The following is a 1153433-nucleotide window of genomic DNA, read 5'->3' on the forward strand; positions in this document are numbered from 1 at the left end:
TATGTTAAACATATAGAAATACTTCATTCTTTTATTAGTGAATAATATTTTATTGCTATTCCATATTGTATTTAGCCAATACATTTATCCTTTACCTGACTTGAGCATTTCCAACTTTTTCCTATTATGAATAAAGCTGCCATGAATATTGTGTACACATTTTGTGTAAACCTGCATTCTTGTCTTGTGTACACATCAAGCAGTGAAATCATTGCATCATTTGGTAAGTCTAGGATCAGTATCTTAAGAAAGTCCCAGATTGCGTTATTCAGTTTTTGATCATATGATCAAATAATCTGACATGAACAACCAAAAAGAGGCAGGATTTATTGTGGCTCACGGTTTCAGAGGTTTCAATCCATGGTCAACTGTTCCCAAAGCAGAAACATTAATGTGTATGGGCCCAGCATAGGAAAACTACTCAGCTCATGACTGTCAAAAAGTAGAGAGAAAGAGAGGAAGGGACTACAGAGAAAATGGAAACTGACAGGACTTGTCTCCAGGGACCAGGTTCCTCTAAACTTGGTCCCACCACTAGTAGTTCATTCAACCCTCATTGAATTAATCAGCACCCTCATGACCTAATCACTTCTCAAAGTCTCATCTCTGAGCACAGAAAATTTGGAAGAACATTCTAGATCCAACTGTATCACTGACTGTTTTCCAAAGTTGCCTTTGTATTTTAAATCCCCACGAGGAATGTAATATAGTTACAAATTCTCCACTTCCAGTCTAATACTTGCTATTTTCTGTCACTTTGATTGTGCTAGAATGTGTGAGGTAGGATTTCATTTCATTTTAATTTTCATTTACCTGGTAGCTAATGATGTTCAGCAACTTTTCATGGCCTTACTTGTCCATGAAAATTCTCTTTAGAGAATTGTTTATTGAAATTCTTTGAGTATTCCTGAACCAGGTTGTCATTTTATAACTGATTACTTACACAAATATAATTCTTTATCAGGTAATATTTATAAATATTTTCTCTGTGGATCATATTTTCATTTTTTTCATGTTATTCTTTGAAGAAATACATGCTTTTTTTAAATGAAGGAACTTTTATTTTTTTTTCTGTTGATGCTTTTGCATTTGGTATCTTAAAATACTACTTAATTCAACCTCAAAAATATTTACTGATGTATTTTCTTATAAGAGTTTTATAACTAGGGGATCTACATTTATATCATATAGTTCAATTTAATTTTTGTGTATGAACAAGTAATGAGTCTAGCATCACTCTATAGCATAAAAATATCCAGTTGTTCTGGCACTGTTCATTGAAGAGATTAACCTTCACCATGAAGTCATATGTAAATGCTTGTCATAAAAATTCACCATAAATTTGTAGGTTCATTTAAGGATTGTCATTATGTTTCACTGGTCAATCTTTACACAGTGTCTGGATTAGTATACCTTTGTAATAAGTTATTTAATATATATATATATATAATATATATACTTATTTTTAGTTATATAATAATAAGGAATAAGTAATAAGTTATTTAATATATATATATATAATATATACATGCTTATTTTTAGTTACAGATGAACCCAATACCTTTATTTTTATTTTAATGTGGTGCTGAATATTGAACCTAGTGCCTCACATGTGATAAGTAAGGACTCTATTTCTGAGCTACAAACCCAGCCCCTATACAAAGTTTAAAATCATAAGAGTAAGCCTTCCAAATTTGATTATTCTTTTTCTGATAATTTTGGGTATTCCTAGTCACTTGAATTTGTAAATAAATATTAGAATAGCTTGTGAATTTCTGAAAGATGCCAGTTGTAATTTTGATAGGAACTACATTGAAACTATAGATCACATTGCTGATTATTTCTGTCTTTACAATGTGAAGCCTTCTGATCCATGAAGATGGGATGACTTTCAATTTACAAAAATCTTTTGTTTTACTTAACAGAGTTTCATAGCTTTCAAAATTTTGTACTTTTGTTTAATTTACTCAGGTTTTATTCTTATTAATATTGTTTAATTAGGAAGCATTCATTTATTTTTTTATTGTTCATTGTTGTGAAAATGAATATAATTGATATTTATATTGATCATGTGGCCTGCAAAGTTGCTAAACTCATTTATAAAATTTTATGACTTTTAGAAATTTCTTAACATTTTCTACATATAACATGTTATCTGCAAGTAGAGATAGTTATAGTTGTTAATTATAAATGTTGATAAGTTTTATATCTTTCTTTTCCTAATTACCTTGGTTTGAACATCCATTAAAATATAGATTATATGTAGCAAAGGGAGATATTCTTGTTTTATTCCTGATCTTGGGAGAGAAGTATTCAATCATTCACCACTAAATATGGTATTGGCTATGAATTTTTAATGCATGCCCTTTATTTTATTGCACAACTTAAGCTTGTTTTTACCACTAAAGGATGATTTAAGTTGCCAGTTACTTCCTTTTCCTTATTCCAGTATAGTTTATATAACTTCTTTTCTTCCTCTTGCTGTAAAAGATATTGCAAGAATATAATTACATGAATACTATTTACAAAATTGCCTATTAAATCAATCGACAGAAAGAAGACATTTTACCTATTTTATAATTATGTAATTACTATGCTGTTCATTTAATTTTTTCATATAAATTAAGTTTACATATTTTCAGACTAAATAGTTTACCTTAGAATTTCTTATAAGTGGGCTGCAGTTGTAGCTCATTGGTAGAGCGCTTGCCTAGTATGTGTAAGGCACTGGGTTCCATCCTCAGCACTGCATAAAAATAAATAAATAAAAATGAGGGTATGTGTCCATTTACAACTAAGAAATATATATTTAAAAAAATAATTTCTTTTAAGTCAAATCTGCAAGTAGTACATTCAGTTTTGGTTTTCTAGGATTATATAATTTGTCTTTATTCTTTAAAAGAGTTTTTCTGGATGTAAAGTTCTGTCGACAGGTTTTTTTTTTTTTTTTTTTTTTTTTTTCCATCAATTTGATGTGTAATCCTACTGCCTTCTGGTCTTCCCTGTTTATAATAATGCATCTACTGTTAATCCTGCTGTTCTTATAATTGAAATTTTTTTTCTGTTGTATAACAGCATATGGTGGTGATTTTCTCTTTGTTGTTGACTTTTAGTAGTTTTCCTGTGACATATCTGGGTGTGCTTATTTTGGTACTTGTACTATTGAAGTTCATTATTCTCCGTGGATATACAGGTTAAAATTGGGAAGATTTCAGCCATTATCTCTTCCTTCTCCTTGTGTTATTTCATTATGCATATTTTGGTGTGCTTAATGATGTTTTTCACATTTATCTTTGGTTTGTTTCTTTCTTTCCATTCTCTGTCTTGATCTTCACAGCGCATAATCATTATGTGTGTTGATCTTTATGTATCCATTTTCAAACTCATTAATTCTGTTTTCAAATCTACTCTTGAGTTGCTCTAATGAGTTTTTCTTTTCAATTACTCTACTTTTCAATTCCATAATTTCAATTGGTTTCCTTTTTCATTTTTTCTTTTTAATGATATTCTCCCTTTGATAGGACATTGTCAGTATATCTCATTTCATTTATTTTAGCATTATTTGTTTATTTCCTTGAGTATATTTATAATGCCTACTTTGAACTCCTTCCTGTTCAATGAAACATCTAGACCCTCTTACAGGTAGCTTTGTTATTTGTTTTTTCCTTATTATAAGTCATATTTTTCTTTGCATTTCCATTTTTTTCCTTGGTTAGATAACATATTGTAGCAAATCCAAATTCCCTTCAACAGAGCTCCTTGTTGATGGTTTGTTAATTTGTGTAGAAATTTAGCTGGACTATTGTAGTGAAATATAGTCCCCACTATTAAGCCTTTAATATCCCTGCTCAGTGGTACAGCCTTTGGTATTTTCAAAATCACTGTTCAGTAAGAGTGGTTTTAACAAGGTTTTCTCTGGTTATTTCTTTGTATGAATTCTCTGTGAAGCTGTCCCTCTCTGCAGGTATGATACCCAGCTGTTAGGCCCTGCAGATTGCTGTCTGCTTTTGGTATTATGACAATGCCCAGAAGGACAAATTGCTCTACAGTCTGTTCAAACTAAATTCAAGTCCCTTATGCAAAAGTAATTTTTGATGCTTATCTTTGTAGTTTATTCTAACATCAGGAAACCTCTTCTTAAATATCTCTTTACCTGATTCTCTCTGGCAAACTAGTTGTTCTACAATTAACCTTGTTGGCTTCATTGATCTACAAGTCTCCATAGTCACTTAACATCAAAATCTTCACAGTATTAAAAAGGCCTAGCCAGCGTGGTGGCAAACCCTTGTAAATCCCAGAGGTTCAGGAGGCTGAGGCAGGAGGATCTTGAGTTCAAAGCCAACTTCACAACTTACTGAGGCCATAAGCAACTTAGCAAGATCTAATAAAATATTTTTAAAAGGACTGGGATATGGCTCAGTAAACACTCCCGGGTTCAATCCCCAGTACCAATAATAATAACAAAAAAAAAGCCTATATTTTGGTTTTCTTCACACTCTGTTTCAAATAGTCTATCTTTTAAAGCTAATATTGGAGTTCTCTATTCTTATGACTGCTTCTCCTCCTACAAAAGACATATTTCTCCTAGATTCATACTAATAAATATATCTGGACTTGGTTTTTACAATTTCTTTTCATAAAAGAATATATGAAAATAATTGATTTTTAGAATCAAAAATTCTGGAAAGATTTAAGTATGGTACATGTTTTGAAGAGTAAAGTTTGAACTTAGTAGTTTTCTGAAATTTTAAAATGCAATTTTTAAATAGCATACCTTGGCAGTATAACCATAATTGATGTATTTATTTGCACATGTATTATATTTTCTTAAAAGGAGTATGACTTTTGTGCAAGTTTTTCCTCAGTCCAATGGATAAAAATTAACAATATTTGGGGTATGTGTGTGTGTGTGTGTTTGTGTGTGTGTATATACAGAGAGAGAAAGAGAGAGAGAGAGAGAGAGAGAGAGAGAGAGAGAGAGAGAGAGAGAGAAAGAGAGAGAGAGAGAGAGGATATGCATACTGGTGTCAAGTCCTGAGCTCCGTTCCTCTGCCACACTCTTCTGTTATGAAAGTCTGCCACATCTTGGGCTTAGAGCAAGAGCCAGTTGTCTCAGAGGACTGAGATCTCTGAAACTTGAGCTCCAATAAATTTTCTTTCTCTAGAATCATTCTGGTTCATTTGTATTTCTTCTTTGGAGAAGTATCTGTCCCTTTGCCCATTTTTTGCTTGTATTATTTTTTTTTTGTGTGTGTGTGTGTGTGTTAAGTTTTTTGAGTTCTTTGTATATCCTAGATATCAATGCCCTATGTGAAGAGCAGATGGCAATTTTTTTTCCCATTCTGTTGACTTTTTCTTCATATTCTTGCTTCCTTTGCTGTGAAGAACACTTATAATTTGTTACCATCCAACTTATTAATTTTTTATTTTACTGTTGCACTTTAGAATCTTTTAAGGAACTCAGTCCCTGAGCCAACATGTTGGAGTGATGGGCTGACATTTAGCAGTTGCAGAATTTCTGGTCTAATACCTAGATTGTTAATCCACTTTGAGTAGACAAAGGGGAATGAAGGAAGGGGAACAGAAATGGGATAAAGAAAGACAGTGGAATGAATCTGACCTGACTTTCTTATGTACATACATGAATATACCAGAGTGAACCTCACCACCATGCATATCCACAAGACACAAATAAAAACAAAACAAAACAAAAAAAAACATAAATAGCAGAAAGATTACTAGAGTAGATGGGAGGGAACTGGGGAAGGAAAGAGGGGAAAGAAGGGAAAATCTGGCAACTGAATTAGAACAAATTATATTCCATGCTTTTATAATTATGTCAAAATGAATCCTATTGTGATGTATGACTAAAAAGAATGAATAAAAAATAAAGAAAATGGAAAAAAGCAAGAAAAAAATTTAGCAAAAAAAAAAAATTGTTCTTGTCAGGTTTTTGGGTCATAGCAGCAAAAAAGTTGACAAAAGCATGAAACATTGAAAAAGTTCAGTAGTTCCATAATCCTTTCATTTGTATTTATAAAATATGATCTAAACCTGGACACGTTATAGTAAAAATATGAGAAGGCAATGACAAATTTTGGTGAAAGATTATCTTAAAAGCACCAAGAGAATAAACACCATGTCATATTCATGACAATCTCAGTAAAAATTACAGCAGATTTCTCATCAAAAACAATGAAGCATGAAAGGCAATTGGATGACATATTAAAATTGCTAAAAGAAAAACAAACTTTTAGTCTAGAGACTCATATGTGATAAAAAAAAAAAACCTTTCAAAAATGACATTCCCTGAAAAACAAATTTTGAGATCATTATTCTTCATACCATATTCACTTTACAAGAATGCTAAACAAATTTCTTCAGGATCACAGTTAAGAGTTGGAAACTACACACACATACCCAAACAAAGCACCAATAATAATAAGTATGCAACTGAAATAGACATTACATGTTTTTATGTTTTGTCTTTTCTTCTTTTAACTGGTATAAAATCATGTATCTGAGTGATTAGCATATTTGATGTTAAGTCTCTCACATGAAGTTGTATTACATATTTGACAATAAAAGCAAAAAGCAAGAGTAAGAGGAAAACTGTATTGAAAAGAGGGAATTTATGTCAACAGAAATTTATAAAAGATTCAGAAACAATAAAAAAGAATTTTGTAAAATCAAAAACTTGTACTTATTTTACTTTTTTTGGTTCTTCAGAAAACATAACAGATATAAAGTAATAATTATTATCATGCATTTCTGGAACAGAGCACAAAATTAGAATAGTTGGAGTTTTATAAGAATGACATTTCTGTACCTCACTAGAATTAAGTTAATATAGATCTGAATTTGATTCTAATACTGGAGCAAGAACTACAAAAACAATTTTTAAGACATGAAAACATCATTATAGGAGTTGAAATTTTATTCTAGAAAATACTTAATTCAAAAGAAAGCAGCAAAAGTGTTACTAGATACCTTTCTAAATGTGAGGGCCAGATATCTCTGCATAGATTCCAGGGACAAGACACTGAAGTTAGAATTGGGGACAGGCAATTAGTGTAGAAATAGGGGATCAGGTCAAATAGAGGAAATGGAGGCCATGAAAGTCATCTGCCTCTGGAAGTTGGAGACTGCCCCTGGGAGAATGGAATGCCAAGGATATCTGGAGTCCATTGATTACCAAATTTACCTGCCCTTGGCAAGGACTATAGACAAGGAGCTGCTAATTAGTGCCCCCTGGGCCCTTACCTGGCTGAATTACTTTGGCCCTCTCCCTGCCTATTCATTTTTTACTTTATGCATCTCACCTGCAAAACCAGGCCTAGTCACATAGGCAGACTTCTCAGGAGAAGTCTGTATTATTACTGCTTTTAAATAAAATCTGCTTAATATGCTTGCCTTGGTGTGCTTCTCTAGTGTTCAAACTTTAGAGGAAGCAGAACTTGTCACCAGTTAATGGTGGTTATCAACGCTTCCCGTCCCTCCCCCAGTAGTACAGAATCTTGTTTTCTGTCCTGTTTTGGCAACCATCTATGATGACCTGTGTCTAGACAAGGAAGTTGAGAATTTGCTACTCCTTCCTCAGAGGCAACAAAGTTTGCTTTCTACTCCTCTTAAAGGCAATGAGTTTTTATTGTTTCCCGGGTCTTATGCAGATGACTACTCCTAATTAATTGCTTAATATTTTTGCTTTGTTGGAGAGAAAATTGAAACAAGGGAGTTAGGTCAGTCTTCCCTCAGGAGCTGGTCATGGTCACACACCCTGTTAAAAGGAAGCTAGATATCCCTGATCTCCTGCCCTGCCTCTGATGTGCTTTGTTTGCACTTATTGGAGGTCATTCTGAGAGTGAGCATGGACTCTTCCTGTGTCTTATGACACTGCCTCTTCAAACTGGTAAGCTAACCTCTGCACAGCCTTCACAAATTTATTAAAATATTGGCTGAATTCCTCCCACAGGGCTCTCTGTAGCCCACTGTAGGGCATTTCTTTCTCCTATGTTATTCCAAGAGGTGAATATTTCCTGCACTTCACTGGAAATCAGTTTTCCTGGTGAACCCACAAGCCCAGTTCTCAGAGAAAATTATGATTTTGTAGATTTTATTTGATTTAAAATATGTATTAGTAATTTTGAAACATAAAAAGTGGTTTTTATACATATATACATGTGGATATGCATTTATTCATTAGAGCTTAGTATCACATTATTCAGATGTATATTTAATTTCACATGTTTAATTTTGTTGATGTAATAGGGGCTCTAGAGTCAAGAGTCACTATTATATTTCTTTGATTTTACTGACTTCTCTGTAGTTTATGATTGTATATATTTATCTCTCTAGTAGATGTGATATTCTATGATTTAGAAATAGCCTACAAACTTACATAAAGATCTTACACTTTAATACATATTATTTAAATCGATATTGTGGTTCTAGATGGAACAGACATTACAGAGCACTAATGGGATATGTTTGCATATTAAAAAGAAATTATCCAATATTCTCAGATATGTTTTCATTTTTGCATATACACAAATTAAGACAAATAAAAATTCAATAGGTACTGTATAATACAGAATTCCCTGGCATATGGCAAACGCATAAATATAGAACAAATACAATATGGTATTTCCATCAGCCAATGTTCAAAATAATATAGAATTAACAAGTTATATTTTAATATCCTTAATCTGATAAATTAACTTTTTCTCAACTTAAAATAAATATCACCTTGAAGGACTAGTAATGTTTCAAATTGTTTACCTCTCTAAAGTGATGAATTATGTTTTATTCACAAGATCAAATATTGGGTTGTTTCACTCTTCTGATAGTTCTGATTAGAGGTCAAAGACCAAATTAAGAACAAAACTGGCTTAAAAGCAGGTAGGTAAGCAGAAGTATAGTAGAATAAATTAGTATTTAACTATTTTTAAGAGCTATATATTTTCTGCCCTAATTATCATGAGATTTTTTCACTTGAACTTTATAACTTTGAACAGGTTTATGAATTTAGGTGTGGGGTGATATTGCCCTGTTTCATGGAAATACAAAAAAAGAATTATATGCATGCAAAATGCACATTTTTCCAGTTGTGTTACTAATACATTCCTTTGATTCTGAGATGATGTTCATTTTTCTTCTTAAAGAAGTAAAACGTGAAGTTAGATACACTTCCCAAACATTAAAACAAAATATGTTTGGTATTTCAATGTGCTCTTTCTAGATTTCTGTGAAATTGTACTATAAACAAAATTTAACTATGAACTTGAACACAAATCCCAAAGCATTGAGAAATTTATCATTATTAAACATTTGTATAAAAGATCAAATGTTAAAACTTTTCTACTTCACCAACTGTAACTGTAAATTGCTATAAAATGGTTGTGCAATACCACTGAATACTATAGAGACACTTTCATTTTGCTGCTGAAATATTACAAAAACTGAGTGGTTTTCCATTTACTAATAGGACTATGCAATTTCATGAATGCGAACAAAATTAATATGCATATGATTAAGATTTAGTCTTCTGGAAAGATGAGAACTTTTACCATGACTTAAAACAGTAGGTGAGAATTCCTATAGCATAACTCTCAGAATATATTTCTACCAGGAGAGGTAAATGATATCATTCAGAATATAATTGAAAGGAAACTAAAAGTAGATTTTTAACAGGTATTTTCTTTGTTTTCCTTACCCTTTACATTCAGGAACATTCTTATTGTAAACATGTGGACAAACAGCATTAGATATGGCCCCTTAGAAATGCAAATCAAAACTATACTGAGATTACATCTCATTCCAGTTAGAATATCAATCATCAAGAACACAAATAACAATAAATGGTGGCCAGGATGAAGGAAAAAGAACTCTTACACACTTTTGGTTGAAATGTAAATTAGTACAGCCACTATAGAAATCAGTCTAGAGGTCCTTCAAAAAGTTAAAAATGGAATACCATATGATCCAGCTATAACACTTCAGAGTTAAAAACAACATAGAGATACATGGATTCCCTTTTTTTTTTTTTTAGCAGCACAATTCACAATAGCCAAGTTATGGAACCAGCCTAGGTATCTGTCAAAGGATAAAGAAAATATGGTCTTATATCCACAATGGAGTTTTCAGCCATAAAGAAGAATGAATTTATTTACGTCATTTGCAGGACAATGGATGAAACTGGAGAGCATCACCACATTAAAACAAAATAAGCCAGACTCAAAAAGATAAGTGTCTTAAATTTTCACTCATGTGGAAGCAATAGAGAATAAAGAGGGAAAAAAGGGGGATTTCATGAAAGTAGAAAACATTAAAATAGACGAAAGAGACCAAGGAGAGGAAGGAGAGAAGGGAAAGGGTGGAGGGTTAACTGGGGAATTAGATGGACCAAATTATGTTATGTCTATGTACAAATATGCCATGGTGAAACCCACTATTCTGTGTAATTAATATGCACCAAAAATTTTTTTAAAATAACTAAGAAATGACCCCTTAAGAGTTCTTAAGATTGTAACTGGATTTTGTCTTTTTTTAGAGCTATACTGATTTCCATGAGTAGCAAAATTGTTCTCAAAATTTTTTTCACATCAGAAAATTACATGATAAGTTGTCAGATATGATTAAACATATTGTTTCACCCTGTAAAATCTTAACAAGCAAATGTAAAATTCAATTGAATTAATTTATTTCCTAAAAGAAAACTGTGAAGAACTTTTGAGTGGGAGGCTGAAAGGTGGTAAGGTTCTAAATTGCAATTTTTTAAGTATTTAAACTTAAATTATATATATATATATATATATAATTAAACAAATGGAGGACTGACTCCTGAAAATTACACTGATATGCTATGCATGATGCAACTTTCTGAGAATAAGTCTATTTTTCTATATTTTAATTTAATTTACCTTTTACTTTACTCTTCATTCTCTTTTGAATCTGGTTCTCCTTCATGGATTTCTTACTTCTGTCAAAGATGGCCTTTAGACACCTGTCATTTTCATTTCTTTGTGTGATCCATATTTGTTTAATTGTCAGTTCAGGGATGATTCTTTAACAGGTCTTATTTTAATATGTACTTTCAATTTAATTATCATGTAATAAACACCATAAACGTATTTTTTGCCAAAGCTACCTAACTGATAAATTTTCATCTGAATTTCCCTTTGCCTCGTTTAAACTTTAGAAACTGATAAAATTTTAAAATGTTTCCATTACTAATTTTTTTTCAGTTATTCTTAGGTCTCCGATTAAATTCCAATTCTTTAAACTGGTTTCAATCTTTATCTCTCTCCCTCTGGAACCTGGTCATAACCTACTTTATACTTTTAGTTACATCACTTCTTTCCAACAGTCTGTATTTTCTCCAGTTTTTCTCAGTGACCGTCCTGTGTCCTATTCCCATTTTCCAGCTCACACTTTTACTTACTTCTTGTCCTTCATTGCTATCACTTCATGCTATTTCTTCTGCCTGTTAAAAAATCTATTCCTCCATATTACGGCCTCCTTTTAAAGCAAGCTACTTATCACTTTACACTAGTTTTTCTTCACTTTCACTTTTCACACATAGTTATGCTGTTATTTACAAGATGATTATTTGCCACACTTTTTAAATTTTATTTTTTAATTTGTTCCAATTAGTTATCAAGATGTACATGGAAAATGCTGATATCCTACATGATAACCTTCATTTTTTTAAAAGAAATGAGTATGTGCTTCAGAAATAAATATTTGTAATAAATATTGCATCTGCATCCTTCAGGTTCACAGGTAAGTATTTTAACATTACAATGTTTTTTAAAAAGTGGCTCACACTGGGGATTTGGTTCTGTGGTAGAACACTTGCCTAGCATATGTGAGGCCCTGGGTTCCATCCCCAGCACTGCCAAAGGAAAGGTTCAATATTTGTGTGGTTTTTATGTAAGGAAGTGGACAGAAAAGCATGTGATTTCAATATTCCTTTGACATTCCATTCTGATATTATTCCTTTAATATACCAGAGATGCTAAAGAAACTGACATCATAGAATACATGCTTTTCTGTAAACATTGAATAATGAAAGGGTACAGCAATTTAGACTTTTTAAAAAGTAAGACAAATTAAATATCATTCCTCTAGCAGATCTTACTTTAATTTCTCTCTAACGCTACCCTATCATAAAAAATGCAGAGGACCAGGTTTTGTTCACAGCATTGAGAGGAATTTTAACACAATGGTATGCACAGTAAATCATTCACTGAACACACAAGGGTTAAAATGTAAGAGGTTTATTCTCCTTTTATCAAGCAATGACTACAGACAGAGCATCCACGTGGTGTAAACTACCAAAGAAAGATGTATGGGACAGACTTACATTAAATCATTAAGTCACAGACAATTTATATGGTTCATGTGCACAGGGGAGAAAACTGCTAAAAGTAAAGCAGATTCAATAAGTAGAAACATAAGCTGAGTTTTGTTGCTTATTAAATCTACCTCCCATAATGTTTCCTTAAGCTAAGAAGAAATCTACTGTTTCACACAGCTCAGGATGCTATATACATATAAGATATTACACACTATAAAATTTCAGTTTTCTATGCAGTTTTACACAATTTAAACTTGAGTAAAATTTGTATTTAAAAAAGACCTTATTGAATTACCTTTAGTAAATGGAGGTCATTTCCACAGCCCAGGAGCATTTTTAGCAATATAATAAAAAAAAAGAAAAAAAAGTAAAAACGATCTCAAAACATGTAAGCTATTACTTCAAGCCTGGATAATTATCTGCTTATTTCAACAAACCAACTCTCAAGTGTTAATACACTTCTACTGACCTTCTCTTTTCCCCTTAAAAAAAAAAAAAGAAAGAAAGAAAGAAAGAAACTATAAGTTTTGCTTCTCCACAGTGTTTCAAATAAGAGGATTAGTTAGGTTTTCAACTACAGCACACAGTTAGTGAGAAGGTCGTTTTGGTATTATGTAGGAGTTGAACAGAAGTCATTTAGGGAAATTATTAGGAATGAAGTTCTTTGATGGGTTATATTTAAATAGCAAAAGCAATAGAGAAGTACATCTTTACTCACCACTGTGGGGCTATGCCATTATTCCTAACTCCTATTACTAATTCTCCTAAGCCACTAAAGTCTCATTAGTTCTCTTGTCAGGTGTTTTTTCTTGTTGTTATTAGTTTTTGTTTTTCCTCCTGTTAATTTCCATATATGTGGTTCACTCTAAGCAGACACAAAATAATGCTTATTTTTAGAAGTGAAATTTTCGGATTATGCAACACCAACACCAGGCTACATGAAAAGAATCAATCTTTCTAATAATGAGGAAAACATTTCTAAGCAGTTGAAATCCCAGACAAACTTGCATTAAAAATATAATGCACTCTAGTGACTGAAAGCAAAATGATCAGATAATACATTGCAAACATTTCTACCATAATTATTTTCCTCCCTTCCTCCCCATTTTCTACAGCATGCTGCAGATTATACAGTAAATGTCAAATAGAATTTGCCGCCTGTATACAACCTAAGGCCAACTTATGCCTTCAAATGATATTTCACTGAGGGTCAAACAAATGACTGAAGGCAGAATTTGGCATAAGAGCTATTAAATATTTTTAATGACAACAGATTTACAGCTGTGAGGGTGTTCAGTATGCAGCTTTTAGCCTTCCTTTTCCTTCTGTGACATTCCCTTCAAGGCACAAAAGATTATAAACAGTGGACGGGACAGAATATTCTGAATTAAGAATTTCAAGGTCCGACAAGACCTTTTATTTCTGGTTGAAGAGTACCAAAAGGACAGAGAGAAAATTAGATAAACTCCCCTCAAAAATGAAAAGATGCTTAAGTCATCTGAAATTCCCTGCAGCTTATTTTTTAAAGAATTTAAAATCTGATTTGTTTAAAACATAATTTCACATTAGATTTCTGTGATTGATGTAATTTCTCATTTAAATATTGTGTTAAATATTTCTCATCAACCAATATTATCGTGTATGTATTGGTTAAAAACAATCTATTTTATTTGGGCCAATCAAGTAAATTACGTTTAAATAGGATATAACGTTAAAAGTTAAGCTGTAATTTAAACAATGGATTAAGTGCAATGTACTGTAAAACTCTTTCTTCAATAATTATATAATAGGGCTCTTTAGGCATCTCCAACCCAAATGACTGTATTTCCTTTCTCAACTTCAGTGATCTCACAGTTTAACTTATTGAGTCGTCCATCTAGTATGAAGAGAGAGTCCTTGGAAGGTGTCATCAGGTACTGACCAAACAAGCCACTGTCCTGGATTTGCCTGTTCTTCCGGTTCCAAGGCCATTCTTCTGCCTTGAGTGGTTCCTTAAGGCTCTTAATCATCTTGACCTTTCCCGAAGAGAGTTCCACAAAGAGCACATCAGTTTGTCGACTTGAACTACCATAGATGTTGTACTGGTGGGCTTCGGTGAAGGATGGCTGAAACGCCAGATCAGATATGTGCAGATTTGTGTGAATATCAAAAGCCTCCTGAATTTCTCCTCTGATGGTGATGTACTGGACCCTCACAACACCTTTCACATCATTAACGCTGACAAGGTAGTGGCCATCTGGAGAGACATATGGAGTTCCTGTCACATCACTATTGAACCCAATGACTGAGTCAGTTACACCGTCCACCATGAGCTGTGGTGGGATTTCTCCAGTGCTGTCAGGTTTGCAGCCAATGAAGTAGTATCCTCCCAAGTGTGTGTATGCCAAAGACTGAGGAATACACCTGTAGTCCTTCAAATTAATTGTCTTGATGTATGACATGGTTTCGAGATCAATTTTTTGTAGTGCAGCTTCGTCTTTGTGAAGAATAAATCCAAACCTAAAAAGATGAAAACCAAAGTTAGACAGGAAGCTATAAAATGGTTACCAGAAGAAAATAGATTATGGAGAAGTGACATAGTCCATCACAAGGCCAGGCTTTGACTGTTGACTATGGTAGAAATTTGTGTCAATATCATGTTAGAATTGATCTTTAAAATATGTTGCTTCCTCTTTTCTCTGGGTTATTCTTGCTTTACATACAAATAATTATAATTCATGCTGTAGAAAGCAAAATAGTTACAAACAATATATATAGTTAATTGAAACAACAACAAATTTTGCTTTAAACCTAAAGGGGGAAATTAAACATTATTTTATATGTCTCTAAATTTGATATTGGATAAATCAGGTCAAATAACAGTAAACCCAAGAAGAATAAAAGGTTTGAAAATATGTGTTTGCATGGATGTGCGTGTGTATGTATATATATATATATATGTGTGTGTGTGTATATATATATATATGTATGTATGTTCATATTAGTTACTTCATTTATCTTTTAAAAAAATTTTTTTTTGTAGTGCAGGGAATCAAACTCATGTGCATGGTAGTTAAGACTTATTTCATTGCTTAGCTATGACTCCAAGTAATTTATTTTATGTTATCTCTTGACTACTAAATCTAAATAAATGACATTTCTCACATTTAGAGACTTATTCACATATTTATACTTTGAATTTATATCAAAGAACTATCTTAATAGATGTAATTTTTTGGTTTTGAATATTAGACTTCTACTTACTACATTTTAGGATCACTTTGGTTTCAGTTTTTATTATAAATTTTAAATACTAGTTTCATTTTCACTCTTGCCATGCTTACACTGTTATCATTTTTAGTGATACACCTGCATTGTAGTAGTTATCTTATATTGAACAATGAAGAACTTTGGAAATTTATAGTATTTTTCTACCAAAGCCAATTTAATTTTTTCCTCTTTAATTAGTTTATCGTTTTTCAGTCCTGAATATCAGCTGCAAATTATCAAAGGCCTGTGACAAATAGCCATGTATTTTGAAACTCAGAACAATAACACAAGAAGATTACCAGCAAAAATGATTTAAACAAGAAATGAAATGATGAGATAGTAACTATTAAGCTACATGACGTTCAAAATGGATATTGACCATTAGAATTGTGAAGGTGTATTTATTAATTTATTTAGAGTGTTAATATTGATTGGATTATTTCCTAAAAGTGCAAAAAGCTCATAAAAACAAGGGTCAGGGAAATAGTGTTACACTGATTCTGCTCATAGTGAAAAAATAAGTTGACTTTATTTTGAGTATCAGGATGAAACAAAACAATAAATTCTAGGGATAGTCAATTATTTTATTGTAACCTGTGTCATTTCTGTAGGCTAATTATCACATGAAGTTCATATGAAAAAACTCATTTCAACATATAAAACAAAGTATGTTGCCTCAAAATAAATATTCAACATATTTAAAAATAAGTTCATATATTTAATATTATAAAATACACTAAATACTCTCAAAAATCAGTCATGTCATTATTATGGATGACAACAAGAATATAAGCACAGAAACTTACTAAATTAGTGTAATTTTGTGTGATAAAAGTATAACCACTTCCATTTTTATTTTATTACATAGAGTTAGGAAACCATATTCCAGTTTCACCTGTATTTGAACATGTATGACAAGACTATATGTTCTTACCACAGTAAAAATTTCTCTATACAAAAGGAAAACTGCAATGTATCACTATTTCTTTAAAAAGCATTCATAAATATTTATTGAACATCCATGAAGTATAAGGCATTGGGAATATATTGAGAATTAACACAACTCTCCCTTTAATGAGTCTAAACATTTTTGAACGATTAAAAAAAAAATCAAAGAACTATCAGTAATTAATAATTATAGCATGTTGCTTCAAATTTTTAAAACTAGTAACTTAATTTTTTTGCATATTTGTAAAGGTAAACTTGGAAATAATATTCCTAGTGTATGTCTTAATAATATCCACCATTTTTTAGATTTCTTTTCTCTGTGTTTAATACAATGTGTTTGATTTATTTCATTAAACACAGCTCATAACATACCTATGTATTTTGGTACAGATTATGAGTATTAAGAAGCATTCATATTGTTTCTATATTAATTTGTCTTCTAAATATTCTCCTTAAAGCATTAATGTCTAGTGCAGAAGTATATTACAAATTTTAAATACTTTCTAAATACTATAAAGGAAAGAACCCTTAACCTAGCAACTGAATCCCATGTTTTTGTTTCTTAGCACCAAAAATATAAAATCATAAATGTCAGTGTCCATTCTTAGACTTGTCTTAACAAGTAATTATCTCCAGTTTTTGTAAAAGAAAAAAATGATGCTTTTCCATTAATGGATAATTATCAAGGATATGTAGGTGTATAGATGTATTGATATTAGTTATGAAATTATTAGTTATGATGGAAGACATAATTCTTTTTTCTGATATAAATTGTACATGAGCTCAGAGGAAAAGCAGTAATAGGCTCATTTAATAAAAGCAATAAGCCAATCAAGTTTTGGCATTTCAACTCTCCTTGTAACCTTGAGTACTCTTGTCCCTTTGGGCAATGAATTTTGAATGCTAATGAGAAAGAATGAGAAAAGCTCACTATACTCCTGAACTATTTTAACTTTGATAGAAAAGAAAGTGTGTAAGTTTTCTGTAATACAATCCAGCGTCTTTTGCAGTTAATTAAAATTTTAAAAAATGGTCCAGTTAAAAATGCAGAAGCTCTATGTGGGGTGATAAAATTGCATCTATTTTGACATCCACACACTCTGTTCCTTTAGGATTAGAGAGAGCTACATAAGCAGATGCATGAGAATGTCTTCAATTTTTCACCACTGATTTATTGGTTTGGAAGTGTGTCTCTAATTCAAAATTTCCCCCTAGTCCAGATTGATATTCAGAAGTCTCCCACTGTTCATTAGACTGTGATTAATATTTACGAGGCTCTCAACTTTCATGCCTGCTTAATATAATAAAATTCTGCACAGTACTAGGCCTAACATAGTTTGTCTAATATTTATCAGAATGTGTATGAGAAGTTGCATGCTGAGAAATGAGAGAGTTAAAACTTACCCTCAAAAACCACTTCTTTTAACTAAAAAATGATTGCCACTGGAAAAGTGTGTTTTCTCAGCAAGGCATTGTGTGGATCTGTCAGTCTTGGTGCAGTAATTTTTTATTTTCCAATATTTTTCTGAATGTCTACTCAATATACTTCATTATAAAGTTTATAAGAAGATCGAATTTTAATTACTGTTTGTATGCTTCAAAGTGTGCTCTTGAAACAAGTCATATGCAGAGTACTCCTGTTTTGGACCAAGTAAGAACTTTTTATTCCAGGCTGACTTTGTTTCATGATCTAGTTTTTCAGGGCAGTAGACAATATGTAAATATGACCTTATGTGAAGTCCTTGACTTACAAAGGCTTCAATTTACTCATCAGCAGGAAGAGGATAAAAGTAATACCTTGCTTTGAGTATAAGAGTAAATGCCTATATATCACCAAACAGAAAATTGCCAGTTCTTTATATCTTAAAAAGTATTATTTTCCCGTTATGTATACCATAAAATATTTTATTTGGGACAACAAAATATTATAAACCATGGATAGGAAAAAAAAGCAAACTTATTATCAACTTTTCTACATAGCTAGTATTTCCATATGTTAAAAATAAACATACAGCATTACCAAAGAGTGATGCTATGTTTTGGATGTCATTTGTTTCCCAAGAGTTCATATGTAAGAGGAATTTTAGTCCTTAGTTTGACAGTATACTGGTGGTGTAGAATTTTAAGAGCCAGAGCCTAATGGAAGGTCATTGGAGGTATGCTATCATAAGGAATTGTGGGACCCCTGTATTTCTGGCTTCCTGTTTAGACATGTGATTTCTTCCTCCCAAAGACATTCCTGTCATTGTGGTGTTATATACTATTAGGCCCTTACCAGAGGTCAAGCCAATGTGACCACCAGATCTTGGACTTCCAGCCTCCAAATCTGTAGGCTAAACAAATCTCTTTTAAAAATAAAGTTATCTGTTTTGGCATTTTTTATAGCAACAAAAAGTTGGTGAATGTTCATGACTAATTTTCCATTCACAAATATTAAAGAGATCATATTAATAAAAATTCATATTTTTATTCTTGTTCTTGTTTTTATCCACAGAATCTGTGTCCAGTTCACAACTTATCCAACTGCTAAATCTCTAACACTGTTAAGATTAAAGAGTCTAGCTCATTCTACCTCTTTTTCTCATTTGAGACTGGGTCTTGCTATAATGTTTAAGCTGCTCTATAATTGCTAGGCTCTGGGCATTCTCTGCTTCAGCCTCCCAAGTATCTGGTACTATAGATGCTTATTACCATTCCTGGCTCTCACTCTACTCTGATAAAGGCTTTGCCTCAGTATTTGCTGAGGATATGGTACAGTGGGCCATGATGTACTGGGTGAACCTGAGCTTGGCACAGACGATGGGACTTGAAATAGATACTTGGCTCACTCAATATTTTTTTTTTTCCTCAAAATCGCAGAAAATCCAATGGCTAACTTTAGGATCTAGTAATTTAAGGTCCTGGAGAGTTGTTATTAGTATTTATGTCATGACAATTGAGAAGCCTTGCAAAGGAAGCCTTTTGGCACAGAATAGAAAACAATATATATTTAGAGAGAAGCATGGTTGGTTGAAACACTATGAAACTTGATAGGAATAAGTGGTTCAAGTTCTGTAAATGACATAAGGAAAGACTTACTCATCTCTTGAAACTCTAGTAATGAATGGGTTTCCCATTGTCCCTCCCACAGACAGCTCTTGAATGGATCTGTTCACACAAAGCCTCACAAGACTGTTTTTTCAGTCACAGACACCCCACAGCATCTGCCATGTTATTTCATTGCTATTCTATTTGCCAATTCCTTATATAAATTGCTACTGAAGGAATCTCATGATTGCAATTAATGTTCCACATAAATTTTCTAAGGTCAATGCCAAGAGTAATATTCTTATATGATCCCAGATACCCCAAAGATTGCAGTGAAAAATTCCTGTGAATTTGTAGATTAATAATTTTTTTTTTCTCCTGAGTCTTACTCAGCACTGCTTATTCCCAGAGTCCTCAGAATTTCTCATTGAAACAGTTCTCCATGAGATTCAATTCCCATACCAGAAGCTGGGAAGGACCAGATATATACTCAGTTCTCTCATGGTATCCTTCTTCAAACACCATCATCTGCACCAGTCCAGATTTCAATTACAGTCCTTCCATATATATCAACAAATGAAAATGTAAAGTAGTGAGAGGAAGTTGGGTATATTTGAGCATTAGGTTATCCAGACACTACCCTGTCAAAAAAATCAACAGTGCTATAATCCACACATAAAACAATAGCATTTCTCCAAGATTTTCTGATGCCCATTATTAAAAACATATTCTTTCAAATAAAATTCCAGAATTCATGAATTTGGTCCCAGGAATTAATTGTATGGATATTTTACATATAAAATCTACCTCTAAAACATGATTAAGTGGTGATTACTTCATAAGTAAGAGTAGGCAGAATTATTTCCCTGTTTTTCTAATCAGATTATAAATATTTTTTCCAGTTGGGAGACAAGAAATGCCAAACAGGATGCTAAAACAACCCCTCCCCACATAATTAATATGTAAACCTATACACACACTATGCCTCTGAAATGACAGCTACCATTCTGTAACAATTGACAGTTTTCATGGACACAAACCATAAATCTGACATGAACCGTCATTCACTAGTTTATGAATTCCTTTATATGTAGTTGTTTTCGATTATCCCACACTGACCCTTGTAAGAAAAGATTGAATTCTGTTCCTACTCAAGTACTAGGTGATTTAGTTTTTATCTAAACTTCACATAAATATCTCAGTAAAACACACCTCTTCATAAAGAGTGGTCATGTTTGTATTTGGAGAGGCCAAGCACAGAGAACTAGAATTGCCACATTTAGTAAAGATTTATAACTAGAACAAGGACGTTTTCCAAGTAATCTCAATGCTTAGCTGTGTTTGCAAAATGATGACACTTTCAAGTTTGCTGCTTTCAAAACATAGCCTAGAAAAGCTAAAATAAATAATATGATGCCTTTCTAGCTAACTTTTGTTGACATATTAGTGGAATTTTACTTTGAAGATTGTAGCTACATTATTTATTTTTCGACTTTCATTTCTAGAATTTTTTCTTAAAAAATTAGTAGAACATGTTTCTGAATACTAAATTTCCTATTTTATTTCTTCTCTTACATCCTATCATTCTAATATATAGCAAGACAGATTCTTCCAGGAAAAATCGAGATATAAAGGCATAACTTAATTATAGTACATTCAGAATATATAATAGCTGATCTCTAGCGCAACTAGGATACATGGAAAAATCAGATTTACTAAAAATTCTGTGCACACAGTATATACTGTAGCCTGTATTTCACATAAAGTCCTCTACCTGTTTGTGAATAGCTTAAGAACTCAGGATATAAAACTGACAACTAAACCTTAAGACAGCATTTTAAAAGACTGGTTGTTCTTCCTAACTTGGGTTTGTAAAAACAACATGAACATCTGGAAAGAGTATCCTCCTCAGTCTTACATATTTTTTTGATAGGTTGTGTTTTATTCAGGAATTGATAAATGGATGAATGGTGATATATAAGAAATGGAGTAAGTAGAAAGAGACCCAGTTTATTGAGTACAGAATGGGAAATAGAAAAAGAAGTAGGCAAATTCTAGTTAAAATGCACTACTTAATCAAAAAGTATTATCAAATGGAGGAAAAAGCACCTCTATGAGGAATCAGGTTTGACACAAATTGGGTTCTAGACCCTATGTGACCAAATCCACTGGGTGCATTACACTGTGTGAAATCTTCTGAAGGAAATGGAGAGAAAATAAATGTTCTCTATCCCCAATGTAAATTATAGTGAAGCAGCAGTGTGCTTACAATTGTAGGTTATAGCTTTCAAAGAAGGTCTTTGGGAACTTCTAGAAAGGTGGGAGAAGGAATAAAAGTTGCTATATCCCCATTTAACTACTAATTTATGTATTTGTTACACCAGGCTTTCCTTTGAAGACAGTTTATATTAGTCTGCATCCCATAAGGAAAATGGCAAATTACAACTAGAATTAAAAAAGAAGAACACAATAAAAGGACTGTTTTTAGAGAAGGGAGAGTGCAGTAATATGAAGAGTTTAACAATAAAGCTGCTAGCCATGCTAAGGTCCTGGAAATATGGAGTTTTATGGAGGTGTGTTTTGTGTGAATCCTGTAGAACTTTGATCTACAGAAATAGCTGGTCTCTCACAAATTAGCAAATAAGGAGCTGATCACAGAGGCTATATACTCTGGTCTCATTCCTTCCTTTAATCTTCAGTCAAGCTTCTCATTGGCCAAACCAACAAGAATTCACCCCCAAGCCTTCTGGAGCTTGAGTGTAAAATACCATAATTAGAAAGATTACCATCCATCCCTGGCATCCTCTCTGAGCTCAGCCAGCAACCAATCCAAACTGAATAAAACCATGTGAATGTGCACATTACTGTGATTAGGTAATATATAGTGGACTACACTACAGATTCCTAAGGATAATTGTAATAAGAAAGCAATGGACTAAATATACATTGGAAAACATGAACTTGTCTTTAAAATGTCATGTAGAAAACAAAAAAATAAGATAAAATTTGAGATATATGTGACATTGATATTTATATAAATGAAGATATAAAAATGTCTAATTCATAAAAACAATATTAAGCAAGGGACACATTAAACATATGAGATGTTTTCACTCTAGGGTTTGGAAAAAGGAAGTGAAATACAAACATGAATAAAAGAAATGAGTGAATTAATAAAAGAAAAAAGCAATGTTATACATATTATTAATTATTATGTGCTGTAAAGTATGAACAATTAACTCAATTCTCTTTGCCTTCTCCCATCCCCAAATGCAAAGCCAAAAGAAGAGCAGTTTCTTTTCTTCTCTTACTCTCTCTCTCTCTCTCTTTTTTTTTTTTTTTTGGTACAGGGGATTGAACCTAGGGTGCTTTACCATGGAACTATATGCCCAGTCCTTTTCATTTTGTTATTTTTGAGACAGAGTCTCACCAAGTTGCTTAGAGCCTCGCTAAATTGCTGAGGCTGGCCTCAAACTTACAATCCTCATGCCTCAACCTTCCTAGTCACTAGCATTACAGGCATGTGCCACCACGCTTAGCTAAGAACAGTAGTTTCATGAGGAAAAGAGGGTACTGTAAGAGTGTACAAACTGCAAATAAGAGAGACCAGAGAGAGATTTTCTAACATATATCTTTTGTACATGGACTTCTAACCACATGAATTGCTTACCATTTCACAAATTGTGTTCTAGGAAACAAGGACAAAGGATTACTATTAGATATTTCTTTCCTGAATAAAATACACGTTTTTAAATTTTATGTTGTAAATATGTATGTATGAAAATAAACATCCACATAACTGATATGCACACATACAGCCTATACTTCACTATTACAAACTTAAACATTGTAGGGTTTTTTCGCCAAAACAGAAAGGAATAGGTGGAATAGAATAAAGATTTCCGAAGCAGACTCATGTCATAGGTGGAAAATCAATAACATGGTATAAGTTCTGCTTCACATCAGTAGACAAGATATATGTATATATCTCATTTTTTTACACAAAATAACATCTGGAGAGATGAAATAACTGAAGTTAAAAATAAAATTATAATAATATTAAGTGATCAGTATTAAGTAGTAGTATGAGAGGATTAAAACAACAAAAAAACTTTTGAAAAAGAATGGATATGCTTAAGCAACAATCTCTCATAAATCAAAAGGGTAAAGTTTGATGAAGGCGACTACATTAACAAGTAATGTTCAACACAATTTATAAAAAGAAAATATGGAAGGAAAAGATTAATATTCTGATTATATTATGAATTATTAAAAGTCAAGGAAAAGAACTAAAAAGTAAAGTTGGTAAATAAACAAATCCTCACATTAATGACCTATAAATATCAAAAGTTTCTTAATCTTATGAAAAATTAGATGAGTATAAATTAAAACCAAAAAAAATGAGATATCTATTTTCACCAAGTTATTGGCAACAATAACAATGTGAATAAATATATTCTATACAATATTCTTGGTTAAAGTAAAATTGTTCTAGGTTTTTTGGTAAAATAATTTGGCATTAGGTCTTAAAAGTTAAAATGTGACTCTGCTTTAAAGAACAAAGGAAACATCTCTAGTAATTAGAGAAATGCAAATTAAAACAACTCTAAAATTTCATCTTACTCCAATTAGAATGGCTATTATCAAGAACACAAACAATAATAGATGTTGGCGAGGATGTGGGGGAAAAGGCACACTTTTACATTGCTGTGGAGTTGCAAATTGGTGCAGCCACTCTGGAAAGCAGTGTGGAGAATCCTCAGAAAACTTGGAATGGACCCACCTTTTGACCCAGTTATCCCACTCCTCAGTTTATACCCAAAGAACTTAAAATTAGTATACTACAGTAACACAGTCACATCAATGTTTATAGCAGCTCAATTCACAATAGCTAGATTGTGGAATCAACCTAGATGCCCTTCAACCGATGAATGGATAAAGAAACTGTGGTATATATACACAATGGAATACTATTCAGCCATAAAGAAGAATAATATTATGGCATTTGCAAATAAATGGATGGAACTGGAGAATATCATGCTAAGTGAAATAAGTTAAAAAAACAAAGACTGAATGTTTTCCCTGATAAGTGGAGAATGATATATAATGGGGGTGGAGGGGGGAGTGAGAGAAGAATAGAAGAACTTTAGATTATGTAGAAGGAAATGAGAGGGAGGGCGGTATGAAAAATGGTGGAGTGAGACAGACATCGTTACCCTATGTACACGAATGGTATGAATCTACATCATGTACAACCATAGAAATGAAATAATGAACCCCATTTGTGTATAATTAATCAAAATTCAGTCTGTAAAAATAAATAAATAAATAAATAAATAAATAATTTAAAAAAGGATGTCTCTCAGTATCTTCCTTTAATAAATGCTTATAAAGGACCACAGAGAGTTGCATGAATAAGGCTATTCATTGTGTTTGGTAGGTTTGTTAAAAGTCATGAACAGGCTGGTAGAGGGACATGACAAAGAAAGACAGACATCAGGCTTTAGGTCAACCAGGGACAAATCCCAATGTGCTCACTGAAAACCAAGTGAGTTCCTGCAAACTGAAGCTGCCTGCACAAACTGCTTCCGTTCTGCACATCCAAACAGTTCTCAGCCAGCATATTCAGAGCTATGTTCAGACCCAATATACAAAGTCTGCTAGCAAGGGAGCCCTTGTAGCTAGGCTCACCAACATTAAGGAGGAAAGTAGAATTGCTGAGGAGGTCAATTTTCCAGTTTCACAAAACAGAAACATCAGAGAACCTTATCTAAACAGGCAAGCATTTAGGAATGAGATCTGGAAAGGCCAACCTTCCCCAAACTGTGGAAAATTATAATCCCTTGAGGAAATTATTACTTAAAATCCTGGGAACCCTAACTCAAACAGATAAGCATCAGAGAAGTGGAGTCTGGTACATCCAAACCTCCTACCCCAGTTACAGCTAATTATAATCCCTCCAGGGGCACCATGGTTTCCAGAAAAGTGCTATCATCATCTCTTGCCAACCCTCTCCTATTACTGAAATTATACCATAACCACCCTGTCAATCAGAATATTGAGATCCTCACAAAGAAAACTTGCTGAGGGCTATCTAAAGGGTAATGAACCAATTAAGGGGGTGGGGACAATGAAATCAAGTCAAGAAAAAAGGACTTTGTTTCCTTAAAAACTCCAGGTTTGTGAGCACCACACCATCCTCTCTTCAAGGTGGTCTGTGCAGTCCTTGTGCTATACCTTACCCTCGCTTCTCACTCTACTAAACTGTGTTTACTCCTCTGTGTTTCCTTTCAATTCTTTCTAGTGGAATCAGAAGAACTGGCACCTCAGGTTGCCCAGGCTCTACCTGGAAGGGTCCCAGTCCCATAACAATTACAACACTGGTTACAATAGGGAAATTAAGAAATATCCAAATGTCCAACAATAAAGGAAGACTTAACCAAATACCAAAACATCCATCAAATGAAATCCCATGTTGCAGTTATAAAAATGTAGTTCTAGTATTGATAGAAATAGCTTAAAAATTATTTTTAAAGGAGTACGTGGGTTAAAAAGAATATTATTTAAGTAGTGTGCTTATACATAACTGCTTCAATAAATTATCTCAAATATCACACAACAATTTCTTTCTCTCGCTCTCTCTCTCTCTCTCTCTCTCTCTCTCTCTCTCTCTCTTTTCCTTTTGGTATTAGGGATTGAACCCAGGGGCATTTTACCACGGTCCTTTTGTAAAATTTACATTGCAAGACAGGGTCTCCCTAAGTTGCTTTAGACTTCCCTAAATTGCTGAGACTGACAACATTTGATACTCCTGCCTCAGTTTCCTAAGTTGTTGGGATAATAGGTGGTGTGCCACCACACTCAGCATCTGTTTTAGTCTTCTAAAAATAAAAATTCTATTGATCCTTATAAAAGGATATTTTTATTTATTACTATATACAATTTTTCATGGTTTGGATATTGCATATATGCATCAAATATATATAAAGAAATATATAACCTCATTATTTTTCTGCCAAACAAAATTAGAACAGTAACATCACTTTAATTTCACAATTTAGGAATGCATAATGATAAAAAGTTTTCAATGGAATTGGTGCTTTCTTATATTGCTAATGGCAATGTAACTTACAAGTAGAAAATAATTAGTAGGTAGCTAAAGAGCCTTTCCTATATTTCTGCTCCATGTGATAATAATTTTCTTTCTGGTTAACTATCCTGAGAAAATAATAATAAATGTGGGTAAAGTTTAAAGTACAAATGCATTCATAACATTATTATGTCCAGCAGCAAAAATTTGTGAGCAATTTAAATGAATAAATGTAAGTCAATATTTATGTAAATGCTAATATAGTAACTTGATTCAGTGAATACAAATGTCAAAAAGATGTATATAAAACACTAATTTTGGATTAATGCTTACTCAGTAAAATTATATGAAAATAGTGCAAAATAGTACAGTATTCTGTGATTGGTATGTTAAAGTCATTAAAAATAAAGCAAAGCCTAGGAGTGGGCTGAAAGGATGGATGCTCAAAATTTAACTGTGGTTACGCAGAATACTACACTAAGCTTGGTTTATTATGCTATGTTTTGCATTAAGTTTGCAATCTTTGTTCAATGAACATAGTCTATATCTTTTATGTCTGTTAGAAGAAAACATATAATCTATGTAAGCACATAAATACAATATACAAAGCATAAATTGATGATCCATATATTGAAGGAAATACAAAAATATATCAGGTCTAAATAAACTTTAGATAACTTATAAATAATTGCTGATTATCATTTTATTCTTGAATAGGCTTTTCTGAGTCTATATATACAGAATGTACCTGGGCTACCATAAAAAGATTCATCTATGTAAAGATTCATCATCAAACATATTGAATTATTTTAAAGTCAGGAATTAAAAAAAGACTATAAATATAAGGATTACAATCCAGGATGATAGAAAGAGAAACTAATGATACAGATAAAAAAGGATGTAGTGAGAATACATGAGAAAAAGGGCCAATAAGAAATGTTCTAAGTTGTGATGTCAGTTTTATATCTCTTTTTTAAAAACTTTTTTGGCTTTGATTTTTGATTTTCGTTTTGCAGTATTGGGGATGGAACCCAGAGCTTCAGGCATGCTAGCAAGATGAGCTGTATCCCCAGCTCAACAAACAATTTTCATAATAGAATGAAACTAAAAGTTTGCAAGGAGAAAATACTTGCAGCTGTGATTCCAATAGATAGAAGTGTATATCAGGAGACAACTCCATGGCAAAATTGGAAACAGAAATGTTTCCTCCTCTCAAGACATCATTCTGCAATGTTCATCAGAGATTAATTTTTATAGTTCTCTAAACTATTTTCTTTGGAAATTCAACCTGGCATTAACTAATTTTTTTTTCACAACTTTGTACTCAAAATGGTACTCTTTCTAGCTGTCTAAACTATCATTTTAAACAATTAGAAAATTTCATTTTTAGGTTTATCAAGTGCAATCTGATGATTGAACATCAGAATTTAAAACTGAATGTGATGAATTGCATCTCTGAAAACACATATTTATTTCAGAGACTGAATCAAGAAAACCACAAAGGTGAGGACAAACAAGGCTGAAACAGTGAAATTTATAAAATGCTCCTTGAAACCTTAGTCTTTGTTGAATAACCATTCCCTAGTGACTTTTTGAATCAGTACAATGATACTATAGAGAAATATGTTGTGAAATTTTATGAGTCAGAAAGTAGAAATAGAAAAACAGGTATGCCTGTTATTTCTGTTGTAAGTATTCCCAAATATTATATTTTAATTAATTTAATTTCTTTGGTATAATGGTGATTACACTAGTTAATTTTCAGAATATTCTGAAAAGAAATCTGATTCAGAATTTCATTAAATCATGAAATTTCTATGAATGACAAAGTACAGGATAACTTTTATGTTTATAATAATGAACTAAAAAGTGGTTGTAGTTTACTTGGTGAAAATTATACTGCTGCTACTCTTACAATGCATAACTACTGTTAATTAATTTAGAATTCAATGACAGTGTTTCTCTTACTTTACTATATTGCTTTTAAATTTCCTCTTCTTATTTGATTTCATCTTACTTTTTGCTTAAAGGACTTTTAAAGTGATTTTCATATCTCTATATGACCATGAGTTAATTAAGAGAAGATGAAACACACAAAGGAATTGTTACTGGAGGCATCTAGCTAGAAGTGTGTAGCTAACAGTTCTGATGCTAGCCTGGCTGAAAAGGAAATGAAACACACATATGAACACAGATATAATCTTCAAAAAACATAATATTTGCAAGAAAAAAGGAATATTTTAACAAATTGCATGCAAAATTATGTGCATTATTTTTAAAATTAGTTCAAACAAAATTTTATCAAAATAATATGAATTTTCATTAATAAATTATTAATAATATCAATTATTTGACTCTTTGGATTGACTCCTTCTTTGATGGATCTAGAGTTGAAACTTACAGTATTCAACTTAAAACTTTGAGAACTGAATAGTGCATTTTTGAAACAATGCTATGCTGTGTTGTGTTTGCAGAGTGTGATGTTAGATGGATTACGTAGTTTCTTTTGCTTTGAATAATGGTGGAATTTAGTAAGGTTTGTTTCTGTGAGGAAATGACTTGGACTGTTTGTTTATATTCTCAGTTTAGAGTGCTTTCCTTTTGTTGACTTTTCATATACTACATATGCCCTACTGTATAGGACTGATTCTCATCTGATCCTTCATAATAGTAACCACCTCCTTTTGAAAGAGCTTTGAAAGCAGATTCATATACTACTACTTCTTTCTATGATCCAATCATAAAATGAGTGAGTTAGCTCTCCTTTGAAACCCATTGGTCAAAATATTGAGTCAAAGTGACTATAGCTTTAAATACTGCTCACCGTAAGAGGCACTGCCACTTACCTTAATAACTTTTTTCTTCCTCATTGTGTCAGGAATTGAACCAATGGCCTTATGGGTGCAAGGCAAGCACTCTACTAACTGAGCCACATCCCCATTCCTCTCCTAATTGTTTTTAAAGAGTTTCCTTGTTGTCAACTTTGGGGACACTAGATTTTCTTGTTGTCATCCCAAAACTAACACAATTTATTTTTAGATGAAAAACTAGAGGAAATTGTTAAAATTAACAAATTTCATAAAGTTTTTGAAGAACTTAAAAGAACTGTTAATTCTAGTTGGTGTGACCTAATTTACTGATGTTGAGATAACTCATCAAAAGTAGGTTAGTTTCTTATACTTCCCTGCTTGGAGATTCTCCAGAATCTTTCTCCTGTATTCATTCCATTATTGATCTATGTTTGAGTATAAAATGTCTTTAGTCACTTGTCTCTTTGTGAGAAAAATAATTCAGGATTTGTAATACTGAATTATATACATGTCCTCTTTAGCAAGAGGGATATTTTACATACAAGTTTTACATATAAGTTTCACTTGCATTTGAACTAAAACATTTTTCATGTTCTAGTTATTGGAAAATCATTTGCCAGGGAAACATAGTTAAAGAAAAACACATCACAACACATTCAAGTTTTAAAAATAAATTTGCAGGTTTTATTTAGTGTCATCAGCAAAAGTGAGGTAGTAAGCACGTCCAAGGGCCTATACTTCTCTATAGATGTAATATAGACTGACGGAAATAACCTCATTAGAACCCAGGAAATGTTCAAGACAGAAGAAAAAGATTAATACTTTAGGAAAGCTCTGTGGTATTTTACTTTATCCTATCCTTGTCCTAGTCCTGACAATGTTGAAAATGGCAGGCTACATTCCCAGGGTGAGAACCTAATTCTGAAGAGAACAGAGTGGATCGTATTCCCAGGAGTTACTTTTGTGTACTTTGACTAGTTTTGGGTTTCTCTGCAGGAGTAACACGAGGTGCTACTTACCTATCTTTGCCTACAAAATCAGAATTCTCAGTAAGAAAAAGTAACTAAGTGGGGTTATTACTGGAATATAGAAACAGGCAAATGAAAAAGTTCTAAGATCTGGCTAAGAAATTATTTAGGTCAAACAACAGATTGAAAATTCTGAGATGAAATTCTGGGAATATGAAGACTCTAAAAAAAATGAAGTTTTGCAAGAATCAAATGTATAGTGGGGATGTAAGAAAGTCTTACTCCTAACAGAGGCAGGACTTGCTCAAAAAGAAAGAGAAAAGCCTCTTTGTATCGCCTTCTTGTATTTAGACTTGATATAAACAGGAAGTGAAGGCTAAGAAACAGTGGTGAATAGTGTAGCTAACGACTGAATTACTGCCTCTAGTCAGGGCAGATCTAGAAACATGAGATTTTTCATTATCAATAAATTCATTTATTTATTGTTGGCTTTAGGCATTTAGAAAATCTTGGTGAAACCACAAGTTGACAAGTTTACTTCAAGCTAAAGGAACAGAGGTTTTGTTTTTGTTTTTGTTTTATTATCGGGGATTGAACTCAGGAGTGCTTAACCACTGAGCAACATCCTCAATAAATTGCTGAGGCTGACTTTGAACTCAGAATCCTTCTGCCTCAGCCTCTCAAGCCACTAGCCACTGAGATTATAGGTGTGCACCACCGTACCAGCAAGAAACAGTGAGTGATTTAAGAGACAATATATAATAAGAATAAAGTATTTATAAAAGTAATTCAGAAAAGTGACCCCAAAATTCTCTGAACAACCTTAACACTAGGATGTAACAACAATGAACTCTAAGAAGGAAAATAATTTTTTCCAGTATTTCTACATCATAAAATTAACATTATTGAGTTTTAGACAAAAAGGTATGAAGCATACAAAGACACTAAAACTAACAGTTCATTCCCAGGAAAGAAAAAAATTAACACAAGTTATTCTGGATTTTAAAAATGGAAAGCATAATCATCCTATAAAGTATCATAATAGTCATTAGATGTCAAAACAGAACAAGACAAAATATTATCTGTGTTTAGACCACTGTCCTGAAAGAAATAAAAAAGTAAACACATTTTAATATGTCCTCTGATTCTACAATAATGTATATACCATATTCTAGAGTGGTGTAATTATAGAATTTAGTTCAAAGGGGCCATTTATTCATGGTGACAATATCTGCTAGATGCCTTGAATATTTTTATCCTTCATAATTTATATTAAAAATAAATAGAAATTCATTCTAGATGGTGGTCTAATATTCATTAATTAAATTCACTGAAGAATCTAAGAAAAATGATGGTAGAAAAACAATAAGAATATGAAAAATTAAGAAAAAATAAAAGGAAAAAAGAAAAAAAAAAACACCAGTAATCCAAAAAGCCTTTTAACTGGTAATTGTTTCTTTCTGTATCTGAAAAATATTAATGAACCTATTATTTTCTTTCTTTAATATTGATATGAATTTCAATCGTTAACATTCTGATTCAGGATCCTAATGATTACTCAGATAGTGTAAAGGTGTGTTTCGGTGCCAGGCCTAGCTTTGAGTCTTGGTCTCCTTTGTCCTATTTCATGATACTGTGAATACATTGCTTTTGTTTGTTAACACATTTGAATATGTTACATTTTTATTTCTTAATAATGTTTTTCCAGTTCTTTCCTAAAAACCCATAGTGAGTGAAGATTAGGGAAAGATATGTACAAAGTCTGATATATTGTAGGTACTTAGTAAATAACAGCTATTCTCGTTAAGGATAATTGTAAGATGTCAAGAAAATATATTAAAAGTATAAAGAATGCAAATACCAGTCACAGTTTATTCTTTTCAAGAATTTAGATCAATTCCCTGAGAAAGGAATATACATAAATATGTTTAAGGGCTACAATGTTTCCCTTTGGGCCAGTTTTCAGTGTCTGTTCACATTTGAGGCTCATTTATTTATTTTGGAATAATTTCTCATCTTTTATTCACTCACAAATAGATATGTCACATTATAAAGGCGACACAGCATTTCAGAGCACCAGCTGCTAATTTGTTTTGATGTTGTTTTTTAATTTATGTCTACAATGGACGGGTGATGATGTATGCCCTGCACTGATCATTAATATTCACAGAATTCAGATATTTTTAAATGCCATATGGAGAAATATTTCTGCTTGGCATATTGAAGTACACGAGACCATGTTTACATTAAGTCTGAATCTATGTTCTTTTATGAGCTTTTCAAAGTCAATTCATCATCATGAACATACAGAATGCTACCATGATCTAAAACCATACATAACAGTATTTTAAAAGCTTTATCTGATAGCAGGGTCACCCCATGCTGTTCTTTTATTCTGATATCTATGAAAAGTTAAGTATATTGTCTGATTGACATGATTCACTGGAGAAAATGATTTAGTTTAGGAATCTGACAGAGCCAGTGAGGCCTCATTCACTACTTTAATTTCCTCGTGCCCTTAGCAACTTTTAAATTGTCATATTTCTCAAGAGCCTTTTCTCATTGCTTGTTTGTGTCTTCTCAAGTTTTTGTTCTTGTCTTAGTTTGTGCTGCTATAACAGAATACTTAAAACTGGGAATTTATCAAGGACAGAAATCTATTTTTTATAATTCTGAAGGCTGGGAAGTCCAAAATTAAGGCACTAGTGTCTGGTGAGGGTTTCTCGCTGCATGCTTCCATGTCGGGGGAAAGAAGGGTAAAAGGGGCAAACTCTATCTCTCTATACCTTTAACAAGGGCCTCTAATCCCATTCGTGAGGGTTAGGGTTAGCCTTCATTATTCAATCACCTTCCAAAGTTGATACCTCCCAATACTGTTGCATTGTTGATTAAATTTGAACAGCATTCAAACCATAGCACTTCCTCCAATATTTGTCCATTTAATTTTAAAGATGATTAAAATCTGTACCTGTCCTCTTATCATGTGATAGCTTCGGTTACACAAGAGTGTTAGTTCACCAGTCTTTTTTTAAAAACTAGTTTCTGCAAATCTTAACAATGCTCTGGATGAAACCATTGCCCAGTTTTTGTGCTCTTTCCATTCTTGTGTATTTTGTCCATTTTCCAAAAGAACTTCATCCCTGCTTTCAATATTCAATATATCAAAATAAAATAAAGGGTGTGCATGCAACATCTCTTTTATGTTGTTTAACAAACCATAACAGCAGTGACTGATTAAATTTTAAAGGCAGTCTAATTCTGAAGTGGCATATCCAGTTGATATTTAATGGTGTATATTCACTTAACTGTAACTAATTTTGCTCAACTACCAACAACACTTTTTTTTTTTTTTTTTTTTTTTTTTGGTGCTGGGGATTGAACCCAGGGGTGCTCAACCACTGAGCCACATCCCCAACCCCCTTTTTAATATTTTATTTAGTGACAGGGGCTCACTGAATTGCTTAGGACCTCACTAAGTTGCTGAGGCTGGCTTTGAACTTGCGATCCTCCTACCTCAGCCTCCCAAGCAGCTGGGATTACAGACTGGGGCCACCACAACTAGTCAACTACCAACAACTCTTAATGTTCATATTTGTTAAGTGAATTTCTCTCCCTTAATCACACAACTTCTAACCTGATTTGTGTATGCTCTTTCATACAAATTTTCAATAATGTCAACCTCACATTTCAGGTAAATTTTACATAGTTATTACTTTATGTAACATATCCTATCTTTTCCTGCCTTCTTTAAAATCTCTTTTTCTTATGTAGCCTGTTCAAGAACTGTCCTAGAGACTAGGAATTTTGTTGAATGAACCATTGTTCTTGAGGAGTCTGTAGTTAAGTGATGGAAAGTGTTGATCAGATGAAAAAGAGGAAAACATTGTTCCCAAATGTAGGGAACAAAATAAGCACCATGTCTGATAGTAAATGCAAGCTCCCTTGCGTTACACAAGTGAAGTGTGTAAAGCAGTGATATTGATTTCTTTCCTGTCTCTAAGATTCTTGAGAAGCAAGCCTTGGGCTGGCGTATCTGCATTGCTTGTCATCTCTAGCACAGCTTTAGCATAAGAGGTATTCATCACCCCATGCGTGATTCCTGTAACAGCTTCCAAACCACTTTCAGACACTCTTACCAATCACATTTCAATCTATTTCATGTAGAGCTTTCAGGAAAACCTGTGATACACATATAATCCTTCAAAAGAAGAGGCTGAAGAACTCCAGTTGCTGCTTGTTATCAACTGAACTGAAGATATACTTAGTGTACTAAGTTTTTATACCTTATTGCCTCTTTACTATATACTGAACTTTCCCTCCTCTTTCTAAATCATACACAGTTGCCTATCCACATGGAACAAACATATGTGTGTGTGTGTGTGTGTGTGTGTGTGTGCGCGCGTGTAGGTGTGTGTGTATAACAACAGCACATGTATTTTTATGTAGCATTCTTTACATATGGAGATCTTTTAAAATGTACTGTGAAAAGCAGGCAAAGCACCAGTAAACAAACAAAATACTCCTACAGGAAAATAATCAATTCCTGAATATTCTCTAGTTTTTAACTACCTTGTCCTTGAGGACTCAGTGTCCTGAAGGTCCTGCCCTTTGATTGGGAATTCTGTATTAGCTTACTGTTTACCACCTACTCTCTTAAAATCTAATCTCCACAACCAGTAGTGACATTTTTCCAATGAAAATCAAGTCCAATCACATTTCCCATCAAGACCTCCAAACGCAGTCACCTCACTCAGAATCAAAGCAACTGACCCTGCCCTCCAAATGCATCTCCTAACAGGCAGGTTCTCAGCTTTGGGAATCAGAAGTGGAAATGGGGGTGACAACACACACTATTATGCCCAGTGATACCCTGGAAAAATGTTTGCTTCATACTGCTGACACTTTATGGTCTATAGGTCTTAGAGAGAAATGCTCCCACCAGGGGACACAGCAATGATTTTATTGAAATGGAAACTAAAACTGCCACCAGATCACTTCAGAGTTCCTCATGTCTCTGAACCAACAGATAAAGGAGTTCTGATGCTGGCTGAGGGAGGTGACAGATTCTGACTACCAAAAGGAAATAGCTGCCACTATACAGTGGAGGTAAGGAGGAGAGTAGGACATTAGGGCATCTCTTAGCATCACCACACCCTAGGATTAAGGCCAAAGGAAAACTTTAAAAACACAATCCAGGCAGGGTTACTAAGGATCCTGATCCTTCTGAAATAAGGTTTTGAGTCATACCACTACATAAAGAATCATGACCAGCTAAGGTGCTTGCTGAAGGAAAAGAAATGCAGAATGAACAGCAGCGGTGAACCAGGTGACTGACCATCCATCCACATGAATGAGGACTGTGATTGTCATGAGTAATTTCTCCCTAGTTTGCTATAAATGCATGTGTGTATTGAGCAAGTATCTTTAAATATCTTTGTTTTCTTCACTTTCTGATTTTCTTATATAACATAACATCTATTGACTTTATCATAGTAACAAGTATTTAAGTATTATTAACTTTACCTCATAGAATTATATTACAGGATAACAATGAGAAGATTAAACATCATTAAGGACATTACCAGTTCTTTGGGGGAAGGAATTAGTGGGTTTTCAGTTTTATACAGGAGAGCTGTGTTAGGTGGAACTACATAGAATCTAGTTATTATTTGCATTGAATTTTAAGTACTGTTTAGGTATGCATGGATGCTGAGTGGACAAGGAGTTGACTCTGATAGTTAATTTTATGTTTAATTTACTGTGCCACAGGATATCCAAATATCTGATCGAACACTTTTCTCTGGGTGTCTGGGAGAATGTTTGGGGAGGAGATTAGAACTGAGTAAAGTGAGTAAAACAGATGACCCTCTCTGTTCTAGATGGGTATCATCTATCTCTTGAGGGCCTGCATAGAACAAAAAGAAGAAAGTTGAATTTACTTTCAGCCTGAACTGGGACATCTGTCTTCTATTGTCTTCAATGCTCTTGACTCTCAGGACTTTCTGAGTGGCCTGGAATCTACACTGTCAGTTTTCTAGTACGCAGGCCTTTGAATTATACCATGAGCTTTTCTGGGTCTCTAGTTGGCAGATGGAAGATTATGGATCTTGTCAGCCTCTATAATCACATGAGTCAATCCTTTATAATAATTCATATCTATACTTATACCTCTATGTATTTCTATACCTTTAGCTATACCTGTATCTATTTGCTATTGGTTCTATTTCTCTGGAGAACTTATAGTACCGTAGTTGGTATTACATTATTATATATTTAATTCTCTATTAATATCTATAAATTTCTATTCTGAAAAGCAATTAGAGGGTTTTATATACAGTACCCAGTAGGCTATCACAAAATAATGAAGAGTACTTACTCTGACTATTACTGATACTCCAATGAGGTTTATCAGATTTCTGAACAGGAACACTTAGTTTTTAGTTTCTTTGTTTTTCTTCAACTAATGAGAATCTTGAGTCTAGAACCAATTTTCTTATTTAGGTTGCCTTAGAATATGGTAGAAACCAGGTAGGTTTATATCATCGCAGAGAAAGTGAAGACAAGGTCTCAAGGGTTCTAAAGTTGGTAGGCACATGAGCACAACTCAGAGAACCCGAGCATCTACAGTGGGTCTCTGGGCTGCCTTTATTGCTTGCCTTTGCCTTCCTCTAGCAGATTGTGTGCCAGCAACAACAAAAATAGCAAGCGATTTGAACATCCCTGCAGGATGCCTAAATGATACTCTTCAAAGTGCCCTAGAGAGTTTGTTTTATTTTCTGAAATAAGTCATAATATAATGCAACACTTTTCTTTCTTAGAAAAAGAAAGTCTGAAAGAAGCCAGACTGTGTTGCCTTGGAATGAACCTGTGGACTGAAAACACATTATAGTGTATTACAATCCGATCACAGCTTCACTTATCTATTTGGAAAGGCATTTATATTGCAGTTATTACCTAGTACCTGCTAAAGCTGTTTATGGAGACCACAAGGAAGGAATAATTTTTATGCTCCTTTTAGTTTGCTATAAATTCGGAAACAATTTTGCTTGAACAGCTGATCTGTGAATTAATAATGAGAGCCTATAACTTTTTTTCACTACAGTATGTCAAGTACTTCCTTTGTGTTTAAAAATTGATGAGGCTCAAAACTCCATTTCTTTATATAAAACATTTTAAAAGCATATGGGGCAATCACCACTTCCTTCATATGGAAAGTTCTTCCCAAGCTCATGTCTTGGCTAGTAAAAAAATAAATAAAAATAATAAATAAATAAATAAATAAAACAGCAATGAGTTTATATAAAATATTATAATCTTATGTTAGGAATTGTCTAAAAATACTCTCTTGAAAAATCATGTGAAGACTAGATTCTAATAAAATACATCATGTCTTTCAGAAATGTTATATGTCTAAAGGAACAATATTTAAATAACATAAATTATCCTCTCAATTACCTCTATTGACTGTGTTTGAATTTTTATATTTTGTTTTCGAAGTGGGATAATTCATACATACATATGTATGCATTCTATTTTCCTGTGTCTCTTTCACGATAACTTAATTCTGCTTTATTGTTGCTTTGTTTTTCAAATTGAAGACTTTATTTCATAAGGTCTACATTTTTCCTTTCATATTAGCTTGAATTTCTTAAAAAAACTAATTAATCACATCACTGGGAGAACTGGACAGGTATAGGCAGTGATGAAAATATCATCTTCTCCTAGGACCCTGATGTGGGTCCTGCACATGAACATACCAGCAGCCTATTCTGTCAATTTGGGATGATCTGAGGCAGTAGATAGGACTTGATCCTTTCTAGTATTTTAAATTGCTTCCCATCAGACAGAGGGGAGGGAAGGAATAAGGCTTATAGTGAACTTCAAAGATTGTACAGATTATATAAAGTAGTTTTAAAAAATCATTTTGTCTTTGGAAATAAATTACTAATTATTTCAGATTATTTGTTTAGTGCTTACTGAGGACATAGGTCATAGTGTCAAATGATTTAACCATATGAAGACAATTAGTTTCCTTTCTTAAGGTTTTAATTTTTGAGAGTACAAAGAGAATTTCCTAAATAGTTTTTGTGGAAGACTTGCATATCCTCTTATTTAAATAAAACCTTATATCTACTTTTCTTCCTCTCTTAATTTTTTGAATTGTTATCTTTTGAATTATTTTGTCATTGTATTCCTTTCTTCATTTTCCCCTATATAAAGGAAACACTGCTGCTTTCCTATTTTTCTGAATGACTCAGCATGCTGTTAAAATTCTGCAAACAATCAACATATTGTGGAAAGTGTCCCCTTAGAAAGTGGCAGAACACTGTTATAGTAAAATGGTCTGCAAGTGAAATTCAATTAAAAAAATTAAAGTGACACAATTCCATGTGATGGAATTTCTTAGAAGCAAACACTAAAGCTAGAGGGATGCTGGAAGTTAGAGAGAACAACTAATAATACCAGAAAATACCACTGTCTTGATTTAATGTCCATGTTTTCCACATTTAGGTATTAGTCATATCAAGATATGAAAGACACCAGATATGAAGAATCCAGGGGTATTTATGACAGGATGTCAGTGGAGCAAGTTGAACCTGGGATTTATGTGTAGTTAAGGGAATACCGAGCACTGTGGTGAACTGAATTGTATGATAAATATCATAGATTTCTGACTGACACACATTGCATTTTTAAAACTTCTCATCAATCTGGTTGTTCCCATTTCAAGGAATGTGTACCTCCTCTAAGAGAATGTTTAACACCTGGCAGTTCTTGCATGCTGTCACATGGCATTAGAGAGTGGAGCAGCAGAGAGAGCCAGGCATTCTAGTTCGAGGAGATCTTAAGACCTTAGAGTTTGCTTTGGAGCTGGAGGCACTTTGGAGATGATCTGTTTCAATCCCTTCATTTTACAGATGAAAATCTTGAAACCCAGTGAGATTAAAGGCTATACCTGAAGTCATACAACTCTCTTATTGAAGAGCTTGGATTAGGTCCGTGTTCCTAAATTCTATTCTCTCTCTCTTTCTCTCTCTCTCTCTCTTTTTTAGGAGTGAGGTTGCCAAGGATAGAGCTTAAAGTTACTGTGAGGAATATTTTTAAAGTTTTAATATGTACATGGAGAAAAAGAAAGACTACTTAGGAGTTTTGAAAATTATAAACAAAGCGCCATCTTTTAGCTGATATCTCAGTCTATGCCACTTGCTTAGTATGATTTGGGTTGCACGCTTTATAATAATTTTTGTTTGAATATATTTTTCACCATATATAATGATTAAATATAAAATTTAGTATAATTAATTATACATAGTGAATCTATTCAAGTAGCATTTATTTAACAATAATTATCTGTTGTTGCACTGAATGATTGGTTCAACAAATTCTAATACCTTACCTTCAAAAACCTTAATATTTAGAAAAATAAACTTCTGATATGAATACAATATGATAAATGTTGCAGTAGTATCATCATAAACATTGAGAGATAGGAAGCAGAGTAATACAGGTGCAGTGAATGTACCATTTTTTCCTATGCTACAGGAAAATTCTTCAAAGATACTTTATATCTAAGAGACACAACTTTAGTTGGACTTTAAACAAAGGACAAAACCTTGTAGCAGATATGAAGGTGTGTGTTTCAGCACAAGAATTGTTCTGTGTATATATAAATCAGAAAAATGAGAGATTATACTCTATGTATGATCTATCAAAATGTAAAATGCATTCTACTGTCATGTAATTAGTTAATTAGAACAAATAAAATTTTAAAAATTTTAAAAAAGAACTATTCTGAGTCCATTTCTAGCACATATCCCTCCTTTCCAAGTCTGAGGGCACAAATTACGTAATGGAAGGTAGATTATATTATAATTAAGAAGAAAAATAAAACAACAATACTTTGTCTGATATTTAGCTATGAGTGACTTAAAATAATTTTATACCATTTTATTAGTTATCTAATGATTTCTAGACATATTTAAAATATTTTCCTACTGCCTCAGAAAACTCAACAAAAAATGGTTTTTGATAAGACATATGTATTACCAAAGATCATGTTAAATATAAATTGTCAGGGCTGGGGTTGAGGCTCAGTGGCAAGAGTGCTTGCCTAGCACGTGTGAGGCACTGGGTTTGAGTCTCAGCACCACATATAAATAAGGGTCCATCAATTACTAAAAAAAAAATAAAAAATATATAAATTGTCAATATTCTTACAACAGATTTTAAAATGGTCTATATTAATTGTTGAGATTAAAGTGTAAATAGTATATTATTACAGAGAGCCAAATGCTAGGAATAACAGATATTTCAAATATATAAAATAGAGGTTAGCTAGGATTAGTCAGTCCTAAATTATTAGACTCTAAATGTTCAGTAAGAAGTTAAATTTAATATTTTGCCCATACCTCACATTTTTAGACAAGGTCCCCTTATTCTTAAGGTTAGTTTCAATTTAATTTGATAAAATTAATTTTATTAAACTGTGCCCCAATATCGATTTCTCTGTGGCATGGTCTATCAGCCAAGGAAATGACATATCAGATCTTCCACTGTGGGAGTTTAATTAACCAAGGGTCCCAGTTTCCATGCTCTGAAATCTGTAGCTGCATTTGAGACATGACCACAGACTGCTCTGAGCCAGTGATCAAATACAGGACTCATACTAAAGCAGGCCCATTCTGCCACTTCTGAATGAGGACTTTTGACTTTGCAACATTGCTAAATCTCCTTTATACACTACGGCAACTGGATGCTTCTACCAAAGCAACTTCATTCTTACTATTCTTCTTCATTCAAGGTTAATCATTTACCAGGCCAGAAAGCCAGCTCTCCAAGTCTTGCCTTGCTCCCTCCCCACTTGTTCTCATAGATGTACTTCTATTAAATTTCTTGCACTCTTTTTGGTGTCTGCTTGTCAAAGGTCCCAGAATGACACATGTATATAAATTATGCATAAAGACAATGTCTGATTATAATAAACCATATCATGAACGTGACAAATGTTCAACAGAAGCAATAAATTATTTTTAATCAAGAAGTTCAGTGTTTACAGTAAGCAATCAAAACCAGTCCATCTCTTGACAACACTCAAAAGCACTACTCGAATTGGTCAATGAACGTAGCTCTTCAGAATTCTATCACAGAGAAACAGCTGGACATTCCCAAAAGAACCAACATATCTTTTTGTAGTGTATTTTATTTGTTGATTATACAAGTAGTCATGCCTGACTTTTTTTATTAAATTGCTTCTGTAAGAGCTATTTCCTGTACCTATAAATTTCTTCATGTCTTGCTTTGATTGGCTGACAAACTCTTACTATAATAATAATAATGTTTAAGAACAGATATATATGTAGTCAGGGTGATAGACAGTGGAACAGCAGAATACTCCCAGTCCCTCAATTCCCCACAAAAGCACTCTACTGCTGATAACCTTTAAACACAGTAAAGATATAAAAATATGTTCTTTGAGATGTTTCTTTCTCCCATTCTCAGGTGATCTGCATGCCCACCTAAGTTGTCAAGGATGACCTTGAACTTGTCATTCTCCTGTTTCAGTTTCCCAAGACACTGGGATTACTTGAACGGATCACTATGCCCAGAAACTTTGTACTGATAGAGAGAAAACAAAATCTTTTCCTTGATAATGGCAAAATTGCAGAATAAATTTTTTTGAAGAAATTTGCAAGTAAATTCTACTGAGCATATTCTATCATTTCTTTATTTAACATTTTGAATTTGTGCTATGTGCTAGGCAGTTAAGTTGCATTGAGGGAATGACAACACTATGATTATGAATGTGATTAAGGGACCTATTTTCATGAAATAGGAAATATTTGCCAGGCATAGTGGCATATGCTTTTAATCCCATTTATTCTGGGGGGCTGAGGTAGGAGGATTGCAAATTTGAGGCCGGTCTCAGAAACTTAGTGAGACCTTGTCTCAAAATAAAAATAAAAATTAAAGAAGTGAGGTTGTTTCTTCCTCCAAAGGTAGACTATTTTCATTGTTGAATGTAGAGTCCTTTGCTTTACTCCCAAAGCTTCTCACTCTTGAGATAGCTCATATTTTCCCCATAAATTTGACTCTGCTTTCCTAAATAATCCTCTGTCTATATCTTTAGAAAAAAAAGTTGAGGGATATGGATGTGGCTCAGTAGTAGAGTGCCCCTGGAGCCTATCCCAAATACCACAAGGGGAAAAAATGATAAATATGTGAACAAATGGAAAACGAAGAAAATGAGTCATTCTGTCATAGGAGCTTGCACAGAATTCTAGGAAAATGCAGAAGTGAGAAGTAAGAGTTTGGAACAGGTTAAACAGAGGGGTCCAACCTAGTAGAGACTTTGTAGCATGATAGAAACTGGCATGATAGAGTCCCTTGACAGCGTTACAAAAACAAGAGATAAATACTAGGAAATAGTAGCTGTTGAGAATGGAAAAATAGAAAGTAGCTAGTATGTAAATGATCTTAAATTCATGAAGAGAATTTTGTTACTTAGTTTAAAGATAATGGTACCATTGTCATCTATGAAGCAATAACTTGATTTTAGAAGAAACGTGAGTAATAAAAACAAACAGAAAAATTTCAAAATACATTGTGATGATAGAATCATTAGCATTTGGTGACCTTATGAATGTGGAAAGTAGGAGGCAGGTGGACTGTACCCATGGGAGAAGTCACTTGGGAGGTTGAGCATGGAGTAAAAGCGGCATGTGAAGTTGTTGAAAAGTGTATGTTGACAAAGCATAGCTTAGGTCCTTTTAAATAGCAATAAATAAAGAGTTAAGAATGATACCACTCAGAGAGAAGACTGTGTATTTCTAAAGAGAAGATTTTGGGATTTTGTTCATGTTGGTGGAGGACCATTGGTCTACAAATGACAGTGTAGGCAAAAATGGGAAAAGCAAACAATGCCCTCCCTCATCTTCACACATGTCAAGGCTGTTTAGAAGGCGAATACCAGGCATCTGTTCAAAAGAAGCCTTCAATAAGGAGAATGGATTTCTAATGACAAGGAGGGTAAAGAAAAATGCTGCTGAAAATCTGTGGATGCAAGGAAATTTAAGTGAAATAGCTCTCTATAAAAGAGAGATAATGTTGAGCCATCTGAAGTGATTCTCTGCCGATGAGCCCATCTGGCCATTTGAGGCTTTTCCCATTTATGTAAGTGGGCCACAGCTTAGACTTGCTATTTTTTTTTTTTTTTTTGCCTTTATGTACATAATGTACCAGAAAGAAAATAACGACGGCAACATAGAAATAAGTGAGCAGCTCATTGTACTAGATGCATTGATGGAGAAAATGAATATCTACTCAACAAAAGCATTTTATCTAAAATTTTCATATCTTTTAATTTCTCCTTTTCTCTCTTGCTGATGATAAAAATTAGGAAACCTAATTAGTTTCTTATATAGCAATAGAATGGTATTTTTACAATGCCACATGAAAAAAGTATTTATAAAGGTTCAAAAACACCTGGGATTATTTTTCATTTATATAACTCATAAATATAAATGAGAAAAATATAATTGAATTGGATTAAAGTATGCCATTTCTGTACAAGGATTCAAAAGTAAAATTAAATCAATAAAACTAATATAAAGAATTAAAAACTAAACTACAAATGCTTGAGTTTTTTACAGACTATTTGGTTGTCACGTATGAAGTAATATTTGAAAGATACAAGTGATCCACTTTGATATAATAGATTAAAACCAAAAATCTATTTTATACTTGTTCTTTTCCAGAAGAGTTGAAATTGAAGTATAACTAGTATCCTTTCTAAAGCTAATGCTGGTATTGTTTCACAATGGATACAAATAGTGATCACATTTTCTATGAACCTGTTGACGGCTATGAGGAATGCTCTTAGATGAAAGCAAAAATAATGAATTAACACATTTACTTTCTATGGAAGTTCCCAAAGCATTGGAATAGCAGAAACATAGAAACTGCTCGAGTATTGCATAACAATATTATCAATATAATTTAATCGACTCAGTCATAGAATATGACATTTTATTGCACTTTAACAGTGGATGTATCTCACAAGACTGTCCATAAGACAAGCTTCAGAAATATATCTGACCAAATAGTAGTTTCAACATGCTTCCACAAAACAAAAAAAACAAATAATCAAACAAAAAATGACTATGTAAACCCAAAATTGCAAATTTTACATAAAGGCAATTTGTGTTTGATTGTTGTGGGTGACTGAGTTGGAGGCACGTAGTGGCCACAGCAGAACAAAGTGCTTTAGAAGACACAAAGACACACACAATGGTCTGACCAAACTACAAATCTGTTTCCCAGATCCACAATTTAAGAACCATAAAATAGTATGTAAGCCCTTTTAAGTTCTCTGAATCTCTTTCCTAGGTCATGAATGAAAGTAGCATGGTTATTATAATAAATAATGAGTTAAAACATAAAAGATTGTCCTGCACAGACTAAGCATTTAAGAAAAATATTATTTGTGAAGTGATAGTAAAAATATGAGACAATCAGTAAGTCATAACTATCAATCAACTGGAATGTATGACAACTTGGTATATACTTGTTCAGTATAAGTCCTGATTATTTAATATGCATACATATGTAAGTATATACAAATATAGATAAATGGAAGGTAATTTGAAAGAAATAGAATTTTCCAATTTATTTTACTCAATAATTAAATAATTTATGCACCAAGTTTTGTGAACAAAAGAATAATTTCAGGTAAGTTCCCCATATAGTAGACAAAGCAAGTTGTCTCTGGGTTAGGCATTGTCTCATCTCCTGGTTAGAAACATTACCTATAAGTAACTGAAGATGAATTATTATGATTTTTTGAAGGCGCAGGTCCTGACAAAAACAGAAAATATAAAACAATGTAATATCTGCTAATATAATTAGAATCATGGAGTACAGCAAGTTGATTTTGTAATTCAACAAGATTACTATTTTATTTTCCTTTTTGAGCAGATAAGAGAATGGCCATAATTTTCCGCAGAAAGCACATGAAATGAAACATGTCACTATTAAGCATGCAAGGGATTCACTTACATAACAGGTCTTTATTACATATACTTTTGCTGAAAAAACAACGAGAATAATATCACATATCTGGACTTGTTGACCAAGATTTTTTCCTCCTAACACCTACAGAAAGTCTCTGACAACCTCATTTTCCAGCATAATAGGGTTCTGTCTTGCTTCCCTCATGCTGTTCCGAGTTTCCTAATGATCTTCCACTATGCTGCTGACCTGGTCATTCTCTTTTAAACATTCACCTGCCTCTGGACCTGACAGAACTCACGTCTCAATGGTTTCTTATTTTAGAGATTCTTATTTTTGCCACATTTCCCTTTCAGCCTTGACGAAATGAAGGTCTCCATCATAGCTGTGATTTCAAACACTAATGGCTTTTAACTTCAAGGGAACTGAGGTGAATTACACTACAGGATTGATGTTTACAGTTGTAGAAAAGTGACACACATTGAGCATAACAGAAGCAAGTGTTTTGAGTATATAATGGTATTCCTAATACACCGATTAAAAATTTGAAACTGTTCAAGACTTTACCTTAATGATATTTATTAGATTATAGGCATACAGGATTATTATCTGATTACTTTGATACTGATATTTAAAAAAATCATCTGATATTCCATATGACAGGTATTTATTTAGAAAATTTCCATGCCATCTTTGTTATAGAATACTTTTTCTCTGAATAAATCTGAAAGATTTAAGATCCTTGAGGGAGTTAATCACAAGAATTATGTGAATGCTTTTGATTAATAAGAAAACAAAGAAGAAAATCCCAGGTTTTGAACCTCTTCTTATATTTTGTTTGCTAAAGAATATTCTCTCTTTCTCTATAGCATCAATATTAAAACACCAAATTAAAATTATCAAGCAAGACTTCTTAAGCATCGTATATTATTTGATAAATGTGTTCAATGTCAATTGCAGATGATTTTGTTCTTTTTCCTCACACATGAGGTGGCTAATATGAGGTGAGTTCGCAAATTACTTATAAACTAATCTAGTCAAAATTTCTGTAAACCAAGTTGATAACAAAAAACAAAGAAACTGAGAAGTCAATGAAATATTCACTCAAATACACATTGCTTTGTGTCAGAAAAAAAAATGAAATAAAATTTCACTGAGTAAATGTTTCCCAGGGCATTTTCAGAATTGCATTAAGGACAGAAATTACAAACAAGCAATATGGAACATTTATAATGAATTCTACATGAAGTGGAAAAAAATAATTTTTCTAAAGTTTAAAAGAATTTCATAGTATTCCCAGTGTCCAAGGTTTTGAGTGATCACAGGTTTAAGTCAAATCAGAAGTGAAATAAAAAATTTTCCCTTTGAGGAAAATCCTAGTAAGTTTTCTCCTCTTAGAAGTGCTAAAATAAAATAGAGACAAGCTTAAGAATCCCCAAGCAGACATAGCCAGTCATGCCACGGAAGCAGTCTTTACTTCACTTGATTTGCAAACAAGCAAAACCTAACTTAGGCTTTCGACAAACATAAATATAACTTAACTTGGGCTATTATTTTTAACTGCTGTATTGAAGAAAAATAAGACTCAAGATCAACCAATAAGAAACCACCAATCAACATAAAGAGGTATTTTCCAAAGAAACAGACCAAAGAAGGTGTGTACATAATTGTAACCAGTCAAGTATTTTCTTTGCTTCCTGTTCACCCAATAAAAACCTTCTCCTTGTATCCCTTCAACAAGATAGGAAACCACTTTCAGTTTAGTACTTCCCAATTCATGAATCACTGTTTTCTCTGATAAGCTATACAAAAACAAGTATGCTTCAGTTTACCTGAAAAACTCATTTTCTCATTTTCAAACAGAACTTAGGGGAAAAGTTGAATTTTTACAAGCTATAGAATTAGATATTGAGATTGAGGCAACCAGAAACCCCATGTATAACTGTTATACTTCAAAATACACTTAAAGACATATAGATGGCAACTCTATAGGTCTGGTGTTATTCTTAATCTGACTCAAGTGATCCACATATGTTTTACATGAGCTGCCACCAAATGGTTCTATACAGGTGACTGAAAAGTGGCAATTCCCTGTCTCCATAGCAGCTAAAGCCAAGGAGAAATATTCTATTAGCTATAAATTGTGATTTAGCACACTGTACCTTTTTCTTTTGTGAAAAGTCACCATGCTAGCCAGACATTCAGGAAGCATCCTAGATATATTCTTTTTTAACAAAAATTTACTGAGTGATAATTAATAAGAGATAGGAGATACTACAACTATAGGATATACCACAACAAACAATTCAATTCAAGGAAAAAGAACAATAGAGTTTGTTTGCAATCTATTGTATGCAAGGAACTGTGCAAGATATTGCAGGAAGTGTGAAGTGGATAACGTGAATGTTTTGCACATAAGAAATCCCAATGTTCAACTCTTTATTTTGTAAATAATAGAAAATCGAATTCAAACATTTTTAAACTGAAAGTAATCTGGAGGCTCACAGGTAGAAACTCTGAAGTGGGACCAACTCAATCATAGTTGAATTTGGGTCTACAGTAGTGAAAATGCAACTCATTTTTTCCCCTTTATATGAAGAAAAGATGACTGAGCACCATCTTTAGCATCAGAAGCAGGTTTAATATGTGGTGAAAATAGCTGTTCAGCTATGGATTGCCATCTTCTGAAGGCAAGATGGAAAAGAGGTTTGGAAAGAACCTCTTCCAAAAGTCTTACTGCAACCTGAGGCCCCTGGGTAGATTATGTGCCTGCCCCTGAACTAATTACTTATTGTGGTCAGAGGCAATTTAGGGACTTATTAGCCTATGCTTTTGCCAGGAGCTCTACCTAGTTCATTAGTAAGTGAAAACAAGCAAAAGACACAGACCTACAAAGAGGGAGGCTGAATCCTTACACACATTTGTAAAAATAAGTTCATTCCACGGTTTTATTTACTTGGAATCACTCTCTCTCATGAATTGAGATCTGTATCCTTAGAGTTCCAAAGTATGAATTGTTTTCAAAGAATCTTTTATTTTAAAATTTTTATGAAACTACAATGATATTGATATGGATTATAATAAAATAAGTATTCAAAAGTAACAAAATCTGTATTCATTTTCTTAGTGGAAACTGGAATGGAATCTGGCTCGTGAATAATAAGTGTTAAATGCAACCTTACTGAATTAATAAATTAAGTATGCTCACAATTGATAAGAGATTTGGATGCCCTCAACAAAAGTTAGGTTTCAAGAAGAATGCTATCATGATTGACTAGAAGAACAGGAAAAGTTTTAAGAATTGGAATACATTTGATTTAGGCCAGAAAGTTGATATACAATAAGAGGAAGTAAATGAGAATCAGGAAGAACATATTAGATAAAATGAGTAGTTAAGTGAGAAGAGGAAAATACAGGGGTTATCTTAGTCCCCTTGGTTGTACCACATGTGCAGATGACTATTTGAATATAAGACTGCCAAAGGAGGTGACTTCAGTGTAGTTAGCATTTAAATATGTAAGCAATAGGAAGTATTTATTTTCTTTCTGTCATGGAGTTGTACTATTATAGATGTAGCTAATGAAGAGAAACTTAGTGCTTCCATGTTTGGTGAATTGAAGTATGAAAAAATGAGAAGTATGGAAAAACAGGAAAGAGTTAATTATATTAACAACATGAGAGGTAAAAAAGTTCACCTTAGGGCTATGTCTGTGAGAATGTGGAGGACCATTATTAATAAACAGACTTTATGAAGTTAGACATAAGCAGTTTGCAAAAATTACTGCAGGGTCTTTAGGGACCACAGACACCACAGCATATTTTTTCTCTGTCCCTTCTGAAATTGTTTACCTGTGGAAGAGGAAAATTAAACTGATTTAAGAGACATTAAATACTTTGGTAGAGGACCCAAAGGAGCTAAAGAATCACTAGCCAACCTAAATCTGTCTGGTCTCAAATCCTTACTTCTGACTGCAACTCATACAATTTAGAAGTAATGCAAATACCAAAGAGACTTCAATTAGAAAAATCACAAGTTTTATCAAAGGTGGCTCCAAGAAGGGTCTTAAAGAATTCAGTAGTAGAGAATAAATAAACAATGCATTCTGCAGATAAAAATAGGCAGGAAAATATGGTGTAGCAGAGTTTTGAGGAACTGTTTTGTTGTAGCAGACATACATGGAAGGGAGAGGAGGGAGTGTTGTAAAAGTTTCCTTTAGATAATTTGTAGAGTGCGTCAGTCACTGACTGGATTTTGCTCTGGAAGTTGAGAAAGAACATGAATACTATAATGTGTTAAGTGTTGAGAACAAATTTAGACAGAATTGAGTTTATAGCTGGTCTGGTTCAGCACTCACTAAGTGATTCACCATATGTAGAAGAAGGATAAAAATTTATGTAGCTGCTAGTTTTAAATGAGGTAGAGCTTGAAAATTGCTTAGCTCAGTGTCTAAAATAGTGTTCAAAATATGTTAATTACTATTAACTCATGTAATAACTATAATGATAAGAACAAAAACTACAACTGAACAACACAACTTAGAAGGATGTGAAATACTTAAGCTCAGATAAGATTTTATAAACTCAGACTTTCACTTCTACATAAAAATTAGAAAATTATAGAGAAACACTTTGATGACTAAAGGTAAATAGGAAGAAAATTAGACATTACTGCCAAAACTCGACATTAGACAATAACAATAAACAGTTGTATACTGCCTGTATTTCCATTAAATTCCTCATATATCTCGTCTACTTTAATATTTTATTCATTTATTTCCTGCTAAAATTCATGACTTATTTTGGTACATAACTTCTGAAATCACTCTGAATTTTTCATAATAAAAAAGTGAATTTCTTTAAATTATTCACATTATATATTTAGAATAAGATTGGAACTCCATTATTTGTGTTTTGCTTGAAAAACAAATAAATTTGATATTTAAAAAATGATCATTTGAATCAGAAGAATACTTGTATATGTTTTACTTCTGTAAAGTCAAATGTTGTGCTAGCTCAAAATAGTTTTCAAAAAAAAAAAAAAAGTTTTCCAGCAATCTAAAATATTAAAAGATGACAACATAAATCAGTTTTCATATTAGATTAGTGGTAGAAGTAAGTATTAAGAGGATTATCAATATATTTTGATTTTGTTTTGGTAGGGTAACTAGCCCAAATCAGGAAATGAAAAATACAATAAATAGGTGAATGTATCTCTCTATTTCACAAGACTCCTTCTGATAACGATGATGTTCATTACAGGATATCACTTAAAAATTCACAAAACATAAAATAGTTAGTAAAATAACATACTTTTCAAAAGAACTATATGTTGCTAAATGTTTTTTTTTTTTTCCTATCTACTTATGTCTTTAAAAAAGTCATTACTGTTCAACAAAATGTCTTCAACTTAGGTACAACTATTTCCTGGTGTGAATAATGATTTGGATGGAGGTAGATATTTGGTGTATTGCCAGACAAAGGCTATATTCAAGAAATGAGAAATATAAAGATACAAAAATCTACGATCTACTGAAAGTATTTCTTAACATTATCTTCCCATATGATCTATTTTAAAATTATTCTCAAATATCAATTACATTGTTTAATCAAGTTTTTCAATAAAAAATTCTTCAGAAATTCAAATCATTTTGTATACTTGATGTCACTACATACAACTGTTTTTTTAAATGGAAAGTAGCAACATAGGTGTTAACTAACTTAAAATATAAACAATGTTTACCATCACTCAAAATTGGTGAATATTCTCAGATTTATACTCTTAGAAAAAATATAGATAGGTTATTTTAGGATTTTCTGGGTTTCAGTTAAATTAGTAACTACTTTCACAGCATACACCATAAAATATTAGTGCAATTTTATACCATTTTATTTTAAAACACTTTTCAATGTAGAAAAACACTCTATAAGTATTTTGTCACACTCCCCAAAACCACCACCAAAACTAGGGTTAGATAAGAAAGGAAAAATTTTCATACTACAGAAAAAAAAAAAATCAACTTCAGTCAAAATAAATAAAGAGGAGTCTTTAAGTAAAACTCACCCAATTAAGTAGTTTTAAGAGGTGTTTTACAACTTTCATTTTTATTTCTTCGGAAGCTGTGTGCTTCTATTCATTTTGTGTATATATTGTGCTGACATACCCGCCAAAAGATTATTCTTTGACAGCTTAATGTTGTTTAACGTTCTTAATACATTCATATGGTTATGTTGAGTATGTTTATTCACGACAGATGACATGTTAGATTTAATAGACAATTTCTCCATATGAATTACTTATCCTAATAAGTTGATTTTAAAGGCTCCCTGACATACTTTTCATGTATTTAATTATTTTAATTAAATCTTAAGAACTCCAAATCTGACATTTTACTGCTGAATTGTTTTTTCAAAAAGGGAAACAAGAAATAAAACACTATAACACAACAAGTAAATGTTAACAAGTGAATATACTTGAATGAAATGACATTTAGGGATAAAAAGGCATGTATTTGTTTAAATATTCTTGATTGACTCAAAATAATCTATAATTTTTTTTCTACATGATAACTATAGAGAGGTTACATCCACAGATTTACAATTAAATTAAAATAATGCAAAATGTTAACTAAATTGGATTCACAATGAATAGTTAAAAGTTTCAAATCACTGGATCTCAATCCCACTATTTTGCCTATCCAAAGACACCCCATACACAACCACCATCATGCTAATTTTATATTTAATTAAATCTTGCATTTACAGTCAAATATAATTAAATATATATAAACATTTAGCCATATCCACAGAAAATTTCCAAAATGTTTTATTGATTATTATCATTAATTTATAATTGTGTTCTGAAAGAGAAATTTTATCTAATTCTATTACTCTGCTGAGCTATAGTAGGAATCTTTAATTCAAGAGAGAATTTGCCTTATTTTATATATGTTTTATATGTATTATATAGATATGTGTGTGTGTGTGTGTGTGTGTGTGTGTATATATATTTGTTATACATGTATTTAAAGTTAATCTTTTTCCATATCTTGGGGATGGAATGTGGGGCCTCATACATTCTAGGAAAGTGCTCTATTACTGAGCTACCCACTCAGCCCTTAGAGATTTAACACTTAAATGAAAATTGCTTCAAGAAAAAAATTCATTAATCTAAATCATCAGATGCTATAGTGAAGTTCATCATGTATCTTTTTTCATAAAAAGAAACATAATATATTCACTTAATGATATAAAGAATTATAACTTCCGTATGATCTTTTTCTTTACCCAGATTTTATGAGAACTTATTAAAACTCATGCTTGATTAATAATATTATAGCTACTCTAATAAGCACATGTATGAAATAGGCCTTGAACTGTGCAAGTTAAATTCATATAAGATATTGTTTAAGTTTTCACAATGAGTTCTGCTCTTCTCTTTATGGTACACAAATTACAAAAAATCTAAATTTATGATATATAGGTGGTCCCTAACTCCTGATGGTTAAACTTACAATTTTTCAACTTTCATATGCTGCAAAAGCAACATGTATACAAATTTTGAATAACCTTCAAATTTTGAATTTTGATCTTTTTCTAGGTTAGTTGCAGGTGCTATTATGTGTTCTCATGATGCTGGACATCCCCCCAGTGAGCCTCAGCTGCAAACAGTTAGCCATGTTTACAAGGGTAAAACTACCTATATAATATAGTGCCCTGTGTTGCTAAACTATGATATTCCATAGGTTTGGTGTATTAAACACAATTTTGATTTATGATATTTTCAACTTGCCAAAGGTCTATTGGGATATAACCCAGGCGTAAGTTGAAGAGCAACTGTATTCCTTTGTTTATCATAAATTATATCTGAGGGTATTTGCACTGCTTAGTAAACAGAGCCAAATGATCTCTGCAACCCAATAATTTACTTGTAAAATAAGTTTGATTTACCATTTTCGGCAACACCAAAATCATATTGTGAGGAAAGGAAAAATACTTAGAAATTTATTATTTACTTACGCTACAGCTGTCTCCTAAGAAGAACTAGGTCCTGTCAAACACAAGGTCCTATGTTTAACTGAACACTTTGATGACTTAGCATAAGGACCTCTGAGAGAAGAAGCAAAAGTGATTTTACTTTGCATAATAAAACTCAAGAGTCAGATCTTCAATGTGAAGTGTTTCTAAATTACATGTTATTAGTGCTCCATTGATTCCTTCAGTAAAAAGTTTTATTGAAAGAGTCCATTTAAAAGCTATATTAAATCCTAGATCTTAGAGTCAACTAATAATACCTGTATAAAATGCTTCATTTTTAAATATTTAAATCTCAGTATTTGAATAATAGCATGCTCTTTAAATCCAATCTTGTTCCATGTACAACAAAAATATTCCACAGCAAATGTAGCTACTAATCTGACTGACTAAACATTCTGTAGAAAGTGTTGCTGGTCTATTTGGTTTATCCTCTTTGGGCATTGTACTTTTTTTTTGACAAGGCTTGGATAAAGCAGACCCATGTTAATACAGAGCAGAGACTAACAAGGCAAGTCGATGGTGCTTTTTAATTCAAGAAGTAATGAAGATAACAAACAACATGTTACAAAATTTCTTTGCAAGCACTTGATGTTTTTCTGTTTCTAGTCATTTTACTCTCAATGTGTGGGCTGCATTAATATGCTAAAGAAGGTTGAAAACACTGCTTAAAATAACAGCAAATCCAGTAACCATAATGGAGAAGAGGAAGAATGGCACCATAGATCAAAGCTTGAAGGGTATAGTGTGTTTACTTCTTTAGAAATAAGATGAAAAAAGTTAACATATGTTTAGGTAGTCAGAGCTTTGCACGCATGTAAGAATATTGAAATGTTTGCTAGCAGTGATTTGCAGTTGTATGTGCACACAGACATAAAAATGTATGTGTACTTTTTGTTTAATAAACAATTCATGAACATCTTCTCTTTTCCAGCCACTGCACAGGGTTCTGGGGATGTAAAGATCCCCTGAGATTACAGAGCACGTCAATACAAAGTTTACTTTTGTCTAGAGTAGACAAGAGAATGAAGAAGAACTTAAAATTGTTATATAGACAGATTCTCGTTCCTGGGATATTTAGACTCTTTTTGTTGGTTACTTAATTCCTCTTTGTGAGATGACTTAGCATACAAGGATGAATGTAGTTTAAGGGGGAAAAAAAGCACTTCACTGCATTGTCGTTTCTGTGAAATTTTTATCTTAAAGAATTTTTTTTTTTTTTTTTTTTTTTTTTTTTTTTTTTTTTTTTTTTTTTTTTTTTTTTGCGGTACTGGGGATCGAACTCAGGGCCTTGTGCTTGCGAGGCAAGCACTCTACCAGCTGAGCTATCTCCCCAGCCCTTAAAGAATTTTTTAAACTAATTTTGATGTTTCTCATCCTGGGATTATACTTTTCTTAAAATACCATTGAACAACTGATATTTTCAATTTCTAATGTGCTAAAATTTCAATGTAAACAGACACTTTTAGTGCTAAAATTGTATTTCCATCCACCTGGCCTATCCATGAATCAAGTCACAAGAGTAGAGTTGTCTTGATATATGGCTAGCGATATATATAATTTTTGCTTTAACAGATTTGATAAAATATGAGGGAGAATGATATACTTTGCTTCAACTTCCACTTTCACAGAGTGTTTATTTTTCCCTTGAAGGAGCTTTAAGGAAACATATATCAAACTCAGTCCCTTCTTAATCATTTCCTTGCTGTAATTTATAACAGAAAAAAAGTGCTGTGGACCACTCTCTGGACTGCTCGAGGTGTGTCCGCTGCTTCCTATCTGGGTTTACTGCATCACTTGAAATGCAGAAAGAGACATTGGCTGTATGATGAATCTGGAACTAGATAAGTGTGCACTGTCTTCCTGCCCTGTTTGGTGGCAAGGACTTTTATACTCAGTACTCCTCTGACTTTTAAGGATCCTAAAGGATCTTTGTCCTTTACAGCCCACCAAATGGAAGGGTAACCTGATCTCATGTGTTTGTCCAGACCAACATTATCTTGGGGTACGTAGAAGGAAAAGAAGTAATGTAACAAGATAATACTTTGTTGAGTATTTCTCTGCTTATTTTGCTTAACAGGTCAAGTCCAGAGGAGAATAAAAGAGTAGGAACTAGCATTTTCAGGATTTTAAATTAATGTGTATTGCTTGGGAGATCTCCTTCTCACTGGGGGTTTACAGATTTACTTTATTCATTCCATTGTTTGTTATGTAATCACTGATCCAAACAAGCTTACATACACATATGCACAGACACACATGCAGTCTCCCAAGTACAAACAGTAATTTATAAACAAATTAATGTCTACATTCTAATTGTTCCATTTCCTTCTCAAGAAATAGAAGCACATTGGGCCAGAGAAATAGCTCAGCTGGTAGAGTGCTTGCCTCGCAAGCACAAGGTCCTGAGTTTGATTTCCGGTACCGCAAAAAAAAAAAAAAAAAAAAAAAAAAAAAAAAAAGAAATAGAAGCACATTAAAGTCCTATTTCCATAGAAATATAACCCAGAGACATGGATATGTAATTGGAAATTCCAGGAAACTTGCTATGATTTCAAAGGTAGGCAAAACTTTCAAAGCATCTCAAATAGCAACACCCTAGTTATTATCTTTCCTGACTACTTATAGAACTAGTCCTGAGATTAGACACCCAACTCAAAAATCCTCCCCTCCTTGTATTTACTGTCAGTTTCTTCTGTGCCAATTGACATTGACATATTTCAGTCAGATGGAATTAAATTTGTTTCTACTCAAACACTAATCTGGAGGGATAAGAGAAGAAAAGGAAAAAGCATGATTTACAAGTAATTCCAAACGCAGGCTATAAATATCTTTGTTTTTTCACCCAGTGGTACTTGTTTTAAATTGTATTAACACTATTATTTTAGTCAATATAAATTACAAAGAATTTCCACTGATAACACCATGCAGCCCAAGTGATAGTGAGGTGAAAATATCTTGCTGTTACCTTCTTTTCAACACACTTCGTATTCATAAAAATCAAAAGCTCTAAGAAAACCTTCTGCTAATTCTTGCACTTGCAGATCACTCTTTCTGGCCTTCCTAGTATCCTGCACTAAACTTTATCATATTTCCCTGTTCTGCTTCACCTTGGTCTCCATGTTGATCTTTCATCCCCCCACAACCAAAAATATATCATTCTCAGGAAGAATTATTGAAGATTTTTTTTTGAGGAAAGCTTTAAGAAACAATGTCATCCCTCATCCCCTGCTATGTGCTGTCTCCTTAGCTTCCTTTATTTTGTCAGTTTTCCTCACCCCTTGAATTCCTGAGTAGACCTTAAAAGAAAATATGATAACATGACATTATTTGCAGACCTATTGTTTTTCATTTCTTTTATGCAAATTCTACAAGCACCTGCACAGCAAGCTGTAATGTTTACTCTTACTACAATGAGAAATTGACATTTAAATTTTTCTCTCTTTAGAGTGGTTCCAAAAATAAAACAATCAATTATGTAAATGCCTATGCTTTATGAGATTTAGTTGCTTTGAAATTTAACACAGCATTATAAGAACTGTTTCTGAAAACTAATGAACTTATTTTTTAATTACTTCAAATTTTTTTTACTAATTTCAAAAGATTGATAACAAGAGTTACTAAAGCTTCCATTCATTTGCCATATCATTTGAGAATTACCATACTATTCAAATATATCTATCTATGCGTAATGATAATTTCAATTAATTTGACAACAGGGTTGTAAAATAATTTACTTCTTGGGATACAAGTAATGAATAGAATAATGAAGCATTTTTCTTATTTGTAGAATACCTTTGATTAAAAAAGATAATGAATCTTCAATGTTTGTTACATTAAGTAAACATAACTGATTCTTATAAGGATTGCATACCTCTTCATTTTTAAATTCCTCTTTTAAATTTACATTCTGTTTTTCATAAAACAATTTATTTTCCTCATTTCAGTGCAAAATATACTCCATTTGTATTATATAACCTCTTCAATTTTAGAACTGTAATTCATAATTTGCTAATTTCTTATCAAAGTTGGAGGTTTATAAAGGAAATTTTCTACTAACTGCAATTCTATAAATGAGTAGCTAATGATGAAATGTGGAATGAATTACTAATGTTAAAAATACATTATTTATGCCAGGTGAGGTGGCACACACCTGTAATCCCAGGGAATCAGGAGGTCGAGGCAGGAGGAGTGATGGTTGAAAGCCAGCAAAACAACAGAGAGAGGACTAAGCAACTCAGTGAGACCCTGACTCTAAATAAAATATAAAATAAGGCTGGGGATGTGACTCAGTGATCAAGTACTCTTGAGTTCAATCCCTGGTACCCCTCCAAAAAATACATTATTTATTAAATATTCAATGGAACTACTTTGATATGAATTAACAGACCATAAGCTTAAATTTTTATTTTTACTTAAAACCAAACAGGAATAAAATTATAGACTGATTTAAATAATAGTTTTTGATAGATATCTATTATTAACCTACCTATTTTTTTTTTTTTTTTTTGAGGGGGGTACCAGGGATTTAACTCAGGGGCACTTACCCACTGAACCACATCCCCAGCCCTTTTTCTTATTTTATTTATAGAAAGGGTCTCACAGCTGCTTAGCACCTCGCTAAATTACTGAGACTGGCTTTGAACTTGTGATCCTCCTGCCTCAGACTTCTGAGCCACTGGGATTATAGACCTGGGCTACCACACCTGGTTTAACGTATTTTTAACTTACTTAAATTTCCCTTCAGTACTTAGGGAGTAAATTAAGCAACTCACACTCTGGTATGGTGAAATTATGTTCTATACAGTTTTATTGACCTTCTAAAAATGAATTAGTCAATATTAAATCAGTCCATTTCAGAAGTTCAGAAAGACAGAGGTATAATAAATTTTCTCATCCTCAAGGAAGTTTCTCATTTAATTTAATTTTCTTCAGGAAAGAAAAGTTCAGGGACTGAAGTTTGACCCAGTGTCTAGAGCACAATACTTTAAGGAATATTTTGATTAAGGTCAAATATTGTATGGCATTTCTGTACTTGATTATTCCAATCCTGGGGTTCACATAATCTTATTTCTTTGGCAAAGAGAGAAAAGGTCATTCTTTCAGTTTACTAAGACCAAAATGGAGTATATTTACTAATAAACTCTTACTCTGTAGTATAAAACATGAGAGACTACATGGCTTAGACTGAATCACTCAGGGAACAGGACCCAGTTCAGTGGAGAAGTTGAATGAATGGATGGTACCATGCCCCCATTGTCAGATATTACGAACATGAAAATTAGTTTCCTGAAATTCAAATCCATAAAGCAATTTTAAAAGAACCTGAGTTGGGATTTAATTTTTTTTTTTTTAATTTTGAAGTATTGAAAATTTTAAATATTCTCAAATGGTAAACTTTTCAAATTTTGTGAAACTGATTAGCTTTTTTTTAAAATACAGAATACATGAACAAATCAGTATCACTTTTCTTTTTTCTTTTTTTAAATATTTTTTAGTTGTCAATGGATCTTTTTATTTTATTTATTTATATGTGGTGCTGAGGATCAAACCCAGGACCTCACACATGCCAGGTTCTACAACTGAGCCACAACTCCTGTCCATGATTAGCTTTTATAAACTTTCCATCAAAATTTAATATAAACCTATAAAATTTTTTGGCATTTTATTGCATATATTTAAGGTGTATGATATGTTTTATATATTTATGTAAATATCAAGAAAGTCTACATGCATATATATGCACATATATATGTGTTCACATTTTGTAAGACACACACACATACACACTTATGGAAGTCATTACTATAATCAAGCATGCTTACCACTCACAGACAATGTAGTCTTTACTACTGTCAAGGAAATTATCATATCCATTTTTGTATTTTTAAAAATTCTTCAGTCCTGATCTATCTTACAAACTAGACTAAAGAAACCTAAGGATTATAGACCCAGAAGAAAATAATAATAAAATAAAAAGAACTGGATGAACAAAAAATAAGAAAAAAAACCCATAAAATTAGGACTTTTAGCAAAATTGTAACTAATTACAAAGAAGCCACCGTACCTGTATATATTATGAATAGGCTACACAATAATTATTATGGAACAAGTAAATATTCCAACATTATTTCATTCCAATCTTCAGAAGTAAAGGAAATAAAATAACTGAGGTCACCACAGCCAATAACAAATGGTGCTGGTAGGGCATTCAGGTTTAGATTCATCTGACAGGAGATCTAAATTTTTATTACTACTGTTTAGCAGTTCTACACGAGTCATGTATTCTAGAGATAGCACCTGCTGCATGGCCAGTAATGTGTTAGACACTGGAAATCCAGTACATTAGAAGTAGCTATAGTTCTTCCCTAAACCAGATTATAGAAAACAAAGTGGCAATTTTTTCCTTCTTTATTTCCATTCCTGAGAAGTATCAATTAAATACCTATCACTTGTTAGGCACTAAGGATATAAAGTCCTAACATTTGTCCAGGATCTTTTCAGACGTTGAAGATACATATTATTTGAAATGAGGATTCTACAACTTGTCAGAAAAGCACATTCATGTGATGCAAGTTCAGAGGAAGGAATCTAACATTAATTGAACACATTATTGTGTGCTAGATCCTCTGCTTGCTAAGGAAATATCTACCAAAAACAGCAGTCAGAAAGTAGTGCCAAGTTCTGAAAAACACAGTTCATAAATTCAATCTCAGCAACATGAATTTACACACATGCTAAATTTGATTAGAAATATATTATACAAAATCAGGAGGAGAAAAGAAAGTATCTATTTCTTTGGTTTTCCTGATGTAGACTGTATAATGTTGAAAATACTCTACATGTAACAGTAATAAAAATAATTTGGAAATGCATGCTAGTTTGTACTCTTACCATTCACTGTAGTAATAGGGATAATTACTTTGAGCAGCAATAGGGAATTTGATGATTATCCTTGTTAACTAAAATTAGATTCTTTGTACAAGTAGGATTGATATAATTTCATTTTTTATCCTCATTAAATTAAATACTTATAAAAAAGGTAACACACACATATTTCAATGCTCATTCCTGAAAGGAATAAAGATATTTAAAAATCCTCAAGCATAACGTTAAATCTTTTTATAGTATATATAAATAATTAAAATTGTGTCTTTTATTTGTTCATATTATTTGGATGTTTTTCTAATTAATATTAGGTCCAACTCCAGCTATATTGTATCATGTAGAGTCTAAAGAAATACAAGGATCTGACAATGTGCCAACTAAATAAATGAACACAGAATCACACTTGTACCTAATGAATGCATGCAAAGAGTATACCCTCACTCTCCCTCTTCGAACATTTGAATACTACTGTGAAGACTTGGGGTGATATCATTAGAGGTTAATATTATTTTTTTCTCTTCTTGTCAATATGTGGAAAGATAGAAAGCACTGATATGTCTTATCAAAGAGCAGTCCATAAACTTTTCATATCAACTTACTGTACTTTTTATATATTAATTGAAGATTATTCTAAAAATACATTGAATATTTTCTATGACTGTAACTGTTTCATAATACCAAGTTCAAATCAATTTGATTTAACTCTTCATTTAAGAAGTGATTGTATCACTTAAAGTATTTATCTTTTTTCAGGAAATGCCAGTATTTTGTAAGAGCCTAAGAATTCTAAGGGCAATATGGAAAATATTAGCTTTTTAATTGATAAGAATAACAAAATACAACTACATTTATAAATTCATTTCTTAGGCATGAAAAGGAACACAGGACATGAAATTCAATGTTGGTAAATAGAATTTCATCAAGCTGATATAACAAACTCAAAGCATGTCCAGTTGTGCATAATTTATAATTAATTTGTAAAATAATTTCTTGTGACTTAAAATTGGAAATCTTAAAATGTTGATCACTTAACTTAGCACTTACCTCATATGGGTGATAATGAGTGTTGTGGTGGGAATGAAAAAATCATCCACTCTGTCAAACTGTTTTCCCACTGGCTGGGTGTGGATGGTGTGGTGAGGCACATTCCCACTGGCCAGGGTTATTACCTAAACAGATTACACCATGTTTAGACCTGGGAAATACATTTTCTTAATACTATGAGGTTTAATGATGTATGCAGATTAAATACATTTTTCTGATATTTGTTTGCATAGAATCTTTAATGCTCTCCTCAAAATTAGCATATTGTTAAGGCAAATTGAAATTGATTGTTTTTCTAATTTTCAATATGGAAATTTTGTTCTTATAAAGAAGTGGGGGAAAAAAGGTGCAGATATTTGTCTTGAGCAATTTCTGCTTAAATACAAAATACAGTCATGTAATATATAACGCCATTTCAATCAACGACAGGCTGCAAATACAAGGACAGTCCCTTAAGATTAAATTGCATAATAACATTGTAGCCATTTTAGTTTCTGTAAGTATATTCTATAATGTGTGAATGAAGAAGAAATCAACCTAACTATGTAGTTCTCAAAACGTATGACCATCGTTAAGAGATATATGATTGTATATATACACATAAGCAATTTCTACTTCATAAAAATGTTAACTTTGCTACTATAAGAAAAATGAAAGCAAGCATACAAGTACTATAAATCAGATATTAGGACAAATTCCTTTCCATAGGAACAAAACTGTCAATAAAAGCATGAAAACTCCAAAATCATATGAAACATTTTAACTTTCAAAAATCATAAAACAATCTTTTCTAACTTTCTTTCCTATAAATGAAAAATAATCAATTAAACTCTTAATCAAAGAATCTTCTTTCATCACTCTTAAACTTATAGAGTCCATTAAAGAAAGGATCACTATATTTAAACTGTTGACTTAGAAATTAAAAATTTTGCTTCACACATATTGTTTTCACAAGGACTTTGGCAGGATATCTACTGTTTTCACTGAGTATTCCAAGCTGAGAGAAACTGCCTACCTTCAGTATTTTCATTCACAGTACCTCTGATCACATAGTCCTACCCAACCAAAATTATCCACCATAATTGAGATAATACTTTTGTACCTTCCTGAGTTAGTAGGTACCATTAAAAGATAAGCTGTATTAGGGTAAAACAAGGTCTCTCCTAGTCCTAGCATCAATCTCCTTTCTTAGTCCATTAACAATATCACAAAAGAACACTAGAGTCAAAATGAGGGGATACCCATGTTTTTGATTTCGTGAATTCAATTTCTCCATAGGACTACTTGTTTCCCCTTTCAAATATATTCTATTTCCTCTGTGAATGTTTTCTGATAATGCTGTTGGAAGACAATTATTCATGTATATTTTGACATTTCTGCAGAGTCAGTTTTTTCTGAACAAAGGAACTGGCAAATTTGGCTAAAGGATAATCGTATAACACAAATGCTTGGGAGGTTAGTGGTGGCAAATTGCTCCTGAAAGATTAGAGATTTATCTCATTTAAGCCAATTACTGACATTCTAGGGTACTGAATAACCCATCCCAGGAGAAGATTTATATGCATTCCAGAGTAATGATCTTTATCCTATGTCAGCAGCCCCAGCAAAACTCAGAGATATAATTCTAGGGTCCTTCTCTTGTGATACAACTATACTGCATGTACAGGGTAACATCCTTCTCTCAACACATTGCTAATGTTGACATAGCTGGGAAATAAACACTAACACACTACTTGAAATAAAACTATTTCTCTGTTTCAGAGAATATGTTCTGTGTGTTCATCTTACCTACTTTTTATCTATCCATCTATGAAACTTTACATAAATAACTCTTCCTATATGTACTATTTTAATGGTACTTCTCAATTTCTACATTTTATTTTGTATTTATAGGTGGAAACTTTTACTCTCACTCAGTTACTATTTCAAAAATTCACAATAGTCTATTAGCAGAAAAAGGTTTTATTAGGCATTCAGAGAAAAATACAGAACACAATTTCAGATGGCTGGATAAATGTGTAGGAAGTTACTTAGAACCTCTGTAGAGCCTATTTTTCCCTTTTGAGTGTGTACAATATTAAAGAAGTTTACTTAAGCAATTGTGTGTAATTACTGTAGCAGTTGAGAAGTTGTTAATCTATCCAAGTAGCTTTCATCAAAGGAGAGAAGGAAGGTTTGATTCTTAAAAATATAGTATATTGAAAATATATGTAGTTTTATTTTTTAAAAGAGAAAAAACTTTTAAATTTTTGTTTTTAAAATCATTTTTAAACTTTATAACAAACATAATAGAATTATAATAGTTTTAAAGCAATTTAAAGAATTAAAATATGTTAAAATCATGCACATTATCCTCATTTATTTATTTTGTCAAGGTTATAAACTTAAATATAAAAACTAAAATAACTATATCCTATTTATCCTATTGATAGGTCATTTTAGCAATCATCCATAGGAATATTATGGTTTGCCTTTCATGATATTGTGTTACTCAATCGCCTCAAATCTGGGTGGGCAATATGATTTGCTTCAATTAATAGGATGTGGCAGAAGTGATTTCATATGAACTCTGGAGAACTGAACCTTAACTAAACCTGCACCTTCTGCTCTTATCACCTGCAACCATTGTGCTTGTCTAAAGAATAAGAAATCGCATACAGGAGACACAGGTGCCCAAATGAGCACCACCACCTTGTGATAAGCATGGGGTGATCCCATTTTGGACCCTCAGTTGACTGGAGCCACACTAATGCTCCTAGATCATATCAGCAGAACTTCCCAATTGGCCATGTCACAAAATTGTGAGGGATGTCACTCTTTAAGACATCAAGTTTCAGTATGGTTTGATTTGTACAACAGATAACTAAAATACTGTATTTCAGATGTTTCAAATGTCATATATTTCTAGTGAATATAAAATAAGCCATCATTATGATTGCTAAGTAAAATATTTCATTTCAAGAGACCTGTCATTTGTGAGTTAAATACTGTAACACTGACAATAACTCAGATACAAAAATATTGTTAGTGACAACATACTGGAAATAAAACTATTGCACTCAATATAAGTCATTGAAAAATGACTGAAGGTTAATGATTTAGGGTCTTGTAAGGAGAGGCATATTCAAGGTAAAAGTATAATCACAAAGTAACTTAAGAAACAGTATAAAGCATGTTTCCAAGGATAAACATTTCTTCCAATTCCCTCTCTGCTTCCTCTTAAACTTGTAAGTCCAAAAATCTAAAGATTGTACTAAAGGGTCAAGATCAATGCATATTTTTTTCTATATCTGTGAAGTGCTCACATAAATAACTTCAAAGCAGAAGCAAATCTCACCACTGTAGCACAGCATATTCTCCAATTAAAAATTACACTGTGCTCATATAATAAAATATCATAATTTTGGAGAAAATGGTGATCGGCTCTGAGGCTCTTGCCCTGTAATCCTCTTGGTCACTATCTCTCATGTACCACTAAAATTGTTAAAAGGTTATGCTACAGGTTAAATGTATCCTCTGAAAATTCATATTCATGTGTTGGAGACTTGGTGGACCCTAATGCAGCAGTGTTGAGAGGTGGAAACTTTGGGAGGTGATGGGTCTTATCCAGTCATAGATTAATGGTTTAATTGGTTATTGAGGGAGTGACTTTATTTATAAACAAGTTCTCTCTGATGTGTATGCTTTATCTCTTCATATGATACTTTCTGCCATAAACCTGCCACCATGTCCTTGGACTTTCCAGCTTCAAAAACCATGAGCCAAAATAAACTGCTATGGTTTGTAAATTACCTAGTCTTTGGAATTCTGTTACCGCAACAAAAAGGAGACTGAATTATTAGGTTGGAAGACTATTATTGCCAAATGGTCATTAATATCCAAAGAAGTATCTAAAAGTTTAAAATCATTGTTTTCTCAAATATACAGGCATGTACTTACCTGTAGTGTTGGTGAAGTCTTCTCCATTGTGCCCCAGCTTAGGACCCAAACCTGATCGTGTGATTTGTCATAGTGTAGTTTAACTGGGACAGGATCTGTGCTCACTGCCTGTAATAAAGAAGAGTTAGTAAAAGAACAACTTTTCAGACTATATTATTAGTTTAGAATTAGGTCATATATAATGAATGATTCTAAGAATTTAGATGTCAGATTAAAAATGTAGTTTGACAGTAGTCTAATATTCTAACCCTCCTTTGATTAATTCGGAAATATACTTTACTCAAACACATTTTTGTTCATTATTTGCACAGTTTTATGTAGTCTTATGCCATTCATTACCTATGTAAATTGTGATTCCAAAAGAAGCCATTTAGAAATGCAAGATAAAAAAAATTAATATGCTCATTTTGATCAAGTGTTGAATACAGGTTAAGAGCTATGTTTATAATATCAGAGTTTTTCCATTGTTATCCTTCATATGGGACTTGACCATATATAATATTAAAATGTCAAAAATCTGATATATGGTTGTAACTTTTATAACTGACTACCTAATTTAATTTTCTTAATGAGAAATTCAAAAGCACAGAAAGAAAAAGAAGCATTTTTTTAAACCACACTTGGTATGGTAAATGTGTTTTTTCTGTTAATACTTATATTAAGCATTTACTTAAAACACAATTCCCAGGAAACAAATTGCTGCCAGGAAAGTATTTTACTCACCTTAATTTCAAGTTATTTATTTTACAAGCTAATACATTTTAAAAATAGTTTCCTGTAGTTTTTTATTCTTATTTTTTCTAATTTTATAATATAAAATAAATTACATTCAATAAAACAAATTTTATCTAATAATGAAAGCATTTATTCTCAAAGTTCTGTTGAGTATCCCTAGAGAATTTTCCAAGTTCTCATTTACAATAAAATGCTCTTCTCAGTGAGTTAGAAACAGGTAAATTAAATTTGTGGTTGAACATATGGAAACTCATAATTTAATAGAAATATTGGAAATCAAGATTTACATCTCTTCTAAGATCTTATCATTTATTTTGCTTATTTAAAATTCTCAATATTGTGGATTATTGAAATAATGAATATTTGAAAAAAATATTTAAACATTTCTGTTTTGATATTCTTACACTTTTCCCCCTGGCTAACAAATCATGATAAGTTTGACGATTTATCATCAGGGCAGAAATGTTAGTGTTGGTGAGAACCAATTTACACCAAGGACTAATCCCATCATTCCCCTTTGACAGATAATAAGCTTTCCAGTCTCTCCAGAGCCTAGTAGTAGTTACAAGGCATATTAAAGTTTGTGCATTGTAAAGATTAATATGATACAAGATTTACGAGAGTGACATTGCAACATCAATCCAGATGGTCTTGGAAAGAGCCTTCCTTGCACCATGCTTTCCCTTTGTCTACTTTGAATGTTACTATCAAAGCCTATTAGGTCTTAAGTTCCACTGTCATCTTGAGGCTTTGAAAAAATAAGTTTAAGGAGGAGAAACCAACAGTTTGTGGATGCAGCAGAAGAAAAATAAAAGGAAACTGAATTCATGATATTAACCTTGAGACAAACCTAGGACAACTATCTGTAGAGTTGGTCATATATAAGTAATTAAATGTTTTATTGCTTAAGGAATAGTTTGCCTGGTATTTTGTTAATTGCATTTGAAAGAATGCCAGATGTTTCATTTAGATTTCTTCATGTACTAATCAATAATTTCAATGCATATATAGCAAAAGAGCTATCATCAATCATATACTAATGACAAAGCAGTAAGATTCCTTTGAATTTTCATATTATCTTCTTTATGTGTCAGACTTGATATAGATGTGATTATAAAAGGCTATTTTGTATGCATTTTGAAATAGAATGATCAGTAGGTCTTCAAAATATTAAAGATTTAATAGTTGAATGTAAACAAAAGCAAAAATAACAGAAATCTCATTGTTATTCACTTGTAAGAACAGAGTAATAAAATGAGCAAAGGTCTAGAAGTAATTTTAAGTATCAAGGAATTTTTTTAATGAAAATCTCTAGTTTGCCAACTGTACAAGATATTTTTCTTCTCACCAGGCACTTCATAAGTGTTATTTTATATGGGTATATCACAATACATAGATTATTAATCCTTATTAATGGGGTAAAGAAGTTGGAGCTCAGTTTTGTCAGTGGTCATCCAGCCAATGATCAGGACTGCTGGAATTTGATAGTCTGTGTTCCTCACCAATGAGAATCTCTCTATGCATGAAGGATCGACCCTCTTCATGTGGACTGATTAATTTCTGAAAAGTCTCAGATCCACTGACCTCCTGTACATGAAAACATTCTTTGGGGTTTTTCTCTTTTGGAGGATGAAAAGAAACTCATGGAAGTTCGGATATATAAAGTTTTCTCTCTAGAAGCATATAATCCTTATGGGAAATCAGTGAGAGGCAGTTTATGAGCTTATGTTCAGAAGTTGATGCAGATCTTAATTCCTTCTCTTAAAATAATAATACAATACCTTAGGAAGTTAATGAACTTTTTTTGGTTTGGTTTCCTCTACAATAAAATGGAAAATAATAATATCTACTTCAAAAGGTTGTTTTGAATTTCATGTGAGGTAGTAAATAGTACTTAATATTCAACAGGTGCATCCAGCTTTAGGCTGTGCTCGTTGAATTCTAAGCACTACTGGTAATACTACTTAAACTACTGATGTTACTGTTAGAAAAACTAGGGCTTAGCAGGGTGGCTCAGTGGTACAGCCCTTGCCTAACATACTCAAGGTCCTGGGTTCCATCCCAGCACTTCCCAATGCCCCCCTCCCCCGCAGTAAAAAATACCCCCAAGGGAACCAGTTATCTTTTTGACTATTAGCATTTTAATGCTTTAAGATTTAGAAATATCCTTATTTAGTAAATGAAAAATATGAAAACTAGGAGAGAAAGTATATAAACACAGTCTCTGCTTAAAGAGTTTACAGATGAAAGGCACTTAAAATAACTCCATGTGACTTATAAAATAAAAGCAAGGAACAATTTCTATAAAAGCTCAGAAGTATAATGCAGGATGAAGGACAAGGACAGAGGTGATGCTTTGTGCTTGAATCTATGATTTTTTTTTTTTTTTTATGAATGGGAAGACAGAGACTGTTTTTTAAAGTTAATTTATGAGGATATTTTACAGGAGGTGTCAGAAGGCAGTCAATGATTAATTGCCTTCAGGTAAATTAAGAGATGTGTACTTGGAGGAGGAAAATATCAATCAAAATTTCAAAACAACTTCAGAATTTGAAAAATGTCTGATCAACAATCTACAAAAGTTTTAAATATTTTCTGTGTCAGCATTTCAGGAGTTTACCACTAAATTTAGTTATTTTGATGTTTGGTTATAAAAAATTTATCAGTACCAAAAAAGTGGGGAGAGATGCAGAACAAAGTAAAGATATGACATATTTTATTAGGAAAAATGCTAATTCTTAGGAAAAAGTGTGCTTACCAGTTTTTAAGCATGAAATAATACTTTTTTTTTTTAACAGAGGGATCATTTACATGGCTTTCAGCAACAGAATATATAACAATGATAAAAACGATGATAGAAATATTTCCATAGGACCACCTTAATGTTAATCTTTTCTTAACCTAATTTTCAGTCAAAATAGCAGATATTTTCCTACTTACAACATCAGCTTTTGGAAGTAATAAATCATGAATTGAATTTTACAAGGTATCTGCTATTATACTCTTGATAGAGGATAGACAGAAGTGAATGGTGGGAGCATGAGGTTGGGGAAATTGTTCCACTGCAATGACCCCCACAAACTGTCATTTTTGAGAAACAATTTACCTGCAGTCTTGCCTGGTTTAAGTGAACAGAATGCATTACATTCATCAACAAACTACCTGTTATCTGCAGGAGAAATGCAGGATCGAAATGAAATGCCAACAAGAACACGGGTTACTTCCATTCACCCGGACGCTCAGCTTTTTGCATGCAACACCGGACTTCAGATTGGTGAGTTCCCTTAGACAGGTCCCCACTCTAGGCCACTTAAACACCCCTCTGCTGATCTGAGAAGCGACCGTCACTGGGGCCCTCGAGGCGGCTGAGGCGTGGGGGTACCCCCAGCCACAACTTGTATAGCTACGGCTGGCCCCTATAGTTGGTCTTATCTGCCGGGTGGATACCTGATTTTATGGTGGAGATTCTCTCTAAGGGTTGAGGCTCATCTCGCACTCATGCTGGAACTAGCACTCTACTCAAAAACCCTGATATCAGGTCCTCAACTCTTCTCGGCTTTTGCCTGGCCCCACATTGCTGTTTGTGTGACGACATCATCTATGTGCTGCCTTCTCGACTCTAGTCGACTACTCTGGCCTCAGGACGCTCTGGCCACAGACTTGGCTGTATCAGTCTCCACCATGGGACCTGGTACCTCCAATCTGGCAGATTCAACCCTGGGAAACCTTCCCCTGACCTCCGGCATAAAGCCATCAATATTCCTTTGTGTAATGGCACACAGCTTCCATGAGCGAGGGGGCAGATGGAAAGGGATTCCTTATCTTCAAGTCTCTTCCTTCTTGCTTCTATGCTCTTCTGCAAACTCCAACGCCTCCTTCTTCTCCCCCTCTTAATCCCTCCTCCTCCTCCAACTTCCACTCAGCTGTTTCTGCTTCCATTTCCCGGCCCAGCCCACCTAGTCCTCCTGCCAGGAGGTCCCACATACGCTGGTGCGGAGGGAGTAACCAGCCCAACCATCTGTGGCATGTCCCAGTAAGGAGTATGATATAGCAGACCCATTCCCCACAAGTAGTGGGAGATAATGTTTCACAATTTTCTGCATCCAAACCTGATTACTAACCAGTAAAAAGGGTTAAAATGCCCTAGGCATCAAGTTTCTGCTAGAACCCATTAGCTCCTTTCAGATCCAGATCTCAGTCAAGGCTTACATTGAAATGTAAATGGAGGAAGCCAGAATGCTCAGTGAGAGACCAGTCTCAAACCCAAGGAAAAAAAAGTGTCCATTTTAAATTTCTCCTAGGCTGCAACTCAGAATACTTTTTCTCTCCTTTTCACCTCTTCTCTCTTTCTCATTTTCTCATGCTATAATTAATGGCCATTATCATTTTTCTTCTAGGACTTTTGTTTTTCTTAAATGCTATATTTTTGAGCTCACAATTTTGATCCTACATACCTAGGTTAATGATTTTTTATCAATTCTTTGTATCCAACTCTAGAGTTATTTTTGAACATCTGTTACATTGCAATGGAGATAAACATTACAAAGTCTTTACTTTTGTGTTAAATATAAGTGCGCATAAAAATTTAAATTTAAAAAATGGATCCAAATACTTTTAATTCACGTGATTCAAAAGGTTCAATTTAAATTGGGTAAAATAATAGAAGCAAAATGTCTTTGAAATTAACTCACAAGTCTCTAGGTGGTCAAACTCATTAAATGTTGATGTTTACAAACTGTCAAACATCAATTTTTCTAGGACTTTTCTTCCACAGGAAAGAGACTGTTGGTACACTGATATCTTGGTTTTTTTTTATTACTCAAATGTGTTAGTTAGAGACATCTGATAAATTTATAAAGTTATTCCATGGAGAACATACTTAAAAACATTATTCTTTGTATATTAAATGTGTTCATATCAAACTGCTATTCTCCAAATTAAACTTGTCTGTAATGGTAAACCTATCATTTAATGTTCTATTATAGGACCTGTCATCAATAGGGTATATGTAAAATTTGTTAAATGTATTTCTAAAAAAAAAAGAAAGAAAAGAACACAGGTTACCCTGAAGTTGGGGACTCTTGTGACCCTTACATTTACCAAATCCTGGAACTCAGGGAGATAAGAAAAATTCCCTAAAACCATGATATCTGTAAGAACAGGATTCCAATTAGAACCTATGAGCATGGGCCAAAGTGATCTAGAGTTGTCATGGCAGTGGGGACTCAAAGTGTGATGTCATCTTTTTGTCAGTCAAAAATCAAGAGATGAATTGTACAGGACTCTCTGAAAACATCCCTGGGACCCAATAAAACTAAAGGGCAGGAGAGATATACTGTTCCTCTCCTCTCTGAAAGGACCCATTATTTCCTTTGAGATTGTTTTCCTTCCCCCTTTCATGTCTCTTTTAATAAATCCATGCCTATTACTCTGAGTGACATGTTTGAAATATTTCTTACTTGATCTCAAGAAGTGGGGTGAAAGGGGTACCTTCACACTGTCTCAGTTCCCTGGAAGGACTAAGCTTTGTCGAACTTAAAATTTAAAGGGTCAGTACATTCAGAACATTTGTTTTCTGTGAAGTAGACAAGTAGTATTTTTGAGACAAGTAGTATTTTTGACACTTTAAGTAGTAGTATATTTGCTAAAAGAAAACCTGCAAGCCTCTGCATCAAATTTTAATCTAAATATTTTTCCACATTATGTGGAAAGAATTTCAAAGAGTCTTCTTTTTTTTTTTTTACTTCTCTCTTTTTTGACCACAACTCACACCCAAAAATAATAGGGTTATATCTACCTACTTTTTTCATGAGCAGAGTAGTTATCTTTAATCACATTACCAGGTTTCCACTTCAAACTATATACTCCCTAGTCTTTCTCAACAAAATTGTCAGTGTTTGCTATTAATCATGACACAAATTATGGCACTCATCAACTGAAAACACTACAGAGTACCTTCATTTCCCTCAGAGTATAAGTCATAGGTCCTTATAATGAGGATCTGGCCTTGAAGTGACAGTCCCTTGTCTGTCTTCCCCAATCTCTTTGCCTATTATTTTTCCCACTTTATAACATTGATGTTCTAGAACATCTTTCCATTCACCCAGCCTGAACAGAACACGTGCTTTTGTCTATTGGAAGCATTTCCCCGGCCAGTTCTTCTCCTGATATCTTTTTTTTTTTTTTTTTTTTTTTTTTTTGCGGTGCTGGGGAATCGAACCCAGGGCCTGTGCTTGTAAGGCAAGCACTCAATCAACTGAGCTATCTTCCCAGCCCGTCTCCTGATATCTTGATGCCTGCTTCTTCCAGATCTTTGCTCAGAACTCAAGGTCATTCTGCCCACACAATTCACTGATGTTAATTCAGTGATGTTGTAGCCAGGCTTACCTCTGTGTACTTTCCTGCATCTCAGTCTCAGTCCCTCTTGGCCTTGCTCTCCCAGTTTATTTTTTCCAATTGTACCGACTGCCTAACATATTGTATAATTTATTTTACTATATGTATTTTTTGTCTATCTCCATCCAATAGATTCCAGGTTTAAAATGGCAGAGTTTTTATATTTGATTAGGTCAATAATAATTTATAGTCAGTTGTAATAATTTATAATTAATCCTTTAATCTACTTAACTTGGAAAAGTAAATTACAAAATTGTATAGGACACCAAAACATTTCACTTATTAAGATCACTATAATTATTTTATATAACAAAACATTTATACTGTATACCAGACTTTTTCTAGTGTTTACAGGTACACATTTTAAAAATTTAATCACCATAACAGTCTTTTATGGGGGTACATACTATTACCCCCTTTGTACAGATAAAAGTGAACAAAAGACTGAGGACACCATTCCTGATCCCTATATATTGCAAAATTCACATTTTCCCTTTGAGGTGCTTGTGTCCATAGTATATTATACAACTGTTGAGGTTAACACATATCAATGACTAGAAGTCTTTATGTTTCTGAATTGAACATAAAATTTTGGGAAAGGACTCCCAAAATGTGTTGGCTATAAAGGAGAAGGGAAACTGACCACTTCCCTTATCTCCAATGTTTAGGTGGGATCAAAACCTGACAACCTTGGTTGTGGTCATATACTCAGAAAATATTTGAAGAAACCCATATGCACAATTGGCATGCAATCTCTCCTGTGTATGTTTTCCCCTGTTTGTAGGCAAAGGCTGGCTCTCCATTTTGTCCAGTCTTCCATCACTGGGCAGGACATAAGTAAAAAAAAGAACCTAAACTCTCTTCTTCTAGTCCTCCAAGTTCTTTCTTTGGGATCAGAAAGTGGCACATTGTAGGCTTTGCAGCCCTGGGGTAAAACAATGACCACTCAACAATGAATTCAGCCCCAATATTGATTGATCTATATATTGAAGGTTTCTAAAATGAAATTATTCTTCACATTTTAAGATAATAAGAAATATAAACAAAAGCTATCCCTCACTTATGTGGCACTTGCTCTGCTTTAGAGAACATTGGCTTGCATAATATTTTTGTTTCTGCATTCAACATTCATTTAATTAAAAAAAATGATACTAGTTACAAAACAGTATTCAGCAATATGTTCTTGGAAAATATAAATGAACTATATGCATATCTTTACCTTAAAATAAACTAGATTGAATTATCATTTGTGGTTTAGTATACTTCACATTTGTTTATAAATATTATTTTGTTAGAAAAATTATTTGCACACTCTGTCTTAAGAAGACTATGAAAATAAACTTACTTATAGCTGGTGATTTGCACCCCCATTACAATAGAAATGAAGGGATCGGTTTTGAACTATTGAATGAATCTCTCAGATTTAAATAAAATATTCAGATACTACTATATGTTGTAAATTTCCCCTATCATAAAAACATAAAAATAGTTTGTGTGAAAACTACTCCTTTACTTGATTTGATGATATTCAGATCATCAGGCTCCCATTCATCATCTCTTGTTCTATTGAATTAATAAATATTTTCTGAAATATCTTTTAAATAGCAATATTTTGTTATTATAATTGAGACTATTGATCTATACATTCAGGTTCTAGAATCCAAATTTTTTAATTTCCCATGCAAACCTATTTTGAGAATGTTATATTACCATAATGAAACAACCTCTTATTCTTTTTCCTTTTTGGTAAAAATGGGTTGAAGCAAACTACAAAGTGTAATGATAAAAAGTAAGGTTTTTACTTGTTTGTTAAAATAATAATAATTTTTAAAGCATTGTATAAGGACACAATATACAGGTACTAGGAGATCTTACTTATTGGTTGATATTTATTTATATCTCTCCTGATCTGTAAATATTAATTTTGTTTATAATTCCTATGTTTGTACAGTTGTACAAACTAATCAATATATCTTGAGGGAGTGTAACAAATACAAAAATTGTAAAATACATAGTACAGAGGTTGTGGACCAGTTTTATCAATTTTTTAAAGATGAAATATTGGTAATAAAAACCAATGATACACAGAATCAGGTTGAGACTTGACATGAAGGAACAGTGAAGCACAGCTTGTTTATCAGTCCGACAAGGAAAGTACCAGCTGGCTAATTAAGTGAACCTAATTTAAACTAATGATGTAGATTCTCAAGATAATGTGCTAATGGCTGGAGGAGACTGCCAATGATACTTAAGAATACTCCTGAGGTGTTTGAGAAAGCCACTTCTGCATCCAAGTGGAAACTGATCTTACTCCATAGAAGACAAAATGAGGTCAGTTGTTTACTAGTTAATCTTTTCTATAGCAAAACATCATCTGTACTTCCTTGTTAAAAGAAATTTAATAGTAGGAAAACAATAATTTAAATCATTTAATGTTTAAACTGATAAGTTTATAAATTACATTAAAAAATTGTGACCCTTCACTTCCTGATGCAGATAAAAATGATATTGGTGCTATCTACTAAAAACAAATATACAAGTGTTTCCCTAATGCCAAAAATCCAACACCAAATCAGGAATATCATACACTGCCAAGAAGATACCCGATATTTAAAAAATAATATGCAGCAATACGGTTTAAGGCTTAAAATGTACAATCCAAACAAAACAGGTAATATCAGTCCATATAGTCAAATAATGCAAAAGAAAATGTCAGAAATACAACATCATAGATGAAGTCTTTACAAAATACTGGGACTTACTTTCATTGAATTAAGAAAAAAAAACTTGAAAAACCAAATATTTTTCTATATTTTTTGTGAGATAAATGTTGATTATAGTTAGCATTCTTAGTTGTCCCAATATACTATATGCAGGTTACGAAATAACAACCTAACAGAGGTGCACAGTTAGGAAGTAAAGTATCATTTGCATATCAAGAAAACACTAACTTCAAATTTGGCTTCACCTGAGAAAAGTGGTCAAATTCAGAAAGGTGTTTACATTTTTACAAAATGAACTTGTACCCTACAGTTCACAATGACTTTGTGTTGCATCCTTGATTATGAAAAAAGCTCTAATTCAGAAATAGGTTTTTATTTAGTTTTTAATAGGTATAAATATTCTTTCTTTAAATATATTTCCAACTTGAAATTCTAAGAGGATTTCTTAATAAACGGTTTGTGAAATCTATCTTTTTACACGCTTTTTAAAATCATTAAAAACCATGAGATAATTGAAAATTATAAGAGTTGAAGTACTTCAAAGTATAGACATACAGAGATTAGGAATATATAGTTCACCTTTAAGCACAAGCTTTTGAGAACTAAAATTCACATACTGCTAAGGCAATGTTAAAACAAATATAAGGATGTATTATTTCATCCAGTAGGTGGTAGAGTTATGAAACTCTTTATCTAAAGAGTTGAATAGGATGAAATCATTCATGATTATCAAATGGAAAATTTAGATAAATTCAAAAATACCAAAACTTAAATTTTTTAAACCAAGAAATGTTTTAGTGGCATATATCTAAAATTTGTGGTTGATATTTATAGTTAACAATAGAAATGAAAAATGTCACAAAGTATACATACTGGACATTCATTTCAAACACCAAGGTGATCTCTAAATAGAAATTTAGGTCAGCCTGTCTCAATTGACCAAATCATTGTGGCTGTAACTTCACTCTTCTTCCTAATAAGGTATTCAGTACTCCACATAATTCAAAGCCCTTTCTTTCCTTTCTTTTTAACACAAAAAAGGCTAATGATAAACTCCACCTCAACTTCTCCAGAATGGTGTGAGCAACCCCTACTATATTTTACTGCTCTCTTCATTTTTTGATCCAAGGATGAGTTTCTCACATTTTTTTGTACAACAGGAACATATTTGACATATTGATTTTGGTTCCTGCTGTTCTCCAAAGAGAAGGCAGCTTCCTAAAGTGAGACAATAAAGCTTACAAACCAGGGAGAGATCCAGGATATATCAAAACAAGGTTAACATTTATCACTTGTAATAGAATGTCTGATTATATACAGTAACCATAAGAAAAAAAAACTGAATAATTGTGGCACATCTAAACCTATCCCTCAGGACATTTGAGAATATAGTCCTACTTCTTGAGTAGGTGGAAAGAGCCAAATAGAAAGTCAACCACCAAGTTAATTAATATGGACATTTTAAGATACTAAATCTCATTAAATTGCCTGTTGCATGGTTGATTTAAAGTCTGGTAGTGCTTTTGGCTCTAAATTTATTAGGAATATACTTACTTTGATTCAATACTTCTTAATCTATATAGTATAAAAGTATTGTTTTTTCTACTTCTTGTGTTACATGTTCTAGTTTATATTTCTTTTTAATTTAGTCTTTCCTTTAATGCTTTCAAAATTTACTGGCATGATTTTTACTTGAACATTTTCCCATTTGCTTTTGTACTCTGCAAGGCAGTGCTTATAAGTTCTTTTATTCACATTGAATACTTTTTAAATGCTTTTGTTCCTTGAATTTTTTGAGACATAATATTTGTACATCTTTAAGGGGTACATTATTGTACTTCATATATGTATACAATGGGTATAATCAAATCAGGACAATAACACTTCCAGCTCTTTAACTTTAATCTTTTATGTTTTAAGAATTTCATGGTTTTATGTTGTAGTCATTTTGAAATACATAATAGATTGTTTAAACCAATAGTCAACCTACGGTACTAAAGAAGAACCAGAAGAAATACCTCTACTCTTAAGTTTGGGTGCCTCTTATTGAACTTCTTTCGGTTTTTCTTCCCCTGACCCTTCTCATTCTCTAGTGACCACTACTGTATTTCATTCTTATAAATAATTGACTTATTATTTTGTACAAATGAGTGACCATATGTGATAATTAGCTTTCTGTGTCTGATTTATTTCACTTAACATAATGACCTCCACTTCTATTCATGTTGGTACAAGTGACAGGATTTCATTGTTATTTTGTTTTTTTGGGGGCTGAAAAGTATTCCAGTCTGTAAATATGCATTTTTTAACTCGTTCATTCACTAAAGGGTATCTGGGTTGATTTTCTATTTTCTCTTTTGTGAATAGTGTTTTTCTTGTTCCTTAAACTGTGAAGATAGATTCTTGATTTGGGATCTTTCTTATTTTTTAATGTATTAAGATATCTGAATTTCCTTCATAGCACTGGTTTTGTTGTGTCCCATAAGTTTGATATGTTCTGTTTTAATTTTCTTTTTTCTCTATTTTCTAATATCTTTTGTGTTATTTAAAAGTTTTATTTAATTTCCAGAAATCATCTCAGTACAATGGAATCTTCTATTAATAGATGAAGTTCTTTATTTCTTGAGAGTCACACTCAAAATAGCCACGCTTGCTGTCCTTTACATTCTTTGACTTTCAATATTTAGTATCTTTATATCTTAAATAAATCCTTGTCAAAAAGTATATAGCTAAATCATGATATTTTAAAATCTATGCTGTCAGTATCTTTTGACTGAGCAGCATAATACATTTACTTTTAAAGTTAATTATTGATAATGAGAAATATAATACTACCATTTTGCCATTTGTTTTCTATTTACCATATAGGTTTACCACTCATTTCCTCCTGCAATATTAAGTTCTTTCATGCTTAGTTAAAATATTTACATTCATGTGTATTTCCTTTTATATATATTCTAGGACTAAATTAAATGTGGTTACTATGGCAATTATAAATAGCAATCTTAAGTTATAATACTAATTGTAATTTATACCAGCTTATCTTCAATAACATGTGAAAACGACTTTTCCATTTCATTAGTGCATTATATGTATACAATAGGTTCATTTTGACAAAATCATATATGATGGTATTTAATTTACTATTTTTCGGTCCACATTTCCCTCATTTCTCTCCCCTTCTCATTCCCATATTCCCCTTTCCCTACTCCACTGGTCTACTTCCACTCATTTATTTATTTATTTTTAACTAGTGCTTTATATATGCACATGAAGATGGAATTCACTGTGGAACATTCATACATGCACATAGTGTAATTTTGTCAAATTCATCCTGCATTTACTCTCCCTTTTCCATCCCTCCTCCCTCCACCTCAATCTCCTACTCTAGTGACTTTCCTGTTACTTTATAATATCTGATCACCCCTCCTTACTCCCCTTCCTCTATTCTGTTTTCTGTAATAGAGAGAAAACATTTAACCCTTGATTTTCTGAGTCCAGTTTATTTCACTTAACATAATGTTCCATCCATTAACCAGCAAATACCATAATTTCATTCTTCTTTATGACTCAGTAAAACTTCATTGTGTATATATACTACATTTTCTTAATCCATTCATCTGTTGGCAGGCATTAGACTGGTTTCAGATCTTGGCTACTCTGAGTTGTACTGTTATAAACTTTGATGTGGATATATCACTATAGTATGCTGATGACAATTCTTTTGTATAAAGACTAAGCAGTGGGATACCTGGGTCATATGGGGGTTCCATTCCTAGTTTTTTGACGAATCTACATACTACTTTCCAAAGTAGTTGCAACAATTAGGAGTACTACCAGGAATGTAGTACTATGTGTAACTTTTTCCCCACATCCTTGTCAGCACTTTTTATTATTTGTATTCTCGATAATTGCAGTTTCTGATGAAATCTCAGTATAGTTTTGAGCTGCTTTCCCCAGATTGTTAGGGATATTGAACATTTTTTCATTTATTTATTGGCCATTCATGCTACTTCTTTTGAGAAATGTCCTTTTAGTTTGCCCATTTCTCAAATGGGTCATTCATTTCTTTGTTTGTTTTTGGTGTTAAGTTTTTTGAGTTCTTTATGTATTCTGGATATTAATTTACTGTCAGGAAAGTAGCTAGCAAATGTTTCTCCCATTCTGTAGGCTCTGTCTTCATAAACTTTATAATTTCCCTTGCTGTGCAGAAGCTTTTTAATTTGATGGTATCCCACTTATTGATTCTTTGTTTTATTTCTTGCACTTTGGGGCTTTTGTTTAAGAAAGTTGGTGCCTGCCCCAATATATTCGCGTCTTGACCCAATGTTTTCTTCTACAGTTTGCAAAATTTCTGGTATAATTCCTAATAAGCCTTTTATCCAGTATGATTTAATTTTTGTGCAGGTTGAGAGGGTTCTAGTTTCTTTCTTCTACATATGAATATCCAATTATTCCAGCACCCATTTGTTAAAAAAGCTACCTTTTCTCCGATACGTATTTTGGGTAGTTTGTCAAGATTCAAATAATTGTTACTATGTGAGTTTGTCTCTGGGTCTTTTATTCTCCCCTGGTTTTCAATCTGTTTTGATGCCTGTACCATGCTGTTTTTGTTATTATTGTTCTGTAGTAAAATTCAGCATTTCTCTTCTTGCTCAATAGGGCTATTTCAGGCTTTTATTCTTCCTTATGAATTATAGGACTGTGTTTTTTTTTTTTTTTCTTTTCTAGTTCTGTAAAGAAAGTTGTTAGTATTTTGATGGGGACTGCACTGAATAAGTATAACACTTTTGGTAATATGATGATTTTGACAATATAAATTTTGCCTATCCAAGAATACACAAGGCCTTTCCATCTTCTAAGATCTTCTTCAATTTCTTTCTTCGGTGTTCTATAGTTTTCCCTGTTGAAATCTTTCACTTTCTTAGTTAGATTAATTCCCAAGTACTTTTTAATTTTATTTTATTTTTCAGGTTATTGTGAAATGGATAGTTTTCCTAATTTCCTTTCTAGTAAGTAGAATTACTACTGGAATATAGAAAACTAAATAAATGTTAATTCTGTATCCTTCCACTTGCTGAATTTATTTATCAGTTTTAGAAATCTTCTGATGAGTTTTTGAGTCTTCTAGATGTAGGATCAGGTCATCAGCAAATAGAGTAATTTTATTTTTTTCCTATTTATAGCCCTTTAATTTCCTTCTCTTGCTTGATTGCTCCGTCTAGAGTTTCAAGGACTATACTGAAGAGCAATGGTCAAGATTGAATATTCTTGTCTTACTCCTGATTTTAGAGGAAATGCTTTCAGTTTATCTCCATTCACTGTGTTGGCTTTGGATTTGTCATATATAATCTTTATTATGTCGAAACAAGTTCCCTCTAACCCTAATTTCTTAAGTAATTTTAACTGAGATGGGAAACCACTCTCTTTACAGCTCCATCCCTATCACTTTCAGTAGTGACTATCACATTAATAAATTTTATATGCTGTGTCCTAAAATATAAACCAATAAATCTTTTAAATGCCTTGTTCTCTTAAATTATGTAAAAGTCATAATGTCAAGTAAGAAATGGAAGTTTAAATATTGGTTTTTGAACTAATATTTTAATATGTATCATTCTCAAATCATGTAGAAAACCATCAAAACAAATAGAATAATTATCATTGTAGAAATATAAAAAGTATTATAAAATATCACATCTTAATTTTATCAGATTAAATTTAGTTCAAATTAACATTTTATTGGAATTCATAGAAATTGAATTGATCACTGATGTATTTTGTTTTTAGAAGTATAAAACTATACAATAATTTGGAAAATTGTTTATCTAGAAATGTAAACACACACATTTACACACACAAATTTACACATTGTTTCATTCATCTTTTAACTCCTAGATATGCATATGGGCAAAGTTGCATATCAATGCCCACCAAATAAGTACACAAAAAATTTAGTGAGATGTATTATTCATAATATTCCAAATCTGTATAAACTCTAATTGTCCATTAAAAGCAGAATGGGTAAATAAAATTCTTATATACGCAAGTACAGTTGATTCTCATTATTTCTTGAAGTTATTCTATAACATCACCATGAACACTGAATTGTTGATTATTTAACTACTGTTCATAAGGAAAATAAATTCCTCCAAGCATTGGCCACAATATTTTAATCCACTAATCAAAACACAATATATATATACATATATATATGGATATATAGACACAATATATACATATAGATATAAATAAAATATATATGTTAAAGACATCTTATTTAATATATATTGTTGATCAATTAAAATAGAACTCATGGCCAACAAAACTACAACTTGTGCCTGAACCATTAGGCCTTACACTTAGGAATAATAGACAGCATTTCAACACTATACCTGAGGGTCATTTTAAAAACTAAAATTGTCCCAAAAGCATAAAAATGTAAAACAAAACAAGGGACCAAATTACTTCTGCTGGGAATGTGCATGTCCAGTAACCAAGTTTTTGTGACTGTGAATATCACCAAATGATCAGGAGATTCCATAAGGATTATTTTTGAGGTTATAAATAATTTTAAGCAAGTAGATGATTTATAAATTTGGAATTCATAAATAATATTCAATGCCTATCAGTTTATCTACAACAACAAATGAAAAAATTACACATGAGATACATGAAAGTAAAATAGCTTTGCATTATAATGTAGAGTACAAATAGTTTATTTCAATTAATAAAAATTATATATTTCCATGTATGCAATGTTCAAAATCTGGTAATACTTATATATGTTGAAAAACATTTACATATTTTTTTTTTTACCTTTGGAAAGGCATTATTTAGAAAGAGTAATAAAACATTATTATTTTAATAATAATGAGAAGGAGAACACATCCTAAGGAGAACACATTTGGCCTGAGGCCTAATTCTGTAACTGACAAAAATGTAAGTGCTAGATTCTAGGCTGAAGTCTCCATGATTGTTTTAGAATATAACTTTTACCTGTTTTAGGATTGTATAAGAACTTCTACATTCTCCTGGCATTTCACAGTTATAATAGGTACTTAGAAAAATGATACAATTTATGTGATCATTACCATAGCATTTGAACATTTTTATTATCAATACTTTCTATTAATTTAAAATTTGACATCATGATCTGAAGATGGAATTCTATGAATAATAAGTGATGCTAACTTTTTCCACATTTAAATATCTAGTAGGTAATATATATTCACTAAGTGTAGGTCTCTAGTTAAAACTAAATTTAAAGACCAGTCTGATTATTCCTGAAACATACATCTGATTTTAAACTGCTGGCAGAATCTTGATCATCCTAAACTAAATGCTTCTGATTTGTGCTAGCATATATTGTAATGGAAATAAAAATAAAACAAACTGGTCAAAAGCCAGCAGTCTTAGAATCACATGCAAAACAGGTAAAATATACAGCAATATTTATCTTTATAATAGACATGCAACCATTAGTTCAGATATTCATGATAAATGTGTAAGCCTTGAAACCTTATAGTTTTCTAGCAGGATAGTTATTCATAAATTTACTTATGATTGTACTGTTCATTCTCAAATTATAAATTGAACTATTAGACTCATTATCCACTGTGAATGTGTAACCTTGGAATTATTAGAGCCTTCCAGTAGAAATTATCAGAATTATCAGTAGGAATGCTTTCATACTTTCATTTATTTTATTTATGATATTCAACACACCTCATAATGGGCAATCAATAAATGAATATAAGATGGAAAGATGAACATTTGAATGGATTGGTGGGTGGATGTATGGATGAATCCCTGTAAAACTGTTTATGACTATTATAATCTGCATTGTGGTACTTTTTCAAGAATAGAGGATCAAATTCAACCAATATTGATTTAAAAATTCTTTATAAGTCAAGGAATATTTGGTTACACTATCTCTAAGAAATTTTGATATTCAATAGGTTTATGTACCACTTCACATGCCTATACCTGCTATTAATGCTTTCCATTCATCTAATACTTAAAAATTCATCTAATTCTTTAAATAACTTTATAAAATATGTAGTTATTATTCCCATTGAGCAGATTATATCATAATGCTGTTTTAAGTTTATTTCCTCTGAGCTGAGAAGTAATAGATCATGACATTTCAAGGCCCACTTTTGGAGGCAGATTATTTGGCTACCTGTACTATCCATTGGTTATTGTGATTCTGAATTCAAGTGAATCGCCCAAGTTGCTTAGCCTTGGAAAGATCAAGGGCTGAAACAGTTGGTGGCTGAAAATGGAACTGTGAATTGAACAGATTGTGAAAAGATCACCATGGCAATGTTTATTAGAGATTATTTTTCCTGTCACTGGCCTATGTAGATACTTCTTGTTTTGCAACTCTCTAGAAAATTTTTCTAAGTTCCTATTTTTTTTTATTTTTTTTTTTATTTATTTATTTTTTTTTGGTGCTGGGGATCAAACCCATGGCCTTGTGCTTGTAAGGCAAGCACTCTACCGACTGAGCTATCTCCCCAGCCCCCCTATTTTTTTTTTATTAACAGACTATTGTCTCAGCTTTTGCTAAGAACACAAAAATAAAGATTTACTCCTAGTTCTATAAAGATAATTAAGAATATTTTTTTCAGGCCCTGAACTGGACCTTTCCTTATTTGGGACAGAATAAGCAACTTGTGAAGATGATTCATGTAGAAACAGTCATGTTGATATTATAATATATTCATTAATCTAATTTTTAAAAATTTATTTAAATAACTTCCTTAAAGAACAGGATGTTCCTTAAAGACAGAATGAGAAGACAGTTTCCAGAAAATGTAAGTATTTTCCAGTTATCTAGGTAATAAAACACATAATTAATGATAATCAAAATGGCAATGTACAAGTTATATGGTAATGACTATTGGATTACTGCAAATGATTTATAAAACTCATTTTCAAGCATAGCAATCATTCATACCTGAACAACTTTTTGGGACTGCACATCAACAATAAGGACTCGGTCCAAAGTTGGCTGTGCAACATAAATGAACTTGTCTTTGACATTAACAGCTGAGGCCCACACACATTTCTGAACTTCTTCTTCCTCAGCTTTGGGACAGACTTCATCCTGTAATATAAGAAATGGAAATAAAATTTACACCTGATTACTGCATGGGTAAAATTAATGTTTCATGCTTTATTACTTTCAGCATCAAATGTTAAACATGTCTATAGAAAGTATTAAATAAAATGGTATATAGAGTGTATTTCACTTCATTAAATATATGGAAATCAATGTAAAATAGGTCCCTTTAAGATAAATCTCATGTCCTGAATTACTGATTTTTATGGTTCAATGTAGTGCTTTCATTTTTTACTATTTGTTTATAACTCAACAACTTTAGAAAAACATAGTAATTCCAGTATTTCCTCCCCAATTTTCCTAGTGTCCACCTTCTTTAACAAAAAAATATCATACTAAGGCATATTCAGAGCTTCTCAGAACATCAGTGACTACCCCCAAGGCATTTGCATAGTTTTGTCAAAAATCCTCAGGAACTGGTTTCAGTCTTCTAATTTGTTGTGAATCAGAATCCTGGAGAAATATTGTAAAGGAGTTATTCACAATGGCTCTTTTATTATTCAAATTGGTATAAAGGTAAAATTTTTAAAAATCCTTTAGTCCACCCATGTCTTTTTATTTTGCTCTTTTGATCTAGAATTGCTTCCTGGTTGAAGATTGTATAGTTTGTGTGAGGTGATCATAAATGAGGCAAAAATTCCTGTATTTCCTTCTTTCCTTAATTTTCTTCATAAATAATTGTTGAGGGAATTCATGAGCCTGTGATTCATGCTAGGAGAAACATCATAAGTATAAGTACATGAAAAGTGTCACTTAGCTCATGATTTATATTTCCATGTGTTTTTTTAGTTCACTCATGATCCCTTCAATTTACTTAAAAGTTAGAAAAGTCACTAAGAAGAGAGATTGGTTGAACTGTTCATAAAATATACATGTGATGATAAACATTTATTTATATAATAATAATGATATAATGATAATAATTCCAGTGTTTCACTTGACTTATTATTTAGCTCTTACCATTAATAACCAATGTTTAATTTCTTTGATTTGTATGTTTCAGTTATTATTTCCTAAGCTAAGTAAGAATAATACCCTCTTTTTCCAGTTTTTGTGAAAATTGTTTTTCTTTAGAGAGCCCATTCACCATTTGTGCTTAATATGTATGAAATAATCAATAATACTTTCAAAGCCAGGAGCATGATGGTATATACATGTGATCACAGCTAATTGGGAGGCTGAAACAGGAGGAGTACTTGAGCTCAGGAGTTTCATTCTAGCCTAGGCAATATAGTGAGAACCCTTTTCAAATGAGATGAAAACACACTTTATTAACATCATCAAATATTTATTTTCATTTAAAGATGATACTGACAGTGATCTGACATTTATAAATTATATTGAATATCTAATAACATGATGTTTCAATCATTATAGGTAGTCTTCTTGTTCACATAGAAAATAATGTGAATATCATAGCACTTTGGAGTGAGATAGTTGTGATCTGTTGCTTATGTTTTCTAAATATCAGATCTAATTGAGGAGCACATAGTGTGCCCACTTAGTTTTCAGATCCTGTCCAGCTTTGCAAGGTTCAGGAATATATAACAGTAGTGTTTTCCTCAAAAATGCAGAAGTTGTTCCAGGTTGCCTGGACACAAGCAAAAACCCTGCAAACTAAGCACTTAATGTATGACTGATTCAGATAGCGCTGGAATTATAAAATGAGCTCCATTTTACAGAATGTACCATAACTATTGCAATGTGACTATGAGTGGGGTCAACCTAAGTGACAACCATGGCATCTTTTAAGTGGGAGCATAAACCTGGGAGCAAACTCTGTCCTCCGCACCTGCTCAGAATAGCCTACAGTATTGAAATTTAATTTATTAATCCCTATGAAAACTTTTTTTTCCCTCTGTGGCAAACTTTGCTTCAAAATATGCTGGATGTTGTTAACAAGGGCCCATTTTGTTAGAAACAAATACTATATAAAATATATATATGAGAGACATGAAGAGGTGGGGAAAAAGTGGGATCTAAGGTTGATGAAAGGCTCTGAATATAGGGATATTGTTTATAAATTCTTTGCTGTTGTGTAAAAACTACCAATCAAACCTGCCAAAATAATGAAAAGTGTGACTGACCTCACACACAGCTGTCAGACAAAGGACTACCGAACCAGAAGCAATTTCTACCCCTTTGTTTTTCTTCAAAACTATTCAACAGTGAAATAAACTGCTCTTCTGGGAATTATTTTCTATTTGTATGCTGTCCCTGTAAAACATTCCTGACCAGACTTACAATCATTTTTACAAAGCCATTAAAAAGTTTCCTGACAGTCACACTGAATTTTCTTTGCTTTGCTTGATGCCATTATTTCTGATTATAGTCAATTAGGACCTACTTCATAATAGCACTCTTAGTTTTTCAGATTACATAGATTAATACTTATTTCTGTGAATGGGAATTGTAGAGAAATATTTTTCACACATGCATTAGGTATTCAATGAGAAAAAAAGAAGATTGAAATAACAGATAAAAACATGACTAAATAATACATAATGAAGAAAATTATCAGGAAGTATATCAAAATATTATTAGAAAGCATTTTGTGAAATGTATACTACCTCTTATTAGAGTGGAAGAATTAATAAGATATTAGAACTAATGAGGATGAAAGTCGATAAGAAAAAATATACAATTCTAGTTCAGTATTAGGACTTATTCCTGTTGGGCCTTTTTCATACTAAGTCACATATTTTATGCAGATTTATTATACTTCCCCCAAATTTTAAAGGTCTACAAGATATATTACAACTGATGGTATAAACTTTAATTTTACAATTATCATGGTGTTAACATACCTGCTTTGTTAAACCTATGTGAGTCAAAGAGAAGACTATATTCATTTCTCTTCTATTAAACCTTGTCATTTTTACTTATTATCCTTATTCCCTATTAAAATGCTTTGTCCTTAAATCTTCATTTTTCCCTTCCTCTTCCTCATTCCTCTCCTCCTGGTACATCCTGCATCACTCTTGCAGAAGACAAATATTATTTATAAGATCACCTCTATTTTCTTTGCATACAACCCCACAATTTCCCATTATAACTTCTTCTTAATTTTCTCCAAAATTAGGAGATTTATCCATTATTCCCTACTTTCAGAAAGACTTGAACAACATTTCATTTGTAACTTTATTTTGTTTCCAAGTATTCAAGCATGCACCTTTCCTCCAAACTTAAGAAACTACAAGTTTAATTGATTCATCTGCTTTCCCTTTCAGCCATCCATCTCATTCTCTTTATACTGTTGAAAAGTTCTCTAGAATGTTACTTCCATTTCCTCAATTTTCACTCTAAACACAGTTTAACTTGAATTGCTTTCATTATATTAACTATTACAAAAGACATGTCTTCAAAGTCATTAGTGGGCTCAGAATTTCCAATCATTAACCTTCAGTTCTCCTAGGGAACTCTAAATTGAGTACTTATTATGTGACGAATACTGTGCAAGGTCATGTCTGTAAATGAAGTATAAATGTGAGATAATGCCTAATTGCTGCAATATGTTTCCAAGTTGCTAATAATTTCTGCTTTTACTGTTTCAAATATTTATTCCTTATGAAATGTTCTTTCATTCTTGTAAGGCAGGAATCAGCAAATAAGGGTGTCCAAAACAAATTTGGTCCACTGTCTACTTTGTGTGGTCCAGCAGCTAAGAATATTATGTTAATGATTGGGAAAAAAAAGAATGTCACAATTTCATGATATATAAGCAGTATGTGATATTCAGATTTATATAAATAAAAGTTTATTTAGACACGGGTATACTCATTCATTTAAATAATGTCCATGAATGCTTTCATGTTGCAAAAACAATCACCATAAGGACAATAAAACCGAAGAAATTTACTCTCTGGCCAATGGAAGAAGAAATGCTGCTAAACTCTGTTTTAGTATACATTCCTACTCTAGGTATCACTTTAGTCTTCTTAATTAAATCCTTTCTGAATGTGGTGACTTCTTTATTTTCTGTTCCCTAATTGCAGCTTCAGGAATGCCATGGCTCAGACTTCAGTTCTCTGTTCTATTTCTGTTACATTAAATACCTCTGAAGGCTCATTCATTCTGATTACCTGACTACTATCATAATCAAATGACACCCAAAGATTAATCTCTTGCCTTGTCTTTCATCAGGGCTTCTCCCTTCCATCTCCTTCCAGAAAAATTGTGAATAGGTATTTAAAATAGAAATATACTATAAAGTAAAAATTAAGTAGATTAAGAGTAAAAAGTAAAAAGTAAATAGTAAAGGTGATCTAAATTTTAAACAAAGAAATAACTCAAAGAAAATGTGAAATATTTGTATACATGAACACAGATAAATAGATAATGATAGATAAAAATGCTGGTTTATGTAAGGGATGTTTAAAAAATCAAAGTAGTTTGATTATTAGGTATAAAGTAACAAAGAATAAAAAGGACAATAAAAATAAACATATATAGGACACTAACATAGTTTGTCCTATCTTTTAGGGAATAAAGAAAAACTAAAAACTTAAATAACTAAGGAACAGTGGAACTAGGAGAATAGAGAAAGTAAAGCACTGAGCAAATAAGAGATGGGTTAGGGTTCTGTCACATAGAAAAAAGTAAATATCTTATTCTTTGGTACTTTTGATAATTATCAACATATTATGCAATGTACTGAACTGTGAATGAAAACCAATTGGAATCAGTAGGATGAAGAACACAACCATACGTGTACAACAAATAAGATGATCTAAGGTGCATGCACTCTGTCTGGGTAATGAATTAGCAGCATTGTGAATCCAACCAAGAGCATAGAGACTCCTGGATAGATAGATACTGAATAGAAAGAAGTATGTTGACAAGCAAGGTGAAAGAAAGTTTGATATTTAATAAATATGTGTATGTAGGCATTTATGTTGGAAAACTGAAAAATATTGCATATCTGGTTCTCTCACCAGATCGGTCATTGGTTATTGAAAATAAACTGATTTTATTTGTTTTATATAATTTCATTTTTATAATCCTCTACCAATCAGGCTTCTGAGATTGGCGGGAAGCTCCCTCCCTTGGTAGTAATTGAAAATTGGATTGGGATGGTTGTTCTCATAGCTGCCAATTTATGTGAGTCAACTGCTCTCCCTGTTCTTTAATGCCATAATAAAAAGTAAAGTTGCCTTGTAGGATAAAGGAGAGTTAATCACCAAGTTCCTCTGCTTTCTAGAGTCTCCTTCAATGACTACTTAGTAGTGCATCTCTTTTGGGAAAAAAAAAAACAAAACTACTTTTTTTAAGTTAACAAGTAATTTTAAAACTTAAAATTTATAACTTAATCTCTATTTTTCTCCAACATGTGCTCTAACCAGCCTGTTTCCTTACCATTTCATAAACTGATTTTCCACAGCAGTTGAAAACACACAACCCATTTTTTAATCAAATTCTTTTCAATCTACAGTTGGCAGGCATAGTTCCAATTCCTACATAATGCATCCCTAACTACTATGGGTCTTACTGATTTTTCTCTTCTCTGGACTCTAATAGAATTTATATTTGTGACACACAATTTGGCATTTAATCAAATTGCCATCCAATTTGGCTTATTTCATGTTTGATTAAATGTTAGGCTTTCATTCACAATTAAAATATTACTCTTTGCTATCCTATATTTCCACGTTTTCTAAATGTAATAGTGAAGGTATAACATTTGCTTAGTAAATACATGCTTAAATCTCATTTATTATAGCCAAAAATGAAAGATAAGAAGTACTGTACAATTCTCAATCATGCTGTTAAACACTGTGCCTTGTTATCCAGAATCACTGAGGAAATAAATTCAAGAGCAATCCCAATTCAAATGTGACCTGGGGAGTACTGCCATTTGGTGTACCATTTGTTGTCAAGCAGAAAATAACATGGAAATGGCAAATAATCATTTACAACATTTATAGTCATTTAACATTGTAGAATATTCATGTATGTGCTCAGTGAACCTGTTTCCTTGGACAGAATTTAGACCAGTTGGGGTATTGTCAGATTTAACTAGAGGATTTCATATAGTGAAAACTACCTACTAGTTTTTAAAAAAGAGTAGATTGAGCCAAAACCAATGTAATTCTCTCCCACAGAGAATTTAGGAAGCTCTGATTAAACTTTCTTTTTTTCCTCTCATTTTTTCTTCTATATTATATATACATATATATATTATATATAACATGGAATTAAAAGTATATATATTATACACACACACACATATATATATATATTTCAAAAGATGTTACAATTTGAGTTCATAGTATAAATAAAAAGATGAATAATGGAATACTTGGAGAAAATAGTATATACTTTATCAAAAACAATAGAGTTTAAATGACAGTTCTTGATGAACATTTATTCAGTTTGTCAAAAATCAAAGCAAATAAAACAATAATTCTTTTGTATTGGATCAGACTTTTTAGGTCCAGATTTCCATATTTCTCATAGCTCTGTAGAAACATGTGTGTAGGGTGCATATATATATATATATATAATATATATATTATATATATATAATCTAGGCTGAATTATGTTTTGTTGTGTAAAAAAATTCATGTTATAATACTACATTAAATAATTTAGGAGCAATGGATATCTTTCTTTTTAACCATTTCTAAAGACACTAAGGTTAAAATACTTTAATCAGGTTTTAGTTTGTAAGGGAAGCAACTGATAGTTCATAAATGAAGTAATATTCTTTGAAAATAAATTTCAACATAATTTATATTATTTAAGGGTTAGTTATTACAAATAAACATATTTGATTTGTTTTAGTTATATGGTGAAAGGATACCAGAGAATTTATATACAAGTGTATTTTCTATATTTTTATGAGAGGAATCATGAAAAAACATCTTTTTAAATCTTTAGAAATAAGCATTATTTAACAGAAAAAGTTTGCTCTGTTCCTACCTTCATTTTAGGTGGAATACACAGATAAAAGTTACATTTTCTTTGTCCACCCTCTGTAAAACTATATATCTGTTATACATTTTCTAAAGAATTTATTTTCCCTTCCCACATTTATCTGACAAATTAAATAATCATCCAGCTATATCATCCATTTCAGGAAAATTCCTTAGAATAAGAATGTGAAAACAAGATTAAATAAAAATTAACCAGAACTGATCCTGTGTCTTAGTTGAACTCAAGTCCTTAATAATTTACAAAGATTATAAAATCAGTATGCTGTAATGTACTACTATCTTTTGATTTTTTTAAAGAATTTCAAAAGTGAACTATCTGATGTAGTACAAATTTTTGTGAAATTATGCTAGTAAATAACTGTAAGTTGAAAGTTACAGATTAAAGAGGTAACTATTTTCTAATGAAAGTGATACCAGATATAGAATTTTTAGCATGGTATGCCATTCCCTTCTGTTCCTATCATAAAGAGTAAATTTTTCATATTAAAAATAGAAATGAGATAGGACCAATTTCTCTTCTCCTTTTTCAATGATGGAAGGCATAACACTTTGAAGAGAGTCTGCACATAGATCCAGTTCCCACAGAAACACTGCGGTGGTGTTTTCAGGCAACCCAGTGATGCTGCCAGTAGTTGTGCTTCTCCATATGCATCTCACATTACATTTTCTTCAAAGCTGCACAGAGGAGATTTAAAATAGAATGCTGCACATGCAGTCATGTGTAAATCTCCAATTATGTCTTTAAGACAACTCAGTTACCTGAACTTGGGAAAGGTATTTAAATTAGAGGTAATTCAGTAGTATTATTTTCTCCTTTGTGTCTCAAGAGGACTTACCCAACAACAAGAGGATCCTTCACAATGTGAGTGAGTTTATGACCTGTAGCTCTGTTACATTCTTGTCTTTTCCCCCTCCCTAGGACCTACCTATTGCAAAGCCTGACAGGAAGAACTCCCAACAAAGATTTGTGAATTAAACAAGTAAACAAACTTCATGTAAGAAGTGCATGAGTTATAATATGGAAATCACTGTTACATAGGTCAAAATTAGGTCATGGTGAACGGAAAAAGAAACGTACACATATACAATGGAATATTATTCAGTCATAAATTAGGAGGAAATCCTGTCATTTACAACAACATAGGTGGAATTGGAGATCATTATATTAAGTGAAATAAATCAAGTACAGAGAGACACAGAGCACATGATCTCACTCACAGAGGGAATATAAAAATATTGATCTCATAGAAATTGAAAGTAGAATGGTGGTTAATAGAGGCTGGGAGAGTGGGGAGAGAAAAGGACAGGAAAATGCTGATTAATAGGTACTAACTTACAGTTAGGAGTGAAAATCGCTGGTATGCAAAATAGGGGGACTCTAGACGATGACAATGTACAATACATTTCAAATAGCTAGAGGATTTGTAATAATTTTACCATAAATAAATGATAAATATTTGAGGGACTAGATTTATTTTACCCTGATTGAACATTGTACAATGCATACATACATCAAAACATCACATGACACCTCAAAAATATGTTTTATATTTTATGTATTAATTAAAAAATAAATTTAAATAAAAATAATGGGGGCTGGGGATATAGCTCAGTCAGTAGATTGCTTGCCTTGCAAGCACAAGGACCTGGGTTCGATCCCCAGCACTACACACAAAAAAATGATAATAATGAAAATAAAAATAATGAAGACAAACTACATTGGAAGGAACCTACTAGAGATCCCATTTAAAAATTATTTCATATTACTTTTATAAGTTATTCAATATAAAATATTTATTTTAAAATATAGCCAGAAACATAAATTTTATGTATATGTGTTAAATTATGATATAATTGTGTGCTGATTTATACATGTGCATTTATATATACATCAGTAGTTGCAAGAATTTTGTTTTCTAAAATTTAGAAATAAGTATATAGCATAGCGCATGATGTTGGTGGGTAAGTCCTAAAGAACTATAGATTTTGCCATTAATTTGCTAAATAATGCATAATATCTCCTTTAAAAATGCTTCAACAAACTTATGGAAATTAAGTAATAAAACAGAAAAAAATTCTAATGAGAATAAGTTAGCAACTTAAATAATTAAGAGATGACCAATAATTTTGAGGAGTAAACCATTTTCACTGTAATTCTTATCCTGTAGTTATACTTTAATTTCCATGCAGGAAATGTAGAAAATAATTATTAAAGCATATAAATAAATATAATTTCACATACTAAGCCGACGATATTTAGTATTTAACAATTTTAAAAAATTTTTTTAGTTCAAGATGGACATAATGGGGGCTGGGGAGATAGCTCAGTCGGTAGAGTGCTTGCCTTGCAAACACAAAGCCCTGGGTTCGATCCCCAGCACCAAAAAAAAAAAAAAAGAAAAAAAAAATGGACATAATACTTTATTTTGTTCATTTATTTTTATGTGGTACTGAGGACTGAAACCAGTGCCTCACAAGTGCTAGGCAAGGACTCTACCACTAAGCTACAGCCCCAGCCCCAGTATTTAACAATTTAAGCATATAATAAAACACAACTGAAGCTGATAGTTTACTGAACCATGATTTCCTTCCCTTTCCACCTTCCAATTATCTCAAATTGATATTGGTGACCTATATGAAATACAGAAAAGAATTTAAGAAACGAATGCCTTTACTGTTAAAATGAAATTTTCAGAACTATTTTCATGATCCAAAAAGTAAACAAGCAATCAAACAAGTGTTCAGAAAATTATAGTGAAATAAAAATTCTGAGATAAATAAGGACTACAGGGTTATGTAATCATTAAAATAATAAATGGATTTCACAAAAACTTTGAAATAATTTTCAATAAGCTATAAAAAAAGAAAAATTAAGAATTATGGAAGCAAATATCAGTTTTTGCAGAATAACACCAATAGAAAATATTCAATATTGATAATTCAAGAAATATCATTGCAAAGCAAATTATTTAAAGTGATAAATATTTAAAGTGATTTAAAGTTTCACTCCACTTGCATGGAGTGAAACTGGCTTAGGGAGGTATGACAAAAGAAACAAATATTTTTTATCATAAGTTCTTAAATATTATTTTAATTTTACCATAAATATAATAATTTGAAAAAAATATTAGGTAGTTTTTTGTAAATATAAAATACATTTTGGAAGACAACAGTTTAAGTCACATATAATAAGGTAAATTTGTGTCACTTTGTAAATATCAAGTAAGATTTTTTATGTTTAATGATATCTGTTATCAGTGGTGTTTCTAGCAGTTAAACTCTTCAATTTACCCTTAAAAAGTAATGACTGAAAAATTCAAATAACTTTAAATACATTTCTTTCTAAAATATGTGGAATGCACCATTTTATGTGTACAAGTAGGTTCTTATTACTCATATAAAATGTTTTTAAATGCTGGAAATGCATTGTCTGAGACAACACATTACTCTGGTCACATTCATCCAAATGACTTGTCTTGTATTTGGCAAAAATCTCAGAAAAGAATTTAATATGCTGTTTTAGGTAATGTTTCTGAACCTATTTAATAATTCTGTGTAAGTCCATCAGATGCTGTTGCACACTTTATAAGCTTTGCTACTGTTGTTCCTCCTAATGCTCAGCTTGCATACTGAAGTCTGATAGAAATGCAAAGTGAGAATTGTAAAACAGTGTGATTTTAAATGAAACATTAGAAGACCTCTTTAAATCTAGGACTTCAAAGACTAATTTCATAAACTTATTTCTTTTGAAATCTACAGGATAATCTTCTAAGGAATATTTATAAGTAGTTTACATTACTCTCCTTAGGAAGTTCTTCACAGGATATCATTGTAACCACAAAGGGACAAAAGCTTAAATTTTTATCACTTTGTAATTCTTTGTAATTTAAGCCATGTTTGAATAGAGACCCACAGAGAAAAGAATAAGTGGGGAAACATTTTGATTCCTTAGTGGAATACAGTATGTTGAAGGCAAAAATGTTGCTCACTGATTCATGGGAAAATGAATCGTCTACTTTGTGATAAAGGGTTAGTGCTTTAACAAGTATTTTTGTGGACCAAGTTTGGGAAAACAATAATTGGATTAGAAACAGAATAAAGAAAAAGGGTAATTGGAAGTGTCACTAAGGGAACTGACACATGCCCGAAGGCTGTGTTGCTCCAGATAAAGGGGGGACACTGGCAGGAAAAGAGATGTGGACTACCAACCTTCCCCATTTTTCATCTCAGTTTTGATTTGTTCATATCTAAATATTCTGGACACTATGGATAACATGTTCCTATACACAAATTCTGTACTAATAAGGTACTAATCCTATTTATTTAAAAATGATTAAAAATAATTTTCAAATGCAGAAATTCCAAAACCAGAATAGAAACAATTTAGAGATTCACATTGGACTTGCTGTACAAAGGACAGTGTGTTCAGTTCTACTCTTCATTATTATTTTAATTAGAATTAAAAGTGGGAATAGAACCTCTAAGTTCCATATTATAGAACCTATGTACAATAAGACATGGGTGATTTTCTTTAAAGCTCTTCTAGGATCTACTAAGAGTAAGTAACACCATAGTATTTGTGAGGAAGAGCAGCTAGATCTATAATAAGCCAGACTTATAAATATATAAGGTGACTGAATTTAAAGAGCATTAAATTGTAAGAGGGTGACAGATAAGGATTACACCATAGTTGAAAACCAGAAGAGTGAAAAAGTAGGCAATATTGGAAAAGATTGTCATTGTTGACCTTGTGATTTTAAACATCTTTTTCCAAACTCATTTCACTTTGAGTTCTGAATCCATAAGTCCGGAATAGAATTCTATTTGCTTGAAGTTCATACTCTAGGTGACAAGATGAAATCCTGTGTACAGCTAAGATAAATATAGCAAGAATCCTATCTAGTAAAACCACAGAACAAAGAAGTGGGGGAAAGATGAAAAAATATCTGAAAGCTTGTACTATGAATCCTCACCAACTCACTCTCAAAAGCTGAAACCTAATGTTATCTGACATTGCACCAAAATTGAATTTTTATTTAGAGCAAACCATCAGTATCTTCTGAGGGATTTGCTGGAAGGTTCTGTATTCTAAATATATCAGGTTTTTTTTTTTTAAACAATTTACTGATCAACAAGTTATATTGGAATAGTGCTACCATTCCATTAATGTTAAAAGTAAATATCAAAAATATTATATCCATGCTTAATACTTTTTTGTCAGGAAAAATGATTTCAAAAAAACTAATTTTACCTACTTGTACTAAAGAGATTTATTTTCTAAAATCAGATAAACTAGCTTTATTCCTATACTAGAAATCCAAACTATCTTCTACAATATATCTATACAGGATCATTTGATCATATTATTCTGAATTAACAAACCAATGAGGTTACATTTATTCTGAAAAAATTCAAAGATAAAATAGTCTATGAAAAATTTACCACCAACACAGAAGACAACAATGGATTTGTGAGAATTGTAAAGTAAGGCAAGGTATTAAGATGGGTAAAAAATTAGATGTATACATCTTTAAACTTAGAGAATGCCTAAGAGAATGAATAGGTAAGACTATAAGGAAGAGACTACTTATTAAAGTAATTTTAACCAATGTTTTTTGACCACTTGTCATGTGTAAGGCATTGTACTAAACTTCTTGGGAACACAAACATGAATTAAACCCAGTCCTTAAATGCAAGAGAAGAGAGGTTTCGTATGTCCACTTGCCTAGGTCATAGTACCCAGTTGTTTTGTGCATATACTTTAGCTGTTGTTGTGAAGGTGCCTGTGGAGGTGGTTAACATTTACCAATAGTTAACTTCATACTCTCCATAATGGATGTGGGCCTCATTCAATCAGATGAATGTCTGAAGAACAAAAATGAGGAATCTGCCTCAAGGCTTCAACATCCTTCTTGAGTTTTCAGCCTGATCTACAAACTTAAACCTGAAGGCTACATTCATTCCTGTCAGAATTTTCAGCCTGCTACTCTGACCTGTGCAGTTTGGACCCTAGATTTCCAGGAGCTGTGATCTGGCTGATGTAGTAAATTAGTTTGTAGTAATGAGAAATCTGCCACTGCTTTGTCACTGTTAATGTAAGCTTTGAATAAGAGTTCTCTGGTGGGAAGAAATGAGTTAAATTTGTCATCATTTTCATCTCCCCTTCAATCTCTTTTTTGGTGGGTGGGTATCTGGGATTGAATCCAGAGGCACTTAACCACTGAGCCACAGCTACATCAAACCACAACCCTTTTGTTTTTGTTTTTGTTTTTATTTTGAGACAGGGCCTAGCTAAGTTGCTGAGGCTGACTTTGAACTTGCAATCCTCCTGCCTCAGTCTCCCGAGCTGCTGGGATTATAGGCATGTGCCACTACTTCTGGCTCCTCTTCATTTTTTAATGTTTATAGAAAATCATATAAAATGGTTGTATATAGTTCTCCATATGTACATTACATATATTTGTTTTTCCTATGTTTACACATTTTGCTTTCATTTAAATAATCAGTCGATACCATACTTAGAACTGTCTGTATACACTGAAATAAGTGAATATGGGTAATTCTACATAGCTTTCAGTTTTGCTATTTCAGAAAGATGTCTAATTAAGCATTCTAAGTCTTCACGGGAACAGAAATTCAAGTAAATAAAGTTCACATTCCTTTGGACCAGACGTGTGACAAAACTAACACATCAAAGTTTTGCTTTTCTGGTTTAGATTCCTATTTTATTGGTTAAATTAAATCATCCAGAGTCATCAAAAATGTTCTGGAAAAGCACATTCTTCAAGAGTTGCATCACATAATGTTATGGTTTAGATATTAGGTGTCACTCAAAAGCTCATTTGTGAGATAAATAAGAACCTTCAGATATGATTACATTATGAAAGGCATAACCTAATTGGTAGATTAATCCACTGATGGTTTAACTGGCCAGTAACTGTAGCCATGTAGGGTGTGACTGGAGGAAGTAGCTTAGTGGGTGGGAGGTGACTTTGGGGCTTATATTTTATTTGTGGTGAGTGAAGCTCTCTTTCTGATTCCTGTTGCCATGTTTAGTCATGGTGTTCTGTCTCTCTTTGAGTCCGTAGCAATAGAGTCAGCTATCTATGGAGTGAGACTTCTGAAATCATAAGCCAAAATAGACTTTTCCTTCTCTAAGTTGTTCTTGTCAGGTATTTTGGTCACAGCAAATGCAAAAGCTGACAAAACACATGATTTGGAGTCATAATATGCTGGAATAGCACACAGGTAAGAAGGAAAAACATTGTCTCTAAATTTGCAAATCAGATTCATGAGGTCACAGTTACATGATAAGGAGTAACATGTTATCATATTAGTATTCACAAATGAAATTTAAATGACATAAGAAATCTGTCAGGTATGAAACTACTGATTCTAATCAGAATCAGAGAAGAACACTGCTATAAAAAAATTACTCTCTGATTTTAAAATAATCATTTTGACACAATTCTTCCTGTGTCTGCATGTCCACTTAGAACATTTACAAAAAGAACACTTTTTGTAAGAAATATGGATATAACATAGATTAATGATTTACTTTGTGAGAAGCAAAAATGTATGTTTTCATTCATGTGTTTATTACTCATATGCACATAAACATGCTTTATTAAAAATTAAGTTCAGATTATAAGGAATATGAAAGAAAGTTACATGAGAAATTTAAAATGTTTTTGCACTTGAGAAGATATAATAAAAACAGGGGTAATTCTATTTAGTAATTTAGACTACGGCCAAAAAATATTTTTTTACTCACATACCATGGCCATGTCAATTTTAAATATGAGTCTCAGAAGATGATTCTTTGATAAGGTTACTTATAGGTAATCTCATTTTGGGTATTTATTATACTTGTGTGGGAACATATAGATAGCATGAACAATTTTATTATTCCATATTGTAGTATACACATTTATCTGGAGATATATAACTACAACAATTTAAAAATAATTTTAATTATTTACAAAAATAAGAGAATGTCCCTAATATAAATAATCAACACATATTTTGTCAGAGATTTTTTTTTCCTTTTCTGAATTTGATAACCAATTTTGCACATTAAAATTTCTATGGTAATGATGAGCTATAAATAAATCAACATAAGATTTGATATCCTCTAAACTTAATCTAAATTTTCTAATCCATTGAGACCCCATGAAAAATGTAATGCAAAACTCAACATTTATAAGGCATATAATATATTCCAACTTCTCACAAATTATTCATATGCCATTTTCTTTCATTATCTTAAAAACAAGATGTTTTTAATTAAGGAGTCTAATTCAGGGGAAGTTATTGCATGTTGTTTATTCTTGAAATTTCACTTTTATCACCTTCATTTTAATTATAAACAAGTAACTTAGGAATATATAATATGTTGCTTTTATTTTCTTTTTCAGGTATAAGAATTCATGGAGCAACAGTCAGTATCACAGATTTAGTATTTTCCTTCTAACACAAGTTTCATATATGTGTAGGTTTCATTGCAATTCCAACACATAATTCTACTTAACAAAATTGCTACATAAAACTGCAAAGGGATATTTTAGATACTTGCCTGAAATCCAAGGAGCTTTTCACTAGGCTTAATGTGCCTCTGAAATTCACATTCTATGGGTTGTATCACTTTGATTCCATCTTCATAAAAAACATAGAACATGTTCCCAATTCCCAAACCTTAGGAACAAAAACACATTCAAAAGTTCAAAATAAAATTATCAGAAACCTTTACAACAAAAATTCAGTGCCCCTCATATCCCTAGCAGGAGATCAATTCGTCAAGTTGTGTAACGTTAATAAAGCAAACCACATAGGACCTTCACTGTATGCTAGAACCACTTTGTGATATTATGCAGACATTCTGCTTTATTCTTCTTGATCTGCAATTCAGTGATTCCTTTAATATAATTCAATAAATGATTCATACATTATAAAGTAACTATTAATGGAATTACAAACTCTGACACACAGATTCTATTGGATACCTACCTCGCTTAATGCAGGTGTTGATTAGAGAGTAAAAATAATCACTGAAGAATCAATTTTATTCTACTATTTTTAGTAGAGTTCACTGGGGAAAATTAAACTTCATTCTTTATGGAAGTTTAGTTCACCTAAAGATTTTTAGGGATGAAAGACTAAGTGCACTTGATTTCAGAGAATTTATATTTTTCTTAACTATTTTTTTGTCAGAATAATCCTATATAGAGTACTCACATATTAGTTTTTATACTGACAGTTTTGAGGGTCTATATCTGTAGTTAGAATGAATTAATTTTATTCCTAGAAGAATCTCAGTGTAATTACTTAAATCATACTTTTAATTTTCCCCCACTACATATCTGGATGTGTGGCATCTCATAACTTATCTTCCTTCCTTTATAAATCCATACCTAGTGGGGAAAGGGGCTAAAAGATTGACAACTGCAGTGCAGTTGGGATTAACCAGGGACTGAGCCTGGAGAGTTTCCGCATATTCATGCACACCTGTTCTCTTGTTTTCTCTGCTTTGGCTGTTTCAGTGTGCTCATGAGTCCATGTACTCTACTTTTCTGATCCTAACCTGTATAGCTTCTTTCTCCAGTTGTACTGATTAGCTCAATCAAATTTATTCAGCCTAATTATGTTTTACATAATTCAATGATAGTACATGCTCTTTGAAAGATGAGGGATAATACTGAAATCTTGATAACCTGGACAGCTAAACGATTGTTGCTTAAAATGCTTAAATGTTAAAAACATTGGTAGGGAGAAAAATAATTTATTTAAATACTAAGAAATTCCCCCAGCATAGTTTTTTTTTTTTTTTTTTTTAATTGAGAGTACCTATAAAGTCTACTAAGTTTAGTCTCAGACTTTGTATCTATGGAGGCTCACAATAAAATCTTATTGATTTGTGTGAATATTTGTTTATTGAACTTGTCATACTTAATTTTCTAAATATGCTCTTAATAAATACAAAGTCACAGATTTCTTCCATCTAGTCATGTATCTATTCTTAGTATTTAGAGGAAAATGCACTCAAACTTAATTATGGCATTTTCATGTTTATAAAGTGTGCATACATTTTTCTTATAGCATATTACATTATTTCAATCTAGTAATATATATGCATGTTAAATAGCTCCAGATTGTTTGACACATCTTATTGTTTTATAAATAATTCATGGTACTCATATTTTAATAAATGCAGTCTTTATCAGTTAATTATGCATTTTGCTTCCAGAGAGCACAGCATTAAGATGGGATATTCCCAAACAGTAGCAGAAGTGGCAAGTAAATTTAAGTCACAGTATTCATAAAATAAAACTTAGTATTTGTCAGTTGTTATTTATAAGAATAGTTGTGCATAAAGAAATATAAATTCCATGCCTGAAGGATAAAACTTCAACAAAAAACTATAAGTGTTTATGTCAAAAAACTCTGATTTGTATCAGCAAAACCTGCATTTAAACATTAACATAAGATCAATATATCCTATATATCAATAACTATCAATTTAACATTATTGGCCCCTGAATCTTCTAGTTGAAACTTATGAATATAACAAAGTTGTTGCATGGTGTCTGATTTTCAATTGTGCTACTTACCTACTATGGTTGATATTTATCACAAAGCTATTCCCGTTTTTGAATGAACATAACTGCCCTCCCTTAGCTCCTATTAAATTCTTCCCTACAATCATGAATTCAAGTATGTTTCAAATTAAAAACTATGGAGTAGAGATTGCTTGCAAAGTTTCTGGAAATATTTTCCTCCAGCCCTCTGGATACTTTTAGTATACTATTTACTTATATTACAATTTGTGCACAACACAATCAATGGGATTCTACTGTGATTCATTGCACTGATGAAATTTCTGAGCTATATTTTCCTTTAAATCCACTTAATACATACAAATCATTCTTTTATATCTCAAGTCCATTTCCTTGCTTTTAAATGTTTGAATTACATATGAGCATTTTTATAAAATATAAAATACCAAGTTGGAGATGAAATACAAATACATTATATAAGGCTGAGTTTTTGTTTCTTTGATTGTTTTAGTGGGAATGTAACTCCTTAGTGTTTATGAAAAAGTAATGCCAACAAATACTGTATATATTGGTTATTATAATAATAATACAATAAATTCCAATGTATTAATCACATCACTTGTGACATAAAGTTTTATCTAAGTTTTTAGAGCTTTTTGTGGATTTCTCCCCTCCTCACCCAAAAGAGGCAATATTCTGCCATTTTTTTCCCTGAGGTGTATTTTGTTTCTCCAAAGTATTATTTAGATTTTAGCAGCAGAATCTGAACATATGAATCAGATGTGCTTGTTTTAAAAATTTGCTGCTATAAAATTATATTTTTGCAAATTCATTAAAAATATACTCAGGAGAAAGTAATGTAAATTACCTCATAGTGATGTTTGAAATTAAAGATTCATGTGAATTTTCATTTGGGCATTCATTAGCTTCAAGTGTAAATGGTACAATAATGTATTTGTGTATATTCATACTAATTACTCAGTTTCTATATCTTTTTTGAAGGGGAGGTATAAGAGAATGTGCCAAAGAAGATAAATTCCTTTCTTCTCATTCAGACAGATCAGAGGCAAATCACAGCATAAGCACTTACTTTTCTTCTTTAAACATGGCAATAGTGGTCTGTATGCTCATTTCCTTGGTAAATTTCAGTTTTCCATGCTAAATTTCCACTTTCTGTGATATCTTATTTTAAGTCCTGTTTTCCCAGAATCCATGATTCGTTAAAAATTCATCTTGTTTTTCTGGTAAAACATTTCCTAGATTTGATTCTTTCAGGAGGTTTGTCAAGTCAAAACTATATTCATAATAATACCAAAAGGTCATTTGCATTTTCTCTTGCATTTTCTAACAAATGTATGTAGACCATAGTTTTTGACATGCTACATAAAGTATGATGTCATGTATCATATCAAAACAATTCAATGCAGAAAGAGATAGAATCCAGCATCTTCCATTAAAAAATTTAAAACTTTGCAAAATGCAAAACAATGTGAATTTTCTGTTTTTTTTTTTTTTTTTTTTTTGAAAATGTATCCTTTGAAAACTAATGTATGATTTATGGCGACATGTAATTGTTTTATTATGGCTTTATCTGTTACTAATTTTATTTTATTTTTTTTTGCTGCTGACGATCTATTCCAGTTCCTTGCATATGCTAAGCACATGTTCTATTATAGAGTTATACCTCTCAAATACTATGCACATTCTTAACAAGTTATAATATTTTAAAAATTCTTCTTTAATTTCAAATATCTAAATACTGATGGGGATAACCCACACAAATCAAAGCACTTTACTTCTCAATAATATTTAAAGTTTTTAAGGAGTCCTGAGTCTCAAGTATAATGATGTAGATTTCAACTAAATCTCTCTCTTCATTAATTTTGTTGCAGTATATTACAAACATTCCTGAATTTAGTGAAATCTTCTGTCATTCTAGACCCACGAATTGGGAATACATGCCAGCTGTTTTTTTTTTTCACCCCTAGTGAAGACAGACAAGTGCACTTTATTTTTTCCAGGTCAATTGTTAATGTAATAGAGTATAGGGATTCTAGAAAGTAATCCATAATTATTTGTTTCTTGTGAGCTTTCCTTTTGCTTTGTTTTTCTTTCTATACAGAGAGAAGACATAGCAAGAATTATTTACCAGTCTCATAAGAGAGAAGTTATTTCCCAGAGGATTTTCAAATCAATACTGCACCTTTAAATACATAAACTGGACTGAGAAAAAAAAAATGGATATAATGCACATTCCTATCTCAATCATTTGGGAATGGAAAGTTGTTCAAAAGCAATGGTACACTGTGTTAATCTAATTGTCCCATTTCTTATACACAGTTTATAGATTATAAAATGATAATGATCATACAATGATAAAATTTGGTTTATTTCTGATCACTAGCTGCATATGTAAGTTAAGCACAGAAGAGAGTTTATAGTGACATTTTTCTTCCTCTGACTTGAGTTGTCATCACTTTAGCATTTATATAACTGTCAATAGCAAGTGACAATCTATGATGTAGTGATCTGATAATCAAAGGTACTTTAAAAGTTTTCACGTTGCACAAAATCTTTACTTGGTTGCTATTATCCTTTTGACTTTTCAGTCACCCAGTCAATATGCTTAATTGAAACAAGAAGAAATTCCATTTTTAAACTTAAAGAGTAAAATGAACAAGAATAAATGAAACACATTGCATTTCTCACCTTAAAAAACTCTGCAGGGATAGAATTTTGGAGCATATGTTTCTATTCTTTGTTTCTTATCTTTTTTGAAGCTAAAACATCTTCACACACACAATAAAATTATGCCAATGCATTTCAATAAGGTCTTTATATTATGTTCAACTAAAATAAAACTTGCTTATGGGTGAAGCCCTGAGTTTGATTCTCAACACACACACACACACACACACACACACACACACACACACACGACAGGCTTAGTCTTTAATCTTTATAAAAAAATTTCTTGGAAAGGATTGTGCCATCCTCTTTTACAGGCACTAGTAATCCAGGAAGTGGGTTCTATCTGAGTACTAGGTAAATTGGCTAAAACAATATTATCTAAAACCAGTCTTTGAGTAAATATATAAGACAAGGCCTTCAGTGAATAAAATGGTTTAAATTCTTTTAATCCAGAGTCTATGCTATACCAAGCACTTATTACAATAATAATAATATATACCGAAACTACTTGTTTATTAAATAAATATTAGGAAATACTTTTTTTAGATTAAATTTATTATTACATTATAATTTTTATGATAAAATATTACAAAAATCAGTAATGTGCATTTTAAAAATCTACTAAAATGACTGGCCAGGAGGAATGATTTGGGATTTAATCTAGTAGATTTAAACTTCCTTTGGGACAAATATTAGAAATTAAATGTGTTTGGATTTCCAAAACTATACATTTAATAGACACTTTAAAATATTTGTTCACAAATGAGTGAGATATTTCTTCTCTTAACATTACCTTTCTGCATTCTTAGAAGCTATGATGAGTAGAAAAGAAATGAAACAAGAACCCAGAGAAGTAGAGGACACTATTCCAACTTGAATTGGTAGATAATACATACTACAATAAGGGAAATTTATTTAGATCACTCTTAGTTAAACTAGATTGGTAAGGCTCATGTTTAAAAAAAAACCTATCATATAATTATTAACTTTAAATCATATAGCTTTAACTCTAATGGGTAAGTAAAATGAAATTATGCAAAGTATTGCCATTTTCAGCTATTATTGACCTTAGAGTGTCTAAAATTCTTCAGTTGATGTTCTCTGGGATAAATTATTATGACCATAGTAAAGATGCTAACAGAACCAAATCACACAATTCTAGAATGACAAGAAAATTGGATCTCAGAAAAATAGACTAATAACAAATAATATTATAATATATAACCATTATGCATAATAAAATATTAGTTATACTAATTTTCAAAAATGGTGATAGAAATTTGCTTTTTAATATACACTGTTGAGATTCAATGATTCCTTAAGCTCATCTGTCATCTCTGTTCACCATTACATGTAATCTTTTTTTTTTTTTTTTTTTTCGTTTTCTGGTGCTGGGGATTAACCCAGGTCCTTGTACATGCAAGGCAGGCACTCTACCAACTGAGCTATATCCCAAGCCCACATGTAGTCATTTCTAACTGCAATTCCTTTCCAATAATTATGGCAGAGTAAAGAACAATTTACAGATGTATATGAATCAAAATTGAAAATTATAGTTTTCTGGGATCTATTTTTTTAATCTTGTTTAACAAACAATAATATATTATGATGATGACCACACATAAAATTTTAAAAAGTTAAATTTCCCAGAGTCATTTCTAATGTGTTTTAAAATTATCCAAGAGGTATTCTAAACAGTTATTTTCCTCAAGCACATATTGTGTCAATAAATCATGATGAGTGAGAATATCATCAAGTGATGGAGACTAGTTACTAAGAATATACATTTCTAAAACCTACTAGAAGAAATGTTTAAATAAAATTGGTTTCATATAATAAATCTCAGTGCAGTTTTAATCAATCTGAAGGCATCTTTTACATTTGAGTAGTTTGAAGAATATTACTAAATCATTATGACTGAAGATTATTATAAATTAATAATGTTCATGTCATTTATGCAGCAAATTCAAAATATAATGACAATATTTGTTTTGCATAATTTAAGTTGATTCACCTATCACAGATTTGCAAGGAGAGGGCCAATTGTATTTCAAACATTGTGGTAGAAGGATCTGGCTCAGTCAGGCAAAATTATTCATCCAATTTTTCCCAACAAAAACCATTAAAGCCAGACCTGAGGCCCTTGATCATAGACTCCTTAGATGTTGTATCTTCAATTACAATGATAAAATGGAATCATTTTTTAAAATGCCCAGAGAAATATTTATATGATCTCAAGAAGGAACATAGTATATAGAAATATTTATGTGATTTCAAGAGGGAAGATAGAATATCCAATAGATATGTCAATACTGCTTTTAATAGCAAATGAATTATGTGCACTGAAATGTGAAACATCCAAGTTAAATAGAAGGAGACACTAGACTCTCTTTATTAAGTCAGATGTTAAAGGAGTTTCAACAAAAGACCTAAGGAGCAACAAATATTAAGTGGGGAAAATAGATGGAATGGCTCATCATTGAGAACAGAAGAGAATCACAAGATTCCAGAATTATTTTAGTCTTATGCGATTGGCTCTCCCAGAAGCAGCAAATCTGGTTTCTTCAGGAAACTATAACGGGGGAAGAAGAAGTGTATTTCGGGTGGATTATAAAGACAATTTGGCTACTATTTAACAGGAGTGAAATGATGGCTCACAGACCTTTTTCTCACAAGAATTTAATTGAAGCACATGGACAGAAACATTCTTTTAGGAATTTTACTAAATGGTTAAAAAAAAACGGTTATTGTAAATGCTCGTGAATACCATTCATTTATGAAGTGCTGACTATGTTTAAGGAATCAATAACAACTATTCTTATTTTTGAGATAGAAAAATTGTGACTTAAAAAGGCTGGCCACTTTTACTATGATCTGAAGTGGTGAAGACTACAATTGAGTTGGGATCCTGCAAGTTTGCAACCCATTTTCTTATATAATTTATTATATTTCCTTGTTAAGGTGATGGATTTTTATAATTGTCCTTACTCTCAATCAAGGTTTATTATGCAAGTTATGTCAGTTGCAATTGTTTGTGGTTCTTTGAAATTTATACTCAAAATCATTTCAATATATTGCAATGCAACTTTCTGGTTATGTAGCAATACTAATCAAGGAGACACAAAGTGAAAAATATTTATAATGTTAGCAGTTTTGAGATATTGAAATGTAATCAAATAAAATAATAAAATCAAAGCAAATTACAATACGCTAAATATCAAAATTGTAATATGCTAATTATCAAAATGAATGATAGTCAACAAACCTAATAAAAATCAAGCAAAATAGTTACAACCATGTTAAAAAGAGTGGAATTTAATACCTTCTTCTCTCCATAATATGTTAGCTACTGCAGCATGTTAAAAAGAAAGAGAAAGAAAAATGAATTAAGATATTTTTGGTTCCATAGTTATACAAATAAACATTATAAAAGACAAATTTTCTGGAATAGAACATATATGTAATATTAGTGACAGTAAATCAACAAATTCCTTTAAAATAACAAAACAAAAAGAAAAAGTTCCTGGTCCACTATTAATGCTCTCTGTGCATTTCTTTAAATAATCAATTTTTCTTTAGAATAAAGATTTTGTTAATACACAAAGACTATTTCATGCATCATTGAAAAGAACAGATTATTTAAATTAATTTTACTGAAATACATTTCAGAACAAGCTTTGGTCATTAAAATTATTTAGTAGACAATTTAGTTGCTAATAGAAAAATTATAATTTTTAAAATGCTAAGTAATCACAATATGGAATAGTCCTACCTACTATGAAATATTCCTGAAGAAGAATAATTCTTGTAAATACAGGATTTTGAACACAAAATGTACTTATATGTACTCACCAATTTACAACGAACAGAATGAAAATACGTCTAAATATATCTTGCTTATTTCAGTGCACACTGAATTATTTCTGGACAATAGGTTCATTAAATACTAATCAGGGACTACATCAGTACAGAGTTAAATTATTAAAACAGAAATAAAAAATACCAATTGCAAATATTCTCAAGGAATTTCCATTTTTTTTATAATTCAAAGTAAAAAAAAAACTTATAATTTCAATATGTGAAAAAACAATATAAGTGGAAAAGTTTATCTACATCTGATTATTCCCTGAATATTTTGACCATATTACTTCTTTTTTATCTAAACCCATGAGTTTATTCAGCAAAGCCAAAAAGGTGTCTAGCCTAGCACTCCTTAGTTGAGTCTTAAGGTCTAAGTCATGCAGTTTTTATCACCTACTGTATTTCTCTTAAAAAATAAACCATTAAATGTTAACATTTTTGTGATTTTTTCAGTGTTTCCAATTCCTTAATAACATTTTTTCAAACAGGCAAAAATGATGTGCATATTCCTTCAGCACACTTGTGGTGCTGTTCTTGTTTTCTACCATGTGATTGGAAAAAATATGAAAAGACTTTAGGCGTTCAAGTTTTAAGATGAACAAGTTCTGGTGATCTCATGTAACACAAGGTGGTGATGGATATATTCATTTTACTTGATCATGGTAATACATATATATGCATATATTAATCATTTTGTATACTTTGAACATATGCCAGCTTTGATTGCCAATTAAATATATTGAATAAATAAAATGAAAGGACATATCTTATTCTGAAGGAAAAACTATAGACCTAGTAGGAAAAAGAATCATGGAAATAATTACAGCCATATGCTAAGTGAGATAGAAGAGCCAAATATATAGCAAATATAAACAGAACGGTCATCCCCAAGGGGCAGAATAAGTAGTGCGAGGATAGCTGCACCCTGGTGGGGATGCTCAAGCCAGGAAATTTTATCCAAACTTACAGGAGATTGTGGGGCATAGAGACATACAGAGGGTATTCTATGCACAAGAGAAAACCTGTGAGAGGCATACCGTGGTAGACATCATAACATATTTAGAGAATTTCAAGTAATCAGGTACATTTGAATGGTAATCTTGATAGAAGATGAGGCTAGAGAATCCGAGCACAATGAAAATGTAATTAAATTTTCTTCCATAGGCTCAGCAAAAATTGAGCCATCATTAGTCATCATGTTTTCACTTATAGATAAAGGTAACTAGATATATGTTTCCTGATATTTCTATCCATTTACTTAGTGAGTATTGCTTATCTAGCATGTGTCAGTCATTAATAATCAGTGCTAACAACCCACAGGGTAGGATGAACCTCCATATCTTTGCTGACAGAGCTTATCTCATAGTTGTGGAGATAAAAGGTATTCAATCATGACAGGAAAAATTGAAAATTTCTAATTTAAGGTGTTATAGAAAAGAGGAATACAAAAATATGAATAATTTTATTGTATAGATTAGACAGAGTTCATGAAACTGGGTGAAACTTCCTTAATGATAAACATTAAGATAAAGTTAAAAGATGAGTAAGAATGAATTAAATGAAGATTGTAGGGATTAGATTTTCAGATATAGGAAAAGGTATGCACAAAATCCTAGTGGAATGTCCAAGCACAGTCATTTTAAAATATTAAGGACATTAGGACTATAGACAGTGGCATTTTTTAGAATAGAATTTATGAGAAAATACCAAATATAGAGAACTTGTGATACTAATATCAGATAAGGTAAAATTCAAGGCACTGCACAAGGAATTTATACAATCTATAAGCATGGTATTAAAATATATGGTAAAAACTCTAAGAACTAGATATGAAATGGACAAGTCACAGACTGACTCCTTATCACGTCACTGTAAGTATTTGAAAAATGAAGAGAACAAGGGACATAGTTTCTACAAATATTAAGATAGAATTATTATATTTATAATAAATGTTTACCATAAAAAAAGTGTTTTCAAATTTTACTAGAAAATTTTCAAGTGTGGACACAAAGTAAACTACAAAATAAAAGTACCTCTTTTTTCTATAGGTATATTCCAATACTCAGAAATTGTTTAGGCAGTCTCAGACAAAAAATGAAGAAAATACATATGTTAAATCTGCATAATTCATGAATAAGTTGGATGTTTTAAATAATAAATACAATCACATTTTATATAAAACATAACAAAAAGGAGAACTCAAGATGCAGACCTAAATGGTTTTAGACAAAGGATAATGCACAGACTCTATTTGCTTACTGAGTAAAATAGGTCTTAAGTTTTTGTCATGACATTTATCGATTTTCCTCAAAAAGTGTCTAATTCCAATTGCATTTAATATTATTAGAATATAAATCAAGATGAAAACATTATTATTAATTTTTCAAAGTTCACAAAACTGATGCCAATACCTGATAATAGTAGAAGAGCAAAAGGAACTACAAGACAATGTTACAATGACCAAAATTGTAAATAAAATGTTGGCAGAATTTGCCAGGATATTAACAAGTTTGAACAAAGACAGAAATATTTCTGGAATTAAAGAACAATTTGGTAGAAACATATTTGAGCAATAAATGTAGCATATCATCTTAGTATGGCAAATGAGAACCATCAATATAATTTGAATAAACAAAAATGCTATCTGATAAAGTATACTGAATATTATGAAGTATAATATAGACACTCTTAGTGGACAGGTTTTGACCCAGGATCTCAAAACCTTCTATGTTTATTAATTAGTAAATTAATAAACTAAGAATAGAAGCCTAATTAAGTCAAAAAATAATAAATTACCAAAATGATAGAGAATCAAAATAGTAGATTTGAATAATTAATTTTTAATGAATTCAACAAATCATTAAACCAAGAAACAAATATATAAGAAATGTCAATTAGAAGATAAAATAACCAAATTTGAAGATAAGTCACAGAAATGAAAAAAATCACAAAAAGTTAGTAAGATAGGTCATATAGGTAGCAAGATACAAGATAAATGTCCAGTTTTATGATCTTTTGTTAAGAATGATAAGGTGTATTATAAGATTTTGTTTACATGGTCTACTAAACTTTAAAAAGTATAAAAAATGAAGTACAAAACATACTAAAAATATGGTAGATATAAAGATAAATTATTCATAAAGAAAATATTGTATAGATAATGAATAAATATTCAGATATTACATAATTTAAAAATTGCCTATGGTTGGAACAGGGGCCATAGAACAGGAACAGAATGCTTACCTACTACACACAAGTCCCTGAAATTAATGCCCAGCACCATACAAAAAAATTGTACTTTTTATTGTTGCTTTTTTACAACAAATTCCATTTTACTGCACAAAATTAGAATGTGCATTAATTTTAAAAAAAGTTGAATTTAATTACCCTGGTATAATAATGAAGACTTTTTCTTATTCTTCTTCATTGTTTTTCTGATTTTCATGTAAAGTATACATATACAAGGGTATTTCTGATACAATTTATCAGATAATATTGCATTCTGTTTATTCATTCATGTTAAGATGTCATTAAACTCGTCTTCAAATACACAATTTTAATAACTGTTCCACTAGTGGATTTCTGCCTTTTAAAATGGTTTATTTCTTAATTATCAAACTAAACCTGATACCTCAATTACAGCCTACTATAATTAATAGGACACAATAAATAATGTTGACTTTTGTCTAACTAACACATGTATGTGTTGTATATATGTGTGTATGTGTCTGTGTATTTACTGTGAAGTCCACTCTTCTACTCAGGTATCTCCATTATTATGCATTCCTCCAAGAGGAATGAGGAGATTTAAAGTTTTAAACATAAGTTCTTAAATCAAATTCCAAAAAGTTCCCAGCAGCACCACTATGTGTCTGTGAAATCCTTTATCTTGTCACACTTAAGGTAGACTATTATTATGTGTATGTGTGCATGCAAGCTTGCACAAGCTTAGTACATAGAAATATATTATAATATGTAAATTGAATTGATTATTAGTAATATTGAATATAATTGCAAATATTTAAATAAAATATTGTACCTCATGTCTTAATTCATTATTTCTATAAGGGTATTGTTATTTATTTTGCATTTTTAACCATTGCTTAAATATAGGAATGGCTTCTTTCACTGTATTAATATATATGTCATACAATATAAACAACTACTACTAATAAATGCAGTTTTGGTCAGGTTATTCATTAGTTTAGACACACAAATATGTATACATTCTCACAATCAGTATAGCCATGTGGAATTTGATGATATGCCTTGCACCATATAAACTCACATATCAAGCATGAAGTCTTTATGAATCTCTTACCAGAATTTTTCACCTAGCTTTTTTTCCCTCCAGTCTTAGTATTTTATTTATAGTAAGCCTCTCCAGAGACATGAGTTTGAAATTACTTTTTCTTCACATATAGAGTCCTGGAAACACCTAACTTACTCCTTAATATACAATAAAAATTATCTGTTCTAATCTCTTTTATTCATAATTGGACAATAAAAACCTCAAAGTTATAGACTTCATAATTCAATATTCATTTAGTACATAACTGGAATGTAAAAATTCTTTCTGAAGATAGAATACACCTTCTAATGAAAATGTGGTTCAGGAGAACAGATGCCTGATAGTAGTTACTGATCTTTATAATTAATACCTTTTAATAAGAATTCTTATTTTATATATTAGGTGCTTATGATACTATTAAAAATGATAGATCTCCTATTAAATATGCTATCTATGAGGAGATACATTTGAAGAGCTAAATGATATTACATGTGCAACAGCAGTAAGGTAGTTAACTACATAACAGTATGCTACAGTTCTGAACAGGTATTTTCTTTGGCTACTCATTTGTAAGGTGCCTGACTTTTCAACTACATAGGTTTTTTTGCTCGTCCTTCTCCTAGTCTAAAAGCTTAAGCTTTTTAGCACTGTAAGATATTTTTTTATAAAGTGCATTTATGTAAGCATAACATTTAAGCTAGATGTATTATTGACTGCTTCCCTGTTGGATTTAAGAAAACGACTTAACTTCAGCAGGCAAATGAAAAAGGGCAGTGTTAAAAGAAAATGCAGATAAAAATTTAATGTATCTGAAAAAGTGTATGGTTAGTGTTATGGTAGTTGAAATTTTTTGACTGTACATATGGAGAATGAAATGAGACATTTAACCATGCTATTTTTAGGCTAGAAACTATATTAGATATGTCAAGAGCACTGCCTGCCATATGCCTAATTCAAAGCCACTTTTAAATGAACCCGTCACTCTTTTAGTACTGATTCAAGATGATTCCCCCTATGACTATACAGAGTCTAAATCTAGTGTCTAACAATAGCTGATTAGGCCAAAGTGCCTAGCATACATTAGGGGATATAATCAGAAACTGGTCAGTAAAGTGTGGTCTTCCTTTCCATAACATGATGAGATGGGATAATCAGATTCTTCTGGGGAGTAGTTGGAATCAAGAAATTGTGCTGGAAAATGTAGAGCAGAAAGAGCAGGAATTGTAAGAATGCATAGCAAAAAGGCACCATGAGGCACAATCAGAGTCATGATAACTTGTGATAAATCAGAGTAAGGCTCACAAAGACATGAAAGAGAAGAACAGACTATCCAAATCATGAGAGAGGCAATAGTGAGCCAGTGCAACAACGTGGGCTTCTGGGTTCTCAGTGTGGATACATACCGTATTGTTTCACATTGTCGGCTTAAAGTTCACTTCAGTTTTAAAGTCACCAATGGTTTGAACAAATAGAATGAGTCTACTTCTGAAAATCAAATGAGTCTAACTATATCCATGACAAGGTAAGAAGTGTGGCTATGTCAGAAGATTAAAGCCATCATACAAAACAAATAAAAATGACATCCATTTTTCCCTCCAGTGGCAAGCAAGTGAATACACCATATGCAGTGGTTCAATCAGGATGTCTAGCAAATTACCTCAAGCTTGGTGGTCTGTATGGGAGCAGCTTGACTGAGGGTTGTGGCTTCAGGTAGGGGTATTTATTAAGGCAATACTCATCTAAATGCTTAACTTGGGGTGGAAGATTCATTTCTAAGATGGTTCATTTATATGACTGGCAACTTGGTGGCTGCTAGCAAGAGGCCTTGATTCTTTACCCCTGGCCTCTCCCCTAGGCTGCTTCAGGATCCTCAGATTCTGCCAGTGGACTTCCCTCAAGTGAGTGACCAAAAAAGCAAAGCAGAGGCCTTTATGACTTGACTTCTGAAATCATTTGCCTTCACTGCCATACTGCTTTCCATATGATAGAGATTTTTTCTGCTTCAATGTTTGAAAAGTTGGGAAAAGGGTGTACATGACAGGAAATGAGGATTGATCCCACATGGTCTCAGGGTAAAAGACAATTTGCCTCTAAAAAACACAATTTCAAGAAATTTTTTCTAGCTAACATCCTCTTAGCCAGATAGTCAACAAGTAAACTTCTCTTTACATGGAAATTCTACACCCTCTATTCTTAGGAAGTGGTTTCTCTTTCACAATCCTTCATACAAATGATTGCTAAGGGTTTTATGTGATGAACAATAAACAGTGACATTAATAAACCACCACGGATAATTAGCTGCTGATAAATAGGGGAGAAATGTTGCCTTCCTCTTTTGTTTTGACTTCCTTGTCTAGAAAACATACCACAGGGATAACGAAGAATTACAAAAGAAAACAATTATAAAATATTCTTCAGTCCTTGGCATATAACCAGTTGCTCAATAGATATTGGCTATGTGGATACATATACAAATATGTATATATGTATATATATGTATATATATATATACACACACATATATATTGTTGAGTCCTAGATAGAACTCAACATTAGCAAACACATAAAATTAAATTAATAGAAATATATGCAAAAGAGAACACTGCATAAAATTGTATCTTGATACATCATTAAGGCTACACAACAAGTCTCCTTAATATCATTCAGGACAACAAAATTATTAGAAATACTCAGATAATAATTAGCATATGGCTATTAAGGAAGAAATTTAGGGAGGTAAACCTTTCAACCCTTCTTTAATTCGGTTGCAAAACACCATATAATTTTTTAATAATAGGATATTTATTATCTCACTTATACCAACCTCCTATTTAATATGTACTTAAATGTATGTTATATATTCATAACATATGTGATTTTAACATATAGACAATTATATTGAAATGTAGTGTAAACTAAATGACTATCCTATCTTTGAAGAAAATGAAATACTTTAAAATATTTGTCCTCAAGATAAGTAAGGATTGTTAGATATTTTGTATGAGAAATTGCTAATAACAAATTATAATTTAAAAGCTCAAATTATCCTGATATTTTGGGAATTTTAGTAGATACATAACTTATAATTCAGTCAAAATGGATTTTGTTTAAAGATATAAAACAGATTAGTAATGACATTATAAGAGTATCAGACAAAATGAAAAGGATAATGAATGAAAATTCTGAAATATATAGCAGTCACAGAATATGTTATTATAAATATATATACATATATATGTGATTTATATAAGCCACAAATTATATTATATATTTATATGTGTGTGTATAAATATGACATCACATTGTTTGAAAAGGTGTTCATGTAGAAAATGATATAAATTTTCATTAAACAAGTTGGTTATAAGGTAATGGATTAGATTCAGAAGAAAATTTGTTGCATGAACCATAACAGACAAATGAGCTAACATGAAGACTTAATGAGCACTGAATGAGTTAAAACTGTAAAATATCTGCTATGGTGCCTGGCACATACACTATACATATGCATGCATATATAATGTGTGTACACACACAACATATTTATGTATATACATGTGTACACACATATTTTAAAACAAAAAATTTTGCTAAATATACAGAGAAACAAATCTTGGAAGAGAATTTTGTGCTTATGATTGAAATATGAAACAACTTGCATCAATAATATTTTCTATATATCTTATTTTTTGATGATGAAAATTAAAGAAATTTTAATATGCACAGTGTTGATGATGAGATCCTTAAAATGTTCCTAATATTATTTCTTAATTATTACAGACCTTAACAGATCAATGGCAAGTTCTGCAGCAAATTATAATTTGTGTTCCCTTATGATTATTTCAAGTGCTTCCTGGAGTTGATTGAAGTTATATGCTTTTGATTTGCTTTTAGACACAACAAACACAAAACTTGGCACTCTGTTATAAGCAGAATGTAAAACTTGACATCTCAGCCTGTTAAAGGCTTATCCTATATTAGGAAGGCCATATGCAGTTGGATTAAAGGCATGACTAACTCTAGAACTGAAGTTTTTTTCCCAAAGAATATTAAATATATTTTAGTTCATTTAAAAGTTTCATGATAGACAACCAGATATTTGTGTTACACAGTAAGAATTTTGATGTAAAAATATTAATTTGATAATTAAAAGTAATAACCTCTTTCATAAAGGTTTCATCATGACATAACTGGTAATATTTTGAAAGTACTAACTGGACAAGTTCATTTTAAGAATGTGTGTCCAATTTGCTCATGGAATCATTTGTTTATTGTTGAAGAGGTTTAGGTCATACCAGTCAATTCAATGTTAGCCAGAATCTCTCTCTTACACTTTTTTCCCTTGAATATTTTTTATTTATTAATTTTAAAGTAGTACTTATTCAAGAAATATTAGTCATTTTGCTTTGCTTGCATTAGTGAAGAGGAAGGGATAGGTTCTGCTTAAAGTGATTTAGTATGATCTAGATGGTTGATCCCAAATTTGCAGTGTCACTGTCTCTAGTATCTGTTCCTTTAAATTTCTTGATGGATATGTTTCTAGCTATTAGAATTTGCTTACTTTTAAAAATGAGATCAGATGAATTACATGAAATTCATGATGTTTATAATATTATAAACTAAGAATAAATTCAATAACATATTTAAAGAGGAATACATATGAAACTGGAAAAAAGTCTTATCACCCCCAGGATTTTTGGTTTGTTTTTCCTGTCATAATTAACAAAGCTTCCTACATTGCTATATTAAATCCCCTAGTCACAATAATATGCTATTATAAAACTCTAATCTTTCAGGAGTCTAAAGCCTTCTTTGTTGCAGTATTGTCATTAATGGTGATAAGTATCTGTAAACAAGTTTGAGAGCCACTATTCTTTCTCATGAGGTTAGGAGAAATGACATTGATGGAGGAATGACATTATACAATTTCTGCTGCTCTAACAGAAAACAGCACACTAGATGATTTATAAAGATTTCTCACATTTTGGCAGTTAGGGAGTCCAAGGTCCCAGAATCTGGTGTGGTCCCTCTTGTTATACCATAACAGGGAGAAGGACATCACATGGCCAGGGGGTAAGAGAAGGCCAATGAATTCTAACTCACCTTTATAGCAATCCCTGCCCAGGATAACTAACACACTTCCTTGTCTAGCATCTAAATTCATTGCCAACTTTTAAAGGCTCCAGTTCCCAATACCATCATTTTGTTTTCTGGAAAACCCTGGTTCCAATGTAGAATAACTAGTCCCAAGGTGTGAAACCAAAAGAAAAAGAGGTAGATAGATCCAAGATTGCTAAGAGCATGATTTATTGGGGAACTTACTGACAGCAGTGTGGTCCTGAGTAGCAGTAAGACCAAGTAGATCTATGCTATTTGTGACAGAAGTAGGGGTATATATATTGCTCAGGACAAAAAAGATTTCATCCAACTAGCATGTACTTGGTTTATCTCAAGCTAATGTCAAATAAGCACATTCCTGGTACTAGCTTCCTGTCATAAAGCCCCACACACCATTCTAGTGGGTTTGTCTATTTAAAATATGCTAAGAAACTATGCAAGAAAACCTGATCTGGGTTACTGAGAGTTAATCATGGCAGTTTAAACTCAACTTGACTGCAGTCAAGTCAAGCCAAATCCATATACATTGGTAATTAAATTCTAAGAAGAATTTTAAAGGAGACCTTCAAACCATGATATTAAGAGTGGGTAAAGAAAAAATGTGCTCCACTACCATGAACACTATGAATTTGAAGCTCTGCCCATATTGTTTTATTGCTTCTTGTCTTTTTCTTTTGAAACATGAATGTTACTACTAGGAGTTGAGCTACTACTTCAAATTGTATCAGTAGAGAAAAAAAAAATGGAAAAAAAAAAGCTGGAAAATAACAACAAAAGGAAAATACTGGTCTGTTTCCCTCTGGTTCTACCTGCCCTATGTGCCCTTCTTTCCCATTTCCACTTCCTACCACAGTTTCTGTATTAATGAGAGAGAACAATGCCAGCTGCTCTTTTCCTTCCATTATCAACATTGAAAAAAGGGCAGTCAAACAACAGACAGTAGTGACACTCTAGCAGCTGCAGTTACTGGCACAGAGAAAAAGAGAATGGGGTCAGAGATGCTCAGCAGAGAAGTGACAGAGAGAGCAAAGAAATTAGGCCAAGTAGCAGCAGTGTAGCCAACCATGGCTGTGGTAAGAATGAATGCTGGCACGAAAAAGTGAAGATTTTCAGCAAAAGCCTTCTGAAAACACAGTGACTACACACATTTGGAACCTTAAATTACTGCTCACTCTTGAAAATAAAATGTGATAAGGTAAGACTTTGGATATGATATAAACATACTTTCCCTCAAATATATACACACACGTTAGTGTTTACACACATTTTCCTAAACACTTATCTTTCCCATACTCTACCAGAAGGAACAACAAAGGGAAATTGTCAGATTTTAAGAAAACTATTATGTTCTGAAAATATCTTTTCAAAGTCAAAGATAAACTTGCTTGTGTGAATATGAGACACTATATGGAATTCAGCATCTTTATAGAATAATAGACACTAAGACTTAAATGAAATTTAGTTGTTTATCATACTTTCTAATAAAGGGGTAAGTGACTATTAAATATATTGAAAACAAATATTTTGATAGTAAGTACACATAATATCTAACTTGCTACCCTTTTAAAATAATCCTGTACATAGAATATAGTGCTATCATTTTTACTCATTTAAATAAATTTTACCCATTATTTTAATTCTTAAAAGTTTGAAACTAATGATCATTGACCCAAAACAATATCAATGATGGTAATTAGAAGAACATTTGTTGAGACCTCATTATGTGCTAGATTTTAGAGCACTGAATCCACTAACATTTCATTTAGACAAATGTCTGTAATTGAGTTAATTTCTATATTAGCTTAATCTAAAAAAGAAAAATAAAGGAAGTATGTGCTCAAAATGTGAGGGTAGCTAAATAATCTGAAATAAGTTAATGTTCTACAAGCAAGTTGATGAGCAGAGCATCCATTTCTCTTAAATATTACTCCAAATGTTTATAAATTAGGCTTTGAAACCAACATTGTCTTTCTGGACAACATTTTACCAATCATATGTAGATATGGAAATGAAAAAATACTCAGGGAGCCACAAATGCATGAAAAGTTGACAGTAGCTCATCTTCTATTATCAAAATAGGTTCCTTCTAATGACAATTTAGCTCCAATTTAATGGTTGCAAATTAATAAACAAACAGTCTAAGGCTTAATTTTAGTCACTGATTATTTTAATATGATTATTTATTATGAACAAATTTGTGAATGTGATGAGGTTTTTTTTTTTTTTTTCTTAGAAGTTCAAGCAAGCTGATAAAGTGATACTGGGAGATTCTATTATGCCAAATAATCTTCAAAAAATGAATAAAGAAGCCAATCTAATCTCATATTGAGTGTTCACATTAATTGTGTTCCAGCAGCATGATGTAATGAATTTCTGTGATACATATTTCAACTTGAAATTATAGAGTTAAAAAAAAAGACAATGAACTGTTGAGAATTCAAATTTAATGTAATCCTAGCAAGGTAAAGAAAAGCAGTACTCAAATGCCTACTATATGCTAAAATTAAAATCTAATTCAATTAAAACAATTCTTATTTTGGTATCTGATAAATCCTAAACAAAGTGTGGAAAGTATTTTCTTTGCAGTCATATAGCTTATATGTGTTTACTAATTTGACCTTTTCTGTTCATGCAGTTCATGGTGCCACTTAATCTGATTCTGTACAAGGATGCTTTCTTGCTTAATATTGCAAATTCCAAGTGAATATTTTTATAATCTTCTTAGTATATGACCACAAAATTAACCAAATATACCACACACTTCATGACTCTTCCTTAGGTATGGTATTTCCCTGTGTCTCCAACCATGGAAGTGTCACCACAACCACCGATGAACAGTTCATATTTCACCACCTCAAAAGATACTACATTATTCAACTTGGAAATTTTTTCTATGTATGCAATTCTGTCACACTTGCCTTATATGCCTGCTATGGGAATTATTTTATTTAATTATATATTATAGTTTCCCTTTATTTCTACTTGAACTGAAGTAGAATGTGGAAAATTGATTTATTTAGTGTTGACCACATGCTAGTAACATGTTTAACTGTTTCTAACAGGTGACAGACAGTATGAGTGAGCAAACCTTTGGTTCACTCTAGATAATTTTTTCTTCTTACAATGAAAACACTTATTCACTTTGCAAATTTTGGTAAATATCCCTTTTCCAGTGATCATTTAAGAAACAGATAATTAAATACAAAATAGGGCTGGGATGTGGCTCAGTGATCAAGTGCCCCTGAGTTCAATCTATGATACATCCCTCCAAAAAAACAAACAAATAATTAAGTCTGTAGTAATACTATCATAATATTCATATACTTTGCAAAGTAACTAGCTTCATACACTTTTAAATTACTTAAATAAAAATACAGCCATTTTAAAGAGTATATAGTAAATTGATTTGGTTTTAATGGAGGACTGGAAGAAATTAAAAGGTAAATTTAAAAGAAGTTTTAAAATTATAGCAAAATATTCATAACATGGTAAGTTCTTCCTATATAATTTCTGAATGCCTGGTAATTCAGAGTTTCTATAGTATGTGTATTTTCTGACTCAAAAGGAAACTGCAAAACCAAGTCTGACAGATAATGCCAAAATGATTTTCAAAAGATGGATGGAAAAACTGACAATAATACTAGCAATGTATGATTATTATTTTTCTAAACCTCACTGTCTTGGTATTATGCAGTTTTTTAATTTTTGTTATTCTAGTTGATGTGAAATAGAATTTTTCTGTGGTTTTAAGGTATGTCTCCTTGATAATTTATGTAGATTAACATCTTTGAGTAATCTAGATTGGCATTTCAGTTTTCCTTGTTTCTGATGTCTTTTAAAAACTACAGATGAGGTTGCTTTTAGCTTGTTTGACTACTCTTATTTATCTATTCAGGATAATAAGTACCTGTCAGTTACCTTTGCTGACAATATTCTTAGGGCAATGTTTTATGATCAGAACTTCTTACTAGGGGCAATATTATATATCTGTAATATCAGATTCTCTAGAGGATCATTTCAGCCCAGGAGTTTGAGGGCAGCCTGGGCAACATAGCAAGAAGGGTCTTGCTGGTCTCAAAAACAAACAAAACCCAAAAGAACTTCTTATAATGTAATCAAATTGTTTTCTATGATGTTGTATTTTGCTTTATGAATGATACACTGAAATTAGATTCTGATGTTAGTAGTAGCAAAATCATAAATAGTAAAATAATGGTTATATTATATGTGTTATATATACTCATACACAGAGAGTCTTCACTAGAATATCATGTAATAATGAAATTAGAAAATACATTTTCAATTATAAAATACATTTTTCTTTTTAGTAACATGTCTTCTGAGACCCAATTATATTTAGAAACACATTTTGACTCTCTAATAGGTTGAGATGAAAAACATAAATATTTTGTTCATTAAAAATTTAGTTTCTATTAAAATTGCATTATTGCATGAATTGTTCCAAAAGACTTATTATCCTTCACAGCAGAGACTAGTATAAACATATGCATTACACAGACAGTAGTTAAATTGGGGGGGGGGAGATTTTTCCAGTTGGCACACAATTTTACTTCATGAGAGTGAAAAAAATATTTTAAGACATTTTACATTTAATATTTCATATGTAACACAAATATGAAAATGTACTCAGAGCTGGAAAATAAGGTTGCAGAAAAAAATAAAATTATCTGGTTCACTTTCTCTGGCATATTCATCTCCTAATCAGTCATTATCAAAATTCAGATAACTGAAAAAACAGAGGTCAAAAGGGCAAAGAGATGTATAATCTGAGCTATCTGCACAAAGTTGTGGCACATATTAGACTTCACAAAACTTTGAGCTAACACCTCATTTCTGTTCCTCACCCGAGCCTGGAATTTCAGAGGCACATTTGTTTTATTAATTATTTACAAAGGTATGCTATTATCTTACACAATTTCTTTATTCAGAGGACTTTTAAGAAATTTTTGGAGTGATGTTCATAGTACTGTTTAAAAAAATAAATATATAGTTATTTAACAAATAACTCATTACATGGAATTATGAAATATCAAAGGTGTTCTAATATTTTCTCCTCAACACCATTAACAAAATGTTAGTATATAATATGTTTTTAAAGACTCATGCAGATTTTTATCTCCATTTAGAAAAAATTCACTATGCTCTTTAATACTGATTAAGAAAAAAATGAATAGCATTAAATATAAAAATCAAAGTAGAAATTTAATTACTTCTAGACATGATTACTATGAACATTTTGGTACGTAATATCTTCCAGAATGTTTTTTAATCAAATGATGAGAACATAGTACATATATTTTTTCTGTGTGATAAAATATTATATGTACCTTTAAATATAAGTAAACTTAGGTCTACATCATTAATTTTTAATAATTTCAATGTGTTTCATTGTAAAACCATACACATTTATTTAATCAATTCCTCATTGATATATATATATATGCATATATATGTATATACATATGTATATTTTTTGCATTATTATAAACAAACCTGGGTTTCTTCTTAGTACCCTTAAAAGTCAACTTTTGATTACTTTTGATTACTATGACAAAATATTTGAGAAAGTCCACTTAAAGGATAAAACATATTTTGGCTTGTGGTTTCAGAGGTTTTAGTCCATGGTCACTTGGTCCCCTTACTTTGGTCCTATGGTGAGGAAGAACATCATGGGGGAAGGACCTGTTGAAGGAAAGCCAGTCATCTACTGGCAGCTGGGAAGCAAAATAAGAAAAAAAGCAGGAAAAGGGCCAGGAACAAAATATACCATTTAAAGGCATGCCCTCAGTGACCTACTTCTTCCAATTAGGCCACCACCTCCCAATAGTACCTACCATCAGTGGGGACCAGATATTCAACATAGGAGCCTTTGGAGGACATTTTAGATGCAAGCTATAACATCCATCTTTTGTTTATTTCGATATTCACACAGAGATCTTGTACTCAATATTGTTACTACATAGGAGTTTATTTAGTCGGCATGACTAAAATAATCTAAATAAAATGCCTTTATCTCTTGTCATCAAATAATTTAGGCAAATTGTCATTGTGTAACATGAGATAAAATGATAGTCCATTAAAGGTATATGATGTCTGGCAAAGAAAATTTAGAGAATAAATTAATATAGAAAGCTTTAAGTCTTACTTTTCAGCGTAGGCAACAGGAATGCCTGTAAACCTGTCAATTTAGTGACGTTCAGATCACATTGTGTCTTGAAATATAACAAAGCTGTACTAGCGTTCTGAACTGGGAACATGTTAGAAACAGATTTAATTAAGGATATTGGAAAGGTTATCGTTAAAAATATAGTCTTTAGATAAGGAAATCATGAGACATAACTTCAGCATGTTTTGAGTCAACAGATGAAGAGGAAACAATTTATGGAACAACTTAATTCAAGGCTGGGACAATGTCATTGGTCAAATTAAGAAATATGAAAATAAGATTTATAATAAATAATAAAATCTCATCAAATAATAAATGCTTATCAAGTATGATTAACTGCACATGACTCATTATCTTAAGTGTATTTTTATTAGAATAAGCTTATTAATATGTAAATGTCTATGACAATTGTTAAACAAATAGTTTGGGGAACCTTGCAAAAGAAATATGAATTTGAGAGAAATATGAATATCATCTTCCTGGCCTCTGGAGACATTAATATGAACTGTATATGTGGTCTTATTAAATGTACACAATCTCCTTTTGAAGTATTTTTTCTTTCTTTAAAAATAAGAAGGAAATGAGGATTAGAAAAGTTAATTAATTTGCCCATACTACCAGAATATGTCCTCTTTTCAAGGTTTACAATGTCATATTCAAATTTTCCGTATATGTAAAAAATTATGCTTTAACCTATATTAAAATTATTCTACTTCTAAAATAACCAAGTACATCATAAACATTCATATACTGTTTGAACTTTTGGGCACAAGTAGGCAAATTCTACCATATTTCTAAATTTCTGTCACATGAATTACACTTATTTCAGTTATATAATCATCAATAAAATATACATATGTATATAATTTATTTAAGTAATTCTGATAATTAAATTAATCCATTTAAAATATTATTTTCATGTGACGTGTTAAGTTTCCTATAGAAAGACCAAAGCCAAGGATATTAGGACTTTCTAGGGAGAGAGTAACAAGGGTAGAGAGAGGAGGTAGAAGAAAGTATTACTTTATGTAGTATGAAAAATTCATTCCATCATGATACTTTATAAAGTCAGTGATCAGAAAAATAGTAATGGAATGGAGGATGCATCTCAGAACACACCTATAACATTTTGGAAATACTGTGACAAGAGTTAGTATTGCAGATGAATGGGGAAAGAATAAACAATTCAATGAATGGTACTGGGATAACTGGATTCCACTTTAAGGAAATTTTATCTCTAGAAAAATAGTATAAAATTAAATATTCTTTTAAAGAATTTTAAAATGAAATTTTAGTTCTAATTGACCAATTATGAACAAATTACATCGTTTTGTTAACAATATAGTGAGCTATAATTAATTTGTTAAACTTAATTCCAAGGTAAAGATTGTTGAAATAGCACAATATTGCCAAGGGTAGCACTGCTTGTAACAATGATAAAAAGAAAAGATAGATGTATTGTTATGATATATTGGTTATAATATATTGACTATAGTATATTTTTATATTTATATATTATATTACAATATTTTCAAGAAGCTAGATTAACCATATTCCTTATTAAAATCCTGGCAAGATAGGGTACAATCTGTGCTCAGTGCTTTATGCAGTCAGTAGCTTAAAAGCTTTCTATGGCAGTCTAGGTTTATATCACTTTTCATTTACCTTAACCTTGAGGATGAATCATTTTAATCTGAGAATTGACTCCTCTTGGGAATGGAAATATGTCAATTGCTTATGCTATATACAAGATGCTTTCAAATAAATAATATAATACTTCTGCCTAAACCTTCCTCACATATTTTATATCATCTTTTCCTATTCCCAGTTTTAAGTACCACACAATCCCTTATGACTCATTTCTACTCTTCTTTGCATTTAAGTCCTCCCTGTGCATCACTCCATTAAGTCTTAGTTATCCAACCCTGTCCCTAAAATAACTAGAGTAAATTATTTTGAAGCATGTTTTTCTGGTTCAATTTGTCACATGAGAAAACTTCCACTGAGCTCTGTTGACAAAATTGGGCACTGTAACTCAAAAGTTTTCCAATTCAAAGATTAGGGTAGAAGCAAAACACAGACTCCTCAGCCATATGATGCTTTGAATGAGTCATTCTCTCAACAGTATCATATTGCTTGGAAATGTAGTGTAAAAAAATTGGTTGCTACCACTGTGACTGATCCATTATGTAGAAAATAGCTGAATGATTACTATGAAGCCATAGATAAACAAAGTATGTCATTTACTGTGAAACTTGTAAATCCTTCTTGCTCTCTTCTCTGCATCTTTCTAAAAGAAAACAGAAGAAATGTGTGCTATAGAATTTTAAAAATATAAGAATATAAATTGAATAAATATAAAGAGGAAAGAAAGGGTAGATTTTGCTTTCACTCTGGCAAAAATGAACTTGGGCAAGAGATTTTGATCTTTTATGTAAAATATCTTAATATTTCCATAAGAAAAGAATGTGTATTCCAATCAGTTGAATCAATCATTTTAAGTGCAAAGATAAATAATATTTCATATTTGTGTACATATTATGAAAGTCCACACACATGTATATCTGTCTACATCTATGTCTACATCTTTGTTTCTATTTCTCTATCTATAAGCATTATTCAATTTGGAAACCTCTGAGTTCCAGCAATTACTGGTTTTCCACGATTTTTTTAAATAAAAAGAAAATTGCCAATGTTTCTAGCAAGGAATAGAAAGCTATTTTCAGAAAATAAGGTACTGTATATGTCTAGCAACTCTAATAAGGGCTTTATATATAAGAGTTGAACAAAAAAAAAGAAATTCCATAATGTGTTACTACTTATTTTACACTACAGATAAGATAATACAAGCTCACAGAAGATATACAATAGTCCCCAAGACTCAGAGCTATAGTGATCCAACTCACATCTTACTGCAAAAATCATACTTTTCTATTATACCAGTGGTATTTTATTAACATATATTGTATCCTATCACCACCAAAAGGAAAATACTTTTGGTGTATTTGGACAAGTCATTAAGTTTTTAAAAATATATACAAATAAAATCATAAAATTATCATTGATGGGCCTGTGACTGGTTCTTTTGACTTCCTTGAAAATATCTATCAAAATACAAATGTGTACAAATGTATAATTAATATGGTCTATAGCCACAAAATTACTAGAGGAAAATTTAGAGAAATTCTTAATTGGGGGTTACAAAAGATAATTGTTTTCCCTATTGTGATCACCAACTAATTTGAGAGTTGTTTTGTTATACAGAATTTTAACAATTTACTTAGTACTAGGAAACAATCCAAGGAAAACAGTCTTCTACCACACAAATATTATAACATTTTTAAGTCTTTTTTTCTGGGAATTGAACCTATGTCTTGGCATGTGCTCTACCACTGAGCCACACCCCCAACTCCACAACTTCAGTTTGTACTCTTCCATAGCTACTCATATTCTACTCTGTTTTCTTTTTTAGTATTGTCTTGATTTTAATTATTTGCATTCTTTCTAAAACTTGGCAGCTTTACATCAATAATATGTATGATATGTTCTTAATTACTAGTATAGTAAATAGAGTGAAAGATTAGCAAAACTTAAGAACATTTAAAAAAATTTTTTCTTGTAGATGGACACAATACCTTTATTTTATTTTTTTATTTTTGTGTAGTGCTGAGGTTCAAACCTAGTGTCTCACACATGCCAGGCGAGCACTCTACCACAGAGCCACAACCCCAGCCCATTAAGAATATTTTTTAAATCAGAGAAAAAGTTTGTTATACCAAATAAATCATATTTGTATTCCTGTAACAGATTAGAATAGAGCTGAACTAGGAAAGCTTGAGACTTTTGTACTGTTGAACCCCATTAGTTTCAACTTTTGCTCCTTGGACAGCTCACATAATTGGAATGCACAAGTAACACCTATAAATATGTTATTTCCAGACTTAGAAAATACATCTCTGAAGCTTTCACTTGGATTGTTTCTACCTTATGAGGTGATTTTGAAAGTTCCATGAATGTGCATGTGCCATGTTTGTATCTAAAATGTTCCCAAAGAGCTTATGTATTAAAGATTTGGTCCCCAATGTAGCAATAGGACTAAAGAGTGGGGTCCTTCAGATATAACTGGGCATGAGGGCTCTGACATCATCCATGGATTAATCAATTGAAGGATTAACAATGTGATGGCATTGTTGGGAGATGGTGGGAACTGTGGAGTGGATGCAAAGTTGGAGGAAGTAGGTGGTCACTAGGGGTTGTCCTTGAAGTAGATATCTCCCTGACCCTAACTCTGGCTGTGCTCTCCCTCTCTCTTCCTCTCCCCCCACCCCATCTCCTTCCTGGCCACTATCTAGTGAGCAGCTTTTCTCTTACTTTTCCATGCTCTTTCCCCATGGTGTTCTGCCTCAACTTAGGCCTAAAGCAATAGAGTCAGTTGAACATGAACTGAAACCTCCAAAACCATGAACCTAAATAAATCTTTCCTTCTTTAAATTTTCTATGTCAGGTACTTTGATCATAGTGGCAAAAAGCTGATGAACACAATATGCCAGGACAAGGGCTACACTGGTACCTCTCATAAATATATTATTTCTGATTGCAGCAGTGTACTGCTAACATAAAATCTCAAAAAAAATTTAAAGTATTGTTTTGATATTTAATAGTTTAGAACAATAAGTTGAAACAATTAAAAACAATTTCAGAAACTATTTATAATTACTCATATTCATATGTACATTTATGAACAAAAAATTCATTAATGCTTACTCTAAAATTTTCCTGGCATTACATGCTGATTGTGTGTGTTACTGATTAAAGAAACTATGGCTAGATGTTTTACTATTGTAACAAGAAAATTATATTGAAAAATATATGATAAGCATTAAAAGAAAATCAGAATAGAGAGTTGAAATAAAAATATTTCATAAATACAATCACAAAAGGCAAAGAAAACTAGAGTTTTCAGTTACTTGTTGCCTAAAATTATTTTTAACAGAAAATGAATTGCAAATTGGTATCCAATAGAAATACACAAAGGTGGGGCTGGGGAGATAGCTCAGTTGGTAGAGTGCTTGCCTGTCAAGCACTAGGCCCTGGGTTCAATCTCCAGCACCGCAAAAGAAAAAAAAAAAAAGAGATATATAAAAGTAACAAAGGAATTATTATGGAGCATATTTAGGTCATTAAGTCATTTTTTTGTGTTTTTTTCTTTTTCTACCTTACAACTTTTCTTTTTAAATATCTGCTAATAATGATGCTTGTCCTAATCAGACAAAATTTAGATAAATGTATATTGGCAGCTTGGACCTGGGTAAATTTCTCTTTCATCATTAGATTCACTCTCTATATGCACTTATTGATTTAAGAAGAAACAAGAAGACTCCTAGGACAGTGTTTTAACTTTGTTCAAAATCTTGTTTCTGAGAAATGGACCTAATGATTTAGAAGATTCCAAAATATCAATACCTCACAATAATTACATTAATAAGAAGTATAAAAATTCAAACTGAGAGCAGAGAGAAATGGAAACAGTTCTTTCAAGAACATTCAGTTCTTATCCCAAAACATCCACATTATGGCATGTGTACACCAGAGAAAGAAAAGGCTTTGTGTTCTGACAGAGTTTACTTGATAAACAATATAACAGGCAATTTAGCCACAATAAAAAGTAATCTATCTTCGGTTTCCCCAGCCCATCCATATCCATTAAGTTCTGGTGTTTTATGGCACAGCAGGGTGAATACAATTAACAATAATGCATTACATATCTCAGACTAGTTAGGAGAGAGAAATTTGAATGTACTCATCATAAAAAATGAAAAAGCTTAGTGATGGATATGCTAATTATCCTAAGTCAATCACTGTCCAATGTATATGAGAAACAAAACACCATATTGTGATTCATAAATATGCACACACATTATGTGTAAATCATGATTAAAGGAAAAAAATTAAAAGTAAATTTAAAAGAACAGCCACAAAGTGGGGTTGGTTCCCAGACAGTGATTATCTTGAGGAGGTAGTAACCACAGTATCTGCTGCACAGAAGGGCTGCTCTCCAGCCAAGGGGTCTTTGACTGCAGTACAAATGAGGAATAAAGAAATATGTGAATTTATTCAACCTACACAACTTTTAAATATTTGAGGAACTCAGATTCCTCAAATAATGTTTGGGAGAGGAATTTTGCAAGGGATTTAAATTCTTGCATGAGAAGATGGGAAGTTAGGACCCCCAAATGTCTTACATATGCTTGCAGAAAAAAAAAAAAAATCATTCCAGCATTGTGGTGAAAATTTCACAAGCTTTAAAAAAAAAAACTTTTAATCTGCTTTTAGCATTTCAAGATCCCATCCCTCCTACATATGAAAATTGCTTTAATGCACTGCACATTTCATGCTTTTCTGATGCCTTGTTTCTGTGGGAAGAAAATCCATAAAAATATTCTCTCAAAAGCTATAAAGTTGAATATGGTGTGATATTTATGTGTGTGTGTGTGGTGTGTGTGTGTGTGTGTGTGTGTGTGTGTGTGTGTGTGAAAGTGTGTGCAATACATACGGGTCTTTCTAGCAGAATCTTCCACAAAAAGAGAAGAGATGTCTTCATCCACTCCTGCTTCATTCTTCGCGATACAAGTATATGCTCCGGTATCTTCATACCGCACATTGCTTATGTGAACCTCACTGCCATTTGCTGAGAACAGAAGGCAAATGCAACTTGTAAACTACAAATTCAGCTTTGGTACAGTGCTTTCCGATTACACAGTCAAACAGTTCACTTAGCTTGTCCTAATTAAACTGTTTTCCTTCCTACTTCCATACTTTGGAAGCATGCCAAATTATTCCAGAAGCATTCAAGTGTTTTGTAAACTGTGCTGTCATTCTATTACCAAGACCCTAATATTCTGTATCAAATGCACATGATTTATATTTTTACCATTTCCTTTGCCCACATTGCATATTAAGTGGCTCATATTCATAAGTATAATTTATTTATATATTAGAAACCACTTTTTCCCCAAGATTTCGTACAAACTTAACTAGCAGTGCTTTTCATTTTCAAGAAAATACATATGAAAATTACACTCAAAGAATATTAAGTGAGAATGTGCTTGCTTCTTATTACAAGCCTGGAATTATAAGAGCAGGAGGACAGAAAGATACTAACACATGATTGTCTTTAAGATTTTTCAGTCTCTTTCCAGAAATTTAGCTAAAATAAAGTATTAAATGGAAATTGAGAAAATCAATGTAAGACCAAAGAGTTAAGGGAATGATTACCACAACTTTCAAATATTGGTGAGATAATATTTGAAGCAAATCTTTGAATAATGAGCTGCATTCCCCAGTGTGAAAGTGAGGGGATAATTAATAATTTAATGGCAATACGCAAATAAGGGCTCTGAAATTCATAGAATGAATTATCAACTCTGAGGATGAGGACTGGACATGTGTTCCATCTGCCTCTAAAGTTCTGCATTTATTGTCCTCACTTGTTGAGGCTTCTTTCCCTTCTGTCCCCTCTGCTCCTCCCCCCTCTTCTCTCTACCCTCCTTCCTTTTCTTTATCTTTTCATGTACATGTCTGTGTGCATATCTCTGTCTGTTCTGTGCATGTGTGTTCCATGTTATCCAATCACAAGAATGCTATGTGTGGTAGAATGGAATATGGTTTCTTTTGTGTTTGGGTACTGCTTATTAGACCTAGGGCACATATCCAATGAACCACACCCCCAGTCCTTTTTTAATTTTAATTTTTTATTTTGAAACAGGGTATCATTAAATTGATGGGTTTCTCCCTGTGTTGCTGAGACTGGCCTCAAACTTGCAACCCTCCTGCCTCATTCTCCCAAGTAGCTGAGACTAGAGGCAGGCACTACTGCATCCATCTGGAACATGACTGCTTTTGACAGGAAGAAGACAATATAGTTGGTGTGTCTGAGTTTGGGAAAAGAGAATAGAAAACCAATTGCAAAAAGCTGAATGTTGACCTTAGGAGTCAGTAATTCTCAAGGGATGTGAATAAAAAATGGAGAGGCAATAAATGGGGAAGAATAATCATTTGAATAAATTTAACTTTTTTCTTTACTTACAAATGCATACTGCATACCCTCTTTTTCCTAATCCTTTTTTTGAGAATTACTACTCTAAAACAGAGATTGGCAGGTTTTTGTTTTGTTCTGCTGCAAAAAGCCAGATAGTAAATTTTTTAGGCTTTGTGAACCATATACAGTCTCTGTGGCAACGAGTCACCTCTGTCACAACAGTATTAAAGCAGCCATCCACAATCGTTTTTTAAAAAATGAAGCTGCATTTTTAAAATAAATAAAATAAACCCAACCTTTTATCTACAAAAATTGACAACTTTAATTTGGTATATGAACTTTAGATTACAAATCCTGCTTCTAAATGTTAGAGAATGAACAGTACATTGTAACATGAATCAATCTCTTGTTTTACATGAAATATGACTCCCTCCCAAAATCATACCTTTATTTTCAAGACTCACACACTTAGCCTAAAATCTCTAGATTTTCATTGAAACTTCAAGTCAATTTATTCATTCTTTAAATTATCTTCCCCAGTATTCTTACATATCCTCCAAACATGTATTCCTGGAGGTTTTTTTCACTCTATTACCACAACTATCAATTCCTTTATTTTATCAATTTATTTATATGTGGTGCTGAGAATTGAACGCAGTGCCTCACACAGGCTAGGCAAGTGCTCTACCACTGAGCCATAACCCCAGCCCTTATGTTTCTAATTGTAATAAAATTCTTTTCTGTTTTTTTTTTTTTTCAAGGAAATCCTTCCCTGCTTGCTTATTAATTTCTAGGGTTCTTTGTACATCCTTTGTCCCATTCCCTTCTCTTTACTGATATTTGCTTCTGATAAGTAAGCCATATGCTAATTATCCCTTATCCTAACTTTTCTCACCACTAGCAGCTACTTGTTAAATTTTCTTCCTTTCAAAATCTGGAAAGATATTTTTATACTTGTTATAGCCTATACATTGAAGATTGATTGCTACCAAGACATAAGAACAAGTTTAACAGATAAACACATGTTGATGACCTTATGTAACCTTCCTATTAATCCTAACATTGTCCTGCACTTTCACTCTTTCAACTTTCTCTTCTTTTCATCTGGAGTATCTATCAATAGGTCTCCTGATTCTGCTGATTTTTACTCTCTTTATTCTATTTATCTTAATTTGTCCTGTAATAATATATTTGTGTCATTTTGGAATTTTACTTCCTATCGTTCACATATTATCCCATACATTACCACAATTATTCAATTATTGCCTAGACTTGAACTTTACACCCAAAGGTTGAAGAAATACATGATGTGAGTGAATAATTAAATAACAATAGTATCTAACACAGTAGGACACTATCGTATCCATATATGTGCACAGATTTCTTCTCTTGGGTGGTTCTTCCTACTTTTTAATTTTCTTTTCTTATCATTTCAAAATTTTATCCATTTTCTTATGTATCTAAAATTGACAAACTTTAACGTTAATTATTTTGTAAGGACCTCCAAATATGTCTTCCCACTATCTCTGGAAACAAAATGTATGTTTGTATAATACAGTTTACTGCTATTAAGAGGGACAGAGATGACAAAATCAGAAGTCACTTAGACTTCACTTCATTGGTTTCTATTAATCAAATCAATCTTCTCTACGTTATAGACATTGAGATATAAGTTACACTTTTTGTGTATAAATTTGTTAGGCTTATATTTATCAATATATTGATTTCTAGGACTCATGTTTCTAAAGTTGAAGAATAATAGACGCATCAATATTGACTTGCAAAAATAAGTAAAAGTTTGATAAAGCTTTATTTAAAAGGTTTACTAATCAAAGTTATTCACTAACAAAGTGGAATAATAATAATAATAGAAATATCTCCTTACATAAATAATAAAAAAAATACAATTTGTACTTATGTCAATTGAAGAAATTTAAAGGTGTGGAATAAGGAGTATAATGTCCATGAAACCTATATTTAAATGAAGTGACTTGTTCACTACATCTAACAATGAAAATTAGATTTATACTTTCCTTCATGCTAGTATAATCAACAAATAATTTGAAACTAACACATTTGGCCTTTATAAACAATTTATGTTCCATTTTCCACTTATTTGTGCTTGTTTGTAATCTGTATAGTAATTGTTTAATCATATATATTTCAAAATATTAAAATTAATACAATATTTTGTTTAGAATGAAATAAATTAATAACTAATTCAATGTAGATGTGAAATATACTTAGTAACATTAATTGTGTTTACAAAATATTCTAGAAAATATTCACTACATTTTTCTAGATTATTGAAAACACTTATTAATACCTATTTTAATATCTTATTCAGGCATTTAAAAGTTAACTTCCAAATATTTCTATAAGGAGAACCAATTATTTTGTTCAGCTATGTATCTGTATAATTCAAAAGTATTTAAAAGATATGTAATTTAATATGTTATTTATCACCAAAAGGATGGCATAATTAATCATTATGACAATACTATTATTTAAAACATTAAAAGCATTAAAGGACTCTTTCCACTATGTCTAACTATAACCATTATTTCAGATCCATTATATTCTACTTCCACTAAGACTTATATTTTCTTTTTTTCTCAAATAATATAAAATGTGTTAAAATTTTAGTATAAAACTTCTGCATGATCATTTAAGAGAGTGGGGGAAGCAAATAAAAGGTACCTTGAAGAGTGAGTTGTTTGGAGAGCTTTGGTGTAATATCTATTCCATTCTTCAACCATCCAAGCTGAGGATTTGGGATGCCCTCTGCATGGCACCTAAGACTTGCAGTTACGCCAGGTTCTCTAGCCTGACTCTCTGGATACACTCGAATGACAGGAGGAACTAAAAGAAGAGGTGAAAAAAGTAAATTAGACCCACATTCATCATATAATATTCCAAAACAAATAAAAGAAACTTGAAATATGAGAAATTAAAACTGTATATTTTAATGATTTTCACACTTCTATAACATTTTCATTTACAAATACCTTTATCCAGTAAAATGTGCTAGTTTTACATGAAGAAAAGTAATTCTGGGACTGTGTTTGGAAAACTGAAATATGAACCTAGGATAACTTGCTTCAGAAATGAAAGAAGTCCACAAAGAATGATAGAGGCATATTGAAACTTCATAGGAAGCAGATCAAAGAGCTTTCCATTTGCCAAATATGGGACAATTTTAGTATTAAAATAATAAGCTATCATAAAGGAATATAAGGAATTAAAACTCAATGAATTAAGTTACCTACATAAGTAAATATAAAATGAGAGAGAAAGAAAAGCATTTTCTACTAAATCATATTTAGATTGAGATAATAGTCCCATTTGTAATTTAATCCAAAAAGTAAACATTTCAGAAAAAAAAATTTTTCAGTTTTTAGAGGTAATGCTTTTGATTTTTCTCCATTTAGAATGATGTTGGCCTTGGGTTTAATTTATATAGTTTTTACAATGTTGAGGTATGTTCCTACTATGCCTGTTTTTCTAGTGTTTTGAACAGAAATGGATGCTGTCGTTTGTCAAGTACTTTTTCTGCATCTATTAAGATAATCATGTAATTCTTTAAGTTTATTGATGTGAATTACATTTATTGATTTCCATATGTTGAACCAATCTTGCATCCCTGGGATAAACCCCACTTGATCATGGTGCATTATCTTCTTTATATGTTTTTGTATGTGATTTGCCAATACTTTATTAAAAAATTTTTGCATCTATGCTCATCACGGATATTGGTCTGAAGTTTTCTTTCCTTGATGCATCTTGTGTGGTTTCAGTATCAGGTTATTAGCTTCATGGAACAAGTTTGGAAGGGTCTTCTCTTTCTTTTTCATGGAATACTTTGAAGAGGATTGGTGTTAGTTATTCTTCGAAGGTCTGGTAGAACTCAGCTGAAAATCTGACTGTTCCTAGGCTTTTCTTTGCTCATAGGCTTTTGATGGCATCTTTAATTTCTTTGTTTCAAATTTATCTACATCCTCCTGATTCAATTTGTGTAGGTCATATGTCTCTAGAAATTTATTGATGTCCTCAAGACTTTCTATTTTATTGGAGTATAGATTTTCAAAATAGTTTCTAATTATCATCTATATTTCAGTAGTGTTCATGGTCATATTTTCCTTTTTTCTCCTGAACTTTAAAAACTTGAGTTTTTTCCCTCTTTCCCTTGGTTACCCTGCATAAGGGTTTATCAATTTTATTAATTTTTTTCAAAGAATCAACTGTTTTTTGATTTTTTGAATTTGTTTTGTGATGTTTTATTTCAATTTCATTAACTTTGGCTCTGATTGTAATTATTTCCTGTCTTCTGTTGCTTTTGCTGTTGATTTGTATTCTTTTTCTAGGACTTTGGGTTATATTATAATGTTAGGTTATTTATTTTGTGACTTTCTATTCTTTTAATGAGTGAGCTCAGTGCAATGAACTTTCCTCTTAGGATTGCCTTCCTAATGTCACAGAGATTTTGATATGCTGTGCTGCTCTTCTTATTTACCTCTAAGTATTTTTTTATTTAACCTCTGATTTCTTCTGATATCCCTTGGTCATTCAATAGTGTATTATTTAGTCTCCAGGTGTTAGAGTAGCTTCTATTTTTTAAAATTTTATTGTTGGTTTCTAAATTCATTTCATTATGATCTGATAGAACACAGAACATGTATTCAGTCATTGATGGATGAAATATTCTATATATGTTTAACATACTCCTTGAAACTCTAGCATCAGCAATTAGGCAAAAGAAATAAATTAAAGGGATATGAATAGGAAAAGAAGAGCTCAAACTGTCTGTATTTGCCAACAACATGATTCTATATTTAGAAGACACAAAAACTCCACCAGAACACATCTAAAATTCATACACAAATTGAGCAAAGTAGTATGATATAAAATTAACACCCAAAAATAAAATACATTCCTATATGTCAGTGATGAATCCACTGAAAGAGAAATTAGGGAAACTTTACCAATCACAATAGCCTATATATATACTAGGAATCAATCTAACAAAAGATGTGAAAGACCTCTACAATGAAAATTACAGAACTCTAAATAAATTGAAAAAGACCTTAGAAGATGGAAAGATCTCTCATGTTCTTGGATAGGCAGAATTAAAATTGTCAAAATGACCATACTACCAAAAGAATTATACAGATTTAATGCAACTGCTATTAAAATTCCAATGACATTCTTCATAGAAATAGAAAAAGTAGTCATGAAATTTATTGGAAAAAATAAGAGGCCCAGAATAGCCAAAGCAATCCTTAGTGAGAAAAGTGAAACAGGGGGCATCACAATACCAGATCTTAAATTATACTACAGAGTTATAGAAACAAAAACAGCATAGTATTGCCACCAAAACAAAGATGAAGACCAATGGAACAGAACAGAAGACACATAAATACAGTTATCTCATTCTAGACAAAGGTGCCATAAACATACATTGGAGAAAAGATAGCCACTTCAACAAAATGGTGCTGAGCTAACTGGAAATCCATATGTGCTAGAATGAAATTCAACCCTACCTCTCTCCCTGCACAAAACTCAACTCAAAGTGGATCAAGGATCTAGGCGTTAGACCAGAGACCCTGTGCCTATTAGAAGAAAATTTAAGCCCAACTTTCCATCATGCTGATGTAGGTACCAACTTCCTCAACAAGACTCCTACAGCATAATAAGTAAAATTAAGAATAGTAAATGTAATGGTATCTAACTAAAGAGTTTCTTTACAGCAAAACAAACAAACAAACAAACAAACAAAAAACCCAAACAATAAAAAAAAAAAAAATCAAGAACAGAGAGAACTTACAGAATGGGAGAAAATCTTTGTCATCTGCACCTCAGATAGAACATTAAAATTCAGGATATATAAAGAACTCAAAAAACAAAACAAAACAAAACAAAACTATACACCAAAACAAAATCCAAAACAAAATAAAACAACACAATCAATCAATGGGTAAAGGAACTGAGTGGACATTTCACAGAAGAAATACAAATGATCAACATATAAATGAAAAAAATGTTCAACATCTCTAGCAATTACAGATATGCAAATTAAAGCTACAATGAGATTCATCACACTCCAGTCAGAATGTCAATTATCAAAATTTAAGTAACAATAAATTTTGTCAGTATGTAAGAAAAAGGTCCACGCATACATTACTGGTGAGACCTCAACTTGGTGCAAGCACTGTGGAAAGAAGTGTGGAGATTCCTCAACAAACTTGGAATGGAACCATCATTTTACTCAGATATCCCATTCTTTAGTATATATCCAAATGGCTTAAAATTATCATACTACAGTAACACAATCACATCAATATTTACAGCAGCTCAATTCACAATAGCTAAAGTATGGAACCAATGTAGGCGCCCTTCAACAGATGAATGGATGAAAAAAATGTGGTAAATATACACTCAGTCATAAAGAATAATGACTAGATAACTTCCATCAGCAAATGGATGGAGCTGGGGACTATCATGATAAGTGAAATAATCCAATCCCAAAAAAGTCAAAGGCTGAATGTTCTCTTTGACATGCAGATGCTAATACACAACAAGGCAGGGGGAGAATAGAAATTCAGTGAATTAGACAAAGCAGAATGAAGGGAAGGAAGGGAAGGAAGGGAGGGTACAAACAGGAAAGATAATAGAATGAACTGGACATAACTTTCCTATGTTCATATATGAATACACCACCAATGAAACTCCACATCATGTACAACCACAAGACTAGGATCCTAATTAGAATAAGTTATATTCCACATAATGTATAATATGTCAAAATACATTCTACTGTCATATATATCTATAAAGAACAAATAAATGAAAAGGAATACTTTTTTCCAAAACAGGAATAAGAATTTTATAATAAACACTGCAAAACAATATTGAAAGGATTTAAAGAAAAATTAAATATATTTACACACAATTTGTGTTCATGAATAGAAATAATCAATTAGTAAGACAGTAGTACTCCCAAATTAATCCACAGATACATTGTAACCCCATTCAAATTTTAACTGAATTTTTTTTCAAGAAAAGGAAGAGCTAATTCTCAGATTCAAATGAAATACAAAGGAATACAAAGGTACTCAAATAGTAAAGAAAAAAAAAAACTTTGGAAATGAGTGGAAGGAGCAGGTGGGGGTATGAAAAATGGTGGAATGAGAAAGACATCATTACCCTTTGTACATGTATGATTACACAAAAGGTAGAAATTGTGCACAAACATAGAAATGAAAAGATGTACCCCATTTGTGTACAATGAATCAAAATGCAGTCTGTGAAAATAAAAAAAAATAATTTAAAAAAAGCTACAATAATCAAAACATTGTGACACTGACATGAGAATAAATATACAGAACTGTGGTATAGAGTTGGGAGTACATACATAAGCACATACATCTATGGCCAATTGATTTCAATGGCAAGAAATAGATATTTCAAGAAAATTGGAAAATCTCCAGTAGGAAAATGAACTTCAACACCTACCTAACAACATATATAAAAGTCAGCTCAAAATCAGTCAAACTTCCAAATGTAGGTGATAAAACATAAAACTCTTCCAAAAATATAGGAGTGAATTTTTCTGATACTGGATTTCACAATGATTTGTTAGATGTGACCACCAAAATAGCAAGCAAGAACAACAAAACAAATTGGACTTTATCCAAATTGAAATTTTTGGTGCATGAAAAGACACTATCGAAAACAGTAAATATAACTCGCAGAAGAGAAAAATATTTTGAAAATTATAGTTGATAAGAGACATATTGAGAGGCCCAGGCAGAGCTGCTGCCTGCATACAACTCTAGCCTTGCCCAAGCCTGTGGTCTCTGCGCCACGCTGTGACTCACCATCTAACAACATGTGGGGTCACTTGTGCCCGCTATCATGATTATTCCTGACCTAGATGCCACCATCCTTAGTTGGGGCAGCACCCTTCCTGGGACACCACATAATCAAGTACTTCTCATGCATAGGCTACTGAAGACTAAGAGGTTTGAATAGTATAGTATAGTTTTAATTGGAGAATTTTTTTATTAGAAGTATTATTACTATTATTATTATTTTTCCATTTTTCTATTATTTTTCTCTTCTCTGTTTCCTTGGAGACTCTCCTTTTTGTAATGCTAACAACCAATTTCTTTTGATTTCACTTTCATTCTTCCTATGACCTAGTACCTCTATAGATTCACTTCTTACCTCATTAACATGACATCCTACACCCCTACCCGTCCTCTTTATCTGCCATTAGAAATTATGAGCCTTATTGCAAACCTATTGTTTATGCTGTAGATAATAATCAAACTCATCCTCTCTGTTTATTAAGATAATATTATTAATATCTTAATAGGGACTCTGAGTTAAAGATGCATATTTTTTGTATTTTGTGATGCTAATATTGATCTTTCCATTTAAGGTGAGATATTAGAAACCTCCAGGGACACGATAAGCTTACAGGGCAGCAACTGCAATACCTAGGATCCGCACTGCTAGAGGGAAGATACATGAACAACATGAAAAAAGGGAAGAAAATGCACCAAACCTAGATGCCATAACAAGAGAATCCAATGACAGCATGGTAGAATAAATGTCAGAAAAAGAGTCTACAATGTACATAATTACAATGATTCGAGAAGCAAAGGATGAGATAAGAGAGAAAATGCAGGCAATAAATAAATGATCCAATTATCAGCTAAAAGAGGAAATGCAGGAAGAAAAAGATCATTTCAATTAAGAGATGGAGATTCTCAAAACAAAAAAACAAACAAATTTTTGAAATGAAGGAAACAATAAACCAAATGAAAAACGCAATGTGTTAAATTATGTAAACTTATCCTAAACTCCAGGACTGAAATAAATAAATAAATAAGAGTGGAAAAAAAAAAAAAAAGAAAGAAAGAAAGAGAAAGCATAACCAACAGACTAGATCACTTGGAAGATAGAATCTCAGATAATGGAGACAAAACATTTTATCTTAAAAACAAAGCTGTTTCATCTCACCTCAATTAGAATGGCTATTCTCAAGAATACAAGCAACAACAGGTGTTGGTGAGGATGTGGGGAAAAAGTACACTCATACATTGCTGGTGGGGTTGCAAATTAGTGCAGCCACTCTGGAAAGCAGTATGGAGATTCCTTAGAAAATTTGGAATGGAACCACCCTTGACCTAGCTATTCCACTCCTTGGCCTATACCCAAAGGACTTAAAATCAGCATACTACAGTGATGCAGCCACATCAATGTTCATAGTTGCTCAATTCACAATAGCCAGATTGGGGAACCAACCTAGATGCCCTTCAGTTGATGACTGGATAAAGAAACTGTGGTATATATATACCATGGAATATTACTCAGCCATAAAGAATAATAAAATTATGGCATTTGCAGGCAGATAGATGAAACTGGAGAATATCATGCTAAGTGAGATAAACCAATCTCAAAAAACCAAAGGGTGAACTATCTCCCCGATAAGCAGATGATGATACATAATGGGGGGGTGGGAGGGAGGCAAGAAGGGAGGAAGGAGGGACTGTATGGGGGGAAAGAGGGGTGGGAGGGGTGGGGGGAAGGGAAAATATAACAGAATGAATCAAACACCATTACCCTATGTAAATGTATGATTACACAAATGGTATGCCTCTACTTCATGTACAAACAGAGAAATGAGTTGTACCCCATTTGTTTACAATAAAAAAAGAAAAAAAAAAAGACCAAACAGAAAAGATGGTAAGAAATCATGAACAGAACCTCCAAGAAATATGTGATATCAGAAAAAGACCAAATTTAAGAATTATTGGAATTGAGAAAGGCACAGAGATACAAACCAAAGGAATGAACAATCTGTTCAATAAATAATATCAGAAAATTTCCCAGTCTGAAGAATGAAATGGACAATCAAATACCAGAGGCTTACAGGACACCAAATATACAAAACTAAAACAGATCCACACCAAGGCACATTATAATGAAAATACCTAACATACAAAATAAAGATAGAATTTTAAAGACTGCAAGACAAAAACATCAGATTACATATAGGGGAAAACCAATACAGATATCAGCAGATTTCTCAGCCTAGACCCTAAAAGTTAGAAGGGCCTGGAACAACATATTTCAAGTTCTGAAAGAAAATGGATGTCAACCAAGAATCTTAAATCCAGTAAAATGTACCTTCAGATTTGATGACAAAATAAAATCCTCCCATGATAAACAAAAGTTCAAAGAATTAACAAATAGAAAGCCTGCACTACAGAACATTCTCAGCAAAATATTCCATGAGGAGGAAATGAAAATCAACAATGTAAGGCAGCAAAGGGAGGAAATATCCTAAAGGAAAGACCAATTAAAGGAGAAAAAAAAATCAAGTTAAAAACAAAAATAAGTCAAAATGACTGGGAATACAAGTCATATCTCAATAATAACCCTAAATGTTAATGGTCTAAACTCATCAATAAAAAGACATAGACAGGCAGATTGGATTGAAAAAAGGACCCAACAATATGCTGCCCTCAAGAGACTCAAATCATAGAAAAAGACACCCACAGACTAAAGGTGAAAGATTGAGAAAAAATGTACCATGAACATGGACTCGACAAAAAAGCAGGGGTTTCCATCCTAATATCAGATAAAGCACACTTCAAATCAAAGTTAGAAGGGATAAAGAAGGACATTTCATACTGCTTAGGAAAGCAAAAATCAGGAAGACGTCATGATCATTAATATTTATGTTCCAAACAATGACACATCCGTGTATGTCAAACAAATCCTTCTCAATTCCAGGAACCAAATAGACTACAACACAATAATACCAGGTGACCTTAATACATCTCTTTCACCACTGGATAGATCTTCCAAACAAAAACTGTACAAAGAAAACATAGAACTCAATAACACAAACAATAATATAGACTTAACAGACAAATATAGAATATTCCTTCCATCAATGAGCAAATACACTTTCTTCTCAGCAGCACATGGATCCTTCTCTAAAATACAGCATAAGTTATGCTGCAAAGCTACTCTTAGCAAATACAAAAAAACAGATACTACCTTGCATTCTATCAGGTCATAATGGAAAGAAATTCAAAATCAATGATAAAATAAAAAACAGAAACTAACACCTGGAGACTAAATAATATGCTATTGAATGATGCATGGATAAGAGAAGACATAAGAGGAGATAAAAATTCTTAGAGATAAACGAAAACAATGATACAACATATCAAAATCTCTGGGATGCTATGAAAGCAGTACTAAGAGGAAAATTCATTGCAAGGAGCACATTCAATAAAAGAAGAAAACGTTAAATGAACAACCTAACGTTACAGTTCAAAGGCCTAGAAAAAGAACAGATCAACACCAAAAGTGGGTTCCTTCTGTGAATTCATCACTGCTTGAGTGGCTGCAGGCTTTCAGTGTTCATGTGGACAGAGCGATTTTGTTCAGCTTCAGGGTGAGAGGTCTGCTGTAGGGCAGCTGAACTTGTGCCAAACAGCTCTTCCTGGACAGGATCGAGAAGGCCCAAGACAACTGTGGGAGTTCTGTGTGACCAGGCTGACCAGGTCACTCCCTCCTGGAGCTCCCTCTGGTGTGGGCTGGAAGGTGGTGTGCCAGCTACATGAGCCCTAGGAGCCTAGGTAGTGGTGGGCAGCTCTTCAGGGATCTGGACTTGGACCTTCTGTAAGTGGGGCTGAACAGGCTTTATCCTCAGCACACAAATGAACTTGAGTGTTTGTGACTTTACACCCACTATACTTTCTGGCTGGTTTTAGTGTGGGTCTGACTCTTATGGCTTCCCAACATCATGCCCTTATGGAGGAAGGTCTCCTATTTAACAAGAAGTGGGCTGAGTCTGGCAGGATGCCCCACTTATGATGCCAGCCACTCAGGAGACTAAGGCAGGAGGATCAAGTTTGAAGACATCCGAGCATCCTAGAGAGAATCTGTCTCAATATAAACTATAATAGTGTTAGGGAAACACGGACAGCGAAGCGGAGCGAAAAAACAGAGCGAAAAAACAGCGGAGTGAAGTTTCCAGGACTGCACGCAGCTTCTCTAAGGAGGGGTAACCTAAGGAGACTCGTCTGCGAAGGGTGAGGCTCCCAGGCCCAGGAGGTAGGTCCGGGCCCCTGGGAACGTTGCCTGGGAAGGCTGCCATGCCCAGGCGGCAAGACACCCCTCCCCCCGCTGAAGCAGTGAACTCGGAAAGCGGGGAACTTTGCAGAGGAGGCCGAGCAGCACACTGCTTGGTTTTGGAGCGATCTGCCAGGGCTCCGGCAGCTGCCAGAGAAAGAGTGGGGTGGCGAGCTATTTGGAGTCAGCAACCGCCTGAACAACAAGGAGGGGGCTGTCCGGAGGAGGTGGAGGTGCGCAGTGAGTGGCTTGGTCTCCAAGCGCCCACACAGAACACCGGGTGGCTGCCTGGAGGAAGAGACGAGCGGCGGGTCACTGGGGCTTGGAGCATATGTACGAGGCTCCAAGTGACTGCTCAGAGGAGGGGTCGCATAGCCAGGCAATTAGGTGCAAAGCACGGCCCGGTCCGGGGACCTAGGCACCTTTTCTTGAAAGAGCTACATAGAGACAAGCTGAGGGGCGGAGCTAAGGATCCAGGACTGCGGGCAGCTTCTCTGAGGAGGGGCTACCTAAGGAGACTCGTCTGCAAAGGGCAGGGCTCCCAGGCCCAGGAGGTAGGTCCAGGCCCCTGGGAACGTTGCCTGGGAAGGCTGCCCTGCCCAGGCGGTAGTTGTGAACTGAGGGGAAACTCTAGGAGGGGAACTGACCAGCGAGACCTCCCCACCGGGTGAGTCTTCCCCGCCGGGTGAGGTTTTCCCACAAGGACGGTAAAACCAGAGACACAGGCCCAAACAGGCCTTGCCTCAGCCCCCAGTCTAGTTCCCCTTTGGATGACCATTGGTCAACAAGTAGAGGCACCTCTGCCCACTAGCAGGGAATATACCCCACCTGAAGACCACCACCCCTAGAGAGCCAGCTTCCTAGGGGAACACCGCAGTATCAACTTCCTCTAAAACTTCAGGCTACTGAAGGATAAGAGGGGATACACTAGCAATCTTCAGGGACATTATAAGTCAATAGAGGAAATCTGCAACATCTCTGCAGTCCACTGACACCTGAATGACATGAGAAAACAAGGGAAGAAAATGCCTCAAACAAATCTGGATATTACATCAATAAAATCCAATGACAGCATGGCAGAAGAAATGTCAGAAAGGGAGTTCAGAATGTACATAATCAACATGATAAGGGAAGCAAACGATGAAATGAAAGAGCAAATGCAGGCATTAAATGAACGCACCAATCAACAGTTAAAAGAGCAAATACAGGAAGCAAGAGACCATTTCAATAAAGAGTTAGAGATATTGATAAAAAAACAAACAGAAATCCTTGAAATGAAGGCAACAATAAACCAAATTAAGAACTCCATAGAAAGCATAACCAATAGGATAGAACACCTGGAAGACAGAACCTCAGATATTGAAGACAAAATATTTAACCTCGAAAACAAAGTCAAACAAACAGAGAAGATGGTAAGAAATCATGAACAGAATCTCCAAGAACTATGGGATGTCATGAAAAGGCCAAATTTGAGAATTATTGGGATTGAGGAAGGCTTAGAGGAACAAACCAAAGGAATGAACAACCTATTCAATGAGATAATTTCAGAAAATTTCCCAAATCTGAGGAATGAAATGGAAAATCAAGTTCAAGAGGCTTATAGGACTCCAAATACACAAAATTACAACAGACCCACACCAAGGCACATTATTATGAAATACCTAACATACAAAATAAAGACAGAATCTTAAAGGCTGTGAGAGAAAAGAACCAAATTACATTCAGGGGGAAACCAATACGGATAGCAGCAGATTTTTCAATCCAGACCTTAAAAGCTAGAAGGGCCTGGAATAACATTTTTCAAGCCCTAAAAGAAAATGGATGCCAACCAAGAATCTCACACCCAGCAAAACTTACCTTCAGATTTGATGACAAAATAAAATCCTTCCATGATAAACAAAAGCTAAAAGAATATACAAAAAGAAAGCCAGCATTACAGAACATTCTCATCAAAATATTCCATGAAGAAGAGATGAAAAACAAAGAAGCAAATCAGCAAAGGGAGGAGATATCCTAAAGGAACTCTCAAATAAAGAGGAACCAAATCGTGTCAAAAATAAACAAATAAGTGAATAAAATGAGTCAAATGACCAGGAATACAAATCATATCTCAATAATAACCCTGAATATTAATGGCCTGAATTGATCAATCAAAAGACATAGACTGGCAGATTGGATAAAAAAGAAAGATCCAACAATATGTTGCCTGCAAGAGATTCATCTCTTAGAAAGAGATACCCAAAGACTAAAGGTGAAAGGATGGGAAAAAACTTACCATGCACATGGACTCAGCATAAAAGCTGGAGTATCCATCCTCATTTCAAATAAAGTGGACTTCAAGCCAAAGTTAATCAGAAGGGATAAAGAAGGACATTTCATACTGTTTAAGGGAACCATAAATCAGCAAGATATAACAATCATAAACATCTATGCCCCAAACAGTGGCTCACCCATGTATGTCAAACAAATCCTTCTCAATCTCAGAAACCAAATAGACCACAATACAATAATACTAGGTGATTTTAACACGCCTCTCTCACCACTGGACAGATCTTCCAAACAAAAATTGAACAAAGAAACCATAGATCTCAATAACACAATCAATAATTTAGACTTAACAGACATTTATAGAATATACCATCCAACCAAGAGCGAATACACTTTCTTCGCAGCAGCACATGGATCCTTCTCTAAAATAGACCATATATTATGCCACAAAGCTAATGTTAGCAAATACAAGAAGATAGAGACACTTCCTTGTATTTTATCAGATCATAATGGATTGAAACTAGAAATAAATGAGAGAGTAAAAAACAGAAATTACTCCAATACCTGGAGATTAAACAATATGCTATTATATGATGAATGGATAACAGAAGATATTAGGAAGGAAATTAAAAAATTCTTAGAGGTAAATGAGAACAAAGAAACATCATATCAAAATCTCTGGGACACTATGAAAGCAGTACTTAGAGGAAAATTTATTTCATGGAGCGCATTCAATAAAAGAAGCAAAACTCAACAAATAAACAACCTAACACTACAGCTCAAAGCCCTAGAAAAAGAAGAACAGACCAACACCAAAAGTAGTAGAAGACAGGAAATAGTGAAACTCAGAGCTGAAATCAACGAAATTGAAACAAAAGAAACAATACAAAAAATTGACAAAATAAATAGTTGGTTCTTCGAAAAAATAAACAAAATTGATAAACCCTTAGCCACACTAACAAAAAGAAGACGAGAGAAAACCCAAATCACCAAAATTCGGAATGAACGAGGAAATATCACAACAGACACGATTGAAATACAAAACATAATTAGAAGCTATTTTGAAAATCTATACTTCAACAAAATAGAAAATTTCGAAGATATCAACAAGTTTCTAGAGATCTATGAATTGCCTAAACTAAACGAGGAGGACATACACAATTTAAATAGACCAATTTCAAGTAATGAAATAGAAGAAGTCATCAAAAGCCTACCAACAAAGAAAAGTCCAGGACCTGATGGTTTCTCAGCCGAGTTCTACAAAACCTTTAAAGAAGAGCTCATTCCAATACTTTTCAAAGTATTCCATGAAATAGAAGAGGAGGGAACCCTCCCAAACTATTTCTACGAAGCCAATATCACCCTGATATCTAAACCAGACAGAGACACATCGAGGAAAGAAAATTTCAGACCAATATCCTTAATGAACATTGACGCAAAAATTCTCAACAAAATTTTAGCAAATCACATACAAAAACATATTAAAAAGATAGTGCACCATGATCAAGTAGGTTTCATCCCAGGGATGCAAGGTTGGTTCAACATCCGGAAATCAATAAATGTAATTCACCATATCAACAGACTTAAAGTTAAGAATCACATGATTATTTCAATAGATGCAGAAAAAGCATTTGATAAAATACAGCACCCCTTCATGCTCAAAACAGTAGAAAAAATAGGGATAGTGGGAACGTTCCTTAACATTGTAAAGGCCATCTATGCTAAGCCCATGGCTAATATCATTCTCAATGGTGAAAAACTGAAAGCATTCCCCCTAAAATCTGGAACAAGGCAGGGATGCCCTGTCTCACCACTCCTATTCAATATCATCCTTGAAACTCTAGCCAGAGCAATTAGACAGACCAAAGAAATTAAAGGGATACGAATTGGAAAAGAAGAACTCAAACTATCCCTATTTGCTGATGATATGATTATATACTTAGAGGAACCAGGAAATTCCACCAGAAAACTTTTAGAACTCATTAGTGAATTCAGTAAAGTAGCAGGATACAAGATCAATGCTCATAAATCCAATGCATTTTTATACATAAGTGATGAATCTTCAGAAAGAGAAGTTAGGAAAACTACCCCATTCACAATAGCCTCGAAAAAAATAAAATACTTGGGAATCAATCTCACAAAAGAGGTGAAAGATCTCTACAATGAGAACTACAGAACACTAAAGAAAGAAATTAAAGAACACCTTAGAAGATGGAAAGATCTCCCATGTTCCTGGATAGGCAGAATTAATATTGTCAAAATGGCCATACTACCAAAAGTGCTCTACAGATTCAATTCAATTCCAATTAAAATCCCAACGATGTACCTTACAGAAGTAGAACAAGCAATCATGAAATTCATCTGGAAGAATAAGAAACCCAGAATTGCTAAAGCAATCCTTCGCAGGAAAAATGAAGCATGGGGTATTGCAATACCTGAACTTCAACTGTACTACAAAACAATAGTAACAAAAACGGCATGGTATTGGTACCAAAATAGACAGGTAGATCAATGGTACAGAATAGAGGACATGGACACAAACCCAAATAAATATAATCTCCTCATACTAAACAAAGGGGCCAAAAATATGCAATGGAGAAAAGATAGCCTCTTCAACAAATGGTGCTGGGAAAATTGGAAATCCATATGCAACAAAATGAAACTAAACCCCTATCTCTCACCCTACACAAAACTCAACTCAAAATGGGTTAAGGACCTCGGAATCAGACCAGAGACCCTGCATCTTATAGAAGAAAAAGTAGGTCCAGATCTTCAACATGTTGGCTTAGGACCAGACTTTCTCAACAGGACTCCCATAGCACAAGAAATAAAAGCAAGAATCAACAACTGGGATAGATTCAAACTAAAAAGCTTTCTCTCAGCAAAGGAAACTATCAGCAATGCGAAGAAAGAGCCTACAGAGTGGGAGAAAATCTTTGCCAATCACACTTCAGTTAGAGCGCTAATCTCCAGAATCTATAAAGAACTCAAAAAACTAAACACCAAGACTACAAATAACCCAATCGACAAATGGTCTAAGGAAATGAACAGACACTTCACAGAAGAAGACCTACAAACAATCAACAAACATATGGAAAAATGTTCAACATCTCTAGTAATAAGAGAAATGCAAATCAAAACTACCCTAAGATTCCATCTCACCCCAATTAGAATGGCGATTATCAAGAATACAAGTAACAACAGGTGTTGGCGAGGATGTGGGGAAAAAGATACACTCATACATTGCTGGTGGGGCTGCAAATTAGTGCAGCCACTCTGGAAGGCAGTGTGGAGACTCCTTAGAAAACTTGGAATGGAACCACGATTTGACCCAGCTATCCCACTCCTTGGCCTATACCCAAAGGACTTAAAATCAGCATACTACAGAGATACAGCCACATCAATGTTCATTGCTGCTCAATTTACCATAGCCAGATTGTGGAACCAACCTAGATGCCCTTCAGTTGATGAATGGATAAAGAAACTGTGGCATATATATATACAATGGAATATTACTCAGCCATAAAGAATGATAAAATTATGGCATTTGCAGGCAAATGGACGAAATTGGAGAATATCATGCTAAGTGAGATAAGCCAATCTCAAAAAACCAAAGGAAGAATGATCTCGCTGATAAGTGGATGATGATACATAATGGGGTGTGGGAGGGGTTAGTTTTAGGGTTAGAGTGAGGGTTAGGGAGGAGGGCAAGAATGGGGGAAGGAAGGACTGTATAGAGGGAAAAGAGGGATGGGAGGGGTGGGGGGAAGGGGAAAAATAACAGAATGAATCAACCCACATCACCCTATGTAAATTTATGATTACACAAATGGTATGCCTTACTCTATGTACAAACAGAGAAACAACATATATCCCATTTGTTTACAATAAAAAAAAAACACCAAAAGTAGTAGAAGACAGGAAATAGTTAAAATCATAGCTGAAATCAGTGAAATTGAAACAAAAGAAACAATTCAAAAAATTCACAAAACAAGTTGGTTCTTTGAAAAAATAAAATTGATAAATGCTCAGCCACCCTAACGAAGAGAAGGAGAGAGAAAACTCAAATTACTAAAATTTGTGATGAAAAAGGAAATATCACAACGGACACTACTGAAATACAAAACACAATTAGAAGTTAATTTGAAAAACTATACTCCAACAAAATAGAAAATCTTGAAGACATGGACAGGTTTCTAGACATATGATCCACTGAAACTGAATCTGGAGGACATACACAATTTAAACAGATCAATTTCAAGCAACGAAATAGAAGCCAATGAAAACCTACCAACCAAGAAAATCTGGGCCAGATGGATTTTCAGCCGGTTTCTATAAGACCTTCAAAGAAAAATTCATTCCAATACTCCTCAAAATATTCCATGAAATAGAAAAGGAGGGAACCCTTCCAAACTCATTCTATGAAGCTAGTATCGCCCTCACACCAAAACCAGACAGAGACACATCAAGGAAAGAAAGCTTCAGACCCATATCCCTAATGAACAGAGATGCACAAATTCTTAACAAAATTCTAGCAAAATTCATACAAAAACGTATTAAAAAGGTAGTGCACCACTATCAAGTGGGTTTCATCCCAGGGATACGAGATTGGTTCAGCATCCAGAAATCAATAAATGTAATTCACCACATCAACAGACTTAAATCTAAGAATCACATGATTATTTCAATAAATGCAGAAAAAGCATTTGATAATATACAGAACCCCTTCATGTTGAAAACACTAGAAAAATAGGGATAGTAGAAATATACCTCAATATTGTAAAGGCTATCTATGCTAAGTCCATGGTCAACATCATTCTAACTGGAGAAAAACTGAAAGCATTTTGTCTAAAAACTGGAACAAGGCAGGGATGCCCTCTTTCACCACTTCTATTCAACATTATCCTTGAAACTCTAGACAGAGCAATTAGACAGACCAAAAAATTAAAGGGATATGAATACAGAAAAAAAAAAAAAAGAACTCAAACTACAATTACTTGCTGATGACATAATTCTATATTTAGAGGAGCTTCTAGGCAACTTCTAGAACTCATAAATGAATTCAGTAATGTAGCAGGATATAAAACCAATGCTCAAAAATCTAATGCATTTTTACTCATAATTGATGAACCCTCTGAAAGAGAAATTAGGAAATCTACCCTATTCGCAATAGCCTAAAAAAAAAAAAAATAAAATACTTGGGAATCAATCTAACAAAAGAGGTGAAAGGCCTCTATAATGAAAACTAAAGAACACAAAGGAAGAAATTGAAGTAAACCTTAGAAGATGGAAAGATATCCCATGTTCTTGGATAGGCAGAATTACCATTGTCAAAATAGTACTATACAAATTTAATGCAATTCCAATTAAAATCCCAATGACTTATCTCATCGAAATAGAGAAAGCAATCAGGAAATTCATTTGGAAGATTAACAGACCCAGAATAGCCAAAGCAAGTCTTAGCAGGAAGAGCGAAGCAGGATGTATCACAACTTCAATTATACTACAGAGCAATAGTAACAAAAATGGCATGGTATTAGCATAAAAATATACAGGTGGACCAATGGTACAGAAGCAGACACAGACACAAATCCACATAAATATAGTTATCTCATACTAGACAAAGGTGCCAAAAACATACAATGGAGAAAAGAGAGCCTCTTCAACAAATGGTGCTGGGAAAACTGGAAATCATATTCAGGAAAATGAAATTAAATCCCAATCTCTCACCCTGCATGAAACTCAACTCAAAAGGGAAAAAGGAGCTAGGAATTAAGACTAGAGACCCTGCACCTAATAGAAGAAAAAGTAGGTCCAAATCTTCATCATGTCAGCTTAAAACCAGACTTAATATGACCCCCAAAGCACAAGAAATAAAAGCAGGAATCAATAAATGGGATAGATTCAAACTAAAAAGCTTTTTCTCAGCAAAGGAAACTATCAGCAATGTGAAGACAGAGCCTACAGAGTGGGAGAAAATCTTTGTCACACACACTTCAGATAGCGCACTAATTTCCAGAATTTATAAAGAGCATACAAAACTTTACACCAAAAACACAAAGAACCCAGTCAATAAATGGACCAGGGAACTAGACAGACACTTCACAGAAGAAGATCTACAAGTAATCAACAGATATGTGAAAAATATTCAAAATCCCAAGCAATAAGAGAAATTCAAATCAAAACTACCCTAAATATCCATCTCACCCCAATTAGAATGGCTGTTATCAAAAATACAAGCAACAATAGTTGTTGACTAGGATGTGGGGGAAAAGATACACTTATACACTGCTGGTGAGGTTGCAAATTAGTGCAGCCAGTCTGGAAAGCAGTATGGAGATTCCTTAGAAAACTTGGAATGGAACCACTATTTGATCCAGTTATCCCACTCCTTGGCCTATACCCCAAGGACTTAAAACCAGCATACGGCAGTAATGCAGTCACATCAGTGTTTATAGCAGCTCAATTCACAATAGCTAGATTGTGGAAAAAAACCTAGATTTCCTTCAATAGATGAATGGATAAAGAAACTGAGGTTTATGTACACAAAATGAATATTATTCAGCCATAAAGAAGAGTAAAATTATGGCATTTGCAGGTAAATGAATGGAGTTGAATATGCTAAGTGAAATAAATCAATCCCAAAGGCCAAATGGTTTCTCCAATAAGTGAATGATGATACATAATGGGAGGGGTGTAAGGCAGGAATGGAGGAAGGATGGACAGTGTAGAGGAAAATGAGGATGAAAAGGGGGTGGGGGAAGGAAAGTAATAGAATGAGACAAACATTATTTCCCTATTTACATGTATGATTATGCAAACCGTGTGAATCTAATTCGTGTAAAACCAGAGAAACAATAGTTGTACCCCGTTTGCGTACAATGAATCAAAATAATAATAATAAAAAAGGAAAAAAGAGAGATTAATATTCTGTACATAAAAGTAATTGTTACAATTCAGCAAATAAAAAGGTAAAAAACTTGATTAAAATATGGGGCAAAATATTTTGATAGATGTTTCTTCAAAGAATAAATGCAAATGACTAATAAGCACCTGAAAAAAAAATTAAAATGCCAAAAGATGGTAATGCAAATCAAAGCCACTTTATACTTATTAAAATGGTTTAAACCAAAGAAATAAAAGCAGAATATTGCATACATCACTAAGAAGATTTGAAGAAATAGGAACTGTTGAGCGCATTGCTGATGGAAATGTAAAATAATGTACCACTTAGTCACTGTGAAAAATAGTTTGGTGTGTCCTCAAAATGTTAAGCACAGAATTGTCATATTAGCAATCAATTCCAGATCTAGCACTATACAACATGAAAATTGAAAAAGATTTTCCAAAAAATGTGCACATGAATATTTATAATGCTAAAAAGTAGAAACAACAGAAATGATCATAAAATGATGATAGAAAAACAAAATGTGGCTTTGCTAGACAACATATTATTTTTGGCAATAAAAACGGAAGTATTTACATAAGGCACAATGTGAATATTGAAGATACAGTGCTATCTGAAAGAAGTCTGGGACAAAAGACCACATATTGAAGGAGTCCATTTATATGAAATGTCTAGAGTGGGCAGAAATGGCTTAATGGTATAAGTTTTATTTTAGATGAAGACACTTTTGTGGGATTAGATGGTGGTAATGGTTGGACAACAGTACAAATGTAGTATAAGCCACTGGATTTCACACTTGAAAATGGTTAAATAGTAGGTTAACTTTACCTTAGTAAAAGAGGAAACATGGCCTGAGAAAAGATTCTAGATTAAAAAAAACAAAACTAGAGAGTCATGATAATTAAGTATAGTAAGGAAGCCCACATTGGATACTGAAACAGGAAAAAATTAGGTATAGCACATAATACTGGGAAAACTGACAAAGTCTGGATATGGACTTTGTATTAAATAATGAGATTCTATTAAAATTTTATTTCCTGGTAACCAGAATATATTTTGATTGGGTAAATCAATTTTCTTTAAAAAACACTCAATGAATTAATTAATTCTTAAAAGAAAATGTCTTAAGCTTATATACCATTATGTATGTAAAATCATTGACATAAACAATGAGATGGGTTGAACACAGTTAAGTAAAAACAGAATCAATTGCTACACATGGAATCTAGATCACTTGAGAACTTCCTGCTTTCAGTAATGGAAAAGTGAACTCCAATCCTGTATCTTCCTGAGGAGGACTGAATAGCCTCAAAAAGTTTACAGAAAGTATTTTTGAAAATATAAGTAACCTAGGAAATAATGAAGGATTGCAGAAAGAGTAAGAAAGTTCTTTGAAGCTTGTGAAGGGAACTAGAGCTTTTTCTGTCTCCATAACATTTCCCAATACAGGCAAAGTTTCTGAAAGTAAGAGATGATGAACAATCAAATATCCACCGCACTTCTACACACACACACACACACACACACACACAAACTCAGGCACACATCATTTAACAAGGGATTAGCTCTGAGAAATGCATTATTAGATAATTTATTGTGGTCCTAACATCATTGAGTGTACTTATACAAACTAAGGTGAGTACAAAATCTTGAGATGATATAATTTTGTAAAACCCACCATCACATATGAAGTTAATTCTTAACTGAAACATTACTATGCAGTGCATGAATACATAAAAATGTGTGTATGTAATAAACATAATTTCATATATTGACATAATCAAAAATATTGAGAATATTTATTTTTTTGGTTTTAACCATTCATTAATTCAGTGCATGTTTCTTCAAGTTCTGGCCCTGTTCCTGCACTGATCACATAGACCGGTTTACCTCTTCTACCTTTATGAAGTCCCAAAACTTCTTTATAGTTAAATTACTTATTCATCTAGTTATCCACCCATCCATCCATCCATACATACATACATACAGACAGACAGACAGACAGACATCCCTTGCCAATATCTGTGAATCAAATGAGAGATAAAGATAAACTTTCTCTTTTAAAGTCACATTACAATGAAATTATAGGATACCAAAAAATAAGAAAGGAATCATAAAAGGCAACTGCAGAAACCAAAATGATTCATAAGAAGTGAAAGTCAGACTGAGGTCTACATTCTTAGCACTAAATATATATCAGAAATAACTTCATGCCAATTCATAACTTTACATAAATGCACCAATTTCTAGAAACACAAGCATCTGGTAGAATCTATGCAAAAAGTAATATAAACTCTAAAGTCTTAAAATTTTTGAAAAAAATTTGAAGATTATTTTATCAAAGATTCCTTTTAATAAAAATTGTAGAGTTTTTCCAAACAAAAGAAGCAATACCAATTAAATAAAATAAAGAATAGAAAAAAAAATGTGTAGGAGTGTTTTTTCCTTTGGTAGTATAAAATCTCTCCAAATTATTTGACAATTCTGTCTTTAAAAGGTAGAGACTAACTTCCCTTCACTTCATGTGGTAGACTGTATTTAAAGATTCACCACTAATGAGTGAAATGTGGCAAAGTCATGAACAAGATATGCAACATTAGGTCATAAAAGGTACAGTAGTTCTCATTTATCCACAGTTTTACCTTCTGTAGTTTCAGTTCATTATGATTAATTGTGCTCTGAAAATATCAAAGGGATAATTGATGGAATCAATTATTCATGAGTTTTCAGTTGCATAATGTTCTAAGTAGTATGATGAAATCTCTCGCAATATCATTTCTTTTCATTTAGAAAGTAAACTCCCCTTTGTCCAGTCTATCAATGCTTTATATGGTATCCACCTACTAGTCTCTCAATAACCATCCTGGTTATTAGTGGACTGTGGTGGTATCTCAGTACTGTCCCCAGTTTCTGGCATCCCCTAGGGATGGTAGGATGTACCCACTGTAGATAATGTGGGGAGTGTTTTACATTATCCTTTTTGCTCTTGGGGAAGTTAACTGTTTCGTCATAAAGATAATCAGTATTATGAAGAAGCTCATGTGTCACATAACAGAGAGACCCCAGCAAAACAGCCAGAAAGAAACTAAGGCCTCTTGCCAATAGACATGTGAGAGAGCCATCTTGGTGGCAGATCCACCAGATCCATTTAAGCTCTCAGATGACTGCAGTTCTAGCCAATTTGCAAACTCAGGAAAGATGTTATATATGGACCACCCACCTAAGCGGGTCTCAATTTTATTATCTAATTTCTCTATTTCTTACCTTTTATGTCTATTTTCCTTTTATTATATGATGACAAATATCTATTGTTTGAAGCTGCTAAGTTTGGGAGTAATTTTTATGCAGTATGGATAACTAATAAAATTCTCAATTTATATTATGAGGCCAACATAAGCTTAACACCAAAATTTGATAAGGGCATATAAGAAAGAAAAATTATTGTGCTGGGGAGATAAGTTCAGTTGGTAGAGTGTTTACCTCACAAGCACAAGGCTCTGGGTTCAATCCCCAGCACTGCCAAAAACCAAAAATAATAAAAATAAATAAATTATTATTAAGAATAATTATTGGTCAGTCTTTCTCATAAAAATAGTTCCAAATTTAAAAAAGTCCCAAATAAAACATTATCAGAACAAATCCACTGGGATGTTAAAATGCAAACACATCAAAACATACTGGATTTATTATACACATTCAAATATCACCCACTATAATTTACCACATAAAGAGTTTAAAAGGGAATAAGTGTATGATCTTCTCAACAATTGCAGAGAAGTCATGTGCTTTAAGAAAACAACAACAAAAAATGGGTCCTTTCTTTTTATTATAATAAAGAACATCTCATACATTTTCAGATGATATGATTGAGTAAATTAAAATGCAAAAGATTCTATAGCTCACTTGTTAAAATCAGTCAATTTAGTACATTTCATAAAACACGCTACTTGTAAATATCAGTAACAAACATTTAAAATATTTTAAGAAAAGGTAGTTGATGAAGCAACAAACATTAAATATCTGAAAATATATCTGAAGAACAAATGGTGTTCAAGCCCTTTGTAAAAATATCTTAAAATATTTATTATTGAGAAAATATACTGAGAAAAAATGAAGAAAGACAAATCGATGGAAAAAAAAAAACAAAAAAGCTTCAGTTATTATTTCCTCTAGTCATCATTATATTGATTTAAGTCATCCTAAATCTTATTCATTTTCATTCCCATTTGTCAGGATCAATTAAGCCAATCTTTATAGAAATCCAAATATTGTGCCCCTTACCTAAATGTTCACTTTTAGTCATTTTATTAAATAGTCACATATTGATTAATCATTATCTGTCATAAACTATAAAATGAAAAGTTGTTACAGATGGACAATACATGGCTCACAGTTTCAAAGTATGTGCTGTTCAAAAATGGAATCCAAGAAACAAATAATTATAACCTAGTATTCCATGTGCTGAAGTAGAGTTAACAAAGGCATGATGGGTACAGAAGGTAAAGAGTTATCAACACAGAATGCTTCAAAGTGTTGGCACTACATTGTGAAGTGTTTTCAGGAATTTATCCACTACACAAGTGCATGTGGGTGTGGGGAGGCACTTACTAGGGAAGATGCTGAATATCTTGTATTATTTTTGTGTATATACAGTTCTTAAACTTGAATCATGTTGTAGGTAGTAAGATGTATATCACATGCAATTTGTACTGAGAGACAGTTACTCAATTTGCAATCAACAGTACTGTAAAAGAAACCCTGTATTCATTCAACTAATGCGTGTTTTGATAATTGACCAGTACCAGCCATTTTAGGAAAATTAAAAATGATATTTCAATCTACCAAATTTTGTGTAAAATTGTCTGAGAATTATGCAATGATAGACTACTTTGACTTTTGCCTCTAAAACTGTGAGCTCTTAGATAAGTGGCTTTTTTTTCTTTTTAACATTACCCGGCTTCACATATTTTGAGATAGTAACAGAAAGTGGGCTAAGATCATGCAATTTAGACTTTTGATGCAAGGTGAGAATGTGAGTACAATAGAAAAACTGCTTAAGTTATTTTGATTTAATATACAAAAGCCCACTCTTCTTTTACTATCTCTAATATAAATTTTAAATATATTCACATTAAAAACAAATCTTCTAGATAAGCTGGATTTTCATAATTGTACTTGGTGATCATTTTATATACTTAATATTTAAGATGCTTGGTTTTTTTGAAAGTCTTTGTTAAATGAATTATGGATCTCAGTTTTTGAAACTTCTAATATAATGAACACAATCTTACTTGCCATACAGTGACATTTAGACTGACAGATATGAGTTTGAATTTTTACTCTACTTTTCAAAAATTATGTATGGGGCAACTTTTAAAACATTTTAAGTCTTTTCTGTCTTATACATAAAATAGTGTTATGTCGTATTTTAAGATTTTAAAAAACTGAATGAAATTACTGAAAGTGTAAAAAAAACTATACATATATATTATAAAGTTATAAGCTATGTGTGTGTGGGCATGTGTGTATGTGCATATATACATATATATCATAAAAAGAACCTCCCTGTTTGAAGGGATTTTGCCTTATTTAACCATTTCATCCCTGTACACAACTAAGTAACTGAAAACCCAAAAGCCTGGACAAAAGGTACGCAGGATGTGAGTTGCAGGCTTATCCTACCTATTTCTTCCTCACACTGACACTTTTACATTTGCTCTTTAGAATGACCATGAGAGCATGTGTGTGTGTGTGTGTGTGTGGGTGTGTGTATACACACACACAGACACACACACACACACACACACACACACACACATATATATATATATATATATATATATATATATATATAAAAAAGGAAAATATATGTATTCTGCTTTCGCCTCAGCAAGAATCTAATTTGGTAATCAAAGAAAAGAACTCTGGTTCTCAGTTGAAGTTTCTATAGTTGATATCTCAGCAAAAGGGTATAGACAGAAACTTTGTTCACCTGGAAGCCTTCTCTCTGGTTAATGTACATACTTTGAATTGTCTTTACTCATCAGGATGTCCAAAATTAATAAATACAACTCATCTGAGACTCTCTTTAGTAATTTAAATCATAGTTAATTTCATCATTTTTCTTTCTAGTGACTGGCCAATACTCTTCACATACAAATGTGGTTACAAATGTGGTTGCCTAAGGAATAGATCAGTCTCCCAGATCTACTGAAACTATAATAGCAATGCCAATCAAGAGACTAGCTGAAGCCACCAGGCAAGGACTACAGATGTGCCTGTCATCTTGCTTACTCTTAATTCCCTTTCTTGGTGATACTCTGGAGATCACAAACCAGGCTCACATGAACTGTACCAGAAAGAGAAAAGAGAGGGGAGGGGTCCTTAGAAAGGCACACTAATCCTGTGAGTCTACAGCCAATCTACCTTGTGCATTGCCTTTAATATTTTTTGGAGTAGAAAAGCAAGAGACACTCAAAGATCTAAGGACCAAAATAAATCTGATGTACCCACACTCCCTCTTCTAAATAGAGCACACACACATACACATCAAAAAACCCCACAATGCAAGTGTGTGCACATATACATACACACACAAATGCATGACAATGATAGGGAGTAACACTATGTTCTCATTTTTTTCCCTTGATTTGGTTTGAAATCACAAAAACATTTTTAATGAGAATCTTTATAATATGTCTGTGTCTGTGTTTCTGGTGACATAAAGCACATGTTCAGGATCATCTAATATATCTAGTACCAAGCATTGTATTTTATTGGAGATTAAAATAAATCACTTTTTAAAGAGATATGTTCCCATACTTAAGGCAAATCCAATAACTCTACGACCTGTCATGAAAAAGAATCTTCCAAGTATTCAGACCCAATCTATAATATCTGAACAACCAGAGAGGAAAAGGTGAGTTTAAAAAAACACTTATATAAGGAACCAGAATGGATAACAACTCTCAATGAATATTGAATATGAAAAGTATATCTTATCACAGGATTTATGGCCAAAGAAAGGATCAATGTTTCTTTGGAATAGCAAAAAATTGAGACAACCTAAATATATTTGAGAATTCATTTGAAAGAAGGACATCAATCAGCTCAATGCCACTGATAGATTCTATATTATTTATCTTAGAAAATTTAGATTATATATGGGCGACCTCTTCACTAATACTCGTCAAGGGAGGACATTTCAAATAAGAGTTCAATTTTCTTCTGCATTCTTGGCTGCTTATGTTTAACTGGTATAGTTATGAATGGACAGGAAAAAAAAAACTGAACAATAAATTTGTTAAACTGAACCCTAATTCACAGTATCAAAAAATTTAACCCTAACACTCAAATAGGTAAAGATTAAAAAACATTAATTCCCTCATAAAATGTGTCTCATTTAGTCTACTGGAATTAAATGATGGTCTGATACATAAAACTGAGGGATAAGTGATTGACATAACAGCTATTTAACCTCAGAGACAAGCTACACATTTAAAAGTAGGTTATTTTTCCTGGGATACATATTATGAAATATAAATGAGGATTGATGGCAGGTTGAATTAAAAAGTCAATAATCCCCCAGAGAACATTTCGAATCGTTTTGTTACAGTCATTTTTAGTTAGGAAGAACACTTTATGAACTTGTCTTTTCCATTCTATTGACAACGCAGGTGAAAAGAAAACTGATGAAGATCACCATAAAAATCTTTAAAAAGTCTTCTAAAATGTCATGCGAATGGGAGATATAAAGGAAAGTTTCTATAGAATAACTATTTCCTAAGATATTTGATGTATAGGAGTGGCCTTCAAATGAAATTTGGTTTAATCTGGTGGGCTATTTAGTATAATATCAAGTAAAGTAAAATAATGTCAATACCAAATAAGGTAATATTACAATATACATAAAAACGTAATAAATGTTGATATTACATGTTAAAAAATTTCTTCTTCATAACAATCAAATGTTTCTATTTCTTAAAATGGAAAGAGATACAAAAGAATGTACAATATATGAATTTTACTTGTGAATAAAATTTAATCAAAGTATAAAAATTGAATATATATTTTTAATTTTAAGAGAATATACAAATATTCATTGAACAATTTATTGCTGATTTCTTGTTGATTTTTCTACATTAATGTGTTGGATGAGTACTGAATTTGAAATTAGCAAAATAGAGCACTGAAAATAAAACACATTCCTAACCTAACTTGTATCAGATTGGTTCTCCTTATAAAATGAATGTCATCAGAGAAATTTCTATTGAACTTTGAGTACTTATATACAAATTTAAACTCCTTATGAGCTGTATTATGTAAGACAGATTGAAATCCTTAAAGAATTGCATTATAAAGTATATAGCTCAAATAAATTACTACATGTAGATAACTTTGGTGAGGTATTAATAATTCATCTCAAATAGATGTAACTTTCAAAAAAATTTATGTCTATTGTTTGGTTAAAATAAATGATATTACCACTTACATAGATTGGACTCATATAATAAAATTTTATTTAGTTTAACTGTTTTTAAAGCATAAACTATAAATAATCAGACGCTATATATGGATGACCAGTTGCTCCAAGAATTCATAAAATCCTTACTTTTTACGGAGTTACAAATATTTAAAAATGGAGACTGCATTCAGATTCTTAAAAATTAAAAATCAAAATGAGTAGATAAGTCAAAGAAAATAAAATATCGTAAGTATAATTACATTTACTTAGATCTTTCTGGAAATTTTGCTGTCTACATGGAACTACTGCAAACATTTATTAAGTCAAAATCTTAATGAATTTAATACTAACAGGCATAAAACTGCAAATGCTGTTGTATATATTTCCCAGAGGCCCAAAACAACTTCATTGCATTACAATAGATCAGTGTTTTTCCCTATATTTGGGAAGAGCTAATTGAATTATTTCAATCTCATTATTCTTCTAATCTAATATTAGAAAGTATTTAACGAGAAAATAAATATCTATAATACCAAACCCTGTTTCTTCTCAACCCTTATAATATCATACTGTGACTTTTCCTTAGAAATTGCACTTTTGCCAGAAAGTATGGAAACAGCCTAGCCTGGATATTTGGAAGCCTGATTTTAATCAGAGGCAGAGATCACTGACCCAAAAGAGTGACTTCATTCTAACTGAAAAAAAAAAAAAAAATGAATTTAAGGTGAATAGTCAGGTCACTGGTAAGTAAACAATGAAGCACTGGCAATTTCTTCACTTTCTTGATGCCATTATTTTGTATTCTTTTGAAGAATTCTATCATGGCTCTTCCACAAATTATTCACACAGCTGCAACTGTTAGGAAAGATTCTGAGAAAGCTTGAGGGTAGGAATATAAATGTCTCTGAAGTAGTGCTGACTCACAGCAGCATCTGGATTGTTCTGTTTGTGTTATGACTTCCTTTGTCATTAAAGCAACTTTCCTATGAAAAATTACACACTGGGTTTAATAAATATTTTAAATGCTACTGAGCTTGTCCAATGCCTTTTGTCTCTGACATTATTAAAGCCATCAATTTCTCTTTAACTTTGTCCCAAAGCAGTCTTTTTATATTCATGACTTTCACGCTGCCTCTTGTCAATATTACAAAACTCTCTGATCACATTATTGCAGTCTTCATGAAAGGGTGGAGACTGTAACAAATGTTGGAGGCAAAATATAAATTAAGAGCAGCATACCTATGGTCATAAACTTTTATGAGTTTTTTATTAGGTCCTCCTATTTATCCTAAGCTATTGTGAGAAATCACAACTTTTTAAACTTTTTTGAACGAGAAATTTCATCAGTTTAATTATCTTAGTTCTACTCTACTAATCCTTAAAGTTTACTGCCCTTTTTTAATTCCCAATTTTAAAGTCTCAAAAGCCATTACCTTCAGAAATGTTATCTGAAATACACAAGGGCGTGCGTGCACACGCATGCGCACACACACACACACACAAACACATACACACAAACATACATACATACAGAATGAAAGCATTCAAAATGATATCTAAGATTTTGTTTCTCAAAACCTATGAAAAAAAAACAAGAATAAGTAAGAAAAAAACATGTATAGCTTGGTACATGGCAAATGCTTTTTGTTTTGTTTTTACTTTTTTATAGTCTTCAATTTGATTTAATATATACATATTTGAAATCATTTGTTAGAAGGCCTCAAATTAGTTATTTAAGCAGTAATTATGCAGTACATATTGTTATAGTACTTCACCTGCAAATCAGAAAATTTCAATGAATCTCTCAGACTTATGCTATGTCCTAATGTATAATAAAATCCACAATTTCTGAGTCTAGATTTTCCTCATTTGTAAATTTGAAACCCTCCTTTTATGGTTTGGATCTTAAGTGTCCCCCAAAGACCCATACCCAAGGCTTGGTTACCAACTCTGGTGTTATTTGACCATGGTGGAACCTTTAGTAGGCATGGCCTAGTGGAAAGACATTAGGTCACTGGGGCTGTGTCCCTGAAGGGGATATTGGGGTCCTGGTTCTTTTTCTCTTCTTGTTTCTCAGCTTTATGAGACGAGGAGCTCCTCTGCCACATGTTCCCATCATGACATACTGTGCCACCGAAGAACCAAAGGGCCACAGAAATGTGACCAAGTGGCCATGGACTGAAGCTTCTGAATCTGTGAACCAAGATAATTTTTTTCTCCTTTTAAGTTGTATTTCTCAAGTCTTCATCACAGGGACAGAAAGCTGCCTAGTATACTTTCTGAGGAGTCCCCAATTTATTGCTAGGTCTAGAAGTTGGAATCAAAAGGAAAATGTGGGGCATCTCACTCACACCCTTTGGCTTTCTAGAAAACATGGGAGATATGTATATATGTTTATCTGTACACATATATGTGTGTTTATAGTTAATTATACACACAATGAGGTTTATTAGGAAGAATGGTAAATGTGTTTAATTTTCTTTGTCAATATGGACTGATTACTAGAAATGGACTTCTTAGAGAAATGAATGGAAACTCTCTAATCCCATGAATGGGTTCAATAGGAAAGAAAACTATAATTGATTAATAGCTGCCAGAACTAGAGAGAGAGAGAAGCAGAAACATGCCACTCATTTTCAGAACGAACAGTGTTCAAATATAAAGATAACTCTTATCTGAATACAATATAGGACAAAATTTATTTGAAGTTGTCTCTAAAAGAACTTATAAACAGAAGAAATATATCTTATAAACTCTTTCTCGCATTTGTACCACATTAATGAGTGTATATATTCCTTGTAGACAGGTATGTTTTGTGATTAGGAAGTACAATGGCATTAATTAGGGCTTAAAAAGATAAAATATATATCTTTCAGTATTATATTAAAATGCATGAGAAAATATATATGATTTTAGAAGGTGTTGCTAATAACTTTTCTTACAACTAGTTTTCTAGCAAGCCTTATTTTCTTCCTCATTTGTAAAACAAAAAAAATTGAAGAACTTTGTAAACATATAAGTGTAAAATATTAAACAGCTTCTGTCAGGATTACTCAAGAGACTAATTTTAGATAACAACCAATAACTGACAAGTACTGTGATTTGGAGAGACTCACTTCAACTCTTTTGGTACCTAATTTTTCACTTGTAAATGAATATTATAATGAATAATGTGTGATACCTTTTAAAACATAAAATAGTATGCAGATAGAGAGTAATGAAATTATGATGATATTGTTAGTGCGATGTTGAAGATCTTTTCAATAGAGCAAGTGATGAAAATCACTAATATTAAATAATTTTGTTCTGTATTTTTTATTGTAAAATAATTTAAATAATGAAGCAAAAAACTACAGGTTTAGAAGGTCAAATTTATTTGTATTTGTATACACTTAGCTAGTCTATACTTCCAAAAAAAAAAAAAAAAGCATCTATTTTTTATTATGGGCTGAACTCAACAACATAAACTAATTTCTTTAAAAAGCTACCTAATTCATCTAAGACAATTTTTACATAAGTTAATATATAGAGATTTAAAAATATGATTCCTAATTTCAAAATGAGCTGCTTTCTGGAGGTGGTACTGGGGAGTAAACTCCGGGCATTCAACCACCGAGCCACATCCCAGCCCCGATTTTTTTGTATTTTCTTAGAGACAGGGTCTCATTGAGTTGCTTAGCACCTTGCTTTTTGCCAAGGCTAGCTATGAACTCCCAATCCTCCTGCCTCAGCCTCCTGAGCCGCTGGGATTACAAGTGAGCACCACCATGCCTGGCTCAAAATGAACTTCTTAATACAACTATAAATGCAACATACTTGTACTTAGAAATAGCTATAGTATTAGTGAAAATGTGTATATCTAATTTGATAATGTTCTCTGGAATAAAGCAATAGAAAACATTGTGTGAGCAAACACTATTTTATCTATAGTTTAACCAACCATAACTTTCAAAAAATCCTCAAATTATAAACTACAAATAAAAGAGTGGCCTTAAAATTAAATGCAAATAATACAAAACCTAAAGCAAAGATAAAATAAGTCCACATATATTTATGTAAATTTTTCTCATTTTTCATTATTAAGCAAACTAGAATTTTTTTAAAGTTTTTATTTCTATAAAAGCATTCATAGCAAACATACATAATTAGCTAATCATAAATAGGAAGAGTTATTTTATGCTTAATGAATTTAATAATTTTTAAAATATCCCCAATTTATTGGACATTATCACATTTTGTCCTAATAACAAATTATTATTTTTATCTTATAGAGGCATGAAACAAAGATTAATTTGTTTTCCTGCTTTATTTAAAACCATATGCCACATGAAATAAAATCAATTGGGGCTTAATTTTCATGTTCTAAAAGACAACCATACACACTTGGAATTTTCCCAAGCTTTCTGGGTCCCAGTTTCTTCAGTCATAAAATAAGTATAATACTAGGAATCACCTCAAAGGATTTTTGAAAAAGTATCATGTATGCAAAAATGTTATTGAAAAAGTGTTGAAAAATAGAAATCCTTCATATTGGGTATCATTTTTTCTTCTTAATTTTTTCTAGGTTAATTTCATAATGTACTGCATATTTATTATTAAAACACATACTATAAAGATATACATAAAATACTATGTCAGTCACACATTTTTGAAATAACAGGTATTAACCAATGAATATAATTTAAGTCTGCCTATATCTTATGCAAGATATACATACATACTTTTTGTTAAAATCTGGACTTATTTTCTATAAATTACTCAGGATAATTTTTTTAAAATTCATTTTTATTGTAAACAAATGGGATACATCTTGTTTCTCTGTACATGAAGTAGAGGCATACCATTTGTGTAATCATACATTTACCTATGGTAATAGTTTTTGATTCATTCTATTATTTTTTATTTCTTCCCCCCCACCCCTCCCATACCTCTTATCTTCTATACAGTTCCTCCTTCCTCCATTCTTGTCCCCCTTCCATCCCCCATTATGTGTCATCATCTGCTTATCAGCGAGATCATTCGTCCTTTGGTTTTTTGAGATTGGCTTATCTCACTTAGCATGATATTCTCCAATTTCATCCATTTGCCTGCAGATGCCATGATTTTATTATTTTTTATGGCTGAGTAATATTCTATTATGTATATATACCACAGTTTCTTTATCCATTCATCAATTGAAGGACATCTAGGTTGGTTCCACAATCTGGCTATGGTGAATTGAGTGGCTATGAACATTGTTGTGGCTGTATCTCTGTAGTATGCTGATTTTAAGTCCTTTGGGTATAGGCCAAGGAGTGGGATAGCTGGGTCAAATCGTGGTTCCATTCCAAGTTTTCTAAGGAATCTCCACACTGCTTTCTGGAGCAGCTGCACTAATTTGCAGCCCCACCAGCAATGTGTGAGTGTACCTTTTTCCCACATCCTCGCCAACACCTATTGTTGCTAGTATTCTTGATAATCACCATTCTACTTGGGGTGAGATGGAATCTTAGGGTAGTTTTGATTTGCATTTCTCTTATTACTAAAGATGTTGAACATTTTTTCATATACCTGTTGATTGCTTGTAGATCTTCTTCAGTGAAGTCTTTGTTCATTTCCTTAGCCCATTTGTTGATTGGGAGGATAATGTTGACAGCCAACAGTAGAACTCAAAATTTTTAAATTAAGAAAATATTTTCAGGGGTGGGGATATAGCTCAGTTGGTAGAGTGCTTGCCTTGCAAGCACAAGGCCCTGGGTTCAATCCCCAGCACCGCAAAAAAAAAAAAAAAAAAAAAAAAGAAAATATTTTCAAAAATTAAAAATATTAGTAAGAACCATTGTCAGTGAATTTTTGGAGAACTGGATTCTCTCATACATTAAGATACCTGAGACTTATATATAACAACTAGTTATTTGAATTGGTCATTATAATTATTATTTTTTATAATGTGCATGTATGATAATTTATTCATTGACTTCAATACTGATAATTCAGATTTCATGTACTACATAATTATGTTCATTATCATCCTTTGTGCTTGTAAACAAGTGTTTTCCCTTTTTTTGGATATATTAATCAAACAAATTTCTACATTAGAAAGCACATGCAGTTAATATTGGACAGATAATAGTATATGCGTACCCTACGGTCATCCCTTCTCCCAATACTAATGTGTGAGAAGATCCATCTTTCCACAATCCACCTGAAATAGCTTATTTATATTTTAACTTTGGAAAACAATTACTAATTTTAAAAAATTGAATTTCACTGATTGCTACTTCTGGACAATTATGTTTTCGTGTACTTAGCCATTTGCTTTTTTTAAAAATTGATGGTCCATAGCCTTTGCCCAATTTTTTCTTATTAACATGTAGGAAAACTTATTCAAATATAGAAATGTATAATGATCCTTTATCCTGTATGTATTAAACTTATTTTGTCAAATCTTGTTTTTTGAATCATTAAATAAAATATAGCGTCACTTATCAAACAATACTTTCATCACTACTGAAGAAACATTCTTAGTGATAAAATTTCCTTTTATTGCTATTTGTCTTGCTAAAGAAATACTTCTCCCATCCACCGTTATATGAATAATTTCCTAGACAGTAAACTTCTATTATTTATTTTACTTTTTAATAGTCAAATTTAAAATTAGATTATAATCTAAAATCCAATTTCCATTAAATCTTTAAAAATATTTGCATATGCCATGAAGAACCATAATTTTCTTTTATTATTATAGACTAACTTTTATAAACTACCCAAAAATAAAATAATATACTGTCCCTGATTTGATATTCTCTATTCACCATACATTATATGTAATATTTCATTATCAGAATACATATTTTCATCATTTTCATCATATTTATATATTAAGTATACATGTGTATGTTCATATATAAAATGGCTTATAAAAATACAAAGTACATCCAATTCTGTCAGTTCTACCCACTCCGCAAATTTATACTATATTTTTTCATGAACATAGCTTTAAATGTTTTAATATCACATGACAAATTCATTCAAACTAGTGTTATTTTATCAGTTTTTCAGTTCCTTTCTCACATTTATTGTTTTATCTAAGGAAGGAGTAAGGAAAAGAGCAGAAAATGAGAAATTGGGAGGAAGGAAGGAAAAAAAGGAGAAATGAAGGGAAAATAGACCCCTTAGAATTGATTTAGACTTATTAACCATATCATTTAAGATGTTCTTCTATTATTTCAACACAAATCTACAAATGTAAGAACTTATGCAGTTTCATTCGTTTTCTACGTCACTCAATAAAACGTCATTTTTTCCTTAAATTAGAATCTGAATCTTTATACCAATGTTTCTTAAACAATTTTCTTTTTTTCTTTTTATTTTTTTGCTTTTAATGGAAGAAAACTCACGATATATACAGTTGCCTCTTGGTATCTCTGGTGAATTGGTTATAGATTTCTAGCAAATCTAAAATCCATGGATGCTCAAGTCCCTTATATGAAATAGTGCAGTATTTGCAAACCTATGCACATCTTCCCATATATGCTAATAATCTGTAGATGGCTAATATAATGTAAATACTAAATAAAGTTGTTAAATTTCCTTCCTAATAAGAAGGAAATGTCTATATATGTGTAGAATTAACACAAATATTTTCTGAATATTTTCATTTTACTGTTGGTTGAATCTGCAGATGTAGAACCCACAGATGTAGAACCTATGTATACCCACTGTATACTGAAAAATTAAGTAACAATATATGGAATGTTCTCCATCCAAAACACAACTTTCATATTTGTTCCCTTGCTTCTTTCTACTCCCCATGTCCATTCCTAAAATGTAGGAAATATAAAAATACAACCTCAAAACTAACTTGATCATATATTATAGAGCTGGGAATTCTCATAATTTCCTGGCCTACCTAGGAACGGAAACTTAGATGTCTACAAGATGTCTAATGCAGAGGTAAATATGTGATCATAAGGAGAAATGGCTCAATTTATAAATTACATAGATTTATACCATGCATCCCATCACCTCTGCTTATAAAAGCATACTCATAGGTGAAGGTTTCTATTTATCTTTTGACAGTGTTAATATGCGAGCTTTCAATCTATTATAGATTTAGGTCTTACATATTATAAAAATGTATCTGAAAATGAACTGCAAATGTAACTGTAAAAACCATAAAACTTTCAAGGTAAAACATAAGAAAACTCCTTCAGTGTCTAGGACTCAGAAGATAATTCTTAGACTGATAACAAATGTACTATCCATCAAAGGAAAAAAATGATAAATTGAGCTTCATCAAAAGACAAGGTACACATTGGGAGAAAATATTTATAAAGCACATATGCAACAAAAGACTAATATCTAGATGGGTCAGTCAACTTTTCATGTCTGGGAAAAAGATGCCTGACAAGAATAACTTACATGAGAACAAATTTATTTTGGGTTGACAGTTTCAGAAGTCTCAGTCCCAGTATAGCTGCATCCACTGTCTTGGGCCTGAGGTGAGGCAGAACATAATGGCAGAAGGGCAGAGTCGGGGACAGCAACTCAGACCATGGAGAGAGGAAGAAGCCAGGGACAAATATGATCCAAGGCCATGCCCTCAGTGATGTGCTTCCTCCAGTCATGCCAATAGTTACCACCAAGCAGTCCATTCAAATTATTTATTCAACAGCTGAATTAATCCTCTCATGAGTTTACAGATCTCATAATCCAATTTTTTCATCTCTGAACATTGCTCCATTATCTAACACATGAGTTTTGGGGGGACATTTGCAGATTCAAACATAACACTAGAATACATTTACTACTCTCCAAAACTCCACTATAAAAATAAACAGGCAAATAATCCAATTAGAGAATGGGCAAAAGATGTGATGCAAAGTTCTATTGAGGAATATACATAAAGTCGAATAATCACATGAAAAGATGTTTAGTATCATTAACTCTTGATAAATTAAAAAACAATGTAAATAAAATATTACTATATACCTCCTATCAGAGTAGCTAAAATAAAGTAGAAAATGCCAAATTCTGGTGAAAATGCACACAAATTAAGTCACTCATTCATTCCTAGTGGGAATGTAAAAGGGCACAGATATTCTGTAAGATTCTTAAAAAGAAAGCAAAGCATGAAACAATATTTATCCCATAAAAATACAAATCCATGTTCATATAATAACCTATACACGCAAGTTATTTTTTTAGGCTTTTTGATAGATAGCAACCAGAATTAGAGTTTTGCTTCAAGAGGCGAATGATTAGATAAACTTTGGTACATATACACTGTGTAAGCTACACAAAAGAAAAAGTATGAAGCGTCGATACATAAAATAGATGACTCTCCAAATAGTTGTCCTGAACAAAAAACTTTTTAAGAAGACAATTCAAAATGCATGTACCCTATGTGATTCCATTTGTATAATATTCTTAAAACAGAACAATTATATGAAGGAAGAATATATTGGTGTTTGCCAGAGCTTAATGAGGAGATGTGGGGGGGGACGGTCTGGCCCTAACAGGCCACATCATGCTCTGGGTTGTTACTGTTCCAATGTCAATACCAGTATGCCAATACTCCAATACTATACTTTTACAAAATGTTACCAGTGAGAGAAAATAGGAAACTGGTTAAAAAAACCTGCCATTATCTCAAAATTTAAAAATTCAATTAAAATATCCCTCATCCATTTTCAATAAAATATGATTTATTTCAGTCGTGGAGAAAAGTCTACCTGGAATAGTTGGAAGGAAATTAATCACCCATCACCCATAGGAGCCATCAGAGTGACATTTTCACTTTTTCGGGCAATCCTTTACTCTTGGGTCCTCCTGTACTCTGCATCCCTACCATTCTGATTTGTTCAGACATCCCTACAAATTGTATCACCACTGGTGGGTGACCTGACTAGGCAGGAGAGTGTGCTTTCCTTTTTTCCACAGTTAGTAGTGGCAGCAGGCACCAACAACTTATAAAGGCTGACCTTCAAAATAATGCCATGTTCTAGTCAAAAATGACATGCTTCCTGTAATTTCACCTGAAAGTAATGTTGCCAACATTTATGCAGCCAAGTAGAAAACTGAAAGACTTCTGTGACTATTTGCTGCAACTCATTAGCAACCTCCCCAAACAATCCACAATCCAATTATTAATCACAAAATATTTATTCTTGATTTTCTTACAATTTCCCCCATTTTCTACTTTGAGTTTAAGTCTTCATTATTTTTAGCCTTTGTTAATGCACAATGTGTTTATCACTCTTCCTTGTGGCCCTTCAAAAAAATCCATTGTCCAACTGCTACACAAATTATTTTTTAATTGAAAGTTTGATGTTTGATAATCTACATAAAACCTTGTTAATTTCTTTCTTTCTCTTCTTTTTGTTTCAGAATAATATCCAGACTACATAACATGTAATGGCCTTTATTATGTGGTCTGCACTGATCTACCAAGACATATTGTTTTTATTTTTTATTTTTTGGGGGTACCAGGGATTGAACTCAGGGACACTTTAATCCTTAAACACCAATATCTTAAACACCAATATTGGTGTTTCTGAATAATTGCATGCTCATTTCTTTATCCTCCTAGACATTCCCCCCTACTCATTTTACTCTTCTCATTTCTACCTTCCTGCCCTACCCTTCTCCTTTCTTCTGTACTTCAAATTCTTTTGTTCCTTTCTTTTTGTCTTTACTTTTATCTTTCTCCTTTTTCTTATTGTCTTTTTTCTTTCTTCATCCTCTACTCCCCTCTTCACCCCTCTTTCTATTCATCTTAATTTTTTTTAAAAACTGTATTATTATTTTGAATAGATAATGCATTTACATGGTTGAAAATTCAAATGATACAAAAACATGCTGTGAAAAACTCTTCCTCCCCTCATCATCATTCAGTTTTCTAGCTCCCTTTTCCTGGAAGAATCAAACTAATATTAACAATTTCTCACGCCTTCGAATAGACATATAACATGTACACATACCTTCACACTCATATATACGTCCCCCAACTCATGGTAATTTGACTTATAATTTTAAACTTACAATGGTGGAATACAATAGATATTCTATAGAAAGTGTGCTTTGAACTTTGATCTTTTCTTTTCCTGAACTAGAGATAGGCAGTGCCATACTCCCTTGCAAAGCTAGACAGTCGCAGGGTGTTGAACCTCCAATCACCCTGAGTCCAATGATGTTTGATAGATTAGATGCAATAAATGTATTTTTGCTTTATACTATTTTATATTGACAATAATTTTATCAGGATGTAACCCCACCACAAGTTGAGGAGCATCTATGTAAAACTGTATAGAATAAATATACATGAAGAGTATGTGTGCATATTATAACAGATATATACACACACACATATAAAACCAGATGTGATTCATTCTATTAATATTTGCAGGAATTTGACCCCACTCAATTCAATTGCAGAAGCAGGATAAACAGTCTCTGTAACAATGATGCCCTCTTGCCTGAAGTTTCTAGGACTTCAAGACCACAGGGCAGTCAGAAAAGAAAGGATGATAGATGAAAAGTAAGAGAACAGGAAAATCCACAAAAACATAAGGTAGACAGTGTTTTTCAGGGGCTGGATGGTGAGAGGCCAACACCCAGAGACTGCTAATTTTGTTGTTACTTTTTGAGGTGGTGAAATGTTGTAGACTTAAATATTGATGAGGGTTGTATAAATATGGGAATATTAAAAATAAACATAAAATTATTCAATTTCCAAGAATTAAGTTTATGCAACACCATTTAAAACTCAGGGAAAAAAGAAAACAATAAAAAGAAAACAAGGAAAAAGCAAAGGAAGAACATTACTATGTTCTTTTTATTTATGAGAGTAAAAAGTAAAAAATAATAATTGTGACTTTAAAATGTTTTGACCTGGACAGGTTGTGCTTTATTCTATGTGTCCAGTTAGAATGATCATATTTAATTCTGCCCAAGTTTTGAAGGGCAGAATCAAAGCAAAATGAACCTCTATATATTGGGATGGAGTTGAGAAGTGATTTTGGAGCACACATGGGGTTGCTCATCTGGGGTTCACGTTGGCATGAGGCCGCAACCCAGCTTGTAACAGCCCAGTCCCACTTTTCTTCAGCTTTGTCTATTCCTGGGTTTTGCAGATATTACTCTGTACAAAATGGACTAGCTCATGATAATCATTCAAGGTTGGAGTCAATGAGAATTGACATTTGTGTTAGGATAATCTCGTGGGTTACAGTTCAGACTCACAGCGTTGCAGTTTTCCCGACTCTCTCCCTTTATGTCCATTTCTCCTTCTAATTTTCTTAATTCTGTTCCATTGATTTATGTGTCTATTCTATGTCAGTATCATCCTGCTTGATCGTCCTAGTTTGTAGTCAGTTTTGAAACTGTGAAATGTGAGGTCTCATTTGTTGCTCATTTTCAAGATGGTTTAGCTAGTCTGCATCCCTTCAACTTCCACATAAATTTTAGGATTAGTCTGTCAATTTTTATAAAATGACAGCTAGCAATCTGGATAGGAATAGCATTGACTCTCTCCATCATTTGGAGTACTGTTGTCATGAACACAGGATGTCTTTCCATTTAAGTCTTAATTAATTTCTTTCAATGATGTTTTGTAGTTTTCAGTGTAAAAGTCTTCCTCTTATTTGGTTAATTTACTCTTAAGTACTGTTTTTGATATGAATATAAATTTATTTTTCTTAATTTTGTTTTTGAATTCTTCATTGCCAGTCTTTAAAAATCTGATTAATTTTTTAAATGTTTTATTGTGGTAAAATGGGCATAACATAAAATTTATCATCAAAACCATTTTAAGCAAACATTTCATTTGTATTAAGTACATCCATAATGTTGTGCAATTATCATGATCATCAACCTCTATATCTCATCTGTAAAATTGAAACAATATATGCATTATACAATGACTTCCAATCCCTCCTCCCCTGACTCCTGCAAACACCATTCTGCTGTGTGTCCCTGATTTTGACTGCTCTAAGTACCTCAGATAGTGGAATCCTACATTTATTTGTTTGCTACTGGCTTATTTCCCTTACCATAAAGTCCTGAACATTCATATATGTTTTATCATAAGCCAGAACATTCTTCCTTTTGATGGCTAATATTCATTTTAAGTTTGTGTACATATGTGTGTGTGTGTGTGTGTGTGTGTGTGTGTGTGTATACACATATATTTGGCATCCACTCATTTGTTCACAGACAAAGATGCTTGGGGGCTTTTCACCTTTGCATTTTTATAATAATGCTGCTATGAACATGTGAGCTAAAATATTTCTTTAAGATTCTGCTTTGAATTATTATGGCTGTATCCCCAGAAGTGAAATCACTGGATCATGTGGTACTTGTTTCCAACTTTTTAGGAACCACCACACAGTTTTCCACAGCAGATCTACCATTTTACATTGCCACTAACACTCCAGTTTCTCCACATCCATGACAACACTTGCTACATTCTGCTTTTTTAAATAATAGTAGCCACCCTAATGAGTGTTAGGCAACATCTGATTGTAGTTTTGATTTTCATTTACCTAATAATTAGCGATGTTGATTGTCTTTTTGTGTTTGGTGGACTTTTAGAAGCTTTCTATATATTCTGGATTCTAATCCCTTTTCAGTTTGCCACTCCCTCAGTATTTGATGGTGGGTTAGTTCCAGGACCCACTGTGGATACCAGTGTCCACAAGTCCATGTAAAAATTATGTAGTATTTACATATAATGTATGCATATACTTTCCTGTACTCTAAACTCTCTCCAGATCACTTATAATACCTAATGCAATGTAAATGTTAAATGAATAGAGAGTATTGAGATGAAAAAAAGGTTAGGAAACAGACAAATTTTTTTAATTTTAAAAAATATTTTCAATCCACAGTTGTTTGAATCCATGGACATGGAATACTTGGATAAGGACAGCAAACACTACATGTTCTATAAAGACTTATCCCCATTGTGTGAGTTCTCTTCCCCACAATCCTAATGGTTTCTTTTGATTCACACAGTTTTTGAATCTCCTATTTTTTTTTAATTGCTTGAACTTTCATTTATTCCTCCTCTCCTCCTCCTCCTCCTTTATTATTGTTTTTTGTTATTATTGTTATTGTACTGGAGATTAAACCGAGGGACACTGTACCACTGAACTACAACCCCAAATCTTTTAATTTTTTGAAATTTTTAAAAAATTTTTTACAGACTGCATTTTGATTCATTGTACACAAATGGGGTACATCATTTCATTTCTATGGATGTATATGATGTAGATTCATACCATTTGTGTAATCATAAATGAATGATAGGGTAAAGATGTCTGTCTCATTCCACCATTTTTCATACCCCCTTCCCTCTTATTTCCCTCTATGTAATCTAAAGTTCCTCCATTCTTCTCTTACCCCCACTCCCCAACTCCCATTATATATCATCATCCAATTATCAAAAAAAAAACATTCATCCTTTGGTTTTTTGGGATTGGCTTATTTAACTTAGCATGATATTCTCCAATTCCATCCATTTATCTGTAAATACCATAATATTATTCTTCTTTATGGCTGAATAATATTCCATTGTGCATGTATATCACAGTTTCTTTACCCATTCATCTGTTGAAGGGCATCTAGGATGGTTCCACAATCTAGCTATTGTGAATTTTTATTTAAGACAGTGTAACATGGAGTGTGGATGGGCGGGTTCATTGTCTCTCAAATTGGAAGAATGAAATCCACAGATGTAAGGTTGAGAGTAAAATAACAGGATTTATTAGAGAAAAGAAAGCAGCACTCCTCCCAAAGGTGTGTGGGGGAGTGTCCCAAGAGAGGGTTGCGAATGAGTGTCTGTTGTCTAGAGATTTTTATGGACTTAATCTGTCCCTATAGATGATTGGTGAGATATAGGATTAAGAAAGGGGGATAGGCAATCAACTCTCTATTTTGTCTTCTTCATTAAAATATGGGGAAAAGTGATTTCTAAGCCTGTATGAGCGCAAGGGTGGGGGTGAGGGTCTTTTGGCGCAAGACCTATCTAGGGACTGTTAAGGAACTCTCCTTGTGGCTAAGAATAGCTGAGGTCATAAACTTGATTTCTCAATACTCTTCCTCCTTTTCTTCCTGAAACTATTTTTCTGGCTGCCTATGGGTGGTCTATTTTTCTGTCTCAAGAAAGTCTTGCTAAATTGCCCAGGGTGACCTCAAGTTTATGATCATCTAGCCTCAGTCTCCTCATTGTGGGATTACAGGTGTGTGCCACTGTACCTGGTTCCAATATTGGCTGTACTTTTGGTGTCATTTAAATCATTGCAAAATCCAATCCCACTATTTTTTCCTCTGAGTTCTATAGTTCCAAGTCTTAAATAAGGGTCTTTGATCCATTTTTTCCTAATTTTTGTAGAATGTGTTAGATAAGGGTCACTCTTCATTCTTTCACACATAGATATCCATATTCCTTAGGACTATTTGTTGAAAAGATATCTTTTCCCCATAGGTCTGGGCACCATTGTAAAAAATATCTGTCTTTAAGCCAGTACCATACTGTTTTCATCTTTGTAGTAAGTTTGGAAGTCAAGAAGTATACATTTTCCAGCTTGGCTCTTCTTTTAAGGATTATTTTGGCTATTAAAAATGCAATTGATTTGCATTTATTAAGCATATATCCTAGACTCATTTATGGGTTTTAATAGTTTCTTCCTGTGTAATTTCTTTAACACTTGTTAGACACAATGTCACGTCATCTTCAAATGCATAAAATTTTACTTTGTTCTTTCTGTCTGGATGTCATTCATTTTCTCTCTCCTCTAATTGTTCCAATAAAAATCTCCAGTAAAATGTTGAGCAAAAGTGGAAGAGCAGATATCCTTAACTTGTTATTGATCCTTAAGAGGAAATCTTTCAGTTTTTTACCACTAAGACTTTAAGACCATATTGCCATACGGATTTTACTGTCACTTCTTATCAGTTGGAGGAACTTCTATTCCTAGTTTGTTCACTGTTTTTGTTTTAATCATGAAAAGGTACTGAGTATTGTCAAGTGTTTTTTCTGTGTCTACCGAGATGATCCTAGGATTTTATTGAATTCTACTCCAGTCTGCTTTACATACTAGTTCTGGCCCCATGTCTCTGCTCTCTTGTTCTCCCCTAGTGCCAAGACACTATATATGGTGCATCCTCTGATTGACTACACTCTTTTATTGACTAAAACATGATTTCCCTCTGTTCTCTTTTCCATGACTCCCCTGAAATCCAAAATCTAGTCAACTGTTTTTGTCTTTTACTACTTCCAAGCAGAATTGTCATTCATAACTGTGCGGATTGTGTACCTCACAAAACTATGAGTTCCATTATTTTTGCTCATCATAAATTTCTGTATTTATTATAATATCTGAAAGATAGCAGGAAGTCTTTTGCAGAAAGGGAAGCTTTATTCAATATATAATAAGATGGACTGGCAATAAAAAGAATAGTAATTTCCTCAAAGAGCACAATATCATGTGATTACCATTGTATCCTTGACACCTAGCATAGTAAGAAATAGTTCTCTCCCACATTTAGGAAGTGAATTAATTACATATGTATTAGTAAATGAATGAATGTGAGCTTGATAACAGCCTAATATTCTAATAGTCACCTTCACAGCATCTCAAAGTTGGTCCTCATTTCACCTCAAACTCCAGTTTTGTTCCTTCCTATTAAAGATGTTTTTAAGAATTATTAGTTCTGTTCTTTTTAATTACATTGGTTCTTCAACCACACCTATTAATTATCAGGCATGCGTCCTTGCAACAAATGATCTCATCGCTCTAGGAATCAGTAGATATTATGGTTGCTATCTGCATCTTTCTTCTCTCTGTCCCTTAATTAGCACGTATTTTTTAAAAATTTAACTCTCCTAAACTATTCAATAGGTCCCCAACTATTAGGTCAGATAGCACACATATTATTTTTTGCCAGCTATACTATAGTAAACTTAGAAAAGTTAAAGGTATAATTTAAAAATACTGGAAATAATTTACTACAAATTAAGTGGAAGTACCATCATAACTTGAGAGTTTTCTAAATAGTAGTTAATTATATATAATCGAGATAAAATTAAAAAGAAAAAGAAATATAAAAATAGTCATAGTAGTGTGCTAAAAAGAAATCATGCAAATTTTTTATTTTAAAAATATTATTTGCATGTTAAAAAGAAGGAATAAAAATGAAACTATGATTCATTATCACCATGTAGATGGATTTGTTGCTTAAATTTTTTTAGCAGAAATAAGTGTTCAGTATTAAATTTAATTGTCTTCAGTGTAAGTTTTTCTACTACTCAAACTTATATCATTAAAATTAATCATAGCAAGTTTAATTAAACCTACAATAACTAATATTTACTCTCAGATAATCACATATTATTAATCATATATATGCAAGTATATATATTTATATACACACATATGCATAAACACATAATTTTTAAACACAATTCCAGTATTTTAATTGATCCAATTATACTTTAATCAGTACAATAAGAAATCTCTAGCTTTGGAAACATTCCTTTAAATATGTTAGTATCCTTAAGAAGAAACTGCAGTTTTCTATTTTATCAATAGATGGCACTACTACTTACCATATTTCTTTTTTTTTTAACTAAAACTAAGTATTTACTAAAATATATCAATACATTTTATTTGTTTTAAGAAACACAAAAACAATACAATTCATTTCATTAAATAATGTAATAAAATTAACATGTAATTTGTCTTCCTAAAATTTTACTATCAGTTTATTATTCCCTTGACATATTGATGTATTACTCTAAAATATTCACTTTCAAAAAAGATACTTACAATCTTTACTAGTACAACATGATAATTAGAGAAAAAGGCATTTTCATTGTTCCCAAAATTCAAAGATACCTCCTAAGACATCTATTATTATTACTACTATTATTATTATTATCATCATTTTTATGTTGAGCAACTTGTATAGGAAAGATAACTGCTGTCTTTTGTAGAAACGGTATTATTATTGGGTATTTTTCTTGCTTTGCTATTTTTATTTTGAAGTAATCAGTGGTCTTAAAAAGTGTTTTAGAAGAAACTCTCAGAATTTAATAGTATGAATTTTCTGCTAATAGAGTACTGCTGATAGTCACAGATGATGTACAGATTGAGTATCCTGTATTCCAAAACCTGGGACCTTAGTATTTCTGATTTCTGGATTTTTAAAAAGTTTTGGGATAATTTTCATGTATATGATGAGATATTTAGAGAACGGGATTCAATTCTAGATAGAAAACTTCATTTATGTTAAATATACTTCTAATTCACATAGCTTTAGCTAATTTTACATAATAATTTTACTATCCCTGCTTTATGAATGACCAATCACATGAAGTCAATCATGGAATTTTCCATTTGTGGTATCATATTGATGCCCAAAATGTTTCAGATTTGGGCACTTCAGGTTTCAGACTTTTGTAGTAGGTATGCTTAACCTGTATTTTCTATTGTTAATCCCTTTGCAACCAAATAATCATCAAAGTCATATGTATTTTATTATAAAAACAAAGTCTCAAATCAGTATTCTAGATTCACAATACAAGAAACCTTCTTTCCCTCTGGCAAAGTTTAATTAAATGAATTTGAGTTAGTGGAAATGTGGAGGCAAAAGAAAAGAATTTATGTTTCCTCAGGCCTTCTTAATAACAACAAAATAATCAGAGTCCTCTAATCCACACCCTCTCCTATTCTTGTGGCATATCCTGACTGTCATCATATTCACCATAATTAGCTACAGGACCAATTAGAACAAATTAAAAAATTTATAGAAAAATAATAATCAGCTATATGAACACATCTTTTTGCACTATCTCAATGAAGTTTTTGCCAATTGACTCTTAGAAGTAAGTTAATCTTAAGAGCTCTACTAAACCCAAACCACTTACATTTAACATAGTCTCAGTAAATATATTGAAATAAATTTATATATAGGTTTTTGAGGGAAGCATTCTGCTTACATGACCACATCATTCTCCCAGGTTCTCATCTATCATGTTTATCTACATGAGTTATAATTTTGTTCATTAAAAAAGATTGAAGGAAACCACATGTATTCTTGACACATTTCAAGAGAGTTTTCTTCTTTTGTGTTGCACATAACTTTCCAGATTTATTTGACACTAGAAATCCCAAAAATCCTATATAGATAAAAGCTATATTGTTGCTTACGTCACCAGAACATTTAATTGAAAACCTAACCTGTTATAGGATTAAGTCTGAATGCTGATTTCTTCCTTATAAGGGTGCACATCTTAAAATACAAACACCAAGATTGTGTGTAGAGAAGCCAACTTCCACCTTTCCACAAACCACTTAGTTGATTATTTACTCTGTGATATTAAAGATAAAAAGCCTTTCATTCAATAAACAGATTAAAATTTGTTTACTGTTTACTATTTTCAAAATATAATATTAAACTTACAAGAGAAAACAAAGAATGTATGAGATGAGGCTATTTATTGCTCATTTTATCTAATTACAAGTCTACATATACATTTAAAAAAAAGGAAAGATAGCATATATAGCAAATTTTACTTAATTAAAAATCTAGGAATGCTGAGTGAGGTAAAAGAGATTACTGTGAGTTACAGTGTTCATTGGCATCTTCAATGCAGAACATGAAATATTTTTTTTTTTATTATAAAATTGTAAACAAATGGGATACATGTTGTTTCTCTGTCTGTACATGGCGTAAAGGCATACCATTTGTGTAATCATAAATCTACATAGGGTAATGTTGTTTGATTCATTCTGCCATTTTTTCCCCTTCCCCCCCTCCCCTCCCACCCTTCCCCTCCATCTATACAGTCCTTCCTTCCTCCATTCCTGCCCCCCTCCCTAAACCCAACTCCAACCCCAACACTAACCCTTCCCACCCCCCATTATGTATCATCATCCACTTATTAGCGATATCATTCTTCCTTTGGTTTTTTGAGATTGGCTTATCTCACTTAGCATGATATTCTCCAGTTTCATCCATTTGCCTGCAAATGCCATAATTTTATCGTTCTTTATGGCTGAGTAATATTCCATTGTATATATACCACATTTTCTTTATCCATTCATCAATTGAAGGACATCTAGGTTGGTTCCACAATCTGGCTATTGTGAACTGAGCAGCTATGAACATTGATGTGGCTGTATCTCTGTAATATGCTGATTTTAAGTCCTTTGGGTATAGGCCAAGGAGTGGGATAGCTGGGTCAAATGGTGTTTCCATTCCAAGTTTTCTAAGGAATCTCCACACTGCTTTCCAGAGTGGCTGCACTAATTTGCAGCCCCACCAGCAATGTAAGAGTGTACCTTTCTCCCCACATCCTCGCCAACACCTGTTGTTGGTTGTATTCTTGAAGAACATGAAATATTAGTTGGTCCTTTGAAAAATGGTCTGACTTAAACCAGAGGGAGTCAAAGAATCATGCATGTCAGTTATTATGCACCAATAACTTTTTAATTTTTAAAATTATTTTATTTATTTATAGTTGTTTATTGGCATTGGAGACTGAACCCAGGAGTACTTTACCACAGAGGTACACCTAGAACCCTTTTAAATTTTTTTTTATTTTGAGAGATCCTTTCTCTAAGTTGCTTAGCACCTCACTAAGTTGTCCAGGATAGCATCAAACTTGCAATCTTCCTGCCTTAGCCTCCTAAATCACTGGGATTACTATGGTGGGTCACTGCACTCAGCATGCATTGATGACTTAAGGACTACATGCTATAAGAGTAAATTGCAGCTGGGTGTGATGGCACATCCCCATAATCTAGCTAATTGGGAAGCTGAGGCAGGAGGGTCATAAATCCTAGGACAATATCAGCAATTTTAGGAGACTAAGTCAAAATAAAAAGACCTGAGCATGAAGCTCAATGAACCGTCCCCTGAGTTTTATCAGAGACCCTAATCCCTGGTATTGCAGGGGAAAAAAATAAAAAGTAAACTAGAGTGAACTGCATTGAAAAATTCCTAGGTCTAGTGATATATCATATAAGGAGAGAGTAGTAAATATCAGGGAAACAAATTTTTATAATTAAAAGAAAAGCATAAAAGATTAATCCAAAAAACTCATAAAAGTCAGTATATAATGTGAAACTGTATTCTACCAGAAGATGACACATTATTGACTGAATTACTACTATAAATGATGTTCTGATTTTATTATTAAAAAGCTCTAAAGCATTCTTTCTATTTGGTCAAGTTTAAAAATGACACACATATCAAAGAACGAAATAAAATTTACTAATACATGGTTCAAAAAGTAGGCTAACATAAAGATTAATAACATTAGTGTAGCCATAAATTGTAGTAACAGCCTGCATTACATTAATCTATTCTTTTGAACTTTAAAGATGTCATCATACTATTTTGATGTCGAGTATGACTCAAATCTAATACAAGAGAAGTAATCATGAATTATATGCTTTGAATGAAAAAATACAATGAGAAAATGCCCCCACCAAAAACAGTAAAACAACACAGGGAAAGATAATAGGTAAATTCATTAATTTAAATGAAGTAAAATTTATTTATAGAACATATGGATTAGCAAGTACACATGCAAATTGCAAAAGGTGCTTAAAATCTAATTATGCTATCATGAGAGTACCCTCATGTTAAATCTTTAAGATCAAATAAGCCTCATTATCACATTAACCTTCTTTCGACTCTCTTGTTATACAAGTATCATTACATTAATTAGTCATTATACTGTTCTTTAAGTGCTGGCCACTTCATGGGTGTTTTGTAATATTTCTCAGTACTTATATGCAAAAGAAGTAATCTATGAAATATGTCTCCTGCCAACTACTGTAAACTAATTTAGTAAACCATGCCATGCTAATCTAAATATATATATGCAGATATAATCAGATTATAATGTTATGAATAAAATAATTTTAAAGATTCTCAATACCTAAACAAGTTTCATTAATTTGATTTACCCATTTAAAAAAATTCTGGCTGAATGGATTTAAGTCTAAGTCAATCATAGCTGAATACAAAGAAATAGTATCTAAGAATGGGTCATAGTTATGGTTTGAACAGGAACGTCTCCCATGTGTTGAAGGGTTGGTCCCAGATGCAGCATTGCTCAGAGGTGGGGTTTTTGAGAAGTGGTTGTATTATGAGGACTCTGACTTCATCAATGAGTTCAACCAGGGACAGCTGAATGGATTACTGGGAGACAGTGGAAACTAAAGCAGGTGGGACATGGTTGAAAGAAGTAGGTCACTGGGGGCTTATCTAGGAAGGGTATTTCTTGTCCCTAACCCTCCAGCTCTGCTTCCCAGCTCTTATGAATTGAGCAGCTTTCCAATGAAATGTAGATTCCATAGTTACGTTCAGCCTAAGGGAAGGCCCAAAGCAGTGGAGCAATGGATGACCATGGACTGAAACTCTGAAATCCAAAGCCTTTCTCCTTTAAATTATTTTTCTCAAATGTATGTCATACTAATAATAAACAAACAAAGAAATAATAAACAAACAAACTATTTGCTCATAGTAACAAAAGACTCTACATGCCTCTTTGATTCATGCAGAGGACTATGTCCTTAGCCTTTCTTAAGTCCTAAAAGTAGGCGAAGGGAAGAAGGCCTCTAGTTGGTGTGTTTTCAGAAAGGTTGAGCAGAGCCTGCCTTTTCTCCCACTTTGGATCTATCTGCAAAGAGGATGCATTCTGCCCTCCTCTCTTGACAACACCACATTGTAGTGTTGGATCTGTCCCTGTGCTGAAGTCTGTGGTCGTGCAGTGATGCAAGCCCATGACTTAATACATTTTTGGAGTTCTAAGCAGTTTTATCCATAATTTAGGTAATATTTTCTCTGACTTAATAATGCGTGTTTCTCTGAATTGGTTCTGAAGTCTGAATCAAGAGGGGAAGAGAGCTGTGTTATTAACTGATCTCCTAAATGCCCAACATGTGATGCTTTAGGAAATGCTGAGAAACTGAGAAAGAGTAAAGTGTGATTGACACAGTAACACTAGGACATAGAAAAGCTGTTGAAATAGCTCCAGTGAGTAACTTAGCCCTGATGGTATATGCCCTGGAGCAGATCCTTTTAATAGCAGGGAAGTTAGCGTCTATATGCTGCATCCTTAGCAGGTGGTTTTAAGCCTTAATAAATATAGGCTAATTAGGTTTGATCCCAGTGGGTTGCTTTTTTTCATCAGGGAATAGCTGTGTTTATGCAGGCAGAGATGTATCTAACCAATACAGACCTTAGAAAGCAGGTCATCCTATGTACAGGCTGTCATTGTTCAGCTTCAAATTACACAGATGCAGTGTGGTCTGGTATTTTAATCAAGGCTAATGCAGAAAAAAGTCATTTTTAGGTGTCAGTAAGTGGTTTCTGCTGTTTCTCATCCAGGTCTAGCCTATAGCCATGGTGGGGTTTTTTTTAGTTCTTCTTCTTTCTTTTTTTTTTTTTTTTTTAATTTCATTATACTCTAGCAGAGGCAGCTAAATTCCATTAGTGCTACAAAACACAAAGTATAGGTTAATGCTTTAAATTATTAATAGCAGGCCTAGGAAGTCAGTACCAAAATAATTACCCAAATTTCATTATGTAGACAGGCTCTTGCTGGGTATTCAAAGGCTCTTAAGCACCAGCCCACTGCTATGTAATAACAAGTACTCTCCTATTAACTTTATGTAAGTCTGATCATGACTTTAGATTACATAGATCTAACATACACTGTGTCTTCAACCAAGGAAAGATTATGTATTTTAGTAACCAGCAACTACAAAGTAAAATGCCATGATTGCCATAAAAATTTCTCCATATCTAATATCTGGATACTGACCCAAAATATCAGAATTATATTTTGAAAGTTGTGAAGACCACCTTTAAGAATGTGTCCCTTCAGTCAAGCATTGTCTCCACGTTATACTGTTAAAAACAAAGTTTATTTTAAAGAAATTTGAAAGGTTGGTTAGAGATAGAAAGCATTGCAAATGTAATGCCTAAGACAGCAATGAAAGTTCTGTTCTTCCACGGCTTCTAAGAATTAGGTTTGCTCAGGATATCAAGTGGGAAGGGAAGTGGTTTGAAAACCTGCACTTTATTTTTCCATCAAAACTTGAGTACATGAAAATGAAGACGAAATAAAGGAAGGAAGGCTGATAATGGAATAAAAGTTACTTAAGAACACATCTTCAAGGACAAAACAACCAGATATGAAAGGAAAATTAAATCTTGAGTTCCAACACAAACACACACCCTGTGTGGCTCTGAGGACTTATTTTTCTTAAGGGAGACGTTATCAGAAATGGAGGACATGTTTTAGTTGTTTAGTTAATAAAACCATAGGAAGGGTCAACTCATCTGACAGCACAAGAGAGCTTAAATTTTCAGGAGGTAGAGAAAATAGAATCTTCAAAGGTATCCATAATTAGGAGTGAATGAGAAACATCCAATGATCTATTCAAGGATATTTCAAGAAATATTTTTTGAGTCCTATCTAGGTGCAAGGAACTGCTGTCCATACTTAAAAGTAATGAGGTTGGGGGAGGTCTCCAAAGTAAGTCTACAAATAATATAAATCAAATATGCTATTATTTATATAAAACTAACAATGGAAAACACTGCCAGTTTAATAGACAAGCATATTTTTTTAAAAGACACACTAGAATATATACGTATTTCAAAACTGTTAAAATATGATTTAAAATGTTTGTAAATAACAAGTTAGGAGGTGTGCATTTTGTAAGAAGGTAAAGTACTTTGGATAAATACAGAGGGGATCACAAGTGCATGAAGGTGTGAGCGAGAGTAGTTACAATTTAAAATTGTATAGTCTGTATAAGCTTCATCAAGAATGACATTTAAGCAAAACAGTTTGAACTGAGTCCACAGGAGATATGGCAAAGTATCTTTATGCATAGAGAACAGCCAAGTGCAGGCTGTTTGTTATGCAAAAGGTCAAAGAGAAGGGGAGTGTTGAGTGCAGCTGGATTGAACTTTTCTTACTGCAAAGGAAGAGGGAAGCAAGGTAAGAAAATACAGGGAAAACAGGGATAACAGAACACATGTTTTGGGGTAGTGCATTCAGAAAGCTGGCTTTTAATCTTAGAGACTTAGGGAGCGCTACATGAATTTAAACAGAGGGGACACATAATTTGACCATGTAAACTGAAACTGTGGATACATAAAATCAGAATAACCGGAGAAAAGCCCTGTTGCTTCAAAGATCTCCATCATGCATTTACACAAACTATGGACAAAATTGCAGAAGAAAAACAAAGAGCAGTATAACAATTTCATGGCATTTCTAAATATATTTCAGTGACAGTAATTGCAGGTTTGCATGAAGCTATCCTATAGTCTTAAGGGAACATGACCAAGAAATCTACAGAATTAAGACTCTGAGGGAAGACAATCAAGATGAAACATACTAAAGTCTAAAAGAAATCTAGGAAAATAATGGATTATAACTGGGCATAGGTTAGGTGCTGTTCTTATGGAAGAATAGCCCCTAGGTGGGATCAACCAAATCATGAAAGAGAAGGTGGAAAATATTTGCTTGAACTGTGAATGATTTTGGCAGATAGATGTAATATTTTCGTATCTTTCACTGTGATGGATCCTGTAGGACAATACAGAGAGAAATACATGTGTACAAAAATGTTTGGATCAGAAAGCAAAGTAATAAAAATAAAAAATAAAGGAGGAAGACAAATCTGCCTTACCAAAGCAAAAAAGGAATAGTCTAAACCAAGAAGATAGTTGAAATGGTAGAAAGATTTGACAGATTGATCTCTCCTGAAAGAAAGAATGTAACAACTAAGGGAACTGGAGCATAATAAGAAGGGGGAAATGTGTAACCATCAATCAATCAATCAGTAAGGTAGAAGATCTAGAAACTTTATAAGCTGAAGTAATAATACATTATTTTGCTTGCAGTAAGATACAAATTTGCAAAAGTCCCATAAGGATACAGATTTCAGAAACATTAAACCCAATTTTAGGTTCTGAATCAGCTAAAGAATACCTGCCAGATAAAACAGTTTGGGGTTTTCTAAGATCACTGTCAACATACTTTCACAAATTTAGGTAATTCTGTTGCAGCTATGGATTCAAAAAATGTCTGTCCCAAGAGACAATACAAATATCTTAAACATTTTCTCTGAGAAGTGGCTCTCTCCATCCTTCTTTCAGAAAGCTTACAAGCAATGCATTCTTGTGGCAAAATCAAGTTAGATTCACCCTAAACATATTTCCTCTTATTTTCTGAACAAATAGTTAGCTTACCCTTCTCAGAATTTTTTGCAATAGGATGCACTGATTAGCAGCTTTGCAAGTCAACTAAAGCGCAAGCGACCAACACATAAAATATAAAAATGTCTCATACAATTAATTCTTCAAACTTTGTCTCTTTTATTATCTTCCAAATGGACACAAAGGATTCAGGGGAGGGCCCCAAAGTCTCAGGAAAGTGATTCTAAAACTATCTGTGGCAGAAATCTTTTCCCCCCAATTTCTACAGTTTCTAGAAAATAAGATTTCTTACATATATAACATAGCTAATGTACTTACTATGAAATCACTTTAAAGCTCACTTATAATTTCTGTGCTTTATCTCATGAACATTAATAAATAGTTCATAGACTGGTATAAGGACATGGAGTACTTTTTTCCTATGTGATACTGTGGTCTCGCTAGAAGGAGCTGTGTCACTAATTATTTAAAGCAAAAATTAAAGAATGTTTGCTTTAGAACAAAGGTTGAAGTAAAATATTTGACAATATTATTACAAAGGGTGGAAAAAGGAGAGATCAAGCATCCTATTTTATTTTTACATGAAATAGTAGAATATTATTTCAAGATCCTTGACAATAAATTGAGTTTCACTTTGTAAATGTAACTTGGAGTTATACCTAACAAAATTAAAACAGAGGTAGAGCTAATAAGTCAATAGTGGAGATAAAATGTAATTCTCAAACTTACACAATCCAACAAAAGGCAATGTACAAAGAAATGGATAGTGAATAGAGATGTGATGATTTGAAAACAAAAAGAAAGATGATATGCTAAAAATCAGCGAGAATGAGCTCAAAATACAAATGTTTAAATCATCACAAAGTTATGTTTTCAACCCACTGAAAGGAAACAAAATAAGGAATTAGGAATTGGATCATTTGCACTTTACTTGTACTTTAAACTTTTGAACTTTCTTTAGATTTCAAATTACAGGGAAGAAACATCAATTTTATATTTTTAATTACCTTGAAATAATTTCTTTAGCAGTTTATTTTAAGGTTTGTTTCTCTCTAGGAATTTAATAATTTAAAAATTTATATGTTATATTTTAAGCACATTTATATTCTTGTTGTTATATAATTTGAGTATCTTGATGTCATGATTTAATCTAATCACAGAGCCTGTAGATAGTTCTATTGAATGATGTAAATTTACCACAATTTAGCATGGAAAATAATATATAGAAAGAATGTTCAAGCTTCAAAAGTAATGTACTGTTCTATCATATTTCAAAACCTTCTGGAAAGAAAAAAGTAGCATACATCAATAGCTTTCAGGAGGAGCTACAGAAAAATAGCAATAGATATTAAGGAAAGGATTTTTCTAACTATGAGTGTCTCCAAAAGCAGCTCTGAGTAAAGAATTTAGGATCAGCTAATTGATTTGGGAAGGAGCAAGTGAGATAATGGGAAAAGTGAGACAAAAGGAAAACAAAAATAATAACAAATAAAAGAAAAAAGGGAGAGTACATTCCTGAGATTTATGAGATGTTATCACCATGGGCAAAAAAAAGAAAAAAGGACTCAACTTCCATATAGACCTTTGGAAAAATCATGTTGAAAACACTTCAGAACTTTTCCACTTAGTGAGGGGATTGTGCTTCCTACCAGCTGAGTTGAGTCCCTAGGGATTGAAAATTGTCCCCAGAGGGCATTAAATCCCTATTATATCTGAGCTGCCTTGAGCAAATTCGACAGATTCTTAGGAAGTGTGCCAAGAGACAGACTCTTGTACTAGGAAGCTGTTAGGGGCTGTCCACCCCAGCTGAAGTGGCCCTGGGTAGGATATGGAGCAAGTCATGAATATCGGCTTCCTCAGAGCCTCACAAGGAGAAGACTAAAACTGTACATGATTGATATATCATCACCTGCTTAAGGGTTAGCCACTGCTTAGACCGCCACAAACTTAAAGACTGAAGTTAAAGTTAAAAGAATAAAAAGCTGGAGAATGTGAGGAAGGGACATATTCCTGTTTGTCATTTTTATAAGTAATAAATTTCATAAACTTAATAATCAGAATCTCCTGGAAGGTTTACTAAAACACAGGTTGCCCCTGATTCCACTGTTGAGGGGGAAACCCTGAGAATTTTCATTTAAAACAAGTTGCTGAAAAAATAAAATAAATAAATAAATAAATAAAACAAGTTGCTGGTGCTGCTTGTCCAGGTACCACAGAGAATCACTAAACCAGAGTAACAAAAAAGCTTCTCACTCTCCCATCCTGTATAAACTCACAGCAAGAGGAGAAGAGTGAAGGAGAGAGATGATCTTTTACTTCCTGCTTTCTGCATCTTACTGCTTATTGAAAGGTTTTATTGTCCTCTGCACTTTAGCCATACAGAAAGCTTAAGCATAGATGACTCAGAGTCTGGACAGAGGTTACAGTGCTGTCTGTGATGGATGAGGAAGTTCAATTTGGTGATGCAAAAAAGAAGCTCATTGTTGCCTTATACTTCAGCCACTTTCCCTATACTTTGTCAGTATTGAAGGCAATGTTTTGATGTCTCTATGTTTTGGCTTTTTGTTTGGGTATTGCTAAAATCTGAGAGAGAAAAATAAGACTGTTCTATGTTTGGCTTTTTATTTAGGTATTTCCAAAATTTGAAGGAGAAAAATAAAAATGTTGTATATATACATCTATAAAACCAACAATTTTATTCAATTTTTGACATAAGTAGGAAAAAAACATTCATTCTTTATTATATGTGAGGGCGTAAACAATTTGAACGAGGGTGCAGGAAGAACATACACACGGGTCTTTTGTGAAATACAGACAAACTTTCTACCCAGAGGGTAATATAAACAATCAATGATTTTTAAAATTTCAAACATTCTGTATCATAAGCTTAAGATCTAAAGACAATTGCTTTATATAAAAAGAAAGAAAAAGACATGAAATGAATTCCACTGGTAGAGTCAAAATCCTTTGATTTATACATAATGTTTCCTCAAACAAGGATATGGAAGCACTCCCATATTTCAATAATCTAATTTTACATTTTTAGAAGAAAACAGGGCTTTTGATAGACCTTTATTTGGTTTGTACCCTGGGATATTTAAATAAACTTTGCATTTCAAAATACTTACAAATCCTAATATCTTGTGGTATTTTCAGGGATTGTCATGGTAATCAAATATATGTTTTATTTCTATTACTAATTGACAAATTGTTAAGACAAACATTTTAAGTTCCAAATTAAAACCTGATTTTCTAGGGTCTCTCAACCTTTTGTAAAAGAGGATAGAAAATGGAAAATCAGTTAAACTAGTTTTAGAGATTTATTGGGTCCATAAGTGTGCTAACTGATTTGCATCTTGTTGTATTTTCCAGCGCCATTCCTCATTCCCAGCTATTCTTTTGTTATTATAACAATTGATTAATCCCAAGTTTGCTGTATTTATATACAAAAGATATGTTTCAAGTTATGCCAAAAGCAAAACACTATAAAACCGAAGAAAAGGAAACTGATTAGAAAAAGAAAAAGGCTTAGTACAGCAAATTAAATCTAGGGCTATCATTTTATAACTAACCTTACCATTACTAGATCTTTTATTACTAAGAATCACTATTCTATCACTATTTTGCAAAATTCATTGACATACCAGAGACTTTAATTGCAATAAAGGCTAGTTAACCACCCAAGATTTATTTCTCCCTTATTTCTCATTAGTTGGATCTTTCTATTGTTGTATGTGGAATATACAAAGATCAAAGAAACATATTTTACAATCATTTTGTATTTGGGGAGGGTCAATAAAAGTTTTTGTTGGTGCTTTTATTAAAACTTTGTTAAAAGCATTTTCTCATGTCAAGCTCCATTTTCGCTTCCTCCTTCCTTTTTCTTTGTTGAAACGCACACAATTCACACAGCTATTTTGATTAAAAAAACAAAAAAGTATGCCATGGATAGTAGAAACAATGAGCTAATCACAATAGGGAACATTTATGCTACTTATGATATCATAGCTACCATGCCCAAACCAACCCGTCTGCACTTCTTTTTATGCATAAGAAAAACACCTGTATCTTCTTTGAACTCCCATTATTTTGGGTCTTTGTGATAAGAATCCTATATATCAGCTTACTGATTCTCTTACAGTACATTTTCTATTGTGCTTTCCGACTTCTTCAAATTGCTTAAACATTAAAAATGGTCCTCAAGATGTACTTATTGTTTTCCCATTTTTGATAAAATGCAATATAAGTGTTTGATCAATAATGGTTGAATTTGATGAATCAATGTTATTCTCCTATTGGCTAAAGGTAAAACTGTCAAAATAAATTAAAAAAAAAAAGTTAGGCTGCCCAAACATTTAGGAAACTTTAATGGGGAATAAATTCCTGTTTGTAGATTAGACCTAATTAAGAGCATTTGTTTTTAACAGAAAGTGCCAGATGCTTTGAGAAAAGTATTTGAATTAAGGTATTGCATATTTTTCTAATATCTAATTCTAGTAATATTTGACCAATTTGTGCATTCTAGTTAATTGTTCACTTCAAATCACATTCCATGTCCTTACCTGCCACTAATTCTATAGTCTACCATTATAATCACTTCCTTGTTAACCTGCTTAACTTACTACTGTCTCTCTCCTAATTACTCACCTAACAAAAATGCTCATTAAACCCTTTTCCTCTGAATGGACTTCACAGTCAAGTGTAAGAGAAGAAAAACAAACTAATATGTACCCCTCATATTACATCCAAGCTATGTCCAGAGTACCAGTGACATATTGCTATTTCCATTATTTTCCTGCTCTGCAAGATAATGGTTTTTCATTACTTCTGCTCCTCAAACCACTTCATTTTACAAACTATTTTTGTCTACTGTTATTTCTTATGTTACTGAGAGAAAAAAAAAAAAATCCAAGCAATGAAAAGTGGATTTCCTCATGCTTCCACACCAAACATCCCTTTGGAAATAGTCTCTCTCCCACTTTCTACAGATAAACTATTCATCTTCCAAAGACCAATCTTTGTGTATTAGATCATTTTCACTTTTTAATTTAAGTGAATTATCACTGTAATTATGCCTTTTCATCTATACTATTCACATCAGCATAAAAAGATTGTAGTCTTTTTTATAAAATTCCAGCCCTTGACCCCACACACTCCCCAGTTTTTGCAGTTATCTGTTCTACTTCAGCCAATGTTCTCTTTCACAGTTGTCAACAACAATAATCTTTATTTCTTTACCTTCCATTCTCTCTTGAATTTAATCAAGGTTTTATCCACCACACTTGACAAAAAGTGGTTTTATAAAGGTTAATAATTACACACAATTTCTCAAATGTAATACTTAAATTATATGCCTCATCTTGCTTACTCTCTTAGCAATAATAATGGCATTGTTCTTATCCTCAAACCCCATCTATTCATGTAACACCTGAAACTAAGGAATTCATAGTATTTTAAATGCAGTAGAGGGTAACACACAGAGACTGGTTTTATTCCTTATAAGACAATGGTTCAGAGATCTTTGTTCCTAGAAAAAGGGAAGCATCAGACTTTGCACAGACCATCACTGCTAATACTGAATTACTCTTAATTAATTCATATTGCTGAGGCTGATGGGTTGGGAGGCTCTATGTCTGAGATCTCATCATTCCTTTATTCCCACATTCCACCTTCAGAAAAACATGACGACAGAGAGTAAATAGTTCATTCACAGGAGGTGATGGATTGTATTTTCCCAATGCTTCTCAGCACATATTTTGAAACATGAAAGCCTGAAATTTGGCTCAAAGTCTCCTTCCTGAGTTTCCCAAGTAGAGCTGGCATATAAGTGAGTTACAGAAGAAATCTGCATCAGACATGAATGAGGAGCAGAAACTCCTAAAAAGCAGTCACTTAAAATGATTTTCATTACTCTCCATGCATCACAATTGCCTGTGAAGCTTGTTAAAATGCAGATTTCAAATGAAACTTCAGAAAGCACTATTGAGACCTAAGTCTTGAATTTTTGATAATTTTCTCAGATAAATCTGATGCAATTGGAACATGAACTATGTACTTCTAAAAAGTTACCAAGTACTTGGACTGGAAGAACTGGGAATAAGGTTAAGAGATAGGTGATCCAAGATGGCGGACTAGAGGGTGACTGCATCTCCTGTCGTTCCAGAACCGAGGATTCAAGAAGGGGAGGCATTGAGAGACTCGGACTAAAATAGAGTCACGGGGTGAGTCTCCCCCACCAGGTGAAGCTTGGCCTGGGTGGCAGGCACGGATAGAGGCGGCTTATCAGAGCAGGGCAGGGCAGCTGGAGTCTTCACCAGGTAGCCCTGCTCCCTCCGGTGGTGAGCTCCACCCACATGGCCACCGTCTCGGACCAGACCGCACAGTGAGAGCCTTTCCGAACAGAGCCAGCTCCAAGCACTGGAACCAGTAGCAGGCTAGGGGCAGCTTTCTTCGGAAGCACTGCATTATCAAGTTCCTCCAAGACGTCAGGCTACTGAAGGCTGGGAGGTGATATACTGGAAATCTACAGGGACACTATAAGCCAATAGAGGAAATCTGTAATATCTCAGAGTTCCACTGACATCTGACCAACATGAGAAAACAAGGGAAGAAAATGTCCCAAACAAATCTAGATACTATATCAATAAAACCCAATGACAGCACAGCAGAAGAAATGTCAGAAAGGGAGTTCAGAATGTACATAATGAAAACAATCAGGGAAGCAAACGAGGAGATGAAAGAGCAAATGCAGGCATTGAACGAGGAAATGAAGGAGCAAATGCAGGCATTAAATGATCGCACCAATCAACAGTTAAAAGAGCAAATATGGGAAGCAAGAGATTATTTCAATAAAGAGTTAGAGATACTGAAAAAAAAAAAAACAAACAGAAAGCCTTGAAATGAAGGAAACAATAAACCAAGTTAAAAACTCCAGAGAAAGCATAACCAATAGGATAGAACACCTGGAAGACAGAACCTCAGACACTGAAGAAAAAATATTTAATCTTGAAAACAAAGTTAACCAAACAGAGAAGATGGTAAGAAATCATGAACAGAATCTACAAGAACAACACCTGGAAGACAGAACCTCAGACATTGAAGAAAAAATATTTAATCTTGAAAACAAAGTTAACCAAACAGAGAAGATGGTAAGAAATCATGAACAGAATCTACAAGAATTATGGTATATCATGAAAAGGCCAAATTTAAGAATTATTGGGATTGAGGAAGGCTTAGAGAAACAAACCAAAGGAATAAACAATCTATTCAATGAAATAATATCAGAAAATTTCCCAAATCCGAGGCATGAAATGGAAAACCAAGTAAAAGAGGATTATAGGACTCCAAATATACAAAATTACAACAGACCCACACCAAGGCACATTATTATGAAAATACCTAACATACAAAATAAAGACAGAATTTTAAAGGCTGCGAGAGAAAAGAATCAAATTACATTCAGGGGGAACCAAAAAGAATCTCAGCAGATTTTTCAATCCAGACCCTAAAAGCTACAAGGGCCTGGAACAACATTTACCAAGCCCTGAAAGAAAATAGATACCAAACAAGAATCTTATACCCAGCAAAACTTACTTTCAGATTTGACAATGAAATAAGATTCTTCCATGATAAACAAAAGCTAAAGGAACTTACAAAAAGAAAGCCAGCATTACAGAACATTCTCAGCAAAATATTCCATGAGGAAGAGATGAAAAACAACGATGCAAATCAGCAACAGGAGGCACTAGCCTAAAGGAATAGCCAAACAAAGGAGAAATCAAATCATGTCAAAAACAAATATGAGTCAAATGACTGGGAATACAAATCATATCACAATAATAACCCTGAATGTTAATGGCCTGAACACATCAATCAAAAGACATAGACTGGCAGATTGGAGTAAAAAGAAAAATCCAACAACATGCTGCCTGCAAGAGACTCATCTCATAGAAAGAGATACCCATAGACTAAAGGTGAAAGGATGGGAAAAACATACCATGCACATGGACTCAGCAAAAAAGCTGGAGTATCCATTCTCATTTCAGATAATGTGGACTTCAAGCCAAAACAAGTCAGAAAGGATAAAGAAGGACATTACATACTGCTTCAGGGAAGCATAAATCAGCAAGATATAACAATCATAAACATCTATGCCCCGAACATTGGCTCATCCATGTACATCAAACAAATCCTTCTCAATTCCAGTAATCAAATAGACCACAACAAAATAATACTAGGCAATTTTAACACACCTCTCTCACCACTGGATAGATCTTCCAAACAAAAATTGAGTAAAGAAAACATAGATCTCAATAACACAATCAACAATTTAGAATTAACAGACATATATAGAATATACCATCCAACAAAGAACGAATACACTTTCTTCTCAGCAGCACATGGATCCTTCTCTAAAATAGACCATATTTTGTGCCACAAGGCTACTGTTAGCAAATACAAGAAGATAGAGACACTACCTTGTACTCTATCAGATCATAATGGATTGAAATTAGAAATAAATGACAGAATGAAAAACAGAAACTTCTCCAATACCTGGAGATTAAATAATACATTATTATATGATGAATGGTAACAGAAGACATAAGGAGGGAATTTAAAAAATTCTTAGAAGTAAACGAGAACAAAGACACATCATATCAAAATCTCTGGGACACTATGAAAGCAGTACTTAGAGGAAGATTTATTTCATGGGGCGCATTCAACAAAAGAAGTAGAAATCAACAAATAAACGACTTAACACTACAGCTCAAAGCCCTAGAAAAAGAAGAGCAGACCAACACCAAAAGTAGTAGAAGACAGGAAATAGCTAAAATCAGAGCCGAAATCAACGAAACTGAAACAAAAGAAATAATCGCAAAAATTAACAAAATAAATAGTTGGTTCTTTGAAAAAATAAACAAAACTGATAAACCCTTAGCCACACTAACAAAGCGAAAGAGAGAGAAAACTTAAATTACTAAAATTCGGAATGCCCAAGGAAATATCACAACAGACACGAGTGAAATACAAAACATAATTAGAAGCTATTTTGAAAAACTATACTCCAACAACACAGAAAACCTCGAAGACATCAACAAGTTTCTAGAGACATATGAATTATCTAAAGTGAATGAGGAGGATAAACATAACTTAAATAAATCAATTTCAAGCAATGAAATAGAAGAGGTAATCAAAAGCCTACCAACAAAGAAAAATCCAGGACCAGATGGGTTCTCAGCCAAGTTCTACAAAACCTTTAAAGAAGAGCTCATTCCAATACTCCTCAAAGTATTCCATGAAATAGAAGAGGAGGGAACCCTCCCAAACTCATTCTATGAAGCCAATATCACCCTGATACCTAAACCAGACAGAGACACATCGAGGAAAGAAAATTTCAGACCAACATCCTTAATGAACATCAACACAAAAATTCTCAACAAAATTTTAGCAAATCGCATCCAAAAATATATTAAAAAGATAGTGCACCACATTCAAGTGGGTTTTATCCCAGGGATGCAAGGTTGGTTCAACATACGGAAATCAATAAATGTCATTCACCATATCAACAGACTTAAAGTTAAGAATCACATGATTATTTTGATAGATGCAGAAAAAGCATTCGATAAAATACAGCATCCCTTCATGCTCAAAACACTAGAAAGAATTGGGGTATTGGGAACATTCCTTAACATTGTAAAGGCCATCTTCACTAAGCCCATGGCCAATATCATTCTAAATGGTGAAAAATTGAAAGCATTCCCCCTAAAAACTGGAACAAGGCAGGGATGACCTCTTTCACCACTTCTATTCAACATCGTCCTTGAAACTCTAGCCAGAGCAATTAGACAAACCTAAGAAATTAAAGGGATACGAATTGGAAAAGAAGAACTCAAACTATCCCTGTTCGCTGATGACATGATTATATATTTAGAGGAACCTGGAAATTCCACGAGAAAACTTTTAGAACTCATAAGTGAATTCAGTAAAGTAGCAGGTTACAAGATCAATACTCATAAATCCAATGCATTTTTGTACATAAGTGATGAATCTTCAGAAAGAGAAGTTAGGAAAACTACCCCATTCACAATAGCATCGAAAAAAATAAAATACTTGGGAATCAATCTCACAAAAGAGGCGAAAGAACTCTACAATGAGAACTACAGAACACTAAAGAAAGAAATTAAGGAAAACCTCAGAAGATGGAAAGATCTCCCATGTTCTTGGATAGGCAGAATTAATATTGCCAAAATAGCCATACTACCAAAAGTGCTATACAGATTCAATGCAATTCCAATTAAAATTCCAATGATGTACCTTACAGAAATAGAGCAAGCAATTATGAAATTCATCTGGAAGATAAAAACCCCAGAATAGCTAAAGCAATCCTCAGTAGAAAGAGAGAAGCAGGGGGTATTGCAATACCAGATCTTCAACTCTATTACAAAGCAACAGTAACAAAAACGGCATGGTATTGGTACCAAAATAGACAGGTAGATCAATGGTATAGAATAGAGGACATGGACACAAACCCAAATAAATACAATTTTCTCATATTAGACAAATAGGCCAAAAATATGCAATGAAGAAAAAATAGCCTTTTCAACAAATGGTGCTGGGAAAACTGGAAAACCATATGCAATAGAATGAAATTAAACCCCTATCTCTCACCCTGCACAAAACAACTCAAAATGGATCAAGGACCTCGGAATCAGACCAGACTCTGCATCTTATAGAAGAAAAAGTAGGTCCAAATCTTCAACTTGTTGGCTTAGGATCAGACTTCCTTAACAGGACTCCCATAGCACAAGAAATAAAAGCAAGAATTAATAACTGGGATAGATTCAAAATAAAAACCTTTCTCTCAGCAAAGGAAACTATCAGCAATTGGATGAGAGAGCCTATAGAGTGGGAGAATATCTTTGCCACTCATATTTCAGATAGAGTGCTAATTTCCAGAATATATAAAGAACTCAAAAAACTCTACACCAAGAATACAAATAATTCAATCAACAAATGGGCTAAGAAAATGAACAGGTAATTCACAGAAGAAGATCTACAAGCAATCAACAGATATATGAAAAAATGTTCAACATCTCTAGTAATAAGAGAAATGCAAATCAAAAGTACCCTAACATTCCATCTCACCCCAATTAGAATGGCGATTATCAAGAACACAAGCAACCATAGGTGTTGGCGAGGATGTGGGGAAAAAGGAACACTCATGCATTGCTGTGGGATTGCAAATTAGTGCAGCCACTCTGGAAAGTAGTGTGGAGATTCATCAGAAAGCTTGGAATGGAACCACCATTTGACCCAGCTATCCCACTCCTTGGCCTATACCCAAAGGACTTAAAATCAGCATACTACAGTGATGCAGCCACATCAATGTTCATTGCTGCTCAATTCACCATAGTCAGATTGTGGAACCAACCTAGATGCCCTTCAATTGATGAATGGATAAAGAAACTGTGGCATATATATACAATGGAATATTACTCCACCATGAAGAATGATAAAATTATGGCATCTGCAGGCAAATGGATGAAATTGGAGAATATCATGCTAAGTGAGATAAGCCAATCTCAAAAAACTAAAGGACGAATGATCTCGCTGATAAGCAGGTGAGGACATATAATAGGGGGTGGAAGGGTTAGCCTTGGGGTTAGCCTTAGGGTTAGCGTTAGGTTTAGGGTTAGGGTTAAGGAGGGTGGTAAGAATGGAGGAAGGAAGGACTGTATAGAGGGAAAAAAGGGGTGGGAGGGATGGGGTGGAAGGGAAAAAAATAACAGAATGAATCAAACAACATTACCCTATGTAAATTTATGATTACACAAATGGTATGCTTTGACTCCATATACAAATAGAGAAACAACATGTATCCCATTTGTTTACAATAAAAAAAAAGAAAAAAGAAAAAAAGAGAGAGATAAATGAATTATCTGTTAGCAAAAAATTTAAGAATATCTCCTTGAATTAAAAAATAAAAATAAAAAATTCAGGCCACTGAATTTGTCAAATAGGGAAGAAGTTGTTAAACAATAGCACAAAAAGGGAAGTAGAGGCCAGTTATGCATTAATAATATCCCCATGATACAGTATGTATACAGGAAACCTCCCTAAAATACTGAGCAGGTACACTTACTATGTATGAATGGCTAATATCATATATCTGCGGTCACTGGGAATAGCACACAGAAAGTCCTTATCTTGGCTGTTTTTTTCACTGGTTTCATTGGATGTTGCATTAAAAGCTTTGAACTATGTCTAGCTGCCAACTGTGTTTGCACCTGAAAACAAACCCTAGACCTGCATCTAGTCTTTTGAATGTCAACAATTGTCAAAACAGACTCCCAACATTTTCATGTTTTTCACAACTGTCTTAGTTAATTTCCAGGACATAAACTTTCCATTATAGGATACTCATTCTCAGACTTCTTTTCCCTGCTTTAACTCTCAGATCCATAGGTCCTTCCTCTGACTACATATCCATTTACATTCATTCCTAAGGTGATCTAATCAAGCTCAGATTCATGGCTTTACATACAATCTATATACAGTGATCAGTGATATTATCTAAATATACAACTTGGGTTGTCACTCTCCTCAACTGAATACTTGACTTTTCCATCAATAATTACATTTAAATTAGCATGTTAAAAATTAATCTCACCCGGCTTCTAATTATGCTTCTTCTTCATTACAGTAAATATGACATTTACTTAACTTCATGCTTCCTTCAAATTTCCTAGGGCTAGTTCTTTAACTCTCTTTCACTCCTACTCACATGCTATTACTCAGTGATAGTGTCAGGACTACTTTTAAAATACATTCCAAATTTCACCATTTCCATATAACTACATCATTAACAGTATATTATAAACTACCTGTTTTTCTTACCAGACGACTAAAATAGTTCTTTTAAAGTTATTCATTTATTTTAAAACAAGTCAGAATGTTCCACTTCATACATTTTGATATCTTCCCAGTACCCTTAGGATGGAAATTCAAATATGTAGCTAACCCTACAGGGTTACATGTAATCTGACCCCAAGTTACCTTCTTAATTCATTCCAATCACACTAGCCATCTTCCTATTCCTACAAAAAGATGAATATAATTCTACATCCATTTTATACATCACAGATTAACATGTATGTAATAATAAATTGTAAAATAAAAGTGTTTATTAATAAATCATACATGCAAGTCTGTACCCAAATTTGAATTAAAACAGTTTAACTTTTTCACTATCTCATATGTATGTTCACCTAACAATTGATATACTAACCTGAAAAAGTTTTTAAAATTTCAACAGTTTTGTTTTCTAGTTCAAATGAGTTGCTCTGTACTATTTTATGGTGGCAAAAATAATAATTTATAGTATTTACTGATTTGTGCACTTTTTTAATTTAAAAGCTTTAACATTAATACTAAATCCCAAAACAAAAATTAGAGTCTCCACAAAATTTAAAATATTCAAAACTTACATGCCTAGTCAACTGTAATGATCTCTGAATATCAAATGAAGCTGAAAAATGATTAAAGGAGCACACACTTCTTACCATTCACTTGGAAAATGTGAGTCTGATAGACATGTTCATAGCCATCAGCGTAGCAGGTATAATTGCCCATATGAGTTGTGGTAACCTTAGTAATATATAAGGACCCATCATCTCCAAAATCCTACAGAAAAAAAATATAAAATAAGGTATTTTTATTTTAACAATTTCACTTTTTTGAAAGGTAAAGCATTAAGCAAAGTAAATAGTTTAAAATATTGTTTTAAAATTTTAAAAATTGTTATTATAAATGTGGAAGACCCTGGCTTACCAGTTTGTTAAGGTATATTTTATTTAAAAAGTGTGATCTCACTCATAAATATACCTTTTTCATATATATTTTAGATATATGAATTTAAAAAATAACTTAGTTCCCACATATTTGTTCTAACTTACTTTTTTAGGTTAATAAAGTTATAACATGTTTTTGCCTTATTTATAGCCAAGAGTTAATTAACGTTTTTCACACTTTTAATGACACATTTTTATATTATTCAAAGTATGTTTACCAATAAAACAATAAAAATACTTATTAAAACTGTGTGATTTCTGAATTAATAAAAGTTAGAAACATATACCCATATCATAGAACAGGGATTTATTTTCATTGTAATTATTATTTTTTTAATACTAGTGATTGAATTCAAGGCCTCACTCAGTCTAACATTGTATCACTGAGCTATACCCCCGGCCCTGATTTACATTTTGAAGCTCAGAAATGAGCACAGCATTTGAAGAAAATTGCCACACTTTTTCAACTCAGTTGAAACAAAATTCATAACAACTTTGGAAAAAGATAACAAAAGAAAATATATACTATTTATGAAAATAAAATCCAGGTAGCACTTCAGAACAATAGAATAAAAATTTGAAAATCTGTTTTCCCATAAAGGCAATGGATACACTGGGGGAAAAATTCCAAAATTTTTTTTCCAGAAATTTTAAAAGACAAATACTCTCAATAATTTGCAGATTATTTATAAAAATGAGTGATTAAATATTAGTAAAAATGACAATATTCATGTATTTTAACTTGACTTCCTGGCCCTCTTCACAGCTCCACTGTAGTCTATAACCAATAGCTATTGGATTCATTTGGCAGCTCCTTGTAAACATACAATTATATGACTTCTCTTTATTTGAGCAAGAGCTGTAGCTCACTCTGTGTAAACAGTTCTATTGAAAAGAAACAACAGTGGTTGTTTAACTATGCAATTTCCTGGGATAGAGATATTAGTTAAGAGTTAAAGTAGGCTAGTCAAAAAACTTGAAAGGAAAAATGGGGAATGGGATATACATAGAGGGATTTTTAAAACCCCACATATTCCTGGGAATGTAGAAGGTCATATGCTCAAGACTGTACTCGTGCCCAGAAAACATATGACCTACTTGATGTCTCGCCTATGGCTGGTTTTGAATCTCTTTAAACAAGCAGAGTGAAGGCTAAGGCAGAGTTGTAAACTGCCTGTAGGAACATTCGATGTGCGACACAGAACAGAAAAAAAAAAAAAAAAAAAAAAAAACCAACAATAACAACAACAACAAAAAACACCTGCAAGCCTAGAGGAATATACCAATCCAAGACACTTAACTAAATATTTGTTCAAAACTTAGCTCAACACTAAGACAGATAAGCAAAGATTTTAGCATTTTAGTAGACACAACAAACCAAATAAACAAGTAAATCAGATTTTATGAAAATTAAAAACTTTTTTCCAAAGTATACTGTTAAGAAAATTAAAAGGCAACTGACAGAATGAGGAAATATTGGCAAATCATTTATCTGGTAAAGGTCCTCTCTCCAGAATATATAAAGAACTGTTGTAATTCAATAATAAAAACACAAAAATTCAGTTAAAACAATGGATAAATGATTCAACTAAACATTTTTCACAAATGGACAAGAGGCATATGATGGTTAGCATCATTGGTCAAGAAGGAAATACAAATAAAAACAATTAAACATTATTACTTCACACTCATAGGTCAGCTAAAATAAAAAACACTAATAACACCTGCTGAGAGAGTGGATAGAAACTTTAGAACTTTCAAACATTGCTGATGAAATATTAAATGATCCAACTAGTTCAGGTAAAATTTGGCAGTTTTTCCTAAAGTTCAATAATTATTGATAACCAACAATTTCACTCCAAGGTATTTGTCAAAAAGAATAATAATCATCCACACATAAATTATATGCAAATGTTCAGACCTGAACTAAATAGACAAAAACTGAAAACAACCCAAATGTTTACCAATAGATAATGGATAAACACAATGTGTTATAGCTACACAGTAGAATATTTGGTAACAAAAAATAACAAAGTACTGATTTATATTACTACACAGATAAATTATGAAAATATGATAAATGGAAAGATGCCAGACACTAATTGCATCAGCCCAATTATATGCAATGTTCAGAATGGACACATCCATACATATAGAAAATAGATTATCCATAACTAAGAAATGAGGAGAAAGGGAGATGAAAATAACTACTAATAGATGATAGGTAAAGGGAACAAGAAGTTAAGGGAATAATCCTACAGACTGGGTAGGATTTTAAAAAGGAATTACATGTATGGAATCTGTCCTGGCTTAAGCAAATAGGGTACGCTACATTATTGTCAAATGACCTATTATTTGCAGGAAAAATGCAGGTCCAAAGACTCCTCCAGATGGTAAGATCACAGGTTAACCTGAAGGGGGAACTTTTATGACCTTTATACTGACCAAAGATTCCAGGACTCAAAAAAGGGCAGGATTCACAGGTTTGTGCTCCTTCCTAGTCCCTGGAGCCTTCCTTATCACATCATAAAGGAATAAGACTTTCTGGGGCCCGGATTTCAGAAGGGGTGGGGTTTGCTAAATTCAGCTAGTTTCGATTCCCTTAAAAACACCATGCTCTTTGAAAAATATACTGTCAGTTCCTGAGATGGTCCCAGCCACTCAATAGTATCATACTCTAGATTTATCTTTCTTATCTCAGTTTCCCAAATAAACTCATGCTTGTTACTCTGTGCAGTCCTCTTCAAATCCTTATTGGAAGTTTTCAAAGAACTGGTAGGCTTTAGGACCATGCACTACAGGAGGGAGGTCGGACCTTGCACCTCAAGGCCACTTCTGGCTCCTGCAGTGAGTCCCTTATTATTAAGCTATGGCCTCTTATTGAGCTTCAGCTTCTTTGGTGGGTGGTTGCTGTGCTACAATAGGTATGAAGAAGGATGATATATTCTAAACTTTGATAGCCATGATGGTGACATGATTTTGCTAATATACTATAAACCACTGACTTGCACACTTTAATGAAGTTAATTTTATGTGTGTGGGTTAAATTACAATAAAGCTGTTATTAAAAGTAAAATCCAAATGAGGTATTTACACAAAAACTAAAATATTCTATAATAAAACTATATTATTTTGGCTAATGAAATTTTTACTGAGTATGAAAATATTTAGAAATCAACAAGAAAGAATGATTCATATGTTTACGTAAGAAAGAAATACTTCTATATTTCAAAACACAATAAGAATTCAAATATAATAAAGTACAGATTTTTCTATGCAAAATACATAAACCAAAACATCAAAGCATTTTAATCCTTATTTATGGTAGTTATTATGTGCCAGATGCTGTTCTGAGCACTGTCAAATATTAACACATTTAAGCTTCATAGGAAAACCTAGGATCTTTTAAATTCCTTTCACTGGAGTTGTGGAAAGAGGGAGGTGAGTGGAGAGCATGACCTCCCTGCCACTTCCTCCACCATGTTCTTCTGCTTCTGCTGCTGTGCAGCCCTGTCAGAGGAGAGGTACAAGGAGGAACTGAGGATGGAAAATGACCACATCAGCCTGAAAGTATCGGGGCAGGACGGTTTAGTGGTGCAGTTCAAGTTTAAGAGACATAGTCACTGAGCAAGCTGATAAAGGTCTCCCGCAAGAGGCAGCGCTTGTCAATGAGACAGTTTAGATTCAGGTTTGATGGGCAACCAATTAATGAAACATTCCAGCCCAGCTGGATGTGGAAGATGAGGGCATCAATGTCAAGTACCAGCAGCAGATGGGAGGTGTGACCACCAGTGGGACACTCCCCACACCCTGCAGTGTCCTTGCATTTCTATTCGTTGGTAAATGCAGGACCATGCTAATCACAGAGGAATATGCAGAAGCTCAGAACAGTCACCAAAAGAATTTTCCTTTCTCTAAGGCACTTCAAGTACAGCGCAAAACTATCTGCCTGGATGAATACTTAGGTTAAACTGGGTTGATCAGATTTTTCTCTTTAGTTAGGAAAAATGAGTTGTAAAGTGTGGGGTATGTTTTTTCTTTTCATTTTTGTTTCCTTCTCCCAAAACATTTTTTCCTCCAAACTTGTGGGATCTCAGTAGGTGCCCAGGTTCTCACTACTGGAGCTGAGGTCACTCCTTGAGTCACTTGTCCTAATCACTGGGAAAGCTCATGTTGACACAATGGGTGCATCTGTGTGGCACAGTATGGACAGGCAGAATTCCCCTTGGTATTTGTTTTAGGTACAACCTATTGAAATCTTAAATATTGCAAATCATAAACTTTGCAGAGTATATAGTATAATTGAAGGAAAAATACTAAAAAATCTTCTTTAAAAGGTAAAAAAGAAAATAAGTCTTTAGTGCTCAGGCCCAAGTGCTCCTGAGTATGTCCTCTCAGTCCTTAGGCCCAGGATTCCATCCCACCACTGTGAGAAAATATTGGCAGAACAAAATCTGGCTTTTAACTTTGTTATGGCTTGGATATGAGGTGTCTTTCAAAAACTTCTGTATTAAAGCAGGAATACTGAATACTGAAAGGTGAAATAATTGGACAGAGAATTATAGCCTAATTAGTCCATCCTAGTTTGAAAGGACGACTGGGAAGCAACTGTAAGCAGGGGGACATAGCTAGAGGAGGTGGGTCATTGGGGACATGTCCTGGGGTTCATCTTCCCAGCCCTTCCCCTCTCTCCCTCTATTTCTGGCCTCCTTGACAGAGTAACTTCCTCCACCATGCCCTTCTGTAATGATGTTCTGCCTCACCAGATCCATGGACTCAACAGCCCATGAACTAAACCTGAGACCATAAGCCAAAATACACTTTCCCTCTTCTAAGTTGTTCTTGTTGGGTATTTTATTCACTGTGACACAAAACTGACCAACACAATCCTTTTGGAAACACAGAAGAAAATAATGATCATGTTTTCATTTGGTATTGTGACCTTGGATTTCTTCCAGTATTTATATCTAATGAATTATTATAGTCTCTATATAAAAGGTGAGATTGAATATCATTGGATTTGCAGTTACAGTGTTGTGTAAAAGAGCTGCTTCCAAGTGTGGTTGCAAAAGAAACCCATGAAAAGAAGATAACTAAGTGTTCTCCTCATGGATTTGGGCTCCATTGCTTTCCAAATATGTATTAAAATTATGCATTAATATAATGATTCCAGTTCTGTGGGATATTTGGGGATCTATACCAATTAAAATGTTCATAGTTTGACTTATTGTCCTTTTGTAAGGATCGACTGCTGTCGGATGGCCATTCTCTGTCCCTTAGAGTCACCTGACAATGACCCATCATCTCACTTGCTTGAAATCTTACAGAAAATGTTCCAAGTTTCCTTTGCTCAGGTAGGGTGTTTTTGGACTCTCTTGTGTTTCTTCACCAATTTGAACATTATTGTGCTTTGCTACTGTAAACAGTAAAGTTAGTTTGGAAAGATAAATTCCTCCCCCTTAATAAGCTCCTAAGTTTCATGTCGCTCCTAATTAGCAGAACTAGGATTGAATTCCAGATAGGTTTACTGCAGTCTAGGCTATACAATCCCACACCATGCCACCTTCCTTGTGAATCAACAATTGAAGGAAGGACATCAGAAAAAAGAAGACAGTGGAAACAAAATGCACAAATAAAAGTGGTCAAATACAGTAGATCTGAGGAAAAGAGGTTGGTAAAGTAGTTAAAAGTGTATGTGGAAAAAAGAAGAGAAAGCTAGATAGATTCATTGAGGTTTTGAGTGAAAACATAACAATTTTTTGAAAAGTAATTCCAAAACTTTTGTCTCTTCTGTTTCTCAATAGCAGAGAACAGGATGAATAAGAGGATGCTGTTGAAGGACAGTCTTCCTAAGATGAAAATTTTCAAAACATGTGTGTGTGTGTGTATACAGAGACAGAGAGAGTTTTACTTCCCCCCATGTGCCATACTAATTACTAGGATTTACCCTTTGCCTTTGCTATGGTTTGGGTACAGGTTGAGTTTTCATAAAGGTTCATGTGTTAGAAGCTTGGTCCCCAACAGAGGTGGAAAATGATGTGTAAACTGTAGGAAGTGGGTCCTGGAAGGTCCTTATGTCATTGGAGGTGCTGCCCTTGGAGGGGCTGAGTTAATCTCACTCGGCCCCTGAACTCCCAGGAGAGTGAGGTTTTAGAAGAGTATGAGGTTGACACTGAAATTCCTTGCTTCCTACCTGCAATGAGATCCATTCCTCTCACTGAAGCCAAAATTAAAGACAGGCAGATCAGTCATTGGGCTGAATGGAGAAAATGGAGGCTGATTTGAGTCTGGAAAGTTGGAAACCGCTCCTGGGAGACTGGAATGTTCAAATCTCCAGAGCCCTTTGATACCACCCTGCCCAAAAAGGTTATTAAGGAAGCAACTCTTGAGCAGACAGAGAGCTACTAATCAATGCCTGCTGGGCTGCAGCTCCCCTTCCTGCCTAACACTCCACCCTGACCCTTCCAGTCTACCTGCTCACCCCCTGGCCATTCCACCAACATCTCCCAGTCACTATACAGGATAGGGGGAAATGAACAAGATAAGAGAGAAGAATGCAGGAGAACAAAGGAAACTTTAGTCTATAAAAGGGGCAGGGCGCTCTCACTTCTTGGGATACCAGAATACCATTCATGGCCCCCTTCTCCCTCCTGGGAGAAATCTGTGTTACTACCTTTAAATAAAACCTGCTTTATATGCTTGCCTAGGTATGCTTCTCTAATGTTCACATTTCAAAATTTGAGGAAGCAGAGCTCATCACCAATAACCAGTGGTATCATCACCATTGTGTTTACCCTGAGGTCCTACTAGATCCAAGCTAATGCTGGCAACATGACCTTGAATCTCCAGAACTGTGAAATAAATCTTTTTTTCTTCAAAAGTATTCTGCCACTGGTATTTTGTTGTTATAGTAACAACAAAAGGACTAATACAACTTCTAAGAATTATGTGCTCATTGCCTCCTCCCACTTTTAATTTTGAGTTTGGTACGTTTCAATTTGATGCCCAAACTTTTAATGTATTGCTCATCTTTCAGTTTTGTTTATTACTTCCTTTTATAGCTACAACTAGTTGTATTAGCAGTATTTTGTCAGGGAAACTTTTTTTCCTCCCAATCAAGATTTTTAAAAATCCTTGTATATTAAAAATCTAATAGTACCCAATGATTTACCAATATTCACGTAACAATTCCTCAGAAGTTTATCTTATACTTTTGTGAATACCTATATTTGCGCAATGTGCACTTCTGTTAAAAATAACTTCTTCTTAACTGATACTCATTATAGATTGATTGCAATCAGGAAAATTGTTATGGGGCTACCAAACCTAGCCTTGAAAATGATAAAAAAATAAAGTATGACAGAGAAAAAAAATCAGTCAAGGGGGGGGAGAGAGAGAGAGAGAGAGAGAGAGAGAGAGAGAGAGAGAGAGAATGAAAGGCAGTGATTGGGTAAAGAAGAAAGGGAAGGCAAGGAGGAGGGAGAGAAGTGGGGATTGGGGTAAGGGAAAAGGAGGAACAAGAAAAATGGGAAGGAAAAAGAGAAGCATAGCATACTCTGACCATAGAACTACTTAACTGGACAATATTTTCTTAATAGCCATCTTGTAAGATTTAAAATCCTCTGTATCACATTATATAATATTGATCATACTTGGTTTCTCCAATTCCTGAGGAACTGTCACAGAATTTCAAGCACAGCCTCCTGATTTGCATAATAGAAGAGAATCTGGAGCCTGAACACCTAGGAATAGGGGTGATGCAAAGACCCAGATAGAACTCCCTACATCTCCTCAAGCTCCCAATAAAAGAAGAGTTCATAGGGACAACTAAACCCTGATAAGAGAACTGAGATGCTGAAGCAAAAGACTGACTGCTTTAATTCAACATTTGGCAGATAGTTTACATGTTGTAGAGTTCAATGGGGGAAAGCCAAACTCACGTAGACTACCAATGAAGAACAAACAGAACTAAAAATATTTTGAAAAAGAATATGAGCAAAAAGTAAATAGTGACAACCTGAAATATAGCAATATATGCAGTGTGCATAAAGTCAACACAGTCAAACAGAACAAACACACTTAAGACTCACTATGATCCGAACATATCATGGAGACCAGAACAAAAATGAAACTTTCATGAAACAATAATTGAAAATTAAATTAAGCCCCAGAATATACCTGATATTTATATTTATATGACATATACTAAAATGTACATAACTTTTTAAAGTATATTCCCATATAATCCATTTTAAATTTCCATAAGACAAGAAATAACTTTTCTATATGTCTATATAACTACCTAGACAGCATGTTCCTTCCTTTCCTACAATTTCAGAATGACTGTTGAGTTTTCTGGGGTTTTATAAATGTGGTTTGAAGTACTATGGAATTCATGAAAAGTGATAAAGATTTTCTTACCCAATGAGGTGAAAATGATCCAGGAATACACCTTGAAAATGTTTATTTAAAGTGTCTTATTGCAATTTCTGTTATTATAAAATATGAAGTCCCTTTTAGTTAAAATACTCTCCTTTCTAAATTGGCCTATAACTGACCCCCTTAAGTTGTATGTCTCTGTTTATGTTTTTTTTTTTTTTTAATTTTTCTCCCTCTTTCTTCTAAGTGGAAACAAAATATTTCCATTTCAATTTTCCTCAATATGTGACTTTGTAAGCATCTTTTCAGGCAGCTTTTTTGAAAAAGTAAGACTTTACTATTTTCTCACCACTCTGAATAAATTGTGGGTCTTTTCAGTACACTTAAATAAAACCCAACATATATTTATTGTATACTTAAATATCTGAAGTTCTAGGCTATATATTTAAAAACATAAATTTAATTTTTAAGTAACCCCTTTAAAAGGCATATTGTTGACCCCATTTTGCAGATAAAAATGCTGAAATAAGGTAATGATACCTTTGTGAAGATCACAAAACAAGGTGTGTTCTCAGTTTAGCATTCAAATAGCAGAAATTGGTCACTCTTGTTATGTAATTCTGAACACACTTTCCCTTTTCCAGATTTCCATTAATATTAGTTAGGACTCAACATTACCTGCTGATTTAATTAGATATATCAAATCTACTCTTACCTTATTCCTGCTTTAAGATTTCTAATCTTCTAATCTTTTATTTTCTCAACATTTTTCTAATCTAAATACATCAAAATACACGTGTGATTTTGATGCTCAGCCATAGAGGAGATTCAAGTCCTGAGAACAGATAATCCAGGAACAAAATCTTATGCTTATTCTCAGTTCCCTCTGCACCTTCATAATCTTGCAGCTGATAGACACTCCATAAATATCTCTCCAGTAATTAAATCTTTATGAGCCTCTACATCATTACAGAGTTGCCGCAAGGCACTGATGTCTGGAAAGACTTGATAGAAAATGCCCAAAATAATTTACTCTGTTGAAATGATTGCTTATATTCTTCTTAAAGCATGGCAAATGGGGACTCTAGAAAAAAAGAACATCTGCAGCACATGTCTAAAATTTTGAAAAAATTTTAATTGCAACTCCCAGCTGACTACTCAATAGTGTTATAGTAATAATCAAAAGATTTAATAAGCTATAAATTGAATTCTGATCAATTAGATTGTATAGACAATTCATTATAGATAGTTCAACTATGTTTACTCCAAAATATAACAACCGAATTTGTGGTCTGTATTTAATCACAAGCATTGTTTAACTACTTCTAATCAAAAAGATAAACCCAATCTTTCTCATAAACATGAATTTTAAAACTAAGTTTATTTTTCAAATAATGTTTTTTCACATAGTTCTAAATTGTTGTGGTAATAGCATTAGAGCATGTTAAATGCAAATTTCTAGGTGAAATGCATTGCTTTGATGTACACTGACATTCCTTTTTCATTCTGATTATTCAAGTAAGCTTTTACTAGTTTACAATATTGTGAAAGCTATTTTCTTAGTTTTTAATCAGTACAAAATATATTGTCATAAAATATCAGTAACAGTAATTAAGCAAACATCTGTATATTGAAATTAACAACATACTATTTTCTTCTGATTTACCTTTTTTGTAAAAACTATGGATTTTTCTCACTAACCTGTTTACTTACACAATTAATCTATCATCAAAAAATAGCACTGAAAAATACATGATATAAGTTAAATTTAGTGAAGAGATTATTTTTAAAACCTCTTTCTTAATGTAAAACATTTCATGGGTCATTTATAGATCACAATAGAAAAAAGACAGTTAAAACAAATGGTAATTTTTTCTAATTGATAAGGACTTAATTAACTAGATTCTTTCATAGGAAAAGAAAACCAGGAGAACTTTGTGTAACAATATTATTTGATGGCACATATAAAATATGAATCATATTAATCATATTTAATCTTTTCTGAAAAAAAAGCCCTGCAAAAAATGTCCAATAATATCTTTAAATTAATTTATATGCTCCTATCTTGAGCCCACTTCTCAGAATTATCTGTTGCTAGCATAAAAATGTACCTCTCAGAACAATGGGGGAAAAGAGAGATCATTGATGGAAATCTCTATAATTTCTCAGCGAATGTTAAATGTGATTTGGGGTACAAAGAGTTTCATGAAAGAAAAAGGAGTTCCTATAGTCACTGATGAAAAGATATTGAGAAGAGGAAAAGCAGCTGCAGCCTTTCTCTAGTTATAATGAAAAGCAGACCAGCAGAAGCTATGGCGATCATCATATGTAGACAGTTTATGCAACACATAGATCCAGTGTGGTAGGTTACAGAAAACTAAGCAGAGGAGAAAGAGATGCTACTTAAATTGTGGTGGGGAGAAGACAAGGAAAATCAGAGTAGGCAAAATAAAGAGGGATGGATAACATCTAAAATAACAATATAGAAAGAATAATTAATACAACATATAAGGGGAAAGGTCTTCGTTGAAAATAATTATAAAACTTAATTGAAAGATTCATGAGCAGCTAACTCAGTGGAAAAATGTGGATAGGAGAATTCAGTAAATTAAAGTCACCAACTTTTACTAATTTCAAAATCTCACAAGAAATATCAACTGGTTTTTGAAGAACTCAAAAGGTGATTTAGATTTATAAGTGTATTAGACTATGAAAAAACAAGGTAGTCCTGAAACAGAAAAGGTAAACAGAGACCAATTCCCTTTGCCATAATACATGACTCATGTAAAGATTAAAACTAAGATAACAAGAAAAGATTGTATATTAAAATAAAGTTGCAAGGATCAAGGCTGCAGCTATTTCTCCCCTGATTCTGCCCCCACACACACCATTTTGTGATCTAGATTGTTAGCTTTCTTGTCAGTCATTGGTTTAATTAGCCCGCAGGCTTTCACTATATAAGGGTAATTTCCCTGCTATTTGCTCTCTTTTCTCTCTCTCACTTTCTCTCTCACTCTCACTCACTTTCTCACTCTCTCATTCTCTTGCTCTTCTTTTCTCCTTTCCCCCTTAAGGGCAGACACTCTGTTCATCTGCTAATAAAATCTCTTGTGTGAGTGCCTGCATCTGGGTGCTTTCAAAAGTAGTTCCAGAAAAGTCAGTATTTTAAAAATATGTTCTTTGTTCTGTCTCAATAAATAGATGACAGATAAAATGACTGGTAGATGGATGGATAGGAGATATGTAAATAGATATAGGTGTCAAATTTATAGTACATGACAGACCTATCATGGCAAATCAGTGGGAAAAGATTATTAAGTAAACAGGGTTGAAGCAGTTTCTATATATGGTAGAAAATTTTCAAATGGATGTCTATCTAATAGCATACCCAAAAATGAAGGTCACAAGGTTTAGTATGTATATGTGAAAAGACAAAACTTTAAATCAAATCTTATCTCAGGCATCAGGGCATTTGATGACTTTTAATATTATTAAGAGTAAATGAAGAAATCATAAAAGTCCTCATTAATAAATTGAACTGTCAAAATTATGAATTCTTATTTGGAAAAATACAAATTTCCATATTGTAAGTCTGCTGAAAATACAATTAACTAACCAAAGAAAATCACTATGTGAAAATGAGCCATGGAAAAACTAAAGAATGACAACTCAGCAGAGTTGTGAAAAGATACCAAAGAGGAAGACATGAATGGTTCTGATATATATGAAAAAAAATACACTATCTTATCACTAATTATTAAAATTCAATTTATTGCAACAATGAGGATGCTTTTTAAACACCTATTCAATTAGCAAAAAAGTGAAATGTTATCCTTAATTTTCCAGGAGCATTGGCCTTTGCCTGAAATCAGAGCAAATTGGGAGGCTGCAGAGGGAGGATTGCAAGTTTGAGGCAAGCCTCAGCAACTTACCAAAACTCTGTCTCAAAACAAAGTAATAATTTAAAAAACAAAAAAAGGCTAGGAATGTAGCTTAGTGGTTAAGCTCCCCTTGGTTTAATCTCTGGCACAAAAAAAAACAAACAAAAATAATCCTTTATGTTGACTGCCTTATAGAGCAATAGAAACTCTAATAAACTGGTAGTGATAGTATACATTGACAAAAACAATTTATAAAACATAAACAAATATTAACATATCCTACAACTCAGACATTTCATCTATAAATATAAACATATATATTTGCCTATGTACCATAAATTTATGTTTATGCTTATAGTAGTATCATTTTTAACAAGAAAACAAACAAAAAAACTGGGAAAATAGCCCCCAAATACAGCAGATTAATACACTGTAGTGTAATGACACAATGCATTAATAGTAATAATGATTTTTAATCACTGTTTAGACTAGTATCCTGTCTTTTACATATATGCAAAATCAGATTTGCCATGAAATCATAAAGTTTGAGTTATTAAGATGACCTCATTTGTACTAGCATCATCTAAGGAAAGCAGCAACATAAGATGCAGAGAGCAGTGACTCGAACCCACTGGGAGCTCACTATGCAATAGTGCAGGTCATAATGTCCCAGTTGCCATGGTAATATTGGCCGGGGCTGGCTACTTCTAAAGGCACATGGCTCCAACAGTCAGAACCTTGAATTCAGATGCCAACTCCCAGGGGTAGAGAACTCTGGGCATATAGCAAGATGACCCAGGTGTCTCACAAGTTTCCCTGTATCCTTCAGACTGCCTGCTTTTCTAAAACTTTTTCACAAATAAGCTTCTGAGAACAAAACCTACATAATAGACATGCTGAGCTAGCTCTAGTGTCAAGTCAAGCCTCACAGGGGCTTGGGCTTTCCCAACAGGCCCCAGCTTTTTCTCTATGTGTGTCTGTTTGTCTTTTCTTTATCCCCTCATTGTCCCTCTGGTTCCTGACTGAGGCAAAGATATTTGTATAGGCATATAATTCTGTAAAATCTGGAAGTCTATTTATACTTTTCTGAGATTTCTTTTCTTATTGCAAGTAAGCATCCACTTATATAGCCAATTGTTATGATTAGTATTCTTTTTACAAAACAATTTAAAACTTCGAGACCCACATAAATTGGGACACCACTGACTATGTTATTTATATTTTGACAATGCCATGTTTTACACATAAAGAAATAGAGTTTAGAAAGCTTAAGTAACTTCACTGTGAAAGCTATTAAAAATATATGGGAAACCAGTTCACCTAGCTCTAGAGTTCATGTCCTAAAGTCCATACTTTATAGCTATAGGCAGAAACGTGGATAAATCCCCAAACACAATGTTTGCACACACACACACACACACACACACACACACACACACACATACACAGAGTATACATATATATAATATATGTTATATATACACAAATAGTATGATCTATTTATGTAAGTTTCAGAAATGAGCAAAAATAAAGTATGTTTTATGGGTCTATATATTTATGATAATTTTTTTAAAAAATAGCAAAATAGGTGCTAACATGGAATTCATGTTAGCAGTATTGAGAGGAGAAAAAGGCTGCAGTGGTGAGTACACAGGGCACTTCAGATTTTTGGTAATGTTAGATTTCTTTTTTAAATGGTTGTTGCATCTATAGGTATCAACTTATTAATTTACTTTTAATTAAACATATTTTGTATAGACCCTTGTATGTGTATATACTAAAATATGAAGGAGTAAGTCAGTAAAAAATTAAGCTGAATCTAAAATCATGTATCTCAAACTAAATAGCTTCCCTTATGTATTGCATTTAACAATTTACTGGATAAAATGCTTACTTAAAATTTAAGTTGTATTTTCACATGTTTTGAAAGAGAATGAATCATTATTTTGGTTTTATCTAAAATATTAATAAGCAATAGCCAAAGACACCTAGAATTCTGGTAACTCTTGTATAGCCACTGAATTAAAAATGTGTATTGTGGAATTCTGGCTTCATTTTAGAAATAGCTAGAAGGTGTCATTTCTCTCCAAAGAAAGTTAGATACTCTTCAAAGACATATTTTTCAGAGTGCTGACTTTGTGGGGCAACTAACTAGCCTAGAATCTGAGGAAAGCTTAAAGTTCCAGAAAGAGACAAGTTGCAAGCAATCATTCACCTGTGCTCTCCCAGAACATTGGATAAAAAAAGGACTTTCATTGAAGCAGGTGCAAAATATCAACTAGTTCTTGTGATGAATTGCTAAAAGCTAAAGATGCACACTTGGGAGAATATAGAATCCTGGGTGCATAGATGTGAGGAATTCATCTGGCAGCTTCTTCTCCTTGGAACTCAGTGCTCCGGAAAAAGATTGGGGTCATGAAAGAGTATCAGAGAAAGTCTTCCACATAGTACAGACCTGGTGTTCGTACCTGCTCAGATTAGAAAACAACAGTTCTTCCCTGAATCCTTCTCCCTGATGAGATAAAGTTTTGAATTGCTGAAGAATGACAGTAAATCCTGTCAACTTCAGAGTACAAATAAAAACCCAGTGGGTTGGTTTATGCTTGGGGTCTGAAATGGTCCCCCAAAAGCTCATATTTTAAGCAATACATCAATGTTCATAGGTTAGTTGATTGCATTATAAGGGTTCTGGCCTTATCAGTGAATTCATCCTAGATGGATTAATAATTTGAATGGATTTACTAGGAGGTGGTGAAAACCGTAGACAGGTAAGACAGGACTAGTGGAAGTAGGTCAATGGGGACACGACCTTGGGGGACTATGCTTGTCCCTGTCCCCCTCCCCTCTCTCTCTCAAAGTTGCCCTGGGCTGAACAGTTTTTCTTTGTCACACGCATCCATGAATGTTCTGCCTCACCTCAGGCCCACAGCAATGGAGTCAGCTCAACATGAACTAAAGTCTCTCAAACCACTACCCAAAATAAACGTTTTATCCACTAAGTTGTTTGTGTCAAGTATTTTGGTCGTATCAATGAACAACTGACTAACACCACTGGAGAAAATTAAATATCCCTAAGCATTGGAGGGGGGCGAGATCACTGAAAAAATTCCACTCAAAAGACTGGGGTGCTCAATACTGTTAAGGCTGATGACGAATGTGGACAATGTGGAATGCCTCCTTGCCCTTCACCAGTCATGCTAGCAAGAACTAAGAAATGAGCAACTGCAAACTAGCACAGGCAGAGGGACACGAACCGGAAAACCTCTTGGATATGCAGGCTCACAGGGAATAATCTAAAATTGAGGGTGTGTCATGTAAGATTTTGAACTTGCTTAAAGAATTCAGCTTCCACCATAAACACATAGTAACAGTAGAAGAATAAAAAAAAAAGTAAAAAAGTATAGTAACCAACCAAATCCAAACTCCTTCAAAAAGATGAACCAGAAAAAAGGCAGGCCTCCTAATTCCAGGTAAACACTTTTTACCTTCACCTCTATTATCTAGCATAGACTATGTAGGTTTCAACCAAAATCATGAGACAGAAAATAGATTAGAAAAGCACTCTGCTTTCAAGAGACAAAACAATCAATGGAACTAATCTCAAATAGGATTCTACTGCTGGAAAAACTAGACAGGGGATTGAAAATAACCATGATTAATATTACAGGTTCTAGTGGAAAGATTCAGTCATTCATGAATAGATGGAAAATTTTAGCAGAGAAATGGAAATAAAAGTGTTGAAAGACAAGCTAGGAATAAATCACACACACACACACACACACACACACACATACACATACACACCATACACACTGGGATAGACTGCCTTTGGAAAGCTCACAAGTACACTTGAAACATCCAAGGAAACGCTCAATGGATCTGATTATAGTCAAGGGGCATTTTCCAAACTGAAACATGAAGAAAAAAATATCTGAAAAAAAAAATAGCCTATCAAAGAAATATCAGCTATTATTTGTCAAAACTATGTGCTATTCAAAACACCAAAGGAAAAGAAAGGGAAAATGGGGAGGAAACATATTTTAAAATGTGTGACCAATAATTATGCAAAAATAATTCTTATTTTAAAAAGCTATAAATGTATTACTGAAGTCCAAATATAAAGAGAAATGTTAAAGACCGGCAGAGAAAAGACACTACTATATTGAGGGCCAAAGGCAAAAATAACAATAGACCTTTTATCAGAAATTATGGAAGTCATAAAATAACAAAGTGACAGCTTTTAACTGTTGGGGTGTGTGTGTGTGTGTGTGTGTGTGTGTGTGTGTGTGTTTTCTGCACAGGGCATTAATGAACTGTCCACCCAGAATGTTATATATAGCAAAAACATCTTTCAGATATGTTAGACAATAAACCTTTGGATAGACCAATAAAAACCAAGAATTCATTAACAATAGATCTGCACTATAATACTAAAGAAAAATCTCCAGGAAGAAGGAATATAAAATTAGAAGGAAACCTGGATGAATAATCATGATTTTAAGTCACTTAATTTTGGAGCAATGTGTTATGCAGCAATATTGAGTATACCTATGCATCTTGAGTTGAAGTATTCTTTCTCACCTGATGACTTTTAACATTTTAATTTTGTTATGTCTAATTTTGCTTTGTTTTCTTAAGAAAATAATGCTTGTAGAACTTCACTGGAGTTACTGCTTAGACAAACTAAAATTAGAGCCCAAATGCCAAACGGAGATTCTTATATGAGATCGTCACCCAGATTTATCAAAGGTGGAGTCCAGCAATGACAGACTACTAATCAACTTTGTATTACAAACAAAATGCAGAATATTATGCACCATAAATGTCTGGGGTGAAAAGAGCTAAAAGCTTAAATTTAAAAACTATAAAAGCTGAATCAATCAAATAATATAATTGGTTGCAAAAAATAAAAAATATGGCTGGTGGTAGATCTGGGGTAAAGCATGTGCCTAACGTGTGATGCACTGTGCCTTTAGAAGACTCACAAGTAGACCTGTCAACAAATTAATCATTATATAATACTGGCGATCCAACTTTCTTATTATGAGAGGGTGCAAGGGTTAAATTCAAACCATTTAAAGTCACCCTGAAATATGCAGAGTACACTAACCCACAGGTTGTCATTAAGTACTGTAATGTGTTCAATGACTCTCAGGCAATAATGAATAACTGCACAAAATTGTACAGAGTCATGTTCTGTATCAGTCTGAAAACTTAGGAAAAGAACCTTGTGACTTGATAAGAAATATGTCATATATGTCAAAAAAAAAGTCACAAGAGAAATTTATTACTTAATTTTATGTCTTTTTTTCTGGGTGCAGCTAGATGATAGCACCATTGTTGGCTCAGCTGTCTTTTGAAAGTCAAGGGAAAATTGACTTCAAATTTCATTTCACAAAATTGAAAGTTTTGTGCTAATTGCAACATATCAGAGCTGAAATATATATATGTCATTCCCTAAGACAATGACTTTTTATGCTGTTACTGTAATAAGAACAGATAATAATAAAAAAAAATGTAGAGTATTATAAACTTTCTCTGATAATTTGTGTTTTCAGAAAAGTTTACTGGGCAGTGCTCTAAATCTTAGGCAAAGACTGAATGGCTTTTTTTTTTTTTTTAATGTATGTCCTATGGGAAATTATTCCGTTTTTTTTTTTTTGTTTGTTTGTTTTTTTTTTTTTTTTTTTTTGCAGTGCTGGGGATTGAACCCAGAGCCTTTTCATTCTAGGTAAGCACTCTACAACTGAATTGTATCCCTAGCCTGGGATAATTTCCTTTTTAACTTATTACAAAGAAAATGATGTACTTGATTTTGAGGAACAGGCTCAAAAAATTCTGTTCTTAAGCTGAGATTTTTGTCAAATCTCCAATTCAATGTTACATATGTCCACAAAAAATAGATACATGCCATATCCACAGGACACTGATTATCTTCTTTAAATGTTTATTTCTTTATTATTCTTTTTATTTTAGTTATGTTGGATGATATTATGTCTCTACATGTGCCTAATATTTTCCCCATCAAAACTGTACTTCTTAAAGGAAATTTGTTGTTTTTGTGAATTTAGAACAACTCAAATACAATTACTTATTTAGGGAATCTAGATTTGAAAATAAAGACCTGGATTTGAAATCCAGCTATGTCACTGACTAGTTTCAAAAAACCAAAAAATTTTTTCCTTTCCTCTAAATTCAATTTGCAAATATATGAAATGAGAATTAAAATGTTTGTTCACTTTATCTCATGAGAGCAAAGGAAACAATGTTTTGAAAAACATTTTGTAAATTACAATAAAATGTTAGGCATAATTCTCTTAATGATAAGCAATTGATAATTTGTATATTGGTGCATCTGATTTTGCATGCATTGGAGATTTCTAAGTGGGAGTAAATTTGCTAAAGAAACAAAAACTAAATCTGTAAAATTGATTTGAATATTTCATCCTAATATCAATGGTCACTATATTTTCTTTCAGATAATTATTAAAATTAAGATGTTCTGAAGTTCTTTCATAAGTGAAGGTGGATGCACCTTCATTCCTAAAGGAAGGGTACTTTATTGAATGGTCTCTTTTCTTTAGGTTAGACAGGTCAAAGTTGTTCAGATGGTAATTTTACATTGAAGAAAAATAGGAAAGAAAAGTACTTGCAAACAGGTTACATTTAAAGATATTTTCTACATATTTCTGAAGTCACAAAAAAATGCTAAAGTAAAAAATCATGACTGTGAGTCTTCAAAAATAATATAATGGGCTTCTAAAGTAAATACATTATAACCTTATATAATAAATAATTAGAAAATATTCTATGCATTAGGTTGACATCTATAAAGGAGAAAATGTGGTAGGATGATAGTAAATATCATTAGAGTTTAAAATTTTGTGTCAAAGAAGAAATCCTTTATTCCTTCCCCATTATTTTCTCTTTCCAGTAGTTTCCATCCAGAGTGACCTCTATCAGATCCCCAGCAGGCCAAGGTCCTTTCCCCTTTGCGGTCTCAGACCTATTGTCTGGTATATATTTTCTAGAATATCTACAATATGCCCCCTGAGATAGTACATTAAACCTATTGTTGGATAACATAAATAAAATCCCCTTTGGACTACTCAACATATATTATTATTCATTATTTATATGATTATATTGGTTTTAATTGTTTGCATGTGATAAGTTAATTATCTGTCCCCATGGCCTTATCCATGAAAGCTGGTACTGTTTAGTTCACTTGCTATCCTTAGCATGTTGTACAATGCCTGCCATATGGACAGTGTTCAGTGACCTTTTGAATGAATTAATCAATACACTAATTATAATTACAATTTTTTAGATTCTCAGGCAATTATTTGGAAAAATATTCCTCATAAGTATCATTTTCAAAATAGATAGTTCTGAAAACAAATTTATTTTTATTTTTAGTTATATTTATTACTAAGTGATTATATCATGAAATTTTGCCATTTAGATTTATCAGAATTCCTTACACAATACTTCTGATGATTTCTGTGTAATTATTTGTATTATTAATAATATTATTATTATTGTGTTCCAGTTTTAAGAATAACAAGTATATGGGAATCCTTAAATTATTTCATTGCACTATGTAACAAAATTGTCATTTAGAGATGATTATCCTAATTAAGTTCAATGTCGATACCTCATATGGTTAGTTTGCTAAATTGTCAGTTCAAGCTGTCAAGATCTGTAAGTGGTCTGATATTTTTCCATAGTGATCAGTTAATAAGTCATCCTTCCACAATTTTATGAATAGCAATGATTTTCAGGGATCAGAGAATAAGGTTTATTAAGACAATAATACGGCAAGCAGCAAGAGCCTCACGATTATATTATTCCCCATATCTACTAAATCCCATTGGGGCAATGCAGAACAACCCTAATGAATACAGTGCACTGTGAACAAACTATCCTATGCCACAGAATGTACAATTTTTATTTTCTGACTATTTGATACACAGATAGCCTCATAACTACAGTACAAAACAACAACAACAACAAAACTATCAGTACCTCTGCTCAGGAGACACGTAAGGGCATGAGAGAACCATGGCAATTGTCTCATAAAGTACTCTTCTCATTGTAATATAAATTTTGTAGTTTATATACAATATGCCAAATTTAAGCCTGCTCCATTCTGTACCAGTGAAAAAGGATACTGTATTACTGAAACATTTCTTGCTAGTTAAAAAAGGATAAGATGAGGTTTTAAAAATATCAGTTTTTTTTCCCTTCTTTCAGACTGTATTCCTTGGAGTCATTAATGTTGCACAACTGTAAAGTACTCTGTTGGATGTGTTAGACATGCTCTAATCATAAAACTTTAGAATCTTTAAACTGGCAGCAGAATAAAGATGCATTGGTCAGAGGTGGCATATAATGTATAACATCAAAAATACGTTGTATCCTTTTTCTGTTCCTAGCAATTATTGATGGCCTAAGAGGAAAACTGATTCTCCTGTTATTGTCCACCTGTGCTCTAAATTTGAGAAACCAGAAGTGGTTACACAATTGAGGTCAATAAATATAATCCAGATTTCTGTAATATATTGCAGGATTTCTCTTAACAATACAGTGGGGAGGACCATTATAGTGGGGGCAATGGTTCCCTTCTTCCATAGAAACTAAATGAAAACTCAAATGAAGAGAAGTTGAAAATGAAAACTAGGACTCTGCTGCAAATATCCTTCTAGGAATGATAAGGCAACTTCGTGATACACTGATAGGAAATTATTAACATACTTAAATTGATTTCCACTGTAATTTATTTCACTTATATTTTGGTTTTGGATGAAATTTCTTCTGTAGAGATTTTATGTGCTATAGTTTGTAGGTGATAATTTCAGGTGCAGATATAAGGAAAAATAGACTGTGCTAGATCTAGATTTCCAAAGCTATTATACCTATTTTTCATAGCACCCTTTTCAGTCATGAGATAAAATGAACATCATAATTAAAATTTAAGTTAATAAAAGAGAGATATATAATTTATTATAACATAATTCAGCTTTCCACCCCATCAAGGAATAAACTAAAACATGAAAGATATGAATAATATGTCCAAGGTTTTAGAGAAGGTGAGGACAAGAAATGAAAAGATATAAATACAACTTTCTAAATCAGTAGTAGATTGTCATTCATTATAGGAAGGGTTTTTTTGTTGTTGTTTGTTTGTTTGCTTTTTGTTTTGTAATGATCTTTCCAGAAAATTGGAACATTTGTAATTTCTTTGTCTCTTCATTAATCTATTCTGCATTTACCTAACAAATATTTGCTTGTAACATATTATGAACACCATTTTAGTAAAGTCATTATCACTAATTACATAAAAATTAGCAAAATGCTTATACTTTATTTATGTAATGCTTGCATCCATGCATAAACACCTGAAAAGCTAATTTAAGGAAAGCTGCTATAGATGAAGTGGTCATGGAAGCCCTCTCCACCAGAAATAATTTTCTAATAGAAATATGAATGTTAAAAAGGATCCAGCCAGAGGAGGAGTCCAAAAGAAAAAACAAGGAGAGGGATCTATAAGCTCAGAACACTAAAGAGAGCAAATGGAAATGTCAGAGCAGTGGGAATGAAAATTGGGTAGAGAACTTGACTTATATGCTCAAGGTCTTGGGTTGATCCCCAGCACCAATAATAATAACAATAAATAAATGAATAAATGAAAAATTAATTTAAAAACTCTGCATGTCATCAGCACTTAATTCAGGGCTAGATGGTTCATCTGGGAAAAAGAGAAGAGGGCTAAGTGTAAAGCCTCCAAAATCCAGAGATTTTTAATGGTGGAGGAACTGAGCAAAGAGAAGCATAAGTAGCAGCCACAGCAGAAATAAAACCAGCAATGTGTTCAAAGTCAAGAGAAAACTATTTTTTCACATTATGTTCTTTACAATAGTTAGCAGAACACATTGCAGAATTTAAACTAATTGTAAAACATGAGAAGACAATAAATAGGAATTCAAAGATCATCTTTAATGTTACTTTAGAATGAAAACAATAAAATAAAGTATATAGAAAAGGAAATCTGAGTTAAATTGGAGTTTTGGATTCACATAAAAAAGGTAATGCATCCTTATTGACTTTTAGGATAAAAGAATGTACTTCAATAACAAATGAATACAAGAGCAAGGATTTATTTTCATTAATATGTTGTTCACTCAAGGAAATTTAAATCAAATTAATGGTATTTTCGAGAGCTGAAAAAGTTAGATTTCACCACTTTGCCCTTTAACAGAACTATTGTATGATCTGGACGAATTAATTTGGTTCTTGAAGTCCAAACTATTGCATTTGACTTGTGATCTTTATTAGTCATATTAGCACATTAACATAGACTCCCAATATGATTTTCTAACCTCTTTCAAGGAGTATAAAAAGTCACGTAGTTCACAGGGAATCAGAAATATAGAGGACCAAGAAATTTGTTTAGAACATTATTTCAATGAGGTCATTATTTCAATAAAGCTGTAAAACTTTGCAGCTTGTTCATGATTGTAGACTGAGAAGTTGATTAATATGGTGCTTAGGAAAAGGTATTGAAATATAATAGGTGAGAGAATCAAGAATTACATGACAGGAAAATCACATGATCACTTTATTTTAATTTTTTCTGAAACACTTTTTCCCTATTTTTCATTGGTGTATTATAATGGTACATAATGGTGGTATTTTTTTTGTTGTTACACACAGGTACACAATGACCACTTTTTGTCTCAGAATTATCTATAAAATGGCTATGTTAGTGGTATCTATCATGTTATTAGGTTGAATGATTTAATATACATAGAATTCCTATAATGTTGTATTTTTAAAGTTTTATTTTTTAAAGCTGTATTTTTAAAGTTTTAATTTAGTTTAATAGTTACAAATTAAAATAGATGCACACTGAAATTCCAACAAGCTTGGCTGGCAAAGGTAGTTACCAAGCCTAAGGGGCACTATATCTACCAAACCAAAAAGATAACCACAGAATTTCTGGGAAACTGGAACCAATGCAATGCAATTCACTAATGCAAGACTTAATATACTGCTTGTAACATTTGATTAATCATATTATAAATATTCACTAGATGAATGATGATGTTGATGGGAAGAACAGGAGGTAGGTAGTGGGTACTTAGAGGAGAGGAAGGAAGTATGGGGAAGAGGAGGCAGGGAAATAAGACAAAAATTGATGATAACTTCTATAACTATTGTCCACTTCTCAAAAAAATATAGGTAAATCTAAACATAAAAAATTTTATTTCTATTTCAGAACCATATACCTGATCTTTTCTTATTTAAAGAAATAAAATGCTGACTCCATCAGCATCTTTTAAATTATAAATAACAAATTTTACTTTACATACAGCTTTCTGGAACATATCTAGTCTATAAACTGACTAATGGTCTATGCATGTAAAGTGAGAAAATACCATTACTTGAGAAAGTCATATTTGAAATATTTAATTTTTGCCAAAGACTAACTGAAACAAAGAACGCAAAACACAAATTCCTAATGTAGCTTAATTATGTATCATAATCATTGACTAAGCAAACCATTTTTGTTTTATTTTAGCCATTCTAGTACTATGTATATTTTGAAATTATTTTTAGCTTTAGAAGAATAAAATATGTGAGGGTTCATATTTTAAAAACAAACCTGACCAAACTATTCTATCTACATAAATATACCCCACAGTAAATTTCACATTTAGGTATATCTATAATGTACTAATTAAAAAGAAACAAATAAATAGAAGAAAGACTGTTAGAATAGAAGATAGAAGGAGGATCAGAGGGAAAGGGAACATATTGAGAATGGAATTGAAGCAAATTAAATTACATGCTTGAATAATTACATCAACATTAGCCCCAACTTTATGTAAAACTATAATGCATTAATTAAAAGATGTTTAAAGAAGTAAGGTGTCATTTCTAGGTCAAGAAAAAAACCAATATGGACTATTAATGGATTATTGTCATTTAAAACACTTTTGCTTGCAATTTATTTGTATTCCCTAAATCAGGGCTTCACAGTACAGTTTTTATATTTGACAATTCTAAATTCTTCTATCATATTTTGACACACTTCACTAGTAATTTCTGTATCTCAGAATTTTAAAAAATTAATATAAGCTTATGTGTTTTATATAAATTATAATGAAATTCTCTCTTGCTCTGGTATAAACAATGACCTGGTATCTAACAATAGTATGATTCTAAGAAAGTCAGTGAACTCCTTGATTCATGTTTATAAGACACTTTATAAGACTCATGAAATTTACTTTTTTGACTAAAAAAATTTCAATCATTGAATTGTCTAGAATACTTCCTGTTACAAAAATACTCATTCATTAAATAAGAAATAATTTAGCAGAGTGGCATTAAGCAAGGAATTTCAAATCAGAAAAACTTTGAAAAAAATTGGAATCTATTATACACATACTATATATATGCCAAAAGTTAATTCACTTAATTGATTACTAAAAATAAATGTGTATGTTGAATGACACATGCACACAAAGTCTCTGGTAAATTGCAAGTAGTCACTATCATTGTCACTTATAATGTATTCCTAGTATCTATTCTCATTAATGCTTTGTACTTATACTTTGTACTTATACTCTGATAGCAAAGCATTTACATATTCCATACATTATAAAAAAGATTTTATTTGAAATAATTTTATTCTCAATTACTATGTACTCATACTAATTAAAAATTCATCAGTAATTTTTGATAATCCAGAAACAACTGAAGTAAGGGAAAAAAAATTCGACATATAATCAGAAGCAGTTGTCCATTGCTACCTCTGTGGAACCTCAAATAAATTCATTCAGAAGCTAAAAACTGTAGTCAATCATCAGAGATTAAATGATTCCACAAAACAAAGAAATGAATTAAAGTCCATTAAACAATTAAGAATTTATGTTCTCCCTTCCTCCAGATTTATATATAGGACTACACAGCCACACACACACACACACACACACACACACACACACACACACATACAAGCTGCATTTGTCATTGATGTAACTATCTAGGGAGAAATATTCTGGTTTTTCTACTTAAACATTGAAATCTTTCAGTGTAAAAGTGTTTAAAGAGGTATATTTCTTTTGAAAACATATCACTTCCTGTAGAACAGTAAAAAATTAGTGAAAATGGGATTAAATTATTCTTATTAGATTATATCAAAGAGTGTGTATGCTCTTTATTTTACAGTGCATATATATGTATATACAGTGCATATATACATATATACCCTTATTCTATTTTTGGCATCATATACTATAAAATCTAACCAGAGCTCATATTCATCTTGAGACTTTTCTGGCAGGGTGGTCAACAAAAAAAACCCAGATTTTTCTTAATTAGCAGTTTGTTCATGAAATCATGATAGGCACAGAAACTTTTAAAATTTACTTTATTGAGAAAATGTATAAAGACTTTTCTCTCTCCTCTTATTTAAAATATGTTTCTGCTGGAATTTTTTGTTGTTGTTTTATTTTTTTTTAAGTATAACCTGTATAGTCCTTGCATAGGAATCACATGGGGCTTGACTGTAGATGAGATGTTTTGGCTCATGCACTATTCACGTCAAGCTTCCTTCTTGAAGCAAGTTAATAATCAGCCAAAAGATTCAGTTAAATGAGTGGAATATAAGAAAGTTAGGTGGCCCTGGATCCTCTGTTCTATGTGTATGTAGTGGAATTCTTCCATGATATCTGGTGTGCAATAACCATTGCTAAGGAAGGGAAAGCATGAGAAGTGAAGGAGCCTGGATTTTGATGCCAGAACTGACCGTCCATTTCAGCCATAGCCTGCCCAGTCTTGACTCCTGCTGTATGAGGCAAACCCTCCCTTTCTTATTTAAGACACTGGTTTTCAGGATGGGAAAGGGTATTGTTTCTGCTCCTTATAATCATATTTTATTCCTAGTTAAGACAAAGTTAATACATCAGTTTAACCAGGAACAACTTCCAATTTATTTATTCATTTTTGTTTAGAACACATTCCCAATTCTCAGGTATTTTTATTATAGTACCATTGCTTCATTTTTCTCAGGTTATTAATATCGAAGCAAGAATCTGAAAATTATAATTTGGGATACAAATGGATCTTGAATATCAATGGATAGCATCAAGATCTTATCTGTTTATTTATCTCTTATCTATCTCTTATTGTTGTTTCTCTGTTCTGACATTTTGTGTGCTATTTTTATTTTCAGGTGGAAAATAAAATGATGGTTCACATGACAGTAGTCTTCAGCATTATGACCCCAGAAATAAATCTGTGTAAATCTAGGCAGTGCAGTAACTACTCAGCAATCTTCTTATTTTACAGTTTAAATTTGCTAAGAGAGAACATATTAAGTGTTTTCAACACACACACACAACTCTCTGAAGTTATGGATATTTTAATGAACTTATTATGATAATGATTTTACAAGGCACATATATATTATATAAAACATCATATTATATACTTTAAGTGTATTAATTTTTATTTATGAATTATACTTCAATAAAGCTTGGGGAAATACTTGGGATTAATATTGCCTGAGGAATGCTTGTTTTGATGGGATTGACTGGGTTACATGTGTCCCTCTGAATCTATGGATAAGATCATCCTTATCCAAAGCAATGTATGCAGAGCAATGGAGAGATGTTAATCTAAGATGACAGGCAAGCCAAATTGAAAAGGGGGGAAAATCACAAGGTTTTGGTTTTAGTTTTGACTTTTATGTTTTTGTGACAATAGGTATTGAATTCAGGGCAACTGCACCACTGAGCCACATTCCTATTCCTTTCCTCTTTTCAATTTTTCAATTTTTAATTTGAGAGAGTCTTGTTAAAATTGTGAAGGTTGACCTCAAACTTGTGATCCTCCTCCCTCAGCCTCCCGAGTAGCTGGGATTACAAACCCATGCCACTGTACCTAGTCAGGATTACTTTTCACACTAATTTTTCCTGGAATACTTTAATATGATTCTTAAATTCCCTGTTTCTAATACTTCCTTAATAATTGTCCCAAATCATCTAAGTTGCGTTCTGGAACTGACACTTGTTTTTTCTGTGTCTAAGTTCCTTTTATACCTTCCATTTAGGACAATATTATACAGAGCAGACAGTAGGGTTTTTCCACTGTAGTTAATCAGTTTAAACTGTAGGAAGGATTAGAATTTGAGTCGAAACTATCTGCCTCCTTGAAAGAAATTGAACACTCTTTAGAGGAAGACCACAAAATCCAAAGTATCTGTGATATATTATTCTTATTGCTCAGCACCAAAGTGAAATTCAGCCAGGTATGCAAATAAGAGAATATGATCAAACTCAGAAAAAAATTTTTAAAAAATCTGTCAGTAAAAATGAAACTTGGGTGACTTAGCTATTGCAGTGAGGAAACAAAGACATCTGATAGGGTATTATAAGTAGGTTGTAGGACTTGAGAAATAATGACAATAAAGAGAGAACAGAAGAAATTTCAGTTGAAAAAATATAAATGTAAACTGTAGAATGGAAAAGTCAATAAATGAAATCAACCCTATGTAAATTTATGATTACACAAATGGTATGCCTTTACGCCATGTACAAACAGAGAAACAACATGTATCCCATTTGTTTACAATAAAATAAATAAATAAAAATAAATAAATGAAATCAAACATCACTAAAGACTAGATAGTATCAGGCTGGACTAGGTTTAAGGAAGTGTCAGTAAATTTGAAGGTAGATAAATAGAAATTATACCTCAACAAAATTAATTTCACAAAGAGAAAAGTATTAGAGAAAAGTCACCAGGGTACTGTTGATCTGTGAAAAAGCATCACTTCCAAAATACAAATAATTATATTGCCAAAGGAGAAAATAGAGGAAATATGAGTAGGAAAATAATCCTTAAATTCAAATTTAGAGGAAGATTGCAGTTTGTAGATCAAGAAGCTAAACAAACAAATAAAATCATTCTAATGCACATGACAGTAAGTTGCTAAAATTAAAAAAAATTAAAAGAAAATATTTGGAAGAGCCAGAGAAAACAATGGCACATTGCTTATAATGAACAGTAGCAGGATTCACTGATTGTATTGACATTATAAAATGTGTGTGTGTATATATATATATATATATATATATATATATATATATACACACACACACATATATATATATATATATATACCAGAAAGCCAGAGAAAAGTGGAATGAAATTACATCTTTACATCATGGAAAGATATGAAAACACAATTGAAATGTGGAAATATATATCCAATGAAAATATCCTTTACAGATGAAGATAAAACAGACATGTTGAGATAAACTGCCAGCTGACCTGAACTGTAAGAAATGCTAAAGAGGTTTCTTCAGGATGAATGCAGATGACACCAGGTGACAACCAAGTGACATTTAGATCTATAGAAATGAATGAAATTTTCTGAAAGTGGCAAATAGGTGGGTAATTATAAATTATAAATGTTTAAATGATCAATTTATCAAAAGACATGGCAATCAAAAATATGTAGGAGCCTAGTTACAGAGTACAGATGAATTTAAAATCAAAATCAAAGATCTGTATCACAAGTGAGAAAAGCCAATAAAAAATATGGTAAGAATATAGAAAAATATGAATGATATTCTTAACCAAATTGACCTTAATTTTATTCAAAGAACACTGTACTCAATAACAAGAGAATACATAGTTGGGGGATATTCACAGGTAGAAATTATGAAAGAATATAAACCTAATCTGAACAGATTTTCAAAAATTAAATGTCACAAAAAATATTTTCTGATTATTGAGAAATTGAATGAGAAATAATTTCTAGAAATCTATCTGTAAAAATTCCCAAATATTAGGAAAAACATACATATAATTAACTGATAGACCAAAAGAAGAGACCAAATTAGAAGATTTTTTTTTTTGTCTTTGGTACCAGGGATTGAACCCAGGGGCAAAATACCACTGAGCCCCAGCCCCAGTCCTTTAGAGACAGGGTCTCACTGAGTTGCTTAGGGCCTTGCTAAGTTGCTGAGGCTGGCTTTGAACTCCCAATCCTGAGCCTCCTCAGCTGCTGGGATTACAGGTGTGCACCACTGCACCAGGGTACAAATTAGATTTTTTAAACTATGTAATTATTTAAACATAAACCAGACTCAGAAAGAAAGGAAGGGCAATATGTTTTCTCTCATATGTGGAAGCTAGAGACCAAGGTGGGGGAAAAAAAAAAAGGAAAAAGCAGGACTTTTGGGGTGTTCAATGAAAACAGATTGGAAACCAGCAGAGGAGTAGAGAATGAGGATCAAGAGAGGAAGCAGGGGAGGGAATAAAGGAGTACAGAAGAATGAAACTGGCCAAATTATGCTATGTATATCAACAAATATGTAACAATAAGTCTCAATATTATGTTTAATTATACTGTACCAATGAAAATTAATAACAAATGAAATTTCAAAATGTGAGAGTAGCAGCTAACATAGTATATATTAGATTAGGTGGCTTAGAGCAATTTGAGAAAAGCTTAACCTAAATTAGCTAAGGGTTTACCTTAAGAAAGTAGAAAAAATAAGCAAAGTAAATCCATAATGAACAAAAGGAAAATAATAAATAGAACAGCAAAATCTAATAAAGTGGAGTAAAAACATAATTATTAACAAAATCCAATGTGGTTGCTTGAAAAAGTTTAATAAAATTTATAATCCTCTTACATGAGTCATTAAGGAAAAGTAAAAGGCAACCAAATTATCAGTACCAGAATTGAAACAAGTGCTATCCCTACAGATCCTTAAAACATTAAAAGTCATTATAAATTCATGCTCTAAATATCAATTTTAAAGCAGGAATTTAGAATAATACACAAATTGAAAATCTAGAGTTATCCCCATCAATATGAGATGAAATAGGAAAATGTTAATAGTTCTTTTTTCTCTCAAAGAAATTGTATTTATCATGAAAATCTTCACCCACAAAAAAATTTAGTGTTGAGTATTTCACTGACAATTCCTAGAACCATTAACGAATGACCAAATTCCAATCCTACATACTTTTTCCATAAAGTGGAGGAAGAGGTATCACCTCTGAATATAGGTATGAGACCAAGAAAGTTCTAGGATGAAAACATGATGAAAGCATTATTAAAATAGAAAATTATAGATTCTGTGAATAAATTCATGAATATAGAGACCAAAATTCTTAACAAAGTATGAACAATTGAAAGCAACAACACACTTAAGTAATAATACATTAATGATAATAAAATATATTATGATCAAGCGGGGTGACCCCAGGAATGAAGAGTTAGTTTAATTCTTGAAAATCAAACAGTATCACCTTAAGATCCCAATCTACTACCATAGCCCTTAACATAAGTAGTGAATAATCATATAATTTCCCATGTGATAATTTTGGACATTGTAAATGAAATACTTTCCTTGAAAATTAAAATTAAAATTACCTGTAATAAAAGCATTTCTGAAATATTATAAAATTTCACATTTGAAACAAATTATTAAGAAAATTTATATTTTTATTAGTACCATAATACAAATATAGACTTTAGAATAGTTTTATGATGGTCATATATACCAAAATAACTCATTTTTAATTCAAGTCTATTATACAGGAAAAATTAGAGAAGAATGGAAACATCCCCCCTCAGACAAAATAGTATCATTTTGGAACTAACAAATTTAGCTTTTAATTCTGGTTTCACTTCTACCTTCCTTTTTCATGATTTTGTTTAAGTTGTTCTTCTGGTCTTTGTTTTCTTATACCGAAATGTGGAAAGAAGAGTTTTTCTTTACATTTCACCGTAATCAAATGAGCAAATTATCACTAAATATTAGCATCATTCATGGCATGCGATTAACCCTCAAAACATTTTAATTATCCTCTATATTTCTTATTTTATACATTCAAATTGAAAATGCATAATCTTTTTTATTTCAACTTACTTAAAATATTTTAATTTTAGGAAATTATAACAAAAGAACAAAAATATTAGACTTAAAATATTAACAGGACCCTAAATCTAAAAGTTGTTTTAGGTGGGAATATTCCACCTCAACCAGAAATAGGACAGAAATGGTAAAAACTGCTCAAAGGAAACACACAAATAGAAGTTCCATTTAAAAAATTATGTCTATCAAAAGTTAATATATAAAATGTAATATTAGAGTAAAATTATTTTACTTTCTCAGATTAACCAAAGATAAATGACACTCATTTTACTTTTAATGTGCAAAGAGATGCCAAAAAGGACATTTGAAATCACTTTAGCCCATTAAATGTAACATTAAACCCCAATGAAATTGAAGTTTAAATTTTATAATACATCTCAATCTGAAATCTTCATTCCTAATTAGTAATTTATTACTTTTAACTTCCTATCAGGTTGGCCTTGCCAATCTTATTCCCTTGATTACAATTTTTCACTTAATAGTTTCTAGCATCAAGATTCAGACTACTAATGCACAGCCATAGGATTCTACTGAGTGTGTGTACCATAAGTCACTGATCTTCATGAACAATGAAGCTTTATATTTTATTGATTGTTTAGCATATTCAGTTCATTAATATTTACCAGGAATGTCCTTTTAAGATACAATTTTGGTATTTACTACAGGGTTACAAAATAGCAGGGCTTGGAATTTAGTGAAGAAGTTAAAGCAACTCTTACATAGATAGGTGTTGAACAAAGCAGAAAGAAATTCTTATCAATGAATTCAAGTTAAATCTAAGTCTGTTTTGTTCCAGAGGATCAATGATCTTTATGGTACATTCTGGTAGCAGAAATCATGCCTTTTCTACAAAAGTCTCAGTACATGTGTTTTCTGATTCCTTTATTTTCTGTGTTGTCTATGGGAATACCACATATATCTCTATCTCTAGCTGAGTGTTCTATCAGACGTTACACTGAATATTTCCAAACACATATGTCATTAATAAGGAAAAGTAAAATTATGAGATTATATAAAAACTAATAAAGTTATAGTAAGCTAGCAAACATTTTCAACTGAGGAAATCATCATGAATAGAAGAAAATGTGATTTTGTTTCAACCTAATCCAATATGGGTTTTGGTTTGGATCATTTGTGCCAAAATTGTTGAAGAGCCTTGCTCCTAGACAAAATCCCATGAGTGACGTTTCAGAACTGGCCCTAGACAATTTGAAAGGCTTTACCTAGCAGGCCTTAGGAAGGAAAGCTATCATCTCCAAGGCACACTTAGTGCACAGTCAATGAATGCACTGCCATCCCTGGGTGCAATTGTAAGCAAGGGCAGATATGCTTTCCTAGCCCTGGTGCTCATTGACAGAGCCTTTCCTTAGAAACCTCTGCTGAGAATTCTCAGTAGGAGAAAGCAGGGTACTTGAAGATATGTTTCTCTACCAGGTCTCAATACTTTTTCCTTACTACTCCCTATCACTCCACTCCTCCCTCCACACACACACCCATACAGTTGGGGCCCCAAAATTGCAAGATCTAATTGCTCAGTCTCACTGGACAAAGTGATTGACCGTATCTAGGTGATCTACCTGACTCTTGACTCAAGACATTTCTTGGGGATAAACTGGAACAGTGGAGGGAATTAGCACTTTTCCTCATTTAGTTTCTTGCTGATATTTTCACACTTAAGTGATTGAAGTCTTGACTGTACGTTCAGTACTATGGAAACTGGCAGCACAGTTCCCTCAAGATCAGCTCAGACCTGGAATGCACTTTTTGACCCATTCTTGCCTACAAAAGAAAGAGAACAGCATTGTTCTCATATTAAGCATAAGAGTTGAAAAATATGGATTTTCTAGGACAAAATGGGCAATCAATTATGGCAATCACAAAACCATAATTATAACTTAACATAAGGAATCTGCAAAACAATTAGTGAAAGTGATTGGAAATAATCATTTTAAACATTGGTTAGGTATGTTCTATATAAAGATGGATATTAAATCCTATGACTTCAAAGTACACATATTTTCTATAGGAAGACAATCACCTTAAGGCCAGAATATTTATATGAAAACTGAATTGCAATTCTAACAAAAAACCAATTTATAAGATTTTTCAATTTCTATCAAACAGTATGGTCATCCAGAACCAAATATTTTACAATTATTTTTAATTGATACACAAAAACATAAAAACTGTACATATTAATGAGACACCACACAACATTTCAGTACATGTAATGGATTCATACTTTAGTAATTTGTTCTTGCTTTTTCCTTCATCTATTGGGAAAAGATTGCTTCATATGAACTTGGGGAAGTAACAGACCCTCATCTACTCACTAGACTTATTCTCGTAACCAGAATCTGACACAAAATGTTGTTTTACATCTTCCCAATATTCCAACAACACATGTGCTTAATAACAAAAACAAACAAACAAAATGTAATCATATTAGCTCCTTACAGGCCAAGTTAATAATTGGTCACATGAAATATGCATTTTGAAGTACAACTGTAAGTTCAGGAAACATCATTCCCCACTGGTGCCAAGAACCACTATAGCAATGGGGTTGGTTGATTCTGTGTCTCCTGATAAAGATTTGCCCATTTCTGCCTTCATAATAATTTCTATATGATTGAAAACTCCTTGTATTCTTTAAAATAATTCCTTTTCTTAAGTGTCAAAACCAAAGTTTGAACTTTCTCCTTTTCTTTAAATCAAAAATTTATAATTTGTCTTCTATCAACTATTTATGCAATACCTTTTGATAACATACATTCATACTATCACATATTTATTATATTTATTAAACAGTACAACTAATATTCAATATGTCATACAGCTTCCTTAGGCATACAATTTATCAAAACATTTTGGGTAGAAAATAAATTAATGCCACAAGTACACCTTTATTATTTATTTGAGAAAACTAGTTTCATATTTACTGATACCTTAATAAGTTTGATAATTAAAGAAAATTATGTAAAAAAATTTCTGCATCTTATTTAGGTGCAGACTCAGGTAAAATTATTATCCCTCTAATTCCTGTTTAAGGTTGTCATCACTGTAGAAATGCAATGAAGTTAAAGTGAGTTCATGTAAGATTTATTGTAGTATATAGCAAGATCAGCTTCAACTTCAGCAAAAACAATAGTTCTCAATTGGATGATGGTACTGCACAGGGTAATTATTATTTTTAAGAGGAAATGGATCCAAGTAACTATAATGCCAATGGTATATTTAGACCTTGGTGTACATTTGTTTAATTTCCTGATAAGTTATATCATTTAAAGGCTAATTACATTTTTATTAGTTAATAACCTGACCACATATATAAGTGTAATGATTTAAACTATTCTAGAATTGTATTTTGTACATTCTATCCTGTGAATTTAGGTCAAGAAAAACACGTTTTTGTAATATTAAGAGTCTGGGATATAAAGAACAATTTCTTATCAATTATTTTTGTTTTTTTTAAGTTTGAAGGTAAATGTTACACTTTTTTGTGATATATTCATTGTGTCTATATAGATTTTTTCTAATCTATTTAAAATTGATTTTTCAATCCTTTGTCTAATAAAACATTCAAATATGGTAAAACCTTATTAGCAAATGAACAAGGGAATTTAAGTGAGAACAAAAGGAGTACAGAAAATGTTCCTGTGAGGGAATGAAAACTACATCTTATTAAATTTTTTACTACTTACCTAGTGTTAGCCTAAAACCATATGTTTCTATTTAATATAACCTTTTTCACAAAGTTTAAAGGCAAGTTGCTAGAATGTCTTATGTTACTTACAAATAAGAAGGTTGCGATTTAAAGAGAGACCATGTCTGGCCTATATCCTGTTGCCTACAGAATGATACGGCAATGTTTCTAACTTAGATGCTTCCTGAGTACCTACCTCCATTAGGTTAAGGATCCCATGAAGGTCTATTGATGTCTTAAAATAGTAGAAATATTTAAACCCTGACAAAAACTGTTTCTAATATTTAATTTTATTACTAAATTGTGCAAACTATAGCTTCCTCTTTTATTCAGTTTAATTACAGGAAGAAAAAATCATCTTTCCAAAATATGCTGAAGTATCTAGAAAATGTATATGTAAAGAGTTTTAAAAATTGATTAAGTGGGGTTGGGGTTGTGGCTCAGTGGTTGGGTGCTTACCTGCCATGTGTGAGGCACTGGGTTTGATTCTCAGCACCACATAAAGATAAATGAAAAAAAAAAAAAAAAGCGTAAGCACTATGCCCATCTCTAACTAAAAAAAATTTTTAACAATACTAAGTGTGTTTTTGTAACAATTAAAACACAATCCACACAATGTCTAATAATATAATACAACAATTATTTTTGAGTTGTCTTTTCTGTAAAACACAAATTTGTATTTGTGTTGGACAATGTATGTATAGGTTTACACGAATGTTTATAGAATTTATGTCCTTAATCAGTAGTTAATCGACAAAAATAGGCATATCTTTGGAGAATGTGATAATGCCCAGTGTGACTTGGGAAGTGTGTTATCCTTTTGTTATTTCCAAGTGCCACTTTTTTTCTTAATAACAATCCCAATTGGGATTCAAATGTTTGAACCTCCTTCCTGAAAAAGAAGAGAGAAATTTTCTCAATCCACTGATCATAGGACATTAGCCAGAATATGACCTTTAATTACCCTAATACAGGCTATGAATTAATCCAGCAAACCCCCTGTTGTGTGTATAGCCAAAGGAAGTAAAATTAGTATCTTGAAGACATATCGGTGCTTTTGTGTTTACTGCAGCATTATCACAGTAGCCAAGAGACAGACACAACCTAAGGGTCCATCACCATACAAATAGATAAAGAAAGTATGACATATATGTATATACAAACACACATAGTAAAGTATTATTCATTCTTTATGTCATTATTCATAAATGACAAATAGAAATCTTGTCATTTATAACAATGTACACGAAGTTGGAGGACAGTATACTAAGTGAAATAAGCCAGATGCAGAAAGACAAATACACCATGATTTCACATATGGAATCCAGAAAAGCTGTCCTCATAAATACAAAGAGTGGAACAGTGATTATCAGGGGCTGGTGAGTAAAGGAAAAGGAGAGACTTGGTCAAAAGGTACAAAGTCTCTATTATACAGAATAAATTCTGGAGATCTAATACATAGAATGGTGACTATACTTAATAATCTTCTATTGTATACTACAAATTTGCTAAGAGAATAGACCTTAAGTATTTTCATATTTCTCTTTCTCTCTCTCTCTCACACACACACATACACACACACACACACACATACACACAATGATACCTATATGAGTTGATGGATATGTTAATTACCTTGATTATGATAATTTTACAACATATACATTTATCAAAACATCATGATATATGCCATAAAAATATATTTCAACAAAGCTGGGACCAAAGGTTGTCACATGTGATTGGAACTGTATTTATCCCAGAATATTTCTCAAAACAAAATTTCATTACCTCCTACACATAATGTCAATCCATTGATGAGTATCTCTTTTTATGTTGATGTTCTCAACACAAGCTAATATATAAATATTATGTCTATAAAATCTAAAATCACACAATACAAATAATTTTCCACACTCATATGTGTGTTGACTCTGTAAACACACATAAAGTTATTAAATAAGTACATTTAAGTTAACTCATTAGATTTAACTGTGCCATAGTAGAATAAAAGTGCATAAAATAAGAGAGGAGTGGATATTTTCCTTATGAATAAGAGCTGACTTAATATTTTTAGAACAAAGCTGTAGAACAATCATAATGTGTTTCTCTGTTGAAAGAAGCTCATGAATCATGATATTTTCAGTATAAATATAAATTTGAGATGTTGCCTAGGTATATGTGCCCTAATTACAATTCATTCTCAGAAGGAAAAACATTATTTTAAAGGCAAATTCCAACTTCACTAATATAATTTTGGTTTCACATCTCTGCACCAAAAAAATTTTTAAGTAAGCAAAAAAAAACCAGAAAGTTCCTTTTACAAATTGTGTTTTTGTTACCTTGTCTAAATTTAAAAGCTTATGTAGTGAGGAAGAAAAGATGTTACAAGTTTCCATCTTCTGCCAAAGCCCTGTTAATTAAACAGACAAATAAAAATCTTTGAAGGAACAGTAACATTGGATGACAGTTTATTACTTCTTTTGTCATTTGATTAGTCACCTTTCACAATTTTAAATTTTTCTCTCTAAAATATTGAACCTTGAGAAGTATAATGTTGATAGGGCATGTGGATATTGTTGCAGGATAGAAAGAACCTTGATATGGTTTCTTCATTTTGAGTCAAACTGACTTTTTCTTCTTGCACAAAAGGAACAAGATAAGAAAAATAAGAGTTCAATATTCCTATTAAAGTAATTGGTTGTCTTTCTGTATTAAAAATTATCCATCATCTATGTGTCTTCAGTCAAATAAGAATGTTTTAATCATAAAACAGGATTTGGGGTGACTGTTAAGTAATTACACCTTTTAATCTTCCCTTTACTTTTTGGAAAATAAACTTGGAGCAAATACATCCTGACAAACTGGACATTATTAAAAAGTTGAGAAAGAAAGTTAACCTTAATTAGAGAATACTGAAAAGCCTTCTGTGAAGTGAATGTTATGGGCCTTTTGGAGAGTTGCCAAGTTACATTGCTTAGGTTATATATCTTTGGAATAGTGCTTTGTATTCTCCTAGGTCATGGAGAGTAGGGAGCAACTAAAAAGTTTCTTGAAACTTTATAGATGTATTCCTGGTTTAAATTACAGTGTGAGCCACATATATAATGATTTCAGTTAAAGAAAGATAAGCTATAAAAACAAATTGTTATTGAAATTACATAGTTAAAAATCAATTTAGGATTCTGGGAATATGGTATCATATCACCAGAATTTTTCTTGCACCTGGACAATTATTGCACAGGCAGAATCTGTTGGAAGTAACTACTTTTTAACTCTAGAGTCTACTGAAACTTGCAAATTTCCATTAGAAGGCTTAAGAGGTAAATTGAGGCTAATTTCAATCAGTTTCATCTTGGCACAGCAGCAACTACATATCCATCTTTTAATTTCCTGGAAAATAGTTGTGCACTTGACATAGAAGCAGCTTCACACAACTAGAAGGAGCTGGGTGGGCAAAAGGGACCCCATCCTCCAAATATTGGGGATATGTCATCTAATTGCAGACTGAGGCTTCACATTCTAGAAGTGCAGGTAGAGATGAGTGGCTCTTGTTGAATCCTGCTCCCTAGTTAAAGGGCAAGCACACTTCCTTTCTACCTTTCATCATTTTCCCCCTTCTGTGGAAACAAGACATTAAAGAAAAGGATTTTTAAAAATAATGGATATACTGGTATACACATAGTAATTCAAAATTAGAAAGTTATTGCATGTAGCCTGGAAAAATCACAAGAAAGACGAGAGAAGACCTTAAGTTTACACCTCAGGCAAATCCTTGTGACAAAGACAATACATAAATAAAAATAAAACAATAAACAAAATTTTTATAAAAGGAAATACTGGGGAAAAGAAAAATCTGACTTCCAGATTTCCATTATTAGATTCAAACAACAACAAATACTATATATAAAAAAGAAACAGTAAAATACGGTCCGTTCAAAGTGAAATTGTACATCACCAGACACTGTCCCTGAGAAAGACCTGATGACAATTGTACTGAACAAAGACTTCAAAACAGTCATTTTTAAAAATTGCTAAAGTAAAAAGAGATTTTGAAAATCTCAAGAAAGTGATGTATAAATGGAATATAAACATCAATAAAGAGTAAGTAAATCTAAAAGGAAACCAAAATAAATTCTGAAGGTCAAAATATAGTGACTAAAATTTAGAAATCACTAGAGGGATTTACAGGCAGTTTTAAGAAAGAAGAAAAAAAACACAATAAGTAAACTGAAGATTGGAAGATGGTAATTTTCAAGTTTGAGGAATAGAAGAAAAGAGAAAAAGATTGAATGAAAAATCAAGTCTAAGAAATCTATAAGATACCATTAAGATCATCAATATATGCATTGAGGGAATTCCTGAAGAGATGAGGAAGAAAAATAGACAAAGAGGATATTTGAATATTTGAATTCATTCCCTGCATTTGATAAAAGGGAAGACTATAGATATCCCAATATCACAACAAAGTCCAAGTAAGATGAATTAAAAGACATACATACCTACATATGGTATAGTCCCATTTTCAAAAATCAAGACATATAGAGAATTTTGAAAGCAACCAAAATAAATAAATAAATAAATAAAGCAGCTCATCATATACAAAGGATCATAGCAAAGGTTATCAGCAGATTTCTCATCAGAATTTTGAAGGCAAAAATACAATTGGTCAATATATCTACAGTGTTAAAAAAGAAAAATTAAAAACCTATTAATCAAAAACCCATATGTGATAAAACTATCTTTCAAAAGCCACATCAATGTTTATAGCAGCTCAACTCACAATAACTAAACTATGGAACCAACCTAGGTACCCTTCAACAGATGAATGGATAAAGAAAATGTGATATATATATATATATATATATATATATATATATATATGTATATATATAAAGCTGAGTATTACTTAGCTTTAAAGAAGAATGAAATTATGGTAAATGCTGGTAAATGGATGGAGTTGGAGAATATCAGGCTAAGTGAAATTTGCCAAAGCCCAAAAACCAAAGACCAAATGTTTTCTCTGATATACTGATGCTAATTCACAATAAGGGTGCAGAGGCTAGGGAAGAATAGAGTTATTTTATTCTAGATAGAAGGAAGTGAAGGGAGGGAAGGGGATATGAAGGTAGGAAGAATATTAGAGTGAAACAGACATTATTACCTCATGTACATATATGACTGCATGACCAATGTGATCCTGCAATATGTACAATCAGAAAAATGAGAAATTACACTCCATTTATGTATGATCTATCAAAATGCATAAATGTATTCTACTGTCATGTACAACTAATTAGAACAAATAAAAGTTTTTTTTTTTTTTTAAAGTGAAGGAGAAATTAGGACATGTCCAGATAAGCAAAATCTGAGGGAATTTAATATCTATCTGTACACCTGTTTGCAAAAAATGCTCAAGGGAGACCCACATGGTGAAATAAAAGGATATTAGTAATTCAAATTCATGTGAATAAATAAAGATCTCAGTAAAGGTAAATGCAAGGATAATTATAGAAACTAGTATTATCGTAACAATGGTTTGTAAATCCACTCTTCGATTTCTACATGACTTGAGAACACATTAAAAAGCATTTATGACACTAGAAGATAGTATCATTATAAATTTTGTTTGTAACTTTGCATTTCATTTTCTATATAATTTGAAAGACTGCTGCACATAAATTATTAGTTTATATTTGGGAATGCACAATATATAAAGATGTAATTTTATGACATTAACAAAAGGAATGAACAATGCTGTCAAAGAAGTAGAGTTTTCTTTTTGTTATTGAAATTAAGCTGGTAATCATTCAAATTAGACTATTATAACTTTAGAATAGTAAATATAAGTCCTGGTAGCTACAAAGAAAATGTCTAAAGAATATATACAAAGGAAAGAAAGAAACTTAGACATTTCACCACTAAAAAAAGAGAAAACAACAACAAAACACCAAAAAAATGCAATAATTGACAAAAAAGATTCAAAGTATGAAGAAAACAAATAACAAAATGGTAAAAGAAAAGTAAATCCTTATCAGTAATTACATTATTAACTTTCCAACTTTATTGAGGCATAATGACTGACAACTAAAAGTTGTATGTATTATAGCTTGTGATTTTGATATATGTATACATTGTGAAATATTTATCACAGTCAAGCAACAATTCTGTCATCTCAGATAGTTCTTTTTTGGGAGGGAAGGTGAGATCTCTTTATTTCTGAGACATAATATATTTGTATATCTTTATGGTGTACATTATGGAAATTCAATACCTGTATACAAAAGGTTATCAAATCAGGTAGTACAAACTTCTATCTCTTCAAGTATTAGTTATTTTATGTGTTAGGGTTTCACACTCTTCTTTTGTAGTCATTTGAAACATACCATAGTATTTTTTCACCGATAATTATTACCCTAATATGCTAGTGAAAACCAGAACTAATTCTTCCTTGTGTTTTGTTGCCTCTTATCTAACTGTGGTAAGATCTCTTACAGTCTACCATCTTCGCAAAGTTCAAGTATAAAATACAGTATTACTATTGTAATATTATTTTACTAAAGTACAAAAATGATCTTGAGAATCTTATTGCAAAACAGAAACGTTGTACCATATTACCTCAGTATTCAATGTAAGCTAGATTAAACTCTCCCATAAAATTATAGACAATAGAAGAATGCACAAAATTATGATAACCATACTCCTTTTATAAGAGATTCACTTTTGAAAGAAAGAAATAGAGAATGAAATTCTGGAAGAAGTCATTCCATGCAAATAATAACCAAAAGAGAACAATGGTGGCTATACTAATATCTGATAAAATAGACGAATTTTTTAAAAGTTATAAGAAACAGATATTATATATTAATAAGAAGACAATATTGCAAGGAGATAAAGTAGTTAAATGCATCTATATGCTAAAATGGAGATGAACCTTGAAGACATTAAACTAAGTAAAATAAGTCAGTTACAAAAGATAAGTACTAAATGATTTACTTATATGAGGTGCTTAGTGTAGTCAAAATCATACAGATAGAAATTTGAATGGTGGTTGCCAGTGGATGGGTGAAAGGAGAAATGGGAAGTTATTGTTTAATGGATGTAGAGTTTTAGTTATAAAACTCTTTTGTTATAGAGGTGTATTGTGCTGATGGGTGCATAACATTATGCATATATTTAATACATTGAAGCATACACTTAAAATATTTGATATAATGAATTTTCATTATGTGCATTTACTACAACTAGAAAAATCTAAATATCAATTTATATAAGAGTATAAATATATTAGCTTACATAGATCTTTTTTTGATAATGATTAATAAATTTTCAAAATGGAAAGTTGCAATATTTAAAAAAATATTGTGTATGCATTACATGCTATTTTATTGGTTTGTTACAATTGTAAATGTATAGCTCAATAATTAAACAAAAATTTTGATTTTATTTCTCATATTCAAGCCCTTTTTAAGATTCAATTTCTTTGCCTACTCTTAGACATAACAAGGGACTCCAAGTTCATTCAGTACACTATGCTCTCTCAAGCCTGCAGTCTGCTTTCCCAAGAACACCTGTCTACCACATCATCACCTGTCTGTCATCTAAGCTGCTGGACTATTGTAGTTTTAGAAGTGGTCTGTGACCTTCAAATTCAAACTTGACTTCCTTTTCCTATTCATGGCGCATATATTTATGTAACTATTTCTACTGTACTTCAAATATAATGCAGTTTCTTTTCTCAACTTTTTCTATCTAAGAGTTTAAAAATGAAAATGACATCTCTTAAAGACATAGCTTCAGCTTATTTAGCCAACTTCCTGGAAAAGTGTAGTGGAAAAGTTAAATTACTATTTGTTGTATACATAAAGATTAAACAATGTTCGAATATATATTTCCCTTCTTTTTCTTGCTTTCCTTATCACATAAGATTGGAGTTTGAATTAGAACAGTAGTAAAAAGTCAATATGCTTAATGGAAACTATTATTAAAGAAATTAAATCTAGATATTGTTCAGTTTCCTAGGATTAAATGGTTTATTGCCAACAAATGTTGATTGATAATCCTACAGTAAAATAATAATAATAATAATAATAATATTAATAAAGCCTTAAGCAAGATTTTAAATATAAAAACCCATGAAAAACTGAACAATGCAAATTGAAAATATGAGCAATATCACTGTCACTTATAATTTACACATTTAAAATTTTTTACATGCCTATTTCATGTCACTATATTACAAACATCATAACAAAAGTTTGAACTAGCAAATGTCTTTGTGTTTAGTTTCTAGTCCACCAAGGAACCACAAGAAAAATAACAGTTTTATTATGATTTTTTATTTAGCAAGTACTATTGTTAGTGGACAGAGAACTTTAAGAAATTTCAGGCATACGATGTATTTGTTTATTTTTAAAAAAAACACACTGGATTTAGATAGATCAGGGAAGACGGGGAAGTTTTCTAGTGAAGAGGAGAATGTGTTCAAGAATGGAAGTGATAAAATAACACAATCAGAAATTTGGTAGAGTTTTAAAGAATTTATAATATAGAGTGAATATTAGAGTTTTATTCAGAAGAATCAATAGAGAAATATGCTTTCTGGAATAAGCTAAAGAATATCATTTTCCTTCCTGAAAGCTACGAAAAGCTATTAAAGGATTTTAAAGAGGGAAGTGGAATGGCCACATGTAAATTTTATGAAGATCAGTCTGGCTATCATATGAAGTGCAGAGTCAAAGTGAAGGCACATTTGCAATAGGCAAGGAAGAAGTTTGAAGGTGAGAAATGATAGGCCTTAAATTAAGGCAGCTACAATAGAAATGAGAGAACAGAATGAATTTAAGACGAGGAAAAAGTTCAATTCACATGGCATTGTGACAGATTAGAGGGAAAAAAAATGATGGAAAAATATAGCTGGACTCAGTTTTCTGCCACGTCTACATTGACTAGGAAACAGTATAAATGTTGTAGATTTGGGGATAAATATATTTTTTAAATTTTGTACATTCACACAAAATATTGGAACTTAGGAGAGAGAGTCCTTTATCATTTTAGGAATAGATATAATTAGTCAAGGTCCTTATTTAAAAAATAAATTACAAATTGAAGGAATGTTTCCATATTAATATTTCACATGAAGATTTTAAAAACCTGATTTTTCAATAATTTTGGAAACTAAACTTAAAACTATTGAGTATTCCACAAACTGATATATGAATACTTTTGCCACCTAATCACACTTGAACATGTCAGTTGTATATATTGTTATCTGTAAGAATAAGTTCCAAAAGAATATGAATAAAGGCATTTAAAAATATATTTTTGAATTACTGATTTTAAGATTTTACTGAAAAGCAAACTCTAATATTGAATGTTCTGATGTATCAGCAAAAAAAAAGTAATTCAGGAAGGATATTCATTAAAAACATGTAATTGTTCCTACTGTACAATTAGTATTGAACCTGCCTAACACATATTTAGGAAAAAATTAATTCATGTTAGGCATTTCATATTTGTGTTAGAAATTCAACTTCCTTGGTCTATGTCATGGCTCCTATTATATTTGGCTTGGAAAATTTGGAATCATAAAGATTCTCTGATTTCCCCTTAAATTTTTAAAGATATTTTTAGTTGTAGACGGACACAATACCTTCATTTATTTATTTTTAAGTGGTGCTGAGGATCAAACCCAGTGCCTCACACATGCTAAGAAAGTGCTCTATCACTAAGTTACAGCCTCAACCCCTCCTCTTAAATGTTAACAGTTATAATGCCCCAAATTTATATTTTAAAAAAGTATCAGTGGTAAAAATTATCTAGGAATGATGTATTCTATTTGAAGAATTGTTGTGTATAACTTTATTCAAAGGGGGAAACAAAATGGATTTTTTAAAAGTATACAGAAGAAACAAACAAATAGCTTTCTTTTTCAAATAACTAGTTTCAATGGTATACTCTAATTGTCTCATGTTTTTAAAATAACACTATAATATTCCATTGTGTATATATATACCACAGTTTCTTTACCCATTCAACTGCTGAAGGGCATCTAGGTTGGTTCCACAATCTATCTATTGTGAATTGAACTGCTATAAACATTGATGTGGCTGCATTACTGTAGTATGCTAACTTTAATTCTATTGAGTATAAACCAAGGATAATTGGGTCAAAAGGTGGGTCAATTCCATGTTTTCTGAGGATTCTCCACACTGCTTTCCAGAGTAGCTGCACCAATTTGCAACTCCACCAGCAATTTAAAAGTGTGCAGATAAATGGATGGAATTGGAGAATATCATGCTAAGTGAAGTAAGCCAATCCCAAAAAACAGAAGGCTGAATGTTTTCCCTGATAAGTGGATGATAATATATATAATGGGGGTGGGGGAGTGGGGGTGAGAGAGGAATGGAGAAACTTTAGATTATGTAGAAGGAAATAAGGGGGGGTATGAAAAATGGTGGAATGAGACAGACACCATTACCCTATGTACATGTATGATTACACAAATGGTATGAATCTACATCATGCACAACCATAGAAACAAAATGATGTACCCCATTTATGTACAATGAATCAAAATGCAGTCTGTAAAAAAAAAAATAACACTATAGTCTTCTAAAATGAAGTGAAATCTTATAAATTAAATTAATTTGATTAATGATATAAATTTGGGTTCTGTTATCAATGAATAATTCAAAGGACAAAAAATACCTTTTTCACAAACATGTATAAACTTTAAAACCCAAACTTTTAAAAGGGAAATTTATATTTTTTCACTGTTTTAAATATTAAAATTAGGTAGCATAGTTAAAGTGCTCTATAACCTGAATTACTTTATTTAGGCCTCTAAACTACATATGATTTGGGAATTTTACTGAGAAATTAAAACTGCAGGATATATTCTAAGATCCATTTTAAAAACATAGGTATAATCTTCTATATTAACCACTTAATAGTTTTTAAATTCCAGGCATATAATGAAAATTTTATTGTGTTTTGACACTGGAATCCCAGCGTTGATTTTGCCAGTCAAGTACTAGAATCCAGTGGGTTTTCTTTATTGTTTGGGGTCGGGGGGTGGTTTTGTTGGTTTGTTTTTTAGAAACTTGGTGTCAGGCTGCCACAATTACAATTAGATTCTGATTTTATTTAAAATGTTAATTTCAATTTTTAATTATTTGCCTGTGATTTTTTTCAACTAATACTTTAACTGAGGAGCAAGTATATATATTGGGGAGCACATCAAATAAGTTGTAATAATGGGATTACTTTAAGACTGATCATTTTTAATCAAAGTATTATTATTTTACTTATTTCAGTATTGAATTTTAAGAGTTCTTTTTCCATTTTGGATAGTAACCCTTTAGCAGATATTTGCTGTGCCAAATATTTTCTCTCATTCCATAAATTCATTTCTACCTCATTGTTTTCTTTGTTGTACAGAAGAATTTTAGTTTGATAACATCCCACTAACCTATTTTTACTTTCATTTCCTGTGCTTTTGGTTTCATAACCAAAAAATCCCTACCTAGAATAAGTTATAAAACATTTCCCCCATTTTCTTCTACAAGTTTTCACTGTCCATCTTTGTTTAAGTGATTAATCCAATCACTTAATTTGAGTTAGTTTTGGGGGTATGGCACAAGAGTTGAGTATGATTCTTTTGCAGATGAATATACACTTCTCTCAAAACAATTGGTTGTAGAAACCACCCTTTACCCAATATGCACTCTTGACACCATTATTGAGGACCAATTGATTAGTTTATTTCTGAAACTTTATTCTGCTCATAGCCCAATATATCTATCTTCATGCTGTATTGATTACTATACCTTTGTAGTAAGTTTTGATATAATTAACTAAGTTCATTCAACTTTGTTCATCTCTCTCAAGGTTGTTTTGAACATTCAGGGTACTCTATAACTTTATATGAATTTTAGGATCATTTTCTTCATTTTTGTTAAAACATGCCATTAAAGTTTTTATAAAAATGTAATTAAATTACACATTACTCTGGTTTATGTGGATATTAAAATATTAATTCTTCCAACCTATGAACATGGGATATCTTTTAATTTATCTATGTCTTCTTAAATTTCTTTCATTAATGCTTGGTAGTTTTTATACCTAATAGTAGAGACTTTGATGTCTTTTATAACTTCCTTGATCAAGATTATTTCAAGTATTTTATTCTTTTTAATAATATTGTAAATTGGGATTATTTTACTAATTTTTTGTTTGGATAATTCATTGTTGTATATGGGAACATAAAATGATTTATGTTGACTTTTATCCAACAACTTAGCTATATTCATTTATTATTTATAAATATTATTTACATATGGGTAGACTATGATTTTTTTATGTATAATATCATATATGTTGAAAACAGAGATAATTTTACTTCTTTTCTGACTTTTATTTCTTTTAATTACCTAACTGTACTCTCTAGGACTTCCATTATTATGTTGATAGAATTAGTAGAGAGTAGGTATCCTTGTCTTGTTCCCTATCTTAGAGAAAGAGTTTTAAATTTTTCATCAATGCATATGAATATCTGTGAGATTTTTATATATGAACTTTATGATTTCTTTTGATACCTAGTATGTTGAGAGTTTTGTTTTTTTCATGAAAGGGTGTTGACTTCTGTCAAATGCTTTTTCTGCATTTTATCAGCAGAAACAAACCCAAACCAGACAAATAACAACCAAACTCAATTAAAAATGGGCAAAGGTATTTAATAAACATTACTCCAAAGAATAAATGCAAATGCAAAAAAGATATAAACTGATGAACAACATTGCTAATCATCAGGGAATTATAAATCAAAGTCACAAAGAAGTAGTACCCTATACATATTAGGATAGCTATTTTACAGATAATAATAATAACAATAATAATATTTATCAAAGATAGGGAAAAACAGGAAACCTTTTACACTGTTGATGGCAATGTAGAATGTCACATTCACTATGGAAAACAGCATGACATTTCCACAAAATATTATAAATGAAACCATCATATGAAACTATCATATGCTCTAGCAACTCCTATTCTAGTATATGTACAAAATAATGGAAATTATTATCTCAAAAACATATCTAAAAATATGTTTACTGTAGTATTGTTAACAGTAACCAATATAAAAATATAACCTAGTGTACATCAATATAAGGATATAACAAAGTGTATATGGATGGATAAAGAAAACATTATATATTTATTATATATAATATATATAAATATGTTATATAATTATATAATTTATGCATATATAAGATATGCATAAGAGTTATTATATAGTTTTTATATAAGATGCAATTATGTGTGTATCATATAAATATATATATATTATATATACACATATGCATAGAAATATTGAGAGAGAGAAGGAAAAAGAAAGCTCTGCTCAGGAAACTAGCCAGTCACAAAAGGAAAACAACATGATTCCATATATATGAAGAATCTAGGCAAGCCACACTTGAAAACACAGGGCAGAACAACTGTTTCCATGAATTTGGGGAGTGGTAAATACGGGGCTATTTCCAATAGTTTTAAAGTTTCTGTTATACAAAATGACAGATTCTAGGGATCTACTGTGAAATTTTGTGCCTATAGTAAATTAGATTGCATTATGCATTTAACATTTTGTTGAAAGAGTAGATCTCATATTACATCTCCTCACCACAATAAAAAAACAAAAAGAAACAGTGAAACAGGGAAAAAGATACCTCTTTAGCACTTTTTCATATTCACTAAATCTCACAATTTAAAAAATATCATCTAATAAATAATGATGTATATGACAATGTGCAAGATTTGTATGTTCTGGTGTTTAAACAATTTGGTTTGTGTGCTCTTTAGGAAAAATAAAACATAGTTATAAATACAAATTTTATAGGGTCAATTCATTATTGGAGTATAAAAAGCTGATTTTATATGTTAATATTGTATTCTGCTCCTTTGATGTATTTATTTATCAGATCCAAAGTCTTCTAAGTGTACAATCATATCATCAGTGAAAGATGAAATCTTCTCAGGTTGTGGCAGGGACAGGAAGCAGAAAGAGAAAGAGGAAGGGGTCGCAGGAAGAACAAGCCTTCCAGGATATGCCCCCATTGACCCACCTCCTCTATAATGAAATTATAAAAGAATGAAGAAACTCAAGAGACCTTAGAAGGTGGAAAGACATATTATACCAACGAACAGGTAAAATTAATATCATTAAATGACCATATTAGCAAAAGCAATATACAGATTCAAGGCAATCTTCATCAAAATAATAATGACATTCTTCAGAGTCCTAAAATGTATGTGTAAGACTAAAAGACCCACAAAAGTCAAAGCAATCCTGAGCAATAAGAGAGAGGATGGAGGCATTATAATACTTGATCTCATATTATACTACAGAGCTATATTTAAAAAATAAAATAGCATGATAATGGAGAACCAACAAAATAACCTAGAAGATAGAGGAAAATCTACATAGATACATTCATTTGATCTTTGACAAAGATATATGTTGAAGGAAAGATAATTTTTGTAACAAATGGTGCTGAGAAAACTGGATATCCATACATAGAAGAATGAAACTAAATTACTACCTCTTACCCTATACAAAAATCAACTCAAAGCATATCAAAAATCCAAACACCAGAAGAGAAACAGTGAAACTGCTAGAAGGAAACAGGGGCAACACTTCAACACATTTATACAGGCATCAACTTCTTTAAAAAAAAAAAAAAAAAAAAAACACCTAAAACTCAAGAAATAAAACAAAAAATCAACAGGTAGAATAAAACAAAAAGTCAACAGGTAGGATAGCATTAAATTTAAAAGTTTCCACACCAACTGAGAGAGACTACAGAATGATAAAAATCTTTTCCAGTTACTCTTCTGACAGGAGATTAATAACTAGATGTTATATTAGAGATTAAATGATGTCCTTCACAAGCTCATGTGTTAGGTGATGCAAGAATTTTCACAAGTGAAATAATTGGGTATGAGAGTATTAACCTAATCAGTGGATCATTTACTGAAATAGATTAACTGGGTGTAACTGTTGCCAGGTAGGTAGTTGGAGGATATAGGTCACTGGGGCATGCCGTTGGGGTTTATATTTTGTCCAGGGTGAACAGAGTTCTCTCTCTCTCTCTCTCTCTCTATATATATATATATATATAGATAGATAGATAGATAGATAGATAGATACATATATATATATATGTATCTTCTTTTTGTTGCCATGTCCTGAACTGTTTTTCTCTTCCATACTTTTCTGCTATTATGTTCTGTCTCACCTTGGGCTCAGAGGTATGGAATCGGTCATCCAATTTCTGAGATTCCTAACACCCTGTACCCCAAATAAACTTTTCCTTCTCTATGTTGTTCTTGCCAGGTGTTTTGATGACAATGATGCAAAATCTAAATGAAACAGCAGAATATAAAAAGAACTAAAAACTTAACCCCGAAAAATGTAATAACCCACTAATCAGTAGACAGAAGATCTAACAAGACATTTCCCCAAAATAGAAATTCAAACAGTCAATACATTTATGGAAAATCTACACCATTATTAGCAGTCAGGAAGATGCAAATCAAAACTACACTGAGGTTCTATCCTTTTCCAGTCAGAAAGGTAATTATCAAGAATACAAATAATTGCTGGTCAGGATATGGGAAAAAAATGTAAAGTTATACCTTGTTGGTTGGACTGCATATTAGTACACACATTTTGGAAATCAGTATGGTAATTTCTCAAAATACTAGGAATGGAACCATCATATAACCCATTTATACCACTCCTTGGTATTTATATAAAAGTGCTAAGATCAGCATACTATAGGATATATGCATACCAATGATTATGGAAGCACCATCCACATAGCCAACATATGGAACCAGGCCATGTGTCCACCAATAGATGAATGGATAAAGAAAATATGGGATATATACACAATGGAGTTCTACTCAGTCATAAATAAAAATGAAATTATGTCATTTGCTGGTAAATGAATATAACTAGAGAACATTATGCTAAGTAAAATAAGCCAGACTCCGAATGTCAAGAAGCAAATATTTTCTCTCATATGCAGAAGATAGAGCAGAAAAGGAAATACAAAAGGGGATCCTGCAACAAACAGAAGGGAGATCAGTAGAACCAAGCAGGAACCAAGGGGAATGGAGGAGCGGAAGAAAAGAGTAAGAACTGGGGAATGAAATAGACTAAATTATATCAGGTGTACATATAAATATACTACAATACCTTCCAATTTAATATGTAAGTACCATGCATCAATTAAAAAATAAATAGAAGACCACAAAGTGGAGGAAGGGGATCAGAAGGAGGAAGAAGAGGAAAGGGGATTGAAATAAAGAAAACCGTTACATGAATTTATATATATGTCAAAATGAACCCCACTCTTACATATAACTATAATGCACTAAATTTTTTTTAAAAAATAACTTTTGTAAAAGCACAGGACAATTCTTAGAGAGTTTGAAGATGGTCCCATGTCCCTGCCAAGATTTCTTTTAAGCCATATGTGCCTGAGCCTCAGTTGTCCTAGTTTCAGGACCATCCTTAGCCATGGCCATGATAATCCTTAGAACATTCCCTCTTGACACAAATGGTCCAGATCAGATCACAAACCCCACTCAGTGTAGATAGGGCCTGAGTGGGACCGTCAAATCCCTTGCCCCACATGCCACATGTCTATTCAGAAAGCCCACAATGATATTTGACCTTTGGATTCCTGGATTTTCTGCCAGTTCAGATGAAGCCTAATGTCCATTAAAACTTCTGTAACCCTAAGTCCTCCCTATTAGTTGACTTCCCTCATTTCACACCATTATATTCACACTTTGAATCTCAAAAAAATTTCTAGTGTTACTGCTGAGGTGTAAACAGTATCTATACAATTGAAGGGCCATATGATTACATTTTATTGGTTACACTATAACCCACACCATAGTGTGTTAAATAATTATTTCTTGGAGATTAAGGACCTCAATTCTCACATATTACATATTTTTCATTTATTAATGGGCTTTTCTACATGAATATGACAACATATTACATTGACAAAAGAGTTAGAAGATAGAAGATGATATTCTGGCAATGTTGCAGATTTGTCAAGACTTCTGAAAAACCATGATGGGAACAGAGAAGTCAACAGGTTCAGACCAATGAGAGTCAATCAAAATATTAGCTACTGCTGGGTATGGTGGCATATATCTGTAATTCCACCAGCTCGGGAGGCTTAGACAGAAGGATCACAAGTTTAAACCCAGCCTAAGCAATTTGGTAAGACCCTGAGATTATATATAAGCTACTGAAGGAACATATGCAAAAAAATAATTTCTAATCAAATTGTATAGATCCAATTCATAGTGGAAACTATACAACTCAATATTCACAAAAACCAAAGGAACAAATTTGATATATTTTAAACTCTTAAAAGTTATTCAATGAGAGGCAGAAAGATCTTGAAATCTATATGTGAATCCAGTATTTCAACTCTAAATTAGCATGTCTGCAAATTTTTATTTTCTCAAACTGTTCAAAAATTTTAAGTTTATCTTCATTTGAAACAGTATAAGTTCTCATCAAACCTGTCATTATTTTTTCCTAGTTAGCATAAGTAAACTCAATTCCTACCAAAAAGAAAAGAATGATCACAAGAAAAACCCTCCAGACAGAATGCAAAAGAAAAATAATATTTAAGTAAAGACAAACAACAAACCAAAAAACAAGAACCCAAATTGAAAACTTTCAATTTAGTAAAGGAAAAAAAATTATATTCAGAATTGGTGAGATTTGAAGACGTGCATAATCACATTTAATCAACACAAAAAATACAGAAGAGTATGAAGTTGAATATTTCATATGTTTTTTAGGTGAACTTGTATAAAGGTAGAAATTTCTTGATGCCACCAAATGTCCATTCTCCTGTTCCTCCTCTGTAACAGAATTCTGGGCATTGTGACTTGCTAGAGAATTATATTTATCAAGCTGCTATTATAGTTATTATAGTTATTATGCATCACTGTGACATATAAACACTTGTGAGACTCTACAAAACCAAGGACAAGTGACTTTTTCTTTCATTTTTTTATATGCTGCTTTAGACTGGGAATATAGATTGTTGGAATGTAGATTGATGACTGGAAGCCTTGTAGCACTTCTGAACCCTGAGAGGACCCTGAGGATAAAAGTCATGGTTTTGGAATGCTAGAAAAGATTGAGTTCCAGATGTTTATGGAGTAATCATGCCAGTTGTTTACAGTATGTTTTACAAAACAAAAACTCTCATATATTTAAGTCACTATTTTTTAGTTTCTTGTGTTCACTGATGGACACAACTACTACTATTGTTTAGATAGGTGTAGAGAATAAAATATTAAAAGAAAGAAGAAGAAAACAACAGAAATATGCAAAGATAATAGATATAATTCAAGAGATATTTTGGCTGTTCATTTCATCCACTTGATATAAGATACAGCATTATTTATACAAAATTGGCTTAGTACAATAATAAAAACAATTTTAATTTCATGTTAATACCAACCAGTCTTACCAAATAATCTATAATCCACCAAAATATAAGTTGAAGTTCAGATAAATGAAGATTATTTTTGTGTGTCATACTTAAAATAAAATTTTAAGTAAAATAAAATATGGAACTCTCCAGTAAAATTGTATTTTACTTAGCAACTTTAGCTGGAAAGTCATTGAAAGTCATAACAATATATATTATATCAGATTTTTTCAAATACATTGCATTTTCATAGGACCTTGACCTTTGGAATTAAACATAATCAACAATGCCATAATGAATTTAGCTGCTTATAATAATGGAAGAAATAACATTTTGATATTATTAACTATTATAAAAATTTTCTTATAGGTAGAGAAACTGAAATTTAAATTTATTTAATAAATTCATTTTAGTTACATAACTAAGAACTGGACTCTACATTAGTATGAAGTAATTTGATTTCAGTGTTGAATTTACACCAGATTATAAAACAACTTAATTAATAATGAATATAGATATTATAAATTACATAAACAATATGTGTAAGAGTTTTACAGTTAACTTACCTGAAGTAAAAACAAAACAAAACAAAAAATTCTGCTATCCAACCACTTTGACAATTTTTCTTAGTAAACTCCCCAAATCCAAAGCAGTGCCATTTTTCAATCCCTCCCTTTTCTTCACTCCTGACTGCTAATGTTATCAATCGATTCTACTTTCTTTTCCCACATTTATCTCAAAAATATATCTTTGTCTCTATGATTGCTCCATCTCTCTTAATTAGGTCTCCTTAACTACAATAACTTGCAAACCAGAACCAAAAAAAAAAAAAAAAAAAAATTCCAATTAGTTTTTTCAGGAATTTGGACAGAAAGAGGATTGAGGTCATGCATGGAGATGAATTCATTCAGCTGAATGAATATAATGGCATGTTTTTAGAGCTCGATTAATTAAAGATTGTTAACCAAACAATAAGATAGCACAATTCCAAAAATTTCATTGAATCGTATATTTTCTCCTATTTGCACGGCTATTATAATTGAAAAAAAATCAAATTCAGCATTCCCTATGAATTTCTAATCTCTCTGAGTATTATATGGACCCTAATAATAAGTTTCTACTGTTTTAGGCAGGGTGAGAGCACCTGTGTTCTTTGAAATATGTATAAAGAAAGAAGAAAGAAAATGAGAAGAGGAAGAAGAGAAGACAAAATTGAGACACAGTTCAACTGAAAATTTACAATGTGTCTTACATAGTTTTAACAGCTTTAGAATGTTTTATTGCATTAGTTCTTACCAAAGCATAAGTTAGTTCTGTTATCTTTGTTTTATAGATAAGGGAGTTGGGGTACAGAGAATTTAGATTACTTGCTTGAGGTTACATAACTCCTAAGTGACTGAAGATTAATTGCAAAGTAGACAGTTGGAGCCGATAGCCCATCTTGCAAACCAGTGTCCTACATGCTCCTGTAGTTCAGTGGTATGCTTTTGTTCACTTGATGCAAAAATGAAGACAGGCAAAATGAAAGATTTCAAACATCAATTGAATTTTAATCAGTCTCACAAATCTATCTGTCTATATGACAAATCTATTTGTAATATATAGGAGCCAGAATTATTTGGATATGCTTTCCAAAGGGCAGCAGAAAACTATAGACTAGATCACTTCCACACAGTAGTTAAACTCTTGACCTAGAATTAACGAGACCATGTAAAAAACCCCAGCCTTCAATGCTACTTAGTTTAGTGACCTTGGGTAAACAACTAAGTATGTCTCTTACCATAAATGTTCACATGTGTAAATGGGCATAAGATTCTTTGCCTCATAGAACTTTTTTTTTAGGGCTAATGAGGTAATGAGACAATGTGAAGAGATATGAATAATCCTATTAAAGGAAAGAAATTACATATGTAATTCATGGAAGGGGGATTAAAAGTGTACTCATTCACAGGGTTTCTTCTGCACTTAGGAGTGGGAATGAGCTGATTTACAAGATGATTTTAAAATAGATCTATGTTATTTTAATTGTTTGGAATTAGAAAGTAAACAGAATAAGTAAGTATAAATTGAATTCTATTTAATGTACATATTAAAACATCAGTAGGGATATTGTATGTTATTGCTTCCATTGACATGAAAGGAACACCGTTTCTGATTCTTAGAGAATAAGACATCATTCTCAATAAACTCTCCGAGGAAAGCTCTGCAAGTTTAGAGAACTTCTATTAAAACAAAAGTAACAAAAATTGGAGAAGATGCCTGATTTTGCATTTTAAAACATTAAACAAAAAGATTAAGGAAGATAAAACATATAGGAAATTGAATTGGTCTTAGACCTGTTTGTGGAATTCTTTATAAAGCAACAGAAATTAAATGGAAATGTGATAGCTTTTTGAGTACTGCTCAAAAATACACAGATACATAAAATTCTAAGATCAATGAGTCAAATGATTGCCCCACCCTTCAATTCCACAGATAACCTGTAAGTGTTCAATTTTTAACTTTATCTTCTAGGATGATGTTTACTTCTTTAACAGATAAATGGTTAAGAGTTACTGTCTGCTTTTTCTTTCCTCATCTTTGAAGGCATACCCAGTTGAATGGATTTTACAATCTGTAGCCCTAGATGTACAACTCAATAAAGAAACATGTACCTCCATTCTATAAAAATAAACCATTTGTTTTGATCAATAGTTCTTGTTTCAAATACATTGTAAAATATTTGAAGTAAAATCTGCCTTTACCCTCTCCAACTTCAAGATCTTTAAACTGTTATTCAACCATAACAATATTGGATAGAGATTGTTAGTAATTATAGCAATTCTGACAGACATTTGGCATACAAACATGATTTTGAGATGATTAAACAAGAATAACAGAGTACAAAGTTTTTTGAACCATCTACTTTTTTGCCCCAGCTCTACCCACTTGTTGAGAAACTATCTTGCCCTTGTCAAACAATAATACACATCACACTTTATATGAATTATTTTGCTGCCTCTCAGCCTAGTGAAACCACAACTAACCACAAATTGGTCAATCGGAGTATTACAGTTTCATACCAAGTAATTCTTTCAGTGAAAGTCATTTATACTAGACAGAAATTTGAATCCTTTGCACTATTAATAAGTAATCACACTATTATATTATTTTTAACACAGTTTTCTTAAAAATTAATAAATGTCCATGTTAGAAATAATAAAATTACAAAAAGTACAAAAAGAAATCTCTTGGAAGTAAGTCTGAACACCATCCCTGACCCTATTCTCTTTCTTAGAATCATTTCATCCTGTGAGTTATTTCACAATATGACTCTAGAAATTTTCTATAAATTAATTTATATATATACATTTAATTTATGTATTAAATTATATATATTTAAATTAAGATATATATTTATGCATATATATTTTAAGGAATAGAGACATCCTAAAATAAAGCAGGATATACTTTTATATAAACACATATGAATATATTTTCATATTAGCATATATAAAACCCATAAAAATTCTATAGCACAGATGCAAACATATTCATATGTGCCCTTATGTTTTCTATGGATGGTATTCTAAGCTTTTATTCTTACAACACTGTGAAGGTGAACAATTTTAAGCATATATACTTGAGTTCAAGAGTATATTTATAGGAAGAATTTCTAGATGTAGAATTCCTAGGGTATTTTCTCACTAACACATTACCACATAATCTGTGTAACACACTGATAATTTGGATAATTACAAATGATCTATGGTACACTTCCATTTGGATGGATACCAATGTTCCAATAATTTTCTTCTATTCTGCATCCAATATTCATTAAGTTCCCTGGACAACAAAAAGCCTAGAATACATCATGCTGAATATACACTTAATAAAGTACTTGTCTTTATATACTCACATTGATGTCTTCCAAATCTAAATTATTTAGAATAATATTGTTCCTTTTCCAGATGATGGGGGGTCTCAGGGCTCCCTGAATGGCACAGCTCAGGACAGCACTTTGTCCCACAGTTGCTGCAGTAATGCTTAGCTTCTGATCTTCAGGAAGACTCAACTGAATCACCTCTGTAAAGATAAAGCATCAGTATATTGATGAGCATGTAATTTTGTAACATTAATTGGCATAAAGTTTCTGAATACTAGCAATTTGGGCTTTTAATTTGAATAAAAGAGAAAAAAGCTTGTGATAAAATGAAAAAGACTAAATTGTTTCCAACAAAAGGTCAGAATGACATTTCAATTTAATTGATTGACAAGCATTCTCATGAGACAAAAACTATTAAACATGAAATGAATATCAGAAATAGAGTTATAATAAGCCTGGCAGATTGCACCCAAAAGAGAGATAAATTATTTAACTGCCAAATCAACATGTAGTGTGTCATTGGCATTGAAATAAAAATGATGTTGTTTATTCACTGATGGATTTATATTGTAGGTGAGGTGAGATCATTGCTGGCTGGCTTCAGAGAACACTAGCAGAGCTGAATGGGTACAATGCATCAGAATGCTGGGAAACATAAATTGACTGAAGAAATAAGATTCATTTGAGAAGTTGAAAGAGGAAAAACACCCTGACGTTTACCAACCAAACAGCAATTAAGTGAAATTTTATTAGCTGTGCTTATCAGTGTTGATACAGTACAGTCATTTCCTGATCCTAAATTTTAAAGTTAATATTATATTTTTAACTAACCAAAATACACCATTCTGTCAATAATTATGCTGAACTAAGAATGTATTATTTGAAATTTGGATCTGGGCTAGTGATGTAGCTCAGAGTTAGTATGCTTACTTAGATGTGGGATATACTGTGTTCAATTCCCAGTACTGGGAAATAGACAAAAAAAAACAAAAAACAAAAACAAACAAACAAAAAAAACAAAAAAACAACAAAAAAAACACCCCAAAACTCAGAATTTTGGCTCTGACTTTCCTTTTCTGTTTTCATACAATTTTAACCATGTGGGAAAATTAACAGCTATTTCTTGCCAATTAATCATGAGAAATAACTGGAATAATTCTGCATCCCTATAAAACTTGCCCTTTGGTTTCCTGTTGACGTTCACAGACTCTAATTTGTCTACACAATGATTGAGTCTTGCAGTTTGACTTTGCTCAGCTCTAGCCAGGTTAGAAATATTACAAATGATTATTCTTACTTAAATTTCAATATGGAGTGTGGGAAGCCGTCCTTATTTAGTAGAATCAGACTAGGTTGGGCCATGGCACATAGAGGTTCTAGGAACTGCTGTGAAACGTGGTGCTGCATGGCAGTGGTTCCCTGTCTCCTTCTGGAATTTTCCTCCTAAGAGTATGCCTTCCCTAACTCTACTCTATTCTGTCCATCACAGAAGAAGCTCCTCCTGGTCCTTGCCCCCTTAACCTGTATATTATAAATAAAGGAGAGCTGGGCGACTCCATGTTGTTGTAAGAGGCCAGAGCTGGTATGGCCACACCCGTCATGCCTCCTCTCATAAAAAGAGTATTGGTCCTGTGTGTGTTCATTGATTAGGTAAGTTTTTTGGGTAACAGATAGAAAACTGCCAACATCCTCCTCCAGCAGTTAACCCTTTCCTCTTCCACATGGACGTGGCAGAGAGGACCCTCACAATGGAGGGGTGGAATAATTGTCCTTTATCCTTCCATTGTACTTGATGATATTTTTCAAGGGGAACTGAGTGGAGAAACTACTATCTTTTAATTGGGAATAAAATGATCACATGAAACCATTTCCATATCTTCCACAAAAGCCTCTCTTTCTTTTTCACCATACTATCTTCTTTTTCTCTTATTCTCAATAATTTTTTTTTTTAAGGAGAAAAACACGTGCTAATCAAGTGAGTTTTTTTATAGAATATAACTAATTGATAAAGAGTTCTTTGTTTTTTGGTGCCATCACAAATCACAATGCTAAAAGTGGCACATTTTGGCATCAGAAGGCCATGATCAAACATAAACTCCACAGTCCTCCCATGCATGTAGTAAGTGTTAATGTTAATTGAGTTTTCCCAACTGGTTGACACATTGTTATCTGATGAAAATAAGCAGAAACAAAAATAACACTCATATTATTTTATACACTGTTTATAAATCTAAAAAACGGTTATTTATATTATCACTGTTTTATGTTGTCAAAGAAGGGGGCAGAAACACTCATGAAACTTAAAAATCCTACTGGAGAGAGTCTTGGCCCAAATTGTTCTTTTGTTCACAGAAAGGCAAAAATAACAGATGGATAACAAGAAAAGGTTAATAAGCACTTTGTATAATTACGACATTATGGTCAGTTTAATTTCCCTTAGTGATAATATATCCATATTCCCATTTTATTTCAATGCTTCATGAGTAGTACAAAGAATATTTTCTTAAATATTGATTCTGTCATATGTACATATTTATACTCACATATATACACAGAGTCACATATTGCACAAGCATGCGTGTACACATATACATACATAAATACATACAATGGCTAAAAGAAAATGTATTTGACCAATTAGGAATAGGAAACATTTGAAATTTGCAGATAGAATGTTTATTTATTTTTAAAATTAAAAACTTGCAAAGAGAACACAACAACAGTAATAGCATCATGGAAAATATCAGATAGGAATTATTAGTAATTTTTCTTCTACATTCCTGAATTACATCTTCTTGCTCCTCATTAAATTATGTAAGAAATAATGGGACTTCTGATTTTAAAAATAACATTATGAACTTGGTTATTCTGGCATTTATAAATATAGTTAGTACTAAGTCACCCTGAAATCTCTTCGATAACTTCCTGCATCTGGAATTAAGTCTCTGGCTATTGGAATTAGTTTTACTTTTTGTAGTTATATGTTGAAATGCTAATCAGGTAATATGATTATCTTAAAATTCATGCTGAAGTTTGGTATAACACTATGTGGTATATCTTTCAAACGTATATTTTTGAGATGACGCATAATCATAATAATTACTATACACTCAGGAAATAATAACATGCATTAAAATTTTTCTTTAACTTGAAGACAATATCTAAAAGTTATTTAAAACCTGTCTAGATAATATGTACTATTGAATAATTATATGCATTTTGAAAATTCTTCAAATTTTTTCCCACATATTTCATGCTCCATGTTTCACCTCGGTGCTTATATATTGTACAGAACTTTATACACAAAACCACTTATGTTCACAAAACCAAATGTTCATTGCTTTACATAAATTTAACAGAATTTATTTTACCACGTGGCTGACATGCTCAACATTCCTATTTTATTTTTCTTTTTTGCGGGGGTTGAACTAGGGATCTAACCCAGTGGTACTTTATCACTGAACCACATCCCCAGACCTTTTTATTTTTCATTTTGAGACAGGGTCTCCCTAAGTTGCTTAAGGCCATGCTAAATTGCTGAGGCTGCTCTAAGACTTACAATTATTCTGCCTCAGCCTCCCAAATTGTTGAAATTACAGGCAAGTTCCAGGGAGACTGACTTTCAGTCTTTTTGATAGTTTGTAACCAACACACATTTATCTCACAAATGTTCAAATGTTAAGTCTTTTTATTTTTAAATGTCATTAAAAATGTTTTAGTAATAAAAGATGTGATTATAAAAACATGTAAAGTTAATTAATTATAGACAAATGGTCATTATATCTAGAAATCTGTTAACAACATAAAGCAATAACTATGGATTGAGCTGTAATCCAATTAAAAATAGATTTTAAGTAGAATCATGTTTCACATGATATCAAGTATCATCTGGTGTCCTGATATAGTTAAAAATGTGCAGGTTCAGTATAAGAGGTGGCATTTGATGTGTTGAAATACTTCAGTACTTAATGACCCACAGACTTTGTAGTTTATCAAAAGAGCTCTCAAGAACTCAAGGAAAGAAACCGGGCATGGTGGCACACTCCTGTAATGCCAGCAACCCAGAATGGGGAGGCAAGAAGATTGCAAGTTCAAGGCGAGCCTCAGCAATGTAGCAATACCCTATCTTAAAAAAAAAAAAAAAAAAAAAATTTGAAATGATTTGGTCTGTAGAACAATGGTGTAGCACCCCTGGATTCAATGTCTGGTACCAGAAACAATTGAAGGAAAGAAGTCAGAGTTCTATTGTTGCCTCTGATCTCCTGTTATAAAGATTATTAATGCCATTTCCAGTCCAGCTTTCTGCTTTTGATTAGGTAAGAAAACTAAAAATCAAATAAAATAGTTTCCTAACTATTCCTTTTTTTTTTTTTTTTTTTTTGTAGTGCTGGGGATTTGAACCATGGGCCTTGTGCTTATGAGGCAAGCACACTACCAACTGAGCTATATCCCCAGCCCACTTCCTAGTTATTCTAAATTTAGTTCCCTGTCTACATTTTCTCATCTTCACAACTTGGTTTAGGGACTATTAATAATTTGTTTTCAAAATAACAAAAAATTGGAACAAACTTTCAGAAGAAAATAAAACTCAAAATACAACTATTGTATAGTACAACTTAATCCATGGCTAGGAATTACTTGTGGAGCATTCATTTTAATAGTACCTGGGTGATGGATGTGGGGGGGGATATAATGTGATTTCAACATAATATAGAAAAGTAAAATATTATGAGCGAATCACATTGAGGTAAAAAAAGAATGACTTCAGTAACTGTGACTTATTTTAAGTAATAATAACAGAGCTTATCATAAGCATGATAATGTTATTTTAAATATTTACATCTTTTCAAGTTCCTAAGTATGAACTTATGCTGAACATTTTATTGAATTTATTTACACATTAGTCCCATAATCTCATTGACATGATTATGTTTATAATTCCTATTACAGAAATGAATTAAAAAATTTTAACAGTAATATTTCCATATGACATGTACTTTTCCTTTCTCTATTCCAGTAAAAGGCATTGCTAATTAAAAGCAGACAATAATACAATATTAATCCAGAAGTAGATTATAAAAAAGATAACATTTAGAAATTTTAGATGGAATAAATTATTCTCATAATGAGACAACTTTTATCACACAATTACATGCTCTTTAACTGGGAAATTCTGGTGACATTGTTTGTCAAGAGGCAGGTGTTATAAAAATAATTGTTAATGTTTATCTAATTTGGACAGGCTGATTTACATATACTAGTTTATTATAATAAAATGTTTAAAAAATTTGGACTAATTATGAGCCCTTAAAATATTATGTGCTTTTCTAATTATATATATTATAAAATTAAACAAAGCAATTTAAATATAATCTAGAAATTTATTTCCTTTGTTAACAGTAGGCTAGATAATTTGGACAAATTCATCCACAAAAGAAACTTTAGAAGTACAGGAAACTGGCAACTCTGGATTAAATATATATAATATATTCTTAAAAACTTGAAAGAAATAACAATATGGTAAGGAACTGCCCAGTCTATATCCTAGTGAGCTTACACATGGAATCATACATTCCTTGAAGGATTTCTACGTATTGAGTAAGTGGCTATGATATCTAAGTGCTTTTATGTGACTTGATGTTATTCCAGGCATATGAGAGAGGTAAAATAAAGGATTATTCCTCTCTGTGCTAGGACTTTAAGATGCTATAGTTTGTAGCCCACCTTTATCTAGATGTCTCATAGAAAAATGTAACCTTCCTCTGTAGAGTAAGTTAATACATTACACACATATAAACATTGTTATAAAAATGCATTTCTAATATTTATTAAATTATCAATTACAATATAGCACACAAAGAGACAGCATGATGAGAGAAGCAAAAACAAAAACACGCAGCTGTCACAAATGCAAGACTGTAAAACTATGTTCATAAAAATAAATAACCAGGATAGAGATTTTGACAATGAATTCATGTCTTAAAAAAAAAATCACATTACAAGTTTGTGAAAGGATCAAGCAGAAATTATAATAAGTGAAATTAATTATTAAACCATTGTACTTAAAATGAGATTAGAACAAGTAAAAAGGGAAATTAATAACTGGGAAAAGAGACTAAAAGAAATATTACATGAAGAAAAGATAAAGACAAAGATTTAAAAAAGCAAATGAAGATAGTGAAAATTGGTTTAAGTGGAAATCAAAAATGAGAAAATGGTATTAAAATAGCATTTGAAGAAAATGGTAGCTGCGCGTTTTCCATAAATGTAAATGACACCAATCAGCATATCAAAGAAGTTCTTCAAATCTCAGGCAAAGCAAATAGAACACTACACTAGAGTAAAATCAGAGAAAATCAAAGAGAATAATAAAATAATAGAATTAAAAATACAGATTACCTATACAGTAAGAAGAGTTAGAAAGATAATTTAATTAGCAAAATCAGAAACAAGACAGTGAGATAATAAATTAGACATGATGGTACAAAATAAAATAAATGTTAGAATTGTATGCACATAAGTCAAAATTAAAATAAATACATTTTCCAAAAAATGAAAGACAAAGGAAGGAGGAAAGGAAAGAGGAAGGGGAAATGCATTTCCAAACTAGTCACAGAAAATTCTGAAGGATGTTCTTCAGACAGAAGGGAAATGGTCCTTGATGGAAGCTCAAGGAAGCAAGAGGAAAATTAAGCAAAAAAAGTGCTTTATATGAATGTTGAAGTTGAACGCTAAACATTGCGTTTCAAGAACTCCTGATAAGGAGTACTTTCACGAACGTGGGATAGGAAAAGACTTTTTAAACACAACATGAAAGAAAGCACTCATTGTAAAGAAAATGATGTGTAAGTTTGACTTATATTCACAGTATTGATTCATCTAAATATATTACAAAGAAGTCACAAACAAGTCAGCTAGCAGGATATCATAACCACCACCCATAAAACAAATAATATTCCACATGCAAAATAAAGGTCTCCTACAAATCAATAAGAAAAAGTTTAAAAACTAAATAAAATAATCAACAAGAGACTTGAACAAATGCTCCATGAATTAGTCAATACATATGACTAACAATAATCATAAAAACTGGTTCTTAATTACCTATGTAATTATGGAGATGAAAATTTAATGATAACAAGTAATGGGAAGAATATGGAGAAACGTTCTCACATATCTTAAACAAGAGTTAACTCATATGTAAATTTTCCTTCTCCATTAGTAAATGAAGACTTGTCTATACACACCCACCTAGGAAGCCCATGTTTCAACAGACCAAGTTATTCACAGGATTTGTTCAGAGTCTGACATGGAACATGGAACAGTTGCTGTTGTTGTTGTTTTTAGAGTGGTGGAGCTACTTCATTTATATAACACATTTATAATTTGCATAAGATTTTTGCTGACATGATTTCATTTTACCCTCAGCGCAATGTATAAGGCAGACCATTCATCACATTTCACGTCAGGAATTGCTGCTCACCTTTGGCTGTACTTCCTTGGTTTGGGGACACTATCTCCTTTAGGTTTATTCCCTCATTCTTTCTTCTCAGGAAGGGCTCTTTCTTCTAAATTTCCCTAAATACAGCTATTCTTGGGCCTCTCCTGCATTCTCCTTAGATGACCTCTTCTACTCTCATGATTTAAAAGATCACATATCAATTAATATCTGCCCAATCTACTACACAGAGCTCAGATCTTTCCAAGAGCACCTGACCTACACACATACAACTTCCTGCCTAGACTCTCACTTTCATGTCTAAAACTTAATTTTTATCATACCCTTGCTGTTCCTCCTGTGTTCCCTATCTTGTCAAACCATACAACACCAAACCTAACCACTAGTTGGTCCAGGGACCAGTAGCTTTACTTTGACTGATTTCAAAAGACAACTTTTTGTATAAAACAGAGGTAGAAAATACCTCAAGGCTAACCATTCCATTTACTAGCATTTTCCAAGCATATAGAAATTAAAAAGTAGGTATCTGGCAGGAAGCGGGAGCTGGCATCCAGCAGAGGACAGGACTGGCAAAAGCTGCTGAGCTCAGAGTATGTGTGAATCCATTATTTCGTAATATTTTGATTTTAGATTTTATTGTAAATCTTTTTATACATGGTATTAATTTTGAGTTGCTTGAAAGCAAGAGAGGCTTCAAATGATGCTTACAAGAATCCTTTGTAACAGATGAGTCAGGTTTTATGAGTGTCAGAATAGGCAATGGTAAGGGAAATGGTAATACATAACTTTTCATACTTTTTCAGATACTAGACAGAGAAAGAAAGAGGAAAGACCTAATGGGGAAAAGAGTCTGGCAAGACATTAGATAAATGAATATTGAATTTGTCAGGCAGTAAAATTGCAAAGATGCAATTGTGAATGGAATTATTTCTGCAAAATTGCTTAAAGTGTTAAAGAGTTATAATCATAAGTATAAATAATAATATTTAACAACTAAAGTAAAAGGTAATTTTTTCCTCTGGCATTGATGAGTTTAAGAAGTTACCAAAAAGATATGAATAAAAACTGCCTCTTAGGGCTGGGGAGATAGCTCAGTTGGTAGAGTGCTTGCCTTGCAAGCACACGGCCCTGGGTTCAATCCCCAGCACCCCCCCCCAAAAAAAAAAAAAAAAAAAAAAAAAAACTGCCTCTTCTACCAAATAATAAAACAAAGATTCTTCTGCAAAATTGGGATTTCATTTTTAATTATCTTTACAACTCTGTAATTAGGACAATATTATACTATAGACAGGATTATATTTTGATATTACTTCAAACAGTTCTACAAATTAACAATAGTAAGCCTCACTTTCTTTTCAATTTGTGATTCTGATATTCCTTTCATAGTTTTACAAATATAGTACAATTATGATGCAACTTTTGTGTTCTATTTCATTTAATTTCTCCCTTTTGATTGAATTTTGTATGGGTAAATTGTAGTCTATTCATGCAGTGATATGCATGACACTAACAACTTGGAAAATAATTCCTTTTTTATGCAGAATAGTTTCCACTGAAACTTGACACAACAAAAAATTGTATCCCACAGAGGAAACTGGGTGGACTCTCAAATTAGTCAAGTTGATTTTCTGATTTAGAAAAGTTCAAGGATATAAACTATCATATAATTTTAGCATTGCAAGTACACAGACTTGAATAATAAAGTATTGACACTACAAGATATTTTATGTCAAGTTTAAAAATCTACAAATAGAACATGGCTTAAAAAATTGTGAGAATATATTGAGCACAAATTATTTGTCAGGCATGTTTTAAACATTTGACTTATTTAATGTTTATATCTACACAGAAGTTAGATTCTTATCCTGAATTTATTTTTCATTTTTTCTAATTTATCATGAATGATAAATAAAACTTCAATACACATCTTGTCATTATAATGAGGAATATTCTCCAACATTTTAGACTATCAAATGCAAAAACAGGAACTTAAAGTTTTTAACACAATGCACGAGAAGACAGAAATCCTGTATCTGGATATTTTATAAAAAGATTTTTTTTGAATGTACATATTACAAAAGACAAAGGATCTCAAATCAATAATACAACATTTCACCTTAGGAAATTAGAACAAAAAGAGTAAATTTAAACCCAAAGTAAGTAAGCAGAAAAAAAATTAAATAAATAAAAATAAAGCAGAAATCATTGAAGTTGAGAATAGGAAATTAATAGGAAAAAATTCAATGAAAAAAGTTGGTTCTTTGAAAAGATAAAATTAATAAGACTCAAACCAGCCTAAGTAAGAAAAAAGAGGGAGCATAAAAATTATTCACATTGGAAATAATACAGGGAACATCACCACAGATTTTATAATAAAGAATACAGCAACTCTGTGCCCACAGATTTGATAAACTAAATGATGTAGACAAATTTCTTGAAAGACACAATCTGTTAAAACTCATACAAGTAGGAACAGAAAATCTAAATAGGCCTATATCTATTTAAAAAATTAAACCATAAATTAGTATCCTTCTAAAACAATACTAGGTCCAAATGAGTTCAATGGTGATTTGTAACAAACATTTAAAAAAGAAATTATTCCAGTTTTCTACATGCTCTTTCAAAATGCAAAAGCAAAGGGAAATGTTTCTTTACTCATTTGATGGGGCTAGCATTACCCCAATACCAAAACCAGGGAACATTATAAGAAAACTGCAGAACAATATCTCTCATGAATATAGATGAAAAAATCAACTAAATATAACTAAATATAACTAAATCAAATCAAACAACCTACAAAATGAATTAAACACTATGATCATATATAATGTATTCCAGGCATAAAAGGTTTGTTCAGCATTCAAAAAACTTAATGTAATCTATCCCGTTAAGGAGATACAGGGGGAAAAAATTCACATGATGTTATCAACACACACACACAAAGCATTAAGCAAAATCTAACATTCATTTATGATAAGAAACACTCAGGGAACTAGCAATGGAGGGGAACTTACTTGACAGAGAATATGTTCAATATTCTATAACTAGCATCATAATTAATGGTGAGAAAACCAAAGTTTCTCACTAAGATGAAGGAAAGGCAAGATTCTCACCACTGCTTTTTGCCATTATATTGGAAGTTCTAGCTAAAGCAAAAAGGAAAAGACATAAGATGTATTCCAATGGGGGAAAAAAACAAAACTGTATTTGTTTGTGATGACATAATTGCCCATATAGAAAATCCAAAAGAATCCACAAAATTATACCTGAGTTTCAGAATTTTATAAGGTTCATACACAAAGTTAATGAGGTTCTTGTATAGCAGCAACTAACAAGTGAAACTTAAAATTAAAAACACAATACCATTTGTATTAGCACCCCTAAAATAAAAAAATCAGGTGCAAATTTAGCAAAATATGTAAAATATGTATGTTAAAATTATAATTCTGATCAAACTGACTAAATAAATGGAAAGATACTACATGTTTATAGATAGACATTTGGTCTTGTCAAAATTTCAGTTTTTCCCAACTTGATATATTGAATGCAATCCAAATAAAAATCCTGGAACATTATTTTGTAGATATAAAACGTGATTCTGAAGTTACATAGAAGCAAAAGATCCAGAAGAGGTACAAACAATATTGAAGAGGAAGAGCAAAATTGGAGAACTGACTTTAACTTCAAGACTCACTATAAAAGTGGTTGTCAACATATTATGTTACTGGTGAATGAATAGGCAAAAATATCAAAAGAATATCAAAGAATATCAAAAGAATAGAATAGAGATTCCAAAATAGAACCATATCAATATAGTGAACTGATTTTTGAAAAAGAGCAAAGCCTATGCAAGGTAGAAAAGATAATCTTTTCAACAAATGATGCTGGAACCACAGGACATACATGTTAGGAAAAAATCTAGTTCTGAACCTTATATTAGTCACAGAAATTAACTAAAATTTGATTGCACATCTAAATGTAAAATAAACAAAACTATAAAACTTCTAGATGATAAGGAAAAAAGAAAATCTAGGTGACCTTGGGTTTGGTGATGACATTTTAAATAGAACAGCAAAGACATGGTATATTAAAAATATAATGTATAAGCTTAAACGCATTAAAATTATTATATTTTTCTTTGTGAAAGACACAAGAAAGTGAATGAAAAGAAAATCCACAGACTAAAAGAAAATATTTGCAACAACATTTGTGATAAATATACTAAAAAAGAACTCTTAAAACTCAACAATATGAAAACTAAAAATCCAGTAAAAAAGGGCCAAAGAACTTAACAGATGCTTCTTTGAAGAATATGTGTGTGTGTGTGTGTGTGTGTGTGTGTGTGTGTGCGCATGTATAAATAAGCATACAAAAAGCATTCCACCTTATATATCATCAAGTAAATATGAAATAAACAATTATTTCCAATTGTTTGGTCATCAAAAATGACCAAAATATTGAGGATTTGGAGCAAGAGGGACTAATTGCTGGAGGAATACAAAATGTTACAACCAGTTTAGAAGAAATTTTGGCAGTTTATTTCAAAACAAAATATATTCTTGTCTTATGATACAATTGTGCTCCTTGGTATTTATCCCAATGAGTAGAAAATATACATTCAGACAAAGACCTGAAGAAGGATGTTTATAGCACATGTATTCACAATTGCCAAAACTTAGACACAACCAATATGTCCTTTAGTAGGTGAATAGACAAACTGTGGTACATCCAGATCACAGAATATATCAGTGCTAAAATAAATGAGTTATGAAACCATAAAAAAGCATGAAGTAAAATAAGCACACGAAAATATTATATACTGTGTTATTATAGTTACATGGCAGTTGGAAAAGCAAAATTACAGAAATAGTAAAGAGATCAGAGGTTGCCAGGGGTGATAGGTGAGGAAGGGATGGACAGAGAGCAGAGGACCTTCAGGGCAGTGAAACTACTCTGTATAAGGTTGTTATGGTGAACATAAGATATTATACATTACTGTAAACCCAAAAGAAAACGCTTGTGAAAATGTTGGTATGCATGTGTGAAAATTAAGCATGTGGGAAATCTCTCTATACCTCTAATTTTGGGATAAATTTAAAAGTGCTCTAAAAATAGGTCTATTACAAAAATGATATATCCTACCAACAATAAAGATTGGATAATGTGTACATTGAAAACATAAACCGTTATTACCAACAAGACCTGGATTTGAAATACGACACCAATGTATTCTTCAATTTTATTTCTAATGAACACTGCTGGAGGACTTGCAGAAAGATATTAAAAGTCTGTTAGTCTCAATTCTCCGATCTTTAAAATAAGATGGTGCCTAACTGTGAAGATTAATATGAAGATTATACATGGTGTTTTTTATATACCTTTATTCTGTTCACTTATTTTTATATGGTGCTGAGGATCGAACCCAGGGTCTCACACGTGCTAGGTGAGCATGCTGCTGCTGAGCTATGTCCCAGCCCCTATATATGGTGTTTTTAAAGTGCTTATGAAAATAATTATTCTAGGCCTGATCTTTAGTAAATTATTATTAATGAAGAGTTATTGATATGTAAATAGGTTAAGATAGGTGCTATTTTACCATGTTTAGGAAGATAATATTATTACTTTCATAATTTATCATATTTTGTATCTAACATGGTCTCATCCAAAGATATCAAAAAATCACAAGAAGAAAATTCAGGCTCATAACCCTAAGGCTGCTTATGATCTGCTTTGGTTCCAATCTTATATAGAATCTAAGTGCCTTGAGGTTGCACATAAAGATATGTACATTATATATTATGATAATCACTCTTCTACTTTAAAAAATATGAAAAATATCAGTGAAATATTGAAATAATTAAATATCTTTTTCCTGTATGATTTGTTGAATAAATAACCATATATTATTTGAGATAATTTGATAATATTGTCTAACATAAACTATTAAGTATATAAAATACAGAATTAAAGTTTCTATCTTTAATATATTTTTTAAATTTCAGTATGTTCTCTTACAAATGGTGTTCATTATAGTGGAGTAGGAAGAGAAACTGCATATACATTTGAAGGAAAGACATTTGTATGAGCTTGCTATGAATACATTTGGCAGTGTGGGTAAATAACCAGTTAATCAATACTCATCTTCTATATTTTAGAGATGTGCTCTGGTGCCATGTTAAAAAGCTATTACAGATAAAAGGAAAGGTTTTCATCCTGTGTTCATTCCTGCAACTTCTCTAAGGAAATCCCAGGGCGCTAGTGTTGGAGTCAATCAAATGACACATTACTTGCTATGTCTTTAATAAGGTTAAATTTTTTCACTATTTTTAGGTGACAGGACATCAGACAGAGTTAAATTATCAAACTATTTCCTGTATGTGGTGAAATTGAATTTGAGCCTATCATATTAAAAAAATACTTTAATATTATTAGCTGAATTAAAATAATTCATCTAAAAGAGATTTACTGTTTGTCTAATAACACACTGTTGTAACCGATAAAACTGAAACTGGGGTCCAGAGCCTCTGTCTTCACTATGACGTTTTACAGAATTGGAATCTCTCAAATATGTCAGAGCAAATGGATGTGAAAGATGGGGAATTAGAGCTGGCTGTTCGTTTTGGCAGCTCTTCACAGGGTCCAAAGAGTGGGACTCAGCTATGCAAATCTAGAAATAAATTTAACAATTCATCCAGAATTAATTAGGCTATTGAGGATTGACCAAGCTAATCAAAATCACAGGATACCTTTGTTTGTGCTGAAATACCAATTTATTCAGTTACAATGGGAAAAGCATCAGGTTTAGACACTAGTGTCAGTTATGAGCCTGGGAATCTCTCTTCTAATGCACAGGTCAAAAGCTTCACAAGACTGATGAACAGAAAATTACAAAAAAGGGAGTCGGCTATTCTCAAGGCAGTCAAAGTCTAATCAGCTAATGAATTGCCCTTTTCAACTCTAAAGACATTTCTGTCTAATGAGCCATTCTTTTTCTTGTCACTTTCAAGTTTATTGACAAATTCTTAGTCCTTAGCCTTTTTTTTCTTTTTTTTGCACTAAGCATATTACTGTGTGTGTTCAATTATAGTATTAACTCAAGTAAACTACAAAAATTGAGTTTATTAAAGCCTTCTTCAGGTCAGTAAAAATTCCCAGCATCCTGGTCTTGGCAAATTAGGCCCACTGACCAAGTCTGGCCTGCCACCTATTTTTGTAACATAAGTTGTATTGGAACACAGCCAAACACACACATTCCTGTGTTTTCTGTGTTATTGTCTAGCTATATAAGTAACTGTTTAGCTATATAGGTAATATGGATTAGTGTTACTGACACCCCAAATATTCAAAGTCTAAAATATTTCTGTACAACTTTACAGAAGTTGCCTCCTTAATGAAACTCTAGTGGGCTATTTTGATATTCCTAAGTTATTTCAATATGATCTGTTGGATTCTGCTCATTCTTTAGATTCAGAACACTAAACATAAGATGATTACACAGGGCATTTAGATGTGGGGAATCCATAAATTACATCTGTATTTTTTAAATCTTTTTTGAGCCTTCTGTAAATCATGGCACAGGATGAATTTCTACAATAACTATGACAATTTCTATTCCCAAAGTCTAACACAAATGAAAAAATCAATTTTGTCTTGTCTAAATGTAATTTCTAGTCCTTGATAGTAGCATTCTACCAGGTCTATTTCTTTTGAGCCTGCCATAAAGAACAATTATAATTTTTTCTCTCTTTTTAACAGCCAATCAAAATACAAATTCCCAGGGTTATTTCTCAGCCAAAATGAAAGCAATCTGATTGTCCCATGTAAATCACTCACAATACTAATCTGAGCAGTTTTGATTCTTCAACAGTGTACACATTTTAACTGGGAACATTTTAGTTCAAATGTGTCTTTAACCACAAAAATGTTTAACAGAAATGCTTTCAAGAATGAAAACCTTTCAAGTGATCCTTATCAGGTTGTATTTCTGTTAGTATGTCTGCCACCCCTTTCTAGGAAGTCAGAGACCTAGATCTGATCAACTGCCTGAAGTTTCTCTATTTGTTTAAACTGTGGGCTATTACTAATTTTAGGTCTGTGACCTCAGAGTATTTACTCTAGAAGATCTGTGATTATAAAGACTTTCTATAGTCCCCTGAAATATGAATCTTTGTCCAGCCTCTTGACTTATTTTATTTTTTACTTTTAGGTGGTTCTAGGGATTGAACCCAGGGCCTCACACTTACAAGGCAAGTCCTCTTCCACTGAGCTTACCCCAAACCCTTGAAGTCTTATAATCTAGGACTTTATTTCTCAAGGAGCAGGGAGCTATCCTGATGAAATTTAACCATCAAGGAAGTGAGGGCCTGTATATCAGTCTTTGTGAGAAGAAAAGGAGAATATCTGTATTAATAGTAATTAGTAATCACAAATGGACTAATCCTGTCAACCAATCTCACCCAATCCCCAATATCCTCTAGCACTTTGCACTTGTTAATCCAAGTAATTAATAACTTGTGCTTTGCTTCACTATAGTCTTGACTCCCATTGTAATTATTTAGAGTCTCCTAAGCCTTTTTTCTGGTGGAACTTTTCTTTGACAGAAACTGTCTCTGAAGAAGTTTCTAAGGAAGGGGATGTTGACTAAGGACAAGTAGATTCCTTGGCATGCATAAAGGAAAAGAATTTTACCATGAACTAGAGACACACATTTATTTAGGTAACCAGATATATAATCAAGGGAGAATGCAGGTTATCTCAAGTGAGCGATGGCTTTGGGGAAAGCAAAAAATATACATTCCATGGAGAAGGTGGGCCATCTAGAGAGTGAGGAACATCTGGGGTAAATCAATGAATACACAGTCAAGGGATAATATAAGCCATTTCCAGTAGTAGAGATAGCAACCCCTTGATCGAGGGTGTTAATATTTATAGATAATAACTAGGGACTGGACTAGAGGTGGAGTTATGTGATTAGGCACTAGTGTTTCTAGTGCTTGCTCATTGCCCTCCTGTCATGTTACCTTTTGCAGGCAGGGGTGTGGGCCAATGAGGAAGTCTCAATTTCTCATGAATTGCTTGTTTTGCCTTTTAAGGTTCATGGATTAAAAGATTCCCTGCATTGTTAGTATTCATGGACACTTATCTTTTTAGGTTCAATATATCTTCTTTTTGTCTGCCAAACAAACATGGTTTCCTCATATTCCTATTTCAAAAACCGGTTTCTTTTTCTAAAAAAAAAAATAAGGATTGTGCTCACTTATTTTCACCCCTTTAATGCAATCGTTGCCATATCATGTTAGCTTTATTAAAATAGGCAGGCACAATATGTAGACATGAGCAGATGGATGGAGAAAGAAAAAATCAGAATCACCTCATCCTGAGCAATGCAAAATCGCTCCACCTTAGATGACAGAAACCCCACCCATAAACTGGCCTCCATCATGCTCAGAAACTACTTTCCTAAACTAGATGAACTAGGTGTAATCAGCTTAAGAGACCTTTCCAATTTCAAAACATTCACAGAGCCCTGAAGCATCACAATTTGGGCAACCTCAGTGCATTATAATTTACATCCATCATGATTTTAAATCTGCATAGATTTCACTTAGATATAAATGTAAAGTCTTCAACATGGTGAAACCTGTGCAAGCACACTTGATGCAGATTTTCCAATGTGCTCAAACCAGTGAAGGCTCACTATGTCATGCCCCCAAACCATACTAACCACACCAGTACATAAGAAATGAGGATACAGATTCCCAGACCAAATACAAAATCTTGCCATTTGGAAAGACACAGGCCCAGTCCCCTGGGTGAGACCCACTTCACATGGAACATATCTCTCTGTGCTTATTCTCTAAGTTTCTGAACCAAAATCTTTCTTTGAAGAAGACAAGAAGTGAAGAGTAATGCCCTGCAACAGATTCATATCAATTATAATCCTAAGAACATATATCTGCATATGAATATATTTTTAATTACTAAATATGTGTCTCTTAGTACCTTTTATTACACTTTTAAATAATATTATTATCTTCAAACTACAGATATTTTAAAATCTTACGTAAATTCAGTATAAATTTGAAGACCTCCAAAAAATTAAACGTTATCTAAAGGCTAAATAACTCAGATTTATCAAATAAAATTTATCTTCATCATCAAAACAAAGATATATAAAAAATCACACATTTAGGGCTGGGGAGATAGCTCAGTCGGTAGAGTGCTTGCCTTGCAAGCACAAGGCCCTGGGTTCGATCTCCAGCACCGCAAAAAAAAAAAAAAAAAAAAAAAAAAAAATCACACATTTAGTTTAATGTCAATAGTTGTTAAAATTATATACTGAATTTAAGTTATATGAAGTTTAATTTTAACTAGAACTGAGACTTCACCTTTGCCTGCAAATTTCCAGTGGGTGGCTAAGAGTGGGATTAAAGACTTGGTATTTCTGCCTCCGGGCTATGTCAATCTCCTTTGCTCTGAGCCACCTTGGATTCCAGGAACAAGGTTTAATCCCACTCATCTTGTGATGAGTGAAAGCTACCCCCAGGCAGTAGCAAATTTCTTATGCTGGACAAAGTCCCACCTGATCAATCCTGAGATAATGATGGACAGATCACACTTGGTCAAGATCACCTTCTTTGGCAACTGTGAAAAGCTCCCACTAGGCAAAGCCCCAGCTTTGCCTTTCATTCTCCTTTTTATAAATATCAAAGTCATGGTCAACTTCTCAAAGACAGGGATAAGGACATGGATCACCTTTTCTTTATGGTTTAGCTGCACTGATTAAAGTTCCTTTCATGCTTTCCACCATTATCTTTTCTGTTGGGTTTAGGGGCAATTGACCTGATTTGTTGAGTCCCCAGAGCCAAGTCTCTGGCCTAGTAAGTACTCTGATAAAAAAAAAAAAAAGTTTTTATGTAAATTATATCTCAAATGATTCTGTCTGGACAGGTCTTATATTTGCTATGGATGTTTGATTATTTGAGAGGAGGTGTACAATACAATAAATATAGGAGCCTACGTTTTGTGAATTTTATTTTTCACATGCAAAAGTCCTCAAACATTTATATTAACTCTGTATTTACAGTAAGTTTCTCAATTCTGTGGAGATTTTATTAAGCTATTATATCTTTATTTTGCTCATTTGAACAACATTTGTGAATGGTATTCAGTAGAAAAATTAAAACATCTCTTAGGAGAAGGTGAAACAAATAAATAATTAACAGTTCATAAATGATATAAGTTCAAACTATTAACATCATCCTATTAAACTATTAAAATATAAAAAACTATTTTGGTTAGGTAGATTTTAAAAATGAGTCAGATGCATATACAGATTGATTCTATCCTGCCCATTACCAGAGTGCTACGCCAGAGGTCTGAATCTGGGCCTTCCAAAAATCAGATTTGGTCACCTGACCCTAAACCCACAGAAAAGGTAATGGTAAAAAGCAACAAAGGAGCTTTAATCAGTGTAGCTACACCATGAAGAAAAAATGATCCTAGTCCTTAACCCTGTCTTTGAGGAGCTAATGATGACTTTGAAGTTTATAGAAAGGGGAATGAAGGTAAGGGTTGGGGCTTTGCTAAAGCAAGGCTTTTCACAATTGCCATAGCAGGTGATCTTGATCAAGTGTGGTCTGTTCATCATTATCTCAGGATTAGCCAGGTGGGATCTTGTCCAGCATAAGAAACTTGCTGTTGCCTGGGGATAGCTCTCACTCATTAGACCTTCTTTCTGGAATCTAAAGTGACTCCAAGCAAAGGAGATGGATGCTAAGTGGAAGCAGAGATACCAATTCTTTAATCCTGCTTTTAGCCACCCATTGAAAATTTGCAGGGAAAAGTGAAGAGTCTTTTGGTTATATTTTGAAATTTATTCATTTTTTATGTAAAAATAAATGTTATTTTAACATATTCCAAGTGTCAAATGCCACTTTTTTAATATGTAAGCTTACTGTTATATCATAAATTTTGTAATGTATGTTACATAACCACTTTTACCTGATGACATTAATTTAAATTTTAAATGATTTTTTTCGGAATTTACTTGTGTATGCATTTAAAACTCATGAGAAAAATTAAAAAAATTATTTTAATAATTCTACAGATGTAATAAGAATGTACACTCATTTAATGTTAAGGAAAAAAGACAGTACTTAAATTTTATAATGTTTCATTTAGAATTAAGGCCATTCTAATGTATGATCAAATATCATATACATATAAAATCGTCAGCAATAGTGATTTTATTTTTGTGGGTATTGTTTAGTACGAACACTAAAGAAAATTAGAGAATTAGTGCAAAAAACCCACTCTGTAGGCTTTTGCTATTAATACAAAAAATGTGGCATATGGTGAAGACTGGGGAATAGAAGGTTGGAATGTAACTCACTGGTAGAGTCCTTGCCCTTGTTTCCATCCTCAGCACTGCAACAAAACAGAAAGGAAAACAAAACTAATTTTTTTTTTTTTTTTTTTTTTTTTTTTTTAAGAAACCCACAGAAGATCAACCTCGGCGGATCCAAGATGGCGGACTAGAGGGAGGCTGCGTTCCTTGTCGCTCCGTAACTCCAGTTTCAAGCAGAGGATACCTGTTTCTTGGTATCCTCTGGCAGTTTTTGCTGCTTATCGATTCCCTGGTGTTTACCCCATTTGCCTGCTGTGATGACCTGCAGTCTGCCAGCATATCAACGCCTTTTTTGAGTGCAGATTGCTCACTGTCAGGCGCCTATCATCCACCATTTGCCTGCCTCTGACCTGTCCATCACCCAACTCAGGAGGTTCATCTCCCCAGTCGTCCGACAACGGTCAGCAAACTGATTGCCGACCACCAGTGGAGCACCAGCTGCCTGTTGCTGCCTGGAAGTTCACTGTTACAGTACCTGCAGGTTTGATTATAAGTGGCTGCCACCAATTTGAGACAACAGCCAGGCCCCATAGGACCCCTGGATGGACTGACTGAGCCCCGTCTCCAGGATCCCTCAGCCTGACGGATCACTCCCTGCCTCTGGGGCCCTCACACCAACTGACTGCTCCCTGCCGCCAGGACCCCCCAGACCAACTGACTGCGCCCTATCACCAGGACCCCAGACCGACTGATTGCACCCCGCCTCCAGGATCCCACAACCACACCAAACACACCGGACCTCCAGGACCCCTGCCTGACCAACCGCATCCCACCTCCAGGACCTCCAGCTGACCACAGCCACACCCTGAGCTGCAGCTCCCCATTTGCCAACACATTTCGAAGCCAGAGTGGCCATCTTGGATAATCCTGGAAGCTGTAGCTCCGATCTTTAGGTGGGGCAAAACCCATCCTGAGATACCTGCTGTAGGCTTGAAGCTCATTGTCAGGTAGCTCTCATGCATCAGGCTACTGAACACTGGGAGATTTCATTACTATATGACTGTTAAACTGTAGATTTTCTTTTTTCGCCTTAATAAAAAAATTTAAGTATTTATTTCTTTACTTTTCTTGCTCTCTTTTCCTTTTGTTTACCTGTTCCCTCAGAGTCTCTTTCTCCCTTTTTTGCATGCTAACATCCAATTTCTTTTGATTACACTCTCACCCTTTCTATTATCTAGAATTTCTGTATATTTTCTTATCCCATTACCAGCCATATTCTACATCCCTATGCATCCTCTTTGTCCTCCATTAGAAACTGCAGACCTTATTGCAAATATGTTTGCTTTATTGAAGATAATATTTTAACTCATTCTGTTTATTATGACAATTTTGTTATTGTCCTCATAGGGGCTATTTGGTCTAGGATTGCATAGTGTCTGAATTGGGCACTGCTAATATTGATCTCCCCTTAAAGAAAGGGTTTTGGAAACCTATAGGGCCACTATAAGCCTATAGGGGGAAATCTGAAATACCCCAGATCTACACTGCTAGAGGGGAAGATACATGAACAACATGAAAAAGCAAGGGAAGAAAATGATCCAAACAAATCTAGATTCTATATTAATAGAATCCAATGATAGTATGTTAGAAGAAATATCAGAAAAGGACTTCAGGTTATACATGATTAAGATGATTCGTGAAGCAAAGGATGAGATAAGAGCAAATGCAGGCAATGAATGATAATACCAATAAACTGAAAGAACAACTGCAGTAAGCAAAAGATCATTTCAACAAAGAGATAGAGATTCTCAAAAAAAAAACCAAACAGAAATCCCTGAAATGAAGGAAACAATAAACGAAATAAAAAACTCAATGGAAAGCATCACCAAAAGACTCGAAATAAAAAACTCAATGGAAAGCATCATCAAAAGACTAGAACACTTGGAAGACAGAACCTCAGACAATGAAGATAAAATATTTAATCTTGAAAATAAAGTTGCCCAAAGAGAGAAGATGGTAAGAAATCATGAACAGAATCTCCAAGAACTATGGGACATCATGAAAAGACCAAATTTAAGAATTATTGGGATTGAGGAAGGTACAGAGATACAAACCAAAGGAATGAACGACCTATTCAATGAAATAATATCAGAAAATTTCCCAAGCCTGAAGAATGAAATGGAAAATCAAATACAAGAGGCTTACAGAACACCAAATGCACAAAATCACAACAGATCCACACCAAGGCACATTATAATGAAAATGCCTAACATTCAAAATAAAGATAGGATTTTGAAGGCCACGAGAGAAAAGCATCAGATTACATATAGGGGGAGACCAACACAGAGAGCAGCCGACTTCTCAACCCAGACTCTAAAAGCTAGAAGGGCCTGGAACAATATATTTCAAGCTCAAAAAGAACATGGTTGCCAACCAAGAATCCTATACCCAGCAAAACTAACCTTCAGATTTGAAGATGAAATAAAATCCTTCCATGATAAACAAAAGTTAAAAGAATTAACAAATAGAAAGCCTACACTACAGAATGTTCTCAACAAAATATTCCATGAGGATGAAATTAAAAACAACAATGAAGGTCAGTAAAGGGAGGAACTACCTTAGAGAAAAACCACTCAAAGGAGAAACCAAGTCAACTTAAAAACCAAAAATAAGCCAAATGACTGGGAATACAAATCATATCTCAATAATAACCTTGAACATTAATGGCCTAAACTCATCAATCAAAAGACACTGACTGGCAGAATGGATTAAAAAGAAAGACCCAACAATATGCTGCCTGCAAGAGACTCATCTCATAGAAAAAGACATCCACAGACTAAAGGTGAAAGGATGGGAAAAAGCCTACCATGCACATGGACTCAGTAAAAAAGCGGGGGTTTCCATCCTTATATCAGATAATGTGGACTTCAAGCCAAAGTTAGTCAGAAGGGATAAAGAAGGACATTTCATACTGCTTAAGGGAACCATAAATCAGGAAAACATAACGATAGTAAATATTTATGCCCCCCAAAATGGTGCATCCCTGTACATCAAATAAATCCTTCTCAATTTCAGGAATCACATAGACCACAACACAATAATTGTGGGTGATTTAATGCATTGCTGTCACCAATAGATAGATCTTCCAAACAAAAACCAAACAAAGAAACCATAGAACTCAATAACACAATCAATGACCTAGATTTAATAGACATAAATAGAATATCTCATCCATCAATGGGCGAATTCAATTTCTTCTCAGTAGCACATGGAACCTTCTCGAAAATAGACCATATGTTATGCCACAAAACAGCCCTTAGGAAATGCAAAAAAATAGAGATACTGCCTTGTGTTCTATCAGATCCTAATGGACTGAGCATAGAAATCAATGACAAAATAAAAAACAGAAATTACTCCAACACCTGGAGACTAAATAATATGCTATTGAATGAAACATGGATGACAGAAAACATCAGGGAGGGGATAAAAAAATTCTTAGAGGTCAATGAGAATGACAATACAACATATCAAAAACTCTGGGACACTATGAAAGTGGTACTCAGAGGAAAATTCATTGCATGGAGCACATTCCAGAAAAGAATGAAAAGTCAACAACTAAATGACCTAACATTACAGCTCGAAGCCCTAGAAAAAGAACAGAACAACAGCAAAAGTAGTAGAAGACATGAAATAATTAAAATCAGAGCTGAAATCAATGAAATTCAAACAAAAGAAACTATTCAAAAAATTGACAAAACAAAAAGTTGGTCCTTTGAAAAAGTAAACAAATAGACAAACCCTTAGCCACACTAACAAAGAGAAGGAGAGAGAAAACTCAAATTACTAAAATTCGTGATGAAAAAGGAAATATCATGACAGACACCACTGAGATACACACCATAATGAGAAGCTACTTGGAAAATCTGTATTCCAACAAAATAGAAACTACCAAAGACATTGACAAATTTCTAGAGACATATGCTCCTCCCAAACTGAACCAGGAGAACATATACAATTTAAACAGATCAATATCAAGCAATGAAATAGAAGAAGCCATTAAAAACCTACCATCCAAGAAAAGACCAGGACCAGATGGATTCTCAGCCAAGTTCTACAAGACCTTCAAAGAAGATCTCATTCCAATACTTCTCAAAGTATTCCAGGAAATAGAAAAGAGGGTACCCTACCAAACTCATTCTATGAAGCTAATATCACCCTCATACCCAAACCAGGAATAGACAATCAAGGAAAGAAAATTTTAGACCAATATCCTTGATGAAAATATTGGCAAACTGTATCCAAAAGCATATTAAGAAAATCGTGCACCACGATCAAGTGGGGTTCATCCCTGGAATGCAAAGATGGTTTAACATCCGTAAATCAATAAACATAATCCATCGTGTCAGTACACTTAAGGATAAGAATCATATGGTTATTTCAATTGATGCAGAAAAAGCGTTCAACAAAATACACCCCTTCATACTCAAAACATTAGAAAAAATAGGGATAGTAGGAACATACCTGAACATTGTAAAGCTATTTATGCTAAGCCCATGGCCAACATCATTCTTAATGGAGAAAAACTGAAAGCATTCCCTTTAAAAATGGGAACAAGACAGGGATGTCCTCTTTCACCACTTCCATTCAAAATTGTCCTCGCAACTCTAGCCAGAGTAATTAGGCAGACTAAAGAAATTAAAGGGATACAAATAGGAAAAAAGGAACGTAAGCTGTCACTATTTGCTGATGACATGATTCTATATTTAGAATATCCAAAAACCTCCTCCAGGAAACTTCTAGGCCTCATTAATGAATTCAGCAAAATAGTAGGCTATAAAATCAACACACATAAATCTAAAGCATTTTTATATGCAAGCAACAAAACAGCTGAAAGGGAAATGAGGAAAACAACTCCATTTGCAATAGCCTCAAAAAAAAATAAAATACTTGGGCATCAATCTAACCAAAGAGGTAAAAGATCTCTACAATGAAAACTACAAAACATTGAAGAAAGAAATTGAGGAAGACCTTAGAAGATGGAAAGATCTCCCATGTTCTTGGGTAGGCAGAATTAATATTGCCAAAATAGCCATACTACCAAAAGTGCTATACAGATTTAATGCAATTCCAATTAAAATCCCAATGATGTACCTTACAGAAATAGAACAAGCAATCATGAAATTCATCTGGAAGAATAAGAAACCCAGAAGAGCTAAAGCAATCCTTAGCAGGAAGAGTGAAGCAGGGGTTATCGCAATACCAGAACTTCAACTCTACTACAAAGCAATAGTAACAAAAACGGCACGGTATTGGTACCAAAATAGACAGGGAGATCAATGGTACAGAATAGAGGACATGGACACAAACCCAAATAAATACAATTTTCTCATACTAGACAAAGGTGCCAAAAATATGCAATGGAGAAAAGATAGCCTCTTCAAAAAATGGTGCTGGGAAAACTTGAAGTCCATATGCTACAGAATGAAACTAAACCCCTATCTCTCACCCTGCACAAAACTCAACTCACAATGGATCAAGGACCTGGAAATCAGACCAGAGACCCTCCATCTTACAGAAGAAAAAGTAAGTCCAAATCTTCAACTTGTTGGCTCTGGATCAGACTTCCTTCACAGGACTCCCATAACACAAGAAATAAAAGCAAGAATCAACAACTGGGATAGATTCAAACTAAATAGCTTTCTCTCAGCAAAGGAAAATATCAGCAATGTGAAGAGAGAGCCTACAGAGAGGGAGAAAATCTTTGCCACTCATACTTCAGATAGAACACTAATTTCCAGAATATATAAAGAACTCAAAAAACTCTACATGAAGAATACCAATAACCCAATCAACAAATGGGCTAAGGATATGAACAGATGCTTCACAGAAGAAGATCTATAAGCAATCAACAAATATATGAAGAAATGTTCACCATCTTTAGTAATAAGAGAAATGCAAATCAAAACTACACTAAGATTCCATCTCACCCCAATTGGAATGGCAATTATCAAGAATACAAGCAACAATAGGTGTTGGTTAGGATGTGGTGAAAAAGGTACACTCATACATTGCTGGTGGGATTGCAAATTAGTGGAGCCACTCTGGAAAGCAGTGTGGAGATTCCTTAGAAAACTTGGAATGAACCCACCATTTGACCCAGCCATCCCACTCCTCAGCCTCTACCCAAAGGACTTAATATAAGCATACTACAGATATACAGCCATATTAATGTTCATAGCTGCTCAATTTACAATAGCCAGACTGTGGAACCAACCTAGATGTCCTTCAATTGATGAATGGATAAAGAAACTGTGATATATATATATGTATATGTATATATATATATATATATATATATATATATATACACACACATACAATGGAATATTTCTCAGCCATAAAGAATAATAAAATTATTGCATTTGCAGGCAAATGGATGAAATTGGAGAATATCATGTTAAGTGAGATAAGCCAATCTCAAAAATCTAAAAGGCGAATGATCTCACTGATAATCGGATGATGACCCCTAATGTGGGGTGGGAGAGAGGGAAGAATGGAAGAAGGAGGGACTGTATAGAGGGAAAAGAGGGGTGGGAGGGGTGGGGGGGAAGGAAAAAATAACAGAATGAATCAAACATCATTACCCTATGTAAATGTATGATTACGAAAATGGTATGCTGTTATTCCATGTACAAACAGAAACAACATGTATCCCATTTGTTTACAATAAAAATAAATTAAAATTAAAAAAAAAGAAACCCACTAATATTTCTATGTTGTCGACTTTATATCACTGTGACCAGAAAGTTTATGTTGGGCACACAGTTAAAGAGGTTCAGTCCATGCTTCTTCCATTGCTTTAGGCTCAACATGATGTAGGACACCACATGCAAGGCCAACAGCAGAGGAAAGCTGCTTACCTCTTGGTGGCCTGGAAACAGAGGAAGGGGAAGTGGTTACAGGAAAAATGAACTATTCCAGGGCAAGACCCCAGTGATGCACTTCCAATGGTCCCTCCCAATCTTCCTATAGTCCATTCAAATTAGGATGGACTGATTAGGTTCAGTTTCTTATAATCTCTGAATATTACTGCATTGACCCAGGAGATTTTATGGAACACCTCATATCCAAACCATAACTGTATATTTAGGTAAGAAGGTAAAATATGAATTTTTACACATCACTTTTTAACAATAGGGATATCTTTGGGGAAAAAATGTAAGCAGAAAAGAAAAAAATATAAAAGATTTTATTCATTTGTTTCAACACAAAGAATTTACAGAATAAAGACAAAAGGAAAAAATATCTTGTAGAGAATCTTATCTCACCATCAGTTTCTTTTCACCATTTCGGTCCTAGCCTTTGATGGAAACATAATAATAATAAAAGTAATTTCTCTTTGGTACTTGCATCCTTTCACAGAAGGAAGAAGGAAAAAAAAAAAACATGCTCTGACTAAACAGAGCTGGGTAGTCTGGCAACAAATTTTGGACTTACTCAAGCACCACTGAGTCATGCACAATTGTTACAGGAATCACCACCCTGCAAAGTGTCTCCCGATCGGCTTGTTTAATTGATTAGCATAAGAGGCAGATGGTGATCAGGTTAGGAGCTAAGGAAGGTCTGCAACAAGTAAAAAGCATCCTTGGCAATATGTAGGAGGCATAATGAGGGACTAGAAACTTTGACTAAGAAACTTTTTAGGTAAGATGTCTCCCATTCTCCTTTAAAGTGGGATGAACCTGAATCCTTACTTGGGGAAAATTCAACTTTTACACCAAGTGGAGCTATACATGTGAGTCCCAAACAGAGGTCTTATGATTCAGTATTTGAGTTCAACTTTGCAATCTGATTTAACTTAGTTAAGTCTGTTAAAAGATTAATATCATACATGTAAATTTAAAAGCTAAAAATTTAGACTATACAACAGGATACTTTATAACATTTTAATTTATGAAATCAAATAGTCTAGTCAAGGAGGCACACCTGTAATCCCAATGACTCAGGAAGCCGAGGCAGGAGGATTTTAAGTTCAAGGCCAGCGTCAGCAACTTAGTGAGGTCCTAAGCAATTTAGCAACACCTTATGTCAAAATAAAAAATAAAAAGGGCTAGGGAGGTACCCAATACCCTTGGGCTAAATCTCCATTACTTAAACAAAGCAAAACAAACAAAGCAAAAACAATATCTGTTAAAATTATTTAAGTGATCATTAAAAAAAACTTTATTAAAATCACATCTAGATGTTAATTTATTTTTGGGTTTGTGGTATTAAAAATGTCACATGGAATTCTCTAAATGCACATTAACTACTATTTTATTTATTTTGAAAAAGTAAGATAAATGAACACAACACATATTTCTCCAGTACTCCTTAATTATCAATTTAATATTGCCTAATTCAGACAGATTCAGTTCTCCATTTTGTTAAATAGTAACTCAGGGATATACTAAGAGCTTTAACTAACCTCACTTAACCTCATAAAGGCAAAGCCCTGTAATCAGCACAGTTAAATAGAAAATATTTTCTTGTAATCCACTTTTTTATTCATCAAAATATTCATTTGGTAGTTTTAAGACATAATGTTTAATATATTATCATACAAGAATTAACTTGGATATATTAATGTCCTCAGGATTACAAACATTAAAATTCTAGTTAGACAAGAAACTATAATTTTCCCCTGAAGTCATTTTGTATAATCAGATTTTTATATATTGCTAATAAAAGTAGATGTGTTTTAAAAGAAAATATTTAAAAATCTGGAAATGTTATGTATTTTACGTCAATGAGATGTCATCTGATGGAAAAATCTTTAAAAGCTGTTAATATATATTTTATATGAAGGATAACATTTCTATTTTCTGGAAGAAAGAAAATTTGCAATGTATGCATTAGATTTCAACTGGATCAATGTATTATTATGCATGAATATTACCCAATATAAATAACATGTGGGATATTATCATAGGGATCAAATCACTTCAGATAAGGACAAAGTGACTGCTACTTGTGAATCTAAATTGGAATTCTGACCCACACTTGCAAGCTCTACTATGTACAAGTTTCTTCATCTGGAAAGTAGGAGTAATGGTGACACACACGAGGTCAGCATTAGTAAAGTATTTAGAGTAAGCATTCCATATATGGAAGTGATTAATGTATGAAATTATCAAATATTAGAAAGGCAAGTAATTCTAGCTTTATGGTACAACACAATGACTTGAAAACAAATTTAGAATTACTTGCACAATGATTGGGGAAAATAAATATGTATAAAATCATACACATATACTGAGCACTATATGAGGAAAACATTTGCTTTCTTTGGGATAAGTCAGCTTTAAAGGTTATTTTCAGTTTATCAAAAAATAATAAAACTATGCACTAATTTATTTACATTTTATAAAACACCTTAGCTCATTTTGACATTAATGATACTTTTTAAGAAACATGTTAAGACTGTAACATATTTAAAATATGCTCAATTAAATATATTGATAGCAATATTTTCCTTTCAGAATTAATCTATAAGCACAATTTCCCTATCATAAACTACAATTTCATAAAAGTTGCAAATGATTTTTGAATTAAAGGTCAGCTTCAGTGTAGTACATTTATATGAAATTAACACCCAATTTTGATCAAAAGTACAAAATGTTATTTTGAAACTGGAGTATATTCCTCTGAGAAATGCTTCCTTTATATAATTTCAAATGCATGCATAGCTAGGTAAAGAAAGAATGAAAGATGAAAGGGAGAAGAGAACTGGAGACAGAAAAAAGGGAAGAAAATTCAACAAAGCAAGAAAAAAATCAACAAAATATTTCAGGGAAAATTTTGTAAGATTGAATTTAATAACTATTAATATTTTTTATTTATTTTTATTGTAAACAAATAGGATACATGTTGTTTCTGTTTGTACATGCAGTAGAGGCATACCATTTGTGTAATCATACATTTACCCAGGGTAATAGTTTTTGGTTCATTCTGTTATTTTTTTTCTCCCCCTCCCCTCCCACCCCTATTTTCCCGCTATACAGTCCCTCCTTCCTCCATTCTTGACACTCTCCAATCCCCCATTATGAATCATCATCCACTTATCAGAGAGATCATTTGTCCTTTGGTTTTTTGAGAGATTGACTTATCTCACTTAACATGATATTCTCCAATTTCATCCATTTGCCTGCAAATGCCATAATTTTATTACACTTTATGATTGAGTAATATTCCATTGTATATATATATATATATATATATATTATATATATATATATATATATATATATATCACAGTTTCTTTACCCATTCATCAATTGAAGGGCATCTAGGTTAGTTCCACAATCTGGTTATTGTGAATTAAGCAGCTGTGAACATTGATGTGGTTGCATCACTGTAGTATGCTGATTTTAAGTCCTTTGGGTATAGGCCAAGGAGTGGGATTGCTGGGTCAAATCGTGGTTCCATTCCAAGCTTTCTGAGGAATCTCCACACTGCTTTCCAGAGTGGCTGCACTAATTTTTAATTAATAATAATTAATAATAATTCCCCACCAGGAATGTATGAGTGTACCTTTCTCCCTACATCCTCGCCAAAACCTATTGTTGCTTGTATTCTTGATAATCGCCATTCTAATTGGGGTGAGATGGAATCTTAGGGTACTTTTGATTTGCATTTTTCTTATTACTAAAGATGGTGAACATGTTTTCATATATCTGTTGATTGCTTGTAGATCTTCTTCTGGGAAGTGTCTGTTCATATCCTTAGCCCATTTATTGATTGGGTTATTTGTATTCTTGGTGTAAAGTTTTTTGAGTTCTTTATAGATTCTGGAAATTAGCGCTCTATCTGAAGTATGAGTGGCAAAGATTTTCTCCCACTCTGTAGGCTCTCTCTTCACATTGCTGATAGTTTCCTTTGCTGAGAGAAAGCTATTTAGTTCGAATCTATCCCAGTTGTTGATTCTTGCTTTTATTTCTTGTGCTATGGGAGTCCTGTTAAGGAAGTCTGATCCAGAACCAACAAGTTGAAGATTTGGACCTACTTTTTCTTCTGTAAGATGCAGGGTCTCTGGTCTGATTTCCAGGTCCTTGATCCATTGTGAGTTGAGTTTTGTGCAGGGTGAGAGATAGGGGTTTAGTTTCATTCTGTAGCATATGGACTTCAAGTTTTCCCAGCACCATTTTTTGAAGAGGCTATCTTTTCTCCATTGCATATTTTTGGAACCTTTGTCTAGTATGAGAAAATTGTATTTATTTGGGTTTGTGTCCATGTCCTCTATTCTGTACCATCGATCTACCTGTCTATTTTGGTACCAATACCATGCCGTTTTTGTTACTATTGCTTTGTAGTATAGTTGAAGTTCTGGTATTGCAATAACCCCTGCTTCACTCTTCCTGCCAAGGATTGCTTTAGCTCTTCTGGATTTCTTATTCTTCCAGATGAATTTCATGATTGCTTGCTCTGTTTCTGTAAGGTACATCATTGGGATTTTAATTGGAATTGCATTGAATCTGCATAGCATTTTTGGTAGTATGGCCATTTTGACAATATTAATTCTGCCTATCCAAGAACATGGGAGATCTTTCTATCTTCTAAGGTCTTCCTCAATTACTTTCTTCAATGTTTTGCAGTTTTCATTATAGAGATCTTTTACCTCTTTGGTTAGATTGAAGCCCAAGTATTTTATTTTTTTTTTAATCTATTGCAAATGGAGTTGTTTTCCTCAATTCCCTTTCGGATGTTTCATTGCTTGTGTATAAAAATGCTTTAGATTTATGTGTGTTGATTTTATAGCCTGCTATTTTGCTGAATTCATTGATAAGGTCTAAAAGTTTTCTGGAAGAGTTTTTTGGATATTCTAAATATAGAATCATGTCATCAACAAATAGTGACAGCTTAAGTTCCTCTTTTCCTATTTGTATCCCTTTAATTTCTTTAGTCTGTCTAATTGCTCTGGCTAGTATTTCAAGAATGATATTGAATAGAAGTGGTGAAAGAGGACATCCCTGTCTTGTTCCCATTTTTAAAGGGAATGTTTTCAGATTTTCTCCATTAATAATGATGTTGGTGGGCTGGGGTTATAGATCAGTTGGTAAAGTGCTTGCCTCACAAGCCCAAGGCCCTGGGTTCAAATTCCCAGCACCACCGAAAAAAAAAAAAAGAATGATGTTGGCCATGGGCTTAGCATAAATAGCCTTTACAATGTTCAGATGTTCCTACTATCCCTTTTTTTCTAGTGTTTTGAGCATGAAGGGGTGTTGTATTTTGTCGAACACTTTTTCTGCGTCAATTGAAATAACCATTTGATTCTTATCCTTAAGTGTATTGACACGAAGGATTACGTTTATTGATTTACGGATGTTAAACCATCCTTGCATTCCAGGGATGAACTCCACTTGATCGTGGTGCACGATTTTCTTAATATGCTTTTGGATATGGTTTGCCAATATTTTGTTAAGGATCTTTGCATCTATATTCATCAAGGATATTAGTCTAAAATTTTCTTTCCTTGATGTGTTTTTTCCTGGTTTGGGTATGAGGGTGATATTAGCTTCATAGAATGAGTTTGGTATGGTACCCTCCTTTTCTATTTCCTGTAATACTTTGAGAAGTATTGGAAGGAATTCTTCTTTGAAGATCTTGTAGAACTTGGCTGAGAATCCATCTGGTCTTGGGCTTTTCTTGGATGGTAGGTTTTTAATGACTTCTTCTATTTCATTGCTTGATATTGATCTGGTTCAGTTTGGGAGGAGCATATGTCTCTAGAAATTTGTCAATGTCTTCGGTAGTTTTTATTTTATTGGAATACAGATTTTCAAAGTAGCTTCTCATTATGGTATGTATCTCAGTGGTGTTTGTCATGATATTTCCTTTTTCATCACGAATTTTAGTAATTTGAGTTTTCTCTCTCCTTTTCTTTGTTAATGTGGCTAAGGGTTTGTCTATTTTGTTTACTTTTTCAAAGAACCAACTTTTTTGTTTTGTCAATTTTTTGAATAGTTTCTTTTGTTTCAATTTCATTGATTTCAGCTCTGATTTTAATTATTTCGTGTCTTCTACTACTTTCGCTGTTATTCTGTTCTTCTTTTTCTAGGGCTTCGAGCTGTAATGTTAGGTCATTTAGTTGTTGGCTTTTCATTCTTTTCTGGAATGCACTCCATGCAATGAATTTTCCTCTTACTACCACTTTCATAGTGTCCCAGAGATTTTGATATGTAATATCATCGTTCTCATTGACCTCTAAGAATTTTTTTTTCTCCTTCCTAATGTTTTCTGTTATCCATGTTTCATTCAATAGCATATTATTTAGTCTCCAGGTGTTGGAGTAATTTCTGTTTTTTATTTTGTTATTGATTTCTACTCTCAGTCCATTAGGATCTGACAGAACACAGGGCAGTATCTCTATTTTCTTGCATTTCCTAAGGGCTGCTTTGTGGCATAACAGATGGTCTATTTTCGAGTAGGTCCCATGTGCTGCTTGAGAAGAAAGTGAATCCGCTCGTTGATGGATGGAATATTCTATATATGTCTATTAAGTCTAGGTTATTGATTGTGTTATTGAGTTTTATGGTTTCTTGGTTGGTTTTAGTTTGGAAGATCTATCTAGTGGTGACAGTGGTGTGTTAAAGTCACCCAGAATTATTGTGTTGTGGTCTATTTGATTCGTGAAATTGAGAAGGATTTGTTTGATGTACAGGGATGCACCGTTGTTTGGGGCAAAAATATTTACAATCATTATGTCTTCCTGATTTATGGTTCCCTTAAGCAGTATGAAATGTCCTTCTTTATCTCTGACTAAATAACTATTAATTAATAACACATCACTGTTCTTTATTTTAATTCAATGTTCCACCAACATATGGAATGTATGCTGATTAGGTATCATATATTTTCTTCATAATCCAACTAGTACTACTGAAGATCATAGGAGAGAAACACTTAGCTACAATGTGTCAAGTATTTGAGTGCTGAATCCTGGTCCAAGTCACTCCCACTTGAGAACTGAAAGGGTGTTAAAGACTGCAGAAGACTGCAATTGAAATCTATTCTCAATGAATTTCAGACATACTATATATTGTATTGCAGTACACATAGCACTATAAATTTATTGGATTTATTTTTCCTAAATAAAATTTTGTATCCTTTGATCAACTCTTCCCCCAAATTACCACAGTGATAATTAGTATTTGAGGTAATGTGTTCGTTAATTATCTGGATTTAGCTATGCTACTATGTATGTATATTTCGAAATATTGTGCTGTACAATGTAAAAATTTATACCATCTGTCATTTGTCCTTTTCAATTTAAAAAAATGTTTAAGAATTACTAAAAAAGATACTGATTAAATGAATAAAGTCATAAACAGGCTGATGAATATAAATACCAGTGATATATGCAAAGGTATGACATTATCTATAAATATGGTAATATTTATCCAACACATAAAATAAATATGTGATATATAATATATAAATACCAGTGACAAAACTCACAAATTCACCTGCATAGAAATCAGTTAATTAAAGATGTGAATACAATGGACTGGATAAAAGGAGTTAAATCTCCTCTATGATTCCCCTTAAGAAAAGTTTAAATAAAAAGAATATTGCACACATTTTTTGTCCCATTTCCCAGACATTTGGACTCTGAGCAATTAAAAAATTTAGTAAGCTAAACTTTGTAGTTTGTAAGGCACAATTCATCAGAGCTTTGTTTTCATCATCATTAGTACTACTGCTGATAATATAAACTACACAAATAAATCACTGAAAATATAAAAAAGAGAATGTTACAATTAAGTGAGCCAACTTGGATTTACGAGAGAGTTCTATCATCACATTTGATCAAGAGAAAGAAGAGTAGACATTCATCAGAGCTGCAGATATATTTTCAAAAGAAACTGAACCCAGTGGAAGGTGTAAAGTTTAAGAGTAAAGAAAAGTGAGAAATGGGGAAATAGCAATTCAGGATGAGATTTAATTTAGATAAATGTAGGGTAATACACAGAGGGAATGCCAAGAGAAGAAAACAAATTAAAGAGTATTGGTTAAAGAATACTACTTGGAGTTTAACCATGGCTTATTACAGGAGAGAATTTTGTTAGAACAGTGAAGTAAAAACCAAATAAAATTGTGTTGAGTATTTAAAGTTAACTATTACCCTTTTATCTATAGATATGTAGATAGGCTCTATTTTTAGCAAGCATTAACTTTAAAGACAACAATAATAATTATAATAGGTAAAATTTACTGAACACAATGTATTAATCATATTAAATTCTTTATTTTAGTATTGAATACTTGAGCAAATATTGAAACAAGTAGTATTATGATCTCCATATTATTGATGGGGAATTTAAGTTTTAAAGAGATTAAGTAGCATTGTAAATTTGTACCATTACAGATTATGGATCTAGGATGATGAATAGTTTGAAAACTTACACTATTTAAAAAAATCAAAGAAGAAAAAATAAAGTATACAGAAGGACTGGAGATTAATATATAAAGATTTTCAGTAAAACATAATTTTCACCAGTAGCAATATTACCTGACACCATTGAGTATGTACTATGTGCTGTGCACAGTTTTCACATTTTGCTAGTTTTGATTGCTTTAATTCTTGAAACTAATATGAGTTAGAATTATTCGTTTAATGCAGGGACATGAAGCAGGAAGCAATTATGTAATTTACTTAAGGTCATAAAGCTATTAAAAAGTAGAGATGGGATTTGAATTCAAGTCTTCCATGTCTAGCTACAAAAAGATGCACCAGTTATCATTATGCTATGCTGGAAAAAAGAGTATAAATATATTAGAATAAAGTACAGAAATAATAAAATCCAAAAAGGGCAATTATTGAAAATGCATGGATTATAGAACACTGTAATATTTTAATAAAGACTGAACACACAGAAAATAACCAAAGGGAACTAAGGGAAGTTCGAGATAACTATTATCTCATTAAAAAGAGTAAACCAGTATGATCTCTTGTTTCATCAATTTCATAATATTTCCTGATTATATGTGCTAGGTACTCATCTGGTTTGAGAAAAGTGTTAAACAAACAAGAAGTCTGGCCCTCATAGAATTTATATTACAGAAAACAATATTATACCAGTACTCAAACATTTATAATATTCCAAATAGTACTCTTCCTGTTAGTTTTAAACCAAAACATAATTTTATGATATAAAGAAAAATTCATTATGATATCAAGACTATTTAAAAGATAAAATTTAAATATAAAGTACTAAATAAAACTCAGTTTTCAACCTAGGTGCTCAGAACTTTGAAATCTAAAATTAATTAGACTCAAGCATGATGCTGGGTGCTGTGCCCTGTACCTTGCTTGTCAAATCATGCTCTGAGACCTGAATGTACTTCATGTGATCACTGTTGGGAGCACCTAGTCATCTTGTGGGCATATGGTCTCAAGTCAAGTTCTCTGTCCTTTCCAAAACATTTGCTCACTCTTTCAACCTTGTCATCCCCTAGTCACCTTTATGTCCACTGAAGTTTAGATTAAAATGCATTATTTAATCCACTTAATAAAGTGCAACTTCAAGGCAGTTGAGGCCAAGTGGCAGCAGCTCTAACTTTTCTATTTTTCCCTTTCTTCCTCTGCCATCTTCATTTGAAAGAGAAAGGATGTTCTATTATTACCCTCCCAAATGATGCTAATTATGCCACCTTTTTTTAGAGAATAGGGTTTGTCCTTATTTTAAGTTCTCTAAATATTTTTTCTTGCTATTACACAGGGATAAATTAAAGGGAAGAATTATATTAAAATATATGTTTTAATATGTATTTCCAAATTTCTTATGGGAAAAATGGAAATGTACTTGTCAAATAAGAAAATTATAATGGAGTAAGTGAAATTTTTATTTGACACACTGGTAGTATCTCTGTAAAAACAGAAGTATTACATATCAAAAGGCTGAAAATAGCAAAATTCAAAAGAATGCTGTTTTCTACTCTCCAGTGTTTATATCCCTCCCTGGCATTAAAAAAATGCATGAAATCATTCAGTTCAGTGAAGTGTAACACTGCAAATGGTAATGGTGTGAAGATGCAGTGGAGAAATGAAAATGAATTATAGAGTTGAAGCAAAAGTTTCATTATGTGAGAAAGCAACTATGAAAATCAATTAATGAAGCAGTTAAATTCAGTCGTGGGTCATATGAATCGAGTAAAAATAGGCTATGTGTATGCATGTTTGAGTGGAGTGTGTGTGTGTGCGTGTGTGTGTGTGTGTGTGTGTGTGTGTGTAAGACACAGAGGGACAGATCTGAAAATAATACTTATTTAACAGAAATTATTTCACTAAAAATGTTTAAACTCTGAGATTGGAAGGAAACACCTTAAGGCATCATAGATTTTTGTTGTTGTTGCTTTCTCCATTATAAAGGGAAAATCAACCACAAAGAAACACATCACAGAAAATTTGAGAAATATAAAATTTAGGGAACAAAGTAGCAATCATAAGTAGCTATTGGCAAAATTCTTTCCGGCTATTTTTCTCTGATGGGATGAATGTTTATGGGTTTCCAATATGTTTATGATTATTTAGCATCATTGTAAATGGGTGTACTAAAGAAATTTCACAGCCAGTATGGTATTGACCCTGAACAATGAGAACAAGCAGTTAACACCATACTGGTAGACCCCACAAATGCCAGATGCATCTCAGTCCTAGCAACAATCAGAATTTTCAAAGACATCTTATTCATAATCATCATTTAAAAATGATTGGATCATACTGTATGGAGTACATATAATTTATTTAAATATTTCTTTTTAAGAAAAATAAATTAAGTTACATGCTTATATATGTCTATATGTGATATATACATATATATATATATATGTATATAATTTCAGAATTAGCATTACTTGTTTTTCCTAGAAGGAACACTATTTCTCTAATTTGTGACTTCTAGCATTTTGATAATTTCACAAATTAAGTATACTCTTTAAATGATTTTTTATCATGCTTCAGGGAAAAAAATACATACAAGAAAGGTCATTTATAATCCTCTGAAATATTGTGATATACATATCATATGATTATATAGAAGGTTTACATTTTGCTAGATGTGTGTATGTATATATAACTTATCATTATATAATTATGTATATTCTTATAATAACATAAAACTAATGGCTAGCATACCTGTAGAATTGTAAAACATTTCAACCATATGTTAGATATTTTTTATATCATTAACTTTGTTTATTTTATTTTTGATAATTGTATATTACATTTAACAGATGCAAAATACACATTACTTAATCAATTTCACTTTTGATATCTTGGTCATTTCCATCTTTACAAAAATTTCTTATAAACAAAACACAACTTGTGTGCAATAGATGCGCATTTTTTGTATATAATTGATTATTTCTTGATCTAAATTCCTAGAAGTAGACTATCTGAAATAATTTTTGTGACAAATTTAAGTTTAATTTATATTTAAAATCTGGTCATTCAAAATGAAAGGACCAGTTTGTCATATTGATAAACTGGATAAAAACCATGTTGAAATAATATGGCCCTGCGAACAGTGTATCTTATCATGAAAGAAAACACATATATCAAAATAAACATATACATAGGTGCTAATAGGTACACAGACTTTGATAACTCAAGAAATGAAATAGTAAACATACTGCTTTAATTTGCAATTTCATTATTAGTTATAGTGAAAAATTTGAAGCACATTAAATATACGATCACATGCTATTGATTATATAATTTATATTACATTCATGATGATGCAGAACAATATTTACTGACATTTATCTGCCACCCATAACACAAATAATTTTTGTTTTATGCCATAAGTCATATTTAGTGATTAATATTCCACTTAATAAATGTGCTTCAATATCTAATGCACTGGTGCTTTTCTTAAACAAAACCTTTTCAACCTGCGATTAAACACATTTACTATTTTCTGACTTTCTTACTTTCTGTGTTTCTATTATTAAGTATAAGAAATTATTTACCCAGAGATATCAGGTAAAATATAAGAAAACAATACATCTTTAAATAGTTAACCTTTCTCATCCCTTCAAATTAATCTCTACTGTAATAGTATAAATAAAAGAGGTTTTATACTCTCCCAGGCATTGGGAAGAAACAGTTCATAATTGGTGACTTGAATATATCACTGGGGACCTAGGATCCTTCCTTCTTTTTAACCTCCCCTGTGTTCGTTCTTCAAAGTCATATTTTGATCTAACATAATCATTGAATCAATGTTAGCATTTCACACAAACATGAGGGAAAAAGTGGAATAGGAGAAGTGAAAATACCTGGAAATTTCATAAGGGCTTCTAAAGTCACATGCACACACTCACACACACAAACACACATACGTAAAAATATATAACAGTAATCACATTTGAATGAATATTGGAACACATTCAATTAATTAAGCCCTTTCTTATATCTGTTTTAATTGGTTATCTTCTTTTGATACTTTATTATATTCATCACATATATTTTTAATTTATTTTTATTGTAAACAAATGGGATACATGTTGTTTCTCTGTTTGTACATGAAGTAGAGGCTTACCATTTCTGTAATAATTCATTTACGAGTTAGATTCATTCTGTTATTTTTTCCTTCCCCCCACCCCCCACCCCTTTTTTCCCTCTATACAATCCCTCCTTCCTCCGTTCTTGCCCCCCTCCCTCCCCCCATTAAATATCATCATCCACTTATCAGGGAGATCATTCATCCTTTGGTTTTTTGAGATTGGCTTATCTCACTTAGCATGATATTCTCCAATTTCATCCATTTGCCGCAAATGCCATAATTTTATTATTCTTTATGACTGAGAAATATTCCATTGCATATATATATATATATATATATATATATATATCTCACAGTTTCTTTATCCATGCATCAATTGAAGGGCATCTAGGTTGGTTCCACAATCTGGCTATTGTGAATTGAGCAGCTATGAACATTGATGTGGCTGTATCTCTGTAGTATGCTGATTTTAAGTCCTTTGGGTATAGGCCAAGGAGTGGGATAGCTGGGTCAAATAGTGGTTCCATTCCAAGTTTTCTAAGGAATCTCCACACTGCTTTCCAGAGTGGCTGCACTAATTTGCAACCCTACCAGCAATGTATGAGTGTACCTTTTTCCCTACATCCTCACCAACACCTATTGTTGCTTGTATTCTTGATAATCACCATTCTAATTGGGTGAGACGGAATCTTAGGGTAGTTTTGATTTGCATTTCTCACTCAAAATGGATCAAGGACCTTGGAATCAGACCAGAGACCCTGCATCTTATAGAAGAAAAAGTAGGTCCAAATCTTCAACATGTCAGCTTAGGATCAGACTTGCTTAACAGGACTCCCATAACACAAGAAATAAAAGCAAGAATCAATAACTAGGATAGATTCAAACTAAAAATCTTTCTCTCAGCAAAGGAAACTATCAGCAATGTGAAGAGAGAACCTACAGAGTGGGAGAAAATCTTTGCCACTCATACTTCAGATAGAACACTAATTTCCAGAATATATAAAGAACTCAAAAAACTCTACACCAAGAATACAAATAACCCAATCAACAAATGGGCTAAGGAAATGAACAGACACTTCCCAGAAGAAGATCTACAAGCAATCAACAGATATATGAAAAAATGTTCATTGCATATATTTTAAATAAATTATTTAAGTGATAAAATTATGTATTTTTAAAATTTTAATTTTAATTTGTGTGTATGTGTGAACAAACCACCTTAAGACTTAGGGAATTGATGAGCGAAACATTGTATTCACTCAAGATTCTGTAGATCATTATTTCAGCCCCAACTCAACTAGGCAGTTCCATGACTTTCATTCTGCTGCATTCCCCTGGTAAATACACAAGGCCAGAAGTTGACCCAAGTTATGCCTCACCTGCCAATGCAGATGTGCATCACCTCAGTGCTTTTTCACTGGACCATTTTCTTTTCCTTGGCTTTTCTCACAACATACTGATCGTGCGGTCTTTGAACTAGTTTCACCTTGTTTAATTTCCCAGAAAGGATATTACAATAGAAAAGGTAAATGTATAGTGTTCTAAAGACTTGGTCTCAGAAATTTTGCTGAATTATTTCCAACGTATCTTAACGGTCAGGAGGTTTTCAAGACGGCAAAATAACGAGGATCGCTTTTCTGGCTGCTCCGTGGCAGGAAAACAGGAAAGCAGACAGGCAGCTTCTCAGCCAGGTGAGTGAACAACAACAAAAGAGAGGACTTTGCTGAAATTTAAAACTGTACAATCAAACTAGATCAGGGACTCAGGAGGTTGGATATAATAAAATAAGGAAGAAATCCCCAGGACCACAGCTGCTCATGCAGCTGGAGTTACCAGAGTGGCCCTTCCATGAGCAAATTAGAGGAATAAGGGAATTAAAGGAACCTGCAATTTTAGGAGGCCTGAGGTATGTCTGTGTACTGAGAGTTTAGAGATCAAAGACACTGCCTGACTAAACAAAAAGTTGTGCTGCACAATATGCTCATGCAGAAAGAAGCCATGATCTTGCCCAGTGGCATGTGGAGAACAGAAGGAACCATTTTGCAGCAGAGGCAACGGGCCCAGCAGTTGAGGGAACCAATTCCTGGCAAACCTAAGTTTGGCGGGAAATACAGGCCTGGAAAACCCACGCTGTAAGACACGGAGTGTGTCTACGTGACCAAAAGAAAATCGAACATAGAAAAAGGTTTACACAGGGAATAACTGGTTGTGGAAACCACCTGGCTCTCCCCCTTCACCTCCAATCCAGTTGCTTGCAGGACTAGCTTGGAGACACAGAGCTTGGCTGAAACTTTGAAAGCGGGGAGGAGGAGAGACTGAGTTTGGACACTGTACCCAAGACCAGGAAACATGGGGTCTGCAAGGTGACCTAGCAGATTAAGAATTGGCTCCTTCAACACATGAGTGCAACCCAGAGGAAATCCCTTGGGTATAGTCTTCTGTGTGGACTAGCAATTGCTGGGCTCTGGAAGTGCACTGATTTGAAATCTTCAGACCAAGGGGCATTCAATGCAGAGTCCAGAGCCTACCTAAGCTGAATCCCACCTCCAGGAATTCCTCGAATGGGATTACCTCTCTCACTCCAGTAATCTGGAGGGTGGAATATCCTACTCCAGATGACCTGACCTAACACTGCTGAGAAGAGAAATTAAGAATCTTTTGTACTGCAAAGGAAACAACTGTTTAACTTTTCATGAGATTTTTTTTTTCTTTTTCCTTTTTTTTTCTTCTTTATTTTCTGTATTTACTTGTGAAATGCATTGTTCACAGACATTTATATATAAATATTTTCTCATTTCTAGCATTTTTGAAGCCAGTTATTTTTCACAGATCAGGTTTTTGATGATCAGGATGTCTGATTAGTGTATTTCAGTTTTGTTTTATATTCCTTTTTATTTTTATATTTTAAAGATTTTACCTTATATATATTTTTCTCTCACCTGTTTTCCTCTATTCTCTTTTTCTCTTTTTTTCTGCTAATAGCTACTCTCTATCATTATCTCTTTCACCCTTCCTGTAATTTTTTACTTCTATCTTCTCTCCTCCTCCCTCATAATCATTACATTCTATATCACTTCTGTTTTCTCCCTGTCCACCATTTAAAATTGTAAACCCTTTTGCAAACTTACTGTTTTTATTATAGGCAATAATTGATTATATCACTACTGTTTATTGTGACAATTAACATTGCAGACATCATAGCAGGAACTATGTGGTTTAATGCTGTATATTTTTTGCATTGGTTGTTGTTTTTATTTGTCTCCCCCAAAACAGTGAGGTACTAGAAATCTTCAGAGAAACTGTAAGTCCACAGGGTAGAAACTCTACTGCCTCAGATTTATACTGTTAGATGGGTAGACACGCACAAACAACATGAAACACCAAGGGAACAAACTGCTCCAAACCAACCGAAATACTCCAATAACTCCATTAATACCACAGAGCAAGAAATGTTAGAGGATTTTAAAATGTACATAGTTAAATGAATCTGTGAGAGAAAGGACAATATAAGGAGTGAAATCAGAGAGAAAATAAAGGAAGTGAAAGATCACTTCAATAAAGAGAGATTCTGAAAAAAAATCAAGTAGAAATTCTTTTTTTTTTAATTTTTTTTTTATTTTTTATTTTTATTATTGTATACAAATGGGATACATGTTGTTTCTCTATTTGTACATAGAGTCAAGGCATACCATTTGTGTAATCATACGTTTACCTAGGGCAATGATGTTTGATTATTTTTTTTTCCTTCCCCCCCACCTCTCCCACCCCTCTTTTCCCTCTATACAGTCCTTCTTTCCTTCATTCTTACCGCTCTCCTTATCCCTAACCCTACACCTAACCCTAAACCTAATGCTAACCCCTCCCACCCCCCATTATATGTCCTCATCCGCTTATCAGCGAGATCATTCGTCCTTTAGTTTTTTGAGATTGGCTTATCTCACTTAGCATGATATTCTCCAATTTCATCCATTTGCCCGTAAATGCCATAATTTTATCATTCTTCATTGCGGAGTAATATTCCATTGTATATATATATGCCACAGTTTCTTTATCCATTCATCAACTGAAGGGCATCTAGGTTGGTTCCACAATCTGGCTATGGTGAATTGAGCAGCAATGAACATTGATGTGGCTGTATCTCTGTAGTATGCTGATTTTAAGTCCTTTGGGTATAGGCCAAGGAGTGGGATAGCTGGGTCAAATGGTGTTTCCGTTCCAAGCTTTCTGAGGAATCTCCACACTGCTTTCCAGAGTGGCTGCACTAATTTGCAGCCCCACCAGCAATGTATGAGTGTTCCTTTTTCACCACATCCTCGCCAACACCTATTGTTGCTTGTATTCTTGATAATCGCCATTCTAATTGGGGTGAGATGAAATCTTAGGGTAGTTTTGATTTGCATTTCCCTTATTACTAGGGATGTTGAACATTTTTTCATATATCTGTTGATTACTTGTACATCTTCTTCTGTGAAGTGTCTGTTCATTTCCTTAGCCCATTTGTTGATTGGATTATTTGTATTCTTCGTGTAGAGTTTTTTGAGTTCTTTATAGATTCTGGAAATTAGCGCTCTATCTGAAGTATGGTTGGCAAAGATATTCTCCCTCTCTGTAGGCTCTCTCTTCACATTGCTGATAGTTTCCTTTGCTGAGAGAAAACTTTTTAGTTTGAATCTATCCCAGTTGTTGATTCTTGCTTTTATTTCTTGTGCTATGGGAGTCCTGTTAAGGAAGTCTGATCCTAAGCCAACAAGTTGAAGATTTGGACCTACTTTTTCTTCTATACGATGCAGGGTCTCTGGTCTGATTCCGAGGTCCTTCATCCATTTTGAGTTTAGTTTTGTGTAGGGTGAGAGATAGGGGTTTAATTTCATTCTATTGCATATGGTTTTCCAGTTTTCCCAGCACCATTTGTTGAAGAGGCTATCTTTTCTCCATTGCATATTTTTGGAACCTTTGTCTAGTATGAGAAAATTGTATTTATTTGGGTTTGTGTCCATGTCCTCTATTCTGTACCATTGATCTACCTGTCTATTTTGGTACCAATATCATGCCGTTTTTGTTACTATTGCTTTGTAGTAGAGTTGAAGATCTGGTATTGCAATACCCCCTGCTTCACTCTTGCTACTGAGGATTGCTTTAGCTATTCTAGGTTTTTTATTCTTCCAGATGAATTTCATAATTGCTTGCTCTATTTCTGCAAGGTACATCATTGGGATTTTAATTGGGATTGCATTGTATCTGTATAGCACTTTAGGTAGTATGGCCATTTTGACAATATTAATTCTGCCTATCCAGGAACATGGGAGATCTTTCCATCTTCTAAGGTTTTCTTTAATTTCTTTCTTTAGTGTTCTGTAGTTCTCATTGTAGAGGTCTTTCACCTCTTTTGTGAGATTGATTCCCAAGTATTTTATTTTTTTTGATGCTATAGAAATTTTTGAAATGAAGGAATCCATAAGCCAAATTAAAAATTCAACTGAAAGCAACACCAACACATTAGATCACTTGGAAGATAGAGATTCAGGCAATGAAGACAAAATACATAATCCTTAAAACAAAGTTGACCATGGAGAAAAGATGTTAAGAGACATTTTAATGGTCAGATCTCGTCACAGAGCTAACCCTTCCTCAATTGGAAAAGAAAGCAGCCATACCTCTTTTAGGAGAGACTAGTAAAGAGATTATGGCCAGCTGAATTTGAATGCTTCTTTCAAAAGTATGTTATGATTTTTAATTTATAGAAATATTGTTATGTTCCTATAAATCTATAGAATTTTTTCTCTTATAGCTGATATGTTTTTTATGGGTAAGTTAATAGTTAAATCCTTAATTATACTATTAATTCAATAAATGCTGTTCTTAGTGTCTTCTAATGTTGATTGTTAGAATTAAAAATAGTATTGCTTGTATATTCTTCTTAAAATCAACCACCTTTTATTATAATGCTTTTGGGTTGAGGTATTTGTGCTTTCTAGATATGCAATTACATCATTTGCAAATAGTAATTGACTTTTTCTAGCCCTGTTTCTTACCAAGTTTATTGGCCTTATTATGGTTAGTTAATTTCAGAATAAACAAATTACTTGAAATCATGAGCTACCTTATTTCATGCAGCACTAGGTTTTGTTGGGGAGCATTTATGTCATTGCATAGAGCTATATATACTTTGTTCATACCAGAAAGCATTTTAGTGTTTTATAAGGTAAAATTATGGAAAGAGGGAACAACTATTTTTAGTAGAAAAAAAATTATTTGCTTAAGAAAGTGCTCTTTACTTTCCAGTACATGAAGAACTGATTTTTTTCATTTTTCATGTGTAATAAACTCTAACAGAATAAACTCTGTGAGACTAAACCATTTTCCTTTCTTCATAAAAAGGTGGCTTTTGCTTGATTTCATAGAGAATGCTTTTAGTTTCTAACAGCACATTCCAGGACAGCAGGCAAAAGCTACATGTGAACATGGAACACGTGAAATGTGACTGGCTTGAGTTAAATGTGCTGTGAGTATAAAATACACACTTGAATTTATAGATAATACAAAAACTATACAGTAATACAATCATAGTAGTAATTATATATTTAAATACTTTTGATATATTGGCTTAAGTAAAATGTATTACACATTTAATCTCATCTCTTCTCTTTTACATGTTTTATCTGGTTTCTAGAAAATCTGAAAAAAACTCTAGCTTGCTTTTCAGTTTTATTTGTTAGCACTATTCTAGAGTGCTTTTTCATTTTAACTGAAATATAATTCACATAACATACAATTTACCACTTTGAAGTGTACAATTCAGTGCATTTAGTGCACTTACAATTTCCACAACCACCACCTCTCTGCAGTTTCAAAACTTTTATGAGCCCAGAAGAACATCGTATCCATAAGCAATCATTCCTCATCCCCTCTTCCCTTCATCTCCTGGCAACCACTAATCTTTCTGCATCTATAAAATTTCTTCTTAGTATTTCCTATAAAAGGAATCATTCCACAGATGACCATTTTGTCTTCATTATATCACTTATCATAATGTTTTTTCAAGAATCATCTAAGTTGTAGCACATATCAGTATCTCATTTGCTTGTATAGCTGAATAATATGCCAATTATGACTAAATATTGCAATTCCTTTATCTCCTCAATTGTAGGTGAACATTTGGATTGTATATACTTTTTGGTTATTGTGAATGGTGCTGCAATGAACACTCACGAAAAAAGTGCTTGTTTGAGTATCTTTTTTCAATTCTTGGGATATAGGCATAGGAGCAGAATTGGTTTGGCTATTAGTGGGATGTTGATATGCCATAAATTTGAAGAATTTTCTGAAAAAAAAAAGTCATTTGAATTTTGATAGAATTGCATTAAATCTGCAGATCAGTTTGAGCACTTCTGCAACCTCAACAATATGAAAACTTTCCAATGATAGTTTATGTCTTTTCATTCGTTTAGATCTTCTTTAATTTCTTTTGACAATGTTTTATAAGTTTTTCAGCTGTATTTCAGTTTAAGTTTTTTCAATGTGTAAGTTTTTCAGTTCCTTGGAAAAATATTTTCACAGGTATTTTATTAATACTATCACAAATGGAAGAGTTCTATTTCCTTTGTGGAGTCTTCATTTCTTGTGTAAAGAAATAGAACAAATTTCTCTGTGTTAATCTTTTATCCTCCAACTATGTGAATTTGCTGATTTATTTCTTTGGAATTTTACATATACAGAACAAACCATTTGCAAGTCAAGAAATGTTTAGTTATTTTCTACTTGCATGCCTTTTATTTCTCTTTCTTGTCTTAGTGTTCTATATAGATCTTTCAGTATAATATTGAATAGCTGTAGTGAAAATGGGCAATTATGTCTTATTTCTGATATTAGCAGAAAAGCTTTTTATCTTTCATCAGAGAGTATGATGTTAAATGGAAGTTTTATAAATGCCATTTTATCTTAAGAAAGTTCAATCTCTTCTTAGTTGGCTAAGTGTTTTTTTCATGAACATATGCTGAATCTTGTCAAGTGCTTTCTCCCTATTTGAGATATATAAGTGTATATATAGTTGTTTTTCCCTAATTTGATTGACATGGTATATTATATTGATTTATTTTCCTATAAGTAGTTACCTGTTTCAAATTATTTAATTATGCCCCTCAAAATTTATATGATGCGACTTGGGAGGCTGAGTCAGGAGGATCCCAAGGTCTCAGCAATTTAGTGAGGCCCTAAGCAGCATAGCAAGACCTGCTCTCAAAATTAAAAGAACTGGAGATATAGCTCAGTGACAAGGTACTACTGAGTCCGATCCACAGTACTAAAAAAAACTAAAATAAAAGTAATTAAATGTTTAAGTCCTAATCCTCCTCAGTACTTCAGAATATGACTGCATTTTGGAGATAATATCTTTAAAGAGGTTGTTAAAGTTTTAAAGAGTGACTCAAAAAGTTAAAATTGGACTGATTAGAATACTGAAATGGGTCCCACTCTAATCTAAATGGCATTGTTATAAGAAGAGACCATTAGGATACACAGAGAGAACCAAGGGTAGATGTGGACAGAAAGATGACCATATGCAAAGGAACTAAGAAGACAGCAACAGCAAGTGACATAGACGAGCTTCAGAAGAAACCTACCATGCTTATTACTTTTATCTTAGACTTCTATCTTCCACAATGGTGAGAAAATAAAATTGTATTGCTGAAATCATCCGATCTGGTATTTTTCTTACGGCAGCCCTAGCAAACTCATACCTCCCTAGCATTCCTAAGATAAATGCCATTTAGTCGACAGTGTGCAATCATTTTAACATCCTTTTGGATTTGGTTTGCTAGTTTTTTGTGTTTTCTTCCACATCTTTTATTTATAAGGGATATTCATTTGTAGATCTTTTCTTTTGGTATCTTTGTCTGGTTTTTGGCGTAAGAATAAATCTGACCTAAAAGAATGTGCTGTGAATGCTTCCTGGGAAGCTATTTGTGTTCTCTGTACCAACAAACCAAGAAGCATATTAAAACACAAACCCCAGTCTCTCAAGCTCTCTAAGACACAATCCTATTGTCCACTGTGGCACTGGCAAGACACACCAGGAATGTGTACTGCCTCAGGCTGCCTGAACTGGGACTGGGGAATGTGGCTGGCAGTTGCTATTTGAAATACCAAAATTCAAGTACTTCTCTATTTGTCAAACACTGCCTTGTCTTTATAATTGTTGAACTAGTCTCTATAATTCCAAAATAATCGATTTTGAAAATTCATTTCAGCTCATTAGTTGTTTCAGTGGAGGGAAAATTTCCTAGACATCTATATTTTACCATTTTCTGTAACATTCTAGAGGGATATTTTGATACTTATGTTGAAAAATATAGCCAATGAGAATGTCTCATTAAAATTCACAATAGCAGTGGGAGTATCAGCATATGATGGGGAGTATGAAACAGTGAATGCAAAGAAGAACTAAGCTGAACTAATCTGAACTAATCAGCAACTTAGCAAAGTGCTAAGCAAGTTAGCAAACTTGAAACACTAAACAGCAATGAAAGAAAAGTCAAAAGCATGAGGAAGAGCAAAATAAAAGACTCAACTTGAAGATATGAGCAGGTCTTTAGGTGTATGATTTTGACTTTTCAGTATTTGAATGTCTTGTTTATTTTTAGACTAAATATGAGTTTTGTGATACGTCCTTCCTCTAAATTTTTTTTATTTTACTTTTTATTTTTACAGATGACATTTTGATTCATTGTACACAAATGGGGTACAAATTTTTGTTTCTTTGGTTGTACATGATGTAGACTCATACCTTCTGTCCAATAATACATACACACAGGGCAATTATGTCCATCTCATTCCACCATCTTTCATGCCCCTGCCCCTACCCTGCTCTCATTTCCCTCTACGTAATCCAAAGTTCCTCCATCCTTCTCTTACCCCACACACCCCCACCCCCATTATGTATCAACATCCACTTATCAGAGAAAACATTCTGCCTTTGGTTTTTTGGGATTGGCTTATTTTACTTAGCATGATATTCTCCAATTCCATCCATTTACCTTCAAAGAAATGTAAGTACATAGAAATCCAACATTATATTTTTATGTTTTTATTTTAAAACATGCCCTACTATGAACATCTGATATATTTTTAAAAGATGATATCTTATGTACATGGTTTACAGAAACATTTTCACTATCATACAAAATTCAATATTTCCTGAAAATTTAATTGGTACGAGTCAGTGCTAGGCACATAGAATTATAAACTACACCTTGAAGACAAAAGTTTCCAAGTTCTTCCTTCTCCAACAACTATGTTTTCTATAAAGAGAGCCTGTGTATCCCAAGTAATAGCTGGGCATTGTGGCACACAACTGTAATTCCAGCCTCCTAGGGGCACTGAAGCAAAAGGATCGAAACTTCAAATCCAGTCTCAGCAACTTAGCAAAGTGTTAAGCAACTTAGTAAGACCCTGTCTCATCAAAAAAGGGCTGGGGATGTGGCTCAGTGCTTGACTGCCCTGGGTTCGATTCCCAGTATCGAAAAAAAAAAAAAAAAAAGTCAGTGAAGTAGTAATTTGAAATCTGTTGCAGGATATTTTTATGCAGTTTTTAATTATTTAACAGAAATTCATAAGAAATACATTAATAAGCTTTCGTTTCAAATTTACAATAAGAATGTACCTTTGATCATTTATGGAACATAACATAAACTATTTTAAATTCAGGTATATAAATAGTTTTCCCATTTTCCATCATAAACTATGTATCCTTAGAGCACTGCAGTTTTTACTTTCATTCATTGTTTCTGTGGAACACACAGTCTGTAGCTTGATGTCAGATTTTATGTGGACAAAGAATGATTCCGAATTGGGAACAATAAATGGAATAGTGGCAAAGATCTATACCACTCTTTGTGTCTTTGTGTGTGTTCTGTTTTAGTTTGCTTTTAAAGTTTCAAAATATACCAGCATTCAAAATATCTAGTGTAATCATTATCCCTAGATTCCTGTTCAGCATTTCCAGTTCTTAAATCTTATTTTATAGTTCCTAATAACAGTCATTTTCTTTATAGCATTTTATGAAATTTTACATAAAAATAGACAACAAGGTTCCTGTTGCATAGAATCATAGTATTAACTAAGATAGTTCATATGTATATATTGCTGTTTGTTACTTAGCATTCTAATAGTTACAAATATCAATATATGTAATCTTCAAAATAATACTGAGGAGATGGTCTATTCCTACGGCCATTCTACTAATCCTGTGGTAGGAGAGGTAAAGTGTCCTACCCTAAATCCCTAAATCACGAAAGTGTAGTGCATGTTGGCACTACAATTCAAATCCAGGTAGTCCTACTCAGACTGTGCTTATACCCCCATGATATGATTCTTCTATATGTGATAAAGTGATAAACTTTCCTATGAGTGATAAAAGTGATACTAAATGGGGAGTAAAAAATAAAAATCATCTGCCTAGATGTCATATGTCTTAATTTTAGGAGAAGAATGAGAATACAATTATATCTGCAACAAAAATCAAGACAACCTGTCAAGAATTTGTAAAGGAGACTTAAAAATCATACTGAGTTTCTGTGGAATATAGTTTTATGAATTTATGTTAATTTGTACATTTATATGCTTACATTTTTATAATGAATATAACATGTTACAAATTATAAAATCATTAAGTCAGAAAGTCTTCTACTTAAAATGTATGTTGCAATTACATATTCTATTAACAATAGAAAGTTCGAAGCTTCTCATTTCTTCTTTTAAGTTCTACTTCACAGTTTCCTCAAAAATGACACTGGAATTCTAAACCAATAAACCTTATGAAGGCATATTCTTCATATCTCAAATTAAGACTGAATTAAGCTTGCATTCATTTGGTTTATCTCTTTAGAAAGTAATTTTAAAGCAATCACCTTTTAAACCCACAGAAAACATCCTTTAGTCTACAGCCTATGTTTCACATTTAATGAGGATTTCACTTTATGCATATGCATAATTTTATACACTTTGATGCATAAAAGCATCAAAAAATATTATGTACTTTAATGGGATAATATTTGTTCTCAAAGATTTCAATTTCTATTCACATGTATAACAATGTTATTTTTGCATCTTTTGCATTTTCTTAAATGTTGCCTCAAATGTTATTCTCACTTAGGGAAAAAACCCATTAAATATGTTAAAACATCTTCCCTAAGTAACTTTCACAAGTAAAACTAAGGTGCTTTTTTCCCTCAAAATAAAATAGAACTGTTTTAATATCTGGTTATAAGAATTGAGAAGAAACCAGTAAATTATAGTTTTATCATTTCACATAAAATCAAAAGTTTGAAATAAAACAAGGTGTGACTTTCAAGAGAAATTTCACTGTGTATATCTACATAATAACCATCCTTCCAAATGATAATCCTCTAAAAATGCTACATACTATCTTTTTTATTCAAAACATATTAAGGATTTCATCATTAAAATCATGTGGCTACAAATCTATTGATTTGATTTAAATACCTTTTAGTGATTTATTCTGACATTATATTCAAATTATCTTCAAATACACTGTGTATAGGATAAGAAATAATTATGAAGCAATTCAAGTTGTTTTATTTATATTTTCATGCTTCATAAGAAATAGTTATAATTGTCATTAGATTTATATTGTGTAGTACAATTCTTACATACGAATATGTTAACATGCTTAATTTAAATGATACACATTTTATTAGATATTATGTGGTCATGGATGTTATATCCTTCTTTAGTACATATTTAAACACATGTTTAAAAGAGGCACAAATATGGTCTGACATTGATGGTACTTGTAGGATCTTGAAAAGTTGACCATGGTTTTCTGCTGCTATTAATGATTTCTCTTGATTTATAAGGTGAAATACAAGTTAAGCAAATTCCACCATTGGAATTAACTGATTCATGACACTCCAAGATATGGGTAAAGGAACTGAACACTTCTCAGAAGAAGAAATATGAATTGTCAACAAATATATGAAAAAAATGTTCAATACCTCTAGCAATTAGAGAAATGCAAATTAAAGTTATACTAAGATTTCATGTCACTCCAGTTAGAATGACAATTATCAAGACAAGTAACAATAAATGTTGGTGAGGATGTGGGGAAAGTGGAAATACTCATACATTGCTGGTGAGACTACAAATTGGTACAACTGCTTTGGAAGTAGTGTTGAGATTTCTCAAAACACTGGGAATAGAACCACAATTTGACCCAGGTACCCACTCCTCAGTATATATCTAAAGGATTTAAAATTAGTATATTCAGTGACATAGCCACATCAATGTTTATAGCAGCTCAATTCACAGTAGCTAAGGGATGGAACCAACAGATGAATGGATAAGGAAAACATGGTATACATACACAATGGAGTATTACTCAGCCATAAAGAAGAGTGATTTTATGATGTTTGCTGGAAAATGAATGTATCTTGAGACTATCATGCTGAGTGCATTAAGCCAGTCCCCCCAAAACAAAGGTTGAATGTTTTCAGTGATATGTGGACGCTAACCTACATATCAATGGAAAGATAGATATTTAGTACATTAGACAAAGGGGAATGAAGGGAAGAGAAGGAGGGAGAAGAAAAGGAACTATAGTGGAATAAATCCAAAATAATTTTCTATGTACTTATATGAATATATCACAGTGAATCCCACCTTCATATATATCCATAAGAATGGGGTCCTAATTAGAATAAGATATAGGTCATGCTTGTATAATTATATTGAAACGAATTCTGTCATGTACAACTAAAAAGACCCAATAAAATTTTTTAAAAAGGAAAAAAATACAAGTAAAACCATGTTAAAATTATTTTTAAGTAAAATTAAAGTTTAAGTCTATATGATGTTTATGAGAAAGTAATGGGAATATTGCAGAATGACAAATAATTTTTATTACCAGGTGAATACAGTTCATCTGAAGATCTCTTTCCTAACTCTACCTCCTGTGACTGACGTTAAGTCATGTAATCTTTTAGTAGGCTCCCATAGACACAGTGATGTGTTAATGCCATCTATCTGTGGGTAACCATACAACCATCCCCCCAAAAGGATTGGCATGCCAGGATGTCACTTTAGAGTTTACTTGGGATTCTTTACTTTCTATATTTCATATCCAGTGACATCCAGTAAGGAAAGAAGAAAATCAACCCTCTGATAATCGGACTAGTTTCAGTGTTAACAAAAAGACTTCCCCCACAATCTCATCCCCTGCAACCCTACATGCCACCACAGTAGAATGCTGTTAACAGTCACCTACTCTTAACTGAGTTCTCATGTCATAGTGTCATGTCTCCATATTCACTTTGCCATTCAGGCTTCTGTTGAGATTTTTGATTTAACTGCTGAGCGTCCTTGTTTTATGTCAACAATCAAAAGGAAGCTGAACTTACCCAAACCCTTCCTTAGGATTTATCCTAACATCTTTGATGTGTTAGTCAATTTTCAGTCATTATAATGTACACCTGAAAAACAATTTATAAGATTTCAAAGTTTCAGAGATTTCAATCCATGATTGATTGGCTGTTACTCTGTGCCTGTGGCTAGGAAACACCTTATGAAGAAGTGTGTGCTGGAGCAAAATTTGCTCACCTAAGACAAGGAAGGAAAAAAGGAAGGACAGGGTAAGGGTCCCATAGTCCTCTTCAAGGAATTCTCCAATGACCTAAAGACCTCCTCTCCCAACAGCACCTCCCTAGAAGTCAAGCCTTTAAAACATGGCATTGTGGGACACTTATCTAAACTCTATCAATTGGTATGGACTGAATTATGTCTCCCAAAATTCCTTTTTTTTTTTTGGTTGAAATCTTAACTCTCACATACCACACAATGTGACTGAAGATAGGGCTTTTAAAGAAGTTACTAGATTAAAATGATTCCATTATGGCATGCCCAAATTCAATCTGACGGGAGTTGTCATTAAGAGGTGTGGGGGTTAAAACATTAAAAAGACACCAGCTATATGTGCAACTAGAGAAAAACCTATTTGAGGACACAATAAGAGGCAGCCATCTGCAAGCAAAGGAGACAGGCTTCAAGACAAACCAAACCTCTGACACCTTGACCTTGGACTGCAAGTTTCCAAATTGTGAGAAAATAAGTTTCTATTGCTTAAATGACCCAGCCCGTAGCACTTTGTTTTGACATCCCAAGCCAACTACCAAAACAGTTGCTCTTCGATCCTCCCAACATATTCTCAATATCTTTCAGCCTAAGCACAAATTTTCAAACCATGCTCCTTTCCTTACTTGGATGCTATGCAGTTTTTCTGATGTGTTCTCCATTGTTGCAGCAAGTTAATAAACCTAAATTTGTTTCAATCAGAGTTTATTCTTGATGATCTTTATATGATGGGCTTTATAATCCAATTCCTGAGATTCAAAATCACCCTTGAGATCAGAAACTCACCTTGATACAAAAAGCCTATAACCTCTCTCCCTTTCCAATGATAGTTTTATTCCCTCCATATGTATAGACCTTGATAATAATAGCTTTTTTATTGGTTGCCTTATGGGACACTGACCATCATTTGGCAATTACTTTATTTACCATGCATGAAATTGGGTTCTGAAAATCTCAGATCTGATGGTATTGAGAACTTATAGGAGAGGTGATACAAACCTTTTAATACTCCATGATGAGATTGCAAAAGAGTCATAAAACATCAGTTAATTTTTCAATTACTTGCTATGATATTGAGATGTGTAATGGATACTATGATTTAGCTCTGCTTTCATTTCAGTCATATCTCATCCCCTTCTTAGAACATGAAAATATATTTATTATCTTTACATTAAAAGCACCAACAGGTTTTCAGAGGAAACAAACCCCTTTACTTTTATCCAACCTCCAATTTTATAAACATAGTAGGTCACCCTCTCCACCTATTATATATTAATAACCTCTTAAAACGCATGCTGGGAACACTAAAATCCTGTAACAGCTGATTACTAACTCTTGATAAAGTTTTAATTGCAAACTTTCACCAAAAGATCATCTTCTGGGAAAAATGATTCAAGATTTCTATGATAGTTTGTCTCTTAAATGTCCCCCAAAGGCCCAAGTGCTAAAGGTTTGGTCCCTAGCTTGGCACTACTGGGAGGTGTGGGAAGTTTAAGAGAGGAGGCCTAATGGATATCAAGGGAGCATACCCTCAAAGAGGATTGTAGCATCTCAGTTCTCTCTCTCAATTTCTCTTTCTCTGATTTTCTTTCTTTTTTCTTTTCATCTTTTTTTTTTTTTTTTTTTTTTTTTTTTTTAAGCATCCCAACCATGACATGAGAAGTTTGGCTCCACCATCTGCACTCTGCCATGATGTGTTTCCTCAGTACAGGTCCAGAAACAATAGGTCAATTGACCCTGGACTGAAACACTGGCAAATATTACCCTCATAACAGACTGATGGTTATCAAACGAGTTCAAAGATCAAGTCAATCAGCCAATTTTAACTCTTGTTTTCAGACATGCCACCTGGCTCCTGGAAGGTTTTGATAATCAAATGAGACAACAGAGTTCCATGATGCATTACTTTTCTAATGTGAGACTACCTTCTTTCTCATAGTGAACTGTTAAAGACCTAGGAATTATACCATAAATCTCAACTACTGTAAGAAAACCTAGGGACAACACAGGAAAGGACTTTCTCAATAGAACTCCTAAGGCTCAGGAAATAATTCATTCCTCTGTGCTTTACTCTCATAGTTCCCTACAATACTTTGTCATCTAACTTAGTCATTTTTATCTCCAACATTTCAGAATCACTTAACATTTCAAACTCAGACATCTATAACTTGAGAAATACTTTCTTAAATTCTAGATTGTTAATACATTTACGATGACCAATAGAATCCTACTTACATCCCTATATAATATTTAAAATATTGTGTTGCATTTCCATATTGTATTATATGGGTTTGAAATGACTTTTCTCAATAAGTTCCCTACTCCTCAGATAAAGTCTTAACATCATATTTATACTAACAAATTAGTATTTATAGATATGGAAAAAAACTAGATCTCTATCTTGCACTCTGAATAAAAATCAACTCAAAACAAATTAAAGACCAAGGAATTAGACCATAAATTTCAACTATTATAAGAAAACTTAGGGTCAACACTCCAACATAGAGCACAGGCAACGACCTCCTCAATAGGACTTTTAAGGCTCAGGAAATAATACCAAGAATTAATGGCATCAAATTAAAAAAAAAAAAAGAACTCTGCAAAAGGAAAGAAAATAATTAATAGGATGAAGACAGAGCCTACAGAATGGGAGAAAAATCCTTGCCTGCTACTTGTTAGACAGAGAATTGGCAGAGAATTGGTAAACATAATACCTATAGAATTTAAAAAAAAAAAAAAACACCCTCCAAAAAAAAAACTCCCCAAACCCAATAACTTGATCAATAATTGGGCAAATGAAATAAACAGACATTTATCAAAAGAAGTATAAATGGTCAACAAATACATGAAAAAATATTCAACATCTCTAGAAAAAAATGGAAATTCAAATCAAAACCACACTCTGATTTCTTCTTACTCTAGTTAGAATAGCAATCATTAGGAATATAAATAGTACAAATTGCTGGTAAGGATACATTTATTATTTTGATAACAGAACTCCTCTATACTGTTTGTGAAATTGTAAATTAATGCAACCACATGGGAAACAATATGGAGGGTCCTCAAAAGACTAGGAATGGAACTACCATATGACCCAGCAATACCACTCCTCAGTGGTATTAAAGACAGCATACTATAATGATACATGCATCCCATATTTATAGCATCACAAGTCTTAACAGTTAAGTTATGGAATCATTTAAGTGTCCATCAAAAGATGAATGTCTAAAGAGAAGTGTGAATAAATATGATGGCATTTTACTCAGGTATGAAGAATAAAATTATGTCATTTGCAGGGATGGAACTTTTATTCAGCTATGAGGAAAAAATAAAATTATGTCATTTGCAGGAATATGGATAAAAGTGGAGAGCATTATGTTAAGTGAATAAACCAGATTCAGGAAGTCAAGTGTTGTAAGTTTTCTCTCAAACATGGAAGCTAGAGATAAAAAATGGTGAAAAATGGATTTTATAAAAATAGAAGCAAAAACAGTAGGATAGAGGAAGAGGATGGGGGAGAAAAGAGGAAAGGAAGGGTGATGTTGAAGAAATGAAACTGACAAAATTATGCTATATACATATACAAATATGTCACAGTGGATTCCATTATGCATAATTATAGAACTCCAAAGATTTTATTTATATTTACAACTACATTTATAGATATGTGTATAGATTTATAATTATATACTGCTATTTGCATCTATACATGAAAGCAAGGTAGACATTAAAATAATTTTGAAATAAAGTATATCCATTAATGCCAACTGACTAAATGCTTATTTCTATGAGGATATATAATAAATCTTCGTTTTTTACAAAATATATTTCTTTGGATAACTAGTGAGTACTGGCACAAAAGAAAAAATAAAGGTAAGAGGAGAATGGATATTTATTTTAAAAGAAAAGAGAGGTCCCACAGGAAATCATGGGGGGGAAAGGGTAAAGTGTTTTAGAAGAAATATCTGTGTTTTAAACTAGCCTAAGCTCAAATTAAAAAGGATAATAAGCACAAATTTGGAAGTACATAAAGAGTTTTTAAAATTTAAAGTCAAAAGGCCTTATTCATAATTTTATGTTTATTGGCTGGACTGGAATGGGCTGGATTGAACTGAACCATGCTTTTCAATATGGCCCAGTCCTCCTCTTTGAAATTCAATTTACTCATCTAAAAATATCAAAGATAATACCTTTCCTCACTACATATTGTTTTAGCTATTCAGGACCTCTTATTTTTCCATATGAATTTCATGACTGCCTTTTCTATTTCTATGAAGAACTTCATAGGAATTTTAATGGGAATTGGATTAAATCTGTTATAGTACTTTCGGTAGTATGGGTATGTTAACAATATTCATTCTGCCTGTATAAGAACATGGGAGATCTTTCCATCTTCTAGGGTCTTCTTCAATTTCTTTCTTTAGTGTTCTACAATTTTCATGGTAGAGATCTTCCACCTCTTTTGTTGAATTGATTCCCAAGTTTGTGTGTATGTTTGTTTGAGGCTATTGTGAATGGGACAGTTTCATAGTTTTCCTTATTTCTCTTTCAGCTGATTTGTCATTGGTTTATAGGAATGCAATTGATTAGTAGGTGTTAATTTTATATTCCGCTACTTTGCTGAATTTATGAGTTCAAGAAGTTTTCTGGTAGAGTTTTGGATCTTCTAAATATATAATTATGTCCTTGGCAAACAGAGATAGTTTGGTCTGGCTAGGGTTTTAAGGAATATGTTGAACAGGATGTTGAAAGAGAGCATTCCTATCTTGTTCCAGTTTTTAGAGGGAATGTTTTCAATTTTTCTCCATTTGGCTTTGGGTTCAGCATATATAGCTTTTACAATGCTTAGGTATGTTCCTACTATCCCTAGTTTTTCTATTGTTTTGAACATGAATGGATCCTGTATTTTGTCAAATGCTTTTTCTTTATCTATTGAGAAAACCATGTGGTTCTTGTCTTTAAATCTATTGATGTGATGAATTACATTTGTTGATTTCTATCTGTTGAACCAACCTTGCATCCCTGGGATTAACCCCACTTGATCATAGTGCATTATATTTTTAATAATGTTTTTGTATGTAATTTGCCAGGATTTTATTAAGAATTTTTGCATCTATGTTCATCAGGAATATTGGTCTGATATTTTCTTTCCTTAATGTGTCTTTGCCTGGTTTTGGTCTTAGGGTAATAGTAGTTTCATAGAATGAGTTTGGAAGGGTTCCCTCCTTTTCCATTTCATGGAATAATTTGAGAACTATTGGTGTAAGTTCTTCTTTGAAGGTCTGGTACAACTCAGCTGAGAAGCCATCTGGTCCTGGGGTTTTCTCTTTTGGTAGGCTTTTGATAGTGTCTTCAATATCATTGCTTGAAATTGATCTGTTTAAATTTTCTACATCCTCCTGTTTCAATTTGGGTACGTCATATGTTTCTAGAAATTTATGATGTCTTATGATTTTCTATTTTATTGGAGTATAGATTTTCAAAGTAGTTTCTGATTATCATCTGTATGTCAATGGTGTCTATGGTGATATTTCCTTTTTCATCATGAATTTTTAGTGATTTGAGTGTTCTCTCATTTTCTTAGTTAGATTGGCTAAGGGTTTTTATCAATTTTATTTATTTTTTCAAAGAACCAGTTTTTTGTTTCATCTACTTTTTTTATTTTTTTGTCTCAACTTCATTGATTTCAGCTCTGATTTTAATTGCTCCCTGTCTTCTGCTTTTAGTGTTGATATGTTCTTTTTTCTAATGCTTTGAGATATAATGTTAAGTTACTTATTTGGTGACTTTCTGTTATTTTTTTAATTATATATATATATATATATATATATATATATAACTTGTAGATGGACACAATGCCTCTGCTGAGGATTAAACCCAGTGTCTCACATGTGCTAGGTAAGTGCTCTACCACTGAGCCACAACTCCAGCTCCACTTCCTATTCTTTTAAAGAATGCACTCAGTGCAATAAATTTTTCCTCTTAGAACTGCCTTCATAGTGTCACAGAGTTTGATAAGTTGTGTTGCAATTCTCATTTACCCCTAAGAATTTCTTTTATTTCATCCTTGATTTCTTCTACTATCCATTGGCCATTCAATAATTATTTAGTCTCCAGGTGTTAGACTAACTTCTATCTTCTACTTTGTCATTGATTTCTAATTTCATTCCATTATGATCTGATAGAATGCAAGGAATTATCTCTATTTCTTTTATATATGCTAAGAGTTGTTTTGTGGCATAAGATAAGGTTTATTTTAGAGAAGGATCTGTGTGCTGCTGAGAAAGTGTATTCAGTCCTTGAATGAAATATTCCATATATGTCTGTTATATCTAAATTATTAATAGTATTTATTAATTCTGTATTCATTTGGAAAATAAGAGGCCCAGAATAGCCAAAGCAATCTTCAGCAAGAAAAGTAATGCAGGAGGCATCATAATACCAGACCTTAAATTATACTACAGTGCTATAACAAAAAAAAACAACATGGTATTTGCACAAAAATAGACTTGAAGACCAATGGAACATAATAGAAGACACAGAGATATACCCACATAAACACATTTATCTCATAGTAGAAAAAGGCACCATAAACATACATTGGAGAAAAGGTAGTCTCTTCAACAAATGGTGCTGAGAAAACTATATATGGAAATCCATATATAGTAGATTGAAATTGAACCCCTATATCTCACCCTGCATAAAACTCAACTCAAAGTGGATCAAGGTCCTAGACATTAGACCAGAGAGACCCTGTGCCTGCTAGAAGAAAAAGTAGGCCCAACTCTATCATGTCAGCTCAGGACAGACTTTCTCTGTAAGATTTCTGAAGCACAAGAAGTAAAACCGAGAATCAACAAATGGGATGGTATCAAAGTAAAAGCTTCACAGCAAAGGGAACAATCAAGAACGTGAACAGAGAACCTACAGAAAATGGGAGAAAATCTTTACCACCAGCACCTCAGATAGAGTATTAATCTCCTGGATATACAAAGAACTCCAAAAACTTAACCCCAAATAAATGAATAAAACAGATGGCAAAGGAACTGAACAGGCACTTCACAGAAGAAAAAGTATGAATAGTCAACAAATATATGAAAAAATGTTCAACATCTCTAGCAATTAGAGAACTGCAAATTAAAACTACACTGATTTTCATCTCACTCCAATCAGAAGGGCAATTATCAAGAATACAAGCAACAATAAATGTTGGCGAGAATGTGGGGAAAAGGTACACTTATACATTGCTGGTAGGACTGCAAATGGGTGCAAGCAGTCTTGAAAACAATATGGAGATTCCTAGCAAACTTGGAATAGAACCACCATTTGACCCATTTAATCCCACTCCTCAGCTTATATCCCAAAGATTTAAAGTCAGCATACTACAGTGGCACAGCCACATCTGTGTTTATACCAGGGCAATTCACAGTAGCCAAGCTATGGAACCAACCTAGGTGACCTTCAACAGATGAATGAATAAAAAAAAGTATGGTATATATACACAGTGCAATATTACTCAGCCCTAAAGAAGATTGAAAGCATGGCATTTGCCAGTAAATGAATGGGACTGCAGAATATCTTGCTAAGCTCATGGAATTAGACAAATAGGAATGAAGAGAAGGGAGGGAAAATAGGAATAGGAAAGACAGTAGAATGAATTGTATGTAACATTCCTATGCTCATATATCAATACACAACCAGTGTAACTCCATATCATGTATGACCAAAAGAATGGAATCCCAACCGGAATGGGATACACTACATGTATGTATAATATGTCAAAATACACATATTGTTATGCATATCTACAAATTTTTTTTAAAAAAAATTTGTTTGCCCACAGAAAAGTCACTGAAGATCTATTATTAATTAAAAAAAATAGTACCCACTTATCAGCCTTTTCTAGAGTTATTGTGAATCCCAAAAGGTAAAAGTTCATGGGAAAAGACTCATGATTATCAATATTTTCAAATACTTAAATGATAATTATGATGGTAATCATTTTGTAATACATGAGAACAGGCTCTGCTTTTTATTTTTATAAATGGTACATTTGTGAGATTGTCTGGCATGAGTTGATGACTTTATGACTGTGACTTAGACTAATTTGAGATCAAATAAGATGGACAGGTGAAACAATATCTGATTTTACCAGCACCTGTTGAGGATTAACTGCCAGCATGTATGAAAACATTATATAAACACCTTAAGTAGTAGAAAAAACTATTAGCTTGTAGTAGATATAAAAAAGTTTGGATGCTTTAGATAGTAAAAAAAAAAAAGTGAGAATTATTTCATTTTATAGGTAGGAATCATATCATCTATTATTTTTTCATTTATTAACAAAATTATTTATTATTAGAAATAAATGAGTTAAAATCAATTTTTTAAATTGAGAATACAGGTGATGTCTAAAAATGTTATTAAAGTATTCAAGCTTGCATACTTCATTAGTCCTGAAAACTGGAAACTAATTGTCCAATTGCAGTCTAACATTTTTTACATCAGGATAACAAACCCTAAACAAAAAATTAAAATTTTTTAGTGGAAGATACTACAAGATATTTAATTAATACTGAGGTGTCTTTTCTTTTATTCTTTCTTTAAATGGTATGTCAGTTATAATAATCTGTACACTAAATATGGTTTGCAAATATGAACTTTTTTAATCAACAGTGATTTAGAAAGTTAAAATGTTTATGTAGCTAGTTTTCACTGTATTACTGTTATCATTAAAAGGAATCTGAATGAACTAATTTAAATTAGTAAGACAATTTCATCACTGAGGGAAATCCAATGGTCAATTCTGAGCCAAGTTCTAAAGTTAGTTTTTGCAGATTAAGATCACTTTATTAGCAAAATAATCCAACTATTAGGACAATATTTCATTGAAAATGGACATAAAACATTAAAATATTTACACACAGAGTTGTTCAACATATATTCTTGAATTACCAGTACTTATTTAAAGATTATAGTTAGTACAACAACATACTGTGTACCTGTACTAATGCATATATCTAAGAAAAAAATCATTCTGGAAAAATGATTACTTTACATTTCTTGTATATTTTTTTCAGAAAGAAATATTCTGAAAATACAAACTGATTATAATAAGCAGTAGTTAATGATCATTTTCACTTCTTAAGAAATTTTTTTCTATGTGACAGACGAACACTATATTGAAATAAGTTTTTAATTCAATTTCTTGGCCAAATTCCTATTATAGCAACAAGATATGCTCTATTGAGAAATAATGTTTAAGCAATTAATGACCATGATATTTTGTTATTAGAAACCTAAAAATTATGATACATTTATTGGAAGACATAAAAGTTAAAAAGGAGTAAATACAAGACTGAAATTGCACATTGTTCATTATGGTACAAATGCCTTAATGGAATGAAACTTTTAAAGCATAAATTAAAGATGTACAAATATGTACAATAATACTTCTATACTTACTAATAATGCTTAATAATGAGAATGAAGACATTTAGTATGTCTAGATAAAGCCCTGTCTTTTCAATATCATTATGCTAATTACACTGATATATGACAAATGTTTAATTTGAGAACACATTTTCTGTTTCTGATATTGTACATTTAATTTTATTACATAATGGTTAAGAAGTATAACTAATTATTATTTAATGGAGATATAAAATAGGAGAACATATCACAAAAAAGGAAGATTAAAAAATCTTTAACAGAATTTGATCATTTGTTTCATTGATATTTTGAATTAAGCCTCATAACACTGAAATGGAGCAAGATACCAAACAGAAATACAACATTAGAAATTTACTGATACTACTTTATCCCATGAATACACTTTCTAACATTTGTAAATGTGTAGCCTATCAATTAAAGAAGTTGAAGGACTGCTCCAATATGTAGAATGTTCAAGTGAATACACATTATTTCAGTGTGGAATTTTTTCTATACTGTGGAAAACTGGAAGTTTCCTAATTCTTCTTTTGAGTTTAGGAACTAACAGTATCAAGAACAATGCCCCATTTCAGAGGAAAAAAAAAAAAAAAAAACCTGAAAATTTTGTCCCCCCAGTAGCACATCTAAGAACTCTTCTCTATTATATTTTCTTTCACCTTTGTCTCCTGCAGACTGAAAACTCAAGACCTCTCAAAATTTAAGCTTAAATAAAATGCATTAATTTTCTGTATTATCTCACTTCTTTACATTTACTTTACCAAAAATTGTTTATATTTATGGTCAATATTTTCTGAAACAATACTAATTAATAGATTATTTCAAATAGATAATGTTCAACTAGAATTTACTACATTAAATACATTAACAAATAACAGAATTATCAGAGATTAGTAACCCATAAAATCATGAACAACAGTGAGTCCTGGTGAGTCAGAAAAACAGTTTTATTCTTTAATATACCACTTAAAGTTGTCCCAGCCATATAAATCCTTCAATGTCTGAGGTTTTCAGTCTTTTAACAAATAGGATCAACAATATAAATTGTTTTTAAAATTTTCCAAATAAAAATTTCTATCAATTTATCTTTACCTCTTTTCTGTGACTGAAATTTTGCTTAATACCTTTTCTTCTTAACATTTATGGCATTCAGTGTGATACTCCCATTCATGCATATAGAATACATTGATCAAAACAACCATTTTTCCACTTTCCTCCACTCTACATCTTTTCTAATCTCTAGTGACCACTATTCTACTTTCATGTAGACATTGTTACATTTGCACATATGAGTTAGTCTATGTAGTGCTTGTCTTTCTGTGCCTGTCTTATTTCACTTAATATCCTCTAGTTCTATTGCATTTTGCTGCAAATTATAGGATTTTAGTCTTCTTTATGGCTGAGTAATACTCCCTTTGTGTACATATATGCCACATATACTTTATCCATTTATCTCTCCATAGGACACTGGCTAGTTTCTATTTTAGCTACTGTGAATAATGCTGCAATAAATATTAGCATGCAGGTATCTCTTGGTATGCTATTTTCATTTCCTGTCAGCATAAAACAAAGTGGAATAGCAGGATCATTGTTTTAGAAATTAAAGATAGAGAGAGAAATTGTGTAATAGAAAGAAAATAAAAGTTTATCTTATTATTTTCCTACCAGGCACAGTGATGAGACAACTTCTAGTTCTATGGGAACTTATATTAAGGGTATCTCTTTTGAATATATTTTTACATAAGCTGTATGTACAGAAATTAGCCTACAATTATTTATGAAATGCCATATACAACATAATGCCAATATTTGCTAATTTTACTTTTAATGAAATGTGTCATAACTGTTGTAACATTTAAATATAAGAAGTATATATTGAACTATTTAAATTCTAAAATAACAAATGAATTATGTATACTTTATTTTTAATACAATATTATTCTATCATCAAATGTATCATGTAAATTCTGGGAGATTTAATTTGTGTAAAAAAGACCTCTCATAGGATGTTTATTCAGAAAAAAATATCAAGATAGAATAAGTTCCCAAATGCATATGATTGAATGATAAAATTAAAAAAGAAACATAATATTAACATTGTAAAGGGAATATTAGTGGTAGCTACAATGATGAACATTTTAGTACTACTTAAGAAGCTAGGACTTTTGATAGTCTACTTTCTATAGTACTATGAGTAAGCAATAGTTGGTGAGCATAAGAAAATTGGCATATTGGTTTTGATTCAATAACAAAGTTAACTCATAACAGGTAAGACAAAATGGAAATAATTTCTGTATAGAAAGCAGCTCATGGCTGGATACATATGATATATGCATATTCAAAAGTCACAAATCATATTATGAAGTAGAGTTTGTTCTATTTTCTAGTTCTCCCTTTTGCAGTATTATTTATCAATCTTACTAATGGTGTCAATAGCACATCATTCTTAGTGTGAGAAGACACAGCAGAAAGAGAACATTTGCCTCATTTTCAATAATGCCAAAAAAAAAAAAGTATTGTGTCAATTCACTCATGGCTCTAATTCACTCATGTTTCCATCACTGTGGAGAAAGAATTTAACAACTCTATCTCACTGGAATTGAATTATATTCATCTGGAACATATATGGTAAGCTTATGTGTATAAGAAAAGACTATAAACCACTAAGAAAATATCTTCAAAAATGGTTAAAAATTATCAAATATAACACTGGAAAATATTTATACAATTCAAAAGAAAACAATGATCGAGAGAGGGATGTGAGATATAAAGAAAAAATAAATTTAAATGACACATAAAATTCCAACTATATCAAGAGTAGCTTTGTGTGTAAATTATCAAACATAAAATTAAAAGGCAGAGACAGAATGAATTAAAAAGTAAGGTTCATATATTTGTGTATAAATGAAGCACATTTAAATTTAAAGACAGAAACAGATGGAATGTGAAGAGATTGAAGACAAAAATACCACTCAGAAAGCAACCATAAGAGTTGGAGTAGTTATATTAATGTCAAAATGGAAAATAAAATTTTAGGAAAAGCTACTGAAGATATGGAAGAGCATTTGTTATCACAAAGGGTCAATATGCCAGGAAAATAAAGCAGTTATGAACACAGATACACCTACAATCAGAGCAGAAGACAAACAAGAAACAGAAGAAATGAACAGCCTTATAAATGAACCAGACTTAACACATATAATAGAACTAGATATTCATAATAGTGGAATGCATATTTTCTTAAGCACATATGAAACTTTCCATGATAGACCATATGCTAGTCATAAAATAAGACTTGATACATTCAAATTCCTTGAAGTAATACATGTCTGGCTTCTGAATACAAGGAATTAAGTTAGAACATTACAACATAATGAATTCTAGAAAACTGGCAAATCTGTGGTTATTAACACATTCCTAAATAACTAATGCATCAAAGAAGAAATCAAAATGGATTTTAGAAAACAATTTCAGAAGAATAAAACTAAAAACACATATCATATCAAAACTTATAGAATGCATCTGTAAGTTTTGATATGCTGTCTGACATTCTAAATGGTGAAAAACTGAAAGCATTCCCCCTAAAACTGGAGCAAGGCAGAGATGCCCTCTTTCACCACTTCTATTCAACAATGTCCTTGAAACTCCAGCCAGAGCAATTAGGCAGACCAAGGAAATTAAAGGGATACAAATAGGAAAAGAAGAACTCAAACTATCCCTATTTGCTGATGACATGATTATATATTTAGAGGAAATGGGAAATTCCATCAGAAATCTTTTAGAACTCATAAGTGAATTCAGTAAAGTAGCAGGATATAAGATCAATGCTCATAAATCTAATGTATTTTTATACTTAAGTGATGAATCCTCAGAAAGAGAAGTTAGGAAAACTACCCCATTCACAATAGCCTCAAAAAAAAAAAAATACTTGGGAATCAATCTAACGAAAGAGGTGAAAAGACCTCTACAATGAGAACTACAGAACACTAAAGAAAGAAATTAAAGAAAATCTTAGAAGATGGAAAGATTTCACATGTTCTTGGACAGGTAAAATTAATATTGTCAAAATGGCCATACTACCAAAAGTGCTATACAGATTCAATGCAATTCCAATTAAAATCCCAATGACGTACCTCACAGAAAGAGAGGAAGCAATCATGAAATTCATCTGGAAGAATAAGAAACCCAGAAGAGCTAAAGCAATCCTTAGCAGGAAGAGAGAAGACGGAGGTATCACAATACCAGAACTTCAACTATACTACAAAGCAATAGTAACAAAAATGGCATGGTATTGGTACCAAAATAGACAGGTAGATCAATGGTACAGAACAGAGGACAGGGACACAATCCCAAATAAATACAATTTTATCATACTAGACAAAGGTACCAAAAACATGCAATGGAGAAAAGACAGCCTCTTCAACAAATGATGCTTGGAAAACCATATGCAGCAGAATGAAACTAAACCCCTATTTCTCACCCTACACAAATCCCAACTCAAAATCGATCAAGGACCTTGAAATCAGAAAGAGACCCTGCATCTTATAGAAGAAAAAGTAGGTCCAAATCTTTACAACATGTCAGCTTAGGATCAGACTTCCTTAACAGGACTCCCATAGCACAAGAAATAAAAGCAAGAATCAACAACTGGGATAGATTCAAAATAAAAGCTTTCTCAGCAAAGGAAACTTTCAGCAATGTGAAGAGAGAACCTACAGAGTGGGAGAAAATCTTTGCCACTCATACTTCAGATAGAACACTAATTTCCAGAATCTATAAAGAACTCAAAAAACTTTACACCAAGAATACAAATAACCCAATCAATAAATGGGCTAAGGAAATGAATAGACACTTCACAGAAGATCTACAAGCAATCAACAGATATATGAAAAAAATGTTCACAATCGTTAGTAATAAGAGAAATGCAAATCAAAACTACCCTAAGATTCCATCTTACCCCAATTAGAGTGACGATTAACAAGAATACAAGCAACAATAGGTGTTGGTGAGGATGTGGGGAAAAAGGAACACTCATACATTACTGGTGGGGTTGCAAATTAGAGCACTCACTCTGGAAAGCAGTGATTCCTCAGAAACTTGGAATGGAACCACCATTTGACCCTGCTATTCCACTCCTTGGCCTATACCCAAAGGACTTAAAATCAGCATACTACAGAGATACAGCCACATCAATGTTCATAGCTGCTCAATTCACAGTAGCCAGATTGTGGAACCAACCTAGATGCCCTTCAATTGATGAATGGATAAAGAAAATGTGGTATACAATGGAGTATTACTCCGCCATAAAGAACAATAAAATTATGACATTTGCAGGCAAATGAATGAAATTGGAGAATATCATGCTAAGTGAGATAAGCCAATCTCAAAAAACCAAAGGGCGAATGATCTCGCTGATAAGCGGATGATGATACATAATGGGGGGAGGGAAAGAGGCAAGAATGGAGGAAGGAGGAACTCTATAGAGGAGAACAGGGGTGGGAGAGGTAGGGGGGAAGGAAAAAATAACAGATTGAATCAAACACCATTACCCTGTGTAAATGTATGATTACACAAATGGTACGCCTCTACTTCATGTACAACCAGAGAAACAAGTTGTACCCCATTTGTCTACAATAAAAAAAAACTTACAGAATGCAGCTTAAATAGTGTTTACAGAGAAATTCAGTTATAAATTATATATATCTCTATGTACCTCTTGATATATGTGTGTGTGTTTTTAATCAATAATGTAATTTTATTTCCCTGAAGATACTGGAAAAAGAAAATCAGACATGAGGAATTTAGAATAGTATTAAAATAAATGATATAGATCATAGAAAAATTAGAAAAAATCTAACAAAACCAAAAGTTGCCATTTCTTTTTATTTTATTGGTTCCTTTTAATTATACATGACAGTAGAGTCTATTTTGATATAATTTTACAAACATGGAATATATCTTATTCTAATTAGGACTCCAGTCTTGTGAATATACATGATGGGTAAGATTCAAAGTGGTATAAATGTTGGAATTTCTGAAAGATCAATAAAATATATAAAACTTTATGTGAAAAAACCAAGGAAAAATCCAAAGGCTCAGATTATTAAAGTAAAGAAGTGTCATCACTAATAATCCTAAAGAAATAATAGTAATTGTTGGAGAGTACTACTGTGAAGAACTTTATGTTAAAAAATTATGTAAATGAGTGAAATGGACAAATGCCTAGAAACACACCAATTGTAGATACTGACCAAATGAGAAATAAAAAACTTCAGTGGATCCATCAAAGGAAAGGGACTGAATTTGGAGAATAAAAACTTCTCACAAAGAAAAGACCAGGCCCAAATGGCTTTACTAACAAATTCTACAAAATCTTTAAGAATTAGTACTAATTCTTCACAAATTTTCTGTAACTTATTTTATAAAATTAAGGTTATCTTGATACCAAAACTAGTCAAAGGCAATGCAAGCAAAGAAATTTACACAGTAATATCTCTTATGAATTTCAACAAAAATAATGCTTAATGAAATACAAATAAGTCTAAACCAGAAAAGTATAGAGAATTACATGTATTATTATAAAATGTGATTTATAAACCCCACGTTGGTCAAAAATCTAAAAATCAATTAATGTAATAGACCATATAAATAAAGTCATAAACATATATAAACAAGTAAAAACATACATAAAAAATTTGACACAATCTAAACATATTCAATTCAAAACACTAAAATGTGAGGAATAGAGAGCTATTTTATAAAGCTAACAAAGACATTTATTAAAAATCCAAAGCCAATGTCATGCTAAGTTTGGCAGACTGAATGTATTCTAAGATCATGAAAGAAAAAGGATATTTCCTTTTTCCTTCTTTTTTTTTTTTTCAGTATTATACAAAAGGTTGGGGTGGGTGTGCAATGACTACTAATGGGTAGGAACTTTTTTTTTTAAATAATGAAATTCTTTTATAATTGATTGTGAGGATGGTCCCACAACTATGTTAATATGCAAAAGAGAAAAAAAACCACCAAATTATACACTTTATTTTTTTGGGGGGTGGGTACTAGGGATTGAACTCAGGTACACTTGGTCACTGAGCCACATCCTCAACTCTCTTTTGTATTTTATTTAAAGACAGGGTCTCACTGAATTGCCTAGTGCCTATCTTTTGCTGAGGGTAGCTTTGAACTTGCAATCCTCTTGCCTCAGCCTCCTAAACCACTGGGATTATAGGCATGCTGCCACCATACTCAGCCAATGATACACTTTAAATGGATGAATTAACCCAGGTACTATGGTGCATGACTGTAATCCCAGTGATAGGGGGCTTAGGAGGATTGTAAGTTTGAGGTCTCAGTAACTTTGCAAGACTGTCAGGAACTTAGTGAGACCCCATCTCAAAGCAAAAAATAAAAATAAAGAACTGTTCAGTGGTAAACTCCTTCTGAGTTCAATCCCCAGTGAATAAATAAATAAATAAGCAAATAAATCAATAGATAAATTAAATTGTATATTTTCAAATTATACCATAATAAAGATGCTTTAAAAATAATAAATGTAGGACCAAAATTGGCTGTTAAGCAAAAATAAATAAATAAATAAATGCCAGTAAACATTCTGAAATTCATCTAGTTCACATAATTTGACGATTCTGTCATGCTATTTTATTGTGACTATGAAAGACTTATTATTAATGTCAAAACAATCAATAACATACCACAGAAGTAGGTCAAAACTACTAGATTTGAAAACAAAAACCAGAGAATTAATGCCACATGGTTGCTTACATTACTTTTTAAATACCAAGAATATGTGCTTCATATCAAACACAGTTGCCATGTCCAAATTAATAGGTGTTTAGTAATATAATACATTTTGAATGAACCTAGGTAATGAGTCTGAACTTCATCTGAACAACATTATGATTTACAGTTTTGCCTCTTTTCTGATCAACTTGCTATAAAGAAGAAGTAATAGTAAACTATGAATAATCATAGTTAACCAATATGTGAAAAACAACATACCAAAACATACTTTATACATATAAATGCTTATTATGATTTGAATATTAGTGTCCCCTGAAAGCTCTTGTGTTAATGTAGTAAATATTCAAGAGGTGAAATGATCAGATTATGAGAGCTGGAACATTATCAATCCATCCTAGTTTGAAAGGACTTGCCAGGTAGTAACTGCAGGCACATGGGGCTTGGCTTGAGGAGGTGGTCACTGGGGTAAGCCTGGGAAGGGTTCATCTTCCCTGCTTCCCAATCCCTCCCCACCCTACTTCTCAGCTGCCACTCACTGAATAGCTTTCCTCCACCACACCCTCAGGCCATGATGCTCGCCTCACCTGGGCCTAAAGCAATGGAGTGAGCTGACCATGGACTGAGCCTCTTAAACCCTGAAGCCACAATAAATTCCTCTAAATTGTTGTTGTCAGTTATTTTGGTGGAAGAGACAAAAACCTAACTAGCGTAATACTGTTGATAGTTTTGCCAGGAAATGTGACATGCACTGCACATTTGAGGTGTGGAAGATTCAAAGAGAGCATTTTCTAGTTCACCCTTAGTTAGAGTAGTTGGTGAAGTAATGTAGGGAAAAGTTAGGTAATAGAAGGTCAAATATTTCTTTACTGTGACTTTACTTTGAAATGCTAATTTTCTAGGAAAGTAATATTGTACAATATAAAATTTTCATTCACAGAATACACTCAGATTATTTTGAAAGTGTAAAAACAATGCATGCCTTACAGAAGAAATGAAAAAGTAAAATATCACATCAATAGTGACAAAAACATTTTGAGTATCCATTCCAACACACACATCCCTACAGTAACACCACTAATTACACTTTTCTCTCCATGATATTTCATAATTTACTTTTCTTCTTAACATTATAAAATAGGCATATTTTCATGTAAGTATTTTTCACTTATGGGAACCACACAGGTTTCAAAAATAAATTTTATTTAACTACTCCATTATTATTGGGGTTGGGTTTTCACTTTTACCCTACTTAGACTGGGAATTGTTTGTCAGGGTTCTATATTTTAATTTTTGAAAAGTAATCAATGATTGTTCCTTAGAAGTATATTCTTTACACTCCCAGTGAATATTCTTCACCTGTAAACTTGTGAAACTTGTTCTATATTGCCATTTTAAAAACCTATCCTACTTGTCAATATTTAAAATAACCTTACTATTTTAAATTTTCTTTCTCTGTTTACTACCAAGCTGAACACATTTTCCTATTTGTTGGTCACTTACATGCTTTGAAAAAAGCTATTTCAAGGACTTTCCATCAACAGGGACAACTTGGAGCGCATACAGATACTCATTAAAGTGTGTGAAATGGTCTGAGGTCATTTTACAACACACTTTCTCACACAAAGAAAATGTACATCAAAATCAAAAATTCTTATTCAACTTACTCAGAACCAGGATGCACAAAGGAATATTGTATTCTAGGTCCTATTTGATTCTTTCATTTAAAAATGAGCCCTATTTTACTTAATTTGACATCTATTTCCTATTAATATCCAGACATAAACTACTTTAGAAACAACATACACAATATGGGCTATTGTGTGGGGAAAAAAAATGGTATTCAAATCTCCTAATCCTTTAAAAAATCTTCTAATCCACCAGCCTGTTTCCTGTAATGAATGCTCACTCTGTAAGCAGAATCCACTGTGCCACTAACTGGATACTTGTTCCCTAGTTTCAGTCAGACACTGACAACCACTTAGTTTTTGTTTATTCCAATGTCACCTTTACACGTTAACCAGTCTCTTTTAGAAACAAGGAAATGCAGGAAAATACCGTTTTTCATTAAAATACTTGTTTTAGATACCATAGTTCCTACTCAGAAAAAAATAAATAAGCTTTACTTCACACTGTGTTGATTACAGAGACAAATACGTGCAGTCTGTTTTTAATGCCAAAAAAAACCTGACAGTTACTTTCTCATCGAGTGTGTACTAGGCACAAAGACTAGTGATTTCAATGTCATTCTTAACGCACATTTTCCTTTCTAAGTTTGAAGCCAATTTAATAAAAAATGAAGTTTAAAGGTTTTACAAATTTTAAAGCTGCATGATTTCAGAGTAAAACAATATAGGTAGATTGTTCGACAACTGGTAATATAAACAAATGTTTGAAATAACTAAAGTGGTCATTAAGAATATAGCCAGAATTGTGGCCATGAAAAGCAAATGCTTAAGGAGGAGGATAGTGAGAGAAACGGGGGGGAAAATGTACTGAAAACCTATAACTTGTGAGGCATTTTACATAGATGGTGGTTTCATTTTCCATTTGAAAATGGAAGCCAATGGGCACAAAGGTATTCAGATAAGACAGGTAATACTGATGATATATACTCATATATATCATTTGATTTACAAAGTAGATCATTTCACATATTCGGAAATCAAGATTTTTGTTAATCTCCAAATATCTAATAACATTTGATCATTCTCTATAAGCAAAGATAGTCATGAGTCACTTAATGATGAAGATACATCCTGAGATGTGATGCCAGGCACTTTTGCTGTGTGAATGTCCTAGAATACACTTGCACAAACCTAGATGATATTGCTTACCGTATCCCTAGGCCTTTGCATGTGACTGTAGTAAATACTGTAGGCAATTGTGGCACAATGATAAAAATTCATGTATTTAAATATATCTGAATATAGAAAAAGTACAGTAAAAAATATTAAATAATAGGAATTTTTAAGTTCCATCATATCTTATGTGGCCACTGTCATATATGCTGTTCACTCTTCGACCAAAATATTATTACATGGTGCATGATCACACACTGTTTTGGGATTCTTAAATGACACACTATGTAGTTTTGCTTGTGTTTCAAATTTCACTGCTCACTTGTTCTCAATCTTTTTGATGGATGCTTTTCATCTTCTTGATTTTTTTATCTATTTTTAAATTTATTTTTGCAGTACTAAGGATTGTGCCCAGTAGCATTCTACCACTGAGCTCCATCCCCAACCCCTTTTATTTTTATTTTGAGACAGGGTCTTGTTAAATTGACCAAGCTGGCCTTGAACTTGCCTTAGCATCCTGAGTAGCTGGGATTAGAGGCACGTGCCATGGTACCAGGCTTCATCTTCCTGATTTTTATACAGTCCAGTGCTCAAACCTCACAACTCAGAATAGCTAAGTGACCTTTTCACTCTCCAATAACTCATGTTCTATGGTTAAAAAAAAAAAAAATAGTAACTCTGAACGCATTGACTTTCAGTTTATAATTTCAGTGACAATCACTTTTCTAAACTCTCATCTCCTAAATTCACATGCTGTCTCAACACCTTCACTTGGTTGTCTATAAGCACCTAAATGTTACATGCAAAATAATATGTATGAAAACTACTCCTCCCAATTAAGGAGGCAGCAACTTCATTCATCCAAGTGTTCAGAGAAAAGTTCTAGGAGTCATTTGTGATTTTCCTTTTTTTATCCAATCTACATTCACTCAGAATATAATCTTTAGTCTGGACTAGAGCACAAAACACCTTTTGATCTGTCACTTCTAGTTTTGCTATCTCCCTACTACATAGCTTTCTTTATATAGCAGCCAGATAAATTCCATTAAAAAGCAAGTAATAGGTTCAATCATTCAGCATCAAACCCAAACCCTATAGTTCTACATAACTTAGTGCGGATTGCATTCCTCACCTGATTACCTACAACTCTTCTTGGTATACTTGTCTCCATGCTGATCCTTGATACAGAGTACCTATTCCTCCTGCCTTATGAATTTTATGCTTGATCTTCCCTTTATTAATACTGTTTCTGCTATCCACAAGCCATTCTTTTTTTTTTCACTGTATTCTGATCTCTCTTATTTCCACATACAACAGATCTTTTAAATTTTACCTTAGATAATTGTCCATAGTATGTCCATAAGATGTTTTAAGCACTTATTTCTCTCTCTCCACTTGCCTACAGAATGGAAGCTCTGTGAGACTTTATAGATTTATGTGCACACTCTCTTATTCTCAGTGCCAAAACAATCTTCTGGATATTTGTTAAATGAGTGAATGAATGATATAGTTGCAGAATTTTAGAGATTATTCTGATTTTATACAGGTCAGTGCAATGGATAAACAGAGAAAGGTTAGATAAAAATTTGTGTGTCATGAATTTCAAAGTGGTTTGAAAAACTGTAAGGTGAGAATGCAGATAAGCTACTAGATTAAATCAGTAAATTTTTATTTTTATCTGAGATTTTAATTTGTGCTTTGGGACAGAATTGCCTTTGTATTAAAAAAATTATATTAGTAGTCCTTTTGATGTTTGGTAAGACATGAATGTAGTGAAATGACCCAAAGTTCCATAATTCAAATGGAGAAGTTAAATGGTCTTTTTAATAATGGAAACTGGAAGATCTATGTGCATGCAGATTATGTTTTCTTTCAAAATTTCACTTCCTAAACAAACATTTAGACTGTGTTGACTACTTGGACTGTTGAGCTCCCACAGCTGTGTATATTAGTAGGAAAGGCAATCTCTTCTCCTTCATTATGTGAGACAACTAATTTCAGTGGCAGTAGTATGCCTATGTTAATGCAGTTTCCAGGGGCAGCAGGCCTGAGGTATTTTGGGTGTACACAGTAGGCAGGGTCTGAGAATCATCAACCTTATAGTAAAAAGTCATGCTACTTTTGTAAATGGAAATAGTTTCTATTGTTCCTACATCCAAACTCTGGTAGAGTCAAGTAAATAGTATTAACCTCCTGACAAAAGTGAATTGTGGGATTGTGCAAAGAGATCAGCATAACATCATAAAATTACTTCTAGGTTTTTTTTTGTTTTGTTTCATTTTTGTTTTTGTTTTTGTTTTGGAAAAGGTAGACTTAATAACTGCTTTTATCATCAGGTTAAGTCATGCAGTTACAAAGTAGTTAGAAATTTGTGAAAGGGCATTATTGTTTAAAAAAAAAAAAAAAAGCACTCATTCTAGTACTTTTTGGGATACTACTGTTCAAAAGGCCCTGGCCAAAAACCTCTATAAACCCTAGAACCCATGTTGTTTTCAGCCTGCTGTTAATGAAGCTGGGTGCAGAATGCAAAGTCTCCAGAAGGTCAGGACACATAGACTGAGTCTAGTTTTGATAATAATATAATGGAAAGAAAAAACCACTTATATCTCTGTATTACTGAATTTTTTTTCAAATCAAGGATATCATATACCTATATGAATAACAATACTTATTTTCCATATTTTGTCAGATCTATTTTTTTAATTTTTTTTATTGTAAACAAATGGATACATGTTGTTTCTCTGTTTGTACATGTATAATCGTAAATTTACATAGGGTAATGTTGTTTGATTCATTGTTATTTTTTTCCTTCCCCCCCACCCCTCCCACCCCTCTTTTCCCTCTATACAGTCCTTCCTTCCTCCATTCTTGCCCCCTCCTTAACCCTAACCCTAAACCTAACCCTAACCCTAACGCTAACCCCTCCCACCCCCCATTTATGTCATCATCCGATTATCAGCAAGATCATTTGTCCTTTGTTTTTTGTGAGATTGGCTTATCTCACTTAGCATGACATTCTCCAATTTCATCCATTTGCCTGCAAATGCCATACCTTTATCATTCTTTATGGTGGAGTAAGATATATTTATTTAAATTATTTTCAAAATTATATACTTGAACAATGAAATATAACTCAGGTGTTAGATCAATTTGGTCTGGAAAATACTCATTAAAAGATACATAGACTTTTATTAAATACTTATAGCATCAAATAGAAAAAAAATACATATATTTATCACATGAAATTTGAGATGATTTCCTATTATGGTTATATAAGTCGACTGGCAAAGACATTCTTTTAAAATAATTATGTCTCATTTAAAAATGATATAAACTTTTGGCTGGGGTTGTGGCTTAGTAGTACTACTTACTACTTAGTAGTAGTGCTTGCCTAACATGCATGAGGCACTGGGTTGGATCCTCAGCACCACATAGAAACAAATGTACAGAATAAAGGTATTGTGTCCATCTACAACTAAAAATATATTTTTAAATGACATAAATTTTGAAAACTTCTGTCTGCCATTCTGAAATATTTTTATTTAAATAGAATTGATTGAACGCACTTACAATTCAAACTGAAAAGAGAAATTAAAATGATATTCATGATATTTTCAATTTGTTATCAATGATCTATGGAATTTTAGAGGCATTTTTATTTACTCAGAACTCATTCACACTGATGATTTTTGTTAATTTATAAGTAGCATCAGGCAATATGACAGAATTATTACATTTATCTAAAAATCTGTAATTTTTATGTCCTCCAATTCTAAATCATCATTACTTAAGGTATGAATTATATAGTGTACATTTACAAAGTGAAACATGATAGAGAATGATTAACATAGTGCTTATATTCTACCAACTAAAATTTGAATTCTTATTTTCATTAACATATTCACTTGATTTACAAATTAAGGTACTTAATTTTTTTTTATACATGAGGAGAATAGATCAAAACTCTTGAAAACAGTGAAACCCATTAAAACTCCAAATAAGAAATACTTATATAAAATTAATGTAAAATCTTTGATTTTTAGTGTCACTGAATAAACTCTGAAACTTTAAATAGTTAATAAAGTTGATTTATATGTATGGTGTGATTCTATTCTTTTTTGTATGTACATCCAGTTTTCCACTACTTATTAGATAGACTCTCCTTTCTCCTATGTAGTCTTGCTACCCTTGTTGAAGAAAAGTTGATCAGAGCTCCAGGTTTTACTTCTGTATTCTCAATTCTGTTCCGTTGGTTTGTATGTTTGTCATTTTAATATCAGTACCACTTTATTACTAGAACTTTGTAACAGTTATTGAAATTAGGATGTATGATAACTCCAGGTTTGTTTTTCTTGTTATGCTTTGATTATTCAGGAATTTTTGTGAAATCATATGAATTTTGGGACTGATTTTTCTATTTTGTAAAAAATGCCACTAGATTTTGACAGAGGTTTCATTGAATTTGTAGAACCCTTTGCACAGAATGTAATTAACAATATTAATTATATTAATTCATAAGTATGTGATGCCTTTCCATTTATTTGTATCTACTTTAATTCATTAATATTTTATAAATTTTAGTGTGCAAGTTACTTGCCCCCCTGTTTTTATGTTAAGTATTTTATATTTTTCACTGCTATTAAAAATGGGATTGTTTTCTTAATTTTCATTTTGATAGTTCATTATCAATGTGTAGAAATGGAACTGATATTTGCATATTCATTTTGTATAATGAAACTTTATAGAATTCATTTATTAGTTCTAAGAATGCTTTTATTGGTTCCTTTTAGTTATTCATAACATTAGGATTCATTTTGACATAATTATAAAAGCATGGAAATAATTTGCTCTAATTCAGTCTTGTTATGGTTTAGATGCAAAGCATCCCCCAAAAGCTCATGTGTGAGATAATGCAAGAGTGTTTTTAGGCAAAGTTATTGAGTTAGGAGAGCCTTAACCTAATCAGTGAATTAATCTCTAATAGGGATTAACTAAGTGGTAACCGAGGGCAAGTAGTGTGTGCTGGAGGAGGTAGGTCACTGGGGGCATGACTTTGAGGAATATATTTTGTATCTGGTGACTGCAGTGTCTCTCTGCTTCCTGGTGAGATGTTCACAGGTGTTTTCCTCCTCCACATCCTTCTACCATGATGATCAGCCTCACCTGGAGCTCTGAGAAAGGGAGTCAGTCATGTGTGAACTAAGACCTCTGAAATCGTGAGCCTCCATTAAACTTTTCCTTTTCTAACTGTTCTTGACAGGATTTTTAGTCACAGAGGTGAAAAAACTGACTAAAACAAGACTCCAGGATTACCCCTTTCCCTATTCCCTCTCCCTCTCTCTGTTCCCTTTCCTTTACTGATCTTTCTGCTATTTACTTATAGTTTTTTTTTTTTTCTTAATTAGTGTCTCATGGTTATACCTGATGGTGAGATTCACTGTGATGTATTCATATATGAAAATGGGAAAGTTAGGTCAGATTCATTCTACTATACTTTCCTTATCCCATATTTCCTCCTCTTCCCAATAATGCCCTTCATCTACTTCACTGATCATTCTCTGTTTTGATGGAATTTATCCCCACACTTTTTCCTTTGTTTCTCTCTCTCTCCCTCCCTAAACCTCTCTTAATTTTCCTTATTTTGAACTAGTTTCCACATAGCAGAGAAAACATTTGACTTTTGACTTTTTCAGTTTGTTTATTTCACTTAGCATGATAGTGTCCAGTTCCTTCCATTTACCAGCAAATGCCATAATTTCACACTTCTTTATGGTTAATAACACTCCATTTTGTGTATATACTTATTTTGTTTATCCATTCATCTGTTGAAGGGCACCTAGTTTGGTTCCATAGCTTGGTTATTATGAATTGTGCTACTGTAAACAATGATGTGGCTACATCTCTATAGTATTCTGATTTTAGATCTTTTGGATATATACTGAGGAACTGGATAGTTGGGTAACATGGTGGTTCCATTCCTAGTTTTTTGAGGAATCTCCATACTGCTTTCCACAGTGGTTGCACTAATTTTCAGTCCCACCAACAATGTATCAGTGTACCTTTTCCCCCACATTCTTGCTAACATTTATTATTTTTATTCTTGATAATTGCCATTCTGATTGGAGTAAGATGAAAATCTCATTATAGTTTGGATTTGCCTAATTTCTAGAGATGTTAAACTATCTTTTATGTAGTTGTTGGTCATTTGTATTTCTTCTTATGTGAGGTAATCTGTTTAATTCTTTTGTTCATTCATTAACTGGGTTATTTAGAGGATTTTTTGGTGTTAAGATTTTTTATTTCTTTATATATTCTAGATATTAATGTCCTATCTACTAAAGATGATTTGCTCAAAGTCTTAGGGACTAAGATCACAGACCATATACAAAAAGCAACTCAAAATGTTTTGAGGACTTAAATGTAAGACATGAAATGTAAAACTTCCCATAAGAAAACATGGGGAAACCTTGAAATTGACCTTGGTGATGATTTATTGAATATAATAACAAAAGTTTAGGAAACAAAAATAAAAATATGTAAATGGGATTGACGAAAAAGCTCTGCACAGCAAAAGAATGAATCAATGAAAGAATATGGCAACCTACAGAATGAAAGAAAATATTCACAAATCATGTAGGCTTAAACTTGAAATAGAATTAATATCCAAAATATGTACAAAAATCCTACAGTGCAACAGAAAAAAATAGTCTGATTAAGAAAAAGTACAGGGCCTCAGCAGATATTTCCAAAAGAAGACAAATGTCCTTCAGGTACATGAAGAGATGCTCAAGATCACTAAACATCAGGGAAATGCAAATTAGAACCATAATAGATATAACACATTTGACAATGGTATTTATCAAACAATGAAAGATTGTGTAGGCAAGGACATGGAGAACATGGTATCCTTGGAAACTCAGTGGAGATGCAGATACTATAAAAATCAGTATCTAGTTTTCACAAAAACATTATGAGTCAAACTACTATATGATATAGTAATCCCATTCTGGGTATACATATATATAAAAGGATTGACTTCATTGGGAGTGGTAACACACATCTGTAATCCCAGTGGCTCTAGAGGCTGAAGCAGGAGAATCGGAAGTTCAAAGCCAGACTCAGCAACTCAGTGTGTCCCTAAGTATGTCAAATGACATAAATTTGAGTTATGAAAGATCAATAACTCAAAGAGATCAATTGTATTTATAGTTTCCGTTATCAACAATACCATATTGTATACTTAAAATATTTTAAAATATGCTAAGAGGGTAGATCTTATGATGAAGGTTTAATATAAAATTCTTAAAGAATAAAATTAAAAGTAATAAAGAGCCTGAGAAGAAACTTCTGCATGTGATGGATATATTTATGAAATTGATTGGTGTGATGGTTTCACAAGTGTATATTTACCTCCAAACCCATTGAGTCATATATATTAAATACGTACGGCTTTGTGAAGGGTTAAACAAAAAGGAAATATAATCTGAACTACTCACATTGGGTCAGGAAGTGGGGGCTCAAGCCCCGCAAACCAGGTTTTCCTTACTTTCCCAAACAAATTGTATTATTTACTTGCAATATCAAGGTCTCCAGGACTCACTCATAATCTAGAACACAAGATCTATTGTGTCAGAAAAAGAGAGTGAGGAAGACAAACACACAAACAAAAAGCTTCATCATATGTAGGCAAATTTTTATTTGGAATAAAGCTACAGAATTATGTACAAATTAGTACAAATGAATTAGTACAAATTCATCATACTCTTCCTTTGGTAAAGATTTTGGAAGAAGTAGTAATTTTAAAACAGTTTGCAAAGATTTAGTTTAACAAGGTATCACTGTAGTGATGATCCAGGGGTCAAAGTAATTCAATTTGTAAAAAGACACAAAGGATATCTGGTGAATTACATTATAATTAGAGAGAGACAGCATCTTCTTGTGCATAATATAGATGCAAATGTAAATGAAAAGACTTTTAAAATGTATTTTTCTTTCATTTTTCTTTCTAATGGCATGCCTAGCTTCTATTTCCTTGCCTTAAGGATTATGTGGGTGTCTGGGATTAGTTCCCAGAAATGTTAATATTACTTTATTTTCAATGATGGGAAAACACAGCTGGGGAATTAAATGCAAATGCAAACATTTTCCTTAGCAAAATTCCTTTTACTTTTGTAAAAATCTCTTACATTTATTTGTTTTAATGATGAATCCTATTCAACATTTGTCATTAAGTTTTAATTAATTCACAACATGGATTGGATTCAAAATGAATAGTCAGGTCATCTAAGTCTTTTCAGAACGTTGATTCCTAGGATCTCTTGGTTATAAAATAACTGAATTTCAAATAACTTTCTCTCCTACTTTATAGATGAATCTCATTTGATGTTCAACTCACATTTTCTATATCTCTTTTTAGTTCACTTATTTTAGGTGATTTTCCCTGCCAGTGTGTCTCCAGCACCTTAAATATTCTGATGTATGTAAATTGCAAAGATGTATTTCCTTATAATGGCACTGCTGATCTATCTATATGCAGAACTAACCCTGTGGCACTTAACTAGCTACTTCCTCCATCTAGACAATTTCCATTTTAATCATTCTCACAGCTTTTATTTCCTTAAATATATTGAATTATATTCTTAGCCAAACTATTTTTTAAATGGCATATCTCATAAGGCATGATTGATTAGCTTTTAAAACTAAATATGCTAAATGTCACTGGAAAGGAATCATGGAGGTATGTTAATCCTTTTGGGCCACTAGAATGCCAAAGAAGTTTCTGGGCCTTGAATAGCTATTGTAAAAACATGCCTTTATTACAAATACCCAGTAAGAGCTGTATGTGGCTTTTTATAATGTCACACTCGCATTTACAAGGGACCAGTGACATTGCTTTCTAGAGGATATACAATTTTACAAGAAAAACCTACAAGGCCAAGTCATCCAGAGGTCAGTCAGGAATATATTTCTGATATAAGAATGCATACTTATAGTTGATGTGAATATTTCAGAGTATATTTTTGCTTGCTGAGATCTATAAAGATAGGAAGGAATTTGTATGTGTTTATATATATGTATCTATCTACATAGATACATAGTTATACATATTTATATGCATAAAAACAAACAACACATGTATATAAAGATATTTAGCTATATGTCAGGTTTTATAAACACATTTGACCAGAAACTTCCCTTTATCCACCGAAATATTTGTGAAGATAAAATATCTAATCCAAAGTTTGGACTGATAAGCAATGTATTTGCAGAGAACAGAGATATTTTTTACTAACTAAAAAAAATTGTTGAGCTTGACTGAAACAAAAAATTAGTGAACAATGTAGGCTTTTTATAAAATAGGCAGTCAGTGCCTCTATAAATTCCTGTCCTCTAACACATCAGGATTTATATCATATAAACAGATTAGGAGGGGTGCAATGTCTTTAGTACATCACAAGCATTTGCACTTTGTTTTCTTTTACTCACTTATCTTTTGATATTCCTTTATAAAATGTATGATGAATGCATCTGGGGTGGGGATATAGCTCCTCCGTGGTAGAGCATTTGCCTACTGACATGCACAAGGCCATGGGTTTGATTCCCAACAAACTGACCCCCTCCATACACACAAAATAACAAAAAGAAAGAAAGAAAGAAAAGCCTTGAAATTTGAGAAAAATAATATTCAATGTGCACTGAATGTTAGGATAGCTTTAAAAAAGGACAGAGTAATGCCTGGTAAACTGAGAAATGGGCTTACAGGCATGAACACTGATTTGAAAATAGAATTTAACACCCATTGCTCAATGCGTAAGATCAATTTAAAGACAGGGATCTTCATTATGAAGAGGAAATGGAAGAACAAAATCAAAAAGACAAACTACCATTAAAATTTAAAAGGTGCTTAATAAATCGGAAAAAGATACCCAAGAAGAATAAACATATGTTTGTAAATAATGCTATAGAAAAAATAATTATTGTTTGAAATACACAATAAAATTTAAAATAATAGTAAATCTATGAAGAAGACATTGAGGAATTCAAGAAGAATAAAGTCTATTTGAAAGGGTGAGAAGTTTGAAATGTTAGTAAAACCATATGAAATTAAATGAACTGTTTAGAAAGAAAGCTTCATAAAGAAAGTGAAAAATTATTAGCAGAATTAAAAACTATATTCAAGGAAATAGGAATAGACTTGATAAAGTAAAAATTAAATGAGCAAAGCTGAGAAAAAGCATAATATAATTTTCTTAAATTTTAGAAAAATAAAAAACTCAAATGATAGTTACAGAGGATAGAGAGAAGGTTTTATCTCCAACATTATTTACATTCTTGAGTGAACAGGAAAAAATCAAATATGTATTGTAAGTAATTAATATAATTATTAATGGCAAAAATATTTTTTTTGAGAGAAAGACCTATGTATGGTATATAGATCAGAAAATGCATCAAGTTCCAGTTAAAATGAATGGAAAAGTTAGTGAAAAGATATATAGACTAAAAACACACAAACACATATACATATATACTATATATGCATATTTATATTTATATGTGAAAACATATATAATGTGAAGAAATAGAATTGCAATTATTTTAAGGACTTCATTGAGAATATGCAAGTTCAAAACCCATTGCAGGATGTTGTTTTATATCGTTATGTGTTGGTTTGCTTGCTTTTAGTTTTATGTCTGAAAGCAATAGACAGTCACACTCTAATGACTCAGAAAAAGATCAAACACACGTCCTATTTGTAGCACTTTCCTAAAGTTATATTCAGGAAAATGAAATAAATCAAAATTAAATGCTTAGTTATTGAGGCACTTAGTTATTAAGCATTTTTAAAAATTGGGTAGAAATGTTGATTTAATTTGAAACTTCTCTACAATGAACTTAACAGAAAAAAATATATATAAACCCATGTACATCCTATGTTCACAGTTCAAAATTGCTTGTGCATGTTTAGAGTAACTACTCTGAAAATTCACTTTAGTGGTTTGGAAATGGATGGATGTTACAGAGGAGGTTAATTGTGATTTAGGAAAAAAGCCTAAAGGCAAAGCTCTTCTAACCCACTCAGCCTATACACTTTTATTATTATTGATTTTATATATTTTTCATATAGTTATTAATTTTTAAGAAACCAGTAAAAAAGGAAAATTTCAGATTGAGAATATAATAATGTTTCTACCTTTCTATTACTATAAAATTTTAAGAAGTGGTTCAATCTAAATATAGAATTAAAAAGTTATTATATAAAATTAAATGAAAGAAAACAATATAAAATACATGAAAATACATGATGATATGGAATTAACATATAAATGTATATTAAAATATATTTTACTCATAAGATTCAGCATGTATGTTGTAGGCTTGTATAGAAATATCACAGTGAATCCTAGTAATATGTACAATTTGTATGTGTAAATAAAAAATTATGAAAAAAAGATTCAATGAGAGCAAACCACTTTGATATTGTACTTCAGTGCACATGTGAAAAGACAAGCAACCTCATTTGAGTAAAAAACCGTAAAGTAGTTGATATTTTCATTCTTGGAGTCATCTGGATATTCAATTTAAAAGATTACATAAATCATAGGTATAATGATATTGGTTGCTGACTGTTCTGCATGAGCAGTGTGTTCTAAGCACTGTATGGATTGACTCATTCAATTCTACTACTCCCTATAAGGTAGGTATCTTTATAATCCCCATTTCAGAGCCAAGGAAAGAGGAACACAAATTGGTCAAGTAATTTACACAGGTAAAATTGCTAGTAAGGAGCTGAGTCAGAATGAAAACACAGGCTATCTGTCCCCATGGCACACTAAGGTATTCTGCTTCTACAGTGGATTAAAACTAAAAAGATTACTTAATGACATGGAAAATGTTGATGTGATGATAATTGAAAAATAAAATAAAATGCAATTCTAAATAAATTATTTGAACCTAATAATTCTAGAAAAAAATTCATGTGTATTATGATAATCCGGAAGAAAATATTAATAGAGATTTTTAACTCTAATGGCATCACTTAAAATTATTATTTTCAACACTATTTTTTCTACAGGCTAAAATGTACAATCAATTCTTTCATTACAAGAAATGTTAAAGGTTCATCTTTTGAACATAAATAAGTAGTTAACCTGTTTACATCTATATAAACAATTCATTTGGCAGATGATATCTTCATAAGGTTACATACTAACAAGAAGTTACTATCAACTAAGAGATTCTAACATATCAAGTGTCGATCAATCTCTAGCATGATATCAGTACACAGAAAAAAAACATTTTCAAGTAATTTTAATTGTTTAAAGATGAAAAAAGCATCACAGTACAATAAGAGAACGAAGTTTTTATGTTTGTATGTCTCAGCTTAAAATTTCCATTAAAAATGAGACATTTTATAGAGATATTCTGGTGCTCAGAGGTGTTGCTTGAGCAATCTTGAACTGGAAGATGAATATAAAACTTTTGTATAGCATCAAATGTAAAAATTGAATTGACTGGGTTTTACCCAGGGAATCCTGCTGTTACTTGATCTTATGAATGGTTTTAACAACTGATTTTCCTGTTTAGATCACAAGACTATTTTAGTTTTGAGATAATAATTGCCTTTGGTTCATCTTTGTTTGAACATACTCTAAAATAATTTGATTTGTTGCTAGTTTTTTACAAGTTGGAAACCAAAATGAAAGAGAGAGAGAGTATGTGTTAACATAGCTATTCCTAATTTACATTCAACCAGAGTCAGATGTATTTCTGTACCCCTAGGCAGATGAATGTGATTCTGCTTCAGTAATTTTGCAAGGATGGTAAATTATTGAACAGAGTGAAGCTGACCAATTTGCCAAATGCCATTTCACTTTAGTCATTTTACTGAATGACCAACCTGCCAAACTGCTGAAGAGATTTCTTAAAAGTTTTCATTTTTCCCTGGGCAGCTTTGGTCAGAGCCCTTGCCCTGTACCTTTACATGGAATTGGAAGCAATTTTTTTCCTATTATGAAAAGTATTTTCTTCTGTGTGTTGAAAAGTACAGCTTATGTTCCTACCTTTGAGCACCTTGAGCATTAGCCTCTTCTAGCTCTTAAAATAGCTATAGAAAAGTAGACACAAATAAAATTTATAAATATAAGAGAAGACATTTTGGAAAAACAATGTCTCAGTTTCATAAAACTTGAATTAGAGAGAAAAAGAGTGTTTAAAGAAAGAAGAAAAGCTTTAAAAAATCCTATAGATACTAACGGGTTTTCAGTGTTTTTTTATTATTATTAATTTTGCATGATGAAATACCTTCTCTCATCGATATTTGTATTAGGGTACCATATATTTCATAATGATCCTCTGATATTGGGAAAGGATTTAAGAAAATACAGTGATTAAACTGGTTTCTTTCTTTGATTTTCATATTTTAAATAAAGCCACAGTCATTTATACAAAAGAAAAGTTTGGCCCCTGGGCAAATATTTTGAGGACAGAGATCAAAGTAAACTGCATAAGGTTTTTACATCATTTCTGTATGGATTTGATATATAGATCAATACCTGTACACATTTAATCTTTTATTTTATGGTAACTTGTGATCATTAAGAAAGTGTTTGAAACTATCTCATAAAGAATATACAATGGTGTGAGAAATTCCTTCAGAGAAATTTATGTTCCATTTTTACCAAAATGCAAATTTTCAGCATGAATGTGAAAAGCATTAAAATTATAACATTGTGTACAAGATGAAAATAATTCACTAAATTTGCCCTTTTTACACAAAATAAAATGTTAAAGTTAAAAAATAATGACAAGTTCCAAATATCCTGAGTGACAGTCTAGGAGGATGAAAAGTGTAATAGCAAAGAGGGAAATTAATGAAATAATGCTCAAAAGGTAAACAGTCTGGATTTAATAAGTCTGAGCTTGATTCCAAAGTCATAGGGATTCATTGGGAGGTTCATATCTATTGGATTGCCAGAACATAAAAAAACGATGAGAGTCTTGAAACAGAAACATTAGTTGGGAGACTTTGTATTAATCAAGGCAAAAATACCTACAAAATTAGTAAATATGTGAATGTGAAAGGAATGCTTTTGAGAATTACTTAAGTAGAATTTTACTTCTTAAAATGTTAGAATTGATTACCTATGAAAGGTCAGGAAAAAAAACCAAAGACATTAAGGGCAGGGCAAAGATTTGGGCCTGTAAAATTGGTGTTTATTTCCCAGGAGAAATAAAGGCATAATGACCATACAGAGGGATTATGCTTTTGTTTGCTATTCTGATTTGAAGTTTTAAAATCTTATAGGGCTATTCAAAGGAACATGTAATTTAGTCATAAATGTATGTGCATATGTGTGTTTGAGCTCGGTTTCAGATGAAAATGAGGACAACTAGCTTTAAATCACCTTATATACATAATTAAGTAGTATATGTAATAAAATCCAAATTTTTCCCTAAAAATATTTTAGGGAAATGTAATGAAGACCTAGAGACCCTTTGTGTGAGTAGAATGTGACACATATTTGATGTCACTGTTAGGGGTCAGATAGATGAGCATGTGGGAACACAAGGTTAAGAGAATAATTATATAAAATGGACCCATTGTGCTTAACCACACATGCTTTCTTTGCCAAAAAGCAATTCACTTGCACTCCTCCCTGCCTGGCCTCCATAGACAGGATATGTCACATTCCTCAGCACACTGAGGCAGGGGCAAAAGTCAGGTAGTCAGTGTAGGCAATGAATGAAATGATGGGGCTCTAGAGAGGATGACAACTGGTCATCAGAGAGAGAACAGTGGGTTGTTAACCTCTGTGATCTTGCTCCTGGACACTCTGGGTTGCTCACAATTAACCTCCATATCCCTTCCCTTGGTCACATATATGGGGAAGAAAGATCAGACAATAATTAAAAGAGGGGTTCTGAGGTCTGTAAAAGAGCAAGGCACACTCCCTCCCATGAACACCGAGCTCCAGGGCCCCTTCTCTTCAAAGAAGTCTGTCTCTGTCCCTTTCTTAAATAAAACTTGCTTTCTACACTTATTTGCCTTGGTGTTTCTTGGGTGTTTGATCTTCAGCACTGGGGAACAAGGACCTGTTCCTGATCTCCAAGACTGGTATGGCCTCTCAGATCTCTTAATAACATTTTAAAGTTAATAGATTTCAGAAGTCTTCTCTAACAATGTGAGATTCAATGTGCTGCTACCTTCAATTAACATTGTTGCTGTTATAATTCATTTCTTGCAGATATATGTATCTTCCCAATCTAAGAATGCCCTCAAAAGTCCAAGAAATCAGTCACAAGGATGGGGTGAGCTTTCGGTCACATTTGTAAAACTAGTGACAGAGTCACCATGTTAAGAGGGTCTCAGGGTCTGATTCTTCTCTCAGTTCTCAATTCAGGGAGCAGCATGTGCATCCTACTTGGAATTTCTTTTGTTTTAGTTTAGATAAGACAGTCCTGTTGCTGTATCTTTAGTGGAGATGTCTGTCAGAGTGTGGACAGAATACCAAAATCCTTTTATAAAATTTAGGTCTAAGAAAGTTTTAGTGCCTAGTCTACCCATCCCCTCCATTTTTTTTTTATAACAACCTCCACCAACAACTCTCATAAAGCAAATGTTTTACTGTCCTCTTCCCATCAGTTTTTCTGTAAGTGAAAGTTTGGAAGTATGTGGGGCCAAGAGGCATAAGCAGTTGAGAATATTTTATGATGCTGAGCATGTCAGATTTTAAGCTTCATGGGTTTTAAACACACACTTCTGAATAGCTTTGCCCTCATACCTGATCTTTCTAGCCCAGCAGTCTTAAAAAAGACGGCAATTACCACTTCATCATGTTCAGTGATATATGATTTCTGTCTCCTTTTTTATTCTTTTCAGTGATTTAAAGATTTGGAAGGAAGAACAAAAGTAGGTATTTTAGGCAAAGGCAATTTTGAAGTATGGAAATGTATTGAAAAAGACACTACTTTCCCTCAGCTTTTGAAATAAGTGCAAACAAAATTTTACTCTTCTGTGTACAACTACTCGTTTATTTCCATAGGTATTTATGAGGAAGTTAGGCAGTAACGCCTGGTCATGATTAAAATTGAACTCCAAGGAACTTCAAGAACAGGCAGATGGCAAAGATGGTGGGGCCTCGTATGCCTTTCTGTAGTATATGCTGACTTCAGAGAGGTAAATTGGCAATGAACTCTGTTACAAGACGGGCAATGCTATCATTGCTTCCATCTCTGTGTAGATGTAAAGGTGTAGTTATTTTTTTTCTGTACACATTTACTTTTAATGAGATCTTAAGCATAATTTCAGCTTGTAATGTTCTAATTAGCATTCACTAGGATTGTATATGTTTTATTCATGTATAGGTGTTGTATTTCAAGATGAATACTTTTATTATTTTATGTCATCTTATGTTTGTCACTGTGTTATATGGTTTCATTTTCTGTGTCTGTGTGTGTGTGTGTGTGTGTGTGTATGTGTGTTTGCACATGTTGAATTGTCTCACAGAAGAGTTTACTAGGAAACTAATATTTCTTTCAGAATTATGAAGGGTCTATGATATTGAAAACTTTAGTAAAGGATTGAGTATTAAAGTAATTATAAATGTAAGAATTTTGAGACATTTTTTAAGTATGTAGTACTCTTCTGAACCCATTTACAACAAATGGGAAACAGGGAATATTATTAAATTTCTCCAAGGTGAAGCTTATAGAAGGTGGTACTTTCTATTTCATTTGTATTCCAGTTTCATTATTTCCAAGATGATTCCTCACTTAAGTTAATTTTATTTTATTTAAGTATAAAATAATGCTTAATAAAAGCATATTATGCATACCAAAATTTTCCTAGCATGGTGTCCTTAACAATGGCCTCTACTTTTCATATGGAAAGCTAGTATAAAAAGTTTGCTGCTGTCAGAATCTATCTTCAGTTGTTGACCTTTCACTTTCTCTTTTTTTTCAGATTCTCTCAAATTTTGTCCTTTCTCTGAAATGATGCATTGCCTCATTAGCCAGAATCCTGGGTCTACTGTCCATAAATTTTGATTCGACACTCATTTACATTTTCTTGCTTGCACTTAAATGTAGAAGTCACAGAGATTGGAAAGGATTTTAGATTTACAGATGGACATCGAATTACTTGGATCTTATGCTAAATAAAATTATTAAAGAAAACACAAATATTCTTACACCAAAACAGAAAAATAATAAGGGGAAATGGGTTAACTATGCCAAATTAAACAAAAATTCGTTGCTAGTACTGATGTGAAGTGAATAAAGATAAATTTATAAGATGATTTTAAGATACTTATTGTAGTTTTAAAAATGTACAGTTGCAAGTCACTATCAAATGAGATTTTGTTAACTGTTATTATTTTTTATCAGCATACTTATTTCCAAAGAGAAAAAAGTTGATTTTTTTTTTTTTATTTCTAAAGCTCTGTCATAAGTTTCTAGTGGGTCCCATTGGCCACCTTCCACTCTCATACCAGGTTGTCCCAGTAGTTAACAGTGTCTGGCCATTAAGGGATCAGGTCAGAAGAGTGCACTGGGGTGACTCTGTCTTGCTGCTGCCACTGATAGCTTCTTGCTTCAGTTAATCTATGATGACCTTGCCTACCATGTCCTTGATCATGTTGCTGTGGTCTGTGGCAGCACCACAGTAGTTGAAGCTGAAGCACAGGATATCAATGGTGTCATCACATCTGGTGTATAAAGGTGCTTGCCTCTGGTGATGACCGATGGCCTGACCTGGCCCTCCCTCCCTCCAGAAGCCCAGAGGGATCCACTGGAGAGATATGCACAATGTTAGATAGCCTATGTGGTAGATATGATTGGTCTTTTACTTGGAGCTGGCCAAATTCCACACCTTAATCAGCTTGTCCCAGTCACAAGAGAGAGTGACTAGGTAGCTGCTGTTGGGTGCAAAGTGAACACAAGGCACACACTCCATGGGTTTCTCATTCTAGGCAACATATTTTCATATATCCAAAGTATTCTATAATTTAATGGTTTTGTCTTGGGACCCAGAGACAACCTTCCACTTGTCAGCTGAGAAGTCTACACTCAACACAACTTTGGTGTGGCACTTTTGGTGGTGCCCACTGTGAGATCGCAGAGATGTAGCACTCTAACCCAGAAACCTAAGAAAACAAACTGGTCTTCCACGGAGATCACCACATCACTAACAAAGTGGGAATGACTTTGCGGAGCACACTGTGGCATACCACATTTGGTCTCATCCCTGGTCAGTGGACAGTGCCATTCTGAGGAAGCATGGTGTTACTTACCTAACCCTTTATTCAGGCACGGCAGGGGTGGTTGTGGGTGTCACCATAACAAGAAGGATGGCACCACATAACTCAGGCAGATGAGCACCACACTTAAAAATATTTATTTTTACACCTTCAGTAAGGTAAATTTAATGCACACTAATGTGCATATTTTAAACACAGGAATTTTGTGGCAAGTATACCCTCATGAAACATCACCACGCTCAAAATAAAGAACACATCTGTCACCCTGTTACAGTTTGGATATGAAGTGTCCCAAAAATTGTCTATGTTAACACAGAAATGAAATGATTGGGCTGTGAGAGCTGTAGCCTAATCACTTGAATAAGTGATTAGGTGGTAACTATAGGCAGGTGGGACATGGCTGGAGGAGGCTGGTCACTAAGATGTGCCCTGGAAGGGTTCACCTTCCCTGCAGCGCCTTCCCTGCTCTCTGTCTGCACTCTGGTTGACATGAGGAGAGTAGCTTCCCTCTGCCAAACCCTTTCCCCATGATATTCTGCCTTTCCTACCATGAGTCAAAATAAACTTTTTCTGCTCTATGTTTTTCTTGTCAGGTATTTTTGTCAGCAATGAAAAGATGACCAAAACATACCCTAAATGTTTCTTATGCCTCTTTATAATCCTTTTCCTTTCCCTCATCATCCCCAACTTCATATATTCCCCTGGTAAACACTGATACTCTGTTACTCTAGGTTCCTTAGTATTTTTATAAATAGAATCTAGTAAGTACTTTTTTGGTATGGTCTCTTCAGTATAATCATTTTGATCAATCCATTTTATTGTGTTCATCAATAGTTGATTCTTCTTTTTTGTTGACTTAGTATTCTGTTGTATGGATATACCACAAATTATTCATCCATATATCTATAGTTAGACATTCAGATTATTTCCAGTTTTTAACTACAACACAGAAAGCTACTATAAACATTACTACATGTTTTTGTGGGGCATATGCTTCTGTTTTTCTTGTGTAATACTTAACGAGTAGATTATGTCTTAGGCAGTTATATGTTTAACTTTTCAGAAATTACCTGTTTTTCCATTTGACATTCCCTTCAGCAGTTTGTAAGAATTTCAATTATCTCCACATTTTGATAACCCTTGGCACAGTCATCTAGTGGGAGTGTGGTGGTAACTAATTGTGGTTTAAAAGTTCCTATTTCCCTACTATTTAAGAGCGTTGAGTACTTTTTTTCCTATGCATACTTGCCACTAATATTTTCTTTATTGAATTGTCCATTAAGTTTTTCTCACTTTAAAAATTGAATTGTTTTCTTCCTCTCAGGTGGGAAAATAAAGTTATACTTTCCAGATAAAGTCCTATGTTTTATATGTAGTTTGAAAAGTGTGTGTTCATTCTTGGGTTACCTTTCCATCTTTGTAATCATATTTTTTTTAATAAAGAGAAGCTTGATTTTTAATGAAGACCAATTTAATAACTTTTTTCTTTTATAGTGTGTGATTTTTACTTATAATTAAGAGAGTTTGTCTATGCAAGGCAAGTAAAATTACATTCTAAGTTTTCTGTTTGATTCGACATTTTTAGTTTATGATCCACTTTGAGATGATTTTAGTTTACAATAGGAAGTAAGGGTTAGTTTGCTTAAATGTTTGCACATATCCATTTATTTCAGTGTCATGTGTTGAAAGGAGTGTAACTTCCTCATTGTGTGGCCTTATCATTTTTGTCAAAATCAGTTGGCATCATGCTGTATTTCTTGACTCTATTCTGTTTTATATGTCTATCTTCATGCATGTGCTATGTTGATATTAAATGTGGCTTTATACGAAGTTTTAAAATGAGATTTACATCCTCTAGTTTTATTTTTAATTTTAGAAAAAAGCCTTCGTTATTCTATATACTCATTTCCATGTGATTTTATAATTAGATTGTTAATTTTTCCTAAAAGTCATCATGAAATTTCATTTTGGATTGTATCTGCCATAGACCAATTTTGGTAGAACTAATCTCAAAACAATATTGTGCAGGTCATATAGCCCATCTCGTAGAGTGCCTGCCTCTCATGCTGGAGGCCCGGGTTCGAGTCCCCATGGGGATTGTGGAAATAACAAACAATCAAAACAATATTGAGTGTTCTAATTCCTGAACATGATAAACTTCCCATTCATTTCAGTCTTCTTGACTTTCTTTTGAGAAATTTCATCCACAGTGTACAGTTTTATGCATCATTTTTCAGATTTATCTTAAAGTATTTCACACTTATTACTATTATATTTTGTTGCTAGTGTTGCTATTAATAACAACGAAAATAGAATTATTTCTAATTCTACCATGCTAGTTTATAGAAGTCAACTGAATTTAATATTGACAATATATACTGTGTCTCTGCAGAACTTTTAAGTTTTGGTACCTTTTATTTTTAATTTTATTTTTGGTCACTGCATTAAGATGTCTTTAATGGGGACAGTTTCACTTTATATCTAATTTACATGTTTTCATGTGCATTTTCGCCTTGTTGTACTTTGTATAACCTTTATTTCAGTGTTGAATACAAGTGATGAAAACAAATTTACTTTTTGTTTGTACATAGGAAAGTTATGTTAGATTCATTCTACTGCCTTTCCTATTCGCACACCACCTCCCTTCCCTCCACTCCCCTTTGTCTAATCAGCTGAACATCCTTTTTGTCAGAGGATGAAATACCCCCTGATTCCAAGATTGCTGACAGTAAAATGGATCAATAATGGATATTGGCATACTAAAGGTATTTTTATATACATTACTATAATAAAATTATCAAATTTGCTTACCATGTTAATTAATATTATAGTTAAAATGTTTGAAACATTTAATTATTTTTTCATATATATAAAGTGGATAACTATTTTAGAGATAGGAGCTAAAGAGTTATCTAAAGTCTGCATTTAGAGATTAGATTATAATTTCCCATTTGTTTGACTTCCTGAAGGTCACTCAGAAATGCAAAGTAGATTTAAATAATTTCCTTCTCTCTTCAATTTCTCCTTTCTTTATAGTACATGAATAATATTTTGAAATATATTTTCATGGGTACACTATGGTACATTTTATATTAAATGGGAAAATATGAACAAATCTTGAAAAAGTAAATGATACTAATAAAAATGCATTTTAACTGATGGGGAATATTTTTCTTTTAAGTATCATATTGAATATGAATGCTTTCATAGATATTTATTTTTTATTATTACCGAGGATTTTAGTTAACAAGAGAAATGAAATTTTAATAACATGGTAAAATAACCTGAACCCTAACCCAAACCCTAACTCCTAAAGTTTCCACCACCTCCCAGTTAGCACCACTGTGGGTACCAACCTTTTAACACATGGGCCTTTGGAGGGCACTTATTTAAACCATGGCAGAAATTAAATATATATATTTTTAAAAATTAGGTAATTATCCCGTTTTCTATTAACATCAACTTCTAAGAAGATCAATTAGCAAAAGTCTAATTGGACTTGTTAATTCAATACATTTTTTAATTAAGAAATTTTTCTATTTGATTTTACTTAGTTTTTTTCATTTTTACATTTTATACAGAATCAGTTCTAATTTATGGATGATTTCAGCAAAAAATATCAGGAAGGTATTTTTATATTACTTGATCATGAGCATTTATTAAAAGATATAGTTTGCTTGGGTTGAAACTAAGTATACAGATTTCTCAATACACTTGTTATAAAGTTAAAATTTATATATTCATTCTCATATTGTCATTTTTCCTTAAAATAATTCCATTTTCTAATAAAATAGATTAATCCAGACTTAACATTATGAAACTAATAAATAGAGGAAAATAAATGAAGAAAAGGCAAAATAAGAAAAAGAACATAACTTGATGGAAGACATTGTTATATAGATCTTTCTACTTCCCTGTTCAGAAATTATAAATGTTAAACTTCTGCAATTATGAAACTAAGGTTCTCTTGCTAAATTTAAGAGTTAAGGGCATGTGATTATTTCTTCTAGGAAATTTAAGATATTCAAAAGTTTAAAAAAGAATCATATAATCTTCCTAACAGTACATTTGATTACAGGAAGTTATTTGCTTATAATTACCAAAATAAATGAGACTCTTCAGAAAATTGTTTACTTGTGTTACCTCCCTCATTGTTTTACTACCATTTGGCATTAATGAAAACACACATATTAAAATTGTTGTTTCTTAGGAAAAAGGCAGTTACTGTGATTTGCCGGTGCCTCCTAAGGTTTCAGGTGTTGAAATTTATCCCAACTGTGAGGCTTTATGAAGGCAGAAACGTAATCTTACTATGGCATTTACAGGTGGGGCCATATGGAAGGGGATAGGATTACATGAGGTCATACTATCAAACCCTGCTGACTTCATAAGAAGAGGGGGAGGGATCAGAAGAGATACACGGATGCTCCCCATGTCTTTCTTTCTAAGTGCTGCCCTGCACCTGCTGGACCTATATCAGAAAGAAGGTCATCACCAGATGCAGCTTCTTGACCTTGGACCTCCAGAACTGAGTCAAAATTAATCCCTTTTCTTTACGAATTTTCCCAGGCTGTGGTATTCAGTTATTAGTATCAGAAAATATATTAATCCAGCAGTAACATCACATAAATTCACTAGATAGCTAAAACAAAGCTCCCAAAAGAGCTATGAATTTTAATGGTGTGAGACTTCAACTTAACAAACTTGGCTTCATCAATACAACTTAACAATCTTGGCTTCATCAATACAGTATAATATTTTCGTAGTACATAAAATACATAAATTTATTCCCCATCTACAAGGTTTAGAAAGGGAATTTCTAAATTGGTATTAGATAATCAAATGTAATGAACAAGTGACCTCACATTGTACTCCAGGAGACAAGTAAAGGAAATAAGAATAATCATGCAAACAAGTTTTCAAGTTTTCCTTGGAGTGTTGTCAGGGAACAGGTATTATAAGAACCTTCCACGATTTCTACAGGGTAAAAGATGGGGATGCATCATTCAGAGGGGATTATAAGAAAATTTCTCTTGCAAATTAGGGGCAGTTAGGCACAGATTCCTTTGTATGGTTGTATATTGCACCTGACAGGAGATGTCTGTGGATATAAGGGCCTGCTCCAAGTGTGTGTGTATGCCCTTGGCTGGCTTAGAGGGGTTTCCTTGGCCAGAAAAGCGGAAAACCAATAATCTGCAAGAGACTATTCGGGAAAAGGAATGCTCTGCCAAGGCTGGCTGAGGGAGCCTGGGAAGAGGGACAAGGAAGCAAAAAGGCTGTGCCCCTCAGCTATTTGCAAAAATGTTGTTTTTTCCTTTTTAATGTTACCAAGAGTTCCTGCTTGCTGGCATGAAGAATTGCTTGCTGATATAGTAAAATCAAGCAGCTCAGCACTCATAGTTACATATTCCTAACAACACCACAACTTTGTTCTTTCCTCCTAATAAAAGAAGGAGTCAGTCATCCTAGGAATTCACTTTTTATAAAAGTCCTTTGACCCCTAAATAATACAACTTTGTCTCTGCATCATTATTTATTCACTGTGTCCAGGGTTCAGCTGGTCAGGCCCGGTGTGTGTGTGTGTGTGTGTGTGTGTTATGTGCGTGTACACACGTGTTGGAGTAACCTTACAATTTACTCCTGGAAAATAATAAGATGATTCTTTTACATTTAGATTGCTAAAAGATGAACAAAGACAAATAAAACAGATGGAAGAAGGAAGAAATATCCTAGAAAGATTTCTCTTAGAAAAAGAAAAAGCAAAGAAGTTTTGTGACCATGGAAATCCAAAGGAATTTACTGTTAACTCTGGGTATTTTGATTTATGGGAAATGTCAGTCGTAAAGTTCAGGTCTTTGTTATTTCTAATTTCAATTTACCATTCCCTTTAGTAAACCCAAATCTTTATTAATATCTTACATATTCTATAAAGCATGGTGTTTTCATTTCCTAAAAAAAAAAAAAAAAAAAAAAACAAAGGCAGGAAGGTAAGGAAATAAATCCAGTCCTATGGGCAGTTCTTATGGTCTCATACAAGTTGATCCATGCAATCCTAGTTTGAGTTGAGAAGAGAATTTGATCCTACAATGGAGTAGGAATAGAAGGAAGATTCACATAATGTGAGAAACAATCTTCTCATAGACTATTCTACTTCAGGACCTCATTCTGCAACAATCACATAAATTTTAAAAAAATAATAATTTTAATTGTCTTCCTATTACCAGTTAGGCACAAGTGTATCATAGCTCTCAAATATTATTATTGATGTATTTCATGTTAAATTAAAAGAAAAAATGGAAGAGCAAGATTAAAAGAAAGCCTGACTTGCAAGTAAAATCTACTTAAGTAATTTCTAAACTGAAAAATATCACTAATCTCTTACTATTTGTTTGCAACATCTCCTGATGACCTTTATTCATTAAATGTTGTTATGAAAAAGAAATTTTAAAAATGTGGAGTAATCTTCAACCTTTTCTGAGTCAATTACTTATTTTATAACAAAAAGGGATCAACTATGAGGAATTTGAATATAACTTATGGTTTGGTAATAAGGTGTCCCCCAAAAGTTTGATTGTTATTGTAGGAATCTCTGCAAGTGAAATGATAGATTGTAAAAGCTGTAACCTAATCTCTCCATCCTAGTTTGAATGCACTGAGTGGCCACTGTAGATGACTGGAGGAGGTGGGCCAGTGGGGGCATGCTCTGGAAGAGTTCATCTTCCCTGTAGCTGCATAAACTTTTCTTTCTCTCTCCTTTCAGGCAGTCATGAGGTAAGTAGCTTTTTTCCAATGTGACTTTTTGCCATGATGTTTTGCCTCATCTAGGGTCCAGAGCAATTAACTTGGCTAGGACTGAGACCTCTGAAACCACGAGACCCAAATAAACTTTTCCTCCTCTAGTTTGTTCTAGTGACTAATGTTAATCAAGGCCGACTAAAACAATAAAGAGTTTGATTAATTTTAGGAACAGAAACTTTTAAGACCAACACTTTGTAGAATTTTAGTATTTCTAAGAAAATGATAAACATCTGATCATATGAATTAAGATGCTGAATTAAAAAAGGAAATTAAGATTCAGAATAAACAAAAGATTGTGATTGTGTATATATTTGAAAGGAGATGGCCATTGTCTAATAACAATTATGCTACATATTTTCTCTTGTTGCAGTGAATAAGTATTTATAGCCTTTTCTTAGAACACATTTAATTTTCTTCCAAGTGTCTCTTTTATCTAAAAACATAAAGAAGGAACTGTTCTTTGAACAATTCTTCTGTTCAGAAGTATCCATTAACCTATAAATATTTCTAACAATGCATCATTTTATGGTGCTGGCTTTGGAAGGCCTAGGGATTCTTTATAATACATGTGCTTTGGCTCAATAATTGTAAAATAACAGCTCATTAAAGACTTAGTAAAGATTTTTCTCAATGACAAAATAAGAAAGGTCAGGAATGTTTGTGCAAAAAGCATACCCATTCACTGTTCTAATATCACATTGAAAAAATACAATGCATGAATAATAATAAAAATAAAAATCAGATAAACTACCATTGAAAGTAATCCAGGAACAAGGATAATTAATATAATAATCTGTGATCAGACTGCAGCTCAAGTTACGCAAAAGTTTATTTAAAAAGCAATAAAAATATAATAGGGACATCTAGCTTAAAGATAATCAAATTAATTGATGTTGGTCAAACTCAAATAATAATACTGTACCTACTTGAAAATTATATACAACATCAGAACTGCATGGCTTAACAAAATATTGAACTACAAAATAAACCTTTGATTATTCACATACTTTGTGATACTACTTTAAACACTTCACTTGTTTCTTCAGACTATTTTCATTTATCTACATATTTTGGTTCAATCTCTTGCAGTTTCCATAATGATATAAGCTGGAATCAAGCTCTTTAAGTGTTCTATTATTTCTGAAAATTACAGAGGAAAACATTGTCTAAATTTCCTGACATTATTTCTGTAGAAAAATTCCAACTATGTTTCGTCTTATTTATGTACGCATAATTTACATACCTTTTTATTTAGAATACATTGAATGTGACTATTTGTGTTGTTTATTTTTTTCTATTTTCTATTTTACTAATATTTTTTATTTGTTCTAATTAGTTGTACATGACAGTAGAAGGCATTTATACATTTTCATAGATCATAAATAGAGTGTAATTTCTCATTTTTCTGAATGGGTTTAATTTTGACCCCCAAAAACTCATATGCTAAAATCTTAACTCCCAGTAATAATCTCAAATATGAGCTTATTTGGAATAGTGTTGTTGCAAGATATAATTAGTTAATATGGGATCATTAGGTTGGGTCCTAATGCAATATGAATGATGTCTATATAAATAGGGAAACTTTTGAGCATAGAGCCACGCACATAAGAACACCATGTGAACGTAAACCTGGACACTTATGAGGTGAGTGAGGAAAAGGATTCCATAGATCTTTGCTCTGTCTTCAGAAGGAACCACCCCTCTGAACCCTTAATTTTGGACTTCTTGCCTACAGAACTGTGAGACAATAAATTTGTGTTTATGCCACTTAGTTTGTACATTTAATATCCTGAGGGAACTAAGAGGCCAATAAATTATTTAATGATAAATTTTGCTTTGGGAGAAGAATATTATTGCTCTCTAGGGGAGGGAATGGACTTAGAGGGGGCAATAATGGATGCAGGTAGATCATGTAGAATTTTGCTATGTTATCTACTTAGAAGTGATGGTGACTAAATTATAAGACTCATGTAGTGAAGATAGAGAGAAGGTACAAGACTTCATATTACAGGGGAATGGTTCAACATATATTTTTATTTCTCTAGGAAAAGGAATGGGGAGAAAATATATGTATTTGTAATTGCTTTTGCAACTGGGTATGGTGAGACCATACTCTGAGTTAGAAACAAATACAGGAGTGGTTTTACACATGAGATAAACAGTGAAATTAGGTTCAAATAAATTATATCAAAGAACCAGAAGACAATCAAAATGAGAGAGCGGCAAGGATGAGTTGTAGTTTTGGTGAGAGAGCTAGTGAGAAAGCATCAAATTATGACACAGTATGGATTGTAATCACCAAGGAGCCTAGGTTAAGTGAGAATGAAAGGATCATAGGTCATAATTCTGAGGAACTTCAACATTAAGGTGAAAACTAAAGGAACTCAGCAAAGGAAACTGAGGAGTGATTCAATATGTTAGATTTCCAGGAAATATCGTGACTGAATAACCAAAGTAAACAAAGATTTAAGTTGGAGGGAATGGAGAGAAACTTCACATAGTAAAGGGAAATCAAGTAATATAAGTAGTCCATTGGGTCTAGCAGCAAGTAGGCTAATACTGACATTGGCAAGAGCAGATTCCCAGGAGTGGTAAATCAAGGTATAAACAATGGTATGAAAGCTTTTATATAGTTAAGATTTCAACTTCATTTGGAAGTTGGATGTGGACGTCCAGTTTTCCCAACACTAATTGATGAAAAGACTGTTCTTTCTGCATTGAATGTTCTTGACACACTTGCTGAAATCATTAGAATATGTATGTGAGAGTTTATTTCTTGCATCTCTATGTCTTTATGCCTGTACCATACTATTTTGATAACTGTGGTCTTATCATAAGTTTTAAAATAAGGAAAAATGAGGCCTTCATTTTTGTTTCTCAGGATTGCTTGGGCTATTCAGCATTCCTTGATGTGGTATACGTCAATTTTTTATTTTTTTTTTACAAATGGGGTACAACTGTTGTTTCTCTGGTTGTACACAAAGTAGAGTCGCACCATTTGTGTAATCATACATGTACATAGGGTAATGATGTTTGCCTCACTGTTATTTTTCTTTCCCCCCAACCCCTCTCCGCACTCTATTCTTCCTCTATACAATCCATCCTTCCTCCATTCTTGCCTCCCTCCCACCCCCTATTATGTATCATCATCTGCTTATCAGAGAGCTCATTTGGCCTTTGATTTTTTGGGATTGGCTTATCTCACTTAGCATGATATTCTACAACTGCATCCATTTACCTGCAAATGCCATAATTTTATTCTTCTTTATGGCTGAGTAATATTTCATTGTGTATATATACCACAGTTTCCTTATCCATTCATCTATTGAAGGACATCTAGGTTGGTTCCACAATCTAGCTATTGTGAATTGAGCGGCTATGAACATTGATGTGACTGCATCACTGTAGTATGCTGATTTTAAGTCCTTTGGGTATAGGCCAAGGAGTGGGATAGCTGGGTCAAATGGTGGGTCCATTCCAAGTTTTCTAAGGAATCTCCACACTGCTTTCCAGAGTGGCTGCACTAATTTTCATCCCCACTAGCAATGTATGAGTGTATCTTTTCCCCCACAATCTCATCAACACCTATGGTTGCTTGTATTCTTGAAAATAGCCATTCTAATTGGGGTGAGATGGACTCTTAGGGTAGTTTTGATTTGCATTTCTCTTATTACTAGAGATGTGGAATATTTTTTCATATATCTGTTGATTGCTTATAGATCTTCTTCTGTGAAGTGTCTGCTCATTTTCTTACCTCATTTATTGACTGGGCTATTTGTATTCTTGGTTAAAGTTTTTTGAGTTCTTTATATATTCTGGAAATTAGTGCTCTATCTGAAGTATGTGTGGCAAAGAGTTTCTCCCACTCTGTAGGCTCTCTCTTCACAATATCAGACCTTCAACTATACTACAGAGCAATAGTAAGAAAAATGGCATGGTATTGGCACCAAAATAGACAGGTAGATCAATGATACAGAACAGAGGACACAAAGACAAACCCACATACAGTTTTCTCATACTAGACAAAGGTGCTAAGAACATACAATGGAGAAAAGATAGCCTCTTCAACAAATGGTGCTGGGAAAACTGGAAATTCATATGCAGCAGAATGAAACTAAACCCCTATCTCTCACCCTGCACAAAACTCAACTCAAAATGCATCAGGGACCTGAGAATCAGACCAGAGACCCTGCACCTTATAGAAGAAAAAGTAGGACATACCACATCAATTTACTGTGCTTTTTCTATTGATGCAAAAATACCACTGGGACATCGATAGAGATTATTTTAAATCATTAGATTAAGTATTATTGACATCTTAATCTTAAGTCTTGCAAATATATATGAAATTTACCACATTTGCAACTTCTTTCTCTATAACTTCAGAAATACTTATAAATAAAAAATTATAAATGCCCTTTGTTAATAAAATGGTTATTCAGTAATTATATCTTAAACTGATAGATGAATGTAATAAATTTCACAAGTTTTCAACAAGAAAAATCAGGCAGATGCATCTGAGACAGTATTCTAGGTGAAATCTAAATAACATAAAACATTTTGACTGTTTTTATAGTCAAACATGTTTCCACTCTTACTTCTATTAGAATCCAATTTGTGAGTTAACTTGCTTATATTACTGATAGGTTCAGAATCAGTTAATAAATTAACAGCCTGATTTTTAAAAAATTCTGCCACAGTTTTAAGTTCATGAGCAATACAGTTTTTGAGGTTGTTAAAAGTATAATCCTGTTCTTTAATTGATAAATGCTTTATGCATATTACCAAGAAGAGCATTAAAAGTGTATGGTCAGTAAAAATCACTCTGCAGCAAATTTCTCTGCAGAATTCTCTGGATGATAATATTTTCTGAAAATCCTAACTAACTTAAATGTATTTTTTTCACGAATTTCTGGCAAAGATTTAACTATCCATTTAATTCCTATAGATTAATAAATTTCACCAAGTGTTTTGAAACTTTTCTCCTAAATACTCCTTAAATCCACACCTTATTATTTACCCATTTATCATTGTTCCTATCTCAATACTTAACACTTGGTAAGCGCAAATGTTCTTGTGAATGTTTATAAACCAATTCTTTGAGTGTTGGATATTGTGTGTTTGGGAGAGAATAATCTGTAGTATTTAACAGTATCTGTAATATAAATGTCCCCACCATAGACCAATTGCAATTACCACAGTGACATCGACAATTTCTAAAGATAAATTTCAGCATTCAGTGATCTGGTAGAATCAAACCTGACTCATTTTGTACCTTATTCCTTCATTTTAATGTAGTGTTTTTTTCTTTCTCTAATCTATTATAAAATGGTAACAGTATATCAAAACCTGGAACCAAAAGTAATTTTGTGTTTGGGAGATGACAGAAGAAATTCAACCACCTTTATCTATCTGTGGTCTCACAGTCAAAAAGCAACTTCATAATTGCAATCAAATTGGCATAGGTCATTCTCAGCACTGTGAAATCATGCCTTAGTTAAAATCACAGGAAAAAACCTAATATAATTTGTTCATTAAGGTCTTTCAGTTCAAATCCAATAACATTTTTAGAACTATATTATTGGTCAAAGATGAGAATACTTTCTTAACTGAAACTTTGTTTCTGTTGTGACAGTTAAAAGTATTAGAAAAAAATTTAATACTCTAGGGTATTAGTATGAGTAGCTGAGTATGCATTAAAAATGATAAAAGGTCATGTAATACAAAGTGTAAAATAAAATTTTAGAGATAAGAAATCTCAGACTCATTGGATTTAGCATCAGGAGTAAATAATTTCTGGAAGGAAAAAAATGACACACTTTGTTATAAAGTTAAAAGATATGACCATGTAGCCTGGTCTCTGGGGATGAGTTCAATTAAAATTGATAAATCTCACCATTTCCATACACTACCTAAACATCTCAAAAATCCTAATATTTGAGGACAAATAATGAGTTAAATTTACAATTAAAACTTTTAAAAATCATTTACACGTCCCAATTTTTTTTTTTTTAAACAGATTAAGGCGACAGAACAATCTTACATTAAAAAAACTTTTGCTGGAACTATTCCTTTCATACATCTATAGCTATATATAAAAATGTGCTGCAACTTAGATATAAATATCGGGAGCATGATGCTAATATAAAATCTTTTCAAACATGATATTAAGGTAAAACTGCTTAATTGCAGTGTGGAATGGTAACAACAGTGAATATTTATAGACTATGGTGTATATATCACTTTCTCCTGTTGCTTAAACATAGTTAAAAGGTGTAAAAATATTTAATTATACATTTTATAAGAGTGTCAACTTGTCTAAAAAGGGCAGGAAATGATTCTGCGCTTTTAGTTAAACTTCACAAAAATAATACCCTTTATGTAAAAAATGTGTCAAAAAATATCTCTCAGTAGAGCAATAACATAAACTCCTGATCTCCAAACAAAATGTATCCATATATTCTAGCAAAAATGCAACCACTGTAAAGAAAAATACTGAACTGTAATCTATGCAGTTTTCATGAGGGATGTTTCTATTAATATAATGAGGTCAGTAGTAAGATGAATTGTTTATATACTATCTAACACACTCACTGGTTCAGGCCTTAATTTGCTCATCTAATATAGTTTGATATTTTTTCAATTGACATTTCCATTAATAAGAAAAAAATTAAGTTGTCACTTTAAATTTTAAGATTGTTTTACTGCCATAGCACAAAAAATTAACAAAAGATCAGTCAGATATTATCTTTATTATCATAAAAGTTATATCACATATAAAATTTATTTCTACTCTAATTGTTACAAAATATTCTGGGAGATGGTGAGAATGCCATTTTCTTAAAAATTTCAAATCTGATAGTTAAAATTGTCACCATCTAATTTATTTAGTTGTCTCCTTCATAAGTTGTAGCAAACTTGTTAGTAGGATTATTATTGATACTTTGACATTTATAGGATTGCAAAATGTATGTACTCTAATAATCTCATCTGGAAATTGTCTGCTTTATCCTTCACCAAGTGTTTAAAATTTTCTCCTAAATATTCCTTAAATCCACATCCTATTATTTACCCAATTATCATTGTTCTGTTTCTCAAAACTTACCATTTCATAAGCCCATGGTCAGTAATGTTTTGTTGAATGTATAACCATTCCATAAAAAACAGTTCTTTTGAGTTTGGGAGATGGTGTGTTTGGGAGGGAATAATCTGTAATTTTTGACAATATCTGTACTGTAAAGTTCCCCACCATGGACCAATTGGAGTTACTAAAGTGATGTAAACTTGATAGAAAAATACCAGAAAATATAATCATGAACTCCAAAATACCGATTGCACTGATCTGTTGTTGCTTCTCTACTTCCCATCTTGTTTCTTAACTCAGTTTTGCAACGACCTCTCCAAGTTTAAATCTGAGAATTCCACAGCGCTAGCAGTGTCTTGCCTGTTCCAGGGGTCCTCTCAATTTTTCAAGACTGAGCTATTACCTCTCTTCTAAGCCTCTTTTGCTACATTCCATTTTGCACTCTGTCACTCTCAACCCCTCAAAAGCTTGCCATTTTCCATTTTCTTTCTTTGCTGATATCCTCTCCTTAGCAGAAAAGCTCCTGGCGACTTTGACTTTATCCTCAAGGACTCGCATTCAAAAGTCATCTCTGTTCCAGTCCATTCCTGAGGATGGTTCTTTTTTCCTTGTTTCATGGTATTTTATACATGTCTTCTTTATCCTATGTCATATTATTTCATAATCACCTTTTACTGTTTAATTTCCTGCAGTTAATCAGAAAAACTACCCCCAGTCCAGTTTTATATTTGTGGTAACTTTGACAATGTCATAAGAACATAAATGTTGAGTGTGAAATTAATAATTGTGAGTGGAAACATTAATTCAAATGTGTAAAACTGAGCAATTGGATCATTGCATGGTTGGTAAATACAGACTAGAAAAAAACATAAATATATTATATTTATGTTTTCTTTCTTCCTTATCTTTTTAATTTCTCTTCTTTCTACTCCTCCTTCTCTCTTTCTTTCCCTTCCACTCTGCCTTCCCTTTCAATTTTCTAATTTTATTTGAAGATATTCCTTCTTTTGGACAAGTACAATATAGTATACACTGAGATGCCTAATATTCTTGTTTATTCAATAAAGCATTATATTCGTGATTACTTAACATTCAGAAGAAAGAGGGTAATCTTTTGATGTTCTCTAGGCTGTCCTTACTAAATGCATATTTTCTCAAAGCGATTTGGAAGTTGTAACTTCTGTGATGCTTTTCCTTAGTCCCATTTGGTCATCACTAACAATCATCTGTGTACATTACTTGAATAATTAGTAATGAGTTTACTGCAGGTTTCTTCCTTTTTGTAGAAATAATTTTCTTAAAATGAACACATTTTACAACTAGCACCTTGCTGGTGACATACAGTACTTGATGCCTGACAAAATCCTTGGTCAATCAGCTGACAGCACTTGGTGTGGATGCCTTGTTTTCTTTTTGTTAAGATTTTTATTTAATTTTTTTACCATTAAAAAGGTGTCACCTATGTATGTAACAAATATTCATTACAAATTTAAGATAAATATTTTCCTTGTGTATTACAGGAAATTATCATTTTGAAATTTATTAAGTAATGGAACATTATGATAAAAATTCACTTACTATGTTGACAGACATTAAGGGAGAAACTACAAAATAGAATTTCCTTATCTGAATTTCCTTTATTATTTATTGAATAAAACTGAGTAAAAAATCAAAACATTAAGTACTATTGAAGTGTCTAACCTGCATACTTAGTTACTCATCAAATTCATTACTTGTATAAAAATATAATGATGATGTACACTATTAATTTATTCTTCTACTTCATAAGATGTTAGAAACAAATTTGTTACTGCTTTTAAAATATCTGTAAAAGGAATTGCCACCAAAATAACATGCCCTGAATTCCATACGCATGTTTATGTACTTGACACATACATTGTTGAACATAAATATGCCTGTGTGTATATATGTTTTTGTTCATTGTATCCATCCTGATGTACTCAAAATAGTTCAGCATTTTTATAAGTATTAAATAATTATTATGTTGAGTGTTGTATATTAATTTCCCTAGGGTTCTCAGAGGTAATAATAGTGAGAAACTATTTTTAGGATTTCAAAAATATATATATATAAAAAATTAATCCCTGTGGCATTTAAGGTTAACAGTTCTCTCAGTGTTGTTCACTGTTGACCATTGGACTAAAATAACTCAGAGTGGTAGGGACCTTACTCCTTGATTGAATATGAACTCACACTGGAACACTTATATGATTGGTGCATTTCCCTTTTTTATGCAAGAAAACAAAGTAATCATTGGTTAATTAACAAGATTATTTTAAAATGCAGAAAAATATTTTAAAATATGCTGTGTACAGGAGATATGTGATTTAAATGATTACAGATAACACAATATTTAAGAAAATATTGTGAATATGGTGGTATAATATATTGTATTATTGAAGTACATTTTGTGGTTTTCCTTTTTTTGTTTTGTTTTGGTTTTGTTTTTTAGGTACTGGGAATGCAATCCAGGGTGTCATAAATGTTAGGTAATCAGTCTATCATTCACTTAAAACCTAGACCTTTCATTTATTTTTAAAAGAAATATCCTTTTATATAGAATAAATGTGCATATTGCATAGAGAGAGCCTGAGGATATATAGATAATATATTATTACATCATACATAACATTATACATAATTATATCATACTATAATACATATATTATTACATGGTTATATGTGCATGTAACTTTGAAAGTGGTGGAGATAAAAGATCTCTTAATTGAGAGAGATCACTAGGGCTTAAAAAAGTATTATCTTCAATTTCAATTTGTTAAACAGTATTACAATTTCTTAAACATAAATGATTTCATATGTTTAAAAAGTCCTTGAAATTATTTTTTTTTTTCTTTTTATTGTAAACAAATGGGATACATGTTGTTTCCTATTTGTACATGGCGTAAAGGCATACCATTTGTGTAATCATAAATTTACATAGGGTAATGTTGTTTGATTCATTCTGCCATTTTTTCCATTCCCCCCCTCCCCTCCCACCCTTCCCCTCCATCTATACAGTCCTTCCTTCCTCCATTCCTGCCCCCCTCCCTAAACCCAACTCCAACCCCAACACTAACCCTTCCCACCCCCATTATGTGTCATCATCCACTTATTAGCGATATCATTCTTCCTTTGGTTTTTTGAGATTGGCTTATCTCACTTAGCATGATATTCTCCAGTTTCATCCATTTGCCTACAAATGCCATAATTTTATCATTCTTTATGGCTGAGTAATATTCCATTGTATATATATACCACATTTTCTTTATCCATTCATCAATTGAAGGACATCTAGGTTGGTTCCACAATCTGGCTATTGTGAACTGAGCAGCTATGAACATTGATGTGGCTGTATCTCTGTAATATGCTGATTTTAAGTCCTTTGGGTATAGGCCAAGGAGTGGGATAGCTGGGTCAAATGGTGGTTCCATTCCAAGTTTTCTAAGGAATCTCCACACTGCTTTCCAGAGTGGCTGCACTAATTTGCAGCCCCACCAGCAATTATATTTCATGATAATATTAATCTGAAAGACCTCCCTGACAGATCACTGGGCGGAGCAAATTTCCATAAGAAAACTTGCACCTGAAAAATGTAAACATAATACATTCTCCCAGAATATCCCAGAGAAGAAAATTCAGAAAACTAGTGATTTCAACATGATACATCATATTAAAATACTTTTAATTTGTTATGCAATAACTGGTCCATTAAAAATTAAACTCCCTTTATAGAAATGCTATTTGGAAATTTGAGATATTTTTAAATAAAGCTAAGAAAGAACATGCAGTATTTGCTTTTAGTATCTGACATATTTCACTTAATGTAGTTACCTCAAATTCTAAAGTCAATCAGAATACATAATAGTGATATTCAGAGCCAGAGAAAGGTGATGGGGAGGGGGAATTCAGGGAAATGAATAAAGGATATCAAACATAGTTAGATAGAAATAACTATGCAGCATAATGGGATAACTATAGTTCACAATAACCTAGTATATATGTAATTAATAACAAAAAGAGAGGAGCTTAAGGTCTTCAAACACAAAGCAATGATAATAAGTTGGAAACATTAATTGCCCTGATTTGATCAGGACATATGTTTACATGTATTGAAATATCACACTGTATCATTAAAAAGTACAATTACTATGTGTTTTTTAAATGCTTAAAGTGGAAGAATAGTTAATTACCCAATTTCATCATTGCACACTGTATACAATGCATCTAATTATGACATTATACACATACATTTGTACAATTAAATTTTTTTCATTAAATAATATAAAGCTAAATCTCTGGTGCCATGTTGTAGCAACTGTAATGCCCAAAGATATCAGCCGGAGGCAGCAGTGTAGCTGGTGTCTACAGTACAGCTAAGGAACAAAAGCTGCTGGGGAAATAGAAACAAGATCACATGGCAATGGAATTAAGTGGCTTACATGTTTTAGCAGTTATGAGGAAGATGCCATTCAGATAGAATCAGAACCACACATAGGGTTATGCAGGGTTCAATTCAAGGAGTTTTTGAGAAATTGGTATAAGAGCATGGGGTTTGTAACAGTGATTTACAAAAATTATTTAAGAGTCTGAAAACATAAGCCTAAGGCAACCCTACTGCAGAATATTATGCTGTGATCAGTGGGAAGTAAATTAAGTCAGATGCACTGTTATGACTGACAAGACATATCACAGTGCAGAAAATAAGAGTGATTAGTCAATTCCCAGCTTATTGTTTTTATTTCAATTTTACTTTGAGTCAGAAAAAAAACACCTACTCTATATTTGTTTGATGAAAGAACATGTACATTAAGAATTAAATAAAAATGTTTCACTGGAAATAAAAGAGAAGTTGAAATGCCTAATCGTGTTTCCTTTTAGGATTATATATAATTAGATCAGTTGGCAGGATTTGCCAATGAAAGATCAGTGTATGGAGAATGCCAGAGGCTATAGGTGTAACCAGAACTGTAGGGGCAGAATAGTGACATCAGATAAAGGTCATTTTAACAATGGAAAGTTAGAGGACTAGGCAGAGAACAGGGACATCTCAAATGGAAAGAATCTAACACTGTTCTTCTTGTTTAAATTATAGCTTAAGTTGGTACTGCTTCTCACACTCCCTTTCTATTAGCAGTGTATAAAATTATTTTGTTTCAAAGCAAGAAACTATCCTTTTGTAATGCAAGTCTTTAGGCTGGACCTCAGGAATTATTCTGAAAAATCTTTTTCCCAGAGAGCAACAGCAACAAAGTAGAAACTACCCACAGGTTAACGGTGTTAATGGTACTGAGTGGTATTTACCAAAATGGTCAGGGAATACCTATAGACTCTAACATAATACATTATAATCATAAGAAAAAATGGGCATTATTAGTTATATAATCCAAGTATAAGAATTATTCTTTAAATTTGTCAATTAGTTGAAGTTACTGCAGGTTTTCACATTGCAAAGATCTGTCTGGGGTTATTTTGCAGGCACTGTATTAATATCTAATGTAATTTCTCCCAAATCAGAGCTTAGAGTTTTCCATGGCTCTGTGGTTGTATGTATGGTTTTGTCTTTCAGAGATACTGTATGAACTCTATCCCAGAGACCAGTTTAGTTGTCCTGAAAAACTCTGTTGTTAAATATGGTAGAGATATGTAAAAATGAGAAATCATGATGTATAAATTCATAAATCACCACAAATTGAAGATGTGTGAAATCACATCCAACTAAATGAATTTTTAAAAAAGGTTATCAGTACCATAGATGACTACTTCCCCTGCCTTATTTCTTTTTTCTTCCCTCAAAGCCTATGGTCACATAAAATTCTAAAACCATACATGAGGTTAAGTTGTTTTAAATTTTATCTAAATATTTTCATACTTTGATGGATACCTATATAATCTACTTCATTCAAAATTATTGTTCCTTTGATTGTGTCATATCCAGTCTTTCAACCACCATCACTTTGATTGCTTCCCCTGTGTTTCTACCAAAAGTATTAATGACCAAAGTTATCAATGACTTCCTCACTGGAAAATCCAATATCCAAGAAAAAGTTTACATTCTTGTCTTAGACTCAGTCTTAGAAAATGTTCTTCAATTCTTCCCTATTGAAACATCATGGTGCACTCTTTTGATTTGCTTCCTTACAATCTATCTGCTTTTCAATTTAAATTCCTCCTAAGACCTGAATTATGCCCCCTCCTGTCCAAACTTCCCATGTTGAAGCCCAAACCTTCAGTGTGACTGGAAGTGGAGCAATGGCCTAAAAAGAGCTAATTAAGGTTAAATGAGAATGTAAGAGTGGTTCCTAATCCAATAAGAAATGTGTCTTTATAAAAAGAGACACCAGAGGGCTGTCTTTCTCTCCTTCTCCACCACCTCAGGATGCAATGAAATGGCAGCCATCTGTTGAGAACCTGGAAAGACAGCCCTTGAAAGACACTAGGTTAACTGACACCTTTTTCTTAGATGACTCAGCCTTAAGAACTCTGAGAAATAAATTTCTGTTGTATCTTCCACCAAGTCTATAATATTCTGTTACAGCAGCCCACTAAGACAGTACCCAATTACTCCTCTTTTGCTCATTTCTTCTCTCTTTACATTCTTACTTTGAGGAACACAATTCAATTTCTAACTATGTACTCCATATCATTATTGCTGGTCCAGGTCTCCTACTTGAGCTTAATTTAGGTCATAATATTCTTCAGTCAGATCTTTCTCTTTGAATATGCCAATATGTGCACATTAGTTCAATGTCTTTCCCAAACATCTTTCTGTGCCTCTAAAATGAACAGCATTGTTGTTCAGTTTAATATGCAAAATATGAAATCAGGCATTGCTCTTGACTTAATCCTCTTTCTAACCTACACATCTAACGACTCGCCAATTCAAAATGATTGAGCTTATGAATTCTTTTACAGATATAATTACCCCCTGTTATTTTTACTATCACTGCATTAGATCTTGCCCCATCACTTTTAACCTTATTCTTAATTTTTCTCACTAAAAGATGCTATATTTATCAAATAGAATTTCTCATCTACTAATGATCTAATATCCATGAAGGTTAATATTCATTTCTTATTGCTCTGGTTATTACATGGTTCCAATAAGTAATATTTCAGTATAGAAATTATGATTTCCTAGAAAAATGAATTTCTTTTCTTTATAATATCATTATCAAATCTATATTCCACTAAGAAGTGTTTTATATACAGAGCAATGACATTTTGAATATAATCATGAATAATTATGTGATTTTAAATAACTGTACCATGTTTTTTAACATTTTAGAATTTTAAAATTTCAGTTATCTCTTCTTTTTAAAAAGGGAAAGCAATAGAGCTATTATACAATTAGTGTAAATACAATGTTCACAGCTTATTGTATTTACTTTGTATTTACTCTTCCAAAAACCTGATTTTTTGTCCAGTAGAAACATATCTTTTTTTGGATTTTTCCACACATAAAGATCATTTTGAAATAATAGAAATTTACTTAAGTATGACATTAAAAACTGAACACTCTAAAATATATATGTCTCCTAAAGTATATGCATCTGGTCTAGGGGACTCCAATTTATAACAGTTTAATGGGAACTCAGGAATTTAAATGAATTACCCAAATTCCTCATTTCATTTCATGTTATGATTTAGTATCATAGTCAAAGACATTTATTATTGAACTCAGGAAATAAGGAACATAAAAAGCATTTTCAAAACAAATATCCATTATCTATGTAGTCAATTATAAGTTCTTAGTTATCTAGAAAATCCAAATGAAAACAATTCATTTCTAAAATCAATAATCATATAACATCACTTCATCATCTTAATTGAATCTCACTGCAAAAAAATAAGTAAATATAGACATTTATTTGAACATAACTTCTGGAATTAAATCCCTCAATTTAGTATATACAGTCATATTGTCTGATGAAAAATCACTTATATTTCCCTATAGATTTAAATCATAAATGTGGTATTTTATGCAGATAATACTCAATCTTACATAGGACTTAATTTCAGTTGGAAGAAAACAAAACACTATTTTACATGAAATACCTAATTTTTAATTCTGTAAGAAGCCCTTTCAATATAAGTTGTGCACGCTTTACAAAAATTATTCAGGACAATAAAATGCCAGGGCGAGGGGCACATATCACCTAAACAGGGGAATTAGTATTTCCTCTAAATATTAAAAACTGTGCCACTGACCTCACTTATTATTTACTGGATCCCAGTAAATTGGTTTCCAACTTTGTTAATCAAATGAGGCATGGTCTGAAGTACTTGATGCTCACTCTCATGATTTATTTTAAATATCATAGTAAAAATTACAGAATTTTTTAGTAAATGCCAGTAGTCCTGGACAAACGTTAAGAATAACTGACCTTTCAATGTCTATGAGAAATTACTAAAATAATTTGCCTTCCATACAAAGGAAAAAATCTATTTTATAAAGAAAAAAACATTCATTATTATTATAATAACATGGTAATGATATAATAGCACTTGATGATGTGTCATTTTTTTTTACCATTAACTCTTTTCTGTTTGCAACCTATGCTTTACTTACTTCTATTTTATATTATGTTGGAAAAAATAATAAAGTAACTCAAGAAATCTGTATCTACTAGTAAACATAGTGGATTATAAAAATTTTCTTAATTTCCCTGGGCTTAGTTTATTCTTCAGGATATTCATTTATGCTTTTTAAATTGTCGATGCTTCATTTTATGGAATAAAATGGGAGAATGCATTGTAGGTGTGAAAAAAATGCTTACATTTTATTCTTAGTATACATGTCATTTTTATCATCTGATACATATTTCTAGGGGAAAAGTCACTTATCTTTTAAGTTACTTTGCCTATCATAACACTCTATATACAAAAGTACTTAATACATGATTTTTAATAGATTGCTTTCCATTATTGCTATACATTTTTTTTTTTATTCATGAAATGTTAGTATATTGGAATTGGGTAGCTTTCTAAAATCATGTCCTTAAATAAAACCTGTCACTGAACTTTACAAAATCCAAGTATTTAGTTACAGGGCATCTTTACAGATGGAGAGAAAGAAATAGATATGTGTTTAAAATTCATATTTCAGTATAAATACATACTCCCTAATGCAGACACAATTCACACAAGTCAAAATCTTTATATCTAAGAGATACTGCATAGTTTGCTACCTGATTTAAATAACAGTGCAGTACTGAAATTGGAGTACAGCATGTAGACTATTTTGTGAAACCACTAAGAATTTTGAAGTATCCCTTTTAAATGTAATATTGCTTAGAAAAATATGTCCTCTACATGATTATAAAAACATTTCATGGGATTGTTTGCAATTATCCAAACACAAAACAAAATAAACAAAAAGAAAGCAACTCATGATTGTACTAATTGACAAGTACTTTGTTACAAAACATCTATTTCTCTGAATATTGCAAATGTAACCTTTCATGTCACACAGATCTTCGAAATAATGGCAAAATATCTAAAATATTCATTAAATTCATTGCATTTACTACAGTAATTTCCATAAAATTATATTACATTACTTTCTAAAAGTTAATAAAGTCACACAAATTTTCTTCTATCCAAATTATAGATTCCACCTATATTATGCAGTATAGGTGGGTTCTTTTTTCTTTTCTTTCTTTCTTTCTTCCTTTTTTTTTTTTCCTTGTGGTACTTGGGATTGAACCAAGGGGCGCTCTAAAACCGAGCTACATCCTCAGCCCATTTGCTTTTGGGGGTCAGGGTCTCAATCAGTTGCCCAGAGTAGCCTCAAACTTGTGATGCTCCTACTTCAGTCTCCAGGATCACTGGGATTGCAGTGGTGTGCCACTATGACCAGATGTTTTTTGTAATGTTCTCCTTTACTATTTCCTTATTCAACAAATTTGTTGATGATTTTTATTTCTGAATTGTAAAATGTATAAGAACAATGTACTTCCTGGTCAACATCAAATCATATCTCAAAACATAGTATCATTTTTCCCCATGAGAGGTGCAAAGCAGAATCATTGTAAGCAAGATTCTTATTTACTGATGTGGTCAGGAATCATTATTCAATCTTTGGTGACTGTCATAAAATTAACATGTATCCACATTTATTTTGATTTTCTTTTACCATTGCACTACTAACATAACTATAGTTCAAATAAAAATTCTTCACAAACACTTCCAATTAATATTCTTGTTGATGCTAAATAAACTCTATCATTGAAAATATTTGCACTTTTTGCTATAGATTTCAACTCTTCTTTTGTTGTTGTTCTTTTTAGTTATACACAACAGTAGAGTATATTTCAACATATTTATACAAACATGAAGTACATCTTAATTCTAATTGGTATTCCAGTCTTATAGTTGTACATAATGTGGAGATTAACTGTGATGTACTTATTATTTAGTAAAATTCATGTATTGCCTTGGTGTGAAGTTGGAGTACTAGTTGAGAGATTAGATTGCCATTTAAAAAAATGTTGTAAAATAAAAATACTCTATTTTAATAGAATTTCAAACTGGGACTGTATTGTACTTGGACTTGTTGGGGGTTTTTTGTTGATTGTTTTGTTTTGTTTCCTTTTTAATGCCCTGGAATGTCAGGCACCTGACTTCTCACTTATGCTGTTCTTGCTACCCAATACCCTTTGCTCATCTTCCAAATTTCATAGCCACTTAGCCTGAGGACTAAATCAAGTGCTGCCACCTCCATAATGATACCTGGATTCCCAGAATAAAGATCATATTTTCAACTCAGTATTTTACGTAGTCTTTCTATAACAATTAAATCCTTCTATCTTGCATTATATGTTATATGATATATACTATACAATTTTATAATATAAGTACATAATTTTTCCCCCTATAAACCATAATGTTTTCTTTCTGTTCCTTTCTCTTCCTGAGCATACAAAAGAAAACTGTCTATGGTGTAAAGTTTGTGAAAAACACAGAATTCATAATTAGTTCAACAAAGGTTTGATTATAAACTTACCAATTTATTTCATAATCTGTATTTTACTTTCCTTATATGAACATAGGATGTTCATACTGCGTGATTTTTGTTATTTTAAAAATAGTCATCTTATAAAACCCTATTAAAAGTTCAATAATTTTCTGAGTCATCCTGTCTTGTATTCTATCTTCTAATTTAATGTGAATGTGCAATTTAGTTAAATCTCAAGAGCATGGTGATACACTGTCTTAAAACTTTATAACCTTCAACTATTTCTCATATATTACTTTGGTTATTGTATTGGTATTACTATTCATAAAATATATTTTAACAAACTCAAATACAAACTCATCATGTGTTTAGAAAATTATCTTCATTTATATGGTTTTTTAATTGTAATAGATTAAAGTAACTTTTATAGTATCAGTCAACTTGATAGGCAAGATGGCAAAGGCAAAATACATATCCTACTTCCTCCTGCTTCCTGTCTTTTTGGAAAGATATATACATACTCATTTTATATGTAAATGTATGTGTATCTATATCTGTATCTATATCTATCTATATAGATATTTATACAGAGAGAGAGAGAAAGGGAGATGGAGAGAGATCTCATATTTATATCACATTCTGGATTGAATTGTATCCCATTTAACTTTGCTCCTTTGGTGACTTTCAAATACCAACTAGTTAATTTACTTTTCTTTTTATTTTCTCTAGTATGAAGCTCCTAATTCTTTGCTTTATTTTTTTTGTTTGTTTCTTAGTTCTTTCTCTTTGAATTATTTTTAAAGACTAACTTGATAAGAAATTTATGTTATCCAATTTATCTTCATAACTCCTTTTCATAAAGCACAATTAGTCAATTTAAGACACATTCAAGCAACACAAACATAAGTAAATTATTCCAAATTTCTTAACATAAATATGATATTTTATTCTTATAAAAGAAAGAGCAATTCTAAAGAGCAATAGATCTTAAAATGCATACAAACCAATCTGTTAATATATTTTGTTTCTAAATGCAGTTTTAAAATGACACTGTATAAATTGTTGTGACAACTGGTCAAATGCTGCTCCTATTCCCAGATAATCTTGAAAACATTGTTTATCCAGTGTCTTAAACTGGAATCACTAAGAACTGGTAGTATCCAATGTTATCAACTATTTCCAACTGTTCATTTTTCAGCTACTAAATCCCTTAGCTTTTACATATGCTTCATTGCAGCCAAAAACTTAAATTCTCTCAATTATATCACTTAAGAAACAGCTTGTACTCTAAAATCAGGCTAACATACCATATTGTGTAAAACAACAGGAAAAAGAACAAAAAGAAATTAAAGATTGAATCTTGTACTCACGGAATGCTCTATAAAATTCTTCAAGAGCCAGGTGCTTGTCATCGTTAAAATCATCATACTTCAGTAGATCATACAAAGTACAATCCAAAAGATCCTTGCCAAGTTCTTCCTGTTTTATCACCTGACAAGTGAAGTACAACCACACTTTCATATCTGTCTTATTATCTATAGAATTAATTATATTAATAATTACATCATAGATAACTTTCAACATGTAGTGGGCAAATTAACCTGTGAAAAATCCGGATTGTCAGTTACCGAACTTTTATTTTTAATCATTTCAAAGACAAAATTATAAACTTAAGATGCACACTTAGAATTCTCTCTAAACTTTCCGGTATAAAAGTCTCACAGTAGGACCCAACAAATTAGAATATTCTGTATTTCACTCATTTATTTTACTTCATTTTAACTGACTCAAGGAAATACCACCACACAAAAATCACACCCTGTGTCTTGGTGACCTATGCCAAAATAAAATGGTGCTCTTTCCCAACAAAATAGCAAGACAGTTTTTGCCAAATTTCTTCCTCATATTATTTGTGAAAAATGAAGTTAGATTTTTTTTCTCCTCTGTCTTAAACTCCTCCCCAACTGGAAGTTAAGTCATTTGGGATTGTGCATGACTCCCTTGGTCACAAAAGAACTATTAAGCAAATGACTGTTTCCAGGAGCAAGATAGAATTAATGCACCGACTGATGATGAAAATCTATCCAAGCGTGGGTGAAGAAAATCATCAAACTGCCTTTCTATTCTGTGCTCAGTCCCATGAACTGAGGCTGCAGCTTTTTTATACTCTGCTGATTTTGACTATTGCCTGTCATACAACTGAGCTTCCCCAGACTTTTCAGACATTTCTATTCATTGTGGGTAGCTGCATAGCTGTATCCACGGTCTTTCAGTCTTTCATATTGTCCCACATAGAGGCAATAATTCATATTGCTTGAAGTTGTGCATCACAATGTTTTCTTTTTCTTTTGTTTTATTATAAAGGTGGTTCTGTGTAGTCAAAAAAAGTCTTTGAAGTCTGTCACCTCTGTAATCAGATCCTGCCAATGTCACTTAATAGCTCTCTCATTTCTGGCAAATTATCATAATTAGAAAATGAATGTGAAGATTACCCCTCCTCACACACACATACACAAGTCAAAATTTAAGACAACATACAGTATACACTCAAAAGTGATTGTTTAAAATTAAAATGAACAATTCTTCATAGAATGAGCATCTTGAAAAAACTCGCTGCAGGCTTCCAGACACCAGTTTGTGTGTGTTGTGGCTGTGCATTCACAATAGGTTATGATTTCTTTGGGTAAAGTGGAGCATTTCAAACATTATAATATCAATGGCAAATTGCTGATGCCATTTTTCTGAAAAATCTCTGATATTTTTTGAGCTGATTTTTAACCCTTTTTGGAACATTTCCATGTTGAAAATTTGTTCACACAAATCACACTGAGTGTGCATGAACTGTCAAGAAATCTTTGGGGATGAAGCTCATCATATGGGTCACTAGAGTAACCAAAGTGCGGATATGAACTGATAACAGATGAACTGCTAAATACAACCTATATAAATTGTGAATTCTCCATTCTTGGGTATGATTTAAAATTTGATTGACTAGGCTGATACTTGCTACCTTATAGGGGAAAAATGCAAAAAGGCTTATCAGGTTTAAAGCTCCTTGTAAACATTTACTGTAGATGGTGAGTATTAAACCACATTCTTTTACATAGTCCAACTGGAAGAATTAGCAAAACTACTAATGACTAAAGCCATCTCTCTAATAAGTCTATTGGGAAAACAAAATCCTGCTTTTCTATTTAGAAAGCAGCAGAGCTTTTAGTCATTCTCCATCTGTTATTGGTTAGATCACAGAAAATGACTTTTCCTGGGGGCTGGGAGTGGGCCATTATATTTGATCTTACCTCACTCTGTTCTTTCTAAAGATCTGCATTGCTGAAACTGTGGTAATATTTAGATTTAGTGACACCAGAGTTTTGTCAGGTATTTTAATATTTTATTGACCTTTATTTTCATAGTTATTTATAAATAGGGATAAAACGGAGAGTTGGGGGAAAGTTTTTGTATTCTCTGTTAAAATATCTTACCCAAATTAAATTCACTTATTAAAGCAAGAAAACAAACCTCTACCCTTTTCTCTGATTGGTGGATCTTGCATAAACTTAGACTAGCTAGGGCTTATTCTGATCTTGATCTTGATTTGATCATGATTATACAGCTGAAGCTGGGAATGCTGTTTTGATGAGTGTGCTACAGTTTGGATCCTGAAAGTCCCCGCAAAGCCCATTATTGAGTTTAGTCCTCATTCTAAGGTACTATTAGGAGGTGGTAGAACCATTAGAAGATGGGGTCTTGTGGAAAGAAATCAGGTTATTTGGGGTGCACCCTTGAAGTGGATATTGGTACCCTAGCCCCTTAATAGTTCTCCCTTTTGTTTTCCAGTCACCATGAGGCAAGCAGCTCTGTTCTATCATGTGTTCCCTGCCTTGGAATACTGTTCACCATAGGCTCCACAGCAATGGACCAATGCAACATGGGTTAAAACCTCTGAAACTAAGCCAAAATAAACCTTTCCTCCCTAAGAGTTGGTTAAATCAGATGTTTGCTACAATGATCAAATGCTAACTTAAATAATAAAATGTACCCCAGAGAAGTTCACGGTCCTGGTTAGTAAGCTTTGGGAAAACTATAGTAGAGCATGCCCAGGCACAAACAGGAGTAATGTATTCTCTCATTCATTAATATTTTAAGCGATTATTTTTGTTCACTATTTCAAATGATTATTTTTGTTCACTCTTCCCAACATTTTTGGTGAATGAAATAGCCCACTTAAAACATAATTTCTGAAACTATTCTCTTCCTTAGGCTTCCTGGTGGGAAGCTTTGGCAGAGTCTGCTGTAATGCTAATGAAGGAGATAATTTCCTATGAATTTTCTTTCTTTTTTAATGACTTTATCGAGATATAATTGATACACAAAAAATGCTGCACATATTTAATGTATCCAGTTTGATGAGTTTGTGTGACCTTTTAATCAGCACAGAAAAATTGTTTTAAATTGCCTGAGTTTTGATAGCTGAAAAGTATTTGCTTGACTGTCGGGAAGAAAGTATGATGGAATATATTAATAGATTTTCTTCTCCAGCATGTATTACCACTCTTTGGCACAGGGGATCCAAATTTGTAGGGCCTTAGTAACTTCCTACCCTTCTTTCATTTATTGTCTGGGCACTGGTTCCAAAAACTTCTCATTTTACAATCATCAAAATGCATGTGCTCTTTCTAAAGTAACAATTGATGACAGAGCCAGACACAGTGAATTTATTGAAATGTAAATACCTTATAATCATGCCTTAGTCAAGGAGGCCAATCATAATTGCATTTATTGCACATTGTAAAATAAGTGAAGATGATCCCAAACTTCTTAAAGCTACAAAAAATAATTTTTTTCTTTATTTTTTTCCTGATCTGTTGTCAAGTTCTTGGTGACAACAAGAACTTGGTGATTCTTGGGCTCCATGGAAGTTGGGACCAGAATGTTTAGCATCAGGAGAGTTCAAACACACAGCATTCCAGAGAGGTTGGAAATTTAATTTCAATATTACAAAGCAGTCAATTTGCATAAGTACTGTTATAACTCAGGGATGACTCAATGTTTAGCAACTGTATTCTTTACATTCCATTCCTAAATAAGCAACAACAACAAAAAAAAAAACCCAACTGTCTCTCCCCAAGATTAAGGATTCCTCCTTTCCATTCTTCCTCAGTCATTTACTCAACTATCCATATAAGATACCATTTTTCTCTGCTTACTACAAGTCAGTCACTGTCTCAGGCTCTGAAAACACAGCAGGCAAGAACATGGACAAAAACATGCCCAATGAGGAGAGGCAGACCAGACTGTGCAATAAACAAAGAGAAGTTGCCCCAGTTTTAGCAACTATTCATACCAAAGGGGGAAAAAATCATTCACAAAAGTTAGCACAACCAGATGAGACACCATGGTACGTGATTTTGGCATAATCATAAGCAAAGTCCCATTGAAACAGTATGGAAATACTTGCCCACTTTACCCTTCCCTAGCTCTAAGCAACATGATATGAAGAAAGATGCCTTCTACATGGGGAAGAGAAAGGGAGTTAAGTTCAGGCATCAGACTTGGAAACCTGCCACAGAGAAATCCAGTACTGTACAGAGAGCATCATGGACTCCAAGTTAGTGCCTGTGGATAGAGTACCTGGACTCAAGTCAGCACTGGCAGTCAAGGGACTGTGTCTACCATCCCTCTCCTGACTTTAAACATCACAGCACAGAGAAAGACTCCATGCACTGAAAGATAAGGTGAGTAAGTAAACACAGAATTTTTGCCTCAAAACACCTTGAACAGGCCCTCATAGTTAACTGTAACACAGGAAGAAGCCCAAAGCCCCTGTCTACAGACCAGTTCCTATAGATGAAGCCTTTGAACTAGCCCTGGTGACAGAAGGAGGTTTTGCATCATAGTGGGGAGGGTTCCTGTTCCACCCTAATCAGTCGAAATTTCTAACAGCTGTAGTATAGGCCTAAGGTATACCCAGGAACTGGAGTTATAAACTTCAGATGCAAAAAGGGTTATCATGAACTTTGGTGATCATAAGATTGACTCCACCATAAGACTGATTCCTCCTCTGAACTTGGGTAGAACACTTTGGAGAAAGACACTGTCTGCTGTGGAATAGACAGGGAAGTAAATCTAGGACTTTGCCTTGGAGCTTAGTGCTAAACCTACCATGGGGAAACCCAACACAGGGCAGAGCCTAATGAACGCAAGCCCGTGCCTAAGGAAAGAGCTTCTAGATTAATCTTGAATCCAAAGGGGGGGAAAAGTCATTCACAAAAGTTAGTACAACCAGATGAGACATCTTGGTAACTGGCAGAAACCTGAAGCCCTGGTTGTACAGAGTTCTATTCTGTCCTGTGTCATGTCTGGTTGACTACAGGAGTCTCAGGACACAAATATATCACAGTACCTGGAATGTCTTAGCAGTGTAGACTTTGGTCCTGCCCTTGTGCTGTGCTGCTCCTGGAAGGCTATGGGATCTGGGCACAACCTAGCATTACAATGACCTGTGACCACTGGATTGCCCACTCCATTCCTCTCCCAACTCCAGGATGCACAACATTAAAAGAGTTAGTGTCTGCTTGGAGGAAAAACAAGGAAGTAGGCACAAGTCATCGTTTTGGAGCCTAGAGCCAGATCTTCTATGGTAAGGCCCAGGATCTGAGCAGAACCTAATGACTATGGGTGTGGCATCTGTGTTAACTGGATACTCACCAGGACCAACTACCCTTCTTATTCACTCCTTCAATCTGTCCTGGACAACACAACAGTTGTAAATTTGAAACGAACTTGGGTTTTAGGTACCATCTAATATTGAAACAGTGCTAATACATCAATCATAGTCTTGCAGCAAACCTGAACTTAGGGGACCATGTACTGCTGAAATAACAGAGGTTAGCAAAGGCTCAGAGAAAATGATAGATGGCCTGCTTAGAATTTCGAGAAAGAAAGGTAAAAACAAACACAAATTTTGGAGACTAAATTAAATACCTAATTGTTCAATGCACACACATCAATATATGTCAAAAAACATCAAAAAATGTCTGGGAATCAGGAATCACCTAAGGAATAAAATAAGATACCCAAAACCAACCATAAAGCAATTGGTATGTATAAACTCTCAATTTAAAATAGGTATTTTAAGGAAATTCAACAAACTTTAAGAAAAAGAAAAGAGACAATCTAGTAATTTATCACAAGAAATAATTCTAGGGCTGGAGTTGTGGTTCAGTGGTAGAGTGCTTGCCTGGCATGTGTGAGGCCCTGGGTTCAATATTCAGCACCATAAATAAATAAATAAAATAAAAAATCCATTGACAACTAAAAAATATTAATACACAAATATTGTTTTTTTAAAAGAGAAATAATTCTAAAACATGCAGTAGAAATTCTGAAGCTGAAAAGTACTTTAAGTAAAATGAAAAACATGAAAGAAGGGATCAATAGCAGAATCAATCAAACTGAAGAAAGAATAAGTAAGCTTGGAAGATACGCTACTTGAAAATACAATTGGAAAAGAAAAATATAAAAAGAGAAAAGAATGAAAAGGAATGAAGAAAATTCCAGAGAAACTGTGGGGTAGCATGAAAAGAACAAATATTTGAATTATTGAAATAAAGTTCCCAAACCTACAGAAGGATGCAAATATCCACGTAAAGCAAGACAAAGGACATCAATCAGATTTTACTCAATCTTTAAGTCTACTCCAAGACATATTAGAATTGTGCTCTTAAAGGTCAAAGACAGGAGTTTCAAGATGGCGGACAGGGGGCGGCTGCATTTCATGTTGCTCCAGGACACAAGATTCAAAAGAGGAGATAGTGAGAGACTTGGGACCAACTCAAAGCCGCTGGGTGAGTCTCTCCCATTGGGGAGGCGTCCCGGATGGGGCGGTAGCCCTGGAACGCAGGGAACTTTGAGAAGTAGAGTTGCTCGGTGAGACGCCCCTCCCCCCACAGGAGCAGTAAACACGGACAACTGGGATCGTAGAGGAGGCGGCTCAGCACAGAACTTGGATTTGGAGCAACCACTGGGGCTCCGGGCGGCTGCCTGAGGAGGAGCTGCGTGGTGAGCTATTTAGACCCAGAACGACTCCTTCTGAACACCGGGGGGTTGCCCGGAGGAAGAGGAGAAGTGCGGCGGGTCGCTTGGTCTAGGAGTGACTGCATCAGAGCCACAGGCGGTTGCCAGAGGAGGAGCTGCGTGGCGAGCTGTTTGAACTCAGAATGACCGCTCCTAAACACCGGGGGGTTGCCCGGAGGAAGAGGAGAAGCCCAGCGGGACACTTGGTCTAGGAGTGACTGCATCAGAGCCACAGGCAGTTGCCAGAGGAGGAGGCGAGTGGTGAGCTGATTGGACTAAAAGCGATGGCTCCTGAACACTGGTGGCCTGCCTGGAGGAGGAGCGTGGTGGGTCACTTGGTCTCGGAGCCACCGCTCCTGAACACCCGAGGGGCTACCCTGAGGAGGAGGAGGAGGAACAGGGCGGGTCACTTGGACTTGGAGTGACTGCCTAGGGCTACGGGCGGTTGGCGGGGGGAGGAGGAGACGCGAAGTGAATTGCTTGGGCTCCTAGTGACTGCGTCGGAAACTGGGCGGCTGTCCGGAGGAGGAGGTGTGTGGCGGGTCTCTGGGCATCGGAGCTATTGTACGGGGCTCCAGGTGGCGGCTCAGAGGAGGGGCCGCAGAGCCAGGCGATTAGGTGCAGAGCAGGGTCCCAGGAGCTAGGTGGCTTCTTGCTGGAAGAGCCGCACAGAGACACGCCTAGGGGCGGAGCAAAGTTTCCAGGACTGCGGGCAGATTCTCTGGGAGAGGCAGCCTAAGGGGACTTGCCTGCGAAGGGTGAGGCTCCCAGGCCCAGGAGGTAGGTCCGGGCCCCTGGGAACATTGCAGAGGAAGACAGCCCAGCCCAGGCGGTAGTTGTAGATTGAGGGGAACCTCTAGGAGGGGAACTGATCAGCAAGACGTCCCCACCCAGTGAATCTTCCCTGCCGGGTGAGGTTTTCCCACAGGGACGGTAAAACCAGAGACACAGGCACAAACAGGACTTGCCTCAGCCCGCAGACTAGTTCCTCGTTGGATGACCATTGGTCAACAAGGGAGGCACCTCTGCCCACTAGCAGGGAATATACGCCACCTGAGGGTCACCACCCCTAGAGAGGCAGCTTCTTCCTGGAGCTCCGCATTATCAACTTCCTCCAAGACTTCAGGCTACTGAAGGATAAGAGGGGATATACTAGCAATCTTCAGAGACATTATAAGTCGATAGAGGAAATCGGCAATATCTTAATGACCCACTGATTCCTGAACAATATGAGAAAACAAGGGAAGAAAATACCCCAAACAACTCTAGATGTTACATCAATAAAATCCAATGACAGCATGGCAGAAGAAATGACAGAAAGGGAGTTCAGAATGTACATAATTAAAATGATTAGGGAAGCAAACGATGACATGAAAGAACAAATGCAGGCATTGAATGATAGCACCAATCGACAGTTAAAAGAGCAAATACAGGAAGCAAAAGATCATTTCAATAAAGAGTTAGAGATATTGAAAAAAAACAAAACAGAAATCCTTGAAATGAAGGAAACAATAAACCAAATTAAGAACTCCATAGAAAGCATAACCAATAGGATAGAACACCTGGAAGACAGAACTTCAGATATTATAGACAAAATATTTAACCTCGAAAGCAAAGTTGAACAAACAGAGAAGATGGTAAGAAATCATGAACAGAATCTGCAAGAACTATGGGATATCATGAAAAGGCCAAATTTGAGAATTATTGGGATTGAGGAAGGCTTAGAGAAACAAACCAAAGGAATGAATAATCTATTCAATGAAATAATATCAGAAAATTTCCCAAATCTGAAGAATGAAATGGAAAATCAAGTCCAAGAGGCTTATAGGACTCCAAATACACAAAATTACAACAGACCCACACCAAGGCACATTATAATGAAAATACGTAACATACAAAATAAAGACAGAATTTTAAAGGCTGTGAGAGAAAAGAACCAAATTACATTCAGGGAGAAACCAATACGGATATCAGCAGATTTTTCAATCCAGACCCTAAAAGCTAGAAGGGCCTGGAACAACATTTTTCAAGCTCTGAAAGAAAATGGATGCCAACCAAGAATCTTATACCCAGCAAAACTTACCTTCAAATTTGACGATGAAATAAGATCATTCCACGATAAACAAAAGCTAAAAGAATTTACAAAAAGAAAGCGAGCATTACAGAACATTCTCAGCAAAATATTTCATGAGGAAGAGATAAAAAACAAAGAAGCAAATCAGCAAAGGGAGGAATTACCCTAAAGAAACTGTCAAATAAAGGAGGAACCAAGATGTGTCAAAAAATAAATAAATAAATAAATAGAATTTTAAATATGAACCAAATGACCGGGAATACAAATCATATCTCAATAATAACCCTGAATGTTAATGGCCTGAATTCATCAAACAAAAGACATAGACTGGCAGATTGTATTAAAAAGGAAGGTCCAACAATATGTTGCCTACAAGAGACCCACCTCATAGAAAGAGATACCCATAGACTAAAGGTGAAAGGATTGGGAAAAACATACCATGCACATGGACTCAGCAAAAAAGCTGGAGTTTCCATCCTCATTTCAGATAATGTGGACTTCAAACCAATGTTAGTCAGAAGGGATAAAGAAGGACATTTCATACTGTTTAAGGGAAGCATAAATCAGCAAGATATAACAATCATAAACATCTATGCTCCAAACAGTGGCTCATCCATGTACGTCAAACAAATCCTTCTCAATTTTAGAAACCAAATAGACCATAACACAATAATACTAGGTGATTTTAACACACCTCTCTCACCACTGGACAGATCTTGCAAACAAAAATTGAACAAAGAAACCATAGATCTCAATAACACAATCAATAATTTAGACTTAACAGACATTTATAGAATATACCATCCAACCAAGAGCGAATACACTTTCTTCTCAGCAGCACATGGATCCTTCTCTAAAATAGACCATATATTATGCCACAAAGCGAATGTCAGCAAATACAAGAAGATAGAGACACTACCTTGTATTCTATCAGATCATAATGGATTGAAGTTAGAAATAAATGAAAGAGTAAAAAACAGAAACTACTCCAACACCTGGAGATTAATCAATATGCTATTATATGATGAATGGATAATAGAAGATATTAGGAAGGAAGTTAAAAAATTCTTAGAGGTAAACGAGAACAAAGAAACATCATATCAAAATCTCTGGGACACTATGAAAGCAATACTTAGAGGAAGATTTATTTCATGGAGCACATTTAATAAAAGAAGTAAAACTCAAAAAATTAACGACCTAACACTACAGCTCAAAGCCCTAGAAAAAGAAGAACAGACCAACACCAAAAGTAGTAGAAGACAGGAAATAGTTAAACTCAGAGCTGAAATCAACGAAATTGAAACAAAAGAAACAATATAAAAAATTGACAAAATAAATAGTTGGTTCTTCGAAAAAATAAACAAAATTGATAAACCTTTAGCCACACTAACAAAGAGAAGACGAGAGAAAACCCAAATCACTAAAACTCGGAATGAACAAGGAAATATCACAACAGACACGACTGAAATACAAAACATAATTAGAAGATATTTTGAAAATCTATACTCCAACAAAATAGAAAATTATGAAGACATCAACAGGTTTCTAGAGACATATGAATTGCCTAAACTGAAAGAGGAGGACATACACAATTCAAATAGACCAATTTCAAGTAATGAAATAGAAGAAGTCATCAAAAGCCTACCAACAAAGAAATGTCCAGGACCAGATGGGTTCTCAGCCGAGTTCTACAAAACCTTTAAAGAAGAGCTCATTCCAATACTTCTCAAAGTATTCCATAAAATAGAATAGGAGGGAACCCTCCCAAACTCATTCTATGAAGCCAATATTACCCTGATACCTAAACCAGACAGAGACACATCGAGGAAAGAAAATTTCAGACCAATATCCTTAATGAACATCGACGCAAAAATTCTCAACAAAATTTTAGCAAATCGCATACAAAAACATATTAAAAAGATAGTGCACCATGGTCAAGTGGGTTTCATCCCAGGGATGCAAGGTTGGTTCAACATCAGGAAATCAATAAATGTCATTCACCATATCAATAGACTTAAAGTCAAGAATCACATGATTATTTCGATAGATTCAGAAAAAGCATTTGATAAAATGCAGCATTCCTTCATGCTCAAAACACTAGAAAAAATTGGGATAGTGGGAACATTCCTTAACATTGTAAAGGCCATCTACGCTAAGCCCATGGCTAATATCATTCTCAATGGTCAAAAACTGAAAGCATTTCCTCTAAAAACTGAAACAAGGCAGGGATGCCCTCTTTCACCACTTCTATTCAATATCGTCCTTGAAACTCTACCCAGAGCAATTAGACAGACCAAAGAAATTAAGGGGATACAAATAGGAAAAGAAGAACTCAAACTATCCCTATTTGCTGATGATATGATTGTATACTTAGAGGAACCAGGAAATTCCACCAGAAAACTTTTAGATCTCATAAGTGAATTCAGTAAAGTAGCGGGATATAAGATCAATGCACATAAATCTAAGGCATTTTTATACATAAGCGATGAATCTTCAGAAAGAGAAATCAGGAAAACTACCCCATTCACAATAGTTTCGAAAAAAATAAAATACTTGGGAATCAATCTCACAAAAGAGGTGAAAGCCCTCTACAATGAGAACTACAGAACACTAAAGAAAGAAATTCAAGAAAACCTTAGAAGATGGAAAGATCTCCCATGTTCTTGGATAGGAAGAATTAATATTGTCAAAATGGCCATACTACCAAAAGTGCTATACAGATTCAATGCAATTCCAATTAAAATCCCAATGATGTACCTTCCAGAAATAGAGCAAGCAATTATGAAATTCATCTGGAAGAATAAAAAACCCAGAATAGCTAAAGCAATCCTTGGCAGAAAGAGTGAAGCAGGGGGTATGGCAATACCAAATCTTCAACTCTACTACAAAGCAATAGTAACAAAAACGGCATGGTATTGGTACCAAAATAGAAAGGTGGATCAATGGTACAGAATAGAGGACACAGACACAAACCAAATAAATACAATTTTCTCATACTAGACAAAGGGGCCAAAAATATGCAATGGAGAAAAGATAGCCTCTTCAACAAATGGTGCTGGGAGAATTGGAAATCCATATGCAACAGAATGAAACTAAACCCATATCTCTCACCATGCACGAAACTAAACTCAAAATGGATTAAGGATCTCAGAATCAGACCAGAGACCTTGCATCTTATAGAAGAAAAAGTAGGTCCAGAGCTTCAACATGTCGGCTTAGGACCAGACTTCCTCAACAGGACTCCCATAGCACAAGAAATAAAAGCAAGAATTAATAACTGGGATAGATTCAAACTAAAAAGCTTTCTCTCAGCAAAGGAAACTATCAGCAATGCGAAGAAAGAGCCTACAGAGTGGGAGAAAATCTTTGCCAATCATACTTCAGATAGAGCGCTAATCTCCAGAATCTATAAAGAACTCAAAAAACTCTACACCAAAAATGCAAATAATCCAATTGACAAATGGGCTAAGGAAATGAATAGACACTTCACAGAAGAAGATATACAAGCAATCAACAAACATATGGAAAAATGTTCAACATCTCTAGTAATAAGAGAAATGCAAATCAAAACCACCCTAAGATTCCATCTCACCCCAATTAGAATGGCGATTATCAAGAATACAAGCAACAACAGGTGTTGGCGAGGATGTGGGGAGAAAGGTACACTCATACATTGCTGGTGGGGCTGCAAATTAGTGCAGCCACCTGGAAAGCAGTGTGGAGACTCCTTAGAAAACTTGGAATGGAACCACCATTTGACCGGGCTATCCCACTCCTTGGCCTATACCCAAAGGACTTAAAATCAGCATATTACAGAGATACAGCCACATCAATGTTCATAGCTGCTCAGTTCACAATAGCCAGATTGTGGAACCAACCTAGATGTCCTTCAATTGATGAATGGATAAAGAAACTGTGGTATATATATATATACAATGGAATATTACTCAGCCATAAAGAATGATAAAATTATGGCATTTGTAGGCAAATGGATGAAACTGGAGAATATCATGCTAAGTGAGATAAGCCAATCTCAAAAAACCAATGGACGAATGATATCACTAATAAGTTGGTGATGACACATAATGGGGGTGGGAGGGGTTAGTGTTAGGGTTAGAGTTAGGGTTAGGGAGGGGGCAAGAATGGAGGAAGGAAGGATTGTATAGAGGGAAAAGAAGGTTGGGAGGGGTGGGGGTAAGGGGAAAAAAATAACAGAATGAATCAAACAACATTACCCTATGTAAATTTATGATTACACAAATGGTATGCCTTTACGCCATGTACAAACAGAGAAACAACATGTATCCCATTTGTTTACAATAAAAAAAAAAAAGGTCAAAGACAAAGAGAAATCTGAAAGCAGCAATAGAAAATAAGCAATTAACACAAAAATGTATTCCAATTGCCTGACAGCAGTCTTCATATCATCACCTAAGAGGTAAACAGGAAGTGCAATGAGATAGTCACACTGAGAAACACTGGTAATCAAGAGTGATATCCCCAGAATAACTATGCTAATGGAAGTTCTACAAACTGGAAAACAATATAATAACCAGAAGGCATAAAACGCACTGATACTAGTAACTACAAATTCACGATGCTCCAATATTGTAAATGTGGTGCAAAAATATTTACATACTTTCTCTTAAAACTACAATCCAGCATAATTAGAAATATAATTACTACATTAACATTTTATTTATTGCCTAGTTTTAAGTTATAAGCAACACAAAAACACGTAAATCGCAACATCAAAATTCAAACTGTGGGTAGAAAGAGAGTGCAAGTGTAAAGGTTTTTATTCACATTCGTTCCTTTTTATTTATTTTCTTATCTTTTACATCAATGTTAATTTGCTGTTATTTTAAAATAGCTTGTTATAATCAAAAGATAGTTTTTTTTAGGTCTCATGGTAATCACAAAGCAAAAACTGTATACTAGATACCTACAAATTATTAAGCAAGGAATTAAAATATACTATAAAAGAAAAACCACTTAATCACAAAGGAAGACTCTTAATGATGGAGAAAAAAAAAAAAAAGAAAATAAGAAAATGGCAGTAGTAAAAGTTTACTAGACCTAAAGGGAGAAAGAGACTCCAAAAATAGTAATAGTTGAGAACTTTAACACCCCACATTCAAGACTGCGCAGATCATCCAGACTAAAAGTCAAGTAGGAAGCTGCATAGTTAAAAGGGACCCTAGATAAAACAGTCATCTATTCTACCCAACAGCAGTCGAATAAATATACATTCACAGCAGCACATGGAACTTTCTCTCATTGTGTACGGGCATTGACAATGCCATTCTAAGTCAAGCCCTGGTTTTCAGCTACCTAATAGGATTATGGGCTTTTAAATGAAAAAAAAAAAAAAGTTATCTATTCTTCTCTAAGGGATGATTTGGACAAATTCCTTTGTGCTTTTTTCCCTATTATGTCATGTAGAATTAATTACCATGGCATTCCCTGAAAATCTTCACTTAACTCACTTCTCTGTCCATAAACAGTGCTTATTCATTTGTGTTTAATTTTTTCCCACTGAAACAACTTTTTATCTGTGAGACAAAACAACTCTTACTAATCTCATAGCAAATAAATGTGCTGACTAGATGTAGCACTTTTCAGAAAAGTTTTAAAACTGTAATAGTCTTCATCAATTAAAAATAAAGATTAACTGGGTCCTTTCTCTATGTAACAATTATAATAATGTGTAAAGGTAAATACTTGATGCATTCAAATATTGCAAAAACATGATTGCTATGCCCATGATGTTAGCTTGAAAATTCCAACTCTTATTTATTCTTGCTTTTTATTTAATTTTGTAAATGTAGTCACATATAGTAGTCATTGAGCAAATGGCTTTTTAAGTCAAATATGTATAACATAATCTAAATTCTGTGAGCACGTAGTTCTTTTTATTATTTTAATAAAGAGTTGGCATGTATGCACATTAGGAAAACATTTCATTCTAATATGCATTTCTAATGCGAATCAGCTTATTAAGATGACAGAATCTGGAGAAAAACATAAGCGAATATACTTGATGCAGCTGCTTATTTAAACTTGAAATCACAAGGGAATGACTTTGCTTACTGACATTATATTTTCAAACGGGGAAAAGCCAAAGAAATAGATTTTCCAATTTGTTGGCACACTTTTACTTTAAATACTGTATGTAAACTGTTAACAAAGTCAAATTGCCATTCTACCTAGTAAATTCTACAGTATATCCACTCTTCCTACCTGTAGAACTAAATTTACTATAATCCTCCCTTAACTGTGGCTTTGTTTTCCATAGTTTCAGCTACTCACTATGGTTCAGAAATAATAAATTAAAAATTATAGAAGTAAATGACTTGTTATCTGAATAGCATAATGGAATTTCTCACCATACAGGGTCACTAAACAAGGGGCATACATCATCCCTTTGTCCTGCATATTCAATTTGTAGATTCACCCTCACATTAGTTACTAGGTTACATATGGGCTGTTCTGATATTGCAGTGTTTGTGCTCAAGTAACTTATTTTATTTAATAATCGCCCCAAATACAAAAGTAATGATGCTGGCAATTTTAGTTACTTCACACGGTAAAAATAGTCCTATTTTATTAGTTATTACTGACCTGGCTCCCCAGCCACCAAGTGGTGCAGTCAGCCAACTGGTCTCTACAAAGAAGCTCCCAGGCGGTGAAGCAGCAGGGCGGTGGTTGTGCTGGCTGAAAAGCACAGGCAGCAAGCACCCTACCTGCCGCGGTACAAAGCCTGCCATGGAAGCATGGGCCTCCTGAGACTCAACGGGTTAGCACAAAGGAGCTGGGCAGCCAACATGTCACCTTGTGGCAGCCTGGCTTACACACACTATGTGGATGCCCGGTGCACCAAACACCCCACTGAACATGCGCAATTCAATGACGTTAACCTCCCGGAAGCAGGGGGGCGGAAATGGAATTAAAGCAAACCTGAATCAGACTTAGGGCTAACCAATAGAATTATTATTTTCCAAACCCAAAATAGCATAAATTTGAACCAATGGCAGTGACCTAAGTGCTACATAAACACACTTGGAATGAGAAAACCTACTACAGGTCCCCTCTTGCATTGCATGAGTTCCTGTTTTTATTCTTCCATAAAATCTTCTCTTAACACATCCTTGTCTGTGGAATTCATTCTTCAAATCCATGAGACAAGAACCCGGAAAGAAAAAGAAATTGATGGTGAGCTTCTGGGGTTTGCCTCAAAACTGGAGGATATCGCTCTCCAGTAAGAGTTGCAACACTTCCCGCTTGCAGAGGCTTGCAAATTTATGCAGACCCTACACACCAGCAGAAGCTGAAAATAGAGTTTAATCTCAAAACTTCAGTTTCATTCCCATTAAATTTTACTATGACCAACTGATACTAAAATTCATCACAGATGTGCATGTATAGAAAAACACAGTATCTGTAGTGTTCAGCATTATCTGTTGTTTCAGGCATCCTTTCAGGAATCAGAACATATCACCTGCCAGATAAGGGAGAACTAAGGTATGAATTGAGAAATAATTGCCCATTTTCTTCTGGGGGACAATTTGTGTCGGGAGTAGTGAATGAATCATTGCTTTGACAATGACAGCCCCCAGAGACAGGGGCTGACACTGCCCTTGTTAATTTCTTGGTGCAAAGGTGCCAAGAAGTATGCAGGTTGTCTGGTGATGCCCTGTTTAAAGGGAAATTCTGTGTTTGCCATGATGTTTATTAGTTCATGACCTGAGATTCAGGTACCAGTCACCCAGGGGTTGAAGAATGAGGGTACAAACTGATGGTGTAGTTAGGCTGTTCAAACTTTTGACCTTGGTTCTGTTTTGCTTTGTTTTGTTTTTAATAATTTTTAGTTGTCAATGGATCTTTAATTTACTTATTTATATATGGGGCTTAGAATCCAACCCTGTTCATTGCACAGGCTAGGCAAGTGCTCTGCCACTGAGCTACAACCCCAGCCCTTCGGTTCTGTTTTAAAGCAACTTTCTCACAATGAATCCCTTTGAGGTAAAAACCCCTATAAAATAAACGTACAGAGGCTGCTCATTGACGGTCATCCTCCATCAGAGGTCAGAGGTCCCCCTTTCTCTATTTTCTCTTTTTTCCAATCCCCTCATCAGCCCAGTTCCAGAAAGTGGGTAAATGGTTGCACTGGAAGTGACAAATTTATACAAATCCCCTTCTGCTGCTTTCCCTGGCTTACCTCTGTGGCTTTATGAAGTCCAAGTCTCCCTGTATTGCTTTGCATATTTCTAAATTTGACCTAATCCCCATTTGGCTCAATCATTACTACTCCCAAACCAAACCCATAATTTGCCCTCTCAAAATCCTGCTTGTTGATTAAAAAATTATTTGCCTTCAATCTCTTACAAAAACATGTTCATCCCCATATTGACTTTAACAAAATATGGCTATTTAATAAAATCATTTTCCCAGTAATTTTAATTCATTAATTGGAGACTGATTTTTCTCCCATATCCATTTGACCTTAGGTATTTCTATGCAACCCTACTCTTTCAATGTCCTTAGTGACTTCACAATCCATGTGAATAAGCCACTCAGAAGAAGTCTGGTCTCCTTTATATAAAAAGTTGGTCATTAATCTTTCTTCCTTCCAATGTATTGGACCTAGGGTCATTCTACACTGGGGTACATTTTCAGCACTTTCATTTTTCAATTTTGACACAGAATCTCAATAAGTGACTGAGGCTGGCCTCAAAATTGCAATCCTGCATGAGTCTCCCAAGTCACAGGAAGTATAGGCTTGCTACCAGTCCACCTACTTCATTTCTAAAACCTTTCAGACATTCAAATGTCAGTGACGAATTTGTCAAATGTTCTAACACCAATGTTATCCATTTCATTAAATACCATTCTTTTGAAAGTTTAAAATTTTACTTTGTAATGCATTTGCATTTTATTGTTGAATATTTTCTACACATAAAAATCAGTCTCAGACTGAAGGACTAAATGTATAGTAACTGACATTTATGCTAAAAGAGTTATGAAGAGGTGGACTGAATGAAGTCTATTTCTACAACTGGTCAGTTCATTTTAGCAACAATTGTTTGCTATAACAAGTTACTAACTGGGATGTTAAAGATTTTACCCTATTAAGTGCTGCTTGTTAATATGTCTTTTCTCTATACAAAGAGGACTCTGGACACTAATTTTCTTGAAAATATACAAGAAAAACTGTAATATATCTTCATTATGTGCAGTAAGAATAGAATGTGTGCAGCAAGCTTTCATGCTGTATTTATAAAACTTCACAAATGAGCTATATTCTTTAATTTGTGGCTGAAAGTGTTTTAGTTATATATTACATTCTCTAATAATAATAACTTGTGAATTAGCAGATACTATTAAGACCTTTTCCTTTTATTCCTTTAAGTTAAATTATTTTTAAATTTTAGATTATGATATTACATGCTTCCAAGTTTATGAATGTGTAATAAAGATTATAATACTTGACATAGAAGTTCTTAAAAAGCACCTGTAACTTGAAACAAAAAATCAAAAATAATATTTGTGTTATCAATAATCAAAAATGTATGGTTTTTCTGGGGAAACCATTAGAACCCTCTTTTTGTCATATTTGAGTATTGATGAATGCGATACTGACATTTCTACTACATATTACTAAAGGAAGGAGTGACTACTATGGTGTAGGATGTATTCAGAAGAAGCATCACTAAAGATCCTATTCAGATTAAAAGGAAATTTCAGGAATACTAAGAACAACTCTATCCCCCAAATTTGATAACGTAGATCCTTTTAGATACAATTTTTCAAAATTCTTGCAAGAGGAAAGTCTGAATGCATCTGTATCTATTAAAGAAATTGAATCACTAATTAATAACCTTGCAAAACAGAGAGTATCAGGTTGAAATCACTTCACTGTGAATTCTACCAAACATTTAAGAAATATTAAACCAATTCAGTATAATTTCTCTCAGAAGAGAGAATACTTCCTGCCTTATTTTATGGGACCTCCATTTATCAAGCACCAACACCAAAATTAAAAAAAAAAAACTACAGATAAATATTTCTTATGAACATACATGGGAAAATCTTCAACAAATTATTAACAAATCAATTCAATAATATATAAAAATAATTACACAAAGAAATTGGGTATTTCTTCCAGGGTGTAAAGCTGGAAGAGCATTCAAAAGTCAAACAATGTAATCTATCATATCTACAGCCTCAATAAGAAAAATCATATAATCATATAAATGCATGTAGAAAAAGTATTTGACAACATTCAGCATACATTCAGGATAGAAACTCTAAATAAACTATGAATACAGGGGAACTGACCTAACCTGAAAAAGAATAGTTAGGACCACAAATTAATCCACAGTTAACATCATAATTAATAGTGTGAAACTCAAAATTTTTGCATTGAAACCAGCAATATGGCAAAAATGTTCCTTCTCACCACTTCTTATCAACATTATACTGAATTCCTAGCTAATACAGTGAGATAAAATAAGGAAATTAAAGGTGCACAGATAGGGAAGGAAAAAACAAAATTGTCTTTGTTCAAATGTCAAGTTGGTATATGTAGAAAATCTTAAAGAATTAACAAAAAAATTCCAGAAAAATTATATTAAGTTTATAATAAACAAAAGATTATTGCTGTCCTAGATGCAAGAGATTTGAATAAGTACAATTGAGATTGAAAAAAAATGCAATTCAAATTAGCACTTCTTTTTAAAATGAAATACCCAGCTACAAATATATTAAAATATGCATAAAATATATATAAAGAAAGCCATGAAATAAAAGAAGAATCAACAAAATGGAGAACTATTCCATCTTCATGAATAGTAACTCAATATTGTCAAGATATCAGTTCTTCTCAACTTGATCTATAGAGTAAAAGGAACCCCAATCAAAATTCTAGCCAGTAATTTTCTGGATATCAAAAAAACTAAGTCCATAGCTCACCTGAAAAGGCAAAAGACTCAGAAGAGACATTACAATATTGAAGGAGAAGAACAAAGTAGGACTTAACCCAATTTCAAGACATATTATATAGCTATCGTAATCAAGACAATGTATTATTGGTGAAAAGAAAAGGTTAATAGGTCAATGGAACAGAATAAAAGGCCTAGATACAGACTCTCCTAAATATATTCAACTGTTCTTTGACAAAGGCACATAGGCAATGCCATGGGACAAAGTTTATCTGTTCAACAAATTATGCTAGAACAACTGGACATCTAATGATTAAAAAAAAAAAAAGAAAGTGAATATAGAACTTGGACTCCTCACAAAAGTGACTGAAAATGGATCATGTACCTAAATGTGAAATACAAAATTATGAAATGCTACATGACCTTGGATATGGTGAAGACATTTGTCATCAGGGAAATTCAAGTTAAAACTACTACAAGATACTATTAAGCACCTATTACAATGGTAAAAATTCAGAACTCTGACAAAATCAGGTGGGAATATGGAGCAAAAGAAACTCTCATCCATTACTGAATCAAATGGTATAGCTACTTCAGCAAAGTCCAGTGGGTTTCTTATTACACAGAACATATTCTTACCATACTCTCTGTTAATCATGCTACTTGATATTTACCCAAAGTAGTTGAAAGCACATGTCCACACAAAAGCCTACACATGCGTACTGATCGCAGCTATATTAGTATATGTCAACACTTGGAAGTAACCAAGATGTCCTTTTGCAGTTAAATATAATGTGTACAAAAGGAAGTCAGTAAACATGATATTCCTAGCATATTCCTTTCATGGACTTCTTGTATACACATCGCATAAATGTGAAGACAGGAAGTGTCAAGTTTTTAAAATATACCATAAAATTAACTATAAAAGATGCCATAATGTTATGGAAATTGCCTCCTCTAACTTTAGCCCTGAAACCTATGTCCACTGTAAGTACAAAATACAGTCCAAAATATGTTACAGAAATCAGCAAGGAATCAGCAAAATTTATTGCTTCTATTGTTATTTTTCTGTCTCCCAATCTGGTCTCTCCTCTTTATTACTCCATAGGATGTGTCCACAGTTTTGGAGAAATCTTGTCTACTGTATTTCGCATTTCCACTACTCAAGACAACTAATTAAGATTATTAAATCATGTTTTGTTTCCTTTAAACAAGTGTTCAGATATCACTGATACGTATAAACTGTGTTTTGCCAAGATGGTTCAAAAGAAAACCCTTCTGAACATGGCATGGTATGGTGGTGTACACCTGTAATCCCAGCAAGTTGGGAGGCTGAGGCAGGAGGCCTCTGAGTTCAAAGTGAGTTCAAAACCAGTCTCAGCAACTTAGCGAGACCCTATCTCTAAATTGAAAAAAAAAAAAAAAAGACTGGGCATATGGCTCAGTGGCTAAGCACCCCTGGGTTTAGCCGCTGGTAGAAAAAATAAATAAATAAAAGACCTTCTGTTTTTAATTTCTTCTCTTTAATAATTTTAATGCATATCATCTGTATGAAAAAATTTTCAAAATTGAATGTGTTATAATTGATCCTTGATTACTGAAAAGTGCTGGGTTATCTTAATAATTCAATACTACCTCACATCATTTATTTACATATTGTGCAAGAGATGTGCTCAGTTGTTGTTTACCTAGGTCTATGAAAAATTCATAAATCAGCTTTCATTGATTGATAGAAATTAAAGATTACATAGGTTCCAGAACATATCAGCAGTGACCTTATAAAATCTCTTAGACAGAAAAATTGTAATTACTTTTGAGATTTAAGGTGTAAAAAATCATCAAAAGTACTTACCTCTTTTTAAACTGTAAAATATAAATGTTTATTGAAAATAATATTTATGATAAAGTAATATTTCTTTTAAATTTATATTCTCACACTCTGATAAACTGATTAGGTATATATTTATTATAAATTCCAACAATTGTAAATATATTGTTTATGCTGCATTTAAGTAAGGTTTCTTATTTAATCATGAATCATACCTGAGTTAGTTCATTAATATCTACAAGTCCATTACTGTCTGCATCAAAATACTTAAACATTTGATCCACCAACAGCTTCTTCCGAGATATGTCATCGCCGTTAGGATTTTCATTTTCTTGGGTAATATATTTTTGATTTTGTAAATCTAAAAGCATGCTTTTCATCTTGCTGTATTCAGTGCTCTTGCAGTTATCGCCTGTAACAAAAGAACTAAGTTATTTTCAGAGCAATATTATTGAAAATAAATAATTTGTTAATATTTAGAAACTGATTAATACAGACAATGTATGAAGTACATGATGTTTACTTTACAATTTTGTATATTTTACAACATGGACAAGTAAAAAGGAATGGACCTAATAATAACATATTCACTGTAGACTCTCATTGATTCTTTGCAGGACATAGAAAAAAACATGATAATTCCAAGTGGCTTCACAGTTTAAATACATTGTCTCAATTTTAATCCTCATCATACATCTCTATATTGATAGTTTTACAGGTGAAGAAATGAAGGTTAGACTATACTTGATATTGCACTTAAACTCATTTATATATGACTTCAAACAATTATACCACAATTTAAAACTGAAATGTTTTAGACATTTTGGTTTATTTTGTAGACATTACTGATGTATCCATCTATCTATATTTAACATTTTCTCTTCCTAACCTCAACTATTCTTAATGGCATTTAAGCTCATAATGGTATTCATCTAAAAACTGTATGTATTGCCATTCATTTCTCTGTCCTTTTAGGGTATATAGTGCATAACGTGATATATATTTGCATGTTGTATTCTAAAGTTTAAACCTTGAAAATCTTATCCCTGTACTAAAATATAAGCTATTGAGGTAACAGTATCTCTTCTGTAAATCCATCACAATACTGGTAACATCATGTGTCAGGGGCGGGTTCTGAGGGCCCCAGAGCCGCACCCTGGCCTGATCTCTAAGATGGCGCCTGGCCACTTGCCAGAATAAGCCGTACTTATAGTAACTCTGATTGGCTGCTGTAAACTGATCCTTCATAGGCTAATATCTCAGAACTCTGATTGGCTGCTGTATATGAGGTGATTCTTGTAACTGCCTAGAGACTGATCCTTGATAGGCTAATATCCCAGAACTCTGATTGGCTGCTGTATATGAGGTGATTCTTGTAACTGCCTAGAGACTGATCCTTGATAGGCTAATATCTCAGGCTAACTCTGATTGGCTTATGCTTGCTATATAACCCAGACACTTCCTCGAATAAAGAGCATTGTTTGTTGGGCATTGTTTGTTGTTCATCGTTCGTTGTTCGTCGTTCGTCGTCGTCGTTCGTTGGTCTTTGTCTTTTGGGCTTTTTTGTTCGTGTGAAAAGGAAGCGTACGCGTTATCATTGCCTCTGCAGGCGGTGGGCAGTGATAATCATGGTTAAGGAAAATAATTGTTTGGTTTAAAGGATCTCAAAAGATAAAAGAAAACAAAGGAAAAACCCAAAAAACTACTACAAATTTTCTAGCATCATCACATAATTATTTTACAAAGGATTTTACTTATAATGGCCTCTAACAATGGTCTTTAAAAATAGTGTATGGAAATGAAATCCACAGTGCTGATAGCAAGTGTGATATAAAATATATAAAATATGGAACATAATATAATTTGCAAGTGAAACAGTAGGTATTATATTAGCTGAGAATTTTGAAAAACATATTCTTAGGAGAAAAAAAAATCCTAGCTTTATAATTATGGTCGATTTTAACAATTAGGGTTTGACAGCATCTACAATTTTAAAAGAAGATTTCTAAAGATGCTTATATATATGTCAGAGAAGTCTGGGGTTGAAAAACAGTATTCAAAGTTTCATTCTCTTTCAAGACAAGATGGAAAACAATCTATTCTAGAGAGATGAGAGACTATCGTCTTTCTCAGACATTGAAATGACTACTGTTGTTCAGCAATTTTAGTGTTTAGCAATCCTGTCAAGAAGTTCCTTTTTACAACAAAGTGTAAACTTGATGCTAAAGATTAAGTCAATTTTGCATTATTTCATTCTCACTGCAGAATAATAATAAGAATATGTTTTCATAATAGCAAAGAACTCACTGACAAAAGAGAGAAGTAATCAAATCCGGAGTCATAGCTAGCAATTTTGGTGTCTGGGAAAGGATCACAAAAGGAATCTTAAAATAAATGTATTTGTGCTTATATATACACACATGATTGCATCAGGTAGGAGAGGGATATATGATGAAAGAAAGGGAAAAGGAATAGTAGACCATTCCAAAAGTCCTATCTTGGTTCTCTGGATCTGTATCTCCTTGATTTCTTCTGAGTGCCAGAGGGCAGAGGATGGTGGGATAAGATGGTTAGCTTGAGATTACAGGCAATGGGGACATCAGAAAGTCAGTGAGAAGCAGATGTGAAACAGGATTTAAGCCCTGAAAACATTTAACTAAGATTTAAGGTTGAAGGAGGGGATAAGAGTTTGGATTGTCATACTCTAATTTTAATATAATCAAAAGAATGTGATCATTATATTCTCACTAATGTTTCTATTCTCCAAATTGTTGTGAATCTCTTCTCAATTCCAGGCATTGGGGTGGTAACTGGCAATCCAAAGGAAATAATAATATAAACACTACAGTTACAACATTCACATTCTATGTAAATAAACCATAAACATGTATAAAATTATGTAAAACTTTGTAAAATACATAAATTTAATATAAATCTGTCACAAATTTCTTTTAGTAATGAAGGCTTTCTATTCACTAGGAACTTTATACATATTAATTCAGTTTATACATAAGTGCAAATACCTTTTATAGATGAAGAATGAAGGCACAGATAGAGTAACATATTCAAGGTTACAGAGCTGGAATGGGTCAGAATGATTTGTTTTTAGCATCACAGGATTTATTCACAGGAATATGTGTAAGAAGATGAAATGTAGATGAAATGAAATGAAAGATAAAATGAAGAGGATCAAAGCAACTTTTACTCCATAGGTCTAGGGGTATGAGTCTCACTTAGAGCTGAATGATTTTAAAGCAAAAATCATCTCTTTTATCCTCCAACTTTATTTACTCTGATCATGAGAACTGAGTTTTACATGGCCATTCAATAGTGAAATATCAACTTTTACATGGATTCAGTGAATTTGTTGAAGGATTATTTGTAAAGTGATAAAATGAATATAATAATAAACTCCAGAAATACACCTGCTGTTATTACAATAGATAAAAAAAGAATTCACTGAAAGGAAAAAACAATTAAGTACATGAGAGGTACTATACAAATTATGAAAAAGTAAAGAACAAAAGTGAATCCCGGAAAACCTTACAAGACAGAGATGTGAAAGTCTAGTGTTTCAGATTGAAAATAGGGTAAAAAGTAAAATATGTCCTTTGCATTCTTCATAGTGGAGACTTTAATTGTAGACTTTAATAGGTGACTTCACAGATTTTTAGTGAATAAATGAAGCATATTTCATATTACAATGGGTTAAGCACAATGTGAGGAATTAAAAACATTAAGCATAGCACTTTAATAATTTACTGTGTTTAATCACATAAACTCTTTTTAATAATGATTGATGGGAAAGCAAAAGAACTAGTGCAGTTAACAAAAAAGAATAGATATTTCAACATTAAGCCCTTTCCCAGGGCTGGGGATATAGCTCAGTTGGTAGAGAGCTTGCCTGGAAGTACAAGGCCCCTGGTTCAATCCCTACCACTGCAAAAAAAGGAAAAAAAAAAAAAAAAAAAACCCTATCCCCCATCAGGTAGGTATGCAGATTTTGTTTGTTTGTTTGGTTGCATTGGCAGCATCCTTCTTCCAAAACCTAATCGACTACCCTTTTTGGATTAGCAAGCTAGGAGGAAAAATGTTTTCCTGGATTCACTTCCTGTCTGGGAGATGAGTAAGAAATTCACACTGCTATTCCTGTGCTTGACATGGACAGTAATCTGGTAAACAAGACAAAGCTCCTATTTTTTTTTATATCTGCACATCATCTTACTTCCCCTGGGTGCAGTGACACTGGGAGTGTGCTGATTCTTGACTCAGAGTCATTGGAAGGGCAGTTAGAATTCATTTGGCCTTGTGGAGCCTGGAAGTATGCAAAATCGCTGACACTCAAATGCCTGCACCTGTGTTGCTGGCAGTGCCTCTCCAAGTCTCCACAGAACTGTGGATAATTACATTTTATATATCTGATAGTGCAACCATCAGTTCTGAGTACATGATAAGTGCTAAAAATTATAGATTATATCAATTTTGCTTAGTATAATAGGTTTTGCAAAGGCTGTGATTTGTTCTTATCTCTTTGAAATTACACTTTTCTCCTTCCCTGCCATTCTCCAGTAAAAAGTACCAATTCCTTTTAAAACAAAATATTTAATCAAAAGCAGATAAGAATATAATTTTTCTCTTTTTAACATTTATTGTTACACTTTGATTATTTTGATTCCAATATAAGCTGAAATCTTAAAACCCAAAAAATAAACATGAAATGTTTTCATTTGGATGTCAATTTTATTCATACATCAAAAGGTATATTGGAGCTACTTTTCCTTCAAACTATTTAACAATTGCTAATAAAACACTTTAAAATGTTTTAGGTAAGTATTTTATGTTTGTAGCACATTTAATTTGTGGCATACGTAGAATATGTCACAACTTTAGTTGATTGATTTAATATTTGTATATGAATCAAATTCAGTATGGAAAATTATAATGCTTATGTTAATTTAAATTGTTAAATTATGCACATAAAAGAACTAAAATTATCTTGACTAAAAATAAGCAGAACAAAATCAAAAAGAGATCTTTATCAACCACTGTACTGTGTCCATAATTTTGCCACAAGGTCATATAGCTACACTCTGTCAGTAGGCAGCTATTTTAGATTGACTTTTTTTCACTTAACAATATGCATTTGAGTCTCCATTATGGCTTCTGAGCTTGATAACTGATTCCCTTATAGTGTTTAATAGTATTCCATTCTATGAATGTATTACAGTTAATCATTCCAATATTGAAGGGCACCTTCATTGTTTCCAAGGTTTGATGAATATTAATAAATCTCCTATAAATATCTGAGTGGAGGTTTTTGTGTATGGACATAAGTTTTCAACTCACTTGGTAAATTCTAAGAAGCATGATTGCTGGAACACAAGATAGTACTATGTTTATTTTTGTAAAAAACTGCCAAACTGTCTTCCAAAGGGGCTATGTTACTTTATATTTCTACCAGCAATGAATGACAGGTCCTATTGTTCAACATCCTTGCAAGTTTGGTATTGTCAATGTTTTAGATTTTTGTCATTTTTATAGGTTTATAGTAGTCTGCCATTGTTGTTTTAGAGTGAACTTTAAAGTTCATAAATAATCATATATTTTACAAAAGACTTTGGTCTCTTCCCTCATTTTCTATTTAGAAAAAATTGATTTGGGGGGAAATTAAATTTAATACCACACTAAGCATTGTGAAAATATTAAAGGAAAATAACTAAAAATGCAATTAATTCAACTGACATGTTTACTGATGAATTTTGAGAATTAATCTTGTTGGAAATAAAAGGGGAGTGTTGTAAGTTGAAAATTCATTCTCCAAACAGGTACTTAGGGTATAAATTGACAATTATAATCCACACTGCCATTGACAACTGTCTTCAAATCTATCCAAGCAAAACCACAAAAGATTTTGATTTTGTAGTTTGGTAGATGCAATTATGTAGTAGAATTTCAATAAAGGTGCTCTGTTATCCAGGTCACTTTGCTCTCTTAACCCTGAGAGAACATGAATTAAAATGTTTTTGAGTGTACCTATTATATTCATCAAATGCAACATGCTCTGGAGTAAGTGGCCTGCTCAGCTATCACTTCCTTTCCTCCTCTCCACTCACCATCCTCACAAGCAGAAAAATGTGAATTGAAGTTGCAAGGAATTCTGGCAGAAAACCGCAGAATAAAGTAGAGCACAACATAAGGTTTAAACTGATAATCTGGACTGCTTGAGAAAATAAATGAAAAATATACGTGTATTTTAATCCAACCACTACAACGTTTTAATATCAGCTAAAATAACTGGTGGGATGCATTGTTTTGATGTTCCATAAATGTAATAGTTTTTAAAATCATCCTTAGAATGAAAACAATACAAACAGATATGCCTTCAGTAGCATATAAGAAAGTTGAAGCTGTTAAAGAAGTTTAAATTAAGTTTTTTCTAATTAATCATTGTTTCTTTGTGATAACCTATCTATAAATACCTTGTATAGGCCATGCAAGGCCTTCCTTTTTTAATAATCCTACAATTGCTCTTAGAAATATGAGTTCATTCAGTTTTACGTATTATACCACATAGATCTTATTGTTTTCATTATAGCAGCCTGTGTTTATAGTTTGTTCATTTTTATTCATATTTCCTTGTATTTTATTTCTGTTAGAAGTAAATATATATGAAAGAAATTTAATTTTTAAAAATTTACCAAAATTATTTTAAAAATTAACCAGATTACAAATAAGTAAATCTATCACTGTATCAAATATAGCCAAAGTAAAACTCATGTGATTCTACTCAGAAAAGTTTTCTTAGTACTTCTGAATAGTATATAATCTTTTCATTCATTGAGTCATATTATATAATGTGCCTTTCAACTAAAATGTTTGTTTATATCTATGCTACACAAGATATGCTCTGCACATCTATGAAATAATCAAAATGTGACTAACTTTTTAGGTAGTATTTATACTGCAATTACTGTGTGCTAGTACCATTCTAAGTATTTTACATATGGCAACTGATTTGATTTTATAATGAAACCTAAAAGTAAATATAATTACCACACCATATCCTTGAAACATCTGACTTAGCATGAGGGGGTATGGAACTTCTAGTTCTAGAACTAGAGCACATATCTCAGAAGTTTCTCAGGAAGTATTTGTAACTTATAAGAGGCATCTATTCATCTCATGAGAAGACAAAGTATTATAATTTTTCTCTCATCTCGATTACTCCAAAAACTTCTATAGAATTCTGTGTAGAACTTAAAGTATCCTGAGAACTTGCTGCATTGGTGCAATCTGATACATGTTCTGAAAAATAAATCATATTTCTTATTCTTCTTTGGGTCAGAAAGATCTTTTGGTTGACATGATTTTTAATGTCTCCAATAATTTTTGAGAAATGACATAATAAAAAGAATAACTTACTAAGACTTTCTAAATGGCATGATTTTATACATAGTTAACAATATAACTTTAAAAACTGTAAATCAAGTTGTGACAAAACTACAAAGCAGACTTGGTAAACCACAGTTATAAGGAAAAATTACAATGCAGACACATGAAAACTGTATATCAAGCAGCCATTAGATGTAGACATGTGATCTGGACCAAAACCCCAACATGTGATTTTATGTAAACAAATGTACTACTCTTCCTTAAGTATGAAGTTTAAAACTAACTTTACATACAGTGGGTGGTTGAGGTTAAGGTTAATTTGCTTCCTGATGTTCTTCCATGATCTCTAAGTCATTTGGCTAGTTTGGGGTTAAAAGTTCCCAGTTACATGCATAATTATGTTCTTTCCTGATCACTGAATATCTTAGTCAAGAGTTCATATATTTCTTATATCCAAATATTTTAGCTACTCTTTGTCTCATTTATCACAATAAAAATGCAAAAGTGGTAGCACAAACATAGGAAAGAAATATTCTGTGTTTTTTACCACTATATCCCATACATGTCCATCCTTTTTGCCAAACAAACAAAAGAGATGATAGTTAAAAATATGCACTGATTCCTGCTCATGATTATCATACAAGATTAATCATCAAGAAAACTTCTTTCCAAAGTAAATGTAACTTAGTATAGATAACCTTAAAGATTCAATTATCATTATATCATAAGAAATGTAACAACAGCAATTTTATAGCATTGTTTTTATTTTAAGGTAGATGTTTTGATATAGGATCAATCTTGAAGTGGGTTAATGTGACTTTATAGCTCCTTAGACTTGGGAAGATGTATGTAGATAGATAGGCAAAGTTATCTGATCTTCTTATCTCAATACAATGATAATATGTAAACAAGTTATCTGAATAGATGTGACCTGCCAAAAGCCATGTCATTGTGGTAATTGAAAGTACATGTAACCTGTGTTTATTTCTTTTAAACACTGCTGACATTAAGGAGACGATATCCCATAGTCCTATCAGATTTCATATTTTATTTTGTCATGGCCTGGATGATAGCATTAATCCTTCCTCACTGTCCTCCAGTCAACCAAATAAATACACGTGATTCTTCCCCATTGGCATTTCTCAGAAAAAGGATTACTCAGTTAAATGAATCTTGGGTCTAGTAGTTAAATACTTTAAATGGTCTAGGGAAAATTTCTTCAGCTAGACATATAGCTGCCAGTTTCTACTCTATAATAATTTTTTGGAATATTTTCAAATATTTCCAAATAGTTTGATCCCTAGTTTTCTCTGAAATTTCAAACACTGTTCATACATAAAATACTGTATATTAAGAATGCTTGGTTTGTTTGGCTGCATATCAACTATATGCCAGTATTTTTTTAACCCATGATGCTCTGTGTTTAGAAGATTACAAATGCTAACTTCAATTCCTCAGCATTACCCATTGCCATAGAAATAGGACACTACTTGACATTTTCTTGTACTCACACAGGAGAAATAAGAAGTATTTGTTTAATATACAATTTCTTTTGAGTGTGCATTATATTTTAACAATATCTCATCATGAACTTGATCAAAGATATTTAGGAAGTAGAAAAGGCAGAAACTATCAGCATGTTAGAGGTGAATAGTAGGAGACAGAGTAATTGATTATTGAAATTTTTCACTTTAAGTGGCCGTGAGTCCATCCACAAAAATTGAGTTTATAAGATATTAGATAAATATAAGGAAATTGAAAAATTTTAAATTAGATGAGTTTGAGGTAATTGTGGGATATCTTGGGAGAGACCATGATAAGGGAACAAGAAACAGACCTGCAGTTTGGAATCTGTGTAGTTCAGAAAAAAGAAAGGACTTGATTAAACAGGACTTGTGAGCAAGTCCATGATTATAAATGAGACTAATGAAGCATTTGTAAGGTATGAAGTTCATTATGCTCAAATTGTGAACATGGACATTTATAAGGGATAGTATGCCATGTACTTTCTAAAAAGTGGTTGCTAAAATAGTGATTTTAGTTTGGTGGAAGAAGATATGATGTTAGTTTAATTTATGTGCCAAAGTCTATTTTTTTTAATTTTCTTTTTAGTTGTCAATGGATCTTTTATTTATTTCTATGTGGTGCTGTTATTGAACCCAGCGCCTCACACCTGCCAGGCAAGTGCTATATCACGGAGCCACAACTCCAGCCCCTAAAGTCTATTTCTTGATAAGGAAAAATATAAGTAAGAATATGTTGCTTTTCTTTGAAATGCAAATGTTTTCTATGAAATCCAACTGACATTTTGATTGTCACCAAGAATGGGATGCGTGTGCATGTGTGTGTGTGTGTGCGCGCACACACATACATGTTTGCATAGATCGAAACTGCTGACTGTACGAATCAGAATAATACCAGTGCATGTAGAGATACACTTCTTTAATATAGTATTGACTTAGGTTTAAAAGAAGACATTGGGGGTTACATTATCAAAATTAAATTCACGATAACTTGTATAAGGAAACGTTTCTGTGTCATTAATTTGACTTTTTCATGTAAATTTTGCTACAATCTGAAATTATATGATTATGAATATATTAACTTAAGAAAAAGTCATTAAAATGTGTGAAATTTCTAAAGTTAATAGACATAAAATTCCTAATTTTCACCTTACAAAAGTAAAGAGCAGAAAAGAATTACTTAAGTAGTCCTTTTCATCTATGATTTCAGATGAAAATGAATTGTAAAGTCTTTGAAGTCATTCATTTTCATGAGATGCAGAATTATTTACTAAGTACATTTTAAAACAATGTTAGATTTCAAGTTACTGTGGTAAGAGAAAAACCAACATTTTGCCTTTACACACAAATAAAATTCTTATTTTTCTCATTTCTTGTTATAGTTGTCATTTATAGACAATGGGAACAGAATCGCTCTGCCTTTGAAGATGACACACATTAATTTTCATATGCTATTTTTATATATGTGCACATAAACTAATTCAAAATATATAATAGTTTGGTAACATTTATTTTCTCAAATTACATAAATTTTGTCTTTGTCTTCATAACTAAAATGAGTAACAGTAGCTTATATAATATATCTCTAGCGATTGTCATGTGTCTCAAATGTGTTCAGGCCATATAGTTATCTCTAGTATAGTTTGGTAAATAAGTCTGAAATAAGGAAAGAGATTACTAAGTGTTACTAATGAAAAATTATTCATTATTTATAGCATGACTTTCTAGGTTATCTGATTCTAGCCTTTCACTGCCTTTGAGATATTTTACTGCCCCATAAATTGTAGATAACTGATAGAAAGAACAATAATTCTTGTCTGTCGGTGTGCAAATGTATTCTGACTGGAAGAGATTCAATTAACTTCTCCATTTTGTGGGAAAAGTCAGGTTTATCCTTATTTTTATGTTTATTTCCACAATTCTTAGCTTCATGTAGATTTGTGACTCTTTCGAGCTTCTTCGAAATAATTATAATCTGCCCATTTCCCTATAAATAATGAATTAATAAAATTTAATGTGTTCACTTTATATCTCTATGGTAATCATAACTTCACCTTTAAAAATTATCCTTTAACACTCCAAATACATATTTTTCTTCTTAGAAAAAAAGCAGAGACCTAATATAAGTTCAAATTGCTTATGATTGTTCCAAGCCTAAGTTACATATATATATATATATATATAATTTATGATATATAAGCACATGTTCATAAGCAAATTCATATGGATCGATTTTAACACATCTTCAGTCAGATTAACAAAGAATGTAACAAGAAAAGGAATTCCAAAGAAAACAAATAGAATGTATTTGCTTTGATTTTTCTGTTCTTTAATACTATACAAAATAAGCTTTAAAAGATAGAAGTCATTAACTTAATTAAAACTCTTCTTTCTAAACAAATACATTATTCATACACAGTTTACATAGGTAGATATTTTAGTATTTTTAGTCATTGCAAATGCTTTCAAGGGGAAACTATTTTCACTTCTGGATTATGGTGGAAGAATTAAAAAGTAGGAATTCTAACAAGGTCATACAGTAAACAAAAATATCAGGATCAGTTTTTAATTATTTCCTGCACATAAAAATTTTTGGTTGAATCCAAAAGACTTCAAATTAGTGCACACTCTAATGGAGTAGCTTAGACTTTACTGCACCTGCCTGTGACTTAAAAGGTGCTCATCTGAGGTAATAGAACATTGGTAAGTAAGTAACTTTGCAAGTAAGTTTGTGGAAAAAAGAAAACATCCCTACCTCCTAGTGAATACAATCCTACACCCAGCATGCCTGACTGAATACATGATATACAGACAGACATTCAGTCCCACTTACTTCCTTGGCTGGGTGCCTTTGTGTGGTATACAAAGTGAGGGCAACCATAAAGTCATTGTTTTTACACCACGCAAAAAGTATTCTATTTTTAATTCTAATAAGAACCTTTTGCATAAGGAGGCATCTAATTTTATGCTATCATGTATATATTACTTTGCCAGAGAGTTTCATATCTAATGTAAATAAACCATCTATCAACAAACATATGGAAAAATGTTCAACATCTCTAGTAATAAGAGAAATGCAAATCAAAACCACCCTAAGATTCCATCTCACCCTAATTAGAATGGCGATTATCAAGAATACAAGCAACAATAGGTGTTGGCGAGGATGTGGGGAGAAAGGTACACTCATACATTGCTGGTGGGGCTGCAAATTAGTGCAGCCACTCCGGAAAGCAGTGTGGAGACTCCTTAGAAAACTTGGAATGGAACCACCATTTGACCCAGCTATCCCACTCCTTGGCCTATACCCAAAGGACTTAAAATCAGCATATTACAGAGATACAGCCACATCAATGTTCATAGCTGCTCAATTCACAATAGCCAGATTGTGGAACCAACCTAGATGTCCTTCAATTGATGAATGGATAAAGAATCTGTGGCATATATATACAATGGAATATTACTCAGCCATAAAGAATGATAAAATTATGGCATTTGCAGGCAAATGGATGAAATTGGAGAATATCATTCTATGTGAGATAAGCCAATCTCAAAAAACCAAAGGACGAATGATATCGCTGATAAGTGGATGATGACACATAATGGGGGTGGGAGGGGTTAGTGTTAGGGTTAGAGTTAGGGTTAGGGAGGGGGCAAGAATGGAGGAAAGAAGGACTGTACAGAGGGAAAAGAGGGGTGGGAGGGGTGGGGGGGAAGGGAAAAAATAACAGAATGAATCAAACAACATTACCCTATGTAAATTTATGATTACACAAATGGTATGCCTTTACGCCATGTACAAACAGAGAAACAACATGTATCCCATTTGTTTACAATAAAAAAATGTATTATGAAAATGCTGCTGTAAACTATTAAAGAAAAATATCTAATAGACAAGCAAACCAGAAATACTAGCTTAAAAGGAAATAGTGCCCTATCTATTTAATATCTTACTCACATAAGAAAGTAGTGTTTTCGTATTTCACATTTTTCTCATCCACAGCACACATTTTGTACTAACATTCTGGAAATAGAAGTTCCTGATTCCACTGATTGCTTCCTGCTATTATCTGATCATAGTACCCTAGAGTACAGACAGGATTTTGACTGTTACCCAATATTTGATTCAGGACCAGGTCCTCTGCACATGTCATCTCTTTGGAAGTTTGCCAGACCTAGAAAGTAAATAGCAAGATATGCAAGACATGATCTGTGTTTCTATCTTATTTTAATGATCTTTCAAACAATCTTCAAATGATCTTTCCCAGACCTGGCCCCAATGAAGCAAAGAATAATTTAACACCTGATTTGTGAAAACATGAAAAGGATCTGAAATGTTCAAAGAACTAGGTAGGGAGATAGGAAAATAGCATAAAACAAAACAGAACAAAATAAACAAACAAATAAAATCGAAAAGGGAAATGAGGGAGAGTGATAAAAAACAGATAATTTTCACATTGAGGAATAGACTTGTTCATAAATAATATATTTTTCTTTCTTTGTTAGGTGTTACCAAAAAAAATTTGAAAGAATTAGTAAATTCAAGTTACCTTGAACTATTGATTTTTAAAATTTTATCTACAGCAGATTTTGGCAAACTTTTTATAACTATCTAGAAAGTAAATATTTTAGGATTTCTGACCTAACCAATCTGTTACCACTTCTCCATTCTGCGGCTGTAGGACACAAACAGCCATAGGCAATACATGAATAAATGAACACGGTAGCATACCAATAAAATTTTATTAAAATAAAAAGCAGACTGTGGACCTTATTTTGCTGACCCATGATCTATAGAATATTGGTATAGTATAGATACATATCAGTATAAAACTCATTAATAATATTCCTCAGTTATTACTTTAGTTTAAATTTTTTTTTTATTTTGCTAAATTTAGGTAAAGAATTTTTGAAAATGAGAGCAAAACAACAAGTAGAAAAAGATATATCCAATGCTGAATTCAAAAGTAGCATTATTCTGGTATTATATTGACTTAAGACATCCTTTAATGTTAGTTATATTAAATGCATGTCAAATGAAGTTTTGAGAAATTTACAAAGTTTTGTAAATTCAGGAGATCCTAGTGTTAGAACAAAGGAGGGCTGAAGCAACACAGATACCCAGGAAATTCAGTGATTTTTCTCTTATGTCATAAAGAGTGAACTGGATATAAGTATTTTTTTTTAAATTGTAGTAACCTCTTAGTCCAATGAAGTCCTCTGAGATGAGCTCATTTTAAAAATACAATCAGGATAAAATGGGTATTATATCACTTGGTGTACATAAGAAAGATCTATCAAATACCTAGTGAGAATGGACAGGAAAGCTAGACAAACAAGTTAATTCATATCTCAAAGAGTATTACTACCACAGCTTGAAGTTGCTTTCAAGGCATGCCTGATGAGAAAATAGGACTCTCAAAAGCAGAGGTTCTTAAGGAGTGTGTCACATGTGAGTCCCCTGCAGAGCTTTAAAACAAGTGATCCTTGGGCCGCCTTCCCTGTGATTGATCCCAATTTAATTGATCTGTGGCAGGGCCTTGGCATCAGTATGTTTTCAAAGCACTGCTGGTGATTTATATCTGCAGCTGAGGTGGTGACCCAGGGTCTCAGTGTTTAAATAAGTTTATTAAGATCACATCTTTCTAAGAGGGAGAGCTCAGACGAGACATTACTTCAGGTGCTAAATCTAGGCCCTGATCTCTAAATTGTTTAACTCACATGGTAGATTATGTATCAGAAAACTCCTTGGGCAGGCAGGGATTGCTATGATTTATATGTATTATAGTAATTGCAATTCTAAATTGAATTACAGGAGTTGAAGAAAAATGTAGTTTTATCAGTAGATTGAATCCCAAGTTATATGTACAAAGGCAGTAGTTTGTTAGAAATATCAGAGTGCTGCAAGGAATCAGGCACATGTTCAAAAGTTACACAGCAAGGCAAATTTTACTGTGGCAGAAGGGTGTACTACCAAACAAAGTCTGGCAAGCAACCACACACAGAATGGGTACAACAAGTATTTCATCCCCTAGAGCACAAGGTCCCTTCCTCAGTTATTCATTGGTTGAGCAACTATGTGGTGTACAGTCTTCCTTAACATTATCTCTGTTTTACCCTCTTCTTGTTGGATTATTTAAAGAAATATTCCATTAGTTGTTCCCACCTCCCTTTGTTCTCCTCTTAGCAGGAAAGCCTTTTGGGGGTGCATGTGTGCAGCTTTTACTTCTTTGCCTAAATTACAATTTTTTTAACACAGAGGTTTCTATCACTGTTAGGCTGATTCTCTGTCTGTTAAGGGACTGTTCAGGTGCATGGACTTTGGATCTGCCACATCCACAGGCTATTTTGCTATTGTGTAACATTCCTTTCTGCTCTATTTCCCCTCTGGCTGCCTTTCTTATATCCGAATTTTACTTTTAATGTGAAATACTACATTCTGAAAATGGACCCAGGACTTTCTATTTCTCAGTTTCAGTTCTGAAACAGAGGCCTTAGTGGACTACAGATTTTTTTCTCTTTACACTTCTAATACTGTTTTACCTAAATCACCTTTTCTTCCTCTCTCTCTCTCTCCCCCCTCTCTCTTTGTTTCTTTCTCCCTGTGTCCCTCTCCTTTTCTCTCATTGACTGACTTTCCACATCACTTTCTCTGTCTCATTTAACTTTTTGTTTTATGAATATGTCCTTGTTGCCCCTTTTTTTGCACAATGATATGTTAATGGCAAAAATCATTTATGATTCATTTTTATATTATACACAGGTTCTTCAACTGAATTTTGCACATAATAAGATTTAATAAATAATCATAAAATAAATGAAATACCAAGATAAAAGTATGCTTTGGTCTATTCTCCCAACATATACATCATCAATTTTTAATTATCATGATAAATATGTTAATAAGTTTATTGAAGAAACTGTATCTAAACATCTATCATTATTTGAATGTCTATAAATGTTTTTATGTGATAATATGTTTGTTATTTCACTGCTCACTTCAATTCCTGGTACCTATTTACTTACTAAATATTTATTGAATGTATTAATATCTATTTTTATAAAAGAAAGAATAGAAATGACTAAAAAATTCAGTAAGTGAACATTTCAATTACCAGGGTTCACAGATTCACAAAATGAAAATGTAGTTATTACAGGTAAACAATGAATAATTTTATAGTTTAAGTATTCTCAAACATTGCATTGTATTTTATCTGACAACCTTAGTTATAATGTCTTCCAAAAATCGTCTAATGTTATTTAAAATGGTACTATATTTTCTGTATGTGAAAGGACTAATGGATTTGAAGTCCAGAAAGAAATAGAAAGAAAAGAGAGGCATCAGCAGGCTGAGCAATTCCCTCTGAGGAAAGTTCTCCTGAGGATGAGGTAGATGAGATACAAAGGGATTTCCTTTATAGTCAGTGGATCAGTTTCCACTTTAAAAAATATTGTATATATTTAATGTGTAGAACATGGTGTTTTGATATACATGGACAGATGCTATAGTAAAGCAAATTAACATATCCATCATCTCACATAGTTATCCTTTGTTTGTAATAGCACCTAAAATCTTTTAGCAAAATTTCCCAACAGAATACAATATTATCAACCTTTGTTCTCATATTACCCTTTAGATCTCAAGACTTAATCAGCCTATTTGCTACTTAGTATACTTTGACCTATGTCTTCCCATTCTTCCCTCTTCCCTCATGCCCACCCCCTGTGTCCCTGGTAACTGATTTATTTTCTATTTCTCTGTATCTGGCTTTTTTTGTTTGTTTGATTTTAGATTCCACATATAAGTGACATCTTGCAGGTTATTTTTTCTTTCTGTGTCTGGCTTATTTCACTCAGCATAATTCTTTCCTCTAGGTTCATCCATGTGGTGTTAAATATAAATTTTAAAAAAGCTGAATAGTATTCCCTTGTCCATCTCTATGACAGTTTACCCATTCATCCATTGACAGACATTTTGGTTGTTTCCATTTCTTGGCTATTGCGAATAATGCTGTCATGAATGTGAGAGTGCAGAAAACTTTATGAGGTGGCAATTTGTCTCCTTTGGTTATAAAGCCAGAAGAACTTCTGAGTCAAATGGTAATTGTATTTTTAATTTATATAGGAACCTCCATACTGTTTCCCCAAATAACATCACAGATCTATGTTCCTATCAATAGTACACAAGAGTTCCCTTTTGTCTTCTTACCAACACTTACCTCTTATCTTTTTTATTATAGTCATCATAAAAGATATGAGGTAATATTATATTGTGGTATTGACTTGCATTTGCCTAGAGATTTGTGATGTTGATCACCTTTTAATATACCTTTGGACACTTTTGTATCTTCTTTGAAGGAATGTCCATTTGTCCTTTGTCCATTTGTCAATCAAGTCAGTTGTTTTTATGCTATTCAAATAGCGTGGGTTCTTTACATATTCTGAGTATTGATGCTTTGTAAGATATTGTTTGTAAATATTTTTTCTCAATCCATAGATTGCCTTCTCTGTTTATTGATTATTGGCTAATGAGCAGAAGAATTTCAGACTGATGTGCTCTCATTTATTTTTGTTTTTGTATCCTGGGCTTTTGGTGTGAGATTAACATATTAATAAATGTTGACAATGTTAAAGAGTTTTTTTCTATGTTTTCTTCTAGGAGTTTTGTGAATTCAGGTTTTCCACTTATATCTTCTGTTCATTTGATTTGATTTTTGTGTATGGCAAAAGGTACATGTACAGTTTCAGTCTTTTGCAGGTGAAATTTCAAATTTCCCAGCAGCATTTATTAAAAAGAATGTCTTTTCCTGTCATATGCTATTGGTGATCTTGTGAAAGATTAGTTAACTATAACAATTGCATTTATTTATGAACTTTGTTTTGCTCTATTAGTCTCTGTCTCTTTTTATGCAAGTACCAAACTGTTTTCATTAAGATTAGTTTTGCAATGTAATTTGGAATCTGAAATTCTAATACTTCTAACTACATATTTTGTTCTTAGGATTATTTGGATATTTTGACTATTCAAGTTCTTTTTGAATTCCATAGGAATTTTAGAATTCTTCATATGGTAAAATCTTTCTGAAAACCCATAAATGTGCAGGAAAAAAATTACAGAATCTATTTTTTTAAAACCAGGAATCAATTCAGTTTCACTACATTTTTTGAGGATTTAGTTTAAAATATATACTCCTTTGTCTTATTTTAGCACCAAAGTCAACAATGTTTTATTTAAATTTGCTTATTCAATTTTCCTTTCATTTGTGTTTTTCAGAAAAACCATACTTTATAGTGATTGTGGATGGAAAACTGAATAAAATTATAATATTTGGTACCATTACAAGACATAAATAATAGTTTTTTTTTTTAAGTAAAACCCCAAAAGTACAAACAATGAAAAAAAAAAAAAACACTCAAATGGGATTGTTTCAAGCAAAGAAGTTTTTGCATAGTAGAGGAAACAATCAACAATGTGAACAGATAATCTATGAAATGGGACAATATACTTATAATTGCAAACTATCCATCTGACAAGGGATTACTTTCCAGAATATATAAGGAATTAATAAAACTCAGCTGCACAAATAATTCAATTATAAAATGGCCAAGTGATCTACTTAGACATTTCTCAAAAGAACACATACAAATGGACAAATGTATTCAAAACTCTCAAAATCGCTAATCATCAGAAAAATGCAAATAAAAATCACAATGAGATGTCATTTTACCCTATTTAGAAAAGCATTTATCTGAAGCACAAAACATAACAAATGCTGGTAAGAATACAGGAGAGTACTCTTACTGTTAATGAAAATAAAAATTAATTATAACCATAATTATAATTTTGTAAGATAGATGGAGATTCCTCAAAATACTAAAATTAGAACTACCCTATAATCCAGCAATTCTATATCATTATATCTAAGAGCTACCTATATTTCCATATTCATTGCAGCATTAGTCAGAAAAACCAAAATATGGAATCAATAAACTTTTCTACCAATAGAACAATGTAGCACATAAAACAATGGAACATTATTCAACTATGAAAAGGATGGAATTCTGTCATTTGAAGTAACAGGGATAGAACTGAAGGACATCACACTAAATGAATATCAGGCAGGCACATAAAGATATTTACCACTTGTTCTCAAACATTTGTGGAAGCTAAAAAAGTTGATCTCATAGAAGAGGTAGAATGGTGGTTACTAGAGGTTACAAAGGGCAGATGGGAGGGAGTCTAGAAAGAGGTTAGACAATAAATACCCAAATATTATCAAATAAGAAGAATTAGTTTCAGGATTCTGTACTACTGTTGGGTTAACATAGTCTACCACAGTTTATTAAATATCTCAAAATAAATAGAAAAGAAGATCCCATAATTTCCTAACACTTAGAAATCATAAATGTGTGAGGAAATGGAAATACTAATTATCCTGATTTAATCATTATATATCAAATGAATATATTAAATTCTAATAATGTAACCATACATGTGTACAAATACCATGTCAATTCAAATTACCAAATATTTTAATATAAAAATTTCTGAATTTTTCTCATTTATTGAATTTATTTCATATTGTGAAATTCACAGTAATAGCAACATGCTATCATCATATTAAACTAATCCTAAAAGATACCACTATAAATATATTGAGGCGTTTTGAGTTCTTCTACATTTTTAAATACTTTTAAGACTAGAATTATTTTTTTTCGTGCATTGTCACTAATCTGGAGTAATCTGATAATTCTGAAAGAGGAATATCTTTCCATTTTAATATTAACTTAATTCAAAATTTGATAAGGTTTATCTTAACCAAAATCTTTTTCATAGAGATGACATACATTTTATTAGATATTACATTTATATTATTGATATCTATGAGATAATAGAAAAAGAGAATAAAACAAAATATATTTTTACTTATAAGAATATATGAATTTCTGATACTGTGGATGCAGTTAACAGGACACATTTTCAATGATTTTATGTAAGAAGCTTAAAAGTTCCAAAATGAGGTATAAATACATTTGAGATTTCCATTTCAGTTTCCTATATATGCTCAAGGAGACTAAGTTATAGTTGATTCTTTCATGTGGAAGTCTGCAGAGCTTTGCCTATGTATTGCACCAGACAGCTCTACTATTTGAGTTTGCTTTCCTAAGAAAAGACAAGATATTTTCAACAAGAGCTACTTTTGAAATTTGCGAAATAGAAAAGGTAAAATCCCTTGCATTTAATTTTAAGTAAAATATAGAATGGAACTCTATGTATTGCAGTAAAATGATAAAGATTATATTTTCTAAATCACTTCTTAACTTAGTTGGAATCTCCTTCCACTAATACTCCTTTGAAAGCACAAACTGTTAATTCCTAAGCAGAAATATGGGATTATTTTATTGGATAATGAAGTTAATCTCCAGACTCCTTGTGACATCTTCTCAATATTTGACTATGGTTTGAATTCTGAATGTTAACAAAGGCAAGCACAATTTGGGGAATATTGTACAGGATGAAGAGACAGAATAAACATTGCTATCATATAAATTATGTTAAATTCAGCAAGTTTATTTTTCCTCAAAATCTGACTTAAGTCTTTAAGATTCAACTATTTACACTCATTATAATGATCAATATCATTGGAATCATTTCTACAACTTCATTTTGTGGTGCCTATTGTTTTATTTTTGCCTGTTATCCTCCTAGTTTGCTTAAAATTTTATCATTTTCTTATTATTTTAAAATATATGTACCTTTTTGCTTATTTTAGTGCTCCTTTGGGTATTTTATCATATATATTGTAGTAATTTCTTTAATTTTTTCTATGTCTTTAAGAAATTTATTTGAAATTCCATTTACAAATAACCCCCAAACTTTATAGTTGTTATTTTATTCTCATTTTACTGGAGTCTGAAGTGCACAAGTAAATGAGTCCTAAGTATCCGTTGTCTCTCTTCTATCCTGCCTTCTAAATATATTCCATATTTTTTCTCAATCCTAATCTTGCTAGTAGATAAGTTAACTCAGGACTTCTTTATCACTTTCCTGATTCTAACACTAACTTCCTAACTGGTTAACGTTTAACTCTCTGTTTTCAATACAGCCAATTCATTCTGATTCCCAGAATATTATGAAAGTAGTCTACCTATAAATTAATATTTTCAAGTATCTTTAGGCTTTAAATCTTTGAACAAATCATTATTCATAGGTCCAAACGTAAATATATGATTCAATACTTCCTTACATCAATCCACATACTCTTCATTTCTAATGTGTATGAAGTCTGAATTTTTTTAAAGTTGTCTGCTCATTGGCTGCTGTATTAATTTAACAATGATTTCATACTGTCTTCAGCTGGGTCATAGTACAAAAAGCTTATTGAAGCTGCACAGTAAGCATTATATTTTACTTATTGATGAAATACCCACATATGTGTCAAAATTATTATAAATTGGGTATTATTGTATACAGGGAACCTCTTGGTGATATTCAGTACAGTACTTAATTTTCGTAAAATTGTTTATGTTAATCTGATTTTAATCACTTAAAACACTACTTTTTATCACATTTTTACTTTTAGCTATTCTTGCATGAAAATGACAATTTCTCTTCAAAATTAGGAGTTAAATATATATGCAGTAAATGGTTGTTCTGTTCTGACAATTATATTTCAATTATAAATTACATGGAACACTATTAGAAAATGATGAACTTTGAAACTAAAAGGTGGATTACGTTTGCTGTTTTATAAATACTTTATTAAAATATTCAAATAGATTTTTAATGAATGCAAAACACTGAAGAAGATGACATTTTCTCATAAATAGCAAAGTCTATTTGATGCTTCATCAATATGTTGTCTTTTTTTTGCTAACCCAACATGTTGTTTTTGAAGGTTTTTATTGAAATATTTCAATTTTCAACTTTCAGGAATATTTCAGTAAAATTTAAAAGTACTAAAGCAGTGAAAATATGTTTAACTGAGATTTGAATTCCCTTCTGACCCTTAATTATTATGCCCATTACACCTTATCAGCTAATAAACCGTCAAAACAAAATATTTTGCATTACATAAGGATTACTATTTATTGTCAAACTATAAAACTCATATTTCTCACTGTGTTTGAGTTATATTTATAACTGTCTTACATATATATTAGACTACATAATACTAAAACTACCTAAAACAATTGCTACTATTAGTTTCTTATTTAAGATGAAGGGATTGTAATATAGAGAGGGTAAGTAATTTAAACAGGATAATAAATTTAAAAATGGGTAGAGTTTGAACTCAGGTTCTTTGGCTCCACATCTGTGCTGCTTTGTACCTGCCAGTACTTAGTGAAAAGTATTAGGCAATGTAAATAACACAGTCACTACAGTCTAGTTCTACAGAATATAGAAACATATTCATAAACGGAAAAATATTTTGTGGAAATTTTGTGAACTATTTAAATTATAGAGATTTTTCTAGTTTAGAATTTTGTTGAGGTTAAAAAAAACCCTTTAATAATAGTTACTAACAATTTAAGGATGACTTTTTCACAAATACATAGTGGTCAATAATATTTTCAGAATCTATTATGTTAGTCTTCACAGTGGTTCTCATATTGTCACCCAATTGTGAATTCTCAGCTCCAATCAAGACTTAATGAATCAGAAATTCTATGTGAGTAACCAACATCTGTGTTTTAAATAAGGGTTTAAGATAAACAATACAGATTGAGAATTGCTTGTTTTTGCTCATAACAGTATAATCCAGCAATGAGGCCCATTTGGAAATATATGAAATATACAAAGTTTGAAGCTCTTAGAAATGAGACAAGCCTAAATTTTAGCATTGCATATCAAATGCAAAAGTGTGTGTGTGTGTGTGTGTGTGTGTGTGAGTGCTCCTACTTGATCTTAGCCAAAAGGTCAAGAAGCAAATGGAAAGTGATTATTTTAATTATCTGATCTAATAAAGAACAAAAGAACTAAAATATTTGAATTACTAAACTAGGGCACATGGAATGTAAAGTTGAAGTTGTGGGAGAATATACACAAATCTGGGTAAGATAAGGAGGGATTTTAAGTCATTATAATAAAACTTTAATGGAAACTCGAGAGGTGATCCACACATTAGGCTTAATATTGGATTATTAATTATTAGGTGACTGTTTTCAAGGTGCCCCTGTTTAGAAGTTAACTGTAATATGTTCTAATTTTAAAGTGTGGTGATCAACTTTATATTTTCCTGCTTTCATGTATTTAGTTACATAGTAATATAAGAGAGAATTCATGCATTTTTTAAAGGATTAGATTATATGAGAAGATTTTACCACAGTGTGTGGCACATAACCAATCTGCCCTCCCCTCATATGAAAATATTATATTCTTGTTTTCATGCAAATAGAATAAATCGTCATAGTGATAAATGAGTTCTGAGATCAAATAAAATAATTAATGCTCTACTTACAAGTGATTTGAGTTAGTTATTAGTAATATGTCAATCCACTTTAAAGATATCCTTTATGATGGTGAGATGCTTTTTTAAAGGGAAAATACAGGGGAGAAAAGTAAAATATTTTGCCTGAACAATTTTGGTAGCAAAAGCAAAGACATTTTAAAATAAAATTACTTTATTTTCTATTCCTATTCTCTAGTGGACATCTGGTTCACAGTTCATTTTAGTACAATGCATGACTTGTATTATTCCTACAAAGAGATGGTGAAGAAAGACTGTATAAATGGATAACACCAGTCAATTCTAATTGAATGTTCACTGTGTTACAGGTTCTAAAGCTGAGTATTAGTATCTTTAATCCCCACACCTATTGTATGAGTGGACTATAATCTCTTTTTCATAAATGGTGATGATGGCAATAAGATGTTGTGTCACTTTCTAAGAGAGATGGTTAAGTGAATGCTACAGCTGGGTTATGAAATCAGGCAGTTAAATTCCAAAGTCTGTGTATTTAACCACTGGGCCATTATTCAAGTCACTTGAAATAGAATGTTTACAAAGTAATATTGATTTATAGCCATAATAGCATTTAAAATATTGACATAATATTCAGACATCTGTTTGAATTTGTATTACCATATCATACAGATGTACAGAAGGCCATAGATGACCTATGTTTAGATTTAGCTAACTGATATTCAAACAGTGATGCCCTGTCTTCATTATACATATTATTTTAATCACCAATAGAATGTTTTTTCCCATCTTTATCCTGACTGTTTCGTTCTGAGTTTAATTTCCAGATATCATCTCTGGGGATCTGAAAAGATTCAATTTCTTATAGTTAAGCAAAGGGTTAGAAGAAGCAAATGTTAAAAATCTTGCCTCTAATGATTAATTTCATGCCATAGGGTAAATAACTAATAAACAAAAGCAGTTCAAACAGAGAGAAGCACTTCTTAAAGAGGACAGTCATTTCCTCCTTCAGAATATAAAAACTAGAAAATCTGCCACTGTCAGTGGCTTACCCCACATGACCTGACTACTTTTTATCTGTCAATATTTAAATCAAAGACTCTTTTAGAGCCTTCCAGAAACTAAATTTAAACTGTAAAAGAATCTTTAAGACAGAAAAGCTTCCTCAAACTGACATATGGAAAAGCATATACACAGAGCATCCTTTGCCTCTCAGTTAACGTCCTGATTTCTTTACCTCTTAAGTAATGTTAATTTTAATGTAGATTTTGTTGGAATGTAACATTCATAAATTAGACCTTCTAAGTGACTAAAAAATAATAGGAATTTTAGAAAGTTAATTTCTTTTAAGGTAGTGATGCTTTAATTCAAAAAGTGTCATGAAAAATTGTTAGTTTAAAAAATGTTGACAATAAATGGTAAGCATTAGCTATAATAGGTTGTTCTTCAGGTAATATAAAGAGCTTGAAATATAAATGGGTATTTTATTTAATATTTATAAGAGTCCACCTAATCCCTGAAAACAGAGTCAATAAATATTATAAATATATTTTGGTCATACTTTAAGTAGTTGACAAGTTTATCATAGTCTACATGAATACAGTAATTTCAGTTTCTTTTGATAGAAGTTTGGAAATATTGAGAACCATTAGAAAATCATGATAAATGACAGTGGATATGTTTCATTAAGCAGCTACAAAGATTGGTATCAGGTGATGTAAAGTGCTACATTTTTCAAGTCATGAAGATGAAAAATAAATAAGGTAGCACTATTTAGTCCTAGTCTTAAAATAAAAATTGTTGTAAATATCAGAATGTACTGTTTTTGTTGGTTTTCATATATTTTTTGTTAAAGGAGAAATAATTCTGGAAGACCCAAGAAAAAATACAAAACTATGTATTTTCTTTATAAGCGACATAATTCCTCTGGAGTCTGACAAAACCCGAATATTATGCTTTCCTGGGGCCCGGAATGTTCTCTAAAGGAAAATCTCAGAGAAATATGAAAAATAATCATCTCTGCAATATCAAGAGATTTCTCTATTTTACCAGTTCTTATTGGGAAACGAAACTTTCTTCTCCCTTATCTATCGCAGTGTTCAACTTTAAACATACTGTAATCAAAATTTTCAATATGACTAATACATACTTGTGAAACTGTAGCTGAATATATCAATTTATTACTGTGTCATATATAAATATTTATAAGCATCTTACCTAGCTAATATATAGTATGTATAATATTTTTTTAAGAAAAGGATTTTTGAGAAAAATGTCTACCTAGCAGATATTCCATCAAGTTTCCTGATCACCTGATAAGTTGTGATTGAAATGTTTGAAGGACAGATTAAAAAGAGATTCCTGTTGTGTCTCTCTTACTAACACACTTCCTTTTCCTCCACAAATAAACTACAGGAAGTGGCATTCTTTGAATATGTCTTTCTCCTTGTTTGAACGGGACTCAGGAATAAAATCTTACTTTATGATAATACTTAAGCCACAGCGGTAGGTAAAATCATGCAGTCATGGAGAAATCTCATACCTATGTGTTTTTCTAAAAAACACTTTGATGATGTGGTATTCTATACATGAATAGAAGATGATTTAAATTTAGAAGAATATTTGGTTTAGTATTTTTTATTAGGAAGGTATAGTTTCCAAATATGAGAAGAATATTTGGATTAGTATTTTTTATTAGGAAGTTATAGTTTCCTTGGACTATTTTTTCATGTATACTTGGAAATACAGTCTGTGATTACAATCTGTCTTTGGTTATGAACTCAATGAAGGTTAACTGTTCCCCATGATCTCATTCTCAGATTCAGTTACAGTCACTCTAGTCCAAGTATATCTTTAATCAGCAATACAAAGTATTGTGTGTGTCTAGACCGTATTTGTCTGAATCTAACACAATGAGCACAGTTTCAATTTTCCAATCCAGAAGCGAGTGACAAATAACGGTATAGTCAATGTGTTCAGGTAAATGATATGGAACTCTCACTTTGCTCTACTCTGGTATCCATTCATCTTGTTAGGGAAAAATAAAATAAACTTTATCATGAACAGCCTACTAAGCCTATATGTCCTATCCTTCAAATCCCATGCTATTAATTATCTTTATTATTAGGTCAATGCCCAGAATACTCCTCTGTACACTAAGTAAGATTTAATGTTTTATAGATGTCGGGTATTATGTCTCAAAGATTGTCTTTAGTTCATGTATTGCTATTCCTAATGGGGGGTGGGAGAGGTTAGCATTAGGGTTAGGGTTAAGGAGGATGGCAAGAATGGAGGAAGGAAGGACTGTATAGAGGGAAAAGAGGGGTGAGAGGGGTGGGGGTAAGGGAAAAATAACAGAATGAATCAAAGAACATTACCCTATGTAAATTTATGATTACACAAATGGTATGCCTTTACTCCATGTACAGAGAAACAACATGTATCCCATTTGTTTACAATAAAAAAAAATGAAAGAACAAAAACATAAATACTGCTATTTTACAGAGGAATTTCATTTATATGTACATGAGTGGATTGAACACAGTTATTCTGTACCATCAATAATGGTGTTCATCATGTTACCAAATAAAGAATTCCTCCTGAACTTTTGCATTTTAAGAAATCTGAGTAGAATATGTTTTGTGGAAATAGGTTGAAAATAATTTTGGGATTTCATTAATTTACTCTCTCTGTAAGGTTTTCTCATTATTATTATTATTGCATAAGATTTAAAACATATTCTGAGATTTCTTGGTATACTAGCAACTAATATATTTATATTTCTTTGCAAATTTAAAAGTGAACTGATTTGTTTCTTTGTTCAAAGGAATAGGATATGTCTTTTGCATAAAGCTGAAAATTATGTAATTATTCTCTTATGCATAGTAGTACTCAGTGTTTATTAATGGCTTTGTGATTTATTAATTGGTTAAAATTAATCTCCCAGCATAAGTTTCAAATTGATGCTAGGAATCAATATAAAATGTTCCATATTAATAAAACATTAGCCTTTAATCAGTTGCAACTTCTTGTAGGTAAATAATATACAATTTACATGGTCTTTAAAATCTATGAGTCTGCAAAACATTAAAGATCAAATATTCTGTTACTGACTCATCATAATATTCAAATTTCAAGTTTTAAAATATTTAAAAAGTATTCACTGCAATATAATTTTTATTATACCAAGTTAAGTTTGCATGAGCAGGCATTTTTCTGTTTGTAAAAATACTAACAAAAACTTTATATAAAACTCGTAGTAATAAGAAACTGACTGTCAGCTCACCCTAGAGGCTTCTCTGTGGATCTTACATATGTATTCCTGCATCTCAGAACCAACAATGAAACAACAAATCCTTTTTATCCTTCAAATCTCTTGGACTGTACCTTCTGTTGCATCTGAATTCACAGGACTAAGTTCTCTTTTTCTAAAGGCTTCTGTGATTACATTAATCCCACCTAGATAGGCAAGGTGATCTCTCTGTCTTAGGTCCCTAACCATAATTATATCTGCAATAATTCTTTTGCAATCTAATATAACTTATTAATATATTTCAGGGCTTGAGATATGGACATCATTGGGAGTGGGGGACAATTTTTGCATATCACAGATTTTGAAAAGTTATTTTACATATTCTATTGTTTTTACTATTGAGTTAATTTCATTTTACTTGCAAGCTCCAATTACTCATTGACGTTCCTTGAAAAAAATCATTTTCAAAATTTGTTTTGAGCAGTTCCACATACAGACATGTTATAAACTGGCATTATTTTTCTTCAAAGTGAAAAACAACTGTCATATTTCCCTATTTATATAATAAATCTCAAAAACATGGATAGTTTTTTATTATCATATTTTAAGTGAAAATTGATAGATATTTAATAAGTTTTATTCATTTATGTAGATGGTTGGAAAGTTTTGAAGAGGTGTGCCTAAAATAAATGTCAGAAAACAAATTTAGTTTCTTTAAAGAAAGAAAGGTTAATTATTCACTCAAGTAGGTACAACGTGAGACTGGAGAGGAAAGTGTATGCAATTATGAAGGAACTTGTAAAGCACTTAATATTTTGGATATTATCTAAATTATAATTTTGCTGGATGATCTAGTAGGCCAACAGATCTCTACAACTTGAAATATTCGACTCCTACAATTTCTGAATCTTGATTTTTCAGTGGACTACTTCTTCAGGAAGTATCATTAGCCAAAAACATTCACCTCACTGAAGAATATAATCCCTACAGCAATGTTTTAACACTGTGCACATTAGATAATTATAAAAATATCGATGAGATAGGTGTAATTAATTAGCAATATTTTATACATGATAAAAAGAAGCCAAAGAAAAGTTTAGAGAAATCACCAAGTTACACAGTAAGTAATAGCAAAACTTAAGCAATACTCTGATTAAGTTACATAGACTGTTTTTGTGTTGTATGTTTAGGTTATGTGTCCATTTCTCACATCATCATATCAATATGGAGCATAAAATTATTCAAGAACTCAAAGAAAGGTCAAGGGGAATTGAAATGGAATGCACGATATGTGCCAATTCAAGAGAAGAGTGTTTGAAAGAAAAAGTGTCCAACAGTGAAGGACAGATATTATGAGTCTAGATAAAGAAAGATGGAAAATGACTGTTGAATATACTAACAGGCATGTCATTGATGAACTTAATATCTTGGGAATGATGGAAATATGACCAAATTGTAGTTAACTCCTGAGTTGAATAAAGATAGCAGAACCTATAGAGAGTGACTACAAAATGAATAAAGAGATTTTTGGTAATTAAGAGAGAGTTGGGTAGAAAGGAGGGCACACACACAGATGCACACCCACATACCCCATATATTATGAGAGACAGATGTATTCATTTGATCATGAATGGGATGAGAAGTAGAATAAGTTAATGGAGAAATAGAGTAATGAATAAAGTTAATTACAAACCAGAAAGAGGTGTGAGTCTGTGTATAGGTAGAAAACCTGTGGTTGGATAAGAGGTATATCTCCTATTATAATAAGAGGTAATCAGAAACAATGAGTCTAGATACAGATCAAATTCGTTGCTTTAAAGGAATACAGTTGATGATTATTTTCATTTTGAAAAATGAATCAAGGTCATTTACTAAGAATGATTGAAAAGGAACAATTTAAATAGGGAAGTTGGAAACGACTTGCAAAATATGGAAGCTTTGCTAGGTAGAATTGAGATTCAAGTTGTATCTAAATTTATGATAGTCTTATTTTGCAATATTTGTGATGCTATAAAGGCACGGGTCAACAAATATTTTTCTACACTGTTTATATCGTAAATATTTTAGACTTTGTGGGTCATAGGTCTCTGTAGAAATTGTTGTTTTAATGTGAAAGCAGCTGTTGACAAATATAAATGAATAAATAGGGCTATGTTCCAAAATATTTTATTTATGTATATAGGTATAGGTGGAGGGCTGGATTAGGCCCATAAATTATAATTTAGAGCTCCTTGATTGCAAAATGAGCATTCATTTGTTTGTTTAGAAAAAAACACAGAAATTTAGATTGTCTGTGAGTAGAATTTTCTAATCAGGAAACGGTGTAGACAATAAGACATGGAGACTGAAAATTCAACAGAATACTTCAAAGTCCTGAGCTATATTGAATGAATTATGCTGGAAGTGAAAAGTGTTTAAATCTGGAACCTTTTGGACAGGGATAAATTAGAGGATTCAAAAGATAAAGAGTATAAACAGCATGGAGTGAAAATTGGTGGAAAGGATAAAAGGAAACATAAAGAACTGGATAAGGTACAATATAGTAAGACCAAGCTATAGAAATTTTTGTATGTAAATAAAGAAATGAGTTGTGTTTATTGGCAACATAGAAAAAAATCCAAGTGACATATCTTTCAGAGAAAGAATTGTTACGAAATTAAAATGTCGGCAGAAAACAATAGCAACAAGTAGAAAGATAGAAACAGTTGCAAAGTAGAAGACTTAGGAATCTCAAAAAATACATAGAATTGTCATAAGATCCAGAGACTCAACTCCACTTTGGGGTATACATCCAAAATAAAAAAAGTAAGGCTATGTATAGTGTACCTGAATACCTACTTGTACACCCATGTTCATAGCATTATTATTATAGCCAAAACATGGAAACAATGTCCATCAGTGGATGAATGGTGAAAAAAACTGGAACCTAACCTTACATTGTCAATAAAAATTAACGCAAAGTGCATCAAAGACTTAAATATAAGAACTAAACTGAAAATTCTAGGAAGAAAATAAAGGAGAAAAACAGCATTGGATTTGGCAAAGATTTCTTGAATGTAACAGAAAGCACAAACAACAAAAGTAAAAATAGATAAACTATGGTAACATTTGTGTCCATTAAAGGACAAAAACATTTGAGTGAAAAGGTAACTAATAGAATATGAGAAAATAGTTTCATATATAACAGATTAATATTAGGAATATACAAAGAACATACCACTTAACAAAAGCAATAGCAAGGACTTGAATAGACACTTTTCTAAAAAAAAAAATTGCTAGACCCCAATAAGCATGTTTAAAGATGCCTCACAAACTAATCATTAGAGAAATGTAAATTGAAACCACAATGAGATATCACCTAACATCCATTAGAATGGCTGAAAATTTTTGCAATTTTATTAAAAGTTGTAGAGAAATTATAACCCTTGAAAACGTTGTGCATTTTTGGGAATGTAAATGTTAGATCTGCTATGTAAAAGAGAATTTTAATTCCTAAAAAAAAATACTATATTATCCAACAATTCTGAAGCTGGGTCTCAAAGACATAACTACATACTACCACATTCATAGTAGCATTATTCACAACAGCCAAGAGGTCAGTACAATCAATGGAAAGAGAGGAATGCATAAACAAAATGTGATATATTCATAGGATGGGATAGTATTTAACCGTAGAAGGAAGGCATTCTCACACATGCTACATTATGGTTGAACCTTGAAGACATGTGAAGTGAAAATGTAACAAGAGTATAGATATTATATGATTCCATTTATATGCAGGATCTACAGTAATTGCATTCAATTACTGTACCACAATGGTGGTTTCTAGGGTATAGAGGTTAGAATAAAAGAAGAATTAGTGTTTATAGGTATAAAGTTTAAGCAGGGTAAGATGACAGAGTTCTGGAGATGGATGATGATGATGATGGTTATACAATAATGTGAATGTATTTATGCCACCATATTATACACCTGAAATAGCTAAAATTGTAAGTTTTATTGTTTAGGTATGACATGTCCCCCAATAGTTTGTGTGTGATACAGTTTTAAAAAGCTTAGAGATGAAATGATTGGTTTATGAGATCCTTACCCTAACTAGTGCCTTAATCCCCTGATAAACTGGAGGGTAACTGTAGGTAAGTAGGGTGTGGCTTGAGAAGGTGGTCATTGGGGCATTCCTTTGAGGGTGTTTATTTGTTCTATGGTGAGGAGAGTCTCTTTGCTTCCTGGTGTTATGTACCTAGCTGCTTTCCTCCACCACAAACTTCCACCATAATGTTCTGCCCCACCTCAGGTCTCAATGAATGGACTGAGACCTCTGAAACTGTGAGCCCCAAAATGAATTTTTCCTGCATTAATTATTCTTGTCAGGTCTTTTGGTCACAGCAACAAAAGAAGCTGACTAAAGCATTTATGTTATGTATGTTTTATAACAACAAAAGAATTATAAATATTAATAAGCTCCAGAATCAGGATACTTGGGTTTGAATCAAAATTTTATTGCTTAGAAATTGATGAACCTGGTTAAGTCTATTAGTATTTCTAGGACACAGTTATTACAATTGAAAATGGAAATAATATTAAAACTTAAATCATGGTAATGTTGGTAAATAGAATATGATAACACTTATAAAAGTACTTATAACAAGGTGGCATATAGAAATATATCAATAAAACTTTTTCTATAATATAATTATTGTTTCAAATTTTTGAACCTAAGATGATAGATACATAGAAAAACAATTATAGAAAATATAAGAAGATAAAAATAAGCAATATACAGTAAAATTGCCCCAATTATATGTACATTTACTTTAAATAGCTGCGAAGATATTTAGTAGGAAATTGGGGACTAGGTAATCAGAAAATATCTTGGCTAGAGACATTGATTTGGTTTTGGGGTTGTTAAAATGTTTCTATTTCCTACAAAGCTAGACTGTAGAGTTACACAGAGATTATGGCTTCTAACTTTATTACCAATGTGAACTTGGATATGATACCTAACATCTCAGTGAAAGAGATGATACTTCATAGTTTGTTTTAAAATTAATTTTTATAATTTAATTATAAAAATATTATTCATATAATAATCATATATATTATTGTAGCAGTAATAATGCACATAAAATCAACATACAGAAGGCACACATTGAAACTATAACAAAAACAATTATGATTATTGAGAACAGGTGACATTCTCAAGCACTCAGTAACAACTTAAGGGACCACAAAAACAGCAATATAAACAATACCACCTATAGTAAGTACTATTTAGAAGGCATGGAGCACATATTATATGACTGTTGTCCACCATTTGCTAAACATTTCACATGGAATTTTACCTCCAATCTTTAAAAACATCTGGAAACTATTTTTATAAATAGGTAGCACAAAGTGACCAAATGGAGAGAAGATGAGAAATGTGGTCCAAGTGTTGCAGAACCTTTGTTGACAAAAGGAAAAATGAGAAGAACAAAGGAATTCATGGAAGGGACAACCACAGTGCTCAAAGGAAGTTCAAGCAAGTACAATTCCACTGAAGTGAAAGTAGGGAGGGAGGCAAAACATGCAAACCAAATAAATGTGTTTGCAGGATAATCAAATTATAGCATTAACGTATAATGAAATTTAAAAAATATTTCCTATAATGTAAACACCAAGCATTTGAATTATTGAATGACTTACACATTGCTATAGCATTTTAATACACTTTCTGCATACATTACAATTGAGTCTAAATTTCCTTCATTCAACTTTTGCTGAAGCAAGCTACAGTTAATCTTAAAATGATTCCAATGAAAAAAGGAGTGAATTTTGCACAGTGTACAGTATGTCTGAAAGCACAAAGATGAAATGACAAGCAAATTGTTTACCTGAAACCCTACTTGCTGTTCAAATCAAAATAAGCCTTGAAAAAAGTTAAAAAATACATTAATCATGCTAAACACATTGAAAACACAATTTTATACTCACATGCCATTATTCTGTGTTAAATCAAATTTCATACTCAATAATGATCTAAATATTTAATGGTAACACTCAACATACCTTTGCTATCACAATGCATATGTCATTCAATAATTCAAATGCTTCAATATTGAGTATTTGAAAACAAATGTTTTCCCTGAAGCAAGATAGTATATTGAACAGCTAATCACACAGAACATCAGAAATATGGCATTAGTGCTATGGGCTAGGTTAATGTAAATTAATTTCATATTTTTTTAATTCATTGGGATGTAGTGTTAAATAAGGTAGATGAACTTTGAGTGTAGGCTCAGACTCTGGACTGTGGGATACAAACTATGGGTGTGACATATCATGAGGTCATCATGCACCTCCATACAAGTGTGGATTTGTTCATGTGCAGGTTGAGATGGGTACCTATTGAAAAAAAAAAAAAAATTTTTTTTGTCTGGTATTGGGGATTGAACTCAGGCGTGCTCAACCACTGAGCCACATCCCTAGCCTTATTTTTGTATTTTATTTAGAGACAGGGTCTCACTGAGTTGCTTAGAGCCTTGCTTTTGCTGAAGCTGGCTTTGAACTTGTGATTCTCCTGCCTCAGCCTCTGGAGCCACTAGGATTACAGGTCTGTGCCACTGTGCCTGGCACATTTTTAGTTGTAGATAGACACAATATCTTTATTTATTTATTCTTTAATGTTTTCTTTTAGCTGGCAATTGGCCTTTATTATATTTATTTATATGTGGTACTGAAAATTGAACCCAGTGCCTCACACATGCTAGGCAAGCACTCTACTACTGAGCCACAACCCCAACCCGGAAGTTTAATTTTTAAGTCTTACAGAGCACTTAATCTCAATAAAGAGCATACATTTAATTATAGATTTATTTCTTCTTGGGTGAAAAATAAGCATAAATAAGTTATTAATGATAATGTTTAAAATTTAATTTCCATAATTTTATCTTTGTGATATAAAAATTCAGGTAGCTTGGGAAGTATTATTCATCTGTTTTTCACAACCATGCACTGAACCATCTACTCCCAACCATACTGAGGTTTCTTTGAAATTTATTTTTTAATTTATAATTTTGTAATGCAATCTAAACATATGATCCTCCTTGCTTGGTTCCATTGTATGGATGGGGGAAAAAATTAATGAGTTTGTCAGAGCAGTTAAATGGGAATGAGATACAAAAACGTTAGCTTAGACTAGAAGACAATCTTAGAAATTAAATAGACAATGCAAGTGAAGATGAATCCTTCATTCCAACAGAATATTAAGGAAAATGAAGCACAGGGCAAATGTCAGAATGCAATCACTGAGTTTCAGATGTTGGTGAAACCTTAACCGTTCTTTGCAATATTGTCATACAGAGGGTGATGAGAAAAAAGAATAGCAATCAGGCCTACAATTATTTGTGATTTCTTATGTTATACATCATTCATCTGTGTCTATTCTGCTCCTCAGCTCTAAAAGTGCCTTTTAGAGTGCACTGTAAATAACCTTGACTGATGGAATTTTCATAGAGATGAATAATATTATAATAAATAATTTTACATATCAAGTAGAACACAGTATCAAATAATTAATTTGGCATATCACACATACCATCAATAGATCTGAAATATTCAGGATGATGCTATAATTATGTTGATATCAAATCTGAGTAGTTATATAAGAAAACAGGTCAAAATTATGATATTTTATTAGTGGAGCCATCAGAGCTGAAAGAGTGTGTCTTTATAACCAAGAGTTCATGAGTCATACACATGGGACAAATTGAAGAATTAGATCAACGGCCCAAATCATAAAAAGAAGACAAGAAATATTCAGGATCCACACAGAAATTGAAAAAAAAAAGGGGGGGAAATATTAAGTTCAAAGCCAAGAACAGATTTAGAATCCAAGAGCTAATTAGAGAAGGCATTTCTTGAGCTGTTCTTTCAAAAGCTCTCAATAACATTGATGGGGAGGGGAGGTATGTGAAAGTTAAAATGTGTTGTAAGTAACAGAAAAGGAAATTAATAGCTCATCAGGATCAATGAAAGGGGCTGATTAAAAATTAGACTTAGATAAAAAAAATATGCAGAAGACTTTTATCCACAAGTTGGAAAATTCTTTCAAAAAGGGAGCACTGGGGGAAAATGTTGCATAATGTACCACTTAGCAAGAAGGTTCTACCCAGACATGCTGCAGCCCTGTAACAATGGCCTGAGGTTGAGCCTGATGATTCTATAGTGATAAAGTGAGGTCACTGGTTGAGATTTTTATGCAGGATGATTATGCACGTTCTTGTTCTCATTTTTGCCAAATTATCCTCAGTTTTATCATTTCCTATGTATTTGGTACTATTTTCACAAAATAATTTTCAAGGTTTAATGAAATTTAAATATTGATGGCCACCCCAGTATATCTAAAGTTAAATGTGAAGTTGTGTGCGCGTGCGTGCCTATGTGTGTGTGTGTGTGTGTGTGTGTGTGCCTGTGCACATGTTAATTTATTTTCAGATGGAGGTTCTGAGATCATAAGGATTCTTAAGTTACTTCGATTCTCTCAAAACAAATTCATTTGCACTGTAAAATTTATACTAATGCTTGATAATTACTCAAGGAACAATCAATTCCTTTTTCTTTGAAAATGTTCTAAGGTTTCAATGTCTTTTGAAATACTAAAGAACACATGGAAAATACTCCAATAGTAAAGAACATCTGCTTAATAATTAAAGCCACCTTCCCTGTATGATTTTTGGAATCTAGAGATAGGCACCTTTTTAAAAATATGTCTACACATTTTTGTTGGACATAGTTGATTTCCTAGAAGTACTAAAACTTTTTCTCTCAAAAACACTTTGCATAATTACTTTCTTCCTCAAACTCTTAATGCTTAATGAATGGTTGACTTAATAATAAGCAGCAAAAAGAAACACATAAGTTGACACAAAGAAAATAATTAAAAATACAACTATTTAAGCATTCTAAATATCAATGCTTATGGCACATATGTATTGATTTGCCTAATGTAATAAAATACACTACTAACCTTGATTTTTGCTATCTTATTGTATGAAGTTATGTATTTATGTAACAATAATTACTAAATTGATAATGCTCTAATGAAATACATTTCTTCATTTTTCATTATCAGAACTTAAAGACTAGAAATTCTCAGTATTTGTGGAAAGGTAAAAATGTCTTTTCCATCTATAATCAAGGTGGAAATGAGCACTAGCTTTCCTTGTCCAGATACTTACTCAGCAAACAAGAAGCAATTTGTTCACTGAGTATGTTTATTCCTGCTTTATGCAGTAGTAGTCAAAATACTTTCTTGAAATTTTATTTTGTAAAACATACATAAATAAAGAGGGCTTAGAGTTTCTCATAGTCTTCAGTATCCAGTTTCCATCCCCTACTTGTCTATATGGATTTAAAACTTTCCAAACTGCAGTATTTGCATTTTGATATAGATATAGAATGTGATCATCTCAATAAAAGTATATCAATCACATATACTTAGTTTATTTTCAAGCATGGCATCAGATGTTTCTTTTAGCTTAGTGAGGGAAATTTTGGACTAGGAAATACAACCAATTCTAACTTCATGAATCAGAGCTAAAATCAGTTCTGATAATTTTAAATTTATCTTCTTTGTAATATGCTTTGAAATTTAGGTACAAACAACATATTCTAATAAAATTGGCATAAAAGTATGCAATTAACCTACACTCTTCCCTAATATAATTCTCTCAAAAAATAAGTTCACATCTTCTGAGTCAATTATATCTTTTCAAAATATTATGCCTATATAAAACACTGACACTATTTAAGCATTTAAGTAAAATGTTATGTAAGTACTTTTAAAATTTATTCAATAATTTTTCTCTAAAAGACATTAAATATTATTTTAGTTGCTCTGAAGTGATAAAATCTCTATTACTGACTGTTTTTAGGTGGAAAAAATCATCTTGTGATAATATCCAAAATTAATTCTAGATAAAAAAGAGAAACAAAATATTTACATAAATTTACCAGAATTATTCTCTTACATTACTAAGTATTTCAGGTGGTATTTATTAACAGAAATGTTTCCTAATCTCAAAATAAAACTGGATAGCTTTACTATAAGATAAAGATTATAGGAAGTGGTTTATTACACATTTGCCCCTATAATCAGGGTGGAACATTAATTAAATCAATAAAGGGAGAAAAAATGAGAATTCAAAATCATTAAGAACTTTGGTGATTCTCTTGATTCTAGTAGATGTATTTTAACAATTATCTTTAATGTATAATTTATCTGCTAGTACCAATACAAGCATATACACACATACACACTAAAAAAATTTTAATTGAAATATATGGTGAATAGCCATTAACCAAATCCATTTCTTTTCATTCCTGCATTCACAGAAATGTGCCTTTTTCTGTTTCATTTTATTTTATTATTTTAATTTTTGAGACAGAGTCTTGCTGTGTTGCCCTGGCTGTCCTTAAACTCCTGGGCGCAAGGTAACCTCCTGTCATAGCCTCCTGACTAACCAAGACCACAGACATGTGCCATTACTACTCCCTTCTAGGCATGGGCAGTTTTCATTATTTCTTGTAGTTGAATGTGGTTGAGTGTCAGAGATTAAGCCCTGGACCAGGAAAGCCTTTGCAGGTGATTGTCCAGGTTCATTTCTTTTGAGGATCTGATGCAGCAAGTAGTGGAGTCTTTATAGGATGAAATTGAAGATGATAGAGTGATAAAATGGAAGAATCTAAGTGCCTGAATTTCCACTTGGAGGAAAATGACTGACCCTTCAGAAATGTGTTTTGATTTTTACAGGACCATGAAAAAAAAAAAAAAAAACTATCATATTTGAGCTATCTCAATTTTGTTACAAGTATTCTTTAATTAATACTACAATATTTCAAAGATACTTAATTAAAATATAAAGGGTGATTTTGAAAGAAAAAATCTTTACAAATGGAAAATGTACATGTATGCAAATTGTCTTCAAGTAATGGTATTTACTTAAAAACAAATTTTATTAAGGGATGAAGAAGGGTTATACAGGGAAGCCTTGAAAAATTCTTTGGGATTATGATAAGATTTATACTTTTTTACGTGTTTTATTTGGGAGGAGTTTATTTTCTACCTTTAAAAACTGCATTAACATTTTTAAAAAGTTATCTGAAAACTTTAGAATCAGATTTCTTTTACTTATTCTTCCTCTGGGACTAGAGTCATATATGATGAATTTTCCTAGAATAGTATTTAGTTATATTTAACAAATAAATAGATGTTCAGTACACTTAAACAGAATGATTGTTTAATGTTATTTTAACCATTATATTTATTACATATTATTAATAAAACATCATAAATAGAATGATTTAATAAAGTCATATAATTGTCTATTATTATTTTAACCATTATGATATTTATTAATTTTATTATGAAGTTTTATAAAGGTGATATGTATACTAAAAGAGAGCAAAAGAGAGTGAAGACTACTTTGAGGTGGGTGGTATCTAAGTACAGGGGCCAATGATACAGTAATATCAAGTTTTTGACTAAGGTTGTGATAGAATAAAATGTGTAACCCCGTTTTTGACTAAGTCTTAGATTAAGAACCAAGTTATGAGATAAATTAACTTTTAGAGCTTGATGCATTGTACAAAGGTCTTTAAAATATTGTTTAGTTGGATAGCAAAAGTAGGAGTATATTAAATTTTTTCATTTGGCAGGTAGAAGCTAAAGAAAAAAGAAACAAGTGTTTTTTTTTTTTTTTAGGAATTATCAGTAAATAAAAGATATTTTGCTTGAACAATAGCAAGAAATGTCAATGGTGATGAATTAAAGATACTAGAGAAAAAGATTTCTTCCAGAGAAAAAAACCTGGACAGACAAAGAACTAAAATAGTTTCAGTCACACTAGACATGATGAAAGGCAGGTGGCAGGTGAAATTACCACCAGAACAGATTCTTTAGGAATTTTAGATTAATTATTTGCCGATGAAAAACTACTTGCAATATATGTGCACATTGTTATGCATATCTATGAACGCATTCATATGACTGTACTTATGTAAGCATTCTGTTATTTTACTGTAGAAAGTCTTTGAGATACTAATTAGACAGCAAAAAATAGAAAAATATAATTTTTTTTTCACTTGGAGGGAAGGAGCTAAAAGAAAAAAGAACAAGTTTTTTTTTTTTTCAGAAATTATCAGTAAATAAAAGGAATTCTGCCTGAATAGTAGCAAATAAAAAAAAATAATAAATGGGAGAACTAGTTTTCAAGATAAAAATCAAAACAAATCACATTATGATAAATATGTACAATTAACTATAACAGTATGCAATTCTAATTTACCTTGTTTTATGAGTTTCTTATGAATGAAAACAATTTCCAGCTTTGTTTTGAGCCATCAAATACAAACACCTTGTAAATGAGAAGGAAACAAGAATCCATTTGGTTACTGTGCCAAAAGGGACCCTAACAGCAGGTGATTACAATAAAAACCACCTTGTTGTTATATAGTTAACATCTGTGCTTTCTAAATGTAAAGTAAATGAACATAATGGATATAGTTTTGGACTCACATTTTGCCACCTGCCTTTGCACAAGCAGATACAGTGTGTCTTCAAACCATTAGAGCCAAAATCTCAGATATATCCTGCCAATTTCCCTTAAATGATTGCATGCATCAATGACAAGGGACAAACACATTTATGCAATTTTGTTCTCAAGGAAAGATCAACACTTAGGCTTATAACTGAAAGGCTAAAATTAGAACATTTTCAGATCTTAAAGACCAGAACATAAAGATCCAGAAGAATTTCAGAAGCATTGTCTATACCACTTAACCGATGAAAATCACTGATTAAAGAAAGGATCAATATTTTTGTATTTTTCTGACTGATATAATAACATTAATAGGGATTTACTTTGTGATGGGCTGACAGATCTGGCTCCATGAGAATGTTATAGGTGAGACTATAAGGGAAATGACGAAAGAGACTCCATTTTGCTCTGAGACTCCATGTTATGTAGGAAATAAGCTTCTCCCATGGGAACACCCTGCCTCTGTACCCATCCTCAGTTACTTAGTGTGACATGTTTAGCAATACAAAATGACAATTCTTATGTAATGAAAAATTGCTCTCTCTTCATCTCTATTGCTCTTAACCAATGTACCATGTAAACGGTAATTGTGTGGATGTTAGTAACCATTCTTTAGTTTGTACCTAGGTAAGGGTCATTTGATCCACTTCCCCCTCGGTTGATGATCTCATGATGTTAGTTTGTAATTTTGAATCATAGACATTTATGATTGATGTGATTTTTGGTATAAGAACCCCTACAACCCTATGGATGGGGCTGTTCTCCCCATAGCCATTTTTGGGGGCATTGTGTGAGACAATCAGCCAGCCAACTTAATAAAGACTCTCAAATTTGGACTTCTCAGTGGTGATTGGTCTATTCTTAAGTTGTGCCCCTTAACAACTTAGGCAAAAATACTAGATATTGTTCAAGTAAAATTTTTTTATAGTTGTTTAAGATCTTTACACAGAACAATCACTTTCAGAAACTTTCTTTTTTCATTTTCAGTACAACTAATATATTTCAAGAGGGTTTACATTGAAAGTAAATGAACATACTGACAAATAATCCCAGAGATGTTAATTTCCAGGTTCTTAAGTGGATAGTAAGGATTAACAATAGGGATGTTTATAATTGGTTTTTAAGGAATTTGAGTGTTTATTGTTCTTTAACATTTAACTTAACCAAACCCATGTTGCTCTACTTAAAGATTTTGATTAAAAATGCAATTGTAATTCCAAGTACACACTTTTAGAAGGATTTTCATTATGAGTGAGGAAAATCCTAACAGCCCCATTCATTTGTTTTGTGGTCTAAGAAAGGTACTTAAAATCTCTGGGCTTGAAATTTCCTATCTGCAAAATTAATGCTTTAGTATTAGCAACACTGCAAATGGCAAATCTTTCTGCCCATTTCACAAATCATACAATAAAATGAAAAGTGTTCGTTGTTGAAATATCTGGGAAATAGTTATTCTATAGCTTCTTACCAGAGATATAATAAATCCCAGAGTATTAAGGACTTCAATAATTTTATAGTAAAGCAAAATTATAAAAATAAATATATAAACCAGAATTTTCTCACATTTTTTCATCAAATTATTTTTGAAATAATGGTGGCAGGAGGTTAAAGTTAGAATGCACTCACATCTCTCTGACTGCAAGATGGTATGAGATGGTGGTATTGGAAGACGTATAAGTCTCCAGCAGCAACAAATTGCTGTGATGCTTAGAATATGTAAGTAATAATCTTACATGTTCTCCCAGAAGTTTCATGTCCTAGAACTGAGAAACATTTTTGATTCAGTCTTTCCAAAAATTCTAATCAATGAATATACTGCAAAATTTTGCTTGAATGTTTAAATTTAATTATTTTCTCTTTGAAACATACCTGATATACTGATAGAACATGCAATAAACAATCACCACTTACTAGGTATTTAATAGTTTTACCACCTAAATGTATTTTTTGTAACATTTTTGAGGAAGAGATAATACAAAATTTCAATGTAAAATTGGAATATTTAAGTTTCCAAATTTATTTGTTTTAGAAAACTCATACGGAAACATAACAAGCTATCGTTTTATGTTGATTTTAATTATCAATTTAAAAAATTAGATTTGAAATTAAAACAATCAAATAAAGTATAGTTTCTTCATATTTTTTGTTTTAATAAAACATTATACTTGAATGTTTTTCCAGAAAGTTTTAGTTTTGAAAATTAAGAGCTGTTCAAGAATACCACACAAAGTAATATCACTAAATATTTTCTATTTTATTTCAATCATACATCTGAATAACCACATATTATATAATAGTATGCATGTATGTATGTGCATATATGTACATATATATATATACTTTGCCATTATAAAAATATTATTGCTAGGGTTTTAGAGATAATTTGATGACAACTATATTTTAAAAGACTTGTGAAAGTAATAATTATTCAGATTCTCTTTTTAATTTGTTCTAACTAGTTCTACATGACACATCATACATAAATGGAATATAGCTTCTCATTCTTCTAGTTCTCCATGATGTAGAGTCACACTGATTGTGTAGTCATATATGTACATGGATTATAATGTCTGATTCATTCTACTATCACTTCTACTTCCGTGTCTCCTCCCACTTCCTTCATTCCCCTTTATTTTTCCCTAGGAGAACTGATGGCAAAGTTAAAATACCTCTGATAGTGGATATGCAAAATTCCAACATATAAGCAAACCATAATAATACAACATGGTAAATGTTTTATTTATGTGTATATTTGCAAGACATGAGGACATTTTAGATGGGCAATGACTAACCAAACTCTCAGGGTGAAGCCAAGGGAAGAATTCATAGATTACATGGAAACTAAAATAAAAGGAGTTATAAAATAGGATAGTGCTATGGTGTGATTTGTAAGGAGAGAAAGTAACTTTAGGCAGTGAAAAGTCAGTGAAATGTTATGGAATTCATTATAAGTAAGACATAGTCCTATACCTACACACAGTGCAGCATCCCTCAGGCAGAAGCTGCAAAAGGAGTCTAGCAGATGATGAACTGGTCATACAGGCTGTTTTATTTAAGTAGTTTGGACTATATCATGAAAGCTATTTATGCAAGACTATTATATAACCAAATCAGGGAAGCTATTTCTGTTGATCAGCTCTTCTTTACTACAATGGAATGCCTGGGATAATTAACAAGGTTATTTTAGCTCATGGTTTTGAAGGTCCCAATCCAAGATTTGTAGACCCATTGCTTTGGGCCTCTGGTGGGGGTGTCAGATGACAATTGCAAGAAGCATGTGGCACTACAAACTGCTTACCTCACCAGTCAGAAAACAAAAGGCAGGCAAAAAAAAGTAGAGTCCCATAATCCTACTGGAAGGCATGCTTCCAATGACCTAAAAATCCCCTATGAGGATCTATCTCCTAAAACTTCTATCACCTCACAACTTGGTTCACCTTGGGGACCACATCATTAACACATGTATCTTTGGAGGACAGTTTAACTCAATGACAGCACTATTTTAACAATGCTATTATATAAGTTGTTGAGTAGTAATATTTGAGATATTGTAAAATTTTGGATTTCGAAAAGCATTTTTCAGATCTCACAATAAAGAAAGGATAGATATGCAAAGAAAAGATATACAAAGAGATATCTAGGAGGACAAAAAGAGAGTTTTAAAAATAATTTCAAATATTTATTTTCTGATTTGAATTATTAAGCAGATATTGATTCTGTTTTTTGAGATAGAAAAAAAAGGAAAGGACTTTACATGAAAAGGTAATGAGTAAGGGCTAGGTTAGATCTACTGCACTTGAGACATATGTGTGACAACTATTAGTAAAATACTAAATATTTAAGTGGTACCAATGAATCTTAAAAATCAGGACTTATTTTCAACTTCAGGGTTAAGTAAAAAGTAGTGGTAAGTTGAAGTAATGGAGAAGAATATTTTTTAATTGAAAATATGTGTAAAATTCTTTGATGCATCAGTAGAGGTAGTTTTGTGGGAACAAAGAGCACTAAGAATGCGATCTGAGAAATACAGTTTCTTAAAATCAAGGAAAGAAAGTAGGGGCTCAAGAAAGAAACAAAGATGAGGCCAAAGATGGGTTGAAGAAAATTTAGAAAATTTAGAAAATAATACCAGTGAGGATTTTAAGATGTATGAAGAGCTTGAAAATGTCAAATTGTTTGAATGAATAGTATTATTAAATCAACACTGAAATTTGCCTATAGTATGTGGTAAATTAATTAGGAAGCCATTGAAATCAGAGAAAGTTTCAGGCCTACTTTGTCTTCTATTTGGTGCAGAGTTTCTGGTCTCATGCCTATGTCCTTGATCCATTTTGAGTTGAGTTTTGTGCAGGGTGAGAGAGAGAGTTTTAATTTCATATTACTATGTATGGATTTCCAGTTTTCCCAGCACTATTTGTTGAACAGACTATCTTTTCTCCACTGTATTTTTTGGCTTCTTTGTCTAGTATGAGGTAACTGTATTTATGTGGGTTTGTCTCTGTGTCTTCTGTTCTGTGCCATTGATCTGCCTATTTTGTTGTCAATACCATGCTATTTTTGTTACTATTGCTCTGTAGTATAGTTTAAAGTCTGATATTATTATACCTTCTGGTTCACTTTTCCTTCTCAGGATTGTTTTGGCTATTCGAGGTCTCTTATTCTTCCAGATGAAGTTCATGACTGCTTTCTCTATTTCTATGAGGAATGTCATTGGGATTTTAATTGGAATTGCATTGAATCTGTATAGCGCCTTTGGTAGAATGGACATTTTGACAATATTAATTCTACCTATCCAAGAACATGGGAGATCTTTCCATCTTATAAGGTTTTCTTCAGTTTCTTTTTTTAGTGTTACGTAGTTTTCATTGTAGAGGTCTTTCACCTTTTTTTTTTAGACTGATTCCCAAATATTTGACATTTTTTGAGGATCAGACTTCCTTAACAAGACTCCTCAAGCACAAGAAATCAAAGTAAGTATCAATAAATGAGATGAATTCAAACTAAAAAACTTTTTCTCAGCAAAGGATACCATCAGTAATGTGAAAAGAGAGACTAGGGAGTGGGAGAAAATCTTTCCCAAATGCACTTCAGATAGAGCTCTAATCCCCAAAATTTATAAAGAACTTACAAAACTTTACACCAAAAATACAAAGAACCAAATCAATAAATAGGCCAAGGAACAGGATAGACACTTTAGAGAAGAAGATATACAGGCAATTAATAAATATATGAAAAAGTGTTCAACATCTCTAGTAACTAGAGAAATGCAAATTAAAACAACTCTAAGATTTCATCTTACTCCAATTAGAATGACTATTATCAAGAACACAAACAATAATCAACGTTGGCATGGATGTGGGGGGAAAAGTACACTTTTACATTGCTGGTAGGGTTGCAAATTAGTGTAGCCACTCTGGAAAGCAGTGTGAAGAACTCTCAGAACACTTGGAATGGAACCACATTTTGACCCAGTAATCCCACTCCTTGGTTCATACCCAAAGGACTTAAAATTAGCATACTACAGTAATGCAGCCACATCAATGTTTATAGCAGCTCAATTCAGAATAGAGGGATTGTGGGACCAACCTAGATGCTCTTCAATTGATGAATGGATAAAGAAATTGTAGTATATATACACAATGGAATATTAATCAGTCATAAAGAAGAATAATATTATGGCATTTGCAGATAAATGGATGGAATTGGAGAATATCATGCTAAGTGAAATAAGTCAATACCAAAAAACCAAAGGTGGAATGTTTTCCCTGATAAGTGGATGATGATATATAATGGGAGTGGGGGATGAGAGAAGAATGGAGGAACTTTAGATGACGTAGAAGCAAATGAGGGGGGGTACGAAAAGTGGTGGAATGAGACAGACATCATTGCCCTATGTACATGTTTGATTACACGAATGCTATGAATCTACATTGTGTACAACCATAGAAACAAAATGATGTACCCCGTTTGTGTACAAGGAATCAAAATGCAGTCTGTAAAAATATAAAAAAAGAGATTAAAATTAAAAAGAGAAATAAGAGAAAGAATGTTCAGTAGGTTTGGGAGATGTCAATACATTAGTTTCAGGTGAAGAGAAAGCAGAGAATCTGAAATAATGAAATTGGTTAAGGTATTTAAATGACTGAAGATACTTTCATATCATTAATAAAATAAAAAATCATACTACTTAGTCTGTGAGGTCCCTTCCATAGTTGCACATTTATAATTTATGAATAAATAAATCTCATTATAAAATAATCCTAAAATTTGAAAAACCATAAAGAAAAATAGAACACTTTATAGAGGTGTTATATGACAATACTTAACTTTTCCTGAGATTTTGAATAAGTTTAAAAGTATATTTTAATAAACTCTGGAAGAAAGGAGGTGTATTTATTACATGATTTTAATGTTAAGGGTTTATGTATTTATCTTGACAAGGGGTATTCAAGGAAATATATCAAAATTAATACACACATACAAATGCATAACAGTAATAGTTAAACATTCAGGGGAAAATTTAAACTAGAACTACATAGCAAGCAAAAAACAAAACAACACTAATAACTGCCTTCTGCTTAAACCAAATAATGCTAAATATGGGAAAGATGCATTGCATATTATTATCTTTGTCTCACTGTGATTTCACATATGAAAAATAATTGCATGTATATAATTGCCCAATAAATATGAAGTACATATAGCATTCCCAAGCAAAGCACAAGAAGTCATTTAGATTGGAATTACATATTATCAATGCATAGTTTCAGAGAATTATTTTTTCCCATGTATTATATATTTTTATCTATATTTTTACTTGCCTAATCTGGCAAAATAAATTCTGATGACAGTACAAATTTACAGGGTACCATATCACTTTTGTACAGTTTTAACATTGTACATAGTAATACCTTATATCTAGGTAAGAAAATGTTTAGTGAAATAGCTGCTAGTAGGGCTGCAGTCATCAACAGGTGAATGGAGAAACAAACTGTGGTATAAAAATACACAATAAAGGAAGGGGTGTTGATACACTCAACAACATAGATGAATCTCGCAGATAATTTATTAAATAAAATATTTCTGCCAGAAATCACATTTAATCTAGGATCCACTTATGTGGAATTCAAGTACTAAAAAAACAACCAATTCCAAAAAGCCAAAATCAGGACTGTGGTGGCACCTCTGGCTGAGAAAATAGGGAAAGAGAGATGATCGTATTCTGTATATTGACAGGAGTGGTGATTACATGGCATATACACTTGTCAAAACTCAAGGAAATAAATGCTTGAAGCTAAGGTTTGTCATTATATTTAAATTGTATATGTTACAAACAATTAAAAATAAAAACATGAGGGTAATTGAGCTTGCTTCAGGGAAGTTTGTGAAGTCAAAAGCATTGGTCAGCGGTCAGGCTTTCATGTGGAGAGTACATAGCTACAAAATTTTCAGTTCAAAAATATGCTTACAAGAAAATTATGGCCCTGAAAAAGATAAGGGAGTCCAAAATTCTAATTTTGTTAATGTTGCCATTTTGATTGTTCAACAGCGGTAATTATAGAAACATTAGGTAAATGAGTGACAAGTGTCTATTGTATTGGTAGGTATTGGATGAAATAAAGGAAAATGATTTCTATCTACTGGAAGAATCAAATTACAGCACATTGAGGTGTGTCTGGGAAGTCAGAGACATTCATATTTTCAAGATGTTTGATTGGAATAGGAAAGAGCGGGGAATTTTAAAAAAACCTCAGTTTTTAGAAAAAATATAGAAGAAATTGGATTGACTCCTATTGTCTACATAACCAAAGTAACTATTATACTTTGTTTAGAGATACAAGTATAGTGCTTCTTTCTCAATATTTAATAAAATTTGTTTTGCTTTTAAAATAATGGAACAGTGTGAATAGCAAGAGCTCCATTCTCAAGATTAAGCCTCAGTTAGTGCCCCCAGCTCTGCTGGTATCAGCCAGAGATCAGTAGGAAAAGTAGAACTTGTCAAGTAACTCTTAATTTTAGGTATACTCTCTCCTCTCCAGTATTTTTACTGAACTCACTCCAACCTAATTTGTGTTATTTTGCAAATCAAATTTAAAACTTATCCCCCCCCCCAATATTGCTAAAATTACTGTGTAGGTTAAACTGGGTCACTGCTAGATCTGTAACCTGATTTAGACACCCTCCCAGATTTTTGCATTTGTGTGAATGCCTTCTGGAAGCTGCCTTGTTTTTGGTTTCTGGTAGGGTTCAGCATATGAACATGAGTAAGAAATCAAAGGAGGAGGAAGAGTGTGAACAGGAATGATAGATGTGTAGACAGGTAAACAGATTCCCCTAATCACTTGTTGGGTTATGGGGGCTGACTGCACCCCTTGAACGACAATTACATCTCCTGTCAGGGGTATTCTTTACACCCCTGTCTCTTTCAGTGTTCTTATGTAGACTGTCTTCTTTGACCTCTTTTGGACTAAAACCAGTTAATGATTTGCAGGTAAGCCCTATCTACACTTCTACAAACGGTATGCTAATTAAACTCTCATCAAACCACACAAAGCAGGCCTGGGGATATAGCTCAGTCAGTAGAGTGGTTGCCTGGCTAAGCCCGAGAGGCCCTGGGTTCAAATCCCTGACACTGCAAAAAAAAAAAAAAAAAAAAAAAACACACACAGCATGAAGTGCATGTGAACTTCTTTTTCTTGCCAGATTCTGAAGGAGTCACCTTGTTTATTGATAAAAATATCCCAAATGAAAAGAAAAGGAAAATAATGTACTATTGTAGTTTCTTAAGCATGTCTCATTTAAAAAGTTTCTTCAAGCAAAATGCACTTGACTCAACAAATATTTATGGAGCAATTTTCTAGGATATGGAGATGTATTGTTAAACAGATCAGATAAGGTCAACTGCTCTCAGTGAGTTGATATTTAAGTAAGGGAAGACTGGTAAGAAATAAATTAAAAAATATATATCCATGCATATGTATGTATCCATTTATTAATGTTAAGTGCCTATTTATGTAATATTAATCCCTGGTACTTATTCTTTGAGGAACTTACTTTAGAAGTACAGCAGATGAACAGTAAGAACATATTTAATATCTTGTTTATTCTGTTACTTGGCTCCTTAATAACTCTTCTTGATGCTGATGAGGCTTTGGCATCCACTCTACGGGCCTTAAGATCTGCTCCCAGCTGTGCTGCATGTCTGTTCAGATTTGAGTGTGTTGGCATTGTATGTCTTTACAGTGAGCTTCAGAGGAAACACTCAGGAGCGTCTGCACTGTGTCAATTGAAGGACTCCAACAGAGCTAGGACACCTTGTGACATCAATATAAATAGCTGCAAATTGACAGCTGGTACCAAGTAATCAGAAACAGGTGGCTAAATCTGAACTGAATGTGATGATGATTATTGTATTTTGAAAGTACATTCTGTGGATTTCCCTGTGTGCAATCAGAAAGGCGGTTTGCATTATAAATATAATAGGCATTTTCGGATCCTTATCTATGGCTTTATCAAATCAGTTTCTATGTTTGCTTATATAATTTCCAACATCTGTTCTATACAATTAATTTATATAGTTATAAAGAAACAGCTGAAAAGAAAAGAAACAGCTATAGCTTAAAAGTGATCTTCCAAAAATGAACAATAGTATAATCATTCTTTCAGGTATTTCTCAATTTACAATGACCCAAAGTGAAACAGAATTGTCTTCACCTAATATAACATTTGTACCCTTTTATACTTGATAAATGTGATACTCCATATGCTACTTAACAATTACCATCTATTTTATTTCATGTCTATCATCTATTTTAATGTGAACCACAAACTTATTCCTAATTAATGTCTTAAGTTGAATGATTATATATTCCTTTAAAAATTTCCTATGTACTCAACGTCTAAAATATCTGTTTTGCTTCTCTGTCAAAGTGTTATGCTGTCAAAAATAATAATTTGCTATTATTTTTCAAATCCAAATGGATTCTTAATATAATTTATCTCTTCACTAAATAATTAGAAGCAGTCATTTTATTAATTATTCTTTTAAGTTGCACTGCTGTAAAGTTCCACTGTCGTTTTTGAAAACATAGACACATAAGACAGACATGACAATACTTTGAGACCTTAGTAATTTTGATGTATCATGAGGTACATTCTCCAACAGAATTGCTAGTGCTTTTTAAAAAATATTTTTATATGTTGATAGATCTTTATTTTATTCATTTATTTTTATGTGGTGCCAAAAATCAAACCCAGTACCTCACACATGCTAGGCAAGTGATCTACCACTGAGCCACAACCATAGCCCCTCAGTAGTGCTTTTAATAATTCTTTATTTATTACCTTAAGAAAATCAGAATAATTTGAATACATATTTGCTAGCTTGAATGTGTTTGTATATATATATACATATATATACAAAAAATATATATACAAATATATATATAAAAAACAAATATATATTTGTTCATTATTTCCTGTGATTTAAAATTTCTTTCCTCATTTATTAAGCTATGATACTGTCAACCCAATCTTTTTGTGTGTCTTTTTACCTCTTTAAGCTTTATCTTTGTTGTTTGTGTGAATTTTTACTTACTGGACAGAATAATCATGATGTTTTCAGGTAAAGTCTCTTATGTTACTTATTCTTCCTTGCCATAGGTTTTTAAAATTATGTGATAATAATGTACCTGGAAAGTTGTTGTTTTTTTTTAATTAAAGAATATAATTAAAAATAAAAAGCAGAACGGAAAATAAAAAAAAAGAACAAGCACAGTTCTTAAGAGTTCAACCATGTTATACTGTTTGTTTCTTCCCTGATTTTAAATATAGAGTACCTAATCTTCAAATTTCATGTCTGAAAAACATGTAATATACTTTATGATTATAGGCTATGAAATAAACTTATTCTCTATTATAATTGATTAATCAATATCTTTAAAGTCAGGCAAAAACATTGCTTTTACCTTTTGAATTTTCTTTTATCCCAGACAGTTGCCTCTATACTGTCTTTCCTGCTATGGGGATGAAACACACTCTTAAAACAAGCATGGACAGTCTCTTTTCAGTAATTATAGTATTTAGGAACTGCCTTATGAAGCATTTTAAGTCACACTTCAGAATTCATCTCATTCTTTAAATAGATAATTGATTTGTGACTGGAGTTGATGTTGTCAAGGTTGATTATTCATTATACTCAGCAGGTATTAATGTGTTCTACCTTTTAAGCTGGCATCTTCACCACTACTGAAGATACTGGAATCTTTGGTCTTGGGATCCAAATGCAATTGTGAAAGAGAAACTCAAAATCTGTTTTCAGAAATGCCAGTTTATTTAGAGTTTCAGTTGATAGTTGAGACATATTTACTTTATAGTATGGATCATTACTTAATTACTTTACAAATGTGTTACTATTTGCAGGTATCTTTAAGTGTTTTACCTGATGTCAAGAACAGTGATTTGTGTGTGTATGTGTGTGTATGTACGTATTCTGAACCAAAGGACAAGTAATTTCTGGCTTAAAATCTTACTAAAGGAGTGATCTTTAAAGTATTTTTAGTATTCAAGAAAAATGCAAAAACTGTTAAATATATTTTACATGTTTATATATTAGCACATATATAACATACATAATGTATATAAACTGTTTATATTGAATTTTAATACAATATTGAAATTGTGTTTTACCTTAGAAAATCTAAAAAACTGTCAGCACATAAAATTTAATTTTTTTCCCTGATGTTTTGTTTTAAGAAAAAGAAATAGTTTGCAGTATTGAAGAATTACAGTAATTTTAGAACACCAAAATGACTTATTATTTATCAAAATGCACCATTTTTAAAGAATATTCCATACGAATGATCTCAGGTATAATTAGGCTTTTTGTAAATATAATAGCTAAAATGAAAGGATCATCAGCCTTGTAATTTTCAGGGTCCTGGTTTCTTGATTACTTTAGCTTTGATTTAGGAGATAGAGGGTTCTTACTTTTGAAATTATAGTTTCACTGGGCCTTTTTTCACTTATCTGAACTAATATTACCCCAAACTTATCTGTAATGGGAACTACAAAAAAGAGATCGAATCTTATCATTATTTAAAAAAAAATCCCACTGGTATTTACAGTACCTAACAAACCTTCAAGTTTGATGTTAGTATGCATTATAAAATTTTGAAAAATTAATATCACATATTATATATTTGAATATTGTATGTAACAGATACCTTCATGAAATACCAAAGAATGCATTTTGCTACAGTGAAAACAGTCACATGCAGAGTACCACACCATCTTTATTTTGAGACTTAATCTGTTGGGTGCTGCCTCTACATGGACATTTTCTAAACCCTTATGAGAAAAGGAAAATGGAATTTTGAAAACCCATGAGCCAGTTCTTAATCTACTGAAATGTAACACAGATGACACTTTTACTTACATTCAATTTATCAAATTAAGTCACATAGCCAACTCTGAGTCCACTAGCTTGGGGAAGTATGGCTATTCATAATTGAAGGATCTTTCAAGTCATGTGGAAAAAAAAAAACTGGTATCAGGAATTAATATTACTCCCTGGGAGAAGAAATGAGAAAAACAGAAAATGTACCACAATCTACCATGACTTCAACAAAGGTTTTGCTAAGCCTGTAACAGACTGAATATATTTTTGAATAAATGTTAAAAGAGTAAAATAACTTCTATTAAAATTATTTTCTTGGGCAGACACTTTAGAAAGAATGGCTATTCATCTTTAAATCTCAGTAAAGCAGAGAAAAACAAAAACATTTCCTCAAAAAGAAGTCCCATTGACTACCAGCAGCATGATTCCCTGCCTACTTTGGTTCCCTGCCTTCTATATCAGCAGTGGTGAGGGGATATTGGTCCACACATGGTCTGATCTATTTGCTTCCTGAGAGATACACAGAACATTCCATCTAAGCTACCCACAATAATAGCATTGAGGCGATCATACTGTTTAAAACTGTGGGAAAAAATCCTCAAAATTTTGGTATGCCTTCTTTGTTAGCAGCATATGTGGTTGATGGACACTACCGCAATGGTCAACAATGGATAAAGAGTACTTTCAAAATGTAATCACTGCTCTCAAACCCATAAAACCACACACACACACACACACACACACACACACACACACAGAATTTTCAAATTCTATTGATATTTTCTCTGTTGATCTTCTATCTTAATTTTCTGCTTTGATAAATAAAAAGGAACTATTTAATGATAAAAGATAAAATTTGCATAAGTTTTCATATAAATAATATTAAAATGTTACAGAGAAATGAATACTAAACAAATACAACTTTAATGCTGTGAAATACTATCTCAATGTTTTTAATGATTGTCAGCATACTGATATTGAACCTATAATCTATAATCTTCTAGAATTTTCCTCATTTATTGATCATGAAATTATCTCTATTTCCTTTGATATCACCACTGCTATCATAGATTATCAAAGGCAAAGAAAGATCCTCAACATTTATTATGTTAAAAATCAAGGAAATAATTTTCTGTGTTTTACAAAGAAGTACTTTTTTGTTCTGCTAAAATTGAATTGTTTGATATCATTGAGATCATAAAAGTCAATTTTACATGAGATGATACAATTATTTAAACCCTGGAATGTCTGCTGACATATGGATTATCAAAATTAGGGCTGTGATTATAAGTATCTTTTAGCATGCAAACTCTTAGCTCCAACAATACTACATGTCTCATCACTGGTTTCAAACACAGAATAAGTAGTCTGTATCTGAGGGAAAAGAATGATATGGTTTCTGGAGTGTTTAGACATAAAATGGTAAAAGTTACTATTTAGACAGATTGATAATAGTGTTTTTAAGATAGCAAGATTGAATGAAAATTGCAGTGTCTGAAGGGAAGGGGAACTCTACAGGCTATTACAAATTCTGAAAGCATCAACTACACTAATTAGTACAGTATTAATTCAATGTGATAAAGCAACACAAAATTATTTTTTACATAGTTGAATTGTCTTTCACAAAGAGTATGTGTGCATGTGTATGTGTTATGGTCATTTATGACCAGAGAAGGTAACCCAGCCATACTCATCCCAGTGGAGGAGAATCACATGTCTGGCCCATGGATTTTTGGAAGGCAATGGAATTGGAGTCAGTCCTTGCAAGTGACAGAAGGAAGTGTTGTCTAAGTCTGAGAGGGGGCTGATTGCACACTGCATAACTCACAGATCTCCATTAACTGATAGAGCTTCTAGGATAACCTAAAAAGAAAGCTATGACCTCTTCATTAATATCAAAAGAACTAAGATGATGGTAAGCAAAGAAAGTAAGAAATTTGCATATATTTGCAGGAGAGCAAGTGAATTTGGGTAAGTTTATCCATACCAACAAGGGCACAAATAATTTAATCAGAATCTGGTCTACTGTACATATCATTCCTGTTATCTACACACGGAAAAAATTAAAACTTAAAACTTAAATTCTTTCCTCAGGATTATTAACTAATACCTGAGAGAATGGAGAATTGGTAGGTGATATCTTAACACCACAGATGATTTTTACATTATTATTTTCAAATGAAATACATAGAAGTGAAGAAGCTATTTATGGAGAAAACTTCTACAACAGTCTAGTTATGAGTTTCTCCCATTGTCTGCACTAGTTTGTATAGTGCCACTTTTCAAATGTTCAGAGTAGAGGATCTTCAATTATGTTTGGTTGACTATGTACCATGCAAACAACTGTACACAACCATGAGCAATTTGGGAAACTGGGTACATCTTTCCTAGTGATAGATGGCTAAAATGAAACAAAAGGTTTGTGCATATATGCTCACACATTCACATATATGCATATTCATATACACATACAGATACTATCAGTCTATATAATTTATTAGCTTATTATATTTTTGTGATATTGTTCCATGTCTGAAATAATTTATTTCCGAATGTTTATGTAAACATTATTAGGATATATAATGTTAGCATAAATTTTATAGTTAGGAAATAAATGTGATATTAATATGTATTCCCTCTATTAATTGAGAATTATATATTCCTTTTTATGTTATTTATAACTTTGGCTTCCCTAAAAGTTACCAAAATTAAAGATGCTTTCATGTTTTCACTTAATTTAAGAATTTTATTTTAGAATTTAATCTTTTGCTTAAATACTATAGTAAAATACCAAAAATTAAAATTCGATTTTTCTCTCTCTGTCCTTCCATCTCTGTCTCTCTGTCTCTGTCTCTCTCCCCCCCTTATACACACACACACACACACACAAACACATACACACACAGAATACAATTTTTCAGTGCACTTAATTTTAACAATTGTATTTTGATTTTACTAGTATTAATTCTTACAACTGGTCAATTTGTTTAGTCCTAACATTAACAGAAATTTTATTATATATTGATTAATTCATGTCATCATCCAGACATATCCAAGAATAGTGTTAGTTTAACAGTCATCATACTTTCTCATCTTACTAAATGAGATTGGTAAATTCACATTCAACCTTTCAAACTACTCAATTAATATATGCTTTGAATACAGGAAGGAATAACTTGTACATGTATTTGAAATTATGGAAAGAAATTCTAAAAGAAAAAGATTTATGTCCCAAAGGACCTAAAGTAACTCATTTGAAGGTAATGGAATTTGCTTTAAAACCAACCAAGCAAACAAAACCCTGAAAAACAAACAAATAAAAATTATATGCTTACTATCTTTTAGAATAAACAATGATGAAATTAAAAATTCCTTACCTTGTTATTTCCTCATATTTTGCATCATTTATATATTATACTATTTATTTGAGAAAATTTTGTTTCTCAATAATTCCCCTGACGAACTCTATCAAATTACTTGTATCTTACTTTGTCTAGCTTATCTATTTTCTAACAACAGTATCAGTAAAACGTAATTCACTTTGAGGGAAATTGCAATGAAACCTTTAATCATGTAGATAAATGTTAGTTGACTTTTTTTAAAAAATGCACATTCATTTTTAAGAAGGAAAGTGTTTAAATTTTCCTTAATTACTTATTAGTCATTTTTGTTTGTGTATACATGCCTGTTTGATAAAATTTTTATACTTTGAATTGTTTGGTATTAAAAATATGGGCAAGGAAACAGATAATTTTTCCTGGGTATGTATTTTTACTTATCTTTATTCTGATTATTGACTTGAAGTATCCTTATGAATTTTAATGTGCATCCATGTTAAAATGTTCTGACAGACAACAAGGAGAAGAGCCTTAGGACACTGGCATTAAATAGACTCTCTGGATTTTGGCTATGAGACATAAGGAACCACAGAGTGAGACTCATTTTGCTCATACAATAAAAGAATTAATATTTATTTTACAGGTTCAATTTAAGGGTTGAATAAAGTAGTCCATCTAACAAGATAGTACATAATAAAAGTAACTATCATAAAAAGTATGTTTATGTGCGTATATAATAACCTGTAGTAATATTATTGAAGTTAAATGCAAGCTTACTCTGAAACTCACAGTTGCACAAGAGTAGGGCTGGCTAGCAAGAGAGAGAAGAGCCTGCTATGGGAGTCCAGAGAGGACTGGTGGGATAAGAGTAAATCAATATCAAGTGGTCAGTTACACTTCATTGTGTGAAGAAAAAAAATGACTAATATCCACTTTCCAGTTGAGAAGAACCATTGATCCGTAGAAGATATTTTGTCCTTAGAAGGGGCTCTGTTGTGGAATGAGTCTTTGAAACAGTCTCATCCCTTGGCATAGAGATTGTTTGCACAGGATAGTGTTAGAAATATTGGGGGCAGCCTAGGAGCCAAAATAAACACTTGGAGACTAATCATCTCTGTCTGCAAGGTAAGTATTTTACTTCTACCTACAGAAGGGTGTACTGCAATCAAAACCCAAAGCAGAGGTGCTGAGTAGGCAGTCTGCTCCACTTTTATCCCTTACACAAGAGTACTGGTCATTGTCCATTGGGTGGGGCTGACCTCACAACCTTTGGCAAGAATAGCTATTAAAGAAAGAGGGTACGTGACCATTACTCATTGGTTGGGGCCAACTTTGCTATTTTCTATTGGGTATTTAAAGAAATATAACTTTTAGTTGTCTTCACCTCCCTTTGTTTTCTTCTAGAAAGTCCCTCTCAGTTGAGTGCCTTATGGCACATGCACAGTTTAATCTCTCTTGGTCTGGTGGACCCCTTCCTTCTCACTCCCTGATGGTCAAAGGGCTGTGAATTTTTACACTCCATATTATCTACTTGTAACTTTCCATTCTGCTCTCCCCTCAAGCTTCCTTTCTTACATTCCAAATCACTTTACATTTAAAACTAAATACTGTATTTTGAAAATGGACCACCTGGATTTTCTATTTCTCAGGAGTAAACTCAGTTCTGTAGATGAGTGCTATGAACTGACTACTGGAGAGTCCCTACATGTCAATTCCTCTTGACATGGATTTTTATGGTAAGTGTTCACATTTATTGGGAATGATTGAATGCATGGCTCTGGTATGGTCTAAGACAACAAAAGATAGGATTACATTATCAAGTAATGGGAACTTTTAATTATCCACAGGGATTTCTGTTATCTGAACAAAAACACCAATTTTGTAGATAAGGATGCACTTCTTTAGTAAGAGAGAATGACTCGAATAAGAATTATTTAGAAAAAATGAAGGTTAAGTTACTGCACAAACTATGGCTCTTTCATTAGAATGAAGGAGTGATGAGAAATGTTTGAATAAATATATATTATATAATGTACTACATAAACCATATCATAAAAATGGAATGTGTATTACACTAATCATATAGGCATATACAGAAAAATTGCTGAAACTTAAAATGTTATTTTAATGATATTTAAAGAGCTATTTTTCTAAACCTAAGCATGATGCTAACAAACATGTAAATAGCAATATTATCTTGGCCAATCTGCACATTTCTTCTGAGGAGTAGAATTGAATTCAATATTTTTTTCCCTAGCTGTGTTGCTGCAAAGTTCTACAGTTTGGAAACAAAGATTGAGAATGTTCTCAGAAATGTGACTCAAGATGGTAATATTAAAGAGAAGAGAGTCTGATTAAACGCTAATGGTGCTATTTAGGGTAAATTAATTATATTGCAATAAATATAAAGATGAAGATTAGCAAAGTTTTATGTTCTAGGCTATGTAAACATAGGGCAACATTGCCATAAGCTATCTTTGGAGAGCTTTCTAACTGATACATTCAGAGCTAGTCTGTATTCCCTTGAAATTTCACAATAGAAGCAAATTGTGTATTCAAGCCCATAAGGAGTACATGGAAACAAAATAAACCTCTCCTTTGAGCATGAAACAGACTCATTTATTTCAATATAATGTCAGCGTGCTTGTTTGCAATCAGAGTACTGAATCACATCTGCTATAAAATATACAGTTAAATTGAAAATTCACAGAAACTCACAGAAATCTGTTCCTAATTATTCATTATATCAATGTCAAAAAACACAGGACATAAAGGAATGTGTGGTCCTAGGAATATATTTGAAATTTATGGAAAATGTAAAAACATTCAACTTCTTTGAAAATTGTTTAATTATTTGCTGTTTTTTCCTATGAATTTAGTAACTTTATAATTTTATGGGGAATTTAATATAGTGTAGTAAAGTAAATTTAATAACATATTTAACTTTCTTACTTAGATTGGTAAAATGTACACCTCAAAATTCAATGCAATTTCAGTTAATGGATATTCTTCACAAATTATAAAAGTATGTATAATTTTGGCTGAAATTAAGTGGGTGGTTCAACAGAGGGAAAGAGAAGACATTAAAGAAATAGCATTTATGTTTGAAAAATCAATAAGACTCAACAGAGTAAAACTAAAATATTTTTTAAATTGTTTGATTTATGTTTGTTTTTAAATGTTTATATGCATCATGTCATTAAAGAGGCTATAGTATTATAGGAATAAATATATGCCCAATAAATAAACTACATATCTTTAATAACAATACTAATTTTATTTTTAGTGCTGGTTATGAAGTCTAGGCCACACATATGCTACCAAATACTAATTACTGAGGACAGTATAGAAACCATGTTGAAGCTGAGGGAACAGTGAGCTTAGTTCCATTTGGAGAATGGAATGATTCTAACAAAGAAAATTGTGTTGCCTTTAGAGATGACTCAGGCTAAATTTGTTTTTCTTGAACTTGTAAGAAGCAGCATAATGAAAGACATGGAGTTGGGCAAATATGTGGATGTCACAGTGAAGAAGAACATCACAGTGAAGAAGTTTGCAGTTTTCAAATATATATTCCAAGAGAAATATTGATATTTTTAATTGTAAATGAAATAATGATTTTTCTTCTGGAGGTCTACATAGCATCAAAGTGTCATTTTTTAAAGAGCCATTTTGAAGTTCTGTGATTTATTATGTAGTCATCAAATACTTATCAAGCAAGTACTGGGTTAGAAATTGCTTATCAAATGAAGAAAGAAGGTTAAACAAAGAAAAATACCTATCTTTATGAATTTTCTTCAACTCTCTCTTCAGCCATAAATTCTTTAAAAATTCCATGCTTTAATGCATTTATGTATCTTATATTCTCTATGCTTATGGAAATAGTTGACTATTTGGTGGAAAAAAAATCTCATGAAAGTTTTAAAGAGTGACTTCACCAATTTGTGGTTTCCCATCTCCATTAAGATGGTTGTTTGGTAGATTTCTTCTGTGTTACTGCCAGGTCCTTCTATTTCTATTCTTTCAAGGCAGGTCTCTTAATGCTGCTTTCTAGATCTTTAGTGGATGATACTGTTTGTAATTTCCATAGCAATCTATCAAAAATCAAGCCTTAGTTTGGTACTCTTACACCTGCAGTCAGAAATGTATCTATCTACTCATATGTTATCATTCTTACTGTTTAAATAAATGCTAATTTACAAAACTATAAATGCCATCTCAACCTTTGATCTTTCCTATTTGATCCATATATTTTTACCACCAAATTACCCTTAGGACATTGTATTTTATTGAGTTATATCTATGTCCTAATTTTACAAACATTTCTTTAAGCCTTTAATATATTTTCCAATTTCTTCATTTACTTAAAACTCCCTGCAACATAACTCAATGGTAGTTATTTTAACACTAAAATATGAACTCCTACCACAATGACCCTTTATTTTTTCTAATATTATTTATCTTTACTATTTTAAAAATTATACTGTTCAACTTCAGAAAAAAAATGACCAAGAGGTCAGCTGTACAAGAGGCACAGTAATAACTACTGGCAAGAAAGTCATGTAAAGCCAGGCTTTCTTTTACCATTATTAGGCTCCTAGGTCATGCAAAGAATCAGATGCTTACATACCATGGATTAAATGCTATTACACTTAAGTGCAGAGACCTATTAAAGCAAATTTAGAGAAAACAGAACCCAGAGTGAGGGATGTCAAGGAAGGCTTTCAAGATTACATAATAAATTAAGGGTTACAGAATGAGAAGAATGTATTAAATCAAAGGAGACATGGCAGGGTGGAGGCAATCATATATACAATGCTTCTCTGAGAGATGAAAGAAACAATGGAATTGAAAAGCAAGTGTGGCTGAAATGCAGAGCTAAAGGTAAAGATGGATGAGAGATGACAGCAGGTAATAATGTTACTGTATGTCATATTAGGAAGCTTGGGTGTCATAACAAAAGCATGGGAAATCTTTGAAGAACTCAGAAGTAATGTGGTCTGTTTAAGCAAATCTGGCTTCAGGATATAGAAATTTCTAGGGAGTTAAAATGTGTGTTTAGAAGTTCAAATAGAGGGAATTCATGTAAAGGTAATGGAAGCACAAATGTAGGTATAGACTCTGGGGCTCTATGCTATTCTATCCTGTGGAGATATAAGTTAATTTAATAATTTTCCTAGATTTGTGCATTTATTTTCATCCACTGAATCTATAAGAAAGGAGTATTTAACATCTTTTATATGTATTTGCTTTCACTTTCTTCACAGAATATGTCATATCTCTGTATTTTCATGGTCCTTACTACAAGAATTGATGAACAAAGTATTACAATAAAAAATGCCTTGTTGTACATTCACAATAAAAGTACTCATTTCATAGCCCAAGAGATCTTGGAAAAAATATTCAACATGTATTGCTATACACAAACACCCAACATATGGTCGTCCACAAAATCTAATACCTCAGTCAATATACAAATAAACATGCTTAAGTCTCACTTCAAATCTTTACTCATGATTTTTTTTTATATTTTCCAAATTACTATGTTGATATTATCCCCTTAAATAGCCCCACTTGAGTGTATTCAATCTTCTTTTCTTGTTAGAAATCCTAAATGTAGTTAGGTGACATCACTGAAATTGGAAGAATTATTGAGATATTGATTTTCATTCAAATATGGTGCAAAAAAATCAACAGGCCAATTTTGAATAAAAGGAAATTCAGATAGCATTGTATTTTTTATGGTTAAAATTGGACATCTTTTTGTACTTTGATAGAGTAGCAGCTAAAGGATTTAGTGGGTAAACTTCAACTCATTTTAAGCAGTCCTTAGAAGTTGCATTATCAATTCAATTCTATAATGATAAATGTGGTATAATAATAGTTGACAGCAAGATGGAAATAAAAAATATAAATACATAGAATCTACTACTTACAGACAATCTGATCAATGCATGTGTCTGTGGCTAAGAAATCATTTCTCCCTTGATGCAAATTTAGTCCATCCCATTCTGCCGAAAGTAATCTAGCATCATTAGTCTTTCCTCACCTGGTAAAACTGACATAGCATACTCGGAATTCCATTTCCAGCTTTGGGAGGAACTATAATATTGAAATGAAATTAACTCCTCCAGGTGAATGAATTTTTATGCAAATATTCCAACATGATAAATAAACTTCACAAAAACACTTAAGCTAATCCATTTAATTATGCACAGATAAAGTATCTTTGATAATCTTATAAAATAAATTCCTTTTTAAAGTAATGGTATTTCACCTTTACTTTTTGTAGTTAAAAAATAGAATATGATAAATAGGGAAATAAACAATTATTTAATTTGTCAGTAAATATGAAAGAGTTTCACCCCATAATTATTGTGTGATTAATAGTTTTTGCATAGTAAAATAAGTTCACTATTTTCTATTATAATTTCAACTTTAAAGCAGAAACAACATCATTACTAAAATCAGACAATGTCTTTATTTTAGAAAGGAATAATCATTAAGAGTCACTGGGAGAACAAAAGTAATTATAAAGAACCTAAAAGGCCTGCATGCTTGTCCCTTTTTGTTTGCTGAACTGGAGAATCCATAAATTTACTTTTTTTATAGTTCAAACTATGGATGAGTCAAGAAGGTATGTATCATTGATTCTCAATAGATAACAAAATATTCTTTTGACTAAATGTCAGTGCTAACTTCATAATCTGATTTGATTGATTTGGTTATCATATGGAATTGAAGAATATTATGCTAAGTGAAATAAGCCAATCCCAAAAAGCCAAAGGCCAAATCTTTTCTCTGATAAGTGGATGATGATACATAATGGGACTGGGGGTAATAGAAGAGTGGAAGAACTTTGGATTAGTAGAGGGAACTGAGAGGGGGGAGAGATGGGGGTGTGAAAGATGGTGGAATGAGACAGACATCATCATCCTATGTACATGTATGATTACATGAATGGTGTGAATCTACATGGTGTACAACCATAGAAACAAAAAGTTGTACCTAATTTGTGTACAATGAATCAAAATAGTCTGTAAAAATAAAAAAATATGGCTATCATATTTCATAATGCTTAAATATATGTTAAGTCCACTTTTATATCTTCTTATCTATAACAAAATAGTATTTCATGTTACAGGATTTAAGCATTTGTATTTCTACAAAATGCAAATACTGGTTATAGTTATCTTTGTCATAGGTATAAAAGGAGCAAAATAAAAGGGTATGTATTAGGATATAGGTGAATATGCTTAGAGATAAACAAATGATCTCGTTAGACACGAACAGTGGATAATGATGGAAAAGTTCAAATTATGTCACAGGGTTAGGAGACCTTCTGCTACTGACTTCATTTTTAACATATGTACTAATAGGTCAGTTTCAGGCAAAGGAGTTTTATCATCAAAGCTGTGCAGAACTGTAACAGGATGAATTTTTGCATGGCACAAATGTAGCACTTAGTCTACAGTTGAACCCTAGGTTAAATTAAGAAGTTATTATTAATGCATGGTTGGTGCCAAGCTGAATGTAGGAGGAAAGTTAGGAAGATACTGCAACAAGTCAGAGTGGAATTATTTTAAAAGTATGAATGAGAGGGGGTTGAAGCTAAGATGGCTTAATTAAAGTACTCTATGCATGGCAAACATATGCCTAGATGCTCAATAGGTAATAAGTAAATTTAAAAGGAAAGTAAAAATCACAGAAACAAATGAAAATTGCAGCCTGACCTACCAAAATCTGCACAAACAGAAATGAGAGGGAGAGGGAAGCTCCCCTCCCTTTATTATTTATAGCAATAAAAGCATACATTAAAATAAAAGAAAGAAAAGAAAATGAAAGAAGGACAGAAAAAAGAAAGCAACCTAACAATAAAACTCAAAGATTTATAAAAGCAAAAACAAACCAAAATTAGTACACAGAAAGAAATAAGAAACAAAGAAAAACAAATAAAATTGAAACTAAAAGAAAAAATACCCTCAAAACAAAAGATCAATGAAATGAGTTGGTTTTTTTTCAAAGGATTAAGAAAAGACAAATTTTTTATCTAGAGAAACTAAGAAAGAAGAGGGAAGATCCAAATAAATATACTTGGTACAAGAAAATAGACATTGCAAGAGATACTACAGAAATAAAAAAAAAGATCAAAAGAAACTACTATGAATACTTATATTCTTAAAAAAATGGAAAACCAGAAGAAATTAACAAATTCTTAACCATATACAATCTACCAAAAATGAATCAAGAAAACATAGAAAATCTGTAGAGAACAATAATGAATAATGATTCTGAAGCTCTAATTAGATTCTCTCACCTAAGAAAATTCTAGAACGTGGTAAATTTACAACTGAATTCTACAAAACATTTAAAGAACTAATTCCAATTATTCTTAATCTTTTCAAAAAAAACTGAAATGCAAGGAACTCTGCCAAGCTCATTTTGTTGGGCCAGCATTTCCCTGAAAACAAAACCAGGCAAAGACATAACCACTAAAGAGAGAGCAAGTGAGCACACAAAAGAAAAAGTAACAACAGATCTATATCCCAAGACTCAGAATATCCAAAGTGATCCTTTGAATCAACAACAACAACAAAACAATAAGAACAACAAAAACCAATTCTGAAAACATCATAATACCACACTTCAAACCATACTACAAAGCAATAGTAACTCATGGTACGTGCATTAAAACTGACCTATTGATAATGGAACAGAATAGAGTACCCATATATTAATCTCTACAGCCAACTGATTTTTGACAAAGTCATCAAAAATATACAGTGAAGAAAATATAGTGTCTTTAAAAATTGATGTTGGCAAAATGGGCTAGGTGTATGCTGATGAATGAAACCAGATCCTTTCCTCTCACAAAAATAAAAAAATCAAATCAAAGTGCATGAAAAGCTTAAAAGTAAAATCTTAAACCAAAAATTTGCTGCATGAAAACAGGAGAAAGTTCAAGAAATTGGTGTATGCAATGACTTTTTACATGGAACCACAAGGCACAGTCAACTAAAGAGACAGATAGGATTATATCAAACTAAGAAGCTTCTGAACAACAAAGGTTAAGAGATACCTAGAGAAGGGGAGATAGTATTTGCAAAATATCCATCCAAAAATGAATTGATATTCAGAATTAAAAAAAAAACTCATGAAAATTACATGGAAAAAAATGATCCATTTCATTAATCAGGGAAATGTAACTCAAAACCACAAGAAATAATCTCACTATAGTTTAAAAAGCTATAGTTAAAATGTTTAAATTTGCATTAAACATGCAAAAAATAAGTATGCTGGCAAGAATGTGGAGAAAAGAGTCCTCTTATACACTGTTAGTGGAAATGTACATTAATACAGAAATTCAGAAAAATACTCAACCTAGATGCCCTTCAGCTGATGAATGGATAAAGAAACTGTGGCATATATATATACAATGGAATATTACTCCACAATGAAGAATGATAAAATTATGGCATTTGCAGGCAAATGGATGAAACTGGAGAATATCATGCTAAGTGAGATAAGCCAATCTCAAAAAACTAAAGGACAAATGATCTCGCTGATAAGTGGATGATGACACATAATGGGGGGTGGGAGGGGTTAGCGTTAGGGTTAGGGTTAGGTTTAGGGTTAGGGATAAGGAGGGTGGTAAGAATGGAGGAAAGAAGGACTGTACAGAGGGAAAAGATGGGTGGGAGGGATGGGAGGGAAGGGAAAAAAATAATGAATCAAACATCATTGCCCTATGTAAATTTATGATTACACAAATGGTATGCCTTGACTCCATGTACAAATAGAGAAACAACATGTATCCCATTTGTATACAATAATAAAAAAAAGAAAGAAAAATACTCAAGACTTCTAAAATAAAAATGGCTAAAAATAAAATTATTATCTGATATACCAATTCCACTACTGGGTATATGTCCAAAGGAGATGAAATTATACCAAAAAGATACTTGCACTGCCATGTTTATTGAAACACTGTTCACAATATCTAAAAAATGGAATCAACCTAATTGCCCATTAGTGGGTGAATGGATAAAGAAAATGAGGTATATTTACACAATGAAAACCTCTTTAACCATTAAAAATAATTAAAGCCTACCCAAACTGGGTAAGGACACTTTATGAATAAACTACAGAAAAATATTCTTGATGATTGTAGATGTAAAAATCTCTAACAAAATATTATCAAATCAAATTCTACACCATAATAATCATTATGGTAACAATTACTGCTATCATATACCATAAGCAATTTGGTTTCATCCTGAAGATGCAAGAACAGTTTAACATTCACAACTCAAGAAACATAATATATCACATTAAGAGAAACAAAGACAAAAATAAGATGATTATTTCAATACACGAAAAAAGGAGCCTTTGACAATATTTGATACCTGTTCATAAAAACCCTGAAGAATTATGGGATAGAAAGAACTTACTATAAAGGCTATCTATGACAAACCCAAACAAACATGGAAAAAAACGGAAAGTAATTCTCTAAAGTCAGGAACAAGACAAGGATATCCCTTTTCACAACTCCTATTCAATGTAGTACTTGAATATGAAGCCAGAACAATTTAATAAGGGAAATAAAAGGGACATAAAACAGAATGAAAGAAATCAAATTATCCTGACATGCAAATGATGTGATCCTATCCTTAAAATACTCCTAAATTTTCCACCAGGAAATTTCTAGGATGGTTAAACAAATTCAATAGTCCAGTAGGATATAAAATAAGCATACAAAATGAATGTTTTTTTCTACACACCAATGATGACTGTTGAGAAATCAGGAAAACCCTTCTATTCATAAGAGCTTCAAAAGAAATAAAATACCTTGGGAAAAATCTAAGAAAGCAGAACTCTATAATGAAAATTACAGAATAGTGAAAGAAGAAATTGAAGAAAACTCTAGAAGATTGACAGAGCGCCTATGCTCATTGATAGAATTAACATTGTTAAAATTGCCATACTATCTCAAGTGATCTATAATTTCAAGGCAATATTTATCAAAATATCAATGGTATTGTCTCAAAACTAGGAAAACAATTCTAAAATATATGGAAGAACAAAGGACCCAGAATAGCCAAAGCAATTTTGAATGAAAGAGTAAATCTGGAACATTACAATACCTAATTTACAGTACACTAGAAAAGTAGTAACTAAACAGTATCATAAAAAGACACATAGACCAATGAAATAGGTAGAAAAAATAGAGACAAACTCACATAGGTACAGTCATCTGAATTATGAAAAAATGCCAAAAATATACACGAAATTTAAAAACTCCTATGGTTAGAAAGAAATAAGGAAAAAAGAGGAAGATTCTCATAAAAATAGAAAGGACCCCAGTACAGTAGAAGGAGACCAGGGAGTGAGCAGGGAAGGGAAGAAGAAGGTTCTGGGGAATGAAACTGAATAAATTGTTATGTGAATGTATGAGTATGTAACAGGTAAGCCACTATTATGTATAATTATAATGTACCAATTAAAAAAAAAAAAAACAATTTCTGCCCAACAACAAAAAAAGTATAAAGAGATAGATTGGCTGAAAGTCTTTGTCAGCTACTCTTCGTACAGAGGATTAATATCTAGAATATTTTCCAAAATTTTGAATATTATCCAGGATAATATTCAAATTCTCAACATTTAAATAGCAAATGTGCCAACTAATAAATGGACAAGTGAACTAAACAGACACTTCTCAAGAAAAGAAGTACAAATGGCAAACGAACTGTAAAAATGTTCAACATGTTTAGTCATCAGGGAAGTACAAATGAAAATTGCACTGAAATTCCATCCCACTCTAATCAGAATGGCACTCATCAAGAATACAAATAAAGATGCTAGAGAGGATGTGGGGGGAAAAACATAAACTTTCATGCACTCTTGGTGGGAATGTAAATTAGTGCAGTCAGTATGGAAATCAGTATGGAGAATACTCAAAAAACTAAATATAGAACCACAACATGACCCAGCTATATCACTTTTACTATTTATCCAAAAGAATTAAAGTCAGCATACTTTAGAGACACATGTTAATGACAGCACAAGTCACAATGTCCATCCAAGATAGGGAATCAGTCTGGGTATCCATCAACAGATTAATGGTAAAGAAAATGTGATATAAATGAACAATGAAGCTTCATTTATCCATAAAGGAGAATGAAATTATGTCATCTGCAGGAAAATGAATGGAACTGGAGAGCATTGTATTAAATTGAAATAAACCAGACTCAGAAAGACAAGTACCATATGTTTTCTCTCCTCTATGGAACCTAATGGGAAAAGAAGGGATGGAAAAAAAGAACATTTTGAAAGTAGAAGCAATACTAATAGGGTAGATGAAGGGGCTCAGGGGAAAAGAGGAGGGGTGATGAGTGGAGGTTTTTGTTATGAAATTGATCAAATTACATGATACCAACATGCCATGATGAAACTCAGCATCTGTATAATTAAAATGCACCAAATAAAAAATAAGCAAATTGGCCACACTAAGAATACATAAGCAGATGTTTACAGCAGTTTTATTCATAATACCCAAAACTTAGAAGCATCAAAGTTGTCCTACATAGGTAAATGGGTAAATTGCTGCATTCCAACAATGGAATATTACTTAGTTCTCAAATTAAATATTATTTAACTCTAGTGATTCATGAAAAGCCATAACATAAATTTAAATGAATATGAAGAGAAGCTCAAAAGGGAGCATACAGAATGACTCCAACCATATGACATCTGATAAAGGAAAACATTTGGAGACAGGAAAATGATCACAGTGGTCAGAGATTACAAGAAGGGAGGGACAGATAAGTGAAGAAAAGAGAATTTTTAGTATGGCGAAACTATTTACATGACACTATCTGGTGGATATGTGTCATTATACCCTTGTTCAAACTCAAAGAATATGGAACACCAATAACATAAAACAAAATCTTTAGGCGATTCTGTGTCAACATAGGTTCATCAGTCATAACAAATACATGACTCTGAAGGAGATGATGGTAATAAGGGAAGCTATGCATGTATTGGGAAGGAGTAGAAAAGATATCTATATGTTCTTCTCAATTTTGCCATGGATCTACCTCTGCTCTAAAAACCTGAGGTCTTAAAAAAAAATGAAATCCTGTCATTTGCAGCACATGGATGAATCTGGAGATTAAGTAAAATAAGTCAGACATAGCAAGACAAATACCACATGTTCTCATTCATTTGTGGAGTCAATTAAGTCAGTCTTGAAGAAAAATGGAATGAATAGTAATCTAGAGATTGGGAAATGCAGGGAGAAGAAAGAGTGAAAAAATTCAATAAGGAGCACCAAAACAGAGTGGAGGAATCATTTCTGGTTCTTCTTTAGAAAAGTAGGGTAACTCCTGGTTAAAACAATCTGTAATATACTTCAAAATGACCATAAAAGAAGAGTGTGAAAGTACCAACACATAAAATGATTAATAATTGAAGAGTTGAAAATGCTTTTTTACACATTGTATACATGTATTGTATTACCACAATGTACCCTGTAAAGATGTACAACTACTATGTCTTATAAGAAATACCTCATGAAAATGAATAATGAGCTCAATTTTGGCTGTATTATGTTTTAATGTTAGTGAATTATCTCAGAATAGATATCCAAAAATGCGACAAAAGGTGGGATGTTAAAGTAACCACAGGTATACAGAGATACATAGAGAAGTGTGATGGTAATTAAAAAAAAATAACCTGTGGATTTACATAAATTGATGAAGAAAAAGAGTGTAAGGGAGGATCAAAACATTTTCCCTGGTGTACTCTACATGTAATAAGTAGAAAACAAAAATTACATTAACCAAATACCCAGAACTCAGAAGAGAAAAATCAACAAATATCAAGACATAAGGACAAGCCAGGCACCCAAGCATGGTATTGATAGCACAAACCTGTAATCCCAGCAGGTCAGGATGCTAAGGCAGGATGATCACAAGTTCAAAGCTAGCCTTAACATCTTAGGGAGGCCCTAAGCAGTGAGACATTGTCAAAAAAAATTTTTTTTGTTACTTGAAAGAACTGGGGATGTAGCTCAGTAGTTAAGTGCCCCTGGGTTCGATGCCTGGTAACAAAAAGAAAAGAAAAGAAAAGAAACAAAAAACTAGATGAAAAGATGATCAAGAATTTATAGTACTTCCACAAGAGCAATTATGGGGAGAATTTTTTACATATTATTTATTCAGTTTAAAAGTGAAGTTCTAAAGATTATTAGATAATATATAAATAATCTATACAATTATTTGGACCAAATTAAAGGTCAAAGACCAACACTATAAATTACTCATCAAAGTAAATAAAATGATACAATAAATAATGTGCATAAAAGCACATTCTTTTTTAACCTATTAATCACATTACAACTTCAGTATAATTTTGAAAACATCTTTTTATTATAATATATCAGGTTATCAGAAGTCTCAATAAGGCATAAAGCCAATAAAATATTGCCTTGTTTTTATAACATTATGGTATCCATATTTACTTACTTTATAAGATATTTTGGTAGTTTCCTAAAATAATGTAAGCACTCTGTTTTAGTTTGAATTGCAAGTGGAAAATTCAGTCTGGTGTCACCTATGAAGAAACACTCTTTAGATTTCTATATTATATTGAAATTTACCTTTACGAGCATAGCAATAAAATCTTTTCAAGTACACTGGCTGCTATTGCCTGAAACATGTTGAATGTGTAAACAAAAATTCTTTCACAAGAATAGTTAATGAATCTATATTTCTAACACTTGCTTATCTTTTTCTTAGCCCACAAAGTCAAAGAGATTTTTTTCACCACAATTTGTGTGTGTATATATATATGTGTATATATATATATCAGAGAAAACAGTGTAGTTATAGAAGGGGGAATGGAGTTGTTCAATAATTCATATTTCCTAAATATTCTAAGTCTTCCAGAAATTCTTTCTTTTTGCTACTGAAGTAAGGATTTACTTTAGCCCATGTAGTAACTGAAGGAAATCATAGGAGTTACTATTAGTTATATCCAGAATTATGGAGATAAGAATGAATTTTCTGAAACTTTTCAGGGTCTTCTAAAATAGAGATCCAAATTTCCCAATACTATATTCTCCAGAGTATCAAGCAACTTTTGTGAAACTACATCCTGGAATTTTACCAGAATTATTTATTCATTTTATTAAACAGACAAATATTCTGCCTCCTTCTTAAAACCCATTCTTTATTTGATTTCCCTTACATATCTTAACTGATGCTCTTTAACCTATCATTTGGCTCAACTAATTTTATAGCTCATTTATAAACTAAGAACAATTATTTGTAAGATAAATAAACAGTATGTAAACTTCTCCCTCTACGGTACACCATGATTACCTTTGTGGAAGTATTTTAAATTCTTCAACATCTATTTGTCTCTTGACATTTTCTGATCTTGTTTTATATAGATCTTTCTGCATTTCTCTTTGGGGCTGGATGTATTTTATTGACATGTCCTTTGAAATGTTTTTGATTTGAATTGTATCTTCTTTTGGTGTGTTGTGATGTATTTACATTTTCCATTTGGATGTTTAAAATTGGTGTGCGCATGAGTGTTGTTTCAAGTCTACATTCAGGTCTTTAACTGCTGCCTTAGGTTCATAATATCGACTTGACTCCTCTAGTCAGGATTAGGTCACTGGAAATAGGTGCAGACCTGTAATTCCAGCTACTCCAGAAGCTAAGGCAAGTGGATGGCAAGTTTGAGGCCAGCTTTGGCAACTTACTGAGATTTTATCTTAAAAATAAAAATAATATAAAGGGCTGGAAATAAAACTCAGAGATACAGTGGTACTGGGTTCAATCCCCCGTACTGGGAAAAAAGAAAGAAGAATTCTGTCCAGTACTCTAGAACCCAGTATATTTTGCCCCCAAAATGGATAAATTTGTCAGTATAGTCTTAAAATTGATGTTAATGAAATTCTATAGTGATCAAGTTAAACAATGAAATATGCTTATTAAATTTATATTTTCCTTCCTAATGCTGAATTTTTTCTATAATCTTTTAAAATAAAATTTATTTTCTTCCAATGAAACCAAAGAAAGATAAACTCATTTCTAAGTGTATCCTTGGAAAACAAAAAAAGAAAAGTAGGCTGGGGAAATGGTGTATCTAGAATTTGTAACTTGTTTTCTGTAACTAAGAGGTAACTTTTTCACTCTATCTTTAAGGTCTTCCATAAGAAGGCCAGGAAAGAAGGCATCAAATATGAAATGTATTTGGTTGTCTTTTCTCTCTCTCTCTCTCTCTCTCTCTCTCTCTCTTTCTTTCTCTTTCACAAAATGAGTTATTCTGGCTTCAGTTTAAACATCAACTTCTTTTCTCTATTGTTGAGAGCTTTCATTAACTGGTCTATTTCATACATATATATTTTATATTCTATACATATAAGTGGCATAACAATATTTTTGAAAATTTACTTTGCTATTTTAAAAATTTTTAATTAAAATGTCTCCTAAATAAATTGTATGTACTTTTAAAATTAATGTCTTAAGGATATTAAGGTATTAATAAACTTAATTTATAAATGTTTCAAAGCATTAATTTAATGACTATTATCCATATGACAGATATTTTCACAAAAGTTTAGTTAGGCAATGTAACTTTGAAAAACTACAAATATTTTAAGAATGTATGGGAATTATGTTCAACTCTAGAACGAATGCAATACATTCAAAAGTATATAAAGACTGTATAAATTTATTGGCACATTATTTTGACAGTGGTAAGTAATTATGTTAATGTTTTACAGGTTGGAAAGTCAGTTGATATACATAAATATTGCTTGTATGAAAATACTTTAGTAAAGTCTTTTAGGAAAGAAAGAAAACGACACCTAATAGAAACATTAAATAGCCATATACTTTGATTCTGTAAATTTACCAATGGACTTTATCTTAGAAAAGAATTCACTGAGTAAACAGAACAAAAATTTCACACTCAAAAATGGGCATTTCAGTTTTTAAATGCAAAAATTAGAGAAAATAAACTGTTAAACAAATGAGACTTAATTCAGTTAGATCAATCTAATGCAAATTATATAGGCATAACCAATTCTAAATTTAGTAAAATATATACATATTTGTAGAACAGTGTATTTTTAACTGTTTTTTTTTAAATTAGGGAAACAATTCAATAAATACTTTTTGAAATGAAATAGGCAAGGTATCCTGAGGTCTGGTGACAATTTATCTTCAATCCCTATACCTTCTAGAATCCTTCCGCTCTTGAAAAAAATCTTTTTTTGACTTTCTATTTTTTGGCATATTTTACCAATCAGGTGTCAATGCCAAAACTATGACTGTATTGTCTTTCTTTTATGATTTTAAATAAATTAAAATCTTTTACAGATCTTAATTTCTAATAGATCTTATTTTCTAAATCTCTCTGAACTTGACTTTCTCTTTAAAACTATTGATGTGAGGCAGCTCTCTTGGGGACAACTATCCTGGGGATGTGTGTAATGCAGCTCATTGCCCAAACCAGCAAGCAGCAGAATCTGGATGGCTAAAGGTCACCCCAAGAAACCAAAGGGCATGTCTGCTTATTCTTTCTTTGTGTTGATGTGCAGAAAAGAACTTTAGGAGAAAAACCCAAAGGTCTCTGCCAATTTTGCTGTACTTTTCAAGAAATAGTCTCACACTTAGAAGGCACAGTCTGGGAAAGACAAATCTAAATTTGATGAAATGGCTAAGGTTGATAAAGTACACTATGATCAGGAAATGAAAGATTGAGGTAAGAATAAAAAAAGACTCTCATGTCCCTAAAACAACACTGTCTGGGTTCTTCTTGTTCTATTCAGAAATTTGCCCCAAGACTAAATTCACTGTTGGGATGTGGAATAAATTTAGGGAAAAGGAAAAGAAGCCCTGAAGTAGCAAATTTAAAGGAGAAGTACAAAAAGGATGTTGTTGACTACCTCTGAAGGAAAGTTTGATGGTACAAAGGGTCCCACTAAAGTCCCTGGAAAAAGGAGGAAGAGGAAGAAGAAGAACAGGTAGGAAGAAAAGGGTGAGGTAGGAGAAGGGAGAGAAGGACAGAAAGGAAGAGGGAGGAGGATAAATGAAAAACTGTCTCTTTGTGAATGTTCTATAGTAGTAGAGCCCTGTGATTAACATCTCTCTTATTTGAACACATCTATTGCCTTCATTGGGTTTAATTACAAAATTGGATCATGATCATACAGTAGTCAGTCTTTTCCCAACTCTATCTATTCTCTGTCCTAGGTAAATCTCCTCCTTTGCCAATCAAATCTCTCCACAATATTGTCAGAGTAATTTTTTATTCACAATTTAGTACTCTTATTCATTTCGTGGTAACAGTCTTTCAATAAAATCTTAACATTGACTGGACAGTATCAATCAATTACCATGATATAATTAATTGTACTTCCTGCTGCTGCTAGCTACTATATCCAGGACAACACTGAAACCACTTTTATTTCTTGTTGTGATACTGTCATAGTTTGTTCATTTGTGAATAATGATAGTCCTTCCACATGGTGCACTTTCCTTGGATATAATCCAGGACACCCTTATTTCTGGAGTCTCAAAAAGTGTCACTCTCTTTAGCCACCTTCTTTGGGCAAATTTTCACATCCTACTCATATTCTAAGTCACTTCATGCAACAGTAAACCTCACTTTGGAAAGAAAATGAACATTGCTTATTTCAATGAGCAACTAAGAATAAGACAATGGTAATAAGTGTGAGTATTTTGAAACTTAAAAGGTACTCAATGGATGATAAGGCAGAAAAGTATATAAAAGTTGTTAGACCATTAGAGTCATATTCAGGTAGATATAGATTACTTGCTGATTTAGTCAGCTTTTTTGCTGACTAAAAGACTTGACAATACCAGCATAGAGGAGAAAAAGTTAACTTTGGGACCCACAGTTTCAGAGGTCTCTGTCCATAGACATCAAGCTCCATTTTTGAGGTAAGGTGCTGAACATCATGACAGAAGAGTATGACAGAGGAAAGCAAGTCAGAAGCAGAGAGAGAGAGAGAGAGAGAGAGAGAGAGAGAGAGAGAGAGAGAGAGAGAGAGAGAGAGACTACCTACTCTTAGAGACAAAATATATACCCTAAAGGCATGCCCCAGTGATCGTCTTCTCTAACCACACCCTGCCTGCCTTCAGTTACCTCCCTTCAAGGAATTAATCCCTATCAGGGAATTAATGTACTGAATAGGTTAAAGCTTTTGTAAACCATCATTTCACCCCTAAACCTTCTTGCATTTCCTCATACATTAGCTTTTTCAGAACACATAATATTTAAACCATAACAATAGCTATGTGAACACAAATAAGTTTCTTAATCCATTTGAGTTTCAGTTACTTTATAAGCTATATAGGAATATTCACCAATCTAAAGACATTTCTAGCTGTCACAACTTGGAAGTGTTACTAGTACCTAATGGTTAGAGGTCACAGATGCTAATAAATAATGCTTACAACACAGTATGTGGCACGCACAGTTTTTTGTCTAGGTTGCACGTGACCTAAAATGATAAAAGAGTACTTGAATGCAAAAATAATATTCAAGAGTAAAATCTCTTTCTCACTCTTTACCTTTATCCCCCAACTGCAATCTCTGTCCTTCTCCTCCTCCTCATCTCATCTCTCTCCCCATTTTCAAATCTTTGACTAAAAATGAAGAAGAAAGCCTATACTTGTCATTAATATCAACATTCTTCTCCTCCTCCTCCTCTTTTTTTTTTTTTCTTCTTTTCTTTTTCTTTTTTTTTTGTACTAGGAATTGAACTAAGGGACACTCCACCACTGAACCACATCCCCAGCCCTTTTTATATCTGGGTCTTACTGAGTTGTATTTGGGTCTCACTGAGTTGCTTAGCATGTTGCTTTTGCTAAGGCTGGCTTTTTGAACTCTAGATCCTCCTGACTCGCCTCCCAAAGACTCTGGGATTACAGGTGTGCACCACCATGCTCAGCTAATATCAACATTCTTCTTAAGATTGCAAGAGAGATAGATTAAGGCAGAGAAAAATGATGGAATGAGTCCAGGATTTAATGACTCCATTGACATTTTTATAGAATATGGATGCCATAAAGACCATGTAAAATTTGTTCACTACTTAGCACATAGCAAATTATTTGCCACATATAAATAGTAATTGTTCTTGCTTTGTTTTCATATCTGTCACAAAAAATTTAAGTTGCTTAAGAACTTTTCTTTGTTCATGATAAGAAAATATATTATTTGTTCAATATGTATGTATACACACATGCAAGCACACATAGGTTCACTATACACACACTTGAATTCACAAACACATACACACCCAAACACACGGGGAAGAAAGAGAAAGCATGTCTTGGAACAGTGAGATTTCAAATACCCTAATCTTATCTTATCACTTTTATTGTTGACCCTGCCTCTTATATCACTTCATAATGTATTTAAAACATGCAGTAATTATTAAGTTTTTGTTTAGCAATGTATTCAAAACATCTGGAGTAAGAGATATGAGATATATATACTTGGCATTCAATAAATTCTTAATGAATTCATATGTATCACTTAACCTTTCCAAGTCACAATTGCTGCTGCAAATAAGGGTTAATAATACTTACCCAAGGTTTTATTAGGATTCAATTAAATGAAGTAAACTAAGTGTTGGATACACTACAGATGCTCAATACATAATAATTTTTCTGCCTTTATTTTTCCAAACATTTTTCTACTGAAATAATGTCTCAAGACAGCTGGATACTAATCAAGTGTGCTAAGAGGGTCAAATTCTCTTCGTAATGAAAACAAGCCCAGACAGCATGATAGGCATGGGAAAGAATGATGCTTATTGATGACTTAAAAGTACCTTCATAATATGTAGATTGTCTTAGATCAGTAATTTTATTTCAAAATACTTAGAATTTTTTAAAATAACCATTTCCATAGATTTAGTAAAAAAGCATCACATGTACTCTATTTTTCCAAGTCAAGAACTGAATATGTATTATACAAATATGTGACCAGTCTTTTCAAACAATGCACAATGTCCAATTCATGAAACAAAAAACTTAATGAATATATTATAGTTTTTTTTATTTTATAATTTGCATAATGAATTGATGAGCTTGTAGTACAGGGCTTAATACAGTTCTACCTTAAATAATTAATATAGAAGGTACATAAATGGTAACTAATGAGTTTACACATTTTTGCAGTCTTAGTAATGAAAAATTTCCGTACACATATTCAATGACTTAAAATTTTCAAAATCTAGACTAGTTTCTGTGTTTGTTTATAGAAAATTAAATTATTAATTTGTGGATATATTAAAAGATAAAGTCCATAAGGTATGATTGGACTTATGATTTTTTAACTTTATAGTGATGGAAAAGTGACAAGTATTCAGTAGAAATTGTACTTCAAGTTTTGCTCTTATCCCAAGCTATCAGTATGTGGTAGGCTCCTCTGTCATGATTCTAGGCCACGGCAATGAGCACAGCTCCCAAGTCAGTCACATCATTTTTGGGTAAACAATTAGTACTTTATAGTATTCTGTGATGCCAAGCTATGATGTTCGGGTGGTTAGGTGTATTAAATACATTTTCAACTTAATCATATTTTCTGTTTATCACAATGTAATCCCATAATAAATTGAGAAGCATTGTATTTTACATTTTTGTTATTGGCAGTTTTAACTCTCAGAAAACTGTAATTAATGTGCTAATTTTTCACAATTTTCAAAAAGCAACACAGAAAAACCAACTGTTACCTAATACCATAATCCTACATGTTTCCATCTACAATATTCATAATGTCTCATAATATATTATGAGGTACACAGCAGTTAATTTTCTCTATTTTCAAGGAAAAAAACAAGCTATGGAGTGTTGACCAAAGGTTTGATATGCTGCAAGCAGATTTTCCATTTTCCAAATTGATTTGTTAATGAGTGTTGAAGTCATGATGAGGCAACAGGTTTGAATCATAACTCTTGCCTCTATTAACTCTGTGACTTTGGGCAGAGAACAGACATTGCCGTATCTGTGTTCTCTCATTTGTAAAATGTGGAGAATTATAGTGTCATCTCACAAGGTGTTGATATGAAACCAATCATTTGTTCTTGGAACACACACAGAAAAAATGTTTGGCATGATATAAATGCACAGCTATAAAGGCTATTACTATTATGATTAACATATCAAGAAAATAATAATAATAAAATTAACTTTCTAGCCACTTAGCTGGTATTGTTTATACATTTTAGAATTCCATTTTATTCAGACTAAAATATCTCGCTTAGTTGAAAAATAAGTTTGCTTAATTCTATAAGATTCTTTCACAGCCTAATGCAGGGGCTTTAATAACACTGAAGGAACGTCTGGAGACCTTCACAAAATTTCACATTTCTTCTTTTTGATTCGGAAAACGCTAGACAAGCTTATATCTATACTGTTTAACTTTCAGGTTCATTCATAACTCAGTTACTGTAATGGGACACTTACTATATGCACAGCCCTGGTGATGGACTAATGAATAATGCAGACAAAATATATTATGGAATATCAAGAGTGACAGCATAAAACCTAACTTCATCCGGAAGATTAAAGTTAGGTAAGAGATGTAGGGAAATAGAAAGCAATAGACAGATTTCTGCTATTTTTGCATGTACAGTTGAGTAGGAGTCTTGAAGTTTGAGAGAAACTGATGAATAAAATCCATAAAAATTTTATTTATTTATTAAACAGACAATGCTTGTATACATAATATATGCATATATGTATATATCATTTATATGTAAATGCTATTATTTTAGTGATACAGAAAAGATGAGAGTAAGAGGTTTGAATACAAGGGGAAAGCAAGAGTTCTGTTTTGGACAGTTTATTTGGAATATGTGTAAGAAACACATATAGAGGTATTAAAAAGACAATAAGAGGATTTTGGCAATCTAGTAAACATTAAGAATGGAAACAGACACATGGGTTCACCAGAATATTCTAACCTGTTTCTAAATTTTTCTGAGAGTCTACTGATAAGATATGAAAAACAGTCATACTCATCCTTAGAATCAAGGAGTATAGCCTACTTGGCTTTCTGTCAGGCACAGCTAAAATGACCTCTTTGGAAAGATGACAGAATGGTCCTCATAAATGAAGGTGTGCAGATGTCATAACAATGAATGATGGCAGTATACATCACACAAAGATTTCAAGGAACTCATTATCACTTTGTTCATTAGAGTAAGAGCAAAAATGAAAAAAATAGAGATGAAATTAAAATTTGATAGCTATTTTTTCTTAGCAGTATTAAGGTATTTTTCTACTAGCTTTGTCTTTATTGTTGAGATATTAGACCATTTAATAATTTTTGCTCTATTGTTGTTAATGTATCTTAGATCTCTCCTTTATATATATTATATATATATAATATATAATATATATATTTATATAAATATGTATATGTATAAATATATATATATATATATTTTGTTTGTTTGATTGTTGGTTTTTTGGTTTCTTGGGTTTTTTGGCGGGGGCAGTTTGCTTTTTTTCACTATATATATTTAGGTAGACTTTTCTTTTCCCTTTTTGGGAAATATTCTGCTACTCAACTGTGATGATCCCTGCTTTTCCTAAATTCTGACAAACTTTAAGTTACTGTGTTTCTGAATGTTATCTCTTCATGTTCTTTATAATTTCCTTCTGCAATATTCATTAGATCTTTGTTGAACTCTCTGACACTTTTTTTCTCTTTCATAATCTTTGTATCAAAATTTCCATCTCTTTCCCTTCCCTACATTCTGGATAACAATTTAGGGTATACGGTGCTGGAGATGTAACCCAAGATCTTGTGCATAATAGGCAAATGCTTTACACTGAGGTGTATTCCTAGCCCTGTGTTGATGAATCTTCTTTTCAAGTGAGTTTAATCTGACATTTAATCTTTCATTAATTTTTTGTAATTTTAATTATGGTGTGTATTCCAAAATATAGTTCAGACAAATTAATTTATTTCAGGCATGAGTTTGAGAGAATGAATGCACAGTGGGGGAAGCTAGCTGATGAACGTAATTCATCATTCAAACCAGATATAGCTGAATAATGGTAAAATATTTTCCTGTTCATAATACAAGTGCTAGAAATTCTAGTTCATTTAAAAATTTTCTTTAGTTTTAGGCTTTCATTCTTTCATCACATTTAATAACTTTTTCCTTTATAAACAACATACTTTTCATATTATTTTATAATTCTTATTTCATTTTATGTATCTGCAGATATGATTACTTTGTCTTATATTCTGCTTGTTCTCAGGTTCTATTGTAAAAGTATACAAAATATGATTTTTTTTTCCTTTTGATACTGGGTATTGAACTTAGGGGCGTTCAGCCACTGAGCCATGTTTTAGTCATTTTTTAATTTTGAGACAGATTTTCGCTCAGTTGTTTACGGCCTCCCTATGTTACTAAGGCTGAATTGGAATTTGTCATACTCCTGCCTCAGGCTCCTGAGCTGTACTGGGCACCACCACTTCTGTTGTCTTTTAAATTTTGTTTTAATTTGAGTAATATTTTATGAAATCCTTGTTTCTTTTATTTTTCTGTAGAACAACCTAGAACCCTAAGGTTAATAATTGTTTATAAAGAAAACATTTGTGTTTTTTTTTCGGGTGTCTGGTTGGTGCCATTATCAAATCCCATTTTAAATAAAAGCAATTGCACATTAGAGTTGAAATATCAGTGGTGTGAAAGTTAATAATATTATTTTTAAGAATATTTTCTTCTTATGCTACCAAGATTAAGATAAACCATTTACTTGTGGCATCCTCTGATATTTATTTCTGTTTCATTAAGGATATTACTTGGCTCCACTAAATGCTCCTTTTTACATAAATTTTAGCCTACCATAGTTGAAAATATGAAAACTTTATCACCAGGTTTGGTCAATGGTAGCATTGTTTGTTTTTCCTATTTTTGATTCCCACTATTACTCTATTTTTGATCTAAGAAGCATTCCCTTTATCTACCACTAAACTCATTTGCAGAAGAGTTTGGGTTTTATGTGTCATTATATTTTTGTCTACAATTGTTTATGTTATTTACTGCATCATACAGCTACCAAAGTGATTTTTTTTCCTATTTTAGAAAATGTCAATCTATGCATCTTCTAATGCTACTTCTTCGCATATGAAACTAGAATGAAATTTGTTGCAAACTAAATACTTTAATAAAACAACAAATATATTAGGCATAAATGAAAGTAAAAATGACTGTCTTATATACTTGAATGCCATGTAAATTGTAAAACATGGACTATGAATTATTAAATAAATGGTCAACATATTTCTAATGATATTTCTCTAGGCAAATTTTATGGCTCTATTTTGAATATGTTACAGAGTGTATATACATCATTAAAATAAAAACTTGCTTCCATTTCTACATTACTATCAAGTGTAAATATTAAATTATGCTTTATCAATGAAGAAGTATTAATTAAGGAAGAAATTTTCAAGAGACTTTTAAAGCGGCACTGTATGCATTTGTACCATATTTAGGTAAGTGAGACCAATAATTATCAGCATTTGATTAGCGCTGGGCAGTTAAATAATATATATCTTGAAATGATTTCTTATTAAAATAAAGTTTATGCTACAAAGCAGTGTTTAAATTTGTTGTTTTATATAGGTGCTAATATTCAAAACATCCATTTTAAACTAGTTTTAATATTTTTAAAAATAGGGGTATTTATTTCCTTAAATTTCTTATAATAGTATTATGACTTCCTACTATATATTGCTGCAAAAGTGCATAATGTTATTATGCACAAGAACCACATGCAATATTGTTTATATTTATATTAATAATTACAATGGTAGTACATAAAATGGTATATTTTTACTGAGGAAATAGAAAATATTTCAATCTTTCTTAAAATAAATATTTAAATTTTGTATAGTTCACAATTTTTGAAAAAATTTATTTTGGTTATGTGTTTGAAAATAGTGAATATATATATATATATATGGATTGCTCAAACCAAAAATGAATTATATTTTGAATATTACTGGGGGTTAGTTTTACTTTAAAGGCCTAGGTAACTTCCCCATTTCATTATTTGGTGGATTAAATAAACAACACTGTGGAGCAGGTGATTATATGATCTACTGATAGAGATCAGCAAGTATAACCTCAATGTATAATTTTATAGTGAAACAATCTTTTTGATTCATTCATATTTTGCATCCTCCTAAAATAAACTAGGATGTCTAATAAATAAAATTGTATGTTTTAAAACTAAGTAATAAAAAAGACAAAATGAGAGTTGAGAAGTTTAAGAGAAAGAAAAGACAACGTGAATTGTGAATATTGTATCTTAGCAGTCAACACCAAAGGGGAAACAGTTTGTGACAGTGTAGTGTTCTGAAAAGATTTCATTTTAATCAGTTTAGATGACTGTTCCAATGGTGTTTAAATTTAAATAAAATGAATGTTAAAAATAACAAATTCTAGAAACTTTTTCTCCATACAAAATTGAAGTTTGTCTTCCATTCTCTAACATAGATGTTAGCATTCCATGATAATATTGATGCGACTGAGTTCAGAAATTTGTTTTGACTTCTTTGTATTTTAAATTTCCCATTCAGAATCTCTACTTATTCAATAACACCAAAATCAAACTATGACTTTCTCCCTCTCTTGAACTTTCTCATATTCAGCCTTCCCTAAATTAGCGAATGAGCTTTCTCATGTTCAGTCTTCCTAATTTAGTGAATGACAATTTCTGAGATCTGGAACTGTAGTGTTATTGTTGATGTTGCTCTTTGCCCATTCCTTCTTTCACCAGACCAGTAGCATATAATCTTTCAAATTATATTGAAAATGCAAGAAATCCTTCATACTTCTGCCACAATCAGTGTTCAAAGTCATCCACATCTGTCACCTACTGTACTAACTTTATTCCTGGGTCTCTTTGTTTTATTCTCCTCAACCTGCAAAAGTTTCATCATACAGGTGCCAAGCAACATTTTACAATATGAACTTGATCATGACACTTTCTTATGCAAAACATTCCAGTGACTTTCCATCACATAAAGAAATAAAATCCAGACTGTTTACCAAAGTTTGTACAGTAACTATCTATAAGACCTCACCTCTGTTGACTCTCCATTATCTCAATCCAGCTACTCCTTCCTTAGTGTTCCAGACAAGCAGTTTTTTCCAGAATAACCTTTGATTATGCCTTGAAGTTTGTTTTTCTGTATTGTTGTATGGCAGGTGCCTTTCATTTCATTCAATTCTCTGCTCTAATATCACTTGTACATGAGAAATAATACAAGAACTTTAAAAAAATTATTTTGCCTGCAACCCTTCCCTTGTAGTTTTTCTTGCTTATATTGTGCCCTCTCCAGTGTATAATTACCTATTTCCTTGTTGTCTACTCTCCCCTACTAGAATGTTAGCTCTATAATGACAACACAATTGTCTCTTCCTCTTGGTTCCCCAATTTTGAATATAGCAATTTCTTGACTGTTAATTTCCATTAATCCTTAAAGTCAATTTATAAACCATGTTAGCTGGCTGTCTCAAGACCCTTAATCAAATAAGCATAGTCCCTTTTTTCATATACAGTCATATTCACACTTTCCAGGGATTATATCCTGGATATTGTTTTTTGGAGGAAGGGAGGCATTATGAAGTTTACCACACCAACTTGAACACAAAGTCATGAATACTAAGCATAACTCAACATTGACTCTTATGTACATAATTGACTTTAAGAAAATTAAACCCTTATATATTGTCTAACTTTAAAATGGTAAAGTCACTCTGAAAAACAACTTGGCACTTTTTAAATAAATTAAACATATACTTACCATGACCAAAGACACACTTATGTGCCCTAATATAAACATCCCTAGGTATTTACCTAGGAGAAATAGAAACACATCTATCCAAAACCATGTACAGTAGTGTTTATAACTGTTTTATTCTTAATGTTTAACTGTTTTATTCTTCATCACCAAGTAGAAAGGACCTAATTGATCTTCTTCATGAGGTGAATGAATAAACAAACTGTATACAAGGGGACACCACTCAGCAAATGGAAAGAAACACACAGTTGATATGCACATAAAACAGATTAATCTCAGAGGAACTATGCTTTGTGAAAGAAGCCACTTTTATACACACCCATACTGCATTGTTGTATTCATATGACATTCTGGAAAACACAAAATTATAAAGACATAAATTAGATCAGAAGATGCCATTGGTTGAAAAGGGTGAGGATATAACCTAAGTCACTAACGGGAATCTTTGGGTTGTTAAGGTACTCCTCTGTTTCTGTATTAAGGTGGTGTTCTGGTTTAATGTGAGGTGTCCCCAAAAAACTCATGTGTGGAACAATGCAAGAAAGTTTAGAGACAAAATGATTGGGTTATGAGAACTTTAACCTAATCAATGCATTAATCAACTTGAATGGATTAACTTGGTGATAACTGTAGGAAGTTAGGATGCAGGCGGAGGAGATAGGTCATTGTGGGCATGCCATTGGGGTTTCTATTTTGTCCCTGGTGTGTAGAACTCTCTCTCTGCTTCCTTGTGGCCATGTTGTTAGCTGCTTTCCTTTGCCACACCCTTCTGTCTTGATGTTCTACCTCATCTTGGGCCCAGAGCAACAGCATTGACCATCAATGGACTGAAACCTTTGAAATAATGAACAACAAATAAACTTTCTTTTCTCTGCATTATTCTTGTTAGTGCTTTTGCTCACAGCAGCAAAAACAGATGCTATTTACACAAATTTATCCATATGCATATATATACACACACACATGTGTGGTGTGTGTGTGTGTGTGTGTGTGTGTGTTTCTTTTTTTGGAGTTGGGTTATATGAGATACTATAATTATCAGCAAACTTGGGGACATGGAATTCAATAGTACTTGGAAAACTTTTTGTATATTTTTAAAAACATGCTATACTAATGACCTAAGGACAGCATTTAATACAATAAACAAAAAATGAAAACCAAATAGGCATATAAACAACTACCATTTTCATTCTTATTTAAATTTTAGAAATTACTATTTAAGGCTGAATTTTCTTATTTATAACAACTAAACTACAGCATATTTATTGCTATTTTTATTTCTTAAGAGAGTCAGCATTGTCCTGCTATTGTAATGCTAGAGTAAAATCAGTGCACAAGTTGGAGTATTCCACAAATAGCAAGAAAGGACCTGGGTCATTGCACTTTTGTTGTGTTTGCTTCTATGAAAGAAAACTGCTTTCTCTTGCACAGGCTCCCTTTGGCCATTTGGCTATGTTGGGGCAACAAGAGGGGTTGCATACACAGCACAATACTTTGTGAGCGTTTAGAGTCAGAAAAGGTGTTTTTCTCTATATATGAATTGTTCCTCCTGATTGTTTCCCTGATTCTGAAGGTAGCAATTTCTAAAAGGTTATTTAGAATTAACCCTCAAAAGTTATTAACCTTCTTGACAGACATCGAGTGGATTTTATAATATGGCCTCAAACTAATATTTGGCATAAGTTCCTAAGTAGGTCAGATCCTTTCCTTTTAATCAATTAAAATTTTTATTTGATCAGGGAGGCTTAAGGTAGAAACACACTGACTTTACAGATGATCAAAATATTGGTTCAATATTTATTTTATTTGATTAAATGGTATTCGATTCTATTAGATTAAATAGTATTCAATGATATCATTCTTCTTTTCCTGCTCTACTTTTCTCCTGATCCTCTGGTCAATCCTTTCCCAGACTCTGTGAGTACCAGTAATATTTTTTTTTCCTTCTATAAAACCTAAGCCAGCACTAATGGGCTTTAAGCTGATCACCCGTCTTATCTTAAATTGTTCCTCTTTAATTCAGGATTTTCTCAAATCACTACTGACCTACTACTTGAAAACCACAAATCTCCAACTAATTCCTGACACAAAGGATTATTTGAAAACTTCATATGTTGTACCAAGAAAAATTGTAATACTTCAAAAATTGAAAAGATTCATACAGCTTTGGCATCTCTTTCAACTAAGAGATTTTCTTTTCTTATCTACTTTTTTACATTTTACATTCAATTTTTCTAGTAATATTATTTTAAAAATACAAAATAAACATTTAAGCCCAATCATATTATCCACAAATCTGAAATAACTATAATAAATTCTTTGTTAAGGAAAAATAAAAATTGATGAATATTACATGTAGGATTTTCTTATTCAAATAGGTTAAAATCTAAGAATAAATTATTTTTAGAACATGTTTCATCTCATTTCCTTCTTCTACATTACATTTACTTTCTATTTACAATGAAATAATCACTTCAATCACTTAAATTATCTTTCCAGTTGAGCATAGTCTTCTCAGATAGTAGAGGAGGCAGTATTATCAGAAGAATTCTTGGGTCATACATATTTGAAGATTATTCCTAAATGTTTCATTGAAATGTATTAAAATTTTGCATTTATTTTAATTCCAAAAGATATTCCCTCCAACTTATTCATATATTATTTCATATATCATACATATATATATATACACATATATATCATATCTAGTTTAAAAGTCAATTATAGCTATGTTTTATGTTTGTAAAGCACATAAAATCCTGGATGTCAGGGGCGGGCTCTGAGGGCCCCAGAGCCGCATGGTGGCCTGATCTCTAAGATGGCGCCTGGCAGCTTTCCAGACATAGCTGCACTCATATACGGGTTTTAGGAAGTAACTCTGGTTGGCTGTTGTACATGAGGCAATCCTGGTATCTGCCTGGAGACTGTTCCTTGATAGGCTGACTTTCCTGGTAGTCTACTCTCTCATAGGCTGATGTTCTCAATATAAGTCTGAGACTTGTGGAATAAACCCTTTTTGGTTCCTGTGATACAATGGAATATTACTCCGCAATGAAGAATGATAAAATTATGGCATTTGTAGGCAAATGGTCGAAATTGGAGAATATCATGCTAAGTGAGATAAGCCAATCTCAAAAAACTAAAGGACAAATGATCTCGCTGATAAGCGGATGAGGACATATAATGGGGGGTGGGAGGGGCTAGCATTAGGTTTAGGGTTAGGTTTAGAGTTAGGCTAAGGAGAGCAGTAAGAATGAAGGAAAGAAGGACTGTGTAGAGGGAAAAGAGGGGTGGGAGGGGTGGGAGGGGTGGGAGGGGTGGGGGGGAGGGGAAAAATATAATAAACATCATTACCCTATGTAAACGTAAAAAAAATAAATAAATAAAATAAAAAAAAAAAAAAAAAAAAAAAAAGAAGAGCGTATGCGTTGTGATCGCCCACCGCCCGCAGGCGGTGGGCGATCATACCTGGGGACTATTTTTTTTCCTTTCTAGACCACAAGATTACAGTTTGAAAACAAGAGGTAAAAGATATAAAAAAGTTATGATTACCCATCAGTAATACTTTAATCTCCATAAACTCTTCAACTCCTGTTGAGATTGTCAGTAAGGGTGTGTGTTGATTCAGATAAAATCAAGGACATTTAGTTGACCAAGTTCCATTCACTTAAGTGCAGTCAGTAACAAAACATTCTTTAGGTGCCTAACATCAATAATTAATTTTTATAATATGAATGTATAAATTATATACTTTATCCATCATTTTTTCTCAGTGTTACTCAGACTCTGTCATTGCTGTCAGTCCAAACATAGTTATTTTCCATGTGATTTGAAATTCAAGTAAAACAAAGATCTGCCACTGCATTTACTGTAATAAATAGGGCAAGCAAAATTGGCCCTCTGGCATAATGAAAATAATTCATAATGACTAATCATTTATTTAACAATCAAAAGCCATGTTACCATTTTTAATTTAATTTAAATTTATTTTAACATACTTAAACATAAAAGTATCTATTAATGGAGTATCATGTGATGTTTTGAGAAACATATACTTTGTATAATATTTAAATCTGGTTATCAGGAACCCATTTCTAATAACTAAAATAAACTGATAGAAAAGTTAACATATGTTGGAAATAAATGCTGGAAAATAAAGGAAGATCGTAAGCTTGCTAATATCAGAGATAGTTTTACATGTCTGAGATTCTACATAAGTCATGTGATCATGTTACCAGTTCAGGTTATATATATATTAACCTAATGGGTGAATTTACAATTAAGCTAATGTTTCTCAAAGGCAAAAATAGATAGAAACATCTTTCAGATAAATGAGTAGATAACTCACTTTTCTTTCACTTTGCCTTTGTTTTTGTTTTTAGTCAGTCTTGCTATGTGCCTATTATTATGGTTTGGATGTGAGGTGTCCCCCAAAAGTTCACATGTGAGACAATGCAAGAAGGTTCAGAGGAGAAATGACTGCGTTGTAAGAGTCTTAACCCAATCAGTGAATTGATCCTTGATGGGATTAACTGAAGTGGTAGAGTGTGGCTAGGTATATATTTTGTATCTGGAAAGTGGAGTCTCTCTTTCTGCTTCCTGATCACCATGATGTAAGCTGCTTCCCTCCGCCACCCTCTCCTGCCATGATGTTCAACCTTACCTTGAGCCCTGAGGAATGGGGCTAACCTTCTATGGACTAAGATCTCTGAAACTGTGAGCCCTCAAATAAACATTTCCTCCTTTATAATTGTGCTAGTCAGATCATTTAGTCACAGAATCAAAAAAGCTGACTAAAACATCCAGGCCGGTCTCAAATTTGTGGCTCAAGAGAATCTTCTTTCCTCAGCTTCCCAACTGAGACTATAAGAATGTGGCAGAAGACCCAGTACTGTATACATTTTAAAATGTAAAATTGATATTTGTCATACTTTGACTTGTTAAACATAATTCAATTAAGCTTCTCCAACTGAAAATTGAGAAAATTGAAAGAAAGCTTTAGATAAATTATTCTGGTGAAGTCTTTGCTGTTGATCACAACTTTAAATGTTTAAATAATTTCTATGATTGAAAGAGTGATTAGAGTGGATGATTTAATGACTATAAAGTGACATTTCTCTACTGCCAGCAAATCCTCTAAATAAAAAGCACTATCCTGCTTTTATTCTTTTTCTTTCCTTGTTGTGAGTTTTGTGGGTATGTATATGTGTGTGTTGGGGAGCAGTGTTATGTGTGTGTGCCCCCTTTGACAGGAAAACTTCAGTTTGGATTAAATAGTCACAACTGCTGTTACTTGACTCAATTGTCCAATAGTACAAAGGATATTGGAAGGATGATACATTATTGAAAAAACACTTAAACATAACTGATAAGCTAGTACACTTAAGCAATTCCTATTATTTTCTTTTAATAAACAATTATTTCTAAAAATCATAATACATACTAGCTTTCAGACTGGACTGTGTTGAAGCTATTGAAAATATAAAAGCCCTTTCCTTAAGGAAATTACTATCTAGTTTGTGGACAGTGACAAGTAAATACAATTTGAAAATATTCTGGAGAGCACCTTCCTCTCTCATTATACTGCCCAAAAGTATCAGTTAACTCAAACCTGAAAGACCAGTGAAGTCTTCCTGGAAGACTTACTATCTCAAGTAAGATGAGTGAGAATTTCAGAGGAAACATTGTTAGCAGACAAAGAAATCAAGAGGTCAATGTGTAGTATGTGTGGAATTTAGAAAAAAAGTTATTTTGTTAGTCAGCTTTCCATCACTAAAACGAAATATCTGAGATGATTCACTCAAAAAAAAAAAAATAAATAAAACTTTTGGCTCATGGTTTAAGAGGTTCTAGTCTGTAATTGAGCAGATCCAATACTTTAGGTTTTTGATGAAGAGCCAAACAGCAGTGGCAGAGAATGTGTGGCAGAGCAAACCACTCTGTTCACGATCAGAAAACAAAAGAGGAAGGGGCCTGATTCCCACAATCTCCTTAAAAGGCATTCCCTAAATGAGCTAAGGATCTCCATTAGGCCCCACTTTGCAAAGATCTTTCCTCCAATTAACACCATCAAGAGATGAGCACATGGGCTTCTGGGTGCCATTCAACATCCAAACCACAGTTTTATATAACGCAGTTCTCTTAAAGGTGGTATAAACTAAGTCTGTTTTAGTAAACCACCAAACTCTTCAGTCACTGGAAGTCTAGAACTCCCCATGTGAATTCATATTCATGAGTAGCTGAGGAAATTGCTCTACATTAGAAGAAATTTATTTTATTCTAATAAATAAGCATTAAGATAAATATCTTCCATATTATTCAATTATATTTAGATACCCAAGGAGCCAATATTTTTAGAGTTATGAATAGACTGTAGAGTAGACAATAACAAAAAAATTTCCATATCTTCATTACCTTTATCTGTATCAGAAAGTCAACATTAATAATTCATTTATCAGAAAGCTCAGTACATTCTGAAAGGTCCACCACCTTTGTAATATATTCAAGTCTTGTGTTTCTAGTACAAAGTGTACATGCAAAATTTGATATTGAAACACATCACATATATTTCTATATCACTTCAAGAATCCCTGGGCTGAAAATGCAAGTATCATGTCTATACTATTGAATCTTCTTACTTTCCAAATTTAATTGCTGCTCAGTCTTTTTCATATTTTGCTGTAAAATCCTTAAGCATCTTTAATTTTTCTAGATAAATCTTTTTCATAATTTCAATGATTTAGTCCTATATTTTTCTAATATATTCATAAGTAAGAGTAAAATCCATAGATGAGAAACCTCATATATTGATTGAATATTTACTCATTCTTGTCATTCTTTTTAATTCATCTTTTCTTTTCCTTATTAGAATACTGATTTCAGTCCAAGTGGAAGTGATCTGTGTACTTCTCTAAAAAGATGAAAGTATATGGCAGTGCCAAAAGAAACTAATATTTACCAAGCACATTTCTTTTCCTTCTAACTAAACTACAAATTCCCAGCCTCTTGAAGTTAGAGTCATGTGACTGAGTTCTGACCAATGCACTGTGGTAGAGTAATGCATGAAGTTTCAGGTGGGTCTATAAAAATCTTGTATTTTTTTCCATTCACTGTTGAACAGAGAGGACCCATGGGACCTAAGATGAAGCATAGGCCCAAGATGGAAGAAGTATGGGTCTCTTAAAACAACAGAGACCTTGGTTCACCTAAAACTGGAAAACACATGTAGAATTCCAACAGATGCAGAAAGTAATATTTTGCTACTTTACATCACAATGGATTGAGAAATTATGTTACAGCAAGTAGCATATCTGACCAACAAACTTGGATTCATGTGATACTTAAGATTTTTACCCTTTGTGATTTTCAGGAGAGGGTTTGGTCAAAAATCCCACTGGTACATTCGTTAATGCAAATGTAGGCTATTAAAATACAATAAATATTCTGATGGACAGTTGTGAGAGAAATGTACTATTGTAATTAATGTAAACTTGAATTTTTATTATCAATTTTTATGTTTTATGTAGGTAAAGTTAAGAATCAGTAATGATTTTATCTGCCTCTGCCTCTTTTTATGATTCTAGCTCAGTAATACACCCGAAAATATCAAGATAATGCTATAGATAGTCTTTGGCTTGAGATGTACAGTCATTTGTCCAATTTTGCCTTTGTTTTGTATATACTGATAAAAAGAATGACTCAAGAAGAGGACTAGAACTCTGATTTCTTTTATATAGCTTGTATGTTTCACTCATATTTCAACTATTGTATCCTGTATTAAAGGGATAAAACAAGATAGAAAGAGGTTTGTAAGCCATAAACATTTGAAAATAACTATTAATTTTAAGTGTTTATTGACAATACATATTTTCTTTACAGAAGAATGAACAGAATTTCTATATATGCAACATATTATCTTTTCTTTTTCTTTATTTTAACATTTTCTCTAAACATTTCAGAAAGAGAATTGTGCCCGTGTTACAAGATAATTATTTAAATTTATATTAATTATATCAGTAATTAGTTATAGATAAGAATTCAAAATACACTTCATTTTTAATGCTTATAATTAAGAAGAGTGACAGAATACTTTAAATATATTTCTTTTAAGTATTTTATGTTGCTAGGCTTTGAATAATAATTCATAGCTATTTATCAGGTAGAGGATTTTGATTGTTCTGCTGTGAACAATATTTGGTTTTGTTGATGATGGAATATTTTATCTTATTTTATTTTATTTAATACTGTAGGGTAATTTGGAAAGAATTTGGTTGGATAGAAGTTCAAGGCAATAGAGTCCATGTTTGCCTTTGAATAGCTTTAAAAATAATGAAGTAAATAGAGCTAGTTTTTGTATATACTTGGATACAACAATTCATGGATCCACAGTATTTAGAAAAAGAAAATTTTTCTTGTAACTGTTCCCTCATAATGCTGTACAATACTATTTATGTAACGTTTATATTGTATTAGATGTTGTATGTGTGATTAAATTATATGTGGGTGAACATATATTATATGCAAGCACTATGCCATTTTATATAAGAGACCTGGGTATGCATGGATTTTGGTATCCATTCTGGAATCAATAGCTCACAGGTTGAGGAATAGATTACATGTTATCAAAGTTTTGCAATAACCTTATTGAAAATGTAAATAAATTCACTTGTGTATAAATTTATTCCTATTTCTGCTGTGTATGGTTATAATCTAATGAGTTGAAAATTTGATAGATTCCTATAAGTTAAATGACCTAAGGGCACAGACCACCTTTTCACAACAATTTTCTATAATTTATACTGCTTGTAAGAAGATAATCATAAGATTTTTATAAAAAGAAATAAAAAATGTGAATTATTTCCATTTTAATGAATGCTATAATATTTTGTAATCTGATCTGATAATTTTGAAAAACATTAATATATTAGAAAATCAGTGCCAAATAACACAGACTTTGATGGGAAGAGTCTAGCTATCTGATATGGTGCTGACTTATGCAAGATTTACAAAATTGGTACATATTCATTTTTATTCCTCTTTTTTTCTTTGTCAATGAATGTGAGTTGATCTATGTAGCATATTTTAAATCAGCTTAAATTAACTATATAAGATATGAAACTTAAGGAAATCCACATGTCACAATATGCCTCTTGGGCACCCAGTGGATACATAGCAGGCATACCTATGGATCAATGGTGCATTAAATGTTAAGTTCAGAAGATATCAAATTATCCATGTCAAATTATCACAAATTCAAATTCAAAAGGATAATTATAAGTTCTTATAGCTCTTTTAACTGATTTTGTGGAAAAAAAATCTTAAAAATAGCATATCTAGTCTTTTACCACCAGTGTTGTTTTGAATAAAATGAAATGTATTCCTTTGAGAATATGACCACTAATAATTTTCTCATTTTCTGCTTACCTTTCAACTTATACCTACTTTTGTTTGGTTCCTTTTCCAGTGTCAGTCCTCATCAAAATTAACTGCTTATTTTGTTATTCAGGGTTAAAAATCAATACAGATATTTTAAAATAACTCAAGGTGAATTCAATTTTGTCCAGTACACTATACGTCTAATTGTTCCTGTTTCAAAAGAATTTTGTATGTTGGTTTTCTATTATGTAGCTCTCCTCAGTTTATACTACCATAGGAAAACCCCAAATTTCCTCTGTGCCAAAGAAAATTTAATTCCAGTTTTCTGTATGTAAAAATTTGAGAAAGTCTATAGGTTCAAATACATATAAATTGAATATATTTATTAATGTATTCTTCACAGATTCTCAAAATTGAGGCACTAACCACCAAATAAACTCTAGTGTTTAATATTATCATAATAATTTTCAAATCACATTATAATCTGGTTCACTAACTTTCACATATGGTAAATACATTTATTATATTTATACAGCTGAATCAAAATATCTCTGAATATCAAGACTTTTAGACCTTTATTCTAAGATTTTAAGCTAATATTTGAAGGAGAATATACTGACAGAAAATTTTTCAGTATTTCTTTTGGAAAAAGTTACTAGGAACTGCACCAACATTTATTATTATCTATGCTTTATTTCCCTTTTATTTAAAAGTATTATTCAAATATTAAAGCATACATTTTTTTTAATGTCTGCCATAATATTGTGTTTGCTTGGTGCATATGTTCATATCTGTTTCTTGCAATAAATAAAAAAAATACTATTTTTAGGATGATGCAAGTCTATGTTTTCCCACCATAGCTAAGATTTCTGTTTTAACACTTAGTCATACAGTAAAAAAGATGGATGTGTTCCTCATACAGTCATTTACCATCTGGTTAAGCAAATACACTTAAGGATACTTTTGCAATTGTGATCAAGTGACAGCAGATCTAAAAGCAGACAGAGTTTGGGCTCTAAAATGATGATTGTACAGCTGTAGCTGGCATCATTAGGGACCAATAAAATCTTAATGTTCTATTTGGATGGCGAGGACCTTTATCAAAGAGAAGCTCAAATGGCTAAATAACAAAGAAATGATCCATTTAGCAGTTGTTTTAAATTTAAGACAGATAATGGAACTTCTAAGTCATAATTAGCTTTTAACACCAGTGAGATTATTTTCAAGTTCTATATTCCATACTAATATTTTAAACTTGTCATCTTACCATAATTCTTTGATTGTTGTTTTGCTTCATTTTTCTAATGCTGTCATCAATGCAAACTAATGTCTTCACATCATCCTTGAGAACTAAAGCACTGGAATTATCAAAATGCTTCAAACCATTTCCAATTAACAGAACAATAGAAAGAAAATCACTAAATGTCTTTTGCCTAAAAGAGAAAAAAGTGAGCAAACATTTTCTTTTTCTTCTTATCAGGTAATTCAAAACTTTCTGAAAATTGGATATTTATTTCTGTCTCTGTTAACAGGGTAATTCCTAAGTAGCTATAAGTTCTATTAAAACAGAACAAATGAGCAAAGCACACTGCTAACTGATTTGCAGAATTAGCAGTAATCCCTCAGAAATCACCCTTAAGAATTTTCAGGGCTTTAAAATGATGTGAACAGTGTTTATTAACAGGCATTTCCCCCCACCCTTTTTCTAAAGATTCAATAATAACCCCCCAAAAATACCCATTTTTTTTTTTTTTGGTTCCAGCGATCAAACTCAGGGGTGCTATGCCACATCCTCAGTCCCTTTTATTTTTTTTATTTTGAGATAGGGTTTCATTAAATTGCGTAGGGCCAGGCTAAGTTGTGGAGGCTGGTTTTGAACTTCCGATCATCCTGCTTTAGTCTCCACAGCCACTGGGATTACAGGTGCACCTGGGCCAGTAATCAGATATTTTAATTGTGTTCCAGTCTAGCAGGTCAAGGCACAATTTTCCTCTGCAAACCTAATATTACTCAGGTTTTTCAAAGGAATGCCTGAAGATCTGGAACTCTACTCATTGTAAAAAGACACAGGTGTGATGTTAATCATATTTCTCCAGGCTATATTATAAAATGATTGGACTTAGGGGCTAGTATACACTTCTATGTTTGTAATTTTCAATGTGAGGGTATCACCATTCATCTAATTCAGTATCCTGTTCAAGCATGAGGAAATGTAAAATCTAAGATGAGTGGATATTCACACAGTAAGACGTAGAACATAGGTTAAGGAAGGATCTCTGATGTCAGAGTTTCATTTCCTGTCCACCACACTATATTACTATTTGTACTCAGATAAGAAAAACAAGGACAAAAGTTTTCAAATTTTATATTCTGTAATTCCTTTTAGTTCATGTTCATATAATTGCAGAAACACCATCAATGTCCAATTTTGTGTGGTGCTTGAAAAACTAAAAACCAAACAAGAATAGCTTGTTTTGGTCACTTCTATGTGTACGTTAATTGTTTTTCTCCTGAAATGTATTGGTAGACACCCATGTGTATACACACATTAATTCATTTGGTGAATATGTGTGCCATATCCCATATTATACATGAAACTTCCATAAGAGAAGAAATTGTTTTCCTCAAGTATGTAGATCATTGGTAGTGAAGTTCTCTCAACTTTATCAGTATTTGTTGAAAGCAAATCAAGCTTACAGAAAAGAATCATTATACTAGCTAATATACTTACAATATACAAGAATCATACTTTGTTAGAAAAAAAATTTAGGGTATTCAATCAACACAACTTCACTATGGAATAGGCATTTTTGTTGTTGTTTTGTGAAGGGGTTGGGTACCAGGGATTGAACTCAGGGGCCCTTGACCACTGAGTCACATTCCCAGCCCTATGTTGCATTTTATTTAGAGACAGGGTCTCCTGAGTTGCTTAGCACCTGGCTTTTTCACAATTCTCTGCCTCAGCCTCCTGAGCCACTGGGATTACAGTTGTGAGTCACTGGAATTACAGGCATGCACCACTGCGCCCAGCTGGGGTAGGCAGTTTTGACTTTCAATTTTCTAAAAGAAAATTCAGAATTAAACTGATAGGTATAGCCCAGAGTAGCAGGGGCAGAACTGGATCACTGGATGTAATCTGACTAAAGGGCCCATTCTTTTCACCACTTTACTGTGTTGCTTTCCACAATTATATTTCAAATTATACAAAGTTATTCTTCCTATTTCTACCTTTCAAAAAACATCAAACAATTAAAAACTAGTATGTATCATGTACTTTTTTCTTGGAACCATATTTTTATGATTCACATTTAACTGATGAACTCAAATTGCAATATTTTTGACATAGCTAGTAAAGTAGCAGGAACAAAAGTATGCCCAATCTTATAATATTAAGTCCAGAACTATTTCAAGTAGAAAAAAAATGGAACTGAATTTATATTCAGATTTTTTGAGGTGGAATTTGGGATTTTGGGAATCATTTGTTATGGTTGTTAATAGCAGTGAATGTGATTGTGATATCATGCATGATATATCAGGGCAAAAATATCATAGCAAGCAGTGAAAAATAAAATAATAATTTCAATATTTAAAATTTACTTCAAAGTACACATCATAAATGTGCTTATATATCTAGTTAGTGTGTGGGTCAGTTTTCCATCATCCTAACAAAATACCTGAGATAATCAACCTAACAGAGAAAAGTTTTATTTTGGCTCACAGTTTGGAGGATTAAGTCCACTGACAGTTGGCCTGCTGCTTTTGAGCCCGTGATAATGCTGTATCTCGTGATGGGAGACTTAGTTAAAGTAAACTGCTCAACTCATGGCAGTCAGGAGTCAGAGACAGCAAAATGAGGGATTGGAGTTCTATTATCTCCGTCAAGATCACAACCCTAATGACTGAAGGCCTTCCACTAGGCCCTACCTTTTGAAGGTTCTGCTCTCTTCTAATAGTGCCACCATGCTGGGAACAAGCCTGTAACTTGGGGCTTTGGAGAACATTCCAGATCCAAACTATAGCAGTGTTTAATCTTCACAAAAGATTATTAGGATATTTTTTACATTTCAAAATACTTTTGCATGTACTAGTTATTGACAAGAAAACTAGCTTCAAAGTAGCAGTTCAGAAACAGCTTTTGGAACTCCAGGGATTACATTTTCTTTTTCATCTCAAACTAAAGTATCGAGCAGCATATCTACTGCTTTCCTTCCTGTATCATTTTCCTTAGTTACCTGAGGAAATTGAGCTTTATCAGTGGCACAGAACAAGAGAGCAATAGGTCTTTTTTCTTCTACTTATGTGGACATGGACATACAGAGTTGGCACATAGGATCAGCGTATGTCTAGGTAATTTATCTATAAAATATCAGGTGAATATTAATATTTTGATGTGAAGTCATTACTTCTAAATTGTTTTTACACCCCGAAAACTATTGCCAACAATCATTTTTTGACCTTCATTGTTTTACTATCTGAATGAACTATTTCATTTCTTAATTAATGATAAAAATGATAGATTACCTGTCAGAGTGAAACATTAAAAAATTATTTTTTATAGGTTAGAATGATTAATATATTAGCACATTCTCGTGCTTTGAACTAACCAATGCTCATATTTCCAAAAGTGATAATACTAACAACCTTGGTTGTCAGGTCATATTTTCTTAATTGACCTCTACTGATGTATTAATTTTTTAGATGAAAATTTTAATTTATATGTTGGAGAAATGCCCCCTCACCATAAATTACACAATGTTAAAGAAGATTAATGCAACTGGTCAAAATTTCAATTGTGTTTTATGGAATTTTAGATATCAGTTTTAATTCCTCAATAAATAATAATGATTATAATCTAAAAATAGAGTTTGCATCTAATAATACTAATAATACTATACCTGAAGAAGCAGATGATACAAGAAATCTTTAATATCTTAAACCCAAAGTATTGAAGTTTTATAATTTAATAATTAGATATTTACATCTTTCCACAGAAAGAATTATAAAAATCAAAAACTTGTGTTTCTATTTCCTTAAGATCTTTGGAAAACAGGGTATTCATTTTTATGTTGAAATTCTACATTTTAATTCACTATGAAAGCAAAATTATTTAAATAAACAAAAAATCTATCATATACATTAAATGCAATGCACTGTTATATTTTTCCTTTAGATGCTTAAGAATTCCATTAGTATATTTTAATAAGGAAGTCTTTTCCAAAATAGTAAATATAAATTAACATATCAATATTGTATATTTTTAAAATAAGGAAGATCCCTGACTAAATATCTACCTGAAGGTGTGATGGGCTGACAGATCTGACTCCATGAGAATGTTATAGGCCAGACTCTAAGGGAAATGACTAAACAGACTCCATTTTGCTCTGAGATTCCATGTTATGTAGGAAATAAGCTTCTCCCATGGGAACACCCCACCTCTGTGCCCGTCATCAGTTACTTGGTGTGACATGTTTAATAATATACAATGGTGACTCCTATGTACTAAAGAATTGCTCTCTTTTGATTCCTATTGTTCCTAAACAATGTACCATGTAAACAGTAATTGTGTGGATGTTAGCAACCACTCTTTAGTTTGTACCTAGGTAAGGGTCATTTTGACCCACTTCTCCCTCTGTCGATGATTTCATGATGTTAATGTGTAATTTCGAATCATAGCAACAGACACTTATGATTAATGTGATTTTTGATATAAGAACCCCTACAACCCCGTGGTCGGGGCTGTTCTCCCAATGCCATTTTTTGGGGCATTATGTGAGACAGTCAGCTGGCCAGCTTAATAAAGACTCTCAAATTTGGACTTCTCAATGGTGATCGGTCTGTTCTTAAGTTGGGCCCCATAACAAAGGTAGAGCTGATGCAGAGAAGGCAACAGGAAATGGAGAGAACACACATATTTGATATTATATGAGGCCCTGTACTCTAATCTTAGAGTTTTAGGTATGTTCACCATCAAATCTACCACTTTTTGTTGATTGAATTCTTTGGATTTTTTGGCACTTACAATCTCAAATCTTCTGACAGATACATTCACACTGGAGTCATTAACAGGCAGAAAAAACCTTCAGCTCATCTTAGAAAAATTCTCTCTCAATAGTCTGTGACACCAGTGCTGATTTTCTGCATATCTAGTACATGATAGTACATGTTAGATATTGTTCTAGTATTTGAAAACACAGTGATGAAAAAAATCAAAGAATATCCCTGATCTCATGCAATGTTATTTGGTGTTAGTAATGGATGTGGTGGGGCATGGAGGGGGGCAGAGAAAAACAGAAATATATGTCAAAAAGTAAATAAACTCCTTCCAGTGCAGCCAAATATTTGTGATGAAACCAACAAAGAAGCCTACGCAAAACAGATTGTGTCTAGTGAACATATTGTCGGCAGTATCCCTGAAGTTCTGAACCCATGACTAGAAAAGGAAGGCTATAGAACAGCTTAGAAAACTTTAGCTTTAAACAGTAACCGAATGGTCATTTGAAGACAGAAGACACAGTTTACTTGACAGAGAAAATCATTTTGCATCAAAGCACAAAGAGCAGGAGGAGCAACAAAGGAACTCATAAAGGGAATACTCAGCAAGAGTAGAAAATAAGGACAGCAATATGTGGACTTTATGTTGTGGCAGAGGTGAGTGCGTGCAACTTGAAACATGAGAAGATTAAAACAGATCAAAGTAGTATAATTCTGTCAATTGTTTGGTCACGCTTGGTTAGAAAACATCACACCTATTTTTAAAAGAGTATAAAAGAGTATTATGATGGTTAAGAATGTTTGTGGCCATCTGCTTAATTTCTTTAGCAATCTCAGTTGTCTATGGTCTGTGACTGTTTTGCTGAGGTGTTTTTATGTCTTCCTTTAAAACAATTAAAGAGATTTATCTAAAATTCATTCATCACATATTTACTGAGCCACTGCTTTAATCCTAGAGGCTGAATGTGGAGGGTCTACAAGAAAGATAATGACCTTGCCTGTCTGAGTTTACATTTTAATGTAAATTCAGCAAAAATCAGAACACATAATTTTTTAGTAATATTTCTGTTAGTGGTAGGTATTTTTAAGGAAACTAGAGAAGGTGATTTATGTAGGGAAATCTGTAAGGAGAAGATATCAGTGCTGAATGAAGAGTGAGTCATGTGCTGACCTGGGGAACAGCCTTACCAGCAGGGAGAACATGGGCCTTGGAAAGGAATGAACTTGTTTTAATACCTATGAAAAAGAACCTGGAGGCAGAAAGGACTAAGAAATAGATATGGAAAATGAAAAAATCCCTAAGATAATGTGGCTTGGGAAAAGGCAGTGAAAAAGAAGATCATGCAATGACAGCCTTCATCTCCCAAGACAAATGTTTTCTAGGTGCCACTGCAGACAGGGAGGTGTCTTAAAGTAACTGTCTCTAGGAGGTGTTAATCTCCTTCAAAGTAAATCTGCTCCAGGTGCTGCTCACAGACCCCCAACCCCAAAAGTTCAAATTCCTAAGTGCCCAAAAAACTGATATGCTCCCCAGACCACCCTTAAAAGTAATTTATATACACCCAATCCCTTTCTTTGTTCAATGGCTCATTTTCCACCAGGAAAATGGATCCACTGGTGCCATTTCTTCCTATGTGAAACTTCATTCCTGAATAAACAGCTGAGATGATTCGTGAGGTTTGTGTCCTGCTGGGTCTTTTTGTGCTAACACTGAGCACGTTGCAGTAGTGATGAGAGTGATGAGAGAGGTATTGTTCACATCGAATGAAGCTTTTAGTTGTGACTAAAATACTGAATTTTATTTTGGGTTAAAATTCAAATTATTTTGAGATAGTCAATAATCCCATTTGTCTTTTATGAATTTCATTTAAATCCCCTAAATGAATGCATAATTAGGGAAAAAAAAAGAGACCAGAGTGAGTTTACATATATTAAAACCCAAAATACAATGAGTATGTATGTGAAATATTTTGTATGCCACCTTTTTTTCTTGTTTGGTTTCTTTATCTAGATATTCTTTATTACACATATCCTGATAAATTTGTTTTCAGTTCCATAAAATGCTTAATGTTGTGACCAATTATAAACTATTATATTGCTTTGCTTACTTTTGAATTATTTTTGTGAAGATGTACTTACCCAAAAGACTATCTATAAGTCAGTTTAATGTGTATAATTATATGTTGTCTGATCTGGCAAATAAGCCCATATTCAATAAAGTTCATTAAGCAAAACTGGAGACTCCACAGACATAATTTTAAGTACCACCAAAATCTTAGCCATACCACCTTTCTTTGCTATAGTAATGGAGAAACATTTTTTTATTTTTTAAACTATATAATGTTTTAAATTACTAGGCAAGAGAACATACATTAAAATAAGAGATGAAGGCAAGAAGGCTAAAGTTGAATACAGAAGATCCTTTCCTTTTTCTTAATCTTCATTAAATTTATGTCTGGTTAAAGTGAGGAGGAAAAGATTAAAGCAAACACTTCTTTTTATCAATAATTTTGAAAAGAATACCTTTTGGGGTTAGACTTAATCAATGCATATTCTCACACATGCTCTCTTACATTTTGCTAACTTGCCCAGTACTAAGGTTTTAATAACTGTTCTTGGATATTTGAGTGGTGAGGTCTAATTAATCAGCACAATCAGGCTACCAAGCCCAGAGAGACAGTCCAAGGTAGATTGTATCAAACACTTTTCAAGGCTTTTTGGTGATATTTCTTTAACAGGTGTTATATCTAAAAGGTGTCAAATTCCAAGCATTAACATTTATTTTCATATTGTTCGTTCACTTTTTTCTTCCTTTAGCCAGGTTATTAAGTCCTCTATAAATCACTTTCTTCATTTTATGTGACACCACTTTTAACAAATTTAAAAGGCACTATTGATGTGACTGGCCCCAAGTGTTCTATTCAAATATAATTTTCCTTTCCTTCTGGCCTAAAGAGATAATTTAAAAATCTTTCTCTAATCCGCATCAAAAACCATTACACCTTTCTCCTGTAAAGATCAGAAAAGTGAAAAATGCTTTTTTATTCATTTCTTCAAGTATTATTACATGAAGCACTCTTTCAATTTTTGTCCACCTCTGCAACATTTTAAATATAGTTTATTAAAATATCCTTATTACAGTTACATTAGAACTTTGATAGTATATGTTTTGTAAGAACTAAAGTCATGCAACATGAATCTTATACCTAATCCCCCAAGGTATTTTTTTAATTACTGTTGAAAGTCAGCCCAAATCCAGAAGTCCCATTGAATTGTCCCCCAAGTTAGACAAAAAAAAAATTTTTTTTTTTTAACTAAAGCTCAAGGAGCATTTTAGGCAATTTAATTATAGACAATAAATTCCTCTTGGGGAAATAATGCATGGAATTTTAAAAGTGTTTACTAACCTGCTTTTCTTCAAAAGTATAGGATTCGTAAACCAATAAATAATTGATTGAAAGTCAGGCACTGCCTGTCTTGTCATGTAAGCCCATACAGTGTGATTCTGTGCTGCTCCCCCATTAATCTTCTAAGTCTTCAGTTCTTTTTTAATCATATGTAACAAAAGGTGAAATTAAAAGATGTAAAAGTGGCAGAACTAAGATGTCCAAACAGACTAGTGAGAAAAAATATTAGGATGAAGAAAATGTTCTTGACTATCCTAAAACATATTAAGATGGTCCTATAAAAAGGAAATAATCTCAAATTTCAGTAGACCAATTTTTTAACACTTTTAACAAAATATTTTCTTTAACTTCCATTAGTTCAAATTTTTATTATTTTTTTTTAGTTACACATGGCAATAGAATTCATTTTTATATAATTATAAAAGCATGAAACTTAGTTTGTTCTAACTCAGTCCACTGTACTTTCCTTTCTCCTCCCATCCTCCCAGCCCCTGCTCCCTTACCTCTACTCTCTTGATCTTTCTGCTATTTACTTATAGTTTTTTTTTAAATTTAGTGTCTTGTAGGTGTACATGATGGTAAAATTCACTGTACATTCAAATATGTACAAAGGAAAGGCCAGAATCATTCAGTCTTCCCCCGCCCTTCTTTTCATTCTCTTTTGCCTGCTCTGATCTTTCTTTTATTCCTTGCTTTATCTCTGCACCCACCCTTATTTTGGATTAACCTCCACATATCAGAGAAAACATTTGACCTTTGGGACTGGCTTATTTCATTTAGCATGATAGTGTCCAGTTCCATTCATTTTCCAGCAAATGCTATAAAGTCATTCTTTTTTTTTTTTATGATTGAGTAACATTCCGTGTGTGTGTGTGTGTGTGTGTGTGTGTGTGTGTGTGTAAAACATTTCCTTTGTCCATTCATCTGTTGAGGGTTCCTAGGTTGACTTCATAGCTTGACTATTATGAATTGTGCTGTAACAGTGGTCCACTTTATGCTTTGAATATATAGCCCTTCCTTCTCTGCCACTGCAAATTATTTTTAAAATAAACCGTTTCTTTCTCTTCCTCTCTCCTTGCTCCTCCCTAATCTCACCCCTCCCTAATCTCCGGGAAAAGGGATTACCTTTCTTCCCCATCCTAGGCAGAGTTATCTGTCCTTTAATACACAACCACCATAGGAACAAAGTAATTCAAACTTTGGGGATGGTAGTAGAAAATCTCAGAAATGACTATCTCCCCAATTAACACGTGAATTACAACTCCAACAGAGAACATGTGGAATGTAGCTTTGAATCACCTCTTTAAAAGCCCCTGTTCCTACTGATGGGCAGAATTATAGCCTTTGGGACAGGAGTCCCCTGTGATTCTCCTTTGCTAACAAAGCAGTAAACCTTCTTTTTCTTTTTTCTCAAAAGTATGTCCTCATTATTCGATTGGCATTGGGGACAAGGACTGAGCTTTTGGCAACACTGCTATAAACATTGATGTGGGTGTGTCCTTCCTGCATATCCCACCAAGGAGTGGGATAGCTGGGTCAAATGGTGGTTCCATTCCTAGTTTTTTGAGGAATTTCCATACTGCTTTCCAGTGTGGTTATAAAAACTTGCAGTCCCACCAGCAATGAATGAGCATTTTCTTTTTCCCCCACATCCCCACCATTACTTGTATTGTTGATAATTGTCATTCTGACTGCAGTGGGATGAAATTTCAGTGTAGTTTTTATTTGAATTCTCTAATTGCTAGAGATATTGAACATTTTTTCATATATTTGTTGACCACTCTTATTTCTTCTTTTGAGAAGTGCCTGTTTAGTTCCTTTGCCCTTTTAATGATTGGGTATTTGGGTTTTTTTGTTTGTTCGTTTGGTGTTAAGTTTTTTTGAGTTCTTTGTATAGTGTGGATATTAACATCTTATATGTGGTGCAGGTGATAAATATTTTTTTCCATTCTGTATGTTGTCTCTCACACTCTTGATTGTCCTTGTTGTTGTTGTTGTTTTGGTTGTGATGAAGCTTTTTAATTTGATGCCATCCATTTATTTTTTATTTTACTTCTTGCTCTTTAAGTTTCTCAAGGAAGTCATTTCCTGAGCTGATGTTGGGCCTGAAGGGAATAAGGCTGCAGTCATTTCTTCCCTGTTTCTGCACCCCCACACCATTTTACAATCTAGACTGTTAACTTCCTCATTAGTCATTGTTCCGATTAGCCTGTGAACTTCCACTACTTAAGAATTGCTCCCCCACCATTTGCTCTCTCTCTCTTACTTTCTCTCTTCTCCCACTTCTCTCTCTCTCTCTCTCTCTTTCTCTCTTCCTCTACTCACTCTTTTCTTTCGCTCTCTCTTTCTATCCCTTAAGGACAGACACTCTGCTTGTCTGCCTAATAAAATCTCTTATGTGAATTTCCACATCTGGAGTGGTTTGCTGGGTGCTTTCAGGGCCTATATTTTTCTAGCAGGTGCAGGGTTTCTGGTCTAATCCCTAGATGTTTGATCCAATTTGATTTGAGTTTTTACAGGGTTAGACATAAGGGTTAAAATTTGCTGTACTACATATGGATTTCCAGTTTTCCCAGCATCCTTTGTTAAAAGACTATCTTTATCTAATACTTGTTTTTGGCACCTTTTCCTCTATCAGATAACTGTATTTATGTGGGTTTGTCTCTGTGTCTTCTATTCTATTCCATTGGCCTTCTCGCCTGATTTGGAGTCACTATCCTCCTGGTTTTGTCATTACAGCTCTGTAGTATAATTTGAGGTCTGTTATTGTGGTACCTCTTGTTCCACTTTTCTTGCTAAGGATTATTTTGGCTATTCTAGGCCTCTTAGTTTTACAAATGTATTTCCTAGATGCTTTTTTCTAGTTTTATGAAGAATACCATTGAAATTTTGATGGGAATTGCATTGGATTTGTATAGTACTTTTTGACAATAGTAATTCTTCCCATTCAAGAACATAGGAGTTCTTTCTGTCTTCTAAGTCTTGTTCAGTTTCTTTCTTTATTGTTCTATAATTTTGATTATAGAAATCCTTAACCTCTTTTGTTTTTATATTTCCAAAAAATTTATTTATTTATTTTTGAGGCTATTGTGAATGGATAGTTTTTCTAATTTCTTTTTTAGCAGATTCATTATTGTAGTAAAGCAATTATTTTGTGGGTGTTGATTTTGTCATCCTGCTAGTGTGCTGAATTCACTTATGAGCTCTAGAAGTCTCCTGGTGGAGTGTTTTGGGGACTTCAAAATATAGGATCACGTCATTTACACACAGATAATTTTAGCTTTTCTTTTCTTTTTATTTATTTACTTATTTTTTGTTTTGGTATCCCTTTAATGTCCTTGTCTTGCCTAATTGCTCTGGCTAGAGTTTAAAAACTGTGCTGAATAGGAGTGGTAAAAATGGTATTCCTTGTCTTGTTCCTGTTTTTAGAAGAAATGCTGTAAATTTTTCTCTATTCAGAATAATGTTGGTCTTTGGTTTGTTATCTGTAATCTTTACAATGTTGAGGTAAGTTCCTTCTATCCCTAATCTTTCTAGTATTTTAAACATGAATGGGTGCTGTACTTTGTCAAATTATTTTTCTTCATTTATAGAGATAATCATGTAGTTTAACTTAGAGATTCACAAATGAACAAAAGTCTAGAGTCCTGGCACTTACTTCCTATCTCATAGGATTTGGAACATAAATATCAATCTTAATATGAAATTGCATGTGCAAACCATGAATGTGATGATTTTATGTGTTAAAACACAGCTAAAGAGTCAAGAGAATGATTTTTTTAAATGAATCACAATTTTACTCATTCAAGTACTTTAGAGTTTATTAGAAATGGATACTATAGTCTCAAAAATTCAACTCATTATTAATGAATGCTAAGAATATGTAAAATATTCTATTTACTTTTTCTCATAAAAATATTACTGAAGTTTGATTATATTCCAAATAATTTATGAAAATAACACTGGCAGTATTTAATTTATGTAAAAATCCTGCTTTATCTTCTTAATTTCTTTATATTTTGGAGTAAGGACATTTTTGGTATTCAACAGGAACTTAGATCATAAAACATACTTACATAGTTAAAAAACAAAAACTAACCACAATAATGTCCCATAAAATATACATGCATTTTTACTCAAAGAAAAAATCAAAACTATAAATAATTTGAATATTAATACTAAAATAAAGTTTCTATTCATGTAATTTTTTAACATTATAATCATTGTTTGTCAACCAAATAGGAATACATATTACTGTAACATGAATTTCAGTCTTTAAAAAAAAGTCTTGTTTTATATGTGGGAAAATAATGATTAATGACATTATTATAAATGCTAAATTTTCATATAGATGTATATTATATATATAAATATGCATATCTCACTGTGTTTGTATTTCTGAATTACTTAAATCTCACCTACTTTCATGAATTCATCATTATATGTGGACCACAGTAGTGGGTAGTTGGGAAGATATTGCTTTAATAAACCTGATGTATAAAAAAAGTAAAAAAAGCTATAATTTCCTAATTTTCATTTTATAGAAAATGTTCTTTCACATTATAGCTTTAAATTTTTGAAAAATAGTAATTTATGAATAATTGTCAAAAATACAGTGTTGATACATGATATTGTCTTTGAAGGGTGATAGAAAATATCTCTAATGCAATTTCATCTATAATAATAGGTGATGCTTGGTGAAAAATAACTGAACTTTTTATGCTTACCTAGAGAAACTAATGTCAACATTTCTGATGTTCTGAGTTCAAGGAAAGGTCCCTTGAGTCACCTCTTACTTATATGAATATAAAGTAAATGAGCCACATATATATTGGAAGAAGATTGTGAATAAAATTCATCAATATTGTGTCTTTATTCAAACAAAATCCTTTCTGTTTTTCTTTTGTTGAAATCCACTTCTGGGGATCCACAGTCTAGTTAGAATGAGAGCATAACATCTGCTGTTGATACTTAAAGTTCAGGAAACCTGACAGATTATGCCAACAGAGGTCCTGTCTGAGATTTGTTGACCCTACAGGACCCTGAGTATTCAAAGTGCAATTCAGCACAAGAGAAGGAGGAATGGCCAGGTGTGTGACAAGAATTTTTTCTGACCCAAGATTGGCTGAGTTTGTTCTTTCTTGGAGATATCTGCCTTTGAAGAGCAATGCATTAACTTAGGACTTTTTTATCTGAATTCTAAAGTTAGAACCCCACAAGTTCAAATCTATGACCAATTATCAAAATGAAATATCCAAACTCCTGAGTCAGTATGAAACCTGTGCATTTTATGATAGAAGAATGGAAGAAAATACTTGAATGTCCTGAAGAAGACATATCCAAGTTATCCACCAAGTGACAGGAAACCAGCCAAAGTTAAGTTCTACCAATCTGCACAGATGTCATCAACAAAAAACATGCTTTCCTTTTTCAGAGCTCAGTAGAAGTTCGATGAAGTAAAGACACTACACACCAATCTCTAGGCAAATGGCAGCAGTAGAATGACAGAACTAAGCTATTCAGGAGAAGTATGTTGGCGAAAAGATGATAAAGGTTTAAATAGCTAGATTGAGTCAATCACTCTAATTTGATTGGAAATTAGATTAGAACAAAGGTTGATTTTTATGCACTTAAGTTTGCTCCACCTGAACTTTTCTTGAAAAACAGATCCAAAGATTTGGTTGCCAATGAGGTCCATCTCTAGGTTTATTCCCCAAGTCACAGGGTCATGAATTATTTCTGTCACTACTTGCAATAGTTTGGATCTTGAATATCCTGCAGAGGCCCATCTGTTAAAGATTTGGTTCCCAGCCTGTGGCACTATTGAGAGACATGATACCTTTAGGAGGTGGAGCCTAGTGAAAGGAAGTTATGACCCTTCCCCTGTCTGTCCTCATTTCACTATTTTCATTAACTGAGCAGCTCCCTGGGTCATGCACTCCTGCTATGCTGTATTGCGCTGCCACAGGCTCAAAACAACAGGCCCCACCAAACATAGACTGAAAGTTCTGAAACTGTGAACCAAAATAAACATTTTTCTTTATTATGTTGATTAGTCAGGTATTTTGTCAGTGAGAGAAACTAACATAGGTGTATTGTTTTCAAATCTCAGAGAGCAATGGATGAGTTCCTGCTGGTGGGAAGAAACTGGATGTGGAGAGCAGGTACCATGAAAACAGAGGCTTTGCCTCTGAATAACAAAGACAAATATACAGAAGTAAATTCTGTAATTATTTACAATGACCTGGAGTCAAACACAGCAACTATTATTTATAAAATCATATGTAGATGTCTAGAAAGGTTTGTATTTACTTATTTATTCAGTGAGTGTTCTGATGTTGATATAATTGAATTTCATGGAAAGCGCATGACATGCTCTTTCTTTCATATCTTTATAGACATATTTAAATGAAACTCACCTCCATGTCTGTTGCTTCCTGTAGTTGTAGACACAGCAGTGACAAATTTATACAGGAGTTGGTGTGCATGTTTACTATGGCGTTAATGAACAAAGCTGTTTCTGTGTCATAGACTAGCTATTTTTGGGCCATGAAGATTGTACTAATGTGTCATGTAAATGTTCCCACTTGTTAAAATTTTTAAAAGTCAAAATGTGTGTGATATTATTCAGGCATATTTTTCTCCAGGATTTGAAAGGAATTCTGACATAAATTTAATTAAACCCCCAAATCCAACTCTTATGTTTTGTAGACTGTCAACACAGCTAAATGCGATAGTTATTATTCTGGATCATGGAAAACATGCCTAGTCAAACTTATGCAATCTTTAATATTTCACTAATATTATGGCTCGATAAGCCTATGTATATTTTTGCAACAAAAATTCAGTAGTAATTATTTTATTGCCCTATATGTTCAATTTGCACACATGATTCCATTTTGAAAATGAGTGAGAGGATATATAAAAGAGATAATGGATTTCGATAGGGAATAAAACATTTCAAAGCTAGATCTCTATGATTCCTACTTTGTGCTTATTTCAGAGTAAATGAATGTACAATGATCACATAGACACAATGTAGATGAACAGTTACAAAAGTTTTTCACCTTCTTACAAAAATCACGTTAGTCGTTCTCCCATACTATACTAGGTTCTCAAAGTCTGTAAATACACATATGAACTTCAGCCTGTTGCATCATCACTGGTACCATCCTTACCTGAAAATTAGGGTGAATGAATAATCAGTCTCTCTCTAGGCTCCTAGAGTACACTTAGTAAATTTGAAGATATAAATTCTTATTAAGGAGCACTGCTTATTTTTTAAACAATGTGTAGTATCTGTAGGAATTCCAATGAATGATGGAAGGTATAATTAATTCCCTACACATTCCACATTGCTGCTTTCTTTGGGTAATTATCTCACTTCTTGCTATATATGATTCTCATAGATCAATTTTCCCTTCTTTTAATTTGAACCTCATACTGTGTAAGTATATGCTGCCAATAGAAAAAGCAGAATGTCCACAATCACTGAATACAATATGGCAATACATACATGAAAAAATGTTTTATTTATACAAAAGTGACATAGATTTGTTTTGACACAGAATGATTTAAATGTCTCATCAGAGGCAGATGCTAGTCTAACCTAAAAGAATCAGACTATTCCGCATGGGAGAAAAAAACCATTGACAATTAATTGATTCATCAAGTCACTTATCCTTACCCAGTGGGAAAAAGTAAGAGCTGTATCATATTTTCATCTTTGAATAAAGTGTTAGGAATGTGTCTGTCACAGTATTAAGGTGTCAATGAAGGATCATCAGTGAATAATTAAAAATCATATTTGTTCATACACATCTATCTATGGTATTCATATTCATATATTTTCTTTCTATATGTATATTATATGAGTTTTCCTGAAACTTTTTGACAAGCATGTAGCATTTTCAGCATTATAAAATGAATCAAACATATGTATTATTCTTACTTTCAATTAATCACATTAATGCTCACTTAGATTCATCAAATTATCATGCATCTTTCTCAAGGTTTTAGAAATAATTTTTTTTTCAATTTTTTGTGTACTTTCCTCATTTTTGAGAAAAAAGAAAAACATTTTAAGTTGGGTGTGGTAGTGCATGCCTATAATCCCAATAGCTCAGGAGGCTCTTACATTCAAAGCTAGCCTCAGTAACTTAGTGAGGCCCTAGCTAACTTAGTGAGATCCTTCTCAAAATAAAAAATAGAAAAGGCTACTGATGTTGCTCAATGGTTAAGTTCTCCTGGGGTCAATTCCTAGTACTGAAAACAAACAAACAAACAAACAAAAAACAACAACAAAAAACTCTGCACTCATATTGATTAAATTAGTGAATTAGTGTATCCCAGCATGATTGGGAGTCAGATTAATTAAAACACACAATAATAAAACATGTTCAGCTACAGAAATCTTAAAAATCTTAAGTAGAAAATGTTTCGGCTGCCTCAAATTTCCAAATAATTAACTAATTAGAGCAGTTTCATGTTTCAATGTGTAACCTCAGTACAATGGCTTTTCTAAAAGATATTGACTTTGATCCTTTTCATTAAATTAATAATAATCTTTATTAGCTATATTTAGAGATAATTGCACATCCATATCCTGATTTTGAAAGTTAGGTGTCAAAAGCCCTAAATGGACATACTTCGTATAATTTGTCACTATGCTCACCTTTGTAACAGTTAAACAGAGATAGAAGTCCATAAGATAAAACACCTATTATAGATCTCAATGCTTTCCAAATACCTAGGAAAGGTATAACCTGGCTTACTTATGTAAATGGATTCCTTTATTAATGAGTTTAAATAAGAGGCACAAATGTAAACTGAATGCCAATCTTAGAAAATTATGCCAATATATGTAATGTTTTCAGGAAGTAGAGATGGCTAGAGAAGTCATTTTTGTCTACAGTGGTCCATCCATGGGTCACACACTCCAAGAAATCCAGTGGATACCTGGAACTCAGATACTTCCAAACCCTGTATACTGTGCTTTTTCCTATAATGCACACCTGTGATAAAGTTTCATTAGGCACAGTGAAATATTAAGAATGAATAATAAAATAATTAAAATAATACATTGTAATAAAAGTTGTACTAAAGTGATCTTTGTCTTCTCTCTCAAAATAACTTAAATATTTCTGTGATATTTTCATCCTGTGCTGATGTGAGATGATACAATGCCTATGTGATGAGATAAAGTGAGGTGAAGGGGATAGGTATTGTGCTGTCAGTATAACTTTTTTTTTTTAAGTCAATAACCGTCATCTTTCATTTAAAGGAATCTGTATGTGTTCTTTTTGGCATCTTGGGATTGCTAGCATCATTCTTCTTATGCTTTGGGGCATTGACTACATTAAATAAGGGTTACTTAAACACAAACTGCAATGCCTCTACCTTGTTCTGATAACCGTGATAACCAAGATGGTTACTAAGTCAATGGTTATACTCATCCCATTCGTTAAATGATGAGTATAGTGGATACAGTGGGCAAAGTAAAATGATTCATCTAAAGTCCAAGATGGAGCAGGAGGTGGGGAAATTTCATCATGATACTCAAAACAGGTTCTCCGTTTAAAACTTATGAATCATTATTTCTGGAATTTCCATTTAATATTTTCGGACTATGGCTGACCGTATATAAAACTGGAATGGGCAACCACAGATAAGAGGGATACTACTAGGACTGAGGAGAGAGCTCAGCTGTAGAGTGCTTGCCTCACAAGCACAAGGCCCTGAGTTCGATCCCCAGTACCGCAAAAAAAAAAAAAAAAGAGGGATACTACTGTAAGTGCAAACTGCAGCTGAAGATGCCCCAGGGAGCACTCTCTATACTAGAGTTGGTATTCACAATAAAGCAAAGACAACATAATCCTACTCCCAAACAGGTGGAAACTATGATTCTGAACCTTTTCTCTATGTATATTTCTTTCTTTGAATTATTAAAATCCCAGCTAAACCTAATTCTCCACCTGCTCAATGCCTTGATGAAAAAAGTTCTGAAAAAAATTAATTATAGCTCAAATCCAAATTTCAGGGGGGCAGTCATTAGAAATTCATATATTGATTATAGGAATATATAGAAAAAATTCCTTAAAATGGTTATCACATAAGGGGAGACATGCAATGTGTAATATCTGCCTGAATATACAATACTAAATAGATATAACAATGGGAGTGGTAAATAGTTAAATGTAGCTGATATGGAGTCTTAAACTAAAACAAACAGTGTATTGCTGAATTTAATTATTTTAAATTTTTATTAATTGGCTTGAAAATATCATGTTTATTATGCTTAGTCAGTAGTAAAAAAGCAACATTGCTAATTATCCATCCTTTTAAAATCATGCTGGAAAGTGCACAATTTATTTTATTCACCATGGTTCTCTGCAAGTATTTTTTTTCACATAACTATCTGGAGGATAATATGCAAATATTTGCATTTTTCCCACTTGGGTGTTAAAGTTTTTATTACTAGTAAATTTTCAAATGCTCTCTGAAATATCTGTGAGTGCTCTTCAAAATTATTTTTAAAAGAAATATAATTTGTACTAATAAAACAATTTATAAATGCATTTTCTAGAACAGTTTTCCACAATTACAAATGCTCAGTATGATCAATAAAACGTTTTCATCATCTGTTTTTGCACAAAAATATAGAAGAGGAAAAAAAATCAATAACACTGAAAAATAATAGTGTTAGAAAAGGTTCTTCACTTTTCAATGTTTTCTGAAGTTATAGAAATATCACATTTAGCATTTGAAAATATGATACTGAGAAAATGAACATGATAAGTGAAGGTGTCAGTGAAATGTAATGACTGATACAATATTTAAACAGCCTTAAGGTAGAAGAAAAATTATTTGAACTAATAAAATGGTACTTATTGTCATTTTTTAATATTGTGCTCATAACTATTAATGGAAAATTCATACATCCATAGAAAACATGAAATAAAATAGTAATCTCAAATATAAACTCTACAGCTCAAAACTGGGACAAGTAATCTAGTATGCCAATGTATAAAAACAAGCTATTCAAGTATTTGAAAGTTAGGTTTGATTTCTCTCTGTGGAAAAGAGAATGGCTTGACAGAAACTAAACACAGTAACTTCCTAACTTCTGCGATTATTTTGAGGGGAAGATATACAATACAGTGGTAAATTAACATTATATAGATCTAATAGATATTATATTCATAAGAAAAGCTGTAATCAGTGAGAACTTGCAATGTGTAATATCTGCCTGAATACACAGTACTAAATAGATATAACAAAAGTAAAACTTTCTTTAAAAAGTAAATATCAAATATATTTACAAATTATTGTTTTCTTTAAATGCACTTATCTAAAATAGGAAAATTGACTACCATCTATTATTATAATCTGGCCAATTCAGTTCCATAATATTATGATCAGAGGCAAGGCTACTACCTAATTTATACCTAGAAAAAATATGTGATACTTCACAAATTCAAGTCTGAAATTTATTACCATCAAATATGCAGTTATTGAAGTTCCTGTCTTAAATTCAATAAATATCTGTTATTGCATTATTTAATTGGCCAAGAACTGTGCTAAATGCATGATTTACTTGCCACAAATACCACAGAGGGCATGGTGACAGAGTTGTTTGGGGCATGCACACACTGAATGAGAAGCTAGAAACTCTCAGTTCCTATCCCAGTTTGGAATTAACTTCTTGTGAAAAAGCTGAAAAAACATTTTTAAAAGCCTTGGCTCCCTGCCTTCTTTAGAGTCTGGTGGTTTTATTATTGTGATAAATTAGGAAGGTGATCATTGCAAAAGTGTTTGAAAATTAGTAATGCCCAGTTTGTTATTATTACTATTACTGATCCTCTTCCTGTCCCTCACCTTCCTTTCCTCCCTTCTCACTCTGGTCAAATTTTTTGTCTTGGTGGTGCTAGGGATTCAATCCAGGGCTTCATGCTTTGAAGGCAATAGCTCTATAATCTACTCCAAGGTATGGTAATATTTTAATACAATTATACAGTAACCTTAAATAAGTAATTATTCAGCCAAAGTATAATTACCTCTTTATATCATTTGCACAGTCTGTTCATCTATTATCTACTACCTATTTGGATATGATTCATATACAAAACATAAATTTTAGCTAATTCTTTACAAAGTTCTTAAAAATTAGATAAGGGAAATATTTGGTATGATATTAATAATAACTGGTGAATATACAAATGTATGTATTACAACCATTTGAAAGCATGTTATATAATGGGTACTTCATAATGTTCTGAATTTCACATTTTGATTAGTGAGGAGAAAAGTAGTAAAAGTTTGACTAATTCCTTAATTTTTGGATGACTGCTAATTTTTTCTGAATTTGGTGACATGAAATCAGTTGAGTTGTGTTTCATTTTTAAAATTAGTGTGAAAATGTTTAATGAAATTGTTTGATGAGTGGTGAATGAATTCAGAAGAACTGGAGCCTTCTGAGTGCCTGCGTTCTGACCTGTAAAACTACATTTATTATTGTCTCACATTGTCTGAGGTTTTAACTTCACTGTCATCCTGCAGCTTCAATTGACTAGTACCAGTTAAAAAAAAAAAAAAAAAAAGAGAGAGAGAGAGCAAATGAACAAATTAAAACCTGGGAATCATTTTTCAAAGTTTATGTATTTATTCAGACTGTTAATTTTCTTCAAATTGTATGGAAGTCTATTTAAACATAAAAAAGAATCTTTATAAAGATGCCCTTTCAAAAAAAACAAACAAAAGCAACCTGTGAATACTCATGGATTAGCACATATTTACTGATATATTTTGAAATATCAATGGCAGTTTTCTAGCCTAAGTTCTACAACTTTTCTCCTTTAAAAATATCAGATAAAAGAAGCAATTAAAACATGAAATACAAATGTCTCTTCAGTTCATACCAAGGAAAAAGGAAACTGTCAAATCGCACTCAGAGTGTACAGATAGCTGTAACAACCACATTCCTTAAGTTGTTATTGTTCGTGATGCACGTTAAGTGCACAGAACATTTGCCTTGATGGCAGTTTTATTCTCAGCATAGTAAATGGCAAAAAGGTTTCTATTCAATTGACTTTCTCATAAAAGGTTTAATTCCCTCTTCATTTTGGTATAGGTTAGAACTTGAGTTTTTACTCCAGCTTACATGTACACTCTGAGTAAGTAAATTCTGTTTTGTTTGACAGACTGACCTGGTGTCAGGATGAGAGGAAATGGTACTTGCTGTAAGTGCTATGTGAATTGCAGCAGTTAGGAATTCCTTTGTGGGAGAAATGACTTTAAGGTGAAGTTCTCTTATCACAAAAATAAATAGCTAGGCAGCATTTAAAAACAAAATGTTTTATGTTATGTTGAATATTGTCACAAAGTATTTGATGACAATAAACACATACTACAATATTCTATATTCTAATTGTAGTCAGGTATTTCATGATCACATAAATATGAATGGAAATAAATTAGAAAAATATTATGTCTCAGCTGTATTGTTTGTTTTATGTATAAATCTACAAATTATAAATCACGAAAGAAAGTGATTACTCAATTCATGTGTACATTTAAGAGTCAATAATGGCAAATGCTGCAATTAATACAGAGGGATTTCAGCATGTAATATAAATAGCAGGAAGAAGATTTGTAAATATAGGTTTGCATATACAATATTTCAATATAGAGATAAATGGTTTTAACCTGAAGTTTAATCTTAAAATGATGAATCAATACACATGGTTATATAATCTATTTAAAACAATTTTACATATAAATGCAAAGCATATATCAGATAAATTCAATATGGGAAACAAGTAGGACTTACCTATAAATTGCAAATAAGTAATGGATAATACAAATTTTACCTTCTTTACACATTTGTGTTTTCTAATGTTTTTCAGGTATGTTTTCATTAAAAAAATTTTTAAAATTTTTGGATAATTATAGATGCATATGCATTTTATAAGAATAAATACAGATTCCATGAACCTATTGATAAATCCTTCCCAATGCTAACATTTTGCAAAATTACAGTACTATATTACAACTAGAACATTGACTTTGATTCTATTCATGAAGCTTGCATTTCTGGTTTTATTTACATTCATCTGTATGTTTGTGTTTGTGTGTTTAGTTCTACTCAATTTTAAGACACAGATCCATCCCACTATTCAAAACAATATTCAAGAAAATATAGATTAATGAAAATGTGCTAATACTATTAAAAAAGGATTTTAGTGAATTTTAAGGTACCAACAATTTTTTAAAAATTGTGGGCATCAACAAACTTTCTGGAGATCAAGTAAAAAATATTTAGACTTACAACTATAGTACTCAACTATCCTTTTATTTTGCAAAACTACTAAAAAAATGGGTGTGGCTTTGTGCCAATAAAGTTTTATAAAAAACAAAATAGGAGATCCAAGATGGTGGACTAGAGGGTGACTGCATCTCCCGTTGCTCCAGAACTCAGGATTCAAGAAGGGGAGGTATTGACTCAGACCAACATAGAGCCGCGGAGTGAGTCTCTCCCACCTGGTGAAGCTCGGCCTGGACAGGGTGCAGCTTCTCCTTATCAGAGCAGGGAAGGGCAGCTACAGTCTTCCCCAAGCAGTCCTGCTCCCTCCGGCAGCAGGCGGGGTCCACAGTCAGCTTCTTGGAGGAGGCCCACCCAGTGAGAGCTTTTCTGCACAGAGCCAACCCCAAGCCCTGAACCCAGTGGCAGGCCCCGGTCCCCAGGCGGCTTCTGGGACCAAGACAGGACAGGGAGAGGCTTTCCCCAGCAGCCTGGCTTCCTCAGGTGGGGCAGGCCCTGTCTATAGCCAGCTTCTAGGAGTAGAACCGCCCAGTGAGAGGATTTTCACACAGAACTAGCCCCCAGCCCTGGACCCAGTAGCAGGCTAGGGGCAGCTTTCTTCGGAAGCACTGCATTATCAAGTTCCTCCAAGACTTCAGGCTACTGAAGGCTGGGAGGTGATATACTGGAAATCTACAGGGACACTATAAGCCAATAGAGGAAATCTGCAATATCTAAGAGTCCCACTGATATTTGACCAATATGAGAAAACAAGGGAAGAAAATGTCCCAAACAAACCTAGATACTATATCAATAAAACTCAATGACAGCATAGCAGAAGAAATGTCAGAAAGGGAGTTCAGGATGTACATAATTAAAACAATCAGGGAAGCAAACAAGGAGATGAAAGAGCAAATGCAGGCATTGAAGGAAGAGATAAAAGAGCAAATGCAGGCATTAAATGATGGCACCAATCAACAGTTAAAAGAGCAAATACGGGAAGCAAGAGATCATTTCAATAAAGAGTTAGAGACACTGAAAAAAACAAACAAACAGAAATCCTTGAAATGAAGGAAACAACAAACCAAGTTAAAAGCTCCATAGAAAGCATAACCAATAGAACACCTGGAAGACAGAACCTCAGACATTGAAGACAAAATATTTAATCTTGAAAACAAAATTGACCAAACAGAGAAGATGGTAAGAAATCATGAACAGAATCTACAAGAATTATGGGATATCATGAAAAGGTCAAATATAAGAATTATTGGGATTGAGGAAGGCTTAGAGAAACAAACCAAAGGAATGAACAATCTATCCAATTAAATAATATCAGAAAATTTCCCAAATCTGAAGAATGAAATGGAAAACCAGGTACAAGAGGCTTATAAGACTCCAAATATACAAAATTCCAACAGACCCAAACCAAGGCACATTATTTTGAAAATACCAAAAATACAAAATAAAAACAGAATTTTAAAGGCTGCAAGAGAAAAGAATCAAATTACATTCAGAGGAAACCAATAAGAATATCAACAGATTTTTCAATCCAGACCCTAAAAGCTAGAAGGGCCTGGAACAACATTTACCAAGCCCTGAAAGAAAACGAATGCCAAACAAGAATCTTATACCCAGCAAAACTTACTTTCAGATTTAACAATGAAATAAAATCCTTCCATGAGAAACAAAAGCTAAAAGAATTTACAAAAAGAAAGCCAGCAATACAGAACATTCTCAGCAAAATATTCCATGAGGAAGAGATGAAAAACAATGATGCAAATCAACAATGGGAGGAACTAGCCTAAAGGAATAGCCAAATAAAGGAGAAACCAAATCATGTCAAAAAAAAAAAAAAAAAAAAAAAAATGAGTCAAATGACTGGGAATACAAATCATATCACAATAATAACTCTGAATGTTAATGGCCTGAACTCATCAATCAAAAGACATAGACTGGCAGATTGGAGTAAAAAGAAAAATCCAACAATAGCTGCCTGCAAGAGATTCATCTCATAGAAAGAGATACCCACAGATTAAAGGTGAAAGAATGGGAAAAAAACATACCATGCACACGGACACAGCAAAAAAGCTGGAGTATCCATCCTCATTTCAGATAATGTGGACTTCAAGCCAAAACTTGTCAGAAGGGATAAAGAAGGACATTACATGCTGCTTAAGGGAAGCATAAATTAGCAAGACATAACAATCATAAATATCTATGCCCCAAACATTGGCTCATCCATGTACGTCAAACAAATCCTTCTCGATTCAGAAATCAAATAGACCACAACACAATAGTACTAGGCGATTTTAACACACCTCTCTCACCACTGGATAGATCTTCCAAACAAAAATTGAATAAAGAAACCATAGATCTCAATAACACAATCAACAATTTAGACTTAACTGACATATATAGAATATACTATCCAACAAAGAATGAATACACTTTCTTCTCAGTAGCACATGGATCCTTCTCTAAAATAGACCATATGTTATGCCACAAAGCTACTGTTAGCAAATACAAGAAGATAGAGATACTACCTTGTATTCTATCAGATCATAATGGATTGAAATTAGAAATAAATGACAGAATAAAAAACAGAAACTTCTCCAATATCTGGAGATTAAATAATATGTTATTATATGTTGAATGGATAACAGAAGACATCAGGAGGGAAATGAAAAAATTCTTAGAAGTAAACGAGAAAAAGGACACATCATATCAAAATCTCCGGGACACTATGAAAGTAGTACTTAGAGGAAGATTTATTTCATGGAGCACATTCAACAAAAGAAGTAAAAATCAACAAATAAACAACTTAACACTACAGCTCAAAGCCCTAGAAAAAAGAAGAGCAGACCAACACCAAAAGTAGTAAAAGACAGAAAAAAGTTAAAATCAGAGCTGAAATCAACGAAATTGAAACAAAAGAAACAATCGAAAAATTAACAAAATGAAGAATTGGTTCTTTGAAAAAATAAACAAAATTGATAAACCCTTAGCCACACTAACAAAGAGAAAGAGAGAGAAAACCAAAATTACTAAAATTCAGAATGAACAAGGAAATATCACTACAGACACGAGTGAAATACAAAACATAATTAGAAGCTATTTTGAAAATCTATACTCCAACAAAACAGAAAACCTCGAAGACATCAACAAGTTTTTAGAGACATATGAATTACCTAAACTGAAAGAGGAGGACATACACAACTTAAATAAATCAATTTCAAGCAATGAAATAGATGAAGTCATCAAAAGCCTACCAACAAAGAAAAGTCCAAGACCAGATGGGTTCTCAGGTGAGTGCTACAAAACCTTTAAAGAAGAGCTCATTCCAATGCTCCTCAAAGTATTCCATGAAATAGAAGAGGAGGGAACCCTCCCAAACTCATTCTATGAAGCCAATATTACCCTGATACCTAAACCAGACAGAGACACATCGAGGAAAGAAAATTTCAGACCAATATCCTTAATGAACATCGACGCAAAAATTCTCAACAAAATTTTAGCAAATCGCATACAAATATATATTAAAAAGATAGTGCACCACGATCAAGTGGGTTTTATCCCAGGGATGCAAGGTTGGTTCAACATTCGGAAATCAATAAATGTCATTCACCATATCAACAGACTTAAAGTTAAGAATCACATGATTATTTTGATATATGCAGAAAAAGCATTTGATAAAATACAGCATCCCTTCATGCTCAAAACACTAGAAAAAATAGGGATAGTGGGAACATTTCTTAACATTGTAAAGGCCATCTATGCTAAGCCCATGGCCAATATCATTCTAAATGGTGAAAAACTGAAAGCATTCCCCCTAAAAACTGGAACAAGGCAGGGATGCCCTCCTTCACCACTTCTATTCAACATCGTCCTTGAAACTCTAGCCAGAGCAATTTAACCAAAGAAATTAGAGGGATACGAATAGGAAAAGAAGAACTCAAACTATCCCTGTTTGCTGATGACATTATTATATATTTAGAGGAACCAGGAAATTCCACCAGAAAACTTTTAGAACTCATAAGTGAATTTAGTAAAGTAACAGGTTACAAGATCAATGCTTATAAATCCAAAGCATTTTTATACATAAGTGATGAATCTTCAGAAAGAGAAGTTAGGAAAACTACCCCATTCACAATAGCCTTGAAAAAAATAAAATAGTTAGGAATCAATCTCACAAAAGAGGTGAAAGACCTCTACAATGAGAACTACAGAACACTAAAGAAAGAAAATAAAGAAAATCTTAGAAGATGGAAATATCTCCCATGTTCTTGGATAGGCAGAATTAATATTGTCAAAATGGCCATACTACCAAAAGTGCTATACAGATTCAATGCAGTTCCAATTAAAATCCCAATGATGTACCTTACAGAAATAGAGCAAGCAATTATGAAGTTCATCTGGAAGAATAAGAAACCCAGAATAGCTAAAGCAATCCTCTGTAGAAAGAGCGAAGCAGTGGGTATCGCAATACCAGATCTTCAACTCTACTACAAATCAATAGTAACAAAAACAGCATGGTATTGGTACCAGAATAGACAGGTAGATCAATGGTACAGAATAGAGGACATGGACACAAACCCAAATAAATACAATTTTCTCATATTAGACAAAGGAGCCAAAAATATGCAATGGAGAAAAGATAGCCTCTTCAACAAATGGTGCTGGGAAAACTGGAAATCCATATGCAACAGAAATTAAACCCCTATCTCTCACCCTGCACAAAACTCAACTCAAAATGGATCAAGAACCTTGGAATCAGACCAGAGACCCTTCATCCTATAGAAGAAAAAGGAGGTCCAAATCTTCAACATATCGGCTTAGGATCAGACTTCCTTAACAGGACTCCCATAGCACGAGAAATAAAAGCAAGAATCAACAACTGGGATAGATTCAAACTAAAAAGCTTTCTCTCAGCAAAGGAAACTCTCAGTAATGTGAAGAAAGAGCCTACAGAGTGGGAGAATATCTTTGCCACTCATACTTCAGATAGAGCACTAATTTCCAGAATGTATAAAGAACTCAAAAAACTCTACACCAAGAATACAAATAATCCAATGAACAAATGGGCTAAGGAAATGAACAGGCACGTCACAGAAGAAGATGAGATGTACAAGCAATCAACAGATATATTAAAAAATGTTCAACATCTCTAGTAATAAGAAAAATGCAAATCAAAACTACTAAGATTCCATCTCACCCCAATTAGAATTGCGATTATCAAGAATACTAGCAACAATATGTGTGGGCAAGGATGTGGGGAAAAAGGTACACTCATACATTGCTGGTAGGGTTGAAAATTAGTGCAACCACTCTGGAAAGCAGTATGGAGATTCCTCAGAAAACTTGGAATGGAACCATCATTTGACCCAGCTATCCCACTCCTTGACCTATACCCAAAGGACTTAAAATCAGCATACTACAGATATACAGCCACATCAATGTTCATAGCTGCTCAATTCACAATAGCCAGATTCTGGAACTAACCTAGATGTCCTTCAATTGATGAATGGATAAAGAAACTGTGGTGTACATATACAGTGGAATATTACTCAGCCATAAATAATGATAAAATTATGGCATTTGCAGGCAAGTGGATGAAATTGGAGAATATCATGCTAAGTGAGATAAGCCAATCTCAAAAAACCAAAGGATGAATGATATCGCTAATAAGTGGATGATGACACATAATGGGGGAGTGGGAGGGTTTAGGGTTAGGGTTAGGGTTAGGTTTAGGGTTAGGGTTAGGGAGGGTGGCAAGAATGGAGGAAGTAGGGACTGTATAGAGGGAAAAGAGGGGTGGGAGGGTGAGGGGGGAAGGGAAAATGTAAACGAATGAATCAAACAACATTACCCTATGTAAATTTATGATTAGACAAACGGTATACCTTTACTCCATGTACAAACAGAGAAACATCATGTATCCCATTTGTTCACAATAAAAAAAATAGTTCATAACCTGATTGGTTCTTGTTTCTTGACCTGCCATTTAAGGTTTTCACAATCATCTTTTATTAGTCACAAAATAGAAAATGATTTTCCTATTTGTTTTTTTAATTTGATTTTCTATTGAAAAAATACATAACTAAATACAAGATTTTATAGTTCTTGAATTTAAATATTTTGTTCTTCCATTGGACCAGTATAAGAAGCAAAATGCTAAAGTTCCATAATCACAGAATTGGTTTTAGCCATCACAACAATCTCAGGATTTCAGTTTTACAGAGTCTAGACATCATAAACTTGGTCAAATACACACCAATGAGACAGTTCATTCATTTTTTTCTATATTGTTTACTTCTCTTCTGCTGAAGTAAAGTTATTTTACAAGTTAACTGTATTTTAGGCAAATAATCAAAACAAACAAAGAAAACCCATGGTTTCTGAGAACTGCTGAACTTTGGTAAATTACTCAGATAATATAAATGGAATTTAAATACTATGTATGATGATGTATTTTAAAGCAAATACAGATCTAATAAAAATGCTTAATATAAGTCTGAAGGACAAAAGTGTTTCGAACAATTTTTTATGAAGGAGACTCATAAGAAAGATAATCTACCTGATATCTTTCTCAAGCAGGTCTGGATATAGTAAGTGACCTCATGCTAAAGTATCCTTCTATAAAACAAAACACTAAGTATACTGCACTATTTTCCTACATGATATTTAATATCATATGTGTCTATAATTAATTGCTGGATATCAGGTGAACAAAACATTAACTTGAAATATGATTCTAAGTTAACATATTTATGTTACTATATATCATTTAAACTGAAGCTTATGATATTTTATATCAGTGCAGTTGTATAATTTCCACTGTACCATCTCAGGTCAAAATCACAGAAAAAAATATTTCTCTGTGAAAACCAAAATTCAATGTTAATAGAACCAATTTACCAATTTTAAGTTTTTGAAAAATTTGATTTTATCCCAAAGGGTAATGATCAAAGAACAAAGTTTCTGCTATTGATTTGGCAAAAGAAGTGAATGTAGTATGATGAAATTCTCTATGTGTGTATTTAATTGGCAGAAGGAACACTATACTGTTTTCTTATAATATTACATTATGTGTGACTCCTAGTAGCCATAGTAATTATGATATACTGCATCTTGTATCATTTGAAAAGTGTTATCATTTTTTGACCTTAGAAATAATAGTCTATTCTACCATGATCTAAAAAAGAAAAAAAGTAGTATTTATTTTATCTTAACAAATGTATGAGTGAAGGACAATAGCATATTCATCCATAAATTTTAGTTAAGAATAAAAATGCTACATAATCTTTCAGTTATAAACACACAGGCACATTCCAAAAAACTAGGACTTAGAACTGACCAAAGATTAGGAATCATGTTGATCATTAAACTTTTTAGAATGATGGAAGTTATATACATTTAATTCTAAAATTTCATTCTGGATCGTAATTATTAGCATAAAGTATTTCCCCCAATATAAAATAAAACAAACAACAAATTTGTTTATAAGTAAATTCATATTAAAGATATTGATACAGTAGGTTCAAAATTGCTAATTTAATAATTTATCTTTCAATAAAATAATAATTTAAAGTATATGGAAATAAATATTAATCCCTAAAAAGTTTTTACTATTGTCTTCTCAGTTTTACTAATTGAGTTTATTATGAATTCTTCATATCTATTTCAGTGGGAGATTGTAGATTCCTTAAAATTTGAATTATGTGGTACAAACTGAAAGTATCACTTTTAATGAGGAAAAAAAATGAGATGCTATCACAGCATGACTTGGCATTCATTATTCCCTCAATTCCACTCCAGGTGCTTTTCATTGGGTATGTTTAACTGAAGTCTGAATTGGCCACCTTGGGTCCTTAACATAGCATGGGAAGCCATATGGTGCAATGCTGAAAGCTAAATTAAATTGAGTCATATTTTGGCCTGCTTTATTTTCATAACTGAGTATCAGAATTGTATCCATGTAAATTTCTACACACTGCTGCTTATCAGTATAATTAAGCTAACTTTTTCTTTTCCCTATTTTAGACACTTGCTAATATAAAATTATACTAAAGTTTAAGCAAAAGTCACTAATAGAGAATAGAAAGGAAATAGAAGTGACCCTTCAGGTTCACCTGTATTTACCTTTAAAGAAGCAGTCTTCGTTGTGAACAATGGTGATCTTTTGCTTTTTCAGGCAAGCAGCTCTGTGTACCTCACAGTGGTTTTCATAGAATTCTCCATCAGATCCACACACAGGTTTGTAGTGTCGTTTGCAAAGGTCCATGCAGGCACATTCCGCTTGCCCTGTCTGTCTGCTGATCACACAATGCCTTCCCAAGCCACAGTACTTATTTTCACAAGATCCAAAAGGGCCATCCTGAATCAGAAATCCTGAAGATAAAGAATAGAAAACTGTTTCTTAAGTTCAGATAATCTGTGCATTTCAAAGTGTCAGAAAGAGAATATGTTCCAAAATGATTTCAATATTATCTGTTGCACTGTTGTTTCAATGGAGAAGAGGCTTATATCAAAACTTACAGATGAACTTTTTCAAAACACTCTCAGTCTTCCTCCCCACTTCCTTCTGAATCCTCTTCTTTCTTCTCAGAGTAATATCATGTGTAAAGTTAAACTATCTCCCTACATAACAGCATCATAATGAAAACAGATTCTGATCAAGTATAAAATACAGCTTCACAACCTGCCAACCTTAAGATCTTGGTGGGCGCCTAACTCACTTACTTTCCTCACCGGGAAAACAGGGATAACAAGAATATATTGTTGTAAGATTATCAAGATTTAAAGGCCTTTGTATATATAAAATTCCATTTAGTGTTAATGTTGTTTTCTCTTTATAAAACAGAAAAGGAAACAAATTTATAGGAAACAAATTTATTTTTATTTTTATAAATTTAGTTTTATATTGATACATGCACTCCCAAATCAATTTTTATAGGGACATCTAATTTCACAGAACAGTGGCTTTCATTGTGGAATATCTGCATATTCACAAAATCGCAATTTGATCAAATTACTTCCCAATACCTGCCATTCCTATCTTCTTCTCCCTTTTTCCTTTCTGCTAATGACCACCCTTTTATTTTCATGGTGATCATTTCTCCCCCTTTTCTTTTCCCCTAGCTTATACGCTTATACATATGAGAGGAAACATGATAATTTCTCCCCAATTCTACCTTATTTCACTCAAAATTATGGTCTCTAGTTCCATACATTATTTTGCAAGTGGCATAATTTTGGACTTCTATATAGCAGAATAAAATATATGCCAAATTTTCTTTTTCTAGTCATTTATAAGCTGATTCTATAACTTGGATATTGTGAATTTTGCTGTGATAAACACAGGTATATATATATATATATATATATATATATATATATATATATATATATAAAGTATGTTGACTGCAATTCTTTTGGATAAATATAAAGTAGAGGTGGATCATATGTTAGGTGTATTTTTAGCTTTTTAAGAAAACCCTATACCAATTTTTATAAAATTTGCAGTACTAATTTACATTTCCACCAATAGTGTTTAAGAGTCTGTTTTGCCCAGCACTCTCCCAAATATTTATTCTTAATTTTGTTAAGTATTTTTGTGGTACTATGGATTGAATTCAAAGGCATTTTACCACTGAGCCCTTTTTATTTTATCTTTGAGACAGGGTCTTACTAAGTTCTGAGGTTCTTGCTAAATTACTGAGGCTGGCCTTCAACTTTCAATCTCCCTTCACCCTCCACAATGGTTGAGATTACAGGGGTATGCCACTGCACCTGGTGGGAATTTGTAGTATTGGTGCTTGCTATTCAAACTGGAGTAAGATAATCTTGTGATTTTTGTCTTTGATTCTACCTATGTGGTGTATTACTTTTATTGATTTGTGAATGTTGAATGATCCTTATATCCCAGGGATAAAACTAACATGATCATTGTGTATGAGCTTTCTAATGTATAGTTGAATTTCATTTTGCTCTTTTTTGCTATTATTATTGAGTATGCTTGCAGCTATGTTCGGCAATGATATTGGTCTGTAGATTTTTTTCCTTGAAATATCATTATCCAGTTTTGGTACCACAGTGATACACACTTCATTGAATCTCTTTCAAAGTGTTATCTCCCTTTCGATTTTTCCAGAATAACTTGAGGAGTTACTGGTATGATCTGGTAAATTCAGTTACAAGACCATCTGGTCCTTAGTTTTGTTATTGGTCTATTAAGGTTTTCTGTATCATTGTGGTTCAGTTTTGATAGCTCGTATGTGCCTAGAAATTTGCCCATTTTTCTACAAATATAATTTCTGTTGTTTTTCTTGTTCATATCTAATTTGTTTGAATTATGGTTGAAAATAAAGCAAGATATGATTTAAAATATTTTATATCTTCTAATAGTTGTTTTATGAATTAATCTTATGATCAATTTTGGAGAAATGTCCATGAAAAGATGAAAAGAATGTTTGTTAAGTTGTTATTGGATAAAATATTCTGTAGATATCTGTTAAGTCTAATTGATCTATTGTATAGATCAAACTTGATATATCTTTGTTGACTTTTTACCTGGGTGACCTGTTAATGATATTGTTGTACTGAAGTGTTGTATTGGGTTTTATCAGTCCCTTTATATCTAATAATATTTGTTTTCTGTAATTGGGTGTACCCACATTTGAAGCATAATTATTTACAATCATATCTTTTTGTTGGATTGTTCTCTACCAATATCAAATAATTTTTTGTCTCAATAATTTTAAGACTATTTTTATCTTCGTTTATTCATTTTTTTTAACGTGGTGCTGAGGATGGAATTCAGTGCCTCACACATGCTAAGCAAGGGCATTGCCACTGAGTCACAACCCACAACTGCAGCCGCTGTCTTACTAATTTGAATTTGAAGTCTGCTTTGCCTGTTATGAGAATGATTCATCCTATTTGGTTTTGGGTTCCATTTGCAGGGCATATCAATTTCTTTCCTTTCACTTTGTGTTTGTGAATGACTTTACTTTGAGGTATATTTCTTGGAGACTACTAAAAATCGAATTTTTTTTTGTTTTTAAATCCAATGGGCTAGTCTGGGTTTTTAATTGGAGAATTAAGAACATTTACATGCCATGTTATTATAGGCAGGTATATGTTATTTCCTGCCATTTTGTTGTATTTACAATTTTGGAAGCATTTCTCGGTCTTACTTGCTTAATTGCTTTTCTAATTTGATTTATTATTTTCCATGGTCTCTTATTTTTATCTTCCTCTTTGGTGTGCATGATTCCTTTCAATATTCTTTGCAGTGCTTGCTTTGTTGTCATGAATTCCTCTAGTTTATGTTTATTTTCAAAGGTTTTTATAGCTTCTTTGATTCTTTTTTTTTTTTTTTAGCTTCTTTGATTCTTAAGGATAATTTTGTTGGCTTTGGTAAACAAGGTTGGCAACTATTTACTTTGAGGACTTGAAATAGATTATTTTGTGCTTCCTGGTCTTTAGCGCTCTGCTCAGAAATTTACTTTATTCACATTGATATGCCTTGATAAGTGAGTTGGCAATTCTCTCTTGCAACTTTTAAATTTCTTTCTTTATTATTCGCTTTTCTCATTTGAACTATAATATGTTATGGAGTGGTTCTTTTCTGGGTGTGTCTTTTTAGAGTTCTAAATGTCTCCGGTACCTGCCTGTCAATCTCATTACCAAGACTCAGAAATTTTTCGGCTATTCTTTCACTGAATAAGTTTCAATGACATTAATCTGTGTCTTCTCTCACTCTTTTCTTCATCATAATCTAGTTTGTTTGTGAGTCTCCACTGAGTTTTTATTTGATTGAAGATTTCTGTATTTTCTAAAAATCTCTTTACTGAAATTCTCTTTCATATTCTGCATTATCTTCCTTAGTTTATTTCTCATGCCTTATTTTAGTTCATTTGTTATTTTAACAATCAACTTTTAAATTCATTTTTCATCATTTCCTCTACTTTGATATCTGTAGGTTTGGTTACTGGAGTGTTATGGATGTTTGAATGTGTCTTATTACTTTGTTTTTTCATTTTTCTTGTATTTCTATGTTGATATTTCCATACCTGGTAGGATGGCTATTTTTTTTTTTTTTATTATTTTGTGAGGTTCTTTTATGAGCTGCTGTTTTCTTTACTATGTGCACTAGACTTAAGGTGTATCTCTGTATCAAAACACCCACTCAACATGATTATAGTAAAATGATTAATGCCCAAAGTTATCACTTTGAAAGAAGATAAATAATCATCAACTGCAACCACTTCACAGTAAATCACATAAAAACAAACCATAAAAACTTATTGTAAATCTCTTCCAAGACTCTCAAGTCTGAATATGAAAAAGGAAGTAAAGCTTTAGGTGGCTGGAAAATTAGGTATTAAAGAAAGTACAATAACCGTTAAAATATAAAACATAAAAAGAAGTAAAAAAGAAGAATCAAGGAAAAAAGTTGTGGGGACAAGAGAAAAAAGGTAGATAATGCAAGAAGAGAAAGAGACAAAAGGAGAAAGCCTAAAATTGAGCCTGAAGAAAAAAAGAAAGAAAAGGCCAATTACTTCATTAAGACATGAAAAGAAATAAAATTGGAATAGTTTATGCAATATCAAATAATGGACAAAACTGTCAAATCAACACAGAAGATAACACCAGTAAAACAAAAATTATCACTACTTTTAACTTATTCCTTGCTGAGCTCCTTGGGGTGAAAAGCTGTATTATTGAGTATTTCAGATTTGAAATACACCAGGTTTGGGGAAATGCTCATACTTCTTCAGTTTGTCTTCTGTGTTTCTCTGGGTATGGAGATAGCAACCAAACCAGTCATTTCTATGCTGGATTGGAGAGCTATATATATTTACATTTTGTCACCTAGGTCAGCTTTCTGATTCAGAAACTGTGCTGAACTCAGGTCTTAACACCTATCCATGTAAGTTCTCTGGTAAGAACTTAGGTTGCTCTTGTAATTTCTTGGTGTGTCCAGGATGCTGAATGATTTTTAAGAGTCAAAGGAAATGCCCTAGTTGTGTGTGATCTAGCAGCCAGACTCTCTCCCTAGTTGGTAAGTAGTCTTTGGGGGCTGCCTATAAAATTTCTACAAATGCTCAGAGCTATGAAGATATATGTGAGTTAGACTGGGTAGATTTTGGGGTGCATAATATATGGCAATTCACAATAGAGACTTGGCAGTCAAGGTTGAACAGGCACCAGGAATCCTATAGCTAGGGTTTATGGAGATGGGCTACAACTGGGGCACTTAGTATGATCCTGTGGCTGGGACATCCAGCTAACATGCATGTTGGGGCATTAATTAGGCCATGCAATAATGGCTCATAGTTGAGGCATGAAGAATCAATAAGACACAGTGTTGCACATCAGAGGTATGCACCAATCCCAAGAGTGTATGCTACACTCTTCTTGTCAGTCTTCTGCTTTCTGTTCTTCTCCATTCCACTCCTAGAGTTAGTGGTTAGTGGTTATGAGCCTTTAGCTCATAGCAATTTCATTTCAGAGGGTCCACTTCAAAGAAATTCCCAAAACTCTTTCCTGTTTTCTATTCCAGCAACACAAATTTCCAAGTACCTCCAAGTCTCTGAGAGTGCAATATTTTGCTCCTGTCTATTCCCTCTGTCATCCACCTCTTTAATCTGCTATGCTTTCACTGCTTCAATCCCAAAGGGTTGAGAAATTGAGATTTGTTACCCATGTTCACTCCACCATCTTGATCTTTCTCCAAATCAAATTTAAATTAGCAAAATTAAGATTACATGGGAAAGGTCAACATCATTTGTAGCATAGCTTTCTTTTTTTTTAAAAAAAAAAACAAATTTATATTTTTTGATAGTGGAAATCAGAACAAATCTAGAAAACAATTTTTAAATAGTCGCACCATTTAATATCATATTCTAATTTTTATGAAGCATTCCATAAAAATTGGAATAAAAATAGCTATAATTTATTGCATATCTTTCCTATTATTTTAAATAACTGATAATACCTCATTAAAATGTGTAATAAATTTTGAAAAGCATAATTAATCCAGTAGTTCCTGAACCTTGGCATGAATTAGAATAGTGAAAAGAAGTTAACAGAACACCAATACGCCCAACCCTAGAGTTTCCCATCCAGTAAATCTGTGGTGAAGTCCAAAATGTATATTTCCAACATGGTCCCAGGTTCCAGGTAATAGGCATACTGCTACTTCTGGAACCACACTTTAGGGCAACTGATTCTAAGTTATAATCTTAATTTGTAACCAAAGTAAATATAATACTAAGAAAAAGACTACCTAAATAAGTGTGAAACACTCTTAAGTGGAAAAGATGAGGAAATAATGCAAATATTTTGAAGATACTAGGAAACGATATAGAAAAGTTTATCACAGTAGGTTAATTTGATTGATATGATGTTGAACAAGTTTTTATTTGGTTCTTTTAACTTTTTAAAGTTGAATAGGTTAAATTAAGTAAGCAGGGGGCCAATAACCTGAGTCTGATGACATACTTCATGTGCCTAAGTAACAAACTGCAACCTAACTTGGTACATGAATAAGCCAAAACCAAATTTATGAACATTTTTGTAACAAAATTAGTTTTTAGCCAATTACAAATAGGCAAGCTTCAGCAGATCAGAGGCAGCTAACAGATCAAAGTGAGACAAATGCCTCCTAATATCATGCCCAAATAAAATAGCATTCTCACTGTAGCCAATCAAAAAATTCCTCTGCCTTGTTTCACAGTTGGCCTATGAAAACTCATTGCTGCCTGGCATGGTGGCCCACTCCTGTAATTCTAGCAGCTCCAGAGGCTGCGGCAGGAAGATGGCAAGTTCAAACCAGCTTCAGCAACTTAGTCAGGCCCTAAGCAATTTAGGGATAACCTGTTTCAAAATTTAAAAAAATTAACAAAGGGCTGGGGTGGGGGTGGTGTCAATGGCTAAGCAACTCTGGCTTCAATCCCTGGTTAAAAAAAAAAAAAAACAAAAAAAACCATTGCTCACATTGCTAGACCAAACTTTCTGAACATCTTTTTGTTTTGAGTGCTGCCCAGTTCATGGATTGTTCTTTGCCTAAGGGATAAAGAATGCATTTAATTTGTCTTAAATTTTTCTTTTAACAACTATACTACATTAAAAAGGAAAATTATATTCCATCTATGCATGATATATCAAAGTGCATTCTACTGTCATGTATAACTAATTAGAACAAATTTAAAAAAAAGGAAAGTTCGAAATTATGTCAATTATGACTGGAAAATAAAGACTGATTTTAAAGTGGAAAATATTTTCTTGTTCTCAAAGCAGTACTTTAGCAAATTATTGATGTAATTAGAATCTAAAATGCAACTGCCATTTATATAGGAATTTGACTCCCATCTATTTTCTGTAATTGTATTTACTTATTTATTTTTGCAGGGGCCAGGTACTGGGAATTGAACTCAGGGGCACTTGAACACTGAGCAACATCCCCAGCCCTAGTTTGTATTTTATTTAGAGAAAGAGTCTCACTGAGTTGCTTAGCACCTTGCTTTTGCTGAGGCTGACTTTGAACTTGTGATCCTCCTGCCTCAGCCTCCCAAGCCACTGGGATCACAGGCGTGCACCACCATGCCTGGCTGTGGTTTCTTATATTTCTTTCTATTTTTAAAAAGTAGATTAAGGGCTGGCATTGTGGCTCAGTGGTAGAGCACTTGCCTAGAATGTGTGAGGCACTGAATTTGAGTCTCAGTACTGTATATAAATAAATAAAATAAAGGTCCATCAACAAATAAAAATGTATATATATAAATTTTTTAAAAGCAGATGAAGATTTACCAAGATAATGTTTAATTTATTCTATTATGAAGGAATAAACTCAGATTTATTGAGAGAATATGGTCATTTTTCATTTTAGTCAGAAATTAAGGTAGCTTTCTGAATTAGCACAATTTCCCTGACATGGTAGGAATGCTCTGCTACAAAATATATATCATACACTATTTCTATGTTGGAGTGAAATTTTTTTTCAGATTTTTCTCCCTTAAATCCTTCCTTAAAGATCCTGTCCTCTAGTTTAGAGGTTTGTATTAAGATATTGGTCATAATGTAGAAGTTAATGAAGAATTTTACATAAGCTAGAAGTTGTGTGTTGCATATAGTTGCTACAATTAAAGGAAATTTAATTAATTCATATTCCACCAAAAAGAAATCTCATATTATGTAAATGAATAGCTAGAATATATCCTTTCTGACACTAATTAACCATGACTAATGCTGAACTTAAGTTTCAACTGAGATTAAATCAATTTAATCTGATCAACATGTCAAAGTTTTTTTTAAAGTACATTCAGTCAGATAACATACTAAATGAATTTTAATCAAAAACATTTTTTGCTATCTTACAGCTTGATAAAATAGCATTTGTCTAAAAATGGGCTATGCATTTAATAAGTACATCGGTTTATAATTTCTGTGCCTTCCAATCATTACAAAAATTGCTCAAACCAATTTCAAACAAAGCTGAAACATTAAGATTAAAAGCATAAAATCACAAAACAAAATAGTTCCACATTATTCTAAAGATGGTCTTCATAGATTCTCAGTAACAAAGCAATTGTCTTTCAAGGATATCTATATTTATATCGATGTCATCTATATGTCTATAGAAGGCAAATTTTATCAGGTACTTAACAGTCAGTGGATCTAAAAGGAATTAAACTGTTAAAAATATAGCTGCTTTAATGTGTAAGGTGCTACATTAGTTGCTATGGGATACATAGAAAGAGAGGTCTGACAATTTCTTGAAGTGGCTTACAAAGGAAATGAGACAGAACATCAGTATGCCCAAGTAGAGAGACAACGGTGTAGGGGTGTATTTGAGGGCACAAAGCATATTGATATGAGTAATAGCAAGTAAGGCCTCACAGACATTGTACCACATCACGGTTCAGTTGGTTCTCAAAGAATGCCAGTTCAGAAGGCTAATACTGTGATAAAATAATTCATGCAATGAAGACTGATAATACATCTAAAAGGATATCAACAGAAAGAGGGAAGAATCAACTTCTGATTAGCTAACTACCTTTAATTATTGTTGTGGAATATAAACTTAATTTGATTTAGAGTGTCAAGTTATTTGAGGTGTTGTTTTATAAAAATATATTAAGTTCAAATATAAAATCTAAGCCGCCCACCCGGCTCCCGTCTGCACTGGAGATATCAGCTGCCCTGGGAAGTTTGCTCCGGGTCTGGGTTGCTGGACTTGAGCGCCATTTATCCGGGCATTTCTGCCTCTGCAGTCCTTGGGCCTATTGCTTCTAAAAGAACACACTTCACAAACACACTGGTCTGGCTCTGCTCTCTCAAAATTCACTTTTAGTACCAGTTCCAACTACCATGTCCTGCTGTCACTCAGCATGCGCCCTATTTTAAGGGTACAACCCTTGTTAATGAAGAGTTCAAAGAGCCAAGCCTTGATGACTTTAAAGGGAAATACATTATGCTTTTCTTCTACCCTTTGGATTTCACCTTCGTGTGTCCTACAGAAATCATTGCTTTCAGTGACAAAGCCACTGAGTTTCACGATGTGAACTGTGAAGTTGATTGCAGTCTTGGTGGACTCCTACTTCAACCACCTTGCCTGGATCAGTATGCCAGGGAACCAAAGATATTTCTCGGGACTATGGTGTGCTTTTGGAAGGTGCTGGTCTTGCACTCGGAGGTCCCTTCATAATTGACTCCAGTGGAGTCATCAAGTTTCTGAGTGTCAACTATCTGCCTGTGGGGCAGAGTGTGGAACAGACTTGCTGCCTGGGGAAGGCATTCCAGTTTGTGAAAACCCATGGAGAAGTCCACCCAGCAAACTGGACACCAGATCCCCCTACAATCAAGCCAAGTCCAATGGCTGCCAAAGAGTACTTCGAGAAGGTAAATCGGTAGATCATCACCCGTGCCCCTGCAGTTTCTCATGCCAGAAGAGGACCACAGTTGGAACTTTTCAACATTTCAAAAATGATTATTTATAGAAGGCAAAACCTAATTATGCTTGTAATTATAAATATTAATCTAAAATGTTTTGTTTCTGTAACACTGGCTAAGACTTTCTAACAGTAGTTACAAACATCAGGAGTCATTGGGAACATCTTGATGGCTAGTAAGTTTCCACAGAAGGCCTGACTCCCTGCTTCTTAGATCATGTCTTCAGTGAATAAGGGAAACAGTTTCTTAGCTTTACCTGAACCTGTTTCTGCACCTAAGTAGCACAAACAACACTGAAAGCTTCTGATCAAGGGTCCTGAAAATTTCTTATTGAATTTCTTTGTATTAAACTGCTTTTTTTTTTTTAAGGAAGCAAAGATCATAGTTTTACATTATTAACAGTAGTCCAAGTTAACTCTCAAAATGGATGTATATATGATGGAAAGAAATATGAATTATGTTATTTAAAAAATATGGTGAAAGAGTGACTTCACTGATCACGCATGATCCCTATCCCAAGATTTCTTGTTTACATAGTTATTTTACTCTTTAGCTGAATTAATGTCTACATATGTTCCTAGATTTGTTTGTTTGTTTGGTTGGTTTTGGTAGTGTTGGGGATCAAATCCAGTACCTCACACATGACAACATGACAGGCAGGCACCCTACCACTGAGTCACATCCCCAGTGCTATTCCTAGATATTGATAAAGTGTAATTATAAAGGATGTATTTTGAGTTATTAAACCCAGGGATTGTTTTGAAATTATTGTAATTATTTGCTTTCTTAAAGTGCTCAATGTAAAATATATCAAAAATAAACATTTTAAAGTATTTAAAAAATAACAAATAAAAAATGTAAGTATTATGTGAATTTTGCTATGTTAAAAAGAATAGATTTTTGATCAGAGAACAGGATTCAAATCTTTGCTTTTTCATTACATGTTTGTCTGATATTGGCCAGGCTATGATCTCTTTGGGCTTGATATTCTAGTAGTAAATAAGAGATAACTAACATATTATCTTTAGATTTTATTTCATCAAAATAATCCTTTCATTTAAAGGTGCATAATACAACATAGTTCTATTGAAAGCTAATGTCTGGGAAGTACACTGAATAAATTTTCTTTAGAATACCTACTATGAATGCTTCATCTGCATTAATTGATCATACACTTAAAATTATCTAATTTATATATTCTAGAAATGGCCTCAATTATACAAAATGAGAAGTTATTTTGACTTAGATTTTCTAAATGGTTCTTTTTCCCTAAGACCATCTTGTTTCATTTTAGAATCAGTATGGGTACCACAAATAAAATTTTAGGTAAATTAATTAAAATGATCAGGCCTCAGTTTCCTCAGCCAACAAGAATATTACAAGTGAATATTCTAGAAAATTTTAGAAAATTGCAATATTGCACTTATATTGATAAGCATTGTTTAAATGAACTAGTAAAATGCAGATAATAATGATTGTAATGTCAACATTAGATGGTTCCTGAGAAGATTACATGGCATATTCACTGAAAGTACCTGGTATAGAATATATGCTTAACAAATGTGGCAATTCTGATTATTAAGAATGATCATTATTATGGACTTAGTACATACAGTATATTGAAATCATTTTGAAATCATTTAAATAAATAAATAACTTCATTCACAGGTCTATTTTTAAAAATCCATTGATTTTTAAATATATTTAGGGAGGTTTTGAAAAATGTTTATTTTCAAGTAACATGCCTAAAATTTTCAAGAGCATTCATTGTACAAGAATTTTTCTTCTCTCAGCTGAAACAAAAGGAGAAAAAAAGAAACTTGGAAAAAGAAAAAATGTTCACATTTGTTTAATTATATATTTTGATTTAGAATTATGCATAATATTTGGTGACAGTTCGTTTCCCACATATGTAAAAATTGTAAATCCAAAGTACAATTTTTTGTTGCACACTGTGAACTTTAACAAAATGCTTTCAGGCCTCATAGATTTCATGGCAAGTGGCAGCTCAAGTAAACACTGGAATGCTCACAGAAGATTGAGCACAGTATGATCTTTTCATAACCTTTAATGATTGGGATCTGTGTTTCCTGCTGCTACTTTGTGAAGTTGGTCAAAACAAGTCATCCAGGCTGTAAGTTTGTTCAGTGCACCACTACTGAAAGACAATCCATTTGAGCAGTTATATCATATGTAGTTCAGTTGATCTGGACTCCTCTTCTGTGTTTTATTATACATAGTCCATTGGACCTTCATGTAATTTTGCAATATGATTTTTTTTAAAAGTAAGTATGAATTACATTAAAAAACCTGAAGATTCAGGTAAATTGCATCCATCCAAATTATAGTTTCTGTTCAATGTTAATGAATATTTTCCAGGTGAATAATTTTTTATGTCACATTTCAAGAAGTTAGATGACTTTGAGATCAACTACTAACATGGTAATAGGTTTTTTTTTAAAAATTTGTGTTCTCAGCTGAAGTATAACTGATGTGAAAATTTTCTGTGTGGTGGTAGCATAATAGTAAGAGACCATGATCAAATCCCAAAACTCTTTCCAAACTCAGTTTTTGGTTCTGATTATAAAGGTCACAAAAGTTCTAATTAATTTTATCACTTCCAAATCCCATGTATAAGCCATAATTTTTCTTATTGCTTATCTATGTTCCATTGAGAACAAACACAGGACTGCCCTCACCATCAACATCCTGCATCGAGGTTGTCTGTTAATAATCCATGAATCAACATTCCACATCACTATTAACCAACATTGACAGTGCATGTTAAGCTTAACTCAATTCCTCCTATTCATCCCTACCTCTGTTCCCTACAGCCCTTCAAAAACCACTGATCTTTTTAAATGCCTCCATTGTTTTGTCTTTGCAAAATATGATATAGTTGAAAATATATGGTATATAGTCTTTTCACATTGACTTTTCATTTAATAATATTAATTAAAAATTTCTTCATGTTTAATCATGGTTTCATAGTGTTTTTTTCACTGATGAATATTATCCCATTGTATGTTGCCACAGTTTATTTTTCCATTCATCCATTGACAAGCATCTGAATTTGCATTATAAATAAAACTGATATGAATGTTCATGTGCAGATTTTTGTGTAGATTTACAGTTTTAACTTTTTTTGGGAAAAGTAACAAGGAATAACTACTATTAGATAAGATGGTAAGAGTATGTTTAATTTTCAAAGAAACTGATTACTGTTTTCCAAAATGTCTATGCTGATTTGCAGTCCCACCAGCAATAAATGAGAATTCTTGTTGTTTCACATAATGACCAGTATTTGGTGTCATCAGTATATGGTATTTTCACCACTCAAATAGGTAGTAGTGGTGTCTGGGTGTTTTAATTTGCCATTGTTTGATGGCACAGAATGTTAATCAACTTTCTGTATAATTATTTGACATCCTTATATCTTCTTACACAAGGTTTGCATTCAGGACTTTTGCACATTATTGAATTAATGTTTTTGTTGATATAGCATTTATACCTATTTATGATATTTTAATTTATAGATATATAGGATGATAATTAACTCAGTGTATTAGCATATTCATCACATTGAACCTTTATCATTTCTTTATAGAGAGTACATTTAAAATCGATTCCATTTTGAATCACATGGTGAATCATTGTTAATTATATTCACCATGCTCTGTCACAGAACACCACAACTTATTTCTTCCATTTGCTGTAACATTTTGCCCACTGACCAAACTCTCCACCTCCTTTCTCTTCTACTTCCTCTAGTTTCAGGTAGCCATTTCTAAAAAAACTTTTTTTCTCATTGTAGAGTTTTTAAAACATTGGGTATTTGGGGTCCTCTATCAAATAGGCTTTTCACTAACGTGTGGCTTGTCTTATCAATCTTCTGACAGCGTCTTTTGCAGAGGAACTGTTTTAAATTTTAATGACATCCAACTTACCAATTTTTCCTATAATGTGTTGTGCCTTTTTTGTAACATGTAGTCATTATACTCAAGGTCATCCAAATGTTCCCCTAGGTTATCTTTTAAGAGTTTTGTGGTTTTTTATTTTAAATTTAGTCCTATTTATACTCTTTAAATTAAATCTATGTAGATTTTGAATTTAATCCATTTGAGTTAATTTTTGTGAAAGATATGAGATCTGTGTCTTGATCCACTTTCTCTTTCTTTTTTTATTTTCCTACATGTGGATGTTCAGTGTTCCAATACCATCTTTAGAAAACAGTATCTTTTCTCACAGTATCGTTATTCAACTTTATGCATCTGTTTTAGGGTTCTATACTATGTTAAAATAGTTTTCTTTTGTCTATTCTTTTTCAGGTACACAGTGCCTTGATTACTGTAGCTTTATAGTCAGGGTCAACAATCATTTCTCTCTCCACTTTTGAATTTTTCTTTCATATTGTGTTGGTTATTTGGGGTTTTTCTTCCTCTACATATAAGCTTTTAAAAATTTGTCTATTATATTTTATTGGTGCTGGGGATTAAACCCAGGGTCCTGGGCATGCTAAGCACACACTCTACCACTGACTATAACTCCAAGCTGTATAATCATTAGAGTCAGGTTGTCAGTATCTATAAAATGACTTGTTAGAATTTTTATTGGGAAATATTTGCTTTGATAAAATTTTATGTCAAATGTTGATAGTTGGGAATGACTGTAAATTGCCAGCATACTTACTGGAAAAATACTCAATAAAATTTTAAAATATTTCTACTGAAGAAGTAAGAAGGACCGTGTGTATGTGTGCATAATTTAAAATTGGAAATTATTGCTTAGAGAAAATCTTATGAAAATTCCAATACATAAATTGAAATCAAAGAGTCACCATGTGGATTACAGCAAGGTTAAAAATCTCAGATAGATCTCTCTTCATCCTGATGGCTCGGTAAGGGAAAAGTGAAAGAACCACAGAGTGCTAACTAACTGATGTCTCATTTTTATTGGGAAGGTCCTTTAAGTATCTTGAGTTGTCCTGACCTTGAGTCTTACCAGTTATTAGTGATCTATGTGTAACAAAAGGCACTGTTTGCAGCATTTGCCAATTTCTGTGGTGTAAAATATTTCCACAATATCCAATTTGAAGCCACAATCAATACATCACTGAGTCTCAAATTTAAAAAGAGGTACCCAATTGACTCTCATAAATCAATACAAGTCAGCTCTATGAGCCTCAATGATTAACAAATCTCAGTCCCTTAATGCTTTATAGTTGAATTAAAGCACTGATTACTTTATTACTTTCTGCAGCAAACCTCAAGCATCTACTGTTTGTCAAAAAAGAGGATTTAATTTCCTAAGAACAACTTATTGTCATAGCTGAGGAAGTATTCTTTCATATTCTTCCATAGATGAATTTTAAGACTTTAATTTTAGTCATTTTGAGACTTTCTTTTTCTCTTTTGAGGGTTTAGGCTAATGCGAGGTAGGGTTGTTGGATACAGCAAGGCATAGAAGGTAAACAGAATGTCCTCAGGTTTGGAACACAAACTTATTGGTGATATAATTCTGTTCATATTTACACAGTCACAAAGTTCCTTGTATATGAAAAAAAAACTTGGATGCAAAGCACTCTCTCTACTCTCATAAACTCTTTTCTTCCCCTAACTCCACCCCACCTCTCCAACAGCTGTGGTTTAAATCCATCTCAAATCTAATTTCTCCAGAAACTTGTTTATCCCCTGAATCCTTTCAATCCCCCTAGCTTAGGTGATAAGGATAGTTGCAGGCTTTCTTTCTTTTTGATTTCCATGCTCTACACTTCTTCCCTGGAGAAAAAGATGTAGAGTCAGACACTGTTTGAATTGGACAAAGGCTAATGGGGAAAATAATAGATAGAATATTACCTCAAAAGCCTTCTGTTGCTATTATAAAAAAAGGACATACAGTCTCACAGGGCTCCCAGAAGGCACTCTAGAGAACAAAGGCTGGCAGTGGATAGGAGTTAGCTATGTAGAAGAGATGTGCATAAAGGAATATTTTAAAGCAAAGATGCTAATATATGGGCAGGTTGATTAGATGTTGCCAAGTGTGCATATTGGGGCTGAGATTGTTAGATGTTAGAGAATTAGGATGATAGTAGACATTCTTGTACTGTATGTTAAGGCTCTGTCTCAGAGGCAGTGAGAGCTGATATTTAGTAGTTTTAAGAAAGAGTCTCTGGATAGAAAAGAAGCTATGAATTAGGAGTCTACTGCTCTGATTTAGTTGAAAATGGTGTGTGTCAGCAAGGGCAGCTATAGGAAACCAACTTATGATGCAATGTAGTATTAGTTAAAGAAACAAGATAAAGAGGGTAAATTTGCATAGAAAGAAGTTAGTGGTTATAAATAAAATAATTTTGAGAATGACTTTGTAAGCAGTTAAGGGAATTCTTTTTTGTAAACACATTAATTGTACATATTGATGCATTTCACTATGTCATTCTATAAATGCATATTGTGCATTGATCTTGTCCAACCTCCCTTCCACCCTTTCACTTTCCCATTAGCCCCCTACCTCCTTCCCAGTCTCTGATAGACAAGAGAATATAAAAGTCATCATGAAAATCTTATTTTCACATCTTCATATGCATAAACTGATGATCAACAATTCTGTTTTTGAAATACAGAGAAAGAGTGACATGTGTGAACCTTCAAAATTAGGTATGCTTTTAAAATATCATGTTATATGCTTTTTGTTCAATAGGAGATTAGCTTTTCAGTTCCTACTGTGAAAGACAGGTCATTTCTTAAGAGCAATGACATTTTAAAATAGTCATTTTTAGTGCAAGAATGATAAATAATTGACTCTAGATTAAAATGATATAACCAAAGGGATAGTCTAAATATCTTTAATTGTGTGAACCTACAAAGTAGTGTTATTTTTCAGTAATAAGCATTTCAGTAACTAAGCATCTCAAGAGTGAAGAATATTACATAACTATACAGAATAATGGTTTTATTATAATTGGTGTGGTAAAAAAATTGGATCAAAAGCAGAACAACTCAAAGAAAGTACTGCAGAGTACAAAGAATTTGGTACAAGTTGGATAAATACAAAATGTTTGCCAAATTCTCTTCTGGCAAATCAATTTAATGATTTTAATGCCATCTGCACAAGAATTAAGTCAAATGTATAATTTTTAGCTCAAATGACAATCTATTGTGATGGTTTCTCAAATGCATGAAACTAAATATATGTGTATATAAAACTTTATTTATATTTTAATGTGGTACTGAAGATCAAACCCAGTGCCCCACATGTGCTAGGCAAGCACTCTACCCCTGAGCCACAACCCCAGCCCCTCCAAAATATATTATTTGTCTGAATTGTGGAGATTATTTTTAAGCCTAAAAAAGCCAAGATCTCTACATTTTAAAAAATATTTTTTATCATCTTTTAATTGATAACTTTGAAACTTATCTGACTTTCTCATATGTCTAAAAATTAAACTGTACATAGCAAAAATATAGTTTATACTCCTTAAAACTAATTATCCTAATAATAAAGATGATTATAAAAGAATTTTTAAATGTGTTTCTTTTTGAATACTACAGTTAGATCATAGCCTGCTAGGTCTAATTTCTAGGTCATTTCAGTCTTAAAAATTTATCTCTATTCTGTAATCCTGTAACTTTTATTTTTTCCCATACTACTGTGTTTATTAGTTTGAATTTTTGGATAAGCCAATTTGATATCTCATATTGTTCCATAACTGTGACTTCTGTGTATTTGGAATCTTCGTTCATCTACAAAGCAAAAGAAATACTTTTAAGTTCACCATGTATCAAATAACTGATAAATTCTCTGTAAGTCATAAAATAAAATGAAACAAAATATATCAAGAAATCATCTTTTTATAAATATGTTTAAATTTGCATATGTTAATCTACTCTATAATTTTATATATTGCCTAATGGTCTTAGATAATGATATATTTATTTTATTATCTACTTCTCATTGCTGGCAGACATGCTTGGCAGTTTAGGTGTACAATTAGAAGAAAGTATTATATGGTCTAGTACCTACATATATCTGCATTGCTTTTCATTCCAGGCATGTCTCTGATTATGCCTTTCATACGAAGAGACACAGGATCTGACTGAACTGCCTTTGTATGATGGTTCTAACTTGATAGCTATCCTTGTTTCTTTCTTCTGCCCATATTCTTCTTGGAGCACATAGAGGTTTGTTAGCAAAGTCTCTAGAGAAAGTAATCACCTTGAACTCTGAAAAGAATGCTAAGATGCACATTATTTGCTTAGACCCTGAAGAATATTATATTTTAGTAATATGAAATAATTAAAACAAATATTTCATGAGTTAAAAAATTGTCACATGAGAAATACAAAAATGATATGAAATCATTGAAGGAGGGAGACATTTATTTTGAGAGAAAGTAATAAAACCTCTTAATAGAAGTCAGGTTTGATGGGGGATATTAAAGAACATGGTTAGGATTTTGACAGGTAAAAATTGAGTAGAAAAAAGAATAGGAAAAGACAGAGGGACAATACTCTTTTGTCCCTAAAACTCAACTCTTTAATCTTATTTATATTACCTATATACCAGTAGTTTCAGGGTGATAATTACCTAAATTGATAAACTTATCCTTACAACTCTCCCATAAAGGAAAGATAGATCTCTTCTTAGTTTATTTTTGTTATTACTGACCATGTATATTTCAATTGCATCTGCAGCATAAAATAGTTTTTTTTTCTATGTAGTTGGCTCTTTAAGTAGAAGATCTGAAGTAGAAAAGAAAAAGATCTCCAAACTAAGTCTCCCTTCTAATAATAATTACCACATATATACACTGACTAAAGCATTTATCTAAGCATTTTACATCATTTGATCTGTATGGCAATTCTACAAGTGCTATTCATTTTTGATTATTCCATTTGACCTCTAGGGCTATATAGCCTGAGGCATCTCCTAATCACTAGACTGAGGTAACTAAAAGTTAGGCATCTTGGTAAGACTGTTCATTGAACTGTTCCAGAGAAGGTAAAGAATTTTTCCAAGCTGTTGGGTGTTGATTTTTTTTTTTTTTTTTTTGCTCTCCTTTGCATTTGTGTTCATTGCTTCTGATTCATTAGTTTTTGCCCTTTATCAATTAACCCATTTTCAGCTTTAAACAAATCAGGCCCCAATAAAGGGGATTTTCTTCTCAGGCCTCTCAATGGTCTTAATAGTAATCAAATAGGATGAATGTACACATGCTTCATAAACAATTGTATGAAAAACAGGCTTTAGGCACTTTCACTTATTTTTTATTACAAACAAAATAAAAAATAAAACAATAGGAATTAACTTTACTCAACATAAAACTTCCTCCAAAGAAATACAGATTAGCTTCTTAGAAAAATTGAGAAAGTGATGAAGGTTCTTATACATATATTTATATGCACACATAATATACATACTATAAGTATGTGTATGATTATATACACTACCATACCAATGTTTTTCTCTTCACTGAACTTGTGGTTTACAATTATATACAGAAGACATGAATACCACTTCGTTCATTTGTTAAGCACTTCAAAACCACTATAATAGTAAGATTCTAAAAATGATGTATAAAAGAATAAAGAGAACTGAAGGAGAGATAAGAACAAACTATTGAAAGTTTGAGAGCATATGGATAGTGAGAATAGACTTTGTGGTTCTGAGAAAGCTGAATTCCACGGTTGTGATAAGTCAAGCTGGAGACTTCATTAACTGCATACATTCTCCAGAAAGGTATATTAATTATCAAGTATCTCAGAACATGAGAGCAATAGTTTTTAATAAAATACAGAGACCTCCTCTGGTAAGTCACTAAATTTCCAGGTTCCCACCCCTACATAACCCAAGTAGAAGACTGGAGGTTTATGGACTCTGGACACAGACCACACTAAATGAGAACACTGTATGCTAAAGGCAGATAAGAGCAGCTCTCTAACCAGTGAGAGTTGTACCCAGTACATAGTACCCAGCACCCACCGCCGCCATGTGGAATGTCAACAGCCTTCAAGCACCTGCTTCAAAGAGTTTTCTCTGAGAAATTGTTAACATAGTGTTGGGAATTATCTAAAAAGGATACTATAATGTCATCTTCAGGGAAGCTCACAAGATGAAAACTATCCATTGTTCAGAGATTACAAGTCATATTTTTGTTCTCTCTTAATCAGGAGCAGAAAGCTAACATAAATTGGTCATCTGAGCAAACTCTCTAACAGGAAGATAAGACCAAAGTAAATAAAGATATATTAACAATGCAAAATGTAACTAAGAACGGAGAAAAAATATTGTAAAACCCCCCAAACCTGTAATTTGTATCCTGACAGATATGAGATAATAGCTAATCTCTGAAATTTAAAAAAAAACAAACAAACAAACTAAAAAGGCTTTATTGAAACTAGAGAGTGCTACTGGAATTAAAAAAATAAGATAGTTAAATAAAAACAAAAATAAAAGCCTAGATAATAAGGAAAATCCTATAGAAAATTAATAGAAAAAACAATAACAAATAAAGAGAAAATGCAGAACAACACAGATATCACTTACAGAATTCCTAAGTCCAAATAATAGAAGGTCCAGATGGAGAAGGAAGAAAAACAGATGGTATGAAATAATTAATAAAATTATTAAAATATTTCCCAGAACTGAAGGACATGAATTGCCAAATTTAGAGAGATCAACCAGCACTCGGCAAAACGAATTATAATAGACTCATACCATGACACATTGTGAAATTTAAAAATATTGAAGGCAAAGAGAATTTTTTCCAACCTTCCAGAAAGAAAAATACAATGTTCAGTCACATAAAATAGATTAGGAATTAGAATTGCTTCTGACTTCTCAGCAGCAACAGGGAGAGCAAGAAGGCCATAAATCAGAACAGATTCTAAAGGGAAAGTACCTTGCTGTGAAGTTCCTGATGCTGTGACGTTCCTAACCCAAGCCCTGCTGCTGTGTGAGGTAGAGCACTTATTTCTACCATACAGATATTTATGTTTTTGCTTGCTCCTGAGAACTGGAAGGAGGCGATAATAAACTCATAAACAAAGAATTCAGACTTCTCTTTTACATATACCTTTGGTACTTTTAGTGCCTGGTTTACAGTGCACCCTTCAGGATCCCTATCTATTGTGAAATTCCTGGACATGAAAATATTTTAATATGGAATTCCTCTGATATCATCTCACCTCCCTTAAAATATGTTGTCTTTTTCTACTTTTTAGTCATCAGAAAGGGCTCAACTTACCTATCTTCTCATGCAATAGAAATCTTTTCTTTTTACTCTGCATTTCATTATTTTAATACAAAAGTAGATCCTCTTTCACCACCACCACCCATCAAAGTCATTGCATGTTGGCAGAACAGTATCTTTTCTGCATAACACTTGAGGAAAATTGTGATTATATAGCTACTTGTTTGAATATTTGTTTAATATTTATGCCTCAAAGATCTGAGTTCCATGAGAACAGAGGTGTTGTCTTTTTGTAAAGATAACTGTCCTTGTGGTCTAGTACCATCCCTATTCAAATCCTGATAATTGAATAAGTAAATGTATGATACACTAGTTGGTATTTTATACAAGAATTTTTAAGATGTATCATCGAATTGTACTATAACAAAATATTTTTAAATGTGTTACGTATTTATAGATATATGTAATATACATACTATTTTAATGCCCTGGTAGTAAACCATCTGAATAATTTATAGAGTAATATTGCTGCCAGTCTATATATATAATATATATGGAGAAATACTATATATGGAGAAATATTCAGCAAAAAATGATTATTTTAAAGCCCATAAGTTGGATTGGGCTGCCTCTGATGATTTGGGCATGGAAGTAGTCTGTATGACCCAGTTTCTCCAAAGTTTGGAATTGAAATAGCTGGAGAATAGCTACTGAGTGAGGTTCATGATTAAGGGAATGTACTGAGGTTCAATATTGAACAGTAAGAGACTTAGAGAGACCTAGAGAGTCTCATTACCAAGATGGAGAGTAAGAAAAAAATTATATAGGTCTGAACCTATACCCTTGGCTGGTACCAGGGCAAGTCAGTGGGGAAGTGTCACACTGAGGGAGAAAAAGAGAGATATCTTACAAAATTATTACAGAAACAGTGGAAGAGGGAAAATCCAGTCTAAATTTAGCTGAATCTGGAAATGCATACTGTGCAGCTGTGTGAGAGGGAATCAGATTTTCTCAAATTATAAGCAGAGCAACAGGGAGTCATCTTATGGGGGCTCCCTAAACCTTATTCCCTAAGTTTGAACAATAGGGAAACATAATTCCTTGAATCTCATCTTCATTTTGACTTGGATGTTGCAGCAAAGTGTACCACAGAGGAATGCTCTGGTAGTAAACATCTGAATAATTTATAGAGTAATATTGCTGCCAGTCTAAAGTAAGCAAAACCCTTGACCTGCAGAAGGAATAGAACAGGACCTTCCTCATTGACAAGGTGTATGGTACTTCCCCTTTGCCCTAAAGATTCCTGGGTGCATGCAAAGATCCCTGTCCACATCTGACAGAGTTTGGTCATCTGGGAAGGAGATGTCCCAACACCAAGATCTCTGCAATATGAGGAAACTTGCAGGTTCTAAACCAGACATGAAATTTTCATATACAAATAAAGAGAGATTGAACAATGTACTTTTGAATATGGGCCAATAATTGAATAAATTAAGGAGGAAATAAAAAATCAACTAGAATGAAATGAATATCAAAACACTGGGATGCTGTGAAGGCAGGGATAAGAAGAAAGTTTTAAATAATAGATATGACAATCTAGAGGTGTATGTTAAAGTATTGGAAAAACAAGAACAAAGCATCCTAACTAGTAGAAAGCAACAAAATGATAAACATTGGACTTGAAAAATGAAAGAGAAATTAAAAGAATAGGAAAGATCAATGAAACATAGTTTCAATCATCAATCTGGATAAAATCCTAGACAAGTTAACCAAAAGAAAGACAGAGAAGATCCAAATTAATAAATTAGAGATTAAAATAAGAAGAGACACAACTGAAATTCAGAGGATTGTTAAGGACTATTTTGAAAATTTATATTCCAAGAAATTAGAAAATGTGAAGAAATGCCCAAATTTATAGACATATATAACATATAACCTACCAAAACTGAATTAAGAGGAGATATAAAACCTAAAAGGAACAACAGTGAAACATCGTAGTAGTAATTAAACACCTCACAACAAAGACGTTAGATCCTAGTGATTTACAGCTGAACTGTCCCAGAGTTTTAATACTTCTCAAATTATTCTTTAAAATTGAAAGGAAGGGAATGCTTCCGAACACATGGAATGGGACCTGGTCCCTGTGAAACCAAAACTGGATAATGATACTTAAAGTAAAGAAAATTACAAGGCATTATTCTCAATGAACATATAGGCAAAAATCCTTAACAAAATACTAGAAAATAAAGTTTAACTACACGTTTAAAAGATTATAATGCATGATAATTGGTTTTAGCCCTAGAATTCAAGGATGGTTCTAATAACCAAATCAATAAATGTAATTGTCTTCATAAATAGAAACAAAGATAAAAAGTCACATCAGAATCTCTAAAGATGCAGAATAAGTCTTTCACAAAATGTCATGGTTTAGATATTAGATCTCCCCCTCAAAAGCTCATGTGTTAGGTAAGGCAGGAATATACAAAAGTGAAATGATTAGGAGACCTGTAACCTCATAAGTGCTTTAATTCATTTAATGGATTAATTGTTTGAATGGATAACTGTGTGGTTACTGTAGGCAAGTGGAGCATGGTTGGAGGAAGTAGATCATTGGGAACATGCCCTTGGGATTATATACTGTGGGAATTATAAGTTATCCCTTAGTGCTTACCCCACACTTTCTCTCTCTCTCTCTCTGTCTCTCTCTCTCTCTGTCTCTCTCTCTCTCTCTCTTTCTCTCTCTCCTTCCTAGCTATCATGAACTGAGGAATTTTTTCCTGCTATGACCTTCCACCATAGTGTTCTGCCTCACCTCATATCCAGAGCAATGGAACCTGCTGATAATGGATTGAACCTCTGATATTGTGAGCTTTTCCTCCTTTAAATTTTTATTCTCAGATATTTTGGTCACAGCAAAGAAAAACTGGCAAAAAAAAAAAAAAAAAAATTCAGCCTCCTTAATATGAAAACCCTGAAGAACTATGAAAAGAAAGAACTTACCACAACATCACAAGGAATGTATATGAGCCAAACCAAATCCAACATCATACTGCATGAGAAATAACTGAAAACATTTTCACTAAAATAAGGAAAAATGCAAAGATGTACACGTACACCATTCCCTTTTTACATAGTACCTGAAATTTAGCCAGAGCAATTAGGCAAGAGAAAAATATAATGACAAAAATAGGAAAAGGAGAAATCAAGTTGTCACCATCTGCAGATGATGTTATCCTACATGTAGGGAAAAAAAAAATATTTCTAAAAGTTCCAACAGAAAGATCTGATAATTAAGCAAAATAACATGATGCAAAATCCATATATAAAAATCAGTAACTCTCCTATACATCAATAATGAATATGCTGAGAAAGAAATCAGGAAAATAAATATATTCAAAATAGTTTAAAAAATGAAATAAAGAAAATGGAAACACTTCCCATGTTGATGGGTAAAAACAGTTGATAGTATTAAAATGATCATATTACCAAAAACCATCTACAGAATCAATGCACTCCTAATCAAAATACCAATGATATTATCCATACAACTGGAAAAATAAACTAAAAATTTGTATTGTGGAACCAAAGGCCCCAAATATCCAAAAAAATCTTGAACAAAGGCAGCAAAGCTAGAGTCATCACAGAACCAAATTTGATGTTATGCTACAAAACCATAATAACTAAAAGAGCATGGTACTGGCCTAAGAACAAAAAAATGGACCAATAGAACAGAATAGAAGACACAAACAAACTCACACAACTATAGTCATCCTATTCTTGACATAGTTGCTAAAAACAAACATTGGAGAAAAGACAGCTTCTTTAACAAACTGTATTGGGAAAACTGGATAACCATATGAAAATCAAGAGACAGAGAGAAAATCTTGGTTAACTACTCCTCCATAAGAAGATTAGTATACAGCATATATAAAGAACTCAAAAACCTGAACATAAGAAAAAATAGCTCAATCAATGAATGAGAAAATGAAATGAACTTTTGCAAAGAATTAAAAATGCCAATAACTATATGAAAAAAGGTTTTGATCTTTAGCCATCAATAAAATGCAAACAAAAAATACATAGAAATTCCACCTCCCTACTTTAAAAATGGCAAGCATCAAGAATACCCAAGACAATAAATGCTGGTGAATATGCAGGGAGAAAGGAACTTTTATGAACTCCTAATGGAAATGTAAATTAGTACAGTTACTATGTAAGTAAGTATGGAGCTTCTTCAAAAACTTAAAAATAGATCTAACATATAATCAAGGTATACTACTCCTTGGTATTTATCCAAAAGAATTAAAATCAACTTACTTTAGAGATATGCACATACATATATACCCATGTTGACTGAAGTAAATTTGGTGTAGATAAATTATGGAATCAGCTGAGGTGTGCATTAACAAATGATTGGAGAAAGAAGACATTTTATATGTATTTTAAATACATTTATGTATAATGTATATATATGATGTGGGTATGCTATGTATATATATGTATATGATGGTGTTTATTTAATCTCTTTAGTGAAATAAAATCATGCAATTTGCAGGAAAATACGTGGAACTGTGGACCATAATTTTGAAAAAAAAAGTTAGTCTGAGAAAGAAAAGTATTGTATATTTTTTTTCTCATATAAAGAAGCTAGAAGGACAAACTAACAAATGAAAATGAGACTCCATTAGAAGGGAGACCAATAGGGCAAAGGGAGGACATGAAGTAAAGTGAAGAATGCAGGTAGGGGAGTACTACGGTGTGAAGTACATAAAATTATGGTTTTATATTGACACAAATAGGCCACAATGAAACTCATCCTCATGTATAAACTGTACTAATAAAAAAAATTGCCTCTGAAAAAAATAAAATCCCACAAGTTGAACATAAAATTTTTCCTATGAGAATTTTACATAAGAAAATGTATGATGAGAAATGCTAATCATAATATAATAGCACTGGGAGGTTGGAATAAAAAATGTTCCATACTGAAAATGTATAAATTTCTTAAATAAAATATAGTTTAAAAATATTACATAACAAAAGAAATGTTGTAATGTATATAGAAAATCAAATTTATTTTCCTGATTTCCATTTTGTCTGAGAACATTGGTTATAAGACCTTTTAGTAATTTATATATCATTCTTATGAGTAAGTTTTATCTTTATTTTAAACTCATCTCTACAGGGAATAGTTTATCCTTAAACCTTAGAATTATTTTTAATTGGTGATAAAAATTATAGATTACATTTTCCAGTGGTTAATTTTAATTAACTAAATAATTAAATATTTATACTTGCTTCTTCACTTCTCAACTAAGGGAGAAATTGGCAACATAAAGCATATTTAGATGATGTTTACAGAGAAAGAGAATGGCAATGAGCATAATATTTAAATCCCAGGTTTTAATTGATACCATTAGTTATATCATCTAAGAATTTCAAAAGGAATTAAGGGTATAATTCCACTATTATATTAAGTACTATGATTTTCTATATTGCAATAGAAAAATTGTGGACTCATTCAATAATTAGGAGAATGCATTTAAAATAAATTTAACTCATGGCATTAGAAAAAATACAAACAATATATTTTTATGTATTAAAGTGAAACAGGAAGCAGAAATCATAATAAATTCTTAAAGTGAATATAAACATTGATTACTTTTTCATTTTTTTGCTTTGAGAGATAGAACTCAGAGCTTTGTGCATACTAAACATGCACTCTACCCCTGATATACATCTCCAGCACCTGTTAAGTGTATTTTCATTGCTATAATAGCATAATAACTTTAAATCATATTGTAAATATTTGTGACTATGAGATTCTTTCTTTGTCATATAGGTACAGTACTTTTAAAGGACATTTCTTTCTTATTTCAATCTCAAGATTCAATCTGTTTTAGGGTTAGGCAGGCAGTGATTTCCGTAGGCTTTCTTCTTGATAACCAGTAGTTGATTCTTACCTAGTTTTCATCTGGGCTCATCAAGCTGATGAATAAGCTTCTTAACTCGGGCAAAAAAATGAACACATGAGAAGCAATCCAAGATGGCGACTAGAGGGTGACTGCATCTCCAGTCGCTCCAGAACCCAAAAGTCAAGAAGGGGAGGCATTGAGAGACTCGGACTAAAATAGAGCCACGGGTGAGTCTTGCCCACCGGGTAAAGCTTGGCCTGGGTGGCAGGCCCGGATAGAGGTGGCTTATCGGAGCCGGGCAGGGCAGCTAGAGTCTTCCACAGGCAGCCCTGCGCACTCCGGCGGTAGGCGGTAGGCCCCTCCCACACGGCCAGCTTCTCCAGCTTCTCGGAGCAGGCCCCCCATGAGATCCTTTCTGATCAGAACAAGCTCCAAGTCCCGGAACCAGCACAGCGTGCTCCAGCTGGCAAGCGGCTTCAGGGACCAGGACAGGGCAGCCAGGGACTTCCCCAACCAGCCCGGCCCCCTGCAGTGGGAGGCGCCTTTCAAGGCTAGTTTCTCGGAGCAGACCGCCTAGTGAGAGACTTTCTACACAGAGCCAGCCACAAGTCCCCGAGCCAATGGAGAACATCGATCCACAAGCAGCCCCTGGGATCAGGGCAGGGCAACCAGAGACTTCTCCAGGCGGCCCTGCCCCCTCCAGCCGCAGGCTCTTTCCACAGGGCGATCCAAGATGGTGGAATAGAGGGTGACTGCATCTCCAGTCGCTCCAGTACCCAGGACTAAATTGAGAGACTTGGACTAAAATAGAGTCACGGGGTGAGTCTCCCCCACTGGGTGAAGCTGGGACTGGGCGGCAGGCACAGATAGGGGCGACTTATCAGAGCAGGGCAGGGCAGCTAGAGTCTTCCCCAGGTAGCCTTGCACACCCAGTGGTGGGCTCCTCCCACACGGCCAGCTGCGTGGTGCAGGCCCCCAGTGAGAGCCTTTCCGCACAGAGCCAGATCCAAGCCCTGGAACCAGTAGGGGGCTAGGGGCAGCTTTCTTCGGAAGCACTGCATTATCAAGTTCCTTCAAGACTTCAGGCTACTGAACGCTGGGAGGTGATACACTGGAAATCTAGGGGGACACTATAAGCCAATAGAGGAAATCTGCAATATCTCAGAGTCCCACTGACAGCTGACCAATATGAGAAAACAAGAAAAGAAAATGTCCCAAACAAACCTAGATACTATATCAATAAAACCCAATGAGAGCACAGCAGAAGAAATGTCAGAAAGGGAGTTCAGAATGTACATAATTAACACAATCAGGGAAGCAAATGAGGAGATGAAAGAACAAATGCAGGCATTGAAGGAAGAGATGAAAGAGCAAATGCAGGCATTAAATGATGGCACCAATCAACAGTTAAAAGACCAAATACGAGAAGCAAGAGATCATTTCAATAAAGAGTTAGAGATACTGAAAAAAAACAAACAGAAATCCTTCAAATGAAGGAAACAATAAGCCAAGTTAAAAACTCCATAGAAAGCATAACCAATAGGATAGAACACCTGGAAGACAGAACCTCAGACATTGAAGACAAAATATTTAATTTTAAAAATAAAGTTGGCCAAACAGAGAAGATGGTAAGAAATCATGAACAGAATCTACAAGAATTATGGGATATCATGAAAAGGCCAAATTTAAGAATTATTGGGATTGAGGAAGGCTTAGAGAAACAAACCAAAGGAATGAACAATCTATTCAATGAAATAATATCAGAAGATTTTCCAAATCTGAAGAATGAAATGGAAAACCAAGTACAAGAGGCTTATAGGACTCCAAATATACAAAATTACAACATACCCACACCAAGGCACATTATTATGAAAATACCTAACATACGAAATAAAGACAGAATTTTAAAGGCTGCAAGAGAAAAGAATCAAATTACATTCAGAGGGAAACCAATAAGAATATCAGCAGATTTTTCAATCCAGACCCTAAAAGCTAGAAGGACCTGGAACAACATTTTCCAAGCCCTGAAAGAAAACGAATGCCAACCAAGAATCTTATACCCAGAAAAACTTACTTTCAGAATTGACGACGAAATAAGATTCTTCCATGATAAACAAAAGCTAAAGGAATTTACAAAAAGAAAGCCAGCATTACAGAACATTCTCAGCAAAATATTCCATGAGGAAGAGATGAAAAACAACGATGCAAATCAGCAACGGGAGGAACTAGCCTAAAGGAATAGCCAAATAAAGGAGAAACCAAATCATGTCAAAAAACAAAAATGAGTCAAATGACTGGGAATACAAATCATATCACAATAATAACCCTGAATGTTAATGGCCTGAACTCATCAATCAAAAGACATAGACTGGCAGATTGGATTAAAAAGAAAAATCCAACAATATGCTGCTGCAAGAAACTCATCTCATAGAAAGAGATACCCATAGACTAAAGGTGAAAGGATGGGAAAAAACATACAATGCACACAGACACAGCAAAAAAACTGGAGTATCCATCCTCATTTCAGATAATGTGGACTTCAAGCCAAAACTCATCAGAAGGGATAAAGAAGGACATTACATGCTGCTTAAGGGAAGCATAAATCAGCAAGACATAACAATCATAAATATCTATGCCCCAAACATTGGCTCATCCACGTACCTCAAACAAATCCTTCTCAATTCCAGAAATCAAATAGACCACAACACAATAGTACTAGGCGATTTTAACACACCTCTCTCACTACTGGATAGATCTTCCAAACAAAACTTGAATAAAGAAACCATAGATCTCAATAACACAATCAACAATTTAGACTTAACCGACATATATAGAATATACCATCCAACAAAGAATGAATACACTTTCTTCTCAGCAGCACGTGGATCCTTCTCTAAAATAGACCATATTTTATGCCACAAAGCTACTGTTAGCAAATACAAGAAGATAGAGATACTACCTTGTACTCTATCAGATCATAATGGATTGAAATTAGAAATAAATAACAGAATAAAAAACAGAAACTTCTCCAATATCTGGAGATTAAATAATATGTTATTATATGTTGAATGGATAACAGAAGACATCAGGAGGGAAATAAAAAAATTCTTAGAAGTAAACGAGAACAAAGACACATCATATCAAAATCTCTGGGACACTATGAAAGCAGTACTTAGAGGAAGATTTATTTCAGGGAGTGCATTCAACAAAAGAAGTAGAAATCAACAAATAAACGACTTAACACTACAGCTCAAAGCCCTAGAAAAAGAAGAACAGACCAACACCAAAAGTAGTAGAAGACAGGAAATAGTTAAAATCAGAGCCGAAATCAACGAAATTGAAACAAAAGAAACAATCGGAAAACTTAACAAAATAAATAGTTGGTTCTTTGAAAAAATAAGCAAAATTGATAAACCCTTAGCCACACTAACAAAGAGAAAGAGAGAGAAAACTCAAATTACTAAAATTGGAAATGAACAAGGAAATATCACTACAGACACGAGTGAAATACAAAACATAATTAGAAGCTATTTTGAAAATCTATACTCCAACAAAACTGGAAACCTCGAAGACATCAACAGGTTTCTAGAGACACATGAATTACCTAAACTGAACAAGGAGGACATACACAACTTAAATAAATCAATTTCAAGCAATGAAATAGAAGAGGTCATCAAAAGCCTACCAACAGAGGGGGCGCCGCAGGCTGCCCGGTGAGCGGCTCAAGGCCCGGGAGCGCCGGCGCTGGTAAGTGGCGGAGGCCGGCCTGGCGGCGGCCATGAACCACTTTGTGTGGACCAGCGACCTTCTGGAGATCAACGAGGCCCTGGTGATCCACAGCGCGGGGTGCGAATCTACTACGGCGAGGAGAAGATAAAATTTGATGCTGGAACCCTCCTTCTTAGTACACACCGACTGATTTGGAGAGATCAGAAAAATCATGAGTGCTGCATGGCCATTCCTCTGTCCCACATTGTATTCATTGAGGAACAGGCAGCTGGAATTGGGAAGAGTGCCAAAATAGTGGTTCATCTGCATCCAGCTCATCCAACCAAAGAACCTGGCCCATTCCAGAGTAGTAAAAACTCCTACATCAAACTCTCCTTCAAAGAACATGGCCAGATTGAGTTTTACAGGCATTTATCAGAGGAAATGACCCAGAGAAGATGGGAGAATATACCAGTTTCTCAGTCGATACAAACAAATAGAGGACCCCAGCTAGGAAGAGTAAGAACTGTAGGAATTGTAGGTATTGAAAGGAAACTGGAAGAAAAAAGAAAAGAAACTGACAAAAACATTTCTGAGGCCTTTGAAGACCTTAGCAAGCTAATGATCAAGGCTAAAGAAATGGTGGAGTTATCAAAATCAATTGCTAATAAAATTAAAGAGAAGCAGGGTGACATCACAGAAGATGAGACCATCAGGTTTAAGTCGTACTTGCTGAGCATGGGAATAGCTAACCCAGTCACCAGGGAAACCTACGGTACCACATGCAGCTGGCTAAACAGCTGGCTGGAATATTGCAGGTGCCTTTAGAGGAACGAGGGGGAATAATGTCACTCACAGAGGTGTACTGTTTAGTTAACCGAGCTCGAGGAATGGAATTGCTCTCACCAGAAGATTTAGTGAATGCATGCAAGATGCTGAAAGCACTGAAATTACCTCTCAGGCTCCGGGTTTTTGACAGTGGTGTCATGGTAATTGAGCTTCAGTCCCACAAGGAAGAGGAAATGGTGGCCTCGGCCCTGGAGACAGTTTCAGAAAAAGGATCCCTAACATCAGAAGAGTTTGCTAAGCTCGTGGGAATGTCTGTCCTTCTGGCCAAAGAGAGGTTGCTGCTTGTAGAGAAGATGGGTCATCTTTGCCGAGATGACTCAGTAGAAGGCTTGCGGTTTTACCCAAATTTATTTATGACACAGAGCTAAAGGTTTTGTATTTGAAATACTTTCTGTCCATACTTATATCTGGTAGACTGTATGACACTGAGCTAAGAGATAAACCCCGATAAACTGAAAATTTATTAGAATGATAAAAATCTTTTAATCTCTCCCTAAATATTAGGGTTCTGGAAACTTATTTAGGATACATAAAGGAAAATAAAGAAAACGAATGTTAATATGAATTTAAAATCATGCTATAGTTGTGCAGAATTTAACTTGAAGTAAAGTAGATTTTAATTTGGTTCCCAAAAGTAACCATTTAGTAAAGAAGGGAATTTAAGTTCTTGAAGGAGGAAAAAGAGAAGTTGCACGTTTGCATAGGTTAGAGTATTAATTTGGTATGACTAAAATTCACTGAATTATGAATGTTTTCCTCTGTGTCTGATGCACTCATTTTGGGGGGTTTTCTTGAAGGAAGACATAGCTACAGTGTAGTATAAGAACCTGACAACACTGGAACAAAATAATCAAACTGCAGTATGCCCCATAAGGCTCTTCCTAAGGGCTTTTCAAAGCAGTCGTGGGCATGTCTTCAATGGACCAAATAAAACACCTTTAAAAAAGGAAAGGGCTGGTAATGTGGCTCTGTGGTAGAGCGCTTGCCTGGCATGTATGAGGCCCTGGCTTAAAGCCCTAGCACAGCAAAAACTTTTTTTATTTTTTAAAAGGAGAAAATTTTATTTGACTTCCATTTATATTTTGAGTAGTTTTTTTTTTTTTTTTTTTTTTTTAAAGTGGTGATTTCAGGGCTGACATTTAAAGAATGCAGCTGTGTCATTTTGTTTTAAAAAATGCTGTGGATTTTGAAACTGAATTAAAGATCTGTGTAGACATGCCCAGAGTTAAACTATTACAAATTTGGGAGGTAGATGGCTTAGGAATTCCCTGGAATTGTTCCATGGGTGGAAGGGCAGTGGGAACCTTTAGCTAATTTCACAGGAACCTTAGTGCTCTTTTACCTGGAAGCCAGGGATGGGGACAGAAAGTGGAAGAGTAATATGCCTCCTTCTCCTCCCTTAAGGAATCTTAACACTGAACTTTAAAAAAAAAATTATATCATATTCCAGAAATATTTTTTTCTTCTTTGTCCTATGCATTATAAATTGTGTGAATTGTCTTGGTAAAAGGTATTACCAAGATAACAATAACTGGCTACTGTTGCCTGTAGAGTGCTTGAATCTTAAAGTAGACTGCCTGATTTCATGTGTTACTGCTCTACAGCGTGCAGCATATCAGCATTACCTCCAACTCAGGGACCCCACAGGACAGGAGACCCTTTTCTGAGACTGAGTTGGACCCAGAAGAGTAGTGATGATTTTGGCCAATTCTCCAGAGGGAAAAACCCTTGGCACCAGGAGGAGGGGTGCCCAGGTGTACACTGCAGGACTTTCCCACTGGATGAGATAGAAGCCACTGCACATGCTCCCTTGGGAGGTGCCGAGGTCCTCAGCCACAGATAAGGGGATTCCCAACCCCTGATCCCGTTCTGAAAAGTGTCTGTTACTGCTTGTTCTCCAGTGTCATGGGAATGCTGTGGCCAAGGCATCCTGCTTTAGTCTTTGTTTTCCAAACCTGTCACTGACTCTTCATTGTGGTGACAGATCCCCTAATTACTTCATTGCTCAGCCTCAGGTTTATTTTGGGAGTAATTCAGTGTCTGGCCACCAAGTCTTTTAGGGGATTAGTTGGACGATAATGTAAACTTGTTTGTACATCTTCCCTCTGGGTTGCACTTACTCTGTCACATGGCTCTGGCAGACTTGTGTATACACACATGCACACACATACACACACACCACGGTATCTCTTCTGGCTAGGGTTCTTAAAATTAGCAAAGATAAATAATAATCTGTTTCACATGTTGGAGTATTTGCAGATAAGGTTGTTGGAGCTGCTGGATCTAGTTCTAATAGTTGTTCATTACAGCAAGACTACATAATTCAACATATTTATTTACCTTAATGTGATGATAGATGAACAAAAGTGGAACAATCTGAGTTGTTTAAAGTGAACTAAAGAGGAAGAAAAGTGACATGAATATACTTTTCAGATGTCACACTAACTAAAAAATAAGTACAATTGATTTTATTATTTTTAAAATGGGCATTCTTCACTTTCCAGACCTCCATTTGTATTTTTATTTTTTGCCAAATGAGGTGTTATTTTGTCTTTTATTGTTAGAGGTTATATTTAGATACAACTAATCAGGCCCTAAGTGCAAAAAAGTTCTGCCTTGATGCTTATCACTGTTATAATTATTTTTGTTTTCCTAACTTTGCTCATAGGAGCACAAATCTCTTTGTAGCTTTATGGTAATGGACTATTTCTAGTCACTTCCTGTCAAGAAAAAATTTTTTTCATTCTATAAGTGAAGGTTGTTTTCAAGGTTAAATGATTGGTATTAATGTACATACAGTAAAATGATTGCAAAATATTAAAATGAAAAAAAAAAAAAAAAAAAAAAGCCTACCAACAAAGAAAAGTCCAGGACCAAATGGGTTCTCAGCCAAGTTCTACAAAACCTTTAAAGAAGAGCTCATTCCAATACTCCTCAAAGTATTCCATGAAATAGAAGAGGAGGGAACCTTCCCAAACTCGTTCTATGAAGCCAATATCACCCTGATACCTAAACCAGACAGAGACACATCGAGGAAAGAAAATTTCAGACCAATATCCTTAATGAACATCGACGCAAAAATTCTCAACAAAATATTAGCAAATCACATACAAAAATATATTAAAAAGTTAGTGGACCACGATCAAGTGGGTTTTATCCCAGGGATGCAAGTTTGGTTCAACATCCGGAAATCAATAAATGTCATTCACCATATCAACAGACTTAAAGTTAAGAATCACATGATTATTTCAATAGATGCAGAAAAAGCATTTGATAAAATACAGCATCACTTCATGCTCAAAACACTAGAAAAAATTGGGGTACTGGGAACATTCCTTAACATTATAAATGCCATCTACGCTAAACCCATGGCCAATATCATTCTAAATGGTGAAAAACTGAAAGCATTCCCCCTAAAAACTGGAACAAGGCAGGGATGCCCTCTTTCACCACTTCTATTCAACATCGTCCTTGAGACTCTAGCCAGAGCAATTAGACAAACCAAAGAAATTAAAGGGATATGAATTGGAAAAGAAGAACTCAAACTATCCCTGTTCGCTGATGACATGATTATATATTTAGAGGAACCTGGAAATTCCACCAGAAAACTTTTAGAACTCATAAGTGAATTCAGTAAAGTAGCGGGATATAAGATCAATGCACATAAATCCAATGCATTTTTATACATAAGTGATGAGTCTTCAGAAAGAGAAATTAGGAAAACTACCCCATTCACAATAGCTTCAAAAAAAATTAAATACTTGGGAATCAATCTCACAAAAGAGGTGAAAGACCTCTACAATGAGAACTACAGAACACTAAAGAAAGAAATTAAAGAAAACCTTAGAAGATGGAAAGATCTCCCATGTTCTTGGATAGGAAGAATCAATATTGTCAAAATGGCTATCCTACCAAAAGTGTTATACAGATTCAATGCAATTCCAATTAAAATCCCAGTGATGTACCTTGCAGAAATAGAGCAAGCAATTATGAAATTCATCTGGAAGAATAAAAAACCCAGAATAGCTAAAGCAATCCTTGGCAGAAAGAGTGAAGCAGGGGGTATCGCAATACCAGATCTTCAACTATACAACAAAGCAATAGTAACAAAAACAGCATGGTATTGGTACCAAAATAGAAAGGTGGATCAATGGTACAGAATAGAGGACATGGACACAAACCCAAATAAATACAATTTTCTCATACTACACAAAGAGACCAAAAATATGCAATGGAGAAAAGATAGCCTCTTCAACAAATGGTGCTGGGAGAATTAGAAATCCATATGCAACAGAATGAAACTAAACCCATATCTCTCACCATGCACGAAACTAAACTCAAAATGGATTAAGGATCTCGGAATCAGACCAGAGACCTTGCATCTTATAGAAGAAAAAGTAGGTCCAGAGCTTCAACATGTCGGCTTAGGACCAGACTTCCTCAACAGGACTCCCATAGCACAAGAAATAAAAGTAAGAATTAATAACTGGGATAGATTCAAACTAAAAAGCTTTCTCTCAACAAAGGAAACTATCAGCAATGCGAAGAAAGAGCCTACAGAGTGGGAGAAAATCTTTGCCAGTCATACTTCAGATAGAGCACTAATCTCCAGAATCTATAAAGAACTCAAAAAAGTCTACACCAAGAATGCAAATAATCCAATCGACAAATGGGCTAAGGAAATGAATAGATACTTCACAGAAGAAGATGTACAAGCAATCAACAAACATATGGAAAAATGTTCAACATCTCTAGTAATAAGAGAAATGCAAATCAAAACCACCCTAAGATTCCATCTCACCCCAATTAGAATGGCCATTATCAAGAATACAAGCAACAACAGGTGTTGGCGAGGATGTGGGGAGAAAGGTACACTCATACATTGCTGGTGGGGCTGCAAATTAGTGCAGCCACTCTGGAAAGCAGTGTGGAGACTCCTTAGAAAACTTGGAATGGAACCACCATTTGACCGGGCTATCCCACTCCTTGGCCTATACCCAAAGGACTTAAAATCAGCATATTACAGAGATACAGCCACATCAATGTTCATAGCTGCTCAGTTCACAATAGCCAGATTGTGGAACCAACCTAGATGTCCTTCAATTGATGAATGGATAAAGAAAATGTGGTATATATATATATACAATGGAATATTACTCAGCCATAAAGAATGATAAAATTATGGTATTTGCAGACAAATGGATGAAACTGGAGAATATCATGCTAAGTGAGATAAGCCAATCTCAAAAAACCAAAGGACGAATGATATCGCTAATAAGTGGATGATGACACATAATGGGGGGTGGGAGGGGTTAGTGTTAGGGTTAGAGTTAGGGTTAGGGAGGGGGGCAAGAATGGAGGAAGGAAGGACTGTATAGAGGGAAAAGAGGGGTGGGAGGGGTGGGGGGAAGGGAAAAATAATATGAATCAAACATCATTGCCCTATGTAAATTTATGATTACACAAATGGTATGCCTTGACTCCATGTACAAATAGAGAAACAACATGTATCCCATTTCTATACAATAATAAAAAAATTAATAAAAAAAGAGTGCTATAGGGTTTTTAAAAAATATATTGTTATCAATTTCATTTCACTTGCTTAAGAAACCAAACTTGAACTTATTTTGCATGCAGTACAGATTTCCAAATGCTTATGTGCTAAAAAATCATTCTTTGTCATTATACTTATTTTACAAATGGAATAAAAATTGTTTTAAGTTTAAAAAAATGAACACAAAAAATACTGTGAAAGAAGTGTTGAATGACTCTTTATTTCCATTCTGATGGAGCCACTCTCTCCAAAATGCAGTAAGAATTGCTATTATTTTCCCTTTCATCCAGAAAAAAATTCAACCCTTCCTGTATAATATTTCTTATTGCCATTTTGGAGAGTTTGACTACATTTGACAGAAAATAAATTGTCATTCTGGATCATTGATCAAGCATTAATTTGAGAAAAGGAGTGAATAACAAACATTCAGTATAAAGGAATGCATAAAACACTGTCACAATAAAACTGGAGTAAGTAGCTCCACTGACAAGTTCTACTTCAGGGATCATAAAAAAATATGAGCATAAATTATCAAAATCTGCTTTATACAAACTAAGAGAATGTTTAATTTTTAAAAAGTAACTGAAGATGGTAGGAATACTTTGCTGCATTTATAGTTGCCCCTGTTATTTTTACCTTCCCCATTTCAGTGGTAGTGGTGAAGATTTCAGTCCATGTCTCCAGAAATTGTATCTATGTACCTTACAAAACTGAAATGAAAAATTTACAAGAGGCTTTCAAAAAATAGATTTTAGTAAAATAAAGAATGAAAATATTTGATTAAATCAATTGTACTGTCATGTATAACTATTTAGAACAACTTAAAAATTAAGGTTCATTAAAATAATGAGAGGAACCATCATGAAAATAACTACAGATAACATGATAGGAATGAGAAAAAATCAAAATGGCACAAAATAAAAATCAATTCAACAAACCTTAGAAAGAAATTTATAGTGGAAAAATTAGAAAAAATTGAAAAGTTCTTCCCTCTTTATCATCAATTACTTTAAATGTAAAAAGATCATCTTTCAATAAAAAGACAGACTTAAAAATAAATAAGAAAGGTAAGGTATATATATGTATGGTCTATGAGAAACTTACTTTAAGTTAAAAAAAACAAATAGGATGAAAGCAAAAAGGTTGAAAATATTTTATGTTAATACTAATCAAAAAAGAGATAGTATGGATATAATATTATTGAATAAAATAGACAAAAATCTAAAATTATTAAAGAGACAATGCATACTAATGAAAAGCTAAGACCAAGAACATGTAAGAATTACAAACGTGTGAATCAAACTTTAGAACCCTAAAACATATGAAGCAAACCTGTAGAGAATTAAAGAAATGTTAATTTCCTCAATAATAGTTGGAATACTTAACCTGGAAAAAATTGATGCAAGATAAATAATGAAATAAAGAACTTACAAAACACTGTAAACCTAATAGTTCTCATCTACATATAAGGAATTATTTACCCTCAAATAGAACATGCCTTATATGTAGATAAGGCACATAGAATCTTTTTCAGAATACTCTATCTTTTAGGGTACAAAACAAGTTTCAATACATTAAAAAAATTGAAATGTCCAAAGTGTCTTTTCTAATCAGTGGAATAAAACTAGATATAGTTAACAGGAAGAAAACTGGACTGTTCACAAACATGTATATTCTTAACAACACATTCTTAAATGACAAATAGGTAAAAGGAGAAATGAAAAGTGAAATTAGGAAATACATTGAGGCACGTTAAAATAAAAATATACTGAAATTAATGGACTGTAAAAAGTGAGAATAGCTAGAGTAGAAATATATAGTTGTAAATACATTAAAAAAATGAAGATTTCAAAATAATAACCTACCTATATATAACTTAAGTAACAAGCAGAGGAAGAACAAACTATATCTGAGACTGCAGATGGAGGAAAATAATAAAGATTGGAGTGGGTAGAAAAATAGCAAGCAGTAAGGATAGATAATAATAAAATAATTTTGACAATATTAATTCTGTCTATCCAAGAACATGGGAAATCTTTCCATCTTCTACGGTTTTCTTTAATTTATTTCTTCAGTGTTCTGTAGTTTTCACTGTAGAGGTCTTTCACCTCTTTTGTTAGATTGATTCCCAAGTATTTTATTTTATTTTTTTGAGGCTATTGTGAATGGAGGGGTTTTCCTAACTTGTCTTTCAGAGAATTCATCACTTATGAATAGAAATGCATTAGATTTATGCATATCAATTTTATGTCCTGCTATTTTGCTGAATTTATTTATTAGTTCTAGAAGTTTGCTAGTGGAGTTTTTGGATCTTCTAAATATAGAATCATGTCATCAGCAAATAGTGATATCTTGAATTCTTTTCCTATTTGTATCCCTTTAATTTCTTTGGTCTGTCTAATTGCTCTGGCTTGAGTTTCAAGGATGATGTTGAATAGAAGTGGTGAAAGAGGGCATCCCTGTGTTGTTCCATTTTTAGAGGGAATTCTTTCAGTTTCTTTCATTTAGAATGATGTTGGGCATGGGCTTAGCATAGATAGCCTTTACAATGTTGAAGTATGTTCCTGTTATCCCTATTTTTTCTAGAGTTTTAAGCATGAAGGGATGCTGTATTTTATCAAATGTTTTCTCAGCATCTATTAAAATAATCATATGATTCTTAACTTTAAGTCTATTGATGTGATGAATTACGTTTATTGATTTCTGGATGTTGAATCAACCTTGCATCCCTGGGTTAAACCCCACTTGATCATGGTGCACTATCTTTTTAATATGTTTTTGTATGTGATTTGCCAGAATTTTATTAAGGATTTTTGCATCTATGTTCATCAGGGTATTGGTCTAAAGTTTTCTTTCCTTGATGCATCTTTGTCTGGTTTTGGTATCAGAGTGATACTAACTTCATAGAATGAGTTTGGAAGGGTTCCCTCCTTTTCTATTTCCTGGAATACTTTGAGGAGTATTGGTATTAGTTCTTCTTTAAAGGTCTTGTAGAATTCAGCTGAAAATTCATCTGGTCCCGGTCTTTTCTTGGCTGGCAGACTTTTGATGGCTTTTTCTGTTTCGATGCTTGAAATTGATCTGTTTAAATTGTGTATGTCTTCCTGATTCAGTTTGCAAGGATGGTATGTCTCTAAAAACTTGTCAATGTCTTCAATATTTTCTATTTTGTTGGAGTATAGATTTTCAAAGTAACTTCTAATTATGTTATGTATTTCAATGGTGTCTGTCGTGATCTTTCCTTTTTCATCACGAATTCTAGTAATTTGAGTTTTCTCTCTCCTTCTGTTCATTAATGTGGCTAAGCGTATATCAATTTTGTTTACTTTTTCAAAGAACCAACTTTTTGTTTTGTCAATTTTTTGAATTGTTTTTCTTGTTTCAATTTCATTGATTTCAGTACTGTCAAAATGGCCATTCTTCCAAAGGCACTATACAGATTCAATACAATTCTAATTAAAATCCCAATGACATGCTTCATAAAAATAGAAAAAGCAATCATGAACTTCATCTGGAAGAATAAGAGACCTGGAATAGCTAAAGCAATCCTGAGCAGAAGTGAAGCAGGAGGTATCACAATACCAGAACTTAAACTATAGTACAGAGGAACAGTAACAAAAATGGCATGGTATTGGCACCAAAATAGACAGGCAGATCAATGACACAGAATAGAAGACACAGAGACAAATCCACAAAAAATACAGTCATACTAGACAAAGGAGCCAAAAGCATACAATGGTGAAAAGAGAGCCTGTTCATTAAATGGTGCTGCAAAAACTGGAAATCCATATGTAGTAAAATGAAATTAAACTCCTATCTCTCACCCTGCACAAAACAGGATGCAACTCAAAATGGATCAAATACTTAGGAATTAGACCAGAAACCATGCACTAAACAGAAGACAAAGTAGGCCCAAATATTCATCATGTTGGCTTAGGATCAGACTTCCTTAATAAGACTCCAAAGCACAAGACATCAAAGCAAGAATCAATAAGTGGGATGGATTCAAACTAAAAAGCTTTTTCTTAGCAAAGGATACAATCAATAATGTGAAAAGAGAACCTACAAAATTTATAAAGAACTTACAAACTTTACACCAAAAATACAAAGAACCCAATCAATAAATGGGCCATTTGCCTGCAAATGCCATAATTTTATTATTCTTTATGGCTCAGTAATATTCCATGGTATATATATACACCACAGTTTCTTTATCCATTCATCAATTGAGGAAAGAGGGACTCTATAGAGGGATAAGAGGGGTGAGAGGGATGGGGGGGAGGAAAAAAATAACAGAATGAATCAAAAACTATTATCCTGGGTAAATGTATGATTACACAATGGTATGCCTCTACTTCATGTACAAACAGAGAAACAAGATGTATCCCATTTGTTTACAATAAAAACGAATTAAAAAAATCATTAGGCAAAAACTAAGGAATATGAAAACAGTATAGGTTTAATTAAAAATAATTTATGCTTGTTGGTCCAATTTGGCATACTTAATGTAAGATATTAATAATAAAGAAAAAACTGCATATGTGTTAAAAAAAATAAATGGGCCAAGGAACTGGACAGACACTTTACAGAAGAAGATATACAGGCAATTAATAAATATATGAAAAATTGTTCAATATCTCTAGTAATTAAGAAATGCAAATTAAAACAACTGTAAGATTTCATCTTATTCCAATTAGAATGGCTATTATCAAGAACATAAACAATAACAGATGTTGGTGTGGATGTGGGGAAAAAGGCACATTTTTACATTGCTGGTGGAGTTGCAAATTGGTGCAGTCACTCTGGAAAGCAGTGTTGAGAATCCTCAGAAAACTTGGAATGGACCCACCTTTTGACCCAGTAATCCTACTCCTCGGTTTATACCCAAATGACTTAAAATTAGCATACTACAGTAATGCAGCTACAACAGCAGCTCAATTCACAAAAAATTTCACAATTTCCCTCAAAACCTCCATATTAAGTTTTCTGTAAATGACATTTTTTTCCCTTTCCATAAATACTCAGAAAGGTGTCTGAATTTCTTTTTCTACAGCCTTGGGTTAGTTGGTAGAATTTTTCTAGTTCTCTTTTAATAGGCAGATAAGCAACTAAAATCTGAAGTGTCCCTGGAGGGTTCTGACTTTTACTTTCCAATCTCCTGCATACTACATTACTCCTTTCTTGGAAATGCCATGCTCAGCCTCAAGTTCTATCTGGATATTAAACTGTTAATGTCACTACTTTTAGCTCATGTTTAATTCTAAAATTGTATACATTTATAGCTAGAATTTCCTTGTTGACAAAATGCAGTCTACCATTGTGCAAAATTAAGGAATTTTAATTATGATTATTATTATATCAGTATATCCTAACGTCAACTGCCAGTAGTCTCTATTGGCTTCGGACTCATGTTGAAATATTTTGCCAGTATAAAAAATGACTCTATTTAACAATTTTAAATAAAAATTGGAAGACAATTTATAGGTTAACTCTTAATTGTCTCAGGTTATTTCATGATAATATAATAGTGAAGAGTAATCAATTAGGTGATATTACCAAATTAGAAAATAGACATAAAGTATGCATTATTAATTTTACCTAAATAAGGCAAAATAATGTCACAGCGTGCTATAATGTTAACCACCATATAGTTGTAGAAACAGAGGAACTGGTTTTTAAAAATTGCTTTATAGAAAGTAAATAAGTAAATACATATATTAAAACATAACTTTTATCACAATAATATTTATCATGTAAAAATTTAAATAATTGTTTTGTTATGAAAGTCAAAATCTGTTAAGTTAAATAAATGAACTAAATTTTGATATTTTTGGTTTAATTGTGTATTATTTAACTTAAAATTTTGTTGATATTTTATATACTGAGAATAGCTATTCCTACATGAAATTTAACTAATTAAAGATTTGCACTAAAATACAATACTTTAGAAGAATACTGGTAATTTTCTAAGACCTCATTTAATAATTTTATAAAGCAATGTTCATATTATTTATAACTGGCTTTGATAAAACCATTTTGGAAGTTACATAAATTCAACTAATCTCAGATAAATGCAGAAAGAAGAAGGATTTAAACAATAACTGTCTAATCACCCCAGGTGTTCATATGTAGTAATTAAGAGGAGAAAAAAAGGGAGTCTGAATCTACTTTTGTGTTCATCTTTGTTTTGTTGGTACTGGCCTTCAGCCATTAAAAACAAACAACAACAACAACTAAAAAAATTTATCCCTCCTGCCTTCTTCTCCTAATGTCGAGACTAATACTATTTACGCCATAGAACAGGTTAGCTATTTTGGGTTAACTTGTATGGATCTATTCTAAAGTTTTTTCTGGAAGAACATGTTATATGATTTATATCAAGTTTTAGAACACTATTCGTATGCAACGTAAGGTTTGTGCACAAATATTCAATGAATCATGGCAGATTCTCTATAGATCCTTTTATTAGTGTAATATGAAAGAGAATGTATGCTTCCAAAAAATGTAATCATATAAATAAAATTACTAGAATAATGAGTAAAATGATAAATTATATAGAAATATTTGCTTCATGGATTTTTTAAAAAAATATTTGTACTAGTTGTTGATAACTCTTTATTTGTTTATGCCCCAACCCTTCATGGATACTCTTAATGCATTACTAAAATAAAATTTGAGGGAACTATAAATCACAAAAATGTAGTATACGTCTTCTTTTATGTTTGTATAATACAAGTGAAGAAAAGGAAGCTATGGTATTATGATATATATATATATATATATATATATATATATATATATATATGGGGTTTTGTCCAGATTCGGGATCATAACTCCCTATTGAAAGCAGACAATAGAAATTAGTTTCTCTTCCCTAAGAATTATCAAATCTTCAATACCCCCACTAACCTTGAAATTGGTTATAAATGAATTCTAAGAGAATTTCATTTCAGAAGGGGTCCTGCCCCACAACCATGAGAAATGAACGGTAAAGAGTCTGAAAAAGTGGGCCCCACTGGGTTTCCCCACACTATTAACATTAGATCATACTCTAAGTACATTTCAAGACGGTTGTCTATACTTCAATCTTTTGCCTAAGCAATGAAGTTTCCTTAAACACCTAAGAAGACAGGGTTCAGAGATTATCAACATAACTAAACATGTGGAGTTCCCTGGAGAGTGATGCAGGGAAAGAAACCTCTGGCCCCCTTCCCACACACCTTGTCCTATACATCTCTTTTCTTGTGTCCTTTGTAAAATTAACAATAAATAATAAATACATTTCCCTGACTTTTGTGATCTACTCTAGCAAATTAGTCAACCCTAGTGAGGGGAATTTTTGAATTCCAATATATAGCCAGTTTGTCAGAAACACAAGTAAAACAACCTGAGTCTTTCATGTGGCACCTGATGGGGGTTGTGATTTTAAGGATTAAATCTTCCACTGTGGCATCTGAAAAGGTAGATAGTGACAGCAGTAATTTGATTAGAGGACATTCAGATGGTTTCCATTGCAGAATTAAGTGCTTCCTTCTGGTGGGGAAAAAATACACACATATGAGAGTCAGAGAAGTGAACAGTATTGAGTCTATAGTAGAAGAAATAATCTGAGTTCGTTTTTTCTACATAAGTGTAGAGTTGATTATTGTGGTATGAGATCAGAAGAAAAAAATATTTTTTTTCCTGTATTAGGGGCAAACTGAGATTTTCTAGAATTTGACACAATTGAATGTCTTTTGGAGGAAGGTGTATATATTTTACTAAGAAGAGAAGGAAATAAGAATGTTTGTGGAAGATAGATATGACTCCAGCAGTTTAGAAATGATAGAGGAAATTTCCAAAAGCTTAGGGGCGAAGGTGAGGAAACTAGCAATTCTTTATTTTCATAGTGTTTTTCTAGGAGGATTTTGTTTTGTATTTAATGAATTTGTTTTATTGTTGTTGTTGTTGTTAAAATAACTCAGCAAAACTGAGGGAGTATAAATGAACGTCAATGTTTTACGTTAATCCAAAGACAAATAATACCTACAAGTAGATCTTAATATGTTCCTAATGGAATCCACACAAGGGCAAACAATAGAATTATCAATTTTTAGTTACTTCTGAGTAGAGAGAAGTCTATCATAACTTTCTTTTTTCTCAATTTTGTAAAGTACAAGTGAGAAATTAAGAAATCCCTGAGCAGAATGGCATAAAATTCTTACAGTTCGGGGTCAGAGAAACTAAAGAAAAATATAATAAAATTAAGGATTATAAAGAAGACAGAGAAAAAGAGTACTCTAAATATTTTCTAAAATAATTTATCACAAATATACATAATCTAATTTTAATTTTAAATTTCCCTATTCATCTTTTCCCTGTTTTTAATAATGCTACCAACACTATGTACTTATTTGGATAAAACAATTTAGAGCATATATTCTCACAAAAAAATATAACCTGCTTGTTTATAGTTTCTTTATCAACTCAGAATATATTTCTTACTGTATGTTATAGAGTAAACCATAGTTCAAACTCCTTTGAATAGTTACGTGAGTCTAATTTTTTTATTCTTTAACTTTTTAACAAAAGGCATTTCTAAATTTCATGGTCTTCAATTTCATTAGCTAACCTGTGAACTTTGAGTTATAAATGATTAAATTTTTAAATATGAATTGATGTACTTATCTGCTTCTATTAATATGACTTCAGAAAAGATTTTGCTTTGGCAAAATTATTAAATAATATAGGACTCAGTCAATCAATCCACATCATGTTTTTCATTTAAGTCACCAATATATTCTCTTAAAAGTTGCTATGCTTTTAAAAATTGAGTTATCTAACACAGGATATTGACTGAATTAGATATATTTTGACAAAGTCAGATCATTAGTATTTATGACTCAGTTGTATATCTTTCTGAAACAGAAAATTTTTAGCTGAATAATTCCTTGTAACAATTTAATAATTTAGAAGAGTACCTCAGGTCAAGCAATTTAAATGAATAGGATCCTTTCTTCAATTTAAGATTTTATTTTCATTCAAAACTGAAAACAATAGTAACTGCAAATCAAAAACAATGAATGAAATATTCTCAGAGCTGACAATAATTGTGTTAGCATACCTTTTGCAAAATCTCCAAGCAAAACCGATAGTAATCAGTGTCATTTTATTGACTAAAATTTTAGTGTTTTAGAATTCACATCAATAAAAAAGGGAAGTGTTTAGTGCATACTTTTCACATACTATTAGAAATACTTTTGAATTTTGCACTCTATATTTGATGAAATCTTAGAGTGGAACGAATATCAAACCTAGCATGGTGACTTCACTCTGTCTCTCTGAGAATGTTCATACATACTCCCACTTTCAAGTGTGTACTTTCTCTGAATAATAAATCTTTTTCTCTGTCCTTATGCTAACATGTACTTTTCTGTGACATGGCCAAGAACCTGGAAGATCCTAATAAAGGTCTCCTCTGTTTGTGGAGACTTCCTCAGACCCCTGTATGAAGACATCATCTTTATTGGAGTCACACAGGAGGTAAATTACAGACAATAGACACCAGATTGCAACAATTCATGTTAAGATGATTAGCAATGCAAGAACCCCCATCCGTCCCAACTATTGAGACTAATCTCTCTCTGTTTCCATTACATCAGACAGGCAAAATGTTAAATCACAAGAGCTAGAGACAACACCCCTTTCAGCTTGAAGTACCCATCCCTTAAAAGTGAAAGATGGATTATATATAGATGGACTACATATAGATGGGCTATCTATCTTCTATGAACCCTTAAGTATCAAGGATCTGAACAGCTGGTGTATGAGGAGGTAAAATAGGCATTTAGGGATACAGACAGAACACTGTGACTCAAGAGAAATGCTTAAAAACTGTCGGGAAGCAAAACAAACAACTTAGGAACACCCAGCCAATATCCTTGCAACCCAGTCCTTGCCTGCAGCTTGCCTATTGGCTGATATAAAAGCAACAAACCACAAGATAACCATGATGATTCTCAAGGAATTAGTCCTTTAGGGAGCATGTACATTAGAGGCTTTAGTGCATGAGAAATGACCTTGTCCTCATTATAATAGTAAAAGGCACAACCCTATATGGAAACTTACAATGTTAATGAGACATGAAACAAAGGAAATGGCATGATTAGAACATGTGAGGACAATGTGAAAGTGCAAGATTGCATAACCCTGCCCTGCTTCTATCTATGTTCTGCCCTATAGCTATTGCCCCCCTATGAACGTTAAAACCTCAGATCAAAGTGAGGCAACTCCCTCTCTCTGATATCACCTGCATCCCCATTCTTAACAAGGTACTTTACTTTTATATTTTTTGTTTGCTACTCATATAAAACCAACAGAACCTAGCATTATTGCTTAAAAACAAATAGTAGGTTTATCCTACTGTTGCTGTTTTTGTATGTTTATGTTAATATAAAATGCTCTAATCTGTAGAACGTAATTTAAAAACAGTAGATGGCCTGTCATAAAGGCCTTCAAGTAAGAGCATGCACAATTTGATAATAGTTGATTGAATGTAGGGAGGGACACCATATCCAAACTCTATTAGGCTTTTATCTATAATTTGAAGAGACTACTAAATTGTTCCTGTGTGTTGTTGAGGAATTCTGACATGTAGAATGAAGAATGTAGGATAGTTAGTGCTTTCATATGGAGAACAAGTTTCTTTCCCACTAGGAAAGAAATTTCTATCTGAATTTCCAAAGATTCCAGGGGTCCTGGTTCCAGTCCCTGCCTGCAGTGTTGGTGCAGTTCTACATCATATCTTTTACTGACTTTATAATACAAGTTAGATGCTAAATTCTCTTGCCATTGTTACTTAGAAAAGTTTGAGTTGATTTATGTTCTTGGAAATACAATTATAAATAAACAAAAGATATTAACACAACTATGGAAAATTACTATTATTGTAGATATGTATACCATTAATTTGAGTTCAGGAGAGCAACAGGAACATAGGATATGAGTAAAGAGAAATGATTCACACCCCACTCCTTAACATATGTAATTGGATGTGGAATTATGTAACTAACACACACACACACACACACACACACACACACACATTGTTTAAGAAATGATGGATAACCTTAATTTCTCTTTGTGAAAACAATGTTGCTTCAAATATATCACATCTCCATATTTGTTAAGTTCTGTTGATATAATTATAAATGATATAATTGCTTATTATATATTTATACTGTTTTAAGAATTAACCTGAAAAATTTCATAGATAACATCATAGTATTTTGGACTATCCAGAAAATAAAAATGCAATTCTTCTTATGCAGAGAAAAACTGGCTTAATTTTACAAACGATATATAAATGAGAAATATTAATACACCTTAGCCATAGACTTCATACATTTATATGAAAGTATATAAATGTATAGAAAAATTAATATACCTGATTCTCATTAGTGTTTTTGCATTTATTATAATCAAAACTAGAATTCAATATGCAATGTCAGGTTTTATTAAAATGTTGAGTTCATTTTAACAAACTGTGATATTTAAAACTGTAAACAAAATTATATGTCTAAGAATTCTTATTAAAAAAGACAAAAATTTAATATGGAAATGTTCATGGCCTTTATGACATTGCCTTCCATTTCTTACCTTTCTTTATTCCTTAAAAAATGATATTTTGTGCTTACTGGCATGTGTGAAGAAGGATGTGTAATTAATCTAGTATTTAACAAATACTAGTGAAAGAAAGGAGAGAAAAGCCACAAGGTCTAGGAACATGTAAGACATCATGACCTGGGTATGTATAAGATGTTGGCATAAAAAAGATTTTAAGAATGCTGGTTGTTGGTAGAAAATTGAGGAATGAGGTTTTTAGTAGTGTCAGGGTAGGTTATTAATCAACCTAGTAATCCTTTTCCATGCTGGGGATCAAGTTTGGAGGCTCAAGCATGCTAGGCAAATGTTCTACCACTGAGCTACATCCTCAGTCCATGAAAACAGTATTAGTAAGGCTGATTTTACTTGTAACAGATGAGAATCACACATAAACTAGTCATATACAAAATAGAGTATCTCATAATTGTTACTCAAACCAACAATGTGTTTGAAAGCACCCAGAAACCACTCTGGACGCAGAACTCATGAAAAAGACTTTATTAAGAAGACGTGCTGGGTGAGAGAGAGAGAGAGAGAGAGAGAGAGAGAGAGAGAGAGAGAGAGAGAGAGAGAGAGAATGCTCAAGAGAGGGAGCAAGAGTGAGGGGGAGGGAGAGAATGGCGGGGGAGCTATTCTTAAGTAGTGGAATTTCCTGGGCTAATAACAATGGACCAATGACTGGTGAGGAGGTTCCTGGCTAACAATCTGGACCAATTATTGGCTAGGAAGTTCTGCAGCTAACAATCTGGGTTGTAAAGTGGTGTGGGGGAGGGAAAATAATGGGGGCAGCAAAATAGCAGATCTTATGCCAATAGTAGTAGTAGGGTCACAAGGTTTTTTTTTTTAATTGCCTTTAAGACAACATATTTGAGTAATTTGTAGGAAAATAATAGGTATGCTAATCCTGAGAATATACACATAGAAACAAAGGGAACCAATTAAGAGATATGCCAAGAAGGAACGATTTATGGGATTAACTCCTGAACGGTTCTACTGAAATTGTAAAGTTAGAATTTACCGTCATAGGTTTCTCAATGTTTATCAGAAGGGAAATTGATTTAGTAGTACAGGCACACTAAGATGCAGTTTGCCAGGTCATTGACCCCAGTGCCCACATTAAGATAGGATGGACTTATAGATGAAGCCGTTCTGAATGGGATGATTGCCATGACATTTCCAGAAAAAAGATCAAAATCTTTCCAACCTGATGTGAAGGAAGAATTAAACATCAAATTGGTGAAAAACTGATAAAGACTGCAAAGGGTGGACCCCAGTTCTCCTGGCAAACATAAAACAGTAATAAATTTGGAGGCTACATTAAATTTTCTTTGTTGTTTTCTGCCTGGAGATGATCCATTCCTTCTTTCTCTCTGGAGAGTTCTTTGCTTGAGTCTTATTTTCACTTATAATAAAATTCTCTTGCTTGACTTTTTGTGTCTGACACTAAATTTTCTCTCTTTAGGACATAAGAACCAAGGTTGGGAGCTTTGACTCCAAATTTGCCTGTGACACTGGGATATGGCTCTTCCAGATTTCTAATTAGCACATAAAATAAAGTCAATAGTAAACTGGACCAGAGTTTGGGGACTTTAGGAGGCTTTACTGTTTCTTGGGAGATGTGGGATAGGAAATAAAGAGCAGTGAGAATGAAGAGATAAAGTGATATTTCAGGAAGGTAGATTAATTTCTCATGTCACCTAGTATTTTAGCTTTTCTCTAAACATATGTTTGGGGATATAATAGATTTGGATTTGTATATTTTAGTTTATGTTGTTAACTTGATTTGAGTTAGCATTTATATATTAGTGAATCCATAGATTGTCATTATTCAGTTCTGACACTCATATATCCTCAACAGAAGTAGCTCAACATCAAAACAAGATGAAAATATTTCCATCACCATCAAGCTCAATTTGGGCTATTCTTGTTAATATATAATCTCAACTCCCTAGCCCAGAGTTCAGTGCCATACTGAATTCTGTCAGGGCACAGTACCCCCTGACTACAACACTCTCTGGGACCTATGGAAATGTATCATTGCAGTTCCCCTCATCAACTCCCCAAGATATATTCCAAGACCTCTAGTGGATGCTTGAACCCTTGGGTAGTACCAGATATTTCATATACTATTTTTCCTATACATACATACATACATATGGTAAAACTTAACTTATAAATTAGGCATCAAGGTTGGAAAAGAAAAATAAACTTCATGTCAAAGGAGATGTTATAATATATAATATTATTTTCCTCATACCAAAATCATCATGAAGTATGTTTTATTTTTTTACACGTGGAAGTAAAATCCCACCAAATCAAATATGCCTAAGACTCACAAAGTCATAATCAAGCCCTGATTTCTACCCCCACAAAAACTTCCACCTGTTCTGCACTTTGAGTAAATGAAATCAATCATACAAACGTTCTGTTTCTGAACTATCTATTCAATGTTTCTGACAATTATTTATGCTGTGCACTAATTGTTCCATTAACATGACAACATTTTCAATATCTGTTTATCTATTCTCCTATTAATGGTTATTTGAATCATTTCCGGCTTGGGCCTAATATGAATAAGGCTGCTCATGGACAAATATTTTCGTGGGAATTTGTTTTCATTTCTCTTGGGCAAATACTTCAGAAGATGATTTCTGGGTCACAGATTTTGTCGTGTGGATCTGGAATGTCCCCCAAAGATCCATATGTCAAAGATTTAGCCCTAAGTTTGGGGCTTTTGGAGGGTTAGAGGAAACCTTTAAAGGGACCTTGTGGAATGTCCCTTAAAAGAGATTGCTAGAAACTGATTTCTCTCCCTGCCTTTCTTTCACTTTCACTTCCAAGGCTGTGATCCTTTCCTTCTTTCACTTCCAAGACTATGACTTCAGCAGTTAGTCCCAGTCATGATGTCTTGCCTCACCACAGGGCCAAAAGCAAAACAAATAGAAATGATCATGGACTGAAATATCCAACACTATGAACCAAAAAGTCATCTATTTCAGTTGATTATGTCAGTATTTTGTTACACTAATGGACAGCTAACAGAATAAATGAGATGTATGCTTAATTTTATAAAAGACCGCCAAACTGTTGCTGAAAGCATCTTATTGTGTTACACTCCAACATGTGAGTTCCACATATATCACATTTCAGCTGAATTTTTGTTTTATTATCTCTTCTGATTTGAGGTACTCTAATGGGTATAATCTGGTGTCTCATGTTAATTTTAATTTTTCTAATGAATAATTATTATGAACATCACTTAATGTTCTTAGATACTCATATTCTCATTTTCAATGTTTCAGTTCTGTGTGTTTTGTCCATATTTATGTAACAATCAATCTGTACTGAAGTTTAGAATTTCTTGACATATGTCTTTGCTGTGTGGCTGTATGTGTATGTGTGTATGGTCTTATTCTGTGGTGTGCCTACACCTATTAATTTCCTTTATGGAGACTTTGGATGAATAGAAATTCTAGTTTTATGAAGTTAAATTTTTTTTACTGACACTGCTTTTTTATGTATTATATACTTTTTTGTGTGTTCTGCAGATGCTGACATGTTGAAGCTATTTTCATACACTTTTCCTTTAGAGGTTTTAATATTCTAGCATTTATGTTTAGGACTATGATCTATAGAGATATAGATATATGCTATATACTATATATACTATGTACTATATGTTTTTATCATATTTATAGTTCAATTTTACTGATAGGTTGAATTGAAGCAGAGATTCTCCTCCACCACCGTGATGATATGATTCTCCAGAGACAAATGTTAAATATATTTCCTTTCACCATGTTACTGAACTGGAACATTCACCTAAATACCAGAGCATTCACCTAAATTATATATGTATAGGTTTAGTTTTATATTTGTTATCAAATTTCCTGCATAAATGCCTGTTTCATCAATTACTGTAATTTTATTTTGTTTTGGAATTAGATACTTTGAGGGTTATATCATTTTCTCCATTTTGTTTGCTTTCAAAATAGATTTGACCATTATATGTTGAATTTTCACATTTCACATCATTAAAATTTCCACACAGAAAAAATTGTCTTCTATAAATCTGATTGGAATTCATTTAAATCTATACATTAATTTGCAATGAATCAGCATCGTTACAACATTGAACTTTCTAATCCATTAATTGTTATGTCCCTGCATCTGTTTAGATTTTATAGAAAAAGTTTTTTCACAACTATTGTTAGATTAGATTTCATTTAGTTTTTTTTTTTTATGTTACAGCTATTAAAATGCTATTTTTTTGTAATTGAGAAAAACATATTTTAATATTTTTATTGCTCTTCATTTCTCTTTTTTGTTATTTTTTTGAACCAGTGGCACTTAAGCACTGAGCTACATTCCCTGCTCATTTTATTTTTATTTGAGATAGGTGTCTCTAAATTGCCTAGGGCCTTACTAAGCAAAGGCTGGCTTTGAAACTCTCACCCTCCTGCCTTAGCCTCCTGAGTTGCTGGGATTAGTGTGCAACATCTTGTCAAATTATTAGGATTTTATAATTATGTTTCATTTTGTCCAATTTCTTTTTACTATGCATTTTGGTAACTTTTATAATGGAAGTCTTATGGAAATTATTTTTCAGCTTTTAACCATCTAAAAGTGTTTTTTGTTTGTAATTTACAATTCTTGAGGGACATTTTTGCTGTATATTATATTCTTGGTGGAGAGTTTAATAATCATATTTTCATTTATTCAGCCTTTTAAAGATCTCCTTCCTTCTTTTTCTCAGTTACATTCTTTTGATAAGAAAATGTTGTTTTTGTATTGACTTTTTTGGGGGGGTGGGTACCTGGGATTGAATTCAGGGGCACTCAATCACTGAGTCACATCCCCAGCCCTATTTCACATTTTATTTAGAGACGGTCTCACTGAGTTGCTTAGCACCTCACCATTGCAGAGGCTGACTTTGAACTCTCAATCCTTCTGTCTCAGCCTCCGGAGCTTCTGGGACTATAGGTGCGCACCACCACACCCAGCTTTATTGGTTTTTAGTATGTTTTCTGACTACTTCTCGGAGAGCTTGTATTATTTTCCTGTTGATGTTGGAACAAACTGCAATAAATTTGCTCACTTAACATAACATAAATTATATATTTATAATTCTGAAAGTTAGAAGTTTGAAATGGTCTTAATGGCATAAAATCCAGACCATGGAAGGGCTGGTTCCTTCTGAACTCTCTATGGGAGATTGTTTCCTTGCCTTTTCTACCTGCTAGAAAATTTCCGCATTTCTTGGCTTATGGTTTCTCTGTATACAAAAATCAGTAGTGTGACATCTTCAAAAATCTCTCTTCTGTGCTCTTTGCTTCCATTGTTTCTTTTTCTGGTGGTCATTTTTGTGTTTTCCTCTTTCCCTTATAGAAACTTTTGGGATTATATTGGGCCCATCTAAATGATCCAGGATATCCTCTCCATTTCCACATCTCTTATTTAGTCACATCTGGGAAGTTTACTTTGCCATGAAAGGAAACATATTCATGGATTCTGGGAATTCAGATAGAAATATTGTAATAAGCTATTTATTCAGTCTACCAAAGTTTTTAAAAGTTTTCTCCTCAACTTGATTTTCTTCAGTTTTATTTTAAATACCTGGATGTGGCTTTATTCATATCTTTTTCTTTCTACATAGGATTTGTTGTGCACCTTGTGTCTACAGATTTTATCATATTTTGAACATCTTGTCAATTATGTCTTTAGCTATTTTTCCTGCTCCAATGTTTATTTTCTCCTTCACGGACTTCAATTTCTGTTAGAACTGTTCTTACTGTTCTATAGAAAGCAAATGTATTGTTTCTAGTTATTATTTTTCTTTATTTTCTCAAGTTTTCTTGAGCCATTTTTATTTATCAGTATTCAGTTTCACTTATTTTTCCTTTCCTGTATCCATTTTTCTGAAAAGCCCAAGCTGGAATTTTGTTATAATATTTACAGTTGAATTTTTAAAAATATTATCCTTAATTCCTCTTCTGATCATTCAAGTTGTTTTCTATTATATCATTTAATATATTTATCAGAGATATTTTAAATTATTTGTTAATTCAAACATCTAAAACATTTCTACATTTGCTTCTATTAACAGTTTTAAGATTTTGCATATCTCATAATTTAATGAAATGCATTAATGAAAGAATGAGGAAAGTAATATTACCTTCAAAAAATGACATATTCATTCTTTAATTGACACAATAATGCGAGTCTCTGACTCCATAGCATTGTTGATGAGCTAGTTTTAAGGTTGTTGCTTTGTTTCAGGTGATTTTAGTACTGTTGAGGTATATTCCTTTTAACTGGGTTTAGGATCTTACTATTAAGGATACTCAAACAATCTATTTTTGCTTTACAGCACAGCGGCTAAAATCTGTACCATGGATTAACTAACTGCCAATTGGGTTACTAAGGAATTTTTAATTTACCATCTATTCCCATTTCTGGCTTCATGTCACATAGGTTCTCCTTTTGCCATGTTGCCCTGTACCCACCATTGAACCTCTGCAATCTAGTGTTCAGTGAACACCTAGAAAACCTTGCAAACATATTCCTCACAGCTTTCCCATCCTGCCACTCTTTAAAAAATTTTTTTTATTAGTTCTATTTAGTTGTACATGGCAGTAGAATACATTTATGCATTTTGATAAATCATACATAAATGGACTGTGATTTCTCATTTTTCTGATTGTACATATTGCAGGATCACATCAGTCATGCAGTCATATATGTATATAAGGTCATATATGTATATAAGGTAATAATGTCTGTTTCACTCTACTATCCTTCCTACCCTCATACCCTTTCCCCTCACTTCACTCCCCTCTATCTAATCTAAAGTGACTCTATTCTTCCCTAGTCCCATCGAACCCTGCTTACTGTGAATTACTATCAGCATATCAGACAAAACATTTGGTTTTGGGGTTTGGTTGATTTCACTTAGCATGATATTCTCCAATTCCATCCATTCACCAGCAAATGCCATAATTTCATTCTTCTTTAAAGCTGAGTAATATTCCATTGTGTGTGTGTGTATATATATATATATATATTTTTTTTTTTTTTTCTTTTGCCTGTAGTTCTTCATACCCTGGGATGGTATGATTTGCCTCATGGGCATCTCTCTCAGTTGCCATATAGCAACCATGCCTGATATTTACTAGGTATCCGACTGTTTACCTGTAATAGGTTTGTATGAATTGGTCTGCTACCCTTCAGCATTTAGAAGCTTTGGTTTCAAGTTAATGGAGACCTAGAATGTCTCAATTTTATTTCTTTCAAATAATTCTGCCCTGTGATCAGCCCTTAGTGTTCTCCAATTTCCTCTTCAAATTTCTCTCTACCCACACTCCTGCTCCATCCTTTAGACTGTGTATACATCACTAATTTTACAATAGAGACTTAAGAAAGAGTTGGAAGAATGATGCACTTATTTAGATATCAGGGTCCTTCAAGACTCTAAAACATACAGGACGCAGTAGCACACACCTGTACTCCCAGATATTCAGGTGGCTGATGTGTAAGGATCAGGACTTAAGGTCAACCTCAGTAACTAAGATCCTTTCAAAAGGAAAAAAAAAAAAATGCAGGGAGTGGGAGGGAGATTGGGGACTCCCTCAGCGGTAAAGTGCCCTAGCTTCCATCTTAAGTATCACAATAAATAAATAAATAAAACTCTAAAACAATAAGCCAGACAACACTTGATCATTATTATGAATATGGATTACTATTACTATTACAACCAGATTTGCTGATTCCTATATACTTAAATATATATAACTTCCAAGTACCATCATGTAATTGAAATGTTATAAATGAAAATACAAAGCCCTTGATAGAACACTAATAAAAAATAACTTTTGAATTTCTGTAACTTTCCTATGCTCATGTAAGGATACAACCAGTGTAACTCCACATCATGTACAAGCACAAGAATGGTTTCCTAGTTAGAATAAGTTATACTCCATGCATGCATAATATGTCAAAATACACTCTACTGTCATGTATACCTAAAAAAATAATTTTGAATATAAGAAAGCTTCATAGAAATATAACTTGACAAATAACAGAGGCAGTTAAGTGGTAAAATAATAGATCTTTCCTATTAATGTGACACCATGTGCCTTACTAGCTTTGATCAGACACTTAGGTGTTCTGTTTTTGACAGAAAAGATTTTTGGCACTTGTCAGGATCAATAATTCTATTTTTTACTTTATTGAAAAACTTGCCTCAGGGGAATTCTAGAAGGAAAGTAAAAGAGAAGATAAAACTCTGGTGAGGGAAAAGAAAGAACATAGAATATAATGCAGTGGTTTTCAAATGATGACCATAATCCAATTTGAATTCAGTGGAAAATAGTTAAATTCATCATAAACTAAGGGGGAAAAAAAAAAAAAGATACCATGTAGTACTTTTAGCCAAATCCTCAAGATGTAACAGAACCCTTTAAAATTAAAAGTCTCCAGTGGATTCTTTTTCCTTCCATTTTCTGGTAAGTTATTTTTTAATCTTGGTTTCCTCACACTGATAATGGAAACTGAGGAACTAATCCAAAATTGAGGCATATGTCAGCAAGGACAGAAAAATGAGTTGTACGTATTCTCTAGCTAGCACAACCTAAGCAAATCTACATTCTATATTTCCTGGCTTTTGTTTCTATAAACTGTTAAGTATTCTGTAGGACTGGGGGAAGTAGGTTAGCTACCTTCCCAGTTTTGGCCAAAGTGTCATTAAATTCACTTTTCCTTTTTATGTCATTTGCTTATTTCTTATGTGGATAGGCAACTTAATCTAGTCAACCCAGATTCTCCGTCATTGCTTCATATAACAAAAATATATCTGAATTTTCTAGTTAAACTTTGATTTAGGTACCAGTTAGTAACTAAGAAATAATCTCTTCTTTGGATTTACAATATTCTTATGCAGTAAGTAATGCCACCTACCTGGCTTTGAAATTAACATGGTTAATATTTTACTTTAAAGTTTTAAATAATATTTTAATTAAATTCGTTCATGTATTTAGCAAATACATAAGAAGTGCCTAGACATAGTACTAGATTAAGGAATAAAATGATTATAAAGATGTTTATCAATTCTTTTTAATGCTTATCAGGCTAGGTAAGAGAAATCTCACTGTTAAGTACTTCTGAAAAATCTCAATACATAACTCAAATTTAACCATCATGGTCACGATAATTTTAAGAGCATCATTTTTCTTAAAAACATAAAATTTATCATTAAAAACATTCTGAAGTTACAAAAATATGACGGGTTTGTAGAGAACTAAGCATACATTAAATTATATGACCATTTACAATTGGCCCAAGGCAAGGTTCCTTATCTTCATGAATACAAGACACAATTCTTAGGAATGTTTTAGACATTTATGTGCCTGAAGGCCCTGAAGATAGATAGCTGGATCAAAGGATTATTTTAGTTCCATTTCTCCCGTTAACAGTATATTATCATCACAAGCAATCTAAGGGGCTTTAGAGCATACTTTTAAAATATGACTGTTTTCTCTCTCTTCCAGCATTAGCATGCCAATCTGCAAAATAATATGTGAATCTGTGGATTTAAATCAAGTATAGTACTTCAAGAACTTCAAGAAAGTAATGTAAGTCTGCTTATTAACTCATGTGAATCTTAATAAGACAATAAAAGGCTATATATATATATATATATATATATATACTAAAACTTTTAAAGTTATATATTTAAAACTTAACTCTAAATTCCATTTAGTTGTGAGAAAATTATGCTTAAGTAATTTGAAAAAATATGAAATACTAGAAAACATATTTTATGGACATTTATTTTATACACATAGAAGATTTATAATAGAGACTACAACTTTATACATTTTATATGATTTAATGTAAATTCACTTCATAAATTATTTGTATATCTCATACAATATACATAATTTTTAAAAGTAAATAGTCTGTCTTGTTAAAATCAAATAATAATTTTTTTCAAAATTGTACAACTGTAATACTGAGCATGTATGAGTGGGCTGTCTTCTGAACTCGAAGAATGAAATCCACAGACATAAGAGGGAAAGCAAAGTAATAGGACTTACTAGAGTAATAGAAGGGAAGCAGAACTCCCCAACGGGAGGGGTCCAAAGAGAAGGGTGTGAATGGGTATCTATTGTCTAGGGGTTTTTAAAGGGATACCTAATGGTCCAGCACAGATGATTGGTGGGATGAGGGATGCTGCATGGACCAATCAAGCTCTTTAAGCTTCCAGCTTAATAAGCCAATCAGAAGTGCATACATTTAATATGTATTCAAGGATAATAGTGTCAAAAATACATTGCAGAACTTATCTATGAGTATAAATAATATTAAAATAACATTAAAAATGAAGAATGTTTTTGTCAATCATCTATTCAAAACATATATCACATAGTGGAGTATATATGTAAAGTATGCATGTATTTATGAATAGTATGTGTGTTTGAGTGTGTGTGTATAAAATATATCTGTACATTCTATTACCTATATATCTATTTCTAATCTACAGTATACTATACCTTCTTATTGTATTCTAGTTAGCCTGATTTGTTGTTACTCACTTCTGTTCTCACTATATTTATCTACACCAAACATGTATTACATGTATCTCCTAGAGCCAAAAGTCAAAAAAGCAGAACATTATTCTATCCTTTAAAATATGTCTGAAATAAATGTCATAAAAACAAAAATAAGCATCTGTATAATAGACTAAATTGAAGATGTCAATACTAAAGTGGAATTAAAAGCCACATATTAAATGGGAAAATTCAGTGATAATTAAATTTTTAATATACAATGAAAACAATGATAATAACATTTTTCTCCACTGATGAACAAAAATAATAAAATTCATGGGCAAATTTACTGAAAAATGCAAGCATTTTATTAAATTAATTTTATTAAAATAGATGATAGTCACAAATTTTAACATTATTTACAAGAATTTCATGTCATGTTGATATAAAATTATTTGAATAATAAAACTAATGAGTTAAATCATGAAATAAATAATTTTCCATAGTTAATAAATTTACTGGAAAAATATACAAATTATATGGATAAATAACTTCACAGAAGAATCACAGTTAATGTGAAAATGCTGAAATTCTCTAATACAGGCACATAAAATAAGAAAACTGATTTTTCTTCTTTTGGATTGGTTAAAATTTTAAAATGTGTAAACACTAAAGATTGAAGAAAATGCATTTAAAATGGGAAGTATCAAATATTGACTGATGATGCAAATTTAATGCTTTTTATTAGAGTTTTATAGCATAACTTTTAGATGCATATTTTTAAAAATCTAAGGGCAAAACTATAGCTCAGCTAATTAGCATAGCACAGTGTATTTATAACAGTGTGAATTTTAGTAGTGAAAAATATTTATGGAAAGGGAATTTGTTGTGTATTTAGTTAAAAATAAAAATACTTTTTATATACTGATTTAAAAAACAAAGGTATCTTTAGGCTATAAACAACATTATTTTTTAACTCTGAAATATATGTTCAGATGTTATTGGATAGATGAAATTATTTTTTCAATTTTAGCTCTTTGAAAAATATAATATATATTTTCTTATATATACAATGTATCTATTGTATATCATTATGCCTTAAAGTAAATTAAATATCAAATTCTTGAACAAATATATTATTCTCACATTTTGCTTTATGGTTATAATACTATGCCAATATCAGTCTCAAATCAGGTGTGTAGTATGTTTCATTCATCCTTTGCTTCTCCCATTGGAAGTGGGTTGTTCTCTCCCATTTTTAATTTTTTTAGCAAATAGAATGTTAAAAGTCAGGATGCAATTAGAACTTGAAAAAGTATAGCTCTTTTGTTATTCTTACTTCTTAATGTGCCCAGGACAGCTGACTGAAGGAATGAGAGAAGCATGCAATATTCTCAGAACAGCCAGGTGAAGGAATGAGAGAGACGTGTGGAGAGAGCAAGGCCATTCTAGACCAGACAAGCAGAGTAAGTCCTTACATATTAAATAGCGTATTTTAGATAATAATTATATGGATTTTTATTTGATATTTTTTGAAAATTTAACAGCTTTATTGTATAAATGATTCACATTTTACTACATATCTTTAAAGGGTACAGTTAAATATTTCACAACACTCAATTTTGTAAGTCATAAAACAGTTTAAAGTTTTATTATTGATGCATGTACATGTCCATTTTTATTTTTCTGGTCTTTAGAGTTTATTGAATTTTATGGATATGTTGGTTTATAGTTTTATCAAATTTGAACTTTTTTTCTTTCTATGTCCCCCTGCATTTTCAGGTCCCCAAATGCAAATATTAACTGCTTTAAGTATATCAACGCTCACTAATACTTTTTCTTTTCACTGTTATTTCTATTTTCATTTCATTTTAGGTAGTTTTTATTATTGTGTATTCAATATTAGAAATTATTTTTACTTGCATAGTATCTAATCTGCTGTTTCCATCTATTGTATATTTTATATCAGACATTGTCACTTTCAATTTTAATGGTTCAGTTTACATTTTAGGTGAATTTTCTATATTTCTAACTAAAATATTAAATACTTTCTCAAGTACTTTGGATATGTGGAATAAGTTTTTTGTCTCCTACTTCTATCATCTTTTTCCTGTCTAGGTTCATTTTAGTTAATTGGTCTTTCTTTTAATTTTGTGTTTTATTTCTGATTCTTTGGATGTCTGGTGAATTTTGATTGGATAGAAGACATCGGCATTGTGAATTTTACTTTCTTGGGTACTTAATATTATTATTTGCATTTCTATAAATATTGTTTACTTTTTTCTGGGAATGTGATTAAGGAACATAGAAATTGTTTGACCCTTCTGTATATGGATTTTAAATTTTGTTAAGAGGGATCAGAACAGTGTTTAATCTACTTCTAAAATTTGTCCTACTACAGAGGCAAGACTCTCATGTACCCTACCCAGTAATTTCCTCCTTGAATTGCGAAGTATTGTACTCTTGATGGTAGGAAAAGGAACTATTTCTAGTTCTCTATGCACTGCAATGATTTTTCCTGCCAGTATTTCAGATTGTTCCTTCCTGGCCCAGGTCACTTTCTCACTTACTTCTATTGTGAAATATAGTGGGTGAGTGTAAATCACCAGTTTACAAGACTCATGTAAATCAGTTACTGTAGAATAAAAGATTGCTAAGACTTAGATTAAGACTTGAGGAAGAACTTCTGCAGATGTCCTTAATTTTTCTGTTATGGAATTCTCTCCTTAATACTTTGTCCTTTCAACACTGGCTATCTAAGCCTCCCTAGAATCTCAGTCCATACTCTCAATTGAGAGACTGCTAGACTCTTCCTAATATCCCACTCCCTATGTGATAGTCTAAACAATTTCCAGCCAATGTCCTGTGGCAAGCATAGGTCTCACAATTATGGTTTCTATCTCTCAGGGTTCACTTTCCTTTATTCCTGATGCCTAATGTCTTAGAAAATGGTTCCATATGTGTTGTCTTTATTTTTAGCTGTTTCAGTAAGAGGGGAAATTCTTTCCCTGTACCTTCATCTAGGCTGGATATACAAGTCTTGAAAGTGCTTGAATTTCTATTATTATAAAACAATTATTTTTTTACAATGGGACAGGAACATTTATTATATGATGATCAGCAAAACCTTATAACTTTCAAAGTAATATAAACATTTCACCTATTCTAAAATGAATGTTTTCCTATTTAAACATTTCATATTTAATGTAATATTTTAATAATCTGGATTTCATTTTTAGTTTGAAAATAAAACCCTAAAACTAATGTAATTTCAAATTCTGTATGATTTACTACCTCAGATAATTGCATATGTTGTAGGAAAATAGTTTCTAATGACTTAATGTATAATAACTACATTTTCATGTTAAAATATATAGACCTCTTATATAACAGAAGTTCTAATAACATTAAATTGAGATTTTAATAATGTTAATAATGGCAAAAGATCATTTATGCTTTCAAATTGATGTATTTTAAGAGTGTCTGTAATTTTAACTACATTAACAAAAGTAACATGTGTGGGGAAAGCCATAGAATTAGACTAGAGGTATCTCTTGATATCCAGATGCTTTTGGAGATTATTTTTAATAATGTTTCTGCCCTCCAGAGTTTCAAGCTTTACAATTTATTGGGGGAGAATTGGTTGTCTGAGTAAGCTAATTCAGAGGTGTACTATTGAATTAGCCTTTAACACAAACAGTAATTCACTAAGTGGTACCTTGATTGCCAAGAAGAATGGAGTATGCCTTAAATTTACAACCAGGGAGTAGTTTAAATAGAAGCTCAATTCTGGCTGGCTTATTGATAGCTCATAAGAGCAGAGCAAATATTTGAACATATTCTCAACCCCAAATTAAAGCCATATTGAAATACCCATTCAAGAAATTTAGGTAGAAATACACTTATTGAGTATTTACAATGTTATTTAAAAAGTTTGGAACTTAAATGTTCACTGGGCTTATTTTTTTCAAATTTATTTCTATGCTAAGAATATTCAAGTTGAGAAACATGGAATTTTAATAATAATTGCAAACAATGAAATTTTAAATATAGCCCCAAATTAGTTAATAACATGTGTCCATGAATAATAATGTATTTTAAATTTCTTGATTGTTGTTATGTACACCAATTCATTTTAAGGTAGTAATGAATCCCCCATTAAACATTCTGCTTAGCACACACAAGTCTTGTGGCATTAAATCAGTAAGGAGATTCAGAGATGACACTCTAGAGTAAAATCATTTCAAAGTATCTGATAGAAATGGAAAATCTTAGTTAATAATTTAAGAGTAGAAGATGGCGGACTAGACGGCAAGATGGCGGACTAGAGGGCAGCTGCATTTCACGTTGCTCCAGGATGCAAGATTCAAAAGAGGAGATAGTGAGAGACTTGGGACCAACTCAAAGCCACCGGAGGAGTCTCTCGCGTTGGGGAGGTGTCCCGGATGGGGCAGTAGCCCTGGAACACAGGGAACTTTGTCAAGTAGAGTTGCTCGGTGAGACGCCCCTCCCCCCGCTGGAGAGGTAAACATGGACAACTGGGATCATCATAGAGGAGGTGGCTCAGCACAGCGCTTGGACTCGGAGCAACCACTGGGGCTCCGGGCGGCTGCCTGAGGAGGAGCTGCATGGCGAGCTGTTTGGACTCAGAGTGATCGCTTCTGAACACCGGGGTTTGCCCGGAGGAAGAGGAGGAGCGCGGCGGGTCGCTTGGTCTATGAGTGACTGCATCAGAGCTACAGGCGGTTGCCAGACGAGGAGCTGCGTGGTGAGCTGTTTGAACCCAGAATGACCGCTTCTGAACACCGGGGGGTTGCCCGGAGGAAGAGGAGGAGCGCGGCGGGTCACTTGGTCTAGGAGTGACTGCATCAGAGCCACAGGCGGTTGCCAGAGGAGGAGGCGAGTGGTGAGTTGATTGGACTAAAAGCGACCGCTCCTGAACACCGGTGGCTTGCCTGGAGGAGGAGCGCGGTAGGTCACTTGGTCTCGGAGCCACCGTTCCTGAACACCCGGGGGCTACCCCAAGGAGGAAGAGGAGGAACAGGGCGGGTCACTTGCACTCGGGGTGACTGCCTAGGGCTACGGGCGATTGGCGGGAGGAGGAGATGCGAAGTGAGTTGCTTGGACTCCTAGTGACTGCTTTGGAAACCAGGCGGCTGTCCAGAGGAGGAGGTGTGTGGCGGGTCTCTGGGTCTCGGAGCTATTGTACGGGGCTCCAGGTAGCGGCTCAGAGGAGGGGCCGCATAGCCAGGCGATTAGGTGCAGAGCAGGGTCCCAGGAGCTAGGTGCCTTCTTGCTGGAAGAGTCGCACAGAGACACGCCTAGGGGCGGAGCGAAGTTTCCAGGACTGCGGGCAGATTCTCTGAGGAGAGGCAGCCTAAGGAGACTCGCCTGCGAAGAGTGAGGCTCCCAGGCCCAGGAGGTAGGTCCGGGCCCCTGGGAACATTGCAGAGGAAGACAGCCCAGCCCAGGCGGTAGTTGTAGATTGAGGGGAACCTCTAGGAGGGGAACTGACCAGTGAGACCACCCCACGGGTGAGTCTTCCCTGCCGGTGAGGTTTCCCACAGGGATGGTAAAACCAGAGACACAGGCACAAACAGGCCTTGCCTCAGCCCACAGCCTAGTTCCCCGCTGGATGACCATTGGTCAACAAGTGGAGGCACCTCTGCCCACTAGCAGGGAATATACCCACCTGAGGGTCACCACCCCTAGAGAGGCAGTTTTTCGTGGAGCTCCGCATTATCAACTTCCTCCAAGACTTCAGGCTAATGAAGGATACGAGGGGATATACTAGCAATCTTCAGGGACATTATAAGTCGATGGAGGAAATCTGCAATATCTTAAGGACCCACTGATTCCTGAACAATATGAGAAAACAAGGGAAGAAAATGCCCCAAACAAATCTAGATGTTACATCAATAAAATCCAATGACAGCATGGCAGAAGAAATGACAGAAAGGGAATTCAGAATGTACATAATTAAAATGATTAGGGAAGCAAACGATGACATGAAAGAGCAAATGCAGGCATTGAATGATTGCACCAATCGACAGTTAACAGAGCAAATACAGGAAGCAAAAGATCATTTCAATAAAGAGTTAGAGATATTGAAAAAAAAAAAAACAAAAAGAAATCCTTGAAATGAAGGAAACAATAAACAAAATTAAGAACTCCATAGAAAGCATAACAAATAGGATAGAACACCTGGAAGACAGAACATCAGATATTGAAGACAAAATATTTAACCTTGAAAACAAAGTTGAACAAACAGAGAAGATGGTAAGAAATCATGAACAGAATCTGCAAGAACTATGGGATATCATGAAAAGGCCAAATTTGAGAATTATTGGGATTGAGGAAGGCTTAGAGAAACAAACCAAAGGAATGAACAATCTATTCAATGAAATAATATCAGAAAATTTCCCAAATCTGAAGAATGAAATGGAAAATCAAGTTCAAGAGGCTTATAGGACTCCAAATACACAAAATTACAACAGACCCACACCAAGGCACATTATAATGAAAATACCGAACATACAAAATAAAGACAGAATTTTAAAGTCTGTGAGAGAAAAGAACCAAATTACATTCAGGGGGAAACCAATACAGATATCAGCAGATTTTTCAATCCAGACCCCAAAAAGCTAGAATGGCCCGGAACAATATTTTTCAAGCTCTGAAAAAAAATGGATGCCAACCAAGAATCTTATACCCAGCAAAACTTACCTTCAAATTTGACAATGAAATAAAATCATTCCATGATAAACAAAAGCTAAAAGACTTTACAAAAAGAAAGCCAGCATTACAGAACATTCTCAGCAAAATATTCCATGAGGAAGAGATAAAAAACAAAGAAGCAAATCAGCAAAGGGAGGAATTATCCTAAAGGAACTGTCAAATAAGGGAGGAACCAAGTTGTGTCAAAAAATAAATAAATAAATAAATAAATTTTTAAATATGAACCAAATGACCGGGAATACAAATCATATCTCAATAATAACCCTGAATGTTAATGGCCTGAATTCATCAATCAAAAGACATAGACTGGCAGATTGGATTAAAAAGAAAGATCCAACAATATGTTGCCTGCAAGAGACTCACCTCATAGAAAGAGATACCCATAGACTAAAGGAGAAAGGATGGGGAAAAACATACCATGCACATGTACTCAGCAAAAAAGCTGGAGTATCCATCCTCATTTCAGATAATGTGGACTTCAAGCCAAAGTTAGTCAGAAGGGATAAAGAAGGACATTTCATACTGCTTAAGGAAAGCATAAATCAGCAAGATATAACAATCATAAACATCTATGCCCCAAACAGTGGCTCATCCATGTATGTCAAACATATCCTTCTCAATTTTAGAAACCAAATAGACCATAACACAATAATACTAGGTGATTTTAACATGCCTCTCTCACCACTGGACAGATATTCCAAACAAAAATTGAACAAAGAAACCATAGATCTCAATAACACAATCAATAATTTAGACTTAACAGACATTTATAGAATATACCATCCAACCAAGAGCGAATACACTTTCTTCGCAGCAGCACATGGATCCTTCTCTAAAATAGACCATATATTATGCCACAAAGCTAATGTCAGCAAATACAAGAAAATAGAGACACTACCTTGTATTCTATCAGATCATAATGGATTGAAGTTAGAAATAAATGAAAGATTAAAAAACAGAAACTACTCCAACACCTGGAGATTAAACAATATGCTATTATATGATGAATGGATAACAGAAGATATTAGGAAGGAAATTAAAAAATTCTTAGAGGTAAATGAGAACAAAGAAACATCATATCAAAATCTCTGGGACACTATGAAAGCAGTACTTAGAGGAAAATTTATTTCATGGAGCACATTTAATAAAAGAAGTAAAACTCAACAAAAAAACGACCTAACACTACAGCTCAAAGTCCTAGAAAAAGAAGAACAGACCAACACCAAAAGTAGTAGAAGACAGGAAATAGTTAAACTCAGAGCTGAAATCAACAAAATGGAAACAAAAGAAACAATACAAAAAATTGACAAAATAAATAGTTGGTTCTTCGAAAAAATAAACAAAATTGATAAACCTTTAGCCACACTAACAAAGAGAAAATGGGAGAAAACCCAAATCACTAAAATTCAGAATGAACAAGGAAATATCACAACAGACACAACTGAAATACAAAACATAATTAGAAGCTATTTTTAAAATCTATACTCCAACAAAATAGAAAATTTCAAAGACATCAACAGGTTTCTAGAGACATATGAATTGCCTAAACTGAACGAGGAGGACATACACAATTTAAATAGACCAATTTCAAGTAATGAAATAGAAGAAGTCATCAAAAGCCTTCCAACAAAGAAAAGTCCACGACCAGATGGGTTCTCAGCTGAGTTCTACAAAACCATTAAAGAAGAGCTCATTCCAATACTTCTCAATGTATTCCATAAAATAGGAGGGAACCCACCCAAACTCATTCTATGAAGCCAATATTACCCTGATACCTAGACCAGACAGAGACACATCGAGGAAAGAAAATTTCAGACCAGTATCCTTAATGAACATCTATGCAAAAATTCTAAACAAAATTTTAGCAAATTGCATACAAAAACATATTAAAAATATAGTGCACCATGATCAAGTGGGTTTCATCCCAGGGATGCAAGTTTGGTTCAACATCAGGAAATCAATAAATGTAATTAACCATATCAATAGACTTAAAGTCAAGAATCACATGATTATTTCAATAGATGCAGAGAAAGCATTTGATAAAATACAGCACCCCTTCATGCTCAAAACACTACAAAAAATAGGGATAGTGGGAACATTCCTTAACATTGTAAAGGCCATCTATGCTAAGCCCATGGCTAATATCATTCTAAATGGTGAAAAACTGAAACCATTCCCACTAAAAACTGGAACAAGGCAGGGATGCCCTCTTTCACCACTTCTTTTCAATATCGTCCTTGAAACTCTAGCCAGAGCAATTAGACAGACCAAAGAAATTAAAGGGATACGAATAGGAAAAGAAGAACTCAAACTATCCCTATTTGCTGATGATATGATTGTATACTTAGAGGAACCAGGAAATTCCACCAGAAAACTGTTAGATCTCATTAGTGAATTCAGTAAAGTAGTGGGATAGAAGGTCAATGCACATAAATCTAAGGCATTTTTATACATAAGCGATGAATCTTCAGAAAGAGAAATTAGGAAAACTACTCCATTCACAATAGCTTCGAAAAAAATAAAATACTTGGGAATCAATCTCACAAAAGAGGTGAAAGACCTCTACAATGAGAACTACAGAACACTAAAGAAAGAAATTAAAGAAAACCTTAGAAGATGGAAAGATCTCCCATGTTCTTGGATAGGAAGAATCAATATTGTCAAAATGGCCATAGTACCAAAAGTTCTATACAGATTCAATGCAATTCCAATTAAAATCCCAATGATGTACCTTACAGAAATAGAGCAAGCAATTATGAAATTCATCTGGAAGAATAAAAAACCCTGAATAGCTAAAGTGATCCTTGGCAGAAAGAGAGAAGCAGGGGGTATCGCAATACCAGATCTTCAACTCTATTACAAAGCAATAGTAACAAAAACGGCATGGTATTGGTATCAAAATAGAAAGGTGGATCAATGGTACAGAATAGAGGACATGGATACAAACCCAAATAAATACAATTTTCTCATACTAGACAAAGGGGCCAAAAATATGCAATGGAGAAAAGATAGCCTCTTCAACAAATGGTGCTGGGAGAATTAGAAATCCATATGCAACAGAATGAAACTAAACCCATATCTCTCACCATGCACGAAACTAAACTCAAAATGGATTAAGGATCTAGGAATCAGACCAGAGACCTTGCATCTTATAGAAGAAAAATTAGGTCCAGAGCTTCAACATGTTGGCTTAGGACCAGACTTCCTCAACAGGACTCCCATAGCACAAGAAATAAAAGTAAGAATTAATAACTGGGATAGATTCAATCTAAAAAGCTTTCTCTCAGCAAAGGAAACTATCAGCAATGCGAAGAAAGAGCCTACAGAGTGGGAGAAAATCTTTGCCAATCATACTTCAGATAGAGCACTAATCTCCAGAATCTATAAAGAACTCAAAAAAGTCTACACCAAGAATGCAAATAATCCAATCGACAAATGGGCTAAGGAAATGAATAGACACTTCACCGAAGAAGATGTACAAGCAATCAACAAACATATGGAAAAATGTTCAACATCTCTAGTAATATGAGAAATGCAAATCAAAACCACCCTAAGATTCCATGTCACCCCAATTAGAATGGCCATTATCAAGAATACAAGCAACAACAGGTGTTGGCAAGGATGTGGGGAGAAAGGTACACTCATACATTGCTGGTGGGGCTGCAAATTAGTGCAGCCACTCTGGAAAGCAGTGTGGAGACTCCTTAGAAAACTTGGAATGGAACCACCATTTGACCCAGCTATCCCACTCCTTGGCCTATACCCAAAGGACTTAAAATCAGCATATTACAGAGATACAGCCACATCAATGTTCATAGCTGCTCAGTTCACAATAGCCAGATTGTGGAACCAACCTAGATGTCCTTCAATTGATGAATGGATAAAGAAAATGTGGTATATATATACAATGGAATATTACTCAGCCATAAAGAATGATAAAATTATGGCATTTGCAGGCAAATGGATGAAACTGGAGAATATCATGCTAAGTGAGATAAGCCAATTTCAAAAAAACAAAGGATGAATGATATCGCTAATAAGTGGATGATGACACATAATGGGGGGTGGGAGGGGTTAGTGTTAGGGTTAGGGAGGGGGGCAAGAATGGAGGTAGGAAGGACTGTATAGAGGGAAAAGAGGGATGAGAGGGGTGGGGGGAAGGGAATAAAATAACAGAATGAATCAAACAACATTACCCTATGTAAATTTATGATTACACAAATGGTATGCCTTTATGCCATGTACAAGCAGAGAAACAACATGTATACCACTTGTTTACAATTAAAAAAATAATAATTTTAGAGTAAAAATAGTCATAATCTATGATGAAGATAAATGAAGGAATGTCATGAGTTCATTTGTAATGAACATGAAAATTTTAAATTTAGTCTTCTTCAAATGTCTATCTTGTTAAGTATAGTAGTATGGTGAATGATTATTTATTTTTAGTCTTTTGATTATGTTTGCTTTTTAAATGTACTGTTTTGTTTTTCATATTTAAGAAAGCAGTAAACAAATAGGTAACTGCAATGGTGTGGATATGGTTTGAATGTGTCCCCCAAAATTTTGTGTATTGGAAGTTAAGTCCTCCAGATCGTGTTGTTAGAAGGTAGTGAGGTACCTTATCAGGTAAGGCCTCCTCTGAGTTGTGCCTTCGGAAGGTTTTAACAGTTCTTGTAAGATCCAATTATATTCTGGCTTCCTGTCCCACGGTGTGATCTCTTCCTCTTGCACTTCTACCACAAAGCAGCTAAGCTAGCCCTGACCAGAGTAAGAATTGTGATGTTTGGACTGTCAGCCTCTGAAACTGTAAGTTAAATAAAACTCTTTTCTTTATAAACTACCCAGTCTGAGCTATATGTTATAGTAATGGAAAAAATAAAAAATACAATAACTTTGATATAATACAGCTTGCAAATTTAAATGACTCTATTGCATAGTAATGAACTTAATTTTTGTATTTGATCTAAAAGAGGTAGTGAGTAATCAAATAATGTGCTATACATTTCACTTTACTTTGGAAAGGGAATATATGTGTGTGTGTGTGTGTGTGTGTGTGTGTGTGTGTGTGTGTATGGAGAAAGAGAAAGAAGCTCCAGAGCAAGCAAGAGCAAGAGAAAATATGCACACTGTGAAGAGTGTTCTTCCTGTATCAGAAATCACTTCATATTAAAGTGAAATTATCTTACATTTAGGCAGTATCCCTTCATTTCAAAAAGTGATTTCTCCAAGAAGAATACCACAATATCAACTGCTTAAAAGTTGTTAATTAACTTCTGTGGTTGATGTTGTAAAATAATACAATATTTAGACAATACCTAAACAATAGCTAAATATATAGAAGAAAGCACTCTCTCCTACTAACATTAGTAACAACTATATTATTGGCTTTATTGCATAATAAAAATATCCTAAAGCAGATATTTAAATTTAAATAAAATCTGTTATTTTAAACAAATTAACTAGTTCTGTCTCTAATTTAACATGCATTTTACTTATGCTAAATATATAATGTTATTTATATCGTAAATGTATTTGTATATAAAAGTTTGATTGCAATAGAATCCCAAACTCTTAGAAAACATTAAATATGAGTAAATTCTGATAAAACATGTATTTTCATACCCCATTCTCAAATATAATTTAAGGTATTATGTAAAAGATTCATATTAGAAAAAACAGAGTAAAATTTGATTAGGTACAAAATGTTTGTCTTTTTTAATATTTTGACTTGGAGCCTATCATAGTTCTCAGTGTTTAAATATTTGATATAAATTGGAAAATCTTCTATGATTATTACTCTAGCCAAGACTGTTTCCTTTCTTTCATCTAATAAATCACTTTTCTTCTACTTTAACCCTTACGATAGTCTAATTTATGTCTTCTTCTGAATTCAAGAGTATAATTGCCCATACTGCCCATTTGAGAATGGAATTGTATGTGTTGCATGAGAACATCTCCTATTATTACCTATAATATTTATCTGTCATTTTATAATCTAACTTGATGCCCTTTTCTAAGTTCCTCTAAGGCAGACACAATGAATAAAATTTAATTTTGTTGCTGAAACAGCTTAGTAACTTAGCTTTTAATGCTCTTTAAGACATTATTTAAATAATCGCTAATTGAAGTTTCAGGCATGTTCTTAAAACCAAAGAACTTTTATTTCTGAAGGCAGTTTAAGGACTTATTTAAAAACATTCATTATTCTGTATGAGAAATATTAATGTAAAAATTTTATATTCTAAAGTTATGATTTAGAGTTTATAATCCATTTTTCTTTTTCTCAACCAGTCCATTATTATTACAGTTCAGAAAAATTTTTCTTTTTAAGAACTTACTGAAATGCCTTGAAAAGGCAACCTACTTAATTTTAGTTAAATTTATGTATTTTTTAATTAATCAGTATGGAAAGTCTACTCACTCCTCTAAAAGCTCAATCTTACTAACCAAATGCATACTTTTGTAAAAAGATATATGTAATTATTAAGCATTGGTTGATTATGCAAATAATTATTGTGATTATTTATATTTTATAGCTATTTTAGGTAGCTATCAAAAAGTTACCTAAATTTTTTTAGAACTCAGGAAAGGAAGAGTTTAATTTAAAACATTTCTACCTTCATTTCTCAATTAGTATAATACATAAAATAGTATATTATACATTATATAATATAAATAGTATATAATATGCAATGTATAATATGTAGTATGCATTATTATATATACTATAAATAGAATATTATGTATAAATCCTGGTAAGTGTGTGGAGAATAAGAGAATCTTAAATACTATTGTTGGAACTGTAAATTAGAAATGCTATGACTAAGAATAATTTGGAATTTTCTTAAAAATTTTAAAATGAGTGTACCATATAATACAGCAATCCACTTCTGGTTATTTATCTAAAGCAAATGAAATCAGAATTAAAAAAAATACTTGCACATCCATGTTTATTGGAGCACTATTCAAAATAGCTAAGAAATGGAGTCAACCAAGGCTCCTGTCAACATATGAATAAAGAAAATATAGTATATATGCACAGACTTTGTGGCTAAAATCAAATTTGAATTCCAGCCATGTCAATTGTTAGTTTTATTTTATTTAGCCCTAATTTCCTACTACTGTAGAGAAAATATAATAACTATCTCACATATTTGTTATAATTTAAATGAAATTATTTAAGTAAAACTTCGTGCATAACACCTGACAAAATAAAAATATCATGAATGTTATTTATTTTTCTTCTATTTTCTTCTAATTGCATTCAAGTACATCTGAAGTAGTAATTCCCTTTGTTCCAGAAAGTTCATATATACTCACCCTCAAGACACAATAGTGTTGTTTATTAAAATAATACATTTTTGAAATTCCTCATTTATTGTATATATGTGCAAGAAGACTACTTTTAAGAAGTTGATTTTGAATGTTTAAAAATGTAAATCAAAGCAATTAAAGTATTCTCAGCAAGTTTTCTCAATTGCAAGGTTATTTATTTTGAATAATGTTTTCCTGAAATACTAGAGTAACCTTGGTTCCTCCTCTGGTAATTTAATTCTCCTCTAAAGCATTTCCAATTTAAAGAGACCCAAGCACCTTTGGAATGAAAGCCAAATCATCACGTGCAACTGAACACTCATAAATAAAGAAAATCATAACATAAACTATCAGATATTTTTATGCTGTTGGTTTTTATGCATTCTCCATTTTTAACAAATCTAGTCTTTTGTTAGAAATTGATTCTATTCAGTAAAAAGTTTCTAAACTTTACTTTTTCACAAAGTTTGCCCAGCTGTCATGGCTTTCAACCTAATGCACATACTTATTATTGCCAATAAGTTACTATGCTATGTTGAACAAATTCAAAAGGAATTTTTCCTGCTGATGTTTGATATATGTATAATTGTAAAATACAGTGAGCAATGACTTAATTAATTCCTGAACCTACTAAAACACTTTGGAAATTGTTACAGTAGTGATATTATGAGAGTACTTGAATTTAGTAATAGATCTCCATGAATTATGAATTATATATGGATTTGTATTACTAGGACAAAGGATTTCAGGAAAGATTATAAAGAATAGTTTTCAGTAATACCATTTTCCCCCTCTAGTTTTATTTAAATTCTATGAATGCTAAGTACTAGGTATTCACATTTACAATGACTTGTGACTCTATTGAATTCTAATGTGACCCTGAAATATGATGGCTATTAAATAAAAGACACTAAATTGAAGATGGCTTTTATTGTAATTTGAAGACTGTTTCTGAGAGTATGTTCTGGGTTAGCAGTCATCTGACTGACTCGGAAAATCTAAAGTCAGATTTCACCTCTTGCAGAAAATGACATCTTCACACTTCAACTCACTGTTATTGGTTTTTGATTATTTAATTAGCAATCAATTTGTCAAATTCTGCATTAGACTCTACATAGCTGGGCAGCAGAGCTCGTTAAACATGATTTACAAATTACATGTAGATTCTCATGGTTTTTCTCTCAGGATCACAGTGCATTTAAACTACATTATGCAGGATACAAAGATATACTAAAATACTAGAGGGCAGTTGTTTTTTTATTTTCTTCAGAAAATCTTGGAATCTTGTAAGTAGTAAAGTGTGAGATTTAATAACATTAAAGGCTATTTGAAAACACTCCCTTTCTCTTTTCTTTTTCTGTTACCACAGAGAATCATGTGTCAGATTTTTAGTCAGTTTGCTGTACTCTCGTATGAAAACAGGTAATATTTAATTTATAATGTTTGCCTCATTCATGGTCTATAAATATTAATAACTTCCTGTGTTTGCCTTCTAGGACACAGCATGATAGTAATAGAAATTTGTGAACCATGATTCTTAGCTCCTATTTGTAACCGTTACATTTTAGAATAAAAATGCTTTCTAATTTTATAACACATGGTCAAGACTCCTTAGATTTCTTTTCCCCCTGGGAACTTAAAAGTGTATGCAAATTTCTTTGTAACAAATAATAAATTAATTTATGAATCATTGTTTCATTACTTCATTTTATTCTAGCACATGATAATGCTCACCTAATTAAAAATAGAGCATTCAGGATTGATCTAAAACATTACAATTTCCTCAAAGTCTTATCACAACATAGTTTTGATTATTTTTTGAAAAGTAATTTATAAATGGTAATATTAATTTTCTATTATACCTTTGTATCACTAAATATTTTTATCTCTATTGGGCCCATTTTCTTTATACTTAACATTAACTTTAGTTCATGATGCGTGGTACCATTTAAAATATTTTTTTTTCTGAATCTCAGGCACATGAGCACCTTCCACACACATTTCTATGTGCCCCCAAATTCTTATGATAAGAGAATTTTGGGAGTCCTAATATATATTTGATATTTAGATCATCTGGAAATTCCATTTTATAATAAGCTCACAAGAATTTCAGAGTTTTAGTATGTTCACTTGGGAATAGCAAATGAGATTTTTGTCTGGACTAGATGAAGGGTAACCATTAATCTATGTCTCTTATTTTGTCTTTCATGTAACTTTTTATTCATTTAAAATGTTTATTATTAACAAACTATATTGGGCATAGAGTTTCAAGGAAAACTATGGTACTTAACACATGGATGCTATGCCTAGTAGAAATAAACCTGCAAGAAATGCAACCTACATATCTATTGAGAAGGCCATCATTTTTATTCCTTTGTTTCTTATTCTTCTTAGAAAGGATTTTAAAAAGCTGAAATAATTGAAAGACTGCTGAAAGCATAAAAAGTGTACACATTAATAAAGTTCCATGGGAGTTTTCAATATATGCATATATTGTGTAAAGTTTTAATGCAGGCTAAACATATCTGTCTCTTATAAAAATTCATCTTTTCTCTATGATAAAATTTAAATCCATCAAACAGTGACAACTTGCTTGTCATGCTTCACAACTTGCTTAATGTTGAGCATAATGTACATCAGGTCCTTGTTCATTCTGTGCTGGGTGAGGATGTTTAGGGAAAAGAATGACAAGGATTGTCATTTTCTATTGGTGTACTCATTATGAGTATATTTAGAAATTCAATTTTAATACCTTGGAAATTATGTTTTTCTTTTTACCATTTATCAGTAGACTGTAGATAATCTGTCACATCTAATAACTTTTCCATATACTTGGTTTATTAACTGAAATATTTTTGAATAGCCAGGAAAGATAGATGATATGCTCAACAAACAGGATGTATGATGTTATTATGCATGCACACATGTGTAAATTTCTAATTTTGTTTGAAAATGTTTATGTGTGTAACTCTTATTTCTATAATGTTAATGAAGCTTTAGTGAAATTTTGTGGTAGGAAATACAGAACCATAGTAAGAAAATAACATTTATTTTGATCCACACTCAAGGTTCATACAACAGTGTAAGAAGGTGAGTGAGGTTTTGCAAATTTACATTCATGTGCTGAACATTGGCCTGCAGTAATTCAAATTGTGCCTATGTTTGCAAATGGGTCTTTGCAGAGGTGATTAAATTTAAAGGAAGTCACTGAGGTGGACCCTAACACAACATGACTGTTATCTTTGTACAAAGAAATTTGAATGAAATGAAGGACAGAAAAAAATGATGTTAAGACACAGAATGATGGTTATCTATAATCTGAACGCTCCCTGAAACAGATCCTTCATGTAGCCCTCAGAATGATCCAACCCTACCAACACATTTATTCCAAACTCCTAGCATACAGAACTGTGAGAAAATAAATTTCTGTTGATTAGGCCATCAGTATTAGTTATGACCTCTTCCTTAAATTTATCCCCAGGATGCTAGTTAGGCAATGAATTCCATCTTTCTGAAACAATGTTTTAATTAAATCAAGTTAAGGACCAATCATTCACTTGACATAAAATACTGTACCTTACAGTAAAAAAATTTCACACATGATTGTATGACTAGTTTAGCTATTGCAAACTTGATAAACCTCTCTACATAATAAGATTTACTCAGTTGATTTCTATTTTTCTCCAGCCTTTACTCTGCACACAGAATCAGTTACCAGCTAAACATCATGAGTTCAAAAGGTCATTGTTGAACAAATGAAACTGCTAAGAATCAATGTCAATCAATAATAGAGCAGAGTATGTTCGACTAATCCCTCTTAAGTTTCTTTCTGAATCATCTGAATGGGCTAAAATATTTAAATGTATAAGTATATATATGTATATAAATATTATATTATATATATTATTTTATAGACAAATGTTCTGACTTTTATTTCTGCTTGGAAGTTTCTAAATAGAATATTGATTCTTCTACAGGTGACACAGAAAAGCTATTTTAAAAGCAAAACCACTGATTCAAGTAATCATTCTACAATTTTTAATTTTTATAAAAAAACATTTCATACAATATTAACTAATTTAATGATTTGGGATTTATATTTCACATGAATAAAATATTTCTTTCATGGAACTACAGCATTATAGCATTGCTCACTTGTGAAAATTTGTTGAAAAGTTTTGTCTAATTTCAGTCTGTCTGAGAGAGTCACCTAGTTACATCCAACTTAAAATTCTCCAGGATGGAGTGACAACCACTGAAGCAAATTTAACACATTCTTATTGCTGTGAAACTCCACATTATAAAATTCTTTTTAATTCAGCTTGAATGTTTATTGAGCTAGAAACAAAGCAATAGTTTGTCTCCATATACCTTAAAGAAAACCAACAGTTTCCTCAACAACAACAAAAAAACTAAACTAAAACGAAAAAATGGAAATAAGTAAAAGGAGATAAAGGTTATAGAAAGGATTTTTTTTTAAAGAGTACAAACAAGCAAATGAAAAAAATGGCGGGAGGGGCGGACAGAAATAAGTGAAAGGAGTAGAGGAAAAAAGACTAATCCTTACAAAGCATTTTGTAAGTTTTTTTTCTTCTTTTTTGGTGCTGGGGATTTGAACCCAGGGCCTTGTTCTTGGAAGGCAAGCACTCTATCAACTGAGCTATATCCCCAACCCTTGTAAATACTTGATTTGTTAAATGATGTAAAGGTATGAAAATACTTAATGTTACTTTTTGTACTATATAGTAAAGTGTTTTAAAATTAAGAGAAACCAGGGAGAAAAAATGGTGGAGTAGAGGAAGAGTGTGATTTTCTATTGCTCCATGGCTTGGGATTCCAGCAACAAGAATACTGCTTCCCAGTGAGGTGGGTGACAGAAGGAATACACCAAAATTCAATGTAAGAATCAAGATACACAGAAATTTTGGTGCTTTGAACATAGAATAGAATCTATCAAATATATCTAGCAGCACCAGTTCACCACAGTGGGGAGGGTTGACCCAGTTACAAAGAAAGACAAAATCTACAAAAATATTTGGATAATCCATGGAAGAGACTGTCAGTCTGAACATAAATGATCCAGAGGCAGCATGGCAAATTAATCTGTAAAAAAAATGTTCTGTTCTCAGTTGGAGAGTGGAGAGCTGAGGCAGGGAACCATGAGGCAGAAGTCTGGGAGTCTATAACATGCATTAGTCAACTGTCCTTGCATGCAACTGCCTTGAGATCTAGAGTTCACCTAGTGGGGCCAGATTGAGGCAGGCAGAAAGCAGACATTTGAAAGGTGTGCCATGTCTTTCTGTTGGTGAGCAGAGAGCTGAGGTAGGAAGCCATCTTGACATGACTAGGCAGTGCTTTCTACAGCTGGATCCTGGAAGTTCATAATAATTATTAGTTGACTGTCCTTGCATGTGCCTGCCATGAGATCTAAAGTCCACCTGGTGGAACACAACTGAGGAGGGCATAGAAGAGATTGCAAATAGGAAGATTCAGGTCAAGGATACAGAAGAGAGTGATGCTCACCTTCCCTTTAGGTTTGGTGATTTGCAGGATTAGCCTGAAAGAATACAGAAAACTGGACAGACAGGTACATTTACTCTCAACATCTGAGTCTGAGTAGATGCTGTTTGTGGGCAGTGGAGTTTGTGAGACCAGGGGAAATTTGGTTGCTTTGCCCCAAGAATGATGTTCTGAAGAGGCCCCTGAGAGCCAGACACCCAGCAGAGATTGGCATCTTCCTGGCAATAGGGTATGTGGAACTATTCTCTCTAGAACAGATACCTTACAACAAAATTCCAAAGATCAACCACAACAAAATAGTTTACATCCAGAATTAGACATCAGTCCCACAATGGGAGTACATCTACCCAGTTTGCAGAGAAATAACTCCAATTGTCACTTCTTCCCATTATATCCTATCTGAAACTGGTGAGAAAGGAACTTGAGAGCTATTACAATCAGCTTTGGTTCCAGGTCACTCTAGCTGGCAGCTTGATGAAAACTAAATGAAAGAAGATGGGTTTTAACAACCTCCAGACCTTGTGCTCTCTGAGGGTGCACAGTTCAATAAGGAACAAAAAGGTAGGATAGTATGGTATAGGCAGTGCACATCCATTTTTGTTTTCTATTTTTACCACCTTAGTGGAAAGAATTCTTTCACACTTCATTAAGATAGTTTGGTTTGTTTTCCTCTTTCTTTCTCTTTTTCCTTTTTCTCTTTCTTTCTCTTTTTCCTTTTTCTGTCCTTACAAAATAGTAAAATGAATTCACCTCAACAGATGTCCAAGCCCTAAACTTCTAAATGCATGAGGAAATGGGTGGGGGGGCACTCTGCACAACAACTACAATCCCCACCAAAGACAAGAAGGGGGATGAAATTCCATAGAAAGTCTTAAAAACAATTTTTAAATGATTAACAAGCTAAGAAAAAATCTAAGGAATGAACCCAAAGAGCAATTATAGGAAGTGAAGGACCATTTCAATAAAGAGATAGAGATTCTAAAAATAAAAACTCAGAAATCCTGGAAATTATAGACACAATAAGTCAAATAAAACAGGCACTTGAAAGTGTCACCAACAGACTATGTCACTAGAAAACAGAAACTCAGGCCTTGAAGGCAGGGTATTTGAGCTGGAATAATCATGAGAAAGAGAGAGAGAGAGAGAATATAAAAGATCACAGTCAGTGGGAATATACAACAATGAATGTTGGGACATTAAAAAAGCAAACTTAAGAGAAACTGGGACAGAAGAGGGCATTAAGAAATAGGCTAATGGCATCAAGAACACTTTCAGTGATATAGTAACAGAAAAATTTCCAGATTTCAGATATGAGATTCACATCCACATATAGGAATCATACAAAACTCCCAAAAGACAAAATCAAGACACATCATAATCAAAATGCCTAATATAGACAATAAGGATAGGAACATGCTGTTTAAGGAAATGATCTAAGAAGAAGATATAATGATGTAAATTTTATGCCCAAAATTTTGGAGAACCTTATTATTTAAAACAAACACTTCTTGATTTTAAGTCTTAGATAGACCCCAACACAATGATATTGGGTGATTTCAATGCTCCCATCTCAACAAGATACATTAAAAAACTGACCTAAATGATACAATAAATCAAATACAGCTAAGAGACATCTATAGAATATTTTATTCAACAACAGCTGAGTACACTTCCTTCTCTGAAGTTCATGGAACATTTCCAAAATAGATCTTATTTTAAAACATGAAGCAGGTCTTTGCAAAGAGAAAACACAAAAAAGATTATGTTATCCCATTCCTATTATGAGGTCACACCAGACTGAAATTAGAAATCAACAGCCTGCATACTTATGGAAACTATATAACCATCAGGAGAATGAACAGTATTATTTAAAATGAGGAATGGATTATAGAATAAATGAGAGTAGAAGTTTCAAAACTTTTTCTAGAATCAAATGGGAACAGTAAAACAACATACTAAAAATCTCTAGGACACTTGGAAGTCAGTACCAAGAGGAAAGTTTTATAGTATTAAATGTCTACATAGAGAGAGAGAATAGAGAGAGAGAGAGAGAATGATCCCAAATAAATAATCTAATGCTCCATCTCAAGACTCTATTAATTCAGGAAAAAAACTAATTTGAAACCCAGTAGAGGACAGTAAATAATAATTAAGGTAAGAGCTAAAATTATTGAAATAAAGAATAAAAACCAATACAAAGAATAAAAATAACGAACTGACTTTTTGAGGAGATAAACAAGATTGATAAACTCTGAGCCAAGATAAGCAAAAGGAGAGAGAGGATCCAACCCAGCAAATTAGAGATGAAAATGAAAAAGTTATACTCCAAGAATGTATAATATATCAAAAGACACTATTACCGCCATGTATATCTAAAAAGAACAAATAAAATAATTAACAAATAGATTTATAGATAGATTAAGGCAAAAATAAATAAAAGTAAAAGAAGATATCACTGCAAATTTTGAAGTTCAGAGGATTATTAGGGACTCTTTTGAAACTTTTAATCCAATAAATTAGAAAATCTACAAAATACTAAAAAAAATCTAGACAAAAATGATCTACTTAAACTGAATCAAGAGATATGAGAATTGAAAGAGACCAATATCAAGCAATGAGATTGAGGCAGTAATCAAAAGTTTTCCAACAAAGAAAAGCCAGGACCAGATGAATTCTCTGCAGAGTTCTACCTGATATTTAAATAATAACTAATACCAACCCTCTTCAAATTATTCCATGAAAAAAATGTAGGGAATACTCCCAAATTTATTCTATGAAGTCAATGTCATTCTGATATAAAAACCATGTAAAGACATCAAGGAAGAAAACTACAGACCAATATCCCTGATTAAGATAGATGCAAAAATCTTAATAAAATATTATCAAACCACATCCAAAAATTCATTAAGAAAAAGTACACCATGATGTAGTTGAATTTATCCCAAGGATAGAGTGTTGTTTCAATATATATGGATCAATGAAGACAATTTATCACATAAATAGAATCAAAGACCAAAAAACCCCACATAATCATCTCAATAAAATGCAAAAAAACCCCAAAAAACATAAAACAACAACAACAACAAAACCCTGAAAAAATGTAGCACCCATTCATGTTCAAAACACTGAAGAAACAAACTAGGAATAGAAGGAATCTACTTCAATATCATAAAGGATATAGATGACAAACGCAAAACTAACATTATACTGAACAAATAAAAACATTCCATTCTTTTTTATTAAAAGTATTAAAAACTATATGGAAATATGAAAGACCCAGAATAGATAAAGCAACCCTGAGCAACAAGATAAAGAATAGAGGTATCATGATACCTAATCACAAATAGTACTATGGAGCCATAGTATCAAAAACAGTATGCTATCAACATTAAAACAGATGTGAAGATCAATGGAATAGACTAGAAGACACAGAAAAAAGTCCACATAGATAAAGTCATATAACCCTTGACAAAGGTGCCAAAAGCACAACTTGTAAAAAAGACAGTCTTTCTAACACAAACAATGTGAAGAATGTAAAAGAAAGGAACTAGGAAGGGGGCAGGGGAGTAGGAAAGATGGTGGAATGAGATTGACATCATTATTCTAGGTACTTGTATGATCACACGAATGGTATGACTCTACAACATGTACAACCAGAGAAAGGAATAATTGTGCTCCATTCGGGTACAATGAATTCAAATGTATTCTGCTGTCATGTCTAACTAATTAGAAAAAATTTAAAAAAAGTATAAAAGGCAGAGAAACCAACAAACAAAAGCAATAGAAGGGAGACCAGTAGAGCAGAGGAAGAGGACTATGGGGAGGGAGAGGGGAAAGAAGAGGGAGATACTGGGGAATGAAATTGACCAAATGGTGTTGTGTGCATGTATGAATATGTGATAATATGTATAATTATGTGCGAATAAATAATTTTCTAAAAGTAGAATGGAACTAGATCCCTACCTCTCACCATGCTCAAAAATCAAGTCAAAGTGGGTCAAAAACCTAGAAATTAGAACAGAAACTATGAAGTTGCTAGAAGGAAAGAGCACAGCAACATTCCAACATAGTGGTATATGTACCAACTTTCTTAATAAGAACCTTAAAGTTCAAGAAATGAAACCAAGAATTAACAAATGGGACAGCATTAAGCTAAAAAGTTTCTGCACAACAAAGGAAACAAGAGCATTAAAAGAAAGCATACAATGATGTGAGAAAATCTTTGCAGCCATTCTTTCAGACAGGGGATTAATATCCAGACTATATAAAGAATCCTGAAATTTAACACCAAAAATTCTAATAACCCACTCAATATATGAGCAAAGGATCCAAATAGTCAAAAGAAGAAACAGAAATGACCAACAAATACACGAAAAAAAAAATGTTTAAAATTCTTAGCAATCAGGGAGATGCAAATCAAAACTAAACTGAAATTTCGTCTCATCCCAGTTGGAATGGCGATCAAGAATGCAAATAACAAGAGCTGGGGAAGCTAGGGGAAAAAAGAGTTACACTTAGGTAACTGCAAATTATTACAGCCACTTTAAAAAGTTGGGTGGAAATTACTCAAAATCTAAAAATGGAACAACCATTATGACCTAGCTATGACACTCCTTGGTATCTATCCAAAAGAACTAAAATCAACATACCATAGTTATGCATACATACTAATATTTATAGCAGCACAATTCACAATATCTAAATTATGGAATCAACCTATATGCCTGTCAACAAATGAATAGATAAAGTATATATGTATATATGCACACAATGGAGTTCTATTCAGTCATAAAGAAGAATAAAATGATGTCATTTGATGAAAAAATGAATGGAACTGGAGAGCATTATGCTAAGTAAAATAATTCAGACTCAGAAATTTAAGAGTTAAATGCTTTCACTTATATTCAAAACTAGAGAGAAAAATGTCACATAACACGGGCTCTCTAGAAAATAGAAGGAAGATCAGTAGAGTAGAGATGGGGAACTATGGGGGAGGGAGTAGGTCAAGAACTAGGAGGTAAAATTGAACAAATTTTGCTGTGGGCATATATGAACATATCACAATGCATTCTACTTTTATGTAAACTATAATGTACCAATAAAAATAATCAAATAGAAGGAAGATCAATAGAGTAGAGGAATGGATTCAGGGGAGGGAAGAGAAAAAGGAAAGTTGAAGTACTGGAGACTGAAATCCAACAAACTATGTTGTATGCATTCATGAATATATAAAAATGAAATTAACTATCATGTATAATTATAAAGAACTAAAAATACATACAACATTAAGAGAAAACATTCTCTGAAACTATTAATTTGGAATTATAGCTTTATGTAGAATAAGTCAGTTGTTCTTAATATAATATTGGGGAACATTGGTTCAGTTTTCAGTGTCTACTTTTAAAAAGAAAAACAAAATTCTCTATTTTTAAATTTAAAATGTGCTTAAAAGTGCTTGTGGAATCTCAAAAGTTCATTTTTAAAGAAGTATTTTAACATATCTACTAAAGTTAGTTCAGTCATAAGAATATTTAATGATGGAAGTAAACTATAATTTTACTCCAAGAAAGAGATTGCCTTCAACAGCTTCTGTGCTTTTAGATGTTGCAAGTAGAAAATAAGTGCTTTCTTGGAGGTCAGGACACCATTAATTTTTTTTTTCACTTTTTTTTCTATATATACATGACAGTAGAGTGTACTTTGACATAGTATACGTATATAGAGTATAACATAGAGTATAACATAGTCTTAATAGGATCACTTTTTTTTTTTTTTTGTGGTGCTGGGGATTGAACCCAGGGCCTTGTTCTTTCAAGGCAGGGACTCTACCACATGAGCCATATCCCCAATCCAGGATCACTTTCTTGTGGTTGCACATGCTGTAGAGCTTTACTGGTGGTGTATTCAGATATGAATACTGAAAAGTTATGTCTAACTCATTGTTTCTTTCTTATTCCTACCTCCCCTCCTCTCCCTTCATTCTTCTTTGTATCCTGACCCCCAGAAACAGAAAATTCTGTAAAAGATCCCTTGTTACCAAATGCAGGATCTCTTGATGTATAGGCAGCGTTCACTGTGTAAAAACTAAAATAGCTATTCCATACTGGCTACTTGTTGGTCTCTCTTTGTCAATTTTCTTCAAATTTTCTTGCTCATATGTCCCCTGAAATAAATATAAAAACCTAGATACTCTTCTATATAGTCGTATACTATACTAAACTATTTCAATATTAGTTTAGATAGTTGCAAAAATAAAATTTCTAGCATATTATAAATATTCACATTTACAATTAGGAAGTATTTCACTGTATTTTTAGGTAAATACAATGGAATCTAAATACCAAAATAACTTGATACCCACTGAGGTTGGATAGAATAAATAAAAATGATAGGTGGAAAGGAGATTAAAGGAAGGACAAGGAAAATATAACTTTATTCTGAAAGCCTCATGCTAAAGTTCTTCATACCATCACTCTCAAAGCCAGTATTCTTCCCACACCTGTCATTCCCAAAGCCACTTCTCCCAGAACTGTCACTCCCAAATTTCTGGGAAATTTGTAAATCTTTTCCCAGAATATTAAAGTTACTGGATATTTATGCACTTATTAAAAGTGTCCTGTGTACTGTTAATGAGCCTAGTAATACATGCATTTTTAAAGTAGATTGAACAAGGGGAGATACAAAATTTATATACTATGGGGTACTTCCCCAGAAACCTACAATATAGGGTACTTTTTCAATGTTATCTATTAATCAGATCATGGAGAGACATCAACCAAAATATCCTGAGAACTGCCAGACCACTATAACTCTCTTGTAATCATCAGACCAATGTCAGCCTATATGCTTTCCTGTGCCTACCCCTCACCAATTGTCCTTTAAAAGAAGGGCCTGAGTACTCAAAGTGTTTCACATTCTTGAGATGGTCTGCATTCTTCCTTGAATGTGTATTCCTTGATTTCCTAAATAAATCTCAGTGCCTCAAGATCTGACACCATCTAGAAATTCTCAACAGCATTTGTTGAGGATCCCAAAGTCTTGAGTTAAGGAAATCCTCCTCCAGCACCTTCTCAGAAACCCTTGGCAACACCCACTCTTTTAGTCAACTTTTATGCTGCTGTGATTAAAAGACCTGAGCAGCAGAACTGTAGGGGAAGAAAAGTTTATTTGAGGGTTCATGATTTCAGAGATCTTAGTCCATAGAAGGCTGACTCCATTCCTCAGGGTTCAAGGTGAGGCAGAACATCATGGTGGAAGTGCGTCAGAAGGAGGGAGCTCACATTATGATCAGGAAGGAGAGAGAGAGAGAAATCACCGCTTGTCAAATAAGAGTATATACCCCAAAGTCACAATACCCCACCTTCTCTAGCTACACCCCAATTGCCTTCAATTACCACTCAATTAATCCCATCAGGTTATTAATCCACTGATTGGGGTAAGGCGCTCATAACCCAATCATTTCTCCTCTAAACATTCTTGTATGGTCCCACACATGAGCTTTTCTGGGACACCTCATACCCAAACAATACCCACCTTTGCTTATTTCAAAATTACATGAATATGCTCTTTCATGAGTGGATATTTTATACAATATATTGCCTTTGTGAGGTTTTTCCATTCCATTTCCCTCACAAAATTTTACCCTACTATAATACAATGTTATATTTGAAAATATTTTATTGATAAACTTATATTGCTCTGTTACAAATGTATTTTGAAACTATACATTTTAGAGGAAACTAATCTTTTGTAAATATGAAACTGCAATTATCAAATTGTTTTTCTTTATTGTGTATTCTTAACAGTTATTAGTTGCATATAGTTGATTAGAAATATAACCGTTTCAAATTTAAAAGAGAAAATAAATGTTTATTTATTTGTTTATTTTATATATACTGTAATTATAAAAGATAAAGACTGTGGTGTGCTTCTGATTTTGTTAGATGCCCTGATCCTTCACCTGCTAAGCGTGCAGTTAGGGCAATTAATCTGGTATGCTACACATCAATTTTCTCTTTGAAAAATATATTGTTCTGAAAGTTAAGTAATATACAAGCAAAACTCAATGTCTGGCAAAAATGTTAGAAAAATATTGTTTGAGAAAGAAATATTCTTTCAGTATTAGTTAAGTAAAATTAAATGCAGGTATATGATGTAAACAATCTCTGAAAACGATGTCATCCTTATCATTCAGATAAGTGATATAAGTTAATAAAAATAAAAAAAAAACTATGGAAATGAAAAGCAGAATATTTGAAAATCTAATAAGCATCCTACCCAAATGCACATGGAAAAATAGGAAATGCCATTTTTCTGATAGAAGATAAATAGAACAATTGTTCTTCACTTAAATTTAAATAGTTCATTTGAGAAGAGGATATTTAAAAATTACTACTAATGTGGGGTTTAAGAGGGACTCAGAGGCATTCTACACAATAGTGTTCTAGTCTAGCAATCATTCCATGGACGTTTGAAGACCTGTGTGACAAACAACCCCATATACTATCTGACAAAACTGCCTCAAACACCTGTTTTACAAAGCTAATATTTGGTTTACATATTGAGCTAAATATATTTACTTTAGTTTCTAACTTAATGTTTTGAACTTTAAGAAATTTTTGTTTTCATAAAGGAAAGACTTTAAATAAGCAATGATTATTATTATGACTCCTACTACCAACCATAACACAAATACACACACACACACACACACACTTCCAAGAGTTTTTTCACTCTTTAAGAAAAATTTCCAAGTTAGTAGACTTATGATCTTGCTGTTAATCTTTTTACCACATTGTCTGAACTATTTTGAGTATGTTGGCATTTTATTATTTTGAGGAGAGTATAGGCCTTACCTATACATGAAAAAAGAAAAAATACTCCGTTTTTGGTTTGAGTGCAGCTACCAGTTCATGTCTTCTGCCATACAACCTACTAAATATGGATAAGTAAGATCAATTTATGCTTCTTCTATATTTTGTTCTTTCCTTTTCCTATAACTGTCATATTTTTGCCCATCCAAATGTTAGAAATAACATGTTTTATCTGGTGATACTAAAACCAGTTTGCCAGGCAAATGACATCCTTAAGATTATAAAATATTTATATAGTTTATTACCTATTGGTACCTGAATGTGCCACCTCCAAATTCATGATAAAATCTAATCACCAATCATATAGTATTAGAAGGTTGGACTTTGGTATGTAATTGGAATGAAAAGAAAGCTCTCACAAGTAGGATCAATGCACTTAAAGAGTCTTCAGAGTTGCCTTGTCCCTTCCACCACAAATGTATAGTTAGAAGGTCCAAACTATGAACCAGAAAGTATTACCCATGCCAGACCCTACATCAGTAAGTGACTTTATCTTGGACTTCTCAGCCTCTACAGCTGTGAGAAGTACATTTTTATTTATAAACTACCCAGCTGTTTATTTATATTTTGTAGTTTATATTTTATTATAATTTCTAAGTTGAATCTTCCAGAAATGCATGATATAGTCAGATTTAATGTTCATTTTGCAATTTAAAAAGATACAACAGAGTCACGATGTCCAGATACCATTATTTTTGCTTTTATTTTGAAAACTATAAATTTTATAAGAGATAACCTTAATGAATTAGAGCCATATTTATTGTTTAGAGACATGGGCTAGAACCATAAGTAAGAAAATAGTAACTTAGCTTCTAAAAAATAAAAAACAATATATATACAGGGAACATATTTCAGGGTAATCATGTTAAAAAATGATGAAGACAAGAAAGAGGAAGAACTTGACCTATATACATAATTGATAGATGTTTGCAAAGTGAAAGAAGCTATGAAAATTGAGAAAATTATTCATATAGCACTTGAATTCCTTCTTTCCTCTCTCTCTTCTAACAAAAGCTTTCCTTAGAGTATTACTGAGTCAACAAAACAGAATGTAGACTAAATGATAATACTTAAGTTTATGTTTATGGTTTGAAGGAAAAGATACTGAGAAGACAAAAGAAGAGAACAAAAATAATAGATTGACACCCCCATAGCAACAAACAGACAAGCAAAAAAAGAGAAATCTCTAATATGTGGCTAAGATTTTCATCAATGTAGAGAAATTAAAAGTGAAAAATAAGACTAGATATGTGCAGGCAGAAATCTGACCATAGAACTATTTAAAAGGATTAAATGTAGAAGGAGAAATAGAAGAATTTGTTAATGAGCACATAGGGATCAAAATATCGATTTAGGTATTTTGTTTTAGGAGAAATCAAGTTATTATTCTTCTCTCTGAGTAACATATTAGGCTTGAGGGAAGAAAAATTTAATGATACAAAATATTTCTGAATATACTAAAAAAAAAAAAACTAAAATATTCCAGTATTTTATGATTCTAAAATACAATGGAGAGGAGGATGATACACTTTTGTTTCCTGTGCACCTAAGAAAGGTAACCACTGCTAACTTTGATGCATCCTAGGATTCTGAAGGGAAATAGAAGAGAGAGCTTAGTCTCAAGATGGGTCAGGACAATTTTTGTAGGAATTATTAAAGTCACCAATCTTTAACAAGTAGGAAAAGTGAATAAGAACTGGAGGTGACAATAATGCAAATAAAATAGAAGGAGGAGAATTAGAAGAAATATGTTGGGTGTTTGAAAAAATGCAATTAGCTTTTTATTGTAATGTAGAAGTCCATGCAGAGACCAAAAGGCTATGAGCTGGTGAGGTTGGTGGAATCAATTTTTATTTTTGAGGCTAAACATGAAAACTGGATTCGATGGGAATTCATCTGAGTTTCTCCTTGAAGGAAATGATATATTTTTTTGGTTCCTTTGTTTAGGAATATATGCAAAAATATATAAGATGTTTTCCAGAGGGAAAGCATAAACTTAAAGACTGACTTTCCAATATTAAAATAGTCCAATAGGAGATAATAAAGACATAAAGCAATCTCACGTTAGCAAGAATAATAAGGAATTGATTTTAGGAAACCAAAGATTTAAAGTCACAAATCGTATTATATGTTTAGCATGTTTGTCTTAAGTGTATCAGTAATATTTTCCAGGACTTGAAGGAACCCACTGAAGTATGGGAAAATCTTGAGTATGAATATCAATGAGAGCTTAAATCCAAAAAGAAAAGAGCAATGGAGACCAAGACAGAATTGTGAACTATACTTAATTTTGGAAATTAATTTTTGAAATTTTAGGAAATAAAATTTTAAAGAAGACTTAATTCACTTAAAAGTATAAGTTTTCAGGAATCTGGTGTGTACATTGAGCTAAGAGGAAAAAATAAAAATAAAAAGCCAAATACTGCCCTATGGAGAAGACAGTCATGTAATAGGAAATGGAGATTTTCCATACTGCATAAAACTCTCTGAGGCTAGAATATTGAGCAGGAAGTTTTTGAAAATGTGTAAAAGTTTAATCCTGCTTTAAAGAAAGGGCCATTAAAAACAGAGGATTAGAAATAAAATCCTCATGGCAAAGTATATGATTATGCAGACTATAGTCTCTGAAATACAGCAAGAATAATATGATTTCAATAGACAGTTAGAAATTAATTTGTATTCTAAGCAACTGTGACTGTATCAGTTATATTTGAACAATGAAATGCAAGTGAATCATGCAGAAATTAGAGTTAATACCTACTATGAATTCTATTTCATTTGTGTACTTTCTGCCAGTGATGTAATTATATAAAAGGAGAGGGAGAGCAGGCTCATCATTAAGAAATGACTTTTCCGTCTGAGTCTATGGATTATTTTAGTGGGAAACAATAATTATTTCCTACTAACGTGTATGTCCTTTACTGCCATATCAAAATAGTCTTGGTAAATATTAATGTATGTGTTTTAATAGTTCATTCATATAAAATGACTCAGATGATAAGACCACAAGATATGTGGACACCAGCTTTCAAATCAGATTTCTGATAGCAGATAATCAGTCACCTCTAATAGTGTAGAATTACATTGAACCATATTAAATAACCTTTTTAATAGGTTACAAACTGAAATGTCAGAAATTTCATATAGTTCTATTTAAAACATCAGAAAATTAAATAATTTTACAAATTCCATATTAAACAATTCTTGGGACTCGAAATTTATAAATTCAGACACATTTCATGAAGTCTTAGGATGATATAAGATACACATAAAAACTATACTCACAATTCCTCCCTCTAACAAACCCATAGACTCCCCAATTATACATGAAGTTCTCTTTAAGAAGTAGATCTATTGCTAGGCATTACTACTATAAGATAGCCAGATGTATGGAATAAGAATTGTAATTTCAATTAGAATTACAAGATTCCTGGATAGAAAATATTAAATAAATAATATGGATTTCCCCTTTAAAACTATAAATTTCCTGAGTTTAAATGTCAGAACACAAAGGGATGGACTGGGTATATGAACTGATCACCCTATTTTTAGCTGTATTGACACTTTAATTCTAACATGCCTCCATCTCAATAAACAATAACATAAACAAATATCTGTATCATGTCAGTAAATACTAACATCTTTCCTCCAATTGTTGAATATTCTGAAAATAATTTTTCTACTCCTAGCTTATTCCATTCGCTGACAAGTTAATGATACTTTATAATTATCTAAAAAAATCCATCAATTTATTTGGATCACCAATAACTACACCAAGCCAAAACTACTGTGTGCACATGTTCTATGATGAATCTTAATGACCTTTGCATTCTGGTATTCACTCACTTACATTATTCTTCCAGCACATTACTCTACCTAATTCTGGAAAGAAGCCGTGATTTGCTTCTTAACAACAGAATGTAGAAAATGCAGTGGGGAGTAATTACATTCTGACATGTCTTTTCAGAAGACTCTTTCTCATTCTGGTTTTACTAAGGAAAGCTCCCAGGTCATGAACTGTTGTATGGAGAGTCCAAGTGGAAAACTAAAGATAGCATCTGGCCAAAACCCAACAAACAATTAAGGCCTTCAGAGGAACAGACCTAAGAGCCTCAGGAAACTCTGTCAACAAATCAGTAAGCATGTAAGCATGTGGGTAGATCCTTCCCAAGGTAAGGTTTTTGAGGAGTCTGCAGCCATAGTTGACATCTTGCCCATGAGAGATCTGAAAGAGAGAGCCCAGTTAAACCTTGCCTATCTTTTGACTTGAAGAATCTGTTATGTATAATGTACTTCATTTTAAGTGCCCAGGTTTATGGTAAATCATCACTAGAAATAGTAATACAGTCACCATCATTCTCTCATGGAACACTACTCTTAGTAGTTCTTCCTCTGGCACTATCTAAAATGTTCTCCGTAGCTCAATCATGATTCATTCAAAATACGAACTTAACTATATCTCTTCTCTCCCTTTCCAACTACTCATGTGGCTAAAAATCCTTCCCTGAATGGCTTTTCATTGATTCTAAGGAATTCGGTCATTTTCCTAATTTGACCTAAAAACCTTGATGAAATAGCCCTTGCCTAATTATCCAATTTCCTATCATATTTCCCAGACAAGCCTTTTTTTCCAGATCTTTTTAACCACACAAATTCAGGAAATGATTTAATAAAGTATCTTATATCTTTTGTATTAATGAAAGTTAAATCTCATGACAGTTTTCAGTTTTAATTGTACAGTTATAACTACAACAAAGAAGTATGATTAGAGCATATTTAATAGTGTCAAATGAAGCTGTGCTGTCTGTAAAAATATTACTGGGGTCTATGATAGCACCATTCTGTAAAATATTTTGATCACAAGTGTAAGAGAAATTGGTAGTGATATTTATTTAATTTAAATATAGTGCAAATTAAGGGGAATAGTTAACACATGGAAGAAGGAAGTGTTTCAAAATATTGGAAAATTGAAATGAATAAAATCATATTTAGTTTCATTAGTAGTATGCATTTCTTCTCAATCAATATAAACAATATATTTATATATAACCCTATAGAGTTATAAACAAAATGACACAGTTAATCTGTGAAAAGAATTTTGTCTTATATGTATTACTGTGTAAGTGTTAAAAAGTGTAATTCAATTCAATGAGAAGTGCTCCTACTTGTGGTAATGGTAGGCAAGTTAAACTACTGAGGAAAGACCTTGTAATTTTGATAACATGAGTGTGGAGAAATCTTAGAGTTTTGTGTTACACTGAAACCCACTATCTAGCATAGAACAATCAAAGATGAGAGGCAAGTGAGCATCACTTAACGATTGCTTGACAGTCTCTCATCTCTATTCACATTCATTTCAAGTGGAAAACCCCAGAATATAAGCATACTCTTATTTATCTGAGATAAAGATGGCAGATTTTGGAAAAGGGGGAATTGATTTGATATTTGATATTTCTTGCCTTTTTCACTATCTCAAATCATGAAGACCTTCCTTGATGATCCTTGTGTAAGAATGATTAATTCAAAATATGCATAATAGCTAGTAAGAGAAGAATGGAATAAACTTTCTTCCAATAAATAAACATCAACATTTCTCTTGCAGAACCTAAGCATGAGTAACAATTTTTAATGTTCATGAGGTGATGTTAAGGTGCAATTAGGTTTGAGAAATGTAGGTAGGAGTCTAGCCAACTCCTGGGAAGCTATGGAACCCAACCGAAAAGTCTTCCAGATACATAAGAATTACAAATTCATCCAACACAAAGTTTCTTAAATTAAAACTTTATTACTATGAAGATAACCAATCGTCTCTGGAAATGGACACCACCATTGCTATTTTCCATAGGGATTATTATGAATATCAGATTTATTCATTGAGAAAAGAGTAACTATAAAGTAATGAGAAGAAAGTTAATTGATATGACAGACATTTCATGGCATGGTATTACTAAAAACTGAAAAGAAATGATATTAAAAATGGGATATGCTGGATGAAAATTTTATCGATACATGATAAAGGCATGTATTATGCTTGCTATTATGGTTTGGATATGAGATCACCCAAAATTTTTATTAATACAGGAATATTCCTTTCCAACCACTCATGTGGCTAAAAAAAGCCCTGAATGACTTTTCAATGATTCTAAGGAACTGGTGTTTTCCTAATCTGACCTGAGAAATATCTGGAGAATGAACAGTGTTATTTTAAATGAGGGATACACAAAAGAAGAAATGAGAAATTTCAAAAATTTCTCTGGAATGAAATGGGAACAGTGATACAATGTACTAAAAATCTCCAGGACACTCTGAAGTCAGTACCAAGAGGAACATTTTTAGCATTAAATGTCCAAATTAAGAGGGAGAGAGAGAGAGAGAGAGAGAGAGATCCCAAATAACAATCTAATGCTCCATCTCAAGACTCTTTTCATTAGGAACAAACTAATTTGAAACTCAGTAGAGGACAGTAAATAATTAAGGTCAGAGCTAAAATTATTGAAATAGAAAATAAATAACCAATACATTCCCAGGAATGCCCTTTCCGAAGACATGAAATGATTAGATTATGAGAGCTCTAACCTAATTAGCTCTAACCTAATTAACATCCTAATTTGAATGGACTGACTAGTGGTAACTATAGACAGGTGGGACATGATTGGAAAAGGTGGGTCACTGGGCATATTCTCAGTAAGCATTGTTCTTCCTGCAGCCCCTTCCTCTTCCTTTCTTTCATTCTCTGATTCCATACCCCACCACAAGTAGCTTTCCTCTACTAAGCGCTTGTCCCATGATGTACTACCTTACCTTGGGCACAGATCAAAGGAGTCAGCTATTTGTAGACTGAAACTTCTGAAACCAAGGGCTTCAAATAATTTTTCCCTCTTCTAAATTGATCTCGTCAGGTATGTTGGTCACAGTGACTCAAAAGCTAAGACACTTGTGAGATTCACTAAGAGAAAAGTGATAGATATACTTGAAACAATGGAACTCCATATTAAAAATAGTTTAAATGGTTAATTTTTTATTATATTTATTTTACTACAGATTTAAAAGATAAAATTTTTAAAGAAAATTTTAGCTGGAAATGATTGGTTTCATTGAGTTGTCTTAAGTGCACGAATGGATTGAAAACAGGAAATGAGAATGTTAATCCAATTTTAAGTAAACTCATTATCTCTTTATAATCAGTCACAGTTCACCAAAGCAGAATTGAACTGACCAAAGTTTCCATTGCTACAATATTCTATATTAATCTCTGTGTCAATATAGTGATTAAGAATTTATAATTCTTATACAGTTGTTCACATTATCACAAGGAATTACCAAATAAAATTTGCAAGTTACATTTATTCTGTCATAAAAATGCAGAATCCATTTGACCTGACTGTATCAAAATGATGTTAATAGTATTGGCTTTTCTATCCTCATTTAAATTGTAAACACCCATAAGCATACAAGGAATAACCTAGTATGCTTAGTTGATGTAATTTATGTGTAATGACCATTGAAAATAATGGTTAAGTATTCTTGTTAATTATACAAAAAACATGATAGTTTTCTATAACTAACATCTCATTTATGTAAATGTCAATATAAAATACTCATATTTATATGCATATACTCTACCACTATCTTATGAATTTATTGATTATAAAATATTAATACTTTCTAAAATGTTAAACTTTTTCAGCATTTATGTCTATTCAGAGATACTTTATTATCTAAATATTTACATTAAACTCATTGATATGTTTTATTTTCATGCACAAAAGATGTTATTCATTATGTTAGTTAGCTCTCTGTTACCATTGCAAATATCTAAGATAAATCAACTTAGAAAAAGAAAGTTTTATTTTGGTTTACAGTTTTAGAGGTTTTTGTACGTGATACCATGGTCCTATTGCTTTGGGCCTGTGATGTCACATAATGGGAGAGGCATATAGTGGTAGAGGACCATTCACCTCATGACTGGATGCTAAAGAGAGAAAAGGATTGGGATCCCCTTATCCCTTTTAAATGACCTAAAGACATTCCACTAGGCCCCACATTTTAAAGGTTCCACTACCTTCCAGTAGAACCAACTGCAATTAAGCCCTTAACACAGGGGTGTGAGAAGCCATTCTTATCTAGTAGGATCAGATGGTTCCCTGTCTAGTTCCCCTAATAAAATGGCTTCCCTAACTCCACTCTATCCTGTCCATCACAGAAGAAGCTCCTTCTGATCTTGGCCCCTTTACCTGTGTGTCTATAAATAAAAGAGAGTTGGGCTACTTCATGTTGTTGTTAGAGGCCAGAGCTGGTATAGCCAGATGGGACATGCCCCCTGTCATTTAAAAGAGTATTGACTCTTGTGTGTTTATTGAGTAGACAAGTTTATGGGTAATAGATTGAAAAGCAGTCAACATAATCCTCTGGCAGTTAATCCTTTTCGCATCCACGTGAGACATGGCTAAGAGACCCCCAGACATGGGCCTTTGGGAAAATGTTGCATATGCAAGTTATATTATTCATGGTGTCTTACTATTCACAATTCAAGAATAATTTTATATTTTACTATATTTCCCTATCAATACAATATTTACTAATATTCTAAAATTTATTATTTAATTTAAATATTAGCTGTAAAATTTCTTTACTAAATAGGCACATTATTATTCCTTATGAACGTAATAGATCATCCACAGGGCAATATTTGAATCTAAATGTTCCCACATCCAACACATTTTAAAAATATTAATTAGATTATATTTAGCCCTTCTTTGGTAGATAAAATCATTGGGGAATTATTCATTCTTGCTTCTGGGATCTGGATGTGACCTGTGGCTTGCCTTGGCCAATGGGATATCAAGGATGGGTTGAAAACATAGGATTGAAATTTCCTTGCCCAGTTGGACTTAGTCTTTTGCACAAGAGCCTTTCACCATGAAAATAATGTAACATGGATAATCTCTGGACTGAGGAGAATGAGAAACACATGAGATTAATCTGAACATAACTTGCAACATGGAGTAAATGACAATCTCAGTTGAGTCACAGATAATGTGAAGATAAAATGAATGTTAATTGTATATGCCATAATATAAGATAGCATGAGACTGGATAAAACATACACTAGTGACTTTTACTTGATTTAGTTATTACTTTGGGACTAGCAAAATAATGACTTTTTAATTTTCCTTTCCCTTTATATTAGTTTGCCTTTTAAAAATTCTCTTTCTCTCATTTTCTCCTTATGCTTATGAGACACTGGTGATTAATGTATATTTGTATTCAACATGTTTAAAACTATTTTTCACATTATTCTTTCAGGAGAGGACCCATAACATTGGTTATTATGGTCTCTTAACATAATGCTATTATCTTGGAGCATTTTCTTTGCTTTTAATAACAGAATATATTCTGTAATAGCAGCATACTATTAATTGTTGTCTGGACTTAGGCCTTTTTGGAAAAGAAAGCTAAGAGATAAGTTGTATGCATATATATATATATATATACACACACACACACACACACACACACGCACAGAGCTTTAGGCAATGATAAACCACATGTGCCACAGTGGTCCCACAAGATAATAAGAGAACTAAATAATTTCTACCACTTAATGACCTTGTAGTGATCTTAATGCCATAGTAGAACACATTGCTCACATGTCTTTGTTTATGGTGTTGTAAACAAACTTACTAATCTGCCAGTCATATAAAAGCAGAATGCATATAATTATGATATACTTGATAGTAATAATAAATGATGGTGTTATGGTTTATGTATTTACTATATTATATCTTTTGTCCTTATTTTAGTGTATATCCCTTCTACTTATGAAAGTTTTTCTATAGAATAGTATGTCATGTTATGTCTCCAGCAGTCTCATACATGTGTTCACTATGTCACCTGATTGCATCCATGTGTGTATCAAATGATTGACCTATACCATTTACGTTTGTGCATCACTGTATCATGTTTGCACAGCAATGAAATCTTCAGCAGATGCACTTTTCAGAATGTATCTCTGCCATTAAGCAACACATGCCCATAGATAAAATGACAAATAATTATAAAAATCCATACAAACTCATATATTAAATTAATTATCTTATTGCAGTGTCTCCAATGCAAATCCAACACTATGCATGTTTTTATCCAAAGACAAAATATTATCTATAAATAGATACAAAGAAAGAAGAAAGAAAGAGGAAAAAGGAGATAGTTTAAGAAACTATCTGAAAAAAGCTGAATAAGTTACCAAGAAACAGATGGATTTGAAAAGAAACATTGGGAAAGAAGAAGCAGCTGCTTAAGACAGAAGAACAAATGACAGGTTATATCCAGAGCACCTGTTCTTTTGTTTTCCATACTCCTAATCATAGCAGTTTGTTTTTATTTGTTCTCCCAATTGTCTTTTTCTTTGCTTATTTTTATTCCCTCTATGAATTTTCATTTTCCCTTTCTTCTTTATTCTTCATGTAATTGTTAGTATTTGTCTCTTATTTGTCATCTGTATCATTTGGAAATTATAGGAAAGTGGGTGGTATTTGGTTTATTTATCTTTGAACTTGATCAATAAATTTATCTATTAAAATACCAATTTCTTCTTGTAAACCTTATAAACATAAATGGACTTTAATAATAAGAGAAAAATAGTTGCATTTCCTCCAGTAATTTTCATAAAACTTAGTATACACAAATCCTTTTCTTTTTTTCTGTAAGCAGCATAATAACAATAATAATAATAATGATAATAGCAATAATAATAGTAAGAATCACTAAAAATCACAATGAATGTTCCAAGCCATATAATTTATGAAAATAGTGCTGGAAAAGATTTGATAGAACAACTAGCTAAATCCCATGTGCTATCTCCTTTCTAAAACACAGATACAAAATCCTGGCTTCCTCAATTGAAATGCACTATCATGCACAGCACATATTCTATACCAGAAGTTAGATCCATTAAAAGATAATGAAAATGCTTTTCTGTTATAATGATGATCATGCATTTTATACTAAGTTTACAATAAAAAAGCAGAAAGAGTCGTGAAAATACTTCCAGGGATTATCTAACAAAGCTCTTTGCCTTTTGATATGCTGCAACCAAAAATATAAAAATTTTTCAACATAATGACATTATTTAATTCAGTGTTACTTATTTAATTATGGAGAAATAGATAACTGGAATATAATAACATTTGCACTTCCAAATTTTCCCTGTATATTGACCATATTTCTCTCACATTTTTTCTTTTACCTAGTGATAAGGCCATTATACTTTTTTCTTTAAATAAGACATATAGGTATATTTTCAATTTATAGCACATGATGAACTCACCTTGAAAATCCTTTGTAGCAAATATATTTGAATTTTATCTGCCTGATTCTTGGATTTAGCCTTCAACTTGAAATTTGATGATAAGCACATGTTTTCTTAACTCTTATTCCAGAGCATTTATTGTAAATGTTGAATCAAAATGAACTTCTAAAATTAATATTTCCTTCATATGTTTAAGTTATACATGTATGTAATAATTTTGAACTTATTGATTATATAGAAATCTATAGATACTATAAATTTCATATTAGTTTTCTTCAGTTAGCAATAGATAGATTTGGAATAAGTTATGCTTAACTATTATAAAATCTTCAGTGAATCTAGTTTATTAGTTCTGATTTATTTCTCCTTAATTTATGGACTTCTAGAGCCCAATATTTATTTATTTAGTTTTGTTTTTTACCATACAAAAAATGTATACTGGTTATATTCAGTAATTAGTTGAAACTCAGTTCTTCAAGAATAATGAGAAAACAATGTGATAAGGCTATAGGAAGACTTGCACTATGTTATTATAATTATTATTATGCTTATGGCTCTAATGTATACTGAAGGTCAAATCTGAGCCACTGTGAATTAGCTGAAGTGTAGACTATGATTTTCAAGTATTACCCATGCCTTCATAAATGACTCTAGACACAACAACAACAAATTGAGATCAGACCTGTATAAAGAAAAGAAGCAGGTTTAGGAGGTCACTTTATGACCTTCCCAGAAGAACCTTGCCCAATTGATTGCTCACTGGGATTAAGCCTTGTTTCTGGAAACTGTTGTGAGTCACCCTCTTTCCAGTAGTATTCATGGGAAGTTGAAACAAAAATTGTAAAAAATGTCTGTTCAAGGATAAAGAGGCACTTTGCTATAGGAAATGGGAAGCTTCTCTCTATATAATTGCCTTTTATTTTGCAACACACTGTTACTGACAAGAGCAAAGTTGTGCTTAGAAAAATTTATGCTTTCCCACTTCCATGTCTTGCTGAATTGACTGACCACTTTATAAATTCCTGGTCATGTTACACTGGGTAGGAGAAAATATTATCTGCAAAAGACTACCTCCCTCATACAGTGTTTGAATATGTGAATAATATTTTAACAATATGTGAATTAACATGTTATATGGAAGTATAGTGTTCATTTATAGGCATAGCAATTATGTCCTTTGGTAATATCCTACTTTGGTCCACTTTGATAATAAATTAAGAAAAATTTGGAAAAGAAACTGTCATTTACTTCACTCATTGATTCAATAAAGTATTCATGTACTACTCATTAGATCTATGTAGTATTGCTTTGAACTTAAGAAGCTTAAGATTTTAGTAATGCTTTAATACATTAACTATTTTTTAACATTGGATGATATTATAGAATAAACAATATGAAAATATAAAATGCATTTTCTAAGTTTTAGAAGCTTTTATACTATTTTATAGTATCATTGAAACCTAATTCAATACTTTGTTAATCTTCAAAATGAAAGATAGAAAAAATGTATTACTATGGTAAGTGGTACGTTTTTCAAAGGAATTGAGAAGCATTACCATTTTTGTACACATCACACAGACAAATTTGGACAGAATAGGAAAAAATACATCCAGTAGAAGCATGGAGAAAGACAAATTCTTAAGGAAACCATCTATCATTCACAATAGTTATAAATGACACATTAGAACGTGACAGAATAATTTTCCAAGTTATGGCAAGTATGTGTAAAATCTGTCTTTTTCTTCTTTTATGACTTCCACTCAAGAAAGTAGCAAGCAAAGCCTACTTGTCCCAATCAACTTTTGAAGCAGATGAGAAAGAAAACATTTTTCTCAAAATCTTTTCCTTCCTGCCTTCTGGTTCCAAGTATATAAAGTACTGTAAGTAGTTAAGTATAAGAATGAGAATTAGAACTCTTGAGAGCCAAAAATGACTCATGATATTTCCTCCTAACCAAATATAATAGTGATTTTAAACTATAAATTATGAAAACAATTTGAGAATTGTTTAATTCAAATTGTGATTTGAGATTCATATTTGCTATTTCAGCATTAATGTGAAATATGCACTGCATGAAAATGACAAAGGGTTAACTAAAATATATTTATATTTCAAAAAAAATGTGAGACATATCTTATTAATATATGTGTTCCTGTATCACAGCTTTCACCAAGATAGACTTGGGGCATGCAAATCAAACTTCTTAAAATCACATAGCACAAAACTACATGATTTGAATTAAATTATATTATCATTGTTTTGTGTCCTGTAAACATGATCATTATATTTCTTTGTTTCTAACGAATCCTCTGTTGAGTTTTTAATAATGCCTCTAAAGAAATTCCATGTCTGCCCATACTACATTACACTATTGACCTATAGAAAACTTTCTACAAAATTATTTTATATAAAATCACTGTTGCATTATCTTCTATTTTTATTCAAGAAATATCCCAGTCATGAGTTCTTTAACTGCTTTCTTGTGTAATATATTCCTCCTCATCTTTTCATAATGAAGTTTAAAATGGCAATACTAAATATAATATTTTAAAAGTCGTGAGTGTACTTTAATTTTTATTTTATACTCCATATCATGTGATTTTAAATTTGGGTTTCTTTCTACACTTTAAAAGATATCCATTGTCAAAATTACTAAGAAATTTTTTTTGATCCCAGAAACATGTAACATGAAAGAAATTAGTAATTAATTAGAATTACATGCTTTTATTTCATCTGCTATAGATCTTTCCTTTTTTCTTTGCTGTAAGTTTTTCTACATCAGGTTTCACTTAAATTTTTGCATATTTCATACATAGTTTACTTATATTTCAAATACTTTATTAACATCTACTGAATGAATGCTAAACATTTTTAAAAATTTTTTCTCCTGTTTACAGAGAAAATTTGATAAGAAGGAATAATCAAAATGTATTTTATCGTGTATAAGAACCAAGAAAATCAAAAAAGAAGGAATAAAAAATACAGTGGAAATAATTTTACTTAAAAGTTTGATTTCTATAATGTCATTCCATTAGTTTAATTAACTGTAGTCCCCAAATCCTGTCATTTCCAAAGAATTATAGTAACACTAATTAATAAAAATCAATGTGTACTTCTTTAACCTCTAAGAATGAGATAAAAATATTTATATTGCATTTTTCAATGATAACAGAAGTTCTGAAAATGTGGCTATATATCAGAATAACCAAGTCAGTTGTTAGAAATCTAGATTCATAGGGTGGCCATGGACTTCCATGATTGATGTTAATGACTCCAGTATTTGCTTTTAGACATTCCTTCTCAGATATCAGCTGAATTAAGAAATGAGACTTAATGAACATTTGAGGTTCGGGGAAAACTGTCACAGATTCATCATGGCCTTGAAAAATAAATTATAAAGAAATAACACATTCATACATGAACATAACACATTTTGCTCCATTTCATTCCCCTGTACTTCCCCTTTCCTTCCCTTCTTCCTGCCCAATTTCCCTCCTCTAACCTACTGATGTCCCTTCAACTTATTTATTTTTAAAATTGTGCACTATAATCATACCAAAAAGTGAGATTCATTGTACAATATTCTTATATGCACACAGCATTATTTAGTCTATTTTATTCCCCAGTGCCTTCTCTTTTGCTTCCTTTCTACCCCTCTCCGGGGTCCCCTTCTGCTACACTACTATTCTCCCTTCTACTTTTGTGAGATCCCCTTTTGCATTTCCTTTTAGTCTCTAACTTTCATACATGAGGGAAAACATTTGACCAGACTATCAAATCTCAACAGAATTTAGGTTTTTATCTAGTTTGACTTCTTCATTTTTCAGACTTGGAAAAGTTAAAAAGAGGTAAAGAAACTTATTGTACTTTAGTTTGAAATTTCAAATTGAAGATACAAACAGAATTCTATTTTGAGAAAATAAATAGTTGGAGTAAAAAGAAGCCCAGAAAAGCAACAAAGAAAACTAATGACAGATAAAATATAACTGAAGTAACAGTGAAGCCATAGCATCTTCTTTTATTTTGAAAAAAATATGAAAGGTAAATATGATCTACAAGAAGTGAAAAATTTGACCTCAAAGTAATTAGTAAGATTTATTTGCTTCTATAACCTGCAAACCACAAAACATGAAGGTTCAAATGGAAAAAACAGAGAGCCAAGCAAGCAAGGGCATTTCTATTGAATATAAGCCAGTAGAAAAATTGAAAATAGGAGATGGGTAATTAAAAAAGAGAGCTGTTACAGGACAAAGCAACAACAATAGAATAAAATATATAAAAAAATTGTAGTAATTAGCAGTCAATACTTCTCAAAGATATGCTAAAACATTAAAGATTACAAAGAAAAAGAAAGACTTCTGTAGAAAGCAAAGCTTGGAAATTGTTTAATAGTTAAAAACTGCCACATTATAATTTTCATTTGAAGCTGGTTGAATCCTATTAAAACATCAGAAACCCCCAGGAAAGATGAACTCCTTCATTGCATATATACTAGAGATTAAATGAATCAGCAATATGATGAAATTTTTGAAAATTTATTTACACACATAATCTAACATTTTATAAGGAAAGAAGTTATTTCTTAGATGTTTTAATTTTTTCCTTTCCTGGTGATTTATTTTAAATTAAAAAATTTAAAATGCCAAGTCAGTTTAATTTAAAGTTGCAATAGAACTAATTCTAATAATGAAACAACCCTTTACAGCAAGTCTTTGAATCATTAGAGGATTTTCAGATAATTTCTTGTGAATGCAAACAAGATAATCATAGAAGTGCATATATCAAGTAGCCCTTTTTTCAAACACTAGTGGTCATGCATATTCAACAGAATGCAAATATTGACTTTTCTGATAGCAAGAGGAGCAGATTGAAAAAGTGTCTGATGGGAAACTATAATCATTTTGTGGAATGTAGCAATGACCTCCATGCCCCCTATGCCAAGTGTGTATTCTACTTGAATCTCTGATTCTGCTAAGCTTTAAAATGTTTCCACAACTTAAGATATAAAATTGACATCTGGGAAAGGGCAGTTTGTGTCAGTAAAATAAAGGCTGGGAAGAAATAAACAGGCACCTGTGTCTCATAATGCTACTCAGGAGATTTAACCTGACAAAGCCTAAGGTTGCAAATGACTTCCCAAAAGGACAAACTAGGTCTTGAAAAACTTCCTCCCTTTGAATACACTAAAGGGAAAATAGGAAAGGTCAGTCAGTTGCCTACCAAATACTTAATCGATATGTCCCAAAAATTCAACACTCAATTTATATTTAATGATTTATATTTTAAGGAAGAAAATACCTTAATTCATTTCAATCAAGATATCATTGAAAATATTATGACTTACAGAAGATATTTTCAATTCATAACAATGGACTTACCATGCTTCAAATACTTGTTGAAGTATAGTTATTGAATGAAAGATACTTATTAAATTATGGATGTTATATGATCAAAGCTACTTATTATATTATCAAATACATTAAATAGAGTGAAAGATGTGAATTTGGTCTCCAAAGAGCATATACTACATTGATTCTATTTATATGATACTCTACAAAAGTATAGGAACAGACCACAATATTGTTTAGTAGAGGTTGGATAGGGGGTGTTTGCTTGTAAAGAATAAGCATTAAGGAGAATATTAAGGTGATGGATATGTCCAGTATCTTGATTGTGGTAATTATAGGATGTTTTACATGTCTAAAAGCTGACAGAATATGTGCATGTCTGTAAATAGATACATAATTGTGTCTCTTCAGTATGTTGGTAGTGGTTACATGTGTGAATACACTGCCAAAACTCACAAAACATTTTCAATGCAGTTATACATGAGTGAATTTTTAAAAATTATGTTAAATAAACTTAGATATATGGGAAAAAACTTTGAGGAAGCATTGTCCAACATTTGAAATTAAGTTCAAAACAACAAACTCAAAACACAAATGGAAAGATGAAATACAGATCCTACATAGTCTGGTGGGGCTTCTGTTGAAACTGGCAATGCTAGGTCCTTGTTTAGTCAAATCTACTTTTGAAATTGTGACTATGAAACCAATCTTAAAGCTATTTCTAAGTGATCTTCCTCATATCATAAGACAAATATAAGAATGACATAAAACTCCATATTAAAGTATTCTTCCTGTAATATTCTTAAAAAAAAAAAAAACTGAATCAATTTTGGTTTTCTGTAAGTATTTTCTCTGCATGTTCAAATAATACTGTAAATGTTATGATCTCATGAATAAAAAATGCTAATTTAAATTTTAAGCACTTTCAAATATAAATGTTATTAAATAATACTTTTAAAAATATGCATAATGATAAAACAATAGATTATGATAGCATAGCTGAAAATATAATAAATTATAGCAATTATTTTTCCTATAAACTTAACATTAACTTATATACACATATTACCATTATATAAATTTCTTTTCAATGTCACTCATTAGGATAATATAAGGGGACATACAATTAGATATGAAAATCCTTAGGTTAATAAATAAAGAGATGTTATGCTGAAAGACTATTTGGAATTTATCTCAATCCTCAGTCTTATTCTCTTTTGGTGTAAATATTTTCAGTTTAATTTCTTGTGAAGCATCTTAGCTTTAGTTTAAAATGTTCTGAAACAACTCACTCCTGAAATCTTTCCAGTAAATAAGTGAGATTCAGTGCACAAAGTTTCAAAGTGAACCACAGCTACCTAGTGATTACTCTCTCTATTTAGGTGCTAGATGTGCATGTCCAAACTTGCTGTCTCCATTTACCTGGGGATTAAAATACAGTAGCCACTGAAAGATGTTAAAAATGGAGTCCCAGAAGTAAGTAAATGGAAATAGACTTGGATTAAAAAAATATTCTCTAGGCATGAACCAAATCCCAGCACTAATTTCCTAGCAAAATTTATTGCATTGTTATTGATTCAGAAATATCAAGATATAAAAATATGAAAAGACTGTTAAGATATTTATATTGGAAATACTATGTTCTAATTTCATATAATTTTGTATTTTATATTAGTGTAAATTAATTTACAAAATTCAATGTTTTGTCTAACACCTTCTAAATAATTAATGTCATTTTATATTCTACATCCAATTTTATACTTGGGATGATTGAACTTTGGAAAGCAACAATAAATGAACTCCCATAGAACTAGGAAATACCAAAGTCATGAAACCATTTTGGTTCCTACAGCACCTACTATCCCCAACTGTGTATCCCCTTTTCTCACTTCATCAGTTCAATATTTCTTCTGAGAAGCAATGAATTGGAGAAACTTCCTCATGTATTCTATCTAACATTTTATTACCTAAATGCAAGTCTTCATATTATTACAGCATTCAAAATTATTCAACAAAAATACATTATGTACCAAACAGTACACTAAAGACAGGGTGTACAGCAATGATCAAGAAGGATGGAATCCCCGTCTTCAGATCACATTTTTGTGAGGGTGGAATCAAACAACAGGACAAATGAAAAAAAAATTGTTAGAAGATAAAAAGTGATGAAGAAAGAAAGCGTGGGTAGAGGATGGGAAGTCCTACAAGATTGGAAGGTTTTGATTATAGGTGAGGGTCAGAGTATCTCACAACGAAGATGGACTTTAAGCATTGGACCTGATAAAAGCCATGCAACAACTAAAAAATAAGCCTTTCAGAAAGAGAAAGGATCAACTACAAAAGTACCAGGAAAAGAAATCAATATATCTGTGTACCCATGTTTGTTGCAGCACTGTTTATAAGAGCTAAAATAAGCCATCAGCCAAGATACCCATCTGCAGATGAATGGATAAAGAAAATGTGATATATATACACAATGGAATATCATTTAGCTATAAATAAAATGAAATCATTAGTAGCAAAATGGTTAGAATTAGAGATCATTGTTAAGTAAAATTATCTAGGCACAGACCCCATACTCTCTTAAAAAAATAAAGTTGACTAGAAAGTAGAATAATAATAATAATAATAATTATTATTAAATTATTATTATATTTAATAATATATTAATAATATAAATTAATTATATTTAATAATTATTAAATTATTATTATTATTATTATTAGAGTTCAGAAGGGTACGGTGAGAATGATGGAAAAAGAAAAATTGGATTTGGTAACTGCATGTCATATGCCTGTATGGAAATATTCCACTTAACCCCATTCTTATGTACCTGTCAATAAAAAAGATATCTCAGTACATAATGAGATTTGCATCTTGTAATAAACCACTTATATAAGATAATTAAAAAGAAAATCCAGGACAAGGCCATCTGAGGTGTTCCTGATCAAGAAGCAGCAAGGAGGTGGTATGTAGTAGCAAATGTGAATGAAAAGAAATTGAACCTGTTTGAAATCTCACAGATCAAGGCCAATAGAATGACTTGCGCAGCTTACCATCTTTTTTTTTTTTTTTTTTTAATGTATTGAGGGGTTGAACACAGTGTGCTTTACCACTGAGCTACATCCCCAGTCGTTTTTGTTTTGAGACAGGGTGTACACAAATTTGCCCTAGTTGACTTCAAACTCACCATATTCCTTCCTCAACTTCCCTAGTTGCTGCACTTATAGCCATGCACAAGCACACCCAACAGCACACACCAGCCATTCTCAGGACTTTGGCCTTCATTCAGGCTGAAGAAGGAACCATGAGAGAAGAGTGATTTGAACACAGGAATGCTTCACCAGAATAAGTCTGGCTGTGGATGGAGAAGACACTCAAAAGAGCAAAGTGCAGCAAAGAGGAGACTAACTGGTTTAACCAGCCAGAGATGATAGAGGCCAGGACAAATGAAGTCAAAGTATGTGTGGCATCCTGCAACTCTTCATATATTTTGAAGGTGGAATTTAGATTTCCTCTGAGTGTAATGAGTGAAGTCAAATCAAAGTTCATGGCAAAAATTGAGCAAAGGGAAGGACAGAGGAGCCTTAATTATGAATGGAAAGAACAGAATGAAAAAAATATTCTCTTGAATATTTCTGTAGATACTCAAGAAGAGATGTTTCGATGTTCCACAAATGTTTGGTGAGTGTGTGAATGCATGTGTATTTCCTTTTGTTTTATTAAAACATAATGAAACACTTAATATTGAATGTTTACTCCATGGCTTTGAATATCATATAAAAATAAAGATTTTTTAAAAATGTTTTTGTCTATAATTAATTGCTTTTTCAGTAATTTGGTAATCTGGTCATGTTCAAATTAAAAAAAAAAAACTTCATGATTTTATCATACAGCTGAACTCATTTCCAAAGACCCTTGACTAGATATTAATTCAGTTAAACAAGTTACAAGGTCTCACTCCAATCAGAATGGAAAGTATCCACAGACATCCTTACCCTATGTACTTGTATGATCACACTAATGGTATGAATCTACATCATGCACAACCATAGAAATGAAAAGATGTATCCCATATGTGTACAATGAATCAAAATGCAGACTGTAAAAATAAAATAACAACAATAATAAAAGTGAATGGCAATTATCAAGAATACAGGCAACAATAAGGGTTGGCAAGGATGTGGGGAAAAAGGACTTAAAATCAGCAAAAGACCCAAAGGACTTAAAATCAGCATACTATAGTGATAGCAGCCACATCAATATTTTTAGCAGCCAAACTCACAATGGCTAAACTATGGAACCAACCTAGGTGCCCTTCAACAAATGAATGGATAAAGAAAATGTGTTATATATATCACATTTATATATATATATATATATATGTATATATATATACATATATATATATATATATATATATATATATAATGGGATACTACTCAGATTTAAAGAAGAATGAAATTATGGAATTAGCTGGTAAATGAATGGAGTTGAAGAATATCATGCTAAGCAAAATAAGCCAAAGGCTGAATATTTTCTCCGATATGCAGATGCTAATTCACAATAAGGGTGGGCACTAGGGAAGATCAGAGTTACTTTATATTAGGTAGATGGGAGTGAAGGGAGAGGAAGGGATATGGGGGTAGGAAGGATAGTAGAGTGAAACAGACATTATTACCTCATGTACATATATGACAGTGTGACTATAATATGTTCATTCAGAAAAATGAGAAATTACAGTCCATTTATGTAGGATTTATCAAAATGTATAAATACATTCTGTCAAGTATAACTAATTAGAACAAATTAAATAAATAAAAAGGAAGAAAAAAGTTACAAGGTTTTAATTTAACTTAATAACTGAATAGCAACAAAAGCAACTAAAACAAAAAATATGAACTATTTGAAATATTTATAAGGCAAGATTGAATGCTATATATTTGAGAAAATAGAATGTAATCTTGAACCAGAAATTCATGTCCTTCTCAAAAGTATGAAGTGAATTTTACCTTTGCTTGATTTTTACTATATTGTAAATTGCTGAAAAGCAAATGGGAGAACAACACACCTTTATGCTCTGGAAGCCTATTGACAACAAAGATTTTAAAACCATGAATGCAGAACTTACTACACCTGTTATAGACTTACAAAATGCTTTTAAGGGCTTGGATTTTTAATTAAGTATCTCAGTGGAGTACCTGTTTGTGTCGAATGGGAGAATGGGAAGTGAAAGTGAATTAAACTAACTATTATTTTTACCTAATTTCTAGTTTTGATCAACGTGCATGTGCCAATATGTATAGATATTCCTCTAATTAGAATATATAATTGATTTAAAATACCATAATTTTGACAGTAAATTATAGGTTATTAAAAGAGATCTACTCTAATGATTTGCAGGTTTAGGGAAGAAAATCGCATAGTTATTCTGTGGTTAGAAACTATGATGGTGATCACATAAAATTTTGTCTGCCTTACAGTAGGGAAATTGCATAAGATTATGTGTATGCTTACACATATACAAGTGTTAAGTTATAAACACTCTTATCAGTTAATCTGGAACTATTTATTTCAAAATAAAAAAATAAAATGGTACAACTCTACTTCATGTACAAACAAAGAAACAAGTTGTACTCCATTTGTTTACAATGAATCGACATAAATAAATTATTAAAAAAAAAAAGAAAGAAAAAATAAGAAATGCAGTGACTTGCCCAAGATCACACATCAAAGAAGTTACGGAACCAGGATTCCAAGCCAATCAAATACTAGATTCTACATTCGGCTTAATATTAATATGCTGATCTCTATATATCACTTGTACCCTTTGGGTGATTGGCTTTTCTGAAAAATGCCCTCTAAGAATATAAAATGAAGGTTGTTTTTATTAACCTTAAGCAGATGGACCAGAGTTATTCATTTGTCAGTGCCTAGAAAAACAATAATTAGCATTCGGCATGAGTACTTTCCTATGAAAGTACTATGAAAAATAGTGTATCATGTCAGAAGTGCAAATTAGAATGTGGAGCATTAAGCAGTTAATTAATAAATAATTAATTTCCATTCCCTAAATATGTCCTTAAATAAGTTGAACAGTTTTCCATGAAGTATCTATTACCATAAACTTAAGGCTGTTACTCTTCTAAAAGTACCCTACTCTTAAACAGTGCTCATCTCACATGAATATATACCACTTTAATAGCCAGACACATGTAAAGTTGAGTTAATGTAAAAATAAAACTATTACTAGCAAAGGCCCAGAAAAGCCAAAGAGGTAAAGCCTGGTGCCTAGGAAAATACATTTGTATTTGTTAATGGATTCAATGTGGAACACAATTGTATGACTTAGTTATTGCAATCTCCCTCTACATCAAAGGAGCTGTACACAAAGATATTAAGCCAATTGACAAGATAATATATCTTGCACAAGGCAGAGTCACATTTTAACTATGAACTATTTGACTTCAATGGGTGCCTGCAGGAATCTTACAAAAAGGTTTCTTTACAATTGAAAGACTTTACTCTTCAATACTTGCTTTTGGGGACTGACAATATAGCTTGGTATTAGAGCACCTGCCTAGACTTTCCAGGATCATGAGTCAATTCCCAGTATCCAAAAGAAATTTTGTCTCCATATTCAATTTATAAGAGTTGGTAAATATCCAGGCACTTGTAAATCATCTACATCATCCCATCCTCTCACCTTCCAGTGTCCTGATTATTTCTGATTCCTTCATGTATCTTAAACACTCCTCCATAACTCAGACTTGGTTGCTATTTCCATTATTGAGGCTTCTGTATTTCTCATAAGTCCCCCTTCTCTTTTCTCCCTGTCTTCTCCATCCTCCACATTGCTACTAATGAATGCTTTTTAAAATATGAAACTGATCATACATGGAGCCCTTTGCCTATGGCATTATGTTTTCCCACCTCTCATCACATCCTATTTTGTACCCCCTGATGGACTGATCATTGTTGGATAATCTACAACTTTGTTTTCCAGTATTTATACTACTTGGTTATATTTTTACATGCCTGAAGGCTTGGAATTCATTTGAATTTTAAGAAGAATGTCTACTACAACTAATTAGAAAATACTTTGGAAGTCACAAAAATCATTGTCTCTGCATAGGTGTTATGATGAGAGTCTTATGTTTCCAGTTAAAATTATATATTGCATTTTAGTTGGCAATTACATTTAAATTGTGGATCATCTCTTCAATAAATTTACATGAATACAATCAAAATATATTTTAATAGACCTTTCATAAAATAAGTCAGATTATATTGTGTTTTTATTTCAGAGTTTTACTGTGTTGCACTTAACTTTTTAATATTGCATTGGTGAGGAAAAAATGAAGCAGATAAATTAAATTTTGAATTTATTTATTTATTTAATTTAGTTATTTATGCTAAGCCCATGACCAACATCATTCTTAATGGAGAAAAACTGAAACCATTCCCTTTAAAAATGGGAACAAGACAGGGATGTCCTCTTTCACCACTTCTATTCAATATTGTCCTCAAAACTCTAGCCAGAGCAATTAGGCAGACTAAAGAAATTAAAGGGATACAAATAGGAAAAGAGGAACTTAAGCTGTTACTATTTGCGGATGACATGATTCTATATTTAGAGGATCCAAAAACCTCCTCCAGAAAACTTCTATATCTCATCAATGAATTCAGCAAAATAGGAGGCTGTAAAATCAACACGCATAAATCTAAAGCATTTTTATATGCAAGCAACGAAACAGCTGAAAGGGAAATGAGGAAAACAACTCCATTTGCAATAGACTCAAAAAAAATAAAATAAAATACTTGGGAATCAGTCTAACCAAAGAGGTAAAAGATCTCTACAATGAAAACTACAAAACATTGAAGAAAGAAATTAAGGAAGACCTTAGAAGATGGAAAGATCTCCCATGTTCTTGGATAGGCAGAATTAATATTGTCAAAATGGCCATACTACCAAAAGTGCTATACAGATTCAATGCAATTCCAATTAAAATCCCAATGACGTACCTTACAGAAATAGAGCAAGCAATCATGAAATTCATCTGGAAGAATAAGAAACCCAGAATAGCTAAAGCAATCCTTAGCAGGAAGAATGAAACAGGGGGTATTGCAATACCAGAACTTCAACTATACTACAAAGCAATAGTAACAAAAACAGCATGGTATTGGCACCAAAATAGACAGGTAGATCATGGTACAGAATAGAGGACACAGACACAAATCCAAATAAATACAATTTTCTCATACTAGACAAAGGTGAATTAAAAAGATTTTTAAGGATTAGAAAAAATATATCTAGAAACAAGAGATTATTGGATTAAGCAATTTAATTTTCATATATGTTTTATGTTTTTGGTTGATTTTTGTTATTGTTTTTGGAATATATTTTAAGATGTGTAAAATAAATGGATACAATTGAAAGATGAATAACTTCCGCAAAGCTTTGAGGAGGCTATATATGCAAAGAACACATCAACTAACACCAATCCCTAAAGAACCTAGACGACCTATGTGTAATTCCTAAATACCTTCTGCATATGTATCAATATTGTACACAATAGTTTTTTTTTTAATGTCCTTACAATGGACATTTCCTTCAGTTGAAGGTAATCAAACATACCTTACTATAAATGATGAAATTTGTAAAGTCCTTTAATTTGATACATAAATGCACTTGTGGGTGCAAGCATGTTTGTGAATACTTGTGTGTGGTGAATTTGAGATACAGTATCTGTACCACTCTTCAACAGTCAAAACTGAAGCAACATTGGACTCTGAGGCCTCTGGAGAGGACCATGCAAGAAACAACATTTCAAGCAATTCAGAGATTCAAGCAATTCAGATTTCTTTGCTTTGAAATTTCCATAAGGTTCTGTGCACCTTAATGACAAAAAGAACCTTAAGATTTCCTTCAACTTAATTTTTTCCCCCAGACAACAGACCTCTAACCTCCCTTTTCTTATGGCATTTACTTTAGGAGACTTTTAAGTATAAATTAATTCTCTTCTTCCTTGAGATATTCTTCTCCTATAACACAGGAATGCCTTTCTCAAGGACCTGGAAGTCATCCCTTGGACACATTATCACCAAGAAAGACAGTGCCCCTCTCTCCAAGTATCTGTGGAAAGTTAGGGACCAACTTTAATAAGGAATATTAACAAGCAGAGATGAACTAATCACATCAATCCAACTCTCCATTAAGGGAGATCCTCCTATAACTACTCCATTAGCTCATTCCATTGTTTAAAATCCTCCTACCTTTTGTATCAGCCAAGTAGAATTTACTCTCTTGCCCCTGTTTCAATATTCTTCACTATTACTGCAATAATCTTGAATAAAATCTTCATTGCTATTTTTAACAAGTATCTGTTGCAATTTTCTTTTATACTGATTATTTAACATATGTAACTGAAAAAGCATTTGATTTATTTTCTTTAGGGTCAATTACCAGTCAATTTTGTGTAAATGAATCCTTAAATAATTAGGTTATTGACTTCTCCTGTTACATAAAAGGAGTTAGAGTTGTGTGAAGGAATTTAATACAATACTTGTGTTTGCATGGCAAACTAGTTAGGTCATACATATACATGTATATATACATAAATAAATGATTATACAGTTTTATATATAGTTTTTAAGTGACATGTAGTTTTTTATTCTGACAAAAAGAAAATAGACTTATATTTGTACATTAAACAAATATGATTTTTTCAAAGAGGAAATCTTAAAAGCCATTTGTCAAAAGTGTGACAAAAATCTCAACGAACGTGTCAGAGAGCAACAATATTCTATTAATTTCAAATTTCAAGACTTCTTAAAATTAGCATATTCATCTTAAGTCATGAAGGAAAAGCCTAACAAATGAGCATGGTTCATGAAGAATGAACAAAAAGGCAAACAAGAAAATAATTTATTTTGTGAATTCAAATTTACCAAGATAATGTAAGTATGTACCTTTTAGGTATATTATTAAATGAAATAAAATTTTAACATCTATTTGTTAAGGGAAGTATTTAAAATAAAATATTATGCTCTAAATTTTATATTGCTATTGCTATGAAAATGTACTTCTAAATAAATGTTGCTTTGTTTTATTTGTAGAAAATTTTACCTTTCAGGATATATACTTAAAATTTTCCCCAATCCCAAATTTCAAAGATATAATCTAAAATAATTATCTAGACATTGTGGTGGATCTTCTATGGTTTTTTAAAATATTAATTCTGACTGCATTAATACATTTTTATTTTTGTTAGGTAAAATATTTCCATTTACAGTTCTGTGCAAATTACATTATTTTTAAATATTCTATTTAAGTGATAGGATTTTGAGAACTTTCCTCCACTATATGTTTATTATCATACATAGGCTACATAATTCACAGTAGGCATTAAAAGAATCATAATATGATAATATTTGAAGAGAGGGCAAAGCTAAAATATTTATTGCTCATTACACATTGTATACATTTATCAATTATAGTATGTATAAATACATATAATTATTAAAAAAAGATTTAAAAATCATCTAATCTCAAAAAATAAATATATTCTATTTATTTTAGCCATGTTCATTTTATGGAAACGTTTTTACTCTTATAAATATTAGCATGGTTGTACAAATTACTGAGTTTCTCTGTGACATTTCTGTACCTGCATATATTGAGCTTTGTTATGTTCACCTTTCCTCTCTTGCCCTACTGCTCCTCCTTTGCCCTCCCTATATCTCCTCAAAATCCCTAATATTCGTCTTCTAAGTTTAGGTAGTCACCTTCTCTTCCTTTTCACTTTCCACCTATTAGAGAAAACATATGATATTTGTCTTTCTTGGTCTGAATTATTTTGCTTAACATCATGTTTTCCAAGTCCATCTATTTTCCTGCAAATTACATGAATTTGTTCATCTTTATGGCTAAATCATACTTCATTGTGCATATAACCATATTTTCTTTATCCATTCATCAACTGATTGGCACCTAGACTACTTCCATGTCTTGACTCTTGTAAATATTGCTACAATATATGTACATATAGGTTATTCTCTTTTGCACACTGACTTCATTTCCTTCAAATATATACCCAGGAGTAGTGTAGCTGGCTTGTATGATAGTTCTACTTTTAGCTTTTTGAGGAATCTCCATGCAGTTATTCACAGTGGATGTGCTAATTTAGATTAAAAAACATAGAGAGGATAATAAGATATCACCTGACAGATCAAATGCAAAGCTAATGAGAAATACTTGAAAAAAAAACTGTTAGAAAGGAACAACTTATAGTTAAATTGACACCATTGGAAACCACTCATGACTGAATAATTTCTGCCTGGTCGCTGAAATAATCCAAGTTACTTGTGGTATCAACCTGTCAATAGCCAGTAACAATATCCTGCTCTGACTATGATTCCATGTGCTGCCATTAGTAAAGGAATCAGACCTCATGTCTGAAAAAACTACTAGAGATCTTGGAGGAGGAATAAATGTGGGCTGAAAATATTGGTTATATGGTAAACAAAGATGTTTTTAGAAATGTTTTGGATAATATCAAGCATGACAAAAATTCCAGGTATTTTAATTTTTATAGCACTATGAAATTAATATAAAGTGTATTAAAAGAGACTTTTAGAGACTTTATAAAAAGAACAGATGACATTCATTGATCAAGTGGGTTATGAAAATTCTATTGAAATTACATCCAATACCAAGTTATCAATAACAAGTTGTTGTTACATCTCAAATCATTAGATTTATTCAAGTTTTAATACAGATTTTTTACAAAGACATTGTTTTATTTTCACATTAAAAGAAATGTAAAGTTAGCTATCTAAAAGAAAGATTATATGTTCCTTTAAAGAAAGAATATTTGACTATGGGAAAAATACTATGCTAAGTGAACCAAAAGTTACAAAATACTTGGTATATTTAAGATACTTAGAGAAAACAATCTCTTTAAAGTGGAGTTAAACATTGAAAATGGAATATTAATTTAAGCTGTTAATATGCATTCATACTGATAAGAAATAATTCATTTAAAAATTATCTCATTTGTATACAGTAAGTCTCATTTGGAAATAACTATGTACAAATAATACTTGATGCTACCACTAATATATTTGTATTCTTCAGCAAATAGTTTGTCTAAAAATGTCTAATAAGACAATCACCCTGGGCTGCAGTTGTAGCTCAGCAGTATAGTGCTTGCCTAGTATGTGTGAAGCACTGGACTTGATCTTCAGCACCAGATAAAAATAAATACCATCTGCAACTAAAAAAAAAAAAAAAATTTAAAAGTGAGAACCACCCTCTCCTGTGAAATTTACAATACATTATATATGCATAAATAATGGTTTAAATAAGACTCTTTAATCTGGCTGAATTAGTACCATGATAGCCAATAAATTTCATTTATGCCTCACTCTGATCTTAATTTTAGAAATGAGATTACTTAAATATAATCCATGTTTCATAAAGTAATATTCTACATAAAATTCTGCTGTGGAATGCATACTTTCTGCCATGTTTCCTTTGACAATTCACAAGAAAACCATCAAAGTCAGCTCTACTTTAGTCGAAAGTTAGAAGATACTTCAGAGGTCAAATGCCCCTCTGATTTCCCAAGTAAAACACAAGTACATTTTAAAACACAAGTAGCTGTTTTTGCTGAATTCTATAGGCATCATAAGGTCAGCCTGTACTAAATGATTGAAGATTGAAATTGATTTTGACGAACTGATCTGATATATTGGATTTGAAGTTCTTTTGCTTAAGGGCTATCAGGAGAACAGATGTCAAGAGGTTTGCCTTTTAGAAACATCAGCCAAAATCTCTGTGCTTACACTCATGCCTGCCAGGCACAAAGACGCAGGTATTCATAAGGTTGAAAAGTCCATGCTTTAAAACTGAATATTTAATTTATTTTTTATTGAACCACTTATAGTCTTAAAAGAACTTAAAATGCTAGACCTCCTACATATATGATTATATCTTTAAACTCATGCAAAATAAAACAAGTAGGCCAAGATAGTGTTCTTGAATAATTACGAAAAATCATCTCTGAACAATGAATGACCTCTCTAATCTCATGGGAAGATTGAGAATCTATGTCACTAAAAGAAATGCTATTATCTTCTACAAGAAGGTCATAAATATGTACTATGTTACAAGGATTTGCGCAGTAGATTTAAAATAAGGACTCACAGGTCTTGGTACAAAAAAAGGAAACACCAAAATCGTTGCTTGGGAAAGAGAGCAAAAGAGAACAATGTTTATTCTTTAATGGCATTGTTGCAAAGTAAAAGAATTCATGGTTTCTTTTCTGTTTCTACTTTGCTTTAAAATTCTATACTTGGTTGGGGGTATCATTTCAAATGGGGTGATGGGTTCAGGAAGTATAAGAAGGAACTGCTTATTCCTTAGGAAAAGTTTTTAAAATCACAAAGATCTTCCTAAACTTTATAAGATTGCAGATAGAGTTAAATCTGCCTTTTATTTGATCAAAAATATAGAACTATTTTGTTGGAAATTTAACATTTTTTATGATTGCACACACACACAATTCCAGAGATAAACCCAAAGAGATTTTATGATTTCATGTGTATAGTTTAAAACTATTGAGAATACTTTTCCATTACATACTAGCATACCAACGCAAAAGTACTAAGTATCAAAATAATTTGAGTAGGAGAGATTTACTTTAAAATCAGTAAAATTCTGATTAAACCAGACTGGTTATGGCTCATTCCTGCTGTTATTTCAGCTATCTGATTGACCATTACTTCCTCTAGTAAGTCCTCCCTGAATCCAGTCACAGGACTAGAACTCCTTCTCACTGTGTTCATATCATCTTGCTGACACATCTGATTTACTGTTTAATTATAGGCGTTACTTTTAGTTTAACTATAGGATTATTTGTACCTTTTTGGCAATCTTATTGACTGAACAAATGCAAAATTAAATGTATTGCTAGTTTGCTGCAGGCTATGTTTCATGGTAGTTTCATAGGGGAATAAAAGTTTTTGGTTCCCATTTTCATAAATAGACTCTGATAGAATCAGATAAAATAACTGCAATTGACTACATAGACCCAAATATAGTTAATTTATGTAAAATTTTTTCTTGATAATATCGTGTAGCTTCTATTTACTTACTGTATTATTTGGTTAAGCTGGCAATCAGATAGCATTTATTTTTATTGTTTTGTGTTGTCATGCCTCTCAGCTCTGACTTTGTTCCCATAGATCTTGGGTTATCATAAATTATTAGCAGGGGTCATTCCTTATTTTGCTTTTTTCAAATTGTTTATATCTATTAAAGTTTGTGGCAAGGAATAATAATGTATTCCATTTATATTGACATTTGCTGTGTGCCAGAAGTCCCATGAGCTTTATTCATCCTGAACCCAGCAACATTATGTGGCAGTTATTGGCATTGCCTCTGAAGAGATGGGCAACTAAGACATAGTAACAACAACTTTTCTGGGACCTAGTAATAACAAGCTTTCCAGATTCATCCTACATGCCTGGCTTTGAAGTTTGGATTCTCAATCACTCGGTTATATATTACCTTAGTGGAGTTGACACTAAATAAAAAATGTTTAAATGAATAATGGAACAGAATGTAGGCAGGAAGGAATACAATGAGAAATAAAAGACGGGAAAAAGAGAGTGAGGCTGACAGGCAGAAAGAAGGTAAAGAGGAGAGATTAGTATTCTACTTACAATGTATAACGTGATAAAAATAGAACAAATGGCATTGCTATTCACAGGAATTACCCATTTAATATTATCCTGTGTAAATATATGTATGTATAACAGGTGGCATAACTGCTGTATCTTTAAGGACAAAATATCAAAATATGGAATGAAATTATGTATATGCAAATTGTATATTTTGTTTTTCTAACATCTTATGTGAATAAAGAGCTTTCCACACTTTAGTTTGTTTCTACTATATTCTCTTTCCTCACAAATCTTATGGATATAGGTAGTTCAAGTGTTAATGTTATTTTCTAATAAATGAGAATGCTCTTAAATAGATGAAGTGAATCTTCCAAAAACAGTTAAGTAGCAGAATCAAGGTAAGTAGTATCAGACTTAATTCAAAAATCAAGAAAAAAATGCACTGTTTTTACCCTTTCTCTACCATTTAATACCTGTAGTCCTAGACAAGTTAAATGAGTTCTCCACAATGTGTGTTCTTTGTCCAAAAGGATGTATTTTACTATATTCTTTTAAACTGTAAAATTTCCTTATTCCTCATATTTATTCATGTGGGTAATAAGCAGCACAACCCAAAACATAAAACATTGCACTTGTATTCTTCCCCTTAAATCTTTACCCTTTTGTGTTGCCTGCCATAAAAATTGCCACCAAGATTCTCTGTTCAGGAACTTAAGTATGAGGTTGGGGGGAGGCTCAGCCTAGCATTCACCACGCCCAGAATTCAAACCCCATCACTGAAAAACAAACAAATAAACAAAAACAAAAACAACAGCATGGTCATTTAAGAGTTATTTTTGACTCCTTTGCTCTCACTCTTCCTAGCTAAACTATTACTAAGCCATAAACATCACTATTGTTGCAGTTTCCAAAATTCTCAGATCTGACCTCCGCAAGCTACTGTCCTATGTACTGCCATAACTCAAGCATAATCATCTAGGCTTTCTTGGATCTCATGTGTGAACTTCCACTTCACTCATAATGATCTAGCCACATGTGTCTTCTTTCCAATTTTTGAACACATATAGACCTCAGTTTTCTTGCTCTTACCATTTGATATTACAGCACCTTCTTTTAGATATTTATCATTAGATCTACTTACACTTTACATCAGGTTAGTATCATCAGACTACGTTCTTTAACGATCACATATCTTATTTTCTCAACAATTTTTATTAAATACATTTACGTCTATATAGGACATATATCAATATTTGAAGTAAACTTGTTTGGGTGATTTTTAATTTGTTACATTATATTATAAAATAACACTTAGAAAAGTAGTAATAGTAATTATTATTTCTTCAGTAACTAAACCTGTGCCTGAAACACAGTAAGCATCAAGTAGACACTACTTGTTTCCACATTAGCTTCCATGCTATGCTCTACACTGGTCCTCATGATTATGTTCCTATCCCATTTCTACAAATACAACAAAGGTATTCTTTTAAACCACATTTCACTCTCCATCTTAATATCATTAAACTATATTCTACTTTCCTTATATTTCTTACTTAAAATAGACCATAGAACACCCTGATTTTGGTAAGAAAGGCTCTTATGTAATCAAGGATTGTTATTTGATTAAGGAAAATTTAATTTAAAAAGTTATCTTTTAAAAACTGTTTACTCTGGACATAGTACATAAGTCACACCATTCTTCTGGCGCAGTGACCAAAAAGTCTGATTTGATATTTCTATTCTGTAGAAACAAATATAATTGCAGTGATATTTGCTCATATTATTCAGGAATAAATAATGAATTATTAAATACAATTTTCATTTGTGTTCCAGGAAATAGATACCATTACCCAAAGCACAATGAACTAGATGGAAAATTATTGGGCTCTGATCTCCCTTCGCATAGATGTCTTTAGGTCATCTTTGATTTGAATATTTAGTATGGAAGATGAATTACTGACTCTTTCAGCTTGATTTACACAGTCTTTCTCTAGGACAGTTATTTGCTTTATGGCATTTTAAATTAAACAGGGTTCTTTCTCAAGAAGTTATTGAAATGTAAGAATGTTTCTCTTCTATTTAGTTTGCATAAAGATGTTTCATTTTGTAGACAAATTAAATTGAAAATAAAATAAATATATAAATAAATAAGGGGAGTAAAGATTGAATTTTGATAGAAGATTCAATTTTCTATAAAAAGTTTCGATAATTACATACACGTAAACTACTAGTTAGTTATTGATGTGTTTTCACTTAGCACAACCTTCTTTGAAATACCATTCCTTTAAAAGTAATCAGAACCGACAGCCTGGTCCACCTTTTATGATAATGTGGCATGCAGCCTTGTTAATCTGACCCATTGAAATAAATGAAAAATGTACTAGTGCCCCAGTATAATTGTTGGCAGCAGCATTTTAGCAGGCTTTAATTTGCACTTCACTGTAATATCTCTGCTCAACTCTGATATAAATGTTAACCAGAGCTGGCACTATTAATAGCATGCTTGGATATGGGGCAGGGGCAAAGGAGTGTACTTGGAGTGAACCAGAACATGACCTTAATTGTTAATGAAATGCAGCAATTCTATGAAAAGGCAAAAGCACAAAATGAATACAATAATTGTTTCAGTAGAAAACTGCATAATGCAAAAGACTACAATTATAAAATATGCCACCTAAAAATGCATTTCTTGGATTCATATTTCAAGGTTATATGAGCTCTGATTACCCTTTGTATTACCAGTAGACAATATAAAAGAAAATAATACATCTTAATATATAATTAATAACATTTAAAAACATTAACTCATGGACTTGAAGCTAATAGGTGGCATAAAATAAAAATAATAAAACTGCTGTACATAGAAAATAAGGATTACTTTTTATCCCTACATTATTCTGTGCATGCATAAAGAGTTCAACATCATTTAGTATTTTCTGTTTCTATCTATGTATATTATATATATAATCTTTCAACTCAATAAACTCTGACCAGTTTTCTACAAATTAACTGTGGCAGTGGCAGGCTATGAAGATGAAAAGTAGCCTGCAATTTTTGTTGCTCAGTTTTGATATGCAAATTTAACCTGTTTCTTATTTTAGTTTTTGTTTTTGTTTTAAGAAGTGGAACAAATTACCTCTTTCCACAATTTTCCTATTACTTTGCTAGTACAGAATATAAACATAAGTGGAGATTCTAAATGATTTCTCAATGCTTTGTTCCTACTTTTAGGTTAATTTGCTTTTTATAGAGATCAAGATACTGAGCTTAGGAGTTCAAGATACAACACTATTTCAAAATAAAAAGGTTGTATCATGTAGTATATCTCAAAACTGTTTTTTCATTTCCAGTGCATCGGTATATCTATAAAATTACAAATTTATCATAGCACTCTGAGGTAGTGAGATAGAAAAACTATATAGAAAAGAAAAATAACATGCAAGTTCATTTTTATTTTTTACAAATGACAATCATACATTATTTTTAAGACCAAAAAAGTTCAATTCAATGTATATTTCTGCATGATAATATTATTAGCATGCTAGGAAGAAAAACTGTTCACATATAGTTCATATAGTTCACCCATTTACAGTGGACAATTCAATGGTTTTTGGTATAATCACAGGTTGTAGAATCATCGTCATAATCTAATTTTAGAACATTTTCATTTATCACAAAATGGAAGCCCCCACATCCATTAACAGTCAATCTCCATATATTTGCCTATTCTTGACACTTCATATGAATCCACTCTTAAAATATCCAGCCTTTTGTGTCTGCCTGGTTTCTTTCATTTAGTATAATGTTTACAAAGTTTGTCTATGTTGCCACATATATCAGTATTTTGTTCCTTTTATTATTGCAGAATAATATTCTATTGTATTAATGTGCCAAGTGTGTTTATCTATTTGCCTACTGAAGAAAAATTAGATTTTCATTTTTCTTATTAATAATTCTGATATGATCATTTGTGCAACAGTTTTCTTCTATCTTGTGTGTGTGTGTGTGTGTGTGTGTGTGGTAGTGGGGATTAAATCCAGGGGCACTGTACCACTGAATTACATCTTCAGTTCTTTTTTGTTATTTTTGAAACAAAGTTTCACAAAATTTTGAGGTGCTGGCCTTGCGATTGAAATGTTCCTCCTGTTTCCCAAATCACTGGGACTAAGGTATAAACCAGCTATGTAAAAGTTTTTATGTGAACATGTTTTTATTCTCTTAGTTATATACCTAGGAGTTGAAGAGTTGGTCCATGTGGAAACTCTGTTTAACTTTATTCGATTTTGAGGGATGTCCTCTTGCAAAATAAAAAATAAGAACCCCAGGTACACTAGAGTAGTTTGTAGATAACCCCAGAAAGGCAGAACAAATCTGTATTTCTGGAAGAGATACAGTGGTAAAAACTAGGGTTCAATGATGCCTGGAGATTGGTTTTTAGAGTTGGAGCATTCTCACACCAGATATTTAATGCTACTCTAGTGCTTAACCATTGCTGTCTATTCATCATCAAGCTATGACTTGAATTCCAGAACAAGAGTTCCCCTAAATTGGCTCATAGCTGGAGACCAGATTTTCCAAAGCAAAGAATAGAGCATATGGTTTAACATAAGCCCTAACAGTGGGACAGAATACTTTACACAAATACATTTAAAATTTTGGAGTCATACTCTTTTTATGTTTCCAGAAAGAAAACACTGGTTCAGATCTCTCAAAGAACCTCTGCTTATCATTTTACTCTTTTAAATCTTAGACTTGGCTTATGTTGTACTATTTACTTAGAATTTGTGTCTCTTCTAAGAAGTACTTTCCAAACTTTGCCCAGTTTTTAAGCTCTACATCAAATCTTATTCTTTCAAACACTTGTTATTTATTGTTCCTAGCAAATCTTATTTATTCTGTTACTAAATTTTTCACCCCATATATTTTTGACTTACCCGATAGATCACTTGTTTCTAGAAGACAGCTAATATATTTATGAGTTTATCTCCTTGTTATAGCTAGGTGAGTGTTTTCTCTCTGCCCTGATGTTCAAGACATGTTTAGCACTCTAAATCCCTATGTGATGGACTGCATTTCATCATTTGTGAATATTCTCTCTAATTCACAATTGAAATTGAAGCACAACTCTTACAAACCCTGCATGGCTGTAATCTCTAGAAGGCAGCAGATTGAGGTAAAACATGAAATCTCATAATCACCTTTCAGGTACAGGAAACAAAAAAATATGATTTATCCTGAGGAATGTGTCACCTACAGTAGTCTTGATGATTTTCAAGAAAAATTCTGATTTTCATAATTATTGTTCTTATTATTGTTCTAATTATTGTTCTTACTCTTTATGCTATTAGAATTTGATTCTCTTGTATTGACTTAATCTCAGATATCTAAACAGAATATATAAATTCCTAAAAATTGGATTATTATTGAAAAGAGAAAAATGGAATAATGTAAAAATGAAATAATGGAATCCAAATTTTAATTCAATCATATATTAGAACATTACAATTTCTAAAATTAAGAAAAACTATGAAAAAATTAAGTAAATAGTATTTTTTGTGAATTTTAATTCTACTCAATTTTGGTAGAGAAAAATCACCTTCTTTCAGTACTTACAGATATCATAGAAAGTTTTATTTTATAGCTTTCAGTTAAATTATACCAGAAGAAATTTATACATATCAAATGCATGTCAAGTGAATATCAAAGTTCTGAGGGTTTAATAATATTAAATTTCAGGAGGTATATAGACTTTTTTTCCAATCATGATTTTCACTCTTTTTTCTACACATTTTGTTAGGCTTTTTAGAATATGATAGCATTATGGATTTTAGATATTTAAATACAGCTTCTCAGAATAACTTCACAAGTGTCTACTAAAGTTTAAACATTTCCCAATATCACTGTAATAGTCAGTACATTCGCCCAAGCTTTGGGGAATGACTACTGAAAATTGGCGCCTGGAGATCAGGAAGAGGAAATGTCTTCCTCCCTAATGTTTCCTTCCATGTGGTAGAACTCTATTCCTTTCCAGTTTCTCCTTGTTCTCTTTCATTCTTATTTAGGGAAAGACAAGAGTTAGCAGAAAGTTATAACTTGGAAGAAATTTATAAAAACAACTGGTATTACTCTACTTACTTTCTTTGTTTTCTTGTTGGTTACTCTCTACTCTTGATGACTTTGTTTAATAGGTTGGAATCCTTGCACATGGTTTGCCTTCAGACATTAAGAATCAAGATTCTGTGTTTGTTTGATTTTTATAAAGGTTTAGGCTACATTATTTAAATTAATTTTAGGTTTAAATCAAGTTTTAAATCAAGTATGGATGAGTTTTGTTTTGTTTTGCTTTTCCTACTTGGGCTGTGATTGCAGGTTTTTTTGTGTGTGTTTGTTTTGTTTTTGCTACCAGTTTGAACTCAAGGGTACTTAACTACTGAGCTACCATTCCCCAGCACTTTTCTTATATTTTTTACTTATTTTATTTTATTTTTTATTTTTGTATTTCACTTAGTGATAGGGTCTCACTGAGTTGCTTAGTGTCTCACTAATTTGCTGAGGCTGGATTTGAACTTGAGATCCTCCTGCCTCAGCTGAGCTGCTGAGTTTACAGGCATGCTCCATCATGCCTGATTCATTTTAAGTTCTGAAGGACCCTGTATATAGACAATTTCTTTTAAAGATATTAAAGACAAACTTGCAAAACCTAGACCATAACAGTGATACTCTGACCTTGACAATGGTACTGTAAATCCTGGATTTGAGCAAAGTAGGAGCTATATGGGCCTAAGAAACTTAAATGCACTGTATGTGGGCAACAACAGTCATAGCACACCCTCAGAGTCCTCAACAAAGGGACTGGTCTTTAGGACCTGGGGAAAACTGATTTTTAGAATGTAGACTGTAGCAGCTTGATGTGTACTATCCTCAGCGTACATGGGATGCAGTCAAAGCCTCAGCAGATCTCACCAATGGACTGTAGAGATTATAGTCAGATAATTATCCTGAAACAAGAGTTCTTTTGCAGGGAAAAGATAATCTCCTTATATGCCTATCTTTTAGATTTTAAAGAACAGAATAGTTATTTGCTAGTTTCATTGCACCTTACAACCTTGACTGCAAGGAATTAATTTTATACTTCAAGGTAGCTATTGTCTAGGCATATTGCATAATACAACTAGAATTCTGTTTTTAAATTATTACGGTCAAGCTTATATAGGATGCTTCAAATTTCACTTTGCCTTCTGAGATAAAGAAGAAATGGTAAAAAGAACTATCTTGATATTATGGAGCTAATCTAAATACCTAAGATTTGAAAAAATAATATACTCATTTTAATTGATAATGTTACATTCCATGGGCTACTCAGGAATTCTCTACTCCTTGAGAGAATGCATTAGATACATTTGTGGAGTGGAAACCACGAAAGCAGGTGTAGCAAAAAGAGGCATAAGACAGAAGGCAGATGGGATGATGATAGATTAACTTCATGCTGTGATTAGAAAAAATATCTCCTGAGAGAAATTATCCAAGCCGAGAAAGAGAAGGTGCACAGATTTGCTAAATCAATGGAAGTAATTCACAGAATCAGGATATATTGACTGAAAAATCCTCAAAAATATATATCTGGACAAAAACATAAGGATGGTAAAGGGGCGAGGTAGTTAGATCCAGGAAAGAGCTAACTTCTTTACATGGGAGAGGAAGAAAGGAACCATTTTCATAAGCAGGCCATCAATAGATTTTCAAAACAGAAAAGAGGAAGAGTAGGAAAACAAAACCACAGAAGTGATGTTGTATTATTGCATAAAAAAGAAGCAGCCAGTTAGAAATACTATTCGACACCTAAGATATTAAAAATCTGAGGAAGGAGAGTAGTGTGAAAACTCCTGGCAGACCTGTTGACCTTACTAGATTCCTAGTGCAAACTGTGAAGCATTACTGGCTCACTTAATTTAGGAATCATCTTAGAGTGATACTAAAATCAAAATAGGACTAAAACTTTCTCTAGGAGATAGAATTCACAGATTTCAAAAAGTTTATAGCATCAAGGCAGTTGGTCATTAGAGCCACTGTGGCATGGGCACTAAATCTTAGTCCACAAGAAATCACAGAGTGCTGGTTGCTAAAAAAGAGCCACATTTGGTGTAGCTTTGGTGTGGCAGAATCACAGGACTTAAGATAAAAGGGAAGGGTACTGAATTCAGTTTCATTCATCATCCCAGGTTTGCTTCATTGTTTTTCTTCCTGATTGAATAACTCAAATAACAGCTTATTTGTTTTCTCAATCATGCAGCTGAATCAAAGCTACCACTGCTCCAAAGCAGTCCTAGGTGAATGCTTATTCCCTAAAATGTCTGAGCATGCTGAGTAACATGACACCCCACACCATGCATGACCCACTGAGGTACAGATACAACTCAGCATGTATCCAGGAAATGTTGCATGAGCATTAGAACCTTTGGAGGGTGGTGGGTGAATTCAGAAGAATTCTTCTCCCTTTTTTTCCCACGGATGGAGTATTTGCAGATGAAATAGCTTCATATAGTACAATTGTTGTCTTGTGAGAGCAAATTGCTAGCTAATCATTAGGCATGAGGGTCAAGTTAGCAAACACTACTCCAATGGCTCTCCAACATCCTTTCCCTCCCTATTTTATCCTTTCCTTTTCATTCCCTGGATTTGGACTCACCATAAAATCACGTAAGTTTTAGCAAAAACTTTACTTTTAAAGGAAATTCATTTCAAATGGGAAATTAAAAAATGTTTAATATTTAAACTAAGATTGGGCTAGGTTGTTATTCTATATTTCTCAACTTCAAAAAGAAGGTGGTTTTGTCTCACTATCTGAGAAAAAAGGGAAGGTTCACCAAGATTCCTCCTCCCCCACATACAATAACATTGGTGCCATTAAGTAACCTCTTTGTTGGGAATCTTCTGGTTAAAATTACTTTCAAAAGTTCATTGATATGGGCAACTGGCATAGACTAACTGACATCCAAAAGTGACTGGAACAAGGCATATTTTCACTTTATAACCTCATTCTCTCCAAGAGCTTGAGTTTCTCTTAGTCTTTGTCAAAACCACATCCTTGTTTCTGAAAACATAATTCTGAGAAGGATAACATGGTTTTGGTTCTGGTAATAATCTATGGACTTTTGAAAGAGAGACACATTAAACTTGGTATTGATCTAATTCAAATTCTGAGTTTGTAAGAGGTACATGTCAAGCCCATGGAAAACAGCTGCCCAGGCTGCAGTTGTTAAGGAAGCCGTGTTACAACCTGGTTCTAACACTCCCTAGGGCTCATGCTGAGCAGGATAGGAAATGGGGAAATTTTTATTTTCTTTGGAATTTACAGGGTTAGAAAATGGATTTTTTTTTTTTAACGTTTTCATTCCTTTGGACTTTAGTGTCTCTAGGTTTTAACGTACACGGGGATTTAGAGAGATTAAATTTCTTTAATGGCTTCCCAAGCCTTCAAATAAAAATCACTTTATAATTCCGTTTTGGATATCTCTATGTTCTTGGCATTTTTTAGTATCTTCATAATATTATATAATCTTAATATGAAACTTTGGATAAAACATACTTCACAACATAGTTCAGCGTAATTTCGGAAGTGAAAGAGAATCCAAAGAGATTTTCAAATTTAGAGGGGTAATCTTTTAGTTAAAGCTAGTTTTGACCTAGTTTGGCACCTTTTAGAGACAAAAATATACTAACCATGAGTAATACACCAGTAAAGTTGCTTGATATTTGTGAATTGACAAAGTTCTATAACTGTTCAGATAAATTCCAAGGAGGATGACTACTCTGAAGACTGAATATAGGCTTAACAATTTATGTTAAAGCTATAAAAGGAAAGTTTAGGAAATCTGAGTGGAGAGAGTGTCTGCTTCTATTCGCCAATATGGAGGTGGTATCTTAGCCTCGTATGTCTCAATAATACAGGCCCCCAGAATGTGTGGTAGGCCTGCAATGCAACAAGGCTACACAATAACATATTCTCCTTAGTGAGGCACGGTGTTACAAGCATGTGATCCCAGCTACTTGGGAGTCTGAGGCAGGAGGATCACAAATTCAATACCAGCTTGGGCAACTTAGCAAGAATCTGTCTGAAAATTTTAAAAAGGTCTGGGGATCTACACCCCTAGGTTCAATCCCCAGAACACACACACACACACACACACACACACACACACACATACACTTAATAAAAATATTGTCCTACATTCTGTCAGACTTTTAAAAGTCTAATTTGATGTTACATATGCTGATATTTATTAATATGAATTAAAATTTATAAGATTTTTTCTATGTGAAAAAAATGGAAGGTTACCTTTTTTATTCAATATAGTCAGAGTTTACCAAGAAGTTATTCAGCATTTTGGAAAAATCATATTGCCAACTGCAAGCTTTTATGATGCTTGAGGCACACATAGGCAGCTTTTAAATGTATAATTCTTGGGTATGGGTCGAGGTATATGACTACTGCTTTGAATCTTTGCAAATGTGGTTGCATATGTGATTCCACTATTCAAGTCCAATTTGCCGCTGTTGAGATCATTGGAACCATGGGGTGCAGACCACAGAACAGATGGGCTGAATGCCGTCATCACATAGGGTTATCAGCCAGTCTGTACCCTCCAGAATGACCAAACAGCCAGATTCTACTAATCTCTACCCGACCTTAATTATCTGAAAAACTGAGCTTTAAAATAAAAGCATTTTCCTTTAAATGTGACCCTTAATCTGTTCAAGTCCTATTACATGGCACTGAAAATATCATAAGACTTATCTGTTACCTAAGAGATGACCCTGTAAAGGGGTGTTGTGTTAGATTTGCAATAGAGGTAATATGACTGAAAACAGGGTTTCCCATGCCATTTTTGAAAAGTAGTTTAAATAATTCAAGGAGAAAGCATGTTATTTTCTGGACCTTTTTTGTGATTTGTTTACTTTCTTATGTTGGTTACTAAATCAGTGCAATAGAATTAGTGGAGGATGGGCACAGAAAGAGCTATAAAATATGTTACAATGCAACAACAAAATGTGTCACTTTTTCTTAATATGTGATATTTTATAACAAGTTTGTTAAATTGAAGTTTTTCAAAATGTGTTCGAATCTTAAGTATTTTGTGAAATGTAATTCTTTCTATTAAGCTTCCATGAATGCAAATTTCCCTACTCATTGTATTTTTCTTAAATACTATTTTCCACCTCATTATGCCTTCTACAACCATGTTAACCAGGGCTAACCTGTGGGGGTCCTTGTTTTAGTGAACTCCCTCTAACTGTCATTTCACTGATATCTCCTTTCAAGGAAAGCAATTCCTGGGACTAAGTAAAGTTTATTTCTTACTCTCTTCTCAATTTTACTCGGGGCCATTAGACCCCGGAATTCCCTAATGACCATTAGCTTTCTTGCAGGACCAGGTCAGATTGAATCCCAGGACAGATACTATTTCCTCATTTCTTTTTGATTTTCACAGAAAACAAAAGTCTAGAAAGGTGATGTGGTTAAATACAGAAGAGAGCAAGCTAAGGCATGTGGGCATTGGAGTATTTTATTTTCATTTTTGGTCCAGGCACAAAAAGTTTTGGAGTTTGGGTTAGTTAAAACATGAATGAAACATTGATGTGGCTGTGTGTGTATGCTAATGTTAAGTCCTTTGGGTATAAACCGAGGAGTGGGATAACTGGGTCAAAAGGTGGGTCCATTCCAAGTTTTCTGAGGATTCTCAACTCTGCTTTCCAGAGTGACTGCACCAATTTGCAACTCCACCAGCAATGTAAAAGTTTGCCTTTTTCCCCACATCCATGCCAACATCTATTATTGTTTGTGTTTTTGATAATAGTCATTCTAATTGGAGTAAGATGAAATCTTAGAGCTGTTTTAATTTGCATTTCTCTAATTACTAGAGATGTTGAACACTTTTTTATATATTTATTAATCACCTGTATATCTTCTGTAAAGTGTCTGTTCAGTTCTTTGGCCCATTTGTTGATTGGGTTCTTTGTATTTTTGGTGTAAAGTTTCGTAAGTTCTTTAAAAATTTTGGAGATTAGTGCTCTATCTGAAGTGCATGTGGAAAAAATTTTCTCCCACTCTGTAGGCTCTCTTTTCACATTATTGATTATATCTTCTAATAAAAAAAAACTTTTTAGTTTGAATTCATCCCACTTATTGATTCTTGCTTTGATTTCTTGTGCTTTGGGAGTCTTTTTAAGGAAGTCTGATCCTAAGCCAACATGATGAAGATTCAGGTCTATTTTGTCGTCTATTAGGTGGAGGGTCTCTGGTCTAATTCCTAAGTCCTTGATCCATTTTGAGTTGAGTTTTGTTCAGGGTGAGAGATAGAGGTTTAATTTCATTTTACTGCACAGCCACATCAATTTTTATAGCAACTCAATTCACAATAGCTAGATTGTGGAACCAACCTAGATGCCCTTCAATAGATGAATGGATAAAGAAACTGTGCTACATATACACAATTTAATATTATTCAGCCATAAAGAATAATAATATTAGGGCATTTGCAGATAAATGATATAACTGGAGAATATCATGCTAAGTGAAATAAACCAATCCCAAAAAACCAAAGGCTGAATGTTTTCCCTGATAAGTGGATGATGATATATAATGAGTGGGGGTGAGAGAAGAATGGAAGAACTTTAGATTACATAGAGGGAAGTAAAGGGGAGGAGGTGTGTGAAAAATGGTGGAATGAGACAGACATCATTACCCTATGTACATGTATGATTACATGTATTGTATGAATCTACATTGTGCACAACCATAGAAATGAAATGATGTACCCCATTTGTGTACAATGAATCAAAATGCAGTCTGTAAAAATAAAAAAAAATTAAAAACATGAATTAAGTAATACTACAAATTAGTACAGATAGGTTGAACCAAGTTTCAGAGTTTACATTGTTAAAATGTTTTAGCATTTCATTTTCAAAAATCATATTGATTGTCAATATTGTAGTTAATTGCTGATAATTTGAATTTTTAGATAATTTCTTATTTTGCTACATATGTAGTTAAGAGCAATTCACAATTATCTAATTGCTGGTAACATTTAAGTACATCATGAAAACAGTGCAGTTTAGTTTATTTTCCTCTTCACCACTGTTGACACTAAAACCTACTTAATGTGTATTTTTTTCTGGTTATATGTGTGTGTATATGTGTGTGTGTACCTGTACCTACTTATTTCCTTGTGTTGTGTCCAGTAGTTTTGCATTTTTTTAATTAAAAAAAAATCTTCCATGCTATCTGCCACTCCTCAGAGTTCCCTCTTAAATTTCATAAAATTTGAGAAAATGCTATATCCTAAAGAAGATCAGAGCCAATTCTTATTCTGGGACTCCACAATTAATACTTTTGCAGCAAGGTGCTACCTGTTTTCCTTCCTTTCATTTCATTCTAGACAGATATGTCTTACTAACGGTCCTGATCAGTGCCACACAGAATAAATTTTAATCATAAAACAACAAAAAGGTAAACAATTTGTCGAAAGTCTAAATTGTCCACACATTATTTATTGTCTGACTACAATAATGAATCCATTGATATTCCACACACCTCTATCATAACCAAAGATTTAACTCCTATTTTTGGTGCTGTAGCACTTTCATGATATTACAAAAATCATTTCATCTTATAAATTTGACATAGTTTGTCAGCATTAAACAAATGTTTTTGCCTGTATCTGAAATTTGGTATTTTTGTGTCATATGGCACACAACTTTCCTAATTAAGGGAAAAATGGAAATTTGGTAATACATGTATAATCCTAAAATCTTCTTATGAAATTAAGAGTTTGCACTGAACACAATGTATGCATGCTTCCCAATAAGATTCAGTTATTCATAATATATGATCAAGATGACAATTTACTTTTTAAATTTTTAATGAAAAATGTGTTTCCTGATTTGCAAATTGCAACTCTAGAAAATATATGTAAATGGTAAATATGACATAAAAGTAGATAGTTACTCACAGACAATGCCATTATTTTATCAGCTTTTCACAGCAGTGACTAAAAGATCTGACCTGAACAATTTTAGAGGAGAAAAAGTTTACTTGAGGACTCATGGTTTCCAGAGGTCTTATGTGAGTACACATAAACTTATGCATAATAAGTAGTAGCTTTCAAACTGTAGAAAATGATTTAATTTTATACCTTTACATATTTATGTATAAATGTGAAGTATATATAAATACATTTTAATAAATTTTGTGTCCTTATAATCTTATATAAACAATGATTTACCCATTCTTTTCAACTTGAATAAGTAGAACTACACATCATTTCCTGATTAATAGAGTCATAGGACAGAGGTTCTAGGGATAAACTGCATAAAATTAAGCAACTTATATTATTGAGTAAAGTAGATACAAGATAAATCTGTTTTGTCAATCATTTCTTGATTAAAAGAGTTATGGGACAGAGGTTCTATGAATAAACTGTGCATAAAATTAAACAACTTACATTATTGAGTAAAACAGATTCAAGGTAAATCTGTTGTGCCAAAATTAGATCCAATGTTTAGAAAATTAGGAGATTTATTCAGTGCTACAAATGATATTAATGTTGAAAGGCAACCCTTTTCCTACTTCAGATATTTGTCTACTGCCATCCACAGAAACCCCTAATACAGTAATTGAATGATTCCCTAAGTCTAGTTCACATGTCAAGTCATTCAGTAAATTACAATACCATTTAAGCTAATAGTTATTTAAGCTAATAGTTATTGTGAAACTGAAATTGATTAAAATATTTCTCTATTATATAATCATAAGCAATCCTCACAATAGTTAAAACAGGGTTATTGGTTGTATACAATTATAAAAAGAGAAAGCTGAGAGTTAAACTAATGAGGTAATTTGCCTATGACCAGAGAATGCTAAATCCAGGTACATAATGAATGAAATATATAAAATTCCAGTTAAGAGGAATAAGTTCAAAGATGTAAAGCAGACTGGTTGTCATTAATAATGATATATTGAAAAATTCAAGAAAGTGAATTTTAAGTGTTCTAATCACAAAAATGATAACTATGTGAAATAATGCATATGTTAGCTAGATTTAGTCATTGCACAATGTATACCTATTTTAAAATATCTTGTTGCACATGACGAATGCAATCTTATATATTTTTAAAGGACAAGACAGGTTTTAGCCCAAGATATTTGGTTCTTCATCACATGGCATTATTATTTGACTCTGCTTAACCGGGTATAGGACAATAAAGTTAGGTGTCGTTTAATAAAATGTTCAAAATCCAGAAAACAACAATATCAAGCAAACAGAAGCGCTTCAAGTAAGTTATTTTTTCAGTAAATATTTATCACATGCCCTTTACTAATTGGGCAAAAATAATTACTGCTTTATCAGTTACTGCAGATAGACAGCTCTATTCATATTTTAAATTAAGTTTTGCCCTTTGAAACGAAAAGGGAAATGTTCTGAAGACATTTTCTGCTAAAATTCCAACTACCCTTTACTCACAATTTATTGGATTGTCAGATGAACATTTCCTTGACTACTTTTATCCACTGTATGCAATAATTAGTTGTTCCTTAAGAATTGTTAGTGCTTATAACTCTTTTTTGAGTAAGGAGGAGGATGTTTTATTACTTTATGTTGATATAAAATTGTTTTCCATGGTGAAATTGAGCTTATGTGACATTTGCCTGAAGATTTTAAAAATCAGCCTAAAATCCAGAAATTTCCAAACATCTTGATACTTTTAATATTAATAGGAAAAGTGTATGTGATAAAACAAAATAAAATATTTTTAACCTTTAAAAAAAGTCAATAAAATTATCCTTTATTTAAATTGCAGAGAAGTTGCAGTCTTTTTTTTTATAAGAAAATATTAGTATGGTCTCCCATACTAACATAGCCTGTTCACATTCTTAATTGGTTATGAAGCATATATTTTTAATTTAGATTTTGACATTTATATTACTAACCTAAAGTCTCAACAAATTTTAAAACATTATAAATGGCATAACTAGTATGTTTTCTGGTCATAATGCAATAAGACTGGAAATCAATAAGGAAAAAGTTGAAGACTATACAAATAGATGGAAATTAACGTTTTTCTGAACAACCATTGGATCAATGAATTAAAATGGAAATTGAAAAAAAAAAAACCTTGAAGAAAATGATACAGGAAAGACAACACACCAAAAGCAAAAGCAGCACCAACAGGGAAATTTATGGCAATCACATCTATAGCAGAAAAGTGTGAAGATGTAAAATAAACTATCACTGCACCTCAAGTCAATATAAATAAATGAACCAAATACATAATTAGTAAAAGGAAAGAAATAATAAATATGAGAGCAGAAATAAATTAGAGAATAATAAAAATAATGCAAAAGATTGATTAAACAATAGTTTTTTTTGGTTTTTGGAAAAGATAAATTAAAATGACAAAATCTTAGACTAAGTAAAATGGAGAGATGACCACGTACATAAGATCAGAGATAATAAAGGAAACATTACAACTGGCACCACATAAAGGCATAAAATCATTAGAGACTTATAAAAAACTATAACCCAAAAAATTTGATAACCAATGAGAAATGAATAAACTCCTAGACACTTATACCTTCCTAAGTTTAAATTACAAATACATAGAAAACCTAAACAGACTAATAAAACAAACCTATTTAAATCAATAATATCAAAGTGAAGTCCAGGACCAGATGACTTCACTGCTGAATTCTACCAAACATTTGAAGAAATACCAATTCTTCTCAAATTATTCCAAAAATAAATAGAAGAAAAGGAAAATCTTTAACAGACGATCTATCAGCATCCTGGTACCCAAACCAGACAAGGACACAACAAAAAAGAAAGTCATAAATCAGTGTCCCTGTTGAATGTAGATGCAAAAATCCTTACAGATATGCTAGAATTCAACAGTATATTAAAAAGATTATTCATCCTGATCAAGTGGGATTCATCCAGGATTACAATGATGTTCCAATGTACACAGAACAATAAATGTGACAAACCACTTCAAAAGAATGAAGAGCAAAATACATATAATGATCTTTACAGATGAAGATCAGTATTTGATACAACTCAACATCTTTCATGATACAAACTCTGAATAAATTATATTTTGTTGTAGTTTGGATCTAGAATATTCCCCAAAGGATCATATGTTAATGACTTGGTCCCCATTGCAGCATTGTTTGGAGGTGAGGCTTTTGGGCAGTTACTGGAGCATAAGATCTCTGAGCTCCTCAGCAGAATAATTTGCTGATGTATTCATAATTGAAAGGATTAGTGAGACATGGTGGAAACTGTAGGAATGGGAGCTGGTTGAATGGAGTAGATCTTTGGGGATGTGCTCATGGGGTAGTCCCCATAGACTTCTCACCAGTCACATATTCTCTCTCTCTCTCTCTTTCTCTCTCTCTCTCTCTCTCTCTCTCTCTCTCTCTCTCTCTCTCTCTCTCTCTCTCTCTCTCTCCTTCTTGTCTTCCATGAAGTGAAAAGCTTTGTTCTACCAAATGCTTTGGCTATGATGTTTCTGCCTTGCCACAGTTCCAATGGCAGTGGAGCCAGTAGACCATAGATTCAAACCTTCAAAACTATTAACCAAAATAAATCCTCCTGTGTTCATTTCTCAGCTATTTTGTCACAGTGATATATATATACATATATATATATATATATATGTATATATATGTAAAATTTTATGTTTTACTATGGAGACTAGAACAGTGGTTATCAGAGGCTGGGCGGAGTAGGGCCAGTGGAGAGAAATGAAGAAATGTTGATTGACAGGTACAAAGCTATAGTTAACATAGCAAATTAGTTATGGTGTGCCACTTCACAATGTGTACTATAGAAAAATGACATATATTTTATATTTCACAAAAACTAGAAGAAAATATATTAAATGATTCTACTACAAAGAAAAGTTAAATATTTAAGGATATAGATATAGTGGTCTAAGGTTTTAAAACTTTGCAATGTGTATACATGTATGAAAAAATCATATGTGATCCCAAAAAATATGCACAATTTTATGTCAAATTAAAACATTTCAAAAATAAACTTTGGTATGAAGTAACCAAAAATAATTACTAGCTTATTTTTAGAAGTTTTTAGAAGATAGGATATCCCCATATTACAAAGTAGTTTAACTTGGTTTGTAGTTTATCTTGGTTGCTATAATTTTTTAAATGATTAAAATACTCTCATATAGATTTATCCTGGTTTAGAAGATTTAAATGCATTACATATGCAATAGGATGCATGTGGATTATTTTAAGAATTAAAATTCCAAGTAAAGAAAGTAAAATTAAATTTAGCTTCAACTATTTATAGCTGCATGATCTTAGGCAAGTTACTTAATTGCCAAGATTCATTATCCTTATTTTTAAAATTATTCCTACTTCTCTCAACTTTGTGTGAGGATTTTTAAAGCTGAAAAAATAAATAGGATTATGATACATTCTATGTTAGTGATAACTACTATCTTTATTCTTTACAACATACATGACAATAAAAAGACAAATACAAAAACAATAAATAAATCACACCTACCATTACTTTTTATAGTAATGCCTAGGAGAGTAGTTCAGTGAGAGTGTTTTCCTAGCATATATGAGACCCTAGGTTTGAATCCTAACACTGCAAACAAAAATTTTGACTCTATTAATTCATTGTTATTTTCCTAACATATTATATATCATATAATATTATATATTACACAGAGTATATTTATATGTGTGATGTATGTATTCTATACATATTATATGTATATGTAATATTATATATTACCATAGTGTAGATAATATATATTGCATATAATATTTTGACATTTCATTTATATTTTATTTTGACAAATATATTTTGACTTATTATATATTGACATTTTATTAAAAATCATATATTTATACTATACAAATATATACATATGCATATATATACATATATATATATATATATATATAAAGCAATTTACAAATATCCTCCATACCAAGATTTGTGTGTGTGTGTGGTAATTGATATTGGAACCTACTGGTGTTCTATCATGAGATGCATTCCCAGACCATTTTTATTTTTATTTTGAGACAGAGTCTCACTCAGTTTCTGAGTCTGACCTTGAACTTGTGATTCTCTTATCTCAGCATTGAGTTCCTGGGATGACAGGCATGCATTACCATGCCTGGTTATGTCAGATTTTTAAAGAAGAAATTTAACAAATATTTAATACATATTATAATAGATAATGTCCTTCCCTACTCCTGAGAGAATAGCAGTATTTATTAATTTATGATTACTGAATAGAAAACAATGAAAAGTAATGGCACCTTTGGGGGTAAACCATACACTAGACTGTTATGGGTTCTAAGTCATTACATTAAAGCCAGTGCAGCTCATATCTCTGATAGAATAAAATGCTAATGAAGACTAAGTAGGGACAATAGATGACATCAAGTTATTTCTTTTTATGAAAATTACTCTATTTAATTTTTATGATTCTGAAACATTGAGAAAAGATTTTAGGGTAAGGTTAAGATACTTCATGTGTCATCAGTGTTAAGAAAAGCTGCCTGGTATTTTTATGAAATTCTAGTTGCATTTTGAAATAGTAACTATCCTTTGGTATGAGCACATTGCCTAGTATCTGCAATCTAAGACCAAGGAAGGCAGGCAAATTTTCCTATCATGTTCACTACTATATCCCCAGTGCCTGGTACTGAAGTTGGCATGTAGTTGATGATCAACACATAAATTTGAATTACAGACTTTATCAGCCATCATTATGTCTTCCCTAAGAATATCTTATGTTATTCTTTCAAACTAGATTGGACAATCTAGTTTTAATATGAGTCTGAAATGTGTATGTTTGCTTTACTCTTTAGAATAAACATCTCATACCTCCTGATTCCACATTGCAAGCATCAGCCCTGGAGATAAATTTACTTCCTAGAGTCTTTCCCAAAGATCAAGTAAAAACATTCTGATATTAACTTTGCTACTTACTTTTTTTTACCAGATTCCTATTTCTTGTAGTTCAAGAATTCAGTAAGTGATGAATTGATTAAAGTCCTTTGTTATAAACAATAGAGTGTATGTTCCTTAATTTAAGTAAGAGATCTATTAAGGGGTATAGAAAATAGCTCACAGGATTGAAGAAAAGGACTGTGTAGTAAGCTGCTAGAAACAGACTATAAAGCCCTATCAGAACTGGGACATCAAGGGATTTGCTGCCTCTGCATTATTAGAACTAAACTACATAAAGAAGCTGTCACCCTTACTTGCTGGCTTCAGAACCACACTGCCTTTGCCATAACCTGTGAAAGGAAAACTGAATGTCTCACAAAAATGTACTCTGGATGTACTCCTTTTCCAGAAGGACACACCATAAAAGGCCCTTCTTACATGCATCTAAACTAAACATAGTAATTTTTCTTTTAAAGAGTTAATGAGTAAAATAAATTCACAAAACCCACCACAAAGTGTGTACAAATTTTTGAAAACTAAGGGTATTCATTCACAGTTGCAAAATAAGGATATTGGATATCTATTGTAAATATATATATATATGTGTGTTAGTCAGCTTTCTTTTACTATAATAAAATATCTGAGATAATTAATTTGTAAAGAAAAAAGTGCCTAGTATACATGAGGCTCTGGGTTAGATCCCTGGTATGACAAAAAGAAAGGGGCAGGAAGAAGGAAGGAAAAGAAAGAACAGAAAATTTAAAAAGGGTTTGTTTTGGCTTACGGTTTTGGAAATTCAAGTCCATGATTGATTGACCCCATTGTTTTGAACCTGTGACAAGGCTAGGAGGCCTAGTAGATCAATACTATTGTCATCACAAGCTACTAAGAAAATAGAAAGAGGAAGAGTCTAACATCTCAATCTCATTCAAGGGTAGGCCCCAATGCCCTAAGGCCTCCCACTAGGCCCCATCTCCTAAAGGTTCCACCACCTCATAATAGCACCACCTGGAAATGAATGCTTTAACACATGAGCCCTTGGACAGGCGGTGGGCTGGGGACATTCAAAATGCAAACTATAGCACTATGTTTAAAAATTTTTGAATTTTCACATACCAAAAGCTAACAATGGTTATTTTTAAATAGATACAAAAATTGCCAGTAATATCTACTGTTTTGTTAGTATATACATTTATCTCTCGACAGGGTAAATATCAGGTACACTTCTTGTCCATTTAATATCTTGGTCTCTTAAGCAGGGTTTGAGAGTGAATGTTTTCCTTCTATAAAGCAAACTACCACATACACAGGCATCATCTGGCCCTCTTCTCATCACACCGTGGAACTGGCACAAATACTGGTACTTTGGCTACTGTTGCAGCTATGAGTGAAAAACTGTTCTTTGTCTCTGACATAGGAATTTCATTTCTTCTGCCAGCATCCCTGAAACTGTGAGGCTAACTTATTAATTTGTGAAGAGGATAAAATCTCAGTATCTTCACAGTTATTAAAAAGTGCTTTTTATTTAATTATCAAATTAAACCTACCGAGAAGGAACTATTCTTATCCATTTTTTACAGATGAAGACATGATATATTTGAGACCAAATAATTTCTACTAGTCATATAGATACTGAGTATTTGACTCAGTACTGAAATGTACTCTGGATCTATAGCCTAAGCACTAAAGCATCAAGCAAATTCAAGTTGACGATCATTGTGTAGTTCTTTGTCATTGCTGTTCGTGTTAAGGAATCAATGGAATAATATTTACAGAGGGTGGAAGAAAATGCTTGGAGCTTATTAAATTGGAAAACCACTTAGCTTTTCCTAGTTCTTCTCAATGTTATTCCTATACATCTGTCTCAGTCTTCCATCTAGCGTGACACTGTTATAACTGTATATTAAAAAATGATCACAAAAACTTCTAAACATATGGAAGAACTCACATGAGCTAAGAGTCTTTCCTTGTATTCAAAATACGTTTTACTACATTTAGTACTAAAACCAGTACTCTTCAATAGATTATATTAATATTATAGAGGATAAAAGATGATTAAGAGATCTTAAGTGAAGGATAAATCATTGAATCTAAGTATATGGAGTCTAAACACAATGATATGTTCTGAAAAGTGTTGTAAAAAAAGTGCTGCTCAGACTATGTGGTTCTTGTTATTCTAATAGTATGAAAGGTAATAGTTAATTTCTGAAAGGGGGTTGATGGAAAAAGGGATTGTTGGTTAAATACACTGGAAATGATTAATGAAGCAAATGTAATCAACACTAAAAGTAGCACAGTACATATTTGAACAACATTTCTACTCATTTTTCCAGTGTCTCATACTTAAGCATCATATGTGCCCATTTTAGAAATATCAATTTTAGTAGAATGGTATGCACATTATCAGTACTTACATATATTCTATGAAAGTGAAAAAAATATATATTTATGTAATGAACTAAAGCTGTGAAATACATTGTACAGTGTATTTTAAAAGGAAATTATTTTGTAATGACATAAGTAAAACTGCCTAAAGCATTAGACAGTTAGACAAAGAAATATATGTATACTTAACAGCAGAGAAACCAATGAATAAAGTATTATTTAAAGAGTTTCAAAACTATTCATTTAAAATTTATTCTACATATTTCTAAAAAAATTTCAAATAACAATGAAAAATACTTAAAATTGATGATATTATATGCAAAGTTCTTGGGGAGAAAGTTAGACATTTGTATTCTAAATACTCAAATAAACATACTTTCTTTAATAAAGTAAAAAGTCATGTTAAAGAGCCTGAAAACAAAAAACAAAAAGGGAAATGTGATAAACCATAATTTTTTTTCATTGGCAAATGAAAAAAGAAAGAAAAAAGAAAAAGAAAAAGGGTCTTTTATGGTGTGACCTTCTAGAAAAGGAGTACATTTTTTTGGTGAGACATCCATTTTTCCTTTCAGAGGGACTTTTGTTAAAAAAAGAAAAAAAAAGTAAAGGTCATCTGAGCATTTTAATAGCAGCTCTTTCATAAAAGTTAGCCATCATAAGTGAAGTTATTACTTCAAACTAAATAAATGAAGTAATCCAACAAATTTTAGTTAATATTATTTGATTTTTTCCTCAGATCAATTGATGTAATCATGCATACTTAATCTTTATATTTTTCTCACATTTTCATTGATGCATTATAGTTGTACATAATGATGGAATTTGTTACTACATATTCATCCATGCTCAGAATATAACAATATAATTTGGCCAATATCACTCCCCAGCACTTCTCCACTCCCTTCCTATCTTCCAACCCCTGGTCCCTTTACTCTTCTCCTTTTGTTTTTCATGAGATCCCCAACTCCACCTTTTCTTTTTCTTTTCTCCTCTCTAGCTTCCACATGCGAAAAGAAGCATACAAGCTTTGACCTTTGGAGTTTAGCTTATTTCATTTAACATAGTGGTTTGTCTTTCCATTCATTTTCCTGCAAATGACATAATTTTATTTTTCTTTATGTCTGAACAAAATTTCATTATGTACATAAACCATATTTTCTTATCCATTTATTCATTGATGAACACCTAGGCTCATTCCATAGTTTGGCTATTGTGTTTGTGCTGCTGTAAACATAAATATGCACATATCACCATAATATGATGATTAATTCATTAGGATAAATACCAAAAAAGTGGTATAGCTGGATCATATTGGTTCCATGCCTAATCTTTTAAGGAACCTCCATACTGATTTCCATCGTGGTTGTATTAATTTATAATCTCACCAAGAGTGGTATTTCTTGAAATGAAATAGTAAATATTTTAATAAAACTTTTGCTGTATATTCATTTATCTTTAAAAATCTATTATAAGAAAGTTTTGTTTTGGTGACTAAAACAAAAATTAATAATATGTTAGCTTGTAGCTGAAAAAAGAGTTATGTAAAAAAACCTTTCTTAAGCCACTTTATACTATTCAAAAATTTTATATCATATGTGGCATTAAATTATCTATTTAAAAAAATGTAAATTCGGTTATTCTAGGTTATTTCCCCCAACATCACCAAACCTCAGTTATATCCTGTTATCTTTTAAATAGCACTGTGCAAGTAACCTGCATAATAAATCATTCGGAAACTAAAATAAATGACCCACCAGATGAAATGATTTATTGAAATCTAGTGGAAAACTAAAGAATGTATGCAGAATGGGGGAAAAATGATGTGTTTGGCATAATGTAAATTGAGCCCTTCTTGGCATAAATGGGGAACATGATCTGTTAATTTAGGAAACCTTTGTGCTTGATGATAACAGAATCATTTAGATAGAGAAGGATGTTTGTCTTCCTGTTTGTTGTGACACAGGACCATTCATCAAGAACATTTAAAATTGCAACAATTTCTTTTGCTGCATTTTTAAAAGGAGAAGACTATTACCCAATTCCTACAGAAAATGAAAAAAAAATATTGAAATACCTCTTGAAAGTAATTTAATGAGGCATTTGGGAGCATTGTTTAGATTATTGATAGTGAATATATTTCAACTAATTTATTTTTCTTTTATGGAGTTATATATTACTGTGAACTTTAAGAAAAACTGAATCTCCTGAAAAGTTCCTAAGTGTATTACTGTTCCTAAAATTCAGAATGAAACCTGATAGTCATTTGCTAATTGTGGGGCCACATAAGCCTTCTGTGTTCCTGGAACTATCACAAACTGAGTTTAGTGGCTCTTGCTGGGGCATGTTCCTCTTTCAATGAACAGGGAAACAGTCCTTAGAAAGTTTAATTTTGCTGCTCAGATTGGACCAATGAAGTACAACCAACAGTCAAATGTAAATATGAACCAATCAAAAACAGGAATGGTCGTAGCCCTTATTTACATAAAACTGACCAAGCAGGATTGATCATCTTTTCATCCTTCATTTGCATAGGCAGACTAGAGTGGGAATCTGGAAAAATATAATTGTTTCTATATAGTATAATTGTTATGGCACAAAAAGTATATAACCAATTATGTAAATTATTATCTTCCATAATTACAACCATCCAGAATTTACCCCAAATTATTGTTGACTAAAAACGAGTAAAGAAACTATCAATTCCTTGGTTGACATTTTCTAGTAGTAGGTTTTGTTATCATTTAAGTACCTGAGCTTCCTGAGGATTATAGTATCGATTATGATATATGAAATCCACAATTTTGGTAAGTCCTGCAAATAATTTTATTATCAGCAAACAACTTTCTAGTCTGAAAACTCAAGAACCTGATACTATAACATATGCTATTGTAAGGTGTTAAAAATATACTGACTGCATTTCAGGTAATTTTAATAATCTCCATTTTAGGTGTGACTGATGCCACTGGCTATATTGTATTTCAAAAACACAAAAACATTAATTAAAGTAATGTAACCAATTACTTTGAGCAATAAAGAGTTTTGAAGAACAAGTTTAAATAATAGCATTGTCCAATGCTTTTATAGAATTAAAAACCTCAGAATTTCAGATATTTGAAGGAGCTTTGATATCATGGAGTGTTATGCTAATATTTACAATAAAATGAAGTGTATCTGGAGTTGTTACTTGTCAAAGCTCACAATTATTTAGTGAATAAAACTGGCACAAAACATAGATATTTCCCATAGAACACAGATATGCTGCATTTATTCTTGCTTTTTTTTCCTTAAAGTTAAAAATCACTAAACAGTATCTATATAAATTGGCAAAAGGGCCAATATTGTAGCCATGTCATTAAAGGAGAGCTACACAAAAATACAAAATTCATGTCTGCAGAATCTATGAATATATAAAAACGCATTCCTACTAAAAGCACATCAAATTTTCCTGATGTATAATAAGTAATTGGTTAAATATGATGTGACCAATTTGAAAATAGAATAAGATTATAATATTGTTCTGAATTACTTTGGATGTGATTTCTCAGTATGTTAGTATTGTGAATACTAAATTTATAATTGAGCCAATGCACATAAATAGTTCAACATGGTGTCTGACATCTATTAGGCATTTAACAGAATATGAGTATTAAAGGTATAACATGGATGTGGCTATTAGGGAAATGACTTTAGTGTTCAATGTCCTTTAATTGTAGAGTCTTAAAATAACCCAAATGTAACGGGAAACACACTTCATTTGTATTGAATTTGAATGGGAAGAACTTACAGTGCTCATTGTAAAGAGAAGCAGGAAAAGTTGATCCCAACAGATTTTTTTTTATTGTTCTAATTAGTTATACATGACCCAACAGATATTTTAAACCAAGAAACTTTAAAACTTCTGATTCCAAAAGAGATTTTAAGCTATTTGGAAATTTTAAACTTTACAAAGTTGATGGAAATTTTGACTTATTTGTAAAACAACAATTATTTAAATCTTTATCAAATCTTCTTGTTTCATCACTGATAACTCTGGATAGATGCTCTTAAATATAAATTAATAAACCAAACACAAATTTATGTATTTTTCTCAGAAATATTGGTAGGTGCTAATATAGGCTTCCTATTTTATTAATATTCCTCAAATGTCACTATTTCCTAGTAATAGTTTTTAAATTATTAACTTATGGTCTATACAATGTATGATATTGTAACATGTTAGATCTGTACTATCACTGAATAATAGTGTTAAATATAGCTTCCTGGATTTTTGCCCCTTTCAAGCCTGTAGCAATATAACCCACACTGCATACTACATAGAGATATGGTTTTCACTCATTTAACACCTAGACACTAAAATCTATTCAGCAACCAATGTCAGTGTATTTTGTCAGTTAAATTTCATGTAAATAAAACTTTAGAATATGTAAAAAATAGGGATTTATAGAGTGTTTCAAGAGCATGTGCAAATTTCAGATGTTAACCAGTTAGAGGCAGAGCTTAATATTTCCAGGCATTTCAATATTTATGTACATGAATAAAAGAGAGATCAGTTTTCATGGGAGTGCTTTGTACCTTAATGTAATTTCAGGTCACTGAATCGTTAAGATGGGATTGTTGTCATAAGCAGAAATAGACCCAGAATGCAGGAAATAGAAGATTAAAAACATCCATTGGATACATTTCTGACTATGTAATACCTTGATTCTGATACATGAGATTATTAATTAATCAGGAAGTCCAGAGGATAAATAGTTGAAAATGGATAATAACATCACATGAAAACACAGTTCACATTTCAATAATTAGTTTCTAATAAATAAAAAATATTCAATTTAGAATTTTTTCCTCTATCAATACATTACTGTTTTCATGGCTCAAACTGTTTTTTATAAGTTTTTCATTCCATGTTGATTTTTTAAAACATATTTTCTAGTAAGATATCATTTCAAGGTGTACCCCCAAAAAAGTAGAGCTTAAGCAAAAAGTCCAGATGTAACCATTGTATTACATTGTAAAATAAAACATGTTTCTAGATAGTAGTTTGAAAAAATAAGTTCTAGTACTTTAGATGATATGATTTACATATCCCAAGGCAATAAAGCATAAAAAGAAAGCTATACTAAATTTATTTCTATGAAACCAAAGTTACAAATATGATTTAAGATTAACCTAAAACACTGGGACCATTCATGAGAAGGAAGATGTGCACAGTATGTTTAATATGTATATATAATTTAAATGCAGATCACACAACACAACTTGGAGTAGAAATTCCCCTTCATAACATAAAAGTATACAACTTTGAGCTGATATGAGTGTTTGGGGAATAAATATGTATGATAATTTCACATGTAAAATAAAAAGCTGTATTTTAGTTTGCTGAAAATGAACACAAATAGTTTGGTAATCCCTAGAAGGGAAGTTTGACATAATTCATTTGAATAAAACATATCTCACAAAATTTTTGAAAATGCATGATTTTTTTTATTCTTTAGTAATATAGATACACAAGGATATACAAACTCAGAAAAATAACATAATGGGAGTAAAGGAGTTATTGAGAAATTTCTAGATAGCAGTGTATTTAGACTTGTTAAAAGAAAGCAAGGCAGTATCACCTATCTTGAGATGCTCAGAGTATAACTTCCCTTTCACCATTTCAGGTACACACCTGAGCTTAGTAACTTCTGCATGAGTATTATATTTTAATATTTTTAGAATTCTGAAACAAAAATTAACACTTCTTCCTTTTCAAAAAACAAGGGAGGAAACCAGCACAATTGTGTTTTCACTCAAGAGGCATTCTTGGGTTCCAGATTCCTTTGGAAAGGGAAGGGAAGAAAGGAAGTCCACAGTGCAGAATAAAGACCAGCATATGAATGGAGAGGCCAGAGACACAAACTCCCCCAAATCTGTGAAGTCCTATCATTATGAGTAGTAAGAGAACAAACTGATGGAATAATTTTGTATAAAAACTATGAGCAATTAATGATATCAATGAGTGAACTTCAAAATTAACAATGTATTTATAGGTAAAAATGTCTTTTTGTGACTTACTAGAGTTGACTATTTCGTATTAAGCATTATAGCCAACTTTTGATATATAAATATTTCAAGCATTCAGATAAACAAATAGAATAAAATGACAGTGATTAAATAATGAGTTCTCTGTGAGATATATTTTCAAAAATTCCATCTCCTACTTCATAGATATAATAATACAAACTCATAGTGACAGTGCATGATGGAGGAATTTCACTAGAACCACAGAGGGAATAAACAGAAAATTGTGCTAAAGTGGTCAAGGGCAATATGTGAAGAAAAAAAAGTTGTGATAAAGAATTCCCTTTGACCCTAGAAAATTCCTCAATGGCTCAAAGGACTTTAAAATCACATTGAAAACTTAGAATTATCATTTGTTTTTCATGTTTAACTTACTTTCTAAGTAGCATGTCGCCTTTTCTTTATTTTATGAATTTATATAATTATTATTTTAAAATATTCATTTCTTACCTTTGATTCTTGAACTTTCTTGACTTTTTTCCTGCTGGAATTAAAACAGAAGTAGTTCAAAATCTTTAAATAAGTATGTGGTCAACAGTTTGATAAAAAGTATCATTGTAAAGACTAATCAAAATGTTTATTTATTTATACCCAGGAAACGCTATAATTCAATTCTCACTTTAAAATTTCCTTCTTGAAATCTTTTATTGCAGTAATAATAATTCTTAGTGGATATACATTTCTCTGAGAAACCTGTATGCTATATGCATATGCATTTATAAATAAATAAATGAGTAATATATAATAAATGTCTCTCAAAAGCTTTAGATATCATTTAATTTCACCATATAATGAATTATGTTTTCAGAATTTGCTTCCAACAGCTCTATATTAATCATAAATTGTTGGTAAAAGTAAAAAAAGTTTAATGGCAAACATATTGACAAATTCCACTAAAATGACAAAAAGTACTCTTTTACTGTCTTCAATTTAACTTAGAATTGGACCCTGTCTCACTTCTTTAAGGTTAAAATTGACAACAATTCTATTATTTATTCAAAGGCTGCTCCAGTCAGACCTGTCTCTCAATTTGACATATTCCTTATTAGTTACCAGGCAACCCCAAAAGAATTAGCTTGCTTTCAAGTTTAAAGTAGATATTATGCACTTTCTAACTTCTTGATTAAGATTCAAGAACAATTTAATCTGTCTAAAAGTTCCAGGGCCTCACACTGAAAATTATTCCAAATATACTTCAAAAACGAAATGAAAAAATTCCTGTATACTGAAATGCAGGGTAGCATAAATGCCAATAAATTTTGGTAACAGTAAAAAAAAAAAAAAAAAAAAAAAGAATGTATTTTGTTGCAAACAATCCCAGATTCAGAACTTGAGAATAAAAATACATATTATTAAATATATATTTATATATTTATTGAATCAGTTAATTGAATGCCATGGTTCTGTTAGACTTTGAGACTTTGCATTCTCTCATGCTAACATGCTTACCTGTGTTTATATTCTGTTCTATTTTTATCAGTTAATTGATTTTTATAGTACTAATTTATTTTTAATTTAGTTTCTGTTGGTCACTTAAAGTTTAAATGTAAAATATTTTAAATAAACTATTAATTAATAATTAAAGGATTAGCAAGCTTAGATTTTCCACAGGGACATTTGTTAATGAGTAGATCTTCCCTCTCTCTCTCTCTCTTTCTCACTTTCTCTTTGATATTCATTCATTCAATTAGTCTTTCATTCATCCACCCTTTCCCCAAATATGTATAGATCACTTTCTAAATATACTAGGCAATATTCTTGGTGATGAAGATTTAAGGGATGAACAAAACAGAAAAAAGTAATTAGACCCTCATGGAACATGTTGTATAGATGGTATAAGTTCTGTTCAGAAAGAGAGAACTCCACAGAAAGTGATACTGTTGGCATGGAGTGACTGCAATTAAACATAAGATAAATGATTTATTTATGCAAAAATAAATTATTACTGCAAAGATTAATTGATTTCTGAATAAAATTCAAAGAGAGATGAACCTATTATACAAGCATATACATGGTGAAAACATTCTAACAGAGAAATACAATTGCAAATGTACTAAGATCCAAGAGTTCTTATTGTGGGAAATATCTAGGATGCTAGTTTGTACTGGGTTGAGTAAAGGGATTTTAGTAGAAAACACAATCAGGGAAGTCACAGGGGCCAGATTGACTAGCATTTGTGCATTAATTGAGATTTTCAATTTTAATCTGAGAAAGCTGAGAAGACACTGAACATGTCTTTTCAAGGTAGCAATTTTATCTGAATCACATTTTCTTAAAAAAATCATTCTGGGGGCTAGGATTGTATCTCAATCCTAGCATTTAGGTAGAGCATTTACCTAAGACATGTGAGGCACTAGGTTTGAGCTGCAGCACCACGTAAAAAATAAATAAAATAAAGGTATTGTGTCCCTCTACAACTAAAAAAATTTTTTTTTAAATCATTCTGAGTGACTATTGAAAGTAGTTCAAAAGGGCAGGGACAAAATCAAGGGTGGAAGGAATAAAGAGAGCACTGCAGCAATGCAGGTGAACAGTGACAATGACAGAGAACAATATGGTAGCATGAATTTGGAACACCCGGTTAGAACTGGCAAGTTCTAAATATGTGGGTGAGGGACAGAAGACAAGACTGAGTCCAAGAATCTGAGATGCTAAAAGGACAGAATTTTCTCTCAGTTGAGGAAGAAGATCAAAGAAGAAACACTTTCCTCCCTTCTTTACTTGTCTTCTAGCACTGGCACACTCAGTTTCTCTTCTCATTCTGTGACCACCTCTATTTACCTATTCGATCTCCTTCATTGATTACTCCTCATCTCTTCAGTACCTAGGAATTGAGCTATCTTTCTTCCATATAGCTCATTGTTTTGATGATCTTATCTGATTTTTTGGTTTTGAGTGCCATCCTTTTGCTAAAGACTCTCAGATTCTTATGTCCCAATCAAACCTCAACATGGAACGCTACACATATATATCCATCTGTTGTCTTGACATCTCTAGTTGGATAACTAATACTACAGCTTACTTGTCATGTCCAAAACTGGATTTCTCACCTTCCCTTGCCTCTTGGACTACCTTCCTCATCCTAGCTGGAGGCAACAATACTGACCTTCTGATTGTTCAGACTCTGAGAACCACCATTGTTACTTTGTCTCTTAGGAGATAATAAACCTTGAATTTTCATGATTCTGATTTTTTTAATACATTGGCCTCGAAGTTACTTTGACTCTCATTCTGAGAATTCAAGAAGGGAGATTGTTATTATGTCTAGAACTCATGAGAGATATATTAATCAAAGAAGTTAATTTTGAAATCACCAACATATGTGTCAAATAAATCTTCAGAGAACATCTAACAGAAGTATATGATATGCAACTGAGTACTAGAACAACTATAAGCAAAAGTTAAAATCAAATAGCAAAAAAAGAAAAAAAGAAGAAAGAAAACAAAAGAAAAGAGACAAGAGACAATGAATGACTAAAAATTATATAGGAAATGAAACTAGAAATGCAAGGAATCATGGACTCTAAAGTAAAACATTGTTTTGTCTAAAATTTTCAATACCAAAGAATTCTTCTCAGAGGTCAACAATACTTGTGTCTAAAAATATATCCACTAGGGTTATTGTGTTGGATGGAGTCTTTGCTTTAAAACATTGTGGTGCACTTATGAGCTTAGAAATGAATTCGAAGTTATTTAAGAAAAGAAAAAGAGATTGAGAAAAACCATGAATAGTAAAAAATGAATATGAGAGACACAGCTAGGCAAGACAGCCTTGATATGTTGTGTAAAGTCAAGATATTGTGCTTCTTTTTATTCATTTGGGTTTTTTTGTTTTGTTTTGTTTTATTTTGTTTACCTTTATAATTGCTATCACTTATATCAGTAGGATTTCAGAACATATAAATGATGATGAATACATAATGGAAATGGAGAGGATTAAAATAAAAGGAAGAGATAATATAATTAATTTTCTAAGGTTACTGAAAATGTGTACATGATATACAAGAAGAGAAATTTTATAGGATGACAAGTTCTTGTAACAGCACAGATGGGCACAGAGGGCTTGTTTGGTAACAGACACAAAAGGTATATAAATCTGATAAAACTGAGCATGTTCAATCTGTAATGATTTATGAGTAGGTAGAATCTCACATAATAGATCTTGTATTGTGAAGTCTTTTGTAGCATGTCATAATAAGTTTATAACAATGATCTTAACATTAGTTTAACTATAGATAAGTAAGCTAACTCTCAGATATTATATTTTATTCTATGTGTTAAAATCCAATTTTCAGTACAATTATATGTAATTAAAAATAACTAATATAAACATATTTAAATATTCTACAAATAGGAAATATATTTAAGAAGCACAAATTCAGAGAAAATAAATTAGCCACTGATTTAGTGGACTGGAAAGAATAGTGACAGACTAGGCAAGTGAGGGACTTAAGGATAAACTACTCCATTCACTACCACCTTGTATAGTTCCCTTACAGTGGAGATTTATTTAGGATTTTCAAGTATTAACTATTTCTACTTGATTTCATCATTAGAATATTGCATTATTCAACTAAGGATATATTTTCCACAGGTTTATTTTACAAAATAATACTTCATTTTTGAAATGTTAATTTTGAAATTTAGGACAGGTTATGTAGAAAGCAGTGATTAATTATTTGAGAGTCATAAAAGATCAGAAAGATTTGTCATTTTGTCCACATGTTACATTTGAAAAACATTCTTACAATAGGAAAACTTATGTCTTCTCTATAATAGAAAAACATCAATATTTCATGGTATAACTCAATTTTAATATTATTTCAAAAGATTTTATGATATCATAATCTTGTCTTAGAATAAGAAATATATTTTGGCCATGTATAAAAATTAAATAATAGCTACCATTCTTGTTTTACTTTGTACTACAATATTTCTTGGAAAAATTCCAAAATGCAACACATTAATTATACTAATAGACTTCATGAAATCCAGCCCAGTGGTTAAAGAGGACTAATAGACTTTACAGACAGTATGATAAAGATTAGCAAAGATAATTTGGGCAGAAATTAGATTCAGAAAAGACACAGGAATATATAAAATGGTCTCTTTGTTTTTTAAAAAATTATAAAGTAGTGTAACTTAACTAAGATGGTATAAAATCAAGTTAAGTTGGGTTGCACAGTAATTTTTTAGGTGAAGCACTCCTAAAATATCTCAGCAAACTGGAGTATAGACAAGAACAATATACAGGTTGCTAGTACTTTAGCTGAACTGAACATTATCAAGTAGAAGGTATTATTAAAACTCTTATCCAGAATTTGAATTTATGGCATGACAGTTATTCACATAGCAGGGTATCCAACTTAATTATATTTCTTCTCAGAATTCTTCTATTTGATGTAATTATTTCCCAGACAAATGTCATCAACTCAAAGTGGTAAAATGAGTGCTAATTTGCAGAACACTCACTTTCATCTATATTTGTTCCTATGTGCTAAATGGAGAAAATATAAAATATTGAAGTGTTTTAAAATATTTATTAGAGGTATTAAGTAATATGGATTGTATATTCATGGAAGTTGGGAATAGGAGACTGACTCAGTAGAACCACCTCATTATGATCTCGTAACAAATGTCTTCTATGCCATTCTGACATATAAATACCAGTGAATATGTGAGCACTTCTCCACCCTCCCAACACATATTTTCTCAGAAACATCTATTTTGCTGGTGGCAATTTAATTATAAAATCTCCTGGAAAATGAAAGTTATAGGCAAGTGTAATGCAGAGTATCTAGCCTACTCAATCCTGGTGACATAGATATAGTGTCAGCAAGCAGTATTGGTGAATTTTCAGTTTTACTTAGTGTAATCACAGTTTTCTCATATTTTATTTAAAATACTTTTCTTGGAATTTGAGTCATGTTCCTGATCCAGTATTACCTTCTCAATGAGGACCCTCCTGGCTATTCTCTTTCAAACATCACCTCTATTAATATTTGATTTTCTTAAAGTTTTTTCCATTCTCCACAGAAGTTACCACTTCCTGTAATAATATATATTTATGCACACAGTTTTGTTCATTGAAGTGGATACTCCATGAGCAATAGAAATTGATAGTCTTTACTCAAATATCCTCAGTGTCCAGAAAGAGCATCTGCCAGAGTGGGCATCTTTCCTAATAGACTCTGAACTCTAGAAAATAATAGTCTAGTGGAAGGAGAGTCAAAATATTTGTAATAAGGTATAACATTCAATAGCAAAATAATGCATTGTATCTAGAACATACAGTCAGGAGAGCAATGTAATCTTTATTAACTGGGGAAGGTAAAGGAAAATTATGGGGTGAGGGAGTGTAATGGTTAATTTGAACTGTCAACTTGATTGGATTAAGAGATGCTGATGATTAAGAGGCTTCTGGGTGTGTCAATGAGGGTGTGTCTAGGAATGATTGGAATGTGGGATAGTGAACTGAAGAGGAGACCCTCCCTAAGCATGGACAGCACTGCTAAATAGGATGGTGGCTTGGATGGAATAAAAGTTGGAAGAATAAGGAAGCACATGCAGATGCACGCTCCACTCTTCTTGAACAAATTCTTGATTGCTGCTTTGATGTCTGAGGACATTGGACTCTTGCTTCATCATTCCTTCAAAGTGAACTCTGCCAGTAATTCTCCAGGGAGTTTCCAGAAACCTTGGTCTCAGACTAGGGTAGCACTGTTAATCCCTTTTGTTCTGGGGTTTCCACCTCTTGGACTTCATAGCTACTAGTTCTTCCACCTCTCCAGCCTGCAGATGGCCTGAAATATCCATCTTCTGGTCATGTAAGCCAATCTAATAAATCCCCTTTTTATAATCATACTTCCTGTTAATTCTTTTCCTCTAGAGAACTCTAATACAGGGAAGAACTGGGAAGTCTACAAGAGAAGATGTGATTGAAAGAAAAAAGTATTTTATCTCCACAGAAAAAGGAAGGAATCCATTCTATACAGAGGATAGAACATTATAAAGTTATAGATACAGGTTACTGGTGTATGTTTCAATGCTTCCTAGAGAAATTTTTTTTATACTTATAAGAAACATCACTAGATTCATTAATTATCTAATGTACAATACACATAAAAATTATAAGAATATTTGCTACAATTTATGTGTGTTTGTGTTCAAATTATAACCTGGAAAATTCACAGAATGTTCATCTAGAGTTACTTCTCTTTTGCTTCAGTAAGTTGACTTGAAGTCATTGATTCCACTGCCAAAATTAGTGATTTTTATTGTACATATAAATTTTCTGTGCTTACATGATTTTCAGAAAAAAATTATAACTTGATTGATAGATACTATCAGCATTATATCATATTCTGAAGCTCAAAAGCACATTGTCTAAAAACATGGAATGTTGGTAAAAAAATAAACTACAACTGAATTTATCCACCAAATATCTTCAATACTCAATTATATTTGTTGTGCTTGTATTACATATATTCTTATTTAAATATTGTTTAGAAGTTCTAGAAGATGGAAATTTATGTACATGTAAATTTAGAATAAAATTAATATTCAGTGTGAGAAATAATGACACTCATTTAAACTAAATATAAACATCAGAAATTTTTATCATGTTTCCAAAATTGTGTATCTTTAAGTTAAATAAATGAGATATATGCATAAACAATCAGTACATATGTCAAATGCAATAAAAAAGGATTTGTTCAAAGTCTCACCAAGTACATATTTGCTTGATGGACTCATGAAAGTGATGAATACTCTGGGTGTTAAAGGGGTAAGCAGCATTTAACTTTGAGTTGAATATGAAGAGTGATAAAATAATTTTCTTCTCTTTCCTAAAGAAAATACATGCTCAGTTAAGTATTATAGCTGAAACTATTTGCTAAACTATTTTCTAATCCATAGAAATAAATGTCAAATATTATAACAGTTTAATAGTATAATTGTGAAGTGTGAAAAATAGTGATGATTTTTAACATGAAAATGTAACTAATAATTATTTTGTTATGGATATTAGTAATGTTAGATGATTTGAGTGAAGATATTTATATTAGAATTCCTTCTATGTCTTGTTTATAATAGATTTACATTTGTAATTTACTGTCTGTTAAAGTGCCCGTGAGTAATAATTTTTATGACCATGATTTGTCTTTGATTTTTCAGTGATTGGAAGTAGAATATGGCTTATCTAGTAATATAATTTACAGAGGCTACCAATAATCACTATCAAAAAGACATACATCTGTAATGTAGAAAATAGAGTTATTGCCAGATATCTCAGGTAATCCCCAACTCCTCTGAGTTCAGGCAACAAAGGGTTTTAATGGGAAAGATCAACCAATGGAAATCAATATGATAGAGTCCAAGCACAAATATTCCTGCAGCCCATCTCAGGAGGCAGAGGAATAGGTTGCATGTCTCTAACAAATAAAATTGAGACATGTAGAATAATAAAAGTAACAATAATGATTAAGACACTTACATCATTCTTACAATGCAACAGGCATTTTGTAAATTCATTAAACACATTATCTAGTTTTTTGTGCCAAAATACCATGGCCTAGTTTCCCAACTTAAATCCTCACAATTCAAAGGTACAGGGAGGTTTAAGTGAATGACAACGGCAGCATATACAGCAGCACCTTCCAGAAAAAATGATTTCATGATATCAGAACAAAACATGAGTCAAACTTCCATTTAAAAAGCATGAACTCTGTATCTGGGATCTTCTTAAAATAAGTAGAGGAATGTTTGACAGGATTTCCATTTCTATTTTGGCAGGTAGGTAGAAATGGCTATCATAAAATCAGTCTAATTTTAACTGAAAGCCAAGTGAGATCTAGATCATTATGCTTATAATTGTTCATGTTAAAGCTTCTGCCTCAAAAATCTATAATCATCTTGAAGGTCTAAAACATGTGAAAGATTTATTGAAAAAGAAAATCTCAGAATAAATTATATGCATGACACTCAATAACATCTTAGAGACAAAGATACAATTATACTTGTCAAGTATCCATCTGAATTCTCCACCCCTGTCATTATTAATTTCTTCCTCTTTAGGAAAATGCAGACAGATTTACTTTACAAGTACATTTGATATCCATGAGACACTTCCCCAAAGCTTTCATAGATATTAAGTAGTTAAAATCACCAAGAAAATAAATGAACGTATACAAATAATAAATACTGGAAAATTTTAGGCTATTAATTCATGAAAATATTATAAACTAGATATTCTGAAATGCCATCTTCTCAGATTTGTGGTTGCCATAATTAAAAGAGATAGCTGAAAGTAAAAGCCATTTACTGATGCTGAAACTGTAGAAATGTTTTCCACTTAGTATACCCTATGGAAAGGGGGGACAAAAGGTATTGAAACTGTACAAAATGAAGATTTGGAAAAGAAATGGTTACAATGGTTATATAACAATAAACCATTCAACAGGCATGAGAAAAAGAATAAATTTGATTCACTTAACTAATTTTTTTTTTGGAAAATCTACAAAAGTAAGACAAAAACATGCAAATGAAGTACCACTATAAAATTGTGATAAAACCATGGGAAGATTAAAGGTTTTCATATTTGGTATAAGTTACCAATGGGAAATGATTGGACACCAGAATGAGAGAAAGCTTTTAAGATTTGTTCTTTTCTCTACATCTATTCAATTTCAAATTACTTATAAATTCCCCTTTCATTGATGTTATGGTTTGGGTATGAAGTATAATCATAAAAATCTCATGTACTAATATAGGAATGGTCAGAGCTGATTAGTTTAAGAGAGCTCTCACATTAAAAATGGGTTAATCCATTTGTTGGATTAATAATTTGAAAGGTCCACTGTACAGGGTGGTAACAATAGGCAGGTATGGTTTGACTGGAGGAAACCTTGGAAATAATACATCTTATCCCTGACTTTTTTCTCTGCTTCCCATCTGTCATGAGTTGATTAGCTTTTCTCCACCTCCACTTCTGATACGATGTTCTGCCTCACCACAGGCCTTAGAGTAATGGACCCTGTTCATCTTGAACTAAAACTTGTAACTATGAGGCCTGATAAACTTTATTTCCTCTATATTGTCATTGTTAGATATTTTGGTCCTAGTGATGGAAAACTCACTGATGCCATTGGCAAGGTAACATATATTTCTTCACAGAAACCACAAAGCCCAATGTCAGTAGGATAATTTCAATAAAAACCAAACCCCCAGGTGGGATAAATTGACTAATTTTATAAACTTGCTATATTCCTACACTTACCTATTAGTTATCTAAAGCAATTATGATTTTAAAATAAGCATGATGAATAAACTCAAGACATTTTGACAATATGAAATTTGAAAAAGGAAAAATAAAGAAAAACGAAGTAAAATCAGGCATTGAAAACATAATATTTAAACTATTAAACAAGGAAAATGGATTTTATAATAAGTTTTCAAATTAGCAAAGATAATAAATAAATAACAAACTAAAGAAGGGAATAACATAATCACAATGTTATTTCTTTCAAAGAAATCAGTGGTAAATTTTCCAGAACAGAGGAGCTTATGGAAGAGTTGCATCAAGTGGGGATCTACGTGAGTGACTTTTTTGATGCCTCTAAATCTCAAATCAGTGAACTCTTCCTTTCCCTTAAATGAAATCAAGATTTAATGGAAACAGTGGCTGATTACCAGTCCTTCCAAAGTTAAAAAGATCACTTTCCTATTAGAACAGGATCTTGCAGATGAAAATAACTATAAAGAACTCAGAAGTAAAATTTCTATAGGAGAAATGATAGACAAAATGACTACAATCAACTATATGGACAAATAATTATTTGAAAATAAGCATAATGACTATCTAAAATATTTTAGTAACATCAAGTTTAGAACAAGAAAAATGAAGAAAAATTGAAATATCAGGCATTAAAATATAATAGTTTAATGAATATGATAAATGAATTAAACAACAAGATACATGAAGATACATTGTCAGTAAAGTAGAAAAATTGAATTATGGTAAATAATTCTAGAAAGAAAACAAGAATTTATATAAGAACAGTAAAGGACATAGGGTGGCTTTATGTAGCAAAAAAATAAATAAATAAATCAACTGTTGATAAAAATTCCAGAAAAAAATGGTATACTAACTACGGAAATTAGGAAAGAGTTGAAGTGCTTGTGAAACAAAATTTTCCACAAGTAAATATAAATCTAAAATTAAAAGTTTTTTTTCTTTTTGCAAGAGGATTGAACCCAAGATTGCTTTACCCTGAGTCACATCCCCAGTCCTTCACATTTATTTATTTATTTATTTATTTAGAGACAGAGTCACTCTAAGTTGCTGTGTCTTGCCTTGAATTAGCAATCCTCCTGCCTCAACCCCTCAAATCACTGGTTATAGGCATGGACCAAGATGCCCAACTGAAACAGGTTTTTAAGTGTCAACTAAGAAATCATTAAAAATATAACAATTACTTCCATAAAATTAAATATGAAGAGATGAACTATAAATATAGAAATATGTATAAATATATAATTCACAATTAATATTTAAATATATTAATATATATTTACATATATATGTGTTAAACTCCAGAAAAAGATAAATACTCATAAAGGAACAATAGTTATCTTGACATTAGTCTTCTCACAGCAACATGATTACAATAACAAAATGGAACACTTAATTAGTACATAAAATATATTAAAAATTTTTGTTGTAGTTAATAACATAGATATACTTAGAAGAAACAGGCATAGCTTTAATATTTTGGGTTTCCATAATACAGCAGAGCTCTTCACTATTATCAGTGTGATATTTTTCCTGCTGCACTTTGAAAATAATTTTTGTAGAAAATATTAAGAAAAGAATAACAAAAAGTTCCAGGAGAATTTGACAAGAAAACAACTACATGACTTCAATTGTATTGCTAATAATAAGGACAAAATATAATAAGAACAGGGAAAACAGTTTCATGTTAAGGTAAAGAGAAAAATGTACATAATATCAACTTGGTGAGTTTGAGGTTGAGGGAAGTAGAAAACAAAGGGATTTTAGTTCATTGTAAAATAATTGTCATTGGATAGTAAGGCATAAATATTAATGAGTTTGATCAATAAAAATATAAATATGAGTTTTCAATCTTTATGTTACAATAAAAATAAACATTTTCAGACTAAATAAAGGAAATCAGTTCTTAAAATGAAAACAGGAAAGAAGAAAAATGGAACATTGGAGTAGTTTTAAAACATAAATGGCAGATGGCAGAGATATCATTAATATTACAATAAATATCAAAAGGATGCTGAAAGTAGTAACCAATAGTCAGAAGCTGAATAACATTACTAAATAATCATTTGATTAAAAAGGGCTTCGTAAACTATTTATAACGTAAGTTTGAACCAAAGAAAGCACCATATGACAAAATATGGAATACAGATAAAGTAACATTTGTGGGGGAATTTACAGGTTTAATTATCTGGAAAACAGAAAGGTCATAAAAATAGGAACTATGGATTCAACTTAAGAGGTTGAAACATAATAAAAATATAAACAAAAAGAGGCAAGACAGATAGACATCATGGAAATAGAGAACAAAAAGAAATATGAACAATGTATGACCTGGGGTTTTATTTTCATTAATATTAAAATCTCCTAGCCAAGACTTTTGTGAGATTGAACTGAAAAATAAAATATAAACAGTTAAACAACATATGGAATAAAAATATAGACAACAGATTTAATGTAAAGTGTGCTTAAACATTATATTCTAATAAAACTATTTAAGAAAACTAGATACCAATGAAGCATTTCTGGAAAAGAATAAAAATGCCAAAATTGCACAAAAGGAAAAAGAAAACTTACAGAGGTGAATAAAATTTGAAACACAAAAATGATAATGAAAAAATGCCTTAATTCACCATAAAACATCTTTCTTTCCAAAATACCTATACATAATACTTTCATAGATCAATTAGACAGGAAATAAATGATTTCTAGAGTATAATTTTACAAGAAAATATAAAAAAGCAAAAGAAAGGCTACCACTTGTGTGAGATTAGAGCAATTGAGCAGGAACAATCTCTAGCAAGTCTTATATTATAAAAGCTGAGAAATTCTCAAAAGTTCTATCTGTGTTCAGATGAGAGGAAAGCACAATACTATTGTTTGTGATAACACATCTAGGTGGCAATAGAAATACTAATCATTATGGGCCTTGGTTTCATATAGGAGGATTCAATAATTAAAAGCAATCTCAAACATGGAAAGATTTAAAAACAAAAGGCTGAGGGAAAAATTAAGCAATGACATAAGGACAGAAACAATGCTATTTATGTGAATTAAAAATGCACATCATATATGTAATTTTTGTGGTAAACACACCTAAAATCTACTCTCTATTTTCAAGTATATAATCTATTGTTACTAAGTATAGAGAGCAGGAAGTAAGTATCCACAAGCTGTTGAACTTCCTCATCCTAACTAGTATTAAACACACACATACACAAACATATGATTTGTAATAATATAAATAAAAATTAGTCATCAAACATTAAAATGCTTGACAATGGGGGAGAAGAGTTACATAGAGAATGATGATAACATTAATAAATGGAGTGAGAATGGTGGAATAATTAGTTGAATAGATGATAGGGTGATAGATAAGATTTATTAGTTAAATAGATAAGAAGAAAATACATAATTCATTTTACAAGCTGATGATATGAGGTATTAAAAATATGTTTCAGGTAACTGAGTCTGGAATTCAAACAAAAGACACACAAATGGAAGAAACAAGGGAATGTGTCATTTCTAGTGTGTCTTCTAGGTGTAGGAAAAATATTTTTATGCCTGTATTCACAGGCACATCTTCATAATAATTGGAATGCAAATTAATATTACATGTTCATGAAAACCCAAGAAATCAGTTAAATTTTTTTTTTTTTTAAATTTTAATAGTGCCTTAAGGAGTAGAGAAGTACTTCATCTGTGGAAATCTGTGACCTGGACTCATGCCTTAGATTTCCAAAGATAGGCATGAATAAAACACCCTTTAAGAATCCAAACATATAAAACATACTTGTGCTCAACAAGATACTGAAATGAATGTTAATAGAAGCAACAGACAAAATGTTTCCCAAATTTCAAATATAAGGATTACTGAATATAAAATGCAAATTGAAGAGGTTAAATGTTGAAGGACATAGAGAAGTACAAAATCATGCATGAAACATGAAACCGTGTCATATATATAACCAGTATATCTTGAAAATTACGTGAACGATTACAGGTTAAACTAAAGAAAATTAAGAAAAATAGGGAACTGGAACACAATTCTAAATGACCTGTAGGAAAATATAAAAAGTGTAAAAGATGGAAGATATCTTCAACCACATAGAAGCAAAATTAAGAATTATTAAATAAATCATGTTTTTAAGTTATGTTGCTAAGTGTGTGTGATGAAATATTTAAAAATATAATAGCTGAAATTTTTCAATTACTGACAAAAAATACCATTTTAAATTAGAAAGCAATAAAGAATGCCAAGAACATGAAAAAATATGCACACTACTAAATGCATTGTAAAGAAGCCTCCAAATTTAAATATAAATAGAACATTTAAAAAGTAACCTCAGGATGTGTAAAATAACTTATATGCATGAGAAATTTTGGGACTTTCAAATGATAACGATGCAAGCTGGAATATTGTACCAAAAAAGTCTTATATGAGAAATGAACTTTAAATACTAAAACACTTCCCCATTTAACCTATTATTTTAAGTGGTATTTTTTTTTTTTAAATGAAGATACTTTCAGGAAAAGAAAAACTATGGAGAAAATGGGCAAAAATTAAAGAGCGGAACTTCTGAGAAATTTAGTAAAAGAAAAATAATCTAAGAAGAAAACCTTGGGTGGGAAAAGAAAGATGAGCACACACACACACACACACACACACACACACACACACACACAATCCGTGCAGATAATTTGAAAAGCAAACAAAACAAATAAAATGGCAATATAGATGAATAAAGCAAAAGTAATATTTTTGGAATATCCCAAACTTACAAGATATTACTTGTATAAAAACAGCCAGCAATGATTTAAAAAACAATATTTGTAGGTGTTAAAACAGTGCTTTCTGTGCTTCAGAAAGAGGATAGAGAATGTAATAAAATTGTAATAAAAGTACACATTTCAATATCTGAGCTAAATCATTTCAGTAATAGAAATAGAGTGAAATTTCAAATTTTGGAAACAGAAAAATAATTTTTAGAGTCTTTAAATAAAAATCAGTGGAATTATTTCTGCATTAAAGCAGAAAACAAACAACAAAAAAAAGAAAATTCATTCTCTATATATCTAGGCTATTTTTCTCTTATACTAAACTTTGTAGATTAACAGATTTTCATAATGAATTTTGAAAAGTTAACCCTAAATCACTCAAAATATTAAATATGTAATTAAATTAAGTGACCAGAGCATACTCAAATACTAAACACAGAAATTTGACCAAACTCTAATACACAGCAGTTAAAATAGACTGTCGGGGTAAAATGTGCTAGGGAGAAGAATAAAAAAAAAAATCATTACTTTTTTTGAAAAAATTAAAAAATGCATTCATCAACATATTTCAAGTTGTAAAAATTAAAAATTGATTAGGCAACACATTTAAGAGAACAAAATTCCAAGCCACCATTTTTTTGAGAAATTTCAATACAACAGTTTCTGAAACTGATATACAATATGCAAAGTTTTGGAAATCAAAGCCAAACAAATTTGCTGTGACTAAATCATAAGACATTCTACATTCAGTTAACAGATTATAAGTATATAAATTAGTGTTCATATATAAAACCCAGACGTCTGGAACACTGTAATTTAAAGCATGTTATTATAAACTTGAAAAAAATTATACAATTAAATTAGCATTGTTCTGGAGTGTAGAGAAAAGTTTGTAAAAATACTCTGTCACAGACCAAAAGTAATCTTCAGTTAATAACAAAGAACAAGTCACATTCAGAATTTAGTCTGTAAGTGCAGTATAATTAATTTGAAATATTTTTTTACACTCATTTCTAATTCATGGAGAAGGGGAAACATTTTCTGATGAAAATTAATGGGACATATAGGACTAAATATAGGACTAAATTATAATATTAATAATGCCGTACTTCAAAACCAGTGAACTACAGCTTTATCTAGTCTTGATGTATTAACATGAAAAAAATGGATCAACTTTAGTTAGAAATATACGCAAAACTGATAAAATATTTAGCAAACACATGTATACACATGTCTACGTCGAACTTTTAGCAGGTTAATTGAAAGTATTCAGGGTGAATATATTTTAGAAAATTTAATAATACTGTTCACTAGGCCAAAAAAAATTTGATCATATTATTATATGTGAAATAATATACATAGTGTATATTTACTTATACAGCAAACCAGTGTCATTCTGCAGAGAATAGCTGTAAAATAGTGATTAGAAGCTTGGAAAAATCATGTTATTTTATCATGAAATATTAGATGCATTCTACTTAAAATCAAGAACATAGTCATGATATTCATAATCTGCTTTTCTTTTTTAAAAATTTTAATGAATTTTTTATTTGTTCTAATGTGTACATGACAATGCATTTATACATGTTGATAGATCATACATAAATGGAGGGTAATCTCTCATTTTTCTGATTATACATATTGTAGGATCACATCAGTCATGCAGTCATATATGCACATGAAATAATGATGTGTGTTTCACTTCACAATCTGTTTTTCTGTTAATTTATTGGCAGCTGTGAATATTACAATGAGAAAAGAAAAATAAATAAATAATTGGCAAAATTGATTCACACTACCATTATTTGAATAACTATGTAATCGTCAATATACAAAGCAGAATTAAAATAGGAATGTAATAGGAAATAAAAATTAAAATAAAAGGCTTAATTCTTACTGCTGAGAATAAGGGAACAGACTACCCATCGCACCCTTTTCTTGGAGCATTTACTTTAGAAAACTTTTAATTATAAGTTCTCTTCTCAGTCTCTTTGGAATGTACACAAATCTTTTAAAACCCCAAATAATCCAACTTTAAGACCCAGGAATGTCTCTCAAGGACCTAAGCAACATCTCTTTGAAATAAAATCATCAAGACTGAGAATATCCCTTATTTGGGGTTCTCTAGAGAGTATAGGAGCCTGATTTCAGCTACAAGTTGCAAACTACCTACATGTTGGTAAAATGACTTCTTAGCATTTAGATAGAAGTCATTATTTATTTGTGGATAAAACCAATTAGCTAACACAGAGAGTCACTCCAAATACCTAGTGAATTGTGGATGAACTATGTGAAAAACAGTGCTGTCAGATCTTTTTACTTGGGAACTAGATACTGTTTATCTTTTATATCCTCTTGTATATAAAAGGATAAAACTTCTTTGTGTTTTTGAAATCTCTTAATGGATTATAAAGTGTATCGAGTTGTGGTTTAGTGCTTACTCAAAAAAAAAAACTGGTGTTTTTCTTCTACCTTTTTGTATAGATTTTTTTGTGTTATGAGAGTTTTGAGAATTTTATTTCCTAACAATTATCACAATTAATAAGTAACTCAAAGGACAATGTAATCAATTTAAAAATACAAATTACATTCTTATATACATGGGATAACTATAAAATTAATAATATTTTAATATCATATAATATATGAGAATAACATTAGCAAATTATCTGTAATATGAAAATATTTCTTATGGAAAGTATGATAATCTGTATTGAAAAACATTTTAATACATGTATATATGTCAAGTGATAGAAAGTCAACATTGTCAACTTCTTAATTATCATCAAATCTATTTCAATTAAAATGTTCAATTTTTTATTGAAACATTTGGAAATTTTATGATAAAGAATTACTAAGAAATTATTGAAAAAAAATGATGGGCAGAGTTACTTTATTATGTGTCAAAACATTGTAAACTTTTCATGACTAAGGATAGACAGGGATAGAAAATTAGACCAATGAAACAAAATAGAAGAAATACAACAAAGCAAATGCATGTGACAAATGTGACAGTGCAAATCAGTAGGAAAGGATAGATCACACAACAAATGGTGACTGGGCTTCTAGATAATCATGTAGCTAAAGGTAAGGATAGGATTGTGTTTCATACAATACACACAATTACATTTAGTCTAAATATCAAAATAATAAATAGCAAAACTTTGAAACATATAAAAGATGACTAAGCTTCCACATGAACTAAGAGGAAGAAATATGAAAAACAAATATGATAAAATCATGTAGAAATACTGATATATTATTATTTTTTGAAGAATGTCCATCAAAATACCCATTAATAATGTAAAAACAATGACCTTCAGTGGAAAAAGACATTTTGCAATGAATGTCACTAATAAAATTCTAGTACTCAGAGTACAGAAAGCACTAAAAAATCAACATTGGATAATGAGATAAAGAATCCAATGGTAAAAAAAACCAGCTAAGTATACAAACAGGATCAACAAAGAAACTAGAATCAATGCTAATAATTTTCACCAGATGGTCAGTTACATTGTCCAAGAAAATTATTAACCTATTTTTAGAATCATTTGTGAATATCAGCTACATTTGAATATGCACATATTTTATGAGATATCAAATCCCATTTGAGTAAATATCCTATAGTTTTCTGAATGTACTTTGGGAAAAACACATAGGAGTGTTTCTAGCAGCACTGTTTGTAGTAGTCAAAATGTGAAACAAACTATTCTTCACGTGACCATCGTAGCATATCTGTAGCTATGATATTAATTATAGAGGAAATAAATGAATTGAAGGTATGGAAACCAATAAGGATAAATAAAATATGCTATAGTTATATAATATCTCATAACATGCAAAATCATTATTCATTATTTATTGATATATGACATACATCAAAGAATATAAATGGGAGTGCTTAACCCAAAATAAAACATTTTTGTTTTGCAGAGGTGGATCAGTATGGAATAGAATTGGAGAGAAGTACAGAACAAATTAAACAATATCATCAATATTTTATTTATTTTTATATTGATTCACAAGGCTTAATTAATTCATTTTTATATTTTATTCTGTATCTGAAATATTTCCAATATATTGAAGAAAAAAGACGTGTCTAAATGCCAAATTCCATCTCTTAAACCAATAAAAACTACTTTCACTTCAAACATCTGTTGTTAATTTCATTATCACAGAAGAAAATATGTTGATACATGGAGACATTTGATATTGTGTGTCTTCACAGGAGTATGATTTAAACTGCTGCTTCACATAAAAAGACCTGTGTGCAGCAGGTTGCAAATAGGTCCTGAGGGGATGGAGCATCCCAGCTGGAGTGTGTGGCCCATCTGCCCGATTAGCACCACGGCTGAAAGGAGCTGACAAGCAGCTTCTATTTTTATCTAATCTTTAAATTCCAAAAACCTCATTTCACTAAAGCATAGCTTTCTATTATGATTGCAAAAGCTTTCCCTCTGTTTATTCCTTTTTAATCTGTGTTTCTCTCAAGGGTTCTAGTCATAGAAGGCTACTCTTCTGATAAACTCTCCATATTCCCCGCCATTACATTATTGAAAAGAAAATCCCCTGAGCTAAAATTAAAACAAAAAGAAATCTAAGGATAATTTAGTAATTATTCATCTGGGTAAAAGCTATTTTAACAGATTTATGTATTAATATTTTCCATTACTTATAATGTTTTTGCATTCCATATAATATATAACAGTATAAAAATTAAATATATTTATAACTACTTCAACTATTTTGCTTAAAGAGAAAATAGAAGTGCACCCATGAATTTATTAAATATTCCTACAATTGCTCTTTAAAATCAGCTTTAATTTTACTATGTATTCAATACATCTTTTTATTTTAAAGAGGTAATGCTGGAGGATATTGGATAATGGCAAGGTAGTATACCATCAATTCATCCTGAATAGTGTGATATATTTAAAATTTTAGTATCTAATCAATCATACATGTGTGAGGATACATAATCAATTCCATTTGTAATTATAGTCTAGATAAGGTATAAAACAAGGGTTTTGAGGCTGAGTGCATGAGGTTCATGAAGATGGGGATGATGGTAGATGAGGAACTTATGTTCTCCATCATCTGGATTGAGGAAGCAAAAGCTCATTTTCCAAAAGATAGAAACAAAAGTAGGTAGAGAATACAGAAGTTTCATCTGAATCATTGGGCTTATGGAAAAGCAAGAAATATCAAATAATAGAAAAGTAGATCCAAACCTAATGTCAATTTTCAAAAAGTGAGAATAAACATGATCAGCTTTACATTCATTTTTCATGTTGACATAGAACTTACATAGATTTCTAATTCAAGGAGGATATAGTACTTGCTTTGAGTCAAAAAACAGGCAAAGGAAAGTGAGGCTTATTTATAGTATTCACACAATTAGGAAAGAAAGTCAACACATTCAAAGGTTTTCAATGATATAATGCATTATTACGTCCAAACTAATGATGTAATTGTATTGGAAATGCAAATTTAATAATCCTTTGCTTTTTGAACAGGTGTGATTCAATCAATTTCAAATTTAAGAAAAGAAATAGTATTTCAAAATAGTGGAGGAAATCTTGTAAAAAATTAACTTAGAACTCTCACATTTAAAATGATTAATAGCTAGAAAACTGTATGCATATGTTTTAAATTAGTACAAGTTTCTAAAAACCTGAGAAAATATCAAAAGAACTCAGGCAATCTAAAATTATTTGGTATTTAAATCCCAAAAGGTGTTAAATGACTTATGTAATACAACAGAACTAAAAGAGAAAAAAAAGAATCTGGAATCATGTACGGAGTTTTTATTCTTACTAACAGTCAAAAAACTCAACACATCAGGCAGTGGTGTGCATATTTTCTTACATATTAGTACTGTAGTTATATTTTTGTTTGATTGTTTATTTGTTTTTGAAGTGCTGGGGATTGAACCCAGGACCTTAGTGCATTCGAGGTAAGCACTGTACCAACTGAGCTATATCCCCAGACCCCCTATAGTTATTATAAAGCATTCAAGTTTTAAAATTAGTTAAGACTCAAATAAAAATTAAATTGCAGTAGAATAATGAGTTTCAGAGCTCTAAATTATCATATTGTAAAACAAAAAGAAAATTGAAAGAAAAATAATGTTATTGTTTATTTATCAGATCTACATATTTCATCAGTATTTTCAAGTACAATGTGAAATTCACATTCCATTTCAAAACACAGTGTGTGCCAGGCCAGTGCACAAAACAATCACAAAGGTCAGGAAAAGTCAAGAGTCACAGTGGAATAGAAAGGCTAATAATAGTTTGTAAATAGCATAATCTATAACTCCAACAAAAGAAAACCTTTTTTATATAAATGTGAGGAAGATAGGGCAAGATCACACTCAAAATTTAAGTGGAGTCCATGGAGGAAGATGGGTTGCAAAGAAGATCAAGGTTAAAAGATCAGAAACTTATTCACAGATGTCTGACTTCTGGATAAAGGTCACATTTAGAAAACATCTTACAGAATTTCTCAAATTTTACTGTGCTTAAGAGTCACCAGGGAACTCATTAAACTGCAGACTTTCTTGGAATCTACAGAAAGAGAATGAATTGATTCAATATACTTCATCTAAAATATCTTTTAAACAAATCCTCATGGGAGCCTTCTTTATCATTTCTCTCAAAATTATATTAGTAAAATGGAATAACAAAATCACATCGAAAGTTTCAATCAGTTGACTTGTGTTTACAGGGGATTAAATTAATTTTGTATTTTTAGTTTTGTCATTTTTTCAATCCTTAAAACTTTTACTTATAACCTGGTATAGTCTCTTTCTTAAAAACTGTAGCTGAGATATTTTATTACAAAATTTTAGGATTAATAATGATCTTACATTATATTTATAGTCAAATCAGCAGATCAGTGGGTCAGACTATAAGCATGATAGCATAGTAGAAAACTTATAACTCATAGAATCTTTGATATATAGATTGGTGATTATATGTACCTAATTCAAATTTAAGCATTCTACTTATTTTCCCATTAGAATAAAATTAAATAAATATTACTATTATGGTTTGGATCTTAAATGTCCCCTAAAGGTCATGGTTTGAAGGCTTGGTACCTAGTGTATGGCAAGATTGTGAACTGACAGAACCTTTAAGAGATGTGGCCCAATGGACAGAAGTTAGACCATGGGAGGCATGGCCTTGAAGGGAAAACTGGGACCCTGACCCCCGCCTTTTTCTTTTTTGGTTTGCTTTTTGGTTTCCTACCCACCATAAAGTGAACAGTCGCTTTGTTTCTGAAACTGTAAGCCAAAATAACCTTTTTCTTCTTATAAGTTGTGTAACTCAGCTATTTTGTCACAGAGAAGGAAACCTGACTGAAATGCATATGTATCTACAGATACTTATACTAGTACATAGTCTATTGTGACTTTTGTTTTAGAAAAGCTCTCATCCATTTCAGTTTTCATATTCTGATGTTGATTTCATATAATATATTGTATATGTTATATTTTAGCATTGCCTACTTGTATTCTATTTCATTCTAGCTTTCCTCCCATTGCATGCTTGAGTTTCTCTGGACAGCAATTCTTTTTCTCCACTACAGTTGATTGAACCCAGAGCCTTGCACATGCTAGGGAAACATACTCTCACTGAGCTATATATCCCCAGCCTTTTCTAATTTTATTTTTAGACAAGGATCTTGCTAAATTCCACAGGCTGGCCTCAAACTTGTAGTTCTCCTATTTCAGACTCTAAGTAACTGGGATTACAGGTGTGTGCCACCACTCCTGGCTTGATTTTTATCATTGTTTTGCTTTTTTAACTCTTTGCCTGTTTTTTTCAACTTATGTGATACTTCATTAGGTAGTACATCACATATCCTGTTTACAACCTTTTACATATATTTTAGAGCAGATTTATTTAAGAACATTTTTCAGTATATCACATGCTTTAAGCCCATGAAAAATAAAAAAGTGTTCTTTTATTGATAACTGTCATAATAAAATGAAATTTCTATAAGAGGTAGTCATGCCTCAAAATAGCCATATTCCATTTGCAGGCAAATGGATGAAATTGGAGAATATCATGCTAAGTGAGATAAGCCAATCTCAAAAATCCAAAAGGCGAATGATCTCACTGATAAGCGGATGATGACACATAATGGGGGGTGGGAGGAGGGCAAGAATGGAGGAAGAGGGACTGTATAGAGGGAAAAGAGGAGTGGGGGTGAAGGAAAAAATAACAATGTATCAAACATCATTACCCTATGTAAATGTATGACTACACAAATGGTATGCTGTTACTCCATGTACAAGCAGAAACAACAAGTATCCCATTTGTTTACAATAAAAAATTAAAATAAAAAAAGCCATATTCAATTCTTCAGAATGAAAATTATGAATCAGATACCAAGAAGACAAAATGATTCACTTTGTGTTTGAAAACCTCTACTTCTTTCTATTAGTGATTTTATTTAAGATGAGCGACAACACAATAATATGGTATAAAATGTTTTTTCTACAATTTTTTTCTTCCAGGGTTCCTTTCCTTGATTGTTTAGACATGTGTTGCAGGTTGAATTGTGTCACTTCAAAAATAAGTAGGAGTGCTATCCTAGTACCTCAGAATGTGACCGTAATTGGAAACAGTGTTAAAGCGGTAATAAATTTAAAATGAGATCATTAAGATGAGTCCTAATCCGAGTAGACTGGTGTCCTTCCAAAAGGAGAAAACTGGACAAAGATACATACAGACAGAATATGGTATAAAGACACAGAGAGAATGACATCTACAAGTAATTCCAAATATTGCTAGCAAACTACTAAGAACCAGAAGAAAATCCTAGAATATGTCTTTGATCATAGCCTTCAGAAGGAACCAAACCTGCTGATACCTTGATCTCAGATGTCTACACTCCATGAGCCAATAAATTCCTATTGCTCTAGCCAACTAGTTTGTTGTATTTTGTTATAGCAGCCCTACCTATATTAGACAGCATGTGGTCATTTTATTTGGTAGGACTTGAGTTTATTTGAATGTTATATGTTACTTGGTACCAATAAACTCTCATGTAAAAAAAACAAACATTGTTCCTGACATAAAATATTATTGAGAACTGATAAACTCTCCCCTTAAACACCTGTAAGCCAACTACCGATTTATTTTTATGTAGGGAATCATGTAAAATCCCACCTATAACTCTCTAATAAAGTAACTTTTCTGTGCCTAAACTGAGTCTTGAGTACATTTGAAGATCAAATCACCAACATTCCCCCACTTCTAAATACATATTACAACATTTATTATTTTATACTTTGGTGGTATGGAAATGATTTTTGTTTGCTTGTTACTTTATGTGCTGGAAATAAAATCAAGACTTTAGTTAAAGATAAAAAGCAAGAAGATGTTAGAATATAAATAGTAGGAAGAAAAAATAAAAGAAACACAATAAGGGGAGTTAAAGAAGTGAAGTATGATAAATAACAGGAGTCAAATGAATAGTCACTAAGGTGGTGAAGGAAATGTGAAGGAGGCCACTTCCCTGCCCAGCCTTCCTAGTAGTCACAAAGGGAATCATGAATCTAAAGAAGCTGGTTTCCTGAAGGACTTTTTGAGGCTCTGTTGCTCTTCAGAATACAGGTGACACACGCAATGATTCATTCTCTCCATTCTAGGTCAGTGCATAAGATGCCTCAGGCATCAGAGTGTTGGGAGATGGTGTTAAGAAGAGCAAGCAATCAGAACTTAGTGCTGCCATTTATGCTTTCATGGAAAAGCAAAAGCACACAGGAAGCACTACCACCCTGAGAACTGCAGAAATAACTGAAGGAAATATTTATGGATTAGAGATAGGACCAGCTACATAATTTGCAGGTCTTAGTGCAACATAAAAGTGCAAGTCCCCTTGTTCAAAAACTGAGAATTTCAAACTTTGCTGGTGACAGCAGAGTTTCAAATCCACGTTTGAAGCCCTTCTAAACACTAGACTTTCTGCAAATGATCATGTTACATGACCACGAAGTTAGCCCTACCTGGAGATGATTAATGCATAAACGCATAGAAGTAAAGACTAATATGCTTGCTATTATCAACATAATGAGATTATGGTTAAACAGGCAATGGATTTCCTATAATTCTTCCATTTAGTATGATTGATATTGAAAGTTTGTAAATTTTTTTACTGCCTTCCATTTTAAAAATTCAAATGGTTAGTGTATTAAAAGGACCTTTTCAAATAAACTTGCTTAAATATTAATCTAATAAGTGGCTAATAATTGTGAGAGCTAATTTTTTAGTTTCAATGTTAAAGTGAATCAAGGGATATTTTTCCAAATTTTCTCAATTATAGTAGTGACATCAAAAATTTTAATTTATACATGGAAATATTATTTTTGATTAGAAACATTTATACAAACTTGGTGTTATTTTTATTATAGATTAAAAAATAAATATTTTACCCTATTGTGAATTTTCTGTTCAATGGCATGAATTTGTAAGTAGCAGTTAAGAAATTTCATTTCAAGTGTGAATTTATACTCATAAGGCAGACACTGTATACAGAAATAGGAATTTTTAACACTATGTATTTGTTGGTAGATTCAGGATATGTTGCCTTTGGCTGGTAACTGTAGTTAGAATTTCCTAAAAAATAAAGAGTAAAATCTTTTAGTCTTTTCTATCATGCACAGTGCTGGCCTTACCTACATTAGTAAATGCATATGACACACACTTTACTTATTTTCCCTTATATGTATATTTCCCTTGTAGAATAGCTTGCGTTCACAAAATTGATATTTTCCATACTTATTTTATATTCATTATAGTACACTATCTAAATAAGAAGTCAATTTTGGATTAATTGATAACTATTTTAATTAATTATTAACAATAATTTTGTTATCTTTCTTATGCCCTTCTTTGAAATTAAACAGCAGAATGAAATAAAATTTACCTTAAAAAGTTAAAAAAAACAAATTCAAATATTTACATAATATATATAAATTTATTTATTTATTTATTTTTATTGTAAACAAATGGGATACATGTTGTTTCTCTGTACATGGAGTAAAGGCTTACCATTTGTGTAATCATAAATTTACATAGGGTAATGTTGTTTGGTTCATTCTGTTATTTTTTCTCTTCCCCCCCACCCCTCCAACCCCTCTTTTCCCTCTATACAGTCCTTCCTTTATATAAATTTATTAACTGAGTTTTTTGTTCACTTTAAGCAAAACTTTCAAAATTCTCCTTTATGTTATATATATTTTTTTAAAAAGTGGAAGTAAAATGATTCTTTTCTTATAAACCATTTTAAAGAGTTCTTAAAGTTGTTCCATAAACAAAGATTGTCTTTTCTAAATTCTTTCCTATTTTTTTAAGAATGATATTCATAATTTTTTGTCCTGCATTTTATGTACTTAATTATTTATTATTTGTGTTATATGCAATTATTTTAAAATAGGTCCTTCAAGACCTGTCCTAAATATCCCATTTCATTATCCGTTGCCTCTTTTAGTTTCTTTCAACTCCCTTGTTATTTGTTTTTTGTTGTTTGCTTTGTTTTGTTTTTGGTACTGGGGATTGAACTCAGGGGTTCTTAACTACTGAGCCATATCTTCAACCATTTTTAATTTTTAAATTTTGAGATAGGCTTCATTAAGTTGCTTAGGGCCTCACTAAGTTACTGAGACTGGTGTCCAATTTGCAAACCTTCTACCTCAGCCTCTTGAGTTGCTGGGATTAGAGGCCTGCACCACCATAACTGACTCTTGTTACTTCTTAAAGTCATTTAATGAGTCATATGTCCTAAACACTTCTGGAGAGACCCCTTCAATTATCATGTGTTTACTATTATATTTGTTATTCCACTTCATTATTGCCCCCCACCACACACACCAACCACCCATCATTCTTCTTTACTTTTTCTCATCTGGAAAATTTTGAATTATTTTTGAAGAACTTGTTTCTCATCTGTTTTCATCCACAAATACATATACTTTTGAAAGTCCCCTTCCAATGCAGTTTTTATAACCTTTCCTTATACAAGAGAATTTTTATCTTCCTGTTTTCTACATATAAAGCAGTGATTGTATTTTAATTTCAAAATGCCTATTTTAATAACACCCTGATTTTTTACTGATAGCTTATATTGATTAATGTGCACTTTCAACTAGAATTCTTTGTCCTGGAATGAAAATAATCATGGTAAAAACTACCCTTCTTTCAAATCTCAGTCAAAATCTAAATCCATATGTGAATTTCTAAAAGAAAAACAATATAGGGGTTGGGGTTGTGGCTCAGTGGTAGAGAGTTTGCCTAGCATGTGTGAGGCACCAGGTTCGATTCTTAGCACCACATATAAATAAATAAATAAAGATTCATTCACAACTAAATAGATATATATATATATGTGTATATATGTGTAATATATATACATAATACATATATAATAGATATATATACATATAAATAACTAAATAAAGAAAGAAAAACAATATATATCATTATATATGATCATGAGCTAGGTTAAATTTGACCTGAAGAGTTTAATAGAACATCTCTTCTCTAAAATCTGATTGAGTTTTTATTTGATCAAAATTAATGGTGGGTTCTTTCAAAAATTTAATTTCTGTGCTTATTTATAACAAAACAAATTCTTTATTTTGAGAGATTTGAATTAGAAGAGTTGTCATCCTTTAACAAATTTTTCTCATGTTAATAAACGTATCCATGTCATGATTCTTTTCTAGTAGCTATTCTTACTGTTTATGAAGCTAATTCTTAACTTTAAGTGTTATTTATTTTTCATTACTGTGTTCCTTCTATAAAAGACTTGTGTAAACTTGCTAAGTCTATCTTCATATAGATTTAATGAAAGATAGACAAACAAAATAAAACACTCTTCAACCAGGCATGGTGGTACACACGTAGAATCCCAGTGTCTAGAGAGGCTAAAGCAACCTCAGTAAATCAGCAGGCCCTAAGCAAAATTTTAAAATGTAAAAGGACTAGGAATGTCATCCAGTACTTGAGCACTCCTGTATTCAAACCCCAGCACCCTCTTTACCCACCAAAAAGACAAATATACTTTCCTTAGTATTTTCCTACACCCTCTTTTCTTTTGGTCTCACTGCTTGAAGTTTTTCAACAGCTTTTGTTGTGATCATATGTATTCCTACTTATATTTAAGCAACTTGTTTTCTCCTTAGGATAATGCTCTTATGCAGATTTATTTATTTATTTGTTCGTTTGTTTATTTATTCATTTATTTATTACCAAAAATAACCTTGGAATACCTCTGTGAATTTTGCTTAATGCACCTGGAGCTCATTACTATAAGGGTGAACTTTTTGTCAAAGATGTCATCTGCAGTGGTTAAAATTATATGTCACCTTGATTGGGTCATGGAGTGCCCAGACATTTGTTCAATATTTTTATTCATGTCTCTGATGGTTTCTGGATTTTAATTCAAACAACATTTTAATTGGTATACAGAGGAAGCCAGATTGATCTCTCTGGTGTGAATGAATCCAATGAATTGAATTTTCATTCAATGAAGTGAAGACCCAAGTAATATAAAAAGATTGGAAGAAAGAAGTCTTCAGTTTGAGGTCAGACTCCGCTTTGTTGCTGCCTGTAGTCTTGCAATGAAACATTGGCTTTTCTTTGATCTAGAATTCACAAACTCTCAGACTATAGTTATGCATCAGCTCTTCTGGGTCTTCAGCTTGCCTACTATAATTTTGGGATTTCTTAGACTTCAGAATTTTGTGAATCAATTCCATATATACATATATGTTATATAGCTATTTATATCATTCATATATCTGGTTCTGATTTTCTGATGAATCGTGACCAAGGTATATGAGAAATACCCTGAGTTGGGGAGAGATAATATACCCTTTAAGAAAAAAGATCACTTTCTTCCTCAAACCTCTTCATAGTCAGAGAATAACCATTTTTTTTAAGACTCTTTCTTGAAAAGACTATCCTTTCTCCACTGAGTCTCCTTTGCATGTTTTTATAAAAGAATGATTTTATGAATCAAAATATTACATGATTAGATGTAATATTAATGTAATAATCATGTAATATTACATGATTCAAGTGTTCCATGTACACTTAAAAATAATTTGCATTCTGTTGTTCTGGGATGAATTTTTCTAGGCAAGTCAATGAACTCAAAATTGCCTGATATATTTTTTAAAATATATTTTTAGTTGTCAATTGTCTTTTATTATTTTATTTATTTATATGTGGTGCTGAGTATCGAACCCAGGGCCTCACATATGCCAGGCATGTATTCTACCACTGAGCCACAACTCCAGTCCTTGGCTGATATTTTTAAAATGTTCTAATTTTCTAAATCTTTATTGACTTTTATGTACCCAATATTATTAAGAGCTTAAAATATTCTGTTCTAATTGTGGATTTGCCTGTTTTTCCTTTGAATACCTAAGTTTTCATTGCATATATTTGAAAACTTCATTAGTAAGTACTGAATATCTGGAATTTGGGGGCACTTCAAGATTTTGATTCTTTTTAATGTTTTATATTCAAGATATATGGTATCATGATCTGATGTGTATATGTGCTGTGTAATAATTATCACTATTAGATTAACATATGTATTATCACCTATGCTATCCGTTAGATACCCAGAATTTTTGTTTCCTTAAAAGTGAAAGTTTTGTATCCTTCAGCAACATCCTCTATACTTTTCTACCATAAAGTCACTGGTAACCACCATTTTGCTCTCCATAAACATGGATACATAGACAAAAAGAAAAGAATAGGGGGCTGAGATTGTGGCTTAGTGGTGGAGCATTCACCTACCATGTGTGAGGCACTGGGTTTGATCCTCAGCACCACATAAAAATAAATAAAATAAAGGCAATGGTCCATCTACAACTAAAAAATTAAAAAAAAAGAAAAGAATAGAAAGCCTTAAAATAAGCCCCTACCTATTAGATAAGAGGGGCAAATGCATAAAGGGGAAAAGAAAGACTTCTCACCAAATGGTTCTGGGACAGCTAAATATCCACATGCAAAAGAACTAAATTAGATTTTTACGCTATAATCACAAAATTTTAATGTAAGTTCTAAAAAATAAAAGTCCTCAAAAAATGTAGAAAAACTACTCCTCCATGTTGGTCTTGACAATGTTTTTCTTTGGTTTATTTTATTTTGGATGTGACACCAAAATCACTGGCAATAAAACAAAAAATAAACAAGTAAAACTTCAAACTGAAAAGCTTCTGCATAGGAAAGAAAACAATCCATAAAATCATAAGACAAACCTATAGAAATTGAGATAATGTTTGCTAACTGTTTATCTTTTAGTATCCAAAATATATAGAAAGGCCACAAAACTCAGTAGCAGAAATCACAAAAGCAGAGAAACAAATAACAGTTTAAGAGAATATTTCTAAGGGGAAAAAAAAGTTGACAATGGACTTAAACAGACCTTTCTCCAAAGAAATTATACAAAACACCAACAGTATATGAAAAGTTACTCAACACCATCTAATCATCCAGTACATGCAAATTAAAATCACTATGACAAATCACCACACACACACTCATAATCATGGCTGTTATCAAAATGGCAAGAGAAAATGGAGAAAGGGAAACCCAGACATCATTGGTGGGAATGTAGATTGGACATCCATTATGGAAAATAGTATGAAGGCTCCTAAAGAAATTAAAAATAGAACAACCATGTGACCCTGTGACCTTTTGGGGGTATATGCCCAAGGGATAAGGAATCACCACTTTATAAATGTCTGTATCCTATGTTCATGGCATCATTATTCACAACAGCCAAGAAAAGGAAACCACCTAAATCTAAGTGCCCATCGATTTATGAATACATAAAGAAAATGTGATGATGTTATGTGATTATATATATACATATAATTATTATTCAGCCTAAAAAAAAAAATTGAAAGAGGATGAGGTTCCTGCTATTTGTGGCAACATGGTAGTCCTGGAGGTCATTTTGCTAAGTGAAATAATTCAGATAAAAACAGAAAACCCTAACTTACATGTGTAATTATTTAAAAGAGCACCAACACACAGAGATAAGGAAATAGGGATTGATTAAGAAATAGTAGAAAGTTTAGGATGAATAAGTGTAGAGATCTAAAGAATAACATGAAAATTAAAGCTAATAAAATTGCATTGATTTAGGGTTTTTTTGTTGAATAAGTATATTTTATCTGCTTTTCTCACAAAAAAGGTAACTGAGAAGGTAAATATGCTGATCTACTTCACTACAGTAACCATTTTGCTATCTATATTTTTCCCATAGCATTGCATCATATACTTCAAATATACACAATATAATTTATGTTTGAAAAAATGGGCAAAGAACTTGAACAGACTTTACTTTTTCCAAGAGGAAATACAAATGGGCAACATGAACAGGGTTCAACATCACTAATTTTTAGAGAACTATGAATCAAAATGGCAGTGAGAAATCACCTTATACCTGATAGCATGGCTATTATGTAAAAGATAAGAGAAAATAAATGTTGGCAAAGCCGTGGGAAAAAAATGAATCTTTGTACACTGTTGGTGGTATGTAAAACTGTAAATAGGTCTGGTTATAATGAAAAATACTATGGAGGATCCTCTAAAATAAAAAATGCAGCTACAACAATGGTTCAACAACCCCAAAGTCATCCAGATTTCCCCTTATGTTATCTTCTCGGAATTTTATAGTTTTTGAAGCTTTTGTTACAGTTACATTTATTTAGCTCTGTGGTCCATTTTCAAGTAACACTTTTTTATTACTAACTACAACACTTTCACCTCATAAAAATTATTGGTTTAACTTCTCTGTGTCCACCACCAAATCATGTTTGATATCCTCTTGTATAAGAGAATTTTTGTTGTTTATACTCCCATCAAAATTCATGTTGAAATTCAATCCCCATTGTGAAGTATTAAGAGGTAGAACCAGGGGAGACCATTAAGAGGCGATTAGTTCTTGAGAACTCTTCCTTCATAAGTGGATTATCATTACATGAAACAATGGCTTAACAGGGTAATGAACTATCTTGAGGGAGAATCTTAATGAAATTCAATGGATCTCATTCTCTTACATGTATACCTTTCACCATGTGATGTCCTGTGCCTCTTTGGGATACTGTAGAAGATTCCCAACAACAAGAAGCCCTTTACCAGATGCAGCCCTTTATCTTAGATTCTAGCTTCCAGACTGTGAACTTTAATCTTTATAAATTGCCCACGATGTGAGATTCAGTTACAGCAACAGAAAACAAAGACAAGAGTTGTACATTATATTTTTCTCATTCCTAGTCTTTATACTGAAATCCATTACCAGAAATATTAATCTAGATCTTTCAACAGAAAGAGAAAGATCTCAATTGGAAAAAAGTGAACCCACTTGGATGTAGACAAAGGAAAAAAGAAAACTGGGAATGTGTAAATATGTATCAGTTTTTAAGTGTTTTCTGTTTTCAAAAATGAGGCATTTTCCCCAGAGTTGCATAAGAGGAATTTTGGGGAAATAAACACAGAGTTAGAATCTGTGGAAAGGTTCACACTTTCACTGTTCCTCCCACAGAATCACATACATAATACACTGAGAAAGAGCACAACTCTCTGTTTGAACTTGGTGAAAAAGCAGCATGATATTGGAGCGGCTATTTCAAGAATGAAAATAAGGCTTGCATGACACATGATTTGTCACATATAATACTGGTATATAAGAAATCAGCCAATATTAGTACTGGAACTCCTTTCCCCAGTCACTCATTTCATTACTCCTTTTATATATAATATTCCGATAATACACCAAAAGAAGAAAAACCAATAAAATAATCATGACTTGATATTAGATTTCTAACACAAAATTAAGTGAGGATTGGCATAGCTGCCCTAACTTATATATACCATGATACTATGAATATCTTCAGAAATTGATATAAGAAACTTTGAAACAAAAGAGTCCTTTTGGAAATAAATGACATAGCAGTTATTTATTATTTTGTTGTTTTTCAATTATGAACGTCAGTTTAATTGACAGTTCAACGGACAAAACAGTACATAGATAACAAAAAAAATCCAGTCTTAGTTTATAATATTTCTTCACATATGCAAAGTCCAGATCCAAGTGTTTTTTTTTTTTTTTTTAATTTCAGCATATCTTCCCTTTGCCACCACCCACAGACAGAACAATGGTAAAATATTATCAAAAGAAATTCAATTATGAATATTCTTAAAATGTGGTGTTGAAATAAATCATAGGAAGCAATCATAAAGAAAGATAACATTATTCTAAAATCTGTTAGAAATGGCGTAAGAAAAAATCATCAACTAATGAATTAAAAAGTAATTATCTACTAGGACTTTAATAAATGAAAATATTACTTGAATTTGTTTCAAAATACGGAAGCAGTTCTTTGGAGAAAACCAACTTTTACAGTCATACGATAAATACAGGTACCTCTCAGTAGAAACATTTTAAACAATGTACTTATAGTCTGATGATTAACACAATAGCAAGCAATTAAAATATAATATATATTCAAGTATAACCTAGTTAACATTTTTGGGGGCATGACACTGGAAATTTAACCCAGGGGCACTTTACCATTGAGCTACGTCCCTAGCCCTTTTTATTTTTTGTAGTTGTTTTTATTTTGAGACAGGGTCTCACTAAGTTTCTTAGGGCCTCACTAAGTTGCTGAGATTGGTCTTGAATTGTGATCCTCCTGTCTCAGCCTCCAAAGTCACTGGGATAACAGGTGTGTGCCATTGCACTCGGATAATTAACATTTTTAAGATTAGAATGACAATGAAGGAACTTTGGATGGTGTAGAGGAAAATGGGGTGGGAGAGGGTGGGGGATGGAAAGATAGTAGAATGAAACAGTATTACCCTATGTATATGTATGATTACATGAATGGTGTGAATCTACATTGTGTACAACCATAAAAATGAAAAGTTTTACCCCATTTGCGTACAATGAATCAAAATGCAGTCTGTAAAAATTAAAAAAAAAAAAAAAGATTTTAATTTAAAAAAAAGAACACAAAAAAAGATTAGAATGAACATTGGTTAATTTTATGTGTCCTTTTTCCTGGGTCACACTGATGCTCAGAAATTAAGTCAAATTTTATTTTAGCTGTCTCTATGAAGATACTTTGGATGAAGATACTTTGGGTGGTAAACTGAGTACAGCAGATTGCCCTCCCTAATGGGATAGAACTCATCTAATCACTTGAAGTTCAAAACAGAACAAACACTGTTGACTCTTCTTCAAGTAAGAGAGAATTCCTCCTGCCTAAATGCCTTCAAAGTGGGATATTGAGTATTTTCTGCCCCTGGGCTTTAATTGAAGAATGGTCTCTTCCTTGGTAAGAAGTACACTAGCAATACTGAGTCTCCTGTTGGGTGACTCAACCTGTATACCTTGGAAATTGTCAGCCTCCACATTTGCATGAACTAATCCTTACAATTAACTACTTCTTAAATGTTTTTTAGTTCTAAATGGATAAAATACCTTTAATATTATTTATTTTTTTATATGGTGCTGAGGATCAAACCCAGTGCCTCACGCCTGCTGGGCAAGTGCTCTCTACCACTGAGCTACATACAACCCCAGCCCTACAATAAATTTTTTTATATACCTATATCTATCTCAATCTATCAAGACATATTGGATCTTACCATCCTATTTCTTTTATCTGGAGAAATTTAACTAATAATAGACAATGTCCAAGAATAAATTTTTAATACATGGCTGTTCCTCATTATAGAACCATTTGTGTGGATGTTTGTAAACATGAGCTCCATATAAAATACAATATTGATCTTTAATAACTTCTTTTAAGTTGACCAGTTTAGAAAAGTCAGATGTCTTGCTGTTGACATATTTCTTATAATAAAGTATCCAATTGATAAATTATAAATATCATAGTTAAGCTGTTTATAAAATGACAGACTGATATAATTTTTTAAATGATTTTTGTTTCTTTGCAAGGCTGAACATTGAATCCAGGGCCTCATGCATCCTAGGCAAGTGCTCCACCACTGATTGACATTCTCAGCCTGATAGTTTTTAACCATCAAAAACTAGGAAAATATTATATCAACAGAAATTTCGAGAAGGAGGGGAATGCAGGATCTAAGAAATTGTATTTTAAAACATGCTTCTGGTTAAAAAGTATATAAATAATATTTGACTGTAATAGCAAGTATAATAAATGAGTACTTATATTAATGATTATAGTTCACTTTAGTGAATTAATATTTTGCCTAGATAATATGTAATTAATAAAACTATATGGGAACCAATGCTTGCAAACCAAAACTTCTACTTATTCTAGGATGACCATATGTAAAAATAAACACTATAGCAGTATTCCTTCTTAAGAAAAATAAGGAGGGTTGATTAGGGAATATATTTGCATTGTATGCAAGTTTTGCAAAGAAATTCAGATACTGTCTTTGAAATTCTTAAACCCATGAATTCTAAAATAGTTCAGTACAGCCCATTAAGCATTTTTCAGCTTGATGAGAAAATAATATACACTAAAACATAACTTTTGTACTTGCATTTCCACATCTTTCTGTTTTCACTGCTTATGAAAACTCTCATTCTACTATAAAAAAGAAATTAATTAGCTCAGCACAATTAGTCCTTCACAAAGTCAGCTGGATTATGTACAACCAATTTCCAATTGTAAGCGATTATAAATTATTCCTTTGGTGACCAAGCAATTCCCAAGGCCAAAGTATTTTGCTTACCACTTAGTGCTTTATAGATTTATCATTTCCCTCTTTCCTAAGGAGATTTTAGAGTCATTTTATCAGTTAAATTGAATACTTCTATAATAGTTATTATACAAGCTTCTCAGAATATTTAATACTGTTTAAATTATGCTGTTATCAGGAATTCTTGCTAATTTTTATTTATTTTTGAGTCTTTTGAACTTCCTAAATTTATCAGTTTGAATTTTATAAATGTGACCAAGGATATATTTTTCAGTATAGATTTTAAGTTTCAATATGGAATACCAATGGCATTATACCAAAAACTTAATGAGGAACTGTTCAATTGATATTAATGAATACCTTACCCTATTAACATAATAAATTCCATGAAAAATAACAGACCTAATTGTTGGTCCTAGTCTACACTCATTACATAATTATTGGATCTAGTCTATATCCCCCCAATATAAATTTCATGTGAGAAAGTCCCTCAAATTTTCTTGTATTTGTCTTTTTTCAATTTGTTTTTTACAATTTTTAATTGATGAAAATTTTATATGTTTATAATGTACAACATCAAGTTTACACACAAACAACATGGAATGGCTAAATCAAGCTAATTGACATACTTATTGTGGTAAGATTTCTTGAAATCTACTTTCAACAATATACACATATTCAACATATTGTTTTCAACTATAGTCAGATTGATTCAAAATAGAACTCTTGAACTTAGTTTTCCTAACTGTAATTTTGCATCCTTCAGTCAACATCTCTCCAATACTCCTGCCTATCACCCCACCCTATATCTCATTTCTGTTAGGTTTAATTTTTCAGATTCCACATATAAGTGGGAATCACACATATATTTGTTGTTCTGTTCCTGAGTTACTTCACTTAACAGTATGGTTGATCCATGTTGGCATGAACTTTGCGGTCATTTTAAAATGATGAGAATTGAAGATAAATACCAAATAATGGTTTAGTAATAGAAATCCATTACTTTCATTTTTGGGTATATGGGGAATTAAATCTGCAGGATGTTTCTAAAAGAATCTGTGTTCCAAGTGAGATTTTTCAGTTTACTTCATTTGTTTGATTTTTTCCCATATCTATGTTAAAATATTCTGAAGCTGATGAAGGGTATTTTTGTATAAAATAACCTAGTAATGACATTACATAAATATTTTAAAGTAAAAAACTGAGGGGGGATGCCAATTCCTCATTGGAAAAAATTAATTATCTATAAATAAGCTGTAAAGATTTATATGACTGGAATAAAAATAACTTGAAAACTTGACTCAGAAATTTGGTAAAAAAATATGCATTAAACTATCTTCAAAAACACCTAGAAATTCTGGAAAAATAATAAATGTATAGTTACATGCATATCTTAGCATTCAAGAAAGAAAGAAACAAAACTTGCTAGAAAAAAACAGAAAAGAAAAACAAGTTGCAAAAGTTTGAAAACCAAAATTTTATGGTCTATAAACTGCTGGTATGCCATTCTGGGATTTGAGATATATTGTCCATATGAAAGCAGGAGAGTTGGGCATCAAAAAAACTGGTTTATATCTGTGACTATTGCAAAAAAAAAAGCATGTACCTTGAGTGCCTTAGATGGGTTGTATCCTTAGTGAAAGTCTACACTAGGAATTCCTCCAGGGATTAAATATGATTTGGGCTTTTCCAATTAGATGAACTCACATGAAATTTAGAGTAGTTGAGACCTACCATCGTCTTGAGGTTATTGATGCCTGAAAGTCATGTAGGAAAACTGGTAAATACAGCCAAGGAGCCAAGATGATCATTCCAGTGTCGAGATGTCAACTCTGTGAGGATTTGAGGCAGGGAATCCAGACAGAGCCATGTCCTAGTGCCTGGTTATCAGACTTATGGGTAGGAAAGCCTCTCATATGGTGGCAAACTCTAATAGTTTCCTGATGTCTATGAAAATCTACTAGCATATTAATGAGTTAGCCTTTCATGGTTTCACTGATGTTGATAGAAGACACTTGTCTCCTAGATCATAACTTAATAACTAATAGCAGAACAAAAACTGAAGACTCAGGTTTTTCCCTTTTGTGATCATATCCTTTCACCTCACCAATGCAGTGTCAAGATATCCTTGCCAATGCTGTGTCTCTTTTATGTGCATGTACACAAAGTGGCCAGTGGTTAATAAGAGAATTGTAGTGACTGTCTCCTTTGTCTAAACAATGGGCTATCTTGGAAAGTCAGTACCAACTCTATGTCTATCTGGTTATGGTCTCTGTTGCAATTTCATTGTAACTAAACTTCATTCTCTAAAGAGTCTTGCTTTCCTCATTATTTAAAGTGTTCCCTAAAATGATGACCTGCATGCAGATCTCTACCCCAACATCTATTTCTGAAAAACCAACTTAAGACATTCACTATAGCAGGAAGGAAAGAAATGATTCTTGGTAGTATAACCACAAACACATTGCTCCTTAACTTAAAGATATTATTCCATCCCAATAAACTCACTGTAACTTAAAAAATTGCTGTCAAAATGCATTTTACACTTCTACCCAACCAAACATCATAGCTTAGCAACACATTATGCTGAATTTTATCAGTTGTTTAGCATTCTGATCATTTGCCTGAGAACTGTGATACCCCATTGCTGTCCAGCATCACAAGACAGTACCAAAATCACATATCACTAGCCTGTGAAAGATAAAAATTTTAAATTTGAAGAATAATTTTACTGAATCTGTATCATTTTTGCACCATGATAAAGCAAATAAATAAATAATCTTAAGTTAGGGACCTTCTGTACTTGAAGACAGGCTTTACATACATACTTATAAAATTATTGGGTGGACTGAACAAGAAAACTTTTAAGGTTTCAACTGGACTACTATATTCAGAAACAGTCTGCTATAACTAAAATCTCAAAATCTGTTGTTGGAAACGTAATTCTCCATGAGTGTCTGGATGTTTGTTGACTTTCTTTTTTTCTTTTTTCTTTTTTTTTTTAAGCAAGGAACTCATCGCCTTCTTTTTTAAGACTATATGGACAGGATGTTTATATATTAAACATCACAGTTTTGGAAAATGAAGATAATTTTTACATTTTGAATAGAGAGCAGGTTTGTTTGATTTTCAGTATTAATAAAGATGGCAATAATTTCCTTTAAGAAAAGCTTCAATAGGTTTGGTGCAGGCTATTTCAAAACACGAAATCTTATTAAATTCTGCTTCTTCAGCTGTGAGAACCACAAGTATCCAGACAAGTATCCAGTAGAAAATGGTTACAAATGGTGCATACATTATCACTTGAGATCATACAATGTAACATGCCAGAGAAGGGAGTCTTCAGCAGGTGAAGTGACCACTGGAATATAACATTGTGATGGAAAGGAAGAATGAAAATATGTAGTTGGGTCACCAGCTGCTTCTGGCTACAGAGAAAAAATTTAAAAATATTTAAGACAAGGGCTTCATTTGCTCATATGAGAGAACAGGGCTATAAAACTACTCTAAAATAATACATATTGAAGACATAGGGTTGATGTTGTCAAAAATCAGTTATTGAAACTAATTTATAGGCAATTAAATTGCAATATGAATTTATTACCTGAATTAATGTTGGGGAGAAGCAGGTCTCTGAAAATTATGATGGACCCATTTAGGATACCTTCAGATATAGCCTACAGAATTTCCCACTGAATCAACTCTCTATATTTGTCTTAGTTTTTTTTGTGCTGCTATAATAGAATATATGAATCTGGATAATTTATAATGAATAGAAATTTATTGGCTCATGGATCTGGAGGTTTTGGTGAGCTCAATATCAAAAGACTATATCCAACAAGGGCATTCTTGCTGCATTCTCTCATGGAAGAACAAGAATGAGTGAGAGAGCATTAGGGTACCCAACTGGTTCTTTTATAAGGAATACATTTCCTTGAAAATATCATTAATCCATTCACGATAATAATGCCCTCATTACCCAAATACTTCCCAACACTACCATATTAGGGATCAAATTTCCAACACATTAACTTTGGGGGGTCACTTTTAAACTATTGCAACATGTCTAATCAAGCTACTTCTGACCTTGATTAAAGATATTGCAATAACCTCACTTGAGGTAACTACCTTAAAATCACATGCCAATATTTTTTTCTTACCCTTCAGTGTCAGATCCAGCATGGGCTAGAAGGAAAAATACAAAATGTGACAGAAAAAGAAATCACTAATACTGTAAAGTATTGATGATTTATATCAGTAAAAACCTGGAGGACTTATGTGGGGATGATAGTAAAAGTAATGGGTCAGAAAGGAGGGAAAATAATTTTAGATTAGGCCATATTTATCAATATGGACATAATTATGAGTATTCTGGATTTATTAGGTTAGTTTCTGAATATGACTATTGTTTTTTTTTACTTGATTTATTGACCAAAACTAGTACACTCCACAGTGCCTTAAATTTAATAATGCTGAGTGTCCTAAACTTCTGTGATATACTGTGAAAGATTAAATACAAGACTCAAGATGATAGTAAAGTTACAACAGACTTCCCTTTAGCTACATTCCAAGCTGTTTAATGATGTCCCCTATAAAACTAGATGACAAAATCTTTATAAAGGCATTGGTGTTGATCACCAGCATCCTTGAAACATATTGCCATTATGTTAATGGCATAATTAACACTTACTCTCTATATATCTATATCTATATATCTATACAGATATATATATATATATCATTTGTTTGTTTGTTTTGTTTTGTTTCGTTTTGGTGGGGAGAGTACCAGGGATTGAATTCAGGGGCACTCAACCACTGAACCCACCCCCAGCCCTATTTTGTATTTTATTTAGAGACAGGATCTCATTGAGTTACTTAGTACCAACTCTATGTTCTTGTTATAGAACCTGTACATACAGGGACAAGCTAACTACCTGTGATAGGTTAATTACATTGGTTATATTCCATAATGGAATTGGTAGGAATTTTCCACAGTGAAATAGAGAGTAATCTGGATGTGGATTTACCTTTTCTTTAAGCAATGTTTTTCAAGTTGTCACCTTCATTGGATTCATCAAAATGCCTTATTTACCTCTCTATACACCATGCAATATTGCTTGTGGACCAAGTCGCTCATTTTCAGGTAAGAGAAGTGATCAATGTGACAATAAAATTCACTGGTTTTACCTTGAATCCCAATGCCTAAAAGCAGCTGGTTTTACAGACATGTGTAATGGTTTATTTTGCTAAGTACTCAGTTATATCACCAGAAAGCAGGAAATAATTCTTGAGATTTTATGGTATGCAGTGAGACAGATATTATAAATAGGTAACCAATAAATGGTATTTTTCTATATCCCATAAGACCAGGGAACAAAGGGGATGAATTGGAAGAAGTGTTCTCACCATTACACTTAAAAATCTATTCTCAAATCTTGCTAAACTTTTTTCTGACATTGAATTATTTTACTTTAGTATTCAGGAGAGGAATGCTCCCACTAGGCCACAAAGAAAGCTTTTGCTGTACTGATGTTTAAATTGTCACTTGATAATTTTCTACCTTTATGCAATTGCAATAAGAAGCAAATAGGGATACTGATTGTGATTAGCAAAGAAACAGAATTGCAGGTACATGTGTTTGTCTGGAACTCAGAAGAGTCTCAGAACTAATTCATAATCTTTTCACATGCATTGATAAATATTGATAGAAGGTTATGGCAATCTAATTCAACAAAATCATTTAGAAACAGGATCTTCAGGAGAGAAATTTAGGTCTGCACTACCGAAGAAAACCTCAACAACAACAATAATAACAAAAAATTTGAATGACTTAGATATTATCTAGGGATTCCAAAAACTAAGTGGTTGGTGGTAGAAGGGTATTTTTAAATATTAACTATAATGTGATCAGTTGAGAATTTTAAGTCATAGAAACTGTTTTGTACTTTCCTTTATTCTTCTAAAAAAGAATTAATGAATTTTCTTTTATATAAGTTTACTTTTCTCCTATAGTTTTATAAGGCATAAAGGTGGTGGTTAACTTCCTAATTTAACTTTCAGGTTAGGGTATATCCAGTTGAGATTATATAACTGAATTGGTGCAATTAATATCTTTCCAAGAAACATTCCATGACTAATATACTTCAGTGTGTCTAATTCTGAGTTATCACTAGAAAGAAAATGACTTCTGGAGATAAGGTAGAAAAGAAGAACAAAGTAGAGAGAAGGTCTTAGCTATTTCTTTTTGTTTTTTCATTTTTTCTAAATAAAAAGAAAGATTATTGGAATTCTGGAATGAAAATTATAAATGTTTCCATAAATGGCTATGAGTACATGGGTTTCTATACTATTATAAATGTTAAAGGCTTTTAAAATTTAATAAAATAAATATATTAAGTAAAGATCCATGTTTGATTTCATTTTAACTTTTAGATATTTAATTTAGATATTTTAGATATTTGCAAATATTTAGATATGGTGAAAAATAATCTTTAATTTATTGAATGGTAATTCAATTACCTCTTCTTCAGAGTAGGACAAGGGCAGGCTCAAGGCACTTTAATTTCCAAAGGGAAAAGTCATATAAATGAGGAAAGGAACAAAATTTAAGAAGTCGAATTTATTTGGACTAATGAAATAATAGAAGGAAAAACTATGTAAGACTTTTTCATCTACCAAATCGTTAAGAACTTTTAGAATGTTTAACTGTACTTTGGATTTTATGTAATACTAGAATGTGGTTTGAGGGGCAAGAAACTGCTGTTGGTTTTTGAAGAGCTATAATACTTTCAGTATTACAAATTACATACAGGAAAACTATACCACTCTACCATGAATGGTATTTCTTTGTTGTTCCACATAACTGTTAAATATTCTGCATTGTCCATCATGTTCTGTGAAACATCTCTTCAAATAACATAGTGCTTAGAATATTTTATTTGATGGATTCCCTATGTCTCTTCAGACAGGATTTATTTCAATCACCTTTAAAGATAATTTTACTTACATTTTTATAACATTTGTTTTTCTATGGTAAATTGTGTAAGGATTTATTCTGACTTAATATATTTAATGTGGGTCCTAACACTCACATGAATAATTAAATCTCATGCTGCAGGGCATAAGCTGATTGCTAGAGGTTTTAAGGAAGTATGTTCTTTCTGTGCACAAAACTGTGCAATGAAAAATTAATGTACTCAGAGAAGGGGGGGGGAGAGAGAGAAAGAGACAGAGAGAGATTCTACTATACTGCCTCTACTCTGTAGGTATCATGTGAGTATTGCCCTGAAAATTATACATGTAATGTTAATTCTACACATTAAATTGGTAATTTCCCTAAAATTATCTATAAAATAATCAATATTTCAGGATTTTACTATTTTCTTGTATAATATAGTTTTTCATTTCATTATTTTTATCATTAAAATGGTATTTTAGTTTAACTTGAGTATCAAGAATTTGAAATTGTCTTTGGACAAAACTCTCTATGCTCTCAAATTTGCTCACATGTCCTGTTTCTTGTTGAGGATTTTGATGTGAAGTTGAAACACAAACTTTTTGTGGTAGATTAAATATCAGGGCTTCTAAAGCACAATTTTGTTAGGCAACAAGTCCTACATAAATTAAATAAATGGACTTTGGTGTATTTAAATTGCCCAAATTTAAAAGATTTTAAATAACATTAATAAGACTTGTTGCACTAAACGTTATTATTCTGTGCAAATCATGCCCATGGGATTTCATTTTTTTTTCCAAAATGAGAATTGAAATTTCTAAGACTGATATACACCATTAGGTTGATTAAGTTGTAAAGTTCATTTTAGGGCATGATTTTATCCCTGCCCTAAAAATAAATTTCACTTTAGGAAGCATTATAATTATTTAATAATGAATATTTAATCACAATTCATCTACTGCCGGCAGATGAAAGACTAGCAATGCTAGGCTTTATACAAAATTGAAGTTTTCCTGGACCAGCAGTAACAAAATGCTCTTAACTAGCAAAGTCTCCATTAGAGTAGATCAAAACTGACATGATATAATGGATCACAGTAAAATCAGAAGTTCAAGGGGTCACTGGGGGCAGGCCCTCTGCTAATGAAGTGGGTCAGAGACAAAAATTCAGTCAGAATGATTTAATTCTCTTTTTTTTTTTTTTTGCATGGTATTTAACTAATCAAAGCCCAATTTGCAAAGTGATCCTCTCCCTCAGAGAACAGAACACAGATAAACAATGTATATAGAAAATGAAACACAGACAATTATTTGTCTTTGCCTTTCCAAAGGCAAATACACACAAGTGGGAAACAAGAGCAGCTGCTTTCCTCATTGCAGTCAGGTGGTAGAAAAGTGATTAGACTTCCTTGGTGATCTGTGGAGGGCACTGAAAGAAGTATACTACTTGTTATTTAACAACACCATGGAATTGATATAAGAGCTCATCTATAGTGTGGTACCTTGTTCACAGATACTGTAAACTGAAAAATATATATAATGTGGAAATGGAATTAGAAAATTTCTCTCTCTGTCCCCCTTTCCCTCACTTCCTACACACACGCACACACGCACACACACACACACTCACGCACACACACACAACTTCTTGGACAGATGAGAATGTATATTTCAGAGAATTCTAGAGTTCAGTAAACAGTAAGCACCCTCCATTAGTCTTAATGACATCTCATACAATTGATCAATATATTCTGCAAAAATTTTTGCTTTCTGAGTATTTTATAAAACTTGAACTAATTCCAACAGTTACAGATTGAGTTATTATATACCAGTAAGAAAATGTGACCTTCTTTTTTGAACTGTAACACCTTCAGATTTATCTAGTTTTTTAAATGTTAGATAGATAACACTCAGCTGTGGAGCCATCTGGTTCAGGTGCCTTTATCAATGTTGATCTCTAATCTCCTCTCCAATCTTTCCGACACTGGTTGTAGAATGAGATTTCCACTTTCATTTGGATTGATTTTGAGACTTTACGTTTCTCTAGGAAATCATCCATTTTGTCTAAATTTTTAAATTGGTGCTATTGATTTGCTGCAAAAATTGCTTTTGATTCTTGTCATCTCTCCTGTCATTTCCCATTGTTGTTCAGACATGTTTTTGGTCAGTTTAAAAAGAGAATTATATTTTTTTAGCAACTTAAAGTAACAACTTTAGGATATATTTATTTTTTCTTCTAATTTTATTGCTTCCTTATATTCTTTCTTTGATTTATTTTTGTCCAATTTTATGATAAATAATTGAGTTTTCTTCAAATTCCTTACTGATGAAAGCATTTAAGCATCTTTTTCTCTAAATATTAGTTTCTTACAGTACTCACCAAGCCCAATTCATTCATTTATGTTACTTCTTTGGTTTCCAGAATCATTTGAATGTGCAATCTCTAAACTTCAACATAGCAATTGTGGGAACTTGGGTTATAGCAGGATCATATTAAATGTAAACCTTAGCTATTCAAGTCAGAGCATAAAACTTTTGCCTCTCTCCCTTTCCTTCCTCCCTCCCTCCCTGTCTTCCTTCCTTCCTTCCTTCCTTCCTTCTTTCCTTCTTGTTTCTATACAAATACTTTCCTTGTTAAATCTCATCTGGCATCCAAACACACACTCAGAAACTAGCCACCAAAAAAGAAAGAAAGAAAGAAAGAAAACAAAACAAAGCCTCAGTGTATAATGCAAAGTAAATCAGGATGAAATACAAAGTTAAGTGGTAATTTTGAAGTCACCTCATAGTGAAATTTCATCAGTTTGCAAACAGGCTATATCAGTTAAAGCAGCTGACAGTGTTTAGTGTTTGAGCAATGCCAAATGGTTAGTGAGACATTTGTTTGAAAAAGAGAATATTCATTATAGAGATAAAACACTATTTTATCACTTTTTATATTTCAAACAATATAGTTAGACATGATCTTTTACAATATTTACTTAATGTAGACCAATTGGAAAAATATGGAGAACACATGGAGGGTGATACTTGATGACTGCCTTGTGTTTTAATGGGTTAACAAGTATAATAAAAGTCTTCAAATGTTAAATTCATCAAAGCTAATGAACAATTATCATCACATGACACATTCTAATTCCCACAAAGATCAATGATATGTACATCACTTTATTCAAGGCATGATAAAAACTAAGATAGTTCAACTTCAGGACAAAATATTGCCTCTTTTTAAGAACACAACCAACCACATGGTCTCATTTAAATAGCTTGTGCCAGACTATAGAGTTTTGTTTAAAGGAAATAAAGTTTGAAAAACAAAATCATTGGAAGAAATTTTCTCACTAGAAAACACAGGATCATAAATTGAAAATATATGACAGCTTTTAGAAGAATCCATGAAGTGGGCTAGTTACAAAATTAATTTCGAAAATCTGGCATATTTTTATATACTTACAAGGAAGAATTTTGAATATTATTAAAAATAACAATGTATAATAATATAACATGTAAAAGTCTTAGGAATTAACCTAAGAAAATATGGGAATCAATATCAGAGGAACTATGAATAGTTGAGAGATACAAAGGGAAAAATTAATTGACAGATATTTTATGTTTATCTCAAAGTAAAATTGATATGTATGTCAACAAATTTTTGATATGATCAATAATTTTAATGCAATAAATCATTTTATAATTTAGCTACATGTTTCTTTTTTGTTTGCTCTATTTCAGCTACTTTTCAATGTATTTGTGGAAAAGTGTTGAATATAACAAATAAATTGAGTAATTATAACTTGAAAGATATAAGTATTAAAGACTATCATAAAACAATATCAAATAAAATTATAGTATGTATACTGAAATGAACAGATGCATCAGCAATATAAATTATACACACAAAATTTTACTAGATTGTTAGCTGATATAGCCACATAACAGTCCTTCAAATTGGCCAGTATCCATAGAACAGTTATTCTTAAATATTTAGAGTATTATCTCTTAGATCCAATTATATTTATATTTTTATTTAACTTTTAACTAAAAAGCATTTAAAGAAGTTGGAAAATTTTCAAATAACATTTGAAAAAGTGGCTTATCATTGGGAAAAAAAGAGAGGGAGACAGAAAGAGAGAGAGGGAAAGGGAGAGAGAAAGAGAGAGAAAGAGATTTCTGACCCAAACATCAACATAAGAAAAACAACAAAATGTATTCTAAACATTTTGCAATGTATATTTATTTAGATTTTCTCTATAAAAACAATTCAATTATTGTTATTATTCAATCATGAAAATTCTAGAATAAATATTCTGTGAGAGCTTTTTGTCTTTAGCACACCATCAATATGAGGAAAGGGGAGTTCTCTTAACAAATAATAGTGGTTGTAAGGAACATTTGCATATGAAGAGTACAAAATACTTTATAAAGGCATAAAGAATTTATTTTGACTCATAAACTAGATTTTCATCCCTGAAAACACTATCACTATTCATTACTAACCTTTGAGGCTATTTAATAGACTGGGAAATTTTCTGTAAAAGTAGGACCAAAGTGTTAAGGTATTTAGCATTTAATTATTCCTTATATACTTGTAAAAAATCAAAATAAACAAAAAGGTGAGTGTCTAATAAATATAAAAAAATTCTTAAGTTCATTAGACTTAAATAATATATAATAAAGAATATTTTTAGCTTCAGTATAAGATTTCAGCAAGATACTATTTTGTATAATTTTTGAAAAAATCCTATAAACATTTCTCAATTGCTTACAAGCATTTTATCAAGTATTTTATAATTCTTGTATAAAATTTATAAATCAAATTCATATGTACGTTTATATAATACACATTTGCCTTCAGTACCCACTGCATATCCAGTATATCCATGTATATAATCATTAAGCCAGATATTATAGCACCAGACTTTCTCTTCCTTTTTTTTTTTTTTCTTTTTGGCAGTACTAGGGGTTGAACCCAGGGCCCTGTGCTCACAAAGCAAGGACCCTACCAACTGAGCTATCTCCCCAGTCCAGTACCAGACTCTTTAAAGGAAAATGTTATCAGGAGTAGTGTGGAAAAGAAAGATAATGGTTCTTGTGGCAGGGAGGACTGGTGTGCTCCTAACTCCCTCTGTGATGTGGTAGCCTGCCACTGAGTAGTTACGTCACTTGGGTAGTAATTCGCTGTACCTCCAAAGTTACAGTTTCTTCGATACTAAAATACAAGGTTTGGGATGTGATACCATTAAGATATCAGACTCATGCTATGCGATTTTGTTCTATAAACGTTCCCTTATATAACTAATCAGAACAAATTTAAAAATTTTTTAAAAAAGTTAACTATATAATTTACATCACAGAGTTGCACAGGTAGCTACTTGTAAGCAGGAAGTCCTGAAACAATGTGGAACACACTGTAAAAATAAGCAGTGCTTTTAAAAATGTGCGACATGTTAAGCAGGTGGTCTCTAAAGTTGACTCTTTTATTAACAATGTAGCATTGTTGAAGTAGGAGCTAGATGTACTATTTAATATTTGTTTCCCTCTCTTCCTTAATATTTAATAAAGTGATTTTTACACAATCATCAGAATGCATTTAAAGTATGCATTTAAATGGCTAATTTTTTAAGGGTTCAGGCTAACTCCAAAATTTTTGTAACTCAGGTTGCATGTAATATACACATCAGTTTTTTCTTTGCATAATTTCCATCCATATATCACTGTTGTTACTTTTATTCTTTCTCCTCTCTCTTTCCACCCTTTTCTTCACTCCCACCCTCTCCTATTTTCTCTGTTATTTCTCAAACTTCAATTTTGGTAATGAGTGTTATTTACTCAATTTTGTCTGGCTCAGTAATCTATGATAATATTAACAATATGGGGGGTATTTATAAAACCTTCAGTTCTGGTGTAATGAATATATGCTGTTTTTATTATTTTAGTATTAAGACATATCTCTATGGGATGATTTAGAAAATCGACACCATCTGAAATGTGCTTCCTGTTTTATTACCTTTTTAATGTTGAATGGTGGCAGTTTTTATGGTTTATTCCAAATGTACTTGGCCTGAGGGTTTTATTTTTCCTCTTTTGACTTCCCAACTGTTTATCATTATGAAAGCTATGGATTTTTATATTTTTTTCTAAGTGCTGAAAATGTCATTCCTATGTACTCAACAAAATTTCATTTAGGAAAATAATAACATAATTTTAGATTTATAAGTATGAAGTTAATATCTCAGTAATGTTCAATAGTTAAGGCAAATAGAATCCAACATACCTGGTAGTTCAGTTAAATTCAAGTTTGTAAATAATATAATACACATTATTCTCTGAATATCAAGAAGACTGAGTATTCAAAAGTGATAACTTTTTCTGATGGAAAAATTATTTTATTTTCATCCATAAAAACTTAATTTACCAATGCTTCAAATTTGAGTAAATTTATACAGGAATGTGGTAACCCTAATATGTGAAATGCAGCTACTTGGAGATTCCAGAACTTGACTCTAGATCTATTATGTTCTTCACCATCATGACTACTTTTTCTCTACCCAAAGGAAACAAACCAAACTAAATGTTTTTGTCTTTGAGTAAAAGAATGAAAAAGATATTCAAGATCCACCCAAATGAAACACCACAGAGGCTTTTTTCTATGATGGGTCTTACATAAGCTTATTCCAATAAATGATCATCACTTAAATGATGAAAATAAATGATGGAAAAAGTATATATGATGGAAACAGAAAGACAATATAATAACAGAGGCTCTATACCAGTCTGATTAAAATTATTTAATGATCCAAACTTCTATTATTCAAACATTGCAGAAAACATAAGAGCCCCAAGAATTCTGTAACATTTATGTATTAACATAAGTTAAGTATTCCATTGTTATTTTGCTTTGTAGACAGTTCAACATACTCCTTAATAAAAACCTTTCAGAGTTGCTATGAATCTTCCTCTTAGTGACAAAATACTGTTGGATAGTATTATCCAACAGTATTATAGTTAATCCCATAACTCTCATTAAATGTAAATCAAATTGTGTGTACTTAGTATCACTATTAAAATTTCTATGTCAATGAAATATATTCAGCTAAGATTACAACCATTTAAAAGGCTAAGGATGCTGGGGATGTGGCTCAGTAGTAGAGCATTTGCCTAGCATTCTCAAGGCCCTGGATTCAATCCCCAGCACCACCATCAATTAATCAATCAATCAATAGCCAAGAAATCCTTTGTCAGACCAAGGAGACAGTTTATTCAGGGCTACACAAACCAGGATGTGAGAGGGACTGAGAAAAAACAGGCAATCAGACACAGAAGTAGAGAAAAAGGCTGGGGCTTGGTGGTTCAACCTGTCTCTGATGGAAGGAAATTGATCACGAGCTAACTCAGCACATTCATTATGGAAGTTTTTTCATTAAAAGGGTTATTGTGGGAAATGTCTCCAGACATGAATAGTAGTTTTGGTTAACCTCTAGCTTATTTTTCTCCTCCTCCCTCATCTTTCAATAAATTATTCAAATTAAGATACTCAAATATTATGTCAAGTATAATCTCAAGGTAAGGCAGATGTGACAAGTTGTGAATTAATATATACTTTGTTAAAATCTAAGGTTTCTGGGGTATCTAATAAAATTAGCTTAATTCTATGCCTCAATCTCTTTTTAGGTAATTTTATAGAATTTTAATCAAACTTCACATTTCATAATTTTTTTAAATTAGTTGACAATTTTTAAATATTCTTTCAATGTCAGTTTCTATCAGTATATCTTGTACTATTGTGTAATGTATGTCCCATTATCTATCTGCCTCCCTTGGGGTTAAACATTCTCTGCTTCTGCCTTTTCTCTCTGTATTTTGAAATAAGGAATTAACTTTAAAGCTGCATACATAAAATTATATATACTTTTAATAAAATGTCAATATGAAAGTACATATATTTTTAATCTTTGAAGATATTGACCGGATTCTCAGGGTTTTAAAATATGTCTTCTCTCCTATTTAAAACATCATCTTATTTAGCGACTCCAGTGTTCGTTCTTTCCCATTTCAACTAAATTGTCCCTTCACTTATCATGCCCTTGAAACCAGGTTAATTGACCTTCCTATGTACTGCATTGCACTCTGCAATTACCTCAAGTTCTCTGCTTAATGATTCTCCATCTCCATGATTGTATTATTACTATCTACTGTTGAAATCTCCATACCAATACATACTTTAAAAAGGTATATTAATAGTGGTAGATTTTAAATAAGCGTCAAATAGGCATCTTGCTTCAAAATCTCCTACTGCTGTAAGCTGTGGCATAAGCCTGTACATTTTCACTAAGTTACAAGTAGACCCAGAGGTGTGAGACTCCTTTGGGATCTCTTTCACCATAGATGTCATTAAATGTTTCCAGGACTTTGTCCCCAGTCAAGCTGGCAAATAGTCACACTAATTGGAGAGATGATACAGCCATTCCCTCTGGAAATTCTGTTCTTATTATTGCTTGGGGTTCATTATCCCAGGCTTATTTGTAGGTTGATAGAGTAGAGGTTTTATTGCCATTGACTGATGTCCTATACATATTATAACCACCCCTGCTCTATGCACCACACATTTACATTCATTCTGCTCCGGATTGTTGAACCATTATTTTATTTGGTCTTTCAACAACAGTAGAAATTAAAAAAAAAAAAGAGCAAGGAAGGAAGGAAAAATGGGAGGAAGAAAAGCAGGAAAGGGAAGGGGAGGAAAATGGGGGGAAGAAAGTGGAAGGAAGGAAGGAAGGAAGGAAGGAAGGAAAGAACGAAGGAGTGTGCAACTAGCACAATGTTTTCATAAGAGTGGATTTACTTTCACATGGCACCATTTTATATTAGTTCTATTCACATATATTCTTCTATAAGTTTATATATAGAATATATATAACAGAAATATAGAGAATATATATACATAGAAATATATATAGAATATGTATAACAGAAATATCAATATTTCTAAATTTTATATTTAGCATTGATCTTTAAATACAGATCAGTATTCATAAAGTTTTTTTACATTCCACCCTTTGATACTGATTTTTGACCATTAGTACAATGACTTTTCTACCCTGACTGCACTATAGAATAACCCAGGAAACTTAATAAATATTAATGTGTAGGTAGGTTCCAGTCCTAGAAACTCTGATTTAAATTTCTAATGGAAGGGCCCCAATCATCTGTATGCTTCTATGTTTGCATGCAATACTAATGTACAGTTCTACTCCTGGAATTTCTTCCTAAATACCCTTAAGTCATTAAAAAGAAACAAATTGGACATAAATACAAAATATCTTTCTACATGTTTACATAATATTAACCTTGAGGATACTAAGCAAATCTTTTCTGTCCATAGTCAGGAATATTTGTTATGTATAATTATAAGTGGAAAAAATCTCAATAGATGTTCATATTAGCAGTAGTATAATAATATTTATCATAACAACAATAGTACGAAAATGGAAGTATTTGAGGTAATTTTTCTACAGTTTGATAACTAAAAAAGAAATAAAATATGTTTACTTTATTTAGAAGCTCCAGAATCTGGCACATAAGTCAAGAGATAACTGATTTTAAGTCTTTTAGTGGTGTAGGGGTTATGTCTTATAAGGTAAAGTAGTTTCCATGAACTGCTAGGTTCAGATACCATTGTTAGTAACAGTAATAATACTTTGAGAAAAATAATTGACAAAATGAGTATCAAGTTTATTTCATATGTGAATAATCTAAAAATACTGGTAAAAATTATGACAGTATCCATAAATTTTGGTGCTCTAATTAAAAGAGAAATGAAAATCACCAAAATATGGCAGTACTCATTTTTATGTGAGTTTATTTTGACTTTGTTGATTTGGTAATTGCTTCACTGTTATCTGACTCTTAAATAAAATGTGGAGTAGCTTAAGAACTAATATGTTGACAAGTCAAAAATCTGCTGGGAAATCTCAACACTTCTATAAAATCAAGTATTATAGAATTATCAGCAAACATTACAAAAACACAATACTGGTATACTGGTAGAGATTGAGAAGAGATGAGAGCAGTTGCATGTCTTTTAAAAAGTTATTTCTACACTATATTTATGATGTTTCATACTTAAAAGACAATTTAGTGTGCAATATATGAAATGTAAATAAATAATGTTAAGAACTTCAGTGTTTGCGTTATGTACAAAAATATATTGTGACGGGTTGACATATTTGACTCCATGGAAATATTATAGGTCAGGCTATATGGGCAATGACTAAACAGACTCCATATTACACTGAGATTCCACGTTATGTAGGAAATGCTTCTCCAGTGGGAACACCTCACCTCTGTACCCATCAACAGGTGCTTAGCACAGCATGTTTGACAACACAAAATGGCCATTCTTACATAATGTAAAATTGTACTCTTTTTGATTCCTATTTTTCTTAGACAAACTACCATGTCAACAGGTACAAAAACCCTGCAACCTTGTGGTCAGAGCTGTTCTCCCAATAGCCATTTTTGGGGCGTTGTGTGAGGCAGTCAGCTGACCTGCTAATAAAGACTCTCGAATTTCAACTTCTAGGTGGTGATTGGTTTGTTCCTAACTTGTGCCTAACAACAATATGCTATTTAAATTAATAACCTCTAAGTTTCTTCAATGTCAAAAGATAGGAATATCTTTAAGAAAAAATTTGAACTACAAAGAACTGTGATTTGCTTTTCATTTCAGGTAAATTTACAACTGAGGAATAATTCTTTGAGTCAGATATAAGATAGAAAATATGTATTAAATTTTTATTACATTATACTTTCAAAAACAGACTTAATAAAAAAATTCCAGAGTCTCAGTTTCAGCATATTTTCACTTGACTAATAGATATTAAGTCAATTAATCATGCTCTAGTTTGGTTTGCTCAACATTTGGCAAGAGTAAAAATTTTCCCCATGTATCTCATTTTTCTCTTTTAAAGTAAACAAAAACAAGTTATAAAATTAAAATAATTCCTAAAATCCACTTTGGAATATTTTATAAAAACAAATATGCTGGTACACTTTGGGAAATTATTTGGAATTATCAACTAAAGCTAAACACATGCTGGTTCTATGACCTAACAATTACACTCCAAGAGAAATGAATGCATATGTTCAACAAACGCATACTCAAAGATATCATAATATCCCCAAACTGGAAGTTACCCAAATTTCTGTCCAAGTAGAAGGTATAAGAAATTGTAAATTTAGTATAATGGAGAACTAAGGAATAATGAAAATAATGTACTTCTGCTACTTTTCACATCATGGATAAATACCATAGCATGTAGCAAAACAAAAAATGCTAAACATGTTGGAATACATTCTGTAGGATTTTTTATATGAAGTTCAAAAGCAAAACAAATTTATGGAGAAAAATCCAGAACAGTGGTAATATTCAGACTATGGTATTAATCAAAAGTAGCAAGAACAACCTTTGGAATTAGAAATATATTTATGTTAGGATCTGAATGGTGGCATTGTCAGGTCATACAATATGTAAAAGTGTATTAGAACGTACATTGATAATGTATGTACTTTACTACACTTAAGATAATTCAATTGCCATTTAAAAGTTCAGATATCTCAATTTTTTTCTATAGTCATACATACAGGTTACTAATAACAATATTTTAAGAAATGGCATTCCTACATGGCCAGCACCATGACTCAAATCCTGTACTCTAATTCTTTTTTTTTTTTGATTCATTGTACACAAATGGGGTACAACTATTGTTTCTCTGGTTGTACATGATGTAGAGTCATATCATTTGCTTAATCATACATGTACATAAGGTAATGATGTTTGTCTCATTCTATTATCTTTCCTTACCCGGCCTCCTCCCAACCCCTCATTTCCCTCTACACAATACAACATTCCTACATTCTTCCCTTACACCTCCACTCCCATTATATATCATCATCCACTTAACAAAGAAATCATTCAGTCTTTGGTTTTTGGGATTGGCTTATTTCACTTAGCAACTCCATTCATTTACCTGCAAATGCCATAATTTTATTCTTCTTTATGGCTGAATAATATTCCATTGTGCATATATTACATGATTTCTTTATCCATTCATCTATTGAAGGGTATCTAGGTTGATTCCACAATCTAGCTATTGTGAATTGAGCTGCTATAAACATTGATGTAGCTGTAGTATGCTGATTTTAGGTCCTTTGGGTATCGACCAAGGAGTGGGATAGAAGGATCAAATGGTGGTTCCATTCCAAATTTTCTAAGGAATCTCCATATTGCTTTCCAGAGTGGCTGCACCAATTTGTAACTCCACCAGCAATGTATGAGTGTACTTTTTTCCCCACATCCCCGCCAATACCTATCATTGCTTGCATTCTTGATAATAGACATTCTAATTGGGGTGAGATGAAATCTTAGGGTAGTTTTGATTTGTATTTCTTTTATTACTAGAGATGTTGAACATTTTTTCATATATCTGTTGATTGCTTTTAGATCTTCTTTTGTGAAGTGTCTGTTCATTTCCTTAGCCCATTTATCGATTGGGTTATTTATATTCTTGGTGTAAAGTTTTTTGAATTCTTTATAGATTCTGGAGATTAGTACTTTATCTGAAGTGTGTGTGGCAAAGATTTTTCTCTCACTCTGAAGGCTCTCTCTTCACATTGTTGATTGTTTCTCCTTTGCTGAGAAAAACCAATTATTGATTCCTGCTCTTATTTCTTATGCTTTGGGAGTCAGGTTAAGGAAGTCTGGTCCTAAGCCAACATGATGAAGATTTGAACCTACTTTTTCTTCTATTAGGTGCAGAGTCTCTGGTCTAATTCCTATGTCCTTGATCCATTTTGAGTTGAGTTTTGTGCAGGATGAGAGATAGGGGTTTAGTTTCATTTTTAATGTGAATATTTTCTTTTCAGGAAGATAAAAATCCTTAATTATGATCTTCTATAAATGAACAAATGGATTTATTACTTTTTATTATTTGAAAGTATAAAATAATATTAAGACAGATCTTTAACACAGTGAGTTTCAAGAGAAACCAACCTGCTAAGATATATAGCAATGACTAATTCTCAAGCAACTGGAATGTATTTTCCCAAATTGTGTTTCTCAGAATATAAGGAGGTGTTCAAAATTTATATAGTCCATTTAGTTAGGAAATACTAGGTTAAGTTTAGAATATTCCTCAGACTTTAATATGCTCTTGTGCATTCTGGATTTCCACAGAAGCATTATAGGCAGTTTTCTCCAAATGACTTGGTCATTAGATTCCTTTTTCAGCAGAACATTTCACAGAAATAATGCTCTCTGGGGCAATGAATATAGATTTCTGGGAGCAGGAAAAGGGACTTTATTATATCAATCAAATGGACAAATCCTAAGATCTCAAGGAAAAGTTTTCCAGAGAGAGGGATATTGGGTACAATAAAGGGTTTTAAACTACAACACATAAGCCAATCTAAGGGATTGTTATTATGATGATGAACTTAAACAATGAGTTAAAAGACATTTTAATGTGCCTTATTTGTTTAGAACACATTTATATGTAACAAAGAATTTTGAAGAAACTTTCTATATAACAGCTGGAAATTTAGTACAATTAATGGAAATAGGCTTGTGTTAAACATATTTTTATATAAAATGCAAACATAAAGCATATGTGTGCAAATAATATGAAAGTGTTTTAAACAAATATATTAGAAAGGATATCCCTAATATATGCGATAATTATCTTTCCTTTGTGAGAAGACAAGAGTTTCCTTTTTATTTTCTCAAATCATTCATGACAGCAGAATGTATTTTGATATATTGTACACAAATGAAGCGCAGCTTTTCATTCCTCTGGCTGAGTCACACCAGTCATGCAATTACATATGTATATAGGGTAACAATGTTCGCCTGATTCCACCTTCCTTCCCACCCCCACCTCTTCCCCTTCCCTCACTCCCCTCTGCTCAATCCGATTTCCCCCATTCTTCCCTAGCCTGCCCACCCCATTATGGATCAACATCTACTTATCAAAGAAAACATTTGGCCTTTGGTTTTGGGGGAATTGGCTTATTTTGCTTAAAGACAGAGCTTTGCTCCCAAATTCATACTACTTGATCTTAGCAAGTTGGGCACATGAAAATTAGGATGCAAGTTTCTCATTAGTAAAGTGAAAATAAATTGTACAGATAAGTCATATTTCAATTTTGATTCTCATTGATTTTTTTGTAATATTCTTATTTGCAAATGCACTAGTGCTTCTACATATTTAATTTTCTCTCCAGGAATAGACTTTCACAATCATCCTTATTTTTTGATATTTTATTTTGTGTATTGCCGAGGATTGGGCCTCTCACATACAAGGCAAGTGCTCTACTGAGCTGTACTCCCAGTCACTTATCCTCAATTTTTAAAACACATTTTGTGATAAGATCACCTCATCCTTTTTGGACAAAATCGACATTTGGAACTAGTTAAAAACTGTTTGAAAGCATAATTTTAAAAATCACTAGGTTATTGGAAGGAAATTTAAAACCATTTCTCCAATGATTTAACTTTTCTTAAACAGAAATACTTAACCAGAAAAAAAGTTTAATGAATCAGTATATAGTCAGAAATGTTCTCAAGTGAAGTAAGAGCAGGGAATCCAGTGGGCTTTCTGCTCAACTATCTGTTTTCATGTTCAACATTGTTTCTTGGTCATAGCCAAGTAAACTTAAAGCCACTCACAGAATGGTACGGAAAATAGTAATCTGGAGTTGTGACTCAGATGTCTACTTTCCCTTTTCTTTGTAAGTTGACTAACATGCTCATTAAAAGTCATGAAATACCATGTAAGGAAAAGTAAAAGACTTAAACATTTTTCAATTTGTTATTGCTTAAATATGAATAAAGAGTATGAGTTGTAAAATGTATTCACATTTCTCATATATCCATAAACTTAAAATAAAACCATAGATAAATAAAAAAATTATAAAAAGTTAATAATATTCAAATGATAAAATAGAATCAACAAAATGAATGTTGTGTTGTTGAAACTTTTAGTACCTGTCAATACTTAACAGTATTAATAGGAAGATAGAACTCAGGATCAAATACATTTTACTATTATTTTCTTCAAAATGAAACATTTTTAAAAGTTGTTAAAACTCTAAAATATGATGAAAAAATAAGAGAAACATTTTGTCATTGAAATAATTAAATGTTCTTTACTACTTCCTTGCCTCTTTTCAATGCTATTTCTGCATTTCTGGTTTGTATATAATTAATCTTCTTGAGGAAATGAGTTATAGAGATGACATACTAGAGAAATACCATTTTAGATTTTAAATTAAGTGTAACTGATTATCTTTTTTGGCTCAGCAATAGGCTACACTGAGAGGAATTCCTAAATTTTTTCAACAGTGGAACACTAGTGAAATTAATATGATATGTATAGAGAGAGGTGCAAATATATGTGTTTATATATGTATATGTTTACATGTTTATACATAAATATGAAAACAAGCTTTAGTTGCATTGTAGTAGAATATTCCATTGTCATATATACTTAAGGTTGTTATAGTTTTTAATTATAAGTATTTATATTGGTACACTTTTACACCTATGTCCAGGTATAGATAGAATGTCCAGAGCAAAATACAAAACACTGACAATATCAAATGCTGACAAGGATGGGAAGTAACAGGAAATTTTATCTGTTACAGGTGGGAATGCAAATGATACAGGAAGACTGTTTAACAATTTCTTCCAAAACTCTTTGGTATTTACCCAAATGAGCTGAAAACATATACACAGAAAGACATGTATATGGATGTTTATAGCAGCTTTGTTTGTAATTGCCAAAACATGGAACCAACTAAGATGTCCTTCACTATGTGAATGTATAAATAAACTGCACTACATTCAGAAAATGAAATATTGTTTAGTTATAAGAAGAAATAAACTATCAGGCCATGAGAACACACAGAGGAATCTTAAATACAAATTATTATGTAAAAGAGGCTGGCTTATCTGCAAAGTCTACTTTCTATAGGATTCCAGCTCTCTAACATTCTTGAAAAAGCAAAACTACCAATAAGTGGTTGCCAGTGTTTTTAAGGGAGGGAGGGAGAGAGAGAGAGAGAGAGAGAGAGAGAGAGAGAGAGAGAGAGAGAGCGCACAAATTTTTCAGGACAGTGAAATTACTCTGTGATATTATAATGGCAGATGAATGTCATCATGTATTATCAAAACTGATATAGTATAAAATATAAGCGTAAACCCTATTGCAATCTCTGGACTTTGGGCAGTAATAATGTGTCAATTTAGGTTCACTGATTGTAGGAAAAAACGTACCATTCTGGTACAGAGTATTAATCATGAAGGGTCTTTGTGTTTATGTGAACAGGGGATATACGGGAACTCTTTTTACATTCTGTGAACTTAAAATGGTTCTAAAATTTGAAGTTTAATGTTTAAAAATTAAAAAATGAGAAAAGAGGGCCCCAACTCAGAAGAAGCATCACATTTCCAAGATTTCTGGTAACAGCAAACTTCATACTGTGAGTGGAAAATAGAGATTTATTGTATGTTTCTACCAATGGGTTATATAATGATTGGCAGATGTATCTTCGAATACATCTTCATTTCTATGAAGGGGACACTGTATGAATCCTGTTCAGAGGGACTGGTGGCTAGTTCAACTTCTTCAACTAAGTTTTTCTTGTACTTAGCATAACAAATATATTTAGACACGCTTGTGTATTTTCTGACAAACTATGTCCTCTAATGCAAACTTTGTACTGGCTCTTCCTGGATAGTCCTCTTGTTACATATTTAAGTAAGGGTTTTAATTGTGGTTTTAATCAATATATTTGAGATCTTTTCTTCACCAATAGTCATAGTGTAAATTAAGCTGTGTATTTAAGTAGAATTCAATTTGATATTTTATTCAATATTTTGTGTACAATAGGTACATAATAAATACTTATCAAATGTATGTTTCTGTTGATAAAAACTGTACTTGTAGAAAGGTGTTAATTTGAGGGCATATTGTTGAAGACAACTGTTCTGGAAGACAGAAAACCTAGCTTCTAATTATGGTTGACTAGCACATGGCTGTGTAACATTTGACAAAAATCTTGGCCCTTCAGGTCCTCGGTTTTCCCATTTGTAAAATATGTATATATATACACACATACTCTCTCACACACACATATATAGACATACATGTATGTGTGTGTCTATATATGTGTGTGTGCACATATATAATTTATACATAATTTATATGTTATATAATTTAATACATAATTTATTTTATATTATATATGTTTGTATATATATGCATAAATAAGCACACATATACACACTATATATGTATATAACAAATATATACATACACATACACACGCACACACACGTGTGTGTATTCAATGGACTGAATATTTTCTATTATCTTAAAGATCTAAAAACCTTAACTCAGGCCTGGCCCAGTGGCTCACATCTGTAATCCCAGCAGCTCCGGAGGCTGAAGTAGGAGGACTGAGAATTCAAAGCCAACCTCAGCAATTTAGCGAGGTACTTAGCAATTCAGAGAGACCCTGTCTTTAATAAAATATAAAAATGGGCCAGGATGTGGCTCAGTGGTTGAGCATCCCTGGGTTTGATCCCCAGTACCAAAAAAAAAAACAAAAACCTTAACTCAGTCTCCATGCCAGAAATATAGTACTGAGTAATAGTAACTAAAAATAATACTACCCTTTCCAATTGTGGTTTATACACCACAGGGTTTTAATCACTTAAACATGCTGAATGTCAAGCTCGCGAATCAGAATATTTCTTTCATTTGTAACACAGAGCATTGCTAATTGAATTCATGATAGAATTTTTAATAATTTAAGATGTTCAAAACAACTTATAATTAATTTACACATTGAAGTAGTGACTGCAAATGCCAGACTGCCAATATATTAATTTTAAAGATTAGATAAATGTATCTTTCTCACTTGTTCTTAATTCATAACCTTTATATTTTTACAAGTACATATTTAGCATACTGACATGGAAACCTATCAAAAAAAACTGCACCTTTTTTTTTTTTTAATAGGAGATGGAAAAATGTACTTAGTCAATGTAGATTTAGGTGAATTAATTGTTTTTTTTTTCTTAAACCAATATGATTATGCATGATCTTTTTCTACAAAAAATGTGGGAATTGACAGATATAATGATAAGAAGGCTTAAAAGACAACCATAAAGAAATGAAAGGTAATGACAACTTAATTATACCTATGTCCTAGTATTCAGGTGCTTCTTTATCAGAAAAGTCATCAATTATAATGAAAACAGAGGTAAATCCAAATATTTTGCAGTTACAAAGATTGTGTGTGTGTGTGTGTGTGTGTGTGTGTGTGTATGAAGAGGGGTAAGAGAAAGCATTGTACCTCATCTCACCAGAATGAGTGCTTTTGCAGTGTTCTGGAATCTGACAAGCTTAGTTCTCATGTATTATATAAATTTGACTTTATTTGAGTACTTTGCTACAAGTATGTTAAAATGCTATAAATAGAGTGATAATTCATTACATTTTTAGCATTTCGAAAATAAAATTGTTCAAAGGAAAGCAATTCTAGTTTTTCAAATTATACTTACTTTCAAAGCTTTAAGCAAAAAATTTTAATGTAGGGTCATAGAGATAAAAAAAAAGAGCATCCTTTTTGAATCCCATGTACAGAACTCTAATAAGACTACTGCAGTGAACATTAATTATTAAAGGGATCAAAAGACAATTTTCTCTAGTAGGTCTTTACCTTGAACATGTTAGAACCCAGATATATCCCTTATTTACTTGTTCTGCTTAAGCAAAACAGTTTCTCCTAAATGAGTAAATATAACTTGGTTTGAAAGCATAAACAACAAATCTAAAGGTCCATAAAACTTTTTATGTTCTTACTTTTAAAAAAGGACAAAGTCATCAGATCAAAGGTAGCATGAAGGATAAACCTTTAACCATGTACTTGGTATTAAAATCAACTTTCCCCACACAGCTTTTAGTTTGGGACTTTGATTTACCTAGCGGCAGTTCTGACTTCTTATGTTACAGGTGGTGCTCTCAGTCTGTACTGGAAGACGATTCAACTGTGGCACTCTCAAGTTTCTGCACTTCTTAAAAGCAGATACACTACTGTTTGCTCTAGATGATCTGTTCAAGGATTTTTATATAGTGATAGTTTTAGAATATTCCTCTGGAGCAAAAGGCAAGTGGGTGTATCTTCTTATATTACCAAGATTGTATCCTTATTTAGAGCAAAGGGCAAGAATGTATACTGTCCAGTATAATAGAGATAATCTCTCCCTTTTTGAGAGAACAGATTTGAGTTCATGGCCCAAACAATAGATGCAGTGTTCTTCAATTTATGTATCTTCTTGTTTAACATATGTGAGAGTGCTATGCCAGTATAACATGAGTCTCTTTTCATTATCTTCTGAAAATTGGGCACAGATAACTGGTTCAAATGTTGAACTGTGCCATTGCTGTGAACAATACAATGTCTTTTGTCTCTGACCCAGCAGTATTGTATCTTTTGACACTGTTCAGGTGACATGTATCAGGTGAATTTATTAGCTACCACAGAGGATAAAATCTCAGACTTCACAGAAAAATTGTCCCTAGCCAACAGAGTCCTCATTATAATAGTTATTTTCAGACTTTTAACATAAGAATTACAACATTAAGAAAACATCTTGCCTATCAATAGTTCAAGTAAAGGCCATTTTTAATGAAAGGAATTTCTCTTTTAAATGTTATTCTTTTCAATTTTACTGAAGTATAATTGACAAAAAATTGTATGTGTTTAAAGTGTAGGATTTGATGTTTTTATATCCATACACATAGTGAAATGATCATCACCATCAATCTAGTTAAAATATATGTCACATACTTATTATTTTCTTTATGTGTGTGTGTTCTACCTTCTTAGAAATTTTAAGCACACACTATTGTACTGTTAATTTTACTCACCATGCTGTGCATTTGATATCCAGAAGTTATTCATCTTGTGTCAGGAACCTTTTGCACACATATCTGCCTTTATTTATTACGTAGGCCTCTTAAGTGACTACGAGAACATTTTTGCAAAAATTCCTGAGATTTCTTCTTCTCATTTATAAATAATATGGAATTATTATCTGCACTTTGATTTTATTAACCACAGACTCCAATTATTAAATTATTTTTTAATACTTCTTGCAAAATCAAAGGTATGAAGACTGGGATTTCATTTTATCCAAAAAAGTTCAAAACCATTCTTCTTTTTCAAAAGCAATTTAGTTTCTTAGAATAAAGAATAAACCTATCAATGTAGATTAATTGGAATATTCCTTAACATTTAATTAATTAAACTTTTAAACTATTACTTTTAATTCCTATCAACCCCTACAGTTTTACTCTCAGATGGTGGTCCCAATTGCTTCCTGACCTCTGCAAAATGCATTAGCATTTTAAAGGGCCTTCCCTGGAACACACTGCAAGCAGTCAGCCATTTCAAAAAGGATGTGGTAACTTTTTCTCAGTTGGGAAATAATGTTCCTTCATTTGCCTGAAGGTGCATAGCCTCTGAGCAGTGATGGTTTGATGTGTCCTTTAATGTCTGTCTCTTTCCCTAGAGTTCTCTTCTGCTACTCTTCACTGAGCCACATCTACCACTTTTTGACTACCAAAAATAAAATAAAATAAAAAAAATCACATCCCACAAATGATTTCTTTGTATTATACTACATGACTGTCAACAGCAATGTTTTCTGGAGTTAGTAAACTATACATACTCTTTGCCCCATTTGCACAGTAACTACCCTCAGAAACAAACATTTTGATTTAGGAAGTAAAAGAATCATAAATCAATTTACATGTGTAGAAGAGCTCTACACTATAAAGCTGGACACAAAGTTCTCTGAACAGATAGACATACAAGAATTTAAAGGACTTTAAGTGGTCCCATTGGGCATATTCAAAGAACACTCCTTCTGTCCTCATAAGATCTTCCCTCTAGCCTGACTTTCATTATCTTTATCAGCAAACAATGTAGCAGTGTGATCAGTGCTGTAGGTAAGAAAAGAGTTATAAAATATGGTACTGACCCTGAGAGGATTTACAGTCAACCAATTAGGGTGCATGTTGGCAAGTGGAAATATTAGTACCTACATGTTATAGGACTATAAATACAACAGGGAGTTAAATTATGTTGGGGAATTACAACCAAGCAAGAAATGGAAAGAAAAAAGAAAGAAGAGAGAAGTAAAGATACAAATAGCCTAACAAAGTAAATGAAGCAGGGAGCAAAGAAGGTACAAAAAATGAACACAGGAATTATGGTGATATTGGCTTAAATACTAGTGCTATCTTTATTTGTGAAGATAAACTGGGGGTATTTTGAGATAACAATCCCCAAATCTCAATAATTTAAAATAACAAAGTTTTTTTCTTCATTTCTTATACTTTATCAACCTCTAGTTGCCAGAATGTTTTTTGTTCATTATAGTCATTAAGACATTTTGGATGATTTAGCAGCCACCACCTTGAACAGATGCTGTTTGTCAGATTAAAGTAAAAAGAGAGTTCTAGAAGATGTTACAGTTATTGTAAAAGATTCATCCCATCCCATCCCCTAATGCCTTCCATGGCTCCTGTACTTTCAACTCCTAGGCCATGACTAGATGCATGGTACCATCCACCCACTAAGTGAGTAAGATATGCAATTTTACTTTATCACCATTTGACTAGAATGTGGAAAAAACCAAGAAATATTTGGCATGCAGATCAAATTTCTACAGAAAATACTCATTTTGTAATCTACATTAAATTATTTAGACACTCCATATTCTGAAATAATGATTTTGCTTTCTAGTTGCATGACATTTAACACCTGTGAACTCCTGTTCCCCAATCTCTAAAATTGCAATAAGACCATTTTCCCTATGAGAATATCCATATAATTAAAGGACCTAATGTGTACAATAAACCTAGGAGTGCCTGGTGACACAGTTCACTGACTACATCAGTTCCAGAGATGGATCAAATTTTAGGAGACTTCAGGAGTCTTTGTCTCAAATGCACAGGGCGGTAAGTGATATACACCTTGCACAAGACCCAGGTTCCTGGTCACAGTAAAAAGGGTGGTCACTAGAGTTTTCAAATGAGTCCTTACAGGAAAATTGGTCTAATAAAGGGCTATCACAACCAACAAGAGAAGATACTCATTTCAGAAATGGGTATGAGGACAGTTTAGTTTGCTAACAATCTGTAAGAATATTAAATATTTCTCCTTGACATAATTGTCAGATTGCTTTACTATCATCATCATCTTTATGTTTTCTGGTCTTTTATTCCCATGTCTGAACTATTTTTGCTACTACCTCCATCTTCCTTTTCTCATTGGATCCAGCTGTTGCCTTCTCTTGTCCTTGAAAAGTTACTTTACCTCCCTGTGTTTTAATGATGTCATTTGAATAAACAGGAATAGTATTTCCTGCATCACAGGGATATTATTCATGATTAAATTACAATAATTAATGTATATGAACACACCTTGTGCTGTGTAAGTATGCAATGTTTAAATTAACATAATAATAAGTAAAAGAACAACTTTGGGGATTTGGATTTAGTGATTGCATTTTATAATTCTAGAGTGCTAATGAATTACCTCATATCATGTTCCATAAATGCTGTTGGGTAACACATTGGGTAAAACCATGATCAGTTCTCCCAGACACATATCTGTGGACTATAATTAAGATCTCTACAATTAATTTGACAGATTTATGTGTTGTTCATTTTATTGCAAATATACATAAATTTTAATCACATTTTTATGTACATATAGTTGCAAATGATATAAATATATATGCACATGTTTATATTTAAATCTGCAATATCTCAATGTAATCTGACAAGTAAGTCCCACATTTCACTCTATGCTCTCAAAATGAAATTCATTATATAAGTTGCACATAAATATCTGGTGAAAATTAGTTGTATACACATTTTTTTCAGATTCAAGTACTGATAATATTGGCAAAAATGTGGAAAATGGCTAATCAGACTTAAAGATTTAGTTGTGTCTATTATTTATTTTATGCTTTTCTGGGTAATAATTAAATTTAAAATTAATGAAATTTAAGTCAAATGGAAAATCTCTTTATGTGTTCTCTCCATCTTTAAAACTATGGATATTTGCCAGGCACATTGGTGCACACCTGTAACCCCAGCAGCTCGGGGGGCTGAGATAGGAGAATCATGAGTTCAAAGTCAGCCTCAGCAAAAGCAAGGCACTAAGCAACTCAATGAGACCCTTTCTCTAAATAAAATACAAAATAGGGCTGGGGATGTGGCTCAATGGTTGAGTGCCCCGAGTTCAATCCCTACTACCTCCCCAAAAGAAAACAAAACACTACAGATATTTGTATTTGTTGAAATTAGAATAAAACTGTACAAATTTTAAAAGTTGGAAAAAATTAATTTATATAAAACTATTAAAATCATTTGTTTTAGAATTTGAAGTATTACTCTTAATTTTATTCTGATATATATGAGAAAAGCAAAATTTCTTAATTTCATGAATACAAATATGATATGATAAATATATCATGTTATTCTCAGCATTATTCTCCTTATCAGAGTTATTCATTCCACATGTATTTATTCAGAGTTTTTCTTTCCACATGTATTTATTCACTGTGACAAAATACCTGAGAAAATTAACTTAAAAGAAGAAAGATTTATTTTGGCTCACAGTTTCAGAGATTTCATTCCGTAGTCACTTGGCCCCACTGCTTTAGGTCAATGGTAATGTAGAAAATTATGACAGGGAGAATGTGGCACAGCAGAGCTATTTACTTCATGAGAGTCAGAAAACAAAGAGAGAAAAAGGAAAGGGCAGGGACGAGGTACGCCCTTAAAGAACACGCCTCCAATGATATTCCTCCAATCACACCTCACCTCCTAAAGTTTCCATTGCCTTGTAATAGCTGCACCATTTGAGACCAATCCTTCAACACATAAGCTTTGGGGGGACATTTTAGATCCAAACTATAACAGCATCCAACAAACTAATAATAAATAAAATGTATGTGTTGACAAATGATGAACTTTGTGAATGAAAGTGAATCATAAATGTGAGATAAGGAATATTTATGACAGCTCTGTTTGCAATACTGGTTTGGGAAAGCCTCACTGATAAAATGGCATGAGACTAGTGGGATTGGGAATGCAGTGGTAAAAGGATCACCAGGAAGTCTCAGCTCCTAATAGTGATTGACACAAACAAAAGTAAAGGTTATAATGTAATCTTCAAAGTCTCAGAAAAGGAAAGGTAGTTCTAGCGGAGCAAGAGGGGATGTTGATGATGAATGGAAGGAATGTGGTAGGGATTTTACAGGGACTTGCACAAGTCAGGTTTCCTCTTTACTCCAGTTAAATATCCACTTTCTGCCTGACTTTTTCTTGCTTTCTCCTTTCTCTCTCTTTCACACACACACAATCACACACTCTCTTTCACACACACACACACACACACACACACAGACATGTTGCCTTTTATAGCTTAATCTCACTTCTATCCAAAGTTGTTTGAAAGTAAGATATTACCATGACAATTTCTGTCTCTGTGCTTTTAAATGTGAAGAATTGTCTATTTTTAAAAATTGTTTAGAAATAAAGACACACATGGAAAAAGATTGAATGGTAGCTTTCATTTTTGGTGGGTATCAGTGCTTCTCAAATAAGTGTAATTCATTGTGCTATTTCTTTTTTAAAATCTTTGCTGCATTATATAGGACAGCACCTTCATATTTTCCCATGTATATTTAATGTAAAAGAGTTTGTTTATAAATATATATGCTGATGCATAAAAACCTGTGGTATTATATATTGCAGAGAAAAAATCAGAAAAGTATTGTTATACACTGTACCTCTCATTTTTCTGCCAATGATTTAACACAAAAATATCTAGTATGTTCATGCTACCAGAAATAAAAGGATGAAGGAAGTGTAATTCCTGACCTCAAGAGACATAACTTAGAATGGACATACAGCACAGAATAAATATTCAATGGATATGTTACAGTGTGAGCCAAACTCTTGTATCAGTAATGTATTGTGAGAGCATCCAGAAACAGGTAATTGTTTTTAAAGTTTGGATGGGGATAAACTTGATTATTAGTTCATAAAGTAGGGAATAGCCTGGATAATTAAAAGACGGTAGAATAGAACCAATTCTATACCCACACTAGAAACTAAAACTTATTTATTTTCACATAAGTGATTGGAATGATGTGTGACAATTATATTTTACATTTTACTTATTTTTATGGCTTTCAAACCTATCTTTCATGCTGTAGCAAGTCAATTTATATATCTAAGAAAGTATACATTCAGAAAATCCCTTCACCTAAGACTTTTAATCTCTTGTCTACAAAATTAAAGTAGGTATGTTTTATCTTTATATGATAGTTTTGAAGATTAATTAAATTAATATATTTGTAGACTAACTTGGTGTTTGGAACATAAAAATCACTGTAGAAGCAGTTTTACCAAAACATTTTAATAATTATGAAAAAAATTAAATAAATTATATGCAAAGTAAAATGCTAATATCATGTATTGAGTATTTGTCTTTAAAAAGTCTCATTTAAATACAAGTAGCATAACAAATTTTTCAAAAACTTAAAATTTTCTCCCATAATTAGCATGTCATTTCTTGACCTTTCCTACTTTATATGAAAACTAAACAAGTGTATGATAAACTTTTTTTTTAGTTAAAAAAGAAATTGCATTAATATGTTATTTTCAGTATCATGGACAATTATTAAAACAAAAGCAGTATTTTATTTTATTGTATTAAGTTTATATAATTTATAGTGTGTCTAAATGTAATTTTCTTTCATGGTTGAAAATGTTTATCTTAAATTTAACTTTTAATTTTAACTTTAAATTAGATCAACTTAATATTAGGATTTTTTTATGAAATTAAAATTTCTAATATTTTCTATGAACATTAAAATTTTGCCAAATTATACTTCTGAAGGTGGTAAAGACATCATATTTTATCTTTTTTGCAAATTTCAGAACATGACACCATGTTTTTAATCTAAAATGTTTCAAACTTAAAATTGCTATTAAAAGAAAAAATCATCTGGTTGATTAAGTCTTAACATATTTAATTATTTTTATAAATTTATTATTATTAATTCATGCAAATTTCTATGATATATTTTTAAAGGGCCTATTTCTTTTCTTCATTAAGAAGCATTTAATTCCCCCATGGTAAATTTCCAACTTTGCTTCTATTTCCTTTTTTTAAATGATTTTTTAAAAGTAAAATGGAAATTAAGTAAGTCATATCCTGAAATAGGTAGTCCTAAATGAATATTTAAGAGCTTAGTTCATAATTGGTAGGCATAATGAGTAGATTCAGAAAGTTGACTGTACCTTATGTCGCAATCTTATTAAAGGTTGATAGGATTTAAGGCCATATCCTGCTTCTTTTGTTGGCCTTCCTTCTGATTCCAGAAAAATGAATCCAAGAACAAAAACAGCTGACCAGCACTTAAACATCCTTATTGATTTTCACCTGTCAAAATTAAAATTGCAAGTAATCAGAGAAAATTCATTATATAGTGAAGAAATATATTAAGAAATATTCAATATAATGTAGAACTCTTCAAGAATCTAATCAAAACTTTCTGGAAGTAACTAGCTGAATTCATAATGGGTAAGCATCTCTATAAAGTTATACCTTTGATCATAACAAATGCTGTTTATTTTTTCATTTAGACAGCCTTACAGAACATGAAATAAGAACAAATATAGTGTGTAATAAAAATGCATTAAAAATTAATAAAAGATAGGTCGAAAGAAAAGGGAAAAGATATTACACCATTATTAATTTTCCAAGTATCCCTATATAACTTTAATACAATCATCAATGTTACTTATAAATCTTGATCTCCTCTTTGTGCTTGATGAATAAATCTCAAAAAGTTTTAGCTATTAGAATTCACAGATAAACATTGAAAGTTAATAAGATACATGTCTATGGTAGGGACTTAATAAAAAAAAAAAACTTAGGACAACAGAAGTCATACAGATGGGTTATATTTAGTTATTAATGAATTTTCCCCAGTAGTATTTAAAAGAGAATTTCTTGGCCAGGCGCGGTGGTGCACACCTGTAATCCCAGCAGCTCAGGAGGCCGAGGCAGGAGGATTTCATGTTCAAAACCACTTTCAGCAAAAATGAGGTGTTAAGCAACTCAGTGAGACACTGTCTGTAAATAAAATACAAAATAGGGTTGGGGATGTGGCTCAGGGGTCAAGTTCAATCCCTGATACTCATGCCCCCAAAAGGGTAATTTCTTAGAATATCACTTTACAAGTGCTTTAAACTAAAAATCCTATGTTGCAGGATAGACCAGAGGAGTTATAAAATGGTATAGTCCTATCATTCAAACACTAAACCCTTTTCAAAATCCACAAGTTTATGTTCTGAGTTCAACTATCTTCTACTTTACCACTTTTCATCAATATACCTACTTCCCTATGAGGACAGTAGAAAAGTTCCTTTTTTTTTTTTTTTCCACCTCATCCTATCTAAGTCATGGTATAAGACTATTTTTGAGAAACTAAACCAATTGATTAACCCTGCTCTTTACTGCTTCCTAAACTCCCTCTTTCAATTATTTTCTTCCATCTTTAAACATACTGAAATCGCCCATAGTTCAAGATTATTTCTCTCATCTTTCTGAGTTTTCGAAAGTCATGTAAGTCATTGTTCTAATTTTCTTCTCTTAGTCCAATTTATTTGTGCTTCTATCCCCATCGCTTCATAAAGCTACCTTTTAGTTCTCATATAGCTAACCAGTGCTATCAATGTTACAGAAACTGGTGGACATTCCCAATCCCTTTCTTGTGAGACGCCTGCTAGCCATTTTGTTGTTATTGTTGTTGTTGTCATTACTTTACTTGGTACTTTTGACACTGATCCCCTCTGTTTCTATAGATTCATGAAAACTCTTTCTGTCCTTTTGAAATTCTCTCCTCCTTCTTTCTTGTGCCATTAAGTATTGTGTTTTACCAAATGTCACTGCTAGTCACTGTTCTACTCCATTCACTCAGCATAGATTATCTCAACATAGTCTATGGTTGTAATTGCATATGTTACTTCTTGTCCAATCTCTAGATAGGCATAACTACCCTGTTCGAGTTCAACATTATGTTAGAAAATAACTCCTCATTGTATATACACCTTTACATAAAGCCATGTATTCCCAGATTGTTATTCGTCTACTTACCCAAGCCAGAAAAAAAGGAAGGAGGTATCTTGGACCTTTTTCTCTCCCTTATTCTTTATATTAAACTTATCACTGAGTTCTGTTAGATGTCCTTTCTAATTATATCTGCCATCTTCAGTTCTTCTCAAATCCATTGTTGATCAAATCATCAGGGCACTTCTTACCTAAACTTCCCAACCATACACTTCCTACCACTCCATACGTACACCTGCATCTTAAATCCATCCTCCACGAGTCCAAGTGACCATGTTAAGGTCCCATGAATAAATAGCACATTCCCATAAATTCTTAAGATGAAATAAATGAGAAATAATGAACCTGACCTACAAATCCCCCAGAGTTTAGGCTCTCTCTGTATCTTGCTTTCTCTCAATGTCTTTCCTACTCACAAAATCCTTTACTCAGTTATTGAAATCATTCTGACCATTTCTGCTATAAGGCTTTTATTATCTATTTGCTTCACTTGAAATATACCTTTCTTTTCCCATTTATTACCCAAAAACCTCACATAGCAAAAACCTCCTTCCAGAATCCTTTTTCATAACACCAGGCCTGAATTCCTTGTGATCGCTATTCTTTCTTATAGATCAATTGTTGTTCATTTGAGAGCATCTACTTGTAACTATGCCTCATTAATATAATTATTTTTAAAATGTTGATCTTCACTGGATTATGTCTTCTTCAAATTTCATGAATACAGAAATGTTGTTTTTTTTTTTTTTTTCAGCATTATATCACCTGGACCTAGCAGATAGCCTGGCACTCACTAGACACTCAAGAAATGAAGGCATAAGAGAATGTCATCTGGTATTGGAGGTCAAGAGTTAAGATCATGTATCTTTGCAGTGGGACAATGTTGAATGCAATTCCTATTTGCACTACAGCTACAAAGCAACTTAAAACTTACCCGAGGAAACTAAATATTTTCATTTGCAATCCATCTCTTTTCTGTCATTTTGATGTATAGTCTAATCTTTCTCTCAGAGGTAAATATTTATTTAGAGGACAACTGAATTGAATACATTAAATTGAAGATAGAGTCCAAGAATAAAACAAAAAAGAGCTGCTCAAGGAAAGAGAGAGTTTCTCCAGGACTCTGAATACTTTTGTGATTTCTGTCATCTACCAGGAGAGTGAGCAAGAGGCAGGAACCAATCCTATCACAGCATGATTCTGGGTTCAAGATGAGATCATAAACTTAAGAAAAGTGTTCATTTGAAAATTTCTCTTTCTGTGTCCTCTATTTTCCTATCTCCCTCCTTCCCTTTTTTGCCTTTCACCTATACATATATTACAAATATTTCATCCACTGTAAAATTTAAAGCAAATTAACAATTAATTAATTTTAACAGGTTATCAAAGACATCATTAATTTTTGGTGAGTACATTTCCATACATTAATAATTAGAACAACATTTTCCTGTAATATTTTCTCCTATAATATTTTCTCTACCTAAAGGCAGTAATCTGGAAATATCTTCCTTATAACTCACTAAAAGTTGATTAAAATGTTGGTGTGTACACCTTCAGTGCAGTCAGGCATTCCCTAACAATGCTTCAGTCAAGGATATTCTTTATACACCATGGTGTTCCCACAAGATCACAATGGAACTGGAGACTTTCATTGCTAGTAATGTCATAGAGGTCTTGGGCAATGCATTTCTCACATGCTTGTGGTGATACTGGTATAAGCAAATTTACTGTGCTGCCATTCTTATCAAAGTAGAACACATAGAATGGCTTTCAAGTGGAACAGGATGTGAAGATGGAAGACTATGATATTGATAATCTTTACCATGAGTAGGTCTAGGTTAATGTGCATTTGGGTCTGAGTTGTCAACCAAACATTTACAATTTAATGAAAAATAAATCTTATAGAATAAATACAAAAAAAGAAAATAGTCTTGTATATCTGGGCAATGAGCATGTTTTAAGGGAAGTATTATAAAAGAGTCAATTTTTTAAAATTCCAAGTTTATAAAGTAAAAAATATTATATTTTGCTAAGGTTAACTTCTTATTGAAGGAAGAAAGCAAATTTGGACATTTAGTGTAGCGTAAGTGCACAGTACTCAAAAAGTCTGCAGTAGTGTACAGTAATGTCCTGAGTTTTCACATTTGTTCACCACTCAGTGACTTGCCCAGAGTAACTTCCAGTATTGCAAGATCCATTCATGGTAAGCACTCTATGTTAGTGTACCATTTTAGGATCATTTATACCTTATTTTTTACTGTACTTTTTCTATGCTCAGTTATGTTTAGATACATGAATGGTTACAGTTGCTTATAGTATTCGGTACAGTTAAATGCCATATAGGTTTGTAATATGGAAACAATAGGTCTCATATAACCAGTAATGTAGTAAGCCGCATCATCTAGTTTTGTGTAAATACACTCTATGATGTTCACACAATGAAACATCGCATACTGACTAATTTCTCAGAACACATCTCTTTGGTAAAGTTTTGGACGACTATATATACAACCTATTTGTATTATTTCAATCTATAGCTCATATTATTTATCATGAGCAATTAATTATCTTCATTGATATTCCTATGATTTTCAAGTCTAAAAATAACATTTACATAAAAACAAAACAACAAAAAGTTATATACAAATACATATGCTCGATCTCAGCAAGTTATACAACTGGAGTTATTTTACTCACAAACACAAATGAAGCTAAACAGAACTAGTATAAAAAATAATATAACTTGTCCTTCCTTGGGAGAACTCTGATTTCTATTACAGATAGTCATTTGAGCTTACCAGTGTAAAGTGAACACCTAAAACATAAGGCAAAGAACCAAGACTAGTTTCTGTGTTTATCTTTTATGAAACAGTACTTTGAATGCATTCTTCATTGAAATATCACTAAGAAAAATAAATAAATCCAATTATTTATCAAGTAGCATGCTGAACAAAAAGTTCCTCTTAATGGATACTCAGAAAATAATTGTCATCTTATTTCTCTCCATCTATAGGATCTAAGAATGTCATTATTATATCTTGAGAAGTTATCTCATCCACAGAAGTGTGTTGGAAAGCAGTAATTCCATGATGAATAGATTCATGATCTCATAGATAGTAACCTCTGACCAGCTGTTAGTTATCATAATTAATTGGGAGTTCACTGACCACTCACTGAGAACACTGAAAAGCATGTGAGTAAAAGAAACTAGCCAGAACAGACAGCACAAAGATGACTGTGCTTTCTACCAGTAACCTCCACAATTGTATGGAGTGCACGTACCTAAAAAAAGATTTGCCTCACTTTGACTAAACAAAGATAGACTTTAAAATGATGCAGAGCATCAACAATGGTTTCTCTTCCTCAAAAACTTGCCTTATTTTTTTCAAAATCAAACTATATTTTCTATTCACCACAGGGTATAGCATACCAGACTGCTCATGGTGGTAGGATTCACAGAAGTCACATTATTTAGTAGATTCAATTTTGGGAGATTGAATTTGCTTTCACATTCTCCAGTCCCTCACTTCTAATCACTTGGTAAAACAAGAGTGTTAAAGCATTGTCTTAAGGACAAAATGCAGCATGTAAGATGGTGAAGGAAATGGTTATGTCCTGTTATGAAAGAAAAGAGTATCAAGATGAAGCAACATCTCTAATATCAACAAATGTTTCTGAGAAGTCAAGTGTTATGAGAATTTTTCCTGGCATGCCCTCAGTTGCATCTCATTCCATACCAGAAAACTGTTCACTCTGTATTGGAAGACTGCTGTAGATGTTTCAAGAGACGACTTCAATCCCTTCCTTTGTCGGGCCTTCTCTGACAATGTCACACAGGCTCTGCTGAAGTCTGCAGTGTTTTTTACATATCTTTTATGTGATATTTCTTCTAGCATTGGGGTTATTATTTTAGAAAGGCTCTCATCCTTACCTTAGTATACAAGTAAGTGCACTATATGGTACATAAAAAATTTAGCAAAACTCTTAACTTTTGCAGATTTCTTTCCTGTGCTCTATTGCACTGAAGAGACCTAAATGATCACTTGAGTCTTTGTATTTCAGATACTCTACAATTCTATGGTAAACTATCCTCTAGACTACCCCATGCCTTACCATGTGACCTTAGCAAAACCAATAGTTTAATACTTTTATTTCTTCTGATCAGATTCATAGAATTGCCAAAGATATGTGGAAAGACAGGTTTGAGGAGCAAATTATAATTTCTTTTTTGGTATGTCTTATGGAGTCCTAATGGAGATATGAATAAGGCATTGGACTTTGGGAACCTAATGTTCAGGCAAGAATCATCTAGGGTTCTTAGCATTTATAAATCATCTAATTCAGGTATAAGGAAGAGAAGAAGATGTGGTTAGAGAGGAAAGAGATCCAGAGATGAAGCCCTCAGAAAGATTAAGTTGAAATGAAAAGTTGAATATTTCTAAGAGGTAGACAAAATAAGGTTAGTGAAATGATACTTTTAGGAAAACAATAGATAAAATTTTCATTGGGATGAAATGACTATAAACCACAAAGCTTATCATCATTTGACGTGTTAATTATAGTTTTAATTCTCTGTATCTAACTATAATATTAATTCCATAATGACAGGATTCTGTTCATAATTTGTGTGAATTAGAACAGTACTTGGCAGTACAGCAGTACAGTATGAGCTCAATAAATATTTTTGGATTAATAAATGAATAAGTAATTGATTTGAAATAGTAAAATACATTAGGAGATTAACAATTATTCTCTGTCACTGAAAACCCTTGCTCAAATCGACTGTAAAAATCAGTCTAGAAATTAAGTTGTAGTTGTCACAAAAAAGCTTTTCCTTTATGCCTGGACCAAAATTGAAGTTTCAGTGAGAAATTCCTTTGGAAAAGCCACATTTGTCAAGTCTAGACAAGCCACTCATTCCTTGACTCACCTAAAATTGGAAGAACCAGAGAGACTTATCTCATATCCACTAAGCAAGTCTACTGACTGTACCAGTTAATCTCATCTTTTGACCCACTTTATCTTCACACTTTCACACCTACTACTCTGAACTCCTTGGTTGAGTTATAATTAAATATAATTAACTATTTGTCTAAAGAGGCTAAAATGGCCTCCAAAGAATTCGGTCTTAAAAAAGGCAGTGATTTCTTCTCATTAGTGAAGTAGATGCTCCTCGTCAAAACAAAACAAACAAACAAGCAAGCAAACAACAAAAAAAAAAAACAGTGAGTGATGTTACTGAATAGTACTGCAGGAGACAATCATTACCTTGCAAGTGTAAATAAAGGTTAAAAATCAAGATAAATAAAGATACCTGATAAACATGCCAAGATGAAGACAGTGCAATAGCTTTGGGGCTCTAGTGCTCAGACCTGGAGTTGAAAGTTGATAGTAAGGGAAGGGCTTATGTCTGCATGAACAAACATTGAAGTGTTTTTAGTTCTTAATTCTATGGCCTATTTCACATGAAGTTGTCCAAAACTTTTTCTTTCTAATGCTCTAGGTTGAAAAATTACAACATTTTCAGTATGCATTTTTCTTAGCATGTGGGATCAGAATGGAATTTTAAGTGTTAGGTAAAAGGAATTATGACCATTAATTTAATTCCACTTTTTCAAAGAAGAAGGAACTTTTATTTCAATGACATTTCACTCATTAATATGGTTGAACAAAACTGTCCAGATTATAATCAATTATAGCTTTCAATAACCAATTTAATTTGAAGCTGAAAGAAGTACCTAAATATAGGTACAATATATTCATTGCCATTCTAGAGGGACTGAAATGTAAAATGTATAATAATTTGAGTTTGTACTAAAAGAAAGTATTCATGTTGAATTCTGTTTGATTTTAAAAGATACATGTACTTTGCTTTATACAAATGATATTTATGAAAATGCCACATTATTAAAAGCAGCTTAGGTGGTAAATATTTGTTTTCCAATACTATATTTGCTTACAAAACTATGTGGCAGTTTAGTAAATTCTCTGGGGCACTGAAAACATTTTTAAAGGCAAATATCTAAATGAAACATAGAACCATAATACAACCCAGTACACAAGATAACAATAGAGAAAGAGACCACTACTTTTTCATAGATGAGGGAAATGACTATCAGTGAGATTATCATGGTGTCCCCATGATAACAAGCAAATCTACAGTACAGCACTCCTGATTACTAGTAATGTATCATTTCAGTACTACACTAGATTCCCTTCACTTAATTAGAACCCATTCTCTATGGTAAGGAAGCACATGTACAGATGCCTTTGTTTCTAAGGCATTATTTAGAAGCTACATCTCTGTGAGCCACAAGAGCTTTGAATATTCAATATTTTGTATGAAATTTATCTAAAATGTTAAATTTCTGATGTTTTTTCATTTACTATTCATTGAAGTTTTCAAGCCAACTGAAAATATAGGTAACCATCTTCAGAGAATCACACAGTATTTAAGTAGAAATATTGGAAAAATACTTTTGGTACATTTGGTTTATAATAATGATCTTCACTGAAAATATAATTATATATGGTTATTGTTAGAGTTATATATATATGTTTTATTGTTATAATTACCTAAATGCCTCTTATACAAAAATTGTTTATGAATTTATCTACAACTGCTGATATTTAGTAGGTAAATATAGTTTTATAATCATGTAGATGCTTATAATTAAGCATGCATATAGATATATAAAGTACAGGTTGTATTTTTCTAAAATATCTGTGAATACAAAGTGAAACTCTGTGTTTAGCTGACTTAACCAAGGAATTTTTTAAAGTTGTCTAATCTTGCAGTAGTTTGGGACCTCAAATTATATACACCAGTGTCTCAAGTTTAGGCAGAAAAGAACAACACAACATACGGTGACTCATTTTTCCACCCCTAAGAATAGGTCTATGGGTTTTCCTTTTAATATCATTGTAATTCAAGAGTCAAAAAGTGCATCACATGTATCCACAAATGAAATTGATTCTGTGTATAACTATTTCTAAGATGAGTTTCAGTAGATGTCTTTAAAACAAATTTTATTCAATTCTTTATACAGCTCAATTCATCTGCTATTGGTTTCTTCTTCACAAGTAGCCATCTGAATTATTTTAAAATAAATATTCTAGATTATGTAGGTTGGTACATGTACCTTATGAACCACCAATTTCCCATTGTGCTAGATGCTGAAGTTAGCAACATGGTATACAATAACTGGTTAAAAATATGTCCTAATGTGACCAAAACTATGTTATAATTCATTATGTTGCACTTGGCTTTTCTCTACTATATATTAACCTGTCTTATGTGTGACATTATCAAAAAAAGTGACTTCAATATTGTTCTTATATTTTTATTTGAAGTATATTTTCAAATTTTAATTTATTTTCACAGAAATCTGATATCAGGTACTTTCTTCTTATGCTTGATAAACTGAAAGTATATCTTTCTAAATGTTATACCAATTCAGGACAAACATTTTTAATGTTGAACAGCAATGTAATATAGCAAGAAGATACAATTTTGTTTGTGGCTCTGCTTAAAATCCAATTATTCTGATACTTTCTCTGCATTGCTGTTCTCTACCAAAGGTAATACAGGTTCTACCATCAAAATAGTCATTGAAACAACTTGTTTGCTTGGGAGTTTCATATTACATGACCTTTCCTCCCTTTAGCTTTGAACACATAATATTCTCATTATTTTCTGTAAGCATTTAAGGAATAATGTTAATATTGAAAATTGTGAGAAAAATTTGTATTTCTTTTCAGACTAAGTACCAAGTAAATGTTATCAAGCAAACTAAAACTAATCAATCATATTGATCCTTGATTTATTTTTTTCTACTAAATATTATGGATGCACCTCATTATACATGTCATCTTTGTACTTCATAAAAGACTATTGCCATACTCTGTATCTAAACTGATATATGATGTAATGTGAAAAAATGTTGTTTTAAAACTTAAAATTATAATACATTATATGACCTTGAAGATTCTTCCCTGATCCAAGAGATGAGAAAATTATTATAGGTTCTGTCTTCTGAATTCATTGCCTTCTACCTTGATGAGCACTTAAAATGTAAATTAAGGAAGAATGCAGCTCTTAGAACTGACTTTGCCTAAAATCCCAAAGGTACTATGTTACAAATTTTATTTGCTATTAAAAAAATCATTGCAATTTTGTCAATGTCAGGCAGATTTTAAATTCAACCTATTCCATACTAAGGTCTCTAGCAGCTAGTGTGCCTTATATCTGGGACTACGTTTATTATATAAGAAAAAAATATATCTGTCACAGTTTAACAATGAAGTGCCACACAGGGAACAACTTAACTTCCTCGGTATTTAAAACTGAAATGCCATGGGGAAAATTTGTCCATTCATTAGGATTAGTTGAGTCCCAGAGGTATTCTAGTTCATTCTCAGAAAACTGGGCAGAGAATCTACTGGAGTCCACAGTTGGTAGAAGTCACTGTGACCCAAGAAATTGTCCAGATGCATCCCAAAAGAAGAGAGCTCTCCATGCTGGTGTGCAGGCCAAACATGGAAGATAATTTAATATTACTTAGTTCCACAAAGAGTATTTTCACAGTTTCTCAGATAAAAACCGCCATGTTATCACAAAAAAAAAAAAAAAAAAAAAAAAAAAAAAAAAAAAAAAAAAAAAAACATGGAAAATGGAGAATAAATCAGCCCTCCAGATAAACTTCAGTTAGGTCAGTCAACTGAAGACTTGAGCACATTTTTAGTAGTTTGAACCAAAGCAGACAAGAGTTGTTTAAATTTAGCAAGAAAATCTTAAAGCTGTTGGAATTGCTCCATTCAGTTGTGTGGTCAGTGGTGGCCAATGGTCACATACAAGTCAAGAGCAACTAACATAACAAAAGTACAATTAGTTCTCAGCAAGCAACATAAAATAAATTAGATTTTATTTTGTACCAGTGTTTCAAATTTAAAAACATAAACCACAGGTAAAAGTTTATGCTTTAACCAACTTCTATCATATTGTGAAAGAAAATAAATGAAAATCAAAAAAGCAATTGTATGTTTTATAACAATAAAAAGTACTTGCTGGATATTTATAGTTTCTTGGCAGAAAGCATGCTTTCACATGCTTGACAACAATCCACCCCAAATATTTTAATTTAGGTAAGGATTGTGATGGTTTGGTTGAGTGTCCCCCCCAAAAGTTCATATTTGTAAAACCTTAGACCTCGGTGGGGTAGTGCAGTGAGGGGCTATGAACTTTAAAGATGTAAAGCCTAGTAAATCCTTAGGTCATTTTGTCCTGCAATGGGATTGTAGGACCTCTCTTGTTATACTCTGTGCAACAGTTTTATTCAGGGGTAACCAAACCAGTTTATGAGGGGATTAGGAAAAAGACAGACAGACACAGAAGCAGAGAAAAAGCTAGGACTTGGTGGTTTGGCCTTCCTCTGGTGGAGGAAGATTGACTATGAGCAAGTTCAGCACATGTATTATCATAGGTATAAACATCAGAAGGATTTCTTGTGAAAAAGCTTCTTTAAGATAAACAAAACTGAAGGTGGGGGTAAAAGCAGCCCGAATAGAACTTACCAGCTTGTTGCCAAAATTCTCTAACTCTGGGCAGCAGATGTTTGAATCCAAGGTTATGAACTAATGACACCTTTGAACAGGGTGTCACCATATGGACCGTTTTCAATCTGCACCTTTGCCCTTAGAAATTACCAAGGGAGGTATTGCTTCTGTCTTTGAGCAGTTCAAAGACCCATAATTCATTTGCCATTCCCGATACTCTTTCTCTTCCTCTAGCACTCCCCGACCCCCATGCCTGACTCAAGACATCATCACTGGCTTCTGACATGCATGCTGGAATTGCCATCTGCTCCCTTACTGAAGATTCAAACCAATGGGGCTGCCCAACTTTGGACATGAACCTCCAAAAACATGGGTTAAATAAATCTTTTATCTTTAATAAATGAGTCGCCTCAGGTATTTCATAATATAAATCTAATATAAATCTTTTGAAATAGATGTTTCTAAAGAATAATAAAGATAAGACATGGGTAGCAAATTGATTTCTAAGATATTGCAGAGGATATTTTGGGGATGATTTTCTCTAATCAAGTTTAGAGATAGACTTGACACAAAATTTAACTGCCTAGAATTAGAGTTTACATGTAACTGAATCAAGATGCTGTTTTCTAAACTAAAGCCAGGTAATGACAATGCAGTAGCGACATCCAACCCATGGAAGATCTGATTCATGACCCTTGTAATTCTGCAAAATGGACAACCAGTAATTTTTCCCAGCTTTGCTTATCTGATCCTTACTCTCTTGGTAATAAATATAAAATTCCCAGCATAACTGGACAGGATCCTGATTATAATAAAGTGTATTTCCTTTCCATTCTCTTTTCAGAGCTAGAACCTGAAGGACCATGATGACTTCCTACAGCCTGAGACTGAGAGAAATGCCTGTTATGTCTCCTCAGTAAAGAAATCTATTGCAAAATTGGCCCTTGAATGCACAGAATGTGGCCAAGAAAACACTGAATGCTAGTTGGAAAAATCTATCAAAACTTCCCCCAAGCACACTCAAATGCTTCTTTTATTTCACTATTTTTCTTGGAAAAGCCAACCTCAACTTTGACACAGTCTACTAATTATCCTACAGAAAACATGAAAATAGCTTAGGCATATGATGGAGAGATAGAATAGTGTACAAAGCATGCAGAGACACTAGCTTAGGGGACACTGGATCCTGTCATCTTTGGCTTCTGAATTTTTATTCTGAAAAATAAAACCCAATTAATTTTTATAACGCATGCAACCCTTAATTAAAATGTATGTAATTCATAGAATAGTTTGACAGTTTGTGATAAAGATGCCATGTTAAAGAAAAACTGCATTCCCAGTTCACAAAAATATTCTCTTACGTTTTCATATAGTGTTTAATTTTTAATTGATCTGGGATCAGTTTGGGGTATATCATGGTTACACAGTCTTATTGTTCTTTTTGTGGAGTCAACTTCAGTTGTTGAAGTTTATCCAATTTATAATTCTATATTGGTTAAATGTTGGATTTCACTCTGTAGTTATGTTTTCTCTAACTGATCTATACATATGCAGATAAAGCAGATTTTAGTAGAATTTAGTAGAATTCTTGGTATTCTGCAAGAAAAATCCTTGCTTCTTTTCTCTTCCATAACCATTTTAAATAAGCATGTTCTATTTTTCATCAGACCTTGTTGTGATTCATAGTTTTTTTTTTTTTTGCATTTGTTTTTAATCCTTCAGTGTAATTTCATTGAGGCTTATATTATCTAAAAAGCCTATAAAGTTGTCTTTTTAGCATTATAAAAATCAATCTTCAGTATATGAATTTAACCTTTTGCATATAAGATTGTTAATATATTTGAACATATTTGTATAATTAGACTAGTCTGTGAGTTTGTTTCCTTTTGTATTACCTTTATAAATTTTTTTCTTTCATAGTTTCTATTAGGTTGATACGATTTTGAATACATCTTTTTTCTCACTTTTTAGATACTGAAGTTGGAATTTAAATACATTTCCGATATATCTGTCTTCTGAACAAGACACAATCTTAACCCTTAAACATGTTTTGAAAATACAATATCTTACTTGAAATTAATGAAAATGGTCTATTTTAAAAACTAAAGAATCACACCACAGACATTACAGACATACAGAGGAACATTAGGGAATATTTTGAAAACTTATACTCCAATGAATTGGAAAACCCTCAAGAAATGAATGCATATCTAGATGCAAAACTTCTGCCAAAACTGAATCAAAAGGACATAGAAAACCTAAACAGAACACTAATTAGCAGTAAAATAGAAGCAGTAATAAAAAGTCTTTAAAAAGAAAAACTTAGGACGTTCAGATGTATTGTCTGCTGAATTCTCACCAGACTTTTAAAAAACTAATGACAATGCTCCTTGAATTATTACATGAAATAAAAAGGAATAGGATAATTCCAAATTTATTCTATGAATTCAGTATCACACTCAAACCAAAACCATATAACATATGAAAGAAAGAAAACTACAGACCAATATCCCTGATGCAACTAGATGTAAACATTTATAATAAAATTGAGGAAATTATATTCAATAGCATATTTTTTGAGCTTTTTAAAAATTTATTCTTTTTAGTTATACATGGAGAAAAATTTAGATTAAAGGGTGTTAATTTTAGATTCTGCTATTTTGCAGGATTTATTTGTGAGATCTAGAAGTTTTCTGGTGGAGTTTTTTGGGCCTTCTAAATATAGAATCACATTGTTGGCAAATAGGGATAGTTTGAATTCTTCTTTTCCTATTTGTATCCCTTTAATCTCTTTCTTCTAATTGTTCTGGCTAGAGTTTCATGTACTATGTTGAATAGAAGTGGGAAAGAGGGCATCCCCGTCTTGTTCCAGGGAATGCTCTAAATTTTTCTCCATTTAGAATTATGTTGACTTTGGGTTTAGTACATGCAGTTTTTACATGGTTGAGGTATATTCCTACTATCCCTAATTTTTCTAGTTTTTTGAACATAAAGAGGTGTTATATTTTGTCAAATTCTTTTTCTCATCTATTGAGATAGTGATGTGATTCTTGTCTTTAAGTCTATTCATGTCATGAATTATGTTTATTGATTTTTGCATCTGTGTTCATCAGGGATATTGGTGTGAAATTTTCTTTCCTTGATGTTTCTTTGTCTGGCTTTGATATGAGGGTGATTCTAGCTTCACAAAATGAGTTTGGAAGAGATCCCTCCTTTTCTATTTTGTGGAATAATTTGAGGAGGATTGGTGTTATTTCTTCTTTTGAAGGTCTGGTAGAATTTGGCTGAGAATACATTTGGTTCTGGGCTTTTCTTTATTGGTAAGCTTTTGATGGCATCTTCAATTTCATTCCTTAAAATTGATCTGTTTAAATTTTCAATAACATATTAAGTTTGTGTATCATGACCAAGTTGGAACTAACCCAGAGATGCAAGGATGGTTTAACATATGCAAATCAAGAACTGTAATCCATCACATAAATAGAATGAAGGACAAAAATCACTATGTCATCTCAATAGGTGAAGAAAATGCTTTTGACAAATATCAGCACCCACTGATCATAAAAAACACTGCAGAAACTATCAACATCTGCCTTAACATCATAGAGGTCATATACAACAAACCCAGTCAATATCATAGTGAATGGGTAAAAATTAAAAGCATTTCCTTTAAAATCTGGAATAAGACAATGAAGTCAAATTATCACTGATACCAGATGATATAATTATATACTTAGAAGATAAAAAAATCACCAAGTGACTTCTAGAATTAATAAAAATCAGCAAAGTAGCTGGTTATAAAATCAATATGAAAAAATCAATAACTTTCTTATATATCAATAATGAATCTGCTCAGAAAAAGCTCAAGAAAACAATCCTATTCAGAGTTCACTAACAAACAAACAAACAAACACCCTAGTAATAAAAGTAACCAAGGAAGTGAAAAAACTTTACAATGAAGAAAGACATTGAAAAAGACACAGGAAGATGGAGAGTCCTTCCATGTTCATGGATAAGCAGAATTAATAATGTTAAAATGGTCATACTACCAAAAGCAATATACAGATTAAATGCAATCCCCATCAAAATACCAATGACATTCTTTAAAGAATTAAAAAAAAAAGTCTCAAAGTTTATTTGGAAAAATAAAAGGTGTAGAATAGTCAAAGCAATTCTAACCCAAAAAACCAATGTGAAGCATCACAATACCTGGCTTTAGATTATAAAACAGAACTATCGTAATAAAAACTTCATGATATTGGCATAAAATCTGATATATAGACAATGGCACACAAGAGAACACACAGAGACAAACACAAACAGATACAGATCCTTTACACAGTTGCCAAAAACATACATTAGAGAAAAGAGCCTCTTTAAAAAGTGGTGCTGGGAATACTGGTTATCCATATGCATAAGAATGAAACTAGACTCTCATCTCCTGCCCTCCACAAATGTCAACTCCAAATATACCAAAGACCTAGGAATTGGGTCAGAAACTATTCAACTCCTAGAATAAAATATAATGTCATCACATCAATATATAGGCCCAGGCAGCAGCTTTCTCAGTAGAAACCCTAATCATAAAAATAAGGAAATAAGGCTGAGTTAATAAATTAAAAGACATCAATTTAAAAAGCTTCTGCACAGCAAAGGAAACAATCAGGAATATGAAGAGCAAACCTACTGAGTGGGACAAAATCTTTCCTAGCTACTCTTCAGAAAAAAGGATTAATATCTATAAAATATAAAGAACTCAAAAATCCTAACACCCTAAAACACAAATAAACTACAAATTAGACTGACACTTCTCAAAAGAAGAAATAGAAATGGTCAGCTAATACGAAAAAAATGTCCAACATGGTCAGCAATTAGGGAAATGCAAATCAAACCACAGTGAGATTTCAATTGCACTCCAACTAGAATGGCAATCATCAAGAATACAAACAATTGGACTGGGGATATAGCTCAGTTGGTAAAGTGTTTTCCTCAAATGCACAAGGCCCTGGGTTCAATCCCCAGCACTGTAATAATAATAATAATAATAATAAATGCTGGAAAGGATGTTGAGAAAAAGGAACACTTTTACACCATTAGCGGGATTGCAAATTAGTATAACCACTATGGAAATCAGCATGGAGATTCCTCAAAAGATTAGGAATGAAACGACCATATGACCCAGCTGTACTAGTTCTCAGCATTTATTCTAAAAATTTATACTAATCATACAATAATGATCCATGCATACCCATGTTTATAGCAGCACAATTCATAATAGCCAACTTATCAAAACAGTCTAGATGTTCACCAATGGATGTATGGGTAAAGAAAATGTCATATACATACAGAATTGAGATATATATTTATACACACACACATATATATGTGTATATATATGTACATATAATGGAATTTTGTTTAGCCATAAAAAAGTGAGATTTTGCCACTTTAGGAAAATGGATGAAACTTGAGAACATTATGTAAAGTGAAATAATTCAAACTCAGATGGTCAGTGGTTAATTGTTTTTTCTCATTTGTGGAAGATAAAAAGAAAAAAGAAAATGAAAGGAACATGGAATCTCATAAAAATTGAAGGGAGATCAGTAGAATAGAGGAGCGAGATCAGGGCGAGTAGAAGGGTGGGAAAGTGGAAATATTGGGGAATTATATTGGCTAAGTTATATTGTTATATTGTGTGCACATATGAATATGTTACAACACTGTAATGTATAGCTACAATTCATCAATAAAAATATGAAATAAGATAAACAATCTGTTATTAATATACTCAAGATTAGTAGTTACTTAACTTCTGTGCTTCCCATCTTTCCTTGCATACAATACATTTCTAATGGTTTAATTTATGCTGAGATAAAACTTCCTATAGTTTTTTAATGTGGACCATTAGAGGAAAAAAAAATATTTTTGGGGGGTCTTAAAACCTTTTTCCTGCCTTCATATTTCTTTTATCTTTTAAAAGTTCAATTTATTTTTATTTAATTTATTCTGATTTCATTTAATAATTTTATATTATTGTTGGGCAATGATGTCTTATTTGTATAATAATCCTAAATGTGTTTTTTAAATTTTCATACTTTTTCTTTAATTTTCTTTCTCCTGTAGCATAATAATTGTCAATTCTGTATGTATTTACTTGAGGTATTGCTTGATATATGTATGCATGTGCATGTGTGCCTGAGAGAAGGTGGATGCTTCTCCAGGTTTTGGAGTTCTGTCATTTTACTATGCTGAGAGTATTATAAGTTTAATCATCAAGTTAGTGGTCAGCTTGCATGATCACAAGAATTTTTGTTTTAAATATCCACCTCTCTCAACCAAAAATATTGTCTAAGCCACAAGAATGACCAGCCTTTCTCTCCTTACCTCAAAATAATATTATCTCAGTCCCTGGATTTGAACATAGTTTGCTCTGTCTTTGAAGAACTTTTATAAAGGTTTCTTTCCCATTATCCCCAAAGAGCTAAGTCTCCAGGCTGCTTCACCTGCATACTGATAAACCTTTAACTTTTGTCAAATATTCCTCCTTTTGTTTTCTTACAAATTTGTACTCCCATGATTTTCTTTTTTATGCTTTAACTATTGATGTTTTATATATTATACTTTGGAATAACCTCAAAGGATAAGTAAAGTAACGACCATATTTTCTTTAATTCTAAATTTCTGGTGTATCTGAAACACGCTAACAGTTTTCCAGTTGTTTCTCTTGCTCTGCTCTTGTAAGGATGGACTAAATGTAATTATCTACTGGGTAAATCTAAAAAGTAAATTCAAAAACTCAAAAAACAAAAATTCTCACAGATACACTATTCTAAAATCATTTAATGAGCACATATATTTTGGAATAATTTATTTCTTTGAATGCACCTAGATAAATTAATAGCATTTTCATTAATTTTTCATGATGAAAGTGAAGAAGATATTTTTTTCTGTGTATTTATGAACATAGATAAACACAAATTTGAACACAAAATGCATGTATGTGTACTTGTGTATATATGTATGAATGTGCGTGGAGAGAGATACAGCATAGATCTGGAAATTTACTGTGAAAATCTGAGAGAAAGAAAGAAAATGCCAACTTGAGTAGGATATTTAGAAATATCAAGGAGTTAACATTATTATTATATTTATATATTAACAAAATTGCTTCAATCAAGAAACACATACTAATCAAAATTATCAATAGAATACTGTTTACCTTTTACCCCAGAGAAGAGATTCAAACATTGCTATGTGTATTAATCCATTTTCTATTGTTAATAACACAATTTTACAGACTGGGTGAGTTATAGAGAAAAAGAGATTTATTTGGGTTCCTATTTATGATTTGGCCCAAGATTGAGAGACTGCATTTGATGGTGGCTGCCTTGGTGGCAGAGCCCCCAGGCAGCATAGTACATTGCACAACAAGAGAAGGAAGCACACACTTCAATCTTTTGGTCTCTCTCTCTCTCCTTTCTTACAAACTTCCCGAGTTCACTCATGGGAGCTTTACCCTCATGACCTTCTCTAATCTTAATCACCTCCAAAGCGCTCAACTCTAAATATTAAAGTTAAGTATCTACCACTTCATAGTTGAAAATGGGTATTAAACTAGAACAAGAACTCAAACAGTGGCACCAGGTAATTGTGAAATATTTCAAAATTATCATAAAGATGCTTTAGTAAGACAAGGTATCTCATAGCTACATGTGGAAAACAAAATAGAATGGGGAACAAAAGAAGACAATAGTTTCTTATATTTGTCTTCATAATAATTTGATATCAGTTAAATAATAATCCATTTAATTGGATAAGAATTTATGCTCAAATCTAAATAATGAAACAAATTTTTCCAAATTTTAAATATAGTATTCAGATATTTATATGCTCTGAAGAGAGGAGAGGAAGAGCTTAATCAGACAAAGCCATCAAATCCTTTGATAGTTAACTTCTCACAAGATTGGAAATGTGTGCTTTTTAAAAGTGGAAATATGCTAGTGCTATAAATATATTTTAGGAAGACAACATAGTGAGATTACAAGCACAAAGCAAGAAAATTCTAAAGAAGCTAGAGGGATAGTGTGCACAGATACTGAGCATTTTTCATTTCCTGAAATCACTGCCATTTTAAGCAACAAACTGAAGGTCTTGTAAAGTGATTGTATTGTGCTGTCCCTGAGCACTTGACAAAGAGTTTAGGAAAAACTCATCTGTATCTGAAAGTTGAAAAATCTTCCTTTTGTTCTTTGTTCTCACTACTTATGTGAGTCCATTTTCTAAAATAGTATTCCCAAATTCATAAGTTTACCATTAACCTCTTATAAAGTATGTAACTACATTCTTGGATTTGCAAAGTGTAATTTTTTAAAAGCCCGATTGAGCCCAAATGTTGTAATCACTTTCTATGTAACTGATTAGAAAAACGTGTGAAACAAATATTTATGACCCTTGAAAACTAAAGTTTATTATTCTTGCAACCCTAGTTTTTTCAAATGACTAACGGTCTACATTAAATAAGAAAGCTCTATACGAGCATGATTTTTCTTTAATTATTGCTTTTGGTATTTTATGAGTTGCATTAGCTCAAAGAAAATGATAAAAAAATTTCAAAATATATCAAGCCCTGGAGGGTTAAATAATATACTAGTAAACAACGAATAAATGATGGCTTTATTTCAGGCTTCATATTAAGTCATTTATATGAGTAATTAAATTTAATCTTATTCCCTCCTCCCACAAAAAACTTCAAACTGAGACTTAGAATGCTCAGTGATTTGCCCAAGATGACCACATTCACAAAGGATTTGGATCCTTGTTATCCATGCTGACCAAAAATAAATATTTCTAATTAATTATCAGTTCACTAAAAATAGGATTAATAGCTGTATGTCTTTAAAAATGTCCACCTTATCAGTATTTCCATAACATAAACCTTGTATTAAATATTGACTATGACAATGGCTGTGCATTGAACATCTATTCCATGATTATTTATGTTTTTAAGATACTCTAATATACTCATGTCAGTTACGTTAGGCCCCATCATTCATTAGATATATGAATGTAATTAAAAGGAAATTTTCTTTAAATACATATCATTTTAAAGGTACATTTTCTATTCCAAAGTCTTACAGACTATGTAAGTAATATCATGTGAATTAACACACATTTTCATTATACTCATAGAAAATGCAGTGGTCCAATGGGTTTATATAATTTCACTGTGTTAACCAAAATATAATCACCTTAGAACACTTGAGATGTACTTGAACAGGAACACATTACAAAACAGTCACCCCTTAATTAGAATAGAATTTGAATCTCAGATAACATCTGATTCACTTCAGTGATTCTAAGATATAGTTTCTCATTGGAGAGAATAGGATACCCTGTTTTTTGTGGGGTGCTGTTAAAGGTCTCTGCATAGTTTGTATTAACTAGTTCACTACAAAATTTATTTACACTCACACAGTAAGAATATATGGATCGTAGTTAAAACAACATAAAAAATTTTTAATATCGCAGAAACAGTTGCGTTTCAAAATGTGGGAAAACTTTGGCCATTTAGAAACAAGTTCACTGATCGTTTTTAAAATTGGCCATCTGGTGGCACCATTCCAAAGTGCATTCATGTTTCCAAAGATAAACTTTGGTTCTCTGGAGGTTGTGGCTAAATGATTTAACTCTATTTCAGAGATTATAGTAATCAAATGTCACAATGATATAAAATTACTCCATGGAATTGGATAGCACCTACAACAGCAGGGATGTCTCACTGAGAAGATTCCCTGGACTGAAAGGACACAAGCGGAATTAAAGTCAGAAGCTTTAGTAAGGCACAAAGCAAGGGCCCAGGGGTGACTGCACTAACACTGTCACTGTTCTATGTCAGCTCTCACCTCTCTGACTTTCTCAGTCTTTACTGTTCCTTTCTGTGTACTCTGGGACCAGCAGAATTTAGACAATGCTTACTTTTTCAGATTTTGGTAGGTAAGAGAATTATGGGTAGAGATTGCTTATTAACAGTTCCTATACTCAAAAAAAAAAAAAAAAGAGATTCTGATTCCAGAGGTCTTAGATGAAATCTAAGTATCAGCATTATAGATAGGGATCACAGGTAATTCGAATACAGAGGAAGCAAGCCCCACTGGAAACATTGCTCTATAGTTTCTGCTATACTCTGAAAAAAAAAAAAAAAAAAAAAAAAACAGATTAAACTCAGGTCACATGAATTAAAATTTGAATACTAAGATCTGGCAGAATATTTGTGGGTAATTACATTGCTGACTGAATGTATTCTAAGAAATAATGGAATTTCAGTGTCCTCATATTGTTTCTCCCCTCTACTTAAACAGGGGTGGGCAGGATTATTAAATATGAAAGTACCTTCATGTACAATGTAAAAAAAAAAAAAATCATAGGCAGTACCCTCTCCATCAGAGGCAAAATTTTTGCACACCTTAGAATTTTAAAATTGTAGTCTTTCCAATGGAGATGAAATTGTTAGTGGCATTAAAAATAGCTACCCTGTAAATTGTTCCTTAGAGTTTGGCAATAGGGCATATTTGCTATTGATGAGATTTGAAATAATCTTCTGAGACATAAATGAGAAGATGAACTGAAGAAAATTCCAGGAATTTAAATTTCTTTCAGGGGTTTGCCATTTGCTCTCTAGGAGGAACTTGCTCCATCTTCTAGAAGAGGAAGGAGATTCTCAAGATAATTGGTCAGTAAACTCTTGCATGCCTTAATTGATGACGGTTATGTTTTTTTAAAATCTGAATTTTATCATTAGAAATAGTTCAAATCCATTTCAAAGTGTAACAGAAAAAGGAGTAGTAATGGGATTCTAATACTTAGAAGCTGATAGTGTTGAATTTAGTCTTAGTATTTTCATATGCATTTGAGCATTTCACCATGTTTGTCGTTCTAAATAAGGGAGGAATGAAAGTCTGGTCAACAGTACACAATGGAAAAAGTGAGACTAAAGCAGGTCAGTTTCGTGGTCACAGATTGAGTTACAAGGACACTCTGAAAACTAGGCTCTATAGTTTTCACTCATCGTTTTCAACAGCACATTGGAAGATAAAAACTTTTTAACCACTCTTTACTGGCAGCTTTTAATCAAGTCCTCCTGAAACCCTTACTCTTCTTCTCACCCCATTTTCTTTCTTTTTTTTTTTTTTTTTTTGTTGCGGGGGCACATTATACACAAGATTTTCTTTTAAATACATGTTGGTAATATTTACAGACTTTAAAATCTTGCTCTTTCTCAGACTGGGTTCGTGTTTCACCTGGTACCAGTTAAATCCTGATAACTATTGCTTCTGAGCATGGTGGTACACACCTGTAATCCCAGAGGCTTGGGAGATTGAGGCAGGAGGATTGCAAGTTCAAAACTAGCCTCAGCAATTTACAGAGGCTCTATGTTACTTATAGAGACGCTGTCTCAAAAAAAAAAAAGGCAGGATGGCTCCAGGTTAAACCCTCCTGGGTTCAATCCCTGGTACAAAAAAATTTTTAAGTGTTTAAAAATAAAAATAATCTTGAAAATTTCAAGCATAATGGAGACTCAGATTATAGAGACTTGGTGGAAATATAGTGTGGGAGAAAAATTTTGGTAGAGGGGCCTAGAGATATGCTCAGTAACTCAAAGTTATTGGTTTTAAAATATGTGATTTCACTGCTCCTGAGGTTTCACATCTTAGAAGATGGAGATTAATCTGAAATTGGTTGATGGGCTTCAGGCTAGTAATTATACACGATTTTCTCTTAAATGACATGGGAGACCATCTGAGAAAATTTTAAAATGTGGTAATGTGTTTATGAAATATTATCTATAAGAAAATAAAAAAATTTAAAAAATAACTTTACTAAGTTGTACTGCTCATTAGTTTCCAAAGCGTATTTTTTAACAAAAAATTAAAAAAAAAAACTTTACTAAGTTGTACTGTTCATTAGTTTCCAAAGTGTATTTTTAAATGTATTTTTTAACACATTGGAAAAAATTAGCAACTTAATTCTTCCCATTTAGCTCCTGGAGATTGTAATTCCATAGTCTCGTTCATGCACATGCTAGAAGGAAGGGAGAACAAAAGTATTATCCTACAGAGTTCTCAGAAGAGTTGTTTTAATAAAATGGAATCATGGCTGCTGATCTCATTTTCCTGTAAAAACATTCAGAGCTCAATCTCATGGAATGGCTGTGTTTACCACCACTGATGTTTATAATCAGTGTTAACACGGGAAACTTATACAACCAGCCAGGCAGTCTTTTTCTTCTCTTGTTAACTAGGCTCGTTATTACTGTTTCCTCAATTTCCTAGAGGATTCATGAACATAATCATGTCAGCTGCTAAACTGGTGGGAATTGAAGCTATTCTACATTTTGAAAGCATTAGCATGTGCCAACTTAGAAGCTACATAAATTAATGCTTTGCTTTCCACTTTATATAACTTCTATGAGCTCTTAGCTTGGTGGATATGTATTGTCAGCATAGTATAAGTATAGTTTTGGCAATTATGTACTTAATTAGAACATTATAGCACCAATCAGAATAATGAAACCCTCAAAATGGGTTTACTCAGGTTTTATTATTGTTATTATTTGCTTGAATAATTTTGTTCAACACTTTATGCTTATCATACCAATAACCTATAAATAGAATAGCTCAATTTTATATATATTTAAAACAATAATTTATTTGAACAAAGTAGTTTGTTTTTACATAATAATTCATTTTTTCTTATAAAAGGATTCATATTCATGATTCACTACTATCAGAGTGGTGTTTAAATTTTTTCTCCCTCTCTTTTTGCTATTCGATTTCTCTATTGTTAATGACTTTGTATTCTAGATCCTCATCTTTTGCATCCTACCTGGCTGTCCATGCACTCTTGATTTTGATTGACATACATATGCTAACTTTCCAAAATAAAAATTTTTCACAGATCTTATCTTCCCCAATTCATAAATGTGACCATCTACTAATGTTTTCCACTTTGATACAAACACAGTATCTCAGAAGCAGCATGTTATAAGTCAAAAGAAAGAAAGAAAGAAAGGGGGTGGGAGGGAAGGGAAGGAAGTGAAGAAAGGGAAGGAGAAAAAGAAAGAAGGTACCACATCTGAGATGCTTGAGCTTGACTGTGAGGAATGAGATTCCACTAATTAGTGGAAAAGGAGAGAAACTGAAGCCTATTCTGGAGGACTAATAAGACTATGATATTTATTTTTGAGAAAAATGCACCAAAAATACAAATTATATATTAAACGTGTCCAATTTACAATTGGGGAATGTGGACATAAGGTTCCTGCAAAATGAGTTGAGATAGGGAAGGGGTTTAGAGCATTAGTTAGAGTATTAACCAATAAGCCTAAATAGGACTCCTTAGCAGTAGGCTGCCTCAATGTTCAAATAAGTTAGAAGCCTACTCTTTACAATAAAATTCTATTTTCTTATAAATATAGCCATGTATATACCAAAGGGAAGTCATTCAATTTCCAGTATTATTGCAAAATTACACATTTCTTTTCTAAAACTGTATCTTCCAAACTGCAATCTTCAGAGCACTAGACATTAATTGGACTCATATAAGAAAAAACAGAGTCAAATAAAATTCAGGAAAACTGAGATAATGAAAGTTTTCTGAGAAGAGTTCTTAAAGACCTCACTATAAGGTATTAGAAACACCAAGAGAAAGTCATAGTATGCAAGGTTTCATAACAACAATTTCTGTTTTTTAAAGAATACATTAATGATAAATAGACCTGTGACTAAAGTTTGAAATAGGCTGCTATAAATAAATGCAGGCAACCCAGTTACAGGCACTAAGTAAAAAGTAAAATAAAACTTAAAAATATATGCAGTATACTAAACAAGGCAGAAAACATATTTAATATGCACTTTAACTTTTCTCTTTTTTTTCTTCAAAAATACTTTTATAATGTTCCAAGTCATAATAAAATGCATATTTAGTGCACATTTAATTCTCCAAGACTGAGGTCCATAAACATCATAGAATACTATCCATCCATAAAAAGGAATGAACTTATGTCATTTTCAACAGCAAGAATGAATCTGGAGATCATTACATTAAGTAAAATAAGCCAGGCACAGAAAGGCGATTACTGAATGATCTTACTCATATGTGTAATTTGAAAGACTGACAGAAGGTGAACACAGAATGATGACTAGCAGAGGCTGGGGATAGTGTGGGGAGGTAGGAAGGGGAAAAGGTTGGTCAATGAGTAATAAATCAATCTGGTGTGCTATTGCACAATAATGAAATGATAAATATTTTAGGAGATCGATATGTTTAACCTGACTTAAACATTGCAGAATGAATATATGCTTCAAAACATTCCATTGCACCCCTTGACATGCATGATTTTTAATGTTTTTATCTTTCAGCTAAAATTAAATTCAATTTACATAAATTAAAAAGCAAAATTCCAAAATATTCAGTGATTCAATATACCAAGATCACAAAAATCATTATTAGAACATAATTCTGATTTGGGGGCAAGAAATTTCAGCAAAACATAAATAAATAAAATGGCTAGTGATCATATACCAGAGATGCATTATACCTTAACTTTTCATGACATCTGGAATCATACCTTAAAGTATGATTACATTATTCTTATTACATTAGAATCTCTTTGTAAGGTACTTCCCCCCCCAAATGATTAGTTCAGAATTTGTAACAATAAATGTTTATTAATTAATATAGAGAGTGAATTACTCTTTGGCAGTAGTCGTTGATTTCATTTACAAATTTACAAAGAAAAAGCTTGAACAGATAACATTTAGAAGATAATTAACGTGTCTACTAATGAATTAAAAACTTAAAAATGTAGCTTTTGTTTTCCAGAGATATCACTAGCTTTTATCAAATAATATTAGTATATTTTTGTAGAGAAGTAATATAATAGGTAATTTATCATACACTAATATATTTTAAACCAAGTGGATTCAATCAATAAAAACTTTCTAGAAGGATAAAAATTAGGTTTAGTAATGAAAATTTGAGGACTTGTTCATGACCACAGTATCCTGCAAACAGGTGACTATTATAGGGCCATGGAAAGTGAGGTCTGAGAAAGAGAAGCAAAAGACAAGGTCTGTAGAAAATTTTCAAAATTTTACTTAACTCTTTGATTGCAAGAAACAACAATATGAAAACAGAAATTATAAGAAAATGGAATATAAATATATATATACATATATATACACACAATAGATATAAAATGAAAAAGCCATTTCCTTTCTTCAAAGTATTAAGTCATATGAATTTCAAAAATCTACCTCTGATATGAGTTTGGAGCAGTTTTTTTAAAGTATATTTTTTAAAAGTTTTATGGAAAAAGCATAGTATGCTGGAAAAGAATGCTTCAGTATTTTAAAACTTTAGTTGTTGAAATTCATTAATTTTATTTGTATTTATGATAACTGACATTTATTGACTAAAAGTGACACTGATATTAGAGTTCATCACAGTATACACATGTACAATTCATTTAATAAAATTAAGGATGATGCATGATGAAAACTCTTAGCACACTAATAGTAGAAAGGAACTGTTTAACCTAAAAAAGTATGTCTTTTAAAAATATTTTTTAAAACTTTCAAAATGTCATTCTTCTTAAAATGATTTTTAATAAGACCAGCAGCACAGGACAATGTTTGTTATTTTTCTTTATATTTAGAATTGTATTTCAGTCTTAGTTGGTACAGTTTACAAAAGAAAAATTAAATATAATATATGATAATGAGAAAATTGATGAAAACTATTTGGTTTTATTGAAATGATTGTTTATGTAGGAAGCTCCCAATGTATTTTTGTTACTAACACAAATTAGCCTGAACTAAAAGAAGAAAATTTCAACATATAACGAAGTACTATAAATCTTTAGCTACAAGATTTATTTCCATCATTTTTAAAATGAAAAATTGTCAATAAAAATACATAAAAACACTTCATGGAAAAAAATTATTTTATTTAAAACATTAAGCAATATTTAAATAAATGGAGACACTGACTATGTTTTCTGAGAGAAATCTATTATATTTATTTCAATATTCTTCAAACTATTCTGTAGAATCAATGCCATTCCAACTGAAATCCCAATAAATTTTGTAGTACTTGATAGAGTTGATTTTAAATTACATATGGAAGCAAAAGGGTGACCAATGTCTGAAAGACTCATGGAAAGATTAAGTGAGGAGATATTCTTAATCGTATTTCAAGATATATCAATGAAGAAATTGTGGCATATATATGTGTGTATACACACACACACACACACACACACACACATTACACAAACATACACACTATAGACAAAGACAAATACAGCACACATCAGTCTTTTTCAGCCCAGACTTTACAAATAAATGGCAAAATTTGGATTACTTCCTTGACGAATTGCAGTAGAAAAATTCAATGGTAGCATAAAAAAATCTATATTCATTCCTTCCCCACACAATGTAAAAATTTAATCTATACCCATCAATTGTGATAAACAATGAAAAGAAATCTTAAATGGTAATGCAGAAAATTTTCTTCATGACTTTTTGTAAGGAGGGAATTCTTAAATAAAATACAAAGAAGTTTTGCATTATAAAGGAAAAGATTACAAATTTCATGTACAAATCAAATAACACTTACACTAAATGAAAGGATGCCACTAACAGATGAACAAATTACAACTGGAAGATTGTTTGTTTTATGTTTCGCTAGCAAAAGATCAGAATCCAGAACATGACATCAAAAGGTTAACAAGAAAACGAACAAACATGAATAAGAATTTAATAGAAAATAATATATAAAAGTTCAATTGATAATTAAAAATGCATTCATTTTCACTATTTTATGTAAATTAAAGAAACATAAGGAATATATCATTATACTTGAAGCAGATGGCGATTTCATTAAAAAGTCTGATAATATATCAAATATTAGTGAGAATATGAAGATACCAGAAAACCAAACACTGTCGATGGTTGATGGGTATGTAAATTGATGCAATTGCTTTAGAAAAATGTTTAGTACATCTGATAAGGTAAGTCACTGCAGGTCATTTTAATGACATTGACTTTTTCTGGGTGGAGGCACTGGGGATTGAATTCAGGGGCACTTGACCACTGAGTCACATCCCCAGTCCTATTTTGTATTTTATTTAGAGGCAGGGTCTCACTGAGTTACTTAGTGTATCGCTTTTGCTGAGGCTGGCTCTGAACTTGTGATTCTTCTGCCTCAGTCTCCTGAGTCACTAACACTGATTTTTACTCTGAGTAAAATAGGAAGCCACTTGAGGATCTGGTCCAGGAGTGACATTGCCTGTCTTCGAATTTTGTAAGATTACCCAGACTGCCATATTGATAATACATTGAGAAAAAGGGATAAAAGCAAAGCAATTAGTTTTAAGAGTAACAATCCAGGGAGAGAAAGGAAAAAACAACAGTGGAGATGATAAAATGATAAAAAATGTTCCGTTCAATTAACCTTAAAGAATTGTTATTCTGATAGAAAGACTAGCAGAAAAAGAGGTGATTGGCATTATTCCAATATGCTGGGTTGACATAATTATTTAAAAAAAGATAATTTGCAAGACAAGCAAGTTTTTGATGTTGGAAGTGGTGGGAAGGAACATAGCTCTATTTGTGATACATGAAGGTGAAGGGCCCTCATAAGTATTTAAATGTAGATCTGCAGAGGTAATTGGATATACAAGTCTGGAGGTGAAAAGTCCAGGCCCAAATATGCAGCAGGCTCTCAAAGTCATGCATTTGGGTGTGAATATCAAGGAAACATACTCATGCAGAAAGAAGAATTTCCAGTATTACTTTGACAATATTCCACTATTTGGACCAGTGGTTCTCCACTCAAAGTGGTTGTCTACTATGGGACATTAAGAAATATCTGAAGACATTTTTTGTTGTTACAATGGGAAATGAAGGTGCTATTACTGGTATCTAGTGGGTAGAGGACAAATATTTTACTGAACATTTTACAATGCATAAGACAACCCCAGAATGAAGAATTACTGAATTCAAAATCTCAATAAAGGCAGAAAGTATTCTCTGATATGCAGTTGCTAACACAATAAGGTGAGGGGACTAAGGAAGAGAAGAGGTACTTTGGATTAGACAGAAGGGAATGAAGGAGGGGAGAGGGTAGGAAGGAGAGTAGAATGAATGGGACATTATTATCCTATGTGCATATTTGATTACATGAATGGTGTAATTCTACATCATGTACAACCAGAAGAAGAATGAGAAGTTATACTCCATTTATGTATGATGTGTCAAAATGCATACTACTGTCATGTATAACTAATCAGAAAAATAAAATAAAAATATGAAATTTAGGAATCTCTATTTAGAAATCCTGTTTTGGAGTATGGGCCAAACAATAAGCGTGACTGAAATTGAGAAGTGACTTTCACGCCAGGAAGAAAATGAAACTTCAGTGTCCTAAAAGGTGAGGAAGTAAATATTTGAAGGGTGAGGAAATAATCAACGACAGTAAATGACTTAATAGTTGAAGCAAATTGAAAAATAAAACTTGACCAAGACATTTACTAATATGTAGGTCATTTCTGACCTTAAAAGGAAAATATTTTGGGGAATGGTAGGGTAATTTCAAGAGAGAATGCATAAAGAGAAATATGAGAGAGTGTGCAGAGACAGCTTTTCAAAAAAGTTTTCTATGAAATAAGGGGGAAAATGGAATGATAGCTGGAGAATGATCATTAACAAGAGAGTTTTCTTGTTTGTTGTGTTTAAGGAGGGAAAAATTACCCTATTCTTTTATGCTGATGAAAATGATCCAGCAGAGCTGAACAAACTGATGAGGCAGAAAACAGAGAGAACTCTGGGAGCAATTCCCTTGAGTACTACAAGAAGATGTGATATGGTAATTGATATATTCTAAAGCCTTTTTAGAAGTAAAAGATCAAAGAATAAGCATTCTTAGGTATGTATGCATACTTGCACAAATGTTATTTTGACTCTCTATTTGCTATCTGACTTTAGTCAAATTATTTAAACTCTACTTAAGCTTTTGTTATTATTTCTTCATAGGTAACTGTTTCAAGAATCAAATAACTGTATGTATTGTGTTAGCCCACTTTTCATTACTGTGATCAAAATACCTAAGCAGAACAAATTAGAGGAGAAAACATTTATTTTGGGTCCATGGTTTCAGAAGTTCGGTCCATGGTCAGCAGACTCAATTACTCTCAGACTCAGTGACGCACAACATTATTTCAAAGGGCATGATAGAGGAGCACTGCTCCACCCATGGTGGTCAAGAAGCAGAGAGGGAGAGAGAAAGAGAAAAAGAAAAAGAGAAAGAGAGCAAGGAAAGGGCTGCAGTGAAGAGAACCCTTTCAGGGCATGCCCTCAGTGACTCACCTCCTTCAATTATAACTACCTTCCTACAGTTACCACCTAGTTAATCCATTTAAACAAGGACAGAGTGATTTGGTCGCAGCTTTCATAACCTGATCATTTCATCTCTGAATATTCCTTCATCAACACAAGAGCTCATGTCCAAACCATAACATGTATTCGTAATACCTAACAACACTGGGCTCTCAAATGACAGCTACAATATTACGCTTGTGATTTTTGAATGAGAAAATAAAGTACTTGTATTTTTGAAATATTTTCTGACATAATCACTTAAAGTTTCAAAGGTAATGTCTATCTTGTTTAGCAATTTCTTAAAATAAGACATTGCTAAAAATTGCTGATATTACAAATAATATTAGAAAAATTACCTCAACAACTCCACTTTTTTCATAATTAACCATCTGCAATTTATATTTACTTAAAAAATTTTTAACTGATACATGAAAGCTCTACATATTATGAGATACTATCTGATATTTCAATACATGTGTACTTGTGTAATGTTCAAATCATGATAAAATTATCTCCTTAAACATTTGTCATTTCCTTATGGTGGGTTATTTTGTTTCTTATGTCAGTGATAAAAAATGATTTCTAAAAATTAGTGACTTTCTTAATGTTAATTTAATTTTATATATTTCATTTTGTTAATATTTTAATTATGAATTTATTTTGTCACCAGTGTTCTTTATATAATTTAAGTCGGACATCACATGATTGTTTTTCAAGGTCAATAATTGCTCTAAAGATCTTTCAGGTTTAGTGGTCAACAAAATTGTTAATGCTCCATGCAAATTGCTTCTCTAATTGTCACCATGGCCAATTTAAATGTCCACAGCACATTATTTTCTATTTTTCTCAGCGAAAGTAGCTTAGTACTCAAATTGCATAGGTTTTACATTTAAAAATATGCGTCTGGATTTATATATCATTATATACAGCTTAAAATGCTAAGGTTTTGAATCTCAAATCTCAACAACAAAGATGAAATCATACCTGACAAAACACATATACTCACATGTACACACCCGTGAGCACACACACACACACATACACACACACATTAGAAGCATGCTTTTGCATAGTTTCTAAACAGAAATTTCTTTAAAACTTATTGTTTTCTCTCAATATTGAAGTATGAACATTACCATTCTCATGATATTGCATACTTTACAGTTAAAATTATTTACTGGAAAAAGTTAAGATATTGATCCTCCCAAGGTGATGTCCAATTTCAGATTTTGTCTGAAATAAAACTGACTGGCAGAGTTTAAAGCTTTAGTAGTAGTATGTAGCCTCAACTGGGAAAAGGACTTGCCTGGAGAATGGTCTGTGAGAGATAAACAAAACATATTCGAAAGTGATCCAAAGTTAATGAACTCTCAAGCATGCACGAAAGGAATAAAATTCAAATGCACACATCAGTGATTTATATAGCTATAACTTAATTATTTGGGAGGAATTTCCATTTGTGTTATATGTTCTATTATCGATGTAACTCAATTGGATTGCCTTCTTATATTTGCATTTTAATGCACTAAGAGGATTTAATTTGAACTTTTTTCCCACAAGGCTATTCTAAATGGAATTTATTTCTAAGTTACTATTTGAGCTATATTCCATTCATTACAATCAAACATGTCACAATAGGCTATGTTGTATACAATCAATCAAGTACAGAGTGCATGATTAGTAAGGAATCAACCTCAACGTAATTTAAACAATGTTGTCAGTTCTGGAAGATGACACCAAATACAAAAACTGTGCTTCTTAACAATGGGATTGTAAACATCAAGGACATCATGGTTTTTTGAAAAATTGATTAGTTCAAAGCTTCAATTAGAAGGGATAAGTTTGATATTTCTAAGATCAATTGCACAGCATGGTAAATATAGCTAATAATTCAGTTTTATACATTTCAATATCACTAAGAGGGTAAATTTTTAATTATTTAAGGCAATAAATATGTTAATTAATTTAATTTAATCTTTTCAGTGTGTTCAAAAGTCATAGCACCACTTGTACCTCATAAGTACACACAAAGTTAATTTGTCACTATATAATAAAAATAAAATGAAAACAAAAAGTATAACTTGTAACAAGAAAAAAGTGAATGCATTATTACAGCAAAGAATCAATATAGTAAAGCAAAAATAATTCAGTAAAATATGGTATACACATGTTATTTGAACCTACTTCATGCAATTAATTGTTTTTTAATTAATTTTTTTCTTGTATTAGAGATTGAATCCAGGACCTCTTGCTTGCTAGGCTTAATTATTATTTTCAAAATCTATTTTTTATTTGGAATTTTCTTACAAAAATTCTTATAAAAATTTATCATTTAAAGTTAAAAACTCATTTAAAGTTAAAAACTATTTGTAAACTCTACACAGTCACCCAAATTTGTCCTCATGGTAGTAGATGAAAAAGTGAGAATCCTCAATAATTTTTTTTTAAAGTTTCCGTGCTATACAATAAAATACTGATTTTACACGTTCCATATCAGTGCACACATACACATACACATAAAGTAAATCTATACAGACATACTATTAGATCCAAAGCTGAACATCTCTGCAACCATATTAAATCCTTACAGTCATTTTATAAAATAAGTTTTACTTCTTTGCAGAGGAAACAAAAGTTAGCAGATAGCTCCCATCCCCTCACCGCTTATTAACCAACCTAACTAATGTCCATCCAAATGCCCACCGCAAGGCCTTGCACAAGCAGTTAGTAGGAACAGCTAAACCACAAGTCTTCACATAGGCAATTCACAGAAATAGCCCACCCAAAGCGGTTTCACTAGGAAAAGTCCACCCCAAAGCTTTGCAAGGACAGTTCATGTAAGCCTACGCAAATAGTGTAGGATTTCCCTGCCACTCTCACGTCTCTCACGTGGCCTTTGTCAGACTCTAACTGACCAATAAACTTCCTGAATGTGAATCTCTTTGCCTGGTCTCTGAGTTGCTCACTTGCTTTTCTCTTTTCTTTCACATACATATTTATTTGAAAGGTAATTATAAAGGTATATAAATAATGTGAGAGCTTATTTTTAACAAACAATAAAAGGAAAATAATTATCAACTACTAAGAAAAAATTATCAACTACTAAGAAATAAGAATCAGATACATATTTAAAAACAGGACAGAATACTCTTAGGATAGTACTAGTAGGTAACAAAACTCTACTGAAATAAAATTCTATTTTCAAAATATTTATAAAATGCAAGTTTACAGAATTTCCTATTCAGTATGTGTAGGTAGGACTGTGTGTTACACAGCAATTTCAAAATCTCAGGATCATTATTATTTTTTACAATTGTGTTTCTTGCTGGTACTAGATATCCACTGAAGTTTGGTTGGGATAAATTCTTTTAATGGAGCTATTTTAAAAAAACCCTGAAAAACAGTATCCAAATTCAACTGCCTCATCTCAAATTGGGAAGCAGAGTCGTGAATCAGCTCTTAAATATTTCCAGATAAAGGTAACCCTGTCTTTCTGTTCTGTTTCCCTTGGTCAAAGTCACACAACCACACCTAACTTCAAGAGAACCTACCTGTGAAATCTTTCTGTATGTTCAGACAACAAGAAGATCCATCAAAACAATCAATGGTTAATAATCATTAATTTCTACCACACTTCAAGACTTACAATATTGTGCAGCTTAGAATGTATTAATGTATATGATTCTGTAAGGTCAATGTTGAGATTAGGTTGAATTTCCTGAACTTTTTAACCAAGGGATTTAAGTGGAATATTTATTTTAAAAATTTTTACTATACCTTAAACTAGAGGTGTATTCAATATTATTACACAAGAACAAATAGATTAAAACATTTCACAATGTCACTTTTGTAATTAAGATTTTGATATTCATCTTAAACATGTAAAAGTATTTTATAATGTACCTCAAAATAAGACATGGAATTTCTTGAAGTCCATGTGATTTATGACTATACTTTTGTTTTCTGAGTCAGGTTATTAACCTGCATACAAAAAGAAATGATCTGTCAAACCACTTACAAATGAATGTAGCATATATAATGTGAAATGAATTTTAAGTACTATAATGATAACAATGAGGTAAACTTTTGAAAGACGGACCGCATTTTGTAGGTAGTCTCAATAGAATGTACATAGAGCAAACAAGCAAACAAATAATAATAGATATTACTCTACCATGTATTATTTGAGAAAAAATACTGGAAATTCAGAAGCAGAAACATTTGACTCTTTATCATTCACCATGTGGTCATTGCACTGTGGCTTGAAAATACAGTTCTAATATTCAAAAGTTATGAAAATACCCCCCAAATATAATGACTGAATTTATGTGTTTAGGATTGTCCCTAAATATCAAAGTATGTAGTAATTAAAATGAGACCCACATATAGTTAACTTTAATTCCAAGTGAAAGTAAATAGCTTCATCTTAGTTATCTTATTACTGAATTACATACCAACATATTTCTTCCTAGTTATAAGTCAATATACATTCATTTGGCTTATATGTTTGTATTTATTTATATTGTCTTTCTAGTCAATTTTTATGTAAATACACATACTCTCTCCTCTCTCTATATATATATATAAATTATTTTAATATTTTGATTCTTGGTAAAAATGCTACTTTTTTGTATTATTTAACTTACAGTATTAGCTATAAGTAAATATTTACTAGAAGTATTAAATCAGTTTAAATATTATGCTCAGTTTGGCATCTGTTATTGAGATAAAACATTTAGAGTATGTCAGAAAGAGTTCTAATATTATACCATTTGGAGATAAATTCAAAAGGTACAAACCTGTAGGGTGAATATAGTTCATGACAATCTATTATATATTTTATAAAGAACCAGAAGGGAGGTATTTAAAGGTCACCAACACAGAGAAATAATAAATGTTTAAGGAGAAAATTCAAATTATACTTATTTGATCATTATGTATTGCATACATGTATCAAATTATCACACTATATTCAATGAATGTGTACTATTATTAAGTGTCAATTTAAAAAATATATATGGAAAGGGTATTTTTAAAAGACTTGAATGAGAAGCAAAGGTATTTTACTGAATTAATAAAATCAATTTTATTTTCCTTCTAAATTACGGAAAGTTTTATGTCATGGTGCTTTTGTTTTTTACTAACAATTTAGAACTTTGTTACTAAAGAATATTGGATTATCAGAATCATATCATAATAATATATTTTGCTTAGACTCAGACACGTAAGAGGTAAAATTACTCTAAGGAAACACTTATAATTTTGAAAAGCCCGAGTACTTTCTAGAAAAATTTACTAGACCTAATGTATTTTTAATGAAAACTTTAGATATTTAAAAAAATAAACTTTCATGGACTATATGCCACTAAAAGTTCTTAATATGTAAACACAAAGCAAGGCTGGGGCTTTCAGATTCCAAGAGACCCAGGTGTTTCTTGTCTGTGATATTGTCGCCTTTAACCTCCTGGAAACCTTGTGCTCAACTGTCTTCTATCTTAAAGTTCTACTACAGTTTTAGTGAAACAGTGCATGATGTATAGAAATGTACTAAGGCCCAATAATTGCTCAATAAAATAAGAAAAATATTTTATAGAATCTATTTCCATAGATTCTGTACAATCAGGTTAAGTTTCCCTTGGATTAATGGTCAAAAGTCATAAAATGAAATGTTACAACAGAAAAATTACTTCTATGGAAAATGTTAAAACATCATATCTACTAACTAGCAAATATAAATAAAATCTAGAAAGTGCATTTGCACTGTTAAATTAATAATTATAACATATATGGTCAAATATCTCAATTACTAGTTTGAATGAATTGAAATAATCATTATAAAAAATAATGCAACACTTGTTATTTCTGTCTTTCTTTCGTTTCTTTTGGTGCTAGGGATTGAACCCAGATCCTTGTGCTTGTAAGGCAAGCACTCTACCAACTGAGATATCTCCCCAGTCCTATTTCTGTCCTTTAAAAGCAGTCTTTTGATGTTTACCAAGTAATTCAACTTCTGGCGAAATGTTATAACAAAAATAGAAGTGTAAATAAATTTCAAAGATGCATTTAAAAAATTATAGATATCAAGACATTCAAATTAAAGCCTCATAATAGCAATTAATATTATTAATAGTAACAGCAATACTAAAATTTTACTAAAGTTTATAATCTAATATCAATAAATGTGTTTTTGATAAATTTAAATATCATATGGAAAAAGTCAATTAATTAAAAATATTGTTGTACAAAAATAGAATTATTGAATACTAAATTGGGAATGAATTATACTATCACAATGAAACTATGTTAACACATTAGAAATAAAATTTTCCCTTTTCCTCAAGAATACTATTAAATAGCTCATTCTACAGCATTGTTTGTTTTCAACTGAATTCTTACAGCATAATTTAATACTTTCTGATAAACAGAAATAAATAAAAATTTTAATTGAAAAGGTATTCTAAATTAGCGAGCCTTACATTTTGAGCAAGATTGTAAAAATCATGTAGCATAGTCCCATTTGAAAATAATCTGAGATAGCTGCTATATTCAAATTTATAAGCTATCTAAAGTTTAGATATAACTCTTGATATGATGTTGTTAACTGAAAACATCAGATCTGTTTAACAGTTTCTGAGGATTGATGTACTTAGCATTGTGCCACTTTGAAAAATTTAGAAGGCATTGGTATAAAATAAAACCAATGTTTAAGTCCATTGCAGTTAAGCTAAACAGCAGTTTTAAGATATGGTCTGTCATAATTATCACAGATTTGTCTCCTGAAGTTTTATAGAAGTCTCCTGTATTTCAGGAGACAACTTCTCCTCCTTTTCACATTCTATTTTCTGTACCAAGAACCCACTGCTAAAATCTAAAACCTGGGAGAGTAAAAGCCTCAATATTACAAAGTAGGATTTTTTACTGTTTAAAAATTTATAAATCAAACCCATTTGCAGTCCATAACAAGTAGGACACAGATATTTAAAGAAAGGTGGTATAACTTCTGCAAGTATATACATAATCATGAATTTCACAACTCCATAAGGGTTATTTTGCATGTAAAAAACACACATTTTCCCTATACCTGAAGACTATTTTTGAGCAAAAAGACAGTGGCATTTAAAAACCAGTCTCAAACTATCCTTTATGCCTTCTTGAGCTCCCTCTACTGATGTTTAGGCAGTTGTTAACTGAGATGTTCAGCAAAACACATATAATTAACGAGATGTCCAGTAGAGTACTAGCATCTAGAGCAGTTTTCACAGCTGGGCACACAGTCTTCCTCTAAATATTATCAGTGAAGTTATACTATTTATGTGCAGACAGGCAAACACACTCCGTATAATTCTTTCAACTTCTTTGGGCCTCAGGAACCATAAACAGGGCATTTGCCAAAAGCAAATAAATAGCTGCAAAAATTATTTATTTGAAATTGTTATCATGAATTGAAAAGATATAGACTTAAAATGCAAAGTATTTTGTAGAAATTCTTCCCTTTTTTCTCTTTTAATTTTTATCTCAATTAATTACTGTACTATAAGAAATCTCACCAAAAGAAACAATTTATGCAAAGCTTTAGTACAATTTGTGAAAATTCTTTAAAGCCTTACTTTTTGTAAATGCACTAACTTTTGATACTCTGCCAAAGGATTAAGATAATATGCATTTAATTTTTACTTTTATTTTGGAAAGTTGTAGATGTATTTTTATTGCCATTATTTTCTTTTGCTTTTACCTTACTTGGTCTCATGATGTAATACTTTTTGGAAAAAGAACACAATTACATAATAACTGGTAAACTTTGGGGCTTCTCAAGCATGTGCACAAACCCAAAAAGCATTCAGAGCATTTCTCTTCCCTCAATAATGAGATAATGTCTGGGATAGTGGATCATTTGAAATAAATACCAGCTCACTCCATCACTACCTTGAAGGAACACAGATTTTAGATCACTTAAACTTTCTGTGAATAAAAGTTCTGAATAAACTGCACCCCCACAAACAGTACAAACTTATTCTCAGAAATTGACTTTAAAACCTAGATTTAGTTGCAAAGTGCTCTGCATAGTGTGTTTAAAGAGCAAAAAGAAGGGCTGGGGAGATAGCTCAGTTGGTAGAGTGCTTGCCTTGCAAGCGCCCGGCCCTGGGTTCAGTCCCCAGTGCCACCAAAAAAAAAAAAAAAAAAAAAAAAAAAAAAAAAAGTGAAAAGAAAGTCGCCTAATGAACCTGTTTTAAATATACTGTAGTGCCAAAGATGAAAGCTAAATTTCATTGAGAAAATTACAAATTTCAGGAAAGAATCTTTTTTTTTGAGGATATGAGCCTCATGGGTTTTGCCAACAATTTGATACTTAACGATGAATACTGTTTTACAAATGAAAGCTCATTCTGGAGGACGTTAAGGTATCAGATCAAATCCAGACATAACAATCATAATTTTTTCTCATGAGTGAATAGTTAGTATTCAACATTATTTCACCCTAAACTTACTGATTGCTTAATGAATGATAAGTTCTTCTCTGAAATCCCTGGGGTGTACTAATATCATTTTTTCTTAGTGTTACAATTTTGAACAAAAATATTGACACTTTTTAGAATAACATTTTAGAATAACATTAAGAATGTAATTCAGTGGTAGAGTGATGCTTACCATGCTGGAGGCCCTGAGTTTGATTCCCAGCAATATAAAATCAAAGCAAAACAAACCAAACAAAAACCCCAAGTAACATTCTAAGTAATATTAACTTAGAATGCCACAAAATCATACCTAAGATAATACCTATTGTAGGTAGCACTTTTATCCCTCAGCAATCTTTACCTGTTTTAATTTTTATATTAAGAATTAACAGTGTCAACCAGGTGTGGTGGTGCCTGCCTGTAATCCCAGTGGCTCAGGAGGCTGAGGCAGGAGGATTGCAAGTTTGAAATCAGCTTCAGCAATTTAGTGAGGCCCTAAGCTACTTAGGGAGACCCTCAAAATAAAAAAAAATAAGAAAGGGCTGGTGATGTGGCTCAGTGGCTAAGCACCCCTGGGTTCAATCCCCAGTAACCAAAAAAATAATAATAATAATGAACAGTGTCAGGCATTACACTTGGTCTTTTTTATTTACTTAATGTCTCTTTCCACAGAGAAAGTAGACCAGTTCTCTGCCTCTCTCATTAGTGTTCAACCCCAGCACCTGAAAGAGCATGTGTACATAATATGTTTATAAAATGTATTTTTCTTACAATGTTACAATTATCATGATGTTATTTTAAGAAAATTATTTGTATGAAAATTAAAGAAGCTAAGAAGATTAGTATCTTCTTTAGCTTGTGTCAAGATGAACTTAATTATATATAAACTACAAAAGATCCAAGTACAGTGACATTTTTATGTCTACTCATTGTTCATAAATATAATAGTACAATTATTTACCCATTTTTAGACTAAATAAACAAGGAAAAATTATTATCATAATCTTTTGATGATGATATTCTTTTGAAATGTAAAGTTTTTCTTTCAAAGTAAATATAAAATAAATTTCTTGTACTTTCTTTAAATAGCAAAAGTAAGATATCATTTCATCTTGTATTTCATGTTCTATATCATCTCTAAAGCATGTTATTAAAGATCCCTGATATACATGAGAGGATTCTATATTTCATGAAATAAGGTAATAATAAAATACTCTTTGTGTGTTTTTCAATTAGATACCAAAGTCAAGAATAGGAAAATAGTTTACTACCAAAGTCTTAAATCTAAAAACATTAACAAAATCCAACAGCATAAATCTATTATAGTTATCCTTATACAGAACACTGTACAAATACAGTGTGATCTTACATGTACAATATACTACATTTTAAAAACAAAAAGAATAAACTAAAATGAACATTATATATATTATACATTTATATATACTATATATTTATATATTATATATTTTTATATATATGTCTATGCAATTATTTTAAATGGCACAATTTTTTACACATGAAAAGAGCACAGACACTTTTTTCCTATACAGGGGTTAACTAGGAAGAATAGTGTAAGACATGTTTTAAAATACAAAAGTAAGTCCAGACTCTCCATTGCACAGTTCAGATCATAAATCCTGGGCTGAAAAATGTTCAAGCAATGAATATAGCAATGAAAAAAGACTATACAGTTCAAATAGAACTCTCACTAGATACTGTAGGGGTAATTCTAACAGGAATCTCAATGATCCACTCTTATGGTTACCTTGCCTTGTGAGTAGGGAGGACCTATAACTTGATTTTGAACTACAGTATTCTACAAAGGTAATGTGATATCTCTGTGAATCCAAGAGAAAGGAATTTTAAAGATGTGAAGTTTCAAATGAGTGGAATGTGTGCATTAGAAGGAACATTATGCTAGTTGATCCTGCCTTTAAAAGTGGTTCTAGAAATCAGAAACTGAAGATAAGGAGATTTTTCTGCTAGCCTTGAAGAAACAAGCCTCCGTGAGTTTCTTGTACATAAGAAATAAATCTTGCTAACAACAGGCGAACTTGGAGAAGAAACTTGAGCTCCATACAAGAACCCAGCCCTGGTCAAAACTTAGATTGTAAGATACAGACTGAGAACCCACCTTACAGGTACCCTAACTCATGACTCATAGGAACCATGAGATAGTGCATATTTAAGCCGTTAAGCTTTCAGTAATTTTTAACAATGGAAAACAAATACATACGTTTGTTCAAAAAGGAATGTCTTGGTGATATTCAGTGTGACACTTACATGACATTTACTTCCATAACAATTGCAGAGATTCTGAAAAGCACATATGAGCACAATCTGCTCTTATAACTGTAAGAAAACTTGACTGAATATAATGGAGTATGTTCTAAGTTGGAATTATTGAAAGTACAAACAGTTCAGACAGGAAATTAGATATATATGGTAGTAGGAAATTCTTTTGTAGTGTTGATTTACCTTTGTTTTACATAGGTGTTGTGAACATATAAGTCAATTAAAAATCAAACTGACTACTGTCAGCATATAAAACCAATCAGAAAGAAATTAAAAGCAGGCAGAGTAATTCAACTTTATATAATAAAAATTATAGATACACTGATGATCTGGAACACAGAAGTATTTGAAAGCTTACTTTAATCAGGAGAAATATAGAAGAAGTATGAAATCTCTATCAACAAGGAGTAATGATTATGATCTGATCATGCAGCTGGTTTCACACAAAATTTGATCTGAGTCCCAGCTGTGTAGGCAACATAACTCTTCAAGCCTTTGTTTTTCAATATCTACATCTAGGATTTATGTATATAAAATGAAATCATGTTTATAGATAATTGACACAATACATAGTATATTTGGAATAATAAAAAATTTTAGCTGTTATTATTACTATTAATTCACTTTCCAGTAGGAAGAGACAATAATAATTGAGGACAATGAAGAATGTCAAAATGATTCCATTTAAGTTTGGACAGTCTTGGCCAAGGTAAAAATGATAAGATGAAAGAACACAGAATGGAAAACTGTATAAAAATATATTACAAAGGGATGGATGTCAAAACTTAGAGACTTGCTTCATATAGTATAGAAAAAATATGATGTAAGTTTAAGATATCTATATCAGACCCAGATAAATGGAAAAGGAATGTGTCTTTGACAGAAAAATTAGGATGGGGGAACATGTTAGAGATGAGATGATGAATTCATGTAACTTGTTATCATGAAATCAGAGTTAAATGTCCAGAATATCTTTGCAAATACATTAATGGAGTTCCAGTCTGGTTCAGAGCTATAGATTTGGAAAGTATCTGTGAAAAGATCATAATTGTGGCTGCTGGCCTGAAAGGACTTCCTGCAGGGCTCTACAGAGAATAAGGAAAATGAATACAGAAGCAGAATGGTGCAAAAATTTCAGAAGTATCAACTTTTGTATCAAAATCCATTTTAAAAGTGATGCAGTGGGTATTGTCAACGAAGTAATACGTTAAATAAAAGTCTCTATCATCTTTCCACTTTAAACTTTCTCCAGAAAATCAAACTTTTCTATCTCCTTTGGGATTCATTTTGCAAGACAACAAAAAACTTATATAATGGGGATTCACTCGGGAATCTGACGCAACTCTGAAGTTCACTTGGGAGCTATGTTACAATTACCACCAACTGTGGTCACCTCTTCTCAGTCAGTCTAAATGCTAGATGAAAATAAAGAACAGCAACCAGTGGTCAATATTTCCTCTTACCTCAAATAGAACTAGAAATAGTAGAACAAAGTTCTTTATGTTTCCTAAAGGGATGGAAGCACCCACCTTAGACCACCTCTTTTTGGTATTGTACTTCAAGGCTAGTGATTTTATTTTGCTTCTTTTATTTAATCTCACAGACTATTCAGTACTTTAGCAGTCATCTGATCTGAAGTTTTCAATTTGAGTAGCAGTTGGTAACACAAGTGCTGATTGCTTGAAGTAGCCTGAAGTTAACCATGTATTTGTACTTGAAAGTGGTGTTCAATTAGGGAAAAAATAAAACTTGAACTCTTAGGAACTAATCTCTCTATTCTATTGTTGCTTATTCTGTTTGAGGTACAAAGAAAAACATTGGCTGCTACTAATATTTTGAATGGCCTATGAGATCAAACAATGCAACATCCTTATAACAGTATATCCAGGAGAAAATCTTTAGACCTTTGACATCATATTTCTGAAAGCATGCATGCTAAACAATATATGCAATAAGTAACTTCAATATAACTTAATGATTGAGGAAAAGTCTTGAAAAAATAATAGGAGACATTGACAAAGAGAGAAACATAAGGGTGAAAAAATACGTTTTTAATAAGACACACCCAATTGAATATCTGACCTAAATAGAGACACTAAATGTGTAGAGACTGGTGAACTTGTTTTGATTTTCTCTAATCCTAGTTGTGTGAACATACGTGGAGGGGTAGAAATGTTTGATGTGAGCTCTGCTTTCTTAAATCTACAATGAATACCACTTTTAAACAGTTATGTAAATGTTAAATAACTTAACATGAATAAAATGATCTAATGTAAATAAAATATATTATGTATACCTATTAATACTTGGGATATTTTCTATTTCTGTCTTCTTTCTCTTCACAGATGAACAAACAAATCCAGACTAAAAGAGCAAATATTCAAATATGAGTAGGTATTCTGGTATGATGCAGTATGTTTCACTGGTAACAACTCAATGACACTTGTCTTTAGAAATATGAAGGGCTCTCCTCCTTATTCCTAAACAAGGCAGCTCAGTATGACTATATATCAGGATCATGGCAATTTCTGAGGATTTAAGAAAAATAGGCACATAATTATAGAGGACACATAGGTTCTTGTCTCTTCAAGTACTTAAGAACCTTTACTTTTAGGGTTTAAGGAATTTAGAAAAAATAAGATATTTATTGTCATTAAACACTATCCATTGAGGTGCATGGAGCAAGCCTAATCCCAGCTGCTTCTGAGGCTGAGGCAAGAGGAATGTGAGTTCAAAGCCAGCATCAGCAACTTAGTGAAGTCCTAAGCAACTTAGGGAGACCATAGCTCTAATTTACATATGTGTGTGTGTGTGTGTGTGTGTGTGTGTGTGTATGTGTGTGTGTATAGATATAGATATAGATATAGATACTGGTGAGCTTGTTTTCATTTTCTGGTCCATCTAATCCTAGTTGTATATATACATACATATATATATATATATATATATATATATATATATATGGAGAGAGAGAATGAGAGAGAGAGAGAGAGAGAGAGAGAGGTGGGGCATGGTAGGTTTGAGGCTCAGTGGTTTTGTGGAAGTTGTCCAATTATGAAAGGTAAAATATTTCCATTTCATCATTATCTTTGGGGACCATCATTTTGGTGTATATATTTTAATTGGTACCTTACTGCCACTGTACAAAGGAAATATATTGCTAAACGTAGTTTCTCTTAGCTATCAATTATGGTGAATAGCTTTTTAACTGTCAATTATGATAAATAGATTTAAATAAAACTGAATAAAAAAGTATTTCCAAATCTTTTGCATTGTGATTTAGAATTGCTAACAGTGCTGTGAACCAGTTATGAGTGAGAATAATATTCTGTGTATTGACATGCAAATGAACTCACTAAGCAACCACTTTGCTTTAGAGATTTACATAATTTGATACCAAAAGCCACATTAAAGTAATATTAATTACTTGGTTTTAAAGCTAGGAAGTTCAATGTTAAGTTACTTTTCTTCCCATGTTTTACAACATCTATGTATCAAAACACTGATAGAGAAGGAATAAAAGCATTTTATGTGTAGGGATATCCAGGCTCTGTTCCTGAGAAGTGTATGACTTAATATCAGAAGATATGTAGGAAATACACCATCTCTTTTACAGGTCTTTCTTTTATAGGCAAAAATCTTCAAATCCTTTATCGGAACTCATATTTTCCTCAGTATTTACATGGTACTGTAAACTCTTTATTATGCACACATACACTTTATTTTCTTTTTCCTAGTGAATTTTCATTTCCACAGTCCCTTCCCTTGCCACTGAGTATGAGAGCTTCTCAATGGCATTTTTATGCAAAAAACAAACAAACTGGTATCTAATCAAGCATACTAATCTAAATTTAAAAAATAAAAGACATGGTTACCACTAAAAATCATTCTGTATTATGGCTTGTTATATAAATTATACAGCATTTCTTGAACTTACATGTTCTAGATCATTCCCAATGTTGTAAAATATACCAAAAATGTACATACACATAGAGACCCACATTTTCTCTCATTAAGCATTTTTAATATCTAATTCTTCCTTTTTCAGAAAATCCATATTAAGCCTCATTGGAACACTGAGTTTATCAAAACACTATGTATCCATTATAATAATATTAATTCCTCAATACTAAGGAGACTTAAAGCACAAAGGGACCAATTGCTTGGTAGTGTGTTTACCCATTTAATTGGGAAACTTAGGTATTTCCACAAGGGATTCTACAGTTCACCTTAAGTAGACTACACCCAAAGGGCATTGGAGGCTTTGAAGCAGAAGGTGATTAAGTCTGTTTGGTAAAGGATAATTGGTTACCTGGCTGTTAACAATGATGCTAACAACAGAAAGTATTTCCTATCCTATTAGTTCAATAGTCTTTTAAGCTTTATAATATATTGAATAACAAAAAATACTAGAGTTAGTACAGCAATTGAGGAAAGAAATGAAAGACTGGTAGGCCTTTGGGTCTCCTTGATAAATGAAATTTAAACAATAAATGGCCATTATTAAAAGAAAATTCTCAATAAACTATTAGTCACTAATCTCATATGTATCATTTTAGAGTAGTTTTTATTTATATTACTTCTTGTATTTTTCCATTGCCCATGTTAGTAAGCAAAAAAAAAAGATAAAGCATGATGACAGAAAACCCAGATTGATTTATCTTTATCTTAAATTCACAAAACATATATAAGAATTCATCTTTGGTGTAAGTAAAAAATAAATCTAGCTAGCAATTTTATTTTTGATTTAAAATTTTTGATTTGATTGATGTGCTTTAAGAAACTAAGAAACAACTACAAAAAACAACTTGAGCATGTCATGTAACATATAATTAAACTATTTCAATAATTTTCTATCCACACTTTGTCAAAGTTCATCATTTTGAAGCAAACAGTCCTACATTTATAGAGTCACTGGAATAAAATAAACTAATGTTGTACAAGGTATCCAGCATTGTTAGTGAATATTACTTTTTATTTTACATTAAGAAGTTATGTATTCAAAATACGAACAGTTTTGTTAAATAATTAAGGAATTACTACATTTTACTATTTTCTATAAATATCTTCAAAGTTGGTAATTTTATTAGTTTATGGTGGGAACTTTATCCTTTTTAGTGTTCTTACATACTAAATTTGGTTTACTATGGGAACCCAATTTTACCTACTTCAAAACTAAGATACAAAAGCTAAATGTGTAGGAAAATTTAAAAAAAAATGTGTTTAATGTTATAATTCTTCAGTGTTATTGAATCAACCCATAGCAATATTGTTGTCAATAACATTTTGTTTTCAATGCTAATGTTTAAATTAAAACATTAAAGTGTTTTAATGTTTCATTGTGGCAGCACTAAATTCCATCTGAAAAATCCCAGATACTGACAGTTTGAGGTAACAGTTTATGCATATATCTTGAAAAACTTTGTACAAACAGAAGTCAATGTACATTTAAAACAATATAATGTGGATATATGTTACTACTTTACAAACAAGTTATAAAATTAAGATATACATTAATATTTCAAGAGAAATAAAATTTAAATTAAAAACCAGTAGTTCTGTTCAAAATCCTATGCTCTGAATATTTATTTTGATATTTTTTAAGAAAAGTTAAAAATGAATAGTAGTACAGAGTGATTCCATATATACTTAAAGGAGATTGTTTGATATAAACTCTGTGAATGAGTGTGTTATAAGCCCCCCCTTTTATTTTATTTTATTTTTTTTGCTTCTCTACTTGATGAGCATTTAATAATTGTATCAATACTTAAACATAGATCACATGACTGACATGAACCTCAAAAAGAGTATTTGTTTAGGGTAAAATATGGGAACTACTTAGAAAATTACCTTCGACCACTAGCGTTTACAACAGTATCCATTTCTTGTAGCAATCTGACATGTAGGACTGTGTTATAAATAAAATTTAAAAATCTCTACCCATAGAGATTATTATTTTAAATCAAAAACACTAAAACTAGAGTCCATTCTGTAACTCTATGTAACTAGAATTAAATTTTTATGATATTTAAAGTATACAAATGTTTAAACTTACTGTATTCTCTAGTTGCTGAAAAACACATCTTAGTTTAGAGATACTTAAACATGGAACAGGTTGATATTTTACCCATTTCTATGAATACAGACCTCTAGTTGCAACCTAAATTCTATCCATGAAATGTAAAGTCACACAATTCCCATGTTTTTCTACTCATCACTTAATCTTAATCTAATGCCATGGAATGACCTAAATGAAAGATCAAAATTCTGTTTATTATGCCTGTTAAATTAAGTAATTAATAATAATAACAAATACAACGAGCATCAGATAACTTCTGCCATTTAATAATTACTATGAGAAATACTGTTCAGTGGTTATCCACACTGAATTCTTTCTCCATACACATTCAGAACACACTGCCAATTGACAAAAGCAACATAGCTTCAAAAGAAAATCTCTTAAGTAGAGAAAAGCTCTCTGTTAAGCATCCAAGAGGTTAAACATTGCTGATATAGTGAGACATTTTCTCAGCCCACGCTTCCCTGTTCCATTCAATTACCAACAGCAGTAGCGACTGTAATACCAGCTAATACTGTATTATTAAATCAGAGCTTCCCATTTACATCCACCTCTAACCTGAGGGGGAGGGGAGGGGATGCCATTTACTAGTCAATAGCAGAACAAACAGCCCCCAACTTGGAAATACACATGACCTTGGAGTATTGAATTCTCACAGACTGAGTTTCACAAGTTTTATTTGGATCTAATGCATAACGACACATCTAAATGAACCCAACATTATCTCTACCTCCTCACCTCCAAAAAAGAAATCTTGAGAGAGCTGTGTACTTTGCAGTCCCAGCTGTAGATATGGGAAGTAATACTTATTAACCAGATATCAGTACATTCAAATTGAACAACTTGTTAGTTGATTTAATGTCATTTGCTAACATTTTGGGGGACTTGCATTGAATGTTTTTCTTTCCCTTGAGCCACACCGGGAGTGTTGCTCTAAAATATTTGTATTGATAAAGGAAGATGTAACATGATGACATTAACTTCACAGAAAGCAAAGCTCTCAACTTCCCCTCTATAATTCAGTACAAAATCATCAATGAATGCTCTTGTAATACTAATGAAAACAGTATTATTGAAATATATTTTGCAATCATTTCCAAAGTGCTAATGTAAATTATAAAAATAAGCATAACTTATTATTTTAAATTTGTTATGGCAATCTGCATTTCTAACCCACTTGTAAACATTTATAGCAATATTCTTTTCTTACCTTTTTTTAAGTAATAAAAAAGTCCCTCAGAAAGATTCCTAAAGGATGTGGATATGTGAATCACAGTTAAAAAAAAAAAAAAAAAGATACTAAAAAGATCGTCTTAGCTTGGAAAAAAATCAAAGTAGTTTTGTCTAAAACTATAGAAATCTCCAAAGTCACGCCTGAATGGGCGCCCAGATTGCAAAACGGAGGACTCTCTCCCACGTCCGATATACTCCTTTGTCAAGTTGATATGGGTCCTGCTTCACCAGCAGGACCCACAGGGCACAGAGGGTGCAAGAGGGCGTTGCCTCCAGGTGCTGGAGCAACCGGTCCGCTCGCGTCGCGTCCCAGGTTCAGCACCCACAGAACAGTGGACAGCACCAGCTCCGCTCACCTCCAGTTTGTCTCAGTCACTGAACCAGGCTGATTCTCGCGCCTCCTCCTAGGCAAGAGCTGCTGCCACTCAACCCGGGGGTGCCCCGCCCCCACCTTCTGACGTAACTATTTTGCATATCAACTCGCTGAGAGGTGAGGGGCCGCCCCTTTGACTGGGCTTCTGCTGGGGTCAGCTGCGGCAATCAAGGCCACAAAATCCAAGCCTAAAATCAGCATAGGCATCATTGGACTTCAAGATTCATTCACAACCAGTCCAGCAGAAACTAAATGCTTTCCGCGTTGCTTGAGTCTTTGCCTTCTGTGGGACCGCCGTTCCTGTGCACTCCAAAGATCGCTGCTGGCACAGCTCTAGCAGAAAGACAGGGCGGAGAGAGGGGGCAATGGAGCACTGAGAGGAGGAGGGGGGAAGGAGGGGGGAAGGCGAGTGGGAGGAACTGAAAATTGGAATGAATTCTTTTCATCTGTTCCTCTCAAAATCCCTGATCCTTTTTGATCTTCCTGGTCAAACTTTGCTCTTTCTTGCTACCATGGGTTACTGGAAAGGATCTTTATTTGCGTTCCTGCTCTCTTCTTGGTTCACGGAGCTGCTGGAGAGAGCTGCTGCAGAAACTTGTGTGGAGAAAAACGTCTCCGAACACAGGGAGAAGACGTGAATGCTTGCAATGCTTGTCATCATTTGAAAGCAAAATTTAAAAAAGAAATTAACATGAATATTACCTAGTACAAATGAGACTTCATTTACGTTCCTATAAAACCTGCAGAACCTTCCTTATTTATTTTCATAATTTATATATAATGCCAAGAAGTATAGAGTTGGAGATTCCAGGGTTAAAAAAATCATTTTAATAACGAGCAAAAAAGTTCTCAGCTTCAACTTCCACTGCCAAAATTCTGAAGGTTATGCAGTATTTATTATGTCTAATATATCAATTGTTCTATGAAAAATGAGATATGCTGGAAGCATTTCATAGCCTTTAGCAATTCTCTCAGTATATGTGATGTTTCTTGTCCCAGTGAAGCTCTAAGAGCTCTGACAGCAAGAGAAAGGGGGCCTGCCATGCCAGATTCCACAGGCTGCTTAAACTTGTAAACAAACACTTTTAGTGAACTGAAACAATCAATCATCCAGAAGGGTCATTATTCACATACCATCCACACAACTCAACTACAGCTAACCATGACTTACTTGTACAAAGCAATGGGCATATAAATGTAAGTTTAATTTGTCTTAAATTAGATAATGCATTTTTCATAATAAAGTTGTCCATTCAAAAAAATTCATAGCTTTTAACACATTGTTTTCCATTAGAAGGTGCACATACTGATAGGTGTCATGATATTTCAGAAGTCTAATGTGCCATACTGTTTCTGCTCATGAGTGTTTTCAGGGACTTTAATCAACTTACTTTATAGATATATAAACCCAAATTCTTAAAATTATTATATGAAATATAATTGAGAAAAAATGTGGTATTTTCACTTCTAAGGAAGCTTTCATTTTTTTCTGCTTTGCACCTACATAACCTATTCTTTGCAGTTTTTTCCCAGAATTTGCCAGTTTCTTTCTCAAATACACAAATTCCTAGGAATGTTACTCCAGTAATCTTAGATCATAATTCTTACATTTTTGAATAATTTGTAATGCTTTATTTTCCTTTGAGAGCTACTGATTTTATATTAATATATAAATGACAAAAATGCATTTTTACTCAGTTCATCACACACACACACACACACACACACACACATACTTACACACACCACATGTACTGATTGATTCAGATATACTGAGTGATTCAGTTCACAAAATAATTTTAATAATGATTTCATACACCATAGTACTGCCTGAAAGATGATATATGGGGGCAGGTAGGCATTGTACAATTATAACTACAATGGAGCAAACTCAGTAACCTGTATGTAGGCAGGCTGTGGCACACGTGATATATATATATATATACTTTTTTTTTTGAAAGAACACATGTGTACTTTGATCTGCTTCATTTTCATTATTCCAAAATGTCAGAGAAGACTTGAAAGTTTACTGTAGAACTATATAGAGTACATTATACTTTCTTTAAAAAAATCTACCAAAACCTTTGTTATTTGTTTAGTGGACATTGATCTTTCCATTTACTCCAGTGATCAGGCTGTTTGGAGTAATGAATTCAATCAAAGCACTCATATTATTATTCAAAAGCCTGGGGGGGATGTAACTGGGAAACAAAACCACCTTCTAAATACGAAAGAGAAATGAGATCATTTTCAGATTGTCTTTAAAAAAAAATGAAAGAGAGAGGGAAATAAACAAAAAATTAAAGAAATAAAATTATTTGGGGAAGTATGCATAAATGCAGATAAAGCATTGAGAACTCACATTGTACCATCTTAGGGGAATCTGGGTTTTGTTCTGTCCTAAATGTCACTGTTAAGACGAAGTTTTCTTTTTTTAGCTATTCATCACATTAATCATTTGTAGAATATGCAGATCATAACTATACAGTTCTCTACATGTCTGTCATTCTGTGAACCCATATTAGAATTTTTAAAACTTCTGAAATTTCTATATTACAATTGAAAATTCTATTAAAATTCCAAATCTTAAGAACTTTCCTCTCTGGTAAAATAAATTGACGTCTGGTTACTGGTTACTCTAACTGTGAAAAAGTTTTCTTAAGGTAATTAGGTTGGAAGAGGGGAGGAGTGACTAGGATCAAATAGGAGGCTAAGAGGCACAAAGTAAATTTCACTTACAAAGCCTGAAATTAAAAGTAGGCAGAATGGGCCTCTTTAAAGGAGTCATTTATTAAATAAGCAATACTACAATATTCTCCCAGGAAGTCAAGCATTTAATTACCCTTCAGATATTTAAAGTAGTTATGAACAATGAAATTTAAGGAATGCAAAAAAGATAGACAATGGTATTTTAGTTGCAAATTATCATTGCAAAGATGACTACAACATTGAGTTAGTATACCCAGAAAATATCTTAAAAGTGAGAAGACCAACATATACATAAGGGTTTTAATTTGGATAATTTACATAAACATGTTAGACTGTAACATTTAGAAATTATGAAACTCATTGTATTGTGGTTTCATGAGTGTGTATATTTTCAGGACTACTGCAGTGCTACCAGACTTTATAAACTTCTTTTCAAATTATAATTATTTAATGTATTTGTAGTACATTAGAATAACAATGTAAAAATAATAAGTGTATATTTGATTTTTCTTTTTGCGTCAATTACAAGGTTTGCTACAAAGAACATGATTATTTTTAAAACCAAAGATGCACTACTTTTTTTAAAATTTATTTTTCTCTTTTTAATAAATTTTTTTGTATATATTTAAGGTACATAATGATATATATAATAAAAAGGTACCATAGTGAAAGAAATTGACATATCCATCATCTCACATAATTACCCATGTTCCCCCTCTGGCAAGAACAATTATAATCTACACTTTAGCAAGAATCCTGAATACCATACACTATGATTAACCATAGTCCTCATGTTATACATTCAGGATGAACAAGTGTAAGCCCTTTTATGCTTAGAATGCTCCAAGAAAGAGGGGTCGAGCCTATATCAGGTGTTGTCTACAAAGAATAGCACATTTTCCTGGCAGCTTTGGACTTCCTCTAGCACGCATTTAAGTGGGATCTGGGGGTCATGCTAGGGAGGTGGATGCTAGAAGCCACTGTAGAGTTTGGTGGTTTCTTAGAGTAGAGGTTTAGACTAAGTCATATGCTAAGAATACTGCAGCTTTCAAAAATTTTACACACACACAAAAACACACATATGAACATAAATATACATACGCACACATAAAATCTTTTTCAGTAAATTTCCAATGGTCATAATACCACATGCATGAGGCATAAACCTTGTAAGGGATGCACTATGATTGTAACATAAGCATATATGACTCTTAGAAATCCCAATTTGCTTGCAGTGTAACTTCTACATGATGGTGCTCTCTCCTTATATGTGTGTGTGTGTGTGTTTAAAGAATAGATGCAGCATTTAATTATTAATTTTATCAAGAAAAATAACTGAAATTTAATTTATGCTCTTGCCTTTTAGACTTTTTGTAGAAATTCCTAATGTCAAATATACATTCCTTATATATTTGACATTTGAAAATATACATTTTCCATTTCTTATTTCCTCTTTTTCTTTCCTTCTATTACTCCTTTCCCTTCTTCCTTTTATCTCTTGTTACCTCAGACTCATTCATGCATTTTGTCTGTTTTATCTTAATATCCTATTTTAACAATTTACTAGCTATGTCTGTTGATTTGTAGGATATGTAAATATGCTATAATATTTTTAATAGGATGTGGATACAACTCATGTCTGAATTTTTTAACTAACCCAGAATTGTGACCTTAAACATATTTTTGTACAAGTGTGTGTGTAGATAGGATGTGCTAAAGAGGATTTTCAAATACATTTTCTTTAAAATATAGACATGAAATATAAGATTTAAGAAGAAAAAATTCAGTACTAATATATAATGCTATAGGTTAGAGAACACTTTCATTATAGTCAGACATATGTTATCTAAGCAATATTTGCAATAATTACATACCTTTCTGAGATTATATTAGTCTGATATTTTAAAACTCTCAACATATGTTGCAATTTGAGACTATTTTTTAAAAAAGATTTTGTATCTATTTTCTATCATAGTCCAGACCTTTGCCTTGGTGTTACATAAGTAATTGCTAAATTTAATCATGGGTAATAAAGTTATTTTCTCGTTAATATTTACCTTAACACATAGGATCATACACTAAAAAAAGGCTTTTGATTTGTAATCATGAATTCATCATTAAATGGTTCATTTAAGGATTTGAGGTCCTCCACAGAAATACCATGCTAAATGTTAAATATAACTCTATTCTATCATTCAAGTTCTTGGTTAATGCACATATGAACTTTAATTTCCACTATGTAAATAGGCTTTTCAAACTCTACAAGCACGTGGACAAATGTATAGTATGAATATAGATGTTCAAGAAATTCATTGATGTCAATCTGCACTGAGGTGATATTAAATAGAAAAAGGATTAAACATGTTTCAAGAAATACTGCTCAATTGGAAAGATAAAACCCATCACATTGAATAAAAAATATCTAGATTGAGCTTTAAGGAATAAGGAATAGACTTGCTCATTATGGACAATAACAAGGAACTAAAGCAAATTCAGAATTAAACACAGAGATGGACCACTACAGATTGTAATCAAAAGTTTGTACCATGGATGGTGTGTGTGCAAAGACCTGTTAGTCTAAAATTTTCTTTTTAACAAAGTGTTCTATCTTCTAAGTTGGAGGAAAAAATAAACCTGCTTATTAGATAACCATATCTTGGGAAATGAACATGAGCAAATTTAGCAGACTCAGGATTAAATTACCTTTTCTAGAGTTAAAACTTTTCATCTTCCTCATTTAATCATCTCTTTCACAGACATACTCTCCTAGTTTCCAAGTGATACTTCTCTGAGTTTCCCCCTAGAGTTATATTTTGTGTTTCTGTTTTGTCTTGGTAAATAACATTTTCTTCTTTTTCCATACTAATTTGTAAACAATGGGAATAAGTTTCAGTAACAGCTGGCATCTACCAATTTGTCCAAGAAAAGACTTGTATAGTTTCACAATAAGCTGCTTTATAAAATGAAATATAAATTGAAATGATGAGTTAAGAAAATATTTTCATAGCAAGTATAATTAGTGATTGAAATTACTATTATATGGTTATATATCTTTGCAACTTTAGATAGCCTCATTGGAGGATGCTAGACTTGGACATAAGCATAGAAAACATAGTTATTGGTTTAACAGAGAAAACTATTTGAGAGTAAATTTTCAGAAACTATAAAGGTGGAGAGAGAAAAACAAAGTTATATTTTGCTAGAGTTACATAACAAACATGCTTGAGTAACCTTTATTCTTTATGAATAAACTTTAATCTTAAAATAAACCAGAAGTTGAGAACTGTAATTAAAATGACATATATTATTAGGCTTCCATGTACACTCTGCTGCTAGCAAAGTTATACAAAATGACTAAAATTTTAGTGAAATCAGAAAAACAAGTGTATCATATAATTCAAGATATATTTCACAACTTCACCTGATCTACCTCTGTGATTAAATTAATCCTAGAGTTATACTTCTGCAGCTCAGTAACAACTAATAGTGTTGACTGCATTAATGAAATCAGAAGTAATTATTTAAATGGATCAGATGTATTGCTGCCTCATTTAGTTTTTTAAAACCAATTCTGTAAAAGTTTCCTTTTCTTTCTTCTGGTACCTTAATATATTTAGAGAAGTAATTTGGAGTTTACTAATCTTAAGAGTCTTTGAAATCTAAAAATATGGTGCCATTTCACAAGTGTAACTGAACTATGAAAACAGCATGTGAAATTGCTGATGTTCAAATTCGCAATTTTCATTCTTAGAGTTCTTGTGTTTAGAGCTCTTAGGACATCTATTGGCCAATGTTAGTATTACACATAAAAATTTGACTTCACACAACTCTACAGTTATGTGTTTCCAAGAAATGGTGATTAAAATGCATATGATGAAGAGATTAATAATGGAAATCTTTCATGTTTGTCATTGAATTTAAAGTATTAAGCAAGTACATTAAAATAAATGTAGAATGGAAGTTGATCTTACAAAATGTTTGTAATATAATATCGATCATTTCAACACTTTTAAAATTTATGTTAATTGTGTTTTAGAATCTTGTATGTCAGTTTCAAACTAGTTACCATCAATATCTTACTTGAACTTTTCAATTTTTATGAGGAACAAAATAATTGTTCTTTCAGATTTCAAAAACAGAACATAGTAACATTTTACATTATAATTTTTTAGAGCAGAATGTACAAGGATATTAAGAATATAGCTCTATGTCTTGAGTTAAGAAAGATAATGTACAAGGAAATATGATGTAAAGTAACGTGGTAGTAATCTGCATATTTGGCCAGACAGATAATTTTGCCCAAAGTATGATATTTAATTGCTACAAAAAAAGACACAAAATGATAAAGAAAGAACCTGGAGTTTGTTAGCTTTTGTTTTTTTTCTGTGTAATACATTATATTATACATATAAGCATCTATATATATGTATATTATATCAAATAATATAAATCAACAATTCTATAACAAGTTTTAATATAAAATAAGGTAAAAATAAAAATGTATAATAAAAATATCAGGTGAAAACTAGTAAAATTTCATGTACAAAGCGAATAATTATAAAAGCAATTAGTGAAAACAATTTGGTGAAGTAAGCAAATACTACTGATTTTTCTTCGTTCCTTTTAGATTACCCTGTAAAGAAAATCCTTCCAAAGCATATGGCTTAAAGCAGCTGTCCCACTTTTTGAACAAGAATGGCTAGAGGACAATCTAGGAGAAAATGGGCTAAGGGACCAAATGAATATGTTTCTGCTACTTTTCCTGAAGTTTCACTGTTCCATGTCTACTTTTGTTTGTTGATATTACACAGAAATTACTTGAACTGGAAAAAGCACACACTGCCAATGAAGAAACTTGAAAACAATTCCAACATATTGAAATCTCTCGCATTATGCACCTCTTTGGCATTTGTTACTACTGCTCAGCAAATAATCCCTAATCTCCTCCTGTGAAGGTGTTTGAATCTCACTCTGTGGTCTCCAATGAGTGGAGTCATGTGTCCACTTCTGTGAAAAGAAATTTAGGTAGACATATTGGCATCAGATCTGCTATCTTGCTGCCGCCATTGTTCTTCCTCCCCCACACCACTTTACACCCCAGACTGTTAGCCTGTGAACTTCCTAGCAAGTCATTAGTTCAGATTGTTAGCCCACGAATCTCCTCTCCAACCATTGGTCCATTGTTATTAGCCCTCGAAATTCGACTACGGAGCCACCATTCCCCCCACCCACCGGGGGCGGATACTGCTTGTCCGCTTAATAAAATCTCTTGTGTGAGTTCCCGAGCCCGGAGTGGTTTCTGGGTGCTCTCAAGACTTAAGTCAGTTTTAGTTGTTGGAAGATCTTGTAGGCTCCTCCTTCTCTGCCAAAAATAAAAAATAAAAATTAAAAAAAAAATGGTAGTATTTGAGAATGTTGTTGCACAATCAGACTGGGCACCAAAGGAACAACTATGAACCAAGAGGCCTCTGCAGACCCAGGATGGCCATGGAACATAAGCGAGAACTACATTTTAGTTGTTTAAGGGCACTGCAATTTGAAATTTATTTTAGGTTACCGAGATTTGAGGTTAGGTGTTTGTTCTGTTACCACAGCATAAATACTTTAAGTTAATTGCTACATGTCAAGCTATGAAACTGATTTTGAAATAGTTGTGTAGTCATTAATCCTCCACAAGCAACTTAGTTACATGTTTGCTAATTTCTCTAAGTATCATTGATTTCTTAAGTTAGGCTAATTTATTTCATAGAGTCCTCATTAGGTTCAACCTCCCAAAGGTTCCACCATATGCTAGCAGTGCCACAAGTTGGGAACTAAACCTTCAGCACATAGGTCTTTGTGGGACACTTATCCAAACCATAGCAAGGAGTAAGGAGATAACCAATTGTATTCAAACAAAGAAGGTATAACTTGGCAAAAGAGAAAAGGGCATTCCAGGCAACAGAAAATAAATTAAAATGGGGCATAAATGATATTCTTGTTTTATTCATAAAGTAATATAGTCTAGAAAACCATAATGTCCATAATGTTTATAGAAGAGAATCATGTTTCCAATTACTATCTTCATTTTCTCCTCTTCCCTTCACCTCTCCATAAACAGTTCCACTTAACATGTCTGCTCCAAATATTATTCCAAAACTCTAATCAGGGCCAAAATGATTGTCTCTCAATAAATATCAGGACACCTCTCTTATCCTGGGCTCTCCCAATGCCTCCAGTGTGAAGTCAACTGTCACTATCCAGAGCCTCCTTTGTTATGTCCTAATCTTTGAAGCAGCCTTTGAATACATTTGGTCCTCTCACACAGATCTCTCCCTCTCCTTTGTAGTTCCAATAGTTTAGCTTCTCCACATCAAGTTTGATATGATTGCAGGGTAAAGGTGCCCCCATGTGCCCCGAGGTCCAGTCCGCTGGGTGTGGTGAAGGTGCATCCATCAGGACACTCAGTTTGTCCATAACTTTCATAAACCTGGCACCCAAGAGTTACCCAGAGAAATCCCAGGACTGTTGGTGATGTAGAGGTTGCTCCAGTAACAATCATCCACACCTGTCCATGTAGACTGGTTTGAATCTTATTAAAGAAGAGTTTTTCCCAGATACTATTATTCCTGATGATTATACTCCAGACCTCAGTATCCTTGCATTTTGCTGCAAACTCCAGCTGTCGATGTTTTAATGAAGTTTCTGCCTGGCTAAAGATCTTGTCATTCATTGGGTTCAGCAGTTGTGGGACAACAGGGAAGATGGTGGAGCATTGAGCCTGCATGTCATCAGAGAGAAGGTAGATCTCTCCCTGGAAGAAGCCAAGGCACCTTCTGTGGCAGTAGCCAGTGGACTGAATTACTCTCTCAAACATGTGAACCAGAAGCAGGAAGGAGATGAGCACATTATCCTGTCTCAGAAAAGTCACTTTTCTGTCATTTTCAGAAAGCCTGAGAAATCAGCCATTACGTTCCCATGGAAGAGCACTGCATCGTCAGGGTTCCCTGTTGTGTCACTTGTGGAACACACAACAGAGATGTCATCAGGCTGTGGGGGCACAGGAGCATGATGATTCACTCAACCATAGTCCTCCACAGCATAAATAGAGTTGATGATCACCCTGAGCTTCTGCCCTCTTTCTTTCAGGGCATCCATAAATGGCTCCATGAAGACAATCATCTTGAGCCCTAGAGACTCCTTGCTCTCTGCCTGCTCTAGTAGAAGCATAGCTTTCTGAGGTTTATCCATAATCATGGTGCTGATATCTAGTGTATTGATGATGCACAGAATAGTCCCAGGGCCCAAGGTGTCATAAAGTGGCACCACCACCATGGAATACGTGTAGCAAGCCAATTCTGCAATGATTCATTCTGGTTGATTGTGTGCAAAAACTCCAATAAACTGATCTGTACTTGCTTTACAGTTGTGCTGGAAAAGTCCAGACCCCAGAATTTCAGCTCTATTGGCCACCTCCTGGTAGAATAGCCACTGATAAGGCTGCTTGGGCTTCCCAAAGCTGAGGCAGGGCCCATGCCCAGAGATACTAAGCCTACAGTGGAACACCTGGTACATGGTCCTGGCATCATCATAATAGTGGGTAAGCAACTGAGGTCTCCCTCCAATCACAGATCATCAGGCCCTGCCACTGTCTTACCCTTCTGATTGCATCAGGTGGTTGCATGGTGGTCGATGGGTCTTTGGCCTGTGAATGAACCAGCTGGCAAGGATGGCAGTCAGTGTACTCATGCTGAGGGTGTTGGCTGAGAGGCTGCAGAAAAACTGACCCAAGTCATTCAGCATGGGAAGCTGCAGTATTCTCAGGATCCCTTGTGCATCTTCTCCAGAAGTGAGAGGACAAACTCTTGTTGACTAAGAGAGAGAGAGAGAGAGAGAGAGAGAGAGAGAGAGAGAGAGAGAGAGAGAGAGAGAGAATATGCATGCACAAGTGAGCCATTTAATGCTGTTGAACCCTCCTGACTTGAAAGACATTCTTCTTTTGGTACCTGTGGCACACATCCTATTGCAATAACCAAATTGTCTGACATTTTCAGTCTGCTCCTTTTTCTATTTCTTTATATTACTTTTCTTTTCCTTTCCTTTTCCCTCCATCCCTCCCTCTTTTTTTCCTTCCATCTTTCTATGACTCCTATGTCTCTGCATTTCTGACATGCTGTTTCTCAGGAATTTAATCTCAACAAATATTAACCCTCATCTGCTTTAGAGTATAGAATCAACAGTTTATGAAAGTTGAGTGGAATATGATGAATTATACAAAATTAGAAATTTGAGAGTTTCTAAACGATGACATTTTATAGGGGAGTGACATGTATGTTGAGGATGGACTGAAAGGAGACAGGATGAGACAAGAGGTATGGAACTTAGATAAAAACAAATAATTGTCAACACAAAGATAATAAGGGAGATGACAAAGAAATTGATTATCATATGTATGTGTAAACTAAGAACAATTCAGAGAAAATAACATCATTTTTTTCACTGGAGATTTAAAATAATTACATGAATTTCATGGAACTTAATTTCAGAGAGATAATAATAAAAATTTTCATGAAAATTTCCTTTGAAAGACCAAGAATTATTCTACTGACTCCTTTATGTAGTATTGTTTTGAAATGTGAAGCTACTATGGCTACAGAAAAAACTGGAAAAATTCTTGAGGAAAAATTGAAATGCAAACCTTTTTTCTTGAGGAAAAATTGAAATGCAAACCTTTTTACTTATTCTGCAATTCTGTGTATGACTTCCCATTAGGATAGAAGAAATATTATTAAAGTGACCTATGACCCAACAAAGAAAGAGACAAAATCTGAGAGGCTATCAATATGCAAGAATTATTTGAAAGCTGATTTAAAATAACAAATGGTAATAATTATAAGTATATATAAAATTCTTAATATTGAATGAAAATATCTCTATGTGGTTTAAGTTTTATTTAAAAATACTTTGTTCTTAATTTTATAGTTAAATTGATATGAAGAAGTAGGATGAAATTCATTTCCAAGATTTATACTTTTTTATAAGTTACATTTTTAAGAGAATGTTCCAATTGTAGAATAAATGTGTAAAAATTCAATTATTATTTATCTTTAGAGTTTTGTACTCTGGAATATAAAATACGTTTTAAAGAACAAATTGACTAACTGGAGAAGCATATCAAGATAGATATAGAAACTCTAATTTAATTGATAAAAAATAAATTGTTTTTTATTGGCTCTTTTTAATCATAGATAACTTTAACTCTTACATAATTTTAAAAGTAATGGAATATAATTTGTTCTAATTTGTCCCTAGTATTTCTTCTTTCCTTCTCATCCTCCCTCCCCATTACTTTCCTCAACTCTACTGGTCATTTGGCTATTAAATTGTTCTTAAAATACAATTATATGTCAGATATGTTATCAACTTGGGACTAGTCACATATATAATAGCAAATAGAGTTTCAAAGAATAGTCCTGAACTAATGTGAGAGATAGAGGAACCAGACTTAATGTTTACCAGGTATTAAAGTACAGAAGTTATTAATCTCAATATTAGATAAGTTGTTCAAATAAGTTGCACATTTAGTAAAGTTTAAATAAGGATAATCAATTATATCTCCTCAAACACTTATTTCTTTATGGTGAAACTTTCTTCCAGCTTTTTGAAATGTACATTATATTATTGTTATCCATTGTCACCCTATAGTTCAGAAGCTCACCAGGGTTTCTTTCTCCTTGCTAAATGTAACTCAGTACCCACTGATGAGCCTCTCCCTATTCCTCCTGTCCCCTAGGGTATTGTGTAGTCAGGAACAGAAGAAGGGAAAATAATAGGAAAAGGAGAGGCTAAAGAGTAGGGGCAGAGGTAGGCAGATCTGATGGAAGGACAAGGATGATGGGAATGGCAAATGTTCTGATGATGAAGTGGAGGAGGAAAAAGAGGAGCAGAAGTAACAGCAGCATTAGCAAGAGAGAAAGAGCAATAGAAGGAAGAGAAGGAGGGAGAGGAGGAGAGGGAAGAAAAGGAGTTTCTTCCTTTTTCTAAAGGAAGAAAAAAAAGGAGGAGGACCAAATATGGAAGAGAAGAAAATAGGAGGAGAAATAAAACTACTACACCAGAACTCACAAAACAAACAAACAAACAAACAAAACATTAAGGAGATCCTATTGTCTACTAAGTGAAAAAGCCTAGGTTTGCCCTGGTTATTCATTAACTTCACACATGATTAAAAATACATAGTATAAAGTTTGCTGAACTTTGTAATTTTATATTCTCCCAGTTAACTTAGTTCAACCTTATTACAACTCTGTTTCTATTCCATCATGTATGTCTTTATCCATTATTTTACTTTCTCTGTGGTTACCTCTTTTCTCTCCATTAAGGGATATTTCACACACATAAGCTAGACTTATTTTTAAAAAATTAGATTATATCCTTTCTTAGCCTAAAATTTTACATTCCATTTGGTACTTTTTTTTAAAAATAACTATTTACCATTGTTCACATGTCCATTACAAGGTAATCATATCTTTAATATCAGATTCATTCTTTCTCTTATTTTCACTGATTTAATCATTGGGGTTTTGTTGTTTTTCCAATATGTGAAGCTCATATCCATTTTAGCACTTTGATACTTAATACCCCTTATTCACAAATACTGTTTCCCTAGACTTCCTATGGATGATGCTTTGACATTTAGCTCTCTGAAGTGACTTTTTATCCCTATTAATACACCGCATCTTCAATTCTTAACCATTCTACTTCCTTTTTCTTTAGACACTGATATATCAGTCTTAAAATATTATTTATTCATCCATCCATTCACTCATCAATGTCATAGTTTCTCCCACCTAACTGTAAGTTCCTTGAGTTCATAAGACCTAACTTGTCATGTTATTCAGAGTTCTCTGGAGCACTAGAACCAGGAAGACATACACATACACACACAATTATTAAAAGGGATCTGTTAGACTGGATTACATGATAGTTCCATCATGGCCATCTGTAGGCTGGAGAGTTGGAGAAACCAACCTACTCAATCCAAGAATCTGTAGTCTTAGAATAAGTGGGACCAATGTTGCAGCTCTAGTCCAGCACCAAAGGCCTGAAAACTCCCTGGAGAGTCAAAGATCACTTTGGAAGAGTGAAGAAACCCCAGGTAGTAGCAGCATCAACTGAAGCACCTGATCAAGAATAGAACTTGGATCATCTTCTGCTTCCTTGTTTTTCTACCTTTTTTGATCTTCCAGGCCCCCAAACTGGAAATTACCCACATTTCGAGTGAATGTTCCCTTCAGTTGACTGTCCTACATATGGATCATTCCTAGAGACATTCTCATTGACACACCTAGACATTATTTATACATTAGAAATCAGTCACCTTAAGATATACAAGAACACCACTCCATATGTCAACTAGTTCAAAAATAAATGGCACACTTACAAATATCTCAGAGGTCAAGGAAGAAAGAACAAGAAAAGTAAATAACAAGTCCTTTGAACTAAGTGATAATAAAAGTTTAAAATATCAGTATCTCTGGGATAAAAGTACTTAGATGAACATTTATAACAAAGTACTTGTCAGAAAGAAACTAGACTAACAATCAAATTATTAAACTCCATTTCTTTCATGGAACTTAAACTAGTTTGACAACTGATTATGAAACTTCCTTCCTTTGAAACATATCTGAATTCTACCAAGATGCTTATTATTACTTTATTGGAAATTAAAAAAAATTCCCCTGTCTAATCACTACACAGTGATCATCTCAGAGAAAACAACTGCATTTATAGGTTTGATATCCATAACATAATATGAAGGTCTGGCTCACAGTAAACATAATATAGAAATATTATATTTACTTCTTTATGTGTTTGTTTTTAATCATTGAATGAAAATTTGACTTTTTATCCTCATTGCTATATTTGTATTTCCCACACAGGAAATGGCAAATAGAAGTCCAATCAATAACTGCAAAAAGTGTTTGAATGTCTGAATATTTATTCCTCTGAATTGAAGATTTTCTAAAATATTCATTCCCCTTGTCAGTGAAAGTATTGGTATCATCATTTGCTAAATATATTTGAAACTTGATATATTTGTTAATCATTTTAGTTGTTTATTTTATTAAGCAATGCATTAAAATTATTGGAACTTCTTATTTAATTTTGTATAAATGATTAATTTCATATTTTATGAATGTTTTGGAGAATAGATACACCAGGGTTCAGGAGTAATGTTGACAGATACTCTACTACCTAAGAGAAAGAATATACCCTGTGATTAATAAGTTAAAACTTCCTGGCAAGGTCTTATTTATTCCAGCTTACTCTATAAAGAGTTCTGTTGGGTCTTAGTCTATGTTTATCCTTGGTAAATGATAGGGAGAGGGAAAAAGAAAGAGAGAGAGAGAGAGAGAGAGAGAGAGAGAGAGAGAGGTACACAAGGATAATCTAGGTATTTATATGTGAAACTTAGAGGCATAGAACTTTAAAACTAAATGGAAAGCTTACCAGTTTAAGTTGAAAACACTGAAGATACAATACTTGTTATTCTTACATAGACATAAATTCAGTTCCCTTTTAACAATATGTTGTTAGTGGAATAAATGTTTTTCAATTTATAAAATCAAATAAAAGGTGAGAAAATATCTGCCTGAGTTTTCAAACTGATGTACAATACATGGCTATTTCAAAATGACAACCTATGGACTCAGGACAAATAACTAAATAGTAATGTTTGGGTGGAGTGGTTTGCCAATAATACAAAATTTAGCAATTTTGAATTTGATTTAAGGTGTTTGTTAAAAGGTCCTTCTTAAAAACAGTAAAGAATTTAACAAACTTGGCTGCTACAAATAAAATGTGGTAAAGGGCTAGGGGTGAGCCTCAGGCAGTATAGTGTGTCCTTATCATGTGCAAAGGCCTTGGTTTGATCCCCAGCACAACAAAAGATAAAAGTAAATCAATAAATAAAATATTAAAATAGTATGTCTTTTTAATAACTAATCTCATTCACTGTCATATATAAGACATTTGTAACTTAGAAACAGGAGAAAATTTGTGGTAAATAGAATAAATCTTTCTGTACTATAGGATTTACATATTATGTATAAGATCCAGTTATTTTACATAAAAACAGAGATTAAAGTAATGTAATTACTGTAGAAAAAGAAATTTAGAACAAATACAATATAGGTGTCATACATAAAATCAATTAGATTTAAATCATCCTCAATGGTGCATAGCAATTATGAATAAAAATACTTTGTTACTAAATTATTTCATAAAATGTTAGCCCAAAGAGTTTTATAGCATCACTTATTTTGCAAAATGTTGCTTAAATTACTGAAAATAGTTCTATGAGGACATTTTATACTGAATAAATAAAAATGTTGTGTTAGCCAGAGAAATATAAGAAAGAAATTAAAAGTTATAAACAAAGAGAAATAACACATTTTAAAATGAGTCTTGAAGATTAATATGTTCTACTTGCTATTTTTACTGTTTGAGCATAAAATATCAAGACAAACTAGTAAAGAAAATTTATGAAAAACATTAAAGTGATCAGATGTCTTAGACTCAGAGTAACAATTCAGCATACACATAATGCAATGTTTTGTTTGGTAATTTATAAATACTTACATCAAATCAGGCCCTATCTGGTATACTCTTATATATTGACTGTGTACAAGTGACAAGGTTCACTCAGCTGTACAATATACCCCATAATAATCTCAAATGACTTCAGAGGGCTGTTCCCTTGGTTTCAGTTCTCTGATAACCTGCCTTATTAACTACATATGTCTTCAATTCATGGTCCCAATTCTCTTGTTTCATTATCATTTTAACATTTAATCAATCCTAATTAAACCAGAGCTGAAGATTCTCAATGTTCTCCACCTCATCCATTACAGAAGTTCATACTTTTTCCTACAAAAGTCCTTTGCATTTAACTTCACACTTTCATAAAACACATTGACAAAGATGGATTACTGGATAATAAATCAACTTTAACCACGTTTCAAGTCCATTCTCCAAATATGAAAAATAATATTTCACAAAAACAGGATTTGCTTCCAAATTACATTTGCATATTTACATGAACTACATGTCTGAATTAGATTATTATTTTCATGTAAACGTAGCTGAAATAAACCAATTGCAGATTTCAGAGAAAAATGTTGATATGAAATACAAAGAAAATTTTTATTATTGATTTATTTATTAATTTAGTCATTGCAGAAATAGTCACTGAGCATTTCCTTTTGGCCAGGTACTATAACAGACACTGAGGATAGAATATATAAAAAAAGAAAAAAATAGTTAAAATGCTAGCTTGGATGTGTTGGTGGGAACATAAAATGGAAAACAGTATGGAGGTTCCTCAAAAAATTAAAAATAAAATTATTCTATGACCCACCAGTTACATTTTCTTGCTTCTCAAAAGTATTGGAAGCAGGATCTCAAGAAAATATTTGCACACTTATCATGTTTATTGCAATATTATTAACAATAGGTAAGTGGTGGATAGAAACTAAATGTTGATGCAGAGATAAGAAAATAAAGTAACTATGGTATGTTCACAAATGGGATATTATTCAACCTTAAGGAAAAAATTATGTCAAATGTAATTGTTGGCGTCTTTAGCCCCCTTGCTCTTCTCAACCAGCAACAAGGGAAGGGAGCACTCCCCAACAAGGCCAGACCAGGAAAGGTAGGGCCGACTGACTGCCCACACCCAGCCCTCCGGGCGGGCGGAGGACAATCAGACACGTCAGGGAGACCAGTCACAGCAGGAACTCATTTATTGAGGAAGTCACACAGCTTTTATGTAGGGTAGAGGTTAGGCACGAGCTGATCACGTTGGTGGAACTGTTGTTAACCAATCCCTGATGGTGGTCCGATGTATTGTTATTAACCTTTGAAACCACTTTTGAGGCCTTGATCTTGCTCACTCACCAGGGAGTAAGGAGTCAGCCTGAGTTAGTTAATGTGTCATTAGTCCCAACAGTTATGGCATGGATGAACCAGAATGTCATTACACTCAGTGAGATAAACCAATCACAGAAAGACATAAACATAAGAATCTACTTATATGAGGTATCTTCAGTATTCAAACTCTAATGCAGAGAAAAGAAAGGTAGCTGCCAGGAGATTCACTCTAAGGCAAAAGTTTAGGTTTATATCCTAGACCAATGTCCTTTTGTTTTTGGTTGGTTTGTTTCTTTCCAGAGGAAATGAGTAATGTTTATAGGTACCGATGCTATAGAAGAGATATTTCAGAGACTATTTCTAGATAATACACATGCTTATTAGTAAACATAAACAACAAAGAGCTTGATTTTCACTGTCATCAGTTGAAGAGGTCTATATCATTGCTATATTCTGTGCTCTGGTGAGGTCTGGTTCCCAAATAGAGGCAGATAGATGTGAAATACACGAGCCATGTGGGAGAACTTAAGGAAACAGAAGCCATGAAGGAAAGTTCTTGGGTGATCACAGATGTTCTCCAGGGAGATCCATATAATATTGCTTGAGTTTTTGGCAATCTCTATGATTATTGATAATGGTCTAAATGAATAAACACTTCTTTCATCTATTATGGTTTCCTTTTAAGATTTTAAATCCAGTCAGTCTCAACTACTAAATGAGGGCAACTCCTTATTTCAATGACTGGGAAATAAAAAAGTCGTGCTTTGCTGATTTTGCTTCCTTTTCTTCACTTGGTTTAAATTTATTCCCTCCATTGGAATTTATTTTTTCCTTGAGTTTCTCTCAATTGAATATATAATGTTTCTGCTTTTCAACCTTCCTATCTTAATTCATTCTCTCCTCCTTTGTCTTTGTACCTTTAAAGTTATATTTCCCCTAGTCGTAGTACTGTGGATTTCTGTCTATTTTGATTCACACATGACCTTCAGGAATTCTGAATGCTCTTTCATCATCTCTTCCTTGGTAATGCAAGCTTGACTCCAGCAGGGTGTGAAGTCATCTTTTAGGTCTCAGTTCATTCATCCATAAAATGGAAAATTTATTACTATTGTTTAATGTCATTGTGATGCAGTTTGTGCAGTTGAACTGGTACATTGTAATGCTAGTAACAGCAGTTGTAATAATGGTGGTAGTGTAATTATTTTTACCTATGACTTGTACTAGGTTTATAAATACCAGCTCCTAAACATTGGGTTTATAAATTTCTTTGGGTACTATCTCCATAAACCCATGAGCAATTCTATTTGTAGCCAAGCTATTCTAAAATAATGATAATAATGATACCATCTGTTATCTTGATTTTCTCCATAGTTTGTAGTTTGTCTTTTTTTTTTTTCTTATACATAAGATTTCATGATAACTATTGATAGGATTTTTCTTGTTCATACCTCACGGGGGTACACTGTAGATATTTTTTTCCCAGAGATATAGATATTCTTTTAAATCAGCCCCTCTGTTTACCTTTGCCTCCTGCTCGGATAACTCATGAAAATACCCAGTAACTTTATCTTTGCTATCACAGATTATCCCATTTGTAAGTTAAAATTTGAATCCCTAAACACAATTGGCAAATATAAGTAGAGCTAGTGATGGATATATAAAAACCCAAATGTTACGTATCCACTAGGAAACTCCAAATAAAAGAACAGAACGAATCCCTTGAATGCACTAAGAAAGCCCCCTTTACTTTACATCCCACTTTTTCATTGACCCTACCATTACCCTCTAATTATGCATAATTTTCTTTAAGTATCAACTTTCCAGATAAAATTTTTAAACATGTTATTTAGAGAAATACAATGATTTATTCTCAAACATGTTAAATTTATTTTATGAAAATTTTAGTCTTTCACTAATATTTACTTGTATTATTTTTCTGATTTTCCCATGAAATGCAAAATACATCAGCATTTCATTATGTTGAATAGACTTGATCATAGTAACCTCAGAATTTTAACTTCCATTATGAAAAATGCTGACCCTGTGAGAAGATGAGACAAACACCATGGTAATCCATCATTTTAACACTGTAAAATACTGCTAATTCTGGAAGAAGTGTTATACAGGAGAACATAAACAGAGGAAAGAATTATCAATTGTTAAAAATATTGGATAATCTGGATTTCCTTGTTAACACAGTTTTTAAAATGAACAGTATACAAAAGTGATCTACATAGCTAGAAATTCAGCAAATTGTCATCTTAATACTTGAAAGGGGATAATTTCTAGGGAAGTGTTGTTACAGAACTTATAATAATTAAAACGGTTTACTTAAAAAATGTTTCAGAACACAATCACAGTGCCTCCTACATATAGTGGCAACATGATATCATTAGTCACTCAGGATCCAAACCTTAAAATCACCATTAAGTTCTCAATCTGTTTTAAGAACTGTTTAGTATCCACATCCTATTTATCCATAACATTGCTCTGAATAGTTTGTCATCTATAGTCTCCTTTCTCTTCCACTGCCCCAGTCCTAGTTCAGATTTTCAGTGTATTTTTTTTTTTTTTTTTTTTTTGGAGACTGAAGTAGACCTTTGATCTCTCTGATTTAGATCTTTCTTATCTTCATTCCTTTCTACATATATCCTTCAGGTGAATTTTTCTAGTTTATGTACATCATGTCATTATCCATTAAAAAGCTTGCCCTATTACTCCAGTGACCATAAAATTTGTCATGCAAACTGGAAGATATTTGAGAATGAAAAAAGTATGATTAATTATCACTCTCAGGCAACACATGGTCATCCACCATTCTCTTGGCTGGATGGGAAAATTATGGTCATTCCATGCATTGCCATGGACCTTCCATTATTTCTTCCAAAATTTCCACTGATCCTTTTTATAAAAAATCTGAATTATTTTACATACTGACTACTCATTACAGTTTTCACATCAGTAAATTGTGAATTGTTGCCTTTCAGTTTTTGTGAGGAAAAATGAGAGGAAATACAGATACATGGTATACATTAAGCAATCAAATAATGCTGTTGGCCCTCTTATCCTATCAATGTCATTGAACTTATACAAAATAACTGCTTTCAACATAGAAAACTGGCAATCAATATAATATAGTAGTTTTGTTCCCTTTGACACAATAATAGTTAATTAATATGTCTTTTATAATTGTTTGGAAAATTCTATATGAAAATCTTCATTATTTACTTCTCCCATTTAACAATAATGAATATAAAATTGTATCAATAAAATAAGAATTCTCAGATGGATGTGCATATAAGACCATTATAATTAAATGGAAATTTTTTGTTACAACTTTAGAAAACACAGAAACAACATTATTTTTTAAGTACTATGTGCATAAAGTAAAACTGATTTTTTATTTAAATTTTCATATCATCATGTTTTCCTTACGAATTAAGCATTTTGGGTTTTTGAAGACTTACTTTGTAATTAGGGGTGGCACTTGATGTATGCTTCATCAAAAGATTACAGACACATTAAATTACATCTTGATTAGGAAGTAAAAAGTGAACTGTTGCCTACAGGAATATTTCTGGCATATATTAGAAGGATATTCTACTACTTAAGCTATAATCAATTCATTATTTCATAAATAAAGTTATTGAAATAGTCTCCATTGAAAATAATTTTGACCTAATTTGAATAATATTATCAATGTGAAATGAATATGGCCTATATTTAGATGTCATTCTCCACAGTTTAAAATGAAATCAGTAAGAGTCCTGTATTTAAATTTATCAAATTAAATTTGGTGGTAGTAGTGTTAATTTTGTTCATGTTTATTTCCTTAGATGTTTGGTCTAGCAGGATAAAATTTATGTCTAGTGTCTGGTTTCTCTTTTATAAAGTTTTGCCTTACAATGTACATCCGAGTAGAGTATTAATTTCCAATTACATTGCAATTCCTTATCTTTGAAGTAAAGAGATTACCATTTTATTAAGATTATCTCAGTAATCTTTGTTTTTGTGGTTTAATGATTCATAAAGTTTTTAATTTAATGGTATTTATCACTTATTTTTATGATGCATATTCTCTTACAAATTTCCATTCAAAATTGCAAATAATGTATATTTTATATGTAGTAATTAGATGTTGCTCAAAAAATTTTTACTTTTTAAAGAAAGCATAATCTATTATAATTCCCTGTCATATTGCCACAGTTTATATAGAGAAATTTATATTTATATGCATGAATTTTACATATACATATGTAAAAACGTATACCAGATGTATTCTTGACATATCTTTACCTATATCAGTAGGCCAGGGAATCATTTTTTTATGTCCTAATTGAGATATAATTTAGTATGTATATAATCATTTGATGAAAGACACATCAAATGCCATCACCAACAAATATATGTATATGTGTGTGTATATATATATACACACACATATACATATATATACACACACAGCTGTTATAGCTGTTTTCCAATTTTAACAGTGTGCAGTAAAGCCAGTTGATCACTGTATCCAGCTATTTTGAAATACATTTTATTTATTCTGAGCCACCATTTACTGACAAAGCAGCTTTAACCTATTCCTCTCTGTATTATCAAAGTTTCAAATTAATGATATTTAAGTATCAATCTTATCCTTCTAATCATATTTTTAAAACCCTAAAATCCCTTGGCTCAAACTGTATTCTTGAAATTCCACCTTCATTAAGTAATGGTATAATTTAGCATAAAAACCTGAATAAGTATAAAAATAATGCCCACCACTTGAAAATTTATTAATCAGAATTCTCTATGAGAATTCTGTTATGTCTTTCCAGGCTAAGAATTATTGACATTACAATATCAGGTCTGAACCTGATATTTAACAATTCTAATAAATAATTACATACAATTCTAATAAACGTGTACACAACAATGCGCTTTCTTACCAAATTATAAAAGTAAGTTTTCATCTTAATACTTTTAATTTCATGTAATTGTAGAATTCCAGGTTTGGTATTAGGAGTAGACATGAAAGTATTCAAGATCTCGGTAGAATAGAATTTCCTATCGCACATGCTGGAGGTATGGCCACCCAAACTTCTATGAACATAGTCAAGAAATCATCCAAATTTAATCCAAAATCAAACCATTTAAATTTAATTACTGAAGTAACCATAAAAAGTAATTTCAATGACTTGGAACTCAAAAGTAACATTTGGATGCTTAGAATGTGCAGAACATGAACATACTTTCTTAAAGATGAACTCTGTGTCATGTGTATTGGTCTGTTTCACTCTGGTCACTCAGATAGATCAACTCCCCATCCCAATCAGAAATTTTACACATGTATAACAATAGAAAATAGAAAAATATCATTATTGACCTTGTGACAACAATGTCAATTTGACTACTTCTATTTTGTCTTATTTTGAAAAACAATCCTATTATTTTCAAAGTGGAGTGTGGTGACTATGGTCTGTCTTTAATATTTCTACCACATTTCTAAAGAAATTTTGGATACATCATGATGCTTGACCATAAACATTGTTTTGTAAGTAATTTTGGCATTTAATTTTATTCTTTTAAAAGTCCAGAATCTGAAAAGAAATAACCCAATATTCACAAATGGACTAACTAGAGCCTCTTCACTGGGTCCGTTCTGGTAAGGGGCATCAAAAATTCCCTCTTGGAATTTGGTAATATATTTGATTTATTACTAACTTTTTACATTATGGTGAGTGAAAATACACATTCATATTTTTAAAAACTGATTTAGAAAGAGAGGTAATACTAGTTTTCAATAGTTTTGTTCAGAAAATAAATATAGTGGTATTTCACAAAGGAGATGACTTTGAGGAGACCCATCATTGTTTAGGCAACAATTTGTGTGGATATGCATGGGTTATTTGGGGTGTTATGCATAAATTTACACACTAAATTTCTGAGAACAATTCCAATTTTAGTACTAAGACATTTTTACCATTAGTAGGTAAAAAGAAATGTATTTACTAAGAATTTTATATTGCTGGTGAGTTTTTTCTCTATTAATTTATCATTTGTATCCATTTTAAAAAAGAAGCAGCAATGTAAAAATCTATTATTGAGGTTATCAAAATTAGTAGCTACTGCATTTATTTATGCATATACATAGTCACATTTAACATTTCACTTATTTTTTCATTCTCAATTTTTTTTTATTATTATTATTGTATACAAATGGGATACATGTTGTTTCTCTATTTGTATATGGAGTCAAGGCATACCATTTGTGTAATCATACGTTTACATAAGGCAATGATGTTTGATTCATTATTTTTTTTTCCCTTCCCCCCCACCCCTCCCACCGCTCTTTTCCCTCTATACAGTCCTTCTTTCCTTCATTCTTACCACACTCCTTATCCCTAACCCTAAACCTAACCCTAAACCTAACCCTAACCCTAATGCTAACCCCTCCCACCCCCCATTATATGTCCTCATCCGCTTATCAGCGAGATCATTCGTCCTTTAGTTTTTTGAGATTGGCTTATATCACTTAGCATGATATTCTCCAATTTCATCCATTTGCCTGCAAATGCCTTAATTTTATCATTCTTCATTGCGGAGTAATATTCCATTGTATATATATGCCACATAAAATAGCATTCATGACACAAAACATGTACAGACTATTGAATCATAATTCAGGATATTAAGGATCTTATAAAATGTATATTGATTATTTGAAAAGAAATTAATACCTTAAATGAGACAGTAAAATATGAGAAGTGATTAGTGATATTTTTGTTATAAATGTGTCCATTTTATTACTGACCATTGTGATATATGCTATTATCAACTTTTTTCACTTAAATGTCAAAAATTATTAATATTTCAACTTGTTTTGATGTCTGTCCTATGATTATTTTATTCACTTTAGAGATATCTTGGTGAATTATTGAAATTTATACAAATCCTAGTGATGTTTCTACCTGTAAAGATAGTGGGAAATGTAATTTTTAATTCTCTAAGTGTATGTGTAGGGAGCTGTGTGTTTGTGTACGTATGCATGTATGAACACACAGAAGCAGAAGAGGACAGTTTGTAATGAAGGGAGTGTGCACAATGGAAGGAGATATATAAATGGGATCATTGTTTAATTTTGACTGGGCATGTGTGTGCAACACATACACACATATACATTACATACTTCCCTTATAATCTGGAAATGAGAGCATTAAACTATATCCTTCTAGAAGTTGTTGCAATCAAAATTTGAATCACTAAAAGAAAAAATATTCCCCTTAAATGGGTGTGACTCTTAAAACTAATCATTATTCACTCTGTTCTTAATGGTCATAGTTGTGGCTTTAAAATAAAATAATTTGGCTGCAGTGCACCATTAACACTATTAATATGTGTTTTAAATAAGAAATCATTTTTTCTGTATCTTTTTGTTATAGTTATAGATATTAAATCATATTTTAGTCAACTTTTCTATCAGGTTATTATACTAAGAATATGAAATAAAGAGTATTAGCTTCCTTTTGTAAACAATAATTTGTTAAAATTAGATATTAGGCAAGTTCAAGGCAGTAATTTTAAAAGGTATTAAATTATATTAGCAAGCACTCTTAAAGACTTATTAGCCTTTATTGTTTTAAAATCCATGAATTTTTTTTTATAAAACTACCAATAAATGTCTTTCTAAATGTCTTTCTAAATGTTTTTCTAAAGAAAACCATCAGATTAACTGATTATAATTGGTATGTCAGGCCTAGTGCAATGGCACATGCCTTTAATCCCAGCATCTTGGGAGGCTGAGGCAGGAAGATCATGAGTTGTCAGTCTCAGTAACTTAGTGAGGCCCTAATTAAATAAAATACAAAAAGGGGCTAGGAATGTGGCTCAGTGGTTAAGCATCCCTGGATTTAATACTTGGTACAAAATTTAATACTTGGTACAAAAATACTTGGTACAAAACAAAGTTGTTTATTTTTATGTGGAACATCAAATAAACCTTTTTTCAGGCCTCTATTTAATGAATCACAATTATATTTCATTTTAATGTTAGGTGGTATATGTACTTTTTTTTTTCTAAATGAGTTGTTATACTACTTTGAAGAACTTTGTACTTTGTGTCAAAGACAAAACAAAAAGTAACTCTCTCCATTTTCACTTAATTCCTCATGGTTTCTAAAAAAAACTATAACATAAGGTTTTAAAGGCTGACTGTCAAATAGCATGTGAAAACACAAAACAAGAGATACATCATGTATAAAAACGGTAAGTTCTGGTGAACACTGTGACTAAAACATTAGCAGGGATAAAGAACAATGTGAATTATTATTAGTAGTTTTTGGAGGGGAGGTACTAGGGATTTAACTCAGGGGCACTCAACCACTGAATCACATCCCCGGCCCTATTTTGTATTTTAATTAGAGACAGGATCTCACTGAGTTGCTTAGCATTTCAATCTTGCTGAGATTGGCTTCAAACTCACAGTCCTCCTGTCAACGTCCAAGTCACTGGAATTGCAGGTGTGCTTCATCATTCCTGGCAAGAATTGTTATTTCAATATGACTTCTTTTTTTAAAAATTGATTTTTACTGTACACAAATGGGATACATACTGTTTCTCTGTACATGAAGTAAAGGCATACCATTTGCGTAGTCATACATTTACACAGGATAATAGTGTTTGATTCATTGTTAGTTTTTCCTCCCCCCCTACCCCTCCCACCCCTCTTTTCCCTCTATACAGTCCCTCCTTCTTCCATTCTTACCTCCCTCCCACCCCCTATTATGTGTCATCATCCGCTTATCAGTGAGATCATTTGTCCTTTGGTTTTTTGAGATTGGCTTATCTCTCTCAGCATGATATTTTCCAATTTCATTCATTTGCCTGCAAATGCCATCTTTTTTTTTATTCTTTATGGCTGAGTAATTTTCCATGGTATATATATACCACAGTTTCTTTATCCATTCATCCATTGAAGGGCATCTAGGTTGGTTCCACAATCTAGCTATTGTGAGTTGAGCAGCTATGAATATTGATGTGGCTGCATCACTGTAGTATGCTGATTTTAAGTCCTTTGGGTATAGGCCAAGGAGTGGGATAGCTTGGTCAAATGGTGGTTCCATTCCAAGTTTTCTAAGGAATCTCCACACTGCTTTCCAGAGTGGCTGCACTAATTTGCAACCCCACCAGCAATGTATGAGTATACCTTTTTCCCCATATCCTCGCCCACACCTATTGTTGCTTGTATTCTTGATAATCACCATTCTAATTGGGGTGAGATGGAATCTTAGGGAAATTTTGATTTGCATTCCTCTTACTACTAGAGATGTTGAACATTTTTTTCATATATCTGTTGATTGCTTGCAGATCTTCTTCTGTGAAGTGTCTGTTCATTTCCTTAGCCCATTTGTTGATTGGGTTACTTGTATTCTTGGTGTAGAGTTTTTTGAGTTCTTTATACATTCTGGAAATCAGTGTTCTCTCTGAAGTATGAGTGGCAAAGATTTTCTCCCACTCTGCAACTTTTCTCTTCGCATTGCTGATAGTTTCCTTTGCTAAGAGAAAGTTTTTTAGTTTGAATCTATCCCAGTTATTGATTCTTGCTTTTATTTCTTGTGCTACGGGAGTCCTGTTAAGGAAGTCTGATCCTAAGCCAACATGTTGAACATTTGGACCTACTTTTTCTTCTATAAGATGCAGGGTCTCTGGTCTGATTCCAAGGTCCTTGATCCACTTTGAGTTGAGTTTTGTGCAGGGTGAGAGATAGAGGTTTAATTTCATTCTGTTGCATATGGATTTCCAGTTTTCCCAGTACCATTTATTGAAGAGGCTATCTTTTCTCCTTTGCATATTTTTGGCCCCTTTGTCTAGTATGAAAAAATTGTATTTATTTGGATTTGTGTCTGTGTCCTCTATTCTGTACCATTGATCTACCTGTCTATTTTGGTGCCAATACCATGCCATTTTTGTTACTATTGCTTTGTAGTATAGTTGAAGGTCTGGTATTGCGATACCCGCTGCATCACTCTTCCTGCTAAGGATTGCTTTAGCTATTCTGGGTTTCTTATTCTTCTAGTTGAATTTCATAATTGCTTGCTCTATTTCTGTAAGGGACATCATTGGGATTTTAATTGGAATTGCATTGAATCTGTATAGCACTTTTGGTAGTATGGCCATTTTGACAATATTAATTCTTCCTATCCAAGAACATAGGAGATCTTTCCATCTTCTAAAGTTTTCTTTAACTTCTTTTTTAGTGTTCTGTAGTTCTCATTGTAGAGGTCTTTCACCTCTTTTGTTAGATTGATTCCCATGTATTTTATTTTTTTCGATGCTATTGTGAATGGGGTAGTTTTCCTAACTTCTCTTTCTGAAGATTCGTCACTTATGTATAAAAATGCATTACATTTATGAGCATTGATCTTATATCCTGCTACTTTACTGAATTCACTTATGAGTTCTAAAAGTTTCCCGGTGGAATTTCCTGGTTCCTCTAAATATATAATCATGTCATCAGCAAATAAGGATAGTTTGAGTGCTTCTTTTCCTATTCGTATCCTTTTAATTTCTTTGGTCTAATTGCTCTGGCTAGAGTTTCAAGGACAAAGTTGAAGAGAAGCGGTGAAAGAGGGCATCCCTGCCTTGTTTCAGTTTTTAGGGGGAATGCTTTCAGTTTTTCACCATTTAGAATAGTGGGAAGTGGGTTGAAGGATATAGACAATTCAAGACACAAAACACTTTTATCAAACCAAGAAAGTTCCCTTGGGTCTGACATTGAAGTTCATATCAATGGGATCATAATTCATTTCATTTTCTTCCTCTGGCTTCTTTTCTTTAGCATAATGTTTTTGAGATTATCCTATCTTGATTAGTGTGTCTGTAATTTATTATTTCTCTTTGACCAACCGTGTTCTATTATAGCATTATATCATGACTTGTTTTCCATTCTTCTGTTCATGATTTTTCTTTATTATTTCCTCTAGGTTGGTTATCATGAAAAAAAGTGAACAACATTCTTGTTCAAGTCGGTTTGTGGACATATACTTCTATTTTTTATTTGTTAAACACCATATTAGTTTCCAGGGCAGTTGTAGCAAAGCACAATAACCAGGCAGCTTAAAACAATAAGTTATTGTGCCACAAGTTCTAGAGGCTGCACATTTGAAATCAGGGTTCTGCCAACTGAGCCAGGCTAGTTCTAATCCCTGTTTGCCTCTTCCTAGTTTTTGATTCTTTACTGTCAATTGTTGATATCACTGGGTTTGCAGAAGTGCAACTCCAATCTCTGCTTTGTGATTGCATGATATCTCTTCTGACTTGATATTCAAAAGTCATTTTATTATAAGGACATCAGTTACACAGGATTCAACGCCCACCCTCTTCCAATGTGACCACATCTAGACTTGACTAAATTACTTCAACAACCATATCTCCAAATATGATGAAATTCATAGGTACTGGGGTTTAGTACCTTAATGTGTCTGCTTTGGAATGACACAATCCAATCGTTAACAGACACCTTGGAGAGGTGCGTCAGACACCAGGAGTGTTTGTGTATATAACTTACAAATAGAGCCAGTTATGCACTTTATACTCCCACTTCCATAAAAAAGAGAAAGTTCCAATTTCACATAGTTATTCAAGCAATGTGAAATGATACACATTTTGTTTATTTTTTCATTTACTGATGTACTTTAAAATTTCTTACAACATATTGTAGTTCTCAGTATAAAATCATGTATATAATGTATTACATTTTGGCTAAATGAAGATATGTTTTAGCTATACAACTAAAATAGAACTTAAATTCTTTGTTTTTCAAATATTTGTTGAAAATATATAGAAATGCAACTGATATTTTTATATCTTAATCTTCTAAGAAGGTGAGCAAGTCCCTATTATGTTGCAACAAAGTGGTACACAACTTTAGGATTTTCTGTATACTCATCTACAATTTCCCTAGGCTTTTTTACGTATTTTATCTATTTTTCTTTTTTTGAGTTAATTCCGATAAATTATTGGATAGAAGATGGAAGGATAAGCCTCACAGAATTATTTCTTTTCCTTGCTGTATGTGGAAAGTGTGGGACATTGTATCATTAGACATGTTTATTGTAGGATATTTGTAGATATTCTTTTGAAAATTAAGGTTGCTATCTTCTATTCCAACTTTGTTGAAAATTTTGTAAAATAAAAAATGAATGTGGGATTTTTCACAAGATTTCTTTGCATTTACTGAAAGTATTAGGGGTTTTTTCCCCTTAATTTTGTTAATGTGATTGTTATGGTGAGAATGCAATAAATCACTGAATCAGTCTTAAAGCAGGAGATGGAACCATCTTTATTCTCCAGCTGTCAGTCTGTATTCACCAGCTTCTGGAATGAAGGGGCCGGTTGCAAGTCTATACCCTTTGATCCCCTTGATCAAATTGGAACTAATGACACGTTAACTAACTCAGGCTGACTCCTTACTCGCTGGCGAGTGAGCAAGATCAAGGTCTCAAAGGTGGTTTCAATAGTTAATGATGATAAATCAAACCACCATTAGGGATTGGTTAACAACAGTTACACAAACATGATCAGCTCGTGCTTGCCATATAGTCCTATGGGACTCTCACCTGCGTGAACACCCCTCCACCCCTCCACCCCCGTGCCTTGCTGACCTTTAAGCTGATTGGTTCCCATTTAGCCCCTACCCTACATAAAAGCTGTGTGATTTCCTCAATAAATGAGATTCCTGCTGTGCCTCCTGCGCAGACAGACCTCCCGACTCTGGTGTGTTTCCTTTGCCTCCGACACGCATCATCCTGCTCGGCCCTGTATTCTCCTCAGGCGGGCCCTGAGGAGGTACATCGGACCTTGTTGCCCGACAGGGAGCAACACTTGATGGGTTAGAGTATAACCTTTTATTCCATAAGTAAAGCATGCAAGTGCCTTAATCATAAGTGGTAATTGCTATGAATCAGAACTACAATAAACATTATGAGATCTAAAATCATAAGCAGAAGAAGGAGTGGGTCAAAATGGCCCTAGTTGAATACAAGTTAAAGAATGGTTATCCCACTCCTCAGATTATACCCAAAGGACTAAAAATTAGCATACTACAGTAATGCAGTTATAGCAGCTCAATTCACAATAGCTAGATTGTGGAACCAAACTAGATGCCCTTCAACAGATGAATGGATAAAGAAACTGGGGTATATATGCACAATGGAATATTATTCAGTCATAAAGAAGAAAAATATTATGGCATTTGCAGATAAATGAATGGAACTGGAGAATATCATGTTACATAAAGCCAATCCCAAAAAACCAAAGGCAGAATGTTTTCCCTGATAAGTGGATGATGATATGTAATGGGGGTTGGAAGTGGGGGTAAGAGAAGAATGGAGGGGCTTTAGATTACATAGAGGGACATGAGGGGGATTATTAAAAATGGTGGAATGAGATAGACATCATTACCCTATGTACTTGTATGATTACATGAATGGTATGAATCTACACCATGCACAACCATAGAAATGAAAAGATGTACCCCATTTGTGTACAATGAAACAAAATGCAGTCTATAAAAATAAAAAAATAATTTAAAAAGAAAAAAGAATGCCTGACAGGGTACATGGTTCAAAAAAAAAAAGTGAACCAAAAGGAAAACATTGTTACATTGTATAAGAAGAACAGAAACATTTGCATTTCTAAGCAAGGTGTGCTAAGCAGGATCAGAATAGCAGAGGCAGAGTTTTCTCATGGGAGAAACATTTCTTATATGACAAGGAATCTCAGGGTAAAATGGAGTCTGTTTGGTCATTGCCCATATAACCTGGCCCATAACATGATAAAATATTTTAAGAAGATTTGAAGTATTGATATACCATGCAATTTAATTTTACCCTGCTTTCTCAGATGTTTGGGTATTGCTGAATTAGATTTATTATTATGTGGTGAAAAAATTTTACATTGATGTTTATGAAAGATATCTGTATGCCATCTTTTTTTTATATATACATAATGCTTTTTTCTAGCTTTGAAAGGGTGACACAGGATTCCCAATAGGAATTTTTAATACTCTTTCACTCTCTACTTCGTGAGTCTGTCTCAGGATAATTTTAAATCATTAAATTTTAGACAAAAATCAACATTGGAAACATTTTCACCTAGGAAGTACTTTGGGTACAAATTCACCCATTGAATAGATATGGTTCTAATAGCATTATATCTGCCTACTCCTAATTATATTTATCTACCTATCCTTCTTTTTCCGTCCTTATTCTGACTTTTTGTCTTCATGGTGTAATCTTTGGATATGTTCTTTTTATGCTGCAATTGAAAACCAAACAAGGTAATAGAGTCACAACGAAGCAATTGCTTTTGGAACTAAAACTGACCAAATTGACTTTTTTTTAAACAAGCAAGTGTTACTTTTTTTTTCTTTTTATTGGTTCTTTCTGGTTGTATATTTTGACAAAAATATAAAAGCATGGAATATAATTTGTTCTAATTCAGTCCCCAGTACTTCTCCTTTCCCTCCACTCTTTGTTCCCCCTGATCCCTTCCCTCTACTCTACAAATCTATTTACTTATATATATATATTTTTTTTAATTAGGATCTTGTGGATATACATGATTGCAAGATTCTCTGTGATATATTCATATATGACACAGGCTATATATGACAAACCCAACACCAGTATTATACTGAAAGCATTTCCTCTAAGAACAGAAACAAGACAAGGATGCCCCCTTTCACCACTCCTATTCATCATAATCCTTGAAATTCTAGCCAGAGCAATCAGGCAAGATAAGGAAATGAAAAGAATACAAATAAGAAAAAAGAGCTCACATTGTCTCTGTTTGTTGACTTTCTTAGCAACTTTAAAATTGACTATATAACTTTTAGGCATGTTCAAGTGCACTGGTGTTTTATCAATTCTAATAGCTTTTCATCACTGTGAAACAAAATGCATACAAAAACAAGGCTTATTTTGAACTCATGGTTTCAGAAGTCCCAGGACTCCCCTTACCTCTGGGCCTGAGGTGAGGCAGAAAATCGCAATGGAAAGGCATGGTGGAGGAAAAGTGCTCAACTCATGTGAAATATGAAGCACAGAGAAAGAAAAATGAGCCACAGACAAGTTATATAATCCCCCAAGTCATTCCTCCAGTGACCTATTTCTTCTAGCCAAGTGCCACCTACCTACAGTCACCTCCCACTAGTCTATTTAGCTATCAATCCATTCTCACAGACAAGGTGGGAATCCCAATGATTGTCTAAATTCCCATCTCTGGACCTGGACCTCCCTGCACTTTATTTTTTATTATTTTTAGTTGTAGATGGACACAATACCTTTATTTTGTTTATTTACTTTCATGTGGTGCTTGAGGATAGAACCCAGTACCTCACATGTGCTAGGCGATCTGTCACTGAACTACAACCACAGCCCCATTCCGTGCACATTTGTTCATGCTTCCATCATGAGCTTTACATGGTTCATTCCAGATCCAAAATACAATCACAGCATTTCTTTTTTTGACTAAATCAAAATTGTATTTTTTCTCACATTGACCATGAGTGAGTATTTTCTGTTCAAAATGATCAGGACTTTTTAAAAACAATGTTATACTTCTTTCCATGATAAGAGTGCTATATAAATCATAAATTGGTCAAATCTGTGTCTCATTGCTTTTAGATTGTATTATCTAAGGAGTGGGCAATTTCTCCATCTCAGTTGTACAATATGGCTTATAATAGGAAATAATTTTACTCATTTGGTCACAAAGGACCAAGTATTACACAATTTTATATACTTCTGTGTTTCTTATTTTCTCAAGTCTTATAGACCATTGTGCTTTTTCCTTGAAAGAAAAGATGAAATTGTAGACATTTCTAAACCAACAGATATTTGTTTATCTATATCAAATGCACTTCCTCCACTACTTTTTCCATGATCTTTTGTGCACAAAATAGCTTTTCATGTCAATGTTCAATCATGGCATAGCATTTTTCTTTAAGGACAGTATGTGACAATTTAGCTCAATATATGCAGTTACGAAAATATATGTCACCCAATTGAAGTAAACTTTACTTGAGTTAATAGCTCTGACCAGGACATTAAATTTAAAATTTTATTATGAATGCTGTTTGGTTGACCATAATTCTGAGCACATTATTATAATGTACCACCTATACACAGTTTAAATTTTCTTGTCATATAATATTGGATAAATTCCCCAAAATAGTGATGAAAGTATTAATGAGTTCCTATTAGTATTTCCTTCTTGATTTTTGAGGAAATAAATTTAGAGTTTAAATTTAATATTATGTTTTCTCTTTTTTAGGGTAAGTAGACTTTTATAGTACAGAATTAATTTGACTTGGTATTTTAGTTTTTGTTTTTATCAAAGTATAATGTGCATTTCACTTTAAACCATTAAATAATTAAGTGAGGTTTGTTAAAAGTAAGTCCACTTTTCCCTTTTCCTTTTATAAATTCTGCCCTTTTATCAGATGCTTTTAATATTTACTTATGTATCTTTACATACACCAATATTGCTATTTTTGAATTTCTCTTCATTTTAACTTTTGTCTTTGCTTTTACTTTTTATTTTGGATGTTGCATATTTAGCCATTACTCAACATCAAAAATACAAACAGTTTCCATCTTTCAATATATTTTAAGTATAGTATTAATTAGATTGAAATTCAGTGATTAGGTCATCTTCAGGCAATTCAGAATTTCAGAGAATAATCTTGAATCAGGAATTTTGACATCTGAAAAATGAACACAAAACACCCAAAGTGGCTGCTTCTGAAAGGTTTTGGAAACCCTAGAACTTGGCACCGTAAATGATGCTGAATGTGGGGTAAAGTGATGCTGGAGTGAGGCTAAGGAAAACAGAACATAAGAAAATGCAAAAAGTGCTTGTCTATCTCTCCTGCTTTTCAGTCTTCTTTGTGTCTCCATTTATAAAAATCATTAGAACCACTCTGCCTCATTCACCTGCCAGAACTACCTGCTTTCATCTTACTGTGGCAACACTGGCTCACTCTCACTGACCATAAAGGCTGTGATTTCTCCCATAAATGAAAAGAAATAGGGAAGTTGTGACTCCTGTAAAATACTCCTAAAGAGAATTCAGAAAGAGGTAGCACCTCTGAAGAGGTAGCACCTGAAACATGACTTCCTAACACATAGGTATTCTAGTTAAAGCCCCCTGAAAATTTCATAAATTAGAATGTAGAGCAAAGGGGTTAGCTTAATGCAGAACACTGAGTGTGTATAACAGCAGTTCGTGATTATGGCACATCTTTGTGATATAATGGGAAAGGAAAGAAAAATCTTTACATTCCTTTCTTAACATTGGCTTCCTTTTTTCTGAATATGTGATCATATGTCCTGTTGAGTTTAAGCCAAGTTCCATTCCATAACTTTTATGTGCATGATTCTACTTTATTTAAACTGAAACAACTGTTTCTATTGAACATTTCTCTGTATTATTTTTAAGAGACAATTAAAAAGACTTCTTAACACTAAAGATACATATTATGTGAAGATTTATCAATTGCTATGCCAGTGTTCTTAGAGCCGAGTTGATTGTTCAGAGGAGAAATGAGAAAATTTAATTAGGAATACATACCAGTTCTTTTAAGTTTTGAAATAACAGCAACAAAAACCTATATGGCCAATGACTTAAACTGGATTTTCTAGTATAAGCAATGAAATTTATTTACTACAGAATATCAAATTGAAAGAAGTTAATATTTTACTGTCAATGCTCTCTGACTTAGAGAATTAGAAACTGCCACCAATGTCATTTACATTTTTTGGTTAATTAATAATTAGCAAGCAATTATAATTTTAGTCTTAACTCATTGAAGATTTTTGCTATTTTAATTGAAAAACAATAAAAAATATTGTATATTTATTGTATGATAGAAAGTGATCAAATCAGACTAATTAACATATCTATCATTGTACATACTGCTGCGGTTTGGATATGGTTTGTTCCTCAAGAGTTCAGTTGCTGAAAGATGGATTCTCAGTGTGTTGATGTTGAAGGTGGTGGAATCTTTAAGACATGGGCCCTAAAAAAAGATGCCGAAGAGATTGGCCCAAGTCTCCTGGGACCTGGATTAGTTTCTCCAAGAGTCAGGACTCAGTTGTTGGGGTTTGGTTGTAGCTCAGTGGTAAAATATTTGCCTTGCATGTGGAAGGTAATAGGTTATAGTAACAACAACAAAAAAACAACACACACACACACACACACACACACAGAGTGTAATGTTATAAAAATACCAAGTCTGGCCCCTAAAGTCTCTGGATTCTTGTCTTACCATATGCTTTCTTCCAAACATGTTGTCATCATTTTCTTTTTTTACTTTCTTTTTTTTTTAATGTAAACAAATGGGATGCATGTTGTTTCTCTGTTTGTACATGGCGTAAACGCATACCATTTGTGTAATCATAAATTTACATAGTGTAATGTTGTTTGATTCATTCTGTTATTTTTCCCTTCCCCCCCACCCTTCCCACCCCTCTTTTCCCTCTATACAGTCCTTCCTTCCTCCATTCTTGCCCCCCTCCCTAACCCTAACTCTAACCCTAACACTAACCCCTCCCACGCCCCATTATGTGTCATCATCCACTTATTAGCGATATCATTCATCCTTTGGTTTTTTAAGATTGGCTTATCTCACTTAGCATGATATTCTCCAATTTCATCCATTTGCCTGTAAATGCCATAATTTTATCATTCTTTATGGCTGAGTGATATTCCATTGTATATATATATATATATATATATACCACAGTTTCTTTATCCATTCATCCATTGAAGGACATCTAGGTTGGTTCCACAATCTGGCTATTGTGAACTGAGTAGCTATGAACATTGATGTGGCTGTATCTCTGTAGTATGCTGATTTTAAGTCCTTTGGGTATAGGCCAAGGAGTGGGATAGCTGGGTCAAATGGTGGTTCCATTCCAAGTTTTCTGAGGAGTCTCCACACTGCTTTCCAGAGTGCAGCCACACCAGCAATGTATGAGTGTACCTTTCTCCCCACATCCTCGCCAACACCTGTTGTTGCTTGTATTCTTGATAATTGCCATTCTAATTGGGGTGAGATGGAATCTTAGAGTAGTTTTGATTTGCATTTCTCTTATTACTAGAGATGTTGAACATTTTTCCATATGTTTGTTGATTGCTTATAGATCTTCTTCTTTGAAGTGTCTGTTCATTTTCTTAGCCCATTTGTCAATTGGATTATTTGCATTCTTGGTGTAGAGTTTTTTGAGTTCTTTATAGATTCTGGAGATTAGTGCTCTATCTGAAGTATGATTGGCAAAGATTTTCTCCCACTCTGTAGGCTCTTTCTTCGCATTGCTGATAGTTTCATTTGCTGAAAGAAAGCTTTTTAGTTTGAATCTATCCCAGTTATTGATTCTTGCTTTTATTTCTTGTGCTATGGGAGTCCTGTTGAGGAAGTCTGGTCCTAAGTCGACATGTTGAAGCTCTGGACCTACTTTTTCTTCTATAAGATGCAAGGTCTCTGGTCTCATTCCGAGGTCCTTAATCCATTTTGAGTTTAGTTTCATGCATGGTGAGAGATATGGGTTTAGTTTCATTCTGTTGCATATGGATTTCCAATTCTCCCAGCACCATTTGTTGAAGAGGCTATCTTTTCTCCATTGCATATTTTTGGCTCCTTTGTCTAGTATGAGAAAATTGTATTTATTTGGGTTTGTGTCCGTGTCCTCTATTCTGTACCATTGATCCACCTTTCTATTTTGGTACCAATACCATGCTGTTTTTGTTACTATTGCTTTGTAATAGAGTTGAAGATCTGGTATTGCGATACCCCCTGCTTCACTCTTTCTGCTAAGGATTGTTTTATCTACTCTGGTTTTTTTATTCTTCCAGATGAATTTCATAATTGCTTGCTCTATTTCTGTAAGGTATGTCATTGGGATTTTAATTGGAATTGCATTGTATCTGTACAGCACTTTTGGTAGTATAGCCATTTTGACAATATTAATTCTGCCTATCCAAGAACATGGGAGATCTTTCCATCTTCTAAGGCTTTCTTTAATTTCTTTCTTTAGTGTTCTGTAGTTCTCACTGTAGAGGTCTTTCACCTCTTTTGTGAGATTGATTCCCAAGTATTTTATTTTTTTCGATGCTATTGTGAATGGGGTAGTTTTCCTAACTTCTCTTTCTGAAGATTCATCACTTATGTATAAAAATGCATTGGATTTATGAGCATTGATCTTGTAACCTGCTACTTTACTGAATTCACTTTTGAGTTCTAAAAGTTTTCTGGTGGAATTTCCTGGTTCCTCTAAGTATATAATCATATCATCAGCAAATAGGGATAGTATGAGTTCTTCTTTTCCTATTCGTATCCCTTTAATTTCTTTGGTCTGTCTAATTGCTCTGGCTAGAGTTTCAAGGACAATATTGAATAGAAGTGGTGAAAGAGGGCATCCCTGCCTTGTTCCAGTTTTTAGGGGAAAGGCTTTCAGTTTGTCACCATTTAGAATGATATTAGCCATGGGCTTAGCATAGATGGCCTTTACAATGTTAAGGAATGTTCCCACTATCCCTATTTTTTCTAGTGTTTTGAGCATGAATGAGTGCTGTATTTTATCAAATGCTTTTTCTGCATCTATCAATATAATCATGTGATTCTTGACTTTAAGTCTATTGATATGGTGAATGACATTTATTGATTTCCTGATGTTGAACCAACCTTGCATCCCTGGGATGAAACCCACTTGATCATGGTGCACTATCTTTTTAATATGTTTTTGTATGCGATTTGCTAAAATATTGTTGAGAATTTTTGCGTTGATGTTCATTAAGGATATTGGTCTGAAATTTTCTTTCCTCAATGTGTCTCTGTCTGGTTTATGTATCAGGGCAATATTGGCTTCATAGAATGAGTTTGGGAGGGTTCCCTCCTCTTCTATTTCATGGAATACTTTGAGAAGTATTGGAATGAGCTCTTCTTTAAAGGTTTTGTAGATCTCGACTGAGAACCCATCTGGTCCTAGACTTTTCTTTGTTGATAGGCTTTTGAGGACTTCTATTTCATTACTTGAAATTGGTCTATTTAAATTGTGTATGTCCTCCTCATTCAGTTTAGGCAATTCATATGTCTCTAGAAACCTGTTGATGTCTTCGAAATTTTCTATTTTGTTGGAGTATAGATTTTCAAAATAGCTTCTAATTATGTTTTGTACTTCAATCGTGTCTGTTGTGATATTTCCTTGTTCATTCCGAATTTTAGTGATTTGGGTTTTCTCTCGTCTTCTCTTTGTTAGTGTGGCTAAAGGTTTATCAATTTTGCTTATTTTTTCGAAGAACCAACTATTTATTTTGTCGATTTTTTGTATTGTTTTTTTGTTTCCTTTTCGTTGATTTCAACTCTGAGTTTAACTATTTCCTGTCTTCTACTACTTTTGGTGTTGGTCTGTTCTTCTTTTTCTAGGGCTTTGAGCTGTAGTGCTGGTCGTTTATTTGTTGAGTTTTACTTCATTTATTGAATGTGCTCCATGAAATAAATCTTCCTCTAAGTACTGCTTTCATAATGTCCCAGAGATTTTGATATGAAGTTTCTTTGTTCTCATTTACCTCTAAGAATTTTTAAATTTCCTTCCTAATATCTTCTGTTATCCATTCATCATATAATAGCATATTGTTTAATCTCCAGGTGTTGGAGTAGTTTCTGTTTTTTACTCTTTCATTTATTTCTAACTTCAATCCATTATGATCTGATAGAATACAAGGTAATGTCTCTGTCTTCTTGTCTTTGCTAACATTAGCTTTGTGGCATAATATATGATCTATTTTAGAGACGGATCCATGTGCTGCTGAGAAGAAAGTGTATTCGCTCTTGGTTGGATGGTATATTCTATAAATGTCTATTAAGTCTAAATTATTGATTGTGATATTGAGATCTATGGTTTCTTTGTTCAATTTTTGTTTGGAAGATCTGTCCAGTGGTGAGAGAGGCGTGTTAAAATCACCTAGTATTATTGTGTTATGGTCTATTTGGTTTCTAAAATTGAGAAGGGTTTGTTTGACATACATGAATGAGCCACTGTTTGGGGCATAGATGTTTATGATTGTTATGTCTTGCTGATTTATGCTTCCCTTAAGCAGTATGAAATGTCCTTCTTTATCCCTTCTGACTAACTTTGGCTTGAAGTCCACATTATCTGAAATGAGGATGGATACTCCAGCTTTTTTGCTCAGTCCATGTGCATGGTATGTTTTTCCCCATCCTTTCACCTTTAGTCTATGGGTATCTCTTTCTATGAGGTGAGTCTCTTGCAGGCAACATATTGTTGGATCTTTCTTTTTAATCCAATCTGCCAGTCTATGTCTTTTGATTGATGAATTCAGGCCATTAACATTCAGGGTTATTACTGAGATATGATTTGTATTCCCGGTCATTTGGTTCTTTTTTTTTTTTTTTTAATTATAGTAAACAAATGAGATACATGTTGTTTCTCTGTTTGTACATGGCGTAAGGCATACCATTTGTGTAATCATAAATTTACATAGTGTAATGTTGTTTGATTCATTCTGTTATTTTTTCCCTTCCCCCCCACCCCTCCCACCCCTCTTTTCCCTCTATACAGTCCTTCATTCCTCCATTCTTGCCCCCCTCCCTAACCCTAACTCTAACCCTAACACTAACCCCTCCCACGCCCCATTATGTGTCATCATCCACTTATTAGCGATATCATTCATCCTTTGGTTTTTTGAGATTGGTTTATCTCACTTAGCATGATATTCTCCAATTTCATCCATTTGCCTGCAAATGCCATAATTTTATCATTCTTTATGGCTGAGTGATATTCCATTGTATATATATACCACAGTTTCTTTATCCATTCATCCATTGAAGGACATCTAGGTTGGTTCCACAATCTGGCTATTGTGAACTGAGCAGCTATGAACATTGATGTGGCTGTATCTCTGTAGTATGCTGATTTTAAGTCCTTTGGGTATAGGCCATGGAGTGGGATAGCTGGGTCAAATGGTGGTTCCATTCCAAGTTTTCTAAGGAGTCTCCACACTGCTTTCCAGAGTGGCTGCACTAATTTGCAGCCACACCAGCAATGTAAGTGTGTACCTTTCTCCCCACATCCTCGACAACACCGTTGTTGCTTGTATTCTTGATAATTGCCATTCTAATTGGGGTGAGATGGAATCTTAGGGTGGTTTTGATTTGCATTTCTCTTATTACTAGAGATGTTGAACATTTTTCCATATGTTTGTTGTTTGCTTGTATATCTTCTTCTGTGAAGTGTCTATTCATTTCCTTAGCCCATTTGTCAATTGGATTATTTGCATTCTTGGTGTAGAGTTTTTTGAGTTCTTTATAGATTCTGGAGATTAGTGCTCTATCTGAAGTATGATTGGCAAAGATTTTCTCCCACTCTGTAGGCTCTTTCTTCGCATTGCTGATAGTTTCCTTTGCTGAGAGAAAGCTTTTTAGTTTGAATCTATCCCAGTTATTAATTCTTGCTTTTATTTCTTGTGCTATGGGAGTCCTGTTGAGGAAGTTTGGTCCTAAGCCGACATGTTGAAGTTCTGGACCTACTTTTTCTTCTATAAGATGCAAGGTCTCTGGTCTCATTCCGAGGTCCTTAATCCATTTTGAGTTTAGTTTTGTGCATGGTGCGAGATATTGGTTTAGTTTCATTCTGTTGCATATGGATTTCCAATTCTCCCAGCACCATTTGTTGAAGAGGCTATCTTTTCTCCATTGCATATTTTTGGCTCCTTTGTCTAGTATGAGAAAATTGTATTTTTTTGGGTTTGTGTCCGTGTCCTCTATTCTGTACCATTGATCCACTTTTCTATTTTGGTACCAATACCATGCCGTTTTTGTTACTATTGCTTTGTAGTAGAGTTGAAGATCTGGTATTGCTATACCCCCTGCTTCACTCTTTCTGCTAAGGATTGATTTAGCTATTCTGGGTTTTTTATTCTTCCAGATGAATTTCATAATTTCTTGCTCTATTTCTGTAAGATACATCATTGGGATTTTAATTGGAATTGCATTGAATCTGTATAGCACTGTAGGTAGTATGGCCATTTTGACAATATTAGTTCTGCCTATCCAAGAACATGGGAGATCTTTCCATCTTCTAAGGCTTTCTTTAATTTCTTTCTTGAGTGTTCTGTAGTTCTCATTGTAGAGGTCTTTCACCTCTTTTGTAAGATTGATTCTTAAGTATTTTATTTTTTTCGATGCTATTGTGAATGGAGTAGTTTTCCTAATTTCTTTCTGAAGATTCATCACTTATGTATAAGAATGCATTAGATTTATGTGCATTGATCTTATATCCCACTACTTTACTGAATTCACTTATGAGATCTAAAAGTTTTCTGGTGGAATTTCCTGGTTCCTCTAAGTATATAATCATATCATCAGCAAATAGGGATAGTTTGAGTTCTTTTCCTATTCGTATCCCTTTAATTTCTTTGGTCTGTCTAATTGCTGTGGCTAGAGTTTCAAGGACGATATTGAATAGAAGTGGTGAAAGAGGGCATCCCTGCCTTGTTCCAGTTTTTAGAGGGAATGCTTTCAGTTTTTCACCATTTAGAATGATATTAGCCATGGGCTTAGCATAGATGGCCTTTACAATGTTAAGGAATGTTCCCACTATCCCTATTTTTTCTAGTGTTTTGAGCATGAATGAGTGCTGTATTTTATCAAATGCTTTTTCTGCATCTATCAATATAATCATGTGATTCTTGACTTTAAGTGTCGGGGTGCTGCGGACCCCCAGCCCTTCGGCGTGGCCAAGATGGCGCCTGGCAAGGTGCCAAGGAAGTGCTGAGAACAAAACCAGGTACCTCCAGCAGACTAATACTCTCTGCCAACAAGTGGCGTATTTTGAGGAAGTTAATGTGATTGGCCATGGGTCCTCGTGGACACTGCATGATTGCTATATCCACACTATTGTGCTCCATTACTGTCCATGCTTTCCCCTCGTGATCTATAAGCTGATTGGTTGTTGTATGTAATGTAAGGCGCTTGCAAGAGCGGCCCGCCGCTGCTGGCCAGCCAGAAGAAGCAGACTGCGGAAAATAAAGAACTTGCCCTGATCCGGTTTCGTGTTTCTCTGCGGGCAGGGGACGCGATAGATGGTGCCGAAACACCCGGAACGAGAAAAAATATAAGGGTAAGTTCACATAAGTTTTCAAATCAAGAAAAATTAGTTTGAGAGTTCAAAAGGTGAGACGTCTCGAGGTTCGCGGAGCAGCGACAATTCATTACAGGAGGTTCCCCAGCAGAGGGACAATTCATTACAGGAGGTTCCCCAGCAGAGGGACAATTCATCACAGGAGGTTCCCCAGCGGAGGGACAATTCATCATAAGAGGTTCCCCAGAGGAGGGACGATTCATCATAAAAGGTTCCCCGTGGGAGGGACGATTCAAGTGGTACCAAACTGTGTGCGTGTGTGAGTGAGCGTGTGTGCGTGCGCGCGCCTGTCTTTTGTTTGTGTGTTTAAACTAGTAAACTACCTCGTAGTCATGGGAACGGATCTGTCTAAGATTAGAATGCAGCGGCCTCTTAGAGAACTTTTAAAAAAAAATCACGGAACACCATTGAAGGCAAACACGGCCTTCAAGTTCCTAGATACTGTAGAGAAAGTCTCTCCATGGTTTTTAGACAAGGGATTATTAAATCTTCCTCAGTGGGAACAGCTAGGAGAGGATCTGCGTGACGCGGAGAGACGCGAGCCTTTGCCAATGGGAACTCTGGCAATATGGTCACTTGTTAATAATCTTGTTTGATGCAGCAAGGTAAATCAAAAAACCCTTTTAGGGATTTAAAGGGGCCTTTAGAAGAAGGAAGTCAGATCTTAGAAGAAATTAAAGAGGAACGATCATGTTCTCAGTCTTCAAAAAGAGTGGGAACATAATATAGTAGCCATAGTCCCCACAAGTATTGGGAGATAATTGTTTCATGATTTTCTGCATTCAAACCTAATCTGATTTCTCAACCAGGTAAAAAAAGGGTTAAAAAGTCCTGGGTGATCCTCCCTCCCCCCTGCCTGGCCTTGTCAAAGCCTACAATGGATTATAAATTACAGCAGTCTCAGCGGGAAGGAGGAGGGGTAACCTAAAGAAAAGAAAAAAAAAAAAAAAGGGGTGTCCGTTTTAAACTTAACTAACTTATTTTCTAGGATTCTTTGTTTGTTTTGTTTTTCTTTAATGCTGTATTTTTGAGCTCATAATTTTGATCCTACATACCTAGGTTAATGATTTTTTTCTTTTTGATCAGTTCTATTTTTTATTCAACTGAAGTTTTTAAACATCTGTTTCATTGCAATGAACATTTACCTATAAAGTTACAAGGCCTTTGATTTTATGTTATCTGTATGTCGTGCTGTCTAATGCCATATTTTGTCAAAACTGAGCGCTCTTAAAATTAAAATTTAAAAATGGATCCAAATACTTTTATTCACGTGATTTAAAAAGGTTCAATTTAAATTGGGTAAACTAATAAAAGTAAAATATCTTTAAAAATAACTTGCAAGTCTCCAGGTGGTCAAACTAATGAAATGTTAATGTTAAACAATGTCTAATATCAATTGCTTCTAGGACTTTTCTTCAGCAGGAAATAGGCAATGGATCCTGTTCAGGACACTTGTCTGATATCTTGGTTTTTATAAAATAAATAAATTGGAGTTAACATGTATGGGATTACTCAAATGTGTTTGTAGAGACATCTGGTTAATTTACAAAGTTAAAATGCTAATTGTTAAATAACATCAAGTACTTTTAACTTCTTAAATTACATGGGGTAACATACTTAACTAAGTTGGTTGTATGTATGTAAAACAGCTAAAGCTATTTAAGGTTTTTCCTAAGGTGAAATACTAATGTTCTAATATAAGCCAAAGTTTAATCTATATGGTAAAATGACATGGTAACATGGCAAGGATTTCTTAGAAACACTAATTTACTCTTAACTTTGTGTCTCTTAAGTTTTATTCTTTAGAACAATTAGTCTTAAAAATTGGGGTGTATACAATTATGGTTAAACAACTGTTAAAGTATTGTACTGTGTTACAGAGTCTAAATTTTTCTTTAAAAACTAAATTTGGTAAGAAAAAAAAAGTGTCAAGGTAATTGTAAAATGGTTTCTAGTTGTATATTAAATGTGTTCATATTTTTCAGGTATACAAGTTTTAAAGCAGGAAATTTATCAAGCTGCTATTCTCCAGATAAACTTGTCTGTAATGGTAATTTTAAGCTTATAAAGAGTAAATTTCATTGGGGATTAATTTCTATCATTTAGTGTTCTATTAGAGGACTTGTTATCAATAGGGTATATGTAAAATTGGTTATATTTTACATTGAGATAAAAAATTTCAAATGTAAATGTATTTCTAAACATTAGAGCCTGACTTGTTTAAAGGTTAATTTTGTAAAACATGAAAATATTTTGCCACTTTGACACACAAAAGGAAAGTTAAAAGCTCTCTCAGCCTAAGGAAGAAGCAAAGATCAACATCAGAATTAGAACACTTAAAATCTATAAAGAGTCACGCCTTACCTGAGATAAGGCTCTGCCTCCCACCTTACTGCATGTTAGAGTGACTCCAAAATAAGTCAGACTTCAGCTTATTTAAAGTTATAATCAAAAGATTGGTTTTTGTTGTAAAATTACTATGATCTCAAATAGGAAATATAATGTGGTTCTCAGTCAAAATTCAAGATAGCTATTATACAAGCAGAATATATTTTTACTCTTGCTAATTTCATTTTGTAAAACTGTTACCTGTTAATGTTTTACAAAAGTAGCTGCTTCAAAAACACGCAACCTAGGTAACTTATGATAATAAGCCATCACCTATAGAGCAGATAGTGGTAACTTCCAGAACTAATACAGACTCCAGTTAGATAAAAGGGTAAATAACTGTAAAGTTATGAACATTAAAGTTAAAGCCCAGTACTCTCACTCTATGACTGGTAAAACTGGCTTGCTGGATGATTAAGATCAAACTTAGAGATTGGAATTAAATACAGAAGGCAAGATAGGCCAGTATTTGGATCTTTTGCCCTCAGTCAGCCTGAACCCAGGGAATAAGAGGACTTCTCTAAGGAGTGCTGCAACTCTGGGTCACACAACCTCCTGATCAAGGAGATTGTTGAGACTAGAGGATCCTGGACACCCAGCAAAACAGTAAAAACCAAAATATAGCCATTCTTGGGCATTTAAAAGAAATAATAATTAAATGTAACTTAAGATGTACACTTATGTTAGTCCACTAGAATAAAGACTGGAAGCTACAAATGAAAGAAAGATTCTTCAGCAAATGTGCCTGATAACAATCAAGAGAAACTGCCAGAGTCAGAAGTTTTTAGTCAGTTTAAGGCCTGCAGATCTTCCTAAGCTACACAGGTAGACTTAATCTATGTTTGCTCGTATGATTACCTAGCCCTAAGTAACAGAAATATAGAGCTCTCTACTAAACACACGTTATACCAATAAAGGGATATTTTACACAATCAGATGACTTAAGTAGCTTAACTATATTTTTTGGGATATCTATGACATTAAGAGTTAAATGTTGTGTTTACATTCCTGATAACCTGGACTATGTTAAAGTTCCCAAATAAAGGCCTTGTCCTTTCCAGCCTTTGCTAGGTCTAGTTATGGGAACAATTTCTCAGTTCTTCCACCTCCTGGTGAAAGATTGACTTCTGTCATTTTCATGATACTCAGTGGCATGTTCCAGATGCTGCAACATTTACTTTGTACTAATTTCATTTCAGTACTCATGTCTTTTTGTTCTTCTATCATAGAAGCACCCACCCCCAGATGACTTCAACCTGCTCCTCCCCAACCAGACTTCTGCCTCGGACCCCTCGATTGACCCGATTTTTAAAAAAAAGGAACTCCAAACTGCTTGCCCCTCACTGCCCCCTTTCAGCTTCGAAGCAGCCAGAACGACCGACGCCCCCTTTTCCTTAAAGCAGTTGGGAGTTCCTCTAGCTAAAGCGGAGAATGAAGCCAGAATTAAGGACAGGTAGTTAGTGTAGAAATAGGGAATCGGGTCAATTCGAGGAAATGAGGCCATGAAGCCATCTGCCTTTACAAATGTCAAGGATCTCCGGAGCCCATTGATTACCAAATTTACCTGCCTATAGGGGATGTAGGGTGCGCTCACTTCTCGGGACTTTCAAAATATCAGCTTTCTCCCTGCCGGGAGAAGTCTGTATTATTCCCTTTAAACAATCCAAACTATGGTCCTTACTCAACAGTACCAAATGATTAAGCAAACTGATAACCGAGACAGGATAGACAAATGGATATAAGATTCTATCCATGATAAACAAAAAGGGGGAATAGAGGAGACCTTCAGGTCCCCTAAAGATAAACTTTCTCTTTGTCTCTTTGTTTGGGTTTTTTTTTTTTTTTTAAACTCTGGGTAATAAGGGTAACCCGGTGCTTTACTGGAGCTGCGACTCAGTTTGTGTGTTTCCATGGAATAAACTAACTTACAACCTCTTTTTAGTCTCTTAGGAGGAACAGTTCAACTATGTAACAAAACAACTGCTTCTCTCAATTGTACTTCAGATTTGTGCTATCTCTCAATGTTAAAATGCTTCTAGGTTCCTGCTGGCAGACTTAATGTGTGTTCCTACCTTCCTACCAGTCCCAGTTTCTGTTACAGATGATGAATTGCCAGTATTGCTTTCCAGAAATAAGAGGGACTTTGGAATCACCGTAGCAGTCATTACCACCATAGTTGCATCAGCAACAGCAGTCGCCGCAGCAGCTGTAGCCTTGACGACATCAGTACAGTCAGCAACTAAGCTTAATGAAGTGGTCCAGCAGACAGCTACTGCTCTGTCTACTCAACAAACAGTGGATCAACACCTAAAAGCAGGACTACTTTTGGTGAACCAGCGTGTGGACTTACTTCAAGAACAAATGGACCTTTTACAGGAACTGTTAAACGTGGGGTGTATTTATCATCTGCCGGGACTGTGCGTTACACCTGTAGCTTATCATAATCTTAGTTATGCAGCAAATTTGTCTAAAATCATATCTACTCAGCTACGTGCCAATTGGTCTTATAAATTTGATAATCTTACTGCCATTCTTAGATCACAAATTGTTAGCCTTAATTCTACTAGAGTTAATGTAGCCCCTATATCTGAAATGCAAAATTGGTTATCTTCTTCCTTCAGTTTTGTAAAGCAATGGACAGGAATGGGAGCATTGTGTGTGCTAATGATTATTGCAATTATCTTCCTCACACGCTTTATCATGCGTATACGCCAAGTTCATGCCAGAGATCGCATCATTTTCCATCAAGCCATGATGGCCTTAGAGGCTGGCAGCTCTCCTCAAGTCTGGCTGAGCATGCTGGATCGGTAGTCAACGACGGGTAAGGAAGGAGGTAACCGCGTACCGACCTAAGACAGGAGCTGTAGCATGCTCTGCAGTTATCCGATGACGGGTAAGGACGATGGTTGACCACTTCGCCTAAGACAGGCACGATCCCAAGCCAGCATTCTTTTAATAAATAAAAAAGGGGGAGCTGTCGGGGTGCCGCGGACCCCCAGCCCTTCGGCGTGGCCAAGATGGCGCCTGGCAAGGTGCCAAGGAAGTGCTGAGAACAAAACCAGGTACCTCCAGCAGACTAATACTCTCTGCCAACAAGTGGCGTATTTTGAGGAAGTTAATGTGATTGGCCATGGGTCCTCGTGGACACTGCATGATTGCTATATCCACACTATTGTGCTCCATTACTGTCCATGCTTTCCCCTCGTGATCTATAAGCTGATTGGTTGTTGTATGTAATGTAAGGCGCTTGCAAGAGCGGCCCGCCGCTGCTGGCCAGCCAGAAGAAGCAGACTGTGGAAAATAAAGAACTTGCCCTGATCCGGTTTCGTGTTTCTCTGCGGGCAGGGGACGCGATATTTAAGTCTATTGATATGGTGAATGACATTTATTGATTTCCTGATGTTGAACCAACCTTGCATCCCTGGGATGAAACCCACTTGATCATGGTGCACTATCTTTTTAATATGTTTTTGTATGCGATTTGCTAAAATTTTGTTGAGAATTTTTGCGTTGATGTTCATTAAAGATATTGGTCTGAAATTTTCTTTCCTCAATGTGTCTCTGTCTGGTTTATGTATCAGGGCAATATTGGCTTCATAGAATGAGTTTGGGAGGGTTCCCGCCTCTTCTATTTTATGGAATACTTTGAGAAGTATTGGAATGAGCTCTTCTTTAAAGGTTTTGTAGAACTCGGCTGAGAACCCATCTGGTCCTGGACTTTTCTTTGTTGGTAGGCTATTGATGACTTCTTCTATTTCATTACTTGAAATTGGTCTATTTAAATTGTGTATGTCCTCCTCGTTCAGTTTAGGCAATTCATGTCTCTAGAAACCTGTTGATGTCTTCGAAATTTTCTATTTTGTTGGAGTATAGATTTTCAAAATAGCTTCTAATTATGTTTTGTATTTCAGTCGTGTCTGTTGTGATATTTCCTTGTTCATTCCGAATTTTAGTGATTTGGGTTTTCTCTCGTCTTCTCTTTGTTAGTGTGGCTAAAGGTTTATCAATTTTGTTTATTTTTTCGAAGAACCAACTATTTATTTTGTCAATTTTTTGTATTGTTTCTTTTGTTTCAATTTCGTTGATTTCAGCTCTGAGTTTAACTATTTCCTGTCTTCTACTACTTTTGGAGTTGGTCTGTTCTTTTTCTAGGGCTTTGAGCTGTAGTGTTAGGTCGTTTATTTTTTGAGTTTTACTTCATTTATTGAATGTGCTCCATGAAATAAATCTTCCTCTAAGTACTGCTTTCATAGTGTCCCAGAGATTTTGATATGATGTTTCTTTGTTCTCGTTTACCTCTAAGAATTTTTAAATTTCCTTCCTAATATCTTCTGTTATCCATTCATCATATAATAGCATATTGTTTAATCTCCAGGTGTTGGAGTAGTTTCTGTTTTTTACTCTTTCATTTATTTCTAACTTCAATCCATTATGATCTGATAGAATACAAGGTAATGTCTCTATCTTCTTGTCTTTGCTAACATTAGCTTTGTGGCATAATATTTGGTCAATTTTAGAGACGGATCCATGTGCTGCTAAGAAGTAAGTGTATTTGCTCTTGGTTGGATGGTATATTCTATAAATGTCTATTAAGTCTAAATGATTGATTGTGTTATTGAGATCTATGGTTTCTTTGTTCAATTTTTGTTTGGAAGATCTGTCCAGTGGTGAGAGAGGCGTGTTAAAATCACCTAGTATTATTGTGTTATGGTCTATTTGGTTTCTAAAATTGAGAAGGATTTATTTAACATACATGGATGAGCCACTGTTTGGGGCATAGATGTTTATGATTGTTATATCTTGCTGATTTATGCTTCCCCTCAAGCAGTATGAAATGTCCTTCTTTATCCCTTCTGACTAACTTTGGCTTGAAGTCCACATTATCTGAAATGAGGATGGATACTCCAGCTTTTTTGCTGAGTGCATGTGCATGGTATGTTTTTCCCCATCCTTTCACCTTTAGTCTATGGGTATCTCTTTCTATGAGGTGAGTCTCTTGCAGGCAAGATATGTTGGATCTTTCTTTTTAATCCAATCTGCCAGTCTATGTCTTTTGATTGATGAATTCAGGCCATTAACATTCAGGGTTATTATTGAGATATGATTTGTATTCCCGATCATTTGGTTGTTTTTAAAATTTTATTTATTTATTTATTTTTTTGACACAACTTGGTTCCTCCTTTATTTGACAGTTCCTTTAGGATAATTCCTCCCTTTGCTGGTTTGCTTCTTTGTTTTTTATCTCTTCCTCATGGAATATTTTGCTGAGAATGTTCTATAATGCTGGCTTTCTTTTTGTAAAGTCTTTTAGCTTTTGTTTATCATGGAATGATTTTATTTCATCGTCAAATTTGAAGTTAAGTTTTGCTGGGTATAAGATTCTTGGTTGGCATCCATTTTCTTTCAGAACTTGAAAAATGTTGTTCCAGGCCCTTCTAGCTTTTAGGGTCTGGATTGAAAAATCTGCTGATATCCGTATTGGTTTCCCCCTGAATGTAATTTGGTTCTTTTCTCTCACAGCCTTTAAAATTCTGTCTTTATTTTGTATGTTAGGTATTTTCATTATAATGTGCCTTGGTGTGGGTACGTTGTATTTTTGTGTATTTGGAGTCCTATAAGACTCTTTAACTTGATTTTCCATTTCATTCTTCAGACTTGGGAAATTTTCTGATATTATTTCATTGAATAGATTGTTCATTCCTTTGGTTTGTTTCTCTAAGCCTTCCTCAATCCCAATAATTCTCAAATTTGGCCTTTTCATGATATCCCATAGTTCTTGGAGATTCTATTCATGATTTCTTACCACCTTCTCTGTTTGTTCAACTTTGTTTTCAAGGTTAAATATTTTGTCTTCAATATCTGAGGTTCTGTCTTCCAGGTGTTCTATCCTATTGGTTATGCTTTCTATGGAGTTCTTAATTTGGTTTATTGTTTCCTTCATTTCAAGGATTTCTGTGTGGTTTTATTTCAATATCTCTAACTCTTTATTGAAATGATGTTTTGCTTCCTGTATTTGCTCTTTTAACTGTTGATTGGTGCGATCATTCAATGCCTGCATTTGCTCTTTCATCTCATCATTCAATGCCTGCATTTGCTCTTTCATCTCATCATTTGCTTCTCTGATCATTTTATTTATGTACATTCTGAACTCCCTTTCTGTCATTTCTTCTGCCATGCTGTCATTGGATTTTATTGATGTAACATCTAGATTTGTTTGGGGCATTTTCTTTCCTTGTTTTCTCATATTGTTCAGGAATCAGTGGATCATTAAGATATTGAAGATTTCCTCTATTGACTTATAATGTCCTTGAAGATTGCTAGTATATCCCCTCTTATCCTTCAGTAGCCTGAATTCTTGGAGGAAGTTGATAATGCGGCGCTCCACAAGGAACCTGCCTCTCTAGGGATGGTGACCCTCAGGTGGGGTATATTCCCTGATAGTGGGCAGAGGTGCCTCCACTTGTTGCCCAATGGTCATCCAAAGGGGAACTAGGCTGCACGCTGAGGCAAGGCCTGTTTGTGCCTGTGTCTCTGGTTTTACCGTCCTTGTGGGAAAACCTCACTTGGCAGGGAAGACTTACCCGGTGGGGAGGTCTCGCTAGTCAGTTCCCCTCCTAGAGGTTCCCCTCATCTACAAGTACTGCCTGGGCTGGGCTGCCTTCCCAGGCAACGTTCCCAGGGGCCCGGATCTACCTCCTGGGCCTGGGAGCCTCACCCTTCGCAGATGAGTCTCCTTAGGCTGCCTCTCATCAGAGAATCTGCCCGCAGTCCTGGAAACTTCGCTCAGCCCTAAGCGTGTCTCTGTGCGGCTCTTCCACCAAGAAGCCACCTAGGTCCTGGAACCCTGCTCTGCACCTAATTGCCTGGCTACGCGGCCCCTCCTCTGAGCCGCCACCTGGAGCCCCGTACAATAGCTCCGAGTCCCAGCGACCCGCCACACATCTCTTCCTCCGAACAGCCGCCGGGTTTTCCCACGCAGTCACTAGGAGTCCAAGCAACTCCCTTCGCATCTCCTCCTCCCGCCAACCACCCGTAGCCCTAGGCAGTCACTCTGAGTCCAAGTGACCCGCCCTGTTCCTCCTCCTCCTCGGGGTAGCCCCCCGGGTGTTCAGGAGCGGTCCCTCAGAGGCCAAGGGACCCACCGCCCTCCTCCCCCAGGCAGGCCACCGGTGTTCAGGAGTGGTCGCTTTGAGTCCAAACAACTCACCACTCGCCTCCTCCTCTGAGCTGCCACCCGGAGTTCTGATGCAGTCAGTCCTAGACCAAGCGACCCGCCACGTTCCTCCTCTTCCTCGGGGCAGCCCCTCAGTGTTCAGAAGCGGTTGCTCTGAGTCCAAACAGCTCACCACGCAACTCCTTTTCTGGCAACCGCCTGTAACTCTGATGCAGTCAGTCCTAGACCAAGTGACCCACCACATTCCTCCTCTTCCTCCGGGCAGCCCCCCGGTGTTCAGAAGCGATTACTCTGAGTCCAAACAGCTCGCCACGCAGCTCCTCCTCAGGCATCCGCCCGGAGCCCCAGTGGTTGCTCCGAGTCCAAGTGCTGTGCTGAGCAGCCACCTCTATGTTCCCAGTTGTCCATGTTTACCACTCCAGTGGGGGGAGGGGCGTCTCGCCGGGCAGCTCTACTTCACAAAGTTCCCTGCGTTTCGGGACTACCACCCCATCCGGGACACCTCCCCAACGGGAGAGACTCACCCAGCGGCTTTGAGTTGGTCCCAAGTCTCTCACTATCTCCTCTTTTGAATCCTGCATCCTGGAGCAACATGAAATGCAGCCACCCTCTAGTCCGCCATCTTGAAAACCCCTGTTGTCATCATTTTGATGCCATTGACCATGAGACTTTTACAAGAGGCTGAACTGTTGGGGTCACCTGATCTTGTACTTTTGAACCTTCAAACTGAGCTGAATAATTCTCTCTTCTGTATAAATGATCCTATCTTAGGTTTTAAGGCAAGAGAAAATGAACTATGACAAATATAATTTCTTTGTGATAATACTATTTAAGATTCACTCTTTAAGCCATTTTCAGATATAAAATTCATTATTAACTATAGTTAACATGCCGTGCAATAGGTCATCAGAACACATTTCTCCCACTTAACTGAAACTTTAAATGCTTTGACCAAATTTTCTTCATTCCACATTGATCTCCTCATCCCAACCTCTAGTAATCATCATTTTATTTTCTACTTTTAATGAATTTGACTTTCCTGGAGTTCACATATAAGTGAAGTTATGTGATATTTATCTTTCCGTGCCTAGTGTCTTTCACTTAGCATCATGTTCTCTAGGTTCATACATGTTGTGGCAAATGACAGAATTTTCTGCTTTTAAAGGCTAAATAGTATTACATTATGTGTTTATGTGTTTGTGTGTGTGTGTGTGTGTGTGTGTGTGTACACACCACATTTTAAAAATCTATTTATCCATTGGTAATACTTCAGCCATTTCTCATTAGATACTGTGAATGATGCTTGAATGAACATGAGAGCGCCAACATCTCTTTTACATGCAGGTATCAATTACCTTGGATGTATATTCAAAAACAGAACTGATGGTCCATGTGGTAATTCTGTTGTTAATGTTTTGAGGAATCTCTATACTGTTCTCCAAAAGAACTATATTGATTTGCAATACCAGAAATAGTGTACAAGTTTCCTCTTTTCTCCACATGTTTGACAACACTTGTTCTCATTCTTTTTTTGATAATAGTCAATCTAACAGGTTTAAAGTAAAATCTCACTTTAGTTTACCTTTTTCTGATGATTGGAGATGTTGAGTACTTTTTCACATATGTGTTGACCATCTTTATTTCTTCTTTCATAAAAAGCTTTTGGGTTCCTTAGCCTATTTTTTTCCATAAGGTTATTTGTTTTCTTGTTAGTGATTTAGCTCCTTGTATATTTGGGATATCATTCCCTATCCAATGTGTTTTATCCCAAAATATGGGTTTTCTCTTCACTGTGTTAACTCTTTCTTTTGCTATGCAAAAGGTTCTGACTTAGATGGTCTCACTTGGCTACTCTTGCTTTTATTGCCTATGCATTGGGGTCCTGTATGAGAAATCACTGCCAATAATATCTTGAAGCTTTTTATTGTTTCCTTCAATAAAGGAATTGATTTAGTAGCTTTTCTAAATTGATTTAGTAACTTTATGGTTTCAGATGTTATGTTTAAGTCTTGAATTCATTCGCAGTTGATTTTTCTGTAAAGGGTGATAAAGGTCCATTTTCATTCTTGTGCATTTGAATATCCAGTTTACCAACACTATTTAATAAAGAAATTGTCCCTTCCCTATTTTGTGCTCTTGGCACTTTTTCAATCATCAATTAATACTGCATGTATGAATTTATTTCCGGGTTCTCTATGCAATTCCTAGCTGTCTTTATGCAATACAATGCCGTTTTAGTTACTGCAACTTTGAAATATATTTTGAAGTCTGGTAGTGTGATTCCTCCAACTTTGTTTTTTTGGTCAAGATTGCTTATCTATTCAGGATATTTGAAGACTCCCTATATATTTTAGGATTATTTCCTATCTATGTGAGAAATGACATTGAAATCTTAATAGTGATTTAATCAATCATTTTGAGTAGTATGGACAATCCATAAATGTGAGTTATCTTCATTTGTCTTTTTCAGTTTCCATCATCAGCATTTTGTTTGTTTAGTATACTGATTTTCACATCTGTGACTAAATTTACACCTAAGTATTTATGAAATATTTTAGATATTGTAAAAAGGATTGTTTATAAAATTCTTGTTCATATTATTTATATTTAGTGTTCTGAAATACTACTAAATTTTCTAAATTGATTTTGTGTTCTTCAAGTTTACATAAGTTGTTTATAGTTACATGCTTAGTGTTGAGGATTTTTTATCTGTGAGATCATGTCATCAGAAGAGAAACAATTTCACCTCTTCCTTTTCTATTTGGAAGATTTTATTTCTTTTACTTTTAACTGTTTTGGCTAGGACTTCTAGTACTTAGAGTGTTCAGTAACATCACTTCTATACCTAATTTATTGAGATTTTTTTCAATCACAAAAGGATGAAGAATTTTGACAAATGCTTTTTCTGCATCTATTGATATGACAATATATATGGTTTTTGTCCTTCATTCTATAATATTGTGAATCACATTTATTGATTTGCATATAGCCTGGACAAAATTCCCACTTGATCATAGTGAATGATTCTTTTTTTTTTTTTTTTTTGTACTGCAGAATATGGTGTTCTAATATTCTCTGTAATTTATTGTATATATGTTTGTTATGAATATTTATATGTCTGGTCTGGTGTCAGGATTAATGTTTTCTTTACAAAATGAAATTGGAAGTACCATCCCCTTTCTAATTGAAAAAGATTGGTGTTAATTGTTCTTTAAATGAATAGCAGGGTTCAGTCATGATACCATAGGGTTCTGGACTTTTCTTAAATTGTAGATTTTACTCATTCAATCACTGCTCATTACGGATCTGTTCAGACTTCTAATAGCTGCATGATTCAGTCTTGGTAGATTATGTGATCCTTTGCATATCTATGTGATCAGTTGTAATGTCTCTAATTTCTGATTTTACTTATTTGTGTCTTATGACTTAAGGCTTTGTCAATGTATTTTGGCTTTTCAAAGAATCAACTCTCAATTTTGTTGATCTTTCTGTTGTTTTACTGCTCTCTGTTTCATCTATATCTGCTCTGATCTTTGTTATTTTGGGTATAGGCATTTAATATTATGAACTTCCCTCTTGGAAATGTTTTTGCAGCATTTCATAAGTTTTCATATGTTGTGTTTCAATTTCTATTAGTCTTAAAATATTTTTGATTGCCCTCTTAGTTTGTTCTCTGATCCAATAGTTGTTCAGGTATATATTGTTTAATTTCCATGCAGTTGCTAATATTCCAGGATTCCCAATTACAGATTTCTAGTTTCATACTATTGTGGTTAGTAAAGGTAGTTGATATAGCTTGGTGAGGAGTGTCAGTAGTGCCAGTATTCAGGTGACTCTAGACATGAAGCCAGAAAAACTTAGTCCAAGTCATCTGTTGACACAATAAGGAAATGTATAGAGAGTAAAAGGATGAGGACATCCCAGAGGAAGAGACACAGACAGAACCTCCACATTAAAGGAGCTCTGGGAGATATTTCATAATGATGAAAACACAAGGGACTGTGTCAGAAGCTGATATAAACAGAAAGGCAAATGAAACAGACTTCTTTTACCCTGCATCATACAATGAGAAGAGGAAACCAACACTGCTGATGCTACCCTTGACCTTTTTCACAAAGAAATAAAACTTCAGTTCTCATGTTATATTTTAATGTAAGTAGGAATAAATAATTATGTTTCTTTTTTCATGTTCCAGTATACTTATCAAAGTTCATAAAAAAGAATTTTTAAGATTTTGATTATAAAAATTTCAAGGTCATAACCAAGTCATAATTTTTCACTATTTATTATTAAGAATCCTATATATGGCTTAACTCTGATGGTCATTTTTATGATTCCTTGTGGTTATGCAAAATAGGATCTGACTGTATTAAATATATCTCGATTACTAATTTATTTATTTCATTTTGAATTGGGAATTGAACCCAAGGGTGCTTTACCACTGAACTAAATCCCCATCCCCGTTTTTATTTTGATACAGGGTCTCAGTAAGTTGCTGAGGGCCTCCCTAAATTGCTGAGGTTGATCTTAAACTTGTGATTCTCCTACCTTAGCCTCCCAAGTTGCTGAGATTACATGTGTGTGTCACTATGACTAGCCTAAAAGTTTGATTATCTAAAGAAATGTTTAAAAATGACTTCATTTCTACAAATTTGGTCCTGTACTTCTATTCAGTATATAGAACCAATATGATATAAATTATAAAATCTGTGGTTCCTTTCTTTATTGAATGAGATTAACAAAAGTGTATGAAATAAAAATGCCTTTTTTCCAATATTATTTAGCAATGTAAAAGGAAAGTACAAATTTTAATAACTTTTGCTAGAACGTATCAAAGTGATATTGTATATGAATGTTGTCAATGAAGTGCATAAGGTTGTTTTTTTCACATCCAAAATACTTTTAGTGAATTTCTGAACAAATTTTCTCAGCAAAGACAAATTCAAGGTTGCTTATTTTCAGAGTGAATGTGTTCACAGCACATATATTAAAACACTGATATCTCTCTATCAGTGACCTGATCAGAGCAGAATGCTAGAAAGATGAGTGAGAGACATATGACAAAATGCATCATCCTGTTAGTATTTTGTTAAAGTTCCACAATATTATCATGCTTTGCTATTTATTCATTCTATTTCCAGACTTTTGTCATAATTTCCTTAGTTTTCTGATGGGGACTTTATCTTATTCATATTTATCCTTACCACCTGGGTGGGTGGTTGACATCTAGTTACCTTGACTATATAAGACATGAGAACTAACAAGTTTCTCTTTTTTAACATTTTGTAGCCTTTTTCAACAATTACCCTACCATGATTGTTTTTCCCCCTTGTTTTTTCTACCCAGATATTCTTAATTACTATAAATTATTTTAAAGTTTCTGACATTTATTAACTTACTAGTTTTCAAAAAAGAAAATCTAGTTTGATTTTAAATATTTTTCATTTTTAAAAGTGCCCACCAGTTTTTCTAGTTTCATTAAAACAGAAAAAAATGAGAAGAAAATACTACTACAAAAATTTCACTAATTGACCACCAAGCTCTCATGTGCCTTTTACAAAATTACTTTTGCCTTCTTTCCATCCATCCCACCTCCATGGTTACTACTGTGATGTATTCCTTCTTTACTTCTTGTTTGAGTTATTGTGGTAGTCCACATAAATAGGATTTCTTTTTGTTTCATAGCCCTCCATTCCAACCATATGCCACAACTGCACTTCACCTTTTAATCATTATTTTTCATATACTATGCAAAATTTTGGTGGCTTTGCGCAAACTCTATTTTTTGGTTATGCATAAATCACATCACCTTTATTCTTGTGCAATTTTTTCCAGTTTACTAATCATCACCTCCTCTAATCTTTTGGATTTCACATCTTAAGTGTTTATTTTCATTTCTATTAAAGTTTCATACAGTTCTATTTGGTTATTTTTTTCAAAATTCTCTTGTCACTTTTTATATCTATTTTTCCTTCATAATACTTCCAATACTATTTCATATCTTTAAAACAAATCAAATACATTTTTAAAGATATATTCTATGTGTGTACCTGCTAAGTTTTATTCAATTCCAAGTTTAATTGTAATTTTTTTTTGGCTTTTCCTTTTGGTGTGGTCTTTGTATATTGATCATTGGTAGTTCTTTCAAACCTATTTAAACAAGTATCTGGTTGTTCCAAGAACTTTGAAAATCATCTAAGTGGGATCACTTTTCTGTTAGCTATAAGGTCTACTGTGAAAAATCTCTTTTTCCTTTTTTTTTTTTTTTTGTATAATTTGTATTTTCATTTTATGGTTGTTTTACTTTTCAACCACCTAGAAACAAAGTTAGGGCATTCAAGTCTCACCAGATGCATTGTGTGAAATTATCTAGCATTCCCACTGGATGTGTAACCTTTGATTAATGGTATAATGTCTGATCTTGTCCCTGTTTTGGAGGTTTACCCAGGCTATTCTGTGCCATTTAAGTGAGACTTCATTAAAAACATGACTTTAGGCTACCGGTAAGACAGCAAATAACATCATGGTAAATGCAATTTCCTCTCTAGATTTGTGTTTTCTCTGTTCTAACCTTGACAGATTTCCACTAATCTATCAATTGTCTAGCCACATAATTCAATCTAGTGATTTTATTTTTTAACTTGACATTTTGAATTAATTTTTAACTTATGGAAGAATAACGTAATAGTGCAAAAGTTTTTATATATCTTTTATCAACTATCCACTAACACTAACATTTGAAATAACTACAGTAAAATTATTAGAACTAAGTAATTAGCATTGGAGTTAATTAACATTAGATATTAAGGCTAATAACAAAGCAAAAGCATTGTTTGAATTTCATCAGTTTATTTATCATCTTTTTTTCATTATAGAACTCTATCAGAACTACATATTCCTGTGTTTCTTGTAGTTTATATTTCCCAGTCTCCCATTGTCTTTCCTTTTTTCATACTTTTGAACCTTGTATTATTTTCATTGATGTCCCTGATTTGGGTTTGTTTGATGTTTTTTTCCGTGATACAGTGGAGGTAATGATTACGCATTTTGAATAAGAATACCAGGAAACATATATGGTACCATCTCATTGCACCATATTATGAGGTTTAAGATATTGCTGGAGATGCTACTTGATTTGTGATGGGATTACATCCCAATAAGCCCATAGAGAGTTGAAGTTATTGTTGAAAATACATTTACTACACCTAACCTACCATAACTTAGCAGCACACTATAAAGTATCCTTTGGTTAATTCCTGATCCCTTGGCAGTTCACTGCTTCTGTGCAACATCATGAGAATCATACTGCATACTGTCACCATGAGAAAAACTCAAAAATCAGAATTCAGAGTTCAATTTCTATAGAATTCTTGACATTTTTGCACCATTGTAGCTGAAAAATCATTAACTGAAATGATTATAAGTCAAGGATCCTCTGTTTATATTATTAGTGGCAAATTGACCTGGATCACTGTGATGAGGTGGTTTTGTTTTGCTTATTTGTTCTGAAATTACTTACATTCCCTGTTTATTTAACAAAATTCTTGAGAGAGATACTTTACCATTATGAATTTGATGTTTTTCCTTAAAGTATTTATTGTTAATAGGACTATCCATCACTGGATCTTGTCTTTAGTATTATTACTGAAATTTTGCTCTCATGATGATTTTTAATCCTTTTTTTGTTCTACATTTGTTAACTACAATACTAGTATAAGTGAGAGCTTTCTCCCTGTCCATTTATTTATGTTAATATAGGCATGTGCACATTTATTTTATCTATTATAATCTAAAACCATTAGTATTTAATTATATTAGAGGGTCAAACTCTTCCACAATTGGCCAATAAATACTCTCCCAAATGAGCTCGTGTGTTTTTAATAATTTCTCTTTCTTCCCCTTATTTGTTTCCATACCTCCTCCTTTCTTCTGTCCTTATTACTTTCCTTCTTCCCTCTCTTTTTCTCCCTCTCTAGTACTTCCTTTCATGTGACACCAAAATATGTTTCATATTCATGTGATAGTTTTTCTGCTCAATCTTGTAATCAACCTTTTCTGCAAGGTGAGTAAGATTTTCTTTTCTTTTTTTTAAGAACAGAACTCATAAACCAAGAATGGACTTCAAACATGACTTGCTATGAGAAATTTCACTTCAATTTCCTCTCAGTGTTCAAACTAGGAAATTTGTCACATAAATTAACCCACACATATACAAACATCTATAATTCTGTATCTATGTTTTTTCATATTCATATTTAGGCTTTCCATTATCTACTATTTTCTATCTATCCAGAGCCATGCACTGATAGTGACACCTTGGATACCAGTCCAACGCCACAGAGTTAATTTTACCCATTTTTTTCTTTATCTGTAATTTCTCTAATACTGTAAACTTAATTGTTACATACAGTATTGTTTCTTATTTACTTAAGTCTAGTGTGTACATATGATTTTTTATAACTATAGATATCTTTACCAATGAAATTGCACTATGTATAATTTGGTTGTGTTTAAGTTTTGCTATGGAGTCTTCAAAATGCTATCTTTAGTTTTAGTTCTTTCCTTTTGCAGCTCCTTCATACTTATTTATTGTAAGGTTAGGTTCATTTGTGAGGGATCATATTCCATTTTGAATTTTCCTATATTGTGGTTGTTTTGGATGGCTTTTATTTGAAGTATGTGAATTATATATAAAACCTTACTATGATTCTGAGGTAGAACTCTACAAAAAAGATATAATGAGAAAGATGTTGCTTCTACCTAATCTTTGCTACCATGTTGCCATTTTTCCCTCCTTCTTTCTATTTTTCTAACAATTCTCCATGGGTAAAAATTATTTTTTCTCATTTACATTTCCCTTTATTTTTTTCACTAATGAATAATAATAATTTTTATGGTGATAAAAACACAATATTAGATACACTTACTTTTCAAAATTTTAAGTGCACACTATATTTGTCGTCTATAGAAACAATAATATGCAGCAAATCTCCAGAACTTTTAGCAGCACCAAAAGCTTACTTACACTCATTGAACAGTAAATCTCCATTTCTTCCTTTCCCTTAACTCCAGGCAATACCCATTCTGCTGTTTCTAATAGTATGACTACCTTAGATTCTTTATGCAAGTGCAACCATGAAGTATTTGTGTATCTGTGACTGACTTATTACACTCAGCATAATGTCCTCAGGTTTGTCCATATTATCACACATGGCAGAAATTTCTTCTTTCTTTAAGGTGGCATAATGTTCCACTGTATGTACATATTATAATTGATTAATCCATTCATTTGTTGATAGATATTTAGTTTGTTTCTATATTTTGGCTACTGTAAAGTGAATTCTTGGATATGATATCAAACTATGAGCAACAAAAACAAAATTAGAAAAGTGAAACCACATAAAAGCTTCTGTACAGCAAGAGAAAAAAATTAACAGAGAGAAAAGTAAACCTATGAAATGTGAGAAAATACTTACAAACCAAAGGAAATAGTAAACAAAAAATATAAGGCACTCCATAAATTAATTACAAAACAAAAAAATATAAAAATGGGTAAAGGACATGAATAGACATTTCTCCAAAGAAAGCATATGAATGATGTCATATGCATAAAAAAGTTCTTGACCTTCTGAATCACCAGAGAAATGCAAATTAAAGTTATAATGAATGATATATCACCTCTCACCAATTAGATGGGCTATTATATTTTTAATATATAGCAAATATTGGCAAGGATATGGAAAAAGTTGGAACCTTTTTACTTTACTGGTGAGAATGTTAAATGGTACAGCCAGGATGAATAAGTTTTACAGTTCCTCAAAAAATTAAAAACAGAATTAGCATACAATTTAGAAATCATACACCTGGATTTATATCCAAAATAATTTGAAACAGGATCTTGAAAAGATATCTCCTCTCCCAATTTATTGCAGCATTATTCATAATAACCAATCCCATGAACATTTGTTTTTCCATTCAATTTATTTTAATATGAAGGATAGTAGACTATAGATTCTCTTATGATTTTCTTTTTTCACTTAACAGCATGTCCTAGGAATCAGTGGATATCACTTCACAGAAATCTTCCTCATTCCATTTCAAGCTGCATAGTGCTCATTGTAAGCATGTAGCAAAGCTTACTCAACCATTTCCTATGAATGGGCATTTAGATTGCTTTCCATATTCTGCAATCCCATACAATGTTGCAAAGGAATAATCATGCCTGTCTGCACTTCGTAATATTAGAGGGATATCTTTATGCTATATTGCTAGAAATAGGATTAGTGTGTCAAAAAGTAAGTAAATATAATTTCATGCACCATTTTAAAAGCACTGTGTATAAGGTTTTTTTTTCTGAATATGAAAGGTGTCATACTGAGATGAAGTTTTACTGTAATAATTTTTTTAAATAATGCCATTTCTATTCAGAAAATTCTGCTCAGCAGCTTTCAGGAAAATTTCTTAAATGTGTAATGATTCTAATTTCTAAACACAAAACACTATTTATCTACCAAATTATGAAACAGTTATTTTTAGAGATGTATTACAAAGCATAAAACAAGTAGTTTTTTTCTTTAGATTTTGTACCAAGAAAATTGTACTTTAACAAAAATGGTACACAAACATTATCAACTATTTAAAAGTAATTGTGACTCTCATATGCCTATGTGTTGTTAGAAAGGTGAACTTCTTCCAGGTAATTTTTACTAGTTGTTCAATTTGTTGGCAGAACAATCAAATTATTTTTCTTCCTTTTTGTATCCATCATTGAAAATATTTCCACCAACGTAACCAGGAGGAAAATATAAAGAATAACATTAAAGTTTTCTTACTACACTCCTATTCAGTATTTCAACACTTCCCAAACTCCTTGGCTATATTCTCAACATAAAAGAATGATACACAGGTCCAGAGGTGTAGAATTAACATAAGTGAATGGAAATTAAAGACTATAATTATAAATTAGTGATAAGAGAAAAATAATTCTCCCATGTTAGAACAAATCTCTAGTCTCACAAAATCATTTTACTATAATCTAAAATAGAAACTGCAAGTTATTTTTATGACCTAAGAACATTCATTATTTTTAGGCAATGAGGAGAGGTAGAAGAAAAATTATGCATATAAGAAAGATACAGTTTTAAAAAGGATGTGAGAAGAATTTGTATTGTCACAAATAAAAGGGTTTCAAAATCAAGTTACAATTTAGAAGTACTTCTGTGGGAACTGAGAAACATTTCATCATTGTGCAAATTAAAGGACCATTGTATGAATAATAAATTCCAGCAAATATAAGGAATGCAAGTTTTAATTCAGTTAATCAACATGGTTATACTTTTTTATTTGTTAGGTTTTCTGTCTGCTTTTATAGTCACCTGGTTGTAAAAAATAGATATGCGATTGTGTAAACTTGAGGTTTATAACACAAAAGATATAGATTTTGATTTTCAACATATTGGGAAACTAATGTACATAAGATTAAAACAAAGACCACAATAGATGCTATATAAACAATTGCTCTTTTAGAGGAATAGAGAAAATCTTTTGAAAAGAGTTCCTTGGTTCTTCAAAAGAAATGTAGTAATATCCTCATGTCAATGATTGTTTATTGTTCTGATCCATCCTTAAGCAATACCTTCTGTTAATTTGTACATTATTAAAGGAAGAAAAGATAATTTAGTAATAACACTTAGCTGCATTGATATCTTACTTTCTATAATGCATAGTACAACTGGGCAAACTCATCAATGAAATAGAAAACTTGAGCAACAAACCAATTAGACTTAATGAAAATCTCTGGAACACTAAATATAGAAAAAGCAGAAAACAAATTCTTCCCAAATGCACATGTAACATTCTTAAAAATACATCAGATTACTAGAAATTTTAAATATTATATTAAACCACAAGTGTTTAAATAATAGAAAGTGCATTTTCTTACCTAAAGGAATCAAATTTGAAATCGATAACAAGCAAATTTTGGAAACCCAAAATATAGGAAATTAAATAACAAATTCTTTCTTAATTAATGGGTAAAATAAGTCACAAGGGGAATTATAAAATGTTTTTGTATAATTGAAAATTGCAACATGACATTCCAGACATATGAGGCAGTTGAAGCCATGATTAATGGGAAATTTATCATTTTAAATATTGATTTTGAAAAAATAATGATCTGAAACAAATAACCTAACATCTATCCTTAAATATTGAAAAAGGAGAAGCAAATTAAACACAAAGTAAGTAGAATGAATGGAATAATAAATATTAGAATGAAAATAAATAGACGAGTGAAACAAAGCAATCAAAACAACCCAAAGTTTATTCTTTGGGAATAAAAATAAAAATGATAAACTTTTCACTGTATTAACCACGATAAATAGAAAGAAAACTCATATTACTAAAACTATTAATGAAAGAGAGGACATTACTGTTGCCCTTATTGAAATCAAATCGGTACAAAAGGAGGCTGTCAATAATTTTATGTTTACATAACAGATAACATGGGTGATATGCAAATTTCTAGAAAGACACAAACCTACCAAATAGACTCAAGAAGATATAATAATTTTGAATAGAATTATAACATGTAAAAACAATTATAAATTCATAGTTGAAAAATGTCATAAAAATGAAAGTCAAGGCACAGATGTCTCCACTGGTGATTTCTACTAAAAATTTAAGGACTAACAAAAACATTTAACGAACTCTTCCAAAAGTAGAAAAATAAAAGTGGCAGAGACACTTCTCAATTCCACGAGGCAAATATTACCTGGATATCAATAGTAGCCAAATGCATTAAAAACAATAACAACTAATAACCAATAAACAATATCAATGCACACGGAGAAATTCACAAATACTTGTGAAGTGAGTTATATAATATGAAAAGATTATAATATGGCCAAATAGGATTGATCTTCCTGATGCAATGAGGTTTTCTCATCTAAAACAACTAATATAATATACCATATTATTAGAAATGAGTAGTAAGTAGATGGTTATCTCAATAAAATGAAAAAATATTTGACAAAATCCAATACCTTTTGTGATAAAAACCTTTAATTACTAGGAACATAAGGAAACTTCCTCAATCTGATGAAGGTCACACATGGCACCAAATTTGAACATTTTTCTCCTGAAGTGATCAGCAATTCAGGGCAGTTATTGAATGATCACTAAAATTGTCAAATACACTTTCACTCCTTTCATAGAGTGAAACTTGTAGGTTGTAGGTTTAGTCAGTAGTTTCACATTGACTGGAGGTTAGAAGGGGAGCTTCATTACGTTTAGCAGTTAGCAAATCAAGGCTTATGTTAAATTAATGAAGCATTAAGGTGAAGCTTACTGCAGAAACAGCTGGACTTTGAGATGAATTATGTGCCAAATCCAACTTCATTTGCTGCATCCAACTGCAATGAGCCTATGTATGTCAAGTTTGTGGAGGCCCTCAGTGCTGAGCATCAAATCCACCAAATTAAGGATGATGACAAGAAGAAACTAGAAGAATGAGTAGACCTTTGTAAAAGTGACATATGACAAACCCTGTAAAGTGATTAGTTGTAATTGTGTAGTGGTTAAGGACAATGTCAAAGAATCTCACACCAACAAGAGTCACTGAAGAGTACTTCAAATACAACAAATGAGCAAATAAAATTTTTGTTTCATTAAAAAAAGACAGGGAAGTCAGATATTAATAAAAAACAACAATAATAATATAAAAAGCATCTAGCTTAAAAAAATAAAACTATCTCCATGTGCACATAGAAATCTTTCAAAAGAACTATTCATGGAATCCTCTAAATTATCTGTGAACTAAAAACTGCAAAAGAGTATTGGAAGGAATCAAAGAAGACCTAGATAAATGAAAAAACATTCAATGTACATGAATAACAATCTTTAACATTGTAAAGATGACAAATTGATGAATGGATTCAACATAATGTCTTCTTTTCTAAATTTTATTTATTTTTTTTAGATATACATTACAGTAGAGTATATTTTGACATATTTATACAAACATGGATTATATCTTATTCTGATTAGGATCCCAGTCTTGCAGTTGTACATGATATGGCAATTCATTGTGATGTATTCATACATGTACATAGGAAATCTGTGTCAGATTCATTCTGTCTTTCCTATTCCTCTCCCTCCTTCCTTTCCTTCATTCCCCTTTGTTGAATCCACTGAACTTCTATTCTTCCTCACTCCCTTGTTGTTTGTTAACATCCACACATCAGAGAGTACATTTAACCTTTGGTTTTGGGGAATAGGCTTATTTCATTTAGCATGATAGTCTCCAGATCCATCCCTTTACCCACAAATGTCATAAATTCATTCTTATGGTTGAGCAATATTCCATTGTGTATATACCACATTTTCTTTATCCATTCATCTTTTGAAAGGCAACTAGTTTGGTTCCATAGCTTAGCTATTATGAACTGAGCTGCTATAAACACTTACGTGACTGCATCACTATAATATGCTGATTTTAACTCCTTTGGATACATATGGAGAAGTAGTATAACTGCATAAAATGGTGGTTCAAAGACAATGTGACTCTGTGTTAAGAACTGAAATATAAATTGGTGGAACAGAATTAAAGTCAATAATTAAATTCTTACAATTAATATCTGTTGATTTTCAACTAGGGTAATACAGCAATTCCAATTGGAAATACTATTCCTTTTAACAAAAAGTGCTTAGCAACTATATATTCCCATGTGTAAAAAATGAAGCTAGATCTGTATTTTCAGTCATATAAAAATTAACTCAAAATATATAATGTAGAAGCTAAAACAATTGGATCTTGGAAGAAAATAAGATGAAACTTTCATGACCTTAGTTTAGGCCATGTTAACTTAGTTATCTTAGTTATGACACTAAAGTACAAGTGATTAATATATAGGTCAATTTAACTTCATCAATTTTTTAAAAAATCGCCTTTAAAAGACAAAAGTAAATAAAAACCCAACTCACCCAATGGGAAAAAATATTCATAAATCACATATCTGTTAAGAATCTCATACCTTAAATATTTGAAGAAAACTTACAGCTCAAAAGTTAAAGACAATTCAGCTAAAAAAATGGGCAAAACATTTAAGTAGACTTTTCTCCAAAACTGATAACATTTAGCACATAAAAAAGTCACTCTATATAATTATTCACTAGGAAAATGTAACTCAAAACCTCAGGTAGCACTTCCTACATGAAAGGACATGTATATGTTTTTAAAAAGCTATACCACAAGTGTAATGTGTGTTATGAAGAAAGTAGAAATCCCATACACTGCTGATGAGACTATAATATGCTCACTTACTTGGAAAAATGTTTTGGTAGTTACTCAAAAGTTCAATATAGTGTTATCAAATGATCCATCAATTTTACTCCTAGAATGTAAACAAGGTAATTAAAAACATGTACAGGTAAACATTCTTACACAACTGTTTAAATAAGCATTATTCATTATTTACAATAATCTAAAAATGGTATCAAAACAAATGCTTATGGGCTGGGGAGATAGCTCAGCTGGTAGAGTGCTTGCCTTGCAAGCACAAGGCCCTGAGTTCGATCCCCAGTACTGCAAAAAAAAAAAAAAAAAGCTTATTACTTATGAATAGATAAAGAAAATATAATACACCCATCTAATAGAATATTATTATACAATAAAAAAGAACTAAAGATTGATAATCTACAAAGAGGACGAATCTTGAAAGCATGCTAAGTGAAAGAAACTAATAGCATATATAATTATATACTACACATAAATGCATACTAAAAGCACAAATATATATCTAGAGTTGGAAAGTCCATAGTATATTAGTGGTTGCCAAGAATTAGGATAGGGGGAAATAAGGACAGACTGCTTTTACATACAAAATTTCTTTTTAGACTGAAGATAATATCTAAAATTAGATTATGATGATGGTTGCACAGCTCTGAATGTACGTACTCAAAACTACTTAATTGTATACTTTAAAAGGAAGCATTTTTTCATATGTAAATTGTATCTTAATAAAACTGTAAGGAAAAAAAACAAAAATATAATCTAAGAATTGTTGACTCTGGGAAATGAAGCAGCTTCGGGAAATGGAGTGAGTTTTAACTGCTTATGTGAATAAATTTTTCAAAGAGTGAAAAAAATAAAGTTGAGAACAATTTACTCATTTTGAGCAGAAGGAAATCTGAATCATAGTGATCTATGTAGGTAAGTGATTGAAATTTTCTTTCCCTGTTTTTTAATGCCCTTCTCTTTTATTTAAAGTTGTTTACACGAGGATTTTGTTACAGCTAATGAGTGTTTTGCTCATATTGATCTTTCCGAGATGGTGTTTTATTTGACATGTTAAAGGCCTTATTTCAGCTCCTCATGTCCCAGGGTTGTTGTAATGCAAGCTTGGAAGCTCAGGCATCTTTTATGAATCTGTTATCTCCCCCTTTTCTTTGTGTGATAATTTTCTGAGTTATGCTTATTAACAAATTGCATGTATATATCATTAGTCTACCAATTTAGTGCATTAGAATTAAGTAAAGATTAAAAATGAAGTTGTTCAGTTGTTCTAAAAACACAGACATTTATTTAGTAATTCTGAAGGACTGAAATCAGTGGTTCAAATGTGCATGAATAATCATTTAAGCTTTTGTGATTTAAAGTATTTTACTTTTAGGTATTTAAAACATTAACACGTTATAATGGATTATGCAGTTCTTGAAAATATATATATATGTATTTTTTAATACAAAGCAGGAAATAATGTTTGGAACATATCCTATGACTAACTTATACAATGTAATAAATATTCATGGAATTGGGATGCATCTCTTTTCTGGCACATCAAAGTGTTCACCAACCAGAAAAGTTAACTGAACTTAAGTTTCCAATGTTTTTAGTGAAGTTTCATTGTGTAAGTTAGATGGATTGTAATATTGCATGTTATTGTGAAGTTAGATAAAATAAATAAGAAATAAGTAGAAAAGAGACATAAAGGATAGCAAAGGTAATAAGGTTTTAATTCATAATTTTCTCACATTTTTCTAGATCTGTTATCCCCTAAACCAGTCTATTTCCCAGGCCACTTATTCCCAAATTCCTGGAAAATCTGTAAATCTACCCTTACACTCTTAATTAACAATCCAATAAATAAATTAATCAAGGAGATACAATATCTTGAGAATCCTATAAATTAGAGCTTCCATAACTATTAAGCAGATAATGAAGATCACTTCAACCTAAGGATCCTGAGATTTACTTGACCACCAGACACTCTTGAGATTATTAGACTGATATCATTCCCACATACCTTCCCATACTCAACCTCATCAAGTTTCCTTTAAAAGAAGAGCTGGGAACTCCCAAAACATGTCCCTCACTCTCAATATGACCCTCATTCCCCTTGAATGTGTATCTACTTCCCTGAAGAAATCTGTCTGTGTCTCTGATTGGTACCTGCTGAAGTTCTCATTCATGTTGGTCAAGAACCCTGCAGGTCTTGAGTTGATTTCCAAAACTTATCAGACACTTCAGAGATATTTCTTCTCCCATGACAATTGCATCAATATTCATTATTTTTTCCCATATGTCAAACTCATATCACCTGACTTGAAACTCCAATACCCTAGTCACATGGTTGGTTTTGATAACACACCTAAGAAAACATCTCAAAATGATGAGGTACTCACCATTTACACCTCAGTAGCATAAGTAGAAGCACTCAAAGGGGTTGGAAACTGTCCTAGAAACTCTGAAAAAGACCATGTAAGTTATTTATTTTACAATATAAAACTGTGGATATTTAAAATACTAGATTTATTTTCAAAGCAAACAATAACTACAGTGAATGAATGGATATTATCTTAATATTTTCAAAATTAAAGCTTAGATACCTCAATTTATTTGTTCTCTTAAATCAGAAAATTTGCCTTAACATACTTACATAGACACTACAATTTTCCATTCTCCACTTGCATGCATGTTCCCAAAATAACAAGACTTGTGGCATAATTTTTAACAACTTTTAAATATTGTGCATTTGCCTTGTTTGAATTTTTTTGACATTCTAAATTTAGGATTAATATAATCCTGAAAGAGTTCATCATCACTTAAATGATCACAGACGTTGTCATTAAAGTAGAAAAAATAGTTATTTTAGTTTCTTATTTGTGATTACTGCTTCCTTAATCACCCTCACACCATTCTTGCCTTCTGAAAAAAGACAACAAGATGGCCAGTTGCTGAACTGCCCTCTTTTTTATAATACCTAATCTAAAATAGACTTTGCTTTCCCAAATCTTTGTACTTTTCTAATAAGAACCTGCCTATAAGTTCTGTCTTACCAAGACTGTCCAGGTTCCCTTTGATGTACACCTTCTCTTGCTGCATTAAGCTAACCAAACCTACCTTTGACTGCAAGTGTGTTACTTGTAGGATTAGATAGTTTAGAGCAAAAAGTAATAATATTATAACTTCTATTACACAGAATCAGCCAGGCCATTGTGTTGATTGTAGGCTGAAGACATATAGGAAGAGGAATGAAAACCATAAGCCAAATTCAGAGAAAGAAAACATGGCTGCAACCATGGAGTTCATAAAAATGATTTGGGAAGGTATTAGTGGCTGTATCTGAATTTTCTTATGGGTTGTATAAGAGAAAAGAGTAAAAGACAACTGAAGATTTGGCTATACTGCTAGAGAGACAATATAGATATTCATGTAAATGAAGATATAATATAAACAGGTTTAGAGTGGAGTTCTACTTTGTACTTCTTAAATGTAAGGTAGTATCCTGTTGAAAATATTAAATAACAATTTAATATATGAATATAGAGTTCAGGGGAGAGTTTGAGCTTGTATGGATCTTCCCAGAATAGATGTTATTTAAATCCATGAAAATGGAGGAGATCAATAATACAACAACACTGTTTTTCTTGGGTTAACATTTCCCAAGTTGATCTACTGTTACATCTTTAGTCAGATTTGTCTTTGTTTCCTATAGATCTTGTAACCTCTGTGGGAAATCTTGGTTTTCAGAGTGTCTAATATTTATCAATGTCTTAAAATTGCTTTTAACTGTCCAGAGTATTAGTTTAATAATTTTTAAAAGCCAAGACCACAAAGACCAATTTCAGAATATTTTATCTCCTATTTTTCTCTTAGTGTTTAACTGTATTCATCATTCTGACATTAGATATTCATTCAAGCAAATTGTATGAGTGATATCACTAGAAAATGTAGGAAGGGAGAAAAATAATTCAGTTTCAAAATGTGGTATTTTTATCTGAATTTTCAGTTAACAAAATTGTCAACTGTTTTCAATGGTTTATTTTATGACATAATAGTACGAATTTTAATCATTCCTAATGCAGATAATTTGTCATAATACATCCATAATGACTTTAATGGAATTATAGTTTTGCTAATTGTTCTTTTTTTTTCTTTTTAATGGAATCAAATTCAATTTGATTCCATATCTGGCATATAAATTTGATAAGCATAAACTGGAACACAGTAAAAGGTTGAATGACAATAATTTACTGTAGGTATCAGTAGTGACTATCCATAATCTCTTCTGGAGTGGCAAGTACATCCATTACCCCTGGTTTTTTTTTTTTTTTTTGTCATTTACTCAAATAGTTTTATAATATTTTAAGGCTAAATGAAGTGTCTTTAAATGATATTACTCTAACTTGCAGAAGTATTGCTATTATCTGCTTTTGAGATAAATAAAGCAAATTAATATTTAATGATCTGTTTGCCTAATAAATTTACAAGATTATGGGACTTGTAACTTTTAGGAGTAAACTCTCATATGTGAATTAAATCTTTTAGAATATAATTTATGCTTCAGATTGATCTTATGAAGGGTAGGATTAGTAGTCACTGTGTACCTGCTTTATAGTGGGGGTAATTGTTATCAGTTTTTATTTCATTTATAATTTTGAATTTTATGAATATACATTAATTTTCATTCTATTATTTTAAAAAGGAAACTAGGATTCATAAAATCAAAGCTATTTGTTCAATGTCAACCTACGAATAAAAGTTATAACCAATGTTTAATTCAAAACCAGTTTTATCAGAAGTTAACTGTCTTTACCTTCCATTAATAGGTAGGTCTGTTTTAACATTTAAAAATTAAATGTATTACCAATGACTGTATTCATGAACCTAAGATGATCTTTTAAAAATACATGTCTTTTAAGAAGATTTTAACAGATTCAGCAAGGAGACAGTTTTCAGAGTGATTACTCAATTTGATTAGCTGCTTATATCAAATCAAATAAAATAAAGTGTTGTCCTTGATCTTAATGAAAAGATAATACAAGGAAGAGAAACCTACTAACTCAGCAGCACAAAATGCACTACACACACAGGTGTGCATACAGTTTTACTCTGAAATCAAAACAGAGACTGCTAAATTAAACTTCAAAGCAGTAGAAAGATTCATAGAATGTATGAGTCTGTCAAATGTCTAGAAACCAGTCAGACAAAAATGGGAAATAGAACACAACTTTCAGAAAGATCAGCATGTGGGAAAGGTACATTGGGAGCATTTGGAAAACTGTGAGTAGTTTTTGAGGACTAAAGCATATGCAACTAGGAGGAAGAGTTAACCATGAGGCTCAGGATAAAGGCATAGATCAGATGATTGAGAGACTGGGTATCCAGCAAAGGTTATACACATATTCTTATATTTTCTATGTCACTGTTAGGGTTTGGATCTGTAATGACCCGGCAAAGCTCATGTGTTGAAAGCATGCTCCCCGATGCAGCAAGGTTCAGAGATGGGGCTTTTAGGCAAGGATTGGATCATAAAGGCCCTGACCAGTTGGAGGCCATGTATGAATTATGGGTTTATTTGAGCCATCACAAGGCACTGGGGCTGCTTTTCTAGGAACTCCCAGGTGAAATTCCCTAGTTCAAGAATGCCCAGATTATGCTGACATCCTGCCTTAGCTCACAGTCCTTGATTTAAACGCAACTTCTGGAAGGTGAGCATAACCTGCTAAACGCGAAACAAGTTGTTTTCCTCATTTCCATCCTGTTTTCCTGAAGAAGCTCCTCACTGAATCCCATTGGGTTTCCCACCCATTTAAATAAAGCCTGCCGGCTGCATTTTGGGGCATTAGACCCAGTCTCCATTAGATCTGGTCCCCATCAGATCCTGCTTTTAATTTATTTTCATGTCTTGTCTTATTTCTTAAATTTCTTATACCTTTAATATTTCTAATCTGACTCACTGCCTTAGCTCAGGGGAACCAAGTAAATGCCATGTTGTTGTGACACTGACCTAATCATTGGTTCAATCCATTTGATGGATTAATAATTTGAATATACTTACTGGGAAGTGGCAAAATCCATACACAAGAGGAGAATGGAGGTTGGATTCTTCTTACAGTTAGCGTCTAGTGTGTAATGGTGTATGCCTTATACACAAACAAAGCACAAAAATCATTGATTCTTAGAACCCTGCAGACCCTTACAAAACATTTTGATAGTTAAATATTCCTGGACTGTATCAGTCTAGCAGTTGCTTGCTATTTGTCTGAATACCCGTATCAATTAGGGAAGTTATCTTCTAATATTCAGACAGCTGACTAAAGAAAGCAGTTGCTTATGCAGAGTTCAGATATGCTTTCCTGGAGAAACCACCAAATTCTCTTTGAGATCACTGATCACATGCATACTTCCTCCTTCCTCATGATACTGAGAATAGCAGTCATATATCATAGAGTCTGTTCTTTGTATTTTCAGAAAGAAAGTGCCACATCCATTTAACAATTCTCTTTTAACACAATGTATAAGTAAGCATGATATTCTGTGAGACAAATGATCATTGATATAAAAGTTCAGAAGAAGAAGACATGAATTGAGATGCATTCTCAAGAAAAATAAGGAGATGGTACTTGAGTTTTTTACCGGTATGTTTTCTGTCTCTAACGCTAGAATATAAACTCTATGAGAAAAAGATTTTCTTATTTATCATTGTATTTCCAGAATCGAACATTGCACCTGATAAACAGTAGGGATTCAATGAAAAAAAAAATGATGTAGAGAGAGGGAAAGAAGAAGAAGAAGGAGGAGGAGGAAGAGGAGGAGGAGGAGGTTGTTACGGGAGGCATGACCTTAGGAACAATAACTGTCCCTGCCTCCCAACAGATTTCATGGTATGTCCAAAATCCTCAGTTCTTTCTGTAGTTAGTTTCTTATTCCTCTTTTTAAAAGATATTTGCACTCAGGAGCTGAGGCAGGAGGATTGCAAGTTCAAGGCCAGCCTCAGCAACTTAGTGAGACCTTCTCTCAAAATAAAAAGTAAAAAGAACTGAGAGTGTAGCTCAAAGGTAAAGTGAGCCTGAGTTCAATCCCTGGTGCCAAAAAACAAACACACATAAAAGATTTTTTAAATGAATTAAAAATGACAAAATGACAGAGCATGTTTCTATTTTGGGCCTATGTGAACGGTTCATTAAGACAGATTTTTCTACAGATAGAGTTGTTGTTTGATGAGTTTTGGTAGTGCAAACTCAGGAAATTCAGTCCATTGAGTTTTCTGAAATATTGACTGGTAATATAAGCAAGAAGGATAAATGAAAATTGCCTGGAGACATTACATATTGGTTTGCTTTTTCTCCAAATTTTTTGTTATTTTTAGCTGTATACAACATTAGAAATATAGTGGCACAGAAATTTTAAAATAAACATGTCACTATTGCCTTTTTAAATTTTTTTAAAATGATGTGGATAAATCCTACTTAAGTAAAACAATTATAAAATATTTTTTCACCATGACAAGGACAATTTTAAAACAAAACTAAATGAACATCTCGTAAGACTGTTAGAAAGTATATTTTGGGGACTGGGGTTGTGGCTCAGTGTTAGAGTGCTTGCCTAGCATGTATGAGGTACTGGGTTCGATTCTCAGTACCGTGTATAAATAAATGAATAAAATAAAGGTCTAGCAACATCTAAAAAAAAAAAAAAAAAAGAAAATGTATTTTGCCTTTGAAAGAGCTCCATTTTAGAATTGCTGTTATTTAAAACTATTGATGATTGATATGTTTTCTCTTTTCTTTATGAAAATATAAGTTGTGGATGATTTAATAATTATTTTGGTTTTTTGCTGAAATATTAAACTCTATACTAATATATAAAGTGACCTCATTGAAGAAGTGAAAAGTACTAACCTAAAAAGTATGTGACATGACTGAAGAATTTTAGAGTAAAAGCAAAAAGAAGTTACATAAATTCTGCCCTCTACCGGATAGCAAAGTTTTTTTCATAGGGATATGGGTTAACAATTCTAATACCAATGTACATGTATCCTGGAATTTAACTACTAAGTAAATGGATGAGGGATAATGGGAGCCAGGCTTCTTGCTGTTGGATTAGGAGGTTATGGAGAAAGAAGCTAGTAGATATCAAAATATACTCATGCTTAACTTAATATAAGTAAAGTTTATGTAGATACATATTTATAAGTATATGCATATACACAGAACAGTGTCCACAAATATGTTTTGTTGCTCTATCATCTGAAGAAAATTCAGAAACAATGACATTCCACAGCAATCATTACATCCTAGGATCTATTTACAATGCCATTCTTAAAGACAAGGAATCAGGCATCCTTGGCAAATGGTTGATTTTAGAACTGAAAAAAGAATCATACAAGATGACCAAGGAGTTCCTTGAGCTAAAGGACTTGCTAAAACATCCCCATAATTGAGTCCATACTAATATCAACAATGATTAGATAACTAATTAAGCATGGGAGAAGAGATAAATATCCCACACAGAAGAATTCTATATAATTCTTTATGGATACTTTGTTATCAAGAGGGGCGCACAACTCTCCACTCCTTCATTGTGGGATGTGCATTGTGACTTTGTTTCAAAATTTTTATGGTGATGGTGGAGGTATGAATTTACAGTGTAGAAATTTTGCCAACACTACCTGGTTAGGCAAAGTCAATGATAAATGTGAAAATCATGCTTATAATACATGTCTTTGATATGATGCAATGAAGGTGGCAAATTGTTTCTGTGGTCTTCTTCCCATAATCCATAACTACAGATTAATCATGACAAATACAATGGAAAAATCCCAACTGGACAATATTCTACGAAATATCTGACAAGTATTCTTCCTGATGGCCAAAGTCATTAAGAGCAAGGAAAGACTGAAATTGTCACAGTTAAGAGGAATCCAAAGATATAGTGATTAAATATAACTTGGTATTCTGAATGGAATCCTGGAATTTTAAAAACATATTAGGTAAAAACCTAAGGAATTTTAAAATAAAAATATGGACTTATTAGTAACAATGTGACAATATTGGTTCACAAATTGTAACAGATGTACCATATGAATGTAAGACTTTATGAAGTTCGAGTAGAAAATATATAGAAACTTTTTGTGCTACCTTCACGTTTTTCTGCAAATCTAAAATATCTGTAAAATATAACCATCATTAAAAATATGATGGTCTAACAACCCAGTTTCCTTACAGACTCATAGAAAGTTAAAGATATTTCATCTGAGCAATAATTATTATTATTATAATGATAACAAATATTTATTATTTTTACTTCTTGGTTAGTTTTAAGGGATTTAAATGCTTATAGTTTAAGTAGTCTAAACTATAAAATAGTTTACAGTTTTCTGCATGAAAATTATATTAATGCCTTACTTCACACAGTATTTTCTCCTTTTTTTTTTTTTTTTGTCCTAGTAAATCTAAGCAATGTTATCTAATCCAAAGGATCCATCCATCATTTATATCTAATGCCATCACTTCAGTCTCTCTCCCTTTCTGAGTTCAGGCTAGTATTTCCAGTTGCCCATGGAACATATTTTCATTAATATCTTCCCCAAGTGTCAAGGCTTACTTGTAGAAAACTAAAACCAAAAGAGTTTACATCTTCCTTATGCACTGTTCCAAAACTCCTTATTTTCTCCTCCTATGTGTGAAGTTGCTTTACACCTAAGCGCCCACTCACCAACATTTGCATCAAGTTTACTTTCTCCCTCTTCTCCCTCCACACAATCCTTCTTGTCACTAAAGCACATATTTTCTCTTTCTCTTTTTTCCCCTCTCTCCTCTCAGTCTTTGGTAGTTCTTCCTTAGGTGACATCTAAGCATTTTCATCTTCTAATTCATCCACAGTTGTCTAACATTCAACTTTGTAAAACAAAAATTAGCACTTTATTGCTATATGGATTAACACCTTTGCTGTTTCCATGATTCCCCTCTTTACTTGTATGTCTTAGTAATTACTAATTTGCTTCCAAAGAGCCCTTGGTGGAACTTTGTTGTGAGTGGAATTAAATCATCTGGAAAGATGCTCAAATCCTAATCCTGGTATCTGAGAACAAGATCTTCTTTGGAAACTGAGACTTTGAAGATGTGCTCAAGTTCTAAAGAGGTCCTACTGGATAAAGAGTAGACTTTAGATCCAATGTCCAATATACTCAAAAGAGTAGGAAAATTGGAATAAACAGAGGGCATTTGAGAAAAAAGCATATTGGAATGGTGCAATTTGAAGCCAAGGCATGCCAAGGACTTCCAGCAATATTCAAACAGTAGATGAGACAAGGAAGGAGTCACCCCTAGCTGCTTCACATGGGTTATGGCCTTATCTTGATTTCAGAACTGGAAAAATAAATTTCTGGGTATTTTAGTTTTTGCAAGTTTCTTTTGTTTTAGATAAAGCTGAGTTACCAGAAGCTGGGGAAACCACAGGGAAAGAAGAGAGAAGGAAAGGTTGATTAGTGGGTACTATGTTACAGTCACATAGGAGCAAGATGTTCTGTGTGCAATATCTGTAACCCAGTTTGTTGCACTTTGTTATGGTGCTCTAAGAAGCTAATATGTAAGGCATGTTGTGTGCCTTAGATGTCTTTGTTTCTGGTCACCTTTCTAGAAATATCAACCTTTACATTCTCCTCAGCATAGCTCAGATTTTAACCATGGTCATATTTCCATGACTGGAGTTAGGCAGAATTATTTGCTTATGTATGTGTTTCTTTGGAAACATATGCAACCATTTATTAAAATAGTTGAAAAATATTTACTTGTTCATATTTTTCATTATTATATCATCTTCTCATTCCTAACTCTTTGTCAAGTATCTGGCACAAAGTAACTACTCAATAGATTTTAGTAAATAAGTGAATAAATCATATTTTCCAATTTTTCATGTATTTTCATTATATGAACTGGTCACACATTTGGGCACTCAATGTTTTAAAGTAAATACTCATGCATAATTTTTGGAGCATTAAATTAGGCTATATTCTGAGTATATGCTAAATATGTGAAATAGTATGATATTCTGTAATTTAATATTAATACACAAACGTTTTCATTTCACATTTAGTACATTGATCATATACACCTCATGAATACTAATTTGTCTTGTATAGTAAAGTTAATATTTTTCAGTTTAAATGTGCAGTGACATATGTTTGTAAGAAAAATATTGAACTTCTTGTTAGATTTCTCAAGGGAAGTAAACATCTTTCTTGTGTAAATAAATGTATTAATATATAACTATAAACCTATATTAAAAATAGCCACAAAAAGATATTTGTACTTTGTTATCAGTTTAAGAATATTTATTTCTTTAATTAAAGGAGGAAATAAATAATCACATTAGGGGATTACCCAACATATTAATAGTGCATATGACTGACATTATTTACATATATGCTTTCATCAATGGCATAAAAAATCACAAGTTTAGACAGAATCTAAATATGTTTAGGAATGTTATACACAAAAGGGAAAATATTTTTATTATTGGTGTTAAGAGGGAAAAATCAAGAGAAAATGATGAGAAAAATTTAAGACATCTTCTGTTTCTAATCTAAACAATAATGTGAAAAACAGTGAAACAAATAGAACAGAGGTGCAATTTGTCAAATATTTCATCAACAAGAATAGAAAGAGATACAAGGACATTCTTGAAATAATCAACTGAATGTCAGATTTGGGAGGAGTATTGCTAGTCTCACTGCTGTGATATACAATTGATTGTTCAGGACTCTGCAGGGAATTGCTCAACACAAGAGGAATACAAATTAGATCCCACAATCGTTCAGACATGTACAAGTCCCTCTCTCACATGAGGAAAAATACTGTGAATTGGGAAATATCCTTAAGTTTGTTATTTCATTCTGTGTCCAATAAAGCAAAAAAGGGGAACAATCCCCAGCACCTGGAGTAAGTAAACTAAATGAAAACAATCGATGTTGGTTAGAGATAAATTAGAATGATGAGAGAGAGGCCAGTAAACAGTGCATAATAGAGATATGAATCACCAGAGTTTTAGGAAAATAAACAGTAATTGGAAGAAAATGCAGAACTCTAATGTGAGTTTGATGTTTACAGATCCAGTTGTTTTCCCTCTAGTCTAAAAGTTGGATGCATAAGGAAAAGACCAATAAAAAATAATTGGCACTCTCCTGTGTGGCTGTTCTTTTCAATTGTGTAAACTATAGAAAAAAATATTAGAGAGGCAGCAGGAAGATGATGGAATGGAGGAGAAACTTCCCAGGTGGATCTGTGGCAAGAACCAAGAAAAGCAAACAGCAAGTTTTGCAACAGGATGGGTGAATGATCAAGAATTAGGGGGATGGTAAAGGAATTTAATACTGGGCACTCAAAACAGAGCAGGGACTCGGGAGATCTTGCATAATAAAATAAGGTGGAAAGGTCCCCAGTCGTACAGGTGTGAGAGCAGCTGGACTAGCAAACCAGAATAGTCCCTAAGTGAACACAGTAAAGAAATAAAGGAATTAAAGGAATCCCCATTCTTGGGAAGTGTAGAGTGGTGACAGAGGATGGAAGAGTACTGACTGAGACCTCATGACTATGGCATGCCAGGTGCCTGGGAATGTTTCTGTACAAGGGCACAGGATGCTTAACTGCTGTGGCAATGCCCTGTATGAGGAGGCTCTGTGCAAGAGTCCTATCATTTCTGACTTTGATATCAGGCACACAGCTCCTGGGAACAGAGAAATTTTTATGCTAGAGAACCACAGTGTTTCCACCAGCTGACTTCTCCTATTCTTGCCTACTTAACTGTAACTTTTAACAATGGTCTTTCTTGAGAGCTACACAAAACTCCTAACATTGCACTTTGCAACTGTGGATTGCAACTGCAGAAAAGCTACATAGGATATCCTAGTTTCTGTAACTTTCCTGAATACAAAGAATAATGCTTGCATAGTTTTTAACCTGATAATGAGACACAGATAAAGATTTCTCAAAAACCAAAAAAAAAAAAAAAAAAAAAAGAAGGGCTGGGAAGATAGCTCAGTTGGTAGAGTGCGAGAGTGCGTGCCTTGCAAGCACAAGGCCCTGGGTTCAATCCCCAGCACCGCAAAAAAAAAAAAATTTCTGGCATAACTCTTTAGATCTAGATCTCCATCAGAGAGCAGAGCTCCACCTGATCATAGGTGGGATCTTCATAATCTGTATTTGTGAGTATTTTTGAATCTCCCTTAGCTACCCACCAGAACCATGAATTTGGCCATGTTGGTCAGGGCAGGGAAGACTGAGGTGTGTTGGGGTACAGAAAACTTAGAGAACAGAGACACTACTTGAAAAAACAATGAAATGTGCTACACAGTATTGATGTACAGGAGGGAAGCAGACATCTTGGCAGTATAAAAAGAAGACAGCAGAAGAAATCATTTTCTAGTCATATCACAGGGACCTGTAGTTGAGGTAGTCAATTACTGGCAGACCAAAGTTGGCCCAAAAAATGAGCTGGGCAAACCCACACTGTGTGACAGAGAATGTGCCTAACTGACCAGAAGAAAACCAAGCATGAAGAGAGGTTTATACAGGGGAATACTGGTCACAGAAACCCACCTAGCTTACCTTTCCCCCTCCAATTCAGCTGCTTGCCGGACCTGAGGGTGAGGGTGGGAGAGATCAAGTTTGGATACTGAGGGGCTGGGGAGATAGCTCAGTCGGTAGAGTGCTTGCCTTGCCAGCACAAGGCCCTGGGTTCGATCCCCAGCACCCAAAAAAAAAAAAAAAAAAAGTTTGGATACTGAATCAGAGACCAAAAATCATAGGGTTTGAAGCTAGACTAGTTGGAAAAGAATAGGCTCCTACACCACATGAGTGGAACCCAAAGGAGATTCCTGGGTACAGTCTTCCAAAGTGGACCAGCAATTGCTGGGCCTTGGAGACTCGCTGACTTAAAATCTCCAGACCAATAGGCTCCCAGTGAAGAGACTGGAGCATAACAAAGCCTACACCTCACCTCCATGACTAACACTCTCACCCTAGCAACACCAAACATCCTGGAGGTAGAGCCAGTATCAAACTCCAGAGTCGTTACTTAACTGCTGAGAAGGGAAGCTGAGAAACCTCTGAACTCCAGTGGAAACAATTGTTCAACTTTTCATCGAGATTCCTTTTTTCTTTCTTTTTTTTTCTTCTCTCACATTTCTACCATTTTTGAAACCAGGTATTTTTCATGCATCAGTTTAGTGAGGACTGGGATGTCTGAATAGTATATTACAGTTTTGTTGTATATTCCACTTTTTTCATTTTCTTTTTAAGTTTTTTCCTTTTCTTAAAAATTTTTACTTTATATATATTTTTCCTCTCACTTATCTGTTCCCTGGATTCTACTTCTCTCTTTTCTTCTGCTAACAGCCAACCTCTATCAATTCCTCTTTCACTCTTCTCTCCTCCTTCCTCATAAACATCACATTCTACACCAGTTCTGTTCTCTTTGTCCACCATTTGAAATTGTAAACCCCTTTGCAAACTCACTATATTGCAGACACTAATTGACCATATCATTTCTGTTTAATGTGACAAAACTGTAGACATCTAAATAGGAGTGATTTTGTTTAAGACTGTATATAATTTGCATTGGGTTATTTTATTATTGTCTCCCCTTTAAAGGTGAAGTACTGGAAACCTTCAGGGACACTATAAGTCTACAAGGTAGAAATTGTACTGCCTCAGATCCACACTGCTATGTGGGCAGACACCCAAAGAAGATGAAAAAACAAGGGAAAAAAGCATCTCAAACAAACCAAGATGTTCCAAAAATAAGATCCATTGACAACACAGTAGAAAAAATGTGAGAAAAGGAGTTTAAACTGATCTGTGACATAAAGGACAATGTAAGAAATAAAATCAGAGATAAATAAAATAAAATAAAATCAGAAATAAATTTCAGGAAGTGAAAGATCACTTCAATAAAGAGGAAGAGTTACTTAAAAGAAATAAAGCAGAAATCCTAAAAATGAAGCAATCAATAAATCAAATTAAAACTCAATGGAAAGCATCATGAACAGACTAGAACACTTGGAAGACAGAACCTCAGGCAATGAAGACAAAATATATAATCTTGAAAATAAAGCTGACCATGCAGAGAATATGGCAGAAAACCATGAACAGAACTTCCAAGAATTATGGAATAACATGAAAAGATCAAATTTAAGATTTATCAGGATAGATGAAGTCATGGAGATATGAACAAAAGGAATGCACAGTCTTTTCAGTGACATAATATCAGAAAATTTCCCAAACCTAAGGAGTGAAATGAAAAATCAAATACAAGAGGCTTACAGGACCCCAAATGTACAAAATTGCAACAGACCCACACCAAGGCACATTATAATGAAAATGCCTACAATACAGAATAAGAACAGAATTTTAAAAGTTGTGAGAGAAAAATATTAGACTATATATAGGGGAAAAACAATTCAGATCTCAACTGATTTCTCAACCCAGACCCTCAAAGCTAAGAGGTTCTGGAATAATATATCTCAAACTCTGAAAGAAAATGAATGCCAACCAAGAAATCTCAAGAGTGTCAGTCAAGTTCTATAAATTCTTCTGAGAAGAATTAACACCAATCCTCCTGTTATTATTCCATGAAATAAAAAGGAAGAAACCCTTCCAAACTCATTCTGTGAAGCTAGAATCCCCCTGATACCAGAGCCAAACAAAGATACATCAAGGAAAGAAAACTTTAGACCAATATCCCTGATGAATATAGATGCAAAAATTCTCAATAAAATTTAGACAAAGTACATAAAATATTTTAAAAATAGAGCTCCATGATCACATGGGTTTCATGCCAGGGATACGTTTGTTCAACATAAGGAAATCAATAAATGTAATTCATCACATGAATAGACTTAAAGATAATCATCTAATCATCTCAATAGATGTAGAAAAAGCATTTGAAAAATATAGTACTCCTTCATGTTCAAAACACTATAAAAACTAGGCATAGTAGGTACACGCCTTAATATATAAAAGTTATTCATGCTAAACCCAAGCCCATTATCATTCTGAATGGGGAAAAATTAGAAGCATTCCCTCTAAGATCTGGAACAAGACAAGGATGCCCTCTTTCACCACTTTTATTCAACATCATCCTTGAAACTCTAGACAGAGCAATTAAAAGAAATAAACAAAGAGATACCAATAGAAAAGGAACTCAAACTATCACTATTTGACAATGACATGATTCTACATTTAGAAGATCAAAAAAAGTCCACCAGAAAACTTCTAGATCTCACAAAGTAGCAGGATCTAAAATTAACACCCATAAATCAAATACATTCCTATACATCAGTGATGAGTCCACTGAAAGAGAACTTAGGAAAACTAACCCATTCACAATAGCATAAAAAATCATATATTTGGGAATCAATCTAACCAAAGTGGTGAAAGACCTCTATGATGAAAACTAGAGAACACTAAAGAAATTGAAGAAGACCTTAGAAGATGGAAAGATCTCTTGTGTTCTTCGATAAGAAGAATTAATATCGTCAAAATGGTCCTACTTCCAAAAGTGTTATGCAGATTCAATGCAATTCCTATTAAAATCCCAATGATGTTCTTCACAGAACTGGAAAAAGCAGTCATGAAATTTATTTGGAAAAATAAGAGGCCCAGTATAGCCAAAGCAATCCTCAGCAAGAAAAGTGAAGCAGAAGGAATCCCAATTATATAAATTATACTACAGAGCCAAAGTAACAAAAACAGCATGGTATTGGCACCAAAACAGACACAGACCAATGGTACAGAAGAGAAGATACAGAGACAAACCCACATAAATACAGTTGTCTCATACTTGTCAAAGGCACCAAAACATACATTGGAGAAAAGATAGCCTGTTCAACAACTGGTGCTGGGAAAACTGGGAATCCATATGTAGCAAAATGAAATTATCTCTCACCCTGTACAAAACTCAACTCAAAGTGGATCAAGGACTTAGGCACTAGATAGAACCCTGCATCTACTAGAAAAGTGGTCTCAAATCTCCATGAAGTTTACTTAGGAAATGACTTCCTTAACAAGGATCCTAAAACACAGGAAGTAAAATCAATAATCAATAAATGGGACACTCTCAAACTAAAAGCTTCTAAACAGACAAGGAAACAATTAACATGAGCAGAGAGCCTATGAATGGGAGAAAATCTTTACTACATGCATCTCAGATAGAGCACTGATCTCCAGGATATTTAAAGAACTCAGAAAACTCAACACCAAACAAACAAATAACCCAAACATTAAATGGATTAAGGAACTGAACAGACATTTCACAGAAGAAGATATACAATCAATCAACAAACATATGAAAAAATATTCATCATCTCCAGCAATTAAAGAAATGCAAATCAAAACTACACTAAAATCCCATCTCACTCCAATGAGAATGGCAATTATCAAGAATACAAGCAAAAATAAATATTGGCAAGGATGCAGGGAAAACAGTACACCCATACATTGCTGGTGGGACTGCAAATTGGTGCAACCACTATGGAAAGCTTTCCTCAGAAAATTTGGAATAGAACCACTACTTGACCTAGTTATATCACTCCTTAGTATAAACCCAAAGGACTTAATGTCAGCATTCTACCGTTATGCAACCACATCAATGTTTATAGCAGTTCAATTAACAATAGCTAAGCCATGGAACCAACCTAGGTGCCCTTTAACAGATGAATGGATAAAGAAATTGTAGTATATATACAAAATGAAATATTATTCAGCCTTAAAGAAGAATGAAATTATGTCATTTGCCGGTAAATGAATGGAACCGGAGAATAGCATGCTAAGCAAAATAAGCCAATTCCAAATAACAAAAGGCTAAATGTTTTCTCTGATATACAGATGCTAATTCACACTGGAGGAGAGCTAGGGAAGAATAGAGGTACTTTGGATTAGACAGAGGGGGATGAAGTGAGGGTAGGGGGTATGTGGTTAGAAAGGATAGTAGATTGAATGGGACATTATTATCCTATGTGCATATATGATTACACAACTGGTGTAATTCTACATCATGTCCAACCAGAAGAATGAGAAATTGTATTCTATTTATGTATGATGTGTCAAAATGCATTCTACTGTCATGTATAACTAATTAAAAGAAAAGGAAAACAGGAAAAAATAATTACATAATTGAAACATAAAATGGAAGCCATTTCTATACTGTTTAAGGAGCTGAATATTTTTCTCTTATTTTTGTTTTCTTTTTCATATTTTAGCTCACTATCTAAATATACAAGGAAATAATATTAAAGAAGCCTTTGACCAAAGTGGTACCTTGACTTTTAATTGTTTAAAATTAGGCTTAATGCTTTGTTAGCTTACCATCATCATACCTGATGTTATTACAAACCATGGCAAATACCAAGCTGTAGCTTTATGATTCTTGAATGTGTAATTTCATTATGTTAATAATGTACAAAATTAAATTCAATGAAAGTGATTGGATATGTTGAAAAGTAGATAACATATTTGTTTTCTATCTTGCCTGAAATATTTATATTGTTTTCAACATTGAGTACTAAATTATTTTCATTCCAATGATCTATTTAATTGAATGCTAACATGGTAATATTTAATAGTAATTAAAATAAAATTTTAAAAATTAAAAAAAAAATTAGAGCAAGTTCACCATGTGGTGATTCTATTAGTTTGTTAGAGGCAATGTTGAGACAAAACTCATAAAGGAAAGCAATTTGCACTGTTGGACATTTATGATCTAGTGAAGTAGAATAATTTTGAGAAATTCACCAATGTCATCATACATATTTTTACATTCTGTTTCTCTCAGTAGCATGATATTAGAGAAATCAAGTGTAGTTCTTTATTTTTTTCTTAAATTGTATATGATGTAGAATGTAAGTAGAAGTACTGTTTGGATTAGAGTAGGATTGGAATATAAATTTCACTGTTAAACTGATTGTGGCCTTAGTCAATTCTCTTTACTTTGTAAAATTCTATTAATTTATTCATAAAACATGGATGATAAAACTATACCTCATACCTTAATTAGTTTAATTGAAGTATGATTTATAAAATACAATATCATACCTGGCTTATTGCTAGAACTGAAAACAAATTATTAAATCCCTTTTTGGTTCCACCAAAATTATGAGGGTATACCTAGTCATCTATGAACTATAGATTTTTTCAATATTCAGATCTGTTTAAAGTATGTATGGTATTTTTTATTATAGTCAAAGATCATTACATAATCCATTAGATTAAAAAAAATGACTGTAAGAAAGGATTTTGAGTGTAGACCAGAATTATATAGACTAGATCTCCTTAGAACTAGTTTACTCAGAAGTAAGTTTAAGCATCTTGCCTCTTGAATACTAAAATTATAATTTTTGACTTGGCATACTGTCATAGATATGTGCTTTATCTTATAAATTTACCTACTTTTATCAAATTCTCTAAAAGTTACTTGAATAAAGACTTTTTTCAATAATCACCAAGCTGTTATCTAACAGTCTTATATACTTACCATAAAAAATAAGGAAAACTATAAAACATAAGTGGGCAAACCAATATACCAAGGCAGTGACACCCAGGTTTGGAGGCAAACAAATCTAGATTTGAGAACTATATCTAGCAATTAAAAATAATTGCAATCTTGGGTTTGTTAGCTATTTTCCGTGTGACTCAGTTCTCATATTTGTAAAACGGAGCTATTAATAGTATCAGACTCAGAAGTAATTGAAGAATTAAATGAGAAAAAGGGTTAAATTCCATGATGATAATATTGTTAATAATATCTACCTCTTATAGTTGTATTGGTATCTCGTTTGTCATATTCTAAGTGTTCTATACTTATAATGTTGATATTGTTATTTTATTGCTTATTTTAGAAAGGGTAAAATTGACTTTAATTCAGAGAAGGCTTTCATATCTATGAATACATGAGAAGATATGGGATTTTTCTAAATAAAAGTAGCCTTTGAATGTATTTCAAGAAGCAACAAAGGATGGAAGATAATGTTTAGGTATGCACTGATTCTGAAGAAGTAGGTACCTTACATTACTCATCTATTTTTAAATGTATTATTAATTCACAGAAATAACATTAACGTTTACTATAAAGTTATAAATATTTTCTTATTTGTTACTTATATGAATAGTTCTTATTTGTAATGAATGCATAATACTTATTGTACTATTTTTGGAATTTAGGTTGCTATCAATTTTAATTATAAAAACAAACCATGGTTTATATAAAAATAAACCATATATTATATATTAATATCAATGTAGTAAATATATTTATAGTATATATTACTATTTTTTCTTTATTACAATCATATTTACCTTTGTTCTTTATTATAATCATAGTTAACTTTGTTCTATTTTTATATTCTACTTTCAGTGTCATAATTGCTCACACTTATTTACTGCATATTTTTTATTTTATATTTTTAGATACTGGGGATTGAATCAAGGGGATCTTTAAAACCAAGTTACATCCCCAGTTGTTTTTATTTTTATTTTGAGACAGGGTATCACTGAATTGCTGAATGTCTCCCTAAGTTGCTGAGACTGACCTTGAACTTGCAATCCTCCTAACTTAGCCTCCTGAGTCACTGGGATTATAGACATGTGCTACCATGCCCTGCTTAGAGTAGTGATAATATTTTAAATAATAATATTTATTAATTTATAGATATCTCCCCTATAATTTACCTGATTTATTTTGATGAATATACCAATTTATTAATCTTAAAGTCAATTATTGATTTAATAACTGAATTTTTTCCTATTTTATCAGTTACAAAAATTTTATTATTGATTTTTAGCGTAGTTTTTTTACTATACATATTTAAAGAAATTTCTTTTCCAGTAAGCATTATTTATCTGAAACTGCCAAATTTTATCATGGAATACTTTAATTAACATTCACTTCAAAGGATTATTTAATACCCTTGTGATTCATCCTTTGACATATAGAAGTATATTACTCAATTTCCAAATGTTAAATATTTTCTAGCTACTTTTTGTTTCTGCTTTCTAGTACAATTAAATTGCAGTCAAAGACATATTATGGTTTATATCCTGTGATATTTGTTGAGAAAAATTTTTTTAAAATTGGGAAGAATAAAATTCAATAGAAGTAATAAGCTTGAATCTTACTTCTCAACCCTTTATTTTTATTGAAGCACTAAAATTATACATGATGATAGGATTTATATTAGAGGGGAGCGAAGGGAGGTAAAGGGGTATGGGGGTAGGAAAGATAGTAGAGTGAAGCAGACATTATTACCTCATGTACATATATGACTATATGACAAATTGATCCTACAATATGTACAATCAGAAAAATGAGAAATTACAGTTCATTTATGTATGATTTATCAAAATATATAAATGCATTCTACTGTCATGTACAACTAATTAGAACAAATAAAAAATTAATTTAAAAAAACAGTATACATTTTCAAAAGCTGAAAGAAAATAAGATATAAACCCAGAACACTAGGTCCAATGAAAATATCCTTCAGAGAGATATAAGTGAGAAAAATCATCACAACAGATCCCTACTAAAATGAATTCTAAACTACTTAATATAGAAAAATATTTATAGTGCCTAGTAGAGTTCCTGGTGCTGAAGTGAATTTTTTTACAAATTTCTTATTGTGCCTATATGCATTTTATGGAAGAATAGGACTTAGGACCTCCCTGTTATTTAGGAAGCACTCTCTTCCAGCTCTGGTAAAGGATAGTACATATATCACTTGCTCCACAGAGCACTTATTTGCTATTAATAAGACTCTATATGTTTGTTTCTCTTTATATCTGTTTTTTTAAATTTTATTTATTTATTTATTTTACAAATTATTCAAATAAATTGAAATAGTGGATGAACAATCAGCCTGTATCTGGATGATTTTTCTGAGCTGAGTTTTTCATGATTTTTTTTTAGTAGGTTGAACAGTCCTGTTTTTTCTGGAAAAAAAGTTCATCTGTCAGTATGTTCCAAAGATTCATATAAGGAATTTGGTCAGTGATTTCAAGTTTTCAGTTTTCCTTTTTTTAAATAACATTACACTCATCTCAACAATGTTTATTGTCCCTTCATTTTGACAAACTTTAGAGAATGGATCTCATTAGAGGTGATGTTGAAGACATATTCTAATTTTTCAGTTAATAATTGAAGAAATTTCAGATTTAATGATTTTATTGCTGATTTATCAATATTACAGAGTAACTTTGGATATTGATGACAACAGGACACTCAAGAAAGGCTTTTTCCTTTGTTTTTACATGTTTGGTACTTCTGTCTATACCATGAGTAAAGGTAGCTTGCTCTACAGAATACTTCAGATTTTTTTTTTTTTTTTTAGAGGAGACTTGTTTTGTTTATTTATTTTTTTTCATTTTTTTATTGTAAACAAATGGGATACATGTTGTTTCTCTGTTAATCATGTAATTCTTAACTTTAAGTCTCTTGATATGGTGAATGACATTTATTGATTTCCGGATGTTGAACCAACCTTGCATCCCTGGGATAAAACCCATTTGATCGTGGTGCACTATCTTTTTAATATATTTTTGTATGCGATTTGCTAAAATTTTGTTGAGAATTTTTTGCGTCAATGTTCATTAAGAATATTGGTCTGAAATTTTCTTTCCTTGATGTGTCTCTGTCTGGTTTAGGTATCAGGGTGATATTGGCTTCTAGGATGAGTTTGGGAGGGTTCCCAACTCTTCTATTTCATGGAATAGTTTGAGGAGTATTGGAATGAGCTCTTCTTTAAAGGTTTTGTAGAACTCGGCTGAGAACCCATCTGGTCCCGGATTTTTCTTTGTTGGTAGGCTTTTGATGACTTCTTCTATTTCATTACTTGAAATTGATTTATTTAAGTTGTGTATGTCCTCCTGGTTCAGTTTAGGTAATTCATATGTCTCTAGAAACCTGTTGAGGTCTTCGAGATTTTCTGTTTTGTTGGAGTATAGGTTTTTAAAATAGCTTCTAATTATGTTTTGTATTTCAACTGTGTCTCTTGTGATATTTCCTTGTTTATTCCAAATTTTAGTAATTTGAGTTTTTTCTCTCTTTCTCTTTGTTAGTGTGGCTAAGGGTTTATCAATTTTGTTTATTTTTTCAAAGAACCAACTCTTTATTTTGTTAACTTTTTCGATTGTTTCTTTTGTTTCAATTTTGTTAATTTCAGGTCTGATTTAAACTATTTCCTGTCTTCTACTACTTTTGGTGTTGCTCTGTTCTTTTTTCTAGGGCTTTGAGCTGTAGTGTTAAGTCATTTATTTGTTGATTTTTTCTTCTTTTGTTGAATGCGCTCCATGAAATAAGTCTTCCTCTAAGTGCTGCTTTCATAGTGTCCCAGAGATTTGATATGATGAGTCTTTGTTCTTGTTTACTTCTAAGAATTTTTTTATTTCCCTCCTGATGACTTCTGTTGTCCATTCATCATATAATAGCATATTATTTAATCTCCAGGTGTTGGAGTAGTTTCTGTTTTTTACTCTTTCATTTATTTCTAATTTCAATCCATCATGATCTGATAGAATGCAAGGTAGTATCTGTATCTTCTTGTATTTGCTAACATTAGCTTTGTGGCATAATATATGATCTATTTTAGAGATGGATCCATGTGCTGCTGAGAAGAAAGTGTATTCACTCTTTGTTGGATGGTATATTCTATAAATGTCTGTTAAGTCTAAATTATTGATTGTGTTATTGAGATCTATGGTTTCTTTGTTCAATTTTTGTTTGGACGATCTATCCAGTGGTGAAAGAACTGTGTTAAAATCACCTAGTATTATTGTGTTGTGGTCTATTTGATTTCTGGAATTGAGAAAGATTTGTTTGATGTACATGGATGAGCCAATGTTTTGGGCATAGATATTTATGATTGTTATGTCTTGCTGATTTATGCTTGCCTTAAGCAGGATGCAATGTTCATTTTTATCCCTTCTGACTAGTTTTGGCTTGAAGTCCACATTATCTGAGAGGAGGATGGATACTCCAGCTTTTTTGCTGCGTCCATGTGCATGGTACATTTTTTCTCATCCTTTCACCTTTAGTCTGTGGGTATCTCTTTCTATGAGATGAGTCTCTTGCAGGCAGCATATTGTTGGATTTTTCTTTTTAATCCAATCTGCTACTCTATGTCTTTTGATTGATGAGTTTAGGCCATTAACATACAGGGTTATGATTGTGGTATGATTTGTATTCCCAGTCATTTGACTCATTTTTGTTTTTTGACATGATTTGGTTTCTCTTTTATTTGTCTATTCCTTTAGGCTAGTTCCTCCCGTTGCTGATTTGCATCATTGTTTTTCATCTCTTCCTCATGGAATATTTTGCTGAGAATGTTCTGTAACGCTGGCTTTCTTTTTGTAAATTCCTTTAGCTTTTGTTTATCATGGAAGGACTTTATTTCATCATGAAATCTGAAAGTAAGTTTTGCTGGGTATAAGATTCTTGGTTGGCATCCATTTTCTTTCAGGACTTGGTAATTGTTGTTCCAGGCCCTTCTAGCTTTTAGGGTCTTTATTGAAATATCTGCTGATATCTGTATTGGTTTTCCCCTGAATGTAATTTGATTCTTTTCTCTCACGGCCTTTAAAATTCTGTCTTTATTTTGTATGTTAGGTATTTTCAGTATAATGTGCCTTGGTGTGGGTCTGTTTTAATTTTGTATATTTGGAGTCCTATAAGCCTCTTGTACCTGGTTTTCCATTTCATTCTTCAGATTTGGGAAATTTTCTGATATTATTTCATTGAATAGATTGTTCATTCCTTTGGTTTGTTTCTCTAAGCCTTCCTCAATCCCAATAATTCTCAAATTAGGCCTTTTCATGATATCCCATAATTCTTGTAGATTCTGTTCATGATTTCTTACCATCTTCTCTGTTTGGTCAACTTTGTTTTCAAGATTAAATATTTTGTCTTCGATGTCTGAGGTTCTGTCTTCCAGGTGTTCTATCCTATTGGTTATGCTTTCTATGGAATTTTTAACTTGGTTCATTGTTTCCTTCATTTCAAGGATTTCTGTTTGTTTTTTTTTTTTTCAGTATCTCTAACTCTTTATTGAAATGATCTTTTGCTTCCCGTATTTGCTCTTTTAACTGTTGATTGGTGTGATCATTTAATGCCTGCATTTGCTCTTTCATCTCATCATTCAATGCCTGCATCTGCTCTTTCATCTCCTTGTTTGCTTCCCTAATCATTTTAATTATGTACATTCTGAACTCCCTTTCTGACATTTCTTCTGCCATGCTGTCATTGGGTTTTATTGATACAGCATCTAGGTTTGTTTGGGACATTTTCTTCCCTTGTTTTCTCATATTAGTCAGATATCAGTGGGACTCTGAGATATTGCAGATTTCCTCTATTAGTTTATAGTGTCCCTGTATATTTCCAGTATATCACCTCCTAGCCTTCAGTAGCCTGAAGTCTTGGAGGAACTTTGATAATGCAGTGCTTCTGAAGAAAGTTGCCCCTAGCCCGCTGCTGGGTCCAGGGCTGGGGATTGGCTCTATGCGGAAAAGCTTTCACTGGGCAGGCCTGCTCCAAGAAGCTGGCTATGAACTGGGCCTGCCACTAGAGGGAGCAGGGCTGCTTGGGAAAGCCTCTAGCTGCCCTGCCTTGGTCCAAGAAGCCACCTGTGGACCGGGGCCTGCAGCTGGGTCCAGGGCTGGGGATTGGCTCTGTGTGGAAAAGCTCTCACTGGGCGGGCCTGCTCCAAGAAGCTGGCTGTGGACTGAGCCTGCCGCCGGAGGGTGCCGGGCTGCTGGGGAAGTCACTCGCTGCCCTGCCCTGCTCCACGAAGGTGCCCACTGTCCCTGTTTGCCACCCGGGCGGAGCTTCACCCAGTGGGAGAGACTCACTGAGTGGTTCTGTGTTGGTCAGAATCTCTCAATACCTCCCCTTCTTGAATCCTGAGTTCTGGAGTGACTGGGAGATGGAGTCACCCTCTAGTCTGCCATCTTGGATCTCCCCAGATTGTTTTTGATGTAAAGAAACAATTTAACCTGTATTCCCCATCTCCTACTTTTTGTCACTTACATTAGGCTTTGTTCCAAGAATCAAAATTACTTATGTGTCATAAACAGAAAGACATTTAAAACAGCAATATGTCAAAATTATTGGAAAGGCTAAATGAGTAAGAATCATTGCCGTTGCTGAAGCTCTTGAGATAAGAAAACCAGGATCAGGAAGATGCAACTCAATCTGCAATATCCATGAAGCTGTTGAGTATGTAGGGAGATACCTAAGTACTCACAAGCTGCCCTTAAACATGAAGGAGAAAACTCAAATAAAATGGCATTGGTTTCCCTCCTACCTTATAAATCTTTTAAGTTCATATAACTGGTAGAATTTAATTTGCATCTAGACATCTAATAAGAGATACCATGAAATACAGTTATAACTAGATACATAGGAGGTACAAATAGATATTAAGATATAAGCAAGCATATCTAACATGATCAAAACAATTTTGGTTTTAAGATTTTAAACTTTATTTTTATTGGAGCACTACAATTATACATGATGGTAGGATACATTTTGCTATATTGGTATATGCACATGACATTATTTGATTGATCTCACTCTCCAGTATTTTTAATGGGTAATATTAACTTTTCACAGATCTTGTTAGGAAAAGAATGACAACAAAGTGATATTTTTTCCATTTCAAAAGAAAAAAATAACACTGATGATTTTTTTTTTCCTTATGTTTGTCAGTAATAAACACATTTGAGTTCACTTTGGACTTTGGTGTAATTGTCAAGTACATTCTTATCATATTCCAATTGCAGTATCATTGCGTTCCTTCAATTTAGGGGTTTGTGATTAATTTTATGTTTTGATTTACTCACAACATTCTCACAATTTTCATTCAAACTACCAATGACTGAGAGTTTCAATACAGTTCAGATTATTCAATCTTATTTTTACTTTAATGATATGTCCCTCTTTTCATGGTAAAAATTATTTTCAAATAACCAATGGGTATTTTTACCAACACTAAGGGGAGAATCTATAGGATTCATTTTCTTACTTTGCCTTTTTCCTCAAAATCCACTTTGCTGGTTTTATAGAAATCATTGACATAGCTCCATAAATTGATAGCTAATGATATGGAAAGATAGGGTGGTTCACTTGGAGGACAGAATGGTCCAACAGATTTAATAATAACATTGACCACTCGTACTCAGAAAATATATCTGCACTCTAGATATTGAAGGATTAGTTTAAATCTATGTAGGAAGTTTCATCAACTAAAAGAATTAACACATAGGATAATGGATCTCACCAAAAGATAGTGGCAAAGATCATGTTAAAATTCCCCCTGGCATAAACTCACCAAAGGCTTTAATCAAATATCTGTGACTTCTATCATTTCCATGAATTATGAAAAGGAGACTAGAATTAGGGGCTGACTTTTAATTTACTTTATTAATTTATAAATGGCTGCATGATCATACATTGTTAATCATATCATGACCATATTTCCATATGGTTTAAATTAAATTAATAACAGAAAGAGAACAAATACAAAAATGATATTCTTCTTCTAAGTTATAATGTTACAGGAGTATGAAAAGAATATCATTTGGAGCACTACATTTTATTGGCTATATTTCTTTTATGTATTCCCTATCATGGTAAGTACTTTTTCCTGATTTTCTATCCTACTGTGATGATAAATGACAGGGGACAGTATAATGAAAGTCTGGCAATGACTATGAATATACACATCAATCTGAGAAAAAAGTAATGTGAATTGACAGACTTAGGATTGTAATGAGGGTGGTATAATTTAATAAAATTTCCCAGTCTTGTTAAAAGAGATGAATTCAGTACCATACGGTTTATTATAATTTTGTCATGAACTTATTCACTGAATAAGAGTGCCTAAAACACTATTATCAGTTTTTAATTTTACTTTTCTTGCATAATGGACATTCTTCAAGTTTTAAATGAGTTGCCTGGTTGATCTGAAAATGAATTTATATCATTCTAGTATTGATAATAAATTTGTGGGGTACATAATTTCAACTTAAATGTTAGTATAAGAAATATTCATGCTTTTTAAAAAGTAAATTTGATTATGATGACCTGAATTATAAATTTTTCACCTAATTTTCCAAATCTATTTTAAAATAGATACTATTAGATAACTATAATTTCTCTGTGGTTGTATATATGTTGTATTATTGTTATTCATATTTTGCCATTTTTATGTTTAACAAAGGGTGTCTTTGATCTTTGATATTTGGAAAAATGACATATTTTATTCATTTACTCACTCAGGATATAACAGTGAAGAGCAAACCTTCATAGAATGTGCTAGCAGGGTATAGGAACAATTTTGACGTGTGTTCTCTTCTAAAGGAGCTTACATTTCAGGAAAGAACTTACAAACAAATAGTATTGTGTAAATAAGCTTAATATATATGAATTAATACTTGATAAAATATATTTTACCTATTTCTAGATATCCATTCTCTTAAGAAAAATCTTTCCATAGCTTATGTTATTTATATTTGTCTATATTTCTTATGTGTGCTTTAAAATTATTATAAACTCAGTTCAAATGTGTCATGAATATAAAGTTGGAAATGCAAAAATTATAAATTAATAGGATTCACGATTTTCTCCCTTACTGTGTCAATATTTCTTTCTTAGACAAATCAACTTACTTTCTGCTCATTTTTACACAATCTCAGACTGTTATCATCTTCTCTTTCAAACAAATGAATTGTACTTCAATATGATAATGTTTTCCATTTTAGCTCTGAAAATTTTAAAAAATGATTTACCAAGTATAAAAAAGTATGAAGTTATATTTTTTTGAAATATCTTACATTTCCTCATATTTACTCTTCTAAAATTCCTTCATGTAGGTACCCTATACCATTCAGTACTAAGTTCTTTCTTCTTCCAGCAGTTGATAGTTTGCTTTTGATGACTCACATTCTACTTCACCTCTGGGAACTAATCTTTGTTAAAAGGAACTGCCTTATCAAAGATTATATTTATCTCTGGGGAAATCAAAATGAATGACTAATACAAAGACTAAAGGCTTTCCCTGACTGAGAACATCTCTAGAAAGCCAGCCCTGCTCTATCACTCCCCATTGAATTGACTGAGGGTTGTGTTGTGAGTTGCTTCCAGATAAACATTTTGCTCATACAAGACCTTTTATTTTCTTTTCTTCTCACTCTTCTCTCAGTCTCATCCCTAACAGAACTCTCTTGCACACAAAATACAGTTTCATAATATGTGTCCTCTTAGGAACACAGTCTTACTTAAAATTAAAACAGTCCTAAGAAACACTCCATTACAGGTTCTAGTTTATCATCCATTGGTCATATAGCAATGAAGTTCTTATAATTACTCATTAGAGTGGAGTCCTCATGGCAGTTGTAATCCCGACACAATACACTGTATGCTTGTTAACTTTTTCACTGGTGGTAAGCTGAATGTCATAGAATTGGGCAGGAATGAACTAAGTGGTACATTGTCTTAATTGCTTTAGAAGATTGGGGGAAATAGCAATTAAAATGGCTGTGAATCAAGTGACACTTTCTTGGTCTTAGTAATACACTAAAGAAAGACAATGAAACCTTACAGTGCTTAATCATTAATTTGATATGATGTGAAAACAGAAGGCATCTTAAGCAGAATAAAAATAGGTTCTTAAATATTGCTTTGGTGGGAAAAACAATAATACATGTGATCAAGTACAAGACTTAATTAATTCATCAAATCAGATTACCATTTGAATATAACAAACTTCCTGAGACTAATGAAAGACAGACAGAAGCTGGAAATTTGTTATATACAAATACTTTGTTACATTAAGACCAAGTTCTTTTTTAAATGTTATGAGACTAAATTTGAATGGAGACTTAAGCATTTAAACCTCTTGAATCCATAGATGTTATGGTTTAGATATTTGGTATCTTCCAAAAGTTCATGTGAAATAATACAAGAAATTTTAGAGATGAGTGATTGAATTATGACAGTCTTAATCATATCATTGCTTTAATCTATGGATATGGATTAACTAACTGGTAACTGTAGGAGGTAGGTAGTGTGTGGCTGGAGGAGTTGTGTTACTGAGAGCATAGCTTTGGGTTTATATTTTGTCCCTAATGAAAAGGCTATTTGTTCTTCTTAATTGTCATTTCCTGAGCTGCTTTCCTCCTCCATACTCTTTCACCATAATATTCTGCCTCATCTCAGGCCCCAGAGCTAGTTATCTATGGGCTGAGACCTCTAAAACCATGAGTGCCAATTAAACTTTTCCTCTTTTAAAATTGTTCATGTAAGCATTTTTGATTATAGCAATGAAAAAGCTGAGTGAAAGATTAAATATTCCTGAACATTTTGGAACTGAATAAGTCAACTACTACTGATCTCCATTAAAATCTAGTACATCCCTTTATATGAGAAGATGGTTGTAAGAAAATGTGTGACCTCACTCTTCTGTCAGATTACCAAATTAACAACTAGGGACAAGTCACAATATAACCCAGTAAGGAAGTGTTGAAACTGCTAAAGTGGCAAGAGTCTATACAAAGAAGGAGTTATAAGACATAGCAAATGCATATGAGTCTGGGAAACATGAAACTGAATCTTAAAACTGCTGTATCAGGGAGTTATGACACAAATTTAATTAACCAAGAGGGTATCGCTATGGAAACATTCTTCAAACATATATAATAATCCAGGAAAAGCAGTCAACATTCTTCTAGAATGGTTATCAAATCTTGAAGAAGTAATGTCCATGCCAAGAGAACTAAAAGTTGAAGAACTTCTGGGACAAATGCTAAAGGAAGGGATCAGAAGACATGGGTAAGTCAGCAGAAAATACACAAAATATTTATAGACCAATATCTAAATACATAAGAGTAGAAAAATCTGCTAACTGAATATATTCCATGATAAATTCAGAAAGCCATCCCAATTACAAAGCAATAGAAATTACATTAATGAGAGTGATAAAATCATGATTAAGAAATTCATGGTGATTCTCCTATATAGGTGATAGGAAACATAGAACTGAATTCTATGATGATAGAATGGATGACAACATGGTAAGATAGCAAAAGGCAGGGGAAAAAGCAAAACCAAAGTGAGACTGTGTATAACTCCAGCAACACCTGTTCCTATTAACTTAAACCTGAAGATACAAACAGTTCCTTTTGAACTTTAAGTTATGACTGGTACCTGATCACTTCAGGATTCTTGTACCAAAAGATCATCAGGCAAGGTCAGGAGGGTTTGGACAGGTCCCAGCTAAATTGAGGTTCCAATACCAGAGCAGCTAGCAACCTTGCCCGAAGGGCAAATAAAAGGAAACTGAATGTAGATGTTGGCAGGGTATCTTTCACAGGATACTTGTTTTATCTGGACCAAGACTTGATGCCTCGTTGTCTAACCAGTGACCAGTGACCAGGGTCTCTAAGATGGAAAACTTATTTACACTGGCAGACATATCTGTGGCCCTTGTCTGGACCAGGTTTATTTTATATCCACATGACTTGGTCATTGTTCTATGCTGGGAGCTGGCCTTCTGTACTCCCTGGAATCCCAGAGAAAACTGTCTTAGGATAGATCCTGGTCCCTCAGACCAAAGACACAGATTCCATACATCACCATGGCAGGGAACAAGTTCAAAGATTTTTACTTACAGATCCTAGGAAAAGAGGTTTATATGTGTCAGGAGGGCAGTCCTCCATCTATGGCCATGAGAGGCAGAATGAAGAGCCAGTCAGAGAAAAGAGCACATGACAACTAATAGAATCTAAAAAGGAATTGGGTACAAGCTACTTTTTTAAGTTTACGGGCAAATAACTGAATGACTCTTTCCAAGAGATGGCAATACCAGGGAGTGCAGTCCACTAGGCAGGAGAAGCTAGGTTTTATCTGTAGCTATTGGCCATTGGCCATGGTATAGAATAGTTACTGGAACCTCAGTCCTTGTTCCCCATGCCAATCCAATAATGAGGACATGGGTTTTGAGAAAAAGAGTAAGGTTTTCTGCTTTGCTAGCAAAGGAGAAGCACAGGAGACTCTTGTCCCAGAGACCGTGACTCTGCCTATCAAGGGGAGCAAGGGACTTTTAAAGAAATGGTTCAAAGGCTACATTTCACATGTTCTCTAAGTTGTAATTCACTTGTTAATTACAAGTTAATTTCTGAGATCTGCTGGTGCCATCCCCAAAGTCTGAATTACTTCATTCCTGATCTGGGTGTGTGCTCAGGGACAGATAACTCTGCTGAGAATGGGAAAGAAAGGTAATCCTGTTTCCCTTGAGATCAGGGAAGGAGAAGATTAAACAGGAGCAGGAAGAAAAGAAGAGAATCATGACCATTTTTAAAATGAGTTGCAGTGGCAAAGCAGCAAGGGCTATATTCAAAGCATAAACTGGACCACTGTTACAAAACTGGAAACTATTTCAAGAAAAATTGAGAGCAGTCTGGCACGAGACAGTTAAATTTGTATTTTAAATGGATGCCAAGGCAACATAAAATTGTAGAATTCATTGCAGGAGTCATCAAGGAGTTGGGTGTAATTGGCCCTTATGATCATGAAGTGAGAGGGCTGAAGGAATTCAGTAAAGTGGGAGATGGTGCATTTAGCTTCCAGCAGCCCTCATGGATGGTTTCTTACTGCCTCTTTTTCCAGTGTTCATTAAATGGTTGAGAACAGCTTGATCTTTGTCCCCGATGCCAAACCAATAATGAAGACACAGTTTTGAGAAAAAGGAAAAAGAAGGTTTATTGCTTTGCTAGCAAAGAAGAAACAGAAGGGCCTACTGTCCCAGAGGCTGTGATTCTGCCCATCAACAGGAGCAGGGAGCTTTTAAAGCGGTGATTCAAAGGCTACATTCCACATGTTCTCTGTTGGAGTTGTAATTCACTGGTTAATTTGGGAGATAGTCATTTCTGAGATCTGGTACCATCCCCAAAGTCTGGATTACTTCATTCCTATGGTAGGTGATAAATCCATCACAAATAAATCTGCCTAAAATGGGGAAGAAAGGTAATCCTGTTTCATCTGAGATTAGGGAGGCAGGGAGATTAGGGAGGAGTAAGGAAAGAGGAAGAGAAAGAAACGTCCATTTTTAAAATGAGTTGCAGTGGCAGAGCAGCAAGGGGTATACTCAAGGCATAATGTGGACCACTGTTACATTACACCAGAGAAGTCAAGATTTTCAGGAATTCGGTGGCTTCAAAGATGAGAGTCTAGGTTATTCTGCAAGTTAAACATACTACACTACCAAAAGTACTAGCCAAGTCTGAGGGGATTTTAGTTAGGACAGAGAGGGGGTACTGTGAAAGAGTAGAGACCCCCTTATAAAAAAAAAGGTAGAGACCCTCTGATATAAAACAAATATATCTAGTTAAGATTGACCAAACCAAAATGGGTGCAAATAAAGTCATTGAGTTGTGCTGACTGTGGTAAATACAAGGACGGTACCTGAGATAAAATAATGTGGCCATGAGTTAAGGACATTGTGACCATTTCTGTGAAGCAACCCATCCCTTCAGAGACCCCAGAAGCTACTGGTTTCAGATGTGGGTAGTCTGGCTCCCCACGCCTAGCTTGTCCTGCTAACCTGCCAGGTACAACCTGAAATAGATAAGCTGGAGCTAGCTGCTTGCATTCCTTGGGGGAGGGGGGGGGGGAAGCCCCTATTATAAGCCTGCCAGGATTTTTTTATGGTTTTCACTTTAAAAACTAGCTTGCTGAAGTCACTCCATACTACTACTTCCCCACTTGGAGTAGTGGTCCTGACATGTCAGTCTGTTCTCTTTTTCTTTTTCTTCTCTTTTCACAGAATAAACTTTTTTCCTACTTTAGTTTCTGGTGATCTCACTATGTTTCAATAACCGGACCCCACAACAGCAGTGTATATTGTGTCTTGAAGCCACTTTAAATACCACGAAATGTAGTTTTGTCACAAGAAACTATCCTTAGTGAGTTTCTCCAGGGAAAGAAATAAATGAGAATCCTGAGGAAGCTTTTCTCTGAGAGTGTGAATTTGCTCTTTGAAGCAGTAGAAGGACACAGTGTGCTCACTGAGTTGGTAAACTGTCAGGTTCCTAAATAAGAACCTGTTTTTGTTATTTGATTTTGTTTTTATACTGATAATTTTGGTTGCTAAAGACTCTTAGCTTATATTTTCCTTAACAAAAGTGATATTGTTACTGAAAGCTCTGTGCTTGTCCTATGAGGACAACTCAATAAGGAGGTTTTGAGAAAAAGGAAAAAGCTTCATTGCTTAACTAGCAAAGGAGAAACATAGGAATTCCTCTCCCAGAGTTTGTGATTCTGCCATGGGGGAAGGGGGAAAAGCCTTTTTTTTTTTTTTTTTTTTTTTTTTTTGCGGTACTGGGGATCGAACTCAGGCCCTTGTGCTTTGGAGGCAAGCACTCTACCAGCTGAAATATCTCCTCAGTCCTTTTGTTTGTTTTTAAACAGGGAATCAAAGCCTACATTCCACGTGTTCCCTGTGGGGGCGGGGGATGGGGGAGTGATTCATTTGTTAATTTGGGAGATAGTAATTCCTTAGATTTTCTGGTGCCATCCCCCAAGTCTGAATTACTTTGTTCCTGTGGTGGTTGTGTGCTCAAGGACAGACTACGACCTAGGAAGGAGAAGAAAGTTTATCCTATTTCCCCCAGGTTAGTGTTGGGAGAGGAAAAAGGGGAAAAAATATATCCATTTTAAAATAAGCCTAGTGGCAGAGCAGCAAGGGCGATATTTCCAAGCATGAGGTGAACCAGTATTAAAATATAACCAAACACTGGTTCATATGAGGGTTTAAAGCTGATCACTTTGCTTTCATTCAGGGGTCCCACTATTTCCTCTCAGAACAAACTTCTAGTCACTCAAAGACCTCCCAATAGGCCCTGAAGGGTCATGGAAAATAATATTCCTAAAAGACAGCTCCTCTAGAAAAACGAAGAGACAGTGCGGCTCGGGAGGAGGGAGGGGAAAATGGCCAAACATTAAACCTCTCTCAGTGCACCCTTTTTTAATAACAATGGGCCCTAAATTTAGACCTTCCCCTGTTACAAATTAGCCCTAAATGGAGGTACAGCAAATATAGAAACTTGGGAAACAATGGATCCAAGAGTAAGAGCAATGAGTTTCAACCTTTTTACAACCATCCTCCTACGTTAAAGTTTTAACCTGCACAACTAACTCCTGACATTCAAAACTGCACATACAGGGCTTGCAATGATTACATCATTGTACCCTATAAAACCAAAATCCCCTCTGTAACTGGGGGCCATCTTCCCCATGTGAAAAGCGGGTTCCAACAGCGCCTGAGTGCGAAGGAATAAGGCTTCTCTGAATCCTTCAAGGTCTGCCTCCTGTGCATTTGAACTTACAGACCCCACCTCTTAGGCCTTCCAATAGCACTATTCTGGGGAATGAGTTTTCCACACATGAGCCATTAGGTGACATCTAATAACAAAACAATAGTACCCCCCACCCCATTCCTAAACCTCTCTTTGTCTTGTATTGGCAAATGCCTCTATGTGATTACAGACTTAGTCAAGGTGAAGATTCTAACAGAGAATCTTCCTTGATTAATTTTCTCCATGCTGAGTCAATTACCCTTTCTCTGCCTATCTTATCATAGCAGGTACCGTGTTAAAAGAAATGATCAGTTAAAATTTATATCTCACTCACAACACAAAGGATGTGGCTAATTAATCTATGTCCACTCATCCACCCTCAAGTTCAGGACTATTGTGGGTATACAGTGGATGTTAATGTAGCTTTATAGGACAGATATGACCCAATTCTGACTTAAGTGACACCAAATTACCATGAACCAGAGTTACAAAATCCTATGATAAATGTTTCATCCTCATTGTTTTCCTGAGTTATGTAATATACTTTTCAGTTGATTTGTTTAAGTCAATCAAAAGACTAATTCAAGAAAAACTCACAAATTTATTATAAATATTCATTGTTTTGGGGGAGTGTTAAAAAGACTTGTACTTGTGAGAATTTATCTGAGCTATTGATCTTGGACCCAGAAGAGGAAACCAAGTGCTAAGATGATTAGCTGAAATTATAAGATGCTTGCAAAGAGATGAAATAGAATAAAAAGAGAAAAAAAAAGACCTTCTGGAAAAAAATGCCTCCACATACAAACTAAAGTTTTGAAGATGGTTAACCTTCTCACTGACTGAGCCTCTGGTTGTTGTTATGATAAGCGGGTGCTGTATCCTTTAAGGTTTATGAATTAGTATAATAGAATAAAGCTATTTTCTAATTTATATAAAAAACATTAACAGATATTCTTTAAATTGAATCTAGGGAAATTAAAGAACTCCTATTAGCTACTGAGAAAGAGGTCCCAATATAAAATTAGATGTTACACAAATAAGAATAGGGTTATTATGCGTGGTAATCAGAACATATTGCAAAGTATTACAGGCCAGAAAATGCAGAAATGCCTAAATTTATATTGGTTCCACACACTCAATGCTGTTCTCAAGTAAATAGGAATGAACAATGGAAAAACAGAGAGGAAAGTTATTTTTTTAAGCTTACGATTCAGCACAAATCTTTGGTAGCTAGCTCATGTATATGGTTCATTCAGATCTTCTTGTTCCTATAACCCACTACTCCACCAATATATAAATTTATACAATAGAAATTAACACTACAGAGGCAACTACTCTACTGGTTGGCAAAAATGTCAAGTAACAAATACAGTAAAATTTGTCTCTGATGCCTACCAAAGAGTAGACTGAAACTTCACAATCTAGACTTTTTCAGATCACAACAGAAATGGTTCTTGATGTGCAAGAATAATATAATATTCATTAATTGAGAAATTACTGAATAGAGTTGAATAGAGTGAATAGAGTTGGAATTTACCATTTTGATTGTAACAGAAACAAGAATAAAGAGGACAAATTGCCTTAGTATGAAGTCTAGCCACGTTAAAAATTTTAACAATCAAATGTTTAGCCCAGTACAATGTTCTTCAAACTAATCAATTCATGGTAAAACACCCTTTTGTGGATGGAAGAATACTAAGATAAGGAACACATAGGATCTCTTTTCTCAATTGCCATAATTCAGTACTCAATTATGTTAGTTAGCAAAATGGAAAAAATATACAAGATTCTGTAAGTCAACTGAGAAAAACACACACATGTACAATTACATAAGAAGGTACATTGCACTGAGTGCTTTGTAAAAATAGTGGTATTTATTCTACTTCAGTATTGTGGTCCTTGCTATATGGAAGCATAGTATTGTGTCTACTGAAGGTACTAATAATGACCTTAAGATCAAGACTGGATTTTCAGTTGGTCATATTCTTTCAGCAGTTTAACACCTTGAGAATTTTATCTGGACCATGAGTGGTCACTTGTCAAAAATCTGAAGTACTTTATTTAACTGCTGTAAAAACCTGATTGTCCATCTCAGCACTCATCTCCAAAGACCATTTATTTAGTGACCTTGACCAATTTTAAGCTTGTTGAGTACAACACACATTGGCATTGAAGGTGGAAATCAAGAAGATGAATGGTAGACAGGAATTCACTGAGGCTGATAGAAATAATTTATCTTAACAGCATGATAGAATAATCACATTCTGATAGGGCATATGTGATTCTAGAAGATGACTTTGAGGACAAAGTTCAAGAAGATTAACAACTTTCAAACTCAGAGATGTTTTCAAACTTACATGTATTTTCTGTAAGTAGCTAAAATTGTTCTTTGGAAATAAGTAAGCACTCCTCTGTGCCTAATATCAGGGTTTGAATTATTATAAAGAACTTAAGTATGATATGAGGTATTGGAGATTATATGCAATTATGTTTTTCCAAGGTAAGACATAGGGGATATAGTTTCTTTTCATTTATCCATGTTTTTAGTACTATTTTATGCTCCCACTTCTCTATTACTTCTCTTCATTTTCTTTCTTTCCTTTCCTTTATTCTTTACTTTCAATATTTTGAAAGGAAACTTTTATCTTTTTGCAACCCTGGACATAAAACCCTAACCTCTCACATGCTAGGCAAGCACTCTGCCAATGAGCTACACTCCCAGCCTCTCTTTTACTATTTTGTCTACAGAGAATTGCGTTACAAAATGTACAATTCTAATAAGAAGAAGCATGTTGGTAATATTTTAGATAGTACAATTCATCATGTTATTTACAATATAAATAAGTGTATGTGTGTGTGCTTGGGATTGAGGTCACGGCCTTGTGCACATTAGGCAACTGCTCTACCACTAAGCTATATCCTCAGCCCTAAAACTTAATTTTGCTATATTCTTTCAAATTATTTGATTTTATTCAAATACAGGCGCATAACAAATGACCATTCCACATAAAATACCAAGTTTTGTTTTTATAAACTAAAAAGCAAATATTTTGAGAAATAGGGTAACACTTAAAATTAGCCTGAGCAATAGAAATAATCACTTAATTAAATACTATAATTGCTTTTTATATTCTTTAATATATCAGTATAATTTGGGGTTAAGGGATTCATAAATGCAGCTGTTTATTACCTCCCCTTGCTTTTTTCCCCCGAATTTTTCTTAAGTTAGCTTTATTTTCCAACCTCTTTAATATTGTTGATTAGTACTAGTTATTTCATACACTTGTAAAGTATAGACTCACATTTTAAAATATCCTGATTTGTCTTTCTTTGAACAAATAATTTGCAATATATATAATCAGATTTTTTTTTCTATAATTTTTTGGGACTATTTTTGTTTCCTACCTTACTTTTCAGATGTAAAATGAAGAAGTTCATTTCCTTGGGCAAAGGTTTTTGCCTTCCCTGTTGACACTTGCTTAAATACAAAGTGGTTTGTGATCACTTTAAAGCATAGATATGGATCTGATGAATTTCTAAGCAACCAGTCACACTCTATAAGAGGATTTCAAGGATGTAGCTTCTTCTCACCTAACTAGAGCTTGCTTTACACACACACAAAATATTCAATATTCAAGAATATAGCTTTGGTCACACCATTTGTTTTACAGTCTCATTTCTACCCTTCATTATTTGACTTTGCTCAGTCCCTGTTCCTTCTGGGAAGCAACAAAGGAGAAGGGAAATGTAAGGGAAGCAGGGAAGTTTTTAACCAGTTCTTTCGTAAACTTACTACTTACTCTTTGGTTCTAACAAAGGAGTAACACTGATACTGTTTTTCAAGAAGCTTGTTCCTGGATGATATCACTAGTCTTTACATCTGGCATCCTGCTCCACTTTGCTCTCGCCTCTTTGGAAATCCACTCTACTCAGAAGTTGCGTTAAAATTCCAGTCACAACAGGTGACCCTCTTGAGTAATATTTTTTTTTATTTGTTCTTCTTAGTTATACACGGCAGTAGAATATATTTTGACATATTTACATAAACACAGAGTATAGCTTATTTTAATTAAGAACCCAGTTTTGTGGTTGCACGTGATGTGGAGGTAAATAATTTCAGCTGGACTTTCTCTCATGGAAAATCATCTTTTATTCTTGGGAAATACAGTCAATAGGTTTTGATTTTAAGATGTTCTTGGTTGGAGACTTCAATGTGTAATTTTTTTATGTGTTGACTTAGCTAGGCTATGGTACCTGGGTGTTTGGACAAAAATCAGACAAAATGTTACCTTTTAGACATGATTAGCATTTAATCAGTATCCATTGAATAAAGCAGATTACCTTCTATCATGCATGTGGATCTCATCCAATTAGTTATCAACATTAAAATTACACAAATAACCCCTTCCCCCATAACTGAGGTCTCCTGAGGAAGAAAGAATTTTGTCTCCAAAATACATTTAGAATCAACCTGTAACATCAGTTCTTCTCTGGGTTTCCAGCCTTTGGACCAAAATTTGTACTGACTGGCCAAATTAATAGTGTGAGCTTATTCCATCAAAAAACAAATCAAAGCAAAACAACAACAAAAAATTCTCCCTCTGCCACTCTTGACTGTAGGTTATGTTTCTCTGAGTTTTGATGAGATCAGCATGAGATTCATAGTCTATATATATTCTCAATGATTCCCTTCCTTATCCCGTCTATTACCTGAAGATTCAGAAGTAACTCTGATTCCTTCCCCATTAAAGAAAAATCTCCCAATCATAACTTTCTCCAAATCTTTCTGTTGCTACATTTTCACCTTCTCAATGGTCATGTTAAGTGACATATTGTCAGATATCTCTATTTTATAACTTTTCCCAGGTAATCTCTTACCTGATATTTGATTGAATCTTGTACAGATTAAATGATGTTTTAAGGTACTTCCTCAGTTGGAGCTTGAAAATTCTGCTACATTTGTAATTTACTATCTTGAATTTTGATACACATCTAATTTGTAGGCTTAAACCAATATCCTAGGCTGCCCATTGGTATTTGCTAACTAATCCTAGGAAAGACATGGTGTCATATTTCCAGCAGATGAGAGGACACCAAATGACTCATGCTCCTATATATAGAACTTATAATGATGTGTTGGAGACAGTTTTAGGTCATGAAAACAGACCACTAAATTTTAAGAAATTTTGCAGGTTTATTGTAAAATACAGCTATTTTTAAAGTAATTTCATAAACAAATAAATGATGTTAAACACAAAGGTATTTAATATTCTACACATAGCACTTCCCATGTTTTAATGTAAACTTACAATTACAGAAGCTCTTTAGGTTTTCTCAGTCTATTGAATGTGTAAGGAAGAAATATATAAGCTGCAACTCAATCTGCAATATCCATGAAGATACTGAGTATGTAGGGAGACACCTAAGTACTCACAAACTACTCTTACACATGAAAGAAAAAAAAAAAAAAGTAAAATGACATTGGTTTCCTTCCTACCTTATAAATCTTTTAAGTTCATATAACTGGTAGACTTTAATTTGCATCTAGATGTCTAATAAGAGATACCATGAAATACAGTTCCAGGTAGATACATAGGAGGTACAAATAGATATTAAGATCTAAGCAAGCATATCTAACATGATCAAAACAATTTTATTTAAAAAAAATTAAACTTTATTTTTACTGGAGCACTAAAATTATACATGATGGTAGGATACATATTTGTATATGCATATAACATAATTTGAGTGCTCTCACTTTCCAGTATTTTTAGTGGGTAATATTAACTTTCTACAGATCATGTTAAGATAAGGCTGACAACAAAGTTTTATTCTTTCTTTTTCCATCTGGATAGTACATTTCCATTTTGTTGCACATTTCTAAATAATTTTTGTATTCATTAATAACTGCTTTTTTTAGGAGTATTTTCACCATAAAAAAAAAAGCAAACAGTAAAAATAAGCTTTTTGTGGGGAGAACAGAATTTTTAATTTGCTAGAATACTACTCTCCAGTTTGTTCTCTATAGTTTGTTTATATTTTTAATTGAATTTGAAGGTAAAAGTAGATCATAATCTACCTAAGCCCAGTTGATATAGGGACATGTTTGGTCCTTTAGGTTCCTTAGGTAACTGCAGCCCAGGATATATTCAGAGCAGCCTGCTGAAACATTCCTCTGGTGTATCTTTGGCAGATCACAAATAATATCCCATGAACTACATAGTCATTTTAACTAACACCTTTTAACTCACTACCACAATTACCTTATGTCAGCAAACTATAGAACTACTTAAACTCACTCTCAGATTATTAAGTTATTAATACTTTTCCCCCCTCAGTGTATAGGGATTAATTTAATTAACCTAGTACAAAGTATAAGGTATCTTACAAAAGTATCATACTTTCTGGATTCATTTAGCAGCAAGAAAACTGGAGTTCCTATTATTAACTGTACTGTGATTGAATGTAACTTAGGTTGAAATGGATAATGATACCAAAGATAAATGGTCACTCTCTCAAAAACCACAAAATATTCACTGTTACTCAAATAAACAGGTTGCATTTTTAATATATATACAACCCAAATTTAATTTCATTTTAAAATATGATTCATCTTTATTTTCTAGTGATTTAAAAACCCTTATGCAGAAGTTTATTTAAAATAATATCTTTAAATTTAATTTGGAGAAAAAACTAATGTCTCTAAATAGGTAGATAAAGATTTTCAGTTCTATTCAAATTATATTGCTGCTCTACTTTAATTATATATATTTTAAAACAAAATTAAAGAATAGGACAAACTATGTAAATTTGCTGGAGATATATAAATATGAGTTGTATATCCTAGCTATAACCCCTGCTATCTGCATGAACTTGACAAGTTTCCAAGTTACAAAACTTCCCTAATGTAGTTTCTTTATTGAAAAAAATAGCATACTATACATCTTAGAGTTAGTATGATAATTACAATAAAGGTTGTAAGTATATATGTTTTGTTATTTAATGAATGACAGCTCAACTTTCATTCTAATACACTAGATACAAGATATAATTATAGTTCATAGGGAAAGCAAAATATAATTTTGAAAGTTAGCAATGAAATAAACATAATTAAAATTTCTAGGACAAGTATTTTATGATTTCACTTTTGTGGAATATAAAAATGTTGATCTCATAGAAATTAAGAGAAGAATGTGGATTACAAGATGCTGAAGAATATCTGATAGATAGGTTATAATTTCTTGATCTTAATTTTGGGATTTCAAAGCAATGGAGGTACATAAAAACTTTCTGGAGTGTTTACAGACACATATAAATGTTTTTGAGGTGCTAAGACTCAAACCTATAGCCTTATGCACTAAATTACACTAAATTACAACACCAACCCAGACATAAAAAATTATAAGAGACTTAATCAGATTCTCAACTTTCAAATTTTCCAAAGGAGAGGCAAATCAAAACCCCATGTGTTCATTCTGCTCCCCTCCCCTTTCACAACAGGCACTACCCACTTTTTAAGTGATATATTTCTCAGCCTTCCAGAAATTTATGAAATGTAGTATTTGAGTCAAAACTTCAAGCGACAAAAACAAAGGTGATTTTCCCTGCAAAAGAATATTTTGCTTTTAATAAATCATTTGTACCAACAGTGTGTGATTTATTTCATTCAAGCTACAAATACTAGATGAAGTTTACTGTAGGATTCAGAAGTTCAATGGTTGTCTAGGAGGTTCAATGGTTGTCTAGGGGATGCCTATTAGCAGTATTATTCCAATTGAAAATGAATTCAGATTTTTTTTCCATACTTAAAAGTAAGTCTAGACTGATTTGACAATGAAGACCAACTTTACCAATTAAATATTACTGTGGAATTATTTTTAAGTTGAATAAGATAAATCTGCAGCTTCAAAATTTCTAGGGAAGTATGCTAGAAATAAATTCCTTTGCAGCAACTTAAACTTCAGATGAAAAAATGTAGATGTCAATGTCAATATGACAGGGGCTTCAGAAAATATTGTTAGGAGTTGATAGAAAAATATATTTGGAGATCAAGGAATACACAAAGATTAGGTAAAACTCATATTTTAGCAGTTGCATAACAAATACATATAAATTTTATTAAAATCAGATGAAAATTAATATATTCAAGGGTATTATTATTACATAGTAATTATAGTTTTTCATGATATTTTCAGGGAGCTAAAAAATACCAATACTATATCTGTAAAATTGGCATAATAATATTTATTTGCTAACATGGAATCCACTGAAAGTTATTGGTTATTTTTTCCTAGACTTTTTATTATATGTAGTATATTATTTATCCAAAAAAATCACATTGAACTTTTTCCTTGTCTCACAAATCATTGTAGCATCTGGAATTCAGAAGTCATTTATTTATATTTTAAATTTCTGCTCTTATTTATTTGGGTGGATTCCAGTTTATAAACCTCATCAATAAGTTAAGGATCAGTTCAGTTAAAATAAAGAAACCTCCACTTAGTCTCCCCACACCGGGCAGATCAGTGCAGTTTCCATTCACTAATTTTCTTGCTGACACTAGAATGAATTCCAGCATTATTTACTAAAGTGATTCTGATTGATTAAACTTTCCCTGTGGAGTCTTGCCCAAAGAACCAGATGAAAATGTTGTGTCATAAGTTGAGTGAAGATATGGTCATTTACACATGTTATAAAAATAATCCAAACTCAAAAACAATGGGACCATATGGTTAAATATGAGGAAGAGGAGAAAAGATAATTTAGCATCTGCTATCATCTAGAATATAAAAAGGACCAAGTATAAAAAGTATCTATTAAACATATATCAAATTTGAATCTAGAGAGACCTTTGTTCTGTGTTGGTGAAATTCCTGAACAGTGAAAATAATATTTGAAGGAAAGGAATTGACTTTACATGACCTTAATATTAAATTGTTTAGTACTATTATTATAATAATTTATTCAGACCATCATATCTTGATAAAATGCACAACTAATTTTGCATAGCAGTATCATTGATATAGTGCCATTCAAGAAAAGTATTACCTATTGAAAATAGATAATGGGAAATCTTATCTGTTATCAGAAGGGAGATATATCAATACCATTTAAATGGACCTTTTTATAGCAATCTCCTTCAAAAATTTTGAAGCGGACTTTTACTATGAAGCTTTAGGGTATATGTTATTTATATAAATAATAAGTAAGAGTGAATTGTTTTCCTATAAAGCCAAATCATACTTATTTTAACTTAATAAAAATAACAAGAAATTGAGATCAAGAATAGCATTTTTCCTAACAGTGTTCAAAATATATACATCATTTTGAAAAAGTAGGCAAAATAAATAAAATTTGTTGAGAAATAAAGAAACAATTTATAGAATTAAAAGTTCCATTTTTTGTTTTAACAAAATACATTCACCAATACAATTTTCAGACTCACTATACAAGCCATTTCCATGAATCTATTGACTAAAATTGAAATTTGGAAATATTTTTTATTCTTCTAATAGCTTTACTCTCAGTTTTGGGCCAAAGTATACCCTTCTCCATCTGTATCTTTATCCATTTTGATCTTTAAGGCAGAAAATGCAAAGGGACTAGCATTAATAAACTATGACAAAGAAAACCTCTGTTGAGTGTATATGTTGTTATGCTGTGAAGATAAGTTAAAAATTACTTCCTCAAAGTCTTTAAAAATTACTTTTGAATGAGTCTGATGATATGTAATTATATGAAATAAGTGATATAGTCAATAGTTAAGTAGATCTTAAATTTTTTTTAATGACCAAGTAGGCCCATATTCATGGGGGAATTATTAACCCTACATTTATTTTTTTCAAATCACAATAAGTTATACTTGTTAACAAAAAAAGATTGGGCTGGACTCAAACTTCACAGATCAGCTCTTTATTCAGGAATGAAGTCTCATGCAGGACTGGGTGCAGGGTGGGAACAAGGTGAAGCTGCTACTAGTAGAAAATGGGCCACTGAACACAGGAGGGGACTGGGCTTATGTAGGTTATACTGAGAAGTGCCTTAATTAATGGGCACTCAGGAATTTGGAGTCTATTTTACTGGGTCAAATGGGAGGAAGACTGGAGTTAGGGGTTGGTCTCTTACTGGGCAGGATGGAGGTCCTGGGGTCAGTGGTTGGTATCTAGAAAGGATTTGTTGAGGGAAGGATTAATGCTTTTGGCTTCTCCCTAGAGACTGCCTTTCTAGGTTTGATGGACACCTCCTCCCCAGGGTTTGTGTTATCACCAGGAAAGAATGTACAGGAAAGAATCAATGCTCTCAATGTACAGTTCTCTTTTATACCACATTCCTAGGTCTCACTATTTTGGGGGCTTAGTTATTTTCCATATCCAATAATACTGGAAACAATAATTTAAATGTTATATATTTTTTGCCGACACTCATATTGTTGTTCAAAATATTTCTAAGAGAGATAACATTTATTTCAGAACTTGTACTTAAAACTGAAATACATATTTATGCTACCTATACTTTTATGGATACCATTTAAAATATTTATCTATTCTTAAAGTCTGTCTATTCTTAAAATTTTATTGTAATAACTGTTGGCAGTAGGAGTTCAGATACAGGCGGGCAAACTGAGTGTCTTCCCAGTCACAGGGATAATGCCCTCATGATCTTCACCAGCCAGGATAGAGCCTTCTGTGCCACAAATGGCCCATAGAGAGCCTGCAGATGCAGGGCCTGCAGTTGTAGACTGTAGCCAGCAGATCAGATAGCACCACTCTGAAAAAGTGCCAGAGCGGGAGAGTGGGTGTCTGTGATTCACAACAAGGAGCATCAGGAGCTCAGACACTGGCAGGCTGTCTCTTTATGCTGGTTACAGGGATAGTACTGTAGTGATCTACATCAACCAAGGGGGTGGCTTCTGCACCATAAAATACCCACAAACTGCAGTCACAAGTCCCATACTTATAGACAGCCACCAGACTAAATGCCACTTTAAAGGCCCTGAGAAGGATAATAGGTGACTCTAGTTCCAAAGCAGTCAGCATGACACCCAGGAGTTCTTCATTCTATGCTCTCACATACAACAGAAACAACTAGCAGACACAGCAAGGAATGTCTCAAGTATACATGCTGGGGTCCCTGAGTTTGCCTACAAGGGCCCATTGATAAGAAATCCATAGCAACCATGGAAGTACCTCCTGTGCCCCAGCATCTCTTGAAGGATGGACTCACAGCTAGGAGTTCAAGAGTTGCCAGTTCATTCAATTCTCATTCAGATGCGTGGACCCACAGACAGAAATTCCTGAGGATCATTCTAAGAAACCAGTGGAGAATTTTGTGTATACATAACACTTCACTCCACAAAGGGGCTTACCCAGAAGGACCCAACAGACACCCGTCACAGCTCAGTGTGCTTAGATACAAGCCCACTTACCTGTAACCTGTGCATTCCAGACAGGGCAGCAGTACCCAACGTCCACCCCAAGGCTCACCCAGAAACTCTTCAAACAGACTGTGTTATTTCTACCTTAGACCATTTCTGAAATATACACGAGACACACTGAAATATACATGTAGGTACACTGAAATAGATACAAGATAGTCCACACTGGGTTTGTCAGCACTGGATGCCTGGTGATTTTCATCAGGAAGACACACAAGACTACACCCCTAACAGGAAAAAATCGGGATGCTAACTTACAATTAGGGACTATCTACTCTGACCCAATAGAAAGCCAATGGGTACCTAGATACATCAAAGATCAGAGGGAGCCTCCTAGAATTTTATTAGAGTTGAGCAGTTCTAATCACTACATCTACCCCTAGGAAAGCACGAGGTAAAGCTGAAGAGTAGTGAGCATGATCTAAAGGTCCCAAATTGTGGTGAAATTCAAATCAGAGAGACCCAATAAGGAATTTCTCCATCTTGGCATGGATTATTATAAATATCTCTAATGTTGGTTTTGATTTTACATATATTACTTTTCACTTTAAATTGATAGATTTTCCCCTAGCATGTAATATTTCACCCTGAAACAATTTGATTGTGTTTTTTCCATTTTAAAATATTAAGGGAAATCATTTCCTCTACCTGTTTTTTCCTAGCTCAAGTTTACATTTGCTCCTCTTAGCCCCTTTTCCCTCATCCACTACCTGCTACTGCTTCTAACTCCACCCCCAACCATCATTTTTCTTCTTTTTATTTTGGTTTGTATTATTGTTTTCTACCTTTTCTCTTTCTTCTTTTTTCCCATTTACCCAATTTTTCTCTTCCACTCTTTTCAGCTCCTATATAATGCAATAGTATTTTTCATTATCTTTAATAACCTTTTCCAAAACACTACTACAATTTTATGCCCAAACCAGAGGAACCATAAAAAAGATTTTTAACGAACTTCTTCACCCCCACACAGGTTGATTCATATGTATCTTTGCTCTGAAGTGATTGTAATTAAGATGGATTAGTATCCTCTCTCAATGTGGTGCTGATACTGGGAATAGCAGAATAAATATTAAATCAGAATGTCAATACTTGAATATTTACCCAGACTGGGGAACTTAAGAGGAATAAGTTCATTAAATAGTCCTTTGCATAAAAGTAGAAGAGATAATCAAGTCAGTAGATAAATAGACATACAAATCCTTTGAAAAAGCAAGGGAGAAAACCATCCTAAACAGTACACAACATTTCAACAATGAATCACATTGACACCACTGTGAGGAAATGTTGAAAAATTTAGAAAGTACATACTAAAAATTTTAAATAAAGTAAAAGAGGATGCAAGGAATAAATTCAGAGAGAAAATATAGGAAGTGAAAGATCATTTCTATAAAGTGAAATACTGAAAAAGAACCAACAGAAATTCTGAAAATAAAAATCTCAATAAATGAAATTAAAAATTCAGCTGAAAGCATATTCAATAGGCACAACCACTATGAAGACAGATTCTCAGGCTAGGAAGACAAAACCTATAATCTTGAAAATAAAGTCAACAAATAATTGAAGACCATAATCTGAATATTCAAGAAACCTGGAGCTGGCCATGGTGGCACATGCCTATAGTCCCAGAGGCTTGGTAGGGTGAGGCAGGATGACCTTGAGGTCAAAGCCTGCCTTAGTAACTTAGTGAGACTCTAAGCAACTTAGTAAGACCCTGTCTCAAAATACAAAATAAAAGTTTGGTCTGAGGATGTGGTTCAGTGGTTAAGTGCCCCTTGTACAAAAATAAATAAATAAATAAATACATACCTAAATAAATAAATAAATAAATAAATAAATAAATAAATAAATCTGTGATAGGATCAAGAGACCAAGAATAAAAATCATTGGCGTAGATAAACTAAGGGAATTTTTTAGTCGGCTTTTTCACTGCTGGGACTAAAAGAACTGACCAGAATACTTTTAAAGGAGGAAAAGTTTATTTTAGGGCTCACAGTTTCAGAGGTCTTAGTCTATAGAAGGCCAACTCCATTCCTTGGAACTGGAGGTGAGGCAGAACATCATGGCAGAAGAGTGTGGTTAGAGAGAAGCAGCTCACATGATAGTCAGACAACTAAGAGAGACTCCACTTGCCATATACAAATATATACCCCCAAACCATCATTTCTCCTCTGAACCTTCTTGCTTTGTTTCACACATGAGCTTTTGGGGGACACCTCACATCCATACCACAACAGCCATATTGTTTTTCCTAGATTATATACTCTAAAAGATGACTGAAGTATCTTTGCTACTGTTTAAACATAGATTATCCACATTAAACAATGAGAATACAGAAAAAGTTAACATATCAGTATCAAGCAATGAAATTGAAGCGGTAATTAAAATTCTTTGAAGAAAAACTCAGGACCAGATGGAATCTCAACCGAATTTCATCACAATTTTAAAGAAGAAATAACACCAGTCATCCTCAAATGATTCCATGAAATTGAAAGGGAGGAAAGACTGCCAAATTCAATGAAGTCAGTATAACCCTGATACCAAAACCAAACAAAGACAAATCAAGGAAAGAAATTTCAGATCAATATACCTACAGATTATAGATAATTATAATAAAAATCCTTAAAAAAATACTGCCAAACTATACTCAAAAATATGTTAAGAAGGTAGGATAACATGATCAAATAAGTTTTCTCCCAGGGATGCAAGATTGGTTCAAAATATGTAAATCAATAAATGTAATTCACTACATAAATATAGTTAAGAACAAGAATCACCTAATCATCTCAATTGCATTTAACAGAATCTCCACCCATCTATGTCAAAAAATGTGAGAGAAACTAGGGATAGAAAAACTTACCTCAACAATGTAAAGGCTAGCAATGACAAACCTAAGGCCAACATCATATTGAATAGAGAAAAACTAGAAAGCATTTCAACTAAAATAAAAAATAAGATATAATATATACTCATACTACTTCTATTAAACATAGTCCTTCATACTCTAATTAGAGCAATGCAGCAAGAAAAGGAAATTAAAAAGATACAAATAGAAAATGAAGAAATTATGTTATCACTGATTTTCAGAAGACTTGTAGAGTTGATAAACAAATTCAGCAAACTGGCAGGATTCAAAGTCAAAATATAAAATTTGATTGCTTTCCAATACCCCAATAATGAATCTGTTGACAAAGAAAGAAAATTATCCCATTCACAATAAACTAAAAAACGAAATAAACAAACAAAAAACATCACGTTAGTGACAAAACTACCTAAGGAGGTGAAATACTTCCACAACAAAAATTACAGAACACTAAAGAAAGAAATTGAAGAAAAACTTAGATCAAAAGACCACCCCTATGTTCTTAGATAGGCAGAATTAATATTGTCAAAAGGGCCATACTACCAAAAGCAATATACAGATTCAATGCTATCTACATAAAAGTATAAATGACATTTTCACAGAACTATCATAAGTGTCCTAAAATTGATGTGGAGAGTAAAAGAATACAAAATATTCAAAGCAGTACTGAGCAAGAAGATTGATTTTGGAAGCACAGAATATCAGACTTTAAATTACACTACAGAACTATAGTAACAAAAACATCATGGTATTAGCACCAAAACAGGTATGAAGATCAATGGAATAGAATAGAAGACACAATCAAACCCACCTGATACCCAACAGAGGTGGTAAAAACATACATTGGAAAAAACAATAGTCTTTTTAACAAATAGTGTTGTGAAAACTGGATATCCATATATAGAAGACATCTAACTTCTAGATGCCTATCTTTTACCCTTCAAAAAAGCCAATTCAAAATGAAATATCTAGGAAACCATTAAGTGCATGAAAAAAGAGTCTATGGAATGGGAGAACATTTTTACTAGCTGCTCTTCTGACAGGGGAATATATAAAGAATTCAAAATTTTAACACCCCCCAAAAATTAATAATCCAATTTACAAATGGACAAGAGAACAGACACTTCTCAAAAGAAGAAATACAAATGACTAACAAAGAAAAAAAAAAGTGCAACTTCCCTAGCAATCAGGAAAATACATATAAAAATTACATTGAGATTTTATCTCATTCCAGTCAGAATGGCAATCATCAAGAATATAAATCATAAATGCTGGCGAGAATGTGAGGAAAAACTTACACTCTTATATTGTTGATGGAGCTGCAAATTATTACAACCACTCTGGAAAGCAGTATGGAGATTCTCTAAAAACCCGGAATGGAGCCACCATATGACCTAGCTACCTTCCTCTCTCTTATTTATACAAAGAATTAAAATCAGCATACTCTATAGGCACACCAGCATTTACATCAGTGCAAGTCACATTAGCCAAGTCAAAGAACAAGCTCAGGTACCCATCAACAGATGAATGGATTAAAAATATCTGGTATATATATACACATTGGAGTTTTGTTAAATCATAAAGGAGAATGAAATAATAACATTTAATGATAAATGGATGAAACTGGAGAACATTATGCTGAGTGAAGTAAGCCAGACTTAGGAGTCAAAGGCTGAATATTTCTCGCTTATGTGGATGTTAAACTAAAATTAAGAAAGGAAGGGAAGAAAGGGGAAGCCCATGGAAATGGAAGGGAAATTAGTGGAGCAGAGAAAGAGGAGTGAGGGGGGAGGGATGAGGGACTGAAAAGAGAGGAAAGGTGGAATGGAGTTGATCAAATTGTGCTAAGTACATATATGAATATATGACAGTGAATTTCCTCTTTTTGCGTACCAACAAAGTACTACATTAAAATTATAAATAAATATATTTTTTTTTATTAGTGCATTGTAGTTATACATAATAGTGGGGCACATTTTATCATAATAATACAAACCTGGAATATAATTTGTTCCAATTCAGTCCTCAATACATTCTTTTTTCCTCCTCTTCTGTCTCTCTGTTTGTTCCCTTTCCTCTATGCTTCCAGTCTTTCTTGCATTTATTTATAGTTTCTAATTAATGCAGTATATACATAAAAGGATTAAAATAATAATAATAATAAATAATGATATCTTATTCCAAAATCCAAGGGAAACTAAAAGTATTTCTTGCAGAAAGGAGAAACATAGGAGAGAAAAGCGGCTTCCAGTGAAATGTTCTTTCATGACATTATTCAGGTGTTACGATAGAAAACTTCATAAAAAATTTCAAAGTTGCTATTTCATTCTGGGTGACTTCACAGCAATAGATTTTACTCAACTATCATGTTTCTGAGAGAATGTCTTTACTCAGATTGAGTACAATGAACTTTTTCAGAAATGCATTTAATGTTTCAGTTAAGACATAAATAGAATGAAGTATGCCCTAGGATAGAGTACATGAAATTTGTGAGCATTATGTTTGATTTTATTTTTTTGAAGTGTTATAACCTTAACTTATATTATGCTAAGATATGACTTTATGAGAGTTATTTTGTGAGAGATTTTGTTATAAAATAACTATATAAGACTTCTTATGAAGACTTAAGGAACAGGAAACTCCTGCTTTTATCACAATGTGTTTTAAGCTTATTAATAGCCCATTTAAAATGAAATGGAAAGGTTTTATATTAGTACTATGAAAATCAACTCTGAAAAATAATTTGTTAAAATAATATTTTATGACTATCCCAGTTTGAAGTTACTCTGATATTATGTAGTGTGTACTGATTTTGATCTTGAATTAGGAAGAAATAATTCAAATAGAAATAGAAAACAGATGTGAAAAAACATATATTGCTATTTAAATGACTCATTAATTTTCCTTTAAGAAATAATGCAGTTCTTTGTTGAGATATATTCTGACATTTTACTATTTTTGCACAAAAATGTGCTCCTATTCACATCATTAAATAGGAATTTAAATGGTGCAATATTATTAAGGGTGATACTTTATTATATATTTTATTGTGCTTTATAATATGCATGAAGACACTAGAGTATATTAGTCATTGAGGTAATGAGTAGATATTTCACTGTGTATAATTTTAATGGATAAGTGACATTTACATTGGTTATTTGTCTAATCTTTTACTTAAGAAATGTATGCCTGCAAGACTTATCAAGGGCTAACACTCTATCACTTTATACAGACAATGAAGGCTTTGGCAGACAGGACAAATCTGAACTTCTATATCAAACTTTCTATTTCACTCTTGAAGACTTATAGAGTTAGAGATGCTAGTGTTGTATTTGTGATAAATCAAAGAATGGTGGATCATACATATGCATGTTCATCCCAGAACTGCACTGCTTTCATTTGAAATCTGATTCTCACTCTCAATAGGTAAGTGTTCTTGACAAATTTCTTCCTATTTTATTTTCAAGAAAAGAAAATAAGATTATCATGAGAATTAAAGGGTCAGCATGTATAGGAAGCACTTGCCTGGTACATGGTATATGTTGTAAAGGGAAATATTATTGTTAACAATAATGTTATCATCAGCTAGAATAATAAATAGGATACTAGTTGTAGAAAGATCCATAGTTTTCATGTTCTCAGACTGCATACATTTGATTCTGTGACACCTTTCCCCATCAAAATTATTCCAAGTTGGCCAAAATAAAACTAGGAAACAGAGTAAGATAACTTTAATACTCAACTTGCCTTGTCAGAGCAGTTTTGCTGCCATCATGCCTCTTTTATTATTTTTTTACAAGTTTACAATTTTTAAAAAACTGAGTCTTCAAATGCTGCATGGCACAAAGCTACACTTAGAAGGTACTACTAGGTACAAAAGAAAAAAGTCTTATACAGCTTTGTGGAGAATTTTGGGCTAATTGACGATCACCTTATCATCTGTACCATCTCCTGTTTCTTTGCCATAGTGGCTTTGATGTGGGATTATATGCACCCCTTTCCAGAGTCCAAGTCAATTTTGGTTCTATGTGTTATATCCTATTTTGTGATGATGGGGATTCTGACAATTTATACATCATGCCTCTGATTCTGGCTACCTATCAGAGTATTCTTCCATATAGATAATATGTTTCTTTCTATAAACCAAAAGTAATTTTTAGGAGCAGTGCTAAATGTAAATGCAAAAAGAATCACATTTACTCAAGTTTTTTTATTTTTTTTATTTTTACAGACTGCATTTTGATTCATTGTATGCAAATGGGGTACACATTTTCATTTCTATGGTTGTGCATGATGTAAATTCATACCATTCATGTAATCATACATGTACATAGGGTAATGATGTCTGTCTCATTCCACCATCTTTCATACCCCTATCCCCTCCTCCCTCTCATTTCCTTCTACGTAATCTAAAGTTCCTCCATTCTTCTGTAACCCTCCCACCCCCTGACCCCTATTATGTATCATCATCACTTATCAGGGAAAACATTCAGCCTTTGGTTTTTTGAAATTGATTGATTTCACTTAGCTTGATATTCTCCAATTCCATCCAGATAAATGGTGCAGTCAATCTGGAAAGTAGTATGGAGATTCCTCAGAAAACTTGGAATGGACCCACCTTTTGACCCAATTATCCCACTCCTTGGTTTATACCCAAAGGACTTAAAATTAGCATACTACAGTAATGCAGCCACATCAATATACAATGGAATATTATTCAGTCATAAAAAAGAATACCTAAGTCTTTATGAGGAAAAAGGAACATAAGTCAAATAAAAGTGTTTCCTAACATTAAATTAGCATGTGATTAAAAGGTAACCATGAAGAAAGAGAAAGCCTAACTTGCACTATAAAGGCAGCAAATGCCAAGTATCAATCAGAAATGGTAGCAGAAGTTATAAGAGCTTAAAGAAGAAAAGATCTGCTCTTTGAAGGATAATCATTGGGAAAAGAAATAATCCTGAAAAATAGGTAACTCAGAAAATAGTAGAATTAGGAATATATATCATGTAAGAGTGTTATGGTTTAGATGTGGTGTCCCCCAAAAGATCACATGTGAGACAATGCAAGAAGGTTCAGAGGAGAAATGATTGGATTGTAGGAGTCTTAACCCAATCAGTGAATTAATCCCCTGATAGGGATTAACTGAGAGGTAACTGAAGTGATAGGGTGTAGCCGGAGGAGGTGAGAATTGGGGGTGTGGCTATGGGGTATATATTTTGTATCTGCAGAGTAGAGTCTCTCTCTGCTGCCTGATCATCATGTGAGCTGCTTCCCTCTGCCACCCTATTCTGCCATGTCGTTCTGCCTCACCTAAAGCCTGGAGGAATGTAGGCTTCTATCTTTGGATTGAGACCTCTGAAACCATGAGCTCCCCAATTAAACTTTTCCTCTTCTAAGTAAAAGAGCTGGTCAGCTCTTTTACTCCCAGCAGTGAAAAAGCTGACTAAAACAAAAACTAATATCTTTTATGAGAAAGAATGGCATATGTAGATTGGTTTACATGAAAAAAATTATTACTAGAAATGATGAGTATATTTACTTTACCTCATGTATATTACTAACCAGGTTCTTTTATAAATAGTTCCAGTTATAAACTAATACACTCTTTAAAAATAAGCATATGAAAAATATGGAAGCTGGTGGGATTATATTAACATCAGAAAAAGCAGAGTTTAAGTTAAGAAATCTTACTGAAACAAAAAGCAGAACAATTTATAATGCTAAAATCTGAAACATCATTGACAAGAGGTACTCTCAATGTGAATGTCCCTGATAACAGAAAATCTAAATAAATGAAGACAGAACTGCCATAATTACTTTGAAATAAACAATTTCAATTTTTGATTCTTAACATCCTTTTCTAATTAATTGATAGAATAAGTGAGAAAAAATTTAGTAGGGCTAATCAACATTTTGAACATCAATTAGTAACTCTTTTAATTGATATTTATTTTTATTCAAGAGCACATTTATAGTACTGTACATGAGACCATATGGTAGTCCCTTAAATAAGTGACCATCAATTTTACAAAATTGAACTCTTACAAAGCATATTCTCTGAGCACATCATAAACTAGAAATAAAACAACAAAATATCTTGAAAATCTGTGTGCTTCTATGTAAATTAAATGTCAAAGAAGAAAGTCACAAAGTGTTAGAAATACTGGGGTGTCACAAGAAATCAAACACATGAGTAGCTCTGAAAGGCAAACTTTATTTCCATAAAGGGTGTGCTACCAAAGAAAATCAGGTAAGCCAGTACACTTCTTCAGGCAGAACACCTATTTTTATCCCTAATACAGCACTGCCCCTTGCTCTGACAGGAAGAAATTAGGGTTAAAAATCTATGCAATGAGTTTATTTTATAATTGGGGAAGGCATAGGTAAGGGTTATAGTTAAAATGACTACAATTAGAATCTTACGTCTCAATTAAGGCTATATATTATACTCTAAAAATGGACAAAAAATAAAAAGTATTTCAAAGTAAGTAGAATTTTATACACACACACACACAAAATCAAAATCTGTAGATAGCGGTAAAGCAATGGTTAAAAAAAATTTAACTACTGGTAAAATTCCACTCTTCTTTGATTTCAATTTTTTTAAATTTAAAAATTCTTTTAACATTTAATTTAACATTAAAACATTTATTATTTTTTTATTTAAAGACATCCCAAATTATTTTTCTTTTCTTTATTATTATTTGTATTTATCTTTTAATTTTTTATAGACTGCATTTTGATTCGTTGCCACAAATGGGGTACATAATTTCGTTTCTATGGTTGTACACAATGTAGATTCATACCATTCGTGTAATCATACATGTACATAGGGTGATGATGTCTGTCTCACTCCACCATTTTTCATACTGCCTCTTTCTCATTTTCTTCTAAATATTCTAAAATTCCCCCATTATTCTCTCATTCCCCATACCCACTCCCATTACATATCATCCTCCACTTATCAGGGAAAACATTTGGCCTTTGGTTTTTTGGGCTTGGCTTATTTCACTTAGCATGATATTCTCCAATTCCATCCATTTATTTGCAAATGCCATAATATTATTCTTCTTTATGGCTGAATAGTATTCCATTGTATATTTATACCAGAGTTTCTTTATCCATTCATCTGTCAAAGGGCATCTAGGTTGGTTCCACAATCTAGTTGTTGTGAACTAAAAAATATATAGCACCTGAGGGGAAAGACAGTAAACTAGAGAAGTGCACACCCCAGCAGTTTTTTAACACTGGACTTAAATGGGGAAGATGGCTTCTCTCTGAGGTGGGTAACTAAGGCAACTCACTGAAATTTAATATGGAACTGTAAAAAGAAAAAGAAAATCTATGGAGTCATAGAAGTCAGAAATGTGAACATAAGACATAATTTGTTAGAGCAGTGCCAGCCTGGGTATCAGCATGGTTGCCAGTGGCAGTATTAAGAGGGAGAGGGCAGCATAGACAAACAAAAGAGATGGCATGGCTGGTGGATAAAGAAATTAAAATAAAAATAATTTTAAAAAATGACTTTGTGCAACCTATAAATTAGAGAGAAGGGCTGAATTTAAAAGCAGAGTCAGTAGGGGAAGTAAATCAGTGAAAGCAAATCCAAAAATAACTCCCATTGAAGTTGGGAGTAAGTGTATGAAAACCTGCTGGAATTGCAGCAGATTTTCCCACTCCCAGAGAAAGCATGTGCTTACCTTACCAGAGAAGGCAGTCACCCTTTGTGATCTGCAGAGGGCAACTGCCTGCTGAGTTCCCATGACCAGGGAAAACCAGCGCTAGGACTAGAGACACCAGAGAGGGCAGCCATCTGCTGCATCCTTACAATTAGGGAAAGCTTTAGCTCATGCTACTGGAGAAAGACTGCCTGCTGCATCCTCATGACTGGAAAAACTTGCACTCAGGTCCTCTGGCAGGGAAAAGGGCATGTTTGCACTGTCCTTCCTTGCACTTCCATTGCCTGCAAAACCCCTACCACACACTCCAATGACTGGGAGACAGGAGACTTGAAATTCCTGCAGGAAATCCAAAATTCCCAGAAGGTGCCAGAACTAGAAAGACTGAAATAGGCACAAAGAAAAGTTTCTCTGGACCACTTAGACTGTGGATCCTAAGGGAGAAAGCTCCCATTGTTGCGGGCACTACAGTGGACACACTGGAGAATCTGTACTCAAGCACACATGCCCAGTGTTTTATATTCCTGGCGGTGACGGTGAAACCTGTAAAAATTTTGTTCCTGTGCCCCCAAAGTGGATTTTATAGAGACCCTAGACTTTTTCAGACTTCTTGCAGAGACAAGCATCCCCCTTTCAATAGGGAGTATACAGCAATTCTCAAATACCTACCTAGAGAGTTCAATCTAGACCAAACCCCAACTACTGAAATCTCCAATTTAGAACTCCACAGCACCACCACCAAAGAAACACACAATTCATCAATATACAAATTGTGCTATCCTAGTGTATACTGAGAGACTGGAGGACAAGATCTATTACTACCAGCTTTGCATCCTAATCACAAAGACTGGCAGCTAAGTGAGGAACATAATAAGTCATAGGACTTAACAACCTCCAGTCTGCAATCCAAGTGTTACAAAGCCAAAAACAAATACCAGTGGTGAACATTCATTACTGCCATAAGTTTCAACCATGTTAGCAGAAATGAGTCCTTTATTTATCACAAAAAGTTTTCATTTTTAAAACTATTTTAATTTTAATTTTAATTTTTTTCTCCTCATTTCTTTTTCCTTTTCTTTTGGTCGTAGTCACATTTTATTCTTTTTATTACTTTGTAATTTAACTATTTTTATTTTTTTCAAACATAATTTCATCATCTTGTACTACTTTTTAATTTTTCCATTATGTGATTTTGTGTGCCTGTACATTGTGTGTTTGGGTGGTTGTATATGTACTCCCTACATGGATAGATTTGGAAAAAAAATGTTTGTGTGCTCATATAATTTTACTTTCACATTAATTGTTTCCTTCTGTACCTTTTTATTATTTAGTCTTGATTTGTCTTAGGTGGGGTTCAATTATGCATGGGTTCCAACAGTTACGTTACAGTTGCTGGTTTGTCCATACCTTGGTTTTCATCCCACTCATTTTACTTTAATCACAATCTTCAACCACAACAAATTTTTCTGTTCCCACATCATCTCTTTATTTTATTAATTTCTGTAAATCTTTTATTTCTTCATCTGCACAACTAGCATCTCCTAATTACTATCTTCCTCTTCTCTAATCACTTTAAAAAAAATTTCAAACTTTCTCTCACTTTCCCACCCTACCTTTTCTATGCTTAAGTAATTGTATTCCCACTAAATAATATAATCTCACTAAATAATAAGATATGTACTAATATACTGATATAAGTTAGTTATATAAATTATTTCATAGTTTATGTAATTCATACCCTATTCATATTGTGATTATTTATATAATATACTACATAGTAGATACACCTGGTTTGAATGCCTAATCTAGTCTACAGTTTTGCATTGCTAATACTGAAGTTAAATGCTGACCCAACCATTTTTAGATATGTTATAGTCAGCTTTAACATATTCCCATCACCAATATAAAAGGTATTATGCATAAACCATAAAATCAATAAAGATATATAAAACTTAAATAATACTATATATCATATAAATATAATAGACATCTACAGAATAGTTTACATCAAAAAAGCTGAATTTACCTTCATAGCAGCTCATGGAATTTTTTCCAAAAGAGACTATATTCTAGGTCATAATGCAAATATTAGCAAATAAAAAAAATAGATATAATTGCATGCATCCCCTTGAACCATAATGGAATGATATTAGATATTAACAGCAAGAAAAATAATAGAAACCACAAAAACCCATGGAGATTAAGTAATACTTTCTTAAATGAAAAATTGGTCATAGAAAAAATGAGAGAGGAAATCAAGATATTCTTAGAACCAAATAAAAACAATGATAAAACATATCAAAATCTTAGGGACACTATAAAGGAAATACTAAGAAGAAAATTCATTGCATTGAGTGCCTACAACATAAAAATAGAGAGATCCCAAATACATAAGCTTATGCTGTCCTTCAGCCTTAGAAAATGTGGGATAAACTAACTCCCAAATCAGTACAAGATAGGAAATAATAAATTTCAGAGTTAAAATTAAAGAAATTGAGACTAAAAAAATAATACACAGGATCAATGCAACAAAAATTGGTTCTTCGAGATGATAAATTAAATTGATAAACACCCAGCCAAACTTACCAAAAGAAAGAGGACCAAATCAACATAATTAGAACTAAAGGAGATATCATCATAGATATTTTAAAATCTAAAAGATCATTGGATGATATTTTGAAAATATATACTCCAATAAACTGCAAAATCTGGAAGGCATTGACAAATTTATAGACACATATGACTGCCCAAATTGAACAAAGAAGACAGAAAACGTAAACAGACCAATATCAAATAATAAAATTGAAACAGAAATTGAAAGCCTACCAACAAAGAGAAGCTCAGTACCAGATAGAATGTTTTTAGTTGTCAATAAATATAATACCTTTATTTTATTTATTCATTTTTATGCAGTGCTGAGGGATTGAACCCAGTGCCTCACACATGCCAGGCAAGCACTCTACCAGTGAGCCACAACCCCAGCCCTCTACCAGAATTTTAAAGAAGAACTACTATCAATCTTTCTAAAATTATTCCATGGAATACAAGGGTAGGAAAACTCCCAAATACATTCTATAATGCCAGTATAGTCCTGATACCAAAACCAAACAATGACACATCTAGGAAAGAAAACTATAGACAAATCTCTCTGATGAATATAGATGCAAAAATCCTTAACAAAATATTAGCAAAACACATTCAAAAACATACTAAATAATATAATACACCGTGACCAAATGGGCTTCATCCCATGCATAAATGGTTGGTTTCAATATAAACTAATCAATAAATGTAATTCACCATGTAAATAGAATTAAGGACAAGAACTATATGATAACCTCAATTGACATAGAAAAAGCCTTTGATAAAATACAGCCACCTTTCATGATAAAAATGTTGTAGAAATTAGTGGTAGAACATTATAAAGGCTGTACATTACAGATAAAAAGGTAACATCATGCTTAATGGAGAAAAACTGAAAACTTTTTTTCTAAAACCAGAAACAAGACAAAGATGTGTACTCTCATCACTTCTATTCAATATAGTCCTTGAAACTTTAGCCAGAGCAGTCAGGCAAGTGGAAAGAATACAAATGAAAAAAAGGGAGTTAAATTATTACTGTTTTCTGATGACATGACCCTGTATCTATAAGACCCCCCAAAATTCCACCTCAGACTCATAGAGCTGATAAATGAATTTAACAAATTAGCAGGATATAAGATCAACACTAATAAATCAACAGTCAGCAGCTTTTCTACACTTCAACAGCAATTCACATGAGAAGGAGATCAGAAAACAATTCCCTGTACAGTATAATAAAATAAAAATTAGATGTCTGGGATTTAATCCAAGGAAGTGAAAGAACTCTACAACAAAAATTATAGAACACTGAAGAATGAAATTGAAGATCTTCAAAGATAGAAAAGCCTCCCATTTCTTAGATGGGCAGAATAAATATTATCAGAATGGTCATACTACCAAAAGCTATACACAGATTTAATGCAATTTCCATTAAAATACCAATGACATTCTTCACAGAAGTAGAAAAAAAAGGGCAGTCTTTAAATTCATTTGAAAGAATAAGTAGCCAAAGCTATTCTGAATGAACAAAAGAGATGCAGAAGGCATCACAATATCTAATCTCAAATTATACTACAGAGATAAAGTAACGAAAACATCATGGTATTGGCATCAAAGTAGACATGAAGAACAATAAGATAGAAGACACAAAGACAAACCCCAAAACTTGCAGTCATCAGATAGTTGACAAAGGACCCAAAGATATATGTTGGAGAAAAGAAAGGCTTTTTAACAAAGGGTTTATAAAATTGGATATCTATATGTAGAAGAATGAAGTTAGATGCCTATTTTCACCCTGCTCAAAAGTGAAGTTAAAATACATCAAAGACTTAGGAATTAGATAAGAAAATTTGTAACTGTGAAGAAAACCTAGGTTCAACCTTCTATCACATAGGTGCAGGCAACAACTACCCCACCAAGACCCCTAAAACGTAGATAAATCTTCCAAAATGGAAAAAATGAATGTGGGTAATAGTGTGAAGCAGAAACAGAAGTATTATAGAAATACAAGATAACAGTTCGTCATCACCAACCACCTATCTCTTGGTCCCTCATCAAGGTCCCAATCCTTATAAGCGGTGACGTTAAACAGAGAAAAAACTGGGACTGTGTGCCTGCTTCTATACCCATAACTAGAAGGGATTACAAAGCTCCTGAAAGAATATTGATGTTGGCTATGCTAAAATCCCCACAAGTCAGGTAAACATAAGCATAGCATTAATTAACATTTTCCATAGAGTGTACATGATGTGCAGGTCTTAAAATTCTAGATTGCGTTTGAGAACATGAAGATGCTGTAAACACCTAATTATGAAACAATGGTCTTCTGCCACGCTTATAACACAGCACTCCCAAAACTAGATGGAACCATTTGTATCTTAGCAGTAAACAAATTGTTTTGGGGAGCAACTTAATAACAGACCGATCACCACTGAGAAGTCCAAATTTGAGAGTCTTTGTTAAGCTGGCCAGCTGACTGTCTCACACAATGCCCCAAAAATGACTAGTGGGAGAACAGCCCCAACCACAGGGTTGTAGGGGTTGTTATACCAAAAATCACATTAATCATAAGTGTTCGTTGCTATGATTCAAAATTACACATTCCATCATGAGATCATCGACAGAGGGGGAAGTGGGTCAAAATGACCCTTACCTAGGTATAAACTAAAGAATGGTTACTATAACATCCAAGAAATCACTGTTCACATGGTACACTGTTTAGGAGTAATAGAGATCAAAAGAGAGCAATTTTTCTTTACATAGGAATTATCATTCTGTATTGTTAAACATGTCACACTAAGTAACTGATGATGGGCACAGAGGTGGGGTGTTCCCATGGGAGAAGCTTATTTCCTACATAACATGGAGTCTCAGAGCAAAATGGAGTCTGTTTAAGTCATTTCCCTTAGAGTCTGGCTTATAACATTCTCATGGAGCCAGATCTGTCAGCCCATCACACAAATCAGAGAAAAGATTACAGATTTAAATGCTTCTCAAAAGATGATGGGGCAGAATCCTTCACATCCAGTATGCATGTCTCTTTATCTCACCACCAGAACGAATGCCTTATATCCTCACTTGACATTTTGGAAAGAGAAAATAATGAGGCGGAAAAATCTGTGAGAAACAAACAAACAAACCTAGGATTAAAAGATAATGACCTACTTAAAAATTCTACTCAAAATTAGAAAAGTATAAGGAAGTATTACTTAACATCTAATGTTATATAAAAAGGAACAAATATTTACAGATTTATTTTTGTTTTCTTTCACTTAACTGGGTAATTGTAAAGATGATATGTAAAAAAATAAGATTTGTTGCAAGTTTCTTTTTTTTTTTGCACATTTATAATGTAGAAGGCACATCTTTGAATTCACTAGGGTAGATGGGTTGATAGTATTTACTGAAAGCATATAATATCTTCAGAAATACCTAAGTGTGGTATATTAATTAGCATACTCATCATAGTGGATAACTCCAAAAAATTTAAAGGGGAGTTTTGTCACTGCTATAGTTTGGATATCAACATTCTCCAAGGTTCAAGTCATAAAAGTTTGGTGCTCAGTGTTGGAAATGTTAGAATCTCTGAGAGGAGGGGCCTAATGGGAGGTCTTAAATACCGAAGGCAAGCCCCTGAATGGGATTATGGGACCCAAGCCCTTCCTCTTCCCTTCTTTCATGTCCCAGCCATGAGGAGAATGATTTTGCTCTACTCTATTCTTCTGTAATGATGTGATCTTTTCCTGACACCTCCTCCCCACAAAAACAGGTCTAAAAGGAATGAATCAGCCTGATTAAAAACTGAACTCCTAAAACTGAAAGCCAAAATGAATCTTTTCTTTATATATTTATCTCAGTTATTAGTTAAAGAGATGGAAAACTGGCTAATGCAGTCATGGCACAGTTTATTGGTAAATGAAGCAAATAGAAAGTACACCACTGTCTACAAGCAGAAGACACTAAGTGGAAAGCTAAGATGTGAACTTGACCTGAATGCCTACTTACTTGTTAATTCTGGTAACTTATTCCTCTCAGACAGTGATCATAAGGGGAGTACGAAGTTATAAGGAACAAGAAATATATCTGGTTTTTACATATTAAATTTGAATTAACTCCCTGATACACAAATGAGAATTTGCATTTAGCCTTGAAGAGAAGACCACAGAATATGTATTTCCAAACTATTTTATTCATTTTAAATGAAATTGAGACAATGAAGATAAGAATATAGACAAGTAGAAAGATTTCTTTTCCTTGCCTGTTTCGGATGGCAAGTCCACAATTAAAAATTGGGGCATCAGATTGCTTAATAATGTGTACATAAACAATGAACAACGATGTTTATGATAAGCACTAATACTTTTGGATTTTAAAAAGTTAAGGAAGTAGATTAGTTTTCTTCAAAAAATATAAGTAAGGGATGTAATTTTATGAAGAGTTATTGATTTAAACCATTAGGAAAATCCAGTGTCATTCACAATCATACAGATTGTTTTGTTTCTCAAAAAAATAAAGTGATATTAAAAATGAGAATCATAAATTGCTTCCACTAGAATAGAACTTAAAAACCACCTAATTCAATTTTGTCTTTCATTCTAAGATAAGCTTAGAATGCAAAACATAAGACAAAACCAGATAACTCAGAGCTAACTTAGCCAAATAATTTATGGCTAAAGAATGGACTAAAGACATCCAAACAAACAAACAAAAATTCATCCTGCTTAGAGATTTACAGTGTATGGAGAAATAGAGTAATTTACCTTTCAGGAATCCAAGATGAGATCTATTGTTTTAATCCTTTAATGCAGAATACTGATCTGGAAAACTTCTGAATTAGTCACTATTTAACCACTATTATCAGCACAAATAAACAATAATAATAATATCAGAAATCTAAGATGGAAATAGGAGATAACAAAAGACTGAAAGTGTATGTTACTAGTTGTGTGTGTTTTTCTGAAAAAATGAAAAACTGTGAATAGCCATCCAAGACCCACAGTATTAGACTGAGAAACTCCCCTAAAGACAACGACAATAAAATAAATGTTGAAAGACAACTTCAGGTAAAGCAACTAAGAATTTTATTGATATTTATTATTTTTACTCCAACTCACAAGAATTTGGAATTCTATGGGCTGGGGATATAGCTCAGTGGGTACAGCACTTACGTAGCTTAGACAATTTCTGTGCTCAATCCTTAGCATTAAAAAAAATAGAATTTGAAGAATTTGGAATACTTCTAATTTCTAAGGACAACTCAAATTTAGTTAACACCCAGGTTCTGTGTTTGTAGGTGTGTATAGCTGGGGAAATAGTGGCGGAAAAGGGTGAGAAGAAAAGATGACAAGGAACTTTCTACCCTCAAGACATCCATTAAATCATTGCAAATCTCATCTTTGTTTAATTTTATGTTTGTGCTTTTGTTTACTATTTAAGTTAAACAAAGGTTTTGTGAACTTAGTTAAGAAAGATATCTGAGTGACTGGCAACTAGGCGAATTTTCATCACTATTTACCTAATAATTTATAATGGAACCCCCTCATCTCCAGTTTTTTGGAACCAAACATAACAAATAACATCTTATAAAAAGACACCACTACACCATCACCCATTTTCACCACTCAGATATATGAAGATTTCTCATTTTTATGTTTATAAAATTACACAAAAAATACTTCCCCTTTTCTATTTTCTATTTTCTAGTCCTATAAATCAATACTAGCTTTTAGTGTTGAAAGCCTTAAAAAGTTGCAGAGATTTTTACAATATCTTTGCTAGCAATATGGACTTAGGTAAATAGTTCCTTTTTTTAAAGAACCTACCAGTTATGGAATGAGTCAGTAATTAATATTATCACTTCAATTAGAAAATAATCAATGTCTATTAACAATACCATTATCTTTACCTAACTCTTACCACTGTATTATATTAAAGTGTCATTTTATAAAAGTTATAGCCTTCAAGTTACAGAAATGTGGATTATTTTATTAGGTTATAAACAAGACATGTTTGGATATGGGGTAATAGGAACAACAATGAAAAATGAAGAATGTCATGTAGTCTGACTAAATGTTGTATTTGTACTTGAAGTATTTTTTAGCTAAAGAAACTATTAATTGAGCTAACAGTAAAGTGAAACAGTTATTCCTTTAAACAATTTTTAAAACCAATAACAAAAAGCAACAAGTAATGAGAATCTAAAACTGCATTTGTGCCACCTAGAGTATTCAAACCAATGCATGATAATGTGAAAACATACAATATGGCTTAATTATATTTTAAGTATAAATAATAGTTAATTCACAGAAATATATCCTAAACACATTACATGAAACAATATATGATATAAAATATTACATAGTTAAATAATAATCTAAATGATATGTTATAAAAAGTTTCATATAACTTTCAGACCTTACATATATCTTTTAAAAGGTTATGTGACCATTGTTCAATTTTCTGAAAGAAAGCCTAAGTCATTACTAAAAGACCTGTAAAGTAAAACATGTGCAATTGAGTTGAAGTAAAATTGAATTTCACTCATTATTGCTTGCAATAAAAAAATGAGCAATCTATAAGACTAGATAAATAATGCTAAGCAAATTCTCCCCATAGTGCAAGTTTTAAATACAAACTGCTTTAAATTAATAACAAAAGTCTATTGTTCTTCCTGTAATCTTAGTCTAGAGACAATGTTTTATTATTTCCTCACTTGTCCATTATGTGCAGCAAATGGGGCTTATGTAAGGTTAATTATACTTGCATGGTACTGTATCTAAATTCTTCAAGCCTTTCCTATTTCTTACTGATACAATGATCACTTATGACATAAATTCTCACAAAAACAAGTAAAATTATAAATGTAAACAAGATGACATCTAGATTAGTCTACATCTTCAGGCAGAGAAAATGAAAAATAACCTGAAGTAGAGATTTATTAGTAGGCAAAAATTAGATAAGTATGCAAGAGAAAGATAGATACAAACACACAAAGATAGATATATATGGATATATGGCATATAGATGTATTATTTGATAGATAGGACAACTAATGAATAGATGATGGTTATGATCCATACTACCCTTACCCTCTGCAGTATATTCCACTCATGTGTTGCATAGCGAATACATGACCACAGGGAGCAGACTCATTTGGAATGGAAGGCAAATGAAAGCAACCCAGTATTCACTGCTATGCATTTCAAGTCTTTTTCTTTGACATTTCCCATATCTAGTCTCTGGAAATTTTTCTCTTATTCACTCTACTTCATGGCCAGATAAATATATGCTAGAAACAAAAAGATGACCCTCTAGAATGTCTACCTATTTGCCAATTCATTTTTTTATACCTCAGAGACAGGTTTGACATTCACAAGAGTGCTCACGATCACATCTGTCAGCCTATTACACAGGCAGAAGCCTCTTATATGATGGTAGTAATTTCTTTCACTTATAGCATATTTGTTTTCAAGACATAAAGAAACTATACCTCAAAGCCAGCATCATTTTATGGGTAAAACAACAGCAACATTTTCATTGAAGACAGGAAAACAGTAACTCCTGTTTTAGGATAAATTTCCCCGGAAGTAGTGCCTGGGACATGAATTCAGGTGCTAGTAGTCTACTTGGCAGGTAATCCTGAGAAATATTGGTAGTGCAGAGTGGAAATGTAACTGCAAAGGGAAAGGAGCCAGTAGAGAGAGTAAGGAGATGAGCAATTTTACCCAATGGTACCGATGGGAGATATCTTTAAGACTAGTTGTCTTATGAAAGGAGTAAATGTGTTAATGTTGTATTGCTGCCCTAACATATTACCACAAATTTAGTGCCTCATACCAACACAAATTTATTATCTTATAATTCTGGAAGTTAGACACCCAAAATGGGTTTCATTGGACTATAATCAAGGTATTGGCAGGACTATGTTCCCAATTCTGGAGACTCTGGAGAATAATTTGTTCTTTGTCTTTCTCAGTTTCTAAAACTGCTCCCATTCATCAACCGTTTTCCCTTCCATCTTGAAAGGTGCCTGCGATGATCTTTTCTTAACTCAGATTATTCTGACACTCTTCTGCCTTACTTTTAAATGACTTTTATAATCATAAAAATACTGTACCTATTTGCATAGTCCAGGAAAATCTTATTTTTAATGTCAGTTCAGGAGCAACCTTAATTTCATCCACAAATATATTTCCATTCCTGACAAACACCTAACATTTACAGGTTCTAAGAATCTGCCCTGGGTGTGAGGTTAATTAGTTGAAGAATTCTCCTAAGCTCTTTGACAAATTTATTCTAACTCTTGGCCTATCTGTGGCTCAGCATGCTTCTGTGGCAAGGTCAATACTCCATGAAAAATCTTAGATGTTTGCATTAAGAAGATGCATATAGGGGACTAATTTGTTCTCATATTGTTCATTACAGTTCATTCCACACATGGAATTCACTATCTGTCTACGAAATAGCCAGTCATAATTTATAAATTAAAATTTAAGAAAAAGGGAAAATGAAAGAAGAATTAGGAATAAAAGGTACAGTTTATTGACACCATTAATCTAGTTTTTTCCAAAATTAGATAAAAGTAAAGACATTTCTTTTCTCTGTCACAGTGTAGTATCCCAGACTTTTTTCCCTAGGAAATTGGTCCTCTAGTTATTTCACCCTTGTCAATCTGGAGACAGTGCATTCCCCTGTTAATGATTAACCCTGAACATGAAACACCAGGAGGCATCTACTCAGTGAGTGCCTTGAAATCTGAAGATAAATTTTCTTGTCCCCCATTATAGAGAATTAAACCCTACCTCCTTAAGAAGATTACAGTTAATTATACTATCTCTGCAGAAACTGGTTATATTGTTTGCTGGTCTGGAGGCATAAAGATTTCAAAATGATTATGTGGAAGACTTAGCTTAAGATTTAGTGAGTCAAGGGGAAGAATAATATGAGTGTTCTTTCATAGATTCAGGGAATAAGAAGGCACATTGCATAGCATTTAAAAAATAATAAATTATTTGCATGTTGTTCTACTTTTTATTAACATGTTTAAATTTTAAACAATATTTGCAAAGTGAATATTTCTACTGATCTTTGTCCCTCCACCTTCTGTTTCACCATTGGTATATTACTTCTGAAGCAAGGTTACCCATCCCTTGTCCCACCATAAGAACCAAATCTTCTAATTCAGTAGACCTAATTCCAGGTAAGTTATTGAGATGGATCATTAGAAAAGTCACATATAATTCTAGCTTTATTAAAATTTTCTATAAACTAGCATATTTTTATTGTTGGAATCATAGTATCATATAAAGGATATATATAATCTGCTCAAATATGCAGTGTTACCCCCAAGCTTGTATCTTAGCTGCCTGCACCTTTTAAAGCATGTTAGAAATTGTCTACACCCTGTCATCTTCCATAAAACAGTATGTGAAAATATCATGTTCTTAAATGGAAAAATAGATCTTGAGGACATAATCTAATTGCCGTATCTCCTTTGTCATAAGGTTAGTTCCTTTCACCAAGGTGTTTTTTTATGTAACATTCATGTCATTAAATCAGACGCTTTGAGAATTTTACAAAATACGTCAGCCAAGTTGATAAGAAGGAAAAAGTAAATCCAGAATATATATCAATCCCAATAAAGGTGAATCATTGCTTTTTCCAGGATAGAAGAGATTTAATCAAATCAACTTGATAGTAAGAGTTGATTGTTCTTCCAAGGAAAGGTAACATATTGAAGGTTCAACATTAGATTCTGCACTTGAAAGAGAGGGTAGATCTATAATCATTCTCCAGTGTGAATGCTGCTTTAGCTACTGTGACAGCTGAAAATTTCATGTATAATAGTGACTGACAAGAGACATGAATGACTTCACATTTTGTGCTATATTCTATTCTCAAATCTTCTTGCAGTCTTCTTTGTTTTGGGGCTCCCTACAATCCAACCAGGCAATCAGGTAATAGTAATTCAAAAGTAAATGTATAACTAATTAGAACAAATTTTTAAAAATTAATTTTAAAAGGTAAATATATATACTCACCTTATGCCATTTCTCCCTCCATATAAAGGTAGCAAACTGCTGCTAAAAGGACTGGTGAAATTCTTTCTTGTACTGAGTTTTGAGGCCACCAAAACTTGAGTGAAGTTTCTGTTAAGCAGCAGTCAATTTTTAGTTCTATAGAGTATATTGAGAACCAACCTTGTTTTTCTCCTCTCCTGTGGGAATTCCTCAGAAGACTACAGGAATTAGCTAGAGTAGAGGTATTTGTGCACCATGAATATGTTTCATGAATATCTGAAACTTCATATCTGAAAATTATAACTAGGAACCAACTTGCTCCCTATCCTGAATGCATCACTTCTATTTCAAGAGATTGATGACATTCATACTCAAACTTAGGAAATGGTTGGTGTGTTAGGGTTTTTCCTCACTGTGACCAAAATACTTAACCAAAACAACTTAGAGATCTCAGTCCATATTCAGCAAACCTCCTTGCTCTGGGCCTGAAGTGAGGCAGAACACCATGGCAAAAAGTCATGATGGAGGAAAGCTGCTCTTGTGGCTATAGCCATGAAGTAGGGATGGAGAGGAGCTAGAAACAAACTACAAACCAGAGAAAAACATACCATCAGTGACCTAGTTCCTGTAACCATGCCCCACCTGTCTATAGTTATCAGTTAGTAGTTATCAGTTATCAGTTAGTAGTTCTTTCAAATAATTAATTCATCAAATGGATAAACCCCCTGATTACTTCATAGATCTCATGATCTAAGCATTTCACCTCCTGAATGAACACAGGGTCTTTAGATGGACACTTCTTATTCAAATTCATTATGCTGCTCATGACACCCAACTCTGTTTCATAGTCAAATAATATGTGAAGATCAGAGAAATAGTCTTAACCATGGTCAAATAGCATATCAGGATCTGCTTTTCAAATGATGAATGATTCCCTATAACAGCAGTGTGACTTTGAATCACACTATGGATGTATCTATCCACTTTTAATTTAATCACTTAAGCTTTCAAGTGTGTCCACAGATTTTCCTTATACTTCTAGCATCTGTTGTTCAATTGCAGGAATTAAATTGCAGTCATTGAAACTTTTGTATGAATATGCTACAAAGAACTTTATAGCTCTGAATCTCAATCAAAATGTGGAGTTTCATGTTGTACCCAGTAAATGAAGTGGTCTAGTACTCATATATCACTTAATGGTATTAATATAATTAAATATTAGATTCAAATACTAGCTATTCAGTTTGCAGAAAGAGGAGGATTACAAAATGAATACCAACTTGGGTAAGTTAGTGAAATCCTGTCTCAAAATCAAATTTAAAAAAAGTGGAGGATATAGCTCAGAGGTTGAGTGCTCCTGGATTCAATCCCCAATACTGGGGACAAAAAAAGTGTCTCAGCCATCTCCCTGGCTCTTTTTATTGCTAAGATGTGCAATGTGATTTCTTTAATGTATTAGAGGGGATGTTCCAGCACACACTAGAAAAAGGAAAGCAAAATTTCTCTGAAAAAGACCAGATAGTGTACTTTCTGAGTTGTCAGGGATCTGTTTCAACTTTTTCGATTTTATACTATGACAAAATAAGAGAGGTAGCAACCTATGGCGATACTATAAATGTATACTGCTTTCCAATTCAGGTGAATAAAGAACTTTCCATTTAACTTTTCTGATGGACATTGAAAAGAACCCATTTTGAATTTATTTATTTATTTATTTTTAAAAAGATATTAACTTGCTGGTTGTAATGGTGCATGCCTGTAATTCCAGAGGCTTGGAAGCTGAAGCAGGAGGACTGCGAGTTCAATTCCAGCCTCAGCAACTTCATGAGGCCCTAAAAAATTCAGCGAGAACTTTTTCAAAATAAAAAATAAAGGACTGGGGATGTGGCCCAGAGGTTAAACACCCTGGGTAAACCATTCACTAGAGGTGGACCCTGTAAGATTTAAGCTTCAAATTGTGTGCTCAGCCAAGGCAGCTATCTGCACCTCAGTCATCAAGAATTCCCCTGAGGGATAAACAAAGCTGGGGATAATATCAGCAAGGTGTCCAGTGCACTTTATACAGGGCTTATGCCATCTCAGGCCTCTGGAAGCAATTTTTGGTGTCTGGGTCCCTGAGAGTATGGGTGCACAAGGTTCAATGCCCTATCCAATTCAATGAAGGTACAGCCACCCGAGTGTCATAGATCCACAGGGTGCCATGGGGCACTGAAATAACAATCATACCTGTTCTATTAATATCTGATTGTGTAGTCTGACAAAAGCCTCTAGAGATCCATCCCACAGGTTCTATATCTTCCATTTTCTCCAAAAACAGGGGCATCAGACATTTTAGTTCTACAGATTCACATGGGAATCAGGCCATTCCATCCCAGACAGAGTACCCCAACATGGATGAGAGGCATTGAGTTGTACCCAGACTATCATCACAATGGATGCCTTAGTCTCATCCCATATTGAAGTGGCAATAAAAAGTTTTCTGAGCTGTGTAAAAGTGTCCATGGACATCATGTGGATTTGCCAGGGTATTCCAGAACTCAAAGGCACTTTGGTGCATACCCAGTGGGCAGAGGTGTTTGCTACTCTTGTGTAGGTGTGTGCCTAGTCCACAATGGTATTAGCAAGGACACACCGTGAGTAAAAGGACAAAGTAGTTACAGATACTATTGCAGATAATTCTCATCCATCTGAGAGAATACATGCCTATTTTGCATCCCAGGAAACCATAGATGTCACCAGTGGCCTTTAAAATCTGTGTCCCATCTGTGGGACCTGGCCAAGTCACATGTATGGGAGTGGGGAAAACTTTCACTACTCACCCATAGTATCACAGGGAGATTACACTGCAAAGCTTTACCCCATGGTACTAATAGGGCTACCCAATGAAGGTAGGAGGACTTTATTTCCCAGGGTTATGTCTAATCCACAGTTTGCCCCTGATTCAATTCAGTGGGAACAGCCAAAACATTCTCTTTCCAAACCCAGGCTTAGGTACAGCATCCTTTTTTGTCATGTGGACTTGTATTGGGGCCTCTGTGCAGTGCAGCAAAGTCTCCACAATAGCTAGTACCCTTCATGAAGGATGCTCATTCAAAGCTCCCACAACTGCTCATGGATGCTGTGCCCACCCCTTCATAGTAGGTGAATTGACTGCAGTTTTAAGTCCTTGCTTAAGCAGGTCATTATATCTATCATGCCTGTTTCCTGTGGGTGGTATGGGTCACGCAGTTTCCATTGAGCTGGTAACTGAGTTGCCCATCACTGTGCATCCTGACCCATGAAATGGGTACCTAGATCACTTTTTTTTGGATGACCTGGCTGAATAAGACTGTTAACACCATAAAGGCACTAATTATAGTATGCCAATTCATTTGACCCTAAGCCAGGCAGAAAACAAACTGGTGACTATATCAATGGTCATCAAAGCATCCTCCATCCTTAGTAAAGGACTAATGTAGTCAACCTGCCATCTTTTCAAGACGACATCCATGGCTGCAAGGAGTCCATGGTGTGGTTACTCCTGACCACTCTCACTCTTCCCTTGATCAGGTATCTCGATTTACTCACTTCTTTTCCCATTAACAGTTATATCCTACAACCTTCCCCATCCTCTTTGTCCACCACTAGAAATACTGTAAATAATGATCAAACTCTTCCTGTTTATGACAATAATGTTAAAGTCTTTATAGGGGCTATCTGGTTTAGGGTTGCATATTGTTTGTATTGGGTGTTGCTAATATTGATCTTCCCTCAAATGAGAGGTACTGGAAACTTGCAGGATTACAATAAGCCTGCAGGGGAGAGACTGTCGTACATCAGATCTTCACTGCTAGAGGGGAATATACAGAAACAATATGAAAAAACAGTGGAAGAAAGTGTCAGTAACAAACACTAAAAAGAAGCTATTTTGATAGAATCTAATGACAGCATGGCAGTAGAAATGACAGAAAAAGAGATTATGATCTGCATAATTAAAATTATCTGTGAAGCAAAAGATAAGAGAGCAAATGTACACAATGCATGATCACTCCAATAAACAGTTAAAAGAGCAAATGCATGAAGCAAAGGAGCACTTCAATAAAGACATGGAGATTCTGAAAAAAACCAACAGGAAAACTTGAAATAAAAAAAAAAAAAAAACAAATTAAAAACTCAATAGAAAGCATCACCAACAGAATAAGTCTCATGGAAGACAGAATCTCAGACATTGAAGCCAAAATATTTAATCTTGAAAATAAAGTTGACCAAATTGAGAAGATAGTAAGAAATCATGAATGGAAACTCCAAGAATTATGGAACATCATGAAAAGGTCAAATTTAAGAATTATTGTGATTCAGGAAGGCACGGAGATACAAACCAAAGAAATGAACAACCTGTTCAACAAAATAATGTCAGAAAAATTTTCAAACCTGAAAAATGAAATGGAAAATCAAATACAAGAACCAGCAGAACACCAGGTACACAAAATTACAACAGATCCACACTAAGGCACATTATAATAAGAATACCTCACATACAAAATAAAGATAGGATTTTAAAGACTGTGAGAGATTAATCTCTCTTTAATCTGGCTGTGTCAGATTACTTATAAGGGAAAACCAATATGGGTATTAGCAGATTTCTTATCCCAGACCCTAAAAGCAAAAAGGGCCTGGAACAATATATTTCAAGCTCTGAAAGAACATGGATGCCAACCAAGAATCCTATACCTAGCAAAACTAACCTTCAGATTTGATGATGAAAGAAAATCTTTCCATGATAAACTAAAGTTAAAAGAATTCACAAATAGAAAGTCTGCACTACAGGACATTTTCAGCAAAATATTTCATGAGAAGGAAGTAAAAAACAACAATAAGTCAGCAAAGAGAGTAACTAACCTAAAGGAAAAGGCAATCAAAGGAGAAACCAAGTCAAGTTAAAAACCAAATACAAGCCAAAATGACCAGGAATACAAATCATATCATAATAATAACCCTGAATATTAATAGCCTAAACTCATTAATCAAAAGACATAGACTAGCAGATTGGATTAAAAAGAAATACCCAAAAATATGCTGCCTTCAAGAGACTCATCTCATAGAAAAATACAACCATAGACTAATGGTGAAAGAATGGGGAAAAACATACCATGTACATGCACTCAGTAAAAAAGCAGGGGTCTCCATCCTAATATCAGATAAAGTGGACTTCAAGTCTAAGTTAGTCAGAGGGGATAAAGAAGGACATTTCATATTGCTCCAGGGAACCATAAACCAGCAACATATAATGATTTTAAATATTTTTGCCCCCCAAATGGAGCATCTATGTACATCAAAAAAACCCTGCCCAATTTTAAGAATCAAATAAACCAAAACACAATAATAGTGGGTGACTTTAACACACTGCTCTCATCACTGGATAGATTGTCCAAACAAAAACTGAACAAAGAAACTATAGAACTAAATCATATAATCAATGATATAGATTTAATGGACATATAGAGAGTATTTCATCCATCATCAATTGAATAAACTTTCTTCTCAGCAGCTCATGATCCTTCTCCAAAATAGACTGCTATGCCACAAGGAAGCCATTAGTAAACACAAAGAAATAGAGATACTACCTTGTAGCCTATCAGACCATGATGGAATGCAATTAGAAATCAATGATAAAATAAAAAAACAAAAACTACTCCTACATTTGGAGACTAAATAATATGCTATTGAATGATGCAATGATAACAGAAGGCATCAGGGAGGAAATAAAAAAATTCTTAGAAGTAAACAAGAACGACAACACAATATATCAAAATCTCTGGGACACTCTGAAAGAAGTACTAAGAGGAAAGTTCATTGCATTGAGATCATACACTAAAAAAATAAAAAGTCAACAACTAAATGACTTAATATTACATCTTGAAGCCCTAGAAAAAAAAGAACAGATCAACACCAAAAATAGTAGAAGAGAGAAAATAAATATCAGAGCTGAAATCAATGAAATTGAAACAAGAGAAATAATTCAAAACATTGACAAAACAAAAAGTTAGTTCTCTGAAAAAGTAAACAAAATTGATAAACCCTTAGCCACACTAATGAAGAGAAGGAGAGAGAAAACTCAAATTACTACAATCTGTGATGAAAAAGGAAAGATCATGACGGACACCATTAAAATACGTAACATAATTAGAAACTACATTAAAAATCTATACTCCAACAAAATAGAAAATATCAAAGACATTGACAAATTTTTAGAGCCATATGATCCTCCCAAACTGAATCAGAAGGATGTACACAATTTAAACAGATTAATTTCAAGCACTGAAATAGAAGAAGCCATCAAAACTAGACAAAGACACATCAAGGAAAGAAAAGTTGAGACCAATATCCCTGATGAACATAGATACAAAAATCCTTAACAAAATTCTGGTAAATTGCACACAAAAACATATTAAAAAGATAGTGCACCATGATCAAGTGGGGTTTATCCCAAGGATGCAAGGTTGGTTCAACATCCAAAAATCAATAAACAAAGACAAAGTTAAGAATCATATGATTATTTCAATAAATGCTGAGAAAGCATTTGATAAAATACAGCACCCTTCATGCTTAAAACACTGGAAAATATAGGGATAGTAGAAATATACCTCAACAGTGTAAAGGCTATCTATGCTAAGGCTATCATTCTAAATGGAGAAAAACTGAAAGTATTCCCTCTAAAAACTGGAACAAGACAGGAATGCCCTCTTTCACCACTTCTATTCAACATGGTTCTTTACATGTTGGCCAGAGCAATTAAACAGACCAAAGAAATTAAAAGGATATGAATAGGAAAATAAGACTTCAAGCTGTCACTATTTGCCAGTGACATTATTCTATATTTAGAGGATCCAAAACACTTCACTGGAAAACTTCTAGATCTACTAAATGAATGAATTCAGCAAAGTAGCAGGATATAAAATCAATATGCATAAATCTAATGCATTTCTATTCATAAGTGATGAATCCTCTGCAAGAGAAATTAGGAAAACCACTCCATTCATGATAGCCTCAAAATAAAATAAAATAAAATAAAATACTTGGGAATCAATCTAACAAAAGAGGTGAAAGACCTCTACAATGAAATCTACAAAACACTAAAAAAGAAATTAAAGAAAACCTTAGAAGATGGAAAGATCTCCCATGTTCTTGGATAGGCAGAATGAATATTGTCACAATGGCCATTCTACCAAAGGCACTATACAGATTCAATGCAATTCCAGTTAAAATCCCAATGACATTCCTCATAGAAATAGAGAAAGCAATCATGAACTTCATCTGGAAGAATAAGAAACCTTGAATAGCAAAAACAATCCTGAGTAGAAAAAGTGAAGCAGGAGGTATCACAATACCAGACCTTAAACAATACTACAGAGCAATAGTAACAAAAATGGCATGGTATTGGCACCAAAATACACAGGCAGACCAATGGCACAGAATAGAAGACACAGAGATGAACCCATATAAATACAGTCACGTCATACTAGACAAAGGAGCCAAAAACATACAATGGAGAGAAGATAGCCTCTCCAACAAATGGTACTGGCAAAACTGGAAATTCATATGCAGTAAAACCAAATTAAACCCCTATCTCACCCTGTCCGAACTCAACTCAAAATGGATAAAGGATCTAGGAATTAGACCTGAGAATCTTCACCAACCAGAAGAAAAAGTAGGCCCGAATCTCCATCATGTTGGCTTAGGACCAGATAGTCTGTTCAACAAATGGTGCTGGGAAAACTGGAAATCCATATGCAGTAAAATGAAATTAAACCTCTATCTCTCACCCTGGACATAACTCAACTCAAAATGGATCAAGGACTTAGGAAGACCAGAAACCCTGCACCAAATAGAAGACAAAGTAGGTCTGAATCTTCATCATGTTGTCTGAGGATCAGAATTCCTTAACAAGATTCCCAAAGCACAAGAAATCAAAGCAAGAATCAAACTAAAAAGCTTGTTCTCAGAAAAGGACACAATCAATAATCTGAAAAGAGTATGAGAAAGTCTTTTCCACAAGCACTTCAGATAGAGCACTAATCTCCAAAATTTATAAAGAACTTACAAAACTTTACACTAAAAATACAAAAATACAATTGTCCAGTTCCATGGCCAATCAAAAAATGGGCCATGGAACTGGACAAACACTTTGTAAAGGAAGCTATATAGGCAATTAGTAAATATATGAAAAAGTTTTCATCATGGCTAGTAATTAGAGAAATGCAAATTAAAACAGCTCTAAGATTTCATCTTATTCCAATTAGAATGGCTATTATCAAGGACATAAACAATAATAGATGTTGACGTAGATGTGGGGGGAAAAGGCACACTTTTACATTGCTGGTGAAGCTACAAATTGGTGCAGCCACTCTGGAAAGCAGTGTGGAGAATCCTTAGCAAACTTGGAATGGACCCACCTTTTGACTCAATTATCCCACTCCTTGCCTTATACACAAAGGACTTAAAATTGGCATACTACAGTGACGCAGCAACATCAATGTTTATAGCAGCTCAATTCACAATAGCTAGATTGTGGAACCAACCTAGATGCCCTTCAACAGATGAATGGATAAAGAAACTCTGGTATATATACCCAATGGAATATTATTCAGTCATAAAGAAGAATAATATTATGGTATTTGCAGGCAAATGGATGAAATTGGAGAATATCATGCTAAGTGAAATAAACCAATCCTAAAAAACCAAAGGCTGAATGTTTTCCCTGATAAGTGGATGATGATATATAATGGAAGTGGAGGATTGGGGGGTGAGAGAAGAATTGAGGAACTTTAGATTACATAGAGGAAAATGAGAGGGAGGAGAGGATGGGAGTATGAAAGATGGTGGAATGAGACAGACATCATTACCCTACGTACATGTATGATTACACGAATGGTATGTATCTACATTGTACATAACTACAGAAATGAAAAGATGTACCCCATTTGTGTATAATGAATCAAAATGCAGCCTGTAAAAATTTAAAAATAATTTAAAAAAATAAAAGAATGTGGAGGAAGAAAGCAGCTCCAAATGTGTTAATTGGGAAGCAATGAGAGCTCTTTTTCACAAGGAAAAAACTATACTGCAAAGGCATGCATCTACCTGCTCCAGCCACATCCTACCTGCCTATAGTTGCCATCTAGTTAATTCAGTGAAGTGAATTTATGCATGGATTATTTTAAGGTTCTCAAAACCCAAACATTTCACTTTTAAACTTTCTTGAATTATCTCACACTTGAGCTTTTAGGGAACACCTCACATCTAAACTATATATAAACATAATAACAGAATAATATTCTACCAAGATTTACAGTTTCCAGTTCTAAAATTGTAAATATTTTACATTGCATGGCACAGTGAAGTTAGAGTTGCAGACGAAATTAAAATTGCTAATCACATAGTCTTAAAATAAGAAGCTTTTACTCGATTGTATAGGTAGGTAGATTTAGTATTGTAAGTAAAAATAACCAAGATAGTTTCAGCACCATAATGAAAGCACAAATTACCAGAATGGGAGCCGACTTCATGGATCAGCAGTGCTTTTTTTTCAGCAGTGAAGTCAGGCATTGGAGGGATTCACCCTCTGGGTAGAAAATGACCCCAGTTACAGAAGGAGTCTGGCTTTTTATAAGTTACACCAAGAGATGACTTAATATCTTCAACAATGTGTCAGTTTGTGCATTCAGGAACCAGATTGTGAGAATTTGAAACTTGTTTTTACTGGGTAATATTTCTACTGGGCAAGGATGGAGGGTCCAGCATTCAGTGCTTCTCTCTTTCCCTCTAGGGTCTATTGTACTGTCACTGGGAAAGGATTTATTGGGAAAGGAGCATTGCTTGTCTTTTTCCCAGGGACTGCCTTTTTAGGATGGTTGGATATCTCCTTCCCAGGAATTGTCATTTCCCTGTCTTGGGGGTTGTCATGTCCCATATCCTTCAAGTATAATCAGCAGGTCCTTATACATAGTAGAGGAGGTAGAAGAGGCTAGTCAGTTCAGAGTTATTGATGTGAAAATTGTGTGACCCGCCATTACTGGTGTACAGATGGAGCAAGGGAGATATACACTGAGGAATGTGTGTATTCTTTTGCAACTGGGACAGCAATAAAATAGATTATCTCCTATAGTCTCCAAAAAGAAACACTTTACTGCCAACACATTGATTTTAGACCCGTGAGTCTGTGCCAAATTTCTGATCTACATAATTGTGAGATACTACACTTGTATTGGTTAAGTCATTTAACTTGTGGCAATAGAAAATAGCATCAATAGAAAATACATAGAGCCCAACACTCATGGCCTATTCAGCACAATGACTGAACCCATTTCTAACGGCAAGAAAAAGACCTCAGGCAGTATTTCAGGTGCTTCCTGTTAAAAAAAAAAAAAAAAAAAAAAAAAACCTGCCATAGTTGACACTGTTGTAAGAATGTCTGAAGTGATTTTCATGAAGTAGAGTTATTTTGTAATAGTCAAAATAGTTGAAAGGAGGAAAATATGGAAAAGCAAACTTTGTCTTATCTACTGATGATATGTTGTTTTCTTGAAAAACTAAAGAAAAGAAACTTTTTCTCCTCACTGTGAGGTGATAAGATGAAATGATTGGGAACAAAAATGGAGTATGAAATGGATGAACATTTGTTATTAGTTTTCTATTGCTGCATAACAAAGTTATCAAATTTTTGACTTACTGTGTCACCTATTTATGACTGCACAATTTTGTTTCTTAGTTCAGCACAGCATGGCTGGGTTCTTTGCCCTAACTGAAATCAAGAATCATCTGGCTGAATTTCATATGAAGTTCAGAATCCGGTCTAGCTTTTTGATTTCTGTTATTGTCAAGGTTCACTTCCTTAGGGTTGCCTTACTAAAGTCCCTGTTTTCTTCTGGCTCTTGACAGGGACCACTCACTTCTCAGCAGTAACCTTTAAACCATTACCTGATGAGACTTTCATCTTCAATTGAGCAATATAGTGTTGAATTCTTCCAGTGCATTAAATGTCTGACCTCCCCTCCTGAGACCCATTGAAGAAAACTCTGCTTTTAAAGGGTTGGTCTGGTATCCAACCTATACAGGTTAATCACTTTTTGCTATAGTACATGATATAATGATGGTCATAACTCATCATATCCACTGTTTCCTCATGTGAGGAAGGGATTATGCAAAGATAGAAGGTAATTGTGAATCACCTTAGAATTCTGTCTACCAAATGCTTATTTATGGTAGAATAAATATTGAATTATCTAGGAATAACCTTAAGACATTTGTGCTAAGGTTATAAATAAAGTTTAAACTATGACTCTATGGCACAGAAATCACATTTTGAAAAAACAACAAGTAACCGTTGTTGAAAAAACAGATTCAAAACAAATATATAAAATATATTCTATACATTTAATAATTCCAATAAAGCACTTAAAAATTTTTGCTCTTCAGAGGAACATAGACTGCTTGATTTTAAGTTCATGAGTAAAATGCAAACTAGGAAATAATAAAAATATAAGAACAGATATAGTAAATGATGTAGGAATGATTTCCTAGTTGACAAATATCTTATAATGCAGTTCAAATAATTACAACTACAAGATACCATCATGAAATGAAATTAAATAAATAATTAAATTAAAAAGAAAATGTGGAATACATCAAAGGTGTCATTTTATACCTGTGAGATATAAGTAAAAAAATGGTGTTAATTACTGATTAGTCATTTTTGGTAGAGAAGTTGAACCAAGACTCATAACTTCAATCAAAATAATTGACAGGTAAGCAAAGATATAAAATCAGAAGAGAAAAAAAGAAATTTTTTGATTATCTTGAAAAGAATACTATTGACAATACAATTTGTTAAGAGTGTGGAGGGGATAATTAGTATTTTGCATACATTTCAGGTAGAAAAATGTCTTGGTGTAATCACTATGGAGGAAAATGTGTACACATGTGTATAGATCAAATATACACATATACCTCAACATACATGAAACAGGGATAAAACTTTTTTGTACTTTGATATTATTTTTAACTTTAAACATTTTATTGCTATGTATTTGCTACCTTATAAGTATTCAATTTTAAGTATAAATTAATAAAAAACAATCTAGTAGGACAAAGGTGATACATTGCTGCTTATTAGTTAACAGTGGTTGGTTTCATGGTTCTGCTTGATTGACACTTCAACCCGTTCTCAGAACTCACAGTCTTTATCCAATGTAGTGATGTCATTTTCAGATGACACAGGTGGTGATTTTATAAGAACTGGTGGCAATATGACAACATGATATTAATTTAAATTTGTGTATGAAAGGGAAAAGTGTTCTATCTCGAGGTCTCAATGAATGCCTCAGTTTTCATAAGCTTTACTTTGGTAATGTGTCTGTTTCAGAGCCTCCCTTTTTTTTTTTTTTCTCCATTGCTGTTTATTTTTTAATTTTTTATTGTAAACAATACATGTTTCTCTATTTGTACATGAAGTAAAGCCATACCATTTGTGTAATCATAAATTTACATAGGGCAATGTTGTTTGATTCATTCTGTTATTTTTTCCCTTCCCCCCAACACTCCCACCCCACCCACCCCTCTTTTCCCTCTATACAGACCTTCCTTCCTCCATTCTTCCCCCCTCCCTAACCCTAACCCTAACCCTAAACCTAACCCCTCCCACCCCCCATTATGTGTCATCATCCGCTTATCAGTGAGATCATTTGTCCTTTGATTTTTTGAGAGCATATTGTTGGATCTTTCTTTTTAATCCATTCTGCCAGTCTATGTCTTTTGATTGATGAGTTCAGGCCATTAATATTAAGGGTTATCATTGTGATATGATTTGTATTCCAAGTCATTTGACTCATTTTTGTTTTTTGACACAACTTGGTTTCTCCTTTATTTGGCTATTCCTTTAGGGTAGTTCCTCCCTTTGCTGATTTGCATCATTGTTTTTCATCTCTTCCTCATGGAATATATTGCTGAGAATGTTCTGTAATGTCGGCTTTCCTTTTGTTAATACTTTTAGCTTTGTTTATCATGGAAGGATTTTATTTCATTGTCAAATCTGAAAGTAAGTTTTGCTGGGTATAAGATTCTTGGATGGCATCCGTTTTCTTACAGGGCTTGGTAAATGTTTTCAGGCCCTTCTAGCTTTTAGGGTCTGAATTGAAAAATCTGCTGATATTCTTAGTGGTTTCCCCTTGAATGAAATTTGATTCTTTTCCCTCGCAACCTTTAAAATTCTGTCTTTATTTTGTATGTTAGGTATTTTCATAATAATGTTCCTTGGTGTGGGTCTGTTGTAATTTTGTATATTTGGAGTCCTATAAGCCTCTCGTACCTGGTTTTCCATTTCATTCTTCAGAAATGGGAAATTTTCTGATATTATTTCATTGAATAGATTGTTCATTCCTTTGGTTTGTTTCTCTAAGCCTTCCTCAATCCCAAGAATTCTCAAATTAGGCCTTTTCATGATATCCCATAATTCTTGTAGATTCTGTTCATGATTTCTTACCATCTTCTCTGTTTGGTCAACTTTGTTTTCAAGATTAAATATTTTGTCTTCAATGTCTGAGGTTCTGTCTTCCAGGTGTTCTATCCTATTGGTTATGCTTTCTATGGAGTTTTTAACTTGGTTTATTGTTTCCTTCATTTCAAGGATTTCTTTTTTTTTTTTTTTTTCAGTATCTCTACCTCTTTATTGACATGATCTTTTGCTTCCCGTATTTGCTTTTTTAACTGTTGATTGATGCAATCATTTAATGCCTGCATTTACTCTTTCATCTCATCATTCAATGCCTGCATCTGCTCTTTCATCTCCTCGTTTGCTTCCCTGATCATTTTACTTATTTATATTCTGAACTCCCTTTCTGACATTTCTTCTGCCATGCTGTCATTGGGTTTTATTGATATAGTATCTAGGCTTGTTTGGGACATTTTCTTCCCTTGTTTTCTCATTTAGGTCAGATATCAGTGGGACTCTGAGATATTGCAGATTTCCTCTATTAGCTTATAGTGTCCCTGTATATTTCCAGTATATCACCTCCTAGCCTTCAGTAGCCTGAAGTCTTGGAGGAACTTGATAATGCAGTGCTTCCGAAGAAAGCTGCCCCTAGCTCGCTACTGGTCCAGGGCTGGGGGCTGGTTCTGGGTGGAAATCCTCTTACTGGCTGAGCCTGCTCCTAGAAGCTGACTATAGACAGGGCCTGCCCCGCCTGAGGAAGCCGGGTTGCTCAGGGAAAGCCTTTCACTGTCCTGCCTTGGTCCCAGAAGCCACCTGCAGGCCAAGGTCTGCCACTGGGTTCAGGACTTTGGGTTGGCTCTCTGCGGAAAAGCTCTCACTGGGCAGGCCTGCTACTAGGAGCTGGCTGTGGATCGTGCCTGCCACTGGAGTGACCAGGGCTGCTTGAGGAAGACTCTCGCTGCCCTGCCCTGCTCCGAGAAGCTGCCCACTGTCCGGGCCTGCCGCCTGGGCCGAGCTTCACCCAGTGGGAGAGACTCACCCTGCGGTTCTACATTGGTCGAGTCTCTCAATACCTCCCCTTCTTGAATCCTGAGTTCTGGAGTGACGGGTGATGCACTCACCCTCTAGTCTGCCATCTTGGATCCCCAATTCTCTCTTTTTGACTAAATAGATGTTATATGCTGCTTCATCGAAACCAATTACTGCTTTCCAGAGGAATGGTATGGTAGGGAAACAACACCCTAATCACATGAACAATTTTCTGAAGGCAATTTTTTGAATTATTTAACCAAATTGAGTCATAAAATTTATATAAATTTACATAAATTGCTGTTAGAATAGTATTATAAAGAAATGAAATCAGTATACCAAAGGGATACCTGCATACCCATGTTGATTGTGATACTGTGATGGGCTGACAGATCTGACTCCATGAGAATGTTATAGGCCAGACTCTAAGGGAAATGACTAAACAGACTCCATTTTGCTCTGAGACTCCATGTTATGTAGGAAATAAGTTTCTCCCATGGGAACACCCCGCCTCTGTACCCATCATCAGTTACTTAGCATGACATGTTTAATAATGTACAATGGCAATGCCTATGTAGTAAAAATTGCTCTCCTTTAACCAATGTACCATGTAAATGGTTATTTTGTGGATGTTAGCAACCATTCTTTAGTTTGTACCTAGGTAAGGATCAGTTTGACCCACTTCCCCCTCTGTCAATGATCTCATGATGTTAGTTTGTAATTTTGAATCATAGCAACAGACACTTATGATTGATGTGATTTTTGGTATAAGAACCCCTACAACCCTGTGGTCAGGGCTGCTCTCCCAATAGCCATTTTTTGGGGCATTGTGTGAGACAGTCAGCTGACCAGCTTAATAAAGACTCTCAAATTTGGACTTCTCAGTGGTGATCAGTCTGTTCTTAAGTTGTGCCCCATAACAATACTGCTCACAATATTTGAGGTGTAGAATCAACCTAGGTGCCAATGAATGAATGAATGGATTAAAAAAATAGGGCATACACTTGAAAGTATTTTTCGGTCATAAATAAGAATAAAATACTGTCACTTGCATAAAGATGGATTAAATTAGAGAACATTATAATATGTAAATTAAGTCAGACAAATCACACACACACACACACACACACAGACACACACACAGTATTGCATATTCTTCCTATGTTTAGAAGCTACAAAAATTTAATCTGAATGTAGAATAGTGATTATTAGATAAGGGTAGAGGGAAACTGGATTCTACCAGTGTACACTGTATGTATATATGGAAATATCAGACTAGATCTCATTAATATGTATAATTAATACCTGTTGGGCATAATAATAATACAAGTGCATATTTGAATATAATCAGGCTAACAAGATTTCAGATTCTTCTATGTATGTTTGTCCTTTGGAAATATTTTTATTGGCTAAAATGTGAATCCTATTAACATTCATAGTAGAAAAGCAAGAATGTTTTTGTAATTCTGCTGTTGAAGACATTGCTAATTAAACATAGTGTCCTAATTACAGCTGGGAAAAAGATTAATTTCCCACTTTAAGATGAGCAATTTTATAATCATTGTTCATTATCAATTTGCTCAATTTCTTATTTCCAAAACTTGGAGGCTAATTGATGTTCCATTCTTTATTTTTATTTGATTTTGTATTATCTTAATTGATGCTGTACTTTAAGTTACTAACCATTTTTTTATGATTATCTCATCTTTCCTACATTTTTTTCAAATACTTTATGATCAGCCTCATAGGGGAATACAAATGTAAGAACAAAGTTAAAGTACAGGCTGCTTGAAATCTAAAATATTCTGTCAACTTGGGATCAGTTCAGAGTAAACCTCAAGATACTTTTCAACTGTATTCATGCATCTTATCTTCTACTGTAACTGAAAGCTGCATTAAGACTCAAAGTCTATGTGGCTATCTCAAGATAATGGAACTCCAACTTAGTAATAATGATAATTTTTCCATTGCTATAAACATTCTAACAATTGGACAATATATTCTTTCCATTAGAATTTCAAAAATGACAAAGGCCTTGTTTATATGAAACAACCAGGGCCTTTAAATTTATTTCAAATCAACATTCTTTGTTTCTCACAGATTTAACATTATATAAAACATATATGGTATGAAATATATACAAGCATGCTCTCATTTCAGCAATAAATACATATACGTGCATATATAAATAATGAAATTTTAATCAAATGTTGTAGGATGTATCATAATAATCAGAATTATAAGTGGCAGAATATGAAGTACTTCAGTACAAATTACACAAATGTCATCTTCTTTTCTACAAAATAGTAGTAATGAACTAGAATATAATTGCATATGTTTACATTTAGTTGCCTGTCAAAATACCTATGATTGCATTTATCTAATTTGCAAGTTTAAAGAGAAAACATATGAGAAAGTGGTTGTATGAAGCACTTGTAGAGTACATACTGTGACTGGTTTTTGTCATTTAATACTCAGGCTCTTACTGGTTTGTTCCGAAAAGTAAATAACATGCTGTATTTAATTGCTAGAGAAAGAAGAAAAGTGATAAAGATTGAAGAATAATAGATGAATTGTTAGTTTTATTTTAAAGAACTTTGCTTATTTATTCCACCCAAAGACCAAAGGAGAGAAAAAAAAAAAAAAATGAAAAGAAAATGCCAAGGATATAGGATGTAGAATGCACAGGAATCAAGGTAGAATCTGTATACAGAACAATTAAATCTTTAGAATTAATTTATCTCCATTTTACAAACCCAAAACCATTTTCTAAATTGAAACTTCCAAAATTTGAAATAAAAGACACAGAGGGTTTCAAGATGCATTTCGTTTCACTCCAGGACTCAGGATTCAAGAAGAGGAGTTATTGAGAGACTTGGGACCAACTCAGAACTTCTGGGTGAGTCTCTCCCACTGGGTGAGTCTCCCCGGATGGGGTGGTAGTCCCGGAACACAGGGAAATTTGAGGAGTAGAGTTGCCCAGCGAGACTCTCCCACTGGATCTGTGAACTCAGACAACCAGGAGCATTATAGAGGAGGGCTGCTCAGGAAGAGGCTTCAGCGCAGAGTGAGGGTCCCAGGACTGGGCAATAGGACCAGACCGCAGGCAGCTTCTCGGAGGAGGGATGCCCAGCGAGAGGCTTTGACCTAGGGCAAGGTTCCCTAGCCTGGGCGGTAGGTCCAGACACAGGGAACATCGCAGAGGAGGGCTGCTCAGTGAAGGGAACTTCTCAGAGGAAAGCTGCCCAGAGAGACTTCCCCACTTGGTGAGTTTTTCCCGCCAGGTGAGGGTTTCCTGTCAGGGCAATAGAACCAAAACACAGGCCCAGACTAGCCATGCCACAGCCCTCAGTCTAGGCCCCCTTTGGTTGACCATCGGTCAACAAGTGGAGGCGCCTCTACCCACTAACAGGGATTATACCCCACCTGAAGGCCACCACCCCTAGAGGGGCAGCTTGCTTACAGAGCACTCCAAGACATCAGGCTACTGAAGGCTAGGAAGTGAGTTATTGGAAATCTACAGGGACACTATTAGTTGATAGAGGAAATCTGCAATATCTCAGAGTTTCACTACTAGAGGGGAAGATACCTGACCAATATGAGAAAACAAGGGAAGAAAATGTCCCAAACAAACCTAGATGCTACATCAATAAAATCCAATGACAGCATGGAAGAAGAAATGTCAGAAAGGGAGTTCAGAATGTACATAATTAAAATGATCAGAGAAGAAGCTGATGAGATGAAAGAGCAAATGCAGGTTTTGAATGATCTCACAAATCAACAGTTAAAAGAGCAAATGTGGGAAGCAAAAGATCATTTCAAAAAAGAGTTAGAGATACTGAAAAAAAAAAACAAATAAACAGAAATCCTTGAAATGAAGGAAACAATAAACCCAATTAAAAACTCCATAGAAAGCATAACCTATAGGATAGAACACCTGGAAGACAGAAGCTCAGATATTGAAGACAAAATATTTAATCTTGAAAACAAAGTTGACCAAACAAAGAAGATGGTAAGAAATCATGAACAGAATCTACAAGAATTATGGGATATCATGAAAAGTCCAAATTGAAGAATTATTGGGATTTAGGAAAGCACAGAGAAACAAACCAAAGGAACGAACAACCTATTCAATGAAATAATATCAGAAAATTTCCCAAATCTGAAGAATGAAATGGAAAATCAAGTACAAGAGGCTTATAGGACTCCAAGTATACAAATTTCAACAGACACACACCAAGGCACATTATAATGATAACGAAAATATCTAACATACAAAATAAAGACAGAATTTTTAAGACTTTGAGAGAAAAGAATCAAATTACATTCAGGGGGAAACCAATACAGATATCAGCAGATATTTCAATCCAGGCCCTAAAAGCTAGAAGGGCCTAGAACAACATTTTTCAAGCTCTGAAAGAAAATGGATGCCAACCAAGAATCTTATACCCAGGAAAACTTACCTTCAGATTTGTCTATGAAATAAAATCCTTCTATGATAAACAAAAGCTAAAAGAACTTACAGAAAGAAAGTCGGCATTACAGAACATTCTTAGCAAAATATTCCATGAGAAAGAGATGAAATACAACAATGTAAATCAGCAAAGGGAGGAACTACCCTAAAGGAATAGCCAAATAAAGGAGAAACCAAGTCGTGTCAAAAAACAAAAATGAGTCAAATGACTGGGAATACAAAGCATATCTCAATAATAACCCTGAATGTTAATGGTCTGAATTAATCAATCAAAAGACATAGACTGGCAGATTGGATTAAAAAGAAAGATCCAACAATATGCTCTCTGCAAGAGACTCATCTCATAGAAAGAGATACCCACAGACTAAAGGTGAAAGGATGGGGAAAAACATACCATGCACATGGACACAGCAAAAAAGCTGGAGTTTATTCATCCTCATATCAGATAATGTGGACTACAAGCCAAAGTTAGTCAGAAAGGATAAAGAAGGACATTTCATACTGCTTAAGGGAAGCATAAATCAGGAAGACATAACAATCACAAATATCTATGCCCCAAACAGTGGCTCATCTATGTACATCAAACAAATCCTTCTCAATTCCAGAAATCAAATAGATCACAACACAATAATACTAGGCGATTTTAACACACCTCTCTCACCACTGGATAGATTTTCCAAACAAAAATTGAAAAAAGAAACCATAGATTTCAATAAAACAATCAATAATTTAGACTTAATGGACATTTATAGAATATACTATCCAATGAAAAGCAAATACACTTTCTTCTCAGCAGCACATGGATGCTTCTCTAAAATAGACCATATATTATGCCACAAAGCTACTGTTAGTAAACACAAGAAGACAGAGATACTATCTTGTATTCTATCAGATCATAATGGATTGAAATTAGAACTAAGTGACAGGATAAAAAACAGAAACTACTCCTAAGAGATTAAATAATACACTATTGAATGATGAATGGATAACAGAAGACATCGGGGGAAATAAAAAAATTCTTAGAGGTAAATGAGAACAAAGATACATCATATCAAAGCCTCTGGAACACTATGAAAAGAGTTCTTAGAGGAAAAGTTTTTTCAAGGACTTCATTCAATAAAAGAAGAAAAAAAATCAACAAATAAATGATCTAACACTATAGCTCAAAGCCCTAGAAAAAGAAAAACAGACCAACACCAAAAGTAATACAAGACAGGAAATAGTTAAAATCAGAGAGCTGAAATCAATGAAATTGAAACAAAAGAAACAATCAAAAAAACTGACAAAATAAATAGTTGGTTCTTTGAAAAAATAAACATAATTGATAAACCCTTGGCCACACTAACAAAGAGAAGGAGAGAGAAAACTCAAATTACTAAAATTTGGAATGAACAAGGAAATATCACGACAGACACAATTGAAATACAAAACATAATTAGCAGCTATTTTGAATATCTGTACTCCAACAATTCAGAAAATCTCGAAGACATCAACAGGTTTCTAGGGACATATGAATTACCTAAACTGAACCAGATCAATTTCAAGTACTGAAATAGAAGAAGTTATGAAAAGCCTACCAACAAAGAAAAGTCTGGGACCAGATGGGTGCTCAGCCAAGTTCTACAAAACCTTTAACAAAGAGCTCATTTCAATTCTTCTCAAAGTATTCCATGGAATAGAAGTGTAGGGAACCATTATAAAATCATTCTATGAAGCCAATATCACCCTGATACTTAAACCAGACAGAGACACATCAAGGAAAGAAAATTTCAGACCAATATCTTTAATGAACATTGATGCAAAAATTCTAAACAAAATCTTAGCAAATAGCATACGAAAATATATTTAAAAGACAGTGCACCATGATAAAGTGGGTTTTATCCCAGGGATGCAAGGTTAGTTCAACATACAGAAATCAATAAATGTAATTCACCATATCAACAGACTTAAAATCAAAAATTCCCTGATTATTTTGATAGATGCAGAAAAAGCATTTGATAAAATACAGCATCCCTTCATGCTCAAAGCACTAGAAAAAATACGGATAGTAGGAACATTCCTTAATATTGTAAAGGCCATCTATACTAAACCCAAGACCAATATCATTCTAAATGGTGAAAAACTGAAAGCATTCCCCCTAAAAACTGGAACAAAGCATGGATGCCCTCTTTCACCACTTCTATTCAACATTGTCCTTGAAACTCTAGCCAAAGCAATTTAACCAAAGAAATTAGAGGGATACAAATAGGAAAAGAAGAACTCAAACTATCCCTATTTGCTGATGACATGATTATATATTTAGAGGAACCAGGAAATTCCATGAGAAAACTTTTAGAACTCATAATTGAATTCAGTAAAGTAGCAGGTTACAAGATCAATGCTCATAAATACAATGCATTTTTATACATAAGTGATGAATCCTCAGAAAGAGAAGTTAGGGAAACTATCCCATTCACAATATCCTCAAAAAAATTAAAATCCTTGGGAATCAATCTAACAAAAGAGGTGAAAGACCACTACAATGAGAACTACAGAACACTAAAGAAAGAAATTAAAGGGAACCTTAGAAGATGGAAAGATCTCCCATGTTCTTGGATAGGAAGAACTAATATTGTCAAAATGGCCATGCTACCAAAAGTGCTATACAGATTCAATGCAATTCCAATTAAAATCCTAATGAAATTCATCAATGGTGGTAGGAAAACTGGAAATCCATATGCAGCAGAATGAAACTAAACCCCTTTCTCTCACCCTGCACAAAACTCAACTCAAAATGGATCGAGGACCTTGGAATAAGACCAGAGACCCTGCATCTTATAGAAGAAAAAGTAGGTCCAAATCTTCATCATGTCGGCTTATGATCAGACTTCCTTAACATGACTCCCAAAGCACAAGAAATAAAAGCAAGAATCAATAACTGGGATAGATTGAAACTAAAAATCTTTCTTTCAGCAAAGGAAACTATCAGCAATGTGAAGAGAGAGCCTACAGAGTGGGAGAAAATCTTTGCCAATCATACTTCAGATAGAGCACTAATTTCCAGAATATATAAAGAACTCAAAAAACTTTATACCAAGAATACAAATAACCCAATCAACAAATGGGCTAAGGAAATGAACAGACACTTCACAGAAGAAGATCTGCAAGGAATCAACAGATATATGAAAAAATGTTCAATATCTCTAGTAATAAGAGAAATGCAAATCAAAACTACCCTAAGATTCCATCTCACCCAATTAGAATGGTGATTATCAAGAATATAAGGAACGATAGGTGTTGGTGAGGATGTGGGGAAAAAGGTGCATTCATACATTGCTGGTGGGGTTGCAAATTAGTGCAGCCACTCTGGAAAGCAGTGTGGAGATTCCTTAGAAAACTTGGAATGGAACCACCATTTGACCCAGCTATCCCACTCCTTGGTCTACACCCATAGGACTTAAAATCAACATACTGCAGTAATGCATCCACATCAATGTTCATAGCTGCTCAATTCACAATAGCCAGATTGTGGAACCAACCTAGATGCCCCTCAATTGATGAATGGATAAGGAAACTGTGAGATATATATATATATATATATATATATATATATATATATATATATACACACACACACACACAATGGAATATTATCAGTCATAAAGAATAATAAGATTATGGCATTTGCAGGCAAATGGATGAAATTGGACCATATCATGCTAAGATAAGCCAATCTCAAAAAAATTAAAGGACAAATGATCTTGCTGATAAGTGAATGATGATGCCTAATGGGGAGTTGGAGGCGGGCAAGAATGGAGGAAGGAGGGACTGTATAGAGGCAAAAGAGGGGTGGGAGGGGTGGGAGGGGTGGGGGGGAAGGAAAACATAACAGAATGAATCAAACACCATTACCCTATGTAAATGTATGACTACACAAATGGTACGCTTCTACTCATGTACAAACAGAAACAAGATGTACCCCATTTGTTTACAATAAAAAAGTATATATATATATATATATATATATATATAAATATAGTAAACATAAACATCCTTACCCAAGATATAAATAAGCACCTTCAGATGACCTTCCTGGTCATCCCAAATAAACAAAAGCACTGTTACCAAGAAAAAAAAGAAAAAGAAAAGACACATACGTAAAAAAATAAATAAGAGGCTTCTATTATATCATAGGTATGCACTGTAAAATAAAATATTTCTTATAAAATTGACTTGTATAAATAAAATAATTGCAAATTAAAGTTACTTTTATAATCTAAGTATATACAAATGAATTACTACTTTGTATGAATAACAATTCAAATTACTTAATTGCAAAATTTTCTCAGTTCATTGTCTCCTTGACATTTTTAAATGAAATATCTTCCTTAAATTTCTTCATTACATTTTAATTTTTGCTTGTTTCATCATTTCGTACTCACTCAAATATAGTGAGCATTGTTTTGACCATTTTGAGGAAGGGTGTATATAATTTTGAAGAAGGGAATTTAACAGTAAATATTGTTTTGTTATTGTTGTTTTTGTTTTTGTTTTGTTTTGTTTTTATGTTGGCAAGCACTTTACCACTGAGCCAGATCCCAAACCCAACAGAGAACTAAAATATTAAGAAAGTATATCTCAAATGCAAATATTTTATGATCATGCTTTTTAAATTTTTATATGCATAATGTATGTTTGTATGTATGTGGATAATAAGGTATAATACAATGTGCAATTAAAACCATGACGTCATAGACTTTTTAAGCTAGAAGAGACCTTAGTGTATGTAAAGACTTTTTAAAAATTATTATTACATTCTTTTCTAGGAGAACCCTCTAAGTCATATTGTATTGTAAAATGATGTATTTTAATCAAATATGTCAAAACCCATGGACGTAGAAACATAATCTCTCTTTTTTTTTAAATTTTATACTCATTTTGTGCACACGTGTAGGCTCACACACATGCAGGTGAAATACAGTCAAGTACAGCTCCCCAGAAAAGTGACACAGCTGCCACCTGCATATCAAATTAGCAATTTATACACTATAATTCCATTGTCAAGTGGTTTTATTAACTTTTCTTTCTCTGTGGATATTAGCATCCTTAGAGTTTTTTTCAATGGTAGGTAAAGTATAACGTCTAATTTCTACTTTAATAGCACAATTATTTTTCACAATGGCCATCTTTTGTTTACAGCAACTTGTATCTAACGTATTCTAGTTGTTATTGTGTGCAAAATTGCCTCACCACTCTAGTACTCTGCATTAAATGTGCTGTAAGGGATTATTCTGAAGTTAAAAGAAAAATAAAATAAAATGACTATAGGCATTGAATCCATAAACATATTTTCTAAGTTTTACTCCATATTACATGTAGCAGAATGTAAATTATGAATTTAATAGTGACCTTATTAATGTTAGGAAGAATTTGTTTTGGTCTATTATATCTTATACAGAAGGGTTGACCTTTCTTATGAAATTTCCTTGATAAGAATAGGAGTTTGATTCTCAGTACTGCAAAAAAAAAAAAAAAAAAAAAAAGAATAGACTCCATTTTAAGAACCTAATTTCTCTCTTGCCCAACTCTAACTTCATATGTCTGTCATTCTCTCTTCTACTTTGACTAGAAAGTAGGAGAAGCATGGGTAAAATATAGAGAAAAAGTCCTGTTTGCAGTGAAATAAATCCTCAAACATGATGTTTGAGCCCTGCTTTTTAAAATATCCTTTAAGACTGAGGAAGGCAAATTCATGTTGTTAAATTTTTACTATGTTGAAATGTCTGTAATGTACAATTCACCATTTTATCCATTTAAAAAGTACAGTTAAGTGACATTAAGTGCAGTCACATTGGTATGCCACAATCCATCTCCAGAAATTTTTTATCATTGAACATTAAAACTCTATACACAGTAAAAACTAATTTTCCATCCCTGCCTCACCCACCCATAGTAGTTATTATTTTTTGCCTCTCTGAATTGATCTTCCTTCATACGTCAGAGAAGTGAGATCATGCAATATTTGTCCTTTTGTGTCTGTTTTATTTCACTTAGCATAATGTTCCCAAGGTTTACTTTTAGTATAGCCTATACCAAGATTTTTATTGACTGAGTAATAATGAATTATGTGTACATAACCATATTTTGTATATCTTTTCATGTGGGAATGGGCATTTGGCTTGTTTCTACCTTAGGACATTTGGAGATAATGCTGCTATGTATATTGGTATATAAGCATCTGTTTTAGTTTCTGCTTTCAGTTCTTTTATATATGTGCCCAGAAGTTGAATTACTGGATGATATAATTTTATGTTTAAGTTATTAAATAACTGCTTTAAAAATATTGGCCTAGATTATTTAATATTATAAATTTTGATTGAAATTTTTATTTTATTTTATTTTACTTTATTTTATTTTAATTTTCATTTATTGAGGTACTAGGGACTAATCCCAGGAGCACTCTATCACTGAGCTACATCTCCAGTTGATTTAAAAAAATTTTTAAAAATTGGTACTGGGGATTGAATCCAGGGGTACTTTACCACTGAGCAACAGTGGTTTCACTAAATTGCTCAGGGTCTTGTTAAATTACTGAGACTGACCTTGAACTTGCAATCTTTCTGCCTTACCCTCCTGAGTCTCTGGGATTACAAGCATGTACCACCAACCCTGGCCCACCAGCCCTTTTTAAATTTTATTTTGAGACAGGGTCTCATTAAGTTGCTGAAACTGGCCTCACACTTGAAATCCTACTTCAACCTCTGAAGTGACTGAGATTACAGGCATGGGCCATTTACAGTACAAATTTTTAAAAATATGGTGTCAACACATATATATTACTTGACCAATATGCTTGGTAAAATTAAATAAGATTTTCTTGAACTGGTGTAATACATTTATTATACTTAACTATTTGTAAATTAGAATTAAGAAGTACATACCCTGATAGACCATAGTTTGTATTTGCATTGTTTAGAGACTGCTTTAGAAGAAGAGGGTAATGAAGAACAAGAGAGAATCAAGCAGTGTTTGAAGAACAAGAATATTTCATATAGATAAGACTGAAAAGCATAAAATATATTTTATGTAAATAATGTTTTATATTTAATAATGAAAACCCAAGGAAAACCTTCCCTGGTGTCATAGATGATTTAATGTTTAATTGGTTTTATGCATCACTGAAATAGTCTCTTCAAATGTACAGATTTTATTATGCCACAGATTTTCCAGAAAATGGGCACATAATATGTAAATAGAAGTCCCGCTTCCAAAATAATAAAAAAGTATGTGATAAGTGGATAATATATTCTCATAATTTTTCTTTCTATTGAAAGTTATAAAACTCTACAAATTCTTCATAAACTGTTTAACTATTGTTTAATTTACTGTTTTTTATTTGTACATTTTATAAACATCCTACATGAGTCTGTATTTAACAGCAATTTTCTGGGACCTGAAAATGTAGCTTTTTCCATTTTTAAGAGAAAATGCTGAACATGAAAATGTATTATTTTGAGTTTATACTCTTCACGTTTTGCCCCCCCAAATTAAGCATTATATAAATGTTGCTAAAATGGCTTACATGTAGTTCAATTTATGCGGATTAATCAAGGTCCTTGTTTGCATTCATATACTTGAAAATATGTATTAAACTTGTTCGTTTTCGGTATGTTTAATAGTTATAAATAATAATAAATGTCTACAATCTTTTTGGAACAAGTGTGTTGCCAACACCATTTTATTGCTTATCAGTTCTCTTACCCTTCTGTATATATTTGGCACATTTAACACTAACCAATGCTGCATGAATATGCATCATGAATTCAATGATATTCCTAAGTTTGAGTATAATTATGAATAAGCAAAGTCTATACAGACAATTGTTGTGGTTTGGATGTGAGACAGTGCAAGAAGGTTCAGAGGAGAAATGATTGAGTTGTTAAGAGTCTTAACCCAGTCAGGGATTTAATCCCCTAATAGGGATTAACTGAAGAGTGGCTGGAGGAGGTTGTATGGAGGTGTGGCTTTCGGTATATATTTGTATCTGGCTGTGGACTCTCCTGCTTTCTGATCACTATGATGTGAGCTGCTTCCTTCTGCCACACTATCCCACCATGATGTTCAACCTCACGTGGAGTCCTCAGGAAGGGAGCAGACCTTCTATGGACTAAGACCTCTGAAACTCTGAGCCCTCAAACCTCTTCTCTTCAAAATTGTTCTGGTCAGATCTTTTAGTCACAGCAGCAAAAAAGGTGACTAAAATAACAACCATTATTCTTTACTGCTTACTAACTGATACTCTGATGACTATAGTAGACTGGTTACCTCAAGAATCTTTCAAATACAAGAAACGAAGCAAACCGAAACAACTGTCTATAATAAAGAATAATCATAAAACTTTCATTTAAATTTATTAAAATGACACATAAATATCTACAATTAGTAGGAAGCCCTGAAAAATATTTCTATTTTTCTTGAGAAAAATTTTGAAAGAGAGCATATGTGTATATAAATTAAACCAATTTTCCCCAAGTATTTACCACCATAAGCTCATCCCATTGTCCTACTATAAAATAGTAGGTACTAAATAATAGTACCTACTATTGATTAAATAATAGCTATATCAAGAAATAATTTAATAACCTTATATTAGTCAAAATATCAATTAGAAGGTGATTACTAAAGAAATTGTGTCATAGTGGTTTATATAATTTCATATAAATACAAATGTAAAAATAAATGAAATGATCTTTATAAAAATATTGTTATATCTATTGTTCTCATTGTACATGGAAAATAGTTTGATAATATGTATTGTTCTTTTAAATGAATTATAGATACCTGAAGACACCATGCTGGAAATCACTGGAATTAGAATCAACTGCTTATATAAACAGATTAAAATATTTAATCTGTTAATAATTTATTTATTTTCAGTTTATTTTAGTTATACATAAAAATAGGATTCATTTTGAAATAAGTATAAAAACATGGAATATAATTTGTTCTAATTCAGTCCCAGGTACTTTCCCATTCCCTCTCCTCTTCTTTTCCCTGTTCCTTTCCCTTTACTGATTAATTTAGTGATTTTTAAAAGCAGTTCCCCAAATTGTTGCACCAATTACAGAATTACAGAATGCATGTGGAAAAACACAACATGGTTTTGAGGATAAAGAAGAAAACTGGAAAGTATGCCCAGAATAAAAAAAAGATTTAAATTTATAAATACTTATTTTGCAAACTGATGCCTCAGGTTTGTTTATATTTTGAGTGGTATACCAATAGTTTCATTTTAATTTCTTCCATCATCCTTCATAGTATTTTTCCTATCAAAAAGTATTTTATAGAGGTATGCATATCATAAGGTTTAGTCATTTAAGTATATAACGTGATATTTATTAGTAAATTTTCTGAGTTGTGCAATCATTAAACAAACCAGTTTAAAAACATGTTTATCACCAAAAGGTTTTTTCCTTTATTCAACTTGCAGACAATTCTTGTCAATGGCAACCTCAGGAAACCACAAATCTACTACCTGCCCTATAGTCATTTTGTTGTATAAATAAAACCATGTAAAAAGTGATTTTTTTGAGTCTGGTGTCTATCATCACAATATTTTGAAACTCACTCTTGTCTGATTACATACCAGTAGTGTATTCTTTTTAAGCTTGAATACTATTCCTTTGTGTTAATTGACTTTGATGGACTTGAAACAGTTTTTCCACTTCTGCTGGTGGGTGTGGTCTGCATAAGCTTCAGGTCTCTACAGTCAAGAAAGGTATTGCATTTTTGTTTTTGTTTGTGTGTGTGTGTGTGTGTGTGTGTGTGTGTGCGCGCGCGCGCGCACTGGGGATTGAACTCAGTGGTGTTTAACCACTGAGTCACATCCATTGATCTTTTTAAAAAATATTTTATGTAGACAGAGTTTTGTTATGTTGCCTGGCTAAATTGCTCAGGCTCCCAAGCCACTGGGATTACAGGGTGCACCACTGTGCCCAGATGTTTCAGCTCTTAATGGTGGCTATGCCCTCTAGTGTTGCAGCAGATCCCAGCAACACACTGACATTTCTTTGTAGGAATTTCAGGCCAGTCAATGTAAACAGGAACAAAGTCCCTCCAGTCAAGCAAACGCCTCAGGATACAACAGGTGCTGTGTTTGGATGACTTAAAAATGCTCTGCAACTCCTCTGTCCTTGAGGCCTGAAGACATTATCTTATTATAATAACCTTTGGCACTAGTGGACTCTCAGAAGCAAACAAGTTATGTGATCTACACATGCGAAAAGTTAACTGCACTATGTAACTTAATGCAACTTGATATGACCCTGGAATAGATAATAAACTGGACTTCCTGCTCTTTGCCATCCTGTGTGCTTGCCTCATTATAAACTCTCCCCTTAACCTTTATAGCTGTACCCCAATTAACCTTTACAGCTGGCACCCAACAGGGACCTTTCTGTATATGTTATTGGAGGAAGGGAATAACTTACTGCCTGGAATAGGCTTTGATGCACATTACTCATTGGTTGTACCAAACCCACTGGTAAGCTACAGGGAATTCCCTGTCTGATGCTCAACCAAGTCATTGGGCTGAACTTTCTTACTTGTTTCATAAGGCTAAACATACTATCAGTAATACTGACCTTGCTGCTTTGCTATCTGAAATAGACTCTTGCTGTCTTGAGTGGGTCCTTAAGACCCAAAGATTGAGAAGACAGGTAAAAAATTGCATGAGGTACTGGGGATATAGCTCAGTTGGTAGAGTGCTTGTCTCATAAGCACAGGCCCTGGGTTAAATCCCCAGCACCACTAAATAAATAAATAAATAAATAAAAATAAAAATACTTTTAAAAATGCATGAGGAGCTGAGGGCTCCTGTACCTGTGTTACAAGCATGGTACTTGTGTTAAGATGCTATCTCAAAAATAGCCTTGACAGAATCACAAACTTCTCTGGTAGTCTCTAAGACAAGATTTTTCTCAGTCCTCTCCTTGCATTCCTACTCCTCCCCCTCCTTTTTTTCCTACCCCAGTCCAGTCTCATTATCTAAATGTCTCAGGAAGGCAGCTGCAGAGGGAGAAACTCATACCTTGACTGTCTGCCATTAGACTAAACAATGCTAATCAGCAAGAATATGAACAATTGCTTTTTGCTGTGTTTAAAGAATTAAGGACTGTGTTGGAGAGTGGAATTAATAGTAATTTCACTCTTAGTACGATAGTGGGGCTAGGAATGGGTTATGCCTTGGTTCCTAATGATTGGAAAGCATTGGTGAAAATGGTTACTTTTCCTGCCCAAAACACAGTGTTTTTACAAGAATACCCTGATTTAGCCTGTATTCAAACTGAGGATGATGCTCAAGGAAATGTTAATATTGATTATGATGACTTGTTTGGCCTGGGGCAAAGAGGGACATTATAACAACAAGCTTCATTGCCTGCAGCTGCCATTGCCCACATTAGAACGTTAGTTTGTAAGGCATGGAGAATGATCCCAGACACTCAGGATCCTTCCAAGTTCTGTGCTGTAATTTGACAAGTCCTGGGGAAGGCTTTATTAATTTTGTTAACCGATTGACTATTGAAAGACAAGTAGAAAATTTGGAGGCTGCCAATATTCTGACCAAACAACTGGCTTTTGAAAATACAAGATCATTAAGAAGTAATAAAATCTATTTACCATAAAGTGGATACTACACTTTCTGATTTAATAAAAGCATGTCAAACAGTTGGAACCGAAACTCATAAAGCTGCGTTACTGACTGCTGTTTTAAATCCCCCTGATAAACTTTGTTAAAAATGTAAAAAACGTGGCCATCTTCAAAAAAGGACCACAGAATGGCCCAATCAGAAATGTACAATCTGTACTAAAGGATTTTGTGCTAATCAATGCAGATCTAAAACAGACATGTCTGAGAAACCTAATTATGGGTCACCTCCTGACCCAGGGCCAAAGGAGGAGGAACCATTTTCACCTGCAGACCCAGATGTCTCCATCATAAATGTTTCCAATTCAAACAGAAGTTCCTTCCATAAATCCTTTCATGCCACAAGAGGGAGCCCAGGAATAGATTTGATTACTACTGAGGATGCTTATATTCGTCTTCCTGGGGAAATCTGTAAAATTGCTACCCAAATTCAAGAACCTCTACCTAAAGGTAACTTTAGTTTAATTTTGCCCCACTCTAACAATGTTAAAGAAGGAAAATTTATAATTCCTGGAGTGATTAATTCTGATTATACTGGTGTAATATAAATTCAAGTTTGGTCTCATATGCCCTTAAATCTCCCCAAAGGATCCTCCATAGCTCAATTAATTGTCATTCCTTACGTTACTGCCCAATAATCCCTACATGAAAGAGGGAATGCAGAATTTGGTTCCTCTATTTTAGGAGCATGTTTACCTATTACTGAAAATAGACCAAAGTTAACCCTTTGTTTAAATGAGAAGTCAATCACAGTGTTATTGAACACTGGTGCTAATGTTACAGTTATACCCGTCTCAATGTGGTCTTGTGCATGGCCCTTACAGAGGGCCACTCCTATTTGGGGCATAGGAGAAAATAATAAACAGGTGTCTAAAAGCTCTCTATGGTTCTGATGCTCCACCCCTTCCAACCCACAGCAAGTTATTACTCATATTCTACCATACATTATGGCAATTCCCTTTCCTATATGGGGCAGAGACATCTTACACAAGTTACAAATACCTACGGAGTGAACTTTTTTATAGGGGCCTCTGCAGAATTGACCACCTTGTCATTAAAATGGAAGCACACCACTCCTATCTGGGTAGAACAATGGCCATTGTCTAAGGAGAATGTGGCAACCACAGAGGTGCTCATTCGAGAACAGTTACAATTGGGACATATTGAACCTTCTACCAGCCCATGGAATACACCCATTTTTATCATAAAGAAGAAATCAGGGAAATGGAGATTATTACAAGATTTAAGAGAAATTAATAAATGTACACAACCTATACCTAGAGTTAGGTGGATTGCCTAATCCTAATTTAATCCCTCAAGATTTTCTGTATATGTAATAGACCTAAAGTATTTTTTTTTTACTATTCTTCTCTTTCCTGAAGATCGAGAAAAACATTGCCTTCACAGTTCCTGTTTTCAATCATCATAACATACTGATAGATATCAGTGAAAAGTTCTTCCTCAAGGTGTATTAAATAGCCCCACATTATGTCACATTTTGTAAATAAGACTCTTCAATCTTTCTGACAATTATGCCCAAATATTCTTGTTTATCATTATATGGATGATATTTTGATTGTTGGGTCAATATTTACAGAAGATACTTTGACTAAATAGCAACACATTCTATTACAATCTGGTCTCCATGTGGCCACAGAACAAATTCAATGACACTTGTACTTTATTTTACTTATGGAAAGACTTTACAATTACAGCATTTACAATTTTCTTCATATTGTCAGGCTGTCTTAACTGATTTTTTAGCTCCTATTGCTTTCCATATACTTCTGTATGAATGTCTTTCCTTATTGTGTCAAGTTTTTAATGTTCCTTCTTCTACAATCTCCTCCATTTTATTTTCCAGTTGGATTACTGTCTATACTGATGAAGGAAAACAACAGGGTATGGTGTCTGTATTCACTGATTAAAAAATGGACAGATTATTCCACTTTGCCTCAAGCTTCTCCTCAGCAAGCAAAATTAGCTGCATTTATTTTGGCTCTTTGTATGTTTCCCACCACCTTGAACATCATTACAGATTCCAGTATATAACCAAACTGGTGCCTCATATTTCCTCTGCAATTTTATCACCTCATTTGGACTCTAATTTGTTATCCCTATTTATCACACTTCAATCTCTTTTACAGGATTATACAGCTCCTCCAGTATTTCTTGTTCACATACATAGCCACACTAAGATTCCTGGACCACTCAGTGAAGGAAATGCTTATGCTTATGCTGCAACAAAATCGCTTCATCCTCTCTTTCCAGATGCTGTAGAATCATACAATTTTTAAATCAAATTGCTTGCTCTTTAATGAAAACCTTTTCTATTTCCTCCCAAAAGACCCATTTCATTCTTAATAATTGCTCTCATTGCACCCACTTTTGTTCCCCTACTTGGGAAACTGTAAACTCTCAAAGTTTACATTCTAATGCCTTTTGGCAGATGGATGTAACTCATTTTCCTCCCTTCCACCCTTATTTTTTTTTTTAAACTTTCCTGGAATTTTTTAATTTGGTCTAATTATACATGACAGTAGAATGCATTTTGACACATCACACATAAATGGAGTATAACTTCTCATTTGTGTGGCTGTACATGATGTAGAGTTACACAGGTCATGTAATCATATATGCACATAGCAGACACAACAATGTTTATAGCAGCTAAATTAACAATAACTAAACTATGGACCCTACCTAGCTGTCCTTCAGCAGAGGAATGGATAAAGAAAATATGGTATATATACACAATGGCAAATTACTCAGCCCTATTCTGTTTTACATATGACCATAGATACATCCTCAGGCCTTATATGGGCCAGTGCACATCCTTCAGAGAAGGTCTCAGCCTATATCTCTCATGTGCTCTTTGCATTGCCACCATAGGTAAACCTCATTGTTTGAAAACTGAGAATGCCTCTACTTATGTTTCTACTGCCTTTGCTCAACTTTGTAATCAATAGAATACAACTCTAACTCATGGAATTCCTCATAATCTTACTGGACAGGCCTTAGCATGCACATCACACACTTAAAATGTGCCTTTTAAAACAAAAACAAAAAAGAAAACCTAGCCTTTCTCATGTTAATAATGCTCTCAATGTTGCCTTGTTCACAATAAATTCTCTTAATGTATAGGATGAAGATAATACACATTGCTGGTCCTCTGCTTTGGACAGGCACTTTACCCTTAAGGAATCGCTACCAAAGATTTATGTAAAATACTGAGTTCCACCAGATCCAATATGGTGGGATGCTGCATTTGATTATTTGGGTGAGGGGATATGTTGCTGTTCTTAATCCTATAGGTCCTTATTTGGATTCCTGCCAGGTATGTGAGATCCATCAATCATCATGAATTGACATCGGGCATTCACAATCCAATTCCCAAATTCCATTTGACCCTGGATGAAGAGAACCCTAATTCAAAGAAGGAATCTCCAACAAGAACAAGAGGCCCAAAAGATCCTCCATCTTTGAATCATTTAGTGACTTGGGGGAATAGAAAGAGTTTAACAACATCTGCTAAACAATTCCTAGCCTAGATGGGTTTAAAATGTACCCCAGAAAATTTGGTTACAGCTCTATTTGCAATACTAGCCTAAAATTTCACATCTATCTTGGCTATTGTGTTATTTGTCTGTTGTTGTATCCCTGTTGGTGGTGCTCCTATACTTAGCAAAAATTGTTAATTCTTCTGAAATTTGTCTCATCAAACTATTCTCAATAATAGGGCTACTATTGATTATTTGCTGTTGTGACTTATGGAATCATAAGGGATTCCATAAATTTAATAATATGTGTTGGTTCAATTTAACTGATAATAGTAACCCCATTCAAAAGGAATTGGATCATCTTAAAGACCTTGTAAAGAAGGTGCAACAAGATGATGGAGGTTGGGATTTATTAGATTGGTTAACCTCATGGCTACCAAATTTTACATGGATCAAACAGCTGTTCATTGGAGGATGTTTATTGATACTTGCCTTATTATTCTGTTCTTATCTTTGCCAATGTCTGTCTTGCTTTCTCCCTTCACCTTCCTTAAGCAGAAGACAAGTCATGTCTATTCAAAAGGCCATAGAAGGGCTGGGGATATAGATCAGTTGGTAGAGTGCTTGCCTCGCAAGCACAAGGCCCTGAAAAAAAAACAACAAAAGACCATAGAAAACAAAAAAAGGGAATTATAGGGATTTCAGATCAGTCAATGTACAGAGGAACAAAGTCCTTCCATCAAGCAAACAGGACAATAGGCCTTGCATTTGAATAACTTAGGAATGCTCTGCAACTCCTCTGTCCTTGAGGCCTGGAGACATTATCTTATTAGTACCTTTGGTACTAATGGACTCTGAGAAGCAAGCAAGTTATGTAATCTGCACATGCACAAAGCTAACTGCTCTATGTAACCTAATGTAACTTGATATGACCCTGGAATAGATAATAAACTGGACTGGCTTTCCCATGGGAGACACTTCTTGTTCTTTGTCCTCCTGTGTGCTTGCCTCTTTATTAGCTTTCCCCTTAACTTTTGTAGCTGTACCCCAATTAACCTTTACATTTCTTTCTGGATCTTGTCTCATGAATTCAAAGAATGAAATCCATAGGCAAGATGAGCGAATTTAACAGTAGGGTTTATGCACAGAATCCCTGTAGGAAAGGGAACCTGACAGGGGTTGTTGTCTGGGTGGGCTGGCTCCAGGTTTATATAGAATTTGGGTCAATGCTATTGGTCCAAATTTTGCTAATAAAGGTTTGGAAACACACTAATATTATTGGTTAATCCCTGAGCCTGAACTTCCTTTCAGGTCTGCCTTACCTGTTTTTTAGCTGCTCCTGCAATCACAGCTTCCCAGATTTTGGGTCAGTGGAATGGTCCAGAGCTGCAATACTGATTAGCTGTCTGCATCAGGAAGTCTGCACTGGACTGAACCAGGTGGGATGACAGGTTGACCTAGAGCCTCACTAGCCTGGCTTTGGCTCCCTGTGCCACAGGCCCACTGCTGCCTCACACCCACACTGGCATGCATGCTTATCACTGTCACAGCCAGTGATTGCTGCCTGGGCTCCAACCCACCCTAGCCTCTCTTCTCAACTGCTCTACCACCACTTCTTGGGGTAGGGGTGGGGATTGGGGCTGCCTTGTAGGTTCAGGGGCTGGGAAACAATGTCAGAGTTATGTAATTATGTCCTGATAAATCCATCCTGAAATAGGAATATCAAAAGTCAAAAGTGCATTTAATATGTTGCCAAACATTACTACTCAGCAATACATTATATGACAAAGAATTGACTATTTAATTTTATGGTTTGGTAGTTGACTGGAAGCCACAGTTTGTTGTTACCATCTATCATCTGGAGGGAGTATTATTTGCATGTCACTAAGTCTAGAAAATATTGAAATTCAAAATTTAAAGTACACTGGTTTTCTAAGGCTGCTGTAACAAAGTATCACAACCTACATGGTTCTGGATGCTAGAAGTGTGAAATAAAAGAATCAGGAAATCCATTCTCTATCTGGCAGTTCAAAGGGATACTCTGTCCTCCAGGTTCTTCCTTATCTGTGCGAAGGATCACTTCACTCCCTAACTTCATCTTCAACAACATTCTTGTTTGTCTCTGCGTCTCCTCTTTTCTTGTCTTATAAAGATATTAGTCATTATCTTAGAACCTATCTTAACCTAGTAAAACTTTAACTAATTACATCTTCAAAGTTCCTACTTCTAAATAAAGTACATTCAAAGTTCAAAATAGAGATGTGTTTTTCAGTAGATCATGTATTCATTACAGCATACATATTTTGTTTAACTTTTCACCAGTGGATGAATATGTGAGTGACTACCATGTTCTGATTAGGAATGCTATTATGAACATTCACCTACATGTAATTGTGTAGATATGCTTTTATTTTCCTTGATTTCCCAACAATGGGGATCTCTGGGTGGAGGATAAATTTGTTTTACTTTTGACAAAAATGCCTAATAGTTTCCTAAAGTGGCTGCACCATTTTTAAATCCTGAGAACACTTTGTGAAATTTCCAGGATTTTACTATCCTTAGCAATTCATGTTATTGTCTGTTCTTTATATTGATGACATGAAGTAATATTTGATTTTGGTTATAACTTGCTTTTCCTTAATGACAAATAATGTTAAACATCTTTTCAAGTGCTTATTAGCCAAGCATATATTTTCTGTGGTGAAATTTGTACTTAAATACATTGCTCATTTTAATTGGACAATTAATTTTTGTTTTACTGTTAGTACCATAGATACAAGTCATTTCTCAAATTTATTATTTGCAATCTGTGAATTGTCATTTTATTTCCTTTATGGTTTTGTTTCAAGAACAAAAGTTTTGAATATATAATTCATTCTAATTCATCCTTTTAAAAACACATCACACTCTGGAACTTTGAAATCAGAAATTCTAATATTTGCAAATATACTATGAAAAATTTGTTTACCACTTCATAAAAATTATGGAAAACCTTAGAACTTTTTAAAAAATATCTGTTATTAAAAGACTTTTTTATGGAAGGTTAATTTTTACTGAGTTTCTGTTTGGTTACTTAACATTGCCTATTGTCATTTTCTATCTTTCCTCTGGAATTTGTGTTTTTTTAAAATTTTTATTATTATTATTTTTATGTAGCTTTTAATTTTTTACAGACTGCATTTTGATTCATTGTACACAAATGGGGTACATAATTTCATTTCTATGGTTGTACACAATGTAGATTCATACCATTCGTGTAATCATACATGTACATAGGGTAATGATGTCTGTCTCATTCCACCATTTTTCATACCCCCTCCCTCTCATTTCCTTCTACATATTCTAAAGTTCCCCCATTATTCTCTTATTCCCCACCCCCCACTCCCATTATATATCATTTTCCACTTATCAGGGAAAACATTCGACCTTTGGTTTAAAGACAGGGTGCTGAAGAAATTAAGATGATAAATTGACAAGGGTGAGTCAATGTAAAATCTTGGGTGCTAATTCACCTGCAAATGACACAATTTTATTCTTTTTTATGATTAAATTGTTCACATATACCATGTTTTCTTTGTCCATTCATCTGTTGAAGGTTCCATAACTTGGCTATTGTGGATGGTACCACTCTAAACAATGGAATGCATATATTTCTATAGTCAATGAAATAAGTCAGACTGAGAAAGTCTTGGGACTGTTTTTTTCAATATTTGGAAGCTGGAGGGAGAAAGGGAATTAAAAAACCAAACTCATGAAAATAGAAGGGAGAAGAGTAGAGTAAAGGAAGGAGGTCAATGGGGAAGGAGAAGATGAAGGAAAGAGGAGAGAAAATTTTGGGTACAAATTTGACAAAGCTGAGATATGTGCATCTATGAATATATCACAACAAATCTCACTTTTGTACATAATTATACTAACTAAAATAAATAGGAGAGAGACTAGAAAAGAAGAGGAAGAAAATCAGAGGTAGGAAGGATAAGAGGGAAAGGGGAAGTACTGGGGAATAAAATGGAGCAAATTATGTTATATGCAGGTATAACAATATCACATTGAATCAGTATTGTTTATAATTATGATTTATGAATAAAAACAAAATTTTTGAGTGCAATAATACAATGAATAGACTCTTAATTCAGAGTGATGGAGAGAGCTTGAAAATGTAGAACAGTCTAGTTAATAGATCTCAGTTTTAAAAATGGGCATTTGGTCACAATTCAGATTCATGTAAACTTTACTGCTGTGCTCTACAATATGGTAGTCATGTTAGGGTCCCGTTCGACTAATCCCTGGAGAGTCAAAGTGAACACACAGTAATGCAAATCACACAACGAGGTTTTATTAAAGCAAGCTCCAGCCTGGACCACAACCAGCCCCTCAGACCTATACAATGGTTGCAGGGGGGGGGGGGGGGGAAGCGGTCCGGAGTGGCGAGAAAGCGCTCTATTTAAGAGCTTTTTCAGCATTCGTACACAAGGACCTGTACATTATTGGTTAAAATTCAGATAGCTAAATATTTGTCCTCTTTTGGTTTGGTCCCTCCACTTTATTTGAATCTTATTGGGTCCCGCCAAAACTGAACAGTCCTGGAGGGAGCAGGGAGGAGGGAAGGAGTGAATTATGAGGGAGAGGGGTCATGGCTCGGTTCCCCTGTCCTTGATAGATGGGGTCTCCGGACAGCTGCACATTCCTCAGATAGATATCTCTGAACAGCCTTGATAAACCTGGGTCCCAGCACATCCCATTTGACCTGTATTGGCCCTCGAAGGCGCCGCTGTGGTTGCTGGCATCCTGGCGCCCTTTTCCTGGGGGCCCAGTTCACAAAATAGCTTGTTTATACAAGAGGGCTGCACGGATGGCACCCCATTCTCAACAGTCACATGAGGCTACTGAGTATTTGAGATGATGATTCAAATACCTAATTGTGGTATTCTTTTTTAAATTTTGAACTGGGAGGTGAATACAGGGACGTCAACCATGGAGCCACATCCCCAGTCATTTTTTGTGTTTTATTTAGAGACAGGGTCTCACTGAGTTACTTAGGGCCTCCATAAATTGCTGAGACTGCTTTGAACTCCCAATCTCCTGTCTCGGCCTCCCAGCCACTGGGATTACAGGCATGTGCCACCACACCTGGTCCATTGTGGTATTCTGTAAGAATTAAGTATACACTGGATTTTGAGGACAGTACAAACAAAAATAAGTAAAATATCTCAATACTTCTCCTGTTGAATACATGTTGAAATAACTACATCTTGGATATATTTAATTAAGTAAAGTGCACCATTAAATTAATTTTTAACCATGAGTTTATATGTCCTAATACTGTTAATAAAAATACAAATTATGGGCTGTGGAGATAGCTCAGTTGGTAGAGTGCTTGTGCTTTGTAAGCACAAGGCCCTGGGTTCGATCCCCAGCACCACAAAAAAAAAAAAAAAAAAAAATACAAATTATATATTTGACATATTACATTTCTTGTGAACAGCACTGCTATAAATCTTTAAAGTACAGGAAAAAGATATGACCATAATATGTATATTGGTACCAAGCAATAACCTAAGCCCCTGAGTGCATTATCTTATTTAATTCTAACCAAAGTTAATTCCCACTCTACCCCTTGAGGTGGAAAGCAGATTAATAAAAGGCATCAGCCAAGTTATAATAATCTAGGTTGTATTTCAAAGAAAGAACTAATCATCTGAGATAGACTTTAGTGCCAGGACCACATCAGGGTAACTGAAGAGAGATTTGTTACTCATCTTTTCTTCTCACTATACTGTAACTAAGTTAAAAATCAAATTGAAAAGCTATAATCTGCAGGTGGAAAGCACAGATACTCAGTTTTATGGTGAAGTATGGTACAGCTGCTGGAAATAAAGGAAAGATTGTACTATGAGGAGGCAGCTATTTCAGAAATAGGTAACTTACAGATTGAGTAAACTAGTATAGAAATACATAAAATATATTAGCGAAATAAAAGCAGTAAACAAAATGAATGGTTTTTATTATCTTTAAAAGATTTTAAAAGACTTAGAGCCTGGAAATTTTTTATTTTCAAAAACTTTCCCTGAGAATGATAACAGAATGAATTAGACATAACTTTCCCATGTTCATATATGAATATACCACCAGTATATTAATGTATAACAACAAAAATGTGAAGTTATACTCCATGTATGTATGGTATGTCAAAATACATTCTAATGTCATATATAACTAAAAAGGACAACAATAAAAGTCATTCACTGAATAACTTATCATATTATTTTAATCTTTCTGAGGAATAATAGCAAAATTAATTGGGAAGAAAAAATTAGCATTAACTATCTGGGGCCATAGGACATTTCTCAGATCCTGGTTCACAATATCCTTTCTTTTGACTCCATTTGTCTATGTTCTTACTATAGAAAATATTCAGTCACCTCTCATCATGGCCTTTTACATTGACATTCTAAGGTTTCCATTTTCTTGAATAATCCAATTGGCAGTTAGATTTCTTATCTACATACAAAACCTTCTTGCTGAAAAGTATTGGTCAAAAACAAAACCAATTAGGAAATTAACAGCATACAATGGAAATTACAATTCTGAATTTCTTATATGCTAAAAAAATTTAAATTTTATTCCTAAATTCTACTGTGTAGATATATTAAAATTAAAATTTGTGTATTAAGATATAGATTTGTATTGTGTTATTAATGGGCAAAAAATAAACAGCAAAATGAACTCTTCGAAAAATATTTAAAAATTACAAAAACGTCTAGTGATATTTTCAGGTAGTCAAAACTTCCCTTAAGGCACAGTGGCTATTTAGAGTAATCTGACAGAAACAATTAAGCAATATTTTACTTTATAATTTTAATTTCAAATTGACTAGTGGTACAACAAGAAGAAGAACAAGTAAACCTTATCTTTGTCTGGACTTCTTTATTCTACTACCTAAAAGTCTATGTACTTTTTCTTATCCAGTCTAACTTCCTGGCCAGAGATGTCTACTGGCTGTCTACCTTAGTTCTAATACTATTTTTTCTTTTCTTTCCTTCCTAAACAGAGGAAGGAAAGAAAAGCACTTGTAGTTGACTCAGCTTCATTTTTACTTTCAAATCAAGGATTGGTTTTATATTATAAAATGCATTTTTCATTCTTGACACTTTTGGCTTTTATTTGAACACCCTTTAAAATATTCCACAGAATTCTCCTGCCAAGTACATATACTCTGTGGTCCAATATACTACCTATTGACTAGAAGCACAAGTAATGTCAAAGTGGAACTAAACATAGGCAATTTCTTATAGGTCAAAGACAATTAATGATCAAGCAGGGATATATATACAGGGGCTAACATATGATCTTTTTCTTTTGGAAAATTATGTGTTAAAGAACGCCATGAATCAAAATAATCAATTTTTTCATCAGTTGTAAAAATAAATAGAACAGTAATGGTATGTTCCATCAGGCAGAAAATCTACTGAATGAAGCCAATGACATTTGGTTCCACATCAACACATTCTGGAAAATTACATTATAGAGCTGTCAAACACAAATTCCAACCAAAATGTCATGTTTGTACAAAAGCAACAATCTGAAGGACAAAGTGAATCTTGCGTTACCTTAGAACCTCCAAGTCAGAGTTTCATGATATTTTAACTGTAGTACTTCAAGGTTGAATCAGCTTTCATCACAGTTTTAGTGTTTTCTGATTTAACACATTTTGTCCCATTGTCCCAGATGTGGAACACCTGTAAAAATTTTAATCGAACAACCAATATAGAATTTATATTAACTTTGAAATAATTGTTATGATTTACAGGTCTATCCTTTTGAGAAAAGTTAAAGGTGAATTATGAGTGCACTTTAAAACAAATGATGTGTGTACATATATGTGTTGAAAAGCAAATATGTATATACTCTAAATTATGATTGCCAGCTTATTTTTATTTATTTATTTATTTTTTTGTGGTGCTGGGGATTGAACCCAGGACCATGTGCTTGAGAGGCAAGTATTCTGCAAACTGAGCTATATCCTCAGCCCCTCCAACTTATTTTAATGCACCTTTGTCAATTTTATTTAAATATTTGAGGGGTGAAAACTTGGAATTTACTGGGTTAAGACAGAAATAAATGCTAGTGCCATGTCATTTATAAATTAATAATGTTGGCATATCTTGCTATTTGGTATAATGGTAATTAAATTTCTTCTGTTGAATACTTAAGTATTGTCCAGAATAATTGATTATTAATGTGGGATTGAAAGAATAAAAATATATGAATTGTGTTCATTTTTTTTGCATGCCAAGTTGATTTTGTCCTTTTGTCAAACAGCATTTCAATCACCTATGTGACTTAGTGGTAAACTTACTTTTCTCTGAATTTTTATCTCCTGAGAGAATAAAGACTTAAAGCATAACAATTGAGTGTTTCTTATTTTCTACCATTTCACTATCCTACTACTTATTTATGCAGAACTCACTTTTCCTTTAGCCTACTCTGTGGATGCTGACTTAGTAATATTTGTTTTGGTTGATTTCCCTCTTCTCCATATCATTGAAACCCTTGTTCCATAAAATTGGTCTAAATTTCCTAAAAGTCAGGCAGATTTTCTATCCCTACTCTCCTAATTTCCCATTAGCTTGTTAACCTGGATTCATAAACAAAGAAAGGAAAATGTCTTTGGAGCATTTAGAGGGCATAAATTCATACAAATTTTTTTCTCTGTATTTTCCCAATATCTAGAAAATGCCTGGCACAGGGAGGGGCAACTATTTATAAATATTTATCAAATAAGTGTATTGTCAATAACAATTTACTAGGAAACGATTCAAGTAAAAAGGGAAGCTTTATTAAAAAAGAAGAAAACAGTTTCAAACAGGGGAGATGCACACTTCAATACAAAATTTGCTAGAAGGAATAACGAAGGGAGGAGCTGGCTCATATTTTAAAAATTTACCATCCAGATCCAGTCTACCAATGTAAATGAGGCATTCAAGTGTGGGAGGAAGAATTCAGCCAGGATTGTTTCATTGAAGATCACAGCTTATTGGTTAGGTCCAGGTAGCAAAAGGAGACTTTTTCTGGACTGTTTTTCTTGGCAGATGGAAGGGAACATGCTTGGAAAGAGTCACAAAATTTAGTTTGTTGTTCTTCCAGGAACACAGAGTATGTGACCACACAATCAGAAAATGGCTATCAGGCTCCATCCTGAATTTAGGTCCAGTTTGCCACTCAAGAGCCTTTGTGGAGATTCACCTTTTCTCAAAGTTCACAGGATTAATCCTTTTTCTAGAGTGGTCAATGCTAAAATGCATATATCATGTATGAAATATGAAAATTTACCCAAGAATGTTCTGTCTACCTCAGTTGTACTTGACCTGACCAATGTATTATCCCCATGTCATCTGTTACATACATAGTAGGAAAAAGTAGTTTCTAAATGGTGAATATGAGTTTCAAAAGCATGAAAGACACAAAAGTCATAAACAAGTTATTCCATCAGAATAGACTAGACATTTGTGTCTTTTCTCAATGTCATAATTTATTGAATAACAAAAATTCACAAACTACATTACTTTCATTGGTTGTAATTCACTAAGTATTTGTGGGTCACTTGTTAGTTGTAAGCAAAACAATCACAGGTTCTTTTATTCTAAATTAATTACTAAAATATGTAACATCCAATTTATATACATAGCAATTATACTTTATACAATGATGCATTATGTGTATATATAAATGTATATGTTTATAGGCATATACATATAAAAGCTAAGAAAGTATCATGAGTTATGCCATTAAAATAAACCAAATGTCTTCCCACAGTGTCAGAACTTATTGAACAACAATATATTTACAAGATACACCATTTTCAGTGGTTATAATTCATCAAATAACCGTGGATCACCACATAGTTCATAAATCCAGCAATCAAGGTTTTTTTAAAAATATCTTTTAGATGTAGATAGACTTTTATTTTATTCATTTATTTATATGTGGTGCTGAGGATTGAACCCAGTGCCTCACACATGCTAGGCAAGTGCTCTACCACTAAGATACAACCCCAGTCCCAAAGACAGGTTTTTTTATTCTAATCTGAATGACTAATATTTATAACACTGAAGTCACACATCACACTTTACACAAAAAGAAAAAGGGTTAAGTCAGACAAAATGGTTCAATAGATTGGACCTCAGAGCACAGGAAAGCAGATAAAAATGCAGAGTTACTGATAAGATTAAGGGCACAGAGGTATTAAAGTTCTGACCTTATTCTAGGCCAGGGTTCAGAGAGTGTCAACTTGAGGTATAAGTTTGGAGTAGGACTAGCATGGTCATCATTGACCAGAGAAAGTACACAGAGCTGAAAACTGGTGAAAGAAACAAAGGTTTGTTGCTATGGCAATTTTCCTGGGGAAAACTCATGACAAATAACTAGGTGACAAGGTCTGTGTGACACTGTATTCAGTCCTGGGTGTTCTCCTCCTTCTATGGGTGGGTCTTAAGTAAGGAGGCTTCTTCATTAAGAGATCTGGTGTTTTTTATAAGCTCATGGATCTTATTTTTTTATATGGTCCATGTGCTTCTGACTTATTCAATAATAATAATAATAATAATAATAATAATTTATTTGTTGGTTTGTGCCTTATGTTTGTGCTGTGCAGATGGTGGTTGTTTACTTGCACAAACAAGGTGTAGAGGTATTCCACTCTAGCACTTGTACTCCAAATGGACTAACTCATGACAAGCTGCTGCTTTATGAAACAGTGATATATGGTTAGACACAGTCTGGAAATTACTAAAACTATTGATCTATACATTGTGGAGTAACTCAGAGCAAGGCACAGACAGCATTTTACTCTATTAAAGGGTTAAAGCAGCCACCGGGTTTCAAGTGGTTCCTCTGAGATCAAAGGGAGAGAGTAGATACAAATGCAAAAGAGTCACCGCAAGTGGTTAGATTAAGAATCAGCTGAAATTCTCAATTTCACCCATTTGCCTACAAATGCCATAATTTTACCATTCTTTATGGCTGAGTAATATTCCATTGTATATATATACCACAGTTTCCTTATCCATTCATGAGTTGAAGGACATCTAGGTTGGTTCCACAATCTGGCTACTGTGAATTGAGCAGCTATGAACACTGATGTGGCTGTATCTCTGGGGGGGTGGGAGGGGGGCAAGAAAGGAGGAAGGAAGGACTGTATAGAGGGAAAAGAGGGGTGGGAAGGGTGGGGGGAGGGAAAAATAGCAGAATGAATCAAACAACATTACCCTATGTAAATTTATGATTACACAAATGGTATGCCTTTACTCCATGTACAAACAGAGAAACTACATGTATTTCATTTGTTTACAATAAAAAAAATAATAATCAGCTGAAGAACTTGCTGAGGGCACAGAGCTGTCAGAGTTCTGAATTTACTCTAGACCAGGGTCTGGATCTACAAGCAGTTTTGAAATGGGCCACATTAGTCAGGGAAATCAAGCTGAGCTGAAGCCCAGGGACAAAAAGTCAGAAGTTTGTTGCCTGCAGACAACTCTGATGACTCTCACCAGATGGTCTGATAACCAGATGGTCTCTCAACACATAATGATATGTGTTCATGTGTGCCATTATAACCAGTCTTGGGGTGCTTCTCCTTTTATGGGCCTCCAGTAATGGGATTTTGCATTTGGTAGTCTGGTGTGTTTGATAAGAACATGGGCCTTGTTTCTCTGATATGGGTTTGATACACCCATATGTCCATATGCTTCTGATTTAATTCGATAGCTCACAGGTGTTTTTTTTTTTTTTTTTTTCCTCAAGTTTAGATTATCTGTTTGTGCCTACAATTGTGCTGTGCAGGTAGTGATTGTTCACTTATATGAACAAGGTGTAGCATCATTTTAAGTACAAATGGGGTAACTCATGCTGCTTTACAAAATGAAGTCACTCAAGGTTAAGCACAGCCTGAAAGCTACTGTGCTATATATACTCAGAGCAGGTAACAGCCTGGTATCTACATTAAAATTCCTACACTTTGACCTTAAAACTAGTAATTTGGGTAAAATATAAAATAAATCACCCAAATGAAATTCCTGGCTAAATCTTGGGGTATGTTACACAAGCAAGTACTAGGAATGTATTTCCTTCCTTACTAACTTTTTTTCCCCTGAAGATTATATTGGAGAAATAATTTGGAAGTAAACATAGTTAATTTAACATCATAAGAACTGATACAAATATAAAAGTGCTTTTACCTACAAATGAAATTATGACTTATCTGTAGATTTTACTCTTACATCTTTTCCATACCATTTTTGATGTTTATGGTCATGTATTTTAAAGGGGGAAGGTGAATTTTAGAGAAGACTATCTAAAAAGAGATGATAGTTTTTAATAGCATAGGTAAACTGGAAGATGAGAGGACAAATTTAAGATCATTGAGAGTGACAGAAAAAGGGAGTCCACTTCAGAGACGTTACTAACATAAGACCAGAGTTATGCTTAACAAATGTGATAGAATCAGGTATAGGATATAAAGATATGAGATGACAGTAGGTGATCTCTTGAGGATAGTTATGATTCTGTCCCTGCAGAATAGCAGACACCCACTCTACTTGAGTATATAAAATACTGTCTAAGAGAATAACATTTATTCTTTGAGTGAACAGTAGCAAGGGAAACTTGAAAGCAAGGTTTGTGTGCATATATGTGTAAAGCAGGTTATGCTGTTAAATGCCTATCAGTTTTGTTTATGTAATACAATAAATAAATAAGTAAGACTTGAAGTCTAGCAGTGAAGATAAAGAACCAATATAATATCAAATTGAACTCTGCTTATTCACAATTGGTATAATACTTTATTGTCTTTATTTGTCTTGCCAAATAAGGAAATGCTTGCCTTCAGATTGCTGTTCCATAAGACACTTACACTACATGTCTTTAAAACTGCAATTCCTGTATTCCTTACATTGTTTAAAAATCTTTGAATCAGGTCATGGTGCTAATTAACAATAATTCAGTTTTCTGTTAAGAAATATCCCTTATATTAAATGTTACTTTTCTAATTACTGTGTCATTTCTGTTTCCTGAATGGACTTATTGCAACAAAAATGAACTTTTCTTACTCCCAGTGAAATCAGTACACAAGTTTATCCTCACAACTTATTCTTGATAATGCTTCTAAATGGTATAATCATTTTCATAGCTTCACATATTTTATTGAAGCTCTCAAATATATAACCTTTGTCAAATACCAAGCTTAGTTCAATGTTTCTCAGTAATAATACTAAACTCTCTTCATAATTCCTTAAACTGTAAACTAATATCCTTAATGTCTTGCTTCCTTGCACCTGTTGGTAATTTCCAAACATTCAAATGTCAGATAGTTGGGTTTGCTGCTGGGAGAGCTTTTCATCTTACTGTGGATAGTATTTTGCTATTACTAGGTATGCTTCTTTTTATGAGCAGGATAATGATATTCATTGGAAACTGCCTGCTAGAGAACTAGGCTGAACATTTCAGCAATCTGCATCACAATGCACTGGCCTCCTCTTACCATAGTGAGATAGGAGGAGAGATTTCAGGACATTTTCTGTGACCTTCCCTGTGTATTTCATGTAGAAAATTGGTGTGGGATCTGATTATTTAGGAGAATATTTCACAAGAATATTAATAAAGAAATAGCATGCAAAATTTGTAACAATATTTTAAATACTTTTAAAAATATTTCTCAACTGCCCATCCTCTTTTCATTTAATTAAAAAAAATTAAATAAAATTTAAATAAAAAATTTTCATGTTTAAAGTTAAAGAAATACATCAGATGAAAATAATAACTTTTACAGATACACATAGTCCTATAGTAACATAAAAAATGGATAAGCAGTGATTTTTAGAAGAGGTGATGTGAGAGAAAAGAGAATCCTTTGATTACATTCTGACCTGGTACAATACCAGTGAGTAATCTAATAATGATCATTCTGTAGGTTATTTTGTAGTTTACAAACCCAATTTCAGAACCACTGTCATTAATTTTGTAGCTAGCATGTTGGGTAGGTAGTTGTGAACAAGAACCAAACCTATAGGAATTCAATTTTTTTCCAGGCATAGCATTTATCAAACAACATGAATTTGTTGATATACAGATAATTAATTGGTGTCAAGAATTTAATGATGGAAAATAACAGATATGAATCTAGGCCACATGAAACTTAGAGACACATGTAGTAAACAGAGAGTAATTAAATATTGCCAAGTTGTAAATTATAAATGGTTGCAAATGCTATAAAAGAAAAGCAGAGGAAACTATGTGGCCATGTGATGAGACCTTCTCCTTTAGCGCTAAGCTTAATGAAGGTAGTTTGAAGAAGCACAACTAAAACTATTAACTGAAGACCAAGTGTGAATTAACTACAAGAATGACCAAAAATGTACAGCCTTCCAAGTATACAGAAATTTTGCAAGAATTTCAGGTAGTGCTGGCCACAGCAATTTTGAGAAACTTTTAAAAGGTTGAGTACCTTAAAAAAAAAAAAAAAAAGATGGAAAATAAACCCAAATTGGACAAATGACACAGGGTTTTAAATCCATACTAAGGTTTAAATCTTAATGAACCATGAGAAAGCTTTGAAAAGTAAAAGAAAATTCACAAGCTTAGATTTGCATCTCATATGTGATGTATGTGGCATGAATGTAGTGACCATATTGGATAAAACAGATAAAGATACAGAGCAAACTAACTGGGATGCTATTTACATTAGACAATATACATTGATAAAACTTTGGACTAGTGTATTGGTGCCCTAAATAGAAGTTGATTTATTTGAGAGTTGTTTAGTAAACACATACTAAACAGAGAGATTGGACTTGTTGATGGTTCACTCATTCTGAGATAGACCATCATCAATATCATAAGATTTCTGGCTTGAACAACAGTTGGTTAAAGATACTGAAGGATATGTTCACTATCTGTCCTCCCACCCTGCCCTAAATGATCCTGTCACCAAAACTCCTCCGATGACCTGGCCCTGCCCCCTACTCGTCAAAAGGGCCCTGCCAAAAGTAACTATCTCCTCCCATGCATAACCTGGCTCTGCTAAGGCTGTATACAAAGCCCAGAACATTGTGGTCAGCAACCATTTTACCCCCATAAATGAGCCACATCAGGTGTTTGACTGATTGACACTGCTGCTAAATAAAGAAAAACTTCCTGATTAGAGACCTGCTCCCCATCTTCCTGTAATTTGTGGGCCACGTGTTTACAGAGACTTTCACTAAGATGAGAAACATTCTTTCACTCTCCATATTTCATTTGGACCATTTTGGCCATGAACGATGTAATGTGTGTAAGGAATCCCATGGAAACCACGCCAGACATGGGAAATCACATAAGGGAGTTTATTAAGCAAACAGAGTGTCTCCCTGCAGGGTAAGAGAGAAAATGAGAGGAAATGAAAGAGAATGAGAAAGGGCGCGGGATAGAGAGAGTGTGAAAGCCAGGAGGATAGACAAAGTGAGGAGGAGAGACAGAAGGATGAGAAAAGATGGCGGGGTAGCTACAGTAAAGCAATTGAATTCCGCTGGGCTAACAGGGACCAATATGGGAGAAGGACACTTGCAAACTGACTGATGAACCAATAGCTAGCTAGGATGTTCACAGATTGACAAGTGGTTGGGAGGTGGGGAAAATGGCTGCAACAGAAAGGGTGGGGAGAGCAGCTTTGTACATTACAATGTGCTTTTGAGAAATTGTAGAGATAAAGTGGATGAATCCACTGACTTTGTGGGCATAAAACACAAATGAGACATGTATTCTAAAATCATTCGTGTACGGTAGTCCCATGTTTTCTGTTGATGGTGTGTCTCAGATCCTGGTGCAAGCCAGAAACTTTAGATAGTACTCAATGTTATATAAACTATTTTTCCTGTGTGTGCATAATAGCTACCAAAAAAAAAAAAAAAAAAGAACAATTTTAGCAATGTAGTTTATCTAAAGTTATGTGAATGAGATCTTCAGAATATCTTATATAGCATATTCACCAGAGTGTGATGATGCAAGATGATACAATGTCTACATGATGAGATGAAGTGAGGTAAATGACATAGGCATTATGAAACAGCGTCAGGCTTCTATATACCAATTGCTTGAACACACATTTAAAATTAATGCTTTAAGTGGATGTAATCCTATTCAACTTCAAGAAAAATACCTGTTTCACAAAACATAAGGCAAAACCTACAACACATAATTATAGACATGAGTCTCTGTCTAACCCCAGACTTGATCAAAATGAATATTATTAGATATGGAAAATGACAAACCCCAAAATAGTGTGACCTGGGAAGAGGGAGTGAGGAAGAAGGCAACACATTGATAACATTGATCCTTTCCCAAAACATTCTTTTCCAGTGACAAGAAAAGCCCTGTGGAGGGACTATCTATCCAAGCCGACTGGCAGGCTCTGTCTGGGAAGAAGCCAAAGCACTGCTCCTTCCCAAATTAAGTCCTTTCTCAGTGACAGTACAATGGGAACCTGGAGAGAAAGAGACAAATACTGACTGCTGACCCCAGACCCTCCATCTGACCCACGGACTACTGACCCTAGATCCTCCATTGGACAACCTCTGTCAATAATTAAATTACCTCTTAGTATAACCTATATAAGCACAGACTCCCCCTTTGGCTAGGGGTTCATTTTCCACCAGCAAAGTGGGTCTATCAGAAGCGTGACTCTGTTCCTGAATAAGGGCTTTTACTGATTCGTGAATTTTGCATCCAGCCTGGTTGTTTTGTGCTAATAAACATCTCTTTATTAGAATATCAGAAAATCAGTGTAAGCTTGCAATTTTTCCAACTTTGATAGAAACAGATTATCTATGTGTATTGAGTCTTAGCAATTTGATATCTGTCTCATTTGAATGCAGTTTCCTTCATTGCAACAGGATACAAACTTCACTGGAATTTGGATTTAATATATTAACAGCAACAAAAAATTACATTGAGTTCCTACTCTTATTGTTATCAATATCAGCAATAATGAGATATCATTAGCTAACCAAAACAAAATAGAAATTAAACTGCAGCAAATAAATCAAGGAGGGGGAGTCATAACTTACAAAAATAATATTAATCACTGAGATTTTGAAGATATGTGAACAACATTTTAAAAAGGGGGGGTGGGGAGATGGTTTAGAATACTGTAGGAGAGATTTCAATAAGTTTAGCTTCTTCCACAGGGAGTACTAAAATATGCAGCTCAGACTTTTTATCTCACATCACAAAATAAAACCACCTAGAAAGTGAGGGACCATGTCTTCCCATGAGCACAAACAAATAAATAAATTGGTAGATAGATGAAATGCTGATGTTACTAGTCCCTCTAGAATAGTTTTAGGAATATCTAAGTTGAATGGCTTAATTCTTGTCCTGAGTTGACACATTCAGAAAGCTATTAAACTAGGATATGAGTATTATAGATTAAAATAACTTCCTGAAAACTGATAAAAATAAATTTTTCACTTTGCTCAAAGTTTAAATAAACCCATGTTTATATTCTATTTTGCTTAGAAATAGTTAACAATTTCAAAAGTCAGTATAAACCCACATATTATCTAGGTTGAGTTTAAATCAGTCTGTGGTTTGTCACATAAAATCAATATAAAAAAACAATTTGATTATCATTTTAAAAAATATTTGAAAAACTTCAGTAATCCGGTTACACAGGTACTTCCAGTTTACAAATATAAAGGAATTTTTAAAAAATTAAAAATTTTATTTATACTTTCTATGAATTTTTTACTTGATTATAAGAACAATGTTCATGTGAGGCAAATATTTTACACTTATCAATTTTCCAAATGCTTGTTATGAAAAAAACTGCTCATCTTATTCAATATTATATAAAATATCAGATGTAAGTGAATTTCTTTTATTAATGTAGACTTGCTTTACCAATCAGCCATTTGTCTAAATAGACACCTTAATGCCAGTGATGTGCTCCTGAAAAACAGATAGTCTGTGAAAAACAGGTCTTAAAATCAGGTATTGTAAGGACTACAGATTTGTTCTTTTTGTTCAAGATTGCTTTGGCTATTCAGGTTCCTTTGTATTTTGATATTTCCATTAACATATTCAATCAATACATGTTAATATAAATAAAATAAAATGTACTTATAAAACTATATAATTAAAAATTGTGAATTCGGACCCACAGTCATTACAAAATAAAATAGATTATTTTACTATAAAATAAATTTATGCTTTACAAAATACCTCTATATCACAACATGAAAAATATATTTGCTAAAATTAAACAGTAAATCTTGATTTTTTTAAAAAAATGTTGTTTAAGAAGCAATAAAAAGTATTTAGTTAGCCTATTAAATAGTATTTATTCCATAGCCTAGTTCAGGTATATTTAGTTCCTTGTTCCTAATATTAATGAGAAAGATTTGAGATTTTCACCATTAAGTATTATATTAGCTATAAGCATTTTGTGCATATTATTTATCAAATTGAGGATATTCTTCTCTATTCCTAGTTTTCTGAGATTTTTTATAATAGTTGGTTCTGAATTATTTTTTCAAATGCTCTTTGTACCTCTATTGATATATGAATTTTCTTCTTTTGCTGTCGATATGATTACACTGCTTGATTTTCAAATGTTGAAAGATAATGTATAACTTGGATAAAAGGTATGTGATCATAGAACATTTTAAGGCATTATTAGATTCAGTGTACTAAAATTTTGTTGAGGATTTTGCATCTATGTTCATGAGACATATTAGTCCATACTTTTCTTGTAATTTTTTTGTCTGGATTTGGTGTTACATTAACACTGACTTCATAGAAAGAGTTAGAAAATGTTCTCTCTGCTTTTATACTCTGGAAGAGATTGTAGAAAGTTGGCATAGTTTCTTCCTTAAATGTTTAATAGCATTCAATAGTGAGCTCACAGGACTGATGCTTTCTGGTTTGGGAGATAGTAATCTTTGAGTCAATTTTTTTGTAGATAAAAGCCTGTTCAGATTGGCTATTTCTTCTTTTGTGAGATATGACTGAGAGCATACTTCAAGTAATTGGTATTTTAATCTTGGTTATCAAGTTGTGTGTTGGAGTTGTTCATAATATTCATTTAGTATCCTTTTCATGTCCCTGGGTTCTATAGTGATAGCACCCTTCCCTTTCTTAATAATTTATGCTTTTCTCTCATTTTTCCTTAACCTGGCTAGATGCTTATCAGTTTTATTAATCTTTAAGAAGTGACAGGTTTTTTTTTTAATTTTAGTGATTTTTCTCTATTGATTCTGTATTTAATTTCATTGATTTATTCTCTAATTTTTATTATTTGCTTTCCTTACTTTAGATTTAATTTGTTCATTATTTAAGTTTCTAAGGACTAAGTAATTGATTTTAAATCTTTCTTTTTTAAAATATGTATATTCAATGCTATAAATTTCCTTCTAAGCACTTCTTTCACTGCATCTCACAAATCTTGACAAGTTGTCCCTTTGATTTTATTTAGTTTGAAATGGATAGTTCTTCTTTGGCACATGTGTTATTCAGAATTGTATTGTTTAATCTCCACATATTTAGTAATTTTCTAGCATTCCCTCTGTTATTTATTTTTTCTTTAATTTCCTTTTGGATTTATGAGCATTGATCTTGTAACCTGCTACTTTACTGAATTCACTTATGAGTTCTAAAAGTTTTCTGGTGGAATTTCCAGGCTCCTCTAAATATATAATCATGTCATCAGCGAACAGGGATAGTTTGAGTTCTTCTTTTCCAATTCGTATCCCGATGTTGAATAGAAGTGGTGAAAAAGGGCATCCCTGCCTTGTTCCAGTTTTTAGGGGGAACGCTTTCAGCTTTTCACCATTTAGAATGATATTGGCCATGGGCTTAGCATAGATGGCCTTTATAATGTTAAGGAATGTTCCCACTACCCCAATTTTTTGTAGTGTTTTGAGCATGAAGTGATGCTGTATTTTATCGAATGCTTTTTCTGCATCTATTGAAATAATCATGTGATTCTTAACCTTAAGTCTGTTGATATGGTGAATGACATTTATTGATTTCCGAATGTTGAACCAACCTTGCATCCCTGGGATAAAACCCACTTGATCGTGGTGCACTATCTTTTTAATATATTTTTGTATGCGATTTGCTAAAATTTTGTTGAGAATTTTTGCGTAGATGTTCATTAAGGATATTGGTCTGAAATTTTCTTTCCTTGATGTGTCTCTGTCTGGTTTAGGTATCAGGGTGATATTGGCTTCATAGAACGAGTTTGGGAGGGTTCCCTCCTCTTCTATTTCATGGAATAGTTTGAGGAGTATTGGAATGAGCTCTTCTTTAAAGGTTTTGTAGAACTCGGCTGAGAATCCATCTGGTCCCGGACTTTTCTTTGTTGGTAGGCTTTTGATGACCTCTTCTATTTCATTGCTTGAAATTGATTTATTTAAGTTGTGTATGTCCTCCTTGTTCAGTTTAGGTAATTCATATGTCTCTAGAAATTTGTTGATGTCTTCGAGGTTTTCTGTTTTGTTGGAGTATAACAGACATTATATATTCCTTCTTCTATATTAAGTTTGATATGGTGTATTTTATGACCTTTTGTAATTTTTGTTTGTTTAATATTTTTTATCTCTGCTTTCACTACTTATTTGTTCTCATATACTGTCTACTTTATCTATATTAGTATTGGTATATTAATTGCAGTTGTTTTAAATTCCAAGTCATTCTAACATTTATTACATATTTGAGTCTGGTTCTGATGCTTTCTCTTCAATCTATGTTTTTTGTCTTTTTGTTGTTGTTGTTTTTGTCTGTCATTAGGGTTTACATTTTTTCTTGATTACTGGGCATGAAGTACTTGATAAACAGATTATTGTAAATAAGTCATTAGTAAGCTATAAAAATAGATTTCTGGCTTTTTAAATTTCTTTTATTTCTTTTATTTATTTAATATTTTTCATTGGGGATTGAACTTTACCACTAAGCTACATCCTGATCCCTTTTTATTTGTTTATTTTTGAGAAAAGATCTCACTGAATTGCTTAAGCTGGTATCCAATTTGTGATCTTCCTATCTCAGTCTCACAAATGCCTGGAATCACAGGTATAAGCCACTGTGTCCAGCAAGGTTTCAGTTTTTTAATGAACCTCTGCCTCTGGGCTATGAATTTCACCAAGGCTTCTCAGTTTTCTATCTGTGGTAGAAGATTGCTAGAGTGGGATGGCACTATTTCCATTCTCCCATATGGAATCTAGGGACTGCAGTTCGGCATTTTCCTTTCTTTTGGTCTATTAGACTAAGATCTTATCCTAGCAGAGTGGGCTCTGGTTTTTCTAGCATCTCCTGGTGGCAGCCTTAATTATAAAAATGCTATAGCATATTTCAAAATGATTCCATTCACCCTAGAACCTGGTTGAACTCCTGAAGGGAAAACTTATAAAAATTTAGAGACTCTATTGGTTGGGTCCCTTGGAGTGGTTCTGTGCTTTTGTTTTGTTTTGTTTTGTTTTGTGCATATGTGTTTTGCATGTGTGTGATATGGATATTAAACTCAAAGCTACATGCATGCTAATTGCAGAGTCTACACTAAGCTAAAACCCAGATACCCCACTCTGGATTTTTACCTCAAAGACTGGTTTCAAATGAGCTCCCAATAATCAGTTCAAGTTGAAGTTCGATACTTCAGGACTGGTTCACAAAAAAGTTTGGGCTCTTGAATTTCTTAGCCACAGTTATATTTGCATTCACTTGTCAGTCACTCCAGTTGGGAAAGTGGTCAGCATTTTTGCCCTATGACTCTGCCTTTCTCTTTTCCTTTGTGATGGATTTTTTAAAAAAATGTTTATTTTCAGTTTGTTCAGCTATTTGCTTGTTGTTAGGACAAAGTAGTGACTTCTACATCTTACCTGATGGACCAGAAAACAAGTGTTTATTATAACAATTGTTTTGTAGTAGAGAAAATTAGTAAATGACCTATATGTTTACCAAAGCAGGAATGGACAGAGGGTATTCATACAATGAAAAAACAATTGAATTTGTTGAACTCCTCTTTGCAATACACAGATGGGTAAAGTCTCAAAATAATAACTGGAATGGGAAATAGGTTATCTAAAATGAAACTCAAGTACATTTAAAACAATACCCATTTATTTTAGTTTACATACATGGGCATTTAAAAAAATTTAATTTTTAAATTTGTTCTAGTTAGTTATACATGACAGTAGAGTGCATTTATGGCTTTTGATAAATCATACATAAATGGAGACTAATTTCTTATTTTTCTGTTATACTTGTAGGAACAATTTGGTCATACAATTGAAGCCAGAATTAAGGACAGGCAGTTAGTGTAGAAATAGGGGATCGGGTCAAATCAAGGAAATGAAGGCCATGAAATTCATCTGCCTCTAGAAGTTGGAGACTGCCCCCGGAAGAATGGAATGTTAAGGATCTCCGAAGCTCATTGATTACCAAATTTACCTGCCTTTATCAAGGACTGCAGGGAAGGAGCTGCTAATTAATGCCACCTGGGCCCCTTACCTGCCTGAATCACCTGGGCCCTCCCCCTGCCCAAGGCTTCTCACTTTATGCAAAACCAGGTCTAGTCACATAGGCAGGAAGGAGAGATAAGGGGGGAAAGAACTGGAGAACAAAAGAGACCTTAACCTATAAAAGATGTAGGGTGCACTCACTTCTGGGGACTTTAGAACATCAGCCATGGCCCCCTTCTCCGGTAAACGGCAGTATCACAATCATATATGTACATGAGGTAATAACGTCGGTTTCACTCTACTATCATTTTGAAGTCAGAATTGGGGACACAGGCAGTTAGTGTAGAAATAGAGAATCGGGTCAAATCGAGGAAATGAAGGCCATGAAAGTCATCTGCCTCTGGAAGTTGGAGACTGCCCCTGGAAGAATGGAATGTTAAGAATCTCGGGAGCTCATTGATTACCAAATTTACCTGCCCTTATCAAGGACTGCAGGGAAGGAGCTGCTAATTAATGCCCTCCTGAGCCTTTGCCTTGCTGAATCACTTTGGCCCTCCCCCTGCCCCATTCGATTCTCACTTTTTACATTTCACCTGCAAAACCAGGCCTAGTCGTGTAGGCAGGAAGGAGAGATAAGAGGGGAGTGAACTGGAAAACAAAAGAGACCTTAACCTATAAAAGATATAGGGTGCGCTCACTTCTGGGGACTTTAGAACATCAGCCATGACCCCCTTCTCTCTCCCGGGAGAAGTCTGTATTATTACCTTTAAATAAAACCTGCTTAATATGCTTGCCTTGACATGCTTCTCTAGTGTTTAAACTTTAACATTAGAGAGGGCAGAACTTGTCACCGGTAAATGGCGGAATCACTTTCTACCCCCATCTCCCTTCACTCTGCTTTACCTAATCTAAAATAACTATTTTCTCTGATATGCAGATGCTAATTCACAATAAGGGGGGGGGAGGTGCTAGGGAAGAATAGAATCACACATACAGGCATTTTAAGTATCAAATATATAGTTATGAAAAGAATGAAATTTATGTTTATAATGTCTTTGAGAAAGGAAGAAAAATTCAGGAAATTTCAATTTATAATTGTAATATTTTATTCCTAAATTGATTGATATGCGAGTGTTCATTGCATAAATCTTTACTCCTTTCATTTTTTAAAAAATTGCAATTAAATATAAAATGATTGAATATGATGTTAGGAAAAATAAAAAATGCAAAATGCATCACCAGACGTTAGGGGCAGTTGTGGCTCGCCGATAGCTCCCAGAAAAACGCTCCAAAGACACAAGATCTCACACAAGGGACTTTATTTATGCAGTCCGCTCAGGGAGAAAAGAAGGGGCGAAAGAGAGAGAGATGCGCGTGACTTCTCCCAGATATTGGAATCTCACGGACATCGAGGAACCAATCGGGGAGGAGAATTCTTGCAGGCTGACTGATGAACCAATAGCATGTTAGGACGTAACATGGGAGGCAGGAAGATGGCGACAGTGTAAGCCGGAAATTCCTGTAACATAAGAGGCAGGCAGAGCGCAGATTGACAGGTGATGGGGATGCCGGAAATTCCTGTAATGGAAGAGGCGGGCGGAGCGCAGATTGACAAGTGGTGGGGAGGCCGGAAATTCCTGTAATGGAAGAGGTGGCGGCTTTATACCTTACATATGACTTTACAAATTTCTGTCTAATGGAATTAATAATAAAATGGATGTTTAAAATATTTTCATTTGCTTATTTGGTAAGTAAGAAAACAAATAAATTTGTATCAAAAATGTAGGACTGGGAAGGGTAAAAATAAATAGGGAGTACAAATATCAGTGTAAACCAATACATTTGCTCTAGAAAGTGACAAAAGCTTATGAAGAAACAAATGATAAGAGTTTTTCAGTCTTACACAACAAGAATATTTAGCATAAGAAGAAACTACAGAACTTTCCCAATTTCTGATAGTTTTGTTGGAGATAATATGTGAAGTGTGGTACTCATTTGAAATGGTGCATTTCAAATTATTAGTTGTCAGGGTGTGAAGCTGGTAAACATGGGGGTTGTATTTTGGGTTGTAGATACCATGAGTATAATACAGTCTCAGTAACTCCTTCCTGAACTGAATTTAAGAGTGATAAAGTCTTTTTATTCTATTCATTCATAGAGGATGAGTATTTTTGTTTTCAGAAGTTAGGATTATTTTCTTGTTGGGACTAATGACACATTAACTAACTCAGGCTGACTCCTTACTCCCTGGTGAGTGAGCAAGATGAAGGCCTCAAAGGTGGTTTTTCAATAGTTAATGACGATAAATCAGACCACCATCAGGCATTGGTTAAAAACAGTTCCGAGAACGTGATCAGCTCGTGCTTGCCATATAGTCCTATGGGGCTCTCACCTATGTGAACCTCCCATGCCTTGCTGACCTTTAAGCTGATTGGTTCCCGCCTAGCCCCCACCCTACATAAAAGCTGTGTGACATCCTCAATAAACGAGATTCCGGCTGTGCCTCATGCTCTGACAGACCTTCCGGCTCTGGTGTGTTTCCTTTGCCTCCGACACTCATCATCCTGCTAGGCCACGTATTCTCCTCAGGCGGGCCCTGAGGAGGTACATTGGACCTTGTTGCCCGACAGGAAGCAACATTTTCTCACAAGTATATGATTGTGATAAATATGTGATAATTTACTGTATCCCTAAAGTACATAACTAAATTCAGAATCAATTTTGTATTTCCTTTGACCATTTATCTGTTTCCTAGTCCTGTGTCTTCTTGTTATGTTTTAGGACTTTAGTTTTACTGAGTTTGATTTTCACGCACCTATAAATAGAAAGCATATCCAGTGTGCTTTTAAATGAAATTTCCCCACTACCTGAACAAGCATAAACTAACACTCAAAATATTTTTTTGTATTAAATTCATAGCAAGATTAACTATTTTGCTAGAAACTAGATATGTAATAATCAGAGATTCCAACAAAATGCCTTATTTTACTACAAAGAATATTATAAGCTAGTACTCCTATATCATTCTGTCATATGTTAATCCCTTAAAGGAATAATAAAAAGAAAATATCACTCGGGTACATACACATCTAAAGTTTCTTTGAAATATTTAAACCTGAAAACCTAATATAGCACATCAGTGTACAAGTTCATATATAGCATAAAACATATCTAAATACATAATTTATTATCTAATTCTTAAAAACTTATTTTATATTGCTTTTGGAATAGTAATTGGCTTAAATATGATATTTCTAATACATGGCAGTGAGACATTTGAAATTTTGTATTTCAGATTCCCACATTAAAGTATAAGTTAATGTACATTTATAAAGGCAAACAATCTATGTAGTTAAATTAAATCAGAATTTAATAATTCATTTTAATTGCCCAAATAGAGTTATTTCCATGAATCTCAGTTTCTTGAATGTGAATGGTTGAGTTGTTAATTGCAAAACCTCAAATCAGTTTTTTTTTTTTTTAACAAACTGATTTCACAAGTTGAAAATATAATAAGTAAAACCTTTAGGATTTACTCAAAGTATTATGATCACAATAACATTTTTTCTTAAAAATTGTTTTCTTAAAAATATATTTAAAAATTACTAAGTAATCCAGGACTGGGATGGGGGTCCTCAGCAAAGAAATTGTCTGTCAATAATAAATAAAAATATTGATGTTTTAAAATTAATACAATACTTGGACAATTTTAAAGATGAATAAATATTAAGTGATTTTATTAAATTCCAGCATTTTATTGTTTCATCACCATCTTACTAATAAAAACACATTATCCACTAACATTCATGTCATCATTACATTTCCCCATCAAATGGAAAGGCAGGTCATGTACAGATATAATACCTGGACCAAATCAGCAAAAGCACTCTGAGAGTTCACTGGCTCTATGAAATTTACAATAAAAAGACTATAAGGTAGTTTAATGTTTATAAATTATGTGCTATGAATCCGTTCTATCAGATTTATAACAAACTCATGTGTAAATGTGTTTTTGTGCACAAGAAAGACCTTGGGGGATAAATGTAATTTCTCTGATCCTTATTTTTTATATCAATAAAGTGAGTGGTTAGAGTACAAGTGGCAGCTTTCAAAAGTCTGACCATGACGTAAAGCAATAAATGCACATTAGATCATAAACTAGCACACAAACATGTTGATATTAACTAAGTTTTTATATATTTACATAACTAAATTTTTTCTCAATACTGTCTTTACTATCAGAAATAAACAATTTTTTAAAGCTGGGTTATTTTTTTAATTCTTAAAATTTGTTCTAATTAGTTGTACATGACAGTAGAATGCATTCATACAGTTGATAGATCATACATAAATGGAACATAATTTCCCATTTTTCAGACTGCACATATTGTAGGATCACATGGGTCATGCAGCCATATATGTACATGAGGTAATAATGCCATTTTCATTCTGCTATCAATCCTACCTCTATATCCCTTCCCTGCCCTTCACTCACCTCTACCTAATAAAAAGTAACTCTATTCATCCCTAGCCCTCACCTCTGTTTTTATTTATTTATTTATTTATTTTTTGTAAACAAATGGGATACATTTTGACTCTCTGTACATGGAGTAAGGCATACCATTTGTGTAATCATAAATTTACACAGGGCAATGTTGTTTGATTCATTCTGCCATTTTCCCCCCTTCCCCCCCTCCCCACCAACCACTCTTTTCCCTCTATACAGTCCTTCCTTCCTCCATCTTGTCCCCCTCCCTAACCCTAACCCTAAACCTAAACCTAACCCTAATGCTAACCCCTCCAAGGCCCCATAATATGTCATCATCCACTTATCAGTGAGATCATTTATCCTTTGGTTTTTTGAGATTGGCTTATCTCACTTAGCATGATATTCTACAATTTCATCCATTTGCCTGCAAATGCCATAATTTTATCATTCTTTATGGTGGAGTAATATTCCATTGTATATATATGCCACAGTTTCTTTATCCATTCATCAATTGAGGGGCATCTAGGTTGGTTCCACAATCTAGCTATTGTGAATTGAGCAGCAATGAACATTGATGTGGCTGTATCTCTGTAATATTCTGATTTTAAGTCCTTTGGGTATAGGCCAAGGAGTGGGATAGCTGGATCAAATGGTGTTTCCATTCCAAGCTTTCTGAGGAATCTCCATACTACTTTCCAGAGTGGTTGCACTAATTTGCAAACCCACCAGCAATGTATGAGTGTACATTTTTCCCCACATCCTTGCCAATACCTATTGTTGCTTCTGTTCTTGATAACATCCATTCTAATTGGGGTGAGATGGAATCTTAGGGTAGTTTTGATTTGCATTTCTCTTATTACTAGAGATGTTGAACATTTTTTTCATATATCTGTTGATTGCTTGTACATCTTCTTTGAAGTGTCTGTTCATTTCCTTAGCCCATTTGTTGATTGGATTATTTGTATTCTTGGTGTAGAGTTTTTTGAGTTCTTTATAGATTCTGGAGATTAGTGCTCTATCTGAAGTATGATTGGCAAAGATTTTCTTCCACTCTGTAGGCTCTCTCTTCACATTACTGATAGTTTCCTTTGCTGAGAGAAAGCTTATCAGTTTGAATCTATCCCAGTTGTTGATTCTTGCTTTTATTTGTTGTGCTTTGGGAGTCCTGTTAAGGAAGTCTGATCCTAAGCTGACATTTTGAAGATTTGGCCCTACTTTTTCTTCTATAAGATGCAGGGTCTCTGGTCTTATTCTGAGGTCCTTGATCCATTTGAGTTGAGTTTTGTGCAGGGTGAGAGATAGGGGTTTAGTTTCATTCTGTTGCATATGGGTTTCCAGTTTTCCCAGCACCATTTGTTGAAGAGGCTATCTTTTCTCCATTGAATATTTTTGGCCCCTTTGTCTAGTATGAGAAAATTGTATTTATTTGGGTTTGTGTCCATGTCCTCTATTCTGTACCATTGATCTACCTGTCTATTTTGGTGCTAATACCATGCTGTTTTTGTTACTATTGCTTTGTAGTAGAGTTGAAGATCTGGTATTGCGATATCCCCTGCTTCGCTCTTTCTACTCAGGATTGCTTTAGCTATTCTGGGTTTCTTATTCTTCCAGATGAATTTCATAAATGCTTGCTCTATTTCTGTAAGGTACATCATTGGGATTTTAATTGGAATTGCATTAAATCTGTATAGCACTTTTGGTAGTATGGCCATTTTGACAATATTAATTCCTCCTATCCAAGAACTTGGGAGATCTTTCCATCTTCTAAGGTTTTCTTTCATTTCATTCTTTAGTGTTCTGTAGTTATCATTGTAGAGGTCTTTCACCTCTTTTGTGAGATTGATTCCCAAGTATTTTATTTTTTCACGGCTATTGTGAATGGGGTAGTTTTCCTAACTTCTCTTTCTGAAGATTCATCAATTATGTATAAAAATTCATTGGATTTATGAGCATTAATCTTGTAACCTGCTACTTTACTGAATTCACTTATGAGTTCTAAAAGTTTTCTGGTGGAATTTCCAGGTTCCTCTAAATATATAATCATGCCATCAGCGAATAGGGATAATTTGGGTTCTTCTTTTCCTATTCGTACCCCTTTAATTTCTTTGTTTTGTCTAATTGCTCTGACTAGAGTTTCAAGGACAATGTTGAACAGAAGTGGTGAAAGATGGCATCCCTGCCTTGTTCCAGTTTTTAGGGGGAATGCTTTCAGTTTTTCACCATTTAGAATGATATTGGCTATGGGCTTAGCATAGATGGCTTTTTCAATGTTAAGGAATTTTTTTTTTAGTGTTTTGAGCATGAAGGGGTTCTGTATTTAATCAAATGCATTTTCTGCATCTATTGAAATGTGATTCTTGACTATAAGTCTGTTGATATGGTGAATGACATTTATTGATTTCCGAATGTTGAACCAATCTTGCATTCCTGGGATAAAACGCACTTGATCGTGGTGCACTATCTTTTTAATATATTTTTGTATGCGATTTGCTAAAATTTTGTTTAGAATTTTTGCATCGATATTCATTAAGGATATTGGTCTGAAATTTTCTTTCCTCAATGTGTCTCTGTCTGGTTTAGGTATCAGGGTGATATTGGCCTCATAGAATGAGTTTGGGAGGGTTTTTTCCTCTTCTATTTCATGGAATATTTTGAGAAATATTGGAATGAGCTCTTCCTTGAAGGTTTTGTAAAGCTCAACTGAGAACCCATCTGGTCCCGGACTTTTCTTTGTTGGTAGGCTTTTGATGACTTCTATTTCATTACTTGAAATTGATCTATTTAAATTGTGTATGTTCTCATGGTTCAGTTTAGGTTATTCATATGTCTCTAGAAACTTGTTGATGTCTTCAAGATTTTCTGCTTTGTTGGAGGATAGATTTTCAAAATAGCTTCTAATTATGTTTTCTATTTCACTTGTGTCTGTCATGATATTTTCTTGTTCATTCCACATTTTAGTAAATTGAGTTTTCTCTGTCCTCTCTTTGTTAGTGTGGCTAAGGTTTTATCAATTTTGTTTATTTTTTCAAAGAACCAACTGTTTTGTCAATTTTTTATGTTGTTTCTTTTGTTTCAGTTTCATTGATTTCAGCTCTAATTTTAACTATTTCTTGTCTTCTACTACTTTTGGTGTTGCTCTGTTCTTCTTTTTCTAGGGCTTTAGGCTGTAGTGTTAGAACCCTTATTTGTTGATTTTTTCTTCTTTTATTGAATGCAGCCCATGAAACAAATTTTCCTCTAAATACTGCTTTAATAGTGTCCCAGAGATTTTGATATGATGTGTCTTTGTTCTCTTTTACCTCTAAGAATATTTTTATTTCTCTCCTGATATCTTCTGTTATCCATTCATCATGGAGTAGCATATTATTTAATCTCCCAGTTTTGGAGTAGTTTCTGTGTTTTATTCTGTCATTTATTTCTAATTTCAATCCATTATGATCTGATAGAATACAAGGTAGTATCTGTCTTATTGTATTTGCTAACATTAGCTTTGTGGCATAAAATATGGTCTATTCTATAGAAGGATCCATGTGTTGGTGAGAAGAAAGTGTATTCACTCTTTGTTCGTATATTCTATACATGTCCATTAAGTCTAAATTATTGATTGTGTTATTGAGATCTATGATTTTTTTGTTCAATTTTTGTTTGGAAGATCTATCCAGTGATGAAAGAGGTGCGTTAGCATTGCCTAGTATTGTGTTGTCGTCTATTTGTTTCCTGGAATTGAGAAGGATTTTTTTGACATACATGAATGAGCCACTTTTTGGGGCATAGATATTTATGATTGTTATGTCTTGCTGTTTTATACTTCCCTTAAGCAGTATGAAATGTCTTTCTTTATCCCTTCTGACTAACTTTGGCTTGAAGTCCACATTATCTGAAATGAGGATGGATGGCTTTTTTGCTGAGTTCATGTGCATGATATGTTTTTTCCCATCTTTCCACCTTTAGTCTGTGGGTATGTCTTTCTATGAGATCAGTCTCTTGCAGGCAGCATATTGTTGGATCTTTCTTTTCAATCCAATCTGTCAGTCTATTTCTTTTAATTGATGAGTTTGAGCCAGTAACATTCAGGGTTGTTATTGAGATATGCTTTATATTTCCGGTCATTTGGCTTATTTTTGTTTTTTGACACAACTTGGTTTCTCCTTTATTTGGCTATTCCTTTAGGGTAGTTCCTCCATTTGCTGATTTACATCATTTTATTTTATCTCTTCCTCATGAAATATTTTGCTGAGAATGTTCTCTAATGCTGGCTTTCTTTTTGTAAATTCTTTTAACTTTTGTTTATCATGGTAGGATTTTATTTCATCGCCAAATATGAAGGTATGTTTTGCTGGGTATAAAATTCTTGGTTGACATCCATTTTCTTTCAGAGCTTGAAAAATGTTGTTCCATGCCCTTCTAGGTTTTAGGGTCTGGGTTGAAAAATCTGCTGCTATACATATTGGTTTCCCCCTGAATATAATCTGATTCTTTTCTCTCGCAGTCTTTAAAATTCTGTCTTTATTTTGTATGTTAGGTATTTTCAGTATAATGTGCCTTGGTATGAGTCTATTGTAGTTTTGTATATTTCGAGTCCTATAAGCCTCTTGTACTTGATTTTCCATTTCATTCTTCAGATTTGGGAAATTTTCTGATATTATTTCATTGAATAGATTGTTCCTTCCTTTGGTTTGTTTCTCTGTTCCTTTGTCGATCCCAGTAATTCTTAAATTTGGCCTTTTCATGATATCCCATAATTCTTGTAGATTCTGTTCATGATTTCTTACCATCTTCTCTGTTTGGTCAACTTTGTTTTCAAGATTAAATATTTTCTCTTCAATGTCTGAGGTTCTGTCTTCCAGGTGTTCTATCCTATTGGTTATGCTTTCTATGGAGTTTTTAATTTGGTTCATTGTTTCCTTCATTTCAAGGATTTCTGTTTTTTTTTTTAAGTATCTCCAAGTCTTTATTGAAATAATCATTTGCTTCCCTCATTTGCTCTTTTAACTATTGAGTGATGCAATCCTTTAAAGCCTGCATTTGCTTTTTCATCTCATCATTTGCCTCTCTGATCATTTTAATTATGCACGTTCTGAACTCTTTTTCTGACATTTTTTCTGCCATGCTGTCATTGGATTTTATTGATGTAGCATCTAGGTTTGTTTGGGACATTTTCTTCCCTTGTTTTCTCACAATGTTCAGGTATCTATCCATCTAGTAGTGAAACTCTATTGACTTATAGTGTCCCTGTAGATTTCCAAATACTTGCCTCCTAGCTAGCCTTCAGTAGCCCTGATGTCTTGGAGAAACTTGATAATGCAGTGATCCACAAGGAAGCTGCCCTTCTAGGGGTGGTGGCCTTCAGTTGGGGTATATTTTCTGCTTGTGAGAAGAGTCACCTCCACTTGTTGACTGATGGTCAATCAAAAGGGGGACTAGACTGTGGGCTGGGGTATGGCTGGTCTGGGCCTGTCTCTGGTTCTAGTACACTTGTGAGAAAGCCTTGCCAGGTGGGGAGGACTCAGTTTCCCAGTTGCTGGGCAACTGTCCTCTGAGAAGTTTCCTTCAGTCCAGAACTACCACCTGGTCTGGGTAGCCCTCCTCTGTGATGTTCCCAGGGTTCTGGACCTACCTCCTGGGTCATGGAGCCTCACCCTGTGATTGAGACTCTTGCTGGGCAGCCCTCCTCTTGACGTTCCCGGGGGCCCGGAATTACCACCTGGTCTGGTGGTCTGGCCCTGTGAAGGACTCTCTTTCTGAGTGGCCCTCCTCTATGATGTTCCCTGGGGACTGGACCTACTGCCTAGGCATGGGACCCTCGCTCTTTGCCGAAGCCTCTTGCAGGGCGGTCCTCCTTTACAATGCTCCCATTATCTGGGTTCACGGCAGGGGAGTCTCACTGGGCAACTCTACTCCACAAAGTTCACTGCATTCCGAGACTACTGACCCATCCAGGGAGTCTCACCCAGTGGGAGAGACTCACCTAGCTGCTCTGAATTGTTCCTGAGTCTCAATACCTCCTCTTCTTGAATCCTGAGTCCTGTCAAAGGGCCTCCAGTCTCCTGTAGGTGTCTCAGGAAGGGAGCCTGATGATGGCCATGCCCTCAGGAATAATTCAAAATGCCTGAACCAACCTCCAGAGAAGTTGTGGAGCCCCAGTGAAGGTGGACTGAGTCAGCACAGAGGCAAGTGCAGTGTCCCTCAGCAGTAGGGGGGCAGGTAGGCAGGCTCAGCGATGGCGTCCGACCTCTTGTATTCTTGATAGTTGCCATTCTTATTGGAATGAGATGAAATCATAGAGTAGTTTTGATTTACATTTCTCTAACTGCTTGAGATGTTGAACTTTTTTGGTACTTTTGTTGATAGATTGTATATCTACTGTGAAGTGTCTGTTCAGTTCCTTAGCCCATTTATTGATTGGGTTATTTGTTTTTATAGTATTAAGCTTTTCGAGTTCTTTATATATCCTATAGATTATTTCTTTCTCTCAGGTGCATGCGGTAAATATTTTCTCCCAATCTGTAGGCTCTCTCCTCACATTACTGATTGTTTCTTTTGCTGAGTCCATCGCATTTATTGGTTCTTGATTTAACGTCTTGTGCTTTAGGGGTCTTGTTAATGAAGTGAGGTCCTAGACTGGCATGGTGAAGATTTGGGCATAATTCTTTTTCTAGTATTTTCAGGGTCTCTGTTCTAGTGCCTATGTCTTTGACCCACTTTGAATTGAGTTTCATGCAGGGTGAGAGACGAATGTTTAATTTCATTTTGTTACATGTGGCTTTCCATTTTCCCCAGCACCATTTGTTGAAAAGGCTATCTCTTCTTAGTAAATATTTTTGGCACCTTTGTCTGATATGAAATCAAGTACTTATCCAGAAGATAAAGATAGACATTAAGCCAGAAATGGAATTTCTTAACAGAAACATTCTTTATGCCTTATAACATGTCTAGTGTTTTGTAAGCATTCACCAAGTGGCTTTTTCTGAGTAGGGGAATGGTATTGGAAATTAAACCCTAAGCACATGCTATACAATTGAGCTATGTTCCTGATTCTACCAAGTGGGTTAATAGCAGTGCTATGTCTGGGGTCAATTTACCTGCATGGAATATACTAAAAGACAATGTCATCACAGTCCCTTTGAAAATGTTGAATATCTTAAATTAATGCAGTTTTAGATAACACATATTTGATAAACATAAAAAATAATACGAGCTAATAGAAATAATAAATAAAGCTCCTATACCTGTAAGTTTCTCAGGTTCTTTCCTTATCTCATTTATTCCATGTACTGTCTTCCCTTTTATTGCTGTCAATTTTTTCTCACAAGACTTGCTCAGTGATCTGATTTGATCATCAAGTTAACTATTGAAAACTGATAAATAGTTCAAATAGTTTCCAGAGAGCTACCAGATAACTAAAACAAGGCCATATTTTTTCTAATTCAAAGGCATACTTGTAAACCAATGCTATAAATAAATACATTTTCAAATTGCAATATTGGTAAAAGAAGACAATGTAACAATGTGAGAATAACTCCATTTAATTCTTTTCCATTTCCTGAACACCCATGAATTTCAAATTCACTCCATAAATACTTTTTTAAAGATATAAACTGTGTACACAATATAGGATCTAATAAAATGTGAAGTTATACAAATGGATGTATAATTAATTAATACACACTATTTAATTCACCATGCAATTTATTATAAGTTGAACTCAGTTTGAACATCATATAAGAGATATTTAATTTCAGAAGCATTGGAAAAATCTTGTTTTGATGCAAGTCCAGGGGCAACTTATTAACAGAATGAAGTACATTGAAGGTTTTGTCTACATGTGCATATGTATTAAATATGTAAGATAAATAATAGATACTGATGACACTTTTAAGTTTTTTATCTAAATATCTTACATAAACTAATATTGTAATTATTAGTTAATAAATGTCTTTCTTATTTTATATTTGTAACATATTACTTTGTTATTATTTATAACATTACTTCCTTTCACATAATTTTCTATAACCACTTTACTGATCATAATTTAAATTTCATTTATAAAAATTTTTGTCAGCTACTTATTATTGTAAAAGTCTACCAGAAGATGTGTTTATATTTTTAGAAATTTTATATATACACATACGTACATTAAGTAGGTTTTCTGAAAATGGTACTTATAACAATGACATTTTAGGGGAAATGGGTAGATCTGGAACTGGATGGTTTAAGAGAACACATAAAAGCAGAAATAAAAAAGCACAATTCTATAAATACATATTCTTCTTATCTTTGCCTGTTAGTGAATATAAAATTTATTGTCATAGTTGGACCAATATAGCTTTCCTTTTGAGAACATACCATAATCAAGTAGCCAGCCTCTTATTGAAAGACTTTTAAGTTGCTTCCAATTTTTAACTGATGTAAACTATCCCAAAGCATTTCTTAAAACTAGAACTTTACATAATTTGCCTATTTTTAGCTTATGATAAATTACCAAAACTGGACTGATAAAACAAAGACCATGAACTTTGAGAGCTTTTAATGATAAGAGAACCTAAAGAAAGTTTCACTGCATTCTAAGGCAGTGTCACATCACATGTAATTTATAATAATTTTGCAGGTGAAAGTCATTTCTCATATTTTTAATTGAATTACTTTATATTGTTCATGAGGGTGGTCAAATATAGAATAGTAAATATTTTTGCTTTTACTAAGTCATGAGGAAAAACGTATAATTTTGTTTTAGATCCAACTGCATAATGAGAGCTCCAGTCTCATTTTTGATTATTTAATAATTAGAAGAAATTTTAAAAATGCAAAAAATACATCACATTTATCAGGAAAATTTTAAAAAATTAATGTCAGTTAGTTTTGATTAGTAGATTATAATTTCTATTTTTCAATTTTAGTTTTTATTCAAAAGCCAATACCACACAGGTATAATATTATAGCCTTCTTATATAATATAATATCTGATAGGACCAGCTCCTTCTAATTTCTCTAATCCTAAACAATAAGCAGAGCTATTCATTTATTTCTGAAACCATGCTGGCTGAAAGAAACTCTTCTTGTGTAGCATTACTTATGAAACATGTAAACAACAGATTCTGAGAGAAACTTTGTGTCAAATGCTTTTTAAATTCAACCCATATAATACTAATTATAATAAAAACAGACTATTTCCAAATTAATTTTGAATTTAAATCTATTACAGAAATGAAAATATAATTCTAATATTAATATAAAAGATGGTGGAATGAGACAGACATCATTACCCTGTGTACATATATGATTACATGAATGGTGTGAATCTACATCATGTACAACCATAGAAATGAAAAGTTGTACCCCATTTATGTACAATAAATCAAAATGCAGTCTGTAAAAATAAAAAAAATTAAAATCAATTAGTATATTTGGTGTATGTTTCACAAAAAATGTATTCATTGAGTGCAGAAAAAAGGTAATTTTAGGGAGGCAATACTTAGAAAAATACTCTGATCTCTAACCACATATAACAATAAATCATGTCAAGAATTCAGGCTCTAATTATAAAAGCCTCAATGATAAACTTAGCCAACTATATGGAATTAATTTGTAAATTTTTAATATTATATATGTATATAATAAGAAACAAGATTGCATGTATTGAGAAATTTGTTCCCTCTAAGAATAAATTTAAAAATTTTACAGTCAAATAACTATTCAAGATGAATTATCAAATGAGGAAACAGAAGTCTAGAAAATTTAAATAACTTCCCTAAGGGCACAAAAATGTTTCAGTGTTCCATGGGGAGTAGGTCAGTCCCTTAAATCCATGTGCAATTTCTATTGTGTGTCTCAGATCCTTTCTACTTGATCTTTGTATTACTTTTTGTCCCCACTATTTTTACTGCAACTATGCTGAGAAGAACAAATTTTTCTTTTTTTCGTCAAGATAATCCAGATATAGTCAGGCAAGGAGGGGAAGAATCATGTATGATTAAATGCCTCAGGCAATATGATAGTGCTGTTATAATTCCTAGCTAGATATTAAAACATATCTAAGTTACAATTAGTACCCTGGGGACATAGGAGACAACTATTAAAGATGGTTCATGAATATTATTAAGGAATACATTAAAAAGACACTCCAGATAATCAAGATGGTGGAGAAGAAGTTGGTTGAAAATCTCAAATCCTCTGCAGCTTGGAATCAAAACTACAAAATAATAACTATTCATAAAGGTGAGTGACAAAGAGTATGCAATGAAGGATAATATAAGACTATCAGGGGCTTAGAGACTAAAAGTTTGGTTATGATACTGGTCTTGAACATCCGGATCAGTCCCCTTGCTCTGGTGTCTAAGATTGAGCACCCAAGAAACACAGAAGCAAGTGCAGAAAAGAGGTTTTATTTAAAGGATAGAACAGAGACAAACTTCTTGGGGCTTAGGGGGAGGAGATGGGGATCCAGAGTTGGTGTCCATGACAGGGGGTTGTTTTGGGGCGCAACTTAAGAACAGACTGATCAGCATTGAGAAGTCCAAATTTGAGAGTCTTTATTAAGCCAGCTGACTGACTGTCTCACACAATGCCCCAAAAAAATGGCTATTGGGAGAACAGCCCAACCACAGGGTTGTAGGGGTTCTTATACCAAAAATCACATTAATCATAAGTGTCTGTTGCTATGATTTGAAATTACACATTAACATCATGAGATCATTTACAGAGGGGGAAGTGGGTCAAAATGACCCTTACCTAGGTACAAACTAAAGAATGGTTGCTAACATCCACACAATTACTGTTTACATGGTACATTGTTTAGGAGCAATAGGGATCAAAAGAGAGCAATTCTTTACTATATAGGAGTTGCCATTGTATATTATTAAACATGTCACACCAAGTAACTGATGATGGGCATAGAGGTGGGGTGTTCCCATGGGAGAAGCTTACTTCCTACATAACATGGAGTCTCAGAGCAAAATGGAGTCTGTTTAGTCATTTCCCTTAGAGTCTGGCCTATAACATTCTCATGGAGTCAGATCTGTCAGCCCATCACATTCCCCACTGGTTTTATGTACATAATCAAATCATTGATTCATTAGTAGTGCATAGGTGATTGTAGTGGTCCCTATTGCTGAGGAGCCAGTTATATTTATTTCCACTAGGAGGGGAACTAAGATAGGGGTCATTCATTTTGATATTAGCCCCATATGTTTCTTTTATTCCTCCCCATCATAATAGTATACAGAATTTATCCCATTTGGCAATCTCAAAAAGTTGAACAGTTAAGCATGGAGTATTTCTGACATAGTCCAAGCAAGAGAAAAAACATGATTAACATTTTTCAGTCTTACCTTTAGATGGTGGTTGAGGTCTCTGAGGGCTGTCCATTTTTCTGTTGTCTTGACTCACACATGATGAGCCCATGTTGTGAGTAAGGTCCCTTCCATTTCAGCCAGGTGTTAGTCCTTTCTGGAACAATTTGATGTAGACATAGTCTTCTGACTGAAATGGGTGTTGGAAATCAGTGGTCTCTTGGGGCTGGTTCTCTCATAAGTTGAACCTGTTAGAGAGACTTAACAACAGGTTAGAACAGGAGCAGGTTCTTGGTAAGGGTGGAGGAAGGGCTCTGAAAGCATTAACATTTAATCTCTCAGAGGTCATTTGCCTCCAACTTTCTGGACCCAAACTGGCCCTTATTTTTGTGATTTAACCTAATTTACTTACCTATATTGACTGTCTTTTAATTTTTTATTATTACCCCTCTAATTTTAGGAACTTTTTACTGCTGTAAGGAAAAAGGGCAATGACTGTTCTTGCTGCTTTGAGCTGAGAGGGGGCGATGTGGTGTGAGGCAAGCAGTAAAAATTTCCTTTCTAGGGGTAAAAGTCTTGTTCTATGAAAGAAACAAAAAGCCATGAGTACAAAATAAATAGCATCTGGAACATGTCAATGAATATCATGACGCTGATAGAAATCAATAATCTCTTACTAGTAAGTGGAAGAGCTGAGAGGTTGTTCCCATAAAAAGGCCTAACAAAGTTTAACAAGGCTGGAGAGGATAAGGAGTTATCAGAAATGTAATCTTAACACTGTCAGAGTTATCAGGAATGTAAACACAACATTTTGTTAAGTTACTTACTGTCACCTGAGTTTTGTAAAATATCTTTTTATTGGCATGATCTCTTAGTTTAGTAGAGATCCCTTTATTTTTGTTACTTTGGGTTAGAGAATCATACTAGCAAACATTGATTAAGTCTACCTGTATCAGAGGTTAGAAAGATCTTTAGGCCTTAAACTGACTAAAAACTTATAACTCTAGCAGTTTCTCTTGATAGTTATCAGGTATTTTTGTCTAAGAATATTCTTTGCTACCTCTAGTTTTACTTAAAATGTCCAGGAATGACTGTGTTTCAGTTTTAACTGTTTTGTTAGGTGTTTCAGACCAAGCTTGTCAAATTGACCTTGTTCCTACCTGCTGTTAAGAGTCAGCTGAGTCCCACAGGGGTCACTCTTGGGGAACTTGAGAGCAGCTTCTTAGTTCCTTTAGTGACATTCACCTGGTAGGGTCTCCTTGATGAGGTGGCTTCCTTTGGAAGCATTAGGGATGTATCCCTTTCCCAAGGACCCTCCTCTGCAGCAGGTACACTGATTGGCTTTACATCCTCTAGTGGTCTCATCAGTCTCCCTGATCGGAAGGTTGTATGGCTTAGAGTTGCAAAGCTCCTTAGAGAAGTTCTCTTGTTCCCTGGGTTTAGGCTGACTCTGAGGGCAGGAGCCAAATATTGATTCTCTTGACCCCTTTATTTTAATCTCAATCTTTAAATTTTGATCTTAAACATCCAGCAAGTCAGTTTAACCAGTCATACAGTAAGAGTACTGGGTATTAACTTTAAGGTCTATGACTTTATAGTTATTTACCAACTTTTATGAAACTGGGGTCTATATTATCTGTCCTATAGGTGATGGCTTATTATCTCAAATTAATTTAGATTGTTCTTGAAGCAGTACCTCTGTAAAACACTAATCAGTCAACAGAGATTACAAGGAAAATACAAAATGGAATTAACAACAGTAAAAACATATTTAGTTGTATAATAGCTGTCTTGAATTTTGGCTGAGCTATATATTATATCCCCTGTTTGAGATTACAGTAATATTACTACAAAAAAACAATCTTTTGAATGTAACTTTAAGTGAACTGAAGTCTGACTTATTTTGGAGTCACTGTAACATGTAGTAAGGTGGGAAGTAGAACCTTATCTCAGATAAGGCAGGGCTCTTCATAAATCTTAGGTAAGTAGTCTGTTCTGATGCTGATCTTTATTTTTTTTTAAAATATCATTTAATAAAGTTTACATATATTTTTTCTTAAGTCTATATGAATGTTAGTTAACACAGTATGATATTACACCTAAAACATGAATCAAAGAAAGCTGAGAGAGCTTTTAACTTTCCTTTTGTTTAGTAAAGTGGCAAAATGTTTTTCCTGTTTCATGATATTAACTTTTAAATAGATAAGGCTCTCATTATCTTTTAGAAATACATATATATATATATAAATATATATATATATATATTTATACAAGCACTCTACCAACTGAGCTATCTCCCCAGTCCCACATTTATATTTTTATCCCAGTCCAGAAGGTAACATAAGGTTCAGGTCCAGTTACAGAACACTAAATGATATAAATAAATCCCCAATAAAATTTCTTATTCTCATAAGTTTAAAATTACTATTGCAACTTTAGGTTGGAGAACACCAGCTTGATAAAATGTTCTTTTAAACCTTTTAAAGACTTATATACCTGGAAGATATGAACACATTTAATATATAAAAAAGAGTAATATAATCATATTTGCATTGATGTTTTTACATTAACTATGCTTAACTTTTGAAGAAAATTTAGACTTTGTAATGTAGTCTAATACTCTAAAATAACAGTTGCTATTTAACCAAAATTGTACAAACCCCCAATTTTTAATACTAGCTGTTCTAGAGAATAAAACTTAACAGATACAATGTTAAGAGTAAATTAATGCTTTCAGAATTATTGGTCATTTTAGCATATAGATTGAAATTTGGTTTATATCAGTACATTTGACCTTAGGAAAAATTCTTGAATAGTTTTAACTCTTGTCTTACTTATAAATACACATAAACCTTTTAAAATTTACCCTTAATTAACACTTTTTAATCACTTAATTAGACACTCTTGTTGTTTACTTAGATGTATTACAGTCTTATTTTATCACATAAAGACTTTTTTTATCTAGAAACATTTTTATTAAACATATTTTTATATCTAAAACCTTATAATGTTTTAATCTGTTGATTCCCTTTTTAAAATTTACATTTCAAAACAACTCTTATAAATTTCTGAATTTAGATAAATTACTCCATTTTAATCAGATGAAATATTTTGTTACTTTTAGATCTCTATTTCAATATAGTTGAAAATTTTGAATGTTTTATACAGAATACCACCTGTTAAGACTTTTAGTAACCATGTTTTCAGTGATAACACAAAGTAAATTTAAATCCTCTTTAATTTACCAATTTATGAAAACATCAAAAATGTTTTAAGTATGTTACCCTGTGGAATTTAAGGAGTTAAGAGTACTTGATGTTAATTTAACAGTTAGCATTTTAACTCTCTAAACAAATCAGATGTCTCTAACAAACACATCCATGATCAATCCCATATATGTTAAATTTAATTTAGCTGTATTTTTAAAAACCAAGATATCAGAATTGTATTGAGTCATATCAGTCATTTCTTTCCTGTTGAAGAAAAATCTAGAAATGATGGATATTAGACATTTTATAAAATTAACATTTTATTTATTTTTGACCACCTAGAAACAAAACTCTTATAGTAACTTGAAAGCCATATTTTTGCTTACCCATTTTAAAAACCTTTTAAATCATGTGAATCAAAAGCATTTGGATCCATTTTTTTAAATTTTGATTGATGAGCTCATATGTCAATTTTGGTACCAAATATATGTAGACATGACAATACACCAGTGTACATATACATAAAATAAACAGATGAACAAAGACCTTACAGCTTATTTTTAAAAAACCCATTAGACTGAGAGTTAACCCTTGTAAACTGGCCTTTGAATGAAACAGCATTAAGAAAACTTTATAGTTGGATAAAATAGTTCTGATCAAAAATTACCTTAAGCGCACCAGATCGAAATTATGAACTCAAAAAATAGAATTTTAAAAGTCTTTTTGGCCTCCATCCTGATGTGGTCCCTCTCATCAGAGATGAAAAGGAATTAAGATAATATAGACAAAGGTTATGCCCTATCTCTCCCTGAAGGAGTGTCCCGAAGAGATAGCAAGGGTGCTGCTTCCATTGGTCTCCTTGGGGTAGCCCCCTCAGGTTGGGGTCTTGTTCTAAACCAGTTTTCCTGGTCTCTTGTATAGCAGCCATCAAAATTTTAGCCTGGCATTTTGGTGGACCAAGTCCAATAGTTGAAAGTTCCTATTGGCAGCAGTTTACATTTTAATGTAAGCTCCAGCGAACATGGCTAAAAACATTTTTAACCATTTTTTTTTTACCCAAATTTGACTATAGAACATTTGATCAGGATGTTCAGGTTGCCCAAAGACAATTTGGTGGATCCCTGAGGGGGCCATCTGACCTCTAAAGATGGTTATTCTCTCTCACAGAATTTAGAGAGAGAAAAGACATTGCAGCCAGTTCCGTAGTCACTGACTCTCTTCTGGAATTCCTGGAAATTAGTTAACATGCACTGGAGGGGAGTACATGACTGACGTGAGGGAGACTGACCCAAGCTTACACTTACGGGCAACAAAAAAACAGAAAAGGACAAACGAACACAGAATAGATAAAACACCAAAGACATGGACAAGTGGCCACTCCAGATTCCAGACCAGACGGACTGAGCAACGTCTTGCCAGTCCTGGACTCGGGAAGTAATACTGCGCCCAGCTGAAACCAGAATTAAGAACAGGTAGTTAGTGTAGAAATAGGGGATCAGGTCAAATCGAGGAAATGGGGGCCATAAAGCCATCTGCCTCTGGAAGTTGGAGACTGCCCCCTGGAAGAATGGAATGTCAAGGATCTCCGGAGCCCATTGATTACAAAAATTACCTGCCTTTATCAAGGACTGCAAGCAAGGAACTGCTAATTGGTGCTCCCTGGGCCCTTATCTGCCTGAATCACCCTGGCCCTCCCCCTGCCCATGATTTCTCACTTAATGCAAAACCAGGCCTAGTTATGTAGGCAGGAAGAAGAGAGAAGGAGGGAGAGAACTGGAGAACAAAAGAGACTTTAACCTATAAAAGATGGAGGGTGCACTCACTTCTGGGGACTTTAGAACATCACCCATGGCCCCCTTCTTCCTGCTGTGAGAAGTCTGTATTATTAACTTTAAATAAAACCTGCTTAATATGCTTGTCTTGGCGTGCTTCTCTAGTGTTCAATCTTCAACATTAGAAGGAGCAGAACTCGTCACCAGTAAATGGCGGTAACACAGCCTTCCTCAGAGTACCCAGATGTGGATCCACCAGAAACAGACTTACCACTCCCCCAGGGGTTCAGAAACAAGTGACTCTCTGGGAGAATTTAGTTCAGTCCTGGGGCAGGGCTCCACAGACGGGGCACTGGGGCTGAGGAACTTCTCTCAGAGGCCTTCCCCTAGGAGCAATGCTGTGGCCTCTCCCCTCCGCAGGAGTTTCCAGGTCAGTGGTGAGTGCTGGTTTCCCATCTGGAAAGCGAGGATATCGCTGGGGCCTCCAAATGTTATTGGGCATAACTCAAAAACAGATTGATCAGCATTGAGAAGTCCAAATTTGAGAGTCTTTATTAAGCCGGCTGGCTGACTGTCTCACACAATGCTCCCAAAAAATGGCTATTGGGAGAACAGCCCCAATCACAAGGTTGTAAGGGTTCTTATACCAAAAATCACATTAATTGTAAGTATCTGTTGCTATGATTTGAAATTACACATTAACATCATGAGATCATTTACAGAGGGGGAAGTGGGTCAAAATGACCCTTACCTAGGTACAAACTAAAGAATGGTTGCTAACATCCACACAATTACTGTTTACATGGTACATTGTTTAGGAGCAATAGGGATCAAAAGAGAGCAATTCTTTACTATATAGGAGTTGCCATTGTATATTGTTAAACATGTCACACTAAGTAACTGATGATGGGCACAGAGGTGGGGTGTTCCCATGGGAGAAGCTTATTTCCTACATAACATGGAGTCTCAGAGCAAAATGGAAACTGTTTAGTCATTTCCCTTAGAGTTTGGCCTATAACATTCTCATGGAGTCAGATCTGTCAGTCCATCACAAGGGTGTTTCTTTGTCCTCTTACACTTTCCAGATTTCTTTTTTCTCATGCACTCTCCTCCTCTTCCACCCATGTGGTTGGCCAAAATGTGGGAAAGGAACCTTCCAGGGAATGCCTCTCCCTATTTTCCATGATGATACAGAAAGATAGGAAGGGAGCTTCCCAGGGGTACTCATTAACAACTCCTTGATGGGAAGAACAATTCCCTGGAGGCAGGTGACCTTGGCCATAGGTGAGGGGGAAGGAAGTGTTGGGAAGCTATTAACATTACATTTCCTTTGAATCAGCTTTCATCTTCCCAACCCAAGGGGACCTATCTACACTAATTGCCTGTTCTATATCTTTACTTCAGTTACTAGTACAGAAAGATTTTATCAACCCCAAACTTTCACATGCAGTGTCAGGTAAAGTCTGGAGTAGAAATGACAGAGACAGAGAGAGGAAACTAAAAACCTTCTTTTAGAAATAGTGGCAGGGGGAAAATACAGATAATTAAGCTGGGGCTGGAGCTGCAAAATGGGTTGATGCTTGAGAAGGGTTCTGCTTTTCTCAGTTTGTTGTTAGAGAACTGTGGTGGGTAGTGATTTTGTAAAGATCATACCTAATGTGGCAGCTCTTAAAGGATTGCATTCTTAGAGTTTAATGGCATTTGGAGAGACAAGCAAATATTTTCCTGGCAAATGTGTTCAAACCAGTTCATCTTGTTAACTTTTGTATTGGAATTGCTGTCAGTCTAAAGCTGCTGAGTCCCTCCCCTGGCAGCAGAGTGGACCAGCAAGAGCAGGTGCTTGAACTATGCCTGGCAATGGAATAGAATGGTCAGACAGAAGCAAGAAGTGCTGAAACTGTCCAGAGGTGATGCCTTTACTGTTTACATAATCACTTTAACCTGATACAGTTTCATCTGCCTCCATGTGGGGGGAAATCAAGAAATAGGATTCATCCCAGAAATAAGAACCAAAGACTACCCCAAAGGCATGCCCCCAGGGACAAACCTCCTCTAGTCACGCCCCACCTGTCTACAGTTACCACACAGTTAATCCCTATCAGAGGATTAATGTGCTGATTAGGTTAAGGTTCTCATAACACAATCATTTCTTTAAACATTTTTGCATTGTCTTACACATGTGCTTTTGGGGATATGTAATATTTAAATTGTAACACCACACAAATGTAACTAAGCAGAAAAACCACATGATTATCTCAATAGATACAGAAAAGGCCATCAACAAAACCCAACATCCTTTCATAATGAAGAAAATCCTTGATAATACTGGGTATAGAAGTGATTTAACTCAACACGCTAAAGACTTTATCTGACAAACAAAGGCATTATCATATAGAATGGATAACACCTGAAAGCATTTTCTCTAAAACAAGAAAGAAGATAAGAATATCCACTCTCATTACTCCTATTCAAAACGGTACTTTAAATTTTAGCCAGAGCAATTAGACAAGAGAAAGAAATAAAAGAGACACCTATAGGAATGTAAGTAGTCAAATTATTCTTCTTTGTAGATGATATAATCTTAAACTTAGAAGACTCGCTGTTGTAAGCAGTAAGAGAGGAATCAAGTTTGATTCCAACAAGTGAATTTTATTCATGTAATGCACACTCAACTTAACATTCCTAATAATAGCAAGTCACAAATACATTGAAAATTCACTCCCTTGTTCACCTAGAGTCCAATCCCCATAGACTTACTCAATGCAACATCTCTTAGCCAAGAAGTCAGTAAGACCAAGGACATTCTTCTCAACTGTAGCCTCTCTCAGCTCCTTGGATGTCTTTGGACGTCCTTGATTGTCTGATAAGCCAGAGGCTGGGTGGCAGTCATCGCTGCAGGAGAGGTGGTCAGTCATCTGGCCTTGGTGACAACCGCCAATCAGTAATCAGTGATGGAGTGAACAGCAGTTGGGGCAGTCAGGAGACAGAGCGACATGGAGTCCGCTGGTCACAGTGCTGCTGACAGTGCTGACAACGGGTGCCATCTGTGCAGCCCTCTTGTATAAACAAGCTATTTCGTGAACTGGGCCCCCAGGAAAAGGGCGTGCAAGCACCCAGGATGCCAGCAGCTGCAGCGGCGCCTTCGAGGGCCAATACAGGTCAAATGGGATGTGCTGGGACCCAGGTTTATCACGGCTGTTCAGAGATATCTATCTGAGGAATGTGCAGCTGTCCGGAGGCCCCATCTATCAAGGACAGGGGAACCTAGCCCTGACCCTTCTCCCTCATAATTCACTCCTTCCCTCCTCCCTGCTCCCTCCAGGACTGTTCAGTTTTGGCGGGACCCAATAAGATTCAAATAAAGTGGAGGGACCAAACCAAAAGAGGACAAATAATTAGCAATCTGAATTTTAACCAATAATGTACAGGTCCTTGTGTATGAATGCTGAAAAAGCTCTTAAATAGAGCGCTTTCTCGCCACTCGGGCCGCCCCCCCCTCCTGCAGCCATTGTATAGGTCTGAGGGGCTGGTTGTGGTCCAGGCTGGAGCTTGCCTTAATAAAACCTCGCTGTGTGATTTGCATTACTGTGTGTTCACTTTGACTCTCCGGAACGGGACTCTAACAACAGTTTGCTCCAAAAGTCCAGGGGTTTAAGTAGTGATTTGCAGCCCAGTCATGCTCTGGTCTTCATTGATAAAGACCAGAACATGACTATACTAGGAGCCACAACTCAAATCATAGATTAATGTTCATATTGGCATTGTTCAGGAGTGTCATCCTGCCACACAGCAAGTTTGTCACCAGGTGCCTTTATTTTAGTTTTACAAGTTCAGGCAAATACCAAATGCAACTTATTATTACTGCATAATACACAACTATAACAATTCCTATTATTTCCTTGTCTCATTTCACTCTCATTGTTAGGTCAGAATTTAAGCAGCTACACTGGAGGGAGCAGAACAACTAAGGTGGTGGGCAGCGCGACAAAGAGCGACCAATCAAACGCAGACAGATAAACCCCACTGAGCCTTATGCCCAACTATCACTCAGCAGGACCCCCCCCCCTCAATTCCGGCCTATAAAGACCCTGGGCAGCTGGGACTAAGTGCCATTTTCTCTGTCTCTCCACCCTGACCTGTACCCTGAGGGCTGGGAATTTTGCCTGAGACCCAAATTCCAATAAAGTTTGCTTTGGCCATTTTGTCCGACTTTTGTTTGGCCACCAGCCCTCGTCCTCAAACTTACACTCATGATTCTATTAGGAGAATTATAGAGCTGATAAACAAATTCAGCAAACTAGTAGGATACAAAACTCTCATACAAAAATCAAGTTGTCTGTATGCCAGTAATGAGTCTGCAGAGAAAGAAATGAAGACAAGAATTTCAATCATATTAACTTCTAAAATAATAAAATACCTAGGAACACATCTAACCAAAGAGATGAAAGACCTGTATAATAAAAAATTACAGAACACTGAAGAAAGAAATTGAAGACACTAGAAAAATGGAAAGATGTCTCATGTTCATGAATAGGCAGAATTAATATTGTCAAAAAGCCCACATTAATAAAAGTATCTGAATATTTAATGCACTATCCATCAAAATACTAATGACATTCTTTACAGAACTAGAAAATCAATCATAAAATTTGCATGGAAAAACAGAAGACTCTGCATAACCAAAGTAATCCTAAGCCAAGAGAGCAATGCTGAAGTCATCATATAACTGAAAGCTTGGTGCTCATCCCCAGTGCCAAACCAATAACAAGGACATGATTTTGAGCAAAGGAGAAACATGGGTCACTCTTGTCCCAAAGACTGTGATTCTGCCCATCAACAGGAAGAGGGGGCTGTTATAGAGGTAAGTAAGAGAAAATGAGATTAGAGAGGAGAAATCAGGAAGGAGAAGATCAGGGAAAAGAAGATCAGGGCAAAGGTTAGGGAGAAGAAATTCAGGGAGATGAAAGAGGACTATCTTTTCTCCCCATCCTAGGCTGAGTTATTTGTCCTTAGTACACACCCACCATAGGAAGGAAGTAATCCAGAGTTTGGGGATGGTACCAGAAGATCGCAGAAACAAGTGAATTACTACTCCAAAAGAGAATATGTGGAATATAGTCTTTGAATCACCACTTAAAAGCCCCTGTTCCTGCTGATGGGCAGAATCACAGCCTTTGGGACAAGAGGAGTCCCCTGTGTTTCTTCTTCGCTAGCAAAGCAATAAACCTTCTTTTTCATTTTTCTCAAAACCCTGTTCTTATTATTAGATTGGCATTGAGGCCAAGGACCCAGCTTTCGGCAACATCATGAGAAAAACAGCACAATTAAGGCTTAAAATCAGACATAAGACCCAATGGAGCAGAATAGAATACATAGAGATGAATTAACATAGCTCTAAGTCACCTGATTCTTGACAAAGGTGCCTTTTTAAATAATGGTACATAAACAGTAGAATTAAATTTGATCTCTGTCTGATATCTATACAAAAGTAAACTCAAACTGAATCAAAATCTAAGTACAAGACCAGAAAATTTGCAACTATTGAATAAATAAAGGGAAAATATTTCAACGTACAGGTAGAGGTAAAGATTTTCTAAATGGAACTCCCTAAAGCTCAGAAACTCAGAGTAAAAATCATTAAATGGAGTGGCATAAAATTTAAAAGCTTCTGTACAGAAAAGAAAACAACAGCTTAAAGAACCAAGTGTCATAGTGAGAGAAAACATTTGTCAGCTACTCTTTTGACTGAGAATTAATTTCCAGAATATATAAAGCTTTGAAAAAATTGAATACTAAAAACCACATACTGTATCAACAAATGACCAAATGAACTAAACAGATACTTCTTGAAAGAAAATGACCAACAATTATATGAAGAAAAAAAAAGAAGATGTTTACCCCCTTTAACCATCAGGGAAATGCAAATAAAAACTACACTGAGTTTCATCTCATTCCAGTTAGAATAAGTATCATCAAGAATAGAGATATAATTACATACCACTGGCAGAAATAAAAGTTTGGTAGAGCCACTATGGAATTTAATATGAAGTTTTTGCAAAAAGTTGAAAATAGAACTACATATGATTCTTCTCTACCACTCCTTGGCATTTATTCAAAAGGATTGAAGTCAGCATACTTTAGAAATCCATGCATGTCCATGCTATCACAGCACAATTCGCAATAGTCATGTAGAATCAGCATAGGCATCCATCAACAGATAATATACAAATAAAAAAAGCTCATTTAAAAATACATATATACATATAAATATGTATGTATATGAATATACATATATATATACAATTAGTTAATTCATGTAGATATATATTCAGCAATGTCTGAGATTAATCTTGGTAATTTTAGGTATTTTCTTGTTCAGCTATTTTTAAATGTTTGCTGAGGTCTGTAATTAACTTGTCTTCCAATCATGAGAAAAATTATATTGAAATATTTTTTCTAAATTTTGTCATAGCAGGGCTGTAATAATACCTTGATAATGTTTTGTATTTGAATAATTATTTAAAGTCTGTGAAAATTTGCATATATGATGATATATATTCTATAATTCTAGAAAGTTTAATCTCTCAGAAAGGCACTTACATCACTGTAGGTAAATCCATTAAGGTTTACAAAATGAAGTAAAATTAATAAATGAAATAAATTTTGTCTATGGAGGGAATCTATATCTGAATAAAGAGATGAATTAATACTACATGGTAGATGCTTAAAAAAAGTGAAAATTATCTTCTCAATGTTTAAAAATTTTACACACGTTTTTCATATTTTTAAATGTAAGAGTAGGATTTATTGGAGAATAGAAATAGGAACAGAATTCTTGCATTGCATGAGGGGACCTGGTTTTTTCCTAATTGCCTCATTTTTAATTGCCTGATAAGGTGCAAAATATATTTCAAAGAAAACCATATGAGATTTGGTGGATACTAAAGCTTGGTAATGCATAATAATAATTATCACTTGATCTTGAATCAATTAAATATTTGATAAGTATTTTTACAATAAGTCAGAAAATCCAGTTCCCATACAAATTATGTAAAAGTTGAATTAATATTAACATAGTCCAGAAAGTAAATTTTTAATGGGAAATTAATTACTTTCTTTTAGCATCAATCTCATCTGATTTGAGGAAAAATAAAATGAAGCAAAGAATAATAAATTGCTTATCAGAATACCTAGTACATGAATGATCAGCTCACTACATTAGAGTACTTCAAGGAGTAGGTAGGGGTGGACTAGAAGGAGGCTGCATTCCTTGTCACTCAGTAACTCAGAATTCAAGCAGAGGAAATACTATTTCTCTGGGAGGCAGTCATTGCTGCCAACTGATCCCTTGCTGTTTATCCTGCTGAGTTTACCCACCATCTTGCAGCATATCATATGCCTTTTGAGTGTAGGTGGCTCACTGACCACTGCCTATCATCCACCATTTGCCCATTTGCCCACCTCTTGCCTGCCCATCACCCGCCTTTCACCTCCCCATTGCCCACCTCCCGACATCCACCCACTGAATTTCTGCTGTTAACCTGCAGATCGCCTGCAGACTGCCAGCAGATTGCCTACTGCCCACTGATGCCTGGAAGTTCATTGTCACACTACCCACAGGTGTAGTTACACATGGCTGCTACCATCTTGGGACAACTGCCAGGGCCTGAAGGTTTGCTGTTGCCACTGCTGCCATTATGGTGTGTGGCCACCTCAGTCTGGGGACATAGGCCAGGGCCTGGAAATATATTGTGGTACCTGCAGGTCTGGTTGCACCTGAACTCTTTCGGCTTGGTGTGGTAGTCTCTACTATTTGGCTGCCTATTTGCAGGTTCACTCCTTTGTGTGAGACTATCTCTTGTGATCTCTCTGCAAGATGAAAGGGCATTGAGATGTTAGGACTGAAGCAAGACAGGACCTGGGGAAGCTGAAGTTCAGGTTTATCAGATTGTAGCTGGGTTTGTGTGGGCCAGCCTGGGTCTGGCAAACCTGTGGAATAGAGACTAGGGGCATTTCCCTGGGGGGAGCACAGTCGAAGAAACCGGAGAAAACTGGGCTCTCTCCAGCTTATTGATTTCTGAAGTGCACAGGAATTGAAAGACACTCCAGCTGGGAAAACTGGAAGAGGGTGTAAGGGCATCTTGCTATCAACTCACCCACCTAACCAGTCCAGCACCCACTGGACTGGAGCTAACATCAAACTTCAGACAACTCCACCTATTGTCAGAGAAGGAAAATTGAGAAAATTTTTGAAAGTCAATGGAAGCAATCATTCAATTTTCCATTAAAATGAGAATCACTAACATACAGAATAAAGATAGAATTTTAAAGACTGTGAGAGAAAAAAATAAAATTACATATAGGGGAAAATCAATTTGGAACTCGGTTGACTTCTCAACCCAGACCCTTACCTCCAGGAGGTCCTGGAATAACATATATCAAGCTCTGAAAGAAAATGAATGCCAACTGAGAATTTTATATTCAGCAAAATTAACCTTCAGATTTGAAGATGAAATAAAAACCTTCCATGATAAGCAAAAGTTAAAAGAATTCACAGCTTGAAAGCCTGCACTACAGATCATGCTTAGCAAAATATTTCATAAGGAAGAAATAAAAAACAAACAAAACAAAACAAGGAAAACCATCAAAGAGAGGAACTGCAGTAACGGAAATGTCAATCCAAGGAGAAACTAAGTCAAGTTGAAAACCAAAAATAAACCAAAATGACCGGGAACACAAATCATACCTCAGTAATGACCCTGAACATTAATGGCCTAAACTCATTAATCAAAAGACATAGACTAGCAGATTGGATTAAAAAAATACCCAATGATATGCTGTGTTCAAGGGACTCACCTCCTAAAACGACATCCACAGACTGAAGGTGAAAGGTTAGGAAAAAATATATCATTCACATGGACTGCATAAATAAGCAGGGGTTTCCATCCTCATATCAGACAAAGTGAACTTCAAACCAAAGTTAGTCAAAAGGGATAAAGAAGGACATTTCTTATTGCTAAGGGAATCATATAGCAGCAAGACGTAACAATCATAAATATTTATGTCCCAAAATTGGAGCATCTACACAAATCAAACAAACCCTTCTCAATTTCAAGAATCAAATAGACCACAACACTATAATACTGAGTGACTTTAACACATTCTCTCACCCCTGCATAGATCTTCCAAAAGCTAAACAAAGAAACTATAGAATTAAATAATACATTAGGGTACCTCTAGTATTGTCATCATTATTATTTTACACGTATATGAGTAATTCTTGTATAATTTTTGTTCAACCCATAATAATTTTTTCTCTTTTATTGTTCAAAAGAAATTTATGGGAAAAGCATAAGATAGATTATATAAAACATATATTAATTAGCCCAACAAACATTGTTTCTTAAATATTATTTTCTGTATATTTTAGTCTTTTATTCATTTTTACATTTAACCTAAGAGAAATCTAGGATGGAAACTGGAAAAACATGTATACTTCTTCATCATGAGTTGAATATTTCCTAATACAAGCAAGTTGAAATAATCTCACGAATCTGAAGTTATTTTTTAAGTTCTTGAATTATTAAATACCTACACAAAACTCTATCTAATTTCCAAGGTCGTATATCAATATAGCAATTCTCAACCTAAGTTGTTTCTATGACTAACATACAGCATCTAGTTATATGCTGATATTTATGTTGTGGCATTCATTATATCCAGTGTGTGTGTAGGGGTGTTTGTGTGTGTGTGTGTGTGTGTAGATATATACACAAAATACCTCCATTTTCTATATTTATGATTATCTTAAAATATATTCCAAATTTGACTTTGTTCCCATCTACATGAGAAACTTCATTCACTTCCCTTTCAAGGTAAATTGGACTTAGTGACTTTAAAATAAAATTGTTCTAATTAGTGATACATGAGAGTAGAATGCATTTTGACACATCATACATAAATGGAGAATAACTTCTCATTCACCTAGTTGTACATGAAATAGAGTTACACAAGTCATGTGTCGCATCTATTTCCTGCCACTCCCACATTTGACATGACTTTGTTGGAGTAGAGGATCTGACACATGACATGGTTCTGTTGGAATAAAGGACTCAACACTTGACATGGTTCTGTTGATCGTCCTCCCTCTTGGGGTCCATAGGCGTGGCATGTCTCCACGTGCTGTTGCTTTTTAATATTAGTAATCAATATATCATTAGAAACTTATTGGAAAAACATTGGGAAAATTTTACTGTATTGGGACACAAAATAGTGCACAATAAAAATTTAGCAGTAACACATAGATAAAATATATGAAAATAAACGATTGTAGCTGTGCTCAAGTTAAAAGGAGACTGTGATTGCTTTAGTACAATAATAGATGGATAAAGAGGCATTCCTCTGAGCTTGGATGCAGTGTTTAACCTTTGTTGCTTTCCTAGTTTTAATAGTTGATTCTAGAGATACTTTACCTAATAAAAACATTTGGGTTAGTCATAAATATAATTTGTGCTTTTCCTATGTTTAGTCTAATTCTTTGAGAATCAGAATAAGATTTTAGTCTGCCATTATATGAAATTAGAATAGACTAAATATTAACTATAAGTTGATTTTTCGCCCTTTAATAATAGTAAAAACTTTTCACTGTTAAACACTGGAGTTCAAGGTGGTGGTGGTTTCTCAGAAAATCTAGTGATGTGTTTGTTCTGAAGGTTGAAGGCTGGCAGATCATGGTGCCCTCAGTTTAGCTGGGAGACAAGTTTGTTTCAATTTAACTGGGAGACAAGGTTGTTTTAATCTAGCTGGGAAATAAGGTTGTTTTGGCCTGGGCTGTCATACAGAGAGAATGTGTCTTTTGAGAAGAAGCATAGATTGTACTTTTGAAGATTTGTCTTATTTTAAACTAACCATAAAATAATATAATCATTACTAAAGAAAAAAATATATAAAAAGACTGGCAGAAAAAAATAAAGACAGATTCAGCCTCAGAACACTTGGTGTCTCTGTGTGCTGTTTCTCCACCACACAGATGCGTCCCATCCACCTAGGACTCCCCATGCCTTCTAGGGCTGGACCCCAGCAGTCATGTAATCATATATGTACATAGGGTAATAAAGTCTGATTCATTTTAATATCCTTCCTGCCTCTGTGCCTCCTCCCCTTCCTTCACTCCCCTCTGAATAGTCCAAAAAATACCTGTATTCTTTCTCCACTTTATTATGAATTAGTATCCACATATCAGAGATAACATTCAGCCTTTGGTTCTTTGGAATTGGCTTATCTTGCTTAGTATAATATTCTCCAGTTCCATCAATTTACCTGCAAAAGCCATAATTCCATTCTTCTTTAAGGCTGAGTAATATTCCTTTGTGTATGTATACCACAAATTCTTTATCCATTCATATGTTGAAGGGCACATAGGCTGATTCCATAGTTTAGCTATTGTCCAGTCTAGTGACTCACTTTTAATCACTAAAATATATTGAAAGTTACAGTGTGTCACTTTCAAGAACATCATGAAAGACTTTGTAGTTCTTTGCCAGTCCATTTACCAGTCCATTAGTCTTTGCAGTATCAATTATCTGTATCGAATGCCTAATATAGTTGACTTTAAAAGAGTAAAAGTTTATTCTGGTTCACAGTTATTGAGATTTCAGCCTATAAACATTTGTCCCAATTTCTTTGGTCCCATGACACTACACTGCATCTTATTGGAAGCCTATGATGAAAAAAGGTCTATTTGCCTCATGTCCAGGGGTTATTTTTGGTTAGGCAAGGAGTCTTGAGATGTGAAATATATGAATTATAAATTTAAAATCTGATGAATTATAATTTTTTAAATTAAAATCAAAATTGTCCCTTAAAAATTATATACTTTAAAGAGGAATTTTACTGTATACAATATATTACAATAAATTGAACCTAATAACACAGTCAATTCTAAATTAAAGGTCTTTTCAGTTTTGTTATTTCTTTCTCATTTTATTGAATCCTGATTTCAATATTGTTTGTAAGAATTCCATGTTGTTACACTTCTTTGACTTCTGTGTTTTAACATATGGTACATTTCATGTTTGCTCCATTTCCTCTTGAGAAGAAAGAGTATTCTTTACAAAGTGAAGTATTTGACATTTCCCATATCCTATACTTTGTGGATATTGACTAAATCTTCTATATGCTTGTTTAATTATTTTTTTATTCAGCTATTTTAACATAACCTTGAAAGGAGTGCTAAATTTTTCTATTATTTTTCTTCTGTTTCTCCTTGCATATTCTTCAGGTTGTACAATGAAAAAAATAGTTACTGTGTTACCTGGTAAATAGTCATTTATAGCTCTTAGAGTTTTATTATTCATTGTATTATTTTGCATCACTTACTAAGGAAACTTTCTATGTCTAGTACATTGAGGCCTGAGTCTTGTCTTGTTATAAGACTTCAGGCCTTCTTAATATTTCCATTTGCCTGATATTGTTTTGCCCCACCTTCTAATCTCACTTTCAATTTCCCTCCTTCCCTCTGTATTTTCACCTTTACTTTTTGGAAATACACTTTGTGATCCTGGGGATCAAGTCTGGTATATTCAAGGCAAACTCTTTACCTCTGAACTATATCCCCAGTTTCCCATGTGTCATAGTTCTGGCTGCTGTGACCAATTACATTCTAGTGTGACATTTAAACTATATTTTGCATAGATCTTAGAGTCTGTAAGTTCAAGATCTGGGTGTCAGCACGGTTAGGTTCTGATGAAGACCCTTTTCCAAATCATAATAATTAATTCTAAATTAAGAATCTTTTCAATTTTGTTATTTATTTCTAATTTTATTGAATCCTGATTGAATGGTACTGTGTGTGAGAATTCCATTTTGTTAAACTTACTTGACTTGTTTTAATGTATGGGACATTTCATATTTGCGCTTGAGAAGAAAGAATATTCCTTATTCTTATACTCTCATATGGCAGAAAGAGAGCAAGAGAATTCTCCGAGTTCATAAAGGCACTAATCCCATTCATATGTGCTCTACCCTCATAAATTAGTTACATTCCCAAATCACCTTCTGATGGTATCACATTGAATGTTAATGTTTTAACATGTGAATCTTAGTAGAATACAAACATCCAGTCCATAGCATGATGTTTTGCAACACAATTGCATTTTGGCCTTGAAGAAAACATGAAAAATTTTCTCTTTTATTAGCCTTTAAACCCCATTTGTATTTATTGATGTCTGATATGACCATATATTGTCATAATATTATATTTTGTGATTAACATAAAAATTATTTTGTATTTATTGTGTGTGTGTGCGTGTGCATGACAGAGAAAGAGAGAGAGGGAGAGAGAAAGAGATGCAGGAGTGTTCTGCTCTTGATAGTTTAAATATATATAGTTTATAAATATAGTTTATACATGTAGTTTATTAAATGTTATATATAGTTTATATGCATATATGTGCTATTTTTTCTATTTATTTTAAAAGTAAGACAAAGTTTTATTATCTCTATCAGCTTTCCTTATTACCATCACTTATAAATATCATTATACACTTTTTCTCTTTCTCAAAATATCTACCAATTTTTTTTGAAATTTAAAATATATGACAACTCTCATATATTCACTAATTCCATTTTTATTCTCCTTAGGCAATATTTTACTAGTTGATTTCATTCACCTATTCTACAAAAAAAAAAAAAAAATCAGTAATTTTTCTACATTTCTCTTAATTTTTTCCTTCCAAACCTAATTTTTGGCTTAGCACATGTATTTACATTTTGTTTTCCATCCTTGTCTCACTTTTATTTTTGTCTTAGATTATAATTAAACATGTTATTCTCCATAGAAAGCATTTTCTTGATGTGTACCTATTTACTTCTTAGCTAGATGACATACCTACTCTAATACATTGCTCAAGGAAATTTCACACTAATATCACTGCAAATTTTTTGCATGTATAAAACTTCCAATAGCTTCTGTAGCTTCTATAGTGATTCAAACTTCCTGTTTTGAGTTTCTTGAATGATGCTCTATTATTGGGTTAATTTTTCCATTTTTCCCAGAAATCTTATTCCAACAAGAATTTTTGGTTCTTACTAAGTAGCCTGATTTGTGTGTGTGTATGTGTGTCTCTGTGTTTGTGTTTGCATGCATTTGTGTAGATGCTTCATATACATTTTGTTTAATTTTTTTAAAGTTGACAATTTACTGCTATATATCACAAAGTTTACTGTTCTATGTCAATTTCTTCTGAGCATACAGACAGAAGTTGTGTTAATGGTTTCAGACCTTTATTTACAGAAATGTACTTGGATCATGGTCTAAAATATTAGATCTTCTCTACGCTTTGTTTTCCTTTATCTGAGATGTCAATTACGCACATGTGGGAATTTTGTCTATTTCTATATTTTACAATCTTCATTTTATTTTTGTTTTCTTGGCTGTTTCCATTTCTTTTATTATATATCTTTCCATATGTTGAATTGAGTATTGTAATTAAATTATCATTTATAGGATGATATTGTTTTTAATTTCTTATTCTTTACAAAACTATGTTAACAATTTATATTTCAAAACTTTTCTTTTCTATACATTTTATACTAACCTTTTATTTGGAAACTCTATTTTCTACTAAAGAAATTCAATGATATTTAATTCATTGGAGCTATATAAAATTTCTTCTGCTTCGTGCTTAATATGTTGTAAGCATTTTGATCAGTTATATCATTGTGATTCTATCTGTTTTATTCTTGTAGTGGCTATTTTGGGGTTTCCTGATGTCTCTGTTCAGTTTTCAAATCTTTGATTTTTTTTTTCTGAGTTGACAATAACAGATATTTCTTCATTGAGGAGGTGTGAAAGATCTAAGTGGCTTTCTAGGACTCTCCCATTTAGAATGCTCTTCTTTTGTTAGTAAAGTGAAATGTAGTTTCATTTTAAAAAGCTCTCTGTTTCTGTCTCTCTACCTTTCTCTGTCTCTTTTTAGTGGGTTTATAAAAAGAATACTTTTTCGCTCTTAAACGTTCTGCAAATTTTAAAATTTACCCATATTAATTATATATAATAATGAATTTCATGGTGACAAATGCATATAAAATACTTTGATCATATCGCCCCATTGCCTTCTCACTCTCCCCTCCTTCCTCTCATAATCAAGGAGTCGCAATTTCTGATGCTGCAATTTTTTTCTTTCTTCTGAAGTTTCTCTAATGTTCCCTGAACATGTTCTCTTCCTTTCAGCTAACAGCCCCCAAGGATTTGTCCTATTTCAAATGTTTTTCTATTCCTAATATCAATGCTTTTCTCAGATTGTTACCTCCTATCATGTGCAATTTCAAACCTGTTTCAGTGCAGTACTCAGAAGCTGACATGCTGATCTCTTATTTCTATTTTGCATTTTACCCCACTTGCATTGGAACTCTTTTTTTTCCAGAAGAATTCTTTTGTTATGCCCTAGGTAGGCCCTGATCCCTGGAATCATTTAGTCACTGCCTGACTATGCACACTAGCATGGACTCCAAACTGGTTTTGCTGATTTTGGAAGTTTATTTTCCTATTTAATTGTAAGTCAATGTATGTAATATCCTTGGTATTGTGACTATCTTTCAGGTGTGAGTTACTATGGTTTAAGTTTCCTTTCCTTTTTAAAGCAATTATACAATTGTGAAAAATATATCATCATATTTGTGTTGAATAGGTTATCATTTTCCTACTTCTATTTATTTTGATTTTAAATAATCACTAAGTTCTTTAATATTATTTTTCAGGTTTTTGTGTAGTAAGAGTATTTTATCTGAAATACTTCCTCTGAAGACATTTCTTTTGTGAACAACATAGGCTCAAAAGAAATTTGGACCTTTTCCCATCATTTTGTGTATCAATATTAGTTGTTTTCACATATTAAGGGCCAGATTTAAATATATTTAATTACCTTTTCTTAACTTTTTTCTCAGTAAAAGTTCCTTGAGTTTTTTAATTATCTATTTATTTATATTTCCACATAAATTTTAAGTTGTTTTATCAATGCTTTATTGCTATTAAATTTTATTTACCCCCTAGAAAATATTGTAATTATACCATGCATACTTTTTTATTCATTATATTTTTAAAGTATTTTTTATTTGTTCTTATGAGTTATACATGATAGTAGAATGTGTTTTGACATATTATAAATATATGGAGTATAACTTCTCATTCTTCTGGTTGTACCTGATGTAGAATTACACCGGTTGTGTAATCAAATATGCACATAGGATAGTAATGTCCAATTCATTCTACTGTCTTTCCTACTCCCATTTCCCCTTCTTTTCTTCAATCCCCTTTATAAAATCAAAAGTACTTCTATTCTTTCTTCCCCCTCCCACTATTGTGAGTTAACATCTGTATATCAGAGAAAACATCTGACCTTCAGTTCTTTGGGATTGGTTTATTTCACTTAGCATGATATTCTCCTGTTCCATTCATTTACTTGCAAATGTTATAATTTCATTTTTTATGGCTGAGTAATAGTCCATCATGTATATATACCACATTTTCTTTATCTGTTCATCTGTTGAAGGGCACCTAGGTTGGTTTCATAGTTTAGCTATTTGAAATGAACTGCTATAAACAATTGATGTGGCTACATCTCTGTAGTATGCGGATTTGAAGTCTTTTGGGTATAAATTGAGGAGTAGGATTAAAAGTGGGCCAAATGGTGGCTCCATTCCAAGTTTTCTAAAGAATCTCCATACTGCTTTCCAGACTGGTTGCACCAATTTGCAATCACACCAGCAATGTATGAGCGTACCTATTTTTCTACATCTTCATCAGTGTTTATTCATGTATTTTTGATAATTGCCATTCTGATTGGAGTGAGATGAAATCTCATTGTAGTTTTAATTTGTATTTCTCTAATTGCTGGTCATTTTCTTATTTATTTTCTTCAAAAAGCTTTGATTTTGGTAAAACAATTTAATACAAAGGTCCACCAAGTAAGTATACCTTACATATTTTTTTGTTCAAAATTGCCAGATCATATCCACTGACCAAGAATTAGAGTAACTTAATTCTGTATTTCTCAGTGTGAAATATATTTAGAAAAGTAATAAAAATTAGAAGTCTTCTGCAATATAAACATAGAATGCACTTAATGCGAGTCAAAATATGTAGTGTGAGTTCCAGGATTTTTCATTAGAGCTTGAAATCTCATACTCATGATAATTAGCTTTCATGTTTATTTCCAGTTAAGGGCCACATTGCACCAGATCATGGGGAAAATGATATTGCATCAATATAGCAGAGTATAAATGATGTAGTGGACAGATTGGCATTCTTCTCTTTAATTCTCTTCAGCAATATGTGTTCCAATCTCATTATTATCTTCTATGGGAACCATATGCAGACTTGCTCCCAAACCCATTTCTACTTCATTTCTGTAACAGTGGTACAAGGCATGTTTGCCAGAAAACAGGTCACAGATACTGGAAAACTGAGATTCTCTTTGGCCAGTTCTCCCCTAGGAACTACATAGGAAACTAGTAATTAATACCAACATTTAGGGGTTAAGAATTCAAAATTGGATGCACTCTTGGTCTTGAAGTTAGTATTGGAAGCAGTGATATCCTTGGGAACCACATTAGAGTGATAGAATACGTAGTAAGTAATATACTTGTCAAGACAAAGTTTAAATAATATCACCTAGTTTTATGCCTAAAGCAGTACTTGTCTACTCTGCTGCAACCAATTGTTTCTTGTAGGCTTCTTCAGCAGATATGTCTGGGGTATATTATGCCTAGAGGAATGTGGAAGGGGGATAATGAACAAGGTAATTCTGAAATTCTGTCAGGTCAACTTTTAGGGCACCAAGAAAAAAATTGAACTATGACTGATGAAGTCTAAGAATAGATCAATAATTCCATTAATCATGTCATACTGGCCATGAACATAGTTATTGACAATATCTTCCTCGATAATTATAAACTTCTTAGAATGAAAGCCTGCTGGAATCTTCCAAGGTAAACTTTTTTAATATTCGTGAGTTTTATATTTCTGAAGAAATATAAAACATTTGGCTGTTTTCTAGGAGCAGCCTCACTTCGAACTATATTAAAAACTCTTGTTGTGTTGCCTTGTGGTTTTGCTCTTTGGCATCTGTACATAGGGATGAGTGATCAGTTTCAGGTTGTGGATTTCACAGCATTCTCCAAAGCATTGCCAAATCTGGACACAAGATGGCAATATAGAAGGAAAAACACTTGCACAAAACAAAGATTAGAAGGAGTTCGTGGGTGTAGTACAGGTCAAGATGTGGTAACAATAATCATCATGCACTGATAGACTATTCAGTAGTTGGGAGAAAAAAGTCGCTACAATGTTGTATTTTTCCAAATTTCTCAGGTTTTTTGTACACTCTAAAGTCTAGGTCAAGGGATAATTGCAGTTGTTGTCTAAATGTGGTTTGTTATTCTTTGATTATTTAACTTATTTCATAAGGACTGCATAAAATATTTTTTGACAACTCAGGTACTTCTCCTATTTAACATAATTAATTTTATTGGCTTTGGTACATACTACTTAATGTATTCTTAGAATGTGTTATAGTTTGGATCTGGAATATTCCCCAAAGTCTCTGTGTTAAAGGCTTATTCCCTAATTGATGGCATTGTTGGGATGTTGGGTAATTATTAAAAGGTGGAGCCTGGTTTGAGTAGCCTGGTTGGGGGGCATAATTCATTTAAAGGGTTTATGTTGTCCTTGAATTTCTCTCTCTCTTTCCCTGCCACGCCGTCTCTTCCTCTCTGCTTCCTGGCTTACACAAAGTTAGCAGTTTTTCTTCACCACACCCTCCTCACCATAATGTCCTGCCTCACCACCACAGGCCCACGGTTATGGGACCAAGTGGTTATGAACTGAAATCTCTGAAACAATGAGCCAAAATAAATCTTTCCTTTTTTTGTGCTATTTTTCTGAGGCATTTTGTCATAGGGAGAGAGCCGACTAGCATAGGGTACCTCAAGTACTTGATGCAAGACTGTAGCACATTATTTTTATAAATTCAAATTATGCTATTAGAAAGAGTAAGAGTTCTGTGTTTAGACAAGTCTGGTTTTGAATAACAGTCTGGCTCATTTTGTCACTGGGAATAAGTTATGTATTTTCTATTATTTGTGCTCTTCTCTTAGAATTGCCTCAGCCAGTTTAAACCAACTATCACATATTCTTCAAATTTGCTTTTAAGTAACGACTTTACAAGAGGCAACAAGTCTACACAGCAGCCAAGTGAGATATATTGTTTTTCTTCCTGTAAACTATTAGTGAGTACAGGCAGGCAATCTACCAGAACTCCAAGATCTTCTATCCTCACCAAATAAGCTACAAGTTCACTTATACTTCTCCTTCTCCAGAAAGTTAAAGCTGCATTAAATCTCAAATTCCTGCTAAAAAAAACTTGGGCCATTGTTTCATGATTCTGAGAAACCTCAGGAAAAACAAACAAACAAACAAACAAACAAAAAACCCACTGTATTTAGATGATTGGCTTTCTGTCTGTGAAGAACCAGAGTCACTGGAATTAACCAAATATGTTCAACTATCATGGCGTAATTTTTCAGGCAGATGGCCTGCACAAGCCAGTTCATTTTCTTTATTTGTCATGTCACAGCTCCCACTTATAGAGGACTATCTTTTTCTGTAACAAGGATTTGGAAAAGGATGTTGAACTTTCTTTTACTTTGGTTCCAGGATATACTGGTAATATATAGCTAAGGACGTAGATGCTTATTTATTACAGTTGCATTGACAGATTTCATCTACTAAAGAGCAGTTGGTTATTCAAAACATCCTGGACTATGATTTCCAAAAATAGGCCTCTTCTGAGAACTGTGAACTGTGGAAGAAATTGAAACCATTTTTTTCTTTTAAAAATCCACATAATGAAACAACTAATGAAAATGTAACAATCTGCTTCACATTGAAGAGGGAAAATATCCAAAAGGAGCAGCTTCTACTTCAATGAGGTGAAAGTTCACTACAAAGATTGTTCGCCTTTGCTGCATTCAGGATTTATGTGGTTATCTGGTAACATTGTTTAAGAACTGCTGGATCTTAATGCAGTCTTGCATAAGAATATAATTTATACTATGTGAAAAAATAAGAATTTATTACTAGGAATCACAAAGACCAATTATCATTAATTTTTTATTGTGTTTTATAAAAAAAATTTGAATGTGTGCAACTATTTTCTTATGCTGAATAGACTTTGAAAGTTTAAAACATCATAATAAATAATCAATATCAAAAATCTTTTGTCCACACTGAGATACTATGTATACAAATGCCTTAATTATTAATAAGCCAATGTGTTATGATACCAATATTTGTTTTTAAAAAAAATAAAAAACCTGCCAGGCATAGTGGTGCATGCCTGTAATCCAAGACACTCAGAAGTCTGAGGAAGGAGGATCACAAGTTCAAGACCAGTCTCAGCAATTTAGAGAGACCTTGTCTCAAAAATATATAATAAAAAGGACTGGAGATATAGCTCAAAGATAAAGGACCCTGGGTTAAATACCCAGCACCAAAAAAAGAAATAAAAAAATTAAAACAACCATGGTTCTGGCATGATGAAATCATGAAAATAATTAAGTCAGGGGGTTACATTCATGTAGAATGTTATCGTTGAAACATTTTCCATACTATTCTTAAAACTTGAGAATGTTTTTAGAAGCTCTGATTTTTTTTTTTTTTTTTTTTTTTGGCCAGAATGTTCATGTCACGTATGTATGTGTTATCTCTATAAAGAAAAAGGTGAATATATATTTGTATGAATGTTTAACTGGAAATGTCCATGGAGTTGGCTAATTTATATTCACTTTTTATTATATATAGATTTCTAATATTTTTCATTTCTGTATCATGTAAACTTCCTTCATTTGAGTAAATTAACTAAATATTTCTTTTTTATTATTTTTATATAGCTTTTAATTTTTTACAGACTGCATTTTGATTCATTGTACACAAAGAGTGTACATAATTTCATTTCTATGGTTGTACGCAATGCAGATTCATACCATTTGTGTAATCATACATGTACATAGGGCAATGATGTCTGTCTCATTCCACCATTTTTCATACCCCACCTCTCATTTTCTTCTACATATTCTAAAGTTCCCCCATTATTCTCTTATTCCCCACCCCCACCCCCATTATATACCATCCTACACTTATTAGGGAAAACATTTGGCCTTTGGTTTTTTGGGCTTGGCTTATTTCACTTAGCATGATATTCTCCAATTCCATCCATTTATTTGCAAATGCAATAATACTATTCTTCTTTATGGCCAAATAGTATTCCATTGTGTATATATACCAGAGTTTCTTTATCCATTCATCTGTTGAAGGGCATCTAGGTTGGTTCCACAATCTAGCTATTGTGAACTGAGCTGCTATAAACATTGATGTGACTGTGTTACTATAGTTTGCTGATTTTAGGTCCTTTGGGTATAAACTGAGGAGTGGGATAACTGGGTCAAAAGGTGGGTCAATTCCAAGTTTTCTGAGAATTCTTTATACTGCTTTCCAGAGTGGCTGCACCAATTTGCAACTCCACCAGCAAAGTAAAAGTGTGCCTTTTTCCCCACATCCATGCCATCATCTATTATTGTTTGTGTTCTTGATAAAAGTCATTCTAATTGGAGTAAATGAAATTTTAGAGTTGTTTTAATTTGCATTTCTCTAATTACTAGAGATGTTGAACACTTTTTCATATATTTATTAATTGCCTGTGTGTCTTCTTCTGTAAATTGTCTGTCTAGGTCCTTGGGTCATTTATTGATTAGATTCTTTGTATTTTTGTTGTAAAGTTTTGTAAGTTCTTTATAAATTTTCATTACACCTCACAGTCCTAGAAAAAGAACAGATCAACACCAAAAATAGAAGACAGGAAATAATTAAAATCAGTGCTGAAATCAATGAAATTGAAACAAGAGAAACAATTCAAAATATTGACAAAACAAAAATTGGTTCTTTGAAAAAGTAAACAAAATTGATAAACCCCTAGCCACACTAATGAAGAAAAGGAGAGAAAAAAACTCAAATTCCTAGAATTTGTGATGAAAATGGAAAGATCACAACAGGCACCATTGAAATACATAATATAATTAGAAGCTACTTTTAAAATCTATACTCCAACACAATAGAAAATATTGAAGACATCGGCAAATTTTTAGAGACATATGATCCTCCCAAACTGAATCAGGAAGACGTACACAATCTAAACAGATGAATTTCAAGCACTGAAATAGAAGAAGTCATCAAAAGCCTACCAACCAAGAAAAGCTCAGGACCAGATGGATTCTAAGCTGAATTCTACAAGACCTTTAAAGAAGTACTGATACCATTACTCCTCAAAGTATTTCAGGAAATAGAAAAGGAGGGAACCCTTCCAAATTCATTCTATGAGGCTAGTATCACTCTTATACCAAAATCAAAGACACATCAAAGAAAGAAAACTTTAGACTAATATCCCTGATGAACATAGATACAAAAATCCTTAACAAAATACTGGCAAATTGAATACAGAAATATATTAAAAAGATAGTGCACAATGATCAAGTGGGGTTTATTCCAGGGATGCAATGTTCGTTCAACATCTGGAAATCAATAAATGTAATTCACCACATCAATAAACTTAAAGTTAAGAATCACATGATTATTTCAATTGATGCTGAGAAAGCATTTGATAAAATACACATCCCTTCATGCTTAAAACACAAGAAAAAATAGGAATAGTACGATCATACCTCAACATTGTAAAGGCTATCTATGAAATGGCACTGAGCCGGCCCTCCACACCGAGGTGGGAGGCATTGCTGAGACCGCCCCCCACACTGAGGTCAGTCAGGCACTGAGCCTGCCTGCCTGCCTGTCCCCCTACTGCTGAGGGACACTGCGTCTGCCTCCGTACTGACTCAGTGCATCCTTGCTGGGGCTCCCCAGCTCCTTTGGAGGCTGGTGCAGGCACTTTGAATTATTCCAGAGGGCGTGGTCATCATCATTGGAAGAGCGGTTCCCTTCCCTAGATGCCTACAGGAGACTGGAGGCCCTTTGACAGGTACCCCTATTTACTCACTTATATCCTGTATCCTTTCCCCATCTTCTTGTTCACAACTAGAAATATTGTAAATAGTAATTGAACTGACCCTGTTTATTTTAAAAATGTTAAAGTCTTTATAGGGGCTATCTGGTTCAGAACTGCATTTTCTCTGTATTGGGTGCTACTGGTATTGATCTTCAAAGGAGAGGTATTGGAAAACTGCAGGGTCATAATAAGCCTGCCGGGGGCAAACTTCAGTATCTCTGATCTTCACTGCTAGAGGGGAATATACAATATGAAAAAACAATATGAAGAAACAATATGAAAAAACAGGGAAAGAAAGTGTCTCTAACAAACCAAGATGCTATTGTGATAGACTCCAATGACAGCATGGCAGTAGAAATGACAGAAAAAGAGTTTAGAATATGCATGATTAAAATGATCCGTGAAGCAAAAGATGAGATAAGAGAGCAAATGCAGGCAATGCAAGACCATTCCAGTAGACAGTTAAAAGAGAAAATGAAAGAAGCAAAAGCACACTTCAATAAAGAGATTGAGATTCTGAAAAAAAAAACCAACAGAAATACTTTAACTGAAAGAAATGATAAACCAAATTAAAAACTCAATAGAAAGCATCACCAACAGAATAAATCTCGTGGAAGACAGAATCTCAGACAATGAAGACAAAATATTCAATCTTGAAAATAAAATTGAACGAACTGAGAAGTTAAGAAGTCATGAACGGAATTGACAAGAATTATGGAATATCATGGAAAGACCGAATTTAAGAATTATTAGGATTGAGGAAGGCACAGAGATACAAACCAAAGGCATGAACAACCTAACCTGTTCAATGGAATAATGTCAGAAAATTTCCCAAACCTGATAAATGAAATGGAAAATCAAATATAAGAGGCTCACACAACACCAGGTGCACAAAACTAAATATTTCTAAAAAAAAAAGAATTGACTTAGCCATAGTTTGTTTTGAGGTGTGTGTGTGTGTGTGTGTGTGTGTGCACATGTGCACACGTGTGGGTGTGCGTATACTAACATTAATATTTTTACATATTTCATTGGTGGATAAAGTATACAAAAATATCCCTTTGTATGACTTCTTACAAATGCAAGTGAATCTACAATTGTTTCAATAAAACTTTCAATTAAATATATACAATTTTGCCTTAATATATCAAAATTTTTAATAAAACATTGATTCTTTCTTACGAAATTAAAACCCATTATATATTTAGAGCCCAAATGTGAAGTGATTTTTTTGCAGAGTTACCCTCTTGAATAAACAAGGAAAACGTAAGAGTATATATTATCTTAATAAACACACACACATGTATACACAGAGAAATCATTCTCTCATTAAAGTTTCACAATTCAAAACTTCATAAATTTTGCCTGTTATGGGTTATAAAGAGGTAAGTTCAAGATAGTTCTCTGTTTTTACTTATTTTAATAACAGTAAAATGTCCTAAGATATAAGAAATTTTCCCTTTAAACCACCATCTTGTCTATTCAAAAGCTTAGAAAAATACACTTAAATGACTTCTTCAGAATTGAAAGATTAAGAAGGAAATTTTGAACACTAACTCTTCAATTGTTTCTTTTTATTAGTTGACAGCCATAAAAAATACTTACTGGGTATTTTAAAGGAACCAGGTGGTAGTCTAGAGGACAGGTTTGAATCACATTTAGAGCTGAAACACAAAATAACAATCTCAAAATGCAAATAGTCAGAAAGAGTGAGCACGCTTAATTTTTCTAATTTTTTCCCTGCTGGTTCAGGGTCAACATAGCTGATATCATCAAATTACTTAAAGTCCAATCTAGTGATAGTTCGTAAAATTTAAAAATTCTAACCACGAGTATAGGAGCAATTTTTCCCATTAGCAAATTAAGAAACAATAAATATTGCATATTTAGATCAGTTTCTCATAAATTTGTCTTTCTTCTTTTTTTTTAAATTTTTCTTTTTATTTCTTTTGGTACCAGGGATTGGTACCTGGTTCAACCTATCATGGATTGCAACTTCTAGAATAGTGAATCGGAATCAATCTTTTCTCTTTAAGTTAATTATCTTGGGTATTTCTTATAGTAATGGAAAGTCATGATGCTATTTCACAGCAACAATAACAAACTAATATACTCTCATTTTATTTCAGTTTTTATTTTCTCATCTATTTTCAGAAATAATTTATTCTGCCTATAATAATGTATTCATAGATAAACAGGTATCTCTAGGTCATGATTTTTTAAGCCCAGAGACATTCTAAAAATATTTTTTCTGTAATTCTTTTCTCTTTCTCTTCTTATTGAGTCCTGCTTACTAGGAACAAAAACTCCTCTATAAAGATTTCCCTGTCTACTCTTTCACTCTGCAACTGAACCATGAGTTCTATTATTTGGTAAGAATACTGAGTGAATTTCAAAGAATGATGGTTATATTTTCCTTATCCTAAAATTTCTGGCCCAGAATTGGACATATAGAAGGAAGTAGCAAGACCTGCTTTATGAATGAATGGCACATCGGCAGAAATTCCCTTAACTTCATGAATTTAAAAATTCAATCAGCATACACAACAGGAAATAAATCTCATAGGGACTCAGAAGAACTTAGATATAGAGCTTTAGAAATATTTTATAACTACCAAACACTGAAAAAAAATAGTAAGAAAGAATAAAGCTTGGATGTGCATTTTCCACCCTAAAAATTGTCTTTCTGTGGATACATGCTTCAGTCAATTCATTTTGACTAATAGCCTACTACATCAATAGTGACATATCACTAAACTCTGGTACACATTTGGGGGCAGAGGAAACATCTTTGAAATTATTTCCAGGATTGCCTGACTGCCTACATGTCCTCATCTTTTTAAACATTTTATATTTTGTGTCTGCACAAATGTTATCTATCTTATAAGGAAAAATTCTCAAGGGTAAACAACAGGTCTATACTTGATTTGCTTCTTAATACTTCTTTTGTTATATCATGTAGCAGAGTATTCTGAACATTACATACATTCAACTGGCACAATTTAAAAAAATTAAAAAATTAAAAACATTATTTCATCCTCCACTGAATTTTTTATTAGCCTGGTGGGTCAGTCTGCTTCTCTCAGAGCTGTGTATATATGTATATGGACCAAAAATTGTGATTTAATATTCTGAGAACTGTAGATGGTTTTTTAGTTGGGAAACTTGAAACCAGAATAGTATGATTAAGCTTTTCTCTTGGTTATATTTGATTTTGGGCTGAGGTATATAACAATTAAGTGTTGTGTAAGTATACATAGATATACACCTCATAATTTCCCTTTAATAATTTGGTTTACTTTGTCTAAAATAATATTTTGATTATAATATGGAAGAACAAATGGTAAGTTGAAAATTTTCATAGTTACTACAAGTAATTTTTTTCTAAATACTCATAAAGATTTTTAGAATTGGCTGTTTGACACTATGACTGCTAGAAAAAAACACGGGATCAATAATCCAATGTATTTATGCAGGCCCTGACTTCCTAATAATACTTCTAAAGTTCAAGAAGTCAAACCAGGAATCAATAAATGGGACGGCATCAAATTTAAAATGTTCCACTTGGCAAAGGAAACAAGAGTACGAAGAGAGATCCTACAGAATGGGAAAAAAAATCTTTGTCAGTTACGCTTCTGAAGGGGATTAATATCAAGAATATACAAAGAATTCAAAAAAACATGCCACCAAAAACCCCCAAATGACCCACTTAATAAGTGGGTAAATAATCTAAATAAATGTATCTCAAAAGAAGGAACATAAATGGCTAACAAATGTATGACAAAAATTTTCAAGACCTTTGACAATCAGTGAAATGCAAATCAAAAGTACACTGAGATTTTATCTCACTCCAGTTAGAATGGTAATAATTAAGAATATGAATAAAAGTTGCTGATTAGGATGGGGGGGAAATAGTACAAATTATTTAACCACTTAGGAAGGTACATAGTGGTAGCATTCCTCAAAAGGCTAAGAATGGAACCACAATGTGACTCGGCTATCCCACTATTTGGCATTTATCCAAAAGAAATAAAATCAGCATATTATAGTAATATATGCATACTAATATTTATAGCAGCACAATTCTTAATAACCAAGTTGTGGAACCAGCCAATATGTCATTTTGAGGGTAAATGGATAGAACTCGAAAAAATCATGCCAAGTGAAATATGCTAGATGCAGAAAGTCAAAGACTGAAAGTTTTCTCTCTTTCCGGAGATAGGGAATAACAAAGAAAAAAAGTAAGAATCTTATGAAAATAAGAACAGTAGAGTAAAGGAAGGAGGAAGGTGCTAAGGGGAGCAACAGCAGAATGAATTTGATCAACTTTGCTAAATGCATATATGAATACAACACAATGAATCCTGCTTTTATGTACATCATTTTATGTATAAAAATGAATAAATAAATAGAAGGAAGACCAGTAGAGGAGAAAAGGAATATAAGAGGGCAAAAGGAGAGAAAGAAAATGAGAAGTACTGGGGATTGAGAATGAGCAAAACATGTTATACACATTTATAATTATGTAAAAATGAATCCACAATTATGTATAATTATAAAGTACGAATAAATCAAAATAGATCATTGGTTGTTTGAATGACTTTGATGAATCACTACAAAATAAATTGAAAATAAAAATCTATTTGAAGTCTATCAAATATGCACAAAGTAATTGGAAACAATGTAATATTGTTTTTTGATTTCAAATGAAAATGTTCTTCTGAAGCAATCTATCACATCAAAAATATATAATTTAGAACCTTCTCAAATATAACCAAATGTAAACTCATACTCTAGATCAACACAATAAAATGCCAATATTTTATTTATTTCCCAAATATTTTATATTAATATTTTATATTATTTCCCAAATGAGAACCTGAACAAGCTTCTCATTTTCATAATATACAAAAATTTATTTTGAATCTTTATGATAATATTATTAAAAATAATGTTTTGAAAATCATTCAAGTTAGCTTTCCTCACTATTGAAACAAAGTGAAAACCTGAATAACCCTTTATCTTGGATTGCTTTAGGTTACTTTCTTTTAATTGACTTTAAACATCAATAATTTTGGAGATCACATAGCTAAGAAATATATTATTAGTACCCTTACTAAATTTGTTTTGAATAGCATCTCTGACAAGTAGGTTAACTGTTGTTGAGGTTACTTTTCAGGGACTTGAACACCATTTCTGTTGAAAGCATTGACTTCATTTGGGCCTATGCAGGTGTTTGACGCGTAAATTTAATGTCAGGAAATGAAAAAACTTCAAACTCACATGATAATACCTCTGCTTTCTGAGAATGTGTCCCATGAAAGGCTATGAAATAGATCACACTTGCGTGTGCCATGGATTACTTTACATTCTATCACCTTTCCCCATGCCTCAGACTACTCTGCTTCTTCATCCCATAAATATCCAAAAATCTATTCTCAGGGAGGTGTATTTGAGACTTCAGGACTCCACATCCCTGCTTGACTATCTTGCAAATTCAGTCTTCTTTTGTAAAACTCATTTCAATGATAGTCTTACTCTATGGAGGGCATAATGGCCCTAGTTTAGTAACACTATTGGTATTGTTACTATCATCTCTGTTTTAGAGACTTAAAATTGATTTCAAAGAGCTAAGCAATCAATCACAAGATGACACAGATGGTAAATAGTTGGATAAGAATTTGAAAGTCAACTTCTTTCTTGTTTTATTTAGTAATATCTACCAAACCAAATCAGTCAACAGTAAGTGTAAAAGTCTAAAACAAAAGCATCCTGAAGCATCATTGTTTCTTCAATCTTTAGTATCCTGAGTCTCCCTAATTTGCACCTTAATGAATCTCCTTGACATGATATAAAACAAATTCCTTCCTAAAATATAGATAGCACAATTAGTACACTAGCCTCAATAACTTTGTGCCTAAAAGCATTATTTACTGCACTCTCTTGTCCCTCAGTTTTTGGTTGCCAGATTTTAAAAATGCAAAATTGCTTATGAACAGAAGGTTTAACTTTAACAGACACTTTACAAAATGTCCCCCTTTCAAATTGTTTTCTTTTTCTTTTTCTTTTTATATGCAACTGCCTATTATATGGGGAAATTTGAAGATGTCTTTTTATTGTTAGTCATTCCATAGTTAGGTAAAACTTATTTAACTTTTGATGACAAAAATCTCTTCTAAGAAGTATTAGTGGCAAATGTGGATAATTCCTATAAATATATATGGGAATACAGTATTTTGTTCATTTTATAGTGGTATTAAAAAAGAAATTGCTTAGGAAAACTGTTATTTATTTATTTTTAACATGTGGTATAATTCTTTTCTATCATTTAGCCTATACTCTTACTTTGAGAGTTATTGACATATATAATCTTGAATTTATGTAGATCAAAAGCCCTCACTAGCATATGATTTATTCTTAATGTAACAGAATTTGACTCTTATATTGATACATTAAACCATGGTGTAAGGAATATTTAAGGAATATTATATATGCCAATTGGCTATTGTTTTATTAATTTTCATTCATTAAAGATATCAAAAGTAAAGGAAAAAATTCATTTAAAGCATGAGGTTAAATACAAGCACCTAACAAGATATGATGTGATATTATTTTGAAAGTTTTATTATAAAGAACTATAAACATTTCTGGTGTGGTTTAAGATACTTTATTCTGAAATATATAATATATATATATTTTTTCTTGGTCTTTAAATTTATCATCCAAGTATGAAGGCAATTAAAACATGATTAAATAAAAGCATTAAATGAAAATATATATGCATACATATATTTTTTCTTGGTCTTCTTTAAATATATATACATATATATATAGGCGGTGCTGGGAATTGAACCCAGGGGCACTCTGTCACTGAGCTACAGCCCTTGTCCTTTTTATTTTTTGTTTTGAGACAAGGTCTTACTTAGTTGCTGAGGGTCTCACTAAATTGCTGAGGCTAGCCTCAAACTTGGGACTCTCCTTCCTCAGCCTCCCTAGTCATTGAAATTACTTGTGTACATTATCACACCCAGTTCAGAATATTTTTCTAATGACAAAAATGTATATTATTTTTTATTTGAAAATTTTATTTTCTCAAACTTATATAATTAACTCTTCAAGAATCTATGGACATCCAGGAATGATGACACAAACGCCTGTAATCCCAGTAGTTCAGGAGGTTAAGGCAGGAGGATTATGAGTTCAAAGCCAGCTTCATCAATTTAGTAAGATCCTAAGCAACTAAGTGAGACCCTGTCTCAAAATAAAGTGGTTAAGTACCCACAAGTTCAATTCTCGGGAAAAAAAATGAAAGAAAGAAAGGAAGGAAGGAAGGAAGAATCTGTAAAAGTCAAGTAAAGCAAAAATATTTTCTCTGCCAATTGAGGTGTCATGTTTGTTCAGAACCCCTTTTTCAAGGACAAAAAGCACTGTAATTATACTTAAACTTTTGTAATATTTGCAACATATTTATTCATGTTAAACTTTATTCTCAGTAACACTAACTTGGAGATAGTATGTTTTCTGTCTCTTCATGAATTTTAGAATTATATTATGTATACATGTTAGCCCATAGAGTAGATTTGCAAATCTTGAATATCATATAAAAGTAATTATATACTACAGGTGTAACATTTGGAGATGCAATAATATGACCAAGTGCTTCAGTATGCAAGGTATATTTGAATGTCAAAGATGACAATCGCACCTGTTGAACTCCATTTCAGTCACTTGCTCTTGCAAATTGTTCCTTTAGGACATTCTTGATACTCATATAGTACATCTCCATTTAAAGTGAACAGGTAGCCCTGATTATCTCTGAATCATGTTCAGGGATATTTTTCACTCTTCTTGAAAAACAGAACACATTTGCAGTTCAATTGCTCTATTGTCCTATTCCATCAAATCAAAAACATCTAACAGTGTCCCATCATTTTCTCTATCCCCTTCAGTTCAAAATGGCAGCATTTTTCTTCACCTAATTCCATAAACTATTAAATGATCATCCTGTCATCCATTTGATGTTCTCTTTTAAACATATTTTCTAATTTTTTCAGTGTGGACCGTCTGAAGATTTTACAGATCTTCAATTTCCATTTGTTTTTGCTTAAAAATTCCCTATTTGATTCACCTCTCTCCATTAGTATTTTTCTGTAATCAGTCAAGGAAAACCAAACTATTCTTCAACACTTTGCTTAGAAATTTTCTCTGCTAATATCTACTTTTCTTGTTTTCTTGTTCACGAATTTAACCATCCATTAAAGTTTCAAAGGCACTTCTGTATTTTTAGGTATTTGTTTTAGGAGCACCCAACTTCTCTGTAACAAATTCAGTTTTAGTCATCTCGACTACCATAACAAAGTACCATGGACTAAGTATCTTACACAAGATAAATTTATTTTTTCATAGTTGTAGAGGGCCCCAGATAAGGGTCCTCTTCCTGGCTTGCAGATGATGAATTTCATTGTGTCTGAGAGACAGAGAGAGAAAGAGAAGAGAGAGAATGAGAGAGAGAGAGAGAGAGAGAGAGAGAGAGAATGAGAGAGAGAGAGAGAGAGAGAGAGAGAGAGAGAGAGAGAGAGAGAGAGAGAGAGGACCTTGTTCTTTATGGGTGAATAATACTCCATTGTGTGTTTATGTATATATATATATATATGCAAATATATATTAGTCAGAGTTCTCTAGAGGAACAGAATCAAAAGAAAGTATGATTACCAAAAGGGGATTTATTAGATTAGATTACATGACTAGAAGCTGGAAAGTCCACAATGGCTGTCTGCAGACTAGGGAGCTGGAAGAACCAGTAGCTGTGCAGTCCAAGAGGTGGAAGCCCCAGAACAAGAGGAATCAACAATGGTACCCTAGTCCAGGACCAAAGCCATCTAGAAACTTCCTGAAGAATCATTGGCAGAGTTTACTTTGGAAGAGTGAAGAAGTTAGAGTTTGATATTCTCAGATGGTCAGAGCAGCAATCAAGAACCCATTCAAGAAAAGTCGAGGGCTGGGAAGATAGCTCAGTTGGTAGAGTGCTTGCCTTGCAAACACAAAGCCCTGGGTTTGATCCCCAGCACCGCAAAAAAAAAAAAAAAAAGAAAAGTCGAGCTTGCATCTGCTGTTTCTTCCTTGTTCTTCCAAATTTATTCCATCCAAGCCACCATCTTGTTGGGCAGTGCTGCCCATGCTTAGGGAGGGTCTCTCCTTCAGTTGGTAACCCACATTGCAATCATTCCTAGACACAATCTCATTGACATACCCAGAAGCCTCATAATCATTGGCATCTCTTAATTCAATCAAGCTGACAATTCAAATTAACCAATACAATATATACACATATTTGTGTGTGTATATATAAACAATGAATTATATATATACATGTATATATACATATATATGTCTATGTACTTATTATACATATATATATACATATATATATGTACTTATTATACATATATATTTTCTTTTCCATTAACCTGTTGGTTGACATTTAGACTAATCCAATATCTTAGCTGTTGTGAGTAGTGCTAAATGAATATCTAACAAAGATTTTCCCTTATTTTTTAGGTTGTTTCTTCATTCTACAGAAACTTTTAAAATTATTTTATGTAATACTATTTGTCAATTTTACTTATTATTTCATGAGATTTGGACTCCTGTTCAGGAAATCATTGCCTAAACCAAGATTTCTTCACTTTCTTTTTTTTTTTTTTCCTTGTAGTGGTCTCAGGCACACTACACCTCCAGACATTTTTTAAAATTTTTTGTTGTGAGACAGGATGTTACTAAGGAATATTTGAAGAGGAATAGAAAAGGTTTTACAGACCTTTAGCATAAGAAGATTAAACTCATTACAGAGGAAGAGAAATGAAAATCAAATACCAGCCCATAGAAAATTTGTCTCAGATGATTATTCTATGTTCATTTTCTCCCATATAAATCATTTACTACCCCTTTTGAAATTACCTCCTACCCATCCTTCTACTCTCCTGTGTGAGGAGCATATTTAAGATTAAACATCTGGCCCTATATTTGTGTTTCATATATGGCATGTTTCTGTGGTTTAGCACATTAATAAATTTGTATTCTCTTTCTTCTGTTCAAAACTAAAAATGTTTTAAAAATCATATTATTGAAAGGAAGCAAACATTTAGTCATTACTTTAAAACAAACATTTAGTTGTTACTTTAAAACCTTAATGCTGCCTAGGAAAAGTGAAGAATAATTTATCTAGAGTGAATCTAACAATATTCTACAATGCATATAAAGTATTATTGTATGAAAATATTCTCTTCAAAAATTTTTTCCTTGTTCATAAAAGACATATTTTAAAGATATAATACTTGAAAATGTTGACAACTTATTCTTGATATATGTAGTGTCAGGTTATAAACAAGATGTGTATCAGAATTCTTATTTATTCATTTTATTTAATTTTTTGAGCTCTGAAATGAATGCTCTCATTGAATCAGTGCTGCAAAATATGTTGAGGCCTCAGTAGAAATCACCTTTCTGGAAAATTCTTAAAATCTCTGAGAATAGTCAATAACTGATTGTTGGCGACAGAATAGGGGCAAGATTAAAAGGAGGAAAAATGAGAGAGCGTGCCATTATTTACCTTCCTTCATTAACTCCATAGACCATCACATTGCTTTTTCTTTGTGATCTACCATATTCCTTTGTTCACCAGATATAACATCATTATGCAGCATCTTCTGCCTTCGCAAACCCAGATACACTGGGTGCTGTCTCAGTTTCCATGATCTGTCTCTGGTTCTGGACACCTACCTTAGTACTTTCTGCTAAGTGTAAAAGAAACGGATAAAAGAAAATACCTTAACTCTTTATCTTGAGAGAGAAGATGGCAGAGCAGATATGGCCAGCAACTCTCAAGTTATCTACAGTCCAAATTGAAGTAGTGAAATAAGAGTGAACCAGAGTTGAGTAACAGAGTGAATATACTAAAACTCAGTATTGGGCAGTTTGAAACTTGAAGGAACTTGTAATTTGGTTGCTGGAGCAGAAAATAAGAAAATAATTCATTGACCCTGAACCCTGACCAGAGAGGGGAAACAGGTACAGTAACAAAGGGAGAAAGAAGAAAAACCAAAACCCACAAGTTTGCTTCCTTTAGAACAATTAAAAAAAAGGCAGACCAAGTTAAAATGAGACTGCAAAAATAGTGAAGGAAACTACACAATTCATCTCAAATTGTTGGTACAAACTCTGCCAGCAGTCATTTTTTAATGACCACAACTTGCCAGTTTTTCTAGAAGAAATTAGTTCTGTATAGCTTTTTCCTATCTTCAGAGAGTAACAAAACTATGGAGAATGCCTCTGTAACAGGTTGTCTCAGTAATCCATGTAGAAGGATTTTGTAGAAATACCACTGCTGTTTGAAAGCTATCAATAATCCCACCCCCTTTTGGTAGACAAAAGGAGCGGGTAGGAGTTGACCCAAGAACAAGTAATTACCAGATGACTAACCCCAACCTAGTGCTCATCAGAGACTTTTTCCAGAGGAGTTCAAGTGAAAATGGCCCAATTGACACCTTACCCCAATGATGATGACAGGTAAAATCCCAGTGACCTGCAGCAGCCTGGGTGAAGGCTTCTGTGCCTCAGCAGAAACTGGGCTGGTGGTAGAACACCTGAATTGACAGGTCTTGCAATTGTAGACAGCTGCCAAGTGTCTATTTATTTATGTGGATATTTATATTTATTGATTTGTGCAAGTCGAACAAAACTTGCATCCCTGGAATAAAATCAGCTTGGTCATAGACTACAATCTTCTTAATGTGTTTTTGATTGTGGATCTCTAATATTTAATTAATGATTTTTACATATATGTTCATCAGAGATATTGGTTCATTGTTTTATTTCCTTTATGTGTCTTTTTATGGTTTTGTATCATGGTGACACTATCATCATAGAATGAATTTGGGAGTGTTCCCTCTGTTTCTATTTCATGAAATAATTTGTGGAGAATTGACATTTCTTTTTTAAAAAATAGTCCTAAAATGTGTATGGAAAACATAAAAGACTCAGAGTAATCAAAGCAATAGTAAACAACAAGAGGGATGCTGGTGGCACCACAATACATGATTTTAAATTATACTATAGAGCTATATTAGCAAAAACAGTATGGATTTGCTTAAAAACAGGTATGAAATGCAGTGGGATAAAATAGAAGAAAAAGCACATACATACAATTCACATAAGTTAACAAAGGATCCAAAAATAAACCTTGGAGAAAAGATAACTTTTTCAACAAGTGGTGCAGTGTAACTGGATATCCACATGTAGAATAATGAAACTAGATTCTTATTTCTCACCCTGTACAAAAGTCAACTTAAAGTGAATCAAAGAACTAGGAATTAGTTCAGAAACACTGCAAATATTATAAGGAAACAGCATTAGTATCAACACTTCAAACATTGGAACAGGTACTGACTCCCTTTAAAAAATTCTCAAAGCTGAGGAAATAAAACCAAGAACTAATAAATGGGATGGTTTCAAATTAAAAAAGAAAATAAAAAACTTTAAAGGATTAAAGAGAGACATTAAATATTGGGAGAAAAAATTTTCTAGCTACATGGAATTAAAGTGCAGACTATATAAAGAACTAAGTAACTTAACACCAAAAAGCAAGCAAATAAGCGACCCAATCGACACATGAGCAAATAAGCTAAAAAGATATTTTTCACTAGAAGAAATGCAAATAGCCAACCAATATATAAAAAAAATATTCAACATCCTTAGCAATCAAGCAACTGCAAATCAGAACTACATTTAGATTTCATCTTACTCCAGTTAGAATGGCAATCATTGAGAATATAAATAACAATAAATGATGGTGAGGATATGGTGGAAAAGGTATGTACTTTGTTAGTGGGACTGCTTCGGAAAGCAGTATGGAAATTCCTCAAAAGTTTTTGACTGATTCCACCATGTAACTCTGCTTTCCTACTCCTTGGTATTTATCCAACAGAACTAAAGTAAGCATGCTATGGTAATACATATATATCAATGTTTATAACAGCACAATTTACAATATACAAAATATGGAACCAGCCTTGGTGTTAATAGCAGAATGGATAAAGAAAATGTGGTACATTTATACATGATGGAGTTTTACCCAGTCATAAAGAAAAATTAAGTTACATCATTTACTGGTGTTTTGGTCATCTTTTTGCTGCGGTGACTAAAACATTTTAGAGAAGAAAAATTTATTTGGGGGCTCAGTTTCAGAGGAGTCAGTCCATAGATGTCTAACTACATTCCTTGGGATTTGAGGTGAAGCAGAACATTATGGTGGGAAGAGAGTGGCAGAGGGAAAAAGCTCACATAATGGTCAGGAAGCAGAGAGAGAGACTCCACTGACCAGATACAAATATGTATCCCAAAAGCATGCCCTAAATGCCTGGTCACACTCTACATGCCCTCATTAGTATTCAGTTAATCCCCATCAAAGGATTAATTCATTGATGGGGATAAGGTTCTTTTTTTTATTGTAAACAAATGGAATACATGTGTACATAGAGTAAAGGCATACCATTTGTGTAATCATACATTTACATAGGGTAATGGTGTTTGATTCATTCTGTTATTTTTTCCCTTCCCCCCACCCCTTCCACCCCTCTTCCCTCTATATAGTGCTTCCTTCTTCCATTCTTGCCCCCCACCGACCCCTCATTATGTGTCATCATCCGCTTATCAGTGAGATCATTCCTCCTTTGGTTTTTTGAGATTGTCTTATCTCACTTAGCATGATATTCTCCAATTTCATCCATTTGCCTGCAAATGCCATAATTTTATCATTATTTATGGTTGAGTAATATTCCATTGTATATATATATCACAGTTTCTTTATCCATTCATCAATTGAAGGACATCTAGGTTGGCTCCACAATCTGCCTATTGTGAACTGAGCAGCTATGAACATTGATGTGGCTGTATCTCTGTAATATGCTGATTTTAAGTCCTTTGGGTATAGGCCAAGGAGTGGGCTAGCTGGGTCAAATGGTGGTTCCATTCCAAGTTTTCTAAGGAGTCTCCACACTGCTTTCCAGAGTGGCTGCACTAATTTGCAGCCCCACCAGCAATGTATGAGTGTACCTTTCTCCCCACATCCTCGCCAACACCTGTTGTTGCTTGTATTCTTGATAATCACGATTCTAATTGGGGTGAGATGGAGTCTTAGGGTGGTTTTGATTTGCATTTCTCTTATTACTAGAGATGTTGAACATTTTTTCTTATATTTGTTGATTGCTTGTACATCTTCTTCTGTGAAGTGTCTGTTCATTTCCTTAGCCCATTTGTTGATTAGTTTCCTTAGCTGAGAGAAAGCTTTTTAGTTTGAATTTATCCCAGTTGTTGATTCTAGCTTTTATTTCTTGTGCTTTGGGTGTCCTGTTAAGGAAGTCTGATCCTAAGCTGACATATTGAAGACTCGGACCTACTTTTTCTTCTATAAGATGAAGGGTCTCTGGTCTGATTCCGAGATCCTTGATCCATTTTGAGTTGATTTTTCTGCAGGGTGAGAGATAGGGGTTTAATTTAATTCTGCTGCATATGGATTTCCAGTTTTCCCAGCACCATTTGTTAAAAAGGCTATCTTTTCTCCATTGCATATTTTTGGCCCGTTTGTCTAGTATGAGAAAATTGTATATATTTGGGTTTGTGTCCATGTTCTCTATTCTGTACTATTGATCAACCTGTCAATTTTGGTACCAATACCATGCTGTTTTTGTCACTATTGCATTGTAATAGAGTTGAAGATCTGGTATTGTGATACCCCCTGCTTTGCTCTTTCTGCTAAGGATTGCTTTAGCTATTCTGGGTTTCTTATTCTTCCAGATGAATTTCATGATTGCTTGCTGTATTTCTGTAAGGTACATCATTGGGATTTTAATTGGGATTGCATTGAATCTGTATACTACTTTTGGTAGTATGGCCATTTTGACAATATTAATTATGCCTATCCAAGAACATGGGAGATCTTTCCATCTTCTAAGGTTTTCTTTAATTTCTTTCTTTAGTGTTCTGTAGTTCTCATTGTAGAGGTCTTTCACCTCTTTTGTGAGATTGATTCCCAAGTATTTTATTTTTTTTTTTGAGGCTATTGTGAATGGGGTAGTTTTCCTAACTTCTCTTTCTGAAGATTCATCACTTATGTATAAAAATGCATTTGATTTATAAGCATTGATCTTGTAAACTGCTACTTTACTGAATTCACACATGAGTTCTAAAAGTTTTCTGGTGGAATTTCCAGTTTTCTCTAAATATATAATCATGTCATCAGCAAACAGGGATAGTTTGAGTTCTTCTTTTCCTATTCGTATCCCTTTAATTTTTTTGTTTTGTCTAATTGCTCTGGCTAGAGTTTCAAGGATAATGTTGAATAGAAGTGTGAAAGAGGGCATCCCTGCCTTGTTCCAGTTTTTAAGGGGAATGCTTTCAGTTTTTCACCATTTAGAATGATATTAGCCATGTGTTTAGCATAGATGGCCTTTACAATGTTAAGGAATGTTCCCACTATTTCTATTTTTTCTAGTGTTTTGAGCATGAAGGGATGCTGTATTTTATTGAATGCATTTTCTGCATCTATCAAAATAATTATGTGATTCTTAACTTTAAATCTGTTGATATGGTGAATTACATTTATTGATTTCCTGATGTTGAACCAACCTTGAATCCCTGGGATAAAACGCACTTGATCGTGGTGCACTATCTTTTTAATATATTTTTGTATGCGATTTGCTAAAATTTTGTTGAGAATTTTTGCGTTGATGTTCATTAAGGATATTGGTCTGAAATTTTCTTTCCTCGATGTGGCTCTGTCTGGTTTAGGTATCAGGGTGATATTGGCTTCATAGAATGAGTTTGGGAGGGTTCCCTCCTCTTCTATTTCATGGAATACTCTGAGGAGTATTGGAATGAGCTCTCCTTTAAAGGTTTTGTAGAACTCGGCTGAGAACCCATCTGGTCCGGGACTTTTCTTTGTTGGTAGGCTTTTGATGACTTCTATTTCTTTGTTTGAAATTGATCTATTTAAGTTGTATACGTCCTCCTGGTTCAGAAAAGGTAATTCATGTCTCTAGAAACTTGTTGATGTTTTCAAGGTTTTTGTATTGTTGGAGTATAGATTTTCAAAATAACTTCTAATTATGTTTTGTATTTCACTCCTGTCTGTAGTGATATTTCCTTGTTCATTCTGAATTTTAGTAATTTGAGTTTTCTCTCTCTTTCTCTTTGTTAGTGTGGCTAAGTGTTAAATCAATCTTGTTTATTTTTTCAAAGAATCAACTATTTATTTTGTCAGTTTTTTCTATGGTTTCTTTTGTTTCAATTTCATTGATTTCAGCTCTGGTTTTAACTACTTCTTGTCTTCTACTACTTTTGGTGTTGCTCTGCTCCTCTTTTTCTAGGGCTTTGAGCTATAGTGTTAAGTTATTTGTTGATTTTTTCTTCTTTTGTTGAATGTGCTCCATGAAATAAATCTTCCTCTAATTACTGCTTTCATAGTGTCCCAGAGATTTTGATATGATGTGTCTTTGTTCTCATTTACTTCTAAGAATATTTTTATTTCCCTTCTGATGTCTTCTGTTATCCATTCATCATATAATAGCATCTTATTTAATCTCCAGGTATTAGAGAAATTTGTTTTTTATTCTGTCATTTATTTCTAATTTCAATCCATTATGATCTGATAGAATACAAGGTAGTACCTCTATTTTCTTGTTTTTGCTAACAGTAGCTTTGTGGCATAAAATATGGTCTATTTTAGAGAAGGATCCATGTGCTGCTGAGAAGAAAGTGTATTCATTCTTTGTTGGATGGTATATTCTATATATGTCAGTTAAGTCTAAATTGTTGATTGTGTTATTGAGATCTATGGTTTCTTTATTCAATTTTTGTTTGGAAGATCTATCCAGTGTTGAGAGAGGTGTGTTCAACTCACCTAGTATTATTATTGTGTTGTGGTCTATTTGATTTCTGGAATTGAGAAGGATTTGTTTAATGTACGTGGATGAGCCAATGTTCGGGGCATAGATATTTATGATTGTTATGTCTTGTGGATTTATGCTTCCTTTAAATAGTATATAATGTCCTTTATCCCTTCTGACTAGTTTTGGCTTGAAGTCCACATTATCTGAAATGAGGATGGATACTCCATCTTTTTTGCTGTGTCCGTGTGCATGGTATGTTTTTTCCCATCCTTTCACCTTTAGTCTGTGGGTATCTCTTTCTATGAGATGAGTCTCTTGCAGGCAGTAAATTGTTGGATTTTTCTTTTTCATCCAATCTGCCAGTCTATGTCTTTTTATTGATGAGTTCAGGCCATTAACATTCAGGGTTATGATTGTGATATGATTTGTATTCCCAGTCATTTGACTCATTTTTGTTTTTTCACATGATTTGGTTTCTCCCCTGGCCATTCCTTCAGGCTAGTTCCTCCCATTGCTGATTTGCATCGTTGTTTTCATCTCTTCCTCATGGAATATTTTGCTGAGAATGTTCTGTAATGCCGGCTTTCTTTTTGTAAATTGTTTTAGCTTTTGTTTATCATGGAAGTATTTTATTTCGTTGTCAAATCTGAAAGAAAGTTTTGCTTGGTATAAGATTCTTGGTTGGCATCCGTTTTCTTTCAAGGCTTGGTAAATGTTGTTCCAGGTCCTTCTAGCTTTTAGGGTCTTTATTGAAAAATCTGCTGATATTCTTATTGGTTTCCCCCTGAATGTAATTTGATTCATTTCTCTTGCAGCCTTTAAAATTCTGTCTTTATTTTGTATGTTAGGTATTTTCAGTATAATGTGCCTTGGTGTGGGTCTGTTGTAATTCTGTGTATATGGAATACTATAAGCCTCTTGTACCTGGTTTTCCATTTCATTCTTCAGATTTGGGAAATTTTCTGATATTATTTAATTGAATAGATTGTTCATTCCTTTGGTTTATTTCTCTGTGCCTTCCTCAATCCCAATAATTCTGAAATTTGGCCTTTTCATGATATCCCATAATTCTTGTAGATTCTGTTCATGGTTTCTTACCATCTTCTGTGTTTGGTCAACTTTGTTTTCAAGATTAAATATTTTTTCTTCAATGTCTGAAGTTCTGTCTTCCAGGTATTCTATCCTATTGGTTATGCTTTCTATGGAGTTTTTAATTTGGTTTATTTTTTCCTTCATTTCAAGGATTTCTGTTTGGTTTTTTTCAATATCTCTAATTCTTTATTGAAATGATCTTTTGCTTCCTGTATTTGCTCTTTTAACTGGCAATTGGTGTGATCATTGAATGCCTGCATTTGCTCTTTCATCTCTTCCTTCAATGCCTGCATTTGCTTTTTCATCTCCTTGTTTGCTTCCCTGATCTTTTTGATTATGTAAATTTTGAACTCCCTTTCTGACATTTCTTCTGCCATGCTGTCATTGGATTTTATTGCTATACCATCTAGGTTTGTTTGGGACATTTTCTTCCCTTGTTTTCTCATATTGGTCAGATATCAGTGGGACTCTGAGATATTGCAGATTTCCTCTATTGGCTTATAGTGTCCCTGTATATTTCCAGTATATCACCTCCCAGTCTTCTGTAGTCTGAAGTCTTGGTGGAACTTGATAATGCAGTGCTTCTGAAGAAAGCTTCTCCTAACTCTCTCCTGAGTCCAGGTCTGGGGCTGGTTCTGTGTGGAAATCCTCTCACTGGGCGGGCCTGCTCAGAGAAGCTGGCTGTAGACAGGGCCTGCCGCCACCAGAGGGAGCTGGGCTGCTTGAGGAAAGCATCTTGCTGCCCTTTTCTGGTCCTACAGGCCGCCTGAGGGCTGGAGTCCGCCTTTGAGTTCAAGGCTTGGGGTTGGCTCTCTGCGGAAAAGTTCTCACTGGGTGGACCTGCTCTGAGAAGCTGGTTGTGGACCACACCTGCCACCAGAGGGAGCAGGGCTGCTTTGGGAAAGCCTCTAGCTGTCCTGCCCTCGACCCAGAAGCTGCCTGCGGGCCTGCGGTTGGCTTCAGGGCTTGGGGTTGGCTCTGTGGGGAAAAGCTCTTACTGGGCGGGCCTGCTCCGAGAAGCTGGTTTGGACTGCGCCTGCCGCTAGAGGGAGCCGTGCTGCTTGGGGAAGACTGCTTGGGGAAGACTCTGGTTGCCCTGCCCTGCTCCGAGAAGGTGCCCACTGACTGGGTCAGCCCCCCCGGGCCAAGCTTCACCTGGTGGGAGAGACTCACCCCACGGCTCTATGTTAATCCAAGTCTCTCAATACCTCCCCTTCTTGAATCCTGAGTTCTGGAGCGACGGGAGATGCAGTCACCCTGTAGTCTGCCATCTTGGATCGGGTTAAGGTTCTTATAACCCAATCATTTTACCTTCTAATGTTCTTGCATTGTCTCTTACATGAGCTTCTGGGGGACACATCACCTCCAAACCATGACAACTGGTAAATGGATGGAGCTTAAAAATATTATGTTAATTCAACTCAACTGTTCTCACAAAGTCAATAATTGAATGTTTTTTTCTCATGTACAAGCTAGAGAGGAAAAAAGATTTTTTTTTTAAATGAGGAAATATCTTCAAATAAAAGGAGCATAGAGTACAGATAGGGACATGGTTAGAGAAAGAAGAGATGGGTGGAACTGCAGAAGGAAATTAATCAAACTATACTATATGTATGTATGAATATAACAAATAATTTCAACTTTTATGCACAACCATAATGTGACAGCTGAAAAATATATTAACAAAAGGAAGATCGATAGATTTGAGGAAGAAATGAGGAGGAGGTATGAGAGATGGAAAGGAGGAAGTGCTGGATTTGAAATAGAGAAAACTATTTTATATGCATTTATAAATATGCCACAATGTACCCCACAATTATATATAAGTACAATGAATTGAAAGAAAAATCTTTCAGGTTTGCTATCAAAATTAGAAAAATTAGAAAAAGTGTTAGAGTATTTCTATCAGCCATTTCAAGATTGAACTTTGTAGGCAAATTATTTATTCAAGAAAATGTTTTAGGAGTACTATGTGGAAAGTTCTTGTGATACTTTGACTAACTCATACCATGATCACATGAAATTGAAAGAGATATAAATATAATACAAATGTAAGATAAATAAATTCATGTTGCTATGGCAGTATATGTGGGAACCATAGATAAGGTTTTCTTGTATGCATGATAATTGTCTGAAACCTATAAAATGAATAGGAGTTATTGCAGGTAGGAGGTTGATAAAAAGCATTATAAGCAGAGGGGATTCCAGAAGCAAAGTCACATGGAAAGCATAAAGAATTAAGTACTGTGCAAAGTCCAGGGAATAATTTTAATGTTAATGAATAGAGCTGGAGAGAAGAAGACTGATATAAGTGATTTTATAATTCATAAACAGCTTCTGACTACTAAGTGGATACAGATAAGACCTGGGATCAGAAGATGGTGATTAAGGAGTCTTTTTCAAGAGATGATATAGAACTGCGTGAATTCTGGAGGCCTTAAGAGATTTATGATTTTTTAAAATGTATAAATACAGATAATGATAAGAAAATTTGTAGAACCTCACCCATTAGATTTGAAATTTCCAAAACAAGATTTGACAATTACATGAAAATATTGATATGTGTGTGAGAATGAAGAGACAACCCTCTTGAATTCCTTATGAGCCACCTATGACATGAACCATATCAATATTACACCTTTTGCCCAAGAGTAACGCATGACATTTTTGAAAATGGGAACCAAAGTGACAACCAATTGGTCAAAACCAGAGGGTAGAGAATACATGGCAAATGTCTGGGACAATAAAAGGACACAGTTGAAATATCAAGAGATGCCCCAAAACACAGTGTGAAATGAGGTCACAAATGTGGAAAGAGACTGCTAAACTGTCCCATTATCAAGTATGCTTAATATCCCCAAATGTACTTAGAAGTAATTAACCTGGAGACCTGTAGTACTTAGGGATCCTGATGGACAATTTTAAAGTGTTACTCAACTATATTATGCTTCTGAAATTTAAAAATAGAACCTTTAACTTGCTAGAGATATTTTAACTGTTACTTTAGCTTAGAAAATAAATTTAGTTATTCTGAGAAATGCTTTTAATTATAGAGGCAGTAAGGTGAATCAAATAGATTGACAATAAATTTAAAATAATATCTGCATATGAAAACATATAATGTTTTAAATATATAATATTGTTAAATTGTATAGCCTCATACATTTGTTTTAAAATTAATAATTGATGTCATTCAAGTTTGATCTAAGATAATTGAGAGAATTTGTATAGTTTTTAAACCAGATAATATAAAATAATTCACTGTTTTATTTTCAAGAATTTGATACTTCTGTTTATGACTGTTAGACCCTTTTGCATTCTCTAAAGATCTGTGTAAGTCCTCAAGCAGGAAAATACAAGCTTGGGGTGGAAAGCAAACACTACAGAACCTACTGTGACAGTGGAATCCAGAGTAGATGTAGGGAACCTACAATGGGTCAGAGCAACATCTACTGTCTATGCATTACACAACTCAGACTTACTCCTGTTACATATTAAGTTCAGTTTGTCTTTTGTTGTGGAACCAAATGAGTAGATGATTGTCATAAATTTAGAATCCAAGGAATTTGTTTTGTTTCAATTATTTATATCATTCTATTCTTGGGAACTGTGCATCTATTTCAATAGAACCCAAAGTTATGGTTAGAAATACAAATTTCTCCAAAATTCCCTCAGGATTATGGTAAATTGATCGAGTCTTACTTTCACTCTTTTGTTCATGTGCTCGTATTCCAATTTTTGGTACATAATGTTATATAACATATAACATATTGGTTCAATTTATGTTCCAAATCTGTAAGCACACTCACTCCAATCCTCTACAGGGTGGAGAAATCCAGTATTAGTGTCTTATTTATGTCAAAAAGACCACTCCAATTCTCTATCAGGATTGTAATTTCTGAATAATATGTTATATAATAGGACAAATAGATCTATATCATAGACTTGGCATTGGACTCTGCTTATGACAGGTAAGACAATCATTGGTTGGACTAACATTAGATATGATGACCTACACCTTTGGACCCACTACCAGAAATTCATCCATAAGCATATCTCATAAATTTCTTGAATCTGATATTCTATTTTTGTATGTTCTGAGACTCTATTTATCCTATGAACTCATTTGCTACGTCCAGAGGTCCTTATATTACATTAACAATATTTCCTTCCACTATGAATGAAGGCCGAAGAACATGCTCAAGACTCTCACTAAGAGAAGGATTTCCATTCTCTGCTCTTTCAATGCTACCTGTCATTTGGATTGTAATGTAGGAGAAATCAATTTTCTTGGTCAAATGAATGTATACAATTTATGTTATTAATCCAGTAGAGATCTATTCTGTGGAGTCATGCTGAAGTTTACTACTACTGGAAATTGTGAGATCATGAAAACTATCGTCACACTGTCCGAGTCAGCACCCACTGTGTATTGTACTGTGTACCTAGTGGAATACAACTGAAAGAGATCTGGAGAAGATTGTACCCAGAGGAGTTCAGGGCAGAAATATGGAGTGTAGTGAAATTCACTTTCCTTTTCAGTCTGGTGACTCACATAACCTGCTGATGAGGTTCAGGTGATCAAAAAAGTGAAAGAGATCATATTTGGGAACACAGCCTTAGAAGATCATATTGGACTGTGGAACGTGCAAGACTTGCTATTCTCTTTCTGCACAGGGCCTTTGGTTATTTGACCCTCAAAGTAGAATTCTCAGTAAGTACCTAAGACCTAGATGCCCAGCAGAGATTGGTATTTGTCCATCCTTTAGGTTGTTTAGATATTATCTCTTTGGAGTAGATACCACCTGACAGATTTCCAAAATTCTGTTTAGACCTAAATCTTGGCTGATGGAACTTCCCCTGTAGAACTTGGATCAACCCTGTCCTGGAAGTGCATCAATCTAGTCTGTCTGAACAATACTCCAACAAATAGTATTTCCCATTTTATCCTACCTTGTATCAGTGATAATGGAGTCTGAGAGTCATTTCAACTACCTTTCCCAGATTATCCCAGCCAACAGCTTGTCAAGAAACATAAATAAGAGGTAGGATTTAATAACCCCTAACTTTTGCTCTCTCTCATGGAAACGTAGCTCAAGAAGAAACATAAAAGCAGTGGCCTTGGTAATAAATATGCAGAATTGTCCCCAATGTCAATGAACACAACAGAGACAATATTTTCATTTTTTCACTAAGAATTTTTGTTGTCTTTATTGTATTTGCTAATCAGTTTATGTACATACATTTATACATGCTCATTTTTTCCTTTTCATCAATCTTTTATTTTGATTATCCTCCTGCTATTCTGTTTTGTTCTGATTTCTTTAAGGAATTGTTGTTGCTTAGCTGTTCTTCAGGATTTTTTGTTTGTTAATTTGTGGGAGTTTTGTGTTGTATTGCTTATTATTACTATTATTATTATTATTATTTTCATTACTCTTTCTCCCTTTCCCTAACAACAAATTTTCTGGTTTGCTTATTCTCTTTCTCTTCCAATTTTGATTCCTGTTTTTTTCTTCTCCTTCTTCTTTACAACCTTCACATGCTACCTCTCTTCTGCTTTCTGTCTTTTTACCTTTTGAAATTATGAACTTTCTCTTGACTTTCTACTTCATTTTCTTTCTGTTAACTAACTGAATTTTTAGTGTGTGTGTGCGTGTGTGTGTGTGTGTGTGTGTGTGTGTGTGTGTTTGGTGTTGGAGATTGAACTCAGAACATTACACTTTCTAGGTAAGTGCTTTACCACTCAGCTATGTACCCAGGCCCATTTTTAACATCATTTAAATTCTTTAGTTTACAATTTGGAGAATGTGATAGAGTAAATCATATAAAACCACAATATCTTAGCAACTCTTGAGAGTGAATTACAACACCAACTCTATAGTGACAAACAGCTTACAGAATTGAGAAAACTGAAGGATACCATCCTTTGATTTGGGCAATCTGAGCTTTGTGATAAGGAGATTCATTGACATGGGGGATGTGGGGAACTTGTATTTATTAGGATCAGATGAAAAACACCTTTCTTAAGTCAAGTGGCTGGAGCATACATCCCACATACCTAAAACCAGCTAAATGAACTAAGGCTCTCAGAACAAGTGGTGACACAGAAAAGGAGGGTATAGAAGTTTATATACTACCTAACAAGACTACCTAACAAGTTTCACAGATTTAGGTCAAAGACGAGAAATTGCACATTTGTAATCCTGGAAAGGATTTGATTTCATAAACCTCAACAAGGAAAACAACTGAATTGTATTAGCTGTTAAATATTAACTGATTTCTAATGTCTCCTCACATTTGTGTTTTCTCAGACATATGTAAGTTTTCAAGTATTTTTCAATGGATTGCATTCTTTCAAAATATTTCTTGTATTCTCTTCTGTCTCCATTTCTTCCCACTCCATTATCCTTTACACATTTCTTGTATTAACATGTCTCTCATCCATCACTCAAACTTTTCTATAATTTTTTTCTTTTTTCTTATATAACTATATATTTTTTTGATTTTCTATTTTTATCTCTTATTTCAATTCAATTTAATACTATTAATGCTTAACCTTCTTAGTCTACTATGTTCACTTTTGGACAATAGAGTTGTAAAGATAAGTAATAATAATTTATATAGCATATGAAGATACATGCTTTGCTTTTAAATCTCCATTGTTACTAGTTATAACTCTCTCAATTCAAAATGGTACTAGTGACTGAAATTAACACCTTGATTATGATGATCAGATGTTTTGTATCCAAAATATATCTCGTCTAGTTGTTATTTATAGATAACTACTCATTAATGAACCCCTACAAAAAAAGGGGGGCAGAGAAATCCATCTCAAAGTTTGTTTAAAAAATGGCATCAGAAAATGTGAGTAAATGAACTAACAGGACACATCCAGAAATCTATAACCACTCAAAACTAAATCCCCAAATATTGATGAAAAATTCAAAGTGTTCAGGGTTAAAATAATCAATGAATTAAACCAAGATCTAAGAATTGAGCTAAGAAAAAAAATCAGAAAGTGAAATAGCATTTCTCCATAGAAAAAGAAATTCTGAAAATGAAACAGTAATTCTGAAAGTGAAATACAATAAATTGAATAAAATTTTTGGTTGAAGTATCACCAGTAGATTAAATCATGAAGAATACAGATTTTTCAGACCTCAAAGACAAAGTAGAGGAACATGAAAGAGTCAGCAATAAAGAAAAGACAGTAAGAGATCATGTTCAGGATATTAAAGAAATCTGGAGCAACATTAAGGGACCAAACCTAAGAAATCATTGAAATCAAAGAGGAAATTGAAATTCATTCTAAAAGCATGGAAAAACTTGTCAGTTAAATAAACTGAAAAATTTACAAGCCACTTGATGAGATGTATATTCAGAATCAGGAGCATTTAGAACCCCCAATGACCAAGATCAAAATAAAACTTCTGTATTATTCATTACATTAAATATGCCTAACATAGAGAACAAGAATAGAACTCTAGAACCTGAAGAGAAAAATTCATCTCATATTTGGAGGTTAACACAAGAAGAGTAACTTCTGATTTCTCAAAACAAACACTAAAAGCCAGGAGGACTTGGAATGATATATTTCAAAAAATAACTGTCAACCAAAATTTCTGTATGCATAAAAGCTTTCCTTCAGAATTGAAGAAGAAATAAAAATTTTCCAAAACCATAAACTAAAAGAATTTATGATCACTAAACCAGCACTATAGAACTCACTCAAAGAAACACTACCTGCAAAGAAATTAAAAACAAAATTCTGGGACTGCATGTGGACAGATCCCAATAGAAAGATAGATAAGTAAATAAGAACTAGGACCAAATTAAACTTTTTTAAATAAAACAAAATAACACAATGTAAATTGCCTCAATTCTCCAATTAAAACACAGATTGGCAGAGTAGATTAAAAATAGATTCAACTGTATGTTTTATGCAAGAGCTCATCTTTCATCAAAGATATAAACAGGTTGAAAATGAAAAAATGGTAAAAAATATTCTATGAAAATGGAAAACAAAAGCAAGCAGATTTAGAGACTCTCATCAAACAGTGCTGACTGAAAGCCAAAATTAATCAGAAGAGACAAAGATCATTATTAGATAGTGATAAATATAATAATTTAACTAGAAAATATGATAATAGTAAATCTTGTCCCAAATATTGGATTGCCTAGTTACAAAAAAAATACTATGTGATATACAGACTTAGAGAGACCACAATAAAAAAGCAATGTGTGATTTTAACACACTCAGCAATAACTTGACAAGACAGAAAATTAGTAAAGTCTTTTCAAACTCTAAAGAATTGAATAAAATGATCCTAACAGACATCTGTAGAATATTTCACTCAAAAACAGCTGAATTCACTTTATTCTCAGCTGCTCATAGAAGTTTCTTCAAAATAGACCACATTTTTAGACAGAGCAAATCTTAGTAAATATTTTTTTAAAGTGATAAAATCTCTTGTATTTTATCAGGTAATAGTAGAATAAAATTATTAATTTTTAAAAATGGAAATTGCATAAATACATGGACATTAAACAATAAACTCTGAACTTATGTAAGGATAATAGAGAAAATTAAGGGAGAAATTTAAAAATTTCTTAAACTTGAATAAGAATAGGGGTGTCACACAAAAACCAAAAAATAAGAAAAATTTCAAGCAAACAAAAAATGGATTTATTTTAGTGTTCTAGAAAATCAAAACAGATTATTTCCAAAATCAGGAGGATATAAATAATTAAGATAGGAGTACAAATCAATGAATTAGTTAATAAAAAGTAATACAAATGATCAGTGAATCAAAGAGTTGGTTCTTTGTAAAGCCTAACTATATTGACAAACCCTTAGCCAAACTAAACAAAAAAGAAAGATAATACCCAAATAAATAAAATTAGAGATGGAAAAGGAGATATCACTACAGACATCAATGAACCGTAGAAAATCATTACACATTAATTAAAAATTTATATCACAATAAAATGAAAAATCTACAAGAAATTGACTGATGAATGAATACATTAATTAGACACTTTTGGGTTTTAGTTGGGATTTTTACATAGCTTATATTTTAATTTTTTTGGTTCTTTGATGTTTCTATTAACCCAAAGCATTATTTTAATAAGCATTATAATAGCAACCTAAAAGAAGAAAAAGGACAGATTTCTAAACACATCTGAGCTGCCAAATTTAACCAAAATAATACAGAAAACTTATGTAATATAGTATTAAGCAAGGAGATTGAAACAATAAGACTTCCAACAGAGAAAGACACAGAACCAGATGGATTCCCAACTGAATTCTACCAGATGTTTAAAGAACTGTCAGTGCTCTTCAAATTACTCCACATAGAAAAAGGGAAGAGACACTTCTAAATTTATTCTATGAGGCAAGTACCTACCTGATGCCAAAACTAAATCAAGACACAGCAAGGAAAGAAAACTACAATCTAATATCCCTGGTCAACATAAATGCAAAATTATTCAATAAAATACTAACAATTCTTATTTGAAAATATATTGAGGACTATATATTATGATCAAGTGTATGTCACTTCAGGAATGCAAGAATGTTTTAACATATACAAATTAATAAATGCAATTCATCACATAAGTAGAATTAAGGACATAAGTTGCTTAGTCATCTTAATAGATGCAGAAGAAGTCTGACAAAATTCAGCATTCTGACAAAATTTTCATTCTGAAAATTCCGAAAAAAATTCTGAAAAAAATATAATAGAAGAAACTTAACTCAATAACATAAGGTTATATGTGAAAAAAACAAAAGCAAAGCTCAGATTTTAAGGGGAAAAAAAAGAAAGCATTTTCTCTAAAACTAGGGACAATACTAGGATATTCACTTGCACCACTCCTATTAAATAGTATTTGAAATTTTATTCAGAGCAATTAAGCAAAAAGTATGTAAAATGTATAAATAGGAATGAAAAGGTCAAATCAACACTATTTGTTGATGATATATATGATCCTATACTTAGAAGATTCAAAACACTTCATTAGAAGACTTTTAATACATATTTCAATTTCAACAAAATTGCAGGATTACAAAACCAACACAAATTTCAGGAAAAAAATTCATTAACAATAATCTCAAAAAGATGCCTAGGAATAACCCTGACCAAGGGAGTGAATAACTTCTACAACAATAGTTAGAGAATACTGAAGAGAGAAATTGAAGAAGACAATAGATCTTCTTGATCCCATGATCTTAGACAGACTTACTATCATCAAATTTACCTATTGCCAAAAGTGATTTATAGACTTAATGCTATACCCATCAAGATACTAATGTCAGTTTTCACAGAACCAGAAAAAGAAAACATTCCCAAACTTCATTTGGAAAAACCAAAGACCCAGAATAGCCAACGCCATCCTAGGCAAAAAGAGAAATTCTTGAAGCATCATAATGTACATTTTAAAAATATATTTTACACCCTATTAACAAAAACAGTATGGTATTAGCATAAAAATAGATATGTGTACCAATGGAATAGGATAAAAGACCCAGAGACAAGGTCACACAAATGAAGTCATTTAATTTAATCTTTAACAAAGATACCAACAAAACTATTACTGGAGAGTAGATATAGCCAGTTTAACAAATGGTGCTGGGAAAATCAGATATCCACATGTAGAAGAGTGAAACTACATCTGTATCTCTCACTGTACACAGAAGTCTACTAAAAGTGGATCAAAGACATAAGAATTAAACCAGAAACTTTGCAATCACTAGAAAAAAATATAGGTTCAACACTTCAGCATATAGGTGCAGGCACCTGCTCAATAAGAACACTAAAGTTCAGAAAATAAAGTCAAGAATTAATAAAAAATAAGGTGTTTTTGAATTAAAATCTGCACAGCAAAGGAGACAAGAGCATGAAGAGAGAGCCTACACAAGGTGAAATTATTTTGTGAGCTACCCTTCTGACAGAAGAGCAATGTTCACAATATGGAAAGTACTCAAAAACTTAGCACCAAAAGGACAAATAATTCACTCCATAAATGGGCAAATAAACTAAACAGGCACTTCTCAAAAGAAGAAATTCAAAAGGCTATAAAAAAGTGTTCAATATCCTTAGTAACCAGGGAAATTCAAATCAAAACTACACTGACTTCTCATCTCACTACAGTTAGAATTATGAAGAACACAAAGAAGAAGAAATGCTAGTGAGGATTTGGGAAAAATGAAACACTTATACATTATTTATGGAATTATAAATTACTTACAGCTGCTATAGAAATCAGCATAGAGTTTCCTCAAAAGACCAGAATGTAGCCAACACCTGACCCTTGCCATATCACTCCTTGGTGTTTATTCAAAAAAACTAAAGTTAGCCTACTGTAGTGATACATGCATGCCCATGTTTTAGCAACATTTTTCACAATAGCCAAGTTTTGGACCCATTGTAAGTACCTGTCAATGGGTGAGTGAATAAAGAAAATATGTATTACCCAATGGAATTTTACAAAGTCATGAAAAAGTAAATTGTTTCAATTGCAGGTAAAGGAAACTATAGAACATCACACAAAATGAAATAAGCCTGACTCAGGAAGTTCAGGGTCATGTGTTTATTTTCATGGAAGCTTGAAAGAGAAAAGGGAAAAATTTATTTTCATAAAAATGATCATTATTAGAGAATAGAAGGGAGATCTATGGAAGACAGTCAGGAAGGAAAAGGGAGGTATTGAACAATTCTATTGACCAAATTATTTTATGTGCATATGCAAATATGTCACAATGAATCACACTTTTTGTTTTTCAGTACTGGGAATTGAACTTAGGGGTGCTGTACCTCTAAGCAACATCCCTAGACCTATTTTTTTTGAGGGGGGATACCAGGGATTGAACTGAGAGGCACTCAACCACTGAGCAACATCCCCAGTCCTGTTTTTAGAGACAGAATCTCACTGAGTTGCTTAGCTCCTTGCCGTTGCTGAGGCTGGCTTTGAACTCATGATCCTCTTGTCTCAGCCTCCCGAGCTGCTGGGATTATAGGCAGGCACCATCATGCCTGGCTCTTAGAACTTTCTTAAAATATATTTTCTTAAATTTTGAAACAGGATTTTACAAAGTTGCCCAAGTGCCTCAAATTTGCTAAATATTTAGGTGAAAATGTCAAATCTCTTATAAGACAGAAAAAATTCAAACCCAAACAAAATAAAACCACAGAACATAGAAATAAATATCAAAATTTGAATTATCAGTTTTCATTAACAATGGGCAATGTTGTTATAAATATATTTAGGGTCTCAAGGAATAAAAATATGCATCAAGAATTTCATTAGTCTGACTTTTAACCATGAATTGCAGAAAATTTTGGGAGAGAAACATGAATTTAGGCAGATACTGACAGAGATTCATGGTTATGTTGTGTTTGGAGCTTAAGAGCACTTTCTTGCAGTTATTCATAAAGTATGTAATAGGTAATGTGGACTATAATCTCCCCATTATACTTTAAAATACTAGAGCTTGTCAATTCTATCTGTATTTTAATACTTTTATCCTAACTCTCTCTATCCTTCTTTCTTATTTCTTGCCTCTACTATCATGCATTCTAATCAATCTTTTTTTAACATACACATATGAGAGGTATACATTTATTAAAATATCACATGTACTTTATAAATAGTGTAATTATTATGTTTTAATGAAAAATTTAAAAAATGTTTAAGGATATGAAAATATTAATGACTAATTTTATCTTTTCATGCTATATTCATATATTGAATTATCACACTGTCTCATAAACATATTCAATTAAAATAATAGTTAATAAATATTTCAGAAATAAGAAGGGAATATTTATAACAAAAACAGAAAGAACTCAATGAGCAGACTATATAAATTTGTCCTTAGTGCCAAGATTAAATGAGAACTATGAGAGAGAAACCATTATATAAGAGATATATGGTCTAAGGAGAAACTCAACTATTTAAAATGAAATGAAAGAGAATGTCTGTATGAAAAATAAATTTTATTTCTATTTTCATAATCATAGCATAGCAGTGATGTTAGTATTATTGAATAGACATAGTGTACAAGAAATGAAAGAGTAAGTCAGAGAACAATTGTAGAAATCGCATTCTCCATGAACTTGAAAATCAGGATCGTTAAGGTTAATAAGAAGTATAGATCTAATTGGGCAGATGATACAGGATAAGTCTAGAAAGTCTTTTCAGACTTCACAGGGAAACAACCGAGGTGTCCTTCAACATGACTGGATAAAGATAATATGGTATATGTACAAGATGGAATATTATTCAGTCATAGAGAAGAATGAAATTATAGTATTTACCAGTAAATGGATGGAACTGGAAAATATACTAAGTGAAATAAGCCAATCCCAATATACGAAAAGTCAAATGTTCTCTCTGATTTGTGGATGCTAACCCAAAACATGGGACATTGGAGAGGGGAATAATAGAAATCTATTGGACTAGAAAATGGGAAATGAATGGAAGGGAGGGGGAGGGGAACAGGAAAGACAGTAGAATTAATTGGATATAACTTCTATTATTATATTTGTATACATGACAAGGGAAACTCCACATCATGAATAACCATAAGACTGGGAACCTAAATAGAATAAGTTATACTTTACAAATGTATGGTATGTCAAAATACCTTCTACTGTAATGTACAACTAAAAATAAAAAATAAAAATATATTAAAAAACAAAAAGGCATCTGAAGGATGCCTTAACCCAATCAGTGAATTAATCTTTTGATGGGATTAACTGAGTAGTAACTGAAAGTAGGTAGGGTGTGGCTGGAGGAGGTGGGTTCCTGGGAACGTGCCTTTCGGGTATATATTTTGTCTTTGTTGGGCAGAGCTCTCTCTCTGTTTTCTGGTGTGATGTCTCAAGCCAAGTTTCTTCATTACACTCTTCTACCATGATGTTCTGCCTTGACTGGAGCCCCAGTTAATGGAGCCTACTCTCCATGGACTGAGACCTCTGAATCCCTGAACCCCCAAATAAACTTTTCCTCCTAAAACTGTTCTTGTCAGGTTTGTTAGTCACAGCAGCAAGAATTCTGTCTAAAACAAGTAGTCAATGAGTAAGATTCAGCTGGAAAATTAAACTGGGGTATCCTATCTTGTAGAGTCTATCACAGTTGGTCCTGAAAGCTAAAGAAAAATATCATGATTGAAGAGTCACACTTTACAAAAATGCTTTTTATTTTTTTTGTTTCATATTACATTAGAAAATTTGACAGATTTCTATGCAATATCATCCTCTTATTGTATGACCAAGAGGGATATCAAAAATATTTTACCATCCATAGAAAGAAACATAAAACTATCAGCATGGACATCCATTGTAATTATCAGGTAGTATCACATAGGGGCAGGCTAGCTCAGTATAAACCTTTGGTCCACACTGAGCCAAAACCATGTCAAGACAGAATAGTTTTAGAAATTAACACATTAATATCAAACAATAGATTGCATTAATCTTGTGAATGTCTTTCATGCTCTAGACACTATGATATTGTGATACATCATAATATAAAATATATTTGAAATATATCACCTCTAATCCAATATTCAATTCTATAACATAAATTATATCTTTCTTGTTTTATATGTGAGATAGAAAATGAAGATCCAGAAGTTTAAATGATTTAACCAAAGCCACACAGTAAAATTAGAAAAATCTAGATATTAATTCAGACTTAACAGGCTCTGAGGTTCACCTTTTCTTTATTTTTCTATGAATTATCATATCTCAAAATATATTCCATATAAGCACAATCTTTTTTATTTATTAAAAATTGATGTGTATCCAAATATTTTATTGGTATGTTATAATTTGGCAAATGTTCTTTTGACTATACAATACAATAATATTTATCTCTTACTGTTTTGTGCTAAATTAATTTTGATGTGGTTAGTATTTTCGTATAACTATGAATTCCAATTTGAATCCATTAGGAACCTAAATTATAGGTCATATTAAACCATTTCTTTCTGTGTATAGCAGAAATATTTCTAAACATGTATTTGATTAGTTTATATAAGTGCCAGAATACCTGGAAAATTGCTTGGGGTTACACCATTAAGTACAATACTCCCAAACTGACACCATAATCTGTCATCAGAGTATATAATTGCCACTGCTGGCAACATGCTAAATGTTATAACTGGTGTGACTAGCTCTAAATTAGTGCACATCAATGCTTCATCTTATGCCCAAGAAACTATAAGCAGTCCTCCATATTCATTATTTTCACATCCAAGGATTCAACTAACCACTGGTTGAAAATATTCTGAAAATATATGTTTGTACTGAACACGTATGATTTTTTTCTTATCATTGTTCCCTAAATAATACAACAAAACAATGATTTCTGTAGTATTTACATTGCATCAATTATTGCACATAATCTAGAGAGGATGGAAAGTATACAGGAAGATGCGTATAAATTATAGGCAAATTTTATGCTATTTTATAGAAGAAATGAGCATTTGTAAATTAGTGTGTCCTTGGAAGAAATAACTATGCTTTCTAATCACAATATCTTAGGTCACAGCATGCTTGTATAAACAACTTGACACTTAATGCTGGATTAATGAGTTTTATGGTACAGCTCAAGTCATGTGCTGGTGCTGTAAGAGCTATTGGGAAAGTGAGTCTATTATTTTCAATTTCTCTAGTAGATGGCAAATCCCACCTTCCAGTATAACTCATAATGTGGGAAATTCCTAAAATGTCAAGGAAGTTTCAGTGCTAGGCACCAGAAGAATTGCAACTTACCACCATAGCCATAATTTCTACATATTAAAAAACAATGACCTTTTTAATGTTTCTACATTTCTTTCTTTGTGGGCAACTATAATTAAATTGTTTTAAAAATAAGTCATAAATTAATTACTTGTTTTTTGCATGCATTTATAGAAGGATATACATTTTGCACAGATAAAATATTTCTCTCTCTGTTTTAATTAGTAGAATATTTTTTCCCTGTTCATTTTTTATGCTGTAGGGGCAGAGTATTTAACTACAAAGGAGCGTTAATTTCACAAAGACACTGTGAATGGCACAGAACTGAATCACATTGCCCCTCAAAAATTCTAGAACCTAATTTTATGTAGGCTGCAGGGTGCCCTCGTCTTTTTATATCTTTCAAATCAGTTTCAATTATAATTAGAAGACTGCTGTGCTAATTAGATTATTTTGTATATATAAAAAAAGTAAGTGATGAGTTATAGTTACTTGAGATGTAGCACACATCTTTTTCAACTTAATTTACAAAAATAAAACTACTTCACATTCGAAAGTTCCTTTGATCTAGAGACAGCAAGATGTTTTAAGGATTTCATCTCATGAACTTTTATACCATTCTTTAAGTTTGGTAGGCAGTAATTATGTATTTATTCATTTTATAGCTGAAGAAAGTAAAATAGAAGGTAAGCATAAGAGCTTATCTTAACCTTAAGGAATATCATTGCAGAGAGAAGGTGAGGAGACAGATGCAAAGTCATCTCACTGTCACTGGACTTTTTCTAATTCAAATGGTTTAGGAGAAGATTTCCTCTCATTAACCAATAAAATAACACCCGGAGACATGTCTTGAATTTATATAATCTAACTTTTAGTAGTCTGATACGAATTCATTTCTGATGAAAAATAATTCTGTACTAGGTATGTGACTTAATAAATAGATAAATACTATGGAGAAAACCATTTCCTATTAAAATAGACAAAATAAGGAATATAATTATGGAGAAAAATCACCTCCTTTACAAATATAGAAGCAAAATCCAGGTGTGTTTGAATATATGCCTCTGACATTATACTTTATAATTTATAATGGTTGAAGCTGAACCAACTCAAATGTCTGAATGGAGTGGGATATTAATCAACATTTGAAACAATAACCTATAGCCACAGCATGTAATATGAAAAAACACAACCTAGTTAATGCTTTTTTTTCAACATGAAGCAAATAAATTGTGAAACAAACGTTTTTCATGAGTTAAAAGGGCGTCATTTTTTATACCAGGTTTTAATCCATCACCAGGCAGAGAGTATGCTGCCACCAAATGATTAGATGATTATTGGAGATGACTCTATGTTCCTTTATTTTGTCTTTGTTACCTATAGAGTATCTATATTTACTTTGTACTATAGAAAAAATATTTACATTTCCCTTAGGGGGTATAGGGGTAGGAAGGATAGTAGAGTGAAAAGACATTATTACCTCATGTACATATATGACTACATGACTGATGTGATCCTACAATATGTACAAGCAGAAAAATGAGAGATTATATTCCATTTATACGTGATTTAAGAAAATGTATAAATGCATTCTACTGCCATGTACAACTAATTAGAACAAATTTAAAAAATTAATAAAAACAGGGCTGGGGATGTAACTCAGTTGTTAAGCTCCCCTGGGTTCAATCCCTGGTACCAAAACAAACAAAAAAATTCCCAATATATTGATAAAGGAATTTTTACTGTAATCACTTTCTCATATTTGAATTGTGATGTATAATTTTAAGTGACTCTAAACAGTTTGTCTTATTATACCATACTAAAATGTATAAGATGAATCTCCACTCTTGAAAAGAAATTTGATATAATTTGATATAATTAGGATAAATTCTTATAGAGCATTTTTGACTGATATGTATGTGGATATGAAAAACAAATGATTACAGTGTAACAGAAATACAAACTAAAACAAAAAGCTAGTTTGACCTAATCTTTCCATAGAGTTATTTTTATTTAATAGAAGCACATTGAATGCATTTCTTCTGGTAGTAGGCTGTTTCTTCTTTTTTGTCTTCCTTTTTCTTTTTCTTATTTTTGGTCTATACTTCGCATTTAAACAATACTGTGGCTCATATGCATTTAAACAGAAAGATGGCTAACAGCCCAGCAGAAAGAGGAAGAAGTAAGGAAGATGGACAAATCAAAAAATGAATAAATAGCCCTTTGCCTTAGTCCATTTTGTGTTGCTATTACAGAATACTTGATACTGATTTGTGCGGGGGCGTCTGGAATTCCATCCAGTGCTTGACAAAGATCCTCTGGAGGATGATTGCAAAGGCTCATCCTAAAAGGAATTGCCGGATGTTTTGCTCCGGAGCATGGTGTTTTTTTCTGCTGTGTTTTTCTGATAATATATTACTCATTTCAGTCTGAACGGATTGCTTAAGGGGGTGAGGGGAATACAACAAAAATTCCGGAAAATATTACCTACAATCTGAAAGACAATGGGTCTTTACCACTAACAAAGTCAAAAATAATTTTGCAACCTTGCAATGAGTCCCTGAAAGTCTCTGGAGAAAATAGTTATAGATCTGCCTTTGTCTCCAACAGGCCGGTTAAATTCTAACGATGGTTTTGTTTATGTGTGGTGGTGAGGTAAGAGAATAAGGTTTCACAACATTCCTTCCTTCCTACAAAGAATATGTCACCCCTATAATAAACGTTGGTACACAATAACCATTGGGACGGCTGCCCTCCTATAGCCCTTAATTCAGCAATTTAGATATTAACCAGATGGACCTAATAGAGATGGTCACATGAGATTACCGGTCTATCGCTTTAACCGCGAGAATAATAAGAATAGTCTTAGGTCACATACAGTTTAGATATTAAGGAAATAAACATTGTATTAGCTCATCGATGTAGTTAGATATTCTTAAAACAATTGTGATTAGGTAAGGATGATCTGTAAGGTTGTTGTTTTCTGCCTATGCTTTGGAAACTTCTTTAATATTAACCACAAGACTGCCATTATAGCCTGAAGAAAAAATGTATATAAACCCAGCCTTCCCCAGAATAAAGTGGGATTGATTGCACCAGAACTAGAGTCTGTGTCTTTCATTCTCCATCCATCGCCGACGCTGTCTCCCCACGCCCTGTTTACCTGTGTGGAACCCAAGGACTCCTGTTAGGGCTGGACCCCGGCAGATTTGCTTACAATGAATGGAAATTTATGGGTCACTGTTCTGGGAGCTGGGAAGTCTAAGACCAAAGTGCTGCCATCTGGCAAGGGCCTTCTTTCATCACACCATGGAGGAAAGGCAAAGAGAGATGAGAGAGAACAAAATAATTCACTGACTCAACCCCTTTTAATTTAATTAATTTATTTTTTCTTGTAGTGCTGAAGTCTAAAGCCAGATCCTCCCACTTGCTAAGCAATAACTCTACTATGGAACTTCATCCCTTGGAAGTTTTGTAATCAGCATTAATCTCTTCATTATTATTTGAATCCTCATAACATAACACCCCCGCTTACATGCCATATTCTAACACAGTTGTATTTGGGATTAAGTTGCCAACACATCCTTTTTGGAATACACAGCGAAACCATAGCATGCTTCAAATAATGTGAAATTGACAGCAGTGAATAAATGATAGTGCTTTGTTATAGCCGGAGATTGAACACCTCCAAATTTTAATAAATAATTTAGATTTCTTTTTGCATAACATTTCAAGAATAATATTTAAACACACTGCAGATGGTATTTGATGTAAGTAAAATATTCTTATCTATTCATATTTGACTTAATAATTGCACACACTTTAACATTGTGATTAGGAACAAAAGCATTCAAATTCTACACTTAAGAAACTTCTATCTGTTCTAGAAACTTACTAGTAGTTTTTTGGGTCTTCTAAATATAGAATCATGTTGTCAGCAAATAAGGATAGTTTGAGTTCTTCTTTTCCTCTTCATATCTTTTAAGTTTGTTTTGTCTTATTGCTCAGGCTAGGGTTTCAAGGACTATGTTGAATAGGAGTAGTGAAAGAGTGCATCCCTGACATGATCCAGTTATCCCACTCCTAGTTCTGTACATACCATCTCAACAAAACCCCTACTAAACAAAACAAACAGACACCCTGGAAAATTCTCATAGGCAATGAACAGCAGGAGCACCCTAACAAGAAAAGAAATTTGGACACAAGCATGGATGCATTCATTGGTTTGTTACTGGAGGTAATATATAGTAACAGATTACCCTGGTTCCCATGTAGGGTTCAAGAGAATGCAAGAGAATATCTGATACTATGAGAAAAATGACATATTAATTTATATTGTTCTTTCAAATATGTTATTTTCTCTTACATATAGACTTGGATAATTTAGAATGAATTATTGCCAGTCATAGATGGAATAAAAGATATGATATAAGAGATGTTTCTAACGAGAGAGAGAGAGAAAGAGATAGAGAGAGAGAAAGAGACAGATATATTTAGAGAGAGAGAAAGAAAGAAAAAGAAAACAAAGAGATGGAAGTATGAATTGTTTACTATTGATGAATATATTGAGGAACTGTATAAGGAGGTGGGAAACCAGTTTCCTAATTCTACTAGTAGATTCAAAACCTTAATAGACATAGGCAAAATCCAAGAAAAACTGCCTTCTAACTCTCCATTTGGGACTATAGGCAGAAACTGCTGTCCACACAAACCAATATGGGTCTCAACAATCATAAAAGTGACAGGATGGTATGGGTAGTGTAAGGCCTCTATCATTCTTGTGTTGATGAGAACAGCCACAATTTTGCCTGCTTTGACTTCAGTATTTGGATGCACAAGTGATACCAGTAATCTGTTAACCAGACCCAGAAAGTATAACACAAAACAATGGACAATAACCACATAAAGCCCTTGCCCTAGAAGAAATCCAATTGTCTTATAGAATAAGAATAGAAATAATTTCTATAACACTGGGAAGTTACCCAGATATTTAGTTGGTCTGAGGAGAGACTAATTATAGGCTAGAAGGGAAATTTCCTTGTTAAGTTTAACTTCTGTTTTATTCAGCCTTGTACTGCTCTCCTCCCATTGCTGCTTTGAATAAATAACACAGTTGAGCAGTGTATCATAGTGAATTAAATAATGGCTCGGGATTTCCCGTTGCACACAGATTAACCATGTGTATTTATCTTTTTCCTCCCTAGACCTCTATAAAATGACAATATAGAATTTAAAAGTTATAAAACTGTAGGTTTAAATAAAATGGTAGATGTGACTTCCTTGGACAGAAGATGTTAGCTACTATCTGAAAGATAAAAATGAGAAAAAATAAGCAAAAAGACAGGCAGAGTAAAAAGAGATTAACTATAAATATTTAAGAAATACCAAGCAAGACTTAAGAGTTATAAAATACCAGACATTCTAGGAGTTCACTGAAAGTTTCTCAACCCTAAGCATCAGTCTTGTAGTTTAATCTCTGTAGAAATTGAATAGTATACTCTTTCCTTTCAGGGACATCACACGTAGCAAATAGAAGGTGTGATTTAGGCAGGGAAAAAAAAAACATAAAAAAAGTAAATTTTACATATTTAACAATTGTAATCCCAGCATTCTCCCCTCCAATTCTCAGAAATGTTTCCAGCCAGGTGACTCTTAAGAGAAAATAGAACATGATTCTTCAGCAAATTTGAGAAATGCCAAGAAAACTTTTTAGATATTGGCATTTAAGAATTCTGTTTTAAAAATCTAACTTTTTAACTGAACAACTTTTTGTCAAAATCTAAGCAATAACCAGTTCTGCAACTTCTACCAAGATTTGCAGTACTTAAAATTCATTTACTAATTATTATCATTTTATTTGTACATATTTATGGAATACAATGTGATAATTCATATATACATTATATATAATATATATAATATGTAATGATCAAATCAGGGTATTTAGCATTTCATCACTTTAAAAAATGATGAACATGTAATATTCAAATATATTTATGAACTGCAGTGTAATATTTAAATACAAGTAGTATTTACTTTTAAATAGGAATCTAAGTATCACTAAACCTTTATAGAATGTCTTCAATAGTATATAAACTAAAAGGAAAAAAGACATAAAAGTAAAAGACATAATGCGGGCAACAGGAAGTAAATACAAATAAGAGTATAACAATTAACCATCCCAAATAGGAATTGGTTCTCATAAAAATAATAGGAAGGTACTAAGGAAGTCAATCAGAAAATAACTATTAGAAATGAAAATATTTGATAGCTAGTGTTAATAAAGCAATAAAATAATCAAAGGAAAAAATAAATAAACCTTCCTAAACATACAACCAGAATGTAAATAAGTAAAAACCACCTAGAATATAAAATAAAAAACCAAAAACATTAATATAAAAATTCCATTGATAGAAAAACAGAAGTTCTAAAAAGTATAGGCAGAAAAAATCAAAAGAAAGACATTATTAAGGAAATTACAAAGAAAGGTGTCTTTACTCAGTCCAATCAGGACAAATAATTCCATTCTTGGTAATCCAAGTAGGAAGCCTTGCAATACAATCTGAGATGTGTACACTCCTTGAAGGGATGATGTATGGCTGGGGGAGGAAACCACTGGTGGGAATTAATACCAGAAGCTCTCCAGGTATTCACTGAGAGCCTCAGATTCTCATGGGCACCGACCACTTTTTCTATCCGCTGCTTGAAATAATGCAGTTGAAAATTTTAGGGGAATATCTGGTACCAGAAAGTCTCGAAGAAGGTCACCATTAAGCATCAACAATATGTAATTCTCAGAAGATTTGCCAGGGAACTAGGGTAAATCAAGAATCCCGAGGAAGGTGAATACTACTGTGCTTTTGTGCCTTGCAATCCTGCATGAGTTTTGCATTAAGGGTTTACATTTCATTTGATATGTGCATGCAACTGTCCCTGGAATACAGCTCATTGACAAATTTTAGCAACCCTATGGGATTGCTAAGGGAATTCTGATAAAGGGGTTCCAGACACCTTTCTTGCCATGCAGAAGAGAAAGTAGTAGGTGATTGTGATGATATCACTCTTACTTTAAGGAATTCAGCACAAATGTGTATATCTGGAACTGAAGTGCTGTTTCCAAATTGAAAATACTCAATCATTTCCACAGCAAAGTGAAAAGGGCCCAAAGTAAACCATAACAACCATGCCACTAGAGGGTATCAGAACTTCAAAATAAAAAGAAGATGCAAAAACCTTCTAAATTGGGAAAAGAAATAAATATTAAAATAACAATAAAAACAATCAAATTATATTAGAATTCTTAAAAGCAACAATATATGATGGATGGCAAGGGAGTAATGCCTTTAAATTCTATATTAAAGTGAACTTAAAACTATAATGTTATGATAAACCAATATGTCAGTCAAAGGGAAGAGTTACCTTAAAGATATTTTCAGCTAGCAAGCAGTCAAAACAAAAATGTAAAATTTTCTTCTCGTTAATTTGCTGGAAATGTCTTGGAGAAATACACCACAAGGATAAAGAAATGAGCAACTAAAGAGAAATATATTATTTATAGGAAGCAACACAAACATTGTGGAATAATATGAAGATGTCAGACATGCAACAGTGCTTAAGACTGAGCATCCAGATTGGAGCAAAAGGAAGTAAATATGGGGGATATTGGTAGGAGATCCTGGCAGGAGTAGGATGATATAAATTTGTAAATAAAAAAATAAGTTTAGACAGATTATAAAAGAAGGGGAAAACATTAAAGGTCAGCAAATTTTAAAGAAAAGATAACCATGATATAACATTTGACATACAACTAACAATGCAGATAGCAATGCTAACTTAACACTTAATAGAATTACCTAGAAGTTAACTTTATTGAAAAGATGGGGGAAGGAAAGTGGCATAGTGAGTCCTCATGCATTATAATGTAATAAAATGTAATGGATTAGGTATGCAATGTAATGTACACAATCCTAGTATACCATACCAATAAGTAATAGGAAATTAGTTATAAATTCCACAAGTCAAGAAATGGCAACATGGGAACAATATTTTTTATCAGGTAGTGGACATTTTAAAAGCAGCTAAGAGAAAATTGTGTGTCCTGATATGAATTATAACGGAGTGACCTACGAATATGCCATGTTAGCAGGAGAGGAGAGAGAAAAAAAGAAAAGTTCAGTCTGTATATTTTCTATCTCAAAATAAAGTTTAATATTCGAATTTGGGGAATTTACTTTATTATCCAACAATCGTAATTGAGTTTTACAATGATATCAGCTATAGAACAAGGTAAAGATATATAGCAAATCAGTTAACTATGATTAGGAATTGGTAAAGCAAAATGATTTACTTGGCAAAAAGTTCTTCCAAATTCTGTATGTGTAGGTTGTAGAGAATTATAGTTATTTGAAAGGTAATGAATATATATATATATATATATATAATGAGTATATATATTTTTCAAATTAAGGTACTTAATGTCACTTAAATTTTTTATTTTTATGGATATGTGGGAAACTAAAAATAAAAAACAATTGATCATGATACATTCCTATAAATTAATAATATAATAGCCAATTATTTATTCAATAATTAAAACAGCTTTAAAGAATAGAGATGGTATTATCATCATTTTATAGCTGAGGAAACAGACAAAGAATTTAAGAAATCTGCTTGTGGTCTCATAGTGGTGGAGTCACTATGAGATGGTGGTCTGGATGAAGATGTGACAAACTATTACACTGTACATCATGTTTTGACTAAGTAAATATATACTCGAACATCTTTTCTCTGGAACGTGTTGTCTTTCTTCTCTATTTTTTTACGTTCACAATCCTGTAAGACAAGGATCTTGCATAATTTCATCCTTGTTGTCTCTTTGTTCCTTGCTCTTTCCCAAATTGACAAATTTTACTTTGTCCTTATCCTTAATACCTTCACATTATAGTATATCTTCACTTCTGAACTGCCTCACACTCATTTCTTGATTTTTTCATTTCTAACTCAGTCTCTTTGTTGACAGGTATTGGATTCAACACTAATCAGTGCCTAGGAAACTTGCAGTGAGATAAGAAGTTCTCTAAAGTAAGTGATACAAGAAATAAAATAGAAAATCAATAAGTGGGATGACATCAAATTAAAAATGTGCTGCACAGAAAAGCAGAAATTAAGACACTGAAGAGAGTCAACAGAATGGAAGAAAAATCTTTGCCACCTGCTCCTCAGGGCATTAATATTGAGAGTACACAAAAAGCTGAAAAAAAAAAAAACTTTAGCACACACACACACACACACACACACACACCCCAACAATCAATAAATTGGCAAAAGAATCAAACAGACACTTCTCAAAAGAAGAAATACAAATGTTAAACAAATACATGAAATAATTTTCAAATCTCTAGTAATGAGGGAAAAGCAAATTAAAATTACATTGAGATTTCATCTCATTCTAGTGAGAATGCAATTATCAAGAATACAATAAATGGTGGTGAGAATGTGCAAGAAAAGTATACTCCTGCATTGTTGGTGGGACTACAATTGGTGCAATCACTCTGGAAAGCAGTATGCAGATTCCTCAAAAAGATATGAATGGAAACTCCATACAACCCAGCTACTCCACTCTTCAGTATATATACAAAAGACTTAATTCAGAATACTACAAGTGATGAAGTCACATCAATGTTCATAGCAGCTCAATTCATAATAACCAAACTATGGAACAAAACTAGGAGCCCCCTCAACAGATGAACCAATAAAGAAAATGTGAGATACACACACATACACACACACAAAGGAGTATTACATAAAGAAAAATGACATTATGACATTTTCCAAAATGGATGGAACTGGATAGTGTCATGCTAAGTCAAATAAGCCAGTCCCAAAAAGTCAGAGGTCACTGTTCTCTCTGATATGCAGAACCTAATTCAAAATGGAGTGGGGCATAAAAATTTAAGAAAGGTTAGTGAAGTATGAAGGTGATTGAAGAGGAGAGAGGTGGTATGGCATAAGGAAAGACTTAATTTTCTTACATACATACATGATTATACCACAGTGAATCTCATCATCATGTATATCCACAACACACTATAAAAAACAATTTTATGTAAATAGCAGAAAGATAAGTAGAGTAGAGGGTAGGGAACAGGGGGAGGGAGGAAGAGAGGGAATGGGGAAATACTGGGGATTGCATTAGAACTAATTATGTTCCTTGCTTTCACAATTTTGTCAAAATAAATTATAATGTACAACTAAAAAACAATGAAAAGAAAAAAAGAAGAAGAAAAATGAGATAATGAAAATATAGGGAGTGCTACTCACTTCCCTTATCTCCTATCTTTAGGAGGTGATCTAAACAGAGTGACCCTGGTTGTAAAGTAAAGGAATGTATTCATGAAACATCTAAAGAAAGCCACCTATGTAGTGGGTATGCAACTTATCCTATATATTCGCTGGGATTGTAGGCAAGGTTTGGTACTCCACTCCATTGTATCCCAGTGTGCTGCAGAGGAGAAGTAAGTGATAAAATGGCTAAAACATCTCCATCGAGTCCTCCAAGTTCTTTCTGTGAAACTAGAAAATGGTATGTTTGGGACCTTTCAGCCCTGTGATTGAACAATTAGCATAGTAGGCACCATAACAGAGAAAAACTCATGAAGTTGACTCCAGAGTCAGGAAAGGTCATTGAACCTTGTGGAGGTTTGGAGGTGACTTCCCTATTGGAAGAGGGGATACTACCCCATGAACATGGGAATGCCCTGAAAATGCAAAGATTCATGTTGCAAGTGTTGGAAGTCATTGAATCCAAAGTAGTCAAGATGAAGAAAAGAATACAAAGTAGTCCCACTCCTGAAAATGTTATAAATGTTGATATCATTTGTCTTTTAAAAAATATTTTTACATGACACTAGAGTATACTTTGAAATATTACACATACATATAATAAGTATAACTTGTTCCAGTTAGGATCCTATTACTGTGACTGTACATGATGTGGAGTTACATTGGTTGTGTATTTATATATGAGGAGATATATATATATATATATATATATATATACAATTCATTCTACTGTCTTTCGTATTTCTGTCATTCCCCTTTGTCTAATCCAATAAACTTCTAATCTTTCCCTCCCTTATTGTGGGTTAGCATCCACATATTAGAGAGAACATTCTGCCTTTGGTTTTTAGGAACTGTCTTATTTCACTTAGCATGATATTCTCCAGTTCCATTCATTTACGAGCAAATGTCATAATGTCATTCTTCTTTATGACTGAGAAACAGTCCATTGTATGTATGTATATATATATATATATATATATATATATATATATATATATTTATATATATATACACACATCACATTTTCTTTATCCATTCATCTGTTGAAGGGAATGTAGGTTGATTACATAACTTGGCTATTGTAAATTGAACTGCTATAAACATTGAAGTGACTGTGTCACTGTAGTATACTGATTGTAAGTCCTTTGGGTATAAACTGAGGAGTAGTTCCATTCCAAGTTATCTGAGGAATCTTCATACTGCTTTCCAGACTGGTTGCACCAATTTGAAGTCCCACCAGCAATTCATAAATGAACCTCTTTCACCACATCCTCACCAACATTTATTGTTGCTTGAATTCTTGATAATTGCCATTTTGACTAGGGTGAGATGGAATCGCACTGTAGTTTTGATTTACAAATTTCTCTAATTATTAGGGATGTTGAACTTTTTTTCATATTTTTTTTGACCATTTGTATTTCTTCTTCTGTGAAGTGTCTGTTCAGTTTCTTAGCCTATTATTGATTGGGTTATTTGTTTTTTTGGTGTCAAGTTTTTGAGTTCTTTGTATATCTTGAAGATTAATGCTCTGTGTGAGGTGCTAGTAAGAAAGATTTTCTCCCATTTTGTAGGCTCTCTGTTCATGTACTTGATTGTTTCCTTTGCAGTAAAGAAGGTTTTAGCTTGATATCATTTCATTTATTGATTCTTGGTTTTGTTTCTTGCAATTTAAGATTCTTATTGAGGAAGTCGGTTCTTAAGCTGACATGGTAGAGAGTTGGGCCTACTTTTTCTTCTAGTAGGCACAGAGTCTTTGGTATAATGCCTAAGTTCTTGACCCACTTTGAGTTGACTTTTGTGTAGGATAAGAGATAGAGGTTCATTTTTATCCTGCTACACATGGATTTCCAGTTTTCCCAGCACTATTTGTTGAAGAGCCTATCTTTTCTCCAGTGTATGTTTATGGCACCTTTGTCTAGTATGAGATAATATTATGAGGTAAATGTCTATAAACTACCATAGGTAAGTTCATTTGTGTGGCTGGGAGATTAAGTATATGACGGCTGTAATGCCAAAATTAAGGGAACATGCTTAATACGTCCCTGTTGTTTTGCCTGTATCCTGCCAAATTGCTGTCACCAAATATCTGCTTTCCAGTGGACATCAAGAGATAACAGAGACCACACATGCATTTGCTAAAGTAGATATAATTTGCCTAACTCAGTCTTTTAAATTCCTCTCTGTGACTGTTAAGTATGCAGGGTGGAATTCCGCATGTGACAGTGGATTGCAGAGAATTAAATAAGGTTTTCCCTCCATATTATGCAATTTTTCCCAACACAGCCACTATTCTAAAATTGCTCTGCACCAACTTGGAAATATCACTGTTTTCTGGATTGTGCTAATGACTTCTTTATCATAAAGTCCTAGAGAGTCCAGATTCGTTTGCCTTCATATGAGAAAGCTGACAATGAATGTTTATGATATCACCTCAAAGAGATCTCCATAGCCCCAACATATGTCATAGTAAAGTAGAGCAAAACTTAGAGACCCAGTCCAACCCTCCACACATAGAAATGTTTCATTATGTTGATTACATTCTTCTCATCTCTGAACCTTTTTCAGCATTCACTTAGGTGATACCAGCAAGGGAAAGGATGGACTGTAAACCCTGACAAAGTACATGGCACTGAATTATTGGTAAAATTATTGGTGTTTGGGTATGATAAAGACTATACCTCTAGTTATGACAGGCATTTCCACCTTTTCCTCTTCACAACACAGTAAAGCAAATACAAGTATTTGTGGTGCTACTCAGTTACTGGAAGCCTTTCATCCCTAATCTGGATCAGTTATTAAAACTCATATATTATTTTTGTAGTAGGGGTTTAGTATGGGACTGCCTGACCTGCATGCAGAGACTTTTACTCATGCTAAATGAACAGTGAAACAGACACAAGTCCTTGAGATACTAGGCACTTAGAAACCTGCTGAGCATTCCATCCATGTCATTCCAGATGGCTTTGAATGAAGTTTATGGCAGCAGATTAAGGAATATAAGACCTCCCCATTGGATTTTGGTCATAGTTATGGAAAGGAGCAAATTAATTTTAATAGATTTTTGGAAGTACAATTCTGTGTCTACTTATCTGTCCTTTTTGCTATGGAACCCATCACCAGAGCAGCACCAAGGAAGGATGTACAACAGGCAAAGATAAGATGTCTGGAGAAAGATCCCCCCACACTACAAAAAAGAAATTACCACTGGGTTACATCATAGATTAAAGCATACAGAAGAAAAGACTAGGCTATGGCAAACTGCGGACTGCCCATAAAGATATTTGATGTTGCTACATGCCAGAATTGTCTTGCCTGCTCTCAACACTACTTACAATGACTAGATACCACTGAAGTGACACCCTCTTCAGCAATGGCAGACAAACAATATTGGGCCTCTCCCATTATCAGAAGGGGCCAAATATGCATTGACTTGTGTGGACAGTTTTACAGTGTTGATACAAGATTTACTCAGCAAAAGAGGCAATCTGAAGACAACTATTAAGGGAATGATTCAGTTGACTGCCATTGTTGGCACACCACAAGTTACTGAGAGTGACCCAGGAACTTATTTCATAGACTATGGCATAAAGGGTACTCAAGACCAGGACATATTATAGATTTTCCAACTTTCATACAATTCAACAGGTGTTGGATTAATTGAAAGAAAAAGTGCCCAGCTAAAACAAGCCTTAAGGACTGAGAATAACTCTTTGTAGGGGAAAGCTACTTGTTTACTTGATACACTGAGGGCATTAAATGAGAAACCCAGACCTCAGTGTCCTGTAGCTTCTTCTACATTATTTTACCCATGGCTGCCAGCATTGAGGTTATAGTAATTCTTACTTCCATTGAGCATTTTCTTACACCAGTCTAGGGCACAAATAACAACTTACTGCTGCCTGCCCCTCAAGATAACACATCAGAGTTAAGGAGCATTAGTTGACCATGAACTGTACTACTAAGCTCCCAGTGATTTTCCCTTTTGACCCTTAGGGGGGAAGAAGAATATCTAAATTTACAAGTAAAGTACATTCTGTTGAGAACTTGGTCCTCAAAAGTATGGGTGATGTTATTCTTGGATGTCATTACTTGAGGAAAGCTTTATATCTATTTATTGCAGTTACACATTCCTGAGGTGTATTATTCTTTCAGTACCCCTGAAGTACAAATAGATAGTTTGCTCTGGTACACTTGCCCAGGCAAGCCTATTTTGCAGGCTACTTTACTAATACAAGATCATATAGTAGCCTATATACTGCCTCGTGGAGCTAATTCATCATTATTAGTGCCTTTAGCATTTGTCACAGTCTTCAGGGGCTAACAACAAGTAGCCTATTCCTGTATTGGATAACAGAAGTTACACATCAGGCAAACCAGACTGACAGTTGGATCTGTCCAGAATTCCCTGTGACTACAGCACAGAACTTCCCTGGGTAGCCCAACCTGCAAATGAGATTAAGTGGACTTGAGTAACATAAAACTGAACTGAAAACACTCACTGAACAAATGGTCATCATATTCTTAACCTAAATAAAAAAAATGCTGCTTTGATTAGAAAGACATCACATATCTCTCAAATACCTGGGCATACGTATGTATGAACGGGCATTCACGAGAAGTAGCAACTCAGTTATTGTTAAAAGGAGAACTTTCCTTTGTGTCATCCAGGATGGTTATGAGAGTAAGATAGTGGGCTTTGTGCTTGGCCCTCTATGTTAAACAAGTCAATATTACTTATGGGCTTTCTCCCTATTGTGGAGAGCACTGTGAATATATGGGCCCTATGGTGGCTATACCTGCCTTACCCATTGTACAGGACAATGTACAATGGCATTATATCTCATTCTGAGTTCTGCCTCTTTGACCACATATAGCTAGTAATTGGGATAACATCAAGACTTGTTCTATAAGGCAACACTTGGCCTCCTGGTGGGTCTATTCAACTCTTTCTTTCCTACAAACTGCAGTGATTAATATAGAAACACAGACCTTGGCTTTAGCCTCCCACAGTGCTTGATCTTTTAACGAAGACTAAACATGTTAACTGAGAAAACTGCTCACACACAAAAAGTTTTTACAGAACAGGATGGCAATGGTTGTATTTATGGTTGACCAAGGTGGTGTACATGCAGTCTTGGGGACAGAATGCTGTGTGTATATACCTGATAATGAACACAGTTTTACCCATGCTCTAACTCAAATATCTAAACAAATTAATGCTATCCCTTCTGATTGATTCATTATCTAAATGGTTAATTTCCCTTCTTTCAACATGGTGCCATAAATTATATTTTACGTGCTTTAAATAATGCTATCATGTGCAGTGGTAAGTCCTTGTTCTTTTTTTTCATTTATTTATTTATTTATTTTTGGAGGAGTACAACTTTTCATTTCTATGGTTCTACACAATGTAAATTCCACATCATTCATGTAATCATACATATACATAGGGTAATACTGTCTGTCTCATTCTACTATCTCTCCTTCCCCCACCCTCTCCTGCCCCATTTTCCTCTACACCATCCAAAATTTCTTCATTCTTCTCTTCCCTCCACTACCACCTCCCCTCATTATGTATTGTCATCTACTCAGAGAAAACATTTGGCCTTTGGTTTTTTGGGCTTGGCCTAATTCACTTAGCATGATATTCTCCAACTTCATCCATTTACCAGCAAATGCCATAATTTTATTCTTCTTTATGGCTAATAGTCCATTGTGTATATATACCACAGTTTCTTTATCCATTCATCAATTGAAGGGCATCTCGGTTGGTTCCACAATCTAGCTATTGTGAATTGAGCAGCTTTGAACATTGATGTGACTGCATTACTGAAGTATGCTGATTTTAAGTCCTTTGGGTATAAACCAAGGAGTGAGATAACGGGGTCAAATGGTAGGTCCATTCCAAGTTTTCTGAGGAATCTCCATACTGCTCTCCAGAGTGGCTGCAACTCCACCAGCAATGTATGAGTGTGTCTTTTTCCCCACATCCACGCCAACACTTATTATTGCTTATGTTCTTGATAATAGCCATTCTAATTAGAGTTAGATGAAATCTTAGGGTGGTTTTAATTTGCATTTCTCTAATTACTAGAGATGATGAGAACTTTTTCATATATTTGTTGATCACCTGCATATCTTCTGTGAAGTGTCTGCCCAGTTCCTTAGCCCATTTATTGATTGGATTCTTTTTTTTTTGGTGTAAAATTTTTTAAGTTCTTTATAAATTTTAAGAGACTAGTGCTCTATCTGAAGTGTGTGTGGAAAAGATTTTTCTCCCACTCCATAGACACTCTTTTCACGTTATTGATTATTTCTTTTGCTGAGAAAAAACTTTTCAGTTTGAATCTATCCTAGTTATTGATTCCTGCTTTTATTTCTTGTGCTACAGGGGTCTTGTTAAGGAAGTCTGGTCCTAAGCCAATATGATGGAGATTCGGGCCTACTATTTCTTCTGGTTGGTGAAGATTCTCAGGTCTAATTCCTAGATCCTTTATACATTTTGAGGTGAGTTTTGGACAGGGTGAGATAGGGGTTTAATTTGGTTTTACTGCATATGAATTTCCAGTTTTGCCAGTACCATTTGTTGGAGAGGTTATCTTTTCTCCATTGTATGTTTCTGGCACATTTGTCTAGTATGAGATAATTGTACTTATGTGGATTTGTCTCTGTGTCTTCTATCCTGTACCATTGGTCTACATGTCTATTTTGGTGCCAATACCATGACATTTTTCTTACTATTGCTCGTTAGTAGAGTTTAAGGTCTGGTATTGTGATACCTCCTGCATCACTCTTCCTGCCCAGTCTTGCTTTGGCTATTCTGGGTCTTTTGCTCTTCCAGAGGCATTTCAAGATTGCTTTCTCTATTTCTATAAGAAATGTCATTGGGATTTTAATTGGAATTGCATTAAATCTGTATAGCACCTTTGGAAGTATGGCCATTTTGATAATATTAATTCTGCCTATCAAAGAACACAGGAGATCTTTCTATCTTCTCAGGTACTCTCCAATTTCTTTCTTTAAATGTTCTGTAGTTTTCATTGTAAAGATCTTTTGCCTCTTTGGTGAGATTGATTCCCAAGTATTTTTTTTTTTTTATTTTTTTTAAGGTTATTGTGAATGGAGTTGTTTTTCTCATTTCCCTTTCAGATGATTCATTGCTTATGAAAAATACTTTAGACTTATGTGTGTTAATTTTATATCCTGCTATTTTGCTGAATTCATTTATTAGGTCTAGAAGTTTTCTGGTGGAGATTTTTGGATCCTCTAAATATAGAATCATGTCATTGGCAAATAGTGACAACTTGGGTTCTTTTTTTCCTATTCATATCCTTTTAATTTCATTGATCTGTCTGATTGCTCTGGCTAGTATTTCAAGGATGATGTTAAATAGAAGTGATGAAAGAGGGCATCCCTGTCTTGTTCCAGTTTTTAAAGGGAAGGCTTTCAGTTTTTCTCCATTAAGAATGATGTTGGTGCTATACAGATTCAATGCAATTCCAATTAAAATCCCAACGACGTACCTTACAGAAATAGAACAAGCAATCATGAAATTCATCTGGAAGAATAAGAAACCCAGAATTGCTAAAGCAATCCTTCGCAGGAAAAATGAAGCAGGGGGTATTGCAATACCAGAACTTCAACTCTACTACAAAGCAATAGTAACAAAAACAGCATGGTATTGGTACCAAAATAGACAGGTAGATCAATGGTACCGAATAGAAGACATGGACACAAACCCAAATAAATATAATTTTCTCATACTAGACAAAGGGGCCAAAAATATGCAATGGAGAAAAGATAGCCTCTTCAACAAATGGTGCTGGGAAAATTGGAAATCCATATGCAACAGATTGAAACTAAACCCATATCTCTCACCGTGCACGAAACTAAACTCAAAATGAATTAAGGACCTCAGAATCAGATCAGAGACCCTGCATCTTATAGAAGAAAAAGTAGGTCCAGATCTTCAACATGTCGGCTTAGGACCAGACTTCCTCAACAGGACTCCCATAGCACAAGAAATAAAAGCAAGAATCAACAACTTGGATAGATTCAAACTAAAACGTTTTCTCTCAGCAAAGGAAACTATCAGCAATGCGAAGAAAGAGCCTACAGAGTGGAAGAAAATCTTTGCCAATCATACTTCAGATAGAGCACTAATCTCCAGAATCTATAAAGAACTCAAAAAACTCCAAGAATGCAAATAACCCAATCGACAAAATGTCTAAGGAAATGAACAGACACTTCACAGAAGAAGACCTACAAACAATCAACAAACATATGGAAAAATGTTCAACATCCCTAGTAATAAGAGAAATGCAAATCAAAACCACCCTAAGATTCCATCTCACCCCAATTAGAATGGCCATTATCAAGAACACAAGCAACAACAGGTGTTGGTGAGGATGTGGGGAAAAAGGTACACTCATACATTGCTGGTGGGGTTGCAAATTAGTGCAGCCACTCTGGAAGGCAGTATGGAGATTCCTTAGAAAACTTGGAATGGAACTACCATTTGACCCAGCTATCCCACTCCTTGGCCTATACCCAAAAGACTTAAAATCAGAATATTACAGAGATACAGCCACATCAATGTTCATTGCTGCTCAATTCACCATAGCCAGATTGTGGAACCAACCTAGATGACCTTCAGTTGATGAACGGATAAAGAAACTGTGGCATATATATACAATGGAATATTACTCAGCCATAAAGAATGATAAAATTATGGCATTTGCAGGCAAATGGATGAAATTGGAGAATATCATGCTAAGTGAGATAAGCCAATCTCAAAAAACCAAAGGAAGAATGATCTCGCTGATAAGTGGATGATGATACATAATGCGGCGTGGGAGGGGTTAGTTCTAGGATTAGAGTGAGGATTAGGGAGGGGGGCAAGAATGGGGGAAGGAAGGACTGTATAGAGGGAAAAGAGGGATGGGAGGGGTGGGGGGAAGGGGAAAAATAACAGAATGAATCAACCAACATCACCCTATGTAAATTTATGATTACACAAATGGTATGCCTTTACTCTATGTACAAACAGAGAAACAACATGTATCCCAGTTGTTTACAATAAAAAAAAAAAAAGAATGATGTTGGCCGTGGGCTTAGCATAAATAGCATTTACGATGTTGAGGTATGGTCCTACTATCCCTATTTTTTCTAGTGTTTTTAGCATGAAAGGTATTGTATTTTGTCAAAGGCTTTCTCTACATCTATTGAAATAATTGTATGATTCTTAACCTTAAGTCTATTGATGTGATGAATTATGTTTATTGTTTTTTGGATGTTGAATATACCTTGCATCCCTAGGATGAATCCCACTTGATCGTGGTGCACTACCTTCATAATATGTTTTTGTTTGTGATTTGCCAGAATTTTGTTAAGGATTTTTGCAACTATATTCATCAGAGACATTGGTCTAATGTTTTCTTTCCTTGATGTGTCTTTGTCTGGTTTTGGTATCAAAGTGATACTAACTTCACAGAATGAATTTGGAAGGGTTCCCTCCCTTTCTAGGTCATGAGATACTTTGAGGCATATTGGTATAAGATATTTTTTGAAGGTCTTATAGTATTTGGTTGAGAATCCATCTGGTCCTGGGCTTTTCTTAGTTGGTAGGCTTTTGATGGCTTCTTCTATTTCATTGTTTGAAATTGATCTGTTTCAATTGTGTTTGTCTCCTGGTTCAGTTTGGGAGGATCAGATGTCTGTATAAATTTGTTGATGTCCTCGAGATTTTCTATTTTGCTGAAGTACAGATTTTCAAAGTACCTTCTAATTATGTTATGTATTTCAGTGGTGTCTGTCATGATATTTTCTTTTGCATCACGAATTTTAGTAATTTGAGTTTTCTCTCTCCTTTTGTTAGTGTGACTAAGAGTTTATTTATTTGTTTACTTTTCCAAAGAACCAACTTTTTGTTTTGTCAATGTTTTGAATTGCTTCTTTTGTTTCAATTCCAATGGTTTTAGCTCTGACTTTAATTATTTCCTGTTTTCTACTACTTTTGGTGTTATTCTGTTGTTCTTTTTTTAGGGCTTTGAGATGTAATGTTAGGTCACTTAGTTGTTGACTTCTTATTCTTTTCTTGAATGTGCTCCATGTAATGAATTTTCTTCTTAGTACTGCTTTCATATTGTCCCAGAGAGTTTGATATTTTTTATCATCATTCTCATTTACTTCTAAGAAATTTTTATCTCCTCCCTGATGTTTTCTGTTATCCATGCTTCATTCAATAGCATATTATTTAGTCTCCAGGTGTTGGAGTATTTTCTGTTTTTTAATTTGTCATTGATTTCTAATTTCATTCCATTATATTCTGATAGAACACGAGGTAGTATCTCTATTTTTTTGCATTTACTAAGGGTTGATTTGTGGCATAACATATGCTCTATTTTAAAGAAGTATGCATGTGCTACTGATAAGAAAGTGTATTTGCATGTCGATGGATGGAATATTCTCTATATGTCTGTTAAGTCTAAGTTGCTGATTGTGTTATTGAGTTGTATGGCTTCTTTGTTTAGTTTTTGTTTGGAAGATCTATCCAGTGGTGACCTCAGTGTGTTAAAGTCACCCAGAATTATTGTGTTGTGGTCTATTTGATTCCTGAAATTGAGAAGAATTTGTTTGATGTGCACAGATGCACTGTTGTTTAGGGCATAAATATTTATGATCATTATGTCTTTCTGATTTATGGTTCCCTTAAGAAGTATGAAATGTCCTTTATCCCTTCTGACTAACTTTGGCTTGAATTCCACTTTATCTGAAATAAGGATGGAAACCCCGTTTTTTTACTGAGTTCATGTGCATGGTAGGTTTTTCCCATCCTTTCACCTTTAGTCTGTGGATGTCTTTTTCTATGAGATGAGTCTCTTGCAGGCAGCATATTGTTGGGTCATTCTTTTTAATCCAAGCTGCCAGTCTATATCTTTTGATTGATGAGTTTAGGCCATTAACATTCAGGTTTATTATTGAGATATGATTTGTATTCCCAGTCATTTGGGCTTATTTTTGGTTTTGAACTTGACTTTGTTTCTCCTTTGATTGATTTTTCCTTTAAGGTAATTCCTCCCTTTGCGGACCTACATTGGTGTTTCTCATTTCCTCCTCATGGAATATTTTGTTGCGAATGGTCTGCAACACAGTCTTCCTATTTGTAAATTCTTTTAACTTTTGTTTATCATGGAAAGATTTTATTTCATTTTCAAATCTGAAGGTTAGTTTTGCTGGGTATACGATCTTGGTTGGCTACCATGTTCTTTCAGAGCTTGAAATATTTTGTTCCAGGCCCTTCTAGCTTTTAGTGTCTGAACTGACTGAGAAATCTGCTGATATCCATATTGTTTTCCCCCAGTATATAATCTGATCCTTTTCTCTTGCAGTCTTCAAAATCCTATCTTTATTTTGTATACTAGGCATTTTCATTATAATGTGCCTTGGTGTGCATCTGTTTTAATTTTGTGCATTTCATGTTCTGTAAGCTGCTTGTATTTGATTTTCCATTTCATTTGTCATTTTTGGAAAATTTTCTGATATTATTTCATTAAATAGATTATTCATCCCTTTGGTTTGTATTTTTGTACCTTCCTCAATCACAATAATTCTTAAATTTGTTCTTTTCATGATGTCCCATAGTTCTTGGAGGTTTCTTTCATGATTTCTTACCATCTTCTCTGGTCTACTTTATTTCCAGGATCAAATATTGTCTGAAGTTATGTCTTCCAAGTGATCTATTCTGTTGGTGATGCTTTCCATTGAGCTTTTTATTTGGTTTATTGTTTCCTTCATTTCAAGGATTTCTGGTTTTTTTTTTTTTTTTTTTTTTTTTTTTTTTTTTTTGTGTGTGTGTGTGTGTGTGTGAGAATCTGTATCTCTTTGCTGAAATGATCTTTTGCTTTCTGCAGTTGTTCTTTCTGCTGCTTATTGGAGTGATCGTTCTTTGCCTGTCTGTGTTTGCTCTCTTATCTCATCCTTTGCTTCAGAAATCATTTTAATTATATATATTCTGAACTCCTTTTCTGACATTTCTTCTACCATGCTGTCACTGGATTCTATTAATATAGAATCTAGGTTTGTTTGGAGCATTTTCTTCCCTTGTTTTTTCATGTTGTTCATGTACCTTCCCCTCTAGCAGTGCAGATCTGAGGTATTGTAGTTTTCTGCCTATAGGCTTATAGTAACCCTACAGGTTTCCAAAACCTCTTCTTTAAAGTGGAGATCAATATTAGCAGCACCCAGTACAGACAATATGCAGTCCTAAGCCAAATAGCCCCTATGAAGATGTTAACAATATTGTCATAATAAAGAGAGAGAATGAGTTCAATTATTATCTACAGTATAACAAATAGATTTGCAATAAAGTCTGCAGTTTCTAATGGAGGACAAAGAGGATGGGGAGGGGTATAGGATGTAATGGGATATATACTGTTAATGGGATATGAAAAGAGTATATAGAAGTTCTAAATTGTAGAAAGAGTGAAAGTGCAATCAATGGAGTTGGTCATTAGCATAACTAAAGGGAGAAAGAGACTGAGGAAACAAGTAAACAAAAGGAAAACAGAGCAATAAAAATAGAGAAATAACTTCAAAATATTCAAAAAGGAGAAAAAAATAATTGAACACTATAACAGTCTGAAGAATATCACCTTTACAGTGGCCTACACTCTATCATTCATATATATATATATATGAATGATATATATATATATTTTCCCAGTTCGTAGACATGGTATGACCCTCCATTCCTTCCTTGTGTCACAGAAGCTGCTGGGAGAATAAATAATAAAATGTCCAAAACCTCTTTGTTGAGTCCTCCAAGTTCTTTCTTTGGGATTAGAAAATAGTATATGGGACACTTTGCAGCCCTGGGGTTTATCAACAGGTGGAACATACATGTCACTCAACTCATCACTTTCTTAATACATATTAATTCTTAATTTGACCTTCAGGATATATCTTCAACCTGTTCCAATTGAACTTCCACATAACTATCAGGACCATCAAAATGTTGGGTGTCAAATGCTCTAAATATCAGTGTGCCTTCATGTTTTAGTTTCCTACGGAAATGATCAATATCTATTACCCAGATTTAATCATTATAAATTGTACATTTGCAATTATCATACTGTACCACATAAAGATATACAAATGTGCATGAGTAAAAAAGTTGAAAAAATCAACAGAGAAAAGGAACAATTTTAAAGGCAGGAAAAAACCCTTTATTTTCAAAAGTTGCAATCAACAGAATGAAATGTTCTAGGTAAGCCCACAAGTTTTGAGTGAAGCTTTAGCATAAGGAAAACAGTTTAAAATCACTATAAATGTGCAAACTCCATGATTTTCTACTGTGAATTTTGGTGTCATTGAAAACAGCATTTTGTACAGAAAACTTTATTTTGGCTACTTTAGAGTCTAAAATAATTATTAATCTACTGTAATCATTCCTTAAATTTGAAGGTAATTTATAAATTTTATTTTAAAATTTTACATGCTTTCTACATAGATTTTAATAAGATCTTAGGTTTGTATTTTAAAATAGTTAAGTATTATAAGAGAGTAAAAATTAATCTGGGACTACGAATAAAATGTACAGATATGTTAATTGTTTGTTGATCAGGTTCAGTGTTGCATGTGAGTGTCAGTGTTACATATATACAAAGAACACAATCAAGTCCAAGTCCAGTCTCCCTTCATTTACCTTCCTGACTCTTCTCAATCTCTACCATTTTACATTCAAGTAAGAATTTTTTTTAACTTCCATATGCAACTGAAATCATGCAGTATTTATATTTCTGTCTGACTTAACTCTCTTAATAATTGTCCTCTAGTTCTATCAACTATGCTGCAAAATACGGGATTTCACTATTCTTCATGATTGAGTAATATCCCATTATAAATATAAATAAAATGTTAAAAATATATCAACTTATGACTACAGACATGAAAATCATAGGTGAAATTAATTAGACTGGCAGAAACCATTGATGAAATCAGCTACTAACAGAAAAGTGTATTTCTCCCAAGATCATAATGCAATTTTAAAGCATCAGAACAATACTTGTCTTTGAGGCATTACTATTTTCTTATCAATGATATTTCCATTGCTGATTCATGGATTAAGCTTTTTGAAAACAGATTGAAAATACCCTATCTCAAAGTTGCCCTCTCTTAATGACAAATAATCAAACCCTAACAGATCTCCAGTTGTAACTCAGAAAGACCACATTCTAGTACCTCACATTCATGTAGTTCCTGAAGGCACTAATTAAAAAAATTGTATATATACGTATCTCAGAAAGATTAGGAAAGAAGTTCTTCCCGTTCTCATTCTCCATCCAGTACCAACCCCTACTTTCCATAATCTCCACACAATTGTTTACTACAAGTCTGTGTTTTGCAAAAGCAAAAAAAGAAAAGAAAAAAAACCTCCCCTCTCCATATTTTTGGTCCCTAATTTCCTTAAACTCTTTCATACTAAAAATTTGATACAAGTCTGCATTTATCAATTTGCTATACTCTTTGCTTCAAAAGTACTTTAAATTCACTAATAAAGAGGTCCACTAAAAATATTATTCTAATACTAATAAATTCATCTCATGATATGCTGACTAAATAGGTCTTTTAAATGTTTATAAATACAGTCATGATTTTAGGATTACTATATAAAATTAAATTTAAATAAGTTTCTTAATTTATCATTATTATTTTAAATTTAATTATGTTTATTAGTTCCTTTACATGTAATAGTAAGTTCATTTGAGCATAATTATAGAAGCAAGGAATATAATGTGCTTTAATTCAGTCCCCATTACTTTTTCCCTCACTTCCTCCTTCCCCTGTTCCCTTTCCTCTATTCTACTAATCTTTCTTCTATTTATAGTTTATCTTTTTAATTAGTGCCTTGTGGATATACATTAAAGTGAGATTTACTGTAGTATATTCATATATATACATAGAACATTCAGTAAGACTCCACTGTTCTTCCCTTTTCTCATCCCTCCTCCCCTCTCCTCAATCCCTTTCCACTATTCCAGTGATCACTCTTCAAATTTTATGGAAACTACCCCCACTTTTTCTTTTCTTTTTTCCCTTCTTACTTAGGTCTAGCTTCTGCATGTTAGAGAAAACATCCAATCTTTTACTTTCAAGGTCTGGCTTATTTCACTTAGTATGATGGTCTCCAGTTCCATCCATTTATTGGCAAGTGTCATAATTACATTCTTCCTTATGGTTTGGTAATACTCTAGTGTGTATATATACCATATTTTCATCATCTATTTATTTTTTGACTGGCACCTGGCTTGATTCCATAGCTTTATTATTATGAATTGTGCTTCATTTAACATTGATGTGGCTGAATCCCTATAGTAAGCTGGATCTTAGATCTTCTGGATACATAAGGAGAAGTGGGATAGGTGGGTCATGTGGTGGTGTTGGAGCATCAGGTATCTCCAGGAAAAAGACCCTTATACCTTCCCATAATTAAGCTTCTTCAAAGACCTGTATTTCAAGATTTTTGAGGAATCTCCATACTACTTCCAGAGCAGATGCATTAATTTTCATTCCACCAGCAATGTGTGGTGTTTTGGGGCACAACTTCAGAACAGACCGATCACCACTGAGAAGTCCAAATTTGAGAGTCTTTATTAGCTGGCTGGCTGACTGCCTCACACAATGCCCCAAAAATGGCTTTTGGGAGGATAGCCCCAACCATAGGGTTGCAGGGGTTTTTAAACCATAATTCAGTACATCAATTATAAGAGTCTGTTGCTAAGATTTAAAATACACACTAACATCATGAGATCTAAAATCATAAGCAGAAGGGGAAGGAGGTCAAAATGACCTTTTTTGGGTACAAGTTAAAGAATGGTTACTAACATCTAGACAATCACTGTTGACATGGTACATTGTCTAAGAAAAACGGGAATCAAAAAGAGAACAATTTTACATTATGTAAGAATTGCCATTTTGTGTTGCCAAACATGCTGTGCTAAGCAACTGATGATGAGTACAGAGGTGAGGTGTTCCCATAGGAGAAGCATTTCCTACATAACTTGGAGTCCTCAGGGTGAAAATAAAGTCTTTTTAGTCATTGCCCATATAGCCTGGCCTATAACATTTCCATAGAGTCAAATATGTTAATCCGTCACACATTTTCCCCCACATCCTTGCTACTATTTATTATGTATTAGATTTATAACATTAATATCTTACTGTTTTATGTGAATTATTTTAAATATTGCAAATAATGAATGCATTATTCTGTAACCATTATTACTGCAATGGACTTTTGTGTTTGAATTTGACTTTTTACATGCTAAAATATTTACATAGCAAAGGAATAAATATGTTATAAGAATAATGTTGAATGACTAACAAAGGCAGTCTGAGGATGTTTGTGATTACTATTTAAAGTTATTTACCTCCACTGTTTTGCTGGTGGATATCATATATAAAAACAATTGTATGAATGCTAATTATGCAACTCTAAGGAATTCTCAGATAGTCTATGTGCTTACATAGTCAGCACACAAATGATAAAGTATTATCAGTGATTTTAAAGATGCTCTATATCCTTCCTGATCACTATCCATAAAGAAAACCAACATCTTGACTTATAAAACCGTAGATGATTCTCTTTTCTGATACTGAACTTAAAGTAAATTGAACCATGTAGTATTAATTTACCATCTATGTTTGCTTAGCTTTCATATTGACCAGATAATTTATCTAGGATTTAGCTTCAGATTCTTGCCTCCAACTGATCAGAGATATGGAGCTCTATTTGCAGATAAAATAACAAGACTTTTTTACTAAAAAATCATAGTTAACTTTATTGACAGTACTTAAACATAGCTAAATTTTAGGTCATATCATTAATAAATGCTATTCTAATATGAGAATTATGCTAATCTAATATGGAGATTAGATTGTACATTAAATTTTATGTGACATCAATTGGACTTGTACTTTTTATGCCTTTTAGTATATTTAAATAACCTTCTAACTTTATTCTCTGTAGTTCTCAAATTGTGATCACAATTGTAGGATTAGTATCATGAGTTTTTTTGATATACATTTTTTCTCTGTAAGCCTCAATTTCCTTATTTATAAAAGCATTTAATAATAGCACAATAGATTTGTGTTTGATTAAATTTGGAAGAGCAAATGTACATGAGCACCTAATGTAGTGCCTGGATTCCAGTAAATAGTTTATTATTCTCAATAAATAGTTTATTATTAACAACTATATGCTTCATTCATTAAAACATTAAGAATTTTTTATGGACTTAGAATATAATTGTGCATTCTCACACACAATTCTATTTATTCCAACAATTTTTTCTGATAACTTTAAATGTGAATGAGCAACTTCATATAATTAACACATACTGATATATTACTGACATAGGACTATATAAAGTAGTATTTTCTTAAATTGTTAAAAGCAAAGTACAATATATAGATAATTTGAATGTGTTGCTTAACTTAGTATTAGCTAACATTGTGAAAACATTGTGTTTTTAAGTTTCTTTATTCAAAGTTACAGCTCAAAGTACAAAGGAATTGAAATTTTTGGCATATTTCTTGGAGTAATGGAGGAGAGCAAATGCAAAGAAATTAATAAGATACTTACTAAAAATAATGATGAATAGAAAATGAAACAATTACATCTATTATTAAAAATATCAAATTTATTTTCAGAGAAAATAGACATATTTCACTAGTCAAAAATATTCAAATATGACTAAAGTGTGATTAAAATGAAAACACAAGTGAATATAAAGTCTATTGTGTGGGTAAAGCCAATCTGTCACAAATGATTCATATAACTTTTCTATCCTAAATATTTGATATTTAATTTCATTAGATTTTAATCAGATGACATCCTATAATTTTAATATACTCAAAAATGACATGAGGCAAATGAAATAATGTGAGGAAATCATAAACTATATGGAAATTTTTAAAAAATCCATAAAATGCATGTAAACAAGTTCTTTGAATGACAGAGTGAATCTCCTATCAAGGACAGAATGCAATCAGCATATTCTCTTTCCAAATAAGTCCTCTGAATTGTCCAGAGCTGCCAGATACAGTCCATTTCATTAAACTACAGAGAAACATGAATGAGAAGCAATAAAGAGCAATTTGGCAGCAGTTTCAGTTAATATGAATAAAATACCTTTGCTTGCCCTATTCATATAGTTCTCAGGGAAGAAAGAGATTTCTAATTCTGAAGCATTTGTGGTTATCTGAATGTATCATTTTAACATCCTCTTCATTTCTAACAAATTAGAAAGATAGTTATCATATATAATGAAAAAATATAGTAATAATATGCACAAATCTAGTATAATATGCATGTATGGAGGGTTAGGAACATGTTTTATAATTTATTAATTAATTGGAACATAATTTTAAGTACTACTACTAACGTTCTGAGAAAATGGAAATGTTGAACAAATAATAAATTCAGAATAGGAAAATTAGCTTTGGAAGGACCTAAATTTGCTGTTGGTTTCTATTACTAACTTGCTGTACAAATTCATTCAAGTTATAAGTTCACTGGACCTGTGTTTATTTTTTTTTCTATAAAAACTCAGTCCAACTTAAATTATACATTTACTTAACAAAAAATTGTCAGATATTAGTCCAGTACCTTAACAATAAGAAATGAAAGACCAGCTGGACATGGTGGCACATGCCTATAATCCTAATAGTTCAGCAGGCTGAGGCAGGAGAATGGCAATTTCAAAGCCAGCATCAGCAATTTAGCAAGGCCTTATACAACTTAGTGAGGCCCTGCCTGAAAATAAAATATCAAAAGGGCTGAGGAAGTGACTTAATGATTAAGCACCACTGGGATCAGTCCTTGGTAGAAACATAAAACCAAAAAACAAAACAAAACAAAACAAAAAACACCAAAACTGAGTAAAAGTCAAGAACAAAACAATTACCACATAATTAATATTTTTCTAGAATAGGACTGTATGATACACAGCAGAAAACAGAGACGATAACTAGTAGATTCTGCTGGATTCTGTATCCCAAGTGATGCAGGGCCCAGGGGAATGTTCACCTCACCCATTTGGAAAGAAGGAAGGGAAGAAGAACAGAAGGAAGGAAGGAAGGAGAAGAAAGAAAAAGAAAGGAAGGAAGGGAGGAAAGGAGGGAGGGAGGGAAAGAAAAGAAAAATGTATGTTAGAGAGAAGGATTGTCTGGATATATCTTAAAGTATTTCATACAAATAATTAGTACTTCTAGTCTTTTCTTGATAAATTAAAAACATATAACAAGATTATGAGCTGTCTGGAAGTTGATTCCTAGTTAAATCTTATTTTTCAGGAAGTGTGGAACTAGTAAAACTTTTGCAAGTTTGTATCTGTTATTTCATTATCCTATGACAATCTGGGACCACATATATACTATTTAAATTTAATAAAATTAAGAACCAATGAAAACTATTCATACTTACTTGTGAGACTTCCATGATCCTAAGAAGTAGTTAAATTTAGATTCAGAATTATTAGCTTTAAAAATGAATATTACACATTAGCTTAGCATTTAAAGAGTTTCCTAATTCTAAGGGGTAGAATAGCTTTAAAATAGAAATGATTTTTAATGTGATATAAGTGATCTTTTGTATATTAATTTTCCATGATCAGAAGCATTTAGAGAAAATAAACATTCACTAGAAACAACATGACTATCTTCCAAGAGTTATTTATATTCCCATTTCTTTGGACATTCTCTAAATAACCTACTTGTTATCCTTCTGTCCTGTAGAAATAGTCAAAATATTTGACAGATGTCCTGTGTATAGAAATTCTTATCTTCCTCATTAAATTATAATGAAAGAGCCATCTCAAAATAGTTCATTAGTCTGGATTCTCCAGAGAAACAGAACCAATTGTGTATGTCTGTCTCTTTCTGTATGTGTGTACATGGATGCATAGAAAGAAAGAGAAATTTATTAGGTGTTCGTTCAAATAGAAGTGCAGGCTATCCCAAGATCTTGTTAGCAAATCAGAGACCCAGTAGCATATAATCTTGAGAAACAAGAAAACTGATAGCAGAAATTCCAGATTGAGACCAAGTCCAAAAGCAGACTGATGTCTCATCTCAAGGACAGTCATGAAGAGAAGGAAATTTTCTCTTATTGTCTTTTGTTCTATCTAAGTCTTTAGTAGGAGGGATGAGGACCATCCAAGTTACCTGTAGCAATGTTCATCACGTGGTATACTAATTAAAATGCTATTATCTTGCATAAATATTCTCACATACACAGCTAAGATGATATTTAACCAAATATCTGGGCACCCTGTAGTTCACTCAAGTTGACACACAAAATTAACCATCACAGTTATTTGTTCTTATTTCTTCTAAAATTTGATCACTCGAATTTTTGTTTATGTATATAATGTACAACTAAAATGTCTGTGGCACTTTGTAGCAAGAAGTTAATGTTAAACAAATTCAACATTCTTTCCCCCTAAATTCCTAATATTCAGAGGTTATTTTTAAACCTAAGTGATGAAGTCAGTTTAAATTTAACATTTAAAACTCGGCTATTATAAAAATACTCGACTGTTGCAGAAGCATAGCGCCTTCTGTAAAGCCTGATAGAACTCTCTCAAGGGTAGTGTGCATATATTTTATGACTTTGTCTACCTACTAAATTGTTGGGACTATGAGATCCAAATTGATATCCCTCTGTACTTTTTCCAGCATTTTATCAATTGACAGAGTATAGTAAGTATAAAGAAAGTGGATACTGCTCATCTGATTTCTCAGGAAACTTAAAAGTAGGATTACAGATTTCATTAAAAAATTAGTGTTCTTTATAAAACTATACATAATCAGTATTTCATTAAATACTTATTATTTCATTGAAATCATAGTGTTTCTTCTCACATGAAAACATCTGTTATTCATGGAACCAATTTCATAATTAAAATATATTAAAAATTCTTTAATTTGTTAAATCTTTAGATTATTGCTTAAGCTTCCCTTTCAAACATGCTTTGAAGAAACAGACTTCTAGGCACTAAAGATTTGTGTCTATGATGGATTTGAATTGAAAGCAGGAATTAATGTACTGTATCCTAAAAGATTTGCTTGTCCACTAATTTTGTTTTTCAGAAATATGTTTTGGAATATTGTTTTCCCCAAGTAATGTTCAGAAATATATTCCTTTTTATTTGTGTTTTCTTTGGCAACTGAAGTGAAAAATCAGGTTTCATTGACTCAGGTCCACAGATTGCAAACCTAGAATCCTCAGTAGCCAAAGGTATTAGTGTCAGTGTAGGTTTATACTAAAGTGTTCAAGAAAATTACTAAAATTTTCAGTACATATAATATCCCAACAGTATAACAGTCAGAGAAGTTTAGAAATATGACTTGAGAAGTTTTACAAGCATTCTCTCTTTAAAGAAAGGTGCCATCATGATGAACTCAAAGCTCATCCTGACCTTTGGCAAAGGAATAAGAGGTCTCAATCAATAAACACCTTTTGCTTCTTTTATCATCTCCACAATGATGGCTACATCTATTATGAAAATTTTAATTAAGTAAAATGTCAACTTTTAAAACTTGGTGTCTCCAACTTTTAAAATGAGAGATGTTTTTCCTGCTAATTATAATTTAATTGAGTCTCAAAAATAACTAACAGTTACTAATGGTTCTACAAAAATTCTATTGGGTTTAAATATTTTACATTAGTAATAACTAGATTTTCATTTTACTCCTGGCTTTATTCATCCCCTCCACTATTTCCCAAAACCACTTCACATGGGATAACTGTAATCAGAAATAATGTGATGAAAATAGAATATTTTGCTTTTACCCTGACTTTGGAGCTGTTAGTCAAGAAAAGATTTGCAGAATTAAGGTTTTTTTATTACTTATTTTTTCCTTTTGGTTTTCAGCTAAATTCAGCATAGCAGAGTTTACTGATGACCTTAAAGAAGTTAGTGTTCTAGACAGAGCCAGAGCAGCAAAGATGAGTTTAGTTTATAGGTTTGCAAGCAATTTATATTTGGAGAAGGAGGAAAAAGTATGTATCTAACAGGGCTACAAAACTGGAAAAACATCATGAAAGGATAATATTACATTGAGGGAAAATAGAAAAAATACATAAAATGAGGAATATGATAAAATTTCTTGCAATAAATTAAAGAATCAGAATCAGTCAGGAATATATGATAAAATGATAAAATAGATCAGGAGGTAATTTTTGCTCTCTAAAACATAGTAAAGAGTTTAATTGATTTTCTCCCTACGAGTAATGCAGCGTTGCTGGCGCCTGAGAAGGGCGGAGAGTTTTGTGATGAAGTGGAAGGAGGGATGTATGAAGGCGCCGGGAGGAGGCTTGGTTGGAACTTTGGAGTGGAAAGTTAATGTGAGGCACTGCTTCTCCTGACCGAGGGCGTGAAATCGTGAGATCATCGTGGAACCTTCAGCCTTGAAATTTAAAAACAATGGAGAAGACTCGAGAAACTGTCCAAAGAATTCTTCTAGAACCCTACAAGTACTTACTTCAGTTACCAGATTTCTCACAGGAAGTGAAACTTTGTCCCTTTTGGATATGTGATGTAAACAAGTGAGAATCAAACTTTCACAGGCATTTAATCATTGGCTGAAAGTTCCAGAAGACAAATTACAGATTATCATTGAAGTGACAGAAATGTTGCATAACGCCAGTTTACTCATCGATGATATTGAAGACAACTCAAAACTCCGACGTGGCTTTCCAGTGGCACACAGCATCTATGGAATTTCATCTGTCGTCAATTTTGCCAATTATGTATATTTCCTTGGCTTAGAGAAAGTCTTAACTCTCGAAAATCCAGACGCAGTGAAACTTTTTACCCGCCAGCTCTTGGAACTCCATCAGGGACAAGGTCTGGATATTTACTGGAGGGATAATTACACTTGTCCTACTGAAGAAGAATACAGAGCGATGGTGCTACAAAAGACAGATGGACTGTTTGGATTAGCAGTCGGTCTCATGCAGTTGTTCTCTGACTACAAAGAAGATTTAAAGCCATTACTTAATACACTTGGTCTCTTTTTTCAAATTAGAGATAATTATGCTAATCTGCACTCCAAAGAATATAGTGGAAACAAAAGTTTTTGTGAAGATCTAACAGGGAAAATTCTCATTCCCTACTATTCATGCTATTTGGTCAAGGCCTGAAAGCACTCAGGTGCAGAACATCTTGTACCAACGAACAGAAAACATAGATATTAAAAAATATTGTGTACATTATCTCAAGGATGTAGGTTCTTTTGAATACACTCGTAAATACTCTTAAAGAGCTTGAATCTAAATAAAGCCTATAAACAAATTGAGGCACGTGGTGGGAACCCTGAGCTAGTGGCTCTACTAAAGCACTTAAGTAAGATGTTCAAAGAAGAAAATGAATAATATTAAGTCATTCTTGATGGGCTAGATACCTTCTTTTAGTTAATTTGCTTTTCTTTTAGCCTGTCACCTTATCACAAATTTGGACCAAGCTTTAGTCTTCAAAAACTGAGTACATAGGGATGGTCTGAGTGAAACTGTTTTAATGTAGAAACCCCTCCATATATGTAATATAAAGCTGAAAGAATGGAAAAGAATCACATTTATATAGGTCTAATTTGAATGTCAGAAGTTGTGGCAGGACATTGTGACCAGTCTGCCATACTGCCATAAATGTTCTATTGATTATGTCAATAAAAAGGACTAGCTTCCAGGAAAAAAAAAAGAAGAGTTTAATTATTTATTTTTCAAGAATATTTTATGATGTGCTAGATTTGCTCAATTTTATTCTAAGACTTAAAATATAGATCTGAGTGGTTAGCAACTCATGATAGTTTATGTTTTTCCTACTTTTTGATGTTTCTGGTGTCTTTTGTGTGGCACTATGAGAGTGTGAAAGCAAAAAATAACATTAATTTAAAATATTTTAAATATTATTGATCTCTGAGTAAATTGTTTTGTATCAAATTCTGTGTCTGTCTTTTCAAAAATTTGTGTTCTCTTTAAAATATTTTCCTTTTTCTGGAATCTGTTTTGAATTTAATATTTATACAAAACAGTTGTTTTTCAAAATTCTAAAGAAAATTTAAATCCTAGGACTCAACTCTTCTTTTTTCTTGTCTCTTTTTTCTCCTATTCCACAGTTTGAGCCATTCTGTTTTTTTTCTTTATTAAAATTTTTATGTGTTCTAATTAGTTATATGTGACAGTAGAATGCATTATGCATTTTGATAAATCATACATAAATGGAGTATAATTTCTCATTTTTCTGATTGTACATGTTGTATGATCACATCCTTCATGCAGTCACCTATGGACATGAGGTAATAATGTCTGTTTCACTCTACTATTATTCCTACTCCCATACCCTTTCCCGATCCTTTGCTCCCCTCTCCCTATTCTAAAGTAACTCTTTTCTTCCCTCGCACCGTCCCTATTGTGAATTAGCATCCGCATAGCAGAGAAAATATTTGGCCTTTGGTTTTTTGGGTTTGGCTTATTTTGCTTATTTTTAACATTATATATCTGAAACCTGATCCTGCCCCTTCTATCTCTAATTCCCTCTTTTATATATTTATTAGATATTTCACAAGGTTGTCCTATAGCTTTCAAACTTATCATGAGCTAAATCAAACTTCTCAGGTAGAATACTTCTGGGTAGGTGGTATGGTTTGGATCTTGAGTGTCCACTAAAACCCCATGTGTCAAATACTGTTCCCCAGCATGGTGCTATTAGAAGGTGGTCAAATCTTATAAAACCTAGTGGGGAGTGTTTCAGGTCATTTAGGGCATGTCCTTGAAGGGGATAGAGGGACCTCAACTCTTTCTTTTTTCTCTTTTTTGATTCTTAGACATATGGTGAGTGGTTTTTACTATGTTCCTCCAATCATTACCCTCTGGCACTCTCACCAAGGCCTAACAACAATTTAAAAATAGGCCAATTGACTATTGACCATAAGCTTGTGAGTCAAATGAAATCTTTTCTCTTTTGAAGACATTTATCTCAGTTAATTCTTATAATGAGGGAAAGTTGACTAACTGACACAGCAAAGTGGAGCTGCCCCTTAAATCTATCCCAGTGTTTGTTTTGGTATTGCCTGTGAACTAACAATGTTTCAGCAAATTTTCAAATGATTGCAGGAAAAAAAAAAAAAAAAAAAACAGAAGTAGAATAGTATGTCATGGCACATTCATGAAAACTATGTAAAATCAAAAATTTCATGTCCTTACATAAAAGTTCTATCAGAAAATACACATGGTGATTTTTTTTTACATATTGTCTAGTGCTATAAACATAGAGATTCTATGCTCAGCAAAGCCTAAGTATTTGCTCTCTTGTTCTTTATAGAAAATGTGTGATAACTCCTGATGTAGGACAATTATATGAGGGTGATGGTATCTTTATTCCCAGTACCATGAACTGGGAACATTATAATTTTCTCACTCAAAAATTTTTATTTAAAGAAAGAAATATTGGTGCTATACATCTTACTTTCTTTCTACTTTCTCTATTTTTTATTAGTAATCTAAACTCTTATGAAAATCTTTCTCTTTAAACTTCAAGTCTTGTTAGTTTTGTCTCATTTGTGTCTCACAGTTTTGTCTTTCAACTTTGTCCTTTGTCCTTGTCTTGCCAGGTTTTTATTATGTCACAACTGTAATGAAACAACTGTAATGAAAATACAATGGATTTATTTGTTGTCACCATCAATTAATTCTGTATTCTTCTGTTTTCTGAAGTTATTTTACAAATTTTCCATTTTGAAATGGAAAAAAATAATTTTAGAAAAAATATTATTCACCAAATATTGCATATCACATAAAAAATTTCAAAATCATAATTGATCCTCACCAAAACCTTTATTTATTTTAGTTTCTAAACAGAAATTAATGGAACTATGCTCCTTATGTGTAAAATACACACATTATCGGAAGAATAACTGGCATGGATGACTGACAGGTGCTAGAGTACGTAACACATCCAACATGGGCATGGAGATTTCTAGGAGGAGCTCATTGGAATATGCTTTGCTTAACCTAAAGACATTCAAATCAAAGGTCAAAGCCCTTCTGACATTGGTCTATTAATTAGATATTCAAGGAAAGGACCAGTGGAAGGAAGAAAAACATGATTCTGAAGCAACTGTGAAGTCAAAGAGGTAAGAGAGAAGTCTGTGATAAATGTATAAATAGTATATAATTGATGACTGACAAGAATGCCAAATTAATAGAAACTGCAGATACTTTCAGTAATCATAACAATTCTCTCAGACATTTATGTTTCAACTTATGTTACATGCAGTTCATGTTTCACATAATTACGGTTACTGTCTTTTCATTTATAGTTTATCTGGTCATTTGGCCTAATTCTTTAATATCTCTACAGTTTTCAACATTTGTAAAGTGTGAGCATTTAATTGACTGTGATAATAAACTTTCTGTAAGTCAGATTCCTGTTTTTCATTCAATGATTTTGTAGGTTTTGAAGTGCTGATGTTAAAGATTGCTTTTGAATAAGAAGGAGAACAATGGTTATGGATATGGTAACTTGAGGATTCTGTGTATATGTGTTTATAAAAATTGCAGTAAAATTGTGTGTTTGTGTGTATGTGTATAGAGAGCATGATCTATTTTATTGATTATATACACTATCACATCATGTAATCTATAAATTTAAGCATTTGAATCAATTCCTACATTTTAGTTTTTCTTCTCAATTAATTGACCTATGTTATCAGCATTATATGTTAACTTTTTCTGTTTCAAGATTGAGATTTGCTTTGGTGTTTTTATTTTAGTCTATTCAGGACATGGGTTTTAGAATAACTGGTCATTTTTTTTTTTATTGTGAACTACTGGCTTCTTTTCTAACTCACTCCAGAGATATTAATTCACCCAAATCTTCCTGCATGTTTTTAATAGGATGTCCCCTGTCTGAGAATCATTACCTTATTTTTGAAATACATAAAGAAAATATCTTGGACTTGAATAGAAAATTAAGGCATAAAGCAAATAGTATCCATTCATTTATCCTTTCATTTAATACACCATGTGCTCAAAACTGTGCCCTAGCCTCATTTTGTACTGTATTCATAGTGGTTATCTGAAAGGGACAAGCTAATTTTTGCCCATTTCTTTATTCAGGTTATTTTTGTGGGGTTCGCTTGATATTTGTCCATTTATAAACATGCTCCTCGAATTTGGCTTATTTACCTAGTACAATAGTAGGTTTAAGAAAAGATCCTCAACAGTGAGATTAAACTAACAGCCTAAGTGTTCACTTGAGACCCTTGGACTGTGGATGAGGCAGTGTTGAAAAGACATAAAGGCTGGCTGAAGTCACAGGCAACCCTACAGAATGAGACTATAACCTCTTTTCACATACTATCCACACTCAGAAAGTCAACTGCAATTTTACAGCCTCTTGGAAATCATTAGTGACAGTACTCAAAAAATAGAGTCCACATTCTGTGTGGGTCCTCACCTTAAATTGTTTAGTGAGATCATTTAATTTTTGCCATCCAAGGGCATGAAGAAGGGAAATATTGTCAACCTCTTTCCTACCAACAGTCAAGAACATCAGGTCTCCAAATCACCATTTGCACTCCAGGAAAAAGATCAGGAATTCTTTTTTGGGCACGTGGTACATTTGGAATGAACCAGTTAAGACACCAATAATTTTGTATGAATTTTAATATTACCTTTCCTCCCTAAGCACTTGTTTACTGACAGTTAGATGACCTAAGAAAAAATATGCCTTGGAAGCAATTGAAAAGGAAAGCAGATTTTCAACTACTGGGGCCATATTAAACATTCTGCTAATTAATGGTGGTTTCATAAAATGTTCATTATATTACAAGAGACACATCCATGGAATATGGTTCCTAGAGAGATTCCTGCCTTAAGAACAAGAGAGATATATTATATCATATTGCTGAGCCATTTTTCTAGCTGACAAGGGCAATTTTTCAGTCATAGCACTACATACAGAACAGCACATAATGGGTGGATAGAGCAGATGCTAAAATTTAGTCAGACATAAATCTCTTTCACTTTATCTCCTTTAGAATACAGAGAAGACAAGAAGAAACACAAATAGCTCAGTGCACAAACATAAATAATGGGTGTTTCAAGAAAATTTAATACCTCAATATTGAGATCATATACATGTTGCAAGATTGACATCTGGAAAAATAAATGATGTTTACTGTAATAAGGTGACAACAATTAATTGTCTTGACATTTCCCTTAAATTTCAACATAATACAAGCACAGAATGCATGAATATTTTTCTAATTTTGTTAACCTCTTCATACATAAAATTATTCCAGTTTCAGTCTATGTGTTCATTCATGTCATGTGTGCAATAAAAATCTTTCCATTCAGTATATAAATTAGAATTTATTATATATTCCATACTTGGCCCCAAACTGAATCATTCAAAAATCCTAGTAACATATTCCCAAGAGCAATATTTAGCCTTTTCACTTTTATATTTTCACATTAGATCACATCAAGAATCTAATGAGAAAATTATTCTTCCCATACGAACCTTTGTCCTAATACTCTGTTACACATTGATTTTTCTCTTGTCTCTATAATTAATCAAAGGGAACAAATTAATTTTCAATTTATTTATATGCAGATTTTACTCCTTAATTATCTTTGACTCCCCATTCTGTTGAAGAGGTAGTCATTTCAAACATTTTTCATTTATTTAATACTCTCCCAGTATATAAAACAATGGATATTGAATGACAAATTATTTTCTTTTTAAAATAAGTGTATTCTAGTTGTAAAATAATACCTGTTTATATAGGAAAAATGTTGTCAATAGAGAAACTTACAAAAAAGAAATTAAAAATCACCATTAACCCCACTATTGAAAACAATGCTAATATTTTAATAAAGATATTCTAATTTTTCTGTAACAGTGATATATATATACTTATATGTCTATATATAGACACATTTTATATATACATATATGTATATAATTTATGCCTTGATTACAAAACTAGGCAACTTCTATAACAATTGTCTTTTTATTTTGAAGTGAATATGTTATAGTTTGTATGTGATGTCTCTCAAAACTCCCATGTAAGACAATGAAAAAAAATTTAGAGGTTAAGTGACTGGGCTATGAAGTCTTTAACACAATTGGTGCATTAATCTGATGATGGGAATTAACTGGGTGGTAATTGTGGGCAGGAAGAGTATGGCTGGAGGAGATGGGTCACTGGGGTTGTGCCTTTGAGGTTCATATTTGTCCTTGATGAGTGGAGCTCTGTCTGCTCCTGGTGCCATGTGCTGAGCTGCTTTTCTTCACCATACATTTTTGCCATGGTGTTTTGCCTCTCCTGCGGCCCAAAGCAACAAAGTCAACCATCTATGGACTAAGACCTCTGAAACTGTGAGTGTCAAATAAACTTTTCCTCCTCTAAAATTTTCTTTTCAGTTCTTTGTTACAGAGACAAAACAGCTAACCAAAACAGAACCCATCCAAACTTTTTCTTTATGTAATATATATATATATATATTTTGAACTCAGGGGTACTCAAACACTGAGCCACATCTCCAGTTCTATTTTGTATTTTATTTAGAAACAGGGTCTCACCCAGTTGCTTAGAGCCTTCTTGCCCTTGCTAAGGCTGGCTTTGAACTTGTGAGCCTCCTGTCTCAGAATCCCCAGTCACTGGAATTACAGGCGTACAGGTGTGAGCCAGGAGCCTGGCTCTTCATTACCTTGTGTCTCCTCCTTTCCTTTCCTCTTCTTTCCTGTTTTCCTTCTCTCCATTTCCTTTCTCTCCCCTCTCCTTTCTTTTATCCATATAACCTAGAAGGGATCTTGCATAATCAAATCTGTGCTGAGTTTTTGTTTGTTGTATTAGGCCAGGAGAGTAGAGATTGGTAGTCGTTACATGCCTTGGAGTATTCTGAAATTTTTAAGCATATATTTTAGTAGTATTTTTTATTGTCATATAAAAAAACAATAACATAATAAATGGTATCACAGGCTGATACTTGTTTAAGTATTCAGGGAGACTCATTTCCTCAAGTACTTGAAAGTTCAAGGTCAGTTTAATAAATTCCTTTCTGTAGGAGTATAGTTTTCTTTGATTTGCTTATTTCATCATTTGGTTGAATTTCCTGAGCCTGTATCAAAAGGCACCAGTAGTGACAGATTTTATAAACATCAACCACATTATGTAGAAGGAGAATGTTCATGTTCCTGAATTTCCATCCAGTATTCTAATTTCATTCTGAAGTAATCATCATTACTTTATAAATACCATGAGTTGATGGATTTAATCCCATATCAATGGAAGTCACAATAGCAATGCAAACAAATTCACCATAGTTTTTAGATCAAGTTAGATTCACTACTTTAGCTGGATATGAAGCCAGTGGTGGTTAAACCATGGGAGAGTGGTGAAAACTTGGTAATAAACAGCCATAAAAGCCAATATGGATTATTACAAGCACAGTACTTCTGAGGCAGCACAAATTATGATGCCAGAAAAGTGTTGGAAACATGAGTACAAGAAGGGAAATAGACTCATCATTCAGATATGAAACCAAGAATATTACATTGCATGAAACCAGTTTAATGAAGAGCAACACGGAAAACAGTCAAAAGGGTCTAAGACTAAGGTAATTGATCAAACTTCTCTAAGCGCCCACAGTTTGACATCATAGTGTCTTCCTTGAAGAAGAACATGGGAATAACTGGATTCATTCATTCAGTCAGGCAGACACCAAATGTTCATTGAGTTGCCACTGTATACCAGTCTTTTGTGGCAGAATAGTAAACAAAACAGATTACCTGCTTTAGGCATGTCTATTCAAGTGGAAAGAAGATACAAAAAAAGTAAGGGAGAAGTGTCTGTCAGGAAACATATCTTGTTATACATGGAATAGTTGAGTATGCCCTTAATAAGAAAAAATATTTGAGCAAAATCATAAAGACAGTACTCAAGGCACAGAGACTACCAGATTAAAAACACTATACAGGGTTCCCACATATTATCCACAGTTTTAGTTTTCTATGAACAAACATTGTCTGAAAATATTAATAAGAAATTCCAAACATAAAAAATCCATGAGTTTTAAATTGCACACCATTTTTGTGAACCCTTATCTGTCCCACTCCTGCTGTGAATGATTCCATTGCTCACGGTTTTCATGCTCTGTACGCTACTCACCTGTTCGTCACTTGGTAGCTATCTTAGTTATCAGATTGACTGTCATGGTATCAAAATAACCTTTATTTTACTTAATAACAGCCCCAAAGTGCAAAACTATTTATGGTTGAGCAATACAGATATGTCAAAGTAAAGCTCTAAAGTTTGTCCTTTAAGGAAAATCATAAAAGTATAATAAGATATCTTGAGTTGGGGGGGCACATTCAAATAATTTTATTACTGTATATTTTATAATTATTTTAAGAGATTATTTTTATCTCTCATTGTGCCTAATTTATAAATTAGACTTCATCATAGGTATGTATGCATAAGAAAAATAGATATTTATATAGAGTTCAGAATTGTTTGAGGTTTTAGGCAGCCACTGGGAGTCTTGGAATATATCCCTTATGGGAAAGGTGTGGGAGGAATTTTGTAGTGGGGTCTTGTTGAACATGATTCAAGAAGCAGCAAAGTCATATTAAAGTGAGAGAAACTTAGGTAAGGGAAAGAACAGTCAAAGAAGTAGCACAACCCGAACTCATAATGCCTTTTAGGCCATAGAAAATATATAAAAACTTTGTATAAAACTGTCAACTTTGAAGAATTTCCAATACAGAAGCAATATGATCTGAGTTGTTGAAAAGAATATCTTTTACAGATTAATTGGAAATACTGTGGAATAAAAGCAGAAGAGAAGCAAGGCTTCTCTATGTAATTAATCTAGGTGAAAGGTTAAGGTAGTGTGAACAGGGATGGTAACTCTGAAGGTAATGAATAAAAAGTTGGATTTTGCAAACTGATGATAAAATAGACAAAATATTCTATTTTATTTCGATGTGGGATAAAGAGGAAAAGAGACAAAACGTTTAGCTCCAAGCATAGCCTGAGCATTTAAAAGATCAAATTCAGTTTGGGATATGTTAAGTTGGTTATGAGTATTAGACATCTGCCTGGAGCTATTAGTTAGGCAGTTGGATAAACTAATTTGTGATATTCACAGATAATCAGAAGATCCAGATTTGGAAGACATAGATATGTGGTTGACATATAGAGTCTTTAGAGTGAATTGTAGAACTGAGGGCATGATATGTAGCAAATAAATTCATGTTTAGAATCCGAAGCACTAGGACACTTCTTAGAGCACAACTCAGGGAGATAAGAAGCAACTGGTAGAGGAGTGGTGGGAGGAGGGCAGAAATGAAACAAGGACAGAATAAGAAAATGCCTTAAAAAGGAGAGGTAATCCATTTCAAATGCTTCTGACAAGTCAACTAGGATAACAATTGTAACTCAGCTAATGGATTAGCCATGTAGAGTTCTTTGGAAACCTTGATATGTGGGGTTTCAGTGGCACAGTGGTGTCAAAATCCCACTTGGGATAAGTTTCAAAAGATGATTATAGGGCAAGTTGGGATTAGTAAGTATTGGTAATATATACATGGATTTTTACAGGAGACAGAAAGGGTGTGAGGGGCTTATATGGAATTTTGTGTTTTTCTTATAATAGGATATTTGTATACAGGTATAATAGAGTAGGAAGAATATGAAAAAAAAAAGAAGTTGGGAAGAGAAAGGGATGGTGTAAGAAATCGCTAAAACCTTGGAAACTTGAGTAAGAGGAGAAGTGTTACAGAAAAAAGGAAAGGGAACAAACTTGGTTAGATTCATCCATCAGCACATTTCTAATTTAAGGAATATGCAGTCATTTATGTTTAGTGTTCAAATATAAATATGAGTTCCTTTACAAAAGAGTTTACAGTTCACATTTTAATATATTCAATAGAAACGCATTTCATAATTGATTTAGTCAATAATCATGAAAAGACAGAAGTACAAAACACTATTATAAAGGGGATACAACTAAATGAGTTACAGACTCATTTGATTCTAAAAGAATAAAACATAAAATTATTAATTAATAAAAATAAATTCAATGGCACTTGAACAAAGCTAAAGTTTCTGTTAAATATTCAATCAAAAAATGAAACTGACTATTTTATTCATGTGGGATAATCCTCATGAATAAAAGAAAAAAAATTCATACATTAGCTTTAAAAAATCAGTGCACATAAAAACGATTGAACTCAAACTATTTCCAATTTCACTCTTTGATCTACTTGAAAGAAAATAGAAGCATTACCTTTGCTACCTGTTTTTCAATATCATGGACCAGAAAAATGAAACACTCTCAAAAGTCCTTCAATTACTCATGGCTTCTGTCACTAGTCACTTATTTGGTTTGCAGTTATTATTCATGTTTAAAAAGTAGAATTAAATCTATAAATAAATGTACTATGTTTACAACAAAAATAAATTGATAGAAATTGGAATGGACCAATAATAAGATAACCAGAGTTTTGTTACATTAAACAGTTACATAAAACAGTAGTTAAGAGCACAACTTTAAAATTGAAAAGTTCAGGATTTGAACACAGATGCTACCCCTTAGTATTGTGATCTTATATCATGTCCCTTAAAGATTTCAGAGTCTTGTGTTCCTTCAACTGTAAAATGGGAATAAAACAACCTCAAAGAGTAATTGCAAAAATTAAGATAAAACTATGAACTAAGTACAAGGACTAGAATGTACTAAGGAATACATAAATGTTAAAATACATAAATGTACTCTGTGATAGATGGGATTTGGCTTCTGGCAGACTATGAGTACTTAGCAATGGATCCATTATTAGCTTCTTTGCATAGTGGAAAAAACTGGATCTCAGACTGGTTTGAGAATTTAATGAATTTTCTGTATAAGAAAATACAAAAAACTCATGGTTTTTCATAAAATATCATAAACCCCATTAAGCCCCCAAATACAGGTATAGTGAGGAATCTTTAAGTGTAACTTTACAAAACCCTCCATATTTCTTTTATTATTCTTAACAAATCTTGCAGGTAAAACTTCATGTTACTCATATGTTACTCTTTCACCAGTGAAGAAATGGAGGCAAAATAAGTGGTTTGCAGAACTTCACATAATAGAGATTGGTTTAGGCAGAACACAACCACAGTACTACTACTATCCACCGCTTGCTCTTTCATGCATAGTAGGTAATCCACATGCCTGAAAAAATGTTTTAATATTCTTTATATTTTACTGTGAAAAATTATTTAGCTCTTATTTTATAATATTTCCCAAGGTATCTTAGGAGTTTTTAAAAGAAAAGCTACAAAGAACTTTTGGTTCTTTTGTTCTCCATTTCTGCCTGAATGATGAAATGATTTCTAAAGGAGCCAATTGTCTGCAACCAGCTAAATGGGGCAGTAGCCATCCAAATTCAGGCAGAGCAATGCACACTCTATCTTCAGTCTATGAGAGCAAAATTGCATGGGCTAACAAGTGGTAAATGTTGCAGTAAAATGAAAAACAAAATGATAACAAGAAAAGAAGGGACAACAATTTTTAGCAAAAAGTTTATTATTTTAAAAAGTTTCCTGAAATGTTTTATCAACTAAGTTGACTATGATTCATTTAAATGTTATATTTCATTTCAAATATTAAGTAACTATTTTGTCAATCATGTTGCAAACATGTCACAGAGATGAATACTGGAAAAAGTTGAAAGTGTACAAAGATGGAACAAGTGAAGTTAATTATCAAGAAACATTTGTAAAAAATAATTGATACTATCATAAGTAAAATATAGTTTCAGATTTGATAAAAAGAAACAAAATTAAATATTTGTACTATAAGTGATAGAAGTTATTAAAATATGAAAAAGTACACTCATATGAATAGCACAAATTATTAATATTTTAGAATACCAAAGTGCAATAAAACTTTTGCAAAACTTTTAATGGAATTCAGAATGCCAGTTCTTATGGACATATCTCCAATTGTCCAATTATCTCTATCATTTCTGCAGACTCAGAGGTCCAAGTTGCTATCATCTTTGGCTGGGACCAGTCTAGCATTCTTCTAATTAGTCTCCTGGCCCTCAACTTTGGCATCCTTCAACCTACATTGGAATCAGAGTTATCTTTTCAAAATGCAAATGTAATCAGGTTGTTTCTTCCAAAACCCTGTGCTGGTTTCCAGTTGCTCCTTAAGAAACCAAAATCTTCAACATAGGCTTTTTAAGCCGGGCTTTCTCCCGATTCTCATCTCAAGCACACCCTACTCATGCTCTAGTTTAAATTGCCTCTTTCAAATGCATATAATGTCATGAACTGCCTCATTCCAGGACCTTTGTGTAGTCTGAGTTCTTTCGTGGCACAATGTTCCATGACTTCACCTCAACCATTATGTATAATTAATAACATTTGTTCCTTTGAATCTCATGAGAAACACTTTCTTAGGGACAATTGTTTTTCCCCATAATAATCCTTTTCTTATTGCTCTCATTGCTGTTCTAACTTGATCTTACGTACTTATGTCCTTCTCCATCAAATATATATGTCAATTTGTAATTATACATTCATTTTTGTGATCAGATGATTGCCTATCTTCAGTCAACTCACCAAATAAAAAGCTTTCTAATATACTAAGTCCCCTTTGCATGTCTAATTTTATTCACCATTATATCTGCATCTTTATCCTAGAACTGAAAATATTGTAATTATGTAGCAGATATTTGACAGATGACAAAACTATTAATTAAAAATGATATAAACTATAAAATTCCTTAAATTATTTAAAATTTGGGTTTAAAGTCAGCTAAAATTGTATGTAGGACTCAGGTAGAGTGATTACCTAACATGTTTGAAGCTCTGGATTTTATTCCCAGCACCAGAAAAAAAAATGGTTCTTTTATTCAATCTCATATTTTCATTATGCTGTAATAAATGTATAAAAATAATTTTCAATTAAAACTCAAAAATACTATCATGAACTTGGGACGCTTCAGGGCACAAACTAGAGGCACAATGTTTCCTTCTTTTTGTCACAGGCAAAGTGAAGTGAAAATTGTGACCTTGGGTTTGTAATTCATCAGGTGAGTCAGAACATTATGGTGGAAGAGCATGGTAGAGGAGCACTGATTTATGCTTGGCAGTCAAGAAGCAGAGAGAGGAAAGGAAGAAGGGGCTGCAAGGGAGATGAGTCTTTCAAGGGAAACTCCCAGTGGCCCATCTACCTTCGGTTACCACCCAATTCATTCAAATTAGGATGATCTAAATTAGTGTACAACTCTTACAATCCAAATAGTTTACCTCTGTATATTCCTACATTGACGCAATCTTTTTTGGGGCACCTCATATCCAAACTATAACAAACTATAATTGAAAGAAACAAAAATATTCAGCATCTGGTCTATTCAAGACCACAGCTGAATCTCTCAACACCGTATTGAGTAAAATAAGTCAATAATAAAAGAATATATGTTATGAAATTCCTTTATTTAAGTTAAAAAAGTAGGCAAAAAAATGATCATCAGTTTCAGAAATCAATGTAATGCTATCCATCAGGAAAATTAAGAATTGAGTGATCTTGAGGAGACTCAAATGTTCCCAGTGTTGGTAATAATTTATTTTGGGAGATAGTGCTTTAAAAAGAGGTAAAATTTGTGATAGTCCATCATTATCTCCACTTTGGGATCAAAAATTTTGTGGTCTGCATCAATATTTGTAAAAATATATTGTAAAAATTATTTGTAAAATATAATTATTGAAAATTTCCTTATTTATTCACATGAGGGAAAAGGACTTCATCTATATAAATATTTCTTAAAATATTATAGGCTGTATAGACTATTTACAAAGAAGGATTAATTCAATTTTTTTCTATTTTCTATCTCTTCTTTATATTTTCCTTTAAAATTTCATATGTATTTCATACATTTATCTTTCTCTTTCTCTACACACAGAATTTTCTCAACATCAAGTCTATTTCTTTTCTTTCCACTTTTCCCTCTTCAAGATTAACTTTCTTTGTCATTACTGTACTTTTTATTTCTCTTTTATATGCAAAGTTCGTACATGTTCCTAAATGTATTATTCATAATTTAGCACTGACATTAACACTTTTATTTTAATTTCTCTACTTCTCTCATCTTTATTTACTATTCTTAAAATTTGATTTTTCTCTTTTGGTCCTGGTTTATCTGATAATTTATTTTCTATTATGTATAATTTTAGTTCTAATAATTCTAATTTTTAATAAGGTATATTCCAGTGGACCATGTGTGAGACAATGCAGGAAAGTTCAGAGGTAAAATTATTAGATTATGAGAGCTGTAATCAAATCTTTGGATTAACCTATTTGATGAATTAATAATTTGAAAGGACTACTGAACTGGTTGGTTACTGTAGACAGATAGGATGCTACTGGAGGAAGCAGGTCACTGGGGACATGCTTCTGGTTATAGTTTGTGCCTGTGTGTCTGGCAGAGTGGAGTTCTCTTCCTCTCTCTTTCTCTCTGCTTCATATCTATCATGACCTGAGCTGCTTTTCTCTGTCATGCCCTTCTGCCATGATGTTCTACTTCACCTGAGGCTCAGAGCTAGGGAATCAGTCAACCATAGACTGAATCTCTGAAAGTGGGAACCAAATAAACTTTCCTTCCTCTAAGTTGTTCTGATCAGGTCTTTCAGTCATAGCAATGCAAAACTGAATAAAACACTTGGTAAAGTCTGATATATGGTAAAGATGATATTTTCCTAGGATTTCCAATAATGCATTGAAATCTTTTGTAGTACATATACACACATTGCATGAAGATGAATTGGCAAAATAGCCATCTTCAATTCAATATTGGAAAACATACCAATACTTCATTCTGAGCTACTAGAACCCACAGACTTTCAAATATTCTCTTCCTTGAAAATTCTAAAACATTAAAATTTAACCCTTGGGAATATATCCCTCTGATCCTTTTATGTTATTTTAATAGACTTAATAATATGTATAGTTGTTTTTGTTTTTGCTTATCACTGACTTATAGTTTACTATAAGTAAACTATATCATGTCTTGATAGAAATATTTCATTAAATACTCAAATCTCTGTCACACACACACTACAAAATACTACCATGAAAATTATATATATATATATATATATATATATATATATTTTTTTTTTTTTAATTATTGCTACTCTTGTTCAGGTTGTCCCATTTTTACACATATAACTTAATCCATAGTTTTATATTATATGTTAACTCACCCCTATCTTTTAGTATTTGTATGATTATCCAGGCAATAAACCCATTCTGAAATATTTATTATATGGTTCACTTAATTCTGATTTCTTCTTATGACTCAGATATCATTTTTTATCGTACACTACAAACATGATTTTAATAAATGTGTCTCCAGTTATTTTCCCTCTTTCATTTTTGTCTGATGTATTTTCATCTCTCATTTCACATCCTTCCCTCCTTGAAATCACACAGTACTTGTATTCCATCTCTTTACTGTCACTTTCTTCTTTTCCTGAAATATGGCAAAGAACTAAACAGCTTCTAGGTGATTATCTGATTAATTTTGACTTTCTAAAAATTCATTGAACTAACAATGAACTTGTTCCATTTTTAACGCTTTTTCTTTGTTTTCATTTTCTTCCTCCTGCTAAGTAGTCCTCTTCTTTCATTGTTGATACACGATAATCCAAACATATTATATTTTTCATTTACAAACCAATCTTTATATGTTATTTCTACATTATGTGTCTTTCATGACACTATTACATGCATCACTGTCTGGTCATTAGTGAGAGTGGGATAAATATCCTGCCTGTATAGATTAAAAGCACACAGAGAGGCAGAGCACATGGCATCTAAGTAAGATCCTCTAGTGATCTTCTCCTCATATACACAAAAATACGAAGTTATTCACATATCAAACTGCCTTCAAAAGAACTAAGGCAGTCAGATGAGAGACACAGTGCCTGATATTAGTATACTAAGAAAAGATATGTTGAAGAAGGCAAGAAGGAAAGAGTTGCCCATGTTACTCTTCCCCCCAGTTCTCAGCAGCATAGCACAGAGGTGCACAGATAGGAAGGAGACAGCACTAAATTCAGGCATTGGACTTGATATTGCAGGACCAGTCTTGCCACAATAAAACCCAGTGCTGCGCAGAGCCCCATGACCCTTTCCCCCAGGCCAATACATGGTGCATTTGTAAACATGTTAACCTTGGCATCCGAAGGGCTACTTCTCCCCAATCTGGGGCAGCAGAGTAGGGACCAAGACTCCTTACACTGGGATTAGGGCAGCAACCCTAGCATGAAACTTTGCCTTTGAGCTGCCAATCCTGCCAGTCCTAGCACTAGGTAGAAACCAAAGGCCTGTCTACCCCAACCAGAGCCTGCAGATGGACCTCTGCAAGACAAAATAGGAGGACTGACCTTTCCCAAGGGGTACTCTCACTTTTTCTTTTTCCTAGTAAAACATTAGCCAAAAACAACTGCTAGATTAAGTTTAATGGAGAAGAATGCTAACTTTATAATGAATCATGGGTTTTCTAGAGGTACAGGATTTTATTCTCTGTGGGTAATACCTAGCAAACAAAAGCCCTCTGCATCCCTATTATCATTAATGCAAAGCAGATTGTCGTAATGAATTTTCCACTTTCTATTGCCGCTTTGAAGATACCTTCTCATCTCCCCATCTTTTTCGGCAGCCAGAGTTGCCTGAGTCCTGTAGCATTGTCATGTGTGGTTCATGGTTGATAGCTATACTTCCCCTCACCCATACCCAGACTCTCAGGTCCTGTAGCTGCAGCCACTGCCCTAGGGTGCAGTCAGGCAACAGTGTGAGGACTAGAGGAAAGGATAAACTAGTACAGGGATCAGAGTTGTGGCTGCACTGTCTGAAATACTGGTGCCAGCCCTCACTACCCTGGAGATGGGAGGGAAAATGGCAAGCATCCATGGCCACATAGTTTCACTGATAGCTCTAGAAGTTCAGTCCCTGGACTACAACCTCCACTTGGAGCTTAACAGGCAGCTGCACTTGACCAGGAAGAGATGGGGTCTGTCATCTGCACAGCCTCAGATCTTAACTGTGTTGAGTTCCATGATAGAAGCTGCCACTGCTCCTGGGGAGGCAAGGGAGCCTGGCAGTCAGGACTTCAACCTCCCCTACTTCACTCCAGTAGAAACTGAGGGAGCTGTCAATTAAGCAACCACTTCTTCTGGCTTCTTCTGTGGTTTGCTGAGCTGTCATCATGACAACCTCCCCTGCATCAGATGCATCCCCGCTGTTCCACTAGACTCTGCCCTTGGCCATTCCAGGTGTCTGGCACAGACTCTGAGGAACTAGACTTCACTCTGGCAGTTGCCCTGGATAACTCTGTCCACTTTCAGTAGTTATGAATCTCCACAAGTAGGAGCACCTCCCACACTCATAACCGCCATGACAGGTGGGCTCAGTGCTCTCACACAGACAGATGTGATTAAGTATAAAGTCTATGGTTGCAGAACAAAGATTATGCACAGGTTTAGTCCTTCCTCTTTTAGCTAACTAGCTAACTAGTCAAGTACCCTTTCAGTCTCATTGAGTCAATTTGGAACCTCTTTGCTTTGTACTGCCCCCTTATGCTGCAGCAGAGACCCTAAAAAAGACTTGTACAGTTTTTTTTGTTTGTTTTTTTTTTGTTTTTTGGGGGTTTTTTTGCCTACTCGTGATCCTTACTTTGGGTAGAGTGGGCTGAGTTGGTTTTACTGAGTTAGTTACAAGAAGGTACTAGCCCTGAGAACCCTAGGATCTAGGCAGCAATGGGGAGTAACAAAGAGCAGAGGGGAGCAGCAAGGGAAAGCAGCAGGGAACTAAGAATTGCAGAAGATCTCTAGTTGCTGGAAAAGTTACTGCCAGTCCTAACTACTGAGGACCTGCCTAATAATGACCAGCAGAGGTGTTGACAATGGATGTTGGTAACTTTTGGCACTCAGGGGCACTTAAAGCTTGGGACTGCTGAAACATCAAGAGCTGGGCCACCCACATTCACACTCAGAGCTGCAAACGCTCAGGGAGTACATGTTGCCAATTTCTATCTAAATTGAGCAAAAGAATCCTCATCACATCGGCAAAATCTAGACCTGCCTTGGCATCAAGTAAAGACCTTTGTCCAAAAGAGAGAGGGTCCTGTTTTCCCTTTATCATTGTCAGTCTGGGAGTGGGCTGGGGTTTTTCCTACCCCAACTCTACTCTCCCCTCATCCTCAGACTGCACAGGTCTGTGTGGTAGTGAAACCCAGGTGACCTAGTTCAGTATTAATCATGATGATCAAGAGCCATCTTTCACTACCTGTGTTACAGTTTGGATGTGCGGTGTCTCTCAAAAGCTCATGCATGAGACACTGCAAGAAGGTTTAGAGAAGACATGATTGGGTTACGAGACCCTTAACCCAACCAATGAATTAATCACCTGATGGGGTTAATTGAATGGTAACTGAAAGCAGGTGGGGTATGGCTAAGAGGGGTTGTGGGATCAGGGGTGTAGCCCTTTGGGGTAATACTTCTATTTGGCAAGTGGAGATCTCTCTCTCTCTCTCTCTCTCTCTCTCTCTCTCTCTCTCTCTCTCTGCTTTCTGATTATCATGTGAGCTGCCTCTCTCTGCCCCATTCTTCTGCCATGTTTTCTGCCTCACCTGGAGACCTGAGGAATAAAGCTGGCTGTCTATGGATTGAGATCTCTGAAACTGTAAGCCCTCAAATAAACTTTTCCTCCTCTACAGTTGTTTTGGTTGGATAATTTTAGTCACACATGGAAAAGCTGACTAAAACAACCCTTCCTCCAATCTTGTCCAGCACTGCTATCTCCAGGACAAGTGGTCACAGATAAAACCTCTAGACTTGCTCTGGCATGTGTTTCAGTGTGTATCATCACCAGCACCCCCAAGACTGTGTAGGTACTTGTGGTTATGAGACTTGGGAGTAACCCACTTTAGCAAGAAACTTGGTGGCCAAGGAACTGACTTCATAAGTACTACCCCAATCTCAGACAGCAAAACATGGAGCAGGATTCCACTTACTGATGTTAAGACTGTGTAGTAAACACAAGACTTTGCTTTGGAATTCAGTGACAAACCAGTAAAGTTTAACCAAATCCTAAATCCTAACCTAACCTATCCCCATGCTAATGCCTTCAGAAAGAGCCTCCAGAACAACCACAGTGCCAGAGAGAAACACAAGGCACTGGTCTTTCAAACTTCCACTTTATCCAACATCAGTGGTAGCTGGTTTCAGCAGTCTTAGGCCATAAACCCATCTTAGTATTAAGCAGCCTATAACAGTATGGACCTTGTTCCTACCTGTCTTGGCAGGTCATGGTCTCAGGATTTAACATAATTTTACAGCATTTATGGCCACAGGCAGGACTGTTGTCCTCATTTCTGCCCTGGTCCCAGGCAGCACATCTTAGAAAAAGTAACTGTATACTTGTTGGAGGAAAATGAAGGTGAGCACAAAGTTGTGGTGTAACAATTTGGTACTGGTTATTCCACAGTAATTCTACCCAGATCTGAGCAAATACTTTAGTAGCAGACCCTGGTCAATGACTATGGATAGGGCATCTGGACTGATCTAAGTCCTAGAGAAAGGCTTGCAGGGATGAACTACCCAGCTCATGCTGAATGGCATACATACTGAATTTGGGACATATTTGATCTTGAATTGCCCTCTAATTCTAAAACAGTTAAGGATACACCAACAATGAACTCATAGCAAAACTAGACGTGGGGTTCATATAAGGCTGAAAAACTGAAAATTACTACAGACATAGAGAAAATAAACATACAAGTTTTTGAAACCACACTTTAAACAAAGTCAGATTATAGAGACTGGAATAAACATCCAAACATCTAGTGGATGAATGACATCACAAAAATCTGAAAAATTGTGACATCATTTAATGATGAAATAAGGTGTCAGAAAATGACAATGTAGTAACCAATGTGGGCAAAGGCTTGGATAAAAATGTAAAATAGCTATTTTGAGGGAGCTCAATGACCCTGAAAAAAACATGGAAATGATTCAACACTCTAACAGAGAAAATTAACAAAAAGATCAAAGCAATTTTTAAATATCAAAATGAAATCCTTAAACTGAAAATTAAACAAAAAAAATTATCAATGTCATAGAAGAGTTCAAAAACAGAATAGATCAAACAGAAGAAAAAATAGCTTAAAAATGGGCCATTTGAAAGTACACAGAGGGCAAAAAGGAATTAAAATGAATGAAGAAAACTTACAAATCCATTGGAACAGCATTAAAAGACCAAATATTGGGGAGGACCAGGAGGGCGGACTAGAGGGTGACTGCATCTCATGTCGTTCCAGAACTCAGGATTCAAGAAGAGGAGGTATTGAGAGACTCGGCGAGACTCCCACTGGGTGAGGCTCCGCGCAGGCAGCAGGACGGGACAGCAGGCAGCTTCTCAGAGCAGGGCGGGGAGGGGGCAGCGAGAGGCTTTGGTGAACAGCCTGGCTCCCCCTTCTGCGCACAGCCAGCCCCCACACATGGACCCAGCGGCTGACCCAGACAGCAGGCAGCTTCTCGGAGCAGGACTGGGCAGCAAGAGGCTTCCATAAACAACCAGGTTCTCCCATCTGCACACAGCCAGGCTACCTCCAGCAGGAGGCAGTTTCTCGGAGCACGGCCTGGCAGCAAGAGGCTTCCATGAACAGCCAGTCTCCCCCTTCTGCACACAGCCAGTCCCCACCCACAGACCCAGGGGAAGGCCTGGATGGCAGGAATCTTCTAGGAGCAGGGTCAGCCAGCGAGAGGATTCCGCGCACAACTAGGCTCCCCTGGCCTAGGCGGCAGGCCAGACAGAGGCCCAGACCAGCCAGGCCCCAGCCCACAGTCTAGTTCCCCTTATGCAGACCATCGGTCAACAGGTGGAGGCGCCTCTGCCTGCTATCAGGTGCTATACCCCACCTGAAGGCCACCACCCCTAGAGGGGCAGCTTTTGTGAGGAGCACTGCATTATCATGTTCCTCCAAGACTTCAGGCTAACTGAAGGCTAGGAGGTGATATACTGGAAATATACAGGGAAACTATAAGCTAATAGAGGAAATCTGCAATATCTCAGAGTTCCACTGATACATGACCAATATGAGAAAACAAGGGAAAAAAATGTCCCAAACAAACCTAGATACTGTATCAATAAAACCCAATGACAGCATGGCAGAAGAAATGTCAGAAAGGGAGTTCAGAATGTACATAATTAAAACGATCAGGGAAGCAAATGAGGAGATGAAAGAACAAATGCAAGCATTGAATGATCACACCAATAAACAGTTAAAAGAGCAAATATGAGAAGCAAAAGATCATTTTAATAAATAGTTAGAGATACTGAAAAAAAAAAAAAAACAACAAAAATCCTTGAAATGAAGGAAACAATAAACCAAATTAAAAACTCCATAGAAAGCATAACCAATAGGATAGAACACCTGGAAGACAGAATCTCAAACATTGAAGAGAAAACATTTAATCTTGAAAACAAAGTTGACCAAACAGAAGATGGTAAGAAATCATGAACAGAATCTACAAGAATTATGGGATATCATGAAAAGGCCAAATTTAAGAATCATTGGGATTGAGGAAGGCACAGAGAAACAAATCAAAGGAATGAACAATCTATTCAATGAAATAATATCAGAAAATTTCCCAAATCTGAAGAATGAAATGGAAAACAAAGTACAAGAGGCTTATAGGACTCCAAATATACAAAATAACAACAGACCCACACCAAGGCACATTATAATGAAAATACCTAACATACGAAATAAAGACAGAATTTTAAAGACTGCGAGAGAAAAGAATCAAATTACATTCAGAAGGAAACCAATATGGATATCAGCAGAGTTTTCAACCCAGACCCTAAAAGCTAGAAGGGCCTGGAACAACTTTTACCAAGCCCTGAAAGAAACCGGATGCCAACCAAGAATCTTATACCCAGCAAAACTTATCTTCATATTTGAGGACGAAATAAAATCCTTCCGTGATAAACAAAGGCTAAAAGAATTTACAAAAAGAAAGCCGGCACTAAAGAACATTCAAAGCAAAATATTCCACAAGGAAGAGAGGAAAAACAATGATGCAAATCAGCAACAGGAGGAAGTAGCCTAAAGGAATAGCCAAATAAAGGAGAAACAAAGTCTTGTCAAAAAAAAAAAAATGGGCCAAATGACTGGATATACAAATTATTTCTCAATAATAACCTGAATGTTAATGGCCTGAACTCATCAATCAAAAGACATAGACTGGCAGATTGGATTAAAAAGAAAAATCCAACAATATGCTGTCTGCAGGAGACTCATAGAAAGAGATACACACAGACTAAAGGTGAAAGGATGGGGAAAAACATACCATGCACATGGACACAGCACAAAAGCCAGAGTATCCATCCTCATATCAGATAATGTGGACTTCAAGCCAAAACTAGTCAGAAGGGATAAAGAAGGTCATTTCATACTGATTAAGGGAAGCATAAATCAGCAAGACATAACAATCATAAATAACTATGCCCCAAATATTGGCTCATCCATATACGTCAAACAAATCCTTCTCAATTCCAGAAATCAAATACACCACAACACAATAATACTAGGCAATTTTAACACACCTCTCTCACCACTGGAGAGATCTTCCAAACAAAAATTGAACAAAGAAACCATAGATCTCAATAACACAATCAATAATTTAGACTTAATGGACATATATAGAATATACCATCCAACAAAGAGTGAATACACTTTTTTCTCAGCGGAACATGGATCCTTCTCTAAAATAGACCATATTTTATGCCATAAAGTTACTGTTAGCAAATACAAGAAGACAGAGATACTACCTTGTATTCTATCAGATCATAATGGATTGAAATCAGAAATAAATGACAGAATAAAAAAGCAGAAATTACTCCAACACCCGGAGATTAAATAATATGCTATTGTATGATGAATGGATAACAGAAGACAACAGGAAGGAAATAAAAATTCTTAGAAGTAAACGAGAACAAAGACACATCATATGAAAATCCCTGGGATACTCTGAAAGCAGTACTTAGAGGAAATTTTATTTCATGGACTGCATTCAATAAAAGAAGAAAAAGCAACAAACAAACGACTTAACACTACAGCTCAAAGCCCAAGAAAAAGAAGAAGAGATAACAACAAAAGTAGTAGAAGACAGGAAATAGGTAAAATCAAAGCTGAGATCAATGAAACTGAAACAAAAGAAACAATAGAAAAAAATCGACAAAATACTTGGTTCTTTGAATAAATAAACAAAATTGATAAACCCTTAGTCACACAAACAAAGAGGAGATAGAAAACTCAAATTACTAAAATTCGGAATGAACAAGGAAATATCACAACAGACACAAGTGAAATACAAAACATAATTAGAAGCTATTTTGAAAATCTATACTACAACAAAATTGAAAATCTCAAATACATCAACAGGTTTCTAGAGACGTATGAATTACCTAAACTGAACCAGGAGGACATACACAACTTAAATAGATCAATTTCAAGTAATGAAATAGAAGAAGTCATCAAAAGCCTACCAACAAAGAAAAATCCAGGACCAGATGGGTTCTCAGCGGAGTTCCACAAAACCTTTAAAGAGGAACACATTCCAATACTCCTCAAAGTATTCCATGAAATAGAAGAGGAGGAAATCCTCCCAAACTAATTCTATGAAGCCAATATCACCCTGATACCTAAACCAGACAGAGATACATCGAGGAAAGAAAATTTCAGACCAATATCCTTAATGAACATTGATGCAAAAATTCTCAACAAAATTTTAGAAAATTGCATACAAAAATATATTAAAAACATACTGCACCATGATCAAGTGGGTTTTATCCCAGAGATGCAAGGTTGGCTGAACATTCAGAGATCAATAAATATAATTCACTATATCAAACAGACTTAAGTCAAGAATCACATGATTATTGCAATAGATGTAGAAAAAGCATTTGATAAAATACAGCACTCCTTCATGCTCAAAACACTAGAAAAAATAGGGATAGTAGGAACATTCCTTAGAACTGTAAATGTCATCTATGCTAAGCCCATGGACAATATCATTCTAAATGTTGATAAACTGAAAGCATTCTCCCTAAAAACTGGAACAAGGCAGGGATGCCCTCTTTCACCACTTCTATTCAACATTGTCCTTGAAACTCTAGCCAGAGCAATTAGACAGACCAAGTAAATTAAAGGGATACTAATAGGAAAAGAAGAACTCAAACTATCCCCATTTGCTGATGACATGATTATATATTTAGAGGAACTGGGAAATTCCACCAGAAAGCTTTTAAACTCATAAGTGAATTCAGTAAAGTAGCAGGATATAAGAATAATGCTCATAAATGCAATGCATTTTTATACATAAGTGATGAATCTTCAGAAAGAGAAGTTAGGAAAATTACCACATTCTCAAAAGTCTTGAAAAAAATAAAAAACTTGGAAATCAATCTAACAAAAGAGGCGAAAGACATCTACAATGAGAACTACAGAACACTAAAGAAAGAAATTAAAGAAAACCTTAGAAGATGGAAAGCTCTCCCATGTTCTTGGATAGGCATAATTAATATTGTCAAAATGGCCTTTCTACCAAAAGTCCTATACAGGTTCAATACAATTCCAATTAAAATCCCAATGACGTACCTTACAGAAATAGAGCAAGCTATCATGAAATTCACCTGGAGGAATAAGAAACCCAGAATACCTAAAGCAATCCTTAGCAGGAAGAGCGAAGCAGGGGGTACCAGATCTTCAACTCTACTACAAAGCAATAGTAACAAAAATGGCATGGTATTGGCACCAAAATAGACAGGTTGATCAATGGTACAGAATAGAGGACATGGGCACAAACCCAAATAAATACAATTTTCTCATACTAGACAAAGGGGTCAAAAATATGCAATGGAGAAAAGATAGCCTGTTCATCAAATGGAGCTGGGAAAACTGGAAATCCATATGCAGCAGAATGAAACTAAAACCCTATCTCTCACCCTCACAAAACTCAAAATGGATTAAGGACCTCGGAATCAGACCAGAGACTCTTCATCTTATACAAAAATATTAGGTCCAAATCTTCAACATGTCGACTTATGATCAGACTTCCTTAACTGGACTCCCATAGCACAAGAAATAAAAGCAAGAATCAATAACTGGAATAGATTCAAACTAACTAGCTTTCTCTCAGCAAAAGAAACTATCAACAATGTGAAGAGAGAGCCTACAGAGTGGGAGAAAATCTTTGCTACTCATACTTCAGATAGAGCACTAATTTCCAGAATCCATAAAGAAGTCCAAAACTCTACACCAAGAATACAAATAACCCAATCAACAAATAGGCTAAGGAAATGAACAGACACTTCACAGAAGAAGATGTACAAGCAATCAACAGATATATGAAAAAATGTTCAACATCTCTAGTAATAAGAGAAATGCAAACCAAAACTACACTAAGATTCCATCTCACCCCTATTTGAATGGTGATTATCAAGAATACAAGCAACAATAGGTGTTGGTAAGGATGTGGGAAAAAAGATACACTCATACATTGCTCCTGGGGTTGCAAATTAGAGCAGCCACTCTTGAAAGCAGTATGGAGATTCCTCAGAAAACTTGGAATGGAACCACCATCTGACCAGGTATCCCACTCTTTGGCCTATACCCAAAGGACTTAAAATCAGCATACTACAGAGATGCAGCCACACAATGTTCATAGCTGCTCAATTCACAGTAGCCAGATTGTGGAACCAACCTAAATGCCCCTCAATTGATGTATGGATAAAGAAACTGTGGTACATATATACCATGAAATATTACTCATCCATAAAGAATGATAAAATTATGGCATTTGTAAGCAAATGAATGATATTAGAGACTATCATGCTAAGTGAGATAAGCCAATCTCAAAAGATTAAAGGACGAATGATCTTGCTGATAAGTGGATGATGACACATAATGGGAGGTGGGATGGAGGCAAGAATGAGGAAGGAGGGACTGTATAGAGGTAAAATTGGTGTAGGAGGGATGGGGGGAAGGAAAAAATAAGAGAATGAATCAGACACCATTACCCTATGTAAATGTGTGATTACATAAATGGTATGCCTTTACTTCATGTACAGAGAAACAAGATGTATCCCATTTGTTTACAATAAAAAAAAATCTGTTATGGCTTGGATCTGAAATGTACCCCCAAATTTCCTGTGTTGAAGCCAATGCAGTAATGTCCAGAGTTGGTGGGAATCATAGGCAAGTGGAGTATGATTGGAGGAAATAAGTCACTGGGGACTATATCTTGTCCTGGGATCCTTCCTCCACCCCATTCTTCTACCCCCTTGCTTTATCGCTACCTTGGTCTAAGCTTCTTTCTTCCTTCAGTCCTTTCTGCAACGATGTTCTGCCGCACTTCAGGCACAGAGCAATGGAGTCAGCCAAACATGGACTGAAACCTCTAGAACCATAAGCTAAAATAATTTTTTCCCTCTGAGTTGTTTTCATCAGAAATTTTACCCATTGGTAAAAACTGAATAATGAAAATCACAAAATATTATCTGAAGCTTATTGATGAGTCTGATACACAGTTGAAGATCTTAATTTAGAGTTTTCTCCCAAATGAAACAGATATTTTACATATATACATATCTTATTTTGTATGATGATTTGATTCAAGAAACTTAATTTTGGTAAAAATGATTTTGGAGAGTATACAGTTTTCTTAAATATTTTACCTAAATGTAGGGAGGTAATCAGACAAATTGCAAAAAAGATTACTGATCTGAGTACATCAATGAATTATGGCCAGCATTGATTTAATAAATAGTAGGTGGCAAAAAAAAAAAAGACCAAATATTCAGGTTATTGGGATTTAAAGGGTACTTAGAATGCCAAAGTGGAAGAGTTTATTCAAAGAGATAATAAGAGAAAAAATCTCAAGTCTAGGGAAAGATACAAATATCTAGGTAAAAGAAAATCAGAAGTTACCAGTTATATGTAACTTAATCAAGTCTACCCTAAGAGAAGGGTGATATATAAAGAGTAGGGTCTTAAGGCAACAAGAGAAGGAAACAAATAAAACACAAGGGCATCCCAACTCACCTAACATGGGATTTCTTAACAGGAAAACTTACAGACTTGGAAAGAGTGACATAAGAAATAAACAAACCCTGACAATCAAGTATACTGTACTTAGTAAATGATATCCCTTAGAAATGAAGGAGAGATGAAGACATTCCCAGAAAAAAAATCTAAGCAAACATATCTCCACTGTACTTATCCTAAAAGAAATGCTAAAGGGAGTTCTTTAATTGAAAGAAATATTATTGACTAAGGAGAAATCTTTGGAAGTTATAAAACCTGCTAGTAAGAGTAACTGTTCAGATAAATTCAGAATTTCTAAAATTGTATATATGATATGTAAACCATTCATATCTTTAGTATGAAGAATAAAAATTAAAAATTTATAATTATGATGATAATTATCTTGATATATTGAGATAGGAAATAGAGAAAGATAAAATGTGAAATCAAAAATTCAAAGATTGATGAGAAATAGAGTTCAAGACTAGAGTTTATTATTACATCTTCTCTCTCTCTTTTTTCCCCCCTTACCTTTAAAATCAAGATCAGGCTAGGTGGCTAATATTTCAAAATAGTTGGTAGAATCAAAAAGTGATTATTTTGTAAGTATTATTATAGCCACAAAGCAAAACTCTATAATAGATAAAGCAAAAAAAAAAAAAAAAAAAAGTTAAAAAAGGAATTAAAACACTGCTTACAGTGTCAGGGGCGGGCTCTGAGGGCCCCAGAGCCGCACTGTGGCCTGATCTCTAAGATGGTGCCTGGCAGCTTGCCAGGCATAGCTGCACTCATATACAAGTTTTAGGAAGTAACTCTGGTTGGCTGTTGTACATGAGGCGATCCTGGTATCTGCCTGGGGACGGTTCCTTGATAGGCTGACTTTCCTGGTAGTCTACTCTGATAGACTGAAGTTCTCAATATAAGTCTGAGAGTTGCGGAATAAAGTCCTTTTGGTTCCTGTGATGAAGAAGAGCATACACGTTGTGATTGTCCCCGCGGGCGGTGGGCGATCATATTACAGTGAATTAATAACAAAGGAAAACTGTAAGGGAGGAAAACAGAAAGAAGCTACAATAAAATTAGTAAACATGTTACAAAATAGTTGTAGTAAGGCCTTCTCAATAATTACCTTAACTGTAAATAGATTATATTCTCTAAGAGACATGGAGTGCATGAATGGATGAAAAATAGAAATGGAATCAAAAAGAAAAACAAAATTTTTATATGTTGCTTACAAGAAACTCAGTTGGCCACTAAAAATATACATAGTCATAGTAAAAGGATGGAAAAAATATTACATGTAGACGAGCACATTGGCACATGCCTGTAGTCCCTGCTCCTGCTGAGTCTGAGGCAGGAGGATCACAAGTTCAAAGCCAGTCTCAGCAACAGTGAGGCACTAAACAACTCAGTGAGACCCAGTCTCTAAATAGAATACCAAATAGGACTGGGTATTTGGCTCAGTGGTCAAGGTCCCTGAATTCAATCCCAGGGAAAAAAAAAAAAAAAAAAAAAACAGGAAAAAATGACATATAGATGAAATTTAAAAAATTAACAGGACTAGATATACTTATAGCAGATAAAACATTCTTTAAATCAAAGGCAGTATAGAAGTGGCAAAGAAAGATCGTGGAATGAATCTGACATAATTTTCCTATGTATGTATATGAATACATCACCATGAATCTCACTATCTTTACATCTATAAGAATGGAGTCCCAATTAGAATAAGATATAACCCATGCTTGTATAATGATATCAAAATGGATTCTACTGTCATGTATAGATAAAACAAATCAATAAAAATGGTCATTGAATAATAATAAAGGGGTAAAGGCAGCAAAAGGAAATAACAATATTGCATATATATGCATTCAACATTAGAGTACCCAAATATATAGAAATCAAATAATATATATGAATGGAGAGATAGTCACCAACACAATAATAGTTGGGGACTTTAGCACGCCATTTGCAGTAATTGACATCATCAGACAGAAAATCAGCAAAGAAACAGTGAAGTTAAATTTCACCATAGACAAATGAACCTAGCATTCAACAGAACATTCAATTCAACAACTTCAGACTACACATTCTTCTCAATATGGCAAGGTACAGTCAAGAATAGAACATATGTTAGACCATAAAATAAATCTCAACACATTTTTAAAAAGTGAAACCATTTCAAGTATCATTTCTGACCAAAACACAATAAAACTGGAAATCATCAACTAGAAAAAATTTTAAGACTATTTAAATACACAGAAAAATAAACAATTATTCTTGAATAAGCAATGAATCAATGAAGAAATCAGGAAGAAAAATTTTAAGTTTATTAAATAAATGAAAACAGAAACATATCCAAATCTATGGTATACAGCAAAAGTATTAATAAAAAAAAATTTGTAGCAAACAATGCCTATACAAACACAATGGAAAAATGTCAAATAAGCAACTTAAAAAAACAAAAACAAACTTGAACTTATTAAAAAAAATGCAGATCAGAGCAGAAATAAATGAAATAGGGGCTAAAAAATACAAAAGAGTATCAAAATTAATGGTTCTTTGCAAAGATACACAAATTGTTAAATGTTCTGTTAGACAAAAAAGGGAAGATTCAAAATAAATAAATAAAATCAGAGATGAAGAGAAGGACATTGCAACAGATATCACAGTAATACAAAAGATCATTAAAGATTAGACATCATATTATTATAGATCATTATAGAATATTATGCACAATTATTCAGCAATAAACTTGAAAACCTTGAAAAATGGACACATTACACTATACCAAGAATGAATCCCTAAAAATGAGAAACCTGAGCAGTGAGATTAACTCAGTAATAAACATCCTTTCAACACAGAAATTTCCAAGAGTTATGTGATAGTGGCATAAAAACAGATACCTAGTGCCATATAATAGAATGGATATTCTTTGAAGTAAAACTATACACATCTACCAACAATTGACTTTCAGTGAAGATGCTAAGAACACACATTGCAGAAAGTTCCTTCTTTTTAATTAACAGTACTGAGAAAATTGGATCTTCATATGCAAAATAATAAAGGTAGACCCCTGTCTCTAATCATTTACAAAAATCAACTCAAAAGGGATTAATGATCTGAAAATATGACACTACTAGAAGAAATCATAGAGGGAATTTCTTCAAGATATTAGAATGTACAAGATTTTTTCCCTCAAGACTCTAGTATCATAAAAAAAAAAAACTAAAATAGGCAAATGGGATTGCATCAAACTAAAAAGCTTCTGAACTACAAAAGCCAGCAGTGTGAAGGAACAACCTACCAAATAGGAGAACATATTCGCAAACTATGTATGTGACAAGGGGTTAATATATAACTCAATAGCAAAAAATTAAGAAACTCAGTTTAAAGTGGACAATACACCTAAATAGACAGTTCTCAGAAGAATACTTACAAATGTACAATAGTTATGAGAAAAATATTCTTACCATCACTTATCATCAAATAAATGCAAATCAAAACCATAAGGAAAATATTACCTCAAACAAGTAAAAATGACTGTTATCATAAAAGATAACAAGGGCTGGGGAGATAGCTCAGTTTGTAGAGTGCTTGCCTTGCAAGCACAAGGCCCCGGTAAGATCCCCAGCACCAAAAAAAAAAAAAAAAAAAAAAAAAAAAAAAGGATAACAAAAAAAAAAGATATCAAAAATGATAACAAAAAAGATAACAGAAAAGATAAGTGCAGGAGAAAATGTGGAGAAGCGGAAACCACAGAAACTGTTGTTGGGAATGTAAATCAGCATTGCCGTTATGGTGAACATTATGCAGATTCCTCAATAATTTTAAAAATAAGATTAATATATGATCTGGAAATTCCATTCATGGATAACTATACAAAGGATGTTATTTTTATATATTACGTACATGATATATAAATGCATCATCACACACACACATATTCACATACATATATAAGTGTGTGTATGTGTATAATTTTGATAACTCTTCTCTTGGGAAGTAGGTACAAATATTTCCAAATAATGTTATTGTAAATTCTTAATAATCTACAATTAGAAGATAGCTCCTGGGGTAAGGATACAGTCTTAGGGTCTAGTAACACTTTCATATGCATATATTTTGGGGCAGGGTACCAGGGATTTAACTCAGGAACACTCAACCACTGAGCCACATTCCCAGTCCTATTTTGTATTTTATTTAGAGATAGGGTCTCACTGACTTGCTTAGCACCTGGCTTTTGCTGAGGTTGACTTTGAACTCGCAATCCCCCTGCCTCAGCCACCTAATCTTATGGGATTACAGGTGTATGCCCTCGAGCCAGGTTATATGCATTTTTTTTTTTTTTTATTTGCGGTGCTGGGGATTTGAACCCAGGGCCTTGTGCTTGCAAGGCAAGCATTCTACCAACTGAGCTATATCCCCAGCCCCAATATACATATTTTTGAAAAATAAATTTAATATTATCAAGCATAAGTAAAATTAATTGGCAAATACTATGCTAAGATAAAAAAAATAAGATACTCTACACAAAGCAAATCAGGCAAAATGCCTATTACTTTCTTATTTTCACAGGACAAACCAAAAATTATAATAAAGGAATGAATAAATACATCATGTAATAAACTTGAAAATAACAGATTTCAGAAGGTGATACTTGTTCAATACAGTTTTTAACAGTTTTATATGAACAAAGTGCTTGTTAAATCACATATTTATAATAATCAGGTAATCATATGATTCATCAAATATAAGAAAGCATGTAACTCAAGCAAAATATATTCATGTTAAATATATAATAGACTTGTAAGAATTAAATATATCTTTCATACTGTAAAAAGAAAGCAATATCAAGAAAAGTAGATACCACTGTTGTGAAAGAAAATAATCAGAAAGTGGTAGTCAGGTTTTTACCACTATAAACAAACATCTGAGATAATCCAACTATAAAGAGAAAAGGTCTATTTTAATTTACAATTTTAAAGGTTTAAGAGGATAATCAATTGGCTTCTTTGTTTTGGGCCTTTGATAGCACCTAATGATGAGAGAATGAAGAGGAGCATAACTGCTCCCCTAATCGCCATACAGTGAAAGAGAAAGAAAGAGACCATAATTCCCTTTGTGGGAATGCCCCCAATGACCTAAAAATCTCCCACTAGGCCCTGCCTTTTAAGGTTTTCTCCACCTTCCAATAATGGCAATCTGGGGACTAAACCTTTAAGACATGGGCTTTTGGGGACACATGAAAACTAGAGTAATGGATATACACATAACTCAATGTATTTACAGAAAAAAATATATTGCTACTTTATTAACATTGTGTAGGTATAATGAGAAATCATCTGAATACAATGGGAAGTGGGCTTGAAAGTATGAGATATTATCAGTTTTAGCTTTATGTATTACTTATTTTTATAAGTATTATAGTACTATAAGAAATACTATATTTTGAGTTTTCTCTATCTATATATCCTTTTCTTGTGCCAATTAGCATCATTTTACAAAAAAGGATGCACTATTAAGTTTACACATCTTCCTTCAGCAATGACATTTTCACATTTTTTCCTCATTCTATACACATTTCTTATCTTTTATGATCAAATTTGGGCTAATAATTACCTCATATTTCATTGAGAAAATAGAAATTATCAGATAAAATGTCACAATCTTTCCAAGACTAACATTGTGAACTTAACTGATGTATGCTTTTTTTCTTCTTTACTATTCTTGTGCAAGAAGCCGTTATTTTTTCAGTGATCAGTCCCATCATACGTGACCCCATTTCCTTTTGCCTTATCAAACACTGACAACTCCATTTCACTTTATCAATAATCTCATCTTCTTAAAGACAAAGTATTTTAATGTAAAAGAATGTGATATTATTACATTCTTTACAAAGAAAGTCTCCCCTGGTGTCCAGTGATATTACTGTAGCATATCTTGATTTGCACTGTTCAGAATCTGCTTTCATGGATATATACCCTGTGATTATCTGTGACCTCAAGTTTTCTCTCACATGCAAACTGTTGTTATTTTCACTCTTAGTGTCTTTGTATGAATGTTATGCTAATTCTTTCTGCAGCACATATTTGGAAAACAAAACTTTCGTTGACACAACTCAAGATAAGCGTCTCCTGTTGAAATGGAGTTGTGTCAGATTAGTCTTCATGGCAAGGACTATCCTTTCCAGGTCAAGGTGGTCTCTTCTGTTTTCAAACTGTACTATTCTTTCATTAAGATTTTCTGTATCTGAGAGGTCATATTTCCTATGCTTCTAGGAACTTCTGGGGTTTAAAGTCTCTTGCTACCTGCTATGAACTTCAAGAATCCTTGCCCTTGAGAGGAACTGTCCCTGCCTTCCAAAGTAATACATTCTCTTTTAGAAGGTTGATATTTTATTAGTGTTTACTCTGTTCTCTTTTGGACTCACCTAAGCAAATTTTGTACTGCTACTTTCAGATTCCACAATTTTCACATACTGTTTGGTTACAAATCTAACAGAATTTTTCATTCAGGGTGATTTCTTCTTGTATAACACAGTTTCGGAGATCTGTCCACATTAGACTCCTCTATCATGCACATGTTTTTTTTTGTTATTATTTTCTTTCAAATTCTTATGGCACTGACTCTATAATGTGATTATCTGAATGGACTTTGGGAATACACATATAAATTGTGTCCTAAGACAAAATCTGGAATGTTCTTAGATTCCTATTTTTTTCTAAAATTAATACATTTTCCCTCTTCTGTTTTGTACCCTTGGATTGTTTCCATGTAAAGAAAGGGGAATCAAAAATAATTGATTAAGGAATCTCCATAAGTTTTCCAAAGTGGCTGAACCAATTTACAGAACCACCAGCAATTTATGAGAGTATCTTTTTTACCACATCATTACCAACATTTTTTTGTTACTTGTATTCTTGGTTGTTGTCATTCTGTCTGGAGTAAGATGAAATCTTGGTGTAGTTTTAATTTGCATTTCTCTAATTGCTAGAGATGTTGAACAATTTTTCTTGTATTTGTTAACCATTATTTCTTTTTCTATGAAGTACCTGTTCAGTTCCTTTGACCAACTATTGATTGGGTTATTTGTTATCTTGGTGGTAAGTTTTTGTCAGTTCTTTATATATCCTGGAGATTAATGCTGTAGCTGAGGTGCAGGTGGCAAAGATTTTTCTAAGCTATGGAACCAACCCAGGTGCCATTCAACAAATGAATAGATAAAGAAAATGTGGTGTATATATACACAATGGAATATTACTCAGCCATAAAAAAGAATGACTTTATGACTTTTGCTGGTTAAAGAATGGATCTCAGACTATTAGGCTAAGGGAAATAAACAAATTCCCAAAAACTAAAGGTCAAATGTTTTCTCTGATATGTGGATGTTAACTCACAACAACGCAGGGAGAGGGCAATAATAGAATTTCAGTAGATTAGACAAAGGGTAGTTAAGGGAAGGAGGGGAAACAGGAATAGGAAAGACAGAATAAATCTAACATGACTTTCCTATGAACATATATGAATATACTGTGATGGCAAAACCAGACCTGATAGTAAAATGAAATTACAAAAATGCTATAGAAAGAGTCCAGTGCCTGGGGAAGGGGTCAGTTCCACTTTCCTCTCTTAACCTTTCTCCAGGAAGCCTAATTAACCATGGATCCCTACCTTTTGCATTGTCAATTACTGCCCTAAGAGTCTGAAATGTAATAGATGTCTGTGAAAAGAGTTGTTTCTTTTTATCTATTTTGTGAGCATTCTTTATGTTAGAGACCCTGCACAGGTCTTCAGCTGCATAGATGAGGAATTTTTTTTAAAAAAGAGGAAAAGTCCCCAATAATAGGATGGATCTAAGATGATGTGAAATAACCTATAAATATTGTGAGAAACTGTGGATCAGGGCTCAAAATTTTGGAGTGCTAATCTCTTCTGGGCCTGCCAGAGTAAAATAAAGTTTGGTTTCTCCTACTTTCCAAGTGCCGTCTTCTCGTTTCCATAACAACACCACAGTGAATCTTCACACCATGTACAACCACAAGACTGGGATCCTAACTAGAATAAGATGTACTCCATGTTTGTATAAATACGTCAAAATATACTCTACTGTCATGTATAAATACAAAGAACAAATTTAAAAAATTGACTACTGCTTTTCCAATGGTAACACACTTGAAAATAAATTTGAATACAATCCTACATGAATACAGGCTAGCAATTATAAATAGATTTATACTACATTTAACTTAGAAAGTAAGTTGAGATTTTTAAAATATTTTATTTAAAAAAATGATTTTTTTTCTGATGTATCTTTACATTAAATGTTCTTGCTTAAAACATTCTTTTATTTTAATAGACCGAGGTAAGAAGCGCTGTCACTGCTCTTTATTTAATCAAAAATTTGGTGGATGTACTCTAATAAGCAACTTTAGAACAACTAAAATTCTCACCATAGAAACCAATGTTTCAACTTTGCCATTATTTTGGTCCCTGAATAAAATTCTTACTTTCTTGCAAATGTGGATATTCATTGAAAAAAGGTGCTGCTGTCCTTGTTGTTTGAATTTTACTAAATGTTTTATAGACATTTTCATTATCCAAATGAAAATTTTCATATCAATACCATTGTATTTTATTCTGGATTCAATCTCAATCACTGAAAATGTTATATTGTATTGTTCACATAATGAATGATACCTAAAATATTTCCCACCCTCGTAACAGTAACTCTATTTTTTTAAATTGAGGGCATGGATCTTTATGAATTTACTAAACATTGATGGTCAAATCTCATTTTAGTTTGTAAGATCGTCTTCTACTTAGAACTTTCAGAGCTAAGAAATTAACTCTTTTATTTCCTCCTTATATTGCTCTCCAAATGCTGTTTATGGAGATAATCACTTCATTCTCTGGGACTTAAAAGCATATATGATTTTAATTGACACATTTATTACATTTTTCTTAATTTCCAGAAATGACACATATTTGTGTGGTAGGATAATATCACTTCAGGAGAAATTTTATATTTGATTGATGTCATTTTTAATAGTCCACCTATAATTTTAAGAATTCATAAATAAATTGCTTTTTATATTACATCTGTAAATCTCATTGTGTGTCTAATCATATGAAAACAATAATAATTGATCAAATATTAAATCTTCTTATATTAGGTATCAAAAATTATGATCAATTCTATTGATGCGGGATTTTGTTCTGCTATACCTGTATCATTGTGAGTTTCATTTATTCATGTCAAAGTAAGGGTAACTTAACCTTTCACCAATTTTTGATACTTTTTAATGAAGAAGGAGAAACTTTTACCTAATTAGTGAACAACTGTACTATCTAGTTAATTTTCAGTATTCTTTCACATGCTATGCTGCTTATTAAATATTTCAGTTTGCCTTGAAAACAAATCGTTATAAAACATAATACTTTTTTCTACATATTGTTTAAAGGTTATGGTATGAGTAAAATAGAATCTAACAATTTATTGAAGCCCAAAAGAATTATAGTTAATGTAATAAATATACTTACCTTAGTTAACTTTCATAAAGTGTCACTCAGTACTTTTCAAAATCAACAGTCACCTGAGGAAGAAGTCCATAAAAGTCCTTTCAGAAGTTACCTATACATGGAAACAGCCAAATTGGAATGGCAGCAGTCAAAGAACAATTTTCTTTCAACTAAAAAAATAGAAGGTCCAGAAGAAAGACAGACTGCTTCTTGGAATGGCATGTCACTGACCCTTTTTGTCCATCCTGCATTTATCATGTTCCACTTTTATTCACATTTAGGTATGTGTGTTGAACATAAATTAGTCAGTAAACTCAAGTAGAAAAGATATATAATGTAACTTTTATCAATCAACCTTTTATTCTGATGCTATATTCATCAAAATTAACAAAAATTAAAAATCAACTTTTTCTATATTTAAATTTATTGCTCCTGGGATTTTGCCCCTGCTAATGATGCCTTTTGCTATTACAACTCATAAGTAGTAGTGGTGGGAATAAGAAATGTTATCCCTTGTTTCTAGTTTTGTACATTAATCTTTCTGACCCAATGTTTTTCTTATGTTTCTATCCTGTATTACAGATACAGAACCTTCATTTTTAAAAATTTTGTGCATAGTACCACATGCCTTGGTATAACACACTTACTTGTCACAAAGGTCTCACTTGCTTCTTACAGATGGTGCTATGAATAGGATATTGCTTGCTGGTCTGTGGACATATAAACTGTTTTCTTTCTCTCCATCCACCCATGCTTTTCTTTTCACCAATCTGAAAAAGCCTATTAATATTATGAGAAAATTGCCTTTTCCAAGACTAGTTGATTTATTCTTAAGCATCTTCAATTCTTTATAAGATGAAAACCTGAAAAAAAAATGTACACTGCTTCTTTTCTGTTTAGTGCATCACAAATCTGCCAGAAATAATAGAACTTAAATGTATTAAATTTGTTGGAAAATAGAAATAAAAAATGGGACAGAAATTTAATTATTTACAAGTAGGCTACCATAAGACACCTCCAGTCCACTGCTTCTTCTCCTGAGCAGGCAGAGCATGTGACCAACAGATAAATAAAATACACTTAGCTTAATAGAATTCTATTCACTGAAGAACCCAAGAACCACAGTGTAAATGTGTTGGAAGGATGACAGGAGAGGAGATAAAAGGGTGCTATGAGAGTGCTAATGCCATAAAACAGCTTAAAATGTGTTTAAAATATGGGTGCAAGTATGAAAATAAACAGGAGGGTTGAGAAAAAATGCATCAAGAAAGCAGGATATGGTGTTGGGTGGGGAAAAAAAAAAGGAGATATGTAAAAAATCCATAAAATTTAGTGCCAAAGTAATAATAATTATAACTCAATTAAAAATGGACAAGGAACTGAGTAGATATTTTTTCCAAAGGAAAAAAAATCAACAAGCAGATGAAAGATGTTCAATATCATTAACAATCTGGGGAATGCAGATCAAAACTACAATTCCATATTACCTCATACTTGTTAAGATGGCCCTTATTAAAAAGTCAAAATGTGAGGAGTTTTATTGAGGTTTGAATATAGCAAGGATGTTGAGAGAAGGGAATTTTTGTACACTGTTGGTAATATTATATATTAGCACAGCTATTATGAAAGGCACTGTGGAGACTCTTCAAAAAATTAAAAATAGAGTTACTATGTGATCCAGAAATTCCACTTCAGCGTATAAATCCAAAATAAATGAGATCACTATCTTAAAGAGATAACTGCATTTTCATGTTCATTTTGGTGACTTTTCTAGAAAAAGATAAAAATGTTTCACTAAGCTGTCATTTGGAACTGCCATAATTCTTCAAATGTATCTCCATTATGTTTTAAATCTCTTTCTACTATCATGCTAAGAATGTTGCCATTTTAGATAATATAATGTTTTGTGGTGCTAGAGACTGAACCCAGGGCCCCCACATGCTAGGCAAATGATCTATTGCTAAACTACAACACCAGTTTCCCTTCAATTCTTATTTTATATTTACAGCTCTGTCCCCACCCGCAGGACTACAACAGGAACCTGGAACGGGAGCAGAGATTGGGAGAGACAAGAGACATGAGAAATGGAGACAAGACAAAAGTCTGATCAAGTCTCCTTTATTAAGGGAGTCCAGTTTATATTAATACAAAAGCCAATCAGAGGAAAGTAAGGAAGTATACTCGGCCAATCATAAAGCACCACGCAGTCTAGCCTGATACACGCATAGTATTGTCTGACAGTTAAGTGTGTAGGAGAGGCACGCCCTGCCAGTATTGGGCAGGAGCCATCTTAGCTCAACATGTGGCAAGGCAGGGGCATGGCCTGCTGGCTCTGGACACAGTTCTACTGTTGCATGGTCTATAATTATTTAACATGGAGTTGTGTTCCAAAATTAATTAAACCTAACATTCAGAAAACTATATAAATAATAAAAAATAATGAATATTTTAGAATTAGAAGCATTTTTAGGAAATTTAAATAAACCATATTTTGAAACATTAAAATAAAAAAGTATGAAGTTACAAACTCTAAAATTATAATTAATCAAGGTATATTGTATTTCACATTCTCCTTGAATGTATACTTGAGACTTGATCATTATTTCTACAATCCCAGGGAAGTATATATTTGAACTGAGCATATTTTTTAAAGTAAGAAAATTTTGCAACTAGTTATATGAACGATCTACAAAAATAACAAGCTCTGGAAACTCTGAATTTGCTTTTCCCTTCAATAGTTGTCACAACGAATTGGAGTTCTGTAGGGATGGTATATATCAAATTGCCGAAGATCTCACAACATTTATGTATCAACTTAAATTTTAAAGGGTTGCAATTAATTATACTTTATACCTGCTTCCAATAATCATTTTAATATATAGATATGTTGAATATCTGTTAAAATCATGATGTTTAAAGAACAAATAAAAATATTGATTTGGTAGAGATGAAATACATCCAAATATTTCTATTAAAATACTTTGACAATTTAAACTTTAATTCATCTTTATGTATTAAGAATGTAGTTGCCATTACATAAGAGTACTAAGGAAATCTACATGTAGATCAGTCATATCTGAAATATCAACTTGAACACTACTGTTCTGCTGAAAAATATACATATGTACAATCTCTCAGCTCATTATCTTCAGTTAAATTTTTGGGAAAAATTATAAATGTATTATTAGCATTATAAAAAGATAAGGATTGACATCAGAAATCTTTTATACAACATAAATATTGAAAGAACAAAATTATTTTTGCCAGGAGAGGTTCTTTCCCATAATTCTCCACCAACTATAAGAGAAAAATAGCATTGGGTATTCAAAATTGAGACATTGATGAGCTTTGAATTATCCTTATTTCTTATTTTTTGGAATATCTTATCTGATAATTAGTTTATTTCAAAATGACTAAATAGACAATATTGTTATAATCTTCCTTTAATTTTTTTGAAACATTTAAAATTTACTTCTTAAAACTATAGCTACATGGTCTTATCTTAGGATTATCATAAAATATAATAAACATACAAATAAGAATTTCTCTTTTAGGCAATATACAGACTCAGTGCAATTCTCATCAAAATACCAATGACATTCTTAAAAGAACTAGAAAAAACAGTCCTAAAATTCATTTGGAAAAATAAAATTGCCAGAATAGTCAAAGCAATTCTGAGTCAAAAAGAAATCTGGAAGCATCATAATACATGACTTCAGATTATACTATAGATCTATAGTAACAATAGCTGCATGGAACTGGCATAGAAGCAGACACATAGAACAATGGTACAGAAATAGATGACACAAAGACAAACCCACGCATCTAGAGTCATCTGATCCTTGACCAAGTTGCCAAAAAACATACAAAGAAGAAAAGATAGTCTTGTAAACAAATGGTTCTGGCAAAACTGGTTATCCATACATAGAAGAATGAGACTAGACCCTTATCTTTTACCCGGTCCCAAAATCAACTCAAAATGAATCAAAGGTCTAGGAATTAGATAAAAAACTATGTAGCTTCTAGAGCAAAATGGAGGACCAAGACACCAGCATACAGGTACAGATAATGACTTTCTCAGTAGAACCCCTAAAGATCAGGAAATAATGCCAAGTGTTAATAATTGAGATGACATAAAATTAAAAAGCTTCTGCAAAGCAAAGGAAAAAAATAAAAAATGTGAAGAAAGAAACTACAGAATGGGAGAAAAATCTTTGGTCAATCTACATATTTGACAAAGAATATCTATAAATATATAAAGAAAACACAACACCAAAAATATAACTAGCCCAATTAATAAATGGGCAAATGAACTAAATGGATATTTCTCAAAAGAAGAAATACAAATGTCCAACAAATACATGAGAAAATGTTCCACATCATTAGTACTTAGGGAAATGCAAATCAAAACTACACTGAGATTTCATCTCACACTAGTCAGAATGACAGACACCAAGAATACAAAGAGTTCTCATTGTAGAGGTCTTTCACCTCTTTTGTGAGATTGATTCCCAAGTATTTTTTTTTTTTTTGATGCTATTGTGAATGGGTTAGTTTTCCTAATTTCTCTTTCTGAAGATTCATCACTTATGTATAAAAATGCATTAGATTTATGTGCATTGATCTTATATCCCGCTACTTTACTGAATTCACTTATGAGTTTTAAAAGTTTTCTGGTGGACCTCTACAATGAGAACTACAGAACACTAAAGAAAGAAATTAAAGAAACCCTTAGAAGTTGGAAAGATCTCCCATGTTGCACGGGCGTCCGGAATTCCATCCGTGCTTGATAAAGATCCTCTGGAGGATGATTGCAAAGGCTCATCCTAAAAGGAATTGCCGGATGTTTTGCTCCAAAGCATGATGTTTTCTCTGCTGTGTTTCTCTGATAATACATTACTCATTTCAGTCTGAACGGATTGCTTAAGGGGATGAGGGGAATACAACAAAAATTCCAGAAAATATTACCTACAATCTGAAAAACAATGGGTCTTTACCACTAACAAAATTAAAAATAATTTTGCAACCGTACAATGAGTCTCTGAAAGCCTCTGGAGAAAATAGTTATAAATCTGCCTTTCTCTCCAACAGGCTGGTTAAATTTTAACAGTGGTTTTGTTTATGTGTGGTAGTGAGGTAAGAGAATAAGGTTCCAAAACAATCCTTCCTTCCTACAAAGAATATGTCACCCCTATAATAAATGTTGGCACACAATAACCATTGGGACCGCTGCCCTCCTGTAACCCTTAACTCAGCAATTTAGATATTAACCAGAGGGACCTAATAGAAATGGTCCCTCTAAATATATAATCATGTCATCAGCAAACAGGGATAGTTTGAGTTCTTCTTTTCCTATTCGTATCCCTTTAATTTCTTTGGTTTGTCTGATTGCTCTGGCTAGAATCTCAAGGACGATGTTGAATAGAAGCAGTGAAAGAGGGCATCCCTGCCTTGTTCCAGTTTTTAGGGGGAACGCTTTCAGTTTTTCACCATTTAGAATGATATTAGCCATGGGCTTAGTGTAGATGGCCTTTATAATGTTAAGGAATGTTCCCACTACCCCAATTTTTTCTAGTGTTTTGAGCATGAAGGGATGCTGTATTTTATCGAATGCTTTTTCTGCATCTATTGAAATAATCATGTGATTCTTAACTTTAACTCTGTTGATATGGTGAATGACATTTATTGATTTCTGAATGTTGAACCAACCTTGCATCCCTGGGATAAAACCCACTTGATCGTGGTGCACTATCTTTTTAATATATATTTGTATGTGATTTGCTAAAATTTTGTTGAGAATTTTTGCATCGATGTTCATTAAGGATATTGGTCTGAAATTTTCTTTCCTCGATGTGTCTCTGTCTGGTTTAGGTATCAGGGTGATATTGGCTTCATAGAATGAGTTTGGGAGGGTTCCCTCCTCTTCTATTTCATGGAATAGATTGAGGAGTATTGGAATGAGCTCTTCTTTAAAGGTTTTGTAGAACTCGGCTGACAACCCATCTGGTCCTGGACTTTTCTTTGTTGGTAGCCTTTTGATGACCTCTTCTATTTCATTGCTTGAAATTGGTTTATTTAAGTTGTGTATGTCCTCCTTGTTCAGTTTAGGTAATTCATATGTCTCTAGAAATTTGTTGATGTCTTCGAGGTTTTCTGTTTTGTTGGAGTATAGATTTTCGAAATAGCTTCTAATTATGTTTTGTATTTCAGTCGTGTCTGTTGTGATGTTTCCTTGTTCATTCCGAATTTTAGTAATTTAGAGGAACCAGAAAATTCCATCTGAAAACTTTTAGAACTCATAAGTGAATTCAGTAAAGTAGCAGGTTACAAGATCAATGCTCATAAATCCAATGCATTTTTATACATAAGTGATGAATCTTCAGAAAGAGAAGTTAGGAAAACTACCCCATTCACAATAGCTTCGAAAAAAATAAAATACTTGGGAATCAATCTCACAAAAGAGGTGAAAGACCTCTACAATGAGAACTACAGAACACTAAAGAAAGAAATCAAAGAAAACCTTAGAAGATGGAAAGATCTCCCATGTTCCTGGATAGGCAGAATTAATATTGTCAAAATGGCTATACTACCTAAAGTGCTATACAGATTCAATGCAATTCCAATTAAAATCCCAATGATGTCCCTTACAGAAATAGAGCAAGAAATTATGAAATTCATCTGGAAGAATAAAAAACCCAGAATAACTAAAGCAATCCTTGGCAGAAAGAGTGAAGCAGGGGGTATCGCAATACCAGATCTTCAACTCTACCACAAAGCAATAGTAACAAAAACAGCATGGTATTGGTACCAAAATAGAAAGGTGGCTCAATGGTACAGAATAGAGGACATGGACACAAACCCAAATAAATACAATTTTCTCATACTAGACAAAGGTTCCAAAAATATGCAATGGAGAAAAGATAGCCTCTTCAACAAATGGTGCTGGGAAAACTGGAAAACCATATGCAACAGAATGAAATTAAACCCCTATCTCTCACCCTACACAAAACTCAACTCAAAATGGATCAAGGACCTCGGAATCAGACCAGAGACCCTGCATCTTATAGAAGAAAAAGTAGGTCCAAATCTTCAACTTGTTGGCTTAGGATCAGACTTCCTTAACAGGACTCCCATAGCACAAGAAATAAAAGCAAGAATAAACAACTGGGATACATTCAAACTAAAAAGCTTTCTCTCAGCAAAGGAAACTATCAGCAATGTGAAGAGAGAGCCTACAGAGTGGGAGAATATCTTTGCCAACCATACCTCAGATAGAGCGCTAATTTCCAGAATCTATAAAGAACTCAAAAAACTCTACATCAAGAATACAAATAATCCAATCAACAAATGGGCTAAGGAAATGAACAGACACTTCACAGAAGAAGATGTACAAGTAATCAACAGATATATGAAAAAATGTTCAACATCCCTAGTAATAAGGGAAATGCAAATCAAAACTACCCTAAGATTTCATCTCACCCCAATTAGAATGGCGATTATCAAGAATACAAGCAACAATAGGTGTTGGCGAGGATGTGGTGAAAAAGGAACACTCATACATTGCTGGTGGGGTTGCAAATTAGTGCAGTCACTCTGGAAAGCAGTGTGGAGATTCCTCAGAAAGCTTGGAATGGAAACACCATTTGACCCAGCTATTCCACTCCTTGGCCTATACCTAAAGGACTTAAAATCAGCATATTACAGAGATACAGCCACATCAATGTTCATTGCTGCTCAATTCACCATAGCCAGATTGTGGAACCAACCTAGATGCCCTTCAGTTGATGAATGGATAAAGAAACTGTGGCATGCATATACAATGGAATATTACTCCGCAATGAAGAATGATAAAATTATGGCATTTGTAGGCAAATGGACGAAATTGGAGAATATCATGCTAAGTGAGATAAGGCAATCTCAAAAAACTAAAGGACGAATGATCTCGCTGATAAGTGGATGAGGACATATAATGGGGGGTGGGAGGGGTTAGCATTAGGTTTAGGGTTAGGTTTAGGGTTAGGGATAAGGAGAGTGGTAAGAATGAAGGAAAGAAGGACTGTATAGAGGGAAAAGAGGGGTGGGAGGGGTGGGGGGAAGGGAAAAAAATAAACATCATTGCCCTATGTAAACGTATGATTACACAAATGGTATGCCTTGAATCTATGTACAAAGAGAAAAACAACATGTATCCCATTTGTATACAATTAAAAAAATAAAAAAAAATAAAAAAAAAAAGAAATGGTCACATGAGATTACTTGTCTATCACTTTAACTGCGAGAATAATAAGAATAGTGTTAGGGCACATAGAGTTTAGATATTAAGGAAATAAACATTTTATTAGTTCATCACCATAGTTAGATATTCTTAAAACAATTATGATTAGGTAAGGATGATCTGTAAGGTTGTTGTTTTCTGCCTATGCTTTGGAAACTTCTTTAATATTAACCATAAGACTGCCATTATAGCCTGAAGAAAAATGTATATAAACCCAGCCTTCCCCAGAATAAAGTGGGATTGATTGCACCAGAACTAGAGTCTGTGTCTTTCATTCTCCATCCATCACCGACGCTGTCTCCCCGCGCCCCGTTTACCGGTGTGGAACCCATGGACTCCTGCTAGGGTTGGACCCCAGCACCATGTTCTTGGATAGGAAGAATTAATATTGTCAAAATGACTATACTACCAAAAGTGCTATACAGATTCAATGCAATTCCAATTAAAATCCCAATGATGTCCCTTACAGAAATAGAGCAAGCAATTATGAAATTCATCCAGAAGAATAAAAAACCCAGAATAGCTAAAGCAATCCTTGGCAGAAAGAGTGAAGCAGGGGGTATCACAATACCAGAACTTCAACTATACTACAAAGCAATAGTAACAAAAACGGCATGGTATTGGTACCAAAATAGAAAGGTGGCTCAGTGGTACAGAATAGAGGACATGGACACAAACCCAAATAAATACAATTATCTCATACTAGACAAAGGGGCCAAAAATATGCAATGGAGAAAAGATAACCTCTTCAACAAATGGTGCTGGAAGAATTGGAAATCCATATGCAACAGAATGAAACTAAACCCATATCTCTCACCATGCACGAAACTAAACTCAAAATGGATTAAGGATCTCGGAATCAGACCAGAGACCTTGCATCTTATAGAAGAAAAAGTAGGTCCAGAGCTTCAACATGTCAGCTTAGGATCAGACTTCCTTAACAGGACTCCCATAGCACAAGAAATAAAATCAAGAATCAATAACTGGGATAGATTCAAACTAAAAAGCTTTCTCTCAGCAAAGGAAACTATCAGCAATGCGAAGAAAGAGCCTACAGAGTGGGAGAAAATCTTTGCCAATCATACTTCAGATAGAGCACTAATCTCCAGAATCTATAAAGAACTCAAAAACTCTACATCAAGAATACAAATAATCCAATCAACAAATGGGCTAAGGAAATGAATAGACACTTCACAGAAGAAGATCTACAAGCAATCAACAAACATATGAAAAAAATGTTCAACATCTCTAGTAATAAGAGAAATGCAAATCAAAACCAGATGGAATCATCTCACCCCAATTAGAATGGCGATTATCAAGAATACAAGCAACAACAGGTGTTGGCGAGGATGTGGGGAGAAAGGTACACTCATACATTGCTGGTGGGGCTGCAAATTAGTGCAGCCACTCTGGAAAGCAGTGTGGAGACTCCTTAGAAATCTTGGAATGGAACCACCATTTGACCCAGCTATCCCACTCCTTGGCCTATACCCAAAGGACTTAAAATCAGCATATTACTGAGATACAGCCACATCAATGTTCATAGCTGCTCAGTTCACAATAGCCAGATTGTGGAACCAACCTAGATGTCCTTCAACTGATGAATGGATAAAGAAACTGTGGTATATATATATATATATATATATATATATATACACAATGGAATATTACTCAGTCATAAAGTGATAAAAGTATGGCATTTGCAGACAAATGGATGAAATTGGAGAATATCATGCTAAGTGAGATAAGCCAATCTCAAAAAACCAAAGGAAGAATGATCTCGCTGATAAGTGGATGATGATACATAATGCGGCGTGGGAGGGGTTAGTTCTAGGATTAGAGTGAGGATTAGGGAGGGGGACAAGAATGGAGGAAGTAAGGACTTTATAGAGGGAAAAGAGGGGTGGGAGGGGTGGGGGGAAGGGAAAAAAATAACAGAATGAATCAAACAACATTTTCCTATGTAAATTTATGATTACACAAATGGTATGCGTTTACGCCATGTACAAACAGAGAGACAACATGTATCCCAGTTGTTTAGAATAAAAAAAAAAATACAAAGAGTAATCAATGCTCGAGAGGATTTGGAGAAAAGGGAATAGTTTTACACTCTTGGTGGGACTGTAAATTAGGACAACTGCCAACTGCTATGGAAATCAGTATGAAGATTCCTCAAAAGGCTAGGATTGGAACCATCATATGACCCAGTTATACCATTTCTCAGAATTTACACTGAAGAATTAAAATCATCTTACTACAGTGATGCATACCAATGAACAGTACAATTCACAATTACCAAATTATGGAGCCAGTTTAGGTGTCCTCTGATGGATGAATGTATAAAAAAAAAGTTCTATCTATACCCAATGGAGTTTTATTCATCACACACAAAAAAATAAAATTATGACATTTGCAAGAAAATGATTGGAACTAGATATCATGTTAAGTGAAATAAGTCAAAATCAGAAGGTTAAGGTTTGTATGTTTCTTCTCATATGCAGAAGCTAGAGAGGAAAAAGAAAAGAAAGGTGGGTGCAGATATAATGAAAATCAAAGGGAAATCAGAAGAAAAGGATCAAGGTATAAAAGGCAGTGAAAGAAGGGGGAAGTGTTTGGAGTGATATACGACAATTTACATTATGATATTGTGTGCATGTATGAATATGTAACAGTAAATCCCATCAACATGTACAACTATAATGCACTAATAAAAAATCTGGAAAAAAAGATATTTCAAAAACTTCAGAAAGGAAAAAATTTAAAAAACTCTGCTGTATCAACTGCTTCATCTAAACTTATTCCTAGTATATTCCCATATTTTCTATTTTGTTTTATATATAAAATTTTATATAATTATTATATAAAATTATATACAATATATATTACATACAATAATTATATAAAATTATGATATAGAGCAATTTTCAAAATTTATATATATATATATATATATATATATACATATATAATTTTAGGTATTTTGCCAATCAGTTGGATCCTTTCTTAACACCTCTTTTATTCTCTCCCATTTCTATTACATCACCTCTTTTTCATCATTTCCACTCACATCATTTTAATTTCTGCCTCCCTTTAGTTTTCTTTATTTTTAAATTTTACTACTTTTATTCCTTCATCCAATTCAATTTAGTATTATATTAAAACAGTCTTTTAAGACTAACTCAGTTTTCACCCATATTTCTTTGTTTAACAGAATTGTAGAAATCAGTAACAAAATTTACATAGCATATGTTTATATATGGTTTTCTTTAAATTCCATTGTTATTCATATTTACTCTCACCATTCAAAGTGATTTTAGTGGTTGAAATTAACACTTTGGTTATGCTGATCAAATATGTTGAAATCACAATATATACCCAACCTGAGATGTACTAAAATATAAACTACTTTCTAATAGGCCTTCATGTAAAAGAGGAAGAGGAATCCATATCAACTGTTAAAAAAATAAGAAAATATGAGGAAACGTACCAGAAAGATGTTTCCAAAAATCTATAATTCTTCATTAAATGAACTCCCAAGTAGTGATGTGGATGAGATCTCAGATAAATAATTAAAAAAGTTGATGGTTAAATTGTCAGTGAACTAAAACTAGATTTATTACTGAGAATGAACTGAGAATATAGGAAGTAAATAAGTAATTCAACAAAAAGATGGTGATTCTGAAAATGAACCAAACAGAAATCCTAGAAACAAAAAATAATTCATATAAAAATTAAGTTAAAAGTTTCACCAGTAAATTAGAACCATTAGAAGGTGGATTTTCAGATTGAGAGGACATGGTATAATATGTGAAAGTTGCCAGCAATTAAAAAATACATACACACACAAGACCATAATCAGAATATTCAGAAAATATGGAACAGCATTAAAAGTTTCAACCTATGAAAAGTGGTGGAATGAGACAGACATCATTACCCTATGTACATGTATGATTACACGAATGGTATGAATCTACATTTTGTACAACCATAGAAATGAAATTATGTACCCCATTTGTGTACAATGAATCAAAATGCAGTCTGTAAATAATTAAAAGCTAAATAAAAATAAATAAAAAAGAATGTACATCAGAAAAATAAGAAATTATACTTCATTTATGTATAATTTATCAAGATGTATAAATGCATTCTACTGTCATGTACAACTAATTAGAACAAATAAAAAAATTTAAAAAAGAATGATTGTAATCAAAGAAGAAACTAAAATATAAGCTAAGGTTATGGACACTATTGTAAGTAAAATGTTAGAAAAAAATTTTTCAAAACTTGAGAATGAGATATATATCTAATTCCAGGAGTCATTTAGGACCCTATTCTGAATAGATAGAAAATAAAAAAGAACCTCTCCATATGATAATAAAAATGCCTAAAACAAAGAATAGTGATAGAATTTTAAAGAGAAAAGTACAAGTCATATTTAAAGGTAATTCATGAAGTATAACTGATTCCTGTACACAAACACTAAATGCCAGAAGGACTTGAAATACAATAGTCCAGTTCCTTAAAAAAAAAAAAAAAAAAAAAAAGTCAAATAAGATATCTATATCCAGCAAAGCAATACTTTAGGGGAAAAAAAAAAAATGAAAAGAAAGAAGAAAGAAAAATCTTCAGGGAAAATGTAAACTAAAACAATACATGACTTCTAAAGAAGCACTGCATAAAACAGCTAAAGAAACATTACATGCAGAAGAAAATTAAAACCAAAATTCAGAGCCTGCAAATGTATGAATATCATTAGAAGAATAGATGAGTAAATGAGAATTAGGACTGAATTAGACAATTTTTATCAGATTAAAACAAATAATTTTGTTAGAAATAAAAATTACTTTATCAGAAATAAATCAAAATGGCAGGTAATAATATATACTTCTTCATAAAAATGTGAACAAAAATGGCCTCAACACTTCAATGAAAAGATAGAGAGGGGCAGAGTGGATCCAATCCAGATCCAACTATATGTTATTCAAAAGATGCTCATCTTACAGGCAAAGACTATGCAGACTGAAAGTGAAAGGATTGAAAAAATACTCCAAAAAGTGGAAATTGAAAGTGAACAGGAGTTGGTACATTCATTTTCAATAAAGTAGACTTCAATTAAAAATTAATCAGAAAAGAAAAAGACATTATTTCTTTTCCTTCTTTTCCTATTTTTAATAACGTTATTGTATTTATCTGGCCTTCATTTTATTTTTTAAAAAATTTTTACAGATTACATTTTGATTCATTGTACACAGATGGGGTACAACTTTTTGTTTATGTGGTTGTGCATGATGTAGGTTCATACCATTTGTGTAATCATACATGCACATAGGGTGATGGTGTCTGTCTCATTCCACCATTTTTCATACCCCTGCCCCCTCCACCCTCTCATTTCACTCTAAGTAATCTAAAGTTCCTCCATTCTTCTCTCATACCCCACCCACCACCCCCATTATATATCATCATTCACTTATGACAGAAAACATTCAGCCTTTGTTATTTTGGGATTGGCTTATTTCACTTAGCATGATATTCTCCAATTCCATCCATTTATCTGCAAATGCCATATTCCTCTTCTTCCATTATGACTGAATAATACTCAGAAAACTTGGAATGGGCCCACTTTTTACCCAGTTATCTCACTCCTTGGTTTATATCCAAAGGACTTAAAATTAGCATACTTATAGTAATCAATGTTTATAGCAGCTCAATTCACAATAGCTAGATTGTGGTACCAACCTAGATGCCCTTCAACAGATGAATGGATAAAGAAACTGTGATATATATATACACAATAGAATATTATTTCTTAATGATAAAGGAAAATCCAATAAAATATGTAACTATAGTAAATGTTTATAGCCCAAATATTGATGCACTTAATTAAATAAAATAATTACTAGTAGTGATAAAGATTCAAATAAATTACAATATAAAACACTTGTGTTTTCTCACCAAGTGATTGATCATCCACATACAAATAAATTCAGTGAAGTCTCTTCAGACCTAAAAATATTATAATTCAAATGTTCTAACTGACATCTACAGAATATTTCACCCAGTGACAGCTGGGTTTATTTTCATCTCAGTTATCCATGGAAGAGTCTCCAAAATGTGCCATATTTTGGGACACAAAATAAATTTAACAAATTAAAAAATTAATATAATCCCTGCAACTCCTTGTCAGAACCCAATGAAATAATGTTAGAAACTAACAAGAAAAACAATAGCAACTGCATAAGTACATGGACATTGAATGATACACTATTGAGGGAAAAGTGAATGATAGAGGAAATTAAGACATAAATTTTAAAAAAATCTAGAATCAATGATAATCACATGTTAAAACCTCATGGATACAATAAAGGCAATTCTAAGAGGTAAGATAATAGCTTTAAAGATATTAGGGAATAAAATTGATAAAATTGTTATGTGCACATAGGAATATGACATAATGTTAAAAGTCAAACGATACATCTCAGGGATCTAGAAAAATAAGAACAAACCAAGTTACAAAAGAGTAGAAGGCAAGAAAGAGTCAAAATGAATTAAAGAGAATAAAAAATAATGTAAATGGTAAATAAAATAGTTGGTTCTTTGAAAAGAACATTGATAAATCCTTAGCCAAACAAAGAAGACTAGAGAAGACTCGAATTTATACAATTACAGATGTAAAAGGAAATATTATCATAGACATCTCTGAAATATACAGAGGATCACTGAGGAACTAAATTTTATATTCACAGAACATAAATTTAAAAATCTAGAAGAAGTGGACTATTTCTAGACATATACATCTACCAAAATTGAACCAAGAAGATATAGGAAACCTAAACAGATCAGTAAAAAGCAATAAGATTGAAACAACAAAAAGCCTTCCACAAAGGACAAGCAGAGGTCTAAGTAGATTCTCAACTAAATTCTGCTGGATGTCAATTCTTCTCAAATTACTCATTAAGTAGGGAGGTAACACTGTCAAATTCATGCTGTGAAGTCATTATAGCCAGGATACCAAAACCAGATAATGACATGTTGAGTAAAGAAAATACTAGAACAAAGTATATAATATTTGTGTCTTTATGCACCAACAAGAAACATAAATTTAAAGAGTGATAATGTAATCCATTGTTCTTCAAGCAAAAAAAATGGAAAGCAGATGTATTTTTAAGTGCTAAAGCTTTTTAAATTCATCTGTGTAGGCATCAAAGGGATGACTGAAACATAAGCGTTACTGTTGTTTTCAGAAAGACTAGGTACATGAAATGAGAGCTTCTAGCTGTTTAATTAAAGAGATATTGAAAAGAAAAGTAGATTTTAAGATAGAATTTCAGTTTATTTTATTGCTTGATAGTGAATAAAAGGACCATTCATGTACTGATTTAGATGTGTGACAATGGTTTTACATTTGACTATCAATGCCTGGATTTCCTCCACTCTATATTCTCTACATAGTCTGTGCCCAAAACTGATTTGGTTGGATGGCATCAAGTCACTTTTTCACCCTCATGTCTTCATTTTCAAAACCAATGTTGGCAGCATTGTTCATGATGGTGTGCACTCTACTTTTGGAAGAGAGGAAACAACTACTTGGTGAAGAGATGAAGTGAGTGAACATACCAAGCTTAGAGGAATGGGAAAGGCTTCCTAGTCCTTTTCCATTTTTTTCTTAAAAAACACTAGAAAGAATGTGCAGATGCAAATAATTAGAATATTGTAATAAGGTTAAATAGTTGAGGGTCATTATCTGACTCCTCACTGAAAAAGAATAAGAAATAATTATCTTATAGACACAAGTGTTGAATGACGGAATGAATGTCTTTGAGAACTAGTGAGTTTCTAATCTATGGGAGTGTGCAAAGGGCAGTTTAATAACCAGATGTTAAGGATGATATGGGAGGAACTCAAGAATTAGTTGGCATGTGTGTTGACTTGACAGTCTCAGGGGGCATTGTTCCAGAGACCTCCTGTTTGGTTTAATGCCCCACAGTCACTGTCTTGTAAATTCTTAATTTTGGATATAAGATGTCCCACTTTGAATTAGTACTTAAATTCACAAGTTATATAAATTATTAAGTATCATGCAATAATTTGACCAGTAGACACTAAAGAGCCTTCTGATATTAGAGTTCCTTGAGTCTTTGTAGTATTCCATGTGCTGATTCTGATATTCTATAGTGAGAAATAACATGAGAATCATAATTTTGAATGACACCTTAAGGGAAGATAGAGATTACTAGTAAGAAATACGAAAAAAATAAATCAATCGGGCTTATCCAATCAATTATGATTAACTAAATAGAGCAATGTGATGGGCAAATGAGATCATTCTAAATTCTTACATTAGAATTAAATAAAATGGCATAAAATCAGTTCAAATTTATATAGGCAAATAGGCATTTAGTGAGTCTAATTGTAACAGTAATACAGGACAAGTTAGTATGGGTAAAAGGAAGCAATAATTTATGCAAATGCCAAAGAAGAAATAGACTTCTAGCTGTATGTATGTATATATATATATATATATATATATATATATATATATATATATACACATATATATAAATTCATTTGAAATAGGTAATTTCATTGATAAATTTTTTAACTTATCAAAATAGGAAATTGTAATACTACTATTACATTAAATCCTTCTAAAATCTCATTCATAGTAACAAAGTTTCTTGAAAACTCAGTAAAATTAGTTAAAATGTTCACATGCTTTTCTCAGATACCTTTAGAGCAAAATGTAAATGCATCTCCGAACAGGAAAACACTAACATTAATATCATCTTGATCCTCCTCCTTAGATGTTTCAAATATTCTCTACTGTGGGTGTGAGTAGTTTATTTCCCTGGACCCTTCAAAAATCCCCATTTGTGATACACTGAAATCTGGAAAGCCCATATGGCTCAATGCAATTTTCTCATAGAAAACTCCTGCTAATAACAATTTCTCTTGAGTCCCATGGTGAAATGTAAAACTCCTTTATCATCAGAGGTTGAGAAAAATGAATCAAAAGAACTGAATGTCTTTTAAGCACTAAGAAGGATTCTATGCAAATGCTTTGATTTTTAGTTTTGAATTTGAATTTTAAGTTTAAATTAAGTTTCAGGTCATTATACCTCAAACAAAAAAAATTATATATATTTGTATGTGAGATGCTACTCATTAAAAATAGAAAAGTCGGAAAAGTTGACTCTTAAAGAAGATAATATAGTACAACCATTTAAGTTTCAATGAATAATTGTGAATACACATACACATGAATTGGCAGACATGATTAATGTAATTATGGAAATTTTGTTACTCCAAAACCTGTAAGGTAAACTAGCATCCTGGAAACCTACAGAAGGGTTTTAGGTGTAAATTTAAATGCAGTCTGCTGACAGAATTATTTCTTGAGCAGGAGTTTCCAGTCTTTTTTTTGTTGTTGTTGTTTATCATTTTTGTGTTTTTATTAGTACATTATAGTTATACATAACAATGATGTTGATTTTGATATAATCATACATGCATACAATATAATTTACTCTACCTCAGTCCCCAGTACATCCTCTTTCTTTCCTTTCCTTCCTCCCTGTTTCCCTCTCCTATGCTACTGGTCTTTCTTCTATTTATTTATGGTCTTTTTTTTAATTGGTGCTTTATAGATATTCATAAAGGTGAGATCCACTGTGGTGTATTCACATATGTACAATTTTAAACTTACTTTTCCTTCTAAAAACTTCAAAATATTGGGGGATTGCATCAAAATAAAAGGTAAATGGGCTAGAAGAAGGAGACTGAGGGGAGGAAAAAGGGAAAGGATAAGGGAAGAAGAGTGGAAAGAATCTAATCCAAATTTCCTATGCACATATATGAGTATACCATAGTTATGTATTTCTCATCATCATGTATTTTCACAAGGCACTAACTTAAAAAAATACTAAAAGTAAATAGAAGAAAGATCAATAGAGACCACAAACATGGGGAGGGAGGAGGGGAGGAAAAGGGAAGTACTGGGAATTGAATTAGAGCAAATTATATTCCACGCTTTAGTAACTTTTTCAAAATGAATCCTAATGTTCTATACAACTAAAAAAAACCTTTCTTTTAAGGTCTTTGCCTGATTGGATGAGGCTTACTTGACTTATGGACAGTAATTTTTATTCAGTACTCATCTTATACAAGAAAAGACAGTTTCACAGAAAAATCCAGAATAATATTTAGCCTAATATCTGGGCACCATGGCTTATTCAAGTTGATACATAATATTAACCATCATGAACTGGGGTGTGGTTCAGTGATAGAGCACTTGTCCAACATGTGTGCAGCACTGAGTTCAATTCCCAGCACCACAAAATAATAGTAGTAATAATAATACTATAAATCCATCATACTTCCTTGAAGAATTTGTGGCTACTCTACAAGCTTTTTAGGAAATAAATATGTTCAAAATAAACTAAAATATGACTAAGAATATACATATAATAGAGCAGTAATGACATTTCTGTATAACCTACCATATGAGAGAGAGCACTCTATGGAGAGAATAAGCATTAATTTCTCTATTAAAAACAAAACTTCATTGAAAAGGTCATACAACTTTTCCAAACTTTTCATTAACATTTTCTCAAAAAGAAAACTTAAGATGTTCATATGGTACTTACCAGTAGTTAAGGAGAGCTCCTTTATATTTTTGGAATTTATAGGTTTCAAAGAAAGAGAAGAAAGATAATGTAGAAACTAAAAAGAAAAAAGAAAAAACAAATAAAAACTAGTAAGAAATTACAACAAAAAAATGATGTATAATATTTCAAATGAGAGAGGCTTGTGAAATGTAACAATAAAGATATTCAAAGACACATATATTTGAAAAATTAAAACACAGAGTAAATTGAATTTTAGTTGATAAGTTAGAATAAAACATTCTCTAACAGTAAAAAGTATTTGCCAAGTTAGATAGTCTGCAGAAAAATTCAGGAATATTACCGAATTTTAGAGGTTCACTGGTCTATAAACTAAGACTGGATAAACGCATGAAGAATTATGTTCAGAAATTTGAATTTTTAAATAAGCCACAGAAATATTGCTTCCAAGCATATCCAGATTACTGATAAGACAGAAAAGGATGAGTTAAATTTGGCTTCAAAGAAAAATTTATTTTACATATGTATGTTCAATCTAAATATTTTCTTTCTATAGGAGAACTATCTGATCACAACTAAAATAATAATGAGAAGCTCCAAGTCCTGGAGCCAGCGCGGCATGCTCCGGACTGCAAGAGGCTTCAGGGACCAGGACAGGGCAGCCAGAGACCTCCCCAAGCAGCCTGGACCCCTGCGGTGGGAGGCGCCTTTCAAGGCTAGCTTCTTGGAACAGACCGCCCAGTGAGAGCCTTTCTACACAGAGCCAGCCACAAGTCTCCGAGCCAATGGAGAGCTTTGATCTGCAAGCAGCCTCTGGGATCAGGGCAGGGCAGCCAGAGACTTCTCCAGGCAGCTCTGCCCACTCCAACCACAGGCTCTTTCCACGGGGCGATCCAAGATGGCAGCCTAGAGGGTGACTGCATCTCCAATCGCTCCAGAACCCAGGACTCAAGAAGGGGAGGCATTGAGAGTCTTGGACAAAAATAGAGCCACGGGGTGAGTCTCCCCCACTGGGCGAAACTTGGCCTAGGCGGCAGGCACAGATAGGGGTGGCTTAACAGAGCAGGGCAGGGCAGCTAGAGTCTTTCCCAGGTAGCCTTCCACACTCCGGCGGTGGATTCCCCCCACACAGCCAGCTGCACAGTGTAGGCCCCAAGTGAGAGCCTTTCTGCACAGAGCCAGCTCCAAGCTCTGGAACCAGTAGGGGGCTAGGGGCAGCTTTCTTCGGAAGCACTGCATTATCAAGTTCTTCCAAGACTTTAGGCTACTGAAGGCTGGGAGTTGATACACTGGAAATCTACCAGGACACTATAAGCCAATAGAGGAAATCTGCAATATCTCAGATTCCCACTGACATCTGACCAATATGAGAAAACAAGGGAAGAAAATGTCCCAAACAAACCTAGATACTACATCAATAAAACCCAATGACAGCACAGCAGAAGAAATGTCAGAAAGGGAGTTCAGAATGTACATAATTAAAACAATCAGAGAAGCAAATGAGGAGATGAAAGATCAAATGCAGGCATTGAAGGAGGAGATGAAAGAGCAAATGCAGGCATTAAATGATCACACCAATCAACAGTTAAAAGGCCAAATATGGGAAGCAAGAGATCATTTCAATAAAGAGTTAGAGATACTGAAAAAAAAAAAAAAACAAACTGAAATACTTGAAATGAAGGAAACAATAAACCAAGTTAAAAACTCCATAGAAAGCATAACCAATAGGATAGAACACCTGGAAGACAGAACCTCAGACATTGAAGACAAACTATTTAATCTTGAAAACAAAGTTGGCCAAACAGAGAAGATGGTAAGAAATCATGAACAGAATCTACAAGAATTATGGAATATAATGAAAAGGCCAAATTTAAGAATTATTGGGATTGAGGAAGGCTTAGAGAAACAAACCAAAGGAATGAACAATCTATTCAATGAAATAATATCAGAAAATTTCCCAAATCTGAAGAATGAAATGGAAAACCAAGTACAAGAGGCTTATAGAACTCCAAATATACAAAATTACAACAGACCCACACCAAGGCACATTATGAAAATACCTAACATACAAAACAAAGAGAGAATTTTAAAGGCCGCGAGAAAAAAGAATCAAATTACATTCAGAGGGAAACCAATAAGAATATCAGCAGATTTTTCAATCCAGACCATCAAGCTAGAAGGACCTGGAACAACATTTACCAAACCCTGAAAGAAAATGGATGCCAATCAAGAATCTTATACCCAGCAAAACTTACCTTCAAATTTGACGATGAAATAAG

The 1153433-nt window shown here is 33.0% G+C and overlaps 2 protein-coding genes and 5 pseudogenes across 3 annotated transcripts; 3 read left to right on the forward strand and 4 right to left on the reverse strand.

Annotated features, from left to right (window-relative positions):
• Positions 1 to 13900: 13900 nt before the first annotated feature.
• Fstl5 (follistatin like 5) lies at positions 13901 to 790324 on the reverse strand. Of its 2 annotated transcripts, none has more exons than XM_047567007.1 (16): positions 789831 to 790324; positions 740963 to 741104; positions 672195 to 672225; positions 524282 to 524530; positions 399495 to 399691; positions 377729 to 377849; positions 259268 to 259434; positions 201615 to 201735; positions 134714 to 134875; positions 130529 to 130663; positions 107844 to 107870; positions 99853 to 99971; positions 84178 to 84327; positions 65359 to 65466; positions 61420 to 61544; positions 13901 to 14857 (listed from the first exon to the last, which is right to left on the reverse strand). In XM_047567007.1, the coding sequence occupies exons 2-16, from the start codon at positions 741086 to 741088 to the stop codon at positions 14155 to 14157; spliced, it is 2541 nt and encodes an 846-aa protein (XP_047422963.1). In that variant the 5' UTR covers positions 741089 to 741104; positions 789831 to 790324; the 3' UTR covers positions 13901 to 14154. The 2 variants fall into 2 exon arrangements, with proteins under 2 accessions (XP_047422963.1, XP_047422962.1); XM_047567006.1 differs by having other exon boundaries at positions 672195 to 672228; positions 789831 to 790323.
• LOC124994780 (receptor of activated protein C kinase 1-like) lies at positions 350725 to 352587 on the reverse strand (annotated as a pseudogene).
• LOC124994781 (thioredoxin-dependent peroxide reductase, mitochondrial-like) lies at positions 530313 to 534061 on the forward strand (annotated as a pseudogene).
• Positions 554982 to 556255, forward strand: LOC124994750 (vacuolar protein-sorting-associated protein 36-like). Its single transcript, XM_047567008.1, is given in 3 exon segments — positions 554982 to 555036; positions 555039 to 555683; positions 555686 to 556255. Coding segments are annotated over 3 exon segments (1143 nt in total). The 3' UTR covers positions 556129 to 556255.
• Positions 790325 to 799079: 8755 nt separating the features above from the next.
• Positions 799080 to 803653, reverse strand: LOC124994170 (long-chain-fatty-acid--CoA ligase 6-like; annotated as a pseudogene).
• Positions 803654 to 1024425: 220772 nt separating this feature from the next.
• Positions 1024426 to 1094971, reverse strand: LOC124994171 (KATNB1-like protein 1; annotated as a pseudogene).
• Positions 1094948 to 1095953, forward strand: LOC124995080 (geranylgeranyl pyrophosphate synthase-like; annotated as a pseudogene).
• The last annotated feature ends 57480 nt before the right edge of the window (positions 1095954 to 1153433 follow it).

The sequence above is a fragment of the Sciurus carolinensis genome, chromosome 10, assembly GCF_902686445.1.
Source record: "Sciurus carolinensis chromosome 10, mSciCar1.2, whole genome shotgun sequence".
NCBI lineage: Eukaryota > Metazoa > Chordata > Mammalia > Rodentia > Sciuridae > Sciurus > Sciurus carolinensis.

Coding starts and splice junctions, on each gene's coding strand:
- Fstl5 (XM_047567006.1), bottom strand. CDS start 741,088: ATGTTTAAGTGCTGGTCAGCTGTTTTTGTTCTTGGATTCATTTTTCTG. Junction 201,736..259,267: donor TAGATTTGGAAGACATCAAT/GTGAGTATATAA, acceptor TTTTTTCTGTAG/GATTTTGGAGATGATGGGTC. Junction 99,972..107,843: donor CATATTATGGAGAGAAGAAG/GTATTAAATTCC, acceptor TTTGTTCCTAAG/GTTTGGGAATTGGGAACATG.